We start from the raw sequence: 1,141,653 nt of genomic DNA, 5'->3' as shown, positions 1-1,141,653 counted from the left end.
TGTTGGAACTCCTAGAAAACGACACATCCTTCACTAAAAAATATTTGAATGTTGTTAGAAAACCTACACAAAAATTAAAATTAGGAAAGAACAATATAATGAAACAATTACATATTTTATACGTTAAAAAAATTAGGCTTCTTCCTTGAAAATTATGGGCTCGATTCCCTTTGGTGGATACAGCAGATAGCCCGATAAGGTTTTGCTATATAAAAAAAAAATACACACATACATGTAAATAAATTAAAATAATTTGACATTTTCTGTCAAACACAAATCAAATAATGCTATTGGTTCATTTCTAGTTCAATTATCATTTTAATGAATGAATTAGTGCATATAGACTTTTACAATAAGTAAGTGCATTAAATGTTGTGTTAACATGGCTAAGCCGTTAGATCTAGTATAGTTTCAGTGAGTAAACCAAAAGCAACGTTAAACATTCAGTGAAATATTTGACTGGCGGCAACAGCGCTTAAAAACGTCAAATTTATTTACCACAGTTCCAAAAATACGTCTTCGGGTGTAAATAATCATAGAAAGACATAAAAAATGTAGATCAGGCAATTCTCGAAACTTATGATTAGATGAGATTCTTTATCTGTCCTTATATCTGAAGGATAGTGGTTATCGTAATATCATTACAGACAAACATGTAACTGTTTTGCCTTTATAACCGTCATAAATGTAATTAAGCAATAAATACATAAGGCCCAAAGTGAAGTTGGTAGACAGATCTATCAATTCGAACTGTGTTATCAGCAGGTGAAATGGCTTGTTCTTGATGACACTTTATACAAAGACATTCATAAATGTTGCCCAACATAAAATAAATCAATATTTTAGAACATTTAACTTTTTAACAAAAATACAACTTACTAAGAAGCAGATACTTATTTAATGGTTCTGACAGGGCGAACTTGCGGGGAAGACCTGGCTGTGTTGTTGGGCTGTCTAATTTCAAAGATATTCTAGGTTCTTCTTGATGTATGACTTAACTGGTTGTATTTTTATACATAACTTACTTCTTAATTCTTAGTTCTAAATCAGTCTATAAATATGAACTGAATAAAATTAGTTAGCTAATCACGAGTTTTACAATGATGGCTGAAATAATTTCATAGAAATTCTAGGAATCTTCTTCACAATACTTGCATCACTTGTAGACCATTTCTGTTTATTGCCATTAAAAATAACTTACTTGAATGATACGTGTCAGTAACATCACCTATTCATGAGAATAATCAAATACATAACGAAAGGACTGAAATGAAAATACAACAATAATTAATGTCTTGTTATTTACAAAGGTTTTTATGAAAAACTTCATAATGCTGTAATGTGTTCTATCATTGGTCAGGCTCTTTCGAATTATTTAGTAAAAGTGATGTAAAGTCTAGTGCCCATAATAATAATGACTTTATTTATTTATTCATTAGCATTTGCTCCACTGCATACTTCGTTCACTTGTAGGTTTATCTTACAACATTTCAGTAGAAAGTTAAGTAACAGTACGTATGCCTAACTTACGTGCAGAATTTTTCTGCTAACTGATCAATAATAGGCACGTTTACTAGTTAGCTTACTAATAACCAGATGCACTCACTATTACCGTCTAACTTAGTTCTAACAAAATTAAATGTTGTATTCCTTCACTAATTGACACACTAAACAAACACTAATTCATTCAGTCCTTTTTATATCTTTACTTGTTTTTCTGTTTACTAAATTTCTGGCTTATAACATTGTCTTTATCATTATTGGCTCCGCTAATAAACAAATATCTGAATCAACATCTTAAATATCCTTATATATATATATATACCTTACAATACTGCCCCTTTCTTTAATTATCAAGTTCCTTGACCAATTCTTGCACAAAAGTAAAACAATACACTAAACTTTCATTCATCAAACCTTATTTTATTTATTTCTTTTCTAGAGGCTACAATATGCAGTTTGGATGATATCCTGCCTTTAACACTCACTTTCTCTCCTGTCCCTATTAGTTCTCCCTACGTTGGTAATCGAACAATTCCAGTGATTGCTCTAATCTTGGGGATCCTCTGGAAACGTTCTGGACAGAAAACCTGAGCTCTTCAACAAGTTAACTTTCCGCTGTAAGAACACTGTCTGCTAAAGTGACAAGAGACGTCAACGCAGTTAGAAGAAAAAGTGTGTTAAGATCCCAAAGATCGGGCTCTTCAAACAGCTGGAGTGATTATTTGCAAAACAACACAGCACAACACAAACCAGTAAATTATTGAAGGGCTTGCTACCTAGAATATTTTCAGTAATTAGCTATATCTTTGCATCTAAACCGTACATTATTAGTAAGTTTTTGCAAAATGCGTTTTATATAATAAATTTCTGTTTTGTTTTGTTTTTGTATAGTGTATGTATAAGTTTAGGTTAATTCTTATGTATAAGGAGTTTTCTGAGGAAGTATGCATATGTGTATAATGTTAGTTATATTAGATGAAATTTTGGTATTAACGTACAATTTTTCTTTTTATTGGAGAGTATTTTTACAAAAATATTTTCTTTAATAGTTGAACATTTATTTTACTCGATTCAAGGGATATTTACTAAAGCGTCAATTTAATGTACGTTTTGTAAATTCTTTTTTTTTAAGATATTGCTTCAATGTGTTTTTTAATAAAAAAAATTTTGTTTTAAATATTTTCGTTATTAGAGTCTTTGTAAGTGAAATGCGGATCTTAAAAAGTATGTTTCTTATTATCCACAATTAATGGCCTGTGTAATGATGTATTTGCTCATGTTAAAGTTGTTTTATTGTATTTTTATATATAAGAAATGCTTCTTTTTATTAAATCGTATTCTTGTGTACTTCAGTTGTTAAAAGGTTTTTATTTGGATTTTATTTTGTACAGAGTTTATTTACTACATTCTCTTAATAGGAGTTAGGTTTTTGTAAAAATGTTTCTTTATATTTTTTGTTGTTAAACGATATTTTGATTATAGTTTCTTTGTTCTTTGGTATTTTAATGTATTTATGTCTATTTTGCAAACCACCTTTCTAAAGCGGAATTATTTATGTGCAGTATTGTTTTTGTCTGTATGGTGTTAAATGTTACAAAGCAAGTGGTTTTACTAGGGTAAGAGTAAAATATTTTGATTTTTTAGCACCACTAGACTAAAGCTTAATCTACTTTTCGTTGTTTTTTTTTTTAGGTATGGAGTTAGGGACTGCTGGGACGAGCTAGAAAGAAAGGTCAGAGAAGACATATAGTACTAGACAGAACTATGTGCCCCTCTTTTATTAAAATGTTTTTGTCAGAATTAAAGTGTATTAACACTTTTCCGTTTTGGAAATAGTGAAGCGCTCAGGTAAGTTACTCAACTTTCATTTTCTCTCGGAGCCAGCTTTGAATGCATAAACAATTAGACAGCTATTTGGTTTTTCTCACAGAAAGAAAAAGGTCTATAGCAAGGATAATAAAACTGCTGTTGTTTCCGTTGACGAACCAGATAAATGATTGCAGATAGTCACGCCTTTTGTGAGCAGATGCAGATCCTTGCTTTTTGACTACTAATGTACCAAAAATTATGTTTATACTTATGACCATGTTTGTAGGATTATGTGTGTGTGTTTTTTCAGACCTTCTTAATTTATTTGGGAGAAGTTAGTAAATTTCAGCTGAAATTGCATATAATTTAACTTTAGTTTTGCGCGAGAAAGTTACAGCTCACAAGAGATAGCTTGTTTGTTTGTTTTAGTAAAGTATTCGTGACTCTTCTCAGTTCCACACACATTTCATTGGATCACTTACCTTTATTTGTATTAGTGTATTGAATTTTTATAGAGCGTTGTTTGTTTCTCAATAACAAGCTCTGTTGTGGATATTTTGCATCTTTTCTTTCCTTTATTTTACCATATCTGTTGCAACTTCAAGGTAACTAAATTGTAAAATCTGATAACTTGAAATTTCCTGCTTGATGGCAAAGCCAATTTCCAAAACAAATAGTTATGAAACTAAAATAACAGAAACTGTTCTGGAAATATAGTTATACAGAGACGTACAAGTTGTGTTAATGGAATTTATAGTGATAAAGCCCTACACCCTACGTTATTTTAGCGTTAAGTATGATGGCTTTCAACCCTAAAAACTGGGTTTCGATACTTGTGATGGAAAAGTTAACCTATTTACATGTCTTTGCGTTTCACAAAAAACGAACGAAATATATTGATATTCAATCTATGGTGCCATCTGGTGCTTAAAGTAACCTGTAATAGCTTGTTTTTTAACAAAAGATGAATTAATTGCTACAACATTAGCCTCTCCTAAGTAATAGTTTTAAAAACAAGAAGTATTTTTAACGTTTTTCAACCTAAGGAATTTCACCGTTGTCTAATTCATGTTTTGGCAGTAGTTTTCCCTTATTTCTTAAAAACACGTGATCCAAACTTACTCTATCTCTGTTTAGTTAACCGTTAACAAGTTTTATAGTTAAAATTTAAGTAAAGACATAGTATACTTGACGTTTTCGTGACCAAAGCTATGATAATGTTTTATTTTTATTTTTAATGCATACAAATTGTTTGTTTTGTTTGTTTTCGAATTTCGCACAAAAATACTCGAGGGCTATCTGTGCTAGCTGTCCCTAATTTAGCAGTGTAAGACAAGAGAGAAGGCAGCTAGTCATCACCACCCACCGCAAACTCTTGGGCTACTCTTTTACCAACGAATAGTGGGATTGACTGTAACATTATAACGCCCCCACGGCTGAAAGGGCGAGCACGTTTGATGCAACCGTAATTCGAACCCGCGACCCTCAGATTACGAGTCGAACGCCTTAACCCACCTGGCCATGCCGGGCCCACATATAAATAGATTTAATTTCTTATTCGTTATTTAGGCCTTATCAATTTTACATTATATTATATAGGATTTTTATCTAATTTGAAAAATGGTGATTAAAATGAATTTTAAATTCATATGGATGCAGGCTCAATAGTTGAAGTAAAAAAAAAATATCTTTATTTTTATTTTAAACACTAGGCACCAGTGGCTCAGCGCTATGTCTGCGGACTTGCAATGTTAAAATCCGGGTTTCGATACCCTTGGTAGGCAGAGTACAGATAGCCTCTTGCATAGCTTTGTGCTTAACTCAAACAACAAACACAATTTTTTAACACTATACCAATTCACTTGTCTTTTCTTCTTCGATCCATTGCAAACCTGATATTACATCCTCATATAAATCAAATTGATAGTTACTGGAGTTTTCGAGCGAACTATACAGAACAAACTGATTAAACAGCTTTTGACTAGCACGTAAAATAAGAGCCACCAAATGCAGTAAATTCAAAATCTTATCATAAGCACTAATACGTTTCAGTGCCAGAAAAAAAAATATTTTGAGTCTCCCTGAGATTTTTAAACAAACTGTTAAAATTGCATATTCTTGCGAAAGTTTCTGATAAAGTTGAATAAGTTACTAATACCTATGGTGTGGTTATCGATTGAATGTCAATCATTACCTTGGTTAATAATCTATAAGTATCTCCTAGGTCTAATTAGTAATTAATTAAGTAAAATAGTTACTAATTAATAATTATTCTCAGGTGATCGTTTAAACTGTTAAGCATAACCACAATAAAACTGACAGGCTAGCATTTTTAAGTTATGTTTAGGAGTGTCTTTTGTGAAAATAAAAGTTAATAAGTTAAGTAAAAACGACCCTTTCATTTTTCAAAATATTTTTTTCTAACTGACAACTATTCTTGCTCTCAAGTTCTTCAGAAAGTTATACGTTAGTGGTAATGGAGTCGTGACCCAACGTAAAATTCTTCCACATTTTGACGACAAAGTGAGCGAAATATCAAAAGCAGATTTCTATATCAAAATGTTTTCACAGTTTAGTATATAAACTCTATCAGTCGGGAATGTATTTGTTGAAAGTTAAACAAAATCTTTTCTTTATAATTTATCGTCCTAATGTTTAAAAACCATTTCCTAGCTCTCTTTAATTTTTGTTTATTTTATCTAAACTATCTTGAGTACGGTAAATGAGTTCTGTGACTTGATACTGTTGGAGTTTTCCAAACCATGTCTCCCTTTATGCTCCTTCCCACAATTAAACAAACCGAGCTGTTAAGAATGTAATGTTCAAGCATAAAAGCTGAAAAAGTTTGAAAATATCAATCTCTTTCATTTGATGCGCATTTAATTTTAATAATAAAATGTATTTCTTTTAGTTTATTTTTTGCATTTCACCTAAAAACCTTGATCTTTTGTTTAATAACTATTTTCTAATGGAGAAAAATTCTGGTACTTCTTAAAAGCATGAAGTTCAATAAAGTGTGTCAAAAATCGAATTTTTTTTTATTTGCAAAAGAAGTAATAGAGCTGAAACCTAAAGAGTGAATACGTGATTTGCATGCTTAAACAGGTAATCTTGATAAAATGGGCTAACTAAGAAGAACTTGTACAGGTGTTGAGTATATTATATTAAAATGATTATGGAACTTCACCACATTGTTACTGTAACATAATTTACATTAAATAAGTTTCCTGTCACAAGCTGTCATATCAAAAACGAAACTCTTCCTTCCTGTACTTTTCACAATATATATATATATTATTCCTAAATAACGGTTACCCAACATTTGTTTTAAGAGTCATATCGTGTTGAAATCCATAGACGCTGCGTTCGGCAATTTTTCCGATATGTCATCGTATGAAATAACAAAAATACCTGTTTTACTCTCCAATTCTTTAAGATATGTCAAAGCTGAACAGATATATTCTAAAATATAATTGTTTCATTTCTCCAGAGAAATATCTTCCTTGATTATTTTGTGTGTTGTTGCTTACCGTTGCTTTTGCCATTAACCTTTTTTGTTAGCGGATTCTCATCTGTCACAATATTTCAGACTTTACTTACCACTGCTAAAGTACGAATTGTTGCAATTCTATTTCAGCGTTAAATTTACAGAGTCAAAGTGTTAAAATCCTGGGTTCGATATTTAGAGGCGAATAGAGTGCAGATAAAAAGGTCTATAGCTTTGCATTAAAATTACACAATCACCTTTCCTGATGGTCCAAGTGCCTCGAGTTGATCCATATTCCTTTGCCATTACGTACAAGAGATGTTTTCGTCTTGAAAGTTATAAGCCTCCGATCAGAATATTTTTACAAAGAGCTGATGTATTAGAAAGAATTGTTTCGTACGCATCCAAAAGCAGTCAACTTTTATTAGAATCCACTACCGACAGAGCAAACAATGTCAAAATGTAGTTGTAACGCATTCCATTCTACCGTAACGTTATATCACCTGTATGTGTCACATGACTTGTTGGTTTGCATATTCAAAATTGATTTTATGCCTCTTACTCAATTCCCTGTATAATGAAATAATGCTAATATATTTTTGACATTAGAATTAATGCTTAATGTAGTTTTAGCTTGGTATAACCAGTTATGGCTTTTTTTTTAAATTGTGTTAAAGTGATCAAACGATTTTACTTATCTAATTCGGTTGAATTCTCAAAGATAAAAGTTATAGTTTAAAGTTGTAATTGTGTTTTTGTACAAACCTGAAAAAACTTTTATTTACCCCCAACAACCAATACAACCTCAAATTCTAAAACAGCATAAATCAATATTTTTAAAATCAGAATTTGTTTTCATCCAAACAAGTCGAATTCATATCCTGACAAGTAACTTGCATTTATAAAACACTTATCCTACATAGTAACGTATTTTAATATTCTCCATTAAAACATCTGGCCCATTGTTGAAAGGCAGATCAATCGAAATTCCTTTATTTTATTTTCTATTCACACATTTTCAATACATTTAATGTTATTTTTACTGGTGTTTTGTTGTATATGAAAGGAACACCAAGATTTTAAACCAAACGTTAAAGGAATTAGATAATAATTAACTCTTGTGTGCAGGGCAGTTGACGTAAACTGGAGATACTGATCAAATATGGTAAATGATTAGACTTTTTAAAAAATTCAAGATAGGCATGTTCCTTAAAGAATTTTAAAGGAGGTCAAGAACTAGATAAGTAAATCACTTCCTACTATTTTCTGTATGTCCTCGAACAGTGGGCAAGTACCAAAAGATTGGAAGCAGGCTAATCTTGACCTCGTTTCAAGTGAAGTGATAAAATTTGCCCCACTAATTATAAGTCTCTTAATCTTAAACCAATTGCTAAAAAAAAATTGTGAAAGTCTGATAAAAGATGTTTTGTGTGGTTTCACTGGAGGAACATCCTGGTTTACTAATCTTTTGTCATTTATGAAAAAGCTACTGCTTATATAAATAAGGGTACATGCGAAGATTTGATAAATCTGAATTTTCAGAAAATATTAAACAAGGTTCAGCATAAAAGACTTGTTTTAAAATTTCTCCCTCTGGCTGAGGAAAATTGGTTGACTCATAGGATAATAAAACTGCCTGGATGGAAGAAAATAGTTGATTATTATGAATGGAGCTCAAACTAGATTAATTTCTCACGTAATGCACACCATGCTCAGTATTGGGACCTTTTTCTTCCTTCCTTGATTTACACAAATGACACAGATGAAAGAATAATCATTACATAAATTATATTTTCTAGTGATAGTAAAAATTTGAGTGTTTCTGGCTGTGATAAAGCTATTACTGCAAAAGGATTTAGATTATTCAATGAGGTTAGCGTATAAATTGTAAGTGGCACTTAAGTATAATAAATGCAATGTAAGGGATATGGGATATCTATCTTGATTATAGTTTTGACGGAAATAATCTTAAATGATCATGGAAGAAAACAAACTGAGTGTTCTAGTTAATCAGTCTTTTCAGCCATCCACACTATGTATTATTGCTAATGGCAAGGCATATAGGATTTAAGGTTGAACCTGCGGAAACAATAAATACAAGGCAAAATATTTTGTAATTTCCTTGTGTATATCATTAGTTTGACCACTTTTGGGGTATTGTTTTCAGTTTATGGTGCCTTACCTTAGGAACCACATTGAATTGTTAGGTGGTTACAAGAATGAAATTGGGATGGCAACATCATTATATAAGAACATGTTAGAAGCTCTGAAATTGTTTTCTTTTATTCAAAAAGAATAGCTTAAGAGAATGTCACTGAGGTGTGTAAAATTCTTAAGGGGATTGGTAATATTTAAGCATAATCGTTTTTCGTAATTAGTAGTGAGAATTATAAAACTAGAGAATACAAATATACATTTTGGCTGAATGGGAGTTATCTTCAGCCAAGATTGCTTTGTTTTTCTCAGAAAGTGATTGACTTTTGAAATGGGTTACCTTCACATATGGTGTATTTTTTAACTAAGGGAATTTAAAGAAAGACTTGATAAGTATTTAAAATGACAAGAGCTGCTCTTGATTTTTTATTTAAAATTTAGGTTAGTGGATGAGATAACTTGGGTGAATAAACATGTTCTTTTTTGTCCTTAAATTACAGGTATATGAACAAAAAAGAGCCACATATATTTTATAACAGACCAAATTTGTTTGAGACGTCGAGAGATTTATTTCTTTAATTGTACTAATTTATAAAAGGAAGAAAAAGTATTCTCATCGTCATTAACGTTGTTCACAATATATATACAAATACTCTTCAATGTTGTAATTCTTTCACGCTAAAAATAATAATTAGAAAAACAGTTTTCATTAAATTTATGTTAATAAGTTTCATTAAGTTACATTAAAGTTATGTTTTTGTTCGATCATTGCCTTTTATGTAATTCTACAAAAATCCGTTAAGGGTATTTCCGGGTGTGTGAATGACAAAATGGCGTCTTCAGGTACAGTATAGTCGTTCTGAAGTGTTAACAAATTTTACCCCATATTTTCTTTATTTCAACAAGAAATATAAGTTTAATCAACTTTCAAGTCCTATTATGAAAAATTAGTAACGGATTTATTGGTTTTAATAGGAAATTCTTATTGTTTATTTGTAGTATTGAATTAGTAAAGCGTGATAGTTTCGTTCAGTTAGGCCTAATTTAAGAATTAAACGTGCCACAACTTCAATGCGACAGCGCCATGCATACGTAACATTAAGAATAGGCCTAAAAGGTTAAAGTTAGGTTAAGCAATGTAATTAACTTATAAATTCTGAAAACAATATCCTGAATCTCAGTATTAGTAGGGCTATTAATTCAGAGTTCAAGTTAAGTTATATGTATGGCTGTGTAGTTATTTACTTGATGTGATCATGAATTAAGGGATTGTGATAATTGTATATTACTATGACACTGACCCAAATCAAATGGTGTATTTTTTGGGGCAGCGTAGCAAAATTCTTGTTTCATAAACATTTAATTATCCTCGAATCTCGGCAGAATCGTTTTAATCAACAGGTATTCACTTTAAACTACAAGTTCTAAATGTTAAAAAAATGCATTTTGTTCTCTAATACATAGATGCACATTTGTGTTTAAGAGGATATTGGATTTTGTAGTGTCAGTGCATCATTTCAGTTGTTTTCGTCACATTTACTAATATTTCGATTTGTGATTTATCATGATATTTTTATTTACAACTTTTAAAGTTTCACTAAGCGGTATTAAAGTTTGTTTTGTTTTTTTGTTTGATCATTGCCTTTTATGTAATTTTACAAAAATCCATTAAGATAAGGTCTGAGAAGATTTAATAAAGCAAATTATTATTACTTATATATATACACACATTTAACCCTTGTAAACTATGAACTTGCTGCTAGATTTGGTGAAGTATTTTCAAGAGTTTCAGAACTTTCATTGTGCATGAATATTTTGTACGAGCTGTTAATTTTCAAATTGAAAAAAGCAACACAAAGTGCACACTTATGATACAAACAAGATGATTTCCCAAGTAGTAACATTAAAAAGAAAAGTGTTGGTAAGGTAAGGTCTGATAATTACTGTTAAGGCTATTTAGAATAATTGTTGTTTTTGGGATATATCAAGAATACAAGGTGGGATAGACCTACATCCATGATTGTGTTATTGTATTTTCTTAAAGCATTATTTGAGTTTTTTTTTAATTTACTAGGGAAAAAAAACACTTGTTTTACTGAGCTGTGATTGGCATGATTAATATTTAATCTACTTAGGAACAATTTGTGGCCAAGAAAGCAAATCTCTAAAATTTAAGCATAATGAAATATATTTTCTTTTTTTCTTGATCACTTGACTTAAAATTCTAAATTTAGTTTTATTAAAGATTCTCATAATTCTTGGAACACTTGCTTTGCATTTTAGGCTATGACTGGGAATTTCTTTTCATAACAGCTTTTGAGAATAAATAAATCTTGAAGTTTATTCTTAAGAAATTAACATAACTAGGTGACCTTTTTCACTGGACACAATTGAAACTTGTTACAGTAAACTTGAAATGCATGTGAATAGTTTTATTAGTTATATGTACAAAGAATACTTCATAAAAACAGTCATGGCACCAAATATTCAAAGGAGAACTTTGTGTAAATTCATAAAAAATACACCAGCATAATAATGCACAAATGATTAAATAATTAAATTATAAAAACCCATCTAATTTCAACTTAATTTGCTTATCATTTTTAATGGATATAATAAAGTTGTTTGCAGCATCTTTTATTTCAGACTGAAAATGATCTTGGAAGGACCAAGACTCACAACTGGCAGTGGAGTTTAAATTCTTCTATATTTAAGTACTTTTATTGATTCTATTGTGTTATTAAAACATTAATCCAAGCTATTCAGAACAAAAATAAATCTAAACATGCTACAAAATTAGAACTTAAAATGTTACCATGATCAATAAACTACAGATTCAATAACTTTGCAAAATATGCAAACTGAAAAGGAAAAAAAAAAACATGAATACAAACTTAACTAGATAATCAAGGAAAGTACCCTGCTATGTAATACTTAAACATTTATTTTTGGTGAAACCAGGTAAAATGTTGTAACCATAAATATTATACTCTATACAGCTAAAAATAAACATTTATAAAATAAACTAAACTTGCTTGTACAAAGTTGTATAAATGCTAGTATTTATTACTGTAGTCTTATCTGATCCTGTTTGTTTATCTGACCACTAATCAGATGATTAATTTGATGTTCTATACTTCAAATTAAATGTCCACCTAAGGAAGCAAAGTTGACAAAAATGAAGTTATTTTGGTAATTTAAGCAGTGATGTATGAATTAAATGCCAATTTGATTCTAGGTTCCCAACCATAATCAAATCATAAAACAATGCTCTAACAAATTTGTTACCAGGTTAAAAAGGATGTGTTTGTAGACAGTAAAAGCTTAATTCATCAATGGCCCAACAGATGAAGCTATAACTGCACTATCTAAAGTAATAGTTTTCTACCCACCTATTACCATAGGTGAACTTAGACTATTTAGGGTATTTGTCAGCAACTCATATTTGCTGTATATACAGATGTTTTTTTTTTCAGCAAAATGTTGACCTTAGTTTGATACTAAATTTGAGATAAATTCGTAAAACAGTAAATATTTAAATTTTGAATTCGAGCCAACAAACACAGTGACAGGACCTTTGACCCCTGATACATTGAGATATGGTTAATAGAAATCAAAAGAGCAAAGGCTGTAACACAGCACTGAATTATACCATGAGATATTAATCCAGTGTGATGAACTTCATTTATAACAACCTTCTGCCTTTTTTCATCCAGTCATTTATTTATACACTGAGTCAACCTTGCCTTTACACGTAGAGAGAGAATTTTTATAACAAGCCTTTTATGTGACACCTTGTCAAAGGCACTAAGAAAATCCAGGTAAACCAAATCCTCACCCATATCCTCAATTACATAAGCTGTAACATGTTCAAATAATTTCAAAAGATTAGTGAGACTAAATTATCCCTACTAAAATTATTCTAACCATCCAACAAAATTTTAAACTTTAACCCCTTAGCTGCAGAGTTTTTTTCCTTGAAAATTATAATGCAGTATGGAATTTTTTCCAGAATTTTATAATTTTTTTTTTGTATATTTCATTTGTATTATGTAACATTTCAGTGTGTGTGTATATTTATATATATATATATATATATATATATAAAAGGAAATTGCATGTAATTTTTTAAAGTAGAACAGCATGCTTTGAGCCAGTCATATCAGTGGAAATAAATTATCAACCAATCAAAATGTAGTAATCAGTTGGGTGCATTCCACAGGCTGTTGCTCAAAGGAAATTAAAGTTCACCATATGGTGTGTTTTGCAATGGGAAGCTTGTAACTAGCACGTTTCCACAATCGCATGGTGGCAGCACAATCGTCAGGGTCCTTCATCTTGTTTGTTGTTGCTTTCTCTGGACACGGGCTATTACTGGGTAAATACACATTTGGTCCTTATATGTCATATGTAACTTATTTAGGAACATAAAGTAACTAACATATAAATACCTTGTGTATATTGTATTTGCATATCATGACAAATTTTCTTTTTCTTAAGTGAATCATGAACTTTTAAATGGGTGATATTATAGGCCTTGTTATTCATTTCAATGTCATCTGGGCTTAAAAAACAAGTGTAGAATAGGTGCATGATGAAACAAAACAATGTCAGTTTTATGGTGATAGTGAACTTGTGACATTCCTTGATTTTTATGCTTACTAAGGCTAGGGTTTTGTCATAGGGTGAAAATGATTAATTCAGTGTAGCATGCTGGGGACAGGTTATGCTTACTTAGTTATAAGTTACAAAGATATATCATATTGAGCAGAAATTGTATGTCATGAGAAAGATATAACGTGCACAGCTTTGGAGTTATTATACTTCACACTCCAAGCATTCCTGGATTGAATGTGAACATCCTGGTGAACTCTGGCTTGACATCATTCTTGCAGTCTGATTCAGGTGTTTTGTTTGGCAAGCTGTCCTCTCCTTTGCTTCTGATGGCTGTGAAGCTGTCCATGAAAACACTTGGAACTGCATTTGGTCACAAACATTTTGCTTAAGATTCATAACCTGAAAGAGAATTATTTATAAAAAATATGTATCACTAAAATCCACTTGTACATGTTATGATGTACAACTTGTCATACTTTTAAATATTGACAGCATTGGCTTCATATGAAATCATAAAGGCTCTAGAAGCAAAAAAAAAATTGATTAGTGATGGTAGTAGATGATGTGTGTGAGTGTGTGGATATATGTATGTGTGTGTTCTTTGGCCCCTGTGATGGTGGTAGTTGAGGTAGTAAGGGGAAGTAGTGGGTTTTTTTTTTTTTAAATACTGAAATGATAATTACCAAAAGATGTTTCACTGTAGTTATCTGTTGGTACAAAGTAATCATGGCACACAACACAGCTTGGTCCAGGCTCCCACACATGAAACTTGGCCTTTTGATTAGCTCTTCTGATGGCCAGGATCCAGGATTTTCTAACACTCTCCTTACTCGTATTAGACGGAAATCTGTGCCCACCACAATTTTTGCACTAAGGAACACAACATGCTGCTGTTTTCTGTTAAACTGACACTGCCAAATACCAAAAGCAACCAGACAAATATAGCACTTGGACCCTGTTGACTGTGCTGCCACATGAAACTACGTCAGAACTACGATATTACAAGTCGACCATTGCTTGACAGTTCACAGTTGCACCATATGGTGTAGTTCACAGCTAAGGGTTCAAGTGGCTTTGGTTATTGTTTTTTTTCTTACTTCCAGATATTTTCTACAAACATTTTCTTTTCCCTGGATTTCTTGATTTATGAAATTTATACTGTGAAAAACTGTGTGTATGTGTAACTAACCTTTAATGTTATGTATGCTTCCTAACAATGTGTTTGTGTTGCTTCCAACTTGTTTTCTTATTATGTTTATTTAATGTTTTCAAATTTTTTATTTTTTTTCCTTCTGTTAGAAAAATCTTTCATGTCTAAGTTTCTTTGACTGTTCTTTCTCTGTTATATTTTTTCCCAAGTCTATTAATTTTAGCTGTGTAATATTTGGTTGGTTTCTGTTTGTATAATGTCTTAACTTATTACTTCACTTTTGTAATTTTAGTAGCCTGATAGTTTCTTATGATTTGTATATGTCTTTATCATAATTTCTAGTTTTGAAGCTTTTGAGTTTTTAAACTACTATATTTTTCAGTGTACAAGGTGCACTTTTTTCCAAAAAAAGGGGATATAAATGGAAACTAACATGATAAACCTTTATACTTCCCTGGACTTATTTTCTTTCTCTTATAGGCTACAGAAAATAGGTTATTATGGGAAATGACTGAAGAATAGTGTTCTGTGGGGGACAATTTTTTAACTTAAATTAGACATTGTACTAACAGTATAAGAGTTATATCCATAAAGAACACAATAAAGCATATAAGTTTAGAAACTGATAATAATTGTGAGAACAAAACTCTATACAAGCAGCTAATACGAGATTGTACATACCAAGATGGCTGCCGGTCGAAGCTCACTGGCATCACCAGTCAACGCAGAGCACTCTAGGGTGTGCACTTTAGTATATATCTGTGGCTTCAGGTCAGAGCAAAAATAAACAAGCTTATGCTACCTCTTATACATCCTCTTTGGGTGATGCCATCTGTTGGTTAATGGTGAAGTATGAGACATTTAGAATACAAAGGGCAGATCATAATAACCAGAAGGTGTGCTGGTTGGCAGAAATTAGTGTGAGGTACATCATAGTTGCTCATTAGCCTGGCAAGTTCATTCTTGGTATTGTGAAAAGGCTGGGGACACACTGAGCCTTATGTGACAAAAAAAAAAAAGTCATTGTTTTAGGGAATATAAAAAAATATAAAGTGAAACACCATGTCAAAGCAAAAAATACATTGCTATAATTTAAAATTTAAGCTAAATGTCATAAAGTATGCATAGGAACATGGTAATAGGGCAGCTGAAAGAGTTTTAGGGTTGCCACTAACTGAAAAAAATGATTCATACTTGGCATAAGCAAGAAGATCAATTACAATCACCTAGGAGCAGTAAATGCAACTTCAGAGGTAAGAAAGCCAAATGGCCAGAAGTTGAAGAAGAATTGTACTTGTGGGTAACAGAACAGAGAAGTCAAGGCATTGTACTTTCAACAAAAGTGATAATTTTCAAAGAAAAACAGATAGCTCAGGGAAAAAAATTATGATTTTCAAGTCACATATTGGTGTTAGATTCATGAAACAAAAAAACCCCACAGCAATGCGAACAAGAACCAAAATAGCAAAGAAGATGCCAGAAGAGTTTGAGAATAAAATTTTAGAATTCCTTACATATATAATAAACACAAGAAAATAAACAAATTTTGAGCTGTCTCAAATTGCTAATATGGATGATGTGCCACTGACATTTGATGTCCCATGTCATAAAACTGCTGACAAGAAAGGCACTAAGAGAATAACTATAGAAACAAGTGGGCATGAGAAAACCCATTATACTGTAGTATTATTATGCTGTGTCAATGACTCAAAACTTCCACCAGTGCTGATATTTAGAAGAAAAATCTTGCCAAAAGAAAAGTTGCCAAGTGATATTTTTGTTCATGTCCATCCCAGGAAATGGATGGCTGAAGATGGGATGATGATGTGGGCTAAACTTCCAGGTGGATTACTGAAAGCCCCAGCCTCTCTTGTATGGGATTCTTTTAGAACACATAGGACTGATGCAGCTTAGGAAAAAAATTGCCAAAATGAAGACCTAACTGGCTGTTATACCTGGTAGGCAAACAAGCCAATTACCACCACTGGATGTATCTATGAGTGAGTCCTTCATGCGTAAGGAGTGGAACAAATAGATCCAGATTGTTGACTACGAAGTGACTCCTACCAGAAGAAGGAAGAAACCAAGCATTCCATTTGTGCCTGAGTGGGTGAAAAGCTCATGAGACAGAGTTAAGACTAAAATTGTAATAAAGGCATTTAAAAAATGTGGCACAAGCAAGTCCCTTGATGGTAATAAAGATGATATCCTGTTTGAGGAAAGTGATGGCTCGGGTGAGAATGAACCTTCAGAACTTTATTTCAGTGATAGTGAATGCAACAGTACACAAGATTTTGAAGGTTTTTATAATGAATGAATGTTTTTGAAAGATTTTGGAGAGATTTATTATAAGTAAGCAGTATATTTGTTTTGCTAATGTTTAAACCAAACCTTTTTTTCTTCTCCAAAGTGGGGAAACTGTAATAAAAGTATTTAAAAAATGTGATGTGAACAATTGCCTTAATGGCACCAAAGATGATATTGTTTGAGGACAAGTGAGAGTGAACTTTTAGTACTTATTTTCAGTGATGCAAAAGAAGATTTTTAAAGTTTTCATAATAAATGAACAATGTTTTGATGTAAATGTATGAAACAATCATATTTTATTATTAAGATAGCTTTTGAAGTATTCTGAAGAGTAATAAAAGATTATGCTGATGTTGAACAAATAAATAAATGATAACTGTGAAGAATATTTTTTTCTTTTAAGATAGCTTTGAAAATAGGGTGTGTCTTATACACTGAAAAATTGAGTATATATTTTTACTTAACGCAGCATTTTAAGCTAGCATTCGCTTTTGCACAAAATCCAAAAGAATATATAAAATACATAATATCTAAAATATGTTATAGTTTTGCTACAAAGGATTCAATTTTAGAAGACAAGTTTATTAACTATCAAGATAATGAAATGTGTTGATCGATTTAATACATTGTCATTTGTGGTTTTGCATTTATTAACATAGGGTAAACCAATTTTCCAAGTTTTCTTAAGTATTCATAAGTTTAGGATGATGATCCTACTTGAAATATTACATTCCTGGAGAATTTAACTTTGCGTGAGGAATTTCATCTGTTTATTTGGCTGTATTCTTTGGGAAATGCATAACCTCTCTACAGAGATGCCAACCATTATGATTTGAGCGTAATTATTACAATTTTGGTGTATACATTACGACTTTACGCTCGTACAAACAAATATTACGACTTGTTGCAACTCCCAAATTATTATATATTATATAGGCGTGTACAATAAAGTGATAAATTGTTCCCCCAGAGCTTGAAAGGGGTGAAAAGAAAATTTCTAGTGAGATACAAATAAATTTTTATAATAAATAAAAGACAGTCCAAGTTACTACTTGCGATAATCATGTTTGTGCTTGAAATAATAAAAAAATATTTGTATCTCTGACATCTACCAATAGTTTGAGTGCGGTGCTTCTCCATACTGGGTACGTGGGGGAATCCATAGTTACGTCATCAGTGCTTGTCAGCCAATCAGTGCTCACGTAGATGGGTATTTCTCGTTTTCTAAGCGGCATAGAAACACCAATGCGATCATTTACAAAATGGAAAAAAGAGGCCTCGTTCACCAGATTGTCTTGTTTCTGGCAAATCTAAAAGGACTAAAACTGTAAATCCAAAATTAAGGAAAGAGTACAGTGCAAAATATCCAGTCATTGCATCAAAAGTTCGTGATAGTCATGCGTTTTGTACAGTTTGTCACATTGATTTTTCTGTGGCGCATGGTAGGATAAACAATTGTTCCAGACATACAAAATCGGCATCTCACCCAGACCCCCATAGTCAGGCGCGGCTGCGCCTCACTGTGGCGCCAGGCTATATACCTTTTCTTCTTTTTTTCATAAATGTCATTGGCATGTCTGAAAAACTGATAAATTGTCTTAATTATAGAATTTTTTTTTTTCAGATAACCACATTACTTATCCATCTACCAGTAATATTAGTACCCTTACCTTAGAATGCAGTAATTTCTTTAAAATAACAATGTTTTGATTTTATGATTGCAATTAAGATATAACAACAAAAGGTGATGTTATCTTTGACTAGACTCATAAAGTTATTGATTGTACAAACTGATATTTAGCAAATATGGTAAGTTAGGTAAAAATCACCTACCTACAACATTGAAAAGTGAAGCAATATAAACTTTGTAGGCCTTAAATCCTGTAAATTCACTGTAGTCATCATCTGCATCATTGAATAAGGCTTTCCGATCAAGTATAAATGTGTATTGTTACAAGTTTAAAGCTATTTCATGTTATAATTTAATCATTCTAGTTATAGTATTAAAACTGTATATAAGCAAAAATAGCCATATGGTAAGTCCCTAGGACTGAGTTCATGTTAGTAAAGTTAAGTGTTTTTGTTTGTTTTCACAAGTTTTCATTATAGAGTGTGACCTGGCCACCCTTAGCTTTATTTCAGTGAACTATCACATAACTACTGGTCCATACCAATGTGTTCAAAAACAAATTTGATGAAGTAAGCTTGTAATTATAAATTTTCTTTGAGAAGCTAAATCCTGAATATTCAAGTTGCACAGAGCACCAAGCTAACTTAGGCTGTTACTGATTAAGATAATTAAATACATTGTTGGTTAGTACATCTCTACAGTAAACTATGGACTTAAGTGCTATATGAAAAGAAAAACTTATTTTAAGTTGGATGTATGAATTGAGAGTATGCAATCTAAACATTTAATTCATTTCAAAATTAGCAAAGTGAAGAAATGTTATAGGTCATGTACAAATAAATTAACATAAAACAAAAAATACCATTTCGAGGCTCAATAATGCATTGCACATCTGGATATGGGGCATTTAAGCTGCCATCTGAATGAGCATGAGTTGAACCCCCCCCCCCCTCTGTTTTGTTATCTTCTCAAGTACAAACTTTAAGCTCATAGCTCTATCACCCCTTGACTGATTTGAGATCTAACTACAGTTTTGGACTCTGAGGGTCAAATCCTTTGATATATTTGACCACAACTGAGGTCTTATAAATTAAGTGTGAAGTATCTTTATTTTATTAATACCAAAAATTTGTTACAAATAGCTGCTTTGATATTCTTTAATTATGGTATATTAAAATTTTGGAATTAGATTAAGTTATATAATATTTATAGTTTTCATCAATTTTTTTATTTTACTTTTTTAAATTTTTAACTTCCTTTTCTGTAAATAGGGAAAAGCAAACGTATGAAGGGGAAAACCCTAGCTCTGAATTCTTTTCTTGGTGATGAGAATACACCTTTAGGATTTGCTGTAGTTAATGCTAAGAAGTTAGACTGGGCTGAAGCAGTAGAAGGTGACAGTGGAGATGGTGAGTTTAAGTGTTTTTGTGATAATAAATTCATATTTTTTTATTACATAAAGGTGAAAACAGGTGCCAAGTACCTTATACAGTTGGCAGAACTTTATTGAAAAAAGCTCAATATAGAAGGCTAAGGTAAAAACCTCTCAGAGGTATTCTGTCTTCAGATGAAATTAAGAACTTCTTATTCTTCATATATATAACAGCAAGTCAGTTATATAGACCAGTTTTAAAAAGTGAAACAAAAAATAGCAAATTAAATATGTTGTGAGATTTTTACTTAAAATGATTAGAATGCAATGTTTTCTTAATTGGGTACCTTCCCTTTTTTTTTTTTTTTTATCTTAATTCCATTAGTATGTTATGAGTGTTGAAGCTATCATGGAACTAACTACAGTGAGCTTACAGTCCATCTACTTCCCACACAACAACGTAGTTTGTGAAACAAGTGTACTTGCTATTTGCTTTCATGTTTCTCCAGTCCTAGCAAATATTTAGTTAAAAAACATTACTCAACTGTACCAAAAAACAGCTCAATTTTTACAGTTGAACCATTTCACCTGGCTGCACAAGCAGAAACACCTGTGTATATAGACAACAAACTTCAAATCATCATAGAAGTAGAAAATATCAAATCACTACAATTCGTGGGCATTCTGATAATCAAAAATAACAATAACTATATAATTATGGTATGCAAAAAACTCTTGTGTAGACTGATGCCAGCACTTGAGAAATACTTACTGTTTCCTAACAACAGACTGCCTATGCATACCACAATAGTTTTTCTGAATTAGAGTAAGTAAACTGCTTTTTTGCTTTTTTTCACATGCAGAAATAGACTGTTTACAAAATGAAGCAATTTTTGTGAAATTATGAAACTCACTTGCTGTTGATCTGAATTAGACTATGTATTTGAGAAAGATGTCTCATTTACAAAAGTAAGAGAAAAATTAACAGTTTTCAAAGACATTTTTATTTTTGGGCCTAATATTTTGCCATGACAATTTCATGCATTCTAAATTATGATAGACAAACCTGTTAAGCATTAGTCATTTATACAGCAGCCATTAGTTAGCATATCTGAAGTCTGTAATACTGATAGGTATTACATAAAATGGTCACATTGAGCTAGCTTGTTAATGCTGATTAGGAGGCTAAACCTCTTATGAAAGTGCTACCAGAAGTGGAAGTTACTGCATTTTCCTGACCTTGATTAAGATTCAGAAAATACTACAATAAAAGGTGATTGCTTAGAAGTGGATCTGACACAATTTTGTAAAAGGAAATTCACCAGAATCCAGTGCCTGCAAAAGTTTGCAATGATAGATGTCTCAGATGTGTTTAATGCAGTTTCTTCTATTTCCAAAATGGGCCAATCTACATCTGTGAACATTGGATTATCTCTAACTCTAAAATCATGTTTATTCAAAATTTTTATATCCAAAACAGAATAATTCTAAATCCTGCTGTTTCACAGTTGAGTTGATTATAGCATATCCTAGATGGATTATCAAAGTTTCATAACCAAATATTATTCATTAAATGACATCACAGTTGCTTTAATTTGAGTATGTTTCATCAGATGAGAGAAGCTAAATATATTCTTTATGCTCTGTTAATGGTTAAAAGAAATGTTAAAAGATGATTTACTAAAGACATATATCTTGTAAATCTGCCCTTACCTAAGTAGCTGAGCATTTGTGAGCAATAAACAAGCTGGAGTATAGTGTTTGTATTTCTTAACAGTTACTTGAATCAAAATCTAATATATTTCAGTGTGAGCCATCCTTGCTTTAAATTACATTCTCAAAAAAGTTCAAAAATGAAAAATGTAAATTTGCCTTTTATTACATAAAACTGTCTGCCATTTTCAAAATCTGTATCATTTCAAACAGCAAATATAATTGAAAGGAACAGATCTTGTGGGAATTTCAGAGAAACCATGGCAACTGGATAAGAAACAATGTGGTCTTAGTAGAGGGTTAGTTTGAATTATAACTCATTAATTATCTGTTATCACTGTATGAAGCCTGAAATATACCTGTTTGAAATGAAAAACTAACTCACTGATGTGTATTTTTGTGGCAAGGAATCAACTAAAATTAAAGTGGACTCTTGGAATCCAACAACAGAATGGATATGTAGTATATTGATAAGAGACAGAGCAACATGGCAGGTTAGATTGAACTTCAAATATACATTGAGGAAATTTATGGTACATATGGTGAGGTTGTGGAATTGGTTATTAGTTGTCTTCATGAATAAAGATCTGTGTAATTATGCAAGCATGATTTTAATTTTTTGCCTTTTTTTCGTAATTATATACTAATTAACTTGTATCCTATACTCATTCTGCTTAGCATAGAAATCAGCAAAATTGAATCCACCTTGAGATTCAAGTTCTAATGGAAAATACCTCTGGATGAATGTGTATAGTACACCAATCTGTGATAAAAACTTGTCCTCAGGATATTCCTGAAGATAGCAACAGATGAGCTGTTGAAGTGAAGAATATAAACTAAGTGATGATTAAACTTTGATGCTCAAGTACATTAATAATTATGTCAATGTATGGAAGAATGTGAAAACAAATCATTTGGAGTATAATCTAGAAACTTCTATAAACTCATCAAGTAATTGCAAACTTGGATTTAATTCTGAGAAAAGGAAAAAAACATTTTTCCTTGCGTATGATACACAAAATTATAATTTTATAGACATGCTGGAATAGTTTCAGTATTTGTTAGCAAATGTTGAACAAGATAATATAAAATGGTCTTCGTACACATATCACATTTATTGGTAAACAGTCAAGATCAGTGATGAAAGGTAATTTAGTTTTATCTCTTTTTATTTTCTTCTAATGCATTAGAGAGATATCCATTAAATTACAAGAGAGATGAGAAAATTGTCCTTCCAACTGCACCCAAAGCTGCTCGGGGACCTGACATTGATCCTTCTCAACTCCCTACCCAGCCTCCTTATACTGTATACTTGGGAAATCTCCCATATGATATAAATGAAGATGACATCATGCATTTTTTTAGAAATCTTAAGGTAGGAATATGAAGTCACTGTCTACATAAACCTCAAATTTGAAAAAAATAAAGACATGCCATAATAATAAAAAAATTATTGAAACTTTTATTAATTTTTAATATAAGTAACCTTTGTGACTGTCAAAAAAATAATTATAATAAAATTATCATATAAAGTTAAATAGTGAATTATCCAAAACTAAATTAATTGGAGATACTTGAGTGATGTTTGAGATAAGTAATCACTTATTAAAGAAATTGCTGGTACAAGGTTTATTAATTACATTGATTTTTATTTATCACATAATATAATCTTAATTTTTTTATCTTATTTCATAAGCACTCATTGGTATTAGTTAATAAACCACCTTTTAAAAATAGTAAATGTAACCATTCTGTAACTCCTGTTAGATATTTTGCCAAAATCTGTTTTATTTTGTAAAATAAGTTGTATCATCAGAATATATTGTGAAAATTTTATTATAAAAGCTGCTGAAATATCATGAAGTCTATATTATGCTTTAAAGGCCTTGGACTTCAGCATTTCAGGGGCAAGACAAAATTGCTTTAGAATTTTTGGTTATAGAGGGAGCATCACACTATTGACTGTTTTGTGGGAATACTAATATTAACACATTAAGTCTGGTTAGGAGACTGAAAAGTATTTTGAATTTTGATGGTTGAACTTTCCACAGAACTTTGTATATCACAAAGCATCTGTATGGTGCTCTGTTCACATTTTTAGTTTTTCACTTTTAAGAATACACTAACCAACAGTTAGCAGCTATTTGGAAAATCAGTGACATGTCATACTATCAACAGCATATACTTCCTAGAGAAAAAATACATTGTTCTTGTTTTATTTTCCATACTAGAAACTTCATATTTTTACATCTCATCTAACATAATTTGTGTATAAGTAACATGATATGAAAGTTTAAGCTGTCAATCACCTGAACTTTATAATTTGTAAAGTGTAATTATTCCCATAACACAACTGTACTTCAAACGAAAACAGCCCCTGCCCAATCACACAGTGTTAATTAGTTATACATATAGTTTTGCCCACATCTGAAAATTTATCATGGGTCACTATTTTAGTTGGTGTAAGTTTTTGCGAGTAAGAGTAGTTGTTGCTGTATCACAAGACATTGTCTGTAGGAGCTTAGTGTCTGGTTGCTTGAACACAAGCAGTTAATACTCCATGTTACCACTACAGTTCTGTAGTCAAACTTACCAGGCTCTGGATCTTTAGAGCAAATGCATCACTGCTGTAAACTCCAAGGATTTGTTTGATGACCAAAAGTACTTCTCATATGTGCTGTTGTAACAAGGCAAACTAACTCGAGTCTCACTAGGAAAGAGCATTTCGACATCAATAAGTTAATTTTGTCCATCAAGATCATCTTTCAGAGAGACTAGAAAAGGACTCATCTATGATTTCAGAATAGAAAAAGCTTCAACCTAGTTCATTTCAATTCTATGGCTTCTAGGTTGCACACTTTGTCTGAGTGTCATTGTACTAATTTCTTTATTGCCATAATTGGAAAAATTGTCTGGGTCAGAAGATTTTCTGGTTCAAAAACATTTACAACCAAAGGGGCCTTGTGTATGAGGGAATTGAACCATTTTTTGATGCAGTCCAGAATACTGTGAATGATGACCTTGTTTACCTGTCAAGACACCTTCTGATTTAACTAACTCCTAGTTGCATTCCTTAGAATTCAGTCCCATTGTTATTGGAATCAAGTCTTTTCACCTCCCTTATTCATATTCCTGGATTTTCAATCTTAGCCCAGAGAAACAACTTCAGTATTGTATCTCATTGCAGACATAAGTACATTCTGTACTTTAGTGAAATGGACAACCCAGCAAGGTTGTCTGTAAGGTCCGAGTACAATGCTATGTACAGTACAACTTTATTATTAGGGTCTATTATTATACCTTCATCTTGGTCAGATAGGGTGACATCTCACTACTAACATCTGGTTCTCAAAGTGGATGAAAAGGTACCTGCATTTATGTTCTAGAGTTGCTCTTCTTCTTCTTCTTTTCTTTTTCCTTTTTAAATGATGTATTTAAGTGTAACCCAGTGATGTTGGCAGACGTGTATTAGGAAATGTCACATCTTATCATTCTGAAGCCATCTGCTTTCTCATGTTGATAATTTTAGATCACTAAACTTAACTTATTTACAGGGGGACTAGTTTTCGATACACTTGATGCAGAATTTACTGGTTATGCTAAGCCAAGGATGCATACTTGGAAAATACATAGCTATATATCTCATGAGTTATTAAACTGAATGTTGTTTACCCATGTTCTTTTGAACTTTCCTTAATGATAAAGCAAACAAATCTGAGGTAGCAAAATAAACATGTATTATATTTATTTCACCATTAAACATTGATTGTTTAAAGTCTATTTGAAATTGTGTATGTAAGTAATTAAAAAAACAGTGAAATAAAATGTTTTTACAGTTGACTTAGTAAAAAATGTTTTTATGGAAAAGCACATTTCTGCAATTATTAAATAAGCATTTCCATTTGTGTATACATTTTTGTGTTTGTGTGAGAGAAGTTTTTAAAGTTTGGGTACTTTACTATAAAATTTTTTGTAAACTTAAATAAAGTATTCATTAAAAATATAGCTACCACTGAACTACACATAACTTTTGTCTGTTTAATGATTGTTTAGTATATTTATTGTGACTTGTATATGAGACATGCAATTTTCATATATTTAAAACTACAAAAAATGTCCCATTTACTTTGGAATTGTTTTAAATGTTGAGCTTCATAGCTATGTTTTGCTATTCATAATTGAAGGTTAGAGTATTTTTAAAAATGTGGTAACAAAAAATTATCTTTAGTGACTAAGAAAAGTATTTTGAATTTGTTTGGTTTTTTTAATACCAGTAGTGTGTTGCTTGTTGTAAGCAGTTCTTAATATCTGTGCATCAGCATATAGTACAGTTCAATTGTTTTGTTTTTTGCATTGTATGTGTAACTAATTTTCCAGTAGCATATAACATGGTGATAAAACATTTAAATTGTTTTGACCTTAGAGTAAAAATACATAGTGAGTTGATTTTTCTAAGTACAGAATACTTTCTCTTTTTGAAGCCCTGAACTCTTATTTAATATCAAGCAAATAATATTGCTTCCAGGAAAACTTTGCTGGATAAATGAAGTTTAATTTTATTCTTCTCAAGTAATAAAAAAATATTGTATTAGTATAATAACAACGTCTTATTTTGTTAATTTTGTAGTACTTCAGTAAGGAAGCAGTATTAAAGAGTTTTTCTTCCTATTCAACATACATGTACAATGCATTTTAATCTGCTGTACAAATTATGTATTTTCACATGAAAAAGAATAAGATATTGAAACTTTTTCTGTGTACATGCCTTATAATTATTTTTCTAATTGATATTTGATATATTTTTGGAACTAAACTACTAGATTTTATATTCTGGATATAGGTAACTTCGGTACGTCTTCCTCGTGAAGGTGGTGATCGAGGCAGAATACGAGGGTTTGGCTATGCAGAGTTTTCTAACAGAGAAGCTCTAATAGAAGCGTTGGCACTAAATAATGAGGTATTACTTAGTTTAGTACCAGAGAAGAGTAGATTTTCAATGGAACGTTTTACTTTGATATGTGTGTAAGATTTCAAATGCGTAAAGTTACAGAATAAATACAAATACCAAACAAATTATGAGAGAATTGAAAATATATACATAATAAAGTTAATGTAATGGAATATGACTAGCACTTGGCAGAGTACACTTTAATGTTTAGAATATCATAAATTGTTAGCCAAAATTAAAATTACTTTCGTATAATGTAAATATTCTAGCTTCTAAAACAATTTTATATATGTGAAGATAGCCTGCTTCAAATTAACCCTGCATGCTGGGTGGGGATCAAAGTGCATATTCCATGACTTTTTACATTGTGTCATTTTACTTAGTATTATGTATTTAATGTCAACTATTCATTTTATCCTACTTTGCTGATTTAGTGACAGTTGGTTGTAGAGACAGTAAATGCTAAATACATTATATGGAGATAATTTGTTTTGTCAGTGATGACGAGAAACCCACTTGTTGAGAAATTTATATGCAAAAACGGCTCGTTTGGGCTGAGAAAACACTTTACATAGAAGAGCGAACAACGTTTCGACCTTCTTCGGTCATCGTCAGGTTCACAAAGAAAGAGGTAACTGACCGGAAGCTGACCACATGTTTGAAAGGGGTTGTGTAACTGTGTGTCGAAATGTAGAGGGCGGTATTAGATGTTTGAATATATAATTTTATTTATTATATTAATATAGGTATAAAGGCGTTCCTTTATATTGGTTTATTTTGGGTTTAAGTTGTTGTATAAGTAAGGCTTCTTTAATTTTACGTTTGTTTATGTTTGTTTCTTTATTTAGTATTTGAGTGTTTTCTATGGTTATGTTGTGTTTATTTGACTTGCAGTGTTCAGCGTGTGAAGGTGACTTTTATGTTCTTTGAATCTGGTTTCCATTTTCTACTTGTTTCTCAATATAGAAGTCGTTGGCAGTTATCACATTGTATTTTATAAATAATGTTGGTGTGGTGTTTGTCAGTGTAGTTTTACATAGTATAGACCTCAGTTTTGTGCGGGTTTTGAATAAATTTGGTATTAATTGGAATGTCATATTTTGTGACTAATTTTTGCCAAATGTTGTTTATTTGTTTGCTGATGTTTGATTGTTTGCTGAAACATCAATAAGTTTCCTCCACAAACCGTAGAAAACATTATACGCACACACCTAGACAGAAAGCAAAATCAACCAACTAAAGTAAATACAGCTCACGAATCAAAACCACGAAACCATATACTGCTGTATACCATATATTCCGACATCAGCAAACAAATAACCAACATTTGGCAAAATTAGTCACAAAATATGACATTCCAATTAATACCAAATTTATTCAAAACCGGCACAAAACTGAGGTCTATACTATGTAAAACTACACTGACAAACACCACACCAACATTATTTATAAAATACAATGTGATAACTGCCACGACTTCTATATTGAGAAACAAGTAGAAAAATGGAAACCAGATTCAAAGAACATAAAAGTCACCTTCACACGCTTTGAACACTGCAAGTCAAATAAACACAACATAACCATAGAAAACACTCAAATACTAAATAAAGAAACAAACATAAACAAACGTAAAATTAAAGAAGCCTTACTTATACAACAACTTAAACCCAAAATAAACCAATATAAAGGAACGCCTTTATACCTATATTAATATAATAAATAAAATTATATATTCAAACATCTAATACCGCCTCTACATTTCGACACACAGTTACACAACCCCTTTCAAACATGTGGTCAGCTTCCGGTCAGTTACCTCTTTCTTTGTGAACCTGACGATGACCGAAGAAGGTCGAAACGTTGTTCGCTCTTCTATGTAAAGTGTTTTCTCAGCCCAAACGAGCCGTTTTTGCATATAAATAATTTGTTTTGGTTTTTATTATTGTTAAGCACAGAGCTACAAAATGGACTATCTTTTCTGTATCCACTACAAGTATTAAAGCTGTTTTAGTATTATAGACCATCAGACTTGCTGCTGTGTCACTGAGGGCTAAAGGATGCTGGAAAAAAGCATAAACTGTAGATATGCATTTTGGAGATCATAGAGATTATGCAAACTGTATAGTGGGCAAAAGTATTTTTATTCTTCACATGAACATCACCTTACACTCCAGTTTGTCAGATTGATGTTATCAATTTCAAGTCATGTCTTCATTACAGATATTTCTCGGGGCACATCTAATTTTTTGTGCACAACAGTCTTGTGCATCTTACTAACAGCTTGCTGCATTTTGTGTAAATACATTAAGTAAATTTGGAATTATATAATCAGTATTCATTCTCTAATACATAGTGGACAGACCCTTTAAACATTTCATTAATGGAATTATGTACCATTCAAGTTGCATCTGCATTACCTTATGCCTGTAAAGAAAAACATTCACAGTAGTCAGCTCTATCTCTAATTATGTAATACAAATAGTGAAATAAATTATTCTGGCAGACTGAAAAGCAGTTCACCATTCTTGATGATGAGAAACCCACTTGAAATAAAAATGTATTTCAGAACAGCTTGTATGGGTATTAACAATTATTGATAAGGAGAGAATGACGTTTGGACCTTCCTAGGTAATCTTCAGGTTAAGAAAGAGAGAGTTTGCAAGGCCAGCAATGGTTTGAACAACTAATTATGAACCTAAATTAACCAAACCTTCTAAGCTACATGTAAAGCTACCAGGAAGTATAATATCTCATGATTAACTGAGTCTAGTGTTGCCAAATACCACATTAATACAGAGCTATGCAGTGTATGTTAACCTAAACTAAGTGGACCTGGTATAAGTTTTGAAAAATAAACAAAAAACTTGGAAAGTTTATGATTGTTTTTGTTTTCCAGAACTTGAAAAATAGGTCTATACGAGTGAGTTTAGCAGCTGAACATGGTAAGTTCAAGAGCAGTAGTTAGTTTTATTAATTAGTTTTGAATTAACTCTATTGTCGCAGGCCAAAGGCCACACATTTGTTGACTTGAATTTAAATTGTTATTGAACTACTATTTTATGAATTTATGTCAGTAAGTTTAGTATCAAACTGTAGATATAATTCAACTATTTGTATTATACATCAGTTAATTTCTTAATTTAAAAAGTAAATATTAAAAGAACACATAGATGTTGATTTCTGTATGTCACATGGTATGATGAATGCAGCATTGGATCAGATATGTTTGTGATGTCCAAAAACAATGTGTAGTTTAGTATAAATTAAGAACTCAAATTACCTATATTAACAAACTAGAATATCAAATGAGAATCTCCTGTCTTTTCTACTTGCTGAAATATTGCTTTATGTACTGAATCAAACACTATGGCCCCACCCATCCTTTTTTATTTTTTTGAGACACTTGGTTACATAAACTTCCTGTATATGACGTGTGAATAACCAGTCTAAAGCTCACGATGTCCCTCGTGATTCACTGAGTCTTTGCAACCTGTTTGCATGGGAAATCCTTTTTTTTCACTCTGGATTTGAAGAAGGTAAGTTGATACTTTAGTGAGCTCAAGATGCTTACAAGGTCTGTCAAATTGACAGACCCCATGTAGTTATGGCAGAGATAATAACAAACAAAGTTTAAAGTTTTACAGAAAATGTGTGTGAAATGTATTTAGGAGACTTTAAAGAATACGTAAATAAAATTTGAGATATTTTTGGATGAACAATAATTTTTTAAGCATAACTCAGACTAGTAACGAAATAAACCCAATATTTTCACAAACAAATCTTTTGTAAAAAAATACTTTATTAAACTATTTGTTTGTTGTTGTTTTTTTGTTCAGTATAATGTTCAGTATACTATTAGTTGTACTTAGTGTCCTTTTTTAAGTTTTATATGGAGTAGAAATGTTTTAGATTTATTCTTATAGTATTGGTTTTTACTTTTGACTTGCTGTAATATTTTAAGTATGAGATTGACCCATTGCACCAATGCTTGTATTTTTGAAGCTATATATAATGTTTACTATAATTTTTAATTTATTACCTGTGTATTCATGATATTTGGCAAAATTTTAAAAAACATTACAAGGCTGTTAAAAGTATTTCTACTAAATAATCGGCTGTGAATTTTTTAAGCATTTACTGAATCAGTGAATCTGAGTAAAAGGCGATTTTCATGTCAAATGAACATTACAGTCACGTGTGTGTGTGTGTGTGTGTATAAATATATATATATATGTATATAGTTACTATGTCCTCATAGATGCTTAAATTTTAGTTGTTTTTTGTTAAAACATAAGACTAAATAAAAATACCCATAATATGCAATCATTTCTTTGACTTACCATGTTCATGTAGTCAGAATCTAAGAATTGTGCAGTGGTTAGCCTTGTTAAACTACAAGTGTAGATGTTAGTTATGCATTTTAGTACAAGATACATCAGTAGCTAGAATATAATATACCAGAATTACTAATATTTATCCAGCTTTCAAAGAAAGTAAGAAGCTGTTTTCCTCTTAAAAGCAATAAATCACAGTGAAAGCTTACAAGAAGAATTGACTGTGTTCCATATACCTTAATTCGAATAATGTACAAAGTGCATAATATTGTAGTTACCTAAGCCTACTTTCTTTACAAATTTGATTTGTTCAAAAACTAATGCATGTTGCTTTCAAATATGCATTTTAGGGCATAAAAATTATACCATAGAGTAGAATAGAATGTCTCAAAACTATTATAATTTACCTAGCTTTCCGAGTAAGCTTTAAATATGTTTAAAATATTCAATTAATGTTCAAATGAACAACTTTGTTCAATACAAATCAGGCACTGTCTCAACTACTAATTAAAACAGTTGTAACTTTGATCTAGGGAAGACTGCCCTTTCTAGTAGTTGTAAATATGTCCATCAATCATTTACATGAAATTGATATAAACCTTGAAATGTAGAGAGAGACAGGTGTGTCTTCTCTGTTAGGTTTTGGTGAATTTATTGATACTTCAGCAAGTCAAGAAAATTGGAGATTCAAATTTTAAATTTTTTTTGTACTTGGGTATAGTTTGTCCTGACTGATTGAAATTGTATAAAAGTAATATTATTGTTTTAAATGTTTCAAATGGAGATTTCATTGTACAGATGTATCATGTGATAGAATAATGAAGGTTGACAATTTTATTTCTTTTGGAAATTAAAAGTGAAGTAAGGTAGAAATTTATTATACAGTGTTTTGATTCCAATTTAGTTGACATTAATAAAGTTATTAAAATATCACTGTTTCAAAATGTTGGCCCAGCATGGCCAGGTAGTTAGGGCACTCGACTCACTTTTCAGCCATGAGGATGTCATAATGTGACAGTTAGTTCCACTACCCATTGGTTAAAGTGTAGCCCAAAAGTTAGCAGTGGGTGGTGATGACTAGCTGCCTTTCCTCTCGGGACGGCTAGCGCAGATAACTCTTGTGTAACTTTGTGTGAAATTCAAGCCAAACCATTTGTAATGTTGGTTACTAGAATTGATGGTTTAGTGATCTAAACACATAACAATGGGTTTTTCTTTTTTATTTTACTGTATAAGCCATCATGGCTTTCATTTCAGTGAAAGTGTGCATGAAGATTAGCTTGTAATATATATATATGTGTTGAATGAAGATTTCAGAAGTTGGCTTGTTTATAAATTTAATGTGATAAAGAAATAACTTTTATTGTATGTGCACGTGAATAATTTTTAATGAAAATAAAGATAAAATTGAAAGTTTTAATGAAATACAATTTTTATTATAATATGTACAATAATGTAAAAGGACAATCAGTAAATAAAAATTACAACAAAAATTAACATTTATAGCTCTTTCTTAAAAAAGAAGAGCATATTACAATCTAATTTATTTTTTAATTTTTAAAATAAATTAATATAAATATCTCATATAAAAATATTTTCTAGAAGCTGCATAATATTCAGAAAGTTAGTCTCAAGATTTGAAATTTCATCCATCAGTTTTGTTTTGCTTATCTAAGCATAATAGAGCAAACCATAGAATAATTTTGACACTTTTTGGCACTTAAAGAGTTAAAGCAAGTTTAAAGTTGCACTGAAAAAGAACCTGTTTGAGATATCGTTGAAAATTACCTACACGTTAATAAATTAACTACTTCCTTTTATGCATGAAAGTATACATTTGTAACATCTCATTCTAAGCAAGTTTTGTTGAATTTGTGTAACTTAAAAACCATTGGTGATATTCAGTTTTATGTCAGAATATAAGTGTGTACTTTTTGTTCTTGAAAAAAAACTAAAAATGTCATTCATGATTAATGATCATTTTCAGCTAAAGTGAATGTGAATTTATAAAACTTCCTTTTTTCATTGATATTTTGCTACAGTTAAGATGGACTAGAGAAAAAATATATAAAGTTTACAAAAAAATATATTTTAATATTCACACAGATAGTTCTACAGGTTATACAAATGAAATAAAAGAGACCTGTAAGATGAGAAAAAATATATTCATATCATCCATCACCTTTCTCTCAGACTGTCTTAGAAAAGGCTTTGTAAATTCACTGGCATGTTTTCAGTAGCAATACTCTTATTTAGTCTATTAAATAAAATTAAAGGATTTACTAAAATATTGTCAAATTTTATAGGGATACATTTCATAAATTTGAAATTATATTAAACCTTACTTTGTATAAATTCACAGAAATGGTATTGGTCAAATGGACCAAAGATACTGACTCTTTTAAAAGTTGAAACATGATTCAGTTACATTAAATTGAGAGCATATTTTGCGAGTTCCAAACTGAAAATAAATTTTCTATATTAAGCTAAAAACATAATCACATTTCATATATTTAAATGAATGAAACCACATTTTGATATTGCAAACTTTACAATAATGTTAAAATAATTTATTTATTTTTTCTTTTTTTTTACACTTTGTATATGTATAATGCATCTGTATATTCATAAATAGTCAGTCAATTGTTTATATGTGCATTTACATCAAATAATAACTTTAAGGTGGAGACAATGATCGAGAAAGGCGTGATGACAGAGTTGACAGAACAGCGGGTGATTGGAGAGCAGCTCCTCGTAATGACCCATCTGGAGATGATCGCTACAGAAATAGCTCATGTAAGTTTTATCTTGCTTTCAAGTTGAAGACAGGCTAATCAAACAACGATGCATAAAAATATATATGTAAAAACAGCTGGTATGGGTAGAGAAAGCTCTGTGTAGAAGAGCGAACAACGTTTCGACCATCTTCGGTCCTCGTCAAGTTCACAAAGAAAGGAAGAGGTGACTGACTGATAGCTGACCACATGTTTGAAGGGGGTTGTGTAATTGAGTGTAGGAATGTAGAAAGTGTGCTTAGATGTTGGATTATATTTATTAATATAGGTATAAAGGTGTTCCTTTGTATTGGTAATTTTAGGTTTGAGTTGTATGAGTGAGGCTTCTTTAATTTTGCATTTGTTTATTTAATATTTGGGTGTTTTCTATGGTTATGTTGTGTTTATTTGACTTGCAGTGTTCAAAAACATGTGAAAGTGACTTTTTTTTTGTTCTTTGAATTTGGTTTCCATTTTTCTACTTGTTTCTTCAATATAGAAGTTGTGGTAGTTATCACATTGTATTTTATAAATAATATTGGTGTAGTGTTTGTCAGTGTAGTTTTTATATAGTATAGACCTTAATTTTGTACCTTGTTTTTGAATAAATTTGATATTAACTGGTATGTCATATTTTGTTACTGGTTTTTGCCATATGTTGGTTATTCTTCTTCTGATGTCGAGAATATATGGTATGCAGCTGTATATGGTTTCGTGATTTTATAAATCGTGGGGTATATTTACTTTTGTTAGTTAATTTTGTTTTTTGTCTGGGTGTGCATATAATGTTTTCTACAGGTTGTGGAGGAAACTTGTTGATGTTGATGAAGTATTGTTTTATTTTGTCTAATTCGTGGTTAATTTTATCTGATGAGCATAGTTTTATGGCTGTGTTTATTTGGTTTTTTAGTATGTTAAGTTTTTGTTTTGTTTCATGTGCTGAGTCCCAAAGATGAGTATGGGTGATTTTTTGGTGGATTCCTGTTTTAAATTGTGTATCGTTTCTTTTAATTTTGAGGTTAAGAAATGATATTTAATTGCTTTTCTGCCTGTTCATATGTGAAGTTAATGTTGGGATATATAGAGTTAATGTGATTGAAAAAAAATAAGTGTGTGTTCTGTAGATGTGAATTCTGCAACCTTGTCATCTACATATCTGTACCAGTATAGTGGTGGATGTAATGCTGTGTTAATTTCTTGTGTTTCAACTTGTGTCATAAAAATGTTGGCTAGAACTGGTGATACTGGATTCCCCATGCTTAGGCCATTTGTTTGTATATAGTTGTGGTTGTTGAACATGAAGTTTGTCTTCATCGTGGTTAATTCTACAAGGGTTGCTAATTGGTTGCTGGGAATGTCTGTTGATGGGTTAGAATCTTGGATATAGAGTTCTAAGACTGTCTTGCAGGCTTCAGTGGTTGGGACTTCTGTAAAGAGGGATATGACATTGAAACTGGCCATTAAGGCTTTATGATTAAGTTGATTAAGGTTAGATTTGAAGTTAAAAGAGTCTTTGATGAATAAGCTGGTTGATGTTACATATTTGGAGAGTGCCCATGCTATGTATTTACCAAGATTGTAATTAAACGGTTCATATGTGGACATTATTGGTCGTAGTGGACAATCTGGTTTATGAGGTTTGGGGATGCCGTATATTTGTGGTGTGTGCGAGCCAGTTTTGCGTAGGTAGGAATAAAGTGTTTGTGAAATTGTGTTGGCTTTTTTCATTTTTAGTAGTATTTTGTTTAGTTGCGATTCCTGTGTCTTTGTTGGATTTGTGTGTATTGGTTTAAATTTGTTTGTATCTGATAGGATGTTCTTCATTTTTTGGATGTATTCATTCATGTTTATTATAACTATGGTGTTTCCTTTATCTGCTTTTAGAATTTTAATGTTTGTGTCTTGTTTTAGGTTTTTTAATGGAATTAATGTCAAATGCACACACATACACATTATGGTTAAATATAAGAGAATAATATTGGCAAATATGCTCATTAATTATAGTTTATAAAGTGTGTGTAACTTTGTTAATGTTCCTTTCAGTGACATAACAATGAAAGGTATGTTTCCTATCACAAAATTATTATTGATATTGTATTAGAGTTAAGTCTGTAATCAATACAATTCAGGTAATGTTACTTAAAAAGTGTCTTTAATATAGATTCCAAGGATTATGAAAGAGGAGATTATGGCTTTGATAACAGAGAACTTTATCGTGGAAGAGGGAGTTATGATAGAGACAGAGATGGTGGTCCTCGGAAGGATCAGTATAGCAGTGATAGAGATTATGATAAAGACAGACGGTATGATCGATCATCCAGAGATAAGCCTAGTGACAGATGGGATTCATATGACAGAGGTAAATAGGTTGAGAATTGTCAACCTCAGAAGGTTAAAACTAGTTTGAATCTTACAATTTTATGAATATATTCATATTTTATCTATAAAACTTGACAGTAATAGAGTACTCTAAGAAACATAGATCCACTAAGTCGTGTTTTATTACCTTCATTAACAGATAAATATTTTTTGTAGTAATTTTTAGAATATGTGCTTAGCTTCCCTTCTGTATGTTATTGTTCTCATATTCCACATGACTATCTTTCTTTAACTCTCTTGACATGAGTTTGGTTGAATTGACCAGTGATATGACAACTTTGTATTTGTTTAAAGCTGTTCTATTTTTGATCCCACTAGTTTTTTAATATAGCATGTATATCTTCACAATACTTGACAGACTTTCAGTAAACATTACAAGTCTTTCATATACAAAAAATCAGATATTTTAGCAAAGCATTTTTAATAAGCTAAAAAAAGATTTGTATGTGGTACGTTGAATCATCGTGCAACGTGTTTTTCATGTTAGGATTAAAAGTACTTTTCTTCATCTCAAAAAATCTCAAGTTTTATTTGCATAATCTCTAAAATACATTTCAGATGTTTATTTTCAGTAAAACTATATTTTATCTGTTACTTTCTTCACCATAATCACAAACAAAATCAAAATAATTCTGAATTGTCCTTGATTGCTTCCTAGAATGATTTCAGATTGTAACGTGAAACTATATTCATTTATCCAATGTTGATTTAAACTCATAACAGTATACATGTAATTATCCTTGCATTGTATTGTTTGATTGCCATTTATGTCCAGCTGTTATTTGTGCCATAAGTTATGAATCATTTGTGGAATGTGGAGCTCAGGTTACTCTGTCAAATTACATTACCCAGAAGCTACTCTAAGCTGCTCATGCCTGCCTTATGACAATTTTTTTAATATTATTTTTATTTATTTTACTTAATCCAACTTTTTAACTAACCTAAGAAGATTCCTACTGTGTTTATTACATTAAATACATTAAAAACAAGACATAATGTACTTACTACAGTCTCCTTTTCTTTGTGTGTTGTGTGTCAGCTGTTGATGACACTTCACCCTACTTTTTTTTTTTTTTATATACTAATGGTAGTAATGCACTAAATTTTTATTTACTTCAGTAATGCATCAAAGAACATGGAATAATAATATACGAAAAGTATGCAACAGTAATTGCCTACCAGAATTTAGGATCATCACAGAGGAAGAGAGTTATAGAAATGTCATGACCCAAACTCCATCAGAAATGTAATTGGTATATATATTAATATAATCAACTCATAATTGTTAATTAACACATTTTTGACTTTGTAAGAGGTTGCAGAATCTCATTAAAAATATATCTGGTTAGGTGCACCAAAATTTTGTCTGGGCTTGCTATGACCAGCAGAACAGAGGAAATGGGAAATATAACAACTGTAAGAACTATTAAAAATACTTATTTGCTAGTATATTATAACACATTTTCTTATACGTGCATCTATACAACTTGAGAAATTAATGTGGCTCTCTTTATATACAGTTTCAGAACTTAAAAAATAAAGGTTGTGTGTGCATATATAATATAGATATAGGTATAAATACTAGCCAACATGCATCTATCAAACATATGCAGCTACAAACACCAGTCTCTGTGCCATTCTAATATAGTTAATTAGTCCTTTCAGTACAGAGTTTACAGACTCCTCATATAAATATAGTAGTTATATATATATATATATAAAACATAGTGTGTTCATCACCATGCATCACATAGTTCATAAATATAGTAACACTATCAAAGATAATACTGTGGTAGTGATACCAGGAACAATGGCCATGCAGTCTTTACAAAACTAATCCAGAGCTTGTCATTGTTTCTTCACAAAGCATCATACACCAAACACTACCTACAATTACTTGTGGTGAAATCAAAATAGGCTATTTATAGCTTGAGTAAATTATGTCTACAGTATCTCCCAACCTTGTATGCTTACCTTTTTTACTATCCCTTTTTGCTGGTTTTTAAATTCACAGTTTTCTGTTTGTCTTGTGTGTTAATCCATAAGTCTCTTTTATTACTTTTTGTGACTCTATTTTCACTTTAGGCAAGCTGTTTTGTTTGTTTTTTGTGGTCTCTATTCTGGTTTATAAATTAACAGCTTTTAATAATACTTGTGTATATTAGGAGAAAGGTGGACTGAATAATAACTACTTTTTTCAGCTTCAGTTAAATGTATTGTAAATGCAAGTGCAAAATCTATCAAGTAAAGATAATGAGAAATAAAGCTGTTTATACCGTGTTGAGTATAATGTCTAGTTAAGGGTTTTGATAAAGTATTCTTTACAAATAATAAATAAGAGCAAAACAGACTATTACAAAATTATTAATGCATTATAACCATAAATAACTGTTTAGTAGAGACGACTAAATATAGGAATTAAAAACTTATTTAAAACATAAAAACCAGTAACAACATTTCAACCTCCACACCTTGCCCTAGATCACATAGAAGGTAAGCAGTACTCAAATTGCACTATTTACACTGACTCACTTATTTCTCTACTGGCCCTGGAATTGCTTCACATTAGTTTTCACTGATATTCAAAACTGACTTGCTCATTTCTCTTTAACATCTATTTCTGTCCAGTTTTTCTGGATACCAAACTGTAAAAGGTGCTACAGTGAGGAGTGTGTTGGTAGACAGATAAGTTATAATAACACTGATTTTGCTTATTACAAACTTATCTTGCTTCTTATGCAGCTTTATCTGATTTTTCAATTAATCTACAGTACCATGAATTGATAAAAGGTAACTTTCATTAGATATTGAATTATTAAAGAACTGTATTGCAAGTACAATTCTAAAAATAAGACATCTGATTCCTGTTAGTATATTACCTTAGGTGATGAGTTATGTATGTTAAAATAACTGAAAACAAATACCATGTTATAGTAGATGATAATATTTTTCAACACAGTTCATGCAGAATACAGTGATATATAGGAATGTTTATGAATAGTACATTTCTATTTCTCAAACAAATTCAGTAAGGTAAGAAAATGTTTAGTTAATCATTATCTGTGAAACATTTATTAAATGCCTTTCAAGGTTTTTATGGATTATTTTCAAACAACTATGCCAAGAAGTTTTCTTAGTAACATATACGGGTTTGTGTGTGTGTGTGTGTATACAAGGGTCATAGAGAAACAAACATGTTTATTGTTGTGATTATTATGTGTATGATTATATTGATAGCTTTTAGGATTTCAGTGAGATGTTCTGCTCTGAATAGCAATAAAATTCTATGGCACATTAGAAGTATTTAATTCTTATTCTCACCAATGTAAAACATATGTTATAACTCTTTATCAGGATATGATCGAGGTGGTCGTGGAGGTCGAAGAGATTTTGGCAGTGGTTTTCGAGATAGCTATGATAAGCGGCGTGATGATTATGGATCTAGAGATGGCTTTGAGAAACGTAGAGATGATTATGGCTCAAGAGATGGATATGATAGGCGGCGAGAAGAATATGGTTCAAGGGATAGTTATAACAGACAGCGAGATGATTATGGTCCCAGAGATGGTTATGACAGGCACAGAGATGACTTGGATAGAAAAGATGACAGAGATGAAAGAGGTAAATAATTTTTATCCATTTGTTGCATAATTGACTAATTTTGTAAGATTGTGATATTTTAGAGATATTTAATACTTTTTTTCTTTTGCCTTTTTTTTTAATTGTTAAATATTAAAACAAATATTTTGTTAAATGGTTGTTCTGGCATGTTACCACCTCCCTGATATTATAGTTTTCAGAATCTCGGGAAGTGGTGGATCTTGTATGTTTTTAGACCTTGAAACATCAAGGATTTTATAAAAATAACAAAAAGAACTAGAAAATTAAGTTAAAATTATTTAACATGTCCTTGTTCTATACTGAATAGTAGTGTTTTGAAATATGCAGATAGGCTATGTATATGAAGTACACGCTATTACACTGATGCTCTTAGTGATGATTAGTCAGAATTATTAAGAAACGTACATGATATGTAGTGTAAGCCAATCTGAGATGAATGTCTTTTAACTCTTGCAGCAGTCCAAATTAGCTTAACTCTAAAGTCATGTTACGGCTTTAAGGAGTTAGTTTTTAGGACAAAGTTAATGTAAACTGTTATTGTTTCTGATTGAAAACAAATTTATTAGTGTGATACTACTATTATTATTTTATTTTCAAAAAATAATGAAAATGTTGCACAAAACTGACTAATTAACTGACTGTAATTTGTATGGTAATGTTTTTGTATTTATATCTGTAAAATGTCTTCCTAACCAAACTATTTTGTGGAAAATATTAAATGGTGTTTACCAGTATCTGAAAAATAAGTTATTTGAAGTGTGGGCCATTCACAGATATATATACTCTGTTCCTTTATATCTTCCATTTGCACATTTTTTGATGTATTCATCATATATTTACATTATGTACATTAAAAAATTCTTGTAACATTATGACTGACATCAGCTTAAACTTACATTCATTTGTAAAGTTTTACATATGTGTTTATCTGATTATTTTATTTTTTGTAGTGTTTGTATTTTCTTTAAGTTATCTGTTATAACTGTTTTCATCTCGTTTGTCTCATAAAATCGGAAAGGATAAGTTTTTCTCATAGCAATATGAGCATTATTTAGCATTTAGTGTTAATGTTTTGAACATATAACTTTCAAAGTGCAATAAGTAAATTTTACTAAATATTATCCACACAAATTGTGTCTAACTTCATAAAAGAACTAGAATATCTACTTTTGGTAAGTTTAGCATGTATACATACATCTAGTATTTGAGAGACTTTCATACTGATATGCATAAACATGTAAAACGTGCATAATTGTTAACCTGTGGTGCTTACAGTGGCAGTTTTTTAAACTTAAAAAATTCAAGAATTTGTGACGAATGAACAGATGTGATATACAGGTTTGAATAAATGCTTAAATGGTTTTTTGGGGAAGGGGGTATTTTTTTGTGTGCTCTTTGTACTTGGGCCCCATTTACTGACTTCTGCCCAAGGCTCCAGAATGATGAGAAAGCTCAGAAGGTGAATTAAAAGGCATAACATTGGGGGTGTTTTTGTGTGTGGGACCCTATGCAGTTGCTAAGTTTGCCCAGTAGTTAAGACTGTCTGTGGTCCCATTGCTGATCTAAAATGTGTCAGGACAGCTGGAAAGCTATATTTTAAATTAGAAACTAACTATTTTGTGGCAACTTGGAAGATTTTGTAGCAGCAATGAAAGGAAATATTAGTTGATACTGGTAACACTGTACTATTTTATAATCAGGCACTTACATTGTGGTATGCCTAACAATTCTGTAGACCAGGCTTTCACACTCAAAGAAACATTTTCAAAGATGATGGAAATACAAGTTGTCAATAATTTTGCAGTCTTATTCATCACAGTTATCAAATTCTGATGTAAATGAATGGTATTTTGTTCTTATTAAAATAGCTGCATTTAGCATTTTTTTCAGTAACTGTAAAACATTGCTAGTGGCCAGAAAAGCTACTGTTAAGCTTTTCAACATTTGTTCAGTTAACACATTCCACACATATAGCTTTGGGTACATTATAAAATTGACAGTAAGTCCCATAATTTAATCAGAAAGCCAAATAGCTCTCAGGGTGATATGTCCTACTGGTTGATTGTCCTCCCCTTGTTAGTAATTCACAATTACAGAAGGACATTCCTAAATCTAAGAGTCTTTGACATGGTCATGTAGCTCACTTTTGCATAAAATACCATTCTGGTTAAAAATTTCTATTTCATTTTATTTTCTAACATTGTAATAACCATTTTATTTATGAAAACTTTGTCTTTTCTGAAGATTTTGGGGTTAAAGCATTGTTCTTGTACTGTTTGAGAAGTGCATTTTTAGTTTTCTTCTTAAATGTATTAAATTTTTGTTACAGAAGTTCCCAGAGAACGGCCTAAATTAAACTTGAAACCCAGAACTAAACCTTTAGAAAACGTGGATTCAAAAGTCTCTGGTACTTCAGCTAGTATTTTTGGAGGTGCTAAACCTGTAGACACTGCTACAAAAGAGAGAGAAATTGAAGAACGTTTAGCTAGGGAGAAGGAAATTCAAGAAAATCAACGGTATAATTTTGGCTCTTTTTCAAATTTAATGAAAAATAAAGATAAAAGATTTTTGATAATAGCATTTAAGACTTTTTTATCTAATATGTTTTAACTTCATTTTCATTGGACATTTTCAACAGGACCTGTTGTTGTAGACTTTGTGTCTGAAGTTGGTATTTAGGTAGTGTCCACAAAACTCTGGCATTGCTGCTGATCCTTTTGCTTTCATCTCTGTAGTGCATCCCTTCATTTGAGTCCAGTTAGGGTGGGGTCAGTTCCTCTTTCTAATATCTTCTCACACCTTTCACCTACTCACTGCTAAGGTTGACCTCCCTTGGTTGGTAACCAACCATGCTTGGAGAGCTTCACTACTCAGTCCCAAGCTACAGTTGATACTATACCCCAGTTCCTCATTTTACACTCCTTATCTGAAAAGTCCCTTTTGCAAATGTTGTTGTTTTTATTAAGAAGGGATTGGTAAGGCTCACTGTCTCTCCCAAATCTTTCTAAAAATTAAGATCTGGAGACATTCTGGTTGAAACATCAAAACCAGAACTCACTGAACTCTTGAAGTACTGAAATTTTGGGGGATTTGTCTATTCAGATTACTCCCCATGCTACCCTGGATACATCTGAAGGAGGTATTACTGAAAGAGATCTTCTTAACATCCTCAAGACAGAGTTTCTCACCTGTCTCTCTAGTCAAGAAGTTTCAGTCCTATGACATATTTCCATTCTTATCTTCAGAATTTGTTGATCTCTATGAAAGAGGGAGTTGACAGGTTCACATCATCTCCTGCCTCTGTTTCTGTTATGTTCATATCCACGGTCACTAGACTCACCATCTTTTGACAGTTCTCTGTCTCATGAAGAGAAACAATGTGGGTGAAAACCAAAGGGCTCTCTGCCATAATTCTATACTAAATAACATTGGACAAATTGATATGTGGAACTGTCGAGGCTTATGGTCGAATTTGAATGATATTAAGGCCCTTATTGCCACATACCATCCAGTCTGTCTCTCCTTACAGAAAAATTTCCTCAACTTGCTAATGCCATTACCCTTTTGCAGTTTTCCCTTAATAGGAAAGACAGGTTTTGTGATGGTTGAACCCATGGTATTATGGCTTTACTGGTTCTGTAGCACATGCTCTCCACATCTGTACTGCTAACCACTTCACTTGGGACTGTGGCAGTTTGTCTCTCTTTGGATTATACCATCATTGTGTTTCATCTTCCTGTCTCTAGGAAAGGCAATCAGTCAGACCTTGATGTCTCTGTAGATCAGTAGCCATCTGCCATTCTCCTCTTGGGTGATTTTATTGGGCTTAACCTCTGCTAATGAGGTTCTAATATTCATGGAAGGTGTCATTCTGTAGAGCATGTACTCTCAGATCATAACCTCTTTCTATTCAATGGTGGTTCTTTTACTTACTTTCATGCACCCAGTGAGTCTTTTACTGCTATAGATATTATCTGTCTGCTCATCCTCACTCCATTCTCATTTTTCTTTGAGTGTGGAGAATGACCTACATGACAGTAATCATTTTCCTATCATCTTGCATGGTTGATGCCACCTGGCCTGTTTGCCATCTGTTGAAAACTGCGTGGGAGCAGTAACTGACTATGTAGTCTAGGCAGCTGCTCTTTCTTTTTTCTGTGACCTTGACATATTTTCCACTATATCTTTATCCACAGTGGAGTCCTGACTGCCAGAAGGCACAGAAGGCCCAAAAATGAGCCTGGGAGATCTTCCAGTGGTATCCCTCTCTTTCTTACCACATTATTTATCAGAGGAACCATGCTCAGAATGTCAGGTGTCAAAGCCAGAGGGAATCTTGGATTAAGTACAACTCCAGCATCTCTAGTTCCATCCCCAGCTCCAAAGTTGTGTTGGACAAGATTTGGAAGGTCGGCATGTTGTACATCTCCCAGCCCCTGTTAATCTTGCTCTCCAATAGCCAGGAAGTTTACAATGTTCTCAGCATTGCTAACTTCCCTTGTGGAGAGTTTTGGTTTTTTAACTTTCCATCTCGTCTACCTTCTCACTAGCTTTCTTAGCCATCAAAACTCAGCCAAGAGAGATCTACTTTCCTTCAGGAGGTAGGTCTCTCAAACTAGAATTGCCTGCTTACCATGGTGAAACTGAAGATTGCTCTTCATTGGTTTGGCAGTACGTCAATCGGGCCCAACAGTATTCATTATGAGGTACTGCACCATTTACCTCCTGCTTTTCTTTCTGTCCATCTCGTTTTCAACCAGATTTGGCAGGAGGACATCTTTCCTGGTGCGTGGCACCAGGCTATTATACTACCCTTTTTTTAGCCTGGGAAAGATCCCAAGGTTCAAAATTATTGAACTATTGCTTTGATGAGATGTCTGTGTAAGGTCTTGGAGAGGATGGTCAATGCTCCTCTCATTTGGTTTGTAGAGTCAAACGACCTACATTCACCTAACCAGTGTGGGTTACAATGGCAGTGTTCTACCATGGACCACTTGATTTAATTTGAAATATCCATGAGGGAAACCTTTCTCAAGAGAGAATATTTTGTTTCTGTTGTCTTCGATCCTGAGAAGGTTTGTGACACAATGTGAAAGTGTGGAATTTTATGTAACCTCTGCTGCTACAGGTTATATGGCCATTTGCTCGTTTTTATCCAAAATTTTTTATTCAGCAGATGATTCCACTTCTGTGTTGTTTCTATGTTTTCTTGTTCTTTCCCACAGGAACTCAAAGTCTCTCATTGAGCTCTGCTGTAGTTTATTTTATGGCTCAGTGGTTGCCCACAGATTTTCCTTTATAGTTTCTTTGTTCACCACCAAGTTGTATGCCATCTCTCATACCCTGGATCATGGAGTAGCTAACCAGTACTTTGATTGTACTATTTATATAAACTTTCTTAGCTGCATACAGACCTTGGAATCACTTCATGTGACTTCCCACCCTCTTTTGCTTGATATTTTAAACTGCCTGGCCCAGGTTTCTGTATCTGTTTGTAACCAAAAGTTTTCTGGATATCAATTTCTGCTGAAGAACAAGCTTGCCGATATCACAGCTAAATCTGTCTGTCCTGGTGCCATTGTGGTCAGGTCTGTTTTGTATATTGATTAAAGTCCTATGACCAAGGTTTGGCTTTGGACCAGTTGGTAGTCTGCTTGGGGTGAAGGAAATTCCAAGAAACTTTTCCAGATCAAACCTACTATTGCTCTTTGGCCATCTAGTTTCAACAAGAAGCATAAGGAGGAAGTTGTTTTGACAAGGCTCTGCACTGGGCATAGATTTTTAATCCGTTTTCTTTTATCCAGGGCCGATGTACCATTATGTGACTTTTGTTACACACATCAAAATTACCCACATCTTAGTGTTGTGCTGTCATTACAACAGGAGCAACGACACCATTTTAGAGATGTTTATACTCAGAATTTACAGTTGACTTTGGACAGTATCTGTTTAGTTTTTTACAGGTCATTGCTTTTTTAAATCCTATTTAAGATGTTCAACAGTAAACTTCATCTTTAAGATAATTTTTTTCTCTCTCTTTTTACAAAAATCTATACTTGATTAAAACTGCTACATTATGTCGTACCTTTCTCCTTCGGCTTAACTTAAAGATTGTAAAATTTGAATGTTGTGGGTCAGATGTAATATTTTGTGTTAGATGACAATGAAGATCCTATTTATTCTTATGAGAGATTAAGAAATCTAAATAGAAAATTTAATAAGTCTAGTTTATTGAAGTTGGAGCTCTTCCCTGCTTGATCAGTAGTTGTATCTTATTTGTTCTAATAGCTGTTTCCTGCAGTTTTAAATAAAAGTATTCTTATCTTGCATTAATGGATAAAAATATATTCAATTCATTGTGTGTTAGCCTGCTAAATCTGATTTTCAGTACACATTTTGTTTATTTCTCCCACCAAATTCTTTCTGCTATACTAGAAATTTGGTTATGGTTATGAAAAGACCTATACACAAATTTGTCTTTCCTTAACTTGAGATTGGTCTCGTGGCATGGTAGGATTAATTTAAGTGGATACATTATGTTTCATCTCCCATGCAGCATTTTATGCAAACTTCCACATTCTTTTACATGAGTTCTGATGAAAACTTTACTATTTTATAACTGTGTTACCATTAACTTGTAACAACAAACAAAATAGGTGCAAATTTATTTACATGAAAAATAATTGACTAATCATGGAATATTAAATATCATTGTAAAAATCAAGTTGGCTGCAGATAATTTTTCATCAATTGTCTCTTGCAGCTTCAAAATCTGAAGTGTGGAAGAATAGTACTTGAGTTGTATCTTTTGTCTCCTGCACAAGTTATTACCAAAGTTGCTTTGCATTCAACAGCAGTACTCACCAGTTTCTCATACTGCAACCCAGGTGATGAATTCTTATAATGAAGGAAAAGCCTCTCATGTAGTGACTTGTGATAGACAAAATATAGATATTAAATGCTGTTTTTCCACAGGAAATTTCAATGTTGCTTTATACCAAAGCATTGAACTTGACCAACCTAAAGGCTTCTAGGCAGAATAAAGCTGGGTGGTATATCTTATATGAGAATTAGATGAACATAAGGTATTAAGCTTGTAATTTTAAACTGTAAGTTTCAATTTCACTTTGAAATTTAACTGCTATATACATTTGTAATTTTTGTTTATGATATTAAAAGAGTCTGTCTTTACTACAACTTGCAGTTCATATTTTAAAAAAATGACTTAGTTTTATTAGAATAAATGAAAAGAAAGATCTAAGCTACATTTTTCCCTTGTATTTAATTTTTCTAGTGGAAGATTAAGAAAAGATGAACCACGTATATCAAGATCTTCGAGGTCTTCCTCTAGACAGGTAATAATATTGTATTTAAAATCAAAAAATATTTTAACTTCTGATAATTCATTTTAGAAGCTAAGTTCAGTAAATATATTCATGCTAAAGTAATTATTTATTCAGTCTCATTTAGGAAACTTTGAGGTACATTGAAATTAGTTGTCACCCTATTGTCCATAGTTAGTACTTGCATGAGATATATTATCAGATTTTTTTTTTTTTAGGAAAAATGGGAGTTGATATTTAGCTGTAATATGTTTAGGACTAAGTTGGGCAAAAATTTAATCCTTGGTGATTAAATTATATATGTTATGACCCTTTTAGAGAGTTTCATTCAAAATTTAATTAAACAACATTAGTGTTAATCTATGTAAATAACCTTATCGTAAAAACTTAGCATGTAATTCAAATTTGTATTGTGCCTTAAATTCAAGAGAAAATATCGTGCTGTATTTCATGATCCATTATGTGTGTTTGTTAGCCTGGAGTTAGCTGGCTCAGTTACCCTAATTTTTATTACTGGAACTAAACAACAACACAAATAGATGAAAATTCTTTCTACGACCTTACTATATGAATTTACTATGCAACGTTTTGGCTTTTGCTTTCTTTAGGTAAATAAAATATAACAGACTGAGGAAGAGAATCAGTTTGAATTAAAGCATGACACAACACACACAATTATGAAGCAAGACAAATTTATATTGCATAACCAAATATAAATCAAACATTATTAGTGAAATATTAAAAAAGGATAATAGATACATATTTATACACACAAAATACAAATATTTCTTTGTGTGTGTGTTTACCTCCATTTCCATACATTACATACACTTATGTAATATATTATTCATATTAAAGCATCATGGTTCTCTTTTTAGGCTTTGTGTAATTGTGTTGATTATTGGCTGCAGTTTCTTTTGTACATTTAGTCTTGGTTTTTGTATGCCAATAAAAATGCTCTCAGCTATTGCTCAATCAGTTGCATTATTCTCTTTGCAGAAGGTCTCTGCCATTTGTTAAACTTTGTGAACTATGTAACATGTGAGCTGAGAGGTGTATAACAGTCCCTGTGTGAGCAATTTCTTTCACAAACAGGGTGGTAAAGTTTTTCCAATGTACGAAACTTCACAGATGTTGCACTAGAGCTTGTATGCAACATTTTTAGTAGTATGTGAGTTGTTTTTTTCTTCAACCTTAATTACATTCTTTGTAGTTTTTAATATGTCCAGGACATTGTAGAGGCTACAGTGATGGTTTTATTAATAATTATTTTAACTTCTTCCAATGTTTCTCATTTATATGTACATCAATGTTATTTTTTCATATTGTTTTACAAACTTCATGACTGACAACTTCAAAAACAAATACAACTACTAGCACAGGTTATTCTTTTGAACGTTTAGGTTAGATAATGCTTAATTTGGTCTTTGTATTTCGTTTTAGCATGTTATTGTTAATAATTATTAATGTGAAGCAAAGTTTTAACTTGTGTGCTACTTCAGTGACTTTTGAGTGGTCTGAGCAGAGATGTTGGGCACATAAATTGAGAATGAGCCACTGATTCCTTTAACTCTTTCACTATGGACACAGTCCCACAGACTGACCTTGCAACTGTTTTGTACTTGTTATAGTTTTAATACTTTAAGTTTTAATACAGTATACATATCTTCATGAAATTTTGCAGTTTCCCATAGCTACACCTTTGATTTGGCTATAGAATTATTTGTTAACATTAAAGTAGCTGTTGTTCAAAATAAACTATAAGAGACAAATAATGTTATCTACAGTAAGTCAAAAGGTGCAAACTTCATGTTCAGTAAGAACATTAAACACAGTTTTAACATCAAGACTAATAAGTAAGGTATTGGCTTGAAATCCATTAGTAAAAGAAATTGTTTATACTTTGTTACGTATTATCAGCTTGTCTCATACATATGTTCTTTTTCTAATTTTTCACCTTAGTCATTTGTATTTTGTCCTTTGTCTGAAGTGAAGCCTAAAGCCAAAGCATTTTAAAATAAATTAACTTAATATTTTTAACCTCTTTCCTTTCATACTTTAATTTCATTAATGAATTTTACTTCTGAAAGAGCACTGTCTTTGATGGATAAAAAAAATACTGTAGGATTGTTTATATGATAACTGGAAACTAATGAACAATATAGATGTTGCAGCAGATTAAGAAACCTTGCAATCCCCTTATTCGTGTTTCTTTTATTTTTTCATTGTACAAGACAATTGTATCAAGGTTAGCATACATTTTTGTCCTGTGAAATGTATATATAGTTATAATTAAATTCCTCTATGGCTTTTATTGATAATCCTAATTTAACAACATACAGTTACGACAGAAAGTGTTTGTACCCCAGAGCCCTGAGTGGGTTTTTGCTCATAACTTAAAAAGTTTCATGATTAGGCTAATAGAAATATGGTGTATTATAAATATTATACTAACACACATCTACATAAAATAAATTTTTATGTAAATTAAACAACAAATAAACTGTTTATAACAAATAACCAAAAAAAAGGAAGAGCAGAAAGTGTTCATACAGTTCAGAATGTGTGAAAAACTGATATTCCCATAAAATTTTGTTTAGTTTGGCAAATAAACTACACTATACCATTCCAGAACTAGACACTGGGTTCATAATTATTGGAATTTAACCAGCAAAAAATGTACTTCCGGCAGTTTAGCGCCATCTTCGTCATTATCTGCTTGGTCATCATGGTGAACAGGAAACAACTGTCCAGTGATTTAAAAAAACCGAATTACTGTAAAATACAAATCTCATGTGTCTCTTTCCGGTATTGCTACACAACTTAATGTTCCAAAATCTACTGTTCAAAGCATAATTGCCAAGTGTAAGCTTACAGGATCAACTGCTAACCTACCTCATTCCGGACACCCCACCAAAATTCCAGAGAACCAAGAGGAAGGTTCTCAGAGAAGTTAGTAGGAACCTTCGTTTCACACGTAATGACATACAGAAACTGGGGTGAAGTAAGCACCTTTACAGTTACAAACATGTTATGCTCTTCTGCGTTCAAAGCATGACGTCCTCATAGAACTCCACATTTAAAGTCTGTTCATTTAGAAGCATGATTGAGGTATTCAAGAAAGCATGTAGATAAACCCTTTACCAATTGGAAGAGTATTTTTTGGTCAGACGAGACTAAAATCAAGCTTTATCGCCACAATGATGTTCACAATATTTTTCATAAGAAGGGGAAACGAAATCTTCCACAGAACATCATCCCTACAGTTAAATACGGTGGTGGCTCAATTATGCTGTGGGGTTCCTTCAGCTCTTCTGGTGTAGGCAGCCTTCACCGCACCAACAGAATCATGAAAAAAGAAGAAGAGTACGTTGATGTATTAGGCATTTATATCAAGAATGATGCTTAGAACTTGCAGCTTGGGTGTTGTTGGATCTTCTAGCAGGACAATGATCCTAAGTACACACCAAAATATGTGCAATCCTGGTTGCAGAGGAACCATATAAGTGTTCTGGAGTGGCCTTCGCAGTCACCCAATTGAAAACATTTGGCATAAGTTGAAGACCAGGGTTCATCAGTGTCATTTGAAAAACTTATAAGAGTTGGAGGCCTTCTGTAAAGAAGAAGGGAAGAAAATACCAGTTGAGTACTGTCAAACGATCATGGAGGGCTATGAGGAGAGATGGTGTCAAGTAATTCACCTGAAAGGCTACATAACTGACCATTAAAGTAGACTCACGAACACTTTCTGCCCTTCCAATTTTTGGTTATTTGTTTATAAACAGTTTATTTGTTGTTCAATTTACATAAAAATTTATGTAGATGTGTGTTAGTATGATATGTATAATATACTATACTTTCATTATCCTAATCTTGATACTTTTTAAGTTATGAGGAAAAACTACTCACGACACAGGGGTACAAACACTTTCTGTCGTAACTGTAAATCTTGTTCAAAAATTTATTTATTTGTAACTGTAATAATAATTCAAATAACAATCCCAATGTAAAAGAACAATTTTGTTTTTTAATTCACTTCTAATTCCTTTTTCAAATCCCCTGGTGGGTCAGCAGTGGGTTTACAATGTAAAATTCAGAATTCAATTCCCCATGGTGGACACAGAGGACAAAAAGAGTGTGGTTTTGCTCTAAATTAAAAGAAACAAGCAAACAATACTTTTTTTACATACAATACTAACCTCAACCTTTTGGAGCCCCATCTGCCCTCCATTTAACTTACCACTGTATCCATAGGCTATTGTATTTTAGGAGTTTTGCTTGAGAAAGAGAACAAAAAAGACCCTGTTGTAAGGTTAATTTCCACATTTAGGATTTTGGTTTTGAATTTAAAAGACCAAACACTTAATCAGTTAAATGAGTAAGTTATTACTTTCCTTGAAGTAGGATATCTTATGAAGTCATTGAAGTTTAAACAACAAAGGAGTACATTATCTAACATTGTTCTTTTCACAGTTTTGCTTATTAACCCTACTACCCCAGTTATGTTCTCAGAGAGAAGGTAATGTAACTCTTGTCGTATTTAATTAGAAAAATAAAAGTAGTAGATAAAATTATTTGAAATTTGACAAGAATGTTCCTAAAAGTATGTAGTTTCAGAAAAATAAAATATTTAATATAGTTATTTTCACTTAGACTGTGAATAGTTCACCTGCAAGGTAATTTTCATTTTGGAATATAAAATATTTTTGTTACAGTTTTCACACTTGCACAAAAATCTCTAGAACTTCTTAAATATCAAAACTGTTTAAGGTAAATGTTTATATTTTCCTTTTTCTCTGCCTTATCACTTACTCTGTTATTGTCAACATAAAATGCAATAAAATGTTTAATATTAACAAATGGAAATATGTACATACCTTTCAACTTTTCATTAGAATAGTCGTCTTTGTTTCATATGCATAATTTCATGTCTTTACCTTTAGACATGTAGGTTATTTTTAATTTTTCTTTCAAATGGATAATAAAGTTCAATTAAATTTTGAATGTAACTCAGTTCCATACACAGAAAGAAATTTAAAAATGGTGCTGGGGGTCCATAGGGTTAATGAATACCCTCAGCAAGATGAAACAAATTTTTAAATTTTTGTATGATTTTCTCCATTCCTTTCGTAAGCTTTCAGAGTCCAACCAGACAGAAATTTAAGCTACAGGTATCTACAGTCCAGAATATAGGTTTTAATTCTCTCACCTTCTTAAATTACTGAGACAAATAAGTTTGTAATATCCATGGTTTAGGTTCCTCCCATGTTATCATAACATTGAATGAGCTTATCACATGTCCTTCTTTTATAGACATGGTTACAATCAATAGAAAGATAATTTTGCCTCCTGCAAGAAACTGCTAAAAGTTATTTATTTTTAGCATTAATTTATCAACAGATCACCTCAGATTGTTTATCTCCGAGTTACTGATAGAATTTTGTTTGTGTATTTGTTGCTTAGTTAGAAAGCTAGTTATAGTTTTAGTAGTTTTAGAACATTTTGTATTTTGTGCTGATAATGTTTTGCATTAAAATATTTTGGATCACAGACAGTTTTGAAGATGGAAAAAAAAATTTAAATAGTCCAGAAACCTGGAATCAGTTGTAAAAGTACAAAAGTTATTGTTTTTTATATATATTTTTATTTATTGTATAAAGATAATTAAAATGTAAAAAGTATAAATTTATTATGGTTGACAGGAGAACTTAAATAATAAATTATTTGTGATTCTCTACCATAGGTCATGCCATTTATGAAGTGTGATTGTATAATTAACCTTAGAACTCTTGCAATTGACCAGCTGTTTACACACAGATGTCCCTCTGTGATAAATGGCTTTTGGCATGCTCTTAGAGGATCTGAGTGCAGGTGTAAAGCAATGAAACTAAATTAATCCAGATTTGAATAGTGTTATTTTTGGCTGTAAAAATAAATATGTAGTTGTTACAATAAACATACATTCTAGGGGGAAAAAAAAGTTAATTTAGGTTTATTTGGTATCTTTTAACATTTAATTTTACCCTGTATTGCTGATTTCACTACAGTTAATGTTAGGATAGAAGAATGTAGCAGATAAAATGTTTTAAAGATTGTATAAATTATGTATGAAAAGCCGTAAAAGACATTTTTATTATTTACACTAAAATCACTTTGCACTGAGACTAGTCTAAGCATGATTCAAATTCACATAGAAATCTTTATTAAAAATTGTTTTTTGTTACTGTGTACTAAAAGCCTACAAATGTTGTGAAAGTACATCATATAAATTCAAAAGTATAATAAACATCACAATTTATAGTTTCATAGAAATTGGGTTGGTACAAAATAACAGTCCCTTTCTGCACATATCACAAAATATTATCGAGTTATACTCAAAATTTAATTAAACCACATTAGCATCAGTGTATTAAAATTAATATTATCAGGTACATTATGATTCAAAGTCTTCTGTTTAAGTTTTTCCCTTTATTTCAAAAGATACTGGTAAAACAATTAAAACCTTTGCATTTGTTCTTGATCAAAGTTGAAGTGGTTAAATCAATTGATCTTTAGACTTTGCTATACAAGAAACAATAACAATTAAAAACTTTTATTGTTGGCAATGAACTACATGTACATACAGTTCATTTATCAGTAATTTGATACAAATTGCTAGAACTGCCTCTAATAGAAATCAGTATAGACATTCCTGAGTTCAAGTTGTGCCACACCCACTTCAGTGTAAAAACTAGTTTGCTTAGTAATTGTTTTTAATTTAAATGGCATACTTATTAGAGATAGAAAGAGCAAATTTCACCTCTGACTTTGTTTATCTTAATAGAAAATACATGCTATGCATCTGGTTTGCACAGCATTGAAATGAAGCTAAGTTCATTGTTCAGAGCAGTGTCCAGAATGCTTGTAGTTTTCTATTGCTTTATATATTAATTTGAAAGACAGATTGCATTTATGTTTGTTTTATACTTTAGTTAGTTATGTAGTATTTGTATTTGAAGATTAATCTTTAAATTTTGAGAAATGTATGAATGCATGAAATAATTGTACCAGAATGACTAAACCAAACAACCAAAATTAACTTACTGTTGTTAACAAGCAGTTATCGATGTGTCAACATGAATAATCAAAGAAAAAGAATAGAAGAGGAAAATAGAAGACTAAATATAAACTATAAATGAAAAGATAGACTTATAAGAATAATCAAGATGGTTGAAAAGTATGTACATATTTCTGTTTCTTAATTTCAAACATTTCATTGTACTGTATGCTGATGATGATAGCTAAAGTGAGTGGTGTTGTAGAGAAAATGGCAAAACATGAATATTTATCATTAAAAAAATTTATTTTCATTTAGAGGATTTTAAAGATTATGCAAACATAATATGAAAATTGTAGGGTAAGATTAGTATTTTTATACAAAACATGAAAATCAATTTGCAGGTGAATTACTAAGAGTCCAAATGCATATAATTACATTAAATAATGATTTTTTTAAGTAGAAGGAAATCAAAATTAAATGTTATATACTCTTCAAAAAAAGAAACGCAAAAGGGATATTTTTGTTATTTTAAAGAGAAATATATGTAATAACGTTACAAGCTCAAAGTATGTGATGTTACACATGTTAAGACACTGATTGTCAGACCAAAATGACAATAAAAGTTGTGCACTTTGAAAATCGGAGGAAAACATCAGATTTTTTGCCAAAACGCATTCGTGTCCAATAAATTTGTTTGAGAGATCTGCATGTTCTGCAAGTGCAACACGTGCAAAGTCCCTATAAAAGTGACAGGTTCTCGGTTTCCATAGCTCAGTGTTAAGCCACCGATACGCAATACAGTTACGCCAAGACTGACTGAAACACAGCGCAACAAAGCCATTGGTCGCTTGGAAGCAGGCGAATCTCGATCAGATGTTGCCAGAGCTGTGAATGTCCACCCAAGCACCATCACAAGGCTATGGAATCATCACCAACATGGATCAACTTGTCACCGTCCACGATCTGGCAGACCTCGTGTGACCACGCCCGCACAAGATCGCTACATCCGGTTATGTCACCTTCGGGATAGGACCACCACTGCGACTTGTACTGCCTCAACCATACCAGGGCTGCGTAGGATTTTCGATCAGACCGTACGCAACCGTCGACGAGATTCTTAGGCCCCATGTGCAACCCATCATGGTGAACGTCAACGACATTTTTCAACATGACAACGCCCGTCCTCACACAGCCCAACTCACCACTGTCTTCTTAAGACACCACAACATCAACATTCTTCCCTGGCCTTCCAGATCACCAGATTTAAACCCCATCGAACATCTTTGGGATGAGTTGGATCGACGTCTGTGACGGCGACAACCTCAACCGCAGACTCTACCTCAGCTTGCAGCAGCTTTGCGGGCTGAGTGGACAGCCATTCCACAAGATGTGATTCGTCATCTCATCGCTTCCATGGGCAGGAGATGCCAAGCAGTTATTGATGCTCACGGGGGGCATACTCGTTATTGACGTTGAGTGGCGTTAAACTTCAACTAGTGAGCATGGACTTTGCCTTTGCAGACTTTGGATGTTTAGCAGTGAATGTACAAAGTTTCACACATGTCATACAGAACTACCCGGAATAAACTTGTTAACAATATGTCTCAAATTTTGCTTTTTGCATTTCTTTTTCTGAAGAGTATATTTTTCTGAAACTATATACTTTTAAGAACTTTCTTGCCAAATTTTAACTTTTAGTTTTATTTTTCTAATTAAGTATGACTGGAATGTCATTACCTACTCTAAAAGAGTATTTAGGAGCCATAGGGTGAAAAGACTTGCTTGTCTAATATCATAGATATTCTGACATTTTTTTGGGTTTCCTAATATCCCAGTAAGATAATTAATTCAGTGAGTAATGTTGAATAATTTTGGTTAGTGTAAGATAAGGAAATACAATGAATATATGTATGTGTGAATGTGTCCATGATTTGAAATAATCAGATAGATATTACCTAAAATGCTTGTAGGAGCCTATTGATTGTTCTGCAGGATTCTTCGGTGACAATTTAAAACATTTCATGAAATATGAAAATACAAATTTTAAATACATATCAAGCACACTTACAGAGTTGACAAAATAAACCTGTAACTAAATCCTTTATCTTGAAACAACTGGTACACATTTATCTACTTTTAAACAAATATGCCTTTATTTTTAAAATGTGACTATGACTCTACAATCACAGTACTATAGTGAAAGTCTCAATCAAATACATTTTACTGAGATCAGAAATGTAACCAATTACACAAATGGAATAAGATTCAGAAACGACACCAAAGATTATCATTTCAAAATAGTAATCTCTCTTTAAATTAACTTTTAATTTGCTGGAAGCAGAAATGTGTAACTTTTCATTAAACAATCTTGTGCATTATAATTAAGAGATTAAAAAGTTGTTAAAAACAGCAGTGGTACAGTGACGATAAATAATTTTGGATGTGACCTGCATCAAACAACATTCCTTCATATGAGCTTATTGTTAACCTATGTTAAAAACTGTCATTAAAGAAATAATCATGCTTACAAGTTATTTGTCAGAAGAGACAAGTGTTGCATGATGGGGGGTATACTTTTAATTCTGATATCAGAGTTTTAAGTTAATGAATTATATTAAAAGATATTTTACAACTTACTATTTTCAGACAGAACTGTTACATGCAGCCTGCTCACCTGTAGGAAGATTTTACTTATCAGTACTGTTTTCCCATGTATTGAAAAAAATCAACATTTTTAAGAATAGTGATAATTGCTCAGACATAATACTTAGCAGAAATAAATTTGCATGTAAATTCTTTTAGAACATAAGATTGCAGAAGGTAATACTTTTTCAAAATGTGAATGTCTCCTTTGGAAAAGAAAAACTTCAAAATAAGTATATGTACATTTTAACAACAATGTAGAAAATGATTTATGAGCAAAAAAAAGTATAAGTACATCACAACATTAAGATATGTTTGTTTATGCTGTAGTTAATAATACCTGGTCATTGCTTCTGACAGTATCATATAATGAGAAATATAAGATTTGTAGATGCAGTTTTAAATTTCGTGTCGGAGAATTTTTTATACAAATGTTATTTTCTATTTAAATATTCATATGAAATTTCAGTTCTATATGGTTGTGTTAATAGTTTCAGTGTTGTTATGATGGAAAAATGATTTGCTAGTTGTACTTCAATTTGAATCAAACCCAGAAAAGTTTCATGTGTAGCCTTTTGTAAATAATATGTTTTAACTTAATATGTGAAAGTGTATATAAAGACGAACATAATATTAGAAAAACATCAGTTGTAACCCCTATAGTTTTTCTACTATGTCAACAGTATGGAAACGACAACACACTAATGCAAAGTACAAACAGTAGTGTTGTTCTTGAGTTAATAAAAACAGAGAAGAAGAAATTAGAATTGGAGATGAATGTAAACTTGAAATAGTAAACATAAAGAGAAGACACAGGAAATTCCAGCTGGAGACTTAATTCTTAAAAATGAGACTGTAAAGGGAGAGAGAAAAGTTGGTCATAATTTTTAAAGTTGTTTTACACTAGAAACTGTCCAAGGAATGCAAATATATGAACTTCTGTGAAAAACCAAAATTACAGTGTGATATTTGATGCAGTCAGTATCATTTTGGGGACCTGAACTTCTTGAAGGTAATTCATACTATTACATTATCACAAGTTCAAAAATATTTGATGAAATTTCTATATTGTCCACTTCAAATACAGAGGCAACTTTTAACAGGAGGGAATTTTCAAGGGTCACAGAACTTGAAATTCTTTTAGGTGGAATTAAAGTAAATAAACATACAAGATCTTTTTAATCCCCTTAGTCCAAAACTCTAATTAGATCTCAAATCAGTGAAGGAATGATGGAGCTAAAAACTAAAAGTTTGTATATGAAAAACTCAGAGGTATGCTATGAGCCACTGTTTCATGGCAAAAAAAAACAAGTAACAGAAGATATGCATGCTTATTCTTTTTTCTGATGTATAAAATTAATTTCAGCCAGGTTTTTTTCTTCTCATGTAATAATGTTGAATGAATAAAAAAAATATGATCATATAAATTACTCATATAAAAGTTTCATGAAAGGAGTTTCATTGTTTCAGCAATGGTTCAAGTGAACTTGTATGTAAAATATCTCAGTTTACAGATTTTGTTAAACTAAGTTTTTGAAATGAAATTCTGATTTTTATCATTTTTAATATAGACTTTTTCTTTGTGATAATTTATCCTATCTATGTAGCTTAACTGCACATTTTATTTTTTGGTTATGAGTTACAGGAGAAACTTGCATTGGATGAAATAATTTAAGAAAATTTCCCTTGAATTACCAAGAAGTACAAGGGGCTCTCAAAAATTTATGGTGCTCAAGGAAATAATTCTTCCCATGTCACAGAACATATCATATGGAATTAAAATATTTTAATGAAACACATAATTTATATGCAAAACTTTTTATAATCACATGATAAATAAAAAAATCAGAAGATATTCTGCACATAGTGTAGTTACCACTTTTAGAGGTAAGTTTATCCTGAAAATCCAAATATTCTGCAATGTACAGTGTTAGTTATGGCAGCAGTAGTAATGGATTTTTTCACCCTGTAATAATAACAAAAATATGTATGTAGGTAGAAAGAGTATTTACAAATTTTGTCATGGGAAATTTATCTACGATCTCAAATACAAATTCTGAATTTACTCATTTCGTATTATTTTGTACTACAATACAAATTTAAGTCTTTGCATCACAATTCTAGTTCCACACACGCACAAAATAAAATGATGGAAGCTATAGTGGCATTTTATATACTGTATGTATATTTCTTTACTGTTTCTTATGAAATGTTGCTTTGTAGTCAACAATAGTACATTATCCTGAAATGCAGATTCAACAAAAAAGAAGAAAAATTATATAAACTTAAAAACTGAATTTTATCAACTAAGTTTAGAAACCTCTGAATTCTATAAGTAAAAGATCAATCTTTTTCACAATTTGGCAGATTTATACAATTTGTTTTCAAATTTTCTACTGATTTGGTAATTTCTGATGAGAAAAATATTGGAGAGTACCTCATGCTTGAGACAAAATACTAATACAAGTATGCTTAATCTGAGATTTGGTATGCTTTTATGTTTACAATAAACTAAAATCAATGTGTAAAGCTCCTTTCAGTTGGCTGTCAATCAGCCAACTGACCAGTTGTAAAACATTTTGAAGCTAAAAGCTTCCAAACCCCTTGGAAATGCCCAAACTCTTGAAAGTAAATGGCAAACAATTGAAAAAGCTCATTGTAGAAGTAGGCTTTAACTCTTTTGCCACCTGATGATCACATAAAGTAGGTGTACAACAAATTTATTGAACTTTTTTCCATTGGTTAGTAATGTTTTGTGGGCAGTGAGTATATATCACAGATGTATTAAATGTCGCAAATTCAGAAATTATTTTCAGCCACATAAGTTATCATTTTGCATTGATCCAAAGAATGATCATCTATTACAATACAAAATTTATAAATCTCGTGAAGTATTACAATCATTTTGATACTTACATTTAGCTTGCCTCTGCACCTTGCATGTCTTGTTGAATTATCCAGGCTTTTGCATGGCATATCCATTCTTGAGGGACTGAGATTTCATTATTACTTGGACAGTTGACTCGTTCTGGACAAAGATCAGCCAATCCTACTGAACATTATTTTCTGTGGTACATCTAGTGGGCTGGTTGTTAAAAATTGGAGAATTCCTTCCTCTGACCTACTTGTTCATTTTCATGGTCTTTTATGACACAAATGTCAGGCAAGCACTGCCTTTCCCTTTACAACATAAATCAATGGATCTTTTGGTTTATCATGCTCTCTTAGCTGTTGCTTACTGCTCACAAGGTTTTACCACTTTTGGGGATGTAATAATATTGCTTGTCCCTCTTGATGATGCTCATTTGAGATCACTTCAGTGGGCACCTCACAAATAGTCAAATTTTGATAGAATCCTCTTTACACCCTTTATTTTCTCCCTCCTTTCATGCAAGACAACCTGCATTTGATGGCTGGACTTTGCCAATGTGTCAGCTGGTCTGTCACTTCCTTCCCCACATCTAGATCTACATCTTTTCATGGAAGCATTCCTTTGGGGATGGAAAGTATGTGTGAATCACCAGGAAGTATTGTATTTATCTGCAGATGAAGCTGTTTGTGTATTGCTATTCTCAGTCTTCTCTCTGTACATCAGACCATACATCAATTCCATCCTCTTGCCTGACATTGTCTGGGGATAATTCCTTTCAATATTGTTGTGGTGGTGACACATTTTGTTCACCAAATTTCCCCTGTTTTGGTTGCCTGTGCCTCATTCAGTGACTCTTGCACTCCATGCCTGCAGCCTAGAACTGTCACACAAATATCTTTATATGTACCAATCCATCTGATTACTTTATCGAGTAATCCACTTCTTGTCTAGGCTGCCTGATCTCTCCTTCTTGGCCAACTCAACCTTTGTTTTCAAGGCTACAGTAACTCCACCCTTTCCTTAATCCATTTCTTCCTCCTTTCTTTATCAACCTCAATCACATATCCAACATCCTTACCTTCAAGTTATGCTTCTTCACACTTGATATTTGGCAAAACGATTCAGTTTCACAAATCAAGTCCCTTTCTCTACTTTTTGTCACATGGATCTCACTCTGTGTTGAGAGGTGCTTAACCAGCTATTCTTTTAACTCTAAATCCACGCTGCACAACCATGTTGGCTCATGTTATCTTGCGTGGCATTTCATTGCTCACCTTTGAAATGGGGTGTTTCACAAGATTCCTTGCAATGTTTGCTTCATAAATTTGCTTGGACCAAACTACCAGTAGATTTCTTGATGATAGCTACCTATCTCTGCCACACTTTGATTGAATAAATTGGTATGGTCTGCTTTTCAAAATTGTTTCATGATTACCCATTGCACTATCTCAGATGATGATGTTTATTTGGACATTCTGATACATTCTTATCTCCTTTCTCCTAGTGGAGTGTGGAAGTCCTTGCCACTAGGATGGTCAACTGTGGCAGCATCCTCCTGAATAGGTTTCATACAAAGATGGTGATAACCATTCACTGCAGAGTAGGGTAGTGCTGTAATATGGCTGTAAAGGACATAATATCCTTCAATTTGTGACAAAACATCAAATTGAGATGTCAGTATGCAATTCAGTTAGGAGCCCTAATCCTACCCATGCATGAATGTTGGTTCCTCACAAGCAGGTTTTGGATTTATAGTGAATCAATTAATATAAGTTCTCATGCAGGTCTTTGTTGTTTACCTTCTTCTCTCAATTTCCTTTGTCTGTAGTTTTGATCACAAAGGTGGTGTATGAGGTTGTCTTAGTTCTGTCATTGGCCATCCCTTGTTCTCTATTCTTATGGGGATATTATTGTCATTTGAATGGTCCTGGCCTGTTTTACATTTGGGGGAGTTGATTGTATGCAATAGACATACTTTCAGTACCAAGTATCAAATTCCCAGATTGACAGCTCAGAGTTAATTCTTGCATCACACCCAGGAATGGAAGTAATTCTTAATTCTCCATTTCTTGGGTTTGAGGTAAAGAAAGTGTGGTTTTCATCCTACCCTCGTGCAGATGTCAGTAATCCATGAAGAGGTTTTAGATTTAACTTACCAAGTATAGTCCATTGCACCTTAACTGCTTTTACACCCAGGGACATATCTTTGTCTACCTACTTTTCTTTTTGTGGGATTGAGTTACAATATCTTTCTCTGGTTAAGATCACTTTCCTACCACAGTCTCTCCCACTAAGATGTGCTCCTTTTGTATTCCACCTTGATATCTTATACTTTCAAGTGGGTGAAGCATATGCTATGTTCTCAACTTCCAATCTGACTCTCATCTACAGAAGTATTCTTCAAATGCTTTCAGGTGGTACATCTATTCTTCTCTCACACAAGTTTCTCCTTATGAATGTGTAATTTTTAACTAATCTTGTGAGAGGAAGGAAATAAAAGTATTAGAAGTTATTTATCTACACTGAAAATTTCTTTCTAATAGGTACTTCTTTCCATTCACACTTCTGGTGCTTCTGTATTCTGCCAAACATCAAAATGATAGTTCAAAAGAGGTTCATAGGAAATAGATGTATGATAACTTACATGAAAGACTTGTAGAATCGGTTGATTCCAAAAGAGGGGAGCAGCAAGCTCTTGTGGCATGTGTGTAGGAAAAGTTCACATACAGGAGGTAGCAATGAACAAGAATCATGTGAGTGAAGGGAACTACCTATCAGAAATATATTATTCAGTATTGAAAAATTATAACCTGTGATCATTAAAACGTGAATTAAAATGTCAAAACTGTTGTTTACTGATAACTTTATCAGTAAATAAAGTGAATATTTAGTGTCCCAGAATGTTTTGGAACGCACCAGAGAGCACATACAACTCTATAAAGATCCATGTGCTGTTTTCATCTCTGATAATTATCTACCTGAAAACCAAAAAACTGTAGTGTCACATGTTGTTGAATTCGCTAGTTTCATGTATTTATTAAACCTAAAAAGTCATCAGTATTTTCTTTTCTTTAAGTATCATTCTCCTTCCTTCTATATTACAAGCTATTATTAGAAAATTTTATTTTTTCTCATGCAGGAAGATGAAAGAGAAAGTTATCAGAGTAGAGAGTCACAAGAGGTTAGAAGAGGTAAAAAAAAGCATATCTTAATTTTTTGTAAATAAGTTGAGTTTATGTGGTTAATTCAAAGAGCATGTTGTCTTCAAGTAAAGCCTGAGTTATAAAGTTTTGTTGAACTTCTTATAATATTGCAAAGTATTTTCAGTTTGACTTATTTCTTCAAAAATTGATATGTAATTACAAGTAATAGTATAATCACAAATTGTATACTTTATGTATATTATCAGTTTTTAAGTTATGAAATTCATTGCTTTTTTAAAAAAAAAAGAACAAAGGGTCATTGTTGAGTGGAATGTTTTATTGTGATGACATTTAATCCATATGAGTACTTTTGCATAATTATTTACAGTTTTGAATAATAAGTCCAATTCTCAAATTAAAAGTTAACTTCTAATATGCTTTAATAAACTTTGATTAACGTTTTGACTTAGGTGAGCATCAGAAACACACTGAAGCCCACCATAGTGACACTGATTCAAAAACTTATAGAGATAGACGGCAGCCTAAAGATGATAATATAGGAAGACCTCCTCGTCCTTCTGTGAAATATGAAGCGTCAAGTCCAGTATGTGTTTATAATTTTTAGATTACAAACTAATAAACATGCATAATATTTTTTATGTTTTTAGTAAATCTCAAAAGAAAAAAAATTTGGTTTTATCATAAAGCAATAAAAAAAAAAGTTTATTTTGGAAAAGTAGGAATATTGTACCTTAACCAGTTCATTTCTACACTGTTAATTGACTTTTTATTTAACTCAGACTGAGAGAGTCACAAGTTTGGAACTTGCCACCAAACACGCTCATCCTTTCAGGTGTGGGGGCAACATGATATGATGCCAATACAACTATTTTCATACACTAGTTCTTTTCCCTCCTGTCTATTGCATCAAAATTCAGGATGTCTAATGCAGATATCCTTTGAGTAACTTTTCACAAAGTTCACCTAACCAACCAAGGTGTATATCTTATCCTTAAAGACTTACTAATTTTCTTACAGTAAGAAATAATATTCAAGTAGCCTTTGAAACAGGAACGTATTTTCAGTGAGTTTGAAAGAAATCATTGCACTTAGATTCTTTTTTCTTCTTCAGTAGTGACAATTCCAACACATCTGAAGAGCTAATACATATTTCTGGTAGTGGTGTTTTTTTCTTAGTTGGTTCTATTTTTATTTTTTAATTTAAAAATTATTACTGGCATTACCTCAGGAAATAAGATGTTAATTAGACACTAAACATAATTGGTTTTAGGCAAGTGAACTCCTTTTGGGGGGTTAAGTGTGTGCCTGCATAATCAGGTTTCAAAAATGACATAAAACTAAAAAATATTTTATAATTGATATTTTGGTATTTTATAACACTTTAATTAGTGTAATTCACAAAGAGTAAAATAAAAAAGTATTCCAGTTTTCATTCCTGCGCAGCTTTGAGGAGTTTCATCTGTAAACCGTAATTGTAAAAGTTTTCAGAAATTTTCTACTCAGCATAAAGCTTAGGTTTATATTTGGTAAGAAACTATCACTTATTGAGAATATGATTATCCATGTCTTGTTTCTTTCATGATTTTCATTCTCTGTTAATGGCTTTCTTTTTTTCACTATAGCTGTTCATTCATTTTATGATGTCACAGAATGTTTGAATATTTACTAATGAAGCACAACTTTGAAAACAGTTTCAGATAATAGTTAAATATGATTGAATTAAGCATATTATGACCTGTTTACATCAAGGTATGCAAAATAAAATTGTGTGAAGTTAACAAAGGAATTTGTGTACTTTGTTTTTCTTTACATTCTTTTCCTGAAATAATTTTTTTCATATTCAAGCAACATACAAATTAACAAACGTGTTTACCTGTCAAAGGTAAGTGACACTACTTTGAAATTCAAGTCCTAGTTTTTTCTTTTACTTTTGTTACTTAAAAACAGTGTATACCAAAATGTTTCTTGACTAATCTTAATTAATGAGGAATAATTTCCATTTAAAATTTGCAAAGAACTAACTGCTGCCAAAAAATGTTTGACTTTATAAAATTCCAGTTAAGAGTTACATGTTTTATTCATTAGACTAACATATGTACATTATTTTATCAAATTTATTGTGGCCCCCTAGAGGCACTGCAGTAACTCTGTGGACTTCGACACTAAAAACCTGGTTTCAGTACATGTGGTGGGCAGAGCACAAATAGCCCACTGTATAGCTTTGTGCTTAATTTCAAAGTAAACAAATTTTGTGATAGTTCACCAGAAGGACTGTGTTACGTTTCATCCCTGATGTCAAATTTTTATATGGCTTGGACCTATTTTTAACATTAATTATAGCCTGTATTTAGTTATGGTATTAACAGCTGATGGAATAAGTTGGCTTTCATTTTGTGAAGCACTTCAAGCAGAGCAGTTTAAGTGAATTTGTGTTAAGGGTGTGGGTTGAGGGAATAAAGTATTGATTTTAATTTGTCTTGCCCACACAGAATTTGGCTTTTCATAGTTTTTTGGGTTTTTTTGTTCCACCAGTCTTCATGTCTGAAATGATGGTCATACTCAAAGCATAATATGAGTTGCCATCAAATCTGGATATGTCCTCCTGAAACAATCATTTGCAAATTTCATTGTACTTTATAATAGTGTTTGTCAACCCAATTTAAATGCTGAAGTTATCATAATAGTTGATTTCATGTCTTCACATCTGTGGAATTAAAAAAGATTGGGAATTGGGAATTTCCATTGTACAAAATTCATAATATTGGTTTTTGTGATCACTAGACTTAGCCTAAAAATTCATTAAAGCCCTGTATGGCTTGACAAAAATATGTGCATTAAAAGCTTTTATTGAAAATCTTTTTATAGGTTTTTGACAAGGTCTAATGTTAATATTGAAACCTATCAAAAATGATCTTAAATGTTGTGTTTACCAAAATTTCAATTTTTGTAACTTACCCAATCTTCAGTGGCTGAAATACTAAAGTTACCTTCAACAAAAAGTTTACCAAGAAGGTTATTAATGTATCATTTTCTTACTGAAAAAAAAACTAAAAAACTTAATATTTTTTGCAGTAGCTTTCCTTTTAACTGTATTTATCTTTCTTTATATTCTATACAGATTTATCCTATTACAAACAAGTTTTCTCAACTAATGAATGAAGAAGATGTTGATGATCAAGGAAGTGCATCAGATTAAGGAATTTTATGAGATTGAAAGAAGCTGAACTGATGTGTTTAGAAAATTAAAATAAAGGATGCTGGTTTCCATAACCTGAGTTTATAGATCTAAAGATATTATTTTTGAAAACATGAAAAGACCTGGATGTCTTTGACTTTCATATTTCTCCTCTTACCTAACCAGTGTATAAATTTCTCACAACTTGTGTAGTTTCTTGATAATGCAGCAGTTGCCTTCATTTTGACATTTGTGAAGTATGTTTTTCTGCAACCTCAGTAAATGATTTTTTTTTTATTTAATATGGTTGATAAATTGCAAGTATTGGGTGGTTTTACACTTTCAATTTTTTTTTTTTTTAATGTGAAATTGTCATATTAGAAGGAATTGTTATTTAGTTAAATTTGTAATCATATATATATGGGGAAATCTATACCCAAATAAAGTTGTAAAGAATGTAAATGATTGAATTACAATTGCACTGTGTAAAAATTAAGCCTTTAATCACAGGTAATTGCTACTGAAATTATATTTTGTTATATCTGATATTCAAAATATTTCAGTAATGTAATGGAGCATGTACTGGTTTTCTTTCTTTGGTGCAAGTAGTGTTTTCAGTAAAATACTTTAATAATCAACTTTGACTGAATTTGAATTGGTGATTCATAATTGACAAAAGGTTATTTCTTCTGTTGATGTATTTACCTCTCAGTCTTACAATGTTTATAAAGAAGTAACTCTAATGCATGTTGTGAGCATGCTCATGGACATGAAGTAAAATAATTCTAAAGATCTATGGACACATGCAAGTTTTTATATCCTAGTTTTATTACATTTCCACACAATAACCAAACAGTTTGTGTCCCTTATGAACTATATTAAAAAAATAAATGTCAATAGTGCTTCTCAATAAAACTTTCAGATAAGAAAGACTTAAGATTTAATAAATATTTTAGAGAAGTGATATAATTACACCAAGGACCTTGAAATTTAGAAAACTTTGATATAATTTTTCAACTATTATCTACACATATTTGTAGCAGATACTAAATATGAAATTCATCCAGTTTTGTTAGAAATGTCTGCACTATTATGTTCTCAAAGAGCATGTTTTATGCTTGTAAGAATATAACCTCCTTTCCCTTCATATAAAAGTATTTAACAGGAGTGAAAAACAATGCACACCTTGTTCAGAAAAGAAAATTTTTTAGCATCATATTAAAAAACAGTGATATATATCCAGTTTGATAATATAAGGTATATGTTTAAACATAAGACATATGCAGGTTATTAATTTGTACCAGAATGTTAAAATCAAACATTCGGTCACCTGGGCATTCGTAGAACATTTGTTTAATATTTATCCTCAGGCTTCCTTTTACGTTTTGTTTTCTTAAGCAGATTCATTTATTTGTATCTATTGGGAAATACTAAACACAGCTAAACATTATGTACAAACTTTTTTTTTGTATCTGGACTTGGGTTCCTTGTAGAGAACATATTTTGTCTAACATAGTGTCTTTGAACCAAATCATCAAAAGTAAAATTTTGAATCCAAAAAATAGCATCAAACTTGGAAATTATTTATATAAAAGATGCACCTACAGTATTATACTGAAGTGTAATACTACCACCAGTATAAAGAGTGCAAAATATATTATCCCTACAATATTTCTTATAGTTAATACAGAGTATTAGTAACATAACAAAAGGAATGTTTGATTGTTGCTCACAAATTATGAATTAAGAATAACAAGAATCAAAAGAACTAACTCGTAAGGCAGACCTTATGAATATTGTGTAGTGCTTCAGGGAAGATCTTTAAACTGCAGAAGAAATAAAATGACTGTGCCAAACTTACAGGGAATTTCAGATGTAATTTAAAAGTTGTGTAATTTGCATTGTACAGGTTATTAATGAAGAACCTCAAACAATCAGAAGCACCTACAGCAAACAAACACTAGCACCATATATCTATTTGAAAGATTGTACATTCAGAATTGCAGACTCAAAAAAATGCTTTACCAATCTTAAAAGTATAATATGGGGATGTAATCTTGTAACAATAGTTTAGAAACTGGTGGTTTTATACACAAACAGAATTTTAGAGATTGCAAGATTCTCATCGTAAAAGTAATAGGGAAATATTTAAATTCACGATAGACATGGGCATATGTGAATAGTGGTAACTGTCAGTCAAAACATTCCCATCTATACATACTCTTGTATTTGAGTGTTAAATTTTATTCTACAAGTTTACAAAAGCCTTGATATAAACTTCATTCTCTAGAAATAAAACTCGAAATCGCCAGTATTTCGTGTATTGTAGAAACTTCACTTGCGAGATTAAGTTTGCACACTGATGTATTAGGTTGAGGAATAATTCGTGAGCGTTTTTAAATAATTTCATTCAAGCATTACATGCAAGACTATACAATACTTCAATGCATGAACACATTACACCCAAAACATTTATTATGATACTTTATTTCATGTAATACCTAGGTATATAGTATGCATTATTGTAAACAAAATTGCAAGAAATTAAATGCGAAAAGCAGATGGTGTCGAAAACGCTCGATTTTGTCCACTTGACATTCCATTTAATGAGCTGAAAATGAAAGCAAAAATTAAAGACATGAAAATCAAACACACCATCTATTAGAGCAAAAAATTATCTACCAAATGACATGAAATATTTTGCGAAAGCGTTTCATTTATGAATATATTTTTTTAACTTGAAAAAACGCTCACGAATTATTTCTCAACCCAATATAAAATAACAATCGCATATTATGTCAGAGAAAATATTTTGTACAGAGAATGTCGAAAATTATCACACCAATTTAAAAAACTGATGTAGCAAAATAATCTGATATAAAATTTAATAGATTGAAAGCATTCCCTAAAAAATAAAGGTCGCAGAAGTACTGATATAGATTACAGAATGATAACAAAAAGAGAGCACGGGTTTTATTTTTTTCATTTATGCAAACAATATCACTAAAAACTAAAGCCAGGTGCTTCCAGATTTAAGATTGCATAATGATGAAAAAAAAACACAGACCTGTTCTTTGTAGGAGTTCTCTGAAACAGTTCAGCTGAATTAAATTTTTTAACACAGCCCACATCATGGCTTCTATAAAAAGAAAAGGGGGAGGGGAGGGCCCTCCTAGAATAGGATTAGAATAAACGAGAAGTGGTCGAGAGGATTCATGTACCGTAAGTCACTAAACATCTTAGTAAGATTGGTGGAAGTGCTGCGACCTTATTTTTATGTTTATCTCTTCTTTTGTTTCGATATTTAGCTAATCAAAATATGGATGCGTCCTCGGCGGCGGGAAATACGGTAGTTGTTTTTTTTTCTTGAACTTGAATAAACTGACATATTTTTGACGATATCTAGTCTTACACTGCTAAATAGGGACGGCTAGCACAGATAGCCCTCGAGTAGCTTTGTGCGAATTGCAAAAACAAACAAATATGACCAATATCCGTTCCAATGGGATTAATATGTACGACTACAAACCCAAGTAACTTTTGAACATTTATTAAAGCTACACATATGCTATTTCAAGTTGTAATATTATTTAAGTGTCACAAAATATGGTGCTAACTCAAAATATGCAAGATTAAATAACATCAGTACTTCTTGTTTTTTGTAAAACTAGATAATATTGTGTAAATAAATTCAGGGTCGTTGTAGCTGTCATCGCTTTTTTCTTCTTGAGAACCAATTTCTTCAAAGTTGTAAGCAGACAAAGGTGGTTCGTACCTGATTGGAAACTTTTGGTGTTCCTTAAAAAAATGTTCAAAAAATTCACGCAGTTTGAGGTGAGATTTAATGGCTTCATATCTTCTTTTACCGTGGCCTAAGAAATAAAAGTTTTCAAATTGGTAAGCAAAAATCGAAATAAATGACATAAATTAATTCAACCTATTTATTTTGTCAATTAACCTTTTAAGGGAAAAAAAATTGTATTAGATTTTTGTATTTTTAAACAGGTACATTCTAGCTTTACATTGAAGTGTAAAATGTGTTTGTTTTAAACCTTAAATAAGAAGGGGTCCTTCCATTCGAAATGGCCCTTCTGTTCATAATTTAACGTGCTGTTTCAGTTTAATTCCACGGTGAATAAGCTGTAACTTACGAAATTACAACGCTAAAATTGAGTTTGATATGGTTGATAGAACACTACCTATTACTCAGCTTTGCGTTAAACCAAACAAATGTTTCAGTTTTACTATTTTATTTTCATTATAGTTTTTACAAAGTGTTGAAATTTTTGTCAAGTTAGGCCTATCAATGAAGGTAGCCTGAAGTGAAAGTTATTGGCTCATTATTATTGCATAGGCAGGACTTTGCCTTACTTTTACCTGGCCCGGCATGGCCAGATGGATAAAGCACTCGGCTAGTACTCCGAGCGTCGCGGGTTTGAATCCCCGTCACACCAAACATGCTCGCCTTTTCAGTCGTGGGGGAGTTATAATATGATGTTCAATCCCACTATTCGTTGGTAAATGAGTAGCCCAAGAATTGGCAGTGGGTGGTGATGACTATCTGTCTTCCCTCTAGTCTTATGCTGCTAAATTAGGGACGGCTAGCTCAGATAGCCCTCGTGTAGCTTTATGCAAAATTCAAAACAAACCAATAATTTTACCAAATAATCCAAAACTGCTCAACAATAGAATTTTGACAAAACTTCAATGTGACGAAAGCATGTTTTAAGTTTTAAAAAACCTGCATAAAGAGTTTGTTGTCGTATTTCTTTAACACGCCTGGTATCCATGTGTAAAATAAATTTGCCTAACTGTCCAAAATTTAGCTTTATAGTGTTTGTGCAAAACATAGTTACACAAATCTTAATTCTGTTAGAAACACCTCGAATTCCTGAACCTCTTTGCATTGTATATGCAGCAACATCATAGTAATGATATGATTTTGCTATTTCTCACATCACAGTTGACAGCTACTTTTAATTTAACCGCAGTTATATTTCCAAGAAAATATATATTAATTAGGAAAATGTTTTACTTATGAATAATGTTCTACCCCAAATCATTGTCTACTAAGCAATAACATGTATCTTACAGGTTTGTGCGTTTCTAATACTAGAGCGTTACCTTCTAATCAACAGAATGCAAAAACTGATTCTTACGAGAACTTTCTAATCCACGCACGTACACAAAGAGGGATCGGCCCAACTCCTATTTTTATGATGAAAGAAATTATGCTTATATAGTTACAGTGCAGCTGCTTGTGGTATTTAATTTGTCTACATTCTTCTTATGAAGCATTAGCATTTCTTGGCTAGAAATAGTAGCATTCCACTAGAACCCCATAGCATTGGCGCACTTTGCATACTGATTGTGCTTTGCACAATATGTGTTGGCTTTTGATCTCACAAATTAGACCCCGCGCCATTTCAAACATTTTCCGTTCTAACCTGTTAGTAACACCTGTTTTTGTTGATAACAAATTTGGTTGTTTAAGACTACAGGGTACTTCCGAAAATGAAACAGTGTTCTACTCACAAATGAGTATTTTAGTTATGTCACATTATCTGCCCGATTATTATTATGAAACTCTCTCCCATCGTTAAACAATCAATGCAGCTAATTTAAAATAAAAGTATAAATAAATACTTAATCTGGCACTGGTTGTTATGTCTACAAGTATTATTGTATTTGCGATTCAACGTATTTCTTATTGATTAATTGAAGAAGAAATTTTACAAGTACGTTGTAGAGAAGTTACTCTTCATTAAGAGTGGTTTTTGTTGAAATTTTTGTAAAGTTAGGCCTATAAGTGAAGGTAGCTAGAAGTAAACGTTATTGAATTCATTATCACTACATAGACAGGACTTTGCTTTAGTTTTACCAAATAATCCAAAAACTGCCCAACGATAGAACATTGATTAAACTTCTATATGACAATAGCAGGGGCATGAAGTAAAGTTAGAAATTTGCTGGAGATGATGAAATTGTAGAAAGAAAACATGTAGAAAGAGATAGAAAATTAAAAGAACAAGAAGACAAAAACAGGTATTTTAGAGAAGAAGTAAAAGAAAGATGCGTAATGTTCAAAGAAGTATTAATAACAAAACTATATAGAATTAAAGAGAACAGTGATTAAGCTCCTGTACATATACAGAGGATTGCAAGAAGAACTAAGGTGTACAGGAATGTAAGGATTATTGGTTGGGAGAATTTTCGAGGATCTGAAGAATAAACGTGTCGTAATTAGGGCCATGAACACTGCAAAACGTAAAGTTCGAGTGAAGTCTGAAATGGACATTGCAAAATACGAAGCTGTACAAATAATACTCCCAGATCAAATAAGGCCAAAAGCAGGAAATCTTATGTCAAATCCCTGCATGACAACAAGAGCTGTTTTATCTTGCAGTTAATTATTGCCACAGATTACACAACTTGCATAAAACAAAGATATCTTCTCTAGTTGATTTCATGACTAAGACCAAACAAATAAAATATCTAATAACACTGGCACTATAAATGCAGCCCAATACGTTAGTTAACCAGACGACTCCCACTTTGAAAACAACCTGAAGCTTTGAAAGAGATAGGAGGTATAAATGAATAAGAATGAGAAACGAATTCGTAAGCATAATCTATTCTACTTATCAAAAAGAAGAACGAATTCACAAAGCTCTGTGTAGACTACTGGAAGGCAAATGTAGCCACTCTGAGGGATGTCTACTCACTGCCGAGGTTTTACTCTACATTGGATGATTTATCTGGATCAAATGACCTTCTGTTGATATCAATTTCCAAGGCCAGTGCAGTGGGAGAAGTGATGATACATTGTTGAATTGGATATTGTGATACTAATGCCATCGGATATCTTTCTTATCAAAACATGCATTGATTTCAAGAAGTTTCTCTAGGTTTCTGAGCCTTTATCAACTTTAAGTTATTGTTCCTTGTCTTGTAAACGGTATCAGACGATATGTGAATCTTCATGTCATGGGTTTGAGTGGGAGGAGCATAAAATTATATTTCATAACCATAGTCTTCAATTTGCAGAATGAAATTATTTCTTTGGTTGGTTTAAACTTTATAGTATGTTTCGGAGCCTGTTTCTGTCCAAGTCATTTGTCTGTATGTGATTTTCCTGTTCTATAAAGAACACCGAAGGCTGTTTTCTGTGAAATATCTTACTTTTCACTCTAATCGTTTAGTAATCTCACAATACGCTATACGGATGATATTTCATTTCCGAATAGGTAGAATTCGCCGTGAGCTAAATATAAATATGCTAAGCATGTCACTTGCATCCCCACAACTCAAGACGCGTTACTACATTAATATCTGCAAGTTGTTTTTATGAAGTACTATGAACATTCTATTTATATAGTTAATAACGTTACTTTTAAGCATATTAACTAGGCTAGATATGACAATATTGTTAGGACGTTTGACTAACACCTGGGTCGCGGGTCCGAATTCCCGTCCCACCAAACTTGCTCGCCCTTCCAGCTGTGGGGGCGTTATAATGTGCGAAACATCAAGCTATTGGTTGCTAAAAAAATAGCCCAAGACTTGGCGGAGTGGTAATGATTAGCTGCTTTTCTTCTAGTCTGTTGCTACTAAATTAGGGACGGATAGCGCTGATAGCCCTCGTGTAGCTTTACGCGAAATTCAAACCAGACTATCTTTAACGCATGCATTCTCAAATCGTGATGAGTAAGAAGATAAATGTGGACGCACAAACAAGAAACACTGACATGAATGTATTTTTGTTAGTAATAAGAGGCGACTTCACAGATCATGGAATAGCTTTACTTCATAATCTTTATGTAAATGTGATTCTTATTCATCATTCCGCCGAATTCCAGTAAAGGCTATTCACTTTTCTCGAGACTTATCAACCTTTTCCAATATCATTCAACCCTATAAGTGTTTTTCTACATCTCACTTTCACCATTTCAAAATTCTTTATTGTGACTTAAATATACACCAAACTTCAACTTGAATAAATACAAAATAATAAATATATTCGTGAAACTACAACTAAATTAAATATTGATAACTAATAACTTTTTGTTCTTGAATTTGTTTTATAATTACTAATACTCATTCACTCTGCCATTCACACCATCATTCTCATTCACACTGATTCTGATCTCATTTATCCCTGGATGAACCACTCATTCAGTTGAGAAGCATTGACTTACGATACAGAATCTATAGATAGTAGTGCTTATTGTTTAAATTCTCGGTAACTAAAGAATGAAATTTTGTCATAGTTACCGAGAATGTAAACAATGAACATTCTTAGACTTAAAAAAAAGTTTAATAAACTTGACATTTTATAACAAAATATAAAACTGCTGAACATTTATGGTTATTATTATTTTATTGTGTGTTTGATTAATAATTTTTATGAAGAAATTATTTTTAGCCAAAGAACTATTTATTGTTTTGCATCATCGAAAGATAATACTTACCTCCGAGACAAGAATGACCATAGCTGGTACATCCACCTGAGATCAAAATAAAAAAAGGTACACGTAAAATCAAATTTGTACACGCTTCACATTGTCTTAAAACATAACATCAGTAATTTAAATATATAATTAGGATGTTTTAATCTGAGCTTTTCTTATCTCTATGTATTAAATATGTTCCCGACATATTCAATAGACTTTTTATTAACTAAATTTCCCTGTTGTTGTTCTATTTAGAGCAAAACCATAGTGTCCACCGTGAGGAATCTAACCTCAGCTGTTAGCGTTCTAAATCCTTAGACTTACCGCTGCCTTGTCAAGGACTATTACGTAGAAAGTAGTAGCAAATTTGTTTTAAATCTAAATGAAACTTGAAGAATATTAGCTGCCGCATTTTATCATGAAAAATGTGAATATGGTAACAAAAAGTTAAGGTATGATTAAATGTTTTCATTTTTGAAATTTTGATAAGAAATTGTGTATAAGATTTTGTGTAAAATATTGCAGAAAATACCATTAGTAAAGTCTCAAGGATATTTGTAAAACCATTCTGACATAAATATATTTTATAACCTTTTTTTGTTACTAAGTGAAGGCTACATAATGGGTTACGTGTGCTATTCCCACAGCAAGTATCGTAACTCAACTTTTAGTCTTATGAGCCCTATATCTTATAAGAATAATCTATATTATAATCTTGGTTTTGATAAATTAACGAAACTATTCACTAACACATTTTATCGTATACAGAAACATACCCCTTAGTTGTATATCTGAGGGTTTTTAACCGTAAAATTGAGTTTCGTAATTCTTTGGCACAGCGTATATAAATTATTGCTTAACTTTGTTCTTAACAGTAAACAATATGCATTAAATAGTTATCATTTTACAGCACTGAAGAGATTATATTTAACATTATTTTGTATTCCTGTTAGGGCCCGGCATGGCCAAGCGTGTTACGGTATACGACTTGTAATCTGAGGGTCGCGGGTTCGCATCCCCTTCGCGCCAAACATGCTCACCCTTTCAGCCGTGGGGGCGTTATAATGTGACGGTGAATCCAACTATTCGTTGGTAAAAGAGTAGCCCAAGAGTTGGCGGTGGGTGGTGATGACTAGCTGCCTTCCCTCTAGTCTTACACTGCTAAATTAGGGACGGCTAGCAGAGATAGCCCTCAAGTAGCTTTGTGCGAAATTCAAAAAAACAAAACAAAAGTATTCCTGTTATTAATTGCATAATGATATTAAAACAGAATAAGGCATGATGTATCTTAACATAAATTTTATATTAAATGGTAAATAGCAAACTTACTAGTTTTTCAATTTCCAGTGAGAAATATCCGAATTGTTAAGTGAATAAAAAATAAATAGTATTAGTTCGGCAGCTTTCTTCCCTCGAGTATTTGTTTGTAGTTAAGCACAAAGCTTTGCAATGGAAGATCTGTGTTCTGCCCACTATCGGTGTTTAGCATTGTAAGACTACAGACATATTGCTGTTCCACAAGAGTAGAGAATTCTACTATGGTAATCGTTTACCATTAGAGAATAATCGCAGAAAACGATATAAAAGCAAAGTAAAACAGCAAACTCGAAAAATGATGAATCCTCAACATGTCAGTTTCAAATTAATGCGCTATAAGTTGCACAAATTATTTTCCATTTAATGCGCGTTAATAAAGCCCTGAATTTTTTCCACTGCAGAAAGTGAAGCACTTAGGTAAATATTCCAGGCCGAAGAAATGAAGGTGATTGAATTAATTTTAAAATTACTCCTATGCTCAATACTCATTCATTACCATTTTCCAGGTTTCAGTAAAATATTCGTAACCGTTTTGACCGTATCAGCTTTGGCTGTACAAGCAAAAAGGCTGGAGACAAAGTTATAAATATAAACATGGTTTATTCTAATAAAACGAAGCATTTTCGACTTTCATATAAAACGGAACATTTCCGACTAGTATGAGGGTGCTTAACTGGCTTCTACAATTCTACAATACTTGAATGGTTTCGAAAAGTTTATGATGATAGCAAATAAGAGCATCCAAGAATATACATAAAAATAACCCTATAACCTTCTCAGGAGTTTTAGGTTCAGTAGCTGCGCATAGATTTTGGCGCAGTATACATAACCGTTTTTGTTGTAGGCTTCGATGAGACACTTGATCACTAGCGATGAAAAATCTGATAAATTGTATATCATTCTCTTTCAACAATCAACATAATTATAGTCCTGTGATCTGTGCAGGTGCTGTTTTAATAGGACTGCTCATGTTTGAATAAAATATTCATAGCCATTTTTCCTGTAGGCTTGTGAAATAAGAATAATATGAAGAACAAATGAATGAATTTTAATTTTGTTTAACAATCAGAACATCTTTTTCTCTTGCTGTTATCAATATTTTAGCAGCATTAGCCATTAAGATAGAAGGTCTTGGGTGTTGTGTTCAAGAACAAGTTTCCTTTTATGATGATTTTTTGCCCTGTGATCTATTAGATATTTCATAAAATTAATGAGCGATCTCTATTATGAACCACTTTCGTGCTTCATGATTAACATTGTTGTATCTATTCAATAACTATAAACTAAAGAATAATCTCGATACTATCTATGATAAAAATATATCCACAAAAATTCTCCTACGGAGCTCATAAGTAACGTTTTAAAATACATACTTCCAACATAAAATATACAGTAATATAATAATAATTGCTACAGAATAGGGCATGTTAGGATGATGATTAAGATAATGAGATATTTTGACTCAAATGCTTGCAACTGTTTGGTAAGTTAATTCATAAGCTTCAGTTTGTAATTATGGCAAAGCTTAAGGCTATTTGCTCCGTTTTAAATTTTTAACTACCAATCAAAGGGAAGACAACCATTCACTAGCAGCCACCCATCATATAAACCTACAGCTGAAAGTGCGGGGAATTTTTTTCATATCGCAGGGATTCGAACCAAGCTTACTAGCTCCAAAACCTATAAATCTATGACAAAACAATAAGCTTCGAAAATATTAAAATATATAAACTACTAGTTATAAATATAATTCAATTTTAAATCAAAAATTATAGTTGTTATTTTTTGAGAGCAAAACTAAACAATTGGCTATTCTCTTCACTGCGGGAATCAAGCCTGGGATGTTAACGTCCTAAGCTCATTAACTTACTGCTGATCCACTGATGTACAAAGGACAAACTGTTTCTACAGATGGTCATCTAGTCAAAGGCAAGAAAATATCTCCAATTCCAAAAACTTTGGTAAAGAGTGAACAATTTGTTTTTGATAAGTTTATATTGTTCAAAACAATACAGTGCATACATGAATTAGTAGTTAACCTGTTAGAACTGTAAATTTTAAAATCTATGGTTTGCATCTTGTTGTTGCAAAACCAAGTTCTGCACTTTAAGACATTGGATTTGCGAAGAGTTGGCAGCTGATGGCGCAGATTAGCTGTCTTTCCTATGGCAAGTTAATTCCAAATTAAGTACAGCTATGTGCAGAGAACTGTTATCTAGCTTGCATGAAAATTCTAAGAAAACCGGAATGTTTTTTAGTGGACACCTGTTCAAGTTCGTTCTCATAGCCGTATTTATTTTTTTTAAAGAAAGGGAGTTTGAAATTTATAAGTAATCTGTCTCTGGTGGTATCTCAGCGAGTCACAATTGAAGCTGACAGTGAATAATACTTTTCATTCATGGCATCTCTACACTGACCAGTTAGATATTTTGTGAATTTTCCGAGCGATTCCTATTATGAATCACTATAATGTTTTAAGATTATCTAGCATAATAATTATTTCCTTATTTATTTTAGAACATTATGACATACTTGTTGTTGGTGTGTGTTTTGTTTTTATACTTATACACTATAAATCTCCATACCCTACGTGCAGAAGTGGACAGACCACAGAAGTCACTGGAAAATTTTTAGATAATCTGGTGCGAAATGTCAAACAATGAGTCCATTCATGCAACTTTGTAGATTAAGTTCATAAAATTATAAACAGGTAATTATTAATACACCCTCACCCTCTTCACCCGACTGTGACCTGGGTCAATCTCAATGAGTTGTGGACCAATAATGGCGTACTATAATGTTTTAAGTAAGACGTGTAAAACCTTTCAGCTAATTTAACCCTGCTGTTGGGTGAACGGCCTATTCAGCACTGAATTTGAAGGACGTAACGCGTTTGATATGTTATATTACACTTTGTTTTCAATTACAAATTCTTAGAATTGTAAAAAAATATTCCTGCAGATCTTGTGTTCCCTGATGATACAATGGTAAATCTACAGACTCACAACGCTAAGATCTGTGGTTCGGTCCCCACGGTGGGTAAAATAGATTGCTCAATGTGACTTTGTTCTAAAACAAACCTGTAGACGTTGTGATTGCTCGACTCGCTTCAAAAGCAAGGAGACTGGTTCCTGATTTATCAGTTCTTCTAAATTATAGTAAATCAATTATAATATTATTAATATTTACCATAAAAATGTGATTGGAAATGTCTTAAATAAAATTTACAGTGATTACAATTTCCATATTTGACCTAGTTCACATAATGACATTTGTTGTTTATGGAAACTGATTAAATAAATAGCACCTACTCCAATGAAGAGTAATTTAGCTAATGAAGAGATGATAATAAAAGTAATTGCACACTTATCTTTTTATGCCGGATATCGGACTCTGAACTTTCTTTGGATATACAGCACTGTGTAAATGTGTCAGGACAATAGAGTGTTTTGTTATTCTTTCCATTTTAGGGAGCTAATTTTTCCGTGTCATTACATAATGTAAATTTCAGCACTATGAAAATGTTTCACTGATCCCTGTTGACAACTGAATGAGTCAGGTTGAGAATACGTATTCTTTAGGATTCCCATATTCTTGTACCTAGAGCATGTCATAAGGGTTCTGCTTGAATGAACATACTGATCAAATGTAGGGTCTGAAATAACAGTTGTTGTACCCCATGCAGTGTCTTAACTATATAGAAAGATGCTGTTAAGGTGCTAGCATATAGTCTTAGTATATGCTAGAATAAATCAATTTAATAGCACTCCACAAATAAGCATTAATAAAAATATTATTTTACATTATATATTAAGCTTTGTTGTCATGTCATGGCCCCAAAAGTGTAGAGAAGAAAGTTTGCACAACAGCTTTAATGTTGGTTGTGCTCTAAGTTTGATTTGATTTTGAATTTCGAACAAAGCTACTTGAGGGCTATCTGCGCTAGCCGTCCCTAATTGAGCAGTATAAAACAAGAGGGAAGGCAGCTAGTCATCACCACCCACCGCCAACTCTTGGGCCACTCTTTTAACAACAAATAGTGGAATTGACCGTAACATTATAACGCGATCCTAAGTCGAGTGCCTTAACCACTTGGGCATGCCGGGCCCTGTTGGACTCTCCAACAAATTGCTGCAGACTTAAAATGCTCCCTAAACATTGCCAGGTACAACCTAGATTGTGAGACTGAGACAGATAAATTTGAAAATAAGAAAGAAAGAGACAGAACAGCTAAACTCAATGTTATTGATGTTAAGTATCTTCGTTTATACAGCCTTCAGAAAAGAAGAAAGATTGACACTGATCTAAAGCATGAGATAAACAACCAGGTAACAAATGAGAGAAAAGTGTAAAGATCTACAGTATCAAGAAGACACAACGAGAATGGAATATTTGGTCATGTAACAGTTTATGAAAATTGATTTCGATCTCCAAGTTTTGTCAAGAGACCTAGATTTGCTATAAAGTACAAAATCTGGACTGTTAATACTTGGAAAAGAATGTTATGGACGGATGAGACCAAATTTAAAATATTTAGTTCAAAGCGTAAGTTGTATGTCCAGCGGAAGAAAGGTGAAAGATACTTAACTCAATGTACAGCATCTAACAAGAAGCAGGGAAGAAGCAGTATGATGGTTTGGGGATGTATTCCTGCTGAGATGACAGGAGATATTTACAAAATAGATTAAATAATGGACCAGCGCAAGTATCAAGAGAAACTTATCCATCCTAATGGTTTGCGTATTGTTGGTAAAGAATTCTATTACCAAGAAAATAATGACCCCAAACACTCATAAAACCTATGCAGAAGAATAGTATCGTCTTTACTATATAGATAAATAGATATATATATATTTATTATCTTATTTTTAGCCACTATTGAGCGGATCATAGAACAACTTTAAGTTTTTTGTTGGTTGTTTGTTTTCTTAGTTAAGAAAGAAGCTGATAGAGTGATTCAAATAATGCAATGACCCCCACAGAGCCCAAACCTCAACCTAATACAGCATATTTGGATTTTGAAAGAGTAAAAACTTTACAAATCAAAACTTAATTCCAAATAAACTTTATAACAATGTATTAGATGCCTTTAGAGTAGTCCCCCAGTGGCACAGTTGTATGTCTGCGGACTTACCACTAAAAACTGCGTTTCGATACCCGTGGTGGGCAGAGCACAGATAGCCCATTGTGTAGCTTTGTGCTTAATTCTAAACAAATAGACACACAAACAAGCTTTTGGAGTAAAATACCAAAGGACAATTTAATTAAGTATATTGCGACAATGCCGTATAGATTGTTTGCAGTTATTAAAGCCAAAAGTGGGGCATACAAAATATTAAGTGTTTGCTGAACTCAAGCAAGTTTTTGTTGTACTAAATATGAAGATTAATAAAATTTTGATATTTAATTAGTGATTTACCTTCTATTGTTCTTTGAAAGTAGTCTGAAATCTGATTTTTGACTTTGTCCTAACACTTTTGCACAGTACTGCATATTAGATAAATAGATATATATTTATTTGTTATCTTATTTTTAGCCACTATTGAGCGGATCATAGAACAACTTTAAGTTTTTTGTTGGTTGTTTGTTTTCAAAAACAAACCTGTATCTCATAGTTCCATCATCTCTTGACCAATTTGTGATCTATTTACAGCTATGGAATGAGGAGGTCAAACTCTTTCGATTGATATATTTTACTTCGACCAAGATCTCATACATTAAGTTATTCTAATCCTTTATAAACTAATTTCAATTTGATGATAGGTTGGTGGAGATCCTGAAAACTAATAAAATCTAAGTGGTGTCAACTTGTATTGCTGGTGCGAAGAAATATAGGGAAACAAATATCTCATAGATGAATTTACTCTAATCCTGCCTAACATAATTCCAATTGCTGCGCCTGTTGAGGATTCCTTCTTGTTACATAAAGCCAAGGACACTACAACTACTCAATACAACTGTAATTACAGTTGTCTTGGTTGCATTTCAAATTGATAATGACTGACATAATTCACTACATTACTTCACTCCAGCCTCATCCTGAGGAATAGACTTATTAACGTTTTAATTATGTTCCGAAACTGAAAGTTTCCCCCATACACACACACACACATACAACGTAAACAAGGACACGGTACTTTTTCTTTAGAAATATACACTGCTAATTTGTCATAAACAATAATTTTACCAGTTTCAGAAAATAATTTGGTCAAAGCCAAAAACATCGGCTTTATATATATATTCCGAACAAGTAGAAAAATGGAAACAAGATTCAAAGAACACACGTTTTCGAACACTGGAAATCAAATAAACACAACATAACCATAGAAAACACCCAAATACTAAATAAAGAAACAAACATAAACAAACGCAAAATTAAAGAAGCCTTACTTGTACAACAACTCAAGCCCACAATGAACTAATACAAAGGAACACCTTTATACTCATATTAATAAATATAATAAAACATCTAAGCACACTCTCTACATTCCTACACTACGTTACATAACACCCTTCAAACATGAGGTCACTATCGGTCAGTTACCTCTTTCTTTTTTTGTGATCCTGACGATGACCGAAGAAGGTCGAAACGTTGTTCGCTCCTCTACATAAAAATTTTCTCAACCAAAACCAGCCGTTTTTACATATATATTTTTCTCTACAAGTGGGTTTTCTCGTCATCACTGATTATTATTTCGTCAATCTTAAATTTCTATACGTTGTGACTAGCTTGTATATTTCTGTTTATCTCTTTTAATAATTTTTTTTACTTACCATTTGTAAAGTTAACAGATCCCAGTAGAAGAACAGTACAGATGAAACTTAGTTTTGTGAGCAGAAAATTTTGGTAAGACATGTTGTTTAACAACTGACTAGCGACAATCAACTTCTGATGATCGATGAGAAGCGAACGTTTTAATCAGTTTGATTACGTAGGTGAAAGGTTCTAAATACTTTACACGGAACTTCTTGACGCACTACTTTCTGGTGTGCATTTATTGTATTAATTCTCCACCTACACTATTTTATATTATTGTCCTTTTTGTATCAGTATAATATGTATACTAACGTGATCGTCTTTTTTCTTTTAATAACTAACAGTAAGTCACCTTTTGAAATTTAACGCATGCGTTACCGTTTTTCTGTGGTCACGTACTAAATTAGGAATTACACAAACCAATCTACTTAAAGTAATAACAATACAAAATCCATGGTCAACAATCAGATACAGGTAATTAACACTTAGTAGCACTGCAGTATGTCTGCGAACTCTTATCGCTAGACCAGGGTTCGATACCCGTCATGAGCATAGCAATAATAGCCCGCTGTGTAATTTTGTGCTTCATTTCAAACTAACAAACAATACAGGTGATAAAGCATCGATCATTATAATAGTTAGACAATTATGTTGATGAGAAAGTATACAAGCACACACAAAATTATATCTTCGATTTTGAAATAAGAATTCGATGAATCTCTTTACTGACCAGAGATAATATTCTGTACAGAACAAGAATGAACCTTCTTAAGAAACAGAACTAATATTCCGTACGGAACAACGATGAAAGCCTTTAAGGATCAGAGCTAATATTCTGTACGGCACACTGATGAACCTCTACGAAACAAAATTTGTCCTCTGAATATAAGTCGTTAGTTTTCCTTATTTCTATCAAATTCTACGATTTTTGACATCTATTGATAAACATAAATCTCTTAAAGGGAAGATATTAAAAAATAAAATAGAAATATTTTTCCACAATTTATTTATTTTTTCCTTTATATTCTGTTCGTGTTTAAGCTGAAATATATAGCCAGATCTGTAAGAATCATATAAAGTTTGACTTAACCGGTTTCAGTCTTTCAAAGATTTTGCAAACATGAATAAAAAAGTAACCTTAGCTCGATGAAATATATAGAGATGTTTTGAGCATCAAAAGTCGTATGGTATGATGTATTGAATCTTATTTTGTATGCATCGTGAATAAGAAATATAAAAATAATAATTAAATAGAAACCGTGGCAAACTTTGACACAGAGAAAATGCGTGGGTACTTTTAACAAGGTGAATGAAAGTAATATTCAGAAATACAGGAGGTTACAATCAACGATGCAGAACTAATTAGGAGTTCGTATTCTCTACTTCGATATTAGTTTGTTTATTTCAGTCATGTGCTCTTGTTTGCTGATTGATCTTGCATAAAAAGTGATTTGTGGTTGAAAGTGTATTGCTCATGCCATTACGTTAATTGAATCAAAGGTTTCCTCTTGTTTGCTGTTGCATTTCCTTAATATAATTATAAACACAAAATTATCTTATTTCTTGTTAAGTTCTGTCATTCCATCTAAATTATATTAAGTGCAAGGATGTCAAACACGTTGTGTTCTTGAAAAAAATATAGGGGGCGTTTTCGTTATAGTACCAGGCATTATAAATTAATCTATAAATGTGAAATGTTCAAATATATATGTTTGTTTTGAAGAATTTCGTGGAAAGCTACTCGAGGGCAATCTGCTGTAGCTGTCACTAATTTAGAAGTGTTAGACTTTCAATGAAAACGGGATTGATTGATATTAAAACGCCCCCACGGTTGAAAGTGAGAACATGCTTCGTGAAGGGATTCGAACGACCCACAGTTTGTACGTTGTGCGTCCTAATCAGGTCATATAGGTGTGTGTAGAAAACGTTCTTCAAAACAAACGATAAAAAGGATAAAAATATATCTAATACTGTTAAAGTATAAGGCTTTTCAGAAAATGAAACGATTATCAATAATCTGTTCATTTAAAGCGAAGTAAACTTTTTCATAAAAACTGACCTACAAGTTTTTATTTTAGAGTTATTTTTCCTCACGTTAAAAATATTGTGAAGTAAGTATTTAATTAAAACAGCCAAGGTAACATTTTTAAAACTAGTTTTGTTTTGCTCGAAGAATATGCTATACCATAAGTTTATTAAATTAGTTAACATAGTATCTTGTTTAAAAACTAAAGAAGTACTATGACACATGTTATTTCAAAGCACAGTAAATTTTACATAGATGCTTTCATTGCTAGTTCGTTTCTTTATTGAAGTTCACTCAAAACTGTACGAAAGCTGTCAGAGCTAGCTGTTCTTATTTTTAAGTGACAGACTAAAGTAAAGACAGTTATTTAACTCCATTAACCGCTAACTCTTGAACTATTTTTGGTAAGCCAGCTTGATAGATTTGACCGTTTCCTTTGTGAAAGTTTCGAAAGTGCAGAGTCCAATTTTCTTTTCTTTTGATAATAATGGGTCGCTAACTATAGAACCTTAGCTTTATAGTCCAGCGCACTGATGACTAGACCGCGCTGTGTCCTTGATTTCTTTATATTCTTAGCATTATTTGAAGATTATTGTGCAAGACTGCAACCAACCCCAAAACTCATAATGGAACATTCTTGATAGCGAATATCGTTGAAATAAATTGCGATTTATACAATATCACTATGATAAAACAGTGTTGGAAAAATTTATTGCATCAATCAATTTTCACGTTTTTCTTCAGAATCATTGTCTTTTTATACACCAATGTATGTAAATTAGAATATGTTTCATAAACAAGACAATACTGACTAATTATTACATCAGCAAATTTATAAACTGTTTAGTTACAGGATTAACCCATCTTTAGGTATACTTAGAGGTTCTTACATGGAGTCAGTTTAGAACCTTATTTGCTACAACGTGCGTGTGATGCTGCCATGACCAAGGGTTATGAATTAATTTATTGGGGAAAAAAAGCAGTCATTGTTTCTTTGAGCAAAGACAGACTTTCGACAAAACAAGCACATCGCTATAAGAGTTAAATCTCCTGGGAGTTGCTGGGCGCAAAAATATAGAAAGCTAGCTGTGTTGAGCGCCATTAGGAAATGGATAAGAAGAGAGCTCCCTCGACAACTGGCGATAGTGTTCTGAAATCTATGAACCTACAGAATTGTTAACTGCCGTCCATAGATCTCAAAAAAGCATGGTAGAAAACTTCAAGAGCCATTGCTACCACACACACCATCTAATCTCGCCTGTGGTCAGCCAGTTCCAGTGAGATACCTAAGAAAGAAACCCCTTTTCACCAACAAGCTGAGGAAGATAAATCAAAGTTAAAGCAACAAGGGCCCAATGAGAAGTACTTTGTATGATGTTGATGTAGTGAAGAGTTCTTCTAGCCTTTTTCAATGACACTTTGAGGCGTCTATGGGATTAAGTAATATGGGGATGCATCTCTGACCAAAATAAGGGATACCTATATTTTGTGAAAGACACTGCCAATTCTAAAAAAGTACATCGAGGTCCTTGAGTCCCAATTAAAGCCACCAGTTTGGATCATTTCAACGGACCTGACCACTGCACTTTCCAGGATGGCTTTGCTTCTTGCAGCAGAGCTGAAAATGTTGGTAATATTCATGCACTCTATGCAGTAGGCATGAAATACTTTATATGTATGGAAAAGACATATTATGTTTTATTTCACTGATTCAAGTGAAATACTGTCTTCAAAAGTAGAAAATCAAGACACTACACTAGCCGGGTAACAGTCAAGATCTGAAACCTATCGAAAACTGATGGAAGATAATGGGTAACGAAGTGCAAAAAAAAAGAAAAAGAAAAGAAATCAGGAAGATCTTGGAACTGCAAGAAGCCATAGTCCGTATGTGGCATCATGAACTCACCTACGTTAAGTTCCTCGTGCATTCAATGCTGCAATGTTGTTATGCAATCAACAAGACAAGAAGAGGTACAACCAAATATTGAAACAAGAAACAAACTAATTTTGTGACCACATTTTATCAAGTAAATTACAACTATGTTTTCTTATTCAGAAAATATTTTGTATTTTCCAAGTATTTGTTGATCATCTGCTGTAATCCGTTCGTCGTGATTAGTTTGTCAATAAAGATGCTTGTGTTGTTTGTTTTGAGAATAATTGATTTGAAATAAATCAGTTTACACCGTATAACCGTCTTACACTAATTCTGACACTTTCAGGGTGAATATCCTCGCAAAATATCACAGGAACAAATAAAAGTCTGAAAAGATTGAATGATGCAAAAAAATTTTCCACCACTGCGTTTGAATATCAGAATAATCTTTGTTGTTTCAAAGTTATCTTTTCAAACGTTAGAATTTTCGTCTTTAGTAATTAAACACTTTTATAATTCTCTAGGTGGCAGACTTTTTGGCGGAGTGTTACAGTAAAGTAATATACCAAAATAAATATATACAGCATAATTATTTAATTACATTATAAAACCAGGGTAAATAAGTTATCAATTAACACTGTTAGTATTTTTTAGAAATAAGTATTATATTTCTAAAGGCCTGTTAATTTTTGAGGGATTAGTTTATTTGTCGTAAACACACATACCCGACTATTTAACTTCAACAGCATTAGTTCTTTCTTTAACCGTATGTATATGGTTTGGTGAGTTGAGGGTGAAAATGGTAGGTGAAAAAAATGCATCAGAATAAATTATCTTAAGTTTATTTTATTTTGAATTTATTATAAATAGCTGCATTTTTAAAAATTCAGATGATATTAATTTTGAAATGAAAGGCTATTGATTGGTATTGTTACTGTTTTAGTTATTGCATGCAGTATTATTACGGCTAGCTAATTATGGTAACAAAATATGCTTATGATAATCATTTAAGGATACTCAGAAAAATAAAAATAAATTAATTATTAAATCAAAGAATCTATATATATTGTGCATGTGTTCTTTTTTTAAGGTTTAGTTGAACAGTATGTAAGGATTGCTAGTGATTTTCTTTAGGGTGTGGGAATTCATGAACCGTACGATTTTAAGGAATGCGTGGCAGAAAGATAAGCCTAAATTTTTTCAATGTATTGCTTAGGCCTGTATGAGCTTTTGCGAATGTAAGTTAGATGTACTAAGATTTTTATGTTTATAGAACGAATTTATGATATTGTAAATGGAGAGAAAGTTCAGTAGCTTATTTGTGCTGTTAAGGATGGAAAAATACTATAAAGAAATTAAATCTTGTTGTTAAACTTGTATTTAACAATGTTTCGCCTCCTTAAAGTGTATGCTAAAGTGTTTGACGTCTGATGCTAGTATTATGGAATATTTAAATTGCTTCAAATACAAATTTTATGAACTCGCTTTATTTTCCGAAATGCTTTTTAACTCGTCAGAAATTAATTTTTTTACGAAAAAGCATCTTAATTGTTCAAATCTATTTTTTTCTTGCATAAATTGTGAATTATGGATTTTCTTAACTTTTTTATTAGGATTATTTCATGTAGTGTTTTTGAATATTCACTTATGGTCAGAGCAAGCTACCTACTTATGAGCAAAACAAATCAGTATAGGTGTGTATGACTTTCCAAAATTTCCCTGAAAACAACTTGTGACAACCCATTAAACAACTCTAAAAAGTAGACTCAAATCTGAATTCAACTGCTACGAATACTGAATGCATCATGTGTGGTATAAAGTCATGCAGCTGGGCATTAATAGTCAACTAAAAGTACAGCAAAAACTAATATTTATTAAGATACAAAATAATAAATGAATGTCTGAGTTGTACAATAAGTCACTAGCTTGTAGATACTAATTAAAAGAAACTTCTTTAAATCCAGGTTGAGATGTGTAACAAAAATGACTGTCACTTTTCAAAACACACAAATTGGCAAGTAAGGTTAAATTTTTAAAAGCTGTGAAGTAAATGTGAGATAGTTCAAGGAACTCTATAATAAATTAAAAAGGGAATTTATAACTTGTTTAATTTTTATATAATACAAACATAATCTGAGTGTAGGTGTACTAGCAAAAATACCTGGCTTAACTAGGTTTATGAATCTGATATATTCTATATGACTGTATCCTTGTGTGTATTCTAAATATATTTTAGTATAGAACAGTAAAATATTTAAAACATTATTTCACAGAAACATAATGTCATACAGAAAAGTACAATAAATTATTTGTTATCAACAAACTGTACCATTGCATTAAATACTTCACATTTGTATTTGATTGTGCAAATTCCTATTTATTTTATCAGAATCTGTTACATTGTTTTGACTGTTCAATACAGTTTTATTGCAAGGGGGCCTTTAAGGAGATTGCTGTGAAACTTTGAAATCTTGGTATGAACTAAGAAATTATTTAAAAAAAAAAATATAAACTGAAGATATAGTGTGACATAACCTAACTTAGAGCCAAGTGTATAAAATTCACCCTGAAAGTAAAGATATTGATCGAATTTTAAACTTAAAAACAAACCTCTTTTTTAACACACAAAATAAAAAATTAATTTTTCTCAATATTGTATTTTATACATTTTATATTTTTAGTACATAGACTAACAACAATATTTTACTTTGGTGCTAAGCAACATAAATTTCTTGGAATGCATTGTGTTTTCCATAAGACTATTTTTCTGTACCCTATGTGAGATCTGTCAGTTTGAATAATCTCATAACCATCATAAAAGTTGCATATAAATTGTGCTATTTTTCATGCTTATGACAAAATTACAACACATACAAATGTAAGTAGTTTAAGTCTTGCAGCTTTATATTTATTGACCTCCTGGTCATGCCTGGCAAACATTACATATATTGACACTGTGCACATGCACTGATACTATATTTAATAACATAAAATTGGCCTTTTAAGTCTTTACAAACCATCTGTTTTCGTGGACTGGTATTTTGTAACCTATAGTTGCATTTTCAATCATTATACATATGATGTATTTTTCTCAAAATATAGAACAGAAAGTAAACCAAACAATTATATTCTAGTTGACTTCTGAACTTGGTTGCTAAGACTTTTAAAGTTTCACATGCAGGATATGAAAAAAAATTAAATTTTATGTATACAGTTTAACCAAAGAATCATAATTTTCTATTTCAATACTGTAGAAGTCCATTGTAATCTATTAAACTAAGTTGTATTTGAATCTAAAAAATGTAAAATTTGGAGTAGATGAAAGACAAAATCTACCTTTTTGAAGTCTTGGTTCAGAAGAATGTAATAGCCTTTTAACAGATTAAAAGTGGATGAGAAAACCGCAAGGGTTAATGATTGGTTATTCACAGTTATATAGTTAGGTAAGTGTATATAAGGGACCATGTCCAAAAGTGGAAAGAGGTTAACAGGGTCACTGTTTAAGTATGTAAGCCGTATTTCTGCAAAGTAAAAAGATATGAAGTTTTTACTTCATATTTTGTCTTGTTAATATTGCTAATTTGAGTTCCTGATTTGAATGGAACTGTAGACTTAGTATTTTGATATCATAAACATATCTCTGCTGCATTCAACATGACTCAAAAGTTGATGTATAGGTATTTTCTTTTAATATCTACTTTTAAATTAAGAACTTTGGTATTAAAGTTTGAATTATTTACAATTAATACCATGTTTTGACATAAATTCATTAAAGAACTTCATATTAGATATTGCAGAGATGTGATGATTATTGCCATTGGTCCGTGTCTCTGAAGTTCTTGATGATTTAATGGCACTGATCTCTGTTACGAATGACTTAAATTTTGTTCACGTGAATGTTTCTTAATAGGAATAATTTTATTACTTATTTTCACTAGTCTGTCTCAGTTTTCTTTTAATGGCAAGAATTTGAACCACTCTGCAACAGGTACATTTATTGATATGCTTTCACAAGATTGAAACATTTATTAAAAATGTTTGACAGTTTTCTGTGGAATTTCAGAACTGAGGTTAAAATACACGTGTCTATTAGATTCTGAAGGTGATTACTTAAATTATCAGTGATGAAATTAGCAATAAAAAAAAAACTATCTCCTGGAAACAATTATAGTGCCCTCATATTGAAATACCTTTACTGGTTTTACATTACATTCGTTTTAATTGTATATAGTTAAAGTTAGCTAAATGCTAGTTTTGTATATTGTATGACATTACATCAATTTAGTTTTTGATAATTATTCTGGAAGCTGTGAAATTGTAGGGTTAAGATGAGTTAGAACAACTTTGTAGTAAGTTTTCTTTGTATTACATTTATATGTTTATAAATGGATCAGATATTCTTTTCCTTTGTGTCGTCATGATCATAAATTTTTGGTGGTTAACCACTACTGGTTAAAGACAGTTTAAATTAATGTGTTGTCATAGACTTGTTTATTTCACAGATACCTGTTTTCTAAAGTTGTGTGCTGTAGAGCAACTTGTTTTTAATGGACAGAAGAAGTGTTAGGGAGAACTGGAGAAAAATAAGCATGTTATACTGATGTTTTTCAAAGCAACCTTTTTGTAACAGTAGTTCAAGCTGAAAGCTTGTGTTTGTATTCTTTAATTAAGGTGTAATAGTTTTCTTTTATTGTCATTATTTATTTCATATGCTATTGCTTTTTTAGCTTTTATTCTTATTATTATAGTTTATTATAGAGATAGTTTAGCATTGTTGCCTAAGTTTATATATTAAGAACTAACCTTAATCTAAGCTGGCTGGTCATTGTAAAATGTTATTGGGTTGCTGGCAGAAAATATTGCTAACAGTAAAAGATACCCAGATTAGGAGACTACATTCTAACTTATAAGAGAATATTTATCTATAAAGATTTCCAGGTTTGTTTTGCTCCTAAGTATACAGTTTATTTTGTTCAAAAATTAATGTTTAGTTTGTTTTGGTGTTTGTGGTAGGTAAGAAAAATGGAATTATTGTCTGTGACAAGCAATGATTTTGACAAGTACTAACTTCGAAGTTGATAAAAGTAGTAGCAAGTTTTAACCCCTTTAACCCTTAAACAACAGCCATCATCAGTAGATGCTGTTATGTATAATATTCCTGCTTTTTAAGGATTAAACAAAGTGTACATGCAATTATTTCTTAATTATAATTCCAGTTAGGTGTCCTTTAGTTTAACTATTAAGCTGTTTGTCAATTTAAATGAAACTACTTTACAGACGAGTTACTTGATCGTCTAATTAGTTATGTATTTTTATTGCAAACTGGAATATATGTGATATTGTTAGTAACTGTTGGTTAGTATAAAATATTCATGTGAAAAATAAATCTATACCTGGTGTATCTAAAATAGATTCCAAAGTTGGATTTACACCAGAAAAACTGAAAAATTACACTGATATAAGTCATCAGGTATTTTTTGGGCAACGATTTTGGCATTTATTTTGCACTAGTCAGTTTCACAAATTTATCAAGAATAAAGTGATTGTATCCATTGGTAATCCCTACAAAAACTGTTTTTCTCCATAGGACAGTAGCTGACAATAGTGTTCATTTACAAGTTAGTAATTAAAATGGACAATAACAGGTGATTGATGTATCTGTGTATTGACATTTATAGTGACTTCTGAAATTAGATTGAGTTGCTGGATAGGTTTAAACATTTTAGACTACAGAATTGTGTTCTATTATTACTTACATATTAACTTCAAGTTTATCAAGACATGTTCATTCTTGTGTCTAACCTATAATGTTTATTTCAAAGAAACAGCTAATTAAACTGCATGTTTTATTTGAGGTGTTACTATGCTCTAACTTTTTACTAATTCCAATTGTGTGTTTAAATCGGTTATGGGAAGTTACACCAATTTTTGAATTAGAAATGATTCATATCACTTATACTGATTTACAGATTTTGTTTTTTAGACACTTGCACTTGCAAGACCACTTGTCACTGTTTATACTGATAAAAATGAGTCTTCAGGAGCTTCTGTGGCCCTTCCTGCTGTTTTCAAAGCTCCTATACGTCCAGATATAGTGAACTTTGTCCACATGAATATGGCCAAAAATAGACGCCATCCATATGCTGTGTCTGAGCAGGCAGGTAATGATTTTTTATGGTAATTTTATCTTCCAAACAGTATTCATTGTTAATGATAAATGACTAATATGGGGTATTATTTAAAATTTTCTCAGAAGATAACATAAGGGAAAAAAATGAACTAGAGTATAAGTAAATGTCCTTCACATTTGAAAAACCCACAGAGTCGATCAAACTGTTAACAAGCTACTCCATCTCAATTCTTTTTTTTACAGAATTGGACAATAAAAGATAATTTGTATTGACTGAATGGTACTATTTTTCTTTCAGCAAAACAATTTCACTGACTAAACTAATACATTTAGTGATGATCTCTGATCAATATGGCAACAACAAAATAGTTTTCACTGCAAAAACCAAAATGTTTAAAGTGTGCTATTGAATGGAGGTGACCAACAGTGAATGAGGCAGCTGTTTGATCTTGTTTCTTTCAAAGCAGTTCGTGTACATTTTAAGTCAACCAAATTTGGTAAAATTTTTTCTTGCTAGTCTTAATTAGTTAATATCCAGTTTTGTAATTTAAGCTTAAACATATTGACTTGGTTTCTCAGTTGATATTTAGTATTTTTATACATCTGTTGCTCAAAAATATAATGTAATGTCACTGGTCTAGGTAAATTTCTAGTGAGCACAAAAACAGCAGGTGTTATGACAAAAGAGATATGTTTTCCAGGATCGATATGGTGGGACCCATCAAATGTGGACAGTGAACATGGGTTACTTTCAAACAGTTTTTCTTTTGTTTTTAAAACTTTATAATTTCAATAATAAAACCTATTGACATCAAAATTATGAACCTCTTTATTAAAAGAAAGATTGTTCTATGTGAAAATATTAAATCTTTCATTGAAAGTAAACTGTATATTACTTGCAAAGAGTTATAAAACTTATTTTGCCAGATCTTTTGAGGAAATATCTAATGGAAAACTGATTTTGTCAAGAGTATTATGATGATAAAATTAAATTTTCAGAGATATGATGATTTATGCCATTGGTCCGTGTTTCTGATCATGATGATTAAATGGCACTGATCTGTTGATGCATTTAGCTTATAGAAGATTTGATTTTCTATGAATATGAAATTGAGCAATTAACAGGCAATGCCTGTATGTTTTAGATTTTTAAGTCTGATACATTGATACCATACTGCCTAATACATTTAGGCACTTCTTATTAATATGCTTTTTCTTAATTTTGAATAACACTACATTGATATAATTTGAAATGTTGAAATTTCTATTTTTTAGGTCACCAAACATCTGCTGAGTCATGGGGTACTGGTCGAGCTGTAGCTCGTATTCCTCGGGTTCGTGGTGGAGGCACACACAGATCTGGTCAAGGTGCTTTTGGCAACATGTGTCGTGGTGGGAGAATGTTTGCTCCGACAAAGACTTGGCGGAGATGGCATCGTAAGATCAATATCAATCAGCGACGTTACGCAATCTGTTCTGCTATTGCTGCAACTGGGATCCCTGCTTTAGTAATGTCTAAGGGTATTTATTTTACATTTTATAGTTTATTCTTTTTATTCATAATAACAGAAAAGAACAGTTTTTATTTTAAAAGCAATTTATAATTTTCATCTTGGATTTATGTTAATTTCATTATTATTACTTCCTTTATCATAACGTGGTTATGAAAGGGCTATATCAAAATGTCTTAACTTTCAACTAAGGCCATGGTTTTCAGATCAGCAACATTCAGTTATTCTTCTCAGATACTGCATGGAAAACAACATAATAAAAAAAACTCAGTTAAGAACTTTGCAAAAGATATGTATTTTTAGTACTAATTTCTATGATAAAGCCTATGTAGAGAAATCTAAATGTGCAGTTTTTTGTATAACACAAGATGTTTTAAAAAAGAAAAGCCTGTTTCAGAATTTTTATTGTTGATATTAAATGCTTCTATAATTAGCATTTCTTCTCTTTGTGAAGTAATAAGCATTTTAACATGTCTTAAATAATTTGTATGTACAAATATAAAAAAGAAATTATTCTGAAGGTTCCATTAAAATTTCCTGCTAAATTATAAGAAAACAACTGTATAAAGTGAATTTTTTTACTCTGATAGTTAAACCTTAGCAACAATTGGGAGTGTAATCACAATTGTTATTTTAAACTATAATGTACTGATTGCTTCATAATATTTTATACAAAATTGTTTGCAGTAAATTGACAGTATTCATGTGTAATGTATACATTAGTAATACTATAATTGTGCAGCGTAATGGTTACACAAGTCGTGTACTTAATATTTTTATTTCATGTACAAAAAAGGATGCTTTGTTTACTGCAAGTAAAAAACTAGAAAGACTGACATGTTCACACTCATTTTCAACAGACATGATCTCTAATTGTACACAGTATGTTGTGCAGTGCTGAATGCTTGTTCTGATGGAACAGAGTTTGTAGGAACAAGGTTATTTATTGGTCAGCTGTGCCAGATGAGGATATTTATTGTTGAATTTTGTCATCATTTTCAAGAACCACACTTGCTCTATGAATAGTCACATCTTCATCACCAGGATACCATGCTATTTCTCACTTTGTTATTTCCTGCATATGGTTGAACAGTGTTCCCTAGATCATGAAATAGTTTCCTTTTTCAATGAAATGTGCTTTTAGATATCGCTTTGTAAAATTGTATACAGTTACAGCTTCTTCTAAAAGTTGGTCTAAAACTTGCTTCTGTGAATTGGTAAGAAAGGTAAGGGACTTGAAATGCAAATCAAGAAAAGCAGCATTGTTTTGTAAATCAGTAATAGGTCCAGTGTAACATTCATAAATACTATTTCATCTGTAGTTTCATCATTTTAACAATCCCACAGCAGTTTTTCAGATGATGATTAAATAGCTTGTGTAATAATGCTTATATCATAGATGTGTTTTTGAGTCTTTAAAGTATCAGTGACTTCAACAGTTGGTTTCATTACTTGTGCAAACAGTTTCATATTGAAGAATTTGATATCAGTGGGCATCAGATCACTTTTCTTGTGTTCCATACAGTGTAGTACACAATGATTGTTGCTACTGGATTATTCTTTCAACTGTAAAGTGCTATTCTACCATTGAAACATCTTTAACAAGTAAACTGTTTGTGGAAGAGATCAGTTTGCATTTGGTGCAACAGGTTATGTGACTGGAGAACAATAAATGAGGTACAGGGTTTTTGTACTTGCTGATCATCTTTGATATGTTTGGAACTTTTAAAAAACTTGCCAACTGTAAACTACAGTGTTTGGCTAAATAAGGTAAATGAGGAATTTCAAGCATCCCAATTGCAGCAGTGATGTTTATCCCATTTTCTTTAATAATAGTAGTCTTCATATAAAATGGTAGCTCCCACTCAGCTAGCATATCATTTAGCTCATGATATTCATACCAGTGTGACTTCATGAGTCTCGTAGGGTGTGATACGATAACTTCGTATCTTGAACTGTTGTGTAATGAAATGAACTGCAATAGCCCAATATAATAGTTTTGCTTGTGGCAACTGTGTCTGTGGTAATAGCATAACATTCAACTTTACTCCATTTAGTTGCTGTTGGTCCAATTCCTGTGTATAATAAAAAGTTATGGTCTTGCAATCTAAAGGTGGGTACCGTGGGTCAAATATCAACTGTATAAGGGAAGCAAAGAACTCTGCAATTTGCAAATACGAAAAGTAGTGGAAGTATTTACAGCTTTTATTTTGTTTCCATCAGTAGAAAAATCACTTAAAATTTAACTGAAATTTAAATACGTTAAAAGTATTTCCACAACATTTGAATCACTCACTAGATACTTTACAAGTTATTTCAGTTTCTTTTTTCTAAAATTTGCATATAGTCTTCTAATGGAATCAGTTCTGTTTACTTGTAATTGGGCCACAGTTAGTTGGACTAATGCTAGAATGAAGCAACACATCATCTTGTATATCCAATCTTTTTTTTCTTTTGTTTTTAAAATCATGACAAAACATTATAAATTTACAGTAAAGATTTATTCATTACTTAGTCGAGGAGTCTCCAGGCTTATTAGTAATGTAAGAATTGTCTTCAGACTACCAAACTGTGCTTTTCACACATGGTAATTACTCTTTTGTGTATGAAGAGGTAACTTAAAAGAATACATTGTTATTGATTTTTTTAAGTTTCTGAAAAATGTTTATTTGGATCAGGCCATAAAATTGAGGAAACTCCAGAAGTTCCCCTGGTGGTGAGTGACAAAGTTCAGGAATATAATAAAACTAAACAGGCAGTTCAGTTTTTGAGGAAAATGAAGGTGTGGAATGATATACAAAAGGTAAGCAATGTAGAAAAAATTTCTGTATGTTGTCAAAGATATAAAAATAGAATATTTTAGTTTTCAAAAGTAAAGCATATTTGTATTAATTTCAAAAGTATTTAAATAAAATGCCTGTCAAACTTACAATTGAAGACAACTTTAACTCCAATGTACCATTGCCACTAGGCATTGTACTCTTAACCACTGAACATGATTTTATTTCAAAGAATGATTTATTACATTATCTAATAATATGATGTGCTTTTTGTATTATTTTGCTTCTCATTCTACCATTTTTAATAGAAATATGATGATGCATGCCATTTGGTCCGTGTTTCTGATTAAAATATGATTACAATTTTGGCTCTGATTTCTGTTATAACGTTGTAGATTTATGAGTCATTTGTAACAAAAGTTGATTACTGTGCATTTTTTGTTATTTTAGGTTTATAAATCAAAAAGATTCCGTGCAGGAAAAGGAAAGATGAGGAACCGGCGTCGTATCCAACGCCTTGGTCCAGTAATTGTTTATTGCTCAGATAATGGACTGACTCGAGCCTTTAGAAATATTCCAGGTTTGTATGCTGTATTAACTCTGAAGTTTAGCCAAGTCATTTTGACTGACCTGACATAAACTTATAGCCTTCAACATATTTTTGTAATAATTACCTTTATTACAGATTTCCTGTGAAGCCTTTACTGGGTAAGTGAAAGGTGATCTTGTAGTGAGATTTCAAAAATTTTCTTTTGTTTTTCCTCCCATGACACTTGTTGAATCAGCATTATCCTTTCTTTTTGATTCCTAGAATGACTGTCTAATGTAACAGATATTGCACATTATTTTTACAGTCAGGAATAATTTTCAAATTTGGATTTGTTTAGCTTTGTTTTGCAGCTGCAGTTGGTGGACCCCCTGAATATGGCAAAAGCTGCTTATCATTTCCAGATAGCCTTATGTAAACAATGGAGTTGCAAGCATGCCACGATTTGCATGTACTAGGATGTTGAGTATAGGCACTTTTTTAGTAGATACGTAATTTATTTAAAAAACTAAAAAAAAACTTTTTTCTGGCTGGAAGCATTTTGCCATAAACTAAGTATTCTAGCTACACACATGCACATATTTTTGTAATGATGTTGGTGGTCAAAACCTTTACAAAGTAAAATTAGAAATATCCCAAAACTAATATTATATAGCTTGCTTTCTAACTAACTTGAAGTTTTATTAGCTGTTCAAGCTGAACAGCAGAGGTAAATAAGTGTAAATAAGATAAAATATTTCCTAACACTTAAACTAGCCTCTTGATGCATTGTGTGAATCAGAATCTGTACTTACACCCAGTTGTAAGTAATCCAGTAGCAAATGTGAGAAATAATTATTGATACTTGTTTATATCTCAGTAAAACAAGAAGTGATTGTTATTTACTTACATTATATCAGATCTGTAACTGATGGCAAATTAGGAAGATCATATAGCAATTATGAATGAAGAAATATCACTAAATTCATCATTTTAATACAGGTAATTAAAAATTCAAGGTGTGCTATTTGACTTGTCCAGTTGCATGTGGTTAACAATCTTTCTAGAATTCCTTTAAAAGTAACTTGTGTATTGGATATTCATATCTATTTACAACTTTTCATCTTTAGGTATTGAAACTTTAAATGTGGAAAAATTAAATTTGCTGAGGCTTGCACCTGGTGGGCATGTGGGACGTTTTGTGATCTGGACTGAAAGTGCTTTCCGGAAACTTGATTCCTTGTATGGAACCTGGCGTAAACCATCAGAAAAGAAAAAGAATTTCAAGTTAGTGTATCCAAATAATCTATTTCTTATTAAATTTTAGTACATTTTGTGATGAAAATTTTATTTTTGGGTGTGATGAAACCAGTTTGAGCATTGGGCTATGAAAGACATGATTACAATTTCAACTCTGATCCTTTTATATTGTGAAATTAAATACATTTTTAAAGACTGACTATTTATTCTGTATTTGACTTATTCTTCTAAATGAGTTAAAAATTACTTATTTCCAGCTTACCAATGCCCAAAATGTCAAATACTGATCTGTCTCGACTGTTAAAGAGTGAAGAAATTCGGCATGCCATACGACCAACCAAGCAAGTTTTTTGTTTGTTTTTTTCTTGTATATCAGTTGTTGATTTTGAGATGGGTAGTAATTATTACTGAATTTATTCTATTAAATCTTATAATTAGAAAAAGTAACTTTTGTTTGTGAAATAATTTATTTTGTTTAACTTCATTTGCTGATTGTTGAACTATTAAGATTATAAATTTCTGTTGTATACCAAAAATAACACTTCCTTTCATTTCAGATTACTGTTCATGAAAGTTCCAGTTTATGTAATTGATGGATTTTAGTAATGGTGTTGATGACATAAAATAATTAGAATGAAAAAAACAACTATTTAGAATTAGTTCTAGCTTTATTATAATTTGGTATATCAAAAGTATTTCTTTTTGTATGCATGATACATGGGAAAGACAGGATTTAAAAAAATAGTTAAATCAATACAAAAACCTGCAAATAGGTAAGCTGAAAAGTAGACATTAAGGTATGATTGAGGAAAAAAAGGAAGGAATATCTTTTATAAAAGATTAGTAACAGTTTGGGTATGATGAAATTGTTGAGCATTGGGCTATGAAAATGTCATGATTCTCTTAGCTGCTTCTGACCCTTACATGAAATTGTTTTGTGTTCTTTTTAAAAATTGATATCGCTTATTGACGTAACTTTTTCTTCTATAGACGTGTTATTGAACGCCGTAAGTTGAAGAAGAACCCACTCAAGAATATTAGAGTGATGTTGAGACTCAACCCATATGCTGCTGTTACGAGAAGAAATACTATTCTGAATGCAGAGAGAAGAAAGAAGATGAAAGCTGCTATACTTGCAAAGAAAAGAGGGGTTTGTGTGAATATACATTTTGAGGTGGGGGGGGGGACTTAAAGCATCACAGGAAACCTATACAGCATGAAAAACAAAATTAACAAGTAACTGTGACATGATAATTACAGTGATTTATTGTTAACCTGTTGACTGCCAAGTATGTCAGCTGCTACAATACAACTCTAATGCTTCTTCATTTTGTAACTTTTTTTCATGGTGCCATTTTGGATCAAAAGTGAAACATTTTGTAAGTAGGTCAAATGCATGTATGGTGCTGACATCTAGCGTTGAAAATTAAGTGTTATATGGAACGAATTAACTCGTCCATGGCACTGTTACCGATTGGATTGGACGATTTATCTTGTCATCGGCACTGAACAGGTTAATAACCATTCACAGTTCTTAGTTCAGTATTCTCTTACCACTGTAACTGATGCATGTAACAGTTGTTTAATTTTAAATTTTCCAAAAGAGCTTTTCCCAATAACGATGTTTATTCTATTAATTAGCTGTATATAAGACAAGCCAAATCAAAATGGTTTTGTTGACTAATTAGATGATTTTTAAGTAAACATAAGGAAGACTAATGTTTCAAATACTATATGCTATATCCAGTAAAAATTAGGTCTTTTTAAGTCCATGTAAAACAGTGGGATGTGCATAATGTTTTTAATTGACTGGAAATATAAAGATTGTTTTTAATTTTCAGCTGGAGATTCCAGAAAAACCCTCCAGACATCAACAAGCCAAGAAACCCAAGGTTAAGAAAGTTAAAGCCAAGAAATCTGAAAAGACCAAGAAATAAAAAATATCTTGCTTTGTAATGGCAGTAAGCCATGACAGCACAGAGAAATAAATTGATTAATGGCAAATTTGTATGCATATTGTTTCATGATATGTGCAAATGACATACACCCATATTGTCAAAATAATAATAATATGGCATGTATTCATAAACAAAATCAAGGCTTTAGTCAGTTTTTTTAGTTTAATTGATGCCTTAGTCACTGTTAGCTTGAGTCATTTGGATGATTTGCATTCTATAAAGTAGTAGCGTGTTACTTGCATTATTTAAACATCGAATGTATTAATAGCTATGTACAACAAGTGAAATTGTATGAACTTTGATAGGTTAGGTTCAACTACATTATAGTAGTTGAATATATTAGTATGAAGTAATATTTCTACAACTAGTTATTGTAAAGTAATATACAACTTAGTATTCAAAACATTATTTAATCTTTGTCTAATTTCAAGGAATATCCAATCCAATCTGCACTTTGATCAATGTGTTTTATTAGGTTATACTAGCTTTGAAAAATTCCACTCATTAGTAACCTTGAACATAAGTTAACCAAAGAAAGATAAGTTGGTATTTTCTCATTAGTGAAAAGTATCTAAAAAAATTGTCTTACTAAGTTTGAAAAAGCAAAGTACAGTTAATCTGTGATAAGCAATTGTAGTTTGGTGTGCTCTAAGATTTTCTGCCATTGTCACTTTGCTTATTCAATAATAAAAAGTAAATGCATATTAACAGGTCACTTCACTCAAATATAATGGCAAGCCACATCTCAGTGGTTAACATAACTGTAGTTAATATTACGTTACCACCAAAAAAACGTTCAGTGCTTTGGTAAGAGTGATGGTCAAATATTGCTTTTAAACCGAACAAGAGGTACTAGTAGATTATATTGATCAGCTACCTTTCTTTTAGTTTATTTCAAATGTATGAATGGCTTGAAGTAGATGGCCCTTGCATAACTTTGAGCATTTGATAAACTGCTACTGCTAAAGGCTCATTCAAGTGAATGACCCAGAAAAATAGATGAGCAATAGCAACTTAGCAATTTTATTATGAATATTTGAAACTCTTAAATTTACATTTGTGTTGAAATTAGAAGGTTCAACTTTGTAATATTTTTATGGCATTTTGTATGTTGATGTTTTGTAGTTGAGAAATTTATAAACTTTTTCCTAAATATCATACTGAACTTAACCCAAAACCAAAATTATAATATGTAATTACTTTTTAAACTAAGTTTTTTGTATCTGTGGAGGAGAAATTACAATTTAATTTTTAAATTTCAATTTTGCACTTTGAAAATAATGTATTAATGAATACCCTTTTTTTCTTTTAATTTGGTAAAATATTAATGGTATTTTCTATTAGCTTTAATTTTTAAGGTGATTGAGAAGAATTAATATTTAGAATTAGTGAGGAACAGCTCAAAATTTGAAATGGATCTCATAATTCTTGTAGTGATTAGTGTGAAATACAGAGGTGCCAACTATTATGAGTGTGGTGTATACATCACAACTGTACGCTCATACAGACAAATATTACTTGTTGCATTTCCAAATTATTATATAGGCCAATACAACAAAGTGATAAATTGTTCCTCCAGGGCTTGAAAGGGGTGAAAAGAAAATTTCTAGTGAGATACAAATTTTGATGATAAAAAAAGACAGTCCGAATGACTACATGCAATAATCATGTTTGTGCTTGAAATAATAAAAAAATATTTGTATCTCCGACGCCAACCAATAGTTTTAGTGTGGTGCTTCTCCATACTGGGTACATGGGGGAATCCATAGCTACGACATCAGTGCTTGTCAGCCAATCAGCGCTCGCGAAGATGGATATTTCTCGTTTTCTAAGTGGTATAGAAACACCAATGCGATCGTTCACAAGATGGAAAAAAAAAGCATCATTTACAAGATTGTCTTGTTTCAGGCAAATCTAAACACTAAAACTGTGAAAGGGCTCTGTCTACAATTATTATGCTCAGTCATTTGAAATAGTTGGCATCTGGAAATACAGTAATGTAATGAATGTCAATGTGTACTCTATGCATCTGTAACTTTGATTTTTGTTTGTGCGCTTTCAAATTCATTACAGAGTAATTTTAGAAAACCTTGTTTCAATTCATTTTTTGTCTTTGAAGTTTTGGATTTAAAACGGGTAATAAAATTGAGGATACTCCAGAAGTTCCCTTTGTGTTGAGTTACATCTGTGATCACGATAAAACTTGACAGGAAATTTACTGTTGGATAAAGGTGTAAAAATTAGTATGTTTGTATTTCAAAGGCATAAAATTAGAATATTTTTTAGTTTTAATATTTTTCTGTATGACGTATATATACTCTTCAAAAAAGAAACGCTAAAGGCAAAATATGAGACAAATTGTTCAGTTTATTCCGGGTAGTTCTGTATGACGTGTGAAACTTTGCACATTCAATGCTGAACATCCAAAGTCTGCAAAGGCGAAGTCCACGCTCACTAGGTGAAATGTAACGTCACTCAACGTCAATAACGAGTATGCCCCCCCGTGAGCATCAATAACTGCTTGGCATCTCCTGCCCGTGGAAGCGATGATATGACGAATGACATCCTGTAAAATGGCTGTCCAATGCAAGCTGAGGTAGAGTTTGCGGTTGAGGTTGTCGCCGTCGCAGACGTCGGTCCAACTCGTCCCAAAGATGTTCGATGGGGTTTAAATCTGGTGATCTGGAGGGCCAGGGAAGAACGTTGATGTTGTGGTGCCTCAAGAAGACAGTGGTGAGTCGGGCTGTGCGAGGACGGGCGTTTTCATGTTGAAAAACGTTGACGTTCACCATGATTGGTTGCACATAGGGCCTAAGAATCTCGTCGACGTATCGTTGAGCGGTAAGATTCCCTCGAATGTGCAAAAGGTCTGTTCTGGCATTTTAGGCGATGGCAGCCCACATCATGAAGCTGCCACCATTATATCTGTCAACATCCTGCACACAGTTTGCTGCAAAACGTTCACCTCGACGAGTAAACACGGGTCCTTCCATCCTGCCTTCGAAGCATAAAACGTGATTCATCGCTGAACCAAACATGCCTCCATCGTCGATGAGGCCATACCCGATGTTCCCGAGACCACTGCAGCCGTGCTTGACGATGTTACTGGGTGAGGATTACGCCTCTGACTCGAGGTCGGATTCCTACATCTCGTAGATGGTTGCGTATGGTCTGATCAGAAATCCTACACAGCCCTGGTATGGTTGAGGCAGTACACGTCGCAGTGGTGGTCCTATCCCGAAGGTGACGTAACCGGATGTAGCGATCTTGTGCGGGCGTGGTCACACGAGGTCTGCCAGATCGTGGACGGTCACGAGTTGATCCATGTTGTTGGTGGCGATTCCATAGCCTTGTGATGGTGCTTGGGTGGACATTCACAGCTCTGGCAACATCTGATCGAGATTCGCCTGCTTCCAAGCGACCAATGGTGTTGTTGCGTTGTGCTTCAGTCAGTCTTGGCGTAACTTTATTGCGTGTCGGTGGCTTATCACTGAGCTATGGAAACCGAGAACCCGTCACTTTTATAGGGATTTTGCACATGTTGCACTTGCAGAACATGCAGATCTCTCAAACAAATTTAATGGACACGCATGCGTTTTGGCGAAAAAATCTGATGTTTTTGTCATTTTGGTCTGCCAATCAGTGCCTTAACATGTGTAACATCACATACTCTGAGCTTGTAACGTTATTACATATATTTCTCTTTAAAATAAAAAAAAATATCCCTTTTGCGTTTCTTGTTTTGAAGAGTATATTTTACAGCTCGTACAAGTACTTAATATTTGGATGAGAAATGTTGCTGATATCCTATGATATTTTATAAGAGGGAATACCTAAATTGTGCCCGTGTGTGGATTCCAGTACATGGTGAAGGGACCTATCAAGGAAGGTTCTGTTCTTTCAGTCTACCTCTGGGACCTAAACATCCACCCATTTGTTTGCCATGCATGGTGACCTGTGAAGGGGAGGAGAGGATCCTGTTGGTTGAGGGGTCCAACCCTATCAAATCACTTTGGCCTTGAATTTCTGTGGACAGGTGGCCCCTCCAGGGTCTGTCAGCTGGTCCACTTGGGCTAGGGTCAACCAACTACAAGTGTTGGATGTTCTCAACAGATGTTGTGGACAATTGTATCTGATGCTGTTTGGGTATAGTGCTCATGAAACCCTGGCATTGCCGCAGTGTTCTTGTTTGGCATTAAAGTGCATCCCTTCATAGAGCTCCATGGTGGGTGGGTCAGTGGGCACCAAAATATTATATTATGGATCCTCCAAATATTGGGTTGAGGAATAATTCGTGAGCGTTTTTTCAAGTTAAAAAATATTCATAAATGAAACGCTTTCGCAAAATATTTCATGTCATATGGTAGATAAATTTTTGCTCTAATAGATGGTGTGTTTGATTTTCACATGTCTTTAATTTTTGCTTTCATTTTCAGCTCATTAAATGGAATGTCAAGTGGACAAAATCGAGCATTTTCGACACCATCTGCTTTTCGCATTTAAGTTCTTGCAATTTCGTTTAAAACAATGCATACTATATACCTAGGTATTACATGAAATAAAGTATCATAATAAATGTTTTGGGTGTAAAGTGTTCATGCATTGAAGTATTGTATAGTCTTGCATGTAATGCTTGAATGAAATTATTTAAAAACGCTCACGAATTATTCCTCAACCTAATAAAACTGAAAAAACAGCCCATAGGTAAACAACCACGCTTTGATGATTCTGAGCAGCAATCTTCAACATCTGTAACACCTGTTGTACCTCATTTTCATATACTACATTCTCTTTCCGACAAACCTTTAGGGCAGATGTCTCCTTTTTTTCATTTAGAAGGGATTTGCTGGCTCTACAATGTCTGTAAAGAAGCTCTGCTCTGGTGACATCAGTGAAAACATTCACATCTCAACACAGTGAACTCCTTGCATTCAAAGGTGATTGGAGATATATACCTATTGAAATTACACCCCATGTTACTTTGAGTTCCTCATGAGGAGTTATTGTTGAGAGGGATTTGAAGAACATCCCTGACACACAGATTCTTGCTGATTTCTGCAGTGAGACATATCTCCACTAGTAAAGATGAAATTATGATGTTAACCAATGTCCTCATTCTGACATTTACATCATCACATCCACCTGCTACCATCAAGGAAGCTTATCTTAATTGCAGGGTATGACCATACATTCCAAACCCTTTCATATGTTTGCAGTGTCAGCGGTTCAGTCACTCGAAGATATTATGTCAGTTCCTTGCTATGTGCTTGTTGTGGTGTCAAGGACCACAATACCTCTGAGTATGAAACGGAGCCTCATTGCGTCAATTGCAATGGCTCTCACCTGTCCTTTCATGCTTGCCCTAAATGGCTGGAAGAAGAAGAGATGCAGCATTTGAAAATGATTCAAAACATTACTTACCCTGAGGCTCAAAAGTTGCTGTTCACTAGTTCATCTCAGATGGATGCTGCTGCACTTCATTCCATTACTACAGTGGGAGTGCAAATGGATCTCCCTTTGCCTCAAAGAATTGTTCTCAAACCAAATGAAAAGTCTTTTGACCTCCATGGTTAAAAAAGTTGAATAAACTTCAACACCCATCTCTGTCCCTAACGTACATTCCAGCAAATCCCAAGATTCACTTCTTTTGGTTTTGGGTACAGGCATTTCCTCGAGTACATCTTCTTCTCCCACGTCAAGATGCAAAATGATCATTCGTTCATGTCCTCAGTCGCTGGAATCCTCTTCCAACAGTAAAGACCTGCCCAGTCAACCCAGCACAGGATCCATGGAGGTCGATAATCTTCCTTGAATAAAGAGAGTAAAGAAAAAAAGACATCATAAACAGACTGGTACTCCACCCAGTTTGCTTACACATAAATAAAAATGGCCACCTTCATACAATGGAACTGTTAAGGTTTACATTCTAATCTGGATGACATCAAAACACTAATTGCTTCCTACCATTCCGTATGTCTTACCTTACAGGAAACATTTCTGAAACCTGCCAATACAGTCACCTTTCGGTAGTTTTTGTACAGAAATAATGGGCTTTGGTGATGGAGGAGTGGCACTGTTAATTGTTCAGCATGTCCCCACCCTGTCTTTGCAACTCGACACACTTTTGGAGGCCGTGCCCATCTGTGTTTCCTTGTGTCGTACCATCACTGTTTGTTCTCTTTAACTGTTGCCTGGAGAGACTTTCATGCTCTTATTGAACAGTTGCCATCTCCCTTTTTATTCCTGGGGGACTTTAATCTTGGTAGGTGCTGATATTGATGGGAGGGGTTACTTCTCTCTTCAATACTGGTATTTATACCTATTTTCATGCACCTAATCAGCCTTTTACTGCTATTGATCTCTCAGTCTGCTCCCCTTCACTTTCCTCCCACTTTGCATAGAGGGTTTGACAGTACTCTACAGGGCAGTGATAATTTTCCTATCATTTTGAGAGATACTGGCAGTTGTCGATGCCACCTGACCCCATGCCCAGGTGGAAGCTGGAGCAGGCCAACTGGTCCTCTATTGCTGTTTTCGTAAAACTTGATCTTGCTAGTATCTGTAAGCTATCAATAGATGACAGCAGTAACTGACTGTATTATTCAGACAGCTGCTCGATTGGTTCCTAAAATGTCGACATCTTTTCCACGATATCTTCATCCATGGTGGAATCTTTCCTGCTACATGGCATGGAAGGCTAAAAACATTTTGTATATTCATTGTTTTATCATGGTTTATATTTAACAGATTTATTTTGATACCTTATTTTGCTAGTTTCGCTCACTTAGTATTTGCAGATTCTTGTAAACTATACCAGGACTATTTATAGCGAAAATATAGTTCTCCGAAGATAAGTTTCTTAGCAAATATAAAACTTGGATGTGTAAAATCTTGTCTGTACTGTTGTAAGGGTACTGTCTATGTTTATAATGAAATCATTTGCTTCTCATTATGGAATATATTATGAATTACTTAAAGCACACAACATCAGATTGCTCTGCAAGACTGACAATATTGAGAATTGGTACTTTAGTTGTTTTTCAGAGATTTGTAACAAAGGAGTTTAATAATGAATAGTTTTTGAAGTTTTCTATAAATTTGTTGAAGGTCTATTGATTACCGTCTTTGCTTTCTGTGATGTAGTAATGTACTTTTTTTTTACATTTTTGCTTCAGCAAATTTTTGAATTTCTTAATGTCAGTCTACCATTACTATACAAATTAAAGCTTAATAGAAATATGATGATCTATGCCATTTGGCTCATGTTTCTGGCTAGTGTGTGACTTTGTATTTGGCTCTGATGTCTGTTATAAAATTGTAAGTTTATGAGGGATTTGCAACAGAAACTTGTTACACTGTTTTTGTTCTTGTAGGTATATAAATATAAAGGATAAAGAACCGTTGTCATGTCCTGTATCTTAGTCCAAAATTGTTTATAGCTGAAATAATTGACTGGCTTGAGCTTTTTGAAATGCTCTAGATTTGTATGCTGTATTAACTGATGCTTTAGAATGGTTTTAAAAGTAACCTGTACTTAAAGCATTCATAATCATTTGCAACTTTTCTTTATACAAATTGTATGAAGTAAAGATTTCTGTTCCAGGAATTGGTGCTTTATATGTAGAAAAATTAAAAGTAATGAAACTTGATCCTTGAGATCGTGCTTAATATCCTATGATTTGAACTCAAAAGGCCTTCCACAAAATTTGAAATGTAGAAATATGTATATGATCCAATTTTCTAAATCATTTTTGATGAAAAGTTTTGGGTGTAATGAAACTAGTTGAGCATTGGGCTATGAAAAACATGATTACAGTTTCAATTCTGATCGTTTTAAACTGTTAAATATTTTGAGATTAACTTTAGATTTTTGTTGTTGTTGTTTTTTTTAATAAAAAGGGACAGTTCTACTTATTTTCAGTTTACTTGTGCCCATGCTGTCCGATACTGCCACTATTGTTGGAGTGAGGAAATTCAATAAGCCTGGTGATCCACTAAGCACTTTTTTCTTGCTGCTTCTGTTGCATATCAAATGTGTGAAAGACGGTAACCAGTAATAACTTTATTCCATGAAATCTTGTCTAAGTGCAAAAACTAACTGTTTGAAATACTTTAATATTTTTGATCTGCTGATGGCTTAGTGTATCACATTTGACCAAACACCTATGAGATAATTTTTAATTACTATAATTTTTTATACTTCAAAAACAATTCAAAACCTGTTGTAAGTCGTTTAATCAAATTTTTAATTTAACACTGAAATGGTGCGACATGCCTCATTTTATTCTCATCCACATATACATAAGTGAAGTAGTTCACTAATTTTCCAAAATTTTGACATTATTAGAAAATGCAACAAAATATATTTTTATTGAATTAGAATGTATTACTATAAGTGTTTAATTAGTTAATATGTTACAATTGAATTTACAGTTCAACAAAATAAGTTCATTTTATATAATATTTTAGATTAAAATGTTGAAATAATTAAACTGCTATTAAATTAAGTATCACAGAAGTTGCCAATGACATGGCATAGATGCACTTATGTTACCATATCCAAGAATATAAAACTGACCTGTACAGAGTGACTTGTCTTGGCTGTGTTTTAGTTCAGTATTTTGTAAAAGACGGTCGCATTTCAATTATAAAACCTCGTGTGTATATTGAAACAGGAAATAAAGAAGGTTTGTTTGTTTGTTTTGGAATTTCGCACAAAGCTACTCGAGGGCTATCTGCGCTAGCCGTCCCTAATTTAGCAGTGTAAGACTAGAGGGAAGGCAACTAGTCATCACCACCCACCGCCAACTCTTGGGCTACTCTTTTACCAACGAATAGTGGGATTGACCGCCACATTATAATGCCCCCACGGCTGAAAGGGCGAGCATGTTTGGCGCGACCGGGGTGCGAACCAGCGACCCTCAGACTACGAGTTGCACGCCTTAACATGCTTGGCCATACCAATAAAGAAGGAAAGCAGGCAATTACCTCCTTCAGTTATGACCTTAATACACGCTTGCTGCTCGTATTAGATTGGTAACCGAGAATTTTTGCACATGGAAGATGTGAAATAAAATAATTTTAGGTTCTCTACATTTTATGTGTATGTGTGTATATATATATAGTATACACACACACTTGAATAACCAGAAAATTAGAAATTACTGTCTGAGAGCATAGAATTCCTTTACAAATTATCAAGTTTAATAACGAAGCTGTATTTGGGTTACAATTTTTTTTTGAACAGGCTAAAGACTCAGCAAGAAGATTTGTCTGAAAAGAAGAAGACTGCTATTATATTTGAAAATGGCTGTGAAAAGCACTTGAGTCATTCTAAGTTTTTGATTGGTTATTCACATTACATATATATATTTTATATATAAAGTAAATGTGTATAAGGGTCTGTGGCCATAAACAGAAATGAGTAAGTGGGGCCAACGTGTTTGCTTCAGTACAAGTTGATGTCCTAGTAAACAGAAAAGATAGGCTCTTATTTTATATTGTAGTTTTTCAATGTCAGAATGAATTCCTAACTTGTACAAAAATATTATATATTGAAGTCAGTCATCTAATTTGAATCGTCACTGGACTCATCATATCATACAACACATGGAAATCGATATTTAGGTGTGTTCTTTTAATATTTACTTTTTAAATTAATGTATAATAAGACATGAATTTATAAAATACCAGTTTAATAAAATTTTGAATATGGCTAAACAAAGGCAGTAACAGGGCCTTTAACCCATAAAACATATGAAAAGGGTTAACTAAAGTAATAAGATGTAACAGATGTTCTAGATTGTTTTTAAAAGTCACTTATACATTACATACTTGAAAGTATTCGCAAGTTTTCTTTTAAAAATTGCATAAAGAAAACATTTGTTTTCCAGAAATTGAAGCTTTAAATATAGAAAAATTATGTATAATGAAACTTGATCCTGATGTACATAATAGATACAAATCAGACTGAAAATGGTTTTCTCAGACTGTGTATGGAACGTGGCTCGTATGAGAAAAATAAATTCAAAGTTAGCTTTTGTATAAGACCTGTAATATATCAAATGTGTGTTTGAGAGTTATTTTCTTGTTAATACTGACTTTATTCCATTACATTTTATTTAATTACAAAAAAAGGGATCACCAGATAAAATGTTTAGACTTTTGGCCTTCTGATGGCTGGTGTATTATTACATTTAATCAAATAGCTTGATGTATAATAAGAACATCTTAAATATTAGAATTTCTGGATGAAAAATCATTTGTTCAGCATTTGTATAATTTATTGTGTTAAGTTTTCACATTTCTATTTTTTAACATTTACAACGTTTTTGTTCTGGGACAGTTCCGTCAAATGGCCCGCTACGGCCAAGTGGGTTAAAGCGTGTGATTCGTAATCTGAGGGTCGCGGGTTCGAATCCCCGTCGCATCAAACATGCTCGACATTTCATCTGTGGGGGCGTTATTTGTGACGGTCAATCCCACTATTCTTTGGTAAAAGAGTTGGCGGTGGATGATGATGACTTGCACTGTTAAATCTTTTTTGCAAAATTCCCTCTGTTCACTAAAATTGTAGAGTATCGTGTGTAAGAATCAACAATACGTGTGTGTGTGTGTATATAAACCCAGGTTGGCAACTTATTTTTCGTAGTGGCAGCAACTGTGGCTAATGAAAACAATTTTTTCATTTTGGCCACAAATTTAAAAAAATGAAAAATATTAGTTTAATCAAATTAATTGCATTTCAACTAACCTTCAATGTGAAAATCGACAGAAGTTTTCATCAACTTTTGTGAAATTTGATTTAATAATTATACTCGATGAGCATCTCAGCTTTTCTTTAAATTTATGTAAGTAAGCCGAGACCTGTATCTAGATTTGAGAAAATCTATCTTAGAAAATATTGACTCACCCACCCATGTGGATCAAAACATGGAAAATAATTTTGAAATTGCTATCTTTAAATTGGAAGACTATCAGAATAGTGAGCCACATCTCTCTAATAGAACATTTTTGTTTACTTTTTATGTGTTCTACACTTTGCAGGGTAAGCAAAGACAAAACAAAAGGATGTAATTTCCTTACTGAAATTTTCTAAGTCAACCTCAAATGGGTCATACAAATTTTTTTTTTTAATTCGGAGAAACGTGATTCAAATTTTTGAGATAGATTTTTGATATAGTTTACATATAGATCATTTTTAGCATAAAGTAAATTACAGTCCTTGTTATTTTCTAGAAAACTCTTCAATTTTGCCAAATGTGCAAGTCATCATTTTGTAAGTGTTCCGCAAAGAGGTTTAACTTTAATTAAAATTCATGAATAGACTGTGATTGGTTGCTTATTCTTTTACTTCTTACATGAAGCTTCGTATTCAAATTATGCATGTAAGCCATCATGTTGCACAGAAAGTACAAATCACACTGCTACGACAACGTTTCAATTTCAGGGAAATTTTCAATCTTACCTTTCTCAACAAGATACTCTTTTTATTTGAGGAAATAAGGAAGTAAATCGTTCCAAGACTTTTCTTCCACTTAACCATCTTACATTTGTAAAATCTGTAAGATCATCAAAAGTACAGTCACTGCTTTTCTTCAAGGACTGAACAAACTGTTGATGGATGAGAGAGCTTTCACTTCTAATACAATTCATAATTTTTACAACAATGACCATCAAATTTTTCAATTCAATACTTTTAGACGTCTGAGCACATAAATTTTCCTGTTGCAAAATGCAATTGAAAGATGGCAGCATGGATTTCACGTTACTTTCAATTAAATGCTGCTTCAAAATAGAAACAAATCCTAATTTCTCCCCAGTAATGGCGGGAGCACCGTCTGTTGAGACAGAAATCAATTTTTAAAATCCAATTTATATTTTTTTGATATTTCAAGAAATGATGCTCAAAATTTACATCTTTTTTAAATTAAACAAGACATTTTTAATTGATTCATGTAATTTAGTTATGAGACTAAGGCCGTTGTAACCAAATGCATAGTTTTATTTCTTATAATTATCTCATTCAATAATTTATGCCAGATTAACAATAAAAGAACAAATTTCAACGCAGTTATTTTTACCGAAATAGATTTTACTTTCAATGTGATTACATACGAAGCATCGCCTGCTTTTGTTATATATTCATAAATTTCAGAAATTCAAAACGGAAGAGTTTTGATTTTATTAAGTCGTCCCTTAAATAATGTCCGGTTTTAGGTTCAAAAAAGAGAAAGGATTTCAAATCCTTTTAAAATTATTTAATCAATAATGTATGTTCCATTATTATTAATTACTTTCTGCAAACGATTCACAATTTTCTGAATGCCACTTCTATAAAATTCTTGGGGTTTGGAAGAAAAGAATGTAGAGAGGGTAGTTTCGAGATCTTCATGTTTTCCAAGTTCTTTTCCACCAAGATAGTTCTGAAAATTTCAGAATAGATGATAATCAGATGGAGCAAGGTTTGGAGAATAAGGAGGGTGTGGAAGTTTTTACAGTCTAGCTCTTCAATCTTTGCAGATGTGATCCTTGCTGTATAGGGCCGTGCATTATCCTGGTGTAACACAACACCTTTACGATTGATCAAAGCAGGCCTCTTTTCTTTTACTGCAACATTCAAGAGCTCTAACTTGTGACAACAGAAGTCTGATATAATCGTTACATTGAGTGGCAGTAACTCAAAGTGTATTACACCAACAATATCCCATCAAATGCTTAACGAGACTTTCCTAGGGGGGAGATCCATTTGGGGCTGTGCTTTAGTCATTTTTCTTGTACTGAACCATTGTCTGCAGTGCTTAACATTTTTATAAATTATCCATTTTTAATCTCCAGTCACTAACCTGTCCAAAATAGGTGAGCTACGTTCACGAGAGTGCAGAGAAGTGCAAATGTCCACTCTTGCTATAAAGTTGGCTTCTGTGAAATTTTCCAAGTTTTGACACTTTTTCAAGCTGTTGCAGATGACGGTGAACTGCTGAATGGGTTAAATTAAGCTTCCGTGCTCGTTCTTCAAATGTTACACACAATCTTCTTCAAGTGCAGCCAGCAGCAAATCATGATTAAACCCAATAGGATGACCTGAATGTGGCGCATTACTTAAGCTGTAGTCACCTGATCTGAACTTCTGAAACTACCTTCGATATTTTCTTTCATTGAGAGACTCCACATTATAAACACCTCGAATGTTTCGTTTTTTTTTCTGGTGCACTATTGCCTTTTTTTAATTGTTTGTTTGTTTGGAATTTCGCACAAAGCTACTCGAGGGCTATCTGTGCTAGCCGTGCCTAATTTAGCAGTGTAAGACTAGAGGGAAGGCAGCTAGTCATCACCACTCACCGCCAACTCTTGGGCTACTCTTTTACCAACGAATAGTGGGATTGACCGCCACATTATAACGCCCCCACGGCCGGGCCCTTTTTTCTTTTTTTTTTTAAACTCATAAAGCATTATATGCCTAATGTGCTCCTCAGACACACCCATCTTCATGAGGGTTTATTTGATTAGTGATCTGAAAAAGTGGAGTTGAGTTAGTTTCTTTTATTTGTCTGAACATGTTTGTACATATCCTACTGCATAGTTCAGTTATTAAAACCTTCTACAAAAACAAAAATGATGATGAACTTTCTGTGTTAAATTTTCGGGCATTCCTTGTTAGTTTTAGGCACTTTCTATGTGCGAGTTGAACCTCAGAATACTTTTTTCCGATTATATTAAAACCCTGACCATTTTAAGGGAAGATTTTTGTCACATCTAAAACAACTAAATTCAAAGTGTAATTATTCTGTAGTATATACGAGGTTCTAGGATTTGGTTATAAAATATTATTGTGGACTCCTTTGTTTTTCTCGTATATTCGCTCCATTACGTAGCATTGTCCTCTTTAAATTTTATACATTTCAACCACATCCCTCTAGTTTTTTCTAAATAATTTCTCCGCTCACTTCAAATCCAGTAACGTCGTTTACATGAGTGAGTTCGATAAATGTTTCTTCAGTTTTAACGAATGTTGACTCATCTAACCAATGGTATTTGGAAAGCGATCTATGAAAATGGAAAATTACATATTATTTTTTTGTATTTTATATTATATGCTCTTTCACCTTATTTCTAATAAAATTTGTAATTTCATTTTGAATATTTTCCAAGAAAATAATTTGTATTGAATCCATTTCAAGTTTTCTTTTATTACATCTTATTCAGCTATCAATTGAAAAATGTTTTATAAATATGTGTTGTTTCTCAAATAAAGTAAACTGATTAATTTATGTCAATATCTTAACCGATTTCCAATTTTATTTCATAATAATTGTTATAAAATTCTCTATTTCCAGGGTATTTTTTGTTTATTTTAATAATCATTCATTGTATGTGCATTTGCTCCTCTCAAAACAATGATATCAATAAATGTTGCACTAAGCACAGGAGACCACTTTGATGGATCGTCATAATTAATATCGTTATCTTAATCACTTTCGTCAGTGATATTCTCATTTTCATAATTTTTATATGGAGGGAGTATCCAATATTTGCTGTTGAGCAACATTTTCACTGTTGGAGTTTCACAAACAATATCTGTGTTTACTTCTTTTGAACAATCGTTAACATTTTATTGAATAAACGGCCCGGCATGGCCAAGCGTGTTAAGGTGTGCGACTCGTAATTCGAGGGTCGCGGGTTCGCATCTCCGTTGCGCCAAACATGCTCAGCCGTGGGGGCGTTATAACGTTACGGTCAATCCCACTATTCGTTGGTAAAAGAGTAGCCCAAGAGTTGGCGGTGGGTGGTGATGACTAGCTGCCTTCCCTCTAGTCTTACACTACTAAATTAGGGACGGCTAGCACAGATAGCCCTCGAGTAGCTTTGTACGACATTCAAAAAACAAACAAAAACAAATTTATTGAATAAACAATTAATGTTTTATTTAACGTTGTTTTTTAGAAGAGTGGTTTTCTGAGTTCGTTCTTTTCTGGTTCAAATGATTTTGTTTGACGTAGAAATACATTTAAGAATTATATATACATTTTCTTCTTTTTATTTCATTCAAAATCAATGTTGATAAAACTTACATCAAAGGAAGATTTAACATGTCAACATTTTCATTTCAGTTTTGGAAGACACTTATTAGAAAAGTAACAAAAGTATTCAAATATTGATGTCAAACAATATACCTTTCGGGTTATACCTTATATGGGCGGTGTTAAATTTTTGTGCCCTTCCCCCATGAAATTAAAAATAGAGTAAAATTGCGACGTGATCTTTGAGTCTGCCCCCCTCCCTCCTCAGTGGCCGAATGATATATATGCGGACTTACAGCGCTAGAGAGAGGGTTTTGATACCCATGGTGAGGAGAGCACAGATAGTCATCCCATTGTGTAGCTTTGTGCTTAATTACAAAGGTATATTTGAGCCTATTGAATCTGCCTTTTGGGACTGGTTTCATTTTGCAGTCAATCATTAACACACACCACTAACTATTTTACTAACAAGACCTGTTTTCAGAACTATTGAGCAAACAAATATCGAATGTGTGTGTGTACATAATTATATATTTTTCTTTATATATAATGAAATAAGAAATAAATAATTTGTTTATATCACCCCAAATTCATGGTATATTTTAGGAAAAAGATGCAGCGGTTTGTGATTGGTTGAACTATGTGTTATGTGTGCTGAGTGTAGGTTTCTCTAATACAAGCATGAAAGATAAGAGTATGATAGAGGGGAATAACGAGTAGGAAGTACGACGCCATTTGTCTTTTTAGAATTGGATGCTGATTCGTAAACATTGAGCATCTCGATAATGGCTGCGAATGATGAAAGTTCTGTAGTGCTTGAGAAAAAACTTTCCGATTTACGTGTAGTTGATCTTCGCGCTGAATTAGAGAAAAGAGGTCTCGATAAATCAGGTGTGAAAGCAGCACTAGTTGAAAGAATATCAAAGGTAAGTTAGAAACAGTCCATAACGTCAGACTACTCACTAGGCCTAGCTCTAAGTTTATCCGTATCCTGTAGGTTATTATGGGAAATTTTGGACCGCTGGAAGTGTGCAGATATTGTCCGTAATTTCTAAAAAAGTTCTCTGTTAATACACGCTTTATGATGTAAGTGTGGGCACACATTTTTTGCTTTTTTATCATGCTTCTTGATCTTCAGACCTCATGATAGATTAAAATTTCTTCAGATGATCAAATTAAACCGTTGTGTTATCCGACTGATGCCTTGGAATAGATCCTCACTCAAAACATCATTGATATTTACTGTACAGTTATCCATGCCCACACTACACATCTAATGTTAAATTTAATCCTTGCTCAGAATTGTTGGTAAATTCCCTAAATGCAAACGTGAAAATTTGAACCCCCAGAAAATTATGTTCTCACCCATTGTTTACAAAAATATTGTATGTTGTACAAGAGAAATGTTCATGCAATACAGCAAAAAAGTTAAAACTTTTGGAAAAGTTTCTTTTTATGATTAGCTAATGTTGTTTTAGTCATTAAATGTCTTATTGTGGACAAGCTGCACATAAAGTTTGTGTGGAATACAATTGATCATGAATGATTGTGTGCGGTAACAGTATAGTGTCTACACGTTTTATTTTTTAATTTTTTTACAAGTTACATTTTTTATAGTAAGTAAGATTTATTTTTAAGACAGGATGATATTTTGATCACTGGTACAAGTATTCTCAAGTACAGGAGTTTTAATGGTAAAATGTTTACTAGTTAAATAGACGTTTAGCCAGTTTTTTTTAAAAAAAATAGTAATATATACTTGATCAGTAAGTCAATATAAACTCTTTCCACCTGATAATATTTAAACTATATAAAACATATTTGGCACAATAAAACTTACAAAAATTCTTCTCTTTTAAATCAGCTATTTTGTACTTTTTATATTATCAGAAAATTGTTTATTTTTTACTAAGTTATTGGCACAATGGACTGCAAATATATCTATTAGAGTACCAAAGGAGTACAAGTTTTTATATTATAACTACAAAGGTTTCTCTTCAGTTGTATTGCAAGCTTTATATGATCACAAATTAGCATTTACAGATTATTTAGTTGACTTTCAAGGGTTTGGTACACAGTGCATTGTTGTGAAATTTCTATTTATTTTGGAAGGCTGTAACCTCGCAATATTTTCTCTTTCCTGTAACTTCAGATATTCTGGAGGATTCAGCATATCCTTTTTAAACATGGTTAATGACTGTATATAAAGACAATGCTATAAAGTATTGAATTAAATATACTTTTGCAGGCAGGTTCTTTGTTTGGACCAGTGTGGTGTTTTCAGTTAGTAATGTAGCTGAAACATTTTGTTGTTAATTATGAAGTGTGAACTTCTAGCTAGAGGAGTTCTCTTCACTTTCATTATGGGTTGGGTGAAATTCAACCATCTCTAACCATGAGAGTAATTATACTATGATTTTTAATAATGTATGCCTGTTTACAAAATTTTACAGGTTATTGGTAAACATTACAATCTTTCATATACAAAAATTAGATTTTTTTAATGGGGTATTTTTACTAAAGATTTCTTTTTGAAAATTTGAATCTGTTTCATTACTAGTCAAAGTGTGAAGTGATTTTTTGTGATTTAAAACTATTCTTTGTTCCAAAAATCTCAAATATTATTTGTGTAATTTAAAACATGCTAACTACATTTCAAAATTTTATTTTCAGTAAGACACTATATTTTCTGTTATTTTATCTACTCTGTGTGAGATCTGTTAATTTGACTGACCTTGTAATCATCGTAAAATAAATGAATTATGCTATTTTTCATTTTAGAATGACTACAAATTATAACACAAATATTTAAATATTTAGTTTAAGTAGCTTAAGTATTATAATGTTATATGTTATATTTTATGGTACTGACCCTCCAGTCATGCCTGGATATTGTTACATAACTTACATTAACAAGGTGCATGTGCACTTGTGTTACCGTATCCAGTAATATGAAACTGACCTTTAGTGTTTACGAAATGATTCTTGACTGTGTTTAAGTGGACTAGTATTTTGTCATATAGTCACATTTCAGTTATTAAATATTTATGTATATTATTACCATTTAGAAATAAGTTAAACTTACTTTTTTTAAATATATAACAATAAATGAAAAAGTAAAGCAAACAAGTATCTCTTATAGCTACAACCTTTGGAGTTGGTTGCTGCTGGAAGTAGGTTACTAACCCTTTTTAAATTTCACATGTGGAGGATAGGAACTGAAATGTTTTTTTAGGTTTTATATATACATTTGAATAACTAAAAAAAATATTAATTGCTATGCTGTAGATTTTCATTATAGTTTGTCAAACTTGATAACTAAACTGTATTTAGGTTTAAAAAAAACATGAAACTTCTAGCAGACTACAGACACAACCTATTATCTTCTTCATATCTTTGTTCAAAAGAATATGATAGCCTTTTAACAGATTAAAATGGCAAAAAACAAACAAACAAAACACTAGGAGGATATTCTAAGCTGTCAGTTGGTTATATACATGTCATATATTGAAGTAAGTGTATGTAAGGGATCATTTCCAAAAATGTAAGGAGGAGATGAATGGGGGCTCTATGTTTGATTCAGTACATAAGCCATACCTCAGTAAAATAAAATGATATAAAGTTCTAGTTATAGTGAAAATGCTTAACTTGTACAAATATGTAGAAAAACATGTATGTTATACCAAGCCTGTCACAAGAGTTAAGCTTTAACTACATTCAGTAAAGATATAAGATAAAAAATAGATTTAGTGATTTTTCATTTTATTATTGTTTGTACAGGTGATGTTAATTGTGTGATATCTTGGCAGTTGCACAACTGTTTTACCTGAAGGCAGCGTACATTAAATATTATGTAATTATTGGTTGGGAGAAAACATAAAATGTACAACTAATCATAGTGAATACAAAATAACTATTGTTAAGGACTTTTCAATTGTTGAGGAGAAAGAAAAAGACATTTTATACTTTTTAATATATTAGGCATTGCAAGAGGAAGGACATGATCCAGAAACTTACCTTTTTGAAGTGACCTCAGAAGGAATTGCAGCTAAGAAAGTTACTCCTGCCAAACGGTCAGCAAGTAAGTAAACTGCTTCATTTTTCTTAGCCTTGCCCAGTTGCTTTGGCGACTAGAGTTTTACAAGTAATTTAAACCACTATATTCATCTGGTATCATTTTAAGTTGTAAATTATGAAGCTTTTTTTTTATTTAACAGTTGCTAAATGAATATTTATTTGAGACTGAATAGTTGTTGTACTGCTGCAGAACACAAACATTATGCTAGAAAAGGAAAAAGCAAAGAGTTCTTTCTCTACAAAGTTTAATTTTGCATAGTATTAGAATCATTTTATTTGATCTTTGTAATCTGTTTATATATTTTTTCTCTTAATGATGTATTGGACACCAAATGAATATTCTTAACTAAAGAGATAATTATTTTTTAATCACCACAAGCTACTTTTATAGATCATGCTGACCAGTTTTTTAGTTACAAAATATTAAGATTTATTTCTGTGGAATAGGCACAGAACTAAGCAAAAAAGATTTAACTTTGAACTATGTATATGATAGTAAATGGTATTTAAATTAGTGCTATTTTTGTTACAGATGTTGCATTATACCAATGCAAAAAAAGTTATTTATTTATTAATAGTTATATTCATTTTTATGAAACTATTTTAGAGGAAAATCATTTTTATACATAATGTACATGGTGGCTCGTAAGTCCCTACCCATCTATATATCTTATGTATCTAGTGTATCTGTGTGCTCTCCCTTATTCTCGCTGCATAATATTATGCGACGCCATGTTCTGTGAGACATTTTCCTCAACATAGCAGGAGTTATTGTTCCAAGTGCCGCAGTAACAGCTGCCTTCAACTCATCATTAGTATTAAAACGTTGTTTAGACACAATATATGGATGGGTAGGGACTTACAGGCCACCCTGTATAAGGTTGAAGCCAGGATTTTTCTTTTAATTAAGACAACTGTTTATATTGCCGTATGATCTTTCCTGTAATGTACCCTTTGGTAAGTGCAGTAGTAAACAAATCTTTTAAAAGTTGCTCTAGTTTTATAATAACATTATGTATATTAATATTCCCAAATTTTATAAAATTTTTAATACAATGGGCATCAATGTCTGTCAAGAGTTAACTATTTAATTTTTTTTAGTTAGGTAGCATTTAAAGTTGGTGTAAATTAAATTCTGAATGACTGTGGCTGTTAAAAATGATGCAGTTAGGCATCCTAATTTCATTATGTTTGGGTACATCAAACAAATTATTTCTCCTCAACATGAACAAACATTATAAAAGAAGTTTTTTGGTGTTGTTTTGACTTTGCTTTCACTGTTCCTCTCCTTAAATACTTTGTTTTGTTTTTTTTAACTTGTGTACTTTGAGTCAGTTTAACTGAATGTGTTTTTGTTGAAATATTTGTTCCCTCTATACAGGCTTTGTGAAGTTTTTATTTCCACAAAACCTAAATAAATGGGGAAAAAAATGGTTTCCTTTTTTTTTTTTTTTCATCCTTAAAGATAATTTCTAATTTAAACTTGCTGAATTTCCTGGTGATGTGCATTGTTTGTATAAGTGTAAGCCTACTTCGATTTCATTTATGTATCACTGATAAATTATTGCATTTTCCAAACAGAAATATGACATTGATAACTGTTCTAGCTGGTAACTATAGATAAAAAAAACAAAAAACTTATGCTTTAAGTCAAAGATTGTCAGATGCTATACAAAAAAAAATTGTTTTTCACAAATTAGTTAAGTGAAATAATAGTAGCTTGTGTTCTCTGTAGTACATTTTCAATAAAGTGAATGATTTTAAACTTTTAAATTGACCTGTTTAAATTTATGATAAGTTTTGATGTAAAGGAGTGAATATTCATCCTAGTAATTTTTCTGAAAACTTGCTACTTGTGAAATTGCTATGATATCTTCAAAGGTTAAAAATGTAAAATTTAATAAGCATTTTGAAAACTGGATGGGCTAACAATTATATATTTTCTACTTTTAAAGCCAGAAAATTGATTATTTGGATCATTGTTTAAACATTAACATTTTTTTTGGTAAGAACACAGCGTTTTGGTATGTTGAAAGGGTATTTTTGCAGACTGGAATAGTTTAACATATAATTGGTAGGCACAAAGAAACATGCAAGTTCAACTAAAGGATGTGTACTTTTCGAATAAGAAAAAAAATGCTTCTATGGAATACAACCTTTGTCAAAGAAAATGTTTTTTTTGACTCTTAACTTTTTTTTTAAAGGAAAACCAAATGAAACAGAGGTTGACATTAATCCTGAAGAACAAGAAGATAATGTTGATGATGATGATAAACAAGCTTCTGAAAATGAAAATGTAAGCTTCTTAAAGTCCATAGTTGCTGCTGTTTTTATATATTTATTTTGCTTTATTATTATTATACATTATATTATATTTTTACTTTATACAAAGTTTGTGATGACGAGAAAACCCACTTGTAGAGAAAATTGTATATTTAAAAATGGCTGGTATGGGTAGAAAAGCACTAATAGAGGAGCAAACAGTGTTTGACCTTCTTCTTCTTCTGACGATGACCGAAAAAGGTCGAAACATTGTTTGCTCCTCTATTAGAGCTTTCTCTACCCATACCAGCCTTTTTTAAATATAGAATTTATACAGAGTTATTATTAGGGCTATGTTTGAAGTTTAATTTGATAGCCAGGAGCTTGGAAGTATTTATGAAATTTAAGGATTCATTGGATATTCATGCAATATTCTATTTTTCTTATTTTAACAGGAACTATATGGTAATGTTTGAATAGTAATCACATATTAAATTTTACTTGCATGGAAAGTTTAGTCTATTGTTTTGTAAAATGCTCACTATTTAAACAGAAGTTGATTTGTTAACAAAAATGCACACCAACAAAGCACTTTACATAGCAGATATTTCAGTGTATTGCAGTGAACTGTTATGATGCACAGAATTATTTAGTGGCTGCATTGCTTAAATATATGTTTAATGCCTAGTGTACAAGACATTTGAGAAGTATTATGGTAGAATGAATATGAATCATTTATACTGAAACTGATAATTAATGTTTAATTTTAATTAATCAACAATTTTATATTATAGGTTCACTGACTTTCTTGTAATAATGACTAAATATTTATTTTGCATTAGACAACTGCAGTCTTCAGTTGGTTACAAAGGTGCTCTTTCAATGCAAGCTTACAGTACATAACTATATGAGTATCACATGTATAATCAGATATGTATATGTAAATAGTATGCATTTCTATTTGTATTTAAAATATAAAAGCATGGTTATTGTTCTTTGACACATTTAGAAGTACACGTGAATGTTTTATCTCCTTTATATTCATTACCTCTTAAAATAGAAGGGTTTTTTATTCAAACTGGTAGCATTATTAGTATTCAAATTAGTACTGCCAAATATAATGCGTTTCAAATTTTTGAAGTTCAAGGTCTACCCGAACTTCCATAACTAAAACTAATGGTTAATTGAGAGGTGGGAATATGAGTGGATTCTGTCTCATTCATAGCCAGTACTTCATATGTGAGTAAAAACTTCATGAAACCTCACACTGCATAAATATATTTCCAGGTGTGTGATTGTACCCTCTTTAAAACCCTTCATTTACTAGGTCTCTACATTGTAAGAAGGCAACATAATGTTCATCATAGTTTGTTCCAAAAATAAAACAAGTGAATGAAATTGTTTGGAAAATGACCAGGTCGTTTCTAAATGCATGCAGTTTAAGAAAATATTTAATTTTTTTTTTACTGTTTCAACTAAAAACTTATTATTTATTGTAGTTATTTGAGCTTAAGTTGAAAAATATTTTCTTATAATTTTCATATTTCACTTGCTTAACATCTAGAAATTCTTAAATATCAAAAGTTTCTTTAAGTTCATGTTTTTATTTTCTTATTTTCTGTACCATATCACTAACTGTAGCTGTTATCATGAAGGTACAGTGCAATAAAACGTTTAAAATTTGAAATATAAATATATGCATGCCTTTTAACTTTTCATCAAATAATCTTAAAATTTCATTGGGTTATATGCATACTTTCGCATCTTTACTTTCCAACTTACAGTTTATTTGTAATGTTGTTTTATTTCAATTTCATGTCCTTTACTGTTTGTTATTAATCTTGACACATGCTGGTGGGTGTCTCTGGGTGGATATAATGGTATCAGGAGAGATACTTAGGTTTCAGCAAAATATTTTTGCACTCAATAACTTAAGCCTTGGGTAAAAAAAAAAAACAAACACCTTTCAAATATGAATTTTAAAACAAAACAAATAAATTATTAGCTAAAATATAAAAGGAAAAACCTAATTACAATGTAACTGTATCAAGGTAAGAGTCAATGCTGAGTGCTAGTGAGGACTAAACTGTCACAATGCTGAGAGCTGTTTGATGCACTTCTTAATTCTGTTGCTCCCAGTGCCATTTTGAAATTCTTTAATATTAATATATGTCAATGAAAAGTATGTTATAATTTGTATTTTTATGTTAACTAAATTTTTAATTATTTTGTTTCAAAAAGAACCTTTCAAAAATATTTGAACTGCAGTTATTGTGTCATGAGAGCCATGTGTATTAAAAAGGCTCGATTTTAGGCACAGTTCAGTATTAACCATATGAGCTGGCAATGTACAGGAGTATCTTCATACTAACTATGGGTGTTTGATCTAATTGGTGTGTGAGATTTAATGTCCTACAACTGTATTCACTAGAAAAGTAAATAAATTTTCCAACCCTTCTGTACTTTGTCTCGAGATCTACGTGATACATATAGTTAGTTGACACAAGTGTATATAGTTGTAAAAAAAGATCTCAGTTTACACTACAGTCTACCAGTGGTTAATTTGAAATTGGCACAATGTGTTCCTTACAGTGTAGCAGTAACTCCTGTTTATACTGTTGTATGCTTGATCAATTGTGGTGTGTATGGTAGTTTCTTCCCTAAATATGCTATTGTTAGGGACAGTTTTAAAACTTTATATTTGAACAGTGTAATGATTTTTATAAGATTAACTTGCCTTCTGGATTTTGAAAAGTTATATGCAACATGGCATGTATAAAAGCCATCTCATTTTGACAAAACATCTCTGTGGGGAGTCTACTAAAATACTTTTGTTAAACCCCACAGGCATCAGTTAAATTGAGTAAAATAATAGTTTATGAAGAATTTGAAAGTAAAATTCAAAATAAGCTATAAATTAAATCATACATACAAGAAAAATGCAACTATTGTAGTATATTTCTCTGAGGGCTTGAGAGGCATGTACATACTTCTGTTTAATTTTTAATTGTTTCATTGTACTGTGTGATGATGATAAGAGTTAGCGATATAGTAGAAAAAAATAAATATTTACTCTAAAATCTTCTAATATTCATTTATGAGATTATAGAAATGAAATCTCAAATCTGAGGGATAAAAATAGTATTTTTATTCTTCATATAAAAATCTTGAAGTTCAAATGTTCAAAGTGTAATAACAAAAACTACATTAAATAATGAATTTTGTATTAGGATTAGCAGGAGAAATCAAACTTGCATGCTTTATATTTCTGAAATTGTGTACTTTTAGGAATGTTTTTGTCAAATTGTAAACATTATTTTTGGAATGAAGTATGATTAGAGAAATATTACTAGTTTACCACTAGTCATATGGGTAAGGAATAGTGCATGTCAGTTTTTACATAATAATTAAGAAACTATAGATTAAAATTAGTTCTTGCTATTGGTTACAAACACATAATCAATTATGTACACATAGCCTGTAAATTGCAAGTCTTAAGTGCAGCAGGTTGGCATGGTTACTATCAGGGGAATATGTATTTCTTGTGTTCTTCTAAATTGACCCATATGAACTTGAATTTTGGATGGGCAGACAGCACTGTAGATATGGAATTTAGTATAGATATATTTGTGTTGTAATTCAAGCAATAGAGACACAAATCTAAGGTTTGTGAATGCTTGTATGTCATATGATAAAACTGAAAGGTTTCTTTTGAAATAAAGGAATTAAAGCTTATAAAACTTTATAATGTATATGATAACAGTAAGTTCATTGAAATACATTGATCGTAAAATGGTTTAATTAAATTTTGAATGTAAATATAAAATTTTGCAATATGCACAGAAAGGAGTTTAAATAAAGAGTGCTTGTAATTCTAAGGGTTAAAACATGACTCCTCATGAACAATTAATAAATGATGAATTTTATTTTGTTTATGAAATTTTATGAACAAACTTATGTGACTTTTAACATAGAAATATATGAGAAATCTGTTCAAGGAAAGCCAAGTTTCTGATACTTCATGGTACATAAACAAAACATGTTTATGGTAGTCTAGATTATATTCAAAGTGACTGGAGAAAGGGGAATTTTTAAATGTTTTTTCTGTATTTCCTGAACTGAGGTTTTATTAATTGGACAGCATCAAAGTGTAAAAGGTCAAACATATCTTTTTTGTTTGGTTTAGAAAATTGAATGTGAATGCAATTTCAAAAACTTGTCTGTTAAGTGTGCATTTCTTATCCATGAGTTCATGGTTCTTTCTACATTCTGTGGCAGTTGACCATGTAACCCCTTTAGACAAAATGCCACTAGACTTCATTGGTCTTGACTCAAAGAGTTCATGTTCTTACGAATGATTTATAAATTGTGCTTGAAGAGCTCGAGAGGGTTTACGTGTTTAGTACAGTTTTGTATTGTTCCTTGTAAATATGCATACTTTGTGTTTTTAATTAGTAAAGCACCATAGAAGATTTATTGTTAAAGCTATAAAACCTAAATGGGAGAGATAAGAGGGTAGGCACATGATAAAAGAGTAAATATTTGAAATCTTTCAATGTTTTAGTTTGAAATTAAGAAATTAATACTTACATAATATTAAAATTTGGCTCAAACTACATTTTGAAGCCAAGTGCATTGATATATTAATAATTAAGTTTGAATGCAATACTAATAAAATTTGATGTGCATTACAAGGTCTATCATATTGTCAGAACCTATATGCATGATGTTAAGTCTGAACCTCTGAGAAAGAATGTTTCACATGAGTATGTTTTACTTATGTATGACATGTTTCATGCACATTAGTTGTAAAAAAAAACTTAAGTCTTTATATGTGGAAACTACTCCATGAATTTCATTCTGCTGAGCTGTACAACTTTGCAACTTTAATTTACTTATTTTTGTAGGAGAATGCAGATGCTGGGGAGGAAGCACTAGAGTTATCTGTTGAAGATGAAGATAAGTTTGAGGTTAGTGATGCACTGTGTGTTATGATTTTATTAAGTGTATTCACTTTAAAAGCTTTTCCCAACTATTATGCAATGAAATAGTTTATTCAAAGAAGGCTATCAGAAAAGTAGTTTGAGGAGTGTTTTATTTCATAGTTAGTTTCATCATTTTTTCAGTGGACATTAGTCATTACTTTCCTATTATTTTATTATTGCTTCTTTATTAGCTGAAGCTTATTTGGTGCATAGTGAAAAAAAAGCTTTTCAGCATATCTGATTATTAATTATATATTTTCTTGTCTTTCCAAATTTCCACATAAGTATTAGGTTGTCCAGAAATAAATGTCATTTTTCAACTGTAAAGTTTATAAAAGTATAAACCAGTGTTGTAAAACATGCTTTAATTAAAGTAAGCATCATTTGCTTCAACACACTTTTGCCAATGTGTAACTATGCTGTTTATGCTTTTGCTGTAGAAACCAGATTTGAAAGGTCAATGGGCAATATAATTCTATCTTGCTCTCTGATGGCCAGGAAGTAGCTGATACCCAAAGCATTGCCGATACTCTCGGTTAAAGCTTTTGCCAGGTATCTAGCACTTCTTCTTCATCCTTCACTTTCTTAGCCATCAAGACTCAGGCAGAGCAAACACCTCCTATCTTTTCAAGCTGATTGTCTCTATGATTATAATGCTGGTGGAGCTTAAACTGGCCCTTCATTAGTCTGGCAGTACATCAGTTGGACCTGGTGATGTAAACTGTGAAATGTTGTACCATCTATCTCTTACTTCTTTTACTATTCTTCTGCTTATTTTTAACTGAATCTAGCAGGAAAATGTTTTTCTTGATGCCTGGCACCAGGCCATTGCCCAACTTTTCTCTAAGCCTGGGAAGGATCCCAAGATTCCTTCAAACTACCATCCAATTTCTTTGGCAAGCTGTCTTTGTAAGACCTTAAAGAGGATGGTTAATGCTCGTCTTGTTTGATTTGAGGCATCAAACAACCTCCTCTCGCCCACCCAGTGTGGGTTCTAACGAAAGCACTCCACCATGGACCACCTGATTCGACTTGAAACATCAATTAAAGAAGCCTTTCTCAAATGACAACATCTTGTATCATTATTTTTTAACATTGAGAAGGCTTATGATACAACATGGAGATATGGCATTTTGCGAGACCTCCATTTATATGGATTATTTAACCATTTGCCCATTTTTATTTAAAAATTTTTAATAAACAGGCAATTCAAAGTTTGTTTGGGTTTGACACTTTCTCATTCTTTTCTACAGGAACTTGGAGTCCCTCAAGTTATGTTTTGAGTATCACATTTTTCAGTATAAAGATTAATGCCATCACTGAACAACTCCCTCCTACTGTTACAAACAACTTTCATATCTCATGTCAGTCATCGAACATGAGCTATATTAAGCAACAGCTACACTGTCCTCAATGGCTTATTGAAGTGGACCACAGCAAACAGTTTTAATTTCTCTCTCTCTAAAGCCACTTGCATGCACTTTTGCCATTGGGTATTCACCCTGATCCTGAACTCTGTATTGGTGAAACAGAGTGCTTGTCGTACCTGAGACAATGTTCTTGGGGCTTATCAAGCAGCTATGAGTCAAATGTAAAAGAGCACTGAACATCCTCCATGTTCTCTCTTCCACCACTTGGGGAGCAGATTGATGTTCTGTGCTAAAGATATATCGTGCTCTTATTCAATAGAAACTAGACTATGGATCACTGGTCTATGGCTTTGGCAGGACCTTAGCCTTAAAGATGCTGGACCCCATTCATCATCAGGGACTTCAGCTCTGCACCAAGGCTTTCTGCACTTCCCCAGTTCAGAGCTTATACACAGTCTCATGAACCTCCTTTGCACCTCTGCCATTTGGAACTGTCCTTACTGTATGCTTCGAAATTTTATTCCTTACCAAAGCATGCCACGTGGGGTTGTGTTTTCCTTTCTCAGTGGGCTGTGCTTCTTCAGAACAGATGATCTGCCATTGCTTCTTTGGGTCTTTGTATTCAGGCACAGTTGGATGAATTGGATATGTCCTTAGATAACATTGCTGTATCCACTGGTCAGCCCATCCCACCATGACTTCTTATAGTCCCCAAATGTAACCTGTCTTTAATCATCTGAGAAAAGCAGACACTTCTGATAGGAAATACTGTCTATTATTTGCTGAATATCTATTGAACCATCCTTCCATTCCTATTTATACAGATGCATCGAAATCAGGTGACTGTGTGGGCTTTGCTATGGTTTGTTATGGTTCAGTGGTTGCACGGAGAATCCTCGTTATAGCTTCTGTGCTCACTGCTGAACTGTATGCCATTTCTCTTGCCCTGGATCACATAGAAGCTAAGCAGTACTCAAATTGCACTATTTATACTGACTCGCTTAGTTCTCTGCTGGCCCTGGAATTGCTTCATGTTCTCACTCTGTTCTTGCTGATATTCAAAACTGACTGGTCCATTTCTCTTTCACATCTACTTCCATCCAGTTTTTCTGGATACTGGGCCCTGGGCTTCCACTAGAAAAATAACTATCTTAGCCACAATTTTAGGTCACCAAAAATTGTTGTGGTGGGTGACTTTTAATATGCATCAATTCCATCCAATAAAAAATAGTTGTAATTATGTGAAAATCTACAATACATTAAGTTTTGTACTATTTTTTTTATTCCCCAGCAATCTTCCCCACCAAAAAAAACCAAAATAAACATGATAAAGAGGAAAATAAAGAGGAGATACATTTCTTAAAATAACACAAACAAAAAAAATGACTTAAAACTAGAATATGGTAGCATGACTAGTAAGTAGATAAATCCAATGGCAGCTCTCTCTTCAGCCAAATCATTCTCAACAGAAGATCAGTAGAAGTTGACACCTGAGGTTCTGAAGCACATTTCTTCAACAGGGATTGGTGCCCACGTCTGTCTTTGTGAGTGACCCAGTATCTGAATGCAGAGTCAAAGTTAAAATGATCTAAAGGTTTGAACTTCATGGATAAGTTCAGTAACATTTCTGTCTTGGCCACAGACAAGACTGCTCTTGGCATCTGTTTTGATGCTGTTGTACCTGCTAATTTCCTGCTTACAGTCAACAGATGTAACTGGAATTATTAATCCACTTGCTGCAAGCTGAGACAGATTTGGAAAAGTTTGACAGGTCTGGTGGATGTATTCCTTGTAGAAGCTCTTCATGTTTCTGTTTTTGTGAGCATCCTGTTCCATTATTAGCAGACATTCAGTCAGTGCCTCATCCTTATTGACGAAAGAAGAGAAGTGCTGGATGAATTTCTTTAGATCATCCTCATCAGATACTGCTCTGCTGTGACATGGGCTAAATATTGAAAAAAATGACAATGTTAGTGTCTGGGAATGCTACTTGTAGTCTTGTGACCACCTCTTCAACAAATGACTCAGCAGCTGATCTGTACTTTTCATGTTGTTTATCAATATCTTTGATGTCATGGCGTCTGTAAGAAGTGTAACCACTGGTATCAGGAGCTTGTGGGAGTTACTTCAGTGCAGTCTGTGTGTAAGGACCAGGGATGTGTACCAGCGACTGAATTGACAGAATTGACCCATTATTAATTGCTTTAGCTTGATTTATAAGATAAATCAGCTCTCTGTAGAGATCTTGACAAAAGTCCAAGAATGCTAACAGCGTCAACCGAAAAATGTCAACCAAATCATGACAAAGCTGTAACAAGGCTTGGCCCAGAGTACCATGTTCCATTGGTATGACCTGCAGGCAGCTTATCACAGATGCAATACAGTTGACTAGTGCTTTGACGGAATCACTAAAAGAGAGCCATCATGTGAAGAACACTTGCTTGATTTTGTTGCTTTTCTCTCCATGCAATGCTTTGCTCTCTTCCAGAACCCAACACAACGTGGGAGAATATTTCAGGCTTTTTGCAAACTGATTTAAAATTGAAATGTACTTTACAAGGTATGGCACCTGGTTTGCTGCCTTTTCAGCTGCCAACTGTAATCTGTGTGCCAAACAATGACTTGTTATTATCCAGGGGCATTCCTCCTTAAAGTTTGTAGCAACACCTGTTTTTATTCCCACCATGACATATGCACCATCAGTTGCAAGTCCAACCAAGTCAACATCAAACAATCCTCGATCTGCCATGACTGAGCACATTGTGTTGTAGATAGAATCAGCCCAGTGTTGGTCAGCTCATGCACAGCAAGGAATCATTTTGTAACCTCACATAATGATGAAAGATATCTGATATAAATTATCAGTATAGAGGTGTTTCCTGCATCAGTTTCTTCAAGAGCAAAAAATGGGAAAGGTGATGCTTAAAAGTCTGCCTGCATTTCATCCTGAACTACATCATTTAGGGCACTGTACATATCATCCAGAGACTGGCTGTGGGTGTATATGAAGCTCTCTGTTCCACTTTGTGACTGTGTCTGTAGTTTCTTTAGAGAGGTCACTCCCAGTTAAAAAATATATAAGAACTTGTGTTTTGAAATAAGACCACCAATTAAAGTAATAAACAAAGATATTTGGAAGAGTTGGCTAGCTACATAATTTTTGATAGATATTTTCAAAATGTTTCACTTTTATTAAATTGTCAAATTGCCTTTTGTTTTAAGAAAATACTGTAGAAAACAAAGTATCTTATTAATACTAGAATGAAGAATATTCTTACATTGAATACTTGCAGTGAAAGGAGGGAATGAAACTTCACAGTTAGGATGGCTTCCTTTGCTTGTACAAGTAATGTGGCCATCTGTGCCTGAATGCCATCTTTACACCCCACATACACATTCACAGCAGCAGTTGACATGTCCTTCTTCAAAACTTGTGATGCAACTGCACTGTGATGATCTTTTGATTCTGCATGCTTCATGAAGTTGTCTTTTTTAGGCTTAGTCACAGTTTTCCCAGTGGTAGCTTAAATATTTGTCTTTTTGTTGTCCCTGCATAATTTGCAATGAAATGTATTTTGTTGGGAAACATATTCCAGCCAAGGAAACTGTGAAAACCAAGTTTCTTTAACAACTCTGTGAAAATTACAGGTATATTTTTTTTTCACACTGACAGTCTGATCACTGCTGCAAGCTTCAGTTTCTTCAGAGCTGTCTTTTCTTTTGGAAGTGGATTTCCCACCATCAGTTGATGTTATTGCTTCGACCTTCTTTTGAAAAAAACTTTATATATCTTACTGTTTTTACATCTTTTTATCTGGTCTAGGAGTTGTCAGGATCTCAATTCAAACACATGTCAAATGAAACTTGGGATTTCCACTTTGATACAGACCATATGTTGGTTTGACAAAAGTCAGGTTTTCACTGATTACTGTTTGTGAACCACGGGCAGAATCAAACCTGTTGCATAAGAAATGAAAATAAAAGAAATCATTAGCACAGCTGAGTAATAATTTTTCAGTTGTCATTTGCCTGAAATCATAAAAATACATATATAAAGAAAACATAGATTACAACCAGTGGTAGTTTTTTAAAGACGTTTCTTGTTTCTTTAACTCGCTGGGGGTCTGGTCATTTGTCATCATTAATGGCATGGATGGTGATAAAACCCATGAAAGTTGTTAAGACTGAAACTTGAGCAGAATAAATAAAGGAAAACCATCCATGACCAAAAAATTATTTTTTGCTACTGTGGCGAAACCAGCACTAGATTGTTTAGCCACAGGCTGTTTCTTTTCACCAATGGCGATGTGGCTTATGGCTAATGGGAATGGGTTTGCCGACACTGTAACTAAATCTGTCTGCTTTGGCACTGTCACTGCTGTGCCTGTTCCATACGTGGATTATGGTCCTGTATTCAAGGCTCGGCTCCATGCTAGTTGGCAGTCGACTTGGAGAGAGCAACGTGAAAACAAGCTTTTGCAAATAAAACCCTCTATTGGACTCTGGCCGTCTTGCTTCCATAAGTATCAGGAAGAGGAAGTTGATGTAACTAGAATATGCATTAGTCACAGTTTTTTTAACTCATTGTTTTCTTTTATCTGGCATTGATGCACCAGTGTGTTGTCTGTGTAACACTCAGGTCACAGTAAGGGACGTTGTACTGTGTTGCTGTCATTATGACTCTCAACAATGGCACCATTTTAAACATGTTTTGTCCCAAGGTTTATCCGTAACATTAGACAGTGTTATTGGCGATGGTGACCTTAGAAATGTTTTTAGTTTTTTTTTTAAGGACATTAATGTTTTTATTGCTATACAAGTTTTTTTTAATTTATACATTAGACCTTTTTTACTGTAATTCCCTTTTAAGAATCAAAGTATGTTTAGTTTGGTTTGACATTAGAAAATGGCTGTAATGTCAAATAACTAGAAACCAAGCCTGGAAAGGCCAACTTCAGGTGATAGATGCTGCTGTTTGAACTACCTGTTAGTCATCCTGGAGAGTTATAATACTTAAAATTTTACTACAAGTCTTTTAAAACTTGTATTACTTTACTTTCTGAAAATGGCCATAATGTCAAATAACTTGAAACCAGGATTGGAAAGGCCAACTTCAGGTGACTAATGCTGTTTTTTTAACTTACTTGTTAATAATCCTGGCGAGTTGTGATAATTACAATTATGCTACAGAAAGTTCTTTATAACTTGTACGACTGTAGTTTTTCTCTTAACGTTGTAAACTAGATGTAAACATTTGATTTAATGCTATTTGTTTTTAATTAAAAAAAATATACTTTGCCTTGCTTTACCTTAATTTCCTTTCATGAATTTTAATAATTTTATTTTAATTTTAATTTTTTACAGGATGTTTGGTGCAGATAGCCTGGTTGCTTTGTGCCATAAAACTTCAAACTGACCATCTGTCTTTCCAGTTGGACTCAGGTGGTTGGCGATGTTTGATTTCTTTGTGTCTAGCTTTTCTGCAAACTCAAGTACTGTCATGCAAATGTCTTTTTGATCTGCTTCTCTTAATGTGTTTTCATTTAAGGATGGCTTCCTTTCATCTCAGTGTCGAAACCTTTGGAACCAACTCTGAACTGTACGTTCAGTAACAGATCCATGGCTGAATGTCTGGTTGATGTTCCATGTAGTTTTGGTAGCTTTTTGTCCAAATTGGAAGTCATAGAAGAAAATCGTTGGAAAGATCATACTGAGTAGAGTTGAAACAGCAGACAATTAAGAATCCTCAATCAGTGATGTCGAGAAAACCCACTTGTAGAAAAATATATTTGTAAAAACGGGACGTTTGGGTTGAGAAAATATTTTACGTAGAGGAGTGAACAACGTTTTGACCTTTTCCGGTCATCATCAGGTTCACAAAGAAAAGAGAGGTAACTGACCGGAAGCTGACCACATGTTTGAAAGGGGTTGTGTAATGAGTGTCGAAATGTAGAGGGCGGGCTTAGATGTTGAATATACAATTTTATATTATTTATTTTATTATTATTATTTATTATATTATTTTCTAATATAGATATATAAAAGTGTTCCTTTGTATTGGTTTTATAATATTGGTTTAATTGTATTAATAATACAAAGGAACACCTTTATATTTATATTAAAATATAATATGATAAATAATAATAATAAAAAATAAAATAAATAATATAAAATTGTATATTCAATATCTAAGCCCGCCCTCTACATTCCGACACTCATTACACAACCCCTTTCAAACATGTGGTCAGCTTCCAGTCTGTCACCTCTCTTTCTTTGTAAACCTGATGATGACCGAAGAAGGTTGAAACGTTGTTCACTCCTCTATGTAAAATATTTTCTCAACCCAAACGAGCCGTTTTTACAAATATAATTAAAAATCCTTGTAAATGACGAATATTGGATTAAACCAACCAACCAATGATGAGTTACTTAATATTCAGCTTCTAAGTGTCATCATAAGAATTCTGACATTTATTTCTGATCAACCTATTAGTAATTTTGTTGGGTAATCTTTTCTTTTGGAAGAATTGCCTTGTGATGTTTTTTCTTCATTTGCTTATAGAGAAATGTTTAGAAAGAAAAAAAATGTTATAAGATAAATTTATCATGCATATCTTCCATTTCATGTTTAAAATGTTTTTACAGTAAATTGTAGTTTTTATTTCCCTGAAACCCCTCACACCATTACAGTAATGTTGTCTGCCAGTCAGTAGACACTAAAATGAAATCAACATGAGGAACACTTATTTTTGCAGTCTTTATTATTATGACATTAGTAAAATGTGGGCATACCATGAATCACAAGAATTATGCAATCTATATACTAGAACACTGTGACATGAGAAGTTCAAAACAAGAAATATAAATATTTGTTACACTTTATTTTGGTCTTTATTCTTTAAACAGAATAATATTGGGAATCCTCTAACAGTACATCTAACACAATTAAATATTTGACATATTTATTTATGCTGATCCCAAAGAATGTCTGTATGTCTGTTCATGAGTTTTCATTTAGTGTAGAATTTAACCTTTTTGCTGAGGCAGAGCTTGATTTTATTGCCATATGAGATGACTAAAAATTATTTGGAGGACCATTTTAACCTGTGTTACCAAAGGATGACTAGCACCTTGGAACAGACCTTTACTCAAATGCTTAAAACACCACTGTAGTCTACTGTACAGTGCCTACACTGCACATGTAATGTTTACGCTGATCCTTGATCAAAATCATTGGTAAATTCCCTAATTATGAACTCAAATTTGAACTCCCACAAAAATATATTGCATTTAATTTTTTTATTGATAAATGATAGTTCTTTGTACACTTTGATTTTATGATTGGCTAATAATGTTGTTTTAGTCATTAAACCAACATTATATAAATATTGTCATAATTGGATCTGTTTTGAAGGTTTATTAATCTTTTACAACCTTTACAAACTCTTGAACAATCTCAGATACAGGTCAGGTTGTGCAAAGTGACCACCTGGGATTTTGCTTGAAATCAAACCTTGTTGAAACTTGATATTTTTTACTAAAGGAGTTTGGAAGAATTTAGTGTTTTAAAATATTGACTGGATAATGTATATTTTATAAGCTTGTTATGTTATAAACTCAGTAGAAAAATGTAAGGCTTTTTTATATTGGCTAAGGTTTACTCATTCAAATATGAACACGATCAAGCAATTTTACCTTAAGCCTTTCTTATGTTATTCTCTTGTTTTTTTATTCCTTGTCCAGGATGAAAACAGTATGGATATAAAATCCAGAGGTGAGATGTCTCATTTATTGATATTTTTTATGTGTACTTTTTCATCATGTAAAAACACTTACAGGGAATCTATGTTGCATTAGGTATAAAAGCAAAAATAAAGAACTTTAAATCTTAGGTGCTATTGAACTTTTTTTTTTTGTCATTATAAAACATGCTTTTCTGTGTGTCTATAAGATTAAGCAAAGTTTTTCATTCATATTCCTTGTGGTGATGTTATTTTTATAAACCAGAGGTAATGCAAGATAGTTATTGTGTGAAGTTTCTTGCATATGTGGTTTATTTTACATCATCCTGAATACACATGAGGACTAACTGAAAGATCCTGTTTTGCTCTGAATAACCTTGACTGATGAAAACTGCAGACCTTTTCTTTATCCTAAAAGAATTTCACCAAGAAGTTCAGTTCTTTCATATGAGTAAAAAAAATGAGCAAGACATCCTTGAGTTTTGAGATACAAATGTTCTTTCAGGCAAAGGAAGTAGAAGTTTGACCATCTACAAACAAAAGTTGTGCTTGGATTTCTGAAATTTATAAAATTAAATCTGGAGATGTGTTTCTAGCTGCTTTATAGTTGCCTCTTTCAGTTTTTCCATCTTCTTTTATAATGGTAGCCAAATTATTATATCTTATTGTCAGTCCTCCCACCAGTCCTATATTTTGGCCTGAAATTGTTAATTTTTCTTATAAATTTCTGCAATTGGTATTTCCTTCCTTATGTTATTGCCCCACATTTTTTTTATGGTAAAAGGTACACTGGACTTTATGTGGCAGTGCTTCTTAGGACACTGAATTTCAGTTTCACACTTATTATTTTTTTACCTTAAGCACAAAATGTAATTTTTCTTTCCAAAACTTATCATTGTTAAAATATTAAGTGGTTTTAAGCTTACATTCCAGATCTACAGGCATGAAGTCAGAAGGTGCTGGCAGAACATGAAGAAAGTATATGTTGGCTTATCATTGGATAACAGATCACTTCGGGGGCCCAAATGAAGGATAAATGCAGTTACTTGAAACTAATGTATATTCCTAACGAAAGGGTAAACTCATGTTCTTTCAAAAAAGGAAAGATTAGCAGGGGTGTGCAAAATAGATTCTTTAAGTTCAATTTTACTTTGATTATGAAACTGCTTAACTAACTTCACAGTTATAATTTTAAATGACTTTAGATCTGAGCCATTTTCCATTTTCGATTTGAAACTATACATACTTGACCCTTAGCCAGAAAGTTGATTAAACCAAGAAAACTTAAAATTACATCTGCACAAAGTTATAAAATAAGTCTTGAATATAATGATGAAGAATGTTTTGAATGGTCTTTTATATATTTTAGCTGTTTCTTACACTAAACCTAAAATGAACAGTTTTGTGTGCTTTTTTAGCTCATCAACAAATGATGACTCATGAGAGTTTACACAGAACTACATGACATAATGAGGACTTGTAATAGAATCTTCCTGGAGAAAATTCCCGGGAATTCTTTTGTCACCTACTAAGAATTTAAAGTTGGAAGGCATTCATGTATTGATCACTTAGAAACAGCTGGCCCTTAAAATATATGAGAGTATTTAAAAATGTAGCACATAATGTTTGGATGTCTTTAACTTGTGTCCTTAAATGATACATTAAAAACTTTCTGCTATTTGTTATGAAAAATAGTTGGTTATGTCTAATGAAATTGACTAGGATACCTGACATTAAACTGGTTAGTGTTTCAGTTGGGATTGGTTTGGTAGAGTTGCAAATGTAAGTTGGTCCATAGGCATATTTTAGGTTATCCAAATTTATGCTTATATCATTGTCCTGCCAGCATTCTTCTACTGTGCCCATGAGAATAGAAATCTGTTGCAATGTGAAAACATGACTGAGTAAGGTGTCCAGACATTATTAGTTACAAGAACTTCTCTATACTACAGGTAAGTTTCTCATTTTGTTGTTTTTCTTTCTAAATAACATGCACTTTATTTGACTTTTTTTTTTTACTGTATTCCCCCTGTATTTAACCCTTGTTTTGTGTAGAATCTGGTGGGAGGCCTGTATTATGCTAGCTTTTTGATTCCTTGTAACTGATAAATGTCGTGAAGGACTAACTTTTTATTTTACACCAAACTTTTAGTATATAATTGAAAAGCACTTTAAACTGTAAATAAACATTTTGAATTTAATTTTTATTGTAGTTTACATTATTATAGTCTGATATTTGCTTATTAAAATTTTTACAGGTCAGGGGTGGACAATTTTACTATAAACAATTAATACATTTTTTGTCCTAAACTACACATCAGTATGCTTAACCTTTTCTAGTATTGTAGGATCATTGCTATTTTCCAAACTACTACTCATTATAGAATTTTTCTAATCTCAAATTTTTTTTTTCTACAATGAATGTAGTATTTAAGAGTTAATTATAGTTGTTTTTGTTGACAGCTTTAGGCCTTTTAAATTTGAGCCGTGTGTAACTACTACTACAAGTAATAAATCTGTAGCTTAAATACAGAAAGTTTAGGGTAAACAAAATTTCAGTCTCCATTGTGAATGCCTAACTTCTGTTTCTCATTTGTTCCATTAGTATAGTATTGTTGGCTGCTTGATTGACTGTTGCACTTACTGTTGTTTCTTATCCAAATATGTGATTCTAGAAAGAGTTTAAATTGTATTTAGGTTTTACTTTATATTTTAGTTAATTGTGTATTAATTATGATTTGAAATAATGCAGAGTTAAAAGGTTTAAATATATTTTTAAAGGTACATCATACTTTGCTTCTGTTCTCAAGGCTTATAATATTATGTGCTTAATGAACATTTTGCTGAAGGGTTGCATGTCTCTGAAAGAAACTGTAATATGTCTCAAGGGTACCATTGCTATGTGTTGATATGAATAATAAGTGGTAAGGGAAAGGAAAGGAAAGTAAAGCATTAAAAATTAACTATATGTCAAAGGAGAAGACTTGAAATTATGAACTTAGGAAAAGAAAAAAATCTTTGAAGATATTCTACAAAAAATTGAAAGTAAGAGTTTTTGTTGTTTCTTTCCCTAATTTTAATTATTTCATTGCATAGTGCAGTGATGGATATAGGCATAGTTGGTGATATGGTGAAAAAATGAGAAATAAAACATCAACATTTTCCTTAACTTTTGACACCCTTTTAGGAGGTTCTAGACATTAGGCAAATAAAAACTGTAAGATGAAGGAAAGTATTTTTCTACTTAAAATGAAAATAACCTTGCACTCAATTTGTTAATAGCTTGAATACAAGTAACAACAATGGAAAAAGTAACATTTTTAATAAAAGCACTTAATTCTAGCAAGCGTGCCATTTTTCCGCTGAAACGCAGATTTCCGCAGTTTTCAAACGGCCAACGATCACCCACAAGATTCGTGTAAATTCGAGGAGAAAATATGAGCGATTTGGGGGCCGGGTAGGTGGTTTTTGAGGAGAAATCGAATTTTTTCAATGTTTATTGCAGAAAAAAAATAAATCTGATCACCATCTTGGAGGCAGTCTCGTTTCGTCTTGTTGCAGGTCTCGTGGTCTGGTATCGTGTGCATACAAGACGATAAAATATTCTCTATGCTCCAAAGAAACAACAGCGATTGAAATGTTTAAAAGGAAAGATGTTCGTTTTGATCCTGTAGACAAGAGAATGTGTAAGGACATTAGATCAGCAGCTTCAAAGTATACCTCAAAGCTGAGGGAGAATCAGAAGAAAAGGGCAGAAAAGCTTGAAGCCTATGGTTCTGTGAAATCTGGCCCAGCCACCTTGGCTAAAGAAAAAGTCCAGAAAGCTGCAGAGGCACAGAGAGCTGCCCATTCAGAGAAGGAAAGAAAAAAAGCTCGGAAGAGAGCACTGGAAACCCTTGTCTCGAAAAAGAGGAAAGTAGCCAAGATTGATTAAAGGAAATTAAGTGATTTGAAATTTGACTGTAATTTATGCAGCAGAGCAGAAGTTGATATCAGTGACTGAAAAACATTTTATTATTATCTGCAGCATACAGTGCCAGTGGTTTATTTTGAAGCAATGTCAAAGCTTTCATTGATTTGCTGTTTCAGTTTGTATTGTGAAAGAATGAAAAATATACTGATATTGAGGTACCAGTAATTTACTGACAAGATTGTATAGATGAACAAGTTTTACTGTAGGTAGTCATGTAGAGTAATTTTAAGTAATTTGAAATTTTAATGGAATACATGCAGCAGAGCAGTAGTTGTTGATATCAGTGACTGTACAAAATTTAATTTCTGAGGCATATCACTGATATTGGTAGTTTAATATTGAACCATATCAGTAGTTGAATTTTTAAGCAATGTCATAGCTTTCCTTCATATGCTGTTTTAGTTTGTATTGTCAATTTGTGAAAGAATGGAAAATTCACTGACATTAAGGTACCAGTAGTATAATGACAAGATTGCATAGATGAACAATTTGAACTGTAGGTAGTCATGATTAGTCAAAAGAGTAATTTTATGTGATTTGAAAATTGTATGGAATATATGCAGCAGAGAAGTAGTTATTGGCAATGGCTGTAAAACATTTAATTGGCAGCATACCAGTAGTTGATGATGATGATGTTATTGATGACAAAAAGGATAATAATGAAATGATTTGTATTTGAAATATTTACTGAGTTATTTTGGCTTTATTAACTCATATTACTAATATATTTTGATTTAGAAAAACATTAAACTGAATAAATAGCAAATAAACAATCTTAAATTTCATTTATTTACTTTTTATTTTATTTGTTAATTTTAGATATTTTGATATATCTTCTAAAAAATGAATGCAAATTAAAAGAATAAATCAATCTGCTAAAAACTGTAAATGAAAGTTATAGTTAGTCTGCCCCCACACCCCCCTAGTCAGGTGCGGCTGTGCCGTGCTGTGGCGCTAGGCTATATACCTTTTCCTCTTTTTTTCATAAATGTCATTGGCATGCCTGTTCTAGAGCCATCATTATTTGTAAACAAAATACTTTTGATTGTTAATAAAATCTTGTCATCCCTTTATAGAAATCTCTAAGCTAGTTACTGCATGTATTGTTGTACAAGTGGAATTTGCTAAGTGATTTCTGCAAATTGCCTGAGTGTAATGCAAAAGGAATAAATATGCACAGAATTTTTGTGAGCTGGACAGCACACCTACATTCAATTACTGGAGTCAGACCATACCTTATACAATGAATCAGCATTCAATTGGTTAAAACTTAAGTGCCAAGCTTTGAATTTATAATCCAGGGTTTGAGGCATGGTTTAATGAGTTTATTCAATTCAATTTTGAATATGATACTGTAAAAGATCTTACATTTGCACTTTGACTCCTATGTGTGTATTCAGAAGATTAAGCAAAAATCAGTTTGTTCCTACAGTACACATTAAATGTCCAAATGAAAGAATGTGAAATACAAAATGAAAGATCAGTATGTGCTAATTAGACACACACACACACACACACACACACACACACACACACACACAAAGGTGTACAGGCATAAGTCTTCAAGCTTCTAAAATATCTTTTGTTTAAGAATAATAGTAAAATGTATAGTAAGTGTTGGATGAATTTATAAAGAAAATATTACCCCAGTCTTTGATGGCCAACAAACTGGTAAGGTTGGTATACTAGTCATTCACATTAAATGTGGACACAAAATGCGATAACCTGATATTTAGTTTAATGTTTGTTTATTTAAATGTAATATTTTAAACAAACATGTGTTTTTTTAAATTAAATATAAAATTATAATATAGCTAATAGTTTGTAATTTAATCTGTCCGCACTATTGCTTTTAATTTTTCTCACATTTGGGATTAAATAAGACTGACAGAATAAAATATGACATTAATAAAAAATAGAGTACAAAGTGGTCTTATCAAAACTGCTTAGTTTTTTGTAACAGGTTAGTTCACTTCAGCTTCAATTAGTTGTAGCATTATTTAATCTTTTTTTTTTATTGCTACTAGAATATTTTTGTCACAGTAAATCAAAACTGAAATAAAAAAGGATTCTTTAGGCAACATTTATTATATCTGAAACTTCATGACCTAGGAATGTCTGAATTTGCAGTTGTCCACCTCTGAGGGTATGTAAAACATAAATGTATAAATTTGTTTCATTATTCTGTTGGGTATTACATGGTTCCCACGGGTCAGGGAGACTGGGAAAAATATATGAATTTTGTTTCTGGCCCAAAAAATCAGGGAATTCAGTTGACAGATAAAAACCAGGAAAAGTTGGTGAATTTCATTTGATTAACCCATCCACTGCTGCTAGGATGTATATTTCCCAGAGCAATGGGAAATATACATCCCAGCGACAGTGAAAGGGTTAAGTGATATTTCTAGGACACGGGTGGGAAAAAAAAGTGAATTAACATCAGTGCGAGAAAAAACATATGTAAAGGTTAATTCTACTTGTTTAGTATTCAATATAAATTTTTTTATATATATAAACATTGTTTTGTTTAATCAGCTTTTTTGTTTAATATCATCTGTCATGAAGTATGAAAACTGCCATAGTAGATTATGTAAACAGTAGCCAGGTACCCACTTAAGTGGAGTGTAAGAGTCCCAGAGAAGCTTCATATTATTTTCTCAAATATCATGGAGGATCATTTTACTACAGCCTAAAACCTTTAAAAAATTGCTATTTAAAGTTATATTGTTTCCATTAAATACTTTGATCTTGCAAATTTTACTGCATAAATGAAACAATGACACTAGTCATAGAAGGAACATGTAATATCCTGGTTATACTGTGCCATTGACCTATTTGTGTAAGATAGGTTTGAAATATACCAAAATGAAAATTAACAGTTTGTTTCAGTAAAACTTCAAATTTGGAGATAGAATAAATTACAGAAGTACAAGTTTTTGTTTCGTATGTATAGTTATATCTATTCAACTAATTACCAAAAATAACTATAATAATTATACAAAATTATCAGTAATTTTGCTTAAATTTGTTATGAAACAAAACATGTTACTAAGCATTGTCTATAGCACATTATATCCATGGGCAGGAGTTACTGACATGCAATATGTCCAAGAGACAAGTAGAATATCATCAGAAATAGTTTAACAAAATATAGATGGCACCATGTAGTATATAATAAATTTTGAAAAAAATATAATAAAAAAATTAAAAGAATATTTAACTGTTGAGTTGTTTTGTTAATAATAACTAATATGACTCGTATAAGGTTGTGGGAGCATAGCACTATTCATTACCCATGAATCTTTGTAGAAACAATTGAACTTCTGATGGCAAATAAGACAATACATTGTTTATCTAATAAGCTATAATGTGTTGAATATTTGAGAAATATATTAGGAAAATGAACTTTTCATCTAGCTACAAACAAGTTTCTAAGAGCAAGAAAGAATAAGAACTGAAGGTAATGATGAGTATGCACAGCTAGATAAAATCTAATTAAAGTTTTTGTATGGTTTTTAGACTGTGGTAGGCTCTTAATATAGAGATATTAATTAATATGGCAATTATATAGTGCTAGTGTGGTCAGGTATGGGTGATGTGTTTTGTTTTTGCCACTGCACCTAATCTAAGGACCATCCCAGAATAAAAATCCAAGTACATTCAGCAAAAAAATGTTACTTGGTAGCAAGTTTTATTTGATGTAATAAGCAACATTATGTAAAAATAAAATTAAAAACTTTGTATTTGACTGATGCAGTACTGGAATGGCATATCACTGTTAATGATGAACATTCTTGCATACAGTAACTTTTGTGTCTGTGCCAGTTATCGTAGTTTCCACGAGTATGATTATACATCATGACTGTGTATAACGCAACTGTGTTTGTCATGGATGTTTCCTCAACAGATCTGTTTCTGAATGTAAAGCATCTTGTGTTTTATAAGAAGTTATGACTAGTTATTTTTAACTATAATCTGGTGATCTCATCTGAAGGAACAAAACTTGCATACACTTCTAAATATTTTAAGTAATGTGATCAATTAAATGAGATATATACAGTTATGATAATTCAATACTTTTGATACAGGTGAATTTTGGGAAAATACTTTCAAAGTATGTGCAGAAATAAGTGTGTGTGTGTGTGCTTTCAATCAGAGTGATTTTTTATTTAATATGTAATTGTTTTGTAGGTATTGGATATTGAGTTTGCTTCTGTATACAGGTAACACCTCAAAGTTTTGCAAGTTTTTATGCATATCAGAAAATATTACTTTAATAGAAATTTGAAATATGGAAAACATACTTGTCAAAGAATATTTTATTTTACAGTAGTAGACATGTTCCTTCCATGTACTAAAAGTCAAGATGTTATAATCATAGATGTTAAAATCTGTGACAATATTTATGCTGTAATAACAGGTTTGTGACTTAAATTAAGATTATAAAGTGATCTGTCTGTAAGACAGTTATCCCTTGCCATTCACAGAGATAGGTTCTAGAAATTGCTGCAAATGTTTAAATCACAAATGTAATTAGTAAAGGAAAATACATACAGACTTTCAACAGACAAAAATATAGTATGACAGTAACCCATGTTTTATAATAAAACTCTAGTGGGTCATTGAGAGAGCTTGCAGATGAGGAGGCAGTGCCAGCAGGTGAGGAAGCAGGTGGAGGACTTGGAGAGATTGTGCAAGAGGATCTGCACAGAAGCACTGTAGTTGAGCAAAGACTGGGAAGATGTTGCATGCTTTGGTGCATGGCACAAGAGCGTGGGATGCGCTGTGCACAATGTAAGCCTTGCACTAATTTTTGGGGTGGACTGCAACTGTATCACAAATTCTCAATTCAGTGTATGACAAGGGATAACTGTATCATTAATATACTGCTGATATGTATATTTGTATTGAAATTTTACAAGATAAAATTTAAGAAAACTGTGAATGTTAACATACAGCTTGTCTTGTGTTTATCAGACAAAAATTAACAATGTTTTGCAATTTAACATTATAATTCAGTTATGCATTAGTAGCATAGATCAAATGGTTGTGGGATAACATATTTTAGTCAGGAAAAAATTAGGGGAATGCCATTCTGCCCAAGGCGTGGGAACCATGGTATTATCTCAACTGTTATATTAATCCTCGATGTCGAAGCATCAGGCAGTGCTTTGGTTCTGCCTGTTTTCTGGCTTCTCTTATATCCTTAGTTTTTTAAACATAAGGCCTGTGCCGTGGGAGATTTTCGTGATGTTTAACACTTGGAAATTTGTGATCTTCTGATCCATTTTGAATTTTATTAACAACAGAATTGACCACAGAAGTAGTTCAGGAGGAAGAAAGCATATCTAAAACAGGTGAGGAAGAAATTCAAGCTCGGGACAATCAGAAAAGTACCAGTGAATCAAGCTCCAAAGAGGATGCTTCTTCAGAAACAGCTGGAAGCAATCACAATCTGCAGCTTTCTAATCTAGAGCCAGAGACCACACCAGAAGTAAAACCTCTGACTGTTGATATAATTATGCTTAACAACACTGACCTTAAGTTTTCTGATAATGTAGCTTTGGCTGTTAGTGTAGACAACACAGAAAGCAACATGGATGACAAAGAAGAGTGCACAGTGGACAAATCGGGTAGCATTCAGTTGCAAAACAGTAACCAAAATCTTTCAGGTGATGAGACCAGAGTTGATAAAACAAAGGTGGAAGAAGAAAGAGAAGAGCCAGCAGCATCTGAAGTAGTTTCTGTGGTTACAGCTGAAAAGGAAAAAGGAAGTAAGCAAGAAGAAACATCTGGTGATGTTGAATCCAAGAAGAATATCTGTGAAGAGAGCAAGCCAGAAGATGTTGGTAGGAAGGAGAAGCATGAGAAGGAGATGATGGAAAAGGAGACTACTGAAGAAGCAAAAGGGAAGATTAAAGCAAAGACAACCAAAGAAGGAAGTTCTACAGGAAAAAGCACTACCACCTCTGCTGCTGCCAAGAGGTTTGTTTGTTCTTCGGTAAACAAACTTGAAGGTTGAGAATGAATTTCATGCTGCATTTTGTTGTGTCTGTAGGTTGTCTTCCAAAAACTGAAATATTAGTGGAAGGAAAAGCTGTCATACAAATTCTGGATCTTATATGTGGGTGGTATTCGAGTCCAAATTTGTTTTAGAAAATTAACAATCATACTTTTGCAGTATTTTACAATATTAGCTTTTAAATATATCAGTAGGGGAATTTAAATTTATTCTGAAAGTTAGTGATTTATAAACATTACCTACAAAAATGAATAGGTTCTTACCTTTATTTTATATTCAGTATAATTTTCAGAGATATTGTATTCAAACTTTTATTAAATATTTTCCTTAGAGTTTAAGAGAGAATGAGGTTGGTGTAGTCACTTTGTATTTTGAAAGCTGTATTTTTCTAAATATATGATTTTTATTTTTTTTTAGTGTTCCAGATAAACATGGAAAAACTACATCAACAGATGACAAAGGTATGAAGCAGTGTATGAATTTTTTTGTATTTATTGCTTGTTGTAGTGCAAGAATGAAGTATTTTGAAAATGTTTGTTTGAATGTTCCTGAATGAGTATCTTTACTAATTCAATAACAGCATGACTGAAACTTAAAGTTATGAATGTTATAAATAGTGTATAATGACTACTAATGTAGTTACATTTCTTTGGTGTCTTTCCTAATTGTCTTATTTTAAGATTGCCAGTCTTTATCTCCCTTCTGGAGTAACATGGTTGTTAAAATAGTTCTAGCAATTATAAATGTGTGTGTGTGTGTGTGTGTGTGTGTGTGTGTGTGTGTGTGAACTTTTACAAAGGATCAAGATTTCCAACAAGAAGATGTTTCATGCATTATGAATGAAGAACAGTTTAATCTATTGGAAATGAAAACCAAATATATATATAAAGTCATTAATGAGACTGATAACAATAGAAAGTGCTCTTGTGTCTAGAATAAGTTTTGTAAGGATTCAAAGTCTGTAACAAATTGTTAAGCATTCACTTTCTGGGTGTTTATATATGATTAGTATTGTGCATGTTTGCTTTTAGACACAGTGAAATAATGATAATAGCTGTATAATCCACTGATGTGATGCTGCACACATTGTTGTAGAAGCTGAAGTAATTCTTGGAGAATTAGCTGCTGAATGGATCTGGACAGTTATATCACCTTTTGTAACATGTCCCAAGCATGCTCAGTCAGGTTGAGTGCAAGAGATTTTCTTTGTAATTATTCTCTTCCAACTTCTTTCACTTCAGGATTAGAGTGGTGATCCTTGCCCGATGTATGCAAGCATTGTCATCAAAGTGAGGTTTGGCCCTATTGCACTATTGTTCTTAATGATATAGAAATTTGTTTTTCCAGGCATGTTGATTCTAAGTAACACCATGACATATCTTTCACATTCATACTGTTCTTTAACAAGTGGCAAGAAATGTTCACTGCACTTTTGCCAGATTCTGACACACTTGTTAGTATACTCAGGAATTGAAATATTGCATTCTACCATTCCCAAGGAATTTACTTTTGTTTCAGGAGTTTTGTCTTTTTAGTTGCATTTTCTGATTGTGAATGCATGGTCCATCTTTATTCCTTTATTCATGACCATTGAAGGTGAACATATTGTGTAGATTAAATAAATAATAGTAATGAAACAGTTCATAAAGAAATTTAGTTTCATATGATGAAACGTTATTTTCTGATGTCTTTCTCTTGAGTAAAGTTTATTTCAATATTCACATCTCTGATACCAGGTACAGAATTTTCATTTTTCAGTGAACAGAAATGATACTTGGATGTATTAGAATAAATGGGCTAAGGTGCTTTTGGATCTCAGAACAACCTCAAGAAACTATTTGCAAAGTAAATGTGTAGAAATTCTCATCTGTATTGTATTTGAAAAGTCCTATCTTAATTGCATATTGTTTGTGGCAGGTCACAGATGGAACGTGTTTGAATATGGCAATGCTCCTGTAATGGAATTTCTTCATATGTTAGTTTTTAATACATGTATAACAATCCTGTACAAGTTTGTTTATTTTATAATACATAGAATGTTCTGTATGTGTGTCATATTAACCCTGAAAAAGTCTCAAAGGGACAATTTTGGTTTAAATATAAATATATTATTTTATATTTATCTGAAAGGTAAAGATAATTTTTTCCTCACTTTTATCAAAATGTGATGTCAACACTTTGTCTAAGCTGGTGAAAGATGTTTATGGTTAATTATATTTGTCTTGGGGCATTAGTATTAGTTTTTTTGCTTTCAACATTATGCACTTTATTTGGCCCTTTAGGATTTTTCAAGAAGAGCATATAGTCTTTCAACTACACTGCAGTGTTGCAGGTATGGCAAACACAGTGTTTTTGAAATGCTGTTATACTATGTTGTTCAAAAAACTCTTAAGGGTCTGAGTAAAAATACAATAAATCTAATAGCAATGTCTTGTTATAAATATAATTGCTATGCATAATTCATTCACCATTTTTTAAATTAAATTTTGTGTATGGACATACAAATGGAAAAATCATTTACAATGGTATAAAGTTTGACTTCTAATTAGTCTAGATGATATTTTTGTCAAAATAATCCTGTTTCTAGCACCAGTATTGCAGCAGTTATATCTTTTCTTTTACTGTTTGTTTGGTAGAGATAAAGAACACAGTCTAGTCCACAATAAAATAAAAATATTTTATTTTTTATACCATAACTTTTACAAATTAATTTTATCTAATGTCTGAGTTCAAACATACCTAAATTGTTACTTACTCTGCTGTGAAATTACTGTGAAAGAAAATTTTATAGCATATTTAATATTGCTGAAGTGTTGTTTTTTTTTATCAAATTTATGTACAACTACATGGCTATCTGTGCTTGGTATCCCTAATTTAACAGTGAAAGACTATTGCTGAAAATATTATAACTGTTTGGTACTATGCTGGTGTGACTCTGCTTAATGGGTTGAATAATAGTCATTCACAGTGTAAACTATAACCCTTTCTTTTACTCTGTTGCAGTTCATTTTCATTCAGTAGAGGGGGAGCAGTTTATAAACATGATATATAAGTTTTATTCATTTAGGTATCATGGCTATAGATTGCTCCTCCTCTAATATATAAAAAATGAACTGCAAGCTTACTCTTGGGCTACTGTTTTACCAATGAATAGTGAAATTCAACATCACATTATAACATTCCCATGGCTGAAAGGGCAAGCATGTTTGGTTTGATGGGAATTCAAACCCACGATCCACAGATTGCAAGTTGAGTGCCCTAACCACTTGCCATGCCTAAGCCCTTTCAAAATGAATAAGTTTTCAGTAGGGGAATGTAAATGCCTTTTGGTGCATGATAATTTTAATTTTTGTTTACTCTGTATTGAAAATATGTTGTAGTTAGTACGATTAATGGTAATCATCTTAATATACGCTTTTTTTTCACTTCTTTCTTTCCTTGAAAGCTTTATTTTTCATTTTTTACTTTTTCACTATTTGTTCATGCAGTTGTGTATCACCCTGTTCATTTGTTTTGTATAATTGTATTTGCATGCTTTGTTATATAACATCTTCAGTTATGTTGAGCAACTTTTTATTTATAGAGAAAGGTAAATACACTGAGTGGCTTGACCAACATACAGGTATTACTGTACCACTAAGGGTTGATCATTTTTTATTATTGTTTGATCTGAATGCCCATCATGTAACAAGGAATAGACTAATTTTCTATCTTAAAATTTATATCTAAATATGTTTTATGAACATGTTTTCTAAAATTTAATTATAATGTAGTAACAATATGTATATATGCAGAGATGCCAACCATTACAATTTGAGTCTAATCATTACGATTTTGGTGTATACATTACGACTATACACTCATACAGACAGATATTACGACTTGTTGCAACTCCCAAATTAATATTATATAGGCCTATAAAATAAAGTGATAAATTGTTCCCCAAGGGCTTGAAAGGGGTGAAATGAAAATTTCCAGTGAGATACAAATAAATTTTGATAATAAATAAAAGACATAGTCCAAATGGCTACTTGGTAATCATGTTTGTGCTTGAAATAATAAAAAAAATATTTGTATCTCCGACGTCTACCAATAGTTTGAGTGCAGTGCTTCTCCATACTGGGTACTAGCAGAAACCATAGTTACGTCATCAGTGCTTGTCAGCCAATCAGTGCTCGCATAGATGGGTATTTCTCATTTTCTAAGCAACAGAGAAATGCCAATGCGATCATTCACAAGATGGAAAAAAGAAGCCTCGTTCACCAGATTGTCTTGTTTCTGGCAAATCTAAAAGGACTGAAACTGTGAATCAAAAATTTAAGAAAGAGTACAGTGGAAAATATCTGGTCATTGCATCAACAGTCTGTGACAGTCATGCGTTTTGTACAGTTTGTCACATTGATTTTTCTGTGGTGCATGGTGGGATAAACGATTGTTCCAGACATACAAAATCGGCATCTCACCAACAAAAGGCTGAGGCGAAGACAAAAACGATTCAGATAACGACATTTATGAGTAAGAATTCAGAATATGAAACCATAAATGCAGAAGTTATGTTCATGCAATTCATCATTGCTCATAATTTACCCCTAGCTGTAGCTGATCATGCAGGACATCTATTCAGAAAAATGTTTCCAGACTCTGAAATAGCAAAAAAATATGGCTGTGCTAGAACCAAAACTACAGCCATTGTACAAATGTTGGTTTGTGAAGATGACAAAATAATTTCAAGCTTACTTACTAACAGTGTTTACAGTTTAGCCACAGATGGATCCACAGACATGGAAGACTCAAAACTGTATCCAATGGTTGTACAATATCTTGCCCCTTTGCTTGGAAATTTGTTTGTTCTCTTTCGACGATGGTGGAATGGAAAGAAGCTTCAATGGGAGAGAATATTTTCAAGCTTTTGGACCACGAACTAACAAAGAGGAAAATTTCATGGAAAAACTGTCTTAATTTTTCTTCAGACAGTGCTTCAGTTATGTCTGGTATAGGTAAAGGTGTGATGGGACACATCTCAAGACAACAGCCTAGCATTTACTTCGTGGGCTGTGCCTGTCACCTCATGAATATTGCTGCCCAGAAAGCTTCCAGGAGAACTGCCCTGCCCAGTTTCTGATATATTGATAGATATCTACTATTTTCTGGACAAAAGTGCTAGCAGAAAACAACATTTCAAAGAGTTTCAAGGATTGTATGACAAAGAAACAAGAAAAATTCTACAACTTGTTAACACAAGATGACTATCACTTGGGGTGTGCCTCAACAGAATATTGGACATGTGGGTGCCATTGAAGAAGTATTTTCACTGTGAAAAAGAAAAACTAGATTCAAAAGGATCTAAACGTGCAGCTCGGACAGGCAGCAAGACTAACAGTCAAGATGTCCTCCCAGCAACACAGGGACACAAGACAGATGTCTCCAAATGCAGACAAAGAAACATTTGATATAACTCAATATATGTTTAGGCAGTCTGACCTTGAACTACAGAAGAGACAGTCAATAAAAAAAAAAAGAAAATGAAAGCTAGCAAGGAAGTAACCAAGAAAAGTTATGCACAGAGCAAGTTACATAAGTTAACAGTTTTCTTGGACAACAAAATGAACCTGTTATTTTGTCTTTTTCTTCAGTCTGCAATTCCTCTATTTGAGCAAGCCAATTTGATATTTCAAAGAAAAGAACCTTACATACACATTATGCATAGAACTCTGATTACACAAGTTAAAAATATACTTGTCAGATACATCAAGCCAGAATATCTTGAAGGTAACATCACTGAACTTGACTACAACAAATCTGATGAGGCAGTTTCTATTGGAAATGCTGCCAAGGAATACATTGTTAAATATGAAAAGGACCTGGAACTGATCAGCTTCTACACCAGTATCAAGAAATACTATATTGCAGCTAAAAATTACATAATGAAACATTTCCCTCTAAATGATGAACTTCTGATTCATGCAGAGGTTGCTGATCCAAAACTGAAAGTCAGCAAAGATTTCTCTTCTTCACACTTTTTCACAGACAGGTATCCTGTCCTTGTCAATACACATGAGCACGACACTATTGACAAGTTGGAAGGACAATATATGAACTATCAAATTGATATTTCTCAGAAACTGTACTTCAGTTGAATGTTGACAAGTTTTGGGTTCAGCTATTTACAGTTAAGGATGGAAATGGAAACCAGAAGCTTGACATTCTGTGAAGGGTTATGCTTAGAATTCTTACAATCTTCCATTCTAATGCTGACAGTGAAAGGATATTTAGTTTAATGACTAAAAACAAAAGCAAGTTCAGACCAAACTTGAGCACCTCAGTTTTGAGCAATATTATAACACATGATGTGTATGCAATCAAATGGACAATGTTGTTATGATTCCCAACCATCCAGAGACATTCTCATGAAAGCAAAGGCTGCAACAGCTGCAAAACTATTACAATAAGTGTCATAAACATGATATAAACTAGTCCTTGCACAAAGGCTTTTTCTGCTTACTGTTTGTGCATGTTCAATGTTGTTTTACCAGTATGTTTGTTACTCTGAACTAAATAAAAGACATAATTTCAAAATAATTTTTTAAAATTTATTTATTAAATACACAAAACACAGTCATAAATGAGCAATCTATAGCAGTAATAAATAATAATAGTTATAATAATAAACAGCTTAGAAACATTGGTCAGGCCTAGTAGCTGCAAATGATAAAGGGCTCTGTCTACAATCATTACGCTCAGTCATTTGAAATAGTTGGCATCTCTGTATATGGATAGCAGCTATCCTGTTTCTAGTGTTTCAAAAAAAAAACATTTAAGTTTATTTGGCTATTTTTAAGTATTGCTTGGTTATCTTTCTAACCTCTATATATTTTTAAAGTTATGTTCAAATTTTCTTCTTGATAAATCCTTATAGGTTAAAAACTTAAGTGATTCTCAGAAATGTTTGTACTGTATGACCCTGCAAATTATTAATTGTGATAGGCCAATTTTATTATGAATTTTGAGGTCTTCTCAGTGGACTGTCTTCCTGGCTTTGGTTTTGTTAGACTACTGAGCTGAAGCAATACACTTTAATTTAGGCATTTTCAATTTAAATTGTGCTATTGGTAAAGCATGCCTTTTATTATAGAGTTGTTGTAGAGGATTCCAATTAAACAGAAGTTTATGTTGCACTAGTGTGTCTCCTTTATAATCAAACAGGTCTGAAGGGAACTTTCATACATTGTTTATGGTTTTTGTGCACCATCAGTACCAGTAGTAGTGTGTGTATATATCTGATTTTATTTTATTACACATGCAAACATACATGCATATATGGATCGAAGAATTTTGAAGAGTCGGACTTGATTTCCATGACAGAATGTGTCATTTTGTGCAAGTTGAGATTTGATTAGCACAGGAAAGGCCGAGATATTGATGTGACAGATGGACGGATTTTTGTGTTTATTATATAATAGATTGTGGCTTGTCTTTTATAGTGTCTTGTATCATTTATTTCAGATGTTTTATTGTGTCAAGTCCCACTTGTTTATTTAAACACTGTTGACCATTATGTTTATTTTATCAACACTTTGTAAAAGTATGAAATTGTCTAAATTACATAACATTTGCATTGCATTGTAACTGCAAGATTTCAATAGTACATCTGCAGTAGTTGATAAACATTGTTACTCTGTTGTCACACCTCTATATTGAAGAAATGCAAACTATGATACCTCCTAACAAAAGTTTCATTTATATAAATGAATTCATATAAATTTATGGTTAATATACAACATATATCTAGTGTAACTGGTCAGTCATATTACAGGAAGTTTGTAACAATTAACCTTAAGAAAATTAGTCATGCCATAAATGCATAAATGAACACTTTCTTATTCAGTGTTATTCTGAATCACTTTGGGTTAATAACACCCAAGGTTTCTAAAGTGCTGAAAGTCGAAGTACAAGAGTTCATGATTAGGTATGAAATACTTTTGAATTTAGATATTTCAGCAATTGAGATCACAAGGTGAATTTGTATTGAGCTGTAAAATTGAGTTTAATTTTATGCGTTTATTTTCTTTAGAACGAGTAAAACGTGTTCCAGTTAGCAGCAGGAACCTCTGGGTTAGTGGTTTGTCTGCAAGTACCAAAGCAACTGACCTTAAAGCTCTCTTCAGCAAATATGGGAAGGTAAGTTGTTTTGTTCATGGAATTTATTTTGCATAAACCTTAATCAACTAAATTTTCCTTTATGTAGATAATAACTTAGTCAGATAATCACCAATTTAAAATTATACATTTGGTTTTATCCATTAATAATTTAAAGTATGTTTTGTTTCAAACACTTTTTGGACCTTTACTAATAAGATGTGTTTTAATACTTGTAAATACAATTCTGAAGCATTGATAGATAATTTTAAAAGATGTAATTTTTTTTTAGGTTAAGATGGCAGAATAGAATTTGTATTAATTTATTAAGAACTTCTGCTGTTAGGCAAGTTTTTGTACTAGATCTTTTGAAGAAATATTTGTAGTATCATTAAATATAACTATGTATGGTATTTTGAGAAGAAAAGACAGAATGCAGAAACTTAGACATCTTACTCAGTGATGTCGAGAAAACCCACTTGTAGAGAAATATATAGGTAAAAACGGCTTGTTTGGGTTGAGAAAATATTTTACATAGAGGAGCGAACAATGTTTCGACCTTCTTTGGTCATCGTCAGGTTCACAAAGAAAGAAAGAGGTAACTGACTGGAAGCTGACCACATTTTTGAAAGGGGTTGTGTAACTGAGTGTCGAAATGTAGAGTGCGGTGTTAACAATCGTATGAGCGTGTACTGTTAATAGTGGTGTAAGGTATGCTAGTTCAGACATAATGGGGGGAGTGAACCTTTGAGCAAACAACGTTTCGACCTTCTTCAGTCATCATCTGGTTCACAAAGGTTCACACACCCCTCTACATTTCGACACTCAGTTACAAAACCCCTTTCAAACATGTGATCAGCTTCCGGTCAGTTACCTCTTTCTTTCTTTGTGAACCTGATGATGACCGAAAAAGGTCAAAATGTTGTTCGCTCCTCTATGTAAAATATTTTCTCAACCCAAACAAGCAGTTTTTACATGTATATTAGACATCTTAAACTTTAATAGAAATTATGATAACTAATTTTTTTTTTATCTTGATGATGTAATTCTAAAACCAAATTCTTATGTCTCACATATTGTTTTATTTGCATTTGGTGGAATGGCAATATTTGTGTGTATATTTAATAAGTTCTTTCCCACAGTGCATAAAAAGTATGTTTTTGACTTCGTATTGTACAACTAACATATCAGTTATAGCTATTAAACTAGTTAAGAAGAAAGATTGTTTATTATTTTGCAGAATAAAACATTTTGTTTTTACAGGTTGTAGGAACAAAAATTGTAACTAATGCCAAATCTCCAGGATCACGATGTTATGGATTTGTTACTATGGAAACAAGTGAAGTAGCATTAAAATGCATACAGAAATTGCATCAGACAGAATTAAATGGAAAAATTATATCAGTTGAAAGGGTAATCTTTTTTGGTCAATCTAAATTGTGTAAAGTTGATTTCACTAAAGTTTATTGCAGTAATATTTGAATCTGAAATAAGCGTTACCATTAGAATAACATAGAAAACAAAACACATTTATCTAAAGTATTATTATTATTATTATTACCAGAGGGTTAAAAAAGTAAATGCATTAATCTTGTTGCTGGAGTTCATGGGTCAAATGTCATGTCACATTGCATTTGTTGATTTGTATTCATAATTTTATTGAACTAATGTTTTATGAATATATGTCAATAAGTTTGGTACCAAATTGTAGATTATCATTCAGCTTTTAGTATTATACATTAGTTAATTTTCAAATTTAAAACTAAGTACTAAAAAAGAAATCCTAAATACAAATTTTTGTGTCACATGATATGTTGAATTGATTCAGATTAGATGTTTATGATGTCAAAATGCAAAGTCTGTAATTTCTTATGAATTAAGAACTCAAATTACTGATATTTACAGGCTATAATATTAAATAAGAACCTTGTCTTTTCTGTTTGCTGAGAAGTTTTTCATGTACTGAGCCAAACACAGCTGCCCTGCTCACATCTTTTTAGCTTTGGAAATGTTTTCCTATGTACACATACTTTTTTTCTATGATTTGAATAACAGCTTGAAAGCTTAGATTGTCCTCATAGTGGCTTTCTCAGCTATTTTTAAGTAGTACAATGTAATATTTTTCTTTCAATACAACTCTTTAAGCTGGTAAGTTTAGTCTTTAGTTTTCTCCAAATTTCATATTTTGTAGACACAAATACAGCTTAGTTACTGAAGTTAAATTATAATGGAATTTTGTGGTATTGATATAGTAATTTATGATTTTTTTTGGTTATTTGAAATGTATGTATAAAATCTAAAAAAAAGTTCTGTAAAATTATTTTGTTTCAAATCCTCCATGTGTGAAATTTTTTAAGGTGCAGCAACCTTGTACAAAAGTCTTAACTAGAAGATATAATAGGTATTTTAAAATGATTTTTCTTTAAATTCAGACAGTTTTCTAAAATCATTACAAAACTTTTGATTTTGAAACTTATCATAGCCACGTAATGAACATGGAGCTGCTTTGAGATGGACTGAAAACAGAACCAGCACTGGATCAGTAAAGAAGAATGCACAGAAAGTTAAGCCTTTAAGTCAGTCATCAGCTGGTGCAGATAGCAAGAGTGAGAAAGATAAAGGCAAGTGTGTGTTTAATATTTTGATACTCAGTTTCAATAGATTACTGAGAAGAATGTTTAATACATGTATTGTGCTTGACTTCAACACTCATTCAACAGTTTTTCGAAGTTTAATTCAATTGCAGTAACTACCATTAATAATAACCTTTTTGATGTTAATAAAAATCATAAGCCCACTTCTTATTTGTGATGGTTTGAACAGAATTGAGAGAAACATAATTCATTAACTTTAAGTATTTCATGTTACAACAGTTGCTCAAGTAATTGATATAAGTAGCACCTTGGTCATTATTGTGTCTGTCATATTCCTTTGTGAACCTGAAGATGACCTAAGAAAGTTAAAATGTTGTTCTGTACTTTATTTCAAAGTCTTAATATCTATATCAGCCATCTTGAGAATACATTTTTACTTCAAGTGGGTTTCTCATCATCATGAATCATTTCTTCACTGTCATATAAAAGACATTAATTTTATATTTAATGCCAATTTCAAAGTGCATATACATTTCCTAATAAATTATCATCCCTAGAGAACATTATTATCCATATTCTATTTCTAAGATGATTCCCTCCACACACACACACACACTTTCTCTGGTTTCATTTAATACAGACTTGTGCCCCTCCCTTTATGTTACAGTACTGATCTGACTACTTATAAGTTCAGCTTTGAGAATAGCTACAGACACAGCTTAAGTACTGTTGAACAGAGTAAGTTATAGAGTATTTACATCAAGGTAGAGTTAATAAAATGATGTTGGAAATAATTTGTGGTTTTGTTAAGAAATGACAAGATGTAGATTCTGGAGAAAAGAATAATGGAATAAAAAGTGAAATTTAGAGTACTTAGAACAAAAACACAGATCTGAAAATCTTGATGTAGTTCTCTTAAACATTCCTTCACTCCTAACAATATTTTCATGTTAAGTTATAATTGTAAGAGATATGAAAATTTTATCTATGGTAGAATATGTGGTAAGCTTAGATAGGTTAATCATGCACAGTGTGCAACAACATATTTCTTGGATAGAAACCTTTATTTTTTGACCATTATTGTTTATCATTCACACAATGCACATCAGTGAAAGAAATCATAATTAATGGAAATGAAACTATATTTATTATATGTAAATTGATCTGGGCCAAGATTATAGTTAAAACAATATTGTTGCATTGTCTGACCTGATTCCATTTGAAAGGATGGTAAGTAATTCTCATTTGTGCAGTGTTTTCTATGATTCATAGCCAGGTGTGTTGAACACTGTAATCAACAAAGTAAAACCAATGAGTATTAAACAAGTAGAAGATGATAGGATATATAAAATGGAACTTTCTTATCAATATAAAAAAAAAATTATTTTTTTTCTTCAAAACTGTGTCTTGCAATTAAATGTTTGAAGTTTCACAACATAAAATATGTTGTAAAAATTAAATCAGACTGCATGATTTTTCTCTTATTGTCTTTGTTATACTAAACTTGATGCTGTTTAATCCCTTTTGCAATGGGTTTGTGTAAAATTTATGAACCCATTTGAGGACGAATGTGTTTACAATATTACTTATGGTAACTCCTTACTTTATAAGGTGTACAACTAAGATAATGTAAGTAATTTTTTCGAAGTGTATTATTAAGTACAGATAGACTTATTTGCTTAGGTAAGTCTTAAATTTCTTGTTTTTATGTATATTTATATATTGTTATCTATTTTGTAACAAAGGTTTTTAATATGTTAAGATGAGAAACTTGTTTGGTTGGATAAGAAAATGTAAATGGAAGAAAAATGCACAAGATCAGTGAGCTAACTATGTTAAATAAGTGTAATATGCTCAGTTGTTTACATTGAGTTCTTCTATTTGGTCAGTTAATTTTCATATCATTAGATGGAGTCTAAGGGGCATTGTAAAGTAATAAGATTAAAAGCAAGCAAATGTGCAATATTTAGAAAAAATTGTAGCTGTGTTAGAATAAGTAATTTGTTACAATCTGCAGTCAATCCAGAAATTAAAAAAAATATTTTTTCTTTTTTTTTCAATATTTTTTCATCTTTGCTATGGTGTTAGGGTAGAAAAATAAATAAAATAATTTTGCCAAAAAAAAGCTTGCAGTTTTTATTTAGCAGGTTTCATAAATTATACAGTTGATCTATGAAAACTGTAAAATTAAAAAAAAAGCATTTTTATCGCAACTTTACCCTTCACTCAGACTGACTTAGTAAATGGTTTGTAAATTTTTAGTGTGGTGCACAACACTTTTTTTGTGTCTACTGCAACTTTACTAAGTTTATGAAGGTGCACTTAATACATTCTGAGTTATGTGTTTAGTCTTGTTTTTACAAGGTAATTCACAATTACCAAGCCGTTATACTAAGAGTTAAATGCATAGATTCAGTAAAATATCTCCCTCAAGTGACTTTTGTGTTGTCTGTATTTGCAAAATTTCAATACCTTGCAACATATGTAGACTTAATTTTTTATATATATATTTTTTGTGATACTTATCCATATAGATATTGTCATTTTTGGTTGATTTACCTCTGTATGCTTAATAAGATTGACCAATGCTGTAACAATCAAAGTGTCAGTAATTGGAAACCCTCATTTTACTCACTTTGTTATATTTGTAACATTCTATTTAATTGTAATTTTGATTAATTGATTGTTCTAGTAATTTAAAGCAGTGATAATTGGAACAACTACTCTCAAGTAGTTGATTATATTTTGTGAGTAGGAGTAAAGTCTTAATTTCTGCTCAGGTTGCTGGCCAAACTGTCATCATTTGTATTGATGTAGTAACTAAGATATGAAATAGAACATATGACTTTGTTATTGATGTGATAAAGAGAAAGGGGTTGGATTAAAATGGATATATTTAACTTCATATGTAGAAAATAAAAACAAAAGTAATGATGCTGAAGGAAAGAGGAAAAGAGAAGAAGAACGTAAAAAAGGGGAAAAAAAAGGTAAATATTGGGTAGTACAGTTCTGTCTGATTACGTGTTGCTGCAATATTTGGTGTAATAGATTTGAATCTGTTTTGTATTAATTTGTGAGTTATCTCTCTTTTACTTGTATAGAAATTTTAAAATATAACATGAGGAATCGAGTTAGTTTTTGAATTTCACATGAGGCTACACAAGGGCTATCTGCGTTAGCCACATCTAGTTTAGCAGTGTAAGACTAGAGGGAAGGCAGTTAGTTATCACCATCCACTGTGAACTCTTAGACTACTGTTGTACAAATGAATAGTGGGATTGACCATTGAAAGGGCAGCATGTTTGGTGTGATTGGGGATTTGAATCTTTCACCCTCAGATTACGAGTGAGTGCATTAAACACCTAACCATAAGAGGAGTCAAGAATACAAAGAAAAGAAATTTAAGTTAGCATATATTTTTGTAAGGAAAGTATGCACTAACATAGAATTGCAAGCAAGAGAAATTTTTTTTTTCTTTAGAAGTGGTATGTTATGACAACTTGCAACTTATTAAAATAATCTAAGGACTTCTTATAATTGTGTAAACTGTTGAGATCACCAGCAGTCTGTAAGTTATGTACCAGACCATGTAGTTTTGCAAAGTTGTATGAAGGATGCAATTTGTATATAATATACTGTAACTAAACACATTTCATATTATTAAGAAATTCTCAGTTTTGTCATAAATTGTTTTTAAGCATCTGTTAAGGAAGAATTTGCATTCTTTTGAAATTTTATATACTAATACTCTAAAAACTTCTTTGAACATTCTTTATATCTCTGGAAGTAAAGGATTTTTTGAATATCATGGATTTCAGGAGAAAGTAGCACTAATGCCTCTGAAAATAAAGAAAAAAAAGATGATAATAAAGAGAAAGAAAATTCAAAGGAAAAAAGATCTAAGAGTCGAGGCTCTGAGCATTCAAAGGCTGCTGCTGGCACTCATCCTGGTGGATCAAGGGATGTTAGAAACAGGAGAGGTCAAAGACCCAGAAGGACAAGGCTCCAAAGTGGACAAAATCTGTTAACATTCCAGAAAATTAAGGTAAGCTCCTAAATGCTGCTTTGAAAAGATGATATTTAATCACATAGTGATCCATCTTTAGATAAACTTATAATTTTTTAATTTTGCATTAATTAAAAGAAATTCAATCTTATCAAGACATTATTTCAAAATATATATAAAAAAAAGTTGTAAATCAAATATTACTTAAAGGCTAGTGCAATAACATTTTACTATCATATTTTTGTCTAGTTAAATTTGTTGACTTTAAGGTGATGCTACTGTTGTGTTGTAGGAGGAAAGATATCGACAACGACAGATACAGAAAGGAAGACAAATGCGTATTGCAGAGCGTAGAGCAGAACGAAGGCGTAACCAAGAATACTTGAGACTAAGAGAGAGTGAAAGAAGGCAGCGAGAAGAAGTTTTGAAACTCAAAAGAGAAAGAGAACGCTTAAGGTTTGGTGGAACAGGCTTTGAATGAACCATTTTACTCTGTTTTTATCTTAAACAAATTAACCTACAATTTACTTGTTTAAAAAGAAGGGGTACATATACACCTTAGTAGTTTGGTGATAGTTAAACATATATTTATGACGTACTTTTGATCTGGAACTGTTCTCAACCTAGAAGCTGTAAGTTTGAAGAAAATAGGATAGCAGGTTTCCTATGCTTGTAGTTTTTGTCACCATTATAGTGTTGTCATCATTTGAAGTATGTTAAGCCTGTTGCATAAGATAAGGAGTTATTGAATTGTATTTGAATTGACTTTCAAATCAGGTAATGAAACTCCTGTAAGTTCTATATTTTGTGGAAACAGTATCATAACTGTTAATAGAATATTATTAATATTATAGAATATTAATAGAATATTATAGCTAAATTGATAAATACCTAAAATCTTGTAAGTGTTTATTTCATGATAAACTATTCTTCAGTTATTCTATGTATTTCTCCCATTGGTGTTGTTGTTGTTTTTTGTTTTTTTTTGTTGTTGTTTAGTACTGTTGCTTGCCTGTTTTGGCAACCAGTAATGGAATAGTATTATGGGAATTCTAAATTTCTAACAAGAATGTTTCAAAAAGACAGTTTTAAAACTGAAGCTTTAGATTGTTCATATAACATAAATTTGTATGTGTATATATATTATTTACTAACTTATTTTCATATACTTATATATACATACAACTTTGTAAAAAAAAAATATCCTACAGATTGTTTAAACTGTTCATATAAAAATGTGTGTGTTTGTTATTCACTAATATGTTTTCATGCACTTGTATATGACTTTGTAAGACATCTGCTGCTTTTCACTAAAGTTTAAGTGTTTTTAGTACTTAAAAGCAAATATTTGCTGTGTAACTAGGATGAAAAAAGCAATTATATTTATCATGTGATTACAAATGAAAATGTTTAACTGTAGATGACGCAAAAATCACTATTGTTTTTGTGTTTGATATTAAAAACTTATCTAAAGCTTGACATGCTAGTACATTCCCACCATACTTTGGTAATTATGTATGACTTTTACACTGTTTATAATGTATAACTGTTTTTATGGGATTTCTTTTCTTTTCATATAGATTTGAGAATCAGTAATGGAACAAACTGTAACTGAATTTTATATTGTACATCCACATTGGTGAATACTATATTTGCATATATGAACTGTAGCCATCAGGCAGTAACTGTTGTACAGGTTTTAATATTTATTTTGGGCAGTAGTGCTGTGTTTGAACACAATTTTTAATTATGAAAAATATGAATAAAATTAGGTATTTTTGATTATACCTAATTTGTATTTGCAGTATGTTGAAAATAATTTTCTGCTTTTGTAACAACATTAAAGAAGAGTTCTTATTAAGGTACACAACTGTAATTTGAGTAACCTTTTTGTAGAGTTAGCATTTAGAAACTTAAATTTTGAAATTACAACATTAATTTTAGTTTGATAAATTTATCAAAGAAATATTCTTCTAGACATGAACGTGAAAGATTAGAAAGAGAGAGAGCTGCTGTTTTAAAACTTGAAAGGGAAAAACACAAGCTAGAAAGGGAACGGTTAGAGATTGAGAAGGAAGAACTGAGAAGACGAAGACAACTGAAGTGAGCTTTTACACTTTACTCCTGTAATTGCTATTTAAGTACTGACTAGTGTTTCTATGTAGCTTTTAAGGGGCTGCAATTTCAATAATAATAAATGACTGAACTGGGTCATAATGGGTAGCTGAAAATGTGCTTGTCCAAAGTTACAAGATATATAAGCGTAATTGCTTTCAAAGCTGTTTTTGTCTCAGAATAATTTTTAAGTAATGAATTATGAATATATATTTGAACACCTTAGAATATTATCATATTTAATAAAGGCAGTGGAAGGGAGACTATGCTTTTATGGTAAGTATTGTAACTCAAAACATTTGGTATAAAAATAGTCTTTTGATAAAAAACAGAATTTAATGAAATGAATATTTTAACTGGAACTAATTTCTAAGTTTTAACTAAGACAAATGTAAAAGGTTGAGAAAGGGTTTGATGAAGAATTTTCTAAGAAATGTTAAATTTTTCTATGCTCTAGATAGTGCCACCCTATACAACAATTATAATTTCATCAGATTATCTTGTTTTCTACAGTACTGTAGACATAGAAAGACGTGGATCGAAGCGATCATATGAAAGCCGAGATTCAGATTCTTTTTGGGAAAGCCGAAAACGACCATCTTTTTCTTCTGCATATGAAAGCATTTCATATCATGATGGTGGAAGCAGGTAGGTTTTGTAGTTGTTTTTTATATTAGAGTAACTTTACTAATACAATACTAATTTTGCTAACATTTTTTTCTTTGTGACCACCTTGTTTATTCTTGTGTAATATGGAAGTAATTAAACTACTACAGTAATATATTAAAATGAAAATCTTCAATCATAGTTACTGTAAGACATTAGTATTAGGCTATTATATTTTTAAACATTACATTCTTTAACTAGTCCTTTATGGGTTTTCAGGAATTATAATAATTATAATAATAATAGTATTCTAACCACACTGTATTTGTCATCTCCATTGCCAATTATGTGTTTTGCTTATTCCAGAAATCTTCAGGATGGCTAGGATACAACAAACACAGCAGTGGTTAAAACACGATTTATATAAACCATTTACTTCAACAATAGTTGTTATGGTGCAACTACCTTTTACAAGCAAGCGAAGAATGATTATAATTACTTGTTGTGAAACATTGCATTAGGCCTGTTTGATTTTTTTTTTTTATTATTAACACAGCATGTAAATTTAGTTCTTTAGGTATTTTTAAGAATTATAAATGTATAATAATACTCCAACCACACTATATTTATCATATTCATTACTGACCATACAGGCTATGTAGGAAGCAATACAAATGTGGTCAGAACACTTTATATATACTATTGTCTTACGACAAATATTGTTAATTATAATTATGCTTTGTCAGCTCATAAAAGATATTTGCACTAATAATTGTTGTCCAGGTGAATACAGGTTTTGTAAATTTGTAGCAGGGTTTATCTGTGTGCATTGGATGTCTTTGCAGGTAATGCAGTAATGTTAGTAAAAGTGAAACATCAAAATGGTCATTACCAGTATCATTTCATGATGAATATGAATTTAATAAATTAGCAGATACAAATTTTCTCTAAATCTTTTATGAAAGACATGCAGTAATTGAATTTATATTGCTGTTTGTGTGAATTGTTTGTTTTAGTTTCTTACTAAAATTTGCAGTATGACATACTTGTTTTATAGATCGTATTTCTGACTTGTTCAAGTAAAAATTTTGTGTTACAGTTTACTACATATTGTAGGAAGAGGGTAATAAATAATTAGTTGAAAGTACTTGATAAGTCCAGATATTTAGAAATATTGTGTTACTCATTTTATTTATATATAAGAAGCACATTTTTGACTATTATTTTTCTGTTTGTTAAAATTCATAGTTAGTTAGTTTGTTCTTAGAGTTTCTGTTGACTTCTTTTTGTAACTCACTGGAGTGTCAGTTATCAGGGATCTTATTTGTCGTAATTCTAGACTATATGACAGTCCAACTAAAGGATCATTAGAACGTGAAACATACAGTCGTGGAGGAGATCGGTTTAGTAAGAGCAGGCATGATACCACAACTTCCAAATCAGAATTTGGAAGTCTGCATAGGGATACCAGGAGGGATGAACTGCCACTTATGCGGGAGGAACGTAGGAGCATTGACAGAACAGTTCGCTATATCCATGGTGGATCTCGAGACAAAGAGTTAAGGGGAAAAGACCAGCGAGATACGCAGTCGAGGAGCCGTTCAGATAGGTTCGTGGATTCTGTAAAAAGTGGCTCCTCAGGTGGGTTTGATAGAAGTAGATATGGAGACAAACAAGGAGGAAGAGATTCCTGGAGTGCTGGTAGAATACATACACATACATCTGATCAGTGGAGCAGGATAGGAGTAGAACAGAATCGTTGGGTTGGAAGTATGATCAGTGCTACTGGGCAACAAATTTTATCTCAACCACCTCTCATTCATCCACAGTCAATTTCCAACATGTTTGGGAATAATCCAGATATGGGAGGTGGGGGGTCATTTGGTGGCAATCGTTACATCAGCTCTATGAGGAGATTCTGATTCCTGAAATTCAAAGATTTAATTTGTTTCATGTTATTCACAGAGAGCCATAACGTTTTTTTTTTTTTTGTTGTTTGTTTTTTTTTTTATATGTAGCAAACCTTTGTTTTGACTGCATGGATAACAGAACACAAGTTACGTTTTAACTGTTATTCAACTGTATTAACAATTTTACATTATACTTTTAAAGTTTCCTTATTGGATGTGTAAAGATTAGTGTAATGTTAATTATATGTGATAAATATCCATGTATGTAATATGACAACATTTTGTATCTTAAACAATGTTTTGTATGAATAATAAATAAACTTTATGTAGAACATGTATGACAACAACAATAGCATTGATTAAACTTTAACATATTAATGGTTCTGACTTTGTTATGCTATTATATATAGGAACAATAGTATGTGTGCGCGCTGCTTGGGAACACACACACACACACACACACACACACACACACACACACTGTTGCTTCTAGCGTTTTGGATACTGGAAAGGAATCCAGAAATAAAAACTTAAGACCGATTTTTTGTTTCTTCTTTTATTCCTTTATCTACCAGAACCTAAAGATTTAACATAATCAGCTGTTAGATGTCATCAATGAACATAAACTGGATATTTCATCTTGTTAATGTTTGGGGGAAAAAAAATATTTTAGTATATGGCTTTATAGTGTGTTAAATAAATTTCTAACAATGTACACAAATACATTATTTGATAGCTTCATAATCATTCCTGACTGTTAAAACTTGTAGATTGTTATAATACTTTTATTTCTTTAAGAGCTATGCAAGACTGAAATGTTTGATTTATCATAATAAATTGTTTCTACAAATCACTGTTTAGAAGTGAATGTGTTTTGTTTTTTAATACTAGATAAAACACTAGGGCTATGCATATATTGATCTGCTTAGAGTAAATGTAAACTGTGTGTTATCTGAATCTTCCTTCAAATGTAAACTGCATTTGTACTGATAACTCAATGATAATGTTCAGAGTATTTGTTAAGGCTTATTTTAATCATTTAAAGTACATCTGTGCCTTGTTACTGTTTAAACGTATACACGTTTGCGTGTGTCTTCTAAGTATTTGTTAGAAATATCTGTTTACTCATGTAGGACTTTGAGTATTCAACCTTAACCTCTTCATTATTGGAGGTTTCACATTTGTTGCAATTATGCATTCAGAAACTTCTAGTTCAGTTTAATACACACAAAAGTTATGTTCAGAGTGAAACGCAATTTAAAAAAACAAACAAGCCATGATCACACATCCCTAAAAATTAAGTCTTACCAAGAGTAAATTGTGTGGATCACTCAAGACAACATTTCACCGATACACACCTATAAAGAAAAACGTTACTTGGTGAAATCAGAAGATAAACATATAACTATGAAAAGATAGGAAAAGACATTGTAACTGAATACTTAATGGTTAATATTATACATAATTTTTCATTTTAAGTTTAATGCTAGCCTTATGATTGAGAACATTTATAGAGCTCGAGTTTTAAAACCACTAGGCCATGCTTAACTGCTCATTAAGAAAGGCTCTTTAACATGATATCAATAAGTACTACCTCTATAATGGAAGCTGTTGTGAATAAACACACAACAAAACAATAAATGGACTTTGATATGTGTAAATCGCACACAACCATAGAAAATAGTCATTGTAACAACAAATTGTAGAAATTGGAGACAACCACGAATATAGTGCATCTTAGCCAAATATGTTTCTTTACTGAATGTTCTAAAGGCGCTTCTGAAGTTTTGGTAACGTCTGATTTGGTTGTTTAGGTTGCTGATCGGCACGGCATGGCCAAGCGTGTTAAGGCGTGCGACTCGTAATCTGAGGGTCGCGTGTTCGCATCCCCATTGCGCCAAACATGCTCGCCCTTTCAGCCGTGGGGGCGTTATAATGTTCAATCAATTCCACTATTCGTTGGTAAAAGAGTAGACCAAGAGTTGGCGGTGGGTAGTGATGACTAGCTGCCTTCCCTCTAGTCTTACACTGCTAAATTAGGGAAGACTAGCACAGATAGCTCTTGAGTAGCTTTGTGCGAAATTAAAAAACAAACAGGTTGCTGATCATGCGCGACTTTTATTTTAAAGTTTTCATGTTGTTTGAAATATTTTTATCTTTATTATAAGTGCATCTTACCTTATTCGTTTTTTTAATGTAATACAATTTCTCATTTTATATTTTTCTCTCACTTTAATTCAACTACGTATTAGCTCATTCTGCTTGAACAACCAGTTTCTGTTCATGCGCTGCTTTTCATATGGTAAATAAAATGTTTTTTGTCCACCTTCACTCCGATTTTTATTCCACCTGCGACAAGTCATGCACTAACGTATACTTTTAAAATTCCACACCGTCAAGTTGTATTAAATCTGTACTTCTAAAATTATACATGCGCAATTCTTTTTGTGGCGCGCAAGTACTGTTTGTTTGATTCTTGAAGTAATACATTTAATGAAGAAATAAATGTCTGTCAATAGCTTTCATTTACTTTTAAATACGAAGTGGGCTAAACTTGTACCAACGGTAAATATATAAATACACGTGTATTTGTTATATGTTACAAATTTTAAAAAAAAAGGTCGTTTACCAGCAATAAGTTTTTTTTCAGTTCAAAATTTTCAAATCTTGTGTGTTGATTTCACTTGATACACATAGTGAATAAAGATGCTCACTTCATTAGCTAAGCTTGACATTATATCAGAATAAAATGTGGAAATTATTTTATCATACAAGAACACAATTTTAACTAGGATATGGGAATCTTGCAAAATATGGTGGCAGAAACGTTATTTCTGGGCACATCTGCAGGACCCTCCCCATCCTTGTGGTGGGCGAAAAACAAATGGCCAATTTTATATATTTGCATAAGAAATTTCGTGCTATAGGCCTAAAATACTTTCGTATTAAGATACCCGATAGAACTGCACAGTTGTTGTAAGATGGTTGAAAACTATTATCTCGTTTCGAATGTTGTACAAAATAGAGCTAATGATACTTTATTCCAGTTTGGAAGAACATAAGCTGACATTGTTTTTGTAACATGATGGGAAAATAATCAAAATTGGAGAAAAACTTTAAATGTTATTTACTAACTTGCTTCATTTTCCTTGTTAGAAGTGTGATAACGTTTCGATCTTTACGCTAATATTTTGACTAACATTATTCATTATGTAAATTTTGACTGGTCACTGGGGAGTGAACAATATATATCACAGTATATGAACTGTTAATCATGATACAGTTCTTCGCCCCCCGCTAGTACAGCGGTATGTCTTTGGATTTACAACGCTAAAATCAGGGGTTCAATTCCCCTCGGTGGGTTCAGCAGATAGCCCGATGTGGCTTTGCTATAAAACATAAACAAACAAATGCAGTTCTTCCCACCTTCATGAAGTAACCACGTTGACCACTATATTAACTTAAATATATTAACAGTCACAGCTAACTGGGAAAGAGTGATATATGTTTCTGTCATCTTCCTAATTCTTCTGTAATTTGGTATAACTTGTAAATGTCTAGACTTCTCAACTCTTAAAGATATTCGCTGTGCCTGTGTTTAACAAAAATGAAACAACTGTTCATTTCTCTATCATTTTGGTATAAAGTTCGCCATACTTCCATGGTCGTATCTTAATTCTAACTGTTTTATCAGTTTCCTATGATTCAAATTAATGCACTAATAATACTGTTTGCATGAACACAAAGGAATACAGCTTTTCTCATTTCACTCTTTTTATTTTAGTCTACAAACCGGCACATATTTTGGTAAATAGTGTAAAAGGGGCTTAAGGAATGTATTAGAAAATACGAGCAATACTAGAGTTCCATGCAAATACATTAACTTGCAAACGCATGCTATTAACTCTCTAAGTATCACATCAAGTAGGAACGTGATTTGGTTGACGTAATTAACATTTGGAGACAGAGGAAAGTTTTCATTTGGATGGGCGTCCAAAATCTCGTGAGCGAAATGATGTAAAAGGTATTCCCTATAAAAAGAATATCAACGTGTGCTATGACGATAGTGTGGCATATATTTACCTCAAATATTCAGTTGAGAAGATGTTCACGCAATTAGAAGCAGACCTCCCACCTGAATATAAACTTGCAGTTTCTGAAGTAAAGAACCAAGAAATTCAATTGTTTGCTCAGCAGTGACAATCTTTCTCCAAAGTACCGGTACAGTGCTTTAGATTGAAGTAAAAATGTCAGGAATAGTGCAGAATGGAATTGAAAAGTTTTCCAGTGATACAATACATAAAGACAAGTAATAAACTTGAAGTTTGCACCAATAAAACCGTACTGTCAAACGAATCTTGTGCTAATAATAACGTCGCTAATTTATCAGCACTAACTGTCAGATGTTGAAGTGTGGCGAGGTATTCAAGGCTACTCGTCTTGAATATTTCATAGAGCTGTTGGAAAACTTAAGGATTTCAGAAGTTGTCATTTGGTTGAAAGTGTGCCTACCAGTTTCGTTGCTTATATAAGACAACTAGTAATTTTCTGTTGCGAAGGTCTTAACATAAATGATAGTCATTTATTTTAGCAGTGTAATTTCTTTGTAATAGGACTCCAGTAAGTAATAAATTTCCTTTCCCCATACATTTAAGTACTAAATATAATTACAAATGTATAACATAAAATGTCTTATTACATTCATGCAAACATATCTAAATTCACTTCTCTACTATTTAGTGTCTTCTGGTTATAGATAATGCTCTAAAAAAATGATAATCATCCTGGTAGGACCTCATGTTTGGAGGACAGTATCTTCATGACTAAAATGCACGTCAGACATTTTGTCAATATTTAACTTATCTTTTACCAATCTACAACAAAATAGATACCATATATTTAAATAAAATAACACAACAAATAAATATTTCAAAACTTACTCAACATATGTAAAAATAGAGAAACCTTTTTTATGTATCTATTATAAAACAAAGAACGTTATTTTGTCTGTACCTTTTTCTACCTGTTTTATGTCCTCGCTTGCTTTGGAACAATTTAAAAATAATCTAAGATTATCCTTGTAATTCCTCGGAGCATTTGAGAATTGACTGGGTTAAAGATCTAACCAGTCTTCCCGGTATAAAGTCAATGACAAAGATGTGGATGTTTGTCTAATTAGGTTATTGTTAGAGACATCAAGTATTGAGATGTTGGGGAACCAAGTAGCTGTTAGTGAATTAAAAGAATGTCTAGAAATTAAGTCTTCGTCAAATAAAGTTACTCTGGAGGAAGTAAATGTTAAGATTTTGAGTGTGTCAAGTATCTGTTATTAGAAAAAAATAATGTTTAGAAAGTAAGTATTAAGGTGTTGGGTGTGCTTTGTTACTAGAGGAAAATAATGTTTAGAAAATTAATGTTCAAATAAAATTATCCTGGGGGATATTGTTAAATGTTTGGCGTGTCATGCAGCTATTACTTGAATAAAAAAACGTTTAGAAAGTTAGTCAAATCAAAGTATTATGGGGGTAGTACGTGTTAAGATCTTGGATGTGTCAAATAACTTATTAGTGAAAGATAATGCTTATAAAGTATGTGCTGGTCAAATAAAATTCTTCTAGAGAAGTTAAATGTTAAGATGTTGGGTGTGTCATGCAGCTGTTAGAGGAAAACAACGTTTAGAAAGTAAGCGATAAAATGTTGGATTTATCAAATACTGATACTGGAAAAAAAAAAAGAATATTTAGAAAGTTACTGTTGGTCAAATCATGTTATTTTGGTAATATAACGTGTTAAGATATTAGGTGTGTCAAATAGCTGTTGCTAGAAAAAAATTTAGAAAGTTAGTGTCGGTCAAATCATGTTATTCTGAAAGAAGTAAGTATTAAGATGTTGGATGTGTCAAGCAGCTGTTACTATAAAGATAACGTTTATAAAGGTAGCGCTGGTCAAATAAAATTATTCTGGATTTTGAATGGCTTCATTATTTGATAGCAGATTTGAAGAAGACTCTGCCAAAACTATTTTCTTGTCGGAACAGTCTTGTCATTTTTCTCTGTTCAAATAATTTAAATTATCTTTTTCTTTAGCTTTACAGACTGGTAAGTGCTAGGCCTTACATGGCCAGATGGTCAGAGCGCTTCACTCGCATTCTGTGGGCCGTATGTTCGAATCACCGTCCCATCAAATATGCTCACCCTTTCAGCCATTGAGGCGTTATAATATTACAGTCAATCTTCCTTTTCCTTAGTAAAAGAGTAGCCGAAGAGTTTGCAGTGGGTGGTAATGACCAGCTGCTTTCCCTATAATCTTTCATTGCGAAATTAGGGGCGACTAGTGCAGATAACTCTCGTGTAGCTTTGAGAGAAATTTCAAACAAACAAATAGTAAAGTGCTTGAATCACAATGTCCCACATACACATATTATATGACAATTGATAACAGCTTTCACTTACGAAATATAAAGCATAAGCTCACTGATTTCAGCTTAGCACTTGTTTATATTTTTATATATGTATTATAATAACGCCTTTATGTCTAGCAAGCTTAACACACAGCGTGGTTATTTACGACCATTGATTACAATTTGTTGCTCTAAGTTAACCTAAACTGTATTAAAATTCATGAGGCAGCACTAAAAAGCAGCCTTTATAGCAACCAAAAATACCCATATTCCATCATAGACACAAAATATTTGTACTGAACATACCTTACAAGCAAGATTGGTAAACAAATTTACAGCGTTTATGGTATATTAAGATAACGTGCATCTGTAATTTCTTGTAGTATTACAGTATTTATTTTGAATTCGTAATTTTTTTGATTTATAAATATATAAACTAGTTTCACAATAACACGTGGTCTAGAACACTCCTAAGTTGATTTAATTCTATCTGCCTTTGTTCTTTTGTTGTTCTCGAGTAGATAATGCCTGTTGGATGTATGCCATAATACTGCACACAGTACAAGGAGGCCGATAACAGTGTCATTCAACAGTATTTCTTGTAATATCCTGAGAGTATTATGTTATGATTATTTGGTATATAATATTAGAGCCCCCTCTCTCTCAAGGTCAGGCTCTCATTATGTTAACTGAAGTAATTTCTTTGTAACTTGCAGTATTATTATAAAGTTTAAAATCTAACATCAACAAATTGTATTAAATATCCTTACAATATTTTAGGATAGTCTAAAGACTTGCCCTTCTTCCTGTAATAGTTCTTGAATATTAATGAAGACTGTTTCCATTATGTTTTACATTGTGTCTAATCTCTTTTTTCAAAATTTAAGTCAAATTTCAAAAAATCTAGAATTACTTCCTAATAGATATTTTGTTTAACCTCCCGTTATTAGCGGACCCATATAATTACTCTTATGGTTAACTGAATTTAACCTGAATGTACCACACTTCCAACAATCAGACATACATTTTCCTCATGTCTTTCATAGAATATCTATCAAAACATAAATAAAATAATGATCTAAATCATATTAAGGTAAACTAAGTTTCCTGCTGTTGCCCTTTTTCTTCAAATCTGTAAAATTTTAAACAGTTAATATTAAAATATAAAGTATCTAAATTATTTTAAAAAATCAACTTTGTTTTTAATTGACGTCATGGAAAGTAAAACGAATTAATTTAGAAGAAAAGTAATTAAATTTTATAAATGTCTACCACACGTGTTTATACATAAACTAATTTTATTATATTAAAATCAGTAATTTTTATCCTTTGCCTCAGTGACACAGCGGTTTATTTGCGGATTCACACCAATAGAATCCGTGGTGGGCAAAGCACAGACAGCCCATTGTATAGCTTTGTGCTTAATTCAAAACAATTAATCAATCAACCTGAATCTTAAACGAAGCTTAAAATAATTGTTTCCCGTGATTCAACGTTAAATTTATATGATTTTACAACACTAAAATTCAGCGCTTGATTCCCCGTGGCGAACCAAGCGCAACTAGCCTATTGTGTAGCTTTGCACTAAAAGAAACAAACGAAGCTAACTGAACATCTAAAAGTTAAACTTATAATAATGTTAGTTTTCTAAACCTATATCATTAGAATACGTGGGACATTCACTGGTAAATCATTTAGTTGAAAGAACTACCCATAGTGGTGGATCCATATAAGACCAGACTTTTAGTAATCCAAATTCCTGTGACAGATTATTCAGTGGATTTGTGCAGGGAAAAATACATACTTGATATGCAACAGTTAAGCTGTACTTACGAAGTTATTCTGACTTGCTTGCAACCTACTGTTGTAGTTGTTGGTTTACTAGGCTAAAGTCCTGGTCTACAGAAAACCAACTCACAGTAAAAATGATGAATATTTTATTAAAAAGAATTAAATTGTATCAGTGATTTAATGTCTACAAAAAAATTGTAATATCTTCATCTTATATAAAAATTATGTAAACATCTTAAGATTATTACTAACTAATATTCTCAAGTCTAATTTCTACATTATTAACATTTGATAACTGTTTACTTATTGTTAACATAGTTATCTATTTGACGTTTTACCGGACCTTTTAAGCAGTTTTCTAGGCTTCAGTTTCCACGTTTTATTTTGTCAAATTATAATTGTATGGGGTTAGTGAACTCTACGTGTGTTGCATGACCGATGGGGGACTTACATGTTCTATTGGTTATCCTTGTGATTTGCAGCTTTTCCATTACTAAACAAAAATAATACTAGTTTCTCTGTGTAGAAGGTTTATCACGTATTTACGATTTTGAGACAATCATTCAATAAAAATATCAGAGCTGCATGCAAAAATTGCATGGATGTTTAGAAACGATAACGTGAATATGCCTGAATAAAGGTAGTTTAAAAACTAGCTCTTCCATCATTGCTACCAGCACTGAGACTTTACTAATTCTAATATATCAGAATATTCGTCAAAGTTTTGTATATACTGTGTGTTGGATGAGTTATCGACAATGAGCCAGTCATATTAGAAATGTCTGTGGTTTATGACTGGCTGACTTTTCACTGCATGAATAGAAACTTTATTTCATGAATATTGTAATTATTTGAGGCTAGTTTTGTAAAGATGCGATATTTTCATCAAAATGGCTACACGTGAATTAGCAGTGGTTAATGCATTTTACATTTGCACGCTATTTTTCATGCCCATTTCGGTTCATTTGTTTCATATGTTCTTGGACTGATATTTTGATATTTACCAAGTAAGGTGATAAAATATATCGAATACTGGGCTGCTGAGGCTTAAAAGCATACATTAAGTGGCTTAAGTTTGTTCAACCTGTTTTACATTTAGACCTAATTGAATTTAGTTAGGAACTTCTTATCAAATGTAATGAACATAGAATATATATATATATATATTTAGATAACAGTTCGTCCCGTATATTAGTAATCTGCTTAATTAAGATAGCATCACAGCTTGTTGCCATATCATATCAAAGTAATATGCAGTATATGGAGATCTTTTGGAAATTCGTAATTTGCTTTCATTAGACTTTAATGGCGACTACTTACAAGTTCCTATAAGACTCCATGGATGGTCATATTTGGTGGGCGAACTGTCTCCCTCATTTCAACGTTAAGATACATGATGATATTGCCACTTGGCATCAGAGTGCTATTAAAAACAAGATTCATACTCCTGATAAATGTATAACAAAATATTGCTGGAGATATTTGCCATAAACCATGATTTAAAGTAGCCCACTTAAGATGAACCATTTTTCTTATGGTATCACCAAAGTAGATTGGTTGATCCCTTTAACTGTTATTGACTTTCTAAGAAATTAATTACATTGTGGCAACATACTCAGAGATACAACAGAGTTTAGCGTTGGAAGCTCTTTATGAGCTTTGACAGTTGACTGGTCCCCAATGTTTCTAGTCAGGTATCTACACAATTTTCATCCACGATTTTGCATCAAGTTCCAAATCGAGAGTTTTTAGTCTGGATTCATAGCCACCTCCATTATCTGTCGTGAGATTTTTTTACTGTCCACAAGGTTTTTCCAACTCACTGATAGGTTCTGCACTGAGAAACTGATATTAAATTGTTAATCTATAAGATGTTATAATGCACAGGTAAGATGCAATAATATATAGAGGAAGTACATCTGAGGTGGTATGTTTAGTGCAAAGAAATTTTATTATTTACCAAGGGATTCGTACTACTTCAGCTGTCACCTTGCTCACCCTTTTTTTCTAATTGACAGCTACTAAAACTTTTTAATGTTTCACGAAAATTGACCAGGATCTAGTAATACTTGTGAAAATTCTATGGTAATTTTCCTTATCTAAGAAATATTACTTACCAAGCAAACCAAGAACAAAAGATACAGTAATATGAAAGCAAAAATTAAGGTTAAAATAAAACTTTAAATCAAGTAGCAGTGCAAAACAAAACCAGAATTTGTTAGAGTGTGAGTTAGGTAAAATGTTGTAACGCCTGATAACTCCAGTGGATTACTTTACTGAGCTTGAAGATTGCAAACACTGAACAGTGTTTGTAAGTACTGAAAACATACATAAGTATTCATCGACAAGTGCTACCCGTATTCATTGAGACAAACAAACACTACCCGTATTTATTAACAGAGGCAAAAAATACCCGTATTTATTAATAAAGACACAACACCGATACCATATATTACTTATGGCTTGATTTGAAATGCCTAACAGTGAATAAATAATTTGAAGGACTGTTCGCTATGTAGTTAATGTAAAAGTTAGGTTTAAAATAAAAAATGAAGTTGAAGTTCAATACAGGTTTCCAATCACACCAACGAAACTAAAGTTTATTAAATATCTTAAATATCGAACCATGAAGGAAGAACAAAAGAGTGCTCTATATTTGATTACGGCTTGTAGATTACTAACTTCTACTTTGGGAAATTTAACTCTTTAATTAAAGAAATCTTTCAACTTCAAAAACTAAGTTCGTACTACGAACAATCTACCAAACATTTTTATTGCAGAACTGAAGTTTTATCCATACTTTCCATCAAGTTTCGTCGCCACTTAATCAGACATCAATAGAGCAATGCAGGAAACCTTCGTGATTACTTCTCATACATTACGTACAGAAGAGTAGCTGTACACATCCAACATCACATGATTAATATCGACCATCACAACTAAATTACAAACAGGCACATAGCATTTTAAATTACAAACTCTTTTCTGAAAACTTTTTATGTAACAAAAGCCTAACATTCTGTTCAATTTTGACATCACAGGTATTAACCAAACTTTTATACAACAGTACTAGTGTTATGGTTTATTATCAGTGTATAAGCGCATGTTTAATAATAACTTACTGTCAAACTAACATAGTTTATTGAGGTAAACAAAATAATTCAGAATAAAAGAAACACCATTAATTACGACATTTAAATGAGAAAATGTTTAATACACAATACAGAAGTTCCAAACAATTAAACATTTAATTTTCCTTCTAATCATTTAAGAGAGAAGGCTTGATGAGCTAACGTAACATTCAGTCCTCAAGCTCCAAAAATGCAAAGGCTTTTAATACATAAAAAGCTCTATAGTTGAAGTTAATTATAAGTTTGATCGGTTAAAGTTTTTAAAACTTACTGACCACATACTTATAGAGAAACACAATAACTGTTTCAATGAAAAAATACATAATCAATTGTTTTTCTAATCAGTAATAACTGATAATAACCTCATCAGGTGGAAACACTTTTACAGACATAATTTACTCTTTTCAACCATGATATTACTGTAAAAGATGTGCTTCACAAAATACCTAATAAGTAACACGTATCAGTTTTTGAAGGGCAATATATCACAACTCTTGATGACGAGAAACCTACTTGAAATAAAAACGTATCTCAGAACTGTGTTGTTAACTAGAAGATGATCTAGGAAGGTCGAAACGTTGTTCTCTGCTTATTAATAAAAGTGTTAATACTCATACCAGCCGTTCTGAGATACACAGTATATCATAACGTTCACCACAAGAAGACAGTGCAATTTAGCACCTGCTAGAAGAAGACATTTATTGTTTCGGTTCGTAATAAGAGTGGATGGCATATAACATAATTAGATCTAGAAGACAGTATATTATAAGGTATGTCGTGTGACAGTGTATAGAAAGAACCAGTATTATGTGGTAAAAGAAAATCGAAACCAGATGCAGAAGACAGTGTACACAAAGATTTGTTTTTGTCTTTTTTTTTAATTTCGCGCAAAGCTACTCCAGGGCTATTTGCGCTAGCCGTCCCTAATTTAGTAGTGTAAGACTAGAGGGAAGGCAGCTAGTTATCACCACCCACCGCCAACTCTTGGGCTACTCTTTTACCAACGAATAGTGGGATTGACCGTTACATTATAACGCCCCCACGGCTGAAAGGGCGAGCATGTTTGGTTCGACGGGGATGCGAACCCGCGACCCTCAGATTAGGAGTCGCACGCCTTAAAACGCTTTATCATGCCGGGCCAGATTTGTTATTATATGACAGGATAATTTCTTAACCAGACCTATAAGACAGTATTTCATAACGTACGCCATACGACAATGTGTGGGAAAAGGCAGTATTAAGTAACAACATAATTTCACAGCCAGATTCAAAACACAGTATCTTGTATAACGTAAGTCATGAAAAAATTGCATCAGAAGTAAAAATTCGTAAGGAACAGTTGTGTACTTTTCGTATTTGAAAGAACATATTTCATTACCAGTTTGTGAGGTAATTCTGATACACATGTGAAGTAATGATTTATTATTAAAACAATGACATAATTAGAATATTCATATAAACAAAATAAAACCTATACACATATAAGAAAAGAATACAAATACGAGAAGAGAGGTATATTGGTTTTCCGTGATGACGCTTTGTTAAACTGAAGACGATCTAAGAAGGTGGAAACGTTTTAAAAGTTTTAATTACCTATATCAACCATCTTTCGAATACAAAAACGTGTAGGAGTTGTGGTCGGTAAATAGCTGATTCATGATAATTCTGAATAAAACACAACTTCTCCTTTAGGTAAGTTCCTTCCTGTATCAGGCAATTAATGAGAACTTGTGATTAACATTGTATGTTCCCGTCTTTACCCATGAGTTATTGGTACTGTGGTCAAAAGGTATCTGATCAGAAACGTTGCGTACTTTGGTTATGTGAGCACTTTAGAAAATAAGATGTTAAAAGCCTTTTGTTAATTGTTGTTTCTTCTTTTGTTACAGTAAATAAATTATATGTACATTTCTAAAAAAAAATAAATAAAAATAGCTTTATAGTTAGGGACAACTAGATTGAAAAGGTATTATTGATATGTGGACGTACATAAGGGCAAGGTTATGAAAACATGGGCTCTGAAGTGTTATATTTGTGCGACATTTCATAACAATCTATTTCCAAAATATCATGAAATCATAGAATTTTGTTTATAGGCGAGAAGTCTTAGCCTACAATACGTACGGTTAATTTTTTTAATCATATCTGTCATACGATATAATTTCATTGCCAAGTTCTACAATTAGGATCATGATAATGTTATAATGTATTATTACACTGTACTTAAACTACATTAATCAAATATCACTACTAGATTTAATACACCTTCTCCAAAATCTGAGTCATCATCATATCATGACTTTCATTGACCAATCCTCTTAGTATCTCTGGCACCTCTACCAGGTAATAACGAGGCTCAAATTACCTAAACTTCATTAGACTTCTCAGATTTTGGGTTATGACACCTTTGCATCGGAAGTCCTCAGATGGATCGCAAAAATATAAAATATTAATAATTTTTACGATAATCAGAATCCTATCTAAATCCTATTTACACTTAAGTTATTGACTGTTTAATTTTTTGGTTTAATATTTTAATGTCTGATATGATACAGGAATATGAAGCCTGATAACAGGAGAACCATGTTAAATAAAGGTTAAACTCCAGAGTAAAAAAGTAATTTAAATGTATTACGTAAAGGAAATGCCATCATATAGAAATTGATACAAAAGAGATGGGAATCGATGGATAAACCTCAACATAAGAACTGTCATTGCTGGTAATGTAAGTAATTAGGGCCTTTGTTATCATTATTGTTTTTGTTCTTCTTGATATATATATCAAAAGAAGAATGAAAATGAAACTCATAGACCGTCGAGTATACTATATAATATTGTAGTAACACTAACACTCCTACAAAATATTTCAACGGCCAGTATATTATACAACATTGTAGTAACACTGTTACAAAATATTTCAACGGCCAGTATATTATACAACATTGTAGTAACACTGTTACAAAATATTTCAATGGTCAGTATACTACACAACATTTTAATAACACTTCAAATTATATTTCAGTGGCCAGTATATTATACAATATTGTAGTAACACTTCTACAAGGTATTTCAATGGCCAGTGTATTATAGAACACTGTAGTGACACTCCCACAAAATATTTCAACCGCAGCAACGGTTTATTGATCTAGGCTGAGATAACCAGACAAGCACAAAGACAAAGAAGAGGCATGGCTCGTGTCTTGTTGTTTAAAATAAGATCTTATTTACTCTTTTCTGTTGATCTTTCGCGTTCGTTTAATTTCGATTGGTTTGAAAAGTAAATTCAACTACACTGGTATGGTTACTTTGACAGAATAGTTACGGTTCTCGTTGAACTTTTCGTCTAGAAATTTCTCCCAGAGGAAGAAAAAGTATGTATTATATAAATGTACATAAACCAAACCAGAAGTTCGCTTATAACAAAAATACGTAGTACACATATGTTTTTTGACTAGGTTTAATGACACTAGTACCTGCGGCTTTAATAAGATTACATCTAGATTACAACAGAACAAAGTGTTTAAAATTTCTTCAGAGATAGTATATGAGCACAAATTAGCTGTAAAAAAGAAAATCAGTTTAAGATATATTACTAAGAGAGCTATATACTATATTCACAAAAGTTAAAAATAACGGAGAACGACTGGATATTTATACAGCATCTGTACGTATGGCAATAAGATTAAAGAATTCTACGTATTATCTAGACGATACCAGGATGCATTTTGTTCTTTTATAAATGAAACCAAATTACGAAAAAAATATTTAAAAATAAAACAGAAATATGTGGAGTACAAGAATGCTAAAATAACTGTATGTATTGAACAACAAGCAATTAGAAATAAGAAAAACACACACACATATAGATTAATTTTTGTTGTGGTATAAATGCAATTATAATAATGTCACTTTAAGTAAGAATGACAAAATAATAAATATGCACAGTTTATTTACAAAGAGAACTTTTACGTTTTTAGTATTGTATAGACACAGAGTGTGAAATTAAAATGGAAAGAAATGTATTCTGTGTCTTTTACCGTTGGTCCCCCGCTAGGGCAACGGTAAATTTAAGCACTTGCAATGCTATAACTGGAGGCTCGATTCCCTATGTGGGCACAGCAGATAGCCCAATATGGCTTTACCACGCATACACACTCATTTTTGCAATTGAACTCAGGTAAATAAACTATTGTGACACGTGTGTATAAGTGTTGCATAAAGTGCAATTAAATAGTTTTTTTTTCCTACGAAAAAACATGTTCATCGGCGAATACTTGTTTTGTTCCTTTATATGAAACAAACTTACACAAAGGTATGATTAATCTAAAGCATAATACATTGATGAAAAAATGTATATCCAAGTTTCATTATTTAAATCAGCTGCTTAGAAGGAAACTGTGATTATTTGAAGCTTATCCGCTTTGCTGGATTATTTAAAAACATAGAAACAGGTTTCGCTTTTTTATCAGACAAAAGAAAAAGGAAGAGGGATATGATTGTGCTTAAATTTTTATGTGTCGTTAACACATACTGACTGCTGAATTATTTCTCACTAGCGCAGTAAGTTAAAATAATGATAAGCACATATTTATGAAATCTCCATAACTTGATTCTGTCTCAGCGTTCCTTCTTAGTAGGAGCTACACAGAACTGTGTTTCGTGTCAGTTTCAACCGATCGTTAAAGGGTTTGTGAATAAGTCAGCTGCATTTCTTGATCACGTGAATTCACAAGCGACCATCTAAGGGTGTTTTTATAAATGTTAAACAAAAAAAAAAACAAAGCCATTACAGTAACATTAGTTGAAGTGGATGAGTACCATTGATTTTATTACAATTTATCATATCCATACATACCACTGCTGTATTTATTATATTTTGTTTCATGACACGTTTACGTTCCAGGTGAAAGTATCAAAACAATAAATTACGTATCATTAATACAACATGAGAACGATATGCTTCAAATAAGCACGAAATTTTTGTTGTTATACTTACTGATAAATATTTTAATAAGCTTCACAGTTGTTATAGATATGTTACACGAGAGTAATAAGATGATGCCCCCCAGTGGCACAATGGTATGTCTGCGGACGTACACACTAAAAACCGGGTTTCGATACCCGTGGTGGGCAGAGCACAGATAGCCCATTGTGTAGCTTTGTGCTTAATTCAAAACAAACAAACAAAACAATAAGATGACACAAACGTTTTACTTCGCTTATCCAGGGTCCGGCATGGCCAAGTGTGTTAAAGCGTACGACTCCTAATCTGAGGGTCGCTGGTTCGCATCCCCGTCGCGCCAAACATGTTCGCCCTTTCAGCCGTGGAGGCGTTATAATGTGGCGGTCAATCCCACTATTCGTTGGTAAAAGAGTAGCCCAAGAAGAGTTGGCGGTTGGTGGTGATGACTAGCTGCCTTCCCTCTAGTCTTATACTGCTAAATTAGGGACGGCTAGCACAGATAGCCCTCGAGTATCTTTGTGCGAAATTCAAAAAAACAAAACAATCGCTTATCCAGTGCATGAATGATCACACATTTCAATTTTCTCCAATCAAAATGTAGAGTTGCAAGCCTAAATAATCCCTCATTATTTGACATCTGTTTGTGTGAGTGAAAATACAGATTTATTATAATAAGTATTAAATATTTTCCGGGATTCATTAGCTCTCAGAAACTTTAGAGTAAAATTTGGATATCCTAATATATTAATGAAGATAAAGTTCAGACTTTTTACTTGTTCGCGTTTTTGTTATCAATGGCTACGTAACCATGATTTAATCAATTTGATCACATCTTTTATACAGCAACTTTGTTTTTGTTTCAAACAACTCCACATTATTTGTATATGAGGCATTGCTATTGCGACACTATATTGTAATGTCTAATATTGTCTTGGCTAAAAAAAAAGCATGCATATTTTGTAACAAATAAGATGGAAAACAAATACATTTAACGCTGCCAAACTGAGAAATGCATGTTATATTAAACACCTACATATGTAATTTTTATAATGAGACAGGTTCTATGGACATAATGAACTATTTATTAAAATAGCAAACAATTTTAACAGCTACATGTATTTCATCTATCACAACAAAACCTTACCATAACATATACAGTACTGTGCAAAAGTGTTATTACAAGAGAATATTTTGTCATTCTTTTTATTTTATTGGACTAATTCTTCCATGCCATTAGAGAGTGTAAATTTCAACACTATGGTAACACTTCACTGATCTCTGTTGACAAATGAATGAGTCAGGTTGAAAATACTCACCATTCTTTAGAATTCCCGTATACTTGTAGCAAGGGCATGTCATAAGGATTCTGCTTGAACGAACAATCGTGGGGTCTGAAATAATTGTCATGATATCCCATGCAGTGTCTTTACTATATAGAAAGAAACTAGTAAGGAGCTCGCATTTAATAGCATTCCACAAATAAACCTTACTCAAAACAATGTTTAACATTATATATTAAGTTTTGTTGTTATTCCACGGCCTAAACAACGTAGATATTTGTGAGTAGAGCAGGAAGCTTGCATAAAAGCTTTACATGATGCTGGATAGACTCTCCGACAAATTGTTGCAGACTTGAAATGCTCCAAACGTGTCAAGTACACTCTAGATTGTGAGATCGAGACAGGTAAATTTTGAAATAGGTTTAGTTTGCTTGAAATTAAACACAAAGCAACACAATAGGCTATCTATGCTCTGCTAACTACGGGTATTGAAACTCGGTTTCTAGCGGTGTGAATTTGTAGACATACTGCTGCGCCACTAGGATACTTTGAAATAGGAAAGAAAGAGGCAGAACAGCTAAACTCATTGTTACTGATGTTAAATATGTTGGTTTATAGAGCCTTCAGAAAAGAAGAAAGATCGACACTGATCTAAAGCATGAGATAAACAACCAGGTAACAAATGACAGAAAAGTGTAAAGATCTACGGTATCAAGAAGACACAACGAGAATGGAATATTTGGTGGGGTAGTAGTTAAAAAAAAAAACTTTACTTCAATCTCCAAACTTTGTCAACAGACTGAAATGTGCTAAAAAGTAATAAAAACTGGAGGTTGATGATTGGAAAAGGATATGGTGGACAGATGTGTCCAAGTTTAAAATATCTGGTTCAAAACGTAGGTTGTATGTCCGGCAAAAGAAAGGTGAAAGACACTTAACTCAATATACAGCACCTACCATGAAGCGGGGGAAGAAGTTTGATGGTTTGAGGGTGTTTTTCTTCTGAAATGACAAAAAGTACTTGCAAAATAGATGAAATAACGGACTTGCGCAAGTACCATCAGATACTGATCCTTCATGGTATACCTAATGGTTTGCGTATTATTGGTGAAGGATTCTACTAATAAAAAGATAGTGACCCCAAACACTAATACAACCTATACAGAAATTACTTAGCTAAAAAAGAAGTTGCTGTAGCCATTCAAATGATGCAATGGCCTATCACAGACCCCCGATCTCAACCAAACTGAGCAGATCTGGTATTTGATAGATCAGAAACATCCAAAGAAACTTTATAGAAGTGTGTTAGAGATATTTGGAGTAAAATTCCAAATAAAATTTTAATTAAATATGTTGTAATAATGCCTGAGAAAATGTCTGTCATTATTAAAGTAGAAGGAGAACACAAAATATTAACTGGTTGCTGAACTCAAGTACTTCCACTGAGTTTCTATTGCACTGAATATGAAGTGTTTAAAAAAACTTTGATGTTTCACGTGTGATTTATCTTCTATTTGGAAGTAGCTTGAAATGTAATTTTTTACTTTGTTCTAACACTTTTGCATAGTACTTAAAAATGACAAAATATAAAATCAAATTATTTTATTTGTAACTGCGATTGTAACTTTTAGATCAGTTCATATTAAACATTTAGTGTGTGGTTGTATCCTTTTTAGACTCTAATAACCTCTGCACGATGATGTTTCATTCAAATTTGGACTCATCTGTCCAAAGAACATTATTCCAAAAGTACTGGTTTTTGTCTACATTCTCTCTGGCAAACTTCAGTCTGGCCTTGATGTTTCTCTTAAAGAGCAAAGATTTCCTCCTTGCACACCTCCCATGCAAGTTTCACTTGTGCAGTCTCTTTCTGATTGTAGAAGCATGCACTTTCACATCAATAGTAACCAGAGCCTGCTGTAGGTCTCGTGATGACATGTTAGGGTGTTTGGAGACCTCTTTTAGCATCTTGCGGTCTGTTCTCGGGGTGAATTTGCTTGGACGACCAGATCTGAGCATGTTGGCAGTTGTTTTGAAAGCCCTCCACTTGTTGATTATTTTCCGGACAGTGGAATGGCTGATTTCAAATTCTTTCATTCTGCTACAATTTTCTTTCTGAAGACCTCAGACAGCTCTTTTGCTCTCACTATGGTGCTCACTCTCACTTCAACAGTCAGGAGCACACCAAACTAAATGTCTGAGATTTAAATAGGGCTAGCCTCATTCACAATGCTGAGTAACGTTCTTTTAAACATGTGCACCTGGTGTGATACACCTGTGTGTGAGTTGAGCCATTTTAAGTGGGAATAAATGTGGGGTATCCAAACTTTTCCTCAGTTAGAATATGCATTTTTGTAGAATTACATTTTACAGAAGATCTTGAAAAGTCTTTTCTTCAGTTTTAATTGTTTAATTATATTACTTTAATCTCTCGGTATTGTTACAATTGAGATTAAATATCCATTTATCCAAAATTGTTACAAAAATACACAGGCTTTTATAGGGTGTCCTAACTTTTTCACATGACTCTAGATGACATGATTGTGAGCCCAAGTAGTCGAGATCAGAGTATAATGTGATAAAAAGTTTTCCATTTTCTCTCCTAGTTCCTAGTGGCTACTTTCTAATGTGTGTGAAATATCATTCACACTTTTCTCATGGAGGAGTAATGTTCAGGATAAACAGTTACATGAAATGGTGTGGCATATCTTATCGTTTACCAACATCCGCTATGCTGTAGAGTTGTAGTTTTATTCACCTGTACTTTTCAGTGAACTGAAGAAACTTTGATTGTAGTTTACATTACAGACCTTTTTTTGTATGCTTTATTGAAAATCAAAACTCGATGAAGCTGCATCCTTCCTTCTTCAGTGAACAAGTTTTTCTTTTTCTCTCTGTGTGTCAAAATATTTGGAAACGACTTTATTGTGATTCTTAGCAATAAAGTTAGCCCTTTTCACAGTCAGAATCAATCTACATCGGTTTCTTCAGTTCATCTTTAGGAAAAGTATTAGAAAAGAAATTAACACATGCTTTACATAAAAATAATTTATAAGCCATTATTGGGTTATATGATTCATCTAGATGGTGAAAAGTATATATTCTACGACATTATAACCAAACTTACAAACCAATCTGTTACGTTATGTTTTAAAGTGATAAACAGATAAAGCGTTTATTTATTTTTTCTAGTTGGAATCAGCAAGAATAATGCACTAGCATGAATTTTACTTAATATTTGGTCAATTGATCTATTATTTGAACAATTGTGCCATTTTTGTGTGTGTAATATTATTTATCTACAACATTTTACTATTTCAGATACTGTAGAATTAAAAGGCATTTTGAGTAAGATAGATTGAATATTTATACTTAAGGCTTTAAGTTTCAAATAATTTAGTACTGCAATTCAATACCTATTAATGACATTGTAAAATGATAACTCTGGTAGCGAGCATACGTTTTTAAAAATAAGTCGTATTACATTTAATGCATCATACACATGTTTTTGAAACGTATATGAAACAAATTAGTAATAGTGAAATTACTTACGAAATGCTCGTTTGTTTGAGGTTAAGTACAAAACTACACAATGAGCTATCTGTGCTCTTCCCACTACGGGTATCGAAATCCGGTTTCTAGTGTTTCAAGTTGGAGGGCTTATGAAATGCAACATCGTTTTTTTCCGTGAATTTTTTCATACAGTTACACCCACAACATCTTTCTTTTTGTCAACACCCAGCTCTTTTCCCGCGAAGAATATGTTAGCTTCAACTACGATGTAAAATGCAGTCATTGTGCGTTCATAGTCAAAAGTAACCGCTCATAAGTTCTAAACTATCGTTTGTTTCTTTCAGAACTTTTGCGCAAAGTAATGAAAAGGCTATTTGTGAAAAACCGTTCCTAATCTTAATTGATAAACTAGAGGGAAGGCAGTTAGTCAATATTGCTTGCCCACCAGTTTTTGAGCTAAACTTATCTTATTGAATTGTGAAATATGACCGCCACTCTTACAGCACACCCAATCCTCCAAAGCATTTTTTTTTTTTTTGCAATAATAGATAGCAAGCCTTTAAAGCTCTGAATACGCTAACCACTAATTCACTCTCTACTCGAGCTTATAAACATCACTTCTTTGCTCTTAGTACGTATACAGGTAAATTGAGCATTTTATAAGCGAAGAATATTGTACCAATGTAACAAATTTCACCTCATTAAGCATGTTTGGTACGACGGGGACGCGAACCCGCGACCCTCAAATTACGAGTCGCATGCCTTAACCCACCTGGCCGTGCCGGGCCAAATTGGTGAAAATACACTTGTACTTTATATTATGTTCTTACATATATATATATATACATTGTTTTAAAGTAGTTGAAATAGTACGCACTACCTCCTTTTATCATATGACTCATCTATTATACTTTTTGGGCTGGTCATGTCTTAGAAAGCTAGCGTACCGGACTAAGAAATCAATGGTTCGTGGCTCACTTATTGCTATCGAAAAAAAAAATCCTCACATTGAGGTAGTGTGTGTGTGCTATTAAGGTAACAGTCAAATCCCAGGATTTGTAGAGACAAGAATATCACAAGAACTGGTGTTAAGCACTATTAACTAGCTCCCCACTTCTAGTCTAACAGTTCAAAATTAGTAACAGCTAGCGCAGATAATGCGTGTGCAGCTTTACCTGAAAGTCCTAAACAAACGAAACAAATATATATTCTGTTGAAGTGATATTAAGAATTTATTGTTTTGAAAGTACACCAGGCAACATGACGTTGTGCTTCAATTTCCATTTTGAAGGTAGGCTTAGCCACAGCGAAATCAGACAAATTTAGTAAAAATATTTTGTTAACCCACTACTAGAGAAACAAATTTAACAAAGCATCACAATTCATTTAAAGCAGAATAACATTATAACTGTTTTTAAAAGCATTCTTAAGCTTTAGAAATACGACTAAACTTTAAGGTCAATAGTGTTAAATAATGTTAGATTTCAGCAAATATCCTTTATGAAAATGAAATAAAATAAGAATGTGAAAAGAGTTAGTTTATTTTTGAAGAACAGCTCAATTACTTCGATGAACTTTATTCCACCTAATGCTGAGTAGAGTGCTGTGAAAAAAATCAACTTTTGTTTAGATATGTATGATATACAAAATGAAGCTGAGAGTTTTGGAATCTAGACTTATACCTATTAAGACTAGATAATTTGAATCTTAAGAAATGTTAAAGCAACAGCCAACAAGCTATGAATTTTTTGATAATAAACGTTAAATTCATGAGAAAATCTTATCACTCGTTATAAAAGCATTATTATAAGATTTTGCTAGAGTAAATAACATTTATTATTACACTGAAGTTCTTTTTTAACTTGTACCTATTCAAATTGTAAATATTTTAGTGTATACTTGGAAATGCACATTCTAAATGCAACTTTACCATAAGGCACATTTTTTTCTGGATTAAATGACCTGAATAAAAAGCCCAAAATAATCCCACTCTCACATAAGCCACTTGTGAGTTCTTCAACGTTGTATATCCTTTTTGGCTTTCTTTTTTAGCTACAAACCTAAGACTTAGTTTCAGATCTATAAAAACATTTCATTAAAGACTTTTATTTCGCGTAAAGCTACACAAGGACTATCTACGCTAGCCGTTCTTAATTTAGCAGTGTAGGACTAGAGAGAAGGCGGCTAGCCACTACTACCCAACGACAATTTTTGGGCTACTATTTTACCAACGAATAGTAGGATTGACTGTATCATAATAACACCCCCACGGCTGAAAGAGCGATCATGTTTGGTGCGACGGGGATTCGAACCTGCGACCCTCAGATTATAAGTCGAGTACATTAACTACCTGGCCATGGTGGGCCGATAGCTTTAACCTATCGACTAATTGACATTTATAATGTTAATCCAGCCTAGCTAGAAATGTATTATATAAAACTAGCATACCCATTGGACACTCACCCATCCCCTGAGCTTTAGGTGCGACTGCCACTGTTGGCTCCTCTATTTCAGAAATTGTTATTTAGTGATGCATTACAGTATAAAGTACATGTTATAGAAAATGCCTTAGTATATGTGTGTGATAAAATTGTTTAAATAATCACTTCCATTCCAAATCTAAAAACAAACAAACAATTCACCAATTTTGTTGTTTGAAGAATTTTTCATTCCAATGGAATGTTTGTTTGTTTGCTTGTTTTGTTTTGAATTTCGCGCAAAGCTACTCGAGGGTTATCTGCGTTAGCCGTCCCTAATTTAGCAGTGTAAGACAAGAGAGAAGGCAGCTAGTCATCACCATCCACCGCCAACTCTCCGCAGGGACAGTGGAAAGTTTATTTGTTTGTTTGTTTTTAAATTTTGCCTAAAGCTACACGAAGGCTATCTGCGCTAGCCGTCCCTAATTTAGCAGTGTAAGGATAGAGGGAAAGCAGCTAGTCATCACCATCCACCGCCAACTCTTGGGCTACTCTTTTACCAATGAATTGTGAGATTGACCGTCACATTATAACGCCCCCACGGCTGAAAGGGCGAGCATCCGTGACCCTCGGATTACGAGTCGAACGCCTTAACACACTTGGCAATGCCGGGCCCCAATAGAATGAGTTTTTAAGATAGAAAATGTGATTGTAATATCATATAATAACAAAAATATGGATAAACATGTGCATGGTTTGTGAAAATTAATAGTTCATAATTTGACACCTTTTTAAGAACGGAAAACTAGATTAGTGCGCTTGTATTGTTTGTTTATTTTGAATTTCGAGCAAAGCGTCTTAAAGGCCATCTGCGCTAGCCGTCCATAATTTAGCAGTGTAAGGCTAAAAGGAAGGCAGCTAGTTATCACTACCCACCGCCAAGTTTTGAGTTACTCTTTTGTTAACGAATAGTAGGATTGAACGATACGTTATAACGCCCTCACGTCTGAAAGGGCGGACATGTTTGATGGGACGAGGATTCGAACCCACTAGTATGCTTGTAATTTGTTTTATTAAAAGCATACGCAATTAATGTTTATAAGATTGTTAAGTCCAGTTCCGCTAACATTTACTGGTGAAAAAGCGAAATGGATGAGTGTGTATCGAATTAAATTTGATAAACATGTTCTTCAAAAAGTATTTTGTTTTTGTCAGTGTGAAAATGCGAAATATAAACATTCCACCTCTAAGAAAACACACACACATTGTACAAAATAAAAGTTAACGGAAAGGTTTCATGCCAGTTATGGATGAATTAATGAGAGTTTGGCTAAGGTCAAGTAAAATTCTCGCGGTAAAATGGAAGACTTGAATTTGAAGGATTTATAACGAAGCCACGTTGGGCTATCTACAGTGTTCACCACAAGGAATTGCTCCCTGGATATTTTGTATTGTAAGTCTGTAAGCCTACTATTGTCCCACCGGAGGGATGTTTTTGATGGGAGTATATACACGGAAAGAAATGAGTACACAAGACGTGTTGATTTCCAGAGAGGAAAGTGGTGCAGAAATAAAACCATACATGATTGCAGTTTAAGTATTCGGGATTAGCAGGTTCATTCAAGACTGTTAATATTTTTAAAAGTGTTAACTACCAGTATTTATATTTGGCTATAAGTGTTAATTATTGGTATTTATTTTTGGCTAAAAGGGTTAACTATCGGTATTTATTTTTGGCTAAAAGGGTTAACTATCGGTATTTATTTTTGGCTAAAAGGGTTAATTACCCTTTTTATTTTTTTATTATAATTTTATTCCGTTGTGATTGTATTCAGATCTAATGCTTCCCAAAATATTAGTAATAATGACTTATCAGCTGTACCTCGATGTTGCTAAATAGTTTCTGTGCCTAGGTGGTGAATCAGAAGGTTAAAGGCTCACTACCCGTTGCTCCATGAAAAGAACTCCGCAATTTGGGGCTGTGGATGTGTTATAAAAGTAACCTTCAAATCTCATTATTCGATCAGGCAAAAGTAGCTTGAGTGTAAGTAGTTAATGATGTTAAGTTCTTTCTAATCTATCAGTTCAAAATTAGGAACAGCAATGCAGATGTTTCTTGTGTTGCTTTGCATGGAATTATAAACTAACTAAAATATAGTTTGTTAGTACTCTGAACTACTACTTCACCACAGAATTAGTCATGCTGTCTAATACCTCTGAATTTGTTTTTTTCGTGCCATGAGACGGTATATAAGATTACGCAAACAAATGCATAGTAAATTCCAATAACATTTTGTACAAAACAGTGAATCATTATTGTCAACGTTTTATTAAAAAACCCTGTAATTTTGAACTTTTTTTGTTTTAAAATCACCGTGTATGTAAATAGTCCCAGCCCTAATATTTAAATGTGAACCAATTGGTCTAACTTTTTGCAAAAGTTTTCGATAATGACGGAAAAAGAGAACATAACTATACAATTCTATCGTTAAGGAAACAAATAACGAATCTAATCATGCCGGTTCCTTAGTTATGGAGGGAGTAAAACACCAAAGAGTTAATTTAAAGTTACGTTATTAGTTGCTATAGAGTGAAGACATAAACTACAGTTAATGAGAACATTCGACTCAGCGAAGATTGTTTCTCTCACTATGTTAAAACTAATGAATAATTTAACTACCTCTATTAGGTGGTACAATGATGTAACTCAGCTTTAGACTTATTGCAAACATTTTCTGCATTCATTAGAATACGAAAGTGTGTTATCAACATATACAATTACAAACAAAAACGTATACTTTTTAATTTCGAAATGTGAAAAAACAAAAATGCTTTAGGTAAAACTTTGTCTTAACAATTTAGTACATATATAATGGCATATGTTTCACGACAAATGCTTTAAATAAATGCATTATGTTTATATTCATTCATATATTTGTCTAACTGAAACTATACACCTATCTAGTTTGTTTTTTTATTTTTGTATTGCTATTAAAGCGAGAGGCAAGGACTATAACATGGCGGTTTGTAGCTGATCCAGACGTTTATAAAGTTTGATGACAAAATATAAGAACATGAAAATTATCTTTATTTTATTCACGTGATTTCCCACCAGAATAAGAATTTTCTGCTTCAGGTACTATCTGAACCTAAAAAAAACTGTGTTTGATGTTTTAACCTATCTGAACACGAACTGTGTTTGACGTGAACAAACATGAACAAAAGGTGTGTGCATACCCTAACATATAACCAACAAATAACGCTATTTATTTCGATAATATAATTTTCATCTTATTCCAAAAGAAGTTCATGAAAGTTTATCATAGAAAACTATATTTTCTTGTTCTGAAAATGGTATATTAAAAATGAGAGAAATGGCTGCAACGCAAAAGTGTGGCTAATATAGCCTGCTTTGTAGGTGAAATTGTATTTACTCAGGCTTTTCATGAAAACAATAGTTGAGTAAAAAACAGTAAAAATAGTTTTTTACTTTGATTCAAATTTCCAAGTGAGATGTTGAAACATGTAGAAAAAAGTCAAAAAAGGATTTAATATCGACAGTCGTTGTGAAATGTCTTATGGGCTTTTATTAAAACATATTTTAGAATAATTCAAACTAGATACGTGAAAAAAGTAAATTTTTTTCTAAATTATTCCTGACTTGGATCGACAAATATTGTCCCCCATTGGTACAGCGGTATTTCTGCGGATTTACGCCGCTATAAAGCGTATTTCGATACCTATAGTGGGCAGAGCACACATAGCACATTGAGTAACTTTGCGCTGAATTAAAAAAAAACCTTAACAAATATCTCGGAAATACTATGAAAAGAAACGTTATTCATTGAGAAAAAAAGGATTTTTCTTTTATTCAACTGGTGTTGAAACGCTAAGATGGTGAAATAACGAGTTTTTTCAGGCCTCATAGTTAGTCTATTACAGATTTCGAACTAGAAAGTATGAAAATAACGTTTTATATATATTTTGTTTGACTACCACAAGTATGTAACGTAATAGACTGGAGACTCGTTCGACGTAAATTATAATGCTTGTCTAAAAACCAGTGCCAATAGAAAGCGACAACAAAATCATTATTTGGTCTGCGGACTTATACTACTAGAAATCGTATTTCGATACTCGTGATAGATAGAGCACAGATAGCCTTTTGTGTAGCTTTGTAATTAAAAACAAACAATAACATTATTTGGTGCCACTTAAACCTTATTGTAGGTTAAAATATGTATTACTATTGTATGAAATACTGAAATTTTAGCAGTGAAATATCACTATCTGATTCAATTATAAATTCATCAAATTTTCAAAATATGCAAACTACTATCTATTTTTAAGTACAATTTTGACTTTGCAAGTGGTCTTTATATTTTAATTTATGTTTCATTTGCTACATTATTTAAATTAGCATAATATACCTGAACTTTAAAGAGTCTTTCATAAATTACAATTCAAGCGCCTCCATTTTTATCAGTTTGCTCCAAGCTAGCATGTTAGAGGTGTGAACACAGTTTTTGATATGGTATTTCAGGATTACTATGGAACCAAAGAACACAAAGTCTAGTACCAGATTCACGTCCAGCGACTTTGAAGCCTACTCGTAGATTCTCATGGGTGATCTTTCAGGCGCGTTTGAGCTCCCTCCCCCCAAACCATGTATATAAGGAAACCCCAGGTCACTACATGTCTGTCTATTAGATTTGGTCCTTTAGCTTCGAAACTATGGGAATAGTTCGCAGACAAACAAATTCACAAATACACACATCGTTAATAAACATAGGCTTATTGCCTTTTTATAATTATATTTTTAAAGATGATTTTTTTTGTGCTCTGTGCTAAATTGTTTTTATCTTGTTCCTTCTGATTTTCTAAATACTTATAAAATGACCTTATTATGACGCTCATAATCTCCGAGATATTATTTATTGAGTTTGATTAAGAGAAAAATTTCTTCTTTTGAGAGAGAGAGAGAGATGCTTATACTTTCGTATTACGTGAATGCATACAAAAAAAACCAAAAAAACTTATCTTATGCATGCAGTGCGAAGCTTTCCAAAAACTCATCTAAGTACTCTTTAGGTTTACAACTGTAACTTAATGAAATATTCAGTTGCATACGTTATTGATATGTATATAGAGTCTAGAATTAATTTCACTCCAAAGGTTCCTTTTAGATTAGCGTGTAAGTTTATAAAGCCCACAGAGGTTTTAAGTTTTATGGTCTGATCTACTGGAAGCAGTAAACAAGAAAGATAAAATTTCAATTTTCATATTCTCTATCTTCCTTAGTTTAGCAACGAGCCTTTGTATCTGGGAAAGATTTACGTTGCTAGTCAAGACGAGTTCCTTTTGGTGACTTTGAATTTAATTATAACTATGATGGTAGTATGTATGATTTATATATTAATCTCAAAACAAGTTAATTGCAAAATGCTTACAACAAGATAGCCAGACGAATGAATGATTGGTAAATAGGTTAACAACAATAAAAGTATATCTCTAGAAAGAAACATCGGATATTGCTTATTTATTTCATGTCAACCATGTTTGTAAGAAGATAACCTGCATACTTGTTAATAAAAAACACCATTTTGAAGTTACGTGTGCGTTTTGTTATTAAGCACAAAGCTACATAATGTCGGTGTTTTGCTCACTGCAGGTATCAAAGTCAGATCTTAATTTTATTAATTCTCAAACATCCTATTGATCTACCAAGAGCAGGCCTGGAGTTATGCAAGAAATAAGACATTTAAATGTTCATAATAAGAGCACAGTTTGCTAGATAATACCTGCGTCTGGTGTCTTAAGGAAAAGATGTTTTGATAGAATAGGTGTTATTCAACGTGACTTACATGTATTTAACGTGTCGAGAACGTTTTTATGTGCATTTGTTTCTTTGAATTAGATGCCATTGTTATAAAATACATTATATAAGTTCTATTAACCTGTTGTTGTTATTTTCAATAATAGCTCATGTTAGAAAAAAACGACTTTCCCAAATTATTATACATCCAATTTCTGAGGCATTTAATGAAGTCTAAACGTTCAATACTAAAGTTATATACACAAGGTGCAACTTTATATAGTTGATGATTTCAAAGAGAGGTAATCACAAATCCTTTTGAAGCAACATCGTTTCTGTTCGGTTCTTGAAACGTTTAAGTAAACTCTCAGTTCTAGAATAATGATAATTATTAAAAGAAGAAGTTGTTAAAGTTTTAAGAAGAAATTTTCAAGACACAGCATAACTCATAAATATGCAAGTTGTTGAATTTGCATCAACTGAAAATGTTTGTATTGTGTCTGTATTTACAACCTTTTTCACACATTATGCGACACATTCATTCGGGTATAGCCGTACTTAATTGCAATTATTGGCAAATGACTAGGCAGCTAGTCACCAGTACCTGCCACCATGGGGTTTTGTCTGAGACGGGATGATTATTGCTCTTATAACGCACCCATATTTGTGTTCAGTGGCATTGGGACACGAATTCCCGCCTGCTTATTCGCGGCCCGACACACTAAAACTGGGCCACATTTGTGTAGATTTGCACTCAGGAACAAACAATAATTTTTATTGAAGATTGTGTTTGTGAGTTATAAAACACAAAACTAAAAAAAATGTGTTATATTTGTTTTGCCTACCACGGGTATCAAAACCTGAATTTTAGGATTTATTAAACGAGATTTGTTTTTTGTTAACTAAGCGTGCTGTGCCATTCTTTTGTTATTGTATGTTTAGTATATATTGAAATAATAGATTAAAATGTTTTATTATAATAAAAATTGCTACCTATAACATTCTTGAAAATTTCCCATCGTAATAACAGCGTGTTTAAAATGATGTGACCTAACCTTGCAATATTACTTATTTAAAATTTCACATTTTCTCTCCTCTTACGTAGTTTAACATGGCTTTTAAAATTATAAATTCTCATGTTGCGCATACTCATGAACTTACATGTTCGGATTATTATTCAAAGTTTATTTTTCATTCTAATGTTGGCTATGTTATTCAATTACCAAGAAGAAGCATATGTGTGGTGATAAAATAGAATGTAGATTGTGGTGCCGAGGCATACTTATCTATCTTGTATGCTATTCTTTAAAAAAAGTCCTGGCATGGCCTAGCGCGTTAAGGCGTGCGCTTCGTAATCTGAGGGTCGCGGTTTCGCGCCCGAGTCGTGCCAAACATGCTCGCCCTCCCAGCCGTGGGAGCGTTATAATGTGACGGTCAATCCCACTATTCGTTGGTAAAAGAGTAGCCTAAGAGTTGGCGGTGGGTGGTGATGACTAGCCGCCTTCCCTCTAGTCTTACACTGCTAAATTAAGGACGGCTAGCACAGATAGCCCTCGAGTAGCTTTGTGCGAAATTCCAAAACAAACAAAACACTTTAAAAAAAAATTAGTAATATAACATAATAAAAACTTGAAATTAACAAATATTTTTCTTTTGTTACTTGGTGCTATTAAAAAAGTGTAATGATATAGAGGCTTGAAAATTCTGAGTATAAATTTATTTATTTTTATCAATTTTGAAAATATTTTTATACTAAGAGTTTCTCTTTGTTTAAAGCGAGTACAGTGGTTCTTAGATGAGAGCGAAAACATCCCTTTTTCATTAGAAGTTCCTCATGTTAGTACCCCCCCTGGTACAGTATAAGCCTACGGATTTACAACACCAAAACCAGGGGCTCGATTCCCCTCGGTGGACTCAGCAGGTAGCTTGATGTGGCTTTGCTATAATAAAACACACAACTCTTCGTGTTAATAAGAGAAAAAAAAAAGACAAAAATATCTCAAATTGTTTTTTTCACAGTAAACTTTGGAAAATATTGAATTCTAATTTTGATGTATTTACTATTAGGAAACAATTATTTCACATTTGTGCAACAACCTTAACAATATTAGAAAATACTAATATATATACATATAGTTTTGTATTTATATGTTCAGGATTTGTTTTTTTTAAAGAAAAACATGACAACAAATGCATTTATATCAAAGCTTTTTCTGTCCGTCTCGCTACACAAACACAGAAACAATATACACGTACAGAACTTTATTGCCATTTTAAAGGTTATTGTTAACATTTTTAAGATTTAGTTCGATCATCTCAAAAGTATGATTCGTCTAACGCAGAAACAATGACTTGAAGATGCCATGTTGGAATCTCATGTATTTCTTTCTAGTTTGCTAGTAGCTAGAACAGTGTTCCAACCTAAATAATAACTGCGTAAAATAAATTTCAATCAAGCAGTTGTTTGTTTCCATTTTCAACATCAATTTATGGGTGTTAAAAATTAAGTATCACACCAACAGGTTTTAAATCATCAGGTTTGCAGGAACCATCTCACTGATCATTGAAACTGGTTCAGGCTCTCTTTCTCTATAAGACTGAAGATGATTCGCTGTTATCTGATTCTAGAGAATAAAACTTGACCAGCTCTTCTATTAGAATACTTAACTATTATGCCCTGTCACCCTCTAGCGCATTAGCCTCACGTAAGTTTGGTAAAGTTTGTTTGTTTTTTAATTTCGCGCAAAGCTACAGAGGGGCTATCCGTACTAGCCATCCCTAATTTAGAAGTCTAAGACTAGAAGAAAAGCTGCTAGTCATCACCATCCACCCCCCACCTCTTGGGCTACTCTTTTACCAACGAATAGTGAGATTGATCGTAACATTATAACGCCTCCACGGCTGAAAGGGCGAGCGTGTTTGGTGCGATGGGGATTCGAACCCGTGGTTTTCGGATTGTGAATCGAGTGCACTAACCACCTGGTCAATGCAGGCCAGCAAGTTCAGGAAAGCATTTTATTGGAAAGACTTTCAAGTATACTAGTGATGTCCAAAGGATATGTCATTCAGTCCGTACTTAGCTAAATTTGATTCAAAACCGTGTGTTGAATTACACAGTGTAAGGTAAAGTCTTGGTTTAGGTGTAGAAAGTATTCATATTCATGTGTATATGCTCCTCATTGGCACAACGGTAAGTATCTAGAATTAGAACATTACAAACAGGATTTTCAGCACCTCTGTTGGGCAAAGATAACCCACTGTGTAGCTTTTCTGCTTAAAAAAAGCAAACAAGAGAAACAAACACACAGATATATATATATGGCTGGACTGTAATTTTACATTTATATTCACAGTATCAGTTATTAAACATACAAATACAGCCTCAATTGTTTTAAGCCACCAATGTTTTCATTACACTCTGAAGAGTTTCCTACTTTTTTCTTAAACTGCATTAATTTCGATTAACTGAAACAAAGACCACGTGTAACACATGCACTCCCTATAAATAAATTTTAAGCAGTTTCTTTGTTTGTAGTTAAGCACAAAACTACAAAACGAGCTCTTTGTGCTTTGCTCACCACAGGCATCGAAATAAAGTTTTTAGAGTTTGTTTAGAGCTTTCATATTTACCGTTCTGCAAATGGAGGTCGATTTTAACCAGACCAAGAACTAATTAAGGTGAGTTTCTATGGCCTGTTTTTTGTTTTTAATATTTCTGTAGTTTTAATTTTCAATGGAACTGTGTGTGCTTGATTTTCTTATAGCAAAGCCATATCACGCTATCTGCTGACTCCACGGAGGGATTCGAACACCGAATTTAGCAGTGTAAATCCAAAGATTTACTGCTGTTCCGGCTGGGAACGATTGTGTAAAATTAATGAGTAGCTTTAAGTTCTATTTGCTCTAAAGGAGGAAACAATTAAAGCCCCAAACCCGTCTTGTGAAATGAGAAAACTCAAACCCTGACGTGAAGCTATAGAGGACCTGGGTAGAAAAAGGCTCAAACTGGGATTGCTACGCTGATTACGTTCTTATTTCATCGTGTGTGTATGTGTGTTGCGTACAATCATAAAGTTACCTCACGACTTTTCATGAGATTAATCACATTAATTTCTTGAAAGAAGCTCCTAGTAAAGCAGTATCAGTCAATTATTCTTAGACTTCTAATACAGTTGAACTGCAAATGTCACCATTTCTATCCGTTAAAGAAGAGCTCGAACTCTTTGAAATATTACAAGATCTGCTGATCTTGACTGTTGAAGTAGGACCCCTTAAGTAAAACTGATGAAAGGAAACATAAACTGTTAAAAGTCTCCAGATAAATTGAATGAGCGAAAGCAGAAAGTGCCAAAAGTATATAAAAGTCCTTTCCTAGATGTATTTCAATCTGAGATTTATAACTTCTTGTACAGAGATATCTTACACTAAATATTCATACATTCAGACCATAAAGATGTATTCTGATTTAACATTTTTAGAAAGGGGTTATTCTGCACAGAATAATCATAAATTCAGATCATAAAGATGTTTTCCGATCTAGGCGTTATATTTTCTTTTATTTAATGGCATTAAAAAAAATGAATATGGATCAATTTGGGTACGGGAGCATTCAGAAAGAGACCTGCAAAAAGTCGTATTCCAGCTGTTGGCATAAAAATGTAGCATATAGTACAAGGTGAGAATTCAAAAACATAAAGATCAGTGCGAAGAGAATTTTACATATCTTAGGCAACAGTACACAGTATTATCAAAAATATATTCGTCTGAAAATGAGTACAATAGAGCATTGGCTCCCCAGGATATCTTTTTTCGTATCTTTCATTCAACTGTAGCGTACATCTGGCAGTTGGGGAAAGAAACGGGTATTTACAGTATTCAGTATTGGTAAGACATGCAGTCAAATTTTCAGATGCAGCATCTGTGGATTTTGTTGCGAATGAAGTGTTGAAACTGGTGCTGAGAAACTGTCGTCCTCGTACGCAAGCTGGATTGAGCAGGGAGGAGAGGTGTGCTTTGAACATGACAGAGTTACTATCAAGATGCACGGCCACCAAATATACATAGAGGACTGTAACAACGCAATGAGAAGTAAATTTGTTTTAATATAACATGCTCAACCTTTGTGTTTGACTAACCATAACAAAGCTGCTAGAAATATCGTTCATCCTGTGAACCCTGGGAATATTAAGGGAAACTGATAAGCAACGATTGGGTTAGTCATCTCACACAGATATTTATAGGTGTTTTTAATGTTATTTTTATGGATTCTCTAAAATTTACTTTATCAAAACTCGTCATTATTAGAAGAAAATTCCTATTAACTAGACCACTAACTCAGCTTTTTTTTGAATTTCAAATTTATTGACATACTGTATGTTAAGCCATACTTAGATTTTACAGAGGTTGTATCTTTATTTTAAATGTAATACTTTAACACAGAATGATTATATTTAATAAATCAGTATTTTATTGAGTGGCTTTGATCATTATATGAACGTATCTCAACAAAAATACAACATTTTAATCTTCATTTTTATCATTTTATTGCTTCAAATACCACATCTCTATAAACATGTGCAAACAAGAACGTGGTATGGCGATCTTTTCCTTATAACATTGCATCACTTTTCCATGGCTTGTAATGTCAAACGACGTCATTATAAGGCTCTGTTCCAATCATCAGCGAGCTGTTCTCTGCACTATATTACATAGAAAAACCTGATTTGTTCGAGCACAGGTATCGAACTTTTGAATTGTTAACGAAAAGCGCAAGCGCCAGAAACCTTGCTTTATATATAACTTGTACCTTTCTATAAAACTTAGCGTTAGACACGTACAGAATACAATCGATACTTGAAGAGAGCATTTCAGATTTCGTACAAAACGAAACAGCAACGTTTACAAAATGCACGCCTTGACGCTATCCCTTCTTGGAACGACGCTGATCATTGCTTCTTCGGCCGTTGTTGAGGCTTGGGGAGCCGGTGGAGGTTGGCCTTCGTTGTCTTTCCCTTCTCAATGGAGCTCTTCCGAAGTTACGAAGGTTAGTATAATGTTTCAAGAACATTTCCAAACTCAGTGAGTTGATGTAGTGAACTTTTAAGCGCTAGTGATAATGTATCTTATGAGGGAATTCAAGTAAAGTTATCTAAGTTAGCGGGAGTAGATTATTCAGGCTTGGAATAAAGGGTGAGACGATTTGTAACAGCTTATTTTGAGTACTTTTCTAAGACATTTAACACTTGAATGGAAACTTTATTTTACATCTCTTCAGAAGTTTCGACGATTGTCAACAGATAATTTTATAAAAAAATCTCAAATTATTTGAAAACACCCAATTTCATTTAACTTAAAGTTTGTTTACATCTCTACAGAAATTGTGAAAGTCAACAAAAGTAAATTTTATGACCGTTTTTCAGTAATCACGAAGATCAGTAAAAGTAAATTTAGAAAAAACGTTTTACTTAGATTATAACAGAAATATTCTGAAACTAGTATGGTTGGTGCCAGTTTTGTCGTTAGAGTTTTTTTCTGAAATAAAATTTACGGTGTACTTTCCAGAAGGGCTCTTCTGATAATTTGGAAAACTGTACTCTATGCCAGGGTTATTTTCATTTTTATGAATCTTATAACAGTACATTTTAAAACAGACCTCTAGAATTAGGAATGTATAGAACAGTATTCTTAATGGATCTTATTAGAAAAAGTGATTATTAGTGTGTGTAAAACGTTTTTATAGCAAAGCCACAAAAGGCTATTTACTGAATCCACCGAGGGGAATCGAACTCACTGATTTTAACGTTGTAAATCCGTAGACTTACCGCTGTATCGGGGGGACGTAATTATTAGTAAGTAAAATAGAAACTTTGTGAACTTGTATGTTTAAAACTGCGCTATCGCAGTTTATAAAAATGGAAATAGTTGTATTTAGAGGCTTCTTTCCTTAGCTACTACGATAAGAAATAGTATTTTTAAAGACAGATTTCTTTCGATTTAAAGAGTAAAAATAATCTATTGAGAAACAGCTCTTCCGTAATTAGGAAAATTAGAAATACTGTGTTTTGAGATAGATTTTCTTAGTTGTACATATTAGAAATAGTATGTTTACTAGGATATTATCTTGGTTGTGAACATCAGAAACAGTACGTCTAACGAGAGATTTCCTTGTTTATGAAGATTAAAACGAGAATGTTTGGAGAGAGATTTTCCGTCTTAGAAACACCTTCCTCGTAGTACTAAGTTTTCATATAGTATACATGGAGAAAGCTTTTCTTAGACATCGAGGTTACATATGTTTTGGGAGAGCTTCCCTTTGTCATAAATAATATTTATAGGAACCTTTCCTAGGCCATAAAGATTATAAATAGTATATGCTTACGGAGTCCTTTCATACAGTTCGTAGGACTGAATATAACTGTTAGAGATATACCTCCCGTCATTATCAGGATTTCGTATCTAGAAACAGCTTTCCTACAGTTATTAAGATTAAAGATAGTGATACGTTCATAGAGGTCTTTCCTCGGGTTTTAAGATTAGAAGTACGTTTGGTATGAGAGTGACATATTTGGAGAAAGCTTCGTTATTTATAAAGATTAAAGTCAGTATATTTAGAGAGTTCTAAGTTAGGAGTACTCTGTTTTCTTAATATTATAAATAGTGTGTTTATAGAGTGTTTTTCGTAGTTATGAACATTAGAAATTATATGTTCTAGGAGATATTTCCTTAGTTAGGAAGTCTAGAAATTATTTGTTTAGAGATAACTTTCGCTGGTTGTGAAATTCTTACGTAGCTTTAGTTAAGACTCCGCGAATCTTATCAATGTAGAGCATGAAAAGTCTAACAGATTTTGAAATTTGGTAAGAACGTTCTTTCTGAGAGATTTTTCAAATTAAGGTTATGAGTACAGGTGTCAGCTTAGTTTTTTAAAGCCATCCCAAAATAATAACAGTTAATTATATATTATATCAGAAAGAAAGAGGCTTAACCACTATAAATAGGTAACAGTGTGGTAGTTCCTATATTATAAAGCCTATCTGTTTTATAGGAGATGAATAAAAGTAACTTTCTGAGATTTCTTTTTAGACTTGAAAAACTGTAACATATTTTTTCTGACAAAAATATATATAAACAATATTAAAATTTTCGACATAAACAGTACAAGAGCAAAACTACGCTGTCCCTAATTTAATAGCGATAAACTGGATGGAAGGCAGTTAGTCAATACCACCCGTCACCAATTATTTACCGAAGATCGTTACATTATAACGCTCCCACGAATGAATAGGTCGGTATGTATGATTATGAGGATTCGAACCTGTGAACCACGTATTGTGAGTCGAGCACCCTAACCATATAGCCATGCCATGGGTCCACGAACATACTCATTCTTAATTTAGGACTGATGGCTAGGGGGATGGCAACTAGTCAGCATGAACTATGGTCTATTACATACGGCTATTTTTAATTGAATAGTAGAAATTACTGTCATAAATAACGTTACACAGTTGAAAGCGCAGACTTTTCAGGGGCACATTGCGGATCAAACGTAAATCTTATGATCTCAAACCTTGAATGATAACCAGCAGGCCATTCCAGCCTATAACTATAATTTTATTGTGTTCTGTTGAATTTACTTTTAAAAATAAACTTTAAACCAAAATGATAATGTAAACCAATTATTAATTGTTGTCATAGTATTAACCAAAATATATAGATTTATACTTTCAAATCTACTACTTTCATAAGGTGGTTCCAAAGACAACGAAGAAATATACTTTTTTGTGTTTGATTTTAAACATTAGTCGTGATTAATAGCTTATACGATCACCAAAATCTAATTATTGATTGATTGAAGAAATTTTTAACATTACATATTTACTTTTAACAAGTTTATTTCTTGTTGTGGCTGCTAACCTGCTGGCGTCTTCAGGGGAGTTCTTGGAAGCACTGGATTTCGTAATGATAAAGATCGCGATTTGATCACTGATATTCTTGAAGTGCTGGTGGACCGTTTAGTTAGCTAGGGACTCCTCTGTTTAGATCTGAATCAACAAAGTATTTGAATACTTTCAAGACTAGTAGCCAAGTTTTCCTTACTTCTATACTAAGGGTATTATCAGTTCCATGGATGTGGAAGGCTTCTTTTATCGTCTTTTTCTCGTGTAAAATTCATATCTTTTGTTTTATTTTTGTTTCCCTTAGTGTGGTAGGCTATATTTTATGTGATGTATGCTTCTGAATTTTAGCTTTTTTTTATACTTCTCCCGTTGATTTCAGTTCATAAACACAATGGAATACATAAATGTATTTTGTTTTTGTTTGTTCGTTTTTGCCTACCATCGGGATTTTTAGGTGATGTATACTAATAACAACCTTACTGATTTTTTGTTTTCTGAGTACATGTTTACTTTACAGTGTTCACTTATTTTTTATATTCGCATGTAGACTTTGGACAAGGAATAATATGGCTGTGTTTTTGTAATTTTCTTCCGATTTATTCTTATAGTTCATCTTTGTCTTATTTTTATCACATATTTAGAATATCCACTGTCAAGGAGGTTTGTAGTGATGTGTTATTCTAATTCCTTTTTTGCATATTCTATGATACAAATTTTGTTAATTCTAGAGACTAGATAACCTGTTTTTACATTGTTGGTGTGTTTTGATTTGTAGCTGAAATATTTACCCAAATATGTTACATATGTCTTGGTAACTATTTCGTCTAGGAATGGTTGCTGTCTTTTTCTATTTCCTTGGTGAGTTTTATCATTGATAGTTTTCTGCTCATATGGTTTATGAAATATTGAAATTTTTTCTGTAATGTGTATTTTGCCATATTACGAATGTATCGTCAATATTTCAGCCAAATTGTAGAACTTAGAGCGAATATTCTGAAGAAGTTAATTTCGACATGTTACTTCTGGAGATTACTGCGTGTTGGTGACAGGGATAAGGCCATGGTTAGGCCTTTATCGTACTTGGTGGCATTTATCTTCATTATTGAAGAATGTTTTGATGTAGATAAATTCTTTCTTGCAGTCATTATCATTTAGGTGCATTCTTTGAGGGTTGTTTCATTTTAAGAAAATAGTGGATTATACTATCATGAAGACTTATAGGGGAACGTTCCTTGAATTTTTTACTATTTTCAATATTTTCGTGGAGTATTTGTAGTGTTTCAAGGGTTGATACATTTGAAGTGAAACATGTTGAGATACCGATACAAATCAAAACTGCATTTCAGCTAGTGCTATTAAAAATCTATGCAAAATTGGTAGCATTCTGACGGTAGACAGTCACAGGTATATTCTTATCCATCGTGTCATTTCCTCAGGCACAAAATATGCTAGGCAAGAATTAATCTAACAGTTATATAGTGATTTCAAGCATGAATTATGCTGGAAGTGTGGTAAAACGATATCTTGAGTCCGATGGAACACTTGCTGACATGGCTTGACATGTATAAAATTCTGTACAATGCAATTCAGAATGGACAGCTATCTATCTTTATTATACATGGTTCGGGATAAGACATCAGGCCCGGATTTTGTGTGTTTTATGAGTTTCATTTGTAAGCTGATTGACGTTTTAACAGATACAATGAAAAAGTAGCATCGGTAGCAACAATACTTTTCTGAGGTTTGTGGTTAAATACGATTGGCTTCAGGCATATTTATTGAATATGTACTGACTGTGTATTAAAACTATTAAAAATATTACTAATTAAAAAATCGTATCTAGTAATGATCAAAAGAAAACCTAATAAGCTTAAATCAGCAAAACGGCTGTTACAAGTATAAGAACTATTATAATGACGAACAGTTAAGCTATTTTGATTGTGTCTTAAATGTTTTAATAATTAAATTCAATACGAATGAATTATGCTTCATATAGGTATAATAAAACCATGGGATTTAAGAGTGAAAGAACAGAAAACATTATGTAGCATTCTTACTTTTTTTGCGTTAATATGTTAAAGTTTAAGCAATTATGATTATTCTTATTACTAGCATTAAATACCCGCTTTATCTTCGTGATTCTTGTTGGCTGAAGTAAAAACAACAGATTGCTTATTATTAAATCTCTAAGGATATAACATTCCTTTCGTTGCATAGTTTTAATATTAAACAGAGATTCGATGTGTATGATTGTGCTTTGAATTTTTTTCACTTAAACCTTTTATATCAAAAGGTATGTTGTAAAATTACTAACTGGCATAGTTAGGGCAAACGTTATCTGAAGAACCTTGGTGTTGATGAAAGGTTTTGTTGTCACTTGTTATTGTATATATATTATTGATTCTTACACTCTTTTACAACTCTAATAAATAGGCGAGTATTTCGCAATAGCGATTTTACCATATAGTTGCGTACATATTTAAATATAAATTCAATTCAACTTAAACAAATATCGATATTAAAATACACTACATGGCCAAAAGTATGTGGACACCTGACCATCACACCCATATGTGCTTGTTGAGCATCTAATTCCAAAATCATGGATATTGATATAGAGTTGGTCTCCCACTTGCTGCCATAACAGTCTCTACTCTTGTGGAAAGGTTTTTCACTAGATTTTGAAACATGACTCCGGAGATTCGCTTCTACTTAGCCACACGAGCATTAGTGAGGTTGGGCACTGATGTCGGGCGAAAAGGCCTGGCTCGCAATCGGCATTCCAATTCATCCTAAAGGTGCTCGATATGGGGTTGAGGTCAGGGTTCTGTGCAGGCCAGACAAATTCTTCCACATCAACCTCGGGGCAAACCATGTCTTTATGGGCCTCGCTTTGTGCACGGGGGCATTGTCATGCTAAAAAAAAACACCTTCTCCAAGCTGTTGCCACAAAGTTGGAAGCACACAATTCTCTAGAATGTCATTGTATGTTGTAGCATTAAAATTTCTTTTCACTGGAACTAAAGAGCCTAGCCCAAACCATGAAAAACAGACCAAAACCATTATTCCTCCTCCACAAAACTCTACAGTTGGCATTCAGGAAGGTAGTGTTCTCTTGGTATTCGCCAAACCCAGATTCATCTGTCAGGCTGCCAGATAGTGAAGTGTGATTTATCACTCCAGAGAACGTGTTTCCACTGCTCCAGAGTCCAATTGAGGTGTGCTTTACATCACTTCAGCCAACGCTTGGCATTGCGTATGGTGATCTTAGGCTTGTGTGTAGCTGCCCGGCCGTGGAAACCCATTCCATAAAGCTCACGACAAACAGTTCTTGTGCTTACATTGCTACCAGAGTCACTTTAGAACTCAGTAGTGAGTGTTACAACTGTGGACAGACGATTTTTACGCGTTACGCGCTTCAGCATTCAACGGTTCCGTTCTGTGAGCTTGTGTGGTCTACCGCTTCGTGTTTGAGCTATTGTTGCTCTTAAACGTTTTCACTTTACAATACCAGCATTTACAGTTGACCGGGGCAGCTCTAGCGGGGCTAAAATTTGACTAACTGACTTGTTGGAAAGGTGACAGCCTATGACAGTATCCTGTTGAAAGTCACTGAGCTCTTCAGTACGACACATTCTACTTCCAATATTTGGCTATGGAGAATTCATGGCTGTATGTTTGATTTTATGCAACTGTTAGCAATGGGTGTGAGTGAAATAGTCGAACCCACTAATTAGAAGGGGTGTCTACATACTCTTGGCCATGTAGTGTAGATATATAATAGTTAATTCGTCACAAAGTTACAACCAACTAGTTTTCGCAAACATATTACCATCACCAGTGCAAAGTTTTACAGTTTACGTTAACATACCGGCATAATATGCCTTAAAAATATTCAGTCATAATGTCAGAATGACAAGGATAACATAATTGTATTTATTCGATGCGTCTGAATAAAAGGGTAATATAAATATGTTTACTTGTAGTGTCTGGACAACAAGGATGATATACATCTTCAAAATCGTGGTCTCTAAACAACAAATATAAATATACTTGAACTGCAGTGTCTGGACGTAAAAAATGACAATGCAGTGATTTCATAAATGACCTGATGTTTAGAAACATACACTGTACATACTTTCAAGTTTAGTGAATTGTCGAAAGAACAAAGAACATTAGATATTTCAATATTTGAGTGTAAAACGGCCTTTGATTAACGACACTAAGAGCAACGTAAATGGTAATTTTTAGTCTTTGCAAAATGAAACTCACTCTAATTTCTTCACGTTATTGCAGTAATTTTAATTTTATTTCATGCCAACATCATTACATCATTAAACTAATTTTCCAATTCTTATTATTCGAGTCTCTTCCTAAAAAGCAATGTTTCTTTTTATTTCTAGTAGTTTGACAAAATTTTACCAAACTCTTTAAAAAACGGATTTGTGACGTTTGAAACTTTTCTTCAAAAATGGTATTGTTCTGTGTTAAATATAGGAAATTATTAACATACTGATGGCTAAGAGCACGTTTCATGTTCTCATTTTCTGCCTTATCTGGTTTCCATATCCTATCTTTAAAGTTGTTCAACAACGCACAGTTGAAAGATATATCAAATTAGTGCAAGAACTGAAAGATTTTTCTTTTGTGCTTCAGTACTCCTCGAATCTCTCTCCACTGTGTTGTAGTTTTCAGTTTTTATTGATTTGTCTATTTCAGTCCGATGTGCAGGTGACGTTAATGATTGATCAGAAAGAACCCTTCACGAATATCTAGGTTTGTAGAAGCGGACATCTGCTCTCTCGTTTTTGGTTCTCCAAAATATACGTTTAGTATTGTTATTCCATTCATATAAATTATTTTACGTTGACAAAAAAGAACTTGATTCATAGTGTTTTCACAAGAAATAAGAAGAACTATGAACCTGTCTTTCCTCACTCAGTAAAATTACGTTCGCTTAGTTGTGATATCGTGTTTATAAAGTTTTGTCGTTGATTCTCAAAGTTTGTTCACTTTGTAGGATTTTATAAATAAAATATGGTTTATTTATATTTTAAGTAATGCAGGCGTATTTGTTTAAAATTTTTGATGTTTCTATCAACAAAATCATAGTTACATTTCAATTTTTAATTAACATAAAACCAGTTAATAAGTTCGACTTCAAACCTTACTAACATGTTGAACGTAGTGTTTCAATTGGTTGAAAACAGAAAGGAAATTGATTAACCAAAAATCCTAATGAACAGTTACAGGAGAGAATTTAAGAAAATATAAACTATTCGTAGTATTCCAAATTTTTAGTTGATAAAAATAATAGTCTATAAAGATACTTATTCAGATTTAAATTGTTTTACGAAACCTGTTAAATGCGACAACTTTTAAAACATCTTAAAATAAAACCGACAATGGTTTTTACTGGAAAACACTGTGAAATATTAAATAAAATCAATGAATATATACTATTAAACACAAAGTATACAATGGCCTATCTGTACTCCGCTCACCTGTGGGTATCGAAACTTGGTTTGTAGCGGTGGGAGTCCGGAAACATACCGCTGTACTAGTAAATGACACGTACGAACCTAGAGAGAATCAATGTGTTAGTATTTATAAGATAAACTTTAAGCAGAACTTATTTTAAAATCTGCATATCAATATTGTTTTGAGAATGAACAAACATAAATTGAAAAACATACAATATTAAATCAAAAATATGTGTCTTGGCTACGTCAGTAAAGATAATGCACAAAATAATACACAACTATATTGTCTCCATCAGTCGAGGTAATTCACCATTATATTATCTCCATCAATCAAGAAGATATACCACAATATTCTGATGATGATTAGTTGGTACCAATCGAAACTTGTAAAGTTGCAAGTTTTTATTTGTATTTATTAATGCTTATTATAGTGTGTAGGAATTTCAAGTTAATATCAACATGTTTTTTTAGTCTGGGCTAATTAAGCGAAAGGAAAAGAATGCATAGATTATAAGATTAACTCATTAAAGTATCTTAAGAACTAAATACATTTCTTTTTACCTATGTCGCAAATTTCAGACATCTTAGATTAAATATAAATGAAGAAAATGTCTGAAAGAGATTAGATAATTCTAGATTTGAAAGATATTTAAGTTTCAATTTCAAGTATTTATTAAATTAATCACACCAATGTCACTTATGACACTTAAATGATAACATTTTCAACTTAAGTTCCTTACTTAAGAAATCGTAAATATCATACAGCTATGTAAGACCTTACAAACAAATACTGCTTTTACTATTATTAGATATATTAATTTCATTCGTATTTGAGTCATGTATTTAATATGTTTTTAATATTAAATTAAAACAAAATATCTTACTAATGTTCTATTTTGAGAGAAGTATATTCATATGTATATAAAACGTTTCTGGGTTAATATTCAAAATTGTATACTAGATATTCAGTGGATTCTTATACAGACAAAACTTTTTCTATGAGGCTTTTTCATGATTTTTCCTTGGAAGCTTCACCATTTAAAATATTAGTATGACTAAAGAAAGAAACACCCAAGAGTAATACTGATCAAACTGTATAAACTAACTATAGCCCTTTATACCAAAACTACTTTTTTTAGTTTGTAGCGATTAATCATACTTATGTGTATTCGTTGTTTACTTTTCGTAAACTCAGAATAAAACTAGAAATAAACAAAGAAATGGTAAATTGAACAGCTTCAAGCAATCGCTTACAAGAATATAAATGTTGATGTGTGATGAGAACAAGAAAACGAGCTGGTTTACAACATAATAAGTGATTACTGAAGAATGTTGGTCATTATTTACAAAGTCACGAATTTTAAAGCTATAACAAAGTAAAATTTACTGCTAAAGTTTCAGCTTTTCGAACAATTTTTCCAAGTTCTGATTTTTTAACTTTTTATAATTCGATGTTCTTTATTTTTAATAATCACCACAATGCTTGTCAATTACAAAAAATAACTATGCTGTGTAAGTGACGACTTTTTTTCACCTCCCAACACTATTAACATTTCTTTTTAGTAAGTTTATAACCAAAATGTTATATATTTGTATTCAGAGTTTTAGAAACGTTCTCAGTTAAGTGGAGAAAGTTATATTCTCGGTGATCACTCAGTGTAAATCTGCTTCTAATGGTAAAAAATAAATGTTCGTCAAACTAATGTTTATCGTTCTCATATTTTATTTTTTCTCGATGCATCTTAATTTTCAAGCAAATTTTAATTTCCGGACTTTTTATAACAGAAAATCCAGACATGTAATGACTGTTTATCCAGTGCACCACTACCGCGCCAGTAGAAATCCATTCCACAAGGTTTCCGTTGGTCTGCTTCTCTATAATTATGCGTAGGTCGTCGATATCTATAAAGTTTTCTTCAGTAGCGTTGTAGAAATAACAGCTTCATGTTGTTTCAGAAGGAACTATAACATGTGCAAACAGAACGTATTTTCTCAAGGACCGGAAATTGATTACCATATCTGGAACGATTAACGCGACTATAACAAGAATTTATTTAACTAGAAATCTACGAAAAATTTCCGATTGCGAGTAATTACTGTCGCAACACTTACAAACAAATTAATATTGATAAAGGAATAGTGCAAACACCGCCACCTTTCTCTTGAAATAACCTCAAAATACGTTTTTGCCGTCGTCTTACTACTGTTATGATTGTAAATTTTATTTATCGTTTTTGTTTTGATCTTTAGTCATAATATAATTTCTATTATTGTAACATTTAAAAAAAATCCTTAACTTGTATGTTAACTGTTAGCTGTAATAATATATTAAATACAATACAAAATGAATGAGTACACTAATAAGGCTTTACAAATGCAGTATATGTGTGATGTATTGTAAAATGTACTTCAAATGAAGCGTGGTAGTTATCATGTTAATAATATCACTTCCATTGTAACACAGAAAGTGGAGTATCAATAATGATAATTCGACTGAAGAGTAGAAGTTGATATATTAATGATAAAGTCTGAAAGTTATATATTAATAATTAGTAAAGGTACCCCACAATTCTGAACTTATATAGTTATCTAAATAAAGACATGGTCTATCCCCTTCCACTATTTTGAGACATAGCATACGTAACATTAAAGCGTTAAAGGTTAAATTGCTGTCATACCTGAATTGTTCGTCCAATTGCTAATCAACTTAAACAAGGATTTTTAAGCAGACCCAGTTTCATTGAAATTGGTTCAGCCAGTTATTGATAACAACATGTGACACCAATTGTAAAATGTAAAAGAGGAAATATTGATATTACCACTTTAAAAAGTTATGATTTAAATGCTGAAAACCAGAAAAATGTTAGAAATTCAACAGGTCTAAAACTATTATAAACAACTTGTCTACAGGTGTTTTTCCCTATGCTCCTCTTAATTGGTTCAATGCGACAAATATAAATAGGAATTCACGTAATTTCTTACCAATCATCGTCCCGTCAGACTGTTGAATTCTGCTATCACACAAAAGATGTGGAAAACAAAAGATGGATCTGAAATGATATTTTTACACACCTCTAATATCGAACCGTAAAGGAGAAATTAAAGGAATGTGAATAAAAGAAACTGCAGTTAATTTTGTTTCTATAATAAACACTTTGCTTACATCTGGAATTTCAACGTTCACACAATATTGCGTTAAGGGATCATATAATATTGTGGTTAATAACCTTCTCTCAACAAACTACCTAATTCTCAGTATAATACTGATAAACTGGTTTTGATGTGATGCAGAGTATTGTGGTCTATTTTTTATCATTTCGTTTTGTATAAAATAAATATCTATAGATTTAAGAGTAGCACTAATAAACTGCTTGTCTATATGCTAAACGTTTCCCTTTTATTCTTGTCAAGCAGATTACATTAAATTATGAAAGTCTAGCTGAACAGAAAATTCCTTTATATTTCGTAGAACCAGTTAAAAGTAATCTATTTGTTCATCATTTTAGGATGAAAAAAAGAAAAGTGGAGAACAAATTCTGGAGACGTTGCTTTCTAATGATCAAGCCGAAGCAGCCGTGAAAGAACAAGAACAATGTTTTGGTAAGAGATGTCTACATAGTGAGCAGTGCTGTCCAGGATCCGTGTGTGTAGATGTAGATGGTGGTAAGTGTGCACATATTTAGTCTGTTTGTAACCTTTTTTGTTTCTTTGTTGTTGTTTCTTAATTTCTAGCAAAGCTGCACCAAGTCTATCTGTGATAGCCGTCCCTAATTTAGCAGTGTGAGACTAGAGGGAAGGCAGCTAGTCATCACCACCCACCGCCAACTCTTAAGCTACTCTTTAACCAAGGAATAGTTGAATTGACTGTCACATTATAACGTTCCTACGGCTGAAAGGGCGAACATGTTTGGTGTGATAGGGATTCAAACCTGCGACTCTCAGACTGGGAGTCGAATACCTTAACCACCTGGCCGTGCTGGGCCGAAACTTTCTTTTCACTCCTTTGCATCCCTGTCTATCAGTTGACATTTTTAATTTTCTGTCTACCTGTGTTTATCTTCCGATTGATTCGTCTGTCTGCCTTGTCATGATACCATGAATGGTAAAGGCTGAATATTTATTTTGTTTTTAGTTGGGAAGGAGATAACGAAATGTGACAATCAGTCCCACTATTCGTTTGTAAAAGAGTAACCCAAGAGTTGAAGATGAGTAGTGATGACTAGCTGCCTTCCGTCGAGTCTTACACTGCTAAATTAGGGACAGCTATAGAGATAGCCCTCGTGCAGCTTTGTGCGAAATTCCAAACAAACCGATTGTAAAGCTTTCCAGTGATTAATCCAGTATATGCCTGGTTGCAGCTCGGCAAGTGAGTTCACACACCATTAATAAGGTATTCAATAAATATTGTTTCTCTTGAAAGTTGAAGGTCATTTTTTAAACTAGAGTCTATTTTAAGGACATGGCTTAACCTAACTTGTGGATTTTGTAGTTTGGTAATTTTCTTCTTAATCATAAATTAAATAGTGACTAAGAAGCGCGTGACTAAAGTAACGATTTTATTCCTAACATTCGGAAGAAATGAAATATTCAGTTCTTCAGTTGACGAGATTTTGATTGTACGTTTGACCATACACAGGTCCTACACGATATATGCCTCTCATTTTAAGAAGTTAACTAATATCTCAGTACATCTTATATTCAACGATCAAAGTTTTTGTAAAAAAAGAACAGAATATGAAGTGGATCTCGATAAATGAAATGCTAATATTTAGTCACTTGGTGCAAGGTAATTATCATTTCTTATCTGCCATTTTAACTGTAAAATAGATGCGAATATATAGTTATTTATTACATAACGTAGGAGTAACGGATAAAAAGAACAGTTGTATGTAATTTAGTTACTCTACAATTATAAAGCAATGCGTGCAACAAAGATATAACTCGTGATATACTCGAGTAATTTAATTTACATTTTTTTCTTGCAAAAGCACGTGATTTAACGAGAAAGCCTTAGTATAGATAAGTAGATATACGATCTCAGCTCTTATACAACTAGTTTTTAATAAGCAGTTTTGTACCTTTCAATTACAAAGAAAATACAATTGAAATGAACATAACATGGAAACATGTGTCTTCTCTTCAGTTATGTTCCGTTCAAAACTTTATTTATACAAATTGGTGGCCTCTACATGTCACAGTTTTTAAGCTCCTAAGAACCTGTCTGTTTCTCTGAAATACTGAGTAAAGCTGATAAACCGACTTTCGATATGTTGCTTTCCGAGAGAATAACCTGCTTAAGACGTGGCAAAGCCATAACGAAGCACCAATAAGAAAAAATGTGGACAATCTCCTTTGAGAAAACTCAGTTAGAAACTGTAAGCATTAAAGACTAGAACTTAATCTAAAGACGTTAACAAGGGATAAAAGCTCACTAACCTTGTCATTTATCGAAGTTCTGTAACTCCTAATTAGATTCGAGTTGGGGTCTGACAAGACGTGCCACTTACCAAAAAGTATTTTATAATTACATTGGTTTCCTGTTGCTTCATTTTACCTCAGAAGATCCATGTGCGTATAGAGATAAAATAAAAACCGAATAAAATGTAGTCAGCTACAAAAGTACGAAGTACTATTAGAGTGATACACATTATGCTTGGAAATCATCCATCTGCTTTTCACTTCACTCTTCAATTCAATTAAACTTTCAACTACGTAATGCTCCGCTAAAGATACAAAGCAATTCCATGTATGAGTGGAATCACACGTGAAACATCAAAATTTTATTAATTTTCATATTTAGTACAACAGAAACTCAGTGGAAGTTCTTGTTATCAGGCATTGTTTCAACATATTCAATCAAAATGTTCTTCAGGAATTTACTCCAGATGTCTTAATTACACTCTCATAAAGTTTCTTTGGAAGTAAGTTTTGATTTTTTCAAGTTTTTGATCCATCAGATCCCAGATCTGCTTAATTCTGCTGATATCGGGGCTCTGTTGGGGCCATTGCATTATTTGAATCACACTATCAGCTTCTTTCTTGGTTAAGTAATTTCTGTATAGATTAAATTAGTGTTTGGGGTCATAATTTTTTTAGTATTAAGATCCTTTACAAACAATACGCAAACCATTAGATATACCACGATGGATAAGTATCTGGTGGTACTTGCGCTTGTTCACTCTTTCATCTATTTTCCAAATATCTTTTGTCGCGTAAACAGGAAAATACCTTCAAACAATTACATTGTCTCCCCCATGCATCATAGTAGATCCTATGCACTGAGGTAAATATCTTTGACCTTTCTTCCTCCTACGCTTTAAACCAAATATGTAAAACTGGACTCATCCGTCCATAACACCCTCTTCTAATCATCATCAGTCCAGTTTTTGTACTGTTTGGCAAATGTTAGTCTCTTGACAATATTTGGAGATCAAGGTAAATGCTTTTCAAACGCTGCCCGACTAAATATCCCATTCTCATCGAGTCTTCTTGATACTATAGATTATGACAGTTTTCTGTCATTTATTACATGGTTGTTTACCTCATGCTTCAGATCAGTGGCAGTCTTCCTTTTGTACCGAGAGTTGCATAAACGAAGATACGTAACGTCAGTATCATTGAGTTTAGGTGTCCTGCCTCTTCTTTCATATGTTCAAATTTACCTGTCTCTGTCTCATGATCTTGACAGTGTTTGGGGAAAATTTCAAGTTTGCAGCAATTTGTTGAAAAGTCCAATCACGATCATGTAAAGCTTTTAGTAAACTCTTTGCTCAACTGACAAATTCTATACGCTGACATGTTTAAAAAAACTTAACATATTCATTATTTTAATTAAGGTTTATATTTTTTGTGGAATGCTATTAAATCGATTTCTTCTAGCATATACCAGTACCATAGAATAGCTTCTTTCTATATAGTTAAGACATTGCATGGGTATAGTGAGAGTTATTTCAGACCCTATATTTGATTAGTATATTCATTCAAGCAGAACTCTTTTGACCTTGGCAGAAGTACATGAGAATTCTAAAGAATGATAAGTATTCTCGTACTGGTTCATTTAGTTGTCAACAGGGATCAGTGAAGCACTACCATAATGTTAACATTTACATTCTCTAATAGCACGGGCCTGGCATGGCCAAGCGCGTAAGGCGTGCGACTCGTAATCCGAGGGTCGCGGGTTCGCGCCCGCGTCGCGCCAAACATGCTCGCCCTTTCAGCCGTGGAGGCGTTATAATGTGACAATCAATCCCGCTATTCGTTGGTAAAAGAGTAGCCCAAGAGTTGGCAGTGGGTGATGATGACTAGCTGCCTTCCCTCTAGTCTTACACTACTAAATTAGGGACGGCTAGCACAGATAGCCCTCGAGTAGCTTTGTGCGAAATTCCGAAAACAAACAAAAAAACTCTAATGACATAGAAGAATTAGCCCCCTAAAATTGGAAAAAAAGGTAAAATATCCTATTATGCTAACACTTTTGAACTGTGCTACACCTTCATGCATTTGTCCTTCTCCATCAAATTATTTGCCTTTGCTATGCCCAATAATAAATTGCAATGTCAGCATTTAACTGTGTAGAAATATTTATTGAAAACCTAACTTTTGGGACGGCTCAATTTATAACGCTTCACTAAGAAGCGAATTTAAACATAACATAATTAAGAACCATAACATAAAGAACCAATTGCAAGAGATGATCAAATATAATGTTGTTTTCGTGAAATACTAGAAAAGGATAAAGATTCGTTATATATATATTGTTACTAAACTATAATTAACTTTTATAAAACATATTCATATCATAAAACACTTTTTTGATTTATTTTTCAGTAGAAAACTAATCGGCATTTGCCGCATGACCGACAATCATTCAGTTATAACTAATATTCTGTGTATTTTATACTAGTAGTTATAGCAAGCAGTTGCTTGCTGTTTCGTTTCTAGCCCTACAGTTGATTAGATAGATTGCTAAGAGGACAGGTTAATAGGTCAATTTTTTTACTCTTAAACCTCCATTTTCTAAAATTAAATACTTTATGTTATTGTGACAAATTGCTTGAAGGTAATTTGTCTTTTTGTTTGATAGATTTATTACCATTTTAGACAGAGAATCGTTATTACACCTAGCGCGAAACACTGATGATTAATAGATCTCGGATGAGTACAGCATTCGAATAATGGTCTGGCAAAGAAAGCGTTACTCTCTGACCATGGTCTCTCAATGATTATAAGGATTAATCTAACTTCAAGCAGTATAGTTAATCAAAGAAAGAAAAAACACAGTCGTGATAAATTCGATGATTCTAGATCAATACTGGGTGAAATGCGAACGTGGGTGACATTTAACCTGTGTTTAGAGAACAAATAGAGAAGTCTCACTCGCTGTTTAAAAAAAAAAAAAAGAGAATTTTAACGATTACAGAAATGTCAGGTTCATGTCAGAGACACGTGGAGAAGGTCAATGACAATAATTTTATCACTTGAACCCTCAACTAGATTATACAGAATTGCACGATTTATGAACAGTGAAAGTTTTCTTTATTTTTTGATAATTATTAAAACTTTAGGAATAAGGCTCTAATTTATAAATGCTTTTGGTGTTTATCTTAAGGATAAGAGTTCTTTTCACTTGTATTTAGTTATACTATTAAACCCATTTCCTTTGAAGGAATAAATGGGTCTTTCTTCCCAAGTTATCAAATTTTCTTATTCATACTTTCTATAAAACTAAACAAAAAACTTTTTGGTGTAATGTACGAAAGATTGACAAACAAACGAGAGTGAAAAGAAATATTTTAGCTCTATAATTAAAAGAAGATGTAATTAGATATAATCTATAGCTTTAAGAACATTTAAACATAAATACTTGTTATTAGCACACTATACAAAGTATGATCACCATTAAATACATTGTACAAATAACGTCTGCTAATTCTGCATCTCATTTTTGAAAATTGCACACATAAGAGAATCTATACGATAAACTCCCAAGTCAATATAGATGTATAGATCTCTTAGACACACATATAACGTTTTAATTACTAACTATGGTAGCGGGAAGAACGGAAGGAAACAGAAACATCTTGTGGATTTAAAATTGAATTTCTGGCTCAAAGGAAAATAGACTGATTACAAAACCGAACAAAACTGTAATAATTATTTGTTTATTCACATAAATATAAACTAAAATACAATGACTTCAATTCTGTATAAAACACTAGAGGTTTATAGTGTTTATAAACACTATAATGTTTACAGTCTTTACTTTAGACACAGTAAAGGAAGATCTGATTTTAAACTAAGAGAAAACTAACCACTATATACTTGAACGAATTAGGATCAACAAGAATAAACTAGTGGACGATTAATCCTCTCAGAGACATATGTTACAGGTAATAAATGACTCTCTGGTAAGACACTAATTATTACATTCAGAAATAAAGTGTATAACTAGTAAACAATTATAAGGGCGCTACACTGATCTGTCTATAATCGTATATCTGTACAAGCGTCCAAACGTTGTGAACTGTATGCTTGGAAAAAAATTAAATTTAACTGAACTAAATTATTCACTTTCCTAAACTAAAAGAGAAACAAAACATGGTGTTTTCTCACATATTACAGCCTTGTGATCATAGTATAATAAATCTGCTTCGTATCTTCTAAAATATATTTAAACATAACGAAATCCAGGCGCTGCTGCAGACCACATTTGATGTCAATATGGGTTTCGAAAGACTTACTACAAAACAGAAAAAAACCCTAACAAAACAACAGTTCGTTGTATAACCAGTGCACGAAAATATGAGTATATAAAGAAAGTTTTTTTTTTGTTAAAATGAAATGAAGGTTGAATTATCTATAAGCTGTTGAAAGAATATGGAGAAAAATTAGCTTATATTAGTCAGGTGAAATATATTTTCTTTTGTAACACTTAGTATAACTTCGTAATAACGATTGGGCAAAAAATATATATTCTTGTACATGTCACCTTTTCTGACCTTTTCAATCTCCTTCATCAAAACCAAAAAATAAATTTGCTTATATTTAGAGTGTTTATGGTTACATCCTAGAATAAAGTGTTTCTTGTATATGTTTTAATATCTTTTTAGCCGTGCATTGCGGCTCATAGAATAGCTCTGAGTTTTTTTCAGGTACACATTTTTAGCTAATAGCTCCGTCATCTCTTGACCGACTTGAGATCTAATTACATGACTCAGGAGGTCTAACACTTTCAATTACTGTATTTCGGCATAGCCAATATCTTCTAAGTTAATTTATTCAGACGTTGTTTAAAAGAATTTCAGTTTGAGGGTAAGCTGATGAGATCTTGACGAGCAATAAAATTGCTTGTTTGTTTTGTTTATGGTTTGTTTTGAATTTCGCGCAAGCCGTCCCTAATTTAGCAGTGTAAGGGCGAGCATGTTTGGTATGACAGAGATTCGAACTCACGACCCTCAGATTAGAAGTCGAGTGCCTTATCTACCTGGTCATGGCGGACCTTGTTTGTTTGTTTTGAGCCAGTGTAAGACTAGAGAGAAAGCAGCTAGTTATCATCACCCACCACCGACTCTTGGTCTACTCTTTTACCAACAAATAGTGGGATTGCTCACACATTATAACGCTACCACGGCTGAAAGGACGAGCATGTTTGGTGTGACGGGGATTCGAACTCACGACCCTCATATTACGAGTCGAGGTAGACACTTAGTATTTCTGGCGCACAAATCATAGTTAATATAAAGGAAGAAGTATCATAGATTAATTTACTCTAATCCCATCTAAAATAATTTAAATGCCATGGTTATTTAGGATTTTTTCTTGTTTTAATTATAAACAGGATGGGGCAAAAATAACATTTGTTTTACTGAGAATATAACTGGCACCAGCTTATGTTTCTCAGTACAACATTAGAAAGTAAATTATCTTCGTAATACTTTCTTAATGCCAACTGTACTAACCAAACAGTATTAACTTTACAGTAACTAATTGGTATATGGTGTTTACTGCTGATATTTCAATGTAACATGCTATTTTGTTTGCTAAAGTTAAGTAAGCACCAGTGACAAAATTAAAGCGTTTTCGTAGAGTTGTATCTATGTAACAGAGTTTTCTTTTTTATCTTAATTGTTCCTATTTTAACGAAATAAAGCATCTTATATATTAATTTTTTTCTATAATACAATGCACATGTGATTATATTTGAAGTTTTTATAATCACTTATATTGTTCTAGCAGTTGGTAATTGCCTACCAGTTTATGGACAAACTGAAGGAAAACCTTGTACTCAGGACGCAGACTGTGGGGAAGGGTTTCGTTGTGAAGAAAATGTTAACGCCCTCGTGCGTCATTCTTGCCAGATAGACGCCCGTGATGTCAGGAAGAAACAATACAGTGAGTGTGTCAGTTAGTATTTAGTTTATTGTTATGACAGAATCTCTCAATATTATGGTATCTGAAGAGCAAACTTTCTGCCTACTTACATTTTTTCTTTTGACATTGGATTAAAAAGATGTAATTTTCCTGGTTAGGATTAGTTTAGGTACGAAGTTTCAAAACTCTCACCACACTTTAATCTGCTTTCCTATCCCGTTGATAATAAACGCATATATGACTAGTCTTTCAAAACTTTGTTCCTTATGTTAACCCTCTTAAACAGTTCCGGGTGTGGCTTATGTTATTGTACCGGCCTGTGAATAGAAGGCCTACAATTCGTACGACGATGGGTTTTTTGTTGTTGTTGTTGTTTTCGTTCATTTAGTTTGAAAGAAATAGTTAGATGGGTGCAAACTCTTCCCAGTTGGAGGTGCTCTGGAATATTTGTATTCCCCTTCGTCTCTGAATACATTCCACGTTTTCAGCTGTGTATGACAGAAAACTCATATTGCGGCGAATCATTTTGACTATCTATTTTTTCTAATTAGTAGGGTTCAAAACTAGAGATTTACACCAGAACCTAAGAGGCCATTTAGTCTATCTACACTTAAAGCGTTGTTGATTTTTATAAATAAAAATACCTACCACACATATTATTAAAATGAAACAATTAGGTATCTGTCAAACTTCATGAGAGATTGATCGTGTTCCGCTTTTTTGTATTATGTATTCGGAAAGACTAGTAGTCTTAAAACAAAATAAAATATTTCGTTTTACGATGACCACAGGTTTGTTCTAATCACCTCCAAGCATCCAATGATTACATTAGTTTTGATTTTTTAAAACCAGGATAGATTTTTTAAAATTATGTTCCATATTAGATGTTTGATTGAAGTACAATATGGATGTTTGTTTTTGAATTTCGCAGAAAGCTACTTGAGGGCTATCTGTGCTAGCCGTCCCTAATTTAGTAGTGTAAGACTAGTGGGAAGGCAGCTAGTCATCACCATCCACCGTCAACTCCTGGGCTACTCTTTTACCAAAGAATAGTGGGATTGATTGTAACATTGTAACGCCCCCAAGGCTGAAAGGACGAGCATGTTTAGTGCGACCGGGATTAGAACCCGCGACCTTCGGATTACGAGTCGAACGCCTTAACACACTTGGCCATGCCGGGCCCGACATAAAATCTAATCACCAAACTTCAATTCCAAACTTGCAATGAGCTGTATGTGGTATTTTGAAATTATAAAGTTAATAAGAGTAATCAGAAAAAGTAGATTAGTTTATGTAAGAAAAGAAGGAAAATGATCCCTACATAGATATAATAACAGAAAATAGTTATGATTATATATATACACACACACACACAGTTATGATTATATATATACAGTTATGATTTTATATATATATATATTATAATAATAATTAATTTATCTTTTTAGCCAAATGTTTGGCTAAAATATGTAATATGTTTACAAACATATTAGAAACACTAGAAGTGAGGTTAAAGTTCGGGAGGCAAAAACACAGTTCTGGGTGTACTGCTCACATCTGTATATACATACGTATATAATTTTGAATTTCGAAATTTAACTCTTGTAAACAACTGTTTGAAAATATCGTTTACAACAATTTATACTGATCTAATTTTCAAGTTTACATAAAATTATATTAATACAGTACTCTGGTAATTCAGAGATAAGCTGAGAGCTTATAACACTAAAACTTGTGGTTTGAGCCCTGCGTTAGGCACACAGCTGAAGTTCCCCTGTGCAGCTTTACGCCTAAAAGCAATAAAATAAAATAAAAGATTAATACCAGTTCTCAATATTATAAAGAGACTGAGGGTTTATCCTCCAAGAGTAGAACACGGATCTAAATGACCGAGTGTTGTGGTGTCAGATGAGAATCAGAGTTTGATAGTTAAAAAAAAACAAAAAAAAACAGAAAAAGTTATTTATGTATTTATTTATCTTTCCCAACAGATGGCGATAGCTGAGTACTTTCAATATTTTCATCTATTTGTTTCAACGATAAACTACACAAGAGGTTATTAGTGATCTGTTCATTTTGGAGAATCGAATTTTGCATTTTAACATTATAAGTCAGTAAACCTATCCCTGCCTCATTGAGGGACTATTCTTCAGTACTAAGAAAATTACAATGTAAAACTTGCTTGAATTTAAATAATATGTTTTTTTTAATAATTCGAAATGCCATTCCTGAAAATAAATTAAAAGCAGGTGAGGTAATGTTTGAAAATAAACACATTCAAAACTGTTTCTACTCGTAATTGGATCTTGCCTTAATCAAATAATATCCTAACACAATTTTCTTAAGACAATGATTTTTTATTTTACGTTTAGATATTTCAAAAACAGAGACATTTTTGCTGTGTTATGTGATTTATCTTGGGTAACTGTTAATTGTTTTGTTTTGAAGACTAGTCACATTAGTCCCAAAAATACTGATATCTTAATAAATCAATAAAACAAAGTAGTCTCCTAGATCACCAGGAGACAAATCAACCTATTTTATTTATTTCACAGAAAGAAAAGACCAAAATATAAAAAATGTTATTGAAAGACCCAGTAATCAAATTTGTGTTTTTTTCTTATAGCAAAGCCACAGGGGGCTATTTGCTGTGTCCATTGAAAGAAATGGAACCTCTGATTTGAGCGTTATAAATCTGAAGAAATAACCAAAGTTTAGAGTATCAGATCGCATAATATTAATTATTAACTGTAACGACTCCTGTACTTATAGTGTCACATGGCAAAATAATAATTAATGGGGAATAAGCTTTTTTTAAGATAATGTAACCTATATTTGTTGTTCTTTAGATGATGAGTGTTTGGCCAGTAGCGAGTGTGACGTATCAAGAGGACTTTGCTGTCAACTTCAACGACGCCACAGAATGGCACCTCGCAAAGTCTGTTTTTATTTCAACGACCCAAAGAACTGCATTGGTGATGTTGACACTGCACATGCTCCAGAACCTGTCATTAACTACATACCTAATATGCCCAGCCCTTTCTTCAAGGCACGTTTAGGTTAAATCTCTATCTCACAGTCATTTTACTGATTATTTGATCTATTTATTACCATCTTTAATAGCTTAGAACATGTTTATACAAAATGTTATTCTCTTTTTTAAACCTAAAAGATTTTGTTTTTAAAAATGCTTTAAATTATTAAACATTTTTTCCATTCTATCGCTTTAATGATATTGCTAAATTGTCTTTCAAATATTTTGAACTTCCTGACATATATATATTTATTACGAAGCAAGAGTTAAGTGGTACTCATGTCCTAGATATACCAAATACAGTTAGTTGAAACTAATCTGAGAATTATTGTATTTACTGTACGAGCAAGACAACCGTGAATAAAACATTCATTAAAAAAGAAGGAGTGAATATCATTTTGTGCTCTTTATTTGTATCACATTGTAGACTTTCTTTGGAACAGCAGTGGTTTTGTAAAATATCACGATTATTAACGAAACACTTCAATCATACCAAATAATTGTCATACATGTAAAAGAGAATTTATTGAACTTTTGTTAACACAAACAGAATTTGTTATTAACCATCGACGTTTGGTGCAAAAAAAATCCACTTGTTGTTACATACTGTATTTATAGTAATTCTTTTAAAACAAACAATGTAAACAAGAGGTCATCTACAAACACTTGCTTTTCGTGACGATTTTAGAATTAAGTATTTCATTCTGATTTGAGTTGGAGAATTTCCAACCTCCATCTTGTTGACCTTGCAATAAAATTAGCATAAGTTTCATCAAAAGACATTGTGTAATAGCAACATTTTTAATCTCGAATAGACACTGAAGTTTGTCATATAAATTTAATGACCAAGCAGTGTAAGAAAGAAGTAGATCTCAGGTATAAAGCCACATTAAAAATGATACTCAAGAAAGTATCCAAGAATATTCCGTAAAAGATGCCGACTTTCTTTGTTTTGATTGACCGTTGTAAGCTCTTAGGATACTGAATGGCATAATATAAATCAGGATGTGACATATTCAAAACATCATTTGGTGTTTTTCTCAAAGTAGAATATAACCTCATACATTAGAAGTGCCACATAAATGTACATTCAAAAAGGAATTAAGAAATTTGGATAAAGACACTCCTTAATACATTTTGTGTTTAATATTTCCGCCTTATTATATTATATACTTTTAGTTTGCCTTCAAGATTTTAGAAAAATCACAAAACTCAAATTAAAGTATCGAGATATAAAGGTACTAATGTCCACCCAAATAACTTCATTTTTTTATCAACAAAAAGAGCCTATTTTTGTAAAGTAATTTAGATTACATCCTTTATAAGTTCATAATAGCGTAAAAGAGCCTGTGTATAGTACTCCTATCTGTGTAACTTTTTTGTTTTGCAATTATATTATCCAGTTGTAGAGAATATACAAAATTAAGCCAACTGAAATCAAATATAAGGTCTAATCTCAAAGTAGTCCACTTTGGTATTTTGGAGATTTATAGATGCGATTTAATCATTTATAAGTCTTATTTAATTCATCGTGTTTCCTTTATTTCTAATATGCAAGAGATGAGCCAAGAAGCTAGTCTTTTGATGTGGTGAGAATGTAGGTAAGTTAGAGAAATAATAATCTAAGAACTTTTTTCTTTGGTATTTCCAGTTGCTTAAGTTCCAACATTATATCCTTTTCTGCATTAAATATTATTTTCAAGCATATTAAAAAGGAAAAATAACAGAGAAATAATATTGCTTCACGACTATTAATCTCTATGGAGCAGTGTAAAGGATGAAATATTTAACTGATAACTCCGTGATGACGAAAAAACTCACTTGTAGAAAAAACTATATGTTTAAAAACGGCTGGTATGAGTAGAGAAAGCACTAGTAGATGAGCGAACAACATTTCGACCTTCTTCGGTCATCGTCAGGTTCACAAAGAAAGAAAGAGTTACAGACCGGTAGCTGACCACATGTTTGAAGACGGTTGTGTAACTGAGTATAGGAATGTAGAGGTCGTGCTTACATGTTGGATATATTTATTAATATAGGTATAAAGGTGTTCCTTTGTATTGGTTTATTTTAGGCTTGAGCTGTTGCAATTTTTTAAATCACATTAACTCTATACATCCCAACATTAACTTCATCATTTCTTAACATCAAAATTACAAGTACCGATACACAATTTAAAACAGGAATCCACCGAAAAATCACACATACTGAACTATACATTCCTTGGGACTCAGCACATGAAACAAAACAAAAACTCAACATACTAAGAAACTAAATAAACACAACCATGAAACTATGCTCACCAGATAAAATTAATGACAAATTAGAAAAATAAAACAATACTTCAGCAACATCAATAAGTTCTTTCCACAAACCGTAGAAAACATTATACGCACACACCTAGAGAAAAAGCAAAATCAACTAACAAAAGTAAATATATCCCACAATTTAAAAAATCACGAAACCATATACTGCTGCATACCATATATTCCAGATATAAGAAGAAAAATAATCCACATTTGGTAAAAAATAGCAGCAAAATATGACATTCCAGTTAATACCAAATGCATTCAAAAACCAGGCACAAAACAAAGGTCTATACTATGTAAAAACTACACTGACAAGCACAACACCGACATTATTTATAAAATACAATGTGATAACTGTCACGAATTTTACAGGGTGTTCGGAAAGTCACTGTGCAGTTTTGTAATAATATTTTATTATATTTCAGATTTTGATCCCAATATGCTATAAACAATTGAAGAACGTGTATGGCTCGTCGAACACGTATTCCGGGAAGGTGGTAGATACACAGATGTGGTGTGACAGCAATTTGCTGAAAGATTCCCAGATAACCTGTTCCACATCACAATGCAGTTCGTAACCTTGTTGATAAGTTTCGGGAAACAAGATCAGTAGATGATGCCAAACGCTGTGGAAGGCCAAGAAAGCTATCGGAGGAGAAAATGTTGGATATTTCTGACAGTGTGATGCAAAGCCCATCAAAATCATTACGAAAGTTAGCTCAGCAGCATTATTTTGGTCTTGGAACTGCTCATAAGGCTGTCAAAAACAAATTAAAGCTCTACCCATACAAAATAATGACGGCACAAGCACTGGAAACAACTGGTAATGAAAAACGAATACGCTATTGAAGATGGTTTAACAGATTTATCAAAAAGAATACAGCTAATGTGTTGGATGTGACCTTTTTCACCGACGAAGCATGGTTCCATTTCTCAGGTTACGTTAATTCACAAAATTCAAAATTGTGGTCATCCGATAATCCTCACAGTTTACACGAAACACCCCTACATGATTTCAAGATTGGTGTGTGGGTTGCGATTTCCAGACGTCAAATTGTTGGCCCTATTTTCTTTATGAACACAATAAAGAGCGAGCACTATTGTTCGGAGAGTCTTCACACCTTCATCGGTCAGATGCCAAGTGATGAAATCAATTACTCATGGTTTTAACAGGATGGTGCTACTACCCACACATCTCACAGATCTATGCTGTTATTTAAAAAAATGTTTTGGAGACCGCATTATTTCCAAAGACGTGTGGCCCCCACGCTCACCAGATCTTAATTTAACAGACTTTTATCTATGAAGAGCAGCAAAATCTGCAGTGTATCGAGATCGTCCGCGCACGCTGGATGACTTGAAAGCAGCGATAACAGCATTCATTCAGTCTATTTCAAGCCAGCAACTGATAGCGGTGTTTTTGGAAACAAAATAAGAAGAATCCAAGTCTGTATTGATGCCAACGGGGGTCACTTTCAACATTGTTTATAATTGTCATTCATATTTATCTCCTGTATTCTATATTGAAACATGTCTGTTAATAAATATATAAGTGCACAGTGACTTTACAAACACTCTGTATATTGGAGAAACAAGTAGTAAAATGGAAACCAGATTCAAAGAACACAAAAAGTCATCTTCACACGTTTTCGAACATCACAAATTAAATAAACGCAACATAACCATAGAAAACACCTTAATAGTAAATAAGGAAACAAACATAAACAAACGCAAAATTAAAGAAGCCTTACTTATGCAACAACTCAAGCCCAAAATAAACCAATTCAAAGGAACATCTTGATACCTATATTAATAAATATATCCAACATCTAAGCACGCCCTCTACATTCCTACACTCAATTACACAGCCGCCCTCAAACATGTGGTCAGCTACCGGTCAGTAACCCTTTCTTTCTTTGTGAACCTGACGATGACCGAAGAAGGTCGAAACGTTGTTCGCTTCTCTACTAGTGCTTTCTCTATCCATACCAGCATTTTTTTAAATATGTAATAACTAAGAACTATTTAGTTTAACAGTTCAATCTAAGCACAAAAAAACTGACGAAGTATTACAAAGCAAGAGGCCTAAAATACATGATAAAGATAACATAACTTGGAGATGTTTTTCACACTCTTCTAAGTGTGTTCCTTTTGTATTCGAAATTAAAGGAGTGTAAAAACAGAATTTCAGATATACCTTTTATCTTCTTCAAGTCACTATCTAAGAGGCCTTTCATTTAACATCAGAACTCGTTACCTGGACTGGACGATCAGAGACGAAATATTTTGTTCCATTCTTCTTAAGAGACGTGGCGAGCTAGCAGAGGATTACACACAAGACATTGTTTTCCCTTTTCTGTGGTTCCATTCCAGCAGACGATTGCGCTGTTCCTTCAGCTGTGAGATAAAACCTCAGAATATAGAAATTATGAATAGCTATAGACAATCTATGACCAGGTATATATCTTACTTTACTGAAAAATATTTGATGTTAACTGTGAAGGTGTGAAATGATGCTCTTCAAGTATTTAAAAGTTTATTTTATCAGTGACAGAAGTGAGATATGAGAAAAGAAGACGGTCTTCAGGTAGAATAAGTATACATAGGAAAGTTTTTCAATGCAAAATTATCATAGATAATTAGTATCACACTCCAGGAAAGACATGTTGAAAAGATGATAAGTTGTAGGAAGCAGTTTTCGCGTAGGATAAAATTTAGAGGGTATCAAGTTGGTAATGACGATATTATTAGAATGGAGGCAGTACGTAATACATCTGATACGAAGAATTTGAGGAGGATGATAGTGAGAGTTGGGAAATGTGATATATCATACATAATTTGAGTTTGTACTGAGTTGGTTTTGTTAAACGAAGAAGAAGAGCCAGATAGCCATGAAGTAGACATGATCACAGATAAAATGGATTGAAGCCTTATAAAAACAGAGAAGAAGAGTTGGATTTCAAATCAAAAGTGATTCCAGCAGAGACCAGAGAAGATCGTGTCATACGTGACCTTGAAGTTAATTGTTGTGAAATGAAGTTTCAAGGTAAAATACTTATCGAAGGATATTACAACCAAATATTTAACTTTGTTAGATAGTTGAACACGAACATCGTATATTTGAACATTACAGAGATAAGAATTTTGACAAAATAAGTACTTCCTTTGTCTTGAACCAAACAGAATAACTTTGGTTTTTGTCTGCATATGGTGTAAGTCACCAGTATCTGCACCATACAAGGAAGTTGTTGACTGCTGTTTATAGGATATTGTTTAAAGTGACCGTGGTCCAGCAGGTAGCCACCATGACAGTATTATCAGCGTAGCGAAAAATCTGAACAGGATACGGAGGATGTAGCGTATCTGAAATATGCAGTTTATAGAATAAAGATCAAAGAAATGAGTCTTGTAAAACACATGTATGAGTAAAGTGCCTTTTATAGAGATGACTGCCTCACATTTCATAAAGAATGAATGAATTACTTATGCAGTATAAACACACAAAAAACCTTGAAGACCAATTCTTGATGTCATACCAAATCAAAAGTTCTTTAAAATTCCAAAAGTATTATGCTTAACTGGTTTAATTAAAATAATTATTGAAAGTATCTGAGATGTAGAGAGGTTGGCAATACGGAAATAAGGAACGAAATTTAGCCAGCAAATTTGGTAATAGGTCCTATACATAACAAGTTTACCTTTAAAGAATTTACTAAATACATTTGTGAGACTGGCTAGACAGTAGGAGTTTGTTGCATTTCAAAAGAAGCTGAATTGTTGAAAATTCTAAGGTTGTGGGTGAAATCCAGTGTGAAAAAGACTTGTAAAGATTATTGCTGTTGCCAGAAGTAGATATATATAAATGATTTCCTCTGTGCTTGATGCACTTTTTCGTTTATTACAAAGAGCTATAATTATATCTCCCATGATTGTTGAAGCACCCATTTAACTGTTTTTCAGGCAGAGAGATATATCAGAAAATATGGAAGTTTTGTTTGAACTATCGAAATCCAGAGAGTGTGTGTTATTGTGGAGCTTGAAAGTTAATCACGTTAAAAAAAATTGTTTTATCAAAGAAAGTTGTTGCATTAGTGTCACCATCTATGAATGGGTAGAAAAGGAGAGTCTAACTGGCCAACAAGTTATTTAAATTGATCCCAGTTGTGTGAGGACCTGTAGAAATACCCAAACTGTTTACAGACCTTTTGTCACTTGAGTCTCTTAACGCTGAGAATATAAGTACGGGCTGCTCATTGAATATTTAAGTGATTTTAAGGCATGTCAAGTCCCTAGTATGGGAATATTCACGAAACATAGAAGTGGAAAAGTGAAGTAATGAAATTGCTCTAAGGCCTCTTTGACGATGTTTTGTCGAGGACACAAAGCAGACCTGAAATGATACATTTACACGTCTCTGATTTTGAATCCGAAATGGTAAAATTAAGAGGATTGTGGGAAAATAGAATCCACATATTGCGTGATTTTATCACATATTTTAGGCTCACTTGTTGCTAGTGCTTCCGTGAGAGATGGAGAAGATGATCCTACGAAAGTAGGAGAAGAAATTCAGCATGTGTATTTCGCAAAAGCTATATCTGAAACGCTACCATTATACGCCACTGATTTTCAAAAAGAAATGTACAGTGTGATTGACTTCCAGAAAAAATATTGTGGATGAGAAATATGACTAGGTCGTCACTGTAGCAGAACCAGAATGGTGTTTTATCATACATTGTAGTAGGTAATACTTATCTTATCCTTTCATTTACACACAAGGAAAGAGTCAACTTTATTGGAGGTGCTTGTTCATTGCAAGTGTACCAGAGTACTAGTACAATCACAGCAAGGAAATTTTAAGGATTTTATATACATAAATACCATTTCAAAATAATGCAAACAATTTCAGTAAGCAGAAATTAAAAGAGAAACACGATCTAAGCCTGTATTTAAATCATCAAAATCAATGGAGCTCAATAGATTTCGAGGAAGAAAATCATCGTTGTTTCTCTCAGTAAAACAGCAGTGAAATATTAAACACCAGACCTTAGTAGAAACACTCACCGAGTAGAGCAGTTTTGATAACGCCCACCATCAACAATAGTTTATACAATGACAAAGAGAAGGTATCGTAGTCAACTTAGAAATCTACAGTAAAAAGTGATGGACAAATACCAATGATGCTGTAAAATCAGAAAATTTAAACAGCACTCTGACTGCAGATAGTTAAAGTCAGATTCTTATCTAACTTGCCATTCCCTTAGGAACAAGACCTATTGACAGGAATTCATCTTCTAACAAGACAATGATGCCAAACAGACAGCAGATGTAATTAACTGACACCTGAAGTAAAAAGAGGCTGAAGGAACGCCTTCACTATATAGTCTATCCTATACAAAGTTCCAATATGAATACACGAAAACTAAGAGTCAAACGGCGACCAAACAATTTATGTGAACTGTATGGAATAACACGCCACATTTGGAACAATATTTTACAGTAAGACATTGACAAATACTTGACTGCAAAAAAAAAAGTATAAAGTAAATACAAAATACTGGTGTATTATTCAATTTGTTTGGTCTTCTTTTATATTTTATATAATTATATATATATTTAAATAACGCTAAACTAACAATTTAATTGCAATTACTCATTGTTTGTGACTCATGTATTTTCGATGTGTATAAGCTACGTACGTTTCAATAATTTTATCCAGTACAATATGTATATACGATTTTGTTATTTTCATAACTGTATAACTATTCTTAAAAATTTAATCTCCTCGTGGCTCAGGGATATATTTCAGGTTCATAGTGTTAAAAATGAGGTTTCAATACTCACTGTGGGAAAAGTATAGATAGACTACTATGTATTTTTATGCTTAACACCAACAAAACATGTATATCTTATGAGCTATGTATACTTTATTTATCTTATAACTTGCTTGTGGTTCCACTGTAATAAATTGTTATGGTTAAATTACTTTATTTGATTTTAATTCAAAAGTTATGTATATACAACGAAACGCAACATTAATTATCTGGTAACGTGAGAGTAACACTAATATCGAAAAACTAAAATGTTTAACTATCTTCTGAGATTAGGTTTGAAGAGAGAAAAATTTAAAATATCTGCCAAAATCAGGTCTTTCTAAATTAATGGATCAAATGTTCACCAAATAAAGTTTTCAAGCCTTCAAGTATTATATCAAAAATCAAAGAAATAAGGCATGAATATCGAGTTATTTGTTTTTTTTTACCATACTCAATAACAATTGAATATATCCTAGTATTACAAATCAATTAAACTTCAAACTTCGGGGAGTTTACAAACTATCTGATCCTAACAACTCGTTTAATGATACCTTACTCAAACACAACACACACACATGATAGTACAAAATAACTTTTTTTTGTGGGTAACGAAAATTTTACGTAATTTTTTATTATTGTGTCAGCAAACAACTGTACAGATGCAAGAGGAAATAAGCTGCATTTGGTTTCTGTTCTTGTTCACAAGTAGTACAAGCTCCTGAAAGTTATTTGAGAAAACAGGAGAAAAGTCACGTTCAGCACATGGTAATGAACATCTTTTACCAAAGAAACATCATTAGAGCGGTGTTTTTAAGTAGAAACTTTTCTTGTTAAATTTAATGTTTTGTTTTATGTGATTTTTATTACAATAACAACTTGTTGTTGTTTTTTCTATGGCCCACTTCTGGTCACTTAGAGATAAGTTTGAAGGCTTCTTGATGACGAGAAACCCACTTGAAATAAAAATGTATCTCAGAACGGCTAGTATGGGTATTAACACTTTAGTTGGTAAGCAGAGAACAACATTTCGACTTTCCTAGGTCATCTTCAGGTTAGCAAAAAAAAAAGGTCGAAACGTTGTTCTCTGCTTATCAATAAAAGTGTTAATACCCATACAAGCTGTGCTGAGATACAGTTTGAAGGCTTATAAGGGTGAAATTCTAGATTCAATTCTTCCGATGAATACATCAAAGTTAGCCCGTTTTAAACCTTTGTACTTAAACACACACGTTTTCTGTTGGATTAGTGTTAAGTTTGCGGACTTTTAACGCTAAGATCCAAGGCTCGATTCCGTGAGATGGACATAGTGCGAATAACGCTTTCCACTAAGAAAAACAACAATAGACATTTTTATTTTAGTGACTTTAATATACATTTGTTTGTTATAAACATTATTTTCGATTAGAATTATTACTAGATAAAAATATGTACCTACAATCCTATGTTGCCACAATAAAGATAGCCACTATGACAAGCTTACAGTAATAATGGATTGTGTTATTCAAAAACATAAAATGATCTCACTGGAATACCTTGGTTTCATAAGGCTTGCCTTTTAAAAACAAACAAACCTTGTCTTGCTACGAAACTGTTTTACTTAAAAAAAACTACTTTCAATGAGGCTACTTTATTTTTTGTTCCTTTGTAGTTAAACACAAAGCTACACAATGAGCTATATATGTGCTGCCAACCAAGAGTATAGAAACCCGGTTTCTAGCGATGTGAGTCTGCAAACATATTTCAACATTAGTTACAGCTTATAAACAATAGCTTTTTAAACAGGAAACAGACAAATCATTTATTTAACTGTAGAGTTACCGACACGGACTTCCATCACTTTATTAACTTTAGAACTGCTGTTGAAGCCCATAAATACGTGTTAAAATAACCTATTCACAAAATTATTTAGGCTTCCTTTAAGTTGTTTTGTTGTTACAAGTTCCAAAATAATATACGAGCCCTTTTTTATTTTTTTCTCATTTTTACGTAAATCTACACAATAGGTTACGTACGCATACCCGTCACTGATATGGAACTGATCGCTAGAGAATAGATAGCTAGTCAGCCATGCCAACCATCAATTCCTGGGCTACTCTCATGAAATAGTGAAATTTTAACAGTCACTTTTATCGGCCTAACGCACTCACACATTGAAAGTGTGGAGAACGTTTTTACAGTAACGTTGCTTGAGCCCTAACTTCTAGGGACTCGCTAGCTTCTAAGTCCGACATAAGCAAAAATTAAATAACGAATACTACCAATCTTGATGACTAATCCCACGAATCACTGTTGGAGTTTATATGGATTACCAAATCAGTAATTTGAAAAATAAATAATTACTTAACATAACTTTTCATTTATTATATTTGCTGTTCATTTTCATTATTCACAGAAATCTATATAGTTTTATTGTTTGTTTGAGTGCTCTGCTGAATTTCGCGCAAAACTATTTGATGGCTCGCTATCTGCATTAGGCGTCGTAATTTTTTTCGTTACATGTACCTTACTAAAATATGGGTCTCACAGAATAACATGATTTTAATAATGTAAATTTTTTTTTAAAAATACGTTTTGAAAGGGGTTATTAGCATGATGAAACTTTGTGGAATGGACAGCAGCTGCCTGTTGTGGACACACAAGTGTAGAGGACGACGTTTTGAAAGTCTTCCGCCTTTCGTCTTGTTGTTGTTGTTGTTTGGAATTTCGCACAAAGCTACTCGAGGGCTATCTGTGCTAGCCGTCCCTAATTTAGCAGTGTAAGACTAGAGGGAAGGCAACTAGTCATCACCACCCACCGCCAACTCTTGGGCTACTCTTTTACCAACGAATAGTGGGATTGACCGTCACATTATAACGCCCCCACGGCTGAGAGGGCGAGCATGTTTGACGCGACTCGGCCGCAAACTCGCGACCCTCGGATTACGAAGCGCACGCCTTAACGCGTTAGGCCATGCCAGGCCCCCTTTCGTCTTCATGTCAATGCGTGTGTGAACGAATGAACGAAAACTTGGCAGGGGTTTAGTTTAGAGAGAGAGAAGTCTGATGAATTCTCTCTCCAACAGGGGGTGTTCAAGAACGTTGTAGTTCCTCTTCGTCCTCACTCATGGAAGAATATGTACCTTTACGTGGGAGTTTTCCTGTATTTTGATTTGACTTGTTTAAGGTGATGAAGTGAGGTGGGGTAGTATGAAAATGACAGGTGAGAAAGGAGACACGCCACGTCAACTGGACACAAAATAAACTACGAGAAAACTAGAATCATCGACACAGATAAATTCTGGAAGATAAGAAAAATCAAAGAATCATTTTATATTAACACTATTGAACCTTCACTAAACAGAGATTACGGATTAGAGGTGAGTAACCTGTGGCTGTCATTGGTTGAATCTACAGGAAACCTCTCCTCCAATCAGAAACAGTAATAATCCAACCAATCATAACACTCTCTTCACCAGGACACTATAAAGGACCGACAACACCTACACACACACTGCCATAGAACATTGAATTTAAAATAAGTTGTTCCACTACCAAAAGTCCTGTCAGTCTTTACTCAGGGGCGTATCAATACAACCGGAAGAAATCAAACTAGCAATAGAATCTCAAATTCAGGCCAAGATATATGCTGTACATCGAATTTTCTCCAGAAACACCAATCTACCTACGTACTTCATGAAGATAGTGACAACGTCATAGTACAGTGCTGACTGTATTTTACGTGACGGATGTTACTGCCATATATTTCACTTTAGAGCCGAACGCCCGCATCGTCAACTCTTCAACTTGTGGTCAAACAAAGTTCCCGGACAATATAGACAACCAACGGACAACTTTCAACGGGAAACTACGGAAATACTGCCGAGTCCAGAACCAACTAGAAAGAACACGAATGCAGAAACAGGTAACTCGACCCCGAAGACGACAACTCCTACTGGCAACAACACGCCAAGATTTAACAATCCAATGAAGAAAAGTAATAGATCATGCCAGACCTCAGTTCCAGTTTCACGGATATCAACTACCAGCCAGACTCAGACCATTCACAAGATAACTATCGACGCGTCAGCTCAAACAGAAAAACAGACTACCATCACTCAGAAAACGCAAACCAAAATTACAAGAAAAAACAAAGCATCCAAGACCAGTGAAGAACAATTAACTGAAGAAGAACAGTCAGTTGATTCACCACTAAGACCACGTTCTTCTCTATCACCAATGGGCTTCAGATGTGAACGCAAATTCAACCTGTATTTCCTACCCGATCTACAAGACCGCAGCTAGCAGTTTTCCTAGCCACCAGACAACCAGCCATATGTATACCACTGCCATAATCCGTCAGTTTTCCTTTTATTTCTGCATTTCTTCCCAGCTACTTCCGGGCATGGTCTGGGTAGATTTTTCGGCGCCCAGGCCGTAAAAGTGGGTTTTCTTGGGGTACTCCCGTTTTCTCCCATAGCTAAAACTCTGGCATTGGATCTGTAGATCCCAGCCAAGGCAACATTCTTGTCTAGTCCTGAAAAGAGCCGTTTTAATCAGTTACAGTGAATTCTAAATCAACTCGCCAATTGTCATGTTATTTTGACTATGGGCCAAGGTTTGGCTCACTTCCCTTATGCCGCCCTCGTCCAGTTCTCCCTTCTTTCGTGTCACTCTCACATACCCCACCTCACTTTTTTCACCTTAAAAAAGTCAAAACAAAATAAAGGCAAAAGCCTCATGTAAATTTCAATAATTTTTCACGTGAGGAGACAAAGAGGAACCACAACGTTCCTGACCACCCCAGTTGGAGAGAGAATTCTTCAGACTTCTCTCTCTAAACTAAACCCCTGCCACGTTCGTTTGCGTTTGCACACACACTGCACCTAACTCTCAGGCATTGGATCTTTAGATCCCAGCCAAGGCAACAGAGATATATTTTTTGATGTTAAAAAGCATTTGACAGTGTTTGGCATAACGCCATTAGGTATAAATTAACTCATCTGAAAATAAAGTTTCAGATTATTAAATGAATATTAAACTTCGTAACTGATAGAACAGCCCAAGTAAAAGTCAATAAAACCTTATAAAGATCTTTCAACATAACTTCAGGAATGCCCCAAGGATCCGTCCTCTCCACGATAAAGACAAACTTCATGTTCAACAACCACAATATATACAAACAAATGACCTAAGCATGGGCAACCCAGTATCACCAGTTCTAGCCAATATTTTTATGACACAAGTTGAAACACAAGCAATTAACACAGCATTACATCCACCACTATACTGGTACAGATATGTAGATGACACGGTTGCGGGATTCAGATCTACAGAACACATACTTAATTTTTTTCAATCACATTAAATCTATACATCCCAACATTAACTTCACATGTGAACAGGAAGAAAGCAATCAAATATCATTTCTTAACCTCGAAAGTACAAGAACCGACACACAATTCAAAACAGAATTCCACCGAAAAATCATCCATACTGGACTATACATTCCTTGGGACTCAGTGCATGAAACAAACCAAAACTCAACATACTAAGAAACCAAATAAACACAGCCATAAAACTATGCTCACCAAATAAAATTAACGATGAATTAGACAAAATAAAACAATATTTCATCAACATCAGTAAGTTTCCTCCACAAACCGTAGAAAACATTATACGCACACACCTAGACAGAAAGCAAAATCAACCAACAAAAGTAAATATATCTCACGAATCAAAAAATCACGAAACCATATACTGCTGCATACCATATATTCCCGACATCAGCAGACAAATAACCAACATTTGGCAAAAACTAGTAACAAAATATGACATTCCAGTTAATACCAAATTTATTCAAAAACCAGGCACAAAACTGAGGTCTATACTATGTAAGAACTACACTGACAAACACCACACCAACATTATTTATAAAATACTATGTGATAACTGCCACGACTTCTATATTGGAGAAACAAGTAGAAAAATGGAAACCAGATTCAAAGAACATAAAAAGTCACCTTCACACGTTTTCGAACACTGCAAGTCAAATAAACACAGCATAACCATAGAAAACACTCAAATACTAAATAAAGAAACAAACATAAACAAACGTAAAATTAAAGAAGCCTTACTCATACAACAACTCAGGCCCAAAATAAACTAATACAAAGGAACGCCTTTATACCTATATTAATATAATAAAATAAAATTATATATTCAAACATCTAACACCGCCCTCTACATTCCGACTCTCAGTTACACAACCCCTTCCAAACATGTGGTCAGCTTCCGGTCAGTTACCTCTTTATTTCTTTGTGAACCTGACGATGACCGAAGAAGGTCGAAACGTTCTTCGCTCTTCTATGTAAAGTATTGTCTCAACCCAAACGAGCCGTTTTTGCATATATATTTCTCTACAAGTGGATTTCTCGACATCACTGATTATAATTCACATAGAAATTACCTTGAAATTATCATTTAAAGGTTAAAGAGATCGTTTTCAAGACTTGTATATCTTCTCGAGAAAACTTAGTCACAAGTAAATTAACGCTGACATCTTGGTCGTCTTTTTGTAATGGACGTAACAATGTCTACAATACTAATTTGTTGAGAGTGTAACTGTAGGCCAAATAAACGATACATGTAGATTCCTCCCCACAGTGAGACAGCGGTAAGTACAGGGATTTATAACGTAACAATCAAAAGTTCGATCACCCTCGGTAAACACATTAGATAGGTAGCCAGATGTGGCTTTGTTATAACAAACAAATACGCACACACAGACATCCTCAGGTCTGTGACTGAGCCATTTGCAAGGTAGAGTATGATAGAGAATTGTTTATAAATACCCCTATCAGTGGCACGGCAGTTTTTCTGGGGACTCACATCGCTAAAATCCGGGTTTTGATACCCGTTGTGGCAGAGCACAGATGTCTCATTATGTAGCTTTGTGTTTAATTCCAAATAAAAAGTAGACACTTTTTGAAAGAAGTAAGAAAAACTATATCAAGTTCAATTCTTGTTTAAATATATATATTAAAGGTAATGAAAACATATTGTTTTTAATTTACTTAATTTTTAGTTGTTACTTTAAAATTCCTCTTTCTCTCTTAAAGGGGAAACAATTAGTAAACCATGTTCTCTCAATGTAACTACTGGTCCGGCATAGCCAGAAGGTTAGAGCATTTAAGTGACCATTTAAGGGTCACGAGTTTGAATCTCTTTCACACCAATTATGCTTGCTGTGGTGGTGTTATAATGTGACGGTCAATCTCATTATTCGGTGTTGAAAGAGTAGCCCAAGAATTGGCGGTAGGTGGTGATGACTAGCTCTCTTCTCTTTAGTCTTTTTCTGCTAAATTAGGGACGGCTGGTGCAAATAGAGCTCATGTACCTTTGTGCGAAACTCGAAACAATCAAACTATCTCAACTTTCTTTAGGAATACCAATTCCACAATGTTATTTTCCTTTGATAGTTTAATTATGTATTTTCATTTTAATGTGTTTAGTAACCTGTATCAAGATTCACAATACTTTTTCAGTTTACCTTCTTTTCCATTTAGAAATTTAGCAGAAATATTCAAGGTATCGATTGTTTATTTGTCGTTAAACACAAAGCTACACAATGGACTATCTGTCTTGTGTCTAGCAAAGGCATCAAAACCAGGTTTGTGGCGTTATAAGCCTTCAGTCTTACTGCTAAACTACTAGGGGACTAAATATTCAACAATATTTGCGTAAATTAAAGAAATTTTGATAAATACAGAAATTTCTATAAAATATTTATATTAATATTTTTATATCCTGTTTTGATTTTCACGCCAACTTTATATATGCACAAATAACAGTTAAGATAGTTGTTGTCAGTGTAGATTAGTGTTATATAAACAATTAAGATACTTTATACCCCTGTACATTCACAACAGTTACTTAACAACACATTTTCAAAAATGTGACATAAGTTTTAAAAAATATAAAAAGGAGAATCGTAAGCCACCCCACCCTCCAAATTTGTCACTGTAACTATGTGAAACAGATAAATCGTTCATACTTCAAAGGTTTCTGTTGGGACGTTATGCGACTAGATTTGAATGGTAAGATTTTGTTAGTGAAGCCTTAAACTTTTACTGTCTAGTGTTGTTTATTCCTACAACATCACCAATATACTGATACGCATATTGAACCTGTGTGTTAGGTTCATATTCTGAGCCATTGCACCATCCGTATTGATTTTTTAAAAGTGTACTTGAAAACGGATTTTATTTTCTCATTGTGTGCTTATGATGAACGTGGATGTAAAGATCGCTGGAAGGACAGGGTTTTCTCTCTTTCTCTTTTTTTTCTTTCTTTTTACAAAACACCAACCGGTAATTTGTTAACGAGTCAGCCTAAACCAGTATACATAACATAGAGCAATCTATCGTTATGCAATGCTATATCTGTATAATAAAGAACTCCAAATTACAACCATGGCAAATATCTTAAGTTGTGTTCAGGTGGAACAAATAGATACTCCAACACACAGTACCACTAATTAATGTTGGAACTATGATTCGGTAGCATCACAAACCCTTCGGTAACAAACTACACGAGTATATAGAAAGTGAATGTAGTAAATATTTAATTTTTGGTAGACACTGGAGCTCCCAGAATAATTCATTTCTAAATATTGTCTATCCTTTGGCTAATGAAGATAATACAATATGTAAAACATTTAGTAAGGGTTTTGTACTTATTTATAAGTTCTCAGAAATCATTATTGCCCGACTCGTCATTTGTACTCTTAGCTACTGATTCTTATGCTCGTAAGTAGTTCGCATTGCATGTATCGTGTATCCGCCCCATTCCTACTATACATACTACTGTACTTATGATATCAGTATTTTGCTATCAGTGTTACTTTTCATAAGATGAAAGTCTTTGTCTCTAATTCTTTTGAAGACCTTCAGCAGAAGGTATCAGTTTAACACTATTTGTAGTGTATTTGGTGTACTGCAACTTTGTGGTAAAACCATTTAACACTGAGCTGTTGGTTGTTTCTTGCTGCTGACCCAGTTGGTGTTGTTCGATAAGTTTTGTTGTTGTTGTTGTTTTGAATTAAGCACAAAGCTACACAATGGTCCATCTGTGCTCTGCACACCACGGGTATAGAAACCCGGGTTTTTGCGTTGTATGTCCGCAAACATACCGCTGAGCAACTGGGGGACCAACCCCAACGTAAATTGGGTCTTACTTCCACCGGCTCGGTAAGTTTTAGCATTATTATTTAATCACAGTCAAGCCAATATTATTTAATGCGTCGTTATACCTATAAGGTTCATTAATCGTTTTACATGGCCGATTTGTATAGTAAACTTCCTATCATAATGGAAGTAATATTTGACAAGCAATACAACTACAAGTAGTGTTTTCAGTGTTATGCACCCCCCAAAGGCACAGTGGTATATTTGCGGACTCACACTGCTAGAATTCGAGCTTCGATACCCGTGGTGGAAAGAGCACAGATAATCCATTATGTAGCTTTGTGCTTAATTACAAACAAACAAATCAGAGTAGTAAGCATTCAACAGAGAATGGCTCTTATATGAAGTTGCACATTCCATACCATCCTGTACGATGATCGAGAAACAGGGAATTACTGAAGCACACGTAGCGAGAAAGTCACATTGTCTCCAAATCTGCGAGTGTTATTTTTCATGGTGTATTTTAATCTCAATTTAGTGAAATGACAGAGCAAATCTGTAAGACATATCTGAAAGATAAAATAATGAAAAATGATTTTGACTCTGGGCCACTGTATCTGCTATAGAGATTAAGTGAGAGATAGAGAACTTGTGAATTGTTGAGTCTCCCAGGTCTAAGTGTGGTAGTACTAGTTTTGCAGGGAAGCTGCTCTTTTCGAAGGTATATCTAAGAGGTCACAGTGAATTATTGCTTGGTAACTTTGGCTGATACTGATGTAGGGAGTACACTCATTTTACTCTCTTAGAATGTTAGCTTGTGTCACTTACAGGTAAGAATACTGCTGAACTATATATATATAAGAAAGCTAAAAAAGTTTTTAAAAAAGATTAAATCAAAGAAAAAGATAGCGTGAATTTTACACAAACCTTAGATTAAATATAACTAAACGTAATTTTTCGAGGCAGAGAAAAAAAGCGCAGCCACAAAACAAACATCCAATACTGGAGCATGAATCATAAAGTGGGTCGTTATGTAATGTGTCCTGATTTTTTGAGTTACCGGAGGACGTGTCACCCAATTTGCTTTGGGGTTAAACTACTTATTCGGTTTAACCTGGGCTTCGTTGGTTTCACATGTTTAAAACAGAGAAGTTAAAATGGAAGAAGATATGAATGTACTATCTTCCAACGTCTCACATCTTTACCACCTTTCGCTGCCTGCAACCAAAATAAATAATTAGAAAGAATGATACTAAGACATAATTAGAATAAAAGACATCAAGTTACTTTTCCAGCCTCAATTATGATGTTCAGACATAAATACCAAGATATTAATATATTACTTCCTTGTTTCTAAGATTATAATATTTAGGATTAAGGTAACTAACTTAAAAAATATAATTAAGGAATTATCAATAAGAAAATCATCATATATACTAATTAATTTTACATTGTTAATGATTTACAAATTTCTAAAATTTTCCATGCTTCTGTAATACAAAATATTCTTCCTTTAAAATATTGAAAATCTATTTTTATTTGTAAGTATGAAATTTCAATAGAACCTTTTATACTTAATTATAAAGACTTTTAAAATAATTTAGATATAAATAATGTGCAGAATTTACCTTGTAATTGCTACTTAGATTATTTGGAAGATTTTTCATAAACATATTATTACTGGAAATTTGGATATAATAAGAGATAATCCGTTATGGAAAATCATGGGAAAAGATGCTAAATCCAGAATGGCTACAAAATGTGAAAATGTAGATATTTTAAATTCTATAAAAAACACATAGATGATTGTTTTCTGAAATTTAATTAGACTACATATCATCCTGCAAATTGATTTTTGGAATGGAGATATTATATCATTAATAAAACTACAGATAAGTTAGCTTTTACTTTGGTTTGTAATTAACTACAAAGCTGCACAATGAGCTATCTATGCCCTGCCCACCACAAGTGTCTAAACGCGGTTTTTAGCAATGTGAGTCCTGAGACATGCTGCTGGGCCACTGAGGGAAAGCTTTTACTTATCTAAATAAATATATAATAGATTTAACATATTTTCAAGTTAAAACTATAAAACTGTAAAATACAGGAAAAATGTATTATTTTGCTTATCAGTAAAGACAACTGTAATTTTGGTTTTATCTGTAATTGTTTTTTATACACAAATTATAATTACTGATAAGGATACTACACAAACTTGTAAATTAAAAAGTAAGTATAAAATTAGTATTATTAACAACTTCTTAAAAGCTATAAAAATTTGATGTTAATACAAATTAATATTCAAAATAGCGATATCTATATGCAATACATAAATCTCTCATTAAATTTCGTTTTATTTCTAGTTCAGTAAATACTAGACTGAACTAACCTGTAGTTTTATTAAACAAATTACTAAATTACAAGAAAAAAATGCAAATAGTAAACACGATTTCTAGAGAAATCAAAATAATGAACCTGTCTTAAAAACTGTGAAAATTTTAAACAAGACATAATTAGGAGATACAATCCAAACATATGATTTAATTTCGTTATTTGCAACTATACCACTTCATCTTACATATATATGTATATCTTAATTCATCTTTTGACATTTTTTAAAAACGTGTCTGCTTATGTAGATGAGTGTAAGGATGTAAGTATGGTGTATCTGGATGTTCAGAAAGTATTTGATAAGGTGCCACATAAAAGGGCTGTAGAAACAGTTATCTTTACTAGCAGAAACACCACTCTTACTTTTGTTTACCACAAAGCTACACAATGGGCTATCTGTGCTCTGCCTACCACGAATATTTAAACGCGGTTTCTAACAGTGATAAGGTGACACCTAAAAGGGCTGTAGAAACAGTTATCTCTACTAGCAGAAACACCACACTGCGGGCAGCTGTTTGTACCAGTGATTACTTATCGTGTATTGATACTTCGTTGGGAAGAAATTAGAAAAAGTGAACATTTTCTTTAAAAAAAAAAAAAGAGATTTTTTGTGAGAAATAATGCACCGGAAAAATATTCGAATTGTGCTGATATAAACAGTGTTCTTTTTATACAATAAAAGTGGTACATTTTATTGTAAAAATAATAGCTTTGTAAAGAACTACATTTTATTAGTACTATATTTACAAATTAAATCAATAAAGACATAATCAAACCCTAAAGTAAGTCCTAGAGCAAAAAATCGTGTTCATTTTGTGAAAAAAAGAGTACTCTTATTTAAAATTGTGTTTTGTCATAAAGAAATGGTTATTAATTTTCTAACTGTCTGAATCTTAAATACCCAACGTGTGAAATATTTTATTATTCACTTACACGAATGTCATAGGTGAAAAAATGGTAAATAAATTATTGAAATTTGCAGATGATATTAAGGTCTTGAGTGGTGCTGTCTGTGAAGAAAATGCTGCTGATTTACAAAAGTATCTAAACCATTCAGTGAGTTGGACAAATAAATGGCAGATGGATTTTGATTACAATTAATGCAAATTAATGTATAATTTGACTTAAAAGTACAATTTGGATGGTTCATTTTTTTGTTTTTGAATTTTGCGCAATGCTACACGAGGGCTATATGCGCTAGCCATCTTTAATTTAGCAGTGTAAGACTACTTGGGCTACTCTTTTACCAGCGAATAGTGGAACTGACTGTATCGTTATAACACCTCCACGACTGAAAGGGCGAGCATGTTTACTTTGATGGGGATTCGAACCTGCAAACTTCGGATTACAAATCGAGCACCCTAACCACCTGGCCATGCCGAGCATCGTCTATTTTGAAAATTGTGATGTACATTAATTCTGTTTGATGGAAGAAAACCTTAACAAATAGCGTGCTGTTACTATTGATTGGGCAAATAAGAGTTTAGGCTGTACTCTCGGGAATATTGAATACAAGAGTAAATACTTTATAATTTCATTGTTTTATATGTCACTGGTCTGACCAAATTTGAAATATAACATTCAATCTTGTGCTCCTTACCTTAGAAAGGATATTGAACTATTGAAAGATATGGCAGAGTTGTCATATGAGGAGAGGTTGAAATCTCTCAAATTGTTTTCTTTAAAAAAAGGAAGAATTATGAGAATCTGATTCAGGTGTTTAAGATTGTAAAATGAGTTGATACCCGATGCATCATCGTTTTTCTTATTTAACAGTGAGAAGAGTAGGACTAGGAAATAATAATATAAATTTTGGCAGGGTAGGTGTCATCTTCAGCTAAGACAAGTTTAATTTTCTAACAGGCGGTCGGTCTATGGAATGAATTGTATTTTGGACGTAGTGAAGGCAATAAATTTTAGTGAGTTTAAGAGAAAGATTGATAATTATATAAATGGTAAAGGACGGCTTTAATATGTTTTTTTTAAATTTATTTATTAATAGTTTTGGTTTGGTTTGAAGGATGAGACAGCTGTGATAGACCAATAGCTTTTATGTTGTCCCAAAATATTATGTTATATGCTATGTTATATTATATTACAAACCGCGGTGTCTGTCTCCCGTTTGACAACTTCGCTTTTGAAATGCTGAAAGAACAGACATGAATAATGTTGATGTCAAATTTGATTTCGCCATCAGGATATTCTATACTAAACTATTAGGAATTAATCACACTATTCTTCACATTTCAAAATATGTAGAGTTACCATATATTACTGTTGAGGGCTCTTAGGATGACCGATGCTGGTATGAGTAGCTAAAGGCTGTGGCTTTGGGTCAAACCAAAAGTGTAGCATAATTAATATCTTTTAAAGTCAATGAAGTAGTTTATATTTATTAACATTAACTTTTCTTGCCATTAGGGACGGGCACTATGCTTGATATTTGATAATGGTGATAAGTTATTTCATAGAGTAATTTATAGATCTTTCCATAAAAATAGGTTTGGTTTGAATTTCGCGCAAGGCTACTAGAGGGCTATCTAAGCTAGCAAACCGTTCCTAATTTAACAGTGTATGAGTAGAGTGAAGGCAGCTAGTCATCGCCAACTCTTGGGCTACTCTTTTACCAGCACATAGTGCGGTTGACCATCACATTATAACGCTTTCACGGCTGAGATAACGAGCATGTTTGGCGCGGTGGGGATTCAAACCCGCGACTCCCAGATTACAAGTCGAATACCTTAACCACTTGACCGTGCTGGGCATAAAAATAGAAAAACAAACTTTAACTCCTAATAACGTAAAAAAAACATATTCAAGTTTTGCGAATATAATGATTATATTCATTTTAATAGGCACATTTATAAACAAACAGTAAGTATACCGATGGGTTCTTAGGTAGTTAATAATTATAATAATATTAATATTACTGATAAAATAAATGATTTCACATTTCAAATTTTTGAAATTCCCTCTCCAAACAGTAATGCACCAACAAATGCCACACAGAGTATTAGTAGATGTAATGAGAAAACTTTAATTAAATGTCATAAATTTCTATCTAATACATATAAACATTATTTATAGGAATTTAAAATTGTGATTTAAACAGAATTATAATATACACAATAAACATAATTTCTAAAATTTATTGTAGGAGAAATAATTGGAATTACTTGTGTAGACATTTCATGCCTTATATAGATGGATTAATGTAATTATATAAGACCCTATATACGACAGGCTACTACTATCTGAGATCTCTTTAGAACCACCGAAAATCCAGATACTAGTATATAAAAGGGAGTGGAAGTTATCTATACTAATAACTTAAATTAGGCTTTGTATAATAGTGCCTTTATATAGTGGTGTTTATGTCCAAACATTGTAATAGGGGCTGGAAAGGCACCTTCAAAGTAAGTTTACTGTCTTCCCCATTGATTTCTTTTATTCTAGCCCTTCAGTAACACAGCAATATGGTTGTGAACTTCAATTACGAGAAATCGTGTTTCGATACCTATAGTAAACAAAGCACAGATAGCCCATTGTGTAGTTGTGCTTCATAACAACTTTTATTTTAATTGTTCCTTTCTTAGTACTTGCATTGTTTTCACCCTCCCGATAGTACAGCGGTAAGTCTTTGAATTTACAACGCTAAAATCAGGGGGGTTCGATTCCCCTCGGTGGGCTTAGCAGATAGTCCGATGTGGCTTTGCTATAAGAAAACACACACGCATTGTTCTCATTTTTTATTTGATTCACATTTGGCTGCAGACAGTGAAGAATGACAAAGATGTGAGATATTGTAAACACGTCTGCTCCTGTTTTTTTTTTATTTCTAAGCATTTGAGGACAAAACTCAGGTGGAACCGGATAAATGGTGTAACCCCCATTGTTGTTGTTTTGAATTAAGCACAGAGCTACACAATGGGCTATCTGTGCTCTGCCCACCACGGGTATCGAAACCCGGGTTTTAGCGTTGTAAGTCCGCAGACATACCGCTGAGCCGCTGGGGGGCCAACCCCCAACGTTTGTTTTGTTTTTTGTTTGTTTTTTTTGAATTTCGCACAAAGCTACTCGAGGGCTATCTGTGCTAGCCGTCCCTAATTTAGTAGTGTAAGACTAGAGGGAAGGCAGCTAGTCATCACCACCCACCGCCAACACTTGAGCTACTCTTGTACCAACAAATAGTGGGATTGACCGTCACATTATAACACCCCTACGGCTGAAAGGGCGAGCATGTTTGGCGCGACGGGGATGCGAACCCGCGACCCTCGGATTACGAATCGCACGCCTTAACACGCTTGGCCATGCCGGGCCACCCCCAAAGTAAATCGGGTCTTACTTCCACCAGTATCTCAAAAAATCAAGATACATTACAAAATGACTACAACATATGGACATTTGTTTTATGGCGGCAATTTTTTTTCGCGCACGAGCACGCAAAATTTACATTTAAATTCATACATAGGTATACCTGAAGCATGAGCTAAGTACAATGAAGTAGTGCAATGCCTGGATGAACTGGATCAGTTCACAGATGGGATGTTTTCTGAGGCTGTGTTGAAGTTACGTCTTTGAAACACTCGTGTATGAAACTACGGAAAATTGTAAGTGAAAACAAATAGTTAAAAATATTCAAGAGGAACATATACTTTATAATCAGCGTTATACCGAATTGCAATTTTATTTGATAAGTTTATAGGATTTATTTTTATTGATTCAAATTGCAAAAGAGTGTCACGAGGATAATGTCGTGTCATAATCATCAGGGCAATACATGTTCATGGTGACAAAAGTAACATGAATATCTGGTGAGTATGGGTCCATAGAATGAATAAAGATTTTTAACAGCTCTGTTGCTCGAATAAAGTTAAAATAGTTATAGCAAAGTTGTTATATAAGATATTAAAATAAGGTTTATTTGTTAATTAAACATAGAATACGAACAATTTAAATAATTAAAGCTTAACAAAATTAATCACGAATATTCAATAGTGAGTTTACCGACTTACATTGGGTAACTTTTCGTTGTGAAAATAACAACAAAAATAATATTTAAACTCGTGATAGAGCTAATACTGATGAACTAAATATATCTGCACTTTTTGTTTTCCTATGGGTGACAAACAATCTATTATTAACATTTTATCATCAAAATAATTTCAGATTGCCCATACTGAATGGAAATTGTGAGTTTATTGTATTCGTTTAAAAATGTATTTCAATTCTATTAGTAACTTATGTACTCTTAGCTTATGTATTCTGTTATGAGTTCACGTCGATCGTGTGCAGCAGGTATTTATATTCATCTCATGAAGTTGTGCAGATATTAAATTGGTGTTTCCTCTCTCCCTTTCTGTTGGAAGAACATTTCAATAAAGACAACAGGTACGCCATCTATATATTTCGTTGAAATTTGATTTTAAAATTAAATTGGCTACAGGAGAAACTGGAAATATTACTAAGCAACAGATCTTGGGTTTGAAAAATTTTTCATGCTGCTAAGTATTCAGTCGCTAAATTTGAAAGGGGGAACATTTTTTTAAAGGGTAATATTTCTACCACTTGATTCTTATGGATGGGGTGGGGTTCTTTTGTGGGTACAGGATCTCTACAATTTTTCGTGGTGTAGAGGAGATATCAAAATATTGTTATTGAATTTCTAAAAGACATTCAATGAGGCAAATTTAAGTTATATACTAAGCTGAACATTAAATTTGGAAAAATTCTTGAGAAAACCATTTTGTTTTTACCATTTCTATATAACAGAGACAGGTCTTCTGTTAGAGTTCTTTGCTTCCTCTCGGGATACGGAATCACTTCAGTTACTAAGATGGTGTAAAAGAAGCACCAAAGTATGTTTAAAATATTAAGAAACTGAATTAAAGCGTAATTAAGTTACTGACCCACTCGTACATTCAACTTAAAGACTCGTTTAAAATTTTTTTTTCTCCTCCTCTATATAATTTAAGAGGAAAGTATAAAAGACCTAGTTGCACATTCGATTTTGCCTAGTAACTTACACCATGTAACCAATTATATTTTTCTATAATATTTTAACCTCGCCCATTTCTTATCTCAGAACGGTAGGAAATATAAAAGTAAAATATATATTTAACGCTCCTGAAACTTTACTGTGACAGAACTACTTTTCGAGACGGTAACTTTATGAGGTTAGCTACTTTTCCTTCTGGCAAATTCAACAAATAATACTCATCGTGTCCTAGTTGAGCTTCTTCTGAAAAACGAAAATTCCAATGACTCTCTAATATCACTGCATTTACTCTATTGTTTTTAATGATTAAGTATGTCTCCTTTTCTATGTGTTGTTCACTTTACTGTGGCCCAGCATGGCCAGGTGGCTAAGGCACTCGACTCGTAATCCGAGGGTCGCGGGTTCGAATCCCCGTTACACCAAACAGCCGTGGAAGTGCTATAATGTCACGGTTAATCACACTATTCGTTGGTAAAAGAGTAGCCGAAGTGTTGGCGGTGGATGGTAATGACTAGCTGCCTTCCCTCTAGTCTCACACTGCTGAATTAGGGACGGCTACTGCAGATAGCCTTTAAGACGCTTTACGCGAAATCTAAAACAAAACAAACCCTAGAAGAAATGCAGCTAGTCATTACCGCCAACTCTTGGACTACTCTTTTACCAACGAACAGTGGAATTAACCGTCACATTATAACTCTCCCACGGCTGAAAGGGCGAGCATGTTTGGTGTGATGCGGATTCGAACTCGCGACCCTTAGATTACGAGTCTTAACCACCTGGCCATGCCGAGCCGCTAAATTAGGAACGGTTAGCACAGATAGTCTTCGTATAGCTTTGCGCTAAATTCAAAAACAAACAAACACTTTACTGTGATGTGTGAAATAGACGTACAATAGCTTCGGAGATCCTGTTGAAAAGTTTGTGAAGTTAGGCCTAAAATTAACGTCACCTAAGTAAAGGTTATCGAAGAAATAAATTAATTTGTTATCGTTACGTAAACTGGACTTTATATTCTTCAACGATGTATGTTACAACAATATGAATACATCTCCATTCATACAATTTTTGAAAATTGTGGTACATGTTTCTGTAATTAATTTCAAATCTTAAACGAACAAGATGTCAAAGAATTATACGTTTTTCATCAGGATTGCTTGCTGAGTAATTTGTTCAATAATATTTAACAGGTTTATTGTTATGTTGGTTATTTATGTATGTTACAACGATATGAATATATCTCCATTCATACAATTTTTGAAAATTGTGGTACATGTTTCTCTAATTAATTTCAAATCTTAAGGGCCTAGCATGGCCAAACGCGTAAGGCGTGCGACTCGTAATCCGAGGGTCGCGGGTTCGGGCCCGCGTCGCGCTAAACATGCTCGCCCTCCCATCTGTGGGGGCGTATAATGTGACAGTCAATCCCACTATTCGTTGGTAAAAGAGTAGCCCAAGAGTTGGCAGTGGGTGGTGATGACTAGCTGCCTTCCCTCTAGTCTTACACTGCTAAATTAGGGACGGCTAGCACAGATAGCCCTCGAGTAACTTTGTGCGAAATTCTAAAACAAACAATCAAATCTTAAACGAACAAGATGTCAAAGAATTATACGTTTTTCATCTGAATTGCTTGCTGAATAATTTGTTCAATAATATTCAACAGCTTTATTGTTATGTTGGTTATTTTTGAGGTTAGGGAAATCTGAAGCTCTGGTTTCCCTTTTCCGCTATTGTGCTTGCTTAGTTACATAGTATTCTCGAAAGTGTCAATAATTCATTAAGATTTTATTTCAAATATTTTATATCTCTTTTAAATTACATAAAACTTGTATTTTTTGTTTACAGAAGTTAATCAATTAGATTGAAAAATATGTTGCCTTATTTCAATTTTTTTGTGATTTTAATATTCCATTCTTGGGTGCGCAAGTTAAACATTATTGTCAAAATCACTCACATTTTTAACTGAGTTAAATATTTCAAAAACTATTACAAAAAGCAAGATGACTTAGATTCAGTGACAAATTTTTGGTTTAAGTAATGCGTATATTAATAACAGTTCTAAAAACAAAACAAATTCAAAATAAAGAGTCATATAAAAGGTTTGAGAAAATGGGAAAGATTAAGGATCTTCAATGGATATTGTTTATGTTTCAAGACATTTATGGTTCTTTGTAAGCTCCAAAAATAAGCAGTTTTTGATTGCTTTTCAGGCAAATTTATTAAAAAAACCTTCTTAAATTATAATGATATACTTTTAAGATCAAAGGTTCAAAATATGTGTTTTGAAATAAATTTGGCACCGACTTTGATATTATTTAAATGCAATTTATTTTATAACTGGCATAAAATGACAAAACAATTAATTAATTCATCAGCAGAAAACAGCTATATACATCAAAATATAAAATACTTGGACACTAAATCAGTCGTTATGCAAACATTACTTATTCAGATCATACATTAGATAGTCACTTGCGGCAAGATTTGAAGGTTACTTTTAAAACTTTCAACATTTTGTCAAGAAAGTTTCGTTAATATTACTACAATAGAAATTGAGAAATATATATTTAATTTTTTTTACAAAATAGAACATTTAAGGAAGTAATTCTTAGCAGCTTTTAAGAATCTGCTAAATACTTTTTTGTAATACGAGTTTGATTTTGCAAACAAGTGAAAGGAATGTATAATATAATAATTACTCACTAGATGGCACAATATGATTATGGCTTGAGTTTGAGATATATGTGATGGCTTTCAAACTTCGAACTAAGGCAAAAAGCATAAAGTAAAAATAATCGAAACTAAACAATACCTACAAAAGGACCACATCTATCCTTTTCTATAACTTCAGAGAGTTCCTCATAACAATAAAATTATACTATTTTTAAAATTTATCTTGCTATAAAACTTAGAGTTAAATCTATATAAAGGGACAAAGGCTTGAACAAATCAGTATTATAAACAGTCTTTTTTATTTATTTTCTTCATTTTGTTTATGTATTAACGAAATTATAATATGCATAGTTCTCGGATAAGGTTTCCGTAAATGTTGTTGCCAGAAAGAATATTTACCATAATACTATATCAGGTTTCACATGCGAAAACTCCTTTGTTGTTACACAAACACTAACAGCATTAAAACTTAGAAAATATGTGCATCGTGCACGCAAATACATTAAGCGTCAATCACAACATTAGCTCAAATTTGAAATGGTCAGTGCTGAAGTGGAGAGTGTTACCCACTTTACATTCATGCCTAGTTTTAGATTAGATTTGAAACAAATAATGTTGAAAACTTTAGATTCATACAAATCATTAGTTCAGTTTAAGGTGGAAAACGTTAACCTCTTTGAAATGAAATTGTCATAAGAGCAAAACGTTGACTTCCCTGAATTTTCCAAAAAGAAACAGCCCGCAGACATATAGAGTCAAACGAACCACTTTCTCTGTGAGAACTGTGCAAGTTGTCATGATTTACAAGTACAGTTTCATATTGTCTTTACTTGCCAAGAAAGGACTCCCTTATAAATCCAGTTCCTACTATTCATGAATCCAATATGCTATTAAAACAATGTGAGAAAATGTTGTAACTTTTTTTTAATTGACACTAAAAGCCTGGTATTACATTTTTTTTAAATACATTTCTCAATAAAACGAATAGATTTTATCCATATAGGGAAGGTCTACAAAGTTTTGCCTATACATATAAGATCATACAGCTTTGCCTGTAATATACGATATTGTCCTCAGGTTTTGGTAATACGAATACGGTCCCATATTAACTAATCTCGCCACCAAAAGAAAACAAAACTTTTTGCAGTAAATTTCTAACAAGTGTATATTTTTAAATTTTTAGCACTGACATGACTTCTGTCGTTTAATCTTTCAATAATATCAACCATCAAAATTCGCTTGTGTTTAATCCGTTATCTACACCTATACATATATACATATACACAGTTTTCTCACTAATTTATTTGAATAATACTCACAAAAAATAATATGGACGATTTTGCAGAAACATTTTAAAATATAAGCAGTTCTGAAAAGTCTAATGAAAATAGTTATTTAATAATATTCTACAAACAAAAAGCGTGTGTTTCTACAAACATAAAATAATGTTATATTCAAGCTGATACGAGAACTTCTAAACAACCAGACTAGACATACGTATCCAAGTACATAGATTGTTTACTGATACATCATAGTTTAGGTTTTTATGTCCAAGTTAAATACTTGGCACAAACGAAATAAACAATTCTACAAGTTCAGTGTATAATCATACATATATGAAATTGCAGTAAAGAAAAAAAACTATGCCAGGATAAGTACGAAATATAAACGTATGTATGCTTAATACATTGTTATTTCAATAAATAATACGGAGTTGCTGATTGCATTAATCTCAAAAAAACATTCATTACCTAATGATGAATATCATGAAACATGATACAACAGAGATACTAGTTGTTTTATTATGTCAATCATTAGACGTGATTTGAAAGATACATCTATTGCTTAATGATGACAATCATTAGACATGATCTAAAATAAACGCCTATTACTTAATAATGATCGTCATTAGACACGATCTGAAAGTGGCACCTATTACTTAATTATGATCGTCATTAGACACGATCTAAAAGGGAATCCTAATACTTAATAATGGTAGACATTATACATGATCTAAAAGAAACATTGTATAATGATAACCGTCATTAAACGTGATATGAAAGAGACATGTATCACCTAATGTGACCATGATTAATCACGGTCATAAAGATAAATAAAGGTCCACGTAAGTCGTGATATTAAGAAGAGACTCATTCTGTCAATCAAACATTGCTCTATATACTTGCAAATCATATGAGTCTTTTGAAAACTTGATGGTTGAATTCATTGCCTTAGTTGAAACAGGTGGAAAGGCTACTAAATTATTCATCACAAAATATCGTTTACCATGATCTTTTATAATTTTAGTCTATACATTTTAAGAAACCTTAGCGTTTATACGAAAAATATTACCTTTTCTTTTCAACTTGATCTTCGAATCGTTTAAAATATACAGATGAGTCAATTCGTGAATTTTATTTTCTATTACAATGAACGAAGTATTTCACGTGACAAGTTTGTGAGTTTCATTCACAACCAAATGAATGATTATGTTAGAAAGAGCAATGCTGGAGTTTGTATATTTATGTGTGTGTGTATGTGCAATTTCGTAAAACCTCGGTCTGTGGGCAGAAAATAGCCAGTGTGTGAAAGTTAGTGGTTCAAACTTTAAAGTCACTATGTACTCTGTGAACCCTAACTCCTTTCTTACAGGATAGATTTTAAAAAATGTACAATGAACTGTAAACTTAAGGATTTCAGTTAAACAAGAAACATAAGGGGAGAAGGATCGTACAAATAAGCTAACATCAGTGAAAAAATGTCATAAAAATAAGTTAACATCAGGGGAAAAGAGTTATACAAATAAGCTAACATCAGGGGGAAAGAAAGGAGCCATACAAAAGATTCTACGGTATTCTCTGTTGATAGTCACAAAAGAGGTCCAATAGATATAGCTGGATACCTATTTTATCAGCATTAATTATTCGTTAACATTACATTAGAACGAGCTTATGTTAAATGCTTTAACTCTTTTATCGAATAAAAACATTTCTTAATTTATAACAAATATAAAAAAATCTTCATGGTATTTGCGATAAGTTTAGATATAAAAATTAACAAAAGTTTAGCCACATTCATCCATATATAGTAGGAACACTAATTAAGCACCACCGTTTAACCTTGCTGGGTGACTCTATAGTTAAAAAAATTGTTGTCGTTTTTGAAAAACAATGTGAATTTTTTAAGTACAAGATTACCTGAAGATGGTTTAATAATTTAAAGCTCTTGCGGATATAACTGTTAGCTCTTCATTTTTTGACGTTTAGCTATATAAATTTACTTTAGGAAGCACATAAGGAGCAACACTATATAACAATTCTGCATACCAGTGAATCCCTTTCTGATGGCTTTTGTCTCTTTTCTTCAAAACAGTTCTCTCTGAAAGAATGTAAAGCCGTTGCAAAATATGGAAAATTGAGTCTTTCAGATTTTTTATTAATCTCACTGGTCCAAAAGACCAGTGTGCTAAAGACTGATTGTCAATAATTGCATAACAGGATGCCAATACGTTATCCACAATCAAGTTACCCTCTCTAGTAAGAGGTGCCACAAAACCAACATCAATCTCAATGCTCACATGTTTTACTCGTTGCAGCTGTAACTGATGTTGTGCAGTTCGCGTGTGTACATAAAGGAAGTCTCCAGGTTCTACGTTCCTGGCATAAGTAACAGAACTGTTTGAAATATTTTCTACACTAGAGCTCGCTGTCACTAAATATATAAGATGATTGGGTGTAAGAGTTATTTTATTTCCTTCTTCCGTCACAATGACATAAAACTGGCGTTTTGATTCTGTGTCACGGTCTAAGAAGAGAAGAACCTCGCTAAAAACAGGATGCCCGAAGTGGTCGACAGCTAGGATTTCATCACCAACGCGAACCTCAGAAAGCTGCAGAAGTCCCTTTCTGGTCGTCACCATGCCGTTTACATGGAAACATCCTCCAGATCTTGCTTCATCGGTGGATTCTGTGGAAAAGAATGAAAGAGATTAATGGTTACTTGTGTCAAGTGTGTTTATTATCACTATCGATAATTTCTACGTGATAATTACCATTCATTGTAGTAACGCACTGACAAATTTAGATCTTAAAATATGTGATTGTAGTCACCCTGAGGAGAGTTTGATGATTTGATAACGATACGCTATCTGAGACTTCCCAGTTTCTCCTCACCTCAAGCGGTTTCCCACGAAATGAAATTACATGGTCTACCCAAGTTCTACTTTATGTAAACTCAGACCTCACACTTGGAACTTTGCAATCCAAAAAGTTACTCTAAAGTTACTCACGATATTGTAAAAAATAATAATAATTAAAAAATAAAACTAGTAACACTAACTTATCTGTTTTGGGTTTATAAGAAACTATGCAATGCATAAAAAAGCTAAAATTTACAAAAGTTGACTGCAAGAAGTATAGGTTTCGTAAAAATAAACAAACGAAATCCTCCAACTTACTCTGATTAATAACTATAGCCAACTTTAGCAACGTTGAATACGTCTGGAGTTGTATAAATCAGTCCTCAACTTATTAGGAAATTTGTTTCTTAGGTACAAAAAAAATTCACGCCAAATTTCAATCAAACTACGACTAAATAAAAAAATTGTGTAAAATTTAAATATTTAGTAACTCTGTTATTCATTCTTTAGTAAATTTAGGTAAATGCTTGAACCTAAAACATCAGGAAATATCCATTTCCATATATAGTTACATATATGTAGCTACTGTTTGCCTTAACTATTTAGTATTTGTTTGTTTTAAGCTTCGTTGCTTTATGATATAAGAGAAGTTACATGTTTTAAAACGGTAATAAAAGCTTGATTCAGTTAGTTTTCAACAGTTTTAAAGGTTTAGTACTTGTGAGAAAATGTGAATCGTTACTTTTTAATTTAAATAAACAGAGACGTTTTGAGCCAGAACCATAAAATGTGCAAACAAGAAAGTTTGGGGATATTTAATTTTCATATCTCAGCAAATCACTGTCTATAAGGTAACGCTAAGCAACCACTTTCCATCAAAAGTGCTAGGTAAACACCTGTCATGAGATGGTGCTAAATAAACTATTCCCATAAGATGACAAGTAAACTTTACCTGAACAGCATTGCTAAGTACTTTTAGACAGGACAGTCTCGCAAACTTAGTGATTTCTTTTTTGGATTTTACTTGTATGTGAAATCTATCAGTTAAGGTTTAAAGAGAAATCACTATGATTTAAATTTTTAGCATGATTTTAGGTGCACGTACGTAACCACTTCTTGCAAAATGGCAAAAAATATGTGTAAGGAAAAGTCAACGGTACTTTAACATTGTTTGCTTGTTTTGACCCAAAACTATAGAATGGGCTATTAGTGCTACTTCCGCCGAGGGATCAAACCCCAAATTCCAGTAAAAGACATCCTAAATCTTACCGCTAAACCATCAGAAACGTTATTGTTTTAATAAAGCCACACTGGGTTATCTGCTGTGCCCACCGTGAGAAAACAAACCCTGAATTTTAGCGTTGTATGTGCATAGTTTTACCAGCAGGCACCCAGAGGACAAATACGTTAGCATTAAAATTCTAACTAAAGCGTTTACCGAAAAGGGTAGTAAGAACAAATAATTTTATTTAATAATAAGAAAGTCCATAGCTTTCTAGCCGACAAAGGCTTACTGACTTGCATGTAAACAAACACATCCAGAGTTTTAATTTTTGTGATCTTAGCCATAATCAGAACTTATCATGAAAACCGTGCATACAAATAAACGCTAGATAAATTTGCACGACAAATTTGTAAATAGAAGAACCGTGTGCCTCATCCAAAGATTTTTTGTACAAAGTTACTTGGAAACCGAGCCCTAATACTACTCCACCTCCACCCCAACTACGTTTAAGGGTGTTAGTGTTAGCCTGCACTTGAGCCCTGTAATTGCTGAGGTAAAGCTAAACATGAGGTACTGTTGGATTTTTGTACCTTGATAGTGTTCTCAGTGGTTAAAAGATACTATCTTACAATGGAACAGTCATGCAAGAAGACCTGAATGTCACCAGGGGTCGCAAGGCGGTTTGAAGCTCAAGAAATTATACACATATGAAAATAACGTATGCATTTGGTTGTTGAAGGGTTGTGTTTCACAACTGATAGATGACCGAGAAAATTATTTGTTGAAAAAAAAAAAGGAGGAACAAGAAAATCAATTTCGTAGCTATTCAGTGTAGCGTAGACATTTTCGGATGAAAAATTACTCTACCTCACCCAACTAAAACAAGGCTGCCCCGGCTAGCTCGCGGCGGCAGAGGGCGTAAGGAGCCTAGTACGGTAACGTGGAACCCGTTTATAGACCCCCCGTGAGCATACCACGATCTACTCGGTCCATCATGTTAATATGAGTAGTAGGGAGGAAACCAACTGTTATAGTCGCGCGTTAACCGATCGTTAGCACAACCTCACACGATGGTTATTTAATGCGGCTACTTTCCGCAAGAGGGCGTAGTAAATCTGAGCCAAGTGTAAAAATGCCTTAAAGGATAGTTAGTAAATAGCCATCTCATAAAATCTGTTTTTGATGGATCTCATGAATCAACATTTTATTTATGTGTTTAATTCTTTATGACAATAGGTGACATCAGTTAGTAGGTATATATGTTTCTAATGTACCTGGAGGTGCACTATCCTAAGAAATAGGTCAATTGAAGGAATACGAAATCACCTAGTACTTCAGCCTACTTGTCGTACGTAAACATTCTGACAAATAGGCCACACTAATTAAGAAAAATCAAAAATATATCACTATTTTAACATTTTACTGCCAGAAGGCACTGTTATTTAAAGTTTACAGGTAATTATGTGCTTACTTAATGTTAGAAAATTCAAGGAAAACAGAGAAAGAGAGTTTGTTTAATTATAGCTAATCTTAAAGATAAAGATTGGTGTGCCAATAACGGGTGACAAAACCATGTTTTTAGTCCCAATACTTAATATTGAGCCACTGGGAAGCAAAAGACAGGGACGCAGTTACAGTCTAAACGGTTAACCTTAAGTGAGGTTCTTATAATAATGATGGTTTTTGTCCTTTAATCATTAATTTAAAAAAAAAAAACAGCTCATATGTATGTATAAATAAGGTTTACATTTCTTAACTTTATAGAAAATGTGCCTTACAAGTCGTAATAGTATTTATACATTAATGGTAACAAAATTGTTTTCACGAAATCCTTTTAGCTTACTAGATTATTAGTATGTTCATTTGTATAGATGTCATAGACCTTATGTAAAATGTCGTAACCACATAAAATGAGAACACATTTTTCTACTTAGTTTATAAAACAAAGTTTTCAAGTTTATGCCTCTTATTTGACTCAAGAAAACTAAACAACGCAGAATATTTTTTGTCAGCTAATCCTTAAAATGTTTCTACATAATGTGCTCTTTTACTTATACACACAAATATACACAGGCAAATTCATAGAGCTGTAAAGGATTGCTAAAGCACAAAAATTAGGTTCAATTATTTTGATATATCTGAAGCAATAAATGTTATAGGGCATTTCTAATGTTATTTAGTTCACGAGAAATTTCTAATAAGTTCAAAGTGAGAGATATTCGTTAATTTTAGCATGACTTTCTATTCCGTACAAGGTTTTCTAAAGATTCTAATAAAAAAAAAGACACAACCAGTCATAAGCGATTATTATGCATAAAATGTCTAAATATTTTATCACTGAAAACAAAACAAATTAGCCAAGACTAGTTATTATACAAAACAAATTTTGTACACTGAAACATTGAAAAAACAAATCTTCCCATGGTTAGTTATTACGTGTGTATTTTTTTCTGAAAATAAGAACCAGCTGGAAGTAACATAAAAGTTTTAAATTAAAATCGCTTAAAATTGTGTGCTGGTTATTACTAAATAATTGGAATATCAAAAACGAAAACATAAATTATACTAATATGTTAAACAAATAGAATAGTGTTAAATATTTCTTAGTTTTCATTTAGGCCTACAAGTGTTGATATATGATTTGTGCAGTAACGTAAATCATGAACATTCAGATGTATGTATTATTATTCACAAACTTTAACAGTGGAAGCTTAATAAAATGACACATGGCATTTCCAAAATGTATTTGTTATAGTGTTAAGGTAACGCTTACGACATAAGCCCATTTTAGAACATGCAGCAATAAAGTCTGAAGTTTCTATACCTTCACATGTACACTGAAGAGACAAACTCGTTCCAAGGTGCGCAGTTCCAATTTTTACTAGTGTACACGATCATTTAAACTTTTTCGTGCCAAACTATACTGTAATTTCTTTGCATGTATACATCTCACACACTTGTATCACTGAGTCTTTTGTATTTTGCTGTTTTTTGCTCGCGCAACACGTGCATATTTAACCCCACTCTTTGGGTAGTCACGATATGACCTTACAAAGAACAAAATTTACGACTAATCTTCGTCGACCAGTAGGTTCTAACACAAAGTATAGATACTAATCCCATTTCTTCGCTTTCTGTTGCGAAATAAAAGTACTTGCCGCCGCTGTCAACATGCTGTTTGTTTGGCAACATTCCCAAAATCTCCAGTAGAGGGCCTTTTTACTCCACTTATAATTTGTTTCGCTTGGGGACTCGAATGTATGGCACCTTACCTTTTAAAAAAATTAATTGTTTTTCTTTATTAATGTAAGCGAGGTTAATAAGATTTATTTGATTATTTCTAATATAATCTGATTGCGTGAAATTATAGTCACGACGAATATTTTGTCAAAATAAACAACATCTGTAGCTACGAATATGATCTTATATTTTCTCAAACATTTTGTCAAAGCTACTTTTGTCCTTGTAAGTTTCTGAACTTTACATCAACACGTATATTGGGGTAAAAACAGTTCAAAATTGTTTCCAAATTTATGACCTAACACCATATAAAATGGCTGTAATTGTAAAGTTATTTGCCTTATGTTAGGATATATTCTATAATGTTGATCATCATGCTTTCATAAGGACTTTTGACACTGCTGCTATGAATTAAGATGCTAAATCACGTAATGCGCAGAAATTGATCCAAAAATCCATAAAATAATTTAACTACAAACATTAAAAAATATCGTATTCTTTACGAAATTAAGAGAAACAAAAATAAATAATGTAACTCTGTTTCAAAGAAAATCCAGAATTCCTAGTTTTTGCCTCGAGAAAATGTTCTCATCAAATCTAGTGAATTTGATGTTGTATAGCAAATGTTCATGCCGTTTCCTCAAACTCTTCAATTGCCCCTTTTCTAAAACGATTCGTTTGTTTTTGAATTTCGCGCAAAGATACTCGAGGGCTATCTGCGCTAGCCGTCCCTAGTTTAGCAGTGTAAGACTAGAGGGAAGGCAGCTAGTCATCACCACCCGCCGTCAACTCTTGGGCTACTCTTTTACCAACGAATAGTGGGATTGACCGTAACATTATAACGCCCCCACGGCTGGGAGGGCGAGCATGTTTGGCGCGACGGGGATGCGAACCCACGACCCTCGGTATTACGAGTCGAACGCCTTAACACGCTTGGCCATGCCGGGCCTTCTGAAACGAACGATAAAGTATAAGTACTGATAGGTCTTTTCAATCCAAGAAACATTATTATGTTTCACAGATTGCATTGAAGAGAATCTGTTGTGATGTTCATAAAGAGTCATTATTTTATACTCATCTTTTATTTTGATCAAAGTTTCAGGTCTCTTGAATAATGATCCTTATGATAGCAATTGCAACATATTATTCATAAACATTACAGTTTTTCATTGTAACAAGTTTTTACGAATGGTGAAGTCAAATCTAAGACCGCACATCTGACAGATCCTCTACTGCACGTGGATGCCAGCTTTCAGGAATTAGAGTATATCAAATATCGAATGTACCAAAGTATTTCATTGCGAATTAAATTATTTTCACAAAGGTTTTAGATAAAAGGATAATACTAAGACTGCTTTCGTTCGTAGAAACGTTTTGTGGACTTCAACATGGAACTTGATACTGTATCCTGTAACTAAACTTTTTGGCGTTCTGGCTATGCAACTTAAAAATTTCATCTTGCATGAATGAATTAATTACGTTTTCACGAGTTCATCTTTACTCTACGTTCCCCGCTGCTACAGGGGCAAGTCTACGGATTTACAGCGCTAAAATCAGGGGTTTGATTCCACTCGGTGGGCTCAGTTTGATAGCTTGATAGAAAAACACACACACACATACGCCATAAAGCCCAACAGAAAAGTTTCTTTACATTTTCTGTATCATATTTGAAAGTCGTTGTCACCCGGTGTTTTGACACAATTGTTCAATGATACCTAGGCCTCACCTATTTCTGTAAACAAACACTCGCGTACAAAATACGTTCCGTAAATTTTTCTACAGTACCTCTTCCGTCATCATTTGCTCACGGTCTATGATTTTTTTATTACAAGGGCATGATCTATATTAACTATCTTGTGCACAATTCAGACTTGCTAGAATTCATTTTATGGATTGAAAAGTGATGGACACCCACATGGACTATCAAACTGTGACCTTTTGTACTAGTAGATGGACACCTACATGGACTATCAAACTGTGACCTTTTGTACTAGTAGCGACAGTCCTGGTTGCCGCAGAATATTATTTAAATGGTCTTTCCATCTTTACACAGATTAATTAATATCCCACGCTGACATTTATACACTATGTTATTAACTTCTACTTTAAAAGTGGTGTGCCTTAGGTTCTACATGTTTACTTCTATTTCTTAATAAGAAAATATTTCGATAGAAAGTGATAACCCTTTATTCTTCAGTTTTTTTTTGGCTTTTTTTCTTTTTGTAGTTAAGTACAAAGCTTCCGATGGCATTGCAATCCGGTTTTTAGCGTTATAAGTCTGCGGACTTACACCTGTGTCAGTGGGAAGCAAACTTACGTCATAAGCCTCTCGGTGGTAGTATTGCACTGTCGAATGTTAAAGAATTTGAAGTCAACGATATAAAGGTACTAAACGTGTCACTTATGGTGCCATAGTTCAAATCTGCAGAAAAACGCACTACTTTAGCATATGTAAATTGTTCCTATAAAGCAGGATCAATCCTTCACTATTATGTCATTGAGAAAAGGATATATTATTCAAAATCAACTTGATTTAATAATCGCAAAAGCTTTTATGACATTAGCTCAAGCTAAAATTATCCATATATCTTTCGGCACCACTAAATGTGTCTCCACTTCAAAATCATGTTGTAATGGTAATCCAACTGTTTGTTGCGATGGTAGTCAAAGCATGTGACATCAGACTAAGTTAAAAGTTACAATATATGTTTCAATTAACTGTGATCAATCTTCTGCGACATTAAAAATAATGACTAGTAACTGCAACATATACATCTTCAGTTTCAGCTAGATGTATCCGTACCTTTAGGACACAAATTAAGAAAATAATAGTTTAATTTTATAGACCAAGAACTGTAGCAGAAGTTAACCAAACCTCATAAGAAACAGCTTTCTCTAACAGTAACCAGTCTTCTACAATTAACTTCAGTTACCAATAATAGTTAAACTTATATGGCATCAATTAACTACACCTCATACAAAATCAATTTCAGCTACCAGTAAAACATTTTTATAAAAATATTTTTCATATAACACAACATACTCCGTTTAAAGCAATTAAAAAACAATAATTTTCTGTATTCTATCTACTGTTAATTAATGTTATTGGCAGTCCTAACTTCATCATTTTATGCAAAATAAAAATTAGATGATCCTTCATGTCATATGATGTAGGGCCTGGCATGGCCAAGCGTGTTAAGGCGTGCGACTCGTAATCTGACGGTCACAAGTTTGCATCCCCATCGCGCCAAACATGCTCGCCCTTTCAGCCGTGGAGGCGTTATAATGTTACGATCAATCCCACTATTCGTTGGTAAAAGAGTAGCCCAAGAGTTGACGGCGGGTGGTGATGACTAGCTGCCTTCCCTCTAGTCTTACACTGCTAAATTAGGGATGGCTAGCCCAGGTAGCCCTCGAGTAGCTTTGTGCGAAATTAAAAAAACAACAAAAACAAACAAACATGTCATATGATGTTCTCAAACATTCATGTGATAATACAAATCTGAACGACCGGAAACGTTTGTTAATAAGGAATTGTATCACTAAGAAGAGGAGTTATGCAAGTTTTATATCGAAGTGGTATGCTTAAAATGAGTAATTCAATAAACTTTTGAGGTAATATGGTTAACTCCCCTGTCGCAGTTTGTTCCATTTCTTCATCATTACTTGGAAGTCAATCACGTGCTTCCAGAACTTTTCTTATATGTGTTCAAATTGATTCGTATTTATTGAACATGCTGTCAAGCCTACTTGGTCAATGCTCTCTTCTTCTTGACATTTGTTAGTCCCCCGCTGGAAATTCACAATGCTAAAATTAGGGATTCGATTTCCCTCCGTGAACACAGCAGATAGCCCAATGTGGCTTTGCAATAATAAAACAAGACATTTGTTAATGACTTAAGCATAGTAAGAGTGTCCATTATCATCCATTACTGACTAGCTGCTCCTGCATATATGGTAACATCAGTGATTGTAAGGATACGTCCCTATATCATGTGGCATTCGTAGTGTTATGTCGTCAGGAAGGCCGTAAACACTGATCTCTGTCCAGCCCAGTATGCCACCATCATCATGTGCATCTTTTTCCTCTATGAAATGGGGTTGGGGTGGATACGGCTCTGATCACTCTATGAATACATCATATTCATCCACATATTGTTAAACCAATTCACGTGTTCTTAACACCAGTAAAGACGAAATATTTTGTGATGATGTATAAAAGGAATATCCACATTTGGTTATCTGGGATAAAACAACATCCTTGTGAAACCTGTTTCTAACAGTTTTCAAACTGGCTTGTTTTCGACTTTTGGCTCTAAATTGCGATTTAGTTGGCAAACTGAAGTCTACTTGTTGCATAAGCCTATATTCTCAAATAGCAGTTGTCTTGTGGGGAAGCTTACAATGGTTTACCGTGCAGGTCTCTGACTAACTGTACTGAAGATTTAAAGGCATGTCCAAGTTTTGCCAACCACAAGCTACAATGACTTGCTGCGTTTTATCAGCTTGTAGCTGACCAACTGCTTTTCACTTCCATACTTCAAATATTTTCAACAGTGTACAAATAGTCAAGCATATTTTAATATAACAAACAAATACAGCTTAGAAAAACTATTCTTCGAAATACATTTTGAAAAAAAAAAAAAAAAGATTCATCTTCACTTTATCCAGTTTTCTTTTTCTTTCTGGCAAAATAATTTGCGAAGAATAGAAGAAAGAAAAAACAGAGAACACAGTATTTATAGCATAACAAGTATGTTAAAACATTTCCAAAGAACGTTAAGTAAAACAAAGTTTTTTCTTGGAAAGAAATGAAGTGTATAAATCAATTTATCTCAGGATTTATCAATACAATACCACAGATTTTTTCGATAGTTGCTATTGTATCGTATTGAATACAATAAATTCAAATTAGTTTTTAAATGGTCTAGTTAATTATACGTAGCTCTATGATCAATAAATCAAATAAAGACGTACATATATTAGATAGACGGGAAAAAAAAAGCTCTTTAATTGTTTTCCCTTCGAAAAACTCGTAGACAAACAGCCTGTGGTTCTACGCAAGTATGAACACTAAAGGACACTAGCAGCTTAAAATTTGTTTTTGTTTTTTTTAAATTAAGCACAAAGCTACACAAGTGGTATCTGTGCTCTGCCCACCACGGGTATCGAAACCCAGTTTTTAGCGTTGTAAGTTCGCAGACATACCGCTGAGCCACTGGGAGGCAGGAGCTTAAAGTAAAATAACTTGACGATTTAAGTGAATAAATGTGGTAGTGGAAATTAGTTAGAGTCGATAACAAAATAAATTTACTGGTTAATATTAAATTAAGTGAAAACCAAAAAAAAAGGTATAACAGCAAATAACAAAAAATCGTTGGAAATAACTGTACAAGTTAAAGTATTTTTCCATGTTGAAAAAAGTAGTAACTTTTTGTATATCAAAAAACAAAATACAATTATATTGTTACCAGCAGCAAAGATATTATCAGGACTGCTTCGCATAACTAGAATTTTGTGAGTGGAAAGTTCTCTTCGACTTCTATTCCAGTTCGGGCAATTAATGTTCGTGTCACTCACGATTAAACCGCCTATAAGTGAAAACTGGTTTTGTCATAGAATAATGGCGATCGCTAATGGTTTGGTTGTTTTGAGTGCTTACATATATTTGTACTTACTATGGTGGCAGAGATAACAACCCAATTACTTTCTCTTTGATGCGAAGTAAATGTGTCTGGTTTAATATATTGAGAAAACTAAAGGTGTAAATTGAACACAAGTGGATGAATGGTGAGGAATGATTATCTTCAGTTGCAAAATAGATACATGAATAAATGCATATATAGAGAGTAGGATAGATAGTGGATAGAAAGATAAATAGTTAAACAGACTGATACCAAGAGAGGGAAATAGAAATAAACGAGGAAAGTTGCATAGTCAGAGAGACATTGCAACATTAGAGATACAAATAAGGAGAGAGGTAGACAGGACAACAAGAAATAATAATAGATATATATTTAAAAAGATGGAAAGGTAGAAGAATCAAATGAATAAGAAAGACACTGGTATTTAGATAGAGCGGAAACAGAAACAGATATATAGTAGGAAAGTTGCAGGTTAGGTCATTACGAAGCAGAAATAATATAAATACAGATAAGTTATATTTGTATATTTCTTGTCTAGATAGAGAAATAAACAGGTTTCAACTTGCACATAGGTTCCTACTTGTACAGACATCGTCTACTTAGAGAGCGAGATAGGTTCCACTCACACATACCTTATCTATATGGAGAGATAGACAGGTTTCAGATTGTACATATCTTGTCTCATTATTCTATCTGTTCGCTATAGATAGAGACAAAGGTAGGTTTACACTTGTTCATACCTTGTTTCATTATTTTCTTTGTTCACTGTAGATAAAGACATAGATAGGTTTACACTTGTACATATCTTATCTCACTATCCTTTCTGTTCTTTACATAACTTGTCTTAATGTTCTTTCTGTTCCTTATGGATAAAGACAAAGATAGGTTTACACTTGCATTATTCTCTCTCTTCTCTATAGATAAAGATATAGACAGGTTTACACTTATACATACCTTGTCCTATTATTCTCTATAAATAAAAACAAAGATAGATTTGCACTTATACATATACGGCCATCGAGGTATATGATGATATGTAACACCGTTAGTTCACATTTTCATGTTTCCATATTTTCCATTCCAAGCTTTGGAGACCCCCACATTGTCTTTGTTATACTTTAAATTACTCGTGATAAAAGATCATCAGCATATCATGATAGGCTGTAACAGCATCAGTGTATGATTGCTTAAAACATATGATTATCGATGCTGTGCACTGTGTCGAGATGTCTTCATAACAATAAACAATAGACACTTGATACATTATAGCTAAAACGTTTAAAGAAAGTGACAGATGACCTTGGTATAACTCTGTATTTCAAAACTGGCGAATCCATGTGATACCACAAAATATTCCGGTACTTTAATCTCTTGGTGCATTATAAGAATGGCAGTCAATTCCTTAACGTGGATGTTCTAACATGTTGCTGACTGGTTGTCTTACGTCTGATCAATAGTTCAAAATTATGGACTGTGGTAGATTATTATTGGATTATTATTTTTGTTATAAACACGACATACAAATATAAGTAATATCAACAATTTAGAAACGATTTAAGTTTAAAACTAAATAGACATTTTTCCTTTCGTGATAAATTTTATGCATTTGGCTCCAAGCTAGGTGATCTCACAGTATGTCTTTATTTTCGGCTTATTATATTAACACTCATTACGCTTATAAGGTTTCATTTCAAACACAAACCCTTGCACTCCCGTCATTAATATCGTAAAAGGTAGACACTAATCGAACTATTCTATTTTGATAAATGAATGCATTTTGGCTTTCATGACTCACCTACTCCGTTAAATAAATCAAAGGGGGAAAAAAATCAAGCGTGACGTGACACACAATAAATTATTATAATTATATAGGTTAGATAACTTTACAAAATTCATAAAAATATGTTTTAAATCAAAACATTATTCTAAGACCAGCAATTTCTTCGTTGATAATGCTTGGAATGTCGAGACGATAGTTGGTAAACTTCAGTAAAAATGTGTTTTACGTAATTCAAGAACAAGTTCTATAGTTACACAATTACTAGTATTATCTATTTTAATATATTTTACCTTTAATAATACAGTTCAGGTAAATACCTTAAGATGTATCATGTGTCATGGTTAGTGCAGTTTTTTCTTAAAATCAAACTATGGTTTAATCGAACCTTTGCTGGGTTTTGTCTTATATAACTATGACTTCAATTCTGTTCGCAAGCAGAACATTTAGAATAAAAAAGTGTTAATTTGAAATAATTAGAACAGGAATATTAATAATAGTTTTTTTTAACGAGGATAAAAATATCCAATAGCAGAAAGTTAACATTGTAACTGTTTTATTCTTTAGCTTTTACTTTAATGGAATTATATAGAGCATAAATAACAGAAATCGAGGACAAATATAGCTTATGAAGCTCAGACCGCCCATAAAGCTCACATAATTGAATACGTTTTCTTGACAGGTTTAGTGAGATGACGTCAGCAAGATTCAACTTATTATCTGTGACATAATTATATAATAATTTATTACATGAAGATTTGCATCAGATAATTAAAGAACAACAATTAATTTCTACGTTTAATTAGCTTTTTGTTGTCAAAGCAAACTTAGAATTAGAAAATCCAACTACTCTCTGCCTTACTTCAAATATCATACTGTTAAGATTGTATATTATACATTCAAAAATGTTAGGGGGTAAGCACTTAGGCCGTAATTTCCACTGAGATACTAAACAGGCGGCAAAAACGCACTGACAGTAATATTATATTGGAAGGTTTATAGCACTCTTGCAATGTGAAAAGGTTTTTATGTTTAGTCTGCAATCTTTTGTCGCTTTCCATATATTCATCTTAGTTCCTGAAAAATGCGAAAGAGAACAGATGGAATGTTACAGGAGGGAGTTACCATAGCTACAGAAAAAAAAAAAAAGTTTGAATCATAGAAGTGCTAAACAATTACTTTTAGTTACAGAGTTTTCCTTTAGAAACTCACATAAACAGTCCATGGTCATATGCAATGCAAATTTCACACAAACTGAAAAAAAGAGATTATATCACAATCAATTTCAAAGTTTGAAAACAAAACTTATTACTGGCTTACCTTTCAAACGCTCGTCCTGTACAATAGACTATCTTAATAATTTCAAACGTTTCAGTTTACCCACTAGTACAGCTGGTATTTCAACATTCTGTAACATTGTTATCTAGTATGCTTTGACAAGATGAAACATTAGGTAAATTTAGTAAGTAATGTAATTAAAAGCGCAGAAATAATGTCTGTCTCGAGTGACATAAATACATAGATTTAAAAACAAAATTAGTTTTCTTACAAATACTTTAGGAAATACAAAGAAAGAGTTTTTACTTTATGAGAAGGTGCCCAAAGTTATAATCAAACTTTAATTAGCTGTACTTATTATCAGGTGCATTTATAGTTTTGCTTTAAGTATTCACCTTGCTTTAGTCGAAAGTCAATATCAATCAACGTGTATGAAGTCATTTCAATTTATAAAAGTAAACATAACTTGTAATCGATTGAAAAAGTTCTTATGCAACTATGATGCAATAGTTTATCAACTAGAAATAAGTGCGTGTGTTTTCTTATAGCAAAGCTACGTCAGGCTATATGCTATGTCCACCAAAGGAAATCGAACCCCTGATTTTAATGTTATAAATCCGTCGACTAACTGCTGTACCAGCGGGTGACGCTAGAAATAAGACTTGACATGATAAACGTTCGCATGAATGTGTCCAAACAAATATAACTAAAGTTATAAGTTATTTTTGCATGCAAAGTTTAACATTTAAATAGGTTCAGAATTAATATAATATATATGCAGTTAACCACCAAACACAAACCATCTCTAAGAAAGATATTAAAAGTAAATTCTAAAACAGACTTAAAAGTCATCCGAATATTTTCATGGTTGTGAATAAGTTATGGCTAAAATTGAAAATAATTAATTACTGAACTAAAATACACACTTCTTAATTGAAAAATGGAAGCCTAAATATCCACAATATAGCGAAAAGAAAGTAAAACAATTTCAGTAACATAGAAAAACAAGAAACGATATTAAAAAATAGTCTTCCACATCTTTATGTCTATATAGATATGGAATGATCTTGCAATAAAATGACGAACTTTCTTTCTTATTGTTATATTTTTAAGCGCAAGGTAAGTTCGTCTCGAGTATCTAACCCCAGTTGTTAATCTTATAACCTAACAAACGTACAGCTGAGCCACGGTAAGACTAATGACGTAATAAGCTGCACGTTCGTTTTCACTGAATTTATTGAAATTTAAATTGCTGTACAACGGCAAAAAAAATAATTAGATTTAATGAAATCTTTCGGAATAACACTGCCATTTACTGTGTATTACAAACATGCTACATATTCCCATATCACTCCAAACCTAGGAAAATCTCTAAGGGAAAATTTTAACATTTTATCATATAGAAATTACAGAACCTGCCATCTATTGTTCATATTTTATAAAAATAATGACGATACTAACAACACCTGTCAAAAATATTTGTTTTAGTGGAAATAGGTTATCTGTTCTCTCTCTAGAATGTGAAACCAAACCCCGTATTTAGTTTTGTAAATCTGTAAACTAACCACTTACTCACGAGGAGACCTGTGAAGAAGATAGCAACTAAACATACTGGACTACCGTGAATTACCAGTTTTTATTGTTTTGCTTACATGATTTACTTTCTTTATATATATCTGTGCAAATATTTCAGGTATAAGTTTTTTTATAAATAAAATTTCAATAATAGTAACATTTTCATCGAAAGTTAAGAAAAAAAATGACTTTTACTCTCCAGATAAATACAAACGAATATAAGGCCCGGCATGGCCAGTTGATTAAGAGCGTTTGACTCCCAATGTAAGGGGCACAGGTTCGAATTCTAATTCCTATAAACATGCTCGCTCCTTTCAGCCGTGGGGGCATTAAAATGTGATGGTTATTCCCACTATTCGCTGATAAAAAAAGTAGTCAAGATTTGGTGGTAATGACTAGCTGCCTTCCCTCTAGCCTTACACTGCTAAATTAGGGATAGCTAGGGCAGATGGCTCTCGAATAGCTTTGCGTAAAATTCAAAGTAAACAAAAGAATATATTTTTATTCAAACCAATGTTTCGCCTTTGCTGCTTCTTCACGGTTTATATACATAACTGTTATGTAAACACAATCTTGAAGGAGCCACAAAGGCTTAAATAGAAATATATTATTTTATATTTATATGAAACGTAAAGGTCGTTTTTTTTCTTAACTTTTATCAAAAGGTGTAAACCCCTCCCGTATGCGCTACAAATTTTAAAAAACAACAAATAATTGTAACAGTTTTGGTGTTCACTAATAATCTGAATGTCCAGTCGCTTGAATGAAAGCATGGACTTTGTATTATTTACTTCGATCTCAATTCAGTCAAAAGGTATTGTTTTTGCTCATTTGATATAACACTCAATTCATAAATTAATAATAACCACCAAAATGATTTATTCAGGATACCCATTGGTTTGTACTGAGGTAAAAAAAAAATTGAAGGTACATATTTAACTAAAGAGATAAATAAATAAATTCATGATGACAAGAAACACACTTGAAGCCAATAATGTGTTCTAAAGACGGCTAGTATGAATATCAAAATAAAATACAGAACAACGATTTGACATCTTAGATGACCTAAGAAGATCGAAACGTTGTTCTCTATTCTGTACTTTATCTTAATTAAAGTTTTAATATCCACACCAGCCATGTTCAGAATACAGATGAATAGATTATGAAAAAATACTCTACACTAATACAAACAATATTTCACTTAATCAGCAAATAAAATTAGGTCCGTGCAAACATTGTTTTATATTTTAAGATATACTGACATACAATTAATGTTTCTTAATGTCAACTATATTTAAGAAAATCGTGGTAATAAAGAAAACTATTGCAATTTAACTATTTGTTTACGTTGAAGAAGATAATAACCTCTCAAGAAATTTTTGTTTTGTCGCGTGTCAAAATTCCGATAGGCTTAATTAACTGCTAAAAGTGATTGGTATTTAGTTAAATTTGGCTTTAGAAAGAAATATACGCATAAAGTAATGCTGGCCTAGTGGAATGGCACTTACAAGGCAGTTCCATGATGACATATTTTAAAATAGGAAAGCGTATAAAGTAAACTTTATAAAATCCTTCTTTCTAAGCCTGACGCAAAGTTACTGACATATCATGTTCAATTGCTGTTGCTAATTATCTCATACCTTTGCTTATACTTTTCGTGAAAAGGTTTTCCATTTTTGCGATATGACTTACAGGGAGTAAGTTACTGATATTCTTAAAGAGAAGAATGTTTAAAGTCCAAGCTCCAGATACACAGAGACACTTTGTGGTACCAAATATTAAAATATTTTTTCTTAATTTTTAAGTTATGTCTTGGCTTACCTGATTTTACAGAGCAATGAATATGAGAACGAGATTCGTAATAAACCCAATCAAAACCTGCCTCCACCGCTAATCTAGCCAGGGTTCCGTATTTGGTTCTGTCTCTGTCATTGGTTGTGATGTCCACTGCTCGACCTTCGTAGTGAAGCGATTCAGAGGCGTGAAACCCTTCTTCGTCCCAAGCTTCAGTAACTCGAACCTTGACTCCTGGCCACTCGTTCATTACTGAAATGGCTAGTGTGTCCAGCTTCTCCTTGCATCTCTGAAACCAAATAATTGCATGTTGTGAAATACTTTTAAAAATTTATTATACCCTATTGATTTTTTAATTTAACTTGTAGAAGTCAAAATTATGCACATATTGAAATAGTGTTGATAAATAGTGAAGAGATACAAATGTATTCAACAATATAGAACAAGTGTTATTGTATGGCAAGAAAAATCATTTCTTTCCTTACTCATTCCAAAGACATTTATTTACTTATGTTCAATTGACTTCTTCACCCGGTTCTTCCCGTAGTAGCTAAGACTAGGTTCCTGGAACTTATCTTTGACCGTAAGCTTACGTTTATTCCTCACATTAATCATTAAGTATTTTCGTGTAATGTAATCATCTTTCCCATTCTGTCTTTCACCTCTTGAGGAGCTGATCGATGTTCGATGATGAAGGTCTGTTGTGCCCTCTTACGATGAAAGTTGGGCTACGAATCTATCGTCTACGGTTCTGTTAGGGCCTCTGCTTTGAAAATGTTGGACCCTGTGCACCATAGGGGACTTCGGATTTACAAGGAGGCTTTCTCCCCATCACCAGTTCAAAGTCTGGACACCGAGTCCTCTTCACCTCAGACGTTTGTAAGTTTCTTTGCTATATGCTATGTTTCGATCCTTATCACGGCATCCCAACGAGGATTGTGTCTTCCTTCCTCTGTTAGAATGTGCTCTTTCAAAGCAGATGGTCTGCCACTCCTACAGTTGGTCTTTCATCCAAACACATCTGACTAAATTGAGTCTGTCATTGTGTGATATTACTGAGTCCGATGATTACTTCGTTTTTCCATCTCCCATCCACAAAAACTGAAACAGGAGAATGGTGTGAAGGTTATTCTGCAAAGATGACTCAACAAAAGATCGCAGAGATATTAAAAAATATTGGACCACTGTTCACTGTCATCCATTTCTATTCGTTTTCTTCTGGATAGCGAGACATACAGGTATTCGTGGGAACGAGCTTGCTGATACCGCAGCTAAGTTCGTATGGCGTTGTCACAGTTGTGTCTATTCTAGTTGCGGACTACAGTCCTGTGATCAAAGCAGTCGATTTGGGGTAAAAAAAATTTCGTAACAAGCTTTTCCAAATCACACCTTCTTTTGTTTGATCTAGTTTCTGCAAAGGTTAGATAGAGACACCTGTCTTGTCTTGGTTATGCATTGGTCACAGTTTTTAACTCATCGTTTCTTTTACCTGAGACTGATCCACCAGTGTGTGGTCATTGAGACACTCAGGTCTCAGTTATCCATGTTCTACTTTCGTGTCGTCATTACGACTGTGATCGTCGACACAATTTTAGAGATGTATTCTCTAAATAATTACGTTCATACTTTCTAAAGACTTCGATAGTTTCATTGTCGATGGTATACCGTCCAGCTTGATTGTGTTTTTAGTTTTTTGGTTTTTTTGCATTTGGTCTTTTCCATTCTATGTGATTTTTATCTGTTTTGGGGGATTTTTAGCTTTTCTTCTTTTTACTTTTATACATTTTTATTTATCTTTGCATTTGTAACAGTTGTTTACAACATATAGCCTGGCTGCTTTACTCCATAAACCAAAAACTCACTTATTCTCTCTAAATAGTGTTTGTTTCTACCTTACGCAGAGACAAATTTGAGAAATTTCTTTCTTCACTTTTTTATTTCGAGCGACGCTCTGACATAAAATAAAACATTGTCAGACTGTTCTTCAACTGGACACGAATAGCTTCAAATATTTATATATATTACAATCAGATTGCGAGCCAAGAATTATTTAATGTTTAAAGACTTTAGAAGTTACCATACGATTCCATTAAAATATTTTAGGTTAATTGTAGAAAACACTTAACAAAAAAACACAACAATAATATGTGAAATTACAGTTTCGAAAATCATCTGGACGCAAAGAGACGAAGAGGATAGAATTGTTAATCTTAAAATTCCTCACAAAAGTTAAGTTTTAAGTTCCCTGAGCAGCAGTGGCATGATGCTTAAAAACCGTCAAACTATTTTAATTCCTTCTTACACACACAACAACGTAATTCTTGAAGGTCAGTGTACATGCTTCACAAACATAAGGAAGTCATTAAAGCATTTGAAAGAATTGAGAAAGACAACGAAACTGGTGGATATAATTTGAATACTTTAAATCCTTCAGACATAAAACGTAATAGCTAAAATAATTGAGGGAATTAAAATGTGCTGTGAAAGTGAAGCATTTCTAACGAGTTTAATAAGGTTACAATCTTAAACTTCAAATATTATTTCACAGTAAATTATATTTTCCTTTCGTGGTATAAACTTTCAGTTTAATGTATTATTTGTTTGTTTCTCTCACGCAGTTTAATGTTTTCCCCGTAGGTGATGGCCCGGCACGACCAGTTGGTTAGGGAGCTCAACTCGTAATCTGATTGTCGCGAATTTGAATCTTTGTCACACCAAATATGCTCGTCCTTTCAACCGGGAACGTTATAATGTTTCGATCAATCCCACTATTCATTGGTAAATGAGTAGCCCAAGAGTTAGCGGTGGGTAGTGATGACTAGCTGCCTCTAGTCTTACACTGCTATATAAGGAGCAGCTAGTGCAGATAGCCCTCGTGTAGCTTTGCGCGAAATTCAAAACAAACCAAGCCAAACCTTCTAGTCTTACACTGCTAAATTAGGGACGGCGAGCACAGACAGCCCTCGCGTTGCTTTGTGCGAAATTCAAACCAAACCAAACCAAACCAAACACATGCATGTTAACACTTTAAACTGAAATGCATTCTAAACATAAATAGAAATATATATTTTATTTTAACTGAAAACCATAAAGAGGGATCTTAAAATAATTTAAGATGACGAAAAACGATTGAATTTCCGACTGTTTCCAAATGATACTAACGTTCTTTCATTATGATATGTTTAGTGCAATCAACAACATGTGTACTTAAACACTGTTCTTGGTATTCAGAACAAGTTTTATGAAACTCCTACATAGACAGTAATAATATTCTACTTATCATACCCTCGTTATCATTCTACTCCAGACAATCATAATTTTTTTCGATTGTTTGTTTGTTTTGAATTTCGCGAAGAGCTATACAAAGGCTATCTGCATTAGTCGTCCCTAATTTAGTAGTGTAAGACTATAAGGAAGGTAGATAGTTGTCATTACCCACCGCCAACTCTTTAGCTACCATTTTATCAACAAATAGTGGGATTGATCGCTGAAAGAGCGTTCATGTTTGGCGTGACGGGGATTTAAACCTGTGACCTTGGATTACAAGTTTGTTTTTTGAATTTCGCACAAAGCTACTCGAGAGCTGTCTGTGCTAGCCGTCCCTAATTTAGTAGTGTAAGACTAGAGGGAAGGCAGCTAGTCATTACCACCCACCGCCAACTCTTGGGCTACTCTTTTACCAACGAATAGTGGGATTGACCGTCACATTATAACGCCCCCACGGCTGAAAGGGCGAGCATGTTTGGCGCTACGGGAAGGCGAACTCGCGACTGTCAGATTACGAGTCGCACGCCTTAACACGCTTGGCCATGCCAGGCCATTGGATTACAAGTAGAGTGCCTTAACCACCAGGCCATGCCAGGCCTATTTTCTCGAGGTGTAGTTTGTTGGGGTTATTGAAGAACTTCATACATGCTGTTAAGTATGCTACCATTCTAAGACACATCATAAAGTAACTTCGCCAGACCAGCTGTCGGTAGCCAGATCTTAAACTTTCCTAATCTAAAGCCAACGAAACTTCCAGAACATCACGACGCCGAGTTCCCTCACATGAGGGCGTTACCAAACGAAATGTCACGGAGCTAACTTTTTAAGTTGTGTAATCTTATGATAAGATAACTTTATATATAAGAAAGTGAAGTAAATTAAACCTGTAAACCGTAGATCTTCTATATCTCTTCACTTCTACACATAGTCAGTGACATACTTTTAGTGTCGAATATTTCACCAGGATTTTATCATCAGCACTGTCTTTATCCTGACTGAAAGTAAAATCAGTTAAACAAAGAATGAAGGATTCTTCAGAATTAATAAACTTATGTTACTCATTTATCTTATAACTCGATCAGTTATCGTAGAATGTATAGTGTGTGATTATTATTGTTATCTATAGTGGCTAAAACATATTCTCACGAAACTGAATACATTATTCTACATATTATTGTACCACATACATATTTCGTGTTTTGTTTTGTTTTTATATAAAGAATTATCTATTTACAGCTTAATTTAGTCATCAATTAGATTTGTTGTTTGGTAGAAAAGGGCATCATTTGACTGTGTTGTACAAACTAGGATTTCAAAGCTGTAGAAAAGAGCTTGAATTCGTGCAGTACCACAAAACAGTCTTTAAGTCGTCGTAAGTTAAAAGACCGTGTTCAGTTTCTTATTGTGGTTGGTGGGTGGTAAGATTATTAGGGATAGCGGTAGATAGTCTTAGTATCTTTGCCATAAAGTAAACATGTCATTAAAATTCCACGAATTGAAGGATACTAGACGGTTAAGACTAATCTACCAAATGTTTTTCTTTCTGAATAATGTTTGTACAGTTGAGCTTCAATTCCGTTATCACTTTATCCCAGTAACACCTTCTGTTTTAAGTGCGCAATTATTAGGAAAGTTTTCCGTCTTTGCAGTGCAGGCAATGAACCACAGTAAATGTTAATTTAGATATTTCTGTTACTCAGAAATTTAGATATTGTCATGACGTGGAAGGAATTGTTATCTTGTGTAAAAGTTCAACATGTCGAAATATAATAATAAACTGTTAAAATAATTAAATTGATATAGGATATGGTAAATCAAATATCAATGTGATAGCGGTTAATAATATTTTTGTGTTGTTTTTTCTTCAGGGACAAAAAGAAAGAAGAAATTGGTCTAAATTTGACACACAAAATTTTTGCGTAAGGATTATGAAGATAGTATTATGTTTAGATTCGAAACAGTTTTAGTGACTATTATTATAATACATTTCTCATAATCATGCAACTAAGACACGAATAATAACAAACTCTTTCTTCGTTGTATTTTATGAAGTTCATTGTCATTATCATTGTAGAATTCCCTTGCGTTGCTTTATGAATCCTAATAATTCATGATCATTTAATGCTAATTCTTTAACGTCTTTAACACGCACGTTTGTAAGAACCCTCGCAGTTAAAACGCCCTTACCACTAAGCTTTGTGTTTGGTGTGGTTTAATTTTGGATAAAAGGATTGTAAATAAAAAAGGTGGTTTAAGATATTGGTAAAAAAAGAAAAGGTATTTTTAACCAAGTAGATATTTGGGTTTTTGAACATCCTACTGGTTATTTATGATGAATGATAAAGATGCGCTGTTATATTCTCTCGGTGGGTGACTACTTCCCTGCTCGTCATTCCCATGGCTTCAGTGACTGAGCAGAAAGATCCAAGAAGATAAGAACCTAGAAAGACCGTTATTACTATGGTATCACCTTATGAGTACTGGACATTCAAATCAGAGTACCCTAGAAGTCGTGCGCTCACCAGGATTCAAGGGGGATCACGTAGACAAATGAGCCAAGAATAATGAGTGATCAATGGGGGGTCAAACCTTCAATAAGCCAACATACATCAGTTACACCGAATATACATCCGTTATCTTTGTTTTGGTCTTTCACTTGGTGTTTCAAGTTCGTTATTCTGTGTATTGGAAACCGTGAGGAACTGTCGAGGTCCAAATTGTCAATGTTTGGGGTGCTATAGAGAAATACCAATACACAAGTTAAAGCGCCATCACGTCGATGTCTTTGCTTTTCCCAGCTTATTAGTTACCGCTCTAAGTAAATACAATAGTACTAACATTCTAGTATGCGAAGTACGCTCCAAATATTTAAAGTTATAAAATGACACAACACCCAAATTCTTTGTTAAACTAATTAATACTCCAAGTATATATTGATGACATAGGTCTCTTGGCTATTTTAATGCCATATATTGATGTCATAGGGTACTTGGTTATTTTGACATTGAATCTTAAAATGCTCTAAGAAAAATATCTGTGAAAGTAATGTTTGACAACGGATGCCAATGACAGCTACTGGACTTTGTATAGCGTTGTCAGTGGTATTACTACGGGTTTTATATCGTCAAATCATACATAAGTGCTCTTTTCCGTTTACTCGTATTAAAGTAAATAATAACACTTGACAATAAAGGAAAATTAACCAAACCTTATACCAATTCAATGACATAACAGAAACGTCGATTCTAATTACCTCATGCTTTGGCAAACACATCGAGTCTAATTAGTGTTCAGTTTGCAGTCAAGTTTGATAGTATAAAGCTAAAATACTAAACACATACACGAGATGTTCAGATTAAACAAAAATGATTATATATATAAATTTCAAGTTTTAATTTGGTTGAAAAACTTTCATCACATGTCGATACAGGATTGAACGAACTAGCGTCCCAGTGTTAATACTTTAAATAGATTGATTTATTAAATACATTTTAAAATATTATTATAACAATAATGGCTATATTACGTTTCCGAGATCAATATGGCGTTTTTTATGGTGATATTATTGCATTCAAATAAATTTTAGGCTTAAACTATAGATGGTTTGTCTGACACACCACACGTTGAAACTTGTAATCATGTCGAAATTCAACTTTTATATGTTGTAAGAGTTTTAGCAGTTATTGTCAATCCAACATTACTGCTGAAAGTTAACCTATATACAAAAAATCTTAAATTTATTTACCACTGTGCTTTATACACTTCACGTCTCCCGCTGGTACAGCGGTAAGTCTACGGATTTACAACTCTAAAATCAGGCGTTCGATTCCCCTTGGTAGACTCAGCAGACAGCCCGATGTGGCTTTTCTATAAGAAAACACATGCTTACTTCACATAAGACTCACCAGCCGCCCTGTTATGTCGAAACATTATGACTCTGTTCTGGGAAAATTTTCTTTGTGTTTAAATATACGAGTAGTCTTCATAAAAACCATACATTACATAATACACTCCAGTGAATAGATGACATCGGAAGTATTGAAGAACAATTCATACTGTAAAAAAAAACTAAAGTAAATTCTAGAAGAAGGCTGCATTCCACATGGTCATGTGAAAGAGATTGTACTTTTATCGCTTTAAGCGTTAGTTGAAGAACAGAATTAAGGTGCGAGACATTTACAAATAAATATATTTCCTATTAGGCTAATAACAATGTTTCTATCTGAGGTACGAGACAAACTGTACTCCTTCTTTGAGTTTGCATAGCAAATGGTTACGTGGAGCAACATATTTTAGAAATCTAATAGGCACACTACTTTAATAATCTATAATTCTAAACTTAAACATAAAGTTGCTACCGTGCCGGTAATTTTTAATGAAGTTTTGGCGCCGTTAGTTAACAAGTGCCACCTTGGGTTAGATAAACATCAAAGGATCTGTAAACACTTCACATATACATAGTGAAAATAAAGATTCTAAGATAAACACAATACTGTTTGAAGAGTAATTTTTGCCAGCCTAGGTGGAGTTTTTAAGTGTCATCTTTCAACTTCTGATGTTTTCAAGTGGTTCTGTAGATAAAAAAAAAATATTGCCTATCGGATTTTACTAAACAAACATATGGTTGTCTTACTAAGTTTTTTAAATACCCATCCTTCAATCAGCCGGTTTTACAAACATCTAGGAACTGACAAATCATCTATACCTCTAACGGCAAAAACGTGAATTAAAAGCAAATAAGATTAAGTAGCATACAATTTGGAACCACTTATTCAAAGACCAATAAGCACTTTGGGGTGGATACAACCGTGTTTACCAAGATCTTTGAGAATGTCAAGCACAGAAGACAGAGTTTCAAAAGATACAGCTGAGTAACATCCGCCACACATCCTATCTCTTGTCGTTAACCTCTATTAGAATATAGTCTAGCTGTCAGTAATACTTCATAACTTGTGCAACAGTTACAACGATACATACTATTCATTCCTCACTATAGTAATTCCCATTAAAATGTCTAAGCTAGTTCTCCACAACTTTGTGATTAATTTAACGGATAACCAGTCAAAATATTTTTATATATGTTTAATACAGTGAGCTTTTCACTATAGTTTGTTTTGCTTTTCATAAACTCCTTCAGATAACCCAATATTAAGTTACAGATAATCGAGAGAGAAAAAAAAAAGAGAGCTCATACTTAACTATATTTTAATATCTACCTTCAGTTTTAATATATTATGATTCTCTGCAGCTCAACGGTAAAGTGAGGGATTATAACTCTAAAAGTGGGTTTCGTACCCGCGATAAGCAGACCGCAAATATCCCATTGTGTAACATTGCACTTAACAACAAGCAAAACAAAAAAAATTAATATACTGTTTCTTAATGAAAAACATTTATTTATATTTGATTAATTAAGACAATTTTAATGTTCAAAAAGTAGTTTCAGATTTTACAGTATAACACAGCGTTTATTCACAACTGTTGTAACTTATGAGTTTTTTGTATAAAATAATTCTATACCCGCCTACTGTGACTTGCCAGTATTCCTTGTATTAAATTGTGATGATTATTGTGACTGGCTATTATTCCTTGTGTCATAGTGTTTGATATATAAAACAATCTTTACTTCCGATTACTATGACTGACTACTGTTTATTTTACTATAGTAGAGGTGACGTTAAGGGTATACGAAGGCTAGCAGGCGCCACTCATGAAATTTGCTTTCCTTCCTCTTTCGCATTCTTTAAGTTTTCCATTAAAAGTTTTGAAAAATACAATGTATTCGGTTACTAGAAAATTCTGCATCTAATAAAATATTATTTAATCTCTGTAGCCTTTGCATCCAATTAAAGTAAGAATTACGACATTTTCCAAGCTGTCCAATCAGAGTGGAACATAAGCATCCGAATCCAGTGAGAAAATTAAATTAAACAGCAACAACCCTAAATAAAGCAATTATAATACTAAATGAAACTGTTTTATAACTTATTAATGTATTTCCTTAGCTTATATTTATATCATTATGATGAGTTTGTGCAAGAATTCCCGTATTGCTATGTTTAAATTTTAACATGTTCACTGAGTTTAAGAATTTCATCTTAAAATATAATCCCGAGTACGTTTGTTTGTTTTAGTTAAGCGCAAAGCTACACAATGGGCTATCTGTGCTGTGCCAACCACGGGTATCAAAACTCGATTTTTTTAAAACAGACTTGCTGCTGAGCAACCTGCAGATGTTATGAGTACGTAATTAACTTGAAACATTAGTTCTGTACCTTTTAAAAAGTGCGCTTAACTGATAGAAACCTTATATAACAGACAGGTGTGGTCGTAAGAAAAACCCCTGCTGTGTGCAGTATTTGTATTAATATTTATGAATTAATTCACTAGAAGTGTGCTGACAAAATGCTGACGACATTAAAACGGGACACGAGCTCCCGAGTTCCTTTCTCGGAAATCAAAAATATTTGCATAATTCTAAAATTGAGATTACTTGTGATTACCGTAATATAAATTTCTCTTAGTTTTTTATTAATATTGTCTTGTAACATACATTTTACTTGTCAATACTTGCAATTCTGCAACATACAGGACAGTGTGTCCGTATAGTAATTTATGTTGTTAGAAAAGATCGCAGTATAACGAAGTTTGAGAACCACTGGCATACATTATTCATATTGAATTTTGTCGTAAAACCAAATACTAATTAATATATTCAGCAGCAAAAATGATCATATTTCTTTAGAGTTTTTAAATTTATCTTCCACAGGTTTTCTTTCACTTATACTTGAAAGAAAGCCTCCCTCCCCTCCCAAGCCCATCTGTCTGCCACCACTTCTTCTTCTTACTTTTAGGGTCCTGAAATCCTCGTTGTCATGGTGTTTGTTAGTTTAAGAGGAAAACCATAACGGGCTATCTGCGGTGATCGTTAATGGGATTCGAACTTTGGATTTTATCGTTATAAATTTGTAAACTTTTCGTAGATCTGCCATAATGTATAATATGACACAGTGTTTACTTCCCCTTATTACTATTAACCAGTATTCCTTATATAACAGTGTATAAAAATATTGTTTTGATTAATTATTGTGATTAAACAGTGTTACTTCTATCATAGCGTACAATATAGTGTTTATAATTGTGATTATCCAGCATTCCTCTTGTCCTAGCATATAAATACAGTGTTTATTAGTGTGGTTATCCAGTGTTCTTCCTATCCTAATGTATAATACAGTGTTCACTCCAGGTCTTTGTGATTGCCCGCGGTTCCCTGAATTAGGAGTTATATTACGTGACAGTATCTGCTCTCGATTCTCGTGTTTTAGCTGTATTCCTTGCTTTATAATGTGCAAGATATAATACTTACACACAAATGTTATAATTGACCATTGTTCTTTGTTATGGCATAGTATTCCTTGTTTGCTATTACACGCAGCTACTTTTTTGTCTGCTGTGAAATTGCAGAAATATCCATAACTTTGACTACATAACTATACGAAATTTTAAATTTATTAAGCATGACGTTTATATAGGGCTTCCTTTATAATGTTCTGTTGTCCACATTTTTTTATTATATTTTTCGATATCTATTGTCAAAAACTTCGAAATGAGACAAAACGTAGATAATTACAACAAATACAAAAAATGTGTCAAATTAAGAGACTAACTTCCAGAGTCAAAGTTTTCCAAAACTGATAAAGTGCATTTTTGGTAGGGTCTGACTATCGTTTATCTCTTTCTTAAATAGACACGACCCAATGGTTAGTGTGCCAGAGAATGGAGCTTAGGTTCTTTGGTTCGCGTCCCGCTACTGCTATAAAAACAAACAATTGTGCTCCACACTTTGGGGTCATGGGTATGTCATAACACTTACGACTATATCTAGACAAGAATAGCCTAAGAAAAGGCGGCTAATACAGATAACCCTCGTGTAGATTTGCTACAAATCCAACAAACAACCTGTAAAATGTCAGAGCATACAAACACTTAAGTTTATTATACTCAGATCAATGAGAACCTTTGTAGAAAAGGCAATACGACGTTGCATTCCTACAGCAAAAAAGTGTAAATAAATTTCAGATAAACACGATATAAAAGTTTTAAACCGGAGCACATTTACTTTATAGTTTATACCTGAGTTTGTGTTGCTCTTCGTATTTATCGTTATTTGTAGTGAGACACAAACAGACAAATAACTACATAAACAAAGTCAAGCAAATAAACCTTATCAGTATCATTTTAACCAAATGGCAAAAATAAATTACATCTTTGCACAACAAAACAGCATAACTAGCTATTACAAGCCCTTGGAATGCATGGCATCATGAAATTTGATAACACAGCAGACTGTGGTAAATATTGACAAGAATTCCAATGATAGAAAGAAAAACGAAAAATAAGTAATAATTACTGATATAATCAACAAGTATAGAAAATAAAATAGCATAATTAAATACAACTGTTGAGCTATTAACTAACCTGACGTTTTTAAGGTTCTAATCATTAATGGGATAATTTGTATTTTCTCACGTGTAGGGTAATCTCTCAATGCCTTTACAGAGAAAACCCTAAAGCAATTTTTATCCGTTGTAAAACATGTATGATTGTGTATTTAAAAGAAAAAAAAACCTAGAAAAGTTCAGAGCACAGAAGTTCAAACCTCTGGAAGGCAGATGTAGCCTAGAGTGATAATTAGAAAATATAAAGGTTAACTAACCTCCAAAATATCTGGGAAACAGGCAGCAGAATAATTGTAGATAAGAAACATAAAGGATAACTAAACAACAAAAGATCTGCAGAAAAGATAGTAGAATTATTGAACATAGGTAATATAAATGGTAACTAATCTACAAAACATCTGGAGAAAAGGCAGTAGAATGATTGGAGTTAGGAAATAGCCATAATCACACATACACACATATACATATTTTGTTCATATTTTATATTATTTCACTCTGGCTGTGTCTTTATTAATTTGCTTGTCTGTAAAGGAGTTTAGAACTAGCAGAACAAAATTTAGCAAGTGGACTCCGTAGTGGTCCTGGTGGTGTCCTTTTCCATGTGGCGTAGCACCCATACTTTTATTAACTTTGAGTACCACGAGGATCTAAAAATACCCGACAGGCCATCCAGACACGATGGGGACTATGTGTAGGGGTAGAGACGCTGAACTCGAATCTGTGACATAGGTTTTTATGTTTCTCTCTCTCCCCCTCCCCTTAGAGATACTTGGTGCACCATTTTGGAAACAGTGTTCATAACCCCATTCACAAGCTAACGGGACCAAACTAGACACACATACTCAGGTACCACAGGCAGGTATCTTAAAGTTGTTTTTTTATGTGAATCCCCTTAGGGTAGTTATGGAAGTAACTGGGATAATGAAGAAACTTGATAGATACACTGGTGCCTCTGTGAATCAAGAGGGGCCTTTTAAACCCTGAAGATACTATATGCTAGTCTTTACCTACAAAACCACAGATGCAACAAAATCTTTATTTAAAAGTGTACAAAAAACAAGTTTTTATTTACCAACTTAAAGAAGTTCTTTCACCTGTCTTCAATAATTTTAAGATTGTGAAGACGGGTAAAGTGAAGATAAAAAACGTTTTCAAACTACTAATATTAAACTTAAACTCGTTGAACTTGCTTTTTTTCTAGAAGTCTGTACACAGTACATTATAAATCACAACCTTTGACGACACGAAAAAGCGTATTAAAAGCGACATCTTGCCAATCTTTTTCTTAAAAGATATTAGTTCCTTGGGTGAGTTAATTCGTAGGAATACTAACAAGTAAAAGCATTTTTATTGTCTTCCCTATTGTGGGCTCATGTGTAAACTACATGAAATTTACAAGAAGATTTTTTTTTAATATTATTTATGGACTCGGTATATACAATAGTTTGACCTGGTTTTTATTTTTACTTTTTTTTCTCTCTTGACCTCATTGGCAAAATATATTCATACAGGATTTTGATGATCTAAATAAAAGTGGCACAGCGGTATGTCTGTTGTCTTACAACAATAGAAAGCAGGCTTCGATAGTCATGGTGGGCAGAACACAGATTGTGTAGTTTCATATTTAATTGCAAACAAAACAGATTTTGGGCAGAAAAACTGCCAAATAAAACAGAGTATTGTATGCTTGGGAAGGCTTAGTGTAACTACGTAGCAAAGTCGGTGCTATAACAGCTTTTCTCAGCTTTTATTTAGAGGTTTTATACCAGCGATCATAATCTTTTAACGATAATACAGTAAAATAGTGTTTTACTTAGGCACCAGAGCAGTCTTAACTTTTAGGGTTAACCATACTAATTGCATCATTTTTCAGTTTCGTCATTTTGCTGGTTAATTTCTTTTTTTAATATTTAAAAACAAAATGTGTAAACCAAATTGACAATAACATCACGTTAATTAAAATAAATACATTATTTGGCTTTAGTCTTCCATGTATACCATAGATGTATTGCGATTTGAAAATTGAGTCACGATATTCCAAACTAGATAAATCATAGGTTTTATACTTTAAGCATCAAAGCAATGGCCCCGCGTGGCCAAGTGGTTAGGGGCGCTCGACTCGTAATTTCAGGATCGCGTGTTCGAATTCTCGAACACATCAAACATGCTCGACCTTTCAATTGTAAGGGCGTTATAATGTTCGATCAATTCCACTATTCGTTGATAAAATAATAACTCAAGAGTTGGCGATGGATGGTGATGTCTTACATTGTTAAATTAGGGATGGTTAGCACAGGTATCCCTCGTGTAGCTTTGCGGACAATTCAAAACAAACCAATTAAAACAAAATTCATTTAATAGAATTCAAAGTATCTTACACGTGGATTAAGGACTGACCTAAAGTCTAACGTGTAGGCTGAACCAACCTCATGAATATACCGCAGAGAGCTATGTCTGATGATCTAATGTATAAGTTTCAGTTTTGTCTTGCATTGATTCATAATACTAAATACTTCCATATCCCGTGAGTTAGTGGTATAGGAAGCTTGTTCAATTTGTTTGTTTGTTTGTTTTTTTGGAATTTCGCACAAAGCTACTCGAGGGCTATCTGTGCTAGCCGTCCCTAATTTAGCAGTGTAAGACTAGAGGGAAGGCAGCTAGTCATCACCACCCACCGCCAACTCTTGGGCTACTCTTTTACCAACGAAAAGTGAAATTGACCGTCACATTATACGCCCCCACGAACCCGCGACCCTCGGATTACGAGTCGCACGCCTTACGCGCTTGACCATGCCGGGCCTGTTCAATTTGTAAGACGAATAGTCACAAAGACCGCTGTAGTACAATTAAATCTAGATCGAAAAAAAAAAGGGAAGGCTATTGTAACAAAACTTGCTGATAATAATTAGATAGTTTTAATGTTCATAATATTTCTAATCAGAACACCCTTCTTTTGGTATTTTAAACTTTGAGGTAATAAAAGATTTGATAACATCATACGTTCCATTAGTTTAAAATCATTATCAATCTGAAAAGCTGTGAAAATAAAATACACTTGTATATCATTTATATTTGTTTGTAGTATAAGTTTTTCTCTAATTTTAAAGTTACTCTTTAGTTCTGATCTATATATTTAATTTGCTTTCGATAACAGGTAAAAACTAACAAAAACATGAAATTTTACAATTCGAAGTATTTTGGTAAAGAGTAAGTCGGCCAAAATCTTGTGAATTAGAGATGCTTTTACTGAACCAAGTTTAATATAAATCTTACAAAAATTATTTGAACATTTTACAAGCAAACACACATAAAACAAATTATATGTGTAAGTTTTTAAACCAAAGTTATGTAGACACTTGAAATTAAAAAAATGCAGTTAGAGTAAATATAAATGAAAAAATCACACAAAACAACAGCACTCTTCTGAAATTCTGCTAAAATATAGAAGAAAAACACATGAGCATTTTCTATAGACATAGCACTGAACACGTTGGTAGAAAAAGCTTTCAGTTATATTATCAGAGTAGGGTTCACTCTACTTGGTCAGAATATCTGTAGCTTTTGTCATTTAGTCAGATATAATGCATTATTACAGCTCAACCACGTTCAATAAAAATAATAATAAAAAAAAGTTAAAAGAAATATACATTTAACGGTGAAATCAGATTCAAATGATAGTTTTCTTTATATTTGACCTTATTTCGAATCGGTAAAGCATAACGACTAAACCCTGTTATGATTCATAGGTTTTTCATTTAGCTTACCGCAGTTGGTAACGCTGCCCTGAAGGAAAGCTTTTAGTAGTTCCGTTTCTACAATTATCGTGAGTTATTCTATATCAGCGTGCACGTCAGCTTTTATTAAGCAAAGAATTGTATCTCTGAAAATTACGTTCAATATGATTTCAAAGGGAAAAAAGTAATAAGAAACGAAATCACTGTTGTTGTTTTTTAATTGTCTGCAATTGATGACTTCAATGTCATCTTCAGTTTCATTTTCTTTTCTTTTTCTCTTTTTTTTCAAAATAAAACACTTTGTAATGTTTGTTTCTTGTTTGTGAAAAATAAATTCAGGCTCTTTCAAGATTTAAATTATTTGACCAAAAAAGTGTTCCAAATGTTTGAAGTATTTTGGAAAATTAAAATATTGAAATTTGTCATAACTATTTAGTTCAGCATATTTAAAACTTAAAAATATTTGAAAGAAATAAATGGATACTAATTACTTATTATTTTTGATAATTAATGTTCCCAGTAGTTTCAGCGGCATACTTGGGAGTTTATAATGCTAAAATTCAGGGTTGATCAGGCCCGGCATGGCCAGGTGGGTTAAGGCGTGCGACTCGTAATCTGAAGGTCGCGGGTTCGCATCCCCGTCGTACCAAACATGCTTGCCCTTTCAGCCTTAGGGGCGTTATAATGTGACGGTCAATCCCATTATTCGTTGGTAAAAAAGTAGCCCAAGAGTTGACGGTGGGTGGTGATGACTAGCTGCCTTCCCTCTAGTCTTACACTGCTAAATTGGGGACGGCTAGCGCAGATAGCTCTCGAGTAGCTTTGCGCGAAATTGAAAAACAAAAAACAAACAAACAATTAGGGTTGATCTTCAACTGCAGACGTTGTATACATAAACTATTGTGCAATTCTTCGCTAAAACAAAATCAAAATGATAATTAAGTTCAATGCTTTAAGAAGTTTAAAAAGCTATTTATAGAGGAAAGGTTAGGGTAACTTTATCCAGACCTTTAACTTTTGGTATCATTTCTTAGCTATTTTTATCATAATGAAAATTAAAGAATATATCTCAACAGTTAAAGTTTTATTTTGATTAGTTTAATTGAGAATAACTTTGTCTGATAAATAACAATATTGACTATGTGACTTAATCATGGTAGTTCATTTGTGCTTTAAAAATGGTGTTTAACATGCGCTTTAAACATGATATTCAATATATGCTTAAAACATGGTATTTGATATGCGATTTTTAGCATAAACACCCAGAGAAAAAAGCGAAAAGAAACTATGTTCACACGACACCATGTAAGTCATGTTTGATGTCTTTGAAAGAAATTATAATGATTTTTTTATATTAAACAAAAACATTACATTATCATATAATTTTAGAAGAACTTTATATATCGTTTAATGCCACGCGCACTATTTGGTTATTCATTTAGTTTGCAACATATGCATCTAAAACTAACCTATTTGCATTTTTTACTAAAAGAAGAAAAATTAAATGAAGGTGAGAATTTTTATAATTTGTGTTTATAATGAAACTTACAAAGGGATTAATGAGGATCATGTACCATCAATGTAAACTAGAGGGCGTTTTCTAAGAATTCACATATTAGCTAAAACATTATTCTTGAACCCTTATTTGTTTCCTCAAATTTTCTTTTAAAGAATCATTTGTGCTTCTAGAAAACTAGAAACATGCTGTCACATTGGACAACGTTTCAAACTTAGATGTAAATGCAAGTGTTAATACCTAACAAAATAAAAAAAGAACTTTTTTTGCGATGTAAATGTCAGGTGTTAACTGTGGTGTATTATTTATAATATATTACATTATATACGTTATAAACCAAAAAAAAAGGTTAAATGTTTATACGAACGAATACCTTTACAATTTTAAAATTTTATTCGAACAGTTTTCTAAGCAAACTAAATTTAATTAATTGTGTTTAACAATAAAATAACTTACGGTATTAAATTTAAGTTTGTATTACGAATTAAATCTGAAACTTTTCCAGCCTTATTTGGTTATAATGTTAGAAACAAATACATAACATCACATTTGTCGATGATTTCTGATTATTTGTCTTTTAAGTGATCAGTATTTTCGAATACTACTATTATCTACCAAGTAATAGTTCTAGATAATATGCAAACTGGTTGTTCCCCACTGGAGCTCTGTCCATAGACTCCTGCTGGGAGCTTTGCACCAGAATCCTATGCCCCTGTATTTATTTCACAGGCTATAGTTTTGGAGAGCAAAAATTTACCTGTTATTGTACCATGTGCCTACTTGCAAGTCTTGTTTTTTTTTTGTTGTTTTTTTTAGAATTAAGCACAAAGCTACACAATGGGCTATCTGTGCTCTGCCCACCATGGGTATCGAAATCCGATTTTTAGAGGTGTGAGTCCGCATACGTACTGCTGTGCCACTAGGGGGCTGCAAGTCTTGAACGATGTACAACATTTTTTTTTCACATGTGTTGACCAATGTTTATTGATACATGAGTTCAAAACTCCTTCATGTAGTAGAATGCAGAAGAAATGAAAGAAACAGTGAAACATGATAGTAGTTACAGCTTTGTGAAAGAAGGTATGGATAAAGTAACATAGCTCCTACTTCGACCATAAAGAGGCAGAGGTTGAAAGGAATATTATAAGAGTTAGTTGGTTTGAAACATCTCAGATATTTTATCTTTCCTGTCTGACTTTTTCTTCTACGTTTACGTTTATTCTCACCTTTCTTCCATAACCTGAATATCTTCTATGTGGTAGTTATTAATTCTCTGCACAACGGTATCAAACTGAAAACATGGTGCATGTTGATGAGTAAGTAAACATGATGAGGATAACGGGCATTCACACCAGCAAACGGTTAAATCTCTTAACGTATGAAGCACAAAGTAAATATTAACTTACAGCAGAAACCGTTCGTGTAACAAATATCTTTGTACTTATATCTGTACATCAGTTGCAAGTTAGTGAGTAGTTTCTGAAATATATCTACAAAATAAAAAAGTGAATTTATAGTTGGGTATCATTAGCATATTTATCCTTATTTTCAGCCGACTCTAAAGCCAACAGCGTTTGCAACAAAACTGGCTTAGAAATAAATAATAATTGTTTGTGAGAAGAAAAACAACAACAAAAAAATGTTTTATTTAAAACAGTAATAGGTTACTATTTTCTGAAAGCTGAAATTTACTGTACTGTGGTACGGTGAAATATGGAACAAAATATAAAGTCAACTTGCAGCTATATGCGCTTACGATTCAAGGCAAAACATACATTTTAGAATATGCTTCGACGGTAAAAGACAATAATAATTTTAAAAACTTGTAGAACATACACAATGGTCTATAAGGCTGAATGCACATTTCTGAAGTGTAAGCTATCAGAATATTTCTAATGAAAGTTTATGTGTGTATTCAGAAAAACAGAGGTCTGTATTTCTCACATGTTTCAAAATATCTCTCTGTGGAACGTTTTCTACAAGTAATTTTCTAAACACAACACACAAACATATATATATATATTTGTAGTTACAAGAAGGTATAAATAGACTGTATATTATAAACTATTAATGACTGAAGATTGAATCCCAAAAATGTGACGAAAAGCTGAAATTAAAAAGTTGAAGGCCATAGATCTCATATTGTTATCTGGCTGGAATTTAACACCTTAAAGGATATTTAAAATTATAGTGATAAATATCAAGTTGCCCTGGTTTAAGCAATAAGTATATCTTGTGTAATGAAAACAATAAGGTTTCTCACGACGTCTAACCACTTTATTTTTTACCCAGGTGTTCCTTGAAAAGCTGTGACGAGGTAAATTAAAATGATGGCATAACTCCTTAAGCATACCAGCCATACCACTTAAACACCACGTAGGCTTGTCTATCACTCCTTCTGCACCGTCTGTGCCAAGCTGGACTGGTTGTTCGTGCATGTGTAGAAAGCCAGAGGCAACCACTAGCTTTGTAATTTACACCTGTCTCGAAGGGCGATGGGCTGGCCTAGGCGAAGGGCGCCGCAATCCACGATGGCATTCCTGCAACATAGTGCTAGCTGCGCTACGTCGAGGTGAAAGCAGTCTATGTAAATGGGAGTAAATTATATAGTTTTCCTCCTAAATAACTAAAGCTATATCTTGTTAAAAGTGTAAAGAAGTACAAACAAGTACTTCATAACCAATTGAATACAGGAGACAACCATTTCAATTCTTCTTGGTGACCTGCTAGTTTCAACACTAGCTTTCTAACCCATTTCTGTATTATGAGTAATATTTTATTTATCAATTAATGAACTTATGAACAAATTAAAGGATAATTTTTGGTACGATAGATCATTTTTGAGTATGTAAAGTTGTGTGATTAAACAATAAATATTAACCAAACATCTAATAAGTTATTTGTTATTTTGAATTCAGCACAAAGCTACACAATGGGCTATGTGTGCTCTGCCCACCACGGGTGTCGAAACCCGGTTTTTAGCGTTGTAAGTCCGCAGACATACCGCTGAGACACTGGGGGAGCTTGTAATAAGTACAAACATTTTAGTGTAAAACAATTAAAGATAATCAGATAATGGCGTCATAATTTACACTGAAAACATTTTATTTTTTTATTTTAGTTTACTAAATGGCCCCCCCTTTCTTTAGTGGCAAAGTACTAAGTATGCAGGCATACGACGCCAAAAATCGGGATTCTATACCCTACATAACACAAATAGCTTAATAACCAAATGAAATTAATTTATTGGATAGCTGTGTTTCTCATTATTATGAAAAAACAGAAAGATATAAAAACAAACCTTATAGCAAACTACATTTCGGTCTTTTTATCTTGATTTTTTTAAGTCTTTAAACTAAAACTTCAAATGTTCTGCAAATTATTGGTATAAAGTAATACTCATTTACACTTGAAACCAACTGCGAAGACTTTTAGCGTTGTTTGAAGACACTTTTTTATAAAAACGTATTTTACTTTTTCCAGAAATGAGAAATTAAACGTAATTTCCACTTGTAGATATTTTTGTGAGCCTTGTCACGAGAACACACGTATATCCGCTACTTTAACACTACAGTTGATATATAATCATCAGAAATGTGCAGTTTCAAAAAGAAATTGAGCAAACCATCCTAAAGTAAGGGTCTGTTAACCTTGGGACTAACATTCGCTTTAAAGTATCGGTGTAAAAGTATCACTATTCTCACCAATGTCTGCATTGCAGCTACAACATCTTGCTATGATAGTAAAGCCCCTACGGCTGAGGGCTGGACTTTAACCTCCGCCAGCCATTCAGGAACGAGAATCTACCAGGTAGTCTCACGTGGCTGCCCTCCACTGCATCAAGTATTATTTTAGTGAGCATTTGACCCTTGCCCCATGCGTTCGTAGTTAAATATTTAAAGTGATAAACGAGATCGTCAACGGTTTGCTGGTCAGCTTTATTATTATTTGGAGGTAAATTGGGTAACTCATCTAAAGAAAAACTCTCAGCCAAGATTTTGTGTCTTTAACAAGTGAATGTCGAAATAAGCTTTTAGTTTAAACCGTACTTGAAAAAGACGTTATTTTTGTTTGTAAAAAATAGTACTTAATGTTTGATAAGCAGCCACAATGTAAAAAACAAAAAAGGGCAGTAAATAATACTGGCTACTTTCAAGATACCAGTCATAAGTTAGACAAATTATGTCAGGAAACATAATTAAACGCTGAATCCGTATCAAAACTGGAAATTGTCGACTGATCTTATAATTAAATGATATATCGCATTTTACTTAGTTATCTCAGTTGTTTTCTAAAATGCTTAAAACAATAGTGTATATTCATTCTAGTGAGGTACATAGTGATTTGGCCCGGCATGGCCAGGTGGGTTAAGGTGTTCGGCTCGTAATCCGAGGGTCACGGGTTCGAATCCCCGTCGCACCAAACATGCATCGCTCTTTCAGCCTTGGGGGCGTTATAATGTTACTGTTAATCCCACTATTCGTTAAGAATAGCCCAAGAGTTGGCGATGGGCGGTGATAACTAGCTGCCTCCCCTCTAGTCTTACACTGCTAAATTAGGGACGGCTAGCGCAGATAGCCCTTGTGTAGCTTTGTTCGAAATTCAAAAACAAAAACATATTGATTTACTGAAAAACATTCAGTTTAAGGGGCCTTTTATTTATTTCCGATTTTTTTGCGCAAAACCATCCCTAATGTTGAACTGAGAGACTAAAAGGAAAGCGGCTAGACAAAAGCACCCACTGCCAACTCTTGCAAACTATTCAGGTTAGACTCAATATTTAAGTTTCTCCGTCACACTGATATCGCGTCCACGTCTGTTAGGTCACATTAGGCCTAGTTTTATGGAAAGTGCAAAAGAATGTTTATTTAAACGTTTATTTAAACGTTTTTAAAATATTAAAATGTTTCGAGCACATTTAGTTCCACAAAATATTTATAAACTATTTTTGTGAGTTTCTTGATTATCAAATACGAAACATCCCAAGGATACTTCTTTATTTCGTATATATTTGACATTTCTAATAAAAACTATTATTCTAATCACAAGTGACGAACAACTGGAGATAGCCACTCGAATGATGCATAAATGATTATTGTATTATGTATGAAACTAAGATGATAATTATTCTGTCTGTAATCAATGTATTTAACACTTTTTAAGCATTTTACTTTGATCATAACTGATTAAGACTAAATACTGAAAGAAGCCTGGCGAGTCTATTCTAAATGATGCAACTGTTCTTTTTACGACATTCTATTAAGTATTTCAGACTAAGAATATTTATACTTATCACAGGATGATCATAATATACTTAATCAACCTTGCATGTAACTTACACTGTGATTGGAATAATTACAGTACACCATGATCAAATTATTGATGCAACTTTGTACTAGTTTATAATTCACCGTTTATCATTTGAATGTTTGTTTGTTCGTCGATAGGTGTTCATCTGCAGAAGGGATTACCTGTGTTACACATACCACAGAAATAGATCACCGAACTTAATTTTAACATTTTAATTCTTGAAGCTCACTGATAAGCCACTGGTACCTTCTTGAACGGATAGAATGGAAGTAGTATTGCTATATCAGGGTTTAATATTAACACGCTAATGTGAGCTTACAAGTAAACACATTCTGTTAACTAACATAAATCGTGGCAGTGAAGTAAATAAAAAACCCTTACCTTAAGTTGGATGGGTTTAAGTTAAAATTGATGACAAATTACTCAACTTGAAAAACCAGTTCACATAGTAACAGTTGTTGTCAAATGATTTGTTAATATAAATCACACTTATTGTATCCCAGTCAGCCTACAAACTCTTGGTATTTACGAGAAGCCTCGTCGGCACTGTATACAGGCAAATATACTGTGATTGACATATTATTATTATTATACACCTGCCTCTATTAATAGAAGCTTTTATTGATAGTACATGGGAACTTAGTAAACTTATTGATGTTTAAACTTCAACAAAGAATGTACGTTCTTTTAGGAAATTGTGATTTTTATTTATCATAAGCACTAAACAAAAAATAATAATCGCATAAGAAAACTTTTTGTTTAAACTAAAATTATTCCCTACAGCGATAACAAAGAACTATACATGTGATTGTGTTTTATGGTACTCCTTTGTAGTAAATAGATACATAAGCGGGTTGAGAAAAATATGGGAGCACTGTATCCCACTACTTGTTTGTTTGTAGTAGGATATTTGTGTTGTGCCCACCATGGGTATCAGAACCCGGTTTTTAACTTACAGTCCTTTACACTTACCGTTGAGTCACTGGAGGTCATCATACTACGATTATTTGTTTGTTTTTAATTTCACACAAAGCTACAGGAGAGCTGTCTGCGCTAGTCATCCCTAATTTAGCTAGAAAGAAACCTAGTCATTACTCCCCACCGCCAACTCTTGGGCTACTCTTTTACCAACGAATAGTGAGATTGACCGTGCCAGTATAACATCCCCACGGCTGAAAGAACGAGCATATTTGGTGTGACGGGGATTCGAACTCGTGATCCTCATATTACGAGTCGAGTGCCCTAACCACCTGGTCATGCCTGACCTATTGTATTATACTTACAAAAGATGGAATAAACTAAAATTTAAGAATAGGACACATTTGAAAACAAAGTAAAAACACACATACATTCTGTAAAATTAAAATTAAAAGTCAAATACTTCAATTTTGAAACTTGCATTAATAATTTAACCATGATATGCATATCTTCATGGTGTACTGTAATTATTCCAGTCACAGTGTAAGTTACATACAAGGTTGATTACATATATAATAATCCTGTGGTAAGGATACTAATAAATAGAGAAAAATAAAATCGCCCTAAGCTGTCATGACTTTCTCATACAGAAGTGTGAGCTACATATTTATATCACCTGCTTTCTATTATATTATACAATTTACTGCCCAAAGAAAAATCAGTTTTGAAACAAATTTTATTTTATTTTGTTTTCTTTTTTCAAATCATAATTATCTTCATACTCTGTACTAATAATAATACAGTTTCATTTTTTTCTTCACTTTTAGACATTCGTAATATCAGTCCAGGTGATCTTATTAGAGAATGTTCAATTCTATGGATAGTTCGGTCTCGAAGTTTCGTAACCAAGGATTCAGCAACGCGTACGGGCTACTAATACTTACTATGGTCAGTTTAACTAAACAAAACGCCTATAAATCCTTGCATAGTCTCTGTGTATTAACATGCAAGCAGAATAGATGGAATAAGTTACTCAGATGAAGATATGTTTCTTACTGGACAATAAAAAAAAATATATTCATCACATTATATTTGAAATATTTAGTTTGTTATGGATTTCGCCCAAAGATACACGAAGGATATCTGCGCTAGCCATCCTTTATTTAGCAGTGAAAGACCAACTCTTGGACTACTCTTTCACCAGAAAATAGTGGGATTGACCGTCACATTATAATACCTCCACGGTTGAAAGGATGAGCATGTTTGATGGGACGAGTATTCGAACCCGCGACCCGCAGATTACCAAGCAAGCGCACCAACCACTTGGTCATGCTCAGCCCTTAGAACATATAATACATATATCTTTATAAAATATCGTCATAATCAATGGAACGTCAAACGTGTATTGTATATATAAGTGTATCGATCTATGACTAATTACATTGTCACTGAAGACGAGAAAATTATAAGTAGGTGAAAACATGTACCTTAGAGTAATTTCTATTATTTCATATGCTGACTTACAACGCTATAAACCGGGTTTCGATACCCATGGTGGTCAGAGCAAAGGTAGCCATTTGTATAGCTTTGTGCTTAATTACAAACAAAAGCATTATTTTATAAAAACACATTTTCAATACACAAATTTTGGACTGTTTTGCTTAATATAAGTTAATGCGAAAATATTACAAAGTACGTAGTATGATAAGCTCGTCATGGCCAGGTGGTTAAGGCAATCGACTCGTAATCTGAGGGTCGCGAGTTCAAATCCCCGTTACATCAAATATGCTCGTCCTTTCAGCCGTGGAGGTATTATAATGTGACGGTTAACCCTACTACTCGTTGGTAAAAGAGTAGCCCATTACGTAATTACACTTATACCTGTCAATACATACTGTTTTGTTCTCGGTATGTGAACTTTATTAATTCGATGCATTTTCTTACAGCCCATTCTAAGCATAATAAACTTTAAAATAAATACTATATAGTTTCGTAGAATTATTATTTTGTTTGCAGTGATTGTTCTAACCTATTTTATAGATAAAAATGCACGAGTCATTGTATCTAATGAATAAAAAATAGTATGGGTTATTGAAAGCTTTTATGTCATTCTAAATGTAGACAGAAAGAAAGAAAACGTCTTATTTTATATCAAAGTACCACGTAATATTTTACTTTATGAACAATAAAGATGGCGCCTGTGGTCCAACAACCCTTGCACTTTACGGTGTCACTCATTCAACTTTACCAAACTAGGTGATATTCAGATAGAAGTCGCTGTACCATTTTACAAAACCAAGTACTGACGCAGTCGGAGAGCCAAGAGTGGAACATTCATTTAATGAATTCTTGAATTTCAAATAGATGCATGACTCTCGGATGCCATATAGTCTACATGGCTGACCCTAACAGAATTTTTTGGAGTAAACTATCTTCTGAAGGTCGTACGATAAATGGCATTTGTTGGTGATAATCCTGATTCGTTATGATATCACACATATCAAACAGGATAGCATAAAACTACTATTTTTACGTACTACATACACCTCGAGTTTCATAAAATAATGAACGTTTTCCAACAGCTTCAAGAACCTTAGAAGATCAATGTCTCTTGAGTACATGCAAAGGTCTACCTTAAATTGCATAGATCACTGTATAATGCAGAATTAGCAGTAGAAATATACAATTAAACAACAGTAACTTATTAGAAGAAGGCTTAGAGTTGTTCTTATGCTTTAAATGTTGACTTCGAATAGCGCCGTATTTCAGAAAGGCACAGTGCATATTTAAAAGAATTTATGTACATGATATTCTGAAGCTTATATCATACGTCAACAGGCTACTGAGTTTCATTGGATTAACTCCTGGCCTAAAAATTGGTTTAAAATTTACTTCGTCAAAAAAAATCACTGTTTTTCCTTTTTAATTATTATTATTCGAACAGGAAATGTAAAAACGAACTAGTCATTTTGCTTAAACCCTCAAAAATTTGTTCAAAGCTACCTTTAACGACGTTTAGAACTAGAAAAAAAATTTGTTTGCACATTTGAAAGCGTTGACTTTAAAACCCAATCTTTTAAAATTCGAAATAAAGATACGTTTCACAATTAGTTTTATACGGGTAAAATAAGATCTCGTATTTAAACAAGAGGAAAGCCTTAATAAACATAGTACTTGAAATTCTTTTAGAGTAAGTTAATCTATGAAACCTTTATTTTCTTTCTGTTCCCCTTTCGGGAAAGAGTTAAGTCTTCGGACTTACAACTCTAAAATCAGAGGTTTGAGTACTCTCGGTGGATGCAACAGATAATCTGATGTGGCTTTACTATAAGAAAACACATACGTATTTATTTCCTTTTTATTAGCTCTACTTTTGCGCACTAGTAATATCAAGCGTATGACGTACGTATACCCAGTTTGATTTTACTACTTATCACGATCCCCACCAGCCTACCTTCAAATATAAGTAAATTAATCTACGAGGTCTTGGGCGCGGTAAAACAAATCAATCGAAAATACTTTATTTTCAAAGTCCAAAAGTGTAATTAGATTTCAAATCGGTCAAAATATGAAGAAGCTATGAGCTAAAAGTTTGAACTTATAAAAAAGCAAAACAATTATTAGCCGTTGTGGCGCGACTTGTGTAATGTTTAAAATAAAACATGTTTTACTTATTTTTAATGATAAAATATACATTTTTTTCTTTTAAGTGATAACACATTTGAAAACAATTTTAAAGTTATCTTTGTTGCTTCAGTTTCATAATATGCTATCTAAGCTCGTATGTTACAACTTTATTTTTTTTAAGTTTATCAGTTTTGTTAATTTCGAGAATCGTCTAAGTGCGCAAATTGAACTAAGACTATATCATTGTTACTGAAGCACGGACAGTGTTAAATTGAATAAAATATCATAAACGGTGAGAATAACACGTTTAAGTAAAAACTTCATTCAGTTTCGTTTCGTGTAATGTTTTAGGTAGGCGCTTTCTGTCAGCAGTAATTATCACGTTACACAGAAACTTGGTTAAGAGAGACGGCAGAGTTTCCAAATACAAAAACATAACTACTCAAGCAACTAATAAAACACCTAGATTTTTCCTAAATTCAAAAGTTAAAAAATATTCTTCTCAGTTGGATAATGAAGCGAATAATGAAAAATGGCAGAGTTTGTAAAGCGAATAATAAATAAATAAATATATATATTTCCTAATCAAGGTATGATTTAACATGTGTTTGTGTTTTCTTATAGCAAAGCCACATTGGGCTATCTGCTGTGCCCACCGAGGGTGATCGAACCCCTGATTTTAGCGTTGTAAATCCGTAGACATACCGCTGTACTAGCGGGGGGCATGATTTAACAGATCCCGTCTTGTGTTTTGCAATTTTGTTTTTGTTTGAGACGATAAGTATGGGCAATTACGTTAAAAAAGACAGCTTTGAGCAACATCATATTATGTTACGTATTTTCTATTGACGTTTCATTCAAACAAAACATGAAACTTGTTATTTAGACCAAGATAAATATTGCTGTTTTTCAAGACATTAATTATCGCAAGCATTAATAATGCAACTATATAATTTGAGAACAAGACGCTTATTAATATTTGTTTTTTCTTAGCATAGTTTCTTTGTAACACCGTAATTACTGCTGATAAAGAGCGCCTAACTAAAGCGTTGCACAAAATAAAATTAAATGAATTTTTTAGTGTTAATTTAACCTACATCATCTATTACTCGAATACTACTAAAAATAAAAAAACAACACAATTTCACAAACAATTTATTTACATGTACGCAAAACCGACTCACGCACACCACAAATACACCGCATCACCAAACCTCATAAACCAGTTTGTCCGTTACGACCAATAATGTACACATATGAATCGTTTACTTACAATCTTGGTAAATACATAGCATGAGCATTCTCCAAATATGTAACATCAGCCAGCTCATTCATCAAAGACTCTTTTAATTTCAAGTCTAACCTTAATCAACTTAATTATAAAACCTTAATGACCAGTTTCAATGTCATATCCCTCTTTACAGAAGTCCCAACCGCTGAAGCCAGCAAGATAGCCTTAAAACTCTATATCCGAGACCCTAACCCAACTATAGACATTCCCAGCAACCAATTAGCAACCCTCATAAAATTAACCACGTTGAAGACAAACTTCATGTTCAACAACCACAACTATATATAAAGAAATGGCCTAAGCATGGGCAACCCAGTATCACCAGTTCTAGTCAACATTTTTATGACACAAGTTGAAACACAAGCAATTGACACAGCATTACATCCACCACTATACTGATACAGATATGTAGTTGACACGGTTGCGGGATTCAGATCTACAAAACACATACTTAATTTCTTAAATCACATTAACTCTAAATATCCCAACATTAATTTCACATGTGAACAAGAAGAAAACAATCAAATATCATTTCTTAACCTCAAAATTACAAGAACCGACACACAATTCAAAACAGAAATCCACCGAAAAATCACCCATACTGGACTATACATTCCCTGGGACTTAGCACATGAAACAAAACAAAAACGTAACATATTAAGAAACCAAATAAACACAGCTATAAAACTATGCTCACCAGATAAAATTAACGATGAATTAGACAAAATAAAACAATACTTCATCAACATCAATAAGTTTCCTCCACAAACCGTAGAAAACATTATACGCACACACCTAGAGAGAAAGCAAAATCAACCAACAAAAGTAAATATATCTCACGAATCAAAAATCACGAAACCATATACTGCTGCATACCATAAATTCCCGACAACAGCAGACAAATAACCAACATTTGGCAAAAACTAGTAACAAAATATGACATTCCAGTTAATACCAAATTTATTCAAAAACCAGGCACAAAACTGAGGTATATACTATGTAAAAACTACACTGACAAACACCACACCAACATTATTTATAAAATACTATGTGATAACTGCCACGACTTCCATGTTGGAGAAACAAGTAGAAAAATGGAAACCAGATTCAAAGAACATAAAAAGTCACCTTCACACGTTTTTGAACACTGCAAGTCAAATAAACACAACATAACCATAGAAAACACTCAAATACTAAATAAGGAAACAAACATAAACAAACGCAAAATTAAAGAAGCCTTACTTATACAACAACTTAAACCCAAAATAAACCAATATAAAGGAACGCCTTTATATCTATATTAGAAAATAATATAATGAATAATAATAATAAAACAAATTATATAAAATTTTATATTCAAACATCTAAGCACTCCCTCTACATTCCGACACTCAGTTACACAACCCCTTTCAAACATGTGATCAGCTTCCGGTCACTTATCTCTTTCTTTCTTTGTGAACCTGACGATGACCGAGGACTGTCGAAACGTTGTTCGCTCCTCTACGTAAAAATTTTCTCAATCCAAACGAGCCGTTTTTACATATATATTTTTCTCTACAAGTGGGTTTTCTCGATATCACTAAATATAAATATTATATTTAAACAGATAGTAGCTATAAGGAAGACTAAAATGATCAAAATTACGCTAATTACCTTTCGTAATACAAACAATGTACAAGTAACCTCAACCAGAACTAAACGGATAAAAATACGCTAGTTATTTTTGTACTAATAAGTAAGAACAAATAAGAGTAAAGCGATCAATAATACACAAGTTATTCTTATTGTACATGTAACTACAATAAAAACCAACTGATAACAAATATACTCGTTACTCTTCTTACATGCTGAAGTAACCGCAGCTAAGCCTAAACTGATCAACAATACACCAGTTATTCGACACAGGTGAATGCAACCAAAAGGCCGTGGCCCCAATATAAGGATACACGACTTTCTGTCAACCTAGGAAACAGGCTTATAGCTTATAGCACACCAGGGACCATAGAGATAAAGGGATGAGATACCTAGCGTAGCCCTGAGGGAGGTGGGTGTAGAATGAGCATGCTGAGCCACAGTAATATCCATTACATTCAAATCAGACTATGTCGTAAACCCATTACGACGGGACTGAAACAGAATGAAACAGAGAGTTCACCATAGTAATGGAATGCGGAGCTTTTCACCATAGAAGCCACGAAGGATTCAGTTGGTCCCAGTTCTCACGGTTCGTCCTGTGCATGTACCGCCTTTTACCAAGACAAGTTACAACCTAGCTCCACACCTTAATGGAACAATAGGAATCCATTTATTGCTTTTTATGACTAGAAGCTGTCTATAATCTTAGCCGATTTCACACTCGCCCACAATACCAGGTAATGACAGTCTTTTTTTTCTGCTAGCTTCTCATAATAATAACCAAAAGACAAAATGTTGACATTTTTCACGAGTATCAAGTACTGTTTGTCGAGCACAAAATGGTAGCGTGATAAATAAAAATACATATTTTGTTTTTCAATCATACAACTTATAAACATTAAAACAAAACAACGTTATATTTATTAGTAATGTAATAACACACACAATAAGAGTGATAATAAATTAGCTCACGTCAGTATTTAATGAGCCAGTACAGGTTTCCAATATGAAACTTTTACGCCATACTCTTAATTATTTGAGAACGTTGGGCAGACTACGTTTGTCTGAAAGCTCACATGGAACAACGACGACACAGGCTTCAGATAATAATAATAATTATTATTCATGCGCTTCAAAATACTTATATTTGTATTCATTTAATACTTGAAAAATAATTTAACAAGATAATAATGTGGATAGCAATAAATAGCAGAGCTTGTAAAGCACGCCAAACCTTTTCTTGATAAGTGAAACATATCTTTATTTCCTAATCTTATTTGATACCGCCTTGTGTTTTTTCTTTGTGACGATAAAGGGAAATATCTTAAGAGCGACGTCTTTGAATACCACATTATGTTTTATTGACGTTTCGTGAAAACTAAACATGAAACTCATTATTTACTTCGATAAATATTGCTGTTGTTCACAACGTTACTAATTTCAAGAACCCTTATGCTGCCAGCTATATAATTTGAAAAAAATGGTGTTCATTGTCATTTGTAAAGAATAAAAAACATTCAAGTTGACAAGCAACTCTTATTATCAGTATATACAAAAACAAACATACGATATAAAAGTTTTCAATAACATTTAATGATTAAAAATAAAAATAAAAATAATCTATAACCTAGAAATTGACATATATGTTATATGCACGTGACTGTTATCAAAAGTGCGAATACTAATGCAGATAAATAATTCGTATCCAATAAATTTGTTAAATGTTTCTTACCTTTATTTGGGAAAGTTATATTTAAGGTTACAACATGATGGGATCTTTAAAGGGCATGATATAACATTTAAGATATTTCATTCTTTCTGTACTTTTATTCTAGTTGTCAGTGGATATGTTTATTTATTATCAGCCTCCCAATGGTTCAGGTCATAGCGCTAAAAATCGGATTTCGATAACTCCTTTGGGTCGAACATAGTGTAACTTTGAAATTTACAAGAAACAAAGTTTTATATCGCATAGTATTTTTACATGAATTATCAACCATCTACTGAGAATAATGGCACATTTTCAATTGCTTATTAAACCCTCCTATATTTTCTTTATATCTTTACTGCGGTTTAAAATGACCATATTAATAACAGTAAAATGTCACTTAAGTCTTTATTCCAATGACAATATTATCCCAAATTAAAGACATTACATATTATAACACTTCATTATTAATTCATTATGTTTCAACTTACATAGGATGTATAAAAGTAATTGCTCCCCTGTGATACTGCAGCAAGTTTCAGGTCTTATGGCTTTAAATATCTAGTTTCGATGCTTGCTGTGGACATAACACATATAATCCATTGCATATCTTTATGTTTAGCTACAAGAAAATAAACGAAAACATTTTGTGAAAACCATTTCAACGTTGAGTTTCCAAAAATATTGCTGTTCTTTCTAGTTCCACGCTGTCTAACGAATCTTAAAGATGTAAGTCTGTAAAGTTACCGCTAACTCACCGGGGGCTTTTAAAAATAATACAAAAGTCATTAACCCCAGATTTCTCCCTTGAAATGTACGGCCTTGATTCTCGGGTCTCTGCAGGTAATATGTCTTATTATCTTAGAATAGATATATTAATACATACTAGATAAAACGTACAGCTATATCTAATTCTGATTACAGTTTAGACGTTATCATACAATATATAAAACTGTGACGAACGTTATGCCAGTCACAAATCAAAAGTAAAAAATTATTTCTCTTTTATAGGACAATCTATGCGTATTGTACAATTATGTCTAGCATAAAGTAGAACGAAATGAAAACCTTTAAATCACACTTCAGCAAAAAAAAAGGGATTTGATATTTAAAATTTAATTTCTTAAAATACAAGTATTTTGGCTGAAGAATTTTACGCTTTTATATTTAAAATTTAGTTTGTTAAAATACAAGTATTTTGACTGCGTTATTAAACTTTTTATAACATTGTTTGTTGTTGTTTTTCAGGAGGCCAGGTACACAAAAAAAGAACATAACACCTTGTCTTACTGGGCTAGAAAAAAGTGTAATCTTTCTTTAGACATTCACTTTTAACTAATTCACCAAAGTACAACGACAACCTTTCACTGATGTTGAAATCAAATTTTTAATATTTCATACTTTATCCAAATAGAACCTTTCACATTATTGTTGTGACTTTATAACGTAGTTTATGCTAAAGGTAATCTAGTTTAATGATAAACGTGCATAACTTTATCTCGCAGAACAAATGCTGAAACTTCCACGCAGTAAATGCTTAACAAATGCTAAATAAGACTATATTATTAGATAAAGTTACAAATATAAATGAAGAATTTGATTATTAATTTGAAATAGAATAAAATTTTGTGACACTTATTTTCCCATCACTGTTAACAAGAAGTTTAATTCATGTAGAACTACATCAGAAAGGGTACTGCGAACTGTAAAGATTTCTGGATTATCTAATTATGGATCCGATTATATATAGTAGCTTGTAAGTTTGGTAGATGGGTAATGAGACAGGACAGGTGTCATTACTGTACATGATTGATTGGTACGTATCACATGTGTATTTTGGGTCGAGAGAGAAATATGACGTTCTTCATGTCTAGTTACGAATGAATAATTCTGATAGACAGGACTGACAAATATTTTTCAGATGAACAGGAGAGATAGCATAGAACAACGTGATTGGTTTTGTGACAAGTTTCAGGAGACTGATTACGTTTTCTTGCGAAACAAACATTTGTTCCTACTTCAGTTTGTGCTTTCAGTTGAAAATAAGTATTTGTTTGTTTTTCTTATAGCAAAGCCACATTGGACTATCTGCTGTGCATACCAAACCTTTGATTTTAGCGTTATAAATCCTTAGACTTACCACTGTAAATATTTACAGTTCATAAAATACAAACAAGTAAAGACTGTAGTTTATTTATTAATTTGATTATTGTCGAATGCAACTACATGTACATAGTCCTCTGTCTCACATCGATAGTTCGTCTGTTTAATACACTACATTCCTGCTTTTATGTAATATTCAGTTTGTTAAACACAGTCGCCCTCCCTACTTAATACTTAATGTTTCTCTTCTGTTTATTAAACATGATCGTCCTCCTTACTTAATACTCAATGTTTCTTTTCAGTTTATTAAACACGGTTGTACTCCCTACTTAAAACTTCATGTTTCTTTTCAGTTTATTAAGCATGGTTATCCTCCTTACTTAAAACTTAATGTGTTTTTTTTTCAGTTTGTTAAACACGGTTGTCCTTTCTACTTAAAACTTAATGTTTCTTTGCAGTTTGTTAAACACAGTCGTTTTCCCAACGTAATACTTAATGTTTCTTTTCAGTTTATTAAGCACGGTTGTCCTCCCTACTCACAACTTTATGTACCCTTTCAGTTGGATATGCACAGTTGTTCTACACCTACTTCAAACTAAATGTACTTTATTATTTTGCATGATTGCCTCTTAGCTTAAAAGTAAATGTTTGTTGCCACTAACGTAAACATTTTTTTATTTTATAAATGAAGTTGAAACTATATGTTTCTTCCTAATTGGCTATAAGCGGCTTGTCTGAGTGTGTCGCTTTATTAACTATAAATCTGCGGACTTAGATCATCTTTCTTCTCTTAAAATTACAAATTCCACTTATTCACAATGACGTTTCGCTAAATTATTGTACAATATAACGTGTTTGAAACATCCAGTTGACTGTTGTTTTTACAACATACCTCTGCCACTGTATCATACATACATCACACATTTGTCACATTATTCTACAACATACCTTTGGCATTCAATTTTATAATATACTTCTATCAACCTATTCTAAAACATACCTCTACCAACCTATTATAACAACATACCTCTAACAACTTATTATATAACGAACCTCTGTCAATCTATTATACAACACACTTCTGCCAACCTATTCTAAAACATAACTCTACCAACCTATTCTACAACATACCTCTACCAACCTATTATAACAACATACCTCTAACAACCTATTATACAACATACCTCTGCCAACCTATTCTACAATATACCGCTGACAACCGACCAAAGTACTATCTGCGTGGCCGCTGTCTACAATAATAACTACAACATATCTCCATCAGCTGGTTTGGACGTCTGTTTCTCTAAATTATTATATCATTTGGATGTTTTTACAATTTATATGTGGCGCTATAAGTTATCTGGTTGGTCTGTGTAGTTTATATCTATCTTGCTGGCTAGCTGAATAAATAGCATGTTCTGTATCATTTAGCAGGGATGCCTGGCTACTTTCTAAACTTGACTTGTCAAACTGGCTGTTTTCTACAGCATATCTCTGTCATTTGGCTTTTACTAGCTGATCACAATATCATGCTCTGTATCAATCAGCTGGAATGTCTGGCTCTTTCTTTTTTACAAAATATTTCGAAAGTGTTCCTGATCTGCCGGTTGGCAATTTATTTCACACAAGTGTCACGTTTGTGTTGTGAAGTTTTTATGGTCATTAACATAAAATGGGTGTGAAATGGTCACATGTCAGTTTACAGAGTACGAATAGAACGGCGTCGCCACAACGTAGTGAAAATTACCCTATAACCAAACCAAACTAAATGTTTCTCAATAATGTAATTTTAAAACATGCGATTTATTCCTTAAGCGCAGTAAAAAGTTTAGAAGGAGAAAAAATTCGACTTTTACTTCTTCAAACTAACGAATAATAAATATTCTAACATCAACACCTGTTTAAATACTTATACAGCTTACACTTTTCTATATCTTTCGAATAATAAACTTATTACGGTGACACTTAATGCAATTAACATTAACCATTTGTACAGTAAAAACTAACATAAAACTCATTAAAGGATTATTCCTAGATTTCTTTATGCTCTCTTCCATAACGTATATACGAGTATATGTTGATGTGTATGTTATATATATATATATATATTATGCTACTGTACTTTTTCTGCCCAGAGATAATAAACACTAAACACATAAGTCTGGCAGACATAAAACCCAACATTCTAGTTTTAACGAGATTACAGAAACGTTCCATCTTTTAGTTTCAGTTATTTAGTAGCATAGCATGTACATTTTTCATTTCACATAAAAGGCATCAAATCTGTCCAGCAATGTTTTAATGATATAGTTTTATTTGTAAAAATAATTTTAAGGAAATTTCAAACTTAAAATAAATGAGAAAGTACACATATTTTATGGATTATACATAGTTTTACGTCTTGCAAGTAGAAGAGGTGTTTGTAATAACATTTTACGTATTTATAAAGAGCCTAATCTAAAATTTTGTATAACACACAAGCATTTTCTTTACAAACCCTTTGAAAAATTATTCATTGCGTTTCACAACTAACGTTGCATATTGTTTCTAAAAATCTTCAATTTCAGTGTTTCAAATCATAGTCAAATATATTTTCTTCATGTTTTTAAGCCAATTCACAAAGTTTATATGTCAAATTGTAAGATAAAAATTCTATCTTAAACTTTAGTTTCAAATAAACATCAAACAGTAACTAATTTGAAGGATCATTTCCATTTTTTCTGTATAATATCCCTAACATTACCAATTAAAATAGTATTCCAAAATTTTTCAAACATTTAACTCTTTGCCACTAGAGGTTAAAATATTTAGTGTTTCAGAATGCAGCTTTTACTTTCGCTCAAGTAATTATTTCATCTTTATCCGAGTTTCTTAGAAAACACATCATCTGATTATGAAATTGTTCATTCTTTTATCATAACAGTGGGTTTGGTTTCGTTCTGAATATTCACTCATTTAAAAAAGAAATCCCTGTTATTAATTAGATAGCCGCAATCAATTGCTAATACAATTCTTTATCGTGAACGAGATGAAAATCAGTTTCTCCATTACTGACCGCAACGGTTTAGAATTAGTATAAAAGTATTTCTGGAAACGTTGTATTTGAAAAGTACCGTCAAAATGATCTAATGCAGCCATTATATAACATCGACAGATATAAAATTCAACTGATAAGTTGAATTGCTTGCTAATGAGTTTCTACAGTGTATTAATATCATACTGTTCATAATCTCGAAATTTAGGTTACTTTCCAAAAAAATCTGTACATATTATACTCTCCACAATTATGTATATTCGCAACAGGTTATGTATTTTACCCTTGAAGAAGCCGCAAAGGCATATCGTTGTTTCAAATAAAAATATACTATTTTATACTTACTTGTATTGTAAAGGTTGTTTTCTCTTAACTTTCATTAAGAACTGTAACCTTCCCAAAGGGATCTTGAGTCATGATAAATATGTGTGAACAAATAGGATAGAATGTTCAGCTGAAGGGCAGGTCTATGACTGTTCTTTTCATTTGATCAAACTCATCGCATGTACAGAAACATGAACACGAGCAAGTTAGACTATTCCACATTGTTTGGCAGCAATTTGGTGAAATGCAGTTTCAACTTATAAATTACTTTCCATCCAAGTGTCTGTACGTTGAATAGAAAACCAATCCAAGCTCAATTTCAAACGGAAATAGGTGTATAAGTGTTAGAGGTATTTACAATTTTAATATTTCCACCTTATACCAGAGTTAAGGGAATAAAGTTTCAATCTTATTTGCTATAGATTGTTTGTTTCAGGAACACAAAACGTTCCTAATTTTCATATGATAAACCACATAGCAAACTCTTCAGTTACTTTCATTTCAATAAACTATTCAGTATGACTGTCATTCTTGTAGCATACCCCAAAGCGATGATGTGAGTGTTTCTTATAGCAAAGCTACATAGAGCTATCTGCTTTGTTCTCCAAATGTAATAGAACTTCTGATTTTAGCATTGTAAATCCGAAGACTTACAGCATGGACCCTAAAGTGAGAGTACAAATTTTGGAGCAAGAGACTACAAACCATAAATAAACCTTTTGATTCACTCTATGAATGCAGCAATTAAAATGCTACGTCCGGAACAGTTTATCAATGAAGAAGTAATTTAAAATTGTTTATTTTTTTAGAAAAAGGAGAGTGTCTTTATGTCTTCATCTTTTCCAAAATTTAAGGATTTCATCGTTATTGTTTTTATGTTGTCACGAGTGATGGGTAAAGAGTATGAAGATTTTCAGATATGTTTTGTCTGACTAAGTTTTTTGTAGAATATTTCGCTGCTTTTGCTTTTTATATACATCGGTAATGCTGAAAACAGGTTGTACAGTAATTTCTGAATTATAATAAAAGTAACAATATTTGATATTTCTTCGTTAGGAGTTTCAATTCTTTGGTCCAATCACGAATTGTTCGATAACATACGCTTTTATCGTTGAAAGTAGAGAATTTTGTTTCTTTGTTTGAAGTTAAGCACAAAGCTACACAATCGGCTATCCGTGCTCTGCCCACTTCGGGTATCGAACCCCGGAGTCTACCGATGTTAGTCTGCCGATATACCAATGTGCCACTGAGGGTGCTGGACAAATGTAAAAGAAGTGACCTGTTTGTGTTAATATACGTCTGCCTTTCATGACCATATCTCTTACTGGACAGAGAGGTTAATTTTAAGGTATTTCTTAGAGATGTAAGCATTAAAGATCCAAAGTGCTTGAACAACAAACAATTTCTAGATGTTGGGTATACTTATGTTAACTTGATATTTATCGATTCCGTTATTGTTATTATGTTTTGTGATAAGGCACTTACTTAGCTTATAAACATAAAGGATACAGGTTAATAAAATTATTTATGGTATTTCAAATGCACTGTGAACATCGAGTATACTGAGTTAACTGGAAAAGGACAGGGGGTTATATCATACTCATAAGAAAACGGCCTCTTTCTTTCCTTTTTAAATGTCATTTTATGTAAACTGGTACAACTGTAGTTTTACTTGTTGACACTGAGCTTTAGTCAAATGCATAGCATGGGCCAGTCACTTTCTATACTCTGCTCATCAAACACAGGACACCCTGGATGAGTTCCCTTCAAAACGTACCTCTGTCATCAAACTAGCTGATTATTATCAGTTCTATATCACAACACTACATATTTTGTTAGATTTTCTCTCCATCAGTATACTGGCTGCTTATTCTCCAAAACATGTCTCTTTTGGCCAATTGCAAGAATATTTGTTGCATGCTGTTCTTTACAACATGATTCTTATTAATTGGATATAATACATGTGCACTAGAAACTACACGACTCTGTAAATGAATGTAATATATTTCTACTGAAGAGTGCACAACGTTGTCAGTTGATTGTAATGCCTCTCTTGTGAAAACTACTGAGTTCTGTGTGTTACAGTAATATTTGTCTACTGACACCACTTGACTCAGTCTCTGAAAAGTTATATAGCTTTGTCAGTTAGTAGTAATATCTTTCCACTGAAGAACCCAAGGTACTCTCATTTGGTTGTAATACCTGTCTACTGAAAACTGCGAGGCTCTGTACGTTCGTTGCAATATCTGTTCACCAAAAACAACGTCATTTTCAGCTACTGCCTGCCACTAAAAACAAAGTGACTATTAGCTGTTTAACACTGAAAACAACGTAATTGTTAGTTGGTTGAATATCTGTTTGCTACCAGAAACTACATGACTTCAATTGGTTGTAATATATATTTACTGAAATTATGTGACTGATAGCTGACTATAATATTTGTATGCTAAAAACTGCATAATTATCAATTTCTATTAATAAACACGTCTTGCGCGAATGACAGTTCATCTCACTTTCTGCATTAGTCAATAAATATGAACACAACAATTATCCAACGGTCTAAGAATCGATTTGTGAGTTAATTCTAACATGAAAATAAAAACAAAATGCCTTAAAGTAATTAGATGATAATGTATACACGTAGCTCGTTATTATTTTCATAAACAAAAGCAAGTATCAGATATGCTTTGTGGACTACTGCGACAAAAAAAAACAACAGACAAAATTTTTGAGGACAAAAATATAAGACAGTTGTTTCCATTTCTATCAATATTATTTGTGGTAAATCTCAATGTCTCTGTTCAAACGAAACAAAAATCTCGACTGGATTGAACTTATATCTTACTTGATATAATAATTTCACATAAACTAAATATTTTATATTTGACATATAATGAATTACTTTTTTACTACCTCAACAAATCCTGTATCAGTGATTTTCAGTTTTTTCATAGGTTTTATACGTACAAAATACCATATTCACAATTAATTTGAAGTGGTTTCATTCAATGATTAGATAATACATGAGTAAATACTTATGGATACGTATTGTTTTGATAAGGAAAGAATAGAAAATTAAACATGAACAACATTTTGGTTCTTTATGATCATTCTGTGTATAAACACCTTCACAAACATGATAAGTAGAGGTCTTTCATTAATTTTATATAGAAAACGTGGTTATATATGGTGTCTGTATTTAGCGTAGTATGACAGTAACACATTATGTCCTGTTGCTGATAACATATCAGCTAAGTATTATATCTCCGATAATGTGTTCAGGCTTGGTACTTATTTATGTATTTTTTTACTTGTTTGCTCGTTAGTTTAAGTTTATGCCTATTGAGAAATGTAAAATATGTATAGTTTGATAAGAATATCGGTCCTTAATACCATGAGATATTGTTTGTATAAAGTCTTATTAGAATAACGTTCCACGTTCCTTTACGTGTTGTCTCAAGTAATTCGCTTTATTTGCTGTAACATTTTATATTGCATTACACAACATAATATGTTAAATCATACAGGTAATATTTTGTCAATATGTATTACTTTGGTGATCAGTATTAAGCCTATTGTGTTTTCTTTAGTATCTACATAACAATAGAAATAGCTCTGGGTAAATATCTTTTTGAAATGTATTTGTTGAATGAATGAAGAGCAAATGAGGATTCATAAGTGTCTAAAAACTACGAAATAAACTGACACTAATTCAGTAGAATTCAGCAATACCACTTCTCTAGTTGTAAGATATTTTCAATTGTATGATAAAAATCACTTTTTGTCACTCACGTTTGTAACGCAACAAAAAACAGTTAAACGTTCAATACGAATACTATCATCAAGTAATTTTTGCGGATCTTTTTTTCATCCTTATTTCTTAATAGTTCATTTTCAGAGCATTTTGAATAAATAAATTTCTTTAAAAAGGGTGTTTACAGGGTTAGAAAGTGTTGTGTTCTATTCTGATTGAAAGTCTACACATTTAACAATGAATGGAAGTCAAAACACACAACTTGAAAGATTAATCCAGAAAAAAAGAACAAAAATAGGCATAATAAATTTATAAAATTCTTATCAATAATGAACGACATATTCTTGACTTGGCCTATTTGTCAAAAACAGTTTGAAGTGTTACCTTAAACTATTAATATTCTATAGACAAATTTCACTGGATTACCTCGAGAAATAACTATGTATGGCGTAGACGTTACCGCAATATCACGAACTGAATTCCACATAGCTCTATATTCAATGCTTAATTTGTAGAGGAAAACAAATTACCAAAATGCCCAATTGTTGTTGGTTGGAGGGAGCTGATTTTAAGTTTTATAAGACAACAGTTTCAATGTTATTGAAGTTTTTACTTGAGATAGGCTTGGAAAAAAGTGATGTAGTTGTATAAACAAGTCAACCAAGTATCATTTCGCAGTGTAACCCAACAAATCTTCACATCAACTACTTTAAATTTAAAAAAGAAAAAAAAGAAAACAGTTTCTGGATCTAAGAACCGGATAACTCCGGCGTAAATTAAGCGTTGTTTATATTGCTATCAGAACATTATGAGTAAAGCTTATCAGAAAGCACAAACACTAATGGGCATAGTTTTACCAGTTTAAACTAACATAACTGTTAGCTTGAAAAATGACTCACTTGAGCACAGAGAATTTAGACAGCGCAGAGGACAAATTTCTTCTGTCAATAAAATATCCATTTAAAGAATCGTATGCTGCGGTATAATAGAGTACATATTAACGTAAACGTATATATAACAGAGTGTATATTAAGACACGCACACACACACAAACACACACACACACATATATATATATATATATATATATATATATATATAACAGAGTGCACATTAACGTATACATATACGTATAATAAGGTGTTTATTAATGTACACATATGTACACAAAGTGTATATTAAAACACACACACACACATATAAAATAGAGTGCATATTAACGTACACATATATAATAAGGTCCATACTGTATCTCGAGACGGCTGGTATGGGTATTAAAACTTTTATTAACATAAATTACAGAACAACGCCTCGACCTTCTTAGTTCACCTTCAGGTTAACAAAGACAGGAGTTTCTTGTCATCACGAAAGTGCATATTAACGTACACATATACATATAATAGGTTGTATATTAACGTACACATATATATGATAAAGTGCATATACATATATATATATAATAGGGTGCATATTAACATACATATATATGTAATAAGGTACATATTAACGTGCACATATACATATAACAAGGTGCATACTAAAATACATATATATGTATATCTTATAGGGTACATATTAACCTACACATATACATATAAAAAAGGTGTATGCTAACGTACATATATATATATATATATATATAAGGTGCACATATACAACAATCTCTAATCTTTTTTTACTTCTAAGAGATCATACCCTGGTCATTAAACGGTCTGCTCCTGTACCCTCTTCATCTTTGAACACAATATCTTGATTATAATTTGGCACCAAGTCTTTAAAACGGGGATCATCGCGACTGATACTCTTTTCAGGGAGTCCACTGGCAGTGAGGGTTTTTTCAGAGACATTAGGGATGTGTTGCTTGAAGACAAGCGGCGTCAGCCTATGATGTACGCGGCGCCTGTAGCCACTCCGTCCTGGTCCGCAACCACTTGCTGTTTCTGTTAACAAGAGGACAGTCAAAAGAAGAAAGGAGGTCCGCTTCCATCGTGTTCGATAACAGCCACCAGACCACGAAGTTTTTCTATTCAATAATGGTATCAGCATATTCATCAGATAGACAGGTAATCCACCTTAACACTTCACCTACACACATGGAATTTTATATCGTGTCTGTTGTGACGAAAGCATGGTAACTCGGCATCACATGCTTTCTATTAAGCTTATAGCTAGAAAGCGCGCACAAGCAAGACACACATATCTATCGCCTTGTATGATTAGACTGAGGGGCCATCGTTTTATCATTAAATTTATTTCTATTCTGAAAACCGTTTATACGATATTCGATATTGTGTATGTGTAGTCAAGTTGTTAGAGCTTTGCGCAGTCGCGAATAGCATATCTTCACAACCCGGGTCACACCGTAGTGGACAGCAAATACCATCATCCTACTCTAGACCAAGTAGGCAACCTTTGCTCCCGCTTGTGATTGGTACATCTCTGTGTACTTCCGTGACTCACAAACGTTCCCTCGCGGTAACACCTGAATAGTGTTTACCTTAGGTTGAGCGAGTAGACACATAAGCACCCTGACCTGATGTCAACAAGCACCCACATATTTTAGTTTTCTAAATGGCCGTAATAGCACCCACATTTTAGAGAATGTCATAACAACACCCAAGCATGTAGCAGGGTACTAAAAATTCTTAAAAACGTATCAGTTTTAATACAATAACACGAAGGTTTAAAAGAAGGCACTTTTACCCCCTTTAATGTTACAGGTAGCGTTAAAAGCACTGGTGTATTCTGTATTGTAGTTTGGAAAAATAAAAGCATCCAAACTTTCCAAATTAACAGGAAACTTTAGAAGCGCTGATACCTTTTGTATTACGGAGACTTAGAAAAATCCCATCTTTCTTGTCTTGTAACCTTTTCAAGAAATCACGTGTTTTTGAACTGTAGTGAGCGACATCAGAAGCACCCATGTCTCTCATAACCTAATAATAAAGTTTTAGAAGTAGCAACACATTTCGTAAAATTTATGTTGGTCTTATAAGCATTATTTCGTGTGGTATAGCATTGTGTTTCGAAGATTATACACGTTTCCCCAAACACTACATAAATTTACAAGCACCCACACTTGCTAAGGTGCATTAACTGTAGAGCTACATTTATGCATTTAGATTAATCAATCAATTACTCACACACTTTACCATTAAAGTATGTATCTACACAAACGATTCAGTGTATGGTAGAACCGCTAGGCTAAATAGTAAACCTTTATTAGTAAAGCACTACTGTAATATGGTAAGTAGACTCATCAATATCTACACTCCTGTAATGAGGCAAATAGAGACATTAACATCTATATTCCTGTAATGGAAAAAAACAACAAGTAGAGTCATTAACATCTACACTCCTGTAGTGAGATTCACTAATATCTACGTTTCTTCTAATATCGCTTACAAATTCACTAATATCTACACTTCCTAAAGTGTAGGGGTGAACTCACTGACGGTTACAATTTTTGTGGTGTATCAGGTAGGCGCTGTACAAGCCACTCTCCTTGTACGTCAGGAGATTAATTTAACACTTCCTGCAATGTCACGAAGGGGGATCAAATGCAATCGAAACATTACTTTTACACTTTTTGTAGAGTAGCAGATAAACGTACGAGTACTTTAAATTCCTTTTGGGTTTGGTTGGTTCACAATCCCATACTTCATCTGAGTGTTAGGTAGATTCTCTAGTACTCCCAGTTCTTGAGGTGTATGAATCAGGTAGACTCACCAGAATTCCCAGTTCTGCAAAGTATATCTCCATAACTCCCACTCCTTATGTTTGTGTAAACTGGGGTAGGTATAAGTTGAAGTAGCCACACAGCAGCATACCCAAATTTCTTGGTGCATTGAATAATCTTGTAAAAACTAATATTAATTGCGATCCAGCGTGTAGAGATCAAATCATTTTCTGTTGTAAAGGAGAGTTGGTAAATGAACTTGAATTATTTCACACATAAAAAAGTTTTCAAATTTAACTGAAGTTATAACCTGTAATTTTTTATTGTTTAGTATTAATCCAAACTAAAACATGATGTATTTTAACAGTATCTGCTCATTGTATTCAGCATAAACTTACAGGTTGTTACATTCTTAAACATCCATAGAATGATGGTTACTTAAAATATTCCCTACTTGCGCAGGTCTTTAGCCAATGAAAGCATCTGAGCCAATTGACCCTGCTGTGAAAATTCTAAGCCCTCTCCTGCACCTAGGGTAGGCTACGGTGAGGGAGAGGCTAACTGGATTGTAGTAATGGCAAAATCAGGGCCATAACAGCAGATAATTAGGCAAGGAACTAAACTCATCATTAAAGGTTGTATACAGGTCAAAACTTTGTTGTACGAAACCAACGGGAGAAGGTTTGAAGTTAACAGTCCCGAAACGTTCCCATTGGTTAATGGTCTGTAGTACCAACAATAAACAGCAAGATTTGAAGATCTAGAGTGTTTAATTTGCTTATAGACAACAATTACTATATATTTTATTGCCTTTCAAATGGCGTTGGTTATCTCGTCAAAACCAAGGGGACAGTTAATTGGTCGTCGACAGCACCTGAAAGTAAAGTAATGATATATTATGTAGATCTGGTCTAGGTAATTATCGTTTTCGTTGTTCCTTTTTTTTTTTTTTTTTTTATCTAAACTTGAGGTTGACAGTACTTCAACTCACTTGTCGGTAACTTGACAAAGCTGAACACACTTCATTCCAAAAATATTTACAGCAAAAAAATACAGACTTTGAACATTTTAGCCTGACGAACATCCGCATAACACGATCAAAGCTTTATAAGTGTTTGATACAAAGAACTGATATCAGCTGGGGGGAAATATTTGTGCACTGTGTGATATCTAGGTTAGATGATGTCAGATAGTTGCTCATTCCAATAATACCAAACTATATATATAAGTAGATATAATAGTTGCGAGCAATGTAGTTGTTGCTATGACAGCCACTACTTTATGTCAAAATGAAAAATGTAAATCATCATAGGAAAATCATAATCTGAGTAAGTTCCAAACTATGTCGATAGTCCAGCTTTGAACTTCATATTGTAATATGAAGTGTAAAGTATTAAGCCTGCAATAGTCCAAATGATAATAATACAAAAGAGGCGCATGCTACCTGAAAGTGTAATATAATAAATAAAATGTATTCGCTGGTACGAAACAAACCATGGTGGCTTAATGAAGCACATATGAATAATGCAATAATAATAATAAACACACATACACACAACATTCACCGCTATTCGTGTCAGGACACTATTGTATGACGTTACATCTATACAACATAAACACATGAATAACGATAGTGTTGTAATGCGTACTTCTCAAACTTATCTTCCAACAAATTATGGCATCAATAAATTCCAAATGTCGAAAACAACAATGTTCATATCAGTTGTTAGGCATCATGGAATTTGATGATAATTTTTTACGTTAATGATGATAGTGAACAGACTGGGTTCTGTAAAATTATTATTAAAATCAAAACAGAGATGAAGGACAACAAACACATTCTTCCCTTCTTTCACGCGGGGCCCGGCATGGCAAAGTGTGTGAAGGCGTGCGACTCTTAATCTGAGGGTCGCGGGTTCGCATCCCCGTCGCGCCAAGCATGCTCGCCATTTCAGCCGTGGGGGCGTCATTATGTGACGGTCAATCCCACTATTCGTTGGTAAAAGAGTAACCTAAGAATTGGCGATGGGTGGTGATGACTAGCTGCCTTCCCTCCAGTCTTACACTGCTAAATTAGGGACGGCTAGCGCAGATAGCCCTGGAGTAGCTTTGCGCGAATATCAAAACAAACAAACGAAGAAAATCTTTCACGTGTTAAAAAAGAAATAAAACAAAAGATATTAACAACACCGATATTAACACCAGAAACAGTTACTTTTTTTTTATACTACATACTGATAACTACGTCACAAGAAAACACAAGTAAAAAATACAAACATTAACATGGAATCATTTTTCTGAAAAATTCTAAATAGAACAAAATTAGGACCAAAGACACCTTAAACTTGAAGATCGCTAATGTTTAATTAAGAAAGTGCGAAAATACTGACCAACTATTTAGTTCAACACCAACTATTCTGTTTGATGTAATTTCCGATCAGCTTTCCGAACACTGTAGTTATCAACGTTTTATGAGATTTTTTTTCACATTTTTAAAGTAGCGTACATTAAAACTTATGTCGACGAAACACAGGTAAAATTTTAAGAGAAAATATTAGTGAAAAATTAAAAGTAATGAGAAACAGTTTAAAAAATGGTCATTGTAAAAACTTAAAAATCAGATCGGAAATCACATCAGACCTAAATAGTTGGTGGTGGAGTTCTTCAGAAAATCAACGTAACGATACAAGCAGTAACTGATAGCTAATAAAGAATTCACTGTATTTTTACCTTTGTTGTGGCATTTCTATGCCTCTCCTATCGTTTTATACTAAACTTTATAATAAATGTGAAACTTTTTTGGTATGAGTTGCAATACGTCATAAAAATGAAACCTCAATAACACCTCTGATATCATACTCCCAAACAATGTCTCTGAAACTATAATTTCCAGTACTTTTCCCTTAAAAGCTATTTGTTTGAAGTAATAATAATTAAACTATCAGACGCTCCAATAAAATATGAAGTTCACAATCTTATAAAACTTTGATTTCGCAAACCAGTTGTTCGATGAGCAATAATCCTATTAGTTCGATAAACTTTTATAATGGGGTCAATCATTTCTTTCAGGTTATGAGCGTCACATTTGGTAATTAGATCGCCAGTGTTTATTTTTTTAAAATTTCTAATCAAGACCATCATACCCTCCCTACCCCTGTGGCTTAGCAGTATGCTTGAGGACTTGTACGCGGAAAACCAGGTTTGGATACCCGTGAAAAGCACAGATAGCTCACTGTGGTGCAGCTTTGCGCTCAAAAACACGAAGTAAGGCCACCAAAAACAAAAGTATCAACGTATCTAATTTAATCAACTTTATATGTTTAACAGAAAAACATAAAGAGAAATATTGGAAAATGGGAAAAAAAATTGTATATAAAAGTACTGAGATGGCGACGAAATTATTTCAGAGAGCAAAAAGTTTTATGAGGCCTAACTTCAACTGTCTCTATTTAAAATTATCCTAACCACTGTATACATTACTGTGAAACCTATTCGACTTTAGAGAACAATTTGATCAGCCTGGACGTCATAGGCAGCTAGAAGCTCAAGCAACCCACATTTTGTATCTAGAAATTGGTTGAGCTTGCATATACAGAGTTTATGAATCCCTAAATTTGTTAAATATTCAGGAAAAAAGATGAATAACAAAAAGTCTAGATACTTAAATTAAGTCACTTTTATAACTGAAGATCGTTCTGACATTCAAATGCATTTTTTAATGTACTAAATCAGCTGAGAAAACTTAAGACTGTTGTTCACATATGTAATTTTAATGCACAAAGTTGCACAGGCTATTTTTGTCTGTTGTACGACACAAAACCTGAAACACTTTATCGGTTATAAAAATGAGAAAGTACTTTGAATTAACAAGGCCCTTAAAGTAAATACTTTAAATTAACATGCCCATTAAAGACATGAGGCACTAAGTGATCTTAGTTATATTAAGAGACATGTCAGACCAAGATCGTTTAAAGAGTCTAAGCATTTTAATTTGTAACTGGATAAATGTATTGATTTTTTTAATGTTACTCGTATGTCTTGACGACATTCTATAAAGGTTTTAAGCTTGGCCATCAAGTCATGGCATAAAGCAGTATGACAGGTTTGTTTATTTGTTTGTTTGTACGTTTTAGCACAAAGCTACACAACGGCTCATCAGCTCTCTGTCTACCTTGAGAAATCGAACACTGGATGTAAGGTAAAAATGGATGTGTTTTAGTAGCCAAATTACAATATACTGAGATATATTGGCCCTATTAATATGTAAAATTTCATTAACTGGACGTTAATCAGGCTTAGTTTAATAATAATAATAGTAAATTCAACTTATCCATAAATGCAAATATTGAAAAGTATGGTTTAATGTGGTTACTAAATGGTTTTACATGCCAAGAATTAATATAATGTTTGTTAAATAGGCCTGTAAGAACGAATATTATGATAATATATTCTTGTAGCTCTATTTTATAAAAGAAAGATTTCTATGCTCATAACCTATACTTTTCATTTCATAATTCGCTCTGTAAAGCTCGTTATAATAATACAAAGAGTGGTTTAAATTACTTTCTGTAATTAGTTTAATTTTATTTTGGTTTGGTTTGATACAGAGGTTGATTACGTCATATTAAAAGTTTCTGCAGCCTCGTCACGCCGTTATTGTCCATATCGCTATATCTGGTCATGCTCTATCTGATGATCACATATTTGCACAGTAAACTTGCAGTGTATTTTACATTGCAAAATACATCATTAAGCTGTCATGTCTAAAGCATGCCACTTCTACATGCATACTTTCCTTCATATGGATTAGTAATGAAAACCCGCTTCATTTTCCAGTTATATTCAGATATTAAATGATTGAACAGGTATTTTTGAAAAGCAGATTGTATACATATGACTTGTATAATATTTCCAATTATAAATATTTCTTGATTATGCTGTATATTGTTGCCTAAGGCATATGGACTGCTTTTGGCATTGATCTTTCTGTTAATGGCTTTTTATCTCTTATAAGACTTTCCATTACCACAGCTAGGGTAAGACGTTTTTGCGTGTCTTTCTATGAATTACCCTGGTACTCCAAGTTAATTCAAATTCCTTTGTTTTCGAATGTCATTAAGTACAAGGAATATCCCCATCGTAGAAATTCTAAATCTCCCATCGAGACACGTTTATTATTTGAGTGTACAAATATTTTGTGTACGAAGAGCCGTTACATACCGTTTCCAAAAGGTATATACTTTCGGTTGCGTTATACTACCTACAATATGCCGAGAAATATCACAATATAATTATCATATATGTCGTTCTACAGCGACTTTATATCGACTGTGGTCACGTAACTTGCATATCTGAAATCGTTCTAATATGAGATATTCAATCTTCTGTACTATTTGATGTATAAAAGGATAAAACTGTAATTGTTAATACATTGTGGTTTATAAAGCGTGCTGTAAAATGCACATGTTAATATAGAATTTGATATATTAAAAGATATAAGGCATGCGTTTGTGCACTGTATAAAGGATAATAAGTAATACGACATTTAATAGTAGATAACACAATAAGATTTATTAAGGATGATAGCAAAATATAATTCATTAAGGTAGGTAAGTTCATGACGGGTTTATTAGCCACGTGGTGTTTAAAGGTAGATGTGTGTGCGTGTGTTTTCTTTTAGCAAAGCCACATCGGGCTATCTGCTGAGCTCAGCAAAGGGAATCGAACCCCTGATTTTAGCGTTGTAAATTTGTAGACTTACCGCTGTACTAGCGGGGAACTTTAAAGGTAGATAGTTAAATGTATTTTTTTAGCAACTTGGTTTTCATAAGTGGCTGAGTATATGTATTTATTTGCCAGTTATTTTTAACAAATACAAAATCAGTTATATAACGTATAAGAATATATTCGTACCCTACGGATACATTAGTTTATTTTTGTTTCCGAAATTCTCGCAAAGCTTCACAAGGGCTATCTGCACTAGCCGTCCCTAATTTAGCAGTATAAGACTAGAGGGAAGGCAACTAGTTATCACCACCCACGGCCACACTCTTGGGCTACTCTTTTATCAGCAAGTGAAATTAACCGTAACATTATAACGTCCTCACGGCTGAAAGTGCGAGATGGTTTGTATGACGGGGATTCGATCTCGCGACCTTCAGATTAGGAGTCGATCGCGCTTAACCACAAGACAATGCCGGGCCGTATTGATATTAATATTCTATGTAATATAAACAATAACTTAAACGTTATCATACATTGTGTGATTTAAAAGTATTTATATGTTTATAGAATATGTGATTTACAAAAGTACAGTTTCGTCCACAGCATGAGGTTTGTAGAAATAGATGAGTACTTACATTTGTTGTACCATGTGGTCTACAAAGATATATATTAGAGCGTAGTTTTATGTACGTGCAAGTTACAAAGGCCAAAATATTTTATTTTGACACTGCCCAGTTTTTGAAGTGAGCACATTTTCGTACAGTTTGATTGAATACTGCAGTTAAACCCCGTGTTTCTAACCCCGTGTTTAAAAAAAGAAAGAAAAGGAAAACGACTGAGTCTGAGAACACATTCATTTTTCTTTTTTTTTTATTCTATTCATGAGTGGAGTTTTATTAAGCCAAATAAGTTTTTGTATATAAGAATTGTGCAATTTGTAGACAATCATAACTTCGTGCGTTTGTACACCTCATGAATTATCAAAAATGGCACGAAAACTGTTTTTATCTGTGCATCGTGTCATTTGTAAAAGTCGATCAAGACTTATCTGTCAACAGCGTACTTACATATTCACTATATCTTTTATTAAGAGAGATGAAACGTGTCTTTTTGCACCCTTAAGTTTGTGTAAATACAGATAAATCCTTAAATTTGTGCACAGTTGATTTATGAAGTCGGATAAGCGAAATAATAATAAGTGTGATTTATAAAAGTAGACATGTGTTAAATGTACTTTTGCTGAGGAATATTTGTCATTTTAATACTGAAAACTTGAATATCATTTCTTAACATTACTTGCCGCTTTAGGGACTTGACATTCTAGCTTAGATATGTACAGGTTCTTTTATATGTCAGTACTTAATAAGTGGTATACTGAATTGTTTTAGATCTTAACAAACATGGTACAGTTGGAAGTCATTAAGATAGTCAATGATGGAAGCTCAGAATATTAAAACTCATATTTTACGTTTATTAATAGTTTGACGGAAAAAATTAACAATGATTCTTGACTTTTGACAAAATATATTTCAAAAATTATAAGCTGTTAATCAAATAGCATTATTATAAGAACTTGAAAATTTAGCATATTACATTTTGACATTCGCTGAGAACTGCATAAATATTAACGATACATTGGAAGATACGTTAATGGCAAATAGTTCTTGTCGATATATTATAATATTTTTACTTCAAAGTAATGAGATAAATATGAAATAAAGACAAACACCATGTTGAAGTTAGCATGTTCGTAAAATTAAGAGTCGGTAAAGGACTTACCGCTACATCACTCAGAATTAAAAATAATTATAAATACTGATGTTTCAATATTTTGTTTGAATAATATATTATTAACAAGCTAATGCCGCTCAAAAGTAAAGTTCTCACATGATTATGGTATGAACTATTGTATCTAACGCTTTTGTTTCTTTGTTTTTGAGCTTTGAATTTCGCGCAAAGTTAGACTAGGGCTATCTTCTCTAGCCATTCCTAATTAAGTAGTGTAAGACTAGAGAGAAGGCAGAAAGTCATCACCACTCGCCGCCAACTCTTGAGCTACTCTTCCACCAACGAATAGTGAGATTAATCATCACATTATAACACCCTCTCGGCTGAAAGGGAATAAGCAAATTTAATGTGACGGGGATTTGACCTCGCAACCCTCAAATTGCGAGTCTAGCGCCCTAATCACCTGGTCACTATCTAACGTGAAGTAATATATTTCAAATTCAGCAAAATAATGATGAAACCATTGTAAAATTTGTAGGTGTTAATTCTAAGCAAATGTTATTTTCTAAAGAAACTGCGTTGAGTGAAAATAATAATTTAATCATACTTCATTTTTCTAGAGTAAATGAAAGTGAAAAAGACAATGATGTGTAAATGGCCATTTTATTCTCGTTATTTTTAGGAAAATGAAATAAATGAAAATAACTTGTTCAACAAAGTAATTATCGCTTACATGAAATGTAAGATCATGTATAATGTTTCTAAAAGAACGTTTTCTGGATTATCATGATGGACTGAGCCGAATTCCAAACAAATGTGTAGTTAAGATATCATAAGTGGAAACTACTTGTAAAAAAAACAACAACTGAAAATTACGAAAGGGTTTTTACTCGAAAGAAAATCGAATGAATCTAACGAAAATAAATAGTTCATCAAAACCTTGCTGTGTAGTGGTTCTGATAACAGAGAAACAATCATTGCAATTAGGATTTGAAGGCTAGAAGAAAATTACCAAAGAAGTTCAGAGCGTAAGCTCAGTTTATTATTAGGCAAATATGATGAAAAATATGTCTTTTTATTAATATTTTCTTGCATTGAAGTTTTTATACAGAGTAACCAAATCATGTAATAGCAAATAGAATTAATTTTATTTGATGTACAGATTTGAAAAAAATAAACAACAATTCCTAAAACACAAAATATTTATATCTTATGAATACGCCATCAAATCTTTTTGAGACCTTCAGGATGGCCACATTGGCTCTAATATTATTCCCTCACCTTCCAGGTAATGTTCTAAGCTTTCCGGACCGACACACGCCTGCGTACTGCAGACTTACTTTTAACATTTCCTCATAATTGTACCTAATAAACACTACTTGGGTTTGTGTTGTGGTTATAAAGTGTGATAAGATATTCAGGTAATACTACGTACTACGATACTACAAAAAATATCTTCAAAGAAAAGTACTGCAATGTATTAGTAAAAAATAAAATGTTGCAAGTAGAAAAGAATATTTGATCTACCAAATGAGCAAACGTTATGAATTAAGTAATTATAAATAAATAAAATTATTTAATGTGACTAAACAAGATAGTATAAGATATACGAACAAGTGTTATAGCTGTAAGCAGTATTGTGTGAGATTGCGTCAAGTTCTAACGTAAAACGAAAAGGTTTGGTTTGTTTTGAATTTCGCGCGAAGTTACTCAAGGGCTATCTGTGCTAGCCGTCCCTAATTTAGCAGTGTAAGACTAGAGGGAAAGCAGCTAGTCATCACCACCCACCGCCAATTCTTGGGCTACTCTTTTACCAACGAATAGTGGGATTGACCGTCACATTATATCGCCCCCACGACTGAAAAGACGAGCACGTTTGATGTGACGGCGATTCGAACCCGCGACCATTGGATTACGAGTCGAGTACCTTAACCACCTGGCCATGCCGAGCTAAAACAAATGTAAGGAGGTAAAATATTTTACTGTTTTTTTTACTCTAACTTTTTTGGTTTTGTTACCCAATCTTGAACTCACATATAACTTATAAAGGTAATATATTTCGTCCTTTCCAACCAGCTACCAATAGACAAAAATATGTAATTTTTCAACTAATTTTTGAAGCTTCGTATATACATTTACAGTAAATATTATATAGTTACTTATCAATAAGCTGCTATGATTCCACACTTTTATATTGGTTCATGAAGTTTCCTTGATACACCATATCAATTGTACATACATAGTTGTCACCAAAGGTGAGTAACGTCCTACCATCTCAAGACTCATTTATTGGGCCAGGTGGTTAGGACGCTTGTCTGGCAATCTGAGGATCGTTAATTCGAATTCTCTACCACCAAACTTGCTCGCCCTTTCAGCCGTGGGGATGTTATAACGTTACGATCAAACCCACTATTAGTTGGTAAAAGAGTAGCCCAAGAATTGGCGGTAGGTGGTGATGACTAGCTGCCTTACTTCTTGTGTTGCATTGCTAAATTAGAGACGGGTAGAGCAGATAGCTCTTGCGTAGCTTCACGCGAAATTAAAGAAAAAAGACAACAAAACTAATTTATTGGATTTCTAGGAAGTTCTACACGTGCCTCGTGATAAAGTGTTTGATACGGAAAATTGCGAATTCTCAAAGAGTCGGTCTACTCCGAAAGCGTCTACAATTTAATAATAGAATAATCACCAAACAAGCTAAAGATAAGAACTTTATTGCCTTTATGGTTACTTGATATCTTATAATTTTATTACTTTATGCAAGTTTCTGACAGATAATAACTAAGAAAAAACTTAAGAACTAAAGCTAAATACGTGGTCACTAACGACTCACAACATGAAATAAAACTTAAAATGTACGTACTTTTTAGACTAGTCTAATGTAAAGTAAAACGCTTAAGAGAAACATGATGACATAAGGAGTGAAAGGCAGTTTTAACCATAAACACTTTTCCAAAATCAGTCTCTTATTGCAAAGTTATACAACGAGATGTATGTACTATGTCCATCGTGGGGATTTGTTTGTTTAATAATTTCGCACAAAGATACTCGAGGGCTATCTGTGCTAGCCGTCCCTAATTTAGCAGTGTAAGACTAGAGGGAAGGCAGCTAGTCATCACCGCCAACTCTTGGGCTACTCTTTTACCAACGAATAGTGGGATTGACCGTCACATTATAACGCTCCCACGGCTGAAAGGGATGCGAACCCGCGACCCTCAGATTACGAGTCGCATGCCTTAACACGCTTGGCTATGCCGGGCCACCATCGTGGGGAACATAACCCTAGATTTTAGCGTTATATGTTGTGAACTATGGGAATTCCAAGGAAATTCTCTGCCAACCGTTCTTAACTTGGAACCGATAGACTAGAGAGAATCAACAGCTAGTCAATCGCCCCATATAACTGCAATCTTATGAGATGCACTTGTCTAACTGTCACTTTACGTTAAGGCTCATCTATGGTCTGAAGGTTTAGAATCGTTTGTTTTTTTTTCATCATAGGTTGGAACCACGAATTTCCAGGTTCACAGTCCGAGTACTCTAAACACTAGGCCATGACCAGTTCTATAAATTATGGAAAAAGTAATGAACTAGCTTCTTAGAAACTCTAACTTCGTTGTGTCAGTATCTATTTAACATTTTGCGCGCGCACACTTAGACATACATGATTCAATTTCTTACAATTGTGTGTGTCTATATAGAGATGATTCTAGAACTGGAGACAATATTTTGAAGGAGTTCCAGCCCTCGTAAGTATATGAGGTTATAAAAAATAAAATAGAAAGTGGAAACCTGAATAGCACAGGATCCCCCTCCCAGTGGCACAGCGACATGTTTGCAGACTTACTCCGCTAGAGACCGGGTTTCGATACCCATGGTGAGTAGAGCGCAGATAGTCCATTGTGTAGTATTGGCCTTAATTCCAAACAAACAAACAATAGCACACAATAATAAGATTGATTTGGCTAATACGTATTAAATCAAAAAGTTTATTGCCATTATGGCCAAGATAATTTATCTGCGAAACTAAGGAAATTGACACATTCAGTATAAGAGCTTCATTATTTTGTATAAACTTTCAACAAGTTGTGAGCCTTGTAAACGCTAACAATATTCATTTCCTAAAGAAACTGACATCAGTAAAATTTCTGAGCACAAAGTTATTGCTGTCATTATTATTGCTCAGTTGTTTCTGATTTCAGCGTCTTAGATTACCTGATTTCTAAACGTTATGGACAATAGTGTTATTAACTGGTTTATTGAATTATGCTAAACTTCAATATCAATTATAACAATACCCATGTAAAATAAGTGATGTCTTGATTTTGTGTTTGTGTTGCACTCTTGACAGGTATGATCAATTAATTCTTATTATCACTGTTGTCATTAATATTATCAAAATTAATGAGGCAATCTGTAAAAGTTCATTCTTTAACTTAAGGGGTTTCCCAACAGAACGAGTATTAATTATGACAGGGTTCATACGGAAGCAAAATAAAATATAGAATGTATACACGTTAAAACTTATCGAATCACAAACTTTAAATTCCAAAAATAAAACAAAACATATTTGAATAGACTTAGTCGCTCTTGTATCCTGACTGAAACTGTAAAGTGTAATTTGGTATGAATAACACCATGAAAGTAATAAAATACGACCTATACTATCAGTTGTAGTATATCACTGCGTGAATAATCTAAATCAGCTCATATCAATACAATGTAAAATTCTGGATTTCAGACTGCTACTAAATATCTTACGGAATAATACTTCAAGTACATTACGTGCTTGACTTTTGTTAACAATAATTTTTTTTTCTAAACCGGAAAATAAAACATAAAACAAGTGAGCTGTAGAAAATCTTGTCAGTAATATATTTAATGTTAATTGCAACCAAACTGTGTGGTTGTTTTCAATCTAAATAGCTTTTAAATTTGAAATATTTGTTGTTATTGTTTTTCCCTTACGGCACACAGCAAGCTAGTGAAGACCCGCTGTCACTCTTATAACTCATCCATAGTTTGAACGCACGATTTGTTTTTGGTAACATTTCCTTTTGAAATTCCTCTTAATTACGCTCGATAACTTAAAACTCATATATTAGCACATGTACTTTAAAGTGTATTTTTTAACATATATTTCATGCAAAGCTAAACAAACGTTATACCTACTCAGCCGTCCTTAATTTAGAGCCGATAGACTGGGTGGGAAGCAGCTGGTTCATTCAACGTTAACTTTTATCTGGTCGAAGAGTGGAATTTGACCTTTACTCAAATAACGCATCCATAGTTCCAAAATTGGAAGCGCAGTTTATGTAGCAACGGGAGATGAAACAACAATCTTAGGATTCACAGTCCGGCACGTTAACTACATAACCTTTACTTTACATAACAATGCCTATTTTTGTGACTCAGATATCGCTGCATCATGAGTGCCCATTTCAGTATATAAAGATATGAAGAAAATTGGTTCTTAACAAACAAAACCAGGCGTAACTTAGTGCCTATTGTAATGAACTGTAGATCAGAAAGTTCACGGTTCACGACCCGTTGCTGTTAAAATGCTGGAACTGCGCTTATAAAAGTGGTGGTCAAATCCCACAATTCAATTAGAGCAACCAAAAAGTCTCTAATAATTAACCATATTTATTTTCAATTACAGTTTTAGAATTTTATATAAATTTTGGAAAGTATTTAATACTAATTTTGTGCTATTTTAAGTCACACATTTTAGAGTTTACTCTGCATTACAATCAGACTTATAATGCAATCTTTCTGTCGAGTAATTTCAAGCTTCATGCAAGTCTCCCTCTGACTCTGATTACTACGAAGTTCAGCTTGCTTTCGTTATTTAGTATTTCTTATCACGATCTAATAAACAACATCAAATTGAAAAGCTTCTTGTTTTTAAACTTATTTTGCTTCAGTATCTGCCAGACCCGGCATCTTGAAGTGGTTACAGTAAAACGTGTGTAGTCTATAACAAACCCACATTGATCTATCTGTTTTTGCATTGTGAGAAACTGATCCTGGATTTTAGAGTTACAGACTTACTGCTGGCTCACTGGGTAACTCAGAACAATGAGTAATCCGACAAGGTTTGGATTGTTTTTATTAAACAAAAAGGAAACATTTGGCACTGTTTTCGAGAGCTAAGTCTCTGGATCAGACCCATGACTAGACCCGAAACCATGATAGCCAACATGGAGAAGTTAACTTGAAATTGTCAAGTAAAAAGAATGTAGCAATGAAACATGCTTGACATGTTATAGATGTGGTTGTGTATGTGAAGGTTTAAATGTGACGATCAAGCTAAACCGTAGGTACAGGTTGGACGAGGGAAGAACTTATTCGAAGATATTCTAATCGATTTTACATACCAGCTGAATCTGAAATTCGTCAATTGATTACTGGATTGACAGCGAAACATAAAATAAAATGGGCTCAGTAGTATCATCTTCAAAAAGAGTATTGGAATCATATAATACAGTAAAGCCCAAAGACGCAGGATTAAAGTTGAAGAATATTCATGATGCATCACAAGATGATTTTTCTAGCAATTCTCATGTGAAAAATGTCATTTCTATCATGAAAAGTCAATGTAAAACAAGTTGATATAATACCCTGTACGGTAGCATCACAGTATAATCCACAAAGACTTCATGATGTCATATTTTTATTAATTTTCAGATGTCGTTTTTCGTTTTAGAAGTTGTGCTGAGCTTCATACATTAGGATCTATCGATTTCTAGAATAACCTCCTGCTGACCAACATAGGCTCAGTACTAAAAGATGCTGGACTGGCTCTTGTGGCAAGTGTTAAATGTTTTCAATGTTTACCTAACAACAAATAAAGCTCAGTAAGCTGTTATATAGTCAAAGCTTAGATGGAAATCTCCTGTGAACTAAATATATTTACTGAAATTATCTCAACGTAAGTTCCTTAATTTTGGATTTTACAAAATCTATATGTGAATAAGCGAACTTAAGATGCTCACACATTGTAATATTATTACAATTATTACATTATTATTATTATTTGCAAGATTTTATAAAATATTTCTTTTTCTATAGCGACGTGGCATGGCAAAGTGGGTGGGGTGCTTGACTCGCAATCTGAGAGTCGTTGGTTCGAATCCCCCTCCTACCAAACATTTTCACCCTTTCAACCGTGTGGAAGTTATAATGTTACGGCCAATCACACCCCTAGAGTCATTGATGGGTGGTAATGACTAGCTGCCTTCTCTCTAGTCTTTCACTGCTAAATTAGAAAATGATAGCGGAGATTGCCCTGGTATAGGTTTGCGTGAAATTCAAACCAAAACTTTTTCTACATATTGAGGTAAAAATTTTATTCCTTGCTTTGAATTTAGTTGGATTAGTCAAAGTTGAGCACGGATAGAATTAAAGCTACATACATCACATAACTATATTGTTATCTGTTTATCACAGATGTTTTAGATCTAAAAAACCACGCACGATATGAATATAGGGTGATGCTACACTATCTAACGAACTTATACTAATTTAAACAATTAAATGAACACAAAAGGCAATATTTTGTCACAGAGAAGTAACCTATAAGTAGTGACGAACGCTTAAATGGCAGAGAATTACTTTTAGTAGTAGCAGTATTACTAAACTCACCACAATAAGACCAATTCCGACGACAAGTGCAGGAAATTTTACAGATACATGAAATTCTCTAGTAAAAAAAAAAAGGAATACCACAGGCGGTATGTTACATCTAGAAACAAATAACAACTCAAACAGTACCCAAGATATTGCAACTGATTAACAATATACAGAAAGTACGATGTACTTTACAGCTAGTAACTTCATCACAGACAATTAGGTGGAGTGGGGTATGTTAAATCATACAGAAAAGCAATGTTTGCCGAAGGAAACAAATAGCAACAAAAATATTGCTTCTATTATAAACGTCTAGAAATCCGGCAAGAGTTCTACAAAGAAAACTATTATTTACTTTGTCATGAAGATAAAATCAGTCGCAGCTGACTCTCAGTTGACTTTTATGACCGTCCGGATTCCACAATTTGTGGCATGTTTGGGTTGACGTGTGTGGTCCGAACCTATGAGTTGAAAAAATTTAATAGGCATTGAGTCTAATTGGGTTTGTTTTCTTTGTCTTTCATTAAAATGTTTTGAAACAAAAAAGGGTAGAGCGTGAATGAATATTAAATCAATATTTGTAACCAATATAAGTGTTTTCTATTGTCTACCTTTTCTTATTATCAAGCATTTTTGGTGGAAATAAAATTATTATTATTATTATTAAACCTCTTTCACATCGTTAAGAAGTTTATCTTCAGCTACTTCTTTAAGTCATCAGGTCTCTGTTAAATCATCTCTATTTATCTCTACTGCGACTTCTCTCGCTAATTTGAACGTTGAATGTGTTATATTTTATTATTAATACAGGTGTTTAGGATATAAAAGAGAAACTTATTATTTTTATTATTTCTCCTTTCTATACCGCAAGGACTCTTTTAACTTTACTGTAACACTGATGATTTTATTTTAGAAGATCTTTACAAAGTAGTGGAGAAAAGTGTTTTTCTTCTAATTCTTCTTTCTTTTACGAAACTCTCAATATTCAGATAAAATTCTATGTATGACTAGATCTTCGTCCAACTGGTAGCTTCCATGAAATTAACTTTTAAGTAGTTGTGTAGCTAAGAGGTTGCTGTGATTTCTTTATTCTTTATATATGTAAAAACGGCTAGTATGAGTAAAGAATGCTCTATGTAGAGGAGCGAAAAACGTTTCGACCTTCTTCGGTCATCGTCAGGTTCACAAAGAAAGAGGTAACTGATAGATAGTTGACCACATGTTTAAAGGCGGTTGTGAAATTGAGTGCAAGAATGTAGAGGGCGTGCTTAGATGTTGGATATATTTATTAATATAGGTATAAAGGTATTTCTTTGTATTGGTTTATATTGGGCTTGAGTTGTTGTATAAGTGGAGTTTCTTTATTTTGCGTTTTTTATGTTTGTTTCTTTATTCAGTATTTGGGTGTTTTCTATGGTTATGTTGTGTTTATTTCATTTACAGTGTTCGAAAACGTGTGAAGGTGACTTTTTGTGTTCTTTGAATCTAGTTTCCATTTTTCTACTTGTTTCTCCAATATAGAAGTCGTAGCGGTTATCACATTGTATTTTATAAATGATGTTGGTGTGGTGTTTGTCAGTGTAGTTTTTACGTAGTATTCACCTAAGTTTTGTGCCTGGTTTATGAATAAATTTGGTAATAACTGGAATGTCATATTTTGTTGCTACTTTTTGCCAGATGTTGGTTATTTTTACATCGAGAATATATGGTATGCACCCGTATATGGTTTCGTGATTTTTTAATTCGTGGGATATATTTATTTTTGTTAGTTGATTTTTCTTTTTGTCTAGGGGTGTGCGTATAATGTTTTCTACGGTTTGTGGAAAAAACGTGTTGATGTTGATGAAGTATTGTTTTATTTTGTCTAATTCATCGTTAATTTTATCTGAAAGATCCAGTCATTTCCACACAAGCGAGGGCCTTCAGTCAGTAAGGATGCTCTCTCCAACATGCCAATGTAGCCAGCTGCTGTTTGACGCCCTTGTATAACCTGAAGCTCCATTGTTCCATGGAAGGAGAAAGCGCCCCAGATCATGATGGAACCTCCTCCACTGTGTCGTGTGGAAAATGACTTCGGTGGGATATCCTTATCGTGCCAGTATTGTTGAAAGCCATCTGGACCATCCAGATTAAATTTTTCTTATCAGAAAACAAAACCTTCGTCCGCTTTTCCCTGTTCCATGTTTGGTGCTTCTCAGCAAAGTTTAACCGAGCTGTTTCGTGGTGTGGAAAGAGGCTAGCCTTTAAAGACGTTTACGGTTTTTAAAGCCTTTCTCTCTTAGATGCCGTCTTATTGTTCTTGAGCTGCATTCTGCGTCCGTAAGAGCCTTAATCTGGTTCGACGATCGGCTGGTGTCTTGACGGACAACCCGTCGAATCCTCCTGCTCAACGCCAGCAAAATTTTCTTGGGCTGACCACTTAAAATTCTCGTTTCGTATCTCTCAGGGTCTTTTAAGAAATTTGCAACAGCAGTTTTACTACGCCCAATCTCACCAGCGATGGCACGTTGAGAGAGACTTTGCTTTTGCAGCTCGACAATTCTTCCACGTTGAAACTCTGTCAACTTTTTAGCCTTTGCCATGTGTTTACCCAATGTAACACAGAAGATGTCAGTGGAAGATGTTAACAACGCTAATGCTTGAACACGAATGACTAAATTTCGTTACATGTTTACCGATTAACGCTTCGTTTCAGTATGGTCTTAAACTTTTGAGCAGCTAGTATTTAGGCTAATTTCATAGTGTTCATATTTTCCATATTAAATGCTAAGAAAGTTTTTTATTTTATTTTCCCTTTTGTTATTTTTATCTTTCGAAGCTTTACTCAAATAAGTGTTTGAGTCTAACAACGCAAAATGCATATTTTTTCTTTATGTTCGTTGGCCTTAAGATTTTAGCCAGCAGTGTATCTGTACCAATATAGTGATGGATGTAATGCTGTGTTAATTGTTTGTGTTTCAACTTGTGTCATAAAATTATTGGTTAGAACTGGTGATACTAGATTGCCCATGCTGAGGCCATTTGTTTGTGGTTGTTGAACATGAAGTTTGTCTTCATCGTTGCGAATTCTATAAGGGTTTTTAATAGGTTGCTGGGAATGTCTGTTGATGGGTTAGGGTCTCAGATATAGAGTTCTAAGGCTATTTTGCAGGCTTCAATGGTTGGGACTTCTGTAAAGAGGAGTATGACATCGAAGCTGGCCATTAACGCTTTATGATTAAGTTGATTAAAGTTAGGTTTGATAAGCACTCACCCGAGATTTTCTTCGCCACCATGGCTTCAAACTCTACACTCTCGAGGGTATGTATATCTAGTGTGTTTATTTTTTTTTTAATTTTGTGCAAAGCTACACAAGGGCTATTTAGGTTAGGCTTCTATAAATTAGCAGTTTAAGGCTGGCTAGTCATCATCACTTACCGCCAACTCTTGGGCCACTCGTCTATAAGGTTTGATTTGTTTTGAATTTCGTGAAAAGCTACACGAGGGTTATCTGCACTAGCCATCCCTAAGTTAGCATTATAAGACTAGAAGGAAGGCACCTAGTCATCACCATCCACCGCCAACCTTTGGACCACTCTTTTACCAACGAATAGTGGGGTTGACTGTCACATTACGACGCCCCCACAGCTGAAAGGGCGAGCATGTTTAGTGTGACAAAGATTCGTACCTGCGATTACAAGTCGCGTGCTTTAACCACCTGGCTATGCCGGGCCCGGCTATAATGGCAAACACATCTGTTGAGACGGGGATTCGAACCCGCGACCCTCAGATTGCGAGTCGAGTGCCCTAACCATCAGAATTTTTATTTTATTTTAAGCCTTGTTAATATAAAAAACTACTGCGTTTTAATTTATTTTATTAGAAACCTCTTACGTTCTGGTTTAGTAAAATTACTCCATGAGGGTACACAAACCTCCAAAAAATATTTTAATAGTCCTTTAATATTTTTATTCCCTTTACCGCTAGTTGAATACCATCGAGTGTCAGGCGATGAACGTCTCGATTCATGTGCTAATCTTAATTTCTTGACTTTTTCTACCTCATCATAGTAATGCGCAGCATTAAATATAAAAATACACCAGAGCAAAGTAGGCCCAGTCGTAAGAGAACGTGATATGTTGATATAATATACGAGGGCAAATTACCTTCGGCTGTAACGTGGAGTAGTATAAAAAAGTGATAGGGAAGGGCAGACAAACTACATAAGGAAACAAAGATCAGTAGTCACGTTTGAATAGTAACTCGTCTATTCCTGCAGATCACTTGAAAGAACAGACGAAAATGCGAATTTGGTAAGTAAAGAGTTTTTTTGTTTTGTTTTTCTTAATGCTAATGAAAGCTCCAGTTCATACAAAAGGTTCACGTTTTCAAAACTAAATAAACAAAGAAATCTTTAGGAGCATTCTCCAAATATCTCTTCTTCTTGAAAACACTTTATATCCAATTCATTGTTATATTTATAAGAGTCTTTTAACCAAATTCGTGTAAAAATATAAAAAATTAACAACAAACGCTACTTAGTGAAGTTGACTACCAGTAAGTCGTATTAATGTGTATTTTAGATTGTGTAGTTGCTAGGAGTATGAATAATGTGCATTCCACAGTATGGAATTGCCGGAAAATGTGAATAATGTATTGGGTTGAGGAATAATTCGTGAGCATTTTTTCAAGTTAAAAAAATGTATTCATAAATGAAACGCTTTCGCAAAATATTTCATGTCATTTGGTAGATAATTTTTTGCTCTAATAGATGGTGTGTTTGATTTTCATGTCTTTAATTTTTGCTTTCATTTTCAGCTCATTAAATGGAATGCCAAGTGAACAAAATCGAGCATTTTCGACACCATCTGCTTTTTGCATTTAATTTCTTGCAATTTCGTTTAAAACAATGCATACTATATACCTAGGTATTACATTAAATAAAGTATCATAATAAATGTTTTGGGTGTAATGTGTTCATGCATTGAAGTATTGTATAGTCTTGCATGTAATGCTTGAATGAAATTATTTAAAAACGCTCACGAATTATTCCTCAACCTAATATATTCCACAGTGTGATTTGTCAAGAAATGCGAATAATGTGTATTCTTCAATCTGGAGTTCTCATGACATTGAGTAATGCATTTCATATTGTACATTCATTGAGCCTTTAAAATATATTTTTCGGCCCCATTTTTGTACTTAATCCATTTTATTAGCTTTGTTATCACAACTATATAAAATTTAACATGTCAAAACTGATAAAATGTAGCTTCCGGCCTCTTTCTTCTGCATTTTTGAAATTCTACATCTATATCTATATATATATATATATAGGCCATAATGTATTAAGTCAACACGTTACCAAACACTCAACTACGCTTTAGATCAACGCGTTATGGACCAAAAGATTGCAGCCAGTAAGTCCGTGACGTGTTAACTCAACGCACTATCAATGTTTGGATACATGCTGAACGAACGCATAATCATCACTCCTTTGGCTACCACCTACAGAGTGATAACTTGGTGACTCAACGCTTTGGATCAATATATTATCACCTCGTTAGAGACTGACTTACAGGGCCATAACGCATTCATGCGATGTGTTGAACAGGCATCTTGTGATTGAAAACCATATTACCATTGGCTTGTTTGACAACGCGTTGAATCAATACGTTATGACTCCAATGGATTGCCATGGATGAGACTTTAATGGTATGATAAAGCTTAAAGAAAAAGATAAAAGAAACCGGTTAATTTCAGGTAACAAATATATTATTGATAATTTATTAAGTCATTAATCCTACCATATTTGAAAAATATTTCTCTAAATTTTAGTATTACTCATAAATAAAAACGTATTTATTCTCGGATGTGCACATCTTATTGCATCTGTCTGTGTATATTAATAAGTGTGATCCACGTACTATAAAGTATTATGTAAGACTGATTGTTCATTAATGCAATATGGTAAAGTCACAGAAAATGTGAATTGCATCGACGCCTGAATAGTATGAAGACCAAAATTAGTTATTCTAACAACAAAGGAATTTATATGAAGATTACTTTAACACTAAAACATCGCTCGAAACATATACGGAATTCAATAATGCATGACATTAGCTATGAGTCAAGGCCAAAAGCAACGCACCTGTCGTATCATTGTGACGTCAGTATTCCAAAGTGGAGTATCGCACACTGATTGTATCATTTTAATATTTGAATCAACAGTTGAATGGAGTCTTATTGGCCCCGCGTTACTTCAGAAAAACATTTCACGCATATAGTTATAAAATTTGTTAGCCAGGCCCTTGTTTGATTCACTGAGCTTAATATTCTGTATATGGTTTACCTCATTTCTGATTAGGCTGTACATAACTAATACGATCATACGATCTTAACTTGATGATTTTGAGCTTTTCATCGTCTGTGCTTGTAGCTATCCCAAAAATAAGTTTTAATTGTTTTATCTCTCTGTATACATACATGTGCACTACATTGTCAAAGACATTTTATAATTGATGCTAAAAAAATGTCTTTGACAATGTAGTGCACATGTATGTATACAGAGAGATAAAACAACTAAAACTTATTTTTGGGATAGCTACAAGCACAGACGATGAAAAGCTCAAAATCATCAAGTTAAGTTTTGTTTATATGATATTAAACACAAAGTTACATAATGGGCTATCTGTGCTGTATCTATCACATGTATAGTAAACCAGTTTCTAGCGCTATAAGCTTCCAGACATACCCTTAAGACGCTGGGGAGCACACTTGGCTAAGAGTTACATTTTAAACACCGGCAAACATTCTTCTTTACTCAAGCGTTTCGGCTTCACCACAGAAAAATATTTCAGACAACATTTGCTGTATTAAGAAGAAAAAGACCACAATAATCGAAGTTTTTGTCGCAGTAATATGTAAGATGTTTATTATTAGTTACAGCTAGCTAGTTTCGGTAACACACTTCGTTGGTAAAAGAGTAGCCCAAGAGTTGGCGGTGGGTGGTGATGACTAACTGCCATCCCTCTTGTCTTACACTGCTAAATTAGAGATGGCTAGCGCATATAGCTCTCGAGTAGCTATGCGTGAAATTAAAAAAAAAGCAATAGTTCTATTTTAGTCAGATGACTAAGTCTCTTTCATCAAAAATCAGGCAACACCACATTGTATAAAACAAAGTATTCACAGTTACTGACGGCTGAGAAATTTGCTTGATAAAACTAAATGAAATGCTGCTTATAACTTCATAAAATGGCTCGTTTAATACAATTGGTCTTAGAGATGTAGATGTTGTAATTAGCTTTACATTGTTTATACACTAATTATTCGTTACAAATAATTAACAAAAATCTTATGAAGAAAACAAATTTTATTGAACACACATCAAAAACTGAACAAAATATTTCACTGTTTAAATTTCCAGATCAGACTGATACTGAGTATTATCGATTATATTCAAATTACACTCCATTCAGTTCTTTTTCAACAATTCCATTACAAAAAGTGTTAAAACGGCAGTGCCATCTATTATGTAAACAATAAGCATTGTTGATAAAGAGACTTCGTTAATAAGAAATTCTCCCAAATCTAACTACTACAAAATAACTTCCTATCTGTTATGATATATACATAATATTGCATACACTAAGTTTCGGGGTTCTGAAATACTTGACGGTAAAATACGTTTTTGTTATAATGGCAAAAAAGTCTCACTACTTTTTTATTTAACTGGCACTTGTTTCATAAAACAGAAAAGTATATATTTGTACTTTATTTGTTATTTTCTTGATAAAGATTGTAAACTTGGTTAATTTATTAAATTTTCATAAATTTATTGAATTATAAATAAGCTAATACACAACTTAAAATGATGTTACTAATAGACCCTACTGGTTCAGTGGCGTATCTGAGGACTCATAATGTTAAACATTGACTTTCTTTAATCACGATGGGCACATTACAGAAAGATCATTGTGTAGTTTTGCGCTTAACGACAACTTCAGTTTTCAATCTTTATTAGGCCCGGCATGGCTAGGTGGTTAAGGCACTCAACTCGTAACCCGAGGGTCGCGGGTTTGCATCCCCGTAGCACTAAACATGCTCGCCCTTTCAGCCGTGGGGGTGTTATAATGTAACGGTCAATCCTACTATTCGTTGGTAAAAGAGTAGCCCAAGAGTTGGCGGTGGGTGCTGATGACTAGCTGCTTTTCCTCTAGTCTTACACTGCTAAATTAGAGACGGCTAGCGCAGATAGCCGTAGAGTAGCTTAGGGAAGGCAGTTAGTCATCACCACCCCCCGCTAACTCTTGGGCTACTCTTTTACCAACGAATAGTGGGAGTGATCGTTACATTATAACGCCCCCACAGCTGAAAGGGCGAGCATGTTTGGTGCGACCGGGATTCGAACCCGCGAGCCTCGGATTAAGAGTCGAACGCCTTACCATTCATAAGTATATTACTAGCATGGTAACACTTAAGTATTTAGATGAAATAAATAAAAAACTAAACCTTTTATCTCAATTCTTTGGTGTAAATGTTTTTGTATTACTTTTGTAGGCTACCTCGCGAAATGAGATTAGTTAAAACAATAGTTTAATTATACGGTTTTGTCAAAATATTCAGACAGCTCAACCTTATTCCGGAATACTTTCGGGCAGTTAAGGAAATGAAATTTGTTTTGTAACGTGATTTTATCTGATTTTTTTTAGGTTTATTTGTTATTTCGTAATAGATGATTGAAAAATGCTTTAATTTATTATCATCTCGCAAATAAATTGCAACTGACAGGTGTCTGATTCGTAACGCACTTTTCTGATAACATCTGTTACTACTGAAACTTGTTATTTCGTCATTGACAAATGAAGTATTGGAAAACGTTAATCACGTCTTCTGATATATATATATACATTCAACCAAACAAACTGAATGTCATATTTAAAATGTTTCTAAATGGACCTCAAGCATAGGTGATGATAGGACTCTCAAATGTGTTAGATAAACTTGTATTTACAGTTTTAACTGGCCTATCTGTTACTATATTATCCTTTGCATTGACTTTAATAAACTATCATTATAACAGTCCATTGATTTTTGTCAATCAAAACAGACTTTACTATATCAATCAGTAACAATCCATTAGCTTGCTATCAACCGAACAGACCAGATCACATTAACCAGTAACAATTCACTAACTTTCTATAAGCCAAAGTGTGCCAGACTATATTATAACTTTCAGTCAATCTGAAAGGGCCAAACCACATTAACCAGTAACAATTTCATTACTTTGTATGAACAGAAACTAGAATCGTATACATATATATATACAACTTGAAAAAATGTTTTTATTCGCGCGAATTTTATCCTTTTATATCAGCGGTCACGAATATCTTGAGTACAAGCTTTTCGTTATATAAATACACGTTACGTTCAAGATCCTTATAAACTTTGTAAGGAAAAATAAAATTCAATATTCCCCCCCCCCTAAAAAAGAAACAACAAAGTACTAATAAGACCTATTAACTTTAAATGATGAAAACAGCACAAGGCAGTTCGAAACTCACCACATCTATACCTTTAATCCCACATGAGTTATCTTTAAACTAAAAATTCTGTAAAATTTATGATGATATAAAAACTCATAAACTTTAACACAGTTATGGCTTTGTAAAGTGCTATAATTCGGCTATTTAAATATACCTAAAATATATTTTAATTTATTAAAAAACCCTTAAACATTGATTCTGAGAATACACTTGTCGGAGAGAAACCCTTTAATTCCTAATTCATGTAAATATCATTATTCTCACCTTTTATACACAGCTCAGTCATAACGTTATATTCCTCTGATGCCGTTTCGTAGTACGTCTACAACTCATGTTACCCACGAGCGGTAACCCTAGCTTTCGTTCCTCGTACGGCGAGTTCGTAGCCACGACTGCAGCAACGACCGGTAGGCCTAGCTCGTAATCCGTCTTGTTATTCATTAAATGGGACATATTACAGCCAGCCTTCATCTTGTGCGGTCTTCTTGGGAGGTAATGCCACCCACATCGATGCTCGCGCCGGAACCTCGTGCCGTTCGTGTGTCGCAATATTAATAATACAAGAACCTTTTATTAAGAACTAATAATTCAAAGTTTTTATAAACTTATTCACCGAGTTTGTTTGTCGGCATGTATGTAGTTTGAAAATCTCACACTCTTAGCCTGCTACTTAAAAAATAAAAAGAAAAGAAAAACCAGAAGAAATTATAAGGTAAGTCTATCTTTGGTTACTTCTTTATAACTATGTCAGTAAATATTTTTACTTGCATATCAAGTATGTTCACCAGCAGGTCATTCATATACCAATTACGTTAGTGTGACCCTGACCGTGAATAATGGATTAACACGTAATGGTTTCTTGGAGTAAGTAGTGCGAAACCTTAGCTATCTCTTTCGTGACAAATTTCCTGAACTTCCTAAAACATACATAAACAGAGTCATACAGATGCTCATCAGTTAAAAACCAACAATGTCAGAGTGCTATTATCCATGTTATAAATATGTAACAAAGTTGGCAATTTACTTGTGATATGCAAATCTAAATCTGCGCGGACACGAAATGTGAACAAAACATTAAGAACCCTATCCATTTTTAAGATCTCACAAGAGCAGAAACGAATGTGTGATAATGCATATCCAGGAGTGTTTAGTATGCAAGAATATAAACGAATCATTACCATTTACAGTTTAAATGTCACTCATGATCAGTGAAACATAAACAAAAGTATAAAAAAAAACTATCTTATTCGACAGTGTTAAAAGTGCACAGAATATGAACAAAGTAATGCCACACACAATCAAATTTTACTCATGATTATTTACGTAAGTGTGCATTAAATATAAACAAAGCATTATCACAAACAATAAAAATATCCCTCTTGTATTCAACACTGTTAAGCATGAGCAAAATATGAACAAAGCTCTACCTTAAAACTGTTATCCGCTCATGATCATGTTAAGTGATCGTCTAATTACTAGCGTTTCAACCTGAATGGCACTTTGCGCGACACGGGATCGAAAAGTTTGGGTCACAGACACCCAATACAAAGGGATAGGTATCTTTAAATAGAAAAGGTTGACCAGAAGGAAAACAAATGGTCAACACCATTCGCCGCCTAAACGGCTACTTTAAGCAAATATAAGTCGGACTGTCCCAGTTACAATGCTTCCGCAACTGAAAATTTGGTGTGTGTTCAGTAGCATATCGTGACTCAAATCTTGGACTTTTCTCTTAGCAGCCCGGCTTGTTGCGGTTAAGCCTGGTTTAAGCGTAGAAATATAAACAAAGTTTTATTACATTCATGATCGGTAATGTAGTGTATCAGTACGTGGTAGTGGGTGGGTGAATTAAGTCCCTACTATGCGAACTGTAGAGAGAACTTCTGATTTATGGTTCGCATTTAAACCGTCTAAATGATGCTGTACTTGATACGTGGGAACATTTTTCTATAAATTAACAACAACGTTCAAGAATTGACATTTTTCAGTACCAACCGAGGATAGAGGGTTTTGTTTGTTTTTGAATTTCGCGCAAATCTACATGAAGGCTATCTGCGCTAGTCGTCCATAACTTAGCAGTGTAAGATTAGAGGGAAGGCAGCTAGTCATCACCACCTACTGCCAACTCTTGGGCTACTCTTTTACCAACGAATAGTGAGAGTGACCAGAACATTATAACGCCCTCACGGCTGAAAGGGCAAGGGTGTTTGGTGCGACGGCAATTCGAACCCGCGACCCTCGGATTACGAGTCGAGCGCCTTAACCACTTGGCCATGCCGGGCTGAATAGAGGGTAAGCTAAGAAATGCCCCCGGTAGCACTGCGCTATATCTGCAGAATCACACCGGTAAAAACCGGATTTCGATACGCGTGGTAAGCTGAGCACAGTGAGCCCGTTGTGTAGCTTTGTGCTTAATTCTAAGACAAACAATAGCTAAGAAACACCATCTTTTAAAAAGCTATCAAAAATAAATTTAAATTAAATGTGCATGGTTATTATTCCTGGAATTTAAAGTCGTAAGAAAATACAATATCAATGGTAATAGTAAACATAACATTGAAGGACAACAAGAGACCTATTGGTCCATCTAGGCTGTCGCTTCTACTAAATTAAACTATATATATATGTATAAACTCAAAATTAACACTTGTCATTCATATATTTATTAAGCTTTCCCTTAAAACCTCTTGAATTCAGTGTTTCCATCCCACCTATCCCAAAGGTCAACCCCCCCAGTTAGAAAAATAATCGTCTTAGCTAATAATGACTCCTACACTACGAAAATGTATATTTGTGTGCCATACTTCTACCAAGTACAAAAACGGACGATACATTAAACTGTCAGTTCCCTTAAGAATCGTATGCACCTTAATGACATTCTCTCGAACTTTTCTTTCCTCAAGAGAAAACAATTTCAGAGATTTCAACATATCCTTGTATGACAACATTTCCATCCCAAATATCATCCTAGTAAAGATCTTCAGAATTTTTTTAAACAGTTCAATATCCTTCCTGAGGTAATGCGTCCGAAATTGGAGCAGTGATATACACAATGAAATTATAAAGTATTGAAACTTGCACGCAATATATCTGTACATACAACCTGAATGTGCACTACTACTGGCAACAACACACTTCTCAGATGGCTTATGACATTGATCAACCAGAACACCAAGATATTTTAATTCCATAACGATTTAATGTTTTTCACATAAAATTTATCGTATACGTATAAATCGAATTATGATAACACACATGAGAGCGATGTTATCCTTTTATATTTGTTTTCAAATACAGTTAAACAGTAATGTATATACAATGTTGATTTATCCAGAGGACGAAAGGAAATTATTGTTTCTAAGCCTACCTTGTCATTCAGGTTTCGTTTCATTCTCTCTTCTTCCTTAAATTAATATAATTGAACTTAACAATATTACAATCATACTGATGACTGTACTTTTATAAGAGTGGTTCTCTAGTCAGTGTCACGTGCAAAATTAGGATCTAATAGATGCTCATTGTACTCTTCCGAAAGATTGTCTATTGATTAAGTACCTCTACTTTATTTTTGCCGAATTTAAACTTAGAGGGAAAAACTTTGTTAGATTGGTTATAATTTATAATTTTCTGTAACCAATTTATATTGAATAGACATTACTTCCAATAACGTCAACTTTGTACTTTCATATTCAATAATACTCAATGCCTTGCTTCGTCTCACAACCATCCTATGTACAAAATACGTGCCTATAATATTTTTCTTTTAATATATGTGTGACTCCATTTAGCATCCTTCCTTCCCAAGCTATATTCCCAAACTTTTTAAGTTAACGGAGATCTATGAATAGTTTGTTCTTATTAAGATCTTAAATTCTATACGTATGATCAATAAAACCAAATCTATTTATCCTTCTGATATTATCAACCTGAGTATCAACATTGGCCCAAATTAACTAAATAATAACATCAGTAAAGAAATCATAATATTGTGCAGTAGCAGGAAAATACAACCATACGTTTTGTCTTATACTTTCGAAAGAAAAAACTTCTTTAAATACACAAGACAATGTTCACAAATACAGAGCATTTAAATTTTTTCCAGTCATTCTTCAAACTGTTCTCAGGTGGCTATTTTGGGCGAATATTTGAAATCACGTGAAACTTTAAACGTTTGTTAGTAACTCAGCATATGTCTCAATTGGCTACAAAAAAGTCTTTTTGTGACAACTTTAGATACTGTTACTTTTAGATTTAGCCAATTTTTTTATTTATTTCAAGAGTACCTCGAAAATATTTGCCTTGTGTGCTCTAATAATTACCTAGGAAAAAATTATGTTGCTCCAAGCTTCTTTTTTTTTTGACGAACTTATTTCTTTCGGCTTGAGTGAGATTTTACTTCACATGATAAACACATAGCTGAAGATCAAGAAGGCAGCGGTTTAAACGTAACAAAATGCAAGCTATGTGAAACTAGAATATAATATTGAGTCTGGTACAGTGGACTATTGATTACTGACTTAGCAAGCTTGTTGTGCGTTTTGGTTTTCACTTCAATTTCACGAATATAAAGACTGGGTTTTAGCGAGGAACTAGATGTACGAGAATATTTATAGCAAGTGTCTAGCCTTATTTGTAAAGTTAAATGGTCTGGACTTTATTTTTGCTAAAAATTTAGTTTCGATACCCGTGATTGGCACAGTGCAGATAATCTGTTATATAGCTTTTTGATGTATAGCAAACAAACATTATTTTTATATATTTATTTTGCTGAAGCGCAGATAGCCCTCGAGTATCTTTGCGCGAAATTCAAAAACAAACAAACAATTTTACTGAATAATCCAAAAGAACAAAATCAACAATAGAAACCGTTACAACAGTATTGTAATACCTTAAGCCTTTACTATTAATTTCTGATCAAAGCAAGTTACGTATATAAATCAGAACTAGGACCCAATTTAGTAATTAATATTCCTAATTTAATATAGAGGTCTATCAATGAAATTTTACTGTCATAACAAAAATTCATAACGAATAGAGTGAATTGATTCATGAGTTAGGTGCGATCGCTGTTGGCAATATCTTCAACTCAGTTAATTCTAGCTGTATACATAGTATCAGCAAATGTTTTGTGAATTCGTGTAAACATGTGTATTTTATACCAATACAAACATCGCTTAATTTACTCTGTGTACTTAACCAGTGGACAAATATCTTGATTATAATCGAAGACATCAAACTCGAAAATAAAATGAAACATCATTGGAAAATGTACTAAATAAAATGCTAAATATAACTTTACTTCAAAAGTACTCCCGAACAGCTTGATAAAAAATTCCGTAAAAATGTCTAGTGTAGTGCGATTGTTGGTTTAATCATGTTAAATGTTCTATATATTGACTAATGTGTGTTTAACTTCTGTACATGCTCATCACACAGCAACAGTAAAAATAATTTATCATCATACTATTAAGTATAAATAGTTAATATAGAGTTATACATTGTTATATTGCACTGCTACATTGTTGAGCAAAAAATCATATTGCACTCCATACGATTTCGGTCCAAATTAAATTTTGTTTCTAAAGGTGTAGGTAATTTACTTTAATTGTTTCATACATATTAAATTTCGTGTTGCTATATTTTACACGTGAAGAAATTCAATGTTTCTACAAACACTCAGTTTGTAATAAATGGAGTTCATCTGTTGCATATTTCTCAAGATTTTTGTTTGTTTCGGTTAAGATCAAAGCTACATAGTAAGCTATCTGTGTTATGTCCACCACGGGGAACAGAACCCCTGATTACTGGGGAACCGACCGCACATTTCTCTGTACATTATAAAAATAACGAATTTGAGAGTGGCACTAAAAAAAATCTATCTAAAAACTAATTATTAGAAACACCAGTTTTACTGTAACAAAGATTTCTAAATGTCTATTTATTTTGTACTTAATTAATCAATCAGTAAGTACTGCTTAAACTAACATGTAAAGGTTCTTTTTTAAACCATTATAAGAACTGATGCCTAGATGTTCCCACAAGACTAGAAATACCAAGTAATGTTTCAGTAGGAAATCTAGTCTTTATTTACGAGCTTCAAAAGTGATAATACCAAGCCCGCTTTCAGGAACTGGCTAGGTTACAAGTATGAGCCTCGAGGGGGTGCAAGTTGCTAGATGGAAAATTGCTATTTAATGAAAGAGTTATTTTGAAGAATATTATAGGTTCGTCTGGCAATAAATCAAGATGACGACAGGAGTTAGAAATATCCTTGGATAATCAATCAGATCGTTGTCAAACTGGTTTTGTTCATCAGATATGCTAGGAAAACGTCTTTTGTTTCTTATTACGCTTTGTACAACCATGGTTTTATAGTGCCGGAACTGGTTTTATACTCCACAACTTACCAAGACACCGTGAACAGGCTATCGCTTGAAGTAATTACGACATACTTTAATAAGGCTAAGATGAATGAGAAGGGTGACTACAGCTCCGCCTACTCCTTTTTACTTATGCATGCTAATTATGAAAAGTAAAGAGAAAAATATGTGAGCCTATGTGGTTCTTGAATGACATTAGCTGGCTAGCCACAAGAACTAGCATCCGCCTTGAAAATGTTACGCCTGTTATCCGTGGTGCGATGGTTAACATTTTCTAACTTATTTCATAAATTATCAATATTAGCATCAGATTAACGGCTTGCTCTAAAAAAAGGAATTATAGCCTTTTCGTCTTTCACTTAAAAAAGGCTTAATACGTTAAATCTCGCAACTGTGTACACTTTTGAACACAGCCCGCCCGATTATTAAGTGTTAGTTTGTTTTTGAAAGAATTATAAATAATGCAGGATGGAAAACCCTTAAGTAAGTTTTAAAATTATTTCCCCATCTGATTATTAAAACAAAATAAAGCAACTCGGATTCAAGTACACGTGCATTGTGTGTGTGTCTGTGTGTGTGTGTCTGTGTGTTTTGTAAGGTAATTTATAAACAAAGCAGTTATGTATGAAATATTTCAATCAAAGTAACTGCCCAGACGGTGCAGCAGTTAGCTCAAGGGCTTATAACGCTAAAGATCAGGGATTCAATCGGCACAACACAGATAGCCCATTGTGCAGCTTTGCACTTAACAACAAATAAACAAATTTTGGCTATTCCCGAGACAAGTCTATAGGTAACAATATCATATGACTTAGAGAAAGTTCTATGATATTCGTCGAAGTTTTAAACTATTTTCCTAGTCCTTGTGAAATGGTGTTAAGGCCAGTCATAAAATCACTTTGATGTCTGTTTGTAAACTACATTAACATCGAATTTTATTGAATAAAGACATCATATTGGCGAAAACTCCGATCATTTATTGAGATCGACAACACTTTCCAAATACTGAATAAATAATAAAATATGGAAATATTCAACTGTGTACTCACTAACATTTTACTTTTTTTTTATTTCGCGCAAAACTACACGAGGGTATACGCACACACCCTGACAAAGAGCAAAATCAACTAACAAAAGTAAATATACCCCATGATTTAAAAAATCACGAAACCATATACTGCTGCATAACGTATATTCTCGACATCAGCAGAAAAATAACCAACATTTGGCAGAAACTAGTAACAAAATATGACATTCCAGTTAATACCAAATGCATTAGAAATCCAAGCACAAAACTGAGGTCTATACTATGTAAAAACTACACTGACAAACACAACACCAACATTATTTATAAAATACAATGTGATAACTGCCACGACTTCTTTATTGGAGAAACAAGTAGAAAAATGAAAACAAGATTCAAAGAAAATAAACATAAATAGTCATCCCACCGCCAATTCTTGGGCTACTCTTTTACCAACAAATAGTGGGATTGACCGTCACATTATAACGTCTCCACGGCTGAAAGAGCCAGCATGTTTGGTGCGACGGAAATTCGAACCCGCGACTCTCGGATTACGAGTCGAGCACCTTAATCCACCTGGCCATCCCGGTCCAACGTGTTACAACAACGTAATATAGAAAATAAGCATTACTTTCTTCATTCTCTCACCTTCATTTAAAAAGTAATGTATATCCATAAGTACCTCGTCTACGATCCATATGTAACAAAATTATTTCTACTTTAATATCAAATCTTGTTCACTGTCATTGAATGGAATAAAGTTTCAAAATGATCATGATGTCTTCGATTTTTCCAGTAGCGCCGATGTTTCTGACTGTAAAGTTCTTGAATTTTATCCTCATCGTAATGTGTATTTTCTTATAGCAAAGCCACATCGAGTTATTTGCTGAGTCCACCGATCAAACCCCTAATTTTAGCGTTGTAAATTCTTAGACTTACCGCTGTACCAGCTGGGGATCTCTCTATAATACTTTCCGTGTTTGTGTAGACGACGTTTTTTGTCAATTCGCCAACAAACACTTTTTATTGAAAAGATTCGGATAAGTTATTATTTCCTGATGTGCAGTCGTATCCTGACAGTAATCGGAATAAGTTTTTCAGTATCTTTTAGTTGATGTTATTTGGTAATAGGGTGCATAATTCTACTAAACGCTATTTAGTTGGTAAATAACCATTAGTGATAACATGAAGAATGAAACATAAAGAAAGATTTTCGATTTGTTGCCCCCACAGCGTTTTTGAAACTTATCAGTATTTCGTGGTCTTTTCTAAGATTTGTTTGATTTGTTTTGAATTTCACACAAAGCTACATGAGGGCTATTTGCGCTAGCTGCCCCTAATTTATCAGTGTAAGACTGAAGGGAAGGCAGCTAGTCATTACCACCCACCGCCAATTCTTAGGCTACTCTTCCACCAACGAATAGTAGGATTGATGGTCACATTATAACGCCCCCACGGCTGGGAGGGCGAGCATGTTTGGTGCGACGGTGATTCGAACCCGCGACTTTCAGATTACGAGTCGAGTACCTTAACCACATGGCTATGTTGGGCCAAGTTTTCTAAGAATCCTCAGCGGTATGTCTGAGAAATTATAACACTAAATCTTGAGTTTAAATACTCACGGTGGGCAGAGCACATATAGCCCATTGTGTAGCTTTGCGCTTGACAACAGGCAAACAGTTGTCTTCTAAAGTTTTTATTAGGTTTTCTGCTGCACTTGAACAGTATCAAGAATTTTTCAGTGATTGAATCGTAGCAAATTAACAGATTATTTGAGCTCTTGATCATTCTGTGATGTTGAGTTAATTATTATTTTTTAATTTCCTTTGGTGGTGATGACTAGCTGCTTTCCCTTTAGTTTTACATTGCAAAATTAGGGACGGCTGGCGCAAATAGCTCTCGTGTAACTTAGCGCGAAATTGAAAAACAAACAAATAAACTAATAGCTGCCCTCCATCAATGGTTCAGCAATAAGTTTGAAGATATATAATGTTGTAAAGCAGATTTCGATACCCGTATTGGTCGCAGTAAAGATAGCCATGGGTAGTTAGAAAGATACAATCAAACAACAAAGTTACTAATAGCATCAAATACTCATTTTCATTCTTATAAACTTTACCATATCATGTCAAATTTTGCATTAATTTGCTAAAATAATGGATTAAGTGTTAATTAAGATGCTCTTAGCGAAAACATTAAGAGTTCAATTTACTGCAGAGATCAACCTTTGGGTTGAACACAGCACAAGTAGATTACTATATAGTTTTGAAGTTAAAAACAAACATTAACCGAAATGTTCTTTTATATGTTACTATTACTAACTTCTCAATATTATTTCATTATTGTACATATTTTTTGTTAATTTTTAAATTTTATATTTTCTCTTATAAAATACCCTTCATGGTTTCGGACGTGCCTTACTGATTAACTCATTAAGCTATGGATCAGTCCGGGTTTAGGCACTCGACTCGTAATCCGAGGGTCACGGGTTCAAACCTTCATCGGTGGGTGGTGATGACTAGCTGTTTTCCCTCTAGTCTTACACTGCTAAATTACGGACGGCTAGCGCAGATAGCCTCGGAGTAGCTTTGCACGAAATTCAAAACAAACAAACAAACGAACAGTCCTGGTTTCGCGTCTTTTGCGGTAAAAGAAAAACAAAAGTTGCACTCAAAATCCACTATAATTGCTAGTTGATGTTGTTGAATAGCTCTTTTCCCTCAGTTCAAAATTTGAGTTAGCCATGCGCGAATAGTTTTTGTGTAGCACTGCGCGAAAATCTGTAACAAACAAAACTTGTTTAAAGAGTTTGAATCAAATTATATATATATATACGTGTATGTGTCATAGCGAAAACAATAACAAATTGGTTATTTCTTCTGTTTCAAACAAGTTACTTTTTGTATATTATACATTTTTCAGAACAAATCCTTTCGAATCAATGATATTGACATTCAAATCATTCATAAATTTATAATAACAGATATGATTTTTGACATGCACCGTTTCTAATGCTATCATTCGATTTCAAGCTCTTGTTTTAATTTTTCTAATTACATTTTAATTAATGACAATACTCTTTTTACGTATTAACCCATATTAATTTGTGAAATATTTTTGTGATGTTTTTAAACACTATATTTATGCTACAATCTAACAGGTCCTTTTTGCTTTTTTTCAGTGTTTTTCAAAATTATGCGTTTATCATAACAAAACTTTTTTATTATTTTAAAATATTTTTTGTGTTTTCTTATAGCAAAACTACATTCGGATATCTGCTGTGTCCACCCACCAGACTCGAACCCGTGATTTTAGCATTGTAAATCTAAAGACCGGGGATTAAATATTTTTGCATTTGGTTTTTGTCTCCAAATGAGATAGCGATAAGTTTACAGAAGACTTATATGGCTCAAATCCGGAGTTTGATTTACCGCGGTGGAGAGAACAGATAGCTCAATGAAGCTTTTTTCTAAAACGAACGATAATTTTTTATTTTGACTAGATTTAATAACCTTTAATTATAAAATCTAATTTTAAAATGTTTACTCCTTTAAGTATCTTCTACCACTTTGAATCATTATATTTTCATTTCTGACATGTTGAACAAAAAAAAAAGAATCTAAGATATTTGTGAACATGAAAATAACGAACATTTATTTGAACTGAATAGTAGTTTTCTGACATGTTGTTGTGGTTAGTTGTGGATGCGTTTCACGTGTCTCTTAGTGTTATCAGGTTTAAATTATTGGTTGAATTTCACATTGGCAGAAGTCAGAGAGCTTTCAGAATTATGTTATAACTGGGCGTTTCATTCACAGTTTCATTCGTGAATTCTTTATGCGTTGAAAAATGGCTCATCGACATCACTTCAGACAAAACAAGGCTAACAGAGCCGTCGGCATGTTGGAACTAATGATATTTATAAGTACATCGCTATTGGCTTTACAGTGTTTCAAAACGGAGTCCAACATAAACAATCAACACCGCCAAAAAGCATATGAAGTAAAAGGCTGTTATTTATAAAATAACCTCAGGACATTTTTGTTGGTAACCTGACTTTGCAATGCAATGCTATGAGTTTGAACAAGTTACGTCTAGCCAAGTTGTGATGTTGTGAGTCTGCACAAGTTACGTCTAACAAAGATGAGAACTTATTACTGCGTTATCCTATCTCATTAACAAGTTTAACAACCCCGAGTACGTTGAAGTCAGAACCATCTCAGACGAAATTTTTTAGATTGAGTTTTAGTTCTCTTTGCTAATTAATCTACAATTTGTTTAGGACTTCGTGATGGTTTTCGTCGTCATTCCGTGTGGAGACAGCACTGAGCTGATATACCAGGATGGTTCTCTAATAATCTGGGATCTGATGTGATAAATATATTGATCTCTAGTTGTATCTTATTAAGAAATGTGTTCTAACTGATCTGCAACACAGAAACGAGATCCTAAAAACGAATGTTTGTTGGTCATTCAAGTGGTACTGTTGTACCTCTGTAGTCTTTTAAAAGACGACAACGACCGTCCTCGCTTTGTATTCATCAATCTAACACATATAAAATCCTTATCACAGACAAACTACTACACTGAATAAGCTTGGAGACCCTTTTATAAGTATGGGGAACTTTCAAAACTCCACTCAGAAACTTTTTAGGGCAATAATGTTATGTTGACCACTCAGAGGACATACCTACTATCAATGTGAAGTTGTTTTTTTAGAGTTGTATATATTTTGGGCTATGGCATTTGTTGTTGGTACACTAAAACTAGGAACTTTTGGAGATGGGAGAGTTTGGGAAGAAGTTTTCTTCCTGGAATTTTCTGATATGCCATTAACTTCTACCTCGCTTAATAAATCTGTTTCATTGTACTTCATGATAACATACTATCAATGTTTAGGTTCATTTTCTGCCTTATTTTTAAAATGTTTTACCTCTAAGTTGTCATATGAAGATCCAGATTACTATGCCATACATCAACCTGAACCAAATTAAATAATATACTCTTCAAAAAAAGAAACGCAAAAGGGATATATTTTTATTTTAAAGAGAAATATATGTAAGAACGTTACAAGCTCAGAGTATGTGATGTTACACGTGTTAAGGCACTGATTGTCAGACCAAAATGACAATAAAAGTTGTGCACTTTGAAAACGGAGGAAAACATCGGATTTTTCGCCAAAACGCATTCGTGTCCAATAAATTTGTTTGAGAGATCTGCATGTTCTGCAAGTGCAACATGTGCAAAATCCCTATAAAAGTGACGGATTCTCGGTTTCCATAGCTCAGTGTTAAGCCACCGACACGCAATACAGTTACGCCAAGACTGACTGAAGCACAACGCAACAACGCCATTGGTCGCTTGGAAGCAGGCGAATCTTGATCAGATGTTGCCAGAGCTGTGAATGTCCACCCAAGCACCATCACAAGGCTATGGAATCGTCACCAACAACAAGGATCAACTCGTGACCGTCCACGATCTGGCAGACCTCGTGTGACCAAGCCCACACAAGATCGCTACATCCGGTTACGTCACCTTCAGGATAGGACCACCACTGCGACATCTACTGCCTCAACCATACCAGGGCTGCGTAGGATTTCCGATCAGACCGTACGCAACCGTCTACGAGATTCTTAGGCCCCCATGAGCAACCCATCATGGTGAACGTTAACGACGTTTTTCAACATGACAACGCCCATCCTCACACAGCCCGACTCACCACTGTCTTCTTGAGACACCACAACATCAACGTTCTTCCCTGGCCCTCCAGATCACCAGATTTAAACCCCATCGAACATCTTTGGGACGAGTTAAACCGACGTCTGCGACGGCGACAATCTCAACCGCAGACTCTACCTCAGCTTGCAGCAGCTTTGCAGGCTGAGTGGACAGCCATTCCACAAGATGTGATTCGTCATCTCATCGCTTCCATGGGCAGAAGATGCCAAGCAGTTATTGATGCTCACGGGGGACATACTCGTTATTGACGTTGAGTGACGTTACACTTCAACTAGTGAGCGTTGTCTTCGCCTTTGCAGACTTTGGATGTTTAGCAGTGAATGTGCAAAGTTTCACACATGTCACACAGAACTACCCGGAATAAACTTGTTAACAATTTGTCTCAAATTTTGCCTTTTGCGTTTGTTTTTTTTAAGAGTATATATACTTGATAATAATAACAACATGTATATATATATATTTGTATATTATACTTATAACATAGTCAACGTAATATTTTCTTATTTTCTCTGAAGAATCGATTGAGATCTAATTACAGTTTTGGACAAAGGAGATCACACCCTTTCGAGTGATGTATTTGACCATTCCTGAGGTCCATAGATTAATTTACTCCCGCATAAAAGAATTTCAGTATGAAGGTAACGTAGTAAAGATCCTAATGAGAAATAAAATCGAATCGGGTATACGCTTTGTTTCTTTGTTTTTAAATTTCGCGTAAAGCTAGCGGTCCCTAATTTAACAGTGTAAAACTAGAGAGAAGGTAGCTAGTCATCACCACTCACCGCCAACTCTTGGACTACTCTTTTACCAACGAACAGTGAGATTGACCGTCTAATAATAATAACCCCACAGCTCAACGGGCGAGCATGTTTTGGGTGACGGGGCCTCAAACATGCGACCCTCAGATTACCAGTCGAGCGCCCTAACCACCTGACCATGCCGGGCCAAGTTTTCTACGTGCACCCCAGGCGTGATTCTGCTAATATAAAAGTGAAAAAAAGGTCTCATACATAACTTTAATCATAATTAAAAGAGTTTCAAGTTCCGTGGCTGTTGAGGATTTTCTCTTATTTACGTTTTAATTTAATGTTTCAGTATTAGGTATTTTTATACCTTTTTTTTTACATTTCTATGGCACTCATAGTTCTATTTTGTCTACAGATTTTTTTACCTAGATATTGTAATATTCTATTTTAACTTTTAATATGTGAATAGGATATTATATAAATAACATAATACGCTTACTCAGAAAAACAAACACAGTTTCTCTGTGCAAAGTCAAAATTCTCACCTTCAGTCATCATCAACTTGGTTTTGTTTGTCAAATTTCAGGAACCGCTCCTAAGTAACACTAAGTAATAAAAAAGGAAGAAAAGATGTAGTTTCTTAATATGGAGAATCCGTTTTGAAGAGTCAATATAGATAAGAAAAGCTCATCGATTATGGGTAAGTAACAACTAACGCTAGGTTCTTGCGATTCCTAGGCTCGAGCCGGCCTTAACGTATATCAGACCCTGTCCAAAGAAATGATATTGAAGTGTGTATGGAACAGATAACATCTTACAACCTAAGTAGTTAACCTAAATATATATATAATATGTTATGAACTGTCAATGGATTAGATAATTCTCCTACCCTTAGATAAATCGCTATGATATTGGTTGCACTTATTGTATCAATGAATAAAATAAACCATACATACAACTTTACATCATACTAATTTTATATTTGTACCGCGATGGTTCTTGATGTGGAGGATTCTTTCTGAAATATAAAATTATAGGCTAATTGTTAAATAGTATACTTTCTAGTGGACCTAAGTGTAGTGACATGGTACGAACATGAATGCCCCAGGCTGTGTTAACATATTAAATTCGCACACTGAATCAATTTTTAACCTCATAAATAACACTGTGATACCATAGGGGTACATAATGTTAGTTTTAATTTATGATATATTAAGGGTTAAGATAAAATAAAGCTAGGAAATGTTCACTCTTTTTTTTGTTGTTGTTGATTATGAAATAATGGCTTAGTATAAAATATAATACTGGTCTCGTGGTTATATCTGCTGGAAGGCAGCTAGTGATCACCACTCACCGTCAACTCTTGGGCTACTCTTTTACCAGCGAATAGTGAAATTGGCCGTACCATTATAACACCCCCACGGCTGAAAGAGTCAGCATGTTTGGTGTAAAGGGGATTCAAATCCGCGACCCTCAGATAACGAGTCGAGCGCACTAACCTCCTGGCCACCTTGGAACGTGAATTTGTGAGAAACATTAGAACGAGCGCTCGGAGATAACACCAAAAACTATATCGGTTAATTCCCCATATGTGAGGGAAACATGAATTTATGATAAAACTAAGGATTATAGTAAGTAAGCAAGTCTATTACTGATCATAGGCTGGAGTTTTTCTCAAAGTGTATGTTCCGATTTTATATGCACACTATCGTCACATTTACAGCTTATTGTTGACTGCATTAAAGACCTTGTCCATTTGTATTCTTACCTGGTTCATATCCACAATTTTTAATTCAACTTCCAGTAGGCCTTCTTTTATTTTGATTTGGCTTTCTAGACATGTCCGTTTTGCTAACGTTGGCGCCCTCTCTGAAACACGCTATGTACCGCTTTATAAAAATATATAATATTGCAACATATAACTCCAGCGATATAATATTAAACTATTTTGCAGCTGTTTGTTGTTAGCTATATTATTAACAGAATAACTAAATTTCCCTATATATATAAGCTACTTTGATAAAATTAAACACATTCGGCATTTCTTTACTTATGCAATACATATAAGATGAAAACATCTTTAAACAACAAAACAATAACATTTCATAATATTTTTTTGACGTTCAGTTAAGACGTGTCTGGAAATAAAGCGTTATATTGTTTCTGTTAATGAGTACAAAGTCATAGAATTTTGAATGCCATAGGTATTTTGGCATTATTCGTGAATGAACAAAAAATCACCTTGGTTATAACAGCATTAATGTTTATTTATATTTATACTGAATTCAAGAAAAATTTAAAGGATCTTTGAGTTATGGAAGGTTGGTTCTTAATTCGAAACCCGGATTAAAGTGTTGTAAATCCTTAAACTTACCTTTCACTCACTGGGGAACAATATTGTGTTCATACTATTCTTAACTATTTATTTACGGTACACTCTGTGGTTTCTTCTGATAGCAAACTGCAGTATATTACACTACTTGGCGAAATTATGACATTAGGGCTATTGAATTAAAATATCTGGCTAGCTTACGACTTTGAGATCGTTACCTTTAAAATTTGTTATACATATATAAACGGAACTGTTTTGCACACTTATGTTTGAATTAAAATGGTTAATCATGACGTATGTAACTAAAATTTCGGTGTAATACGATTTTTCTTCATCCCAGATAAATATATTACGTTTTAATATCTTAATATGATGTGGAAGATGTAACCTTAAGATGAGAGTAAACTCATGTATATGAGACATCCTCACCTCATCTCAGTACCCACATTGTGATCGCTGCAACTTTAACTCTGTTAATGATAATTTATTTGAATGATTTGTACATGTTAATGCAGTGATATGCCACCTCATGTACAAACCATAGTGTCACGAGTGACACATTTGCACAATGTATTTGGTTTTTACTCATCCATTGAAGAGCATAATGCTACTATGGGTAGACTCACAACTGTAGATACACAAAATGTTTTTATTGAAGAGAAATATACTATAACACACACAAAATTCCTTTACAAAATAATATGGTAAGGCTTTTAGAAGTTGTAGTTCCTAAGAATACGTTTTTTGGTTTCTTTTTCTTTCAGAAAATGCCTTTAGAAGCAGAAAACTCACATAGCAGTGTTTAGAACAAGACTGGGCTCTGAAACCACACCCGAATTAAATCTGGAGCAACAACCTAATCTGCAAAGTAAAAGCTGTAGTTATAAAGAAGGACCTTCCAACAAAAAAATTTATTACTGGATTGACATTAAGCAAATCCACTGGAATAATAAACAATTATTTGAAGTTGATGAAGGCTCTCAGACTAAAATTTCATGAGTTCCCAGGCCACATGATAAAATCATGTCTGTTTTCACAAGAAAGATGATTAAAGAAACTGATATCACAACAGCTGCATTTAACTACTAGGAGCAGTGTGGCCATTATTTAGCTTATTTGGTGTCTAACACAAGCTACACAATGAGCTATTTGTGTTCGACCACCTTGGTATCAGAATCCAAGTTTTAGCATTATAAACAACTCAGACATACTGTTTAGCCACCAGTGGTTAACCATAATACAGCATGCACATTTGTTTATAGTTCAATGCTGCAAAAAAATTTAAATAAACTGATGATAATTAAACTTTCTTTTAATAAAATAAAAGATCAAAGCACAAAACCCAAGAGTTTCCAGGGAGTTTAGCCTTTATTTAATCCACTCCTTGCATACATTTTAAAAATTCTAGTGGCAATTTCAACCATGAACCTCTCAAGTCACCTGATGCAGCTCCTGTGGACATTTTACCTTTTGTTAATCAAAAAAAGTTTGTGGAGCTTACATCCACGTACAATGGAAGATCTGTAAAAAATTCATAATTTTTGATAAAACAAAGTATATCATGGTGGAAACTGTTACAATCACACAAACTGTTTTACCATCATTACTAACTGGAGTATAACTAAGTAGTAGTTATAAAGGCAGCACAGGACATGGAACATGACTTTTATAAAGTGATTAACATATGTTTATTGTGGTTAACCACATGAGGCTTCAGAGACAGCCCAGTCATGAAGCTTACGCCTTTCAGTGTAAAAACACATCAAATAATGCAGTGAAACCAAAGACATAGATCAGTCATGAAGCTTAAGACTTTCAGTATACAAACCCATCAAATAATTAAAGCAGAGAGATAGGCCAGTCACAAAGCTTAACATTTTCAGTGTAAAAAAAAAACATCAAATAATGCACTAACACAAACATTCTGTTAAGCTGAACAATGCTCCTTAATTAATCAAAAACTCCAGACAAACCTACAGGCATTTTAAAAGAAAGAATTATGACAATAGTGAAAAATTCAGTAACATGTATAATTCAAGAAAGCAAGGGAATAACTGTCACAAATGGGCTTCATGCTGGAATGTTTTCATTTTCCTTAATGAAACTATTATGATACAATTAAAAATGTTTTACTTTTATCCAATGATGGAGTAAAGCCAAACCAAAGTAGCACAGTGGACTCAATCCAGTGTTGAAAGTTTCTTTAAAATGTATACATTTCTCTTAAAAATTTACTTAGAACTAACACAATTCACAAATGATTATTCTTTCAAGATATTTTGAAAACAAATAAGCAGATCTGACCACTACTGTGAAAATTAACAACTGTTTATTTTTAGTTTTGTTTGTTTTATTAAAAGATATCTGTACTACACACAGCTTCATTTTCATCCTGAGACAATTCAAAACCACCAAATTTCAAAACAGGCAGAATTGTGTATTTCAATAATAATTATCTAAGTTTAAGTTATAACTTGATTTTCCGCTTTTTATTTTTATTCTTCTCATGGTCTAGCTCCAGTTTCCTTTGTAGTTCTTTTCTTCTCTGTAATTCAACATCCTAAATACAAAGAAAATAATAAAATAAATGTAAAATATCACCTAAATACATACATAAGAATAAAGTATAATTAATTTAAAGGTTGTGAATACACAATAAAGAGAATGATCAACTGCAAGAGTATATCATTACAGATATATAACAGAATTGCTGTTGTTTTCTTGGTACAACTCTACAAATTGGACTATATGCACTTTGTCCACAATGGGGAATTGAACCTTGGATTTTAGTGTTGTAAGTCTGTAAATTGAACCACCAAAGAAGTATGTACAAAATATATTTTAAAAAGTAGGAGAATATTCTACACAGGTAGAAAATTACATGAAAAAAGTATAAGAATATTTTGACGTCAAACAAAACACAATACATGGAAAATGATGAAACAAGTTGCATACAAATATTTTGACATCATAAATAATATGATAAACTATGAAACAGTATTGTGAGATCAAATTAAATGCTGTTCATTTATTGGATTTCATATAAAGCTATGCAAGTACTATTTGTGCTTGGCATTCTTGATTCTGAGGAAAAACAACTAGTCAAAACCATCTATTGTCAACTCTGACTTAATAGTCGGAATTGACCTTCACTCTCACATTGCACCTGCAGTCCTATATTATGGTGGAGTTAGTTTTAAGGGGAGGGTGTCCATCTAGTAGTAAGTTATGTTTGAAAAGTATCAAGTACCTTGCATTAAGTGAAAAAAACCTATAAAAGTAAGCTAGAGGTATTACAGTGCATATTGAAATACTTAGGGCATATAAATAAAAACATTATAAAACACTAACAAGTATTTTAAAATTAAACAAACATAAGAAAGGGGTTTTATGAAAATAGTTGGTTATCATCCATTCTATCATTATTATTCATACTGATACTATACTGGGTTTTATACCATTTGTTTCATTAACAAGATTATACATATAACACCTTTATACTAACTAATAAAATAAGCCATTCATAGTTGTATATATAATAATTAACCAAGTTAAATTCCACCTTACTAAATGTTGACTCTTAGTACACTGTACACACATACAGGACGAAAGTGTTCAGAATAAATACATGAAAACATTTAGAAATATCTTTAACATTTACAGAAAAACATGAAACATTTATGTTACATTAAAGTAATTTTAGAGCCTCACCACATTGTTACAGTTTAAATTGCCACATCTAGTCATGCTCTATCTGATAACTGTGCACTTTCACAATAGCCCTGTATCATTCTTCATATTGCAAAAAGCTCTGTTGTAAGGCTGTCTGAAGTAGTGCTCATCATTTAACTCATTTAATCAACATAACAGTTTATCTTTGGGCATATATTACATATATTAGTGTTACACAAAATAAATGATTAATTAAAATGAAGATCAAATTAATTAATTTAACAAAAATAAACAATGAATTGAAATTAGTATTTCCAAATACCATTGTTTTAGATTATTCTAACCATCCAATAACTGATATTGTGCCATCATGATATTTTAATTCTTTTTAACCATTTGAAGTTTATTCAGGTTAATCAATTAGTGTCACAAATCATGAAAATAATTGATTAAATGAAATCAGAGTTTCTAATAACTACTCTTTTCAGTTACTCTAACTGTTTAAGTAATTAAGATATTGCCATTGTAAGCTACCTACACTCTGCCCACCATGAATATTGATGCATGACTTTTGTAGTTTTGTTGTTGTTTTTCATCTTTCTAGTATGTGAATAATTGATTAGTCAAATATAATCAACTAATAAAGCAAATGGTTAATTGATTAGAAAATTCTATTAATCACTCAACCCTAGTCCAAACTACACTGGTGCTCCTTACAACCTTTCCATAATCCATCTAGTGTCTGAGAAAGATGGTTTCCCAGCACCTGCTTAACCTTACTATTAAGGGTAGTGGGTCAAGGGCCATGTCATTGTGTTCATTGACTTGTGTTCAAAATTTTATTGAACTGTTATTTTATGAATTTATGTCATTATGTTTGGTATCAAACTGTATACCATAATTCAAATTATACATTACTTGATATCTTAATTCAAAAGTAAATATTTAAAAAACACACCTAAACATCAATTTTTGTGTGTCACATACCATCTTGAATGCAGCACTCGCTCAAACCAGATGTTTGTGATGCCAAAATATAAAGTCTATTGTTCTTTATGGAATAGGAACTAAAATTACTGATATTTAAAGCTAGAATATAAAATAAGAACCTCCTAACTTTTTCTATATGATGAGACATCACTAACTTGTTAAACGAAACACACTGCCCCCTTTCCACTCACTTCCTTTGAGGTTTGTAAATAGTCCCTTACATGCACTTAATTATATATATGACATGTGAACAACCAATCGAAAGCTCAGAGTGTCCCACAAGTGGTTTTCACAACCACTTGCAAATATAACAGTAATGTTTCTTTCTTTTGAGACAAGCCTTTGTGCTGATAAGTTGAATCATTTAGCCTGTTTGATTTTTTTTTCCTGAAACCAGCAGAAATTGGAATTTTTTATCCATACTGTGGCAGGAAAAGGATTCATACTATCTACACTAAAACACCACTGCCATACTGCATACTCAGTGGAACTGGTAATGCTCAGGAGGAAGCCTCATTTGTTCACCACCCCAGTAGCAAGGAACTGGTAAGTGGCAAAAGCTCTGCTAGAAGAAGAGAGGAGAGTAAAAGTACAATGGGGAATTTGGAGGAATGTAACACCTTAAGATTATGCACTGGGTGACCACAAGACCCTATTTTAAAAGCAGAGCCATCCAGGACTGGAAGAATTGGCAGTAATCGAGACATTGTTTTACTCGTGCTATTACATGAGTTGGTATATGGTCTGGATTAGGCTTTATTCACTGAAGAAGAAACCTTTAGCATCCTTGTGGAACATTCCCTCTTATCAGTGTGTGTTTCATGTCTGAATGGCTGCATTGCAGATTTAACCAAAGTATATCCTGACAGGCACTGCATGACACACAGCAAGATCCTGAGAGGTAGAATAGACCCTCTGTAAAAGAAAGATAGACACAAAAAGAGCCAGTAAAGGGTATGAAGAATGGCAACAGGAGACAGTCAATAAATAATTCAAAGAAGACAAGACAACCAGATGGTAAAAAGAATGTGTAACAAAAGTAAACTGGGTATTATATATGCCAGTCTACACAACAATAGAAGTAAACAGCCATAGAGAGAGACAGGTGTCATATTTGGCCAGAAGAGATCTGAAAAAGATGACAAGAATCCCTGTCCAAAGAAGTACATGCTAGATGTATGAGCTGTCCCAACTTTTGTGCGAGTGTAATAGGAAAAATATCTTGTGAAGAAGAGGAGTTGCAAGTGATTATCATGAATGCATCTGTAAACAATTGAAGGTTTGGAAAAAAAGAAGAAAGAGGAACACCTGCTAGGGTGTTGGTTTTGTTGAGCCATCAGGTAGAGTGAATCTGCAGGGAAGGAAGAATGTGATGATAATGTATAAGAGATCCCAAGTAAGGTTCCACTATTCATACAGAGTCAACTGAAGATGACACTTATGAGGCCACCCTAAAGGGACATGGGATTCCATGGAAGCCTTAATCCCCAAAAGTGAGAAAAGAACCTCCAATACAGTGAGAGAAGGAGAGGATATGGCACTGGAAACCAATCACTCTATGTCCCTCACATGCTGAGACTGGAATTGAAAAACAATCATATGATTAAAATGCTGAGTGAATGTGAAATGAGACTTCTCCAATTTGACCAACCAATCGACATGTGATGACTCCTGAAAGAAGAAAAGGATATGATTTTAGAAGCTTTGTTTGGATGGAGCCAAAAGAATCAAGTCATCCATGTAATGGCTAAACCTCAGTTCCAGGCTGTGAATGTGGTAAGTAAAAGCTCAGACCACCCAACAGAAAATTATAAAGTCGACAATGAAGTGCATAAAGAGTGCAAAATTGAAACACACTACCTCAATCAACAAACTAAAAGTAAAGCTTACACCAACATTTCCCTAAGTGTGGTCTGTGACCCTGTACTGATCCATGAAAAAAATGCCAGTCTGCAGAAAATTAAAAATTTTTAACCCTTTCACTACCAACCTTCATTTTTAAACTTTCTCCAAGCCCTTGTTGTATATTAAAGAAAAATCTAATTCAACCAATTAATATAAATATATTCTAATAAAATTATCATTTTCAAATACATTAAAATTTTCATTTTATCTAGCTTGGATTTCTCAGTATTTCAACTAAGCAAATATAACAGGAAGGAAAAGTGAAAGATTGTACCTAAGGCTATGAAACTATAAAATTCAAAAGTTGACAGTTATCTTTATGCCTTCAGTCCCTCAGGAATTAAAGTGTTCTCACTTAGTGCAATTTAGAGAACCTAAAACTAGGTTTTATGGTGTTGATAACCTTGAGATTCTTGTGAAATGCCTTAAATTTAAACCACATGTTAGCTAGACATGTCTCCTGCTGAGTCCAAGTTAATCTTCCACTGTGTACAGGTATGATCAAAGAAGGTATTTTGTCTCACATAAGAGGACCATTTGTTCATTCAAGTTAACTGGTTCTTCTACACCAAAGTTTTAGGAATTTTATTCCAAATATGTTAAATTTGCTTACTCAGTTAATAGAAATTGACAGGCATGCATGATCCGAGACTTATGTAGTGCCAGGTGGCAGCAGACAAGTTGCTGGTGGCCAGTGCAAGAAGCATCAGTTTGTTCCGAGAAGAGAGAGAATTGTTTGCAACCTAGTTTGTACTAATTAAAAATTTTTAAGTTGTTCATTTTTAAGAAAACCCCTCTCCAGTAAGGATAGATAACTGAAGAATCATGCATCACACAAAAAACCTCAAGTGATGCACAAATGCAGCCTAGTTACCACTACGTGTTCTTTGTTGTTGAACATTATGAAATGAGAGCCTCAAACCACTGAAACTGAAATACCACGTGGACATCAGACATCCAGAATATTCAAGTAAGACAATAGATTTTTTCACAAATAAGAAAAATGGAAGTTTTTTTTTTCCTAACGAATATGTTCACACACTTTTTTTTCCACAAGATCTCCCATTGAAGATTTCGTTATGGCTTCATATGAAATTTCAAAATTAATAGCCAAGACAGGTTATCCACATACTATTGGTGAAATGTTAATACTTCCTACAGTAAAAATAATTACATCTTGTGTTCATAAAAAACAAGAACTTTAGTTGAATTTACTATCCCTATCTAGTAATATAGTAAAGTGAAGAATTGTAGATATGGCAAAAAATATTGAAGAAACTCTTTCTTATATGTCTTATACATAAACTATATAAAATCTAGTTCACTGAATTCCAGAATCCTTACTGTTTTGTGTAAATAATTAGGAAGTGAACATGAGCATCTCCTATTACACTGTAAAGTTTAGTGGTTATCAGAAGGAAATGTCTCAAAAAAACTCATCAAAATGAAGACTGAAATTAACTTGTTTTTGGAGCAACATCCCCTATCAACAAATGATGCAATATTTAAACTTAAAAGTCAGGTTTCATAATTTGCATTGATTAATTACACTGGCCTATTTATGTGACATTTTTGGCTTCTTAAATGTGCAAAATCTAAACATACAAGGTGCTGACATAAATATTTTTTAAGTCCAGGAAAAGAGAAAAGCATCTATAAAAAAAAATTACCTTTTGTGTACATTAAGTTAAGAAGAGAAATTATAAGTCTTTCTCTACTTTAATAGAATTATAAAACCAAGAGGAAGGTAATATTCTAGTCGAGATTTCCTCATGAATCAAAGAGCATCTTTTGGGGCTAAAATCATGCTTGAAGAAATATTTTCCTTCAAACTGACAATTGTAAAATGTGGATCAGGAACCCTTTTACTGTTGACATGGAAAGTAAGGAAGGATTACAACTCAATGAATCAGAAATTGATTTTGCTACTGAAATTTCCTGTGATACTGCCTGAAACACCATTTTAGTCAAACCTCATTAATTAATTTTTGGCTGAGCTGTTGTGCTGAGTATCCAAATTTTTCAGAAAAAGCAGGGAGATTTCTTATGCCCTTTGTCATGATTTATAAATGCGAATCAGGCTTCTCAATGTTTATTTTCTTAAAAAACAAGTACAGGAACAGATTAGATGTCAAGCCAGATTTCAGGATCAAACTGACTTCTTTTCCTCCTGATTTAAAATTGCTGTGTGATGAAAAACAGTATCATCGTTCTCATTAAGTTATTTCTTAAAAGAGCATTAATAAATATACTGTTAATGTAAAAATTAAAAAACAATGAAATATAATTTCCTTTAGTTCTTTTTACACAGCAGTACCACAAAACGCCTGTATATTTTATAATTGATAATGTATTGATAGAACTATTGCTTCCAGCTTGATGTTAAGATTTAGCCATGTCTTAGCAAGTTATCTGATTATGTATTTGAAAAGGCCAGACCTCATGAAAAATTACAAACATAAGCTGGTCCCTAGTTAGAAAAGTTTGGGAAACACTGGCTTAGACGTATGAGAAATAGGAATGTGAAGCTAAACATCTGAGACATCAACCTTGTTCACCCATAGACTGGGAGTAAAAGACTCCATGATAAAATGTGTGAAGTCAATGACACAACTGAGACTAAAACATCAATAACCAGACACCAATCTCCCATTTTCTTGGGGATGACAAACAGACTGGAATACAAAATTATGGAAGGAAAAAAAATTTGTTCAATAGTATCTTCTACCAGGTATCCAAAACCTCTTTTGACAGATGCTGGTAACAAACCAGATCCTGAGGAGAAAGGTAAAAATGAAAACAAGAGACAGGGGAAAAGAAAAAGAGGAAAAGTAAGATCTTGTCCTTTCAACAACATCTAAAAGACCCAAACATCTGATGTGGACAAATACCAAAGGTAAGCAAATCAAGTCAACCATGTCCCTACAGTATCTAAACCTAAGGTAGAGTTACCATCAAATTTAAAACAGATAGTGACAGTGTATGAATGTAGTGGAGGGCATGAAAAAGTAACAGCAGCAGGAAAGGATTGTAAAATGCTGAAAATCAGAGAAGAAACACTGAAGTACTTGTGAATGGCCTCCACTAGAGACTTCAACAAATTGGGATCATCCCAAAAAACAGACTGGCAAAGGAGAGAAGCTAGCCTAAGGTCATGGAAGTGGAAAGAAGACAAATGTATATGAAAAGCAGGGCATCCCCACCTAATATGTATCAACAAGAAATCAACCACATATGGAGAGACAGTGCTGAAGAAGATAAACACACCAACATATAAAAGACAACAGAATAAGTATTCACTTGAAATCCCTCAGAGAAGTAAGGGATAGCTTTCATTGGTTAGTTGATTGGGGTTTTATAGCAAAAAACAACTAAGCTATCAGCACCAAACAACCTGTAAAAAATTAAAAATAAAGTATAATTACTAAAATTTGTAAAAAGGAATCATGTTAAAACAAAAAGTCCAATTTTTGAATTAAAAGCTTAAATACCATTAAAAAGGCACATGGCCCTTCAAAAACTAAAAACATCTGTAAAATGGACATGTCACTATTGCCAATGACACTGTCCAGCTTCAGGGGTAAATCTTGGGACACATTATCTAAAATGGTGCCATCGTTGAGAGTAGTAATGACAGCACAACAGTAAAATGTAGGCAACTGTGACTTGAGTGTCACACATATCACACAATGGTGCGTTAGTCCAAGATAAAAGAAAATGATGAACTAAAAAGCTGTGACCAATGCACAGTCTCATCAGGGCAACTTCCTTCTTCTGATCCTTACAGTAACAAGATGGCCAAAGTCCTATAGAGGGTTTTATCTGGAAAAGCTTGTTATCTCATTGCTCACTCCAAGTCGACTGCTAAATGATGCAGAGATGACCATAGTTCATGTATGAAACAGGCACAGCAGTGATAGCACCAGAGCAAACAGACTTAGCCGTGACGTCAGCGAGCTCATTGCTGCAAATATCAACATAGCCTGTTATCCAGAAGAACCGGACAAAAGTAGATGTTACAGAGAAATAGACCAGCTGATTTTGAATATTGGTGAGGACTAATATAAAACAGGGTCAGTAGAAAACTAAGAGAGTCAGTATAAATAGCACAATGAGTACTGCTTAGCTTCTATGTGATCCAAGGCAAGAGAAATGGCGTACAATTCAGCAGTGAACACAGAAATTGTAGAGGGGATTCTGTGCACAACCATTGAACCACAACAAACCATGGCAGAGCCCACAGAGTCACTTAATTTTGAACCATCTGTATAAATGGGAATGGAAGGATCGTTTGATTCTGCAAATAGAAGACAGTACTTCCAATTGGGAATTCCACCTTTCTTAGATGACAAAAAGAAAGGTTGCACTTGGGGATGGTAATAAGCCATAGTGTAATGGGCTGACCAGCGGATATAGCAGTGTCATCCTAGCACAGGTTCAATTCATCCAACTGCACCTGGATGCAAAGGCCAAAAGGAACAATGGCAGGTCATCAGTTCTGAAAAAGCATGGCCTACTGAGGAAGGAAAACACAACCCCAGGTGGGATGCTGTGATAAGGATTACAAATCTGAAACATACAATGAAAACAGTTGCAAATGGCAGAGGTGTAGAGGAGGTTCATGAGGCTCTGGTTACAAATTCTGGACTGGGGAAGTGCAGATAGCTCTTGTGCAGAGTTGAAGACCCTCCTGATGATGAACAAAGTTCAGCATCTTCGCCTTGGTACACTTGACTTATAGCTGCTTGATGTGTGGTATAAAGGTCAGTTTACAGTCAAAGATAAACATGAATAACTTTGCCTCAGGGACACCATGAGAAGCACAGCTTTACTGACACAGAGTTCAGGATCTGTATGAATACCGTGTTGGCAGCAAAAGTGCATGCAAACGGTTTTAAAGAGAGAAAAATTAAAACCATTTGCTGTGGTCCACTTCAGTAAATGATTGAGGGCAGTTTGTAGTTGCCACTCAATAAGCTTCATGTTTCACAACTGACACAAGATGTGGAAGTCATCGACACACAGCCAGTTTGCAACAATAAAAATGCGTAGTGCAGTGATGGTATTAACTTTTATACTGAAAAGTGTGACATTCAAGACTGCCCTGAGGAACTCCAAGTACCTGTAAAAGAAGAAGAAAGTGTCAAACCCACAGGAACTTTGAATCACCTGCCTGTTAAAAAATTTTTAATAAAAATGGGCAAATGGCCACACAATCCATACAAGTGGATGCCTCGCAAAATACCACATCTCCACGTACTAACGTTAGCCTTCTCAAGATCAAAGAATGTTGACATAAGATGTTGTCACATGAGAAAGGCTTCTTTGATCAACATTTCAAGTCAAATCTGGTGGTCCATGGTGGAATGCTCTTGTTGGAACACACACTGGGTGGGAAAGAGGAGATGGTTTGATTCACGAAACCAGACAAGATGAGCATTAACCATCCCCTCTACAGTCTTACATAGACAAATCAAAGTAACTGGACAGTAGTTTAAAAGGAATCTTGGGATCCTTCCCAGGTTTAGAGAAAGGTAGGACAATAGACTGGTGCCAAGCATCAGGAAAACATTCTCCTGCCAGATCTAGTTAAAAAACAACCAGAAGAATAGCAACAGAAGCAGGGGAAAGATGGCACAGCATCTTGAAGTGTATATGATCAGGTCCAACCAACATACTGCCAGACTGATAAAGAGCAAGCTTGAGTTCCACCAGTGTAAAGGAGCAATTACAGTCAAAGACACAATCAACCCAAAAGGAAAGAAGTGATCTCTATGCCCAAGTCTTGAAGGTTGAAAATGTGGAGGATGAAGCAAAAGTACTAAATACTTGGCTAAAGCTTTTGCCAAGAGTATTGGCAATGCTCTGGGCATAAATAACTTCCTAGCCATCAGAGAGCAAGATCAAAAGAGGAACAGAATTATACTGCCCACCGACCTTCCTAGTCTTGTCCCATATGACTTTGCAACTGGTGGCGAATTTAATTCAAGATTCCTTCTGGCTTTACCTGCTGAGCATGTGCATAGGCCCGTTGAAAAGTGATACAGGTTTGAAAGTGAGGGACACCTATGAAAGATATTCCAGGCCCATTTGTGCCATGTGGCAGGCAGGATTACACCATGAATGAGGATACTGTGGAAAATGTATCAACATTTTAGAAATAAATTGAACACCTGCATGGAGAGTACAGTCAGTTACTGTTGTCACCAACTGATGGCTTACAAAGGGTGACAAGATGAAAGAAAACTATGAGTTAAAAAACTGTGACCAATGCGTAGTCTAGTTAGAACAACTTCCTCTTTCCAAACCTTACAGAAGCAAGATGGCCAAAGTCCAATATAGGGTTTCAGTTAGTAAAGCTTGTTTTCATGTCACTCACTCCAAGTCGACAGCCAGCTGGCACGAATCTAAGCATTGAATACAGGACCATAGTCCATGCATTGGACAGGCACAGCAGTGAGAGTGCCACAGCAGATAGACTTAGCTGCAGTGTCAGCGAGCTCATTCCCGTGAATACCAAAGTGGACTGGAATCCAGAAAACCTGGATAGAAGTACATGTTAAAGAGAAATGGGTCAGTCGGTTTTGAATATCTACAAAAACAGAGTGTGAACCAACATGAAGTGATTCCAGGCCAGTAAAAAACTAAGCAAATTGGTATAAATAGTGCAGTTTGAGTACTGCTTAGCTTCTATGTGATCCAGGGCAAGAGAAATGGTGTACAGTTTAGCAGTGAACACAGAAGCTGTAGAGGGGATTCTGCACACAACCACCAAACCATAACAAACCATGGCAGAGCCCACACAGTCACCTGATTTCAAACCACCTGTATAAACAGGAATGGAAGGATGGTTTGAAAGATGTTCAGCAATTAGCAGACAGTATTTCCAATCAGGAGTGTCTACTTTTCTCAGATGACCCAAAGATAGGTCACATTTGGGAACTGTAAGAAGCCATGGTGGGATGGGCTAACCAGTGGATATAGCAATGTTATCCAAGGACAGGCCCAATTAATCCAGCTGCACCTGGATATGAATGCTAAAAGGAGCAATAGCAGACCATCTGTTCTGAAAAAGCAAGGCCCACTAAGGAAGGAAAACACAACCCCATGTGGGATGCTTTGATAAAAAATGAAGTTTCAAAGGATATATTAAACACAGCTGCAAATGGCAGAGGTGCAAATAAGGTTGATGAGACTCTATGAATAAGCTCTAAAGTGAGGAAGTGTGGAAAGCCCCAGTGCAGAGCCGAAGTCCTTGATGATGAATAGGGTCTAGCATCTTTAAAGCCGATGGTCTGGCAGAGCCATAGACCAGTGATCCATAGTTGAGTTTCGATCAAATAAGAGCATGATATATCTTTGGCATAGAACGTCGATCTGCTCCCCAAGTGGTGTAAGAGAGGACATGGAGAATGTTCAGTGCTCTTGTACATTTGACCCATAGCTGCTTGATGTGTGGTATAAAGGTCAGCTTATGGTCAAATATATGCCCCAAGAACTTAATCTCAGGAACCACAAACAGCACAATTTCACTGATACAAAGTTCAGGATCAGAATGAATACTCCATTGGCAGCAAAAGTGCATGCAACCAGTTTTAGAGAAAGAGAAGTTAAAGCCATTTGCTGTGGCCCACTTCAGTAAACAATTGAGGGCAGTCTGTAGTTGCCGTTCAATATACCTCATGTTCGACGACTAACATGAGATGTGAAAGTTGCCGACATAAAGTCTGTTTTCAACAGTGAGGAGTTGTTTAGTGATGGCATTAATTTTTATACTGAAAAGTGTGACACTCAAAACACAACCCTGAGGGACTCCAAGTTCCTGCAGAAAAAAATGGTAAAGTGTCGAACCCACACAAAATTGGAATCTTCTGCCCATTAAAAATTTTTTAATAAAAATAGGCAAATGGCCATGTAACCCATACATATGGAGGTCTCACAAAATGCCATACTTCCATGTTGCATCATAAGCCTTCTCAATGTCAAAATATATTGATACAAGATGTCATTTGAGAACGGCTTTTCTGATTGACATTTCAAGTCGAATCAGGTGGTCCATGGTAGAGTGCTGTCGTCAGAATCCACACTGGGTGGGCAAGAGGAGGTTGTTTGATTCGAGGAAACAAACAAGACAAGCATTAACCATCCTCTCTAAAGTCTTACAGAGGCAGCTCGTCAAAGCAATTGGATGGTAGTTTCAAGGAATCTTGGAATCCTTCCCAGGCTTGGAGAAAAGTAGGACAATAGCCTGGCACCAGGCATCAGGAAAAACATTATCCTGTGAGATCTGGTTAAAAACAATCAGAAGAATAGAAAGAGAAACAGGAGATAGATGGCACAACACGTCATAGTGTATGTCATTAGGTCCAACCAATGTACTGCCAGACAGATGAAGGGCCAGTTCAACTTCCATCAGTGAAAAGGAACGATTACAGTCATAGAAACAATCAGCTCGAAAGGAAAGAGATGATTGCTCTGCTCAAGTCTTAATGGCTAAGAAGGTGGAAGAAGAAGCAGAAGTGTTAGATACCTGGCAAAAGCTTTCACCTAGAGTATCGGAGATGCACCAGGTATCAGCTACTTCCTGGCCTTTAGAGAGCAAGATTAAGAGGGGGACAGAGTTATATTGCCCACTGACCTTTCAATTCTTGTCCCATATGACCTTGGAACCAGTGATAAAAGATATACTGGTTGTGAACTTAATCCAAGATTCCTTCTGGCTATGATGTCTTACCAATCAAGTACGTGCACAGGCTTGCTGGAAAATGATGTGGTTCAAGAGTGTGAGATACCTATGAAAAGTATCCCAGGCTGGTTTTTGAGCCTACTGTGCCATGTGGCAGGCAGAATTCCACCACGAACGAGGATATGGTGAAAAACGTGTTGAGGTTTTACGAATACATTGAGCAGCTGCTTGTATAATACAGTCAGTTACTGCTGCTACACAGTCATCTATTGATGGCTTACAGACAATGGCTGGATCAAGTTCTGCGAGAGCAGTGGAAGAGGGCCAGTTTGCCTGATCCAGCTTCCACCGAAGCATGCAAGTCTGGTGGCATTGACCACAGCCAGTCTCTCTCAAGTTTTAGGAAAATGATCACCGCCTCATGGATTATTGTCAACCCTCCATGAAAAATGGGAGAACAGTGAAGGGGAGTAAATTCAAAGATCAATAGCAGTAGAGGACTGCATGGAAATAAGTAAAGAACCAGTATTGAAAAGAGAAAGGTTGTGATCAGAGAGCATACACTCTACAGAGAAACCCCTCCTATCGATATCAACACTTCTCAGACAGGATGATGTCCATTAAAGTATTCCATGATTAAAAAGGGAGACAGCAACTGTTTAATGAGAGCATCAATGTTTGATTGATCATGTCTCTCCAGGTGACAGACAGAGAGAACAAAGAGTGATGTTATGACCAAAGGAAACACGGATGGCTACGGCCTCCAAGGGTTTGTCGAGTAGCAAAAATAGGGTGGGCACATGCTGATCAACCAACAGTGCCACCCCTCCATGCACTCATCCATCACATAGCCTGTCATTTCTGTATAAAGAAAACTGCCGAAAGGTGACTACATCACAGGTTTCAGAAATGTTTCCTGTAAGTAAAGACATACAGGATGGTAAGAATCAATTAGTGCTTTGATGTCATTCAGATTAGAATGTAAACTTTGACAGTTCCACTGTATCAACCAGACCACTTTAACTCATGTATAGGAGAACAGAGTGAAGAGCCCTTCTGTTTACGACCTCATCTTTTTTCCCTTACTGTCCTTATTTGATGAAGGTCTATCGACCTCCATGTATCTTGCCCTGGGTTTATTGGGCAGGTCTTTGCTGTTGGAAGGGGATTCCAGTGACTGAGAATGTGAACAAATGATTGTTTTGCACCTTGGGATGGGAGAAGAAGATGTATCTGAGACAATGCCTGTACCTGCAACCAAAGGATGTGGATCTTGGGGTTTGTTGGAATGAATTATAAGGACAGAGATAGGTGTTGAAGTTGATTCATCAACTTTTTTAACCATGGAGGTCAAAAGAGTTTTCATTTGGTTTCAGAATGATTCTTTTGGAGGCACAGAGAGATCTGTCTGCCCTCCCACTGTCATAGTGGAATGAAGTGCAGCGGCATACGTCCGAAATGAGGTGGTGGACAGCAATTTTCGAGCCTAAGGATAAGTAATGTTATGAATCATTTTTAAACACTGCACCTCTTTTTATTCCAACCATTTAGGGCAAGAACAAAAGTAGGATGGGTGAGAGCCATTGCAACTGATGCAATGAGGGTCTGATTCCCACTCATAGGCATCACAGTACTTGCCGCTGCAACGAGTACACATAAAGGAACCACGACAAGGCATCTTCGAGTTAACGAACCGTTGACATTGAAAACATCAGAGAGGGTTTGGAATGTATGGTCATACCCTACAATTACAATAACCTGCCTTGATGGTGGCAGGCAGATGTGGTGACGTAAATGTGAGAATGAGGATATTGGTCGGCACCATAATTCCATCTTTGCGAGTGGGTATATGCCTCGTTGCAGAAACTCCTTGGGTGGAGAAACCAGCAAGAATCTCTGACTGTGGGATGTTCTTCAAAGCCCTCTCAGCAATAACTCCTCATAATGAATTCAAAGTAGCATGAGGTGTAACCTCAATAGGTATATCCCCAATGGCCTTTAAATGCAAGAGGAGTTCATTGTTTGAGATGTGGATGTTTTCACCAATATGTCAACAGATCAAAGCTTCTTTACTGACTTTGAGAGCTAGCAAGTTCCTCTAGTCCCTTCTGAATGAAAAAGGGAGACATTTAACCTAAAGGTTTGTCTGAAAGTGAATGCAATATAAGAAAATAAGGTACAACAGGTGGTACAGATGGTGAGGATTGCTGCTCAGAATCTTCAAGACGTGGTCATTTACCTATAGACTGTTTTTTTCACTATTTTATTACGATTTTTAATTGGAGTATCCATAATAATGAGGGAAATTTCGGTGCCCACTGACCCCACCCACCATGGAGCCCTACAAGGGGATTCAGTACAGTGTCAAACAAGAACACTGCAGCAACGCCAGGGTTTCGTGAGCAAGAAACAACAGCATCAGATATAATGTCCACAACACCTGATGAGAACATCCAACACTGGTTCTTGGTTGACCCTAACCCAAGTGAACAAGCCAAAGTGGTGTGTTCGGGTTGGATCCCTCAACCACCAGGTTCCTCTTCTCCCTTCACAGGTTGCCACGCACTACAAATACGTGGATAGATGTTTAGATCATAGAGGAGGTAAACTGAAAGAACAGAACCTTCCCTGGGAGGTCCCCTCACCACGTACAGGAATCCACACCGAGGGGCTGTAGCAGTGGAATGGAGTACAGCAGCATATGACCAAGATTGAGTGGGGGACAATAATTTCCAAGCCTCTGAATAAGAGATATTATTTACAATCTTCAAACATTGTACCTCTTTCTCTTCCACCTACTTTGGGTAAAAATGAAAATACAATGGGTGTGAGCCGCTACATTCATAAGTGTCATGTTCTTTGCCACCTCAACAAGCACATGTTAAATATCCATGACAAGAGGTCTTTTAATATCCAAATATCTTGTACTGAAAACATTGGAGAGGGTTTGGAACATATGGCCTAACCTTACAATTTAAGTATCCTGCTTTTATAGTGGTGATGTGAATGTCAAAATAATTACCTTTGTAGGTAGCATTATTACATCTTTATGAATGGATATTTGGTGCACCACAAAAACGCCTTGGCTGGAGAAACCACCAAGTATCTCCAACATGGAAATGTTCTTTAGATCCCTCCCAACCATAATTCCTTTGCAAGAATTCAATGTTTCATAAGAAGTAACCTCGACAGGTATATCCCCAATACTCTTTGAATTCAGGAGGAATTTCATATATTGTCAAATTGTTTTCACCAAAATGTCTTCAGATTGTAACTTCCTTTCTGACTTAGGGGAGTCAGCAAGCCCCTCTAATCCATTTGAAATAAGAAATGGAGACATTTGCCCTAAGGATTATTTGGATAAGGAAATCATGATTAGAAATCAAGGTACAGAATCTGACTGTAAAGGTCACTGTACAACAGGGTCGTTCATGCATGGTCGTTTTCTGATAATCTGCTTTTCCTCAATTTTTTCATTTTATTTTTTTTCATGGATGGGGATATCCATAATAAAGGGAATACATTTCAATGCCCACTGTCCCCACCCACCAAGGAGCCCTATGAGCAGATAAGATAAAGTAAGATTGACATGAACTTGTGAGTTCCAAATGTGGAAAGGAAGAAGAAAGAAAACCTTCCACAAACTAAGTATAGATTACAAACAAACAGTTGTCAAAAACTGAAATACTGATCATTGACACGACCTACAAAATTACACACGTGCACATGCCAGTGCGAAATGAAGAAATAACGAGTAAACAATGAGTACAAAAGTAAGCAAGCTGTGCTAGAAGGGTGTCACACCATTATTAGTGGAGGGTCATCACCTGCTCATTTCCATATCAAAGCATAGCTATATCACATTAAAACACAAGTTTATATATAGGGTATCACAAAATAGAGGAAAGCTAATATCCAAGTGTATTGAAATCTAACTTATTTTTATCAGCTGTGTAGTAATGTGTTACCTGTGCTAAGCCAACCAGGTGTTTTTTTAGGAACTAAATATGTAATGATAACAATTTATAATAATAAAAAGTAAGATAATTTAACAGAAAGACTACCCACAATAAAATGATATTTCATTTGTATCAAAAAGCCAAGAAAAAAAACTTTCCAAACTATTTGAACATACTTTAAAAGATACAAGTTTTAATTTCAAACACCTTCTAAATGTTTTAAATTACAAGGTAACTTTACTTAATATTATTTTTTCATAAAACTAATTGCAACAGATAAAATAATATACCTTTTGACAGCACGATGAAAGATTATGAAGAATTGCAATTTCCTCAAGAGTTTTAGTCTTGGTTATCTTGTCATTACATTGTTCAGTCTGTTCAGTATCTGCTGTACAGTTAATATGTAGAGATTATCTTGAAATCAAAGTGGTAAGATCATTTATATCAATTTAGAAATTTTATAGTTAATTGTTTTAATAAAAGAATTACTTCATCCAAAACTTTTGCACCATTCCTAAACAAAGAATACTCTATTCTCATCATTCAAACTTAGTAAACTGCAGCTAGTATTATATACAATATGTTTAATTACACTCAGAAAACAATACACGCTCTTACTGACCACAAAAAATCTGAAGAACCTACAACTGATGCAAATTGCCACAATACCATTATAATAATATATGGTTTTAATCATGTTGAGACCATTATAAATCCAAAGTAAATAATTAGTACTAACTTTAAATCATCTGATGCTACAAACCACACTCTCATTAAAAATTTAAGAAATTATTGCAGCTTATGTTGTCATCTCCATTGCTTTTCAAAAATCATTGTACAGAGTTTCATAAGTATGAATCTCAAATGTTTTAGTAATTATATAAATTGTAACTTTTTTTTGTCAGTTACAAAATTTACTGGGATTAAACATTTTGCATTGTTACATTTTCCAAATGGCCTCTCTTAAGCTCCCAATCAGTCAGAACATCAGAGAGATTGTGTGAACCATTGTTCTCAGATTCAATAATTTGGAATTGGGTACCAACCAATAGTGCAATGGTTTACTATGACTAAAGATAGAAAGCATAAGCCAATTGTAAGGACAGAACTACAAGTATAGGTGTGCATTTTAATTTTTATCTTACTGTGGTTGTTCTGCAGAAATGGATGGGTCAGTTATATAGATACACCTCTGAAACAGTCTGACAGAAAATCTCATCTCAAAGAGAGGCATTAAGCAAAGGAGGGTTTCACAATTTTTGCACTCCTCTCACGTAAAGTGGTTTCTAGTAAGTATTCATAAAGAGTCAATGACAGCCATTTGAAAGAATCCAATGACACCACACATAATTAATGTAGTATTTTGTTCCACTTGTTGTATGGGAATTTGGAGGTTTTATTTGTTTGTTTTGATGTGACCTGCCCCCTTGTTTTTTCTCTTTTTTTCTTTTTTAACAGTATATATAAAATGAACCATGCACACCTGATAGTGTCACAAAGAAAATGTGGTAGATCAGTAATGCAGGTATAAATGAAAAATCTATGGGTTAAAGAACTGAAGAAAGACCATTCATGAGCAGCCCCACATCAGGATGCCAATGAATCAAGAACATCCCCACATACTGGTGCAGTGAGAAGAGAGGCAAGACTTAGGTCAAGAAGAGAATAAGAAGGGAGATGGACACTAAAAAGGAAAGCATCCAAAGTGAGGAAATTTCACAGAGAAACCACATCAAAACAGAGCAAAGGAATAAATAGAAGACACTCAGAAAAACAAATTAAATAGAGGTACATGTAGACAGATGTAGGGGAGTCTGACACTTATGGCATGCACAAAAAATTCCATGACAGTTACATGTGAGGTAATAGCTATTAGTGGTGCAGACACAAGTAACATTTCTGAAACGTCTTTTTTTAATGCAAATAATTAACTTTGTCACTGTTACTAAATAAACAAGCACTCTGCACAGCAAACAACAAAAACAATTTGTTTTGTATTATCAAGTTTTTTTCAAATTCAGCCTAAATGGCAGTTACTAGTAACAAAAACTGATAGCAGAAAATTATGAGATTAAAGTAACCATAAAAAAAACATACAAATCACTCACCAAATCCATTAAAATCCAACAAAGCACTGTAAAAACATTTTCTCAAGACCTCTATAGAGCATATTAAAAGTGTAAGTAAACCAAACATGACTAAAAATATTGTATATTTAGGCATTAAAAAAAACAACTAAAAATTCAAATTGCCCATTGAAACATAGTAATATGAAAGTCTTATTATTCAACCATTTAATAAGTATTATCCTTTCTATTTGTTATAACTAGCTATATTGGGAACCAAGAATCCTCAATAAAACTTCTGAAACAAGAAAAGCATAAAGGTATTAAAAAAATATTAAGTCAAGTATTGTGATGTACAACATTTTACTGGTTTAATTTTTATTTGTTTATGTACAAGAGAAACATTTAGTCTCTGAGAATTCCAAGACACAGTGACTTTTCTTCCCATTAGATTTCCAAACTAAAATAAGGTTGAATATTATGCAGATATGGTATTTAAGCATATTACATATTTTCCTCTCTTATGTTAATATAATACTGTTTTAAATTTATCAGTTGTTTTGATACGTGCAGTTTACACAACATATGTTAAGTTAAATATACATGTAAAAACAGCTAGTTTGGGTTGAGAAAATTTTTATGTGGAGGAGCGAACAACGTTTCGACCTTCTTTGGTCATCGTTAGGTTTACAAAGAAAGAAAGAGGTAACAGACCAATAGCTGACCACATGTTTAAAGGGGGTTGTGTAGGAATGTAGAGGGCGTGCTTAGATGTTTGATTATATTTATTAATATAGGTATAAAGGTGTTCCTTTGTATAGGTTTATTTTGGGCCTGAGTTGTTGTATAAGTAAGGCTTCTTTAATTTTGCATTTATTTATGTCTGTTTCCATAGAAAACACCCAAATACTAAATAAAGAAACAACAAACATAAACAAATGCAAAACCTTAACCAGCAATGTTTGAAACCTTGTTCTCCAGTACCTTTACAAAATAGAACAGGTTTCACTATATACAGACAAACGTGTCATCCAACCAGCAATATCTAAAAGATTTGTTGTTTAGTATCTTTGAAAACTGAAAGAAGGTCACATTTTATGCAGATAAGTGGTTTACTCAAACAGCAAATGCAGTAAGGTTATATAAACAAGTGGATTAGACACATTTAAAGAAACCTTCATACGTCTGTGTCAAGAAATTACAATAGATAATGAACAGAAAATAAAGTGAAGCACAGTTTGATGAATCAAGCAGTGAGAAAACAAGTTATCATATTATCTTAATTTTAAATAAAAATGGAAAATTCAAACCTGTTAAACTTTTTAATGTTTTTGCCTCATCGGATGCTAAAACAACATATTTGTACAACTTCTGGGCATCTTTACTAAAAACATTAGAAACAGCCATCTTAAGGTTTTCAGCAACATCCTGAAATCATAAAAAACAACTATTAAAAATATTTGTATTATTCTTCAAAAAAATATGAGAACCATGCCAAACAATTACAAATACTCAAGTTATCTACAGTCAATATTTTACAGTTTACAGTAGTTATTATAGTAATAGCTTTCACTCTGTTATATACAGACAGCATTTCACACCCCACAGCAACCACTGTAGTGATAGCTTTTCCTCATATTATATTCAATCAATAATTTACACCCTACAATAGTAATTACAATGATAGCCTTCATATCACCTGTGGTTAGTATTTTATACTGTACAGTAGTCATTACAATGATAGTTGTTACCTGTTGTCAATATTCTACAACTGACAATAGAGTTTAAAATAATATCTTTTCCTATGTTACCTACAACTTAATACTTCAATATCAACTGTTTAAAAACTGTTTGCAACCTTTAATCAGAATGCAGTTAGAAATACCTTTAAATATTTTACAATAGATCTTTACCTTTAGCTTTATTATTACTTACTGGTGAAATTTAATTGAATTGATGGCAAGTGCCTGCTGTAGAAACACAAACATAGAGGACAATATTTCAAAAGTCTTCCACCTTTCCCATTCAGCTCAGTGTGTATGGTGTTGTCAATCTTTATAGAATTCTGGTAGACTGTGAAGTGTATGTTATAACTGACACTATGGTTATGAAAACTTGCCAGCCTTTCTAGGACATCTTAATACACTTCACCAGGAAAACAGTGTTATAAAACAGCCTACTATTTCATTACATACTCATCAACAGACAAGACAGAAAAGTCACCACAGCTGTATATAGAAAAGCAACACACATAAACATACCTACACTTCCAACCTTGATAAAGCACAGTATAATCCAATGCCTAATAAAGAGAGCAGAAACAAACTGCAATAAGACATCATTTAAACATAAAACCAAAAGACAATAGAGTGCTTTAAATAAAATGAGCACACCTCCTCCTTCTTCAAAACTCCCTGAAAATGACCACAACTGAAAAAAAACATGAGGAAGAAAACTACCACTACTACTACTTACCTGCAAAAGTTCAGTAAAAAATTCAAATACATTGCTAAGAAATTCAACATATACATCTGTTGGAAATCTTACAGGACATTAATATCCATTCTTGTGAAAAACAAGGAGAAACCTACCAATGAGATACACAAAAAACATCATTTATGAAATTCCAAGTTCTTACAACAAAACATACATTGAAGTAATGGGAAAAAACTTACAACAAGAATAAACAAACATAAAGATAGTACAACACTCACAAAAATACATAATTCACCAATTGCAGAGCACACCATGTGAACTGGGCACAAAATAAACTTGGAAAAAATAGACCTGAAGATAAAAAAAACATTCAACATGTTGTCCTCTATGCTTGTGTTTCTACAAACAGATAGTTACCATCCATTCAACTAAATTTCGTCATCAATACTCAGACTAAACAATCTATTAAAGAAAGACAACTTACTGCAAAACAAATTATTAGAGTTAACTGTCTCTCAAATCACTAAAGCATTTATAATATTTCAAAGGTATTCTTCACAACAAACATTTTACTAATAACAACTGTAATTCTCTGTAAAACTATAGATTCTCTACAACCAACTACTATGATGACTGAAAGGTAAGTACATTATCCATGACATGTGTTGTTCTATGCTTTCCTTAGACTGTATAAAACATAATTTACTATAAAAATAAGTATATCTACTTTTTCCACAACACAATATACTGTGGTGGTAATTGCTTCCAGATTCTCCATAACAAAACTTATTCAAGGGATAAATGTCTAAAGTTGTGCAAGTAATTTCAGATAGACTGAATTAAAATGCTTATGAGTAGGTTAAGTTATCAGTAGTAAATGAAAGTTACAAACTTAGCTGACAAATAAAAACATAGCATATCCATTGTTTTATTTGGGTATGATGGAATATTGTACAAATTAAAATATTTAGTGAAGAACACAGAATCCTAAATATTTTCTTAACACTGTCTTAATGCAAAGTACTTTATAAGATACATGGAAATGCAGACTATAAACGTACTAATAGGAGACATAAAATAACATCCATGTGGTGAAGCTTTATAAACCCACTGCATTAAGGTTAATTCAGTTTTACCTGAATATATCACAATATAACAGCTGCATTTCCTATATATTAAAATTGTATTTTTACTCATATAAACTAAAACATCATAATATTGACAGCTTTCTTTAACTCTAATTACAATAATTATATGTACTGCCCAACATTATCTTAAATCCTATGATCAAAACAGCCTTACAGATGAATTCTTCTCTTTGATGTTTGTCTTCACAAATAGTTTTGACATACTAACATCTTTAAAACAGTTCCTACCACATGAAGGAATGGACTTCAAACAGTCAGTAAGCAAAAAGTACTACACTGAGCTGTAGAATTACAATTTTCTTCAACATCACAGTTGGTATGTCATTACTTTTCCTTGTTCAAAACATGTGCATACATAGTAATCAAACTTTTGCTTCTTCATGACAAGAATTTAATCCAGAATCTATTACACACCAGACTATATTGCCTGAACTAAAGAATTAACCTGATATTTACTGTTATTATGGCACTTTTTAACAACTCAAACTACTACATTCTTGCTCTCTCATAGGATGAGAACTAGCAAAGTATTAATTTGTTTTAGGTAATCCTCTTGGTGCATCTTCTTCAAACAGGATCAAACCCAGAGTCTCAAGAGTAAAGAAAGTGCTATAAAATTCAGCTAAATGGTTAGGTAGCTAGCTATCACTTATAAAGAACTTTTAATATCTCAAGTACCACATGTAATTCTGCATATAATTCAGATAACCTCAGGAAGTAATCACTCTGAGCAGATCCGTGGAGTGGTTTCCCAATAACCCAAGTATAAATTTGAAAATTAAAATGTAATAATGTAGAAATATTACAAGACTTACTTTCATGTTATTCATGTCATTTCTAAAGGTTTCTTCATTAAAAGGTAATGTTTCCATCTGCCCTAAAGAGAAAAAATTAAAGTGAAAGTTATTTCAAATACTGGCTCTGAATTGTTTAACTAATAACTCATGAAAATGTTTCACTCCCAAAGGCTCAATATTCTTGTAATTGTGTGAACAAAAAGGAACACAATGAGGATTCAATAACATCAGAAAAATATATGACGTTTGCATTACAAATTACTCTCATAACAAATACAGATTATCCATAAGAAATATTGGTAAGCTTACTTATTTCAAACACTTATGAATACTTATACATTTTGTATGTTTTTGTAATATTAGTATATTGTTCTTCTGTACATGAGCACAAAATGCATATGACTTCAAATTTTCAAACACTACTTGATTTTAACCATCAGAAAATAAAAGTATATTAAGTTCAAATTTCTGATATTAACTCCACTAATTAGAGTATCAAATACTTTGATCTTCCCTGATTTATCCATCATTGTAACAGATGGACTTTGTACATGCAAACATCCAAGATATACAGACATGAGGTTGCATTTTTTTACACCAAAAATGTGCTTTCAACAGATACTTACCTCCCCTCACAAAATACCTTTCTTTGCCTATTGCTACCCTCTATCAATGTATATTTTTAATGCCACTAACATTTTAACTCCTGCTTCTGCAAATTTACATGTAAATTATCATGCAGTTACTCTCCACCAAAGAGACACCACCACCCGTATTGTAAACAGTGCCCTCTTCACATCTGCACTCATTAATCACTTTATAAATGGTCAGATGACCTACATCACATATTATCACAAGTGGGGAACTGAGTGGGAAATGTAAGTCATAAGAAAGGTAAGTATCTATTAAAATACATTTTCAGTGTAGGAAAATGCTAACTTTTAATATATGTTACCTACCAAGAATAGCAAGAATCTCACACCAAACTGGTAGAGAGCCAATAAAAAAAAAGATCCTCCCTTTAAGAAGTGCTCAAACTGAAATTGGAAGGTGTGGAACCAAAAGAAAAAACATCACATTTCAGCAGATGAACTCACCACATCTGATCCAGGTATGCTCTTCACTCTTTCTTGACAATAGCATGAAAATAAAAGGTGGAAAAACATGAAGGAATCCCACAATAGAATGATCAGGGTGTTGTGTGGTTGGGGCACAACAGACAGTAATAGCAGTTCAACCTCATCCAAAACCAAGGGCTATCTGGAATTGTACATCAGAATCAAGGTAGGTAGAAGATTACCTACCTCTTTGCCTCAAAACACAAACTGATAGGAAAATCAATTTTCCATTCCAAAGTTTTTCACCATTTGTAAACACAATGCTGGAAACTGACATCCAGCAGTCAACAGGAAAAGAGATTGCAAACTTGAAGTGATTCTCCAGTCAAAGCAACAGGTATTCGTCATCCAGTCCACAGTAGGACAAAAACTGTTCTTGTTTTGAATTAAGCACAAAACTACACAATGAGCTATCTGTGCTCTGTCCACCACGGGTATCGAAACCCGGTTTTTAGCGTTGTAAATCCGCAGATATACCATTGTGCCACCAGGGGGTAAAACAATACTGGCCAGCGCACATGTAAGAACTTATTTAGCTGACCAGCCAGAAATGCACAATCCAAAGGATGTTTGGGTAAAGGATCATCTCAGCCTTATGACTTAACAGAGTGCTTCAACCAGAACCCAGAATCATCTGGAATTGTACATCAAGTCTGCAGTAAGGAAGACATTATGCCATCTAAAACATAATACTAATCATGGCCAGACCATTTCCAACTAAAACCAGAAACTGGTTGAAAGGTAGAATGCCATGGTTGGAAGAAACAATAGTTAAGATATATAAACAGTAACACAGTATATTTCTACAACCAAAACCCAACAGCATCTGAAACTGTATCAGGTCTGCTGAAAAAAGTGTCATACATTAGTGAAACATGCAAAATGCTACCACCATATTCTCAACTGAGTGATATGATTCATCACATAGAAGGACAGGTCTCCATGGTGCACTACCCCAGTGGCGGGGAACTGGTAAGTGATAACGACTCCCATACTCCACTAGATGAAAATGCTTTGGTTGGTTGGTTAGTTTGGTGTTTTATAGAGCAAAGCAACTAGCCTATCTGCACTAAGCATCCGGTAAAAAGTTAAAATTAAAGTAAAATTGCTAAAATTCATAAAAAGAAAAAGGTTAAACAAAATAAGGTTTAATTATTGAAATAAAAACATAAATAGCATTAAATTCAATTTTTACATCTAGTCTACAGCTGTAAGAAAAACTACAGTAATACAAATTGTAAAGGATTTTCAGTAACATAACTGTAATTATCATAACTCACCAGCATGACTAACAGGTAAGTTCAAAATTCAGCATCAGTCACCTGAAGTTGGCCTTTCCGGTCCTGGTTGAGTTATATGACATTATGGCCATTTTCAGAAAGTAAAGTAATACAAGTTTTAAAATACTTGTAGCAAAAGTTTACTTATTATAACTCCCCAGGATGACTAACAGGTAGTTCAGACATTAGCATTAGTGACCTGAAGATGGCCTTTCCAGTCCTGGTTTGAAGGTATTTGATGTAACGGCCATTTTCTAATGTCAAATTGAACTAAATGTACTTTGATTCTTAAAACGGAATCACATTAGAAAAAGGTCTGATGTATAAATTAAAAAAAATTTAAATAGCATTAAAAAGATTAATGGTCTTTAAAAAACTAAAAATATTTCTAAGGTGGACAGTGTCACCATTACCAATAACACTGTCTAATGTTACAGATAAACTGTGGGACAAAACATTTAAAATGGTGCTATCATTGAGTCATAATGACAGCAAGACATTGTTTTCTTTTATCTGAGACTGATGCACCAATGTGTTAAAAAACTGTGACCAATGCATAGTCTAGTTAGGACAACTTCCTCTTTCCTGTCCTTACGGAATCAAGACGGCCAAAGTCCAAAAGGGTTTTTGTTGGAAAAGCTTGTTTTCACATTTCTCATTCCATGGATGTTAAACAGAAGTGGGCCAGTCGGTTTTCAATATCGGCGACAAGAAGGGGAAAACTAACAAGAAGCGATTCCGAGGCCGGTAGAGAACTAAGCGAGTCAGTATAAAAGTGAAATTTGAGTACTGCTCAGCTTCTATGTGATACAGAGCAAGACAAATGGCGTACAGTTCAGCAGTGAACACAGAAACTGTAGAGTGGATCTGGTGCACAACCACCGAACCACGATAAACCATGGTAAACCCCATGGCAGTCACCTAATTTTGAATCATCTGTATAAATAGGAATGAAAGGATGGTTTCATTTGGTAAATAGAAGATGGTACTTCCAATCGGGAGTATCTGCTTTTCTCAGATGACTTAAAGAAAGGCCGCATGGGGACTGTAATAAGCCATGGTGGTATGGGCTGACCAGTGGACACAGCAATGTTATCCAAGGACAGACCCAATTCATCCAACTGCACCTGGATACAAAGACCAAAAGGAGCAATGGTAGATCGTCTGTTCTAAAAAGCACGGGCCCACCAAGAAAGGAAAACACAACCCCATGTGGGGATGCTGTGGTAAGGAATGAAGTTTCAAAGCATACAGTAAAGACAGTTGCAAACAACAGAGGTGTAGAGCAGGTTCAAGAGACTGTGTATAAGCTCTGAACTAAGAAAGTACAGAAAGACCCCATGCAGAGTCAAAATCCCTGATGATCAACGGGGTCCAGCATCTTCAAGACCAAGGTCCTGGCAGAGCCACAGACCAGTGATCCATAGTCTAGTTTCAATTGAATAAGAGCATGATATATCTTTAGCAAAGAACATCGATCCACTCCCCAAGTGCTGGTAGAGAGGACACAGAGGATGTTCAGTGCTCTTGTATATTTGACTGGTAGCTGATTAATGTGCGGTATTAAAGTAAGTGTACGGTCAAAGATAAGCCCCAAGAAGTTTGTCTCAGGGACCACAGGTAGCACAAATTCACCAAGTGAGAGAAGTGAAAACCATTTGCTGTGGGTCCACTTCAGTAAACAATTGAGAGCAGTCTGTACCTGCTGCTCAATACACCACATCTTTGACGACTGACATGACATATGAAAGTCGTCGACATAGAGCCCGTTTTGCAACAGTAAGAGGAAGTTCAGTGATGGCATTCATCTTTTTAGTATAAAGTGTAACACTCAAAACACAGCCCTGAGGGACTCTGAGATCCTGTAGAAAAGAATAGAAAAGTGTTGAACCCACAAGAACTTGAAATCACCTGTTCATTAAAAAAATTTTAATAAACATGGGCAAGTGGCCACATAACTCATATAAGTAGAGGTCTCGCAAAATGCCATACCTCTATGTTGTATCACAAGCCTTCTGAATGTCAAGGAATATTGATACAAAATGTTGTCGACAGTCCAAGACAAATCAGGAGGTCCATGGTGAAATGCTGTCATCAGAACCCACAGTGAGTGGGCGAGAGGAGGTTGTTTGATTCAAGAAACCAAACAAGATGAGCATTAAGCATCCTCTCTAAGTTCTTAGAGAGGCAGCTTGTCAAAGCAACTGGACAGTAATTTGAAGGAATCTTGGGATCCTTCCCAGGCTTAGAGAAAGGTAGGACAACAGCCCAGCACCAGGTATCAGGAAAAATCCAGTTAAAAATATTCAGAAGAATAGCAAGAGAAGCAGGAGATAGATGGCACAGAATTGTGCAGTGTATATTATCAGGTCTGACCGATGTACTGCTAAATCAATGAAGCAACCAGTCTGAGTTCCAACATTGTAAAGGGATGATTATAGTCAGAGACAATCAGCTTAAAAGGAAAAAGGTGATAAATCTGCCTGAGTCTTGATTGCTAAGAAGGTGGAGGATGAAGCAGAAGTGCTAGATACCTGGCAAAATCTTTCACCTAGAGTATTGGCAATGCTCTGGGTATCAGCTACTTCATGGCCATCAGAGAGCACAAGATTGAGAGGGGGACAGAATTATACTGCCAACTGACTTTTTGAATCTTGTCCCACATGACTTTGAAATTAGTGATAGAAGATATGCTGGTTGTGAACTTAATCCAAGAGTCCTTCTGGCTTTGACGTCTTATCCACAGAGCATGTGCACAGGCTTGCTGGAAAATGATGTGGTTCAAGAGTGTGGGAAACCTATGAAATGTATCCCAAGCCAGTTTTTGAGCCTTCCATGCCATGTGGCAGGCAGGATTTCACCATGGACAAGGTTATCATGGAAAGCATGTCAAAGTTTTAGGAATACATTGAACACCTGCCTGTATATTATAGCAAGTTACTGCTGCCACACAGTCGTCTATTGATGGCTTACAGAGAGACAATGGCAAGAGCAGTGGAAGAGGGCCAATTTGCTTCATCCAGCTTCCATCTGGGCACATGGGTTGGGTGGCATTAACCACTGCCAGTCTTTCTCAAAATTATCAGAAAAATTATCACTGCCTCATGGGTTACTGTCAACCCACCATGAAAAGTGGGAGAACAGTGAAGGGGAGCAAATTCAGAGATCAATAGCAGTAGAGGACTGACTAGGTGCTTCAAAATAAGTAAAAGAACCAGTAATGAAATGAAAAAGGTTGTAATCAGAGGGCATATGCTCTATGGATCAATAAGGTCTTATTGATCATATGACTCTCCAGGTGACAGGTAGAGAGAACAAACAGTGATGGTGAGACCCAAGGAAACATGGATGGCTATGGCCTCCAAGGGTGTATCAGTGGCAAAAACAGGGTGGGCACAAGCTGATCAACCAACAGTGTCACCCCTTTATGCACTCGTCCATCACACAGCTTGTCATTTCTGTACAATGAAAACTGCCGAAAGGTGTCTGTATTGGCAGGTTTCAGAAATCTTTTCTGTAAGGAAAGGCATACTGGAAGGTAGGAAGCAATCAGTGTTTTGATGTCATCCAGATTAAAACGTAAACCTCGACAGTTCCATTGTATCAAGTTAGCCATTTTTATTTACGTGTACGTGAATTGGGTGGAGAACACTTCTGTTTATGATCACATCTTTTGTCCTTACTGTCCTTAATCGAGGGAGATCTATCGACCTCCATGGATCCTGGTCTGGGTCGACTGAGCAGGTCTTTGGAATTAGAAGGGGATTCCAGTGACTGAGAAGGTGAACAAATTATCATTTTGCATCTTGGGATGGGAGAAGAAGATGTACCTGAGGAAATGCCTCCACCTAGAAGCAAAGGAAGCGGACCTTAGGTTTTGCTGGAATGAATGTTAGGGACAGAGATGGGTGTTGAAGCTCATTTATAAACTTTTTTAACCATGGAGGTCAAAAGGCTTTTCATTTGGTTTGAGAATAATTCTTTTGGAGGCAAAGAGAGATCTGACTGCACTCCCACTGTAGTAGTGGAACAAAGTGCAACAGCATACATCTTTCGAGCCTCAGGGTTAGTAATGTTTTGAATTGTCTTCAAATGCTGCATCTCTTTTTTTTCCAACCATTTAGGGCAAGAACAAAAGTAGAATGGGTGGGAGCCATTGCAGTTCATACAATGAGGGTCCGTTTCATGCCCATAAGCATCATGGTCCTTGCCACCACAACAACTATACTTCAAGGAACCACGACATAAGGTCTTTGAGTGACTAAACCACTGATACTGGAAACATCTGAGAGGGTTTGGAATGTACGGCCATACCTTACAATTAAGATAACCTACCTTGACTGTGGCAAGTGGATGTGGTGATGGAAATGTTAAAATGAGGACAATGTTCATCATCATAATTCTATCTTTGCAAGTGGAGATACACTGCAGAAATTCCTTGGGTGGAGAAACCAGCGAGAATCTCCGACGTTCTGATGTTCTTCAAATCCTTCTCAACAATAACTCCTTGTCACAAATTCAAAGTAGCATGAGGCATAACTTTAATACCCCCAACTGCCTTTGAATATAAAAGAAGTTCACTGTGTTGAGATGTGGATGTTTCCACCAACATGTCACCAGAACAAAGATTTTTGACTGACTTTGGAGAGTCAGCAAGTTCCTTCTGAATGAAAAATGGAGATATTCGTCCTGAAGGTTTGTCTGAAAGAAAACGTAGTATAAGAAAATGATGTATAGGTGTTACAAATGTTAAAGATTGCTGCTCAGAATCTTCAAGACGTGGTCATTTACCTATGGACTGTTTTTTGAACATTTTAATTAATGTTTTATTTGGAGGATTCATAATAAAAAAGAATTTTTCAGTGCCCACTAATTTCATCCACCATGGAGCCCTAAGAGGGGATGCACTACAATACCAAACAAGGACACTGCAGCAATGCAAGGGTTTCATGAGCACTATACCCAAACACCAGCATCAGATACAATGTCCACAACACCTGTTGAGAACATTCAATGCTGGTACTTGGTTGACCCTAGCCCAAGTGACCCACCCGACTGACCGAAGGGGGCCACCCCAAGGCCTGTTTAGATCCCAGAAGCGGTAAACTGAAAGAACAGAACCTTCCCTGGGAGGTACCCTCACCACATACAGGAATCCAAACCGAGGGGAAAAATTCTCTGGAAAGTCTGAAGGACAGTATCACCAGAGATAGTACAATGGGTGACCATGATATCTTATTTTGAAAAGCAGGACTACCATATTGACAGAATCAAACACCAAATCCAGAAAGCATCTGGAATTGGACATCAGGTCTGTAGTAGGAAGTGGGCTATACATCAAACAGCAGAAGAACTGGGAAACAACCTCTGTCAGGTTTATTCACATTAGTCCATGATTGTAAAGTCTGGGACGAACATATTCATGAAGCAAAATACCAATAAAAACAACTACTAGAAATCTTATGAAACACCCCATCTCTACATGTACATAACCCAAGCCTGAAATGTAATTGTTCAGTCATAAATAATATTAAAAGAAAACATACAACCAACACCTTGTAGCATCTAGAACTGTAAATCAGGTATGCAGTATAGAGGATTGGTTGGTTGGTTAGCATTTTATGGCACAAAGCAACTATGCTATCTGCACCAAATAACTGATAAAAAAATTAAAAGTAAAATTATTAAAATTCTTAAAAAGAAATCATGTTAAAACAAAACAAAGTATAATTTTTGAATTAAAAACTTACATAGCATTAAAAAGGCCAATGGCTCATAAAGACTAACAACATTTGTAAGTTGGACAGTGTCACCATTGACAGTGACACTGTCAAACATCAGAGATAAACCTTGATACAAAACTTTTGAAATGGCATGACAGTAGAATGTGGATTATTGTGACTTGAGTATTATACAAACCACACATTGATGCATCAGTCTCAGATAAAAGAAAACAAGTTATAAAAACTGACCAATGTCTAGTTAAGAGAACTTTTTTCTGATCCTTACAGAAATAAGACAGCCAAAGTCCAATAGAGGGTTTTATCTGAAAAAGCTTATCTTCATGTAGCTCACTCCAAGTCAATTGCCAACTGGCACAAAGCCTAGCCTTGAACACAGGACCACAGTCCATGTATGAAACAAGCACAGCAATGATAGTTCCCGGGGAAGAAAGATTTAGCTGCAGTGTTAGCAAGCTCATTCCAGCAAATACCAACATGGCTTGGTATCCAGAAGAACTAAACAGAAGTAGATGCTAAAGAAAAATAGGCCAGCTGGTTTTGAATATCAGCAAGATCTAACATGAAGCAATTTCAGGGCCAGTAGAGAACTGAGTTGGTATAAATAGTGCAAATCGAGTACTGCTTAGCTTCTATGTGATCCAGGGCAAGACAAATGGTGTACAGTTCAACAGTGAACACAGAAACTGTAGAGGAGATTCTGTGCACAATTACTGAACCACAACAAACCAAGACAGAGCCCACAGTCACCTGTTTTCAAATCATCCATATAAATGGAAATGGTACAATGGTTTGAATGATGTTCAGCAAATAAAAGAGAGTACCTCCAATCAGAGTATCCACTTTTCTCAAATGACTCAAATAAAGGTCACATCTGGGGATGGTAATAAGCCATGGTAGGATGGGCTGACCAGTGAATATAACAATATCATCCAAGATCAGACCCAATTCATCCAACTGTGCCTAAACATGAAAGCCAAAAAGAACAATGGCAGATTGGCTGTTCTGAAAAAGCATAACCTACCATGGAAGGAAAACACAACCCCAGGTGGAATGCTGTGGTAAGGATCAAAGTTTTAAAACATACAGTAAAGACAGTTGCAAATGGCAGAGGTGTAGAGGAGGTTCATGAAGCTTTGTGTATAAACTTTAAACTGAGAAAGTGTGGAAAGCCCCCATGCAGAGCCAAAGCCCCTGATGATGAATGGAGTACAGCATCTTCAAGACCAAGGTCCTAGCAGAGCCATAGACCAGAAACCCACAGTCCAGTTTCAATCAAATGAGAGCACGACATATCTTTAGCATAAAACATTGATCTGCTCCCAAAGTGGTGAAAGAGTAGATACAGAGAATGTTCAGTGCTCTTGAACATTTGGCTCGTAGCTGCCTTATATGTGGTATAAAGGTCAGCTTAAGGTCAAAGATAAGTTCTAAGAACTTTGTCTCAGAGACCACGAGAAGCACAACTTCACTGACATAGAGTTCAGGATTGGAGTGAATACCTCATTGGCAGCAAAAGTGCATGCAAGTGGTTTTGGAGAGAGAAACATTAAAATCATTTGCTGTGATCCACTTCAGTAAACGATTGAGAACAGCCTGTAGCTGCTGCTCAATAAATCTCAAGTTCAACAACTGACATGAGATGTGAAAGTCGTTGACATACAACCAATTTATAACAGTAGTTGTCCAGTGATGTCATTAATCTTTATACTGAAAAGTGTCACACTCAAGACACACCCTGAGGGACTCCAAGTTCCTGTAGGAAAGAACGAGAAAGTGTTGAACTTTCACAAACTTGGAATCACCTGCCCATTAACATTTTTTAAATAAAAATGAGCAAATGGCCACTCTACCCATGCAGGTGAATGTCTTGTAAAATGCCCTATCTCCACAGTACTATAAGCCTTCTCAAGATCAAAGATCATTGACACAAGATGTTGTCACTTGAGAAAGACTTTTCTGATCGATGTTTCAAGTCAAATCAGGTGGTCCACAGAGAAGCGCTGTTGTCGAAATCCAAACTGGGTGGGCATTAACCATCCTCTCTATGGTCTTACAGAGACAGCTTGTCAAAGCAGCTGGACAGTAGTTTGCAGGAATCTTGGAATCCTTCTCAGACTTAGAGAAAGCTAGGACAATAGCCTAGCGCTAGGTATCAGGAAAAACATTGCCCTGCTAGATCCAATTAAAAACAACCAGAAGAAGTGGTAGTTTATATCATTAGGTCCAACCAGTGTAAATGGGCAGTTACAGTCATTTAAATGATCAGCTCAAGAAGAAAGAGCCGATCACTCTGCCTGAGTCTTGATGGCTAAGAAGGTGGAATATGACACAGAAGTGCTAGATACCTGGCTAAAGCTTTTGCCAAAAGTATTGACAATGCTCTGAGCATAAATAACTTCCTGGCCAAAGAGAAAGATCAAAAGGGGGGACAGAATTACACTGCCCACTGGCATTCCTAATCTTGTCCCATATGAGTTTGCAACTAGTAGTAGAAGAGATGCTGATTGTGAACTTAATCCAAGATTCCTTCTGGATATGATGTATTACCTGCATGGGCTTGCTGTAAAGCAATGCAGTTCGAAAGTGTGGGAACCATGAAAGGCATTCCAGACCAGTTTTGAGCCTTCCATGCCATGTGGTAGGCAAGATTCCATCACAGATGAGGATATCAGGAAAACCTTGTTGAGGTTTTAGAAATACAATTAGCTGCTGCTAGGATAATACAGTCAATCACTGCTGTTGTCTATCGATGGCTTACAGATGATGGCAGGATCAAGTTCCACAAGAGTAGTGATAGAGAGTCAATTGCCTTAAGCCAGCTTTCACCACAGCATGCAGGGCAGATGGCATCGACCATAGCCAGTCTTTCTCAACATAATAGGAAAATTATCACTGCTCTGTGGGCTACTATCATCCCTCTATGAAAGGTAGGAGAAAAGTGAAGGGGAGTAGACTGAGAGATCAATAGCAGTAAAAGACTGATTAGGTGCATGAAAATATGTATAAACACCAGTATTGAAGAGAAACAAGGTTGTGAACTGAGAGTACGCTCTCAGGAGTGATGCCTCAGCACCTCCCCAGAAGGGATTATGTCCATTAAAGTCCCTCAGGATTAAAAATGGAGATAGCAACAGTTCAACAAGAGCATCAAGGTCTGATTGATCATAGATCTCTCCAGGAAACAGGAAGAGAAAACAAACAGTGATGGTATGACCCAAGGAAACATGTATGATTACGGCCACCAAGGGCGTGTCAAGTGGCAAAGCCAGGGTAGGCACATGCTGATTGACCAGCAGTACCACACCTCCATGCACTTGTCAATCACACAATTTGTCATTTCTGTACAAAGAAAACTGCCGAAAGGTGACTGTATCAGCAGATTTCAGAAATGTTTCCTGTAAGGAAAGACATACAGGATGGTAAGAATCAATCAGTGCTTTGATGTAATTCAGATTAGAATATAAACTTTGACAGTTTCACTGTATCAACAAGGCCATTTTAACTTATGTATAGGAGAACTGGGTGGAGAGCCTATCTTTTTTTGACCACATATTTTTTCTTGATTTTCTTCATTTGAGGGAGGTCTATCATCCTCCACGGATCCTGCCCTGGATTGATTGAGTACGTCTATGTTGTTGAAAGAAGATTCCAGTGACTGAGGGCATGAACGAAAGATCATTCTGCATCTTGGGGCTGGAGAAGAAGATGGACCAGAGGAAACACCAGAACACAGAACCAAAAGAAGTGAATCCAGGGATCTGCTGGAAGGAATGGTAGGGACAGAGTTGGGTGTTGACACTGATTCTTCAACTTTCTTAACCATGGAGGCCAAAGGACTTTCCACATGGTTTGAGAACAATTCTTTTGGATTCATGGAAAGATCAGTCTACACTCCCACTGTAGCAGTGGAAAAAAGTGCAGCAGCATATGTCTGAGATGGAGTGGTGGACTGTAACATTCAAGCCTCTGGGTAAGAAACATTGTGAATCATTTTCAAATGCTGTACCTCTTTTTCTTCCACCCACCCAGAGCATGAACAAAAGAAAGATCAGTGAGAACCACTAAAATTAATGCAATGAGGGTCTATTTCACACTCATAAACATCATTGGTCCTTGCCACTGCAATGAGCACATTTCAAGGAACCACAACATGATGTCTTTGAGTGACTGAGCTGTTGACATTGGAAACATCCGAGAGGCTTCCAAATAAATGGATGTACCTTGCAATTAAGATAACCTGCCTTGATGGTGGCATGTGGACATGGTGATGTAAATGTCAAAATTAGGAAATTGGTCAGCATCATAATTCCATCATTGTGAGTGGAGATACGCCTCACTGTAGAACTCCTTGGGTGGTGAAACCAACGAGGATATCTGACTCAGGGATGTTCTTCAAATTCCTCTCAGCAACAACTCCTCATGATGAATTCAAAGTAGCATTAGGAGTAACCTCAATGGGTATATCTCCAGTGGCCTTTCTATGCAAAATGAGTTCATGTGTTTAGAAGTGAATGTTTCCACCAATGTCACCAGAACAAAGCTTTTTGACTAACTTAGGAGAGCCAGCAAGTCTCTCTAGTCCCCTCTGAATAAAAACGGAAAACATTTGCCCTAAATATTTGTCTGAAAGAGAATGTAGTATAAAAAAAAATGAGGTACAGGCATTGAAGAAGTTGAAAATTGCTGTTCAGAATCTTCAAGACATCGTCATTTACCAATGGTCTGTTTTTTTTGCTATTATTTTTTTAAATTTGATTAGATGGATCCATAATAAAGAGAGAATGTTTCAGTGCTCACTGACCCCACCCACCAGTGGATGCACAACAGTGCCAAATAAGGACACTGCAGCAATGCCAGAGTTTCGTGAGCACTATACTTACATACCAGCATCAGATAAATTGTCCACAATATCCATTGTGAACATCCAACAGTGGTACTTAGTTGACCCTAGCCCAATTGGACAAGCCACCTGACCCTGGGAGGAACACCCCAAGACCACCTGTCAATAGGAATTCAAGGCCAAAGGGGTGTGTTAGGGTTGGACCCCTCAACCACCAGGATCCTCTCCTCCCCTTCATAGGTCGCCATGCACGGCAAACACATAGGTGGATGTTTAGATCCAAAAGGAGGTAAAATGAAAGAACAGAAACTTCTTTGGGAGGTCCCCTCACAAAATACAGGAAAATCCACATTGAGGGGGAGCAGAAAGGGTTAAAACATAATTGATATTAAACATGGTTATAGGACAAACAGTGCAATTTTTTTTTTAAGTGTACCTAATCAGCCACACTTGTAACAGAATGGGATCCACAATACAACAGCAAAAAATATCCTGAAAAAGTTAGAGAATAAAAAGCAACATTTCACAATACCTAAATGTCAAATTTTAAATAAGAAATCAAGAAAAATTAAGTTGGTAGTATAACAAAAAATGTCAACAAATCCACAAGCAAAAACTAGCATGTCTGTATAGTATTATTGGCAATCAAGAACTGATTAATGAGTGTACATGTAAAGAAGTCACTGATTATGATAAGAGTGGTGTTGCACTCCTTTTGGTGAAGAGCTGTTGTAGTTATTTGTATGTAGATATGCAGAAGTGGGTAAAAGAAGACGATTGGCATACATTGAAAATTTGCACTGACATAGGGCAGTGCTAGTGAAGAAAAGCTATTTTGTGAGTGGAGATGTATTGGAATATAGCTTTAGATATTTCAAAAACAACATTATCTTAATATAAGAGCAGTTACATCCACTAATATACAGTGATTATACAGTTTTTAGAGCCACTCAAAGAATATTTCTTTCCTGCAAAACCACAATACATTTTAGCTAAGCCATGGGAAATGGTTGATTAGAACTGATTTTTTTTTCCTGATAAATCTATGCAAGCAGGCAAATAAAACAGAGATGCAAAAATAGCGAACATAACAGAATATGAATATAAAAAAAACAATCTTATATAGTTATTTCTTTAACGAAAAAACATGTACATTTAACTGTTAGTGTTTTTCAACTGCTCAAAGCATCATAATTCACACACTGAAAAGAAATTATAATGATAATTCTTTTTCCTTGAAAGTTTCAGGCAAAACCACATAAGGGTTATAAGGGTATAGCTTGCCCTAATTTTCTAATGACAAACTAGAGAGAAGACAGCTAGTCAATAGCACCAGAGCCTAGAGCTGAATGATAAAAGATATTTACTAAATCTGTTGATAGTCTCAGTAAATTTGACAGTAGAGTTCCCAGCCAATTGCCTTTCCTTTAATTAGCAGTTAACAAAATAAAAATAAAGTAACAATAAAAAAAATGGTGAAGAGTGCTGCCAGCCAGTTGCTTTTTCTGTAGTCAGCAGTCCTAAATTAGTGACAGGTAGCTATAATAAAGATAAGGTGAGAAGGTTCAATACCAATGTACATCAAACCAAAGACACTCAAATTAAATCACCAATGCTGAATAAATTTCATATTAAAAATAAAATTTAAGGCTAAAATTGGACAGCATAAATAGCCCATTGCGTAACTTTGTGTTTTAAACAAACGTAATAGCACTATTTCAATTACTTGGACAACTGATTTAATTGTAATTTCAATTAATCAACTGTTGGAATAATCAAAAACAGTAATAACTGGAAATACTAATTTTGATTAATCAATTAATCACAGCTTTGATTAATCAAGTACCTTATGTGACACTAATCAGTATAATAGCTGTTCACAGATATCAGTTAAATCACCTAGCTCTGTCAATGCTACTTCCTCAACTACTTTAATTGAATAGTAGGATTTGATCATCATTCTTATAAGCAAATCATGAATCCTTTAATTCACACACTAACCACTAGACCATATGTGGCTCCATAAAAATATTAAAAAAAAACAGGTATTCATAAAGAATAGAATGCTATAAAAGAAGTTAGTTTGAAATGTGTGTGTAATATATTTGATGAAATTTAAAAAATTTGTTCTCAGTTCATAAAAAAGAAAATTAGTGAGCAAAATCTGACATTACAAAATTTATTCCAATAGGTAATACTGAAACACATGGTGAAAATGCCATCTATAAATTCTTATGCTCCATAAAGTCAACATCTTGTAAATAAAGCTTCTACAGTTAACTTTTTCATAGCTACATCCAAGGCTTGTTTCTCAGCTTTTATACAAATTGTGCATCTTAGACACTTTCCAAGATTTAACATCATTTGTACATCTTTCTATAAATATCAATACTTACTTTAAGCTTTTTGTAATCACAAAATATTAAATATAATTCTAAATGATTTAATTTCACAACATTTTACATAACTAAATTATATCAAAAACTTTTATTTGAGAAAATCCATCTTTATTTTTTAATTTAATATATAATTATGTAGCCCTGAGGGAAAGCATATAAAATTGTTTTGTTTATTAATAAACACAAAGCTACATAATGGGCCATCTGTACACTGCCAATCATTGGTAGAGAGAAAGAGAAGAAACCATGGCAATTGTGATATAATCCTCCACATCAGATTCCCAACAGATAAAATTAGCCCCTCTGATAACTAGATTCCAACAGAAAGATGATTACAATGCTAGGCTCACAACCTGAGGGTCAAAGGATTGAAACATGTCACTAATTATGTTTGCCATTTCAGCTGTAGAAATGTTCTAATGTGATGATCAATTCCATTATTTGATGATAAAAAGTAACCCAACAGTTGGCAGTAAGTAGTGTTAACCTACTGCCTTCCATTTAGTTTATCTCTTTAAAATCAGTGATAAATAATCCAAACAGCCCTTGAGTACACTTGCAGCAAATTAGAAAAAAAAAAGATACAACATCAAAACATTATGGAATTTAAAACATAAGATCTGTTTCAACCAAGTTATAGAGAAAAGATGGAGGAAGTCAATTTATCCTCACAAAACAAAAATATTGCACTAGACATGGAATACACCTTCTCTGAAGAAGTTTTAGAAAAAAATTCTGTAGAAATTACCTGAGAAAAAACACTTTAGATATTCTGTTCCAGACTGAGAAGGTATAACATAATTTATACAGCATCAATAATCTCTCTCTTAAAGTGCATATGCTATCACATCACTGAGTGTCCCAATTGAAAATAGAGTTTAATCTGTGGGCATTGCAATATTATTGGAGAAAAAAAAATCACCACCACCATTATCAATGAGAAATGTCTAAAAATATCTAAGTGCAGTATTAACCATGTTTATCAATCACACAAAATAAGGTCAGTACTGCACAAAGTGAGTTTTCTATACATGAAAAGTGTACAAGGTCTCTCAAAACATGTACATTTGCAAAATGTCAGTAAACATACAGTTTATCTTCGAGTTAAACAAAGAATGAAGATAAAGCACTTCCAGATAAATAGAAATAACAGACATATGAGTTAGGTGGTGAAGTAGACAAATGTTTAAATTACACAGATGTTTAGATTTTGATGGGAAAAGGTAGTAGAAAAATATATTTATCTCAGTATAAAACTACAATACCATATTTAATGGTAAAATCCAAATTTAGATACCTTTTTGCTATAAAATCTATATACTCATAACAAAAATTTTATAAGTCTGAAAAAATTTAGGGAAACACTCCAGAAAGCTTATTACCAAATTTACATTACTGCTCACTTCGTGAAACTGTTGCTCCACTGGCTTTATAATTATCTATTTCAGCATCTTTGCTCTTCAATCTTGCAATAAGTTCTCTTTGTTGTCTTTGTAGTTCAGCAATCATATACATTAGGGGAAACACAACATGTTTGTTGAACTGTTGTAAAAAACAAAAAGAAATTGAAATTATTGAAGTTCAAAATAAACTGTTTCTACACACAACATCAGTAATTCATTAGACATAAATAAAAATGTTGTACTACATTTCTTGTTTATAAACTTTCACCCATAAAACTAAATGAATGGCTTACAGAACAAAATGTAGCCTATAATGTCATTATAAGTGGGAATGCTTCCAACATTGAATGTTATTTTTCAAAGATGTCAGGATATATTGAGTGAGGGAGGATCTTTCCTCCATTAATTTGTACATCTGTCCAATAATTTGCAGCATCATCCCAAATATACTATTGCATATTTCATTTACCACTATGCCCTCAAGTTGCACTTCTTAATGACTACAAAGATTCCTCTGTAAACATGTACCACAAGAGTTTTGTATTTAGACAGATATGGACAAAGAACTAAGTTGAAGTTACTGTATATTTATACTGAACATAAACATGTGGCATTAAAAAGCTAAATGGTATACAAAAAAAAGTAAGCATGTTTGCTCATATTTTTCCACTTTTATTGGTTTATTTTTTTATTTTTATTTTCATAGTATAGAGTCCCATAGTACCAAAGTAATCTAAATACATTAAAGCCAAATGATTAGTTCAGTCAGGTAAGAATTCAGTAACTTCAAGGTTTATATCTTTATTTCTAGTCATGTGGTTAGAATGAAAACAATAAGAAGATATAACATGATATGAGATTAAACCCATTTTTAAACTTTATTACAAGTTTAACACAGTAACAAATGTACAATATGAGAAGGTTTAGTCATAATCTGATACATGTAGTTACACAGACGTGTGTGTGTGTGTAGTTTATTTGAATCATCTAACCTACAGAGTTAGTGCATATATGAAAATTACATCTCCAGTTACAACACGAACAAGTTCTTGCTGCTCTTATTCTAAGAAGCTGAAAACCTAAATGAGACTTGATTCTTGTGTTTACAGTTTTTGGCACAGGCTTCTACTAAAAAAACTTTTTTTAGTTTTTTTTCCCTTTATAGATGTTAATGTTAATAACGATAAAGGTAATAAGTACAACCTTTATAAACTTAAACAGAGATCCAGACAGTTTCTTTACAAGTTAGGTCAACTTTCCCTAAGTTATGCATATACTAATGAAGGAGCTATTGTATAAAATATATAAAAAACTTCTACAGAATAAAGATCCTGTTCCTAAATAAATTTAACTCAAGCCCTTGAAATTCTTACTAAATTGAAGTTCTTAAAAAAAAAACAAGGGTCTAAAGAGGATATGCAAAGCTATAAATCTTGTAGTTTGATTTTCATTGTTTAGTTTCCTAATCCTTTATCTGAAGATTGCTGTAAAAGTGCTTGGAAAGTTAATATTCAATTAACAATTTCCAGCACTACTTCAGAAACTTATTTCTTGCCTTACAAATATGTTGAAATTTTTGTATACATCTTCTGTGTTTTTGGACATGGGTACTCTGGTATAAGTTAAGTATAATGACTTTCAAAAATTCTTTGAAAAGGTGCCTCACAGCATATTGAACAATAAGTTTGATGCTTACGTGACTAAAGAAAAAACAAAAAACAAATTGAATAAAAACTGACTTAGAAAAAAAATAGATGGCAATAAATGACATTATTTGGAATTTAGAAATTAGATTAATAGGGTCTCCTTACTGTTCATTATCTATATAAATGAACTGGAAAAATGTTTCAAATAGTGCATTTCTAAATTGGATGGTGGTATTAACTTTTTGAAAGGAGCCAATTCTAAGTTTAATCACACATATCAGTTTATCTACAGATACATTCTTCAAATGACATGTGTTAATTCATTTATAAATTAAACAATGATTATTCATATTTGGTAAACTGAAAGCGACTGGACATTTAGATACATAACATGTCTCTGATTTAGAAACTCTTTGCTTCTTTAAATAATTATGAAATGTTCTATCTATGTATGAATAGAAAAATTATTTTCATGTAAAGAATTTGATAACATTAAACAATTCTTGTCCTATTTATGTCATAGATAGAATACTTCATAATTACTTAAACATGTTAGTAAATTATGTATATCTGAAGTCTGAAAATATCCTGTTGTCATCAGTTTACCATTCACAGTTAAACAGTCTTTAATTATTAAAAATTAGTTTAAAATGTTATTCAAAGATACAGCAGCGATATGTGTTTAAATCTAATTGCCATTTTTAATTTTATTTAAGGATCATATTCCTGTGTAATCAATGACTGTAATCTTGCTATGTTGAATTCACTAGAACATTAATGCAAATGAAAGAAAATTCTATCTTAAGGATCCCTTATTAAGTGAAGTGTACTTGAGCATACCCTAAGAGAATGTGACACTGTTATCCATTCTAACTGGTTTAAGATATTAGTAATGCCCAATGATGAACAAAGTCTCTGCATGAAAGAGAATTTGTTCATTCACAAGCTGAGACCTGAGATTAAACATACTAAATTGACAAACAAATTACTTTCAGTGTTATAAATGTAGTTTGATTATAACTATCTGAACAAAGTGAAGAGATGGACTACTAGAAATATGCTATGAGCAGAAGCTTGTTTTCCTATGGAGTACAGTAAAGTTAGAAACTTATTTCAATTATTCAACGACATTCTCAGATGTTTGAGGAATTTTCTTATAGGTAGCTTCTTTAAGTATTGGAATGCTTTTTTTATGTTCCTCATATTTTCTGGATTACTGGGTATTTAGTATTTGAAAGATTTTCCTCGTTGCATTTAACTGCTTAATATCTTCTTGCATTGCAGTCATGAAAAACTAACCAGGATTACTGTGCAAAAAATTAATACAGTTGACTTTTCTGTCATGTTGCCTAAATGTTAAATTCATGTATGTTAATATGCTACTTTCAATACTTCAAACTGCTGATGAGAAAAGTGTAGAGAGTAGGAAGTTTTCACCCAACTTGGATAATTAACAACTACTTTTCTACCTTTAACTTACTTTGTGTAGATTGAGGATGTAAATGAAATCTCCAAAAAAGAGAAATAAATATCATGAAGATATGAATTTTAATTTCAAATACATTATAATATTTGAGCTTAAATTTTTAACATGCATAAGTTAATTTGCTCATTAATTAATATTTAATTTTGAAATGTATTGTCTATACTTTACATACAAAATATGGTGCAACACAGTTGGCTTACTTGTTCTGCATGTTCAGGCTGTAGATAAAATTCCCATAAAAATGGTACCCCAGCAAAGTGTGACTCTACTTTTAAAACAGGTGCTTCAACAGCTTCTCTAACTTCAACCAAATAATGCATCTTGCCTGCATTCCACGATGAGGCTTCTGACAAAATACTTTCAATCTCTTGCAGTAAACGACTGGTCGGAACCTCAATTTTTGGGTTTAACTTCTATGTTAAAGATAAAATATCAAAACAAAAAGATTTAGTTTTTATAGAAAGTTATAAAACAAAAAATACACTTCACATTTATATGCAATTTACTCAAAATCATCTTATAGAAAATTTATTATTAAAATTGTACTTGTCAAATATTTTCTCTCCTTTTATAATTACAATAAATAAGAGTTTTAAATTTATATATCTAAAAACCTGTAATCAAGTAATATTTATTTACACATTACTTAGTTTATTTAGTAGTACTTCATTTAATAAGTGTGCATGGTCAAAAAATGTATGTCAAAAGTTAATTTGATAGCCGTTTTCCCATGATGTTCAGAAACTAGTATTTGTTTGGTAAGAAAAAAGTATGAATACATTAGATATGTATTATACAAAAATAAGTACTTCTACACAACACATAGTCATAACATATGACACACCTCAATACAATGTAGCTTTACAAAGACCTGCTGTTCTTGTATGTAATTCATTCACACGTTTTAATAAATTACCTGGGTTCTAGAAAGCAAGTCTGTTTTCAAAAGTTGTTCTGAATAAATATGAACCAAATCCGTAACCAAAAGTTTGTAAGATGTTTCAAAAATTTCAAACTTCACCAGAAGATTTCTGTTTTTATATGACACTGAGCAATACTTCCATGGAACAGAGTTGAGCTTGGACTGCTTTCCAAATGCACTGTCAGCCATTTTCAGTCCTAAAATATTAACAAACAATTATACAAACCATAATTGATACAAATACATACAGACTACAGTACCTTACATAATAGTAAAGAAATGAAATTATTTAAATACAATCTAAATAATATTTCAAAATTATCCAAGAGAGCTTGTCTGAGAAGTTATCATGCATATTACATACACATTAACCAACTAATTATATACTTCAAGAGCACTTTAATCACAAATCAATTAAAAAGTGAAAATCTTTATATGTAGGTGTGAAAATCCAGACTCTTTTTATTTTATGAATATTTTATACGAGTGCAAAACTGAACTAAAGATCTTTTACTTCATGTGAAAATGCCAAGGATCTTCTTTAAAGATTTATAAAATAAATTACTCTATATTTCCTTACTTTATTTCACACAAGACCACTGGGGTTTGTATATATCATCCATAAATGAAAAAAAAACTGTAACCATAATTGTATGTAAACTACAAGTAGTATTTATAGAACTAGTACTTATAACTTACAAACAACAATCATTACAATTTTTTACTTGTGGTTGAGCTTACAAACAACAGCAGTTTTATGTTTATTTTGAATTTTGCACAAAGCTACATGAGGGCTATCTGCACTAGCCATCCCTAATTTAGCAGTGTAAGATTAGAGGAAAGACAGTCATTGCCATCCACTTTCATCTCTTGGACTACTCTTACCAATGAATAGTGGGATTCACCATTACTTTATAATGCCTCCACAGCTGAAAGGACAAGTATGTTTGATGTGATGGGGATTCAAACCCACAACCCTCAGATTACAAGTCAACTGCCCTAACCAGGCCCATGGTTTAATGTGAAATAAAATAAGATATACAGTAAAAAATTTTATTAATCTTTAAGCTAAAAATAAATCTTTAGCATTTTCACTTGAAACAAAACTGTCAAGAGGATCCCTAATTAAATTTTCCTCTAATATTAAATATTCATCAATTGATCAAATTCTTAAAAAGCCTGAACTTCCACATCTAAAGTACCTACTAGCATTAATAAGAGGTACAGTGCTAAAATTTTCTTCTAATCTTCGTGGTCGTGTTCTTTATAATCGTTTCTAACATCCAAAGTGCATTAACATAACCTTTAATAAGTTTCGTTTGTTAACATTTCCCAACACTACCATACACCTTTCCATATAACTAGTACTGCAACTAGTTAAAATATTATGCTAGAACACATATATTCTTGACCATATCCCAAACATAACAGCAAAGTTGATTTTATAATTAATCTAAAAAAATAACAAAAACCATGAAAGAGATTTTATTTTTAACAGAGAGAAACTTTCCTACACTAGGGTATTAAAGGATATTAATATCCTGCTTCAGACAACTAATCTAACCCTATACCGCTATAATATACCATACAGACCAGTTGCGAGATATATCAAGTAGCTTTAGCGACATCTCTCGATTAATTAAAAACGAATTTCGGTCTGTAGTATAGAAAATAAAAATATATATACATGAGAGTACCTATTTGATATTTCGGATAGCCCCAAACATTATCTAACAGTCAATAAAACTATCTAGCTTTTTGTTAGACATTTAGATATTTATCCTGTAGTTCGAAAGTTAGACTATTTTTTACTCCATTTATATGTAAGTTTTTTATTGTTTGTTTTTAAATTTCGCACATAGCTACATGAGAGCTATCTGCGCTAGCCGTCCCTAATTTAGCAGTGTAAGACAAGAGGGAAGGCAGCTAGACATCACCACCCACTACCTCCTCTTTGGCTACTCTTCTATCAATATTATAACGCTACCACAACTGAAAGGGCGATCATGTTTGGTACGACGAGGAATCGAACCCGTGACCCTTAGATTACGAGTCAAGTGCCTTAACCACCTGGCCATGTCGAGCCAAATTATTATTAACTTTATTTTAAAAAATATTATGGATCTATGGTGTCCAACACGGTCGCCACATGTGGCAAAATGGCTATTGACCCCCCCCCCCCGCTAGTACAGCGGTATATCTTTGGATTTACAATACTAAAATCAGGGATTCGATTTCCCTCGGTGGGCTCAACAGATAGTCTGATGTGGCTTTGCTAGAAAAAACACACATACACACACACACCTGTGGCGAATTGGTGCTTTACTTCTACCACCTATTTGTTTTAAATATAATTAATTCTATAAATAAATAATCAAAAACATTATTGTGAATTTTACTACCCCTTTATATCTATTGGGTTGAGGAATAATTCGTAAGCGTTTTTTCAAGTTAAAAATATATTCATAAATGAAACGCTTTCGCAAAATATTTCATGTCATTTGGTAGATAATTTTTTGCTCTAATAGATGGTGTGTTTGATTTTCATATGTCTTTAATTTTTGCTTTCATTTTCAGCTCATTAAATGGAATGTCAAGTGGACAAAATCGAGCATTTTCGACACCATCTGCTTTTCGCATTTAATTTCTTGCAATTTCGTTTAAAACAATGCATACTATATACCAAGGTATTACATGAAATAGAGTATCATAATAAATGTTTTGGGTGTAATGTGTTCATGCATTGAAGTATTGTATAGTCTTGCATGTAATGCTTGAATGAAATTATTTAAAAACGCTCACGAATTATTCCTCAACCTAATATAAAAACACACTTAATATTTTTGTCATGTGCTGAAAATGTCAACACGTTCTCCACAATGTTGGCTATTATAAAAGAACTGTTGAACCCCGCTGTTATACATCTTAAATATAAAACACCTGATATGCGATTAGCTGTCAATTGAGATAACATTATTCTTAAGACCTCTGTCGACGAAATCTGTGTACGTCTGAGGAGACAGGGGGTTACTGACAAACATGGCTTACAGAGTTAATTAGACAGCAAGTATTAGGTATTCAATCAGTATGCTACAATAACTTGTATTCCATTTTTTTAAAATAAAGCACTTAATGTTCTCATTTAATTTATTTTCAGCTCTATTAATCTGGTTTTTAAATATATTTTTATGTATTATTTATTATCGAAATTGTAGCTTGGTTCATTAATTTGTCGGTCACACAATCACTAATAACATAAAAATCACACATAAATATGAAAAAAATACTGCCGAGGAAACGAAATAGGAATGGGCATCTGGTAATAAAACTCTGTACAACCTTACATTCCGTCCAGGTCTACTTAGTTTTTTTTGTGCTTATGGTATTATACAACTCATGCACTTTATAATCATTCATTAAAGCACATCTGTGGTTATTCTACTTTTGTGTAGACAGCAATGAATCCGTTGAATCCGTGACGTTGATACAGAGAAACTTTTTAAGATTTTTTTTAATATTTCTATTTTAATTCACCTGTACACCTGATGTACGAAATCTTGTTGCTCTCTCATGCAATTTCAAAAGAAGGGACAAGTTGTAAAGAAAAGAACATACAAGTTATGGGTCCACGCGAATATCTTATTTTTTCTGGTGTCGTATAAACAGGCTTTATGGTACGTGTATCGTTTCCAGTAATTCAATTCACAGAAATTTCTATTCATTCTATAAAAAGCATAACTAAATTGGATATGTTTAATTCATTTGACTTATTGTATATATGATAGAAAGAATTAGCGAGCGCAGATAGCCCTCGAGTAGCTTTGGGCAAAATTAAAAAACAATAAGAATTAGTGACGTAAGCATGGACACGTTCTCTTGTGAGAATGTAAAGAAGTTTTATTAAGCCATATCTATTCCTCCATTGTTTCCTCACTTGCTGGTGCACTCATTCTTACAGATCCATTTTTTTTTAAATATTTCTTCCACTTCTAATAATCTTTGTGCTTGCTTGTCTTCCTCTAATGCCCATGTTCAATATAGTCATCAGTTACAAGTCCAAAAATCTTATAACAAATTGGTAAAAGTGATTTATAATGATAACGAAGTAGTTTTATTTGGTGTAACATACTATATATTTTGACAGAACATTGGTGTGTCTTTTAAGGTCAAAGTTGTTTTTCTCTGTCTAAGCCAGACAAAAAACCCACACCTGTTGGAGTTACGTGTGTACGTGTTAATTGGTTATTAATTTATTTTATTCTATTTAATTACTTAATAATTTACTAACTGAGCTAATATTATTAGTATAATTAATATAATTTGTTTTTTAATTATTTATTTATTTTCAATCAATTGACCATCCTCAGTGCAGGTCAAGCACTAAACACGACCATATTAAGTAAGTGGTCATTTATAGCCATTAAATTTAGCCATAATGATTAAGTGGTCATTGTCAGTGTCTTCTCTAAAGGGTTTCTGGTTTTGTAGAGTTTAATCTAGTAAATGTGTTTGATGCATGTCATGCAATAACCAAAAATTCATAATCTATTTCATTGAGCTGTCAACAAATAAGATATGGGCCGGTCGATTCAGAATCTCATTGCTTATTTATTTAAAGTGAATGCCATAATCAAAGACAATTGATCAATTTTAATTTTGTTTCATTGATGTTTAGGCATAACATTTCCTTTGTGTCAGAGCTACTCTACCCATTTGCTGATACATTAGTACATGCACATCAAATGTTGCAAAATGTTTCTATTATACGTATTCTGTGGGCAAATTATAGCACATTTGCAGTGGGTAAAACATCAAGTCCACTGTACATCACGTCTAAACATTAGAAGATCTAGATAGCAGTCAGTTGTGTGTCGCTCAGATGCCTGGTATGCTGTAATGAAATACAATCAGTGTTTATCCCAATCATTTTGGTCAGGATTCACAAAGTCAGTAAATAAAACAATTATACTGAAAACCATATGGAAAATTTTGTTTTCATCATACCTAATGCTCGGCACAATCAGGCAGATAACTAACTATTGGAATTAACTACTTGATTTGTGTGATATCTGTAGGTATTTCAAAACATGATATCAGTTGTTCGTCCAACACACCTGTAGAGGACTTGTTAACCGATGGTGAATTGACTGATAACAACTAGCACATGCCAATCATCCTTACCAGTTTTGGATAGATGAATATCTACATCCAGGACAATTTTCTTTAGAAGAAAACCAAAATATTTCAGCTTGCAATCTGGCAGATTCCCTTACGTGATTCTTTTTGTTTTCTTCCGTGAAGTGTCTACACCACTGTTTAAAGTTTTTAAGAAATTATTGCAAAAATACTTTTACAGATATACGCACTATACAAAATGTGAAGTATTTCCTGTCTTAGAGCCCCGAGGACAATTAGCTACATCATATGCTGGCTACCACCTCTCAGTGATTTTTGATTATGACAAAGTACACCCTCCACATTCGCAGCCGACTATAAAAGCGTCACTATGGGTCGATAAAAACGAAAAAAATCCCAACATGATATTACATTCTTAGAACTTATGGGTGAAAGAATAGAGGAATGAATATATTATAACACGTCAACGACATTATATCCGCCATATCCAGTTCCGACGAGGCCTTTTGTCAGCTAATAAAAGAAAAGACCATATAATTGCTTCAAATAAAGATGTAATATTCTGTTCTCTTATATTTGTTTCTACTTCCCCAGTTTGGAAGTATTTTTGCTTTACTTTTATAGAAATTACTATGTCGTGGATTTTATATGTATCTGACAGCTATTTGTGTCGTAATAAATACGTCTTTATCTAATTTTTCGTTTTACGTTTTTTCCCCTTTTCTCATTTGACAATTTTTTAACTTTTAAAGGGTCATTTGTTTGAAAAATTATTCCTTAGAGTACGTGCGTTTGGCTTTTTTTTTTTTTTGCAAAATGTTGGATTGGTGTTTTTCTCGATTTGATTAAAATATTGTGCGTTTTATTTCATGTTCAATTTTACAAATTTTCTTATCACGTGTGTATAACAGTTTCCTTGTTTATAAACTTTAGGAAAGAACTTCGTGTTATCTAATCCTTTTTCCTTTATAAGACATTATTCCAACAGGGTGGTTCGAAACATGCTCGCCCTTTCAGCCGTCGGAGCATTATAATGTGACGGTCAATTCCACTATTCGTTGGTAAAAGTAGCCCAAGAGTTGGCGGTGGGTGGTGATGATTAGCTACCTTCCCTTTAGTCTTACACTGCTAAATTAGGGACGGCTAGCGCAGATAGCCCTCGTGTAGTTCTGCGGAAAAGTAAAAAAAAAACCAACATGATGACTATCACGTTTTATGTCAGATGAGATCTGTTTTTGGCATGATGGAATCCGTGTAATATAATGAACTTACAAAGAGTATAATGCGAACGAATAATTAACATTTTTGTTGTAATAAAAAATAAATTTTCCATAATTTTTCAAAATATTTTTTTCTCTCAACTGTGCGATTAATGAAACAGAAAATATTGTAAGTAGTATAATCTGAGGACGTGGTCAGTTTTGTCTTGCGTTCCTAACTTCTTGATGGAAATAAGGCCAAGTGACGCTACATTTGTGTATCGCACGGCATCACAGAGGCTACACAATACCATTTCAGCTTAACTAAGACAGTATAGTGATTATACCAACTTCGGTTATCTTCTCTGGACATGATAATCTTGAAGCTATTCGACCCAAAAGCTTAAGCCTTCTTGTATGAACTCCTAGTAATGATACAGCCAGCTTTGAATGAGATCACGCCTTCCTATAGGTGTCGCCATACTGGACATGATGTAAAAAGATTGTTCACAGAAGTCCTTATTTGAACATTTATGAGTCAAATATAATCTATCCCAGCTTTACCTCTATAAATTTCCATCTTCTAGCGTCATAATCTATTTTTAATCAATAAACCAACATACCTTATTATCGACAACTGATTAGCAATTTGAACTAATGCCAGATCTTTATAAATCAGTTGTAGTTCAATTGTGAGACAATATGTACAAAGGTCACGTCCTTAACACATCATTTGTTGATTAATACACAAATTTTTCACCAATTACTCATTGAAATCAGATCTATAAATAGCGTTGCTTTTTCAGTCGAAATTTAATTTTTTTTTTTTTATTAATGATTGTTGTGTATCTAGAGTCTATCTCTCTGGACAAGGGTTGTAAGTTTAAAATTACTGATCAAGGGGAAGGGTGATCAGAAGACGTTAACTCTGTTTTTAAGACAAATAATCATAACTCTCGGTATCGTCCTGCAGATTAACAGCAAAATCAATCTCCTCAAAATGGCTATAACGTATTCCAATGTACTGACCACAAAAGCGTTATCCTGTAAAATCGCATTCTGCTGAGGATACGTTTAACACAATTACATTTACTCTGAGGAGACAATACGTACTTCCGAATGTTATGGATGTTGATTTGCCTCCACATACTCCTATCTAGTTCCTTACGGTACTGAGTTGAGATGTCAGTATGTCTGCCTTATTTTATACAAGATGCAATATAAGATACAATAGTTATTATAAAGGTATTGATATACGTATAATTGCGATACATACAAAAGTTCCATTAAATAACGAGTAGATAGTGTCCAGTTTAAATTTAGAACTTGCATGAATTTTAACATTTAGTACTTGTATGCTAAATGGATTTGTATGTGTGTGTGCATTTTTGTTTTATCTTAACCTTTTGTAAAAGATGTTTTGATACATCTTAGGTCATTTCTGCCGAAAAACATATATAGCATGCGTATTTTCTCTAGCTAAGCCATATCGGGCTCTTTGCTGTGTCCACCGAGAAAAATCGAATCTCTGATTTTAGCGTTGTAAATCTTAGACTTACTGCTATACATACAGCTTCAAGAAACTACCCTACGAAATCCTCTTGCTGTTCTGTTTCGTTCAAGATTATAAACAAAATTTGTACATTAGTGAAACGAATCATTTTTGTTAAAGAAGTTTAAAACTTTCACGGTCAAGCCCCTATCCAAAACTACATCTCATTCTAGATAGCCATACTCACAGGAGGGCGCCATATTGTCTAAGGTAGCGTCTACTGATTAGTCGACATCACTGATGTGAATTTAAAATGACCGAAGATTGCGCTGTCTATGGATGTGACTTCGCCCGTAGGGAAACAATCTTTGCGATCAATCGGAAATTACGTCAACTTTGGTTATACTAACGGTAGAACATCCTTTGGTGAACCAAAAATAACTAAGCAACCTACATCACTTCACAGGTTAAGATGCATCATTTATAAGCCAAGGACAAACATATTCTCTAAAATATACTATTATCGTAACAAGTCAGATAATTTCTCTGTTAGTGTTGATGGCGTTTCTCCATCTTACAAGCACTTCATTTTGTGTTAATGTGTCTCTATTTGAAGTTTAAGTAATCTCAAACATTCAAAGTAAGTTATGGTTGCTTTAAAATATTACCTTTAAAGTATCCAATAAATATGACACGCACTTTTATTTTAAAAAAAATCAAGTTATTGTACAATTAATAATCTTTATTTGTATATCTCTCATGTACATATAAATATACACAAAGTATCACAGCTTACACAACACAGTTTAGACAAAGGTAACTGCTCAGTCTTAGGTGTACATACAGTAAACTGCCAGAAGCCAATTAAGGCTAAATTATGCTGCAAAAACAATGTGAAATTATTTACTGGTAATGCATGAGAGAAAAGTGAAATTGACTGCTTCCGAAATTTTAAGCCAAAATAATTTGGTGCAATACTACCGAACACTTTGCTAGTTTTGTGTAGAGGAACATGTTATAAAGAAACAAACATCAGTTGGTAACTTTAAAATAACTGAACTAGAAAATCAAGAAGTGCAGAAAAATATTCAATGTTACTGAATCTAAACTTTAATAAAAAAAGGCTACAAGTAAGACAAGAACAGATTTTAGTTCAATGCCAGCTTATAGTTTTAAATGTCGAGGAATGTAACTTTAGCTATCTATAGATAGAATTACAAAGCTGCCAGTATCTTTTATTACTAAAGATACTCTTTAAGAGTTAATCAATTAGTGTCTAATGAAGTGATTGAGAATGACACACCAGTTTTCTCCCTGTATCATAAAGTATATTTTTGATAAAAATGCCTAAAGAAGGCTTCTTAAGAAAACTATCTTTTGCAACTTCTATAGAATTTGCAATTCTAAACCACAAAAGAACAATAAATTCAATTAAAAATATTGTAACCAAACAAATATAAATAGCCAAATGTTCCGATTATAAAACTTACTGAAATGATGTAATAAGTACATAATATTAAGGAATAATACATAAACGTTTTAACATCTATTATCTTCTAAAATCAAATTTAAGAAAAAAATGCAAAAATAAAAACCCTTCAAAGTCTACAAAATGAAGTTTTGCATTCAAAACTCTTGAGACAGTTTGTTATAAGTATTTATATTATTTTCTTAGTTTAGGTTTTTTTTGTTTCGTTAATCTCACTACATTATTTTCACACTGATCATCCAGAAACTAGAACTTTAAAGATCAAGGTCATATGCTAGAAGATGAAGAAACTCTTATCTTTAATAAAAACTGTATGAAACTATTTTACATAACTGAAATAAAATCAGTTTAAAAAACGATTTGTTCTTATACAGAAGGAACATGTTAATTCATACTATTTTGATTTTCTCTCTTTCTACTATAAAATCAAAATATGATTAGATTACTCTATTAACAAAATCAATTACTAATACAAAAAGAAGAAAAGAGAACATACAATAGATGCATACTTGAAACAAAAATGTAGCTACTCTATCTTCTAAATATATGAAATAAAATCAGTTCATGAAATGCTATAAACAGATTATTCTGTCATTACAGAATACACTCATAACCTATCTACAAAAAAAGGATGCAGTTGGAACATTTTCAAAAAACTACAAACATCAATTTTCCAATTATTGTAGCTTTTAAATATTTTATAGTTATACTTCTGTCTCAATTTGATAGTGAAAAAACACATTCATGAACATTTGAATAAGTGCTTTACACATTTCCTTTTGAAAATAAACCTTAACATAATGAATCACAGTCACCACATTAACACTAAACCTTACACTACAAGAACAATGTTACCCCCATACAACTACATTAGAAAAACACAAGTGGTAATTCTAATATTTATTGTTCATTAAAGACAGGAACAAAGAAAGACAACATATGCTGTTAATTACAGTATTATTATCTGTATCATGATAAATACTGAAATTATAATTATTATTATTAAAATGTGCTTTAATAGTTTTAAAACACATGCAGTATCTTACCTTTACCATCTGATCATTGCTTTTCATCCTAATACTAATGGACTTTTCTCTGTACAAAATATTGAAATATTCATAAACATTTTATTTTTAAACCTGAAATATTACATTTTGATTCCCAAACATATGTTTGGATGTGCTACATATAATCAAACTTCAACCTCATCAAATTTATACATTGCAAACATCTCTAAAAAACTTAAGTGATTATGCAACATAATATCCAAGGTTTATGTATTATATACACATCTTTTGTCATGTTGGTTTTCTATCAACAGAAACAAATTTAACTTTGGAGCCTTAAGTCTTTAAGGTTTAACTAAATGTAACTTAAAGAGCTAAATTACAGTAAAAAAAACAAACAAACAAACAAAAAACCAACAGTGCAGCACATTTCCAAAGTTAAGTAGATGTGATGTTAATACAATAGTGCTTAATACTATTTTAAAATATGCATGTACATTACAAATACTGACATAATGATACAGTATATATAATATTTGTAAAAACTGAGAAAATTTTTAAAAATAAAAAATATCTTTCATTTTATGAACTTTTTTCAGCATACAAGAAGAATAAAATCTACATAAACTGTACAAAACTTCTTGCTGCTGTGGTATTCTTTATAAGTAGGTTGAAAAAACTTTATTATTATAATTCTAACTTAAATAATAAAATTTTGTTTTTCCTTATCTTTTCATTACCATAAGTCTACTGGATGTTAATTACCAAAATATACAAAAATTACTAATTTTAAGAGAGACTGACCATATGAAATTATTTACTACATTTTGAATGGCTCTGTCAATTATTATTTTTTTTGTTTATATTGTTGCTATTGTCACATTGTCAGAAAAAGAAACTTTTTTCTTAGATAAACTACGGCTTAACGAATGAGAACTTAAACAGCTTGCAGCAGGAAATTTAATGGCTGTATTAGATAGGCATGGTTCACTCATGTTTGAGTGTAACAGTCTTATCATTCCAGGAGGTGAAAATTTATTAGTAGAAATATCAGGAACACTACAAGCTTGTGATGGAAAGAAATCATAGTCTAAGTCTGAAGAATCTGGAACAACAAGAGTAGGAGTACAGATGGTTATACGTGATCCAAGTGTTACGTGGCTGTGTGTAACTGATGTCTGATTACATTCCTCTCGAATACAAAGTGGAGACCCTAATGGAGATGAGAAGTCCACTACATCATACTCTGAATAGTCAGGTTCTGTGCATTCTGATGAGTAATCAGATAAGCTAAGAAAGAAAAATAAAAATAGAATTAGTGCAACTAACTCAAAAATAACACATTCTGAAATGTTGAGAAAATCAAATGATACAATAACAAAACTAAGTAATTTTCAATAAAGAATTAACTAAGATGAACTACACTTTACTATGATGCTAAGAGTAATTAAATATAAAGTTAGACTAAGTGATACAAGATGTAGCTAGTGGGTGGGTTGTGTGAGAAATAGCCTGACAGATGCACAAAAAAGTACAATACATGCAGTAAGTTGCTGCATGACAGATTATCATAGAATATAAAAGATTCCAAGTATTAAAATTGTGTATGAAATGATTCTCAGTTTAAAAAACAAAACTAAAAAAATTGCAAGAAACTTAATCAATAGTAAATCACAAGCTCCTTAGTGTTATTGTAAGTTTTAGATTTCTTAGGTTGCTTCAATGCAAGTTTGGAAGTTAATATTTTCCTTACTTAAAAATATATTTCCACTGGATACACAGCCCCACCCATAGAAGAGCTATCTACCTCATGGTTATGCATAAAAGATTTTCATGCCACTAGTCTTGAAGCAAAGTAATTTAATTTCATACACTTTAAACTGCACTGATACATGATGACATCAAGTCCTCTACCAATAAAAAAAAATGATACAATCTTTATATGCAGTAACTTTTATGCACATACATTCATGATAACTTCATTCTTTGGTGAAGCAAGAAAAAAAAAGGAGCACAGGAAGTGGGAAAGATAGCTGCAAATATGTGAAGAGAAGTTTCCAACAGAAAACATTTTCAGGAAGGAAACTATTAACTTCTGGGGCATTAACTCACTTCTACACACTGTATTGATACAATCCCACATTGATATGGTGGAATGCCAATATTAAATTTTACTTAGATAAGCTCCTGTTAGAAAGTGTCTAAAGAGAAATCCATAGAGTGCAACACCCAATGGCAAGGGTACATTTATCGAAGACCTCATTATATGTTTACTAAAGCATACTCTTTGCATGGAATGTAAAGGGGAGAGCCAAATAAGTTCCAAGTATTGGTTTATACAGATTTTGGGTGAGCATACTCTGAGAGGCACCACCAGCCACCTGGGTAAGGTTCTGATCAATGAAAAGGAAAGGAAAAACCACATTTATCTCTCTAAGGTGGGTAAATTAAATAATGGACAGTTGATGTAGATGAGTAATGAAAATGTGGGGCATAGACCACATTCTTGTCTGGAAAATTTCATCCAATGGACAGCTGAAGAATGAGAATGTGATGAATTTGATGTGAACAAATGTGAAATAGTCTGCAAGCATCAACATTTAAAAAAAAAAGTGTATACCAACTAGAGAAGTTGATAGCCCCCTGAAGGGAAGAAGAAGTCCCTGGAAGAAAAGGGTTTCCAGAGTACAGGTAAATGTGAGAAAGGAGAGAAAGTGCAGTCACCTCTTCAAGCAGTAGAAACATTAGGAAGGAATCAGTGTGACAGAAGTATGTAATTATGGTGGAGAAGACTACAAAAAGAATAACCTGTATAAATATACGAATGATAACCACAGGCAAAAAGGAAGATAAAATAATTCTTAAGAGAAAGGTGAAAATCAGATATGCAAAGAGGGTGACGTGCAAAGTTCCGGGAAAGAAGTTCCAAAAAGGACTCAGTGGGAATGTGAATGTCAAGTGAGAAAGAAAAACCAAATTATACCAAGGATTAAGGCCATGGAGCAAAGATTAAGAAGTGTCATAAGAAATTACAGGTGAAAGAATTCAACCTGCAAGATAAGTCTTAAAATAAGGTGAAAGGTTGAGGGTTTTCCCTCGACCAGTATGGAGGTTCCTAAACCAAAAAGAGGGAACAGGCCACCAAATTAACTTTCTGCCCAACTAATTTCAAACTGTAAAGAAACAATATTGAAGAATGTACAGGAAGAGAAAGTCCAATATTCACAATGGAACTCACAACCCACTTTACAGTAGTTTTAACATCAGAAGTCATTCAACAATTTTTCTAAAGCTGTAGTTGAAATTGGTCCTGTAGGTGAAATTTCTTCACCCATACAGGAGTAAACAAAAAAGTCACATTAACTTGTAAACTTGTGCTAAGAAAGTGAAGCAGTAATACCAAAGCTTAAAGTTTCACAAAAACAAATGCCATTATTTAGTGCAAACCTCAGCGAACTGAAAATTAACATATTAAACAAATAATATCCATGTCATTCAGTGTTGCAAAGAATAACAAAGTTATTATAAATGCAAGTGCATAAGAAAAGTTAGTGTAGATGAGGTAGTATTACCCTCTTATTGATGGAGGACTTTTGTCACAAGATTAAATTCAAAGCATAAGTGCAAGGTATAATAATGTTAAACATGGTAGAAGTGCAGCATATGTGGATGCTATAAGACAGGATATTTGTTACATGAAGCAAGCCTTTTAAGAGGACAGAAAAGAATTTCCATTAGGGATAATAAAAATGCCAACTGGCCAAAGAGAAGCATGTCTCTCTACAAACCAAGCATGCTAATATAATCATCTGAAGACAAATAGCCATGTCCAAAGTTTTGAGAGTGGTTAACACTTGAGACAAACAAACATTTTCATGACCACTACATATTCATCAAAAAAATCATCAACAATACTCAGATTACACCTTAAAGTCCTTTAAATTTCATTCCAACTTTTTTAAATCTCATGAGAACCCAACAGATTCCCTACAAAACAAATATTCTTATTTGCACTTTTATTTTACTAAAATCTGGATTACTGTGGAAAAATAAACAAGTTCTTACCATGCATCATCAGGATTTTTAACAGAAGCATTTACTGAGTCTGTGCCAGATAAGTTTTCTTTAGACAACTTTACAGCTTTGTCACTGACTAAGATTTCAATATCCTTCATGGTGAGTGTACTTTGCAAGAACAAGTGTACACACTTATTAGACAAGTAAATCGGAATCATGAAGACCCTTTAATAAATATAAAATCACATTAACATCCTGTAAATTTTAAGGCATGAAAAGAAAATTAAAAATAATCATAATTCAAAAAATCGTTTTCCAAACGAATTATTTTTAGGATGTTTGTCAAATTCTACAGCACTTTGTTTAACAGACAATGTAGGTGAATTTTGCATTTCAACAGTTAAGGTTACAATGATTTATAATGATGTAGAAAATAATGGTTAGCCTATACTGCAAATCTGCATCAATGATTTGATGTTAGTGAAAATTAAACATTTAAACCCAAAATAAAAAGAACATTACACTTAGAACATAAAATTGACATATCTTTCTTACTAAACTAATCTAAAAACATGTGATGCACAGGATTAAAAAATTGAACTGTTGAAAAAAACTGGCTTGAGTATAGAAGTACTTAAAAGCAGTGATAAGGAGAAAGTCATGCTTACAAATCCAAATGTAAAAAATACCAAGAAAAGTATATATATAAACATTTATAAAAGGTTCATACTTCTCTAAAAACTCTTCTAGACCTCTTCGTCTTTCTTCTATGAATGAAGGACAAAATCGGTTAACAAATAAAGTTTTGGGTGGTAATGATGGTGGATCACTAGAAGAATATATAAAATAAGAACTAATTCAGCCAGAACATAAAAAGATCCAATAATTTTCATTATACATGCTGCTACCTTACGATATGGAAATACAAATGACTGTCATAACTATTGCATTTTCTGCACATGCTCCATACCCTATGCTTATGCCACTTTCTTCTATGAGCATTCATGTTCATTTCTGATGCCTAGAAGTCACTGACTCCCTATAAATAGGCTCAGTCATTTTGAACAACTTTGTAACAATGAAATTAAGAAACACTGAACTAACACTATGCAGGATGGCATATATTCTTATATTAATGCAATACAAAAACATCTGTATTTTCTTCTCTACATATCAAAGCCAGACAGTAACTATCACTGATGTAAATGTCACTTATCAGCTATCCAGTGCATACCAAAGTTGAGATACCGGCAAACAGCCAAAAACCAAGATTTCATATTTTTGTCCATCATAATATTTTTAAAAGACTGCCTAGATTTAACAGAAACTATAATTTTACCACCAATTTCACAGAGCAATGATTTCTGACTACCTATTTATTATTATTCTATGCAAAGTTTATAACCATTTAAAATACACTATAATCTAATAACCCATGCACACTGTAGCTATTGAGGTTTCCTTCTCATTTCCCACATTGGCAGGATTACAGTAAATTAATCTACAAGACCTTAGGCATAGTTGAAATATTCAATTGAAAGGATTTCAATTACTAAATCCAAAACTAAATACATCTCAAACCATTCAATAGACAACAGAGCTACAAGCTAAAAATTGAAAACTTGAAAAAACAAAACAAACACAATTCAGTCAGTCTATGAACCACAAGGTTAAAAATATATCACTAAGTAAAGGTGGAGACTGAAGTTCAAGCAAAAGGAACCAAACAAAACAAGGAAGAAATTGGCATATCACTTGATCAGCTTATGATCACCAAGCTGTCTTGGCCTTGCAAAGAGAATAAAATTCCTACGTTACTTGCTTCCTCATTGGCAAGACAAACAGAACCAGAATTTAAAATCAGAAAATATCACTACTGTAAAATTCATAAAAGTAGTATGCTAAAGTTAATTACAAAAAGTAAATTATGAAAAGACTCTATTCATTATTAAAACACCAAGAAAGACAAAGTGGAGAAGCCAGTAATGTAAAGTCAGGGCTTTTGGTTTACTATGTGATCATTAGCAAGTCAAGATATGTACATTTTCATCCCTATCTTGTTTGGTTCCTTTTTTAAGTTCAATAGTAGCTTGTTTATTGAGCAATAAATGTCTTCCTTATACTTCTAAATCACTAAGATGCTGAAAGTATTAGATATATTTTTCACAAAAGTTGTTACCCTTTAGGTAAACATAAGTATGGTGTACACAGAAAATCATATTTTACAATGCAATAAATTTACTAAAGATTTTCCTGAGAATTTATGAAACCTTTACACAGTCAATCTGAGCAAAAAGTAATTTTCATGCTATGAATAAAACGCTCGTTTTCAACTTAGTTTTCATATTTCACTTCAATAACTTCTAAACCACACAAATGAATATTGAAATCTTTTCAGGTAAAAGTTATTTTTCATCTCAGTTTCCCTACCCAAATTATAATACCCTCTAATCAGAGTAAACTATACACTTAGAGCAAAACATTAACTGTAGTAAAAAGTGAAATAAAATATTCAAGAATACAATATAAAATAAATACCCTTTATTTTTCTAGCATGATTGCAGAGTGTAAAAGGCAGTTACTATTATGTATTATTACACAGCCTCAGTTTTCTAAACATTTCACATCTACTTGCTTTTAACTTCATTACTTTACAAATGTCATTTAGACTAACACAGTTGTTTAATAACATTTTCAATTTGGTTTTATGAATTTCCATTCATTTATTTTTTTTTGTTATTAAGCTATTAAGTTCATAACTTTTACATTATACTAACTTTAGTTAAAAAATATATACACAAAAACCAAGAAATCTGAAACTTATCTAAGCAAACAGGACTATCTGTATTCAAGAATGTATTTTGATTACTTTCTCTCACTCTACACTGGTTGTCCACAAAATAATTCATGTTGCTTTCAAATAGACATTTTATAAACACACATACACCAAACCTAAAATAAGATGTCTTAAAACCTATTAACTGACTTTCTAGTTGAGCTATAAATTGATTTAAAAAATTCCACTAGCACTTGTAAATAGTAATTTTAGCTTAGCTAACACAATTCAATATTGCTTTGCAAGTTACTAGCAGATTAAATCTTGTCCAAAACCAAGCTATCTGTTATGAACATGTTTTATAAAAAGATTAACAAGAATTACATATTCATCTTGAAATCAAGTATTTAGTTTCTCAGTAAAGATGACCAAATGTTAAAAAAAATTGTATTCTGGCTCATCATAAGAGCTTGTAGTTAGCTGAATGTTTTGAATTCCACACAAGGGCAGAAAGAAAAACAAAAGTGGAGAATTTAAAAGCACATCATGGGACAGAGGAAAGAAAAGGTTGATAATTTATATAAATATTTAATTTTGAAATTATGAAATGGAAACTTAAGCAATAAAAATATTTAAATTATAAACTACATTTAGATATTAATGTTACTGACATGTTGATAAAGTAGTTTAATTCAATTTTGAGAATTCAATTATAAAAAGGTCATGATGTGCATTTTGATACACATATCTAGATAAATTATACCTTAGAAAAGTTTCTCTATCTTGCAGGGATTTTAAATGTTAAAATATAATAAGTTATTATATTTATGGAAAAATGTACTCTATTCCATCTTCTAATTAAAAACCATTCACAATACACAAAATATATATACGATATTAAACTTTCTTATAGAAAGTTCATTTTTTAGTTATGAAGGTTACTCTATGATCAGTAATCAAAAATACTGATTATTAGTACTCATGAACTGACAGAACTATGCCATTTCAATGCTCAAAATGTACAGCATGATATGAATGACATGAAAGTCAGGTTACTGTTATATGTGATAGTGTGTTAAACTACAAGGCTAAATAGTGAATGGAGACCAAGGTTACAAACTGATAAATCTTCCAACAATTACCATTTATTGATATATAAACATGTGATTCAGGCTTCTTTGTTCAAAAATACTCAATCAAAATAATGATGGTTTAACTTCTACAGTGAAAAGTTCCAAGAACTACTTTTGAAAATCAAATCTATACTAAGACTCTAATTTAGCCCAGAACACAATACACAGTAAAGCATGCATTATGAAAATGCTTACAGACTGTGCACATCCTTTCACTTATGTATAGATGGTTGATTTCTCCCATCAACATTGATAAAGGAAATTTCTAGTTTTGAATGGGAAAAAGTAAAATGACTTAAAACAATCACACCATTCTTTATTGTCCCATAGGTACAAGTTATTTTTTTTAGTAAAGATAACTTTTACTTAAATCCAAGATTCCTTCTAACTTTCTGAAAAACAAACAAAAGATTACATGTTAGCAGTCTTTAAAATATTGTAAACACAATGAGAATAATTTGTATTGAATAATTTGTAGCTAGCTGTTCTCTCTACCTTAATTTAACCTACTGACTGAATGCTCCAAATAAGCATGAAAGTATATGGCACACTCGCATTAAATTGCTGAGGCATACTGTACTACATATGGTAAATCAGCAATCAGTATGTAAATGAAGTTTATCAAAACATTATTGTGCTCTGTAAAAGTAAACAATGAAACTCTTACAAAACTACAGATGATTTTTTCCCTAAACTTAGTTAGTAGTTGCATTTACAGTACTTAAAACTTGCAATTTAAAAGACTGGTGAATATTACTTGAATATAGTTTCAAGTAACAGTTAATTTCTGAACTAAGTAAACCTATTAATAATGTTTCTTGTGTACCATATTGATTTTGTAGCTTAATTCATGACTGCAAAATGTTCCTTAAATGCTACAAATGAAATACATTTACCTAATTTACAAGTTTAGATTTTGTTACTTACATACTTGGATGGTGAATTTTCAACATTTTTCTTAACCAGACAAATTCAGAATAGCGACGACGTACAGATGACACAGGAGAAGAAAATATAACATTATTTGTCTACAGAAAAAGGATGAAAAAAAGAAAAAAGACTGAAGTTTTAAACATTTACTTATTTTAGACATACTATTAATTCCTACTACAACACAAGCTGTTTAAGTAATATGATCCTTTTCATTAATCACAAATGCAGGCAAACTTTTCTTTACACAAATCTATCCTTAACATCAAAAGATTTAATGATGTAGTGGATCATTCTTTTGAGATGCTTGCTTAATGATAGATTATACATCCTGCTTATCACATGTCAGATTTCACTGAATTTAAAAAGGTCATTAGTTGTCTAAGATCAAAAGGTTATAAATGTCATAAGTAAAGGTGATACATATTTATTATTTTTTCAGATACAAGGAACGTGAAATAAACAGTTGATATAATAGTGATAGCTATAATACTGTCTAATTTAAGGCTTTTTAAAGCAACTTTGTTACCACTACAACTGATAGGGTGAATGAGAGGTGCAGAACACCATTCACTAGAGATACAATCTTTCAAAGATTTTAGTTCTAAAACATGTCTTGAGGTCACTTTAAGAGAAAGAAATTGAATAACTTAAACCAAACTATCACCTGAAAACATTTGCTGACTTACAATCATTATTTCCAAAACAACTTTAATATTAGTGCTGTGTCATAATTTCCTAACAATTTATGTTAATATTAATAACCTTTATGCCATGTTCTTAATCTCAATATTAACTTTTTAAAAACACAAGAAAAAAAACACCCAAAATTACTTGCACTTAAACTCAGCAAAATCCTATTAAAAACACAGCATGATACTCATTAATTACTGAAATAAACCATATATAAAAGGATTACTACTTAAGTTGAAAAACATTCACTGCTTCCCCCCCCCATACACAAATAACACACTAACAAGGCAAAAAATATATTGAAAAATGATTTTAAGCACGATAAGTGCTGTATATACACAGTAAATAAACCTGCAGATACTATGTCACATGTTTACGATACATTCTTAACTTTCCCTCTCTGATTCAACAGGACTTTGTCCTGTATCATGCCATGACCTTCAGATATAGATTTCATATATCACAACTTTCACAGAAAAACAGTTCAGTGCTAACATGAAAGTACAGTCCATTTGTTTTTGAGTACAAGCATTTTACTAGAAGTTACATATCAAATTATATAATAAACAAGTAACTGATACTACAGTAATCATTACATCATCCAAGTAATACTGAAGTTCTTAACCTGAACACATACACATGAGTGTATAATGTAGCATCTTGTTTCCTCCCACGAGATATTTTCACAAACAAATCAAATGTATGTTCATTAACAAAAATAATTACAAAATTTTAAAGTGAAACTGAAAATTTAACTAATTTGCCTCTTTAACGCATACAATGAAGTTTTAATCTTAACATTTTTACCTTACTATATATAACCATAAATTTTTAAGCCATAAACAAATAATTAAAAATTAAAATACGCTGCATATTTTTTTTACAAAAGGATCCTAGGGTACAAGCTACAGCATGGGATTATAAGATGTATCTTAGGTTTTGGAGGTGACTGAAGTAGGACCTACATCATGGTGGGGATACACTGTCTATCAGTCTTAACCTCCAATTTGCCAGTTTCACCAAAAGAAGATTAGAAATTTAGAAATTACGAGAGCAAGATGTGAGTGTTCAAGCCCACAATATCCCACATCTATATCACCCTTCATTGCCTGCAGACAGTTGTGGGAAGGTGACTGCTCTCCCCAGTTAAAATAAGATAAACATAAAAAGATGAAAAAATAACTAAATAAAATTAAAAATAAGGAAAATAAGGCACTACCATTTGGCAATAAGAAAGATAAAACTTACTTGAAGTTAGCATTTGTGCCCCTAATATAGTTGGCACCAATTAACAAGACATCAGTAAAGTGATAGTTTACTGTGACTGTCGTACTTTTATATGCAGCTCAAGGTGTACATCTTTTTAACTAAGGCCCAGTGGTTAAGACACTCAACTCGTAACCTGAATCCTAGTTGCACCAAACATGCTCACCTTTTCAGCTATGGGGGTGTTATAATGTGAGGTTAATCCCACTATTTGTTGGTAAAAGAGTAGCCCAAGAGTTGGCAGTGGGTGGTGATGACAAGCTGCCTTCCCTTTAGTCTCACACTGTTAAATTAGGGATGGCTAATGCAGATTGCCTTCATGCAGCTTCGCACAAAATTCAAAAACAAATTTTTAACGAAAAGTAATTTAGTAGAATTTCTCCAATTTTACTTTTTGTATTTATTACAGAATAATTTAATCTCAATTTTTATATTAAATCCATTAACAATTAAATTTTATATCAGTATATGAACATTAATAAAATATCATAATCTATTACACATTTCACAATATCTGAATAACTGCAAAGTTATAAATATTTGCAATAGATGAGTATGGCCCATTACTATGTAAGGAGAGTAAACCATAAATTGGCATACACACACACACACACACTCAAGTTAAATTTAAAATGTACTGCTCTGTTTTTACATTGGTTAAAAGTCAATTTTTCCTTAAAAATACATACATTAAAATTACATGCTGAACACTTTTTTCATAGCAATAATTACACAATTTATTAAACCTCACCTGAATATTTACAGCATAAGTTGTGTACTGCCCATCCTCCCATGTCTGGTGGGTTATTGGAGACTTCACACTTACACAAAGAAATATCTGAGGCAAAATAAAAATATGGTTAGAAACCAAGACAGAACTAAATATACAGTTATACTGACTGTAACATATTCTGCAAGTACAAATAAAACAATAACAACAAAGGAACAAATTCAAATGTTAGCAAGCTGTAACATTTCTTAGGTATATTTCATAATATATTCTTAAAATTATATTTTGCTTATAAAAACAAAAACGTATTTGGTAGTTTTAGTCTCACTGAAACAAAACTTATAAAAAAAACAATTACGCACCAGTAAATTACTTGTGATGCTATTATTAATAACTTCAGAAGTATTAAAGTTTAAAGAAGTGATAGTCAAGTAACAAACACTGCTCAGTAACATTAACTCCATCAATACTAAAACTCCAATACAGAAATTCTAATAAATCATCAATAATGAATATATACATTCAAAATTAATTTGAGATAACATACGAACAGCACGAGGTTACTTGCAGTTAGTTATGTAACCCGGTTTTCTACTCTGGGAGAAGTTCAAGTTTATAGGAGTTTGAATTTGAACGTTTTCAATATATATAATTTTTAATCAAATCTCAATAAATATCAATCGTTACTTACATAATTAAAGGTTTCGCAAAATACATTTTGCTTTGTTAAATGAGCCTCATTACTTATTATCAAATAAAAACGTACCTGTGAATCATCATCGTTTTCCGAATTGGAGCTAACGGAATTTACACTTAATACCATTTTGTTTAAAAGCAGAATTTTCACGTTATAACTAGACTAACTTTAACTTGTTCAAGATTCTCTTCACTGAAACCTTACCCAACGCTATTAAAAGTATTACTAACACCAATACTAGTTCAACAGTACCAATACACAAATCATCAGATTATAACATAGTGCTATAGAATATCAGAATAAATACACCAAACACACGATACGGTTGCATCATTTTCACTTCCGCTTCCCTCTTTGTAGATAAGCTAAAATCATAGCGGGAAAGATCACGAGACTGACTATAAAGCGCCATCTGTGCAATAGTGAAAGTGTTAGTTGATATCATCTGAGCAATGTAAATAAATGTTACTTTTCCACTTGTTACTTTAATAATCATAAGCTTACATTAATTGAGCAGACAGTAACCACGAAAAGAATTTCGACTAAAATCGTTTGACAAAGAAGAGCATTATAGTGTTTAGCTCTTTTAAACTTTCCACAATGTTCATGATATTCTACTTCCAAGAAGATATTTTAATTTGAAAATAATAGTATTTAAACTTATTTGTAACACTAGAATTCAGCAGAAGTGAATATTTTACAACGCTCATTTCATTATTTATAAATAAAGAGAAGACGTTTACATAACTTGAGTTCTAGTCTATTTATATGTTTTCCTATACATCTGTTAAATGTTTTTTTACGCTTTAGAAAACTGTCTTAATGACCATAAGATTAAGCCAAATAATCTTGTATATACGAGTTTATTAGGCACTCGACTCGTCATCTGAGAGTTGCGAATTTCAATCCCCGTCACACCAAGTATGCTTGCCCTTTCAGCTGCGAGAGCGTTATAATATACAGTAAATCCCATTATTCGTTGATAAAAGAGTAGGCCAAGAGTTGGCGGTGGGTGGTGATGACTAGATGCCTTCTCTCTAGTCTTACACTGCTAAGTTAGGGACGGCTAATACAGATAGTTCTCGTGTAGCTTTGCGCGAATTTCAAAAACAAGCAAACAATTCCTCTAGTCTTTAACTCTAAATTAAGAATGGCTAACATAGATAGCTCTGTACGAAAGTAAACAAAAATCAAATCTAACACCTTTTGTCTACAGTATCGCTCATTAACTTGACCACGCTCTTAAGCCATAGTTTCTGCAGCCCATTAAAGGTGAGGCTAAATATATCAAAATGTTTTAAGTACTTGATGTTGTCTTTTGTTTAATTTTAAATATATTGTAAAGTCAACGATCATGGCATTGCTTGGACTTAGAAGTCGACATAGAACCCATTATGAAAATAAAATGGAGAGCAACCGTTGCATGTTCTCAAGTTTCCTCTTCCTATGCAATGAGAAGAAACAGTCTCTGGTTATACGTCAGCCTAAAGAGCACATATTTCATTAGTCCAGGAAAGAAATCTAAACTCATGCACCTATAGTTATGAAGCAGAGAAATATTTTGACAAAGAAAACACCGAAGCAAAACTCATATTCTCATGGCTTTCAAGTCAAACTGTGACGGTCAATCCCACTATTTATGGATTGCGATGACTAGTTGACTTCCCTCTAATTTTATACTGGTAAATTAGGGACGGTTAGTGCAGATAGCCCTCTTGTAGCTTTACGCGTAATTCAAACCAAACAATTAAAAACAAATTTCTGACCCACTGCAACCACTGACAATACTTGAATACTGCACAAATAAACATTCTTTTAATACTCAGTATTCACTGACATAACTTGTATTCTTTTGCAGTTTCATTGAATTTTACTGCCAGCTTAATAAATGTATATTCAAAGACTTGCATAAATGACCTTTTTTTAAAAAAAGTTTCCAATACACTTCTTAACCTTCTTGGCAATATTCGTTGGGACGAAGAGAAAAAATAGTAATGTTAGGAAGTACACTTTGATATGCACTATTCTGAAGCAATTGAAATTGATATCCTTGACCCACTTTAAGAGAAGCAGCTCACGTCCGGATTCTTGTGTATCAAAGAAAACAGCCTTTTTCAAGTCACGTGACAGTACGACCTTATACAGGGATACGGGTTAGATAGTAAGGCCAAAGTCATGAGCAATTCATACGTTTTTATACAGTAAATTTCATTATTTATTCATCATAAACACCTGGAAAAGTTTGTTGGTTTGGTCTGAATTGCGCACAAAGCCACACGAGGAATATCTGTGCCAGCCGTCTCTAATGTATCAATGAAAGACTAGAGGAAAAATAGCTAGTTGTCATCACCTACCGCTAACTCTTGGGCTGCTTTTTTACCAACAAAAAGTGGGATTGACCGTAACATCATAACATCCCACGGCTGAAAGGGCGAATATGTTTCGTGGGACGAGAATTCAAACTCGTGACCCTCAGATAGCGAATCAAGCGCCCTAACCACCTAGCCACAATCTGAATATGTTAATACAATGGTCCCCCGCTGGTACAGAGATAAGTCTGCGCATGTATAATTCTAAAATCAGGAGTTCGATTCCCCTCGGTGGACTCAGCAAATAGCTTGATGTGGCTTTGCTATAAGAAAAACACACACATGCTAATACAGTGCAGGCACGGCACGACGAGCAAATATTTATCACTTCTATATTTGGTTCACAACAAATTTCTGACCATGCAATCCCAACAGGAAGAGGCTGATGGGCACGTCACAAATATTTTCAGGGAAATAATATGTATAGCTAAAAAGCGTAGAGATGCAAGCTATAATAGATGATTGTATATAAACATATATTAAACAAAATCGGCACATACCAGGATGTAAGAACTTACCTAAACAGCAACTCTTCAGTACACACCCAAAGAGAAAGTGACTGATAACAAGTTGCATAAATCCCAGAATTTATGACTGAGAATACAATTCTCCTTGAAAAGAAATTTATAAAAAAGATTGTTAGAGTATACCCAGACACGTTTACGAGAAGAAAGACAGATAAGCTTCAGATAATTATAAAAATATCTTGCGTTTGAAAAATGGAAGTTTGCTGGATTAGAGCTTTATGTTGTTGAATAGCTATGACAGGATTGCGAGTTGAGTATCCTAACCACCTAGCCTGCTTTAATTAAGAGAAATTGGCTTAAAACTGGTTGCAGCTCTTTCTGTATAAAAACGCCTCACACCATTTGTGAATATTGAATTATTCGAGGATGCTTTACACTTCAAACCTTGTTTTCTCTTCATTTGATCTGTCTCCAGTGGTTAACTCCCGAGTATCTCACCATGCAGGTATAGCAGGGAGTCTTTTTACCCACACTGTTATTTTACTTCACTTTTAATGTGATGTTAACATACTTAAAAATCTATTTAAGAATACCATGTATGACTTGAAAGCCATGAGAATATGAGTTCCGTTTCGGTGTTTATATTTGTCAAAATGTTTCTCTGCTTCAAAATTGTGGGCGCACGAGTTTAAACTTTTTTCCTAGACTGATTAAATATGTGCTCCGTAGGCTGACGTATAACCAGAGACTGATTTTCTTATTGCATTGGAACAGGAAATTTGATGACATGCAAGTGATTGCTCTGCATTTTGTTTTCATAATGGTTTCTATGTCGACTTCTAAGTTCAAGCAATGCCACGATCATTGACTTTACAGTTTATTCAAAATTAAACAAGACAACATTAAGCACTTGTTTGTTTTTTGAATTTTGCGCAAAGCTACTAGAGGGCTATCTGCGCTAGCCGTCCCTAATTTAGCCCTGTAAGACTAGAGGAATGGCAGCTAGTCAACACCACCCGTCGCTAACTCTTGGGCTACTCTTTTACTAACGAATAGTGGGATTGACCGTAACATTATAACGCTCCCACGACTGAAAGGGCAAGAATGTTTGGTTCGATGGGGATATCAGGCACTTAAAACATTTTGGTATCTTTAGCCTCACTTTTAGTGGGCTGTAGAAAGTGGTTTGAGAGCGTGGTCAAGTTAATGAGCGATACTTTAGATAAAAGGTGTTAGATTTGTTTCTTTATTTAATTTCGTCCAGAGTTACTAGAGGGCTATCTGTGTTAGCTATTCTTAATTTAAAGAGTAGAGGAATTGTTTGTTTTTTAATTTAGCCCAACGCTACACAAGGGCTATCTGTATTAGCTAATTTAGCAGTGTAAGACTAGAGGAAAGGCAGCTAGTCATCACAACTCACCGCCAATTCTTGAGCTGCTCTTTTACCAACGAATTGCGGGATTCATCGTTACATTATAACGCTTCCACGGCTGGGAGGGCGAGCATGTTTGGCGCGACGGGGATGCGAACCCGCGACCCTCAGATTACGAGTCGCACGCCTTAACACGCTTGACCATGCCAGGCCTTGCAACCTTCAGATTACGAATCGAGGGCCTTAACCACCTGGCCATGCCAGGCCAACACCATTCAGCGGCAACTTATCAACGAAAAGTAAGATTTGTGTTGGTGTAACATGCGTCGTCGATTATCGCTGGTTAGACCATGGTGATCGAGAGCTTTACATGCTTACGATTCTTCATTTTGATTTAACAGAAGGAAGAAAACTAGTACTCAACACCAATTTTAGAACTACAATTGTCTGATCAAGTAATGAGATTTACCTGCCACCTTTATAATGTTCCGACGGTCTCATAGTACGGAACAATTTTTCTTCATTGTTTCTATTTTCCAGAAAAGAGACGTGCACCAATAAACAGTTGGTTCACAGGCCAAAGTGTTAAGAACTGGACTACACTTAGCTTGTTATGCACCCCAGTGTCACATCGATATATTTCGTACCATTATAAACTGGGCCTTGGATATCAGTGGTGGACAGAGTACAGATAACTCTTTATGTAGCAACAAAAACAACAATCAGCCTGTTACAGGAGTAAAATTGAGTTGTTGTTTTTTTTTGTAGTTGTCGAGAAGTTCTAATTTACTATTAAAATTAAACGAATTCTAATGTTTTAAAATATTTAATTGCTAAATTTGCGAAGAAGAATAAACCTAAAAATGGCAAAGTGCGCTTCATTTCTTTGTTTTTTTTTTATATTTGGAAAAAATATTCAGAAAATTTCGAAATGAGAAATGCTTATGTTATTAACAAAAAACAATGAAGTTAAAGAGATATATATCCGTGATTTAAGTTGTTTTATTTTAGAGTGCAGTCTATTATCTGGTATTTTCAACCGGAATTGCACCTCATGAGACATAGGAGATGAAGGATCAACTCAGAGACCCCATCACTAATTTAGATCTGACCCAATGAGAAAGAAAAATCAGTCTACACGGCTACTCTGAACCGAAGAACAGAGTTAACTGACACTGTTATAACGCTCCAAAAACAAAAGTGCGTAACGTGTTCAGCGCTATATTGATACTTGAACTTTGGACCTGCGGGTCATAGCCCGACACGTTAATCATTAAGCAATTCAGCTTGGATTAAATATGACTCACAGCTGAAGTACTCAAACAAAATTATATGTGAAAGTTTTAACTAAAACGTTTTAGAGCGATTAGAGAATAAGTTTTATTGATACTCAATGTTACAAGGTTAAAAGAAACATAATAACATTTGTTAATTATTTTCTTTGTGTCAAAATTGTGCAAATATTCTAATCAGTTTACTTGTATATGTAAAAACTTTACTTTGTTAGATGTTCGTTTTCAAGTGACAACTATGTTTAATAGTTGTTGTAATACGATTTAGTCAACTCATTTGTTCGTAGCAAAGCTACGTTGGGCTACATGCTTTGTCCACCGCGGGGAATCGCATACCGTATCGTACCGTTGTAAGTCTGCAGTCTCTCACCGCTGTCCGATGAGGGCATTAATCAACTCAAATTTATTCATATTTAGTGCTGATTTATTATATTTTCTAATTTATCTGTTTGTTTGTTGTTGAATGTATAGATAAACGATGAACTATCTATTCTATTCTCACAGCGGGAACTATAAACCCAATTTTTATCGTCGTAATTCCTCATCTGTGGAAGCAATTTATTTATAACGATTTCACAAAATTAAGTGATATTGCTTTAAAAGCTAATACGTTTCCATAGTATTTTGATGCTGATAAAAAAAAAAAAACTCATTTGAAACCACTGGACAATTTGTGTTGGATTAATTTAAAACGGAAAAATAACAAGATATCTGTTCCAACGCAAACAAGAAACGTTAGATTAAAGTCACTAATATATGAAAAATACATTTCTGAAAGTACTTTTGTATCTTAAGGTACGAGCTTGAATATACTGCAATCCTGTTATTATCATGACTGAAATAAATGATACAAAATAAGTCTTTTACTGAGATAAATCCATAAAATATTTTTCAAAGTTCATTTCGGTTTCTACATGTATTTATGACTTACTCACTGGTCGAATGTCTCAAGGTCGTAAGCATGTGCCAATCCTTTAACACAGATAAAGGCTACATACTCCAACTGACTGATGTGTATGTGTTTCTCCACGGGCTTTTTAGAAACTAGTGTATTCAAATAGTCAGACATAAATAGGTGCACCTGGACTTGTTTAAAACTGTTTATTTGTTTGTTGAATTTCGCGCAAAGCTACACGGGGGATATCCGCCCTAGCCGTTCCTAATTTAGCAGCGCAAGACCAGAGGAAAGGCAACTAATCGTCACCACCCACCGCCAACTCTCGGGCTACTCTTTTATCAACGAATAGTGAGACTTACCGTCACATATCAGCCCACGGCTGAAAGAGTGAATATATTTGGCGCAACGGGGATTCGAACCGGCAACACTCAGAGTACGTGTCGAGAGTCTTAACCACCTTAGCCATGCTTGGCGTTTAAAACTGTGCATAAACTGCTGGTTAAAGTATATAATCTGTGGACTTGTGGGATATCTGTCTTTGTTTCACTAGAGTGACTCAATAGCTTAAACAAAATATTTTCCATAGTTATGAAGTATGTAATCTGTAGAACTGTGGGATATCTAAGTTTCTTCGTTTTGCTAGAGTGTTTAAGCAAGATAGTCAAATATTCCAGTCTCCAAAATATCCCAGATACCTTGAAAATGATTCCTGCCATGAGACTGAAATCGATCTTAAAGGTTGCTAATTATCATTGCCCTCCTCTCATCTTTCTTCTCTCCCCTCATCCCTGATCTACTACCCGTATTTCTCTTTTCTCATGTATTTTAAACTCCAACATTCGAACTATATCTTTGTTTATTTACTTAGTGAATGATGATAAACCCCTTCTACAACCTTGGGTGGATCTTTTACTTTAGAGTTCCTGCTTTCATTTCTTTCTTAATATTTCTGCCTGTTGCTCCCCTCAGTCTGCTGGAAACCGGTTTTCGATGCCTGTGGTGGGCAGAGCACAGATAGCCCTTTGTGTAGCGTTGTACGTAATAATGAACAGCAACTGTCTATTGTTCTTGTTGATTCCAGTAGCTGGACAATACAGAATTGTGGAGATAAGTGATCAGAAATATGTTAATGAGGACAAACCTGGCCAGTTTTTGTAACAAAACAGTGTTTGGTAAATAAATACATTTTGTTTTTCAAACTACACTTGTGTTACTTGTTTTATTTTATTGTTAATTTATTCTTCGCTTAACATTCCCGAACCTGAGATTTACTGGATCTTTAGATTTTTCTGGGGAATCTATATCTAATACCACATGATTTAATTTATCTTTGTAGACTTTGGTTCTGCTTCTGAACAGTTTAGCATTATTTTACTGAGCTAGTAGCATTTAAAAAGTAATAGGATACTATGTATTTAATATATTCTGAAAACAAGTATGAATAGCTAAAGCTAATTGTGTATGAAACAATCTTAATTAAAACGTTTTATTGTACCTTTAATGTATAAAAAAACATACAACTTTTCAACTTCGAAGCTGTTTCTATTCTATTTAGTTGTTTTATGTTAACTATAGATAAATATTAAATTACTTTCGGGGAATTGTTAGCCTTTTCAATACTGTATGTTTTGTTCTATTTATTGAATTAGTTGTATGTACGTATATATTCTTACCACAGATTAAATATTTTTCAAGTGGTTTTATTCCATCGTAGTGCTCACTTTGAAATATTTAAGTGTATATTCTGGAATTTTTCCAAATGGTCACGGGTGCAGCCTTTAGTAAATAGAATGTACCTAGTTGTAGATTTGCACAATTCATTGCCTCAGGTCAAGGTCACACACCAAAAAGGGCATTTCAAAGATATTATACTTGTCTGTTTTTGCTTATGTCGCTTCTCTTCCTTGGTATACGGTTAATCCCGAGAGAACGGGCGATGCAGAGATTTACATTGGTTAACATAAGCAAGAAATTTATTTCCATAAACATGACTTATGAGGTTGACTTCTGGTTGAGGTAATCTACAACTGAGAGATAACGTACTAGGACACTATTCTAATCAACACCGCGAAGTTGACACTACCACAACAAACTTTGTATCAGTCAAAAATTTTCTGTGTGAACTTCGATGTAGCTAGGCCATTTTTATTTTGACTACAACGCGCACAAAACACTAGACATTTTGTTAATTTTAGTAAGTATTTAAACATCTCTTTCGGTTTCTCTGTACTTGCTGTCAGTATTCATACTAATCCGCTTTCAGCTTTCTTTTTAACTTTCTTTAAGACTACTTAAGGGCTGAGACAGCTGTCCCTAATATAGAAGTGATGGACTATAGGGAAGGGAAGCTAATCAACAACACCCATCGCCAACTCTGGCGATATATTTTATTAACAAATAGTGGGATCGAATAGAAGAAACTGATTTCGATCCCGTGGCGGTGAGTCAAGCGCCATAACCACCAGACCATTCTAGGAATCTTCTGCAAAAATAAACAAAAACACGAAAATTCATTGGCAGCAGTTTAGTTTTGAAGGAAAGTAAACTTTCCCAACTGGGGTGTTCAGGGATATTAAGGTCTCTATTTGTCCCGCTAGCGGTAGAAATTTTGTTGTTATTTTTGTGAAGTTGGATTTCATTTTAGGTCGTGATTGTTTATGTTTTGCTCAGTTGATATTTGAGGTTGTAGTTGTTTCAGAGAAGTGCGGATCAAGGTAGCCGAGAGAAGACAATCAGTGGCATGACGATGTCCGCGTACGGTCAATGAAATGACTTGACGAAAGAACGAAAAGAAGCAAGACGACAAACATCCATCAAATGTCCCGTGATCAGGGTCACGGAGTGGCTGGGATCAGTAAATCCAAGTGCCTCAGAACTTGCTGTGACTTTAACAAGACAGGCTCTGAATGTTCTACCTGTTCTGTGCACAAAACTGAAATGAAGAAAGACATAAATAAATATTAGTACCTGAAATGGTGTGTTTGTGAAATGTGGTTTGTTGTTGTTTTATGATGTTTTGGGAGCCATGTATGTGTTGTATGAGGATATTGTTTTATGTGGGGCGCTTGTCATGGTGTGTAACTTGGCAGTTAAGGAGTTTCTTTTTTCTCTTTCATAATAGTTGTAAGCTAATGTTCTAAATCGTTCCTTGAATAGTGGTATGTTGCAAGCTTCATGCGTGTAATTGATTGGACTTAATTTGAGTAGTTTAAGAGCCAGGATTAGGATTCTGTTTTGTTGAAGTTGTGTTCTGGCGATGTTTTTTTGCATGTTGTACGTAATCTGAGCGCCGCATTCGATTAAGTACGAATGAGTTCTTTATAGATTTTAATGACGGTATTAGGTGTGCATCCTTTATTATTTCCTGTAATAAGTTTTAAGTGATAGATTCTCTTGCTTACTGATTTGTTTATGATTTTAAAGTGTTGTGTCCAGGAGAATCGTGTGTCAAACGTTGTTATTCCAAGAAATTTTGCATAGGAACTTAGCTTTATTCTTCAAGCAAATGCGTTCAAACCTCTTTCATGATGACGAGAAGCTCACTTGAAGTAAAAATATATTCTAAAGACGGTTGGTACGGGTAATAAAACTTTAATCAAAATAAAGTACAGAACAACGTTTCGACCTTCTAGGTCATTTACAATGAGTTAACAATGAGAGTTTGCAATTGACTGTTGCTGGGCGTGTCTTAGGGTCAGTTGCAAACTCTCTTTGTTAACCTGAATATGACCTAAAAAGGTAGAAACGATGTTCTGTAGTTTATTTTAATTAAAGTTTTATTGCCCATACCAACCGTCTTTGGAATATATTTTTACTTCAAGTGGGTTTCTCGTCATCATGAAACTAGTTACAAGTATACAAAAACACTGGTCGTTAAAACTACACGTTTTAACTGACGTAAGTAAGAGTGAATAAGAGACTGACGATTCAGTCTATGAGCCAAAGTATGGAAACTGTTGACTTAACGAAGACACATCGTCTTACTTAACCCATTAACTTGTTTTGAGCATCGTGTTGAAAGATTATGTTTTTTAAACCTTGGCTACTACATCGTTATAAGTGACACGCAGTCCTTCGTTGGAAAGAACACTGTTAAAATTGTATAGATAATTATAAAGTAAATTGAACTTTATAACTTATTATAGATCGATTTATATTATTATTTTCTGAGAATTTTACAACTACTTTGACATATTTATTTTTTCTATCACATCGCATTACTGCAGTTTATATAATATCAAAACGTCAAATAAACCTACACACGATGAAAAGTTAAACGGTTGGAAACAAACAAGATGATGAAAGTCGTACATTCGGAGCAAACATGACGTCAGAAAATGACTCTGAAGCATGTAAACATATAAAGAGGTTTTTCAAGGACTTTTTGAAGCAAGTTATTCAGAGATTGTTGTTCATTTTTGCCCCTTCCCTCGCCGTTATATCGCTTGTTAATAAACAAGTAACTCGTTCTTTAAGAGAGTAAGCACATCCAGGTTTCTCTAACCTTTACATAACAATTTCCCTGTAAAACACATGATCACCCACGGTTGTTAACGGTTCATTATGGAACAAATTACTTACAATTTACACAAACGCTGGAGTTAATTGTATCAACCTTTGTATCCATTTAGGCAATGTATAAGCTATAGATATTGTTAAAATTATCAGTGTCTATGTAAATGGCTTAGGTAATACTCAGTATGTATAGCTTTTGACCTTATAAATACAACTAATATTTGCATCGTAATTGAAATATTTATGTAGTCAAATCAGAAAACTGATAACTGCTGTATGCCATATTAATTAAAAGTTATATAAAGTTAGTCGTTCTTCTTCTTAAATACCTCAGTAATTTCAGCTTAAGTCCTTTTTTACACAAATTTTATTTTATAAAGACATTAAAAGTAGTGTGTGTGTGTGTGTGTTCATCTTATAGCAAAGTCACATCAATCAGGTAATAGATCCCCTGATTTTAGCATTACAAATCCATAGACTTACCACTGGGCGTGGCATGGCTAGGTGGTTAAAGCGCTCGACTCGTAATCTTCGGGTCAAGGATTCGAATCCCCGCTGCATCAAACATGCTCGCCCTTTCAGCCGTGGGGGCGTTATAATGTTACGATCAATTCCACTATTAGTTGGTAAAAGAGTAGCCCAAGAGTTGGCGGTGGATGGTGATGACTAGCTGCTTTCCCTCTATCCTTACACTGGTAAATTAGGGACGGCTAGCGCAGATAGCCCTCGTGTAGCTTTAGGCAAAATTTAAAAACAAACAAACAAATAAACTTTCCACTGTCCCTGCGGAGAGCAGATGAAAAAGTAAAAGCATAATCACATGCAAAATTTCGATCATCTTCGAGACAGCACTTATTTATTTCAGAGATACAGGATTTATTTTGTTTGTTTAGAATTAAGTACAAAGTTACACAATGGGCTATCTGTGCTTTGCCCACCACGGGTATTGAAACTCGGTTGCTAGCGCTGTGAGTCTACAGTGTGCCACTGGGAGGCTACAAGATTTCTAAGATTTCTTGACATTTTGTTACAAGTTGTCATAACTTACGAGCCTAGTGCGCCTGATGGTAAACGTGTGCGGATATTGAATTCGAGGATTCAAGGTTTGCGAACTGCTGTCATAAAAACGTGTTCTACACTTTGGGACCGTGGGTGTTCCATAAGATCAACGGTAGAACCTATCAAACAATTGTAGTCAAAGAGTTATTGATGGATGTTTTTCACTAGTTTTCTTTCCTCCAGTCAATCAGTTCCAAATTAGTGGTGATTTTGCGCGATTCTCCCGAAATAATTTAAAAGAAAAACAGCGGAAGTTTTAAAAGCACTGTTAATATACATCATACATTTTATCCAGATTCCTTCTCTAAGTTTATCGCAAAAAACAAAAAAATGATTCATCAGTTCTATTTGGTTATTGGTTTCGATGGAGTTATACAACTTTAACATCCAAACTGTTCGTAGTGTAAGCGCTTAAATTAGTTATAATGTGTAAATTTAAATGTTTTCTTGAATTAATAATTGATAATGATCCTTGTTCATTAATAAAATTTGGTGTATACACCAAGTCAGTGTAATGTGCATTTTATTTCCGTTCATCCTTTTATTGCTGTTGTTGGTCTTCTGCTGTTTGGTGTATACACTAAGTCAGTGTAATGTGCATTATTTCCGTTCATCCTTTTATTGTTGTTGTTGTTGCTGGTCTACTGCTGTTTGATGTATACACCAAGTCAGCGTAATGTGCATTTTATTTCCGTTCATCCTTTTATTGTTGTTGTTGTTGCTTGCTCTTCTGCTGATTAAATATTAAAAATGGGACATATTATTTCTATTATTTAATCTCTATTAAACACCCTTGGTTGTTAATTGTTCATTATGGAAGAGCTTAAATGTTTAAAAATTTCTACTAGAATACTTGAACATATATTACCAATATTCAAGCTAATTCAGTCAACTTTTATATCCATGTATCTATTTTATGAACTACAGATGCTGCCAAGACGATCACAATCCGTTGCTTTGGATGTCGTAACAAATTTACGTTGTTGTTATGCCAGTTCATGAATCCAATACCATCAGCAAGGCCTGGCATGGCCAAGCGTGTTAAGGCGTGCGACTCGTAATCTGAGGGTCGCGGGTTCGCATCCCCGTGGCGCCAAACATGCTCGCCCTCCCAGCCGTGAAAGCGTTATAATGTGACGGTCAATCCCACTATTCGTTGGTAAAAGAGTAGCCCAAGAGTTGGCGGTGGGTGGTAATGACTAGCTGCCTTCCCTCTAGTCTTACATTGCTAAATTAGGGACGGCTAGCACAGATAGCCCTCGAGTAGCTTTGTGCGAAATTCAAAACAAACAAACAAACAAACAAAATCATCAGCAAAATTTTAGGTTTTGTGCAAATGAATTCTTCAAACGACTGGAAAGAACAAACAAGCGCGTGGTAAGATTTAATCGGAGAAAGGAATACAAAGATTACAAACAAGATAATACAGAATAGGTCAAATAGTTTTATCAACGGAATGAAAGCAGTTATGCTAGTGACTCAAGTTGGGGTTATCAGTTTGTAGGTATCTCATGCAATATTTACATTTCTCCAATACTTAATGAAACAACGGAAACAAGGACAAATATAACTGTTTCTAGGCTTAACTGTCTTAACAAACTGCTATAGAATTAACAGTGATTTGTTATTAAAATTTTAATTCTCTTATATGCCTGAAGATTTGCACTTTTATAAATATTGTGACGTCAAGACTGGTTTGATTGCACCTTGTTTTTCAAATAACTTCTTGAATTTATTTGTTGTTCATTTATAGGGGAATATTTATTAGAAGATGACAAATCTTTTCAACACCCCATTTCCCTTCCTCAAGGGCCAGTTCCTCAGCGGAAAGTTTCGATACCTGTGGAAAGCAAAACACAGATAACCCGTTGTGAAGCTTTATGCTTAACAAAACCCAAACCAAACCAAGTCTGTTCAATATGGGGAAATGTTACACTTGCTCACATTTCTCTATATTTTTATGGTTTATTCTCTATATATTTATGGTTCTTCTTTTAATATAACAATTTAAGGTCCGCATACTTGATCAGAAACCAGATTTCAGGATTTTCCAAGGAATGTCCAGAATATAATATCTGGACCAATAAATAATAATTACCTAAGAGCTCACACCCCCAATGGCACAGCGGTATGTCTGTGGACTTACAACGCTATAATACGGATTTCGATACCGTGGTGGGTAGAACACAGATAGCCCATTATGTAGCTTTATGGTTAATTACAAACAAACAATACTTCAGGGCTAAGTCTTACTCAGATTTGGCAGAAGTATAATATTATTTAAGCCTTAATACATTTGCTAACTAAGCAACTATTAAATGGAAATATAAATAATATGCTAGAGTTATATTAAAATACGTTTAAAAATATTAAAATTCCTGAGAATACAAAGCTTTCTCTGATAAACAATGAGCAATTAAACTCAAAAATACACACAGTGTAAAAATCACTGGGTAAAATAACATGGTAACAATCATGCAATTAGAACAATTGTACAAGTTCACAACCTTATATATTAAAGCAGGTGAAATTAATTTGCTTAGTTTACTATAATCTGAAAATGACGAAATATTATTCCACTTCTTACACCCTGAGATCTGTCTTACATAAATATTAAGGATCGTCTCATTTGCTTATATATAGTTGTACTGGAAACAATATTTTGTACAACTAGTTAATATATGCGGGTTATATATAACATATTCATATAGTGTGACATTTTATGCTTTTAAAGAAAACTCGAAATAGTGAAAGCCATGAACAATAAAAGGCCATAATTATTGTATACATTAATTTCGCAGCCAACTGTTTTCCAAAAGTTAAAATAATGGACGTTCGTTGTTTCAGTTCGGTTAATTTATTTATTTTCTTTGACCTGAGGACCAATTTGGACTAATTTTGGAAATTAGTGTTAGTTTGTTTTTATAAGCTTCCACATGGTTAAAAATTACTTATATCACTGCCTGTCAAGAATAGTTCGAAATATTGTTAATGAGACATAGTGATGACGACTTAGCCACAATGAAATTACGGGAACAGACATCTTGCCTTTTCCTTCATAGATTTAGTGACTTATCTCGTTGATAGCGACTACGATTTTGAATGGCTCTAGTCACGCAGTGCACAGTGGGCTGTCTCTTATTCCGTATGTCCTGAGGCAATGCTTATGATTGAGTTAGAAACAAGAGAAAAATCCAGATAAATACTATTATTTGTGGTTGAGTACTGGTAAATAAGGAGAAACATGAAAAATTAGTACTAATTTAATGGCTTCACGATATGGAGCCAATTCATAGTTTTACACCTTCAAATTTGACAGAAATGGTGTTATCTGTGTAGATCACTTTGAGCTACCAAATGTCAAAAAATACCTTCAGGCATGCATGCTACTCTATAAGAGCTCCCCCAGTGGCTAAGCGGTATGTCTGCAGACTTACACCGCTAAAAACTGGGTTTCGATAGCTGTGGTGGGCAGAGCACAGATAGTCCATTGAGTAGCTTTGTGCTTAATTCAAAACAACAACAGCTCTATAAGAAAAGGTAAAAGAAGTAAACCAAATACACTTTTCCAACAGAAAATAAAAACGTATGTTTATTTATCTGGCTTGTTCTTCAGCTGCGGATTCATTTGCGGTGTGGTTGGGTAAAACTGGTTTCTCTACAGTTTACAAGTATCGGGTTAATGTGTTAACCTAAAGATGATCGAGGAAGTTTGAAACGTTGTTCTCTCCTTATCAATAAAAATGTTAATACCCATACCAGCCGTTCTGAGATACATTTTTATTTCAAGTGGGTTTCTCATCATCAAGAAGTATGAGGTAGCTTTGCTAACAACTGGAAGGTAGACAAGGAAATTTGTGGAGTAGCCTATGTTTGTAAACGTGACTGAATTTTCTAGTGTGTAAAGTAATGACACTCAATTAGTTAAAAAAATACATGAGTACAAACAAACTTTATTACATCTATATAAAGAGAAAACAAAGCACGATTTCTTGAGTAGACAATAAAATTGTCACTTCTACTGAATCACGATTAGGTCCATAGTTCTCTCTCTTTCAAGAACTATTTGTAGAACTAAACATGTTGAACTTCAAAAAGAACTGAACTTGTAGGTTTATAGGTAGAAGAGACCAAAGAAACGAAGTTTCAACTTAATAAGTTACCTTGGTTTCTTTGTTCAGTTAAACGGCATCATCTCGTGATCCTTGCTATCGCACAGTATTCACTGGTTGCAGCGTAGAGACATTATCTATTTGAGCAGCAAAGGATATTACAGACAGTGACTCTTTCAACATGTATGTATATATGATTATTTACTGGAATATACTCTGGAGCAGAATAGATGTTACCTACTATAGAGAACAAAGAAACAAAGCAACTAGAACAAGGCAACTTTCTGAACCACATTTATATTCCAAAACTGCATAGAAATTAGCCAAATGAAAAAAACTTTTAAAATTTCTATATTATTTAAAGCAGGTATAAAGTATATGATATGCTTGAGCATCACAATTTTTTTCCATTCACCGTTTCAGCCTTGTAATTAACTCAACAATGAAAATTAAATATTAAATCCAATATCTTCTAGGCCTATGCCATAGCTAAAGAGTGCATAAATACCACATTGATAACAAAATGAAGTACGTTTGAGATGTGAAAAATAATATGCTAAAGTAACCCTTTAACAAATATTTAAATAAAAAATACAAAATATATATATGGACACAAAAACATTTCACGTATATTTTAATTGTTCCTGATGTTTATAGTACATAATGGTCTATTGTATTTAAATTTCGAAATTAAACTTCTGTACACGATAAAACAGAAATAACTCGAAATATCGTTAAAAGAAGGAACAAATTACAAGGTGACTTGTAATAAGGGTTTAATTATTTGGTTTATTTTCAGTTTCGTGCAAAACTACACGAGGGCCATCTGCGCTAGTTGTTCCTAATTTAAAAATGTAAGACTAGAGGGAACGCAGCTAGTCATCATCATCACCACCCTCAGCCAACTCTTGGACTACTCGTTTACCAACAAACAGTGGGATCGAATGTCACATAATAAAGCCCCCACGGCTTAAAGGGCGAGCTTGTTTGGTGTGACGGAGATTCGAGTCCGCGACCCTTAGTTTACGAGTCAAGTGCCCTAACCACCTGGCCATACCGCACATATTTTTGGTATTATAAAAATTACAAAAGCTTATATATATATATATAAACAGAAAACCCTGACTATAATTTGTTATCGAAGTACACTAGAAAATGCAACACCAAAAGAAAGCTTTTTAGTAATGAATACATCGCAAAAACATCCCTTAACACAGCACATGCAACATGTAAGTGCACCCTTACATTTAGACAAACTAATATTAGCACTCCTACGAAAAGACGTTTCTAGTCCTGATTTCTCCAAGCCCGTTCTCCTGGCTGTGGTTTCGCTAGATAGTAGATAGGGACAGTGGGAATCTCGTTAATCCATTCATTAATGGATTTAAATGGCAATTTCATTTAAATACAAAATTATTAGCCTAATATTAATAACCTTTCAAGTTGCTCTGGGGCCTATTAGGCCCCACTTTTCGTAGGAGTGTTAGAAAACAAACGAACAAAATGCAGAAATACATTACCCACTTTAAGAGAGGACAGTCTAAGAATTAAAAACATAACAGTAAACTAGAAAATAAAAAGGAAGAAAAATAGAATTAAAACAATTTTACAATGAACATTTACATGTTCTATAAGTCTAACATGATATGTCTAATATTTGAAATACAAGCTCATCATAAGTCAAAAATTAAAAATAATATTTTCTGGTGAAATAATCAAAGAAAAAATGGATCATGCAAAATAAACTTTAAAATCTTACTCCACTGCATTTTTTTAAAACACCAACAGAGAGAGAGCATTATCGTTACAGAAATAAAATGCAGGAAAAAATTATATCCATGTGCAAAAGATACGATATAGCATTTTAGGTCCCGTTTTCTCTCATATATTATTGCCTGCAGAAAACAGAGAGCACTTTAATATAAACACAAAATATACATTTTACGTTACAATAAATTAATTGTTTACAAAATGTACACTTACTCCAGGATTAGTTTGAGGCTTGAGTCATATTCATGTCAACCATACATGTAGATACTTCATAGTTACTATCATGTACACCTTCAGCTCATCGTGTATTTTACTAAGAGCTCTTTCAGTGTTAGCAAGCATGAATTGCAAGTCACATCTCCTTCTCATATCCTGTTGCATAGGGGCTACATCTGTTTGCAGTTGGTGGCCATTTCATGACTGTGGAATATGATCAGGTGTTAAGCAGTGCATCATTAAATTAAATTACTGCAATTTTCTGGTATGGTCGCAGAATTATCTTTGTCAATGGTGCATCACTCGTGATGAGTATGTTGGTGCCTCGTTGATGGCTGGTTCTAGTCAATATGCTAGCTTGTTTGGATGACACAGGTTAGGGTTATCCTGAAGCCTGAGATTCCTTTATTTTCTTGAAATTTGAAAGTCTCTCGAATCACACTTAATGCCAGAAAGCTTTTTCTTAGCATTTAGATGTAGTGGTTCTTTAAGGGGTGTGAAGACACCTGACATTGTCTCCTAATGTAAACGGCATTTCCAATAAGACAGGTCACTGGACCCCATATTTCCCAGGCTTTAAGCAATTACAGGAGCGGTAGTAATGAAGGCTGCTGGTTAGTGTAAAGACTAGGCTTTTCCAGATTTGTGGCTGGCGTTGCTATCATGGAGTACTTATATGTAGGTATTTACTTCATTATGTGTCAGTAGGATGCTCTATCATTAACGTTACCTGTACGGCTTCTGAAGACTACAGGTCTAACCCATCCACAAATGAATTGAACTCTCTGACAGCAGAAATATTGATAAGTGATGAATTTTCATTCATGATCTCAGGAATCATTTAATTCAAAACAGGATCGGGTATTCCAGCTCGTCACAACATCGTAGATTCCCTTGATAAAGAAGAAGTCCTGTAGGAATTCCGTAGCTTTAAATGGAAGAACATGAACAGTCCATAATTTAACTACGAAAAAAAGTGCTTCAGAAACACTGAAAAGTTAGGAAAATAACCACTAGTTAATCAGAGGTTAAAGTGATTGAGTGTGTGTAAAATTTAGCTTTAAATACTAAAATTGTGGATTCAATTGTAAATTTGATTAAATCCTACATGGTTAAAGACTCATCTGAATGCATTGGTTAAATGCAGTTTTTATTTTAATTATGATATTAGACACTGCTCAAGAGACGTGCTTACAGGCTTCACGTGCACTCATCCCCATCTTACCCCATAAAACTTCACGTTTAGAAAACCTGAAGACTTCCTAGCCTTCGACTTTCCTGGCTTTCCACTCAATCAGCAATATCATGACAATTTTCCTCTGTTTTCTCTGCTAGACAACGAGAACACACACTCCACACTCTCCAACCTGCACTCATTACAAGCCTGCCATCTGATTAGCACGAAGAAAGACAACATCTAGTTCCAGTAGGAAGGAAATGATTTAAGTGTAAAATATGTTCCAACACAGTTGAGCTGCCTTGGAATAGGTGGTGCTATCCTCACCTTTGACTATTTGCTTTTGCCAGTGCTTTCATTGTATTGCCTTAGGAGTTTTCTTCTGTTTACAAAATTAGTAATAATTATGGCATAAATTACAAGGTTTCACATTATAAGTGGCACCTTCTACTTCTCCCTGTTATACTATTTCATGCTTCAAAACTGTATTCTGTAAGAAAATAACATTAATAAAATACTCAGTAATCATATTTGCTTATTAAAGATATATTTTAGTTTGCATGACTCCAAATATTCTTACCATAACCAAATAGCCACAGCTATATATTTATGATATCGAATCCATTATCTGTGAAGTTAATTTACTATTGATAATTTCACTAACTTCAATCTTTTTAATCATTGGTTGCTTAAATTAATGACCATCTTAGCTGGTACATTAGTGGCTACTGCACAGTGCAATATACATTTGAAGACTCAGAAGGCAAAGGCCACAATATAATTTCAGTCAGTAGTCTCCTGAATACCAGGCTGTTATAGCTGGTAATGATCGACAAATCACACCCGTATCAATTACGATGCTAATTGTGGCCTCTTAACTGCAGAATTATGTTTGTAATCATAGCCATCTCCAGCAACTTCTCATACGGTTCTTTAAAGATTGCTAGTTTGATCCACCTCATCAGGTAGGTGGGTCTGAGAAAATGTCCTTTCTCTCCTCTAACTCGTCAATCTTTTCATGCTTGCATACATCTTGTGTCTGCTCTAACTCATAAATTAAAGGACCAACTTACTAGAATATCATTATGTAACAGTCCAACTGGATCCAACTAATTTTCATGTCATCAGCACATACCACATTCATATTGTTGCCATATTGGAATGTCTATTCTTACACTTTCAGATACTAGCATTTCTTATGTCTTCTTGCTGCGTTCGTAGTTGTTGTCATAAAATTCGTGCACATTGCCTATCATTAATCTCACTCATTCCAAATAAGTTTAAGGACGTTGAAAGGCTTATTCATGTAGAGAAGAACCAAACATTAACTTTAGAGGGAGTAGCACTTGTCTCCAAACACGAACAGATTTTACATAAAGGCTGTAGATCTTTGTTTAATTGTTCTATAAATGTTTTTATCTTATTCATTTCTGTTGGAATTAATAAGCTTTACAAGCATCTACTTGATAATCTGTATTTCCCATTCTGTCAAGGCATTAGACTAAAGATGATAAGATGAAGTGTGAGTCTTCACTACATCTAACATTTTACACAACTCAATAAACAGTTGGCTGTCAAAGTTAGTTTCCTGATCCATGTTCATTTCTTTTATAAATAAACAGCTCAACTTTCCAGTATATAGAAACTAGATCCAGAATGTTGAACAAATGGAAAACTTTAACGCATCTGGATATTTATTGGTTTACAGAACAAAAATACATCAATGTATGATGTTGTATTCTTCATTTAGAATCAGAAAGAAAACTTGGCATGCTTTCCTTCTTCTGGACAAACACCATTGGAAATTACTAAGGACTTTCTGAATGTTCTATGAACGTCTTGCAGCACCTGCTGTGTTTCACCGTTTGCTGCTAGGAAGCTATTACAGCAGTTGATTTATTGTATGTGTGTCCCTGTGTTAATTTTATGCTGAGTCACTGTTGTTTGTACATACATCAAAGTATTCACGCAACAAGTCATTAAATTTTTTATTGCTGCACTGGGTCTATGTTGTCAGCACAAACCTTAACCAACAACCTCAAGTGTTTTGACAGCTACATATTTGATTTCAACCGCAATGCAATAAATGCAGTATTAATATTAACATTAATGTCAAATTTCTTCTACTTTATAATCACGCCTAAACCATATCCGTATGTTGGATAATTATCTAACAAGTCAATGCTGCCTGCTTACATTTCGTGTGTGGCTTTTATAACAATATTACATGTGCTGACACATTATTCTGATAATTTCAAAATAAGAAACATTCATATTAATTATATGGGCAGTATCTCATAGAATAAGTTAGAAATTCATTGCTTATTTGTTTGCAATTAAGCACAAAGCTACACAACGGGCTATCTGTTTTATACTCTTCACGGGTATCGAAACCCGGATTTTAGCGTTGTAAGTCGGCAAACATACCTATTTGCCATTGGGGTGTCAGAAATTTATATATAATCTATTATCATTTTCAAGAACAAAGCCATTACCCACTCACTGGTCATCGTGGTAGTCTTACTCAGAAATCTTGAAATATTTTGATGTCCAATAGGTTTCCACCACTCCTGTGTCTACTAATAACCCTACATCTCATCCATGTATTATCGTAAGCATACACCAATTTCCACCCAACAGTGAATAATTAACCTCTTTGGTGCAAGCAAATCACTGTGCTCCAACATGGGATCAATGAGTTCTCCTGAGCATTTAATGCTTGTTGCTGGACATCCTGGATCTGCTGATATGATGGCTAGTACATATAAACTTACCTCACTGGTTTAACAGCAAAGTGTTTGAATTGTGTATTGGCTAGCATCTTCTGAACTACTGACCTCAATTGATGGCAGTTTTTTCGTCAGTGCCCAACTGGTCTACAGGAAATACAAGCTCTTTTTGACGATGTCCAGGTGGAGATATTGGCATTTGTTTTGGAATGTATCCCATAGGTAGATTTTCCACCTAAGTATACCTTCTGGGAAGAGCTACATCGTTCTGTCCACTTATTGAAGTGAGGCTGCATTTAGTTGCCATGATTAGTGGGTTAAGGGTTGTAAGCTTTTTGCTTGGGTCTAGGCTGATGTGATAGAGGTACCTGAGAAGCACTATTCACCAGTAATGTATCGATACAATTGATGCTGTAGGCTTCTCCTTTGCTGATGACCATTTTTATTTTCCTTGCTCCCAAGTGCTATTGCTTGAGCTCAGTGGGGAGCTGGGAAGTTTCTCAATAAAATTAAAAAAGAGTATTCTCTTAATTTGCAGATATGTATTTTCATGTAATTAGCACAGAGAGTTCACATAGGCTTCCAGTTTTTCAGTGCAGATTCTTTTCTGAGCCTTGACATTTGGCTAATAGATTGTTAAATCCTCTACTTGGTTGATTTGGAAATGCAGCTTATACCCACGTGTAACCAACTCCTTCTGTTGGTCCTCATACAGGTGTTGAGTAGCATTGACAGCAGGATCAGACATTAAACATACTGCTAATAAATTCATCCATTCCAGAAAAATTACATGCCCAAAATCCTTTAAGAATTGGTGTAAGTCCTCTTTCGCCATACTATTCAAGATCGAGGATAATTTGTTTGGTTACACTCACAGTGACTGACCTATGTATTTGGTCAAAGCATTTCTCTTATGGGATGTTAATCAATGCTGGTTAAGAAGACACTGATTTCATAAGTGATAGATGAAAGCTATTAAGAGTAATCCTAATGCACAGATGGGATTTTGATCTGTTGTATAGTTACATAATTACAACCTATCTGGTGTGTATTGTCACACAGCTATGCACAATTCTATGTATCACAAAGAATTTTTCAATAGTGAAAGATACATTCTCGATGTTTACGGTTTTCAACTACGGGTTCTTGTTGTTTCACCTACCAGGGAACAACTCTGAGTTGCAGAGATTATTCACCAGTGGTCTGGACCAGAGTTGAGGCTATGGTTCTTCGAATAACAGCAGACTAGAAAATCTGTAGAGATCTCCCATACAGTTATGGTCTTTCCAGACGACATTTTACATGCATAAACTTCAATCATCTATGCTTCCTTTCTGTCAAGATCAAAATTCAGGTTACAGTTTCATCCACTGGTCTCAGTGCTCCAGACATTAGCAAATTCTTCTAAGACTGCAGGGTTATCAATTTCATGGCCCTTTGCAACACTGGTAAAAGTTTTATGTCCAGGAGAGAACTTCTCCTAGACTCGACCATCTCTTCCATATGGCAGTCTCTTTCTTCAAAACTCTTTTTTTTTTTAAATCACGAGTAGTTCCACACCCAAAATAAGAAACTGTATTCTCAAAAAACATTTCTATAAACTTATTTAAACTTAAAATGTTAAAAAGACTAGTATGCACATTATAAAAATAGAAACTATGCAATAAACATTGTTGTTACAGAACCAAACTTTATCTTTCCAAGTACTAGATGGATTCACTGATAACAGTATGATCAACTTGGAAATTTATGGGCTAGTTTGTATTTGAAAACTTGGATGGGTATATTAGAGTGTGAAAAATGAGACTAAACAAGTTCTAAAGCACAATCTTTATTACAACCAGAGAAAAAATGAAATTGTTGTTTCTACTAAATCGTGACTAGGCCTGCAGCTTTTTTTCTGTAGAACTAAACATAGTGATTTGAAAAGGGAAATGAATTTGCTGATTTGCAAGTAGAATTAAACTAAGAAATGTAGCTTTAATCTAACAGGCATCATCAGATTCTTTATTCAGTCAATCTCGTCACCTCGTGAATCTTGTTCTCTAACAGTATTCACATGCTATAACATACAAATATCATCAACTTACCATACAACGGATATTACAGTTGCTGATCCTTTCAACAATGATAAATGATGTTACTGCAATATCCCCTCAGGTTATCTGATACTGAAAACAACAAAAAACAAAGCAACAAGAACGAGGCAGCTTTGACAGGTTTTTGAACGGCATATTTATGCCAAAACTGTGTAAAAACTAAATAAATGAACAATAAAAAATATCCTATACTAATAAAACCAGATATAAACCATATGTTCTGCCTACATATCACATCTTTATACATTATTTTGTCATAGACCTATGAAAGCCATTTCCGAGGCTAGTGTATATATCACATGATTCACCAAAGTATCTAACTTTGTTGCACATTTTAAATGAACAACGGATGTTATTTGCATCAAAAATATTTGTCTTTTGTACCATGCAATTTCCACAATGATAACACCAAGATGTATCTTTTTCTCTTAACCCAACTGTGGCAACCACTTATAATCATACTCTCACTTTCGTAAAGTGATGAGGACTTGCGAAACTTGTTTAGTTTTTGTGAATCCTGTTACTTACATGTGAATGCTCAAAATAATTTCGTCTATTTCTTCCACAGATTTATACACCATGTTACCTAAAAGCGCAAGCAATCTCACTGATATTGTGACTGCTGCTATTTAGTACTGCTAGCTTAAAAACTTAGAACTCATGCCCCGTAGCAATTATGCTTCAAAATTTGTATACATATATATATGTGTGTGTGTGTGTTTTCCGTCTCAAAAAGTACCCTTTAAGAGTCAGTCTCAGCTTTGATATTTTATGTAAATAAATACTACTTAATTATTTATTTATTGACAGGTGCATCCCCAGTGACACAGAATTATGTTTGTGGACTCACTATACTAAAAACAGGGTGTCGATACCCGTAATGGGTAGAGCACAGATAGCCCATTGTGTAGCTTTGTGCTTCCTTCAACCAAACAATTTACTGACATATCTATTTACTCTACTCATAAATAAGTATTTATTTTCAATGGTCTTTAAACAATTGAAATAGCTAAAAATAAATAACCAAACTGCAAGTTGGTAGAGAAACAGTCAGTTTACCGTTGATCTAGCTACCTATCGTTCTATGTCAGTCCTCTGGAGTAACACCATTTGTCTTTTCATTTCAAAAATACATGCAAAGCCGCTTGTAATACGTAAAGTTAGATAATTATTTTTCTCTACTGGCAGTCAAGTGATCTCTTGAAAAATGACGTCTCTAATGTTTCAATGAGAACGACTGACTAGTCATGTGGGCAACATTAGTCTCTCTGAGAAAGTGCGACATTAACGAGTTTACAAAGTAATGTGAGATTTATTTAGACTGAACATGATTTTAAAAGATATAGTCCAAAAGATATTCTTAATAGATTTAGTGTTACTTGCAATCTCTACTAAATGTGTTTGAACAACTTCAAGCCTAGTCCTCCAGTAAAGATTACCGTAAATTATGGCAAATTATGCTACTTTTTCGCTGTGTGAGCTTAAATGAATATCGTTTATGGTGATTGTAAATTTGTGTTTAGTTTCTACTTGTCATAAGCTCAGTTATCAAGCATTATAGAATCTTTTTGCAGTAGATATCTTGACAAATCTCCTGTTATTCAGCGGATCTCCCTTTTCACTCTTTTGGAAAATCAGTGATGTCTAAAAATATCACAGAATACATAGCAAGGAGAAACATTGGTGCTGTGATTAGAGGATATATTGTTGCAGAGTTTTCTGTGTGTCATCAGACTTGTACATTGTCATTTGCTTAAAGTGTTCTGTTAAGATTTAAAAAGTCCACTTTAAGAAAAATTAATCTTCTAGAGCTTGTACTTACGAACAAGAACGGAGAGTTGGTCACTGAAGGGAAGCAGTTGTCCAGTATAGTTGTTTGGTTTAGAAGTGGTTTTTATGGATGTAGAGCATTTGCCAACACTGTGAAGGTCCATTGTGGCCAATGACTTAGGAAGGACAGTTGCCAATGTCAATCAAGTTTATTGTAGTGGTATGACACATAGCGAGTCTGAGATTTAAAAAAAGACGTCTGTACAGGCTACCAGGTTTCCATCAATCAGAGTTATCTACTCTAACTCTTTTTAAAGCTAAGAGAGAATGATTGAGAAAGACTGTAGGTGCAGTTGGTAGATAGTAGCTATCTAACTTGTAGGTAAGATGTTGAGCACATAATGATAAACATGGAAACCCAAGGACAGTGTGGAGCCTCTCCAAATAGGGTGGTCATGGACCACTAAAAATCTAGGATCAAGCAGAAATGATGGAAGAAGTATTCATATCAACTCGTTATTTAGCCACCCTGAAGTGAGGTCCGACCATTCATCCAAGGATTAGATTCCCTGAGGATCTCTGTGACTCTGTATCCACGATGCCAGTTGTTAGCTGAGATTTCTTCGAAAGAAGCTTTGGCCACAACTATGGACCTAAATGAATGAAGCAAAGCAAATGATGCCTCCAACTTTCAAGAATACAGCTACTTGAACTGATGATCCGCAATGTATGAAGGAAAGGTATACCTGAAAGCAGTTTCTGCAGATCAAAAAGATATCTTGGTATTTAACCAAGAAATAAAAACGTCCAGGAGAAGTGACGTGACATAATGTGGGTTAAAAAGAGATTTCTCATCTTAACCGCGGCATTTCTGCTATAACAAAGTACAAAGTAAAAGCTTCAACGTGGCCCTAAAAGAGGAAGAAGTCTGTAGAAGTAGTACCAGCTGTATCTCACACAGTCTTTACTACCCATGCAACTTCATTGTATGAGTAAAAACAAGCTAAACCAAGGGTTAACCAACCACCCACACACCCTGACTTTGCAGCTTAATCAGAATGTTATTCGGTGAATAAGCAGGGTTATTTCTGTCCTACTATGGTTTATGTGCATCATCCAATGCTAATGATATATTTACCCAGAAGTAACTCTAGAGAGAGGAGAATAGTTTGTTTGTTTTTGAAATTTGCGACACGAGGGCTATCTGCGCTAGCTGTTCTAGTTTAATAGCATAAGTCTAGAGGAAAGGCAGCTAGTCATCACCACCCACTGCCAACTCTTGGCCTACTCGTTTACCAACGAATAATGGGATTGACCGTCACATTATAACGCTCCCACGGCTAAAATGGCAAACATGTTTGGCGCGACGGGGACACAAACCCGCGATCCTAAGTTAACGAGTGGAGCATCCTAACCACTTGGCCATGCCGGGCGGTTAGGATAAAACTACCTGCTTTACATGTGGAGTGTTGGTCCACTATAACCTTATTGGTCAGTAACTGTTACACATATCATAACACTTTACAGGGTTACCTTCTAAATTTATTGAAACTATTTTATTATCAATTGATTTCATTAAAATACATATCAGAACGTAGCTGACATTTAACTTTTTATAGTATTTAAATTTTAATTTCAAAAGGGTTTGTTTTTAAGAATTTCAATTAACTTCAATTTACTTAATTGATTTATTATTAATATTATTAATAAATTTAATTAATTAACCTCAATACTATCAAAAAAAGGTACTACAAACAACTGTAAGGTCAAATATAAACTTTAGCATCCTAGTTTCTACATTTGCAGAGATATTAGTACATATTTCTAATCCTTTATAGAATTCCCACTTATCTATGCTTAATATTTAAAAATGTTTTCCAATGCAGGTGGCAGAGGTGCTTCAAAGATTTGAGGCTGTGGAACTTTAGGCGTTTCAATATATTATTAATCATGGTTTTGCTATTCTGATTTTTAAGACACCAACTAGGAATTTGGAGCAATATCAAATAGAACTGGTGCACAAGACTCACAATCCGTGGGTTCGAATCCCCATTCTACCAAACATGCTCGCCTTTTCAGCTTTGGGGATGCTTCGTTGAGAAACGGGAAGCCCAAGAGTTAGCTGCCTTCCCTCTAAGCAAAGCTGGAGAAGCAAGAGTCTCTACTGCTTGTGAATCAATAGACGTTGGAAATTTTACTGACAGCAATTATCAATATGCAAATGATTAAGCACGATACAACTTCGTTAAATCAAACTCCAATAATTCCTGTTAAAATGAAGATTTAGGAAATTTTCAATTTAAGTAATGTTGCAGCGAAATAAATCTTCCTGGTAAAATTTGCCAAAAAACACATTTTCCAAACGCATAATAAGATGAATAATCAGGCTCTAAACACAGACCAAATCAGTATAAAAAGAAAACTGTATCAAGAAATGCAATTTCTTAAAAAATTTTACTGACCCATCCTCTAGGACTGATGTGGCTATTAATTCAGTGGTTCAGTAGGAACTGTGTAAGAACAGACAAACTCTTGCACCCATAGACGACGGTGTCCTCCTCTTCTGTAAAGCAATGCCTTTCACTTGAAGGATGTAGATTGAACAAAATCAAAATCTGATGAAGAACCAAAGTAAAGCTAGAAAAATCTTAATGCTATCGAACAACTTCTTGCAGGACACAATGCATCATCAATTGAACATTTAAAGCATGGGAAGAAGGATGTATAAAATACAAGCAAACAATACAAAATGAAGGTATTTGAATTGTGGCGGACATGGTAAAGAGCGATACAATGAAATTAGCTAAAATGGCAGAACATTTTTGTACTTTGAGAGATGAAGTGCCATTATATGATACAGAAACATGGGCAGTGTATCTGAACGTTGTTGATCTTAATGGTCCAAAATTAACAAAGTATAGCATCCCTTCAAGAACAAAAATAACCATTAGAAACAATATACTTTAAACTCTGAAGTAGTACAATGTGACAGTAGATAACTGTCGTATTTAGCCATAAGACATAACAATGAATATGCCATGGATTAGTTGAGGACCACTTCTGACTTAGTATACTAAGTCTTCATTCTCTTAACCTTTCGGTTTGTAAATAATGTAAAACCACTGAGATGCACCTTGTCTTTGTTCTCAGGATGCTTTTGTTGAAATATATACAACCTCCAGTTTCAAAGTTTGGAGGTCATACACTTATTTATTACAGATGGAAAAGTACTGATGAAATTCACATGTTGGAGAAATTACATATAGATAACTGATATCTGAAACATGTATTCAACTGCAGATTAACTGGCAAAGACAATATATGTGCTTCCACCTATGCTACAGTGACGTGGAAAGCAAATCCTAAAGAACAGAAATACGGCAGTATAACTACTACAGCACAACTGAATAATAATTTTAGGATATTCTTAATGTGGAGCTGAAAGAAAAAATATTGACTGAAAAATGAGCTTACGTTGATTTTACGGACAAAAACAAGTAAACAGGAACACTAACAAGCCATATCAAGAACAAGTGGAATTACTGTTTGTCATTTCTTTTCATATTTTCATCAGAATTCCATCGCTGGGAAAATTTTGGCAAAGAAAAACAACAACAAAAACTTAGATCAAACATCTAAGAACTGCTAACAAGACTTGCTATCAATGTACGAAACTTCTGAAACAGAATATACATTTAATATTGTCCGTAGATCCCACGCATACTTAAACTTCCAAACTTGACAGATACGGGTGAACCCCAGACTAATTTTGTATTGAAAAAGTGCGCGAAAATTTGTACAGCTTCGTTCAAAGTAGTTTCACGTGTGACCTCTGTTTAACCTTTAGCTAATACATCTTATAATTAATATATAATTAATTTATAATTCATATATTGAATTATTCGTTTATTAAGTCCGTTTTTACCATTTTAGTTAGAAATCGGACTTTCGGGAAGCCATGCTGTCAGACACATGACATTGGTTACGTTATCTGCGAAAATCCTAGGTCGATCCCTATGGAGAGCATAATGATACAGTAGAGAAATTGTTTAACTCTTGAAATCAAACAAAACGTTCTAGAACATTTTAAAAGCAAGTATATTAATATTATTCATCTAAATCTGCTCCAAGTACTTGAACTACAGCGGACACTGACACGTCAGTTGAAGACAGCTTTTACAGATAGAAAGGTTTCCTGTCTTCAAAACGACTGTTGATTTTATACCAATATTTTACTTACACAACATATTATACAGAGTCTTCTTCCTTTACAGCAAAAAAATTAAAATGCACTTAGAATATTGCTTCTAGTTCATGCTAAAATTTTAGAACCAAGTGATGTTTATAGTGCATATTGGTCCATTGTATTTCAATTTCAAAATTAAACTTCTGTACACGATAGGACAAGAAATAACTCGAACTATATATCGTAAAGACAAGGAACAAATTACTAGACAATTTAGTAAGGGTTTAACTGTTTGGTTTGTTTTCAGTTTCGTGCAAAGCTATACGAAGGCTATCTGCGCTAGCCGTTTCAGAGGATAGACAGCTAGTCATCACCACCCACAGTTAACTCTCGTGCTGCTCTGTAACCAATGAAAATCTGGATTGCTTAACACATTATAAAGCCTCCGCAGCTGAAAGGGTGAGTTACGTACGATGTTATGGAGATTCGAATCTGCGATTCAAATATTGTGAGTCGAGCGCCTTAACCACCAGGTCATGCTAGACCCTGTTTTGAAGGAGTCACTAACGTAGAATTTAATAAATGTTAAGCCAAAACACTTACCGACTGGAAACCTCAACCTGTCATGACCAGTACGTTAAATATATATTTCATAGTATTGTGGGGATTAAAACAAACCATTTATTGTTAGTATGTAAAATACTAATGTGAAACATATTACGTAAAGAAACACGCCAAACCCATTTTTATTAAGTCATGTTTTTATTTCTGAAGGATAAACATTAGCATACAAGCTCAATATAATTATCATGATCATCTGGAGACGATATTACACTTTTGTCACTTGGTGAATACATATCAAAGTCTGGTAGCACAAGGCTGCTCCCGACTGGACCATTCCAATAAAGAAATCTCAGGAGAGATGAACAATGTTTCGGATCAAGCTCGACTGATAAGATAAAAAACTGGGTATATAATTCCTTTATTATCCTGTTCAAATTAAGCTCCAGTGTTTGAATTCTTAAGGGTCTATAAAGAAAGCACTTCATGAAAGGCATCTTGGAATGGCCCGATGAGTAGCAAGACTGATAGACTGAAGGAATGAGAGAGAAAGATAGCGAGAGCATGATGGAAGTGTGATTGAACGATAGTGGGTCATATGAGGGCTGTGAGCTCGGAAGCACGCCTTCCTTCATCCTCTCTAATAAATGATATGCTATGTACACTTTGCTTTCGTCACTATTCAGTTCATTAGATTAACTCTTGTAGTAAAGTCATCAAACTTCATCCCTTTATCAAAAATAATAAAAGAAAAATATTGTCTACGATACGAAAATGCAATGAATACCTAAATGTTCGGGGCTGGAAGTGAGCTAAAAAAGCAAAATCCTCTCAAATCAAAACTATTTTAAAAAGTGTTTTAAGGTTTTTTTTATTGTTTCCAACTACTGACTATCGTTGTGTTTAATAAAGACAGACTGAAACATTTGCTAACTGAAAAATCACAATATTTTAAATTATTTGAAAAATAATGATTATAGTACAATTATATTAAATAATCTAGAGGATAATGCTCTAAACATCCCAATCAGCCACTGTGCTATTTTAAGATCTTTAAATTTCAGACCTAAAGTCCACATGAATTTTCCAGAAAGACATAAAATACCACCTATTTAAGTAATCAAATATACTTAGTGTTCTTAAAAATATCTCAACATAGCCTTAACCAATCTTAACACAAAGAAAAAATTAGGTCGAGTATCGATCCAGTTAATATCACTTTTGAAAGACTCAACTTTACAAAAACAGAAAAAGCAAAACCTAGTCATCATTTTTTTTAAATAAGTACATTTTAATTTAGTTTGATTGTAAAAACATTTTAAATTTGGTAACTTAAAACTATTCAAATTACAATACCAATAACACTTTTTAAGTTTCAAATCGATCATGATTTTATTTTCTGGAGTTTTGATGTAAAAAGCTTCTACAGTGGTTTTATGCCTTTCTTTGTGGACTTGAATGTTTTTCATAATAATAACAATTAAAACACCTACAAAATAGTTAATCATGTGAAACATTTTATAATTAATATAACTGTTTCGAATAAAATTTAAGAATTAAAGAATGATTAAACAAATATACTAAAAATAATAAATAAAAATTGTTATTATAAATAAGCTGGTTACTAAAAAAGTATATAAATAACAACATGCCTTTGTTACAGAGCATCATTAAGAATACCTATCCATTTAAGTTCATCAAATCTTATCAATTAAACATCAAACGTGCTTATACAATTACATATACACTTTAAACTAAACCTACTGCAAAGCTTTGTCCGAAGTACCCGTACGCAAGTATTCTGAAACGTCATCGGGATAGTTATTTTTGATGAGAATCGATTTGAAAACAAGTCAAAATTTAACAATATCCAGTTAATTTGTATACATAAACATATTCAACCAATAGAGTTAAAAAGATCGATATTTGGTATTAAAAACTTTAAGTTGTATTTTCATATTTGAAATCTCGTGAAAGTTAATGTTCTTAATATTTTATTTTAGTTTTGTCTAATTTGTTTTTTGCCAATTCATTTTTCGACGCCACCCTGCGTTAGAAACAAAGCACACAACTTTGCAGTACACGTGATCTACTTCCTAAACGTTTTCGTGGTCTACCAAATAATTTAGGTGGAAGAGATATCTACAACCACTAGTGTATACTTCAAAATCTCCTCTCTTAAATACAATGTTATCGTTAACTATCTAAAATGTATGGTAGCTATTAAACTACTACAGCTACGGAGACTATTAAATGGTATAACAGTGCACATATCGTGCTCTGTTTGACTTGAAGGCAATGTATAATTTATTTTGAATGAGATATAATAATATTGTGCTTTCTCAATTCTTACTATTTCTTGGGTACCTTTTGCAAAAAGCTTCATATATATTATAAAAAACACTTTGGCAACCTCCACAGTTGGTTAATTTCACTGCCTACTACAACTAGATCTAGAAATGTTGGAACAATTATCATAGGAAATGGGGGGGAAAACAAATCAAGAAGCTATCCAGAACCATATTATTATATCAACTGAGCCTTCTGGGGTCTTAAAGGCACATTATTGTATGGAAAATGATGATACCGATAAAATTCAGTAATGCATTTTTGTCATCAAATTTATTTTGCTTTCATACAAGACTTTAGAAAGTTATCCACGTCTAATAATACGTTATTTAAAAATTGGGAGACTACATGTTTTCTTGTTTAATCTGAAGAATAAGTCGTGCTTGTTTGTCATTAAATTATATCGCAATTAGTTACTTTTCTTTTCATGGAATGAAATGCATCCCCATTGATCAGTTAAGCTACTCTACATGCTTATTTAACAAAAAGAAAAAACTTAAACTACTTTAGATAACGTTTCATTATTCAATAATTCACTGTTAAATGAATATGTAAGATAAGTTATCAAAATGCCTATTGAAATCAAGTTCATTTACTGAAAGATGTTTTCGATTATTACAAACAACAAAATCAACATATCAAAACATTGGACCAGCATCTTCTCCAGAAACGAAAATTGTTCCTGTTTCAATTTAAGAATAGTGCCATAGTGTCAAGAGAATATTGCTTTTCACATTCGGTGATCCAATAAATAACAGACAGTATTCCAAACTTAACTTCACCCGCTTGGGCTCAGTATTATCTATTTATAGGCCTCTTGCATCTTCAAATATATATATATATATATTTATTGTTTCCACAGAACAATCCTATTTTCTTTGGTTGCATTGTTACTGTATAAATACTTCGAAACTGCAAGAGTAAATTTAGGTAAGATATTTTTGGGAAACAGCGCATGCGTACAAACCAATCTAATGCGACAGTTAAGCGTCCTCCCTGTTTTTATTTTTTAATCCTTTTTCGTTTTTGTTATATATCGAGACTGCCGGAAGGGGCATTTGGCTCACCAATAATTTTGCTTGTATATAGTTATGAATATTTTCATTTATGAGTAATGTTATTTCCCATCAATAATACCTGCTGGTCAACTTTGCTAGTCTTATAATAGTTTTAAGAGAAGCGATGACGCTGCAGCTAGTCCTAGCTAATTCATGTGCTGTGTTTGTTTACTACGTCAAATATTATATATATTACTAAGTACTTAATAGTCCCACAAACTGTATACACTGAAATACACATAACGCTTAAAGGCAACTACATAACGAAAATCGTCTTCTTACCTTAATGTATCTGCCAGTGGACTTTTGTGAGTTTCGTAATGAGGAGAAACCACTTGAAATAAAAATGTATCTCGAAAAGGCTGGTATGGGTATTAAAACTTTTACTAAAATAAAGTACAGAACAAAGAGTTAAGCTGAAGATGATCTATGAAGGTCGAAATGTTTTTCTGTACTTTAGTTTTAATACCCATACCAGCTGTCCTGAGATACACTTTTGTAAGTTTGTATTCTGCCGTAATTTATTTTCTCGTCGCGTCTACTGTCACTTGGATCACAAGTTTTAATAGGCAGCAAGCATACACAGTCGCACATTTTACTTAGAAACGAAATATTTGTGTACAATAATTATCAATTTCTATTAATAATAATAAACTTGTCGCATTCGATAAAATACAAAATACATTTTTCTGATTACTTTGCGTTAAAAATGAGCACAGTTAACCTGTTATAAAAACCTCTCGTGATATTTACATTCCAATGCAGAAGGTTTTTAAACTTAGGCAACATTTTATTATGGTACTCTACCTCACCTATCTAAATTTGCTCCGGTGCCTCTGTTATCTACTAAAGAAATAATTACTACCTTAACACTTTTATGCAAGCATAAAAGTTTATATCATCAATTCTCCTAGTACTCTCGCTGTATAATCTAAGTTAAGTAATCTTGGGTATTTTTAAATACAATTAAATTTGTTGTTCCAATACTAGAGTAAATCCACAACACAAACTAATAAAAAAAGCAAATATTAACAATTAAATTGTGTTAACGTTTTTTAAAATAAACAATTCTCCATCACATATACACACTAATGAATGGAATCTCGATTCATGCAAGAAGTGATATTTTCTAATAAACGAAACTGGTTGAGCAACAAAACTTAGCAAAATCCATAAATCGCGTGTTCTGAAAAACAACGTAAAAGGTTATCAAAAAAAGTGGTTATAAAGGTTCCCGGAAGAAGCCACTACATAAAAAACAAATAAACAAAAAACTTAAACTGAAAAATCTACGCCTTTATCATAGAGAACAGAAATTAGCAAACAAAAAAAAAGAGAAAAAAGCACACCAATAAAATTAAATTTGAATATACATACTTGTAACTTTTTTCGAAATTTATTATATTTCGCTACCTAGTCCTTGAAACGTTTTTAAAAAAAGTTCATTGAGGAGTATTTTAAACCGTTACAAAACAGTTTCCAAATAGACTGTCTTGATCCGTTTGTTTTTAATGCAGTAGAAATAAATGGAATCAGTGTTAAGTTGGAAGTGAAAGAGTTTGTTTTATATATATGAGAAATGAAAACTTGTAAACAAGCAGCGTATGGAAAGACTTCTACTTAAAATGATAAAATACTACCATAACAAAAGTTGGAAAACAGTGAAACGAAAAAAAAAGATTGATAGGATAAAACGCCAAGTAAAGATCTGAATACAATGTCTGTGGTATTAACAATTATTATAATCCTGATTTAATTTAGGTACAACCTCATATACGCAGCGTTTGTAATAAGAAAAAATAATTTGAACTGAAAAATATCTCTAATTCTATTAATGACATTTTTTAAGGAACTAAATCACCTAATTAAACTGTCACAGCAAAATGATGTGTCACATACACTTGCCACATTTGTTTGGCTGATAAAGTAATACTAGTGGAGTTTCTATTAATTGTGTACAGTGGGAAAATATAGCCTTCTGTTATATCAGATGAATTATTACAACAAATTCTTAAATATAACATTCTTTAGGCAATAAGTTTTTTTAACAAGATCAGCTGTCACTAAAGAAACAATAAAGACCATTATAATCAGTGCCATTAACAGTTCACTTCAAGAGGTGTTTTATAGTTTAGATTAACAATGTTCTGTATAAAATTATTTAAAACAACCGTGGATATACAATTTTCTCACCTACAAAAGGACAGTTGTGAACACCTTAACATTTTCATTTCAAAAAATAAAACCTCCTGTGTCAACTATACTGCTATGGTGATTTTTCACTGAATACACAGCTGATTAATGAAAAAAAGTTATATATATATAAACTATATTGCAATTATCAACTCTGAGCAGGAATTTCTACTAATCCTTAAAAAAACTCAGATTTTCAGGTATCACTGAAATCTTTCTTTTTTCATATTATTATTAGAAGCTTTATTTATTTCAAATATCACAATAAGTTTAAAATACTGATTACTAAATGGTCTTTATATTCACCTGGCCATTAAATATATTCTACTTTCTATTTACTAGCTTCCTGCAATTGTTTTTTAGTTTTGCAGTCACATAAAGATACACATGACAGACTACCTTTCATAATAATTTTAGCATCCATTAGATACAACACAGATAATCCTGAAAAGATTCACTAGGTTTGATAGCAGTTTTTAAATTCATTACAGATATACCAAAAATTCTCCTTGACAAGGTACTATATTTAATAACTTTACAGAAGTTCTGAATAGCTACAGCAAAGATTCCCATAACAGATTCACTAGGATCAAAAACCATTCTTATGTTCCTAACAACTACAGCAAGGAGACTTAATGACAGAATTATACTTTTAAAATTGTATTTAAGTTTCTCATAACTATGGTAAGATTACACATAGCTTTCCTACTGTTTTTACAATTCTTATTATACATTTAGAGATTTTGATATTGTATAGTTTTAAATATGTCTCTGATTTCCCTGGATAGCACACCACTTTCTCTAACTACTGACGTTTCATTAGCTACCATAAAGATACTTTAAAATAAAATTAACTTACAACCATATTTTAAGTTTTATTATCTTTATATATATATATATAACCTGTTTTGAATGAACAGTTGTGGCACATTATGATGCCACTTAATAGCTTCTTATCAGACTTAGCAGTATAGATACATAAGCTAATTTAGACCTTCAGTGTTATATTACAACTTAAACAAAAGCATAATGCTTAATAACTATCTAAAGCTTTACTTTTATAACTAATTTGTGAATAAAAATAGCCTACTCTATCAAGCATTTCAAAAGACCTGGAATGAAGTAATCAACACTGGAATGTAAAGAGACAGCACAAGTTATCCAAAGAATAAGTTTAAGCACTGCTAAAGTCTCCCAAGGTGCCAATAAAAATAAAAAGTATTTCTTATTAAAAAATGAGTTAATCAAACAGTTACTTTTCATCTTCCTTTACTTGAATCTATTTACTATGATTAAGAGGTAAAAGATAAGTCAGTATGATTGTGACACTGATATCATAATAAAAAACCAGCTTGATTTTGTAGCAGTCTGTATGAAAGATCAAACTTCTCTCAGCTGAAACCTTCTTTTACAATAATCATTTTTGTTTCATGTTCTCTGTAAAGACAATTGTGCACTTATAACTAACAATCTGCTGTGGATAACTCTCAAACAATATTTATACATGTTCTTATATTAATAACAACTAATTACCTGAGCCTACTGACATTGTGAATTATAAAATAATTTGGAACAAGTCCAACATGTCATCCATTACAAGACTGTACATACACTTGCCTTTTGTAACATTCATGAAGAACTTAAAAGAAAAATGGTGATTTGGCAAGAGAATATAAAAAAAACAACAACAAAAAACAACAACCTTCTAACAGAAGCTTTTTCTTTTTTAAATAAAAGAGTTAGGTAAGAAATAATGAACAAAATTAAATAACTGTCCAACTAAATTACTTACCTGACTAGCATTGCTCAAGTTTGACTAGCCACAAAAACAAAAACTCTTTAAATAAATAAAGCTATTAATACAAGCAATCATTTGCTCACTCTTCTAGTCAGGATGCACCGTATCTCCATAACGTATGTAAAAACACTCAGTAAGGTGAACTACTGTTTGCTATGTTATTATATTTCTCCTAGTTTATAAAACTCTGTTGATTATATGGAAAACTTAATATATATATATATATATATTCTAATATTCTTTGGAAAAAGAAGAGCATGAATTCAGGTTATCATTACTGTTCTATAATATCTAGTTGATAAGCATTTGATCAAGAAAAATATAATTCTTCAGTACACAGTGTCAATTTTTAAGTAGACTTCAAAAGTGAATTTCCTAATACTACGACTGAATAATAATTCTAAGAGTAACTTGACATTTTAAAAAATCACGACAATTGTTTGTAGTCAGTAAGTAATACAGTCACTGACCTCTTTTATCTTGAAAGCAGTGGCTATTAAAGTAACCTTGGTTGTTCAAATTTGTGGTTACAGAACAGCAGAAATAAATAACCTGGTGAGTTCCAGGTGACAGTATATTCATATTAGTTAAACAGTAACTATCCACTTCATTGATAGCTCCTACTGATGTGAACACTAGCTCTTCATTGTATTGATGCAAGTCAGGAAGGTCTTCACCATCCTAGCATCTACACATTGTGGAGTGACACTCTATGATGTTCTGGGCAGATTTTACCTGCCACTTTGATATGAAGTAAAACCAGTCAACTTGCAAGATTAATTTTTTTTTCTTCTAGCACATAATTTTGTCTGAAACTCATGAACATTACTAACCTTTCTGAATAAGTAATAAATAACTTTAAAACTGTAAAAGTACAGAATATTATTTAAAAATGACGAAGATAAATAAAAGGTGAGGGAGAGTGCAGCTAGTTCTCTATCCTGACAGTTGGATATTTGCTTGCTACATAAAACACTGGGGAAAATATGAATAAATAGGACCACCTGCACTGTGGCCTAAGACTTGGAAGGTTTTTTTGTCTATGCTTCTGATTCTGAAGATGGGGTTTGTCCATTTACCAGCAATGTGAAGGAAAAATATATGAAGATCACTTAAACTTCAGTCACCATAAAAACTGCCTCTTCTCCAAAATCTTGGCATCTGTAATAATGATAATAATAAAGGACTTCTGATAAAAAACTAACTATATAGATCATAATGAATATAACTTAAAAGTAACATACACATCTAAAGATGCCAATCGTGTATAAAAAGTGATCACAGACACCTAATGCTAAAAATCAGTACATCAGAAGACTTAGGCATGTCTTTAGTGTTAACACTATTTTTAGTTTAAGATACCAAAATATCTAAAAAGTTTGGGCCAGCTTAGGAACTTAGTCTTAAATAAAACACTAAAAGTACAAAATAATAATGACACAAAAAATTATAAAAATTATAACCTATAAAAATGAATGAAACTGCCCTAAAGAACATAAAATTGGTTGTAACTTATAAAACATCAGTTCATTTGTTATTTAGTGAGTAAGATAAAAAAAATTCATAAACTAAAATTCTAGACTAATTATTTATCTGTATCTTTAACAGCTTTAAACAGCATGATTTACCAAAACAATAGAAATACTTGTACACCTTTCCTTTTTAGTACATTTACTTAAAGAAATACTATATAAATATTTCTTAAAAGATAGAGATACATTCTTTTTCTTACTTAACACAAAATTCACACATTTTATCTAATTACTCCCTTGCTAATCAAAACAACAATAGGTACTTGTTATTACTAAAATTGATCAATATAGAAATAATATCTTACATAACTTTCATTTAAAAATGTTTCATAAGAAGTAAGATTCTCAGAACTGGCTAAAATATTGGGGGATTTTGCTTATTTAAGATGGAAAGGATTAAACTAAGTGTAATTTTTACTTGCCCAAAGATGAAATATTCAATACGGCAAAGATGAATGAAGTACAGGTTTATAAAGTTTTCAAAACTATTACCAGAGTAACATGTTCTTAGTTCTATGACTTACAAATTTAGAATTTCAATAAACAGCATATATATATTTGAAGTCTGTTTTAAAGACTATAATGTATCTCATACAGCATTGTGTTGTACAAATATTTGAGGTACTAATGAATATTTCACTTATTCAGTTAGGACTAACATAAAAACATGTTTAAAAGGTAAGGCATTTTTAAAATATCTAACAAGATTTAATGCAACAACATACTTTGATAGTGATAGTATGCCTGTGTATATTTCTGTTAAGTTATAGATACATACACTTCTTCACCTTTCAATGGTTCTTCAGTAGCATACTTTTGTTTAAGTTATTTTTAGCCAATATAATTTATAATACTGTGACTAAAATACATAAAAATAATGTTTTGTTTTCTCAAGTATATAATTTCCTGAAAACAGCAATCATATTTATTTGTATTATTAGCACACTATTCCATAAATCCTTGTGCATGATTTGATATCACTAACAACTTGTAACAAAGCAATATTTTGTGGCTAGAGCTTGTTTGTTTCAAATATTCAAGCAAAATGTTCCCCAAATGCTACCCATGTTAGCTCTTTCTAATTTGAACTAACAATCTAGAAGTAAAACAGCTAGTTAAGGGTACTGAATGTTCATTCCTTGCATTATTCTAATCAAATAGGAGGATTTGAGTTCAGTTGATTGAATATGGGTTTCATATTAGTTATTATAATACTTTCATATACCTCAACATTTGCTTTACCTGAAATTGTATTTCTGGTAGATACCTCTTCACATAATTTAGCTATCTTCCTCAGCACTTCTGCCAAAAAGATTTGCATGTCACTAGCCTTCAGGTAATTCTCACCTAATCTCACTATTTTATGTTGTACCTTGTATGATGATTTCAAAATATGACAAAAATCCTCCACCATACACACTAACACTTCTTAGGCATCTGTACTCATGAATCTTCATTCTTTTCAAATTGCTCAGGATTGGTAAGAATGTGTAAGAAGTAAGTACCTACTGAAAATAAGTTTCAGGTAAAACAAGTGTTAATTTCTGAGGCAATAACTAAACTCCACACATGGAGTAGTTAGAGTCCCACACTGATATAGCAGATGAATTGGTGCAAAATTTACCTAGATGATCATCCTTCAGTAAGCATTCAAAGGATGCCCATGGGATGTAACAGCTGCTGGCTGATAGTCATAGGACACACTTTTGGGAGACTGCATCTTATCTCCTCCAGAGTACACTCTTTGCCCCGTATAGGAATGATGAAGAAGCAAAAAAATTAAAATTTGTATCACAGAGATGGATAGAATTGGAACATGATCATCCAAGTATTTTCACACAAGTTGTCTCATGACCAATAAGTGTGGTGTGGTTGGGGCACATTCAAATCAAACCTTGTGTGCTTGCCTTAAATCTCCCAGCAGATGCCATGGAACTTATACCAGCTGTGGGAGAAGGGCTTGCTAGTTAAGTAGTAAGGACCAGTATAGAGTATGGTCACCATGACCCCATCAAATAGACATAGTCTGCAGGAGGAGGGCACTGTATTATGTAATAATAGTCTATATTTATTGCATGGTCGCTTAAAATCTACTGAACAGACTGGTTGTAAGAGAATAGTACAGTCATTTGGTGTGTTATCACCCCAACTCTACTGAATAGACTCCGTCTGCAGGAGGAGGGTATTGATGGCATGAGTGATGTATCTGATTTATGTAAGAGGTGACCTACACTACACTAATAATTAATGGTGTTCCCATCTGTGAGGGTTTTCCATGATCTATTACCCCAACAGCTAGGAGCAGGAAGTGGCAAAGGTCTCCCATATTCCACTAAACAAAGTGGAAGGGGGTTGCATAGGGGAGACCCAGAGAAGATGTTACAATTTCCAACAATCCCTCAGTCTAGAAAAGTCTTTTACTGGAGACAGTACAATAGACAACTGCAAAGCCCTATTTTAAAAAGACAGCAAGTGCAAGCCAGAGAAGTAGGCAGAACACCTTCTTGATGCTGGCTTTTTCCATGATAGTCAATGGAATAGGTAAGGTCTGGATTTGATAAAAGAGTAAATACAGATATATATATATATACACACACACCACAAGACACCTTATGTGATTTTATGTAATGAAAGAGGGGCTCTAAAAGAGAAATAATATGTATTCTTCTCAAATACAATGGACTGAATGAAGAATGGTAACCCATTGAATCTGAAGACCATCTGGAAATAAAACAGCCAAGTTAGAGAAGGATGATGAATCAAATGCAAAGAAAAAGTGCCAACAACAGGATTCAAGAAAGAGAGTAGTGTGTAAATCTGAGGCCCAGAAGGATGAGGTGAATAGGGAAGAGATATGGAGAAAGAGGGCTGGCTGAGAAATCAATAGTCAAAGCCTAAGGATGAAGAATAGAGGACCATAGCATAGAAAGCCTGGAGTTAAGAATAGTCAAAAAACCATTCAAGATGGATGTGTCTAAGGGTAAACTTCATGGAAGGTCTGGGCGTGTAGAAACTATTCCACTGATAGAATACAAGCAGGTTGAGAGAGATGGGCCATAGCCAAGATTGAAGCTCCCACCAAAGGATGTGAATGTGCTCAGAAATTTAAGGTGAAAAATGGCTACAATGACCCTGACAGTTAACTAGCCTCTAAACACTACAGCTAAAATAAGGCCTAAGTGTGAACATTGTTTCACACTCAGAACTAAGTATAAATTACTGTCATTTAAACTTCATGATAAAAAATTGAAGCATTTGAAACAAAAGCTGAAGAAAAATGAAAACCAAAGTCCTGTTAATGAAGCAAATCTCAGTAACTTGAACAAAGATGAGAAATTTAAACCTGTATGTACAATGAAATACCAAGGAGAAGATTGTAGATTTATAAGCATAAATGTATTAAGGGAGTTTGTGTGCCTCACCCTCTTATTTGTGAAGGGCTTTTGTCACACAACAATGTCATAATAGATTGGCACAATTCATGTGAAATAGTCACTTGAAATTGCAATTCAGGTGAAACAATCACTTGTAATTAGGTGAGAACTGTCTTAAGGATAGTGGTATGCAAATACCTTTGACAGATGTGCAGAGAAATATAGCTAAAATGTGCAAGAAGTGGAGTTGTTGTTTCAGAATTTACATCATTCTCAGCCCGACTTACAAAGCTGTCTACCAAAATCTGCTAGAACATATTTCAGAGACACACTGTCATGTGCAATATTTTATAATAGTGGTATGTAAAATGATAAGAAATGAATTTTAAATTGCATATGCATACCTCCCCCCCCCATCATGAAAACTGAAATTTTAAAACACGCTCAAGTAGTGGTAAAATTTCTGTGTCATTTTATTCATTATTCAAGTGTGGTTTCTTAAGAAGACTCCTTTATTTTTAGAAATGCTTCATTTACTACACTTACTATGTTCTAGAACTGCATTTCTTAATTATTTTGATAAAAGGATCAACTCAAGTCAGACAAGTAAATACAATGAAAATAAATTATGATTTTAATTTGAATATATTGTCACTCTTGTTTGCTTGCTTGTTTTCTGTGGTTGAGAAACACTGATCTAGAACATGCATAGGGAAACCATAATATCACAATCAGCTGGCAAATGTTGAATGGTATACTTTAATTGTCTTCAGGCCTTGAATTACCATGTTAGTAATTTTACTAATTTGAAAACTAAGTTAATGTAATTTGAAAATATTCTTTATTCAAAAGATAAGTTTCAAATGTTGTCTTAGCTACATTTGTGAATACATACTAAGAATGCTTTAAAGTAACAGATCATCATTAAACATTTTTTTAACTGTGTGGCCATTTTCAGTTTTGTGCTTGTTATTTGGAAAATGTAATTGAATTTGAGTCTTCATTAACAAGGCTTACAGAAATTTTAGCAGTTACGTTTCATACTGTGAAGAAATAACCAAGATTTCAGTGTTTTAGAACTGAATAAATTTTCTGTTCGTTTATTAATAACATAATTTGTCAATGTTTAAATAAGGTTATTGCCTATCATCTCTTTCAGTTCATATTTAGGTTTACCAAATATGGAATAGCAGTTTTTCCATGTAAAGATTTACAATTTTCTTGAGTGTATTTTCCAAAAATAAGCTTTAACCTTTTGACATTTGTTATTAAACACATTTTTGAAAAGTAATAAAATGTTCTGCAAGTGTAGAGCTCAAAATAAGTTCATTTAGGATGCATTACAGATTTTAATTGTTAATCTGAAACTGATCTTAAATCCATCAGTAAGTTTCAATAAGTTAACTATGAGAAACATAACATAATTTCTATTTCAACACTTATTCTAGTTCAACTAAACTTAATGTATAAAGACAATTTCTTTTTTTGTAGTTTGTCATAAAAATAAAATCTTATTATACAAATGAAAGGAAGAATATAAGTTATTCCCATTGAAAATGTTAGCACTGCTTGGTATTAAACTTTCTTTTAGTTAACAATTTTATATCATTTCAGAAATGCTTTTCATAACACTAAAACTACTAATATTCTAAAAAAAAAATTAACTAAAAAATATGTCATGCTGAAAATCCAGATATTTGATAGCTTAATGCTTAACAGAAAACTCACAATGAATATTTCAAAATATAAAAGTATCTAAATAACCTTTGTTGCAATTGATAAAAACAATAAAAGTATTCTTTATAACTTCAAACATGCTATCATCACAATAATAATGTACCATAATTCCTATGATAGTATTGGACAAGAAAGTATAAGATATATCTAAATTTAATATATACCAAAACTCACGGTTAAGTTTAAATACACAAATCAAGGTATAGGATTGTATGTTATTCGCAAACTAGAATGCATAAAAATTACCTATACATTTCAAACATGAAACACAAGAAGATTTACAGACAAGCTAATCACAGACATTATTAGGCAACCAATAATGTAATTATTACCTTAGTAATTATACCAATAATAAAATTATCTTTTCTTTGCCATCAGTTTCTTCAAAAATTTTCCTGACGTAAAAATGTAATATTACGACAGCACCACGTCAAAGAAAGGGCTCCGATGTTTGTATGAAATTTAAGAACACAATAAAGCTTAAGAAAGATAAGACCAAAACTTTTCTAACAACCTACAATAATATATTTTTACAAGTTGAAAACATCGATTCTATATACAAATGAGATAAAATTCAGATAATTAAGTGGAAATTTATAAGTTAGATGGAGTTGAAATATTTTCAAGAGTATATGTAAATAAAATGACACCTCCATAATTTACTTGTTATTTTAAAAATGTTAAGATCTTTATAGCTTGCCTCACACAGACGTTTTGTAGGCATCTTAAAGAAGAAAAAATGAAATTACAACAGTTCAATGTTTTTTGTTTGCCATGTGGTATGTTATCTCTATAAGTGAGGTATAATCTAAACTGAATAGTACAAGTTTTTTTAACTTTTTTTTTTGACAAATTAGTATGTTTATAATGTTACACATACCAACCAACTGGTGCATATTTATTCATAAATTGAGAATATAAAACTTAATTAACTATTTTGGAATCAACAACCACTTTACAAGAACACTATTTGAGGAATCAAATTCACAATTTTCATAGGTAAAATTACAGGAAGGTTCAAGGTACAGGCATAAAACTTATTTTATCAAACTCAGTATTTAACTATGTTCATGACTGTTCATCTAGATTGTAGTTTTAGGAGTTCACACACAAAAACCAACAACATGACATTACCACACCACACTAACACAAGATAACCACCATCATTATAGAAACTACTCAATACTTCACAAAAAAAAACAAGTTAGATTTGGAAAATGATTAGTTTGAGTATCCAGAAATAAAAAAGAAACAGCATGACAACCACCAAGAACCCACACACCATGCTAGCCAGTCAATCACTTACTCAAGGTATCTGGCCTACACCAATCGCTAGCTGGAGATAGCTTTTGCAGCTTGTTGGTACCCATGGCAACTGGGGGCCAAAGAAACCAAGAGAAAATATGGGTGAAGATAATGATATTTTTGCCGTGACCTATAGCATCTTCATGAGTTAAACTACTACATAAATAACATTTTGTATGAATAAATGCAATGTTCTGTTAAAGAATAAAAACAGTAAGTTTTGATTTTTGAGTGTAATACTATCTAAAAATACATGGTAAACAACAATCACAAGAAAATTGAACTATTTTACCTCTAAAACGAATTTTTTTGTTATCTGTTAGCTAAACATATCAATACAAATACAAGTAAACTACTGTTATAAAGACTATGCTGCTGACAGTTGTGAGACAAAATAGGTAAGAAACGGGTACAAATGAATGATATACATTATCATGTGATAACTTATAATTTTTGAAAAAAATTATGTAAGTTGCTAAAATTTTAATTGTATTAACATTTAGTGTATTATGACTGCATTGTGTCAAATTTACACAATAGAATTACAACACACTCAAAAATTTTTCAGTCATTCATCAGTGTACTGTAAAAATATGCAGGGGATTACTAACTCTACTACTAATAATATTCTAACACAACTTAAGAAAACCAAAGCTAAATGGCATATAATAAAACCCTCAACTTATTTTTACACTAAAATAAAATTTTAATTTACAAATTATTAATCTATTTACATACATACTTTTCTATAAAAACAAGCACCCAACTATTAATTAAGTGTTTTAATTAGTTAAAAGAACTAGATATTAAGATTTTATGAATTGATTGATTTGAATACAAAGTATTATGAGTTTATTTCTGATAGGTAATCATTTTTCTTTACAACATACAAAGTTTTATATTCTGACAACATTGCAAAACGTGTCATGAAAAACATTTCCAAATTTTCCATTATATTATGGTGAAATGTTTTATTTTAACAAGATAACATGTACTGCATGATTCAGTATGGAAAGTTACCAGTTTGAATTTTCAAGTGGCAAATACACAAATGGAAAATATCTTCTGATGTTTTTGTTTTCACATGATTGTTGTTCTTGTTCTAGATATCAGTATTTAGGTCTTGTAGACCTGGGAGGGTCAGGTTCAAAATACCTCTTCCTCTCTCCAGTATATTTCAGCATTGATTTATTACTAGAAGAAGGCCAGGGTTTAGCTAGTCCATGCTTTTGCCCTGATCCCTTTCAGGGCCATGTTCGCACATGTAATTATCTTAATATTACTGTGTTAAATAACCTATCACTTTCTCCAACTGTGTTAAATTCCACACTACATAAACAGTTTCCTGTTTTATTTTTTTGCATTTTTCAATAATTTTAAATTTTGGCTAGAGCATTCACACGTAAAACCCCCTTTTAATACAAATATAGAAAAGTAAAATTATTGATTTCTAGTATTTTTTACATGTTTACAAAATACTTTACTTCAAATTTTAAATTTCGTATTTCATTTCTAGATTGTTATTTTTTATATGCATTTTCTGTAGAAAAAAAATTTATATCTCTGGCCAATAGTTCAGTTTCTTTCATTTTTCTGGCAATTCCAATCTACTGAATTCACCTAATTTCATTTGCTTGTGAGAACCATGCATATCAAGTTTTTCATAATCCAACCATTGTCACTGAGATAACATAAGGAATAAATTTTAATAGAACTAGTTGTTCTTGATGATGAGAAACTCACTTGAAATAAAAATGTGTCTCAGAATGGCTGGTATTAGTATTAACACTTTTATTGATAAGAAGAGAACAACGTTTTGACCTTTCTAGGTTATCTTCAGGTTAAGAAAGAGAGAGTCTGAATGTGACCATTGATGGACACATGTCTTAGGGATGAGAGTATAAATGGGTATGGGGTTGTAGGGGGTGTGCAGGTGAAAGTTAGGTTTTAATTAGTATAGGTATAGAGGTGTTCCTTTATATTGGTTTAATTTTGGTTTTTGTTGCTGTATAAGTAAGGCTTCTTTGATTTTGTGTTTGTTTATATTTGTTTTTCTACTTAATATCTGGGTGTTTTCTATGATTATATTGTGTTTATTTGATTTGAACACATTCAAACTCTCTCCTCCTTAACCTAAAGATGACCTAGGAAGGTCAAAACGTTGTTTTCTTCTTATCAATAAAAGTGTTAATATCCATACCAACCATTCTGAGATACAGAATTAGTTGTTCTTCATGTTTGTGTTAACAATATGTTTGTTCAGTACTTTTTACTTTACTATCACTGGATGTAACTTTGGTAATTGCTAAAGAATGTGGTTCTTATTTATTTACACTAAATCAGCCCTCAGAAATTATACAAGACAGCTTTTATTTTATGATATTAATACCTTGGTAACATGGCATGTATAATGTTACAATTCTGAAAATATAAATATTTAAAGATAGGTATTTCCTAATAAGCATGACTGCTATGAAGTGGCCAAATGATTAACTAACCATATAAATTATTTTTCTAGTGAAACTGGTTGTCTGGTTAGGGAAATTAATAATTGCTTGAAACAAAGTTAAATTGTGTCCAAATGTTTGTAACATTTATTTTCATTACCTTGAATTTAAAAAGTTGGCCTTTGGTTTAATATGGCCTGTTGGCATCCTTGGGTCGCTTCAACTGGACCTTAAGACGTTTCATTCCAATCTGAAAGCCATTCATGGCTTGGATGGCCGCCTGGGCACTGGTGGGGTTGTCAAAGCTCACAAATCCTGTAACACATAATTTTAACTAATACTTAAATATGTTTTATGTTTTTTTAAATGTCCAAATAGACAGTGACCATCCTGGATACAGAAGGTTTTTCTACATGTTTAGTTAATTTTAGGAAATAAAAACCACAACAATAAAATTGAAAATATTATTTTGATTGTGCTGGGTTGAGCATTTTTGTTCAAAAACAGATTGTGAAAAACATATGTAATAAGGATGTAATAAACTGAAAATTTCGAATTTTTTATTATTTCGAATCAAGCCAATAGCAAGTTCATCTATTAATACTATTAAACCATATTAAATTATAACACAACCAAATTACATTTCATTTGTCAAATTTATTGCAACCTACAGATTGTTTTTTAACACCGCAACTCAACTGGAAGATTCACATAAAATATTACATTTGTTTGTTCTCCACATTTATGCTGAGTTTCAAATCATTTTCTTGGAACATTATAACATCAATCAGATAGTTCTGGCTTATTCATTAGACTACATTTCTTCCTCTTGATAAAGAGAAAAATATATGTCATAAACATGTGTCTACTATACCCCAACAGTTTTAACAAGAACCTTCCAAATGAGTATACTATACTAAATATTAATGTTGAAGACTTAAGAGAACTAAATATAAGGGTATTAAGTGAGCATAAAAAGCATGTGACTGAAAGTGTAATATGAAGGTACACTATACATTTTCCATCTTCCCTTGTCATTATAGAAATTTTCAAAAATTTTCATTTAGTCTGATTCTATGCATGTTTTGCATGAATGATGGCCCACTAAAAACTACTGAGTTTTTTTTTGTCTATTTATCTTTGTTCCTTTGTTGTTCTGTGGCAAATATTCTACTTTCTCCATGGGAATATTGCTGTAACTTTTGTTCAAACCAATAAACAGAAGCAACTGTTTTCAATGGCTCAGTAGATAGTATTTGAAGATTGCAATCTTAACTATGTTGTAAGAAAATGAAAAGTTACATGATAATGTGCATCATTATGGGTAAATCCAACATTTCCTCTTAGTAGGAACTGCTGACAAAACTTAACCCTATGTTTTTTATATCAATGGTACAACAACACCAACAATTTTTTTTATTTGATTAAATAATGCATCTAAGAACTCAGAATAATAACCCTCAAAAATCAGTCCTACAATTATCATAATTTTTCTGATTATGCAACAAGAGCTGTTACAAATTCAGTTAAGCCTATTGCTGTGTTTCTTGTGAGAATAGAATCTGAATTAGAAACAAAATAGATAACTGAAAAACAATGTAATATGATACATCATTTGACAGCTTAAAATGTTGGTTTTTAATGGTAATAAGTAATATAGTATCATCTGTCAGAAAGAAATATTAGCAATTTGAAAAAAGAGGATGTGACAGATGGGTCTGATTTTGTAGCTTATGGCTCTGTAACCAAACTGAAGGCTATAATAAATATGCTTTTGGTAAATGCCAAAACTGTTCAGTACCAGTACTAGCCTTTGTAACATCATAAAGTGATTATACAAATGTATGTTACACAGAAATGATTCAACAACAAAGATATAAAACAGTATGTATTCCACATGCATATTTTCCAGGAAATGGCTAGTGTTTAATTGGATTTGTTTTTTATTTACAAGCAATAGATGAACATATTGTTACAGAGGTTTTGGAGACTTACTCCAAAAAAATGTGTAAGTTATAATTTATTGTTACATGTTTCACATTCACAAGTCTAACTTAAGATAACTCTAATGTTTCTAACATTTTATTTATTATATAAGTTTACTTAATAAACAAGAAGCATATTATTTACTTTTATTCTTTAAGATTTTGTTTTTCTGATACTTTTCCCTTTTATCTATTTAAAACAAAATGAATAAAGGAAGTTATGAATAGATTTTAGATTTTTATGTGTGTAATTTTTCTTCATATTTACTGTTATTTTAAAATAAATTAATATTAAAGATAAATGTTATTACTTTAGTTCTTTATACTCAATTTCTGCCCAATGGTAAAATAGTTAAGTGTATTTATAGTTTACTGATAACCTGTGATATTTTTAATGATGTATTTGGTTATATTTTACATTAACTATTTTTACTAAGGCAAAATTAGGCCACTTCAAATGCAGGGAGGTCTTAAAATTCATTAAATAACCACAAAGATGATGCAATAATAAAACTTCATTAACTCATATCTCTAGATCAATAATTTTGTACAAAAACATAAGTTGAATTTCAAAATAGTCATCTAAACATAGGAACTACTGTTTTGCTCCATTTTGCTAAATGAATGTATTTTAATGAACCAGGTTTTAGCAATTGAAACTTGACAGAATTGACATCATACAAGCAACTAAAGATACACTAAAACTTTCATAAAATATGAATGTGTTTTGATTGTTACTTATTTCTTTCACCAAAATTCAAGCCAGCATTTTGTTTTTTTTATATAGAAAAAATACAAAGCTTTTAAATAATTATGCAATCTGAACAATATGTATATTACAATCAATTATGAACTCACAGCTTGTGCAGTTTTAATGAAGAAAAGTGAATTGCTCTTCCTTCTCCTTTGAAAAAAGGGTGTTGCTTTACATTTCAACAATAACAAAATTTCTGGAAAGTCCTGTGAAATACACTTACCAAAACATTTACTCTGATTAGTGGCACGGTCAATGAACACCTTGGCACTGATCACATTACCAAATGGCAAGAACATCTGGATAAGCTCAGCATCACCAAATTCTTGTGGTAAGTGGTAAATAAACAGATTACAGCCTTCTGGTCCTATAAAAAATTAAACAAATCATTGGTGTTTGTAATTACTGGAAGTAACTACAAAGATTAGTTTTCATTAAAGTGATAAAAGAAACTTTAAGGTTGAAAAACACATTAATGTATGGCTACACAAAAATTATTTTCCATGAAATCAGAATACATATCTCATGGAATTTTGTAAATGAAAATATTTCTGACATAAAACTGTGAACAAAGTGAATCCTTATATTTACTTACATGCCATATTTACAGTACTGGTTTCTTGATATAATGTTTACAGCTAATATTAATGTCAGGAAGTTATCTTAGATATTGGAACTATATTCTGAACAAAGAAGAAAAAAAGGTTCAATTTCTTTGATATATATAAGATAAGTGAATCAACTAAAATCATAGTGCCACAAGACTGCTACTTTTAAAAATAAATATATAAATTGTACTGTCAACTAGGATCAAAGATAAATTCTCATTCTGCTCAGCTCTGGAGTACATGGAAAAGTTACAAATTTTTTTCAGTATAAATACAAGTTTAAATTAAGAACAAGGTGCACATTTCAAAAACAAATGGAACTCTTAAACAAGGTGACATTCTTCTCTTCTGAGAGACTATATAAAAAACATAAACATGCAACATTGTAATAAAACTGATCTAATAAAAAGAGAAATATAAACATCTGTGCTTCATGCAGTTGTTATACATAGAATATTCAGAAGAGCAGAATATAATTTGCTTAAATTCCTTCTTAAATATCAAAGGAAAAATATAACACTATCATTTCATTGCAAGTTCTATTGACAACTGAGAGCCTAGCCCTGTCATGAGACCGAGGTTTGTGTCGAATAAGTCATACAATGACACTAGAATTTCTGTGACCTTGTAGTACTTCCAACATATAAACAATTCTATGATTCAAAATGTGTTATTTTATCAAGTTTTTCAACAAAGAAGTAAAATAATAATAATCTTTTTGTGATCAAGTAGAAATCTCAACCGACATTCACAACTTGGGATCAACAATTATGACTTTATGAAGTTCTGCAACAAAAGAGGAAAACAAAGATAATTCTTCTTTCATTTATCTAGTACTAACTTGGACAGATGTTCACTTGAAGCACTATAGTGGCTTTAACCTCAACATTATCTTGATCATTTAAAAAGAAATAAAAGTCTCAATCTATACCTTGATCATGCTTTATTTTGTTTTAAGACTATTTTTTGCAAACCTTTACAATTTTAGATTGACAAACTAGAGATAAAGTAGTTGGTCAACAGTACCTAAAACCATCAGTCCTCAGATTCACAGTCTGATCACACTAACCACATAGTCATTCTTGGCTCTGATTATGCTTCGCAACAAATAAGAGAGTTATTTACCTGAATTTGATACTTAAAATATTTGTAAACTATAAAAAACAATTGGGACTAAAGGATTGCTTGTAATTTTACTTTGTTTGTTTGATACTCAACAGTAGAAGTACAAATGCATAGTTGAACTGCATAAATTTTTACACACTGTTGATATATATTTATATCTTGACAATTTTATTTACCAGTCTTAAGACCATAAATTTTGTCAAACTACAGTGAGTGTAATTCAACTTTACAGGCCAAAATAAGTACACAATTGTGTTACATACCATTTTAAGAATTTAAAAAAAAAGGGGCATAATTTCATTTTATCTAAATTGCTCCTTCCACTTTTTTGAAATTCTTAAAAAGGTATGTAGCACAATTGTGTACTTATTTTGATAAAATACAATTTAGATGAAATGAAAAGGGCCGTAATTTGTATCATGTTCTGTGAACATGTTTTGAAAAGTGATTGAAATTCATTGCACAAGGTATTCATACACTTATGCAAGACATATAATTTCAAATTGGGATCTTCTCCACCATTGAAATATGTTCATAGCCTAGGAATCATTTTAAAATGTTGGGTGAAATTCTATTAGAAAATACAAGTACATTTGGTTGTGGAAAATGCCTGATTGAATATATTCTAGTTCAAAATAATCTAAAACAGCCCAGTTAAAAAAAAAAGGAATATAGTCTCTTCAGATGGGGATGTGTTGAGATCATAGGTAACTTTCCAATAACATTAAGTCAGATTAGTTGTTAGAAACACAGCATGATATTTTAATATATATATTTTTTTCTATTACATTTAACATGGTTATATTTCATTACAGTACCAATATTGTAATTATTTATTATACAATTCAGGTATTCATTTAATTTCCTGTTATTTTGTATCTTCATAAACAATAATTTCTCATTGTATTATTTACTTAATTCTACACCAATATGTGTCATAATAATTTATCTCATCTGCCAGACTCCTCTAAAGTTACAGTCTAAAAGTCATTTACTGGTCATGACATGTTTTAAGGGAGGATTGTGGGATATTTTGCTGACATACAATCATACTGATGTTATTAATGGGATTTTAAAGTCTTTTTCAATCACCAATAAAGTAACCTAAAATAATTTGGGTATTATGTTAGAGCTTGTGCCTAAATTATCATTTCACATTAGATATTAGATCAAGTATTTAATTATTACATATAAATATATATATATGTTTACATTATATTTCTTTTCAATTTCAACAAAGGTAAAACTAAAAAGACATCTGTAAAATACATATGTAATAATGATGGTATGTCATTTAGCAGATGTTAAATCTATGACAATAGTTGAAGCTAATAACTAGTTTGTTTGTTCTGTAAGTAAGGTATCCTATATTTTTCCTTTCATGTTATCTTCATATTAACAGTGTTTAATATATCTAGTTTTATTATACTTTTATTATATTGTTTTGCATTGTTAGCTTAGCACATATGTTTAGAACTAACACAAATCTCCTTGGACAGTCAAAAGCTTGCAGGATATTTTTGGGTTTACAATAAAAAAAAATATTGTTAATAGCAAAACTGTCAAATTATTGAAAAAATCATTCTAATATTTATAAGTAACAATATAAAAAAAATATATACATATAATAAGCTATACACATTACCATTACCAGGTTGACTTTTAGTTTTGATTAAAATAGGAAGTTTGGTTTAACTGGAAACCTAGTTAATTAAAATAGCTTGAAAACTATAGAGGGTGATGTTTAGAATGTTTGTAGCTACTATCTTCAATATCAGAAAGGGAAGTGGGTAAAAGAAGAAAAGCAACAAAAGACATCATAAGTATAAATCTATGGAATTATAACTTAAATCAAAATAAATATGGTGTAAGTGGCTAAAAACAATCATAATATACATGTTATTTCACCTTCTCTTTGTGTTTGCTGAACAATAGTCGGTTGTTGTGTCAGAGCCTGTGCAAACTGGCCATATCCTGCTGGGTAAGTCGCTGGTGATAAAATAGTTATACTATTATTACCAAAAATTATGATGTTACATTTATTTTGTGCATTATTTAACTTGCATAAAAAGTAACTGAAAAGTAACATATATGTACAACTAAATCCAGACAGGTTGACTTGAAACTAATACATTAGTATTTAATGGGATAATTTAAAAAAACTTGTGAGAGTTATCAAACAAACCTGCAATAAACACTTTTAGGAAATTCATTTTATTGATTCAAAGATGTTTAAGAGAATTAAGCTGTTGCTATTAATACCAATGATGGTCAGGTGCAAGTTGTACTGTATAAACTCCAATACATACAAATTCTAACTAATAACTTCTCACAAAATTATTTATTGATGTACTAACTTATCTATAGAAAAACATGACATACAAATTAAACCAGTATCACAATCTCCTTGACACATGATTGAAAACAAACAAAAAATGGACACATAAGAGAGCCACAAGCCAATCTCAAGAAATGGGCCTGGAGTTTACTGTTAAAAGCTGCTAAGGTATCCAACTGATAAAACAAGGCATTATAGTCACTGTAAGTTTTGATACATGTAGGTAGTTTACTTTGATCAGAAGTTAATGACAAAACTCTACACATCATAAGATTCTCTTGTTGTATCTGAATTTATATGATCCCTGAAACTGAAATCATCAACCACAACCACAAAAATAATAATAATAATAAATGCACAAAACTGTTTTCTTTTAATCTATTACTTTTGTCATGTGAATATCCAAATGTTTTGATATTATACAAAATTAAAAACTGCTAGTAGATAATTACAATATTTAACGATACAACACCATACCTTGACTAATTTGAGACATCAGTTATGACTGAATACAATGGATTGATATAGCTAACAAAGGTTAATGCAAAGTTTGTTTAAATACATTACAGCTGTCTTATCTGTGGAATCTGTCAGTTGAGAGTTCTAGTTCACACCAGAAACAGTGTTAAATGAGACAATTCTTAGGCTAGTTGTTGCATGTTATTAAATGAAATTAATTAAACCAGGCAGTTTTCTGTGTAGTTAGCCAGTTCAGTGTTTCACTACATGGTAGCAGTAAATTCTAAATAACTGTTACAAAAAGCATAGTTTTAAAACATAATTATACCAGAGTTTAAATTAAGAAGATTAATTTGAAACTAATTATCCATCTAATGTTTGTTTTTATACTTCTTGACAGTTGCTTGTTTGGGTTCACTTAAATAAATAAATAAGTATGTATTATTGGTTTACTACAATGATTTTATTTTTAATGGAAGATATTTCAAAGTAACCCAATAACAAGATTTGTCTTTGTACTAAGGTAATTTTATGTGAAAAACAAGAAGAAATATTGGTTCAAGAAAGAATAAGGTACATATATTCTAATCTTTAATGTTAGCTTCAGTCACTAGTTGTCATCATAGTATTTTCCCGTAATTATAATGTTAATTATTTGCTACATGTACAATGCTACAATTCTTGATGTTACAGTACAGACTTTCAAATACAGCTCATATTCTGAATGTGTGTGAAGAAGTAAGTCTACTTGCTAATTTAGAGAGGTTAAGAGACATAGGAAGTAATTCCAACAACACTACTATCTATAACTAACAAATAATTACCTCTGGTCCATAAACAGACAACATAAATCAAGATAGTGAGCCCTATTATGTTAAATCTACTTACGGATGCCTGGATAGGGCTGCAGACTTGGATATGCAGCAGGTTGGAGAGCATCCCCATTGGGTATTGCTTGGGCTGTAAAAACAAAAAAAAATTAAGAACTTACCACCTGCTACAAATTTCTACTTTGAAATGTATAAACATTCCCTGTAAAAGGTTTTAGCTATGTTTCATGCACTTAAAACAAAACAGCATTTTAAATTTCACTAACATTTCACTAATATAAATAATAAACTGTTTTATTTTTCACAAGCTGAAATACTTATCATCTGACGAGGAATGTTTGAACTAAATTAAAACAATGTACATTTAATAGCAATGATATATTTCAAAGTAATAACTTAAACATAAACTTTATCTCAAAATTTTAAAATTATAACAAAGCTTCTCCATAAACAATATTTGCAGTTTGCCTTCCATCAACCAACAAGTAAAGATGATTCCACCCTTCAACACCTTACATCTCATTAACCATGAGAAAAGCATGGTTGTTTGAAAAAACAATTCATCTCATTGACCATAAGGAGAACATGATTATTTTAGAAACAAATCAGCAACTACCATACTTTGACCTTGAATCCCTTTATAATATTCAACACTATTTAAAGTGTCAACCTGCTAAGATCGAGATTCACTCAATAAGCTGTGAGTATTTAACAAACAGACTTTAAAGAATAAAAACAGGATTAAGTTCAGTTTTGACTACCTTAAAACATTTTCCATAATTCATAGTGTTTACATAAAAATTTTGGTTAAGACTGACCCAATAGGCTTGGAGAAGTTAGGGTGCAAATAAACACACACTTTGCCATCATATATATGTAGATTTTGAAAAACATGAATGTATTTCATACTATATTAAGAAAATGATTTTTATACCTGGTATTATAATAGGTACATTTGGTCTTTGGATGGTGTTAATGTATCAAAAAATAATGATAATTATTGTAAACACTTTGAAATATCACTTTGTAGAGCATAACATTCTTTAGCATGTGCGACCTTCTAAAGATGTTAACACTTTCTATGCTTTGAATTTTTACTTTGGGATCTATTATTATTTTTTAAAGTACAAATCTACAGTACACAGAAGTACTTTTTTTCATAACCATATGTATACTCTTCTTCTCACACTCTGATGTGCAAACACATAATATTATAAGAAGACATTTCAAATTTCCTTAATAAAAAAACAAAATTATTTAGTCTTTCTTCTCAACTTTAATATTAACCAGAGTAACTTTATCTGGTATTTTATTTTATTTTTCTTCTGTAGATTTATCATAGTATACTAATTGATAGTTGTATAGTATATAATTGTGGCTAAATGGCTGTCCATAAACTAATATGACTCTAGAGATGCAAGAAAGGAAAAAAAAGCTTCTAAAGGAAGTCACATTTGCAGTAGCTAAATTCAGAATTACAATCAGTTTACTGTATCCAGAAACACTGAATTCAATGGATTTTATTTCATCAACTGCATGAACTTTTTAGTAATATCAATCTGTACTACTTTGTTTTAAAAACTTATATTAGTGAAATTTAATCTGGGTTCTTAATATATGTACATCTGGAGCATTTAATCACTCAGAATGTATATAAGACATTTGTTTCTTAAACAACATGTTTAAAAAAGGTATTAAACCATTTTCTAATTCTGCTTTACAAGAATAAATTTCAACAAGATAGTTTCAAATCTAAACAATTAAATGTTTAAAGCAACAGCAACAAAATCCAGAGTTGAAGTTATAAGTACAATAAATTTTATTTTAGCATATGTTTAATGCAAGGAAAAAAAGAATGGTGTAATTCTCATACTATTTATTGTAAAGGTAAACACAGTTCGTACTTATTACTTGGTTAAAATAAGTTATGATCTATGTTGATAGTTTGATTTGATCAGAAGTTAAAATGATCTCTTGATGCTTTGGTTGCATAGTTCCCTTTGAGACAAAAAAAGAGACTATTTTGTTATTTATGCTGCTTGTTTGTTTTATTACTGTATAAAAACAAGGCCTTTTCAGCTTATACTTATTATCAAGTTGATTTTTAGTGTACATATCTTGCTTTGCTTGAAAGTTAATATTAATTTTTTTTCATTTTTAAAATATCTTTTAGTATACTCCATTATTATTACACAAAAAATTTGCAAATAAAAATAAACAAGTATCTTATGCCAACATTTCTGACAAGAGCTAGAAAATATATAAAGTTCTTATATGGAATAGGCACAAAAATATTTAACAAAAGTAACTTTCATATAAAGATTAATCATGTACATGAATCATTAGTCAGTTTTAGTTAAAATTAACAAAATTACAAGTTTTAGATTCACTTCACATACTAGATGAAGACAAAGTGCAAAAACAATATTTGAGTATGCATTTATGGCAAAACTACTAAAGCAATTTTCTGTCAAACTTATTAACCATGCTAAAGGATGAGCTGTTACTCTTATTTTATTTATTTTAAACTGGGTAGGCATTTAGGTTTTAAAGACTTTTGGGGAGACCCCAAAGGCAAACCTGGGGTGCTCAGAAACTCCTGTTTCTCTTCAGCCCTGCACATGAAAGAAGGTTAAAGTCATCAGGAAGAGTAAGATAAACACTTGGTAGCTTAACAACTTGGTAGATTTCTGATGATAGACTTGGGGCAATTGGGATGTAGCTGCAATGCTGGCCAGAAGAGCCAGAGGAGAAAAGGAGGAATGAGCAATAATGTGAAAGGGGATAGTGGCTTCATGAGCTGGAGAGTAGGGATACAGATTAATCTGGGTGTTACATGAATTACAGAGATGATACAGGATAATGGACCTCTTTTCAGGGCCTGGGTGTTGAAATACCCAAAATTTTTCTGTGAGGGGAAACGGGAGCACCCCAAGAAAAACCCACTTTCATGTTCAGGGTGCCAAATAACCTACCTTCAACGTGTCCTGGATAGCCAGGGAAGTTTGAGTTAGAATATCGTATAATGCTGAGGTCGAGGCTCTGTAATAGCTGAGATGTACATATAAACAGAGCTGGAAGAAATGAAGGGAGTAAACAGTGGATCAGTAATCAAGGGGGTAATGGTCCTTTTTTAATATTGCCCTGGCGTGAGGTGAAAATTCCACATCCATGGGCCACTATGGTGGAGGGGGGAACAGAGGTGGAGAATGTTCAGAAGGCTGACACTGTGGGTTATCGAAGGTAGTTAATCGCAGCAGAGGTGATACAGGGTTCAGTTGTGGAGGAGGGGGAGAGAGTGGGAGCTGATCTTGTACAGGTAAGTTATCCAGGTGTTCCTCAGTTGTCTGGTAAAATTTATGTCATCTGGGTATACTGGTTTGAGTGGCTTGGGAAATGATGGGATGCTTGTCTGTTATAGTTGACTTATCTGAACAGGTAGCTTGTGATGTTAGCAATTCCAGGGAGTCAATCCATTACAAAGAAAAGACAACTCTTCCTGGGACTCCCGTTGAAAAGTATTTATGCAATTTCTTTCGGCCATTTTCATACACTTTTGGCAGTCGTTTTCGCTAGTACTCACCACCTGAGTGAAAACAGACTGTAAGCAGCCCACAGGTGCGCCAGGTAAATAGGTGAGAGGAGGCTGAACACCCAGTGTCCATCAAGTCTCAGACAGACTATGCTCCCTCGAGCGCATGTGCGGTTCCAGACATCTAAGGGCATCACAGACCTGTTATTGCTCTGTTTCATGCAGCTAAACACCACTTGTGGCTTAAAGGGTGAGCATGTTTGGTGGAATGGAATCCAATATTGAGTCTCTCAGATTTCAAGTCAAGCACCCTAGCCACCTGGCCACTCAGGGCCAAAACAGAAGAGTGTGGTAAAATAATTACTCTTGTAACACACATAAATTTTAAAGTGAGGAATATTTTTCTACTGCACAAAACAAACCCAGCCAGCTAGCTCTAAAATCCAGAGCTCTACCACCTTAATAGAAACATCAGTATTTGTTCCACAAAACGTTTAGAAGAAATTCCTCCAAATATGTATTTTTTTTATTAAAATAAATTATCAAAAGTCTGAATTCTAGAAGAATCTTAAACATGCTAATGAATCTTGATTCATAGTTTTAATTCACTGTCTGCATTAATTTATTTACTATGTAGAAATATTCCTTACTGATAAATATAAACAATTCGCAAAACTTATGAATGTTCTTAAAACACTAAAGCTAAAGTGCAAGTCAAGGTATACCTAGCAGCCATTAACCTCTAACTTACAAACTTGTGTATATACTCTTCACTTCCAGATTGGTTCACATATTCCATCATAGTAAATAAATTTGTTTTGAGCCTATTACAATATTAAGTATAAAGAAATTATTAAGCAAATTGAGTGAAATTTCTAACTTTCAATGTAAAATACATAATTCATCAGTAAAATTGAGATTAATTTACACACTTGAGTATTTTTATTTATATTTCTCATGTCATTCATATGTTTACTAAAACCATTTAACCAACAAAAGTTAACTTTTTTTACCTGAAAATTTATTTCTGATAAACATTTATCTGTTCACACAGAACAATTTGGTTCCTTCATGCATTTTCATATGAGAGTGCAAGCCACTAGCATTAAGCTACCTCATATCTAAAAAACACGTGTTTAACATGAACTGTGGTAGTGCATGATGTCATCATAATTCAGCGATAGACCTCCATTAATAGGAGGAAGACATAAACTTCTTGTGCAGTATCTCCCCCTAAACACTTGCATTTGGACCAGAATTAGGAAAGATAGGTGGGAACGTATATATCAGAAATACATTTTCAGATAAGGAGAGTATTAACTGGCCAGATGACACCTCATAGAACAGTTAGAATCTCACATTAAAATGGCAGAATGACTGGTGCAAACGTTAAACCTAGGTCAGCTACCTGCATAATGTGCCCAAAGGAAAAACTCATAAAGTATGATACTCAATGCCAAGAACTTCAAAGAGGCAAACCCCTGGGAGACTGCATTTCATCTCAACAAATATATTATCTTTGCCCAGAAGGAAATACAAAAGAACCCCGAGCAGTAGCACATAAGCAGTTGGCAAACCAAAAATCTGTGGTATGGTCAGGACTTGATCAGACCATACTGTGTGTGACTGACCTTGGACTCATCTGGACAGAGTAGAATGGGGGTGGTGAACTCATCCTGCTGCAGGAAGAGAGCTGTTTGAGGAATGACCAACACTACACATACAGTGCCACCAATACCACACTTCATACAATACAATATTGTGCTGTACATAATTAGTGAGGAACACTCCAATGACCAACACCCCCTGGTAAGTGGCAAGTATTTCCCATGCTCCACTTGGAGAAGAGAGAGGAAGACCTGGGACCTGGAGAATTCCCAAGATTGCCAATGGATGTCTGCCAGAAAGGTCCTTTACTGGAGATAGTGCAATGGTTGAATGTGAAACCCTAGTTTTAAAAGCTGGCAAGTGTGAACTAAAGAAGTAGGCATTAACTTTTCTGGTGCTGGCTTTTCTCATGATATTCCAGGAAAGGTATGTTCTGTGTCAGACAACTGAGTAACTTCATACCACAAGGATACCTCTAAAGGTCTTGTGGAACACTGCACCTCGACACTGGGAACTAATAGCCAGGGTGATGAGTTAAGCACTTTCCATTACCTCTGGACTGAAAGTGATGCAGATTTTGGGAAATAAACATATCTTGTTGGGCAACACAATCCACCTGACAGTATTCTATAAAACAAAAGAAAAAATGTACTTACCTTTCTCAAGGACAGTGTGTAGAACACTGATTGGAGGGAATCAAATTCACACAACAGATAAAACAGCAAGATGATGAAAATAATGGAAGATCATCTACATGCCAGTTTGAGGGATCTTGTCTAAGGGTTGGCAAAAATGAGATGTAAGAGAGTAACACAGGTGATGAATCTGATGTGATGAAATATAAAATAGAGAGAAAGGGAAGCACTATGGCATAAACATCTGAATGATGATGACCACAGGTGAGAAGGAGAAGGGAATTTGTCTTCAGAGAAAAACATGAGGCCAACTACTCAAATGGAGCACATGTAAGAGCATGCAAAACCATGTGAAAACAGACAAAAATGGGACCACAGTAGGACGATAAAGAGGAAGGAAGTGGCAAATGGACCACTGTTGAAAAAAAAAACACACCACTTTCACTGATAGATAACAGAAATGAAGGGTAGGAAAAGATTTACATGGTTGGAGAGGTCAACTATGCAGGCAATGAATGAGAGATATCTCACATGTGAAGATGAAGAGACAACAGTCCTCGGGTGAGAGACAAGTGATTTGAGGAAAAATAAAAGAGCAGGAACAGGGGAAAGAATCAGAGTCCTGGACAACAATTGACAAAGTAGAAAAAAACAGAGCTGTGCAGGCCAAAGAGGTGTAATCAACAGGTCCAAACAAGGAGTGTTATGTATCAAAGCAAAGACATGATGGATAAGATGAATAGAAAGATAAGACCAGCTTTGGTTGAGAACATTGACTACCAGGGATGAAGGATGAAGTAATGAAGATCAGAAGAGGGGAAGTTTGTTGTTAAGAAGAATGGAGAAGGCATTGATGAGAAAGTGTGCAAATCAAGAGCAAAAACAATTAGAAACCAAGGTTAGAGAGACAACTCTGTAGATAAAATCTTGTCCAGTGGAGAAAGGCTATTCACTTCCAAATTCAGAGTCCTTAGCAAAGGATGAGCCATAGCCAGGACATCCAGTACATGAGCCCAAAACAGCAGGTCCAATGAAAAGAGGGATAAAATAGTAACATGCCTGACAGATAGTGAGAAGTTTGGGTTCAATGAATGCTATTTTTGAGTCCACATGCTCATAATCATGTTTATTCAAAGATGCTCCCCAGCCCAACAGAAAATCATCTGTGAAGAGATGTAGATCCAGTAAAAAGGGTGGGGAGACAAAGGCATGCAAACCATGATTTTAGCATGGTTAAGCCATTAAAACAAGTCCTCAAGAAGAGGAGAGATGCACAGTCAAGAACAATGGATCTCAAGAAAGGTTCTACTAGTCTTACAATACCCACTTGAAGAGGCACATGTATGAAAAGCTTAAAGAAATTATTTGTTCTGGGAAGCCAGAATCCCCATAAGTGAAAGAACCTTGCACACAAGGATGAAAAGGATAAGCATGGAATCTTGGTGACAAGACTTTTCACTGCTTGTAGGTGAAGTAGTGAAGGCTAAGACCAACTAAGATGGGGGTTGAAGAATACAGCTAGAAGTACCAAATACTGGGTAGGCATGACAAAAGATTTGGAAGGCTTAACAAGCTAGTTCAGTCAAACAATTTCCCAATGAAATATGCCAGTGTGTAAGAAAAATATTCCTAAAAAGGCCCAAGGAGAAGCCAAAAGTCCAGGAAAAATAAAAAAGAGCATGAAACTGTAAGATGTGATTCTGATGGAAGAAATGAAGAAAACATGTGGAGGACTGGGTGAAAAAAAACACTGTATAAAAAAAGAAATTCTTCATTTAAAACTGAGAGACGAAAAGAAACTAGTTGAGAGACAATAGGTTGATTTTTTACCACCAGTCCCTGGTTTTCTTTGTGACGACAAAAAGGTGAGAATAATAATGCAGAATAAGGTTACATATTATTTCAATGGCATTCTTGGCCTACAGATTTGAAACTACATCTTGAAATGCTTAAGATAAATGGGATCAGAGGGAGCAGGAAAGAAAACCAGAAAAGGCAAAAGGGAAAGGAGGAGAAAAGATGTGAAGGGGAATCCCATGGGTGAGAAAACAAGGAACCTATTGGTCAGTCAAAAATGGAGACCAAAGGCTGAAGAAAGATAGATGGGCTCCCACAGGGCAGTTACAGCTGAGATAAATGATAACCATAGCATTGGGAAGAAGGAGGCTAGGAAGCTGGAATGGGAAAGGGAGATGTGGATACAGCCTATCTAGAAGCAGGAACAAAAAGACAATTTTGAGAAAAATAAGAAACCAACACAGACAATGGGGTGCCTCAACTTAGGTCTCCAGTAAGTTAAAATCACTGCCAAAGACTTTCAAGCAATAAAATAGAGCCCTACAATGATTATGGAGATAAGTATAAGGGAGACAAGCATGCATTAGCTAGGAGAGCATTCCATCCTAATAAGTACTGACAACAAAGAAACCAAGTAAAAAGGGATAGAGTAGAAGATGAAATGTAGGCCAGTGTGGTAAAAAGAAGAGAAATAAACCTTTCCAGAAGACCTCTGAAACCAAATGAAGTGCTTCTGAAATAAGATGAAGTAGTGAGAAGTAATGCGGAAGAGTGGTAAGAAAGAGAAAAAAAAATGTGTGAACATTTGGCATTAAACAGAGGAGTAGAAGTTAAGAGATTCATCATAGACCCATTGTGGGTAAAAGAGATTCTAAAGACTGGGAACCAAGGAATGGAAATGAAAATTGGCTGTAAGCCAGGATAAAAGAATAGAGTTATGCAGAAGACAAGGCATGTTAGTACTGGTGTGCAACTGTTTGAGAAATAAGTGCACATGGATCCTAATGTCAAGTGAAGCAGGGAAGATAAAGTAATCTTGAGGATGAGTTTCATGTAGTAAAATATGGGAGGGATTGAAATACACAGGGAAAAGAGAAAGAACATACTTGTGAAATTATTTCAAGGAAGAATTAGAATGGTGAGGATTTTATTTCCACAAATATAGCTGTGCTTATAGGAAATCCTGGTGGTGGAATAGCCAGTCAAAATCATCATAATCCTAATCACGTTCAAAATATGGAGAAGGTCCATGATGCATGAAGAAACTCACAACCCATTGAATAATGGTTGTTATTTCCTCCACAGAAATGAGCCATCAGTAGCCACAGGTCCCACATTAATAACATTGTCACTATCATGGGACAACGTGGAAATTACAATCACTTGAGAATTCATTACAGTGGGAGATCACCAAATATGTTTTGTTTTCCAAGTTAATTAAAGAAACCAGAAACACTAAACGATGCATATCTGCTGAAAGGTTAACTCATTTGTAAGCTATTGCAAGTTTCAAATAATTGACTTATAATTTTGGGACATGTTGATTCTAGAAAATGCCGAGGGAAAAGAACAAAGTTAAATAGAGCAAAGGTGCATTAGGGAGTTACTGTAAAGCAAGTTATCTCACCCTCCTACTGGTGGAAAGCTATTGTTACATAGTGATGACATCATACACTTGCACAGTTCATATTAAACAAGTTTTTAAGTGGGAGGTAGCTGAAGGCTAGTGGCATGCAAATTTTGCAGACAAATGCACAAAGAAATAAAGCTATTCTGCATGGAAGGTGAGGGTGAGGGTGAGGATCTTCTTAAAATCAAAGATCCACAAGCAATTTGGTGAATAAATAGGATTTTACAATACATTAAGCAATACATTTTAAAATAACAAGCTACTTTAACATGCAACCATTTGTAAAGGTGGACAGAGTAGAATTTTCCTGCTCATTTAATATAGTTTTCTAAGAGGCACTTAAATATTCAATAAAATAAAAAACAAACAAACTGAAAGTTAAAATCCAGACTACAGTCTTCTTATTGTTTTGAAGCATTTTATAGTTCTTAAAACTTATGTGTTGGCACATGGTTATAAATTTCATTACAAAGTAATATTATCAAAAAGCAAATTATCAGTAGCAAATTTTTAAACTCTGTGCCATGTTAATCAATAATGTACAAACATGTTTTTAATTATTTTCAAAAATCAAATAAACTATTCTCATAACTTTCATCTCATGATAAAAATTTCTAAAAAGGAAAGTAAGTTTTGTACTTTTTTCCTGAGGTAACTAGTTTGAAATTTTAGTATTAAGCAAAGCCATGAGTGTTTCAAAAGATAGTCACAGAAAGAAAACTTGGAAGCATAGTTATTTATTTATTTTTCTGAATTTTCATATCAAACATCTAATGACATATTTGCTTAAAAGTTTAAAATAATTTATACTTTAGAAAAAGATGAAAATACTGACAGTTGTCTAAGTAATGTATATTGAAATTACAAAATGAAAAAAACTAGCTCAAAACTTTTCAATAACAACATTTTAGCATATCAAACATAAAGTTATAATTATCTTAGATGAACATGAAACCATAATCTCAAATTACAAAATCTTACATTTAGATAACTGCTTTTTTCTTTCCTTTTAGAATTTAACAAATATTTCAGAACAAAACAAAAGAAATACCCACGTGGACAATGAGGTATGCCATTAGCATATACTTCTCCTGGTTGGCTGTTTTGATGTATGGTGAAATTCGGCATGGTAGGGGAAGGCATGTTAGGGATAGCACCATTTATTGGTTGAGTCCCATTACCTGAAGAAAGCAGAGTTCATAGATTTAATATTTTCTTATAATTACATGTTCAATGTTCAGGATTTCTGCCCTTTAAACAAATAGCATCTAATATATTAAAAATAAAGGTGTCCAGTTAAACTGTAATATGAAATAGAATATATAAATGCTGAGAAGCTTACTTTCTTAAATTATACATACAGTACTTGCTTTATCAATGATAATTACTTACTGAAAAAGTTTCAAAACTATTAAATTTATATAATGGCAAGAATTAATTAGCTTTTTGGAGGAAAGCCAGATCCAATGAAAATAAAATCTCAAAGGCAGATTTAGCAAGAAGATGTTATAACCAAGTTCTTTAATGTTAAATTTTAGCATAATCACAATATTTGTCCATTAGTTCTGTCCAAGATAATTATAGCAAAAGTGATCTATATCAATTGGTCTTAACAGCTCAGATTCTACTTATATTTTCTGCTAAGGTTAAACATTTATTTAATTTGTTTAAGGCTAGCAGATCAATAAGGAAAAATAATATAACATTGTAAATTTCTTAGAGGCACCACATTTATAATAAAGTATAATTTCATATCATGATTTACACACATCCAAAAACTTCCTAAGAAATCCAATAATAATATTTTTGCTATAAATAAAAACCAAATACAGATTAACACAACACATTTTATTTTTAAATGTAGTTGATGAACAAAAGCTCATTTTCGCACATCAGCAGTTTTAGAAGTTCTCTCAAGAAGTTTGTCTAGCAACCACTTTTTTCCCACTGGAAACAACTTTGTGATAAACAAACTGTGTATTTTATAACCATACTTGGTCTGAATTGTTTAGTTTTTGTTACTACACTGAAGAAATACCAACAATCAGAAACTGAAAAAAGGAAATCAAACATTTCTTCTATTCCTGTAATCAAAACTTCATACTCTCCAGTTACTGGAGTCTTAACTTTTCCAAGTAAATGCCATGCTACATCAGCTCTGTCTACAGAAACCACCTTACTAAGCAGTATATATATCCTGTTACATGATTTGCATTTCTCCATAATGTATAGTAATGAGCAGAAATTTCATCTCATCCTTAATCAAGTTGATTACTGTTGCATTTAGTATTTATGTACAAATTTGACAGAAAGTATAACTGTCATTGGATTTTCATGATGTAAAGTACAGAAATGTGAGTGCACATTCAACAATATCTTCTGACAATGGGCAACAAACTTTTGGATTTATCACTGATGCAATATGTGAACAACATGATAAAATTTGAGAAAATGTAATTGTACTGGATTGTCAAGAAAGCTTTTAATTTTCAAAAATACGAAAATATATATGAAATACACTTAAACAAAATGAACATGAAAGTAATATCCTCAGACTCTCTCTAGAAATACTGTAATCCTGGACATGAAATCTTGAATATAAAGCACCATATATTTTCTTTCAACTTAAAGTTGTACTAATAAAAACACTGTATGCTCCTTTACATTTACTAAGCATGTTTTGGCATAATCCATATACATGTAAAAAGCCACGGATTCTTGTACCACATCTCCCTTTTTACACAGATGCCTCTCCCTATGCATATGATGTAATCACTTACCCCTACCCCAACAAAAAGGTCAATTAATTTTGAAATCCAAAACAGTTCAAAAGGTCATTTTTATTTTGCTTTTACAATTTTCACCTTACTCTCTTCATTATATAATTTTAAAATGTATGACTTAAATTTTTTTGTCTAAAGAGGGATCATTTCTTTTTTTGCAGGATAAGTATTCAACTACAAATACAATTATGTAAAATAATTTTTCAGCAAAACTAAAACATACAAAAATTCACAAAAAAGTTGATATTTTGTACCCTTGTCCATAGGTTTCATTTTATATTTAAAAAGCATTGTGTTTTTCTCAAAAGTGTTTTATCTATATATAACATATTGAAAAAACCAGAAAGGTTAAAGTGCATACTTATATTAAATGGCTTATTTCCTCTTCCTTTAATATGCACATATGTAACATATACTACACGGCCAAAGGTATGTAAACACCCGACCATCAAACCCATATGTACTTGTTGAACTCCTCATTCTGAAACTACGGACATTAATATGGACTTGATCCACCCTTTGCTGCTAAAACAGCCTCTACTCTTCTGGGAAGACTTTTCACTAGATTTTGGAACATTGCTGTGGGGATTCAGCCACAAGAGCATTAGTGAGGTTGGGCGAGAAGGCCTGGCTCAAAGTCAACGAGCCAATTCATGCCAAAGGCATTCAATGGGGTTTGAGGTCAGGGTTCTGTGCAGGCCAATCAAGTTCTTCCACACCAACCTTGGCAAACCATGTCTTTATGGACCTCATTTTGTGTACGGGGGCATTGACATGCTGAAACAAAAAATGGCCTTCCCCAAACTGTTACCACAAAATTGAAGCACACAATTCTCTAGAATGTCATTGTATGCTGTAGCATTAAGAGTTCCCTTCACTGGAACTAAAGAGCCTAGCTCAAACAATGAAAAAGAGCCCCAGACCATTATTCCTCCTCCACAAAACTTTACAGTTGGCACTATGCATTCAGGCAGGTAACATTCTCTTGGCATCCACCAAACCCAAATTCATCCATCAGACTTCCAGATAGTAAAGTGTGATTCATCACTCCAGAGAATGCGTTTCCACTGCTCTAGTTTCCAATCGTAGTGTGCTTTACACCACTCTATCCAACACTTGGTATTGTGCATGGTGATCTTAGGCTATGGAAAGTCATTTCACGAAGCTCCAGATGAACAGTTCTTGTGCTGAAATTGCTTCCAGAGGCAATTTAGAACTCAGTAGTGAGCGTTGCAACTGTAGACAGAAGATTTTTACACGCTACGAACTTCAGCACTAGGCAGTCCTGTTCTGTGAGCTTGTGTGGCCTACTGCTTCGTGGCTGAGCTATTATTGCTCCTAGACATTTTCACTTCACAATAACAGCACATACAGCTGACCAGGGCAGCTTTAACAGGGCAAATATTTGACGAACTGACTCGTTGGAAAGGTGGCATCTTATGACAGTGCCATGTTGAAAGTCCCTGAGCCCTTTAGTATGATCCATTCTACTGCCAATGTTTGTCTATGAAGATTGCATGGCTGTATACTTGATTTTATGCACCTGTTAGCAATGGGTGTAGCTGAAATAGTCAAATCCACTTATTAGAAGGGGTGTCCACATAGTTTTGGCTATGTAGTGTGTGTGTGTATATATATATATATATATATATACATACAAATAAATTTTTAGATCCCGCCTAGAACTTTATACAGGAATTTTCAAATATAAAGTTTTTTCTTTTATTTTTGTGGGGAGTATCAATTTACATTCTTTACAGAAAGATTTTAAGATCATACTTTACTAATTTTAGGTATATCTTTGACATTTTAATTCATAATTTGTTTATATACCTGTAGCTATACTTTATTTGTAGTCAACATAAAATGCATATTATGTTCTGTAATGAGATATGGTTTATGGGTTGGTAAAATTTTTTTATATTATTTCATTTTTATAAATAACTTCATTGCCAACTGTAAATTCATACAAATAAACATATTTTACTAAAAGATATAAAGAAGAGAAATGAACGTACTTGTCATGCAGGTAATGCTGATCTCACCTGACGTGGGTGTGATAGCGGGACTGGCAAGGCCATTATGGACAGTACCGACCTGTGGAAGCTGTGTGGCTGCCATTGTCACCATGGGATTCAGGTACCCACCCTGAGCTGCAGCAGCCATCAATGCTGCTTGCTGTTGCATGAACTGGAATTCATTAGAACATTGTAATAATCAAAGACAAACAAAAGAAAAACATATAAAGATGGTAGTCTTCTATGGTAAGGCTCAACTTCAGTTCTTACAAAGTAATAACAGTTTATTCTATAAGACAGAAAGTATGAATAGTAATCAGATAAAAGTAAAAATTAACTGCACCTTGAACAAGCAGATTTGTATACTTATGAAATTGTTAAACTAATTTGGAACATTTTCCTTAATTCTGTTAACAATAATTTGAATAAAGAAACATGCAATTTTTTTTATAATAAGCTCTCTAAGTATGATCATATTTATCACAACGTATTTTTGATACTGTGCAAAAGAAGTAATTACTATTGATTAAAAATAACAAAAAGATTGTCAAGAAAAATATTAGGATGAAAATGTAGGAAAAATGTAATGTTATATTTTTTCTAATGTGCATGTGCACTGTTTCTGGCAGTCTATACCAGTAAAAGTTGTAAGCCATTCGTATGATGCTTTAAATATTTGAAAGCTAAACCCACTTGCCTGTTAAAACTTTCAGACTTCATCTCTAAACAGTCAATTTTAATGAATGTTTTGTAGTTTCTTCCAAGCCTATCTGTTTGTTGTTGTTGTTGTTTTTTTTACAAATTAAAGAAGCACAGCTTCATTTTTACATAGGAAAAAAATTAATAAATACCAGTGATGGTCAAAACTACATTATTAACAACTATAAAGTTAGAATGGATTTGACCAATCAAACACACATTAACAAAATCAAAAAATATGAAATGCAATGTTTAATATAAGGATACAGGTAGAATTATGTGACAGTACAGGTATGATGTACATGCAGGAAAGAAAGAAGAGTAAATGCACATAATAATGTGTCACAGAAGAGTTTAAACAGCAAGAGATCTAGTAGACTAAACACAGTTATGTATCTCAAGCTTATTAAATCCTCCATTTGTTTTTGTAATATCAGATAATACTAACATTTAATAAATAAGATAATTAATAGTAAAAGAAAAACTACATGAAAAAAAACAAGGAAAACAAGGTACTAGTACGACTTCACTCAAGTGCCCTAAGAAAGTATATACTAAAATAAATAAAAATGTATATGGCACTTACCTGGGCATAAGCACCATAAGCACCAAAGTGGTTGAATACGAAAGGATTAAGCAAGCCCATATTTCCAGCCATTTGCTGCATTCTTCTTAACTGTCTTTCTTTTTCTGTATCTGCAAACTTTACAACCAAACTGGATGATGCGCCCTAGGAAAGGACAGATTAAATAAAACATTTTAAATATCTATGCAACATTTGATATTGCAAAATCAACATGAGAAAGCACTGTAGTATAAGATCAAAAATGTAATTATTGTCACACAATATAAAAACACTATTCACTGATACTACATTTTACACAACCCACGATGTTATACCACAATGTCAGATCTATGTATATCTAGCATCCTTAAATCGGTTCAGGAAAATTAGTGAAATAATAATTTTTTTTATATAAAATAATGTAAATGACAACATTAATTACTAAGCAAGATCACATAAACTGAAGTAGACACTACTGCATATGAGGAGATGCAGTCATATCTCCAATAATTTTTGTACACCATAAATGTTTTGGATTTTGCTTTAAAAAATAGAAATCACAAGGCTAGTGGAATACAGAAAAACTTCTACTAAAACCAGTGAGTCCACAAAATATATTTTTAAGAATTTAAGAGCAAATGCTTAAAATAATCTATTACAATAAAATTAAGTTTCTGCCTGTCCACAAAAAGCACACACAGATGCACATGCTTTGGCACTTCATTTCAATGGATTTAACTAAAAGGCAGATGTAAATATACTTTTATAGACATTTTGTGAAACAGCATGTTAAAAGCTTATCAAAGTTTTTGCATTAGGTTATAAATGGTAACATTTTCTTACACTGAAAATGTATTTCGGATAAGTACTCACCTCACTGCACCAGTCTTTATACCCAACCCATTTTGTGCCACTATTGAACATGTACATAGCATGTGAATACCCTCCAACATTTGTACAGCACTACTTACAGTCATGTGAAAAAGTTAGGATACCCTATGAAAGCCTGTGTATTTTTGTAACATTTTTGGATATATGGATATTTAATCTCAATTGTAACAATACTGAGAGATTAAAGTAATATAACTAAACAATTAAAACTGAAGAAAAGACTTTTCAAGATCTTCTGTAAATGTAATTCTACAAACATGCATATTCTAACTGAGGAAAAAGTTAGGACACCCCCACATTTATTCCCACTTAAAATGGCTCAACTCACACACAGGTGTATCACACAAGGTGCACATGATTAGAAGATCGTTACTCAGCATTCTGAATGAGGCTTGCCATATTTAAACCTCAGACATTTAGTTTGGTGCGCTCCTGACTGTTGAAGTGAGAGTGAGCACCATGGTGAGAGCAAAAGAGCTGTCTGAGGCCTTCAGAAAGAAGATTGTAGCAGAACAAAATAATTTGAAATCAGCCATTCCACTGTCTGGAAAATAATCAACAAGTGGAGGGCTTTCAAAACAACTGCCAACATGCCCAGGTCTGGTCGTCCAAGCAAGTGCACCCCGAGAGCAGACAGCAAGATGCTAAAAGAGGTCTCCAAACATCCTAACATGTCATCACAGGATCTACAGCAAGCTCTGGCTACTGTTGATATGAAAGTGCATGCCTCTCCAATCAGAAAGAGACTGCACAAGTTTAACTTGCATGGGAGGTGTGCAAGGAGGAAACCTTTGCTCTCTAAAAGAAACATCAAGGCCAGACTGAAGTTTGCCAGAGAGAATGTAGACAAAGACCAGGACTTCTGGAATGATGTCAAAATTTGAATTATTTGGACACCAGAATAGAGGACATGTTTGGCATAAACCAAATATAGCATTCCAGGAAAAGAACCTCATACTAACTGTGAAGCATGGAGGTGGAAGTGTCATGGTTTGGGGCTGCTTTGCTGCAGCAGAACCAGGACAGCTTACAATCATAGAATCCACCATGAATTCTAGTGTGTATCAGAAGGTGCTTGAGGAACATGTGAGTCCATCTGTAAGAAAATTAAAGCTGAAGCAGAACTGGACCCTGCAACACGACAATGACCCAAAACATACCAGTACATCTGCCAAGGAGTGGCTGAAAACTAAGAAATGGAGAGTCCTGGTATGGCTGAGTCAAAGCCCAGATTTTAATCCCATTGAGATGCTGTGAGGTGACTTGAAACGGGCTGTACATGCAAGAAACCCCTCAAACATCTCACAGCTGACAGAATTCTGCATTGAGGAGCGGGCCAACTTTCTTCAGACAGATGTCAGAGACTGGTAGATGGCTACAAGAAGTGCCTCACTGCAGTTATTTCAGCCAAAGGGGGTAACACTAGCTATTAGGGGGTAAGGGTGTCATAACTTTTTCCTCAGTTAGAATATGCATTTTTGTAAAATTACATTTACAGAAGATCTTGAAAAGTCTTTTCTTTAGTTTTAATTGTTTAGTTATATTCCTATAATCTCTCAGTATTGTTAAAATTGAGAATAAATATCTATATATCCAAAAATGTTACAAAAATACACAGGCTTTCATAGGGTATCCTAACTTTTTCACATGACTGTATATTCCTTTGCTATTGCTGGTCAAACCTAACTTTCAAGAATAAGCAGGCTCTAAAAGAAAAACACCAGCAGTGTGGAGGAAGGATGGAAAGTATGTGTGAGGAGGTAAGTACCTACCAGAAACACATTTTCAGTGTAAGAAAATGTTAACTTCTGATACAGTCTTATGCCAATTCACACAAAACTAGAATCCTACATTGCAAAGCTGATGTATGTACTCAATATTGAAATCAAGTACCAAGAATGAATGAGTGTCCTCTGAGATGAAATTTTACCAAGCTTGGAGTACCACATCACATCTAAAGCAAGTACGTCTCTTTACCCTTAAAGCAGGAAATGAATCTGATATGGACAGAAATAAAAAAAAAGGATGTGTATAAGTGCAATTCGTTCAGAGAGGTGCAATCCACAGTAAAACATAAACTGAACAATCTAGGTAGATGCCCAACCTCAACTAGGCAGACAACATTCCGTAACTTATCCTTGACATTAGTTGGCTGACAATCAAAACACATAAAACATATTTTAGTGGCTAGGGCATGTGGACCATGTTACATATACTCGTCAACCCAAATTATAAATAAGTAGAATTATGAAGAGGAAATTAGCAGTTGAGTAAAACCAGACAAACTTATAAAACCACTGTAGGAACAAGAAGTACTATAAACCAAACCTGACATTATGGGGTAATGATGTTGCCTCAACTCAACAGTAAGAACAGAATAATATCTGCAGCATGTATTACAAGCAAAAAACATAGCCCATCTAACCATAATTGCAGAGAAGAGAACATGAAACATTCACTCAACTGTAGGAACAGTGTATGTATGTCCTGCTGCCAGTATTATGAGGCAGACAAACTCCCTCAAATTCAATTGGAGGAGTAGGGAATGAACCTCCTGCAACTAGAATTAACAAGAAGAAGGGCATTTGCTGCACATGATTGGAGGAACAAAGCAATGTCATTCTGAACCTGCTATGATATGAGGATCCAGTATAGGCTGGTATTTCTCCAACTGACAGTTGTCTACATTGGAAAAAGCATCCAAGGGAAATTAAAGGAGAAATACCAGCTTTGCTTTCTTCTCACTGAGTGGAAAATAATGAGTGTACGGTAAATTAAAATTCTATAATACATTCATGAGAAAGTCTCCAAATTATATCACTAAATCAACTTGGAACTGGGAAGAACTCCCTTGCTCCAGTGAAATAAAAAAAAAAAAGGGAGTGGGGGAGTAGTAAATGTTGTGGGGTGTCTGAGAAAAGTGCAGTTGGTGTTCCCTAGTCCCTATTTTGAAAAATAGACTGGCCTCAGCAAGGATTAACAGAAATACCCTTCTGCTTTACTCATTAAAACCATGAGTGATGATCCATCATCAAGTAAAATGTACTTACATCTAGAAACATATGTATTTCCACTGGGTATACCATAAGTGGTCTTATGGAACATCCCATCTCTACAGTGAGCATCATATTGAAATTAGTAAATAGTGCAGGTTTCAGACAAAGTACCCCTAAGCAGGCAATAGCAGCCACAGACTGGGATCACATTATTGCAGTAAAAAAAAAAAAAATTCTGAAAACATAAATGAAAGGAAGTGATAAAACGTATTTCAGTCAAAAGCAAATGGATGAAGATACAGCCAGATCATGCAGATAATGAGAGATGAAGGTATTTGGAGAAGTCCACATTCCAACCTGAACAATCTTCTCCAATGGATGAGGAATGTGAGTAACCAAAGTCAAGGTGAAATGACAAATTTAATGAGAAGAAACACTGTAGAGATGGTGACCTTCCATGAATATCAAAAATATAGCAGCTTGAAGAGTTGACAAACCCAGCCAGTGAGTGTGACAGGGCATAGAGCATGGGAAATCAAAGGGTTCCAGGGAATAAAAAAGTTGGGATCATGAACTCCAAAATGAGGCAGTATGTGACACATAATGCTGTAAGGAGCAAACTGGTCCAAGAAGTTGATCAGGATGAGAATGGGAGTACAGGTGGAAGATGGAAGGTAAGGAAACATGTTTAAAGTCAAATCTACTTCACAGACTGCATATATCATAGGAAGGAATAACTGGTTGGGATGTGGGTAACATTAAAGGCATAAATATCTGATTAACAACATCCACAAAGAGAAAGAAATAGGTCATGAAGGTGAGATGATACATGAAACATTTATGAAAAGGTTCAAAAGGAGAACAACAAAGGGCATATAGGACCACAATGAGATCCAAACAGGTAGAACAAAGGAATGTGGGGGAAGTATGACTCAAAAGAAATGAAAATGGTGAAAAATGACATCAAAAGACAAAATCTTACAAAAGTAGGAGAAATAGGAGGTGTTTGATAAGGCAACGCAATAGTTAGACATGGTTGAAGTTTACAAGCCTTTATCAAACAACGAGGTGAAGAATTAAAAAAAAGATGAGTAACAGAAGGGTGGAAAGGACAGAAACCACACTGATGAAACCAAAGATGGTAGGTAGACTATTGCCTTTGGTAAATGGACATGGATGAAGGTCGAGTAGAATGGAAAGGATGCAATACATGTGTGGAGACAGTCCCTGAGCTAAAGCAATTGACCTGACAAAAGCTATGCATGAAGACAGAATGTGATGATGCCTGGATGAACAATGTCTGATCAAGACTAACAGAGAAAAAATTGAGAAAGAAGTGAGAGAAAACAAGGTTGTACAAGTAATGATCTGTGTGTTTTGAGTGTGTTTTCTTATAGTAAAGCCACATCAGGCTATCTGCTGAGCCCACCAAGAGGAATTGAACCCCTGATTTTAGTATTGTAAGTCCATAGATTTACTGCTGTACCAGCGGGAGCATAATGATCTGAGTAGTGGTAATCATGATTGTGGTGGCCAATACAAAGGACTAAACATGGAATAGTTTAGAACAGGAATAAAACTGTGGAGAGGAGTCAAATAGGAAGGTAAGTATAGATGTGAAGACCTCTCCAATCTTGACTGAACATATCCATCCCCAGAGTTAGTGGGAAAGAAGGGAAATTGTGAGGGGCCCTCAGCTAGAAATACACTCATCAAAATACCTACATATTGAGGTACCACTCCATGGAGAGAATCTTGTTGGGATAAGATAATTGATCTGCAACCACATTCAGGATGTCAAGAATATGGCAAGCTAAGACCACAATGTGGTTACTAATGGCCAAGAAAAGGAGATCCAGGATCTGAAAGCAGAGAGACCTGAAACTGTACACTATTGCTTGATAGTATAAGTCTTCACTGTGGAGTTGTTATGAGTGTACCATAACCACCGTTTCTTGCAAGAGAGGAAGGAAATGGGGCAAAGCTCAATGAATTACCATAAGCTCAAGAATGGTGACTTGGAGGAAAAACTAGAAATTTCCAGGGAGTCAAGGTAAGCATTCCAACCACCAAAAGATAAGTCTGTGAACAGATGTAAATCCAGATAAGGTAGAAGATTAAAACAAAATATCTATTTTCATGTGTAGAACTGGTTACATTTGTTGTATAATCTTTTTCCTTTTTAATGACTCTACCAGTTAAAAAATATATTAAGTAAAGATTGATAGAAATATGTTATGCCATACTGTCAAAGTTATTGAAAAAAATGTAAACAGTTGACAAATATCAATGCTATTGAAATCTACATCAGTATCCATATATCTTACAATATTTAAATTGTGTAGCCTAAAACATAGGTGTTTCCAATGTATTTTGTACCATGCAACAAGGCTATATTAGAATTATTCTTTATAATAGGGTTAAAAATGCATTAAATATACAATCAACATCCACATGTGCTAGTTATACAATAAAGTTGCTAATTTATACATGTAAATCAAAAAAGTCTCTTCCATATCATTTTCCTATTTTCTCAATCTTTGTTCCTTATCACACGTTTGTACTACCTATAATTCAGTGGCTACTGCTTTTAAGTGTTTATTTTATTTTGGCATGTTAAAAAATATATATATAAGTACGATTTAAATAACTTTAATGCTATTGTTCTTTTTCTTAACATTAAATATAAGTTTAGAATTTTTACAGCAGAAATGCTCAATACAGTAATATACTTAAATACATAGACATTTAGCATGCTGTTTAGCATTTGTATCTTGTTTTATAAAATGTATCTTAATTTACATAATTTTTTTATTCTCACATTATACTTTATCCCCAATGTTCACACTTAGTCCGGCAAAAAAGTTTGCATCGTGGCATCAAAAATAAATCCTTAACATCATACATAGTAAATAATTGGTTTAGAAAAACAAAATGATCTACATATTTTAAGCATTAGGAAACTAGAATCTAGTCCTAGAATTTTGTACAAGAAATCCACTACTGCTAAAACATTACAGCTTATATCACATTCTCGGCAAAAGTCATGAATACACATGAATAGTGAATTTTGAGTTCTTAATTCCAAATATCAGTGTTAATATCTTTATAAAAATGTATACTTTCAATATATGCTTCATTTCAGAAAATTAAAATAAATTTATCTACCAAAAAGAAATATGGAAAATAGTTAAAAAAACATGTATGATTTTATTTGTACTGTTTTGTATTTAAACAAAAGGTTAAACTATTTCATAACAATACTTAAACCTAGATGGCAGCACTATAATTAAATATCCTTTACTATTGTTAATCAATTATGTTTTGACTGAATTATTTATCATCATATAATGGATTACAAAATTTTATATTAAATATAAATGTTTTCATTATACTTAACTTGCCTAAATGTAACAAATCAGAAGTAACATCAACGTGCATTTAATTTATACTTTATAAATATATATAGCCTTTACAAAAACTATACAATGCTAATTGTGACATAACAGCTAGTTTTTCTTGAAAGGTACAACAAATAAAAAGAAAAGATAATGCAGCTATCAAAAATGAGTTGTTTGTTAACAACTTTTAATAAAAAAATAATATATATATCTTCAAAACTTCATCAGTTTGTTAAGTGGCATAAAACTGGGATTTGTTATATACTCTTCAAAACAAGAAACGCAAAAGGGATATTTTTGTTATTTTAAAGAGAAATATATGTAATAACGTTACAAGCTCAGAGTATGTGATGTTACACGTGTTAAGGCACTGATTGTCAAACCAAAATGACAATAAAAGTTGTGCACTTTGAAAACGGAGGAAAACATCGGATTTTTCCCCAAAACGCATGCGTGTCCAATAAATTTGTTTGAGAGATCTGCATGTGCAAAATCCCTATGAAAGTGACGGGTTCTCGGTTTCCATAGCTCAGTGTTAAGCCACCGACACGCAATACAGTTACGCCAAGACTGACTGAAGCACAACGCAACAACGCCATTGGTCGTAACCGTCCACGATCTGGCAGACCTCGTGTGACCACGCCCGCACAAAATCGCAACATCCGGTTACGTCATCTTCGGGATAGGACTACCACTACGACGTCTACTGCCTCAACCATACCAGGGCTGCGTAGGATTTCCGATCAGACCGTACGCAACCGTCTACGAGATGCAGGAATCCGACCTCGATGTCCAGTCAGAGGCATCATCCTCACCCAGCAACATCGTCATGCACGGCTGCAGTGGACTCGGGCACATCGGGTATGGCCTCATCGACGATGGAGGCATGTTTGGTTCAGCGATGAATCACGTTTTATGCTTCGTAGGCAGGATGGAAGGACCCGTGTTTACCGTCGCCGAGGTGAACGTTTGCTGCAAACTGTGTATAGGATGTTGACAGATTTGGTGGTGGCAGCGTCATGATGTGGGCTGCCATCGCCTACAATGCCAGAACAGACCTTTTGCACATTCGAGGGAATCTTACGGCTCAACGATACGTCGACGAGATTCTTAGGCCCCATGTGCAACCCATCATGGTGAACGTCAACGACGTTTTTCAACATGACAACGCCCGTCCTCACACAGACCGACTCACCACTGTCTTCTTGAGACACCACAACATCAACGTTCTTTCATGGCCCTCCAGATCACCAGATTTAAACCACATTGAACATCTTTGGGACGAGTTGGACCGACGTCTGCGACGGCGACAACCTCAACCACAGACTCTACCTGAGCTTGCAGCAGCTTTGCAGGCTGAGTGGACAGCCATTCCACAGGATGTGATTCGTCATCTCATCGCTTCCATGGGCAGGAGATGCCAAGCAGTTATTGATGCTCACGGGGCACATACTCGTTATTGACGTTAAGTGACGTTAAACTTCACCTAGTGAGCGTGAACTTCGCCTTTGCAGACTTTGGATGTTCAGCAGTAAATGTGCAAAGTTTCACACATGTCATACAGAACTACCCGGAATAAACTTGTTAACAATTTGTCTCATATTTTGCCTTTTGCGTTTCTTTTTTGAAGAGTATATTAGGTTATTAGATCCATGTGTTGAGTAAGCAGACTGACTAAAACATTAAAGATATTTACTAGTAGAAAGACACAATCCACAATAATAACAAGTGTCATATATAGATCCGTATATTTTTATATTCATACATTTGTACGAGGGCTGTTCAAAAAATACGGGACTGTTTGAATTGCGCGGTTCCAGTTTGTTCCAGGGGAATCCGCTTGGTGTCGCTAGGTTGGCACAGATCAGCTGATTACGACGCTATTTCCCGATTGCAGATATCTTGATTTGTGTATTAGCTACGCGGTTTTAAGTGAAGTGCGATTTTTTCGTTTGGCGGATTTCAGAATGAATGACCTGAAGGAGCAACGATTTGCTGTAAAATTTTGTGTTAAACTTGGAAAATCTGCGACTGAAACTTTTGCTATGCTTAACACGGCTTACGGTGATGTTGCTATGAAGCGTACGGCATGTTTCAAGTGGCATGAATGTTTTAAGGATGGTCGACAGTCCATTGAAGATGATGAGCGTCCTGGACGTCCTTCCACGTCAACTGACGACCCACACGTTGACAAAATCAACACCCTGGTGCGGGCAAATCGACGTCTGACTGTCAGGGAGCTTGCTGAAGAGTGTGGGATATCAGTTGGATCTTGTTACGAGATTTTGACCGAAAAATTGAAGATGCACCGCGTTGCTGCGAAATTTGTGCCACGCAGAACTCGTGAGTTTTTTGGCCAAACACTCGATCACTGTTCTTCTCCACCCCCCCTCCTCACCTGACCTTGCTCCTTGCGATTTTTTCTTGTTCCCCAAACTCAAAAGACCCTTGAAAGAAAGAAGATTTGAGACGATTCCCGAGATTAAGGCAAATGCGACGAAGGAGCTGGAGGACATTACAAAAGCAGCGTACCAGGACTGTTTCAACAAGTGGAAACACCGTTTGGATAAGTGTATGCGTTGGGGAGGAGAGTATTTTGAAGGGGTCCTAGACCTGTAACTTCTAAATAAAGTACATTTTGTTTTATGACGTCAGTCCGCGTATTTTTTGAACAGACCTCGTATGTGTATTAAGAATTTCTGGTGGAATTTAAGCATCAAATCTGTCAAAACATTTGGAAAATTATAAAATAAAATGAAATAAAAAAAACTAGTGAACATAATTTTTCACTAGTTTCTGTTTTATTCCATTTTCCAATTTTGCTTTTTTAAGTGAGGCTTTATTATGATTATCCATTATCTTACTGGTTATACAAATTCCTTCCTAATACACAGCATATTGTTTTATTCTGTTTGATCACGTGGTTATATGTGCATTAAAGAAAATTAGTAACACGTTCATCATACACTAAACATATCTTTGTATTTGATTATCATTTTTTACCATGTTTCATTTATTTGTGCTTGAAAAGTCTTCAGACTATTTCATAAGAATATTTAGTGCCAACCTTATTATCCTAAGACAGCAACCTGTAGGAGAAAACTGTCAGCCTATTATCTAAGAAAGTCAAAACAAATTTTTATTTCAAACACCAAATTACAGGGTTTGCTTCTTTAGGAGTGAAGAAATGTATATAATACTTATACTTCATAAATTTGTAAGCTTTTTATCTATAAGAATACTTTCAACTTTAAAATAACCCTGCATAAAACTATATTTAAACTACATCAAAATTTATAGTTTTAGTACTTTATCTATTCTTAATTTTAATATTGAGTATGATGATGCTACTAGAGAAGAATACAACAACATACTTACTGGCATAGTTTGGCTTCCGTGAAGAGCATTGATGGCAGTTTGTGCTTCTACATGAGAGCCAAATTTAACAAATGCACATCCTGATAGGGCAAAAAACACACTAACTTAAAAAATGTTTTTGTAGTTAGACAGTAGTTAAGGTATAACATACACTATAACATTATACATACTCTTCTAATGTTACATAAGTAAATGATGAAACTAAAACCATGTTGAAATTTTTGGCAAAGCTGGTGAACTATCTAGGAATTTAATAACTTTAATAAACAAAATTTAGGATAGGATGAAAATTGTTCAAATTTCAGGCATTTCTAAATTCAAAGACCTAGTGGTAAAAATTTGGTGACCTTAGTTGAATGTCTGCCAGTAACTTTTCTGAAAAGAAATAATTCTTTCTTGTGTACCTTAATAACTGATTGCCCCCGATGTTAATAACATATATTATTAAAAGCTAACATTAAAATAACAAAATTATTATAAAGTTAAATATTTTTACATATTGATAATAATCTAAGTACTAGAAAAGAACTGGAACTTGTGTGTATGTTTTTTAATGAATATAAAAGTTAAGAATCTTAAACTATAAACAATATCAACATTGAATATTCTAAGACTATGTACTCATTTGCAGTATATTCAGTAGGATTTTCTGCATTATAAATTATCCTTTCTTTAAATAAATGGAGCTACTAAAAATATACATTAGAAACATGTATGTTTACAAATTTAAAAGCTGTATCAACCATTCTGGGTCAGATATGAGATGTGTAACAGACTTAATAATGAGAATAGTCTACTGCAGTTGCTGTGTCATGAAGAGAGGAAAAACAATAAAAAATTAATTACTTTAAAATAACTCTTCCTGACTTCTAATTTCTAACACAATAGTTTTATAGAAACTATAAAATAGCATTAACAACCTGTCAATACATAGGTTTAATAAAAATTTAAGAATTATGGGATATTTTAAATATGAAAAAAACCAACAAAACTGGTATCTTTCTTGAGAAAGATATATTTCTTATTTTCCCTATCTACATTATCAATCATACACTGCATTTAATTAAGATTCTTTCTGTCAGAAATCAATGGAGCATGAAAATTCAAAAATGCAGTCTATTATTAGTCAAAATGAATGAATAGAAATTTCATTTAAAAAAAAAAAAAAAGCCAACAAGGAAAAACAAGTTATGATCTATAATGAAGCATTTGTCAATAACACATTTAGTAATTTGTACTTGAATTCATTTAAATTTTTTTTTCTTATTTCTAGCTAAATGATTCATTACAAACATTAATCAATGTTATATCTAAGCACAGAAAAAGTACAGTGTAATTCTTTTGTTTGTTTTTAAGAGAGCAAATTCTTTATTGAATTGGATGCCCAAAATAGTTCTGAACTTAGGTTTGATCAAACTCGGCATTTACTATCAATGACAACAAATCTTAAAAGTGAGGAAAAAGCAAAAACACAGAATATTAGAAATAAAACAAATGGTTATAATTACAATGAAAGATGCAAACAATGTTGGTAGTACTACTAGAATATACTTGTAATAACACATGAGTCTAATAAATCAATACACATAAAATCTTCAAAAAGAAATAAATCTTTTAAGGTGAGTCAAAGAATACATACAGTGTAAAAATACCATAAGCATCAATAATTAATCAATTAAACAAGTTACTGATGCCTGAGAGTAAATCAAAATATTTGCATTTTCATGTATTCATATCATTTAAGAAAAATTTATTACATTGTTAGAGAATGGTTGCTCAATTCTCAAGTGAATTCACTCAAAATCTTTACATAAGTTCTGTACACTTGTATATCTCAATAATAGTGCATTTCATACTATACCTATCTTTTAGATGTATTTAGTAAAACTTTTTTCAAGTAGAGTTTTACAACTGACAATATGACAAATAAGCAAAAATTTAAAGAAAATAATTTATTCATTTTAGTAATAACTTTACAAATAAAAACTGAATTGTTTTCTTGGCATTACTGATGTTTCAAAAGACACCACAATTTGAGATATTCTAAAAGCAACTTTATACTTAGCATTATCTATCACTTATCGTAATTTCATAATGTTCTAAAACAGTGGTTCCTAACCAAAGGTGCTCGCCTCCCTTGGGGATGCAAGATAGCATTCTAGGGGGTGTGAGATAATATTTGTTTTGGCCACCTTCACCTTTATTCTTAGATAAATAATTACTGTGAGGGGTGAAAAAACATATTAAAATTTTTTAGGGGTGTGGGGCATAAGAAAGGTTGGAAACCACTGTTCTAAAAACACGTAGGTCCAAGAAGTCTTGATAAAAATGAAATAGAAACCCTATAACCCAAGCACTTTTAAAAGATTGACCTTTCTCTTTCAGAGGCAAACTTGTCTTAATTTAAACTTGAAGTGATATGAAACAAGAAATAGTCATATAAAAACATTTGCAAAATATATATAGTTGCTCACCTTTACTCTGCCCATCAGGTCCACGTAAGATTGTGCATTCTTCTATCGTTCCATAAGGCTGAAATAACTGACGAACATCTTCTTCTGTTTGTTGTTTACTAAGCATACCCACAAACAGCTTACGGTCCTCTAAAATAATTATATTCTTTTGTATTTTATTTATAGTTTTTAAAAATTATATATTCTTTATTAAATTATGTACAACAATAACAAATATTTATTCTGTTTACTAAATTTTAAAAGGATGTGTAAACAAACTTTACCTATATATTTATCTTCATACCATACTGCTCCAAATAATCTAACACTTGTAAAAATTAACACTAAAAAAAAACAGATGTAAAACTGTTCTCTGTAATCAAGAATTTAAACATAAGGTACAGAAATATAATAAGTATTTTTCTAAATCTTAAACTTAATCTTCAACAAGATTATATTAACTGATGCAATGTTAAAAGGTTAGAAAAAGTAAAATTATACAACAATCAAGACACTTATCTTCCTGTGACTAAATTACAGTCACTGATTTTTACTGGAAGAACAGCTTACTTTCCAGCATTCTTCTACAATATACAAGCTCTACCCACATTCTATTTTATTCTAACCTTCTCTTATTGCATTCATTTTTACAAGCTTTATTTTCATTTACCATAAAGGATACTCTGGTCAGAAAATAACTGATAAATTAATTTCAAGGATATTGCATGAGTAAAGCATAATGATTACATGGTCAAAGGACCTTTGCAAAATATTACTACACTGTTGTCATATAACATAGCAAAACTAAGATTTTCCTTCTCTACAATCAATGACATGTTTATGCCTGACACTCCATATATAACTGGGAATAACTTATGACTCAAATACTACATATAGTTTTTCTTTTGAACTGACATATTTTATTAACCACAAATCACCATTTAGTTTTTATTTACTTCATTATCTGTAAGGTTTACATATTGCACTATATTGAATAATTTTTCATTTTTACCAAAATTTTGCAAAATGTAAGAAACTGACCAATAAAAACTGCATGAAATTATTCACTTCCAATGAAAAATATGCAAAAATCCCCAACAGCAATTATTAGAATTTAGTTTCATTTTTTTTATGGTTTTTATTTTAATAGGGATCCTGAACCGACAATGCAGAAAGTCATGCATTCATAAACAATTTTACAAAAAGTTTAGAAAAACTCATTTAAAAATTCATGACTGGGAGTGATTATATGTGGATCACACTTTATGCCTAACAGGTTCAAAAGAAATATATACTAATTAACATATGAATTATAAAGTTTACAACATTTTAATGACTACTTATTCCTCCTTGTTGTAATGCCTTTTAATTATTGATACCAATGTATTTTTATTAATTAATCCCCGCTAGTACAGCGGTTTGTCTCCGGATTTACAACGCTAAAATCAGGGGTTCGATTCCCCTCGGTGGGCTGAGCAGATAGCCTTTGTGGCTTTGCTAAAAGAAAAACACACACAAACACACACTTTATTAATTAAAATGTTTTTACAGCTCTAATAGTACAGTGTAATTAAATTATCATAAAATATTCACTTTTGTGGCCCGGCATGGCCAAGCTTGTATGGCGTGAGACTCGTAATCCGAGGGTCGCGGGTTCGTGCCCACATCGCGCCAGACATGCTCGCCCTCCCAGCCATGGGGGCGTTATAATGTGACGGTCAATCCCACTATTCGTTGGTAAAAGAGTAGCCCAAGAGTTGGCGGTGGGTGGTGATGACTAGCTGCCTTCCCTCTAGTCTTACACTACTAAATTAGGGACGGCTCGGTGCAGCGGGCTAACAACCTACTCACTTAAATACCTGTTGAAGAATCTGCAAGCGATTGCGGCCCTATGTTCCTTGATGGAATCTAATGGTGAATGATTGATGATTCACTTTTGTATTAATATTCTGTTAACAAGTGACTAAGAATGGGAGTTTACCTTCCTATTCCTAGTTCTCTTAATTCAAATATTTGTTTTCACACAATATTTTAATAATGATAAAAATTCAGTAAGACAAAGCTAAGACTTATTTGAATTTTAAATGAGTTGTTAATGTTGAATAAGTTTATTTTGAAATATGCATTGATAATTCTATAATATATTTAGGAAAATGTAAAAGGTATTGAAATATCTTGTGTGCAGTCTACTTTTAAAAGATGTTTTTTCAAAATAGGTTTGATGTTCTTACACTCACAATGCATATTTAACATATAAAACTTTGAATCATAAAAACTAAATCTCTTTTTATATAGTATCTGAGGTTCACTCAGAGTTAGATTAACTTTTAATTCAGACTGATGCTTGTAAAAACTTCAGCAACACCTGAAAGATTTATCTTTTCTATTTATTCAAATATCTAGACATTCTACAGTTTATATTCTTAAAGTTTTAGAAACTTGTCTAAAAAATACAATCCAATTGATAAAACGAATATTTAGAAAATTTACTACTTATGTTAAAAACTGATGTATTAGCATTTCATTCGCCTTTACTAAAAAAGAAAAAAAACCCTAAATCAGTTACTTATCTTACAGTATAAAATATATATACATCTATCCAGTACAGTAAGACATTATTGAAGGAAAAACAAAAAAGTTCAAATTCAAGACTTGTATACTTTGTGGTGAAGTTGATTTCAAATGAAAATATTACACTTTTATTGTACTTTTGATTAAAACATTAATTATTTATAAAGAGTTTCATTGTTTTGTAGTAATTGCTAAAAATTAATACATTTGGGAGAACGCAAGTACTAATAAAAATCAAATTTCTGTTTGAAGCATTTAATTTTTCAGGAGACAATGACTTCTGTTATCAAATTTTAAAACTTGAGCTAAAAAAAATTATGCTGTTCAGTTTTCCAGGTCTGGGACTGAAAAAAAGCACAGTCATGATCGAATTAAGACATGGTGCAAGCTTTCACCCACATTGTGAATTTCAGAGTGTGTATATGAAGGAGGCAAAATATAGAAACAAAACACATCACAGGTGCTAACATGTTTTGATTTTGGAAATAAAATTTCTTGAGAAGGCTGCGTAGCTGTAGTCTTATACAGCAGTAATATCCTACTATTTGTTTTATACTGTGTAAATAAATTGTGTGACATTATGTTGTTTTATTTTTCTGTCTACAAACACTAAAAGCAACAACAGCGATACAGCATGATTACTTACACTTTTTATTCTTTTTTGTTTTGAATTTCGCGCAAAGCTACTTGAGGGCTATCTGTGCTAGCCTTCCCTAATTTAACAGTGTTAGACTAAAGGGAAGGCAGCTAGTCATCACCACCCACCACCAACTCTTGGGCTACTCTTTTACCAACGAATAGTAGGATTGACCGTTACATTATAATGCCCCCACGGCTGAAAGGGCAAGCACGTTTGGTGCGACCGGGATTTGAACCCGCGACCCTCGGATTACGAATCGAATGCCTTAACACGCTTGGCCATGCCGGGCCAATTACTGAACCCTATAGATTTCTTTTTCTTTCTTTTTTTTTACAAATTAAACTAAGTTACAAATATATATATGTAAACACACAAAATATCTATATTTGCAAAAGTTCTAACCAGAACACAGATTTTTCCAAAATATTGCCAATTAAAAAATAAGAACAGACGTATATATTTACTAGCATAATTTCCCATTCCTAAATTTTAACTTTCCCTCGTTTCAGAATTCGCCACATGGTGTTTAATAAATAAATACAGCACCTCCCATCCCCACCCGAGGATGAAAGAGTGAGCATGTTTAGTGTGACAGAAATTCGAACCTATGACCCTCAGTTTACGAGTCGAGCATCCTAGCTGCTTGGCCATGCAAGGCCCACCTAAAATCAGTTCATATTATTTTGACTTAACAGTTATACATAAAACGCGAACAATCATGGTTGTACTTTCAGAAGTTTATTATTTCTTTCTAATCGAGAATATGTATTTAAACAAAATATCTCTGGCGTCTACAAGAAAAAAACTAGTAAAAAAATAAAAGTGAGATCATAGAATTGTAATTCGGTCAGATAGTTTGCCTAGTTATTAGTAATTCTTGCGGCCCGGCATGGTTAGGTGGTTAAAGCACTCGACTCGTAATCTTCGGGTCAAGGATTCGAATCCCCGCTGCATCAAACATGCTCGCCCTTTCAGCCGTGGGGGCGTTATAATGTGACGGTCAATCCCACTATTCGTTGGTAAAAGAGTAGCCCAAGAGTTGGCGGTGGGTGGTGATTACTAGCTGCCTTCCCTCTAGTCTTACACTGCTAAATTATGGACGGCTAGCACAGATAGCCCTCGAGTAGCTTTGTGCGAAATTAAAAAACAAACAAACAGTAATTAATGAAGACAGGAACTTTTTATGCTGAGATAAAGCAATGAAACTCTGTGCAGTAAAGATTTGTTTTACCTGTACTATAAAGAAGAGCCACGACTAATAATTTGGATTAAACTTTTTTTATTTAACTAGAATAATTACTAGATCAATCGCATTCTATCCAGTAAGTGTAGCATATGAGTATACATATATATACACTATTAGTTAATAAAAAACTAAAACCGTAGCCTGTACCAGGCATTTTGTTATTATGATATCTTTCACTTTTAGAACCCACATCGTTACAAGCACCTCTACATTTTTTTTTTTTTTTTAGCATTGTAAGTCCGTAAACTTACTGCTGACGTCTGAAATGTATAAAGAGCTGAGATAGTATATATAATTCATTATGTAATTGCGTTTTCCGAAAACTAAAATTAGCAACTGCCTTCTAAACATTTTCATGGGAAAAACTCAGGATCTAAACATATGCTAGTAATTAAAAGTTACATTATTTAAACGAATTCGGTTGATAATATGCTTATTTCTTAACTTAGATACAATCAACAAATATAATTAGCAATTTACCTTATAGTTAATGTTACAGTGACAGTGGGATAAAGTATAGGTAGTGATGGGCCTTACAATTTAATTTCTAGTGATACAGCAAGAAAATATAATTATTAATGGACTTTTTTATAACACAGTCACATCGGACTATCTGCTGAGTCTAGGAGAATCGAACCCCTGATTTTAGGGCTGTAAATGCGTAGATATACCACTGTACCAGCCTGGAACAGAAGTAAACTTTACAACTCTAACTTTAACGAAGCGGTGAGAAAACAGTGATGGATCTGATTTTTCACATGCCAGCGAGAAGGTGTCAACACATGCAGTCCGTGACTTTACAGTTCCAGTTTCAAAGACATGGTGAGAAGACAAGTAGTTAGTGATGGATCTTACAGTTCAAATTCAACAACTGCACCATTGCGAAAATATTTATATATTATTTTTTACTTTCTATATACTACTAATTCGTAAATGAACACTAATATAAAATAATATATCCAAACAAAGGAATTGCATAAAATTTAAAGCGTCTATTGCCCTATATTACATATGGAAAAATATGAAATAATATTATCATAACATAAATCAAAATGATCCAAAGTAATAGTAAAAAAAACAACCTTACAACATCAATAAAAAATTCAGAACATATCATACATGTATATTTCATACTGACAGTTACGCATACTGTTGGAAAATTAAGATGCCGGCTTGCATACTTTAGTGTGCATAAACGATAAAACTTTAACTTGAAATATTTCAGTACATTCCTCTTAGATTATAAACGCTGGATTTTTTTCTTAATTCAAACACACCAGCCTGGTTTATATCTTCAATGTATTTCATGTTTGTATAAAATCGAGAAAAGAATAGTAAAAACAACCGAAGAAAACTTTCAACGAGTAAAACTATTTCTACACTTCAAACACGTCTTGAAAATGACGATTTTGTTCAGGCTTAAGTTCATGTTTAGCTACTTTTGTTTTGTTTCAAAGCGTTTGAGTAAATCTACAACGGCAATCTGCTCACAGCCGCCTCTAGTCTTTCTTTCTCTCTCTCCGGATCGGGGTTTAAGTTAGTGGTGACCGGAAAGGGTTAGTTGCTATTTAGACTAGTTTTCAACTGTTATTTTGTTTGTTTAATTTTGTGCAAAGTGATATAAGGGCGGTACTAGCTATCCTGAATTTAGAAATGAGATGACTAGGTCACCAGAGGGACATCTTTTGAGCTTCTCTTGTCTGATCGACTGGAAATTTACTGTTACTCTTACAAAACAGAGTAAGTTTTTGTAATAACGAGCTGCTAATCATGAAACCTTAGATTTCCAGTTAGAGCACGCTCACTACCAGGCAACTTCTAGCCTATATAACATATAACCATTTTAAACGGTTCATACGTCAGATACACGATTTTATATAATTTGTGATTTATTTTATATCATTTTTTATGTTTACAACCTAGACCTTTCTTAATGTACATCTTTGATTTAAGAGTAAAATGTTTAGGCAGACACAAGTGAATAGATGCCAGTACTAGTGAGTGTAATTACTCTCAAACAAAATTCGACAGTCAAGGCGATGCTGTAAATTAAAAAAAAAACAAAAAACAAGTTGCAGCAGAATACATAGTAGGTTCCAATAGTAGCTGAACTGCTATAAATACAAGTAAGTTCCAGTAGAGGCAGCATAGTAAATACACAATAGGCTCCATAGAGTTAGGATTGTGAATGCACAGTAGTCTTCAGCACAGACAGTACTGAAAATACACAGTGCACTCCAGTAGAGGAAGTACTGAAAATACGTACGTAGTGAATTTCAGTACATGCAGTACTGAAAATGCATAGTAGGCTCCAGTGGAGGAAGTACTGTGAAGAGACAATAGGCTTCAGCTGAGGCAGAACTGTAAGTACATCATAAGCTCCACTAGGGCAGTAGTATAAATACTATATAAACCAAATTAGAGGCAGTACTATAAATATATTACAACAATACTCAGTTTTATCTGTTTTTAATTACTTACTTTCTAAATGAGTATGCGTGCACACACTTCATTTCAGCGGATATGATCAAATAGCAAATGTAAATATATCTTAGTAGGTAGTTTGTATAACAACGTATTAAAAGTTTATAAAAATGTCTAATGTTAGGTCGTAGAATGACATTATCCCTTTATTTATTTTTAGCATAAACTACGGTATAGTTTGGTCCTAACTAAGCTAAGGCAAAGAACGTCCACAAGTTACAATGTTATCTCTTTATTGAATATAGGCCGTATTTTAAAAAGGCTTAACTAATATTACGCTTTAGATAACTGGATTTATAGATTTCAGTGCCTACAATTAGAATTCGTTTTATTCTAGAAATCCTGTATTTAATTAAATGCTGTTGCAATAAAGATATTAATTTGACACAAAATGTTTTGCTGGTCTCTGCTAGTACTATATAATTCGAACTAGAATTAATACTTTAAAAGTATAAGCTGTATTAGGGCTAGCACTGTAAACGCTGAGTGAAGTAGAGGTAGCACTGTAAGTACAGAGTAAGACGCGCAGTGAAAATTGCATTAATCTAAGTATGTAAGATATATCGTAAACAATACTTACTGCAAGCATTTGTACAACCTACTTTTGAAACAGCACTGTAATAACATTGTAAACTACAATACAAATATCATCGTAACCATAGTGTCAGATATAATGGTCAGCAGTGTAATTTCAGTGTAAACTGTATTTTGAGATAGCTATAATATAATGCATAATTTGTTTTTGAAACAGCGCTGATAATCCATTAAAAGGTCAACCAGACGAAATACCGTATAAATTTTACTTACTAATTACAAGTTAACGAATTTACAATATTCAACGAAAAAACTGGACGGTAATTTGTAGCAGATTAAAGGTACATCGAAATATAACTGATTTACAGAAACACCGTACAGTATACAATTTTCGGAAAAACGCAAATTTACTAATCACTTTCGAGCTACACCGTGAATATCATGTAGTTGCATTTGATACAATTTTTTTAACAGCAATTAAAATTATATAAAAGAACATTTTAAATGCTGAGGAAGCTGAATTAAGGAAATAAAAATGGGGAGCGTCATAACAGAAACATATAATAGGAAAAAAATTTAAAAATTGTAGCTGCGTTTGTAATGACACTAATATTTTTATTTCTCTCTAGCCTTAAACTCATTCAGAGCTACATTTCAGTCAACACTGTATACGACGAATATTTGAGACAACGGTTTGCGTATGGTATATTTAAAAATACCGCAGATAATATCAAACTTATAATAAAATAACATTGTGCACCCTAAGGAACTTCCATTTGAAAACACTTCTGGGAAAAGCGGAGCTGGAACCGATCTAGGTGTGTTGTTGGAAATGGTGCAACTTCAACCCTACTACTAGCCAATAACCCAACCCACCCCGAATTCCTACGTATTTTTCTCGATTTTCGAACTTTTAGTGTAATTTTCGCTCGTTTCGTTTCACTGTATATCAAAATTATCAATATCTATGGTGCTACTTTAGACTGAGCGTGTCTTGTCGGTTAAAGTGCCGGACACTCTGCACCTGTGAATCCAATATATCTATCCTGTTACTAGACACACCAAAAAAAAAAAAAAAAGAGAGAAAGAGAGAGGGGGGGAATAATCGCATCTCACACTTTGAGGCTGTGAGCGCATTATAAGGGTAAAGTCAAATCTCATTATTATTATAGTAAGCACGATTAGTTTACACATTACTGATGATAAGGAATAGATTGAACATCACTAGATGAAAATAAAAATAAGTAGCCAGAATACACCTGGAACTATGTTTTTACATATCGCTATTGATTTTCTAGTGTTGTTGGTGCACACTATCAGCAGGCGTTTTTGTAATTTAAATATCTCAATAGGTCACCACAACCTTACAATACTACACAGTGTTTTCTTATATTACAACGTCTATATAATGGCTGAGTCATAAGTTATGGGAATATCTAGCTCTTCTTTCTTCTACTTCTTTTTTATTACATTATAACCTAAAAGCCAAAATAATGGTGTCGACTAATTTCACTGAGGTGACGTAGTTTCAAACGGAGTATCCGTTTTTATAAGTATTCTTAATAACTAGTAGTAATTTTTAAAAATCATAATTCTAGCGTAAATGACGTTATAATTGTCCATTGAAGTTATCTTTCTTACAGAAAGTATAAGTACAGGGTGAAACAAGAATTACCAGCCAATAAAATAGATAAATAATAAATATTACAGCTGGAACATTTTTGTAGTTAGAACTTGGTTATAAATACAACTTTCCTATGTATAGACATTAAAAACATACCAACACGTAAAGAAACATTTTTTTTTCAAAAGAGGCGAGAATTACTATATAACATCATATATAACAATCACAATTGAGTTTAATTTATCCTATCGTTATATATTAACATTCTACCGGAATATGTGCCTGTGCTATTAGGTAAGGATGATGCAAATATCATCTCTAATGTATTGTTTTTATTGTTTTTGAAGGCTTGATATTAGCCATCCATACCTTTACCTCATTTTATGAAAGTTTTTTCTTTACTTGTATTTTCTGTGTTTTTCGATATCCTAAAAATGGTATATTCTCCCCAAAAAGCACAAACAAAACATATGTTTCAAACGTGCAATAAAATTTAATAATCATGATTTTTTTGCTAAAGTTGTGGCCATTTAATAAGAGTACATGTCTACTTGTGGTCCTGTGTATTCCACTTTTATTCAGCATTTTTCGAGCTTCATTTGCATTTCAACGAGTACGCAGTTTTGTGCAAGGAGAGTTAAATTTTCACCTGCCAAACTATTATAAACTCTTAACTTTTTCTACTGGACTTTTCAGAGGGCGTTAGAGTCCTTGCTTAAAATAAGGAATCCCCTCACTCACCAGCTAAAATCTCTTGATCTGCCTGTGTAGAGTGTTTATACAGCTTTTAAAGATTAGTGTTAAGGAACGTAGGCGTTAACGAAACACTGACTACAAATATAAAACCTGTGATTCACTTCAAAAATAAAATATAAAAGAATAACATTTATGAATCGTTCTACATGCGTTACAGTTAGTCATAAATTCAGAAATCCGAGACTGGTATGTCATGCCAAAACATATTCCAAGTCGATTGTAGTTCGAACTAAAACGAGCATTATTGAGACAGTACAGTATTATTATAACTACTAGATAATTTAAGTTTTTAAATAAGCAAATAATAACTTAAGGTTATAGATCCCGTTTGAGACATAAAAACCATATTTTTTTTCAAGTTGAATGAAAATGTATATTAGACATGTCAAAGATAAGAATTTAGAATACCTTTTTCATAAAATTTAATCAATAATCTCTAGACAAATATTATTGCACCATTAAATAAAGTGTAAATATTTTACTCTTTTACCTTTGATATTAAATGTTTTCAAGATTTTTTTTCCTTTTAAATTTAGTATTAATCCATGTACATAAAAGCAAATATAATTTAGACTTTACCAAAAACTTCCTAAAAGATTTTGCAAGGAAACTTTATACCAATTACGTTTTTCGCTAAATATTGTGTATGTGATAGTTGTTGTTTTACGCAACACAAAACAGATACATCACATAACGTGTGAAAAGTGTGCTTTCAGTCTGATAACAAAAATACAAATATGAGAAACCACGTAAGCAACCAGTTAAGGACATGACGAAAATACCAGAATTAGACTCTGTATCAAGTGCTTTTAGGTTTAAAGCAAAATATATTCATATTACGTATCTAAGACATTTGGAAAGAAAAACTCAACAGCATTGACAGTGTTTTGCCTGATTCAATCCATCAAACCTTCTTTGGCGAAACTCCCTCGGGAGATTGTACCATCTGCAAGAATTAAGGAAGAAAGTCTTAAAGAGAGGCTCCGGATAGACGGGCTGGAATTTCGATGCATTTATCGAGGATTAATGAAGCGGCCTCTGTAGGCGCTATGACATATGAAACGACGATGAAGACAAATAGAAAAGACATTTCTTGATTAATGGATTCACTCGATAACACTAAGAAGGTTTGGGCTAGTCTCTAGGGGCGTCAGCTGGCATCTGTCTTTATGGATCTTGACTGCTTTAGACTTTGATAATATTTTCTGTTGACTATCTTACATTATTCAAAGTCGATGATTTATCAAAATTCAATTTAGGCTAAGAAAATTTGCCACGAAATAATAAATATCATATGCATAAATAATTAACAAAAATCTGAGAAGATTTCACGAGTTTTACGAATATTCTTCTAAAACACAAGATGTATTTACGTGACGAGAAATATAATTGGTGAGATCTTTCTCTTCGTTTCTCCAAAACATTAAGCTTCTTAGGGTAAACACACCAAATCCATGAGCGCAAAGCTGAGAAAGGTGTTGTTCATTTGCGCCATGTGTTTTGAAATGATCCTCTGTAGTGTTGGTTTCAAAGAAAAGTTTCAAATACTGAAAAGTATGGGTCTTTGAATAACTTTAATTACTTCAGTAAGCTTGTGTTCGAAGCTTTAAAATACATTATAAAACAGAAACATATTGCTCATTTTGAAGCGCCGTCTGGATCTGACTTTCATCGAGACGATTATTCTGGCTCACTAGTATATAGTATACTTAGTAAGTTAAAAGCGTAACACGAGTTTAAATATTCATGACGTCACTAAAAAAAGCATCTAATTTAAAGCCACAACGTATTTATATATATATTAAAATTGACAAATATGAACATGCACTTGCACACTTTTGCCTAAAGCATTCACGCCATAGTATGCAATAGCTTGAATAAAATCAAGATGGAGATAGCAGAAAACAATGCTTTCGAGAACTGTTAAGCAGTTTTTTTAATACATAGTGCGTGATTTAAACAAATATTGAGTCATTAAAATATGTTTTTAATGTTATGAAACTTATATTAAATTAAAGCTACATTATTCCACTAAATTCATTATGTTCCTCAATATCGCTATACTTTTAATAATAAAAAAAGCGTAATCTCTATGATAAATGCTCTTATTAACTCAATATTTGTGAAGAAATATACAACTAAAATAATAAGTAAATAACACACAACGTTAAAATCGTTAGATAATTAAATACATTTCTAAACTGTTTACTACATGTTTCAACGCTTACCTCATGATGACGCGGTAAGCGCCGAAATACGTACAGTCCATATTTTAGAAGTGTTTTTAATTGTGTACCGATTTTAACGTTGTATGCTGTTTATTATTTTGACAATATACACAAGTGTCGAAAAAATAATATGGATATATATAGTTGCCAATCATGTTTCTAGAAGCTTTCCCGATCTCTAGATAATTTTAAAGAGCATTCTGAACTTCGCAAATCAATATATTGGTGACACAAAATGTAAGGCTTGTAACCCTTGCTTCTTCATTTGTATTTATGGTCCTCGAAGATTATTTTATATTCACTATTCATTAATTTTAACGGGACAAAGCTACACGATTGCTATGTGCGCTAGCCGTCCCTAATTTAGCAGTGGAATAGTATAGGGAAGGCAGCTAGTCATCACCACCCACCGCCAACTCTTGGACTACTCTTTTACCAACGAATAGTGGGATTGACCGTCACATTATAACGCCCCCACGGCTGAAAAGGCGATCATGTTTGGTGCGACGGGAATTCGAACCCGCGACGTTCAGATTACGGGTCGAAAGCCTCAACCCACCTGGCCATGCCGAGCCATGTTAAACAGTAGTAAATTTCACCGTTACGTTAAAGTGTTTGTGTTTATGTGAATTCGATTGCCAGACATAGAAACACTTAATATTTTTTCGAAGTATATACACAGAACCAGCGGAACAAATGTACCAGAAAGAAAATGATAAAGCAGAAAAATTTACTTTTTATCGTTTTAAGTAAACTTCATGTTAAAACCAACGGAATTAACGTGTGTTTGGTTACAGTATTTCCAATCTGAATCACAGTTTCGCATGCTTTAAACACAAGCAACTTGTTTTTCAGTTATAAAAAAAAATCAAGAATTGATTGGTAGTTACAATGGTTTGCTAAAATACTAATTTCAGTATCTGCCCAATTCTTTTTATGAATGGTTACACAGTTTAACATAGGCTACTTTTAATAATAGCTTTTTGTTTGTTTGTTTTGAATTTTCGCGCAAAGCTACACGAGGGCAGATAGCCCTCTAATTTGGCAGTACAAGACAAGAGGGAACGTAGTTAGTCATCACCACCTACCGCCAATTTTTGGCCTACTCCTTTACCAAGAAATAGTGGGACTGACAGTCACATTATAACGCTTTCACGGCTGAAAGGGTGAGCAAGTTTAGTGTGACGTAGATTCGAACCTGCGACCCTCGGATTACGAGGTGAGTGCCTTAACCACCTGGCCATGCCAGACATAAAAGCTTTTAGTAAAGTTTCATTATTGACGAGGCATATTAATAGGATACAGTGGTAGTTTAAAATACTGATATATTTGAGTGCAGAATATCAACGATGTGGTTTGTTTGGGAATTTCGCACAAAGCTACTCGAGGGCTATCTGTGCTAGCCGTTCCTAATTTAGGAGTGTAAGACTAGAGGGAAGGCAGCTAGTCATCACCACCCACCGCCAACTCTTGGGCTATCTTTAACCAACGAATAGTGGGATTGACCGTCACGTTATAACGCCCCCACGGCTGGGAGGGCGAGCATGTTTGGCGCGACTCGGGCGCGAACCCGCGACCCTCAGATTACGAAGCGCACGCCTTAACGCGCTAGGTCATGCCAGGCCTCAACGAGGTGGAAACTCGCGAATTCAAATTTTACTTAAATTTTGTTGTTGACAATTTACTTAATCCATTGAGTAAAAGAATTTAAAGTTAATGCAGGCTTCTCTACTGTATATGTGCTTAAAACAAATCAGGACAGATATAGCCTGTTTTTGTATTTTTCTGAGTGAGTAGTTATTGCGAATTTAGATAATAATTTTTAAAGTGTATTTTAAAACAATTTTCGTAAATGACATCAAAATATTGAAGTAATAAAGCAAAATCTGGTAAACTATAATTGAGATATCACAAAAATAAAAAAAAAGTAATTACCAAAGACAGACGGATATTCAGTGATAATTTATTACTAACTCCTGTTTTTAATCATAACATAAAAAGGAGTCAGGAAAAAAGTACCGTATCCGAAAACTTAGAACTAACTTTAATTTTGTGAAACTGTAGTACTCATTAACACATTACATCTTGCACATAAGTTATTCTGTGTGTTTTTTTTAAATGATTCTTTATGAGGTAATAGTAACGTATCTATTAGTGGTTCTTGGTCCTGGACCCTTCCAATCCTTTTTTTTTTTCTGTAGTATATTCTCAAATACTGGTCTGAATTGTTAACATTTCATTATCAAATATCCATTAATATCTAGTTTAAAGTTAATCTTTCTTTATACAAATGGAGTTGATTTTTTTAAAAAAATTATTGAAATATTTTTAGTATATCTGAAATTCTGCTTCATCATGCATCATTATCTCTTAAATGCCCCGAAACGAGGAAGATGTGACCATCTGATTTGGACCCATCCCCCACCTCCTAATGTAAATTTTAGGATACGTCCGTGAAATAATTGGTCTGTTTGCTCACACTGAACGACGCAAGGGATACGTTTAATAAAAAGTCATTGTTTACAAAAACACGATAGCAGGTGGATTATTATTAAAACTGAAATATTTCAAAAAGATAACCTTACCGATGTAATGGTGGAAGATGACGTTTTGAAGAAACAGTTACAGCTCCGATGAAAATTGTTTACTAAGAAATGCTACGTAACGAAATATTAAGAAGAGTTTAGAAAAAAACGCTTTTTGTAATCGTATGTAACAGTAGTTCTTTTGTAACCATTTACAGAATAAATAACTATACTAATAAAATTCAGGTACAGATGACTTATGGCTAGCTTAAACATAGTATTTTTAGTTGAAATTATAATAAAGGTACACGAATTCCTTCTGTCTGCGTGACACAAAGAAATCGGTTTTTATTGTTTAATACGTAGGAAGGTAATCATCGATGCGTCAGGGCGTGGCATAGCCTTTATTTGTAGAATGCTTCGCACACAATAACTGCATTCTAACCACAGAAAATGTGTTTTATATACAGTTCAGTAAAGACACTTAAAACACCTTTCGTGCACGCGATCACAGATACAAGCAACAATGTTTTAGCAACCGTGGAAGGATATAGCTTAAAGCTTTGACCTATACATACCTCCATTGTAACGTTAAAAGTTCGCGATAAGAAAGGTAATATATTTATTATAATGTCAACCATTAGATTCTATAATTTTTGTTAATATATTACATAAGGTTTGAGAAGAAAAACAGTCATGTGTACTTTGACATTCAAAACTAAGACTCCTGTCACGAGCACTTGTAAACCTTCACAGCGCTTTTATAAAATAACAACAAAAAACGAAGCACGGACACTTTATGGACATCCGCGATGAGCACTTATAGATCTTCATAGCATCTGAAACAACAAATGAAAAAGAGAATTACCAACATTTTTGTACGAAATTTGGAAGGTGAATAAATGACAGGGCGGAACGTGTGCAGGGAGAAAAAAAAAGAATAAATCTTTAAATACAAAGAACGCACTTTTACCTCCTCGTAATACTATTACGAAATTTTGGACTTATTAGACTTCTAAGTCCTTTGGATAATTTTTGTCATCAGAGATCACAAAAAGTTGACGAGTTTAATTTTAAGCACTTGAATATTTCATTTTCTAGTGTGCCAGTTACAAGTTCAGATTCTACATAATTATTTTGTATCATCCATCACATCAGTGATGAAAGCTTTTAATTCATTAAGTTGAACTACTCTAGAAAGCAAGTCACTATATACAGTCTTACTACCCAATCGTTTCAATAATATAGCTGAAAAACGACAACAAACAAACAAAAAAGTTGAGACTTGTAAGCAGTAAATTTCCTATCTGTACTAATAATTTCATTTTAGTAAGAGTTATCATGAATTTCATGAATAATTGCTTTATAATCGATACGTGTGACTCTAGAGCTGTGAATAAATGCTCACGTAAATAGATTTAGGCGTTTATGAAAGTTTGGTTTGGTTGGTTTTGAATTTCGCGCACAGCTACACAAGGGCTATCTGCGCTAGCCGTCCCTAATTTAGCAGTGTAAGACTAGAGGGAAGGCAGCTAGTCATCACCATCCACTGCTACCTGTTGGGCTACTCTTTTACCAATGAATAGTGGGACTGACCGTCACATTATAACGCCCCCACAGTTGAAAGAGCAAGCATGTTTGGTGTGACAGGGATTCGAAACCGTGACCCTCGGATTACGAGTCGAGTGCCTTAACCACCTGGCCATGCCGGGCCCACTGGTTTGGTAAAGAGTTGGATATTGGAGAATACAAAACAGCGTATTTAATCTTCCCCGCTTTTGTTATAATCAATTTGAAATAAAACTAAAATTGTATTCAATCTTTATAACAAATTAAGAGAAAAAAACAAACAAACAAAAATGAAAGAAGCTAAGACACGGTATTGGAACTAGTTTGATACATGTCTTAACTAAGGAATTGAGGTAGAAAATATTAAATGTTAACAGAATCTTTCAACATAAGTAACGTACTTCGTATTTCTATACTGAAAGTATTTCACTAAGTTTCAGTTCTTAGTGTAAATAGCAAGCAGTGTACTTTTGCCGAAGATTTACACCGGTAGAGGACTGAGTACCTATCACATGATCCACAAGCACCTACAAAGACAGATTTACAAACGTTTTACATAATACATCGGCGTGAGTCATTTGTAATTTTGTTTCATTTTATTTTTGCTCAATCCATTAAAATTCGATTACGGTAGGTTTATCGTTGGATGGCCAGTAAGTCTGACGTCTTGATTCTAAACTTAGAATATTTGGCAAATAACCAAATAACTTGACGAATGATTACTCAAAACAACTATTGAAACAGAAGCAGCCGATGTGGCGGTCTGACGAGGGCTACCAAACACGAGGAAGGACAGAAGATGGCACGGAAAGAAAGTACGATGGTATTTTAAGAGGGGGTATGAGGGAAATTCTATAAATAATCTTCAGTATTTCTGAGGAAAAGAGCTTCACATGTCTAACAAGAGATGGGGGTGGAATCACAAGCTGTGTAACGCAGTGTGAAAAGATAAGATGCTTTAGTTGGCATGCCTCCATCAGAACCAGTCTAAATACTCTGCAATGTTTGTATTTATATAAATAGTTTCAAATTTAAAAAAATGTATTGATTATGAAATTAAAATTCTAATTGTTATATTCAGTTAGAATTACAAAATATATAATTTTCTTTCAGGACGATTGTTTTGTTTGTTTGTTTTGTATTTTGGAATTTCGCACAAAGCTACTCGAGGGTTATCTGTGCTAGCCGTCCCTAATTTAGCAGTGTAAGACTAGAGGGAAAGCAGCTAGTCATCACCACTCACCGCCAACTCTTGGGCTACTCTTTTATCAACGAATAGTGGGATTGACCGTCACTTTATACGCCCCCACGGCTGGGAGGGCGAGCATGTTTAGCGCGACGCGGGCGCGAACCCGCGACCCTCGGATTACGAGTCGCACGTCTTACGCGCTTGGCCAAATCATACTTGCACGAACGTGCAAATGGGATCTAATGAACATTATAATACCAAATGTAACATATCATGTCAAATATTAACTGTTACAAGCTAATTTAAAGGTTTTGTTTGTTATTAAGAATTTTTTATGTAATTAATTTTAATGTATATATATATCTATAAAGTTTTGATTAGTGGAATAAAAAAAAATCAAGAACTGACAGGTTGCTTTTAATTTAACAGAAATTTCAAAAACATATCTCACGTTTGGAGTTCGTGTGATACCCGAAATCACTCTCATTTTGTGCAATAAATTTGAGGGGTAGGTTTTGATGGTGTAACATATATAATTTATTTATGTTCATATTTTACAATTTCGTACGATACATTAACATTTAATGCGCACTACAGATTTATTAGATCCAAACTTGTATAATATCTTTCGGTAAACAACTGTCATGGCTTTTCTTTATTTTGTTTTCTAGTGTTGATATAAAAAAAGTATCAATTGCATTTCGTAGGTAATGAAATATTGTATTGATCGTAAACGTTCCTGTTTTTTGATACACAGAATATGTTACACTGTATACTTTCTTCTTTTCTTTATGAGCACCATATAATTTTTTTTCTCAAAGCACAACAACGAGATTCAATCTTTCTGCCAACTTTACCAAATAGCGAGAGTTTTTAACTCCGGAGTTGCTAAAATGCACTTCAAAAGTCATAATATTTAGATAATAAGTTAGATAGCTCTAACAGTTTTTATACAGTAATCAAGTCTTATCTCTGAGTGAACTTTACCAAGAATGAACGATTTATGAATCAAAAATTTCTCATATCCAGAGTACACTTTAATAGTCAGAGTTATGTCATTTTGGTAGCCATAATAACTTTTTTCCGGTTTTTAATTTTATGGTATTTCTTTTTTGGCACAAATTTAGAGACGAAGGAATAACAGTACAGAAGTTATAGAACATTTGTATCATAATGTTAACTGTCACAAAAGAAAGCCTGGCAGTAGTTAACTTGCAGATCATTTGTATCATAATGTTATAAGACTAAAAGCAGAAAATTTACAGAATGTGTTATAACTGTAGGGTGTAGGGCCGTAGAAAAGGTCCAACGGCCAACAGTTTGCAATGAACACACACACTATGAAGTGTATAATGTTATATACAGAATTAATCAAACTTTATAAAGTCGATTTGCATATGCTGACACAGTGGCGTACACATTACCTCAGGTACAGCTATGGTGCTACAAGCAAAGTTTTTAGTATCCGTACATTTGGTTCCTGGTGAGTTGTCGACCACTCGACAATGTGACGTTACTATGTATAGTTTCAGCTGGTTAAAAATAACACGACCACTTTAGAGGAAGGGTACTTCTACGGGGAAATTGGTAAAACGGTGTATTGATACAGCACTGTTAAAAAGCTATTTTTTAGTATTCTTTATGTATGTGAAAAAACTCGTACGGTAGAGCGTTTGTAACAGCAACGGAATGCTAAGCCACATCTAAAGTCAATCCGAACAATGCTTCTCATCTGGAAAGTGAAAGTTATAGCTGGCAAAGAGACTTCAGTTAACAAGATTATAAACCAGGATTTAAAGCTGAAGATGACTCACTAGCTAAGCTGACAAACTTTCAGACATACTTCTAATTAGAGTCTGTTTTCACAAGAAAGGTAACCGACTAAACTGAAATCAAGCATTCCCATTTAACCACATACTTACCTAGTCACTTTATATATCTTCATTGGACTACTGTTCTTTTGGTGTGGGTAAAGGTGGTCTTAAAAGCCAGCGTGCAGGGTATGTGGGGAGTTTGATTTGCTTAGCAGCCTTTTGCAGAAATGTATTTTAAAGTCGACGTCAGGCAATAGTAATTCATTATAGTGATGAAAATGAGCACAGCTGGTGATGGAAGGCTTGTTTTGTACTTAAACACAAAGTTACACAAAGGGCTGTCTATGCTCTGCCCACCACAGTTATCGAAACCCGGGTTCTAGCGGTACAAGACCGCAGACATGACGCTGTGCTACAGGGGGCAATGAAGGAGGAAATAGTTCCAAAAGTAGCGCGGAAACCTGAATTGTCATTCTTATGAATCGGAAATAATTCCCAGTAAGTACGCAAAAGAATGGATGGCAGCAAAAACAACAACAACAACAACAACAACAAAACTGCAGAATTAGGTTATAATTACAAAACCACAGGTGGAAGTCCGCGGAGGACATACCATTTACAGAACACGAATTTCATATTGTTATTAAATCGCAGAATTCCTGTTCAGCGACATATTGTAAACAACACTTGCATGATGAAGTTGTGAAGCCATCGAAGATGGTTTGGCAGCAGACATCCTGCAAAATATTTGCATTGAAAACACGTAAAGTCGAAAAAAACTGTGTAACATTTGTATTATAAACTCATAAAGGAAAGTCTAGTAACCAGTATCCGGTCCAACTGCGTCGTAATATCTTCTTAATCACTGTTTGTTTTACATCTATAAACATGCAACCGTAAATGTTTGCGATGTTTGTGTTGCATATAAATTACGATGGTTTTAACATAATAAGGCCATCGTAAGAAAGTTGGATGAACTACGAATATCCTCCTCCCCAGAGGCACAACGGTATGTCTGCGGACTTACAACATTAGAAACTGAGTTTCGATACCCATGGTGGTCAGAGCACAGATAGTCCTTTGTGTAGCTTTCTGCTTAACAACAAACAAACAAAGAAACGATCTATAAAATCGTATTTTAGTGAGTGATATTAAGAAGATAACCGTTTTGATCACTGAATTATCGCTAAGCTCTGATTAATGTGATTGATAATGTTTACATAAAGGTCAGGCTGTTCGTTATTTACAATGAAGAGTTACTGTTAAGTGCATAATGGTATATGGCTTTAAATTTTATCAACCAATCAGATGCTATACAGCACTTCTATGTATTTAATAGTGTTACAGTAACACTTGTCTGTTAGTTATGAGGATAGGTAAAATGGCCTAACAGCGTAACCATTTTGCCCAATATTGATGATTATTGTCATAAGCATATAAATAAATGCCTTTCGATTTTTAAATTGTTACCTTCATAGCCATCTCTGTTTGATTTATATTAAGAAGAAAGGTCCAACAAAAAAGTTTGAATTATGAGAAATCTTCGTCCTAAAGCCACAGGAAACAGTGCTTCTCAGCAGACTCATCTCAATTTATATTTTTTTAATTTTATGCAAATATTTTCATGCAGATGGCGTAGTTTCTTTTTGTAATTTATGGATCTATAAGAGAACTTCCCATATGCATTATCTATTATGTATGTGGAAAACACCGAAATTAAAGTAAACATTATGAACTATTGGAATTAATTTCTGATCGAGTTTTTACCCATTTGGAAATTTGAGTTCATTAAATAATCTCACATTCTAACTCTGGATAACTGACTATATTTAAAATTTACTTTCTGTAAATATGTAAAATAATGTCTATTTACGCAGATAGCAATGTTCTTAGTATCTATCTTACGATCTGTTGATTTTCATTTATGAAGCTTTATAGATTTTTCCCCGAATCAAAAATAAACACACATAAACAGTTGAACTGTCTCCTGCCCTCCAGTAGGACAGTGGTAAGTCTGTGAACTTATAACTCTAAAACCCGAGGTTCGTTCATCACAGATGGGCACAGCAGATAGCCCAATGTGGCTTTGCTCTCAAAACAAAACAACAAACATATGAATCAAACAGAAAATTGAAATTTCATAAGTGAGATAACTTTTGATTCTATAATGTCAGGGTTAGAATCCACATCGCACCAAACGTGCTCGCCCTTTCAGCCGTAGGGGCGTTATAATGTGACGGTCAATCCAATTACTCGTTGGTAAAAGAGTAGCCCATGAATTGGCGGTGGGTGGTGGCGACAAGCATCATTCCCTCTAGTCTTAAACTACTAAATTAGGGTCGTGTAGCTTTGTGCAAAATTCAAAAAACAAACATTATATAATATCAGAGGGCCCGGCATGGCCTAGCGCGTAAGGCGTGCGACTCGTAATCCGAGGGTCGCGGGTTCGCGCCCGCGTCGCGCTAAACATGCTCGCCCTCCCAGCCGTGGGGGTGTATAATGTGACGGTCAATCCCACTTTTCGTTGGTAAAAGAGTAGCCCAAGAGTTGGCGGTGGGTGGTGATGACTAGCTGCCTTCCCTCTAGTCTTACACTGCTAAATTAGGGACGGCTAGCACAGATAGCCCTCGAGTAGCTTTGTGCGAAATTCCCAAAAAAAACCAAAAAAACAAAAACAAAATATAATATCAGGGATTTTACCCTTAAAAATTTGCATTCAATACACAAAAACAAAAGGGAAACCTCATTATTTGTCCCTCGTTGGTACAGCGGTAAGTCTACGGATTTATAGCGTTACAATCAGGGGTTCGTATCGCTTCGGTGGAGACTCAGCAGGAAGCCCGGTGTGTGTTGGTGTGTTTTCTTATAGCACTATCACTCTCTTTTCAGCGCAATTAATATGCTCACAAACACTCCAAAAGGACCTAACAGTAAATTACTACAATAATGAAGCGTATTAGACTTTGAATATCAAAGTTCTCTACTTACCTCCATTTGGCAGTGGATAATAATAATAAGGATCGAACAGAATAGGATCTGCAAACATCATTGAAGATTAAATGCCAATCAAAAACACACGTTTCTGAAACCACTTTTGAACACCTATAACCTAATTATTTATATGGATTATTCCAAGATAGTGGTGAACAGTAAGTATTTTTAACTGTGTATACTGTGTATTTTGGTAATATTTATAACGCTGGGTTTTTGGCCGATTGTTCGAAACTAGAATCTTATAATTAACTGTGCAACACTAGAAACATCATAATCATCTAGTTGACTGTAAAAGAGTTGTATCCCTTTGTTGAGTAAGCAACACTGGAATTGTCTAGTTGACTGTGTAAGAGTAGGATCCCTTTGTTAAGCAAGCAACACTGGAATCGTCTAGTTGACTGTATAAGAGTAGGATCCCTTTGTTAAGTAAGCAACACTGGAATCGTCTAGTTGACTGTATAAGAGTAGGATCCCTTTGTTAAGTAAGCAACACTGGAATCGTCTAGTTGACTGTATAAGAGTAGTATCCTTTTGTTGAGAAAGCAACACTAAAATCGTCTAGTCGACTGCACAACACTACAGCCCACTTGCAAATTCTTAAAACTGGAATGTCTTAGCTGACTCTTCAATATTAGAATATTTCAAGTGACTGTTTACTACGGGGATGAATCTAGAATCTCTTAGCTGACTCTTCAATACTAGAATTTCTTATGTGACTGTTTACTACAGGGGTGAGCCTACAATCTCTTAGCTGACTCTTCAGTACTAGAATTTGACTGTTTACTACCGAGGTGAGTCTAGAATATCGTAGCTGACTCCCATTGAGATTTTAGTCTTCTGCACAAAAGCAGAAATCCTCAGTTGAATGTAAATCGAAATACTTTAGATGTTTACAAAGTGCTGGAAACCTTTGTTAGAGCCTAGAACACTGACAGTACAGTAAAGGGATATTTTTACTTGCAATTAAAACACCGGTGTCTTTGAAATATTAATTTAAAATGAAGAACAATTGATGTAAAACGATTGCGAAAGAAACGGTCACGGTAACTCTTTGAAGATAAAATCACTCACATTTTTCCTTGGAAAAAAAATACGAAAAGGGTTTTACGACTAAAGTCTAAAACTTGGTTATTATAATATGTGTTTAGCAACATGAACTCTCAGCCGGAACTGACTGTCGATAACTACCGTAGGGGAGTTTGCGTCTCATTGCTTGATGTTTATTGACACGGCTGTAAAGCTTTTCGCTGCACCACGTCCTCTCGTCTAAACACCTCGCTACAGGCCAATCGTAGCAGATTTTCTCTCAGCTGGTCCTGCTGTCTTCACTTCACCCCCGTTTTGTGGGCGAATCCTTCTTCCTTGACTGCTCAAATGACAGGAAGAGCACTCACCCAAAATAGCTCGTCTAAACATGCGAAGAATTTTACCGGCTGGAGAATTTTTTGACATACGAAGTGTACGTGCAAGATGATAGCGACACATAAAATCAACAACAAATATATATATATAAATTTTGTACGTATTTAGAAATTCCGCGCTCTCGTTTCTGATATAACTTTACATTTCTATATTTCTCTCTGAATAGGATAAAAACCTTTTCAGTTAAACCCAAAATAAAAAGATCATGTAAAAATTTAGAAATTAAAAAAACGAAAAAAACGTCATAATATTTATATAAATATATTTATAGGTATCGGATATTTAAAACTAGGACAAATTTGCTAAATGAAAAGGTTTCTTCACAAAGATGAAAAATGGTTCATGATAAAGAAAATGTTGCTTAAAAAACAAGTCAGAGATATGACGTAAAAAAAAAAGAAAGAAAAGAAAAATGCTTTATAAGAAGGAATCTATGAGATTTGAGACAACAAAGACAAATGGGTTTTATAAAAGAAGCTATATAGCAATGATTAGGGATCAAGAAAAAACGTGGTTTCTCGTGTTTTATTTCGGTAAGTCTTTGCTTCACAAGAAATATATTTCTTTTTACTGGGGAGTCAAGCACTCACGAGGGGCGATTTTAATGCAGCATGCTTTGTATTTTCAAAATTTTAAAACTAATATTCGTGCGTACACTTATTGCAAAATAATTAAAATGAAATTATCAACAAGTAGCTTGAGTGAAGTGGGTAATATTCTTTTATGAATGTTTACAAAGTGTGTAAGGAGTTTCGTTCCTCCTGAACAATTGTTAATTTTCTCTGTTGTAAAGTGGTAATAAAAAAGGGTTTTTATGAGATGTAAAGTCATTCGAAATTATAAGTTAAATACCTAAAGCATATTTTACACAACGTAAGATCTAACTGCAACACAAGTTATTTTTAATTCCATCATCGTAAACATGATGGAGATGGTTTAAATTCTGCGAGTCGAGATTTCTTTCTGAAATTACAGTGAGCGATAATTATAAAACGTACAAATGTGTTTAACATCATCTATAGTGTAAAATGAATTTATTTACCAATCATCTTTTGGTTTTACTCGCAGAAGGTAAAATGTTAGTAGAAAAAAGGGCTAAAACGATGTACGTCTGAAGTGTAATATGGTTAAAAATTAGAATGTTTCTAGTAGAATATGACAGTTCGTAATTATCATTATTATACACTGGTTTGATGTTGAACTTGTCTCTATAAAATATAAACACTTTGCATCTGCAATGGTCAGTTTCCTGAGGATATTTAAATATCTTAAACAATTCCTGGTCAAATGTCAATTTTGAATAGTTGGAAGCACTAGTGACTGGTATGATGATCAAGGTTGATTTTTACAGCTGTATTTTGCTGAACATCTTTTCTAATGTTACAGTTATTTACGATCATATAACCGATAATGCCTAGTATACAGAGTCATTTTGGTGTTTGGGTTCTATATTTTACTAAATATTGTACATTAAATAGGCTAATGAAGCAATAAAATATTACTAGAGCTACAATCACAAGTATATGTGTGTGTGATGGAGCGCAGGTTTATTCGGAGATGATACCGAATATTGTTTGGAAAATGTGCTTATAAGTTAAATAAAATCGCACATTTAGTCACGTTGGTTTGTACTTTATTTTATATTAAATCACTGTAAGTTAAATTAAGATATTTTGCTAAGTATTATAATTAACTTATCCTTACATAGTTCACATTTTAGTAAGGCTATAACCCGGTTACGCCAATACATTCTTACGTATATATTATGTTTTATTATGATTGTTATTTTCTATCCTGTATACAGACCACTACTGCTTACAGTAGAATATTATATGTTATATTTTCATTGTTACTTTCGATTCTATTGTTGTACCAGTTTCTATCGTGAGGCACATTCTTTTTATTTATTCAGTAAAAACAGAGAAAAGTCTAGTACGCTTAATGATAACGAATTATTTTTTGGACTGTAAAGTATAAATTATTCAACGTATGTTCGTTGTCAGGTCTAACTGAAAAGTCACGCTTAACATCACTTGTTAAACCACCTCTCGTATCAATAGCTCAACCTCAAAACTGGGCGACTCAGTAATTTATTGACAACTCAAAATTGTAACAGATTCACTAACTAACCAATCAATTTATTGCTTAATTAATAGTTCAGCGGACAGACTTAAAAGTGTTCAAATTCTAAAGAAAGTATTAAAATTGGCATACAAAAGATATTCACATGAAGCTTAATAAAAAGTAAAAACCATTACCCAAAACACCAATCACTTATCCCACATTGACAGTCATATGAAGATAGAATTATTCAACTATATGTTACAAATTCATACAGAAATGCTGTCTAAATATCTAACCATTAGCAAATATATAAATTTTCATATAAGTAGTTCTGTAAAAACCAAGACTTATTGCGATTTTTTTTTTTTTCCAAATAGCTGCCACATTGACTCCATCGAAAATCAGTTTTTTTGCAATTAGCGCTTTTAATCTACATAAACATGTCATTTTAAAACTAAAACCATACTTTCCGGACCAGAGAGTTTAATTATACGATTTAATTTCATGCATGAACCTCGCTAGATTCAATATAGCGTTTAGTTAATGTATAAAAATACTTTGTAGTAGAAATAGTATTGTAAGTCCAGTTGATAAATTTCATATGGCAATGAAATTTTAGGAGACGTCCTGTATTTAAAAAAAACCGCAAAGAAAATCCAATAAACTATTGAAGTATGTTTAAGCGGCCACATATAAAAGTATTGAAACAAAAACTCATATCAGTTATATAGCGTATCCATAAGATGCGCTCTGGTCAAATGTATATCAAAATGTGAGACATCATCCATCATCACTGTAAAGTTTACTCGAACGCAAAGAGAAAACAATAGCAGCAGCAGCAACAACAACAAAACTTAAGGCACTAAAAAGTCTCCAGACATTATTGTAACTTATGCTATAGGAACCACGTGATTTATCTGAACGCATGTACAGTTTGCACCAATGTAGAAAAAGACGATGTAAGAGTTATCACAGTATCAATCTCGGTGTACTTTCCAGTACTTAAATGAATTACAGGCTAAGTTAACCATGCAGAATCTCTCGAAACTTCTGCATGCTTTCTTTCGTAAGCACGAATAATTTCATTACAAGAAGTAACAGCAACTTATAGAGCTGTCCAGAAAGGTGTCTAACCTTGGCCTGCTAGCTTTGAACCACATTAGTTTGCAATAACTAAATTTTGTTCAAACATTGGTGAGTGTTTCCATATATGACCTTCCTGGTAAGCAAATTGTTAAAATGCTTCTCAAGAACAGCCTTCATTAGAGAGGTTTTCTCTTTCTCCAGTTCTTTGGGCAAAGAATACTTTGTGGGCCTGTTTCATATTACTAACTGGGCAAGTGCTATGGTATATGAGCACAATAAACCGTTATGTAAGTGAAAGGTCCTCCTTCATGATTTCTTATGATGTTTGTGAAAGGTTTGTAAGTGTTGTGGTCACATCAGGGAATACCTTCCATGTCTAAAATATACTTTTCTTTCCTCATCCAGAGAAGGCTGACATAGCATTACAGCTTATGGATGCGTGAACGATAATTGGTAATGCTGTGCAGGGATGTACATGATATCCAAAGGCAATCCATAACTTCTGGATGTGTAACATGTGGGCATGGGCAATGTAAAAAACTAAAGTATCAGTGCTCACCATAAGTAACACACGAGGAGGAAAATATATTAAAACCATTTGCTGGTGTATTGGTGTCACTTAGCATCCTTCCAAATGTTTTCAAGATTTCATGCAAAGTATTCAAAGTAGTTTTATTTTTTAAATGCTGAAGTAATCACAAACTTATAAATATAAGAATAAATAATAATAGTTTTACTTTCTGTTTACAGTAATCCTTTTGATTTTCAAAGGCAGTAGCAAAACAGTAATGGTTGGCAGCGTGTTTGAAATTTAGAATGACTTATATATCTATTTAAATGTTGAAAACAAACTCACTGGCTAAGACAACATGCGATGCGTTTGAACGTTCAGATTACACTTTTGTGAAGATTAAAAGCATATAGTTATGATAGTATTCAATAGTGGGCATGATGAAATTCAATTTGGTGTCCGTTAGGGATAAAATTTACGATAGTTCTTGGTTTTACATTAATTTACATGTGAAAATATATATATACATGTATATCTCAAAATTTAAACATTTAGGTGGCATTTATATATTTATTTCAATCATGTAATTTGAGTAATGCTGGTTTGCGATGATGGCCATGTTGAAATTTAAGACGATGACTGGTTGTGAGGAATTCTGATACAAAAATCTTTTTGAATTTCCATACAATTTGGAGAATTTGAGTTCTTTGTTTGCTGGACTACAACTCGCTAATAAAATAATTACAGCAGTACTTGGTTTTCTTGTAAGCATCAAGAGAGCCTGGCATGGCCAGCTGGTTAAGACACTCAACTCATAATCCGAGGGTCGCGGGTTCGAATTTTCGTCACACCAAACATGCTCGCCCTTTCAGCCGTGGTGGCGTTATAATGTGACAGTCAATCTCACTATTCGTTGGTAAAAGAGTAGACCAAGAGTTGGCAGTGGGTGGTGATGACTAGCTGCCTTCCCTTTATTTTTACACTGCTACATTAGGGACAGCTAGCTCAGATAGCCCTCGTTTAGCCATGCGCGAAATTCAATAACCAACAAGTATTTAGAAAATTCAAGTCTTTTATACAAATTGACTTATGTTTACGAATTGCAACTTATTTTCCATATGAATTTTCGAACGGATATGCTACGAGAAATTTAGTTTATTTGAGTATGCTTTCCTCAATAATTTCACACGTGTAGTAGAACATGTAGTTTACGATATGTTTCCCCATTTGAATACTGGCTATCGTTTGTTTTAAACGATTATAAACGACCCATCTCGTTCAAACACTGGTTTTCTTTAAGAGATGAGTGTAAAGGAAACCGTGTTTTAAGATACAGATGAAATCAAATCGACCCGGCATGGCCAAGTGTGTTAAGGCGTTCGACTCGTAATCCGAGCGTCGCGGGTTCGAATTCCCGTCACACCAAACATGCTCGCCCTTTCAGCCGTGGGGGCGTTATAATGTGACGGTCAATCCCATTATTCCTTGATAAAAGTGTAGCCCAAGAGTTGGCGGTGGGTGGTGATGACTAGCTGCCTTCCCTCTAGTCTTACACTGCTAAATTAGGGACGGTTAGCACAGATAGCCCTCGAGTAGCTTTTCGCGAAATTCAAAACAAACACACAAGCAATAAAATCCCTTTATGAGATGGAATAAATTATATTTATGACGAGTGCTGGTTGTTGTTTTATCGTACAATAATTATAAACTCAAAAAATATTTTATGCTACAATAATTTCACTTTAAACTTTTATCAAGGCGTGTAAGTATCTGAGTGTTTGTATAACTGTACTAGTTACTACCTTCGTGAATCATAAATAAACTGTTTCCAGCGGGTACAACATTTACCTGCCGTATATTTCTTCATCTTTCTCTATCTGAGTAATTTAACATAACAAAAATACAAAGTATTGAATCAGAAATGAATACAGCAATACATTGTAGACAACAACAATAATTCATGTAAATATAACATTAAGGTTCACACGGTCTCGTGCATAGGGTATGCATTTATTCACCTCTACCTCCTAAACACCAACACTTGTAAACAGACACCTTTCTCCAACACAGCTTCAGTAATATTAGATGGTTACTGCAATCAATGGTCACTTAGTTGCACATTCATAGATATTAAACACGCCTTCCAAGCACAATAATTTTACAATATACACAAACGCATACTAGTTTATCTAAAATGCATATATATAAATGACAAAGTTCCTTTTAAAGGTATATAATATTTATATATTTAAACATACGTATCACTATAGTTATGATTATTGAAGCAGCTTGTTTTGACTACTTGACTGCTTAAATGTCAGAAATGTACTATCTTCCACGTTCGTAATGCTGTGGCCAGATATTCTAAAGTCGTAAGTAATTAATGCAGGGAACACGTTATCTCTCCAAGCTGTGTCATACTTGGATGGCAAAACATGCGAGCAAGAGACACTCAACGACAGGGGTCGCCTGAGCACATAACAACAACGTTTAACACGACCGACAAAAGGAGGATTTGATGAAGAAAAATTAGAATGTCATGTTTTACCAAATTCTTTACATACGTTTGAACGCAAATCATAGGACCTCTGGCGAAATGGCTTTCTGTGGCAATATGATAATTTTAGAAAGGTAAACAACTAGAAATTTCTAGACTATTAGTATATAAATAAACATATATATTTATTTAAAGCTGTGACTTAACGAAACAACCTTTTTTTTATGATAATATATTGTTGTCTTAGAACAATTTGCTCCGTATTGGATATCTAGTTTTCACTGCTTTATTCATTAGCATCCAGAGAATGTTTTAAATCATTTCTGTAAATGTACGTATTTCGTGATTTGTACTACTTAGAATAAACTTAAATGTATATTTTAAAGTTTTTAATCAGTTAAATTAGACATTTTATGCTTGATTATAATTTTCATATACGTGTATGATCATTATGAGTACTAGAATGTCAACATCCGCAGATGCATTTCACTTTTCATCCCAGTGTTCCAGTGTGTGTTTTTTATCTTTACAAGTCTGTTCCCTCAGACGTAATCACTATCCTATAATTTGCTGCATGTAGTGTATGGTAGTTCTAGATCTGGGACATTGTGTGCTTTGTTTAACGATCTCTGTTATTTTTGCTCCACACATGAACAGCGATTAAATACGATAGACTGGATGTCCTTATCACTGTCTAGGTCCCATTTCTTTAGAATACTATATCACTAAGAACGTTATAATGTAGTCTGCACCTTTAAGTTTATTTGTTTGTTTTTAAGGTGAGTCTAGAACTCTGGGGCTAGCACATTTCTGAGCATATTTGACCTGTCGCTCAATATTCTCTAGTCGGCGATATAGGACATTGTGCACTTATGTTTTATGAGATGAGCCATTGAGTAAATGTACAACTTAAGTTGTCTATAAAATATTTATTAGTGCTCCACTTCTTGGCACTAGTACTTCTGACGTACTAATAAATATTTTTTAGATACTTTTAGTTGCATATTTACTCACTGGCTCGTATAAAAAAACATAATTTACATAATATTTAATAAAATATATGATATTCATGGTAGGAGATCAAGGCCACAGGTCATAAGTACAACATATTATAAGTTAAGCATTTATTTATATCAATCCACTCACTATTCTGTAATCAACTATCATTGTTGATATTTTTCACCAACTGTGTTAGCTTTGCCACCGCACTCAATGAACTGTAAATTTCTATGACATTTCTAAAAATAATTACTACGTAAGGTCCATGGTTTGAGATGTTTTCTGTTTTCAGTCATTTAAAACAAAGCGAATCAAATTTCATTTAGTAAAATGTGTGTTGTGCCACTTTGTTTTATATTTCATTTTTGGCATTTATCTGTATAAAAACATCACTGGGTTGGGCTAACACTTAGAGAAGTCTCTAACAAAAAGACAATACACGGTAACCAACGATGAACTTGCGATATACATTTACCCTTCATATAGATCTTAAGCATGGAGAAAAATCAGTCTCGCAATTCCACATCCCAGAGACATTTTAACAGAAATGTAATTTAAATGAAAGTGACAAAGTGAAAAGGGCCTCTTTTATAAAAACCTCTGGAGACATATTATTTCGTGAGATATCAAAATGTTGTGTGTAGTGTTTGTTCGTCCTGTTAAACAAATTTTGTAAGGGAAAGCTCATTAATTTCCATTAAGTTTTGCGTTGTGTGTAACGTCCTTTATTATCAAGGATACAAGTCAAAATAACGTTTATAACATCAAAACTCGAAATATTTTCAGTTTTTTTTTGTCGAGGTTGTATCGTAACTTTGTTATCAACTCCTGATTTTAAATTATTATTTATTTGTTGACTTTCTACTTAAGCGTTATCTTTGCTAGCCGTCCATAATTTTGCAGTGATAGATCAAAGGAGGGTGGCTAGTTAATATCACCGACTGTCGACTCTAAGGATACTCTTTACCTACGAACAGGACCCGGCACGGCCAGGTGGTTAAGGCACTGGACTCGTAAGCCGTGGGGGCTGAATATTGTGACGGTCAATCCCACTATTCGTTGGTAAAAGAGTAAGCCCAAGAGTTGGCGTTGGGTGGCGATTACTAACTGCTTTCCATCTAGTCTTACACTGCTAAATTAGGGACGGCTAGCGCAGATAGCCCTCGTGAAGCTTTGTGCGAAATTGAAAAACAAAGAAAACAAACCAACCTACTGTTGAAAGGAGAGCATATTCAGTAACGAGATTCGATCCCGCGATTCGCAGGTTGTGAGTCGAGTACCTTAACTGTGCCAATTCTAAATAATTATTGTAATTAGTACATGGAGTTTTGGTAAATTAGGTGACATGGGCGGCACCATTATGTAACATATTAACTCCCCTTTATGTAAATAAGCTGATCTAGAAATATCTTGAGGAATAATGTAATATAAAACATGTTTACACTGTGAAAAACTTTAAATTAACACAAGTATAAATTCTCCTAAGGCCTACTTCTAGTGGAATATCGTGGAATTATTTGTTAACTTTATGTGTTACAGCAATGTAATAAACACAATGTTCGAGTGTGGCCTTAAGGTTAACATACATGACTGTGAACCTACAGCGTGCGCCTCGTTGTCACAATTTGTAGCTATGAATACGTTATAAGAGTAACGGTAAAATTCCACTATTCGATTAGAATAGCCCAACAGTTGGCAATGGGTGTATTTCCCCTAGTTTAACAATTTAAAATAATGGATGGCTAGCGCAAGTAGTCCCAGTGAACTTTCTAAACAAACAAACAATAAACATCACTTAAGCTATAAAAGGACAGATACCAAATTGATAAATCTCTTATGTAATGACGTAGCACCCTGTTGAGTAAAGACAATATTTAAATATCAAGTAAATAAGTGTAACAAACAACTCAAGAAAACTGAGTTAAACTTTTAATACTTCAGAAAATGCTATAGTTTGAAGGCGGAAATAATTATAAATTAGCATTATAAAGAATGATTAAAGTGTACAAAATTCTCAAACTTATAGCATTGTAATTCAGAGAACAAATATTAAAAATATGTACTACTAAAAATAGATGTATTAAATATTCATCATTCAGTAAAGAAAGAAATGCCAAGAACTGACGCAAACTGTAATGAAATCGACATTGAAAAAACAACTTGAAAACACTGATCAATCGGAAAAACAGAGAAAACGAACAAGAACAATCGACGGAAAATAAAAAGAAACAAAAACAAACTGTGATTAATATAGACTACATTAGAACTAAATTTGAAAACTCAAAACATATAAAAGGTGTGAACAATATAAATATTAACTACAAATGTAAATAGTGTGAATAGCAAACAGTATGAATCTCAATAGATTGTTTGTTTGTTTGTTTTAAATTTTAGCGCAGAGCTACGCAAAGGCTATCTGCGTTAGCCATCCATAATTTAGCAGTGTAAGACGAGAGCGAAGGCAGCTAGTCATCACCACCACCGCCAACTCTTGGACTACTCTTTTACCAATGACTAGTGGGATTGACTGTCACATTATGACGCCCCCACGGTTGAGAGGGTGGTCATGTTTGATGTAACGGGGGTTTCAATAGAATGTTGAAATTTGTGAAAAATTAACAATATATTATTGAAATGATGTGTAAATGCAGCCCAATATAACAATGGATAAAACATTGCGAATGTCTTCTCAAAAGAACGAATTAGCATAGAAACTATTGGAATATTATATTCAAAACATAAAGCTTATTTTTTATTTTCTCCACATAAGAGAATTATAATAACGAATGGCGTGCAAGGTGCTTGAAGTCCTGTGTTGTTTTTTGTTCAAATTATTTTCCATGCTGAGACACTTTTGGATGATCGTAGAAGATAAATTTTATACTTATATGACGTATGGTATTATTTTCGAAAAGGACAGGAAAATCAATAGCTTAAATTTCATGTTCCTACTTAGCAAGAAACGTTTTTCACACCCAATAGTAAAAGAAAGCGAGTAAAGCAATAAAATAAAACATGAACAAATAAATAGGAAAAGGTGAAAGTTTGAATGATTTTAGTACCGATTAATGTGAGCTGTGGTATTATTGAGATACGAAAAGAAAGGTAAAAAGCCATTAATACAAAGTATAATTTGGATAAAATAGTATTGTGCCAAATAAGACTGGAAACTTGAGTTGCACAAAACGAAGATAAAATTGTGAGAAAGTTTGTTTCGAATTTCGCGCTATCTGTGCTAGCCGTCCCTAATTTGGCAGTGTAAGATTAGAGGGAAGGCAGCTAGTCGCTGTCACCCACCGCCAACTTCTGGACTACTCTTTTACCAACGAATACTGGGATTGACCGTCATATTATAACGCTCCCACGGCTGAAAAGGCGAGCATGTTCGGTGGAACGGGATTCGAACCCGCGACCCACAGTCAATTAAGTTGAGTGCCTTAACCGCCTGGCTATGCCGTGCCTTGTGAGAAAAAAAAATTCGAAGAGGTAAAAATAAGATAAATATAAAAAAACAAAAGGAAGAACTTATTGAACGAGAAAAACAAGGGCGAATTAACATTAGTTAATAAACAAAAATGAAAGAAAAATTACGCGCTCGATATCACAAACATAGTTGCAATTATTTTGTGAACAAGAATGATTCTATTCTTGTTTTGGAGAAGTGTTTTAGTTATTCTAGAAACACAGTGCTGTATGGTTTCGACAATTGCATATATAATTAGATAAATATGTGCAGCTGGCCAACTTATACAGGCTCTGAATCATCGGTTAGAGGTTTCAGGCGTTTTCTATTTACATAAACTCTTCACGCTTCGACTTGTGATTCTCGTGTGGCTCGTAACGATGGAGACGAAAGCCTGCATAGTTACAAGATCCTACCTACGCGTTTAGTCGGAGCTACTTCCCCCCTTTACTGGTCCATTAGGCTGCGACATCCAAATGTCATCGGCGTGCACAAACTTGGATTAACATGCATTTAGACCACAAGAATGTAGTAATATCGTTGACGGTAATAATGATTCATACCAAGAACACTCACCATGAAATATTTAACCCATACGCTTGAAAAATGAAATTTTAAGGATTCAATTTGAATTACCGGCACTTTAGGAGTGATTCTTGGGATTTAAGAGAGTTAAATCATTAGGTAAATAAAGGGGTAATAATTTCACAAGTAATTGCATCGCTACTGAGTGGCTACAATCTTCTTTGAAATGCTAAAAGCGAAGAACTATTTCGCTCATGCGAGCTCCCCGCTTGTACAGCGGTATGTCTCCGGCTTTACAACGCTAAAATCAGGGGTTCGATTCCCCTCGGTGGGCTGAGCAGATAGCCCTTTGATAGCCAAAAACAAACACACGCTCATGTGAAGTCCAGTAGACATGCGGAAATACACTGTTTTGAGCTTGCAATCATTACATAAAATACGAAAAATTGTTCGCTTTCTATCAAATGTAGCTATTAGCGATTTATCTTCTGAACTGTTGCTACCTCTGTAGAATATGCTGCATATTACGAAGCCCTATCAATTGTTTGATATGTTAGAATACGAATTCTTCCTTCACATGCGAACTGCTCCTTCTAGTCAGTGGAGCAGTGTTGACATTTATTAAGTATAAGTATTCGTTATTCATATATTTCGAAATACTGGTAAACTCGACTTATTTAGTCCTATTTTGTGCTTAAATCAATATTATTTTACTAAAAATGTTCTTTTGAGATGATAGGATCGAGCGTGGTGCAGCAGTTAGTGTTGGCTGCGTTTCAGAAGGTCCAAGGTTTTATTAAGATCGTAATGTTCTACTTAATACGTTCCGTACTTTCAGCTGCAGGCGCGTTATGGAAGTAATAGTCAGTCTCACTGTTCGATTAAAAGTTATCATGTAGGCAGCGGGTACTGCTAGTTGGTTACTAACCACTGACCAACATCTCTAAATTGGAGCCTTGGGGTTTCTAATGTGCTCATTCTGCGCATGCTTTACAGGTTGAAAATATTAGTGGTTAGTTATGTGGTAATCCGTAATGAGTAACCGCACTAGCTAAACCCTTTATATAAAGTACTGGAAGTAATTTTGGAAACGGTGAATAAAACTGACATAAATTACAAATATTATAGGCTTGCTTACCTTTTATTATATGTAAATGAACTGCACCAAGGTAGCTTGCATTGTGATTAGCTGTTATGCAACCAATCAATCACACTAAAAGAATGTTTATTAAAATAGGGCAATCATATAATTCTAAACAGTAGTATATTACAGGTACAATGACAGAAGTGACACATGACAAATGTGCAGAAATCAAAGTTTTGACTGGTTAAGCCTATTCCATGTTTTAATAGGAAATGTAAAGAAACATAAAACTAGTTCTGTTGGTAATAGAAATGGTAATGATGTTAAGTAAATCATTATTACGTAAAACACGACAGTTTAGTTGAGATCTTACCAATAATACAGATTTAAATTCTCCAGAATAATAAGACACATATGATCACGAAACAGCCTCATGGATGTTTTGCTGTTCAAAACCATTGATTAGAAGAGATAACCAAACCTGAAGGCAAAACAGGCATCAGAGTTAAAACATTGGATTTAGTTTATTTGGAATTTCGCGAAAAGCTACACTAGGGCTATCTGCACTAGCCGCTCCTAATTTAGCATTGTAAGACTATAGGGAAGGTAGCTAGTCATCATCACACATTGATTGATCGTCACATTATAACGCTCCCACGACTGAAAGAGCGAGCATGTTTGGTGTGACGGTGATTCGAACCCACGACCCTCAGATTACGAGTCAAGTGCCTTAACCACCTGGCCAGGCCGGGTCTGAAATATTGGGATGGTCAGAGATACATAAGAAGTATTTATTATAGAGTAATACAAAACGCATTTTTGGTGACAATTTGCGTTAGTTTGTTCGATACCAGAGAGGAGAACGGTATCACAGTCAACGCACAACATCTACAGAATCACAGTGAGAGGTAATACAGTAGTAGAGTTCATCTCAGCCAATAGTGTTGCAGTTTTACACGAATTTAATATTACACTGATTGTTGACAGGTACAGAACAGAGATTAGTATTCATCATGCCATTTCTTTAAGAACAAGATCTGTTGGGCAGGGGGCAGCAAACGTAGTGAACCGAGACCTGGAAAGAAGAGACGAATCTAAAACTCTAACATAAAGATTCAATATAAGTGATTAAAGCTGTATGGGTTTAGATGGTAAAATGGCAATCAGTTAACTTTGTTGAATTATGGGTCATTGGGAACAAGATGTATACTGGTCTGCTTGAAGTAAAAACAGAATATTACTTGTACACCTTATTGGGTTTTCTTTTCTACTTGTCCTCCTTCCTCCTTCAGTGGCCCAGCGGTAAATATGAAAACTTATAATACTAAAATTCAAATCTGAAGATTCGTGGTGAGCTCAGCACTAATAGCCCATATCATAGCTTTGCACTTACCAATGAACAAACAAGATCAACGATAAATTGATAATGTAGTTGCAATTACTCATTGTTTCTGATTATTGTGGGTTTATCACCAGTGCGTTTCCATAATTATTTCCAATGCTACATATGGAACAAATAGTAGATATCTGAAGTGAAATGAAAACTATTCTTTATGGTGATTTCAAAAATACATAGCGCAAGTATCATCAAAATACTAATTTTGTAACAAAAATACATAAGCAAAAGTATCATCAAAATACTAATTTTGTAACAAAAATACATAAATATGAATTTTTGTGTTAAACTTAAAAAAAAGATAACATATGTTCACTAAATGAAAGTTTTTTCTTCCTGTGTAGTAAATAAAAATCGAGTACTTATTTCAATTTAATAAAATCTTTTAAATTTTCAAGTTTCCTAAAACTGTCAAAAAATTGGGAGATATACTATTTGTACATGTAGGTAAAAGACATTAGGACGGCTAAATATTTCTAATAAAAAACGTCAACCAGCAGCAGGCGAAGAAAGACATATAGTAGTGTGCTAAGTGAACTCAGAATAAGTGATGGACTTGAATAAGTAGAAAATTACCTGCACGAAACATGAATCACGGTTAAAATCTGAACATGTGTATAAACACACTAAATAACAAATACACGAGCATTTGTGTTCAAATTTATGCAGTTATTCTCATACACTTCGAGCACGTTTCATAAAATCTGTTTTAATTAAAAGTCATTACAAAGAAGAATATATGCTCACGCACGTATAAATGTATTTGATAAAATTACGTTCGAACTGAGTTGCCCCCAAAAAAGGCCGGGAACAAACGAAATCAGCTAAGAAGAGGCAAAGCTGTCATTCTGTAAACTTATCTATATGCTAATTTAATTCGAAATTACTTTCCCTCAGTATTTTGAAGTTTTTCGTTGCTAACGTTATTTTGTTCTATTATTGTTCTAAAATGTTTTCTTGGTAACCTTCATTTATGAGTTTTAATTAGTCGTTATGAAATATTTCAGACGAGAAGTTTCGATTAATGCAATTAAATATTCTAACACAGGACAAACAGTTTAGTCCTACTTAAAGCTTCTGTTGAATATTTAATTGATATGGATACTATAAGCTAAGAAATATTGTTTAAAGTCATGTAATAATTCAGTAGTTCAAAATAAACACGCGCATTGGAACTGTCATTGTAGATCAAACAACAATGCAGATTTTTTAAACGTCAGTCTTTAAATAAGACATATTTTATCTTAGCTTTTGACGAAGAACTTTAGTAATCCTAAAATGATCATGAAGGTCAATAGATTTGTTTATTATTACTCACAACATTAGTTTCTTTCTTATGTGCAGTCTAAAAAAAAGCCATTTCGTATTGTATACACTTGCTATGCTACAAAACTGAAGGAACATGGCGTTGCTTAGTGGCTAAGTCACCAGTGTTGTAAATCAGAAGTTGCATGATTAGCAGCGCCTATTGCCGCAAACACACGATCATCATTTTGTAGCCATAGTTGCGCTGTGAGAATGACGGTCAAGCCCCACTTTTCGGTCAGAGAAGGGTAGTGCAAGAGTTCTGGAACCTTCTTTAATGTTGCGATATGTTTACATAATTCTAATAAAGTTTCCTGTGGTCAACTGAAGAACAACCAGTATCCGTTTATCAAGTTCACAACTGACTTGATAAGTGGTAACCAATTTCCCTTTCTCGATGCTCGCCAAATAAAAGGTTGGCTGAAAACTAGTTGAGAAAAAAAAAAGAGTGGATGTTTTTCTTATAGCAAAGCCACACTGGGCTATCTATTCTGCCTACTGAGGGGAATCGAACATCTTCTTTTAGCATTGTAAACTCAAAGACTTACCTTTGTTCCACCGGGAGACAGTGAAAGAGAAACGAGCCCATAAAGATCAGTATTTAAAGTTCGATTCAACAGCTCTCTCTGAGGCCCGGGCATAGCTAGGTGATTAGGGCTCTTGCCTCCTAATCTGTAGGTCGCGAGTTCGAATCTCCTTTACACCAAACATTCTCGCCCTTTCAGCCACTATAATCTGAAGTTCAGTTCCACTATCCGTTGGTAACGAATAATCTAAGAGTTAGCTGCGGGTGTTGATGGCTATCTCCTAAATTAGGGACGACTAGCGCATATAGCCCTCGTGTAGCTTTGCCGTCTTTGTAATCTCAAACACTTTAAAACAAACAAACAAATTATGTTATATATCGCACTGTTTTCTTCAAAGCGTTTACCACATTTTTATTGTGAGCCAACAGTTAATGCCCTCTACTGGCACAGCGGTATGTCTATGGACTCACACTGCTAAAAACCGGGTTTCGATACCCGTAATGGGCAGAGCCCAGATAGCCAACTGTACGGCTTTGTGCTTAATTCCAGCAATAAATCAATTAATCAACAGTTAATAACATCTAAAAAGCCTTAACAAAAAACACTATGTAAAACAAAATCGAGAGGAGCATGCATTTTGATCATATTAGGCTCTGAAAAATATAAAAATATTTGTCCGTGTGTTCGCAGTTATCAACGTACACGGACCATCAAATTTCATCAAAATTCGGCCCATGTTAACAGATAGGTATCGTTTGAATTATCTATTAAATTAGATCATAGTCTAAATGTATGATAAGTTTCGTCCAAATCCATTCATCCGTTTTCAAGAAATCTTCCTAACAAACACACACACACAAAAGAGTGAAAATATAACCTCCGTTAACTTTTGTTGCGCAGAGGTAATAAAACGCATCACTAACTGTCGTATTGCTTATCCTTCCGGATTTTGGATGTGAACTTCAAATGTGTTTTGCTTAGTTGGTCCATGATGAAAAAAAGAGCTTATTTTTTCAATGTGCTCAAGTTACACGATTTCTTACTTTTGTCTTTAACTGGTTTTTTTTAATCTAAGTGTTTTTTAACATCATGTAGAAAATCCGGCATACATGCCATCTTTCAAGAAAAGAGAATTTTAAAAGGCATTTTAACTACATGACTCAATTTCCGATATCAAACCTTAAATTACCAAATGTTATTTATGCTATGAAATTTAGTTATGGGTAACCAGAAGACCTCTTCAAGTACGCATTAATTGTTTTTTTTCCTTTTTCTAATGAAGCAAATACAGTTTTTGCTGAACACCTGTTTAGCTGCAATGAAACAATATAATGAGATAAAACTCAGGTTATTGTAGATGAACCAGATAGCTGATAGCTGTTGCACATTAGAACAAAACGTTCTACAACAAATGACATTTTCAACCGTGGCTACGGTGAAAAAAACATAAATGAATTGTGGTGTAAAATTATGTCTTAGTTACTAATGCATATTGTGTTATAAATTAATTATATTTACTCATAATAATTAGTTTACTTTACTTGGTTGAATTGTTTAACATTCAGTAAGTAATGTATGATTTTATATTTAGTTTTTGTTATAATTAACCATGCAATCGGTATAATAATGTATTTAACATGAAATGTCATTAATGTTTTTCTACTTATGATATAGCTGAGTGTTCCACGTTATGTAGTTTTCTATATTTTTGTTAACGTTCATACTTACATTATCGGCGCAGATAGCCTAGGTGTTTTGCGCTATAAAACCCCAACTAACCTAAATAGGTTAACCTAATGTAAATACATTATCTCTCGTTTGAAGAAAGGTAATAAATGAGCTGAGTTAAGTCAAATCCCCCTCGTGCAGAGATGACACACAGGATCTGATGCTATATTCTGGCTTAATTGGCACAAGCGGATGATATCGGTGACACATTTTTCCAGTTGCGGATTAATAATGCAGTACAGTCACTGTAGTAAACAGGCATGTATCATGTTGGCTTTGTAACAGCAGTCTGCAACGATGTCATAGACTGAAAACGTGTCGTTGTAACATATTCACAGAACAAAGTGTGTAATATTGTAATAAAATCACAAGCATGTCAGAGTGTAGCATTATACTATACTGCTTACATATTTTCATTCATCCTTGTACTATAGTCACAAAAACTACAATAGTGTAGCAATGTTGTAAAATCACTAGCACTGCTCCGTACTTACCACATTTATGTTGCAATGCATCATTGTCACAGTGGAATGTGGTAAAGACACTAACACTGCGCTATAATGATCAAATCTGGCAACAGTGCATTATTTTACTAATCAAAACAGCTTATAGTAGCTCAGCATTATAATAGAGTCACTAAGATATATAACAATAACTGTGTTATGTCACTAAGATATATAACAATAACTGTGTTATGTAATGATAACATGTTTCATTGTACTGTATGGCAACTATAACTTTTATGGGACTAAAATTATCATAATTCGCAAGAGCACAACACGGTTACGTCGGAATACAGTCACGACTACAAAAATTTATGTATCATTACATTATAGTTACTAAGTCTTAGTAGACTGTGTTATTAAAAAATGGCATTATTATTATTCTAGTACTATAATCACTACTAAATACTATAAGAATGTAGCATTGTAACATATAAGTACCATATATATCAAAAACATAGTATCAAAGTTTTACCATCACGTCCAGTAAGAACGTAGCATCATACTAAATTCCGCACATCTAAATCTGATGCATTACCGCAGCGGAGTGACCACAAACATCATATCACATCACTAGATTGATTACAGCCTCCACCGAGCTAACATGTTTTAGCAATGTTTGCACTACAATGTACCATTGTAATTTTTTCGTTCACTACATTTTCAACATTAACCATGGACAAAGATAAATAAAGACAAGCAAGACTAGTTTGTTTTGTTTTGAATTTCGCGCAAGGCTAAACGAGGGCTATCTGAGCTAGCTGTCCCTAATTTAGCAGTGTAAGACCAGAGGGAAGGCAGCTAGTCATGACCACTCATCGTCAACTCTTGGGCTACTCCTTTTACCAACGAATAGTGGGATTGAAGGTCGATTTATAACGCCCCCACAGCTGAAAGGGCGAGCAGGTTTGGTGTGACGGGGATTCGAACCCGCGACCCTCGGATTATGAATCGAGTGCCTTATCCACCTGGCCATGCCGGGCCCAAGCAAGACTAAGCCTCTTGTGTTGGAGGTCTGTAACTATATTCTAAAATATAGGTTCCAAGTGGGCTTCTGGTGGCAACGATAATGGAACTTAACAACACTAAATTCTGGGGTTTGATTCCCGTGATAGTCAAAGTTTTTTGCTCAAAAACAAACAAACAAGGTTCCTTGTAGGGAGTAAAAGATAACTTAAACATTATACACAGACATGTTGCATGGTACTCTGGTGAATGCAACCTAGGTGATTGATATATAATATAATAGAGTGACGTTTACCTTTAAAAATGTAATATTTTACCAGAATGACTAAGTTTTAGAAAAATTAGCATGATAATAAAGTGCCTATAGTTTCAAAAATGTACTATCCTGCTAACGAAAGTAATTAAACGTTGTAATGTAGTATTACATTAGTGGTTACAGCTTATAAAGCTGTGCCTACTTATATAAACACATCCCGTAAAATTGTAACGTGTAAACAGTGTTATTATAAAAACCAAGAACATATTTTTTTTCAACATCTATGTTCTTTGTAGGGATGTGGCATGGTTATGCGTTTACCACATCATTCACAAACATAGATTAAAAATCGCAATATACACTCCCTATTGGAAGGGATGGGGCATCGCTATATGATCCATCTTGTAATACACCATCAAAAGTTAACATCGTACAAGTGATATACCACTACGTAGTGAGTAACAACAATTGTTAAACTCTGCATTAATGTAAATAATTACAGTCATCAAGATTTACACCTATAAAATCCAAACAAATAAGTTCTCGAACAAGCACGTATATATATATATATATATATATACATGTTCATAGACACAATAACGGGAGTAAATGCTCTACCATAAAATAATGTCATCGTTGACTGAAGAACTCATTTATCTATCCACATTTGGGAAGAGGGCGAGGAACAGGGGCTCATGTGTAGCTTATTACACGCATTCATTATTCATTATTACATTCGACTACTGCTTTTGCATGTCATAAATGCTGAATGCTTGTAACGAAATGAAACGTAGCACACCTCAATCTTGCCCATGGATTATTTATGTTAGTAGAAAAAAGATATTGGTGTTTAGAGGGTGGGGCTGCATCGGCGAAGGAGGATGTTTAACATATATATCTGGTGAGAGTAGACTCTGATCTAATGTTGGAGTGAGAGTAGTGGTGGAGACATGTAGAAGGAGGGAATGCATTGAATGCAAGTTTCAAAGGAAGAGGCCGCCCAGTTGTGATTCAGTGAATACATGTTCAGTGGGGAATTTCATAGACCACAAGGAGCCAAAAAACAAGTATAGCGTTTACAAAAGGTAGTTTATTGAAATATATAAAACCAAATTTAAAGAAATCGCATCTTACTTTGTAGTTAAGGTCAATGAATAGCAAATAGTAGCATAGCTTGTATTCAGCATACATTCAAAAAAGAAAAAAATCAAGTTAAAACTGTACCTAGAACTTCTCTATTTAAAACTAAATGTCAATTCTATAGACTAGGAGCTTTTTAGAAAAGATAACGTTATTCAGCTCTAAAATTATCCAAGATTCAAATTATAAATCACTTATACAATATTTAATCCTAATAATAATATTATTATTACTTGCTTTTACTTATATCAAAAACTTTCTACAATATTTTAAAACATTTTTTGTCATTGACTATAACATACTCTCAACATTTCTTTCCATATCGAAAGACCAACACACCGGTAGTAAAACCAAAAATTATATGGAACTACAAAATGTCCTAAGTCTTACTTATATTACTGACCTGAGCACAGAGACGTGGAACTGTTGGGTTGAGGTGCCCTCTAGAGAGTTCTGTAGTTGTCATAACTTTAGAAGATTGGTCGTATGGGAAACGAAAACTAGATAACACGTAAGTGCAGTACCAGTGGCTAAATCTATAGTCTTTTATATTTAGAAAACTTCTACGTGACAACAGCAAAATACAAAGGAAGAAAGGTGGCCAAAAGACATTGAAACAGCTTTTTATTTCACAACTTATAGTCCGTCTTTTTTTGGATTTATTTTTCAAAGATGTATTTCAACCATGGTTTAGAAAACTTTTCAACAGAATACTGCACAGTGTTTACAATCTATATAACACTAAGTGTTATATTGTACACAACTGTGCATAATTTACTTTTCTATGTGGAGCATTATAAAATTCAACACTGATATATACCCAACATGGAATCATCAGTAACAGCCAATATACGTTTAATCTAGCCATTAGTACAATTGAAACAATTGCTGTAACTTTTAAACATGGTATTTGCAATTTATTAAAAGCTATCGTCTTCAACAGGTATTTATGTGACTTACAAATGTAACAAATAATAAGTTTTTGGTTGGTGTCAATGATTATTTACATGTTTTTGATTGATTCGTTTAATAGAAGCGACTCCCTCAAGAAGAAATTTCAATTGGAAATTGTTTTTGGCACGTCTTCTCAACATATTTATTTTATTTTCTTTACGTTGTTAAAGTTCATCCAAGCTTATTTAAAGTTTGTAAACGTATGGTCTTGGTTAAATATAATTGTGTAAGCTTTTTCTCCAGCCGCCATGTAGTGCCTGATTTATATTTTTCATCTGTCATCTTGGTGTTTTACTTGGGGAAACCTATTTAAAAGGATTTCAAAACGTAGTAAATCCCCTATAAATCTGTTTATGTGTATGACTCGGCTGTATGGCTGAAATGAGGACTTTATTTCGATATAAAAATTTCATGCAAACACGTTTTTTGGGAGACTGTCTTACGAAATTTCTGTATTACGTTAATGAACAGTTTTGCCTGTTATATTTCATGATAAGAAAAAGACGTCCTTGTAACTTTTGAAAAATTTCTCACTACAATAAGGAATATGTAATATTTTATGCTTTGGTTTAATGATATAAAACTATATTTATTTAAATGCTGAAAACTGAAGCAGTTATTAACAAATAGACATGTTTTTACATTTATTTATCCCCCCTTACCCTAGTGGCACAGCTTGCGGAGTTACAACGCTAGAAACTGGGTTTTGATATCCGTGGTAGGAAGAACATAGATAGCCCCTTGTGTAGCTTTGTGCTTAATTACAAACAGACAAACATTTATTTTCGTGCACACTACCTTGATATCATGGTGCATACACATAACACTTGAACAGCCAATAATATTATGATTGTAGGGGTGTATATGACATTATATTGAGAAAATACACTAAGACAAAGTGCACTAAATAGTGCTCTGTTTTCCAACAAACATCAAAACTCCGAATCTTACACAGTAAGATTAAATATAAGTTACTGTGACTGCATGTGTTTCAGTAAGGAACTAGTCATTTCTTGTTACTTTTTTATTTGAAAAACTTTATACTAGGATATATTAAACTGTAAGATGACATATTTATATATAAAACACATTTATATGTTTTTAAGTCTTCATGTTTATATTTCCATTTGTTTTTATACAATGTACTTCTTGTTTTCTCATGGCTGTTGATAAATTGGTTTCGAGGTCATTTTAAAGAACAGTGTGATATACCTATACATATATGTCTGAATCAAGCTACTATTTCCATTTGCTTGTTATAGAGCCTTATTTTTATTGTTGTCAAATATTTATTCTGTTAAATGAAATATTCTCGTTATTTTCACAATATAGTCAAATTATTTCATGTTTTACCAGTAAAACCTTTCTTTCTATTTCAATTTTTTCTATTAACTTTATCTATCACAAAAGATAGCCGTTAGGTTTCAGTAGACATCAGACGGTGAAAAGTCCTTTATCGCGGGCGTTGCTGGAATTGTAGTTTTTACGTTTAAAAGAGAAGGAAGGATTTTATCAAGTGTACTAGGCGATAGGGGCAGCCTATAGTTCTTTGTGTAATGCCCAGATAGATAATCTGTAACTGACTTGGTCTCAAGAGAGAAGAACTGCTTGACACTGGGATGGCAAGTTGGCTATAAGTTTCTTTCATGGCACTATGCCATCGTTAGTGTACACGACAAAGGCTTTCCGGACAAGGACAGAGGGAGGTTAAGCAGTACCGTCCATTTCTCAACAACAGAATTTATTTCTCTCAAAACTTTAAAGCTGGACTTGATAAAAAAAGAGAATTATTAGAAAAGGTACAAAAGGTTCGAGAAAATACGTTTCAGTAAAGGTTGATTACGCACAATTTACACATAGTTTACCACAATGTTAATTAAGGACGAAAATATCTGTTTAAGGTGCAGTTGGCAGTGACACAGGAAATTTATACTGACTGTACAAGTGAAATCCAGTTTTCAGATATCTAAATATTTCTATAAAACAATAAAGAAAGGAACAACATTATACCGAGTTATTTAAAAAACATTCAAACCGACCTGGCATGTTTTAACAGTTCTTTTCTCTTTGTTTTATATCGATTTTAGACAGAAGTATTTGTGTAAATACCTAAAAATGCGCCATTTTGATTCTTTGTTGACCAACAGTGTCAAAACACGCACCGGAGGGAAAAAATAGAAATACAAGGAAAAGGAAGACACAGAATGGAAATTCCGAAACGTTTATAGTTCTTAACTTGATGATGACCATTTGAACTTACCCTACATTCTATTGATCGAATTGAACTAATTTTACTCTGTTCTCATTACATTCGAATATACTCGGAATATTTTGTTTGTGTATCTTCGGTAATTTGAAATATATTGTTTGATTAGTTTAATTAAAACCAATAACAATTAAAAAAAGTATGGATTATTCTCAGTTTTATTTGTTTCACAATTCCCGCGCAAGACTACACAAAGAGCTACCTGGCATAGCTGTCCCTAATTTTAGAGGGAAAACAGCTAGCTAGTCAACAGCATTCATCGCCAACCCTGGAGCTTTTTTTTTTTTTTTCTGACAGAATAGCGAGGTTTGACCGTCAATGCTTTACTTTTACATACAGGACGTCAACGATGAACCCGCAGAATATTACGCTAAATTGAATTGTACGTATCTAATAGCCATAAAAAAGTATTTCCTTAACTAAAAACTGTGTACTAAAGATGTGGCCACTGCCGCATAAGGGACAACATGTATTTGTCTATAAGAATGTTTGAGTTATTGACGAATATTAAGAAGGAATTGTTAATGTAACACAAGTAATGATCTAATAATCTGCTTTACAAACAGTATTCATGAGGTTACTTCATTGTGTTAGGAGAACACGTAGGTTCAAGAAGTCTTGATAAAAATGAGATTGATTATTAGACAATAGCACGCAACTTGTCTTTTTTTTTAGCTTTAGCACGAAACTACTCTTATTTAGAGTGTGAAATATTTTATGAAATTGAAGAATCATTTAGTAGAACGTATTTAAACCTTCATTTTTTGGTAAAATGAATTACTTTAAATAAAGAAGATTTTTTAAAATAATTTATTACAGTACATCTTGAAAACATAAAGGGAGCTTTCAGGGATTAAATAACAATTTGCATTTTTACTTCGCTGTTCTACCTATCACTCTTTTAATTTTGTTTTTACTTTAAATATGCTATGTTAAAACGATTTTCTAAAGCCAAAAGTAAAATGATACAGAACTGTGTTTGATATAGACCCACGAATGACTCCAATTCTTTTTCTTTTGTCAGTAATATTGATTTCTCTGCTCTTTTTTGTCTAATACTTTCAATCACGTACGTAGCTTAAAGTTTCGAGAACCTTATTTAATAGTTTTTAACAAATGTATTTTTTCCGCAGCTTTTGATCACATAGAAGTATACTTTATTTCTTCCAGGTTTTGCCGAGATGATAAAAATGCAATAAACCAGTCAACATCTGCCATAAATATCACTAGATGTCGCTTTCATTACTTTAAGCGAAGGCAAGTATTTCTCTTTGAGATCGCGGGCTTTTCTATAAAATGAAATTAAGAAAGTAAATGGCAAAGACTGGATTTATTTGCAATTATTTCCATATCATAGCAGAAAAAAAAAACTTACAAGAAAAAACAAGCATAGTGAAATTAATTTCAAAAAACAAACACAGTAAAATTATTTTCGAGATTGCTGGTGAGTTCCAAAGAAAAATATTCGCGATTGGAGAAAGATTTCAAAATTATAAACATTTATTATATATAATTAAAACAAATAATATATAAGGAAGTTCATATTAAACTCAAGGATAATAAAGGAGACGTTTGGTATACATAAATATATATAGCACAGAGTAACTACATATCACTTAGTTTAACACGAACTGGTACAGCAATGCATATATCCTGACATTTTACTGTTATCTCATACAGAATCAACTATATATCTTTAATACGAAGCAATTCAGTAAATGTTTGACTAGAAACGTTTATATGACCAAGTACACAATCGACTGAAGCTCAGAAACTTTACTTTGAATCACGAAAGAAGCGACTATAGCTCATTACAGTGAACTTGTACAAAGCAATTATACTTCAGCAATTTTATTATGAACTAGACAAAAGCAAGTATAACTAGAAAGTAATGATGTAAAAGCAGCATAGCTTACAACCTTATAATGAACCCATACACATTAACAAAATACTAGAAACTTTACTATAAACTAGCAAGTACGCAACAACACTTAAGAAACATTTTACTATTAACCAACGAATAAATAACTATAGCACAGAAAGTTTATTATGAACTAATAAAGAAATAATTATACCATAGACATTTTACAGTGAACCAATAAAGAAGTAACTTTATCCAAATATTTTACAGTGAACCAATAAATAAGTAACTTTATCCAGATATTTTACAGTGAACCAATAAAGAAGTAATTTTATTAAGACATTTTATGGTGAACCAATAAATAAGTAACTACCTAGACATTGAACAAGTACAGAAAAACTGCTTAATGAAACATTATCATAAATCAACACAGAACGAACTACACAGTTCAGGAAATGTACTATGAACCAGTAAAGAGCAATTATGGCTCCGAAACTATAGAAATTGAGTAAGCAAATGAAGAAGCCATGTGACAATCACGGCGGATATAATGTTGCGGTAAAACAGAATGTATCAAAACTACATTTTGACATCATTTCAGATTTTGTAGGTACTCTGATGCTCAGAAAATTTATCGTTTATGGAAAAGGTCTGAAATAGTCGTTTCCGATGTAAAATGTCCATATATTGAAACCCTAAAGATGTGTTCAGGTAGAGGATTTAGAATTTTAAAAATAAAGATATCGCGTTTACTTAATGGCATCGGAAAGTAAAGGAATATGGGTAAATTTGATGAAACAGGACCATCCAGAAAAAGACCTGTGGCAAGTTGTACTCCACTTGTGGTAATGGAAATGCGGACTCTTGTAACAGGTGTGAATATTTACGAACACAAAAGTCAGTGACAGAAGCTATATACGTACCTTAGACAACAGTAAGCAACATAATCCAAAAGTTTCCCCATTTGGAAAGAAAACAAAAGGTTATGGGTTCTCTAAGATATGGCTTCTAGTAACAATTGTCATTCAACTGTTCCATACCTTAAACTTCCATACCGATAAAGTTGTCGAATGCATTGCCCATGTATCTGTATGTGATCAGACTGTTGATTCGGGCATTAGAAAACTATTGTTCTCATACACTATATGGTACTTTAGTTATTAAAATACAACAATAATTTTGCTTCATGTGACATTAGCCCATTAAATGTGTTTTTTGCATAGCACAACTAAGCCATTTCTGCCACGCTGTGAGCAGAATGCACTTCATTTGGGTCTGGCAAACAGGTTGGACTTGGGAAGTCGTTTTAACCACCTATATATACAACGATACGGATAGCACATACGTTTGTTACTGAAAGCATTATATTCTGGCTCGAACCAGTAATGAGAGATAGAACTTACCTGCCTGCTTGATGGTCTAGGTTGTTTACGTGTCCTACAAGAATACAGCACTTTTACTGTAGCCAATGAGCAACAGCCTGCTGTGATTGGATGACTTCCGTTCGTCTGGTGGCTTTGTGCATCAGTAAAATACTCCAATGTCTTTTTTGAGGTTAAGCCTTAGGTTCACAAACAATTTGGAACACTATAAACTCTCAGATTCACTTGAAAGTGACAACTGAGACAAGATTATTTCTGACTTATTGATGTAGTATATATTGAGTGGTGACATTATTGTTATTTCAAATCATGTAATGACCGGTCGTCATATGACGGATTTTGTACAACAGTCAGCCGAGTGATTTTTAACATTATTTTATGACAGTGGCTTTGCCTCGTCATGATTATAATTCCGTTTTTCGTTTAATTATTTAGTGCTGTATAAGAAAAAACAACAAACAAACTCGATCTCGTGTTGAAAATGTTATTTACAAATTTTGTTATAAGTTGACAAATAGTTAAGAACAGTAACGTAAGAGTGGAGTATTTAATTTATCAGTTGTCACTTTTGGTAGAGTTTTAGTAGTTAATATATTTAGTTTTCAGGACATAATATTGAATTCCTTCCTTACGATATTCACTATCGCGTTACTTGAATGTTATTATAGATTAAGCTCATTTTCTTGTTTTTGAATGACAAAGACAAACCCGTGGTTTTAGCTGTTTTTTCCTTATTATATAAAATTACATGCGTAATATATGTTCATGAATGTGTTGATATAAGGCTGATGCATCACCTTATAGTGAAAAGCTGTTATTGTGCAAGTCCCAAGGTACCCTAGATAAAGTCACCAACATCAACTAGTTCCGGCTAAATCACGGTACGTACCTAACACAAATATAATATACCTAGGCTTTCTAAAGAAAGTACACGCAACTCAATCCCTAATGGAAAAACCTGCGGCGATGTATATACATACATATATATATGCACACACACACACACAGAAACGTGTATGTGATAACATGTTCTCGTCCTCTCTTTCAAGATTACTCTCTCTTGGGAAATGTCTTACATTAGAGGGCATTTTGAAAATTAATGCAAGATTAGCTGCCATATTCATAAGTTCAGCTTGTAAGTTATTTACTACGAATGAAAAAAGCACTAGGTTGCTTTTTTATAAAGGAACACAACGACAGCCTTATAAAATATCTTTGCATTACAAAGTTTTTGAGAGTTTGTAGTTCTAGCTCTGTTGTAAACTTGATGTGGCGCTGCTATATTTGATAGCTAAGTACAAGTTGAATTTGTTTTAGACAGAATAATAACAATTATTAACTGACAAACTGACAGTCGTTATCCCTCAAACTGTGAAAGACAGATCGAGCATATTAAAGCGAGAGAAGATTAACATGAATGAAGGTTAACTTCATATAGAAAAGGCAAAAGAGAAGGGAAAATGCTGACAAAAATTTGAAGAATATTTTCCATGTAACGTAAAGGTGAAATTTATACATGGCAAAGAGGGAAAGGTATGAAATTAATAAAATGGGAGAATATTTATCTCAATTAATATACAAAAGAGTTAAAGATTAAGGAAATAAAGAACATGTTAAGCCACAACTACTGTGAATAAAATATTAAGTTTAAATTGATAAAGAGATAACATACATAACTTGAAAATTATAGATAAAAATGTAGTTCGATGAAAACAGACCATGCAGAAAACTAACAAGATCTGAAACACATTTTGACAAAAACGAAGAAAGTACAGAACTTTCTAAACCAGACTAGGCACGTAACAGTGCATAAACAAGCCAGAATTGTATCTTGACGTTGGACCAAATATATATAACTGGATGAAAACAGACCAAGTAATTGGATAAAGAACATACCAGAAATGTGAGTGAACAAAAACACACGAGAAATATGATTGGACAAAAACAGACCAAAATTTCAACTTGATAGAAGTATAACAAAATATATTTTGACAAAAACAGATCAGAAATGCGATTGATGAAAACATACAAGAAATGAAAATTGGTAAAAACAAACTAGAAATGGAAATTAATGAAACCTGATAAAAAGGCACTAGAAATGAAAGTTAAAGAAAACAGAGCAGAAAGGTAACCTGAGTGATTGAAGGAGATCACGAATGCAAATAAGGCAGAAAAACAATTTAATTTAAAGAGATCAAAAATATACAATCAGATGAAAATTTAATAAGAAAGGAAAATTTATTAAAACACACAAGAACTGCATCAACATGAAAGAAACCACAAATTTAATTCGATGAAAACAGACCAGTAATTAAAGTTTATTTAAATAGACAAAGCATTTAATTTGATGATAACAGACAAGAAATTCAGTATGATGCAAACCGACCAGAAAATTAATATCGTTAAAGTTGGGCAGAATCCCAAATATATGGGAAATTATCAAAAAGAATAAAGTCGAATTTAATTTAATGGAAACAGAGATGTATAACCTGATAAAACATATTACAATTTGAATGTGGCAAAATAAAAATGGAAATCTGATTGGATGAGAAAAGATACAAGGAGAGAGCCAAATTCATGGATATATAATGTATAATATATATATATGTATTAAATTAATAGTTCTAATTGAAAAACTCGCGCTGAAAGAACATTCTGATAAAATAATTACAAAATAGAAAAAGGTATTTATGCCTTATAAAATAATATGGCACAATACTCATAACCATAATTGAGCTACACGTTTTAATATCTGTAATAATTATTTTAACAGAAACAAATTAGATACGATATAACACGTCTAACAATTAATACAGATGAACTTTCGTGACATCGAGGGACTCACTTGAGGTAAGTATTTAATAAAGACGGCTGATATTTTTATTTAAAATACAAAAGAAGTAACAACTAAGCAGCTAGAAACGCCGTTATCTGTTTTGTGTTTACTACCCATATTAGCCGTCTCTGCTATACAAATATACCTTTAGAAAGAAATTGTAGGCTACCTGAGACTGTTCTTTAAATGCTTTCACTTTGTTTGATACCGAACATAACCTGAGAATGATCAATTTTTAACATACGTAGAATAAAAATAATTTTAAGTAAAACTATATATTTAAAATCATTATATCTTAAAAGCCGCTTAACATGGGAAAACCAAATTTTGTCGAAGGAACATTGAGGATTATAATTTGTATCCAGGAAAGTTTAGACATGATACAAGGTGTTTCAGAAACTGTCACATAAGTTGCTAGATGTACTTTTCCTCATTTTCAATTAGCACATAAAGACTATTCCTAAATGAGACTACTGCACACCATTTGTTCTAGATAGTGTTAATATGATTTCGCAGTATTCTGAACATAGGAACTCGTTTTATTTAAACCAACATCTCCACATTTTTGAAAGAGACAGAAATAAAAACTATGATCGTTTGAGAGAAAAGCAATGTAATATAATATGGTTTAGAAATTACTGTTCGTCTTAAAACTCTATTATTTGGTTGTTTGAACTAGTTGTATTTATTATAAGCGTGTCTACTTCATAAAGTGCATACCTCTTTAGCAAGAAAAGAAAACAGTAAACAGTGTGTACACGTAATAATAACCACAAAGTTTAATTAGTTTTAGAAGGCTAAAACTTGAATAAATAACAAAAACAAACGCAATACACAACGGTTGGACAGGATAACATTTGTCAAACGTCATTATGTGTTTTGATTATTCATACAATTTTTTAGTAATTTTAGTTAATTTTATCTTACTTGACCTGATTCTTCAAGTATCAAGTTACTTCTAAGTTTTATACACATCTAGTAAGGCATAGTACTTAACACTAGAAGTTAATATACATGTAAAAATGTAAGTATAAACAGCAAACACACGTAAAACTGTAAATATAAACTATTAAACATTTTTATTAATGTGTATAACAAGGAGCGGTAAAAAAATGCTGAAATTAAGGAAAATCTCAAATAATAAATTTACTTAAATTCTGAAAATGACATAGAGTTGGATGAACATACTACAAAGACTGGGATGAATTTTGAAATGTAAGGATATAGCGCTAATATTTATATTGAATATCAAATTTATAAGAATGGTGCTTCGGCCTTCCATAGCTGATTTTGCTCATTCTAATACCCACAATTATGCAATACTACTCACTACCGCATTTTCCATTTCAACAAGTTACTGCGAAATATGAATAGGTCAGTCTTAAACCACACATCACAGTATACTTTCCACAGACCCACTACTGATCTTGTACATCAGTTTCCAGGTCTATATTTATACCAGAAACATAAAAGCTCGTTGGAGCAGAATTACTATGACTTCTTTTTCTTCAACTATGTTTCTCACTACACCAGTCATTGATTAGGATATATGTATGAAAGCTTGTGAACTTTATACTATAAGCCTTAGTCAACTCCTAATCCTTGTTTATTATATATATTTTTTAATGGCACAACCCTTATTTTACATCCTGTTATGGTTGGATAATTCTCTGTCGTAACCATAATCTTCATTTTACGGATGAGAGTCTTGCTCCAGATGGAATGGTTTCGGACCTCACTGCTATCATAAATATTTTGCTGTACGAATTTATTTTATTTCCACGGAGAACGTTATAAGTTCCCTCTTCACAATGTCGTGTACTTTGGCTTTACTTCCATTAACAATTGTGCTATACAGCTATCCTTCCTGAAATGGGTTATAACATATCAATTTGATACTGACTACAGGTCGAAAATTAGCCACGAACTATATATTGGTGTTATTCTTGTTGGGCCAATAAAAGAAAGTTATTTTGATGTAAAAACTGTCAGTGTATACTCCGACATGACTGTGCCCTATGATCTCCAAATATGCTGATTTATACAGAATGATTTATCAGAACGAATCTAGTAAGATAACTTGTAATTAGGGCGACTACAATAAGACGAATTACTAAGATAAAATACTCAGAAAACTCCTAACTTGAGTGACTACCATAGGATAGTTTACTGAAACGAATTTAGCCAAAAATTTCTTTCATATTACTTTAGTATAATTTATCAGAAATATTGTACCTAGAAAAATTCTGAGTTGTGTGACTAAATTTGGTTAATTATCCTAAGAAAACCTCTACCTTAACTTACTTATTATAGAAAACCTTATTTTATTGAATGAAAGAAGCAAAAACCATCTGCAGAAAATCCCTAAATTCTTTACTTATCATAGAATGATATAGCAGGAAGGGGTATATCCTGAAATTGGGTTTCTTAATAACCTGTAAAAAAATAGTTCCAAACTTCCTAACTGAACTAATAATAAATTTATATCACAATATGCTACAGCAACAGAAAGATGTATGTTACGTACCTCCTCTGTTTTCACTGTCGGCAGGCTTTACTTGGATTGGACGGTTCATCTATAAATGCAAAAAACACATGTAAGATAATAATAAAAAGGTGAGCGGAACTGTTCTACTTCACGTATTAAACGTTAAAACACAAATTTGGTTCGTAAAACGGTTCTTCATCAAATTTATTGAATGTTTATGTGTGTGTTAGAGTTAAAATGATTTTTTATTGATAGCTCTTCTTATCAGTATCGCTTTTCTTATATTATGAGAATTACAAAATACTTTAAAAGAGCTTAGCTTAAAAACTAAATGGCATAACAAAAAAGTCATATGTAAAGGTTTTGGACAGAAATATCTATAGTGTAGACTTGTGGAAAATAATAAAAGAAAAATCAGTTTTAAGACAGTTATCAAAGACGTGGTATTACATTCAGAATCTGATATGATTAATAAACAGGTTCAAATATAACATTGCTATAACCGTTTATAAAGAATAATTTAATATTATTATTCAAAACAAAACTTGTGGGAACAGACTAACGAAATTATTTGTGAATTGTTGAATCAAGGACAAAGAGTCATATTAACTAAAAGACCCTATTAACAAATTTCGATGAATGGCTTTTTTAGGTTTAGCCTTTGCATTTGTAAACTTAAAAATATACTTACGTTATGTGATTCTGAAACACCTAAAAGCTATTTCTGTCTAGCATGTTAAGATGTCTCCTACAACTGAAAACGTAATACTGACATGAAAAAAGTTTATAGAACATCACAGCACGAACCTGAAACTATTTTTTCTTCAAAATAATCTTTATTGAATAATTATATAAACGGTGAAAATCAAACACACAATGAAATTCTTCAAATTGTTACCATTTCGAAAGAAAAATACCATCAATTCACATCATTCTGTCCTTCGTGGAAAAGTAAACAAAGACTGGGCAGTTTAAAACAGAATAAATTTGATTTAGAACTGAATTCTAGAGATGTTAAACATAGATCTTTCGCGATTCATTGTCTCTGGATGTAGTTTGCCTTTCCTCAAATAATGTGGTTGGTGTTGGCTAGAGGTGGCCAAACAGCGGTTCGCGAGCCACATGCGGCTCTTTGACATATAATGAGCGGCTCGTAGAAATATGTTGGCTGGGCTCCTTTTTGTATCATAATTAGATATAAAAGGTAAATAAAAAATTTTCAAGCTTTATAATTATTTACCGGTTATAAATTGAGAGTCCACGGACTAAAATTAAGTTTAATGTTCATGGTGAGTAAATATATTTAATAATTTAAATCCTAATTTTAATGCTAGATTTAAGTCAGGGATTAACGAAATTTCGGATCAAGAAGGATTACAGAGAAATTATGCTGGAGAATCAGTAATCGCACAAGCTGGTGGTGACAATGTCAGTTTTAGTGGGTGTGGCTTGCTATCGCGTGGTTGTGACGTGTGTGGCTGTGTTGCGGGCAGTGAAATTAACAGTTTACAAACTACATACATGAATAAATATTATTACGTACATGTATTTCTTAATATTTATATACAATTTATGTAATAATAAACACGTGCGTGTAATAGTTGTTCATGTCTTGCGGCTCTCAAACATCTAAAGTCTATCGTATGTGGCTCTTACGTTAAGCAAGTTTGGCCACCTCTGGCACAGGCATATGTGATCAAGGTGAACTTTTACGTTACAAGCAAAACAAAAATCATGATGAACCTAACACAGAACTGAAAACTCTAAACCAATGATGAGAAATTTGCGTTTTCCTCTACACCCTATAAATAATTTATCACAACAACAACACATATTTGTTGTTAATCACAAAGCTACATAAGTGACTATCTATGCTGTGTCCAAAAAGAGTATCGAAACCTGGTTTTAGTGGTGTGAGCCAGGTAGTTTGCAAGAGTTAATGGTGTCTGTAAGTGATGGCCGTAGGCTAGGTATGGAAACTTGATTATTAATTTTTTTTTTGTGTACAGTGTCAGTAAGGAGACGGTAGGAGTCTGTTATGGCCGTATAATTTTTGGTTTATGACCAATGAACGAGATCTTGTAATCCTTGATAGTATTTGATGGCGGTGGGTGAATTTGCGGATTAATTTAAGTTGGTAACCTCTGCTCTAAGCATTGTACAAAATATGTTTTTATTGGACTAACGCTTGAAACAAGTGCTATACGTTTCGAACAACATATATGTATAAAACAATTAAATTTAGTTAATTTTCATTAAGAGTATCATATCTTTAGCTGGATTAGGAACGAAAATATCAGAAAAAGCGCGAGTATTCTAATAATGATTCTATGCATTTTCATAAATAGAAATTAAATTTCTCGTGTGTTGATTCACGAACTTACTGACTTCTAGAGATCTTGTGAGATAGAATTAGTTTTCTCAGCTTATAAGTTACACTTTAGTTGTGATTAGGATTAATTTACTTTTGATTATTAGTTTCATTAATTGCAGATTTAAGGTGGTTAACAAATTGTTTAATTGATTTTACTTGGTTCATGTGTTAAATTACGGGTTATGCATGGTTCTTTTGTTTTAAAGATTAAAGTTATTTCAGTTTTTCTTATGAATGTAACTGGGTTCACATGTTTTTAATGGAGTTACTTTGTATCGCATATTACTTTGAGAGTGCTTGACGTGTCGTACTGAAAGGTTTTTACTGGGTGAATGTGTTTGTTAGAGTTTTTGTTGGTTCTCGTGTTCTTCTAAAGGTTTTTACCAGGTATAAATGTTTTGCTTGACTCGTATATTGTTTAAACAGTTTAATTGGTTATTGTCGTTTTAAGAATTATAAATAAAGTATACACTGATTCGAGGGTTTTAGTTCATTTACATACTGTTTTAAGTGTTTTTGACTGTTTACTTTTTCACATGTTCATTTTTAATGTTTATTCATACAATGTTTCAAAGGTTTTAATTGGGGGATTGTTTTTTTTATAGCAAAGCCACATGAGGCCGTCTGCTGAGCCCACTGAAGGGAATCGAACCCCTGATTTTAGCGTTGTAAATCCGTATACTTACCCCTGTACTAGCGGGGGGCAGGATTTAATTGGTCCATATATTTGTTGCAATCGTTTCACTGGTTTACATATTGCTTTTAAGGATTTTACTCAGATCATGTACTGTTTTAAGAATTTTTACTCTTTCTCATATATTGTTTTAATGGTTGTAATAGATACATATATTGCTTTAAGGGCTTTACCTTGTCTCATTTTTTGTTTTCAGGTTTTTTAAACTTGATACATATATAGTTTTTTTACTTAATGATATTTATTGTTATCAAAACGCCGAGTTCCCCCTTGTAAGAACATCAAAGTTGTTTCATCTTCTGACTCAACTGCCCTACTTGTTAATGATAGAAACGTTTTTACTTTAAAGTAAAATTACTTTTAAAAAAAGTAAAATATCTCTAATATACAAGTATAACGGTTCATTTGAATAAACGGTAAAATTAGTTGTTCCAGCGAGATGATCCAGGCAGGGACTGTATAACAACTAAAACAAAATAAAACGTTTCCTAAGTTAAAAAGGGGAAGATCGTAAACAAGTTTACAGAGTAACCTTCTATTATAATACTCAAGTTTACAGATTAACCTTCTATTATAGTACTCCAGTTTACAGATTAACCTTCTGTTATAATACTCAATGATTTCTTTTCAGATATACTAAAATTTTAATTTTAAAATGTTTTAGTTTAAGAATTTTTTATTTTTTAGTTTTACATCCTTAATCTTTTGAATGATAACTAATTTTGGAATGAACTACAAATTAAAGCTTGATTTGTTAAAAGAAAACACTCTCAGTTGAATTTTGACTAGCTATTACTGGTAGCTGTGTTTTATTAACGTTGTTTACTTCTCCATAGTTCAGGTCACGTAGATCTTATATCATTTCATATGTATCTATGTTTGAAAAATAATATAAAATGTTATTTTTATTACATGTAATGCGCATCATATATAACACTATATATTACAGTAATTAGTTTGTGCTCTATAGAGGACGCTGATAATCATCAACAATAAATGGACAACAACTTATAAAAATTTACTGAGTTTGAATGGCAGCATAAAACTCAACGATATCACAGTAAACATAAACATGAAAATATATTAATTAAGCAAAACTTTGCGATTTTGTTTACTCATTTGATATACTTAAAAGACCATAATACTATTCACGTATTTTCTATTTGCTTGCAGAAAAGATGATAGACTGGTTGATAATAGGTTTTACGAGGTATAACATAACATGCATTATATACATATACGGTTCAATTCCTCTAGTAAGGACTACTTAAAAACAGCTTGAATTTCCATAACATTCTGCTAAAAAATTGCAACTGTTAAGAAATAATTAGAATCATGAAACACATTCAACTTACGTATCAAAGTTTTTATTAAAAAATTCTTATGCAAATTTCTTAGCCACTTTCAAAGTTCCATTAAACAGTTTTGTTTCTGAAGTTTTTATAAACATCCCACTCTATGATATACTTCCCCCTATCCCTTTTTAACCAGATCTGCCATATGAACATAGCAGCAAATTTACTCTGCACGTCACGTTAGCCTACAGTGTAATTACATCTGGTATTTTTGGACGGTAAAAACGTAGGGCATAACAAAGTACAGCCTTCTTAATCTTCACCCATAAAAAATAAAATATACAAACAAACAACAACAAGAAATGTAACAGGAAAAATGATGAAACATATCTCTTTCTAAATATAAAATTCCGCTTCTAACACCAACGATTTTATACTCCAGACCACAGGTGTCGTTCTAATCATTTAATGTCTTCCTGAGCTGAAAATACAAACGCGCTTTGATGCCTTTACTCTTGGTATGCAAGTGGGCGTTTGTTTTTACTGCAGTAATTTATTTTCATTTTCCAAACTTTTAACTTTCTTTCCTAAACAATCGTTTTATGTTAAAGCAACCAGAAAATGAAACTTTTTTTTTTCAGTCAAGATATAAACGTTTGTTACTAAAAATTTTAAAACTTTAAAACTAAAAGCACCCATTATTTAAGTTTAAACTTCAGTGAATTGATAAAAATTCCAATCGGAGCTAGACTTGGCTATGAAAAATATTTTAATTATCCTATACAGCATAAATTTCTGAAACTTCTTTAAGTTTTTCTTTTTTTCGATTAGCTGGTTCAATTTAAATGCAAATCATTCGGCCAAACTAACTTGTTAAATTTAATTGCATAATATGAAAACAGTCATATACATGTTCGAAAAATTCAGTTTTTGGAGGTATAAGTTAAAGTTTCTGATTGGACCATCATATTACGTAATAAGTAAGGGGGGGAATAGTGTCTTTTTGTGCTGTTTTTTTTTTTTAGAAATTAGGCTGTATGTTTCTAAAAATAGCTGACAAGATGTGGTAAAGATTGTGGAATATAATAAAAAAAGGGAGATATAAAGCATAGTTTGCTAAATACACATGACATAACTCATACATGCCCTAGCGTTTTAGGTAGAAACGTACTGAGCTCTCCCCTAAATAATTTAATAGCAGAAATTTTAACTAAAGGATACTCTTACTTCATTTTCATTGAAGTTTAGCTAAAGGATACTCTTACTTCATTTTCATTAAAGTTCAACTAAAGGATACTCTTACTTCATTTTCATTAAAGTTCAACTAAAGGATACTCTTACTTCATTTTCATTAAAGTTTATTATTTGCAAAAAAAAAAAAATCTCAAGCATAAAGAACATTGTGTAGTCATGTTTATTACAATAAAAATGTTCACTTGAAATATAATGCTTTATCTGGAAGCCTTAAATAGAATACTTCTACATGTGCTGAGGTCCACTTGAGGACCGTAATTATAGACCCACTGATAAGTTAGACGTGTTGTGTAAACTGTAAAGGTGTGGAGTGCGTATGATATGTTACGGTACACTTTGTGGAGGTGTGTGTTATACCAAATATATTGTGCAAGCTTTGGAGTGTACACTATAATCGGCACGTTAGAGCGCAGTTTTTGTTTGTTAGTGTATATTTAATAAGCCAATGAGTAAGATTTAAAGTTATGTTAAGGTACAAACTGGAGAGGTGTGCAATACATACAATATTTCAGGATGTACTTTGTGCAGAGGGGGTGGAAAGTATGCGATTATTAGGGTACATGCATCTGATACATTTGGGTGCAAGTTATGGAAGTGTAAATTATATCTCAAATGATAGGATTTTGCCTATGAAGGTATAAAGTATAGCTGACTTATTAGGGTGTAATTTGTTGAAATATGTTGGATGCTTAATATGTAAGAATGCAAGTTGTGTAGAAAACACACATTGCTAAGGTGTCAGGGGATATTTAATATGAAAAGTTGCAACTTTTAAAGGTGTAGAATATAACTGATATTTTAGAGTGCAAGCTACGAAGGGGTGGGGTACACCTAATATATTAAGGAGCAATTTATAGAGATGTAGTGATATACCTGATTCGTTAAGTTTTAAGAGGTGTAATGAAGACAAAATGAGGGAATAAACTTTGGCATATAACTGAAAACATAAAGTGAAAGAAGTAGAATACATACGTTAAAGGAAAATAGTGTGATTCACTACATTTTGGCCCGGCATGGACAGTTGGTTAAGACACTCGACTCGTAATCCGAGGGTCGCGGGATCGAATCCCCGTCGCACCAAACATGCTCGCCCTTTCAGCCGTGGAGGCGTCATAATGTGATGGTCAATTCTATTATTCATTGGTAAAAGAGTAGCCCAAGAATTGGCGTTGAGTGGTGATGACTAGCTGCCCTCCCTCTTGTCTTACATTGCAAAAGTAGGGACGGTTAGCGCAGATAGCTCTCGTGTAGCTTTGCGCGAAATTCAAACCAAATCACTACTTTTAGTGATAACGTAATACAAGAAATGATAAATCAGCCAGCAATCGCAATCGACCGTTGAATATTACTATAATCCGAGACGAATGATGTCCTGAAAGAGATCCATCATAAAGTAAAAATTACACCAGAGTGAGAAAGATACTCGATTTCACTGCTGACAAAAATTTGAGTGAGTTTACAAAACTGTATAATCTTCTCTTTCTATTAAGTCGAAAACCAAGAAATCAATAAACCCGACGAAACGCTATAGTTTTCATCGATCACATGAAAATGTACCAAAAGACTGAAATAAGATGAAATGTATTTGACAAACGAATAACGTTTTTATTTAATCCCTAAACCAATAATCATATTCAACAGATACAGACTATATCTCAGTGAACTATTGTAGTTTTTCTAAATTAACATTGAAAAAATGTTTCTTGACTCCAACCATCGCTTTGTATATGTATGGTTGTTTCGTAAACTGTTGCGTTTCTGTTGTTATGTGTTTAAGAGCTATAGATGTGCCACATTGTTTAGTATAGATTGGTACATAATTATGGGGGTTGCTGGCAGCATACACTAAGGTTCTCATACAACTGAGAAGGGACTAAAGTTCTAATGTACATTTGTGTAACACGAGTTACGTTTAGTTATTCAAAAATTTGACTTAAATGTTTTGAAATATAAGTGGTCAAGGGTTAACTTTTTAGAGCTAATTGTCATAAGTTCCACATCTCATAGAGGTTGATAAAAAGTAAGGATCAAATATTTTGGCCGTTTTATTAAAAATGATATATATATATATATATATATATATAACAATGACTAAAATAATAAGACAGATGTTTTACAGTATATTCTATATAAAGTTACATCATGGTAAGAATACAAAATAAAGTAAGTAAAAGAAAATCTGAAAGCGTTCACTGAGTAGCACAACAGATTTACTGATATTAATTTTCTTTACACGAAAAGTCTTTTGAAAGACATTAGGATAACAAGACTCTCCCTAGCGGGCGGAATTGAGAAATACTAAAAAGTAAAGAAAGGAGAAGTAAAGGTGATTGAATTAATGGGCGTGCAAATATACCACTGTCCAGCGCTAGGATAGTTATCTGATTGCCACTTTGGAGGCCTCATTAGTATCCCCGAGACACGAACGTACGTGTATGGCGTGATAACGAGGGATTCTTAGAGAATGAGTAGAACGTTACTATAGAAACCAAGACCCATGAAGCCATTGGTACTGTAAAACTTTGCAGTTTGTCTTTAAAGAAGACAACTGACACGAAGAAATAATTTGTTTCTCTAATTATCGTTTCTAAAGTAATTTGCACTTTAATACTTGCTTTCTCCAAAGAATTGGTATTAACCGAAGGAACCTATAAATTCCGCTGTTGGGTCCTAGAAAAGTCAACTTTTTCAAGATTACACGATACAGAATTACAATTGTGATTCTATAGGGCAAGAAAAATATTTAGCAGATAATAGTTCTAGCCACGTAAAATACTGTGCTACTTTTAGGAGTATAGAAGAAAGTGAACTATCTTTAACATAATATATTTAATAACCAAGTTTGTTATATCTGAATGTTTGTTTCTTTTGAATTTCGCGCAAAGCTACTCGAGGGCTATCTGCACTAACCGTCCCTAATTTAGTAGTGTATGACTAAAGGGAAAGCAGCTAGTCATCACCACCCACCGCTAACTCTTGGACTACTCTTTTACCAACGAATAATGGGATTGACCGACACACATTATAACGCCCCCACGGCTGAAAGGGCGAGCATGTTTGGTGCGACCGGGAGTATCTGAATGTACGCATCGAATAGCAGTTTACAAACTAACTAAGCTTTGGTTTTAATTTTGCTGCCATCTGTTGTCTGGTTATATTTAAAAAAAAGAAAAGAATGAAACTAAATGTTAATCAACATACGCCTACCTTCAGTATTAAATAATTAACACTAAGCTCCAAGTACATGCAGCTCTTTGTCTTTTTTACTAAATTATCAGGTCATCCCTTAATGTCCGATTTTAGGTTCAGAAAAAGAGAAAGGATTTCAAATCCTTTTAATGTTAGTTAATCAATAATGTATGTTCCATTATTATTAATTACTTCCTGCCAACGATTCACAAACTTCTGAATGTCACTTCTATAAACTTCTTGAGGTTTGAAGGAAAAGAATAGAGGAGTAGTTTTGACATTTTCATGTGTTCCAAGCTCTTTTCCATCAAGATAGTTTTGCAACCTTCGGAATAGATGATAATCAGATGGAACAAGGTCTGGAGAATAAGGAGGATGTGGAAGTTTTTCCCAGTCTAGCTATTCAATCTCTGGAGATGTGATCCTTGCTGTATGGGGCCGTGCATTATCCTTTACAATTGATCGAAGCAGGCCTCTTTTCTTTCAGTGCAACATTCAAGCGCTCTAACTGTTGACAATAGAAGTCTGATGTAATCGTTACATTGAGTGGCAGCAACTCAAAGTGGATCACACCAGCAATATCCCACCAAACGCTTAACAATAATTTCCTAGGGTGGAGGCCCATTTTGGGCTGTGCTTTAGCCAGTTTACCTGCACTGAGCCATTGTCTGCGGCGCTTACTCTTTGTATAATATATCCATTTTTCATCTCAAGTCACTAACCTGTCCAAAAAGGTGAATTACGTTTCATGTTCCAAGTTTTCACACCTTTCCAAGCTGTTGCAGATGACGGTAAACTGTTGAATGGGTTGAATTAAGCGTCGGTTCTTGTTCTTCAACTGTTACAGCACAATCTTCATCACGTGCAGCCAGCAGCAAATCATCATTAAGCTCAACAGGACAACCTGAACGTGGTTTATCAAGTAAGCTGTAGTCACATGATCTGAGCTTCTGAAACCATCTTCAACATTTTCTTTCATTGAGAGACTCCGCACCATAAACACCTTGAATATTTCATGTAGTTTCTGCTGCACTATTGCCTTTTTTAAACTCATAAAGCATTATATGCCTAATGTGCTTCTCAGACACATCCATCTTCATAAGGGTTTATTTGATTAATTATCTGAGAAAGTGGAGTTGGGTTAAATTCTTTTATTTGTCTGAACATTTTTATACTCGTCCTACTACATATTTTAGTCATTAAAGCGTTCTACAAAGACTTTCTGTATTAAATTTTTGGACATTACTTAAGGGATGAACTGATACTAGCCATCCCAGACACCCCCTTGTATCACAGCGGTATGTTTGTAGACTTACAACGCTAGAAACCGGGTTATGATACTCGTGATGGTCAGAAAACAACCAGCTCATTGTGTAGCTTGGTAATTAACTTTAAGCAAACCATTCCAGATAATTTATTTTTCACTCTCTAATTGAAGAATATCATCAAAAGGAAAATTATGTTCTAATCTGGTATATATCAATCATAAAAGAATGTTACTGTGCAATGTGGCTACCAGTTAATGGTTGATAATATTTAAGTTAAATATTTGTACATAACAAGTTAATTTAGTCCATTTGTTCTTAAGAACAAATATACACAACAGACTCTCTGTGATATACGCAATACATGTGTCGAAACCAGATTTTGAGCATTATAAGCCACCAGACCAAACGCTGAGACATTGGAGGACAATTTAGTGTGTATTCATGTAATGTCTTTAATTAGCAATTTACGCACTTCCAGAAAACCAAGGGATACTCAAAAAATAATGTTAATTATTCATAAAAAATATACAAATGCCTTCGAAATCGCCGAAGTGTAAAATTATTCGACGCCAGCAAAAAAAAAACAACCAAACAAACAAACTTTAAAAACATTAATGAATGATTGTTTACAAGCCAATTTAATGTTATTGTTTACTACAAAACAAAATGTTCATTGTCAGTTCCAAACAATTCCACACAAATTAGATATCTCCGACGGTTCAACGTTTCAAAATGTTGGAGAGCGTTGTTTAATCACGTATTAAACAAACCCACATAACAGAGGGAAGATCAGGAAACTAGCATACATATACAAATAATTACATGTTGTGAACAGTTCCGTGACCACAAATGATCTCAGAAATAAATTTAAAAATTGTTATGCAGGGAAAAACAATTTTCTAAGATTGTTGAAAACAATACTATAAATTTAGTCGTTTTAGTACAATTACAAAAAAATAGGAATGGAGAAGGCAACACAATATTTTCTTGTGTAGTAAGACAAAAGGGAATCCTCAATAGCTACGGCACTTGAAATTTCTTTTTGTAGGATTAAATTATAAGATCCTTTCTTTCTCACCTTTTATTAGGTATATTTTTGTGCGCCTACTTTAAAATTGAAGTTCTTTTAGGCAGGGTTAGAGTAAATTAATCTATGAGACTTTGACATAGTCATATACATCAATTGAAAAAGGTTTGACCTCTCGAGTTCAAACCTGTAATTATATCTAAAACTGGTCAAAAGATGACGGAGCTGTGAGATAAAAGTTTGTACTTGAAAAACTCGAAGCCATTCTATGAGCCGCTATGCCGCGGCAAAAAATGCATGATATGTAAAAATTCAGCTTTTAAAACGTTATTTGAGATTCGTATATTATACGGCTGACTAGGATTTCTGAAAACTGATAAAAGATAAATTAATAAAAGTTTTAAATCCATTATGCGAAAACTGTTGTTATGTTCACAGAACGTGTACACTGTACAAAACACTTAATACTGGTAATATATATTATTTCTCACAGAACGTGTACGCTGTACAAAATACCTAATACTGGTGATATATATTAATTCTCACAGAACGCGTACACAGTACAAAATACCTAATACTGGTAATATATATCATTTGTATTTCTTTTGTAAAATCCACGGATAAGCCAAAACCATACTGAAATAACCAAGTTGCATTCAAGAATTCCAAAACAATACACAAAGCAATAGCAGTTAAAAAAAAAAGAGTGCAATAAGATTATATACTAAAAATACGCTTCGGCTGTTCAAAAGTTTCATCATTGTATTAATTTCTATTTATTGTTACAAAATACCTGCTTGACTTTTTGTGTCTTTTATGTTTGTTCTCAGTTTCACGCTGTAAGGACCAACGGTAATCCTCCATCATCGTAGGATTCTATCGTCTTTGATATATCTGTTTCATTTTGTAAATATCTGAATCATTTGGAAGAAGTCTAAGTGAGTGTGTAAGAATTGCATCTTTAGTGAAACCCTACACTCTATTTTCCTGTAGTTCTAGAGCATATCACCAATCATCACAGCACACTTTCATCTCTGTGATTTCCTAAGGAATTTTTGACAACCTTTTTGAAGTATTTCCAGGCAGCAACTTCTTTATGATCGAGTACTGTTCCAAAATAATTATAATCAGAGCTTCCTGAATCTGTTGCTCAACAAATGTACTATCATTTTTCAATTTTGCTTTACTGATTTTTGGAAACTAGTCAGACAGATATCTGAAACCATTACCATCTTTGTTCATTTCTTTTATAAAATTATTCATATTTCCCAGTTTGATATGAAGTAGGCAGAAACACATTTCGACAATTCACTAAAAGGTGATACTTAATATACTATTTTCCTGATGTGAAATTACCTCCTACTGGCTATTCCTTCTTTTTGAAATGCTTTTTACAATCTCATTTGTCCTAGAGAAAAAGAAAGCACAATTTTTGGTATACCCATTCAATAGGCCTAGCAAAAATGCAGTGACTTTAAGATCACCACATATGTTCCATTTGTATAATCTACATGTTTGATAACTTTCTTTCATGTTCACAGATTAAGCGAAAGGAATCAACAGCTTTGTGTTTCTATTGTGCATGAGTACAGCTTTCAGATTAACTTTAAATGAGTCGATACTTTTTTTCTATTCTTGAGGATGATGTTCAACGCCTAATTCTTCCATTATTACATCATCATTTGTACATAAGCACAAACTATCTAGCATGTTGAAGTGAGGAACAAGATTCTGATGACGACTTGGGTAAATTGAAACACTTGTTCCTGGAGCTAATAAATTCCATTGGTGAAAATGAGAACCAAGAAGTTTCCCAGGCTGTTTTGATAAAGACAAGTCACGAATCAGATCCTTTTATCATCAAGTGAGGCTGATTTGTTGAGGTGCTATAGGAATAGAATTACCAGATAAAGAGGATGAAAATGATTCATTGTCTTCTTTGCATGATAACTCTTTTGTTTTCTAATTTGCTGGTGGATGTGGCACTGGAAGACCAGTCCCATGAGGAACTAGTTTTACAGAAGATGTAATATATGGATACTCAATAAATTATTTAGTTTTGCTTGAATATCCAGAAACATTAGTTATTAAAATACAGCAGTGAATTAGATGATCTTTGTGTCCACACCATATCATGGAAGATGCAAGTGGCATACTAGTTCTCTTGTTATTAAGCCACTATATCAAGTTAGATGTGCAAATTGTAAAATACATATATGGAGCTCAATATTTTTCTTCATCTACAAGTTTACACCCATAGAAGTAGCAAGCTGCCTTTACCTTCCATGTAATGTTTTTCTTTGGTGAAACTGCAATATCTTTTTCACAAATGTAGCAGAAACTATTTTGATGATTGTTGCAGTTTCAGACTTTACTTGAACTGCATGCCGCTAGCATTTCAAACGATTTTCTAAAAAGTATATATATGTTTACAGAGCCAGAGTTTAAAAGATTAAAAACAATTTTGCAGAATTTGATTATATTGCTAGTATGATGCGTGGAAGAAGACCAGACTTTGTTTTGACTATGGATGAAATGTTTGTTTGTTTTGGAATTTCACGCAAATATACATGAGGGCTATCTGTGCTAGCCGTCCTTAATTTATCAGTGTAAGATTAGAGGGAAGGCAGCTAGTCATCATCAAACATCGTCAATATTTGGGCTACTCTTTTACCAAAGAATAGTGGGATTGATCGCCATTATAGCGCTCTCACAGCTGAAAGAGCGAGTATATTTGGTGTAACGGAGATTTGAACCCGCGATCCTCGGATTACGAGTCGAGCGCCCTCAGCCATGCCAAGCCAGAGCGAAGTAACCAACTGAGTAAGTAAGTGAGACGCAAATGAAACGAAAGAATTTTCAAATGTTGCAGCAACTTGTGCATTTTGCTACAAATCGAGAACAAGTAGTATATATCAACAATTTATTCATAACTTTAGTCCAATAAAATATAGTTAATGTTTCAAGTTATCAAAAAACTTTTTACCCAATTAAACTATTGAAGTAAACTTTACTTCAGAGCATAAATCTATTGTATTGAATTGATTGCACAGCATTGCACACAGTGCTGATAAAATATTGAGATATAACAATAACTCAAAATTTAGAGGTGATGTACAAATTATGACAAACTTTTTGAAATCGGTAACTTTGGAATTAGCCAGAATGACTTGAGTTTTCTCTAGTAGCAAATGTTTGTCGTTCAAAACATAGAAATATTATTTCAAGTTTTAATAAGGAGATTTTAAATTACAAAATAAGTACACACTCACCTTTACGTCACACAGAACTGTAAAGTGAAATGTTTTTGTAAAATACTAAATCATTTAAGAATCAGATAAGAAATTTAGCTAACCAGTGAGTAAGGTTTATTTAAAGGTAATAGTTCTCTGTTTACATGTAAACTACTGGGGATGTAGCATTTATTCGAAACGTAATTATTTCATGCATCTAACTAATGAGAACAATTGCCATAATGAAATTATTTTTTATGTAGGCTGTACAAAAGTCACCAATACGACTTGTCCAGCTGCTAACTTTTTAAATATAATTCAATTTTTTAACTTTTTGATAAAAAGTCATGCGTTTTTACAAGTAAGGCTGGTAACCAGTGAAGATTTTGGTTTGTTTTGAATTTCGCGCAAAGCTACACGAGAGCTATCTGCTCTCCAGTGAAGCTAATAGAAAAAACAGTACTTTTAACTGCTAGTAGAACTGTGTGTCTTTGTCTGCTTCAGCTATTTATCTAGCTATAGAAAGTTACCTATAAACATATATATCACTGTTCGATGAAAGAGGTTATACGTGAGCGTAGCGAGGAATTTTTTGTAGGGTAGCTCCCTCTTTTTGTGGTATTTTTCTTAGATGTATGTTCGTGTGCATATGTATACACACGTAAACTGCACATGCTGTATGATGTAAGTTGAAATAACTATTGATACAGGTTTTAAAATTAAACTGGATACCATGTACTCATTACTTAATTAAAGTTTACGTGAATGCTACAAGCATACTTATGTAAATGTCTTTTTACTTACTCATATGAGTTCAGTTTCAGTATCATATTACAGATAGCCTAGTTGCTTTGCGCCATAAAACACCAAACCAAACCAAACGTAGTGTATCACACTAGCTAAGAGAATGTAGATGTTAACCAACAGCCGCAGCGCTCTGAACAATATTTTAGTGGCCTCAGCGTAAACGAGAATACGATAGAAAATGTGGTTTTACAGTATGGCTTTTCTGTAATCAGTGCTTTATAGAACAGTATGGTACTTGCCAATATACAATGCACTGAGAAACGAGACCATTGAATGTTCCGTACGTATGAATACGCTATGGTTGTTCCGAGGATGTTGGTTTTGCTGTTAAACTGCATGTAGATATGGCTTCTCGTGGAACCAATGTTTATTTATGGACCACAAGGGGTTTTATTCATTTCCTCCCCCCTACGGAAATACCCTTGTTATATCTTTTACATTGATTTACCCCAAATAAACAGCAATATCCTCTATGATACTAACGTAAGCAGTATCTCATACACAGTGTACACATTCAGTATCTAGAAAAGAAAGCAGCCCACTTACTTCCCAAACGCCAGACAACATTACAAGTAATGGATAATGACATTCCCGATGTGCAATGCTTTATTGTCTGCAAGTATCGATCAGTGGGGTTTCCTGATGGAGACTATCAAAAACATAGAACAATAAGCCATACCATGAAAAAGGGAAACTAGAACGACCTCTTCAATGCGATGGAAAGCCACGCCTTTAATACAAAGTCCAGCAAGACGGAAAAATGTCGTGCATTATTAATCAAGTGATTAGTTAAGGCCGGAGAATCTTGTTCAGGAAGTGTGGACTAATTACAGGTAATTATACGTTCAGACTTTCTACTTCAGTCTTTCTTTCACGTACGATTTTTTTATGTCTCAGACATTTCAGAGTCTAATGAAATTGATTCTCAAGTACGTGTTCTGATTTTGAACATTACGAGATTACAAACAATAAATCATTTAAAAAACTTAAAACACTTCCATTAAAGTTACACTAAAATCAATGACTGGAAGAGGAAAAAAATACCATATATATCCCAATGATATTTTACCTTTTTTAACTGGGGCAAGCTGCAAATGATTATTACTTATGCTTTTCTTAAGTGAAGATAAATAGAAAAATTAAGAATAACAATAACTTGGGCAGATAGATCGATTTCTTACAGCTTTATAAACATATATACGATTAGAGAAAACGACGCCAAGTAAAGAACCGAGTGCTGACCAGTATCGGATTGTGGATCCGAGGTTTCCGAGGTTCGCGAATTGTTACATTCTCTAACCTCAAATCGCTCTGTATTTGGGGTCACGGGTAAGTTAAAAGAGTGGTGGTCAAATCTTCAAATCTGTGTAATCAATCTGACAATAGTTCAGGAGAATGCGGCTAGTTCTGTTAGGTAGCTGCCTTCCCTCTAATCTGCCACTTACAAAATTAGGGGTTGATAGTACAAATATCCCATGAATAGCTTTACGCGAAATTCAATGAATGCAAAAAAGAAACCAAAAATCAAGCTTGCAGTAAAATTACAAGAACGAACTTTCAAGAAGAATGTTGTCTTGATTTTAATTTACAACATCCTATTTAAATAGGTTATTTTAAAGGGTGGTCCCCATTAAGGGCTATTCTTGGTCCTTAGATCCGGTAAACAATAAACTACTGGGAAAGGAAACAGTATGTTTTAATAGTCCAGGTATCGTCGTACCTTTAAGCAAGTCCATATGAAGATTTGTACAATGTGTTTGTCTATATGGTGTACATATTGTGAGAATTGTATCGTATCGATTTCCACCAAAAATAAATCATTAACACACAAACAGATTCGACATTATAGTGACAGGATAAAATGGACATTGTAGATTAGAGCACTTCATATCTCTGTATACTCTTTTTACATCACATTCGCGCTTTATGCTCGCCATAGTTGTGCTTTCTGCGGGTGACAGGAAGAAAACAACATAATTTAATTGTGAGTTTATTTTTTAGCTTATGCTTTTGTAGTTGGTACATGTTAGGCTCTCATGTGTGCTCTAGTGGTTGGATTTCATAGTAGAGCCATACATAGCCCTTATCAGGACTCATTCTTTCGAATGTGACCTATTGGTCAGCAAGGGTTCATGATACGAATTGCGATGTCGGTACAACAGGCTTAGCCACTCTCTTAACCTGAGTATGTCGAACAATAAACTGTATGTTGTGGAATTTAACAGAAAACCGTGTGAGCTATTACCTCTCTTGACAATACAATTGCTCCATGAGTCATTGTGTTTACCTGTGTACGATTTTCAGGGCGATTAAAAAGAAATCAAATGCTAAAAATAATAGTGAAACACATATAAAAATTGTACAATATCCGATTTTGTTTCCTTCAACTCTTGCGAAAAGTTTTTTTTTTCTTTGAAAACTAAATGTAAATATAAATCATCTCAAAAACTAATAAAAGTCAGTAAAAACAGCAAGACGTGAACCAAACTTATAAAATGTCGTATAACTCGATATAACAATATATGAAAAACCTGTAATGTAGAGAAAATACAGCATCGGTAGCCGGTTTTCGTGTCAGGGTGTTAAAACGCGGTAAAAGTAATCACTTCCGTAATAAGCAAATATTGCATGTTTGAATAATAAATAATTGAAGAAATAACTACCGGGAAAGTAAAACATTTATGAATGGAAGTAATCCTAGCTCATATTTAAAGACAAACTTTATTTGAGAATCTTTTCATATAAATTTGTTTCTTACATTAAATAGTTATTAAGGAAGTAACACGAGCGCTTCTGCTGAACATACAAACGCAATATATGCATATATATATATATACACGGAAGATGAACTTTAAGTAGTCAAGCAAACCTGTACAAACATCTCGGAAATTTATCAAATTTTGTGAAGGAAGTAAGATAATTCACAATTTTGTTATTAATGTTGGCTTTGCAATATAACTCTTGGGTGCTTAACGCCTTGCAATTAAGGGGTCATTAGCGCCACCTTCAACTCTACAATTAAGTTTGGTTAGTTTTGAACTCCGTGAAAAGCTACACGAGGGCTATTTGCGCAAGCCGTTCCAACTTTAGCATTAAAAGACTACCCTTGGGCTACTCTTTTGCCAATAAATAATGCTATTGATCACACGTTATAACACCCCCAAAGAAGGACGCGCATTCGAACTCGCGATCCTTAGTTTGTAAGTAAAGTGCGCTAAACTACCTGGTCACGCCGAGCCCTACAACTAAGACTGATAATGATATATTTCTAATACCTATTTGTACTTGGACATAAAAATCATGCGAGAAAGATACAAGATTTTAGGCATAATCGATATTATCTTTGTATATTTATTATTTCAGTATTTTGTCTGGACCTAAAAATACTAGATTTTGTGATTTAAATATGCTGGAATGAAACCCTTTTATTCTATCGTTGTAGCTATATTGAATCAAACGCCTAACTTTCTGTGAACATTTTTTTTAAAATAAAAATTAATACCAGAGTGATAAAAAAGTTAATTGCTGTTTTATGGTTATACATTTTATTTTTAAATTATTTATCATTACCGCTTACAGAAATATATTTATAAAATAATTATAAATGTTCCTCAGTTACAGTAATATAGAATTACATAAATATTACATATAAACTGTTAAACAAATTATTTTTTTCATTTTTTTTAAACATTAGGTTTTGGAATGTGTTTACCTCACTAAGTCTGTGTAACTGGTTACGGCCCTATACGTATGATACAATAAATTCCCCGGCATAACCAGGTGGTTAGGGTGTTTGACTCGCAATCTCAGGGTTGCAGGTTCGAATCTCCGTCATATTAACCATGCTCACTCTTTCATCCATGGGGGCGTCATTATGTTACGGGCAATCCCATTATTCGTTGGTAAAGGAGTAGCCCAAGAGTTAGCGTTGGGTAGTGATGACTAGCTGCTAAATTAGGGACAGATAGCGCAGACAATCCTCGTGTACCACAACGTGAAATTCAACAAACAATACGTGTAATCGTGTATTTCTAACTTTATATGCTGATTGTTTTAAGAAAAAATGTAGTTTTTAAAATGTAACAGAGGCATAATTTGCGACAATGTGTTTCAAATACGTTTCAAATGGCTCTTGAAGCGTCAAAAGCTGGTTCCATTACAACGTGAACTAGTCTTCTATAGCCCCAGATGAAAACAGTATAGTAAACTGCATACACAATTACAGTTTTCTAATCGTAGTTCTCTAGCAAAGAAAAAAGTAGTTTGTAATTTTATTCAACTATACTCTACCTGTATATATCACTTTTATATGATTGCATAATATTTAATTATATTTTCATTTAATTAAAATATTATTAATAAGATAAATTACACTGCTGTGTAACACTGATTATATTATTACAGTTAACTAATAACAACGAAAACGCTCTACTACAGAGTATAGCGTACAATAAAAAAAAACACACCATTTCTCCCCCTTTACGTCATCTGTCTTTCAATCCACTCATCTATTCATCGTCAAACTTTGTGACTGCTTCAACGTTTAATTCGTTAAAAGACTCCATCTCGAGTTCCCATATTAACATATGAAAAAAATTGGCATTTCACTTAAAACTTATGCAAGTAAACTTATTCAAAAGTTTAGTATCGTAGAGGTACTTTTCGATGCTGCTACCAACTACGTTTGGACTTTATGTATTGTTTGTCTCCTCCAAGAAAGACTAAGGGCGAGAAAAGTGTGATCCAGTAAGCAACTTGGAAAATGATGAAACCCACTCATTACATACGGTATTTAGTTGAAAAATGTGACCCGCTTCTCAGCAAGAGCCACGAGGTTTAGTTTTCATGAAGACATTGATGAATGAGGTTTACCGGCTACCAACAATGAACGAGTCTTAACCACCGGGAGCGGTTCGATCTCACAAGACGTGTTCTCGCCTTGCGAGGATAAAAAGGATTGTAATCGATCCGGCTAGCGTTTTAACATGAACAAAACAGTTGAGGGCGGAGAGGAAACTTTCACACAGGAATGACCGTCAATTCTAATAATTACCTATTTGAAGTAAACGATGAAACATTTTCAGAGATGAACATTTGCTCTAACAAAGCTTCAAACTGTTAACGTTAACTTTTCTTTGTCTTAAAAATATCTGGTTGTTTAAAAAAATACTTTTATAAAGTATGTTTGCTTGTTTTTGGAATTTCGCGCAAAGCTACACGAGGGTTATCTGCACTAGCCGTCCCTAATTTAGCAGTTTAAGACTAGAGAGAAGGCAGCTAATCATCACCACCCACTACCAACTCTTGGGCTACTCTTTTACCAACGAATAGTGGGATTGACAGTCACATTATAACGCACCCACGGCTGAAAGTATGAGCATGGATGATGCGACGGGGATTCGAACCCGCGACCTTCAGAGTCGAACGCCTTAACCCACTTGGCTATGCCGGGCCTGACTTATAAAGTATATCCACATGTTAAGTCGAAAGCAATATTGACTGAATTTGTACTCGAATATTGTATTAACTAGAGGTTTTCTTGGAAAATTTTTCCAGTTTGATACAGCACTTAAGTCTAAATTTCTTAAACTCTTAATGGAAATGACTGTGAAGTAGTTATTGAATTTGATTAAACAATGATATACTGAAAAATCACAACATGATCAACATGAATAGCCAAGAAAAGGAAAAATAGCGTGAAAATGGTACAAAATCAGTACTTGAGCAACATAAAGACTGCGAGAAAAACTGTTTACTGGATCAGCAAAAAAGACGCAAATGTAGTGAAAAATTAGAACTCCATCAACATTAATAGTTTGTTGAAAAATTGTTTGTAGAATGAAAAAGAAATGGTGTAAAAATTGGTATAAATCAGAAGATGACTAATACTAATAGCGTGACGAAATAGATTTTAGGATCAGACAGAAACTTAAAAATACTGACAAATCAGAACCTGAAAAACAAAAGTAGTGAAATTGCTAAATGTTATTAATATATTCGTTCTTGAATAAGTGAAAATGGCGTTAAAATACTAAAATATAACATTTTGATAAACCTAAACAGCGTCGGAAATGATAGCTTCATGGTTAAAAATATATATATTTTTTCGACATAAATAGTATGTCAAAGAGTTATTTGTTTAATTAGCAAAACAGTTTTAAGCGTAGTGAAAAATCTAAATTTATTGATAAAAACTAGCATGGCGAAATTAGGACGTGAAAGCACCGAAACTTGATCGTCATAATCAGTTAGTGATAAATGTGTTTTTGGTCAGGAAAAGTGTGTAAAAATAATGATAGTAAATACTTGCTCAATATAATTAGTTTGATGAAATATTTGCCTAAAGATTGTTATATGATCAAAGTAAAGGCATAAAATTGTAAGAAGATCTAAACATCGCCATCATAAATAGTGTAATAGAAAGTTGTTTCTAGAAATAATGATATAATTAGTGTGTCTAAATAAAGGTGTAAAACTAGTCAACATTAAAAAACTTTGATGAACATAAATTTGTAGTGAAAGATATTTCTTCAATCAGCAATAAGGGCGTAAACGTAGTCTAAAACTCAGAAATTTAATAAGAATAAATTATTTAGTAATTGATGAAAGAATTTCTTGAGCCATAAAATGGAGTGAGCGTAATGACAGTCAGGATTTCTTCAACATAAGTAACATAGTAAATGTTCATTTATTGATCTGCAAAAAAAACACCAAAAAAACATAACATCGCAAATAATCAGAAATGAATCAACATAAACTGGAGTTCCTTGGATCGCAGAACAAGTGAAAACATCAGAGAATTTGTTTGTTTTTTGAATTTCGCGCAAAGCTACACGAGGACTATTTGCGCTAGCCGTTCCTAATTTAGCACTGTAAGACTAGAAAGAAGGCAGCTAGTCATCACCACCCACCGCCAACTCTTGGGCTACTCTTTTTACCAACGAATAGTGGGATTGACCGTTACATTATAACGCCCCCACGGCTGAAAAGGCGAGCATGTTTAGTGTGCCGAACATTAGAGAGAAACAAAACTTCATAAAAATGTATCGAAAGATAGGGTTCTCCTTCAGAATAAAAAAGTGCAAAAGTAGTGAGGAAATGGAAAGTTATTCACAATAAGCAGAGTGTTAGAAGATAATTTATTTGATCAGCAAGAATGGTATACAAAATGAACGACTTGGGATTGATGAAAGAAATTAATTTGGTGAAAGACTGTTATTTTTCCGATGAATAACACATTGTACATGTAACAAAAATTCGGAACTGAATCACCATAAGTAGTATGAGAAAGACAATTTTTTATTAGCCTCCACCCTCCTAAAAAAACACCTAAAAGTAGTGCTTGTTTTTGGTGTAAACATACAGTTTCTTGGATCAATATAAAAGCGTAGAATTAATGACACAGGTTTATCAGAGACGAAAATTTGTTTTTCAGGTTACCTCCGCACCCCACCCCCGAAAAAAAAGAAAACGTAAGAGTGTGGTGTAAGGGTAAAGACATAAAAGTGGAGAAAAATACGAAATGCGTTATATAGTTTTTGTAAAAACATATAAGTAGTGACAAACCGGAAGTTGTTCAACAGAATATTTAACTTTTTAAGAAAGAAGTGCATAACAATAGTTAAAAACCATAACATGATAATGTTACATACTTTGGGAAAAGGTTGTTTCTTGGATACGAAAAATGGTTTAAGTTGTAGAAAAATCAAAATTTACGAATATAAATGGTGTGGGATAAAACTGTTTGAATTTGGAAAAAAATGTCAAAAAGTAGTGACAAATCAAGAGCTAATGAACCTATATAAAATGGCAAAATATACTTTCTTAGACCGGAAAAACTCGTAAAATAGTGAAAAAAGAACCTGATGAAAATTAATAAGGTGAGTAGTGAAAGATAGCTTCTTGAATTAGTGAAAAAGGCCTAAAAGTAGTAAAAACTAACTTTATTAATATACGTGTACGTATTATAGAATGATGTAGGTTGTAGGTTCTCTATATAAGGTGTAAAATAATAGAGAAATCAGAAGATAAATAACGTGGCAAAAGATGGTTTCTTAAATAAGTAAAACAGGAGTAAACCTTGTGATAAATTAGAACATGATAAACATAAATACTGTGAGAAAAAGAGATTTTTGGACCTGACAAATGACATATAATTAGGACGTCAATATAACTAGTGTGAGAGAAAAATAGTTTCTTGATTTCGCAAAAAAAAAAGAAGACAAACAATTTGATCAACATAAGTGTAGCGAAAGGCTTTCATAAAAGTACAAATAAATCAAAACTTGATCAACAAAACTTCGTGCTTAAGGTATTTTTGTAGTTATGAAAAAAAGTTCGTAAAAATATAAAATAAAATATCAAAATCAATAGCGTGACAAATTGTCAAAGGGAGTTTCTTCAGTCAATGAAAAAAACACGTAAAAGTAGAAGTCTAAACTTGATTTCCCCCCCAAAATGTTACGAGATATACTTATTGTATTACAAAAAGTCTTAAAAGTAGCGACAAATTAAGACTTGTTCAACATAAAATGTTTGGCAAATGGTAATACACAGTTTCAGGGCATAACATTGTAAAAAAACAGAAGTTGATCAATATATCTTCTGTGGCAAAAGAAAGACCTAAAGTTTGTAAAAAAAAATTATAACTTGATTAAAAGTTACTACTGAAAGAGATATAGTTTCTTGGATAAGGAATATAGGTAGACAAGTAGTAAAATCTCAGAACTTTATCAGTATGAATAGTGTGAGAAAATGATGTTCTTGGATTAATTTAAAAAAAAAAGAAAAGAGAAAAGCCATAAAACTGGAGCAAAATTAGAAAATGAATAACCATAAGTGATATAAGAAATATAATTCTTTTATTAGCAAAAAGCGTAAGCGTTGATAGAAAGAAACCTTAGTGAAAATATAATTAACAAATTGTTTGTTTTTGAATTTCGCCGCAAACCTACACGAGGGCTAATTGTGCTGACCGTCCATAATTTAGCAGTGTAAAACTATAGGGTAGTTAGCTATTCATCACCACCCACCGCCAACTCTTGGGCTATTCTTTTACCAACGAATAGTGGGATTGATCGAAACATTATAACGCCCCCACGGTTGCAAAGGCGAGCATGTTTGGTGTGACGAGGATGTAATTAAAAATTATTAATTAATTAATATAATAAATATTATTGTGGCGAAAAATATTTGTTGCATCAGAGGAAAGGTATAATGTTGGAGAAAAATCAGAAACATAAGTGGTGTAGAAAAACATTATTATTTGGATTAACAAAATGTTATAGAGACAAATCAGATCATAATCAATATAAATAACATGGCAAAGTATAGTTTCTTAGAGCATAACAAAGTAAAGCAAAAAAAGTGTAATAAAATGTGAAAGACTGTTTTGAAATTAAGCACAAAGCTACATAATGGTCGACTGTGCTCTGCCCACCACTGGTATCGAATCCCAGTTTCTCCCAGTGTGAGATAGCAGACATACCACTGTGCATCAGTGAAAATGGTACCAATGCAATAGGAAACTAGCATATGAAAAGCATACATACCGAGAAATGGCGCAAAATTAGATAAAAAAATCAAAACTTCCTCATAATAAATAGTATAAGGAAAGATACTTTCTTGAACGAGGAAAACAGTGGTGAAAAATCATAAACTGATCGTCATAAAAATATAACGAATGACTAATTTAAACATATTACAATAATAATACAGAAGTTGATTAAAAATATCTGGCATATGCTATTTTCGTAGTTCTGAAAAAAAATCGCAAAAAGAATGAAAAAAGAGATAAAAATAAAATTCCATATATTTTGAGGAATAGTCAAATATAGTTTTTTTCAATAAACCGTGGGGGCGTCATTATATGACGGTCAATCCCACTATTCGTTGGTAAAAGAGTAGCCCAAGAGCTGGTGGTGGGTGGTGATGAATAGCTACCTTTCCTCTTATCTTACACCGCTAAATTAGGGATGGCTTGTAGCTTTGCGCGAAATTCAAAAACAAACAAATACTCATAAAAATTACTGAAAAAATCACACTTGTGTGATATGTTAAGTGATGAAAGAAAGGTGTAAAAGTATGAAAAATCAGCAAAATACTATAGCAGAACATATAGTTTCTTGGATCACGCAAAAACGGCGTAAAACTACAGAAACATCATGAAATGATTAACTTAAATAATGCGAAGAAAGGCAGTTTCTTGAACGAAAAAGAAGGATGGAAAATTAGTTACAATGAGATCTTGAACTTAATAAATACCATGACGAAAGCTAGTTAGTTGGATCAGAAAAATAAAGATACAAAAGTAGTGAAAATTAGGATTTGATAAATATAAGTAAGGTGACTAAAGATAACTTACTGAATCAGGAAAAAAGGTATAGATGTAAAAGAGTACACATAGAGAAACAATACGATAAAGTAAACATAAGTTGTTTTTTTTTATAAAACGTGAAACATGCAATGGTCCAACACTGTGAATAAAGCTAGTTTCTTGGATAAAAAAACTATAATAAAAATACCTGATCAACATAAATAGTTTGTCAAAAGATAGTCTTCGATCAGGGAAGAGATGATAAATTTAGTGAAGAATAAGAATTTCATCTTATGCTAGGGTAAAACATTAGTTTACTGGATAAACGAGAAAGGTATAAAGACAGTGAAAAGTCATAACTTAATTAATACAACTAATGTGGTGTACAATAATTTCTCAGGTTAGCAAAGTAAATGGTAAAACAGTACAACATCGAAACTTAAGAAAGATAAATAGAACGGCGAAATAAACCAAAAAGGTATCAAATTAGATAAAATAAGAAACTTGATCAACAAAAATAGTAAGGAAATAGGCGGAGCTTTGGATATGAAAGAAAAGCAGCTAGAGTAGTTAGAATCCTAAAGCTGATAAACATAAATCTGGGGCAAAAGATAATTTACGAGATTAGTAAAAAGGTACAAGAGTAGCAAACTATCGCAGTGTCATCAGCATTTGTTTATTGAGTCAGCAAGAAAAAACATAAAAGTAGTGAAAAGCCTTAATATGATGAACAAAATCCATATAATTGTTGTGTAAAAAGAACAAGACAAAAGTAACAAAACAAAGAATAGGCTTAAAATTAGTGAATAATCAAAATCTGATTCCAAGAAATTGTGAGGCAAAAGATAATTTCTTGGGTAAGAAAATATTATGCAGATATGTGAAAAATAAAAACTTCACGATATAAATGAAATATTAAAAGACAGAGTGTACAGTATGGAAAAAAATTGCAGTTGAACAGCAAAAATAGTGTAGCAAAATAAAGCTTTTAAGGTAGCAAAAAGTAAAAAAGTAAAAGCGCTGAAATATCACAGCTAAATCAACATAACATTGTAGCGAAAGATAGTTTTTTGGATCAACCAAACACATGTATTAACAAAAAAATCTGAACTTCATCAGTAGAAATAATGTGACGAAAAATTAAAGTCCTGGATGGACAAATAAATACAAGTAAGAGTGGCGTACAACTAGAACTCATTCAAGCTCAATATAGTGTAGTGTAGTGAAAGGGTTAAAGAAAGGCATAACGCAGTAAAAACAAGAACATGATCGACATCAATTGTAAGGCAAATGCAGTTACTTTGATCAGCAAAGAAGCGTTAAAACGTTGAATAAATTATGTTCATTACATAAAAAGTGTTATGAAAGAATGTTTCTTAGACCAACAAGAAAGATGAGAGAGGTAGAGAAATTAAAAACTATTTGTAGAGTAATAGTTTATGTGATCAAAAATACCATAACTATTACAAAAATATCAAAACTTGATCAAAATAGTTAGTGTGGTGAAGATTTGTTTGTTTTTCAATTTCTCGAAAAGATACATACACGAGGGTTATCTGCGCTAGCAGATATCATGATATTAATATTAAGGTAGATCCATAGATAAAAAAGCGGAATGGGTAGTAGAAAATTCATAATTAAACAGCATTAGATGTAAAGAAAAGATAGCTTTTGGATCAACTAAAAAGACTTTAACTGATTTACCGTTACACGTTTATTTTAATACCTACGTGTGTTTCTGTTTGATGGATGTGACGTATATTGTTGGATGTGTATTGCGTAAGTCCCGTCTGTTCTGTAAATTTATTGAAGCTTCTTGAGAGTAAGAATTAACAATATTTGTTTTACAAAAAAAGTTAGCGTGTTCGAACTTTGTTGAACATTTTAGAAACTCGTGTGATTCGTATAAATGCAGCTAGCCAAGAGACAGTAATAGAGTATTATTAGTTAAATACAGTCAGTGTGCTATAAGCCTCGGAAGCAATAATTGTGATTTATACCTATTGATCGGAAAATTTCGAACATTACGAAGCGTTTAATTTCACTGAATTAACTTCGACTTTACCAACGAATAGTGAGACTGACCGTAACATTATAACGTCCCACGGCTGAAAGGACGAGCATGTTTGGTGCGACGGGGATTCGAACCCGCGACGCTAAGATTACGAGTCGAACGCCTTAACCCACCTGGTCACGCCGGGCCTCGTTGATAAAAGAGTAGCTCAAGAGATGGAGGTGGGTGGTGATGACTAGCTTCCTTCCCTCTGGTCTTACACTGCAAAATTAGGGACGGCTAGCCCAGATAGCCCTCGCGTAGCTTTTCGCGAAATTAAAAAACAAACAAACAAGATCAGCAAAAAAAAGAAAGAAAGAAAATTAGTGAAAAATCAGAATCTGATCAACATAAATGACGTTCGAAAAGATAAAGTTTTTTCGATCAGTGCAAAAAGATGGAAATGTAATTACAATAAGATCCCTGGATTCGCAAAAACCAAAAAGCATAAGTATGGTGGAAAACCTAAAATGAATCAGTACAGTGTATGAGAGATAGTTGCTTAGATCAATATAAAAAAGGCTAAAAGTAGTGAAAGATTAGAGCGATAAACATAAGTACTATGGGAAAAGATAGTTTACTGTATCATTAAAAAAAGACGTAATATTGTTGATTAACTTATATAGTGTGGGAGAAGATCAAAAATAAATGGAATAAAAGTGATGAAAAATTCTATATGAATTAACATTACTTTTTGTTAAAATGTGAAATTTAAGCTGGATCAATGTAGTGTGGGATAAGATAAGATAAGTTTCGAGGATGAAGACAAACTTCATAAAATTTAAAGAAAAATCAGAACTTGATCAATATATAATTATAGTGTCGACGACAGAAGGGAATAAAAGTACGGAATATTTAGAAATTGATTAATATAAAGACTACTGTAAAACAAAGAAGGGAACAAAATTATGGGCACGTGTGTTTTGTTATTGCAAAGCTACATCGGGCTATCTACTGTGTCCACCCAGGGAAATCCAACTTCTCATTTTAGCATTGTAAATCCGTAGACTTACTGCAGTCCCAGTGGGTGATTAAAACTATGAAAAATTCAGAAGTTGATCAACATAAAGACTGTGACAAAAGATAGTTTCTTGGATTCGCAAAAATTAACATAAGATCAGGAAAATTTTCGTAAAATAATGGCAATTAAGTAATTAAGTAAAATGATCAGCTTGATCATTATAATCTTGATCCTTATAATGATTATGGATAAATAATGACTTAAAGTTAGTGAAAATCAATACTTCAATGATACACATAAAATGACGAAAGGCAGTTTCCTGGGGCAGAAAAAAAAGACAAATGTGGAAAAAAGAAAAAAATAGTGTGGCAAAAATATCTTATTAGATCAACTAAGAATAAAAAAGTGAGACAGGTTCGGAAAAATCAGAACTTGATAAACATAAATATTTCGTCTGAAGATTTGCTCTTGAATTAGAAGGAGAAAAGTGCACAAAAGCAGCTATAGTAAAAACTTAAACAGAAAATGTATAAAAATAGTGAAATATCAGAATTTTGTGAACATAAATATTGTGGCAAGGGATAGTTTGTTGTAAGAAAATGAAAAAAACAACATAAATATGGAGAAATAAGGGCGTAAATGTATTAAAACTCAGAAACTTATCAATATAAGCAGTGTGGCCAAAGAGGAATGGCAGCTTCTTTGATGGGCAAAGATGGCGTAAGTGAAAATTAAAAATTCGTCAACATATACAATGTGGCGAGTGATAGTTGTTTGGAACAGCAAAGAAGGCGTAAAAATAGCGAACAATCAATATGTGATCAACGCAAATCGTGTGTGAAAAGATATATTGCTAAATCAAGGAGAAAACGGAGTGAAAGCAATTTTCGCCGTTAACATTAACCACAGAAAGATATTTCGTAAGAGTTTATCTCCTAAATCAATTATACCAGCAGGAATATTGTTTTAGTATCAACATTAACAAGGCACGGCATGGCCAGGTGGGTTAAGGCGTGCGACTCGTAATCCGAGGGTAGCGGGTTCGCATCCCTTTCGCGCCAAACATTATCACTTTTTCAGCCGTGGGGGCGTTATAATGTGACGGTTAATCCCACTATTCGTTGGTAAAAGAGTAGCCCAAGAGTTGGCGGTGGGTGGTGATGACTAGCTGCTTTCCTTCTAGTCTTATACTGCTAAATTAGGGACGGCTAGCGGAGATAGCCCTCAAGTAGCTTGGCGCGAAATTCAAAACTAACAAACAACATTAACAAAAAGATGATTTACGGATACAAGTAACTAAAGTGATATTATGCTTTATGGTAAAATGTTTCTTTAGCTAATACCTTAGAAAATGAGGGTCCTGAGTCATATTACTAGGGTTTTATCTCTTTTAAACATCCCAAGTTATGCAAAATTAAGAACTTTATACCAAGAGACAAAGTAAAGTAACAATAGATGTAGTGAGTCCCACCTGAATGGCACCTTATTCAGATATAGTGCCAAAATGGTCACATGGATTGATGTTAATTTATCAGGGGTAGATGTTAATCGGTTAGATGCCTTATTTTGAATTGTGGAACAGAGACGAGACAGCCAAACGGAAGAACTCGCAGTCTAAATCAACTATTTTATACAAGTTGTGGGAACATTCGTTACGAAAAAAATAGTCATTACTTTACTCATGATAAGTTTTGCTCATTGGCCATACACCACTCAGGGGTCCCTTTCCATCGGTTTATTTCTAAACACATATAATTTGTTAAATGAAATCATCCGCATATAAGCATCATATAACTTAATACGTTGACTCCCAAGCCTATTTTGCCGATACTTTCAGGGTTGCACTAGTCATTTTACAATTACTTTTCAGGAAGAGTGTTATTTTTTATATCATTGGTAGGTGTGAGTCAAAGACGTTGTAAAGATCATTTTTGACCCACAAACTATAGGTGGGTCGCTTGGGGCTTAAGAACGCATTTAGTCTTACTGTTCCACATGACCAACCTGTGGGTAGTGCTAGAATTTCAGAATCATAATTTTTTTTTATATATGAATCATTGCATAATAATTATTTTTATCTTTTTCATATATTTTCAGAAGCATAAAATTTTTTATATATGAATCATTGTATAATAATTATTTTTCTCTTTTTCATATATTTTTAATATTTTTTCTATAAGATATGTTAAAATGAGAGTTCTAACCAATCTGATGTGACATTAAATATTTTTTATGCTTTTTAAAAAAAGAAAGTCAAGATCAGATTATTCGGAAATTGAGGAAAATTCAGATACTGATAATAAAGATTACGGAGATTTAGATTATGAACCTCCTAGTAACGAAACTTGCGACTCAGAAGATAAGAAAGCTCCCTCATCTGAAGATTTTGAAAATACACAGTTTAAAGCCGAAGTTGAAACTAATGATAATGCCCAGCAGCACACTCCATCTTATTGATGGCGCCCAGTGAACAGTTACAGCAAAAAAAAACTTTATCACTTATTGCACCATGTTCCGGATCATCTACAAATGTTATATTAATATCTTTCGAGTCGTTTGAGCTTGTGGTTAATGATAAAATTTATGATCTTACAGTTCAATAAAAAAATCTCAATTATCACTAAACCAAAACAGTTGACAACACAAAGGTAAGCATGTGGAAAGACACTAACTGTGAAGAAATAAAAAGTTTATTGGAATTATTATATACATGGGACTTGTGAGATACTCAAAGATCGCCTACCACTGGCAGAAAGATCTCTTCTACAGGAATTCCTACATTCCACAAATAATGTCAAGAAATAGGTTTTAAACACTCCTACATTTCGTTAACTTTGCAGATAATCAAACAACTGAGAGAGATCACTTAGGAAAATTAGAAGGTTATTTGAGATTCTTAAAAATATTTTACAAGGGCTAATATTCCAGGTAAATGCAGTGCAGTAGATGAAACAATGGTGCCATGACGAAGTCGCCTAGTGTTTCGTCAATATAATCCTGAAAAGGCACATAAATGTGGTTTGAAACGGTATAAACTATGTGATCCCCAAGATTACACCTATACCAACACTTTTCTTTCTGGAACAGATGACACACAGCAATAGTGAAAGTGTCCCTTAGATAGATTCACCCATGCAACTCAAAGTGTCCTCGATCTTGCTAAAGACTATTTAGATCCAGGGAGAACAATCCTTAGAGATAATATATATATGCATCATTCGATTTATTAAAGGAGCTGCTAAAGCATCGAACCCACCTTGTGGGAAAATTACAGGCAAACAGAAAGGGTAACCCAAAGGAAATTGTAAGTGCAAAACTAAAGAATGGAGAAATTGTAGGTCGCCAACAAGATGATGCAATTGTGATACTAAAATGGAAGGACAGACGTAATGTTCTTATGTTGTTCACGAAGCATGATCTTAATTTCAGGGAAACTGCACGGAGAATCAATGATGTGGATGTAAAAAAAAAACAGAAATGGTTCTCAATCACAACATCATAGAAACAGGAAAAGTATTAGATGATATCATAAGATTGCCTTTGTGTTTTGTTAAACACAGCAGTTGTATGCTTTAGTATTATTCAGTATAGCACACACACACACACACACAAAACTATAAAAGCATGAGTTTCAAAAATCAATCATTCAATCACTGTATCAAGTAAATGTTCAAGTAGCAGTAACACCAAGGACAACAGCAGAAAGAGCCGACGCATGGTATATCATGACGACTTCCACTGGAAGAGACAAGTCTAACAGAATAATTCGTAAAAGATGCATTGGCTGCTACAGTGAAATAAGAAAGACAATGACTGCAAAAGAAGCGGACAGTTAGACCAAAGAAGTTCGCACATATTGTAATGAATCTGAAGGTAGCCTCGGTTTCTGCATTACTTGTTTCAATAAAAGACATTAGGTCATATAACTTCAAATTATACCTATAGTAATGACTGCCACTTTGTACTGCTTTCTTGCTATTCATTATTTTTATACGATATTTGTTTTCTAATTTCTTTTGAAAACAGCATGTTGGTAAATTTACATAACACTTCGTTTAAAAAATCTTTTTATGCTTTTTATCTATTTACGATGCCAAAATAACAATTTTGTTGAAAAATTTATTTTTTGTTTTTGTATCCATTTATGTCTAAATAAAGTTATTTGCTTAACCTATTTCTATATACTATATACAACTATCAGATCCATAAAACGTAAAAAAAATTAAGAAAACATAGGTGGACTTGTAAAATAAATGTTGTCCTGATGACCCACTCTCATTTGTATATGTAACCATTGTGTCCCAGCCAATACGTACCCCTTTAAAAAGAGAACAGAGCACGACTCATCCACCGGTGATTGGTGTGGGTCTTAGTGGAAGACTATCACGACCCACCGGTGAATTACATAAAAGCCAACGTGTTAAGCTCATTAAAAAAAATATTCGCATTCTTTATAATTGTTGAAATATAGTTTGAAAAGTATTATATGCATACGTATAATCAAGGTTAGATATAGAGTTTTTATGGCTTTTGAAATATATATATTTTTAATCTATCAGTCTTTTTCTAATTATTAATTAAGTTCATGAACATAGCATGAAATAACCGCCTATGTGTTGCTTAATTTACTCTCTTAAGAAACGTCGCGGGTTTGCATCCCCGTCGCGCCAAACATGCTCATACTTTCAGCCGTGGGGGCGTTATAATGTGACGGTCAATCCCACTATTCGTTGGTAAAAGAGTAGTCCAAGAGTTGGTGGTGGGTGGTGATGACTAGCTGCCTTCCCTCTAGTCTTACACTGCTAAATTAGTGACGGCTAGCACAGATAACCCTCGAGTAGCTTTGTGCGAAATTCAAAAAAACAAACAAACAAACTCTTAAGAAACATTCAAGTGAAAATGTATGAGGCTCCATACTTTTATAATAAAATTAAACTTTATTTATTACAAGCAAACAACGTGGTTTCATAATTATACAACATGGAGCATGATTTAAGAGAAAAACATTAAGTTTCACTTAATTATTTTATGGACTGTTATCATCCATTTTTCGGAAAATACAACGATACCAATTTTTAACATTCATCATGAGAAATTTCTGTTTGTTAGAGTCATCAACATCTTCAGTCAACTCCACTTTTCTACTATATCTTTTTCATTGGTGAAAAAAGAAAAACTTTGTAAGATTGAAAAGTCACCGAAACTAATCATACTTAGCTAATCAAATGATGTATGAAACTAAGTTTCAGACTATCATTTATGTCAGTCAGTGACTATCGCTGGACGTACGAGCAATTTTTCGCTGATTCAAGTGTATTTCTATTTTTCTTCAGATTTATCGTCGTGCGTTTTCTGTATTTATTACTATTATTGCTGGTGATCGTTAAAAATAAAAATTATTCTTTCTCCCCTAAGATATGTCGACGAGAATCCAGTTTTTTATTTAAGTTACTTTAAGATATAAAGCATACAGACTGTAAACAAACAATATAAATTATCATTATTCATCAACGTATGCTCATTGGAGATCGACATCATAAATAAATGGTAGCATATGTAAACGTTTCAAATAAATTCCTGCTCTTTTGCAAAGCTGATGTAAATTTGTTGCGTAAATCCATCAACACACATTCATGTTTTTACGTTCAAATAAAGTAGGTTTAAGTTTGATACCAACCCTACTTTTCATTTTAATAAACTTAGAATTTAAAGTAAACCTATGTTCATTTCTAGTTTTCACTCTTTTTCCAATATTTCATCCCTATGTATGAAACTGCTTACCAAACATAGCTTAGATCGTTAAGTAACTTTATTATTTTTTTTACACATTCGCAATTTTCTAGTTTTTGAAATGATTTAAAGATTATATTAGAAATTAAAAATAAATTTGAGGTTAAATCCCGAAACGAAAAGTGAACGTGAAAACTTTTTGAAACGTCTGAATTGGTTGAGTCTTCCTTTAATACAAACGGTTTTACAAAACCACAAACGTATTTAGGGCAAAAACAGAATACTGCTCCTAATTCAAGTCGCATGAAGTAAAGTGTTCTGAAGAGGTTAAATAACTTCAAACTATAATGTTAAGCTGCAATACTACACACATTATGTAGAGATTAAGTAGTAGTTTTCTCAACCACTTATGCCTCCATAAAAAGCCATTCCAATCATTATCCGTGTGCAGTTGAAGAGAAGTCATAAAATAAATACAACACGTTTAAATCTCTCTTTTTTTTCCACTCAAGAAAAACGTTATAGAGCCCAGCAATGGGAGGTCAAAATGGAAGTCAAACAAAAGAATGTAGTTAAGTATGTTGAATTGAATATCACGATCATTTATGGAATATTAGACAAACAATTAAAATATTGTCTTTTGAAATTTGTAATGTCGCTGAAATATATAAAGAAACTGTAATAGAATTCACAAGATCCTGTTTAAAACATGAAAAGCAACCATATAGTGCTATATTGGATTAGTAACCAAATGGAGAAGAATAATACAAGCAGAACTCTGTTAGTTCATGGTCGGCTTCTGTGAAGCTTAGAATTTGAGATTAAAAGGATAGGAAGAATTTCGCTAACTTAAGATTGGCTTCAGATTAGTTATTATAACTATACCACTGAATGTTCTTCGTCTTCTGCTTTACTTATGGTAGCAAAGTTTAGAGAGCTAAGCGTGTTAAGGCGTTCGACTCGTAATCCGAGGGTGGCGGGTTCGAATCCCGCTCGCACCAAACATGCGCGCCCTTTCAGCCGTGGGGGCGTTATAACGTGATGATCAATCCCATTATTCATTGGTAAAAGAGTAGCCCAAGAGTTGGCAGTGGGTGGTGATGACTAGCTGTCTTCCCTCTAATCTTACATTGCTAAATTAGGGACGTCTAGCGCAGATAGCCCTCAAGTAGCTTTGCGCGAAATTCAAAACAAACAATAATGTGACAGTCAATCCCCCTACTCGTTGCTAAAGAAGTAGCCCAAGAGTTTGCGGTGGGTGGCGATGACTAGTTGTCTTCCTTTTAGTCTTACATTGCTAAATTAGGGGCAGCTAGCGCAAATAACTCTGGTTCAGCTTTGCGTAAAATTAAATAACATACGAGGAAGGGCTTCAATATATTTCAATGTCTAAAACAACAAAATTCAAGCTACTGGTACGGTCTAGTGGTTAGGGCGATGGACTCAGAATTTGCAAGCCGCGAGATCAAATCTCATTAACGAACATACACACTTATTCAGCCATAGTAACGTTATAATGTGACGGTTAATCTTACTAGTCGTTGGTACAGAGTAACATCTAAGAATTGGCGGTGGGTGATGTTGACTAACTGCCTTCTCTATTGTCTCTTATTTCGGAATGAGGGTGTGTGTGTGTGTGTGTGTATGTTTATAGCAAAGCCAAATCGGGATATCTGCTAAGTCCACAGAGGGGAATCGAACCCTTGATTTTAGCGTTGTAAATCCGTAGACTTACCGCTGTACCAACGGGGGACCGGAATGAGTGGCGGCCAGAGAATAAGCTCGTGCGGAATTGAATAAAATAAACAGAAACAAAATTCTAGGTATCCAACAGAAATGTAAAACTCTTGACCATTTTTTGAACTGCTTCTTGGCGCTGTCCAATGTTATTAATTATTTATTTTTTAGTTTTTAGAACTGCTTGAACTTCAGAATGAATATTCTATAGGGCTGGTTTTATGGATACGTTAATCCGGAAGATATATGACCTGTTAGAGGAACAGCAGTAATTGATTGGGGAAAATGTGTATTTAGCGAGAAAGCAGCTCAGGAGGCGTAGAAATGTTCGGCAGAGACAAAGCGAACAGATGTAAAGTTGGGATTAGCATTAAAATATTCCAGGAACACGACTATTTACGAGAACGTATCAGTATATCTTAAGCTTAGAAGAATCTCGGAACTTATATGAATCATTGAAACTGAGAAATACTGTATAACACATATATTATAATAAATAGTTTAGCGAAATTAAAGTCCAACATATAGAAAGACGAAAAATATCGATACCACAAAGACACATGATGAGCCACCAGAAAACACAAACCGTATGACTGTGAACATTTACAGCATCTACATCGCAGGATAGACTTTTTTGTTTTTTCTGTGATGATACGTTTGGTAACTACTTTTGGTTAGAGTGAACAAGTGTGCAAATTTCCATTTCTATTACAAGACACAAAGTTGCTGACAAAACAGATTATCTTATTCCTCGAGATGTTGTACATCATTTAAACTGTCCCAATCACATACAGAAAAGATATAATCAAAATTTAATGAATGATATTTGAAAAAAGATCCATGGAAAAGCAATGACTAAACTCGTAACATATATTGAAAAATTTAAACTGGAGGATGCATGATCAGTGATGTCGAGAAACCCACTTGTTGAGAAATTTATATGCAAAAAGGGCTCGTTTGGGTTGAGAAAATATTTTACATAGAAGGTCGAAACGTTGTTCGCTCTTCTATGTAAAATATTTTCTCAACCCAAACGAGCCGTTTTTGCATATAAATGGAGGATGCATGATTCAGCGTCTGTTTTCGAACTTTTTGAACTTGCAATGCTGTACTAATACCGACTTGAGTAACTAACAAGATATAACGAAGACCAGATATACAGTATACAACCGAAAAATAGAAGTTATTGTTTTGAAGTTGAGCACAAAGCTGTACAATAGCTATTTGTACTATGCACCCCACGGGTATCAAAACACAGATTCTAGCGTTGTAAGTCCGCAGACTTACCGCTGTGCTACTTGGGGGAAGGGGATAGAATGTTGACAAACATTTGTAACCCGGATACTTAAGAACATGCCCGAGATGCGTTTAGGGTATTTGATAATGATGTAGGAATGACGACGTTGAAGACAGCATGCGACAAAGTATATGACAAAAAGGCAGTCATTCTGGCAAAATTTAAAAAAAGTATTATTCAAGTGGATATAACCTGTGTTCCCAGAGCTAATTTAATTGTACCTTTTACAAAGAATGTTAAAAAATATTTTGTATGATGATTTTTTATTCTGTTACTAGGATGCTCAAAGACTGTGATCTAGTCAAGCAGTTGTGACATCTTTGCTTTATTTAAGTATAGTGTTTTGTATAAAGGTAAAGTATTTTGAAAATTTCAAACATAGAAAATGAATTTTAAAGAAAAGTAGTTGATGATCACCTTGATAATTTATAAACTAGTGCCTCAAAATACAATAACTTCATGTTAACATTTTACAGCTTTAAACATTTATTATTTGTGTTTTAATAGCAAAACCTTAGTTCATTCATAACTTAGCAGCCATTTTTTAATTTTTTCATGTAGTTTGATAGCAGAGCTGTTTCTTTTGGTTTCATTATCTATACATGTGCTAATCTTGGTGTTTTTAATACAAAAAATTATACACCAAAGTGCGCTGCTGTGTTCAGAACAAAATCTGATTCTTTAAAAATATTTAGTCAAAAGACGTTTCTTAGATTTGTCCTTTAAATTGTAACGTCATAAGAAGAAATAACTGGAATTGAGGAAGACGATCAACCGTTTTATAGCAGTGATTAGTGAATAGTTATAATAAGACCTTGAAGTTGTTTTACTTATAAAACTGTCAAACTTCAGTTATAAATTCCTGTATGAAGTGCAACTAGTGAGATTTTCTTGTAAATAATTTCTAATACGATTTTATCTCTCTTTAATAGAAAGAAGTACCATGTCACTTATTGTGTAGTTGTTGAATTATTGGTTAAAGTAATACAGTTCTGTATTATGTTATTCATGTTTTCAGTATAATTAATCTTGTTCGCAGTGGCTGTTCTATTATTTTTATCCCATTTTTCCAACTAATATTTTTATTAACTAATAATCTAAGTGACCTACTGTGTACGTAAAAAATGATAAGGTTAATCTTTAATATGAATTATCTTCACTTCGTCAAACAAATCGGCTGTATAGACTACAATACAATACTTCAGCTGTTTCAATACAGAGAGAAACAGTCAAAAGATAACCGTGATGTAGCCTTCACATAGTAGCCCAATGTTAAACTATGAGCTTCAGCTCTCTTTGAAATAACTCCAAGTTGATAAATGAACAGATTTTTTTCATCTTTTAGTAAATTCTGAAAGCGTTTGGACGATGTTAAAGAAAAAAGGAGTCGATTCATTTTATATAGATTTTTCTTCCACGCTGTGATAAACCACAATCACTCAGTATGTTGAGACCATTCACAGAGTTATTCAGTTGTGTAAAGTTTTAGAAAATGTGTATTTTCACTTTATTCTTAAGAGAAGCTATTTATACTGATATATTCTATCAAATGAAATATTACCAATTGAAAAGAAAACACTGAACGACTTGTGTAATCTTATTTTTTGGAGTTACCAAATTAAGAAAATCACGTGTAACCCAGAGGAGCCTTTTTATTTCTCTAAAACAAGAAACTACGAGACCCACGTGTTTTGAAAGTTTCTGATATATTTTTCTTATACAGTTTTTAATATCGTTAATTTCAATTTCATTTAATATTATGAAAATTTATTTTTTGTTTTTATTAATTTAAAAATATCGTGTAAAAGATTTAGGAAATCCAAGGCCGAAATTAAAGAAAAACAAAATTACTTTTAACTTAAAATAACTATAGATATTTAAGCCATCAAAAATAAAACTTCAAATCTCCCAACACCACTTTCCCAAGTTGGTCAGTGGTAAGTCTAATGACATACAAAGCCATAGTGAACAGAACAAAGATCGTCAGCCAAATGTGTTGCTTTGCACACAAAAAAACAAACAAACAAAACGAACAGTGCGATAACACGTTTCACATTCTAACAATCACGAGTTGGCGACTCTACCATGGTATATATCAAATATATCAGTGCGACGAAAATGTAAAATAATTCGTTCCGCTTTTGGACAAAAAAAACGATATAATTACCATAGTTTAGATTAAAAAACAAAGAAACAAACAATACTAGCATATTTTATACACAGATTAGTTTTAAATTAATTACAGTTTTTTTTAAATTAAGCTCAAAGCTACACAATGGGCTATCTATGCTCTTCCCACCACTGGGGGGCTTACATATTTTATTGATTGGAGCGTTGTTCCTTACCTTAATGACTATATTATAAATAGTATATGGCGCATGAGTTCTTATTTCTCTCAATGTTTACTTTTTAAAAAATCGAATGTTCATAGCTAGAACAAAAGGATGGTTTCTTTCGTTTGGTTTAGTCTACGACAATGAAACAAGCGAGTCACGTTCGTGTTTTCGAGAATTCCATTATCTAAAATGGGGGAAGATTTGGGAAAAAAACATTTTGTGTTCGTACTTGCGATAGTTTTTTAGAGATGGACTAGTCTAATAGTTTGATTTGCTTTGAATTTCGAGTAAAGCAATACAAATGCTATCTACGCCATCCGTCCCTAACTTAGGAGTGTAAGACTAGAGGGCTACTCTTTTACCAACGAATAGTGGGACTGACCGTCACATTATAATACCCATATGGCTGAAACGACAAGCATGTTTGGTGTGACGGGGATTCGAACACAAGACCCTCAGATAACGAGTCGAGTGATTTAACCATCTGGCCATGCCGGGCCATTAGTCTAATAGAATCCTAGCGGTTCGACATTTAGTTTGTACGAAAATTCCACATTTAACAAAAAGCAATATGGTTTTAAAAATGGGTTAACAACTTCGTTTCATTTTCTCCCATGAGACAGGTGAAGGAAATTTGTCCAACGTCCCTCCTCCATGTTCAGAGTCGAACCTACGATTTTAAATTTGACAGTTAAAGTGAAGCGTCACACAAAATAACCTGACGATTTATGATTCGTTGTTGTTTCATTATTACTAACCAATCTTAAGCTAGCTTTATATTAACAGAGTCATTAACTTCTTAAACTGTAAACTTATTTCGATTGTATTCATATGGGTTGGTTTACTTTTAATCAAATTCGTCAACTCCAAATTAAATTGTAGCTATAAAATACTACAAATAATAATTTTATAAGGTTGATGCTGTTAAAATTTATAACTAGCATACTGCAGTATTGCAATTAATTAGCAAATTTCCAAGTCTCAAAGGCCTTGGATAACTTGACCCTAATGATAGTAACGTTTTAACTGCCAAGTTCTGTTAAACTATCAAAATAAATTTAGTTACCTTTTGATTTCTATTATATTCTATTCCTATCAAATAAAAAAAACAGCTAAATGCGTGTCAAGTTATGAGTGTAAATGGGATTTTCCGACTGAACAGTGCCTTATGCGCACACAGGCTAATCGGTCAAGCCAGTGATTCTCAAGAATCAGATGCAGTTGTCACTAATTTCAAACTACTCACCAAAAGAAGGCATCCGGTTAACAGCACTCGCTGACATAACTGCCGATTTTGTCAATAAACCGAATAACGTGGCTGCTTGTTGACTGTCGCTTTTATAACGCATCAAAGCTGAAAATGCGAAGTTTTTCAGTTCTCTTTATTCTTATAAAGAAACTAGGAAGAAAGAAGAGGGCGTTCAGTACTTAGTACATGTAGTAGAAATCAACTGTATGGTTAAATCTAGTTTGATTTTAGAAACTTACCCGAATTTTACGTCACTACCTTTCCGTATGTAAAATTTCTTTTGTAAATACGATGATTTTAACTGCAGTATATTCACACATTTATTGGATACAAATGTTACATACCTACAGAAGAGTCCTAGCATTTCCAACGTACCATTATTAAATGCGTTCTCATGATCAATAATTACTGGTTCCAACTTAAACATCATAGAATAGTCTAGTCTAATAACGTCAGAATAAGAAAACTAAACATGTAGATATTTTGTTGTTCTTTCCTTATAACACCTAAGTTCGTTACTTTGTATCAGTCCAAAAAGTAAAATAGTTGAAGTAAAATACAAAACAAGTAAGCTTTCAAGAATTTTCCAACCACATAAAATTTTAGCGAAATCAAAGCCAAGCCATCGGCGTTTAAAAAAACAACAACAGACATACTGAAGAAGTGATCATTATATTTACTACTGTCTAAAGAAGGCAGATGGTTTTCAATTCCTTTGTAGCAAGTGTAGAAATTGTATATGATGTTTGATTTAAAATCACAACAACCAAAATAATCAATTTACAAATACTTTAGAAGAGTTTTTCTGCTTGTATTCTGTGACAGAGTTAAATGTTGTTGACTGTAATAGCCCATAAGTCATTTAGTTCGACACAGTAATAGAAGATCTATACCAATAAACACACGTATTTATGTTTAATTATTGCTACATATCACAACGATTTGCGCTAACAAAAATACAAAATCCGAATAAAAATATTAGTCAACTACAGAAAAAGGAGATTAAAACTATTAAGTTTTGATAAACATTTACGATACATTCATGACACACATTCTGGTGCTTTAATTCTTAGTTTCTACACTGATTTTACTGAGAAACGAGCAAGAATAAAACATTTTAAAGGCAACAGAGAAACTAAAACGTCTCTGCATCACAGAAGCATATCCAGTTTTGCCTATCGCTTCTGATGTAGTTCAGATTCATTCCTTTCAGTGTATCAACACGACATCACTGCCATGTTAAACGTCACCGTTACTACTGCTCTGAAGCCTACAGGAGACGCCGAGGTCCTGCAACAGCCGAAGGAGACGAGGACAGGAAATAAGAGAGTAACAAAATGCATGAATTCTCTGCGGATAGTCTTCCGTTTTATGAAAAATTTAGCAATCGCTCAGTTTTCCCATTTGAACGCGATAAGAGATAGTTTTTTTTAAACCCGTAAATTAGACGTGGAAAACAAGAATTCGTGGACTACGGCTACTGTACGGTTAATACCGTCTGCCTACCGTTCGTTTTAATGTGACTGATGGAGATCAGAGACAGCAGCAACACGAGGCTGTACGTTAAAACTTCTAGCCTTCTGTCGTTTGTGAGCTTAGCATTAATTTTAGTCTTTTGTAGAACTAATATTGGTATCAGAAACAAAAAAAAACAAAACAGACTTGAAACGGCAACTGAGCATTTCTCAGTGTTTTCAGAAAAGATTAAACAAATACGTTTTTATTTAAAATACATGAAATATATATGTATTATATTCACTTTGAAACTAATATTTCAATGTAAACTAAAAGTAATTAACAAGAGCAGCTGAAAAAACTTTACATTTTTTAAACACCAGTTTCAGAATCTGAAATGTGGCTGTAGGGTTTTTATGAACAACAAATCAATCCATTCATAGAAAAATATGGTAATATTACGAAATTACAAAATCAATAAAGTACATCTGTATAAAGTAAAACGTTTGGTGTAGATTTATCCTAGAGAAAATTTCAACGACTGAAAATAAACAATTCGAAGTAAAGAATAACAATTCCACATCAATTATTTCCATACCAAACCAAATTACAGTGAGACAATTTTTAGTAACCTATTGAATTTTTTACGAATGATCAACTTTTATATTTTAATTCTTTAGATCTTTAGATTATTTTACTTGTAAATTGCTCCTTCAAAGGAATTTCTTGTACGAAGTAAAGACCGTATTTAAAACAAAATTAGGATGTAATTGGAAGAACGCATAAATAATGGGAAACAATGAGTAAAGGACTTTGATAAATAATTTGTTCATGTAGTCGTTTAGTGTCCTAGCTGGCACAACAAAGGGGGCACAGAAGAAAAAATGAGCTACTCTGTTTTATGATGGGTATATAGAAACTCTTCCAAAATGAACAACTTGGTCATCATATTTTACCTACAAATAATTCAGTTTTATTCATTTGCTGGGTTTTATTATAAAAAGTTATCTTCGGCATTATAATAAGGAGTAGCGGGCAAACTGCGTAGGGTTTCGCATACTACCTATAGATAATCAATATTCTGAACTTTAACAAGTTAACCTAACCACCACGTACAGCCAACAAGCAACGTGAGAAAGGAAATCATAAGATCGCATACTTCTTGTATACTTTACACACAAAAAAACTATGCTAAACATTTACAGATAGATGTAACATCAAAAGGATATAGCAAATACTAATAATCGCATAAATATCCTTCTACAAATTCCCAGAAATAGAAATGACACGACCAAGAAAATAATAGCCTCTCTACCTGTAGGTTCATAGACACTAAAAATAGATCACTGTTATTCGATCAGCAGAATGAAGTTGAAGTCATTATAAGGGCATCCATAGATAACGGTTATCCTGTGCCTTATACAGTTTTTCTAAATGGTTTCTAATTTAATACACACGGATATAATATGTCATTAATTTCCTACCTATTCTACTATTAACACCAGAAGAAATAAAACTTCTAACTAACTGAACTACTGATTTTAATTAATCATTAATGTAACTCCGCGAAATTTCTAAATTAATATGCCGTATCTCGGTTGAGATATACTCAACTTCATTACTTCATATATAAACTTCATTACTTTGTTGTACACAGACACTACATGAAAATTTAATCTTTATATTTATTTAGCACACAACTCACTAGTACTGGAAAAACATTTTAAAAATGTCTTAACATCTCAAAAATACATTATTCAAATTAAAAAAGTGAGTACTATGACTACAGTGCAATTAAAATCGTGTTAAAACGTTATTATTAGTTTATAAAATATCCAAATCATATTCTTAACAGCAGGAGACTAGTTTTAAAGAGCTTCCTATGTCATGTTTTTATCATTACGTTTTCAATATTCTATTGAAATAAGGAAAAGAATAACAACGAAGTGTACACATATATAATATTTAAACGTTTTTGTCTGGCTTCATTATGAGCACCTGATCCAATCCCAATGTGCGAGTAATTATACAGTACAATAATAAACAATAGCTTTTATTGTCGAATTTATCAGTTTAATCCCCACATTTTAAGACACACTTTAAACAATAGGTATAAGAAACAAACAGTTAGGGAAAGATGAATTTACTAGCTTAAATTGTTTGATAGTGTGTGATTTTCTTTTAGCAAAGACACATCGTGCTATCTGTTGCGTCCATCGAGGGGAATAAAACCCTTGGTTTCAGCGTTGTAAATCCGTAGCCTTACGGCTGTACCAGCGAGGGACGCGCTTTATAACACAATAGTGGATGTGTAGTATGTGTTTTAATCTATTTTCAAAAGAAATAATTAGAAAAGTTCGAGTCTCATATTTATTAATTTGATATTCCATTAAACACACGCTTTTTCCGTATTTAGTCTTAGAGGTAAATTTTAAAGGTTAAAGTTTCGTATGATATGTGTGGCAAAGGTACATTATTAATAACTTATGTGTAACAACAATTTTATTCTAGAAAACACACTGTCTGCTATAATTCAGTATAAATTCTTAGACTATGACAGTACCAATGGAATTAAAATGTGACTACAGCTACCCAGTTTACCTACTTTTATTAACTTTCAAAAGGATACTTAGTTCTTCGTGATGCCGATAAATTCACTTGAAATAAAAATGTATTCTCAAGACGGCTCGTACGGGTATTAAAACATTCATTTATTTTAATTATATTATATAATTTAATTATATTTAATTTATTTTAATTAAAGTTTTAAAACACATACCAGCCATTTTGAGAATACATTCATACTTAGTTTTGTTATCTCCTCTGTATAAACAATCCATGTTGGTATGTTATCTTTCATATTTAACCAATATCTATTAAACTATAAGGAAATTCAGTAATGTATAAAATGGTAATTTTTAGTGTATTTCAGTTAGAAAACAATAATATCGATGAACATGGAAAGGAAGAAGAATTAACTACAATGTTTCTATACCAGTTAACTTCATAAAAGTGACGTAATTATACATGTTATACCTTTGGAATACTTTGAAAGTTTCTAACCCTTGTGGGTTGTTTGTTTGTTTATTTGAATTTCGTGCAAATACACGAGGACTATCTGTGCTATTCGTACCTAAGTTAGCAGTGTAAGACTAGAGGGAAGGCAGATAGTCGTCACCACCCACCGCCAACTCTTAGACTACTCTTTTACCAACGAATAGTGGGATCAACCGTGACATTACAACACTCCCACGGCTGAAAGGGCGAACATGTTTGGTACGATGGGGATTCGAACTCACGACCCTCAGATTATGAGTCGAACGCCTTAAACACCTGGCCATGCCGGGCCCTGTTCGTATTTTAATGTATCAAACACATATTTTACGTAATTTTCAAAATAAAATTCAGTTTCATATTTATATATTCTTCTTGTCTAAAAATAAGTGTTTTCAACCTGTTTCAGGTTGGTCATGCTAACAGCAGATAGACGGATGAAAAGTATTGATTTCTTAAAACAAAAAAATGTGAATACTGTATAATTTTGATATTCACGTTTGTAAGGTATATATAAATATAACCTTGAAGATTTCTTTATTGAAGATTAAGCACGTTTGAAATAGCTCAACCTTGCGATCTAAGCGTTTTTTACGACAGAATAACTACGTAAGAAACTACTTGGCAAGAGAGGACTAGCAACATGGAAGATGTACTTGGTTAAGTTTACAGAACCACGTGAACTACATCTTAAGTTTTTCTACACATCTGATCTATGATGTAGTTGAATGAAAATTCAAAATGCTGTTCTTTGTATTCCTTTCTTCAAGTCACTGAACAAAGAAACATTTTACACTGAATACTCTTCAGGTTTATAGACTGACGAGTATCTTTACACTATCCACGAAAGACTACGTCTGTTTCATGGTAGACTAGGCAGCAGATATTGGAGTAACACAGTTTATTTTTATGCTGGACTAGGCTACACAAAAACCTGTTACAGGAGAAATACGAATCCTGTTTAGCGTTAAATTGAGCTTCGAATCAAATGATAGTAAACTAACAACATAAAAAAGAAACTCTTTTGTAATATGAACGATAATTTCTGCAAAAAAACATGTTCACGATTCTAAGAAAAACAAAGTTGAAAAGACGTGCACACATAACACGTTTTGGACTTTAGTACCAAACGCAGGTTGTAATTTTCTCATATTACTGAAGTGGTGGATTTTGATCCTTGATTTCAGACTTTTACAGGTATTACATATAGATATCATACGTACATACTTTATTTTATGTTGTGTTATTTTTACCTCTGGTTTACACTTTTCTTCAAGAAAGAGGTTGTTCCTTTCCATCTAGATATAATATTTAGTTTTCTTTATGTCTGTATATATAATATCTTTCCATACTGATATAGCATTTAGTTTTCTTTATATCTATATATATATAATGTATCTTTCCATTTATATATAATATTGAGTTTTCTTCACGTTTGTCTATATAATAGATCTTCCCATCAATATATAATATTTAGTTTTCCTCATGTTTCTCTGTATAATAGATCTATCCATTCAGATATAATATTTAGTTTTCTTCATGTTTGTCTGTATAATAGATCTATCCATTCAGATATAATATTTAGTTTTCTTTATGTCTAGTCTATATAATATATCTTTCCATCTGGATATACTATGTAGTTTTCTTCATGTCTCTCTATATAATGAATCTTCCCATCTAGATATAATATTTTTATGTATGTCTGTATATATAATGTGTCTTTCCATCTAGATATATTTAGTTTTCTTCATGTATGTCTTTATAATGGATCTTTCTTTGCACCTATATATAATATTTAGTTTTCTTCATGTCTCTCTATATAATGCATCTTCCCATCTAGATATAATATTTTTATGTATGTCTGTTTATATAATGTATCTTTCCATCTAGATAAAATATTTAGTTTTCTTCATGTATGTCTTTATAATGGATCTTTCTTTGCATCTAGATGTAATATTTAGTTTTCTTCATGTTTCTCTATATAATGGATCTTTCCATCTAGATATACTACGCAGTTTCCTTCACGTTTCTCTACATAAAAGACATTTCCATCTATTATGTAGAAAAACACGAAGTTGTTCTTAATTATAAACATATGCCGTATATTTTTACTTCAAAGTAAAGTTTGAAACTGTACGTCTTTTCCATATAGTTTTATCGCACACATGTAAACTGCAAAATTACCACATATTGGTTGAAATTAGGTTTCAACATGTTCAATAATCAGCATAGAAATACATTTGCGAAGAATATGAGCTCTTTCACTGCTACTTGTTTTAGAAATTGCAAGACAGCATAGAAACTACGGTGATGTGCAGCACAGCGCAACTGTCCCTATTAAACAGGTTTAACTGTAGAAATGAAGATAATGTAACAAACGTTAATTTACACAAACTGACATTCCAACAACGATTTTCTAATATCATTATTTACCGTTATTGAGATAATTGTTGGGCTTTCATGAGCAACAAATTACAGATTTGTTACTGGCCGTAACTCAAAGAGTGCACCAAATATAGCTCACTTTCATCAATTAGCTTGTCAGAAAAGTGCATTCGCAAACAAAACACATGAATTTTTCAATCTTACTAATCAAAAATATAACTACGCATATATTATACAGTATTGTAAAGAATATGGAAACGCTCAGGTATGCACACAGGAGAGTATATTTATGGTGTAAATCAGTTTAAGTAAGTGTATTGTAATTATTATACGTGTTTATTGAAGATATATATATATCAAACATCAAGTAAGAAATAATAACATAACATTATTTCATTTCTTTATTTGTTAGTTTAACACTGTTAATATATTTTTTACTATTTATCATCATTTATTTAAATTAACTTTACAAGAACTGGCGAACTAGTAGGTTAGTTTGTTTTGTCGCCGTTTAACCTTCTAGGTTTATATTGAAGTCCATATAACCTTAATAATTTTCATATCGAGACGAGGCACATATGCTATGGCTGCTAGTGAGTCATCGGCCTCTTTTTTTTTTTTTTTACCTCAATGTATTATTTCACCACACATGCTATATGCTTAGGGTAACTGTCTTACCTAAGAGATATTGTTCTGGAAGGAACGAATAATTGATAAGAATATATATGTGAACAGTCACGATCCCGTCACTTTTTTGTGTAGGTTTCCAGTACTATTGGCTGATACGCAGTCTACGTAGAACATATCTGTAGAACATTTACACAGTGCAGTTTGGTTTGCCAGAAATATACCTTGATTGAGCAGACAATAAGAAAAGCAAAGTTAGCAAAGTCTTATCCTATATAGAATAAAAGAATATTTCACGATAGGCCTCTTTCTTAAATGCCAACGTATATTTTCTGTTCAAAGGGTTAGGCAGAACACTGAAGATATAGAGTATATATATATATATATGTATATGTATAACGTATGTAATGATAATTATCCCTAAAGTATCACGATGGCGTACACTGCATAAATATATATTGTGCACGTCTTATAAATTTCACATAACAACGGTATGACTTTAAATGGTATAGACCATTTCAGTTCTCTATGATTGCCATTCAGGAATTAGCTCAGTATGTTATAAATTATAATCTGACGATTTGAACAAGAAGTGCAATTTTTGTTGTGAGACGTAAGGTGTGAGTTGATAATGATATTCAGTTGACAAATATTTAAAATCAAATAAATGTTTAATTATCAAAATTACAATTTTCGAATTACTTATATAAGTAGCCCTATCTATGATTTGGGGTAAAAGTTATAAAATTGCACAAGAACAATGAAGTTACGTTATTTTAGAATGCATTAGGGGTGTAATGTATATAAATATTTATTACAATAAAGAAAGTAGTTTCTGTGAATGAACGGAAAAACTGTTTAGCTCAGCTAAAATTTAAGGATAAGAACTCCATAAAGACTATATCTGGTGCAAATTAATTTAACATCAAGAGATAAAAAGCGAGACTACAATATTGTAGTCAAAATCTTTAATTTATAAAACTAACATTTTTTTGGTATGTATAATCTGTATGAATTATTAAATAATGATTCAAAAATTACCATGTTAAAATATTTGATAGTAATCACAGCTAGAATTTTTTTAATATCTTATTAAACCCCCATACATTAAGTTGCATGCTTATTAAATTTGGGAAAATAAACTGATACAAAGTGTAGCGTCCTTAGATGATAATACCACGAACGAAACACCGAAAAAGCAAAATTTATTTCATCGGAGCGGTTAGCCACCTGATGGGCGTCCACTCTGGATTATTTGATCCCGTTCGTTCTTTTCATTATTATGTATCACGTACCAACTTGTTGCCTAGCTACAAGTTCATGCAATGACGTAATTACTTATACGCCGGCGGCACTAAGTAGGGCGGGTTATTTTCTGTGTTCGGTACAAAGTAAAGCAAATGAAAGGAGTGTGACTGCTAAAAACTGTTTAAGGAACAACGAATAGATCCTTTATAATGCATTCTTGACCAGCAGGCGTGCAATTAAGGCTGACTATATCCAGAATAGCTTTCGTAATTTAATATGGTTATATAATTTACTGCCTGTTGTTTCCACTTTGAAAAGTACAATGGCAGAGGAGGAGATTTTGTGGAAATCAATACGTAAGGAGCTAAACAGTCTGCACTAATGTTTCACGCTCCTGAAACACGACATAGCAAAAAAAAAAAAAACACACACACACAAAAAACAATGAAATTGTTCTAGCAAGTAACAGAGAAAACAACCTTGCAAACGATAAATGATGAATTTGCATTTCAAATTAACACAAATTCCTAAATAATTGTTTAATGACTTAGATATGTACGCATGAAATGAACACGTTTATAGTTTATGTGAAAGATTCATTAAAAAACAAAAAGACTGAGTTTAATTTGAGCTGGTACTCTTATCAAGTTCAGTGAAAGGAATTTTCATTTAAGAATCGGAAAAACAAGTTTCTAAAACCATTATTATTTTCCATTGTTTCAAAGAACAGCAGTAGCTTAAAAAAGTTATTTACGTTTGTTGGAGTTTCATTTATTCTACTGCACTGTTATTCAACTTTTTCCCTCATTATTTTGGCTCAACTGTGAATTACATTCACAACAATCAATATGGACTACAGTAAACTTCTTCAATGAAAATAGGAACACAGTTCTTTGTTTTGCTGCGTTTACGATCATATAAAACTCGTAATGCATGGAAACTGAACAGAATAAGCTAGCCATAGACTTTTCTGGGCTTGTTACAGAGAATTTCAGAAACCTTGAATTTACTAATACGATGTATCACGAGTATCAACTTCAAATACTGATTTACAAGTTGAATATTTTTTGTGATTTGTCCGACAGCTTCAATATTGATTCTTAAGTATTAAACTCAGGTGTTACTCTGCAGTGACAAATGTATAAAATATTGTGACATCTAATAACGGAATACAAGCTGTAAAAAAGGATAGACTAACCTATCTAGTACACAAAGTAACAAAATTGAAGTGTATTTCTTGGTACAGTGACAAGGATAATCACATTTGTCATAGTTGTTAGACAAATAATTTTTCTTTCGTTTGCTTTCTGAATTTGGTGCAAAGCTACACAAGGGCTATCTGCGTTAGCCGCTCCTAATTTAGCAGTGTACGATCAGAGGGAAGGCAGCTAGTCATCACCACCCACCGCCAACTCTTGGGCTACTCTTTCACCATGAGTAATGAGATTGACCGTAACTTATAACGCTCCCTCGGCTGAAAGGGTGAGCATGTTTGGTATAAACAAAGATGGAAGTATGGTTTTCTTTGAAACAAACAGAGTTAGCTTTTAATCATCATTAGGTCAGGAATAATATAAATTTTGAGAAAGATATGAGAAGGTTTGGCAAGTAATAACTGAATCCAGAAGCAAGTATACGTCTGAGTAAGACAGAGTTATCAGGCAATTGTTAGGGCAGAAAATGTATTTATAAGTAAAACAGAAAGAGTTAACAAGTAATCATGTAGTCAATTAGGTTTTGTAGTTCTGAGTAAACAAGAAAGAGTTAGCTATTATTTATTGTAGCAGGAAGAAAAATGTAGATGTAACTGAGACAGAAATGACTAGTTAGTAATTAACGAGTCAGTGTATCTATATGCAAGACGAAAAGCGTTAGACAATAATTACACGATTACGTAAGAAGTAAGTATAGTTGCGATTAGCCAGTAATCATAGTGTCATGAAAGTGGTATAGTTCTGTATAACAGAGAAATAGTAAACAAACGCTACAAAATATAATTCTGAACAAAAATGAAATATTTATTAAGTACACCCTTGTGCAAATTAATTGAAACAAGACGGAAAATTACGATTTTTTAAAATTTTTTTGCGTTTTATTTCTGAGAATCCAAAAATTACTCACAAATTAATACATGATATGACCGTCTTTATTTTTCAGAAGATCATTAATCCTCTTTGGTATTGAGTCCACGAGTTGACTGCAATCTTTACTAATTTTTGGATCGCGGTACCACACCTCAATTATGGCCTCAATTAGCTTATCTTTCGTAGTACAGTCTTTTCCCCGAAGTCTTTCTTTACAAATCGCCCAAATATTTTCAATAGGATTTAAGTCCAGAGAGTTTCCAGGCCAGTCCAGCACCTTTATTCGCGTTGTAGTCATAAAATTCTTCACAAGTTTCGATGTGTGGCACAGAGCCAGATCTTGCTGAAAAATGCCAGATCCATCCGGAAATCTCTTTTTCAATTCTGGAACGACTCTTCTCTGCACAACTTCGATATACTGTGGTCCTCGCATCATACCTTCTACGATATGTAAGCCTCCGACGCCATAGTAGCTGAAAAAGCTCCAAAACATCTTCAAGGGATGTTTTACAAACTGACTGATGTGAGATTCTCAAAGTTTCTCACCTGGAGATCTGTAAACATGCGTCCAGTTCTTGTATTTCAGACCCCATTGATACCGTTTTTTCTTCATTAAGTTGGTAAGAAGTTGTTTTTTGACTGGTCTCCTTGCCCTTCTAACGCAATTTCGAATGACGTAATATTCCTCAAATGTTTCGTCATATACCCCAAAAATAGTACGACCGTACTGCAAAACACAGTTAATGACGCCGTCTGTTGAAAAAATTACTATTAAAGGAAATCAGCGGGTCCAGCGAGCCTACACCGGCCGCCATGCTGAAAATATTGTAAAATGACCATTTGTATCAATTAATTTGCACAAGGGTGTAATTGATTTGTCGCGAAAACTGTAGTCCTTAGCAGTAAAACAAAGTTTACCAACAGCAAAGTTACCAGTAGGAAAGCACAGTGCAAGGGACATTACAAGAGTGGTGGGTTTATCAGCGATATTGGTTCGAGTAAACCTAATTCTAATGATGTATGTGTGGAAACAAAGAAGAATGTGTCAACTACACACATCTGACGTATCATTGTTGATTGTGGTAATTGTTAAGAAGTGACCTAACTTGACCTTGTAGAAAATATGAGATTGAGGAGTAAGATTTTAAGCAAAGCAAGTACTTATACGCGTCACCTTTGGATAACTTTGATTTAAACTGGCATTTGTAGCATTTAAACCCCAATTTTTTGTGACTCCTGGAATCTACGGTTTGCATCCCCCTTGTCACAAATTTGCGTTCGGTAATCTGGGTCGTGGGCGTATAATAAAAGTGACAGTCAATTCCAATTATTCACTAAGACTAGCCTAAGAGTTGACGATAGTTAACTGTTGACTAGTTTGCCTTCCCTTCAGCAGTTGACCTCAAAATTAGAAGCATTCCTTGTGCAACTTTGTGCAAGTATACGAATAAAGCCAAAAATATATTAAAGTGTCTAAATCTATTAGTTTACAACATTAAAACACATGAGTTTTTATCATATTATTTTCCCGAAGTTCTGTTTTGTTTTAATTTGTGTTGTTGTACTTTGCTGCAGCTTTCAGCCATAACAAAAATAGAAGAACAATAAAAATCGACATATAAAGCACGAATTTCATGTTATTAACCATCGCGAAATTATCAACTTCAGCACTGCTTATCCATACTATGATAATAAAGATGTTCAAAAGCACTAAAATATATACAACAGTACTTCTTACGTATGTTATTTTAAAAGATGCAGCAGCACACGCTACGGTACGTATAGTTGTCTTCATATGCAAAAAAGGGTCTTCTATAATACTCAGCACATCCCATTGGAAGATAAGAAGTAATCTCGTCAAATGGTATCGATAAATATCTTAGGAGTTTTAAGAGCGTACAGCAATGACAATGTAAGTCCTTTAATAGCCATACTATGGTGCTAATCAATACAAAAGGTAGTGCGATGCTTATTGAAGGAATAATGTTATGGTAAATTATTATAGAAAGTCATTCATAGATTTAAGAAACTTAATAAGTCTAAAGATTTCCTCAGATTGTCCCATGTATAAAATCAAACTGAACCAGCCTTGTTTGTAAAATGTTTTCGGAACTTTGTCAAATCGACGTGGCTGCTTTTTCGGTCAGGAAATATCCATTCAGTAAGACTGGTAAAGAATGTAAAACTAAATATCATTCATACTTTCAACAGAAACAGAAAACAATTCGCATGTCACAAAGCCTGTGACAGCAATGGTTTCTGACATCTCACCCCACAGTAATAAGGAATAATGTATTTTACCGCAAAGTGAAATGTACTAATTGATGAAGCTAGACATAACCCCTGGAATTATTAAATATCCAATAAACAAGAAGTTGAACTCCTTTGAGACACATTAGCCAAACATTCGCAACCTTCCAACCATATCTCGAAACCAACAGATGTTTAAATGGGAAAAACGGCTGGAGAAATTAGAATAAAAAGAGTGACGTTGAGTCATATATTTGTTAACCCAGTCGATATAACTCCAATGAACTTCAGTGCCTTTGGTATGCTTAAGATATAATGTGGTGTATGAAAAGCTGCACAGAAAGTGGAGGATTTAGACATGGTAGGAAGTCTGATCTCATGTAAATATCGCTTCTGATAGATCACTGAAGAAAATGTGATATGCCGAACGTCGTAACCATTTCCCAAAAAAAAGCGTAAATAATTCTTCCATGTAACAGTCCGAATATTCGCAATAATGAAAATGGACAGTACACTTCAGCACTATCCAGTAATTCGAGTATATGTAGGTATTACCAATTACTGTGATTTTAACTGGATTACCTATGGGATGATAGATGACGGACAAACGTTCTGATGAATAAAAACGTGATGATTTCCCGAAAATAATTCACGCGATTAATTTTTTCAGCTGGCTTGTAATGAATTTGAAATCCAATCAAGTTGTAGAGATTTCATAGAGCTCCTTGCATGTTGTCAAGATAAGTAATTTAGTGTATAAATGGAAATAAATAAACTACTCTTTAGAGTTGCACCAGTTGAACTTACCTTGAACACTGAGCCTACACGTTACGCGAACGCTAAAGCCAAACTAACTTGTCAGATTCTCTCTGTGATCTAAGTCTCATAAAATCTGATGTATGTTACCCTTACATAATATAAGCGACCTCTTTCTCTAGGTTCTTTATGACAAACTTCATTAAGATAGCATTATCAATGTTCTAAAAATCATCTTCCTGTAATCAGTGTTTATATAATCAAATCGATAGATCAATAATGAATACATATCGGTCAAAATTACAATAGCCGTATTAGATAATTATAAATAAGTATGGGCCCACCCAGTGGCTCAGCGGCATGTCTGCGGACTAACAACGCTAAAAACGGGGTTTCGATACCCGTGGCGGGCAGAGCACAGATAGCCCATTGTGTAGCTTTGTGCTTAATTCAAAACAACAACAACAATAAATAAATATGATATAGAACAAACAAGAAAGGATATTTTAAAAATTGTAAGAATATGTTTAGTGTGTACAATATTTTAATAACAACAACAATACAGTATATTATTTCATTAATTAAATCCTATAGTTTTAACGAACACAATAAGTTTGAGATAAAAAATATTATTTACTTTTATATCGGTAAGTAAGTAGGGCGTATGAAAGACATAGTATCCCATCGATAGAACTTTACTACACAAAAATATATATTATTTAGTGAGTATCAGTTGTATAATATTTATATACTTTACTGCACCGCAACAGGAGTTTGACATTTTTTTGTTTAGTATATGGTTCAGGTAAATATATCATAGCACTAAACTATGTTTTATGGTGTCCTCTTGTAGCTTAAGGATAAACGTGGAGTGTTATAACGTTAAAAATCGAGTTTCGAATACTCACAATGGGAAGAAAGCAGATACCTTAACCACAAACAAACAGAGTAACGTTTGATATTTGCCAGTTATTTCACTTTACTAAATATATTATCTAAATGTAACCAAAATACATATGATTATTGGAAACGGCCTTTCGAATGACATATGACTTTAAAAAAATTAAAGTTGATATAAATTTAGCTAGGTATAATATATTTAATACAAGTATGACATTTGTAAGGTATACTACTGTATTTATACCACTTCAATACGTAGGATATTTATTAGATGTATGTTGTACTACGTATCTATCGTATAAGTAAAGTAAATATGACATTTTAAACATACTATTGTACTGAATACTTCATAATACTGCAACAAGTATGACATTTGTTAGGTGTGTTCTATAGAAGTAAAAAAATAAAGAGTCAGGGGAAGAAAACAAAACACCTAGTTAAAGATGTGGCTAAAAGTTGAATTAACTAGGTTCTCAATTGATTGATACATTTGTTATTTTAATGACGTTTCACACAGGTGATCTGTAATATTTAAACATACCTAAACTATAATTTAAGCAACACGAAACGAAGTGCGATTTAACTGGCTTTCACAAAGGACAGACTGTAAGATTAGTGACCGAAATTGCAGAACTTCTGAGTTTGCAAGAGGAGCATTATTAAAGTTATAACAACACAAGTATTGCCCTATATGTCTTTTCAGGTAAATGAGAAATGATTGGAAGATCATTACGAGTGGATAAGACTGCAGAGCTTATGTGCAGTTGTGTCTTCAAGGAACGAAACCTCAGCATACTTTTCGAGAACTGTCCGTTATAAGAACATAAACTTCACAGTATTGGACAGAATGCCATGCACCTTTCAAAGTATTAACGTGTATATGGTTCAAACAAGAGTACTGTTGTGTTAAACATTTCTTCCATGCCACCAATGTATGTATGGTGTGTTGCTGCTAACTTGTTTTAGGAAATATCTTTTATACCACGAAAGCAGGTACGACGTTTTAACATTGCGTAGTTAGTAGTTAATATAACGCTGCAATAAATAAATCTTTATAGCAATAAGGAGCATGTGATTAGTTGTAAGTATACATTTGTACCAAAATACTTTGATACAGCATTAAAGTACGTATTGTCTGTTATAAGTACACTACTATACTAAGCATTTCCTTATAGCACTAAAGTATGATGGTCAATGGAAAATATAATACTGTTCTAAATGCTTCTTTATAGTACTAAAGTGCTTGTGATCAACTGTAAGTACTAAACACTTTCCTATAGCACTGAAGTATGTATTCTCTACTGTGTGTATGCAATTTACAGATACTTTTACTTGGTACAAAATTGCGTACAATTATTGATAATATGATAATATACTATATAATTATATCTCAAAGGCATCCAGTTATTTAATAAAGGTAATTACGGGTACTTCAAGTATGAAGTCGTATAATAAACCTAATACGTAGATTCAACTCCCAACAGTTGTAACAATGTTATTAGCGATAGTGTGAAGGCATATGCATTACACTATGCTATTTTAATGTTCTATTAAATTGTAGCAGTGTGTGTATTGAGTAGCTAATGTATATAGTCCAACTCATTCGTCAACTGAGTTACCTTTTGTTTTGAGAAATTTTGATGACGTTTTACCTTAATAATTATTTTCATTATGTTGTAAATTTGCCTTATGTGTACCTTTTTCTTTCAGATAAAGTAGACTGAAAGCTTAAAGAAAACAAATATGTGACAAAAGTAACTTACGCAAGGCTTCGCAGGCAGAATAAGAGCCATGTCACGTAAAGAAGGCTGATGCTGTTATTTTCCACAGTAGCAAAATCAGAATGAGCTACAACCACAAACAGCCACGTACCTTACCTCCGAGGTATTCGAAATCAAACTACCCACAATCACATTCTATAGCTTGTCATCTAGATTCTCCGCCCTCATACCCACGTGACTATAGTTGCCATGGTAGCGGAATTTTAGAGCCAGTAGCTAGCCACGTTGTTTTATACACGCTGATGATGAATGACAGGTTTTAAAGCGCCATGATGTGTGACTTTTTGGAGTTAAGAGATTCAAGAATCATGTGATATTCCCATTAACAGTAAATAGTTTAAACATTTTTAACCTTCTAGGTTTTAACTTAATCAAATCTCATCTACAAACAAGGTTTGAATAATACTTCAAAATGAAATTCGGATCAAACAGATCATCTCGTAAAGCAGTTGAAGAAGTTTGGTGAGAAAACCGCCATCTACTGATGATATTTAAAACATTGTTTAAAAGTTAATTATTGGACTAGAATCACTATGTACACAAATGAAGAAGTGTTTCATTAGAGAAACACGTTAATAAATGGAATAGCCAACATTTCAGAAAATTATATAAAAATAAATAGTGCCACTGAAACTCATCCAGTACCTTCAGTACAGTGTATGAAACAGTGTGACACAGTGACATATTCTGGTGTACATTTTCTAGGTTTATGCATTTCAATCAAATTAGTCAGTTTTTCATTTAATGAAGAAGGAAAAACATTATTTGTGCATATTTATTAATATATAATAAACGGTGAAAAAAAAACAAGATAAGAAATGAAAATCTTTTTGAGTTTATTGAACTTTTATTCTAATAGTTCAAAACTTTGTTCTTTTGATGATGTCGTCCTCAAAAGTGTCCAATCAAGTTTTATTTTTTGTTTTAAGCGCAAAGCGACACAATGATCTATCTCTGCTCTGGTTACTGGTATCTAGCGTCATAACCCTCAAATTTATTGCTGAACCTTCGGGGGATCTCCAATAAAATACAGCCTATACTGACTAAACTCTCTAATGAACAAATAAATCTAATGCATTTGACTTCAAATCATAAATTATTTCCCAAGCTATCATTAGAATAAAAATATATAATTATTTAGCAAATGAGCATAAAGTAGTTTTATTTAAAAGAGAAAGTAAGAGCTATATTTGAGATACTCTTAAATAATTCGACTTTAATCCCGCCTGGTTTTTGTGGATAATCACTCAGGTATTTTGTAGTAAATCAGTATTTTTATACGCAAGTGGCTGGTCTTGAAATGACCTCTAAAGGGCAAACGTGTTCAGTAACGGGGTTTCGAGATTACGAGTCGAATGTTCTTCCTATCAAAACATGACAGGCACAAACAGATTACGCCTCTAATAAAACTCTCAATACAAGCACTCACCCCTGTAGAAGTGCTTCCTTTGCTCAACGTATAATTAAATCAGGAAAACATTCAGAATAACGTCATGGACATGAGAAAAATACAAACTCACAGCAACTTTGAAACAATGTCAAAAATTGCATTAAACAAACGTCGTTAATATAGTTTATTTTCAACATTTTGGTTTATTCAATAGCGTCAGGCTCGCTGTTAGATTATATCATTATAAGAACTTTACACATAAAACTTTGATTTAATTGAATTAAAATTATGCAAAGCACTATTAACCTCATGCAATAGCTAAACTAATACTTTTTTCTAATACTTATTGTGAACTCGGCAAAATACCAGAAGGCGTTGTTGATTTAATAGAAAATATCACTGATTAACTGAACTGAAAAATGAGGATGATCGCTCAACTTAAAAGAAATCTTGATGTGCGAACAACTTCTTATAGATGTCATAACATTCTGACTGATAATATCCCAGTGGTAATTCAATAAAAGAAATCAAATCTAGTGTTAAGCAGTTACAGTCTAGTTTCTACCAAATTTTGTAATTACAGTTGTTAAAGAGTGGCGCTAAGGCTACAAAAATATGACGCTGGAGAGTAATAATGGTGGCAGCTAGTGATAAATAAATTTTAATGTACTTCCCTCTTTAGGTTTCTGTAGGAAGCAGAAATATATTAAATCATAAGGTTCACAAGAAACAGAAAAAGCTTAAAATGAAGAAAATATGAGCGAACAGAATATGCAAGTTAGAATGTTGTTCAGTTAAATCTACAAAAAACTTGGAGATAATGAAGAACAAAGTCACAGATTAGTATATGGTTTGAAAACTCGACAACAACAAGTACTTCAATGTGAGATTGTAGTTTGCATATATATATCAAAGTCTCTTGGAAATGCTATATCTAAGTAGTAACGGAATAAACGAATGCAAAACAAAGCAAGAACATGTAACTTGTATATTACTTACTCTCCATACTTCAACAGCTGAAGTCCATGAACAATTAATATTTATATAGGTATTTATATAGGCTTTAGGTTTTATTCTAAATAACATCATCAGGGTTATTCTTATTGTTGAAATAACTAGGTATATTTTTGAAACATTTTTTAAAGGTAAATAACACCAACATTGGAAGTAACTAATTACTCTGTGTTGTGAAAGGTAAATGAATAAAATACCTAGAAGTGGATTAGAGATTTTCCCAGTATTTTGATAGTTAAACACGAAAAGGACCAGTTATTTACTGTGTATCACACTAACTAACCAGTAAATATCAACAGCGGACTAGTTAACCTATGGATATTAAAAGCGGACTAGTTATTTACACAGTATCGTCATTGTTCAACCAGCGAACACCATAGGATTTTGACGTTTCCTCATCATCGGCAGTTTTTAAAGTATCATCTACAAGTCAGTACCATTAAGAAGGTAAGGTATGATATAAATAATAGTATCATTATCCTCCACTAAAAACGCTTAAAATATTATATATATATTTGTTTGTTTGTTATAACTTAAAAAACAAGCCGAAAAAAATAAATTAAACAAAAAAACGCTGCACTAATTGAAAATATCCCCAGGTACAAGCTATGATGTAATGTACCATACCCTTCTTTTATAAACATTATAACTTCGCATTTTGTGAGATATTGTAAAATTTGTAATAAATTTCAATATTTAATCAGTGGTACAAAAATTAATAGTTAACATATTTAATAAAGAAACTTTAAATAAAATTATTAAACTATTATGTAACAAATATAAGAATGTATTAAATAAATATAAAAAGATAAAAATTAGATAAATTTTACTTAAAATTTCTAATAACTATTTTTAGTTGTGAATAAGGTCATTTAACAACATGGCACTACTTCATGGGGATGTACACCATGCTGCATATAAAGGCTTGTTTAGAGTATGCTTTTCACAGTAGACTTAATAAATGGATGTTGGTTTGGAGCTATACTAGTTTTTTAGATAACTGGATGGAACGCTCCGTACTAGTATAATTCGTCTTCTGCGCCTTTCTACCATACTGGGGCTGGAATGCTAACTTCAAGAAATAAGTAGTACCTTATTTTCTTATTCGTATTTTTCTTTTTCAATTATTTTTTCTTCTTTACTTTGGAGAGTAGTCACCTTCCCACAACTGTCTGGCTTGAGCGCCCACATCTCGCTCTCCTAATTTCTATTTCTATATCTGTTGCTACTCTATCATTTCTTATGTGAGACTGGCGAATGGAGGTTAAGGCTTATAGATGGTGTATCCCCACCGTAATGTGGATCCTACTTGCACAGTAATCTCCAAAACCAAGAGTACATTTTATAATCCAATATTATAGTTTGTATTCTGGGATCTTTTCAATTAGTGCAGCGTTTTTTGTTTAATTTTTTTAAAGTTGTAACAAACTAATATAATTAGTCAGAGGTTTGAATTTGCCGTTTTTAATGCAGTCCTTCCTTGTGATTTTGTTTACTTAACTATATCAAACGATCAAAAGAAATACTAGCTTATGATTCTTAAAAAGTTCACATATATTGTCAAGAACTTAGTCAACTACACACCAAGTGAACAACTAATTGAATTTAAAAATAATTTGCTGAATCGCATGTGAATTTTTTACTGAATTCAATAGATAACTTTATAATAAAATTAAAAGTTAGACGTAGTCTTGTGGTTAACGTGCAGAAGTGCGGATTAAAAGATCCAAGGTTCGAGTCATAACATTATTTAACATAATATACTTAAGGGATTCATTATATCGCATCTAGATTATATTTATTTTACATTAAACAGTGGCTCAAAGATATAAGTATAATTAACATATCTCGATAATGACTTAAACTAGAACCCTTGTTAACAACGCACACACTCGAAATACGCTGCACTAAACAGTTAATTGGTATTGGAAATATTTCAAATAAGACAAGAAAAAAATTACTGTTATAAACTATATGTAATTTCGTAGAGTCCCCGAAGGTATTATGTTTCAAGAATAATTAAAACCAAAATTAAGATTAACAAAAAATTTTATTTCTTGCTTTTGAAGTTCATATGTTATGCTGTGTTGTAGTCTACAGAGTAAATAATTCTTCTCGTGATTCCTGACATGCGCATGTGTTACTGACGTCATGACAGTGCAGATTACAACGTTAAGCGTCCCTTACGTGACTTAATTTTAGTGTACGAGGTCTGTTCAAAAAATACGGGGACTGTTTGAATTGCGCGGCTCCAGTTGGTTCCAGGGGAATCCACTTGGCGTCGCTAAGTTCGCACAGATCAGCTGATTACGACGCCATTTCCTGATTGCAGATATCTTCATTTGTGTATTAGCTACGCGGTTTTAAGTGAAGTGCGAATTTTTCGTTTGGCGGATTTCAGAATGAATGACCTGAAGGAGCAACGACTGCTGTGAAATTTTGTGTTAAACTTGGAAAATCTGCGACTGAAACTTTTGCTATGCTTAACACGGCTTACGGTGATGTTGCTATGAAGCGTACGGCATGTTTCAAGTGACATGAACGTTTTAAGGATGGTCGACAGTCCATTGAAGATGATGAGCGTCCTGGACGTCCTTCCACGTCAACTGACGACCCACACGTTGACAAAATCAACACCCTGGTGCGGGCAAATCGACGTCTGACTGTCAGGGAGCTTGCTGAAGAGTGTGGGATATCAGTTGGATCTTGTTACGAGATTTTGACCGAAAAATTGAAGATGCACCGCGTTGCTGCGAAATTTGTGCCACGCAGAACTCGTGAGTTTTTGGCCGAACATTCGATCACTGTTCTTCTCCACCCCCCTACTCACCTGACCTTGCTCCTTGCGATTTTTTCTTGTTCCCCAAACTCAAAAGACCCTTGAAAGGAAGAAGATTTGAGACGATTCCCGAGATTAAGGCAAATGCGACGAAGGAGCTGGAGGACATTACAAAAGAAGCGTACCAGGACTGTTTCAACAAGTGGAAACACCGTTGGGATAAGTGTGTGCGTTGGGGAGGAGAGTACTTTGAAGGGGTCCCAGACCTGTAACTTCTAAATAAAAAACACATTTTTTTTCATTACGTCAGTCTGCGTATTTTTTTAACAGCCCTCGTATACTGACTGACTGACAGATAACACAGTACTGTGTAGTGGTGCGAGTGGTTAAAACAGGTTATGATCCATTTAGGTGGTCTTCGGCCACCTTTTGGTAAAATTAATATGTCTGGTACTTCTTCAGTACATTATAATCTAAATTATAAATAATTGCCAATTATATTTATAATATGTACGGTTGTCAGGTAAAAGGTTGTTTAATTTAACAATAAATGCATTTTTTTTCTTAGTAAGATAAAATAATGGCTCGTCTTGAATGATTCCAAGGACACTTCTGCACCCTGCAGAATGGTACCAAATGTGAGGTTATTTACATCATTAACGATCCTTTGTGCTGCTATATGTAAGCGCAATTGGCTCTGATTTAGCCTAATATATTAACAAGCCAAGTTAATCCGCTCATTACGTTTTTGCTTTAGAAAAGGAATGACTTTAAGAATAAAACTTAAAATGGAAATTTACACATATACAAAATGCAGGATTAATTTCCATATATTTCTAAAATCACTCTTTCACAGAAATGGCTAAATCGACAAGTAAGCACTAAAATTTCTACCAGTTCAGCTGAACACGTATGAGGACATGCAGCTAAAACTACAATTGGTTTAAACTGTTATTAACAGTTATATCAGCAAGTTCCAGTTGTAGATCTAGCATTTAAAGTAAATGTTTTGGAGAACATGTTTAAGCTCTTCAGCTGACTTACACTGGCTCTAGCGGATGGAGAAACGAATTCCAGTTGTAGTCCAAAATATTAGGCAAATGTTAAACCTCTACAACTGACTTAGACTGTTCTTAAAAAGCCGATCAACATGTTCAAGTTATCGTTGGCTTCATTTTAATTAACTTACCGAGATGTAATTATTAGAAGCTACTCTGTAACATTTGGTTGTGATTTAGAAGCTTCAACCACAACTTTCTTTTAGAGATTTTTCGTTCCTTACTTGCATTCGCTATGTATCACTATACTAAATGCATGGAAGACAAATTAGAATTGTTCGTCGTTTTACTTTGGAACGACTTGTAGCAAGACATTCTTAACGGAATTCAACTGTATCATAGCAGCATAAAATCACTAAATAATATGTGAAATTTATTGAAAAAACTTTACAAATGACAAGAGGTATTCTAAAACAAAAGTTAACAGTACTAAAGTATGTTTATGTAATGTATTTACATGCATGTGTGTGTGTGTTGTGTATGTGTAGTAACATCTTAGCTATGGCGTAAACGCCAGTCAGTTTCTTAATAATGCATTTGTCGAGATCCGTTGTTCTCGCCACATGTGCTTAATAACCTGCAGTTAGGCGTGTTTAATAATGTCATGTCCATCATCGTCAATGGCAAAAGCTGTCTAGCATGGCTAGCTGCCTACACAAATTAAACCAGGAATGATTAGCCACCTGACGTTCAATACTTTCCATACATCCTAGAGCAAGCTCTATCGAGATCTGGCAAAATTTAGGAAGGCGAAGTGGTAAACATAGAAAAAAAATAACGTTGTCATTGGAATGATTCGAGGCAAGCGTCCACTTATAAATACTTTCAAAGTTATTGAATTTTTTAAAAATCATAATATAAAAAATAGATATACAAAAACATTTTATAAATAGCAAATTAACTGAAGAGTATACTAGAATAAAAGTATTTAAACAAAATAAACCGATGTTTCAGAAATTCTCAGGTAGGAAAAGAAATAACAGGAAAAAAACAAGATTAGGAAATAGGAAAAGTAAGAAAAAGTGAAGCAAAATGACCGAGGTGTAAAAAACAGGACAAATACGTTGGACAACAGAACAGCAATAGAAAGATGACCATATTATGCAACAATTAATCGAAAAATAAGAGAACCAAATAATATAAGAAACAACCAACAACAGCAAGATTACTAAAATCTTTCAGGAAAACAGGAGAAACAAAGAGTAAAAGAGAGAATTTGCAAAACAATACGGCCAAGCTAGAAGTGAGCTAAACAGCCAGGGAAACTAAAGAAGTAGACAAACCAAACAATGAAGCAAGATAACTACGTCATATAGAACCGACCATAAAAACGGGACAACCAAATAATAACATAACAAAAACAGAGAAAAGAGAACTAGCTGATAGTTAAGCAAGTGTTAAAAACTAAAAGGAAACAAGTAAGTAGTACAATAATTAACAAGGATAATTAGAAAGTTAGACAAGAAGTAATTCACAAAAAAACTAAAATCATTTTATACAGGAAATATAATATTGGAAAACTTAAATTATATACACTGTAGTGTCTAGTATTGTAAAATAATGGAGTTTAAACAGCGCAATTCACCGTTTTAGGCATACAGTTATGTTATCCACATTGATAACCGAAAACAGTTACTAGTCCATGTTTTTGTATTCTTGCAAAGCAAAATCTTATAAAAAAAGACAGTGTCTATCTATAAGAACAAGGCAATTTTGAAATTTCTAACAATACGTTAAATATGAGTTTGATTCAAGATGACTCTAACATTTTATTTATAATTTTGTAATAAAAATGAATTAACATTATCAGTGTATGGTTTTGATAGTAGCAGAGAAGCTTAAAAATTTTGGTTTATTAATACAAACAATTGTAGTATGATGGTAGTATGTAGTATGCCACTCAGCGTGGCACGTAACACTTGTGTTGTTAACAGAACATAGAGCATAACGTTGACGAAGACACATGTTCGTTTAGAAGAATAGACGCGTTGCTTTCTATCCTGAAGACGTTAACCACCACACAACAGATGGCAGTCATCGATTAGACTGTGTTCTAGATCTACTTTCAGTAGGTTTAAGTCGATGTTACTACTACAGGAGGTCTAATGTTTTACGTTTCTTTTATATTTGCCGAAAAAAATCATTAAAAGCAATTTTTAAATCATTATCAACTTTGATCAGCAACTGTCGAAACAGTCTCTACCTTCGATTTTATTATAAATGTCTGAATGAAGATGTGTTAAAAAATCTGTAGTCGCTGATTTGTTGCTTTCAAATTCACACACTGGAATATTCTATTCACCATTGACTTTTAATTACAATAGTAAAAAGAAAAAGAAAATACATTTTCTTAATGCAAATTTTACGGACATAAAATATTATTTGTGATACTAATGACTGACTTATTTTCAATGTTTCCGAAATACACATGCAGGAAGGCTTTTTGTAGCATAATGTTCTATGTTACGTGCCATTAGTAGAAGACAAGAGCATTTGTATAACATGAAGCTAGAAATATGCGACTCGTTTCAGCAACGTGTCAGTACTATAGCGTATCTGTTGCCCTTTTTTACCACCAACATTGAATACACGAGCGTTTATGTGAACTTATCGGCGTTATATCTAACTCACAGCTACAAAAACATCTCCAGAATGCTGATGTTTCTTTCGTTGGGTTTCATATCCGCTTTCTCCAAATAAATTATTTCATAACTTTTCAGCACACAAGTAGATAATGTTACACTGACGATAAACTAGTCTATATTAAACTTTTTTTTGGAAAGTCTTACAAGTGAAATTATTTTAATATTTATCTAGCTGTCTTAATCATCGTGCTTGTCACTTACAAGAGCAACTTATTTAATTCTAGGCCTCTTGCTTTCTTTGTACTCTGTCAGATAAAATACTCCAGTTGCTAAGCCCTGAATTTAAATATTTCATGCTACATTCATGATCTCAAAAGAAAATCATTGCAATGTTGGATATCAAGCTTTTTTTTTTCAGTCTTTCATGTGAAGTCTATACAAAGTTACCTTTCATGTTTCGATAATGTTCCTCAGGTGAAATCTAAGTACAGCACCGCCTTGAGCCTTGATATGGTGCATCCTGTTCAGTCTCTCAGGTGAAATCTACGAAAGCACCGCCTTGAGCCTCGATATGGTGTTTCCTGTTCAGTCTCTCAGGTGAAATCTACGAAAGCACCGCCTTGAGCCTCGATATGGTGTATCCTGTTCAGTCTCTCGGGTGAAATCTACGTAAGAACCGTCTTGAGCCTCGATATGGTGCATCCTGTTCAGTCTCTCAGGTGAAATTTACGAAAGCACCGCCTTGAGCCTCGATATGGTGTATCCTATTCAGTCTCTCGGGTGAAACCTACGTAAGCACCGTCTTGAGCCTCGATATAGTGCATCCTGTTCAGTCTCTCGGGTGAAATCTACGTAAGCACCGCCTTAAGCCTCGATATGGTGCATCCTGTTCAGTCTCTCAGGTGAAATTTACGAAAGCACCGCCTTGAGCCTCGATATGGTGCATCCTGTTCAGTCTCTCAGGTGAAATCTACGAAAACACCGCCTTGAGCCTCGATATGGTGTATCCTGTTCAGTCTCTCAGGTGAAATCTACGTAAGCACCGTCTTGAGCCTCGATGTGGTGCATCCTGTTCAGTCTCTCGGGTGAAATCTACGTAAGCATCGCCTTAAGCCTCGATATGGTGCAACCTGTTCAGTCTCTCAGGTGCACGTCTACGTGCTATGCTTTATGTTTAACACCGAGCTTTCCTTTCAGCTTCTCTGGTGATAGGTAAGTCTCGTGTTTTGATTTGAATATTTTTTCATAATGTTTTGGAGCGAAATTTATGTACTTCTTTATGAATCACATTGGTATAGTGCGGAACTGTCTTTCTCTAAAGTGTTTGGAACCAGAAATTAGCATTGTTCAAGTCTCTTAGAACATTCTGTTCATTCTTTTATCTTTCTGACATAATTAGTAAACAGAGCAGAAAGGAATCGAACGCGTCATCTATAAGCAGGTCTTGTCAAAAGAGCAATTTTAAAGTCAGTACCAAGTCTGTTGAAACTATAATTTTTAACAAAACTAATTCATTGAAATTAATTTTCGGGCATTTCAGAAAATCACAATAAATATTTTCAGCTCTGAATATAGTATGTCAGTATTTATTTCTTATTGCGGTTATAGGACTGTCGTAAACCTATGAATACATATCATATACTTGTTCGTTTATAGGTATATCTGCCTAGTGGTTAGCGTGCACAGACTGCGAATTCGAAAAGTTATGGTTTCTGATCCGTTACCGTAAAATTGTGAACGCACTTTGAGGCCATGCGTGCGTTATAAGAGTGACTATTCTATTAGAGTAATCCAAGAGCTTGTGGTGGGGTTCTGTTGACTAGCTGCTTTCTTTCTAGTTTATAAGTATATAGGCACTGTGTAGCCTGCACGAAATTTTAAAATAAATATTGAAATGCAATAATAATGAGGCAAACAAAATAGTATGATGTATTTTAAATATTTTTATTAACCTAAAGTAGGTATAGTACTTCCACCGATAAATCTGTTATGGAAATAGTTATTCTACTTTCCTTGTTTCTGTTCTTTACTATTTTATCCTGTTTGATTTGTTTACTAAGAAAATCATGTTTTTATATTTCCGGGGATTAGTTGGAATGTTTAATAAAGGCACGCAGTTTTCTTCAATGTACATCTACCAGGTTTTCTTGTGCTTTCTATCTCTGCGATTATTAATATATAAATACAAGGTGTTCTTTTTTCAAGACTTGTATTGGATTTTGACTTCTTAATAAGACAGTTTAGTTCACCAAGATAGTTGAGCATGCACAAACTACGAATCTGATTTACATTTTAACTCGTAGCCAACATGATACCAGCAGTGTGCACTCATAGATGTCAATAAAAAGTAAACTTCATGTATTAGAAAATTCATTTGTAATCTTTTAGTGTGGTGATCAAGGTCAAAATCCATTTGCATTTTAGATATTCAAAATTCTTTCCGAACAAATGTGTTTTTAAAATATATTCTAAGATTTACGTCAGACAATTAGACGTATAAAAAAATTGGTAGCAGCGTTTTCAGCAAATTTATTGAGCAGCAGTATGACGTCCTCTGTTCAACTCCCCATTTGTCTACATCACAAAATAAAAACAAAAAAAGAAGATAAATTCAAAAAATGTAACATGAGATTTTAAAAATTGAATTCTACTTGGATTCGTTTTCTTCTGATGAAGCTTTTACAAACATTCGTGGTAAGATGAATGTATTATTCAACACTGTAAGTTACGTTTTTCATTAACTCTCTCCTTTAATAATGAAAAACACCTTGTTTAATGTTTCTTATAATATTGTTACATCCCAAGTGTAATCCAAGACAATTAATTTAATAAATATCGACTGACTCCAGGTGTAATCTACATCAGCTCAACAATTGAAAATTGTCACATTATTGGTGTAATCCAAATCAACTGATCAAGTGAAGATTGTCAAATAAAGATTGCCTCACTTGTTACATCTAGATGTAATCTACATTAGCTCATCAATTATATTGATTAATACATATAAGTTTCAATTAACAGTACCCCGTCTTAAGTTGTTGTTTTTTTACAAAAATATATCGTATATAATGCTTCTTTCTCATAAGGACCATCCATTAGTTCTCTGGCAATGAGCTCACTGTATAACAGGCAATTCAGTATAACTTTAACATGTAAAGTTTTTGTACATAAGTAACTCATGTGTAAGGCATGTTTGATGTGAGCTTGTAATATCATGTTCTTCTGCTGTGGGTTTGGTGAATTTGCTAAGAATTTGTGTGCTTTTCAATGATTTCTTTATAATTGAAATAACGCAAGTTGTTTGTATTTGTTTTTACGTTTCGCAAAATTAACAAAGAATTCGAAAACTAATTATGCATATTTTCAAAGGTCATACATGGACTGTTTTGTTTTTTAAATATTTCACACACATATACGTATATATCAATTTCCAATTAATTGGAGTAAAGACAATAATATAAAACTGGGAGTTCGACGTGTGTTAAATGAATGAAAGTTTCAATGCTTCACGTGCCTGAATAAGGCATAAAACTGATCTAATTCTCATTGAGTGAGAGCGTAAATTTTATTAATCAATTTGTTAATTTAAAAGGGCTTAAACATCACCACACTCAAACTTAACATTAAGATTATCGACTTGTTTACATACTCCTCCCTACTGTTTGTTTTACAAATTTCGCGCAAAGCTACGTGAGGGCTATCTGTTCTAGCCATCCCTAATTCAGTAATGTAATACTGAAAGGAAGACAGCTAGTCATCATCATCCATCACCACCTCTTGAGTTGTTTTTTATCAACGAATAGTGGAATTTACTAACATTATAATGCTCTCACGGCTGAAAGGGCGGGCATGTTTGGTGTGACGATGATTCGAACTTGCTACCCTTAGATTACGAGTCAAGCGCCCTAACCACCTGGCCATGACGGGACCATCCCAGTTGATAGGTATCCACTTATAGTATCATAATGAATATATTTTCGTTTTATCTCTTTCCACTTTCTGTGTAGAATAACTGTATAAAAAATTCTAATCAGAATTACTCAGAAGTAAACAGTGAAATTAATTGCTATATGTGATCAGAGACCTTGCAACTAACTATTTAAGAAAATTGTTTTAAAAAAACAATGATTGATCCCGAAAGTAATTATAGAATTAAAGATTTCAAGTGAAGATGTCACAGAATGACCTAACATCTCAAATTGCCAGTGAGCTGTGTAAAAATGAAGTTTGAGCTTAGCTCAAACAAGCAAAATGTTTAATTTTATTGAATTACGAAATTTTTGTGTTAACTGGCACGACTGCTCTGCAAAGACCACAAGATATCCAATGACAATGATATCTCCAGATAGAGTTTCGGTAAAAACAAGGAATACTACTACATAATAAAAGCGAAATATCTTAAATAAATTTATATATAATTGTAAAACGTTTAACACCTTAGTGCATACCTATTTACCCTTAGAGTAAAAGCCCTCATATTCTAAAGAGAGTTATAAAGGTAATATTTTGTAACAATGCGAATAAAACTTTGTAAAATTTCCACTAAATGATGCTGTATCAAACTAAATAAATTTATTAATCTAGTCATTGTCACAGTAATCGTCGTTCGACGTTAAAGACTTCCAGAAACTACTGGAAAACAAAATGCCAAATTATTTTACAATTTCATACTTAAACTGATCTTTAAGTTAGCAACACACTTCTGGCTATGGCATGTAATTACTAACATTAGAGGGCGCTACAATGAAAAGAATGACTGATTTGGAAATACTTTAGCCTTGAGAAGGAGTTTATTGGCATGTTTCTGAAAATGTCAAATTACAACATTCCTGGTTCCTTTCATACCAGAAAAACCTTTAAGATGGTTACAAAGTAGTGGTTATTTCCAAAAACGTGGAAACTTATGATAACAGTAATAATGGAACATTATGTAACGAAACTTATGCCAAATTAGAACATTCTTAGATGTAATCCACATTAGATCATCATTTATATTGATTAATACAGATAAGTTTCGAATAACAGTATCCCATCTTAAGTTTTTTACAAAAAAAATATCGTATATAATGGTTCTTTCTCATAAGCACGACCTTGCAAAATATGCATTTTGAGTTGCTAGACTCAACCACTTATTTGAATAGAGCTTTAAAAGATGAAAATAAAAAAGGGAAAATAAAAACCTTTTTTTAGCATTTAATAGGGAAAATGTGAACACAATGAAATTAGCCTAAATACTAGTTGGTTAAAAGTTTAAGACGATACTGCAACGAAGCGTTAATCGGTAAACACGTAACTAATTTTAGTCATTTGTGTTCAAGAATTAGCGTTGTCAACATCTCCCACTGACATATCCTGTGTTACATTGGGTAAAAACATGGCAAAAGCTAAAAAGTTGACAGAGTTTGAACGTGGCAGAATTGTCAAACTGCAAAAGCAAGCTCTCTCTCAACGTGCCATCGCTGGTGAGATTGGGCATAGTAAAACTGCTGTTGTAAATGTCTTAAAAGACCAGGCTGAGGGATACGGAACGAGAATTTCAAGTGGTCGGCCCAAGAAAATTTCGCCGGTGTTCAGCAGGAGGATTCGACGGGTTGTCCGGCAAGACACCAGCCGATCGTCGATTCAGATGAAGGCCCTTACGGACGCAGAATGCAGCTCAAGAACAATAAGAAGGCATCTACGAGAGAAAGGCTTTAAAAATCGTAAATTTCTTCAAAAGCCACGCCTCCTTCCACACCACGAAACAGCTCGGTTAAAATTTGCTGAGAAGCACCAAACATAGGATGTAGGAAAATGGACGAAGGTTTTGTTCTCTGATGAGAAAAAATTTAACCTGGATGGTCTAGATGACTTCCAACGTTACTGGCACGATAAAAAATCCCACCCGAGACATTTTCTACACCATACAGTGGAGGAGGTTCCATCATAATCTGGGGTGCTTTCTCCTTCCATGTTTGGGAGTGGATGGCAAGGGAAGTCTATATAAATGGCCGTCAATTCCAAACAGAGCATGATCTTCGTGAAGCCATCTTCACCACTTAGAATAACATTACAATCAGCCTTCTGCAAACACTTATATCGATCGTCCCAAAGCGAATGTTTAAAGTTTGTTTTTTATTTTCCCTTTTCTTATTTTCATCTTTCGAAGCTCTACTCAAATAAGTGGTTGAGTCTAGCAACGCAAAATGCATATTTTTTCTTTATCTTCATTCGCCTTAAGATTTTGGCCAGCAGTGTATTAAGATTTAGAAAAAAATGGAATCGTCTGTATTGGCCTGCTCAACTAAGTTCTTACAAACACTTAAAATTAAGAACCGCTCTGATTGGGTCCAACTATTTTAACTTATTACTAAGGTTAATTAATTAGCAACCATTATAACGTGGATTTGAATAAAAACACTGTATTAGAAAATTAGAGTTCTAATGTAATATGTTACAATAATGCTTAAGTAAGTTGTAAAGATGCCACCGGAGGATTCTAGAGATCATATTAATGTAACAGATTTCATATGCTGATTTATCCAAGACACAATGAACTGAAATTGCAAAATATGGCATCTATGTATAAATATATAAATCATTTAAGGGCTATAAAGGTATGGAAACAGCCACTAGGTGAACAATAAGTAAAAAAAAAAAAGAGTCTAGCTGTGACTAAATATACTCTTCAAAAAAAGAAACGCAAAAGGCAAAATTTGAGACATATTGTTAAAAAGTTTATTCCGGGTAGTTCTGTATGACATTTGTGAAACTTTGCACATTCACTGCTAAACATCCAAAGTCTGCAAAGGCGAAGTCCACGCTCACTAGTTGAAGTTTAACGTCACTCAACGTCAATAACGAGTATGCCCCCCGTGAGCATCAATAACTGCTTGGCATCTCCTGCCCATGGAAGCGATGAGATGACGAATCACATCCTGTGGAATAGCTGTCCACTCAGCCTGCAAAGCTGCTGCAAGCTGAGGTAAAGTCTGCGGTTGAGGTTGTCCCCATTGCAGACGTCAGTCCAACTCGTCCCAAAGATGTTCGATGGGGTTTAAATCTAGTGATCTGGAGGGCCAGAAAAGAACGTTGATGTTGTGGTGTCTCAAGAAGACAGTGGTGAGTCGGGCTGTGTGAAAACGGGCGTTGGCATGTTGAAAAACGTCGTTGACGTTCACCATGATGGTTGCACATGGGGCCTAAGAATCTCGTCGACGGTTGCGTACGGTCTGATCGGAAATCCTACGCAGCCCTGGTATGGTTGAGGCAGTAGATGTCGTAGTGGTGGTCCTATCCCGAAGGTGACGTAACCGGATGTTGTGATCTTGTGCGGGCGTGGTCACACGAGGTCTGCCAGATCGTGGACGGTCACGAGTTGATCCATGTTATTGGTGACGATTCCATAGCCTTGTGATGGTGCTTGAGTGGACATTCACAGCTCTGGCAACATCAGATCGAGATTCGCCTGCTTCCAAGCGACCAATGGCGTTGTTGCGTTGTGCTTCAGTCAGTCTTGGCGTAACTGTATTGCGTGTCGGTGGCTTAACACTGAGCTATGGAAACCGAGAACCCGTCACTTTTATAGGGATTTTGCACATGTTGCACTTGCAAAACATGTAGATCTCTCAAACAAATTTATTGGACACGAATGCGTTTTGTCGAAAAATCCGATGTTTTCCTCCGTTTTCAAAGTGCACAACTTTTATTGTCATTTTGGTTTGACAGTCAGTGCCTTAACATGTGTAACATCACATACTCTGAGCTTGTAACGTTATTACATATATTTCTCTTTAAAATAACAAAAATATCCCTTTTGCGTTTCTTATTTTGAAGAGTATATTTATGAATTGTGATTAATTAAGCCTCTGCTTGAAAGCTGTGTAATAGACTTTTTTTTTTTCATTTGATGGTTATACTAAACTCTCACAATACTGTGTGTTACTTGTACGGAAATGGCTTTAATTATCGTGAATTGTTTGATTAAATCAACTATATAAATCGCGATTTTGTAAAATAAAAACGAATAACAATGTGTATAAAATATAAAAATTGATAAAGTCATTTTAACCAAAACAAAACCGTTGTTTACGTTGCTCCTGTTTCTTGCAGCTGATTCTTGCGAGAACACGCAAGCAAAACAAGACACAGGACTGAAACAAGCTTATTTAGTTGAGGGAGTGTGTGCATGTATGCTCGAGAGAACGTGTCAGCCTTTTTCAGTTAAGAAGAATTAGAAAGTAGGCATATGTGTGTAGAAGAAAGAGAGGGAAAGAGTACAGATCAGTGAAGTGTCCTGCGATGGCTCAGTGGTGAAATCTTTTGACTTATAATCCTAAAAGTCGAGTTTCAAACCCCGCGGACTGAACAGAGTACAGATAGCCCATTGTGTAGTTTTGTACATAAGAACAAACAAACCCAACCTTCAATGAAGTATAAGAATTTGTGAAAACGGCATAGTGAGAGAACGACTGACACTGATGTTTTTATTTTACCTTGAAGTCTTGTATAATATCACCATAGGCATCAATATAAAAATTCCCAAGTATTTCTTTGACTAATAATTTTGCATGTAGCCTTTGAATCTCTACAGAACATAACAAAGAAAACCTTCTCTAAGACAAGTTGTGATAGAGTTACAAAACTGAAGAGCAGGGATGTTTTAAGGTTCTCAAATTTGACCAAATCAATTTACTTAAAAACTGATATTAATATCTAAGAAAGCATTCCGTAACATAGAGTCAGTTTTTATAAATTCAAATTTGACCTTCCATTGTAGGTAGAAGGGTTTGGGGGCTCTCAGAACTAAATCCACAGGTTTTCATAAAAACTGGTTTGGATATGAAAGGAATCGTTCAAATTTAGTAGATATGTTTTAATTTTTCTATATTTTCGTACTGAAGTCTCCAAATTGAAAATCAAGGCATTTTGGGTATGTCTCCGACTTAGCTATAGTGATTAAGGTGCAAACTGATACGGACGTGTAAGATTTCTAGGTTTTATTTTTAAGGCTTTTGGGGATTCACAAGATTAGCTTCAGGAATCAGGAATATGCGTGAAAACATATAACATATCTAAACAAGACGTGAGGTTTCTAGGTTTGATTTTTAAGGCTTTTGGGGATTCATAAAATTGGCTACAAGAATATGTATGAAAGCATATAACATATCTAAACAAGACGTATTATTGCTAATTAGCATAGCCTTTGTTTCTTGTCATTTTATTGCGGATAGTGTAATAGTTATATCTATTTCTAACTCGTCGTGAATAGCAGATGAAATCGAGAAAACAAACAATTTATGTATAACATTGACTCAACTTATGCTTTGCATTGACTCAAACAATTTGTCTGTTACATTGACTTGTATGTCTTCTAATACTGAAAGGTTACGAGAGAAGTAAATAATATTTTATTTTAACAAATCAGTTAATTCAATAATAACAGCTAATTCTTTTCTTTTCTAACTCAGACAAACCATCCTGATGAAATGAATAAAACTTTGTTCAAGTAAACAACGTTTAGTCATAAATCAGACAACTTATTTTCCGCAATATTTTTTATACTACTACATTATAAAAAAACATTAGTCACTAAAATAATAAAACATTATAAACGACTCAATGTTATTCTGGTCTGTTGAAGGCAGTTTTTCTGTATAGACTGAATTACGCTAGTCTAATATAAAGCACAGTGAAGTTGCATGGCTTGCACGTAAAATCACAGAAATATTTCCCCACTGATCTTAAATGTTGTTGTTGTTAGTGATCGATGATCTTCAGTAACTAAAATGACACAAACATCTGTTTAGTGGTAATTTTTTCTCAGTCTTGCGTCTCTTGAAAATGAAATATATTTCAAATTATACTTTATATAACTAAGTTTCATTCCAATACAAATTGTTTACTTTATTGCCTTTTGTCCAATATAGAGCTTTTAGAAAAAAAAAAAGACCAATGAGTACTATCGAGTATTACTAAAGTTTATGAAATGATGTGAAAATCTACCATAATATTATCATCGGAAGTTTCTAAGACTGAATAAATGTTTGTTTACAGAAAATCTGACTAATAATGACTGACTCTTTCTAATCGCCACACGACGGGGTGAGCCAGTAGTAGATATATATAGTAGATGAAGTTATTTTTCCAACATTGTGTGACACTTACCATGTACAAGAAACAGAATTATTACGTAATTGTGGAGTAAGAGCATCGAAATATGTAGGGTCCCTGATTTTATTAAATTATTTATTGTGTAATTGTTTTGGCGTCGTACTCCTTTTAAATGGAAATAACTATTCGAATATTTTCAAACACGATAACTACATTTACCTTATACTTATATTAGGTTGACCATGGATGTTTATTTTCGAAACTAGGTAGTTCGTGGAGTCTAAAGACATACCTCATAGACTGTATAGTATATAAAATAAAAACAAATATTTGAAATATCAAAAAACAAAGAACAAGAAAGAAAAACAAATCACTATAAAATCCCTTAACAACGGATATCCGGAAAATTTTATAAAGAAGATAAACATCAAGCATAAACAGAAAGTAAATTACAGACATACAGCTATGTTCACCTATGTCAGAAGTCTCTCTGAAAACATACAGATGACATGTAAGAAATGCAGAGTTAAAAACAGAATTGAAAAATCAAAACACAAAAGGATCACAATTAATATATACAGCATCAAATAAAGACCCAATATAGAGGAGAAACCTCATTTGCATATAACATCCTACGACAAAATTGATAACGCATCAGACCTTCTATTAAAAACACCCATTATCGAATCCACTATCACAAAAATACAGAGCGACCTTTCTAAGGACCTCCATGAAGATGACAGAATACATTCAGCTGAAACTTAGGATGAGAGTAATTACTAATTACCTATAAAAATAAATGAAAAATATTTATTTATTAATAACTATATCTGGCACTTGGTTGAAGATAAAGGCATAACAAAGATTAAGACCGTATCGTTATTTCCTTACCAAAGTACGTAGTTCTATATTTAGTTTAAGACTATAGGACAACTTAAAAATTCAAGTAAGTAAACAGAATATTAAGCAAAACAGCTGTAAAATATTTGAACAAAAAGTAAAAATGATATAATTATCGATGGAAGGATTTTTTTATCTCCTTGCTAGCATACGTATATTGTATGGCCAAGATCTGTCTTTTTCTTATGTTCTAGTTGTTTTAGTCATTATCGTTTACATCATCCATCAGGTCTCCAATTTCCGCATCCACTATCTGGAAAGTTGCCACATTTCTTGTCACCTGGGCATGCATCCGGATTAAAATCAAGACGAAAGCTTAAGTGGATATATATTACAGTTGAGAAGGACCTTTCAAAACTGTCAGGTCTGCCGGGGGGTCGTCACTTATTGTGGATAGGCATCACCAGACAAAGAATAAAACTTATTTTCCGGTATCAACTGCTGTGAACACGTCAGCTTCTGAAGGGAAGGTAGCTTGGGGTATTCCATGATGTGATTTCCACAAGTTGAAACGTGGATATAATCGACCGTTGGGAAGTAACTCTTTCGAGTAATCTAGCGACTTTTATAAAATTTTATCTACTTAAAAGCTCAGTGCTAATCCTCGTCTTAAGGAAAGATTTAGTCTTTATCTTTTTAGAAGTATTCTCTGTGTTTGAAAAATGATTGCAGCTACTCTAAGTGAAATTATGTTATAAAACAAAAATATAACTTTTTTACTCATCAAATATCTGTATATATATCGTTTTCAAATAAAGCTTAGTTTTAGGAGTCCTATAACTTCAGATATATTAGTTTTTTAACAAATCACCAAAAAGATCACGACATTAATCTTTCAATTTCCTGATGTTAAATCCAAGTAAACTTTTCTATATCTTTGAAAAAGGTTTAAACCTTACAAATATCAATGTTCTAAGCAGAATCAATTAAAAATTAAACTGTGTACCCATAAGTATCATCTATAGCTAAACAAATTATTTTGGTTTATCAAAATATATATACATTGTTAAAAATAAAACTTTACAGATATTAAAAACTACTACACAGCCAGCACCTTTCAATACCAGAAGAAATGAAGTTAGGAAGGACAAGTAAAAAAAATGAAAAAAGACGTGAATTTCCAGGTATAGAACTTTAACAAGAGTTATAAAGTTCGCTAAATTTTGTTTGTTTTAGAATTTTCTGCAAAGCTACACGAGGGCTACCTGCACTAGCCGTCCTTCATTTAGCAGTGTAAGACTAGAGGAAAGGCAGCTAGTCATCATGACCCACTGTCAACTCTTGGGTTACTCTTTTACCAACGAATTGACCGTAACATTATAATGCCTTCCCGGTTGAATGGGCGAGCATATTTGGGGTGATTTGAACCTTGGACCACCTGGACATAATGGGTCAGGTTCGCTAGGAAGTGCTGTTCCAGACACTTGCAAGTGTAGTTCTATAAAAGGAAATGTTCTTTTGAAAATGAACTTAACTTAACTCAGTATCAGTAATTTAAGTTTATTAATCTTGTTAACTTAATTCAATATGATAACATTTAACGTACTGCACCAAAGATGCAGAATACGCGTTTGCTTATGTGATGTTTCAGAATTACGTTCTTCACGAGCAGGTTTTTTTTTTGAAATAATAATATACAAAATCTGTTTTAAATAATTCGTAACACGCAGAAAAGTTTGAAATCTCAAATAAATTCATGGACAACCTATCGAATGCCCATATTTTGCGAAAATTGAATGATATTCTTCTTGGCGTTTGATTTTTTCACCCATTTAATTACACCTTCACTGAACATTGTGTATAAATGTTACAAGTGTTGTCGTCGTCGGCAGGGTTAATCTCTCAAAATATCACAATTACAGAACAGCATGAAAACAACAATTTCAGTTGAAGTCAGAATATAAACAACAATTATTCCTATTAAACAGTAAAGGGCAGTCAGACAGTATGAGTTTCACCGGAAAGCAAAATCATAATTACAGTTTGAACAATAGCGGAAAGTAGGGAAAAAATATGGTTTAAAATCATGTACAATGAACGATTATTTGATAAACAGAGTTATTTGTTGCTGTCATTATTTAAAATCACGACAAATTTACTGCAACTGTTTGTAACCTTTCTTGATCTAAATATCATGAAGTTAGAGAAATCTTCACCTGCATATTGTTATCAAAAGTCTTTTTTTTGTTATATTTCACTTCTGATAAATCCGTTCTATTAATTTATAAAATAACTTGTAATAATATTTTAGTTCATTAAGCTTTCAAAATCTCCAAGACTTTTCAAACTTTCCAGTTGAAAACTGGACATATCAAGCTCTTGTTACAGTAAAATTACTTTCAAATTTCTTTAGAAAACAGAATAGTGTTTTATGAAAGTTTATACCCCTATTGTCAATATCTTTCTGTGTATCTAAACCATCAATAGATATGTTTCATAGCTGAGAGATAAAGGAAGATAACACGTACACCTACTACTATATAACGGTTGTGAGGGGTAACTCGTAAAAAGTAGTCTTTCACCACATTTTGGCACCTTGCATCTAATTCAAAATAACTTATCTATTAATTTGTATTTATACTTTTGAAGTCTTGCTGTAAAGCATGATGAACCGGTTTAAAATAGATATTAAAAAGTGCAAGAATTTTGTAGTATGGTTGTGAATTTACGAACATTTAAGAAAATACGGCAATTACATCTTGGGATAATAACTTCAGACACAACGTACGATACATTTAATACAAACACTGTACCTCATGGTACAACAGTAAAGCGCCCGACATGGCCAGGTGGTTAAGGCATTCGACTCATAATCTGAGGGTCGCAGATTCGAATTCCCGTCACACCAAACACGCTCGCCCTTTCAGCCGTGGGGCTGTTATAATGTAACGGTTAATCTCACTATGAGTTTGTAAAAGAGTAGCCCAAGAGTTCGCGGTGGGTGGTGATGACTAGCTGCAAAATTAGAGATGGCTAGAGCAGATAGTCCTCACGTAGTCTTGCACGAAAGTCAAAACAAAAAATACAACCACAAATTTAAGGAATTAGAACGCTAAAAATAAGGAGTTCGATTCCCTGCGTTAGACACAGCAGATAGCTCAATGTGGCTTTGTTGTAAAACAAACAATTATATGATGCGCGTACGTATTCCAAAGAAAGTCTTAACCATTACTCTATTTTCAAAGTTCGACGAAGGTGCATAAAATGTTTGTCATGAGTTTCCATTATGCAGTTATTTTTATTTCTTTCATATGCATATCACGTTTTGAACGAATAGCAACAAAACTTCTTGCTGAGTCACTTTAAACTTGAAAGAAAACCTACATTTCCATTATAAAGAACGTACAAATTCACCCCCCAAAAATAAGAAGGTGGTTCATCATGAATATTCGATCACAAATGCTTTTAAACATCTTTAATACAGAGAAAATTCAATTTTATTGTTTAGATCCAGACCAAGTCTCTTGTTGCCACTGGAGACGGGACGTTATCTTCTTAGTTCCTATCTTTTGATAAATGCCGTGTTTCATCATTTTAAAAGTAATCGTACAGTAATCAATCACGTTGACCTATCAAATAAATGGATTATTCCTCGTTTCAGCAGGATCAAAATCTCTTACAGCAAATTTTTAAAGCTAAAAAGATTTCCTGTTCCCAGCAAAAGAAATGAGAAGGAAAAAATCAAACTGTAGACAAGACATAAGTAACAAAAACAGGCAGAGGTTAGAAAATTTCAGGAGAGATAGGGCCATCAACACTGGTAACTAACTGATACGTATGAAGGAAAATAAATAATATAAAAACTAACTTAAGCAATTAAGAGCGCTATAACGAAATGGAAAATTAAAAGTTGTGAGAAAATGATTTTACTATTACACAACTTACATAAGAGACGTGGTTTTGATTGATAAGAATAATTATGAAATAATTAAACTTAAGCATCTAAAGCTTTTTCCGTGAAAATCACGTTACATTTACGTAATAATATACTGATGTTTTGAAAATTAAAACACAAATCGTTCTCAGGAGTTCGTTAATTCAAATGATAAATTGTTAATTGTTACTAGGCTGTTTTTTTTTTTGTGGACTCAGTCGCAAGAGAAAAAAATCCATTGCTATGGTTTGTCCATCAGCATTTGAACATAGCGAAAGGTAACAACAGACAGTTTTAACTAAAATGCTTTGATATTGTGAGATAAAAAAATATTCAGTGTTTAATCTATAACACCAGATTAAATTATTCGGCCTAAACACATCTTTTGTGAAAGTGGGCAAAACAGCTAGGTTAAAGGCTATAGTCATCAGGTATAAGAAACAGTAATTTTGAACTATTGGTTGAAAAAAATACAGTCAGCTTCCAGCACGCACCGCCACCTGCGCATTCTTTATCTTTTTAAATAGAATAATGAAACTACTTGTCACTTTTATACTAGACAAGAAAACTTACAGTGTAGCCTCTACTGCGGCATAACTTCTCGAACCCTGGGCTTTTTGATCAACCAACAAACTAGTATACCACACTCGAGCCCGAAAATATTAATTCAGTATATATACATATTCCAACGAACTGTATCATCTAGTTAAAGTAATTTCAGCTATCATATTAACACACCTTATGGATAAAATTCGTTGGTTTTTCTAGATATTTACATTTTTTTTGTAAGAAATATTAAAACCAACGTTTTCTGGTGAAATTTCAGATACAATATTCACTGCATGTGAAGCGAATCTAAAATACAAATCAATTTTACGTACGTGAAGACAAGAAAAGTAAACCTAAAACACTGGAGTGTCAAACAGTTTCTGGAAAGTAAATTTAGATAGACACAATTAAGCTACTCACTCTTATTACAAACTAAAACGTCTATTCAACGTTTGGAGAACTCTATAACCGATGTAGAAGAGCTCACCAATCCAATGACTGCCTGACGATGACAGCAGCTCGAACGATGTGACAACACTAATTTGTTCTGGTAGAAATAGAAACTTGGTATAGAAGGGGCAACGCAAGCCGCTCCGCTCACAAGCCTAAACACTCGGGACTTCAAAATGTCAAAGACACAACAGACATGAGGATTCTGATCGACAAACAGTACAGTTCGGAGGACTTAGTTTACAGAAAAACCTACCTCTCTGTTGTAGATGATTTCAATTCAGGTTTGAACAAATACGGTTCGTTTGAAAGTTACTGGAAGAACACTCTATTTTGTGTATTTACATTCTCCTTTCGGGAGAAATTGCATACATATTTGGACCCAGTAACTTAATGAAATCAAACAAATGTTGCTTGTATACACATATATATGAAACAAGCCCCAAAACAAGAAAGGATATACGGATACTCTATCTATCAGATCTAATATTTGTTCGCAAGCCTTACATATAGAATTATAAAATAAGAACAATAACAACAAGGGTGTTCAAACTTATAAAGTATCATATATAAAACTACCATCCACTGTCAACACTCACTTGTGAGAAGGTAGAATAAAACAATAAAACATTTTATTACAACCGGCCATTAAGGGTGAATAAAGCTTATCTCCTAACTTTCACATTCCAACCTCCATAATAGTCATGTAATCTATAGAATAAAGCCTAAGATATCTAAGTTAAAATTGCTAAAATCATACAGAAAAAAATGAGATTTCCCCTTTATTTTCTAAGGTATAAAAAAAAACTCAGCTTTGTGGTTTCAGAAAATATTTCAACAATATCACCAAAGATAAGATGCTGTTTTTAAGTATTCTTTCCTTTAGGTGTTAACAATAACATAACTGTTGTCTAACCTTTATATGCATATATAGCTAACACAAACCCATAGAACCCAGAAGTCTACTAGCTCTTCATGTGCATTTAGTATAGACATTGATAAGACATGACATTTTCTATGTCTTTTTTTTTTATAGGTACTATTAAAACAGTACCTACGTTTGGGGATCACATTTTAAATAGTTTTCCAAAAGGGATATAACACTCGTTTCTGCGCAATGTTGAGAATTTGAGCATTTATATATTCATCACTGTTCTATAGTGCTAGTTTGATCACCATTTTATAATTATTGCTGTTTCGTTCTTTTCTACTGCTTGATACATACATATATATATATCCTTTTTAGGAAATATAAGTTCTACATCTGTGAGTTGACAGCTGAAATGGACACAGAAGGAAATTACTTATGCTAAACAGAAATACAAGAAAAAATCCCTTTATTTGGAGGTCACGAACTTATTAAGACTAGAAGTTAGTTTTTACCAAGCAGCTGCTTCCAACAGATCAATACAAGATTTCACGTCCTTTCTTCCATAACCAACATCTTTAGAACGTGACAGGCAGGTTACGTACATTCAATATGTTCAAAGGTTGTTTTGGTTTAGTTTAGAGCTGATAACTGAGTAGAGAAAAGGAGAAGAGAGAGAGAGAAGTGAATTAAATGAAAAAGGCGACAAAAGTTGAAATTGAATGAAGCCCAAGTTGAAAAAGGAATAGAGTAAAGCTAGAAATAGATGAGAGAGAGAAAGAGAGAGAAAAATCGTGGTGTAGACAAAGAAAAGAAAAGGAGAAAAATCTACAAGAAAATTACCAAAATAGAAATTTTAAGCTAACACAATCGTTGGTTGAAGATTGGAAGATAGAAAAATAAGTGAAGAAGTTAAAACATCAAAGCTAGTTAGTTGTAAGAATGCAGGGAAGTGAAATAAAGGAAAATATTAAGTTTGAAATAAAAACTCGAAAGTTTTTGGAGAATATGAGAGAATCGTGAAATGTCATGAGATAAAAAAAATAATAGAGTAAGGCAGTATAAGAATATTATAATAAATACAAATCAAGAAAAATAGAAAATAAAATAGCCTGGATAAATCAATAATAAACTGTAGAACTTACAAATGAATAAAATGTTAATCGCGGGTGAACTTTGAAAAAAATACCATTATTGAAAATCCTAGAACTAAATAAAAAGTAGCCAAAGATAAATCATGGACATTTTCATTTTTCATTACAAAATAACAATTTTTATTTTTTTCTTTTAAAATCTTTGAGGTCACGCAGCAAACACAGCCTCACGTGAATGTACCACTGTACCTGATAACAGTGGTTTCATTAAGGAAATGTGATCACAATATGGCTTTTCTATTTAAATAAAATCAGAACATTAGGTTAGCTTTGTCTGTAAGTTATTACTAGGTGCCTTACTGTAATGGCAGACAGCACACAGAAAAGCAGACTTGTACGGTTGCTTGGATACATTAATGCAACTGCAGACAGATAAAAGACAGCGACAGGGGAGGAGGGGAGGAAGAATTGCTTTGTGAATACTGAGAGGTAAATCTAGGGTTTTCGTTTCAAGCTTTCAAACAAGCAAACCAGAAGACTGGACCGAAACAGGGTTTCTCATTACGAAATTATCAAACCTAATTACAAACCAGTGAAATGTTAGCTAAAATGCAAAATTTATTTTGTTCTGTAAAACAACATAGAACAGAGCAAACACCATAGCTAGAGATAGAGTTACAGTTTGAAACTTAATGTCTGAAACACAAACAAATGTCGTGTCATCTCCCTTTAAGACGAAAGTTTTAATTTAATCTTTTCTATTTAAAATGGTTTAAAACTTATACTGAACACCAAACAGTGTTATAATATTTGTTGTTTTTCGAGACGTTTGGCTTAACTATATATTGTAAAACTGGAAAAACACAAACACGAGTATTTTCAGGAAAATAATGAAAACATAAAAAGACAAATGTATGAAAATTAAAGGCTCAGGACGGTAGTTTTTAAAAACTGTTTTACTACTCTGTATAACTGTAATAATAACACGTAACTCTTCAAACCCATCTTTACACCGCATTTAAACAAAGCTACACAAGGAGTATCTACGTAACGATTCATGATAACGAGAAGCCCACTTGAAGTAAAAATGTATTCTCAAGATGGCTGATATAGCTGATATAGATATTAAGACTTTAAAATAAAGTATAGAACAACATTTCAACCTTCTTAGGTCATTTTTATGTTAACAAAAAGATGACCTGAAGAAGACCTAAGAAGGTCGAAACGTTATTCTGTATTTTACTTCAATTAAAGTTTTAATACCCATAGCAGCTGTCTTGAGAATACACTTTTTATAAAGATTGTTTGTTTTTTTGTTCTGTTGAGCTTCGCGTAAAGTTACTCAAGCTGTCCCGAAATCATAATTGCTAGACTACAGGGAAGACGGCTAATCAACAACACCTCCTGTCAACTCTTGGACTACTCTTCACTAATCAGTTAGTAAGATTTGACAGTTAATTTAACGGCGTATCCAAGATCCAAAGAGAGAAACTGGTTTTTGTGGCGACGAGTCGCAAACCACAAATTCTAGGATTCATAGACTGGGTGGTACTAATAATTATTAATATATATATCAGTTTGATGACACTGTCATATAAACATTTTAATTTTAGATTTCGCAAATTGTGTTGAATATTTTTGGTTGTTCTTTCGTTAGTGGAAAACTACATAACTGGCTACCCGCACTCTGTGCACCGCAAGAAAGCGAACCAAGGGTTTTGGCTTTGTAAGTACCTAGAAATATTTTAGGTGTTATAGCTTTGTTGCTTTAACTGAATATCTTGTACAAGATAATTCAAATAAATAAACTTGTTCGACTCTAATCGCTGTTATATTTCGTATAGATATTTCTGTTAAATAAATGTTTTCCTTAATGATGTTGATAAATACACATGAGTGTTATTAAGTACAAAGTCACACAATTGACTATCTACATTGTGCCCATAGTTAGTATCATAACCTGATTTTTAGCGTTGTAAGTCTTAGATCTTATCCCTGAGTCACTGAAAAGCGATTCATTTCTTGAAATTGTGATAACAGATAACAAGGATTTCTGTTGAGATTATGCATACGTTAATGCACTTAGAAAAAGTAGGGCAGTTGGCGTTCGATAAGCGAGTAACAATAACAACCATCATACATCAATCACGAGATTTTACAGCTTTGTTGTGAATGGTATTACAATTAATTTTGTTGTTGTTTTTATACTGATTTTCAACTGAATTTTCTTTTGGTACCTTAACACTTTAAAAATGCAGAGTTCTGGTTGTAATATATATATATATATAAAGAGAGATATTGTAGTTACGTCCTCCATTGTCATGTTTATCTCTTTCTGTCTTTTTTCTTTTACGTTTTGAAAAACAACAAAAACATCTTGAGTATGAAAGTAAGAATAACTTTAACATATCTGTTTTGGTCATCTACATAGCATGCGTGATTTTTCAAATTTTACGACATAAATTGTACGAACTAAATTGTCTGAATAATTACTCACACTTTGAAAGTTTCGAGTTATTCTTAATAACGTTTATGAAAATGACTATTCTGAGATGTAGCCGTATACATTTAACTGCAAGCTAAGTTATACAACAAAAATAAAAGCCCAACCTCATCCTCTAACGTTTTGACAGTGTTCTGTTCATTAGATATTTCTAGATGTATCTTTATACTTTGTCATAAACTTATTCTGAAAATACTCCATCTTCCCCTCTACGTTTATTCTTACATATCTGTTTGTCTACCTCGCTATATATACTCTCTTATTCAGAATCTATTGACAGCAAATTATTCAGAAGTTAGTTTAGTTTGATTTTCGTACAAAGCTACAGGAGGGTTATGTGTGCTAGCCCTCCATAAGTTATCATTGAAAGGCTAGGGGGAATACAGCCAGTCATCTTCCTTCACCCACTGCCAACTCTTGCGATACTCTTTTACCAACGAATTCTGGGATTTTCCATATAGAAGAACAATGTTAAACTGTTAAATTATTTAGATGGTTTGGGAATAGTTAAAGCAGATAAGACATTGTGATGAAATTCTCCATTTAAAAGCATCATGTTAAACTGTGCCACTATTTAGATAACTTGAGAGCAGTTGCAGTGCAGTGTATTGGGCTTTATTTTAATAATCTTAACCTCTCGGACTCGTCAATGACCTGGTTATGCAAACTTTTGACCTTGTACCTCAAGCTTAGCTTTATGTACTAACCTTTGCTATGGTCGGATTTCGATCTTCTGTGGCACAACTCAATATGCATGGGAAAGGTAAAGTTATGCCTATAACGATTTTCTTGACAAGCGATGTTGGTAATTATTGGTTTAAAATGTTTTATTTGTTATTGTATACACATCTGAAACTGATATTTTGAGTATATGATGTATACTAATAACAATTTCGAATAATAACCATGAATGACTTCAAGGATACTTTTGCAACGTACGTTCACAACACTTAATTCCATACCACTAACAACTATTTTCGTATACCTCTCCTTTTATTCAGTTATTTCTCTGTCATTGGACCTCCAAATCATTATACACACACACATATGTCATTGTTTTCTCTAAATTTTTATCTACCTGTTCATTAGTTTCTTTTTATCTGTAATATTGTCTCTCAGTGCTGTTCTATGTGCTGAACAATGGATGTTAGGTTCTGTAGTTCATATCTCCCCACCTCGATAGAAACAACAAACGATAAATAAAAATAACCCTTTTAACCGTGGATGCGTTGTAGGAGTGACAGTCAAACCTCACTACTTGGTCCGGCAATAGTAGCTGAAAAGAGTTATCAGTATGCAGTGTTGACTAGTTGTGTGAAATCAAGTCTATCCCTTCAAAATCAGGGATGGTTAGCACAGATAACCCTAGTTTAGCATTGCACGAAATTCAAAAAATAAACTGTTCTACACATAATAATGTGCAGTGAGCTAACAACCTGCTCACTTAAATACTTGGTGAAGAATCCGCAAGCGATTGCGGCCCTATGTTCCCAGATGGAATCTAATGGTGATAACACATAATAATAATAATAGTAATAACCTCTGTGAGGAAAGGATAAAAGAATTGAAACTCGTTCAATGATCAGACAAGCGTGAGTTTTACAATGCTGAAATTTCCCATTAGTATCTTTCCTAATTGTCAAATTCCCAAGGTTTTATTTGGTGTGTGTTGTGACGCAATTTGAAGCACAATAACCATCTTTAGCCACAGAAATTGAGAAAGGCAGAAATTTGCTGATGACCCAGGCTTTTTTCATCGAAATTAATTACTATTTCAAGTTAGGAAAGAAGATCTTTCTTGCTATGAAACATATATCATAAACCAATTCATAGACACTATTCATCTTCGCTGAATACTCATTAGCAATAGTGCCTTAAGCCTTGTTAGAAATAATTAATACGCACCATTTTTCTTAGCAGGTTAATTTATTGATCTTCAATGTTTTATATAAAATCCACTATTTCAACGCACACTATCCGAATTATTTTTTCAATGAGCGCTAAGATAGATTGGAACATTAGCGAGACAAAAGGTACAATGAGATCTTTCTGAAAGCCGAAGATTATGCTAAGGACCAGCTGTGGGAGTATCGTTTGTCTGAAAACGCTCTGAAGTAAAGAAGTTTTAAAAGTTTATTATATGTTTCTATTTTTTATTCAGAATACTTAGAGCAAAATCCAAAACTATTATAATTGAGTCACATAATATATATTTTAATTAAATCCACTCGTTGAATATTACTTGCGTAGAAATATATCCGTAGTTGAAAACTTTGTTAAAATTATAGTGCCATCTACAGATTAGAAGAGTATTTCGTTATAACATACTGAACTAATATAAGGTCCGAATGGCCAGTTAGTACTTTTGGACGCTCAACTCGTAATCTGAAGGTCGTGGGTTTCAATCCTGTCATACTAAACATACTCACCTTTCAGCCGTGGAGGCATTATACTGTAACGATCAAAAACGATGGTAAAAGAGTAGCTCAAGATAGTCCTCGTGTAGCTTTGCGCGAAATTCAAAACAAACGAACTGATATAAAATAGGCCTCTGACTATTTAAAGCATTTTCAAACGACAATCTTAATACGTTTCAAATATTCTTTTCGAATATAATCTGAAAATAAATCTTTTCCACATTTTCAGGATGGAAATGCTCTGATAAAATGTGATAATTTTGAATTTATTGCACATTTGATGAGAAAATATTTTTTCCATATCGTTGCATCAACTTATATTTTTATTCTGGTCACTGTGTATAAAAATATCGATCCATGCAATGGTATGAAATAGATATTTTCTCATCAAATGTTTAAAAAATCCTAAACCATCATGTCCATATCAGTTATCAATATGGCGATAATCGAAGTAAAAAAATGCTGAACTTAATATTTCATACACTAAAACTACAATAACAGAAGCCTCCTGCTAGTACAGCGATAAGTCTACGCATTTACAACGCTACAATCAAGGGTTCGATTCCCCTCGTGGGGGCTCAGCAGATAGCCCAATGTACCTTTGCTATAAGAGAAACACACAAAATAACAAATGTTAATACGTTAATACTCCCACTCATGATGTAGGAACCAATGTTTTCAAAGACAGTTTTAATTGATGCAAAGTGCTTTTTACATTTTTAGATACCGCCACATCAATCGATGATACGATTTTGAGTATTATTGAACATAATGGAGACAGAGTGAAATGAGAATGTGCGATAAGTGCCTATGAAAATTATCACACATTAATCACATTTTGGAATTTTCAGTTTCTACTTTCATAGATTTTGTAGCGCCAAATATGTTGTTGTCCCTGTGATTTATATTATCAGTGATTTAAAAAATAAAATGACATACTTTCATGTATTTGCACAACAGTTGGAACTCATATTACCGCTTATTATGTATAGATAGACAAATAAATTAAATTATGTTTATTGTTTGTAATGATTTGCAGTTTCACACATCTTCGTAGATAATACAATTTGGACAAAATACTATGACATCAAAACTATGAGGAGCAAAAATTAAAACAGTTTTGTATGATGAGGTTGTATTATGTCCTGTAATGTCTATATCCTGTTTTGCTATTAAAAACTGTCAAAGTTCTTATTTAACTTGTTATTTACAAATAACTGTCATTAATTTATGACTTAAATTACAGAAGGCTCATTCCAATATTAATTCACTAAATGAAACAAAACGTATATAAAAATAAACAGATAAATTACTTTTATAGCATCACAAGTTAGATCCTCGAAAATTTGTTTCCACTAATGGAAGTGCTAAAAGAAACATTTAACTTGAAAAGATGGTGCTAAAGATATGAATTATTTTTGACAGGAACATTCTTTCAGTAGTAGTTCATCTTATAAGTTCAATAACGTTTTACCCGAGAGCAGTTTTTCAACTGCCGCCAGTTATTATTTATATGTACGAAAGAAAATGTATTTCAGTTCATAGTATTAAAACTTATATATGAAATTAAGAGCGACATCTGTCAGCAAGTCATGGGAATTTTAATGCACCCTAATATATCGTTTGGCCTATTATTCACACTGTATAAACAAAATATTCAATTGTTAAATTGACCAAGCGTTGTCCAGTGGTTAACAAGCCGGATCTGAGGTTCCTACAAATGTCGCGTTTTGCACTTTGTGAACGTGGGTGCGTCAAAATAACAACGGTCAAATCTCAATTTCTGGTCTGTCAAGAATTGGTGGTGGGTGATGTTGACTAGCCAGCGTCCCTGTAATACATTGCCTCAAAAGTAGGGACTGCTAGCGAAGATGGTCCTACCGCAGCTTTCAGCAAAATTAAACAAAATAAACAGATAAATTGACTGTTAAACAGAAATTAAAGTTTACTCAAGTACTATGGAAATTATTTACATAACATATTCGATTTTTTTAGGAAATAAAAAAGGAATAAATGGAATTAAAACATTGGGATTTCGTTACATATCACAAATTAAACAGTTAATGTAATAGTAAGTTTTATACGGCAACCTTTACCTAGTTTTCAGTAATCTTTTCTGAATGAAATAAAGTACCATTCAACGTCTCTATACCACTGAATATGATGTTAGCTGTTCAAAGTTCAACAGTTCTTCCATCGTAACGCTACATTTCCTGCTAATGTACTGAAATGAACGTAAACAGCAAACTGTCATTTAAAGTTGAGGCATGTGGGACACCAAAACAATGAGTACATCCTATTAAAACTTACATTCCAGCTTAAGTCTTAGACTTCCCGAGTTGACACGAAGTAGATGTCTTGATGGGAGATAAAAGCATTGTCGTGCCAGAAGTAATTGTTGCGTAATCAACCCATTAAGTCACGCTTCTCTAATAGCTTTGTGGAAAAGTGCAAAAACGTTGTGTTATTAACACAGATAAACCAAAGAGGCCATGCTGACACAGGCAGAGAGCAATCTCTACACGCTACCATCCACCAGTTCTGAAGGGAATACTAATAAGACTAGAGAGTTCCGATATCCGTTAACAGTTAACGTCCAGTGTGTCCTGTGTTACTTGTAAAGATTCTCCTTATGAGTTACATTTTTTAAAATATACTGAATTCCTAATACTGATATGATGACAGAAAATGAAATATTATATTGATTTTATGTTTATGTATTGTGACGTAAAAAAAAGGAAGTTCGGCTATAAAAACATTTACTTTCGGCAGCTGGTGAAGAACAAAAGAAATATAGAATCGTCTTTATTCTTTTCAAATCTACACTACAAGATCAACTTAAAAACAAGTTTTCATCCCTTGTATAAATAGATTGTAAAAAAGTTAAAAATATATCTACACACTACAAGGTTGACTTATAAACACATTCTAATCTTCAATAAAGATAGATTGTAAAGAAGTTAACACTAGATTTAATATTTTCATCACTAAGGAAAATTTCGTGAGATATTAAAAAAATCAACAAAGTACTTAGTTCTTTGATAAGAAAACTTCAGTTATGCATTTCTGTCATAAATACGTTGGATTAATCAGCTAGATCCATGTAATTTATAGATAATACAGCCTCACTCAAATATATATAGATCTTACTGTCATGTACCCAGTTAACGGCACTTATGCGTTAACGACTTTAATTCCCTATCTTAAAGCAAATTTTGCAAGCGTAAATGTGCTGGTGATGTGAAAGCTATTAGCATTACATCGACACATTGTCCCGCCCTTTTATGCTTGTTTCACATTACACTCAAGTGGCATTTTGACACTAAGAATAGGAGCTACTGCTAACAGCTCTACCACTGCCCTGTCAAATAGTAAGATAAATAAATTGCTAATACGAGTAAGCTAGTTTCACATTAAGTTTTAGTGTTATTTTTGACTTGAGATTACACACAGCAGATGCTGTTCTACTAGCTTTACTCTTGCTTTGTCAAACAGTAAGATAAAGAAAAAAATTATTAATGTAACAAGATTCATAAAACACTGTTGAACTTAGTTTGTTTTCCGTCACAAGTAAGCTTTAGGTTGAATGATGTGTCTGAAACATTTATACATTTCAGTATACACGATGATATCAAACTATGTAACTATACCTACAAAAAGGGATAATAATTTTAAATGAATTCTTGTCAAAATACTGCACATTAACAAAGTAAAATAACTCTTTTGTAAAATGATCTAATATCATTTGAAGTAACATCTAACAGTACTTTAAAAGTAAAGCTGCACATTCCAATACACGCCTTGCAGGCATAGTTTCACTAAGTCTACATAACTCTTACTAATGAGCTAAACTTCACAACCTGGTAACAGAAAAGTTTCCCATGCCACGTCTGCCATGTTTCTAGATTGGAATTAAATGAGCCTGAAGAGACCTCGAGGCAAGTTGCGGACTCATCAAGAAAGAAGCCTGTGGTTTACTAGAGGTTTTAGGTTGCCATGACAACAGCAGCCTTCATGATCACCTTGTTACTTGTGTTTAAACTAGCGGAAGAATAGAGGGATGCTGTCTCCACCAAGAGGTCCACATCCGATACTTGTTGACCATATAAGGCCGAATTCCATGAAAACCGATCCGAACAAGGTTAGATTGAAAAGATAGCGTGATTTTTTGTTTTTTTATATTTCTTTAGTATTAGTATATATGCGCCTCTTCGTGCGATCTCGCAGTGTTTACAGCAAAATTAACGATAATTTTCTATTTTGTGAAAAATCCCATTCATTTCTGACTTCGAAATAATCCGGTAACGTCAATTTTAAGTTCTTAGACATTTGTATTCTCATATTTCATGTTTTATTAATTCAATAACTATAGCAAAGAAATGTCCAGTTAGGATTTGTGTTCCATTAACATGGATACGTGAAAGAAATAAACAAGAAGCATGGAAAATATTACAAGGATTTCAGTCCGAAAATAGATATTCAAAGAGAAAAGAATTATCGCGTCTGGAAGCAAGCTTCTGTGTTGAAGTAAAAATGACATCACGTGAAACCCATACTGCGAATAGCTGAAAGATTGTCTTGATCAGCTTGGTGGAGACATTTAGAAATATATCGAATAACAGTTCATCATTTTGAATAATGAAGAAAGCCATTTTGTGTCTACTACTCAAACTGCTCTTTCTGGTATTTAAACTTGTTATTTCTGTCATGGTGAAATAAGCGTGATTTAGAATGAGTTTTTCTTGTCATTCTTTCGAAGACTTAGCTGCACACACATATCGACATATTTCCATCATATATATCTTGTCATAAATCGCGGAGAAGGATATTAAACTAATCTTTTTCTTCTTCTCTTGAGTGACATTCCGCATGATAGGAAGCGAATGGTTCAATAGTTCGGAAATAGTTAGAGAGCTTATACCATCTATGGAATGGGAATAAATCTGGTTGAAACATAAGTGTTTTTAAACAAAAGAAGTGATAACGTTATAACTATCCACACGTAAATGCTTTTATTTGTATGAATTTTAAATTTTCCTTGTGTAATTTTTCCTTTTAATTCTTTTAACGCCACATTTATAGATATATAATTCAACCAGTACCAGATTGATTTTTTAGACACACAATAAAAGCAAAATGATTTATGTTTCAGAATGTCATTACTTAACAGAAACTGGAATCTGGTAAGCTTTGGAAAGTTGGAAGAGGGATACCCTTTTCTGATAGTGGCATAATATAAATCAGTAACTTACTTGGCAGTTTTCAGGGAGGGCATATATACTGCTGGCCAAAGTCTTAAGGCCAATGAACATGAAGAAAAAATGTGCATTTTGCGTTATTAGACTCAACTACTTATCTGAATAGAGCTTCAGATAGGGTGATAAATGTATATTTCACTCTTGGGTTAATTCTCAGACTATTAGTTTGAATTAATTCTGAGTAGCTGTAACGAGCATAATTTGAGCTAGCGTTTCAATATTGTCAAATAATTATTTTTAAATATAACCCACAATGCATATTTATGAATCTACTGTGTTTAGTGATAGTGTATTATAATTATAAAGTACTCGAAATTATGCAGAATAATCTTGGTGAAATATTAACATACCTTTCATGACAACATTATCATATGACACTTTTGTCTAAGCACTAAAGTTAATGTTTAAATTTATTCCAAAGTATATTAAAATTGTTTTGTAAGCTTTAACAAATGATAATATTGTCGGTAGGAATATATTTATTCTGAGGATATATCAACAACTTAGATGGTTTCGTTAATCAGAGCAAAATATCAAATCTACGCGTCAGATGAGCTTGCTAAAATAACAGACATATTTATCATATGTAGAAAATATTTCTTGTTAGAACGTACTTGCTATAATCCTGTAATATATCAACAACTGAAATAGTTTCATTAATTGTAATAAAATATCAAACTCATGTGTATTCTGAGCTTGTTAAGACTCTAGCACTGTTTTTCACAACTACAATTTCTACTTGTTAAAAACAGTCTTCTAATTTAAAAATTAAATAAAATTAAAAGTTCAGTTAACATATTTTTTGTTAATCATTTGCTATAAGGGTACATAATAAAATGGAAATTTATACTATATTCTACGCAAAAAGTTGAGTATGTTATATTAAATAAAATTTGAATTTTCAAAGCAGCAAGTCATGCGCTAACCACAATCGATATAAAATCGTGGTGGAACAGAAAGTACCAGAACTACGTATAAACACTGTTTGAAGTTTGAGGGTTAATGTGATGCTACCATAGTCTGATCACGTATGGGAAGAGTATGTAGGGTAGTAACAGTTATACTGGCGTGAAAACTTCATACTCTGACATCGGGGATTTGCAAGAAGGGAATATCTTTTATATTTAATGACAAAGAAATTCAAAAGAATATGGACCAGCTTCGAACACCAAGATTCTCCAAAAAGAGACCGGCAACAAATCGCACCCCAGCTTTGTTAAAGAAATTACAGTGTTTGGTAACAGGTGGGAATTTATGAACAAAAAAGTAATGGCAAAGGCCTTCCATGTGTATAAATAATGATTCTACGACGTTTCCGTTCAACCGTTGCATACTTTTATGGATTATCACCTGTTACCAAACACCGTAATTTGTCTAACACAACTGGGGTACGATCTGTTGAATGTCTCTTTTATGAAGAGTCCTAATGACCCAAGTTTTTTTTTAATGTCATTAAGTATAAGAGATGTCCCCATCTTGGAAATTCTAACCAACCAATCTCATAGTATGAAGTTTTTTCGTCGATATAATTGTTACTGTCCTACATATATCTTATAGTTAATGAAAATGAAAAACGAAGAAATATGGATCAACCCGGGACACCAGGACTCTTCAAAAAGAGACCTGCAACAAGTCACACCTCAGTGTTAGCAAACAAATTACGGTTTCTGGTAACAAGAGTTAAACCGTCGTTCGTGTACACTAGATAATGAAACAATTATATTGAGGAATTGTGTGCTTTGAACATAACAAACATGCAATGATATCTTCTGTAAGATGCCTGACCAGACGTGGGAATAACACGATGAGGGTCTGTTTTCTCAGTAAAAAATAGTTATCGTGGATATTTGTATTCCGAGAGTATATGATGCGGCATGTGTCACTTGTATACTGTTGGAAACAGTTGTAAATAGCCTTTTTCACACGTGTGATTAAATGTTATGGTCGTTTTGATATGCATGTGGTGTAAACAGTCATTATGGTTACGTGTGTTTTAGGTAAAAAACGGGTGCAGTTTGGTGCATATGAGTGTGATGGAAACAGAATTCATGGCATGTATTGTGTGCGTGTGCATGATGAAAACAAATGGTTAGTTTTGTTTCATATGAACGAAGCGAAAAACGAATCTCACGGTTATTTTCATAAATGTAAGGCAGAAACAAAAAGTATGTCTGATAACTGTGTCGTAGAAAAAATGTCTCCATTGGCGTTACGTATGTTTGTTATCGAAACACTCAGGTATCATATTCGATCCTATAGATGTCATGAAAACAGATGTTCTGCACGTGTTCTCAAACGAGTGTGTTGGGTGTAAACATGCTTTAGTTTCTTGCCCATATATGTGGTGTAGAATATGGCAGTTAGATTTGTATGGTTGAAACAGACGTCAAGGTTAACCATCTCATACGTGTTGTGAAAATGGAAATCTTTCATCCGAGTCAAGCAATTTTGTGTAAGTGTTAGGTCACTGTAGATGTGTAGGAAAGATATGTCGGTATCATTATATGGTAAGGTAGAAGAAACTCACTGTTAGACCCATAGAGAAATACGAGTAACAAGAGTCTGATAAAAACACGTTACCCTCAGTGTCACGTGAGTAGCGGGAAGAGCTGAACATGACTCCTGTTTGTGAAATCTCCATACACAACATTTTACATTGACAGTAAACACAACAGGGGGATCTTCAATCGAGCTACTATTTAGTACACTAAATAAGAGAAGACGTTAGCTTCCATAAGTCATGGAGTTAGCTAGCTTGTATTTAGACTGAAAATAAATGGAATTTAAAAAAAACCTTCACCCAACAGCCTTTAACGTTTTAATTCCGAATGAAAAATAGAGCTATATGTGAGTATTTATAAAATAGTATATATACTTTTAAATCGAAATGTTGCATACGTAATCCTTTCTTCATAACCAAGGTATCCCGAGTTTTCTTCCGGAACATTTATATCACGTTTTCAGGGTTTACCGCCTCCTTTGTTTATATAATATTGATTGCTGTTATGTTTCAAAGTTCTGAAATTGCTTTGTAAAAAAAAAAAGTTTAGAAATAATTCCCTGCACGTTATCTGTAAGCTAACCTTGTGTCCAGAAGCGCGGCTTCAAAGTTCAGAGAGCGAACAATTACAACAAGATGTACACCCAGGTAATGGAACGAACGTCTCCTGAAAATAAATGTACAGAGACAATAAGATCCGTCTCGCCATTAAAATAAGACGTGATCCTCTTACTACATTCTTTTAAAAAGTGAGAGCGTAATCGGCCGGTTGGAACACTCACTCGTGCCTGAAGATAACTGCCGTTCATAGCTCTGTGCAAAATAGATAGGGGTCCACAATCTTCCGTCTTTAGTTTTTCAGGAGAATAGAAAGGTAGCTTAGCGATCTTTTGTAGAGAAATAAAACTTGTAATAAGGAAAGATGAACATAAATGTGGGGAATAATGTGTTACAGTGTCAAAAATATGATAGATTTTTTTTATCGGTTTATTGATAGTTACCAAATCAGATATCATGTGTTTCCCATGAAAACGTATTTAAAATAACGTACACAATATTCTTTAAGACACCACACTACAAAATGAGGTTATTCTTTAAGTTTATACTTATACCCGAAATAAATATATTTATATTATGTAAAAAGAGGTATCTCTTTTTTTCCCCTAATAATCACACTTGATTATTTGGCTGAATATTTTTTCTTAAATATTAGAACTTATTTCTAATATACATTATCTAACTTCTTTGTTTCACTGTCAATGTTTTCCTTGAAACGAACAATATTGTTTCAAATAAACTTGATACCGTTATTAAAGTTTATACTTGATTCCTAAATAATTTTAGTTCAACTTATAAGAATTACATTTGCTCATCGCTGAATTAACTAAACCTCAGTTAACATTTAAATCTACAAATTATGCAAAAGTATTTTTATTTGTGAAAAAACAAATTGATGCTTAAATCAATTATTTTTACTCAAAAATCACAAATCGCTTATAATGCTTTAGATCTATAGAACAAATCAATGCAGTTTTATTTATTCTACTTGCATTTTAAGGTGTCAAATCTGATTTCATAGAAACCTGCAATTGATGTTTTGTATTTAGTTTCAATGAATCTATTTCTATGAACAGTTAAATTAATTCCAAACAAACTTTGATCTGCGCCGAAGTAGCTTCATATTGATTTATACATTTCTTAAATGATTGACCTGTTGAAACAAGAACTAATACTGATATATTTCGTAAAACATAACAGGACATCTTAAAAAAATGTCAGTGTGTGCGGGACTTCACAGCCTGATATTTTACTGTTGCTAAAAGTACGGTTTAATAGGGGGACAGTATCTGCGTATACCACTGTTTCGCACGCAACAAACATTAGCTGTGTTGAACTTGATTTTTTGTCCCACTTAAACCAAGTTTTAAAAAGGGACTTATGTTACCAAAACAGAATGGAAATAAGTCATGCGAAGAAGATAATGGATAAAAGCATTTTGCTGTTATCTTAATTTATCAAATAGCTCTTACTCGATATTACCATATTAACATCACTGTTCTCGTTACACTTAGAAGACTTGTACGTTGATTCAGTATTGTTTAATCTTTAATCGGGCTTTGGTAGATCAGCGGGAAGTCTGCAGAGAAGCTTATGGCGTTTAAAATAGGGTTTCAACACTTGAGTTGGGCAAAACACAAATAGCCTATCTTGCAGCTTTGCATTTAAAATAACAAAACAAAAAGAAAATAAAGCTTTTACAGGAAAATGCTGACTGTAATAATAGAATACGTACATGGAAAAAAGTGTTATACCGTTATGTATATTATTTGCTCTTTGTCGATTAAAATTAATCATAAAGCAACAGTTTTACTTCAAAATATAACAAGCAGATTCTGAATCTGACATTGTCATATAAAATGAATGTTAAATATTTTTCTAGGAAATTTATTTAAGATTTTATATCTATCTATCACATTTATGGATAAGTAAAATTATATCCCAATGAGCTCGATGCCTTAAACATTGTATAAATTTTTCATGGCTTATCACTTACTGAGAAAAATTCTGAATGGAACATTTGTTCACAGATAGTCGTCCAGGGGAAACTGGTCGCTCTCGATTGAATACAGAATGCTGCCATTCAGTTAATGTATTAGTCTCAAAAGTAAGACTAGTGCATGAAAAGGTGAAACGCTGTCATCTTTTACACTTTCCTCAAAGGAGGTTTTCAGTTTTCATTCTTGCCACTGAGAGCACCTTTTCATTACTAAGTCTTACGTTTTCAATTTGTCTGTTGGTCTCCGTTTATGATATTGTTAATAAAAAAAACGAAAAGTAATTGCAATAGGATCAAATTGTATTAAAATATTTTACAACGTCTAACATAAACTAGAAAGACGTTTTCTTTATCTAATATTCTTGGGAGAAGCGGTAACACATAAATGATTTAATATGTGTTGTATATGGAGAATGTGATTACCGTGGAGAAGGTACACATGGAAAGTTTTATACCGTATCTCTAAATAAAAATAATTTTATAGCTTATCGCAGTCAACGTGATAACAAGTTTTTCCTGCTTGGGCTATGGACACTGACTGTAGACTATATCCCGTGCCTTGTGGCGCAAGTAAAGGTAGAGCTTCAATTGTATATATTATATGTGATTCAGTGACCAATCACAGCGGATTTATATAACAGATGGGAAATTAACAGTTTTAAAGACAAGGAGAAATGTCTCATTTAAGATTTGTTTCTTTGCTCTTTTGTTTGTAAGGCAACGTCACTTTGTATGCTGGGTTCGAAACAATTTCTTTTTGTCATATGATCAGTTTCTGTAGTCATAATCATAAAAAAAAACGCAACTTGTCTCTGGAACCTTTTATGTTCTACATTTTATATAGTTGTACTATGACCAGTCACTGGATGACACATAACATATAAACATCTAGCTGAGATTATACACGTATTATATGACGGACTATAAAGAACATTCCAAAATTTTCTATGAAAACGATAAATCTTGTATATATAAACCTTGCCATGTAGCAATAAATCTCGTAAAACGCTGTATATGTGTAAGCCATGCTCATGTGACAATAAACTTGCAAAAACCTGTGTATATGTGTATTTAAGCCAAGCTTATGTTAAGATCGTATTGTGACCTGTTGATGATTACAGTTGCAATCAGTCCAGCTAGAGTGACCATCAAATCCACTAAACGTACGTGAAAGCATTTAAGCAGTTTATTCTCAAATTCCAAGTTAAATCTGATGTTGCTAAATTTACTCCACTACAGATTGTTTACTATTGTCACATACACAGAAGTATAATACTGAAGTAAGAGATATTTCAATCAGACAAGGGCAAAGTAGAGATATGATTTTTTGTACTACTTCAATAAGTATCAAAATAAGACCATCTTCTTTGAGTTACAGTAAACGTTATAAGAACATAAGATATGGATTACTTTGTATCAGACCCCCCACCGTGTCACAAAAGTGATGCTGAAGACCTGTACCTCTGAAAGCCAGGTTTTTATACCTAGTGCGTAACTTCGTGCTTAACTACAAACAATCAACTAAACTTTGTATGATATTATTTCAAATGAATGCTACACATTAAATTGTATCACGGTTAATTTTTCAAAATCTAAGAAGGATCTTATACCACTACTTTGTTTTGTATGTTGATTTTAAACATTTCAGCAACCAGTTAAAATTGCTACTTAGTGTTATGAATTTCTCAGAAACTAAGATTTTCGTTGCAATTGGTATTTCATTGACGAATTCTCCATAAACATAGCATTATATTACAGTTAGTACTTTATCGTTGAATTTTTCAGAACCTAAGTTTTATATTACAGTTGGTACTTGATTGTTGATATTTTGTTGACGAATTCTTCCGCAACTAAGCTTTTCATTACATTTTTTTCTTTATGTAATTATTGTTCAAAAGTTATATGTTAATGTTGGGTCATGAAATTAATACTTAGAAGCTAAGTTATACAAGTCATTACTGTATGTATTAAATTAATTTTCTAAATGAACGAAATACATAGCAACGAATTAGAATCTTAAATATACATGATGAATGACTGTTGCATTTTCAACAAGTCTCTTAAATTCAGTTGTTTTTCGGATCCAAAACATTTTAAAACAATATCTTAAACAAACATTAAGCTTATTTGAAGCATAAATTTTCAAGCCGTTTTGCTAAAATAAGATCATTACAGTAATAGTTGCCTTATGCACATTATCTAAATACGAAATATTATGATATTGCTACTAAAACCTAATGCATACTTTACTTGAAATGAGCTTTCATTGACTCTTTTATACTTATATTTTATTTTCAAACACAGCTTTGTTTCATACAGAGTCACTGCAAAAGTGAAGGGTGATATAGATGCGGGACATTATAGGCTTGAGCACACACATCTCGCTTTCTAATTTCTATTTGTATATCTATTGTCACTCCTTTATTTTATTTCTTCATGTGGACTGGTGAATGAAGGTTAAGACTGATAGACGGTGTATCCCCACCGCAATGTGGGTCCTACTTACGCAGTCACCTCCAAAACCTAAGGTACATTTTATAACCCCACATTATAGTTTGTACCCTGGAATATTTTTAATTAGTGTAGCGTTTTTGTATAATTTATTTTTGTTTTGGCTTGCTTTTAAGTTATAACAAACTAATACAATTAGTCAGAAGTTTGGATTTGCTGTTTATACAGTTACGACAGAAAGTCTTCGTACCCCTGCGTCGTGAGTAGTTTTCCTCATAACTTAAAAATTATCAGGATTAGTATAATGAAAGTAGAGTATATTATAAATATTATACTAACACATATCTATATACATTTTTATGTAAATTGAACGACAAATGAACTGTTTATAAACAAATAACCAAACATAGGAGAAGCAGAAAATGTTCGTGCGTCAGAACGCTTATATGGTTCTTCTGCAACCAGGATTGCACATATTTGGATGTGTGCTTAGGGTCATTGTCGTGCTGGAAGATCCAACGACGCCAAAGCCGCAAGTTCCGAGCATCATTCTTGATATAAGTGCCTAATATATCAACGTACTCTTCTTTTTTCATGATTCCGTTGACACGGTGAAGGCTGCTTACACCAGAAGAGCTGAAGGAACCCTATAGCATGATCGAGCCACCTCCGTATTTAACTGTAGGGACGGTGTTCTTTGGAAGATTTCGTTCCCCCTTCTTACGGAAAATATTGCGAATATCATTGTGGCCGAAAAGCTCGATTTTAATCTCGTCTGACCAAAGAATACTCTTCCAGTAGGTAGAGGGTTTATCTACATGCTTTCTTGCATACCTCAATCGTCCTTCTAAATGAACAGGCTTTAAATATGGAGTTCTACGAGGACGGCATGCTTTGAACCCAGAAGAGCGTAACATGTTCGTAACTGTAGAGGTGCTTACTTCAACCCCAGTTTCCCTTACCAGTTTCTGTATGTCATTTCGTGTTAAACGAGGGTTCCTACTAACTTCTCTGAGAACCTTTCTCTTGGTTCTCTCTAGAATTTTCGTGGGGCGTCCAGAACGAGAGAGGTTAGCAGTTGATCCTGTAAGCTTAAACTTGGCAATTATGCTTTGAACAGTAGATTTCGGCGCATTAAGATGTATAGCAATACCGGAAAGAGACACACGAGACTTGTATTTTACAATTATTCGGTTTTTTAAATCACTGTTGTTTCCTGTTCGCCATGATGACCAAGCAGATAATGACGGAGACGGCGCTAAATTGCCGGAAGTACATTTTTTTGCTGGCTAAATTCCAATAATTATGAACCCAGTGTCTAGTTCTGGAATGGTATAAAGTAGTTTATTCGCCAAACTAAACAAATTTTTTACGGGAATATCAGTTTTTTCACACGTTCTGAACTGTCCAAACACTTTCTGCCCCTCCTATTTTTGGTTATTTGTTCATACACACTTTATTTGTCTTTTAATTTGCATATAAATTTGTGTAGATGTGTGTTAGTATAAGATTTATAATATACCGTAATTCTATTAGCCTACTCTTGATACTTTTCATGTTATGAGAAAAAATCACTCAGGACGCAGGGGTACGAACACTTTCTGTCGTAACTGTAACTCAGTCCTTCCTTTTGTACGTGCTTACTTAACTTTATCAGTATTATTTTTCTCTCTCTCTCTTTCTATATATATATATATATATACATTTTAAATTTTACGGTACAAATCTTTATCATGGTGTCGCGTATTAAATTAGGTATGAAAATACCACAATGGTCAGAAATGGAATATTTGATAGGTATTTCAGTCCTTGTATTTCAGCTGATTATCTGAGAGCTAAATGTCTAAGCTTTAAACCTCATTCACGTAGGTTTATTAGAATCCTGATTTGTTTTAATATGTATGCTGCTAAAGAATATTGCTGTTCTTAGTGCAAAGCTGCGAGGATTCTAATCTCCGATTTAAGAGTTGCAAATCTGTAAACTTACCATTAACCGACAGGGAAACTGCTAAAAAGTAAAGCTATTTTAACAAATATCAAATTAACCTTTGTTTTTATTTATAATATACAAATTTCATTTGTTTTGCGTCCTGAATATTTATCGCCACGTTCAAACAACTAGTTCACTTTATTTTTATGGAATCATAATTCTCGTCTTCAGACTAATCTACAAATGAAAACTGAAATTGCAGTGCTAATTCATGCAATACCTATGAAAACGTGTTTGAGTAATCTTAGATTCCAGGTAAATAAGTTTCAGATATATTTTCTATTTTCAAATAAGATAAACTTATATGAGATGCCTATACAAGAAGATGAGCTAGTGTTAAAAATGATCTTATGATACGCATTATATCTTTAAGTTGACGTAAGTTATAAGATAATATTACTAATTTAAAAATAAGTGCACATTAGAGTTTTTACTTCATATCATGAATTGTTCTACAGAAGTTAAGCTGTTGTTTATAGCTATTGTCACCATTATTGATCTAAAAGTTGTAAAAGCTGACCATTGTTATTTGTCGAATGTGTTCTGACATTAGGTACGTGTTAGACACGTATATTAAACCTAATTTTGTCTAACTCACGTTCTACACGTGTGTGTCTCGTAGACAACATCTTGCTTTTATATAATTCAGGAAGTTTCTGGAACGTTGTTAAAATTGCTATTTAATACTCGTGAAAAGTTCGAAATGTTATTTCTTACGGATGATGGGTTTTACTAGGATGTACGAGATGAAAACTTACGTGTCTCAAAACTACTGGATTTATCATTAATCAATAACTGCTTAAGCTTTGACGTACATCCATTCCTGCGTTTTTATATTATTATGATCTTTAGATAGACTTCAGCGCTACCAGAGGTAATTTGCATAAGCTGTTGTTATTGTTTGGTGTTTTGAATTAAGCACAAAGCTACACAAGGGCCTATCTGTGCTCTGCCCACCACGGGTGTCTAAACCCGGTTTTTAGCGTTGTAAGTCCATAGACATACCGCTGAGCCACTGGGGGACTTTGCGTAAGTTTATTTTGATAATAAAGTAAAAAAAACAACAACCTTTACACTCCAAATAATTAATTGTAATAGAACGTTTATTTTAACTGAACATTCGCCTTTGCAACTGTATCAGGGCTAGTACATAGGCTTAAGGCTATTTTATATTGTATTATTTGTATATTATTACGACCTTAAAGTAGAATTCAGCCTTGTGAGAGTCTAAGCCTATTTTAAGAGGTGCATTTATTTTTGAAATTTCAAACAATTCTGATAATACTTTAAAAAGAATTCAACCTCATTAGATAAGAACTCGAGTGACGAATTTTAAGGCAAAGCATTTGGGCATGTTGAAACTTTTCTAAGAACTGCATCTGTGTTTCAGATAAATTTTATCAGTTTCTTTAATGAAGTTTCACATTAGTCACTACGATTTCGTATACACAGATACAAACTGAACAAACTGTTTTAATCTATTTATAATAGATCCATGGTGATAACTTCTACCTATATCATCCAATATCGTTACGTAAATTTCGTAGAAACATTCATGTTAGAAACTAACCATGGATGAATATAATGATTCTACATTAGGCTAAGTTCAAAGCATTCCACAGCACTCATGCAGTATGGCATTTTTTTAGATAACAGTTACATACTAAAAACACATTACTCTTTTACTTTTCATTAGGGTAGTTTCCCTTGAAAAAGAATGGCTGACAATAAGTAGGCAGTTTAGTTTCTGACAAAATAAATATATTTTAATTCGTAATAGTAACTGGTCCTGCAAATAAACATGATGAATAATTGGTACCTTTTGAGTCCTTGAAGACGAAACAAGGACAGGAAAACTGTTCAGAATTTTGAGTATCCACATTATATTTCTTAATAATAAACTACTAATGTCATATTTCAAAGCATATAATCTGCAATTTTATTGTTTTTCAACGTTTTAAGCAATAACGTAAACTTTTAAAACGTTATTGCCAGTTATACGATAACTGGCAACGGGCTGTTATCGCTATCTTTATTTTAATATATTCGTATAGTTGAGGAGGCAAACACACTGGTTCAGCTATTCAAATAAGAACATAACGTACATTTCTTTTTTAAAGTAAATGCAATTCAAGCAAATTAAAAACCGATCCTATTAATTTTAAAAATATTTTCAACCACATTATTTTTATAGCGTCTCATTTAGGCTTTACTTGACTCTTTCTCTTTTTTTTTATTTTTCTTAAATGTTAATTAATTGAAGGCCGACTATAATTAATTAACCTTATTATGAAATTGAAATACAAAATAGCGATTTCTAGAGTTTGCATTCTTTTTTCATTATATCAAGTAGAAGATGAAATAAATAATTATGTAAATCCCCAGAACATTTGTATATAGCTTTTAGTGCCTAAGAAATACCATTATTCTTCCTTTATTACCCATCACCAGCTGTAGTTTCATCAATACCTCTGAGACATGTATTGTGTAGAAGTTCTTTTTTATTACAAAAGAAAATTAATATAATTAAGACATAAAAGGCATTGAAAGGGGCGTTGAAATTTAGGAGGCTTTCTGATATCACTAGGGAAAGAAAGGGAAAGGTAGCTGACAGAACGTGTTCTCCTGTTTCTCTATGTTACAAAAGAACATTGGCTAAATGTGCTGAGCGAAAACTGAAGCATTTGTTAATCAGTAGCGTCATCATCTTGTGCGTATTAGATTACCTAAGATCTGATATAATCAGTGAAATAAAAGACACAAGCATATGATGCTTGGTTAGACAAGCATTAATGAAACCAGAACCAAACCCTTTATTTTGGTGTTCTCTTGTGATAGGCGCATGTATCTAAGTATCGAATGATGACACAAGAGGCAAGCAGGCACTGAGGGAAGGTTTGAAATATTAGAACACTACAGTGCTACGCATGCCGTACTTTTTTGTTCTAGAAATAACTGTAACTAAACACCACAAGGCTTTTAGAGTAATGATAGTTTTTCTTTTATTATAAGTAATTGGTCTATACAAAATAAAAATTATGGTAGTCCCCATTGATACGTACAACTTCAGGCTAAAAATTATAAATCCTAATTTTATTCAAATGTACAAAAGACAGTAGAGTCTAACTTCATCCATTTTGAACCATATATTTAGAAGTCGCTCAATGAGGTTGAAGTCCTAGATTGCAGTGGCCTGTTACTGTGTGTATTATGTGATAGAAAAACATATTTGTTATGTATTGTAAGTTATTTATTTAAGGTATAGTATTATTTAATTGCATATGTAATAGTATAATTACTTGATTATATGATTTTGGTGTGGTTAGTCCCTTCTGCATTGTTATTGTTTCATTCTTTTGCTGTTAAGGAAGTATCTTCTATGATCTTGTACAACTAGAAGGAGAAATTGTTACTGTCTTATTTGTTTTTTATGATGGCACTCTACTCCTCAATTTGGGCCACACCCTTCTTAGTAATGACATTTAACACATTCAAGTATTGAACTGTCTATACTGCTTTTCTGTAGTCCTCTTTGCGCTCGTATGAATCAGAGTCATAATCCAGAAATCTGGATGAAACTTCGTTGCACCTCAAGAAATATGTTTTGTTCTCTGTAACGAAACCTTCAGTTGACATATCCTCAGACTTCCTGATGTTCAGCTGGATGCACTTTGGAGGTTTGTCCATGATTTCGTTCTCATTTTGTGCCTTTATATTTGTTTGTTTTGTTTATGTGGACACAACTGAACTATAGAATGCCAAATTAATTCAATCAGATCATCATTGAGAAACCACTGTTGTCCGGCACATTTTTGTTAGGCAGATTTTAAAAAGAGCGAAATTCGTAGAATCATTTTCCCTCATACAGTGAGATTAAATACTTCCTCATAAAGAATTCACATCTTTAAACCATATAACGCCTTGTCCATCCATCGTGCGTGATGCAGCAGTCCAGATGTTATATATCGTATTCCACGAAGTGGAACTTCACAAAAAAGTTATTGCTAATTTAAAAAGCTCTCGATAATCTTATGTAGGTTGGCTGACTTGAACTTGTCTTGTAGTAATTTCAGTGACACTGTTCTCCATGTATTCTGCTAATTAATCATGATCAGTTTCATAAACGGACTGGTAAATGTTGTCCCAAGATTGCTGGAATCGATTGCAAATTGCAATATCTGAATAAGAGGAAAGCCTCATATAGTCTTTGAAAACACATTCCAGTAAAAATGTTAATACATGATGCCGGTATGCCAAATACAAAAGATTCTTGTTTAATCTTTGTTCTAATAGTCCATACCAATGTTTTGCTGTCGTGTAAAAGGAAGCTGACTTGACACGATTAGTGACTCTCCACTTTTCCAGTAAATTGCCGCAGCTGAAACTTAAGCTTCTCCAGTCCTAAAAATCAATTATAAAACACCTTAAAGGTGATTTACTCCTGCTCCAGGTAGGATCACTGGCAGATGATCCACTTGTTCTAGAAACTACGGTTATATCGTGTAGAATATTACTGAAGTAAAATGAGTGCTTGGATTATTTTATTACGGAATGTTCTTGAAAACATTCTGAGTAACGAGTGATACTCTGTAGTATTTCAGAATATGTTACAATATTCCCGAGCGTGCTAGAATATTTCATGATAATTTGTTAGAACATTCCAGAATTAGTTAGAATATTCTAGAATATGTTGATATAAAGTGAACTACAAGTTAAAATTTGAACTACCTGGAGCAACCTAAATATTATTAAAAATAGATAAAATTTGGCATGAATTACTTATTTATGTAATATATATTGGAACAAAATGAAGGAAGCGTACAGTGTTGTGAACACAAATTTCAAAAATAAAAATAATGGAATAGCTGGGGAAGTATCAACGCAGAAAGTACCATTCATGCGATAGCAACAAACAACGTCATCAACCATTCACTTTCTCTTCACGGGGCCCAGCATGGCCAAGTGTGTTAAAGCGTGCGACTCGTAATCTGAGGGTCGGGGGTTCGCAACCCCGTCGCGCCAAACATGCTCGCCCCTTTTAGCCATGGGGGCGTTATAATGTTACAGTCAATCCCACTATTCGTTGGTAAAAAAATAGCCCAAGAGTTGGCGGTGGGTGGTGATGACTAGCTGTCTTCCCTCTAGTCTTACACTACTAAATTAGGGAAGGCTAGCGCACGTACCTCAATAATCACAACTCATATCGATATGTATATATTATCATATGCACGTCTATAAAACACAATATTGTCTCTAGAATATTAATATTGATTCATCTATTTCAAATATGAAGAGAGTTTGTTTGTTTGTCTGTGCTCGCCGTCCCTAATTTAGTAGTGTAAAATTAGAGGGAAGGCAGCTATTCATCACCACCCACCGCCAACTGTTGGGATACTCTTTTACCAAGGAATAGTGGGATTTACTGTAACATTATAACGCTTCCACGGTTGAAATGGCGAGCATGTTTGATGTTACAGGTGTTCGATCCCGCGACCTTCAAATTACGAGTCGAGCACCCTAACCACCTAGACATGCCGGGCCAATTGAGATGCGTGCCAATATATAAAATGTGCGTATTAGTGTACATATATCTCACATAACTCGTGTATATTGATCTTGATGTAAATGTCTCTTTATACAGCGTATATGTTAAGGTAACGTACCTGTAGAACTTGTGTATTTTAATTGAGTAATTTGTCCTTATGTACATGTATGTGCGTGTTACTTTGCATTTATCTATTTAATTTGTATCTACTGAGATACATGTTTCTATATAGAGTCTATATGCTAATACACACGTATACATATAGCTTGTGTACTTTGAGGTATGTTTTCTGTACACGTATGCCTACCAGTAACCTCCACTCTGTAGATATACGCATCCATGTGCATATTACTGCATGATGTACGTATCTACATAATGCATATGTATGTTAATATGCTTTTTCTGTAACAACATTTCATTCTTTAAGTATATGTTTATGTGCGATTATGAAATCAGTATAAGATTTATTTATATAGATTTGGTGTAATAATGTGCTTGTCATTTACTGCACACATGGTTTTTCCAAATCTTCAATTTTATTTATACATATTCATGTTTTGCTATATCTTGTGAGGACTGGCGTGGCCAAGGGATAAAGGAACTCGACTAACAATTTAGGGGAAGCGAATTCGAGCCCAGCTCGCTTCCAACCCATGCTCCGGTATGTATCGACTTCACAGGTATTATAGGTCCTGAAGAAGCTTGTTGGACGACCAGATATGCTCAAAAACTTCCGTTTCTCTTCACCCCACTGGTGGAATTACGAGTTATTTTAAGGTGAAAAATTAGTTAAAGTAAATAAAACTTTATGTGAACAATTTGAGTTTAAACGGTGAATGTTGATCACGTTTCTCCTTTTTAGTAGTAATGGGGTTGTTATAACGTAACGGCTAATTTCGCTATTCTTTGGCAAAGAGTAGCCCAAGCGTTGGCAGTAGGTGATGTTGAGTAGCTCTTCCTCTAATCTGTCATTTCAAAATAGGGACGGTTAGCGCAAATAACTTGACACGAATTTGAGAAAAGAATTAACAAACAAACAAACATGTAACTCGTGTACGTTTAAACGTTCCCTACCATTTTACAAACGCATTAAATGATCATCTTTACATATACATACGTGTTTAAACGAGCGTCTCTACATAAATATACATGTTGAGCTGAGCATCCTTATACACAATTGCGTGTGAAAGAGCGATAACCAGAGACGCCCTAAGGCAAAGTTGTTGAGTGTGCGACGTTTGTATTCAGCGCTTCTGAACCTGTAAAATTTGCAAGAAGAACGGCTAACTGCAATGGCGATTTCGACGCTACTTGGGATGGGTGCCTTTGCGGGGACACATGTCGCGTGTCCCAAGTGCCAGTTTTGGCTTCAGTACAAATACATCCGTGTTGAAGCGAGCATATCTTACACATACCTAAGTATTTTGCGAACGTCCCTAAATATACAGCCGTGTTGAAGTGAGCGTCTCTACACATACATGTTGAATTAAGTGTTCCTTTATATAAATACGGGTTGAAATGTGTATCTATATATACAGTACTGGTCAAAATATTTGCATATTTTATAACAAATAAGATCAGCATTATTAAGGTGAAATACAGATAAACTCAGCACTGTCAGACTGAGAAATGCATACTGTATTAAACATTTAATTTCTATAATGAGACAGGTTCTACGTACATCATGAACGATTTCTCAGAATAGCAAATAATTTTATCAGACACCCGTAGGAAGATGTGTAATTCAGCATTTCAGCTATCACAAACAAAAATATATAACAAAATATAACATAAAATTATTACAAATAGCGTATGTTACTTTATATTAGTTCATATTAAACATTCAGTATTTGACTAGATTTCTTCGAACTCTAATAACCTCTGCAAGGCGACCTTATATAATAAAATTATTGCTTTAATCCATCGTGATATTTTCTCCCAACTTGTCACTAGGAGGCGCTTAGAATCGTGGTTGGAAAATTTTCGGTTTACTTCTTTCTGCCCAACAGTTCTCAATGGGATTTAAATCTCGAGAATCTAATAGTCATGACAATCTTGTAGCGTCCTCCTCGTCGAGATAATTTTGTACAAAACGCTCACTGTAGGTAGCGGCATTGTCATCCGGGAACATAAAGTTTACTGTTAAGCCTTGTCCTAATGAACGGCCGTCTCTTTGTGAATCGTCTCTTTGTGACACTTGTAGTATGCGTCATTGACGTTTGTCTGGAGAATATAAAGAGTAATTTTTTACCATGATGAACAGTTGTCCAAAAATGTAATGCACCACCTCCTTTGGTAAAGACAGTCTTTTCTCACCTGCTCTCCAGGCAAATGATGAACACGAATTCTATCAATAGCTTTAACAAGCTGAAAACAGAATTAACCTAAAAAGATGACACGTCGCCAGTATACTGTGTACTCTGGAATTAATGTGTTCATGCCACTCTTGTCATGAGGTGTTGCAAGATTTATTTCGACCTTGATGTGTTAGCCTAATCAAAATATGGTCATTTCGAGCAGTAGTATTTCGGTGTCTACCAACAGGCTTTTCTGGAACAACGTTTCTTTAGTCCGATAACGTTTCAGAATTCTGGTTCACTACTATTCTGTCCGTTTACTTCACACCATTTTTGACGCCCTATAACTTAGGGCACGTGACGAGGCACTAAGTACACTAAGTACAGAGAAACTGTGTAAAAAATGCGTTGATCTATTTTGAAAAAGATTATACTGAAAGCACATCATTTTATACAAAACAGACGGATATGTGCGTTCTAACGAACAAATGCTCAGAACAACTTACACAACCCACAATACTAACAAGTACATGTTTGTCCGATCATACGCCATCTACTATGTTACTACTCTAGGATTGTTTCCACAATAACTACTCAATGCATGTAGACAATAACATTAATGTAGAAAAGTATGTAAACGTGTATTCTAAAGACAGTTAGTTTGAGTATTAAAAAATCTAATTAAAATAAAGTACAGAACAACGTTTCGGTCTTCTTAGGTCATCTTCAGGTTATCAAAGATAATTTGCAACTGACCGTTGCTAAGCATATGTCTTTGACTCTTGTCCCTAATTTTTACCACAAGTAAAAAAAGATATGTAATTATTATATTTTATAGAATTTGTAGCACATGAAACTCATGTAAAAACTTATTGTGAGTGAAACCAACCTCAATGCGTATAACTGCATATATTGTTTTGTGCACTTCAAAGGATTCTCCCACAAATTTCTACAGTAAATATTTAATTCACAGAGATAATAATTTATTTGTGATTGCGTTGAAAGCTTCAAAAATTAATTTTAGCAAAAAAATATTGAAGTAACTTGTTACTTTTGTTGAGAAGAATATAAGACGTTGATATTACATTGGAACGAAATACGTTCTAACACCAAAGCAAACTCTCTCTTACTTTTTAACTGAATTTAAAATTCTGTAATAAAACTCTTTTGTTTCTAAATAAAATATATTTAGTGCCTTTATCATTATGTAGCAATTACAGTTTGTTGTTGGTGGGAATACGTAATTTCGCAAGATGCAAACCGTTATTATCAAACCATTTGTTTTAATATTTCGTTGTTTATCTCAAACTTGAAACAAGGAGAAGGGGAAAGGTAACTCATTTTATCTGCTTCCAGCGTATAAACAACACCAGTATACCTTAACTTCATGAATTCTAATTTATTCATCATTAATCAAATTAAACTTAAGATGAAAATAGTGGTTTTTTTTTCCTGCTCTTAGTGACACAATTGTATATCTGTAGACTCACACCGCTAGACACCGGGTTTCGATATCCGTGGTAGGCAGAACACAGATAGCCCTTGGTGTAGCTTCGTGCTTAATTCCAAACAATTAATCAACTTTTTGCTCCTAAATATGAAAAATTAATTAACTATTATTGGATACGTGTTTCCTAAGAATAACTAATATATATAGTTGAAATCCTGCAAGTGCTGTATAAAGGGACATTCATTGGTATCAATTAAAATAAAAAAGGCATGAAATTATTTCAATGTAATTTATTTTTACATTAAAACTGTTATATCACATTGTGAAGTTTCGAACTAAAATGCAAGATCCTACATATTCAATTAAATTAGTAGTTTTAGGCATTAGTCCTGTTATTATATTTCATGTTAAATATTTTAACACAGAGAATGAAATTTCCAGTTGTACGTAACGATGCAGTTATTGTGTCCGAAGACAGTCATGTAAAGAATAGCAACAGTATTTCAATATAAAACAACGAAGTAGGATACTCACGGTAGTAGAACAGATATGTATTACAGTATCTTGATTTAAAAGTTATTTATGTGGATAAATTTACTGATATTATTTGCTAGTCCAAGCACAGATTTACTAGGCTTTAATTATAATAGTGATATTCGTTTCATGTTTAAAAGGAAGTTTGATAGTATTCGGTTCATCGTGTTCATAACACTTCTAAAGGGTTTAAAACTTTTCATAATAATAAGGAAAACATTAAAATATGCTTAGGGAAGGCTGAGGTTTTTAACTATCTTTGTTTAAAACACATTAAACACGCTTACAGAATTAATTCGAATTTTTACAGCATGACTAAATCAACAATGATTCTTATCTCTCGTTCATTGGATATCATGTTTTTAGACCGATGAAAAAGATATAAAATATTACCTGACTTTTTATCCCCAAATGTATTTTAAATTGGTGTTCACATTTATTGCTTAACGTGACGGGCAAAGGTTCTATAATGCCTTGAGTCTTGTTTGGATATTTGCTTCTGTATAGATTTACTTACTCTCGCTGGTGATTAATTTCCTTAAGGCATAGATTCTTTAGAATTAAAGAATGAATAGAATCGATTACAGAGAATCAGTGTTGTATTTACCATCATTACAGACAAGACGTGGTTTTGTTTTTGTGCTCGAAATGCTAAAATTACCATTTCCAATTTTTTTTCTTTTTTAATTAGGAAAAACATGAATTAAAGCACACAATCTTACATATATATATACACGTTCTCCATATCTTAAATGTTGCACCTTTTGTGTTTGAATTGACTGTACGTTTGTGAAGCAAGTATTTACATAACGACAGAGAGATAGAGAATATAAAAATAGTACGGCCTAATTCAAGTATTACATACTACACAGTGTTTAATCCCAGGACAGAAAATTAAGTTGTTATTAACAAAGTAACTTTCGTTACCCAATTATGTTATCTCATTTTGTCATAAAAGTGGCTTAAGTTTATCAAAGTTTAGTTGTGAGATTAAGCTAGACATCAAATCTTCTTTGTTGGGTGTGTGTATATATATGATAGAAAAGTATACATTGTCTCCCGAACTTCATTTAAAAATCGAAGAAGAGAGAGTAATTAACTGAAAGAGAATTATCACACATTCAATATATTGACTTTCATTGGTTTTAATACTAGTAACGTCACAAAATATTATTAACGTTAATAAATTTTACTTATTCAAAACATAGAATAGGAAAAAATTAAATTAAACATCATTTTGACGTAACATCAAATGTAGATGTTCTATAATTTCATAATGCGATTATTCATTTCAATGCAACAAAACACGTGAAGCATAATCACAATTGCTAAACAATAAATAGTTTATCAAACTATCCAAAACTTTCCAAGATGCATTTGATTTGAAGGAGTTGTTGATGGTGTTTCAAAGATATAACAAGAAGCATCGGGATTCGTTTCTAGAATGAATAAGAAACGTTTCTTGTTTCACAGACAACTTCTCATATCATGACAGAGTAGACAAAAAACATGTTGAAAATATTTTGAAGACGAAGTACGTGTGATGAAAAAAATCATTTATAATACTTATTAAGAACCACCATTTCATAAGTTTCTATAAAAACACGATTTAAGTGTAAGAAAAAAAGGATTTCCGTGTTCCAAAAACTACCGAGTTCAACAGAGCTTTTAATTTTCGACTATGAAAATGCTAAATAGCAAGAAAATTTGGTCGTTAATCTTCATAAAGTGAGTTACAAATAAACTGCGTTTACCAAGTATGCTTCTGTTACCAAGTGTGTTTGTTAGATATAAATATATTACAAAACTATTTTCATAATGAAAGAATAAAATGTTTTTGCATTTGAGTTGAAAATATATTAGAAACACTTATAACTTATCCTTAAAATTAACCTTGCTGAACAGTAAAAAAACAAATACAAGTAAACGGTTTCATTTTCATCATCATTTCATGAAACCAGCCGATACAAAGTCACAGTGAAATGTCATATATCAGAAGCAGATTTTGATTTTATTTGACATTTAGGAGGTAGTGTAATAACACTACAGATTGATGTAACAATCCTTAGAGATGCAAAATATGCATATACGTACATCATACGTAGGTGTTCAGATTGAGGATTTATAATTTCTAAGATGGGGATATTCGTTGCACTTAATGCCACTGCAAAACAAATAAATTACGGATTAACTTGGGGTAACAGGACCATCCAAAAATATGCTTGCAAAAATTCATGTCCCAGCTGTGATAAGCAAAGTGTAGCAGCATCTTGTAAAAGATTCATGAACATAAAGTTTAATGGCAAAAGCCGTTCATGTAGCCCCCCCCCCATGTATTAGTATGCAACATAATAAAGAAGGACCACGTTTCGAAAAACAACACCAGTCACATGTACACAAGATGATTCTAATCATAACCGTCGCATACCCCAAGAAGTTGGAGAATAAAAGGAGTATTCATGCTATTCCATAGTAAGAAATACCAGTCAAGTAATCTGTGGATTTCTGTACGATCGAAAAGTATAAAATATTGCAGGGTAATTGTCCTCCTCGTTCATAGTTGGGTTACACAACTCGCTTATAGAGCCTCTTGCAGTGGAAACTACGCAGGAGGGTTGACGTCAAGATCTAGTTCATAATAAGGAGAAAAATAATGTTTTTACCACAAAATTATCATCATGAAACCAAGCAGTTTCTCCAATTTCACCCATTTGTTTTTCTTGTAATATAAAATGACAAGGAAGCAACAACAAAAGTAAAACAGCACTGCTCTCTGATAAACAAATGATGTATTCAATGAAGAAAATGTTTTTTTCTCAAGGTACGAAAATGGCATTGAAAATAAGCAGGTGTTAAACACTGTGAAGACAAATATATGACTGGAATATTCTATATCAAATCTGCCCTCAAGGGGTAAAATGTGATGTTGAAATGTTTCTGGGGAAAATGAAAGATAATCCAACGTGTTTATTAGCATTCAAGCAAAAAGTCACTTTTGATCTGACGTATAAAGAAAAGATAATATTATTAGAATAAGAAAATTTTATTTTAATAACTACACGGTGTTTCATAATTTGATTATAAACATTCTGGAAAAAAACGCGTTTTTATATTTATTTATCTGTTGAGTCGGGAGTACCCTTGTAGCTAGCGAGTCCAGATATGAATTCGAGGTCTCATAGTTCTCATCCAGACTTTGGGGTTTTGAATGCGCTATAAGAGGTATAATTAAATCCATCTATTGGGTCATAAAAAGAGTAGAGAGTAGTCCAACATATCGCTGGTGCTGTCAACTACCTATCTTCTCTCTAGCCGTCGCCTTTGAAAGGCTTTCGTAGCCTGGTAGTTAGGGCACTAGACTATCGCTGTGATGGTCGCGGGTTCTAATCCATGTGACACTGAACGTGCTCTCCGTTTAGCTGTAGGATCGCTATACTCTGTTCGTCAATCGCACTATTCGTGTAAAAACGCCCAAAGGTTGACGGTGAATGGTGTCGACTATCTGCCTTCCCTTTAATCTATCGCTGTTAAATTAGGAACGTCTAACGCAGATAGCCCTCGAGTAGTTTTGCTTGAAATACAAATCAAAGCCATCTAATCTGTTTCTTGAAAACAGGGAACGGTTATGCGCAGATAGTCCTAGCGCAAAAGTCTTAAAAAACAAACAAAAATATTCTATGCCGTAGAATAACTTATCGATGCATATGTCTGTCTCGTTTTGAATTTTAAAAAAAATCAATTAACTAGGTAACGGTTTGACAAGATTTAAGGTAAGGAAATATCAAGGATACCCCTCAGTGCATGGTATTACTTCCTGAGGAAATAACTCACTGAAAACGAACTGCTGGCAAAAAAACAAAACAATAAACTTATAACGGAAATGTAAGCACATCGAATGACTTCTTAGGAACAAAAAATGTTAAGCTGTATAACCTCCATAAATAGAAGTCTGGTAAATTCAAGTCTGATAGTTTTGTAACAAGAAGAAATTTTTGTTTGGTTTAATTACTGCTTTTTATATCAAAAGAAAGGCAATATGATGATTCAAATCACAGAGAGCCATTCTTTAATACTCATTACGAATAAAAAATTGAAAAAAGTTTATAGTTTTATATAACTGACTTAGAAAATACGTTAATAAGCTCAAATCATTTAGAAATGGAAGAAACAAATAGACAGATAAAAATACACACAGAGAGACAAGGAAAATAATATGTTAACATTATTCTACACGAATTACAAATCATTGCATGTATCTCTCTACCTGGTTAGGTAAATTTGTAAATTCATCACGCAAAGTATAGTTTAATAATGTCTTTACGTTATTTTAGGTTTTGCCTTTAATCTTCAATATAATCATATAAATAGGTTTTGGGAAAGTGTACAAGTAGCTAAGTCACTGTAAAATTAGGAGAACGTAAATTACAACTGCAACAGTCTAGAAGTCATTTTGAACTTCTTAACAACAAATCGTGAGCCAGCTTTAGTTGAAAGCAGGGTTACGTGACAAATCTCGCTCGCTACACCCAGAAAACCCTTTGAACCAGCGCACTTGTAAGATGATTGCATGATACTTGAATAATTTGTTTCTTTTTCTTTTTAAGACCACTAAGGCTATTTGCCGTCGAATCCAATTTTGAGCTGTTGATTACAGCGAAAGCAACTGGCCTGTAGCAGCTGTCGCCAAATCTTGGACAACTCTCTTACCAGCGAATAGGATTGACCATCATATTATATCACTTCAACAGCTGAAAGTCCGAGAAAATTTGGTAGTGAGTTTCGAATATGAGGACCAGAGAAAGAGAGTCGAACGCCTTAATTAACAAGACATTTCAGGCCTCTTTAAAAAATATAGTGAGGTGGTTATTGTATCGTAACAAAAAAGTTGATGCCCCAAAATAATCTTTGTAAAATCTAAAGCCATTTCTTTCTTTTTTTTTTAGAATCCTTTAAAACCGTGGTACAATTCTCGCGGCATATGCACGGCCCAACGTGCAGCTTTGCATTACAACAAGAGGAAAAGTTATAAAGTACATCTCAAATCTTCAAAATGTTTAAGAATCAATAATAAGATATGTCACAAACTGAATATTTCATTAACATCCTAACAACAACTGAAAGTTATCATTAATATAATAAGATGTTAAAGTTTCCTTAGCATTCTATCAACAGTAGAAAGTTATCCTTAACATTTTAGGAATAACTGAAAGTTTCCTTAACATCCTAAAAACAACTGAAAGTTATATATGACGTCCTAACTATCACATTAAATTAAAAACTTTACTCACTTTCAAGTTGGTTCCTAAGCATATTTTGCCAATACTTTCCAGGGTCTGACTAATTATTTTACAATTACTTCTTTAGGAAGTGTACAATTTTTATACTATGTTAGGTGTGAGCCAAAGACGTTACAAAGGTCATTTTTGACCCACAAACTATAGGTGGGTCGCTTGGGGCCTAAGAACGCATTTAGTCTTACTGTCCTACATGATCAACCTGTGGGTAGTGCTAGAATTTCAGAATCATAAATTTTTGACATATGAATCATTGTATAATAATTATTTTTTTTAATTTTTTCATATATTTTTAATATTTTTTCTATAAGATATGTTAAAATGAGAGTTCTAACCAATCTGATGTGACATTAAATATTTTTTATGCTTTTTAAAAAAAGAAAGTCAAGATCAGATTCTTCGGAAATTGAGGAAAATTGACATACTGATAATAAAGATTACGGAGATTCAAATTACGAATATCCTAGTAACGAAACTTTCGACTCAGAAGATGAAAAAAACCCTCAAAGCTGAAGATTTTGAAAATACAGAGTTTGAAACTGAAACTCAAACTAATGATAATACCCAGAAGCGCACTCCATCTTATGGATGTCGCCCAGTGAACAGTTCCATCCACAGTTCCATCATCTACAAATGCAATAATTTGAGCTTATTGTCAATGACGAAATTTATTATCTTATAGTTTAGCAAACAACTCTCAGTTATCACCAAGTTAAGACTGCTGATAACACAAAGGTAAGCATGTGGAAAGACACTAACTGTGATGAAATAAAGAAGTTTCTTGTGAGATTCTCAAAGATCGCTTACTACTGGTAGAAAGATCTCTTCTACAGGAATTCCTACATTCCACAAATAATGTCCAGAAATAGGTTTTAAACACTCCTACGTTTCGTTAACTTTGCAGATAATCAAACAACTGAGAGAGATCACTTAGGAAAATTAGAAGGTTATTTGAGATTCTTAAAAATATTTTACAAGGGCTAATATTCCAGGTAAATGCAGTGCAGTAGATGAAACAATGGTGCCATGACGAAGTCGCCTAGTGTTTCGTCAATATAATCCTGAAAAGGCACATAAATGTGGTTTGAAACGGTATAAACTACGTGATCCCCAAGATTACACCTATACCAACACTTTTCTTTCTGGAACAGATGACACACAGCAATAGTGAAAGTGTCCCTTAGATAGATTCACCCATGCAACTCAAAGAGTCCTCGATCTTTAACAATCCTTAGAGATAATTTATATACATCATTCGATTTGATAAAGCATCGAATCCACCTTGTGGGAAACTTACAGGCAAACAGAAAGGGTAACCCAAAGGAGATTGCAAGTGCAAAACTAAAGAATGGAGAAATTGTAGGTCGTCAACAAGATGATGCAATTGTGATACCAAAATGGAAGGACAGACGTGATGTTCTTATGCTGTTCACGAAGCATGATCTTAATTTCAGGGAAACTGCACGGAGAATCAATGATGTGGATGTAAAAAAAAACAGAAATGGTTCTCAATCACAACATCATAGAAACAGGAAAAGTATTAGATGATATCATAAGATTGTCTTTGTGTTTTGTTAAACACAGCAGTTGTATGCTTTACTATTATTCAATAAAACCCACCAAAAAAAACAAAAAACAACTACAAACGCATAAGTTTCAAAAATCAATCACTGAATCACTGTATCAAGTAAATGTCCAAGCCGCAGTAACGGTGAAATGAGAATAACTCAGACAATAACTGCAAAAGAAGTGAACAAAAAGACCAAAAGCGTTAGCGTATAGTGTGATGAATGTGAAGGTAGCCCTGCTCTCTGCATTACTTGTTTCAATAAAGACATTATATCATATAACTTAAAATTATACCTGTAATAATGACCGTCACTTTGTTTTGCTTTCTTATAAATCTTTATTTTTATTTTCATGGTGAACTGATTTGTTTGTTTTCTAATATAATTTGGAAACACTATGTTGGAAAATTTACATAATGTTTGGTTTAAAAATCCTTTTTTTTTACATTTACTATGTCAAAATTATAATTTTGTTGCAAAATTCATTTTTTGTATGCATGTATATCCAAATAACGTTATTTGCTTAGTCTGTTTTATATACTATACACAACTATCAGGTTAATAAAACATGAAAAAACTAAAAAAAGAGAGATGGACTTAAAAAACAAATGCTGTTCTGATGTTCCACTCTCATCTGTATAGGCCCGAAATGCCCAGGTGATTAAGGCATTCAATTCGTAATCCGAGAGTAGCGGGTTCGAATTCCCGTCACACCAAATATTTTCACCCTTTCAGTCGTGGGGGCGTTATAATGTGACGGTCAATCCCACTATTCGTTGATAAAAGAGTAGCCCAAGAGTTGGCGGTGGGTAGTGATGATTAGTTACCTTCCCTCTAGTCTTACATTGCTAAATTAAGGACGGCTAGCGCAGATAACCCTTGTGTAGCTTTGCGCGAAATTAAAAAAACAACAACAAAAAACAAACTTTTAAAAGAAAATAGAGCATGACTCACCGGTGGGTCGTTTGTGAACCAACATGTTAAACATAAATTTTAAAATAAAGTGTTTTCGTATGTATTAATTACCATACTGTCAAAAAATAATAATTTTTCAAAAAAAATTCTGTGAGTATATGTTGCCTGATCTTCAAGCAAGCAAGCAACTGCTTTAAAACTAGAAAAAAATGTCAGTTATTGATTTTTCACAACTATCACGTATTGGCCCGGCATGGCCTAGCGCGCAAGGCGTGCGACTCGTAATCCGAGGGTCGCGGGTTCGCGCCCGCGTCGCGCTAAACATGCTCGCCCTCCCAGCCGTGGGGGTGTATAATGTGACGGTCAATCCCACTATTCGTTGGTAAAAGAGTAGCCCAAGAGTTGGCGGTAGGTGGTGATGACTAGCTGCCTTCCCTCTAGTCTTACACTGCTAAATTAGGGACGGCTAGCAGAGATAGCCCTCGAGTAGCTTTGTGCGAAATTCCCAAACAAACAAACTATCACGTACGTATTAATTACGTCTTTTTTAAACAAACGACCGTGGAAAAGACGTACGTATTTATGTGTACGAGTCACTCTTACGAGAAGCAATTAAACGTTTCAGCAAAAACAATAAAAACGTATATGTTCAAGTTTATAAATTTACTAAAAACTACTGTGTGATTATTTAAGTTTCTATTTCTTTAACTTCAAATGTTTTGAGATTTTATTTTGTGTTTTACCGACTTTACGGTAAATTTACTAACCTCCTCCATAGGATCAGTAATAACTGTTTAGTTATTACAAACATCTCATATACTAAACAACAAACTAAGTACTGTGTCTTACAGATTCATATCTTTTCGCACTTAATATTATATATATATATGATTTATATAGTTCGTTATTTACAACAACTGATATAGGCTTAAGACCGAAACTTAGAGCAGCTATCCAATTTATTTCTAATTTTAAAAATTTAAATCACTATGATTTACTAAAATGTTATTTTAAGCTAATAGTTGATTATTTCTAATTAATGGTTTTCTTGTTTATCCGTTTAAGTGTTTTTAAAACAGTAGCTCTCAACCCTGAATATCTTCACAAACCAAAGACAATCAATCTGTGGAAGCTGATTCTACAGGGTGTACAAGCTGTACTAATGTAAAACATTAATTTAAGCGGAAGTAGCAATGATTCTTTATTTTTAACCTACAGTACGGAAACTCGATCCCTAGTCACGAACTACATTTAAAATTCTCACAGACCCAAAGAGGTTCCACAAATCACGTGTGAGTATCACGGCTTTAAACAACGATAATTTTCCAGAAATACAGAGAAGATTAAAAAAAAACATAAGTTTGCAAACTTGTCCAATCAAAAATAACATAACCGAGAAGTCGTGTACATATGCGCGCGTGTTTATTTGTTTATTGGTTTGATAACGTTTAGTTTTTGCCATTTGTAAGGAATAGATACATCGCGATACTTCGACACATGCTGCGTATTCTAATAAAGTTAAATTAATTTGTTTAGGCGTGGCCCGAGTTTTCCGTTTTATTTATTTTTTTCTGGCTCAAAATTAGGTTTATTTATGTAAGGGATACAAACGGTGAACGAATGGACTTAAGACCCTAACAGGTTCTATACGGTTTTTTTGTAATTAATTACACGAAGAAATATATTTTTAAATCCAAGCTACTTTCCCCTTGTTCCATATTGCTAAGAAAACAAGCAAATGGGAGTGTGAGTGATCATGCACGTGCTGTCAGATGTGAATCTTCGATCATTAATCAACATTTTGCTATAAAAGAATAAGTATGTTAATTCCCGCGGTGATCTTAGACAAGGAACTAAAGACGTGACTGACAAAACTGAATACAGGCGAAAAGTAATTAGAACAAAACCTGCGACCTAAATGTTAGCAAATCTATTATATATCGGAGAGATGTGAACTTTTTTTTTCGCATTGTCTGTTATTGTTATTCTTATAACTTAAGAATTTTAACATAATCACAGCAACAATATAATTTCACCCAATGTTTACTATGAAATTTGAAAATCATCGTTTGGATGTAATTATGTATAAGAAGGAATTTTAATGCGATCCAAATGGATTTAAAACCAATCAGAACAACAAGCGTTTCAAAAATCAGACGAAAAAATAAAAATGATATTAGTTTATTTTGGGGCAAATTAAGAGGAATAATGGCAAATCTATTTATGTTAAGGTAAAAAAGCAAATCATACGATAATTTTATTACATTTAATTATTTAGTCCATGGTTAAATTATACTTTCAAAGCATATGCACGCAAAAGAAACAAAAGGGAACAATACTAAATGGTAAACCAACATCTGTTTGGATGACCGTTATATATTTCTGAAAGTCCAACTCTGACACCTCTCCCCACACTAGAGCGTCGAAGGGTAGTATCGATTAGTGCTGCTAATATCAACGTCACAGTATCTTTGAAGAATTATAGCAAGTTCTGTCTGGCATAATATCATATTTCCCTTAGAAATTGGATGTTTGGATAATATATACACTGTTATGACAATGTCTGGGCGGTGCAAGTTAATCTTATTTACATTTTACGAGTAAATAATTTCTTAACGTTTCAGCACTGTTATCACAACACCGCAGTATCAAACTATTCATAGAGAGTCACGAAGCATAATGATATGCAGTGAATAACTAATACTGATTGCCCTGAGAAGTAGGAACCTGCGACTGTTGGACGAAGCTATAAACACCAGTTTTGTTTTCTTGTGTAATTCTATAAATAAATTCAACGTTTCGCTTTACAGTTCTTCAAGAGTGTTCAATAAAACAAACTGATACTGACAGTACAAAACTTCAAATGGTTTAAACAAGTAAACATTGTATGTTTACTAAAATAAAAACACTTTTGGTGTTATAAGGTCGTTTATTTCTAGATGAATATGTCTTGTATACACAAATATGCACTACAAAAATTAAATCACTGTAAACTTATTTTTTTTTACTTTGAAAAACAACAACATTTTTTAAAATAAAAGTTAAGTTGTTACTAATATGGTCTACAACATAATTAATAATAATCATAGAATAGATGAGTTGTAAATCAACCGCTAATTCTTCATCATTCAGATATTATAAACATTTAGCAATACACAGAAAGTGAGAAGAATACGTAAAGAGCAGCAAAAAAATGCAGCTGTAGAATATGAATGAAGAAATACAAATAAAATGAATGCGAAAATAATTAAATGAAAGCTTTTAATAAATATGGCGAAAAATACGTACAAGGAATCAATAGCAAAATAATCCATAAAATTTAAATTCATTAAGTATCTTCACTAGTTCTTTAGACCTTTGTTACTGAGAAAAAAAATTCGGAAAGCGAGAGTACAGTTAGTTCAAAAGAGGAGGTGGCTCTCCAATGGGTTCTCTAATTGGAAATGCACACCACGACTTTCATCAGCCGTCTCGTTAAACTCCGCTATTTCTTGCTTACTTCAACATTCTCAAGAGTCCTCGGAACGCTTTCAGGAAATGTACATTGAAGCTCAGCACATTAGTACGTACCACTGAAACTACAAACTAGAGTTTCGTTTCGGCCCAATTGTTCCTCGTGGAATACATTAAAAGTTTTAGTTTTGATGGGAAATGCATGACAATTCGCCATTTTTAAAGTTTTCTTTGCTTCGTATCTTGAATAGGATACGGTTAATATTTAATTTAGCTTCATCCTTAGCTTATGTTTATGGTGCAGTATGCACGGGAAAAGAGCTCACTACCACAGTAGATTGCTCAGAGAGGCGAGAATGTTTCACAGAGGTTCATGAGCAAAAGAAGTATCACAAGTAAACTCATGTATATGTGTATACGCTGTATTAAGAAAGAAGGAAAATTAACAAGTAAAGACAATAGTAAGCTAGTAAACTACCACGACAACTCAAACGAGAAGATTGGTCAAGGGTGTTTGTCACCCTAATACGTTCTGTTTATGTTTAGCGCGTCTACTCACTTATGCACACACATGCTAGGGAAGAAACTGCCCTATGAAAACCAATATGCGATACACACATACATTTGTTGTCAATAAAATCTGATAAAGTAGACATATATTATACATTCACGTATTGCGAGATTGTGCTGTCAGCTTCCAGCGCAACTTTCGTAATGTACGTATTCTGAAATTGATCTAAACTGTAACTTTCACACTTGTCCTAGAACAAACTACTCATCGAAAAGCAAAATGGCTTCAACATATAAAGTCCACTAATTCAATGTTCGAATTGTTGGTTACAATGGAGAAATTGCTATAACCATAATATCAATAAAACCTAAGCTTTATAATACTAAGATGAATCAAGCTTAATGCTCACACACATTAACTCACTACAAAAGCCCAGACCATACAGCACATGATCACACTAACACTATTGACTAAAGAAGCTTTTATGCCCATTAGGTGGTGCCACCTAGAGGTAGCAAAACTTTATTGATAATTTGAACACTCAGCGAACATTTGAGAAGCATCCTCAACAAATGCAGTGTCAATTCTTAGGATGTGTTGAGGTAAAATGATGTGATGTCACCTTTTATTGTAACGCTTTTAGTGATATTTAAATAACGTTAAAAAGCTTTGATAAGACGCTCGTTTATATGATGTAAAAAGTGAAACTTTCGTTGTCTCAAACTGTCTTAAAAATTAAGTAAATTTAAAGGATTAGCAATATTTTAATTATATAATTCATAATTTCTAATATAGGTTATTTGTTTCTGGTTTCATCATTTTAACTATTAAAGCCTGAATGAATAGCAATGGAATCTTCAGGAAGACTTACCTATACAAATATAAGAACGATTTTACATACTACTTAGTGCTGAAAATTTTCCGAAACGTTACTACTAATTAAGCAGGTGTTTTCAAATCGATATATCGTAGTTTGAAGGTTCTATCGGCTACCTTTGTCAAAGTAAAACTATATGAATTAGTTTCATCTTGAAACTTATTTCGATACTTATCTCTTTTTCAGAAAACTCGTCGTTGTTATTGATAATTAAGTAAATTTGTTGAAAAAAAAGGGCATTTTGGTGAATTAGCGGCTTAGCTTTCATTAGGAAACGAATAGCAAAATGATGGTAAAAAGTAACCTAACTGCAATTGAAGATTCAACAGGATTTAGATGAAATATACGATGTTTCGCCTTTATAGAAAAATATATTTATTTCATGGTCAACAATTTCCAATTTTCCTATTTCTTATATGCTACTGTATTACATAATGTTGAATGGAAATAAAGTAATAAGGGCAGTTTTAAGTGTTGTTCTGGTATTGGTTTCTGTCTTAACATTTCCGAATGAATCACGCAAAAGTAAAGCAAGATATCATTGAAACACACACGTTGAGAAATTCTTAGAATGAGTACAATGTTAGTGTGGACTTTCAAGATAAAATTTTGTAGATTATAAATTATAATATTTAACATAAAACCATTAAAAAGTTGTAGTCTAGGAGGTTGAAAGGTTTCAAGTCTTAAGTAGTAAATAAATAAAAATACTGGGTCAAATTGTTTTAAATAATGTAAATGTATCAACATTTATCAATTGAATATTACCCATTATATGAGATAAAAACAAGGCATACCTAAGTTAGCTTAAAAAAATTAAGACTGTATAACAAAACAGTGTTATTTACTCAGAAAAATGTATTCATAACTGATTTTAAAACCTGTATTAGGGAGAGATAAAATACTAGTTCAACAACCTAGATCTCAACCCGAGAACCGTAGCGGCAAATAAACATTCTCATGTGGATGCGAAACTGTAGAGAAAAAGTTTTTACATACCATAGTAAGAAAAGAAACGATAGTTCATGCGTTTAAATTAGAATGCTTTATTTAAAAATAACGGTTCGGCATGGCCAAGGTGGGTTAAGGCGTTCGACTCGTAATCTGAGGGTCAAGGATTCGAACCCCCGTCGCACAAAACATGCTCGCCATTTCAGCCGTGGGGTGTTATAATGTGACGGTAAATCCAACTATTCGTTGATAAAAGAGCAGCCCAAGAGTTGGCGGTGGGTGGTGATGACTAGCTGCTTTCCCTCTAGTCTTACACTGTTTAATTAGGTACGGCTAGCGCAGATAGCCCTCGTGTAGCTTTGCACGAAATTAAAAAAACAAACAATTATTTGAAAACTTTGTAGCTTATACTTGTTTATGTCAGTTTTGCTAAAATACATTATGGTGTTAGTTTCTGTGATATATCTACATGCGTAAAGAGTTCATGAAGAAATCATGGCTGAAAATTTCTGAAATATTAACATTTCGGCCAAATAAAACTCGTCTGAAATGAGAAGATGCGCTCGTCTAAAACTTTACTAAATATAACATACTTACACATTTTTATATTACATGTGTATTGCATTACATATATTTAATATTACATATATTTTATATTACGTGTATATTACATTACGTATATTTTATGTTCCATATATATTACATTACATATATTTTATATTGAAGTTGTATCGGCTGTTAAAGTTGAGCAGCTAACAATCGTCTGTTTACAGTGATTCTGATATTCGTATTTTATGGTACAACTGTTTTTAATTACATTACCATAACACTCATGAATGTGCTACAATTAGAGGGAAGAGAGCATGTGCTTCGATTGGTGCTTAACTCCTCATATGTGTTAAGTATTCGCAGTTTCCCTTATATCCACTACTTTCATGAACTTTCGTTATATCATATAATGAATTTTAATTGCATGTGAAACAGTATTGTTGTCACTTGTACTTTACTCTCAAACTTCACTCTGAATGTTTATTGCCATTCGACGAATGCATTAAAATGTCAATCAATCTTAACGTATAATAGCATAAAGCAACTAAAAAAGAGCGAACACTGAATTCACACTAAAAAATTCATAATTAATTCCCCCACACACAAGTTCACATTTAACTAAAACACTTTTCTCGTAAAAATACGTTTATGGCATCAAGAGATCAGAGTAACGATTATTCTACAGAATCAGAGATTTAATTCATAAATACAGACGATGAGTATGTTATATTAAAATAATTTTGGAACCTCTACACATCATTATAGACTGCGCTACCAGGTCCATTCGTACTTTATCTGACGACCGTGCTTTCTGAAAATAGCTCTATATTGTATTTTCTACTGTCAAAGTCTAGGTCTTAAGGTTGTCACGTCTAAAGCAAACCCCTTCTCCCTGGTCTTCCTATAAGACATATAATATATAAGGATGACGGTCTCCAAAAAGGAATACACATGTAATTGTCTAACTGATTTAGGTACACGCACTTTATGTCGCTAATCCCGAAGGAGTTCCATTCTTGGTTATGTTGCTTTCAATACCTACTTTTCTATTCATCTGCTACAAGATGCCGCACTTACCATGGCTAGGATACGACTTGTTGCAGATCGCTTTCTTGATAATACTAGTTTTCCAAGTTGACCCACGTTATTTTGTTTTCAACGTCATTAAGTATAAATGATATCTCTATCTTGCAATTTCTAAATACCTGATCTGATGTTATTTTTATTTCATCTATCAAAGTGATTAATTTTCAGTGGCATTACACTATATACTTATGCCAAACAATGTTAAATTTGCCATGACATTATGATAACAGTTCATCATATTAGCTGGAACAAAAAGTACCAACCACTGTTAATTACAAATCAGGAGATTACCTATTAGGGATGTGATACGTTTCACCATAATACAGCATTTAAACTAAGTTTTAATATGTATATATATTTAGCATTATTCTTCTAATTGTGTGTCATGTTTAGCGTATTTACGTAAAAACCAAACGTTTACGTTGTTCATAATGTTTTTTACATATAAAGTTTCAGAGCTTGGGTAGAAGCTAGTAATGCATCTGTACAGTGAGTATTTAAATCATCAAAAGCTAAAAACATAAATTGCTAACATGCTGAAATACGTGATAAACGTAAAGGAATAACCTTTTTATCAGGAGACACAATTCAAAATGGAGGGAAGAAAAATATATATTGACCGTCCAGCTATATAATGTATTAATTTAATAAAGGAAATATTGTAATAGGAATTAAGATGCGCACATCAAAGGCCACTTTCATATGTTCATTTAAAGACTGAATCTATCACTACCACGAGGTGCTTGCTGTAAAAACCTGTCACGGTCTCTTGCCACTAATGATATGGCGCGTGCGGTAACGATCTTACCATAGATTGACCCGACCAATAGCTTCTTCATGGATCGAATGCACGAGGATTCGACAGCACGTGCGTTGGCATATTGCCAAATGGCAGCTAGCCAGCAGCAATTTTTCAGACACCTGCTGCGGAATTCTTGGAGATGACAATACTTCTTTCTTTACGCATCAAACGGCGTGATTTAGGAGAGATCCACCTTCATTCGAACTTAAAAGACGTCAAATGACTTGGTAAATAAAAGAAAAAGAATATACATAACTGTAATTATTAATCCATAAACCGGTATGGCGCGACTTTGTCAATAGCTCAGTAGGACTAAATAATATCAGAATTATAATTATGATAGGTTAAAATGGGTTAACACCTAGAAACACTTTTATGCTTATTATAGAATAAACAGAAATCACAGCGACGATAAACTTTTAGTTTATATTTGTAGTTATATTTGAACGAATGCTTAAATATATATATTTTTTTAATTTCGCACAAAGCTACTCGAGGGCTATCTGTGCTACCAGTCCCTAATTTAGCAGTGTAAGACTAGAGGGAAGGCAGCTAGTCATCACCACCCACCGCCAACTCTTGGGCTATTCTTTTACCAACGAATAGTGGGATTGACCATCACATTATAACGCCCTTACGGCTGAAAGGGGCGAGCACGTTTGGCGCGATGGGGATGCGAACCCGCGACCCTCAGATTACGAGTCGCACGCCTTAACACGCTGGGCCATGCCGGGCCTGTCAATAAATTTAAACATCGAGTGTGAAACAATTTATTTCAAACAATGAGCTGAAGTCTATCAATTACAATGGTTTAATTTATCACCAGAATGACAAAATCAGCCATCACTTCGATTCATGTAATGTTAAAAATGTTATAGAAGCACAGTTTCATTGACAATCTAGAAATCCTTTATCTAACATTAATGCCACCCCATTTGATGTTGAAGAAAAAAATTCCACTGCAAATTATAATTGAGATCTTTACTTTTTAAAACCATACACGACAAATATTATCAATCGAGCTTCGATTAGGTGCCGCTTTGATCACATGTCAGAAATGCACTGTACATTTAGTAATACACAATTGTTGATACATACTTCCTTCCTAACGAATATAGTCTATTTTCTAACTATTACTTTGAAACAAACAATAATAATATTGGCTTCTATTGTCTTAGTATTATTTTAATTAGTACAATCGTATGACGGCAACTACACCAGCTGTACGTACCACATACTACAAACTGTATATCAGGTCATCCCTTAAGTAATGCCCAATTTTAGGTTCGGGAGAAAAAAAGAAATGATTTCAAACGCTTTTAATGTTATTTAATCGATAATGTATGTTCCATTATTATTAATTACTTCCTGCCAATGATTCACAAACTTATGGATGCCATTTCTTTAAAATTCTTGAGGTTTGGAGGAAAAGAATGTAGAAAGAGTAGTTTTGACATCTTCATGTGCTCCAGGCTCTTTTCCATCAAGATAGTTCTACAAACTTTGGAATAGATGATAATCAGATGGAACAATGTCTGAAGAATAAGGAGGATGTTGAAGAGTTTCCCAGTCTAGCTATTCAATCTTTGCAGATGTGATCCTTGCTTTATGGGGCCGTGCATTGATCAAAGCGGGCCTCTTTTCTTTCTCTCGACACCAAAAATCTGATGTAATCGTTACACTGAGTGGCAGCAACTCAAAGTGGATCACACCAACAATATACCACCAAACGCTTAACAAGACTTTCCTCGAGTGGAGATCCATTTTGTGTTGTGCTTTAGCCAGTGTACTCGCACTGAGCCATTGTCTGCGGCACTTAACACTTTTATAAAATATCCGTTTTTCTCCTCCAGTCAATAAATTGTCCAAAAAAGGTGAGTTACGTTCACGAGAGTGCAGAAAATTACAAATGTCCACTCTTGCTCTAAGGTTGGCTTCTCTCAAATCATGGGGGACCCATTTTTTAACTTTTGACACCTTTCCAAGTTGTTGCATATGACGGTGAACTGTTGAATGGTTTGAATTAAAATTCTGTTCTAGTTCTTCAACTGCTAGAGGACAATCTTCATCAAGGGCATCCAGCAACACGTCATCATTAAACTCAACAGGACGACCTGAGCGTGGCGCATCACTTAAGTTGTATTCACCTGATCTGAACTTCTGAAATTAACTTTGACATTTTTTTTCATTGAGAGTCTCCACACCATAAACACCTTGAATGTTTCGTGTAGTTTCTGCTGCACTATTGTCTTTATTAAACTCATAAAGCATTATATGCCTAACGTACGACTCAGACACATCCATCTTCATAAGGGTTTATTTGATTAACGATCTGATAATGTGGAGATGGGTTAGTTTCTTTTATTTGTTTGAACATTTTTTACACGTCCTATATATTTTAGTCATTAAAGCTTTCTACAAAGACAGATAATATTGCACTTTCTGTATTAAATTTTCGGACATTACTTATGGGATGACATGATATAAACTTTTGCCTCCTCTGTAGAACATTTTTACTGTAAAAATATGTTGTTTTTTAATAAACACACACAATGAATACAGCAGAAACAAACTATTTTAATGTTGTTGCAAACAAGAATACTTTTGCTATAACTGATACAGTAAGTACAGGTAACTGATTACTGAAAACATTTCAGAAACAGAAAATCAAATGTTGATCATGAAAATAACTATATAAGACTCGTTGACTCTTTTCATACCTTTTAATACAGAAACAGCAGTGAAAAGCTGTATACATCAGATAAAAAAGGCGTACAATTTGTTCTGGTCTTGTCGTTATATACTGTACAAAAAAGAGACCACGTGTTTGGGTCCTGCCGTTATGATAACCATACAAAAAGGAGAACTACGTGTTCTGGTCCTGCCGTTATGATAACCATACAAAAAGGAGAACTACGTGTTCTGGTCCTGCCGTTATGATAACCATACAAAAAGGAGAACTACGTGTTCTTGTTCTGCCGTTGGGATAACCATACAAAAAGGAGTACTACGTGTTCTTGTTCTGCTGTTGTGATAACCATACAAAAAGGAGCACTACGTGTTCTGGTCCTGCCATAATAATAGCCATAGAAAAAAAGGGAACTACGTGTTCTGGTCCTGCCGTTATATGATACCCACACAAAAAGGGGCAAGTAATTATTGCAGTTCTGCCTTTTCATTACCTACACAAGAAAGGAATAACCCCTTTTCTCCCTTCAGTTTCTAATTCGGAATTCTTTATACCCTAATTTTATACCATAAACAAATTCTTAATAACTGGTATAAATTATGCATCAGTGGAAAACAAACAACAGTTAAATGTTTTTTTTTCGTGTTTATAATGTTTATTTATACGAGGATATCAGTAAAAAACAAAACAAATGCATTGTATTTTAAAATTTTATTTCTGGGTATAGAATGTATTGGTAAGCTCTTAACAGTGTATTGATTTAAACCTCCAGTAACGGATAACAGAGTTTATCTAAATTTGGAACGTCACACGAAAAGCAACTAAATGCAATTTTATTTGGGAATTCGATCACATATTTTTATCTATTATGTTTTTATACGTTTTCGAAACACAGCACTTTTATTGAGAAGCTTAAACAAGACAAAATTAAACCTTCGCATTTTCAAAGTTCGTTTTGATGTAGTACATCTTACTTTCACAACGCTATATTAATGTAGCGTGTACTTCATTGTCAATAAGTTATAGCACTAATAAGTTTCAAAGTTGGTGTATATTTTTACCGAACATCTCACAGATTTTTCTTGTAAACAACGTATAGCTTTAGATGTTGCAGGATAAATCAAGAAGTTGTACGACTATCGTGACACTTAAGTATAAACGTTTGACCTGTTGTTACGCTGCTTAACTGAAGCATCAAAAGGTTTTGAAGTATGACAAGAAATCTGCCGTTCTCAAATCGTCTACTGCATATTGCAACATAAGCAAAAACCTCATTAAAAGAATTTTTCGTTTGATGAATACTGGAAAATAAATACTAAACAACAGCTTCAATGTTAGCAACATTGAGTCAAAGATATTTATATATATAAACACTATTGGATTTACTGTGTACAGTAATACTTTATTGCGATTGTGGTGAACCAACATACGTATTAATACGTTATTTAAAGGTTTCGAAAATATTCGCCATGTTTGTTAAATCGCTGATAAATTATTTTTCATGTACAATAACCGACCCAGATTGTTATCGCTGGTTCGACCAACATGATTATATTAAGAACGTCAGCGCTAATTACGCTTGAAAGCCATGACTAAGTAAGAAAGACAAATGGCATATAATATTGTGTTGGCATCGATTTTAAAACACACTATGTATGTGAAGTTGGAGTTCTCTTGCAGCTTAGAAGAGATTAAATTGTTAATGTCCTAAACTTCTGGTTCGCCACTGATCTCAACTGATAAGTGAACATCACAAAACAGAATGTTTCTCCATTAGTACAACACACTCGATTACTTATGTTTTACGGAATTATGCGCAATGGTTTAGACTTGCTCACTTCATTGTAGTTAATAAGGAAGATGTCAAACTTCAAAATATGTGATCCAGAAATCACATGAATGTAAATGATTAAGCGGTTACAATAGTAGTACTTTAATATAACTCCTAAAATAGTGAAATAATGAATGAACAGAAAAATTAATATTCAAATGCACAATGAAACTTTTAACTTAATATTAAATATCTAAGTTTAAGGACTAAAATCCTAATTGTAATTAATAAAAATCAAACTTTAATTCTAATCTACATAAAACCAGTAACAAAATAATTCTCATAATATACACTGCGAGTGTTACGTGCAATAACTTTATAACAAAATCCAGTTCAGTCACAGTATATCAACAGTGTATGCTCTTGTGTATATTCAAATGCGTCTCAGGTCGGCTGGTATGGGTATTGAGGTTTTTACTAATAAACAGGGAACGGCGTTTCGACCTTCTTAGGTCATCTTCAGGTTAACCTAAAGAGATCGAAACGTTGTTCTCTGCTTTATTAGTAAAAGTGTTAATACCCATACCAGCTGTCCCCAGATACATTTTTACTTGAAGTGGGTTTCTAGTCATCACGAATTGTGTGTTCAATTGTGAAGACCGTATATTAGACCCGTATTCAAGCTACCATATTTTCTTCACGTAATACATACCAGTAGTGTGTTACTAATAATCCGATGGCTAGTTCATATGTGTATAAAAGCAGCAGAACACAAAGGCCAAAGATCTAATGTTTAATTAAGACCATTCATATCAGCCTTTCTGTTCTATCAAATTAAAATTTCCACAAAGAGAATAGTTGATCTAGAAAACAAGAAGATAGTAGCAGTATGCTTTTGAAATAATGCAAAATTATACAGTAGAGTACCTATGCGCTCTTTCTACCGTATGAAGTTGAGCCTCGTACTTTTGCAGTTACAAAATATGCTGCATACTTGTAGGACACAAGATGATGTCCTAAAACGCCATTAGGGAAAGCTAAGTTTCTTGCGAACATTTCTGCTTATCTGGCACTGAATTGTGTGTGTTTTCTTATAGCAAAGTCACATCAGGCTATCTGCTGAGTCCAACGAGGGAAATCGAACCCCTGATTTCAGGATACTGAATTGCTAGATGAAAGAAGAATAAGAAATTCAAGATTTTTATTATAATATTTACAGACATTCCCAGAACTTGGGACTCAGGCATTACATAGATACTGTTATAAAAGAAAACACTGTATAGTATTATAAAGTTCTGAAGACCCATTAAAGAGATGTTTACAACACCATTTTGACGAATAATACGAGCAATCCCTACACAGGCAGTGCTACTGCCTAACTGATATCTAAGACAATACTATTTGACGGCCCGGCATGGCCAGGTTGGTTAAGGCGTTCATCTCGTAATCTGAGGGTCGCGGGCTCGAATCCCGGTCTCGCCAAACGTGCTCACCCTTTCAGCCTTAGGAGTGTTATAATGTGACGGTCAATCCCACTATTCGTTGGTAAAAGATTAGCCCAAGAATTGGCGGTGGTGGTGATGACTAGTTGCTTTCCCTCTAGTCTTACACTGCTAAATTATGGACGGCTGGAGCAGATAGTTCTTGAGTAGCTTCGCGCGAAATTAAAAAACAACACACAATACTATCCCATCTTAAGGCGGGTTCCTTTCAATACTATTATAATTTTTATGCGAAATATTTTGATATATTTTCTAACTTGAATACATTTATTCATCCTTAAAGCGTTCAAACATCTAGAAATAAAGCTACATGAACGCTGAAATGACTCACTCACTGATAGTTTATAACACTTTCGTGATAAACAGCACACGGTGTATTATAATAATCGTGACAATGAAACAAACATATAAGCACAGTATACACTTAATAATATGTAAACCATGATCAATGAATAGTTGTTTTTAACGTATTAAAATAATTCAGAGAAAACGATAATAATGAAGTTAATTTTCTGAAAAAAAAAAAAGATGAGTATATGTCAAGCAATGTGAAATTCAGAAAATACCCATTTTGAACTTAATTGAGCCTCGAGCTTTGATTATAACCTTCGAGGTCAAAATCGACATTCACTTACCTCATTTTCTCCCCCTCATTTGATGTGCGATTAGTTTAATATGACTGCATGTTTTTAACAAACAATACCGTCAAAATGTTATTACTAGACTTTTTCGTAAATGGCTAGATAATTTTTATTATGGATTATATACAATGATCCTCTCTCTCTACCTCCCAGATGGCGTGTTATAATCGTATCTCTCATTATTGATTAATAACTTGTCTGTAACAAAATGTAAATGATTTACCGTTATATGTTTATTTTAACACCTACGTGTATTTCAGTTTAATGCATGTGAGTTTGGATGTGTATTGCGCAAGTCCTGCCTGCTCTCTTAATTTGTAGAAGATTCTCGAGAGCAATAATCAACAATATATGGTTTACTATCGTGTTTTCGAGTATTGCTGAAGGTTCGGAAATCTCACGTGATTCGTATAAATGTTAACTAACAGAGACACAATTACAGCTACGACAGAAAGTGTTCGTACCCTTGCGTCATGAGTAGTTTTTTCCTCATAACGTAAAAAGTATCACGATTACGATAATAAAGGTGTGGTATATTATAAATATTATACTAACACATATCTATATACATGTTTATGTAAATTGAACAACAAATAAACTGTTTATAAACAAACAACCAAACATAGGAGGGGCAGAAAGTGTTTGTGCGTCTACTTTAATGGTCAGTTGTGTAGCCTCTCAGGTGAATTACTTGGCGCAATCTCTCCTCATAGCCCTTCACAATCATTTGACTGTACTCAACTGGTATTTTCTTCCATTCTTCTTTACAGAAGGCCTCCAACGCTTGCAAGTTTTTCGGATGACGCTGATGAACCCTGGTCTTCAACTCATGCCATACGTTTACAATTGGGTTGACATCGGATGACTGCGATGGACACTCCAAAACCCTTATATGGTTCTTCTGCAACCAGGATTGCACATATTTGGATGTGTGCTTAGGGTCATTGTCGTGCTGGAAGATCCAACGACACCCAAGCCGCAAGTTCCGAGCATCATTCTTGATATAAGTGCCTAATATGTCAACGTACTCTTCTTTTTTCATGATTCCGTTGACGAGGTGAAGGCTGCCTACATTAGAAGAGCTGAAGAAACCCCATAGCATGATCGAGCCACCTCCGTGTTTAACTGTAGGGACGGTGTTCTGTGGAAGATTTCGTTCCTTCTTCTTACGAAAAATATAGCGAACATCATTGTGGTCGAAAAGCTCGACTTTAGTCTCGTCTGACCAAAGAATGTTCTTCCAGTAGGTAAAGGGTTTATCTACATGCTTTCTTTCATACCTTAATCGTGCTTCTAAATGAACAGGCTTTAAATATGGAGTTCTACGAGGACGGCGTGCTTTGAACACAGAAGAGCGTAACATGTTCGTAACTGTAGAGGTGCTTACTTCAACCCAGTTTCCCTTACTAGTTTCTGTATGTCATTGCGTTTTAAACGAGGGTTCCTACTAACTTCTCTGAGAATCTTTCTTTTGGTTCTCTCTAGAATTTTGGTGGGGCGTCCGGAACGAAGGAGGTCAGCAGTTGATCCTGTAAACTTAAACTTGGCAATTATACTTTGAACAGTAGATTTTGGCACATTAAGTTGTGTAGCAATGCCGGAAAGAGACACACGAGACTTGTATTTTACAATAATTCGGTTTTTTAAATCACTGGACTGTTGTTTCCTGTTAGCCATTATGACCAAGCAGATAATGACGGAGACGGCACTAAATTGCTGGAAGAACATTTTTTGCTGGCATAATTCCAATAATTAAGAACCCAGTGTCTAGTTCTGGAATGGTATAATGTAGTTTATTCGCCAAACTAAACAAACAATTTTTACAGGAATATCCGTTTTTTCTCACGTTCTGAACTGTACGAACACTTTCTGCTTCTCCTATTTTTGGTTATTTGTCTATAAACAATTTATTTGTCGTTTAATTTGCATAAAAATTTATGTAGATGTGTGTTAGTATAATATTTATAATATATTATACTTCTATTAGCTTACTCCTAATACTTTTTAAGTTATGAGCAAAAAACCACTCGGGACGCAAGGGTACGAACACTTTCTGTCGTAACTGTATCTATTATTGGTAAGCTACAGTCAGTATACTACAGTATGAACCTCGGAAGCTATAATTGTGATTAATGCTTATTAATCGGCAAACTACATAATTTAACCACGAACGTTATAGATTTCGAACATTATAAACCGTTGAGCTTCAGTGAATTAATTTCGGACGTTTGCATTTGTACAAGGACATTAAATATCTTCGTCGGTAAAAAGTAAGTTTATAAGTGGCGTGAGCACAATCAAGCTAGCTAGCTTAAGCGAGCTGTAACAATATCAACTCACGATTAATTTGCTTGTCGTGGACCTGGATCGTCGATAAAATATTAATTTCTAGACCAGATATAAAACTCAGTATTGTCTGTAAGTTTGTAAAACTGTTGTATATAAATCATTATTTGTGATAAATATTTGTAATAACTGTTATTATAAATTGCATTGTTGTTTGTACTTTAAAATATATTTGTATTAAGAAAGAAAATAGTGCGTATCAATCTTGTTTACAAATATCATTAATTTAATACATATCGAAATTTAACTAACTAATAAATTCAAATTAAGATTTCCAGCTATTCGAAATCGTAATAGTAGAGTATGTAACATAATGAATCGGAGACTTTCGAGATAAATTATAATATGTAATATAATATCAAGTAAAATAGTTCTGATTTATTTGTTTGTTTGTTTTTTAATTTTCCGCAGAGCTACACGAGGGCTATCTGTGCTAGCCGTCCCTAATTTAGCAGTGTAAGACTAGAGGGAGGGCAGCTAGTCATCACCACTCATCTTCAACCCTTGAGCTACTCTTTTACCAACGAATAGTGGGATTGACTGTCACATTACAATGTCCCCACGGCTGAAAGGGAAAGCATGTTTTGGGTAACAGGAAATCGAACCCGCCACCCGAAGATTACGAGTCGAGTTCCTTGACCACTTGGCCAAGCTGGGCCGAAATAGTTCTGAATACTGGACAAAATCATTTTTAACAAAATGAAATCAAATATCCAAAGTTTTACAAATACGATTTTAAAATTCAGAAAATAAATTTGCCTTTTCTTCTTTTAAGTTGGGATTACTGATAACAAATAGCTACCAATAGTAGACTGACTTTTAAACACAGAATTAAAAAAAAATCAAATCAACGAATAGAACGCTACTACCTGTAAATTTTGCTAAAAGCAATAACTTAAGTATAATATCGATAGATATATGTGACTATTTATATATATATATATTTGTTTAAACATTTCAGTTTTGTTTCTTAAAAGTTCATCTTTTCATATTTAGAATCTTATAGAAAAAATAAATAGGCTTTCTTTTTCCATCTATCATAGCGCGCGAGTACAGCCTCTTTGCAATGACGGAAACTACTGAAGCTCCCTCTGTCTTTAATATATGAGCTTAAATAAAAAAGAGCAATTTTAAAGGTGGAATGATAAAACGAAAGCTTGTTTTCCAAAGGTTAAAAACCGTGATATTATCTGTCTATTACTCTTTATATATATACAAATTGAGACTGTGACATAACAGAAGCTTTCATTTTTTTGAAAAATTGTTATAAACTTATGTTATGCTATAGGTATGATATGTGCCCTGACACTGAACGAAAGTTAAGAAATTACCAAAAATGTTTAGTTTATTTCATTGTTTATAATGTCTTTATTTTTTTACAAAGATACAGTTGTATTTATAAACGTTTCAATAAAAAACTGAGACAAACAATGGTATTTCTAAATCCAGCATATGAATCTCACGTTAGAAAAGCCAAGAGAAGAAAAATTTACCGCCTACATCTTTCGAGTTCAAGAAATGATGGTGCAATTTAAGCGCGATCAGTCTGTGCAACTGAATTGGTAGAGGTATGCAAAAATACACAGTAGGTAGATAATTACAAAAACAAAATGATTTTATATCAAAGCTACCATAAAAAATTTTACTTTTGCCACCCACGGACCATAGATTATTTTTCAAAGACATGATTTAACACTGTAAAAAAAACTTTTAAAAAAGATTTGTGTTATCTCACCTAGCAGTCTGTTTACTCACGTGTTATGTCAGCTCTCCGTTAGTCACATCACACCAGTGTTCGATTACATGAACACGCTTTACCGGTTCAAAGCAAACGCATGCGTACGCTCGTGTGGTATCTACAGTAAAAAGTAAACATTCTACTTGTGTTCTCAGCTCGACTGAAATGGAAAAAAAAAATCTTTATCCAAATAACTAAGTTCAAATCAGGAAATCGACTAAACTTGAAATGGACTAACACAGTTTCCCGTAACCTTAAATAAAAATGTAGCTGTATTTGATGTTAACAGGGAAGTGCATGAAAATGCTTGAAAGCTCTACGCCTGAAAAATGCTAAACAACTGTTACCAAAAGCATAAAGAAATGGCGTTTAAAAACTTCCATGATAAGCTCATATATACTGAACTACATTCGCATTGATACTTATTTTTCACTAAAACATTATATGAGCACATTTTGTAGTTTATGTCAGTAGTTACAGTTGATATTTATATACTGACAGAAAAACAATTGAAATTAATTGATCTCTGATCTTTTCTGCAAGCCCTGTCCGTGGCTGTCAAGTAAAGGTAATCCAGTACATTCCTCTTAATACCCAACGGTTCCCCAAGAAAGAATGTAAAAAATACAAACTAAAAAGGAAATCAAACTCTAGGCTACCTGTGACGATCTTTATTCTCAAATACTTTAGCAGTTAGAAACAGTTACTGAATAATATTTAGATTTTACAGAAAATTATAACACATAGTACAGGGCAAAATTATATATTGTGAGAATACGTCTTAGTTTGTAATTACCTAAGTTATATGACTATATTGTATATAAGATATAAACTATATTGTATTTTTTATATTGGTATTGTCGTTTATAAGTATACCATTTGTTTCCTAAGTGTTTGTATCAGTATAGGAATTTTTCACAATTTCTTACTTGTGTATGAATGTGCAACTTCCATATTTTATGTTGATCAAGAATGTCGATATGTTAATTTTGCTCAAGTTAACTATTGTTCTGTGTCACTCATCATAAGAGAAGCCCCTCTTGTCTCTCCGAGTTATAGATGGCAGTAAGAACATCTGTAGAATGTGAAATTAGACAGTTATCTATTTTACTGACAGTCAGGTGTTCTCTTGAAGTAACAACCTTCCCTAGATTTCATTGGGAATGACCAGCAACGTGGATCGCGCTAGTCGTTCTGAGCAAGTCTGATATTAACGAGTAAGTAACGTGATACTTATTCAGTCTCGAACAGAATCGTCACAGTTATACGACCTTATCTGAGTAAGCTAGCGACGACTCCAAAGCTAATTCTCCAGTAAAGGTGACACCTTTCAAGTAAGTAACGTACATTATCATTATGCTTCTTTGAAGAGAGAACATTTAAGATCGGATATTTGTGTTCAGTTTCTCTCCTTATTCACTGTCCCATCAGTTAGAATTATTTCGTAGTAAACATTTTGAGGAAACTTCCGTTGTTTAGAGAGCTTATCTTCTTACTCTTAAGACAAAAACCAGTGCTAATAGAAAATATTATATCATTACGATATTACAAAGCTCGTGACCACAGAATACAAAATATGAAAGTAATGTATGATTTAATGTGTAAACAATGTTACGTATAGAACGTCTGACGTATTAAAGTAATCTATATGTTTAAGCCTGAAATTTTAGAAAACCATAAACCAATTTATTAACGTCTAGTAAAATAAAAGAATGTTGAATTTCGCTATAAAAGTCACACATTAAAATTTTAAGATCTGCTAGAATTTTCGACGTGGAAAATTATGAAAATGAAACAAGTGTAACGAGTTAGTCACAAGACTTCAAACTTAAATCACGAAAACAGGCAGAACAATCTTTGGTATCGTACTGAAAATCCTAATACTATGCGAGCAATGAATGATTTGCGTGTTATTGCTCCTAATGCCATGCAGAACAGTGGTCTGAGTCGTACTGACATTATTTTATATCATACAGAATAGCTGCTCGCGTGACATTGACACCATTAATACCATACAAAACAGAGGTATGAGTGGTATTGGCAATCTCTAACAATGGCAGAATAGTGCTTTGTGTTGTAATGATAGAGTTTCCTATATGTCTTATAGGATACGGGCACTTCCAAATGCCATTCAGTGATATGTTTTGTGCTGTAATAGCTCTGTTCCATATGTCGTGCTAAGCATTGGTTTACTTTACTTTATCCATTCACTGATTTTGTAATAATCAACTCTCAACCACTTAGACTACATAAAATAAAGGAAATTAATTTTAAATTAATTTAAGCTTATCAGAATTCCATCAATAACAATTAATGAAAAGCTTTCTTGGTGATTTTTAACGTCATGGCGTTTAAGTGCAGTTCTAATAAACCTACTTCTTATGTTAAACAAACACCATTTTATTTACACAGAATAAGAGACGACTAAACAAAACACGAACTTTCATTGATTGACTGTCTAGTTCTAACAGTGAAAGAAAATTTGATGATGATGTCTGGAGAACAGAGCAGAAGTTTCTTAATGAGTTATAAAAGTATTCAGTTTATAAACGTCGAAATAAATTTACCTGTACATCTTAACAAAAGTATCATTGTTAAAATTTATTTTTATGCAAAAGTATTAAAAGGTTTACCACGTTAAGTTTTGTATGCATGACGTGTAACTTTTCTGTCAAAAATGTGCATTTCATTTGAGTAAGTAAAAAACTGATACCTATCTCTGGCTTGTATTTTAATGTATATAATCCAAGGATATTTATTTTGAAGGATAATGATTTTTGACAATACAGTTACAAGTTACGATGTTGCTTTTTTATTTAAAGATAACACGAATGTAACCTATACATAATACAATCGATTTATCTCGAAGAACAAAATATTATGCTTTCGAAATGAAAGATAAAACGTAAAAAAAATAAAAAATATCAAACACTGTATGAGTCTGAAAATCTATTAAATGCACATTCTAAACCTTAACATTTATTTGATGAGTTTATTGTTTACACAGAAAAAATACAGTCGAAAAACATGAGTAAACAAAAAATCACACATTATAAACAATATTATCTACGTTAAGTGTGCACGTTTTCACACATACACATTAATCGATAACATGTGCACCTTCATAAAGACAAACAAACGTTCATGCAAATAGGATACGGCAGATTTCGTAGTAGTTTGCTATTCGTCAGCATTTAATTGTCTTAATACACAGCTAACTGATTTTTAGTAGTTTGAAATAGAAGAGGTTAATAGCAATATAGGAATACCAACGCACACCTACAATTTTAGGTTACAAGAAGAAAACATCAATACATTTCTAACACATGATCATTCAGAGTACATAACGTAATGAGATATTTTGTGCGAGCTTAAGCTCATGAACAGAACAGAAGCCACACCATGCTAGCTAACAATAATCTACTGGTATTGTGTCAGTTATTTCGTACTCGCAAAGAACTTAAAAATTCTATACAAACAAACTTACATCAGTAATCTTCTATAGATATTTTCACTAAAATTTATGCACGTACAATGCATTCCATGCTACTATTCAAACTGTGAAGTTCTGATGTTTTTGTTTGTAAAGATGCAATTGTAGAATTTATTTATTTTTTTCCCCGTTTAATATCAACAAGTAAAACATCGTCTCAACTTTACTACGTGTACTTGTAGTAATCTTGGATGATATATATATATATATATATGTGTGTGTGTGTGTGTGAAGCATAATTTTTGTTACATGTAAAATTAAATTATATCGAGCATTATATCAACATGGAAAACGGTTATAGACCTAACCGACAATGATACTACTACATGCATATTCCAGTGGAAAGTGGAATAGAATATTACTTATTTTACATCTCAAGTACGTGAGGTGTACGCCATCACAAAGAAATGTTATTCGAGCCTACATACCTTTAGGTTTATACAGTCATATAGTTGGCAGTTTATCGAAATAAAATGCTCTTACCTACATGAGTATGAAATATTAATGATGTAGATTTTTTGTAAAACCAATGAAAATAGCTTATACGAAGTCACAGAGATGTTACTTGCTCAATATGCTATGGAATATATGAAGGCAAAATCATCAGTTATACGAAATTACAATGGCTTTAAACAGTCACACAAAAATTAATTTTATATGAGACATTAATTATGAGAAGTGATAAGAACACTATTCATACGAAAAAACAAAAACAAAAAGGAAACAAGGGCATGATGTGGCAGTATTCGATGTCACAAAAACGTTTTTTTTTTGTTTTTTTTTCATATGAATGTGAAAATTCACAATATCACCAGTAACGGTAAATAAATAACAGGTAAACAAACCGACAAAGGAACAAAATATTTGAGCTCGCATAATCATTAGTTATACGAAGTTACAAGAACAGAAGCTGTTTAAAGTGATAAGAATACAATTTATACCAACTAATTCAATTCAATTATGGGATGCCATTAGAATATAATTTCAAAGAAAAGATGGACACAGTGCTCATAGACCTACAAAGGTCATATAAACATTAATTATACGAAGTCTAAGGAGATTGGCTACTCTGTAAAAAAATAAGCCTTTTCTAATCCAAGCTAAGCATTTTTCCTTCAACTTACTTTTAATTGTTGAAATTTATTTCTCGTACCAATATCTTTGAAAAACAATTTAACAGCTAAACCTAAGACTTTAACACATCTAGTGATGTGATGCATCAGATTTACGTTAGCCTGCAAACATTTAACTTTAATTATATTTTCAACTTTCCTGAGAAGAACCATGAGCACTTTTTATACGACCATTTTTGCTGCGAGTGAGTTTAATTAAATTTGGGATGAACGTCGAGCTCTTCTTAACTGTATGACTCAGTCTTTCCTTGTATGTATATTACCCTTAATATCGGCCAGCGGGTCCTCCTTGCTATATTATTTCAACACTTTGAGCAGAAGAATAAAATATAGAATGATATTAAGTTTAGCGCAAGTTTTAACTTATTTTTCATACAATTAATGTTCATTTGAAGGGTTCACTTAAGATTTTCTAATAATTAAGAAGATTTTATTTATTTCTCACCCCGTAGTATGGTAATATGGTACGTTATAAGGTCTGCTTTTCTTTTTTCAGTTCTTGAGGAAATTTATAAATTAACGTTTCGTTTTGCTTTTTTGTTAAGTTCAACGAGACAGAACCTTGAAGTTTAATATATCACAAAAGGAACCTCTGTTTACGATTAGCGTAATTAAAGATGAAACTGTATATTCCTCGCAGACAAAGGAGAGCGTAGTCATATCTCGAAAAAATCAAAGAAATATTTTTGTAGCCAATATAAGTTTGATTAAAATTGTAATAATAATGGTGCAGATAAACGGGTATGCTATGCATTTTGCAAGAAAATATACCGAAGGTATTATGTTTTCTATACCTCCATACAGTATTTATACTAATTGTAACAAATTTAAAACTATTATTACACAAGTTAGTTTCTGTGTATGTACACGCGCGCGCACACACACGTGTGTATAATTTGTTAAATTTTATATCGAAAATAATCTGTATTATATAATTGGTTCCATATAAATATATATATATTAAAAACAAATAAACTGATTAAAGTATACATCATTCTCACATATCCTGTTTTTACAGGGAAATTCACAGTATTTCATTCGAGTATTCCATCAGAAAAAGAAAAAGGTGAAACAGAGAAATAAGAGTGAATATTGTACCGTTCACGAATAAACGTCAAACATTATTAACAGTTCTGCAAGGGACACAAACATTTCAAAATTAAACTCTTTACCAATCCTCGACACCCAAAGTAATATCCAAATATAAACGCAAGACGCGTCTCGGATAGTACGTGAACGCATCCAGCTACGTAGTATCTGGTCTCTGGCCTCGAATTCCATATGATTGCTTATGGAAACTACAAAACACCGTGTTGTATTTCATGAATGGTTGAGCAGTAAAGCACGAGATAAACTCAGTATGGCGTGAGCAGTTCCTTCATATCTTTCTAAGCCAAATGATAATCGCAAGTTATATTTGTCTCTTCATTTTTATTCTGTCGTTCAAGTTACAATATCTGCATCATCAGCAAAAATATATAAAAAGAAGATTGAAGAAATTCTAAAAGACATAAGCTTGAGACTCATGATGAAGCAGATAAATAAATAATTTTGATGAAAAATGTTTATTTTACAATATAGATTTGCGGTAATTAAATGTGTGAAACTCGTTTTTTTTTTAAGTTAAACACATTACTTTGAAAATTCTGTTCTTACTCTAACAACACTCACTGCTTCAGCATCCTTTCCTTTACTTTTAGTTTCATTTGAAAACAAATTAAATACCAATTTTTAATTAATACGAAGTATTTTATCTAATGTTAAAGTAATCAAAATGTATTTCTGAAATATATGAGTACATAGAAGGAAATATAAACATGTGTGTAGATATATATGTGTGTGCGCGCAAAATTACAGAATTAGACTAATCTGGTTAGAATTCATAAATTGATGTCACTGTTACTTTTATAATACATCAATGACCCAAAGTACCGATTTTTGTTCGGCAGATGCAGGACGCGAGTCATGTAACCTCAAATCGACATTATAGCTTCTTGGCTGCGATGGGCCCGCACGAAGTAATACCATTCTTACATCAGATGACATGAGCAGATATTGTCATTTTTAGTAACAGTTTTACAAGATTACATGGGTTAACAAGACATTACGATTTGTAATAATACCGCTCCTACATCAGATGAGTTACTTAAACAGACATAACGACTAGTAATAAAATGTATCCTTGATGCCGTGGGTTAACGCGACTTCTAATAATACTACTTCTAGACCAGAATTATTCAACAAACGTTATGGCTTGTAATACTCCTAACTTAAAAGTTATGCATTAGTAACGACTTGTAGCAATTCTATTCTTAGATTAAATGAGTTAAAGAAAAATTATGACTTATAATAATAATACTCCTACATTAAATAATTAAGCAAACATAGTGACTTGTATTAATACTCCAGCTAGTTTAAAATAATTAAGTTGATATTACGTATGTAATAATACTTGTTCTAGATTACATGAGCTAAGTAGCTGTCACGATTTGTTATAATACTACTCCCAGATTTCATAAGATACACAGACATCATTACTTGTAATAATGATGCTACTAGATTTAATGAATTGAATAGATATAAAGACTTGTAATATTTCTTATCCTAGATGAAATACACAAACATCGTGACTTGTAATAATACTGCAGCTAGATTAGATGAGTATAGAAAACATAATGCTTTATTATAATACTTATTTTAGGTTAAATGGTATAAACAAACGACATGACTTAATACTTGATTATATAGGTTAAGCAGATTCAAAGGCATTTAATACTACTACTAGATTATATTAGTTTAGAAACTCCTAAGTTAGTTAAGTATCCATCACAACTTGTAATAACATTTATCATAGATTACGTACAATAATAAGAAATTAAGATTTGTATAAACGTATCCTATATTTCACAGGTTTAGCGAACAACACGACTCGATATAATACTGCTGCAGGATTACACGAATTAAGAAGATGTCATGACTTGTAATAATATTATACCTAGTTTATATAAATTAAACAGGCATAAAGACTAAATACAAAATTTCCCCTAGATTAAATGAATCAAGTATACATCGCAACTTGTAAGAATACTTATCCTGGATCACGAGTTTGGCATACATTACAGCTTGTTATAATACAGGAGTTAGAAAGCATAGTTTAAGTTGATATTACAACTTGTAATGCTACTTATTCTAGATTAGATAAGTTAAGCAGGCATCACGACTTGTAATAATACTTATCCTAGATTAGATAACTTAAGAAGACCTAATAACCTGCAATAATATATATCCTAGAATACACGAGATAAGTAGAAAAACAAATACTAATAAAACTACACCTAGATTACATGTTTTAACCAAATATTACAACTTTTAGTAATAACATTTAATGGTTACAATACGATTTGTAAAAACTAGATTTTATATAATAAGCACACATCACGACCAGTAATAATACTATTCATGGATTACGTGAAGTAAGAAGACATCACAACTTGTAATAATACTATTCCTAAACCAGATGTATTAAGCAGACATAATAATCCATAAAGATTGTATTCAAGGATTTGATTAATTCAAGCGTATCATAGCTCAATATTAAACTAATCCTAAGCAATTACAACAAGTTCTAATAACACTGCTCCCAGACTATGCGAGTTAAGCAGATATAAAGAATTATGGTAATAATTATCGTAAATCAGAAGAGTTGAGTAGACGCGATATCACGACTTGTAATAATATTTCAGCTGAATTACATGACTTACACAGATATCATGACTGGTAAAAATATTTATCCTAGATGATAAAAGCAAAGTACTGTAATGACACTACTTCTGGATTAGAAAACTTAAGCACACATAACGAATTGTAGCAATATTACTCCCAGATTATACTGTTTAATGAAACCTCACGACTTGTAAAAATACTATTTTAGAAAGACTAGGTGAGTTAAACATAAATTATACTTACAGTAATAACATTTCAAATTATTTTAAAAATAATTATTAGTTGCATTATTTAATAGCGTTTTATTAAGCGTTTTTTACGCCAGTGACCTTGACATCGTATTATTGGAAAACTTTTGAAAAGCTTGTCACAACTTCACTAAGCATTTGGGAAGTAAAAGTAAAACTAGGGAAACTTAAGGTGAGATTACTTCGTTGAAGTGCAACACTTTGGATTATTTCCCTTACATGCTACGAAGTGATACATAATTTTAGGTTAGAATTCAATACAGGCTGCGCAGTAAAAGTATTACAACGTACTGATTATAATGAGGTATCAACAACTATATGTCGGAAGCAATAGGTGTCGTTAGAGTGCCATGAAATAGATGTAACGAGTTACTAGCTACGAAAGAATTACTAACAGACTGGTTAAGATTATCATTTACTGTCTTACAAATACATATATTGTGTGCCGTGCACGAGTCATATCACCCAGTTTTCATACTCTGTATGACTATACAAATATATTCTTATGTGAACATACCTTGTATCCCATGAAAAAAACAAAGTGCACAATGACGCGAATTCTGTGCACTTCGTAAACTACTAACTGTTTTTGGAAGTATATTTTGTACTTGTTTAGCAACAGATACTCTTTAACTATAAATCTCATAAAAACGGCGACAATTGGAGTAGTATACACTATACATTGTATAATAACATTTACTATTGGATCAAAGAACTCCACACATCATGTAGCAGGAGATATTCTTATATTAATGTACACTGCACATTCTATAGTAGCAATTACTTTCGGATTAGTAAAGATTATATCGTATAGTAAGAGATACTCTTATGTTGATACACATTAAACATACTCTTCAAGTCGTACAGTAATATTTACTCTTGGATAAAGTTACTTTTTACGTCGTATAGTAATACTAACACTTGTTTTTATGTATCCTTGTACATCGTATAGGAACATTAACCCAAGAGTTCTTGGATATCCTTGTAAGTTGTATAATAACATGTTTATTATACACATCTTGTTTATTGGTACCGTTGTACGTCGTCATATAGGAACATTTACTCTTGATCTTAAGTAACCTTGAACGTCGTATAAGAACATTTACTTTCGCACGTGGTATAGTAACATTAACATTTGTTTTCAGGTACCTTTCACTTCGTATACGTTCTTACTTTAAGTTCTCTTTATGAGAGATACTATCTACATTGAATAACCAAACGATTTATCCACGAGATGACTAAAAAATATGGCAAGTATATGGTTTATACCTTTTCCGTAGTGAAAAGTGGTTAACTGATAAAAACTACATTTTACTAAAGTCAAATAATGTTCCACTGTGAAGATAGTTTTGTTATCAGCCTAGTTGGTATAGTATATTGTATATTTATCTGATGTGAAGTAGTACATTTAATAATACAACCTATAGTAACGAAAGACTAACAATGCTTGATCGTTAGAAAGCTAAACTACCATACTTATTCATTAGCAATGAAAGAGTCCAAAGGAAGGCGTGTAAGTAAAAACTATACCCTACAAATTATTTCACATCTATTAGGTAGCGTTCGTTATAACCGACCTACTTAAGTTGATGATAGGTAATAAATTTCGGGACTGAAGTTTTCGGTTGAATTTTGTAGATTTGTATAAACCAGTATGTTTGAATGTTCCTGAATTGAAAGCAGATAGCACGTACTGATTGGAGATCATTAGAAGTTTCAAAACTAATTTGTAGTAGAGGCAGAAGATATCTCATTAAGCATAAGCGAAAGTTCATTGTAGAGAAAGAGTAAGAACATTTGCTCTTCGTTTTCAACATGTGCGTGATTCGGCGGAAATCCATTATAAAAATGCATAAGAACGTTTGTTCAGGGTTACTACGTGATCATAAGTTATTCACCCTGTGCCTTTTTTAGTTTAACATCATAAACTTCTAACATCAATTAGCAGAAATAGACTAGCATTTTCTTATAAGATTTATTATGACTACTTCAATCACACGTTCTTTGATTTTCTTAATGGGTTTTTTCTTTCATTATCCTAACTTTAACCGTTCGTATCTACAAAAAAAAAAAAGATTCATATTAGCACACAAACACAAAAATTCCATTGCTGCAAAAATAACTCTTCTAATTTTAGTGTTTAAGTAAATCATATCGTGAATTTTATAAGGTTTATTTTTACTTCTTATGAATTTTAAACAAATAACATATTTCATGTTCCTCTCATCTATTTTACTTTTCACATTTTTGATGTTATGAATTTCTGTAAGATTAAGTAGTCGATTTCGCTAAAAGAGAAACGTTGTTTATCGAAAGGAAATGTTGGTAACTATACAGGTAATTGTTCTACTTTTAATTCTATTGAAACGAGTTTGAGTGATGTTAAATAACGACCTGAACACATTAGCAATGTAAATTCAAACATCAACAGAAATGGATTTCACTGCTCTTTATATTTTTACATCCGTACTTCCACCACCCCCTTCTCCTGAAATTCAAATACTACAATTTAAGCTACACATTTAATCAGCCTGTCATTGAATTAATCAAACTTGTTATATGCGTGAGTTTTGTAATCAGCTTACGTTCGTGTTCATTATTGGAGAATTGTCATTTATTAGAGCCGCACAGCTTGGTAAAAGACATTTGTTCGTTTATTACTTTCCCATTTCCAGCCTAATGACAACCTAAAATGGGCTGATAAACCGTCGGCTCTCTGGGGAGGAGATTTAATTACATCCTTTCTCATTGGATAATTTTTATTTCGACGTCCTTTCATTATTAGAAGAGATAACATTTGCAAACCCAATTATTTTGATTTCTAACCGACTCAGCACCATTGTACGTTAATGATAAAAATTGATTTGCACCATGCGCAACGTAAGCGCATATTGAACACCGAATGTTTGCGTTATACAAATATTTCGTTTGTTGCAATAGGAAACCTATCCGTGGTGTAGTTTTCTTCGCCTGTTTCGATGATTTGATCACACAGTGTTTGAGAGAGCCACAAAACAAAGCACGAAAACTCTGAGGCCTAGCTGGCATCATAAAAAGCACATTATTGTTCAACATGTTTCTCTTACGGTCATTTACTTCAAGGTTTAACACTTTATTTAGACTAATAAACTTCATACTGTTATTCTTAACTATTCCAATACGCTTAAGTATATATGCAAAAAATCCTTTCTACAAATAGTTTAATAATCCGCTTACAAAACTATAATTAGCACGGCAAGTTCTTAAGAAGATTCTCTTTACAACCACTAATGAGTTAAAGTGTTAGGAACATTATGTGTAATGTTTGTTTGTGGTTAATCGCAAAGCTACAAAATGGTCTATCGGTGCCCACAACGGGTGTTGAAACCCGATTTTTAGGGTTACAAGTCAGCAGATTTACCATTGAGTCACTGGAGAGTGACTCATATTGATTGAATTCTTTGATCGATAGTCTCTTTGTTTGTTTTTAATTTCACGCAAAGCTACACGAGGGCTATCTGCGCTAGCCGTTCCTAATTTAGTAGTGTAAGACTAGAGGAAAGGCAGCTAGTCATCACCACCCACCGCCAACTCTAGGTTTTTTTTACACGAATAGTGCGATTGATCGTTACATTATAACGCCCCCACGGCTGAAAGGGCGAACATGTTTTGTGCGACAGGTATTCGAAACCGCGACCTTCGGATTACGAGCCGAGTGACTAAACTACCTGGATCGAGAGTCAGTGAAGTCTTTAAATAGTCTCACTTGGATTCAGCTTGTTATTTTATTTGACAATAGAAGAACAAAGGTAGAAAATATTTCGTTGACTCACAATATAAAGAATCGAAAACAATATTCAAAATTGTTACTTTCAAATCAAATCAGAGTTCAGAGAAAAGCATTTTCTGATTTTCTCATGACTTAACCTACCTCATCTTACGAACTAAAGATGGAAAATATTATTCCATTTTGAGTGATAAATAATATCTTGGCAAAACGAGAAAGGGCATTTATAAAACGATGAAACGCGACAAGTTCGCGTTATTTAATACTCGATAATACAATAATTCCGTGAGCATGTTGTGGAAATTTTGAGTTAAATTACTCACTAAAAGATGTTAATATACAAACCAATGAATGTTTCTAGTTTTTCACAGTATGCAATTGTAGGCTTTCAGAAATGGTTTGTAATTTAAGTTTTAATAAATTTTCAAAGTTCATTGACAGTTACAACAACATTAAATTGTCCGTAACTAATTTTTACATAACTTAATGCCGTTAGTCGGAGAAGATATTCATAATTTGGACTAACAAGTGGCTATTTACATATTTAGTTATAGCGATCATAAAAGTGTGTCTTAGTTATATCAAGTGCTAATGTTCTGAAGAACAAAGCAAAACAAAGAATAATAAAAACACATGTGCTCAATGAATATCACAATTGTTGTTTAATGAGCACCAAGACAAGGGATTGTTTTTATGGTTCCTCTTTAATCCTGTGATCAACATGCATATGCAACACCAATTGAAAACACAAGTTCCAGTTGGTATGTACGTATTAGAGGTTCTCTCAAGAATTTGTCCCAGTAATAAACAAAATATTTATTTGTTTTTAATATAAAAAATAGTAAAGAATATTATTATGTTTTTAATTTTCGTAAGACAGACGATTTATATTAGCTTGTAGCACATTTTTATCGAATTCTTGTTTCAAAAATGAATGGATCCGAACAGCACCTTCAGAAACGTGAAACGACACATTGGCAGAAACATTTGTGTTGCCCAAGAGAACTCCTGTATGCAAGTTAATGAAGGTAAAAACATTGAGATGGAATAGATATATTAAATATTTTAAGGTATTTCTTGTTTTTTGGATTACAATGACTAAAAGCTAAGCAACGTTGATGCGGTGATTTGAGAAAACTGCAGAAAATATATTATTTAATGAACTTGAACATCTTACAATTGAAGTTTTAATCTGAATATTACTTGTTAACCCTCATTTTACTGGCTTTTTGTACGTTCACTAACGTGTGGAGTCTACATATATTTCAACATATTTAATAAGTGGTAATTAGTGGTAATTTTCGCTCTTATAAGAATAGGTTTAAATAAAAACGTACGATTATGCGACATTGCGCATTAAAGTGGATCTCTGAGAGTTTGCAGGCCCGGCATGGTCAGGTAGGTTAAGGCGTTCGATTCGTAATCTGAGGGTCGCGGGTTTGAATCCCCATCGCACCAAACATGCTCGCCCTTTCAGCAATGGAGACGTTATAATGTACGGTCAATCCCACTAATCGTTGGTAAAAAAGTAACTCAAGAGTTGGCGGTAGGTGGTGATGACTAGCTGCCTTCATTCTAGTCTCACAGTATTAAATTAGGGACGGCTAACGCAGACAGCCCTCGTGTAGCTTTGCGCGAAATTCAAAAAACAAAAAACAAACTGAAAGTTTGCGCTACACACAACGTTGTTCGACTTGGAAGCTTGCACTACATGTAACATTCGTTCGCAAATAGAGAGCTCTATCTGAAAACTTGAACTGTATACACCTCTATTCGTATACGTCTATTTTAAAAATTAAAAAAACAGTCATGGTCAAGATACAAGAGTTAATGCTGAATTACACATGCAACTTTTGTTTTACAAAAATAAGTTTGCCAATGTTAGAGGGGAGACAATTCTTATAAGCATTCTCTCTCTTTTTGCTTTTATTTCTTCTATCATATTCTAGATTGACTGTAGTAAAATGTTTTGACTTACTTAGGTCATAATATATTATCTAGTATGAGAATAAAATTAAATTAAAAGCTGATATATTAAACAGAAAAACAGATGAATACACAGAGAAAAAATTGGAAGCAAAGAAGGAAAAATGTTAATATACACAAAAGATAGAAATGCACACAAAATCATAGATTTTTACACTGCAAATAGAAAAGCAGTTAAATAAGTATGTAGACAAACAAAAAACGCAGAGAGAATGATAGACAGGTAGTTAAACAGAGATCTACACAAATATATACAGGGATACGGAGGTAAAGAGAGACAAACAGAAACCTCCAAAAATACACAAACATATTTTAAACAAACAGACAAAGTGCACATGCAGAGGGTTATAAATATAAGCAAACAGATAGAGAAGTCATGATAGCATCAACATACGTTAAAACAAACACAAAAACAACACGTGTAAGGATAAACACATTGAAAGCGAAGCAGCCAGAATGAACTGATTACGAAGTTAAATACACAAACAAAACGAAACACACACTGTGCGTGAAAATGGATAAACAACAAAAGCTTAGAATTTTTCTGGATGCTTAATATTAACCTCTCACTGTGTTCCTGAGGTTATATATTTGCAAATTATCTTAATCTTGTCAATCTTTGTTGTAAGCCTTTTGTCACAGAATGCAAAATGGTTGAAGCAGCTGCCATGGTTTATGTAAACTTTCCAAGAATAACAATCCTTTAATCTCCTGAAAACGATTCTAGTAAGCCAGTAACAGTTCAGTTATTTGGGAGTGAAAGAGCGTCAGAGTGGGCGCATATAAAGTAATCGTTGGAAACCTCTTAAGCCTAAAGAGCTATTCAAAGCTGAGATACTGGTAATGAATTAGTGTAGCATGTACTAGTACAGCACTTTATTCTTTTCAAACTATAAAGGAACGGTTCACTTGTCTTAAAACTAAAGAAAGCCTTGGACGAATAGCGGAACAATTTGCAATTAAACTAAAGAAAAACAATAGGAGTTTCAGCATACTTGAATGAATAGAGCTGAAAGTAAATATACTTGTGACTACTTTTGCGTTACAAATTAAGTCGTCTCAAAGCCAAGTCTTATATGATAAAAGTAGTATTATTATTCCAATCTATGAAAACTCACTGTCATTATAACGCTGTAACTTACAGCTAAATCAGCCAGATTAACCTTATTGTTTTACGTAGGATATGAAAAAATGAGGCAAAATTTTCGTTTAATTGGTTAAAAGTTGCATTTGCAGTTAGGAACTATTTTAAGTTGCTGTATAAACAAGAAGACGCAATAAACTTTTAAAACTAAATTGTATTATAGACATAGAAATAGTAACACTTACAGAGTTATAACCGAAGTTGAATTTGATAAAAGATTTTGTTCATGAGGTAACATTTTGAACACTAGTATGCAAAAATCAAAAACAAGAAACTGAGTTTGTGAAAAAAAAAACCATCACAATAGAGGTAATACTATTGGGCAGGTCTCCTGAACCGATCGAGGAATCAGCTTGTATATCTTTATACTCTTCTATGGAAAAACAGAAAGATTGAATTCGATAAAAGTTTCTTAATTCTAGCAATTCTGACTAGCAATTTCTAATGACCCGAAACTAGAATGTGTCAAAACGCAAAGTTTCTTACCAAAGTACGAAATGTCTAAAAACCCTAAACTATGATTAAATTTCTGTAATTTCGAATTATGCCAAGGTATACCCGAATTGCGATACCGTAGACAACACGTATTTCTTACTAATTTTAACCAATCTGTTTTGAGTTTAGAAAAACACTAGAAGCTGCTTACAATAGATTATCATAGAGAACATGACCCTCGTGTGGAGATAAAGTTACAAAAACTAAGATGTTTGACTGGACAGAAAAACCTTGGAGAAATGTTAACAGAAAGTACTCCCAGATTTCTGGTTATGTTCTCAGAATGACAAAAAAAAAAAAGTGTTAGATGATTGGATGCCGTATTTACAGAATAGAGAATCGCAGAAGAGCGAACTAAGCAGTTGAAATAGTTCCAGAAGGAAATAAATAGAAAATAAACTGCCAAGGTAAAATAGAATATGGGTATTTCTAAGAACCCAAAATGCTTCAGTATAATTTATGAGAAGCCAAAAATCAGCGGAGGCACTGGTCTGGTTAATCGCAAGGCTCTGGATGAACTAAAGTGTAAATTAAGGTACAGAAATCGTATATATAATTTTCTCCACAAACAGACTTTTACGAAAGGGGGACAAAAAATCCATTTTCAGATTCTTTTTCTCATTTGATTTTCTCACATTGAAAATGGTCCATAATGAGCATTAAGATTGATATGCACGTCCACCACGAGTTAGGTTTTCAGATTATTCATACTATTTTACGAAATTAAAGGTTGGTTTGGCATAGTCTGAAGTTCGGATTTCCCAGTAAAACGCTCTCCAGCTAGACACTGAGCTTTTTAATGGCCATTTTTTCTTTAAATACACTTTGTTCTTATGTTATAACGTATTTATTAAAACTCTGGGATTTCAAGAGTGTAACCACAATCAGTAACTTAACCGGTTATGCTTCTTTGCGAAACAAAATTAAGAATCAATATAAAAGAATAACAAACATACTTTAGCTAGATAAAGATAAGTTGCCACGTTTACTTTTGTATAGCAAGTAGTTCGGACTGGAAGGCAATAATGGTGTAATTCGACTTGCTACCCCTGGGACACCAGTAACGTAATTATTCAAGTGAAATGTTATTAGACCTAAACATTCTTAATGAAATTTTACTCTCTCTTAGTTGGCCTTTGGGGAAGATTTCTACCATGTTATAACGTTTACACCTCTAGAGATTTACCTTTCCTTTATTGCTTTCTCTCTTTGTACCCAAAAAGTCTAGTTTGTATCTAGGATAACATCTATTTATATCGTTGAGGTACAGAAACACACAGAACCAGTTCACTGGAAGTTTAATAACGATAAATTATTTGACATATACTTAAGCAGTATGGTAATCAGAAGGTAATGAGCTTGAGAGTTTGAAAAAATAATTCTACAAAGTCGTAAAACAGTTACAATGTATTTGAACTAAAACTGAAAAACACGTTTTTTTTTTACCATTTCATTCATGATAAACCAGCGTGTGTGATTTCTGACTGTGGTAGCGCTGAATGTAAAACCTGTAACTTGTAAAACTCTTTATTGACAAAGAATGATGCTCGTGTCAAATATACAAATAATTGTAACTCATTTTGTGTTATTAATAAAGTAAAAATTTACTATTGCATCTTAATGTAGACAGTAAGATAAACCTGTTAATACATCATCAAATCCAATGCATTAACAGTATGTTTCCATTAAATTCAATACGTTAACAGTTTGTTTTGTAATTCTGATGTCATTTGCACTCGATATGTAGGATTCTTCACTTGAAGTCCTACACTAAAAGAACTGTTCCAAAGTTACGCTGAATACAGTAAAATTCGTGTGTTTTTTAACTGCTCATCTTTCAGTTATAACTTGAAGCTCATTTAAGTATAGAAGGGTGAAGATCTTTATTACTGTGATAAGTCTACGGACTTATAATACTAAAATCTGGTGTTTTATACCCCGCAGTAGACACAGGAGATAGTCTAATGTGGGTTCACTCTAAATAAACAAATAATTTTTCGGTCTTGTACAGCCAGGTGAAGGCACTCGACTCGCAATCTGCGGTTCGTGGGTTCGACTACGTGTCGCATCAAGCATGCTTACCATATTTCATCCATGCGGATGTTATTATATAACGTACAATTCAGTGGTAAAAGAGTAGTCCAAAAGTAGGCGGCCAAAATGACGAGCTGCATTTCGTCTAATTTTTTACTACTAAATTATAGGCGTCTAGAACAGATCACTTTCATGTGGCTTTTCGTAAAATTCAAATTAAATAACTTTTTATTACCGTTATGGATGAATTTTAAGAAAATATGCAGAATCTGAGACGGGATCCCCCTTACTAAATTTTTCTGGTTATAATTTTTATAACTAATAAAATACTGTAACAAAGTAACCAAATTTGTAGAATTTGATATGAATTTGTTTAATACTAATTTTGTGCTATTTTAAGTCACACATTTTAGAGTTTACGCTGCATTACAATCAGACTTATAATGCAATCTTTCTGTCGAGTAATTTCAAGTTTCATGCAAGTCTCCCTCTGACTCTGATTAATACGAAGTTCAGCTTGCTTTCGTTATTTAGTATTTCTTATCACGATCTAATAAACAACACCAAATTGGCAAAGCTTCTCGTTTTAAACTTAATCTGCTTTAGTACTTGCCACATGAGCCAGCCCGGGAGCTTGATGTGGTTACAAAAGTTTGTGTGTGGTCTATAGCAAAACTACATTGATCTATCTGCTTTTGCATTGCGAGGAACTAAAACCTGGATTTTAGCTTTACAGACTTATAGCTGTCTCACCGGGGCACCCAGAATAATGAGTCATTCCGGAGAGGTTTGGGTTGTTTTATTAGACAAAAAGGAAACACTTGGCACTATTTTCGAGGCGTAGTTTTTTGGATAAGACTCGTGACTGAACTCGAGACCATTACAGTCAACATGGAGACGTTAACTTGTAAATGTAAAATTAAACAATATACCAATGAAACATGCTTCAAACATTCTAGATGTGGTTGTAAATGTTACGGTTTAAGTGGAGTGATCAAGCTAAACCATGGGTCTTGGTTGGATGATTGAAGAACTTGTTCGAAGATATCCCAATCGATCTGATATAGCAGCTAAAATCGGAGATTCGTCAATTGATTGCTGAACTGACAGCGAAATATATATATATATATAAATGGTTTAATAGTACGGTAGTCTTAAAAACAGAGGTTGGAGTTCCTATTGAACTTTGAAACCACCATGTTACTGGCCTAGCCTTTTCATATAAAGTTATAGTATCTAAACATCACTAGCAACAGTTATGACAACATTTAATGCAGTAGGCAGAGCTGATTAGACAAACTTAAAGTGATTTCCTACGTCTAGTCCAAATGTTCTGTTGCATAAATCCATCGATGTAAGTTACAATGTGCAATATTTGTGTTAATAAAGAAACTGATTTTCAACAACGCCAACACAAGCCGAGATTACAGAAAGACAACTGTAGGATACTCAAGTTTGTGTAATGACAGTGGGGTGTTTTAGTCGTAATGTAATAGATATACACCGATTTTGTTTGCCAATTAAAGCTTATTATAAACCACAATTTTCCGTGAAAACACAACCCTGTTACTGGAAAGTTTAACTTGCTCACTGGCTGAATAAGCCTACATAAATTAATTTAAATTCACCTATACAAATAAATGTACATGGGACATAAGGGAATCACCTAATAGTGCTTCCCAGTTTTAATTTTTTCTTACTCTTTTCGAATGTAACCCTCTTCCTTGTACGCTGTAGGTTGAAAAGTATTTTGTCTGTTTGTTTTCTTTTTCTTTAAATTCTTAAAACATTATTTTATAAGAGTATTTTAGTATGTATTATTACAGAATATGAAATAGTGTTATAATGTATATAGCCCTTATGTGTCCAAATAACATTTTGGTCCGGCATGGCCAGGTGGGTTAAGGCGTTCGACTCCTAATCTGAGGGTCGCGGGTTCAAATCTCCATCGCACCAAACATGCTCGCCCTTTCAGCCGTGGGGGCGTTATAATGTAACGGTCAATCCAACTATTCGTTGGTAAAAGAGTAGCCCAAGAGGTGACGGTGGATGGTGAAGACTAGCTGCTTTCACTCTAGTCTTACACTGCTAAATTAGGAACGACTAACGCAGATAGTCCTTGTGTAGCTTTTAGCAAACATTCAAAACAAACAAACATTCTATTTTGGTTTCATTTACGCAAGCATATTCATTGCATATATTCACAAACTACATTTTTTCCATGCATCTAAGTAGCCTAAATGTTATTGACTACCTTAACAGTTTCTTTGCAAAGTTTAGTCACATTTAATGCAATCCTAAAAAGCTTTATACTTATACTTGTAGCAGTGCCTATATGGAAAATTACTTGTAGAAAAGTATGTATCAGTACTATATTTGGCAATGTTTAGTGTTTAGTTTGTAGCACAATGGCACCGAAACAGTTTAAAACGTAATAAAAAACGGATATATGCTTGAAAACCATGTTAACAGGGTATAGATTCACGAAGATAAACTGCCAGTCAAACATATCTTTCAACCGTCGCGTATCAGTTTGTATCACACTAATACTTGTTGAATTTTATATATCATGAGCTTGTAACGCAACTTTTGTAGTCATGGTCACACAATACTTTTAATTATCATTTTGAGCTTTTAGCAAAGATGTTTTGAGAGAATGCATATTTAATGGATGTTTTGAGCAAGCAGATGTTTGATTGATTTTCTGTACTATTGAAACAGGCGCTCTGAGAGCATTGTCTTCTTACACTAGACGAATAATGAAAGTATGTAAGGTAATGTAATGTGCTTTGAATATCGAAGCCTTATGATAGAATCTTTTACAATGCAAAAATGATTACCACTGCTGACGTACTAGTTTGTTACTCAAAGTTGTTTTAAGCTCTTCTGCTCTTTGATGTTTAGTATGAATACGATGAAAATCAAAGGTAATTAATGTTGTTGTCTCCTGATAGGACAGTGGTAAGTTTATGAATTCACAATGCCAAATTCTAAGGTAAAACTGAATGCAATAAATAGTCCAAAGTGGCTTTGTTTTAAAACAAGCAAAATAGAACAAAAATAGTGATGCTTCTTCTGTTGTACATTAAATACGATATAGATTATTTGAAAGGTCAGTCAGTTAGTAATCTCACGGAGTGAAAAAAATTACGTCTCCAATACAGTACTACATCTAAAATTCGGAATATCAAAGTTTGTCCCTGACTATCTATCTATATATATAAAGCATACAAAATATGTGTCTGTCTGTTTATTCGTTATATAACTACTCCTAGGTTGCTTGGCCACTCTCAACCAACCTTTGTGGGTCGACAGTCTGGAGTAAGGGTAATATTATTGTTGGATTCCCAACTCTGTCCACCACCATTTATTGCTGTTGTTCGGCATTTATTATCTTTGATAGAAGTTAAATTTAAATACATGGCGCTACGATTTTATACAAGAAAAGTTAGTACATTTTGTATAATGTGGCCAGTGTCCATCAGTTAATCAATCATATGAAGACAAAGTGAACACACTTACCCTTAGTTCTACAGTATTTTATCATTACTTCCAAAATGTCGAACGTTGCTTTCTGCCTGACATTAATTGTAAATAAATGGTATCATATATCTGTGTATATATAAATAGTGTTATTTTGTAGCCTTCAAAACAGTCAGCTTTGTGAAGTGTACACACAAACAACATTTCTACTTAAGTGTGTAAAGACGCCCAAACAAGTTTTTAAGTCAATGTATTCTCGGAAATTAAAAACAGTCAAGAGGATGGAAGAAATAAAATTGAAAAATGTGGCAAAATAAACTGCTTCATGAAAAAAACACTCTTGATAGGGAAAGAATAGTCAGAAGAAGAGCACCAGAGACAGCTGATGAAAATGCTGCCACATAAGAAGAGAATCTTGGCAGAAGGACAAGAAGAGCGAAAGAATCAATTGCAGAAATTAATATTAGAGAAGAACAAGATAGTGAATATCAAACTCAAAGAAGAGTTGCTGTTGCTGAATGGAATTTTTAGAGTGCATTTCAAAACAGCTTATGATTATGACTCAAATCATGATAATGAATCAGTGTCTGCATATGACTTTGGAAGAAGAGATATAGAATGTGAGTTTTGCAGAGCAAAAATTTTTGTATCACAATGAAAAGCCAAGATTGTATTGTGATAATGATAAAGTTTAATTGAAATTTTGTGAGAACCACCACCATCTCATAATGTACTTTTTCAGAAAAATACTTAAGAATCTTAAAACATCCTAACCAATATCTAAATATACAAGTCACAAAAATCTGTGTGTCTGTCTGTTTGTTTGTACATTTTCTAACTACTTCTAGGTCGCCGGGCCAACCTCAAACAAACTTTGTGGGATGACAGTTTGGATATAAGAGCATGCTAATGGGAAATTCACAACTCCCTCCAACCATATTACTACTGTCATTGAGCATTTTGTTAACGTTCGCTGTATTCATAAAAGGTGCCACATTTTAAACAAGAAGAACGTTAATAAATATTCTATAAACATAACATACACATATTGTCTTATGTATCTCAGAGAGATCCACTTTCTATGGAGGAATGCAATGAAAACAATGGCCACCACTACTGCAATACAACATAGAATCAATTGAAGTTTATACTTCAACAGCCACAATAAACTGATATGAAGAGCTGTTTTCAAGTTATGACCACTTCTTACTTTGACCAGCGATCTTTCAATTTCGCCCCGTAAGACACTTCTGTGGCCAATGGCCATGAATTAATTAATCACGTGAAAGACTGTGGAAGAACATTAAGAGCTGTGTGTCAAAAGCTGGTAACAGAAGGCAACCATACCGCCACAACTGTATCTGCTACCTCTTCCTACTAAGTCATCCTGACCATCTCACAGTGTATACCATGATATAAGTATATAAATATATAGTGAGTTCTTGAAACTTATACAAAACTTTTGGTGAATTAATAATGAATATTATAATAATGTGTTAAGTTGTAAACACTATAATGATGTGTTATGTTATAAATAAATTGCGTGAAAGTTAGGACTTTTTATTTATTTATCATAGCATCCACTCCCACATTTTTTTTTTTTTCAGTTCAAAACCCGGACAAAAGACGGGTACCTCAGTTTGTAATTAAGTAGTTTTCAGTAACTGAGCAAACATTGCCTACGAATGCTGACAGATATAGTTTAAATTTCCCAATTAAGTAGGCAAAATATTAACTTTGTTAATGTTCGTGATTATTTTGAAGTATAAAAATACGGAATGTTTCAAAGTTAACCGTATTTTCAAAATTATGAATAAAGCTTTCAAAAAGGATATTTCGTTTTCGTGAACCTTAAGGTATTCAAATACATAGTAAAAAAGTGCACACTTTTGACATGAAGTTTTAAAACTAGTTTTGAGTAAAACTAACAAAAATGGTCTTAATTTGGAAGGTTTCCAGACAAAAGGAAATGAAAGAGTTTTTCTCTGCAGTTCCTGAAATGTATTTTATCATAAGTTTATATGTAATTGAATAGTTGGAACATTAACTGAAAAAAAAATACAACTAATTTTTTTTATTGTGATTGTATGTGACATATATGCGTTAGTTATAAGGTTCAAAGCTCTCGTTATGCTAAGTTTTTAATAGAAAAAATATTTGGTTCATAAAGTCCTTCAGTACTTCAGAATAAAAAAGATAAAGCAAGACAATCTTATCATTTTGTTGCATAGAAGTTCTATGTTATATGATATTTCTGAGATAATGGGTTTTATATTTCAAGCAAAGAAAATGGTATACCTTCGCTTTTATACATAAAACATTATTCATATTACACTGTGCCTATCTAACGCCAGGTATGCATCATGGCCAGATTAAAACAAATTAAAATGAATTTAATATTTAATAACGTGAGACAATTACGAATTATATCTTACGTTCGCCACATGTTTGTACTTTTGTATTTTCATGCTGATGTGTTATAATTGTATGTCTTTATTTTCAGTTTAGTTCCTTGTATGCATCCTGCGCCACATATAAAAGAGTTAGGAAGCGCTCAACTCCAGAATTTAATCATCTCAGTTATTTTAGATTTATCAGTAAATAAGTGTTAATCGGAAGGGACAACGTATTTAAAATCGCTGTACTTATTACAAAAATGTATACCAGTTACCACACCACATTTTCACTTAAAAATATGTTTATTATATTTCTGGCGTCATTTCCCGTAATGTCCTGACAGTTTGACGTGTGTTTACTAGCGACAAAAATGATGCGAAACTAATTAGTTATCGATTTCCGCATGATTCAAGTTCCATGAAGAAAAAAAATCAATTATTTTTCTCCCTCTCAGAAAACATTGATAATTACTTTAGAAGACGTGCTGGATGGGGAGTGGTTAGTTTGCTCGTCCCGTGAATCTAGTTTTACGGTTCGCGTCCCGTTGCAGAAAAAAAATACGATCCATATGACGTGTATGGGCTTAAATACCACTATTCAGTCACATAAATATAGTCCCTAATTAATGGGCAGCTCTTTTTCTCAACTTTTAAAGCTACTTTTACACTTTTTATTAATCAAAAGTTATACCCGTGGTTTTGTTAATAATTTGACAGTAAGTTAAAAGTGTGGAGAACGAATAATCTGACGTTTCAAATTACTAGCTAAAGAATATTGTAATTTCTTATAACAAAGTCACATCAGGCTCTCTACCGAGTCCACCGCAGAGGAATCGAACCCCTAATTTTAGTGTTATAAATCCGTAGATGTACCGCTGTACTAGTGGCGGATGCTATCTACAGAAGCGTCTTCTGTAGTTAAGCTGAGGTAGAAGCATTTACGAAGCAGCCGTTGTTGAATATCCAAACAACAATGTTCCTCGCGGGATGAACACTTTGTTTCTGTTCACATTGTAATAACCAATCATTTTATATTTACTAAAGCACAGAGCACGGTCCAAGAAAGATCTAAATTCTTGTTCCTAGGCTATATAAATATATTAATGCCACTCAACTGACACGCATTTAGTTATTTATCGGTTTCTTCCACGTAAAGAAATAAAACGACTGCATCATAACTATTTATTTCCTGTTGGTATAATACTGATTCAGTTGAATATATTTTTCTAGGGGGATAGGCGTAAAGCGTATTTGGAGGAGATTTAGTACTGCATGACAAAATAATATTTTTGAGTTATCATTTACATTGTATTTTGGTGAACATTGTCGCAGTAGCATGCATCACATAACTAGTCAGCAATTCACTTGAAGTGTATTAATTTTTGTAAAACTTTTTCATAAAAATGAAAGGATTAGAAGATAAACTATTGTGTGTTAAAGTGTTGTGTGAAGATCTAAATGGGTATTTGTGACCAATGTTAACAACTTTATTCGCTAAATTTAAAATAATTGATTTTATATTGTTATAAAAGTAGCAAAGGAGATGCAGAGAGAGAGAGATGGAGAAAAAACTGCTTTTTAAGCACTTGCAAATTTAGCTGGATAGATAGATAGAAGAGTTTCGAACGAGACAGGCAAGATAGTGTTTCAGAAGATTACGTAGTTTTGTCTTTTCTAAGGTTGAAGAAGACGCGCAGGTAATTCAACCTTCAGTTTTCAAGCGTGCTATTTCTGAAGTATCAGCTTTCGTGTGGTATTCAATGTGGCTCGGAAGGAAAAAAGCAAAACAGACTGTCGTGTACACAGACTTATCTCCTGCCCAAGTACATTTCCATGATAAAAATAAAACTAAGGGATTATAGAGAAAGAATATGAATCTCGTCACTATAGCAACCCCTTATGAGTCTTTTTCTCTGTGACAAAACGACCCACTGTTCATAAGGGAAAGGTAAAAAAGTATACTTTGGTATATATAATTTAGAAACATATATTCTTTTGCGGTAGAGAAGTCACTAAATGTAACAAATATTTTGATCATAAAGGCTTGAAGAGTTACCAACGAAATAAAAAATATTTGAATTTAATGTAAAGTCCCCTATTGGAAAACATGTCAAATAAACTTTATGGCTCTCAGTTAATCTGTTGCAATAGTTTTGCAATGGATGTGATGTCCAGTTTTTTCGAACGTGGCCGAAATATTAACCTTGTATAAATATAATTATGCATACACATCCCATTTAATAATGAGTTATTCGTCGACAAATTCAATCAGAACTGAGTGAGAAGATATCTCACTAAACATTTATCAATCGTTCTGTCTAAAACACCCCAATTTATTTCTTTGAAATACGTTTATACTTCACTCTTTCATGTCATTTTTTCCCATTTTAATTTTAAGGCCCTATTCATTGTAAAACACAAATATGAATGCTAAAGAGCGAACTGTGGACTTCAAAATGTGAATTTTGTGTCTTTGAATGAAGAATTTTTATTCGAAAATGTGATATCCTAATGTTTTTGTGATTTTGATAATTATTTTGAAAATCTGTCTGTACGTTTCTTGAGACTTAATAACTTGAATAAATCTAACTTGTTATGATATGTGGATTGTGAAACTGAAACAAAAATGTAATCTAAACTTTTTGGAATAAAATGGGTCAAAAACCTTGTTGTCCAAAAGTAGTATTAATTAAAAAAAGATTGCATTTTGTTTTGGTTTATACACAATTATATACAAACTAGCTAAAGACCAACTATCTTCATTTTGCCAATTAAATGTTATACAAAAAGGAAAGGGGTTACTAATATTTCGATTGTTATATTTTTTAGATTATTTTATATCAGTCTGTAACGTGTGTTGTTTGATATAATTCATTAACAGTTAGTGTATTTTTATCTATCTATCTGACATGTATCTATCTATCTTATGTACAATATTTATCTTCTTTATTAACGTAAATTGAACAAAACCTTATCGCATAAAACACCACTTCCCAATTCAAACGTTCACTTATTCAACAAGCTTCCTACAGACATTAATTCTATACTTACATGGACTAATTGATTCATAAATGAAAGAAATGGTCTTCTCTAACAGATGAAACAAGTCTCCTAATACAAACAGACAGACTTCTTCACTGACACTTAAAACTCTTCATAATATAAAAAAACGTCACTCACAAACATACTGAAAAATTCTTACACATTAAAAAAAAATATCTACACAGATACACTGAGGGACAGACATTCTCCTTTGTTACAAGCATACACGTAAAGTAAATGACCTCTTTATACGCTCTGCCAAAAACATCCATGCACATTTCGCAACACTTCTCTACAGGTATGTACCAGAACAATCCCACACACTTTGAAAATATCCTTCTCCATAAAGTACAGCGTAGAAAAATTCCCCAATCACACCACAGAATAACAGTAAGTAGCTGTCCACATTAATACAACATAAGCTTTTAACTGTTCTTGATATATCAAGTGTCGGGTCAAGTGCTTCCCAGAGGTTTGCGTGCTGGACTGTGAGCTAAGGTTCCGTAGCCCATGTTCCTCTTTCCCAGAAAACAAAGAAGAAAAGATGAATGGTTGGTGTTGACTATCTGCCTTCCCTTTAGCCTCTTACTTCAAAATTAAAGACGGCTAATGCACATAACTCTTATGTAGCTTTGGGCGAAATCCAACAAAACAAATAATAGTGTGACATTCCACGATCCTCTCAAAACGGATATATACTTTACTGATATTTTGATAGAGAGTCAATGGATACGACAATTAGAAACATGTTTATCTGGCGTTCTATGCTTGTACAAAGAGGTGGAGCACATACTAATTAGAAAGCTGTTTTTTGTTGTTGTTTTTGAATTTCGCGCAAAGCTACTAGAGGGCTTCTTTTACCAACGAATAGTGGGATTGACCGTCACATTATAACGCCCCTACAGCTAAAAGGGGCGAGCATGTTTGTTGCGAGCGGCATTCGAACCCGCGACCCTCGGATTACGAGTCGAACATCTTAACACGCTTGGCCATACCAGGTCCAATTTGAAAGATATTTGAAGGAAAATTTCAGTGAACAGTTAAATCACATTATCTTGAAACGTTACTTAAGCGAAAAACATCAGAGCACTACGGAATTATTGAATGTTGTGTATAAACACTTTACTCTTATTACACGAATAAAAGAAAATGATTGTTTCACCTGTTGGCATGTATGACGCGCGGCGTTTGATGAACACACTGATTAAATAAAAAAATGACAGAATAATTATATCGTTGCTCTTGTATGAAGTTTAATGATAATTAAAACTTAATCTGAACATTTAGGTGCGGATATTATAAGTGACGTACTTCATATTTCATGAAAGTTCTGAATGGAAAAATATTTGATTGACAAATTCTAAATAGATATATATTTAATGTACGAAGTTAAACGGACAGACATTTCATAAATGTTGAAAATATACAAACAGTTGATAAGCATTCTGAACGGACGATGCATGATAGTGAGCATATATTTAATGGACATATGAAATATATAGACATACATATAAATGTTCTGGATAAACAATACTTAGCAGATGTTCTGAGTGAGAATATATTTAATGGATATCATAAATATATAGATACTTAGCTGATGTTCTGGTTTGATAAAAAAAAAACATCAGACTAGACACGTGCTTGACGGATATTCTAAGATAAACATATTTAAAGATGTTTTATCGACTGGATAAGTAAGAAGCTAAACTCCATTCTCACCAGACTACTATTTGACAGACAGATATTTAAAGTACACTTATTATAATCCACTGGTTTCATAAGGGGTATTTCGTGAGCATGTTAAAACCTACACTGTATATTTTACTATATGTTTGTATAGGCGCTTTTTTATATAAATACTCTAAAAGACAAAATTAATGTTAACAATAAAGCTTTTTTACCAGGTGCTGTCATTGTAATCAACTCTAATACTGAACTAAGCACACATTGTAGACGAGAACATAGTTTACGGTAATTTGTCAAGTTGCACCATTAATCTTGATTAATCTCGTGCCATCCCTTACAATTTAAAGTAAGAAAAACAGTCACGTAGTCAGCAGCTTTCAATAAACTAACATGACTGTAATGTATGGAAAGCTTTGCAATCTGTTCTCACCATCATTTTCTTTTTAAACAGATTAAAGCAATATTTTAACAAAAAAAAAGATCTTTACAGGTTTGGATGAAGCAAAATCAATTGAAAGAGATTAGCTTCTATTTATGCTAAATCTCGTAATTTCCCTCGTATACGAAATGTAGATATAAGGATTGGAGACGGCTTGAACACAGTAACAAATATAAAACGTTTCGACAACGCTTTGTCATCGTCAGGTACAAAACCTTGTCGAAACGTTGTACGTTTGCTACCGTGCAGCTTACAATGTTTTCTTCATTACACGTTAAAGCCGTCCTCAAACAGGGTTCCTTCTCATCAAACGACGATACGATTTTAAATCGTTTTGTCTTCAAATGCAATTTCACATAATTACAGTCTTTCCAGCATCTAATTATGATGAAAATTGTCATGTTAATAATATGAAAATATGAATTTTAATACGTGTATCAACTTCTACAATACAAAAAAATAGAAAGATAAACAGTTGAATCTATGCTTACTAAATGTTACCTACTCGGTTCTCAGTGTAAAATGAAATCATAATCCCAATGTCTATCTGAATACGTCATGATTAAGGAAACGTATATATAATAATCAGAATATTAAATATAAGCATTAAAAATAATATATACATATATCGAAAATTAACCTCTACGCCTGACTGCTATATGAAGCTTATATTGAGTTTATCTGTTACGCTAAAACGAATTTTTGTTTTGAAATTAGGATTAGAAACAATGTTAGATTTATATTTTAGAATATTTTCTTTTTATTCTCGGCTGCTTTTTATGTTTGGTGCTGACATCTATTTAGTACAAATAACAAGTTCATTCAACATTTTCTTCACGTATTATTGTATAGGGCAAGGCTTACTTGTCGTGCTGTAGGTCCCACGGCCCAAATTTCAATCCGTGATGTCGTTGAATATATTCCGCACTGAAGTGGGTCCGTTGAAAATGACTTTTAATCCCGTTATTCGCTTCAAAGAGCAAGACAAAGTTCTTAGAGCGGCGGTTGCTACTAGCTGGCTATTCACCTTCCGATGATTAGTCAAAAATTATGGACGGCTTACATGAATCCTAGGAGTGTCTGACATGGCTGTCTAAACCATTTGTTACGCGAGGACGAAAATATCACATTATGCTTATTTCACCTTAACACTTGTTTAACGCTAGTGTATCAGGAACTTTTAACGGAAAATATGCTTTTATGACTAAATAATATTTATCCATTCATTTGTTTTTAACTTCTGGTGAATAAAGAATATACGTATATCCAAAGAACACTTATTCAACTACTTATTTTCATCTTGCAGCGAAGATTGGATATCTATTTCTAAACAGCATTTATATTTTCTATAATTTATCAGTTAGTTATTTTGAAGGAGAGCGAAAATGTATTACTTAACTTCAAATGATTAATTATACAATTGCTTAATTGTACTTGTAGAAAAGATTTAGTATTTATATCCAACCAACGCTTATTAACTACGTATTTTGAAATTGTAAAGCTAATTTATTCCATTGTTTATCTGAAATGAACCAGGTATTATGTAGTTATGTGTCTGAATTAGTGGTTAGCGTGTTTTTATGCGTTATGGAAGACCCAAGGTACGAATCGAGATATAACGTTGAATATCTTTCGTACTTTCAACTGTAGGGGAATTGTAGTTATAACAATCAATCATGTTATTCGATAACAGTATCCGTACAGGCGGCGAGTGTTGCTGACTGAGTGTTTCCCTTTTTATCAGAGGTTCTAAGTTTTACATGGATATACCTAAAACGTATCGTGTATGACGTCAATAAGAAAGAAAAACCAAATAGCCACATTGGAGTTGTTAAAGCCCTTACCTTGAACTTCATTAGTATTTAGCCCTTCTTATGGACTTTCTTCATATTGTCATTGTCATTCTATTGAACTTGAAACTGATTCTGACGTAACTATGACGTAATTGTGCTTGTTCAAGAGAAATGAAGTTATTTGTAATAAGCCTTTTTATCGTCATGGAAATATTAAAATATACTTATCAGAATCTGCATGATACTGTGTTTTAAGCCTAAGGTTAAATAAACATGGCGTAGGTTTTAGAGATTTATAATAATGCACTGCTTGCAACATAATACTATATATTTTTATACCTTAATTCAGAGTATTAATATATGCATGAAACATAGTATAAATATAGTAGCGTGAAAAAATCCTGTCACTAATTATGTGATATAAACTTTACACCTACAAGAGCTATGGTAATTTGTACGGTTTCTGATTTCATACATGTATATGTATACTTGTACTCATCAATACACGTCAATATATATGTTATTAAATCTGACATACGTAAGAAGATTTTATTATTATTGATTGGGAGAGTTTTGTACTAAGGGAGCGTAAACAGAAAAGTCACGTACGTCGGACTATTTCTGGTCTTCAGTCAATACTAATTACCTTACCAGAAACTTTCACTGGGATAGAGTTTACCTGCTATGCAAAAAAAAAAAAAAGTATTTTTGTTTGGTAATTAGGGTTAGAAAAATTGGTACATTTAGACAGTATTTATTTTTTTCTTATAAACCACCTTCTACTTCTGGTACTGAAATCTGCTTGATGCTGATAACGTTGATTATTAGTATCGTTCAATGCTGTTTTTCTTACGAATATGTTGGAATCTTTTCTCTTGCAAATGAACTATTTCTTTAAAATCCCTTTTTTTCCATTAAGGTATAATTAGTTCTCTAAAAGAGTCTTGCAGAAAACGGCGCATTTTGAAAAATATTTGGAGAAAAATTAAATTTTCCATCCTACTCTTACTGTCTTTGTTTCGTTGTCGCTTTTTCTTTCTTCATATGAAAACATATACTCTATCTGGTGTCACAGCATTGTTTGGACTATCTCTTACTATCTTTGTTTCGTTGTTGCTTTTTCTTTCTTGATATGAAAACACATTCCCTATCTGGTGTCACAGCATTGTTTGAAGGCCATGAAGCCACTTCATATGAGAGCTTATAGAAATATTTATTTATGTAATTACTTTGTTTTTCATTCTTAACAAAAGCATGACAAACTAGCATTACGCCATACCAGAATTATTTGCAATGATTATATGTCATCTTCCTTAAATAGGCTGATGGTATTGAACACGAAGAAAAACAAACTAGGTAATACCACTGAATATATAAACACGTACAACTGATATCAAACGGCGAGCAAAGAAATTTCTTATGAATAAGATAATTAAGAAACATGGAATAAAAGTTGTATTTACAGTTTGAATTACAGAATAAATTAAAGGATTGATTTTCTTCTTTGTTGGGGATTTTGTTCATGTGCTAATTTAATAACAAGTATATGTAATGTTGTGTTGCATACATTTTATCTGAGTTCAATACCATAAGTATTAGGCCCAGCATGGCCAACTGGTTAAGGCGCTCAACTCGTACTACGAGGGTTGCGGGTTCGAATTCCCGTCACACCAAACATGCTCGCCCTTTCAGTCGTGGGGGCCTTATAATATTACGTTAAATTCCACTATTCGTTGGTAAAAGAGCAACCCAAGAGTTGGCGGTGGATGGTGATGACTAGCTGCCTTCCCTCTTGTCTGCTAAATTAGGGACGTTTAGCGCAGATAGCTTTCGTGTAATTTTGCGAGAAATTCAAACGAAACCATAAGTATTAATTAAAGACTGGTAGATAATCATACGGAAAATGATAAAAATATTCGAAAAATCAGGCTCACAAACAGAAAGGCACATAATCTTTTTACTGGCCCAAAATAATCAAAAATAAAACGAACTAATTGATCACTTCACGAATTGCAAATGTGCTACTAAAATGTAATCTTTTGTGAGACACAATGTTTATAATTTTGTTATTATGTTTACGTGAAAAATTTTAGTAAAAAATAATCGGTGCGAATAATTTACACAACTGTAAATTATAAAATATGGATCAACAAAATAAACGGAATTTAGTAGAAATACATGAGACGTTAAGTGACACACGAATAAGAAAACACGCGAAGAACTAAAGAAAAGTAAAATCTTGAGATGGTGTTCAATTGGACTAAAATGTTTCTTCAGCAAATAGGATTGTAAGTGTTCATATAACGAAATGTCTTATCCGTTAAACTTTCCATAAACCAGTATATAGCAAACTAGGTCAAACGGGCAATTTTAGCAATAACTTTGCTAAGCCCATAAACTATGCTTGGAATCTTTTCCACACGACTGATCATACGGAGTTTGGGTATAAGTTACAATATCGAGTACAGGAAATGTCTGTACGTCTTCATGCTATCTATCCAAACCCAATATTTCTTTCAAATAAGGATGAGATAAGCCCTCCGGCACAAAAACAACAATATAGACCTGATATATGAGAAAGATCCAGGTTTTCTCATTTCTTCTGATATAGCTTCATAACAGATGGAGGTTATTAAAGTCGTTCTACTACGGCTGCTATATTATATCATAAATAATACTTTAATATCAGTTCTCTGATTACTTTTGGCTACAAGAAGAATGATGTTTCTTAAAATAACTTACAAAGTTACTTACGACGTATCCCTAACGTACGTTACACAAATTTGAAAGTACTGTTAAATCTCTTATGCGAATTTAACCAGCTATACTGATTAGCTTTGTTACAGCATTATCCTTTGCTATATATATGTTATTGGGCTGACATAGACAGAAAGAACGAAACATTACAAACTACTTTCCTTTGACAGTGTGGACTTTTTACTTAGAAAGAAATGACAAGAAGAGCTCGTTTTCGTTTTATTAACACAAACGAAACACAAAGCATAATTACATGTCAAAAGAGTGTAAAATTCAGTGTTACTGATAATAGATGTAGATTTATTCTGTAGTATGTGTCGCTACTGTAAGGACAAAGAAACAAAACCTAACTTACAAAGAAAGTTAACAATACATCTTTCAAAACACTCCTATTATTATTAATTAGAATAAATATAATGCAAGACTGCAATTGTGAAAGTAGTCTCTTTACAGATTTTGTCATCTGGAATAACGACAACAACAGAGCAACATTCTAAGGATATGCGAAAGTATACCTTCTGTGTACCATATTCAGTTGCTTCAACGAGTGTTATGATGGAAACAAAAGAATGACCCATCTACCCGAGTATACTTGAAAGTACCCATTGCATGTGTACAATGTTCAACTGCCTTAACCGGTGTGCAGAAGAAAATGTAAAAGAAGGTACCTTCTCAAGGATATTTGAAAAACCCCTATGGGTGCAATGCTCACCTTTTCAACGGTTACAGCGATGAAGAAGTGCGATGGATCGTACATGAACTTCTATAAGTCCTCTTTCTCTGAAGGGCAAATATCTTTGTCAACGGATGTAAACAAAGATAAAGTCTTCTCTAATTAGAATATCCTTAGTCTTCCCTCTTTCTGAAATACAGACCTTAAAATGGAATTTAACTAAATCCTCTCTCTTTTTCTTTTGAAAATTTCCATTTTTATCAACGATCTTAAAGAAAGAGTAAAGTCTTATTCACCTGTAATATCACTAATCAGCTGTCTTTCTGAAACCTACCCATTTGTGTTAATGGTCCTAAAAAGAAAATTTGTCTTACATAACATATTTCAATGAAGACCTGAAATCTTCTTGTATTTGTAGTAACAATGTTGATTCGCTAAGCCAATCGAGCTCTAATTTCGCACATACTGCATTATCAAAGTCTTTAGTCCCTTGGAAACAAATCCATCAGCTCTATCTACCCACGTGAATCCTTTAGCTCCTATACACAGCAACCTATTTCGCAGTAGACACAGCAGATGGTTCATTGTGGCTATGCTCTTAAACAAATAACTATTTATCCTAATTATATGAATAAATATCCTAATTTTTTGTGTTCACTAACACGATTTTTATTGCAATAATTTTGCCAAAGCTGATATAGTCTCTAAAGGTTTGAATAATGTTTTGTTTAGCAAATTTCTAGATGTGTCTTTTAATCTATTTTGTACCAATCACTTACGTATGTAAAGATGGAGCATTTCCGCTAAACTTATTACCTTTTGAACCTACATATCACACAAAACCACGTTACCATATTTTATGCTAGATAGCATCGTGCGATAACACTAAAAAGTGTATTATTCTTTACGACCTTCCAAGCAGCCAAGCACGTGTTTTTACGACACAATCAATCCACCTATCTTTAAGGGCCTACAATGGTTGGCTATGGGAGAGATGAGACTATAAAAGAAAATATCTTACTTAACGAGTTCATTCAAAAGATGGAGACATAATTTCTTTCATAAAACCTTAGAGTGTTTTTGCCTTCAAATTCTTTATTTCTTTAGAGTAATTTCTGGTTACAGGATGAGTGATAACCTGTAGTCAAGAGTGACATAAGTCAAGCTTGCATTGTAGATACACTGCAGTATAGTAATTAGGTACAAAACTCTTTACAGATCAGCTTCGTCCGATATTATCTTGTTTTATGTAATAGTCATGTCGTCTTGTATGAAAGTTAGAGCTTACTCTAAAATATTACTTTTTCTTGGTATGACTTCAACACTGGACTTGCTCTTATAAAGTGCACCAAGGTAATTTTGTAAAAAGTTGTCGAAACTTAGATATCAAGTAAGGCAGAAACGTAGTTTAATCAACTAATAGTCCTATTTAAAGAGCTATGCATGTCCCATACACATACACAGATAACATTTCTGATGAGTTTTTCCAGCATATCTCCTTACAAAAAAATAGCTTGGTAAATATTCTCATACCTTATTCTTACTTTACTCTAATTATTAATCAGTTAAATTGTACTTATAACACGAAATACAACTTCAATATTACACTAAACAATGTAGCTGAAAACTCATACAAATAGCTTGACCTTTAAAAAACACACCATCCTCTGATGACTCACGTGACGCCTCAAGATTTGTTATGTTAAACTCCGTGGTTCGATACACGTGGCGGACGCAGCTCAGTGCCCAGCTTTGTGCTCAAGCACGTAAAACGACATTTTTAGTGTGTAAAATATCTAAAAAATGTTAAAATTTAAGTGTCAAAGTTTGCAAATTGTATATGTTAGTGTAATATAATCTCAGTAATCAGCCAACAAAGGTTTCGCTTAGTGGCCTTGTTGGTTGTTTAAGCCATGTGTGTATCTCTGATGCAGTGACGTAAACCTAGTTACGGAACTTCCGGTTTGCTTTTGGTTTTGTTCTGAATTTTACGCAAAACTACACAAAGGCTACCTGCATTTCCTAATTTAGTAGTGTAAGACTAGAGGGAAGACAGCTAGTCATCACCACCTACCGCAAATTTTTGGGTTACTATTTTACAAACGAAAAGTGATTGACTGTCACATTATAAAGCCCTCACGGCTGAAATGGCGTACATGTTTGGCGTGACGGGAATTCGACACCGCTACTCTCAGATTATCAGTCGAGTGCCTTAACCACCTGGCGAGGCCGAGCCCTGGATTTACAGAACATTAAGTTATGAAATCACATAATATCATTAATTATAACAGATAAAGCATTTTGAGTTAACAATATTTTTAAACATCTTGTTCGTTGTTGTTATATAACAAGGCTATGTTTTTTCTACTAGTGGCCCGTAAATTATGTATATTAGTGTTTGAGGTTTCTTTTTACCTATGTATACAGGTATTTGAATACGAAGTATTAATAATACCAACTGATTCTTCTGATATTTTTCTGTAATTGTCGGTGAAAAAGAAACATGATTCATATATTTCAATTCACCACAGCTAGTTATAAAATGTCACTTTTTAGTTCAATTTTGATGAAACAAAAATATATCCAAATACGACAAAAACATACTTGTATCATCAGGTGGAACACAGTATTTTACACATTAAACATGTTCTAGAAACATAAACGGAGCTCACAAACCAATATGGTTTGATTTTAAGCTGTGCTAGTGCGGATCCCTTTTATAAAGCTATAAAGGCGACTTTCTTGTTTTTTTCATTTATATTACACAATATATGATTCGTTTAATATTATTCAGGGGCTATCCGCCACTAATTGTGATCTCCTGCTTGACCATATATTGGGATTTGACCGTTACCCTTATCACACATGGGCCCGGCATGGCCAAGCGTGTTAGGGCGTGCGACTCGTAATCTGAGGGTGGCGGGTTCGCATCCCCGTCGCACCAAACATGCTCGCCCTTTCAGCCGTGGGGGCGTCATTATGTGACGGTCAATCCCACTATTCGTTGGTAAAAGAGTAGCCCAAGAGTTGGCGGTGGGTGGTGATGACTAGCTGCCTTCCCTCTAGTCTTACACTGCTAAATTAGGGACGGCTAGCACAAATAGCCCTCGAGTAACTTTGTGCGAAATTCAAAAACAAACAAACAAAAAACAAACCCTTATCACATACACATGGCTCCAATGCGAAAGGACGCAATTTATTTACTTTTTTGTCGAAAAACAACTGGAACGATATACTCACAGATTTATTAAACAACTGTTTTGTTACGTGAGTCCCGAAAATATACGTAGGATGGACAATCATGTTTCACTAAACAGTTTTGCAGGTTTCTACTTATATGAAAGTTTTTGACAATCTTTATTTTCATTTAGTCTTGTAAATACCATTACAAATATGATTTATTCGATAAAAACATACACTGCTGGCCAAAATCTTAAGGCCAATGAACATAAAGGAAAAAATATGCATTTTGCGTTGTTAGATTCAACCACTTATTTGAATAGAGCTTCGAAAGATGAAAATAAGAAAATGGAAAATAAAAAAAATTTTTAGCATTTAATAGGGCAAATATGAAGACTATAAAATTAGCCTAAATACTAGCTGGTCAAAAGTTTAAGACCATATTGAAACGAAGCGTTAATCGGTAAACACGTAACGAAATTTAGTCATTTGTGTTCAAGCATTAGCGTTGTCAACATCTCCCACTGGCATCTCCTGTGTTACATTGGGTGAAAACATGGCAAAGGCTAAAACGTTGACAGAGTTTGAATGTGGCAGAATTGTCAAACTGCAAAAGCAAGCTCTCTCTCAACGTGCCATCGCTGGTGAGATTGGGCATAGTAAAACTGCTGTTACAAATTTTTTAAGAGACCCTGAGGGATACTGAACGAGAATTTCAAGTGATCGGCTCAATAAAATTTCGCCGGCGTTGAGCAGATTCGACGGGTTGTCCAGCAAGACACCAGCCGATCGTCAAACCAGATAAAGGCCCTTACGGACGCAGAATGCATCTCAAGAACAATAAGACGGCATCTACGAGAGAAAGGCTTTAAAAACCGTAAACGTCTTCAAAGGCCACGCCTCCTTACACACCGCGAAATAGCTCGGTTAAACTTTGTTGAGAAGCACCAAACATGAGATGTAGGAAAATGAACAAAGGTTTTGTTCTCTGATGAGAAAAAAAATTAACCTGGATGGTCCAGATGGTTTCCAACGTTACTGGCAAGATAAAAATATCCCACCGGAGACATTTTCTACACGACACAGTAGAGAAGATTCCATCATGATCTGGGATGCTTTCTCCTTCCATGGAACAATGGAGCTTCAGGTTATACAGGGGCATCAAACAGCAGCTGGCATATTGGAGAGAGCATCCTTATTGACTGAAGGCCCTCGCTTGTGTGAAAATGACTGAATCTTTCAGCAGGACAACGCTGCAATACACAATGCCCGCAAGACAAAGGAATTTTTCATGGCAAATAACGTGATTCTTTTGGACCATCCAGCGTGTCCGCTCGAACTGAACTCCAGTGAAAATGTTTGGGGTGGATGGCAATGGAAGTCTATAGAAATAGAAGTCAATTCCAAACAGTGCATGATCTTCGTGAAGCCATCTTCACTACTTGGAATAACATTCCAACAAGCCTTCTGCAAACACTTATATCGACCATGCCAAAGCCAATGTTTGAAGTTATTCGCAATGGCGGCCGTGCAACTCACTACTGAGACCTCTTGTTGGGCATTTCCTACCCAATTTAGGACTTCTTTTTTGGTATGGTCTTAAACTTTTGACCAGCGAGTATTTAGGCTAAATTTATAGTGTTCACATTTTCCCTACTAAATGCTAAAAAAGTTTTTATTTTCCCTTCTCTTATTTTCATCTTTCAAAGCTCTATTCAAATAAGTGGTCGAGTCTAACAACGCAAAATTCATATTTTGTCTTTATGTTCATTAGCCTTAAGATTTTGGCCAGCAGTGTATAATTTTGTGTTAGTTTTATAGACCTTACCGAAAATGTTCCAAATTATTTTTATACTATCAGATAATCTGGGTACGTTACAAAATATTGTGTATTTAATTCGGAAGCTTTTATATAAAACAATCCATTAACGTATATTCAAATTGTGGGAAATGATTAGTCTCAATTAGAGATTTGTCAATACACAGCAGCCTCAGTTACAGATTTGCCAATACGACCTAGTACCTTACCTAAATGAAAAGTAGAACTACATTTAAATTTAGCGTTAATAATGAAGGCGTGTGGAAGAGAGGTCATAATTGTTTGTTTGTCATTAAGCGCATTGCTACACAATTGGCTATTTATGCTCTATCCACCGCGAGTATCAAAACTTGATTTTGGCGTTATAAACCACATATTTACTGCAAAACAAAGGTAAACAAAAATAACCTGTATTTACATATCAAATCCACAGTTAAGCCTTTCCACCAAACCATTAATAAATACCACTGAGCGCATGCTCTAATGTACACTGAATAGAAAACTGGTGAGTATTTATGAAATGAGAAAATCTTGAATTACACAAGTGTTTCGAAAATCAGCAAATGTATCGTCTACGTAAATGTAACTTGTAAGTTGGAAGACATTATGCAAAAGGTAAAGCCTTTTTTTACAGTACAAACCATGAACAGATAGGCTAAACCAGCAACAGTAGGACTATTCATGCTAATCCATTAAGTTTATGGTATTTAAAGCTTTTGAAGTTTAAATTCGTTTTATAGTAATAAAACGTAATAAGACATTTAAGGTTTGTCAAGAAAAGAAGGTTTTTATCAAAAATTTATACACTTAACAAATCTAAGTTCATTTTTTTAACTACGACCAGTGTGGAAAGCTATCAAAACTAACTGCAAGTGAGCATGGCCAGGTGGTTAAGGCACTCGATTCGTAGTCGAGAGTCGTGAGTTCAAATCCACGTCATACCAAAAATGCTCGACCTTTCACTGGTAGGTGCGTTATAATGCAACGGTCAATTCCGCTATTCGTTGGTAAAAGAGTAGCCCAAGACTTTGCGGTGGGTGGTGGTAACTAGCTGCCTTTCCTCTAGCCTTACACTGGTAAATTAGGACGGCTAGCGCAGATAGTCTTCGTGTAGCTTTGTGAGAAATTAAAAAAAAACCAAACTACAAATGGAGTGGACTGAAAATGTTAAAGGTTTTGAATAAAGGTGAGTGTTTCTACACTGTAATTGAAGACTCTAGAGGCATATAACAATGAACGTAAAGGGCTTTTTCTTTATTTGTTTTAGGTAATCTGAAAACCTGATAGCTTTAAGTTTTTATAAATCCTGAAATATAAAGATTAACATGTTTATACGTTTACAAGAAAATTATTATTTTTCCGTTGCCTGAGTAGGAGAGATAGACAGGAAAATAAATTAGATTTTAGTACTTCATTTTTTGATACTGTTTTAAATTTTTGAGATTATTTTGTATTCATATTTAAAACGAATTGTTTAAATCTGAAGTAAACATTTTGGATTTTGATAGTACAATAAATTAGCCCCCAGTGGATCAGTAGTACGTCTGCAGACTCACAACGCTAAAAACTGGGTTTCGATACCCGTGGTGGGCAGAGCACAGATAGCCCATTGAGTAGCTTTGTGCTTAATTGAAAACAACAACAAATAAATTAGTGTTCAAACATCAGGATGAACGTAAAGACAGTAACTTCAGTTTTGAAACTGAATATTTGAAGTTTTTAAGACTTAAAGTCGTACTCAATAGTCACTTTTCGAAAACGGTCTTCGAATTGAATTTTCAAAAGAAAGCATTATCGCAGAAAAACAGAGAAGTTACGTAAGAATCAATGAAGATAGATTACGTATAGTAGTTTTTGTATAAGCCTTTTGTGATTTTATTTCATTGCTAAATTTACTCATGAAAGCAAGTTTGTTGATTTTTACTTTTATTCTTGAGGATAAATCAGTAATATCAGCGACACCGAACAATTTGTTGGAAACGTTTGTAAGTATTTAAAACTAAGGAAACACATTAAAATGATAGAATTATTTCAAAACGTGGAAAATAGCTAAACGTATTTCAATAATTTAACTCATTATCATCAGGTTAAAGACGAATAACGCATTTTGTCTTTACTCTGCCCTACAAATACAATGACATAAAATCATTTGAAATGATTCCATAAACTTGTAATATTTTTATTAGTTGTTTTGTTTGTTGTTTTGTATTAAGCACAAAGCTACACAATGGGCTATATGTGCTCTGCTCACCACGGATATTGAATATTAAAACCCGGTTCTCAACATACCGCTGAGCCACTGGGGAGCATTTTTATTAGTGTCAAGGTTATCTTCACCACTGGGATAATATTAAATTCATACAACTCCAATAAGTGTGATAATAATCAAATTAAAAACTGAATCCAACTCCATCTGTAAATAAATATATTTGTGTTTTGTTTTGTTTCACTTGATTATGAGAAGTATTGAGTTTGTCGAAAGGTTGTATGACATCATGCTTTCAGAAAATATCCACTTTTTAACATTACTTGTTGAAGTTTGAAAAGTAACGGTAGTGTCAGTTTATGGTAATATACGTTTATGCATGATTTATTACACAAAGACAAGCGGACTATCTAAAAAGTAAATAAATAAAAAAAGCAACTGTCTACACCAATAAATTGGAACGGCAGAAATAAAATTGAAATTTAGTCTGGAATTATGTGAGTAAAACATCCATCTCTAATGCCAAATGTTTTTCTCTGAAATTCGAATTTGCGTTTTGTTTTATAAAAAATTAAATCCAAACGAAAATCATAATTAATAGGGGGTAGGAAAGTTTTTACTAGTATTTTATATAAAATATCATAAACATATCTGTGAGTAGCTATATATTGTAAACCCATGCATTACACGTATAAAACTCGGTCTTGGCAACTTGGCATGCTTCGCAAAGTTACAGAAGGACTACCTGCACTAGAAGCTACTAAGTCGAAATCAAAAATAAAAGGGAAGGCTATTAAGCAACAACACTCATCTTCAACTCTGTAAACTACTGTCATCATGTAGTGGTATGTGACCGTTACTTTATCCACAGTCTAAAAGTGTGAAGCCTATTTCTGCGATAAAGATACGTCAAATATGTAACGATTGGATTCACATGCTAGCACGCTAATGATTAAGCCGCGCACAAACTGAGCAAAAAATTAGAATGAAATATTGTGTGAAAATAACTTAATTTTTCTTCAAAGAATAATCAGCACATAAGGATACAAAATGTACAAAAGAAAACAGAGTTGCAAATAAAGGCACATGACATATATTAGTGCAAAATTATTTTAAATAGTAAAACAGAAAAACAGCCTTACACAAAAACAGAACTAGATATGAAAGTTTGATAAAGTAAATGTAACATTAAGTGAAACAGTTTAGTCTTGTATTAACAAATGACAAAGAAGATTAGAAACAGATCTCAGCCATAACGTTGCACTAATTTTGAATTTCTTCTTTAGAGATATCAATTTTAACTTTAGGTAAACTGGAAAACTAATTCGATGGTCATTTTAAATACTTTAGGGACTGTGTTTTAAAACGTTTTCTGATTATACACAAAAATTTACACAAGAATCCAAGCAAAAAGTTAAATATATATATTATAGAGTCGGTAGGCTCTTTATGTCGGGATGGTCAAGGTGCACAAATTAGAATTATAGAAGAAGATTATATCTTTTGGTTTCCAATGAAGAAACAAGAGTTAACACATTATTAAAACTAAAACAATTTTTATACTAAGATACTTTGAAATAGCTGAGAACAACATTTTAAGTAACAAACATTTAAATAAAGAAATTAGTAAACCTAACGTTAAATGCATCTATTTAATTTAGATTGTTTAAATTTTGATGAATGTTCATGTAATCTCTAAGTAATTTCTATCCCAAAGCGTGAATATACGAGTCACGAAACTGATTAAAGAGACGAATAAAAAAAGAGGAGCGATAGAATTGGCTAATATTCAAGTGTTTTATTATATATATATGGCTATACAACCTGGAAAACAAATTGTGTTGGAACGGCAAAAATGAATAAGTATGTTTTGAAATAATGTTTTTATAGTGTGGTTACTGTTTGAATACGGTATTCCTGGCAGGATGTCATCTATATCTTAACAACAAGTAATACGATAAGCTTAAATAAAATTGACTAAACAATACATTTGTATGCTGGCTACATTTCTTTTAAACTGGTTAACTAAAAGGTTGTCCATGTGGCGCCATCTGTTCACAACTGTATAGATGCTCTACTACTTGTAATTCTAGCGAATTAACTAACAAGACACTTTCAAACAATAACTTAATATTTATAGTAAGAACAAATGTATTGATAGTGAGTCTAATTTCTATAAACCAAATTGAAAATTCAATATTCTGTAGGGTATGTTCTGAACTTTATTCTAAAGTCAGGTTCATGAATCAATCCAGAAGAAATAGAAAAATAAATACATAAATACGGAAAAGCCTTACTAAAGTGTTTTGATTTTAAAGCGAATTGTGATGGATGTGAAATAAGCAACGAACTCATATGAACCGTTTATTAGAGGGATTATAATTACAACTCAAATATGAAGAATTACAGGTGACTGATCCCTTTTTTTACATAAATATCTTAAAATCTGGTTTTCATTTCCTGTGCCTACAGAAAGTAACATGTATAATATATGTTTCTTCTAGCATTGAGAAGAGATCTATTAATATTATAATGAATATATCCATACTCAAGTTGATTTCCGTGATCCATGTTGGCCAAAATGTGGCGTACGTTGTCATAAATAATGTGAATTAAAATACGTCAGAATATTGTGAGCTTGGGAATACAACTAGAAACCTAAATGTATTTGAAGCTATGAGTAGCTTAACGAGAGTAACACTTTTCCAGATGAAGAGCACAACTGCATGGAACTTTTATTAAAATGTGTTCAGTCATACCGAACATCTTTGTGTTCTACCACTTAATTTGTAATGTTTTAAGTTTCATAAAAACCATACATATATGTTTGTGTGTGTGTGTAATATATGGATTCATAAACACACCTAATTATTCAGCTAATACCTCGTGATATAATAAGCGTAGGAGCTACAATTGTCTGGGTGCCAAAACGATTCCTATATTATCTGTGGATACGTAAGACGTTTCATGAAACATTTCAAAAATATATATACACATACGTACACGTATTAAGTTTCAATGCAGTCTTTTGTGGATTTATTCTCATTGTATTATCTTTGTTATCCTGGTACAAAATGAAAGGGATCTACAAAAACAAATGGCATTGAATATGAAAGAGAGGAGGGTTCACTTTGATATCATTTAAACACTAAGAAGTGATCATTTTCAATACGTAAAGCACTTTAAGGAGAGTCAGATTTCATTATGTAAAGCGCTTTAAGAACAATAGCATTAGTACAATTTAACATTATTTTACAGAAGTAATGATTCAATTTATATTTTATTTTTCACAAACAGATTGATATATTACTGCAGGTAAATTAAGCAACCCTATAATAGTGGTTAAGACGCACGTGCTGTTAAGCTCAGTTTTTGACGAAAAAGAGAGAAAACAACACAGAAACAACATACATCATTCTTTCACAAAAACTTTCCTTTAATGGATTAAAGTCTTCCGGCCGAAGTTAAATACCTGATGACGAATGATTTTGCAGAGATAGATAAGCTGATTTCAGCTAGACCAGGGAAAAAACGAACTCTTTTATTACTGGGGCTAAAACAAAAGATTCGATGAATTTTTGTTTGATCTAAAAAAATTCGAAAAATGTATTGCAACTAATAACGGATATGTATTACTATAATGATGTAAGATTCGTTATTTCACTTCGAAATAGGTTTTGTGTTTTCAAAACAACTTAAACAATATTCTGAACAAATAAAAAATATTATGTTTGCTTTTGTCGGTGTTTATTACTAGTAAAAAGATTTATAAGTTTAAAAATATATTTGTACAACTACTGTTTAAGCTACAATAGGAACGTGAAATAATGTAGAATATAATTTTTAGAGTAAAAGAAATAAGTTTTTTTCCCCAGATGGATAATTGTTAGGTAGCAATACCAAAACAATTATCGAAATCTAAAATACTTTTGGTCACAATCGTTTAAAACTAGCATGTTTAAATTATTACATTCAAACTAGAGAAAAATGTGATGAGATTCCTAAGTTTTTATCTCTTGAATTTTATGATGTCGCACATGAAATAGCATCATTATCTCAGCACAGAGTTAGTCACTCTCGTCTAGGATTCAAGAGAAAAAACAAAACTAAAAAAATAACAATAATGGAAAGAGACGTAATGAATTAGAAGAAGAATGAACATAACCTTTTCTATCGTTTAATATACAAGGCGTGTAAAAAAAGGAAATACCTGGTTAAAGATGTGGTCTGATGTTAAATTAACTATATTCTCAGTTGACTGATTCATTAGTTATTCTAATGACCTATGAGACAGGTGATTTGTAATATTTAAGTATACGTAAGCTTATAAGTTCCATCCTAGCAGACCAGGCAACATGAGAAGATACGTGATCTAACTGCCTTTCACAGAGGACAGATTGCAGGAATCAGATTGGTAATATGCACTTTAGTGAATCAAATTGCATAACTGCTTGTAAAAAGAGGGACAGTATTAAAGGATATAACAACACGAGTATTATCCCATAAGTCCCTTTGGATAAATGAAGAGTGATTGGAAGATCATCACAGGTGAATAAGACCGCAGTGCTTATGAACAGTTGTGTCCTCGAGTAACGGAACCTAATTTCTTATCACATCTCTCAGGATTTTGAAGATGTCCTGCTATAAAGTATTGAAGTAACTCTAACAACCAAATATAGAAAGTTGTATTCTCTTACCTAAATCAAGTGGTTTTTTTACCTGTTCGCTGCTCGGCCTGTGTTTTTTATAAGATTACTTAAAGTTTGGAATTAATAAATACCATTGACTGAGTAATATAAATCTATAAAAAACAGTAGACTGTGCGCACCGTTTTTGAAATACAAGTAATGTTCATTACATTCATGAAAAGGTTGATTAACAAAAATAAACAAATTTATAATAGGTTTACTTATATATGAAAAAAATATTTATGAGCTTTAAATCAAAGAAGGAAAATGAACAATAAAAACAATGCCTTTACTTATAATAATCGGACAAGAAATTTCCAAAACATTTGCTTTGAAATAATAAGACTAAGTGTTAAAATTAATAATTAACCATTTAATTATGTGTTAATTAAATTAATTAGGATATTTTCTTTAACCCATATAAGAGTACAACACGATGACTAATTCGAAACCTGTAAAGTATGTTCACAATATATCACCTGTGAAACCTAAATCATCATCATGACACATATAATAAACAGGCCTAATGGGATTTTGGTCTACTTTCTATTTAGGCTTACTTAGAACTTGCCAAAATAAGAAAACTTTTTAAAGATTCGTTCTTTTTACCCCAGAAAACACATATTAAATTCACATTTAGTGAAATATTAGCTTAAAAACATATATCACCAAATTTTAAGTAACTGTTGGAACATTCAAATAATAAAAAAACTTCGACGGACCAAATAAGGATACTTTCTGGTATAAGATGAAACTGCTCCTTCAGAAGAGAAAACTGGAAGTATAATATTTTTTTCCTAGTTTTAGGGTGAAAAAATACATTAAGTCGCGTCCACGGATTCCCCATGCTGGACACAGCAGATAACCCCACGTGGCTTTGATATAAGAAAAACACGCAAACACACCTTCTCCAAGGAATTATCATATTGTACCATTATAAGAATATGAAATAAATGACCAAAAAAAAAGCTTAAAGAGGTTTGATAAAGAAGAAAATTATATGTGGATGTACTAGTAAATAATACTGACTACAGATGGGTCTCGTCAATAATAAATAATACTGACTACAGAGGAGTCTCGTCAATAATAAATAATACTGACTATAGAGGGGTCTTGTCAATAATAAATAATACTGACTACAGAGGGGTCTCGTCAATAGAATTCTGCAACTTTTTCTAAACAGTTTTTTAAAATATATTGGAATATCTACTAGCAATAACTTAAAGCACAAGTGAAAATAACCTTAGCCCACGTTAGATGTCTCAAAGGTCTTGAAGGATATGTGATTAACACCTAATGTAAAATGTGTACGTTGGTTCACACATGTTTACCTAATACAAACTTTGTTCCATTCTGAATGAACAACATATATGTTACTGTGACCAGTCTATTTCGCGAAAGGTAGAAATAAAGAGTATAATCAACTCAGACTTCTGCCTTCTTGCTGTATTCTTGTATAAAGGAGGTGAACAGACATACGTACCCCTTAAACATCAATGCTACCTTAGTGTATTTCTGTGGTCTATTACTAAAGAAAAGAGACTTGGTAAGCGATAACAACGAATTAGTTTGGAATATTTAAAACGAGGCGTAAAAGAGGGATGATCGAACAGTTCTTCTTCTTTTTTTTTTTTTTTTTGAGGAACGTCATTACCACTGAAAGCTTTTGGACTTTATGCGGGCCAGGGAAAGGAACATACAACCATATAATTTATTACGAGGAAAAGAGCGTATGGAAAGATATATTTCATATTATTTATACAATCATGAATAATGCCATTTTAATATCAGTTTCTTTTACTTCAAGTGGATTTTAGTCCTCCATATAGCTTTGATTTAATTATTCTGAAATATCGCAGGTGTGCTAATATAGTTTGCTGTGAAGCACAAAGCTACACAATGGGCTACCTGCGCTTTAACCCTCGCAGGTATCGAAACCGATTTTAAGCGTATAAGTCCTCAGAATTTTCCCTTGGTCACTAGGTGGCAACTGATATGGTTTATAATTATATAAATAAATACCATTTTATAATTGAATAAAGTTAAAATATTTGAGGTATTTTTAAATCGATGTATTTTTGAATAAACTTGTAAACAATTTTAGACAAAGTGAAGAAACATATCACCTTTAATGTGAATGCCATTCAGCGACATAAAAGGATATAGAAGCAAAGCAGTGCTCGAGATTTCAGGGAGTATGCACTAACAGTCTTCATATATACTCGATGTTCGAAGTTGGAAGCAGTGTAAAAATAACACCTATGATATTATGTTTGTATGACCTATATATATACACATACAATTTAGTGTATTGAGTTGAAAATTAAAATATTTGGTGTAATAGCTGAAATATATAGAAAGTTGTTTGTTTTAAAACAAGGGAAAAATATACTTGTGTGAATCAAAAATGTTTAAGACATACACATTGTGTCATTCATAATAATAACCTGGTTACGAAGTGTTAGTGAATGTAATTATGATAACATGCCATGAGATCAAAATGATATATATATACAAGCTCCTTGATAAAGAGGTATGTAAAAATACACGGTATAGGAAAATACTTGGTTTGAGCTTATAATATGAAAGGACATACATATTACATTTGTGATATTAAAGAGGGTAGCAGTTTTCTTTTGAAATGGCTTACAATGTGATATGTAGAAAAATTATATTTTTAACAACCTTGTTTGTTTTGTTTTTTTTGCTTCTAGCTCCGGAAAGAAAACACAGTAAAATTCATGATGTATGAAGGGTAGCAAAACCTAGTCATAAAATTATATATAAAATATTTTTGTGATGTATAGGATATTCTAATTGTATTTTGCAGGAAGTAATCTACAAGAAAGTCATGTGATATATACAATGAACTAAAACCCTGATGGATGAGAGAAAACACGAGAAGATTCTAGAATATATGATGTACGCCTCACATACTGTCCTAAACATCATGCAAAATGTCTTGAATACATATAACCACAAGCGGTTGAAATCTGGGATGTGAAACAATATGGTAGAAACTGAAATTATATTAAGTTTAGCAGAACTACATCTAAGGGTTAACTATCCTGCACAGTTTCTGAAAGATAACAAAATCTAAGAGTCAATTATTCTACAGATATTTTGAAAGATAACCAAATATAAGGACTAACTATCATTCAAAATTTCAGGAAAATAGCAAAATCTAAGAATCAGTTATTCTGCAGAAATTTTGAAAAATAATCATATGGAGGTTTGAAGCTACCGAGATAAATACATACAAATAGACTTCAATAAAATACTAACCTTGTATGTATGCAAGCATTTACAAACGTAAGCTTCACACTATTTACCTTACAAACACAGAAATAAAAATCATTTAGGGAAGAATTATTGCTTTTGTGAAAAAAGAAAAATAGAAATTATTTAATATAGCTATCTTTACGTCACTTAAATTTAATAAATATATGTTATATTCTTATGCTTGACCTTATGTTGAAGATGTAGCTAATTATAGGAAAGGGAATATAGTTACTTGCGAGTAACGTATGTATATACATATATTTGTCTCGAAACTTAACCATCTATTACCATATCTACATAATTTATATTGAATTATTCGCAAGTGAATGACTGGGATACTATTGCACATTTGATTAACACGCGTAGACGCTTTAACGCCAATTTTAGAACATAAAACAAAACCTAAAATCACCACGTACTGTTTACGAGCGAATAAATATATTTACATATATGCACTTTACGAAAGCGTGCGTCATAATGTTAACGACTAAATTTAGAAAGCACAGAGGCCTAACACGTAGGCACACATGTGGAATATAAGGAATTTCAGCAAAGCGCAATCCGTTCAACCCAACTCACGCTGATTTGTACATTAATAAACACAATCTAAGTCCACCAGTTTAGAACAATAAAGCAATCGTTTATATCTTTTCGTAACTACAATATGAATTTCTGTGTGTTTAATTCAAAAGGGGGCTTGCCGATTCGTGATTCGTCAATCCTCCATCTCATTTCTCTGATTGCTAACTTTCTGGACATAGTTAATCAAATGGAAACCCCAAGTACATATCACACCCAATTTCCCAAGTCGTTATGCAGTTCCGACTAAAAATGAAAGTATCAAAAACTTAGTCACGGAACAAATTTACATGAAGGCTTCACAATGTAGACCCCTTTCTTCCCCTCCCATCGACTATAACTCTTGATAAAAACACAACGCCTAGGAATATATGATTAAGGTGTAGGTTGCGCCGTTTATTGCAATCAGGCTTCCGTTAATTGGTTGTTCGCGTGTGGAAGGTTAGTTTCCAAGATAAGGCAGAGAGTAACCAACAGTTCCAGAACCGCAGCTGGAAAATAACATGTTCAAATGTTAACCTTAATAGGCACACAATATGAATATCGTTTTGTGATATACAATTTCACATATATATAACTGTATGGTACCTTGGCTTTACAATCTGTAACTACATATACAGTCGAATTACCCAAATCCAGCTAGATTTCTATTTCAGTACACTGATGTTGAATACCTAAGCAGCAAATGACATTCGTAGTTCAAGTCTCAAGCTAGGAATTATTAATAAGAGTAAATGCACATGGTATGGATATAAGTCTGTAAGCTTATTAACTTCATTCTCAGTTTCAGCGGCGAAAATTATAAAATTTTCACTAAAAAGGTGATAAATATTTAACAAGTGAAAAAATAACGTGAAGGAAAACAGTATCTTCAAAGTGTCATGTTTTAGTGAAGAAAACGGAAATATTAAAGCCTAAGATTTTGGTGATTACAATAACCAACAAGTCAAATAAATAAACTGTTTATGAAAAGGTGAAATAGAATGAGATCAAACTTTATATAAAAATATTTCAGTGCTCTGATTTCAACAAGAGTAAATTGAATTACAAGAACCTTTAACAATTAACCAAAACGAACCAACAGCGTGAAGTATAATATTATATTACAGATGTGAATTTATAAATGATAAAAATTGAAAATACTTTTCCTTTCATTTCTTTTTTCTTTGAAGATATTTGTTAATTTAAAATTTTGCAATGCACTTAGTAGGTTTAACCATGGAGTCATTCTGAGTCCACGCTTTTGTCGGTCATAGTGACGGTAAGTATGATCGCTTTGTTTGTTTGTTATTAAACACGAAGCTATAAAACGAGCTATGTGTGCTCTGCAAATCACAGGGAACGATACCCGGTTTCTAGCAGTATAAGTCTACAAACATAACATTGTACCACTAGGATACAAGTATAATAGCAAAATCACTTTTAACATATTGTACTGAACAGTCAGTCACACGCCATAAAATGATGCGTATTGTGTTAATAACATTTTTTTACCTTTAAATGCAACTGTTTCAATGTTTATCGAAATTGGCTCTCTCTCTCTCTCTCTATATATATATATATATATATACGAAGCACCGTATTTAAGCCACTGTGGATAAAAGTGTAATAATGAAAAAGAACGTCATCAGCTTTATATGTGTGAATATTAGTACCATCTCTTGGTTAGTCTTGCAAATACCAATTGATTTTATTTAGAAATTAAAAAAATAAACACATACAAGACAAGTTTTTGTTGATTATAAGCCACAGTATCAGAATATACAATATCAAAACATAAGAATATGTGTCACACAAAAATAAAGTTAAAATGACACGGAATAAAAAATAAAAAGTTATCGTAAGGTAGCAAGCGAATGAAATAACGATGAAAATAGGGAGTTACAATACGAAAATAAAAATAATGAAAAACAATGCAAACATAAAGTAGAGAGAGACTACAGAAGTTGGAATGGTTCAGTAAAATACAAAAAAATAAAACCACGTGAGAGACAGAAAAATATAAGAACAATATAAATTAAGAATAGCGAAATATAATAAAAAAGTAAATTGAGATGGACACTGGGAAATCAAAATGTACAAGGAAACAGAAATACAATAAAACCAAAACTTGGAAAAATTACATAAAAACAAAGTAGTTAAAGGCAATACAAAAATTTACTATCGAAAATGAACAGAATGACAGAACAGTTAGTAAAAAGTGGTAAAAAATAAATACAAATGTTTGCCAAAGACAGGGAAAATAGATGTGCGATAGTCGATGTGTTAGCAACAACGAACTAAAGTAGTAAAGTAGAAATAGTGTAAGAAACTGAAAACCCAAACAAAAGACAAAATCTTCGACAGAGATAATGGAAAAGTCAGCGAAGCAAGCAAATTCTAGAGAATTATTTTATTTTAAATTTGCTCAAGATTATAGTCTTTTTATCCTGTAGAAAATCGGACATGCGCGTAATTCTTGTCTTTCTTGTTCGAAACAGGCCATTTCATGGTTCGTTAAGATCACTAACAGATACCATGATGGCGAATTCCCAGGACAAAAACTCTACATAGACTGAAGGCACCAGTAAACAGTGGATACTCTAGTAAATACCACCACTGCTAGAGAGCCGCTACGCTAGTACTAACTTTAACTTATTGGGTTGTTAAGGCTTTTGGAAATTCTCGATAAGGTTGCCAAGAGAAAGTTACTAGAATTCAAAGTTTTGGCATTGTCTCGACGTGTCACAAAAGAAGTATCTCATATATAAATGACAGCGAAGTGTAGCTATGCACTGCAAAACGATATATTACTATACAGAAATGAAAATAGACAACACATACTTCTACAATGACGATGTTCCAGTTTGGTAACCTGTATTTCTCTACCAGGAGCATGTGGACACAGCTAAGTTATGTTATCCAATTTTCCAAATTACATTATTTAATCGTTAGTAATAATTTTTATCTTCTCTAATGTTTACTAGTTCTTCAAACTGCCCCAAGTGGTCATGTTTAAACAGCCCACAACTTGTTTTTCAGGCTTACCAGCTTACTATAGTAATGCATTATCTCCGTTTACATTTTATCTTTCAAACTTAAATATCGTGTGAGACATAAAATATTCGAAAAGCAGAAGGCGAAAACTCTGTGGTTTGAATCCCGTCCCCTAACGTGTTCTTTCTTTCAACCGTTAGAGTGTTACTATGAGAAATAATTAGTCCCACTTTTCTTCAATAAAACGTATCTCAAGAGTTGGCGGTGAGTGGTATTGAGTAGCTGCCTTTCTCTCTTTAAGTAAAGAAGGGCTGGCACAGATAGTCTTCGAACAGCTTTGCGTGTAATTAAACATAAACAAAACATATTCGACTTGAGGCACTTTAAAGAGTTGACTAATTTTATTTCAACTAAATTAGTAGGTTCATCACCAGCGAGTTATCATTGGTATATTAAATCAAGTTGAACCTAGACGAATGAGATAATTATTTTATTTAATTGTTTAAGGTAAGTTTTTATACACTCCTTTAATGTTTTTTTCGTCTCCAGGGTTGATTGGACAGGAGGTCCAAGAGCTATAATGTGAAAAAAAATTGAGTTTCGGCACTCACTGTGGGCAAAATTCAAACGATCCATTGAGCACTATTGTACTTAAAAACAAGCAACCAAATCTCATTTAAAAACTTTCAACAAAACCAAATATTATGATTTTCTACAAACCACTTTCACCACTAGTTATTGACATCGGATTAAAATGTTCAGCGCTTCCTTACTACGATTAGTGTAAGGCACACTTGATCCAATTAATACTTTGTTACTCGTCGATAATCTGGATTTATTTTCGTTTACTTTAATTAACAAAGCTTATGAACAAACCTTGAAAAAATATTGTTCGTATGAAGAAGCTTTGTCGGAAATGTTATGATAATCCCCCATACAGTTTCACGCATTCTTCTAGGATTAAGGGTCATTACAAACCTTTACGCCAGTGACTTCAAGCTTCATGATTTGAACTCGTGTTTAAAACACAAACGCATCATACTTAATTTTATACGAATGTGTTGTTAGCGTATTTAGATTTAACAACGTCTTTTTTTTCCTTTTTTACAAAGTTATGCAACGAAATAAAAATACTGTCCGTTTTCCGTAAAGTGATTTAACAAATTAACTTTTACAAAGAGCACAAGTTAGATAGTTTACTTTATAATATAGCTGCTAGTGATTCAAGTTTTTGTATTCCACTAAGCTGATATTCAATGGAGTGAAATGCAAACGATAACGAAATTATTAACATTGTGAGAACACGAAGCACAACAATCAACAACACATGCTAGTACTATTAGGCTTATGAAAACTTGAATGTCGAGAAAAAGGTATTTTGTAAATGTGTTTTTAAAACATGAAGAACGAAAATATAACATAGTACATAAAACGTCTAGTTCCTCCCTTTCTCGCACCATAAAATATTTTGCTAAAATCGTAAACCTGTATGCAATTTCTGTGTCACTATTGTATATGAAACTGCTACAAATATATCTCTAGGTACCTTACAAGTTGAGATTATAAGATGTTAGTAACAAACGCACTTAAACTTGCAAGTTTTCATTGATTGTATGTCGATGTATCACAGTATTATAAAAACAGGTGTGCTTTGAACATAAGGTAACAGAACAACATCTAACAATAAATTGTATCAATGTTGTTTTTTTAATGTTGATTATTTGAACATAAGGTAACAGAACAACATCTAACAATAAATTGTATCAATGTTGTTTTTTTAATGTTGATATTTCAAAGTATTGAGTACTATAGTACGTTATTCTTAGTAGTAGTTTACATAGCTACGGTCCAGGTAATATTCCGTAATATTATCCGTAGTACATTGTATAACTTTACAGTCTAAGTACTATACTGTGTTGTTATCAGTAGCAGATTACATAACTACAAGGTCTAGATAATATACTGTAATATTATTAGAGGTAATTTATATAAATACGTTGTCTAGGTCTTATACTATAATAGTATCAGTAGCAGTTTACACAATTACAAGACCTACATACTATACTGTAACAATATCAGGGGTAATTTAGATATCTACAAAATCTAGATATTGTACTCTAATATAGTTTGCGTAACTATAAGATACAGATATTATATTGTTGTGTTATCAATGGCAGTTTACACAAATACAGATTCAATGTATCACAGTTCAATTTTGTTAGTACACTTAACATGATTACAAAACTATATGTCGATATATTATCCTCACACGTTATGTATGTAATAATGAAGTTTAGAAGATGCGTGGCGTTATTTTATGTTAGTTCACATAAAAGTTCAAAACCAGTTTGATATTTACTATTCATATTTCACGAATATACCAGAGTCAATGAAAAGAGTTAATAATCAGTGTATCCAAACATATGCGATATACAGGTGGAGTGAAAGCGTGATTTACAAGTTTGTATTCGATACGCAAGATATATTAATATGTATCGTTATGACTTGTTTTGTTATTTTTAATTTCGCACAAAGCTACACGAGCGCTATCTGCGACAGCCGTCCCTAAGTTACAAGAACAGTCACTAATCATTACCATCAACCGCCAACTCTTGAGCTACTCTTTTACCAACGAATAGTAGGATTGACAGTAACAATATAACGCCCCCACAGATGACAGAACAAGCATGTTTCGTATGACAGGGATTCGATCCCGCGACCCTCAAATTACGAGACGAGCGTCCTACCCAAGTGGCCACGCCGTGCCATATCGTTAAGATAGTGGTTATCAATGTTTTCTTTCAAACAAGTGAATATCTACTAGTAGTTCGTGTATTGCATTAAAATAATGTACAAATACTGGCATCGTGGTTTGTAATCATCTTTTGTATCAACAAAATGTCTTAATTCTAATTTTAAATATAAGTACCATAACTACAATGTTCCTACACTGAAATTGGTATTGACGCCATCTATTGAGCACTTCATAACAATGTTTATTTTGCGCTGGTAAATGTTGCAAAGCGTGAACAAAAGCAGGTAGAGAAGAATCTAAATAGATAGTTTGATAAATCTAACTGTCTATTAATGATAGCTTTAAGGTTATATAGTATGTAAAGCAGATATATTTAATTAATTAATTAGCCAACTGGGTATTACAAGTGTGAAAAACAACTCATAACATTTATTATTTTCAATTGGAACAGAGTTTCAGGCGACACAACATCTAAACAGCCTGACCAGAGACCCCAAATTTAGAACTGCTGACCAGAGAAAGGGAAACTAGTCAGTTACATCCACTATTTAGATGGCTACTATTCATCAAGTAGTTAAATTGACTGTCATGGTTATAATGTCCCCAGGACGTGTTTACAGAGGAATATTGCAGATCAAACTTTAGACTCCTCGATATGCATTATGGGATATTAACTACTAAGCCACACCCAACCCAACTTAAAACACATATAAAAAGTATAATAAGTTCTATCTAATGGTTAACAATAATAGGTGGTGTATAAAACATTATTGATCAAACCAAACCTATAAATTATTCATCAATGTTTGATTAAACTGTTCTTTTATAATTGTCTAGTGTAACAAATGTTTAAGAAAACTCAATTTCTAAGCTATTTTAACTTGTAAATGATTCCTACACTTATAACACGTACTAAGTTCACAAAAACATTACACTGTAATATTGAACTATAGTATTTATTACAATAGTTGTCAATTTTTGTTGTCCATAATTGCACATTGGTATGTCTGTAGACATACAAAGCTATCAATCTGGTTTCGATACCTGTGGTGGGTACAATACAGATAGTCCCTTGTGAAGTTTTGTGTTTAGCTACAAACATGTTTTTAAGGTATATCAGTTTTCTTTTCACAGTAATAGTAAGCAGGTCTGAATATTTCACTACAGGAAGTTGCATAAAGATCACCTTAAGATTTGAACACATTAATCGATAACTTAACATTCATTTGAAACAGAATGATGAACTAAACTTAACGCATATATAGTGCTGATTATTTTTATCACTAACGTATTACAATAGTCATCTAGTAAATCAATAATAATTTTACGGACTCATAATGCTAAAATCGAGAGTTCGATTCCCCGTTGTGAATAAAAGACAGTTAGACGATTGTATAGTTTTGCACTAAAATTCCAAAAAAAAGTATTACAATACATGCAATAACTTTAGAAGCAATTTTGTCTTAGCCTGTAGTTTTGCTTCCCTGAAACATCAGTGCAGTTCAATTTTTACACACTCTAAAGCTTGTGAAAATAGAATGGTATTTAACACTTATTCGTTCCTTAACTTATGATAAGGAGTATTTTCAATTCTTTATATACAAACAGGTGGAAAAGAAGCCAGTACCTACCGCTTACAGTGGTAAATGAAAACAGCAACATTTACTTACCTGTAAACAAAAAATATAGTTTAATTAAATTCATCAATATTTCCAAAAGTTCGACAATAGAACAATATAAAAGAACATAATAAATATTAATAAAATTAAAAACTTTATACATCATATGTATATTTAAACAGCTGAAATACCTTGAAGAATTACATTTAATTATTCATTATGTAATCAACGTTTATAAATTAATATAAAAATTTTTAACAATAAGGGTAATGTTTATAATTAAAGGTCAATGTGTGTGTTTGTGTGTATCTGTTTCTTACAAGTTTCCACATTTCTTGGTCAATCAACGCCAGCGTTGACACAGGATGATATGAAGAAAGTCATGAGGGGTTTGGGTTAGATTCCCCATCTGAATTGTTATATAACTTCGGGAAAAACTGCTTATTCAGTACAACGTGAAGTGATAAAGGATGACACGAGGAAGGTCGTTAAGGTGGTTGGACATTCATCTAATTTTATACTTGAAAATAATATGTATGTTATTTTATGTATTTTATTCCCCTTTAAGCTTACTAAGTTAAAAAAGAAAATAGAACATTACTTCCTGTCCTTTGTTACAAACGAGTGTTTATTTCTTCAGTTCAACGAACGGATACTCAGGTAGTGCAAAATAAGTACGAGTCATTATGACAAAAATTGCTTGCTTGTACCATAAAGACTGCGTACTACACCAGTAATGTGACAAAATCTGAGTTGTTTCTGTTTATATAATTTCATGAACACTTACTGAAGTATTGATATTGTTGTAAAATATATAGTTGTTTTAACTTATTTAAGCCAAACATACTACAAACTATTTGTAGTATGAACGTAGAAAAGCTTAATTATTTGCTGGTTTGGAATATCATACTTGTAAGCCACTAAATTGTTATCGATACCAAATAAGTACAGAAGACGCTGAGAAGTACGAACAGCACCAAGTTTGTTGTTTTCGTTTAATTTATGTTATGTTGTCTTTGGGTTCGTATTATAGAGATGTAATAGCACTGGAATGTATGCCCAAAACACTATGCCACATTAATGTGAGTAAAGTTAAACCTACATCCGCTCTTCTAATGTTGCGGATTTACAAGCTTTATAACACATTCATCAAATAGTTCTGAAAATTATGAATAGAAATGTCAAAATATGTGACGGGGCGGAAAAGTGAAATTTAAAATAAAGGTGTTAAAGAAAGCGTTAAATGTAGAGAAAAATGTCCTTTGCAAATATCAATTCCTTTTAGAAAGTGGATCTAAAATAATGACCTGACAACCAGCTTTTATTTTTCTAAAAGACGAATAAAATCAAACCGTAATACTGAAGAACAACTTTGGAATAAAAAGGAATATCTAAATCCAATATCTGGTTGAAATTTGTACTAGCTATTGACGTACGTCTTTTATTTTACGTGAAAAGACCAAATGTAATTACCAATTACTATGTGTTTAGTATTTTAATGATTCAAAAAGGGGGTGATTTGGAAGTAGAAATACCAAAATTACATAAATGAAACCGTTAATTTAACAGCAAAGGAATTGATGCTATAGGAAAAATTAGGCAATTTTCTGTTGTCTCACTCAAAGTAGGACGAAACATTAAAGGAGTTAAAAATTAGGCGTTCTAAAGTATTATAATACGTTATTGCTTATATTCTTTATCGCATCTGGATGTAAAAGGTGAGCGCTAAGGTATTAATGACATCATCTGATGTTTCGTTTCATCCAGTTTTTGACAGACGACTATTCAAAGGCGAGATGGACGCGAGTATTGTTGCTTCATATCAGAGAAGAATCGTTAACTTAGTCTTTAATAGAGTTATCCACTAGTTGACAGTCTTATTCAAACATATAAAGCTTTGTGATTAGAAGAAAGAACATTAGAATCCTTATTCTTCTAGTACGTATCCATTTGTATAGAAGGAGGCTAGAAAGATGTGGAATCTTTCTCACACGAATGATCGTGTTAACAGGTCAATATCCGTTTGCTGGTGATGTTCTCCTACAAACGATAATGCCACTCCTCTTATTGCTTGTCGTGTATTGTCTCTAACGGACACTCTTCCTCCATCGTCTTGACCTGGCACTATGTGAGAACTCTCAAGGCAATGTGTGTTAAAAACACTCCCAGACAACAAGTCTTGTACAACTGATTGTTGTACAATTGATTATCTTATACTAGATAATCAATAATAATTTCAGCCCCGTATCTCGGGTAATATGCAGACTGTGAAAATGTTATTTCCCCGAGTATTCCTGTTTTTCCCTCATCAGAAATGAAGGGGTTTTGGATCTACAGATCCTCACCCAATGGATTTGCCTATATATCGATCAATAGCAAACAATTCTAACTTAGAGGAGAAACTCATTACTAAGCCGTTCGTGGTTTTATTATTTCTACTTTCTTGAATTTCCACTCAGACTTTTAATTTTTTATATATTTTTTTCTCTAGCCTTCCTACTATAACTCATTACACAAAAGTGGGTGGAAGAGAAACCACTTTGTGAACACACCCACATACACACACCAATGTTCTTTTTACACTGAACTGTTCTTGGTTTGAGAATAAGAGAAAATTAAACAAACTCAAGATTATACCAGCTGAACTAAAGTGATTAAAACCATAGAGGGAAAAACTGAGAATATGTTGAGAAATGATATCGTTGCATTCTTAACACTATCGGTGTACATTTGTTGTTAATGTCCCACACAGTTAGCCTACAGAAAATAAAACTGATTATTTTTTGACAACTACTGAGATTGCAGCCATGTAAGTATGGATATATATTAATACATTTTTTATCCACCATTTCTTTAAGATCATTAACAATTAAAACAAAATGCGAAAAGTACAAATGTAGTCTTGTTGAACGTATGATTCTAGCACGCTTTATTTCAAAGATATCATTAAAAACATTCGAAAATCATTAAAACACTACAGAAAACGGAGGCTGTCGAATTTCTAATATTATAGTTATAATGTATGCTCACTTAGAGAAAATATGCAACTGTACCGCGAAGTATAATAACATCCATCTCTAACACAAATTATTCATACACATAATACAGAAAATATCCAAACTAGGTTTCTTAACAAACACGTGAAACTGTTATATACTTCATAAAACTAGGGAAAAAATGAGTTTTGGAGTGACATAAAATATATATTGCAAAATATTCAAACATTATCACAGTCTACCTCAAAGAAAATTCCTCCTTTAAATAATTTTAGATCATTCTTAAATAATACCGTGTTTTATTAGTCAGTTAAGAATCACAGTAAATGGAACAAACTGTCAGAAGTCACAAGAGAGAAAAGAAACTAGTTTCGACGTGTTCCTGCGCCCGCTTCAGTCTCATATTGTCTTAAGTAAGCTTTCCATAAGACATTTCGCATTTGTTTGTCGATTGACTATTAAATTCTGAATTCTTTAAAAATAATTTAACTGAGTTTGAAGCTATTATAAAAACAAGTTAATTTTACAAAAAAATACTATAACTTCAAATAACTATCCACTAAAACCACCGAAACAATGGAGACTGGTTAATGAGAGTTGAAAACATTAGGAAAAATTTTGTCGAGGTTTACCCACGGATGTGATGGAACGAATATAACATATAGAAACAGCTATATAGATAGAAAGGAAATTTATCAACACTAACTGATAAAGAACATTTTGTAACAATAATGTGCCTGATTTTGCCAAATAGCCTGAGAGGATAGAAATATTCATTAAATTCATCCAATAGCGTAAGAGAATGAGACACAAAAGTCTGCTTGGAATTAGGGGAACACTTTGCAAATTATTTGATGTATCTAAAATGTTCGAAGTCGACGAGAAACGAGTTCAAGGTTTCGTTGACATAACATGTGTTTGTTTGAACCTACTGTAATAGAAAAAGGCCACAGGATCTAATGGTGGTGTTAGAAAATGTGTTTGTTTGTACTTTTTTTAATAGCAAAGCCACATCGGGCTATCTGTTGTGTCCACCGAGGTAAATTGAACCTTTGACTTTAGCATTGTAAGTCCATAGACTTATTGCTGTCTCAGCGGGGTACAGGTGGTGTTAGAAAGTGTTACTTTCAATCGTTTATGTTTTACATTGGATGTTTGTAAATATTTGACGTAAAACTGTATGAGTGCAAATTGGTTTTATTTAAGTATATAAATATTTTACTTTTCGCTAGCCTTTTTAGTGCTGATCCGTGATATTTACTTGCAGTTTACTGTGAATAGATATAACATCAGCTATTTTAAGGAATAGGACGTTTCCTGGTATAATAAATGTATGAAAAAACTTTTAATGTCATTTTGTTATTGGACTTAATCAAGCCAAAATGCGTTTATTTTTTCTCGGGTTCGAAATCCTGTCATTGAACATGTTTGCTTCTTTCATCGTGGGGAAATTATTATGTTTTGGTTAATCGCAGTGTTTGTTGGCACAATACTAGCCCAAGAGTTGACAGTGGGTGATGTTTACTAGCTGCCTTCTCTTTAATCTACCACTAATTAATTTGAAGTGGTCAGCCCATATAGCCATCGAGTAGCTCTGGGTGAAGTTCAAAAAGCGTCAAACCAAAAATTTCCTTGGAGCTCGATCGAGCCGCACCCTGAAAACGAATAGCTCAGACAGACTCGTGCATGAAAGTTCAAATCAGAACTCAATATTTTCTTACCGAAACCATTTCTATCACAAATTTGAAATTGTTTAATGCATAAGCTTGAATAATTTAATTCAGTTTTTAAATAATATTGTCTTTCTCCGAAAAGAGGACTCGAGCAGCTAAGCTCTTCAAAGTGCTAGGGTTTGATTCTTTTGTTTTGATTATGTATTATCAAACGCTTTTGATTCAACGTGTTTTTACTGCTTTAAACAAAAAATTATTGGTACATATTCCACGACTTATTTTGCTTATTAGATATCAGCATGTGATTTTCTACTGTTCCATTTTATCTTTTAAATGAAGATGTATGTATGTATTGCATAAGCAAAATAATTAAAGTTAAACCAAAGTTAAAAATTAATCTATCAGCAAGCGGCATACATTTTACCATTGAGCAAGCGCAACCAGATATCTCTCGCGAACTGCTGTAATAAAAAAAAATCATTATTACGATGCCACCTTAATATCAATAGTGCCATGGTAACCATTTTTGATAGGAAAGTAAAATTTACGTCATGTGTGTGATATTTAAGGGATTTAAGGAACATAAGACGTTGATATAGATCAAATCCAGTTACATTCAATAAGGAGCGTCAATATTGTTTGTCTGACACATCTTACCAAGCTGATTAATAAAAATAAATAATATATAGAATTTTTGCGTTAATTTCTCTTAATTTAATAAAATATCTATATCTGTATAAATTCTTATTAATTTTCTAAAATCATTCTATAAAATATTTTTGTCTTGTTTAGTAAAGATTTTATCAGTATGAAATTCAAGTACTTTAAAGCAAATTATTAACATTTATTGCGTTAGGTGACGTGGGTTTGTGTCGCACCTACCTAAAAATTATCCTCTTTCCAAAAATCTAAACTTTAGTTGTTGTTTTTTTGTAATACGAAATATTTTACATCAAGTGCGCTTGAAGGTCTGTGAATATTATATTTGTACGCACACCGTGTGCCAATGAACGTTTTATTCAGAAACGTAAGCCTGAAGAGCCCAATGTGGAGGACGGTAGACACAAGGTGTATTACCAGGTTTTCAAACTTATATATATACAAAATAGAGAGAGACAGGAGGTTCTCCACTGTATAATAATAATTTGAATAAAAAATCGGATATCGATGGTGAGAAAACTACAATGTCACCTTCAAACCCTAAAATATTTTTACTGGCTATCAAATGATGCTCCGTTACAGAGTAGCATTTTGAAAGCAAGGACAAAACCTATATACACCTTACAATAGACCGCTGTTTATCAGTTTTAAGTTCGACAAACATTATGTTGTTTCACCTCACAAATGTCAATAGAGGACGCCAGTATTTATTAATGATTTCATTATGAGTACAGAAGTCTCTTTAACAAGAAAATATGTAAGTTGGTTTGGTTTTGGGAATTTCGCACAAAGCTACTCGAGGGCTATCTGTGCTAGCTGTCCCTAATTTAGCAGTGTAAGACTAGAGGGAAGGCAGCTAGTCATCACCACCCACCGCCAACTCTTGGACTACTCTTTTACCAACGAATAGTGGGATTGACCGTAACATTATAACGCCCCCTGGGCTGGGAGGGCGAGCATGTTTTGCGCGACTCGGACGCGAACCCGCGACCCTCAGATTACGAAGCGCACGCCTTAACGCGCTAGACCATGCCAGGCCCAAATATGTAAGTACTAACACGTTTCACGATCAGAGCGTTTGGTTTAGTAAGCGCGATCACAAAACGATAAGTTACTTCACAGTAGCAGTGATTCGTAACTTGGACAATTATCTAATTTCTTTATACATATTTGTGGCAAACGGTTAAAGAGAAAATTTCAAAATATGTAAACCTCAGAGTGTCAGTAATATTCAATTTGTATTGCGTTTTCTTATTAACACAACTGCATAAAAGGCCCGACACGACTAGGTGGTTAACGCACTCGACTCGTAATCCGAGGGCTGCGGATCCAAATCCCCGTCACACTAAACATGCTCGCCCTTTCAGCCGTGGGGGCGTTATAAAGTAGGTCAATCCCACTATTTGTTGGTAAAAGAGTAGTTCAAGAATTGGCGGTGGGTGGTGATGACTAGCTGCCTTCCCTCTAGTCTTACACTGCTAAATTAGGGACGGCTAGCACAGATTGCTCTCGAGTAGCTTTGCGCGAAATTAAACAAACAAACTTTATACAAAATACATTGGAACAGTTTTCTGTTGAATCGCATTAAGCTATCTGCGCAGTAGTATTACAGAACTGAACCTAGAATATCGGCGTTATAAGCCTTACAGCTTAACGTCGAGACGTTAGAAGGGAGAACTGAAGTAACTGGATTCAGAAGATTTCTCCATCAAGGAATTTGCAACGGTTTCAAAATTGTTATGCATCCAGTAAAGAAAATAATAAAATACATTTCTCCGTGAACACTAAAAGTAAGTTTAAAGTAATGTAATTTCGTTTTACTTTTATGGCTATGCGACATTAAAAATGCGAATAAATACAGATTTGGGACTAAATAGGTACATCTTAAATATTATAAATTGCTCTTAGGATTGAATGACTATGAAAAGCGGCTAGTACATTTAAAATGTAATGTTTCGAAGAAATAGTACAAAAATTCATAAAAATGTAGGTAATAAGCTGGTAGTAATATATATAAGATACAATAACGAGTTATTGTATATCATATATTTTCCTAGAAGCAGAAACAACTTCTATTAATACTAACTGTCTGCATCTTCTGCGGTATAGCTAATTATGCAAAATTCTGAAAGCTTATTCACATTTTTATATTGGTATCTGGTATCTTTTTAATCAGTAATCTACTTATAGTAGTTGATTTATCATAATTTTCAAATTTCGTTTCATACAAATTATGAGATGGAAGTCATCTCCATTTTCCAATTGATCTCGGCACTTCCCAACTGAATAATTCTTACTTTATTTCCATACCATTTGCTTTGTAATTAGAATGAAGACTGCATAAACAAGCACAAGATTGTTACAAATCTTAATTTCAGGATTTCCTTTCTAATTCATGCAGCAAAAACTTGCTCCGAAAAAAATCAATAAACATTTCAGTTTCTGGATTTTTTTTAGAAAATTGACACCAGAGGTTGATCGCATGCGTTTATATGCACATAAGTATAAATCAAGATATTAAATTGAAAGTGAAATGGTTATGACAAAAAAGATTGTTTTGTTTTCTTTCGCAGGTTTCTAAGTAGTCTTAACAACACTTACGCCTGTTCTGTTGTGTCGCTGTTGTTAAGCACAAAACTACACAATGAGGTATCTGTCGTGTGGGTCTACCAACGGGACTTAGTCCCGAATTATAAACCTGTAAACCCTCACTTATATCCTTGAGCTTTCGGAAACATTTTGATTTTCAGAATTGGTCCTTAAGAATAAAAGCAAATGCTTTGTCTTTCACGTTTACACACGAACATCTCCATTATCTCATTTATTCTGTTTCTTCCTTATTCACATTTTTATTTATGCATCGTGTTATTTGTTGTATTATTTCTTTCCTGTGCGGTGTGAAGTCTCCATTTAGAACTAATGGTCGTTCCATTTACCTTAATGCATCTAAGCAGCTAGCGAAGAAAAAGACCAGTTGCTCTGTGTCTACAGATTTTTTTTAATCAAAAATATTCATTGATGGTTATCAGGTTTTACTCTCTTCCAATAAATGTCATTTGGTTCTTTAAAATGCAATAGGAGAAAAAAATGCATTTGTATTTTTTATACACAGAATCTATCTCTTCTGTATGTACACGTGTGACTATTTTTAAGTGAAAAGGAGCAGTCCATAATAGTAATCGTTTTGAAAATACTTTTTATTCTTTTCTATACGTGAAAATTCATTAATTCTGCCAATAGTTTGCAGAAGAGTCAGTGACACCTAAATGGTGACTGTAATAGTAGATAATTCTCATCAACTTCAGACATCCTTACTGCTTGTGTATTTATGGATTTTATTTTTAACTGTTCTTAAATAAAGTTTATCGTCGTACGTATTAATGACGTGTAACAAGTATGATCTGAAATTGGCAAAATCCAAAACTTAAAGCTTATTTTTGAGACTTTATATGGTACAAGAAATTAATTTTCATAACCCAGTGTTTAACTAGCAGACATACTGACATGGTGACCTTACGTGATACGAAAGTTTATCTTTGCCATAAGGACAGACAAAAACACATATAAAACTTGTAGTACGTTCTATATATCGCAATCATTTGTAAACATGATAATTCATAAGTATTTTAACCTGTTAAAGAAGCGTGCACAAACCACTCGCCATCCGTATCGAATGTTATAAAGTCAAACTATAGAATGAAAAAATTCTTGCATATATGAGAGATGGGTGTTAGTTGAAGCAATGGATGAAGAGAGCAAGAAACGAATGATTTATAGCAACCATGAGGTTATATACTTTCAATCATGTTACAGAAAGTAACGTAAGAAAGGTTTAATTCGAGTTTTATGATTTCTCTTTCAATGGGAATTGTAAACGTTACAAAGTGTGCAGTAAAGGAAAGATGAATCCTAGTTACTATAAAGACAACGTATGGACATCAATAACGTAAAGTAAAATACTCAGTTGTGTGGCTGCAGGCTGTAAAAGAGGCATGACTAAATTAAGAAAACAAAGTAACAAATTTACGTCCGTAGCAACACTTTTACGAACCTTGGAAAATGAAGCTGACACTGATGACATCCACGTTTCGATCCGACATAGTTTAGTTTAAAACGTTTCCCGAGATACATGTCTTAGATCTCCCCAAGTAGCCACTTCCTTAAATAAAATCGTAAACTAGCCCCTGAGTTGATTAATTAAAGTTTATCTTGGAAGCTGACGCCAGTGTACAGTAACCTTGCTAATGATTGTTACAAGAAATGTATCAAGATGCATGTTCGCTAAAGTTTACGACGAAACGTTGATCAAGATATATGATCTCAGGTTACCCTTGCTAAAGTTTGCTACAAAAAGTTGACCAAGATGTATGGTCTCAGATTAACCTTGCTAAAGTTTGTTACACGCAGTTAATCAAGATGTCTTATCTCAGGATAACCTTGCCAAAGTTTGCTACAAAAAAGTTCATATGTCTGATTTCAGGTTTAACTTTACTAAAGTTTGCTAAAAAAAATAAAGAAGATGTACGATATTAGATTAACTCCGCTACAAAAAGTTGATCAAGATATGTGATATTTTGTTACAGGAATTGATAAAGATATCTGAACTCAGGTTGAGTTTGCTACAAAAAGTTTATCGAAATGTATGATCTAAGGTTAACTTTGCTAAATTTTGCTACAAGTATTTGTTCAAGATGTGTGATCTCAGCTTAACTTTGCTGAAGGTTGCTACAACAACTTGATCAAGATGAGTGATCCAAAAGAGAAATCCGCTAAAGTTTGTTACAATGGAAAGTGCAGCACCAGATAACAGACGAAAAAGGAAGAGTAACAAGGAACACATGGTTCTTAAAATGTGTGATTAATCTTTCATATAACACTGTAAAGTCTGCTTGGTCAATGAAATATGCATGTCGCCCTAAGAAATGTTGTGCCTATTTAGTGTTTAGATATACGTGTGTATACGAACTTAGGCCTAATGTGTTTTTTGTTGTTGTTTTCTAGTTCTGAAACCAAACTATATTCTATATCGTATTATAATTTTTAGTTTTGCTAACAAATGCTACTTACGAACAGAACTATGATTTTATTCAAAATAAATGCATTATATTTCAAAGTATTTTATTAATACAAAATATATATGCAACAAATAATTATAAGCATGAGAAAAACTTAACACGTTCAGTTTGCACTCTTTATTAGAATCTGACAAATAAGGAAGCTTTTGACATCTCGTATTACTCCTCATTAACGTGTAGCGTACAACAGGATCTAAATACCTATATATATTCTTTGATCTGGAAGAAAAAATAATAAATCGATACAGTGTGAATGAATAAAGAGCAGTTATTATGTTGTGAGAGATCTTGTGACCTTTCAGAATATGGTATGAGGAACTAAAGGACAATTTGTCAATTATTACTCTAAATGATGAACGAAGGCAGATTGAAGGTCATACATATAAAGGGGTAAGCATGTAAAATTAATAAACGGATAAGTATATAAAAGTCATTTGGATCTTATCAAATGTGTGAAATTATCATTCACGATAAACAAATGACCAAAGTTAGCTGCATCATCAGTGCTCATCTTGAATTTTGATCATTCTATCTATTTTGATCTTTTCAATATACATGCAATCTAATGCTGTTACTTACTGATTCTATATACAATTTTTCAGCAAAATGTATCGAAATTATTTTTACACTTTTCATATTCACCTGCAAATTCTAAAATGAACAACAAATTGTATTCAAAAGTGGCATTTTCCTAAACAATCTTTTTTTATTTTATGTGAAGCTCGTGTTTAAAATTTTGTGTCAATCTGATTGATAAGGTAAAAAAAAAGCAGAGCAAATATATATAGCATTTTAGAATGGCATATAAATCTTAAGAGAAATACAGGGTGTTCGGAAATCACTGTGCACTTATATATTTATTAACAGACATGTTTCAATATAGAATACAGGAGGTAAATATGAATGACAATTATAAACAATGTTGAAAGTGACCCCCGTTGGCATCAATACAGGCTTGGATCCTTCTTATTTTGTTTCTAAACACCACTATCAGTTGCTGGCTTGAAATAGACTGAATGAATGCTGTTACCGCTGCTTTCAAAACTGCATAGTGACCTTACGAACACCCTGTATGTTAAGGGTTTACTTAAGCTATTTACTTTTAATAATTATTTCACGCACAATATATTTCGAGGTTGAAATTACTACTTATCGAGAATGTTTTTCTTTCCGAATATTATCTTTCATTTTGTTCTAATTCGACGTGTGTTTGAAAATTTTAAAGATGAGCACTTCACGTTTCGTATTCGTAACTCGAACAAGATACAACTGCACATCACACACACATCACCTACTTTTCAAGATATTTATGCAAATATGTTTTCTACAGCTTTAATTTTAGTTTCTGATGGATACGTCTTGAATAGAAAGAGTTTGAAGTGAAAACACAAAGTGCTTACACGTGAAAAGATCTCTTTAATCGCTTGGCTTATTCAGTTATGCAAGCAATTTGGACTAGTTTAATTCCACAAGTCATTAAAAAATCATCACTCAAGTTTCTACCATGAACATCAAATCAATCAATACTGGTAAGTCTGACGTCATTCCACAAGGGCGAAGTAAAACAAAGTTACTCCAATGTGGGCTTTAACCTCAATATACAGCAAATAAAATTTGATTCAATGAGCAAAATATTTAAACTTTTAACCAACTTTCAACGTTGACAATTTTTCCTTGTTCTGGGTTTAGGTAAAGTAAGTAAAAAGAGATTATTTTTCGTTCATACCACACAACTAGAAAATACCCATCTACATGAAAACAAGCCAATCTTGGTCCGACATAATACAAATATATTAACATTGATCATAGAAATACAATGTGGCACAATGTTTCAAACATTTTCTAAAGTATAAACCAACATGTATCATCAACTTATATAATGCACTCAGAACGTGTGCTACAAAGTGTGTAACCGTGGGAAAATTTGTTTGAGGTTAACGTAGTAAGCCACTGGATGCATTGTTGCAAATATTAATATCGTACATGTAACTGATACAAACGCACCACAAAATGAGTATTACTATATTATAAACAACATCCGAAGAAATGTCTAATGTTTAGAAAATCTGGAATGTTATATAATATTTGGAAAGTTTGGTACAATGTAATATTTGAACAATCTAGAGTATTACACAGTATTTGAAGGGTCTAGAGTATTATAAGATGTATGAAGGATCAACGAATTATATGTGGTTACGACACTGTTTCCGACGGATTGTACAACAAAATGAATTTGCGTGACGGAATAGCATCATATCAAATAGGATTTCTTCAGCTAAATTATTCCCCTTAATGTAATATGTGTAGAACTATTCATACAAAGATTAGAATTGACGTTATGTGTAAATATATTTCAAGTGTTTAGACTCTGGTATTAAGTATAGCTGATGATTAAACATAAAACCGTCTGGGGTTTGAAAGATTTTTCTCTTATAAAAGTTATGATGTAGAGCAACAGGAGGTGAACCTTTGGGCTAGACCACTATACGAACAATCGTTAGAACTATCACGGTGTTTATAGATTCATTGTTAGAGAAATATGGATTAAGATATTAAGCAAGTAGAGATAATTTATCTCACACAGTTCCTCATTATTCTAATGCAAAAATGTTTTTCTCTTATACACTTCGTCGTTAATGTAATACAACCACGTATAATAATCACTGGCTCTAAGGCTCATACAACAGTTTATTTGTAAGATGTTTAAGTTGTACATCAGAATCAAAATAACACAGCTAACTCGTATATATCTCAGGCATTCAAAGGATGCTATATGTTTAGACTTTTTTATTCTCTATTATTACTTTAATTTTCATATCAGAAGCATTCTTGTTCTTTATTAGAAGAGAATCTGCTGAGATACAAAGCTGGGCGTTTCACCAATTTTCTTTCTTTATTTGCTTGAAAAATACTACTAGTACAAACCCTATTATTTAGCGTAACACAGATTTTAATGAATAAGTAAGATTAAATATACGCTCGAAGAATGCATAAGTCAGCAAAAGAAAAAATCTATCGACACTATGTTCACGTTTTAATGGCCACGTGAGAGTTAACAGTGTGAAAGTGAATGCTTTCAAAATTTACACTTAGAGGTTTTTTTATAATGACCTTCATCTCCAAGCGACTATTCTTAAAGTTACTGGATACTGACGGCAATTTAGTAAGAAGTATTCTTGTCATACAAAATGTCACTTTAACATTTCATTCATTACATTTTGCAGTTCAAAGTCTGTCGCACTTCTTAAAAAAGATATATTCAATTATTTCCTTCGTTAGAAAAAAAAAACGAATAATAGTGGAGATTCAGTGTTTTTATTCTTCGTTTTTTATTTTTTTTACACGATCAATCATTGAAATATTATTTATTTAGTGCACGTTTCTATGCGTCACCAGGCAAACTCGTTACTGCCATCATAAGTCATGTCTTGCACGTGGGAACGTGACAACGTGCTAAACACTCTCTCCACCTAGCCGCAATCTGTAGAAAACAAAGGACTGTGATTAATTAAGTCCCTGAACCGACGATGAAACAGGGTGGCTGTCAAAAAAGAAACGGCGAAGACTCCCTTGTGTAATAGAGATAGCCATTAATGGAATTACCTTGACTGGAAGCTATGGAACATGCGCATTCCATTATATTATTATGGCCACTTTCCAAGTGGAGGAAAAATGGTTGCTCTTTACAAGAAAATAAAACATTATTCCGTAGGAAGCTCTTTCGCAAATTATTATTTTTCTTTAAGCTTTAACAGAATTTGTCAAAAATAATCATACTTTTGATACACAAGAACAAAGTTAAAACATGCTTCCACAAATATTAATAAAAGTTTTCAAATCTGATATTCTATATAAATTCAACTCTTTTTCTTGACAAACGAAAGTTGTGTTTAAAAATACAATAATCACAGTATATATCTTATCAGAGTTGGCCCTAAGCAGTGCACGGGCTTTGGATACAATGCCCCTTTATCTGTCAAATTGACAAGAACTTCTAATTGCAATGTCGATTTTGGCGCCCCTTGGGGTTGGTGCTCTGTGTAATGGCACATGCTGCCCACCAGAAGGGTCGACATTGTACCTTACATAACTGTTTATAATATTTCTTCACTTTGTTATCCTTATTTTAAATTTAGATTCAGACTTTACATACCACCCCACAAACTAAAACCAGTACCTAAGATTGGTTGCTGACATATTGTCTCAGTTTGAATGAAGATAACGACTGATCGACTGGAATAATGAATGTGTTAAAAGCGAAAGTTAACAAATCTAGAAATAACCAATTTTTACTAGGTCGTGTATGGAAAAGATTCCTGCTCCAGTTATCCAGTCGTGAGAAAAACAGAGATCTCAAAACAACTGGTAAAATAATCTCAAAATGGCACCAATGTCTTTCTGCCAGGTACTAGATTCAGGTCGTTAATATTTATCCCCCGTTGGTACAGTGGTAAGTCTACGGATTTACAACGCTAAAATCAGGAGTTCGATTTTTCTTGGTGGACTTAGCAAGTAACCCAATGTGGCTTTGCTATAAGAAAACACACACTCGTTAATATTTTTTTTCGTTTAAGGTTACAAACAGGGCATAACAGTAAGTGAAAAACAAACAACAAGGCACTAAGGGTAAAAAAGTAAGAAAACTGGAGCACCGAGGACAAAGTAGTGAGTAAGAATTTCAGAACACTAAGGATATAACAGTAATTACGAAGATCAGAGCACTAAGTACAGAATAGTAGACATAAGGACAAAACAGTTAGTATTATGCCCAGACAATGAAATAACGTAACTATAAGGACCATACCACTGAGAACGGAACAATGCATGTAATATCCAAACTGCTAAGAAACTATATGGACCATAGTACTGGGGACAGAATGATAGGCATAAGAAGAAGGATAAAATAGTTAGTGCCCAAACAAAATGATATAACGGTAACTACTACGACCGCAGCACTGACAACAGAGCAATAAGAGTAATATCCAAAGTGTTAAGGACAGGATAGTGAGTATAAAGCCTAGAATACTAAGAACAGAACAATTAATATAACGTCAAGCATACTAAGGGAAGAATTGTGAGTATAAGTCCTACAGCAGTAGGGATAAAAGAAAGAAGTAGGGGAAAGAGTATAAAGTTCACAACTTTATGGGCAGAAATGAGAAGTTTAAAAACCTGAACATAGAACAGGGTGTGATGACTACAGTACTAAGAAGAAAATGATTATATAAAAACCAAAGCACTAAACATAGAACAAAAATCTGCAATCTTACTATAATGGATGTAGCATGTATGTCAGTATTTATGTATGTAACAAAAACTCTTTCGCCATCTTTGAATGTCACCACAAACAAAAAGCCATAAAAATTTCATACTTTAAGTGTTCAAAATTCAGATAATTAGAAAAATAACTGTTATATGCAACAACCATTTCTTTATAATAGAACATAATTTTAAATAAAATAACTCTCCTTACAAGAAAAACATAACTTTCATCAGGACTGTACATGAGTATATATTTATTTATGTGAGTTTTAAACGTAGTATTTAGAAACTATTATTTTTAAGTCATCCAGGTCGCGCCAAACATGCTCGCTCTTTCAGCCGTGGGGGGCGTTATAATGTTACGATCAATCCCACTAAATATCCCACAAATAAATCCCACGTTGGTAAAAGAGTAGCCCAAGAGTTGGCGGTGGGTGGTGATGACTAGCTGCCTTCCCTCTGGTCTTACACTGCTAAATTAGGGACGGCTAGCACAGATATCCCTCGAGTAGCTTTGTGCGAAATTCAAAAACAAACAAACAATTTCTAAGTAAACGGTATCACTTTTAACTTACAAAAACGTTGCATTTAATGTCAGTAAACTTTATGAAAATCTTGAATTCTGTATATTGAATCATTCTGATGCATTGAGTTGCGTATGATTAAAGAGGACGATCCGGATACTTTACCCGTGCAATACTCCCCTCCTCCAAAAAAAAATATTTTTACAGAATGTTCACTTTCTTCTAAATGTTTACAATAAGATATGAATACTACGATTAGTATTTAGTATTACAAATAGCCGCCCCTATCCAAAAGAAATGTTTGTCCAACAAACTCTATTCGTTGAATGGTCATAAAATGAACTAAAACATTTAGTTGGAAGAAATGTAAGTGACAGTCAATACACTTTCCCGAATGTGTTATTTTACAAAAGGAAACAAAAGAAAACAAGACCGCTGATTTAATGTCAGGTTTATTACGAATCTTGTTCCTCATCTTTGATGCCTGTTTATCTACACTCTACGAACCAAACTCAACGGTATTACCGTAGCTCTTTACATTATCTACTTTTATAAACAGGGGAACTATGGAAACATCTTCTTCTTATCATAGCTTTTCAGAATTTGTTTCTGCAGACAAAACGACCGCGTCTACAACCGAGTTTTCTGAAGCTCGGGAGTTCTTTTGGGATTCCTATTGAGATATATCTTCCTGAATACCATCGGAAGAGCTGAGTCTTTGAACGTACAAATATTTTACAGAGTTAAGCCTTAAACATGCATGCAAAGTATGTGCCAATATCAATTATATATATATAACTTAAGATTTACAAGAAAGAAAACTTTCAAATATCAGCTGTCTTTCAAAAGTTGGAATAAGTTTCATATAGATGGCAAATTGTAAGAAACATCTAAAATTTGAAAAGTAAAATAAAACTTCAAAGGAAAAAGATAAGTGATTAATAACTTTGAAACAGTTTTTCATATTCAAAGTTTGACAACGGAGACATTACATAAGAAAGATTAAATTAGTGTCACTGTTGTTTTTAAATTAGATAATCAGACAAGCAAACATCTGCATGTAAACAAAGACTACTGCAAAGAGAGAGGTAAATAGCCAACTAGGCAGAGTCAGATAAAAGAAAGACACATGAATATGTGATAGATAAATGCCAACAAGAGAAAGTAATACATATAAGCAATAAGGCAAACATACAGTCAGATTAGAAAGTCAGAGAAACATATAAATCGATCGATACAGAAATATATACAATAAACATAATACGATAGAATGAATCCATACCAGAATTAGAAAAGTGTGTATAATATATATGAATAGGGATATGAAATTTAAAGTTTTGCATAAAGGTAAAATTTTTATTATCCCTATCTGAATTTTTCTTTTTACAAGCGATAGGTACAAGACAGATAAAGACAAGGCAATTAAACTTGGCATTACGAGTACCAAATAGAATCTCTTGGAAATAAAATACTTGGAAGTAAAAGGCTCAGTATCAAAGGAAAAAAAACCGTAAAATAATGCAATGATTGTGGCTATAAAATCATTATTCACAGAAATTGAAAAAAAAATCAAGGAAATTCAATGTGTTGGTTGTTTTGAGCGCTAGGTAAAATAAGCATTTACGCAGCATATTAAACTTTTGTTGACTATTTAATGAGATTTTCCAAAGTACGACTGTGACTAATAAAGTTAATCTTTTCATGGAAGACTACTGCATTATTCATGACTATAAATCGGGATTGTTGCTTGATGATTCAATTTTTTTAAAGAAATTAACTAACCTTGGCAGTGTATTTCTATTCGGAAATAAAAGTACATTTTAATCTTCTTTTATCCTCTTAAAAATACGAAACGAGCAATAAAGGTATCAAATAAGGTATTATATGTACAGAAACTGGATACAATAAACGTTTAATAGACGTGCTGTTTAATTCGATAGTAAATAGTAAAAAAAATGCAGAGATGCAAATAGTAACTGATATACATAAACAGACTAATAAATCTTTTGCTAAGCCTAAGAAGAAAACCCAAGTAATTTAAAATACTAAACAGTGCTCTGATTTAGCATTGTTTAGTTTCAAATTTATATTCGGCCCGGCATATCCAGGTGGATTAAAGCGTTGGACTCCTACTCCGAGTGGTCGGGGTTTGAATCCCAGTCACATTAAACATGTTCACCTTTTCATCCTTGTGCGGCGTTATAAAGTGAGGGTCCACATTCTCCAGACCTTGCTCCATCTAATTGTCATCTATTGCATGAGGTTGCAGAACTATCTTGATGGAAAAGAGCTTGGAATACATGAATATAGCAAAACTACATTCTTTTCCTTCAGACCTCAAAGATTTTATAAAAGTGGCATTCAGAAATTTGTGAATCGTTGGTAGGATGTAATTAATAATAATGGAACATATACTATTGATTAAAACCGTTTGAAATCCTTTTTCTGAACCTAAAATCGAACATTACTCAAGGGATGACCTGATATATGTCGAAATTGCATTTAATTTCCTTAACTGATATACTTAATATGAGAAGATAAAGGCATATATTTCATTTTGAATAAATCCACACCTAGCTTCGCTTTCAAAGAGAAACATGACTCACATAACGCATGTTTCTCAAACCTTTGTAAGCTAGCTGACAGCCATGTTATTAAATTCACCATAAGGAGAAAGAAAAATACGTTTATCTCGCATGTAAACAATTACAGCAGATTTTAAAAAACATGACACTAGAATATTCAGATTTAAGACATGTTTACAGAATGATTAAAATGATTTATCCCAAAGTATTTACAAGAGGAATTTCGGTACAACGCCCCCTCCAGTGAATTAATTACAATTTAGAGAAAAAAAATAAAAAATTACATAATCAAAACAACTCAGTTATAATAAAAACAACTCAGTTATAATAAAAACAACTCAGTTATAATAAAACAACTCAGTTATAATAAAAACAACTCAGTTGTCTTATTGTTAATGATTACATCATATTAAAAACTATTTTCCCCACCAAGTTCACATATGTATATCTAGTTTTCCAATAAGTGTCTTCACATTCCCGTTATTAAGCAGACCATGGATAACACAATAAAAGTGAATATTGTTTCATTACACGAATTTTCTTTATCTTACCACACGAGCTTGTTAATTTATTAAACAAGTTGTTCTGAAAAAATTCAATCGTTTAACAAAAACGGAGGCCCGGCATGGCCAGGTAGTTAAGGCATCTGAGGGTCGTGGGTTCGAATCCCCGTCTCACCAAACATGCTCGCCTTTTCATCCTTGGCGGCGTTATACAGTGAGGGTCAATCCCACTATTCGTTGGTAAAAGAGTAGCCCAAGAGTTGGTGGTGGGTGGTGATGACTAGCTAGCTGCCTTCCCTCTAGTCTTACACTGCTAAATTAGAGACGGCTAGCGCAGATAGCCCCCGTGTAGTGTTCCGCGAAACTCAAAAACACCAACCAACAAACACAGAAAGAGTACCAGAACTTTGATACACGATACAAATAACGTTATGCATTTTGATTATCTCTTAAATTTCCAAACAAACATATCGAATATTATCATTACATTTGGAAGCTTCACTTCATCCAGAATACGTCCTCTAACTGCCATTTTAAATAGTCAAATATAAAAATATTCTTGACAGACAAGTGCCGAGGGTGATAAAAACTGTTACATATAACGTCAAACAATAGTTACAAATAAGGAAACATTAGAGCTACGAGCGTTCTAAGTGGTCTTAAAAGAATCTATAATTTGCAATCTCTCCGTTTGCGTGGTCTGTTTAGTGATTTAATTTAATATAAACTTATATCTTCCTCTCTGTTTACTCATTTTTACACATATCTATCGATGTTTCTATGAATTTTACAATAGTCTTTCTCTCTTTTTGTCACTCAATTATTTTTCAGATATTGTTAAAATTGTACCCTGTTTTTATAATACTGCCCACTGACAAGGAACGATGAGATATGATGATAGAATATCTTACATGAAATGTCAGCTTTAGGCTATGCGTGAAGAACAATGAGAGGTCATTACTGCCTAAAATTAGGAAGGCGTGAATTCTAAACACATTGTACTACGATCATCGCAGTGTTACTTAAGTAAAGCGTAAGTATAAGCCTATTAACACAGTGAATTACGATGTAAGTGCAATAAAATGTAAGTCAATTATGAGTATTAACTTGAAATACAGCGAGGTAATTCGTTATTATGCAACGTTTGCTTTCATGAAAAACGTAAATTCCAGTTTATTGTATAGCAAGATATTAAATTTTATTTCATAATACAGTTTGGCTGCAGTCAAGCGTGACTTCTAGCCTGTAAAACGCGTCGATATACGACGTCAATAATACAGCATGACCTAATTGGAGCGTGACTTCTAATTTGTAAACACTTTGGATTACTATGCCATAATAATCTAAGACCCAACTAGAACATAAATTTTGGTCTCTATAATATTGTGCCATAATACCATAAGATTTAATTGAAGCGTGAATTCTAATTTGTAAACACACTGAAATATTATGTTAAAATACAGTAAGCTCAAAGTAAAACGTGAATTCTATTTTTTAACATCTATATTCTATAATATAGTAAGTCTTTAAGTGAAGCAAGGTTCTAATTTCTAAACATGGCCAAGTACGATGTCTTAACACAATAAAATCTGAGTGAAACGTGAATCCTGGTCAGTTAAAACACTGCGATTCGGTACTATGCTACAATAGAGTAAGGCCTAAGTGAAACGTAAATCTTACTGGGTACATACGGCGAAGAATGACGTCAGTTTTTCTTGTATTTTTTTCTTTTCTTTCTAAGTATTAGTTTGTTTGTTTGTTTTTTTTGGAATTTCGCACAAAGCTACTCGAGGGCTATCTGTGCTAGCCGTCCCTAATTTAGCAGTGTAAGACTAGAGGGAAGGCAGCTAGTCATCACCACCCACCGCCAACTCTTGGGCTACTTTTTTACCAACGAATAGTGGGATTGACCGTCACATTATACACCACCACGGCTGGGAGGGCGAGCATGTTTAGCGCGACCCTCGGATTACGAGTCGCACGCCTTACGCGCTTGGCCGTGCCAGGCCCTCTAAGTATTAGCTACATAGCTTGACCTTTCTTTTGAACTGTCGAACGTTTTGTAAGCAAGATAATACTGTTATCTTATTATGCTCGTTTTTGAAAGTTTTAGACCAATATTATCACAATCAACGGAGTAATAAATAACACAAAAAATAAAATTCATATCAACCTGTATAGAATTATTTAAACTGCAAATACACAAATCTCAATTTTGTTCTGTAAGACTCCACCTATCTATTCTCGTACCCAAAAAACAACTAATGACGAACCAAGATTTCTGGTTAATGTTTTAACAAAACTAATTTCACCCATCACATCATTATAACTTCAATCTTCTTTCATGATTTTAATTTTGATGAGAATTTTAAGAAATAATAAAGTTCAATATTTCATTTTACTCACTTTACATTTTCAACGTTCAAATATGCCCGCCTGTTTCCATAACATGTTAAAACGTGATTCTTAACAAGACGCCCATAGAATTCAACGGTATGCAGTGTGTTTCTCTACGAAAATAACTTAAAAACGTTCATTCGTCAAGAGTTCCATGAATCAGTTCCATACTCGCCATAAAACCTGATCAGAATTCTACTAATTACCTCACAGTAAAATTTAAAATATCTCTAGTGTGCTGTGTAGGAATTATCATATTCTCAATCACGACAGGGAGGGATTGTGAAATAAAAACAAAACAAAAATATTTCACGACCATAACTAAAATCCACTCTAGCATTCTGAAGCACGTATATGAAAATTGTGACCAGTCCCAGAATTTTAACTACTTATGAAAGGGGACTCTAGAAATATAATGAAAAAGTGTATATTGTACTAGTACTCTTAAATATATATATATACACACACACACACTAAGAATTTAATTACATCATTGATAAGTTAGTTAGATGGTTGATGGAGATATCTGGCATAGAAGCAATCAGTAAGATTGTAGTTTTAACGCACGTTAAAAGCGTACCATCTTTTGCATGATTTTGCCAAAAAGAATGACGAAGATAATATTAGTTTTAACGTTAGGGACATCGCATCCTTCTTTTCCCCCACAATTCGAGAACTGACCAGGACAATCTTTTTAAATTCTCAAATCGTGGAGTCCTTTATAGTCATTTATTTCAGAAGTGCATGTTTATCTAATATATTCAGTCATTTTCACTACAACGAAGACACTTTGCTAATTGACAAACATATTTCAACGTATCAAATATCTCCGCTTTCTTAACTTTTGCGAAGTTTTGCAATATTAAACTATATTATATGACTCTCTCTTAGAAATACGTAATAGTTAAAAACATGAGTGAAAAAATGGAAGGTCGAAAATCCTATTATAAGTTTAATGACATTATGTACGTGAAACACTTTCAAACTGTTGTAAAGTTAATAATAGAAAAAATAACACCTGATATCGTTTCCATTTTGTGCGGAAAATAAATTGACCGGATTATACAAATCACCTGCCTGACAGAAAATAATGGTTATGGTATATTGCATTCTCAAAGAGTGGAAGCTACTAATTAACTAAAAATGTTACAATGCTTAAAAGATAAGCGTATCAAGCTCTTCATTTGCCCGTGATATATTCCCCTTTTTTAATTCAGGATTTCTCTAAACATTCATTATCCTTATCTTGAAACACAGTCGTGATGAAATCATCGGTGAAAAAACATCGTGTCTATTTTAATAGTTTTATCCGATTTTTATTTCTAGCCTCCCCCTTCAGATTATAGAAAGCCGGTGCTATCCTTAGAGTTAGATAAGGAACCACTGTAGTTGAGAATTGTGACGAGCTGGAAAATAAACCTGAAGAAAAAAAAAAAGCGATGCGACTGTTTTTTTCTTCATTACTTTATCATAATGGAAGAGAAATGTCATTAACGAAATTTTTCCTTCATCTGTTAGAGTTTAGTTTCGATTAGCTCATAATAACGTGCAACTGTGTGAATACAATTTATCTAAAAGAAATGAAGAAAACAAGGAAAGCCAGGGCGTGCCTAAACTGATTATATGTTTAAGAAGGTATATGCAGCAATACTTTAGTGGTTCTTTTTCTAAAGAGAGATATTAAACATACAGTGTCCAACGTCGTATTTAATCTGTAATTATTATTGCTCAAATAAACTGAAAGTCGCATAGATCATTAGTGAGAACAAACAATACACAAGCTGAAAAATTCAGAAAAAGTATTATTGAGTGAAAAAATGGTGAAAGGCTGTGAAAAGTGTTTCATGAAGAGAACAGACTGTATGCTTTCTTACTTCAAAGGAATCCTACAGACGTATGGCATACAGTCGGGACTATGTTAGACGTCGTATTAAAATCGTTTTTGATCTTAAGGCGTTGCTTTAATGAGTACACGCTACATTGAGTCATCTAAAAAGTTATTCATGGAACTACTTTACTGCACTATTTAAGTAGTAATGATACGTCGGCACATTGACAGTGGCTCAAAAATTACAAGCCTTATTTTAAGTCTTGAGCAATGAATCTAATAATGCTATATACTCTAAGGTTTTGAACAAATAAAAACAAAAAGTTGTTCAATTTGATAAAAATATGTACCAAAATATTGTGTAAATACCAGTAATAATTAATAGTTGTTTATAATGGTTGCATTTTTACACTGGAATGTCGGTGTACATAAAAGTAAAATGTTATATCTTGTTAATTAGTACTCAGATTAAAGTAAAGCTAGAAACTGCTGTGTTCAGTCAGTAGTGTTAATGCTAAGTTGAATAATTCACTACAAGGTATGCTTATTTCGCAAATCTAAAGAAAAACCTACCTGCGAGAGTCAAAAGCAATCAGCTCTTAGACTACTCTAGTAAAATAGTGGAAACTAACCTTCAATTCTGTAATATACATACTGTCCCAAATTGCGGAGCGCGTTTTTGAGACAACGGTGTATAAGCTACGGACATCAAATTGATAATATAGAATTTTAACCATTAGGCCAAGCGTGACACCTACCTCAAAAGACATAAATACATTATTATTTGAATACTCTATTTGAAATGATTGATATCCGATATTTCAATGATCTAACTGAAGTGACATGCATATCTAACTATTTGACTACTTGTTACTTTGAAATGGCGCAAATGTGCTCCATTTTAAAATCTCAGATTATTATATAATATGGATTATTGGAACTACTGATGCTTTACTAGTATCACAACTTAAAATCATGATGTGCATACTTAAACGTGATCTGAATTTCTGTAGAGCAGCAATCATATAAAATAACAGTAACTTATTTCAGGTAACTATGGCAAAAGTACACAATGAGGGGATAAATGTAATATAATTTCCGAACTTATGATGACTAATTAATTAATTAATTACCGAGTTAGGTCTGGCGTGGCCTGTAGGTTAGAGCATTAAACACACAATCTGCTAGTTGCTGATTCGAATTCTGTCACTAAACACTGACATCCTTTCAGCTGTTGGAGTTAATCCTATTATAAGCCGGTAAAGACTAGCTTAACAGTTGGCGGTGTGTAGTATTGACTAGTTATCTTCCTTCTAGTTTATTACTTCTAAATTATGGACAGCTCGCCACGTGAAATTCAACAAACCAGCAATCACAGTTACAATGTTTAAATTATATAAAAAAATATGTTTTAGTACACAGTTGAATTCGTTCAAATTTATCTTTTTTTTCGTATTATTTTTTCTAAAAGTTGTAATTTAGGTACCTAGAGTTCAAGTGTTAAAGCTTTGAAAACGCGTTCACAAGATGTATAAAATGGCTGATCCCAGCATCGCCACTGTAATTTGACATATGCGCTAACATAAAAGGTCAAGCAAAAGCTATGTTAATTTTGCCATCTAAAAGAAATAAAGTGTAACACAACATTTCTTCTCCTTGATAATCTTAAATATTTCTTTTTCATACAGCACACAACTAGGCCAAAAATTAAATCATTACACATAAAGAGCAGAAAAATAAAACTAGAATGTATATTAAAATGACAGAAAGAGAAACGTTACTGGAGTATTTGTAGAAGTAAGAACAACACAGCAATAGGAGATACATCTTCTTCAAGGGTTAGGCATGACTTCTAAGACTTACAAGTGAAATGAAACGAAATTTATAAAGTTCTTGAAGCAGATATGGGCACTTAAGCTCACAACGCTCGTTATATGAAACTGCCATCTGCTTCCTGAAATATCTTGTTATAAAGAAGCTTTCCTAATAAAATACACATACGATGTGTATTGTATGTGTACCAATACGAAATTGTAATCAGGAATTTAGGGTGATAGGTAAACCATGTCTTCTTGAGTTGGAATTCCAACCCCTCACAATATTCATACACCTGTTTGTAGGTTGAAATTATTTCAATTAGATAATTTAAAACAATATGGAACTTACTTCCGAATTAAAAAGAAACGGACAATAAATTCAACTTAGCTTCTCCCAAAACAACAATCTTTAGAGTGAGCGTTTATTTACACGAATATGAATCTGAAAGGATCCTTATGCGAATATGAGCTAAGCACAACCCAGAACGCTAACCACTAAACCGCGCTCGGCCCTACAGGAACGAACTTAATATATTAATATTTACTCATGATATTAAACCATGTGCTATCACTTGATAATAGAAACACTTCATATTAAAAATAATGATGCTTAATTATTATAATTAATAACTATTACAACTTATTATAACTTATAACTATTACAGAAATTTTATTAACTCTAAATACTTGAGAAAGTAATACATTTTGTATAAAAAGAAAGAATTTTGTTATTCGTTGGAACAACCCTTAAAGTTAAGTAATGATGACATCAGATGGAACAAATCTTAAAGTGAAGTAATGATGACATCAGATGGAACAAATCTTAAAGTGAAGTAATGATGACATCAGATGAAACAAGTCTCAAAGTAAATGAATGTTGCTATTAGATGGAACAAGTCTCAAAGTGAAGAATGTTGCTATTAGATGAAATATGTCTCAAAGTGATTGAATGTTTCTATTAGATGGAACAAGTCTCAAAGTGATTGAATGTTTCTATTAGATGGAACAAGTCTTAAAGTGAAGAATGTTGCTATTAGATGAAATAAGTCTTAAAGTGAATGAATGTTGCTATTAGATGGAACAAGACTTAAAGTGAATGAATGTTGCTATTAGATGGAACAAGTCTCAAAGTGAAGGAATGTTGCTATTAGATGGAACAAGTCTCAAAGTGATTGAATGTTTCCATTAGATGGAACAAGTCTTAAAGTGAAGGAATGTTGATATTAGATGAAACATGTCTTAAAGTGAAGGAATGTTGCGATAAGATGGAACAAGTCTTAAAGTGAAGGAATGTTGCTATTAGATAGAACAAGTCTTAAAGTGAAGAAATGTTGCTGTTAGAAGGAACAAGTCTTAAAGTGAAAGAATGTTGCTATTAGATGGAACAAGTCTTAAAGTGAGGAATGTTGCTACTAGAAGGAACAAATCTTAAAGTGGAAAATGTTGTTATTAGAAGGAACAAGACTTAAAGTGAAGAATATTGCTGTTAGATACAACAAATCCCATAGATCTGGAAAGAGCATTTCCTATGTCCATCAGAAGCGTTAAATTTAACAAAATCATTTTCATGACTAAATCTAATTATCATGTTTAGTATCTGATATTGTAGTATTTTGCTCCTTCTAGCTGAGTTAGATACATTTTATTAATGTAGTTATTAGTACTCTAATTATTCCAACTAATTAAACCACAAACATACCTTTAAGTTAAAATAAATAAATATAAATTTAGAGCATCTTACATAAATCAGCTGTCATAAAAATAACGAAAGAAATTTTAAAGAAATTAGAAAAACAGAATACCTAAAGCATCAAACTATCTATTTTTAAGCCTTGTGTTTAAGACCTATAAAGTTATTATGAAAACATAAGCTAATAAGATGTTTCATACTGTTATATAAAATTAACAGACTAATAAATTTAAAAGACTAACCAGATCATTCTAAGGAATTTTCGTTCGTCGTAAAATCGTGAATGCAGTCAACCAGTGTTCATTGCTTTAAGAGTTATATATAATGTAAAACTATTTTAATATTCTTTAATATTCACAAGTTGTGAATGTTACAATCAGCATATCTTAACCTTATTTATTAATTAATGGCATGTTTTGTTTAACTTGGCAGTTGCCTGTTTTATGGAGGTTTCTACTTAATTACTAAAAAATCTGAAGTTCATTTGATTCTCGTGTTGTTTTTGAATTGCACATAAGTGCAATTATTTTGAAAATGTGACAGGTCTAAAATTACTTTTTATAAAGTATTTTTATATCCGGTTTTAAAATGAGTGTGTTAAAAATATTACTAAATACATTAAAGAAAGACAGCATTCAAGTTTTTCCATCTTTTTTTTTAACTTTTCAAGAGTTCAGTACACGGTGATACAAATACTGTGTAACACCATGGTATCCCTAGAACAACCATATTTGTGAATTTTATGAGTCATGTTTATGTTGCGCTGACCATTTTTTTTATTATTTATTTCGTTGTGATTCCATTAGTCATGTAAGAATGTGTGGGTGTGATTTTGCAGTGACATCGTGTTGTGATACTAAGCGGTGCACAGTTCGAGCAGCGTTTGTGTATTTTTCTTATAACAAAGCCAAATCAGGCTATCTGTTGTGTTCAGCAGGGGGACTTAAAAATAAATTTGTTTGTAAGTTAACACAAAACTACACAATGAACTATTTGTGCTCTGCCCACTACGGGTATGAAAACCCAGATTCTAACGTATGTACACAGTCATACGGCTGTGCTACTAGAGGGGGTTGAACAGCTGTAAGAATTGGGGAAATATCACAGCGGTATGCAACCTTTGCACCTCCCTCTATCGTGTAGGAAAAACGATTCGAGTACATAGAAAATTTAACAGTGTATATTTGATTATTTTAATGTATGATAATTTCAATATATTAATCGAAAAATTTTCACTGTTTCTCACTATTTATGTCATTTTCGAATTTATATTAGTCTTAAGTGTGCAGTTATTCGCGAAACTGATGCTTTTGTTTTTAATTCGGAGAGAGATTTAACAGTTTATGAGTAAAATCCTCGCTTTAATCTCTGGTATATCTTTCTAGCTTGAGGTTAACAATGTTGTTTCGTATTTTACAAAAAAGAAAAGTAATTAGTTTTGTGAAAACTTCTAAACTGTGACATTCCTCAAGTATGTACAATAATACTGAATCTTTTAAGTGTATGTGTATAATCCCTCATGAAGAAAGCAAAAAACTTCAAACGTATTGCTTTCGTGATATTTATATATCAGAAGTAACCAAGGTTACAGAAAAGCGACAACAGTTCCTTCCTCCAGAAGTTTAGAGAAACAGGTTTAGAAAAACACATACATATACACACACTAGTGCAGGGAAAAAAGAGAACAAAGGCCCAGGGAATGTTAGACACAAGCTCACGCCTATAATGAAGAGAGTTCAGAGAATCCATCAAGAGTACAATTTGTAAAGCTAAGAGCAGATCTGTGTTGAAGTCCTGGTGGGACCGTCAAGCGTAGTGAAGCTTTAGTTGTAGACCTAACAGTGGAAAGCTTTTAGGTAAGACTTTGACTTGGTTCCTTTTCCTTATCCCATAACTCGCCCGCTGCTAGTTGGTGTAACGATGGACGTGTGTCCATTATGATTTCGCATACAATACAAGTTGTTGTGACCATTAATTTGACACGCTCGCGTAGTGTACGTTTGTTTTAACATACTTTCTCTTTCATCACAACACGTGGCGTTAGGAACATTTTAAAACCCTGTCTGAAGAACACTAATGAACAGTCTTCACTTAAAAAACAGGGGTTTATAAAAACACAAAACAAAATGCTAACATAAAAAAAGACAACTGCTCTAAATCAGCATTTACTTGTCAATAATACCCAAATAAGCACACATTGATTACATTAGTAGTAATGAATTTGTCGCTTTGCTTTTAAATAAAATCAGTTTCTCTTCTTATTTATGTATAAATATGTATATATTTATGTACATGAACTTGTTAAATCTTAAATTGAACAGAGCGAACTTTAAAAGAGCTGGTTGCGAAATTTACATTTAAATTATATTTTTGGATTCGCTGTAATCTTACCGTTATTCATCTAAGTTTTAAACCTGAACATGTTACTAAAACAGTGCTAAATTATAACAGTTGCCAGTATTTGTTTTTTACTATGTGTATTAATAAATGAAAGAAATAGAATGCAAATTTTTTCATGTTATAGATAACATACTTAGAACATAAAAAATGTATGTAAAAAAACTGAATGTTTTAATCTGTATCAGCTGCGTGGTTTCCCAACAATCATCTAATTGTTGAGCGAATTTTTAACAGTCAAAGTTACATCAGCTGTGCGAAATTTACGACACTACTAATGTCTGATGGTACAACAGGATTCTATGTTCTATGTTTCGAACATCAGAGTAATGAATCCCTCAATTACAATGTGAAGGTTGGTAACGTGTTTATGATCTGACATGGGTAACGTGTTTATTCTTTCCTCACACTACTGTTTGTGGTAAGTCCAAACGTTGTTGAAGTTGTTTCTATTGTTAGACAGAACTATTTTTTATAATATTCAGTACAAAGAAGGATGAAAAGCCCAGCTTACTTAAGGATATTCATAACAATGGCTTTTTACTTCCCAACATACACGTTCAATACAACTAACGTAAGGCTTAACTTAATTGATATTATGCTTGCATGTACAATATTCTCGTATCCAGTGGACCTGACATAACCTATTGGTTAGAGCACTCGACTCGTAACACATGGGCCGTGGGTTCGAATCCTTTTCATCGTACATGAAGATTATAACGTGACGATCAGTTCCACTTTTCGGTGGTATAAGAATAGCCCAAGAGCTGGCAGTGGGCGCTGTTAGCTACCTGCTTTCTCTCACTGCTAAATTTGGGAAGGCTAACGCAAAGATAGCCCTCATGTATTTTTTCACAAACATCAAAACAAACAAGCTCATGTGTAGTACTCCGTTTAAGAGGTGAAAGCATCAAACCTGAGCCTCCCAGATCCAGATAAAGAGAGAATACTAAGTTCAAAACATAGATTCGAAACTTGCAGTGCTAACGCTTAACTAACTGGTTGACACAGTAATAATGAACTTCTGTTACCAGTCAACAGTTTCTTTAGTCTCACCAACTCGTATTTTATGTTGTTCCTTAAACGTTTTGGCCTGGCATGACCAGGTGGTTAGGACGTTTGGCTCACAATTTGTGGGTTCGAATCCCCGTTCCAACAAACAAGCTCGCCCTTTCAACCTTGGGGCATTCAAATGTGACAGTCAATCCAACTATTCATTGGTAAAAGTGTAACTCAAGAGTAGGTTGTGGGGGTGATGACAGCTGCCTTCCCCCAGTTTTTCACTACTAAATTAGAGACGGCTTGCGCTGATAGCCCCAGTGTATCTTTGTGAGAAATTCGTAATAAACCAAACAAATCCTTAAACTTTTAAGAAATGTGTAGTCAGTTATGAACTCATCACGACTTGAAAAAATATAAATGTTTAGTTTTTTAGATATTAAATACTAAAATAATATAATTAGATTAATATGCACTAGTTGTCATATTCCAGAAGGTATATCATACATGGCAGGTTAGGCTTGACTTGAGTACATTAAGTAATAATAGGTCAAACTGAGAAAACTGCGTCAGTACAGCCGCATGATCTTTGACACTAAGCTCGAATGTTATAATCCTTGTCAAATCAGTTGCACGTTTTCCTTCTTACACTGCGTGATGGTACATCAAAAATAAGTAGTTGAAATGAAATCAACTGTGTAGCTACCTCTATACAACGTGATTGTATGCTAAAATTAAGAATCAAACCTCAAATAACTGCATAGTCTTCCTTATGCTTTGCGAAGGTAGGGTTAAAATATAACCAATCTTAAACCAACTATGTGTTATCTTCCCTTATAGTACCTGATGATAAGTCAATATTTAATAATCGAAGTTGAATCGACTGTGTTAACGTCCCGCTACACTATTTGATAATAAGCTAAAAAAGGTATGCTCGAAATGAAATCATTTGGATAACGTTATATTAAAACTACGTGATTATAAGTAAGAAGACATTAATAATTGAAATTAAACCGCATATTCTATGTTTTCTTCGTCAGTTATGTTATAACAAGTCAAAAATTGCTAAAGTAAGTAAGTGACAATTGTCTTATGAAGTATGAAATTGTTTTATATAGAAATTTGGGGCTGATAAGAAATATAAACATCTAATATTTAAGTTTTCCCTCTATCAGTTTTCATCTAATTCTATAATCAATTTCTAAGATATGCTTGTTTGTTTGTTTAGAATTTCGCGCAAAGCTACTTTAGCAGTGTAAGACAAGAATGAAGGCAGCTAGTCATCACCACCCACCGCCAACTCTTGACTTACTCTTTTACCAAGGAATAGTTGGATTGACTGTTACATTTTAATGCCCCATGGTTGAAAGGGCGAGCATGTTTCGTGGGACGGGGATTCGAACCCACAGATTGTAAGCCGAACGCCCTAACCACCTGGTCATGCCAGGTCAAACAAGTTTAAGGAACAACATAAAATACGAGTTGGCGAGACTAAAGAAACTGTTGACTGATAACAGAAGTTCATTATTACGGTGTCAACAGTGGGAATTGCAGAAAACATTACAACACCCCTACAACTAAAAGTGCGCGCATGTTTGGTGTGAAGGGGATTTGAGCCCGCAACCCTCAGATTACGAGTTGAGCGCCTTAACCCCCTGGCCAGACCGGGTCACTAAAGTATGCAGAGAAGTTAATAACACAACTTACACTTTTCAGATAGTTACGTTACTCTACTTAGATATCTGTTGTACCATCTGCAAAATTGGTAACAAGCCACGATTGTCTACTGTTTATGTTGATTCTTTGTATTCAAAAACGACATAGAAATAAAAACAAATAATTAAAACCATGAAAAATTTCCGTAAAATGTGCTATCGGTACCATAAGTTCACGCTTTTTCTTCTTCTTTTTTTTATCATTCATTCTGTGGGTCTCCACACTAGTTTACGAATTGTATTAACAATTTAATCTATATATTCGTATCAAGATATTACAAATATGAACTTTGAATCATATTTTGGACAAATCCAAGTTATTTTATTAATTTTTAAGATAAACCTACTCGCTAATCACATACAAATAAAACTGCTATATAACAGAGGAAATTAATAAGTTAAACAGCAAGGTGACTGATAAAAATGTGGTTATTTCTTAGCTACATGATCATTATGTATTCGACTGATATGTTGTTCACAGTTCTTGCTTTACTCTCAATTCTCATACATATACAAAGTTCGTACTATAATTATCTCAATTTTTTCTCACTTTCAAATTAGGAATTTAACACAATTATCGTCAATGAGCTTGTTGGTTTCCATGCTACCTGAGCTTTAAAGGAAATTCTAAACCCACTTTAAAAGTACTTAGATTTATGCCATCACCAAAAATTGTTACTGCTAAATAAGTTGTACTCGACTATGGTAGTTATATCTATACACTATCAGCAGGAACAATTGCAAGACACTTAGCCGAGGCCCAGCTTTAAGATTTAAATAATCTCTTTGGCATCGCATTTCAACAACCAATTAGACTAAGGAAAAATATTCGAAATACGGTTACACGTACTAAAATCACCATGGTATAGCGTGTCATTATAATTATTTTTAGCAATTACATGAGAGTTGATAAAGTATTCAAACTTCAAATATTAACGGATAAACCTACCCTGGAAATAAAATCTTCATAGAGTAATGAAACTTAACATCAATTAAATAGCATTATTTTGTTAGTTTGAAAATCATTAAAGATTGTAATGGGTCGTATATGCTCGTGTTTCTGTTTGTTTGTTTTTAACCACAAATTGCTCAATTGGCTACCTAGGCTATGCTCATTCAGGGATCAATCCCCGAATTTTACTGTTATACGCCTTTAAGATTACTACTGATCGACTAGAAGAGGAGACAAATACATATATAAACATACTGCATTTCACAGAAAAGGTGACATTAATAAGATATTATTTTGAGGGAGGTGGAAATTCGTTAATCAGTTAATAAAATTTAAGAAAAGCAACAATGATATATTGCAATATTAATCAAAAATCTGTGTTCTCTAACAATTGATATAATTTTAATGTTAACTTTTAATGATATCACATGGAAGAAAAAAAGAGTAAATAACGAAATGAACAATGATATGTTTCACAAGTTCTAAAAATCGATCCTTATGTGTAATTTGTATGATCAGACGTTATATGTATCTGTAGAGTAATGAAGAAATACGAATCTCAGTCTGAGGCTAATTTTGTTTATTTGCTGTATCATATAAGAACTGGTGGGATAGAACATACACTGAATATCAAGAACAGCATAATAATATCAAGGTCACCTCTCCAACTTCTCGTCCAATAAAAGTTAGACAAACGTGACAGGGCGAAACGTTTCTAATTTAGCCGTGCACAAGGACTGCTCTAGTAACCCTGTACGTGCTCTGACGTGCCGCAGTTGCCAGAAACTGAGATTAAATTATCCGTCGCTATGGCAACTAGGAATCCTTGTTAAGTGTTGCCGTCTACTGTTAATGAAGCAGTTAGATAGAATAAAATTCTGACTAGAGGCTACAGTTAGTTAGAACAGACGGATATGTTCAAATATTAATGAACGGCCATGTCCTGGATGGACGCACCACATATGCGGTAGTGATATTGCACACTTGGTCATCCAAGTGATATAATAAGCGATAGTAACCTTTATATATATTAGTACTTGCTGGCAGTATCTTTTTTTCAGTAGAAGTTTGATGTTACGAATTTATCTTAAGGTAAAATTTATCAACCAGATCGTCGTAAAGTACAGTAAACCTGTCGATTAGTAGGAATCAAATCGGGTGTTATAATATTGAAACAAAATGTCAATTATAGATCTTCTTAGCTATTGAAAAGTTTAACATGAAATGAAATCAAAACATTGTGAAAAGTGATGAAAGTTAGCATTGATCAACCAGAATGTTGCAAGGTACAAAAGCTAACGTCAATCAGCGTTTCTTAGCAATTGAAAAACATCACAAAATAACCAAAACGCTGTCAATTAGCGCTTCTCTGCATTTGGAAAATGTAGTGCTCATCAAGCGCTAAGTCGTTACCTTTATGAAAGGTAACATTTGGTAACAATGAGAGGGTTAAGATTTCATTAAATTAAAGGCCTAGTGCTTTCGATAGTAGAAAGCGTGTCTTCTTCAAAGATGAAATAGTTCATTAGAATGCAAATTGTGGATATAAATTGAAAATGTATGTCTGGATGGTTAGGTTTAGGCCAGTACTTTTTTTTAGACTGATCCTGAAACAAAACAGACCATTGGTATCATGAGATATCGTGTTATCAAAGTCAAAATATAATTTTATTGCATTAGTATTTATTCAATGGAGTTTATCTTACAAAACACTAATATCTCATGTAATTCAGAAAAGACTGTATCACAAACTACAAATCTGATTGTAAATCAGAAAGTTTCTATCTATTAATCACTTTAAAACTTATGACTTAAATAACTATAGATATGGTAACCTGTTCTTAGCTAACAAAATGAACGAATATGGATAAAAGATAGATAATAATAATCAGAAAAAGGAAGAACTAGAAGTAAAAGAAATCTCATTTAAATTTGTATAGTAGAAATAATACACCTGTATATATACTAAAATACGTAATTTATAAATAGAATAACAAGTCCGAAAACCTTTCCGAAATAATTGTATTCTGTGAAAAGAAAGAAATAGAACTGGTAAGTAGCCATATAAGAGACATTTATTGACGTAACTATTCCAGGCTCAAGACACAACCTTGACTGGTAAGTAGTCATATAAGCAACATCTATTGGTGTAACTGTTCGAGGCTCAAGACACAACCTTAATGTGTAATTAACTAAACTCCCAGACGTGGCATTTATCTTCAGTTCAAGTAAAGATAAGTCGCTGGACGGTGGTCATTTTCAATCAATTACTGCACGACAGTCTTGTCAATTCCTTTCTTACTGTGATTTATGTCTCTAGAATATGAATTTTATGTTTATTGTGTAATCGCTTTAGCTTAAAGTTTGATATTATATATCACCTTCATAACAATAATAACTTTCTCAGTGACACTGATAGATGAGAATTTTTTTTAATAATGACAACTTAATCTTGTTTTTAAATAAAAAATATTACGCCATTATTTCGTTGATATTACAGAATGGCCATAAGATGGATAAAACCAGAATTATTCAAGTTACAGTAAACCTCAAGATATTTTCAAATATTATGTAATTCTTTCCTCACTATTCGTACCTAAATCCCTCATGAAGAGAAATTCAATTTTTACGTCTACATACTTCTGTCTTATAAGTCAAAGATATTTAATAATGATATTCCGATTTTGTTTAGGGGAAAAAAACAACTAAAAATAGCAATCATTAATGCCAATAAAATTGGTCGTCTGATGAGAATAATGTTAAATTCATTATTGACTCTTATGATAAAATTATACACTCTCATTCGGACGTTATGGAGTTTAGTCGAATCATAACGTCTTTTATCCCCAAAAGTAAAATTACACGCTTTGAGCAAAACATTCCTTTCTGAAATTTAAACAGTAATCAGTTGCTAAAATTCATTGATTATCGTGTTAAAAAACTATGTATTCATTTTCAGATGAACTAGTTAAGGAAATCATTAAAGATGTCAACCGTGAAGATGGAAGTTTAAGAGAATAGGCAGTTTTAACGTGAACTCGACATAAGAGATGTTCAAAAAAGCAACGGTTTATTATTTAAACATTTTTTTTAAAACAGGACGAAGATACTTTTATTTTATCAGTAGTTTAACATGAAAATCAAGAAGCATTGTTGTGCAAAACTAATTCCTCATAAAAATCATATTAAAGGTTTAAACTACCATAGAACTTGTGATCGAATTAAACAATACTCTGAACAGGTATTTACACAAGCTTATTTTCTATTCTAGCTCAACGAACCAAAGTTTTGTTGATTTCCTCTCATTATTGCCACCCTAGTGGCACAACAGCGCTATGTTTGTGGACACACAACACAAGAAACTGGATTTCAATAACTGTGATGGGCGGAGCAGAGCTAGCCCATTGTGTAGCTGTGTATTTAAAATATAAAACAAGCAAACCTCTCATTTTTAAAACTATATATATATAGTGAAAATTATCACAAACAAAAACGGATTCAATAATGTTTTTAAACATTCCTTATTTCTTCAAAACTAAATAGATGTCTATTCCGAAAAAACAAACAAACACAAAAACCAATTGCACTACAATGGCCTGTTAATTTAGTTAAAATGGTGGATATAACTTAAACATGACGTTTCACTTTTACACCAAAACAATAAGATATTTGGTTTTTTTAATAAAAAGTTCCACTATATTAGGAACTTAAAATAAAAAAAGGATACTAAATTTAACACTAATCATCTGGGAAAATCACACGCGAGATTTAATCTCTGCTTCTGAAATCATATATCAGTGGATAACTTAAGATATTACGCTGTAGATTATCGTTGGTAACTATTTATCTTTTATTTGAGTATTACACGTGGAAAACTTCTCTTCTGACTACTCTGCCACTCATCTAAACTCTATTGTTTCTTGTTGATATACCACATCATCAAACGTCATTGGATCTTACCAGATCCTCTTATATTTTATGTAATACAACTGCAAACCATTTTAACACAAAAGAAAATCTAATTCCTAAAGCCAATTAATCACACCTGCATGCGTTCTCTCTTGTTTACAGTAAAGTATATTGAAGAAAAATCAGAAAAAGAACTTCATATGTCTCGCTTAAATCTTTAAATCTAAGTCTTCACGCACGTAGTCGTAAGAATTTCAAAATCTACTCACTTAATGGAACTTCAGTTATATATATATATATATATAAGACTCGCTCTTAACAGCTCGAAACTATTACAAGTTCACAACACTAAAACTAACAAATATGCGTTCTGTTTCCATTAATCTCCTATTCTCAGTAGCAGTCATGTTAAAATGAACATCGCTGCAAGATATTAAGCATCTGCACGCAGATCTTATTCTATAATATGATCCTATACTTACGTTTACTCTAACACGTATTTCATAAACGGAGTGATACCTTCCAAAGTTTCAGTATCTTATTTAATAAGTATTTCACCTTTAAAACTGTTGCTTTCTCTAAATCAAACTATTTTTTAAACGAAAACACAAAACATGCTATTGCCAATGGGTTGAATGTTTGTTGGATTTTAAGATAGAAAAAAAAACTCTAGAATTTGAACAAAAAATCAAATTTTAAAACAAGTGTAACATTGCAAAAGTAAGACTAGGAATTCTTTCTCTGGTGAGATAGCGGGCAAGTTTACGGAGTTACAACACTTAAATGAAGCGTTAGGTTCCTGTGGACACAGGTGTGATAGCCCGAAGTGTTTTTTTTTAAATCAAAACAAGCAAAGCGTACATGTTATGTTTTCGTTAGAACTGCCTGTAAAAATTCTCAAGAAATTGCAAATACAGGAAAATTTGTTATTAATCTAAAGTAGGTTTTTATACTTTTTACATTTATAATTGTTACTTTATACTTAGCCTATATATATATATGGAAACTTATATTGCGTTTCTTTAAGCTTTACTATTCGCGACGAGTCGAGGCAACACTCATAATAATCTCACCTGTTCGTTTGCTAATGTTTATAGTGTTGCATTTTAGATCACTTATTTCTTAGAAAACATTATAATGTGTTGCATTTTAGATCACTTATTTCTTAGAAAACATTATAATGTGTTTCATTTTGATCATTTCTCCTAATCTATACAATTAATTATTTAGAAACTTTAAATGGTGTGTAAAATTGACTATAATAACATTATTTTATCCACGCTTCTGATCTTGTACGTATTATATGATTCCTACAAATCACTTGTATGATATAGCCAAGAAGAGAATGAATAATTATTTACTAATTTTTCATATCATGTAGTAATCATATCAGCTGTGATGCAAATTAGTAGTAATGCGCATGGTAAGTGGAAAAAAGCGATAAAATTCTACGTCATCCTGATGTGCAACTGACTATCGAATTTTATTGGTTGATTTAGATTTTTTGTCCGCTTTTATATTCCAAAGTTACTGATAGTGACTTATTAGTACTCTGGATATTTAAGGGTAGAAACTGACAGTGATTACGCGCTCTTATCCATAAAACTCGCTAGTCTACGAAACCCGATAAAGTTTCAGAACATAAATATCCACAAATCATTAATCACCACATTACTTTAGCTTAGCCTCATGTCATAAACATTCATAAAGGAAAACAGTCGATATAACTTTAGACGGTGAGTATCCACAAAGCGTAAATCTCAACTTATACTTATGTCGTAAACATTCATCCACAGGAGAAAACAGTCCACATAATCTTATGATGATGAGTATCCACAAAGTATAAACCTTAACTTAGTCTCAATTCATAAGCAAAACAGAAAACAAGGCACAGTCTTATAAATATCTACTGATTACAACATTTTGCACAACCATTGTTGATAAATATACATAAAAGCTTAAAAAACTAAACTGAACAAAAACATAAACTCAAGTAAGCGTAAAATAATAAATATGGACAAAACTCAATAAATTTTTGTCAAAATCATGTTATACCATACAATTTTAAAACCGCCGATTTATTAAAAAATACGAACAGGATAGTTTCCTTAAAAGCAGCAATAACTCAAGACATTATTTTATTAGTGAGACGGTTCTAATTTTTGAATTAAAATATCGAGCTAAATTCTTTAAAAATTTTCTGTGCACAAAGTACATTAAGCGAATGAATGTCAGATTCTGTAGTAAATGCTTGAAAACTTTATAAAAGATAGCCCTGTAGCTGTTTTCTCCAATAAGGTAACACTTTTTTACTAGAAATTATAAACTGACCTTTATAGGGAAGAGACTAACGTCAGTAAACTCTGAAGGGTATTAAGAATCAGCTTAAAGACTCTTAGGAGAAACAGTTATTCGACAAACCTGTGTTTCTATGGCAACGTAAATTGAGGTTTATTGAGTAGTAGACCGTTCGTCTGGTACAAAACACAATCAATGTTTTATTTAAAACTATGCTTGAAACACGAATTTGGAATGTCTTTGAAATCCCGATAAATTGATGTAGCGAGGATAACGAGAACTTCCTCAAAAAATTAAAGATAAAATCATTATCAACGAGGAAATTAAACTTGAATGATTTTCACGTTTTTTTAACTGGTTATAAATTTAATTAAGTAATTAATTCATGGTTTTCATAAAACTGACATCTATTTAATTATTCCTATACGCACATAAATTGCGCAAGACGAAACTATGTAATCAGTGATTTCTCTAATTTCAACCGACCTTTGTACTTTCATGACAATATGATGTCAAAATGGGATTCCTGAAAACCTGTATGTATTATAAATTAGCATTATTTGGATTTATTTAAAATTTTAAAAAAAATGTGCACAAATTAAATTGATGACATAATCAGAACTGGGCCTGGCATGGCCTAGCGCGTAAGGCGTGCGACTCGTCATCCGAGGGTCGCGGGTTCGTGCCCGCGTCGCGCCAAACATGCTCGCCCTCCCAGCCGTGGAGGCGTTATAATGTGACGGTCAATCCCACTATTCGTTGGTAAAAGAGTAGCCCAAGAGCTGGCGGTGGGTGGTGATGACTAGCTGCCTTCCCTCTAGTCTTACACTGCTAAATTAGGGACGGCTCGGTGCAGTGGGCTAACAACCTACTCACTTAAATACGTGTTGAAGAATCCGCAAGCAATTGCGGCCCTATGTTCCTAGATGGAATCTAATGGTGATAACTAACTAACTAATCAGAACTAAACACACTACTTTAATTAAGAATGTCTCTAAATTTTAAACAGAATTGTTGTTGTGTATACATTTCATTAAACAATTTAAAAAACACTACTTTGTATCTTTTTTCCTTTTATTTATGAAATGCAATATTTCTCCTTTAATTAATGCTTTCTTCTTACACCTTCTTTAACATCCTCAAAAGTTAACTTTCACATTTTCTCTCAAGAAACATGCAAATTGTATTCAAAACTAACTTACAGTTTTCTTTTTTAAAGTACGCTCTAAGTATAACTTACAGACACACTCTTTCTTCGAATCGAATTTCATGAGGAACCCATTAAGAAGATACTTAATCGCATTCGTCTCGAGGCGGATGCGTTTGAAATACAGGATTTAATTACATATTATTCGGCTTGACCTCGAATATTAAAATCGAGCAACCACAACTTGCACGAAAATGTTAAAAACAATTGTCCATAAAACTCTCTCTCCACCTATTAATTTGTGTGTGAAAATTATTCCAAACTAAGTAATTTAAAATATTATGAAATTTGGTATCGTTTTCCTACATTCCAATCAAACAACAATATCGAACATGTCATTTCTGTTTTATTTAAGTGATTAATGGTTGCAGCCCGTTCAGTTAGAAGTTCATGAATGATTTTTCGATATAAACCTATTTCTACTAAACATGTTTACAGTAGTTGTAAGCAAAGTATAAAAAAGTAACATTCAAACTTCATTAATTTTTGCTTTAGTCTAATCAAAAGTGTTCGACTTTTGTTTCAAGGGCGCGGCACCAGGTTAAAAATTGTATGATGAGCGTATTCGAGTTCAACACTAATAATGATTTTTAAGTTGGATCAGATGTTCGATAAATCATTATCTTATGAGCTCATCTCTGAAGATCATATCTCAGAAATAAAACTATGTATATTTATAAAAATAAGACACTTTTGAAATTTTCATTATATATTTTGAGATGTCATTTTGTAAGCTCGGAATATTGCTTAATATTCCATAGTTACCTTGAAGACCGGCCCAGCAGGGCGAAGCGTGTTAAGGCGTTAGACTCGTAATCCGAGGGTCGCGGGTTCGAATCTGGGTCGCATCAAATATGATCGTCTTGTCAGCTGTGGCGGCGTTATAATGTGACGGTCAATCCCACTATTCGTTGATAAAATAGTAGCCCAAGAGTTGGCGGTGGGTGGTGATGACGAGCTGCCTTTCCTCTAGTCTTACACTGCTAAATTAGGGACGGCTAACGCAGATAGCCCTCGAATAGTTTTGTGCGAAATTCAAAAAAACAAACAAACTGAAACCTTGAAGAACATAAGAGAAATAACTTAATGATATATATAAAATAAGTTATTATTATCCTCCTAAACATTAAAACTACAACTTCATTTATTAGCAGTCGTATGGTCAGGGAAAACGTGATCGTTTAGAAAAGAAACCGCGATCTCTAACAATAACTCTGAAAACAATATATATAATTTTAAAAATGACGTATACAAAATCACAAAAAATATATTTACAAAGAAGCATCTTCATCATTGTGACGATCACGCACAAAAGTATTCATACCTTTTTTTATAAATAATATTAACGTCAATCACGTAAATGAGTATTTTTGGCGATTGCCTAATGTTTTTTATTAAGTCTAGCCAGAAAATGAAGTATTCATGGGCAAAAGTAACAAACAATGCATACTGTATAATAGAAAGAGAAGAATAAAGATGAGTCTACAGGAAGGTTGAAAAAGAACAAGAGATAGAACAGTATTCTTATAAGTTGAAGATAACAAAAATAAATAAAATACTTTTCTATAGAACAGAAAAATAAACCAAATGATTGAAATGTGTAAAGAATGTTGTAATAATAATGAGAGAAAATAAAAGTAACAAAAAATGATGCTATTTTCTATATTTAAGGTAAGCAGACAACATGAAAGGACGTTGATATAAACTTATGTGAAAGAAACAGAACCACCACACTTTAGAGAGAAATGGACGTCTACATTCCAACTGACATGGGTAAGAATATTTTGTTAATTGATACTAGATGTAACCAGGACTGTCAAGATAAATCAAAATGTAATACACGTAGGAAGTAGAATAGCTTAGATATATCAATTAGAATCTTAATGTTGTCCCTTACCCGGAAGATGAGCAGTAAACTTGTTGGCATATGACGCTAAAAACTACTTTGATAAACGCCGTGAACACAACTTAGATTAATAACTGTAGTTTCGCGTTTAAAAACAAGCAAACAATGAAAAATACTTCTGATATCGAAATGGTAAAAGAATTAGGAGAAAGGCGTCAAACGTATGACAAATGACTCTTTAAGCTGTTATTATATTGTTTAATTAATATTACGTACTATTTTACTTCATTTTATTCACAATATGCCTTGAGTTTTATCGTTAAGAACAACAATCTATATTGCGCTTTCTTCAATGTTTACGAGTAATTTCTATTAAAAGAAAATCAAGTACAATGCATAGTTTATCAAATAATCTAAAACAACCCTGAGAAAATGATTGTTTCACTTTCATCATCAATGTTTACGTATCGAAGAAAGAACGTGATTTCGTTGATCATTGACAAACAATACTATTTTTGTAAATGAATACTTGAAACGGTAGTATTAGTATCCTTCAAAAAAAAAACCTAAAAAATATTCATTTTTATCAATTCAAAATTCACATCTCGAAAAATTTAATCAAAAATCTTAGTTATTAATTTTCAGCAAGTGAACCAACCGTATCTTAATTAATAAAGTATAAGTTATCAAGCAGCTGACGTTAGTTTTATAGTATATAAATATAAGTAACATTCAAAACCTATACCACTATGAAGTTATTGAGATCATTTCAAGAAAATAAGAAAAATAACAAACCAGTCTTTAAAATATATTTAAAAAGATATATAAAATTGGTAATGTATGTTTTGAGGTGTGGAAACAACCTTTAAGAACAAATACTTACTGACATTTCATTTTCATGCTATTTATTGATGACCTAAGTTTTCTAAAATTATGCAGTGAAAAAGTTATCTCAACACGTTCTACAAATTTACACATTTACTAACATTCAGTGATGATTTTAATGCAGATTCCAATGCAATAAGAACTTGAAGCACATTTCTCTTCATTGCTTATGAAAGACAAAGCCTATTTCGTAGATACTTTAACATAACATTTGAGAAAGAGGAGATAAAAAGAAAGAACGTTTACAGACACTTACGGGACCAATTTCGAATACCATAAGGCAAGGAAATCTCATTGATAGTAATCACTTCAAACCAAACAAACGTTAGTACGATCGTAAAAAAAGTCATTCTAGAAACAAACATGTATATAAATTGTCTTAAGTTTGTAAGCGCCAAAGCAACAAAATTTTCTAAATGTATAAATAGCCCAATATAATACTTTTATATAATATAATACAATATAATATAATATAATATAATATAATATAATATAATATAATATAATATAATATAATATAATATAATATAATATAATATAATATAATATTTTTAAGAATAATATTTCTAAAATGTATTTGCCAAAAAACAAGAACAACACATCTTAAGTGTTGTCGCTGTGGTAATTTTATTCTACTACATCTCGAAAAAAATCTAATGTCAAATGTTATGATTTCACTAAAAGTAACTAACTATATTTCATATTTGTAGTATTTTTTAATGAAACCTATAACGAAAAACATGGTTATGACAACGTTCAATAAAATCTACCAATGAGCGAACAGTAGAAACATTTGAAGGAAAAGAATAAAACGTATGCTTGAAAATTTTTGTTGTGTCAAGGTAAAATTCAGATAAGTGAAACTGTGAAAAATAAGAAGATAAATTTACGATCTACGCAGAGTAAACGTACACGAATCACCAGTTGTTGTTTTTTTAAAGTTAAATTGCTTTTATTTGTTTCCTTAAGTTAGGACAGAACACGGCCCGTTACGATTACCGCCACGTATCTTGAATGCTCAGAAAAAGATATCAACGTGAAACTAAATAACAGAAAATGTAAGAACATTTGAGAAGCAAATCTAGAATAGAGATGATAAAAAATTACAGTAATACATAAGGTGCTGTGTACACAAGTTTATGTTAACTGTATAATCTTCTACTGCGTATTTCACTCAAATATTTGTTTTAATGGTAAGGAGTGTGTTTTCTTATAGCAAAGCCACATCGGACTATCTGCTAAGCCCAGTGATGGGGAAGCGAACCCCTGATTTTAGCGTAGACTCACCGCTGTACCAACGGTGGGCGCCTTAATGATAAGGAAAATGTTAGAGACACAATAACCTCCTGAAACGTGCCTGATACATATTGAGTATGAAAGCTCATACGTTTTTCACTTAAACCTCAAAACTTTTACATTGTGATATCTTAGACTTTTATAACAACTTTTTCTTTCTTGTAGCTTCGCCCAATTCATCAGTCTGTTTGAATAACAAAATTTTAACACACATATTGTGTCTGTCATTCAGTAATAAATACCACAGACAGGTAGTACACTAATTTTAATGAATGCAGATATATTATATTCTAATACGTAATCAAATCCATTTGTGTATTATTACGTTCAATATTTGTTCCTTAAATTGAAAGAGTGATGATCCCATGGTCACATACTGCTATCTAAAACAGCATGCTGCTCAAGTAATAATTTCGTTCTAAAGCTGGGTGCAGCCTACTTATTAACATGTCGAGACGTGATGCGGGTGAATACGTTTCACAATTTTAATTCTGAAAGTGTATTAAAAGTGATACTCAATCCCACAATCAGACATCATGCGTATAAAGTAGTGTTTCTTTTTTAATTTAATATTTTCCAAAATCCTTGTATCTCCATTTACAAAAGAATAGATATGTCTTTAGATGAAAGTAAATGCCTTTGTTAACGGAACAATAGTATTTTCAAGTGTTAAAGTATATTATCCCAAAATTGTTTACTCAAGGTAATAACATGTTTAAAATATAAGTTAAAACACCACGAATCACGAACGGATGCTATAGAATCTATTTCACACAATCTACGGATGGTAAAAAGGTACTTAGTCACAAAATAAGTCGTTAAAGTTACGCAGGTAACTAAAAGATGAATTACTAGGTTATACATTTACACAAACCTTTCCCTGAGTGTTATTATTTTGACTTTAAGTCATTTAAAATAGTCTTGTCATGTAAAAATTTGCGTGTAGTACGACTGTTAAGAGGCGTACAGCCTAAAGTACAACATTTCGAAAAATGGAGCCGTAATTGTTTTCTATTGCAATAGAAAGACTCACATGGCAAAGCGTTTATGACACCAAAGGGCTACGAAACCACATCCTAAATCATCCGGAGCAACGTCCTCATCGGTAGTATAAAGGCTATGATTACGCATGAAAATCTCTGAGATCAAAAGAGCCATTGCAAGGAAGCTGTGTATGTCTCTTCGAAACTATCCCAAAACTTCAAAAGCTTTCAGACAAACCTCGAAATCAATGAAGATAAACTATACTAGAATCACATCAATCTTCTTCGTTCACATACATTTCGATTCCCTTGATGTATTTCCAATGTATTTTTGTGGCTTTATCAAAAAAGTTGAAACTTACAATGGAGGAGGATTTGTGGAAAAAAGTAGGAAGATATGTGGTATAAGATTGATTCAGCCGTTTTTCAATGAATATTTTAACAATAGAATTTGGAATTTTAAATGACAGTGTGTAATTGTGACCAAAAATGACCGTAATTGAGAATGGATGAAGTGTGATGAACAACGGAAGAAATGGATCGAAAAGAATCGTACGACCTACAACATAATTCTACTAAAATGAGATTGATTTCAGTACTTAATACTGTGAGTCAGAGAGTCTGTACGTCGGTATTCTTATAGGTAGGCAATAACATATTAAAATAGCCAGAAATGGTTAAAAATTGTCAAAAACTAAAAAAGCAAGACACGGGAATGAAAATGCTCCATTCGAATAGAGCATTTATGAATTAACTGAAGTAAAATAACAGTGTCTGAACAAATAATTTTATAAAAAATCTTAGTTCTATTTAATTACTATGACCAAGAAGATAAAGTGAAACTTAATAGTATCAGAAATCCAAACTATAACACATTTTTATTATCAAGAATTATTACCAATTTATCATAGGGTTCTGTCTACTAATCAAATGTTTACATTTAACATTATTTTCTTTGCCAGGTATTTTTTTACTATTTCAAGCCATTAAATCCATTAGTTGGTTGGTTGATTTAGTGCTTTATGGCACAAAGCAGCTAGGCTATCTGCACCAAACATCTGGTAAAAAGTTAAAAGTAAATTTAGTAAAATTCATAAAAGGAAATTAAGGTAAAACAAAACAAAGTTTAAAAAACACAAATAGCATAAAACCAATGTTTACATCTAGTCTAGAACGTTAAGAGAAAAACTACAGTAATACAAGTTGTAAAGGACTTTCTGTTGCATAATTGTAATTATCATAACTCGCCAGGAAGACTAACAGGTAAGTTCAAAAACAACTGTTAGTCACCCGAATTTAGCCTTTCCAGTCCAGGTTCCGAGTTATTTGACGTTATGGCCATTTTCAAAAAGGTAAAATAACACAAGTTTAAAAGACTGTAGCAAAATTTTAATAATAAATCGCCAGGATGACTAGCGTGTACTTCAAACAGCAGCGTTAGTCACCTGGAGTTGGCCTTTCCAGTACTGGTGGTGAGTTATTTAACGTTACGGCCATTTTCTAATTTTAAATCGAACTAGATGGACTGCGATACTTAAAAGGGAATCACATTAAAAAGGTCTAAGGTATGAATTAAAAAACTTAAATGACATTAAAAAGATTAATGGCCTTAAAAAAAAACTAAAAACATTTCCAAGGTGGGCAGTCACCATAACCAATAACACAGTCTAACATTATGGACAAACCTTAGGTCAGAACATGTTTAAAATGGTGCCGTTGTTGAGAGTCGTAACGACGGCAAGAAAGTGAAACGTGGCTTATTGTGATCTGAGTGTTACACAGACTACATAATGGTGCATCAGTTCCAGATAAAAGAAAACGATGAGTTAAAAACTGTGACCAATGCGTAGTCTAGTTAGAACAATTTCCTCTTTCCGAAACCCTACACTATGCAATTAGCTTAAATATTAGCTGGTCAAAAGTTTAAGACCATACCAAAAAGACGTCCTAAACAGGGTAGGAAATTCCCAACAAGAGGACTCAGTAGTGAGTTGCACGGCCGTCATTGCGAATAACTGCAAACATTCGCTTTGGCATGGTCGATAAAAGCGTTTGCAGAAGGCTAGTTGGAATGTCTTTTCAAGTGGTGAAGAAGGCTTAACGAAGATCATGCACTGTTTGGATTTGACGTCCATTTCCATAGACGTCCCTTGCCATCCACCCCCAAACATTTTCAATGGGGTTCAGTTCGGGCGAACACGCTGGATGGTCCAAAAGAATCACGTTATTCACCATGAAGAAGTTTTTTGTCCTGCGGGCATTTGGAATTCCAGCGTTGTCCTGCTGAAAGATCCAATCGTTTCCACACAAGCGAGGGCCTTCAGTCAATAAGGATGCTCTTTCCAACATGCCAATCTGGCCAGCTGCTGTTTGACGACCCTGTATAACTTGAAGCTTCATTGTTCCATGGAAGGAGAAAGCACCCCAGACCATGATGGAGCCTCCTCCACTGTGTCGTGTAGAAAATGTCTCCGATAGAATATCCTTATCGTTCCAGTAACGTTGGAAGCCATCTGGACCATCCAGGTTAATTTTTTCTCATCAGAGAACAAAACCTTTGTTCACTTTCCTACATCTCATGTTTGGTGCTTCTCAACAAAGTTTAACCGCGCTATTTCGTGGTGTGTAAGGAGGCGTGGCCTTTGAAGACGTTTACGGTTTTTAAAGCCTTTCATTCGTAGATGCCGTCTTATTGTTCTTGAGCTGCATTCTGCGTCGGTAAGGGCCTTTATCTGGTTCGACGATCGGCTGGTGTCTTGCCGGATAATCCGTCGAATCCTCCTGCTCAACGCCAGCAAAATTTTCTTGAGCCGACCACTTGAAATTCTCGTTCAGTATCCCTCAGGGTCTCTTAAGAAATTCGTAACAGCAGTTTTACTTCGCCCAATCTCACCAGCGATGGCACTTTGAGAAAAATCTTGCTTTTGTAGCTCGACATTTCTGCCACGTTCATATTCTGTCAACTTTTTATCCTTTGCCATGTTTTTATCCAATGTAACACAGGATATGTCAGTGGGAGATGTTGGCAACGCTCATGCTTGAACACAAATGACTAAATTTCGATACGTATTTACCGATTAACGCTTCGTTTCAGTGTGGTCTTAAACTTTTGAGCAGCTAGTATTTAGGCTAATTTCATAGTGTTTACATTTTCCCTATTAAATGATAAAACCTTTTTTCTATTTTCCCTTTTTTAATTTCGTCTTTCGAAGCTCTACTCAAATAAGTGGTTGAGTCTAACAACGCAAAATGCATATTTTTTCTTTATGTTCATTGGCGTTAAGACTTTGACCAGCAGTGTATGTAAAAAAGTGTTAACTTTCTAACAATTAAGGAGTGTAAATGCTTATCTGATTTTTTTATTTTTGCAGAACCTTCAAAAAAGACTTTTTTGTTTGGAATCCGGTACATAGCTAAGTAACGGGCTAGCTGTGCTGTTCCCATCATGGTTATCGAAAGCTTCAGGCTTACAATGTGTCATTGGGAAGTAAATATTTTGATATTAACAAAAGAAAACATTTACTTCTAAGACAAATAAAAGAACTCTGAAAACCAAAGTTTTGTCTCAGATGTTATCACGTCGGCTAAGCCGTTGTTTGGATTACTGCTGACAATATAATTAACAGCAAGGGTACCCAAATGATGAATCAATACATTCCAGTCATTACAAGTATGTTGTTCTAAAGTTTGCTCACTCCTAGTTAGATTGGCTTATTAAAGCTACGTTATATACTACGCTGTTGCTTTTGATCTTATTAACATTTGATATTATGAACGAGTTAATGAGGCTGAATTCTGATTTAAAACCTATCAGGTTAGTTTGTTTCAGTAATATTACATAATTTAGATCGATGTATATGACTTAGTAGGTTTTATTTAATGTAAGCAATGTAAATGTGATGCAAGCAATTTAATGGTTATTTATATTGAAAACATTTTTCACTTCATAAGCGTATTTACTATTATATTCTCAACAAGAATTTTGCCAACTAATACACGAATTCCACCAATGCAGTGCTATTTGCGACTTTACGCTACTGTGAGTATATTTTAAGATGACTCTTTTTGTGGTATCTATCCACAGTTTCCGATAGCAGGATCTCTCTCTAGACCGACTCGTTCGTGTTTTGTCTCGTTTATGGAAGCATATTTTTGATGATAAACGAGAATATCTTGAGAAGGTCATAAAACCCTCGTACTCGCTAGTTCAAAAATCGAATTTTCAAGATAGTTTTACCGATGTGTTTTCAAGCTTGTTTCGTATCGGCTTCACTTATACAATACTCTTATTCGTTATTTCTAATCATTAATATCTACTACGTGTGTGCTCATACACTTGGTGAATCAAGTCAATACGGTCCCAGTTAGCAGGCCTGTAGAGAGACCTGAAGTTGTTTTTAAATTGGTTATACTTGAAAATAAATATGAAAGTATGTTTAAGAAACTGGTTCTTCAAATAAAATCAAACAAGAAAACAATGCAGACAGTAAAATACTTTCAACCAAGAATGTGTGTAAATACACACTTTCAGTGAACATTTCCCGTATATTCACCGACTGGTTGGCCAAGATCCAAAGTAGAGAAATGTGTGCATAACACACAGTACTTGGCTACATTACTGACAGAAGATACAGCTGATAGATATATTTTACTGCTTCATATACAACGCATACTCACATTTCTCTACTACATTAAAGATGCGACTCATTTCCCAGGTACTTAAAATGTGGTTCATTTTCAAATTTATCGACAGATAATGCAACTCATAGTCACCCTTCCCGGCTGTGCTATCGACAGAAAATATGACTCATAGCTATATTTCTCGGCTACGTTACAGACAGAAAGTGCGACTAAAAGTCACATTTCTAGGCTGCGTTGAAGATGCAAATTCTAGTTACATTACCTATGAAATAGTTTCTGATATGTTACGGAAGTAGAGGTTTTGAAGTACAAGAAGTGGTTCTATTCTGATATTCTGAAAGACTAGAATTTACTTCAAAATTCGTTTATTAGTTTGTAAGTAAACGCAAAGCTATATAATAAGCTATTTGTGCTCTACTCACCACGAGTATCGAAACCCAGTTTCTAGTGTTGTAAGTCCGCAGAGATGCTGCTGTGCCACTGGGGGCCTTACTTCAAAGAGAGATGCAGTCTTATCGGATTACGATAGAATATTATCAAAAGAAACAGGTTATTTCTTTTATTTCCAACACAACTACGAAATTTTTATTCGTTCAAATATTTATTTGTTTGTTTGTTGTTGCTTTGCACAAAACTACGCAATGGTTTATCTGTGCTCTTTTCGTCGCGGGTATCGAAATCGAAAATTTAGTATTATAAACTCTCAGACTTAGAGTTCAGCTATTGGGTGTGGGGGTCTTTCAGTTAAATAAATGTGAGAAGAAAAAATAAAACAGTCTGAAATTGTATTGGAAATTAAATTACTGGACTTTCTGAGCCAGACACACATAAAATAAGATGGCGCTCTGAATTTAAAAGCAGTAAATTACTAACGATCATTAAATGCCATCTCCGAATCAACACCGTAGTTAATTTAATCCACGAAATAAAACCTCTGTCCTTACTTAAAGAAACATAAAAAATAACTATGATAATTTCAGTTTTGCCCGCAGTTGCCAGTTAAGAACATTTTTCTTACTATCATCATTTCCTTTACGCATTATCAAAGATTATTAGAAGGTAGTAATCAATCAAGGTAATAAGAACAAAAAAGCTTACGTATCTAAACTGCATTATCACTTAAGTCTAAGCAAGATCATCAATCTTACGTCAGATAACTTACGTTGTATGATCCCTTTTATAATATTGGTCTTTTCAAATCTTGTTTTAAAAAACGAGAAGTTAAAAGTTTTTATTAACCAGAAGATCCTTAAATACATGTACTTTTCAATTTGTAATAATTGTGGAACTTGTTTATTTGTTAATAACTGCAAAATTACACAAAGAAATATTTGTGCTCTGCCCACAATAGGTATCGCAACCTGGTATAAATCCGCAGACATACCGTTGTGCCATTGAATAATATGAAATTTAAAAAAATGCTTAAAATGCTCTTTACCTTTTATTTGGAGTTGGAATCACCGTTTTATGTTTCATTCTATTAACATAAATTGCCCCAAGAGAAACAAACGATTTACGAATCACGTCAGTTTGATATATTATACCCTTTAAAACATTTGTTTTGTTACTGAATTTCGCACAAAACTACACCACGGTTATCTTGGTTAGCCGACCCTAATTTAGCAGTGTAAGATTAGAGGAAAAGCAGCTACTCATCTGCCCCCACCGCCAACTCTTGTGCTACTCTTTAACCAACGCTACTCATCTGCCCCCACCGCCAACTCTTGTGCTACTCTTTAACCAACGAATAATGAGATTCACCGTCACACTATAACGTCCCCACAGCTTAAAGAGCGAGCATGTTTGGTGTGATGAGGATTCGAACCCGCGACCCACAGTGTGTGAGTTGAGCACCCTAACCACCTAGCCATGCTGGACCCTGTTTCAAACAACAACAGAATGAAACTATATATATTATTTTACAAAATTGCATATTAACGAGTACCCTGTTCATCTTAATATCACACTGAAAGTGATCGTTCATCAAATTCACAATTTATTTTCCAAAATACTTCACATTACCATAGAATAAGTTACAATGAATTACTGAGACTTTGCATATAAGGAAAAGAAATATTGTATACGCTATACCATATTAAATTCTTAAGATAGTTTAAATGTGTGCCTTTATTTCGGTAAGTTTACGGACTTACGATGCTAAAATCTGGGGTTCGATTCCCCACAGTGAACACAGCAAATAATTGAGTGTGGCTTTCCCTAAAACAAACAAATAAAGTTTGTATTCAAAGTTAAATGAATGAATCAAGTTTACATTCTATGTTATTAAGGAGAGCTCTAAGTAGAGTAGCTTCACTAAAGTTCTTTATTTATAAAACCTTAAAATTATTTTTGATTTGATAGTTATAAATATGACTAATTTACCATATACATTACAAATAATGGCATCAGAAACGAATGACAAAAACATATATACAACGCAAGGTTTTATGGATATTGTAAGTGAGAATCATCACTAACTATATTGCAAGTACCGAAACATTTAACATTAAATTTCGAGTAAGACTGCCTAACAAGCAACAAAACAATAATAAATTGTGTTTTATTTTATTTATGTTAGAGGAAGTAAACGTTAACTGAGTCTAAAACTGAACACAACTAAGCATTTTATCGTTTACCTTCTATTGTGGTATCTTGCATATTTGTTCACAATATGTCGTGTACATTTTACATCATATAAAGTATGCAAAATTAAACGTTTATAGACAATGACTCACGCATAAATTTTATCTTTCACATCATCTTAAAGTATATAACATATTTCAATCTTAATCCGTAATGACGAGAAAACCCACTTGTAGAGAAAAATATATATGTAAAAACAGCTGGTATGGATAGAGAAAACTATGTAGAGGAGCGAACAACGTTTCGACCTTCTTGGGTCATCGTCTAGTTCACAAAGAAAGAAATAGTTACTGACCGGCAGCTGACCACATGTTTAAAGGCGATTGTGTAATTGAGTGTAGGAATGTAGAGGGCGTGCTTAGATGTCGGATATATTTATTTTTATAGATATAAAGTTGTTCCTTTGTATTGGTTTATTTTGGGACTTGAGTTGTTGTATAAGTAAAGCTTCTTTAATTCTGCGTTTATTTATGTTTATTTTTTTATTTAGGATTTGGGTGTTTTCTATGGTTATGTTGTGTTTATTTGATTTGCAGTGTTCGAAAACGTGTGAAGGTGAATTTTTGTGCTCTTTGAATCTGGTTTCCATTTTTCTACTTATTTCTGGAATATAGAAGTCGTGGCAGTTGTCACATTGTATTTTATAAATAACGTTGGTGTGGTGTTTGTCAGTAACCCTTTATTTCTTTGTGAACCTGACGATGACCGAGAAGGTCGAAACGTTTTTCGCTCCTCTACATAGAGTTTTCTCTACTCATACGTTTTTACATATATACAGGTTTCGGAAAGTCACTATTTATATCCTAAAATTCCCATGCAACTGAACTCCTCTTCTTCCCTCCAAGCTGTATGACCAAATACAAAATTACGTGCACGTTGTGTCACTAGAACTGTATCAGCAAACAAAACATAATAACTACCAACTGCCTTTAAATTGCATAAATAAAACACAAACATAACCACTATTTGTGCCAGTTAAACAACATAGTCAAACACAAACCCAATGAGTAGATGTTTCGTTCAAATTGTGTTGCCAAACAAAAACCCAATCACAAATGTTTAGTTCAAATAGCACAGCCAAGCGTAAACACGACCACTATACATACACTTTGTTTAAGCAGCATAACCAAATACAAACCCAACCACAAAATGTTTCGTTCAAGCTGTGTAGCCAAACACAAGCTTTATTCACTAGACGTGTTTAAAAAAACACAAGTTATACTACTAGATTTTTCTTTCATACTATATAACTAACAACAATACACACCATTAATGTTATTAAAATTGGATAACTAAACATAAGTGAAACTACTGGTTTAATTCATTCAACTGTGTAACTACATAAAAGACAAATTAATAGCAAAATTCAGAGTGGGTTACCAAGTATTGGCCAAACCAATAATGTCATTCATTAAAATGTGCAACAAAACAAAAGCGAAACCACTAGATATGTCACTCAAACTCCGTATCGAAAAACAAGCCAAACCAACAGTATCATTTAAATTGTGTAACTAAACACAAGCCAAACCACTAGTGTCATTCATTCAAATTTTATATCGAAACGCAAGACAAACCACTAGAAATGATCGTTCACATTAAGTAGACAAACACATAACCACTAGTTATGTCATTCAATAAATGTATCATTCAAATTGTATATTACAGCACAAACCACTAAATGTCGATAAAACTGTGTAGCTAATCACATGTCCAACCAGTAAATGCATTCATTGAGTAATGAAACAAGCTATACAATTGGGTGTGTCGCTCAACCTGTATAGTAAAATGGAAGCCCAAACAATAGGTGGGACATTCAAACTGTGCATCCCAATGCAAACCACACTGTTAGATGTGTCATTCAAGCTTTATGACGAAACACTTCACAATGCCTTCATAACATTCAACTGTATAAAAATTTAAATCACACCACTAGAATGCCACTCAAACTGTGTAGATAAACACAAGTCTAACCGTTCAAACTTTAGATTCATTCAAATTACTTATCCAAACACACCATATAACTTGGTGTATCGTTCAGATAGCGTAACCAATAAGAAGTCACAAAACTAGTGTCATTCAAACTGTGGGACCAAACACACGTGAAATAGATAGATGTGTAGTTTAACGAGCTTAGTGAATCATAAGCCTAACTAGCTATTCTGTCAATCAAGACGTGTCACCAAACACAAGACAGCCACAACTTCTGTCATTTAAACTGTACAACCACGAACAATCTAGTTCACTAGATGTTGCTGAAAACGTGCAGTCAAACACAACACCAACTATTAGTAATGTTACTTTAACATTTTGTTCCAACACAAGAAATACAATTGGATGTGTCATTTTCAATTAGCGAAGACAAACACAAGCCCAACTACTAAATGCATCGTTCAAACAATGTATCTCACATGACCTGGTGGTAGGGCAAACGACCAGTAGTCTGAGAGTCACAGATTCGAAACACTTTATTCATTGGTAGCCCAACAGGTGACATTAGATGGTGTTGGCTGACTACTTTCCCAGTAGCTTTGCATGAAATTAAAAAACAAACACATCAAACAATGTAGCCAAACATAAACCCACTACTTAATGCGTTATTCAAACTGTATAAACAAACAGAAGCCAAACAACTAGCGCCATTGAAACTATGTAACTAAACACAAGTCATGTCAGGAGATTTTTCGTTCAAACTGTGAAAGCAATTACAATCTCAATGCATTAGTTATGTCAATTACACAGAGTAGCAAAACAAATATACTCAGCCAGTCTTTGTGCTTTTGATAAAGTTCTACGTTCGTTGTGAACTCAATTACCGTATATCTTTCCAAAATGTTTGTTATAACTTTTTGTTTTTCAGTTAAACTACGTAGCCAAACACAGGCCCGTCTCCTAGATGTTTCGTTCAAACTGTATTCTCAAACCAATAACATAAATCAAATCACTCACTAGTGTCATTCACTCAAACTTCGTGATAAAACGCCAGCCTAAGCATTAGAAACTATCGTTCACTCTATACATCCACATACAAGCCCAACTACTAGTTGTTTTATACAAATTCAACCTACAGTGGACACAGCAAATAGCTCGATGTGGATTTGCTATAAGAAAACACACAAACAAAACCAAATATATGTGATCTCACTAGTGAAACATTACTCATATAGTTTCCCACAGTGTTACAGCTTTACTATAATAATACTTTTCTACCTTTACCATTAATCTCAACATGGCGAAGAGAGTGCGCTAATGTATCTTCTATAGACAGTTACCGCCAGTTAGAAAAAAAAATGTACTAAGGGAGAAATGTGTGAATTTCTTTTACTTGTTTGATTAGTTTTATTTTAGTATAAAGAAGTGTAATTTTAGAAATTACCATAATTTATAATTAGGCATCTAGTCTTTACCACAGAGTCTGAGATAATGTTTTAGTATACTGTATAGAGTAAGAATATGTATAGATATAACAAAAGCAGAGTGTGTGTGTGTTTTCACAAAGCCACATTGGATTATCTGTTGAGTCTAGCGAGGGGAATTGAATCCCTGATTTTAGCGTTGTAAATCCGTAGACTTACCGCCGTACCAGCGGGTTACAAAAGCAAAGAAATCCACATTTTGTAAGTAAGACTTTATTAACATCAATGGAACCACCCTGCTGATGCACAACGCCATACTGTGCATGATGGCAAAGGAAGCAAAACATCATTATATATTACTAAATGTTTGATTAAGGGATGGTGGGTGATTGTGATTGTTTAGAAGTAAGCACAAAGCCACACAATGGGCTATCTATGCTCTGCCCACCACGGGTATTGAAACTCGGTTTTTAGCAGTGTGAGTCGTCAGACATACCGCTGTGGCACTGGGGGGGGGGGCTAGAGATGATAGTAAAACGATACGTTTCGCTAGTAACACCAGGTTGTTGTAAAATTAGTAACCGAACATAAGCTTTACGACCAGTATTGTGAATAGTCATTAAAATCTAAAACTAAATTGTTTCTTTTCTTATAGCGAAGCCATATCGGGCTATCTGCTGAGTCCACGGAGGAGAATCGAACCCCTGATTCAAGCATTGCAACTCCATAGACTTGCCGCTGTACCAGCGTGGGACTGCAACTAGCTGTACGATCAATTTCATACTGTATAACCAAATACGAATACAATCGACAATCTTGCGTTTTAAACTTTTTGGCTCACTTGAATTTCGTTCTACATTTTACACTGTACCTCAAAATAAATTAACCAGTTTTTGTACTTTTTAGAAATTTCTTCAACCATTTTGAACTCAAATACCATATGTTTTAAACGACTGTTTTTTAGAGGTTGAACAAAGAATTCCCTGTATATTGAAATTGAACGGTTAAAAGTGACTAAACAGTTACTGAAACGTGTATCCGCAAGATGTTAATAAATCGCTTCCATCAAAACTGACCAAACATGTTCGCCCTTTCAGCCGTGGGTGCGTTATAATGTGACGATCAATACCACTATTCGTTGGTAAAAGAATAGCCCAACAGTTGGCGGTGGGTGGTAATGACTAACTGCTAAATTAGGGACGGCTAGCGCAGATAGCTCTCGAGTAGCTTTGCGCGAAATTCAAAACAAACAAACCATCGAAACTGAAATATGTTCATTCATCTGTCTATAAAACGATCACTCGAAGAAAATAAATAATCAAGCGTGTCAACTAGTAAACTTCTGTCTTTTTTTCGTATCTGTAAAATAATAAAATTAAGTTGTAAAACGTTTTAGAGTGGTAAGTTTCAGAAGCAATATATTTCGTATTTTCACTCCGTAGTTTCAGTAAAAGCTTTCCCAATTGGCGTTATGGCTTGTTCCTATGTAACATACAGCTCAACAGAATAATTCATAGTAATGCTTCAAAGCACCTACAACCAGTTTTATTTGCCCTAACTACACTTCAGGTTAAGTTTGGAAAAAAATATTAAGTTTTACCTTTCTGATTGTTAGTGTCAAACAAAGCCTATAGATTCCGAAGAAAACAATGACGACTTCTCCACAGCTTCTACTGTTCTGCCTAGTGTAAGCTGCGGTGTTCTGAGCTCCAGCAAACTCTGTTATTCGAACACCAAAGAGAAACCTTTCAACAGAAGAGTGATTGCTTACTGATCACGCGAGTAGTCTTTGTAGAGACACAGGACAGAGAGCGAGCCAGCGTCTCACCGCCTATTGCTTCACGAGTTACAACCCTCTAGACTACCGGCAGAAATAGTAGAAGAAGTCAAAAATACATCTTGTTGGCTGCAATGGCTAAATTTTCAGAGTTGTTGTATGTGAAAACTAAAATTTATTTTATAATATTGTTCTAAGTGAGAAATTTGACTTTTTCTCTATCACTTTGTAAAATTATTAACATCACTTAACTGTAGCATTATTTCCAAACACATTTATAAATTAATACTTATTTATTAGAATCGAACAGATCTTTTTCAAAATCAAACTATTAGCTTCCAGGAATAAAGAAAAAAAACTCTTACTTCGGTGAGTGGTATCGAAATTATTAACAGATCATTTCTTTTTCTAACCTTTCACTCACAAAAACATACAAACTTGGCAATAAAGACTTGGTAAGAGCCACAAATATTTATCTTTGGCTAGAATATTCAGCTGAAAATGATGCAAATTCATTAAAATCAGGATTTCGTCTATTATATGCGCCAGTAGTCACAAGCGCAATACTCATTACATCTGAAGTATGTGTTAATCTCTTTAGAGTAAGAGGAAATTATTTCTGAAATAACGAAATTACCGATTATCTACTTACACCATTCTTCAAACCAATTACGTTCTACCATGGTTACTGAAACGGAGAGAATAGCTCAGATTTAAAATAATGTGCTTGAACGATTTAAATCTAGAATTATAAAGTAATAAGCTTCGACAACAAGAGCTTGGATAAACACTGATTGAAAAGAGTGCTTTTAGCGATACCTAGTTTACTTTTAATGAATCGAATATATTGGAATTTAAGCTCAAACTTACATCTTCTTTGAAGAGATTAACAAAATAGAAAATAATATTATTACACAGAATAAAAGTAAAAATTATCAGATAAACTTAAGCACAACATTTCCATTGTAGCATTTTGTATCTAGCTGCTTATAATTGCTTAGAGTCCAGTAAAACACAGTATGCGGAAAAAGCAATTCAAGTAATATTTTATTGTTACCAGAATGATAGATTCCACCTCGCTACACTTTCCACTTATTTAGAAGCTCTGAATGTTAAACAGATATTACTATCTTTAGTTTAAGTGGCTTTGTTTTCTTCAGTCATCTCAGCTAGAACAGTTTTACACAAGAGAGGCAGAGAAATTAGTGGAGAAAGTATAGAAATCAGAAGCACCATCTTATTTTTCTTTTACTCAAAAAATTATCCATAAAAATATAGTTCACCAATAATCTAAAGATTTGGTGGTTTGTTTTCGAATTCACGCAAAGCTAAACGAGGACTACCTGTGCTAGCTATCCCTAATATAGCAGTGTAATCATCACCACCCACCGCCAACTCTTGGGCTACTCTTTTACCAACGAATAGTGGGATTGACCGTAATATTATAATGTCACCATGGCTGAAAGGGCGAGCATGTTTGATGTAACAGGGATGCGAACCCACGACCCTCGGATTACAAGTCGAACTCTTTAACTACCTGGCCATGCAAGGCCATAATTTAAAGAATTCAAGGGAAATATTTATCACTTGTATAACTGGTTAAAAAAAATTAACCTTTGTTTTAATATAATGTAACAGCATTAAATTTTAATGAACATTTCACCTCCGTACAAAAAAGAACTTAGGAGGAAATACATTCCATTCGATCAGAAGAATTTCACTGAAACACAAAATAAATCAACATCAATATAACCTCGTCTTTTCCTCTCCTATATGTTTTAAAATGTAACAAAATTTATTGTAACTAAATTTAAGCCTGTTTGCGTTTTCTCTAGGAGTGATTAGGTGTAATTCTAATGAATCTGATATCTTAATAACTAGCTCGGCATAGCCCAGCGATTAGGGCGCTGGACTCCTAATTTGAAGGTCGTGGGTTCGAATCCCCGTCACACCAAACATGCTCGTGGGGGCGTTATAATGTGACGGTCTATCGACTATTCGGAGTAGCCCAAGAGTTGGCAGTGGATGGTGATAACTAGCTGCCTTCCCTTCAGCCTTACATTGTGAAATTAAAGACGACTAACGCAGATAGCCCTCGACTAGCTGTGCGTAAAAAACTTAAAACAAACAAAATCTTAACAACTAACATTATGTGTATATATATAAAATCATTATATTTTTAACTGATATCTTGGTAATAATTCTCATGCATTTTATATAGTTAAAATTATAGAAATTGATCTTTTGATTTTAACAGAAGCTTAACCCATGAAAAGAAAGAAAGTAAAACCGTTGTGCTCAAGTTTTTGAATAATAATATAAAATTTTTGAATTATGTCACACGTATATGTTGCGGATGATGGGTTAACAAATCAAGCCCTCATGATATATCTCTTTTTTGTTGTAAAAATCTTAGATCTAAGATATAGATATAAAATCTACACTGAAATAGTTTCGTTTCGTTATTAACTAGAAAAAATATACTTTCTGAAATTTTCCACAATTTCGAGATTTCCCTGATTCAGATATCATGATACGAGAGGCAAAACAATTACTAAAGCAATAGAAAAGCTGGCAACAATCACAAAATAGAAACTAAAGGAAGTAGATTATTTTAACAATAAAAAACTATAGTAGATGTAACACGATTGGGATTAGTTTGTATTTCCTAGATGTCAGTTCAAGTTTAGCAAAACAGATTTATCATGCTATACTGACGAGAGAAGACTGGAACAGGGACAAATAAGATCCACACAGTTGAACTGGTTGCACCTAAGAAAGAGACTTATCTATAGATAAAAACTGCCCAGCCCCATTTCTACAGCAAAAGTGTAAAATGAACGGGAAGATTTAATCTACTTAGACATTTGTCACCGTAATTTGGAAAATTAAGTAGGTAGATAGAATGAGAATCATCCATGAAAATAAGACATGATGCAGTGAGAAAAGATTTTTTCCAAATTTCATTCTAAACAGTTAAACATTAAGCCTAGTATTAGACATAAATATTGAAGTTAACTTCATTGTATGAGGTATGCATCACATAACTGACACATTATTTCATAACAAGTATCTACAGATAAACTACGTGGTAAAAAAAGTATATTCCATTTTGCTTGCAAATGTATTACATAAAAGTGAAAGAAATTGAATTTACTATGTCACTATATGAATTAAGCAGTGATGTTTGGCTATTTTTACAAAAAATCGATTTTTCTCTTGAGTATTATTTATTGGAATAACCCTGAAATAGGTTTCACTATTGCTTTTGTTGCATCAATGCTTCTTACTGTGTTTACTATGGACTTCCTAACTTTTCAGATAATCTTTACGAATTAAAAATCGTATGTTCATTAAACTCTTTTCCGCCAATACTTTCATATGCATAGCAGTCTTTTTAACAAACTATTTAACCTGTCAGCTACAAACGTGCTGTTCGCTAGCTACAGAATCTTGTGATTTCTTTAAGTTGAAGGGTAGAGAACTGTCTATTCTCTGCTTCATAAACCTAAGATCTAATGAGATCCAAGTGACTTTATTCTTTAGATTTTTCCAACTGAACGGCAAATAAGTCTATTCAAAAGACTTAAACGTTTTAGAAAAAAACTCCGGAGGAAAATCTATAATTATATATTATGTATAAATATGATTTCAGTTATTACTTGTTGACCTTTTGTGGTCCCTAGTAATGTTTTTATTTAAAATAATCATACTGAAAGTTTGATTCTAAGCTTTAAACTTCATTTAACACTAGTTCTTTAGAAATTCAACTAAAACTGTTATATATTCTAATTTCTACTGGTTTGTTTTGTATAAAAGAGTATGGACTGATGTTTTATTATTTACAATCTAATATTTTCATGAGATTTGTTAATGAAAAAAATTATAAAAAGGTTATATTGCATTAAAATTTCTTTAAATTATAACACACATAGTTAATACAGAGGTTCTTATGGACTGATGTCTGTTGTCTTTAAAATTGCTGCTATTCTGAGAGTTCCGCTTTCTTTTGACTCCTAATAGCTCTATAATAAAAGTTATTTCCACTAACATTTCTGAGATTATCTCATTTAACAAAAAATGAAAAACTGTAGTTTAACATTTCAAATGTACTCTGGGCTCTGGACAATTCATACTGGGATTTTGATATCATTGCTCAAACAATACATTTGTCTCTGAGTAACAGATCCTCATCTCAAGCAAGTATATTTTCATTCAAGCAACGTTTATATCCATAGACTTAAACAAACGTCATGGAAACGTCCCATAAATAGCCAACACAGTAGCGCAACTAACACTGCATTTAATATTTGGCACAAACAGTTATAGTAATGTTGTTGACAAGTCATTTCTCTCAAATTAGTTAAGATAACTCTTGTTACCTCATAAAATTGTAAATAAATCCTTAAATATCTAGTGCTTAAAGATTTTAAACTAACGAAAACGTCACAGAGCGTTAATTTGACTAATGTGTGATTTGCATATCTAACCCTTTCGAAAAGTATTACATTTATGGATAGCAGGATGTACAAACCTCAAGGTTCATGGAATTGGATGGAATAATTTTGCTGTAAGTTAGCTGCAACGATAGCATCGATTTTTATTTTTAATAATTCTAACAATTGGACGATTGTTAAGACCCGACATCGCTTTCATCATTACTACACGTTTTATAGATGTAATACTTCACTTCTAGCTCTCTACACAAATTCTCTACCTTTTCAATAAGTCGAAGTAATCTGAGCCATTATGGCATATTGCGTGCACCTCATACGAGTACTTTAGCTGTATGGTGTCCTTTCGTTTTATACTTACTACTGGGTCAGCATGTCGGATGTTACATGAACATCCGAATATTTTTGGTAGGTGAATAACAATGTAGCAATTACATTGTTTTTATTATTACAAAAAAGCAAGTATTATCTTCACAAAGTACCAAGGCTCAAAATTTGTGGATCCACACAACAATTAAAGTCAAGCTTTACTGTTGTTGGTTTATTTTATTTATCCGTATGCTTCACATTTTCACATAGTTAGACTTATTATCTCCAAGAGAATTGAGGTAGTAATACTTCTATCCGATGTGAAAAACATGTATATGTACAAGTGCGATTGACTGATGCTACGCTAACTGGCGAGATATGCGACTGATATAGCAACGTTAAACTATGAGAGTAACATGATAAAAAATATATATATATATATAGCTTCCGTTATTCGTAGTATATATACCTTAGTTAATATACCCAACTCGGGTCAAAATATATAATTATCTTCAATTTCGAGTTGTCGACTGTGTGCTACATGGTCGTCATTTTGCAGAAAAAAACGTGTGCCTGATGAATATACATAATATTATAAATATCACAAGAGCTATGCCTTACGTAAACGCTGAACTGTCAAGAATGTGTTTTGACAAATCAAACTGAGCCAAGATTAACAGACTATTAAATAATAAAATAAAATAACATTCAGTTTAACATGTCTTGAAAGTTCCCATAATTTTCTTAACGATGTCATTTTAATGGTTTATTTGTACATATTGGGAAGATTTGAAAAAACTTAATCGTGTTCCATATTTTTATTATTTCGTGAGATGTTAATAATCACTGATTAAAGAGAAAAAGCCATCCTTTCGAACAAGAAGCTTGGATGCCAAAAGATATGTTCTGGAATCCTGTGGTACATTTGTTTTAATCCCAACATTCTGAATGCACTTCTAGATGTGTATTTTAAACACATGATAATGTAGTGTATATATATCTTGTTTAAAGACAATCTTCCTATAAATAAAACCCTGTAGATGTCAAATAGATGGGAAATTATTGCCCTGCCTAAACATTCTCAAGTTATATAAATCAAAATATAGTTTCAATAACATACACATGGTTACAGATATTCTGTTAAATTTATGTTGAAGCTGTCCAATTGTTTAGTAGTTTTATCTCTAGGACAGGAGGACATCATTAAGCCTGCATGTTATCCAGTTTAATATAAAATTATATCAACTAAGTTTACTGATAATTCTGTTTCGTGAGCTTAGGCGCACGAAATGGTATTAGCATACTACAGAGTGTTCGGAAAGTCACTGTGCAGTTTTGTATGTTAATACATCTATAAGTGCACAGTGACTTTCCGAACACCCTGTAATTGCCAAATTTTATACTTCCAACAGAAAACAAAATCACCAAAAACACTGTTTTTAACAAACTTCTCCAACCTTTTCTTTATCAATACAACGATTAAAACAACTAGTGGAATATTAGTAAAAACTTGGTACACCTTTAAAATTACAGTTGTGAACAATGTAAGCATACAACTTAGTTTTAAGATTGATTATATTAAGTGATAGGTACTTATTTGTTATTGCTGTTACTGTTTTTAGTTTGGTTGGATTTTGTAACATGGTACACCCAACGAAACGTCAGTACGACTGGTCTCCGAGTGTTTCAAAGACAGGTCCTTGTCCGAAAATGATTAGGTAGTCCATGTTTCATTCGTAACTTACTATTGCGAAATGGACATAAAAATATATTCGTTTTAGGAATTAAGAATGAATTAGTTATCTCTTCCATTAAAAGTGCTGAGTTTTCTGGTTTAACACTATCTAAAGTTTCTTGATGATATCAGTTTATTTTTCACCAATCCTTTGATAAGAACATACGTTACCAAAACCTATCTCGATATTAGTACTTCAGTATACCAGTGATAATTAGAAATAACAGAAGAACTAAAAATAAGGTGCCTAATAAACATATTTTAGCCACTATGAATGTATATTGCATGTCTTTGTAACATAATTCCTGGCTGCTGTTCACATTCCATCGAAATATAATGGATATTTTCCTTGTTGAACTTTAAATTATCATAACCTGTACAACCATTTATAAAATAACGAAAACACTTTACTCTAAACGTTTTATCGTTAAGATCTGAACTGACGTCACTCAATCTTATAGCTGTACCTTACTTGGCATTATCAATGGGAAAAACGAAATGACAACCTATACTGTTTTGGTCCATTTCGTCATGATATAAGAGAAGCCTTGATGTGTTTTATTTCAAAATAAATATTAATTAATGCTACAATGAAAAGAAATTATTAGTAAAATAGCTGACTTGTGTATACTATAATTCAAAACAAATAATTATAGTTCAATTTTATTTGTAGTTACACATTTCAGGTGGGACTTTACATGCGATTTTATTTGTTTGTTTTAAAGCACAAATCTACACAGTCTGCTTGCCAAATGCAGGTATTGAAACTCGATTTTTAATGTCTTAACCTCTCGCATACTAGTATAATTCTTCTGTGCTACCAGTTAGTGCCTTTTTAACATATTGGGGGCTGGAATGCTAACTTCAAGAGGTAAGTTTCAACTTACTTACCCCTAAATGGTAGTAATTTATTTTCTTCTTATTATTATTTTTATTTCAATTACTGCTTTTTTTCTTTACTTTGGAGAGCAGTCACCTTCCCACAACTGTCTGCAGGCAGTGAAAAGTGATATAGATGTGGGACGTTGTGGACTTAAGCACCCACATCTCGCTCTCCTAATTTCTATTTCTTTATCTATTGCTACTCTTTTATTTCTTATATGAGACTGGCGAATGGAGGATAAGGCTGACAGACGATGAATTCCCACTGCAATGTGGGTCACACTTCAACAATCACCTCCGAAACCTGGGGTACATTTTATAACCCCACATCATAGCTTGCACCCTGAGATCTTTTCAATTATTGCAGCGTTTTCTGTTTGTTTGTTTTTGTTTCGACTTGTTTTTTAAAATTATAACAAATTAATATATATATTAATACACATGCATCTATTTTCATATAAATTAAGAATGAGATGGAAGAAACATATTAGTTTTATTTCTGATCGTGTGACGCGGATTGCATAACAATATTCTTCAAGTTTTTGCGTCTTTGTGTGCTCTATCTCGTTTTACAGATTACAGAAAAGACAAGCCACAGAAAGAGAGTGCTAAAATGAATCAAACTCCCTAATTTGTGTTTTTAACTTGAAAATTCTTACATCTAACTACAAAGTACCGAAGCTTACAGTGTCGCAAGTATCTGAAAATGACATCAAAGCTTGATTAACCGCTATAAAAAGCAGTGAAAGTAATGAGAAAATGCTCAGTGATACAACTAACGATTTCTCTCCTACCATTATTTTTCTTCCACGAATATATCAGTTATCTCTATACCTTCTCTTTCTCACTGACTCATTCGTTTTTCTTCCCTTGCTCAATCATTTCTTTCTCATTGTATTATTTGGTTCCAATTTCGAATACTTTGAATATATTTATTATTAAGATTTTATGACCAATATTTCCAAATATATTTCTTTAAATATTTGTTTCATAATTCTCTTTTTATGTGGTTATTTTTTGTTATATATTAATCTCCTCCAGTTCTCTTTTCCAATCTCCTTAACGGTTAACCGTAAATCTTTTAAGCCATTTATTAATGTGACTATAATATTTGTAACTTTTGTCTTTCATAATTTCAAAATTAATATATTCACTCTTTATCAATCTACCACTTCTTCTATTCATATTTCTCGAGCAAATTTGTTTTACTTCTCACTGTACTTCTGTCTTAATCATTCTCTATTTCCGTAATACTTCATGTGTTCTAGTTTTCCCAAGTGATATATTTTCTTGAATTTCTTTTTGTCGTTTCTTTTTTAGATTCCTTTAAAGTTTATATCTACCTTTAAAACATGACGCGTATATAAGAAAGACATTACTTAGACGTGTCCCGCGGATTATCATTACAGGTTCTCCTAGTGATCTTACTGAGAGAAAAATCTTCGAATCTGAGCTGTGCTTTGGTTAACGATCTAGACTTGGCCCATTTGGCAGAAGACTCCTTCTAGGCAAGAAAACTCGTCTAAAAAGTAAAATTGACAACCGTTTTTATTACTTTTACCGTAATGGATTGACAATCGTGGTTCAATTCCCTTCCCCCTTTTCCATTAGTTTACGAAGAAATTTTCACAAACGTCGTTTTCTTTCTTACTCTGCATAATTTCAATTTTCAAACGCCATATTCCTGTTTTATAAAAAATAAAATCAATTTTACATTTTCTGACACTCAAGATTTTTATTGTTTCTTTTTTGTATTAAATATGTGATTCACACCAATAGGATCAAAATAACAGGCAATATAAAAGATCGTGGAACTATTTCAAGACAAAAGTACTTGTTGAAAACAAATCAAAATATACAACATGAGTGCGACTATTATTTAAAGTAATTATTTATTAATATATACTTACATCTCGTTTAACTAAACATTAATATTTTGTCAATTACAGCACTGTTTTGTATATTGTGTCGGTTACATATATAATAAACGCAACAACTAAAAAGCGTTAAGTATTTTATAAGGTAGTCTTAAAAACAAAATTAAAGCATTCGTGTTTTTGTTTGACACTAGGTGGCAGCACTAAAATATGCATTCATCAAACTTGCTTTTGACGTCAAAATACACTGAAAGGACATGTCTTTCTCTTCCAAAACAAATCACCTCACCTACGATTTTTTTTTTTTGCAATATTAGCCAAACTTTATTATATAGCAAACCTAATAAGTGTTATAGTCCTTTGTATTCTATTAGAAAATTTTCGGATTGTTAAAAAAATATTTTCTGTACGAAGTGACAAAAGTTTGAATCATCCATCTTTAACTTGTGTTATAATTTAACCAAAGCAATTCTTACAAAGAGACTAAAGATGTTAATCGCGCCTTATTAAAAACTTAAAGCCATGAACCACTGACTTCTAAATACTAAAAAAATCCAACACAAAAAGTACCGTAATCACATTTCAACGAAAGTCTAAAAACTGTAACCAAACAAGTTGCCAGTTCTTAACAACTAACCAACATAAAATTTCGTATTGTGACATTTTATCAACAATCCTAAAAAAGGTATCTAGCGATGTTGTAACTCCCATCAACAGAAAAGACGAAAGAATAAACCACCGATGTTGCAACTCCCAATAATAAATTCGAAACAAGTTTAATGTTATTACATCGCAAAAACAACAAAAAAGTAATTACCTAGCATTATAGCAAATTCTAACAACAGCTCGAAAACAAAAAGTGTTTTCCATATCAGATACACCCTAAAATTAAAATCAATGATAGATTACAGCTATAAACCAATTTTATTGCTAAAACGACACAAGTACAATTATGTGCCTTCAAAACTGTAAACTGTATGGGATTTGATTAGTTCAAATACGATCCAAGAAAATTGTTGATTCGCTGAAAAGCAAGGTATCTTGAGCTGCCTCATATATCAACAAATGTCTTCTCATCACTGAACGTTTATATTACCTCAAACTACGAACCACCTTTTATGAGAAAATAAAAAATTGTAGTATTTTTAAGTATAAAACATAGAACAAAAAATATATACATATAATATTTTTCAGTAAAAAAAAATTTTAGTACCTGATAGCCTAGTACAGTAAGGTTGTAGTCTGTAAAATTAATTTACATTTTCAATGAGATGTATATAAATTAAGAACAATGATCTAAACCTATCATTCATGCCTAATTTGTTTACTATTCAAAATGCTGTAGCTAAAATTCAGGGTTTATTCCCTTTAGTGAGCACAGTGCAGATAGTCCTTTATGCAACTTTGAATTTAAAGAAACAAAGGTTGACAGTCAACATCGTTTACCGACGACTCCAATGCCACTCTTCTGCCCTAATACGCCCATGGGTCAACGTACAAAACGTGATCTAGGAGAAACGGGTTGCGAACCATGATTGAAAGTGCTTAAAGGCAGGAACACAATTACATTTTGAACTTTCTATCGTGTCTCTCTGTTAGTGTAATGTTTAAGAGAACTTCATTCCAAAATTTGTTAGAAAAATGTCAGCTTAGCAAACAAAGGTTGCATTTGAATGTAATAATTTGGTGTTAACATTACTTTTATTTCTTTAACATAAAACACACTTGACATAAGTGTTTAATTTTGATAACAGATTATGTCAATGAAAAAGTGAAAAATTAAGATAAATTATTATATTCATACTGGCATTACGTGAAATCTATTTCCTGATTCGTGTAAAACACAGTGAGGTATTTGCTGCAAAAAATACCCTTCCTTAATGAAAGTGTACCTGTACGAGAAAGAAAAAGTAGAACAATAATTTACGTGATATTTAAAATGTGCTTATTACAATCAACTCAGTTCAATACGGTTAACATTGAAACTGAATTCATAGAAAACGTGTGTTTGTAGTTAAGCACAAAGCTGGTGTCGAGAAGCAGCTTATAACTTTGTAAGTCCGGGAGAAAAATGTAGCTACTGAGTAAAACTTAAAAGAAAGACTCGTTTATTTCCCCATTTCATACATGGGTTCAGTTTCAAATCATTGTTATTTAAATACGAATGTCACGTTAATATTAGAAAATAAAATCGATGTTAAGAGTAACAATAGATGAGTACATTGTACATTGTTGCAAGACAGAAATGCCACGTTCCTACAGTTCGAGAGATAACTCTCGTATCTAAAAATAACATAGGATAAAAATAATGGTGAAAAATAAAACGCATTCATCAGTGGTAATAAAAACAGATAGTGGTAAAACAGTATAAGGTATGTGCTTGTACACAGCGTATGCATCTGTGCGTGTTAACAAGTAAACATGTACACACTTGTTGAATTGGGTCCACACACATCCAAATGATTAATTTATTGCATTACAATTTTATACTGTAGACGACAACGCATAAGAGTGTTTGTGTTTTTTTTTTCTAGTAAAGCCGCTTTGGGCTATCTGCTGTGTCCACCGAAAGGAATCAAACCCCTGAATTTAGCGTTGTAAATCCGAAGACCAGGATATTTATACACAAGAAAAACAGATCAAATGCTGTGAAAAAAGCACGTGAACATGTCCAGAATTATCATATAATCAAACATTTTAACCATCATGATAACAACATCAAGTACATGAAAATACAAGCCATTGATCTATCTTGAATAGTCAATAGAAAGAGACCACAAGACAAAAAAGGAACTCGTTTATCAGCTTGGCACCATTCATCCGAAAGAGAAAATAACTTTTATATGTGTATATATACATGTGTGTAAGTACACTCATCCACATGCACATGTATTTTACCCTATGTGTAGATGAACACGTTTTACTGTTTTATCACTCTCTATTTTTATCACCAGTACTGATTTTTTTTCTTATTTATCACCATGGATTTTTGTATTCTGTTTTATTTTTGGACGCTAGAGTATCAGCTTTCTGTTGAACTTTAGGAACGTGGGATATTTGCCTCACAACAACACATATATAGTATCCTACTCTTACTATTATTGACATATTTTTTATTTTCTAATTGTAATATAATAGACAACCTTAAATAATAATATCTCGAAAGCTGATTCACGCTAATGTTTATTCAGATGAAACATTCACGTTTATACTTCGTTAGATGTGTCATATGTTGATTACTTCGAATTTTTTTACGTTTAAGACCCGGCATGGCCAGGTGTATTAGGGCGTTCGACTCGTAATCTGAGGGTCGTGGGTTCGAATCCCCGTCGCACCAAACATGCTCGCCTTCTCAGCCGTGGGGGAGTTATAATGTCACGATCAATCTCACTATTCGTTAGTAAAAGAGTAGCCCCAGAGTTGGCGGTGGGTGGTGATGACTAGCTGCCTTCCCTCTAGTTTTACACTGCTAAATTAGGGACGGCTAGCGCAGATAGCCCTCGAGTAGCTTTGCGCTACAATGAGAATGTTTTACAGTAAGCAACCGTACCTTACGTCATACTCGTAACGTTAGACCATGATTTATTATCTCCTATTTTGGGAAAATTTAAATGTTTTCAGCTCTGCAATATGTATGTTTAATGTTTAAACGTCTCCGTTGCATTGTTTATTAGGAATTTGTTTTAGTTTTAGAGAAAAATATTAAATAATAAGAACGGAAGTTTTAACTGAAATATATGATGAAAAATATTAAGCGTACAGCAACAGTGAAGAACTGAAAACAAGATGAGACATTTGACACCCATTCAGTTCCTCCCCATTGTGTTGAGTGACGTCAGAGTCCCAGGTTGGAGAATACAAGTGAATAAGCCTTGCAGACGAAATCGAATTTCCAGGGTTAAAAAACAAACAGATCACATTAATGTTTGTTCTAGGTTTAATTAAAAATCATTAATGAACACGTGCTAGTACCAGAATGACTACGGCTCAACATCCACCTGTGCTATCATTGCTGTATATCGTATTCTTCTTTCCAAGTATGTTGTCACGGTGGATATCTTCATCGATTTGCAGCCGAGAAATGCCAAAGCATCACATCAGCCACTGATGACTAGTCATGGAAAGAAGCTCTCTCTTTAACAGTAGTAATCATAGAGCTGCCTCGACATAAACTTCACTTTTCAATCAACGAAACCGTTGTTGAATAAGTTCATCGAGGAAGGTTAAGGATTAAAAGTCAAGTTCCAGAAATTCTAAATGTATCGACACGAAATGACGTTTTTCTTACTCTTACGTCATTGAGTGACTATTGTTTTTAAGTAAATAACCATTTTTTCAAATAAGTGTTAGCAAAGAAATTGGCGAAAACGTGGGCATTTATCCGAAGCTATATATAATCACGATAATCTTTTGTTTCGTACCCAAGCGAATTTATAAAGGTTTGAAAAACAAAACTGAATTTAATCATCAATGCGGATTTTGCTTAGTTAGAGTTACTGATTCCTAAAATAAGTAACGTGTGTATAATTATTTTAGTAAAAGGCAATCATTTCAACTGATTATTAGATAAAAATGTTCATTTGCTTTGAATTGCAATGTATTAGTTTTTGTTCATCACAAAATTGTTACAATTAATAGATAACTTTTCTTGAACTATTATCACTACGATTTCCTAACTTCCATCAGTCAGTAAGATGTAACTGATAGAAATGAGAAAGATGTTCTAAGTGAAATAAATCAGTAAGATGTAACTGATAGAAATGAGTAAGATGTTATAACTGAAATAAATCAGTAAGATGTTGTAAGTGATATGAACCGGCAAGAAGTTCTAGCTGATACAAGCTAATACGATGTTCTAACTGATATGTATGAGTGCGATGTTCCGACTGATATGAGATAGTAAGATGTTCTACATGATGAGTAGTAAGATGTTCCAACTATACGTTGGTAAAATTCTTTAGCTGATATGAGTCACCAAGATGTTCAACCCGGTAAAAGTAATTTCGAAATAAAATTCTTAAAACGAATTCAAAAATCCAATAACAGCAACTTTTTACAAAAGGCAAGTTAAAATTGAAAGTATTACAACGTATTCATACATACTCTCAGATCATCACATTATATACTGCAACTGTGATCACTTAACAAATTCGTATATTCTTGTAGATGTATTTTTATTAATTTGGCAATATACCCATCTAAAATATTAAAATTCATAAACAACATTTAATGCTATTAAATAATTATCGTTGTAAATCAGAACGTGCCTATTGTATTTTTGAATTAATTATTCAGTTCAGGTATTTTCTCACTCTACATGAAAACTGTTAAATTTAAACATTCATCACATTTTGCTTGAACTATTTCACAGATGTCGCTATATAATGGCCATTTTGAACACGTACCAGAACACTTTCACGTGGCGGATGCAGTTTAGTAAGTCTAATATTTCATCCAATAACTACGATTCTGGTTATGACTTTAAGACAACTGGGAATTGAATGATTCCTTCGGAGGTCTTCTGTGAAATTTAGATATTTTTCATTAGTTCTTTGTTCTTCAGACAATTTTTCTTCTATTCCTGCTAACTCGTGACTGAAATGTTGATAATTTAAAATATACCCAAACTCAGTTTAAATACAGGCTAGAATTAAGAACCAATCATCAAAGTAAGGTCATAAACAAGGGAAAGCGCTTTATGAGGGCCCAACCAATCATAAAAATAAGGTTATAAACAAGGGAAAACACTTTATTAGGGTCCACCATATATGTACCAACATATCTTAACAAGTTTTGACATGCATGGCTCCTGAAAGATTTCAGTCAGTCGTTAAGTAGTAATATGTTTTTTTTTTCAGGTCATACTTTAATAAAATTATATTTACAACTATTCAGACATCCATGGCAAAGGAATAGTGTAAATATGTTATTAAGTAATAATGATTTTATGGACAAAGGTTTATTTTCAAACAAAGTACCTTTAATCAGAATACCGTTCTTTCTTTTTTTTTAGATAGTTGAATTTCCTTGTATGTTTTCTTACTTAAGGTTTTAGTCCAAATCTTTTAACAGATATAATGTCTAAAGACAAACTGTAAAAAATACTTGAATTATTAATAGTGCAACAGCTCAGAGAGCTTAATAAGTTACAAAAACTGTTGGTTCTTTGTCTCACGAAGTAACCGGTCATTAGCATTAATACTCAGAGAAAAAAAAAAAAAAAAAGATTTAAAATGGAGAAAAATCATCATTACAAGCAAAAAGTACAAAAACATATCCATGAAACCGACAGACTAATAACAGTATATTCATTATATATTTTGTTTAGACGCTCCATATATCTATAGTTAGACTGCGTAATGTCCACATAATAAACTTGCTTTTATTGGTAGTTATTCTTAATAAAATAGATGGAGACTAAAACATAATTGGTTAATGTACGTACAACGGATATTAACCATGTATGCCTAATCCTTTGGTGGATAAAATTATTACCAAATATACATTCAGGTTAATTTTCCGGTTAGGACTGGTCGAAAAGTCAGTTTATATAGAAACATTTAGAAACTGATGAGAACTCGTTTAAAATGTTTCTATTTGTTATTTGTCACTTAGAACAAATGCTTCAGGTAACATTAACGGTTTTAAAATCTGAGTCACTAATAACATTATTCGTACACACAGCATGCATCGTGACTTAAGTTCATCATCATTTGTGGCATAAAAAATTGTAAGTTCAATTCTAAGCAACGTCACTTTCTACGTTTGATCAAGTCGTACAAAAGCCACGACTTCGAAAGAAAGCAGGATCCCCAAAATTGACGCCTAAAGATCCCTATGTATACTTATTAAATTATAAAATAAATTCACAACATGAAAATGGTAAATTATTCTTTACTCTCTGTCTTTTACATTGACACAATAAATTGCTGTCCCGCGTTTCTGAAAGCCCATGTAGAGTGGTTCAGAGTATTAAGAATTTATAACAGTCAGCTAGGACTTCGTCATTTTCAATGATATACAATACACGTTTTCTCTTTGAACCGATTCTGTTTTTTTTGTTCATCACTTCTATGTTGTGTTATAGTTTTGAGTATCGAAACAGAAATTCTTATGCACCGACCTTTTTACATCACGAATTCTGGTTTTATACATTATAAAATATTCTTAGCTTGACTAAAGAGATTTTAGCATTATATATTCAATAGATGACGTAATTTGTCTATCAATATTTCATACTGTTGCATAGAAGTCACTGATTTCAGTTATATGAGTATAAGAAGTAAAACAACATGTTTCGTCTATTCAAGACTTCTAAATCACAATAACTTCTCTTTTTTCTTATTTTAATGTTTGCGTTTCTTCTTTTTTTTACTTGTTCATGTTCATGTTATGTGAGATAAAATTTATACTTCAGACAAATAAAGATAATTTTATTTCTTAACACAATAGTTAAATGTATAGATCGAAATACGATATGTCACTTTATTCAATAAAAAATCGTCCCTCTGTGGGACGCTGGCAAGTTTACCGAGTCGCAACGACAAAATCCGGGGTTCTATTCCACGCCTGTGTGGCTTTGATCTAAAACAAGCAAACAATCAATAAAATCTCCATCTTCGTACTTCAAGTTTATATGCATATTAACATAGAAGTTAACGTGCACTTTATTAATTTGCTATGTAAGGTGACAATCGCAGACACATGAAAATATTTGCACTTACGATAAGAGAGGCACACCAATGAACTTATAAGTTTGAGTCATTTGTAAATGACAGCGTTGGTAAGCGAACAATTCAATTTTTTTAATAGAATAAAGTCTTTGACTGAAGCTTCCAGTCAATGAAACCAGTTTAGTTGTTATTTTAATATTATAATTGTAGTCTCTTCAGTCCTTTTAATTCAGGTTGATTACTACCAGAAACACAAAGTTTTTTGAAATTTTAAACTGTTTCAAAACACTTTTGGATCCCATTCTGCTGGCCCAGACGTGTTTAAAAATATGTTTAAGTAGTTTGGTGAATTACTGAAATGTTTCAGTTCGTATAACTGTTATAAATATTTTTGATTAAATAAAAATAGATCTTTTCCTGACAAATATTTCATCAACCCGACCTGAGAAATATCTCGTAGCTACACGTGACTTGTACAGTTTTACTTATTCAGCCCAGGTTACTAGAAAAAAGTCTAACAGTTTTATCAAAGCATCGCTCAGTTCGTATACTGAGATATTGGCACTGCCATTATCAGATGGCAATTCAATTTCGGTTGCCTATAGCAACCGTTTCTTCCACTCTCTTGTCTGTTCACTAATAATGTTGGGAGAAAACTGATATTCAGTTTCCCTTTTCAGTAGCTAATAAATGAGACGAATCTGTTTCACGCTAACCTTTTTATGTCTCAAGCTACGTTTTTAAAGATAATGTGCAGTAGCGAGAAAAGACAATGTCGCAATGTCTTTCTTGTGTAGTAAAGCACGCTTCTAATGTATCGATCTGTATACGACTGACAGTTTCAACACTTGAGTGAGTTCATTTGGAAAATTGGAAATTCAATTTGGTCATTGTTAGGTGTTTCGTAAAAAGAATTGAATCGAATTGTTTGGCAATGAGCTAAATCAGTGTATTCATTCTATTTTTTAGACATTTCATTACAGATTATTTATTTCATAGACACACATATCTTATCAATATTCTAACTTTGCTATTCATACAGCTAAATAGAACTGCATTATTATCTACGATAAGCATTAATACAGCTACTTTACCGTCTGTAATGAGCAACGATTGAGATTTATCATGACAGTTATTCAGAGTAAAGAATGAAAGAAATCTAACGGAATAATCAAAAAATGGAAATATAAGTTTCAACAAGCGTAGTAATGTCGATATAATAAATGGTTTTAGCAGTAATCTTAATATTGATATATTACCCTGAACGTTTTACAACACATGTCAGTCTAATGTTTAACACTTTGTATTCATCTAATTACTGAAAGCAGTTCGTAAAATTTTTGGCAGTGCCATAAATATCCATGATTCCTCATTGTTACATCTTTTATATGTTGAACATACAATACAGAGTCTTGTAACATAAGGATTATTCAATGAAATTGTCACCCAGTCTTTGAGAAATATGAACCACATACATACTTTTGCATACAATGGCAAGTAAGCCTACTGCACAAGCTCCAAATATAAATCAATAAGATGTTTGGTTTATTGCTATGTTAACCTCTAGTTTCTCCTCATCCTCAAGACAACAACTTTAGCCTCACGGATCACGTCTAATGACATTGTTCAACATCAAGTAACACTTATTATTATTTACAGAAAAATAATAAGCACTTTTTTTTTCAATTCCTTTATAAGCAAGTCAATGGCACAGAGGTATGTCTGCGGACTCACGCCGTTAGAAACCGTGGCGGGCAGAGCACAGATAGCCCAATGTGTAGCTCTCTGCTTAATTCCAAACGCTTCAAACCCTCAAAAATTCCTTTATTCACATTAATGTCTTACTAGATAAGTAAAACGATAATTTCTAACATAATTGTGACTTATGAAATAATATTAAAGGTAACTTATATGTTAAACTTATTTGATTCTTCTCAGGCCTCAATTCACGTATGAGCAAGCCCTCTCTTTTGTATAAAGTTTCTGTTCTTGATAAGATCTTAAAATAATTTGAGTGGATCAGTACATCACATTCATGTAGGGCACGTTCAAATACCCTCTATCTGGTTCTGGGACTCATACTCGCATAGTATTTCACACGAGTTAAAAATTTCCTTTGAGTGGATCCGATATAGACTTGCTGACAGCAGGAAAAAGTAAATTTATAAACCACATTTGATGCCCGTAATGCTGTAATACTATCTTTAAATCTAAAAACGATAAATAAATTGGAGACGATTAGGTTTAAAAACATACCTCTATCGTACTTAAGGATATATCCTGCGTAGTAAATTTCATACATTATTTTTAATAAAGTAATGTAATTTATAGGACAAGTTTTTTAACAGGCTTTGCTTAGTTAACATGTGTAAGATGAAGGGAAAATAAAAATAAATAATTGTTTATTACATTTTTATAGAGTTTCTTCTCGAGCTAAGATTTCGTACCTAGGTTATTAACACTTACATTTATATAGAACTTGTTCTCTAGCCATAATTTAATGCTATCAGCTTATGAGCATTTTCATTTTTACAGGACTGTTCTTTGATATAAGTTTAATGTTATCAGTTTATGAACACTTACATATTCATAGGGCTTTCGTAAAGCCTTAATATCATACTATCAGTTTATTGGCACTTTGTAGGGCTTGTTTTTGAACCATAAATTAACACTGTCAATTTATCAACGTTTTCGAGTCATAAAATTATTCTCCCAAACGTTTCAGATACGCAAGAATGCTTGAAGTTAACTAGGTAACTGTACTGAAAGATTTGTGGTTAGTGGACTTGTTTGTACTCTAAAAGCAAAACCATGTCACACATACTATATGGATATGAATGAATAGCTCTCCAGTGTAACCCCAAGTAACTATATAATTTTATAAATACACGACTCTTAATAAGAATAATATCTTATAATTGTTTACAGAAATAAATCAGGTTCTAAATGCTAGTATTTATTATTTTTGCATTTTTATGTTTTCACAATAATTTTCGACCAAATATTATTTTCAGTAATGTTATTATTTCTATAATAGTTAACAACATGGTTAAATTTAGTTTAAAGTGAGAAGGATCATATATGTACGTATAACCCTGTATTTAAAACAGTTATTTCTTAAAATCTACATGCTGAGGGAAATTAGATTTCACCACACATTTGTTTTTTTATTTTTAAATTTCGTGCATAGCCACACGAGAGGCTATCTGCGCTAAAAGGGTGAGGATGCTTGATGTGACGGGAATTCGAACTAGCGACCCTCAGCTTAGGAGTCGAATGCCCCTAACCACCTGGCCATGCCAGGCTGTTTATCACACACCACGTATCTTAAGTTTTATTTGAAGTTGGTACAGACTGTTTCACAAACTGTCACAGTAGGTATTCAATATGCTTCCTGCCAATCTCAATCAACATATCACCCAACCCTACAGTAAATGGCTGAAAACATTATCTGTTCCACAATGTCCATTAATCTTCTCATTGTCGTTTACAATATCACGCATCTTACTGAAATCATCAATCTCAAATTGTTGATGGAGAGAGAGAAATAAAATCAATGTTGTTTTCCACAAAAGCAATTTAATAATATAGTATTATGTGGTTTATAAGCATGCTATATCATGTCCAAACTTTCCTGAATAAAACTTATAATCCTTATTGAGTCTAATGGTGAAACTGTTTTCCATGAGAACAAGTGGTTCTTAAGATATAATCATTCTAAATATATGTATAAATTTTATGACAAAACTACTATCACACCGTTTCTTTACAAGCAATTTTTATAACAAACACGGTAATCAATCTGAGGTTAATAAAAAACGAGCACTTTGAAAAATTATTTTATGTTAACCTACTTCCTAACTTAAACAACAGTTGAAAATAGTCAGTAAAATGTTAAAGTAGGAAATAGGACAGACAAAGTTATTGGAAACTAAACTTCTTTATTTTGGGTTTCCCAATCGCTACGCTGTATGTCTAAAGGCTCACACCCCTAAAAATTGAGCTTAAAAACTGGTGTTACGCACTGCACAGATAGACCTGACACTTACCAACCAACAACAACAAAAAAAAACTTCTCTTAATTGGAATAGTTTAAAAGATCTCGTGAATAACCATGATTTCAGTAAGAGAATTATTTAAATGCAAGAAAAACCTCTCATTCTTTCCTTGTTGGCCCGGTATGGCCAGGTGGGTTAAGGTGTTCGACTCATAATCCGAGAGTCACAGGTTCGAATCCCTGTCGCACCATACATGCTCGTACTTTCAGCCGTAGGGGCGTTATAATGTGTGGTCAATCCCACTATTCGTCGGTAAAAGAGTAGCCCAAGAGTTGGCGGTGAGTGGTGATGACTAGTTGCCTTCCCTCTAGTCTTACACTGCTAAATTAGGGATGGCAAGCGCAGATGGTCCTCGTGTAGCTTTGCGCGAAATACAAAAACAAACGAACGAACTGTCCTTATTCACAAATGTGAAAATTATTTTCTTACACTTCCATATATTTATATTTAACGAAAACAGGTCTAATGGTTTGAACTATCTGTATCTTTAAGATACACGTTATTCGTTAACAAAGCAAGAAGTCTCCAGAAACATAACAAGAAGTAATCTCTGACATTGTGAATCAAGAAGCATTTACTTCATTTAATGCTATTCAGTACAAACACTGTTTTATGAGAGAGCCGAAGATGAAGTTGCGCTTCTTTTGAAAACCAAAAATATCCATTTTTCTTATTGATCAATAAAAGTAGTGAGCTGAAAATGTATCTAAGATTTTTTTACGATTTAAGCACACTAACCCGCAGTGTTAATTTCACTGATGGACGTAGATTAGGCTTAGACTAAAACTATTACTCCAGTTTAACTTCTTCAACATGGGTAGATTTTAGGTTAAATTTGAATAACAACCTACTGAGGAACAAAACATGACATCTTATTCGCGATATAGTAATCCTCTAGATTAAAAAAAAAATGCAATAAATTCCTCCAGAAACAGAGAACTGTATTCCAGCACTGATCGTTAAATGTTCTAATTGAACTGGGAATAGTATAGGACGCCAGAGGGAGGGAGGGGGGCATTAAATTGAACTTTAGTCTGTCAGTTTATCTAAAAAATAAATAAAACAATATTGTTATGAAAATATTATACAGACAGTGACATGAAAATGGAAAATAAACTGTTAAAAGAGCTGAAGGAAAAATAAATTAATCTGAGATATTGCGTAATATAGAACAACTAAAGAAAGAAATATATCAATGAGACGGACCAAAAGAAACATAAGATGATTACACATTTGCAACGTTATCTCATAGTTCGTTTGAGAATTTTGTTTTTCTTCGTGGCTTACGATTACAAATAAGTTCATCTAGATAAGTAAACTGAGCTTGATGCGTGGTTTACGTGCAATGAATGCACGCAAAATTATGAATATATCGATGTACATGCATTTATTACTATACAAATCATGTCTACAGACTGTGACACATTCTCATCTGGAAAATTACTTTTATTTAAAAAATGGTTTCTTTTAAAGTTACCTGTCTAAGGATAATTTTTTTGTCAGTTCAATGAAATTTGTCTACTTATTTGTATCAAAGTCCTTGTGTTAAAAATGTGAAAAACTCAAAATAGACTAGATAACTGTTGATATTTATCTCTGAAACTTTTCTTGGATCCTTATCAAGTTCAATGCGTATTTACATTAAGTATTGTCCCAGTTATGTATGTTCTAGTTTTACCAATGATATTTCTAATTTTAGATCTAAATGTTTTCGTAATTTATTTCTTTTTATTATAGCTTACCTGAAAACACGTTTATTACTGTAAGAAGAAAACTTACTTCAGAACTCTCAGTGAAACTTTAATTTTATAGTTTTCAGTCGACAGGTTCACTTCACAGTGCTTTTCCCTCATTGAATTCGAAATGAAATTTACAGATGAGGGCGTGTTAAACTAATAGATGACGCCACGTGCCAAATTGATCACGAACAGCCACTGTCTGCCTGTATGCAATATCTACCTGCCTGATTCAAAACGCTACAGTTACTTCCAATGTTCTAATCATTGATTCCACCAAATAAATTTGCGGCTTCTTACATTTTTAGATACGCATGTATGTTTTTCTTCACTGATTGTGTATTTCATTCTTGACGCCAAATAAATGAAGATACTGTCAAAATCAGCCGCTTTCTTTCCTTGTGGTCTACCCGTACTGTTGTATTGAATTTCAGAATGTCAATGAAACACTCGTCTGAACAAAATGTGATAATACGTAACTTGGACTATCTTTTCACGCTAAAAGACGTTGTTACTATAATGTTACTGCATTGCTAGACCTCTCCTGAACTGATGTTAGGTGTTATGTACGCCTTGGGTATTAATGTATTTTCGCGAGAGATATGTCGACATAAAGCCGTAACCAATAAAATTTATCTATGTAAGGATTAGACATGAATAAATATAACTTGTTTATTGTTAACTGTTTCATTTGAGTACGTTTCTGCGCATTCTCCTGAAATATCTTAAAACCATGAATTCATAATAATATCTATTATGTGGTATGATACTGTAGAAATAAGAGTTTATTATGTCTCATAAGGTACAATTCATTGTAAAATCTAAAGGCAGAATTAAATATCCAGTGTTTTGAAGGAAGTTAGAGGAAGATGAGATTTTGAGTGTTTGTGTGTGTTTTTCTTATAACAAACCCACGTCGGGCTATCTGCTGTGACCAAGAGGGGAATCAATCCTCGATTTTAGCGTTGTAAATCCGTAAAATTACCGCTGTCTCATAGTATTAAGGCCTGGCATGGCCGAGCGCGTAAGGCGTGCGACTCGTAATCCGAAGGTCGCGGGTTCGCGCCCGCGTCGCGCTAAACATGCTCGCACTCCCAGCCGTGGGGGTGTATAATGTGACGGTCAATCCCACTATTCGTTGGTAAAAGAGTAGCCCAAGAGTTGGCGGTGGGTGGTGATGACTAGCTGCCTTCCCTCTAGTCTTACACTGCTAAATTAGGGACGGCTAGCACAGATAGCCCTCGAGTAGCTTTGTGCGAAATTCCAAAACAAACAAACAAACAAACTCATAGTATTTTCAAAGTAAGTAGAAGTGATGTTTCGAATGTGACCATAGTAGATAGAGGTAAGGTTTTGAATTTTTTAAACGTCTTATATTGGCCTCATTCAAAGGTCTCGGAAAAAAATAACATGTAAAACTGCAAAATAATAAATCCAGGAAGATATTGTCGGATAGCTCGCACGATTTCAATATCCGAATATGACGTCACCATAACGACTTCATCGTTACTATTTTGGTAATTATACCTGCTTAGATCTAACGGTTCTGAAAAATAGCTCTCAGTGAAAGTTTTTGCATTTTTATAACATTAAATAGCAAAAAGAACCATCAAGTACGATGCACAACTGAATTAGAATAAGTTCCACCCCCATATTTCAGTTGTCATATGAGAGTAGGCAATTTTGGCACGTCGTTATTGCTTGAGGCAATAGATAAACGCTTTATAACAGCTAGCTGTTACTCATAAAAACACTGATGTGATATTTCTAAACTAAACAGCCTTTTTCTCAAGGTGTTAGTTCTGCTAGTATTTTTTATACTGTACAAATACTTATTAACAGCTTAATAACTAACATTACACCTGCTGTAGACATGCTGTGTAATTAACTCTACCTATTTAACATAAATGTTAACAGCCAGTACTAATTTAACATTATTTTCACTCTCTTCTCTAAATCGCATTGATCTTCCAAATTCAAATGGATCCTGAAGTAAACTGATATCTTAATCAAGTTCTTAAACAAGTTTATATCATGTATTAACAGCATCAAAATTATTCTAATTCACTGCGTTAAGCAGAATGTTGCATTACAATTTCAGGATTAATTGGCTAGATTGGAGAGAAGAGAGTTTACTCACTTGATTATTAGTTTCAGACTTGACAAAAGCAACATTCAAGGGTTTATTAATAATTAAAAACATGGATAACCACAAAGGTTAGCTTTACCAGAAATATGATTAACATAATTCTCATAAAGACTACATAAATCATACGTCGAGTCTTCGAAGATGACATTAGATTAGTGATTTGCTTGTCGTATTACGTTCATAAATATGTGTTTGAAATACCCTAGTCAGTAATGGACAGCACTGTAACTGTAGGTATAATGGAAGCAGCACTTATTCTCCTATTAATTAAGTGACGACACAGTAGATGTTGCTAGACTGTCTCATAGTGAAAATCTTGTTAACCAAACGATGAACTAACTTAATTTTAGAATGGTCGAAAAGCTAATCATGCCTCTCAGGTTTACACCCTTTTTAGAATGATAATTTAACTGCTTACACTTTATAAAGATCAAACGTGGTTTGAAAACATAATGATTGGAACACTTCCGAGTAAAATTTCATTTGCTCCTTAACTCTATATTTTACTAAAAAAAAATGCATTTATATCGCTAACATGAACTAACACCTTATTGGTAGACATCTTATCGATGTACCTTCTCATCGAAATATGATTAAACGTCACCAAATGCGACATCTTACCACCTAACTATTTTGTTGCAAAAGCGCATATTTAATAAGAATTATTATATACATGAATGTTTTATGTACTTACACTAATATTTAATTAATCGATCGTTTTGTGTTTTTTAGTGGCTTAGGCTTTAATTTTCATCGAACGGTATAAAATTATAACGAAAAAAATATGTGCCAATTTTTTATTGAAAAATATTTCTTAACATTTTCTGTAGTGTAAGTGTTTTCGTGTCTTTTCGATAAGGTAGCACTTTGAAGAAATAATGTCGATAACATGATCCATCGATGATATGTCTTGTGACAAGTTGCAGCTCGATGGCTTATCTGGCTATAACATGTAAGCCAACTTCTCTGTCCCTAGGTGGAGTTACTAATCTCCGCATGTTGAAGTCTATTTTATAGTGTTTTTTTAAAACAAAGTTATTACTATACTTCACAAGTATTTAAAGATGATATATATGACCAAAATGTTTACACAAAGAATATCCATTCACTTGTTTCTCAGGCAAAAATATAATATAACAAAAACATAAAGGCAGTACAAAACAAATTATCAAAATCACTGCTGTTAGTCGCTATCGTCCTGCTTACAAAATACTCCTCTTTTTATCTGCGCGTGATGTAAAACTAAAGCCCAGTGTGTTTAACAGAAAACTACGATCGTTTTTACTACAACAATTTCTTCACAAATTAATACAAGTCACAGCTAAATGTGAAATTATTATTTTGTGATTAATTTAAAATAATGTACGAATTATTTTCCGGATTAAAGTTTTTATCTTCTCCATTGCCCTTCAGTAGCACAGCGGTATCTCTGCAGACTCACCGCTAAATACTGGGTTTCGATACCCGTAATGGGCAGAGCACAGATAGCCCATTGTGTAGCTTTGTGCTTAATTCTAAACAAAGAAACAAACCTTGCCCATCGTGAGATATTTTCTTATGAATGCTGATGGGCATGTTTTTCTACTTAATCAGGTCATAATTTCTGTATTTTTCATCCACCTATGCCTGTATATTAAAATGAGATAGATCCTTACTGATAATCTTTACTATTTCCTCTTATGCTTGACAAGGTTTTCTTTTTTTTGATAGACAGTTGTTTACAAACAACTAGAGAGCATACAATGAACCACGTGCCAAGCTGCATTACTTTTGAAATAGATTACGAATTATTTCCCTTAGAAATTATAGATTATTTTACACGGTGTTTGAAGCTGCTTCACGGATGAGATGAAAATGACTATTTATTTATTCCATTTGCTAAATACATCTCAAAGGATTTAGTCCTTTTAATGTTCAAAGGAGCTTTAAATGATTGAAATTATTATTAAAACAGGTATTTTGTGCTAATTCAATATTTAGCTTAAGGCCATTCCTTTATCTGGATATTTCTATAACCGAAGACACAAGATATTCTTAGAAATCTTGCCTCCTGTTGCCTAGCGAAGAGTCTGGAGACTTATAACACATAGGTAGCCATTTAGAATCTATGTGCGAGAATCCAAGCAAATAAATCAAATAAACATTAAAAGCTTTTATTAATATTAATTGTTCACTATTCGAGTATTCTCATCACGACCTAACCAATGTAATCGAAAATCATGTTTTTAAATTCCGATTCTTCCACGTAACACCAAATCTAGAGAAAACGTGTGTACTAAGTTGTTCTTTTATCATAATAAATACTTTCATGCACAAGTATGTTATCTTTACTTACCTTGTACGGTTTCAGTAATTCATAGACAGATAGCGAAACTGTCAGACTTATACATTTCAATAGTAACTTTTTACCGCCTTTGCTTATAATTCAAATGTAAAACATTTAAAAGGCTGCTAGCTGTCAGGCTATATTTATTCTTGCTTGTTCAATAATTTACTTTGCACCAGCACAATTCGCAAAAACCGTATACGTACAGCTTAGATACAGATGTGGAACTCATGATATCTAAACCTCTATTATGTAAACGGGTGACACAGTTAAATATGAAATAAAAGGATCAATAAATAAGTCCAATAAAAGTTGTTGAAAGAAATGCAGAAGCTACCTTTCACAAAATAAATAAAAAATTGGGAAATTAAAATCCTGGAAATAGGGGTCGTAAAAGCGTCGAAACAATGCCGGAGATTCTCAAACTTCAAACCTTTATTTTGACTCCATGCTGTTATCTAGAATTACATTTGGTGAAGCCAAAATAGGGGTTTGTAGTTGGAGTAAATAATATCCACAGTATCTTCAGCCTTTATTATTATTTTTACAATCCTATTTGGAGGCTTATCAGCTCCCAAATATTTATTTATCTTGCTTGTTGGCTTTTTTTAATGCTCATCTATTGGTAAAGAATTATTTCATATGACAGCTGCCTTGATAATTATAATGATAATAAACACAGTTAGCTAGTAACTAGTTGATACGGTTCATGATGATTTACTGTAGCTGTTGACTATTTAATCGCGTTAGTTCGAGATGTAAAATGTTAAGCTGTAGCTGGAGATTGTCATGGAAATGTATTTGAGACTATAATGAGCATTTGTAGTCTCTGTGTAACTAAATTCTCGATGTGTAATGTATAGCAAAAGGGAAATATATGCCAAGACTAAGACACAACTCCATTAAACACGTATAAAATATTGAAAGTAAAAAAGAAGCTTTTCAGATATAACACATCTGTCTAAAACATCACTTTCAATAAACCTCCTTGTCTGTTAATTATTCTATGAATGTGTACGATAAAATTTAGTATTATATGCACTGATTTTTTTCTCCTACAATTCATCCATAATATAGGGGTTAGCTCTCTAAAAGTATCGATTGTATAGTGCATAAAGCGTTCAGAAAATATTAGTCATCTAATGTTCACCTACTATTGAATGGTAATTCCTGTTTCACCCTGTTCTTGAGGCCCGGTACCGCCAGGTGGTTAAGGGACTCAACTTGCAATCCGAGGGTCGCGAGTTCGAATCCCCGTCACACCAAACATGCTCGTCCTTTCAACCGTGGGGGTTTTATAACGTGACGGTCAATCCTACTATTCGTTGGTAAAAGAATATCCCAAGAGTTGGCGGTGGGTGGTGATGACTAGGTGCCTTCCCTCTAGTCTACACTGGTAAATTAGGGGCGGCTAGCACAGATAGCCCTCGTGTAGCTTTGCGCGAAATTGCAGACAAACCAAACCAAAACCTGCTCTTGAGCTTCAAGAGCGAACAAAAGATTTCTGTAACAATGCTAACTTCAAGGGGTAATGACAACATCGTTTACACTAAATAGAATCGTGATGTTTTTTTAGCTTATGGGAAATACAGAACAAGCAAATTGATTTTTCAATGCCCCTACAACCTTCGCCGTACCTTATTTGGTATTCTACAGAAGGTTTGGGTGCAATATACCAAGCAGTTTTTGTCGTAGGCTGGCAACGAAATTATAATAGTAAGGCTTTCAAACGAGCCTTTTTGAGTGGATTTTCTTGTCCATGTAAGTCTAATAAGCGTACTTCCTTGTGCATTTTTATATATATACAGCTTTAGCGGTCAACAGTAAAGGTTTTAAAGTGCTGTCTGAACTAAATTTTTATTTATTTTTTTTCCCGGACATTCTATTAGGTTTTTGTGCAATCCCTTGCGATTCCCATTATAATCCACTATCAAGATTCATGATATGGAACAAATATCTTGTACTAGCTTATTTTACCATGAAACGAATTATGTATAGACTTAAGCTGTGCTAAGTATCAACTTATTACAGTGCTACTAAAAACGAATTGTGTAGGGACTTAAGCTGTGTGAAGTACAAGTTTATTTTGGAACTACTATGAAACGAATTATGTACAGATTTAACATGTGTCAAGTATGTCGGCGTTACTATAAAACACAAATAGAAAGAACTTTAAAAAATGGAATTTCGTGAAAACTTCCGTCGAAAACTTCAGTCATTAGTAAAAATGCTGGTTGTGATATACAGAACATCCCTTTCCACGCACTTCGCCAACTGATTTAATTTGCAACTAACTGAAATAAATATTCGCGTCTCAAGGAATTAAGGTTGCTTATTGAAAACCATGTCGTTTAACATTAGGTGTTATTATTTTTTTTGTAAAATGTAAACAAAAGTTCACACTTTCATTAATGCCTTGTTGTTTTGAGCACACTAATGGCGTTGGTTTTGCTCAGAAGTGAGCAACAAGTTTTATAAAGTTCGTATATTTTAAAACCGCTCGTTTTATTAGTTTCAAAGAATAAGTAGCTTTCATACTAAACATGACACAAACAGGTCACCTTCTTCAATCTGACCAATAAAACAAAGATATCAAACAACTTTTGCTTCTTGAGAGTGAAGCGAGTGCTTAAAATATAGAACAAGACATTATAGCACAAATTTAACGTTTCTTGGCAAAATAATTACTAAATTTAATTTTCAGCAAATGTATCACACTAACTTTACTACTAATATACCTTCAATGAATCTCTAACAATAAAACAAAAAACTAATAGATTAGTATACATAAGAAAAACGCTTATGTCTTTCTACTTTTGTCCTCTAGTGGCTTAAAGGAAAGATTTAGTGTTTGTAAGGTTAGAATGCGGAGTTTGATCTCTGTGGTACACACAGCGCAGATTGTGTGACTTTACAGAAAAATAAATTTTCGACTTTAAATACTTTAAAATACAGTCCTCTGAAGATACCACGTAAGCTAGATGTAATGTATCAAAATATCTCTTTTGCTAGTCATGATGTAAATTTACTGCACGTGGTTTGAATTCTTTTCTTCCAGCATACTTATGAGTCTTAAAACAGTCGTTAATATGTATGCAATCCTTAATTTTTTTTAAAAAATCTTAAGCCCTTTCAGAGAAGAAAATTTCCCTTCAGAAGCCAAACTATATCACAATCTTGGCTTTTTAAAAATATCTTTAAACTCTTAACATAAGCTTTAAGGGGGATAAAAGAAAGGCACTAGTTTATTAATAACCACACTTGTTAATTAGTAAATTCTCGAAGGGATATAGAAACCAGGAGAAGCTGTGTATAAGTCTTATCTCACTCTCAACAGCTGTCTTTATGGTACACGAAACAATTCGCTAACGCCACAGGCAACAACCATGTGACCGGCGCCAGTTATCTATGCTACTACCTTGACCACACGATCAAAGTATGTTTCGTAATGTATTTGTATAACATTTGTTGTAAACCTTGTGACTCATAAAAGAAATTAAAGTATTTCATTAAAGTAAATGTTGCCTGTGAACTTACAGAACAAGTAGTTTTCACCAGCGAATACGGTAGAGGAAAGGAAACTGTCTGGTACTTAATGTCGGAAGCACGTATATTAGAAATTTATTAACCAATGGAAATGGATCTAAGCGGCGTAAACGTGTTGAATGTAGTTCACATTGTATGTTAATAAAAAATCGCCTCTCATATGCAAAGCTTTCTGTTTACTGTACTTTATCACGAATATAACTTCTCATCGAAATAAAAATAAATGAACGAAAATATAAGATGTCTAATTAAAGAACAATTTTCACTAGTAATATCAATAATCCAACATTAAAATCACACTCTGTTTCGATTTCATTATAGTTTGCCATTTATATTTCGACAGACATAAGATTATTTTTGGATAAATATCATACAATTCTTTTCTCGCACATCGATCTGTTTTCCGCCCTTGCCAAGCCTTCCACCATATCTACCATTCAGCTTTCATCACATCTAATTGTCCATCAAATTAATTTTTCTTTCTTTAACTAATATTACGCTTTTCTTACTCGACTACATTTATTAAATTATCCATCACATCTAACCTTTCATCATAGTTAACCTCCCACCATACTCGCTTTTCAATTTTCAACGTACATCTAAATCGAAACTCCCAACACACTTACCTCTCCATCGTTATACAACATTTAATCATAACCACCCTTCCATCTTTATATAACATTCCACTTTAGTTATCCTTTAATCTTTATACAATATTTCATTAAGTTACCCTTCCATTTGTAACTCACTTTCAAATACCTCCAACCTACCCTATTATTCAGCCTGTTCTACAATCCCGTCCAATTTCACAACGTTTTCCATTCCTTCTTGTTTTGTGCCCTTATATATTTATTTCAGACACTTACGTATTCGTCAAGTTCGTTTGTTCTTTCTGCCCTCCCCCAAGCCAGTTAATTACCAAATTCGCTATTTCTACGAGTCTGCTCCTAATCTAACCTATTAATCTAAACAGATTCTATCCATATCTGTTTTGTTCTGTTTTTTTTTTTTTTTTTTTACTTTACACAGAGAAGCCCGCTTAGAAAACTGTTGCATATTAAACGTTTATTTCAAGACTTGAATCCAATTCTAAAAGCAAATATAGTTGGTATCTCGAAAAAAAAACATTTGTGAAGATCAATAACACCTCCTCTCCATTGTAAGTGAAGATATACAGCGTAAAAAATAACAAAAAGTAAGCCCATAAAGAGTATCTGGAAATGAAAACATCGAATCTTTTGGGGATTGAAAGTACAAATAACGTAAGAGAAACACAACTGAAAGAAAGTAATCATAAGAAGTGCTGCGGTAATCTTGATAGTGGTGAATATCATCTATATCATAGTTCCAAGTAAAAACATTAGAAGAAGACCGATAACCTGGAGATGATTATGTTACGTAAAACGATATTTCAGTGTAGTTTTTGCAAAAGTACGCACTTATCATTCAACAACTAACAGTGCCAAATATCTAGCTTTCTACTTTGAAAAATAAGTTCAAACAATTGATTTATTAACAAGAATAACATTCAGTATTTTTTGTAATATGGTTATGCTATCAGATATAATCATTGGGCGTTTTATGTCTAGTGTAAGAAACATTGATAATATCTGAGAACAAGCCTTAATCCCCTATCAAATTCTCAACCTTCAAAAATTTAAGTAAGTGGAAATAGGCCACTTTGGGCCTTCAACATGTTGAAATTCAGCGATATTGCTACAGAAAATAAACTAGGATGAAACAGAAAGCTTAGTTTAGAAACTAATGTAACTTCAATACTACCATCATTATCACATGACATTGCGATTATATAAGTTTGTAAGCTTAAACTTCATAAAAGTTGTTTTGATTTTAATAATATATTTTTAATAATTGAGCTACGTGGATTTTAAAAATAATATTCTTTTTCTTTTTTTCATCAGGTAAAGAGTTTATATAAAAATCTCTCTTACTTAGATCAAATTTACCATAAATATAACAAAATATGTTTGGATCGTTTGCAGAACCCCATTTTTTCCATAACGACGAATAAATAATATTGAAAAAAAATCAAAGTGTACGAACAAACAAATATTATCCAGAAATAACACATCATGAGGCTTGTTAACCGTTTATATGCAAGCGGTGTGCTTCTCGTGTGGTTTAGAATGGTCAATAAGACTCTCACGCCAAAATAGAGAAATCTATAGCTAGTGGTTGTGAACATTTTAACATAAAAAATGTGACGCGATTTCAATGATAATTATTCACTTATGTAAAAAATGTTTGTAAAAAATATGCACGTAATGGAGAAAACGGATATCAACTTCGAATTCAGCCAACAGGAATTACTGTAGGACATTTAAAAATTTCAAGACGATTCTTATTCGTCTTTAAGCTAAATCAGTGTAAAATATAATATGTATCGTACGTAGACTCTTTATCTAGACAAGATGTGTCAGTGGTGTACTATGAAAACATTCCATGTCGGAAGTAAGAACCAAAACAGAAATCTGACTGTTGCGGCGTTGTTCTATAATATATGCTGGTCAGTCATACGGTTTCAGTTTCTTTATATGTTGTTAAGCATTCTATGAGTTTGCAAGTAATTTTCAAACAGATGATCTATAACTTCTGATACACTTACATGTTCAAAAACGAATTAAACCGAATGAAGCCTTAAAATATTCACTAAATGTTGCTAAAGACATCAAAGAATAATTGAATTATTTCAGGCATTCATATCTCTTGTTCCGGATTAAGCCAGTAAGGAATTCATGTTTTTGTTAAAAACAAGATACAGAGAGTAAAGAGAGAGTCCACAAACAGTAAACCGCTGGCGAATAGAGTTAGATATTGATATTAGACTAGTACTAGATTCAACAATTAGCACTTAACGATCCAAATTAAACTGATACTAAATTCAAAAGATTAGCACTTAACAATCCACGTTACAAGGGTTACAAGTAAATCCGAATATAACCCCCCCCCCATAAAAGAACATAATCAAATAATTAATCAAAGGGTTAAAAGAAATAGGAGACCTCAATACACTAGAAGAGGTAGATGGACCCTCACTTAAATCACCTATGTGTGTTAGAAGAAATAAATGACTCCTTTCTTAAGACATAGATCTCCTCATTCGAGTCAACTATGTGTTTCAGAAAAGACAGATGATTCCTCATTTATGGCACCCATGTGTTTAAGGGAAGGTGGAGAATTTCTCACTCACTTCATCTGTGTGTTTTATAAGAGATGGATAACTCCACACTGAAGTAATTTATGTGATACAGAAGAGATAGATGACTTCTCACTCCAGCGCTTGTGTGTTCTGGAGAGGTAGAATAGTTCTCACTCAAATCACCTCTGTATTTTATAAGAGATGGACGGCTCCTCACTGAAGTCATCTGTGTATTTTAGGAGTGATAGAAAACCACGTTACTTATTTGTTATATCAAGGGCTTTTAATTCAAGTCACCAAATGTTTTAGCATGCTTGTTTTTTTGTTTCTTTGAATTTCGCTCAAAGCGTCACGAGAGCCATGTGCCTTAGTCGTCTTTAATTTAGAAATGACATACTAGAAGGAAGGCAGCTAGACAGCACTAGCCACCGGCCAACTTTTGGACTACTCTTTACCAACGGAGCAGTGGTGTTGTCTGTTATCTTATAATTATCTCAAGCTAAAAGGGCATATTTGGTGACGGAATTCGAACCTGCAACACGCATTTGTGCCAAACCTTGTTTGTTAGGAAAGATAAAAGGCTTCTCTTTCCAGTCACCAAAATATATTAGGAGAGATTAATGGTTCCACTGTACATTTTATCATACTTCTGTCAGTGATGGGCAAATATAATTTAATGAATTAGTCATCAGAGAATGTGAGAGGTCTTCAGAAGCTTTTATATTTCTAAAAAAAAAAGTATTCCTCATCTGGGATTTAAGTTTAGAATATTTTTTATTTATTGTTGTTAACCAAACACATTCCTCTCTTTCTATTATTGTTTTCAAATGACCACCTAAATAAATTACCAGATTCCTGGAAGCTTTATTTTGTTTTAATGTGTTTTGTCTCATGCATTTATCATACGATGGTGTTCAGTCTGTATGCTGTTCGTTTTGTAAATAAATTATATAAAGCGGAAAAATAATACGTTTGTCAGTTGGACTTGATTTGTTTAGTTAACATGTGTAGGTGACAGTACATGCTTGTATTTCTAATTGTATGTATAATTCAGGCATTACCAGGGAAAGTTTAATGAAGAAACACAAGTGTCATTATACTATAACTAAATACCAAAGCCGGGGAGGGGGAAGCATTAATATATTAGGCTACACTGTCGTGCTATAAACATGATGAATAATTAGATTATTTTTCTCCCCTTCCTCTGACTTTCCTGGTAGAATTTTTTTACTGTCGTTCATTGAGTGACATTTCACATTTTTACATTTTGCCATCAGCTGTAATTAGAGGAAGTTTTTATTAAATCAGCAACCACGCCACGCAGCATATATTAGTGAGACACCACAAAATTGTTCAACGTCTAGTACAGACATTTATTTATATTTAACAAATGTTAAATTCAGGTCCTTTCGTAGGTTTCTTTGTAAATGATAAATATTTGAGTTAAATATATATGTGTGTAGTGGGTTTCGTACATTTTATTCTTATCTTATTGGGCGCACCGATACAATAACAACAATTTATATTGAAGAATATTCATAAGTACACATGCTAAGAGTGCAAAAAAAAAAAAAGTCGTTTTTACGCACACTCATCAGTTGCGACATTCTGTTAACATGATGTATTAATAACAAATTTTTAGTCTTAGCTTCTGTATCGCCACCTACTGAGAACCAAGTTTAATGGTTACGTTTTGCATTATATCTAATTATGCGAAGGGCTTACTAGCTCCGTAATCCCAAAGTATAAGTTTAAACCTAATTAAACACTTCATATTAAATTTTCCAAACAATAATAATCAGAAGTAGCACCATCTATTAGCGGATACTGCAAACATTGAAGTAAGTGTAACCTCTTCGTATGATATTTTTGAGGATATTTGACCAGAATTCGAAAACAGTAGAATAATGTAAAAAAACAGCTCGCATTAATACTGTTATTATTTTGTCTTCCTGCAGTAATGAATTAACGAGCGGAACAAATTAAAACTTACCAGAGTCTAGATTACTTAGGTGTTTTATGAAGACTCATGTTAAAGAAACGTAAATACTCTTTAGTTTCTTTTTCGAATTTTATATTTCAGCCTACAATATTAATGGCGTTTTATCAATAAGAGCTTTAAAACAGATCCTTGAATTGCAATGTTATGTTTTATAATGGTTAGTGTTGGAACCTCTTAGAATAAGAGTAGTTGGTTTTGTTAAGACTATTGTCCTTCCATATGATTTCACTAATATCTAAGACTAAAACTTTTATTATGTATTCTCACTCGCTTTTATTATACAATCCAACATATAACGGAGTTCTTCAATTTTCTATAAGTACAATTAAGGAAAACAACAAGACTGAGAACACTGGCTGATCAAGTCCTTGCCTTTGTCTCTTCCTTCTTGCTACTGTTTTAGAGATAACTACTCAGTACTAACCTGTCTGTTGTTGCTCTTCTAGTCAGAATTATGTAATATTAATGTTGTACTCTATATACCCGCGATTATTCACGCGAGGGTTATGTAATACTGATCTAGTCTTTTTTACTCCCACAGCTGTTCCAGCGAGATTCGTGTAGTAGTAATTTCACATGTCTAGTACAACAATTAGTCTAGAAAGGGTTATACATTACTATTCTAAAGTGTCTACTCCCTCACTATTCTAGAGAGCGTTATACATTACTAATCTAATGATTCCACTCCCTCACTATTCTAGAGAGGGTTGTACATTACTAATCTAATGTGTCTACTCCCTCACAATTCTAGAGTTGTACATTACTAATCTAATGATTCCACTCCCTCACTATTCTAGAGAGGGTTGTACATTACTAATCTAATGTGTCTACTCCCTCACAATTCTAGAGTTGTACATTACTAATCTAATGATTCCACTCCCTCACTATTCTAGAGAGGGTTGTACATTACTAATCTAATGTGTCTACTCCCTCACAATTCTAGAGTTGTACGTTACTAATCTAATGATTCCACTCCCTCACAATTCTAGAGTTGTACGTTACTAATCTAATGATTCCACTCCCTCACTATTTTAGAGAGAGTTGTATATTGCTAATCTGATGTGTCTGTTTCTTCATTATTCTAGAGAGGGTTGTATAGTATTAACATTGTGTCTGTTTAGTTTTGCATTGTTCTAATGAAGGTTGTCTACTGCCAGTATAGCTTGATTACTTGTGCACTCCTTTATTGAAGGTTGGTTAACAGTTTAACGTTTGTCTGTTTGGCGTAGCACTTTGCTAGTGAAGGATTTTTAATACTATACTAGCCGCGACCTGTAAAACATTTACAGTAGTTTTCATGCCCTTTGCTTGAATGTTCCTCATTCTGTCACTTTCACACATGGCGTTGACGTTACGCTTTATTGCAGGCATTATATGTTAGCTCAATAAATCCTGGTCTATTTGAAAAGCACTTTGCGCAGTTAGACAAACAATCTCATATAGACGTAACTTTATTCAATAAAGTTGCACTTAAAATAAAGAATAAAGCAAAATTCTGTATTTATGATTCTGTACAATATATGGAACAGCTATAAGCATTCAGTGTTTGACATTATTTTACAAGGTGAATTAAAAACTCAGAAAAATGAAAACTAAACACATTAGCAAAGAAAAAGTAGATAAAAGTTCTTTATATTATTCTATAAAACGAACTGAAGTTATCACAAAGTAAAGAAAATTTAAAGTGGTAACGAACGCAAACTTAACTAAATATGCAAAAACGTCGGTATGTGTTTTGAATTAACTTTACATGCGTAGTTTAGACTTAAGTAAGTCGAGAAAGTCCTCGGAAACTGTATTTAGCAAAAAGTTAATTATTTAAGAAATTACACACGAGTGTGTTTGCGTGAAATGCTTTGCATATTAAAATAACTAAAGTTGAAATCGAAACCAAGTAGTAACGACATTGTGCCATCGTGTGTCAAATTGTTGCATTAGAAAGTTTGACTGAGCAAAAAACAGGTAAGATGATTCTGAATTGGTATTACTTTGCCTCGTCCATCACGAGACTGTCTAGAGAGAATTTTCTAATTTGTTATACTGGTACTATTCTAGGTTAGTTGTCTTGTATTAATCTAAAATGCCTATTGCTTACGATTGGAAGATTTTTAGTATTAATTTAAAGTGTAAATTCCGCACTATTCTAAGACGTTTGTATAATTCTGATCAAAAGTACATATCCTGTACAAGGATTGTATAATATCAATCTAGTCTGTCTATTACGCAATGTTTTCGGAATGTTACCAATTACTAACAAAATTGCGTTCTGTTATAGTTTTGGTCTTAGAGAAACTCCAGTCCATGTGCGGATCGGTCGATATTAAAATATCTTTTTATATTATCGACAGTATTTCAGAAATATCTCCAAGTGTATGGCTAAATTACCATACACATTTTGTTTTTACTATATTACAATAATAAAAAGACAACCTAATCGAGGTGGATAAAGCAAGAAAATTCTTTCATCTGGGTTGCTCATCATATACCATCTAACACGTTTGCGAAAGAGTATACTAAAGAAATTACAGTTTAACCGAATTATTCAACGTTGAATCTATTGGTGATTGGTGTACGAAATAAATTACTTTAACTGGCTTGCTCTTCATGCATGATTGAATAGAATTGTGATTAACATATCAAATCAGTTACTCTTTGTTCGGACAATTCAATGTGATTAAGCCTATCGGTGATGGGCGTGAAAAATAAATTATGTTTTGACTGAGCTATTAATCAAATGCCTGTGAATTCATTGATTATTGGTACAAAAATATTAACTCTTATTGAGAATTCTTCATTTTCGATAACCTGAATCCAATGTAATAATTAAAAGATACCCAGTGGTTCAGCAGTAAGTCGGTGGACTTAAAACGCTCAAAATTTAGTTTCGATACCTGCGGTGGGGAGCACAAATAGCCCATTGTGCAGCATTGTGATTTACAACAATCAAGCGGTGATCAACTATGGTTAGACTCTGTTGTTATTTGAAATTTATAAGAAAAAAGGATGAATTTAATTATGGTTAAATAATCATCCAAACAAAACTCATGTAAAATGTCATTGTACAAGTTAGAAATTACAGCAGGTGTCCGCCGTTTAGGAAATGTTGAATACGAATTTAAAATCTAAATAAATTATCGACGTTTCGCAAATGTGATATTTGAAAAATGTAGAACACCTAATTTAATCTAAAAAGTTCATGTAAGATAAATATACGTTTTTCTTATACGAACGTTTCAGTTTCTTGAAATATTTCCATTTTATCTATCTTCCAAATGAATTTAATTAAATGTTCGTGAGCAAAAATAAATATAGTTCGACAATTAAAACTACGTAACGCAAGCAGTAACCGTTCTAAGCGGCACACAGACACGAATCGTGAACACACAACTTCCCTTTATTATTAAAAATGAGCTGAAATTGAAACGAACTTTTACATATTAATAACAATTTCTTGTTTTTGGTTCATTTCTAAATAAACATGTTGACTTTTCAGAGGTTAGTTTATTTTACTATAATCCATCTTTATTCGTTTTTATTATATAGTCTTTTATACAGACTTAGCAGAAAATATTCATTTAATAAATAGAAAGATCTGATGCAGATAGTACTTTGATGAATTATCCCCCAAAATGTATAAAAAAGATTAAACTGAGAAAGAAAAATACATGAAAAAGTATGAAAATGAAGAGATAACATGTAAGTAAAACAGGTTTTAAAAATAATATGAAAGGAGAAATAAAAAAAAACATATTATTACTTCAGAACTGCAGCAGAAAAAAATTCAGGATATCAACTATTTTATTTTCAAGTGTGCATTCAAGACCTGTGCAAATAATAAATATAAAGACGATGTAGTTTTATTTGAATTCGCACTCGGAATTTTTATCTCTTTCTGTCCTTCGTTTCGTAATGCACATTCAGGTAGCCTGTTAAACACACTTTGTACTTGAATTCATTTGCAATATAATTTTTCTGTTCATAGTTCATTGAAATAATTGCGTTCATTCATCAGAAAACACACAATAGTAAATAATAAAATCGGTGCAATTTTAGAAAAACGATTAATTGAAACAGGATCATTTGTCCTCCTCGTTCTTTAAACGACAAGTTTGCTAGGAACAGATAACAATTGGAACTTGTATTTCCGATATTCATGAAAACTATATAGTACGAAATCATCAATACAAAATGAAAAACATTGTACAACCTTATTTGAAATTTTAAATAACGGGAAACATAATCAAATCGCATTGAACTAGTTTAAGGTAACCTGAAAACTGAGCTAAACGTTTTTATTCCAGGTGGTGTCATAATCTTCATCAACAGCTGCTTACGAATGCTCCATGTACACAAGAATAAAATTTTACCCCTAGCTGTGTATACTTGATAGATAAATTTTAATTACTGTTTATTAGAAAAACAGTGAATAGAAAACATTAATTAAAATGTATTGAATATAACTGGTGTGGTATTAGATAGTAGGATAAGCTATAATATGACATACGTTTTCAGTGAATGTTATGATTAATTTTGTTAGGCCTAACTGAGAATCGCAAATTCAGGATGAATTTGACAATGTTGTAAAACAAATATAGTTTTTATCTAATCCCTCATAAGGCAACTTATCTATATAACCACTTTCCCACAAAATAACCTCATAAAACTTTGAAAAAACCGGCTGTAGTTCTGTAAGTAGATAGCCCATAGTCACAACATAGTTAAGATCACCATAAATATTTTATACAAGAATAATCTAAAAGTATGATTTGCGTGTCCGCGTGTCTCGCCTATACCTTTAGATGGATGATTTATTAATATTAATATCGAGTAAAAAGCCATTAAACCGGGATCAAAACCAACAAATGAAAAAACAACTCATAATTTCACGAATCACGTGTCTTTCTAGTGCTTAATCAATAATGTGCGATTACAATGTTAACCCATTGTACATTGTTAATTTAACCCATTGTACAAGAAAAAATACCACTAAACTCAGGTTTAAATTAAGTCTATAAATCCACGTGGCTTGCTGGGCCCGGCATGACCAGGTGGTTAAGTTAATTGATTCGTAATCCGAGGGCTGCGGGTTCGAATCCCCGTCACGTCAAACATGCTCGCCCATTCATTCGTGGGGGCGCTATAACATGACGGTTAATCCCACTAATCGCTGATAAAAGGGTAGCCCAAGAGTTAACGGTGGGTGGTGATGACCACCTGCCTTCCCTCTTGTCTTTCACTTCTAAAGTAGGGACGGCTAGCGCACAGATCCCTCGTGTAGCGTTACGCGAAATTCAAAGCAAACCAAACCTGATTCGCTAACAATTTTATAATTTTTCCACTTCAGGCTTTTATGTTCAAGTCCATAAAAACAGCTACACAATAATAGAGTTTTACTTTAGTTCACTTTAATTTACGACAGTTGTAGGCTTTTAATTTGATATATTTGCAATAAGATATTCTATCGAATGCTTTTGTTATCTTTGTAAGAATTTATGCTGCTATGTAGATGTCCAACATCAAATCACATAGCGTTATTTCTCAAATAAACGTTTGTATAAGTAAGAGTTTTGACGTCATTGTTGAGCATGATGAACACTAGCATAGCTTGCACATTTTATACACACGTATCTTGTAAGCTAACTGTAATTATGTTAAGCAGGTATACTTGATGTCCTTTGTCTCGAAAAATTATTTGGACACGCTTAACCTGGTTTGTCTTATAGAACAGTAAAGTTAACGCTTAATAATTATCTTAACACGGTCAACATAACTTAACTGAAAATTAGCTAAGTCTTTTTTATTCTTAAACAATCAATAGAATTTAATCATCAAACTATACTTGATATAATTTTCATTGCATAAAGAGAAAAGCACATACAGAAAAAAATAAATGAAACTAAACAGTTGTTTTGCATAAATACTGTCGGTCACTAAAGGCATGTCCGGCATGGTCAGGTGGCTAGGGTGCTCGATTCGTAATGTGAGGGTTGCGGGATCGAATCCCCATCGCACCAAACATGTTTGCCCTTTCAGCCATTAGGGCGTTATAATGTGTCTATTCTACTATTCGTTGGTAAAAGAGTAGCCCAAGAGTTGACGGTGGGTGGTGACGACAAGCTGCCTTTCCTCTAGTGAAACACTGCTAAATTAGGGATGACTAGCGCAGATTGCCTTCGTGTAGATCTTCTCGAAATTCAAAACATGCAAACTAACTGAAGGCATATTAGTTCGAACACCACAAGAAATCAAATTAGTCAATATTTCCTGATAGCAGTTCGGTTGTTCTTGGTGGGTTTACCAATCTTATGACACATCCTGGTACTCAAAATCAAATAATGGTAATACAAACAAGAATTTTCTATTTAAAATATGTATACTACACACACACAGACATACATATATATAACAGAGATACGAGGGCTGTTCAAAAAATACGCGGACTGTTTGAATTGCGCGGCTCCAGTTGGTTCCAGGGGAATCCGCTTGGTGTCGCTACCTTCGCACAGATCAGCTGATTACGACGCCATTTCCCGATTGCAGTTATCTTCATTTGTGTATTAGCTACGCGGTTTTAAGTGAAGTGCGATTTTTTCGTTTGGCGGATTTCAGAATGAATGACCTGAAGGAGCAACGACTTGCTGTTAAATTTTGTGTTAAACTTGGAAAATCTGCGACTGAAACTTTTGCTATGCTTAACACGGTTTACGGTGATGTTGCTGTGAAGCGTACGGCATGTTTCAAGTGGCATGAACGTTTTAAGGATGGTCGACAGTCCATTGAAGATGATGAGCGTCCTGGACGTCCTTCCACGTCAACTGACGACCCACACGTCGACAAAATCAACACCCTGGTGCGGGCAAATCGACGTCTGACTGTTAGGGAGCTTGCTGAAGAGTGTGGGATATCAGTTGGATCTTGTTACGAGATTTTTTGACCGAAAAATTGAAAATGTACCGCGTTGCCGCGAAATTTTGCCTCAGAACTCGTGAGTTTTTGGCCAAACACTCGATCACTGTTCTTCCCCAACCCCCCTACTCACCTGACCTTGCTCCTTGCAATTTTTTCTTGTTCCCCAAACTCAAAAGAAAGAGATTAAGGCAAATGCGACGAAGGAGCTGGAGGACATTACAAAAGAAGCGTACCAGGACTGTTTCAACAAGTGGAAACACCGTTGGGATAAGTGTGTGCGTTGTGGAGGAGAGTACTTTGAAGGGGTCCTAGACCTGTAACTTCTAAATAAAGTACATTTTGTTTTATGACGTCAGTCCGCGTATTTTTTGAACAGACCTCGTATGTGCTGAATAGTATTTTTGTATTGGAGAGTTCTGATGCGTGTGTGTGTTTTCTTCTAACAAAGCCACATCAGGCTATCTGCTAAACCCACCGAGGGGAATCGAACCCCTGATTTTAGCGTTATAAATCCATAGACATACCATTGTACTAGCGGGGGGCGAGTTCTGATGCTCACTGTCATACGTGGATCGTTATATGTTGATGAAACACTTAAAATATGTATCGTTTTGACAGTCTGAAAAATATATAAGGTGTTATAACTTTGTTACATTTTAAATTAATAAATATTTTACAACTCGGCGCGACAATACTGTCAGTAGTTTGGACACACATTATAGCGTGTAACTTTAAATAACCGTTTTATGTGTGTGTGTGTGGATAATGTTCTAAGTATGATAACCTTGTATGAAGGTTACTGCGTTACTTGAGAATTAATGAATAGATGTATATGTTTACGGAAAACATATTTTTTATTCGTTCGCATTTAGGCATATTTCCTTGTAATCTCGCTTAAAACAAATATTTTCTTTCTAACTTGAGACGTTTGTAAAGTAATTTTTTCTTGAAAATACTTATCGAATTTCAAGTATTTTTGCCTAACGTCTCACTGGGATACTTTATATCCACTCATTAAAGAGCTAATAAGCTATTACTTTAGGTGTATTCAAAAGATGGACACACATCTCTGTAAGAACGTCACACAAACTCACATCGCCTTTGTTTTGTAAAAGAGGATTTATTACACATAATGTAATGCGTCTATGCTTAAAAAAAGCATAGTTTAAAAACAAAATGCTGGAGTATTATTAAAATAAGAAGGAATAATTTGCTCTTCATTAAGTTTTGTTCTTATAGTTTAATAAAAACCTTAATAAATGAGGCTATGGAATTAAACATTTAAGAAAATAATTTCGCCTGTATTTTCAAAATAACTGTTTCATACAATCTCGATTTAAGTTCGAGCTTTTTAAAATACTTAGCAGAAATTAAACTTAAATGAGTGAATTTTTAAGCGATACAAAGAATAGTAGACAATTTTAAATATGTGTGAACACCACATAATTCCAAACTGGAAACCCCTTAATAACCCTTAATGACGAGAAAACCCACTTGGAGAGTAAAATATATATGTAAAAACGGCTGGTAAGAATTTTCTCAACCCATACCAGCCGTTTTTACATATATATTGGAAACCCCTTAGCCAACACGTTGACATGGAAATAGACGAATGTTATATGATTACATGTGCCATGAAAAAGCATTGCTACAACCTTTACAAATAACAACAATTACAAAATAGGAATACTGTTTATGCAAAATCGTTAGGTGTATTGTTTTTATAATTACACTAATTCCGTAAGGCAGTAGTTTCCGCTGCAAATGAAAGAAAACATCCGTTTTACTCAGATCGAAGTTACCATAGTTTTTAGACGAAGCACAAATCGGCACACCGTTAGTTAGCCATGAGAACACAGCCAGGTTACAGTTGAACAAACGTTATATATGAGACAAAATATGAATGGGAACCGTGAGCAGTCAGAACAGGAAAGAAATGAATAGTGTAAGGATGCGTGACAAGAGACGACATAGGCTTGAATAGTAATTGTTGGGTTTGGTCGTGTTCTACGTAGAAACAGACTTGAATAACAAACTAGCTGTAGTAACAAAACAATAAATCTTGATAATGTGGGAGTTACTAGAAAGGTATGCCAAGGCATAAGACTAACTGGCACGGCTACCTAGGCAATCTTTAGACGACACATACAAAAGAAACCTAGTCAAACATGAGATCATCAGTTACAAAAATTGCCTGTGTAAACATCAGGCAGAGAAACTTAAAAACCTACCTTGGTAAACACTAAGTAGGAAAACATAGAAACTACCTTGATAAAAATCAAAGAGAGACACATAAAGAGCTAAGTTAGTAAACATTCGACTTATTATGAACTTAGATTTAAGAAACATCGGTTGGAGTTGAAAGAAATGAGAAAGCTGTCAGCCTCTATGGGATTAGGGAATTAGAGCACTTTAAATTATTATACTGAGCAGCTGCCTTTGTTTTTCAGCCCAGTAGAAATTACGAGACCCCTTACTATTATGAGAGTTGTAATCTAATACAAAAAGTAGGTGTGTGTTTAATGTAGAATTAAGAAAGAAATACAAAAACATAAAACGAGAGAAAACGAACAAAGTAAATCAGAAGCGAAAATAGAAAATAATATGTTACCAGTTAAAAACAAAACATGGTTCTAAATCCTCGTGTTATTCATTATATTAATAAACAGTAGTTTGTTATGTTTTCAATAGTATGAGTCAATTCCTAATAGAAGTAAGTACAGGCAGTCTACAACAAAGTGCCATCAGAAGTGAGGTACAACAGGTTAGCAAACACAAAGAATTACCTAGATAAATACCAATCAGAGAAATATGAAGAAATTGACCTAAATAAACAGAAGAGTTATTTGGGTATCATACAGAAACACAATGATACAGAGCTACTTAGGTAAACATTAGACAGAATAACATGAAGAATTTATGACTCAGAAAGACTGGTACAGAGAGAGAAGTGGCTACTTAGAGATAAGCATAAAACAAAGCTGATCATCGATTAAAAAAGAGCTAAACACATATTAAACACATATTAAATGTGCTGACACAGAAATAAAAAGAGCAACTAGATAATGAGACTAAAATACCGAACTTTTTTTTGTAATGTAATTACTTATAGTTAGCTAAATTGCGCAGACATTGTATCCTCATATAGACAAAATATATATATAAATAAGGCCAATCACTCATTTTTAATATTTAGGTATATCTGACTCTGACATTTTAATTAAATCTTACTTTATATTTCATACATTACATTCTGCCATTCAAGAGCTGTGAATTAAGTCACCTTCCATTAACCCTCACATTTTCTTATGTAGTCACGTCACAAGTATATATATATATATAATTATGTACAACAGTTCTGCTAACGAGAAAAAAAAACACAACCAAGTATTTAGCCAAATAGGCACAGTAATAGGTAAATAGCTAAAGAAATACGCGTAGATAGGCAGGTTTAGTGAGATAAATATAACTGGGATAACAATCTGAAGCATACAACCCAAGATATTTCTAGATAATATTATTTTTCGCATAAGATCTTTCTGGTATTAACTTTCATCAAAGAATGGCTTCTTGTAAAATTATGAATAATATAGTTTTCTATTACAGAAATAAAGGCAACCATTTCGAAGATTTTGATTATCTAAGAACTTATCTGCCATTAGAGCAAACAAACCACACAACACTCAACTTTTCATTCTCTCTTGTCTACAAAATGTTCCTTTGATGCTTGAGAGAAGCCAGAACTTTAACATTAGGATCTTGTAATTCGGTTTTGTTTGTCTGGTAATAAGAGTATACACGTGACAGCTGCATTACAAACCTTATCAAATCACGTGCTAAAGACAGACCAATTGCTGGTAAATAAATTCATTGTGCCACATAAAATGCTCTTATAGTGGTAGATGATTGTTATATATAAATCATATGGTACAAAGAAAAGCATGTTTACGACTTAAATATGGAGTTTTATTTGTTTTATAGAACTGTGCACTTTATTATGACTTAACCAAAATGCATTCTAACAGTCTAGCCCATTATATGTATCGTCTTAGTTTCCGAGATATTGAAAGCTACCATGTAGTCTAATTTACTGTAGAAACGGTTAATACAGTTGACAGAATATAGAAACTATGATCAGGAGAATTCCCAGATAAAGACAAGGTAAGGGTTTCTGTTTTCTCCAGAATGAATCACATTTACTTTTAAACTTTATTAAATTATATGTCTTGTTGCTTCACATAAGTAACATATATTGAGCGATCAATTATATTATCTCATTATGTTCTCGCCCCCCGCTAGTACAGCGGTAAGTCTAAGGATTTACAACGCTAAAATCAGGGTTTTGATTCCCCTCGGTGGGCTCAGTAGATAACCCGATGTGGCTTTGCTATAAGATAAACAAACAAATAAACGTTAAGTTTTATAAACATTATAAATCAATATTTGAACTGGGTAAGTGAAAACGGTCACAATATTTTAGTATTGTAGTACGCACTTGAAAATCCTTCCAGTTTGAACTTCCTATTGGAGATCCAGCAGTCAAAATACTCGGTATCATATGTACAACTGTGTGTAACAAGTTTCTGAGCACACACCATCTGAGCTCGCATATCGTATGTACGTACATATTTACATAAGGACAAAAGATAAACTTGAAAAATCTCTACTCTGTGGTGTACATATGTATAATACTTTTATATTTTGAGCAAAATGCAAATTTCATAATTTAAAAAAAAATTAAACTTTAATTATATTACTCATATGTATAGGTTATTGCTACCAACATTGCTCTAAAATGGGCTTTACATTTTCCTCGGATGAAAACTATTCCTCGTTGTACAATGTACAAGATAAAATTACCGAAAGCTATACTTTACTAAATAGGGTTACTGTACATATTGCCGTCTTGAAAGAATGCGTTAGATCTGTTGTGGAAGTTCAGGCATCTGGTTGAAAATATTTACCCAAACAACCACACTAATAAACACTTAAAATATTACTGTGTGTTTATGTTTTTTTCGTATAGCAAAGCCACGAAGGGCTACCTGCTCAGCCCACCGAGGGGAATCGAACCCCTGATTTGAGCGTTGTAAATCCGGAGACATACCGCTGTACTAGCGGAGGACTGAAATATTACTCATTACCAGTTTCCAACACGTGTAATGTGATAAATGAGTCACAAATTTTCACGATAATTTGCCATCCTTTTCTCTATGTGTGCAGTACACAAGGGTTCAACAAATGGCCTCTTAAATCCAGTAGCGTCGTGTATATGTTGAATTGAAATAATCCATAAACAAAATGATTATTCTTTGCGCTTCCACTAACCAGGTGTCACTCTATTTTTAGAGACACATTTATTGATTTGAGCATCCTTTCAGGCGACCAAGAATGTGTGATTCATAGAAAAAGGGGAGTGGGATTCGTGCGTCATTTCTCCCTTCAGGAACGCCATTCATGTTAACTGGGATACTCGAATTTCGTAGTCACTTTTTAAAAAATGAATAATTTAACATGGTAAATTATTAAGATTAACGTTTTAACTGCTTGATAAAGCTTTATTGTTTTTGTTCTTTACTTTCTTGTCATTCAATAAATAAAAAGTATGATAAATTATTAAGTATACAGTTTTAGCTACTTGATAAAGGCACTATAGGACCGTTTTCCTCGCACCTATTGTCCACCTTCTTATCATACAATAGAAAACAAACTCTTAATTTTATTACTAACCGTAAGTTTGTAGATCGTTGTCATAACATGAAAGTATAACAGTTGCAAGTATGTAGCTTAAGGTAAACAATATCCTATCCAAACCCAGAGAAAGTAAAGGGGGTCATTACACCATCTTCAGAAGTTTCACTTTTCTGTTTTATTTTTACTAATCATCATCAATGAAAAAATTAAACCGAAATAATTGATAGTGTGAAAAGGTAAATTAAAAAAACAACTTATTTTTCAATCATATCATTAAACGGGTAAACTACAGTTCTGTGTGTGTGTAAATGATTGTTTGTTTTGAATTTCGCACAAAGCTACTCAAGGGCTATCTGTGCTAGCCGTCCCTAATTTAGCAGTGTAAGCCTAAAGGAAAGGCAGCTAGTCATCACCACCCACCGCCAACTCTTGGGCTACCCTTTTACCAACGAATAGTGGGATTGACCGTCACATTATAACGCCCCCACGGCTGAAAGGGCAAGCATGTTTGGCGTGTGTAAATGAACTTGTACAAGTACAAATTGAAGTATAAAGCAACAAATATATGTCATAAAGGAAACACGTAGTTTATCAAATAAACTCAACATATTTACTGACGTTAAAGCAATTATCAGTAGGTCCTTGCGCCTGAGATCACTTCATAAATAACTTGTGTAACAAGTAAATGTAGTAACAACGTGATAAAATATGAAAATACAAAAAAAAAAAAATAGGAAAGCAGTGTGGAAAGAACATCCGGGAACTTGGTTTGTTTTGAATTTCGCGCAAAGCTACACGAGGGCTATCTGCGCTAGCCGTTCTTAATTTTGCAGTGTATAACTAGAGAGAAAGCAGCTAGTCATCATCACCCACCGCCAACTCTTGGGCTATTCTTTTACCAATGAGTAGTGGGGTTGACCATCACATTATAACGCTTCCACGGCTGAAAAGGCGAGCATGTCTGGTGTGAGGGGGATTCGAACCCACGGCCCTGAAATTATGAGTCAAGTGCCTTAACTACCTGGCCATGCCAGGCAGAAATAAGGCATGAAGCCACATGAAATATAAAATATATTAATTTTATATCACATTTAGAATAACATAAAGATTATGAAATGGTTCATTATTGATACTACAGTGAATACAACATTGGTAACTTAAACAACAAACTCAATGTTTCTCTACGCTTTTTAACTTTCTTAAATTAGTTAAAATTTAAAACACAACAAGCTGTATGTGCCTTACCAGACATAATCTGGTACCAATAGGTGCATATGTTACGGCTTAACTACTTTCTTTTGTAAGGCGTGTTGAAACATATGATATTTACTAAAATATTTCATTGATTTATTTTATATGGAAACCCACATTATACTACATTCATTTCGATCATTCAGTAAATTAAAAACAGCAAAACAATGTAATTAAACTCCTATGTAATAACTGGGAGCATATTGAAATAGCTCCAATTCTGCTCTTTAGCAAAGCTATAATTAATTATTCTACACCAGAGGTCACACCTCATGTTTCACACGTCTTTGTAGACTCGTAAGAATATACTTCATGTAAAAAGAGAATAAAATGTTAATTATAATAATCAGCGTAAAGGAAAAATAAACAATATAATCAAGATTATAATGTACTGATCATGTTGTAAGTGTATATATTAACTAAAATATCATGTTAAAATTGGTTACTTATATTAATTTGTAACTTGACTGTTACGTATCGCCCCCATTTGCACAGCGATATGTCGTCAGACTCACAGTGCTAAAAATCGGGTTTTGATACCCCGGGTAGGCAGATTACAGATAATCCATTGTGTGGCTTTGTGCTTAATTCAAAAACAACAACTGTTACGTGTTCTAAGTTATCCCGAACGAGTCTCTGATTTATTATGTAACTATTACGAGTTCAAACAGCCGAACATTTAAATTTAAAAGTTAATTTAATGTCAATTTGTATCACATTTATTAAACTTGCCAATGAAATCGATACATACAATTTTCTTTCTTAACACAATTATAATTTAATATACAAACAATACAATTTATAATGACGGTAACTACACATAATGATTTACATTCAACAATTTTACAAATTACAAATAATACTGAGCCTTTATCCGGTCAGGAACTGAATATTTTATTCACGATCTAAGTCCACGACAAGCAAATTAATTCTGAGTTGATATTGTGACACCTCGCTTAAGCTAGCTAGCTTCGTTGGCCTCACACTACTTCGAAGTTTGCTTTTTACCGCCGAAGATATTTCATATCCTCGTAGAAATACTAACGTTTGAAGTTAATTTACTGAAGTTGAACTGTTTGTGATGTTCGAAATATTTAAATGTTCCTGGTCATATTCTTTTGTTTTCCGATTAATAAGCGTTGATGACAATTAGAGAATCCGAGGCTTATAGCGTACTGACTGTAACTGACCAATAATATTCTATTACTGCCTCTCGGATAGCTAGCTGTTTTTAAACAAATCACGCAAGAGTCTAGAACGTTCAACAAATATTGTTAATTCTTATTCTAAAAATTTAGAGAACAGGCGGGACTTGCGCAAAACGCATCCAACAATATACGTCACACGCATAAATAAAACTATGCTGAAACAAACGAACGCAGTAAAATAACTGTACAACAGTAAATCTGTTACATCACAAATTATTCATTTAGGATATCATAAATCGTGTGAGTTAATTAGATTTTGTCGAGGCAATGTATAAACGTGTTGTTGGCGTTGGTATCGAATAGCAATGTTTAGAGTTAAATCACATACACTTATCGCTGAGCCAGGGTAGAAAATTTTTATGAGTACATTAACTGTTTTTTCATAAAGTATTCAAATCAATTAACAAAGCCTACAAGAGAAGTGTAAATATATTTTTTTTAATTTTAGATTCGTACATTAGTACAAATGAAATAATAATTTGGTGCATTTTATTTGTCTTAACAATAATATTTCTGAGAACCAACATTTCAAATTTTACTCTGCTACACTTTAACAGTGTCAAGTTTTTCTCTTATAAGTCCTAAATTATTACAGAAATATTGATAGGTTTTTTTAAGTCGTTCATTCCTGATTCTATCATTATTTTCTGTCCTTTTTAAAAACCATCATATTAAACAAATGTAACACAGAGAGAAAGACTCACCCAGAAAGCTTCTGAAAATATTAAAAGCAAACACGCACGCCAAACTAATTTTTGAGAGCAAACGATAATAGCCACGCTATAGAATTGTAATGGCAATGTTACTGTAAAGATAACTACAACTTATGGGAAGATTACTTGTTCTTAATGGGTACATTCCCACCCACCTTAAATCATTCAAACTTTCTATTCTCTGTCGCACATCATGATACACTTTCTGGGTACTATCTTTCATCCTATCAGTTATAGCACTGTCACGATTTGATGCTGTGCTTAGGATCTTAGGAGAGTACAATGTGTCGTTTCGTGTATGTGGGAAATAAATACAAGTTAAGGAGCATAAAAATTCTTCAAGTAGTTAAATGGCAATGCGTTCAAAATACTTAATTTTCCAGCAACTATTTATACGATATCGGTTGCGATCTTTTCCACTATTTGTTACAGTCTTGTGAAGTAGTTGTGTTTTCGAATACGTTGTCTTGAGTCTTCTCGTTGTAGAACAATAAAACTGAGAATTTATTATTGTTCCACACTCCACTATATTATATATACTCATTTTTCACCAGTAAAAATTATAATTTATCTAACAAAAAAAAGTTGACGTACTTGTAAAAGTTTTCTACCCTGGCTCAGCGATAAGTGTATGTGATTTAACTCTAAACATTGCTGTTCGATACCCGCCAACAACGCATATTTATACATTGCCTTGACAAAATCTAATTAACTCACACGACTTTATGATATCTTAAAATGGACTTAAATGAATAATTTGTGATGTAACATATTTACTGTTGTACAGTTATTTTACTGCGTACGTTTGTTTCAGCATAGTTTTATTTATGCGTGTGACGTATATTGTTGGATGGGTATTTAGCAAGTCCCGCCTGTTCTTTAAATTTTTAGAATAAGAATCAACAATATTTGTTGAACGTTCTAGAATCTTGCGTGATTTGTTTAAAAGCAGCTCTCCAAGAGGCAGTAGTAGAACATTATTGGTCAGTTACAGTCAGTACGCTATAAGCCTCGGATGCAATCACTGTCGTCAACGCTTATTAATCGGAAAACAATAGAATTTGACCAGGAACATTTATAGATTTCTAACATTACAAACAGTTCAACTTTAGCAAATTAACCCACTGTCAAGGGGCAGAGATAGTACACTTACCTTTCACAAAGACAACAGTTACGTTCACCTCCACCAGCACACAACCTAATTTTTCCTTCCTCTTTCCCTCTCGCGCTCACAAAGAAAAAATGAAAATGTTGAGAAATAACAAGATCTTTAACAACTTCATTATATGTGATATAAGTAGTACTCGAATTAATTAAATTAATTAACGTGAAAATGTTAGTTAGCCTACATAAACCAAAGCTCTGAATTATCACGCAATACAACCATCATCTGTGTTATTTACATAGCACGCTTGGTAGCTTAGAATAAAATGACAGCTACTATTAATACTTTTTTTGCTTATACACTGTAATGTTGCTAAAACCACGTGCACCTGCAAGGGTGTCTGTCCAAGGCACACCGAAACGAAGAAAATGCATCAATGAATACCCAACTATTTAGTCAGAAAAACAGGCAGCTCACATGAACAAAGTATCCCACTGAGTTATTACTTACATTTAGCATTCAAAGTAACCTACTGGGTTATTGCTTACATTTAGTAGTCAAAGTAATATACTGGGTTATTGCTTACATTTAGTAGTTAAAGTAACCTACGGGGTTATTGTTCTCATTCATGAATATATCAAAATAAACTAATTGTTTTCCAAGTTTATAAGACTAGTGTACTGTTTGTCTTGACTTTTTTCTATCTTTTTTATTCCGTTATTTTTAAATAGTTTTAAATCTCCTCTCGTTTATGAACTACGAATTCTTAGTCTTAAATTTTACCTTCGCCGTAAATTTTATCCACGTGTTGTGTCTTCTTCGCTAATTAATCCCTTGACATCAGTGTGACATTTTCTATTTTCTACTTTTAAAACATAACTACTGCTAAACCACAGTAAATCATTACATTCCCTTAGTCTCAGCCTTGAAAAATACCAGATTCTTTGTTTATAAAATTTAAAAGTGAAATTAGCTTAAGGGAAGTTCACTTTTAAAATACTATACTTATGAATACCGTATTCTTTACCTAAGTGTACGGCCGGTATTATTCCCGTACATATAATATATTTAACCTAAAATACGACAAACAAATAGATAGGTAGATGTGAAACACAGATAAAATTTGTCATGAGATATAAAAACTTGTAAAATCCAAGAAAAAATGTATAACTCTTTTATTTTAGCCTCCAATAAAAAAAAAAGCAATCAAACTAAGGGCCTTGTTTGGAACAATTTGTTCGTTGTATGTTTCCATACTTTGGGAGATAAATAAATGTACAAATAATTATAAGACAATTATTTAAAAATCGACCAGAGAGAAACTAAAGTAGTTAAATAAATACAGGGACAAACATGATAAAAATAATTTTTATACATCTCACTGAAACATTGAATTTAATATTATGTAATGTAACTAAAACAGAATAAAGTATTACTGGGACAGAATTCAAATATAATGTATGGCAATTACAATATTGGAACGGAATTAATTGTTTAATAGAAAAGGAATAACCACTTATGTAATAATAAATTAACAATAAGCATTTTAGTTTAGAAGTTGACATGCGTGTTTAAAATGCACATTATAGTAACATACGTAACAATGTATTAACAACGAAGCATTCTATTAAAGCAGTCGAATTATGTATTAACAGCGAGCATTCTAATATATTATTTCATATATATAATGTTAATTAAATGCTGGAACCAGTCTGTAGCGACGCGACACAACTGTATTGATAGTTACATATATACATACATACATATATATATATATACACGTATATCACAATGCTAACAATCGCTTACTTTGCTAAAACTTGTCGTGAGAGATATTGGTTTGTCCATCCAAGGTGAGTTGATCTAAATGAGCATTGAGCTATACCTTTAAAACCACGTGAGCAGGTTTCTGTATATAATATTCGGGGTTTGCGCTTACATCACTTTCCGCCTGAATGCTACGTTGACCGCTTCACTAACTACTTTGGACAGAAAAGTCTACAATTTCATTTTCAAAGTAAGCACATCAGCGTACAGGGCACGCAACCGTAAATAGCCTATTGTGAGCCTACTGTCAACCCTGAATTACTTCAAAGCTTATTCCATTATACTAGTCATCGTACAAGACGAAATACTATCAAAATAATCTCTTTTCCTCGCTATCCCGTTATCCTAAATTTCAAGCAAGCCCTAGCTGGTATAATGCATTTATTTTCCTATCTTTTAAATTTCATTAGAATGCTTTGAACCTTGTTCAGGGAAGTTTCGGAAGTAATGGTGTTCGCTCACTAACAAGACAAAAATAAAGGCATTTTAATATAACTTTGTTCATATAACAGAAATGTTATTGGAACTTCCTAGCCACTCAGGTATAATTTAGTTTCATTTAAAACTTATAAACTCTTCACTTTTGATAACGAATATATAAGTAGTTCAACTGCATGTGGGGAAATTAGTAAATAACAGAATCGTAGAAGACATTTTATTTCTGCTTTCCAAACATGCATATCAATTAACTCATGAACTTCGAATCTTGGAAAAGATTTAGCATTATGCTTTTTATGAACACTTCAAGTATACCTTCTTTTCGTGAATACATATGTAAATAACTATTAACGCAAGGACTTGATTCCACTCGGTAAGTTACGTAAACGAAATAAATATCTGGAATGTCGATCTACATGTTTGGTTGATCTTCTTAAGTTCTAGTACGCATACTCATTACACAGAAATAACAAACGTTCAACTGATGTCAGAGTTGTTATTGCTATGTAATGTATAAAACTAGATTTCACATAAGGAAAAATGCCATATATTTTGACTGACGATACCTTATGATGATATGATGATCAATTGCCCAGTCGTGAGAGGTATATGTATACAGAACGATATCGGAAGTATTTTTAAAACATTATATGCATAAGCTAAAGAAGAAAGAGTTAACAAGAAGAAGAGGGGGGATAAAGTGCATATGAGATCTGAATACATTTCTATAATATTCAGCAGGTATGGCTTCCAGAAAACGTGGCAATAATAGGCATTAAATGGTGCAATTCCTGAAATATACACAATAAGACGGGGTGTTTAGTATATATCAACTTTAAAATTATTAACCAGGCTGTTAACCAGCCCATTATTGTTGTTTGAAAGTGGAAAAAGGTAAAAAAAAAGCTAAATTACTTTGACATAGTTATTAATAAAAGTGTATGTACATTTACTTTAAAAATAGTGGTGGGCACGTGCCCCTTTTTCGCTATGTGTTAGGCGCCCGTAAACCAGTTCCCAACAGGTGGATGTTTTGAGACTTTTGTCTACGATGCATAATTACCAGTAGAAATAGTTTCCTTTGCAATACTTCTGTAATGTTGAAAGATTAGATAGTCAGTTATAGGGTCAATTCCTTTAAGCACGAGAATGCACATTTAATGGCAAACAGAATATTACCTACCTGTAATTCAGTGTAAACCTTTCGTGTTAAAAGGATTGCCATTTGTTCCACCTTCATTGGATTAAGAACGAAATACAATAAAATACAATACAAAACATCGAACGCTTCTAATTTTACTTCGTGATGATGAGAAACTCACTTGAAGTAAAAATGTATTCTTAAGACGTCTGTTGCGGGTATTGAAACTTTAATTAAAATAAAGCACAGAACAACGTTTCAACCTTCTTAGGTCATCTTCAGATTAACAAAGAGAATTTGCAACTGGCCGTTGGCGGGCACATGTTCTGTACTTTACGTTAATTAAAATTTTAATATCCATACCAGCCGTCTTGAAAATACGTTTCTAATTTTAGTTAAAGCTTATATTATGTAATTCAAAATTAAATCCCAAAGTGTAAATCATAATAAAAATGAACGGCTAAATATAGGTACCAAGTGTTATTTGTGACAAATTTGAAATGCCTTGCTTTTCAGTTTGTAAGGCAGAAATTCGAAAGAGGTAACAGGTGAGCATTCGGAAACAGTTGTATAAAAACTAATTAAACATAATTCTGGGTACTCGCTTTCAGAACATGTCTCAGAAAGATCGAGAATATTACGTTGTTAAAATCAAATGTTAAGAATTAAAAGCTGTAAACGAGGTTTCTGTTGTTTTGTACATACAACTCTTTACGTACTTAAATATTAAGTTATTTAACGAAGCTCAATCCTTAGCGCTTCAGTACGTATTACATGTCAGCATAATCACTTTGCATAGAGATTCGTACATACCAAACGTGTGGCGATTACAACTTTACCATGGCCTTAATGTTTTTGTTTTTCTTGTATAAACGAAGCATATACGAGAAGATAAACTGAGCATTCTATTAAGTGAAAATAAAAGTCAAGGAACAGTATCACTGCTAGGTGCAAATATTTATCACTTCGACTGCAAAACAAAACAAAACAACAAAAACATCAAGTATAATAAATTGGTATGTGTGTTAAATATCACACGTTTATTGCAGGATGTTTGTTAGAGACTATGGCAGAGAACATTATGGCTGATTTTAATCTATTTTTACATTTATTGAATGTAATGTTATACAAAAAACAGCAAAACACCTTTTTTTTTACGTTTCGACACTTCCTTCTTTGCTGGATCCCAGCATGGCCAGGTGGTTAGGGTGCTTCACTCGCAATCTGAGGTTCATTAGTTCGAGCCCCCGTCACACCAAACATGCTCGCCCTTTCAGCCGTGAGGGCGTCATAATATGACGGTCAATCCCACTATTCGTTCGCAAAAGAGAAGCCCAAGAATTGGTGGTGAGTGGTGATGACTAGCTGCCTAGTCTTACACTGCAAAATTAGGAATGATTAGCGCAGATAGCCCTCGTGTAGCTCTGCGCGAAATTCAAAAAACAAAACAAACAAACGTTTTCTGCCTTCTTGTAAAGAAATAACTTTAAACGGCTTGATTTATCTGCTATTTACTTCGACTTTGCTCTGTGGATTATATCAATTTCGATTAAACTATCGATGGACTTGAGCAAAGCAAACACAAAAAGCAAAACTATCCTTGTTTGAAATACCTGTAGTATGGTTATAAATACACCTAAATCTATACATTCATATATGTAACTCTTCAGCATTAACATACTCCAGTACAGAACACTTAATTTTTTTTTAACTTATTCGTCAGCCTTATCCTGGTTGGCAAAGCCCTTCTGAAGAAAATGAAACGATGATAAGTAATTGGCATCAGGAAGGCAATACTGAAGGGGACAGGAGGAGTAACTGACAATAACGAACAAGTTTTACTGTGTGTTACGTGAAGTGACAGTATGCTGTCAGTATTGTCATGCTGCATATTTCACTTCCGAATCACAAGACTATCGGTTTCAGGACTCGTACAAAATTATACCAAATGGTGTTGCTGACTGCAACGTTTGTCTGTCTCAGAAGAAACGCTTGTGTTGCTAGGAAAACTAATATAGATTTCTTAACTAAATTTCGTGGAAATCAAACGTCGTTATATTCAACTTTTTTTTTCATTCGAAAGCAACGTAGAAAAAGCCGTTGGGATTTTTATGTTTATAAAGTCACGAAATGTGTCACAGCCAGTATTATTTCGGTGAATGACTACCGTGAATTTTAATAAAACTTACAATGGATGATTAATGCTCCCTTTCTCGAGCACGCGAGGCGTGGGTTGCTAAAACAGCCAGATAATAACTTTGTAATTTTCAACCTACATCATATACAGTTTAGGCTTTTCCACAAATAAAAGTGAAACAACAGGTTAAATAGCACTTTCAAGCTCGTTCGTAAATCACATGCAGTTTAAATTACATATTATACCAATTTCACTAAAAATCTACATTATGAACACTTGCATACGCTTTACGAAAACAAAAGTCTAGCCTGCTACATAATAATTTACAGCTGACAAAGAAGTAGAGTGTTTAATGTTTTAACCGTTAATCTCACAAACCATCATATTTCTTTATAACTGTACCTATTACTCTATCATAGGCGAAAAAGCAATGTGAATTACAGGGGTAGAGGGTGAGTGGATCCCCCGGTTCGCAGCTGAGAGAGATTTCAGTATCTTCATCTTTTGAAACTACTGGCTAGGCTTTATTTGTTTATGTTAATAAACTCGCTTAATTTTTAAGTTATGATTCCCAACAGAATTAAGCTAGCGAACTGTACACTAATGTAATATATTCTAATGTGCAAGTCAGAGTAAGTGTACAGTGGCATTAAGCACCAGAGATCCTTCGTTTTCACAGAAATATATTTTGCCTGAAATACAGAAATATTCCAAGTTGAAAAATTTAAAATTGACGCCGTAATCTGAATGTTTCTCAGTGAAACATTATAGTACTATCGTTGCATGCATACTGTGTTTATCTTATAAACAATATCAGTAGTTAGCTCGTCTAATTTTCAATATAAATGTAGATAATAATTGAAATTAAATTTCATTTAGTGGAAAAGTAAAGAGAAATTTCTTTATTCAGTACATACAAAAAATGACTTCTCTCACAGTCTGACGCATTCCTATATAATTGTATATAAAGTTAGAGAGTGTTGTAGTGAAAATAACAATAAATGAGTTTATAATAGCTAAGACAGAGATATGCAAGAAAGAAAAATATTTTAACTATCTTAGTTTCAAAACTTTTTGTTAGAGAGTTACATAAATATACTTTCAGATCATATAAGATGGAATACCGAATGTTAATAAACAAATGAAATTAACACTGCATCTCTTTCATTTTTTCACAATATTGAATTTAATTGTTATTATCCGTATACGTATATGTGTGTTTGTGTATTTATAACAAATACATATCAACACCTACACCATCCATAACTCCACTAAATGTGGCTCAACAGTAAATTTGCAGACTAACGATACTTAAATATTTAGTTTCAGCACCTAGGGTAGAAAGAACACAGATAGTCCATTGTGTAGCTTTACGTTAAACCACAACCAACCAACCAACCACTGCACTAATAAAGTATACAGTGCCTAAATAAGGTATAGGCCACCCTAGGTCAGAATCTAGGGCCCCACTAAACCTTAATCCTACCTTGATATTATATATAAACAGATATAGTTGCTAATTTAATATGGCTTTTCTCTCTTCAGTCAGTATATTTGCAACTATCATGAACGGAGTCAAAATAATTTATTTCTAGGGCGCATTCAGTTTCCATTCACGCGCAGGCGTCGATTTTCTGCTTTGGCAAGTAAATCACACCCGCAAAACGACAAAACGAAATATGCTCCTTTGTAATATATCATTTGTGGTATCACTTTCCATTAAAGTAAGGCACACCCTTCCGAGCTATACGTGTGCTTTTATCTACATGTAACAAGTGAATTCAATCACTTACAACACGAGGAATAGAAACGTGAAATCCCTTAACAGATGTATTTCGTGCAGAATTTGGTTAGGGTTTCTCCTCGGGTTAGATTGTGTTTTTCAATGCTTAGATTACATGAACTAACTTAACCGCTTTAGAACTTCTACGTCACAGACGTATTTAAAAAATAATCACATTTCAACATTTGCTACTTCTAGTGGCATTGATCGATAGCGAATGGAAACGGATAAAAACGTTTTGTAAACAGTAATTTGTAATATATAATTTCTTCCAAGAAAACTGAAACGCATTTTATACAAAAACACGTTTAAATCAATAACTTATGCAGACATATATACACAGATAGATGGCTAATTTAATGAAACTACAATTTATTAATAAGTTGCGTGAAAGTTTCATCAATTCGTCTATATTGTTTCTTAAATCTTCAGTAACTTATACTGCCTCAATTTAAAGTCCTAAAAGCCTTATCAGATGAAACCAGACACCGGTTTAGTAATTTTTTCAATGTACTTAAATAATAAAAAATAAAACGGATTTATTCTTTTCTATCTGTTGATTATATTCTTTCCAAATACTGTATTATACATTCTGAAGAAAACTCCACCACTGTTGCAAACTTATGGATTCCAAATGGGTATTTGCCTCATTTTCTGTTCCTAAGTAATATTCCCTTTAACAGTTGTTGTTTGTCCGAGAGCAAGACCAGAATTGGGCGATGTGCTGTGTTCACCACATGGAATCAAACCCGGGGACATGAACACTGAAAGTCCGGAAAGTTACCGCTATTACCGTTATTATATATTAGTTTTATCTGAAATTGACTAATCACTGATTCCAATTTTATGTAACTGGATTAAAAAATCTCACATAGTAACCATAAAATACCGATTAGACACTACAAGTAATTCTAATAATAAATGTAGGCCTGGCATGGCCAAGCGCGTAAGGCGTGCGACTCGTAATCCGAGGGTCGCGGGTTCGCGCCCGCGTCGCGCTAAACATGCTCGCCCTCCCAGCCGTGGGGGCGTTATAATGTTACGGTCAATCCCACTATTCGTTGGTACAAGAGTAGCCCAAGAGTTGGCGGTGGGTGGTGATGACTAGCTGCCTTCACTCTAGTCTTACACTGCTAAATTAGGGACGGCTAGCACAGATAGCCCTCGAGTAGCTTTGTGCGAAATTCCAAAAACAACAACAACAACTAATAATAAATGACACAAAATTGTTAGTTTCAGCGCAAAAATCTTTGAAACTTCACTTTAAAAGCGATTGATTTTGATCACAAAAAAGTTACACTGCACGTGTGTGTCGAGAGTAAACTGTTAAAAACTAAATATTTCAATAAAATTTACTCTTTGCAAGTGGAGCCCAAAAGAAGATAGATAGCAAGTGAACTGTTATCGAGGGTTCTTCACAAAAGTGCTTAAGGGCTAAACACCGCGGAACCTCAGACGTTCGTGCTCACGAGACTTGATGGTTCTGTCACACTATGGAGAATACAACGTGTTTCCTCTCAGAAGTACAACAACAATAACTATTTACAGCGTGTAAATGTTATAATGAATAATTTAGTCTACAATAATACAAATGAAAACATTCTCTAATAATACCATTATTCATACAAGTAATGGGTTTGTCCAGTTTGTTTGTTTTTTTATTTCAGCGCAAGGTTAAATTATTTCTTTAAATAGAAGAGACTGACGTAAAAACTGCATTGAGTGGGACATTAAAAATACCACGGAATCAGTGTTACAATGAACAGATAGATAAGAACAGCCATATTATGTTTTCCACATTTTTTATATTATCACAGCATAAAAGTTATTTACTTCAACCAAAGAATCGTGTGTTAAATAAATACACATCTGCTAAACTGGGAGTGTCACGGGAAAATATCAATTAATATGCAGTAAATATCAATGTGTATACTAGATGGTGAAACACATAAAACATGAACTAATGCCCGACAAATATCGTGATAACAAAACTAGAAAACACAATGCAGTAAACATAAACTAATATCCGATAAATATTAAGTTACTGTAAATAGAAAAATACAATGTAATAATTGCGAATAAATATCCAGTAAACAGTAAGGCACGATGTAAATGCAGCCATAATTTCATCTATTTCATGTTAAGAAAATTAAGAAATCCAAACATGCAATTATAAATACAATGTAAACTTGTGAACTTCTTTAATCATGTGTTTCAACTTCAAATATTTTACGTCACGATTATCTCAGTTATAATATGGACAAGCCATGATCATTGCAATTTCCCTTACTGAAGTTCACGAAGTAATAATAATTCGTATAAAATAACATTGATATTAAGCTGTAAGTTAAATCTTAATAAAAAGTTCTCAAATTATGTCTTAACTTCGGCACTACTTCTCACACATATACAAAAAATATCAATCTCCATCTGTTAGATTCAATACTTCACAAATATATTTTCCTCAGAATACTGTACCAGCCAAGGTGACGTAATAAGGAAGAATGAATCAGCCGGTATCAGCACGTGCAATGGCTCCACCCCTGGACCAACTTTCCGACATTCGTTAATCAATACGCCCCTTTTATTCTGCGTTTGGCATTCAAAGTTGAGCGTTTGGCTGTAAGGTTGATCGAGTAGTCGTGACAGGTCGATTTCATTGTTTGTTTTCCCGCCATTTAGGGTAAGAAAATCGCCATGATTATGTTTTCTTTCAATACCGTTATTTCTCGTGTGAAAGTTGTTTATGGTCAAGCATTCATATAACAGTAGACCCAATGGATAACTAAATCGCTTTTAAGTCTATCTTTGGTATATACTAACCAGATATTAGCAGCATCTGAATGACACAGATGTAGGTACCCGCTGTATTGCAAAAAGTATACAAATAATAAAATTTTGGGGCCTATTTTTCATCTTCACCCGTATATAGAGGTAAAGCTATAACATCAAAAAATGTGACGTCAAGCAACCTGAATTTGTATGTTTATTTCGGATAACTCGTACATTTCTTCAACTGATACATTTCTATCGAGTTACAAATGAAAAGGGTATACCGTATAGCCAACTTCTCCAAGTATATTATGATTAAAGTACAGAAAAAACACAAAATAATTCGTCTATCATAATATAGAAAGACAGGAGTCTAAAAAGTATTCTAAAAATGTAAGACGCACACAAAAAATTATCAGAAAATTAAAACTGGTAGCGATGAGACGTTTTAATTTAATTACTTAATGTGATGTATAAAGGTTGCTTTACTAATTATCTTTGGGACTTTGAACCTATATGAGTCCCTAGATTACTTGTAAAAAAAAAACACCTTGTTCTCTATATTAAGAGAAGTTGAACATTTATTCAAACTTATTATATTATTGCCAGTAAAAATTTGATAGTTTGTTTTAAAAATATCATATACTTGTTCAAATAACTTTAATCAATGCTCATGTAAAGTTGGTATTCTGTAGATTACTGAATGTTATATTTTCATTTCAAAACAATATATTGCTCTCTAGTGGCTAGAAACCGGGTTTTAATATCGGTGGTTGGAAGAGCACAGATAGCCCATTGTGTAGCTTTGTGCTTAACTTTAAACAAATACAAATACTAAATTATCAACCAAATACACAGAAGTATTTTATTTACATTTACATGATTTTCTCCAAGTTATCAATTAAACCAGATTTATTAAAATAATAATAATCACATGTTACGAAAATCAAAATAACTATTTTTATGAAACCTTTACAATGTCTTTAAGTTATTACAATACATATTATGAAACGTAATGACCAGGAAGCTGGTTTTTTTTGTTCATTGAGGAATTCCTTTGCCTGAGAGTAATGGAGCACTTCACTTAAGTTATTTTAAGCTTAGCTATAGAGACTGTGTAGTTTGAAGAAAAGTCTAGCTGAGAGAGAAAAATACAAATTTATCACTTGGTAGTTTCGAACTTTCAAAATACAGAGATGTCGTTTGCTACAATTTTATCAATATGTTAAATTATCTTCTTGTAATTTCATTAATAATCTGTAGTAGAGATAAACTGCATTAATAATCTGAAATACAAATAACACGCATTAATAACTTTACAATATAAATCCTAATGGGGAATCACTACCAAAGGCCCGAAAGAAAACTAAGTTGTCGTAGTACATTTAAGTATGGCAATATTTGCATAAGATTTCAGTAGAAATGCTAATAGAGAATCACAACCGGGATAGTTTTTGCCAGGTTTATTTTTTCCCCCCCCCAAAGTAAACTAAGTTGTTGTAGTACATATACGTACGGCAACATTTACGGACAATTTCAGTAGAAATGCTAATGGAGAATTACTACCAAGATAGTTTTTATCAGTTTAAAAAAAACAACAACTATCTTGTGGTTGTACAGCAACATTTTCATAAGATTTATTTGTTTGTTGTTAAGGCACAGATATTCACATTGTCGTATCCGATTTTTAGCGTTATAAGCCTTCAAACCGAACGTAGTAACCTGTAATTCTCAGCTAACAGATTATAAAAGACGAGTTCTGTATGAACAGTTTTTATTGTAAGTATAAACACGTTCTCTAACCGTTCACTGGATGTTTCCTAATTCACTGGATTTATTTGTTAGCCCAAAGCTGTACAATTGGTGTACTGTGCCTTCCATGGGTATAAAACTCGGTTTCAGCATTACAAGTCAGCAAACATACCACTGAGAGTGTAATTCATTAGAATTCAAAATAATAATATTAACTGTAATATTACGTAATTAAGTAAACACGTAAATACTACGATGTTTTCTAAGCTGATATCTTCGGAAAAGTTAATGGATGTCAGAAATATTTCTTAAATGTATTTCATGTATAAAATGTTAGCGAGACCAATTCATTTTCGTGGCACAGTACAAATGCATGTTAAAGTTTTAGCCATGAATATTTCAATATTTCATAAACGACTAGGTACGAAGAACGAATACGCCACACAAGTGTTTTGATACAACACCCAGGAGCCCTTATTTTCGATCACTACAATTACAGATAACAATAGTTTAAACTTACTGATTCAATAGCAAATCAATGATCAAAATTACACGAAACTCTTAAAAATACCTTTCGTAAATATGAGGTAGAAAAAAGTGCTCAATCTAGTGTAAAAACACAGATGGTAAATATACAAAACAAGGGTAGTCATTCATAATTATACATTGTTTTAAGTCCGTAACGTTTCGATACTTAATTATAACACATAATTACTGTCGCTATTATATTAATAAAGACATTTCATAAATGAGTTAAGAAAAGAAGATTTTTTTTATTACTCACTTTTTCACAATAAATAGCCGAAAGAAATTGAACAACGTAGACGGTTGAGCCACAGGATCGACAATCATCATTAACCCACGATTCAATAAAGTGTGAATAAGTAATATTTTCATTAAAATACAGCAGAAGTCAATACATCGACGTTACATACTACACCCATTCTCTATTATACAACGATCGTTCCAAAAATCGTAAGTTAGTAGTTTATAATACACTAAAATAAATTTTTCTGGGGAAACGGCTTTCTTATTACGAATTTTACAGTTCAGGTCTTTACTGAGATGTAAACCATATAAGGTATGTCGGTTGCAAAGCCTAATTACCCCAACACAACTTCTTTATCAGTAGATACTAGTGAAACGATCATGTAAGGATCATTCACAGAAAGTGAAGTGTGCCTTTGTTGATAAAGTACAGAGTTACTAGAGATCTATAGTAATCTTTGTAACTATAGTTACAAAGTTATATTATTTAGTTACTAATGATTTGCTTAATTACCTGTTCTTTAAATGAGTTGTATTATTACAGGTTATTCTAGTGACTTAAACATTACATAATTTTTTAAGTATATATATTTACAACTGCTTAAATGGCTCACATAGTTACGTTATTTGTTAAGATGTTCTGTAGACGTACTTATTGTTATTTTACTGGTATTTGGCATGATTTCGTATTGTTATTCCTCAGCTCGCTTGCAAAGATAACAAAAAAATAAGGTCGTGATGTGTCGACGTGACATATCTACACTTTCAGTACACAAACATTCCTAGTTCTTAACTGGATGTTTATATTATGTAACACTAAATCACACAACTACATATTGTTTACGTGATTAAAAAAAAAATTATTGTTCAAGTGATCCAATGATTTCACATTGTGAAAGTTATTTATTGCCTATGTGTTGTTCACGTACCCTAAGTAATGTTCAAGTTTTCGATGTTTTTGTATTGTTCAAGGGGCCTTTGTGATTCCATATTATTCAAATCTCCTGTAAATATTACATTAAGTAAGTTAACTGTATGGTTACATATTGTGTTTGATCATGTGGACTGTTTCCCTATTATGGTTAAAATGGTAAGGTGTTGTTGTTGTTTTTTCAAATTATGTGCATCATTTTATATTGTATTTGTTCACATGAGTTGTGTGTTTACGTGCAGCTTAAATGGTTGAGTGATTATATATTATTAATGAAGACTTATTCATGCAGTATGTATGATTACATGTAGTTCAAATAGATGGGTGATTTTATATATATACATACATATATATACACACACATAGTTCATGCGAACTGTATGATTACGTATTATATATGTCCCTGTGGGTTGTGTCACAAGGTATATTACATCCATGGCTCGAAATCCGAAAATTAAGATAGAAAAAAACAAAACAAAAAACATTTTGTATAGATGTACAAATGTGTGTGTGTTACTAGTCACAATTCACCTCTTTAAATACATGTATTCATGGTAAAAAAAAAGGTCCTTAACATTTTTCTTTCAAGAAATAAACCTATTTCCATACAATGAATTATTCATGTACATCAATGTTTCATAGATAAATATAAAATCTTTTTTTTAAATATATTTGATAAATAATTATAATTTAAATACTCTACATTTTTCACCCAAAGAAATACCCCCTACTTTTGCAATTGTAATATAAATTACGCCATCACTCCAGGTCCCTTGATAATTCGTCTCTTTCGCATTTATTTAACATTGACTATGTTTCAAAGTTTTATATATATTCAACTATAGATTCTGGAGAAAATAAAAATAATAAGTGTGTTCTTGTTCGAAAAGTATTAGTATCATTCTTGTTAGAAATCATAAACGTACAGAATATTCATACAATCTCGCAATTATCAGCCACTTCCTCTGAAATACAATGCCTTTGCAAAAGTATTCATCTCTCATGCAAATGTTTTACATTTTGTTGCATTCTTATCTTACAATCATGAAACTTTCAAATATGACTTTATGTTTATAAACTGCACAATATACTCCAAACTAGGAAAGCTAAAAAACAAGTATAACTAAGTTGTACTTTTAAAGAAAATTAAAATAATCTCAGTTGCATACGTTTTGACCCCTTTGCTACGGCAACTTTAAATCAATTCATGTGCAAAATTACTTTGAAAAGGTCACAAAATTTGTATAATGGTCTCTATGTGTGATTAAAGGATCTTTCCAAAAAAGTCATTGATAAAATTATATAGAAGTACAGACTAGGAGAAAGTTACAAGAAAATTTTAAAATCGCTGAGTATCCCTTTGAGTACAGTGAAGTTCATCATAAAAAAGTGGAATGTGCTTCATACCACCCAATCATTATCCAAATCAAGCCACCCTTCCAAACTAAGTAAACGGGCAAGCAGGAAAATGGTTATGGATGCCACTGTGAAGCCAACAGTGATTTTGAAAGATTTATAAAGTTCCATGCATGATATAAGATTCACTGTTCGTATACCGACAATATTCCGGTTCCTAAGCAAAGCTAGCCTGTATGGACAAATAGCAAGAAAAAAGCCATTACTGAAAAATAATCTTTTAAATTTGGTATGAAATTTTGTAATAAAGAACATAAATGATACTGTAAACATGTTTCAAAGGTTTTGTGATCGGACGAAACAGGAATTTAGCTTTTTATTCTAAATTTAAAGCGTTATGAGTGGGACAAGCCAAACACAAAACATGATCCACTTAACACCATTACAACTGTCAAGCATGTTGGTGGCAACTTCATGTTATGGGGATGCTTCTCATCAGCAGGGACTTGGAATCTTGTCAGGATTGAAGGGGAAATGGGTGGTACAAATTACAGGTAAACCCTAGAGGAAAATCTAGTTAAGTCAGTAAGAATCTAAAACTGGGTTAAGCAGGAGAAATGACCCAAGGCACAAGGTTAAAGCCAAACTGGAGTGAATTTAAAAGAAAAAAATGAATACCCTGAAGTGGTCCAGTCACAGTTCGACTTGAATCCAGTAAAATATTTATGGCGAGATTTGAAGATACAGTCCATCAACGAATTTGTTAGAATTGGAGTAATTTTGTCAGGAAGAATTGGCAAAATTACACCATCCCATTGTGCAAAGTTGGTAGACACCTGTGCAAAAAGACTCATAGCAATAACTGATGCTAAAGGTGCTTCCACATTATTTGTATTTCATCAAAATCTGACATTATTGGTAGGGATGAATACATTTGCATGGCATTGTAAATATGAGACCTGAAATGCTAGTTTTTATATATACTGTTTGAAAAATATGTAGATTAAAACGATATATTTATTATTCTCTTGTTCATAGATTTGTTTTTTTCCTTCTGCAAGGTAATATCGATTTTCTTCTAACCTATGCTAATACAAACTTTTGTTAACCAATACCTTTACAGAGCAACACTATTTCCCAAGAGGAGCTTCTCTCCAGCGATACAAAAGACTTTATCTCTCATAGTTATCAGGAAAGTGGCCTAAACCTCTAAAAAAAATCTATGCAAAAACATTGTATGTTTTGGAATTCAATTTTTTTTTTAATACAGGTAAGAAGGGGGAGAGCGATACGCCATTATATAAAATGCCAAACGGTGTTATTAAATAATTACAGATGGAAGTAACATTTCTAAGTATTTCATCCGTGCTATAGCAAAGCCACATCGGGCTATCTGCTGAGCCCGCCGAGGGTAACCGAACCCCTGATTTTAGCGTTGTAAATCCGTAGACTTACCGCTGTACTAGCGGGTGACTCAATCCGTGTACTACAAATCAATTGAATAACATCAGAAAACAGCGATGATACCCTTGTACTTTCGACATGTGGACCTGTCTTCCTTACCCCTGAAGAAACAGGTCATCTGTCGAAAGCGCTTTGTTTTCTTCGACTCTTGCAAACCTGGACAGATAGATAAATAAAACGACTGCCATCATTTTATTAAAACAAACCAACTGACAGTACTAAGAATATGATACTATTCCGTGCATTTCGGTTTGTGTTTTCGTAAAAACATTCTGTTGTTTTTGAAATTTTGAAATGTATTTAACAATTTAAAGAACATATAATATACAGTGACACTGTTTTTCTTACTGAAATTTTTGTTCAAGCTCGGTTGAGTAAATCCCAAAGGCATCTCACCAACTAAAATACTTAGGCTATTTCACTTTAAATATATTAACAATTTAAAATTATAATCTCAATTCCTAAACCAACGGCATATATTTAAATAGATAAGCACACACACACACACATATCTGAGTACATTTAAGTATATATACATATTCATACAGGTATACGTTCAAAGACGAAAAGATACACAAATAGATAAATTGATGCATACATGTTTTCTGAAGAAAGTTCGTTATATTCTAAAGGTTGCTATAGCAACCTGTTACTAAGCAACGGATCGTCTGTCATTTTGTTATTCAAAGAAATAGTCGTCAAATCCCACCTTTCTAAAACTCTTAACTGCAAATCCTGGTATCTTCTATTACTTAATCTCTAGTCGTGCTTTTGTGCTTTTACTGTTTTTTCTTTCCTGAAAAATCCGAAATTTTATGGGCGAGTGCTTTCTTTATCGACTTACGTGAGAATGCTTTTTAAAGGATTACCAAATTTACACACCTTGTGAAATCAGCACCATGGAAACTTGTTACTCAGTTATAGGCTGAGGAGGCGTGCTCGTGCAGCAAGTAACCTGAGCGCGTGTCATCACATGAATATTTCAAAATCAGCCTCGAAAAGAGAACCAGCAATAATGAAAGATTTTATTTTATCTATATATCAGCTAGTCGCGCAAGAATTCCGCATTAGCGTAGACAAACCCTGCTTCTGGTGCGTTTAATAATTCAGTTGATGTTCACGACTAGCTTAAGACGAACATATAACACTGTACCAATTTCGTAACACCGGAAGGATGGGCACGTTTCTTAGTGCCTATGCAGTTAACCAATGATTCGTCGATATAAATATTTTATAAAGTCGATCACTACTACTAAGATTCATAGGAAGAACAATGGCTGGAATGCCTAACTTTTTGCAGTTTTCCATAAACTATTTTTCTGCCAAAACATCAAATAGCTGAGAAATAAACCAAAATTAAAAAAGCTAAAATAAATTACTAAAATGCAATGGCACATTTCTACTTTTAACCAGCATCTACTCTTATCTAAATGTCTTCATTTGTGAGTAGTTATTACGACGTAATACTTGCCAACGTAGTTATACGAAGATGTTGGATATTCACAGTCAACACTCATATGCATAGGTACTCCGAATGTATTTTAGAAAGTTTTCATAGTAATGTTAGAAAATGATTGTTTAAATAAAAAAAATGAAACGCATATGCTTAAACTGATAATCAAAAAGTTCATTTTTTACTAGGTAGATAGATTTATTCTGCCTAAAAATTTATTAATGGATATTTCCAATCGTCCTCTAAAAATACATTCCAAATCCATGAAAACGCTCAATAAAAAATATATTACTAAATTAGGGTAACTTTCTTCTATTAAATTCAATTTGACATTTAAAGTTGGGTTATAAAATAATAATCTATTAACAATATTTCTTTTATCTACTTGAAGAATGAATGTAATAATACACATTGCATAATATATGAGTTAGTTTTCGAAGCTATCTCTTGATTTAGCTTTGAAAACGGAAAGGTTTGTAAATTTTTCAAGCTTCTCAAAAACAACATTGAAGAACAATATTCCTACATCATTATACGTTACTAAAAAGCATTAAAGCATGTAACGAGTGATTACAAAATGTAAAATCACTAGCGTTAAGCTACGAGTTCTACAAAATCCTATAATATTCCAAAACTGGAAAGTTAAAGATTACTACCAATACACTCAAGCTGTAAGAGACAGGATGGTCTGCAAAACTATAAAACTACAAGGTGAACAATGCACTGAAGTGTCTACAAGTCCTTTATACCTAGTTACAAGTAGAACAAGGTATTTAAATGTCTACAAGACCTTTACCCCTAGATGCAAGTTGAACAAAATACAAGACCCTTAACTCTAGTTACATGTTGAATGCGATACCTATGGAACCTATAAGATCCTTATCTCTACATACAAATTGATAAACATATCTGTAAAGTCTTAAAGATCCTTACTCTAGATACATGTTTAATAAGTTACCTATACATTCTCCAAGACCGTTATTCCTTGATACAGGCTAAACGAGATACTTACAAAATCTACAAGACTCTTACCCCTATATACATATTCAACAAGATGACTGTATAGTTTACAAGAAACTTATCTCTAACTACAATTTGAAGATGCCCATAGAATGTACAAGACACTTACCTCCAGTTTCAAATTGAACAAGATACCTGTATAGTCTTCAAGCCCCTTATCCCTACTTACAATTTGAACACAATGCCTATAGAATCTACAAGACCCTCATTCTAGGTACAAGTTAACTAAGGCGCCTATAGACTCTGTAAAACCACTACTTCCAGTTACAAGTTGAACAAAATATCTATAGAATCTACAAGATTCTTACCCCTATATATATAAGTTGAATAATACGCCTGTAGAGCCTACAAGATCATTACTCGTAGATACAATTTGAATAAGATGCCTATGGTATCTACAAGACCATACTCCTAGTTACAAGTTGAATATACTTATAGAGTCTTTAACTCTACTGTAGTCACATGCTGAATAAGACATCTGTAGACTCTATAACACCACTACCTAGTTACAAGTTGAACAAATTACCTGTAGAGTCTACAAGACCTTTTCTCCCAGGTTACAACTTGTAATAGATATCTAGCAAAAGCTTAGAAGATTGAAAAATATGTTTCACGTTTATAGAAGGTCATTGTCATTGGTTGTGAGCTGTAAAATGATGGTTACCAAGGGCATGCAGTAACTTTGTCACTAAATTTAAGCCTTACAAAACATCTAGCAATATAAAAATTAGATAACTACCTCCTCAATAAGCCGAACAAGAATACTCTTATCACCGGCTTATAAGGTGGACTAGAAACATATAAAAAATTACCATTCCTTTATGACTCGTACAAGACGCTTAGTAAAAGATACAGTACCCTAACCATTAGGTTACAAGGTTTAAAAGACTACTTTAGATGCTAAAAGGTCCTAAGCTCTATGTGATAAGATATATATGCAGGACACATAACAAGTAAATCCCTACAACTAACTTTATGACAAGAAAAGGTAAATATAATTACGACAAAACAAGGTTTTATTTTGTACACAATCACAGGTCAGCTTAGTCCTGGATCCCCACGAATTTTGTGATTTTCTTTTTTCTTCTTATAAAAGACTATTACACTATAAAATATACGAACAACTGTTACTTATCCACGACACAGGCGTCATCGCAAACCTACTCTCCAACTCATGTTTCAACCACCTATTGTCAAACGAGTTGAGTAAGCAAATTTAATTATAGAACACAAACTTTCAATACACTGCTATGAAGTAGATTAACTTCAGAAAACACATCACATATACATAAGTTTGCTGTGGAGACGAATATATTTAGATAAAGAATAAGTTATTTTCAGTGATGCATAAAATAAAAAAAAATTATGATAAAGATAAAACAAGCTCTAGGTACATCATTACTCCAAATCTTGCTATAAGAAAAACATAATCGCGTATAGCATCTAAGATTCTTTATTGAGAACAACCTACGTTGAGAGACTCCTAGCAATAAATAATCATAAAGTTCTTAAAAAAGAATACACTAGTGTGTGTACAATACTGTTCTTTTATTACTAACCTTGTCGGAGTCTTTACTCTTGTGTCAAGTAATTCAAAAGTTGAGAAGATAAAGCATTAGCTTGACTGATCTCATCTCATAGTCTCGAATCCTTGTTAGCAATTTTTTAAAATATTGTTTTATTGCATTGTTAACAAGATGAGAGAGAAAGGCATCCCATGTACCCGCCCCTTCTTCCAATACTGTCCATACTAGTGAGTAATAAATGAACTACTTTACTTTCACAGTCCACTGATACACAACATTCTCTGGCTTTTATAACCGTATCTTTCGTGAAAAATAAATTCTTCGTGCTTGAAAACTGGGCCCATAAAACTTGCTGGAACTTGGCGGGTTTCTATCGTAAACACGATCTGTAGTTAAATTTCTACACTAGCAACAGCGATCCATTCGAATTTATTTATTTTCATAAATGTAATAATGATGTAAACAAAATCCGCAGAATTTTCTCTTGGTATTGTTAATAACATTGTAAAAACAGTACAGTCAATAACATTGTAAAAATATTACAGACACGTGTTATACAAACATCTCATTTCATTCTTACAACAATTTCAAATGAAAATAGACGTTATTCTTTTAAGATAGTCCTCCGGTGAGCTAAAAGTTAGGTTATGGACTTAAAATACTAACGTACGGAATTCAATTCCTCGTGGTGGACACAGTAGATAGTGGCTTTGCTTTAAAACAAACAAGTAAGCTTACAAAATAAGCAAAGACTGTTTCTTGTGTGCCTACGCCTCTCGGTATTAGTAATATGACGACACTGTTGTACTAATGGCAATCTTATATTTTGTCTTATCTTCATATATTTTTACAAACTAATTGTTTTAAAAAGTATGTACGTTTATTCGTTGTGTGTCTCCCTCTATCGATGAAAGATCTGAATATTGTTTTTACAGATTCATTATAGGTTTTGTCCTCTTATCGCGAGAATGAATTATATCATATACGTTTTACCAATTAAGTGCAAAGTGTTTCGCATAACTCTGCTTTCTCCATGACATGTTTGTTACATAGTGCTCACTACCGAACTTTTCACGGATGCTAACAACAAAGTTTTATCTTCGTTTAACTCCACATTATGTTTGAAAAGAAAGTTCGGTATTAAAAATGTTAAATTTGTTTTAGTAACGCCATATATGTTGCACGACATGATATATCTTACGTTTCTCACACACATCATCATGTTTATCACCACATACATTTTATTAAACAATCTTATTTATTTCTTTTCTGAAGAAATATCTTGTTTTCACAACTTATTTTCTATAACCCTTTGGGTTTCTTAGATAATTGTCTGTTTATTAAAAGCCTTTGTACTTTTTTCACATGTATTATTTCTTTTCTGAATAAATATCTTGTTTTCACAACTTATTTTCTATAACCCTTTGGGTTTCTTAGATAATTGTCTGTTTATTAAAAGCCTTTGTACTTTTTTCACATGTATTCACATACCTTGCGATAGTCTGGTTTTATATTATTATTGTACAACATATGACTTATTACACATATACAGGTTGTTGTAGTTTTTACAACATATCATTCATTAACCAGTTTTCGTGTTGTTTTATTTTATAATATAGATTTTTTTAGTTTACTATCTTAATCTTAACATTTACTAAAAGTCTTTTATTACATTCTACTTAAAGTCCTTGTCTACTGTATACCTTAAAGTCATAGTCTACTGTATACCCACAAGAAGATTAGAAGATTATTTTTATGTCCACGTGTTTGTAATTTTCTTTTTTAAAATATCGTTAAACATGCGCAGTTTCTTATAGCAATAATAAAAAAGAAAGCTAGTTTATATTAGATTTAATCATGGTGACTATGAAGATTACTGTATCACCATTACTAATTTATAGATCCCCCCCCTAAAAAATAATATAAATAGTGGTGTGGCGCTCGGTTCCGAAAGGCTTAATTCAGTGCTGTTCCAGACGCTTTCTCGTGATGCTCGCTTATCGTAACCAACGTAAAGTAGTCCACCAGTTTCTATTGGAATAAATTCATTTAAATGATTCATAACTACTTCCAAAGGTTCCCGTTAAGTATGTGGGTATGTAATTAGCGTCTCTTTTGTAATGGCCTTACAGCTCGGGTAGCAACACTCCACCCAAGAGATGCACGTGCTAGTTGATGGCCCTTTTGCTCACTTCAAAGTTGTAAAACCTTTTCGTTCTCGAAAAATGTGAGTAAACTGTAGCAAACTCTTTAAAAATAATCAACGTCAGTTTATTTCGTGTAAATATTAATGATACTTAATTTCAGTTTCATTCAAATCTAAATATATCTATCGGTATCGAAAGTTTAGACAAGACCAAAAAAAAGTTGGATATTAATAAATAAAATTAGGGAACATGCGATTTCATACAAATTGCTACTTCTCAAACAGACCAACACAGCAACACGGATACAACATCTTACAGTTTTTCGAATGAAATTAAAACTTAACAATTACAGGCAAACCTGAGCTCTCAGACCAATAACATCCAACACCTAAGACTACTATTTCCCGTCTGCAGTCGATATATCCAAACAATTGAATGGATTCAACTTTCACAGATACCCTTCTTACAAGGATACATTTTTCACTATTTCCACTTTATAGTTTGAACCCTTGATTTAATTGTATGTCCATCATATGTAACTCGTTTGTACTTTTCTTGTTGTTTTTATCGCCTATTCATCTGAAATTTTATTGAATAATCCAAGGTAGGAAGATGTTGTTTATTTATGTTCTCTTTCTGTTAGATACTAAACTTAACACAACAGTTGTGTTATTATCATATTATAATGAAACTCTTTCTTATATACAGTCATGTGAAAAAGTTAGGACACTCTATGAAAGCCTGTGTATTTTTGTAACATTTTTGGACATATAGATATTTAATTTCAAGTTTAACAACACTGAGAGATTATAGGAATATTATTAAAACTGAGGAAAAAACTTTTCAAGATCTTCTGTAAATGTAATTCTACAAAAATGCATATTCTAACTGAGGAAAATGTTAGGACACTCCTACATTTATTACCACTTAAAATGGCTCAACTGACACACAGGTGTATCACACCACGTGCACATGATTAGAAGACCGTTACTCAGCATTTTGAATGAGGCTTGCCATATTTAAACCTCAGACATTTAGTTTGATGTGCTCCTGACTGTTGAAGTGAGTGTGAGCACCATGGTGAGAGCAAAAGAGCTGTCTGAGGCCTTCAGAAAGAAAATTGTAGAAGCTTATGAGTCTGGTGAGGGATTTTAAAAATCCCAAAATATTTCGAAATCAGCCATTCCACTGTCCGGAAAATAGTCAACAAGTGGAGGGCTTTCAAAACAACTGCCAACATGCCCAGGTCTGGTCGTCCAAGCAAGTTCACCCCGAGAGCAGACCGCAAGATGCTAAAAGAGGTCTCCAAACACCCTAACATGTCATCACGAGACCTACAGCAGACTCTGGCTATTGTTGATGTGAAAGTGCATGCTTCTACAATCAGAAAGAGACTGCACAAGTTTAACTTACATGGGAGGTGTGCAAGGAGGAAACCTTTGCTCTCTAAGAGAAACATCAAGGCCAGACTGAAGTTTGCCAGAGAGGATGTAGACAAAGACCAGGACTTCTGGAATAATGTTCTTTGGACAGATGAGTCCAAAATTGAATTATTTGGACATCAGAACAAAGGACATGCTTGGCGTAAACCAAATACAGCATTCCAGGAAAAGAACCTCATGCTAACTGTGAAGCATGGAGATGGAAGTGTCATGGTTTGGGGCTGCTTTGCTGCAGCAGGACCTGGACAGCTCACAATTATAGAATCCACCATGAATTCTACTGTGTATCAGAGGGTGCTTGAGGAGCATGTGAGACCATCTGTATTAAAATTAAAGTTGAAGCGGAACTGGACCCTGCAACACGACAATGACCCAAAACATACCAGTAAATCCACCAAAGACTGGCTGAAAACTAAGAAATAGAGAGCCCTGGAATGGCCGAGTCAAAGCCCAGATCTTAATCCCATTGAAATGCTGTGGGGTGACTTGAAACGGGCTGTACATGCAAAAAAAACAACCCTCAAACATCTCACAACTGAAAGAATTCTGCATTGAGGAGTGGGGCAAACTTTCTTTAGACCGACTGGTAGATGGTTACAAGAAGCGTCTCACTACAGTTATTTCAGCCATAGGGGGTGACACTAGCTATTAGGGGGTAGGGTGTTCTAACTTTTTCCTCAGTTAGAATATGCATTTTTGTAGAATTACATTTACAGAAGATCTTGAAAAGTCTTTTCTTCAGTTTTAATTGTTTAGTTATATTCCTATAATCTCCCAGTATTGTTGAAATTGAGATTAAATATCTATATATCCAAAGATGTTACAAAAATACACAGACTTTCACATGGTGTCCTGACTTCTTCACATGACTGTATATGATACTGGAAAAACTTCGCGAAATTTGTATCCTGTGTGCATATAAATTTACAATAGGGGTAACGATTTTCCTGTTTCGCCTCCGTTTCCCGTCACGGATATTTTTATTTTTCTCCATACTCAGGGTGCAGATATGGGATCATGAATACGTCAAACGTGGATCTAATGGACTGGCGCCACAGGTAGTCGGCTAGTGTTTATAATTTGGTTTGGCTAGTAATTTAAAATTTTAGTGTTGTTTACTTTAGAAAGTGAAACAGTAATACATTTATACTGTAATAATTATTGTTATATATTTTATGTAAAAAAACAATAAGCGAAAAGTAGCTTTGATATCGAGACTTAATCCGGGAATCTCTGTTCAACAAAACCAGTGATTTTACAATCTTGGGTAGCACAGTGATAAAGCTTTGGCTTTGTTTTGTAGGGGGTCCCAAGTCGAGGTCCCGATCCCGGAGCCTCTGTTAGTTTATCAGTTAATTTTATGTCAACAATCCAATATAGAGAAGAAGTATTTTTAGTTTTCTTATTTTTATTTCTCATGCAGGTCCAAGCGCGTCTTGGATTTTAAGTCTCAGGTTTCCTGGTTCGCATCTCGCTACCCACAAATAAAAGAAATCATGCTGTGCACTTTAGGCCTGTGAGCGCATTATGAGAGTGACGGCCGAATCCCACTATTCTGTCTGTCTAAAACAACCAAACATCTAACGATTAATGGTTCGAGGAAAGATAACTTTGTGTGAAATTCAACAAACAAACGTCTCAGGTTCACGCGGAATAGATACTGAATTTAAATGTTCGTTATTTGCTTTACAGCTCAACATTTGGATGAATCCATAAATTTAACTTATGTAAAACAATAATTATTTTAATCACAATTTATTGTTACATACTAAGATTTATTCTATGAAACTCAACATACGATAGTTTATATAAAAAAACAGACCTTAGCTATCTTATTTGTCTGTTCCTGTGTTGTTAGCTCACGACTTATTCGATGTAGGAGTGATGAAACTAATATTCTCCTCTGTTGATTCAAACGGTAAATTTCTAACAAGCAAAATTCCTGCTCAAAAACTTTAAATACATATAGATATTATTCACATGAATGAGAAGACTATTTAAGGATATTAAGAATCAAAAACATAAAATCCGACGCAATGAAAAGTTACAGCTGAGGAGTTTGTTTGGAATTCAGCTCAAAACTATAAAATGGACTATCTATAGTCTGGCCACCACGGGTATCGTAACCCCTTTTTAGCAGTGAGAGTCTGCAAACACACCGCTGCGCCATTCGGGGGTAGCTAATTATTTTTGGTTTATAGTACTATAATCACGGCTAGTGCTTACTGTGTTAGCTTAATTTGCATCCAGCTATAACCGTTAATGGGTAAATTCATTTTTTTAAAAAAAACAAGTTCAGGAAACAAGGGGAGGTAAGTGAATCATCAATGAAGTGTTATTTATAGTAAACTCAACATTTAATGACAGACTGAATATTATATGACTTTTACAAGTCGCCCGTTCGAATTCTCATTATAACGAGACTGTCAATTTTTATTCTTCCTTACTTAAAGAACAGACCAAGAGTTGGCGGTGGGTGGTATTGACAATCTGCAATCAATCTAGTTTATCACTGCTAAATTCGATACGGCCTTGCGCGAAATTCAAAACCAAATATTTTTGCCGTACTTATTTAATGTTTGTCAACGAAGTCGCACTACCAGAATGTTTGGTATGCAGTTTAAGTAAGAATTCTGAAAACAACCTCTTATAAGGAAAGCTGTAAAGCTTGATTAACGTTTTTATATTACTAAAGTTCTAAACAAATGAATTTTACAAAAATTTATTGCATTTTGATAACGTAATAAATGAAACGAAGTATTTACAGAAGTAATATTAATACACTACATGTTTTACAGCAAATCTCAACTCAACTTCATAAATCCCACATAAGTTTGAGGGCTTGTAACGCTAAAAATCACGCACAACTGTTTTAACATTGTTTATGATTTATTATGTACGACTAGAAAGATTAAACGAGGAGAACAAATCAGTCAGATATGATGAAACTACATAATTTCTGTTTATGTTTGTTACTAAACAAGATACAACAAAAAGTTCCATAATGTAGAAACAATAAAATATTATTTACACACACTTTTGATCTGTTCCGGTAATAGAAAAAATGTATTACTATGGCAACTAAAATAATTCTTCCCTCTCTCTAAAACAGTAAGATATTTTCATGCTTAACTGGACATTTTACCAGCTTCTACTGCCTTCTTCTATCTCATTCTTTTTATATTACTTCTTATTAGTTGTTTTGACATTTCGTACGTTATAACCAAAAGGCATTCGTTACCATTTGCTAAACCAATATGTGCTGTTAATTCGCATTTATTCCCCCCCCAGAAAAAAACCGCAGATTATAACATGTTATGCCACAAAATAATCAAAGCAAATCTATTTGACTAATGAGATCTCGTTTCGATTCCAATAATGATGCGCCAGAGAGAAACGGTAAAGGAAAAATACTGAATGTGCGATAACTTTTCAGGATGGAAAAGTTAGCAACTCGAATCTCTCTAGTTGACTCAGTACAAGCTCAAGTAGTTGACTCAGTACAAACTCAAGTAGGTTTCTGCTCACGTTCACAATTTGTTAGTGAATCAGAGCCACGGTCATTCGACGAAAGCTAATAACGACGTACATCTTTAACGCTTGCCTGCTTGCTGGTGGTCAGACAAGGCCCAGATATACTTAAGTCTGTGTCTAATACAATAATAAAATCCTGTCTTTTTTCAACCCAGCAGACTTGATCGGCTTCAGAAAGGTTGTCCGAAGAACGCAATAAGAGGCCTAAGAGTTTTCGTTAGGGATTGTTTCGTATGTATAAGTTAGTTGTTGATTGTCTATTAGGTAAGGCAATCTAAACTGAAGTCCAACATAAAAAGTTACCTCTGTAAAACGTCTTTTTTATACAAGCTTTCAAGTATGTTACAAACACCAACTTATGTTTTGGACTTTACGCCCAAAGTATTAAGACCATCTGCGCCAAACCAACTTATAATAATTTATATAGCTACGTAAGACAATTTTATTATTCGGACCAGAAAAGGGACTTGGTTTTATTTTTTCCCACCATATTATCAGTTAGGCATACCCTTGGTTCCTATCATTTTCGTTTCAAACGGAATAAAATTTTAGTGTTATCAAAGACAACAATACACATGTATTTATTTCAATTCTGAATAACATAAAAGCAAACATTTTCCATAAGTATTTCTGATTTCCTTATTACTTTGCATACACAAGCAATTTCTTTGTCCTTCTTAGAAAATAATGACGGCTTAAATGTTACCATCATCAGTATACACTGAACTAAAATGCAATTTAACATCATGCCTTATAAGTTATTCAAGACACTTAATAAAATATTCTCATTTCGATTCATCTTTCGAATGAAAACTTTGTTCAAATAAAGCTGTGTTTCTAATAACATTTTATGAAGGATATTTTATTTCTTTTGCAGACTAAATTGCACAGAAACTATGTTATAAAGATTGGTTTTCAGAGGAAACGTTCCATTGTCGGAGACTCCTCTTATGATAATGAATTGTGAAAGTTTCTTGATAAAAAAGGATGACAGCTTGTTTATTACCCTAAACTTTGAAATATAAAAAAATCGCTTTCTTATTATACTAAAGAACTTAGTGTTGCCGAGAAAGTTTATCATTACTCTCTTTTAAATTTTATTGTAGAAAAAGAGTTTATCACTGTTTTAAGGAAACTGAATGTTCTTTGTATATTTTCAATATTTCCTTCAAAAATACAAATCAAAGTCTAAGTATGTCTTTTGCCGGAAGAAATCTACTAAATCTAATGGCACAGCAGCATGTCTACGGACTTACACCACTAGAAACCGGGTTTTAATAACTGCGGTGGGTAGAGAACAAATATTCCATTGTGTAACTTTCTGCTTAATTGAACTTCATACATAATTTTATCATTCAAATATATTATGAGGCAATCATTTTTGTTTGTTTGTTTGATTCGGATTGGGATTTACTCAGAGGTTGCATTTCTTATATGAATAGTATCAAACATACCAACGTTAATTGGCATTTATTTCGTACACTTTGAAAGCTGTGCAAAAATTTCTTCCACTTTGGAATAAATGGAATATCCCCAAAAGTATATCATACGTTTTAACATATTTCTCTATTTTCTTTTATTCTGAAATGCTTTCAGTTTCTCGAAAAAATGAATAACGATTAAAAACAATAGCCACTAAACAAAGGAGAAATTAAAACGACTAAAAATAAGATAACGATTAGGGAGAGTAAAGTGTTTTCCGACACTTGGACCCAAACATTAAACCCTTGAACTTACAGACTAGCGCGATAACCACTAGACTAAGAGCAGTTTTTATGATACTCAAAGTCCGGGAAGTAGGCATTAAAACAGAAACAAGAAAGGAAATTGAAATTACTCTATAACTCGTAAAACTAAGAAAATAATGAAGTGAGGGGTTTTAAAATCCCTCTGGAGCATATCTAGAAATCCCTGAAAGTCTCTCGGTGATCAGAAAGCGATAAGTTTGGAGGTTTTTTAATATGACACAAACAAATACACATACCGACAAAAATGCTTAATATTGTAGATTTGGGAAATAAAAAAAATTACTTAAAAAATTACAGGTTCAAAGAAAGTTTTAAAGAAACGTACTATATAGATAAAACCTGTTCACTAAAATAAACAAGGGGTTAATTTGTTTGCTTGTTGTTAAGCACAAAGTTCACAATGACTTATGTGCGTTCTACTCAACACGATATGGAAACCCGGTTTTTAAGAGTGCATATTTGTCGATGTATGACATGTGGTCCCATGTTAGGAAAACAAATATTCATTTTTTTGACCGCCATTTTAATTATTTATTTAGATGCTTCAAATTACGCAGTTTATTATAGCAATGTCGATAGTTCCTTCACATTCTACAATATAAGTCAGAGTCAACACGATGTTAATCAAATAACTCGTTAGCTTCAATAACGACAGCATTTTCATTTGTGTCAATAGAACACACGATATTGTGTACCTCTATAGCATGACCCTAGTAACAAAGAGTATTAACAAAGACTTTATGTCACTTCACTTTAATAATGTCTAAAATGGCATTTTAAATGAGGCTTCACAAAATAAAAATTTTCATTGTAGTACCAACTGTAATTTAGTTCAACATTTTGAGGTCCTAATATACAATAACTGGCATTGTGACAATTTTCCTAAGTTACTGAGATTCAAATAAAGCAAGGCACAGTAATTTATCCTGTATTTAATAAGATCTGAATAACAAAAAGCAAAATGATATCCCATAAACATTTTCAAACACTAATGATATCATGACAATACAATGTTAGACGATCTAGATAACTCACTTTTGTCAGCCACTGACAACGCAAGGTAGCAATATCACACACTTCATTACACATTTAATGAGTTGGTTTTCTGGTTGGTTGATTTTAAACAAAGCCACAATGTGTTATCTCTTTTCTCTACCGCGAGGAATCGAACGCCACATTTTAGCGTTGCAAGTCTACAATGTTACTGTTGTCTCACTGGTGAAACACTTAGTGAGACTTTAATAAGCTAAAGCAATGAAATTTAGCCTATGTCATATTTTACTCAAATTTTAATAATACAAAACACTTTATTCTGCATCCTTTATCACCTTACAGTTGGACCCAAAGAATGAAAAGTAGTTTCAGCAATCTCATTTTTTACTTTAGTTAGATATGTAACACAGCATACGATATATAACTTTAAGAAAATCTGAATAACACAAGCAGTATATTCTATATGATTTTTTGTTTGTTTATTGCTAAGCATAAAGCTACACAATAGGCTATCGGTGTTGTGCCCATCATGTGTATCGGAACTCGGTTTCTAGCATTATACGTTCGCAGAATTATCGTTGTGACACAAGAGGGCGCACTTAGTAAGACCTAAATAATACAAAATATTAGAAGCTAAAGCATTTCTATGCTTTGTGATATTAAAACAAAATCACACAATCTACGAGACCCCAATAATAAAACTACCATAATATGTCAGTTTTATCACTTTAATGAGTAATTTAGCGGATTTCTAATGTTAGTAAGATATGGATCTTTAAACGTAAATTACAACTTACTCCAGTTCAGTGATGCATAAACAAAAACAAAAAACATGACACTCTATCCAGTTTCAATTATGCCTAAAAAAAGCACTAATCCTTTTGTGGTGTCTAAAAATATAAAGGACAGTGTATCCTCTTTGATACCCTAAAAACAAAGACCACGCCATTCTATACCATTTCTCTGATTTCCTGAAAGAAAAAAGTGACAAATTATCCTTTTTCTTCTTTCTTTTTTAAATGAGACTTCAATAACAAGTCAGTGCAAACAAAAAATCCTTGTACAAAAACATAACACACTCAGATTCATCTTTTTTTTTTCATCGTAACACATTTATGACAGAAAATTCCGAAGTACGAGTCACTTGAATAATATACTATAAAATATTAATAATGTCAAAGTAAGAGAAAAACTAAGCATGGCAATATTTATACATCAATAATTCAGTTTGTAACTCAAGAGACATCTTGATTCAAACCATGTCCCTAAAGTAGGACCTTTAAAGAAAGTTACTGAACTTTAAATGTAGTAACTTGTACTTAGTACTTACAACGACAAATATCAGTACCAAACGAGCACAATGACTCAAATAATAGTTGTTTCTGAAAATGCGCATATATATATATCGATTATCAATAGATAGAGAAACAAACGCGTGCACGGTTTAATTCAGAACAACTTATCTTAGCCCATACAGAGAGAGATAAAGACAATATTGGATGCCTTACCCAACGTTACAGAGCTATATATTAATCAGTGATGCCGAAGAAGGTCGAAACGTTTTCGCTCTTCTATGTAAAATATTTTCTCAACCCAAACGAGCCGTTTTTGCATATATAGAGCTATATATTTAATTACTATTAATTAGTAACAGTTTCCTGTCCCTACACTCTGTGAAGTTCATGTCGCTATCTTTAAGCTATGGGGACGTACAGCACATCAAAAGTCGTTAACTGAACATTTGATTTTCTCATCACGAACCGGGCAAATATTGTTGTAACCAGGAAACATAACGGAACTCAGCAGAAAGACAGACGCTTACCCGGGTTGCCAAAGGAAATTAAACTTTTGCATCGCACCTACCTTAACATCAAGCAAACCTCCATTTAGAAAAATCTCGCCTCAGGATAAAGGAACGTCCTCGTGAACATGGTCGGGTCTAACGCGAAAAGTGAAGGGGAGAAACTGATTTTACACGTAAATAATTTCATTAATTTTTGCTTGTTAGATTTTAATTCCCAGCAAATATGAAAAATACGGGCATGTAAGAAGTTTTTTAGCCAACGCGGTGCAGCTAGTGATGAGAAGTGGAAGCAATTGGATAATCAAAAACGACTAGCTTTCAGCTTCGTCTAGCAACTTGGTTTGAAGTGCGTTTGTGGAGAAAGTTAACATGAATTGTTAGGAAAAGTGATTCATCACGTAATAATAGACGTCGTGGCTGCTTTGTTGGACAAATGTCCATACGCAGATTGATAAACAGTCTTTATATGGATACGCAATCACGAAATAGCAGACAAGCGAAAACTACGCAATATCAAACACCTGATTGTGACATGTCACTCGAAACAGACAATAAGTTTTCGAATATTAATTAATTAATACGTGCAATTAATAAATGAAAACAAATACTATTCTAATTTTTTGCTTTGGAGGGCAGCACTTACACAAAGGAAATGGGCAAAAAAAGACGCGGGGTACTGGTACTGAAAGGAAAGAAAGACTCCTGGGGTGACTTTTTTCGCTATTTCTTACTAGAAGGTGTAAGCAGGCATGTGTAAATTACACTACTTATTACAATTAATTACATTTAATTCTTTCACTAAACAAACGTGTTCATTGTTTAAAAAACAGTTATACAAAGCGTACAGAGAAGCAAATACTAAAACTTAGACTATTACGTGTGTGGAACTTCATAAATGTTTTAAGAATGTAAGGATTTAGTTATATCAGAATAGAAACTGGTAAGTTTCCTGGAGCGTATATTTATATGTGTAAGCATATAGATAGTTAGAGCTGTAGTAATCTAACACAACTTACTAAACAAACTATATTCCGTAGTTTCTAAGCTATGGAGAAACTTCTATTATAACTATCAAAAACTGTCCATCCTCTAATACAGAAATCTGTATTACTAACACACTTGACGGTCTATGATCTATTACGGAAATAAAAATGAACGTTAATCTACATAAATGTGTTAATTATTACATTGAAAAAAGGATATGTATACTCGTATATATGGATTTAGTTACGTGTGCTAAAAGCAAAAACAAACAAACATGCAGATGAATTAGATTGAAATAAAATAGATATATATTCAAGTATAGACAGTGTTCTGGTATATTCAAGTATAGACAGTGTTCTGGTATATTCAAGTATAGACAGTGTTCTGGTATATTTTTAAGTTCACAAGTAAAAACACACTACTTCTGGAACACTTAACAATAGAACAATAAATAAATCTAAGTTCACAAGTAAAAAACATTTGATGAAGCCCTTTATTTCTTTAAATAAATGCTATTTAAAAAATTACTCTTTAAAAGTCTTAAGTAAGTTTTTAGTTTACGTTACAAATGTGAAACTAAAACTTTCTTATTTAAAAAATGACAGAATTTTGAAAACGTTGAACTCAGATATTTCCCTCTGGTTCTAAACATATATCTTGCTAAATCCAACTTTCCGTGACCCAGGCTATTCCCAGCAAACATCACCAAAAATGTCAGTTTCATTTAAGTTGTACAAACGACGTAATTTAGAATGGCGCACAGTAACAAACCTAGACATGCAACCGACCTTTTCCTCCAAAGTATGGTTCACATGTTTTGCTTTTATTTCGTCAAGCTATAATTATCATGACGATATATTAAGATCAAGTTTTTCCAGACAAGTAGCTTTAGGGAAAGAGATAAAATAAACACGAATAGAAAGACAGATAATTAGGTGAAAACAAACAGCTCACTAAATAAGTGAGTGGTCAAATATAATTCTTCACATACAGAGTTTCCAGGAAGGGAGTAATGGCGTATATAGTGAATTTAAATCCTTTCCACCAATTTTCCTTAAAATTGCCTGCTGGTGCGTGCCTCCGATGAGTCATGCCTATTTTTCTTTATTCAATGAGCTTGGTTAATATAATTTGCACATTGTAACGGATCCATAACCGTTAAAACAATTCTACGTATTTTAGAGATCTATCCAAATAAATGAAAACTATAGTAAATCTTAAACCAACTTCGAAATAGTTACTTCACTTAAAATAAATGTTTTTTACCCTTGCATGATATTGATCACTAATGCCTAAGATTGTTTGTTGTGTGAGCTATACCAACACCATCTGGTGCATATGGTTTCGAAATTGATCAAATATACGTTATAAGGGGGTCTTGAAAGTCTCAACCTATATCTAATCTGAAATAATCTCATGTGCACAAGTTTACCTGCATCATCAAGATGGAAATGTTGGATACCTTTTCCATCCATCAAGAAAATGAAAAATAAATATAATAATCGACTAAGAAGATGCATTGAAACCAAACTATCACTCACCCCTGGTAAGGTTCTCTGTTCGTGGAGGGCGTTCTGAGCCTTGACAGCACTTTCACGAGAACAGTAAGTCAGAAAGGCGCACCCTACAAAAATAAAGAGCAAATCAACGTGCTGAGATTTAGATGGAACAATTGAAAACTTTGTGGGGTTTCGAGACCAACATACTTCGTCATATATATTATATACACTTCACCATACAAGAAGCCTGATGGTATTTCTTTGGTTTACTGACACAAAAGGTGATGATAAGCCTCGATAAGCGAAACTACAGCCCACAACAACAGGTACGGGCAATCAAAGAATGCATTAGGCCTCTACGTGACAGAATTTCTTTTCAATTTTGCCTCTTTGGAAAAAGAAAAGAAATATTTAACACACACACATATATAAATAATTAGAAACTTTGCTTTAAAATTATCTGTCAACAATTCTTAAGAAATAGATCAGTTACCATACCCTGTCAAACTTATTGCACACTATGTCCATTGTTATCTCACTGTTAAAAAGTTAATATATATATTAGTTTGTCCGTATGAAAACACAAATAAAAAATATCAAATGCATATTTTACTGAAATTTCTTCCGCGTCCATACAAAAAAATGATTTTTTCATATAAGCTTACCACACGAGATTATACTTATTAAGTTTGCTGTACTGCTCGAACTACATGGTTACAACTTCTGTTATATCTTAAACGAAATTTAAATTACATATGGAGTGTTTAATGAACATCAGTATTTCAAATTCATTCTCTCTTCAATATGCAGAAAATGTTTTGAGTAACTTACACGATAGTCTGTATTCAGTGCTTTAATCTCAAGCTTTCAGTGTGTTGTTTTTTAGCATCTGTCCCAGTACAACTCAGTGGACTTGTATAGAAACATCATTTTGTTACTGTTTAAATAAATAGAGATCATTCTGTTCTTTTTATACATGCTTTTATATCTAGAACAATGCACGTACATTCAACACTGTTATACTTCAAACTCAATTAACAGTGTTACACTAGAGACAATCAACAATGTTATATTACAGACACAATCAACAGTGTTAAACTACGGACACAATCAACAGTGTTATATTACAGACACAATCAATTGTGCTACACAACAGATACAATCAACAGTGTTATACAGGGTGTTCGGAAAGTCAATGTGCAGTTTTGTAATCATATGTCTATTCAGTCTATTTCAAGCCAGCAACTGATAGCGGTGTTTAGAAACAAAATAAGAAGGATCCAGGCCTGTATTGATGCCAACGGGGGTTACTTTCAACATTTTTTCTAATTGTCATTCATATTTACCTCCTGTATTCTATATTGAAACATGTCTGTTAATAAATATATAAGTGCACAGTGATTTCCGAACACCCTGTATTACAGACACAATCAACAGTGTTACACTACAGATACAATCAACAGTGTTACAGTACGGACACAATCAACAGCGTTACTCTTCAAACATAACCAACAGCTTTTTTTACCTTGCACAGCCATCCAAGAGTTATATGAAGCTAATATGATAAACAGTTAATTTATTATCCTGTTGACACAACACAACCAACAGTGTTACTTTGCTGACACAATAAATACTGTCACCCTGAAAGCACAACCAAAAGTGTTACCATACTGACACAGCCAAAACATTGCTGTGCACACATAATCACAATTACCTTGCTGGCACGTACAAAAATGGTATTCTTTGACATAACCGACAGTGTTACTTTGAAAATATAAGCAACATTGTCACACTATCGTCATAACTAACAGTGTTACTTTGAAAATATAAGCAACATTGTCACACTATCGTCATAACTAACAGTGTTACTTTGCAGACAAAACTAAAAATGTTAGTTGTTAATGCAACCAACAGTGTTGCCCTGCTGGTACAACCAATAACATAAATTTTCAGACAAAGTCAACAATGTTAGTAGTACCCTGCTGACACGTAATGCTTACAATGTTTAGTGAAACCATTGTACAGGGTGTTCGGAAAGTCACTGTGCATTTATATATTTATTAACAGACAAAACTGCACAGTGACTTTACGAACACCCTGTAGTTTATTCTAGTGATTATCTCGCTACTCGCTATGTCTGCAACAACTATGGTGCGAAAGAGTAAATGTTCTTCAAACTCATCTATAACTCACACACGCTTTGTCCTTTTCAAAGCTAAAATATGATAAACTGTAAAATGTGTATTATACAGCACAAGCACTTCGCATGTGGAAAAATATTTCGATTAAGTAAAGTTATTAAGAATTTAGTTGAACATATGTAAACACCCCATTGACAACACAAAGAAACAGCAACTTTTAAAAACAATTAAACAAGAAACTAGTTTATAAAACCTTTTGAGATCATGTTTTGGTGTGGCAGACTGGTTTCTGTAGAACTTGGAGATATGAATGTAAAAGCTAGTGAGTAATTTGTTAAGCTTAGATATATTGTACAAACTTTGTGAAATTATGTATAACTATGGCGTTACTGTTCGTTTTAATAAAAGAACTATAAATTTAAGTTGTAAACGCTTACAACTGTAATGAAATATTTGTTTTCGTGAATAAATATCTGGAACAATTGTAATATTACCTAGCAATTTGTTTATAAAATTATGATAACAATAAGTATATTTTCTATTTTATATAGATTCTATATACATCCACTATGTGGTTAAAAGCCACTAGGACTAGTGATGTGGTCTGAAGACTTGTAATCAATACTCTAATAAAGCACTCACTATATGGTTAAAAACGCATGTAAAGGATATAGAAGAAGAGTTCATTAAAAGTATGAGAGAAAAACACTCGGGACACGAAGAAAAGTTTGACAGCACTAACATAAAATTCCTAATTACGTGTATACGACTGGCCTAACTATAATTTTACATTCTAGACTGAAATTACCGATACCACGTCCTAAAGACATTACACACAATCGATTCAAAAATACATAGCATATTGGAACTTTCGTGCGAGTTATTTCTACTTTTAACAGACATGTTTTGATTTTATTTAAATGTTTCTTTCGCAGCCAAGCATTTTAACACTTTTGGCCTAAGCCACATAGATAGATCAACCTTTTTATTACTCATTTCTTCCCCCATAAATATTCAAGAAAATAACATTGTAGCAGCAAATACAACATTCTCTAAACAATACTGAGAAAACAGGTTGCATTAATGAATTTACGACATATTAGATTTTATATGCTGTAGACTAAGGCAACGGTTAATGTTTCTTCTAAGTTAATTAGATATATCACGAAAACTTTCATAATACATTCATACAGAGTTCATAAAAACTCCTAAGTAATGAACACCCTAATGGGAGACTGCCGTTTCATATTGAATGCAAGCAATATAGATAGTTTACCTGGTTACTCCTCATAAAGATTGTGTGCTGTCTATCACTAACAAGTCATACACATCAGCTGTAAAGAATCCTTCCTTATAATATCTGACATTTGGTGAACCAGCCAGGATTTTACGGTGGTAAAATTAAGACATGAACAACAGCAGAAGAAGGCTTACATATGCACAGCTGAAATGGTGGTATAAATGTTATACAGATTACAATCACGATATATAACCATGTCGATTGATTTTAATAAACGGATAGAGAGTTGAGAGACTTGAACTAAAAATACCATTGTTAAACAACAACGAATACAAGAATTAGAGAGAAGAGATTATACGAAGAGAAGAGAGGAACAAAGACTAAAATAAAAAAGGAAAGAGAAAGATTGAAAAAGAAATAGAGGAAAAGAAAAAAATGGAAATAAGAGCATTCATCGAGATCGCCAAGCTCACCCAATAGAAAAAAAGAAAGACCAAAGAATGACAATGGGGTCAGGGCCAACCAATCCAAGCTTCCATAATTTGACAAGCAGAGATGACATATTAGATATATGTCTAAAGTTGAACTGGGACAAAAACAACTAGACAGTCTGTCTCAGCCCACTTCTCACAGGAAAAGTTCTGCAAGTATATGTAGGCATGATGTCAGAAGATACTTTAGATTGTGACAAGTTAAGAGTGGTCTTGTTGAAACGTTATGAACTTACCGAAGAAGGTATATGATTGGAAGTTTAAAAAAGTCAAACTTAACACTGGAGAAACTGCATTTCAGTTTGTGGCACATCCATATCAATGCTTCACAAATTGGATTGGCATGGTTAAATGTGAAAATCGTTTTGAAGAATTGATAGATTTACTATTACTTGAACAGTTCATGATCACATGCTCATTTGTTCATGAAGGACATAGCACCAAAAGAGATGAACAAAATAATCAAATTGGCAGAACAATATATGGAAGCTTATGGAGAAAGTAAAATTGGTAAGTGTGTGTTTTTCTTATAGCAAAGCCACATGAGGCTATCTGCTGAGCCCACCGAGGGAAATCGAACCCCTGATTTTAGCGTTGTAAATCCGTAGGTTTACCGCTGTACTAGCGGGGGGGGCAACTGGTAAGTACAAAAATAACCACTTATGTTTGAAACTAAGGGCGGCTGACCAGAAACAGGATGTCACTAAATGTAACAAAAACACAAAAGGGAGAAGTGATTCTATATATTTTATAAAATTGGACATATTGTGAATTATTACAAATCTGTTTTCAACACACAATAGCAGAAATTTCAATATGTAGCAGCTGAAGCTACCTACAAAGATAGTATTGGTAAGAAATAAAAAAAGAATGATTACCATCATGGATGCTGCTGCCAGGAAAAAAAAAAAAGGTAACCTGTCAGGTTCGCACGAGAAGGAATTGCTATTTCCATGATTAAGTAATGCACAACTGATAGCCAGCTCAAGTTAGCAAATGGATCAACAGTGCCAGTAGTGATTAGAGCATGTGACAAACATTGAGAGGTGCCAACAAACCACAACATGTTAGTAGGTGGAGGCTATTTCAGGGACAAGAAAGTAAAAGTCCTAGAAAAAGTTGGTGCAGCAGTGAAGCAGTAAAAACTAGCCTAGTATCTGCTGGTCAGATGGCGTGCAGTGTATGTCTGTGTGTGCCGATTTATGAGACATTGGGAACGCTTTCTATAGCACAAATAAAGATGAATACTCCATATTACATGGGAGAACTTAAAGTCATGTGTACGAAAACTTGATGATAGAAAATATACCAGGCAGTAGACGTTTAGAAGAACGAAATAAAACGGAAATTGATGAGACATTTGCAGCCACCATAAGAGCTCTTGAGAAGAAAAGAAATCAAACCACCAAGCCTCTTCAAAACTCAAAAAGTGACATTCCGAATACTGGAACTCAAGAAAGCACAGAAGAAAAATCCTACAATGAAAAACTTTGACAAAATGCATGAGAGAAAGTCGAGCACAATACACATGAAAAGAGACTTACAAAATAAGCAGAATTGTACCAGATCTGTCAAACCAGTTCTACTGGAGAAGATAACTTCATTACAGACAGTCAAAAGCGCTTCGATAACAAGAAGGCCAAGGATCGAAGGTCGAACAGGAGGTCTTTGTTCTGCTACCTACAGACAACAACAAACTCACCCTACAGTGGAAAGAACCTTTGAAGTGCAAGAAGTTGTTGACAAAATATACTACGAAATGAAAGTAAACTTAAAGATTAAAATCTAATACACCAATCTTTTGAAGAGATACTACGAGAGGGAAGAAGACCAAACAGTTGCAGTTACTGAAGCATAGGTGGACATGGTAGGATTGACTGTCACAGAAGCAGAACTTAAAAATGGTGACAAAGCCCTACAAGGTATAAGACCATTGCGTAGATATCAAACACATAAAGACGTCAACATCAGTGAAGAACTGACTGGCAAGCGGAAGAAAAGATTACAAGATCTATTGTGCTAGTATGCAGATGTCTTCACAGATAGATTAGGCAAGACAGACAGTGTGCAACATAAAATAAAAACAACGATCAGTGATCCAGTTAAGGTAAAGCCCTGCCAGATAACCTACGTGAGGAGAAACCTGAACAATCAGGAAGTTAAGACAAGGTTAGAAGCTGGAATCACCACTGATAATCATAAAGAAAAGGAATTGCTCAAATAGCTTCTGCACAGACTTCCAGAGGCTGAACCTATAAACAATCCAGAGGCTATCATGGCGAAACTAGATGGGATCGAGTTTTTTTGAAAAATCGATCTAAGTAAAAGTTATTGACAGATCCTGATGGAGATAGGATCTAAATACAAGACAACCTTTGTGACATCAGACAAATGTTACTACTTTAATACAATGTCATTTGGAATAATCAACTCAACAGCAAAGTTCAACTGCATGATGATGGAGATGGTTTACAAAACCACCACTATTAAGCATTATGTAGATGACATTTTGAACCACACAGATAGATAGGAATACAACCTGAAGAAACTTATGGAGCTGTTTAGGCGAGTGAAGACAGCAGGTCTTGACCGTCAGACCATTTAAGTTCTACATATGCTATTTCGTGCTATACAGTGATGGACAAAAGGTGGGCGACTGATAGTTTGCTATGAAAAAAGAGAAGGTACCCCACATACAAGATGCAACAGCTCCAATGACCAATCATCAGATCAGACTCTTTCTGGGGTTTGTAATATACTACAGGAAGTCCATCCCAAACTGTGCTCACTAATCTTATCAAGAAAGATATATTCAACAAGATAAAGTGGGAACGACCACAGCAGATGGCATTCGAGAAGAACATGTTGAAAAGTTCGTCAGTTTTTAGAACGCTAGACTTCAATAAATCCTTTATTGTTCAGGCTGATGCCCCAGACATTAGAATCAGAGTGCCATTTCCACAAGAACATGAAGATAGACTGTATCCAGTAAGGTGCATAAGTAAAATGTTGTTGAGTAATGAAAAGAACTCTTTCGTAATCTCAAGAGCATGTCTGGATATAATATTTGCCCTCAGATGTTCCAGAACTATTTATAAACTATATATAAACTATTTATATTTATAAAGAGTTCATCATCCAGATGGACAATCAGCCCCTTTCATACATCCAGAAGTGCGAAATAGACAGTGCGAAGATCATGAGGTGAGCATTCCATCTTTAGTACCATCAGTTCCACATTAAATCCATCATGGAGACTGCAAATGTTGGTGCAAATTATATGAGTATACTTTGTGCGCAAACTTGGAATAGTATTGGTATAAAGTGTGAAAATATTGTATACATCATCTTGAAGAGGGGGCTTATTGTTAAACATACAAGACTGTTTAACTTTAGAAATTATTTAGTTTGTTTAGTGACTTGATATTCAATGATTATTTAGTTTTCATAACAAGTGTTAAAAGTTAATTATTTTATAAGTTATAGTTATGACACTTTTCATTACGTAGCTCTGTTCGAGTTGTACGTTGTGAATGTACTTTAATTGTTGTATCTGCATGTGATATTGTTGGCTTCGTCTTATTTTCTCGTTATGATTAATATTATTCTTACTAGAGCAGGGGTTCTTAACCAGGGGTGCCCGCACCCCTAGGGGGTGCGAAGATGATTCCCAAGGGGTGCGAGGATGCCCATGAATAATTAAAGCAAATCTATATTTTTACATAAGAGTATGCTTTATATTTTTAGCTTTTTTTATATTTAAGTTTCCAGGGGGTGCGAGAAATGATTACTGATTTGAAAGGGGTGCAAACACTGAAAAAGGTTAAGAACCACTGTACTAGAGGAATAGATATTTCTATATTTTTTTCTGTCGGTTATTTTAAATACGTGCAAATACAAATTGAACGTAAGTTAAGTTATGAAAGTACAGTTAAATGTATGTAAGTTTAGCTGTAAGCAGTTTTTAAAGTGAGCTTTATTTCTTATATTGTAATAACAGAGGTATAGAAGAATAATGTCTTGTAAGAGTGTGTTCTAAAGTAATCGAACTTTTATGTGGACTTTTTACGAAAAAGAGACAAATATTTAAAGCTCTGGATACAACTGTAATTACAAATAGTGTGACGAATTTTTGAGTACACGTTTGACTTGTTTTGAATACATATTATTGTAAAACAAGCTGATTATATGCCGACCGTTTATAATTGAAATTTATCGCCAGCCAGTCACAGACACCTATTGTAAATAATCCGGTTATTAAAACTTGAAAACTTCATTTGTTCGTAAGTCAGCTTGTTAAATACTCTAGGCAATATGGCCTTTTCAATCCACTTCCAAATTTCAGCAGTTGTCAATTTTTACAGCAATCTATTAATACATTCAAAGCTAAAGAAATATTTATTCAAAAATTAAATGTTAAACACAGTTGTTTAGACCTAAACTTTTTATTAACACAGGGTAATTTGAATGTCTAATCTTTTACCATATAAGTTGAAGTTCAACTTTTTATACGTAACTAGTAACGTATTTAGTGTTGAAGTGGCTAAAGGAGTATTTATCCCTAGGTGAAAAGATTGTTTGTTTGTGTGTTCGTTTTTGAATTTAGCACAAAGCTACTTGAGGGCTATCTGTGCTAGCCGTCCCAAATTTAGCAGTGTACGACTAGAATGAAGGCAGCTAGCCATCACCACCCACCGCCAACTCTTGAGTTACTCTTTTACCAACGAATTGGGGATTGACCGCCACATTATAACGCCCCCACGGCTGATAGGGCGAGCACGTTTGACGCAATGGGGATGCGAACCCGCGACCCTCACATTACGAGTCGAACGCCTTAACACGCTTGGCCATGCCGGGCCAGGTGAAAAGAAAGTTCCGTCTATTCAAACTCAATTTTTGTTAACAGCTTGTATAATTTAACCCCTAATATTCCATCATCCTCCCAAATATCACAAAAATATTCAAAACAAAATAAAATGAAAATACTGATTGTTCAAAATTCAACTTCATATTAACTCACGGTAACGAGAGCCCCTAATCCCCATTCAATTATATTTAATGGTTTAATAACAATTGATAAAATACCTTTTCATAAAGAAATATTTTGTTTAGTCAATTTTAAGTTAGAGCAAAAAATATTTTTCGTCATTTATAAAAATGTGTATTAATTTTTAAATGAAATATGTTTTAAAATTAAATTATTGCATTAATAAAACTTCAGAAGTCAATTCTTAAAAACATAAGCCCATATTAACGCCATTTTTATTGGTATTTTCATTGTGAACAACACGAGCTAAACAGCTAAGTCATAGGTTCAGGTAAAGCCGACTCTAATTTATAACTACTGATCAGATAGTTGGTAACCATCAGCAGCACATTCCACCTATGCGGCTATTGTCTTTATTATTTTTGGTGTTATTTTCTAGTTTTATTACAGTGGTAAATTAGTGTTCATTTTTTTGGAAATGAGAAGAAAAGTTTGAATTATATTTATGTTGTTTTTGCAAAAAACATGTACACATGAAAGAAGCAAATATGTTTGAAGTATAAAGAGCTTTAATTATTTTGTATTTATTGTTTGATTATATAAATAAACAATGAACTTGGTCCTAAGAGTGACGCTACACGTGACTATGAATATTCTAGACCATTAATTTTACGAATTTCAATTTACATTTGAATAGTCCAGTGTAACATCATTTAGAAGTCACCACAAAATAAAAACTTAAGAATTAATTGTTAATTAGGATAGCTTTGTAAACAGAATAATCCATGTCACCAGTTTTGTTCGTTTTGTCACTTCCAATATACGGATGGGTATTAACACTGTTTGAAGTCTGATGTAAAACGTTTGTGCTTCCTGAATTTGAAATCATTTGAATGAGGATTAAGTGCTGAAGTTACCCCGTGTTAATAGAAAATTGTGTTCTGAAAAAGTGAACATTGATCCCTAACATATCTATAACATCGGTAGGTTGACACATGCTGAGTTTCGACTCAGTTGTGTAAAAAGTTAGAATTTTTAATTAATTCAAGTTATGAACAGCTACAGATTTTAAATGTGAATTCAGTTTGTCACTTATGTATCTCAGCCGTTAATAGTCTGATATGGGAAGGTAACATTATGAATGCAAGTTTATTTGAATGGTCTTAGGAGTTGAAATTAGAATAACAACAAACCGATTTCTGAATAGCCGAAATTAGCAGTAAACTTCGAGTGGATAAATCTTGTACCATTTAAGTATTACGTACATTGATGGAATATAATAAATCCATGACCAGTTGTAATTCTTTTTGTAGACCATTAGACCTTAGGTTTAGTCTCTTAACTGAAATTGACATTCGAATTTTGAACGTTAAAAATAATTATTCATTTGCACTTTATTAAGATCTTGTATTGCTATTATTTTGTTCCAGTAATTTTTTTCGAACAATGAAATAAAAGTAGAACAATTTTTAACAATAATTTACTATATTGGAAAGGAAATGATTTAAATAATATTTGAGAGATAAACTAAGTGTTCAATATGTTAGAAAGAACAGACGTAATTAAGTGACATGGGATTTGCATACAATTTCTTATATATATATATAAATATATTTGCGTAAGGTCCACGTTCTATATATAATAAAACTCAAGGAAAAGATAGATATATGACATTCAAAACTTTTCCATTGCATCAGCATTATTTAATGTTACTTTTCAGCCAGAACATACTTTACATGTCCTTTAGGTGAAGGTCATTACAGTGAGAAGAATATTGAAATATTATGTTGTGAAATGTAATAAAATGTTTATTTATAACTATTAGTATAGTTCTAGCAATTCCACTAGACAGTTTGGAGGGGTTTTTGGTGTGTTTTTTCAGTAAACAGACTGTTACCCTGTATCTCATTCTTTAAGGGGGCACATAACACAATACAGAAAAAAAACAGTTTAAATATTAACATTTAATTTGCATAAGTTATTAATTTTTTACATTTTTTTTCACTAACGTTTCAGAAATGCCTCTCATGCGTTGTTTGTTAAAAACCATGTAAATATTTTTCGTCCCTCAAACCTCTGGTTAAAACCATATGGAACATATTTATTTGTCACTATAATCGCCAAGATTTTTATCTTATGAGGCCTTCGAGAACAATATCAGGCTTTTCAGAAATTAAACTTTGCCGAAACACTGTCAGCTGTAATACAAAAATCAATCAACTGAAGAGTAGAATTGAATGATTACATTTATGAAAATGTTTATTTATTTGTTCATATCTTAACATTGAACTACAAAAATGGGAATATAAAATAAAATGTTTTCCTTGCAAAAACCTGTCAGCCTCTTGGAGGTTCAGTGGTAAGTTTTGTGGCTTATAATGCTATATTCGAGGCTCTATACCTGCGATGGAGATCGAACAAACTGTTCCTCGTGTGCCTTTGTGCTTAACGTCAAACAAACAAACAGAAATATCAGATGTCAAGTGTCTGATGTTAACTGGTGAAAAGAACCAAAATATATATATATTTCACCAATATCCCACCATGTGGAATCTGAAATAGAATTGAAAGTTACTTTACTTCGAAACCACGGAAGCAGAAACAAGAATGGATATATATATATATATATGTTATATATCATGATGTCTGTTGTTGACTTTTACTAGTCAATAAGTGGTACTTCTTTTTCTCATAATATAATTCATGTTATTTGCCAGTAGTGTGCAAATTAAATTGACATTCAAAAATGATGCAATATAAAGATATTTAAATCTTACACAATATAAGATATGACATACTATAAAGAAAACCTCATGTTGGGATTACTTTGAGATCCGAAATCCGTTGGCTAGCATCATTTCTCACCTTTGTATTTCACATTAATCGTGTAAGTATTTGAAGCTAGTACCCAATTTAAGCTCTTTTGTCATAACCTAGTGGTACTTACATACAGACTGGTAGAGAAAGTATTTCAGAATTTGTGACAATGATAGAGAATTTCGTGTTTCTTTCTTTCTTAAAGTTTGGACTTAATTCGTAACAACAGAGTGAATAGTTTCAAAGTTTTACCTATTCTGGTGCTCAGCGTTAAGCATGCGTTTTAAAATGCTAGTATATGAATTTGGGTATTTTTTTAACCGATATTTACCATACACTATACACTGAATTTCTTTATTTATCTTTATCCCAGAAACGAATTAATTGCAGGGAAACTAATAGTGACAGACAGAAAGATTAACATAAATTTCCTGCTACTTCTCAAAACTCATAAAACAAACTATGTCATGTGTTATAAAAGTAATTCTACGAAGATGCCTTTTTTAAACTCTTTAACTGTTTTAATGCAACAAAATAATCAAAAATGTTCGATGACAGATGTTAAAAACGGTGATACCCAATAGCTGAACTTTCAAATGTCACAACAATTCATTAACGTCAAAATTCTGTCATACAGAAAACTGTATTAAATTAATAGATTACTGTTATCGAAACTAAGTCTAAGTCTGATTATGAAGATCTGTAAGATAATTTAGTACCAAAACTCTCGTTACAATTAGTTTTTCTTAAACACGGTGCATTCGCTCTTTGACAATTCCAATTTGTAGTAAAATTTTCAATTTTATATATACATATGGTTTGTTTAAAAACAAATCTACATTACTAAGCCTCCAAATTTTTTCAATATAATTATTATTAGTCGAATAACGCAGTGCGTTTAAAAGAGAGAGTACGTTTGAACATTTTCTAAAAATATGTTTTATAGAGAGAACTCTGTATAGATAATCACAGCTATGAGGCCATATGGAGCAAATTCTCTAAGCAGGAAGTCCTAGCCAGCCGCCATGTTTTCTAGAGAGCATAAACTATACAATGATGAAGAGTGAGGTAACGTCAGGTTTACACGCTAGGTTATACATATAGCGTTTGTATAAATATAAACGCGTTTATATGCAAAAAAGGAACACTTCAACAGTTAATGTCTAACAATATTCCTTTTTCATCTAATCTGAGCTAATACGTGTCTCTGTGTGTTCAATGTAACAGTTTTAAAAATCTGAGTCCAATATTTTCTCTCTCTCTCTCTCCCAAGCAAGTTTAGAATTACACGAATTAGAGGAATGAGACAAACATTTAACTTTAAATATTAAAGTTACACTATTCGACGAACTAGTCTGAAAATGTTAGTTTTTCGATAGGTTAAGCCGGAAGTAATACAACGAATTCTTCTCAAAAACTCGTTTGGAATTCAGTTATTCAATTCATGCAGAGTTTTCTGTTTAAATGTACATTAATTCACTGATTAAATATTTAATTAAGTCATCGAATTCTGTCCTTAAATAACTTCTTCTAAGCTTTATTAACTATATTTTAAAATCAACTCTAATAGATGAACTATTATCCACTGTTATCTATTATCACGTTTAGAAAAGTGAATACTTGAACGCATTAACAAGTACCACAGAACAGTAAAGTTTCAAAAACATAAATGAAATGTATGTGTATGTGGAAGATATCACTTTGATTTTAAAATTCTATTTATGATTTTAATGTCACATTTTGTTTCTGTAATAAAACAAGTGTATCTTAAAAGCTTTAGTCAAGAAGCCCGTACATGTTTATTTACAAGTGTATCTTAAAATTATACATCAAGACCAGTACATGTATAAAGACAAGTTTATCTTCAAAAAGAGTAAAAAAAAGACATATTGTATACATACAAGTGTATCTTAACAACATGCTTCAAAAATAATCTTCATGTATACTGACAAGTGTATCTTAAAATTATACATCAAGACCAGTACATGTATAAAGACAAGTTTATCTTCAAAAAGAGTAAAAAAAAGACATATTGTATACATACAAGTGTATCTTAACAACATGCTTCAAAAATAATCTTCATGTATACTGACAAGTGTATCTCAAAAGCATGCGTAAGAAAACCCGGCATGCATAGAGACAAGTATATCCTAAAAGCATGCGTCAAAAAATCAGTATATATATATAAACGTGGGGTAAAAGATATGTGTTTGCCAGCTAGAAGTAAAAAACTGGTTAATACTACAAATGATCATAAATTATAGTAAGGCACAAACGACAAACTAATATTTTCTCAACCTTTGTCTTTCCCTCTTTACTACCAAATCTAACGTTGTAATATTAGATAACTCTTTTCTAAACTATTTGCAAGTGAATATTTACGCATGGTAAAGTAAACTTTGCTTTTGTCTATCTCTAGCTGTGGATTAGCATATTTATATATTTTACTGATGTCCAATCTTGAAGTGATCAGATTTTCAGTGATTGTCTTATTATTCAGTATATTTCATTTTCAGTCAAAACTGAAACAGCTAAGATGGTAATACCAACAAATTACCAATTCAAGAATTATGAAAAATCAACTATAGTAATCTGGTATTATGTTCTTATACCAGTAACGTAAACTTCGAAGTCTATTGAAACAGACGTAAATGCAGAACCAAGCGTCTAGCTTCCCTTTTATCAACAAAGAACACGTCAGGTGACGTGTACCCGCGTGCTCTGAATCTCGTGCACTGCGCGCGGCTCTTGTCAATCGCCCACAGCTGTCAACAGCGCGTCCACCGTCACAAATCAGACCATATGGTTCAGGAAATTTATGATAAGCTTTCAAATTAAATGTTGCCTTTGATTACTGGCATGAACTTGCACAGCGTCTAGTCACAACACCGTCCCTCTGTATTTAAATAAATTACAGAATTTAAAACACAAATTATAACTTTAACAAAGGAACGGATAGCTTTTGTAACTGGTATCTTTTGGAAAGAAGGTGAAAGTGTGGCTTACCTTTGTGCATGCCTGTATATTTGTCTTTTAACACAGTCAGCTCATAGATCTTTCCAAACTGCTCGAACAATGGTCTAAGATCTTTCTCGTCAAGATTTCTAGGAATCTGTCCAATGAATAACTTAATGGCATCATGATCTTTAGTAATCATTGATGATTCGTTATAAATTTGAGGGCCTTTATGATGAGCGCCCGTGTCCAATACTCCGTTTGGTAGCGTAGCCATGTTCAACACCACGCACACTGCCTTCAGAGGTGAGGCGCGCGCCCTATCCGCGCTCCGCTGCGCATGCTCAGTTCCACAAGATTGTTCATACTACCAGCTGCTCTTTCGCTCTGATTGGGATGATTGGCTTTGCACGAACGGCGGGGTCGCGTGTTTAACTTCTTTGTTGACCAGGTCAGGCTTAGAAAACAGCGCGTCTGTCTAACTAATTACGGAAGATAAGGGCTTCATCAAACATTTCGATCACTAATAAAAAACACTCAAATACTAAATGAAGAAACAAACATAAACAAACGCAAAATTAAAGAAGCCTTACTTATACAACAACTTAAGCCCAAAATAAACCAATACAAAGGAACACCTTTATATCTATATTAAAAATAATATAATAAATAATAATAATAAAATAAATAATATAAAATTATATATTCAATGGGCCCGGCATGGCCTTCCCTCTAGTCTTACATTGCAAAATTAGGGACGGCTAGCACAGATAGCCCTCGAGTAGCTTTGTGCGACATTAAAAAAACAAACAATTATATATTCAAACATCTAAGCCCGCCCTCTACATTCCGACACTCAGTTACACAACCCCTTTCAAAGATGTGGTCAGCTTCCGGTCAGTTACCTTCGGTCATCATCATTTGTGAACCTGACGATGACCGAAGAAGGTTGAAACGTTGTTCACTCCTTTACGCAAAAAAATTTTCTCAACCCAAATGAGCCGTTTTTACATATATATTTCTCTACAAGTAGGTTTCCTCGACATCACTGATTTCGATCACTTGTACAAGTTTGGATATTATTACCTTGTGTTCTGATCGAGTTGCAAGTTAACAATTTCTTAAATTTTTTCCTTTTTTAACGTTAAAATTGTCCAGATATAGACTGTATGCACAAAGCATTCCAGCGTCATTAAACACTAAACTGAGTTCTTATTTTGCCTTTCATCATACTATAAATACAAACTAAACTGATTATTTACAAGATATTTTAGTGTTTAGAAAGAATTCGAGTCAAAGCTGTTGTATGAAACAGAATTAGACCCAATGTTATGACAGTAAATCATATAAACATTAATAAAAAAACTTCAAAGAAATTAATCTTTATACAGACGGTTTTTTTTACTTTTCTTAATCTTATATATTTTCTTCACTCTTTTGTTTCATCAATTCTTCTGTGAAAATATTTTTGACACACAAGTTATTTTTACAGAAACGTTATTTCAAAGTATTATCAAAAGAATAAGAAATACGAGACTCGTAACGATATTTATTATGTGTATTAACGTGTTCTATTTTTTAAGTTTTTGCAAAAATCCGTGTTCAATAAATATTATTATTAATTCAGTGAAAGAAAAAATGTAGAAAAAAAAGACAGATTTTTTAACAATTCTCGTGGTACTATGTGTACAATTCAAGGAAATCCTATACTTTCGGTACGAAGTAGGTCAGTCTGGCCCACCTTGGAACTGTGAAACTACACATACCTAACTATAAATTTACCTAAATATATCTTCGGAAAGTTGTCAAGATTTTAGTGAATATCATAAGACTGTTGTACATAAAACGTTAGGTTTTGATAAAATATTTCTTCTAAAGATTTGTATACAAATTTCTCAATCATTTAATGAGCCGATCCTAGTGAAAAATTATTTTCTTGTTGACGATAAAATAATTATTTTCGTCTGATACTTCATATATTTCATTTGCATAACCTCTAGAACTACCTAACTGAGTATCACCATATTAAATACTTCGCCCATCTCTAACACCTTTGTACCACACATTGTTTCCATCCACGTGTTTAAGAACAACATGAAGTACGACATTTTCACAATTTGACTGTTCAAGAATAATGTTTCCGACATTTGTTTTGTTTTAGAGAAATCCTTTTGAAAATGATGTGCACTGAATATTTTTATATCAACTGAGGATGAGTACATATTAACAAACAACCATGAGTAGTATTCATAAAACATCATAAAAATCATGAATATACATCTTTTTTAAAATATAATGAACAATTAGGAATTATACATTTAAAATGTCGCGAATAAATATGTGCCATACTCTAAAATATCTTAAACAATCATAAGTGATACATGAAGAACCATCAGACATTCTTCTAAAATTTTATAAGCAAGTATAAATAAAGACTTTTAAAATACCATAAAAAGGGACGATTCATGCTCTTTATAACATTGTAAGATAAAAACAAGCATGAATACATACACTTAGAGCACCGTGAAAAACAATAGCTCACACTCGTTAGAAAATTATGAAAAACTATTAGTATACTCATGCACTCAGAGCACTATAAAAATATGACTCAACTTAACTTTTCTCTGTCCTAAAATTCGTAAAATGATAGTTATTTTCTAAACGACCTGAAATTGTTTCAATGATAATTAAAGTTGCTTTAAATTTAATGATTAGATATATGCGAAGAATATCATACTTACTACTGTGTGTTCTTGTTAAATATACAGACTTGTAACTACAAGTGAATTTCAGAAGCCCTAAGGTATCTACAAATCTAATTTCAAAACAGCTGAAGTAAGTTTTGCATTAGACACTTGTTCCCTCTTACTGTGGTGACCAACTCCACACACATGCAACAGTGAGAGACGTACCAAGCGGTAGCGTTTGGCATAGAGATATGATCTCATAGGAACTGTTATTGGGGATTTGCCCAGCATCGGAATATCAATATTTGCTGTTTTCCCAGTTGTTTATATGATACTTTCAGATTACATAATCAGTACAAAATGTTACTGATGGATTGCATACGAAGTAAATCAAGCCACATCTTTCATTTGAAAGATAAATAATGTTACCTTTTGTAGTAATGAGTATGTCAAACACACACATTTATATAATTATTGTTTTTACGCACAATCAGTTATTTAACGTTATATACACATGTATTTCTAGAAGTCGCTAATTACACACTATTCTATACTCTACAAAATCAACCCAGAATAACACAATTGAACTGAAATCCACTTTTTGAACGAACCAAATTACACCTCTTATTTGAATCTGATATTCAGACCCACGAACTTCTCCCCTCTGGACGTGATGGATAATGTATAAATTCAAAATAAAGTCAAACACGTAATAAAACCAAACAAGTACACAACAAAAAAATTACAACTTTAAATTAAAGAAGTTAAAGCATAGAAGTCATTAACCGCACACATACTAGTATAGCTAAACCCACAAATTTCACCACACTGCCACTTGCAGTAAAACTCTAGTAAAAGAGATTACAACTATCACAAAGAATGTTTCTTAAAAACGAAAATAAAAGTAATCGCAAATAGCAGTCGCAGTACTCTAATAATGTATTTAGTATGTGAGTAAAATCTGAAAATTCTGATTACGAATGGAAAGTGTGTGAAACGTAAGAGTCTTGTATCAGTTAAGAAAAAAATATTAAAATAACATATTAGAATAATAAATAAGCATAGATATTATTTTCTTGCTCTTGTGTGTAATATTAAAATAATAAATAAACATATATGTTATTTTCTTACCCTTGTGTTTAGCATTAAAATAATAAACATCATACAACGTTATGATCAATACACAATTGAAAACATTTCTAAAATATTTTGACGTTTACCACGTCATTATCATTAGTAAATTTCTAAGGCAGAAACATCACATTTATTTCTTCTTAGTTAGATCATGTTACCTGCGTGTAAGTTTACATTTTTGCATAAATTTCAGAGGAGCTCCTGCCATATTCTTACACGGATGTTCGCCAGAACCTTCGTCTGTATTTAATATATCATGATCTCTCTTCAAAATTCATTATTTCTAAACTTTCGCGAATATTATCGGCTCTAGTGCCTTTTTGTTGGCCAAAATCACTGGATAACAATATGTAAAACAGCTGTACAGACATGACATCACAGTTTTTCATGCGTGTATATTTACATATGCACTTTACTAGATTTTCTTCATAATTTGCAGAAACTGACTGAATTGTATCATAATCTAAAATATGGTTGCATAACGAAAAAGATACTACATTTCACAACGTGTTTCTCTCTTATGAATCACATTCCACCTCCACCGACGACTTATGGAACCGAAACACATCGTACAAAGTAAAACAATATAACAAAAAAAAAAAAAATTATTGCTTCTAAACGTGTCCCAGGCTGTGTATTGGAATACACTTCCAGCTTTATTGTTATTTTAAAACAAAGAGAATGAACTATAATGGAATCACCTGTTTAATAAGTCAGAAAGTTGTATAGACAATGTTTTGATCAAGACAACTAATTCCCTAAGTACCAATCTACACTAAAAAGAATAACTCAGAACTCAGACACGTAAATGCAGCACAATTCGCTTTAAAAATTTATTTTACAACGGAAGGAAATAAGACTTTACTTCTGTAATGGAATGGTAATAAAATAACTTGCAGTTATCTACACTGTTCATCACATCATGCTAACTATTTAACAAACAATGACACAGACTCTTAGTTTACGAAATGAATAAAGTACGAACATAAAAGGATCCATTAAATAAGAAAGATGTTACGTACCTTCAGAAGACAGAGTTAAAACAGAAAAACGCTTATTCTTTCTGGGTGAAATCCAAAAATATAGTTCAACACCCTAAGCTCTTAACTAGCTGATGCATAAAACTCTCTTAAGACGCCTATGAATGAATAAATGTAACTTATTTCATCCAGTTTTGGTGCATCAAAGATGGCGTAGAGTGATCAGTTAGTTAAAATACACACCTAGAAACATGAATACTATATAATATTGGAATGCCAATAACCCAAACACTGATTATTTTTTGGTAAGAAAAAGTAGTAAATACAGTGGAGAAGGAAGACCTAAAGGTCAAGAGCCAAAAGTAAAGAAATAAATTAATGACGCTTTTAATACCTTTCGTAATCAAAGGTAGCAGTCATTTATCACTAGTGTTTTGTAGAACTGGAACTTCAGAAATCACAAGAAACAACGTGTGCGCATAAACAATACTTCTGCATTTTAAGATCACGGAATAATAATAAAAAGGAAAGAGGATCAAAATTTGCCATTTTCAGGGCTACACCTGTAGCAGGCAACACATTCAGCAATTTTAATTTTTGAATTTCGCGCAAAGCTACTCGAGGGCTATATCTGCTAGCCATTCCTAATTTAGCAGTGTAAGGCTAGAGAGAAGGCAGCTAGTCATCACCGCTCACCGCCAACTTTTGGACTACGCTTTTACCAACGAATAGCGGTATTGACCATCACATTATAACGTCTTCATGGCTGAAAGGACAAGCATGTTTGGTGCGACGGGTATTTGAGCCCGCGACCCTAAGATTACGAGTTGAGTGCCTTAACCACCTAGCCATGGCGGGCCATATTCACCAGTTAAAACTACCCTTAAAGTAAGTAGAAGGTTCAATATTCAAAGTACACCTGAACGAGCCACAAATGATTTATTAACCAAAACTATACTTCATCATACGAGCAGGCTGTAACCGATTCAGAAGTCTAAACTACACTGAAGATGGCAGCAGAATCAACAGTGAAAACTACAGTTGAATACGTTAATAGATTCAGAACTCATGCTACGTAGCCGAAAACTGAGGTAGGTTTGAAATTAAAAACTATATCAAAAGAAGACAGCAGATTCAGCAATCAAAACTACACCTGAATTTCAGAAGGCATTCAAACCTATGCAGTACAATATACATCTGGACATGACTGATGATTTATCATTCAAAACTCACTTAAAGATACGACAGACTCAGCAATAAAAACTACACGTACAGACGGGCGGAATGAAAATCAAAACTACAACTACTTAAAACTACTTTTAAAGGTCATGGAATATTCTGAAGTTAAAGCTGTGCCACAAGAAGGTAAAAGTATATTTGGGAATTCAAACAACGCTTGAAGATAGTAGAATATTTAAAAAATCAAAATTTACTCGAATATCACAGTAAATTCGATAACCAGAGAAGAATTACTTGAAAACAGAAGAAGATTCAGTAAAATATGCTACAAGAGAGATCACAGTTTTTTCTGTCAAATTTAGCAGGTTATTCAACATTTATACTACATAGCTGAAAACTGAGGAGGATATGAAATTATAAAACTACATCTGAAAAATACTGTAGATTTAGCTCCAAGCCCAAATATAACAGAAGGTTCAACACTTAGACTACACTTGAAGACATAGTGATTTCAGTAATCAATATGCACCTAAAGACAGCAAACAATTGACAGAATGGCGATTAAACTACACCTGAAGGTGGCAGCAAATTCAATAGTCAAAACGTTTGAACTCAGAAGAAAATTTAACTGTTAAACTACCCTTGAAAATGATCGAAATCTTTTGTTGTTAAATATAGGATAGGATAAAGTGAGTTGTGCACTTAAAGTCTTTCTGTTACAAAAACAATCCTAATACGTGTTTTTCAAAATTATTATAAACTCATATAACTGTATTCGAATACGTTAACTTACATAAACAGATAGTGGGTTTATGTTACACGTAACCGAATATCTATTTTTTTAAAGTGAAATCAACCGAATCATTTCATTTTCCTGCTGTTTTTTTCTGTAAAATGTCTTCTTCAATTTGCTTACTCTAAATAAATGAGTAAACCCTCTTGAGATTTGTCTCGGGGTTATGCTTCAATTCGTAGATAATATCAATATTTACTTCATTTAAAAAAGAACTAAATCCTGTTCAATATCACAGTATATAAACACAACTCGTATATGACGAGTTGATTTCCTGATAAGCAAGGGATAACCTTTCAATTCTTTGAGAAAAAGAGAAAGAAAAAATAAATGTGGCATCCTATAATTTTAAACAAATCAAAACAATTATAAGTTTGTCCATTTTAAACCCATTAAAACAGCTATTCCATTTCACACATATTGAATGTGTAGTTCCAGAGTCAAAAGTCAAAATTTAAGTTGAGTGCGACTAAAAAGTGTTTTTATTTATTACACTTCTCAGAGAAAGAGTAAAAAAGACGACATTTTTGTCTCATGCTCAAACGGACTGACGTTCTTTTGTTTAACCTTTGTGGTTCATTCTGCAAACATAGAATTTTAGTAAAGAATGAATATAACAATAAATTTCACAGATAGTGAATGCTGAGTGCTTCATTTAGATAAAAATCGAAGATAAAACTTAGATTATATTCTAGAAACTTTACTTACTCTTCGCTGACCAATTTTACTTGCTGCAGTAGAATACAAAAAAAATAAGTTTAAATTAAAAAAACATTAATATGTTTAATATAATAGCCTCTAATTAGCTTTTCAAAACTGTGTAGTTTCTCTCTGTATGTAAAAACCATAAAGCCGACTTCTAAACTTAATAAGTTACCTTTTTTTTTTTACTGGTAGCACTATGACAATCAGAACGTAAAAGATGTACCTCTGCATTCTTTAGCTAGTTGGAAGAAACTTTGTAAGGTTTTCATACAGCAAAACTTTTATATTCCTTTTAAAATAAAGTTTATTTTCATAAGAATATTAATTTTCTAATTAAAATGCAACCCTGAAAATAAATACATGCCCCTCAGTGGCTCAGCGGTATGTCTGCGGACTTACAACGCCAAAAATCGGGTTTCGATACTCGTGGTGGGCAGAGCACAGATAGCCCATTGAGTAGCTTTGTGCTTAATTCAAAACAACAACAATAAATACAATAAATTAAAATAGATGACTTTCAGCTTGGCCTTGAATTTGACCAGTAAAATTTAACCAGTCTTTGTTCCATCCAAATATGTCCAGCGTTATAAAGATATTTTGTTGGAGATAAACACACCACAACAGGAAAGCAGGTAGCAGCCCCAAGGTCCTATGAATAAGGAATAATAACAGAGGGAGAGAACGAATGCATAAATTGTCTGTGTTAGACATGCATCAAAGATCACTTACAATTCTTACCAGAAACTGATGATGTAGAACATTTATATATACAAGTGGGGATTTCCGGCTATTGTGTAGTTTTCCCCTAACACTTCACTGCTTACAGTGGGTAATGTGCAAAAACTTGTGTAAAATAATAGTGAAAAATAAACATTGTTTTTTTGGACATTACGTAAAGTACTTGCTTTATGAACAATTTCACTGCAGAGACAGCCTCAGAAAACTTTACTACTTTGTATGGCTCCAAAAGACTTTATCTCTTCCAAGACAAGAAAGAAATATAAGTAAGAAATAGTAATATAACAATTCCTTGAAATAAATAAAAGAAAACAAAAGAAGTCTAACAAGTGACTCTCTCTGTATGAGTAAACGTTTTCTCGAACGGTTGATAAGGCTTGCTGTTCTAAAGTAAGTAGCCAGTTCAGTACTCTATAGATCTGAACGTCGAAAAGATAACACAAAAAGAAAGCTTTAGTTTATATATATACATATATATAAACTAAATAACATATATATATAAAGGAAGAGACATTTGTAAGAAGCAATTTCCAATTCTACAAACAAAAATGTAAAAGGTATAGATAGAGACCAATAATAAACGACTTACAGTCCTGAAGAAAAAATAAAACAACTATATAAACGTAGAGGGTTTGAAAAAATATCTTTACTAAAAGGAAAACCTTTTGTTTTTTTCAAAAAATGTTGTTTGAACCTATATATAAAACCTAACATAATCATGATGTAGACTTCTACTTTATTGAAAGCAAACAATCTGGTGCAGGTATACGAAGTTTGATATCTCTTTCTGTCTGTCTAAGTACGTAGAAACACTGTAAAAACACCAACATGAAGTTTCTCGTGGTATAACATTGTTAATCAAAAACTCATCACGACATTACACAGAAACCTACACTATTAATTACATAAAAAATACTGGACAAACTTGAAACTGCCTTCTACCTTACTGAATGTACAAAACTAAGCACAATATGCTATAGATCAAAATAAATCAGCATGTGTGTTGGTTCAAAGCCTCTTCTAAACATTGTGCTGAATAACAGTTTCTTTTTTTTTTCGGATAACATAAAAAACTCTTTAATTTTAATTACTGTATTATTTATCTTTACCTCTACTTAACTCAACCATCTCGCTATACAAATATCGTTTCTCGAAAATGGCCGTGACATAATCCTCCAACCATAGGGTCACTTGTGGCGGCTTTGAACTGCCGGATTGGCAGAAATGTATTATAAATAAGTTACATAGATGTTAAGTATTTTAGGCATAGCACAGCGGCTTGCTTACCTTTTCGACGACATATTACTACACTAGCATATGAAAATTGTTCTTGTAAAATAAGATTAACTCTTTGTATAAAGTACACATTGATATATATTATAATAAAAATAACTAGTTAGTTGAAAAAACAGCTAACAATTGTACCAGAAATACAATGTTAGAAAGGCCAATCTCTATATCTTTAATGGCAGACTTTAATTCTAAGATGTAAGGGTTTCTTTATATGAAAAAACCAATAATGTTTTTTTTCTGTATTCTAATGGCAAAGAGATGGTAAAAGTTAAGTAAACTACATTTTGTAATTAATTGTGTATTTCATTGTTTTAAATGTTCTCACGTTCTTTTCCAAAGCAATTTTCAACATTTTTGTTACACATGATACTGTAAATCACACCTTTGCTTTAAGATGAAATATACTCTGTAATCTGTCAAATGCAGTAATTTTTTTTATAATATATCTTCTTACTTTTTTTTTCTATATGTGTAAAGATTTGGTTTGTTTTGAATTTCGCGCAAAGCTACACGAGAACTATCTGCGCTAGCCGTCCCTAATTCAGCAGCTAGAGGAAGGCAACTAGTCATCATCACCCACCGCCAATTTTTGGGCTACTCTTTTACAAACGAATAGTGGGATTCACAGTTACATAATAACGCCCCGACGGCTGAATGGGTGAGCATATCTGGTGTGACGGGGATTCGAGTGCCACAACCACCTAGCCATGTCGGGGTACGTGTAAGGAAACTTGCTTTTATAACTTTTTTCTTAAAGATGCTAGAAATGTAAGACAAATGTAACATATTTAAAAGTATCTTTCAGTTGTTTCAGAAATTTTTCTTCTCGAGAATTATTCCAATTATATGACTGAGAATCATGAAAGTTATTGACTGACGAAGGCCATAAATACATTTTGTGACCCACGAGGCCCGGCATGGCCAGATGGTTAGGGAATTCAATTCGTAATTTGAGAATCGCGGGTTCAAATCCCCTTTATACCAAACATGCTCGCACTTATAGCCATGGGAGCGTTATAATGTGACGGTCAACTCCACTATTCGTTGATAAAAGAGTAGTCCAACAGTTGGCGGTGGGTGGTGATACTAATTGCCTCTCCTCTTGTCTTACACTGCTAAAATAGAGACGGCTAGCGTAGGTAGACCTCGTGTAGCTTTGCACGAAATTCAAGAAACAAACAAACAATCAACTGACCCACAAATGAAAGGAAGGATAACGAAGTCAAAGTTTTAGACGTTTTTTGTTATTAAGACCGGTTTATAAAATATTCATTGCCTCTAATAATGGAATAACCTAAAAACATCTAGGCAATTAGATGGTTTTAATTCAAACCTGTTTAATTTGTCTTTTCAATATTCATAGATATATATCATCGATACAATGAATAATAGAGTTGATTTCTTCTCATCATGTATATATATTCGACATATTTGAATCATTTTTATTTCTAGTGAATGCGTCAAAATTATTACGAAGACTACAACTACTCTGTTTTCCATCTCTACTTACCTTATTATATGAATATCTCATTCCCAGCTATGAACAGATAAATTATTGCATAGTTCTTAAATCTTATTCATTATTTGGGGAAATGTTATTATCTTCATGCATATAAATTAAAGTTAAGTAAGGTTATGATAGAAGAAATTTGGAAGGATGCAGTGTTGCTTCTGTTAAGAAAACTATAAGTCTGAAGTGGATACGAAGCAGGAAAACATAAGAAACGACGGCGTTTTAATATAAGTCATCCAGAATAAAACTGTTTTCAATTAACTTTCCTAACGTAGTAATTATATACTGAATTTCAGTTACACTGAGTTACAGTACAAATATATTAGAACATTTATATAACTATTTATCTTGGTAATGTACATTGTTAAATGATGTATTAGAAGTCACAGTTTCAATTTATGAAGCTGGATACTGTAATAAACAGTTAAAAACACATATGTTCCTTAACTTGTCGTTTTTATGTGTTTGTTCTATCTTCGTAAGACATAAGTCATTTTTAAGGGTATTTTCAGCTTTTGCGATAGGTTGACAGGATTAAACCATCTAATTTGTCTTTGTGAAAACTTAGCGGTCTTTATTGTTAACATGGTCTTGAATTAAATATGTTATTAAGTGGTTTACAGTTGATTGTCTTAGCCTAAGTATTATTTTAGGGTTACTTAGTGAGTGTTTCGTGTTGCTACATTGTAATATACTTCAGATTTGTAAACATAAGCTACATTATCTTAACCTTTGAAAAGATTCCAAGTTTATAATACTCTTATTATTTTTATAATTTCTATACAATTCGTCTTGTTAATGCAAAGTATCATAATAAATCATGCTTTTGTAGGTACTCCTAAGTGGAACAGCTATATTAATAACCTGCAAATGCAGTTACAAACTATATTAATCTATGATAATTTGCCCTTTCATCGATACCGTTCTGGACACGTTTTAAAGAATGATGCTCATGAAAAAACATTCTTCATAAATGAGAACACGAATACGCTCTCTAGTATTACAGTAATATATTAACAGACTTACAATGGTACAAACAAGGTTTCGATACCCGTAGCGAGTGAGTACAGATAGTCCATTGTGTAGCTTTATGCTCTATTATAAATAAACAAAAACTAATAAAAAGCATAATTATAAATAATATAACCAATAATATTAAATAAACTGATTTTAAAGAAGTATGGCTATATTATTATTTGTATCAAAAAGTTTACAACAGTTTCTCTTTATTTTAATGATGAAAGGGGTGACCACAATTTACATGTAAGCAGTATCGTGATGTACGGCTAATCTGCAGGTTAAATATCAGGTGCGATCAGGAAATAAGTTAATCAATACGTAAAGGAATGGCTAATATGGCATAGGACTAATATAAACAATTCAAAAATATTATCAGCGCTTTTGTTTTGTTTACTTTTCTCTTTTCTTCTTTTTATTACTTCTCAGTTGTTAAATTACGACTTCTGTATGTATGATTTTTCACAAATACATTAAAATACATATATAAGTATAATGAAGTTAAATAGAAAAGAGCATTAAGGTAGAACTCTTTTGTAAAGAAGTTGATATTTTAAAGTAAAAGATTACAACCAACAGAAAAGACGGTCCGGCATGGCCAGGTGGGTTAAGGCGTGCGACTCGTAATCTGAGGGTCGCGGATTCAACTCGCACCAAATGTGCTCGCCCTTTCAGCCGTGGAGGTGTTATAATGTAACGGTCAATCCAACTATTCGTTGGTAAAAGAGTAGCCCAAGAGTTGGCGGTGGATGGTGATGATTAGCTGCCTTTCCTCTAGTCTTACACTGCTAAATTAGGGACGGCTAGCGCAAATAGCCCTCGAGTAGCTTTGCGCGAAATTCAAAACCAAACCAACAGAAAAGAACTGGGTAGTAAGAGAACTGGGTTAACTGAGCTTTCAAAGCAGTTTCTATTAACGGAGAGATGAAAATTATTCTGTAAAAAATGGAGCACATAGGACACCTGAAAATACAAGACTGTGAGACTGGTAAAATGAAAATGTCAATCATATAAAATGTAAGGCAATAAAGAAATTAAAGAAACCTTATAACATAAGGCAGTACTACTAATAGTATCTGTTTCACGCATTGATCGAATACTGCTTGTGACTTTCGAGGAGAGTGGTGAGAGTCTAATAGTTTTATAAACGTCCACCAGAAAAAAGTTGTAATGGTTACATCATTACTCTTTGTATGTTATTCAAGAGTACTTGATTTGACTGCATAATAGTCCTGATTATATATACTGAGAGAGGCAACTTGAGTATGGCTATAAATATATTCAATGAAACTTCCTCAATATGATTGTTGTTATAAGCTTCACTTTCTTGGTAACTACACTAATACATATTGTGTAGTTAGTACTATTTTAACTCATTATAGATATTATAACTTGGTTATAGAGTTTCGGAATTAAAGAAGGTCGTGTCTTTCAGAAAGTTTCTTTTGTTTATTACATATTGTAGTTCCAAATTATACACAAAACTGTATTATAACTCCAAAGTTAGTGTACTATATTAAAATTATTATCAAACTTTATTTTATTAAACGAAATATGAGAAGGTAAGCTCAACAAAAGTCTAATACTTCTTTACAATCAGCATATATTTAATTTTACAATAATGAAAATCTACTATAATTTATTACTACATAAAGTTTCATGGCATGTACAAAAGCTGTGTTGACACAAATATATATACGGGACTTTTGCGTCTGTAATGTTAAAATTGTTTGCGTACATTTCAGTTTCTTAGCTCTTGTGTCATATTTTACATTTACTGTATATTGTCGAACAAATACTGTGCGTACATGGTGGCAAAAAGTAGGCATACAGTTGCTTTATTCCGAAGTTACAGCAGTGCCCGGATTTCCCTCAACTCTGCTTCCAACAATCGGGGGCACCACCTCATTTCGCTTATGCGATCCGTGATTGTCTTTATGGAAATTTCCCTCAATCATAGATAGGCCCCAGAGACACAATCCAGATGCATCCAAAGTCACCGATTTTTATCCCAACGGACTTTTTTTTTTTATTCAGGAAAGTACTCAGGGATAACGTGTACAGTTTAAACTGCGGAATGTTGACGGAATGAACGGGTACATCAGAGACGAATTTACTGAACTTGATGGACAGACAGATTCTTGTCAGAACGTTTGCAGAAATGTGGCAGCAGACAGATTTCAGGATTGTGTGAACAGTGACGGGTTTCAATTTGAACACTTGCAGATTAACTTTCCCACAATTCCACGTCATGTGTAAAATGCCGTTAAAGAAATTATCAGTTATCAACCACATACTTCAATTTTAATTTAAATGCTTTAAATACATTATAAATTAACAACTGTATACTTACTTTTGGGCTACTCTGTATTTTAATAGAATATTACTCTGTTTATTTATTTCGCTATATTCGTGTCAGGCTATCTGTGCTAGTCGTTCTTAATCTTAATAAAATTGACTAAAAGAAAGGCAGCTTGTTAACAGAATTTATCACGAATCCTTCAAATGGTTAAATCAATTAGTGGGATTTAAAATGCACCCATGATCCCAGGACACAAAACGAAAATACTCAAATCTACTATCCGACACTTTAGCTTACGCCCGGCCCTTATAACTGGTTACAGGTTACGTAACGTATCTCTTTATTTGATATTTGCTATTTAGTTTGAGCTATTCTACTAACTTAGTGACACCATACGATAGAACATTAGTACTTGTAATTGGTAGAAAATATATACAAAACTCATATTAGCGTAGTATACTGATTATATTAAGATTACTAGAAATAAATCAAGACAATATTACATAGTAACATTTGCATATTAAGAAGGATAGATGTGTAATTTAAATATCTTCAAGTCTGATGAGAGATACAAGACGTTGATGTATGTGACATATAATTTTAATCTAGAAAATAAAACAGTGGAAAACAGCTTCTATACGTTTCTTTATATGGTATTGCTTCTTCATGTTCATAAGCCAATACGTCTAACTATTGTATACAAGATAAACATACTGATCCACGGTACCTGCTCTTCCACTTAGACATTTTGAACATGTATACAAGTTACAACACATTTGATGGAACCAATTGTTCTTTCTTTGAAGTATGTTATTTTAGAAATCCCAATCACATAAGCATCATATATATATGTGAAGAAAAATTTGTTTTTTGTTTATCATTAATTGGATTGAATTTACATTTCAAGGCAACAGCATACCTTGTATATGTACTAATAAAATACGATTCAATTTTGCGAAGAGAAGGAAGCACTTGATACTGTGATGATTAGCATTTGTAAGGATGATGGGGTACTTCTAGTACTGTGATGATTAACATATTTAAGAATGATACTGTTTATATCAGCGAGCATCATGATAGTCAAACGAGACTTATGACTTTATGATCCGATTTCTTCTCTAGTCTTCAGATATTTTCGTGACATAATATTGAGACGCACAGATTAAAATAATCTAAGGAATAGTAAAGTGAACCCTGTCATTATTTACCAATAAACATATTTTGTTCCATTCTTTAATTTTCAGTTAGTTTTGAACATAATTTTAATATACAAAGAAATATTAAAGTGAGCCACGTTGTTATCAAATAAGAAATATATCTGGTGTAATATGCATCAACCAATCAATCGTGTGGGAAAATTATCATAAAAATAGCTTGGTGCAAGTACGTCAATCAAATGTAACGTTAGAATACAATAACAGTGTTATCACGTTGTTTGAAACCAGATTGTGCTCTTCACACAGAACTGCTAAGTTCTTGCTACTTTCAGAAAGATAAATTTGAATAAAGTAATTAATGCATAAATAGATGATTTTTGTTTGTTTTTCAGGAATTGTTAGCACTTCCTTTAACTTTGAAAACATTTAAACCTTTATGTAAGGTGTGACATTATTCGGTATATAATCAATTGAAGAATACGTATGATTCTACATTTGCATATAATTGGTTTGAAAGTACATTTTTATCATGTGTTCGTTTTTATCATGTCATCACTATTGTTCGTGACCATAATTGAAATGAAGCAACATGATGTGTTTCTGAAACATACGTAAAAATATCGATAAATAGATAATATGTCAAAAAAGTATTGAAAACCATTTTATCACAGTATCAGAAATCGGCCTTCACATACACAGTAGACAGCATATTTCATATGTCAGTAAGAAGAGTATTTGTTGGTATTTATTTTCATAATTACAACTAAGTCACATAAGCTTGAATTTACTTTGAAATTATAAATAACTGGTTGTTTATTAACCAAATCGAAATGTATTTCTCCTAGTGTTGATTATCTGAACCTACATTTATAACTTTCCCACAAGAGAAACCTCAAGACATGGTGTTCAAATTGGATATGATATGTTTATGTTTCCTGAAAAGGATTATTTTATTTATGTAAAATACAATAGTAACACATTCATATATGTAATGTAATATGTGTTGATTTTGATTTCACGAGAATACCAACTCTTATTCGAATATTTTTTTTTTTGTAATTAAACAACTGGATAAGAAGAATTTGTATTTATGAATCACTAACGTTAATCTTATTTGTGCACATCGTTTCTAACGAAACATGCAACATGTTGCTTCGTCAGGATTATGTTTATACAATAAGTAATATCAACATAGTTAAGAACAGTCTAATAAAATTAGTGTTAGTCTAATCATTATTTTGGCTTGGTTTGAATTTGGCGCAAAGCTACTCCAGAGTTATCTGCGCTAGCCGTCCCTAATTTAGCAGTGTAAGACTAGAGGGAAAGCAGCTAGTCATCATCACCCACCGTCAGCTCTTGGGCTACTCTTTTGTCAACGAATAGCGGGATTGAACGCAATATTATAACGACCCCACGGGTGAAAGGGCGAGCATGTTTGGTGTAACGAAGAGTCTAATCAATAAATGAAATATAAACAAAACGTTTTACTGCATAATATAAGTTATTCAGCTCAAAACAAAGTATGAACAAAAATTTAGAAAAAGCATGTTTGTTCAATATAAATAAACTACTTCCCTGAAGTCTCAGACATGACATTTTTTTCTAAAGTATCGAACAGATGAGTTGACGACTTTCATGTTTTGTGTTCAGCTGTTTTAAAGGTTCGACATGTGACTTTTGTTTTGTCTTTAATACTTGGTATTAATTATGTTAGGAAGAAATATGCAAATAATATGGTGTCAAAATAAGCTTTACTAATGTCAAGATACAGCTAATGCTCAAACAGAACTTTTTCAATCAATTAAGTGGACAATGGAAAATAGCCAATAATTTTAGGCAAGATGTCTCACTCTATTGACAAAAAAAAAAAAGTTGAACATGGGTGCTAATAAAAAAATAGATAAGATAAACAATACGATCCCCTCCAAGCTATTCGCTGGTTCTTCATACTTGTAAATCACAATATCACTGTTGCTATTGTTCTTTTCAACGTGAACCATTTTGTAAATCAGCGTTAAATTGAGAACTCATCACTACTTGTTTCACGAACGTTTACAGTTTTATCAAAAACACAAAGGCAGAATATAACTATACTTATTCACACCAACTTTGATGTTGAAAAAAACTATGCAAGCAGTAAAACCATTCCTTTTCTTTTCTAAATTCTGACCAATATCATCTTCAGTACATTTGCTGATAACATAACGAGCAGCCTCTTACCGTATTAATCTGTATTTGTTGTTGTTTTTTATATGACGGTTGTCTTCGTACTGGGAAAATTTGACATATCCCGGCCAAAAGATATACTATTAGCCACAGCTGTTATAAGTGGTGTAAGAACAAAATGATGAGATGAGATGTGTTGTTTTTTGTTGTTTTTTTTCGTTTTAACAGCTATATTTATCCGACAAGACAAAGCACTCTTTCTCGGATGCTCATGTTATGCTTAAAATTTCTTGATAAATTGTTGAAAGAACTAATTATCGTATTGAATTATTCCAGTAACTCAGTTAGTTTACAGGTTTCACATATTTATATTATATTGAACAGGAATCTTTTTCCCATGAGCATTTCACTGATATGTCTTGTTGTATTGGCTTTAAATAAAGCTATGTTTACATTTCACGAAAACTTGCCGAAAAATTAAAACTGTTTTCCAATTTCTAGTAAAATATCTGTAATATTAGTGAAGAAGGGCAAGAAATGTTTTTAAACACCAGAAAATACAGTTTTGTGAAGTTTCGAAGAGAAGTTTACAAAGTTATTTGTAGCTTTAAATGAAATATATTAATCAAAAAGATAGATAAACGACATGAGAATCATGTGTACCTACAACATGTTCTAAAAATAAGAAAATATTTGCCCTGCAAAACTGAAGAGGCGAGCAACTTATATGAAGTTTCAAGACGAAACTCTTCCACTGTTAACAAATAAAGCCGAGATGAAAAAACTCTCGCAGAACTGAAGCTTTCCAACTGAGGGCAAATGAAATCGAAAATGCTCCATGTTTGTTTCATGCTAACAGATTCTTTTCTACGATATTATATCGACCAAGAAGACTTAACCAGATCTTCAGAAATAAATTGTAAGTCAATGCCAGACTTACAGAAACGAGAACTTCTCCTGTTCTCGTGCATGATATAAATGATTTATAGCAAGAGATAATATGTAATGCATGGGCCACCTGTATTATTTCCACGCACATAAAAACTATCTCAGCTCAAAATCTACCATTTCTCTAGGAACTGAAAATAGCAGAATTTATAACTTAATGTATTGATGAAGAAAAAACAGTTTATGGCTTTATAAAATTCTTCTTACAAAACATGAAAATATTTGTATAGTACAAATGTAAGTAATGTGCTATACCTGTCTTTATAATTGAAGCCAAGTATACAGCACTAAACACGACATTAATCGCTATTTAGCTAACTCGTTTTCAATAAATAATAGGAAATTATTCGATCAGATTGTTTGTTTGTTTCTTTCTTTCTTTCTTGGTTTTGTAGTCTATTTGTATCAAATGTTCAAATTGGATTCTATTCAATCCTATTAGCATGAAAGCGATGAAATGGAAACTGATATCGATTTTTGTTTTTGTTTTTGCTGTCAACTAATATTTATGAAGGTTCGAAAACAATTATATACAAAAATCTGGTTGTTTTTTTTAACCAAATCCAAATGTATTTCTCCTAGTGTTGATTATCTGAACCTACGTTTATAACCTTCCCACGAGAGAAACCTCGAGACATGATGTTCAAATTGGATATGATATATTTATATTTCCTGAAAAGAATTATTTTATTTCTGTAAAATACAAAAATAACACATTCATATATGTAATGTAATATGTGTTGATTTTGATTTTACGAGAATACCAACTTTTATTCGAATATTTTTTTTGTAATTAAACAACTGGATAAAAATTCCCTTTTCCTTACTTTTATCATATATGTTAAAGTATATCGTAAAAAATGAGTAGAATTATTCTCGAAATTACTGAGTGTCTAAGATAATATTTTAAAATATTGATTTTGAATAACAAAAGACACATATTAAAAACATAAAAAATCTTACAGATATCTAAACATCATAAGAAACGTATTTTATTTTACATGCGGACCAGAGTTTGTAGAGCTTCTTATTTTGTTCACTAACCTGATGATGGCAGAACCTTATCGAAACGTGTACATTTGTTACTGTTTCAAAATTCTAATAAAGGTTTCTTTGCTACTCATTTAAAGCCGTATCTAAACTTTATTTATAACCTATTTATTTTAAATACTGAATTACAGTAAAATGTCAACTTTATTTTTCTATATATTAGAATTTGATGGGTTTGTTTTAGTTTAAAGCCACGCTGGGCTATCTGTTATGCTCTCCGTGGAAAACCGAACTTTATATTATTGCTTTGTAAGCCTGATCTGTGAACTAATCGCTGATTAATCGTGGGGCATGTCTTATAATTAAATACTTGTATGTTATAGCTTTGAGTAAAACAACTTTTAGAGTGATTTTAAAACAAATATCTTTAGTGCAAAAACTTTCAGTAAAGCACTTTGAGTTTCTTGCTGTTAAAATGAAATAGTTTATTCTCAATGCGTTGAGTAAAACAAAACACACGAGATATTCAATATAATTAACCTAAAACTTCATAAATTTCACACCTAAATTTTATTCTCCACGGTAATTGCGAACTTCTTATACTTTACTGTTGTCACCTTATGAATTACTTGGCCTATGGCAGGTATTTCTATTTTTGATTCTCCAATATTCTTGTACATATAGTAAAGTTATCTAAAATATATTTTTGGCCTGTCATCTACACTTATCCTTTCTCATGTTGTACATCGCTCAGAATACAGCCCGCTAGTGTTAATGACGCTTTAACTAGATTGTCTGTTAAAGGATTTAATGGATCGGAGTTAAACAATACAGTTGTGGGTTGCATTCGGATCAAGCTGCGGACGAAATCCAGCTTTATTGTTGCTGAAGCTGACATTAAATGACTTGTGCTTTCGTTATTCTCAAGATTTCTGGATGGTTTGCCATGTTTCATTCTTTTAGATGTTACTTTTGTTTTGCAGTGATTTTATAGTCCCACTAAAATATGGTAAGTATGTGTAATTTCTATAATTTCTGGGCTCAGAGCGTCCTTTGACATAACAATTTAAGTATGTCGTAACATTTTTGCTACTTTAACCTACGTTTATAGGTTGGTGGAGTGTGTGCCCAGGTTGAGTAAGTTACAAGTGTGGCTTTGGGATGGTTATTGGAACTACATACAACAACTTTCATAGAGATGATATAAATGGTTTTGCCATGGTTGCTGATGATTTGGTGGCTAGAAACTGTTTATTGGTTGTCTCTGTCACATGGCGGTTCTTCTCCATGCTATGAAAACGCAGTTAAATTTCACTGATTTTCTTTTAATATGTGATTATGCCTTTGTCTTAGATAGCATACAACTTGCACATAGTGCACTAGTTTCTATATGCTTATCGGGATAATTTGAATGACGATCTAAGTAATTTAATGCTGTTACTAACTGCAGCATTTACTTTAAATGCGATTGTTGTAAATTGGTAAAAGCCATTTTATCCTGTTTGAGAGATCCTTTTTATCCAACCTCACAGGCAAAACAGCTTACAACTATATCATCTGTAATGTCATCCTCACAGTACGTAAGTTCTGGACAATGCCTACCCATGCTAAGCGAATATCATCACTACTTTTCTTTAAAAAGAAAAAACATGAGATGATGAATTTGCTGACGAGATTAGTTGTGTTGAACTATATTTATTATGCTTAAGATATGCTTCAGAGAGGGATAGCAGACTACACATTTAAATCCAGGATTATTTAGAAATTCCATGAGTATACAATCCACGAAAGGGTAACACTGTGACAACTGATTAGTGTGATGTACAAGATCTGTCAATGTATCTCATGAAAGACGTACCTGGTACCAAACATGTACAAACGCATAAAAATGATTTTTAATAGTTATTAGTATACCACACGTTAATGAATCGCTCAATTAATACATGACACGATATAAAACCTCCATTTTTGATAGTTTAATTTCTTAGGAAACACAAAGTAGTGCATATCGATATAATAATACATATATTACAGCATACACTAGTACACACTCAGACTGAAGTCTACTAAGTAAAACATTTGGTAGAAAAAATAGAATTACTGTCATAGACAACTATATATTTTTAAACACTGCATGATCATTGTAGCTAATAAACTTTTACATTTTATTAATTGACCTATCTTAGAACAAGTGAAGGACCAGTCTAACCATCATTAAACTGTTCCCATGTTACACCTACATACTAAGGCTACGCTCAATCTCTAAACTCAAATTTTCCTTCCTTCTCGGCCTCATAGTAGTAACACCTTCTTTATCATACAGTTATTTTACCAATCTGTTGATATGGAGCTTCATGTATTCAAACTAAGACATTTCACATATACTTGTATATATTATAGCATTTTGCACCAACTAGCTAATAGGTTATACGTCACTAATATTTGACAAAATTTGGCAAACAGCTACTCAACCATGACTGTGTATACCGTAATAATTCATGGCAAATTATCGTCTCAATCAGTTCATTTCCAAGCACAGACCCGATAGTCTCAGTAACCCATTAATTAGTTGTATTGGCAGTGAGTGACACAGTGAAGTATACATCTTCACCAAAGTAATCTACACCCAACCATTTAAAATATTGGCTCTTGAATTTGCCTTCTTGGTCTATGTGAATTTTTCCAGTTCTTGCTAATCATACTACCTATTCTCAAGTCAATATATTAATAATGGACTTGCTGGAATATTACATAATATGTAAGTTATGACCCACTTGATGAGGTAATTGATAATGACTAGTATCTACTTTTCAAGAATTATCGAATATATTCTATACGAATCACAGCATGTTATTGTAAAGTCAAACCATTCGCTGGTTAACTATTATTTATTGTATGGTTTGTTGTCACTACAAATGCAATTGTTCTGGACCTGGAGATTCATAAAATAAACACACCTGACAAGGTGACCACTCGGCAATAACAAGCTACTGCCCTAGCTAATGATGTATATTAAAGTTGCGCTCTTGTGATCCAGTGTTCGATTATCCATTTTGGGTTCTTGAAGTTAATAATTTATTTCAGTAATTGATGTCACATGTGAACAATAAATTTTCTACCACAAAGTTAGTGGTGTTATTCTTTGACCAATTCCATAAGAATAATCAATTCTTTCTTTGTTGTAGAATTTCTGTCTTCAAGAATTATTAGTGTATGACTAGTACGCATATCTTGATCTTCTACTCTACAATGCACCTGTAAAAAGATCTCTGCATTTCCACTTTTATTAGCACCAATATCCAGTAGGCGACAGCGCATATAACTTGGATAAGATGGCCTCCAAATGTCAATAGTGCATTATAAAAACCTATAAGGCTGCAGATTTCCTCTTATTTTATGAGGTGGGTCCAGGATTGACAATAATACCTTTACTGGATATGTATATGCTTTGTTTGTACTCGTAATGCCATTGAAAAGTTTTCGCTATGTTTGTATGATAATAAATTTTCCTACATTCCCTTTCAAGCTTGCTATTGCTATCCAATATGAATCCTTTCTAAAATTCTCAGCATTAGACTGAAACATGTGGACAAACAACAAAATTTCATCTCTATAAATGAAGTAACACTCCTATTACATTTTTTATAGTATAAACGTAATAGTCTCTTGAATGTGGCAAAGCTTTGCAATTGGCATGAAATAAGATATATACACACACCATCCCAAATGTTAAGAACAATGTTAAGTCCGTTTTCTTTGTCCAGATTGTTTTGCCAATATCTAAGTCAAAAGTGCACACTCTCAGCGATATAATCCCTACAATGTACTAACAACCTGGGTTGCTTTTCTTTCATTGAGAGTTATTTACTACTTTTAAGACTTATCTTTCGCGTTTTTGCAATTGTAGAGAAAAAAATACAAATTAGTTCAGTGTAAATGAACTAATTCAGCATAACATTATTATTTCTATGTCAGAAATTTATATGGCATTGAAAAGGAACAGTTAACAACCACAAGGGAAAACAATTATCTATAAATTGCAAATAGCACACATGAATGTATCTTGCAACAAACTTCTTAGCTAAAGGGAAAGCAATACTAGGTATTTTAGTCGCAGCGTAGCGGCCCATAGTTTTTATTTAAATACAAACATTTAGCTCATAGCTCCATCTCTTGACCTATTTAAGATCTAATTACAGCCACGGCTATTGAGGGTCTCCCCTTTTTTAAATTACCATAGTTTCCAGGGCATTAAAAATAACTAATGTTTGGTACAAAATATCTAACCTCATCCTATATATATCGTTCGGTAAATTTAACTCTTAGAGTAATCCGCAAACAAAAATCTGAAATACTAAATTTGCTCATTCCGTCTGAAAAACAAAAACAAAAAAAACAACTACGAACAACACTGTTTCTCTTTTCTCTCTCTATTTTAAGAAATATTAAATGACTGCGTTTTTAGTTTATTATTGGTCCAGCTATGAACCTGAAAGTACACAGTTTGCTTCCTATTGTCGCAAAAACGACCTCTGCACTTTTGGGCCATGTGTGAATTATAAGAATAACGGTAAAGTTATTATCGACTATGCGCATACCACCCTTATGTGGCACTGCGCAAATATCGAAAATAGACAACATTTCCCAGCAATATTAGGTTAGAAAAATCGTCTAGAATATATTTTGTTTGCTTTAAAATGATAGTGTGTTCAAACTGTAATTATAAGAACAATACAAGAAAAACGTTAGCATGAGTAACGTAAAAATCAACCTACTGTCGTAAAGAAATAGTTTACTCGTTTATTACCTAATATATTTAGTAAAAACACCATCTTTTAAACAGCTGTCGTAGTTTAAACTTTCTTTGATTTTTTTGTCCATAAACCAAGTTTATCACAGGTTTATTTTGTCTCTGGTGGCTGATCACGTTTTGGAGGACTTCTTTTGTTTTAATAATATGAATCACATCTACTACAGTCAACTTACTTTCATTTGTATAATGTGACGGCAAATTCCACTATTCGTTGATAAAAAGAGTAGCCCAAGAGTTGGCGGTGGGTAGTGATGACTAGCTGCTTTCCCTCTAGTCTTACACTGTTAAAGTAGAGACGGCGAGCACAGAAAACCCTCGTGTAGCTTTGCCCAAAATTCAAAAAGCAAAAAACATTCTTATATAGTCATACTTCCTGAAAAATAGTAGACTACTACTAGTAGAATAGTAGATGATAATATTAACAATAAATAAATCTATAAAATGCCTTTTTTACCATTCAGTTTCATTAAATATATTTCCTAAACAAGACATATTTTTTTCCTGTTAATAAAAGCAGTTGATAAAATGTGAGCTAATGATATGGATTAATATTAGAAAGTTTTCTTTGTTTGTTTGAAATTAAACACAAAGCTACAGAATGCGCTACCTGTACTCTACCCAACACGGGTATTGAAATATGGATTCTTGCAATGTAAGTCTGCAGAAATACGCCTGCGCTACTGGGAGAGACCTTACTTTCAACTTATAAATTGATGAATGGAATTATATGAAAAACTCGTTAAACATACTTGATGCCATAAATCAATACAACAAATCGAAAATATAAAATTATTTAATTTTGTTCTAGAATTCAGTAAAAAATTCAAATCAAGGCAGAATTACTCCTGCCTTCTTCTGATATACGCTTTTCAGGCCTGCGGTTATTTCTTTGTTACATTTACAGATAACAGATATAATGCCTTTGTTGATGGCAACCACATCAAAATAAGTTTGCCATATTTTAACTGTGTGATATCTCTGACCGGAATGATTACTTTACGATCTTGGAAAGCAGGTTTAACATTTCTTTAGACTCTTGCACACTTGGGATTTTTCTCAGACTGTTAACAAAATTATAATGATGTAAACATTATATCGGTGGCTTCAAAAACACTTGGAAATTTGTTTTACCCTGTATCAATGTATTCTAATTCATCCTGTATCGTATTTTCAGCAGAATTTTCCGGAGTGTTCTGGATAATTACAAGCTATGATTAAATAAATCATTCTACGACCATTGCACACATGTATTAAATATTTTTAAAGCTTGGTAAGTTTCCTTACATATTTTTTCTTACAATCTTCTGATGATTCTATAAAGTTTAAACGTTACATTCTTCCATTTTGTAGCCCTTTCTCACATCATTTCTCTCTCATAGATTTTGAAGTTGCTTTTGAAAGGTATCCAAATAATCTTAAGTTTTGTTATGATTTCTAAAAACTCTAACAACTTTACGCTTTCCGTCTCTCTTTTAAACCGGTTTTCATTAACCATCCTAAAACATATAGCCAGTTTACTCTTTTTTTCATGTAGTCTGTTATGACCTGTTTCACGTTTACGCTGTCCATCTCTCTTTTAAATGGGTTTTAACATTGCATGCTAAAATATGTAACCATTTTACATTGTCCATGTAAATCTTATAAGCATGTCCATGTCACTCTTAAGCCTGTTTTAATGTGGCGTGCTTTCACTTAACTCTTTTTATTAAAATAGCTAGACGAGTTGCAAACTTTTCTGAACAAATTAAAGTTTATCAGTTATTATATAATTTTCGTGTAATATGTGAACTAAGCTCAGCAAGTAACATTTTATGAATCAAGGAAATTCAAGTTTCATATGGTAGGGTATTGGAAAATAAACAGAACCCTCATCTCGAACGAAAATAGATACATGTATATATAAACATACTCACAACGGGACTATTCGTACTTTATAATGCAATTCAATGATAATTTCTACAACACCAAACTAACTACCTAAGTCTGCAAGACGTTGAACAAATACAATTATAAACTCTGACAGTAACACTAAAATAAGTGTGAACAAAATGTATAGGCTTGTTGCTTTTGTCTTACGATAACCAAAAAAATTCTACTAGATAAAAAAATTAGTAGTTCAGAAATCTCTGGCAGGCCATTTGTTAAAAGAAAGCTATCCAGAAAGCCTTCTACCATGGAAATACAATTATGTGTAAAGATTATCCACATCGTAAAACAAATATATTACGAACAATAAAAACAAACAACTTACGTAACCGTCAGTTCATATGCAAGTAACATATTACAAAACTCTAGTCAATGCCAATTATATTACATTATTAAGACAATTTACAAACAGAGGTATTAGTATTGTTTCCCTCTCTAGGGTATCGGTACGTTTACGGACTTACAACGCTAAAATCTTAAGTTCAATTCCTCTCGTTGTACAGATAGCTGAATATGGCTTTCAATTAAAATAATCAAAGTTGATATCGTGATAGAAAAACTTGGGACAAATGTTAAGAAGCATATACTACTGAAATATAACATTTTGACAATAAAACAAATGTTAAATCTAAAGTGTGATGAACAAGTTAAAACCTCTTGATTCTATTTTCTTGCGATTTTATTTCGTGATCCAACGAATTATTTAGTTCTAGCGTGACAAAAAGCATGCTGCGTCTGGCTGATTCCAATGTAAATGTTAAATCCAATGTTTTTGTGGCGTGACAGGCATTTTTACTTAAAAGGCTTATTTCTTAAATAATAGGCCTTGGTCAACAGGTTACAAATGTTTTGAAATACCTCCCTGAGTGTGATTCTTATATTAAAAAGGCAGAAATTAAGAAATTAATCTTAAGTATAATTTATAATTAATGGTAGATTAACAATTTACAATTTGATTCAACACATATTACTGAAAACAAAAGTGTAAATCCGCGATTTTATTTTCCTAATATTTCCTATTAACATCATTAACATAAATTATAACGTAAATATCTAAAACCAGAATGTGCAGAATAGGAAATGTATATAAGTACAATAAAGCCATTATTGAAAATATTGTAGGTATGTATACATAAAATAAGCAACATGTCTTGTTAACTTCTAAAACAATAAATTACTGACAACTTAGAAAACAATCAATTTTTGCAAAGAAGCTTACATTGTCTATATTTTCTGCATTAATTATATATATATATATAACTAGGAAAACAGTATATATGAAGTATATGAAGTGAATTTTAAACATTGTACAGAGTCCTATACACGGCGGAAGATCTATAAAAACATAAAATAAGATGACGCATTATTATAGAAAAGATTATTATAGAAAAATGCATTTTTATTAATAACTCAAAAATACGGCTTCCATTATTACGATACTAAGTTGACTTTTATTGTCGGCAGAGGTGAGAACAAACAAGTGCATAAGGTTACGTTAGTAGTGCTTTGTACAGAGACACTTGATTCAGTTTACTATGAAAATGTACCCTAGGGGGGGGGAGAAGTGGTAGTTTTCGGACTTATAAGGCTAAAATTTACTTTAATGTGATTTTGCTCTGAAAAACGAACAGTAAATATTATTTTTATCTTGATTGTTGTTTGCACAAAGCTAAACAAAATATCCACCGGAGGAATCGAATTATAAACTCTAACGTTATAATTCCTCAAGCTTGATTTTTATTCTACTTTTCCTCGTTTCCAATATTATCTAAGTTTTCGTATTAGTGAAACGTTGAAACTTTGTTGACGCAAATGCAGTACCGCTTGACATCTTGGAAAGAAATTATTGGCAACACTTCATATAGAAAGATATAAACTCAATCTGTAATTCACACTAATCTAATCTTCTCCAATTAAAACTTAATTAAATTTCTAAATTCTGACTTTTATTAGCTGATTTTGGGAACTATGAAAAATGGGCTTACAGAAAAATTCACAGATGTATAGTTTTATTCAATACTATAGGTCTACTGGCTAATTCATTGCATTTGTAGAATTATACACAAATGGCTGTTGTTTGAGATTAATATTACGTTTCTTCCGTCTCGCTTTGTCAGTAGGAAGAATACTTTGTCAGTAGGAAGGATACTTTATCAGTAGGAAGGATACTTTGTCAATAGGAAGGATACTTTGTCAAAATTTGTAATGATGCTTATAAGATCTAATGACGACCATAAATAATATATTTTAAGGCTTTAAAGCAATACTCTAGAATATTCTAAAACAAGCACAACTAGCGTACAAACAAATATAGTTTACTTAGTTTATGCTCTTAATGAATATCTTACCCTTCATTTGTGTTTTCGTCAAATAGTATTTTCATGCCAGAAAAAGTTATACAAAACTTGAAAACTGCTAAAAAGTAATTTAATACTTGCGTTTTGGAAATAAAGTTTAAAACCAAGACTTACTTATAGCTTGAGCAAACAGAAATAATTCTGCACTATTATAAGTACTCTGAAAATTCCATGAACTAATGTCCTAATCTCCCTATGCACTGTTGTCTGTACCAACTGCATATTATCATGTGGCATAACTTTACACGATTGCCTGATGAACTAGTATCACTTCACACAGTTGTCCGCTTTTTTCGCGGATTAATGTTATTTTACACGGTTTTCTGTGCTCTCTGCGTTTAATGACCTAGTTTTCTGTATTCAAGAGTCGTTTCACATGGTTATCTGTTTATTTGATGTGCATGTATAGTGTCATTTCAGACGGTTATCCTTATTCTACAAACATTTCATAGGCCAGTATAACTAAGTGGCTCACAAAATACTACGAGTAAGTTTCTTTTAATACACTAAAGTAATCAATGTTCTATGAGTGTTAAATTAAAGCTCAGCTCTTATCAGTTGTAAAAATTGGTGTTCGATTAAAAATTTGTTAGAAGCAATTACTCATTAGTTTGGAACACTGTTCCAGTAGAATGAAAGTTTCTTTCTCTTTTATTTTGTAAAACTACACCACATAACTTAATTAGCACTGTAAGCCATGAGTGAAAGGAATTTTGACAGTGTAGACAAGTTTAATGAGCTTTGTTAAATAAACATGCTTATAAAGACAGTTGTAGCTGAAGTAAACTTTGTTATGTATTAATACCATAATAAAGTAAACGTATTTCACAATTCAAAAAGGTGTAACAGTTTATAAAAACTTACAATGGAATCACTAAAAGTGATTGAATAAACTAAAGCTAAAACCTCCTTTTTAATGTATATAAGATTACTTTATCGTCAGATAGTACGAAAAACTCGCTATCAGTTAACTAGTGTATATATTCGCGGCAAAAAACGGAGAGCTGATTTCTGATAAATCCTGAAAAGATATGAAAAACATTATTTTCACTTATTCACACACAAAAATACTTATTAAACAGAAGTTTAGAGCTATAGTTATCATATTATTCATGGAAAACTATATACTGCTCTAGCGGGCACAGTAAAACATAACTTGTTAGAGGTAGATAACAAATAGACACAAGCGCCACCTTATGACAAAGATATTCTAAGAACTGAGTTATACGATAAAATTCAGTTTAGCTGGAGTGCTAAAAAATGATGGTGAAGATAATAAAATGCCTCAAACGGGAAATTGATTAAGGACATTTTTGATACTTTGAAAATCCTAGTCCTTTTCTTCCACCAGTGAAACACTGATGTATATCTCATGTTTGACGCTAGAGGTTAGCTCTGTAAAAGTGTGTATGAAAAACAGCAACATTAACTTATTTGAAAAATTCTGTAAAAATATATAACTTACAGTGTCAACATATCACAAAACTATCAACTTTAATCAGCCAAAAATAACATTAAATCTTGCAATGAAAAGAGGAATATATGTATAGCTAAATTACGCGGTATTAAAAATACAAGTGTATTTCCGAATAACTTAAAAATGTTTTAAACAGTTAAACCTATTGAAATGCGTACAATTCAGCTTGTGTTTGTTCTTTCCTAAAACCAGTTATTGTGTTCAACTTCTAATTACTCCATTACTTTAAGATAAAATATTATAGCAATACAGTTAAACAAACAACGTTCTTTAATAGAAAAATAGCAGATTCAGAAGGTTGATGTTGTATTAGGTTTGGCGTACATTGCAGATACAGCTAAACATATCACAAACGTTAGACTTGTCATATCGATTGATTCAGACTTTGCATAAGATTTTTATTTTATGCTCTGTTCTCTATATTAAAGTATTTCATATGCAATCTACTTGCTATCGCTAGACTTGATCGTGTTTGTATTTTTTTTGTAATATTTTTTTCTCTAGAGATTAGTTTTCGTACAAGGTTTGGCTGGTTTTCTTCATCCACAAATCGATTTTGACGTCATCGATAGGAGCTCCCTTAGTAAAATAGACAATGGCTGTTTATTTGTCAGAGGACAGGTAATCGTTGTATGGTAAATATAGTAGTCCGGTAGCAGCGCGTGCTGTTCCAAGACTCGAACGCCATATCGAGCACGTGCTCTCGTAGAAGGAATCTCATTAGCTCTAATAACTGCAACCGAACGAGCTGTCAATCTTTGTTGCTTGTTCGTGCATCACCAGGCCCAAATGCACTAAAACAGTTGGAAAGCCAAATTAGGAGCAAAATATCTGAACCATTTACCTGCTGCAGGTTTTTTGTTTTGTGTGTGTGTTTTTTTCTCTCTATTTCCCTTCTTTTAAAACATGTTCGCCCAACGCCTCTCCTGCCTTCATACGAACAGCTAGTAGTATAGTGACCCACAGGGCCAATATCGATCAATGTCTAATTCGAGATAGAGGAAAAACCGGTCTAATACACAGACAGACGGACTATTCTATACTCTCAATCGATTTTTTCTTAACACTAGAAGTTGTTTCGATTGAGAAGTATTGTAGTTGTGTCATATCTAACAAAGAAAGACGTCAAGTAGAGGTTTACGTTATTCGTTTCTTCAAATAAGCTAAAATCAGCCTGATTTCTCTAAACAATAATAAATAAAAAATAATAACACACAGTTTCAATATTATTAAACAACTGCTTGATTCCTACAAAACTAAAACATACAACTTTATTTTAAACTAATATTAAATTACATACTGCCTAAAACACTAAAACCAAACTATTGGATTGTTGCAATAATAAAATTCAATTAATTTATTCATACAGACTAAGTTGAAATTGCATAGCTCCAAAAACCAAACTACATTTCTTCCTAAGAAACTATATTCACATTACTGGAGTTATATAAAACTACAATCTAAATATACCTTGATACGAATCTAAGGCCAAACTACTTATTCACTCTAAAACTACAAATCATTAAATTTAAACTATAATCTTAGAGCTCATTAAAACATTTTGTTGTGTCAATATAATCTGAAATTACATCTTAATGGTTCTTTTTTCTATGAGAGATAAGAAAAAGAGCTGTAGTGCAATCAGTATTTCGGCCAAATAAAATTCAACAGGACCGAATATCTAACTATATAATATTCTTTCATTTGCAAATATTGTATAATCTCTTATTTGTATATTCCAATCTTATCATACGCTATAACTGCACTTTTTGTTACTTGAATTTCAATATTATTGCAAAGTCAGGATCATAACTTCCAGGAAAAAAACAAAAAAAACAGCAACCGTACTTCCCTTACAAGCACATTCATATCCTTCAAAACAGAATAATAAAACTGCGATCGCTTCGGATGTCTGCAAAAATTTGACAAAAATTAAATATTGCACACTATAAAATTATAACTATCAAATTAAATTATAGTTATAGCATTCGCTTTCTAATTAATGACAATTTTAAACTTCCTTTTTAACAATTCTATAACCCTGATTTGTATAAACCCTCAACTATAATACTTATTTTCTACACGGCTAAATCTTCGTGCTTACATTCGTAAGTGTACCAAACACTTGCACAATAAAAACATTATTATGTTTCTGATCTTTGGCATTACACTCACATCACAAAATCACACTCTTACATTGTTAACTTTCAAATAAAATGCAATCGTAAACGTACTCAGTACAAAACTTTAATTTGTTATATTTGCAAAACTACAACCACAACATTTTATTGTTTGAGAACTACATGCGAAATCTAAATGTACAAAATCCAATTTCATTTGTAATTTCTTACAAAACCACAGTTTGACTACTCGTTTCTACAAAATTAAGATATTTTTGTCTTCTTCTTCTCTTGTAAACCTGTGATCAACCTTATTATCCTTTGTATAATACTTAGTTTATTCGTAAACAGGAATCTTAAAGAACTGGATATAAAAAGAGCTTGAATTCCACATGGAAGCACAAATATTTGTAAAATATCAGGTTTCTTTTTATTTCACATTAAAAAGGGGAATACACGTCTAGTTTTAAAAATTAAAATCTTTGGCACTTAAACACTATACATGCTTATGTATACAATGTAGATAAGATAACGAGCTTTAAATAACTGATCTTGTTTTAGTTCTGAGCATATATTGTTTAGGGTCATTATCACAGTATTTCTAAAATACAGGTTCTCAAATATTGCTAAAGAATTCATTCAGGCTTGAACTAATGGACCTTTTAGTTCCGTAAGTTGTGTAAAGATTTAGAAATATTAAAGAATAGTTTTCCCTCTCTTAAAGAAAGTGACCGAAGGGCATCGCATTCTGGGATATCTAGCTTTTTCTGTATTTAAATATCATTCTCGAAATGGTTGAATGTCATCAAAGTAGTAACTATTCTTCGTTCAGAAAGCGTCTGCTAATGCTATCTCCTGTAAATATTAGTATAATATTTCTCTGTTCAAAAACATGGTGTTTTATTTCTTTGTGAGACCTTGAATCATTCTGTTTAAATTTAGATGCAAGCTGTGTAAAACATATCCTGACGAACCTGTCCTCAGACCTTCTTATTCACCTTACCCTTTGTATTGCAGTGTACCTCAATATAAAACAAAGAGCAAATGTTATTATTGTAGTATTTTCAGGTAGTTGACAATTAGTAAAGCCGAGTAAACATTTTGAACTAGCAGGTAAGTGAATCATCTAATGAGTTGGGTTCAAAGGTAGAAAGCTAGAGCCCCAGGAGAACTTGGTTGTTTTTGCAAAGTCTCTTCAAATTTAAAATATTAATGTATATTTTCTCACTGTAGTGACAGATAACAATGTTATCTCCATGACAAGCTCAAAGAGCAAGACCATGCAGTACCATCTACGTTTCAGAGCTATTTAAACTAACAGAAGTTGTTTCTCTGGTAATCGCATTTGAAGTATTCACATCAAACCTGATTGCAAAAAAAAAAGTTTAAAAATCTGCAGTTGTATTTTCACTTGCATCATCTCAACTAGAACAATCTTTGGGGCTACAATAGTTTTGAAACCAGTCAAGCGTTCATTTGCTTCAAGTATCACATGGTGTCTTTTCTCAGCCACACTCGATATCTCTCATTATGCATGGCTAGCTAGGACAATATTATTTGGAGCACTTGGAAAATTCATGAGAATAAATGAACTAGCTAGTCAACAACCACTTGTGCACAAAGTTCTAAAGAATATTGCATTTAGTAATGATAAAACTTCATTATATTTTCTACAGTCAAATGGCTTGACCATGGTAATCATGTGCTGTATTTTACAATAGTATATAAAGCGGTAATTAAATGGTTTTCTTCATATCGTATCAATATTTGTATGTACAATAACGCTTTTATTGTACACAGAATAGCTTGTACCTAGAATATCTGAAGTTTGCAACAACTGATTCACATTAAATATAACATTAGCAGTTAGGTTAATCTACCGGCTGGCAAGAGAGATGTTATGACAAAATAATAAAGGACTGAAAGTTTGAGCGTAAAAATAGGGAATGGCGTATTTATGTTAGCTACACAGAAATAATACAGTCATGAAACTGTGCTAGCTTGTACTCCTCATGTTCTAAAATAACTTAATACACCTACTTGCAGGCTACAACTATCAGGTAGCAAGGAACAGCATGTTCAATATGTAGATAAGCTGAAGACCTTTGTCACTAATAAACATGTTGTGCAGTGTACTTATCGGACCAAAATTTAGAATTTGAAAATTACGACGATTTTGGTAATGAAGGTGCTGTGTAATATGATCGTGATTTTGGATGGTGACAAGGTAGCTACTGCAAATACGTATGTCTGTTTATGTTGAATCAGATGAAAATATTTTTGATAATAGACATTACAGTTCTTTGCAAAACTGGTCACAGTGTTTACATCAAACTCTGAGTGATTATGACTGGAATTACCTACTTGACTAATTGTTAGAATGGTCAGTTGATTATGAAGTTATCAAAAAATGGATTACAGTAGAGTGTCTATAAGAAAATAACTGTGTTATGGCCACTTTGTTGTAATTCAGTTATGACATTTAGTTCATTAATAAATCAACATGTGAAATAAAGTTGTGGCACTTGTTTTCCATGTTATTGACAATACGTAGCGGTATGACATCAATTTTATGTATTTGTAATTATTGCTCAATTTTTTAGTGAGTTGAAGATTGTTTCTTTTATGCAGACAATGTGATATCCATTCGGTAAGCAGAGCTATGACAGCTGGTGTTATTAAGCATGATACTTAGAACATTAAAGTTTAAAATGATTGTAAAGAATCTCTATAACTTCTAATATATATGTAAGCTGAAAGGATTTTGCAATATTTGTTTTCCAAGCACTGTGTTGGATGTTTAAGGTACGCAAAATAAACTACATGTCACATTCCTCTGTATACAGTTTTCAAATTGCATGTTACGTTTATTTGCGATGATAAACTTGAAAGACTAAAACATCTGACACTGATTTCAGACATTAATGAAGACATGGTGCTCTTAAACATTCCAAGAAACTGTTTAGAATGTGATAAATTATAGAAATTACCTTAATTTATTGAATTTCTCCTATGTTTATTTTCTACGTGACTCACACACACACAAGTACTAGTACAGTAGGAATAGCTCAGTGTAAGTGTTAGGAACCATCTAGGATAACTTATATATTTTACTTCAGGATCTCACACATTTCCTTCATAGGTCTGTGTGCACATTAATACATGCTACTGTAAAGTAGCATAGACATTGTCCGGAATTGTGTGAATTTTGGTTAAAAGATTTGCCTGCAACGAAATATCTCTTGGTGCTGAGAGTGTTGAGTCTATAGACCTACAAATGGTAGAATAATAATGGATAATATATAAACTATCATTATTTTCATTGGTGTTGGTGAAAATATTATATTTTGGTCTTAGTATTAAAACATTTATAGACTGGGAGATATTTTTTGCTGGTAAGATGAAAATGTCTAATTGGCTTATGTAACATTAAGAGAAACATTGTCGCAAGTGTGTAAAATTTTGATATTTATAAACGCGTGAATTCGTTTGGAAATAGTGAATCTGATAAATTAAGGTTATGATTTAGTACATCTTTTCAACTCCTTCCTACAATCACCCCTTCTTCATGACATCACAAGTTACACACAATAAGGTGTATAAGTAATATATAAGTGACACCGCTGTTAGTTCATTAAAGCCATAATAAATTTTCATTGCATGCTAATTTCACTTGAACACAAAATGTCCATGAATGAACCCTAATAGTCAGTTGTTAAAGAACTCTTATATGTATTAGCAGTAAGCACATTAGATTGTAGGAGGTATTGTTCCTAAGCAAAGGCTCAGCAGAGGAAAAAAAAAGGATAAAAATTGTGTACGGGTCCTGTTTGGCAGTTTTTTTTTTCACAGATTCTTGGTACACATTTTCTTTAATTATATTAAGTGCTTTTATATTTCTACGCAAAAAAAATAACTCATCTCTTTTATTTCATTCTTATCCATATCTAAGATATTTTTCTAGAGAAGATTTAGTTACAACTGTTCATATTACAGCTTTCAGCTCTACATTACTGCCTTGGCATATGTTTCCCTTCACTGTGAGTTGGCATAATTTTCTGATGGACAAATATTGTCATTTCTTAATAATCCTAAAGCCCTAGAGGTACCTTAAATCTAATTGTTGCTAAACAAAGAGCCAAAGGAAAAACATATTCTTTTAAATGAAACTGTCACCACATAGCTCCCAGCCTCTAAAGCATCAACCTCTTTCTCAAAAAATGTCGATAGACTGTAATTATGACTTCACTTGAACTTTTTCTCTAGGCTCTATAGCCAACACAGTTACCCTGTCAGTCACAAATCCCATCGGGAAAGGAATGAAAAAAATCCATAACATACGTTGAAGACTCCAATCAACGGTGCACCAAGGTGCATAAACACAAATATTGAATACAAAATTGCAAATCTAAGACTAAATTCATGCAAATGTAACAGTTTGGAATGTACTTTTTTTACAGTGTGAAATTGGATACAGAGATAAAACTGCAAGCTTATACATTTAGGAGACTTGCCATGAAAAAAATTTACTAACATGGAATGTATTAAAAACTGCAAATATCAAATTTAAAAGACTTAACAGGAAAAATATGAAATATAACTAATATAATTAAAAATATCAAAATGAAAAAAACATACAACTAGAACTTTGAATGATAATAAAAAACTACTGTGTAAAACATAAAGCTATATATAACCAAAAAAATGTACTTTTCGTATGGAAGAATGTTTATAGCTTGAGCATACTATTCTCAGTTTTATAATTATTATGTCAGAGTGTACTTCATAGTGTAAGCAGTATAATTTTCTGAAGGTTTTCTTTTCTAATTTCTTTCTCTTTGAGCCTTAAAAATATGAATATTCATATTCTCAAAGCTATTAATTTAAGCGTGTTAGTACACTTGATAACTCATACAGAGATTGAGTCCATTGTGTTGAAACAGTCCTGGGGCCTCTGAATGTCATTAGTCTATATCAGAGAAGGCCAAACCGCGGCTCGCGAACCACACGCGGCTCTTTGACAAAAATATGCGGTTTGCGGAAATGCGTTGACTAAGCTCCTTTTTTGCATCACAATTAATATAAAAGGTAAATAAAAAATTTCAAGCTTATAATTATTTACCAGGTATAAATTGAGAGTCCACTGAATTAAAACGTAAGTTTAATGTTCATGGTGAGTAAATATCTTTAAAGAATTTAAATCCTAATTTTAATGCCAGATTTGAATCAGGGATTAAAAAAATTTCGGATCAGCAAGGATTACAGAGGAGCTGTGCTGGAGAATCAGTAATCGTACAAACTGGTGATGACAATGTTAATTTTAGTGGGCGTGGCTTGCGATCTCGTTACTGTGGCGTGTGTGGCTGTGTTGCGAGCAGTGAAATTAGCGCAGTATTAGTGTGATATTGAGAGGTGTACAGTTTTGTTGCGTTGCGCGTGTTGGAGCTTATTGTTTCTTTTCATTTTAATTTTTAAAAGTGTCTGTGAAAATTTTGTGAAGGAAGATGGTGTCTTGAAATTGTAAGAAGCGAAAGTATGAAGATGAAAAGAGAAATTTTAAGCCAAAGTGGGAGGAAGATTTTGGATTCACCGTTAAAGGAAGTACAACTTTGTGTCTTATCTGCTATGACTTACTCAGTCATTACAAAGCCAGTAACTTGAAACGCCACTATGAAACAAATCACAAAAACTTTTCGCCTGATTATACCATCTAAGTCAGAATTACGGAAAAACAAGTTAACTGTGTTAAAAATCATCACTAACTTGCCAGCAGACACTATTGACAACGTTTGATAAGGAAGTTGGTACAACGACTGAAGCTAGTTTTGTTAGATCATGGAATATTGCTCGTGCTAAACGCCCATATTCTGATGGTGAATTTGTTTAGAAGAATATAGCTGAAGTTGTTGCAGTGTTAGATTCAAATAACACAAAACTTCAGCAACTATAGTGCAAACCCCAGCTTCACGCAACACTACAGAGAGATGTATCTCCCAGATCAGTGTTGATGTTGCAGGCGAAATGCAAAATGATTTAAAGAATTTCCTTGCATTCAGCTTAGTCTTTGACAAATTTACAGACATACAAGACAACCTCAACTGGCGGTATTTGTTTCTTATGTTTCCTCTGATGTAACTGTGTTGGAAGAGGTGTTGGACTTAGTAGCACTAAAAGAAACAACTCGTGGTGTTGACATTAAAAATGCGCTAGACAGAGCCTTAACAAGTGCTGATATTCCACTGGATAAACTCGTCAGTGTTGCAACAGATGGAGCACCTGCAATGGTGGGGAAATATACAGGATTAATTGCACTTATGAAAAGTGATCCCATCTTTCATGAGTTTCTCCCGGTTCATTGCATTATTCATCGTAAACACCTGAAAGTCAGATGCTTCAAATATGAAGATGTTAAGAAATTGGTTCTTGAAATTGTTTATTTTATACGCTTAAATAGTAAGAGCCACCGACAGTTCAAAACCTTTATTGAAGAACTGCAGCTTGAAGATAAATCCAGTGATGTCTCTTTCTACTGTATTGTGAGGTGGGTGTCAACCAACAATGTCTTAGATAGGTTGTGGATCTGTTGGAGCCTATTATTGCTTTTCTTGAAGAAAAGAAAAAAAATTCTATCCTTAACTTGGAAATGATAAATGGATTCAAGATCTGATGTTTCTTACTGATATAATGAATCATGTACAAATTTTCAACTTGGCACTCCAGGGGAAGAATAAGATTGTTTCTAATCTTACTCAGACAATTTTCAACTTTCGGAATAAAATAAGACTCTTTCAAAGAAACTTCAGTTACTTTCCCAGTCTCAAAAGGAGAGTAAATACATTCCCTGATATTGAAATAAAGGACCACAGTCTGGAAGAATACAGAGATAACTTACAAGGACTGCTTGATAATTTCCTAGATAGGTTTCAGGAACTGCAGAAGCTGAATCCCTGCTTCGCATTTCTTGTAAATCCATTCATGGTTGATGTGCTCAATGATGGTTGCTCAATTCTCGAACCTCTGGTTACAGAATCATCTGTTGTGGAAATGGAACTAATAGAGCTACAGGAGAACCTGGGTCTAAAGATGATCCATAAATCCTATTCTACAATTGAGTTCTGGAAGTAAGTTCCAGAAATAAAGTATCCTGAACTGAAGAAAACCAGTGTGTGACTCATCTCAATTTTCAGCACAACATACTGCTGTGAATCACTCTACTCTCTAATGATGTTTGTGAAGTCGAAGCTTCATGCAATCCTTACAAACTAACAACTGACGGAGCTAATTCGTACATCTTTGAAAACATACCAGCCGAAATTTCAATGATTCGCAACCAAGATGGAAACTCACAAGACCTCTACTAGCAGTAAATAACCTGATACTTGTATCAATGCCTGTTTGTGTCAAAAAATATTACGATAAGACTAAAATTTTGTAAGGTGGCATTTGATTCAAATATCTCTAATTTTATTGTTTTACATATTTTTCTCCATGTTTTGACCAGATATTTACTAAGATAAATAAATATCATTAAAAATATTTGTTTTTACCCCTATTTATTTTTGGCAATTTCATTTAATCTTAATGAAATGCAAATTTGTATATTTTTCTTAAATGTTTCCGTAGTTCATTACCGTATTAAATACGCTCAATATAGTTAAAACAATAATCAGCTAGGATTTTGAAAACATTTGGTATATATATATATATGTGTATTTTGTGATTATTGAAACTAATACAAAATAACAGTTTAAAAACTACATACATGAATAAATATTATTACGTACATGTATTTATTAATATTTATATAAAACTTATGTAACAAAATGTGCATGTAACAAAAAAACGTGTATAATATTTGTTCATGTCTTGTGGCTCTCAAGTTGATGTTTTTTCTTATAGCAAAGCCACAAAGGGCTATCTGCTCAGCCTACCGAGGGGAATCGAACCCCTGATTTTAGCGTTGTAAATCCGGAGACATACCGCTGTGGCTCTCAAACATCTGAATTTTATCGTATGCGGCTCTTACGTTAAGCAGGTTTGGCCACTCCTGGTCTATATCATCACGTCTGACATACTCTACCTGACAAGCATGCATCATGCCAATAGCCCTGCAGAATAATTTCCATTGCAAACGTTTCCATTTTAAGGCTGTAATGTTCAAAATACATCACTGTTCTTTGCCTGCTTTTCATAATCGTTGTTTCACAATCCAGTCATAGTTGCTGTATCTAGTGGTTCACTAAATAAAATAAATAAATTATTTTATTACAAGTTACGGCTTTTACAGTAAGGAGCATTTATTTTCAGAAGAGGTACGACACTTAAATCACAGGTGCGATCATTCTCAAGTAGGCAAGTTTTAATCGTAAAGAACGTTTAACTACTGGTTAAAAAGTTAACACACAAGACCACCTACAAAAGGTAAAATGTTTTCAAGCGAAATTCAAAACTTTAGTGCATTCGAACAGTCGATTAATCATCTTTATTATCCTGAAAAAGAAATGTCAACTACTGTAAAGCGTTCAAATTTTGGGTCTCGTTTGAATATATAGATCGACACTCAACAATCTAACAATATATCTAAATTATAGAATTGATAAAGTTATTACTTATGTATTAACAAATAGGAATTGATAGATTATTTGTAGCTTCAGTTCCATATAAATCATGGTTATTTATGAAATATCTAATGTGTATTTTAGTTAACTTAGAAAGGTGAATGAATACCTACTTACATTTTTTAAAAACTGTTTTGCACTTAATCGTACATGCTATACATATGATATAGATAACCAGGTTTAAATGAGCCGATCTTGTTCTCATACCAAACATAAACACTGGTCAGGAAAACTTCTTTAGTATTATTAGGTCCTCATATGTCTGGTGTTTCCTTGGTTTCATCCTAGTGTGTTTTTTACCTTCACCAGTCATATAAAACTGTAAAAATGTTGAAAAGATGACAGGTACTCTTCGTACAATAGACCTGTGTTCGCTATTTCCACGAAAACATTAATTTATGTAACACAGTTAGTTTTATAAACCCTGGTATTGAATCAAAGACCTTTCCTTAACGACCAAAATACAAAAAAGGGTAGTTAAATTGCTTTAATAGACTCGTTTTTTATTCTATAATCATGTAAGTTAAGTGTGAACTGGTTAAAATCACCACCAATGTTACTGTATTATTCCATCATCTTATTTATCCAAAGATGGATTATGCATTACTAGTTTCTACGTTTTTTTTACTACTCCAACACTGTAAGTATTACTTATAAAAATGATTGATGCAATTTCAAAGTCTTGTCTCTGGCTATGAAATGGATGAAGGATTCTTAACAATTCTTGGAAACAGCATCGACTTAGAAAACGCAATAAATATTAAGTAATATTAACTGTACCTCCAGCACATGCTCTATAATAAAATATTCATTCTTTAGTATAATATTTATTACTACGTTCCATTATAGGTTTTACAGAGATTATTAATATTTGTTTACTTATAGATAAATACGTCTGATGATTTTGAAAACGCTTCTGTAGAGGTGTGACGTTTTACGGTACATTAGAGTCCAACAAGTAGCGAGAGTAACCTACTCTAACGAGAGGTGTGTCTGGGTGTATTTTACCGAATGTGTATATAAATTTCATCTAACAGAATCAAAGGAAAAACTTGTTAGTAATGTTTCGTCAAAAAATAAAACTTCTACCATGAATTACCCTGGCTGACTGTACGTCATGACTTTTTTCTACTTAAGAATGTCTAAAATACGTGTGGATACAGGCATATGTGATTTCATTACGCTGCTAAATTAATGAATAAAACGTTAAGATTTAAAATTTGATTTCAGAAAACATGTTTCAGCATTTTATGATCATTTCTTTAAAGAAGCACTTTGTTCATACGTATAATAAATAATAATAATAAATAAAAATCCTTTATTCAATTACGAGTCAACAACAAACTTGCATTGATTACACAACTTAGCTTTCAAGTTAGTCAGTTAGCATCCATATGTACCAGTACCGGTAAAAAAGTGTCTTTAAGTGTTATCATATAGTTTTCTTTTCAAAAACGTGTATTGATCTACTTAAAAAATGAAGTGTTTGAAGCCGCTGTCAATGTCTTATATTTACAGTATTATATTTACAGTTAAAAAATGAAATGTAAGCTGACGTCCATAAACAACTTACTAAACAGAATTTTAACAAAAATATTTGATGCTATAACTCATTGGGCCTTACTATTCAGCTAATCTATGAGACACCTCGTTAGCAGTTGTGTACACTAAATGTTAACAGTGAAATACTATTGTTTACTTTTCTTACAAGAGACCTGTATTTTATACTTAAGAAAAGTGATGAAATGGCACATTAGACTGCATATGTTTTCTTTTTAACTTCAACTTGACAATTCATTAAGGATTTCAGACTACATATATGATAAAATAACATTTCTGACATATCTATCTATCACAGGCCACTCACTATCAGGAGACATTTTGTTCAATACCTCAAACACGACAGCCAAAATTAACGTAAGCTAGTAAGTGTTGAACGTTTTTTTAGCCTTAATAAACTTGTTGAAACCTCATGTTAGACAGTAGAATTTGTTTTTATTCACACAGTCCTTCTACTTACACGACTACAAATGTTAAGTCAAATGCATATAAAACAAAATCAGATTGAGCTCGAGTCTTTTACATCTCTGCCCAAAATGCCTTCCATTTATCGCCATGCCTCGTCAGTTATTCTAGATTCGCAGCGGTTAAAGAATACTCAATGTTGTTATTATTATTTTTAATCAAGATTAAAAGATAAATGGTTAAACACTTAAACATGGGAATCATAGAAATATTACTAAATAAAACAAAGTATTACTACTTACTGTAGATATTTGATCACATTTTACCTTTATCTAGTCAATTATGAATTCTAAATCATGGATATAAGTAAATAAGTATTAATGAACTCTTTTTCTTTTTAAACATGTCATTGACCATGATATATTTCGTTCAATACAATAACATCAGCGAAAAATCCGGAATGTTATTTTTTTTACAAGCATATAATTAAATATCCATGATAGAAACACTTTGAGCATAATAATAAAAAATACCAGTGATACAAAAGAATGTTTTTGTTATAAACAATCGTAATACCCAGAAAGAAAGAATACATATTTCTTTCATATCAATTTCAGAAAATGATACATTCTTTTCGTGGGTGTTCACATCAACAGTCACCTAAATACCTACCTTAGCTAATAGGAGACCCACTGACAGAAACTCATATCTACGTCTCAACCATAGGGGAACTCTCAAGCAAGAATAATACAATGTATGGAGGCAACAGAAGAAATACATTGCTAATGACAACTCTACTGAAGCAAGAAATAGAAAACATACCACAAACATACACGTTAATGAAAAATATTCTCGAGAATCTTCTATCTACTAATCTAGCTTTAAGACGATAGAAAACAGATAAGAATAAAAGACCAAGTACAATTTATTATTTTCCAAAAGCTACAAATATATAACAATATCAAACGGATTGGATGAACAATGAGACATGCTGAGTTTGAGTGAATAATAGCCTCAGAACGAAGAAAAATAAACGGTCTTATCCATACAACTAAGTCTTGAAAAAAGAATAAATGTAAGACTACTGTAATACGAGAACAAACTTTACCCATCGAAGACACAGATTTCTTTAATTTATGAGCATTCAGTACCCAGGGGACTGAGACGCTACCAGAAGCATCAACAGTGAATAAAAAACGAAACCTCCGAGAAACCTTCAACGTCTGCGTTGGATAACGATAACTGTACTGTGACAAGGGTTTGGAAGTCTGTATCTTATAAACTTTACTACTAAACTCCAGAGTTTACATAACAGCTTTAGATTACAGAACCTGTTGAACGAAATTTCCTCCAAGGATCACGCCAAGAAACAGTACTTAAACTCTTCACCATTTCTTCTTTAGTTGAATTTCATACATAGGTTTGTTTGTTTTTTTACCTTTCTTTATGGTCTCTTCTTTTTATATTTTTCTTGTTTGTTTCAGCTTTGGAGATTTCTCAACACCAAAGAGTATGAATTGCATTTACTAACTGCAAATATTTTATATTAAACATATATAAACTGTAACTGTTCTTCATCCCAAAGAAAATGGAGAGCGCCAAAACCTGGGAAATTAACGGACTTTTTTTTTTTTTACTTTGTTTAAATTTAAAATTCGGTAGTGTTTTTTAACCTTATACATCATCAGTCTGTTGCAACCTTAGCACACACATTGTTTTAAAAATGCAGACGAAATATAATACGTGTAACTTGTCTTTAGCTACCAGTCCTTCCGTTTCGCTTCTTATCTCTAAGTCTGAATAACTTTATTCTCCATGTCCACCTCATCTACATGTTACCTCTTGCATTACTCACCACTAAACGTCAATTATTTTTTGGTCTCCGTTTAGGACGAGTCTTCTTCGTTCTACACCATTCCCAACCACAAATTATGTAAAACACACGACACTACTTTAGTGAATAAAAGCTCAAACAAGTCAACAGCGTTGTAGTGCAGTATCTAGGCGGTCCAAATCCGTATAGGTCTCTTCTGAACTAATACAAAATTTAGATATTCAAAAGCTAATCGTGATACGTGTTTTAACCAAACTACAAACATGAGTATCATCGTTCTATGGGACTACAATTTCAGTGTGTTCATGAGGTTAAAGAATAATAATAATAATTATTATTTGTTATGAAACTGCTATCATTATAATAGCTTTTACGAAATTTTCCTGTCATGAAACTTGTTAACCAAAGGATAAACAGTAAGAGGTTTCTTCCTAAGAAAAACGTCTTAATTAATCGTTTCTTCTCACGCTGATATCACAGCATTAGTTTCGTTTGAAGTTTAGATAATAGTTAGTTTTCGATAAGCTCATACAATGCTGCAGATAGTCTTTAGTACAACTTAACTGGTTTTGTTATTCATTGCCAATAAAACCTCATCCTGATTTACTAAAAATAAAAAAGAAACAACAACCGTAAAAACTACACTCACATAGTAATGCTTCAAACTACAGAATTTAATCTACAATTAACACTAAGCACTTGTTCTCCAATCAGCTAACGCGCTCACCTTTCATAGTGCAGCACAAATTACCTCCAGAAACAACAACAATAAAACTCGCTTAAACACAAGTTAGTATTTATGTTTGTAAACTATTTTCCTGTTAAACTTCAGTTAAAATTTATGAGTCGCTCCCTTTGATGAACACAATACAAATAGCTCATAGTATAACTTTGAAATGAAACAAAACTAAATACGACGCTACGTCCACCGGCCGTACTTTCTCTGCTTTATTTTAGATCTGAAGTTATCTTATTTCTCTAACAACCTAACAATTGTTTTTCATTGAGAAAAGGTCTTACTCAACATTTAAGCAAAATTTCATGTGTTTTATTCCAACAAACATACACATTTTTGACTAGCAATAAACACTCAACAAAAGCGAGCCTATCCTATTAAAATAAACTGGCATAAAAACGTTTAGCGCTAAAAATAATATCAATAGATAGTGGTGGATTTACGATAAATTATTTATAAATTTTACCATTTTAGACATTATGTACAAAAAAGAGCTCTGCTAATCTTCAAGCCTGAGCGATGTTTACCATAAGACTCCATTAGCTTAAAATTACCAATAGGAGTCTAAAGCAGCTATTAATAAAAAATATTAATTTTCAATGAAACAAAGAATAGTTATGAAAATAGAAATGATAAATTATTTTTTTTATTTAAAATAGAAAACACACAAAAACTATGATGTGGTTGAATTATTTAAACAAATATGTCCTTATTGCTAATTCACTGCCTTCTATCCATAGGACTTAATAATATGACAGTCATTGCCACAATTGAATTAGAGTAGCTCAAAAGTTGGCGTTGTTGGTGTTGACCAGCTGTCTTCCTTTTGTCAATTCTAAGTAAGAAAAACCTAACACTTGGGTAACTTTGTGCGAAATTCAACAGATATATGACCAAAGAAATTTGTAATAATTTAGACATTTACAATTCATATAAAGAGATAAATAAGCTTTACGAGAAGTAGACTGCAAAAAGTAAACAATTCCAACTTTTTCCTAATTTTTCCTAACAATTCCTAATTTAAAATTTAAATTAGGCTTAGTAGAATGGATTGCTATTGTTACTTTATTCAAAACAGATGTTAATAAATTTTGCGTAAAATAAAACTTTCTAACTCTTATTGTTGCCAAGTGCCCTCGTACAAACAACGAAGTACTGAACTGGATATGGTAAAAATTGTTACTGTAATATTTCTCTAGTTCATGAAATCGCCTTCTTAGAGTTTGTTTTCCAAAATAATATAACGTTCTCATTTGCCACAGTAGTCGATTAATACAGAAGTCTATGCATGCTATATTTATATTGAAGTAAATATCATATCAATAATAACTGTTTAAAACTAAAACTGAAAATTTTCTTTGAAAGAATATATTATCCGTAGAATTTATTTTATAAAAGAACTTTGTGGTTTAAGTAGTACGCACTTCCAACAGCAATGAAGTGGTAGGAAAACGAATTGTTGTTTCTATTAAACTTACTTCATACAGCATTCAAGTGGCAGCAGAACAGATTGCTGGTTTTAGTATACCTCACTCTCCACAGTAATAAAATAGCAGCAGAATACATTGTTCGTTCTAGTATAATTGACATTCTACGTTAATGAAGTAATAATGGAACAGTCTGTTGATTCTAGTAGAAATCACTTTATACAGTAATGAAGTAATAATGGAACAGACTGTTGATTCTAGTATACCTCACTTTATACAGTAATGAAGTAATAATGGAACAGACTGTTGATTCTAGTAGAAATCACTTTATACAGTAATGAAGTAATAATGGAACAGACTGTTGATTCTAGTATACCTCACTTTATACAGTAATGAAGTAACAGCGGAACAAAATGTTGGTTCTAGTAGAAATCTCTTCTTATAGTATTGAAATAGCAGTGAAACAACGCAATAACTGATTTGTTTGTTTATAAATAAAGCATGTATCAGTACTAGTTTTCCACGGACTTGCTATTTTAAACATTTAATCACACTGCTCGACTTCTGAGACACAGAAGTTTGTATTTGGAGCTCAAAATACATACATATATATCTATATATATACAGCCTATATTATTTAAAGCTTTATTATGTTTATTTTTTATTATTATTTAGTATGTTAACGATTATTGGCAGTTCGGTGAAATTACTCTAGACCCGGATACGAACTGATATTCAAATCCTTCATATTTCATTTAAAGATTAATTTGACCTACTTTAGAATAATTGAAAGTAGACAATAATATGTAAGGGTGTGTCCCATACATTAAAGGTTTGCTTGAATGATAAATTCGGCTCAGCTTCAACCCTTCGTTTGCCAACTTTAAGATGAGACAAGAAACCTTAAAATGTTTCGCTCACTGAGAACTCTGACTAGCTCCAGTTTTATTGCCGTACCACCCATGCGTAGCGTTCACGTTTCACGATTTCCAGTGAAGACAAGACACATTTCGAATATGTGTTTAATATCTTAGTTTAAAATATCTAGACAACAAGAAATGACAGCATGTCGAAATACATTCCCACTAATTTCTTTTCGGGCACACTGTGCTGCTATATTACTATTACGATCTAAATACCTGATATATGTTGTTTTTTTAAGCAATTTGCAAAACCATGAAGAATTTTAAATGACAAAGCATGCCAGCTAGAAATATGAGGTTCGTCTATATAATTGTGTTTCTATTTTGGACTAACATTAATATATTTTCCTAGAGTTTTATTATCTGTACTTGACGAAGATATTAACAGTTTCATTTCAACTGATTTATGTAATAACTGAAAACGACAGTTATGATTGTAATGAATTTCACATAAATAACGAATAAAACCTCAAACTAATCACTACTTCTAGTCTTAAAGTAAACAAAAAGACAGAGTTTTTTATGCGACAACAAGAAGAAACAAAACATTAATTGAATTATTTATTAGACGGAATTTTTTTAATAATAAATTTGGTATGCTACTCGCGTACTTTCTGAATGTAAATATGAACTAGAAAATGTATTAAATGTATGTATGTAATAAATTCGGTACACTATTTTCATACCTTCTACTATGTAAATATGAACTATTTTCATACCTTCTACTATGTAAATATGAACTATTTTCATACCTTCTACTATGTAAATATGAACTACAGAAATTGGCATTAACATAGTTTTTCACCTTTTGATATATGTTTTTCTGAAATACAACTTGATTACACAAAGTTATGAAATATGTTCAAACAGAAATGGTTCATTGAACAAAACTTTATCGAAACGTTAATATATTGTATTACTGACAGGCAGCTAATTTTCTCTCGTTTTCAGGTTAAAAACCTTCTATTCAGTTTAGTATCTCCGTGAAAATTCGTTGCTTTAAGAAATATCCACTAAATTAGCAAAAAAATATGATATTTTGAAACAGTTATTTGTTGGAATAGCTCTATTTTGTATATATCATTTCGTCTATAACAGTTTGTCATGATTGTGTAGAGCATATGAAATAAAAATGTACTTAGAAGTGATAAATTATGTTTTGTTTCAAAACGTTCGAAATACAACACAACACGGAGTTAGTGTTGAGACTTGGAAATTTCGAAAACCCGTTTTACCCTGATGGAGAAATATCATAAAAAAAATAAAAGCTTTAAACAACTTGATTATTCCTTTACAACATCAGTCAAACAAAATATTATTTAGTTAGAGGAATGTTACTTGTTTTCCAAATTTCTAAGTGCATTAAGACATCTAGGATAAAATAGATATCAAAAACTATACTTAGTTGATAAAAAAATTAATGGAAAAAAAGAACAAAAACAATAATGGTTAAGAGAAAGGTACCAAGATATGCAATTTTCAAACTTTTTAATATACTTACTACGCAAAACGATACTCTAATATTTGAAATAAATTTTTGTATCCTTAGTATCTTACTGCTTTGTATAATTATTATAATTTTTTCATTTAACATTGCTTTGAATCTTGCAAGATTAAAATTATCGTAAGCACCTTTTGATATCTACGTTCTCTCACAAACAGAAATATACACGATCGCGCCTAAGTTGCTACAATGTATACTTATTAACGTGTGCTCTAACACAGCCTGGCATGGCCAAGCGCGTAAGGCGTGCGACTCGTAATCCGAGGGTCGCGGGTTCGCGCCCGCGTCGCGCTAAACATACTCGCCCTCCCAGCCATGGGGGGTGTATAATGTGACGGTCAATCTCACTATTCGTTGATAAAAAAAAAAGTAGCCCAAGAGGTGGCGGTGGGTGGTGATGACTAGCTGCCTTACACTGCTAAATTAGGGACGGCCAGCACAGATAGCCCTCGAGTAGCTTGGTGCGAAATTCCAAAACAAACAAATAAACTGCTCTGACACGGAATACGTTTTTGTTTGTTTTGTTTTTCATTCATCATCTGTGGCCTTTGTAATTCCATGTAAATCATCTAAAAAAAATAAATTATTGATACGAGCTATACAAATCAGTTTATGAATATAAAATATACCAACACTCTGGGGAAACTAAACGAGCACATCATGTTTTTAAAGTAGAATAAAAAGGGACGTAAACATCTGGGTGCGAAAACCTTTACCGTTACATTTTGTGTAAAAAACAAAAATAGCTCAAACTAATGCTTAAAATAAATTTACTTTCTACATCAATCTCAATTCTAGCGAAACAAAGATAGGTATACCTAATAACATAGAAACTCTTTGAAGTGAAATGCTATCAAAAATATAAATACCTATTATTATAAAAGCTCTTGACAGTGACACACCACAGTTTCAAGTATATATTTGAAACAAGAAATTGGTTGTGTTTACAAAGTAATAATTACTAAAGAATTTATTTTGTTTAAACTTTCGTTGCTTGACTAGTATTTGAAACTGTAAAATATTTATTTAAGCGATTTTCAGCATCATTTCTATAATCATATTTAAACTTTGTCACGATTTTATGTACATCATAGTCAGATTTACTATTTTCTTGAAATGTAGTTTTTGTTTAACGTAATTTTAGTTACTTGTCTCGTTATTTTCATACAAGGATATATATAGACTTTGTGTAAAGAACAAGAGGGAAACCTCAGTAGCCGCTGTTATAATTAGATCTCAAACTGGTCAAAAGATGGATCTATGAGCTAAACATTTGTACCTGTAAAATCTCAGAACCATTATACGAGCTGCTATACCTTGGCTAAAGACAAACAAAAAATTATCTCCTTAGACCAAACAGGTTTCAACAAATCACGAGCAACAGATCGTCATTCATGACGACAAAAAATGTCGTAATGGTGCCTAGTTCTTTCTTCAATTTTATTCGTGCACAGAGCTGCGCTAAATATAACTCGAATATGGAACAATTTTGGAATCTTGGAAGTTCGGAACTATATTATATTCGAGTTAATTGAATCCCAAATCAAACTTAGTTTTTAGGATTTTAATGGCGGATTCAGCACTTTATGTTTTTTTCAGGAACGGAACGCTACGATCGCACAAAAGTTACTAACTTTTTTATTTTATTCTCTCTCCTCCAATCCAATCAATTAATGCGCGTGTATTGACTCAGATAGGACCAAAGGCAGTTAGTTGAGGCAATTATATCAAGTTGTTGTTGATATCATGTGATCCTTAAGAAGCACTGTGATAATAAATGAGTATACATTGGTGCCTTGTTTTTCCGCACTGATCTGGGGAGAGCAAAAAATTGCGTTTAACAGAAGCACCGAACCAGTTAGCCCATTGTTTAACCAAATAAAAACTTTTAATATATTTAAATTCATTGTTTTAAGTTATAATTTTTTTATTGTCATTTAACCACATTATCAGAAAAAATTATAAAAGTTGTCACCATCATAACAAATAAAAGCTATGTGTCGATCGGTCGCGCTACATTTTTTCCGAAGTTCGTATTACAAGAGTCCAATTCCACTTTCTTTTTCCTATAATATTTCCTCTTTTGATTGCCCGTTCTTATTTTAGTTGGATACAATCGCTAATATCGGCGTAAATAGCTCTTAATTTTCTGTATTTTATTTTTGCTGTGGACACAAAAGTGTATTCCCACCTTATCAATGCCAGTGAAAAATAAAAGTAAACTATAGCGCAAATTTCTTTTTAGAAATCTATGCTTGGAAATCCTTACAGAAAAGTCTTTTTTAAAACAAACAGATGATCCAACCATCTGAAGGTAAAAAAATAATACCTAACTAGACAATATTTCAACACAACCTAAATATGCATCTGTGGTTAGAGGACTCACTTGTCAGCAAACAGCGAACAACTGATGTTGAGTGAAATCTTTAAAAAACTTTAATGTGTATTTATGCGTTTTTATATACTCTGTTTTAATCATTAACTAAATAAAGCTAATTAACCTACAAACACTTTGTATTCCTGTATTAACAGCTATAACTAAAAGAAGCAAGGCTAAGCTCGAACTGGACAACTTACGATTTGAACGCACACCAGATCCTGCACGCGAAAACTCTGAATATCATGCAACACTTGAACTTTTGCAAATCAAAATTAATATCTGAGTGAAGACTTCTCCAAAATATGTAACTTATTATCTAGAATTGTAATGGCACAATTATTTAGAGAAATCTATCAAAAAGAAAAATCAACGTATAATCGAAGATCGTGGATAAAAGAGGTACAGATAACTGAGTAGTTCTCATTAACAGTACAAGCAGTAGTGAAGTTAGGCTAGGGACAAATGGCTAATAAATCTGAAAAGATTTGTTGAGGCCTGTCTTCGAAATATGTTCACCTCAAAGCAATACTTTATTGCTAAATGAGCTGTATTTGTCACTCATTGATAAATCTAAATTATCAATGTTACCTCTTGTTAAGTCGTTAAAGATCGTTGAAGTCTGTGTAACCAAAAGTAAACATGCTTTACATTTTGGGGTCGTGGATATGCTATAAAACTAAAGATCGAACACCACTACACAGTCAAATAGGAGTTTACGGCTAGTACTGTTGATCAGACGCTTTCTTCAATAATCAGAGATAGCTATGCACAAATAGTCTTGTAAAGCTTTAGACAAAACTACTAAAGTATAAGAACAAAGGTACAAAACTGCAAAACGTTTATAAGTTACATAACTGACTTGAAATAATGTTAGACTGTTTATTTGTTTCTGAATTTCGTGCAAAGCTACACAAAGGCTATCTGCGCTAGCCGTTCCTAATTTAGCAGTATAAGACTAGAGGGAAGACAGCTACTCATCACCATCCACCGCCAATACCTAGGCTACTCTTTTACCAACAAATAGTGGGATTGACCGATAATATTAAAAAGTATCAGATAAGTAATTAAACGTTAATTAGATTCAAGGATGAAATTTGTCAGAAGAGTATAAAGAAGGAGCAGATGCATGGATACCCAAACATGGACACATACTACGTCTAAAAACTTATCAAAACAACAAAAACAGTTCTAGTGTTGAAACAAAAATGTATCGAATGGAAAATATATGTATAGCTTTTCCTTATAAAAAAAAGCATGTATCCCTTAAATAAAATTACAACAAATTATTCAACCAAATTCTCAAAGTGTTTAGTTTAATGCCTTTTAATTACTAATAAAAGAATTCAGCCAAAAACCTTTTATATTCTCCAGTTAATGTTTTATTTTTCGATCCTAGGTGACTTCAGGAACGACGTACAGTTTAGATATTAAAGGACATTACTGGTTGATGATTCAGTCACTGCTACATGTATATATTAGGTGCATATATACATAACTTTACCCTGAACGAATCACCTGATATTATTCTTAACTGAGATTTAGTTCTGATGTTTCATCGCTGGAGGACTCTTTAAAATTATATGATGCAATAGTTTTTCAGATTTCTACAAGTACTAATTATGTGAACAGGAAATCATTGATTTTTAAAGCTAGTGAGACCAGTTTGTGTTGCAAGAATTAAAAACAGACTTTATAAATTGTTTGATATAAAGCGACAGTATCAATTACGTCAAATCATTGGTAAATTATTCTTCTATATGACCCGCAAAGTGTCTCGTCCGTAATGGAAACTTGAAACAGACAATGTTGGTAGGATATTTTTTGCTCCTATAAGACTTATACATAATCTAACGAATGGTAATACTATAAGTTAGATAAGACTATTTTGTGTTGTAATGTGTGTTGCACTTCCTCATGCAAAACCTAAAACCGACAGAACCTAAATATAAAGTGATTCAAACCAAGTTGATTTTATATTCTCAATGAAAGTTGTTCTACAGTATCCATAAGTTGTCCATTATACATTATCACAATATAATGGTTAATTAATATTAATGATTTTATGTCATTAGTAGCCTTGAAAACGTATTTAAACAAAGACATCTAACGATCAATGATTTGAAACAGAAGTTAAGGACAACAACACAAGTGACTTATACTTCATAAACTTAAAATAATATCGAAGAGTCTGATCAAATGTATTTAGAAGGTGTTTTATAGGTTATAATGCAGGGCTCATTTATAGATAGCTCTTTGTTCTCAATAACAAATATCGAATCGAAAGATGTATAAAGAAATATTTAGGGAGCAACTGAAGCTTCTTCAAAGTTGATAGTTATAGTTTGAATGACACGTACACCAAAAACAGACATGTTTGTAAATTGTAAACATTCAGAATTGTTTTGGTTTCACAGAAGAAGTAAAAAATTATGAAAGACTTAATATTAATGTATACCCAGTGATAATTTTTCTTGGAACGTAATTATCCGTTGTGAAATGTTGGCAGAATCAAACTAATTCCTTTCTCTAGTTTTACTTTATACATTTGCAAAGCACGAGCAAGAAAATACTATAAATCTAAGTTGGCCTCTGTATTCCCTTTGGCCTTTCTTCGAGGCTTCCTTCCTTTTCTAAAGAGAAGCAAGGACGATAATGAATTGTTACCGTTTTCTGTTCAGTTCTTCATAAGCAGATGGCTGTACTTCAGTCACGGAAACATATCCTAACTTTGTTAAGAAACAAATCAACCTTGTTTTCCCAAAAGATACCCTTGCTGAAACTGGTAATCATGTGATTATATATCAATACTTTGAACATTTACCTTCTTCCGTTTTCTTCTTTCTCATTTTAACTGTCTCATGACATTTGTTCATATACCGTGACTTCACGGAAACTTGGCTGAACAAGGATCGTTTCTTTTCTCTTTTTTTTTCGTCTTTCAACAGTTGGCTAAATCGTTGTTAGTACTTACAGAGTTTAAGCTCAATTTCCTAGAATAAAAACCAAACTTATTCGATTTAGACTGATTTTATGTCATGCCATTTTATTGTAGTTTTCGTTTAGAAATGCTATTAAATTAACAACCATATTGATGCACACTATTAACAATGAAATATGGCTGAATAGTGACTACGTGCCCCCTTTTATTTTAAATTGTATAAAACGCTAATTTTCCTACATGTAGATTTCAAAAACTCTCCCAGAAACTCCGTCGTAATCTTTATCCCCCCAGCGGACTAGGGGTAGGTTTACGAGTTTACAAAGCTAAAATCCGGAAATGAGTTCTAAATCAAACAAACCTCTGTAATCTCAAATAACATTTCAGTAAGGTTTCTCTTAGTTATTATTCTATAAAAGCAAGGTATTGAACAAAAAATTAGTAATGCCTGAAAATATGTTGTAAAATATCGTTGATAAAAAAAATCATTACAAACCAGTGCCTTAAAGTTATTCGAATAAGTAGCAAAACCACATGTTTTTGCATTGTAATGTAACTCAAAGAATTAAACTGTCTGGTTCTTGACTAAAATTATAAACTTCTACCAAGCGTTCGGGAATTAATTTGTTTGTTTCTGAAATTCGCGCAAAGCTGCAAGAGGGATATCTGCACTAGCTGTTCATAATTTAGCAGTGTAAGGCTAGAGGAGAGGCAGCTAGTCATCATCACCCACCGCCAACTCTTGAGCTACTCTTTTACCAACGAATATAACACCCCACGGCTAAAAGGGCGAGTATGTTTGGTGTCACGAGGATTCGAACCCGCGACCGTCAGATTACAAGTCGACTGCCTTAACCAACTGGCCATGCCGGGTCAATTAATTAGTAATCACTCACTTAAAATAGTAGTATTTGATTTAATTTATATTCGTCAAATAATTCAACTTTTTAAACAATAACATTGTGACTGTGTTATACATTTGCTCACTACAATGGCTTATGACAACAGAAAATGAGTCTCCATAAGGGTTGTTTTTAACCCTATTTTAATTTTCAATTTCTGGCGCACACACATGACAGTCTGACATGTACCAACTATCAAAACACTTTTGTTTACCTTATCAGAGTGTTATTAAGGGAGAATTGGGTAAGAAACACAAACTCGAAATCACGATGTTATTTTGGTAACTCATATAAACCACAGCTATAGTGAGCATAAAGCACCAATGTGGTGTGAAACAATAGAAATGTAAAATATCAAAATCCACAATTCTGTCGTTAAAACATTAGTTGCCATTGTCATCAGAACCACTACTCCACCACGCCGTGTCAATGATGTGAACTTGAGAGTCCAGAAACTACATGAGTGCCGGTGTGGCATTTCCAATATTTAGGCATGTCTGCTGGTCAGTCTCGTAAGATGAAGAATGGGAATATAAGAGTCGCAGTGTTAGTAATGTCAGAATATATATATATGTATACGATGTCACAGAAAATCCCTTTGTATGTGAACATCTGGTTTCACAGTCGCTGTCGTATTTATTCCTCCCACACTGTGAGAGCGGGTATTCGCCTTCATATATATTATATACCGTGCAAATACTATGGAGGTAAGTGCGTGTGGTGCGTGTTAAAGTCAAATGCGGTTGTATGTAAAAGGACTGTAGGTACCAGCACTACTGAAACGGCCACTTACTGTTTCATTTCTCCGTTCTTATTGTTCACTGGACCTTAGGGCGACAAATTTCCACTTGAGAAACTATCGCTTAGACGTTTACCAAGAAGATGTTCTAGCTTTTAGTTGGCTAAATTTATGAGTCCAACTTGATTTTATTAATAGTAATATATCTTATCAGTGAGTAATGTTGAAAACGTCTAGATATTTAACATTAAAATAATTTCTGTTTATAATTTAGCACAAACCTACACAGTGCTATATTTTCTGTGCTCTGCTCACCACTGGTATCAGAGACTGGTTTCTAGAGTTGTAACAATCCGCTGTGCCACTGAGTGGGGGCGCATTGAGATAAGAGCAAAACTTATGACATTTCATCAAACAGATCTACTTTTTAGATATACTCTAGCATATTGCGACTGACTATAAATAAGTTATTTTAATTTTGTAAAAATAAAAATGTCACTAACAAAAAATTTTTCTTACAAGCAAAATGTAAATCATATTCTAAAATGAAAAGAGTTATTTATTAACAATTACTAAATATTGGAGTTGTTTCCGTCATTTAGTGTGTTTGTGTTTTTTTTATAGCAAAGCAACATCGGGCTATCTGCTCAGCTCACCGAGGGGAATCGAACCGCTGATTTTAGCGTTGTAAATCAGGAGACATACCGCTGCACTAGCGGGGTGCCCGTCATTTAGACAATGAATACATCAAAAACTTACTGAATGAGTTAATGCTTAATTAAATAAATGTGTATGTGTGTGTATGTTTTATTATAGCAAAACCACATTGGACTATCTGCTGTGTCTACCCAAGGGAATCGAGCCCCTGATTTTAGCATTGTAAATCCAAAGTCTTATCACTGTTCCAACGGGGAACAATTAAGTATATAATCTATCTAGATAAGTGTACAAATAACCGAATGAAGAAATGGATTATGAATTTATATGTGTTTGTTTTGTCAATTATTTTAAAGTAATTTTTGCTAATATTGTGTACTTTAAGACGAGCGGGCTCTACCAATTACAAAAACCATCATCATCATTTACCAGCAAAACTAAATGTTAAATAAACTTCGGAAATTACTTTGATTTTGAAACAATAAGTGTTAATAAAACACCTTTTTGTATGCTTTTGTGTAGAAAGCTGGCACAAAATGTTTATTTGTTGTGAAGCATAAAGTTGCATAATGGGCTATCAAAATCCGATGTTAGGTGTTTTAAGCTCTCATACTTACCACTAAGCCATCCAGAGAAGGTAGCCTGATCCAAGTAAGTTTGTAGATAGACATATAGATAGTGGAAGAACCATGTAACCCACAGTTTTGCTAACCGTTGCAAATGTATAATTAATAAGAATATTTTGTAAATATAAAGTGGTATATATAGATATGATATTGCCAAGAAAGAATATAAACAGTAGTATAAGAGTGATACAGCTATACGTAGATCGTCCGTACATGACTTTCAAGATTATAATTTAACGTTAAATTATAAAATGTACCAGTACAAAATGGCTACGAGATCGTTCAATTCAACCGGCCTCGTAGAGAGAGTTTGTAATAATCAAGACATGTTTAAGCTCAACTTTCGTTCCCTTGTACTTACGTTCTAGGCTCTTATTTACACTACATTGATGCCTACTCTGACATGGCCATCATATTATGATAAACAAACTGACTACAATAATATTAAAGACAACAAGGTGTTTAACAGTGTAACATTAAATGTTAATATTGAAAGTCACGTAGAGGTGATTTATGTATAACTGTATCATCCCTATATTCTTGCTTGCAATATGTATAATAATGTATAATACATTATACATTATTATACATATACAAAATGTTTTTATTATTTGTTTTGTGACGTTTTTTTTTCCAATGACTAAGGGTTAGTATATTCAATAAACCCGTGTAATAAGATTTAATATTATGTGTATTGATGTTTTTACTCCTTCACTTGATACATAATATAGGGGCTGAATCCCTAAGGACATTGACTGTATAGTATACAAAGCATTGATTATTATATATGTTACAGTTATCTAATGTTTAACTGTTATTGGTTGGTATTTCTTGTTTCACCCTGTACTTATGCTTTTTCAAGAAATACCAGAATTTGTAAAAACGCGAACTATAAGGGGTAATATGATATAGTTTATACAAGAATTATATATATATTTCTAATATATATCAATTAGTTATTATAACTAAGTGATAATATCATGCACTGCCCAGAAACACGTAGTGGATTTAAGTTTAAAATGACGTTGGTAGTTGTCGAGTTACGTCGACTGAAACAAGAAGAAAAAAAAAAAAAGGTGAACAATTTTGATTACTTTCGGAATTGGTATCTGAGCGATAATTTCCTGCCTTATGTTTGCGCGTGTTAGTGAAAGTGAGTGACAGTTACTTTTTAAACTAAAACTCTCTATCATTGTTGATTTTTTGTATGTATATTTGTTTGTTTTGAATTTCTTACAAAAGATGCATGACATGGGAAGAGATGGTTTTAAATACAAAAATAAACAAACGAATTATAACAAAAATGCCAGGTTATACATGCCCTTCTGTCCACTTCGATTCCTGAGCCATTATCCGATTCGCCAAGAGAAAAAAAAAAGTCTTATTTTCTGGGATATCGTGAACTTTCTTTTTCCATTGAAAACGCGGTTAGTGGACAGTTAGTGACCTGAGTCACAAAACAGTTACAATGAAGAAAAATTTGTTACGTGAGCAATTCTCTGTATCCAAACTGAACTAAAAGAGAAACAGAAAATTTGAAACATTTACATATTGAAGAAAGGGTAATAAATATGTACCACCATCTTGCACTGCAAGATGATTAACTTGTCCAGGTAATTATAGACCTATTAGTTCATGGTAGGAAAAACGTTTTGAGAGTATAAGAAAAAAAGATGTTGTAAATTCATTTAAGAAATTTTTTTAAAAGATTACTCTTCATATATGTGATAATAAGGGTGTAAACATGGCATATCTTCATTTTCAGAAAGCATTTGATACGGTGACACATAAAGGCTTGTTAAAACAAATTATCTCTATAGGTGTGCGCAATAATTTGCCTCGTTAGATCTTGAAACGGCTGAGTGGAAAAAGTAAAAAGTGTTCAATCAAACTGGATTAATGCCACAAGTGTTCTCCTATTTGGTGTACATTAAAGATATATGTGATGTAATCGTAAACGCATTTCTTAAATTTGCTTATGATATTCAAATAGTTGGTACTGCTAGCTAAAATAAAGGTGCTTTGTTAAAGAATCTAGATTATTTGACGAGTTGGTTAAATAGATGATAAATGACCTTTAATTATAATAAAAGGAAGATACTGTGCGCAAGTTACCAAAATTTAAATTATGGGTATAATTTTGATTGGAATAACGCCAGCAGTGTTATGGAAAAAATGGATTTTGGTTTTCTGGATGATCGGTCACTTAAGCCATCTTAACAATGTGCTGTTGCTAACAACAAGTCAGGTAGGATTTTTAGTTGTATAAAGAGATGATGATTTCAACGTATATGTAATTGGTTAGAACTTATCGATAGTTTTGTGGTCCGTCTTAGGCTCCTTATCTTGAGAAAGATATTGAATTATTGTAAAGTTAACAAGAGATGGCTTCTAGGATGATATCTGGGTTGAAAAGGTTGTCGTACGAGGATAGGTTGTGATATCTGAAATAGTTTTTTTTTTTTTAAACAGGAGATCTTACTAACCGCTCTAATTTAGCAGTGTAAGACTACAGGGAAGACAGCTAGTCATCATCACTCGCCGCCAACTCTTAGGCTACTCTTTTATGAATGAATAGTAGGATTGACCATCACAATATGGCGCCTCCACGACTGAAAGGGCGAGCATATTTGTGTGTGATGGGAAAAAAGAGCCCGCGACCCTCAGATTACTTTTTACCTTATTTCTGGTTTCCAACAGATTAAAATACTGGTAGCTAACCACTTGTGTCCTTCTATTGTTTCTAGAGCTAATCCTCCATTTCCCAAGTATATTTATGATTCTGGACTTATTTTGCTGTGATGCTGTACCAAATCTTTGGCATATTTGTGATGAGTTAAGGTATGCATTCTTCTCATTAATAAGAGATTAATATTCTTATTTTACAGGAAATTTTCTTTTCCAGATTTTATACACACATTACTAAAGCTTAGGTAACACCTTAAATAGTATAAAGATTTACACATATGACTTTCTTTTTCTTCATTCTCTGCTATCAGCTGTATGTGCTCTAAGGATTTTCTATATGTGGCCTAATACAACACTATAATTTATACAATGAACTATCTTCTTAAGTTTTCCCTGTGATTTCTATATAACAAAGGTAAAGAGTGCAAAGTTTAGTTTAATAGTTGGCCCTAGCAGTTCAAACTTAAGCTCAAGCCTACATGTTAACAGGTTTATTAAATTTAATGAAGCATGATGTAAGTTCTAGTTTAGGTTTAAATGGAAGAGAATTCTAAAGGTAATCATTATCTTCTAGTTGAACTGAATACTAACAAACTATTGATTGATGACTAGAACTGACTTGGGATTTGTGATATTAATTTGAATTATATACCACAGTGCTATTTAAATCATTATGTGAAGTCTATATTCAATATCTAGAGATAAAGAGTGAGAAAATAAAAGTATTTGTTTAATACAGGTATCTGTCAGTTGAAATTGTAAGTTAAAACATTTATCTTTTATAACTATAGGTATTTGTAACTATTTAATCATTCTTGTTAACATTAATAAATGTAATAGGATACATTATTGAACTATTCTGTAAGTGTCATGTTTTAGTTGGGGTACCAAAACTGAAATTATAATTTAATTTTATGAGAAACTATCATTGTGATGTATTAAATAAAAATAGGAACTACAGCAAAAAATGTTACAACAAATAGAGACTCCTATAAAGCCTTTTAAACTCCTACATTTAGCTACAGATAAATAAATACAATTAATTGATAAAACTTCTGTCAGAAATGAATATTTAGGGTTATTCTATGTATAAACATTAAAATATGAAAATAAAAACATTTAAATCAAACCAATGCTTGTCAGTTAGCTTATGATAACATAGGTACATAAACATTTCAAGCTGTGATATAATTGTAAATAGGAAAGTATCAGTAATAAGAAAGAAAGCTCAGTCAAAGCAATGTATTTAACTGAATAGATGAATTGTTATCATTAGCTTTAGTCAAAGTGTGGAAAACATATTCAATACACATTAGAATCCTAAACGTAAATTTAACATGACTGAAATATTATTTGTAAATAATGCTAAATTTGTAATAATGCTTTATTTGTAAATATAAAATAAAAATGATTTAAGTGAAAATAAAATTGACGTAAACAATACATTAAATATTTCTGATGTAATACTATTGTAAACTAGTGAGAATATAAAAATATTTTGTAAAGAAAAAGTAAGTGTTGACAATTAAGTGAATCCAACAATGAAGTTAATAATAAAGAAATTAAATAATAGCATTCCTGTCATGAAAGAGTAACTGAGATTCACAAAAACAGGATACATGTACTTTGAAATAGGGAGTGATAAAAGAAATTATGAGTTTAGATCACTTTCCAATAGAAGTAGCATCCAAAAAAATTGCAATGTAAGATTCTGTGCAGACTGTCAGAAAGTAAATAAGGTAAAACAGCACAGGAAACACTGAATATATTATGTCATTGACATAGTTCTGTCAATGCTAGATAAAAATAGATAATTGTAATTGTATGATCTATCATCAACTAAAATATTTAGGACAACTGCACATGAAATAAAACTTTTGGGTGTGATCTGTATAGTGAAAAAATAAACATTTTGCTGGAATGCAATACTAAAATGAACTTGTGTAACTTAAGGAATTTTAATGAAGAAACAGCTGAACATTGTTCCAGAATTATAATTTTACAATAATAAAGTTGTAACAAAGGCCAAGAGCATTTTCAAATTTAATTTGTATCTTACAGCTATTAAATGGTAAATAATGGATAAAATTACAATTGTAAATTATTAGCGTATTTTATGAATAATGCAACTTAAAAGTACAAATTAGCTTATATTTTAAAATTTTCCAAAGACAGTTGATGCAAATGGGTAGATCGGGCCATACTGGATGGTCAAGTATGCCTTAAAGTTTTCAGATTGTGGGAAACAACCTGTTAAATATAAATCAAAATGAAGAAACCTCCTGAAATAGTTTAGTCTTTCAGTGGGCATGGGTAAAGATATGAACTTGTAAGACAAAGAGCCATGGTTTGATTCCCTATGGAGGAAAGAATGCAGATAGTCTGTTGTGTATCTTTGTATAAAAACACAAACAATTTTATGATTACTCAGCTATATGTTTAATACTGGGACTGGAACTGAGAATTTAGTTTGGTTTGATTTGTTTTTAATTTTGGGCAAAACTACATGAGTGCTATCTGTGCTATCCACCCATAATTTAGCAGAAATAAATTAGAGGGAAGGCAGCTAGTCAATAACATTCCATGCTAAATCTTTGGCTACTCTTTTATCAATAAACAGTGGGATTGACAATCACTTTATAATAATACACACTCAGTGATCAGAATTTGACCCCATAACCCACAGAGATAGAGTTGAGTGCCCTAATCACCAGCCTATGCCAGAAACTGAAACTTACAATGATAATAAAACAACAGTAAAATACTTGTGTGCTTGTATTTTAATTGAAAAAGATAGTTGAACACATTTAGAAATGATAAGTAAATTGTTAATTCATTAAAAATAAAAACTCTAATATCATGAGCTTATAAAATTATGCCCTCCAACAGCACAGCAGAATGTCTGTGGGCTGGCACTACTAGAAACTGGGTTTTAATACCTGTAAAAAATTATAGCTATTAAATTCACTCAAGTCAAGCAGAAGTAAGGAAAAAAAAAGAACAATATACAATGCATACTTACATATTTTTTTAATTGAGAGAGGGTATAAAAATTATTCAAATTAGAATGAACTATACATATTTGCAAAGGAGACAAATATGGAATATTTTATAAAACTAACAACTATGAAGTAGACAAATCCAATTAATACCTTCACAACCTAAGAAATACTATGAAGCAATAAATTATTGACAAATACTTTATTTGTCTATAATCTATAATTAACAAAAGTTATAGATTCCTAGATGAAGATTTTCTCATAGGTAAAACTCTTGCATGTGAATCTGAGACAGTCTGACGTCTGTTCCTCAAATCATAAGTAATGAGAAATACATGAATATTGAAGATAACTATTAAAAAAGACCCAAGTTCAATAGTTTGCAAGTCATTTACTGATAACATCTCAAATTTATCCTTGTTCTATAGATTGTGATAGCATAATGAGGCCTCCTAGTGGCACAGCAGCATGTCTGTGGATTTACACTGCTAAAATCTGGATCTTGATACCCATGGTGGGCAGAGCACAGATAGCCCATTGTGTAGCTTTGTGCTTAATTCTACAGAAACAAACAAGCAAGCATAATAAGACAATTACAATTGTTATAAAGTAAAAGGAATTATGTGGATAATATTTTGGCCAGCCAATTTTCATACGTCTAAACAAATGTTGTTCAGCGTAAATTTTACCAATGTCACTCTTACTTTCTCTAAAACAATGGTAAGCATTTATTTTAAGAATTTGGCATGTTTTTGCAATATTTGTTTTTTATTCTGTTACTTTAATGATTATGATAATTCAATACAAAATGCATGTATTTTCAAATTCTGTTGTACTGTTACTGTATTTTTATGTATTTGTATTAATTTAAAAATTATGACAGATTCATTATAAAGTGCACATAACTTACATTTACAATTCTGGTAGCTTTGTGCTGTTCTTATTCTTTATATATGGTTTTGGCAGATATTTACATAATCATTTTTATTTTCAGAATTATGACAACTATTTACAGAACTGTTTATAAATTTGCAATGTTTCAGTTATTCATAGGAAAAAGTAGAACTCAATGGTTTGGAGGAAAAATAATGGATGAATTCAACTACAGCAAAAATATTTAAAATTACAGAATTCTTAACACATCTTTAATAGATAAATAACCTAGTCAGTGTTTTGGTCATATAGTATTTATCACAGGTTCTTTTTTTGTAATTTGAGGTCAAGGGAAGGGACGATAAAAGTCTTTGGCCAAATGAGTGATTTATGCTCCATAATTTTAACAACTATTATATGGAAAGAAATCATGTCTAACATTCTCACAGAAAATTATAAAAACACAATTTTGGCAGTTAGGTAGAGATCATAATAAATTGATGTGGAAATCATATAGAAATATAGTTCCAGGTGACAACATTCCACCGTTATATTGATTGATTGATTGATTTAGTGTTTCATGGCACAAAGCAGCGAGGCTATCTGCGCCTCCACCGTTATAGAATTATGGCTACAGCAGCTGAGTTCAGTAGGCGTTCCAAGCATGTAATTCTGACTTGTATTTATAGAAACGTTATTCAATCTGTTAATTTAAACTGTTAAAATTAATCCGGAGAAACTACAGTATTTTATTAGGTATTTAAATATAATACTCTCAGTAATTCTGTACGTGAGGCAGTCTTGAGTCTTTGATTTTGAAATTACTTACACATCTATTCACAAGTTTGTGCACCAGAATTTTTATTAACATTTTATTATTAACATCCATTCGAATCTCATAGCCAGATATAAAATTTAAAACTATGACATTAAGAAGCAATTCCAAATCTATGACTTTTAACAGCTAATTACAAAAAATAATCTTAAACCTATAATTCTGTCAGACAGTTAAAGAAACAATAATTTAGATAATAATATCGTTAGTTTTATTAAAGCTTTAATATTGCATATATTTTATTTATTACTAAATTTTACGCTTACCCACCAAAGGCGTTTTATGCTCCATTGCCGACCATACCTTCAAGTAATAAACTATTTGTACCAACCATCAACTTATTAACTTGTTAATATTAGATATTTATTTTCTTTCCGTTAAAGGTGAAATTGAAAATATATTCTATGACGTATACACCCGATATATTCTTTGAGGTGCGTTACTCTCTACCGTAGACTGTAATTTCGTCTATTCAACATTCATCACGTCAGCTTAGATCAGCAAACCAAAAACAGGTTTTTTTGTATTAGTCGTACGTGTGTATAAACTCCGTAAATTTTGTTTATATGCCGTTTACTCCAGGATGGGGTCCACATATTGCATTTGAATTAGTAGTTTTGGTTTGTTTATTATAATATTCAATGCAAGAAACCAACAAAAAAAGGGGATAAAATCACAAAAAGTTAAGGATTTTCAAACAACGTGGTGCAAAAATAACTTAGAAACATGCTTAGAAAGCCGTTAAGGTCTACTTGTTAATCGCAGGCTTAATACTTTATTCTGTTAACCACGGTGGGTAATACTTTTGTTTCTGTTTTCATTTACTGTTTTTAAGTTGTCGTTTTCTGATTTTAAACTACACAGAAACGTATAATGAATTATTAAAGGGAAAAATTACCACTGTGCATTAATATAAGACGTTTGAGTTGGTGTGACTGATCAACATGTCCATTTCTCGATCTTTTCATATATTCAGCCATATTTATCGTTTTCTTTTATCGGAAATAGCATATTTCATGTAAATACAACACAACTAGCCTTGTGAACATTCATAATTATTATTTCAGCGTCTTCATATGTACATGCCATTTTCTTGTGAACATGTCCGATTCTTTTAAGTCGTGTGCTTTGAAAAAAAAAATTCTAATAAATCATCTGATTTATTGTACGGACTATGGGTATATACATATTGTTGTTTATTATTATTATACAGAAACCTACAAAATAGACTATCTGTAGTATGCCAATCCATAGTGTCTAAACTTTATATTTGACGTTATAAAACATCAAACTCGCAATTAAACTACTGGGAGGTGTTTTAATTTAATAGACTTTATTAATCTTGAAACCTTACTGCCATCTAGTGAGCAAAAGTGCTATAAATAAAATTATATTGAAATGGAACACTTAAAACGATTGTGTTTCATACTGCTGTTTTTCCACATCAAAAGTAGCCTCGCACGTTTATTCAAAAATAGAAATTAAGAAGTAGCAAATAAGAGTCCATTCTGGATAGTTTTTTACGTATACGTTATATCACACGCTAGCTATTTTTTCAGCGGAAATAATTTCAATAAACAAACGCTTTTTCATTCTAGTACAAATAAAAACCCTTCAATGATACGAGTAAAACTATTGTTGACGTATCAATGACGTTATTTCTCAGCGCATTTCGAACTAATTGCTTATTATCAAACGAACTAATCATAAATTTATAATATAAGGTAATAAATCATCGTGTAAAGTTAATTCTAGTTAAATGCAAACAAGAGTAAATATATTCACGAAATAAGTAGACTAATTTATTCATCAATTAAAGGTTTTATCTCCATGCGATATGCAACAAAAAATAAGCTTTATTAGATTACCAGACAGCAGTTTCTAGTAGGCTATTCTGATAGATTATAAAACAATTCACGTAAAAAATAATAATTCGGTGTTATGGCTGGTTGAGAGTGTGCTGGTTGATAGAGAAACATATTTCACTAGCATAGTTAAGCACACTTGACAGCATAAAAAATAAGAAAATGGGATTAAATAATGCCTATATAAAATCAGTCATATCTTCATAAGGTTTATCTACATTTAAACATATTATTCATGATATAATATTATATATTTCCCGTTTCCACTGAATGATATACTTTTTGCAATAAATAATTAAATGCAAGGATATTATGATATCAATCCAAATATTAGTACAAAAATAGTTGATATTTTACTAACAGTAGTGCTACTACAAGAATTGTATTATATTGTTCGAACAAATACCATACTGTCAAAATGGCATTATACTGTACTGAAAAAGTATACGCCAATTCCTTAAGAAACAATACATTGCAAGAATAGTGCGGTATAATGCTAACATACAGTAAACTACAACAGCGCTATGAAACTGTGCTAATAATAACAAGAGTAAACTACCTACTTAGAGTGAAACTAAAAAATCAACCTAGTAACGAGTATAGTGAATAAAATATAATGCTCTTACTGATAAAGATTAGAATACATTGTTTTGTCAATTGTATACCTTGTTGTTAACGATATTTTCAGCTGTAAATCAGATAATGTAAGATCCTGGTGGTGGTGTAATGGTAGGGGATACGTTTTCGTAGTAAACCTTAGCTCCTTTTATTTTGTTTTATCTATTTTCACAACAGAAACCAAATAGCCACTATATTAAATATTACTTAAACTTAATGTAATGTATATGGTAGAACGAAAGACCCTGTAGTAACAATCGCAACGTTTCATGTTTACAGATTGACTAAACACTTTGCATCACCCTATAATTATTTAATTTTGCTTCTTAAAGTCCAAAGAAACCGGTTTAATAATGTTATGTTTAAAGGTTGCATTAAAGAATCTATGGGATAACTTAACACCTCATTTAAGACATGTATTAGAAGATTAGGGAAATTTCTAAAACTCATGAAAAGCACTCAAGTATTAAGTACTAGTAGCGTAGCTCCTATTAGACGGTTTTTGTGATTTTGCAGCTTTTGTAATTAAATAGTGCCAAATACACGATATAAATTATGCTCATATATGTTGTTGTGATGTCTCACTCGTAAAATTATATGGCGATTGAAAACCTTTGGCCATAGATGTATATAAGATGAAAAATGTATATTTCATAGTTATACAAAACATGGGAAAATGTTCTATATATATGTAAGTTGAAAAAAAAGAAAACATATGGAAATATTCGTCCAAGAAAAACTGAAAACCTGCATGAATTTTACAGGAATAACATCAATATTGAGAATAGAAATAACAAGTAAAACACATTAGATACGTGCTTCTCTTGATGGAAGATATTCTTATACATTCCTAGAGATGGGTACATTTTAAATAATTTACCTTTTTCTTGAATAACGTGAATTCTCTTGGATTTATAAAATAATTATGCACTATGGATTACAAATAATCTTCAAGTAGATTAAACATTTCAAGTATACAGTGCATGTAGAAATACAGTGCGAATCATAAGTCCTAAACGTTGATAGGAAAAGTATCTTTAAATTTAATTGAACGCTGAAGATTATATACTACTGTGTTGTGTTGAACAGAACAAATCAGTTATTAGGATGGAGTGGTGGGATTGTCCAGCAATACAGTAAGACTGGAACATGCCCAACATTACAAGACTGGAATTGTCCAGCAATTACAGAAGGACTGATACTACACAACATCACAGAAAGACTGGAAATACCTAGCTTTAAAGAGAGATTCGAACTGCCCAGTATCACAAAAAGACTGGAATTACCTAGCGCTACAGCAATAATGGAATCGCCTAGCATCGCAGAGAGGCAGGAAATGATTAGCCTTAAAGAAAGACTTCAACGTTTTTTTACTAATAACTCGGAATGATTCACAGAGCTGTTATGTTCTATCAATGTAATTCGCTAACTACGTACTTGTGGAAATCATTTTTAACTGTCGTTATTTTCGATTATCTTATTTTTCACGGTTATTCGTCAAAGTTGTCAAACTTGGATAGACATCTATCTTATGCAATGTGTTTACAAACATTGGATAACAATGAGTGACCTCTTGCGCTTAAAGACTTTTTTGTTTTTTTACTGGGGGCCTCGTTAAACTTGAATAAAAATAAAATAAAGCGAATTATTATACAAATAAAAAGGTATTTAATTTTCCATTAGTAAAAATACTTGGCTTAACGAGGGTTATTAGGTTGATTTATTCCAGGCGATTACGCCAGTATGTATATTCTAAACCCATTTTTACATAAAAGTTTTACCTACATACTTTTGTCGCTCCTTAGCGGGATGTGACCTGCTTATGAAGGTAACCTTCCCTCTGACTTGGCCTCTGATTTTAAACGTAAATAACACTATGTAACAAAAATTTTGTTGTTGGATAATGTGTGTTATTTCTTAATTGCTTATGTTGTAAAAGTGCAGAAAATGGACATTATTCCCCTCAAACTTTGGTTTTGTGACCTGGACAATGAAATTTAGAAATTAACCTATTTTCTATGTAAAAAAAACGGGCAAATTTGCACATTTTCATTTACATAAGGTCTGAATAAAACAACATATGGATCAAGATTTACATGTATTTATACTAAAGTTATACAAAAATGTTTAGAAATTAGTAGTTTTTCGAGATTTGCGACTGTAATGTAAATCACTTTCACGTATCAGACCTCAAATATAGTCTCTCGTCATATTTTCGTTAAACGGTCTTTGGAAGCGGCGTTCAAAGTCCAGTATATCTTGGTGGAAGCGCTCGTCTTGCTTCTCTGAGTATGTTCCCATGTTCTCCTTGAATTTATCAAGACGAACGTTAAAGATATGGACTTTCAGGGACATCCTGCAGCTCATTTTGCCGTAGTTCTTCACTAAAGTCTCAACCAGTTCCACATAATTTTCGGCCTTGTGATTGGCCAAGAAGCCCCGAACCACTGCGACAAAGCTGCCCCAAGCTTTTCTTTCCTTCCTACTGAGCTTCTTGGAGAATTCTCTGCACTCCAGGATTTTCTTTATTTGTGGTCCAACGAAGACACAAGCTTTGACCTTTGCCCAAGACAGCTTAGGAAAGAAGTCTCGAAGGTACTTGAAGGCAGCAGACTCCTTATCAAAAGCTGTGACAAATTGTTACATGAGACCCAATTTCATGTGCAATGGTGGGAACAACACCTTCAGGAGGTCCACTCTTGGCTCACACTTCTCACACTTAACATTGTGCCTCCTCATAAAGAACTCGGACCGTTGTGGCCAGTGCTTCCTGTTATAGTGCGCTGCGGTGTCGTTGCTGTCCCAAAGGCAAAGATAACAGGGAAACTTGGTAAAGCCTCTATAACATTCTAGAAAGTTCTTGAAAGTTCAAGAAAATTCTCTGTCAGCTACTCAACACTACATCTACCTGGAATGTTCTGGAAAGTGGGTAAATTTGAAATTTTCATTATCCGGGTCACAAAAGCAAAGTTTGAAGAGAAAAATAGGTCTTTTCCATTTACTTTAGGCATAAGCAATTGGGAAATTACACTTTCTGCCCAGGAACAAGAAAAAGTAAAAATTTTGTTACATGGTGTAATAGAAACACACCTCTAAATTAACGGAGCCTATAAATTAGGAACTAACAGATATATATATTTTTTGTAATTTATATATTTCATTCACATTTTCAATATACAGCCTCTTAACGATATTATTAAGTTATACTCTTACTGCTAAGCAACATAATATAAAAAAACCACTGGAACACATTGTTACCAAAACGCACTGGCTTTTCTATATATTAGAAGTTGTTATATAAGAAATAATTCCTTTTCTATGTTGTTTTACTTTAGATTGCCTCATTAAAAAGATGCGCTCACAAATGTGTGTCTGATATTTACAGCTGTAATTTGTAATATAAGTGATTAATTCTTTTCTATATTTCTTTTTCTAACTTACTTCATTAAAAATATGTGTGCGCGCATGTGCCCACGTACGTGGATGAGATAAATAATAATGTTCAGGTGTAGGTTCTCAGGATCCACTTAGTATGGGTTCACAATTTCAGATTTCTAGGTTCTTTCCTCTTGAAGCTATGGCGGTTACAGACAGACAGATATGCACGTGTGCGTGTATTTGGTATTAATTACTTATCTTATCCACGTGCACATCCTCAGGATTTACGTGGTATGGTGCAAAACTTCGGGTTTCCATGTTCTTTCCTCTTGACGATAAGATGATCAGATATTCTTTTCTATCTGGATTTTCACTTGTTTACCTCAGGAAGAGATGCGCAAGCGCACACACAAGTGGATAAGTTATAATACTCAGGCCCACACCATCAGGATCCACTAAGTATGTGTGCAAAATTTCAGATTTATAAGTTCTTCCTCCAGGAGTTATGACAGTCACACACAGACACACAGTTGAAACACTTTGTGTTTTTTTGCATAATAACATTACAAAGTATTTGAAATTCAAATATAAAATTACGATTTCACAGTGATTTGAAAACCGTCTACACCACTGAAAAACGTATAACAGATCAAACCTAATTACCGTATTATCTGCTGTATCTACTGTGAGAATCAAATCTCTGATTTTAGCATTGTAAGTCTGTAAACTTAACGCTGTCCAGTCGCGAGTGGGGACTTGCTCTATCATAAAACTAAAATACAATTAAAAATAATAATATTTTTTATGTTAACTTTTACATTTTATTCAACATTTTCACTAATCACTAAGCCCATTCACATATGATTCTCGTGGTTAATTAAAAACGAAGCAGTCTCAAATCTATGATTCTGATATCAATTTAAAAATGCAATCCCAAGGTGGGTTTCATCTGTTAAGACCCAGCATGGCCAAATGGTTAAGGCGTTCGACTCGTAATTTGAGGGTCGCGGGTTCGAGTCCCTCTGTCACGCCAAACATGCTCGCCCTTTCAGCCGTTGGAGCGTTATAATCTTACAGTCAATCCCACTATTCGTTGGTAAAAGAGCAGCCCAAGAGTTGGCGGTGGGTGGTGATGATTAGCTGTCTTCCTTCTAGTCTTACACTCCTAAATTAGCTTTGCGCGAAATTATAAGAACAAAAAAAAAAACAATCCTCTATTAAGTAGCTAAAACGTATCAGTGGTGGGTTGAGAAAAAATAGTTGAGAACAAAGATAAGGTTGCTAATTTAAATGCAAATTAACATATTTTCTCAGAAAATAAATGTTTGATAGCATAAACAGCCGAGTTAATAACATTTTGAAATTGGAGCAAAAGGTTAAATAAAAAACGTCTAATGGAAAAGAAACGGCAGTTGACACTTAGAACAGCGAACAGCATAAACATGTTGCACAATGGGCTTTCTGTGCTGTGTCCATAGTTTGAAATTCAACCATGGATTTTAGCGTTGCAAATCCGTACACTTACCACTGATCCATTGGGAATTATAGAAGTACTAAACGAATGCCATGATATGTATATGTATGTTTGTATCTTGATTATCTTAAGTATTACAACTGCGATTTGTGGGGAAAACGTTACTGATTAGTATTCATATAATTATTATAAGACGCTAAACAACAGCATACCATAATGTAAAAAGTGGGTAATAATTTTGGTAATTGAAAGGTTAATAATAAGAAGTTAGATGTTTTTATTGTTAAAATAATTTCGAAATATGCGAATCATTTGATCGTGGATATCCTTAAATACTGAAACATTAGAATTCGGGAAAAACTTACATAAACACTTTATGTATACTTATATCATTTATTCACTGTACTAATATAATAAACAGCATTAAATCAATTATTTGGTAGCCCGACCGGTGGCACAGTGGCATGTCTGTGGATTTATAACCCTAGATTCCGGGTATAGATACCCATGGTGAGCAGAGGACAAATAGCCCATGTTGCTTTGTGCTTAACTTTAAAGAAAAATTAGTTGGTCAATTTTGTTAAAATGTCTAGTTGAGCCACTACACAACTTATAACTACAATAAGTTTCTGCTCAAGTAAATACATAAATACAGACCAAGAAAACATATTTTGTTATTTATTATAAAATAAAAATAAATGTAAAATGCTTGCCAAACAAGTGCATAGAAACTGAATACGTTATATTAAAATAATTTTGAAGACTTGCTACATCCATTCTGACGACGTTGTTTGGCCCCACAACTGTTACGTAACGTTACCACGCCCAAACCACACCACTACTCTCTCCTTGCTTTCCATAAAACACATAGTGTTAGAGGACAACTGTTACACATCACCCATTTCAAACGTCTAATAACAGAAATCGTTAGGCATTTTTAGAGATATGTCTTTGTATCAAATATCATAAATACTCATTTTATTCTGCAATTACTTGAGGTATGTGATGTTTGAATAAATATGTCGTGAAAGCAGCTTGTGCACATGTGACTTGTGTCGTTTTTGTTTTTTTTCAGCCGGGCATTCTTGATTATGTTATGTACCGTTACCTGGAAATGTATTTTGTATTCTTGGATTTTCACCTGTCACGAGATGGAGATGTCACTCTTTGCTTACCAAGGCTTGAGTACCACTTGTGACAATTTTTTTTCTGGATGTTCTGGTACCACAACTTGAACCATGCTTCTTTGCTTTTAAATGTCATCAGGGAAAATATAAATCGCTGATCTAAGCACATCTTGATGATCTGAGAATCTTTCAGGAAAGTGATACATTTTTGGTAGCATCACAATACCTTCAAAAACTAAAGCAATGTGAAAATGAATTCATGTACAATTCATTCCACCACTACTTTATATGAATTGCGTTTATCACGTGAGTTTATAATTTTCATATTCAAAATAATTTTAATATAATGTACTCTTTGTCGACATGTGTTCCAAGAACATTTCGTCATGTGCACTTACAGATAGTTCACAGACATATACGAATTCCAATGCACAGAATCCAGTCCAACCATAATACTTCCACCATAATCCTTTACAAATGGCAAAACATAGTCAGAAACAAAGTGTTTATTTGCATCTCTCTTTACACCATTGTAACTGTGTGAAAAATTTACCATAAAATTCATCGAATTTTCAATACTGAAAAGTTCTACATTAATATTGATGAGCAATCTTAATAATATAAAGTTGCGTATTTCAGTTCTTCGAAAGTACACAAATGTATAGGTAAAATAACTGTACAAACTTCTCGAATGACATCCATTCTCATTTGATACAGCATTTAGGATAAATTAGTCATAAAGATATATTCTACTATCCCCTTAATCCTAACAATACATTGTTTGTCCCACTCCAACTGTATTTGTGGATGAACTGTTTATAGATGTGGTGTTGTACTGATATCTCAAAGGGTCTCGTACTCTGTGAATCTCTTGTGACCAGATATTTGGAGTATTTCTTGTATCGATTTTTCATACTTCTGGAATCCTTTCTCCTTTACTTCAGGACAGTTTAGTACCATGTACTCTCTTTGACATAAATAATCTATCCATTTAGCTTGCTAAATTTCCGTGAACTGCTGAGTTAACCATATCACGAGATAGTTTCAGATTATATGGGTGTTTAGGTACTTGTATGCTTTGTTTGTATAAAATTTGTTGGTCAAACTTCACAATATTTTATTCTCTATTCCATGCCATTTAAACATTTTTTTCCTATCCACTGAAATAGAGTCAACTCATCAAACAAATTACAAATACAACCTTATGAATAATATTTAAAATATAGAAAGATTAAATACAACTGACTTGCTAACAATCTCTTCAAGTTCTCAGTTCAAGAAATAATCTTTTTGTAGTCTTTCTTCCTTCCCATCACGACTCGTATTAGAAAACTTTAATAGATGAGAAATATGCATTAATCTGGCTATTTAATTGCAAATTGTCAAAGTTAATGTTTTCAGTTCTACAAGACATTTTTTTTCCATCTGGTTCACTAATGTCATAGTAGTTAATATAGTTATTAAACATTCTCGGGATGTAGAAGCAATAAGTGACAAGTGTTCTTAGTTCAAGACAGAAACTAATAGTCTGGCATTAGTTCTTGCGACATGAAAACAGCTTGGATCACGAAAGACAAAATTACACTAGCTGTTACTAACATGAAGGTTACTGATTACTCGCGCATTTACATTACGGTCATTTTTCCTTCCTAATAAAGTCTTCATTCTGAAACATTGGCACTGTTTAAATTAAAATTTTGTAATTATTTCCACTATGTGTTATTTCCCTGCCAACGTAAAATTGAAATTATACTTTCCATCTGCTAGACCTTTAAAGTTTTCTAACTTGAAAATGGGGTTTGATCTTTTCTTTTCTTTCTGAGTAATCTGTAATTACACATCAACCCACAAATTTCACAATTATTTTAAAATCGCCCACCCCTAAAAAAAGAACAATTTTAAAAGTTAGAAACAGCTCTTACTCACTCAAATCATCTTAAGGTCAATATACGGAAGTATTATGTGAAATGAGTGTATGCAACCTTGAACTTTAAGGATTCATTTATCTGTGCAAAGCATATACAGCAGTAAAGTAAATAACTACAAAGTACACTTCCAGATTCATATGTAGATATGAATGTATCTATTAAACGTTTAAGCTCTCGGTTAAACTACTCTGGTTCGTTTATTTCTTATTTTAAACAGATGTACTGAAGTAATTGAGTTAGTAATATAGCTCTATTGACGTCGTTCATTTTTAATCATTTCAGTTCCTTCTATTTTTCTATTTGTTAGATAAGTTCAGAATTATCCAACATTTCAGTCGAAGCGAGGAGAGTCATTTAAAGACGAGCTTAGGTAATGTGAAATCGTTAAAACGTACTTTTCGGTAAAATCTCGTTTCTTGCTAACGAGCTGAACAGCGGGTTCGTCATTGTATTTAATGACATGATTATAGGACCAAGACAATCAAAACGGAGTTCGATTATTTGTATAATAATTAATTTGGCACGCAGATCTCTTTTCAAGTCACTTGGATATAATTTTTGTTGTTGTCGTTCGATCGTAAAGTTCAGTTTTTCAAAAAAAACAATAGAAACTGAGAGACAACAGTTTGTTTTTTCGAAAGTCAAAAGCGCTTTCATCAAACATTTTCAAGTTTGTTTTTCGATTTAGGATTTGCTTCTATTGTTTTAATAATATACTATATTTTAGAAACGTTTCTGGTCTAAAGTGTAGTTTGAAAACCATTATGACTACTTCCTATGTTATATTGTCGGTAATCACTTTTTTACAACTAGACTCATTTGTAAGCTTTCTGCTTAATACACACTCAAAATGCCAGGCCTCAATTGTTAGTCTATATTTTATCAAAAATAATTACGCTACATTTTGTGATCAACCATCATCTCCCTGAAATTTAGTTTTTTTGTGTTTTTTTTACATTATGAGTTTGATTCAGATATGATGCAAGAGATTTCACAACCGTTGTTTTTTTTCTATTTAAGTTGATGACGTTGAAATCTCGCCCATTTACGCACATATATTGAATATTTTTAAAGAAAGCCTTTGAAATCAAAGATAATGTGTAATGTAACTTATTGCTTTGTGTGATGAATAATGTTCTTCATCCAAATTCCATCGTTCAATGAACTACATATACATGTGGACGATTCTTAGACATTAGCTCCATATCTGATGTGCATAACAGGCATTATCACCATGAAATTTAGCCCTTTAAGACAGTATCACTGTACCTAAGGTATACCTTTTATATGAAAATATTACCATGCATATTAGCACTGTAGGACAATATTTTCATGCCTAAAGTATATAATAGAATATTATCTTTATAGGACATTGTCCCCATGTACATTAGCCATAAGACAAGGACCCCTTGCCAAAAGTGAATAGTAGCTCAAACGTTCTCGAAATTGAGCCGAACACTTAATACATAACAAGCATATTTGACTGTATAATAGCATTAGTTATATATTTACCCGGAAGAAATCAAGATTTTTCTGAAAGTACTGCTAAGTTAAATTACCCTAAAGCAGAAATATTTTAACTCAAATGGAATTAAAAACAATCTTTAATCCTTTAATAAATCAACGTACTCGTAAGTCTATAAATAACAACGCAAGTCCTTATTTTTTGAGCCGTGAAGTTCAGAATGAACTAGTACAGATGTCTTCACACGAAGCTGTAAATGCACTTGTAAGTACTATACAAGAATGATAAACTGTACCTTGTGATACAAATCATCTTAAGTATCTGTCCATAGTTTTAGGAAACTTGAATTCGAGGAACAGACATAAATGTTTATAAAAATAACAAGTTCCTTCATTAATGTCTTGAAGACCACAACCTCTGTCCTATCTTGGGGTCATTCTTAAAAAAAAGAAGACAAAATATGACAACTATGACTTCGCACCCTAACGTTGACCTCTTGTACTTGTGTTGTTACATATCAACAAAGCTGACTTTGAACTACTTTTTTTGTTGTTTTTCCTCAAATACTGTATTGTAGTGTTCCAAATTCTTGTAACTAGTAAAAAACGTTTGTTTTTAGTTTTTTTCCAAACAGTGTTCTCGGAACACGCGCCTTATTTACAAATATTATTTATTTATGGTATATCCCAATGTATATATTGAACTACCACTAGTATATCCATTTGAATGCATATACTGAATTAGCAGCAGTGTATTTCAATGTATGTATTGAATTAGTAGCAGTCCGTCCCAATATATGTATTAAATTAATAGTAGTATACCTCAACGTATACATAGAATTAGCAATAGTATATTCATTCCAATGTATGTATTGAATTAGCAGCAGTATCTCTCAATGTGTGCAATGAATTAGTAGTAGTGTATTCCATTGTATGCATTGAATTAGCAGTAGTATATTCATTTAAATGTATATACTGAATTAGCAGCAGTATTTTCCAATGTATGTATTGAATTACCAGCCGTATAATGAACTGGTTGTGACCAACAAAGAGCAACATATTGCTGTCACAGTAAATGAATGTTTATTGTTGTGGTTTGTATTTATTCAATTGAATGCAAACTTAGAGATATATGAAATAATCACGTGAAATATTCATAGAATTATGTGATCCTAAAACTGGATATATATTTGTGTAATGGCAATAAAAGATTTTTGTTTTTTCTAGAATCTCAAGTTAAAACTTATCAGAAATCAATGTATATATTCATACCATTCTGTGTATAACTATCAAGTTGCAATTTAAAGCTCCAGTGACTGTTGCATCTGCTAAAATATTTTTTTTAAGTTGAAATTAATTAAAATCTGTCTGAGATCGTTCATGTCTCAGGAGCGTCTCGTAGGGTTATCCAGGTTCTTCTTCGGAACGGAAGCTGCAAGAAGGTTAAATTTGTATAACGTTGTAGAAGAACTAGTAAAAGAGCAATTAAAAAGGAATTATTACACTGACTACACGAAGAGAACGCGAAAATTTATAATTCAATTAACTAAGACAAATTTGCCACCTTTTACATCAAACTTATAAATTGAAAGGGCTTGAAATTATGAACCTAATTACGTCCAAAAATCTCAAATCTCATGTAATAAATGGTGATTAAACAATTATTTATCTTTAAGTTTTAGTGAGTTTCAATATTCATTGCAACGTGATTTCAACTGGTTGTCTCTGGAAGCTCCTAATTTTTTTTTATATATCCTGTGTAGCAGCGTGCCATGACAGTCCATTCAAATGTAGACTATACTAGTCCCTTTCCGCTGGGAGTTATCTACTTCAAATGTTTTTGTTTTCGGAACATCTCAGTTGACCAATAATTTAGTACAGGCAGTTATATAAATATAAATCATATAAACACACACACATTTAACACATACATAAAAATAAATGTCATTACACCAATTGAGATGACCCACTCTGTATACGTACAGTAATTAGAAAGAGACCTGCTTGCCCATCTTTCGTGTACGCTTCTGAATACAGATAGGGTGGTTGAATATTTTTAACTATGGCTAGCCGCATTATGAAAGATGGGAATATTGAAGTGTAATAGTTCCTTACTTGTGTGACTTGCTGCTAACACTTTAATACATAAACATGTGCTTGTGTGCATGCAATAAAACATATTTGTTTTTAATCGAATCTCAAATTAAAACTAATTGGATATCAAATAGCTTTATAGAAAATAAAATAATATTTTAAGTAACTACTTAATTGTGAGTTTGTCTTAAGGAGAATGTTCAAAACTAAAAGTATGTATTTTGAGCTTTGTGTACCCAAATATAATTTATTAGCAACTTGTATATAAATCCCAGTCTTTAAGAGTTTATAGTGAAAACGCTGCCTGCTTTTCAAAATTATAATTTTGCCATCATAGCTTAATGTTTATAAGTAAATAATCTGTACTTATCTTTGTAGTGGCAATAATCTGTGGTACCACAGACAAATGAATTCAGGTGCCTCCATAATAATACGTGTCTATTTCATATGTCTGGCAGGAATAATAAATTTATTGTATAAAGAAAACATGTAACACAACTAGTCTCAACTTGTGAGATATGTTTCTGTCATTTGAGTATAGTGAATGACAAAAATCAGATTTCTGATTACAATTAACTGTGCTTTGTCTTTTTAAGTACGAATATATTCAAGATTTTGTAATGAAAACTTAGTCAGTTTGAAGTTTAAGTTGAATAAATATAAACCAAACCAACAAGAATACATTTACTGTGAGAGCAATATGTTGTTCTCTGTTGGTCAAAACCAATTCACTACACAACAGTTTGTTTGTTTCTTTAAATTTGTCTATTTATTTTGTTATTATGCAAAAAGCTACGTTTCTTTGGGAGGAGGGGTGTATGTGAAGCATTGGTGTTAAAAAACTTTGCTTATTAATATTGGACCAATAAACAGTTACAAAATACTTAAATTTTGGCATCAATAAATGAAAACATATCTTTGCTCACTGTCTTTTCTTCAGTTTTTTATAGGATAGAGTTATCGTTTTATTTAAAAAAATCCTTATATCTCGAAAGAGAATGAAAGGAAACTGAAACCATAACTTTTTTATATGTAAAATAAATAAAACAACAAAATTGTTCTTGTTGTGTAAATCACAACAAATTAGTAAAAATTAATAAAACTATAGTATGTATATACTAGAACCTCAAAAAGTCAAATTACGTTATGAAATTTGATTTCATTTTTTAAATTTTAATTTAAAACTTAAACTTATCGTTGTGGCTTGAATTGTTTTTTATTGCTGCTTTCAATTCAACTAGTCTATAAAATCTTAAAGTAAATCATCAGTTTTTACTTCTTTTATTTGGATTGATCTTTGAAAAAACATCGAGTTAATTTTTTATTTATTTATTAAAGCTTTATTAATAATCACTGGAAACACTAAAATGAATACATTACAAAAAGCTACACTTAGCATGTAATACATTTGAGTTAACTCGTTTCAAGTCAATAGGTGGCAGCACTACAAAGATTTTCATAATATGTATGAACTTTATAATCAATTAGATGAGGATATTCCTTAAGGAAGTGGAAATTGTATAAAGAACAATGATAGATAATGTTCCGCTTCCTTCTTTCTTTTCATTTAAATTCCTAATGGTTTCACGAGATGCTACTTGCATACGCTGTCTTGAATAAAATAACAATTGACCCATTTAACTAACTACTTGTGTCTTTAAATTCAAAGTCAAAAGTCTATTTAAAATGTGGAAATTTGCTCTACTTTAGTGTTTATTCAACTTCACGGATAAAAATCCTAAAACAAAACTACGCTATACACTGTCGGACAGTATCCAATTATCATACAAAATGTTATTTTAATCGAACCAGGCAATTCTGGGTGAGGTATGCTAACTCATGCATAATGGATCACCATAATAGTAATATTGATAAACATTTTGATACTTTTATTTATAAATATCATATTTAGACTTATATAACTGCAGCAAAGGTATGAACTCTAAAAGAATACATGAATTTCCAGGAAGACTAATAGTTAATCACAAGCAGTTTTTAACAATTACATCATTCTGAATAATAAAAGAGACCATAAAATTGGATTAGAGTTTCTATTAAGTTTATTAAAATGTAATTTCTGATCAAATAATTGAATTTCCAAAACTTTGTGCAAAAGAAGAGTCAGTATCTTTCATAGATAAATTCTGATTCAAGAAATAAATGTTATTGATTATATACACTGAGAAAATTTTAAACCAAGGAAAGTGTTTGTTTAAAGTTAAGCATAAGACTACACAATGGGCTACCTATGTTCTTCCCACAACGGGTATCGAAACCCGGTTTCTAGCTTTGTAAGTCCACAGACATGCCGCTATGTCACTTAGAGACAAACCAAATATACTAAGAACATAATTTCAATAAAAATTGCTTTAAAATTAATCATGAATACTACTGCATTAAAGCTAGAAATAACAGGGTGCCACATAACAAAGTAACTGTTTCAGTATTGTGAAACATTTAATATTACTCGTTATTATAGATATTTCAAATTCATTTAGCACGTCTCGCATGGTTTGCAAGAATTTACTTCTCCCACTTATCAACTTATCTAACAAAAAATAAAAGTATTTAACAGTCAGTTATTTAAATACTTGTTTAGCACTCAAACGTGATAAAACGTAAATAACAAAATTAGTATTTTTTTAATTTTCATAAAACTTTTTCAGGAATAAATTAATTAATTTTAGCCATTACACAGTCATAATTCAATGGTAAACATATAGTAATGGGAATAACGATGAAACTATGGGTACACAAACAAGTGACGATAATGAGTTGTTGATAAAATTCTTCTCAGACATTTGTGTAACATCATGCATGAATAAATAGAAATCACGCCCTCTTTCGGAAGATGACACGCTAAAAAGTAAATCTAAAGAGTGAAAAAAAGATGCGAAAACAACATAATCTTTATTCATATGAATCTGTTATGTACAAATGTTTATTTACTTGTCTCTCGAGTCGGCGATAAATATATAAATTGACTTATTATAATTTGATAGCGAGTCTTCGCAAACACGAGTTGAAGAAATGTATAATACATGTTTATCATCTATATATTTAGTTCACAGAATATTCCGCACTATTCGACAGTGCAGTACTGCCAGAGGAAAAAAAATAGTATAGCTTATAGCTCGTGGAATAAGTTTCAGTCCTTTCCAAGCATATTTATTAATTAAGTCATTTAATGATATAGTTCAAAGGACTCGATATTTTTGAGACACGAGCCTTCAGTGTACTTCATGGAAGCAGAAAAAAAACTTCCTAGGTCAAGTGAAGGCACTGATTACAAAACAAAACCCTTCTTCCCATGAAGCTATGATGAAAAGGCTGGACATATCTACTAGTACCTATAACAAGATAATAAGCAAGAACTTACAGCTACGAAGGCTGATAAACCAAAAATTCACCATCTTCAAGGTGTGTCTCAAATTCAACGACTGTTGTCATGAGAAAGAAAGTCCAATAAGCTGGAACCAAATTCAAACCCTGTATCTGTCAAATCCTTAGAAGCAGCACCAATAGACGAGAATCACAGCAATCATATCCAACCACATATCTGTTAAGTCCCTAGATGCAGTACCAATAAACTAGAATCACAGCAATCTTATTCAAACATGTGCCAGTCAAGTCTCTAGAAGGAGCACCAGTAGACTAGTTAGTAATCACAGCACTCTCATTCAACCACGTACCTGTCAAGTCTCTAGAAGAAGCACCAATAGACTTGAACCATAATAATCCCATTCAACCACATACCTGTAGCATCAACTGACTTTTTGCTTTTGTTCTTCTTAAAAATGGTTTTGTAAATCGAAGTCTAAATAAATGGAAAAATGATGCCAAAGATTGATTTTGCCGTCTTTCACAAAAGATTGTCACAATGTAGTGCGTATTTATGTCATCGGACTGAGAACGATCGTTAACAGAGGAAGTAATTCTAAAAGCACTATGGACCTGTAACATCGATCATATAATGTGCGATCAACTTCTGTATTCCTCAATGTAACGGAAAAATAGAGAACAATTGGATACGCCTTGGAAATACACATTCAAAAAGTTAATAATGAAAGTCAATCTCGTTACTTTATTAAACGACAGTTTTCCTTCATTTTAAATCATCGTAGCTGAAGTATTTATAAGGCATTGGATAATTTTGTCATTCAATAGACTGAACTGCAGGAAATTACGAGGGCCAAAATTCAGTCATATTTTTTAAAGTTCTAAACCTAATAATGCCAGTACCTGTAAAGTTGTGAAGTTATATGATTTTAAAATAAAATTATCATCGAATATAAATTTATCTGATTTAATATTAAACGTTCCTATCTTCTGATAAGTATCCATTATCTAATGTATTGGAGATGCATGATTCTGTGCTGTAGTTGATGTTGAATCTATTCCAGTTAAAGAGTTATGAGTGTTGAAACTTCCAAAATAATAATAGTAGAACAAGTGTGCAAACAATATCTTGGTATATCATCAATTGAAATTAATTTCAATATACAAATGATCTATAGTGTGCTTGTTTTAATATTCACCACCAGTGTCCCCTCTTAACTACGTGTTTGCACAACAACCATCCAAATACCGCGCACATCATCAGTAATGGCGAAAAGTCTTAACACGTTGACATCATTAATAACCACAGTTATCGATAGGCCTAAAACCCAAAGAACTAAATTGTAACATTGAAAATGGGCCTAATGATCCAACAGAGTCGATAGTATGAAAATACACCTCAACCCCTCTAAAAACTGTAGCGCACATCCGCACATTTCCCTGATACTGATGTACACGAAAAAATTAATTCTTCATATAGACTGAAAAAAATTAGAGGGAACATTGTCCATCACCCGGAGTTGGCTGTCTGGATTAGTGTAAATTTTGTATGACAACTAGAAGTTATCCGGCAGTGTATAAGTGCCAACTTGTTTGAGGATTAATATCAGATGAAGTAAAAAGAAAAAGAAGCACATTAACACTGTTTTATAGACTTTGAATCTGAAGAAGTGGTTTTACACTAACTACGTTATGTGAAATGAATGATTTACAAAAACGGAAAAAAACTTAAAAAATATGGAAGAATAAATAATTTTACTTTGTTAAATAAAAGTCTGATAGAGGTGACTGAAGCATATACTTTTATTTGTATGTTGTATTATTCACTTACACTCCACTGTTTTAACGGATATCACCTAACTATTTCAATATAACAAAAACACATAGATTCTTTGAAACTTTTTACTAATTTACCGAGAATTATTGTCTGTAAAAATACCGGAAAACAAAAGATGAAATTCATGCAACTTTATTTCACAAGAACAAGGAAGTAATCGCCATTTTATTGGCTCTAACCAATAAACGTTTACTTTTGTATTCAGCGCGTTACGTTCGTATGCGTCACTGAACCATGTTCTCGTAATGCTCGTTGGTTTCCCAACAGAAAAAGAGCATTTGTAACCTAGCGACAGTATCAGTAGATAGCGGTGTTCGAATCAAAGTTCTCGATTTTTATATTTCCTTGATTTAAAACAACCGTGAGAACAGAGTGTGCCACTGTATTCTTCTTTCTCAGTTCTAGTTAAGAGGTAAGTTTTATTTTTCATAAATTTTGAATTATTTGTTAACATATATTTATATATGTATATGAATATGTGAAAAACCCAAAAAAGACATATTAAAAGTATTATATGTTGCTCACTAATTTCTAATACTTTTTGCTTTTCATTGTAACACGATTTAAAGATTAATTGACAGGAAACATTACGATAGGAACTTGAATTTTATTCGGTAAGCTGGGCACTAAAATTTGTTTTTATGTGGCCTAAGAATTTTTGGTTGTGAATTTCAGAAAGTGAGTTCTGTTAATAGATATATACAGTTCATCGTTTTAAGTTTGCTTCGTTTGTTGACCTCATGACACATTATATGCGTAATGGACTGAACGTATAGGTTTGAGACCCTGTGGTTCAAGCATATCCATCTCTTATATTGAGCTCTTGATCAAAAATAACGCAACCAATTCGCAGCATCTGCCTTTTTAGGTGGCTACTCATAACTGGGTGGTGGAATTGAATGCCATTTTAATAACACAACCACTATTAGGTGTGGACTATTTAAGGTTGTTTCAAGCAAAACTACATTGATACACTACGTGTGTATGGTGTGTAGGGGTGATTCATTTCACTATTAACTAAACCCAATTTTTTGAGACAAGCACAGAAAAATTAAACAATAAGACAAAAAACCTTGTATTCGCTACTAGTTTTTTTCCTGGATTTATAAAAAATCATAATCATATTTTGTCTGCATATATCGTCTTTGTTTTCATTCTAATTTAGTATAGATATTGTCTTATCTTTCAAATATATATATATATATATACATATACATACGTTTTTCTAAATAACTTGAAATTAGAACAAACATGTAATGAATGCTCGATATAGAATCACTCAAAGATCGGGTACTAAGCGTGTCAAACAGTGGATACGGCAGGTAATGATCGGTTACTAAACGTGTCAGACCATGAATAAGGCAGGTAAAGATCGGTTACTAAGTATGTTACACGATGGCTAGGGCAATGAAGATTATGTACTAACACGTCAGAGAGTGAATGAGGCAGGTAAAGATCGGGTACTAACACGTCAGAGAGTGAATGAGGTAGGTAAAGATCGGGTACTAACACGTCAGAGAGTGGATGAGGCAGATAAAGATCGGTTAACACGTCAGAGAGTGGATGAGGCAGGTAAAGATCGGGTACTAACACATCAGAGAGTGAATAAAACAGTAAAATATTGGACAATAAGCTTGTCAGGCAATGGACGAGACAAGTGAAATATGTTATAAATTGCGCTTAAAGTTGTCTCTGACACACCTTTCTATAACTACAAAGTTACAAATTTGTTCATTTTAAGCTTTAATATTATTCAGAAATAACTTAAAAAATGAGATTTGCATTACTAAAAAGAAATTATTTCTTTGCTTCAGATATTTGCGTAAAGCGAAACAACAGTTACGAGGGCTGCGCTAGCAACTTCTAATTCATTTGAATTGATAGCCTAAGACTAAGACACTTACTCAACAGTACGCGCCTCTAACGTTTGCCTGATTAAATAATGGAATTTGACTGCAACACTTATAATGCATTGATGGTCTGCAGGTGCGGAGAAGGATTTTACGAAACTGTCATCAGGACTGGAAAGATAGACTCTTGGGTTCACAGTCTAGCATATAAGCCACTGGGCCACGCTGTGGCTTATTACACAATTATATCTATGCATATACAAATGTATTATGTTTTACTATACTAAGTAACTGATATGGCGGAGGTTTTCTTTGAAGGAGCTCTGGATTTCGGAGCTAATGACCCGAGTTTGAACCACGAATCATTGCACTTTATACTATGGATGCTTTAAAAGAGTGGGTACACCGATAGTGGACAATAGGATGCTGCTGACTAGCTGCTTTCCCTCTAGTCAGTAGTTCAATAGTGAAGACGGTGGCAGATATACTAAACAGTGTTACCACAAATACGAATGACAGGTTGTTTTTTTTTACACATTTTACTCACAAGGATACACTTATTTTGCTTGGTATTCTCTGTCATAACTTGCAAACGTTCTATTTAATTTTTGTTTTTAATTTTAGTATAATTTGTTTGTATTTTAAATTATAAAAGCAATTATTATTAGTAGTATTTTAATCGATGTAAAATTCGCCCAAAGAAAGCAACTGCGTCACTGTTATTTTCGTTCAAAGCGTATTTTTTTTTCTCACAATTAAGCATATGCCAATTTTACGTTTCATTACATTGCAATGTCAAACGTCAAGGTAAGTGTATAAAGAGAACGTCAAAACAAGCTGGTCACAGAATTTCATATTATCCCACTTTAACTACGCCCATTTTGTCAACATTGCTAAACACTGTGAGGCAAGAGGAAGTTTAGAAACGGACCAAAATGGCGTCATGATATTATTTCCGTTAGTTAAAAGATTCAACATTAAAAAAATGCATACATTTTATTATAAACGAAATTTGACGAACACCTTAACAAAATTCTTTGTACAAGTACAATATTTAAATAAGTTGTTTTTAAGCACTATAGAGGATGCTGTCTACCATATATTCTGTGTTTGTATACCTTTGTATTTCTTTAAAATACTTGATGGAGTGAAACTAAAGTTTCTCATAAATAGAGTGTGTGTTTTTTTCTCCTTATAGCAAAGTAGCATGGGGTCATCTGCTGAGTCCACCGAGGGAATCGAACCGCTGATTTTAACGTTGTAAATCCGTGGACTTACCGCTGTAACAGTGGGGACTTCTGAAAAAGAAATTTAAAAAAATAATAATATTAGAATATTTTTAAGATTAATACGTCTGAATTTAAAGTACTTGTACAGACAGATGTACACAAATATAAAATATGTACCAGAACAATGATATTTAGAGTACCGGTTGCCCAGTAATAAAATTGCAAAACCAAACGATAGTTACAACATAAAAATCTACTCAAATCTAGTCCAGACCCTTGCATAACATTACGATACTCAAGCTAATAGGATATAAAGATTAGAAGACTAGTGTTCATTGCTTTTAAACCCAACTTACGTTTTGTTTTCACGTTGTGTCTAAGCCTTGCAAACTGAGTTAAATACAGCACTGTGCAAAAGTGTTAGGGCAAGAGAATATTTTGTTATTCTTTCCATTTTATGGAACTAATTCTTCCATGCCATTACAGAATGTAAATTTCAACATTATGGTAATGCTTCACTGATCCATGTTGACAAATGAATGAGCCAGGGTGAGAATACTTATCATTGTTTAGAATTCTTATATACTTATACCAAGGGCATTTCATAAGGGTTCTGCTTGAATTAACACACCAATCAAATCTAGGGTCTCAAATAACTCTCATGGTATCCCATGCAATTTCTTAACTATATAGAAAGAAGCTAGAGGGGGCTAGTATATGGCACCCGTATATGCTTGGAGAAATCAGTTTAATTGCACTCCACAAATAAACTTTGATAACAACAGTGTCTAACACCATATATTAAGTTTTGTTGTCATGCCATGGCCTAAAAAATGGTAGTGAATTCTCACTATAGCAGAAAGTTCGCATAAAAGCTTCACGTGATGTTGATTGGACTCTACAACAAATTGCTGCAGACTTGAAATGCTCCCCAAACATCGTCAAGTATACACTTGATCATGAAATCGAGACAGGTAAATTTGAAAATATGAAAGAAAGAAGCAGAACACCTAAACTCAGTTACAATGGTGTTAAGTATCTTCGTTTATACAGCCTTCGGGACAGAAGGAAGACTGCCATTGATCTCAAGCATGAGATAAACAACCATGTATCACGTGACAGAAAGTGTCTAGATCTACAATACCAACAATACTCAATGAGAATGGAATATTTGGTCATGTATCAGTTTAAAAAACCTTTACTCTAATCTCCAAATATTGTCAAGAGACCGAAATGTGCTAAAAGTATAAAAACTGGACTATTGGTGATTGGATATATGAGTCCGAGTTTGAAATATTTCGTTCAAAGCATCGGTTGTAGTCCAGCAGAAGAAAAGTAAAAGATACCTATCTCATTGCATAGCACCTATCATGAAGTATGGAGGAAGCAGTGTGATTGAACTTTTGGACGACAGGAGATATTTGCAAATTAGATGGAATAATAGACCAGTGCAAGTACCATCAGACACTGATCCCTCATGGTATACCCAGAGGTTTGCGTATTATTCGTAAAGGGTTCTACTACCAAGAAGATAATGACCCCAAACACTCATCCAAGCTTTGCTGAAATTACTGACCTAAGAACGAAGGTACTGGATTCACTTAAGTAATGCAATATCCCCTACACAGCCTCGATCTCAACCTAATTGAGCAGATCTGGGATTTGATAGATCAAAACTTCACAAATCAAAAATTACTTCCAAATAAAATTTATGGGAGTTTATTAGAAACACCTGAAGTAATATTCCAAAGGACACTTTGATTAAATATGTTGCAACAATGTTCGAAAGACTATCTGCAGTTATTAAATTAAAAGTGAGAAACGCAAAATATTAACTGTTTGCTGAACTCAACCACTTACACTGAGTTTCTGTTGTGTTAAATATGAAGATTAATAAAATGTTGATGTTTCAACTAACTGTGATTTACATTCTATTGTTCTTTAAAAGTAGTCTGAAATCTAATTTTTGATTTTCTCCTAAAACTTTTAAGTAGTACTGTACATTCAGAGAATGGTTATTAGAAAGGTGCCCAGGATGGAAGGGTTGTCACATGAAATAAGGTTGAAATCTCTCAAACCGCTTACTATTGAAACAAATAGAGTTAGGGGGATCTGGCTGAGGTGTTTAAAATCGTAAAAGGAATCGATAGTGTTGATGCATCATCGTTTTTCATATCTAACAGTGAGAATAGTAGGACTAGGAGACACAAATATAAATTTTGGCAAGGTAGGGGGCATCTTCAGCTAAGACAGTTTCAATATTTCTAACAGGGTGGTTGACGTTTAAAATGAGTTGCTTTTGAATGTTGTAAATGCAGTAAATTTAAGTGAGTTTAGGAAAAGGCTTGATAAGTATAAGAACGAAAAGTTATGGATTTAATATTTGCTTTTAATTATTTCAATTTAATTTATAGAATGGAACAGCCGAGATGGACCAATAGGCCCCATGTTTTCCCAGAACAATATGTTATCTTACGATCTACATACTCTACAAATGACTAATGATTGATATTTCATTTTAAGTTATTAATACTATGATTCAAAACAAAACGTCGTCCTATAAGATGGTTTGCAAACAGCAGCCGAGGGAAATGTATATTTGGAATTTTTATCAGGAATCGGATTTACTGAATGTAATAAAATACCCTTAGAAATTCGATATGGAACGAACAGTTATAAATAACAGTTGTTGTAAACCCTATATGTTATAAACAGTAGTTGCTATGAATCTTAGTTGTGATAAGCCATAATTATTGTAAAAGTGGTTGTTACAGATAATACATTTTATATAAAAAAAAATCCTGTAAACCGTAGTTATTATAAATAGTATTTGCTATACATCTTATTTGTTATTATAAATCTTAGTTGTTCTAAACCTTAGTTGGTATAAATAGCACTTATAAATATTCGTTGCTGTAAACCGTAGTGCATATAAATAGTAGTTATTATAAGCATTAATTGTAGCAAGATTAGCTGGTATAAACCATAATTGTTATATACAGCTGAAGCTATAAATATTAATTATTTTTAAATGTAATCGTTGTAAATCGTATTATGTATATATATATATATATACTAGAAGTTAGTAAAATTAATTTTGTAAACCGTAGTTCTTTTTCACATGAAGATAGTCTACATTATCTTTTAGAAAATTAAGTTTGGATTTTTTACAACTGAAATTCAAGTTTATACGCAAGTTATTTTAAATAGTTGATACTTATTTTATATGTGTAAGTACTAAGTTTAGGTGCATATGTAGTTTTAAAATAATCACCTTGAATTTCTTCAGTATAAAGTTTGTGTACAAAGTTATTTTTAGAAACTTAAATTGATATTATTTTTGTACATCTAAATACTGAATTTATGTAAATACTTATTTTTAGGAAGCTAAGTTTCATTATTTTCTTTTTCTGAGAACTGAGCTTTTGTACATAATTATATATAGAACCTTAAATTGTATTACTTTATGTCTTAAAATTGAAGATGTCAACTTTGTTATTTAGTGACATTTAGGTTTGCATCACTTTTATATTCGGGTCTGTCGTATCTGGCAGGGTTCATGGTTCGTATTCTACATTATAGAGCAGTGGCGTCACCCGCTAGTACAGCGGTAAGTCTACGGATTTACAACGCTAAAATCAGGGATTCGATTCCCCTCGGTGGACTCAGCAGATAGCCCGATGTGGCTTTGCTATAAACAAACACACAAAGAGCAGTGAATATGTCGCAGTATTTGATTAGAATAGACCGAAGAGTTGGTGGTAGGCACTCTTGACTAGCTGCCCTTCATCAAGTTTATTAGTTCAACACTAAAGATGACTAGTACGTATAGTCGTTGTGTAGCTTTGAGCGAATATATGGAACAAGCAAAGTTTTAAGTTTTAGTATTGAATTTAATTACTTTGCTATTTCCCGAAACTTAAGTGTGGATTATCTCTTTTGATTTAGTATCGTTTTTCTTACTTATTTAGTAAAACTATTTATATTTTCTATGTTTAAGTATTAAGTTTACTACATTGGTATTCTATGAAACTTGTTTATCTTGACATTGGGTTACGTAAATACTTTTTAAATTTCTTTAAATTAAAAGCTTGACAGTTTTCAGCCTATTCTTTATGAAGTCGGCAGACTGTAAGTTTGAATTTATTCTACGCTATGAAAGCAGCTGAATAAATACCTTGTTAGTAATTTAAAGTAACAAATTTCCATTTAGTATGTTGCTTCCACTAGAATAACCTAGTGATAAGATAGCTTTAGATCTTTTAATTTTATAATATAATGAAAAGTGTATCATGAGAGTTGAGCTAAAAATAAAAATCAAAGGATTGTTTTTGAATTTCGCACAAAGCTACTCGAGGGCTATCTGTGCTAGCCGTCCCTAATTTAGCAGTGTAAGACTAGAGGGAAGGCAGCTAGTCATCACCACCCACCGCCACCTCTTGGGCTAATTTTTTTATCAACGAATAGTGAGATTGACCGTCACATTATACACCCCCACGGCTGGGAGGGCGAACATGTTTAGCGCGACGCGGGCGCGAACCCGCGACCCTCGGATTACGAGTCGCACGCCTTACGCGCTCGGCCATGCCAGGCCCAAAATCAAAGCAGTAAGTCACTACAAAGCCATGTAGGTTAAAGCACTAAGTCATGAAGATACTGACTGATACGGTGATAGTTTTATGTTCAATCCTGTGAGAATTACTATAGCTAAAAACACGCATATTATAAAATGTTAAGGAAATCGAATGATTTGTTTTTAATAATCCACTTTTTCGTGTATCATAATTTTTCAATATGTAGCGCAATAAATATTCGTCAAAATTATCCTAAAAATCATTGTTAAGCCTTACACATCATTGCCGAGCTCGTCTTACAAATTTACATAGTTAAGCCTCACGTATCATTGCGAAGTTCATCCTAAAAAATATACATCGTTAAGCCTCACAAAAATGCTTGCGAGATCGCTCTACAAACCTGCATCTTTAAGCCTGGTGTATCATTACAAAGATCGTCGTATAACTCTACATCGTTAAACCTTACATATCAAGAAAAACTTGTATCGTTAACCCTATCCATCTGTAACTCTGCGGTAATTTCAGGGTAAATAACTGACATTCAGGGTTACATACGTAACGGCGAATAAAGCACAAAACTAATCGTGTAGCTTTCTACTTAAACCAAAACAAAAAGCATAAATGGTCAAATCCAACATGTCATTAGTGATTTCACAGTCACTGATTACACTGTTTCAGAACATGTGAGTCTGACAAAAATATATTCAAACTAATGATAAACCAAACGATTTTAAAACCATGTATTAATTTGTTGTATTTGTAAATTAAATGTGTTCGAACTCATTTCGTTAACGGACGAAACTGAAGTCAATATGTACACTTTTTTAATTACCAAAAACAAACTTCATATGTTTTGTGACCAAATTATAAGCAAAACTTATAAAATATCCTTTACTATAATTTATAAATTTCATAACTATTGTTTCCTTGTTTTATTTTTGCAGAAAAGGAAAAAAATGTCTTCATCTGTCAACAAGCCACAAGGTATTCGCCACCATGAGATGAAGTCGTTTGGGTTCGGGTTAAGAGCTTTCAAAAAATTTCCTGAGGTAATAAATCAATCCAGAATTTTTAAATGAACACGATTTTATAATATCAAACCATTTTAACTCAACATGCCCTACCACATTTACCTGTGTTGCTGGCTTTGTTTTTGTCTACTTTGAAGTGAAGTTGAAAAAATTAGTAATTATGTTGTTTACATTTCGCACATACTTTATGAAAGTGAGAAAATTTCCGAATATATTTCAAACGTAGTTTCGGTTTTTAGGGTTATAATCCAAAGAATCGACAGTCTACTTCTCACAACATTTTGTCCCAACAGTTAAGTAACAAGTGAAACATTCTTAGAATTCTTTGTTTGTTGAACTGCGTGCAAAACTACTTGAGGATTATCTAAGCAAGTTAACTCTGATTTAGGGGCCTGGCATGGCCAGGTAGTTTGGATACTTGACTCACAATCTAAACGTCGCTGGTTCGAATCCAAGTCACACCAAACATGCTCAACCTTTCAGCTATGGGGAGTTATTATGTCCCAGTTAATTCCACTATTAGTTGGTAGAAGAGTAACCCAAAAGTTGGTGGTGAGTGGTGATGACTAGCTGTCTTCCATCTAGTCTTATACTGCTAAATTATGGACAGTTAGCATATATATCCCTCATCTAGATTTGCACGAAATTCAAAACAAACCAAAACAATTCTCTGTTAAGTAATCCTGCACAAATGTGATATTTTCGAAAATGTCGTTCAATAAAATCTTAAGATTCCCAACACTTCCTTAAAAACTGATTGCTAGAAAATATAATTTAATCCTCCCACCCTGAGTTAAAGTTTCAACAATTTGCTAAAACGTATCAGTAGCTGGCTGAGAAAAAATATTTGCAACAAAGATGAGGCTGCTAATTTGAATGTAGGTTAACATATTTTCTCAGAAAAGAAATTTTCGATAGCATAAACAACCGAGTTAATAACATTTTTGAAATGTTAAAAATAACATTTTTAACCGTTTGGAGCAAACGGTTAAATAAAACATATCTGATGGAAAGGAAACGCCAGTTGACACTTAGAATAGCAAACAGCTAGTTCCATCCACTGCCAACTCTTAAAATACACTAGTCGAATAATGAGATTGGCTATCACGTTATACCACCACAACGGCTGAGATGTCGAGCATATTCTGTGGTAGGGTACGAGCCCTTGGCTACAGACTGCAAATCGAGTGCCCTAACCACCATAACATGTCAGACACTTTTAAGATTCTAATTATTTGCTGACTATTGAGCAAAGCTTTGTCAAGAGGATTTTACCTTATTTTGACAATGATTAAAAATATAAAGTTAATTTCACTACTTTGTGATTAATAAGTGTAAAAACAGGCATTGAAATATTTGTTATTATTTTACCTTCTTCTTCAAGTTATTTTATTTTTTACTGTGAGTTTCAGTGCAAACTGTTAAATGCAAACCTAAGTCACTGTTTATCAGAGAAATGTAAAAAACACAATTTTCACCTAGCTGGAAAGAAGGTTTACATATAAAACTTCCAAGAAGCTGAGGATGATTGTTTATGTAAATAGCTTTTGTGTATCTGAATTTGAGGGTTTATCTAAACAACATTTGTATATGTGGATATGAGGATTTATGCAAACATTTTTCGCGTAAATTTTAGGGTTTATATAGACAGTTTTGCATAGCTGGATATGAGGGCTTATGAAACGACTTTTGTGAATTTTGATATGAGGGCTTATGAATCAACTTCTGTGTATCTGGACAGGATAATTTTTTTCGTATAACGTGATCGAATCTCTCACTTCTGAATTCCACTCATAAATTGAAAGAGTTAGAGTTTTTATGTAATTACATTATAGTCTGTTCTCGATTTCGCAGTTATTCTTTAAGTTCGGGTATTTAAGTTTTCATCTTTACTGTACAGCGACTTATTTTGTGAACAAAAGTGGAATGTTGTAATTCCCCACGCGCAAGATTAGTAGCTAGGTTATCAGCGACTAGCTCGTATTAATTATTGACTAAGATGAGGCATGGAGAACTGGATGAAGGAAGGACAGAGACTGAGCATTGATTAGCATGATTCATCGCTGTGGCTCAGTTTTTGGCGAAGAACATCTAATTTGAAATCACATCCAATATCAGATGCTGAATTAACAAACGACAGAAGAACGGTTGTTCATCACTTCTGCTTGTATGACTTGAAAAAATTTAGAATAATGTCTTCCCTAGTGACCAGTAAGACGTAAGATTTAATGTATATTTAATACAGCGTAAGAAAATTTCATTGCTATTCCAAGAAGACTGATTCCACTAATAGCTATGTAACTTACAACCAAAAGTATTACTTAGAGCGAAGGATACTTAACTGATGAATCAGTCTGTTATAATCCATTATTCTGGTCGGAAATTAGCTACCTTACTGGGTTAATTTTTAGTTCGGTATTACGTGGGTAGCTTGTTTGATCAGAAGTAAATGATAATTACTAAAACCACTAGTTTTAATTTATATTAGGTTTTAGAACAACAACAAATCATAAATATATGAAAATAATTATTGGTATTTAAAATTAAAGAAGCTGGCTTTAACGGCTATTAAAAATGAAATACGTTTTATTTCTTAATGATTAACGCTTCTGTATTTAACAAAACATATGCCATCCTGTGTATACCAGCAAATCTTTCTAAAGCGTATTCAGTCTTTATTGAAGATTTATCGATTTACTGAGTAAATATATGTTCAAAAGTAACAAAAGTAGTGGTGATATCAAAGTTGCCAATTATCACGTTACGACATCTGTTTAGTTAACTCTACATTGTTAGTACTGTAAGTTTGTTTGTTTTTTGAATTTCGCGCAAAGCTACACGAGGGCTATCTGTGCTAGCCGTCCCTAATTTAGCAGTGTAAGACTAGAGGGAAAGCAGCTTGTCATCACCACCCACCACTAACTCTTGAGATACTCTTTTACCAACGAATAGTGGGACTGACCGTCATATTATAACGCCCCCACGACTGAAAGGGCGAGCATTTTTGGTGTGACGGGGTTTCGAACCTGCGACCCTCAGATTTCAAGTTGAGTGCCTTAACCACCTGGCCATGCCAGGCCGATACTGTAAAATATGTGAGCGAAGGAGTAGATGTTTTATCTAATACTCATTGCCCAGCTGATAGCACGTGACTACAGAGTTTTAGAATCCTAGACAGTATTGCTGGTTTCTTACTAAAATGTCTCTTGTGTACCAACAGAATAACCATAGTGTTTTAAAGGCCTTTATTGAATTAATCTTAGTTAATTTTATATCAGAAGATTATTGATTGATATTCATTACAAAACTATAGCAATAATAACGAAACAAATTATTTATATCTGAAATGAAAGATCGTTGTTGTTTTTGTTAATTTCTGAATTAAGCACAAAACTACACACCACGAGTATGGAAACCCGGTTTTTAGAGTTGTAAGTCCGCAGACATACCGCTGAGCCACTGGGAGGCGTTTAGAAGTCAATTAAATGTTAATATGTATTAAATTTACGATAGTTGCCAACAAGATTGATACACACAATTTTCTTTTATAACTCAAATATATTTTAATAAAAAATACAATTTATAATGACGGTTATTACAAATAGTTGTCACAAATAATGATTTATACACAGCAGTTTTGCAAACTTATAGACAATTCTGAATCTTATATCTGGTACAGAACCATCTATTTTTATCCAGGTCCACGATGATCAAATTAATTCTTTATTGATACACCTGTACACCTCTTTTGAGGGCTAGCTAGCTTGAAGCACCCGTAAATTTTCATTGGCGACAGTATCTAATGCCCTCGAAGTTAAGTCACTGAAGTTGAACGGTTTGTAATGTTTGACATCTACAAACGCTTCTGGTGCAGTTCTGTTATTTTCCGATTAATAAACGTTAATCACAATTATAGCTTCCGAGGCCTATAGCGCATTGATTGTGGATGTCCAGTAATAATTTTCTTCTCTGTCTCTTGACTAGTCGCATTTATACTACTCACGCGAGGTTCTAGAAGTTTCAACAGTATTCTCGCCATGCACTAGCGTTTTCGTAAAACAAATATTGTTGATTCTTACTCTCAAGAATCTTCAACAAATTTCGAGAACAGGCGGGACTTACACAATGCACAGTCAAGAGTATACTTCACATGCAAAACAAGAAAGCTTAGCGTAGGCACTAAAATAAATGTACAACAGTAAATCCGTTCCGTTACAATGCAAATCAGTCGGTCTTTATCTAAACTAAAATTTTATGGAGAGTCAAAGTGATAAAACCCTTCAGAATGGAAAGGTCAATGACAAGAACCTTAAAACGATAGACGCTAGCTCATTCTTAAGAATTATTTTTTGCTTAATTTCCGTAAAATGTGATTAAACATTGACTAGAATATTCAAGGTTCTTAACAGAGACACAAAATCAATCATGATAACAAACGTATTGCAGTGTCAGTGATGATAATCGAAGGCGGCCAGCTCTTTAATTGAAGTGACTTTTAGAACAAAAAAAAAAGCATTTCCAAACAAGACGAAAAGAGCCAGGTAGAAAGGTCCTCGTATCTAATTGTAAACTTGGATGATAGGTTAATAGTTATTTGTTCTGGTCATAAGAATGTTCGAGCAATAATTTCACATCAATTGTGACTCATTTAGTTCATACTATTTGACAATTTCTGCGTATGCATAATTGTTTTGTACACCTATTGCTACTGGACTTAAACTAATCAGAGCTAATATTTCTACGTTTTCTAAACATGATATATATATTTCTATCTAATAAATGTTACCTATGAATATTGAGCAAGGAAGCAAAAACTATACAAACAACATCTTAAACGATGTTCCCCTTGCTTCGTCTTTCTTATTATTAAATTCCTAATTACCACATTAGATCCTAATTGCATACCCTATTTTTATGAGGTAGTAATTGATTCGTTTAACTAAGTAAGTAATTCTAGCTTTAAATTCAAAGCCAAAAGTTCATTAAAAATGGAAAATGTGTTCTATTTCTAGGTGTTTTTTACCCTCTCGAGCAAATTCCTAAAACTAAGTAGCCCAAGTGCGTCGTCAGACATTTTCCAGCTACCATACGAAACATTGGGATAATCGAGCCAGTCAGTTTTTATTGTAAAATATCAGATAATTCCAAACATTCACTATGCTTCATCTGATTTCAAAAATAATTTCATGATTCAAAAATCGCTCGTTTTGATTGTAGTCAACTAGCTTTTTTCATGACGTCATTGCCTGAGATTATTGTTTCCGGTAGTACTAAATCTAAAGTAAAAATTGCTAATGGCGGTACTTATGCCAAACAGTACGTATAGAATATGTAGCTACTATACAAACATATGAACCTCGAGCGAAAGTCTTGATTGACATATCCAATATCCATGCTCTACAAATAGAAACAACCACAGTTCACTGAGGGACATGAAGCCATGTCAGCTCAGCATCAGCTCTTGTGCTTACATATTTCTTGTTACTATAATTGTATACGTTAGTGGCTGCCAGTCTAAACTGTGTTTTTAAATCATATACAAACTTCGGAAACTCATAAATAAACAAAATGGTATTGTAAGCATCTCATTTATGCAATGTACAAAAAATACTGGTTGCACCTTTCCAAACACTTTTTATAAAGTTCCGTATGTTATCGAAAACAAGTTAAGGAACCTTATTAAAATACGGATTATTCCAATACATTTCTATAAAATTATGGAAAACATTCTTATTTCTTGATCACGTTCCTTAAAATATTTTTTTTAATGAAACATTCTTCTAAGTTCATGAAAATTTACCGTTGTAGTTTCCCGTTGTTTTATTCTCTTTTACTTTTTTCTTTCTCCAGAGCAGTAAAAGTTAACTAGTGTATTTAAATTCTGTAGATGATGTATTTATTATTGGCCATATTAATTTTAGAAAACATGTGCCTTAACAAGTTCAGTTGAAAACAGAAATACGAGCGCTTTCGAAAGGTAAATCATTCTTTATCTGGAACAAACTCTTTACCTTTGTTATTCAGCGTAAACATTCTTTCTGTCGCACTTAAGGTTTCTTAGGTATAGTGCTGGATTTTTCTTTGCGTCTGTACGTCAGTATGTAGTTGAAAATATGTAAAAATATATGTTACGTCAACGTTCTCAAACAGCTCAGTGTTAAACTGATAAATATGGTATGGAGAAACATTAACTCTAGTGTTATAAATTCTATTTTATCACAGTTTTAGGTGGTGCCATATATATTGATAATTGCATTTTCTGTCATCTTTTAGAAGTGGAACAATCAAATGCTTACAACAGAAATACAATTAAAATATACTACTGACTGAAAATTACGCCAATTTTGTTATTGCATATATACTTCATCACATTATATTTCACAAAATATTTAATGTAGAATAATGCAAATTGGCAGCGAATACATAATACCGCGAAACTTCCATGGCTTAGTTAAACTTAGATGTGGCATTATGTTTACCAGATACGATATAGCAGTTTTATTTCTCACATTTCAGCGGTCTTATTTTTGTTAACGCCCCAAACAATGAAATATAATACCTTTTATGATATACTGATATAAATCGCCGATTTTACACGTCACTAAACAGAATTAAAGAATAATTTATGGTAAAAATACTACATTTTGTACCTTAATACTCCAGTTGGTTCTCAGTGATGCGGGAAGTAAACATCTTACATATTCTCTCTGTTTACAGAAGAGCGTGTTTTATTTATACCTTATCAAAAAATATATCAATTTCTTGTAAAAATGTTTTATTGTAACGAGATCTCAATACTGTATACAGATATATGTATGCTAAAAGCGGGGTTTCGATACCCATGGTGGACAGAGCACAGATAGCCCATCGTATAGCTTTGTTTTTAACTCCAAACAAAAACACACGAACATATAGCAGCAACGAAAATTAAATGTGTAATCATTTCTTCTTGTATAAAAGGAAATATTACAAACAAATTAATGTTTAACTTTTAAGCTTAAAATTTTAACGAAGTTGAAGAAAAACAAAAAACAATTATTGCGTTGCTTTAGCTGAAAAATTGCTCTTGTCTCAGACAGTACATGTACCTTCTTTATCTAATGTACACGTTCATGGAGGAATTTATAAAATGTAACCATGGAAATGAGATAACAGCTAATATATGTTACTGTACATGATAAGAACATATTGTTTTCAATATAATGAAACAAACCTTTTAAAACTAGCTTGTCACATTAGAAGAGTATGGGAACTGCATACAGTGTAGACTCAGTATTTTCACATTGCTAAAGTACGATTTTTTGTTCTACTGGTAGCAAATACAAGAGAGTTTCAAAACATATCACAACTATTTTCCAAATAACATATGAAAATTAACTGATAAATAAAAATCTTTAATCTCGCCAAATTTTATTTACTAATCAGTAAGATTTATTCGTTCAACAAAGAATCATTTAACAAAATTGAAGGTTTCTCCGCTATGTAATTATGAACTCAACTTTGGAAGGAACTTTTAACAATGGGAATTGTTCCTGACGAGTTCATAGTTTACGTATCTGTATGAAGCTTTCCAAGTATCTTTATTTTTGTTATCAAAATTTGTTCGACAATACCTGACATTTGCATATTGAAACTAACGTTACGTGACAGTAGATTATTGTTATCCAAGAAGTTTTACTATTTGGTTAAAAAGTTTTCATTAGTTTTTCTAGAGTTTACTGACATTTGTTTCTCACATATGAAGCACAGGTAAGACCTTTCCACAATAATAGAAGACCCCTGTAGCTCATCGGCAAGTCTAAGGTCTTATAGCTCTAAAAATTCAGGTTCGACACTGATCACAGATAGCCTATTGTATAGCCTTTTAGTTAACATCAACCAAATAAGAAGCATAATTGATAATTAATTTCCTGGCAGTGTTACTGTGTAACACAAGGACCAACATACGACGTTTGTATTTGCGTTGCATACTTCAAACAATCTTAATCATATTGCCCCCTACATTATATTTTGGCATGCATAATGATAAACTAAGCAATTTCTCACAAATTAATGTATCCGTATGCTAAAATTTTACAAGCAATAATCAAGAATTAAGCTATTACATGATTCTCTTAAAAAGTTTTTTTTGTTTATTGGCATTAGGCACAAAGCTACACAATGGGCTATCTGTGCTCATCAAGAGTATCGAAGCTAGATTTTAGAGTAATAAGCCTTTATACTAACCGTGCGTCAGTGGAGGATAAATTCTAAGATATTTCTAGTTTGTTTTTTTTCTCAACAGAATTCCGTTTTTAAAGCTCCCCCCTGCCTCAATAACACATACAAACTCTAAAAGCTTATTACTCTGAAACCGAGTTTTGATACCGTAGTTTTTAAAAACATGGTTTAATAATGTAATTTTTATATAGTTTACTAGTTTTACGCCATTGGAAAATTTCTAATAATTAAAAATCAAAATTTAATCCTATGAAGCTAAAATGAATATGTTTTTATTTCTTATAACAGATTCTTCCTCTGGTGACCATTCTTGGGACTGCATGTCTTGGAACAGTAGCCTTTGCCTTTTATTCATTGTATCAAAAATCAGACGTTATGTATGTAGTAAGGTGTTTTAAAAATGTATAGTCTTAAGTCATTATAGATTATTCTAATAAACAGAGGTTGAGTATACAGTTAGGACAGAAAGTGTTCGTACCCCTGCGTCGTGAGTAGTTTTTTCCTCATAACTTAACAAAATATCAGGATTAGGATAATGAAAGTATAGTATATTATAAATATTATACTAACACACATCTACATAATTTTTTATATAAATTGAACGACAAGTAAACTGTTTATAAACAAATAACCAAACATAGGAGGGGCAGAAAGTGTTCGTGCGTTTACTTTAATGGTCAGTTGTGTAGCCTTTCAGGTGAATTAATTGACGCAGTCTCTCCTCATAGCCCTCCATTATCGTTTGACAGTACTTGATTGGTATTTTCTTCCATTCTTCTTTACACATGCGTGCCATTTTTCCGCGGTTTTCAAACGGCCAACGATCACCCACGAGATTCGTGTAAATTCGAAGAGAAAATATGAGCGATTTGGGGGCCGGGTAGGTGGTTTTTGAGAAGAAATCGTATTTTTTCAATGTTTATTGCAGAAAAAAAAATCTGACCACCATCTTGGAGGCAGTCTCGTTTCGTCTCGTTGCAGGTCTCGTGGTCTGGTATCGTGTGCATACCAGACGATAAAATATTATCTACGCTCCAAAGAAACAACAGCGATTGAAATGTTTAAAAGGAAAGATGCTCATTTTGATCCTGTAGACAAGAGAATGTATAAGGACATTAGATCAGCAGCTTCAAAGTATACCTCAAAGCTGAGGGAGAATCAGAAGAAAAGGGCAGAAAGGCTTGAGGCCTATGGTTCTGTGAAATCTGGCCCAGCCACCTTGGCTAAAGAAAAAGTCCAGAAAGCCGCAGAGGCACAGAGAGCTGCCCATTCAGAGAAGGAGAGAAAAAAAGCTCGGAAGAGAGCACTGGAAACCCTTGTCTCGAAAAAGAGGAAATTAGCCAAGATTGATTAAAGGAAATTAAGTGATTTGAAATTTGACTGTAATTTATGCAGCAGAGCAGAAGTTGATATCAGTGACTGAAAAACATTTTATTATTATCTGCAGCATACAGTGCCAGTGGTTTATTTTAAAGCATATCATTAATTTTATTTTGAAGCAATGTCAAAGCTTTCCTTGATTTGCTGTTTCAGTTTGTATTGTGAAAGAATGAAAAATGTACTGATATTGAGGTACGAGTAATTTACTGACAAGATTGTATAGATGAACAAGTTTTACTGTAGGTAGTCATGTAGAGTAATTTTAAGTAATTTGAAATTTTAATGGAATACATGCAGCAGAGCAGTAGTTGTTGATGTCAGTGACTGTACAAAATTTAATTTCTGAGGCATGTCACTGATATCAGTAGTTTAATATTGAACCATATCAGTAGTTGAATTTTTAAGCAATGTCATAGCTTTCCTTCATATGCTGTTTTAGTTTGTATTGTCAATTTGTGAAAGAATGGAAAATTCACTGATATTAAGGTACCAGTAGTATAATAACAAGATTGCATAGATGAACAATTTGAACTGTAGGTAGTCATCATTAGTCAAAAGAGTAATTTTATGTGATTTGAAAATTGTATGGAATATATGCAGCAGAGAAGTAGTTATTGGCAATGACTGTAAAACATTTAATTGGCAGCATACCAGTAGTTGATGATGATGATGTTATTGATGACAAAAAAGGATAATAATGAAATGATTTGTATTTGAAATATTTACTGAGTTATTTTGGCTTTATTAACTCATATTACTAATATATTTTGATTTAGAAAAACATTAAACTGAATAAATAGCAAATAAACAATCTTAAATTTCATTTATTTACTTTTTATTTTATTTGTTAATTTTAGATATTTTGATATATCTTCTAAAAAATGAATGCAAATTAAAAGAATAAATCAATCTGCTAAAAACTGTAAATGAAAGTTATAGTTTTTATTAGTTTGATTTAGTCTTTTAATTTCCTTTTGTTATTTTATATGATATATATTGTGTACTTTTCCAACATTGCAATGTCAAAAAACATAAAGAAATTATGTCCAAGATTGCACCAAATCACACCAAATAGCATCCATTTTTTTAAAATTTCCCGGGGGGGGTATACCCCCGGACCCCCTAGTCAGGCGCGGTTGCGCCGCGCTGTGGCGCCTCTGGCGCCAGGCTATATACCTATTCCTCTTTTTTTCATAAATGTCATTGGCATGCCTGTTTACAGAAAGCCTCCAAGTCTTGCAAGTTTTTCGGATGACACTGATGAACCCTGGTTTTCAACTCTTGCCAAACGTTTTCAATTGGGTTGAAATCGGGTGACTGCGATGGCCACTCCAGAACGCTTATATGGTTCCTCTGCAACCAGGATTGCACATATTTCGATGTGTGTTTAGGGTCGTTGTCCTGCTGGAAGATCCAACGACGCCCAAGCCGAGCATCATTCTTGATATAAGTACCTAATATATCAACGTACTCTTCTTTTTTTCATGATTCCGTTGACGCGGTGAAGGCTGCTTACACCAGAAGAGCTGAAGGAACCCCATAGCATGATCGAGCCATCACCGTGTTTAACTGTAGGGACGGTGTTCGTTGGAAGATTTCGTTCCCCCCTTCTTACGGAAAATACAGTGAACATCATTGTGGTCGAAAAGCTGGATCTTAGTCTCGTCTGACCAAATAATACTCTTCCATGCTTTCTTGCAAACCTCAATCGTGCTTTTAAATGAACAGGCTTTACAAATACGGAGTTCTTCGAGGACGTCATGCTTTGAACCCAGAAGAGCGTAACATGTTCGTAACTGTAGAGGTGCTTACTTCAACTCCAGTTTCCCTTACCAGTTTCTGTATGTTATTACTGTTAAACGAGGGTTCCTACTAACTTCTCTGAGAACCTTCCTCTTGGTTCTCTCTGGAATTTTGGTGGGGCGTCCGGAACGAGGGAGATTAGCAGTTGATCCTGTAAGCTTAAACTTGGCAATTATGCTTTGAACAGTAGATTTCGGCACATTGCGTTGTGTATCAATACCGGAAAGAGACACACGAGAATTGTATTTTACAATAATTCAGTTTTTTAAATCACTGGACTGTTGTTTCCTGTTCGCCATAATGACCAAGCAGATTATGACGGAGACGGCGCTAAATTACCGGAAGTACATTTTTTGCTGGCTAAATTTCAATAATTATGAACCAAGTGTCTAGTTCTGGAATGGTATAATGTAGTTTATTCGCCAAACTAAACAAATTTTTTACGGGAATATCAGTTTTTTTCACACGTTCTGAAATGTACGAACACTTTCTGCTCCTCCTATTTTTAGTTATTTGTTTATAAACAGTTTATTTGTCGTTTAATTTACATAAAATTTATCTAGATGTGTGTTAGTATAATATTTATAATGTAATATATGTCTATTAGCCTAATCGTGATACGTTTTAAGATATACGTTTTTTAAGAGTAAAAAACTACGGGACGCAGGGGTACGAACACTTTCTGTCGTAACTGTATCATATTAAAACAATTTTGAAGCCACATCCATGTTGAAGCGTTCGGTAGAGCTCTATCTGATGATTGTGCAGTGTTGTTTCCATTGTAAAACGCTCTGCCTGTCTCTTCATGTTTTTCACAGATAATACGAAGACTATGGTTTCCCAGCGCCCATTCCAACAGTCAAATCCCACAAAATTCCATAGACCCTGCACTTAATGACTTCAAATATATGTCTTTGTTTGAAATAACTTGAATACTCATTTTATTCTCCAGTTACCAGGTGTATGACAATTGAATAGATATGTCATGGAATCAGCTTGGGCACTCGTGAATTGTTTCATGTTTCCAAACAAAGATTTCTCTTGATTGTATTGGGTGTTGTTGGTTTGAGCATGTTAACAGTTTTTGTTAGTGGTCTTTGTGTCCGTGGATTCATAGTCGTTACAACGCTCCACACTTTGCTTTTCACGACTGAGATATAACCTGTTTTGAGTATCTTTCTGGATGGTCTTGGTGAACCAAGCTGATTTAAATTCCTTTGTTTTCTAATGGCATTTGATACAAAGGATATTACCGCTTTCTAATTTCTAAATCCCCCGATTTACATGTGTCGAAAATGACTGTTGCATGTCCATTCGAAGAGAGCTGAATGTCTTGATTTTCATTAGCATTAAACTACCTATACGACGCCAAATGATTTCAAAATGTAGTTCTGATACATTCCGTTCAATCGTGACTTTATAATAGTTGTGTTTGTCATGTAACTTGCTGATTTGCAAATTCAAAATTGTTATAACATACTCAACCTTTGTAGAAGTATTGCTTTAATCATTTATCATAATAATGAAATTTCTTTGTGACTGAAATGTTTCTTTTAACTTCATACAAAGTATCGTTTATTACTTTATGACATGGTGAGGTATTTGCACTTCTACAATAAAATTTATGGCTCATGTGCCAAGTGCTTTTCGGCACGCTAACTACTCGATATAAGTACACATGTTGTATATAGTGAATTATTTTGATACCTAGCAGGGTCTTCTCTACACGTTTTACGTTCATACATAGAACATTGCTTACTGTTTCATGTTACAAACACACAATGATATAAGTAGAGCTTTGACTGGTAAATGGTGGCTTCATAATCTACCTGTTTCATTACCTCATCAACAAATAGAACTCATTCTCGTAAAGTTTAAAGTTTTTAACATTATAATGAGAAAACTAACTTGCTTCCTAAATAGTACGTATAATAAAGGATTTTCTAATCTTCTAATTTTCTCTAACGATAGCTAAATGGCATGTATGCCATGTTTATTTTTGGACCACATATTTCTAATTTGTATGTATAATCCTAAGTTACCCAAGTATAGAGTTATACTGTGACTGAGAAAATAAGTAAGTTATAGGGAATAGTTTTGTTTCTTAACTGTGAAATTAAGGGAGTAAGTGTTATCGTGTGACTAAAACAATAGGTAGGAAGTAACAGTTACTATAATGTGACCGATAACATAAGAATATCGTAGATAACTATTGTGTGACTGAGAAAGTAAATAAGTAGCAGGCAGTGGATGTTACTATGTGACAGAGAAAGTGAGAAGGGAGTACACGTATTTGGCTTCACTGGATTACCTTGTGCTTCTAGAAAGTAAACAACAAATAAAAATCAGGATCACATTGTTTCGCATAGTTTATAATTTAATAATATATCATAACATGAACATCAACTGAGAAGCCTGGTATGTGGTATTGAAGGAAGTATTGTTTCTCCTACAGTTGTATCTGCAAAAGTACCCAAATTACCCCTACAAATTTGTCAGAATAACATGTTTATAGCCAAGGAATCGCTGAAGTAACTAATTAGGCTTACAACGTTATTTCACTTTGCTAGACTTGTAAGTTTAGAATTAGGTTATTACAGGTTAATGACGAAACATAATATTATTATAAGCTATCCATGGATGTGGTGTAACCCACTTAACCTGATGAGCTCTGGTGTTGACCGAAAGACCTCATCGGCAGAAACATACAGCAAATCGAGTGTATTGAAATACTGTTATACGTTCTTCCTACTGGAAAAACGTAATGCGTCAATAAAGAAAGATGTGATTACAATTATCAACATTTCGTGATTTGACGTCACACCCATAAAAATAAGCATTAGAATAATTTAAGAATATACATTTTCGCACTCTTCATTGACAAAACGTTTCTTTTTAAACTCCAAGTAACTAAATTCTCTCACCACAGAAACACTTAATCTTTAGTTTTTAGATTCAAACTATCCAAACGGAAGTAGGTTAATTAATTAAGTATAAAACTAGTAATGATTGTACATGGTGGCCCATAAGTCCCTACTCATCCATATATATTATGTATCCAGTGTATCTGTGTACTGTCTTTCATTCTCGCTCCATAATATTATGCGACGCCATGTTCTGTGAGACATTTTCCTCAACATAACAAGGGGTGTTGTTCCAAATGCCGCTGTAACAGCTGCCTTCAACTCATCATTAGTATTATAACGTTGTTTAGACACAACATATGGATGGGTACACCCTGTAGGTAACCTTTGAGGCATACCTGAGTAATCCTGAAATCACATTGTATTTCATACTATAAAACTAAATATTAGTTTTATCCCCAATAATTCACTGAATAAAAGTTTTAAAAATTTTAGAAGTAAAACAGAAAAAGTAAATTTACTGAAACAATAATAATCTAAAGATTTTCTTCCTCTCTGGAATTTCTTTTTTAACTAACCAAAACAATCGAAAATATTGTTCGATATAGTTTTGAGTTTAAAATGCAACAAAACTTTTATATATTTAGAGTTAACAAGAGAAAAGAATTTCCACCATGGGAAAGAGTGAACCCAGAGACACCTCAGAAGGTAGGCACTGTTTTCTATTTTTTATTATGCATTTTTATGATTTTAGTTGAAACAAGTTTTTATTTTGTTTACTATTATGTTAACACCGTCAGCTTTTCTTTAGGTTTCTCACTACGTAAACTAGTCCGTGAAACATACTCGTTAATTATACGCTTAACTCGTGACTCTTATTATGAATACCCTGCATCAGAAAGGCAGATTTATATGAGATCTAAAAACTACAGGGACACTAAATCCTCATATGATTAAAAAAAAAGATCCAAATTTTTCAAAATAATGTTTGAAATAGTACAGAAGATGATGTTTAAATTAATAATACCACACGTAACCTTTTCTAGTAACAGTATCGTGCATCACCTACGCACGATGACGAATTGCAACTACACACTCAGCTACGTTAAATAAGAGTATCTATCATTGCCGTTTCGATTTTCAGTTCTAACATATTAAATATTACGATGATAATCGAAGAAGAAATCAATAGAAATTTTAAGAAATATTAATGCTGCAGAAAAATCAGTTTTATCTTTGTCATTCTGGAGTGCTTTCGGATGATTATTACCCAGTTCTTGTACTGGATATTGAATGGTAAATACACTGCAAGATATTACCTACAAGGAGAATCATGGATCCCCGAACGCGTCATAGAAATCTACACGATATGTTTTCTTAGAAAATCTTACAGACATTAAAATACTTTTAACGTTACTGAAGAATGAGTTAAGTTTGCTCAGTGCATCATATCTGGTTTTATTTTTTCTAAGTACGATATATTCTCACTTAGGTCGTCAGGATTCACGTTATTAGTATCTCAAAGTATTTTAAACTTGTGTTGTCAAAGCTATATTTTGTTTTCTTTAGGTATAATTAATATATATATATGTATTACAGTTTTAGCAACAAAATTTCTCGTCTGTAGTTTCACACTGTTATTTATGTCAGTATTATCAAATATTTCGTGATACTCTTGACGTTTCTCCCGCTCTCTAAGTCTGCAGCTACATTATAATACAATGACTTTGGCTTGAAGTAAAACGATTACATGTAACTTAAAAGCCAAACTTGAATATCGAGAACATTTTCGTAAGGAACTTACGACTAACTGCAGTATTACTACTGATATTAATGAAAGAAGAAAAGGCGCTTCCTAATGAGCAAAACCGGTTTTGAATGGCTTTCTACTTGCTGTTTGTAATTATTGTCACAAAAACTGTATGGCCAGCTTATAAAATAAACGTCATTTTCTTCCCGTGATTGCGCCCTCCTATGCTCGTAGACGTATAATATTATTCTGCCTGAACGTCAATATAAATAGAGTACTTTCATAATGTTGAAGCAACAAATCACCTGAGCCATGTACGCGAGTTGTGAAACGTCCACGTGCAGACCGTCACGTAGCCTACGTGTTTGTTACGTGTTCTCTTGCACCGTGAAACATCTTGTGCATCTGTATCTATTTTCGTAGTTAATATTTTCGCTTTCTACATGTGCTTTATATATAGATAGATAGATATATGTGGCATACAATATCCTGAAATAATAATAATAATACAAGAATATTACTGAAATTTAACAATGATTCCCTCCAGTCCATACAAATTAAATAAAGCCTTGTTAATACTTACGTGTCTCAAATTGAACAATGAATCCTAATAATGTATAGATGTATCTCATATTCAATGTTGAATTCCTACCGATGCATGCAAGTTTCTCCAATTGAACAATGAATCTCATATAATAAATAAGCTTTCTCTAATTTAGCATTAAAATGTTTCATGATGTATACATCCTTTGGTGTATAGTAATAAGTTCATAAATTACAACATACAACATTTTATCGCATACATTTTATAACTGTAAATAATCAGTGACATAGTACATGTATTTTCTTGGAGCATCTTAGCGATGTATTGAAAGGACACTCATTATGATTAAATGGCATAATGGAGAAAACTCGGTATCACAGAATTGCGTGTTAAAGAGAATGTCAATATGATGAAATGGTGTAAAGAAGGCATATTAATTTTGATTAAAGGTTATATTGACGAAGTGCTCACTATTGAGCAGTGTCATGGAAAACTTCTTTGTTAAATAGAAAACGTGCCAAATACCATGGGATAATATACCTAAAAAATACGCAACATGCTGGAATACTGAAAAAGTTTTTAATTGGAAAGGTGCACTCAAGAACTTAATATAATGGGATTTTTTTATCGGAAAATCGTCCCAGCCACACAGAATGTTACTTCCTATTTTCTTGTTTACAAAATTGGTTGTTGCAGTAACGTTAGCTTTCCACTTTCGTTAACATTGCTAAAGTTTTATTCTCTTTTTGTCCTTGGAAATTCACGTAATATAAACTTCAATTAAAATTGTGATGATACAATATATAATCAATTAGACAAAAGGTATGGTGAGTTCATATTTAAGTTAAAATGGCTTAGTTGCAACAGTTGATAAAGTTAATACAAAATATGAATAAAATTTCTTTGTTTGGAATTAAGCACAAAGCTACACGATGGGCTATCTGTACTCTGCCCACCATGGGTATCGAAACTCGGTTTCTAGCGGTTGGAGTCCGCAGACATAACGCTGTGCTACTGGGGACGCATATGAATGAATAAAACTCAACGATAATCGATTTCAAAACTAATAAAGTAATACTGTTCCATCTTAAACACAGACAAATATCTAGACGTTTGCATACTTAATCTTTTACGTTAACGTGTATATCTAAACACACAATTAAATTGCCAAAATAAGAGACAAGCTGGGTTTATAGACCTACGTAAGAAGTAAAAAGTATTGTTTGGCCAGTTACAATCGATTACTCACCGATACAGTATTTTGTGAAATCGATAAGTTCTTTTACAGTTCCTCATTCATGGACTCGTCAATACGTAGACAACGATTAACCACACATGGCAACTCCAACGCTTGGCTCGACTCTGAGAAATCTTCAAATCCCGTTGCTACAGAAATGCGACTCCCATAATGGCGGTCGGATGTGCGTTATAAGAGTAATAATGAAATATTATACTTCGATTACAGAAGTCTAAAAGTTGGCAATGGTTGTTGCTGTTGTCTAGTCCTTGTACCTTTATTTTCACAAAATTAAAAATTAGTGTTTCGTTTCGACGCTGTCCAACACTCCTTGTACCTTTGCACGAATGTTTGAAGCAAACAAAGGAACAGTTTATATCCACATGAATGAAAATGGCTTACTTTAGATTAGTTTTCAAAGTTTTTATGTCAACTACATACTGCCACGTGAAATTATTTTAACTTCAAACTGAAATGATTTTCATGTAAGAATACATTCTTAAAACAATTTGATTAATTTCACTGTTATTTTTATAACCGACCAACTGTCGTAAGTCGAATAAGTTTAGTTGTTTGTTCTTTGTGTATTATGCCAACAGAACGTGGTACCGTTTGGCCTTTTATGTTTTACAAAGAGATAGGATATAATGTATGAAATGTTGGTGTATTTGTTTTAAAGTAATGATACAAATAAAATAATAAGATTTTAACCTAAAATCTAGAGTCGATTTTACATAAATTAGTAGATGTTTTGGTCGTAATAGGTAGTATTTGACAAAACGTAAAAAAGCGCTAAAATTGCCATTGAACGATGATTGATTATTTCGTATTCGATCTTTCAAATTATACAACTTTTGTTTCACCTTTCGTTCTGCTCACAAAACTGGTTAGCGTTTAATATTTTGCGAAGCCAAGACTTTTGTGAAAGATCACTAGTAATTTACATATAGAGAATATGTTTTCAAGGGGACGTCTGAAAGACAAGTTTACCATATTCTCATTTGTAAATACAAAGATGATGTGTTTGATTTTGTGTATGAAATATAGACATTGGGAATGAAGACATGATGGATTTTTTGTTGAATTAAAAGCAGGCAAAAAGAGAGGTCGTGGAAAAAACACGCTATAATTAAATCAAAAGAGGACACGAAAAGTTCGAAGTAGTAAGAAAAATATACTTTATTATTCTCATTTCTAATCTCTTTCATTGTCCTAGATCGTTATTGATTGATCAAACCCCAACCAAGAAAAATCAGAAGAAATAGTTAAATATACATCGTTGTTTTATTAAGTGTTGAAAGTGTTGAACACAAACCGTTCTTATATTATAAAGCAAGTTAAAGAAATGAATGGTCTTGAACAAGTATCAACAATAAAACAATGTTTTGAAAGTTTCACTGCGTTTTTCGAAGAAGGGATCACACTGTAGCTTTGTTTTTATATGAGAAACTGCTGTAGAGAGTATATCCTTGTTCAAAGTTGCCACTAAAACGTGGAATGTCTTTATGATACACTGTTGATTTTAGGGTTAAAACAATAGATAAATCACAGTTCGAGCGTTTTCCAAGTTTGGTTTACAGTATCCCTTTGGCTTCTGGGTCTCTTAAAAATTGCTTTATAATTGCGTGTTACCTTGGTATGAGATAAATTTAGTTTCAATAGTCTTTGAAAAACATGGAATAATTCCGGGAAGGAGCAATTGAATTCTCACATTTAGCTGCTATTTATAAATTAACACATCATACCAATCAGTTTTAATCTTGTGAAATGGCTTCCAAGTTTCTTGTATTGTTTCTCTTACCCAATACTTCCCTTGTGTGTCAACGTAAGCTTACGGACTTAAAACACTAAAATCTTGGGCTACATTTCGTGTGGTAGACAACGTACGTCGCCCAGTGTGTACGGCCCGGCATGGCCAGGTGGTTAAGGAACTCGACTCGTAATCCGAAGGTCGCGGGTTCGAATTCCCGTCACACCAAACATGCTCGCCCTTTCAGCAGTGGGGGCGTTACAATATGACGGTCAATCCCATTATTCATTGGTAAAAAAGTAACCCAAGAGTTGGTGGTGGGTGGTGATGACTAGCTGCTTTCCCTCTAGTCTTACACTGCTAAATTAGGGACGGCTAGCGCAGATAGCTCTCGTGTAGCTTTGCGCGAAATTCAAAACAAACCAAACCCATTGTGTACCTTTTTTAAAAAAAAAGACACCAACTTAATCAATAAATTAGTCTAAGAATCTAGCGGGGTTAATCGATTAGATATCCTCGATTTCCTAAGTCACTTGTCGTTTTCATTAATCAGTCTAAATAGTTATTCTGTTAGAATTACGAATCAAATCAGTATTGTGTACGATGTATTTTATACTGTTTGTATCCTACCTGAAATATACTTTAAATTTGATAAATTGTAAGAAAGTCTTTACAGGCTAATTGTTTCGGGTTTAGGCACAAAACTAACACAGAGGCTGTCTTTTAAACTGGTTACTAACAGAATGACAACCAGTCACCAGAGCCCACAGCTATCTCTTGTGCTACTCTAACTGAATTGTTGTACTCTTATAACGTATCCACGGCCCTAAATGGAAAGGAGACCAAGGAGACAGTGAATTCACAGCCCGGTATGCTAGTCACTAGGCCACTCATAGCCAGGTTTAATAAGCCTCTACGTTGTTGACTCTTCCGCTATAACTCTTCCAAACGGTATAGAGTCCAAACAATTGGTCGTTTCTACTGATACTTGAGGCTACAAAAGCTGTATTCATCAGATTATAAGTGGTTTGTGGATTGTTTTTCCTTTTAATTCAGAAGTGTAACAAGTTTCAATGTAACTATAACACCAAAAGAATAGGTGTGAACAAAGCTTATAATCGGAGACATATGGTTAAAAGCTTTTAAGACTTCGCCCATTCAGCTGTAAATAGTAATATTCATTCGTGTTAGCATCTATTGGAATATGAAAAAAATTTCCAAGGAAAGAATGTCTTTGGCTCCCGAGCACGGCGGTTTCATACTGGTACCTGATACAGAAACTTAATCGAGAAAATATTCCGAAGTTTGACTTTTGATGTTAAACGTAGAAAAATGTACCTTTATATCAAAACCGCATTCATTTATATGGATATACGTCATGTACTATTATATTGGAGTGGTAATTGGAATCAGTTCTGTTAGAATACATATTAATTTCAGTTTAGCGTATTTTTAATGTATTTGTCCTGTATATTAACATAGAGATTCATCTGAGTTCATTCCAAGAACTTTAAAACTGAATTTAATATTCCAAGCATACGATTTCAAAATCGCTATTAATAGGCATGAACACGACATCAAAGTGAACTAAAAAAAATCCCTGTGAATAGACTTGAACGCATCATCAAAGTAAATTAAAAGACTAGTATAATCCAGTGTGAACCTAATGTTTAGACGGATACAAATTTATAGTGAACGCGTAAAAACTCTAAAATCTCAGTAAGGTTGAAAATCTACTGAGTAACATGGAACATTAAAAAAAACAAAAAAGTTTTGAATGAAAGCGAACACAGCGCCAAATAAAGTTGAAAATTACTACGAACACCAGTTTTATCTCAATCATCACTGTTCAAGTGTAACTATTTTCTAAGTGCTCTTAAGAAAATAATATACATACAATTTACAAAATCAAAAATGGTTTCGCCTCGTTTAGTTGATCAGGTTTTCGTTTACGTTTACGTGAATCACGAAAATTTCGTAACATTATAACTTTGGTGTTAGTCGCAATACAATTTAACTATGAAAATAATAAGTTTGTTTGTTTGTTTTGGAATTTCGCACAAAGCTACTCCAGAGCTATCTGTGCTAGCCGTCCCTAATTTAGCAGTGTAAAACTAGAGGGAAAGCAGCTAGTCATCACCACCCACCGCCAACTCTTGAGCTACTCTTTTACCAAAGAATAGTGGGATTGGCCGTTACATATTAACGCCCCCACGGCTGAAAGGGCGAGTATGTTTGATGGGACAGGGATTCGAATCCGCGACCCTCGGATTACGAGTCGAACGCCTTAACTCACTTGGCCATGCTGGGCCCACTTCACGAGGGCTATATACGCTACCCGTTCCTAATTTAGCAGTGTAAGAGTAGAGGGAAGGCAACTAGTCATCACAACCCACCGCCAACACTGGGGCTACTGTTTTACCAGTGAATAGTGAGATTGATCGTCACATTATAACGCCCCACGGCTGAAAGGACGAGCATGTTTGGTGTGACGGGGATTCGAACCTGCGACCCTCGGATTGCGAGTTGAATGCTTTATCCACCTGGCCATGCCGGGCCGGTTGAATTATTACATATATGTCTTAACCAACCATTTTTTATATCTGTTCTAATTAATAGCACTGGCCTTGAAGAGCGCGGATTATTATATGTATGACGTGACGGAAAGTACATAGACCCACAAGCACACGTTATATTTGTTTGAAGTGAATGAAACATATCATATCTTCAGTTTATATACTACAGATCTCATAGTGACAAGTATATACCTCAGGGATCTCGTAGTGACAAGTTATATACGTTATGGATATCATAGTGACAAGCTATATACGTTATGGATCTCATAGTGACAAGTTATATACCTTAGGGATCTCGTAGTGACAAGTTATATACGTTATGGTATCATAGTGACAAGCTATATACGTTATGGATCTCATAGTGACAAGTTATATACCTTAGGGATCTCACAGTGATAAGCTATATACGTTATGGATCTCATGGCTAATCAACTTTCTAGGCATCTGTGCCCTAATGATAATACGAAGTTCTGAGTCATGTCGAAGTTGTTGACCAGTTTTCCTGCCACAAAACGTGAGTTTGAAGAGAACACACAAGTGTGTCGAAACTCATCTCTAATTGCAAGTCTTCAGATACTTTGTTCCATTTAACTTGGATTTTCACCATCATTACTCTAAGTCATAAAATTCATAGTGGGGAGTTATTCACCCCATAGTGATAAATAATAGAGCTACAAGTTATTGACTTCATAGTTATAAATTATAAGCTACAGGCATCATGATAATAAGTTAGGGCCTCAGAGTGATAATAACAGTTTCTGTTATTAGTATACGTTTCATTTCGAATCAATAAGTGAAACGTTTGATTTGATTTGAATTTCGCGCGCAAAGCTATACGAGAGCTATCTGGCTAGTCGTCCATAATTTAGCAGTGAAAAATTAGAAGGAAAGCAGATAATTATCACCACTCACTGTCCACTCTTGAACTACTCTTTTACCAACAAGTTGTTAGAGTGACCGTAATATTATAATATTATCCTCACGGCTAAAAGGGCGGGCATGTTTGGTGAGATGGAGACCCTGAGATTGCGAGTTGATCTCCCTAACCACCTTGCAGACACAGAGGGCTATGCTTGTTGTTTCGTTTATTTGTTTTCGAAGCTCTTAACAGGTTTTCTTACTTTACAAATGTGTAATGAGCATACCACATCCAAGATACAGGTTCGTAAAAGTGAAAAGACATTATTTCCTGGAGGCATACTTTCAGTCTAGTTATTTGTTACATTTGAACTATTTTAACTTTTAAATCAGCCCATAAGCTTTTCCAATGATTCAGCTTGTAATTCTAAAATTCATGGTTTCATCCCTGTGGTGAACACAGCACGGATAGTTACTGTAACGTTTGTCAAATACCTTTTAACAAAGAAACAGAAACTCGTTCATAAAGTTGTACATTTCTGCTAATAAAATACTTTGCATGTTAGATATTTTGCATAAGTTCGAATGTCTTCCACTTCATTTTGAATATATGGTAGAATATGGTATTTCTTTGAAAATGAAGACGGCTATACTGTTTGAGGTAAACAACTTAATGCTCTTAAGCTTAATTACTATCTTATCGAGGGTCGTATTTTAAAATTACCCCTAATGAGTTTACCGCATTTTAAATCAAGGATAATGCATACGAAGATGTTTGTAAGATATTTGTTTTTAAAGAGATGACATAGCAGATTCCGAAACTTGACTTGCGGGAATCTTGAAACGGGGACAAGGCAAACCACTTCCTTCATAATTCTAGCATGTGAATGGTTGTAGAGAAGAACATTATTTCTGACCTTATGACTTAGGCGACAGGAAGTAAAATGACTTCAGTATTTCATAGTTAGATTGAAATAAATATATAATTTATCAAAATATAAACAAAATCGTGATCAAAGTCTCGCAAATAAACCAAATTTTGTCAGATATTATCTTCTTCGATTAATACTTTGTATGCATTACCAGCATATATTCAGTTACAGCAAGCTCTATTTCAGGCCCGGCATGGCCAAGCGTGTTAAGGCGTGGGACTCGTAATCTGAGGGTCGTGGGTTCGCAACCCGGTTGCGCCAAACATGCTCGCCCTCCCAACCGTGGGGGCGTTATAATGTGACGGTCAACCCCATTATTCGTTGGTAAAAGAGTAGCCCAAGAGTTGGCGGTGAGTGGTGATGACTAGCTGCCTTCCCTCTAGTCTTACACTGCTAAATTAGGAACGGCTAGCACAGATAGACCTCGGGTAGCTTTGGGCGAAATTCAAAAACAAAAGCTCTATTTTAAGAAGAATATATGTTTTTCTGGGAAATTTTCAACCTGTTTTGGGCAATTGACAAGAAATACGATATCAAGACACTTATTTAACGAAGATTTGTCAACTACTAAACAAGTTTATAGTAATATTCGGGTCTACCCGTTAGAATTATGTGTATGCTATTTTTAACTTAGATATTCAGTCTATAAATGCATTTTCTAGTCTCTTCGACTGAATGTACAAAGTTAGTAACTTTGTTAAAATAACTATCGAGCTCTTTTGATTACACGTTCATTCCAATTTTGTTTAATTTGTATACTGTTTTAACCTGTTGCATTCATAGCAAATTAGTGTATTATTTGCAATAATGTACGTTGCTAGACGTTCAAAACAATTACTAGTGGTGCGTTGGTTCTCATTAAAAAGTTCTAGAAAATCAATGTATTGTGACATGAAATGTGACAAACACTTTTACACATTCATAAACGTGCAAAATTCTGTTCGTTTTTTTTTTTTAATTTCGCTCAACGCTAAACGAGAGCTATCCACGCAAGCCGTCCCTAATTTAGCAGTGTAAGACTAGAGGGAAAACAGCTAGTCATCACCACCCACCGCCAACTCTTGGGCTACTCTTTTACCAACGAATAATAGAATTGATTGAAACATTATAACATCCCCACGGCTGAAAGGGCGAGCACTTTTGATGTGACGGAGTTTTGAACCCGTGACCCTCAGATTGCGAGTCGAGTGCCCTAACCATCTGGCTATGCCGAGTCCATAAAGTTCTGATAAGACGGGACAAATAATTTTGAACTTTATCATTGAGTTAAATGTTCTTTTTTGTTTGTTTTTTCTTTGGCACTATATTTTAATCGATTAAACTTCCAAAAATATATTCTAGTTATAGGTTAACGAATAAGTATGTTTAAAAACTGTTTTGTTAGGCGTACCTAGAATTAGCAGATAGCATATTTACTTGTTTATTCTTACATACAAATATTTTTAGACTGACAAGTTCATCCTATAGTTTTGATTTAGCATTGACCCTTAAAAAGTACAGAAGATACTATTGCGGTGACAGCAGCCTCCCTATTTGCATTTAAATATAAACTTTGTAGATTTTTGTGGTGTTACTACATTTGAGTTAACGATCACCCGATTTTACACAACAAAGAATGAATGAAATAAAAACAAATGAGATTTTTAATATAACAATATTCAGACAATCTGCTACATGTGGCACAATAATATAATTCTATACATGGTGTTTGGAAAAATAAAAATAAAAACATTTTAAGAGATAGGAAGGTTTGAGTGAACATGAATTTTGGATTATTCCTTAAATTTTTAGCCTGTACGAAACAGCATTCGTTAGAACAAAGGTCTCAAGCGTCAGAGTATTGAAAATTTTCAATCTTGTTTATTACGAATCGAGGTAACTTCAGAGCGTTTGTCTGTCTCCCGTAGGCAAAGTGTTTCATTCACTTTTGAAATGGCAGAAGAACAGTCATGAATAGTGAGTGTTGATACCAACAGGATATTGTACACTAAATTGCTAGAAATTAATTTCACTATATTCACGTTTCAAAATGTGGCGTAACTTACAGAATACAAATGTAGATTTACCGATATAATATTGTTGAGCGCCTCTTAGCGTGACTGAAATAATCAACAATTATTTTTCGCAGTGAAAAGTATAAGTAGTTCAGAGTTTTAGCTCTGGATGAAACCACAAATTCAACACAGTTAAGTTCTTTAAAGTCCATGAAATGGTTCAAATCGATAGATTAACTTAAACTTTCCTTTCACTGGGGACAGGTACTTTTGCATGTGCTCCATATATATGCATTTATATGTGTGTGTTGACTAGTTTTAAAATACCTTATCTTTTAAATGTTTGGTGTACCTTTGATAATCTTTCTAACAATAAGGTACAAGAGATAAAACCTAAGTCTCTAAAAACACACATTTTATGTATCACAATATGATGGGGGCTGTTTACCGAAACCAGAAATTATATTTTTATCCTGAGACATTAGATTTTTTTTTAATATATAAAAATAATTAGCTGGATTAATCATAAGAAGTCAATATTTATATAAACGTTGTACGTTGTTTAAGAAATTGAATTTTAATTATAAATTAGGGGAAGGGTGGAAATCTGAACTGTTTACTAGAAATACTTAATATTTCACATGTAATATATTTACAAGCAATAAAACATTCCACTTGTGATCAAAACTGACACGGTGGCAGTTCATTATATCCACCCCGCTGTGCCACTAGGAACCGGGTTTCGATACCTGTGGTGGATAGAGCACAGATTACCCATTGTGTAGTTTTATGCTTAACTACAAACAAATAAAACAAATATTATATCTGTTATTACATGTTTGTCCTTGTATAGAGCTGTCATACCATTGTTGTTTCAACTGATTGTGGGCCTGGCATGGCCAAGCGTATTAAGGCGTGCGAATCGTAATCTGAGGGTCGCGGGTTCGCATCCCCGTCGCGCCAAACATGCTCGCCCTTTCATCCGTGGGGGCGTTATAATGTGACGGTCAATCCCACTATTCGTTGGTAAAAGAGTAGCTCCAGAGTTGGCGGTGGGTGGTGTTGACTGGCTGCTTTCCCTCTAGTCTTACACTGCTAAATTAGGGACGGCTAGCACAGATAGCCCTCGAGTAGCTTTGTGCGAAATTCAAAAACAAACAAAAGAAACAATCAACTGATTGCAAATTTTTAAACATTAGCCCCTTTATAAACAAAAACAATTTCATATTTATAAAGTACATGTTTTGACACGTTGTAACGACTTTTAAACTTAAGTCGATATGAACACACGCCGATGATCTTTAGAAACATAAATTAAAAAGCGATAAAGGAACTAAACGTTTCTCTTAACGTTTTATTTGTTCCGCAAAATCTCTTAGCCAATTAGTGTGAACTCGTTTCACATTTCAAAATCTGTATTGCACTTATAATTAGAACAAATCGTAATTAATACGTTTTCATTGTAAAAAGTACAGTTTCTCTGCTTGCATATTCGTACCATAATGTTATTATATTTTCCAGCAACTCACGTAACAAGAGGTATCCAATCCTTTTATGACAAATTGGAATATAAATATATGATATGTAATGAAAGAGCCATTAATATTTAGTGTCTTATTCTACAAACTGACGTAATTTAATCATGGGAAATGGTATATCGTCACACATTTTTATATCACGCCATAAAATCATAAAATTAATATTTTATTCAATTAGATGAAAATTATTAACTGGTACATAATTCTAACCGTTTGAGTGTCTTCTGAGTGAGCTTCCTTTCCATGTTGTATTAGAATGTCTCTGTTCTAGCTAATGTCGTTGTTGTTTTTCCAGCTACTCACGTTGAATCAACAATATAAAAGAATACCGGAACTGGACACACTGAAACAAGACATGAACAGTGTCAAGTAAACAACAGAGTTTTATTCACAGCAATAAACTAGGTTTTCTTGTCCGTGCTTTGCTTGTATTTTAGTCACTACTGCATTGTGATATTAAAGATGTCTAACCCACAAAAGATTAATGTATAAAGGAATATTCACAAAATTCTTGTTCTGTCTTCAAATACAATATCTAAAGAAGCTTAAATTATAAAAGATAAAAAGTTGAAACTTCATTTTTTCGACATCTGGTAAATCTTAATGTCAAAACTAAGAGTGAGTGTGCCCAAAAATTAAATGTATGTTTTTAGAAATTGTTACATACTTTCATTTTAAATCTAATGCATTTTTTAATATCTAGAAATACTTATAAAAAAGATTGTTATGGTTTGTCATTTCTTTCATCGATTATTGAAAAATATTAATTTTAAACGCTCTATGATGATACGTTTCTGTGTTTTAATGACATAATATAAACCTTTTAATATTCAAGAAAAATTATAAAAGTTATATGTTACAGCTAACAGAAAAATAATTTTACAGTTTTATATTTCTAATTTAAGAAATTGTATGTTTTAATTTTGTAGAGTAGGTTACACTTGAAAGGGTAAATATAGATGGAAATATGTGTACTAATGTATTATAAGTAAAAGAAATAAAATAATCCGCGTGGATGTGCAAAAATAATTGTGTTTTTTGTCGCAATTTCATTTTTTAAATTACATAACTGTTAGATCATAGTATTATAACCATATAATTATTTGGTTATTCAATATGAGAAAATTTTATTGCTAATTTTTGTCTCACACTAGTTGCCATGGAGGAAAAAACAAACATTTTAAAAAAGTAAACAAATGACACTGGTAAGCTTTTGCATATCAAATAAGCTTAATTTTAAATGCAAAAATGAAATACCAATTGCTTAAAAATTTCAATTTTGAAAAGTAAATTAGAATTTTGCTCACCAATATCCTATTTGGTGTATCCATATGCAAAGTAAAATAAACAATATTCAGTATAACTTCTTTAAACCCAACTAAAACTCGAGAAGCTATCAATCGGCAAATGAAATAATTCTCATCAAATATGTTAATTAAGGCAACAGCAGCACCATTTAAGGATCTGTAAAAAATGTTATTGAAATGTTTAACGCGGTTGCAAGGAGATATGAAGTTGAATTTCAAATGTAATTTTGAAACGGTTGACTTCTAATCGTAGTTTTAAGTTCCCCAATCGAAAGTTGGCTACAGATAACACAAGATGTGAAAAAAAAATGTGAAAAGAAAGTCATACCAACTGTGAAGCATGGAGGTGAAAGTGTCATAGTTTGGGGCTGCTTTGCTGCAGCAGGACCTGGACAGCTTACAATCATAGAATCCACCATGAATTCTACTGTGCATCAGAGGGTGCTTGAGGATCATGTGAGACCATCTGTATTAAAATTAAAGTTGAAGCGGAACTGGACCTCACAACACGACAATGACCCAAAACATACCAGTAAATCCACCAAAGACTGGCTGAAAACTAAGAAATGGAGAGTCCTGGAATGGCCGAGTCAAAGCCCAGATCTTAATCCCATTGAGATGCTGTGAGGTGACTTGAAACGGGCTGTACATGCAAAAAACCCCTCAAACATCTCACAACTGAAAGAATTCTGCATTGATGAGTGGGGCACACTTTCTTCAGACCTATGTCAAAAACTGGTAAATGGCTACAAGAAGCGTCTCACTGCAGTTATTTCAGCCAAAGGGGGTAACACCAGCTATTAGGGGGTAGGGTGTTCTAACTTTTTCCTCAGTTAGAATATGCATTTTTGTAGAATTACATTTACGAAAGATATTGAAAGGGCCTGGCATGGCCAAGCGCGTAAGGCGTGCGACTCGTAATCTGAGGGTCGCGGATTCGCGCCCGCGTCGCGCTAAACATGCTCGCTTCCCCCAGCCGTGGGGGCGTATAATGTGACGGTCAATCCCACTATTCGTTGGTAAAAGAGTAGCCCAAGAGTTGGCGGTGGGTGGTGATGACTAGTTGCCTTCCCTCTAGTCTTACACTGCTAAATTAGGGACGGCTAGCACAGATAGCCCTCGAGTAGCTTTGTGCGAAATTCCAAAACAAACAAAAAAAAAACAAAGATATTGAAAAGTCTTTTATTCAGTTTGAATTGTTTAGTTATATTCCTATAATCTCTCAGTATTGTTAAAATTGAGACTAAATATCTATATATCCAAAAACGTTACAAAATACACAAGTTTTCATAGGGTGTCCTAACTTTTTCACATGACTGTACACTACATGGCCAAAAATATGTGGACAACCCTTCTAATTAGTGGGTTCGGTTATTTCAACCACATCCATTGCTAACTGGTGCATAAAATCAAGCATACAGCCACGCTATCTTCATAGACAAACATTGGCAACCCAATGGGTCGTACTGAAGAACTCAGTGATTTTAACGTGGCACTGTGATGGGATGCCACCTTTCCAAGAAGTCAGTTCGTCAAATTTCTACCCTGCTAGAGCTGCCTCGGTCAACTGTAAGTACTGTTATTGTGAAGTGGAAACGTCTAGGCGCAACAACATTTCAGCCACGAAGCGGTAGGCCATATAAGCATACAAAACGAAACCCCTGAGTACTAAAGCGTGCAGCGCGTAAAATTCGTCTGTTCACAGTTGCAACACTTACTACTGAGTTCCAAACTGCCTCTGGAAGCAACATCAACACAAGAACTGTTCGTTTGCAACTTCATGAAAATGGTTCCCATGGCCGAGCAGCAGCGCACAAGCCTAAGATTACCATGCACAATACCAAGTGTTGGATAGAGGGGTGTAAAGCACACTGCAATTGGAAACTAGAGCAGTGGAAACGCGTTCCCTGGAGTGATGAATCACGCTTCACTATCTGGCAGTGTGATGGAAAATCTGAGTTTGACGGATGCCAGGAGAACGTTACCTGCCTGAATGCATAGTGCCAACTGTAAAGTTTAGTCGAGAAGGAATAATGGTCTGGGGCTGTTTTTCATGGTTTGGGCTAGCTCCTTAGCTCCAGTGAAGGGAAATCTTAATGCTACAGTATACAATAACATTCTAGAGAATTGTGTGCTCCAACTTTGTGACAACAGTTTGGGAAAGGCCCTTTTCTTTTTCAGCATTACAATGCCTCCGTGCAAAAAGAGAGGCCCATTAAAGACATGGTTTGTCGAGGTTGGTGTGGAAGAACTTGAGTGGCCTGCACAGATTCCTGACTTCAACCCCAATGAACACCTTTGAGATGAATTGGAACGCCGACTGCGAGCCAGGCATTCTGGCCTAACATCCGTGCTCGACCTCACTATTGCTCTTGTAGCGTAATAGGAGCGAATTCCTTCAGCCATGTTCCAAAATCTAGTGAAAAGCCTTACCAGAAGAGTGAATGCTGTAAAAGCAGCAAAGGGGGGACTAACTCCATATTAATGCCCATGGTTTTGGAATGAGATGTTCAACAAGCATATACGGGTGCGATGGTCAAGTGTCCACATACGTTTGGTCATGCAGTATATTTCCAAATGTTAAAAAAAATAACATTAAACGTATTAAGGGTCTCAAATTTTTAATATGGCTATGACCTGCCATCTAGTGTTCAGTAAATTAATTAGAATATTTTTAAAAAGTTGAAATATATTCTCGAAGAGTTAGAAAAATAAAAAGGGAGCTTAATGGAATGAGTTATTTGCGATACATACGTTAGAGATGAGTTGTTATAATATGGGAAAAATAAATTTGGTTAGGGGTATGAAAGTGTGTGGGTAGGAGAAGAAAGTATTGGTCTAGTAGGTATAATACATATTTATACTTTGAGAAAAAAAATTCATTCACTATCTTCTCAAAAATATTGTTGTTAATTTTGACATATGAAAAAATTTCAAGCATAACATTGTGAATGATTGCTGCCTGAAACTGCTAAGCATTTTTTAACATGTCACACGGAGAAAATTTGTGTAAAATTGCATTATGATTAATAAACTATTATACAAGCAAATCGAATCATTTCCCAAGACTAAGTGTACAATTAAACTGTGCATGAAAAACGAAGCTGACCTACTGACCATTGGAGTGTTCTTAAAAATGTTCGTGCTAGTTGTATATAATTTTCAAATGGGCCCGCCATAGCTAAGTTGTTAAGGCACTCGACTGTTCATGTGAGGGTTGCGGGTTCGAATCCCCGTCACACTAAACATGCTCGTCCTTTCAGCTGTGGGAGTATTATAATGTGGGTCAATCCAACTATTCGTTGGTAAAAGAGTAGTCCGAGAGTTGACAATGGGTGGTGATGACTAGTTGTACTTTCTCTAGTCTTAGACTGCTAAATGAAGGACGGCTTCCACAAATAGCCCTTGTGTAGCTTTGCGCGAAATTCAAACTATCAAATTCATCTTTACGCTCTGGAAAACAAGAAATATTAAACAAAAACACTTTCGCGTCTTCAGTTTATCGCTTTTGTTAAATACACATGAATAAACATTTTATTTCGCAATCATCTCATTTTGACATTAAAGTATTATTCTAATTTCAAATTCTTACCGAAAAGTTGCATAAAACTGTTGAAATGTTTTATGAAAGCCATTCAAACAAAGTTATTGAAGTTAAGCTTTAATCAAATTCTCAAAACATGTATAACGTAGATAAAAAACTATTTAAATGCTTTACAGATATTCTGAATACCCATTGCTTCGTTAGTTTCCTTAAAATGTTCTAATAACTAACGAAAGATTTCAACCTGTCGTCTGATGTAAGATTCGATGTGTAATCGTTCTTTCCTTAAAAATCGCAAAACAGTTTTAGCTATTCAGAGTTTGACTCTTCGACTAGAAATGATGACTTTAACTTCAAATTATCGTTTAACATGTATAAATTAAAATGATTTTTTCTACCTTTAGTAAAAACTAATTTTCGGGTATTTCTAGTCAGTATCAACACTGAAAAATATATTTTAATATGAACACGTCTACTTGATAAATATGAGAGTATGTTCGGGAAAAGTAATAAATATTAAATGTAAATTATGTGGAAGTTTTAAAAGTGTAGATAGAAAAATGTCAAAAGCAGTGATGAAACTTTGTAGAATGGACAGCAACTGCCTGTTATGGAGACACAAGTGTAGAGGACGACGTTTCGAAACTCTGCCGCCTTTCGTTTACAAAGTTTCATCATGAAGATTCTGCCTAAACAACCTATTAAAGAATAACAAAAGCAGTATTATACTATCGTGCTATTTTATCCGGGTTTTGATATCGTTTTTAGAGTAGAAAGGTCCGAAAACAAAAATCGGATTTGATATTAAAAAACAAATATTTAATGCTACTTCCAAGCATTGAGAGGTGAGAAAATCTGTTGTAAAAAAATAAAACTTATAATAGTATTTATTGACGTTTTATAACACTTTCTGTAATGTTCGACACACATGATAAGATGGGCAATACAAATTTGGGACGTTAAGACGTGAAGACACGTATGGTTTGGCTTGTTTTGAATTTCGAGCGAAGCTACACGGGAGTTATCTATGCTAACCGTCCCTAATTTAGCAGTGTAAGACTAGAGGGAAAGCAGCCAGTCATCACCACCCACCGCCAGCTTTTGGGCTACTCTTTTACCAACGTATAGTGGGATTGACTGGAACATTATAACGCCCTCACGGCTGAAAAGGCGAGCATGTTTGGTGTGACGGGAGGGATGACACGTATGGACAATTTCATAACAAAGTTTACAAACTCATTGACAACACTTTGAAACACGTGTAGTAACACAAAATATCTTACGTTAAAATAGTAAGGTACGTGTTTAGGAGTCATCATGTTAGGTTAGTCGTTAGAGAGGCAGCTACTTTAACCATAACCTGTTTTTCTAGCATGTATGGATAAACCCGGAAAACATTCTTGTTATTAAGCACATTTGTACTGTGTCTACCAACGCGTAGTTTTTTATCTTTATTGACGAACTAACATTACGTCTTACATTAAATACGAATCTATTTCTCTATCTTCTTTCAAACAATATTAGATCAGAAAAGAAAAATGCTGGTGTCTTCACCAAACTTAGAATATGTTATCTTGGTTTCTGTACATTATGCAGGATTATGGTCAGGGACAAGCGGAGAACTAACCCGTCACATACACATAGCTAAAAACCTTTTTATTTGGCTAGTGAGAAATAAAACATTCTTGTAATCGTAAATTGTAAGTAACATATCCAGAAAAACTAGTCTAATATTTTCTGTACATTTAAATATAACATGTGCAACATTCAAGACTGTGATTTTTTTACGTTATTTGCTAAAATGCATTTCTATTTTGCACACACACATAACGTACTTCTAAGTTACTTCAGTGCATAATATTTAAATTTTCTTTGTACTAAATATTCAGTTTAATATTACTCTTCCTTCTGTTCTTTGAACATATTTAAAGTCACTCACTACCTGGCAAAAGCTTATTTTTTCAGAGTCCGACAATTTAACACTTTCGTTAATGTAGAAATTGCTCTAACAATAATGAATACTCGTTCATGCTCTTTTGTCGAAAACAACTTTCACTTTTTAACACTTTAAAACAACATGAATTTTATCAAAAAATGATTTATAAATTATTTGCTTTTGCTGACATGGGCCTCAAAGTTGACTACTTTCATGTTTGCTTCTTCATGTTATGAAGTACTGCAGAGCTACACCTTCTGTTGAATATGAGATCGTTCATTTCAAGCGAAAAAAACATTCGATTGAAAGTCAGTTATTGTTTTTTTCTTTTCTTTTTTACAATCTTCTAGAGTGCATCACGAGAATGAGTTTTGCTTTTTAAAGTTACCAGTCATTGTGATATCATTACGTTAAGATAAAACAATATTGTATGGATCCAAATAAAACAAACTCCATTAACTTTATAAAAGTTTATAAAACATTTTAAAGGCAAGATTATAAGATAAAAGCGTCAGGTTCATTAGTTTTTGTTGTTGTTGTTTTTTTGTAAATCACTGTCTTTAATACCTATACTTTCCACTATCATCTTCCCAAGTCATGGGTTCAAAACTACACGAATGTTTATATTCTTATATCCCATAAGCAGGTCATTGATGGTGTGATACTAGTTCTTATGCAAACCTTAATACTCTTGACTAGGGGGCTTTAAATAATCTCTGTTAGCGATTTTATGCTTTCATCTCTTCATACGGTAACTTTCTCTGATAACAAAAACTCTCCTAGATTTTGCAGGTTTTTATCCATTATAAGTTCCTCTGTATCAACATCTTTGATTTTTTCGTGTTTGCAAAGTCTTTTCCAGTTATCAATCGTTTCAAACTAATTATGATAAGTGTAAGCAACAATGACTCCTATTGTACGCTCATTGTATTATGTTAAAGCCAGTTTCTCGCGACAAGACTGCCTTTTAGCTATCGTTTAATAATAACATAAACGCATTATCAATTCGCATTAGATAACTTCTTAAATGTCTATCTTTTGGAAATTATCTCTGTTGGATGAGGGTTACTGTATATATTTGGCTTCATTTAACGTCTGACAAATATATTCCTTTTTATATTTTCCTTAAACTGATTGTCTTGCTGATGATGTTCGACGGAAAATTTATTACTCTTCGATTTATTATTTAGGTAGAGTATTCAAGATGAGTACATTAAGTGGACGGTAACCGCCTGTTGTAAAAAGAACAGAAGACTAAAGAATGACGTTTCAAAAGTCTTCCATCTTCAGGTTGACCTGAACACGAAAGTCTTTCAAACCACCGTGTTCTACACATGCATTTTGTGTTGTTTTTTTTTATATAACAGGCAGTTGCTGCCCATTTCAGTATACTCATTAGAGTTGCTATTTAAATACCCCATAAACTAAAAACATAAATGATTTCTTGAAAATATCAAAATTGTGATTTACATATCTGTGATAATACAATGGTTTGAAAGACAATGGACAATCTTCCAACCATTGCTTTTCTTAAAAACAGAGAAATCGTAACTAGACAAGTAACTAATCTTGAGCCCATAACTACATCATTAAAGTGACAATTAAATAACAGAATGGATTCCTTAGTTGCAAAATTGATTTCCTTTACAACATAATATTATAATACATAACTCTTTTGAACTGTCATTCAAAACTTAATTTCCATAGAGTTGTGTTACTACTTTCAAAAAGACATTAATACATAATGTTTGCGTCTCTGACATGCACTATTTGCATTCACATTTCTGAATTTACTCAATATAGAAAAATAGATGTTTCTGACTTTACAACGTGTCATAAAGACAGTCATGAACTCTAGTTATTCCAAACAATTATCTTATATAATATAGTAAACATTACACAATAACGTTTGTCGTTTTTCTTTGTGGTTATTTATTCTTGTTGCGTAGCAATGGTCTTCACGTTGATTTTTTTTTTTTTCAGAAATGAAGATCAGCAATATATGGATTAAAATTCTAAAAAAATAAACCAATCATAAAGATTATCCACACAACCAATTAACCATTCAGGAACTATCTCATTCAGGCGATCAAAAGCTCTCACCCTAAATCTACAAAATTATATACCTGTTAACATAATCTAGCTTAAGTTGGTACTGAATTGTGATATCACATAATGAATGCCTCAAAACAAAATATAAAACCTTTGTCATTAAAGATACAATCTGAGAGTCAACATACTGCTAAAGATCTCGTATTTTGTTTCGAGGCATTCATTATATGATATCACAATTCAGTATCAACTAAAGCTAGATTATGTTAACATTCCAAAACGATTTATTTTGCTCCCAGTATGATCTGTGTCATGTGTTGTGATTGGTTCCAAAAATTCTACAGAGCATTAGACAATCGCGAGTTTTCATTTAACGTCGAGACGATACACAATAGAAGGTCTATGAACATTTTCTGTTCCTCCTAGCCAATTAGAATTGTAATAATAATATCAGCCTTGTCAACTTCCATAACGCTTGTTTTAAATGATAATTTAAAATTGTATATTGATACCTAAAAGGAATGGTAAATATATTTGTATTTAACAAAGTTTTTCTGTCACGGTAACTGAAAAATGGAAATACAGTTTCAATTTTGAATTCGAATAATTTTGATTCATCGCATTCAGCACGTTAAAACATACATTACTCCCTCTTTATTGCTAAATAAATAAATAGGTTTTAAAACGTATAAAATTCTTATTCTAACCCTATAATTTATAAACATATAACAACACAATTAAAAGGATTGAGTAAACACATAAATAAATTATTTCATCTTTTATTCATCTTGTAGCTCGTTAATAAGACAGAGGATTATAATGCAAAAATCAAGGCCTAAGTTCTATAAAAAAGTGGAAATGTTCCCTATCTGGCGATGTTTCTTTCCTCTTTCTTAGGTAAATATCTACAACAAAACAGTTTGCGTACGCTGTTGGACAGTTTCTATTTACCTTATCAAAAGTCACTGTAATAAAATCGGACAATTTTGAAGGCTGAATGCTAGCACACACACACATAGATAAACACATCTTTTTAGTAAGAAGCTATTGACCTAACCATCTCATGTGAAACAAGAGCCAAAAATCAGCACTACTGTAATTACCCTAACAATATTTTTTGCGAAACATCAATACTCCATATTACATTGCGATTTATTAAATAACTAATCAAATTAAACAAAGTAACAGGTTTAAATTATATTTCAAACAAGAAAACTAATATACATTACTTTCACTGCAGTAATGTCTTATAGCTTAAATAGATGCCGCCAGTTTAACAGTCGCTGTTTAAGTAAATGTCAAAACATGTAATGTTAAAAACTACCTTAGATGTTGAACAACATAACATATAAATATGAAAATAGTGAGTAAAAAGGCAAGTAAAGCTATGTTAGTAGCACAGAGCAGAATGACCGTAATGAGTGTGGTAAATCGAGCATCCAAGGATGAAATGTCTAACGTAGTCTTATTTGCATCCGAGTTAGCCCTCTTATGTAATATGGATTTCTTTTTAGACTAACGTTCACTCTTTTTTACAAGCTATAATAAGTTGAAATCAATATGTAAACATTACTACAATGTTTTATTACCAACACTTTAGACACATGCGTGTGTGTTACTCATCTTACCTTATATGTGTTAGATATGTAGACCACAAAAAGGATGCCAAATTTCGGAAATGATAGCTCATTATTTATGGGAGGTATGACAAATTATCGTGCGCGTATTATGAAAAAATGCCACAACATTAACTAAACATTTTATATTTCTTCGCTCACTTCTAATACCCTCGTTACTCTTGCCTTGCAGATAATCGTGAAGCCTTGAAAAACAGCAAGATACGCTGCCTTGTTCTAACTTGCTTAAGAGTATGAGAATGTCTAATCATATTTTTACTTCTCTTCCCTCTTCACTTTATACGGTTCACTCAGTGATTTATTTCTACTGTCGCAGCTGTAGCATCAGAATACCAATTTTAAATTAATTTGTATGTTTTAATTAGTAAAGATTAAGTGCTGCTTTATTTCACAGACTGGGACGTTTTTCGCTTTTAAATGTTCTATTGCTTTCATTGATTATTTTATAACTGTCATTGTGAATTTCAGTCTTACCTGTCACACACAAATTTTTATGTTTTTGTTGCATCTAAATATTATATAAATGTTTCTGGAGATGACTAGTTTGCTACATTTTACGACTACACCTCTTTCTGTTTTTTTTTATATGTAACATTACAGTAATTCGACAGCTCTTTTCGGAACAAATAAAATATTTCATATTTTTGGATAATTATATTATTATTATCTTTTTTATACTACTAATAAAAATATTACTTTATTTTGTTTTTGTGTTCTCATAATACCTAGAGCTGACTTACAACAGATTTTGTGAAAGTGTGTAAATAACACTCTACTAGCAAGCAAACGAATTTCTCAGTTTAACCACATGTAAGAATAGACGTTATAGTAGTATTGGTAGATGAAATGGTGAGTTTGTATATTGAATTAGTGATTATAAAATGAGGAAACCATCAAAGATATTCGTAAATAGATTAAATGTAACAATTTTTAAGATTCTAAGAAGTGATGCTGACGTTGAAATGTGAAATATAATTTTAACACTCTTGGTTAGTAATAGTAATAATTATAATTAGGCTTACATGAATTTAGATTTACATTTATGTATTAATGTGTAGAACTGGACTTTTTAAGTTTCAAGCGTGATGTTTTGAGCGACGTTTTTTAAGTTATGCTTATCCTTAACCTAGAATATTCGATGCTTATATCCCAAGGCTCAGGACTTAAAAGTATATTAGTAACTATATCAGTAAAATACAGTTCTCAATTTTTAATGTTTCGTTTCCCAGGCGTTTGTCAGAAACTTATTAAATTTGACCAAATTCTTTTATTTTATATATGGGCCGCAAAATGCCTCTATTTTGTATTTCGTAAGATGTTAACAACATTTGCACCCTAAAAGTACTTTCACTTCCAGATTTTAAAAAAGTTTAACAGATTTCAGTTTAAAGTTTTTGGACTGTTTTTTCATGAGAAAAGTCTGATAAAAGTAATCATATTAAATGTTTTACAAATTCCAATATTATCAGATGAGGATTGATATGATTAAAATGTAATTTATTAGAGGTAGAGGGAAAGTGAAGACTTACCAAAAATTAGATGATTTATTCACATTTTTACTTTTTTCAAGAGTGGATTTTCTAGTACTACAACATAATTAAGATGAAAATCTAATTAGTAATTTTCGTTGTAGTTCTTATCACTGACTTTTAAAAGTAGTACAACTTGTAGTAAAGTAAGCTGTTAAGTACTTATCTAATATATATATGCACTTAAGTTTTGTGTGAGTATCCTTTTGAAATTCAAATAGCCATTAAATTAATTAAAAGACGTATAATATTCAATTTTGTTTATTTGCAATATAGATCAACTCAAACATAGATTTCCTCAAACATTTGTTTTGTAAGTATGCAATTATTTACACATAATAACAAAAGCTATAATTTATCCTTTCACTTCTTACAAAGGATCTTGGAACATATATAATTGAAGTTGTTGTTTGTTTGTTTTTTAAGATTCTTTGTTAGGTCTGTATTTGAACAAGATTATATAAAATTCATCAAAGTTTACTTTCTAGAACTGCACTATACCAACTGAAGTGTGAAATTTCCTATGATGATTTTCTGTGAAATGTTCACTTAAATTTATTTGTTTTTTAAAAGCAATGTTAAGTTGGGCCTTGTATTTTTTAAAAATTACTTTATCTTGGCAATTGTGATTGTTACACATGCACATGTATATCTTTATTAAAGGGTTAACATCCAAAGAACTTGTGTATATATTTAAAATATTCAGTTTACAAATGAATAGTGTTTTATAATGCTCAAGTAAAATTTTTATTTCAACCAAGAACTCCACATGCTTCAACATGATTTTGCATCATCTTCAGAAATGTGGAAAACTGTTAGTGTGCTATACAAGTACAACAGCTATAAGATTTCTTGTACTTGAAAATTCTGAACTGTGAAAAACTAGTGACACAATAGCATTCAAATATACAAACCTCAGACCAAAAACTATTTATATAAATATACATATATTCATTTGCAAATCTTCAATCACACACATACATGGTAATAAATGTAATTAAATTAATGCCACAATATTATTACATTGTTTTTGTCTACAGCAGGAGTCTAGTAAACTTTGATTGCTATCTCAAAGGAAAATATATAATAGAAATTACAAAAAAATTTAAAATGTAATAAATCCAGTTTTCTTATGAGGGAGTAATTTTAAAGTAAATTACTCATCATAAACATAATCTTATCTCAAAAGTCTTTTTTAAAAAAAAATCCTTCAATTTGCAAGTTTGTTTTTATATTACGTATGTTATTCATCATCAGTTATAGGGAATACACTGATTTACACAAGATGGGAACATAAGTAGGGCAAACCCTCTGTTTTGCCCCTGATATATTTTTATATATAATGATATGTTAAACACTGTTTCAGTTTCTAGCAGCTAAAACTTGACAATTAACTGGTTACAACAAGTAGTGTCGTAAAATAATCATCTAATCAAAGTTATGATTAAATTGACTGTCATTAAAAAATAAACAGCTAATGTTTCTAATTATTACTATTTTTGGTTGTTACAACTATTATATATCCAAATTATGATTACGTTGATTAATTGAACAAAAATTATCAAAATTGTTTCTAATTATTGTATATTTAGTTATATCAATCATCCAGTAATTATGTGGACATTGTTATTTTTTTTTATTAATGTCAGTTTATTAAACTCAACTTGATCAATTCACAAAGATAATCAAATAATTGAAATTAAGGTTTCTGATTATTGCCATTTTAAGCTGTCCCCTGTTATCCCATGTAACAGAATATTGTCATAATGTTTGCTCTTTATTAAACACAAAGTTATACAATTGGTTATCTCTGCTTTACGTACCAAAAGTGTCAAAACATAAGTTATAAGTTATTTTTCTTTTTTTAACCATATCATGAGAATAATTGATTATTTGAATGGATTGATCAGCCTGATTAAGAAACTGAATTTGAAAAATCATCAAATACAACAATAAATGTTTGAGTAGCTTATATTCAAAGCACAGTATATACCATTCCCAATAAAATTGCAATGCCAATAGCATTGTATTGAAGAATATATAAATCAATTAATATGAAGTTTCATCAAAAGAAGAGGTTTTCAAAACTTGAAATACATAATTGTGTGTGTTTTATAGGAGTTCATATAATAATTTGCAAAGAAGAGGTTTTCAAAACTTGAAATACATAATTGTGTGTGTTTTATAGGAGTTCATATAATAATTTGTAATGCTTTATTTAATAACCATCCACCTTTGATTTCACAGAACTTTTTGTGAAAGCTGCAGAGAAAAGGTAGTTGTCTCAATGGCAAAATTGTATGTGCAGAATTTTGTATTTTAGCCCTTCATATATGCATATATCATATCCAAATTTGATTATTAGTACTCATATGCATCTCTCTGTTTTTCATTTCACATTTAACTCTTTGAGTGAGTATTTAAGTTTTGGGTAGGTTTCCAAAGTGTGAATTGTCCACTAACAATTGTAATTTAGAATTTATCTTTTTTGGTACTTTTTTAATATCAAAATCCACTTGTTGCACTTTTATTATGAATGCATGCAAGGTACTAAGGTTGGAAGTTTGTGTGAATATTCTGATTATTACAATATGAGGAAAAGTCTTTGTAACACTGTGTGATAAGTCTGCTTTTGTTATCATACAGCTACAATTCTTGAGTCAGATAAATCCAATTATAGCATCTAAAGTTTAATTTCCAGCTCAAGAAAAAATATATAAATTATAAAAAAACGGTTTAAATTAATTAATTACACAAAATAAAAATGTTATCCTTTCACTTGCTACAAAGAATCTTGGAACATGTGTGATTGAAGGTTTTTTTTTCTTTTAAGATTCTCTTTCAGTATTTGGACAAAATTGTACAACACAAAATATATCAAAAAAGAACCCATGTTTGATGTCAGACATTTTTTTAAAATAACATTTACATATTGTCATTTTACTAATCTTTGACAAACAGTGTGAAATACCTTTATAATGTGTTTGCAAGATAATATATGGCAAATGTTATGGATTTAAATTCATAGAAAGCATGAAAATGGTGAAGTTTTCTGCATTTTTGGCCTAGTGTGGCTTGGTGGTTAAGGCACTTGACTCGCAATTCAAAGGTTGCAGATTTAAATCCCTGTTTCAGCAAACATGTTTGCTCTCTCAGCCATGGGGGCATCATGATGATGGTCAATCCCACTATTTGTTGGTAAAAGAGTAGCCCAAAAGTTGGTGGTGAGTGGTGATGACTGGCTGCCTTCCCTCTAGTCCTACACTGCAAAATTAGGGATGGCTGATGTAGATAGCCCTCGAGTAGCTTTGTGTAAAATTCAAAACAAATCAAACCAAACCCAGTGCATTGTATCTCACTTTCTTGATGTGTGAAACCCAGAAGTTTACTTTTCATTAAATAAAAGTGAAATCCTAAAGAAATTGTATTCAACTTTATTATGTTTGTTCTTTTGAATTAAGGACAAGGTAAGTATAATTCTAAAAAGGACAAGGTCATCTTTATCACATTTTTTGTCTTTGGACAATTTTTTTTTTTCAGTTCCATAGTCTTAATTAAGATGAATTTAAGTTCTCAAAGATTATAAATTCATGTATCTCAATTTTTTTTTATTTCTATGCAAAATACATTTATAATAAGATTGACAGTAGATCAACATCTACACTTGTTAGATGAGATAAGGCTGTTGTAGACTATACGACAGAAAAAGATGAAAATAAGTGGAGTATAGGAACACATACGAGTCTTAACATGTCTTCTGTAACACTGAATGAAACACAGAACAGAACAACGCATACTTTCATGTTTAATTTAGTGAAAATATATGAATGTGAGAGGTCCCCACTAGTATACACCACTTCAAATTGGGAACAAAAATATATATGAAAAACATTTTCAAAGAAACTTTTGATTCTTCATTCCTTTTCAAGCAAAATTATCAGAGGAAGAAATTCTAGACTGTTGATAGAGAGCTGTTAATATTTGGCTGGGATTTGCATGGACTCGTACAAGTGCATAGGGTTGCCAGACTCCTAAAGTGAAACAGTGAGGGCTTTCACTTTTGATATGGGGTGACACTTAAAAACTTGGAAGCAGTTTAAATGACAATAAAAGCTGTGCTACAAGGAGAGGTGGAAATTATATATACTGTTTCTTTCTATCTGAAGTATAAAAAAGCTAGAAGTGATAATCTTATGCAGCTTTTCAAAATTATAAACCACTTAGCTACATGTACAGTTTTGATTTATGGAGTAATAATAATGTTGACTTAAACATCAAAAGGAATTGATATAGGCACTGGTATCTAGAACCAGCTTTTTCTTATCCAAAATTATGCATTACAATAGTTTTTATTGTGGAATGGTTTATGGGATAATGTATATCCTTTCACTCTTTTGTTTAATGTGTGGTATATATGCATAATCTAAAAGGTCATATTTTAGCATCTATACTGCAATGTGTGCTGTAGCAGTAAGCTACATATTGAATCTGTAGTCAGATTATGTTTCATATATAATTGTAAATTGTCTGTAAACCTGTGGTTTGTGATGTCACTAATTAACACCCTGGAAGGCATATGTTTGAACTCATCTGTTCTACTTTGTATGTTAAATAATGTTTTATAACTGGGCATCACAAAAATATGACATTGATGCTGTTGACCTAGTATATGGTATTTGTTTGTTGTATGGTTCTTGAACTTTGAAAATTTGATAATTGTAAGTATAGTTTTGATTTGTTAACATCACATTAAAACTTTGACAAGTTTATAACATTCCAGAAAGAAACAAACACTGATAATTTATATAAAGCTACATCTGTATTATGAGAACTAAAATGCTAATAAAATAAAGGCACTTTCTCAAGCAAAAAAAAAAAAAAAAGATTGAATGAATGATGGACATTTACAAACAAAATGATTAAGTAATAACTTGTACCAGTACGTTTTAATTTAAAATGTATTTCCTGGAATATGAAAATACCTTTTGATATAATAAAACAAGCTCAAAATTACCTATAAAAATACAAATCAAAATTATTTACTGTTTCTAATTAACTGATTATTTACTTGCAGGCTCTTTTGTTTTACATCTGTAAATAGTCCTAACAAAAAGTGTTGTCCTAAAAAGGGAAAAGTCTGGAAAATACACTTTAAGATACAATCTTCTGACCAAAAGAATATTTGATCATAAATATTCACATCTATATCTGTTTTTTTGTTTTCATGTTATTGACTACAAGTAGTATGTCCATGTGTTTATAGGAAAGTTTTCAAAAAAATAAACTTCTAAATACTATCACATGTTTGTACATAAAATGTTGTGGGTTTGAACTTTTGAATTAGTATGAATTTAAGCTAGGCATAAATGTTTTTTGTTTCTACACATACAACTATTGATGCTTTAGTTAATTGAATGACAAATTTTTATGCTTACAAAAATTATTTTAAATGATTTGTGTATGATTTTAGAAACTTTTTTTTTTTTTTTGATAAAGAACTCCTTGGTGTGCATTCCTGTACATGGTGAGGGGACCTCCCAGGGAAGATTGTTCTTTCAGTTTTCTTCCTCTGGATCTAAACATCCACCTGTGTATTTTCTGTGCATGGTGACCCGTGAAGGGGAGGAGAGGATCCTAGTGGTTGAAGGGTCTAACCCTAACACACCACTTTGGCCTTGAATTCCTGTAGATGGGTGGCCTTAATTGACCTTAGGTCAGTTGGTTGGTCCACTTGGGCTAGGGTTAACCAAGTACCTGTGTTGGATGGTCTCAACAGGTGTTGTGGACATTGTATTTGATGCTGGTGTTTGAGTATAGTGCTCACAAAACCCTGGTGTTGCTGTAGTGCCCTTGTTTGACATTGTAGTGCATCCCTTCAAGAGGCTCCATGGTGGGTGGGGTCAGTGGGCACTGAAATTTCCCTTTTTTTATTATGGATCTTCCAAATAAAAACATAAATAAAATAGTGAAAAATAGTCCATAGGTAAAGGACCACGTCTTGAAGATACTGAGCAGCAATCTTCAACATCTGTAACACCTGTTATACCTCATTTTCTTATACTACATTCTCTTTCAGACAAACCTTTAGGGCAAATGTCTCCCTTTTTCATTCAGAAGGGACTAGAGGAACTTGCTTGCTCTCAAAGTCAGTAAAGAAGCTTTGATCTGATGACATATTGGTGGAAACATCCACATCTCACCACAGTGAACTCCTCTTAAATTCAGAGACAATTGGGGATATACCTATTGAAGTTATACCTCATGCTACTTTGAATTCATCATGAGGACTTATTGTTGAGAGGGATTTGAAGAACATCCCAGAGTCAGAGATTTTCACTGGTTTCTCCACCCAAGGAGTCTCTGCAGTGAGGCGTATCTCTACTCGCAAAGATGGAATTACAATACCTAACAGTGTCCTCATTCTGACATTTACATCACCATGCCCATCTGGATCGGCAGGAGAATGTTTTTCCTGATGCCTGGCACCAGGCTATTGTCCTATCTTTCTCTAAACCTGGGAAAGATCCCAAGATTCCTTCAAACTACCGTCCAATTGCTTTGGCAAGCTGTCTCTGTAAGACATTAGAGAGGATGGTTAATGCTTGCTATGTTCGGTTTCTCGAATCAGACTACCTCCTCTCCCCATCCAGTGTGGGTTCTGATGAAAGTGCTCCACCATGGACCACTTGATTTGACTTGAAAGTCAGAGAAGTCTTTCTCAAAAGGCAACATCTTGTATCAATATTCCTTGACATTGAGATGGCTTATGGTACGACATGGAGGTATCGCATTTTGCGAGACCTCCATATAAATGTGGGTTACATGGTCATTTGCCCATTTTTATTTAAAATTTTTCAATGGACAGGCAATTCCAAGTTTGTGTGGGTTTGACATTTTCCCGTTCTTTTCTACAGGAACTTGGAGTTCCTCAGGGCTGTGTTTTGAGTGTCACACTTTCCAGTATAAAGATTAATGCCATCACTGAACAACTCCCTTTTACTGTTGCAAATGGGCTCTATGTCAATGACTTTCACATCTCATATCAGTTGTCGAACATGTGGTATATTGAGCAGCAACTACAGGCTGCCCTCAATTGTTTACTGAAGTAGACCACAGCAAACGGCTTTAACTTCTCTCTCTCTATAACCATTTGCATGCACTTTTGTTGCCAATGGGTATTCACCTTGATCCTGAACTCCATATTGTTGAAGTTGTGCTACCTGTGATCCCTGAGACAAAGTTCTTGGGGCTTATCTTTGACTGTAAGCTGACCTTTATATACCACATATCAAGCAGCTACTAATCAAATGTACAACACTGAACATCCTCTGTGTCCTCTCTCCCACCACTTGGGGAGCAGATCGATGTTCTGTGCTAAAGGTATATTGTGCTCTTATTTGATTGAAACTTGAATATGGATCACTGGTCTATCGCTCTGCCAGGGCTGCGGCCTTAAAGACGCTGGACCCCATTCATTATCAAGGACTTCGGCTCTGCACTGGGGCTTTCCGTACTTCTCCAGTTCAGAGCTTATACAGAGTCTCATGAAACTTCTTTGCACCTGTGCTGTTTGTAACTGTCTATTATATACTTCAAAACTTTGTCCTTACCAAAGCATCTCACCTGGGGTTGTGTTTTTCTTCCTCGGTGGTCCATACTTTTTCAGAACAGATGATCTGCCATTGTTCCTTTTGGCCTTCATATCCAGGTATAGTTGGATGAATTAGGTATGTTCTTGGATAACATTGCTGTATCCACTGGTCAGCTCATCCCACCATGACTTCTTACAGTTCCCAAATGTAACCTGTCTTTATTCATCTGAGAAAAGCAGATACTCCTGATTGGAAATACTGTCTGTTATTTGCTGAACATCTTTTGAACCATCCTTCCATTCCTATTTATACAGATGGTTTGAAATCAGGTGACTGTGTGGGCTTTGCCATGATTTGTTGTGGTTTGGTGGTTGTGTGCAGAATCCCCTCCACAGCTTCTGTGTTCATTGCTAAACTGTATGCCATTTCTCTTGCCCTGGATCACAAAGAAGCTAAGCAGTACTCGAACTGCACTATTTATATCGACTCACTTAGTTCTCTATTGGCCCTGGAATCACTTCACGTTAGTTCACACCATGTTCTCGCTGATATTCAAAACTGACTGGTCCGTTTCTCTTTAACATCTACTTCTATCCAGTTTCTCTGGATACTGGACCAATCTGGTATTTGCAGGAATGAGCTCACTGACACTACAGCTAAGTCTATCTGCTCTGGGACTATCACTGCTGTGCCTGTTCTATACATGGACTATGGTTTTGTATTCAAGGCTCAGCTCCATGCCAGTTGGCAGTCAATTTGGAGTGAGCAACGTGAAAACAAGCTTTTCTAAATAAAACCCTATTTTGGACTTTGTCCATCTTGTTTCCATAAGGATCAGAAAGAGAATGTTTTAACTAGACTGTGGATTGGTCAGTTTTTTAACTCATCATTTTCTTTTATCTGGGACTGATGCACCAATGTATTGTATGTGTAACACTCAGGTCACAATAAGCCATATTTCACTGTCTTGCCATCATTGACTGTTAATGACGACACCATTTTAAATATGATCTGTCCCAAGGTTTATGCATGATGTTAGACAGTGTTATTAGTGATGGTGACTGCCCACCTTGGAAATGTTTAGTTTTTTAAAGGCCATTAATCTTTTTAATGCTATTTAAGTTTTTTTAATTTGTACATTAGACCTTTTTTAATTCGATTCCCTTTTAAGAATCAAAGTCTATCTAATTCGATTTGAAATTAGAAAATGGCTGTTATGTCAACTTGAAACCAGGATCGAAAAAGCCAAGTTCAGGTAACTAACACTGCTGTTTGAGCTACCCCTTAGTCCTCCTGGCTAGTTGTAATAATTAAAATTTTGTTACAAGTTTTTTAAAATTTGTATTACTTTATTTTCTGAAAATGGTCGTAATGTCAAATAACTCGAAACAAGGACTGGAAAGGCCAACTTCAGGTGATTAATGGTGGTTTCTGAACTTAAGTGTTAGTCTTCCTGTAGAGGTATGGTAATTGCAATTATGCTACAGAATGTCCTTTACAACTTGTATTACTGTAGTTTTTCTCTTGCTGTAGACTAGATAAACATAGGTTTTAATGCTATTTATATATTTTTTTTCACTTTGTTTTACCTTAATTTCCTTTTATGAATTTTACTAAATTTACTTTAATTTTAACTTTTAACCGGATGTTTGGCGCAGATAGCCTAGGTGCTTTGTACCATAAAACACCAAACCAAACCAACCTGATGAAGTTTTTTATGGCCATGTAAATTATATTGTTATATTAAAAACACTTATGGTGTGTTTTATTTATTAGGCTGTATTTGGTGTGCAGTTGGTGATTACCATGGTGATGGCCAGCTTTCTGCAGAAGCTGTCCTCTAATTTTTCATTTGCTCGGTGGTTTTTGTCATATAGGTAAGTTATTGCTTGTATATGTATTATGTGAAATACTGTAGGTTATCAGAATACCATTTACAGAAGTATATATTCAAACATTATTTCATAAAATAAATTATAATTTAAGTAGGTTGACTTTTAATGTGAAATAGTACTAACCTTGTTCTCTTGATGTAAACTTAAAAATTAAAGTACATTTGAAAGTCATATGAGCCCTTGTTCTAATTTAAAGTAAAAGTGAAAGAAACAGAAGACTTTAGCCAAATATTGAGAGAATAAAATGGAATCATTCAAAAAAGAACTTTATTTCTACACATGACCAAAACTGCTCCAAATCTATCAAGTTCTAAAATTCTGTTAAGCAGAAACAATACTTTAAATATGTGAATAAACCATCAGATTTCTGGTATATGAAAAAAATTAACTGTTTTAACTAAAGGTGTGAAAAAATGTAATGTGTATCTGTGTACTATCTACTTACCCCAAGTTCTCAAACTGTACAGTTAATAATTCTTTTTTATTCTGATCTATATAATGCCCAAAAATTGTCTTTAAAACAGCTGAATTCAAATAAATAGATCTAATGTTCAACAGTTGATGTAAAGCATTCTCTGGCTAGTACTTGTATTTAGTATCTATGACACACAAACTAGTACTCTATCCACCTTAACAGTCAGGTCTTCAAACCTCTATCTGATAACCATCAGTACCTGAATCTTTACAATATACAATTCATTTAAGCAGTTTGTAGAATGTAATATTTATCATCATAATATAAAAATAACATAAACCAGAAAAATAGAAAAGAACTGAAATATCATACCTAAATTTCAATACATATTGCTTACATGTATAAATTAATGAAAAGAATAAAACAGCAAAGTTTTTTTTTTGCTTTGGTAATTTGGAGCCATAAATTACCAAATAAGAATTATAACTTTGATACTTGATATCTGATAACTGTTTATGAAATATGTTTGATAGCTGAGTGTGATTTATTTACTTTATAATGAACCCAATTAAGTGTTTTTAAAATTCAGTTATTGTTCTGAGAGAATCTTGATGTGGTTAAGTTAGAGAATATATGAAAGTTTTACAATATAACATCACACAAAAACTTTTTTATAATAAATTTCTACCCTTTATACAATAGCCTTTCGCATATAACAGTTAAATGATCTTGTAGAGATTTTGACTGAATTATATTAAAATGGTTTGGAGCCTCACTATCTTAGAGTTGTATGCCTCATGTACAGGCCCATAAAGAACATTGATTTGGTTCTGTTTGAGTGCAGAGTAGTTACCCAATCAGCCATCTGCACTGTCCACCACAAGGATGGAAACTTCAAATTCAAGTGTTATAAGCTCTCAAGCTAGCCCCTGCATCACAAAGACACATAACATATAAGTATAAAAGGTTGAGCTGTGGTGATTCTATTGTTAACTCCTAATATTTTATCTTGTGATTTTTTTTAAACTGTTGCCAATGTTATTCTGTCTACAGTTTTAATGCTAAATAATTTTAATGTTGAAACACTTGTCAGAAACACTCAATTTAGAATTTTTGCAATAGGATAAATTATTTTCAGGTAAGTTTTCTATGATAAAAACACTACAATATATTCTTTATTATCTAACTCTGCTGAATCTGGGCAGTGTCAGATAGGTGAAAAACTCTAGCTATGAAAGCATTTCCTGTACAGTATTTTACAGGAAACATTTTAAGACTTTGTTAATATTCTAAATAACTATTTCTACAACAACAACAATTTTAAAAAAATCTTCATCTGAGTATAAAAGTACGTTGTTGTAACTGTGAATCAAAATACAGGTGATTAACAACTGAAGCTTGTTAGCAAGAAAGAACATAAAGCCACAACAGGATCACTAAGCTAAAATAAATATTTTTGTTTGGAGATATTGAAATTTCTCGTTACAAGAGTTTTCCAAATAAGAAGTGTTACATATTGTAACTTATCTTGGATGAGTGTATGATTTATTATGTTAGGTATTCCTATTTTAAATAGCTGGAAATTTTAATTTAGAAATTAAATGTTTATGTATTAGATTTATTATATTTGCTAACAAGATTGATGCAAACAATTTTCTTAAATATATTTTAATATACAAACAATATCATTTATAATAATAGTTAATACAAATACTGATTTATATACAAAAATTTTACAGACCTATCTTCTGTCTGGTCTGGAACCTAATATTTTAATGGCAGTTCAAAATGAGTGAATTAATTCTAAGTTGATGCTGTAACACTTTGCTTAATGGCTATCTAACTAGTTCTATTATTTGATGACTTCACACTGCTTTTCTACCAACTGACTTTTTGTTGACAAAGATATATAATGTCTTTATAGTAATGCATTCGGATTTAATTCTCTGAAATTAAACAGTTTACAATGTTCAAAATCTATAAGCATCCTGGTGAAGAATCTGTTGGCTTCTGATTAATAAGTGTTAATCACAGTTATAGCTTCCAAAGTTTATAGTGCACCAACTGTAGCAAACCAACAATATACATTGTCTCTTGGCACATTGATTAATAAACATTTAGGGTGAGGTTCTTGAATGTTCAGTTGGCAACAGTATTCAAAGATAGGCTTTCATAAAACACATATTGTTGGTTCTTGCACTCAAGAATCTTTTACAAATTTAGAGAATAGACAGGACTTTCACAATATGCTAACAATGAAAGCTTCATGCATTTCTAAATATATATTAAACTTAAACGATCATAAATATTAAAATAAATATGTAATTGTAAATCCATTACAAAAAGTAGTGGATAACAAAGCTTTTACTGTATAATGAGTACTAAGTTAAAATGTGGCTCTGTATTTTTACTCTCATGAAACACTTGTGGAAAACTAGTGATAACTGGTATGATTGACTAAATGGATGCTGCATATATGTATTAGTTTTTCATTTTATTATAATCTGGTTAAATACTTCTGAAATGTTAATAAAACTGCAAATAGTTTTACACAAGGATTTGTATGGGCAATATTTTGAATCAATAGTTTTGTATTTACTGTCTTTTCTGGTCATACTACTTATTCCAATATATATTTTAGAGCTTATGACAAATGTTATGATTTTGAATTCTTGTGAATGAAACTGAAATCATTTGGGATGCTTGTGGTGCAGGCAACTTTTATTACACGTGTAAGATAAAGTTTCCAGACCCTGAAATTCTATTTGAATGTATTTTCTTGCTAGTAAAGATGTAGGTATTTAGCCTTGAAGAGTCATTGATAATGAATTATAAATTTATTTCTATATATTAAGAAGCTTTGTTTGTAGACCATATCTCGTAATTTTAAAATTTAAATAATTTTCTATTATCAACTTTCACTTGTTTGGTTGACAGTTATAGCCTTTCAAATGCTGATAAACAAAGATGTTGTAGCAATCTAATAGAGAAATACAAGAAAATGGAATTCAGTTACTATTTTGTAATGTACAACAGTATTGCATTTATATTCAGTTGGGTTTAACATGGCCCGTAAGTACTGGAAGGACTGCAAAAGTGAGTCGACCATATGGAGGCAGCATTTGAAAAAAGGGTGGAATTTCTGGTTGCCAAGTGGGAAATCTACATAGGTTTTTAACTTTTAGTTTATTTACATTTAATTAAATGGTTTTTTCAGGTAAGATTGAAATCTAATAGTTTATGCAATGGTTGATGGCATTTGTTGTTGCTATAAACCTCCAAGTACAAAAACATTACAAAACAGGAGCTAAAACTGCAGTCATGAAAAACCTTTAGGCACTGTCATTAGGACCAGGTTTTAACACTGGGTACATTTGGCAGTTTACTTTATGGAGATTAAATTGTCATATTGATTCAACCTGATTGTGTCCTATTCTGTTCGTAACAGTTCTTTAAAAAATGATCAAGTCTATTGGTTTTGTCATCAGGGTCACCAGTTATAACTGTACCAACAGGAGTGTCATTTGCATTTGACCTTGAGACTCTGCTTCCTCTCCTGCTGCACAAGCCTGAAATAGGGAAGAGTGGAAAGTGTGGTATATGAAAATATCACCCTTTTCAATCTTCATGCAGTATTAGTACTTATTTGTTACTTATTATTTATTCATGTTTGTGCAGATTACACATAGTATATGGTTCAGAAAACCATTAGCACATTTGGTGCCACCTCAGGGATTGATACTCATGCTGGGTGCCATTGGTTTTCAGTTTTGCTTAGGAGCATTTTAATAATGCAAAATAATAGCACATATGTTTATTCAACTAACATTTACACCATGAGGTACACATGCATTATCTATTTGTTTTATATCTTGTCATGATTTTTTAATATGTTTTGATGTTATAACAGAAATATCATATCATTGTTTCTGTGGGGCTTTGAATTATTTTTATTGTGAGCTTTGAAGGAGCACTATTTTAATCCATCTCAGAAAAGCCAGTCAAATATATATGGAAAATTTACAACTAATTAAAATTTCTATTAGAGTAGACTCTCACATGAATGCCATGCAGCATAACTAACTTCTAACACATGGTAACTAATAAAATGCATTTGCCTGTCTGAGTTGACATACAAATACATGGATGGCACTAACAAACAAACCTATAAATGAATGTATTAAATTGATTTCATTTTAGTAACCTTTATTGCTTTGTTATTCTTGAGTAGATAAAACATGTTCTGCCTCTAGGTGATATTGCTTTAGCACTGCATTTTGTGTAAGGATGTCAAAAGCAGTGTCTTTCAGTGGTACTTAATATCTCAAGATTCAAGTTTATCTTGGTTTGAATGAAAATGACCAGTCATTGGATATAACTAATTATTATGAGTAAATACAATGTTTCTTGCAAAGTAAGGAATGCTGAATTTAGTCAAGCTGGTCTATGATTTAAGCTTGAGCACTTGAAGGTAGAAGATCCAATAAAAGTGAGTGCCATATATCAATAAAGCAAATATACACACTGTGTTTGTAGCTCATGTGTGACAATAAAGATTGTTCAATTCATGTTTTTACTTTGTGTTCAGTATCACTATTTAGTCCATTCTCATAACTGTTCATTCAGAGAAATAGCATTACTTCATAATTAGTACCTTAACCAAATTCCTGTTATAAAGCATTGGCTTATTTTATTGTTCTATACTTAATTCAGTTCTATCTTGATTTACAATAATAAGATATGAAACCATTTTTTTAAAAGCCCATTTTTTATGCATTGTTTCTTTATGAAAATAATTGTAGTTTCTGGCAAAATAATTTCTCAAAAACATTCAATTTTTAATAAGTATTATTTTCAAAAAGAAAGTGTAAAAAATTATTAAATTTTTCAAAAATGGATTTCAATTATCATTTTCTGATAATGTTTAAAACTTTTTTAAATAGTGTATGAATTGAGTTATGATATTATTATACTGTCCTTCATGGGTCCTAATTGTGGGAAAAGACAGTTATGTATTGTGAAATAAAAAAATACCTTAAAACAAACTATACACAAATTCCAGTATGTACAGCTTTGAAATCAAAATTAAAACATTTAGAAATTCTGTCTCATATCTTGAAAAAAATTTAATGTACCAATGTTCTTTATTGATATGTTTGTTCTCAGTGTGGATGATATTATTTAAGATTAACCATATGTCATTTACCCTGCATATAGAATAGAAGCCGAGGACAAGTTCATCTGGCATCTACTTTAGAAATATTGCAGAACTACTAATGAAAATAATTTTATAATATTAAGTTCCATCAATGAGCAAAATGTAAGAAGCAAAGAGACTAGAAATCAAGAAACTAAAACCTGTGTTTTTCACCAGTATGGAAATTATTCACGTTTGAAAAAGAAATATACGATATATATACACACACACACACAAACAGGCTATGTCACTAATGTTCCGTAAGGTAGTTTTGACATAAACATCAGGATTGTACATTGTATAGTAATTTTGTACTTATCTGAGATAGCAAATTTAATTTTAATAATGCAGTATCTCTTTTCACTTGGTGTGCGATTTGTGCTTTGTTAAAGGTCTTGAATAAATTAACTTGGGCTTTTAATACTGTAAAGCAGATTACATTAACATACTGCATGCCTGTTTCATAATTACAGTATTTATTTTTTAACATCCTCCATGAATATTGTTTGAAATAAAATATTTTACAAATAATTGAGAATTATCCTTTAACCCTTCTCCTCCCTCAGAAGCATAGTCCCCACTTTGGGGGCCACACATGACCAGACGGTTAGGGCACTCAACTTGCAATTTGAGGTTGCATGTTTGAATCTCTGTTACACTAAATGTTCTTGCTTTGTCAGCTGTGGGTGTGTTTTTATGTGACAGTTAATCCCACTATTCATTGGTAAAAAAACTAGCTCAGTAGTTGGCAGTGGGTAGTGAGGACTAGTTGCCTTCCTTCTGGTTTTTCAATGCTAAATTAGGGATGGCTAGTGCAGATTGTCCTCATATAGCTTTGCATGAAATTCAAAGCAAAAAAATAATCCCTGCTTTGGAGCTATAGATATGCCATAAGACTGATAATGAAATCTCACTGTTTGAACAAACAAGATGTATTGGGAGCTGCTAACGTTGTTCTAACTTTAGTTTACCAGTTCAGAATTTGGGATGGTTATTGCACAAAATCTTTGCATAACTGTGAAATTCTGTAACAAACAAATGATGTTGAGTTTCAAGTGCAACTTGAAAAGTGTATATTATGCAAAACTTACTGTAATCTTTATTTATTTAGGCTCAGCATGGTCAGGTAGCTAAGGCACTTGTAATCTGAAGGTCACAGGTTTGGATCCCTGCCACACCAAACATGCTCACCCTTTTAGCCATAGGAGCATTATAATGTAATGGTCAATCTCACTATTCTTTGGTAAAAGAGTTTGCAGTGGATGGTGATGACTATCTACCTTCCCTCTAGTCTTACACTGCTAAATTAGGGATGGCTAGCACAGATAGCCCTTGAGTAGCTTTGTGCGAAATTCAAAACAAACAAAGAATCTTTATTCATTAAATCTGGATTACACCTTTTGATTAAACAAGTTCCAAGGTTTGGAGATGAGCACTTTTGACTAGTTGTATTCTGTCTAATCTAACATTTCAAAATTAACGACTGCTCGTGCAGATAAATCTCGTCTGGCTTTGCACAACTGTATGAAGTGAACATCTTGGCTTTAAATGCACTGTGGTGGTGGTATAGCAATTTATATTTGCTATTGGGACTAAAAGAACAGTGGTTAACTGTAGTTCTTCATCATGAGTATTTTGTATATTTGTCGTAGGATACTCAACTCAATAAGAACTAGTGACTTTTGTCAGGACAGTTATTATTAGTGAGTCACATTTCTGTTTTGTTTATTTGTAGTAATCACGTGTTTATATTTTTTTAGGCTTGTTCGTTATTTACATCCAACAAATGAAGAACTGAAAACAGTTGCTGGCGTAAAAGATTCTTCTAGAGGTAAAGGAAAGAAAGGAAGAGACAGGTACATGTTATATTTTGTTTAAGCTACCACTGTATGTAAAGAGAGAACTGGGTGAGTAGTAGAATGAGCTTATCAGCTATTTATCAAGCTTTTAACTGATTGCATTCAATTAAAAGAATACTCTCACTAGGTGGATAGAAAAATTAATATGAAAACATGTTCTCACTTGAATTTACTAAAAAAAAAAGATAACACTATACAGTTCATGTTTTCACATGAAGAGCACATAGCTGTTCTTTATAGCTTTGTGCTTAACAGCAAACAAAAAGTATTTCAGTCACTTGGGCAGTTGGAATAATCAAAAACAGTAATAAAAAGAAACCTTAATTTTAATTATATGATCACTTTCATAACTCGTGATACAAATCAGACTGAAGAACTTGAATTGATTAAAAATAATGATAACAAACCATAATGATAAAATTTCCTTTACTGGACAGTTGGTATAAATTATTTTTGTGACATTAATTGATTTAGTATTTTGGCTACTAGATAGTTGGAGTGATAAAAAGAGTAATATTTTATTTTTGATTTTCAATTTTTATAAAAAAAATACATAGTTATAAATGCTATCCTGAGATAACTGTCTATATGTATAAAATAATTTTTTTTTTCTTTTAATACAAAGAAAATTATTTTAAAGGTTTTAATGTGTTTAAAATGTTTCTAAATTTTTCGGTAAATAAAATGCCAGTACAGATAGGTTGGAAATTATTAGTTAATTCATATGTACAGTTCACTGTTTTTTAGTTGTATTTAATATTAATAACATTTTACATGTAATAAACTTTAAACACAATTCAAGCACTGTCATAGTTACTGTTATGTGACATATAACCACCACTTGTCATTTATTGATTCTTAGGTTTTAAAAACATTTCATAAAGTTGGGATTAATTTTAAATGTGATTTATTCTTCAAAAAATATATTGTACAAACTTGTATGAGGTTTCTAAAGTTTTCAATACAAACACTACTACCTTATTAGACATGGCTAGTCTGATCAAAGTAGCTGTTAATCTAAACTACATGAATTTACAGTCAGTCGTGACAAGCAAGGGAACTTTGAATTCACTAAATGCCATAGATATCATCTTCAGCAGAAATCATATGGTATTAGTATTAGTTATTCATTGCAAAGTGGGGAATGGTTTATTTATTATAAGCTTATACATGTACATAATGCGTATATTCTTGTTAATATTAATTGATTTGGGGCATAGTTATTTGTTTGTTGGATGAGATTTTGAGGTATTTTTTATATCTGTCTTGAATATTCACAAATGTGAAAGCTATAATTAGCTACTAAAAAGTTGTACCAACAATATAATGATTTACAGTTATCAGGTTGCAATATACATTGACAAAGTAAACAATCCCTTAGATTTCTTTATACCTTCTTAATTTTTATCTTTCAGTTGTGTGACTTTCAGTTGCCTTTCTAAAATCAGATACTGATATTTTTAAGTGTATTTATTTAAGTGGTGAGACTCTCTTGTGAAGTTTCAGGCTTTTATCTGTGTTAATGTAACAAGTTTTTTTACACTGATATATTATTCATAAACTGCATAGTTTTGTTATACTATCATTTTCCAAGATTTCATTGAGGGGTAATTTTATCACAGTTCTATGATTTTCAGCACTTTGTGTAGTTGTTTTTTCTACTACCATCTTAAAATTTCAGTTTCAGTTTTGTATAGAAGTCAAGCTGAGACAGCTCATTGAGCAGTTTTGTATAGTAGTCAAGCTGAGACAGCTCATTGAGCAGTTTTGTATAGTAGTCAAGCTGAGACAGCTCATTGAGCAGTTTTGTATAGAAGTCAAGCTGAGACAGCTCATTGAGCAGTTTTGTATAGAAGTCAAGCTGAGACAGCTCATTGAGCAGTTTTGTATAGAAGTCAAGCTGAGACAGCTCATTGAGCAGTTTTGTATAGTAGTCAAGCTGAGACAGCTCATTGAGCAGTTTTGTATAGAAGTCAAGCTGAGACAGCTCATTGAGCAGTTTTGTATAGTAGTCAAGCTGAGACAGCTCATTGAGCAGTTTTGTATAGTAGTCAAGCTGAGACAGCTCATTGAGCAGTTTTGTATAGAAGTCAAGCTGAGACAGCTCATTGAGCAGTTTTGTATAGAAGTCAAGCTGAGACAGCTCATTGAGCAGTTTTGTATAGTAGTCAAGCTGAGACAGCTCATTGAGCAGTTTTGTATAGTAGTCAAGCTGAGACAGCTCATTGAGCAGTTTTGTATAGTAGTCAAGCTGAGACAGCTCATTGAGCAGTTTTGTATAGAAGTCAAGCTGAGACAGCTCATTGAGCAGTTTTGTATAGTAGTCAAGCTGAGACAGCTCATTGAGCAGTTTTGTATAGTAGTCAAGCTGAGACAGCTCATTGAGCAGTTTTGTATAGTAGTCAAGCTGAGACAGCTCATTGAGCAGTTTTGTATAGTAGTCAAGCTGAGACAGCTCATTGAGCAGTTTTGTATAGAAGTCAAGCTGAGACAGCTCATTGAGCAGTTTTGTATAGAAGTCAAGCTGAGACAGCTCATTGAGCAGTTTTGTATAGTAGTCAAGCTGAGACAGCTCATTGAGCAGTTTTGTATAGAAGTCAAGCTGAGACAGCTCATTGAGCAGTTTTGTATAGTAGTCAAGCTGAGACAGCTCATTGAGCAGTTTTGTATAGTAGTCAAGCTGAGACAGCTCATTGAGCAGTTTTGTATAGTAGTCAAGCTGAGACAGCTCATTGAGCAGTTTTGTATAGTAGTCAAGCTGAGACAGCTCATTGAGCAGTTTTGTATAGAAGTCAAGCTGAGACAGCTCATTGAGCAGTTTTGTATAGTAGTCAAGCTGAGACAGCTCATTGAGCAGTTTTGTATAGTAGTCAAGCTGAGACAGCTCATTGAGCAGTTTTGTATAGAAGTCAAGCTGAGACAGCTCATTGAGCAGTTTTGTATAGAAGTCAAGCTGAGACAGCTCATTGAGCAGTTTTGTATAGTAGTCAAGCTGAGACAGCTCATTGAGCAGTTTTGTATAGTAGTCAAGCTGAGACAGCTCATTGAGCAGTTTTGTATAGTAGTCAAGCTGAGACAGCTCATTGAGCAGTTTTGTATAGAAGTCAAGCTGAGACAGCTCATTGAGCAGTTTTGTATAGTAGTCAAGCTGAGACAGCTCATTGAGCAGTTTTGTATAGTAGTCAAGCTGAGACAGCTCATTGAGCAGTTTTGTATAGAAGTCAAGCTGAGACAGCTCATTGAGCAGTTTTGTGCTTATCATTAAACAAATCTTCTCACCATCAGTCTTTCACAGTTAAGTTCATTTTATAATATTATTACATAGAAAATTGTTACAATTGTGTTATGATTGCTGAAAAAATGTTAGCAACTGAGCAAATATTGAGATAGTGTTAACATAGTCCTCTGATTACAAATGTAAAAGTACAGTAAATTTACAGATTACACATTCAGCTATGAAAGTTGAATTTCAGCAGCAGAAAACAGAACTAGGTTGGCTGATTTTAACATTATTTCTGTAAATAACAGTAACATAAATTTGCCTAAAATTTGTTTTACAGAAATTTATAAATGATTTTAAAATTTATTTTTAAAATTGTAACTTATAATTAAAGTGGTTTAGTTATTACCAAATGCAACAGTTCAACATAATTTATTGTCACTTTCAAATGTAATTAATGAGCCAAAATTAAGGCTCTTTGACATAGGTCAGTTAATATTTTTCACTAACTTTTCTAGTTATGCTTTCTAGTAACTGTTACTACTCAAACATAATTTGTTACTATTGTATGGAAGTTAATTTGGTGGCTGGTAATCATGAGGTATTTAGTCGAGTATACAAGTTAATTGGGTTTAATGAACTACTATAAGAATAAATTGTGGGTGGGATAATTATATTTATGAAATATGGTTCAAGAGATATAATAATTCCTTAAATGGAATACTTTCAATGCACATTACATCAACCTGAAAGGTATACTCTTAACAAATTTTGTAATGCTAACAGCTACTAATCACTAGGGTAGAACATTAAAAATCTGTTATTTCTATTTTTTTTTGAATTTCACAAATTTTATGTATCACTCAGTATAACAAGCAAGGAATAATAACACATTGGGATTCAAGAAACAAACAAGAAATTTAATTACAAGTTCAAATTAATATGACAACTGCAGCAATTATTAGTTAATAGAATATATTTATATCATTCATTAGTTTACTTTTGTCTATTATCCAACTGTGTTAAATGCAACTGTAGATTAACATGAGTTATATCATGAGGACATAGTGATAACTTTAACCAATATGACCTTAAGGAAATTATATAACTGTGATCCACTTCCTTCTGTTGTTGATCCACTCAGGTAAAAACTAGGATAACATTTTCTTTCATCATTAAAAAATTGGCTTAGAAAAGCCAGAAATAAAACTTGTAATATTATTTGTGTAACTGAGTGTCAGAATTTTTTTTTTCTCTACAAGTGGATTTTCTCGACATCACTGACTGTAATATTATTGTATATCATATATTACACAGTATTGCATATACTTGTATCACAGCCATCTTAGTGATATATAAAATCTTGTAGTTACACATTTTCTCTCAAAATTGTCTATGTTATTTTGTTTTTGCTTGTGTAAAACAATGTAAATAATGATAGTTGAAACAAAGGAGCATAAAGAATATGATGAAATCCAAAGAACAAGTGTTTTTGATCATTAGTTAATTTCCAAATACTCAACATCTGTTGTAAAACAATTTTATAGTAAAGTCTTACCTATTTGTGAATAGTAGTTATCTCTGAAAGCTATTTATTGCCAACCAAGCTTATCTAATAAAATTAGTGGGCAAAACCATTTCACATATAGCCCTTCTGTTCTGGTTTCATTAGGACTCTTTTTTTTTTTTTTTTTTTCATGTATTGTAATTCTCTCCAATTGGGTATTTTTATAGGGACACAAGTATAACAACTAGATGTATTTAGGTTTTTTTTGTGTACTTGCAGGTTTAGTGACCAAAACAAAGATCCAGAGTTTCTTGTGCCTAAAAACCTACAGATGGTGCTGGATTCAGCAGTAGTGCAACCAGTAGAGCTTTTTCAGCTTCATTTCTACACAGAATACCAATGGCTGCTGGATTTTTCTGTCTGTGCAATTTTTGTTTACTTTGTAACAGAACTTTATTACTTTCTTCTAGCCCCAAGTGATGAGATTAATCTCAGTATGTTATGGTGTATGCTTGTTATAGGCTTTTCTTTGTATCCTTTTCTGTAAGTTTATTCATGCAGTTGGTTATACTAAACATCTGTCAAGTTATTTATAATACATTAGTGAGTTTGTTACCTTTTTTTTATTTGCTGTTAAGTGTTTCTAAAATTTTTTTTTAGATGTAAAAGATTCATGATGTGGATAAATTAGAGATTGTAGGAAAATTATATAATCTAACAGCCCACAAAAATGCTATCATAAACTTCTGCTTTTTATGCTACAGTTGTATAAGTAACACTTAAATGATCTTGTGTGGACATTGATGGTGGGCAGAGCACAGATAGCCCTTTGTGTAGCTTTGTGCTTAACAACAAGAACTTTAATGAACCACCAATAGTTTATTTTTGCAGTAGAAGTTAGTCATACCTTGAATGTAATTTTAATGATTTATATTACTGGCCAGATGTACTTTTAAATATAATTTGATAATAAGCCATCTGATTTTTTGCAATCTTTAATAAAATCTTGTTTGAGTCATTGTACATGGTCTTATTTAAAATTATAAAGGTTCATAGAAGCAGGCAATGTTATGAAATCAAGTCTTTGCTTTTGTTTTAGTGGCATGTAATTTTTTGAAGAAAATGTATATTTTAAATTGATCAACACAGAGTAATTATCACATGAACCATATTGACCCTTCAGGTTGTTTTATATTTTTTCCAAACTTTATTCATCAAATTACTTATGGCTCCAGGACATTTTTGGTTGCAGTGTATCTAATAACATGTGAATCACAAAAAGAAATAAAAGTATCAATAATTACAAACACAATAAAATAGTATTATTGATATTGCTGTCAATTCCATTAGTTACTGTTGAGGTTTAAGTGTGTTTTACATTTTAAAAAAATTAACATTTTACCAATTTCACTTGTTTAGTTCTTTACATTGAGTGTTTTAAACAGTATGCTTTACCATTTTGATCTCCCAACTAATGATTAGTATAAAAACAAATTGGTCATTTGAATGTTGAAAAGAAAACAAGTGGCATCTAGTTTTCCAGTTTCCTTGTATATACATAGAAGATGACGACAAACCATTTAAGCCATTCTCTTGTCTTTTTTTTTCATTTATTAGGTATATTTTATGGAAGTGAAAATTATATATTTAAAAACAACTGGTATGGGTCAAGAAAGCACCAGTATATTCGCTCCTCTTCAAATGCTTTCCGTACCCAGACCAGCCGGTTTTAAATATATAATTTCCTCTACAAGTGGGCTTTATCATCATGGATTTTTATGCAAGTGAATCACAATTGTGTAAATATTTTCATTAATAGATAAATTTTAAACTATTGAAATAAGAGCTGTTTATGGTACATTTTTTGGGTTTTTCTTTCAAAATTTTATATATTTTTGTATGCTGTTAACTTATATTAACAAATGTGGTTTCTAATACATTTTTTTTACCATTATCTTTTGTAGAGTCTCAAACTATTTTCACTACATATGCATGAAGATGTGTTTTTTTGTTATTTTGTATAATCACAAATTAAAATAGTTGTTACAATTACATATTCCATTATTGCTCATTTTACCAACTTTTACTGAGTAGATTTTACTGTAAGTAAACCTGTTGTGGAGCTTTATAAAGACCAATACTTTTCTGTTATGTTGTAATTAACTTGGACCAGAAAAGTTCTCTTCTCTGTGACAGCATTATATTTTAGTGGTGAAGAAGCACTTGGTGAAAGATCTCTTTGTCTAATGGCTGGACTGTTTTTCTTTGTTGTTGCTATGGCTGTTCTTATAACTGATGAAAATATTTTGGAGTTTGGACTTGATGCAGGTAAGTTTATAGTCCAATTAACTTGCTTTTGAAGAAACATATATTAGAGGTGTAATTGTATGTTACCCTTTGTTACATATTATAATCTTTTTTGGATGAGCCTTTGATTTATTATGCTATGTATGTTAATGTTTTATGATTTCAAATAGCCTGAAATTTTAAATTGAATTTAGATGGTAATTAAATGTAGAGATGTATCAAATTTATATTTGCCAACAAGATTGATACACACAGTTTTATTTTTAACACATATATATTTTAATATACAAACAAAAGTACAGTTTATAAAAATGATTATTGCAAATAGTTATTATAAATAATGATTTATATACAAAAGTTTTACAAACAACGAGTCTTCTGTCTGGTCTGAAACTGCATATGTTATCAACAGTTCATGATGATCATATTAATACTGTGTGTTGATACACAGGTACACTTCATTTAATAGAAATCTAGCTGGCTTCTTCATACATACGTTTTTTACATGTAAGTTGTATGATGTCTTCCTAGAAATTCTAACATCGAAAGACAGTTCACTGAAGTTAAACTCTTTGTAATGTTCAAAATCTATAAACTTTCCTGGTCAAATATCTTTATTTTCCCAATTGATAATTGTTAATCACCATTATAGCTTCTGAAGTTTGTAGAATACTAACTGTAGCAAGTCAACAATATAAAACTGTCTCTTGGTGTGTTGATTTATAAACTTTTAGGGTGAGGTTCATGTAAGTTTATTTGGCAGTAATGTTTGAAGATACACTAGTGCTTTCACAAAACGTATATTGTTGATTCTTACACTCGAGAATTTTCAACAAATTTAGAGAATAGATGGAACTTTCTCAATATACATTTAACAATATGTTTCATGCTTTTTAAATATATACTTAACTAAAACATCAATATTAAAATAAATATGTAAAAGAAAATACATTACACCTTATCAATTTTCATAGTGCTTCTTCAATTTTGCAAAAATTGGGTACTAGTTTTTACATGATATTCACTGACAGACATTCATATTTAAGCAAAGAAATTATTTTAATGCTAGCAAGAAAACCTGAAAACTATGGAATACTATTTATTTTCTTGCAGGAAACATCTACTAAAAAGCCATAATCTTGATCTGAAAAAATCAAGTAAACAACACTTTATACCACTATTAATTTAGACAAACAATAAAATAAAATGTGATTTAAAGCAAATATGATAAAAGACAAAACTGTTTTAACTCTGTGTTTTCTGCCCAGTAGATCTTTTCCAAAGCTACAGTATTTATAACTGATATTTTACTGTAGTGTTTTCTCTAATTTGTTTTCTTTTAAAATTTCAAGTCTTTACTTCACTCCATTTTTGAGACTTTGAAATTTCATTATCCATAAGACTGGCCAATTTGTTTTATTGTTTCTACTTTATGTAATATATTTTGGATGCATATAGTCCTGTATACCCTTGTGCAAATTAATTGAAACGAGATGGAAAATTACGATTATTTTCAGCTTTTTGCATTTTATTTTTGAGAATCCAAAAATTACTCACAAATTAATGCATGATATGACTGCCTTTATTTTTCAGAAGATAATTAATCTGCTTTGGTATCAAGTCCACGAGTTGACTGCAATCTTTACTCATTTTTGGATCACGGTACCACACCTCAATTATAGCCTCAATTAGCTTATCTTTCGTAGTACAGTCTTTTCCCTGAAGTCTTTCTTTACAAATTGCCTAAAGATTTTCAATAGGATTTAAGTCCAGAGAGTTTCCAGGCCAGACCAGCACCTTTATTTGCATTGTAGTCATAAAATTCTTCACAAGTTTCGATGTGTGGCACAGAGCCAGATCTTGCTGAAAAATGCCAGATCCATCTGGAAATCTTTTTCAATTCTGGAACAACTCTTCTCTGCAAAACTTTGATGTACTGTGGTCATCGCATCATACCTTCTACGATATGTAAGCCTCCGACACTATAGTAGCTGAAAAAGCCCCAAAACATATTCTTCAAGGGATGTTTTACGAACTGATTGATGTGAGATTCTCGAAGTTTCTCACCTTGAGATCTGCAAACATGCAGACTTCTTTGACCCTGTACGAAGAAATAAGTCTCGTCACTGAATAACACCTTCCTCCATTGTTCTTGCGTCCAGTTCTTGTATTTCAGACCCCATTGATACCGTTTTTTCTTCATTGAGTTGGTAAGATGTTGTTTTTTGACTGGTCTCCTTGCCCTTCTAATGCAATTTTGAATGACGTAATATTCCTCAAAATTTCATCATATATCCCAAAAATAGATCGACCATACTGCAAAACACAGTTAATGACACCGTCTTTGTGAAAAAATGACTATTAAAGGAAATCAACGAGTTCAGCGAGTCTACACAGGCTGCCATGCTGAAGATATTGTAAAATGACCATTTGTTTCAATTAATCTGCACAAGGGTGTATGTGGAATTTACTTGTAGATGAACTATTTCTCCAAGTGTTTTACTTACAATGTGATTCTTATTACTAAGATATCAAACATACCACTATGGCCATCATGATTATGTACACCTCTCATAACTGTTTTAAATAATTCATTTATGTTTATGAAAAAAAAATACCTAAATTAACTTTTAAGTAATTATTATAAGGTGCTGAATCAAAATATACCCATGGTAGATAGAAAATGAAACTTAAACTTTGTGTTTGTATTGGCAATCAAAGGATTAAGAAAATTGCTAATGACTTTGATGTTATTTTGAATATTAGATTTCTATAAAGTCTGGTACAATGATTAATTTTACCTTGATAATAGGGCCAGGTGGTTAAGGCACTTGACTCGCAATCCGAGAGTCTTGGGTTGGAATCCCCATTACACCAAACATGTTTGCCCTTTCAGCTGTAGGGTCATTTATATTGTGATAGTCAATCCCACTATTCATTGGTAAAAGAGTTAGCAGTGGGTGGTGATGACTAGGTGCCTTCCATCTAGTCTTACACTGCAAAATTAGGGGTGGCTTGTGCAGATAGTCCTCAAGTAGCTTTACGGGAAATTAAAAAAAAAAAAAAAAAATTCTTTATAGTCAATTTGTACTATCTAGCACATATTACCTTTTAGTGTAACTGGTATTTTAAACTTGTTAAAATTTCAATAATCTCTCTGTTTTCAAATGTTCTTTTATTCTCATCCTTCAGAAATAACAATTTGATGAAATACTTGTAAAAGATTCAACTGAAAGAGTTTTTGTTGGTTTTCTGTGATCATTAATTATGACTGCTAAAAGCCTAATATCATTTACCATGTCAATAGAAAGAAATGGAGATTTGTACATGACTTTGAGATATTGGTAATTTCTACATAAGATGAAAAATCCAAGATAAAAATTAAGAAATTCTTTAAACACAATTCTATAAATTACTTTGCAAAACAATTTATACATGTAAAGTAACTTTCTGAGGCTGTAATTCACCTTCACAAACAGAATAATTCAATACCTTTGTGCATCTGCCTATGGAATTTGCATACACTATCCTTGAATTATATCCACCATAAAAAAAACATTGTTAAATGTGAACTGTCCTAATTCATGATGTGATGATAGCCCTCTACCAATAAGATAGGGACAAAACCTCCTTTTGCAATAGCACTTGAATTAACTTCATTAATTTTCTTGATATTATCTACAATAGGTGCATTTTAAAATTGTTAATCAGTCATGTGAGATTTGTGATAGTGTACAACTGGATTTATTTTTTGAAGTTTAACTGGTTCGATGGTCCTGTTTCACATAGTGATAATGGCTTATTTAATTTCACTTAGTATAAAAGTACATTTGGTGCTGACCCATCATTATGAATTCTCAAGTAACAGCAACTTCCATTTTGTCCTGTGATGGTGACAGTGTTATTAACAAAGGACATGTGGCCATTGGCAGCTTATTATCTGTTGAGAATATTACAGCCATTGTTCAACATGTTGCGAGTTCCTTCATGTACACTAGGCCTCCTTCTATCTGTTTGGTCATCACTCCTCTCCAGCTTAAACATGGCCAAAAATGATTTTGACTGATTGTGTCCACCACCAGGGTTTGCTTTAGGCACAGCTTTATCCGTAGAGGAAAATCCTCACCCATCTAAGCTTTCTTGGCATGAGTTTGTGGGTATAGTATTTCTTTCTTTTTCCCCGTGTCTTTTTGTTCCTTTAAGTTGGTATTAGATCTCCTCTTCCTCATACTTCTTTAGCTCTTTTTTTTATTTATTTATTTTACCCAAGGATGCCATTCTCATGTATGGGATCTGTCCAGTACATTTCCATAGAGTTGGACTCTCTGGTCATTTAGTCTTTCTTATTCCATTCGTGTCATCCTTTAACTCTATCCATCTATTGGCATGTGGCTGGTGTTTTGACATTGATTCATCCACCACTTCCTTCCTCTAGATTGTCCTACTATGTCAACTTTTTTGGCCTTTTTCACATAGTTGTCACCATTGCTAGTTATTGGACTGTTTTATGAAATACGTTTCACTTTTCTCTTTATTGATATGTTTTTCTTCCTCTGTCTTTTTCGCTTTGTTCAGATCCTTCCTTCTTCATCCTCCAGTGTCTTAGCAAGTATGTCTGTGGACTTACAATGCTAAAAACCAGGTTTTGATACTCGTGGTGGGGAGAGCACAGATAGTCCATTGAGTAGCTTTGTACTTAATTCAAAACAACATTCCCTCCTTCCTTTTTCATCTTTTTTTTTTCCAATTGTGGCTGGGGTCTTAATTTAGTTTTATATGCTTCTTTTGAATCTCTGGCTTCATGTTTCTTATGCCATCTTCTCTGGAGACATATTTCTTTCTTCTTGCCTGTGGTCACCATGGTTCATATGTATATACCATCGATGCTTTCAACACTTTCTGCTAATTTGCTTGCTTCACTACCCAGACTGAGTCTTCCTTCCCAAGATATCTACTATTAGAGAAGGTGATCTCTTGTATCTCCTTCCTTTCGATTTGTCACCTCTATGGTCCTTCAGTCCTAGATCATTTTCTGTGTCCAGTTGGTGTTGTATCTCAATTTTGGGGTCCCTGATATCATTTTTACCTTGAGCGCTTTTCGTCAGAGACCATTGCTTACTCTCCATTACAGATAAGTCTGCTAACTCTTTCAGTTATATTCTTCCTTAGATAGTAATGCTTGCAGACTCGCATTTTATCAAATTGGATTTGTTACATATCTCACTGTCTTGCATCTCAACTTTGCTGACCCTTGAGTAAGTTCCTTCTGGCAGCATGTGAATAGATCTACATATGTTTGTCTCATTCTTTTGCTTTCTTTTCCTATTCTTTAAACTGATAAAATTTTAATTTAAGTGAATAATCAAAGTAATATTTTTGGTTATAAAAGTAATGTTTAAAAGGCTAATATTTCTGTGTAGTTCTTTAATTTTAATTTAGACATATATAATATTAATCTTTTTTTTTTTTTATATATGTAGCATATACCAGTTTTAATGAAAGTGCTTATACATTTCTTGAAAACCAGGGCCTGAACTCAAGGTATGTTGTACTTTCCTATCTAAGTATGTAAACTGGCTTCCAAAAATGCCTCATGTTTTTTTGGATGTTTATAGTAAGTTTCTTAGGTTTATAAGTTAATTTTTTAACATTTTCATTTTTCTAAATAGGAAATTTGTTTTGCTTGGTAAGTGTATCTTATTGAAGAGGACTTCAAATTTATAGTTGTTTATATATAGAAAAAATATTTTAACATCAAAATATGTCACTATATAGGATGTTTTTATTATTATTATTCTCAAACCCATGCCCAAATAGAGTCTGGTTTGGAAATTGTCTTAACAGTATGAATATTAAGTTAAGAAGTTTCACAAATAAAATTATGATATGCAAGGTATTTTTATTCAATTTTAATGTTTTTTTTTACTTTCATAAATTAAACAAAACTGTATATATTCAAATGGTAATACAATTAAAATGATTAAGATAATTTGTGTCTAAGAACTATACTGTAATAATGTTGTAAAGTGATTGGAGCACCTACTAATAAAGTCATTGAAGGTGTTTGAATGAGTAATTTAGAGAACTATAAACATTTACACAAATTTATATGACCCAGTTGTGATAAACATGAAAAAAAGAAAATTTGGATTTGGTCCTTGAAGTATAACTGTAATAAAACAAGAGGTTGTGGTAATACCCCACCTTATTTTGCCAGCAAATCCAAACAGTTGGATAGGGACCCTACCACAGTAATAGAATGAGATTATGAACACCCTTAAAATTTAATCTGTAATGACAACTCATTTTTAAAATAAAATCTTTTTTCTCTTGGATGGAATATTATTGAAGGCCAAGAATGAGTACACTGTTGTAGAACTGTCAGACAATTCCAGAAAAGGCCACAAGCCCAATAGCCTTTCACAGGAACTAGCAGTTATATCTGCCCAGAGGATGGGTATTTCTGCTTGTCTAGAAATATGAAAATGTCTTGCTTTTCTGTTGCAACATGTATGAGAACTACTAAAGAAAAACAAAATTTTAAAGTTTTTATTTTTTGATTGTTTTTATATTTGGTACTTCATCCTTTTTTACTTTTTATTTGTTAAATCTGAAATATATATTTTTTGGAAATTTCAATTGTTTTATTTATTGCTCAGCTTTAAAAATACTGTCTTATAAAAATATTAACCAGTTATGATTGGTGATGATCTGTGCTGTAGTTTCAGAGATTTGAGTTTTGTTCGCATACATTGCAATCTACATTGTAATAGAATAAACTACTTAGAGTATTTTTATTGTTTGTAACATAATTTTGACAGGAAAATAAACTAACATTTATTAAAAATGAACTAATGTAATGAAGGCTTCTCAGTTTCGGGCTAGAATATAAAGCTAGTCTTTGAGAAAACATTTTGAAAGTGTAACTGTCAAATTAGTAACATAATCAGTTAAGAATTCACAATTCCTTTATAGCTTAGGCTCAGATATTTAAATAAAAATTTTATATGCCTACTATTGTATAATATATTGGTAATGCACTATGTGATAAATAATATGCTTTGCTTAAAATTAACAGCTTTATTAAAAAGTGATTATTTTAGATATTAAAATATTGTTTCATATCCTGTAGAAAACATCACTGGAAAATATGTTTCTCTTGTTATAATGCTGGTAAGAAATGTAATGTTGAATAAAAATTGATGCAAACATTATACAGAAGTAATAAGATTAAGTAAGTTTAGTAATAAAAAATGCAGCTTATCTTTCACTGATCATACTCTAAGGAAACTGCTTGTTTTTATTATAACCAAGTGCCTTTACATCTTAAACATTTGATCTATGATAAAAGCAGTGACTTTTACTTTAGAAACTGTATATAACTCTTCATACAATTGTTGATTTATTTAATCATTTGTATCTGTAAGTATCTATATTTTGATCTATTTTCACCATATTTCAGTGGGCCTACTTCTCAGCTGATGTTTAAACTTATGTTAGCAGTTTGGTGTGGATTTATAGGTGCCTTCTTCACGTTTCCTGGGTTTCGCTTTGCAAGAATGCATCAGGATTCTTTAACCTACTGTGATGGGAGTCCAGTACAAAAGTAAGCACTTTACTAATTTATGGATGAAACTTTGCAAGTATTAAAGAGAATATTTTAGAATTGTTTACAATACAACAACAGAGCACATGTATATCATTAGATTGAAAATTTCCTTCAAACATAGGTAAAAAAGTAAACTTGAACAGAAATAATTAAAATTATATTTATTTTGAAAACTTTATTCAAATATGATATTAGGCTGTACTCTTACAGAAATTTGCTGAATTATTATTTAGTTGTAGTGACCAAATATATATTTGTAAGCAGTTTATCAGACAGCTCTACAACACAGAAGTAAGGATTTTTGTTATTTGGTTCATTAGAAAAAATAACATTCTTTCAAACTTTTACTGGTCTATTTTGCCCACAATGACAATTTAAAGTAACAGCACTGAAAGTTAATATTGAATAGAACTAACTAATTATGTTTGTATTGTAGTTTTATTCTATAGTCTGATGAAACCAGTATTAAAGGTTATTTGAAGAATATCCCTTAAGCAGTAACAAGTGGCATTTAGAAACATGTAAAACAATAATGAATGTTTTTAAAAAATCTTAATCTATTAACAAGTGGTATTTACAAAAGCTTAAACCAAACCTTGCATATACACAGAATTCTACATTTCCAAAATATACCCCACTTTTATATCACCACTTAAATGTTGAGACAATTACCACAAAAGGAGGTAAAGTGAGTCACATAACATTTCCAGGCAAAAACTACAATTAGCATTACATCTGATGTTGCTTTCAATAATTCAGTGTATCTTGCAGATATCAGTGCATGGTGATCATGCATGAAAATGGATGCGAGCTGTGTCACATATAAAAACATAGATTTTAACAGTTCTGACTATTCAAAAACTGCAATGAACAGTGCTTTCAATAGTGCTTGTGATCATTCAAAGTGTGTTGTAAAGAGTGATGCACAATAGTCTTTCATACCATTAGATGCAAGTGATAACACACACAAGGCACAGTGAACAAAATTAACCAACTATCATCATGAACATAATTATTTATGATCTACAGCTGAGTACAACTGCATGGTTGACACTATACCACATGCATTGTTTTAGAATTCTCCAGTGTTGGTTTTGAGTGCAATTATTCATTTCATATTTGTTCAATGTGAATATGTGTGTATATGATGTAAAATGAAAGTTAGTACTTTGGCTGCATTATGGGAAATACAGGTTAAAAACTTGTGTTAAACTAATAATTGTGTTTTGAAAAGCATCCCTTTAAGTCAATAACAAATAGTGTTTAAAAACACTTATGCTAATATTAAATAATATTTGAAAAATAACCTTTTATTTTAAATAAGTTACTGGGAAGATAATGAGATGGTACTTGATACTTTGTCATTTTAACCTGTTATCCTGCTTCTTTCTATGTCTATGTAATTTCTGATTTTCAAGCTTTGATGAGGTCTACAATAAATCTTTCATCAGTAAAAAATATTCACATTATTATAGTGCTCAGGACATCTAACCAACTTACATGTTTGTTTGTTTTTTATCTTGCCAATTTTTCTGATTTGTTTCATGTTTCAATTTTATTCGTATGCTCACTTTTCATTATCACATTCTTTGTCACTTACATGTATCACTTAGTATCTGTTTATGAAAGTCTCTGTTGAGCTAACTTTGATATCATTTAAAACCTTACTGATCCAATTACTACAGCCTCTCCTTTTGGGTTTACCTTTGGTCTGTGAGCAACAGTGCTATTGTTCATCAGCAATATATGCACTTCTGTGTGTCTTTTCTGTTATGAGCTGTACATTTTGTACATGATGCAATATTTTCATGGTGTATGTCAGAAGTTATTCATGCCTTCTGATGCTGATAGAACAAATAATTTGTTACATGATATCCTTACAAGTTGACTGAGGAACATCAGAAAGGTTTATGTAAGTCTTGGTAGTAAACTCTAAAATGAGTTCTTGATCAAATTTTTCTTATTTACTAACACTATATGTAGGTAGATATAGAAACACTATCAATGCAAGTATAGCAATATGTGGTCTTTCTACTTCCATCATGTTTCAACTCCCTTATGTCATTGTTTCAGTCTGTTTTAAAAATGTTGAGTTAATGCTATTTTTGTTAATTGGATTTGATATTATTTCTACCAATACTTTCTACACACACACAGTTCTGTGGTAGAATTTGTTCTGCCCAAATGGTCCATATCCTTGGAACCATTCATTGCCCTTGCAGGATATATAACATACAAAACAACTTTGTACACAGAAATAGTCTATGTTAAACCTGCCTGAAATGGATAGAGGAGAAGGAAGTAAAATAACTGGTGCATACAAATCATTTATCCAAAGTTATGTTCTGTGGATGGAATAAAACGTTTTTTTTGTCAATTTCAGGTACTTAAGTTGATACTATTTTGAACCATTAATCTGTGTTACATGTCTAACTTAAATTCAATCATTGAAAGTTCACCTGAGTTGCTTTTTCAAGTTTCATTGAAATTAGTTCAGCCAGTTCCATACAACAGCTTGTGACACCAAACATATGGACAATCCCTGTTTTATATATAATATCAAAGAGTTAGTTGTACTGTTTGAAGCTAAATTTCTTGTTTTACTGTACTTTTTAAAGAGCTAGTGTAATTTTACCCTACCATTGATTTACAGATTGATTCTTCACCTAAGTTTTCTTTCACCTATGTTAGTCACTTTGTTGTGGGTGAAACCCATAAGTCGGGACTATCTCACACAGAAGACATGGCCAGGAATGAAAGAAACAATGTATGTTTTTGAATTTACAACATTTTTTCAATTTTAATTTATATTTCTTTAAAAGCTGAGAAGAAATGTTTTTATTAAGTTGTTTAATTAGGTTACACGAAGTTTTATGGTGTAGGGTATGAAACTCTAAAACACAGAATAACTATGTAATATTTTTCAGTGAGAAATACCCATAAATATTATTTTCATAATTTTCTGTTTAATCCTTAAATGGCAGCTATAATAAATTGATGTTGTTACCTACAAAATTCCTGCTGTTTAAGGGTTAAATATGGGTGAATTCTGTAATAATTTCTCCACTACTTAAAAATCATATGTACAGAAGACTTTATGTGAATTTGTTAAATATCTCCTGTATTGAACCTAGATTAATTACCATAAAAAAAAAAGGTGAAAAAGGCTAAAATTCTGTCTGTCCAGCATGTATGTTAGGGATAAAAATGTCCTAAGGAGTGCACGTAGAATAAAATTTCGAAAAATCAATCTTGCATGTTTTTCATTTCAGTAACTCTAAAAACAATGTTAATTTTATTTTTAAGGTTTACAAAAAAAGTGCAATAACTTGTGCCAAGTGTAACTAAGCATTTTGTGTGCATAAAATATTAGAAAATATTTTAGGATAACTTTTTGACTAGAATATATGAAATAATAAGTGTTGCCTAAGTATATTTTTGCAGGTTGTTAAATATCCAACTTTATTTTAGTTTGTATAACGGTGAAGATTATGACTGTTCAAACTTAGTTTTTGAGCTTATGGAATGAAATCCTTTTGGATTGTTATTTAAAGTTAATAACTTACAATAACAAAACCAAAGTCTTTAGTTAATAATATTCATTAGAAGTAACCCATGCTATACTAAAATGGAAATTAAAAGTAACTGTTATTACTTAAACATTGGAAACCAAATTAAACTTTGAATTTTAGAGTAATGTTTGTTGCATGAATAACAGTTTAACCTTTCAGGTCATACTTTATTATATTTCAAAATTTAAGTAAAAATAATTGCTCTAATTCTACTTTAACAGCTTCTGACTAACTACTAATATCATATTGTAATATTTGGTGTGATTCACAAAGAAAAATAAAAAGAACATTCATTTTTCTGCAACTGAGTTATGCTGTAACAATGCAATATTTTAGACCTTTTCTACACATTTCAAAGTATAAATTTATATTTACTAAAAAAACTGTCATCCCTTGAAAATATAGTTATCTATGTTGTATTTATTACATGAATATTTTTTCTCTGTTCGAAGTTTTATTATTACAAACTTTTTTGCTTATCATAGTTTTTAACATAGCTAAAGCTAGAGTTTAAATACTTAGCCTGAAGCTTAACTTTAGTATAATTATAAACTTTATAGTGGATATTATCTAATATTATTGGGATACAGAAACTTGTTCTAAGAATTGTATTAAATATTTTATAAAGAATCTTTCAAAAGGATTTTTATGCAGTATTTAGATTTGATATTTTCTTAATTTACAGAATGACTCCATCAATGTTTGAAACAACTCGTATTGTTGTTATTGTGGTGGTGGTAATCTTTCGATTTATTCTCATGCCTCGTTATCTCCAGTCTTACCTAAACCTAGCTCCACAGAAACTGGAAAAGTTGCGAAAGGAGGCTGGGCGTATCAGCAATATTGATTTACAAAGAATGGTTTGTTTTCTGCTTTGCGTTTTTTTTGTGTAACTGGGTTTATAAAATCTATAATAGATTAAAGTTTTTAAGATTCTTTATTTTATTGTAAGCATTTTGTATTTTTTATTTAGACATTACATTAAAAATAAACTGACAGCTTTGATTTAGTTATAAAGGAATCAAATTCAAAATAATTTAATAGCCTAAAATTGTTTTTCAGAGATGCAGACTTAAATTATGTTATAAACATCTTAACCATGATTGTAAAACCTCAAATAATTCTGAAAACTGTTGTAAGTGATCATGAAATATTAGCTTAGAGTCCTTATGGCCAAAATATGTTTCATAAAACATTTCTCCTGTTACTCAGTATTTGAGATATCACTCAAATATATATATGTGATATCTGTGATATGAGATATATGTGATATCAGTAATCACATATATCAATGTGATTATATGGGTAGAAATATTTACAAACTAGTTAAGTAATAATTATGAATATTAGTTGTTAATACAAACTATCTGAAAGCATGCAAAATGCACTAATGTTATATTAACTGACAATCATTTTTCATGTGTTGAGTGCATACCAGCATATCAAAAATTTCGTAATTTAATGAAAAAGAATAATTCTAATTATATATCAAGTTTGGCTGAAAAATATGAAAGGATATATATATTGTTATTTAACATTTATTTGATGTAGTTTACAAAGAACAAATGAAAACAATGTTCAAGCTTAGGTTTTTGCACAGCTCGAAGAGTCTTGCTATAAACAACACCCTTTTTTTTACATTTATTTTAAAATTTGATACCCATCCCAAACCACAAGTTTATCTTTCCTAAAGAACTATCATCCCAGGATAAAATGATCATCAATGTTTCATTTCTCACATAATTTTCCTTCTCTATTCTTGACTTTATTAGCACAGTGTCTTTTTATAGTTTCTTTAAATATTCTCTTTGTTTCTTACTGCACATATTCTGTATTAAATTTTGTTTGAAAAGCTATAGAAATATTCTTGTATGGCAACATATCAGTAAGTTCATTCTCAGTTTCACATAATTTGGTTAAGTATTTCTAGTGTAAAAAAGAACACATTGAGTAATCACCTCCTGTCAAAATAGGGTTGAAATACTCAGATTAAAAGAGGGGGGAATATTACAGATACTATGAATAATCAAACTTTTTTATGTAAACTCGGGTTCATATAAGATTATAATGCTACATTCATTATGCAAACATTTCCATTAATATATTCAAGTCAGTTTCCTGCTTCATCAATGACATTTATAAAATTGTACAGAATTATGTAATTGCCTACATAAAATTTTAACTGAATAATTAGATACCATTGTTTTATAACTATTCAGTGGAAAAATGCAGATACATTTGCAGAATACGTAAACCTTGTATTAGTAGGACTAGAGCAGGAACTTGTGAGTAAATCTTAACACATCTGGATTTGTCTATTCTCTCAAACTTGCAAAAACAGATGGTTTAAAGTAATTAATTTTGTGTATTAATAAACCTAAGTAATGCAATAAAAAACACTGAAATTTTATGTTAGAAAGTGTAAGTAGTCACTTTTAAATAACTTCATTTTCATGTAGGTGGCAAGGATATTCTACTACCTGTGTGTTGTGACACTGCAGTATCTAGCACCACTGTTGCTGTGTCTTTTTACCACCTTTCTTCTTAAAACATTAGGTAAGTAGATGTTAATAGAACAATGTCTTGTAAATAAGTGGTAAAGAATTACAGTTCTTATTAAAGTCACCAATTTCTTATTTGGTATATTACTATAAGCAATGGAAGAAAGAGGAGTTTGATGAGCCAAAAATTCTGTAAAAATTATTTGCTTCAGGCTATAATTGAATATTTAATCTAGCTGATAATTTTTTATTAACAAATTTGATTCATCTATTTATTAATACATAAGATGCAATAGGTTACGTTGTAAAACAATCTTTTAAAATTTGTAGTGCATACTTGAGGGATTTACACATTTTAATAAAAGGTAAGAAAAAAACGACCTTTACACTCCAGATAAATGTAAAATAATATATTTTTATATAAACCAATGTTTATATGTCTATTAACCCTGAAGAAACTGCAAAGGTTGAAACATTGATTTAAATAAAACCTTTCTTTTATATTTGTCTGTGGAGTGGCGATTGTTTTTTCTTAACTGCTATCAAAATGGGAAAAACAATCTATTCAGAATTTTAGTTCACATAGCACATTAATGTTACTCAACAATTTTATAAACACAGTTAAATAAGCCACAACTGGTGAATTGTATCACAAAAACTGTTGGTAACTCTACTTTCAGTTTCCTCACACAAGTTTAAGAATTAGTAAAACCACACAATCCCAATGGAAACAACATATGGTTAAGTGCTACTGAAGTCATGCAGAATAGGAACACCTATGAGTAAATTTATGTGCTTGCAGCGGTAAAACATTGTATTTGTGTTTGTGAAATGTATGGTGAGAGAAGAGCTTAAAAGATAGCATTTGATATGATTAAATGTTGAAAAATGTGGTAGGTAACCATCATAGTAGCACTAAAAGCAGTTATATATATTATACAAAATTATTTGAAACAATAAGTGAATGGGAAACGTTAAGAGTAAACTATAAATTATAAGAATTTACACCTCTGTAGAGGTGTTATCTGAATGGTATACCTGACAGTGATGGAAACATGAAGATATACCATGGTTAAGAACAAGATAAATTAATTTAGTAAAAATAAATAAATTTATCCAAATAAGTCATTATAGATTAGCTGTACAGTATTGATTTGTCTTTACATGTAGTTCTATCTATAAGAAAACACTAAAGTTAGAGTTACGTAGTGTACAAAGTACTATTCAGTTTCATATTTTGGAATATAAAAATTGAAAGCAGACACTGTAAATGATTATAGACAGTATATGTCCCATTGATAGCAGTGCTCAAGAAAGTTTTGAATTCAAGAGAAAATTTAAAGCAGATGTGTGGAAATAAACAATAAAGAGCCTTTTTATTTCTTATCAAATAATAAAATAACAGTTTAGTTTGTTTGGGACATTTGTTGATATTAACAATAAACCTTGGTACCACATATTGTCACTTAGTTTTCTCACTATGCAAATGATGTTGCAATCACATTAAACATGTGAACAGGATATGAGTTTGCATCATGTATTAAGAAAATGAGAGAATCAAGATTATACATAAAACAGACACATTTCACTAAAGTAATAAAAACTGTATGTTGATGCATTTAATTTAAAGTAGTTATTACCATAATAATTACAAGACATTTTGTGATCAAAACATTTAATATACAGGGTATCTGCATTGAATTCAAACAACTTTAAAGGCTTGTAACTGTTTATTGAATAAATTTGAGAATGGTAACTTGTACAATTACCACACCATATATCTAAGTTTCTGTACGTAAAGTTCATTTTGTGTTTTGGATTAAATTATGAAGACCCCACAAGAAAAGGCAATGTGGGGTTATGTGAAGTTCAAAATGCACTCCACAAAGGTGCAGGACATTGTTTAGCTGCAAGAGCATGTCAGTGGCAGTGGCGTCTGTAATCCCAGAGATATAAGAAAACATGTGAAGGGAAATCGAGTACTGTTGCAACTTACTCTGCTGTGAATGATGCACATGTTGAATGTCTACTCTAACGTATCTAAATGATATGTACCCGTGTACCAAATGAAACTCGGGCATAATGACTGTGACCTTTGTGAATATTTCTCTGTGTGCATTATTCAATAAATATATACAAGGCTTCAAAGTTGTTTCATTTCAGTATGGACACCCTGTATTGCTGAAAATGTTTTATTTCTTTTTCGTGAGAAATGACAATGTTCAAACCTCATATTACCCACTTTCTCATACCATTCAGTCCAGTGGGATCCACATGTTAGATTATATCATACAAGTTTGTGTTTTTAACAATAACAATTGTTTTAAAGAACTGACCTAAACATGAGGTGAAATTACTTCCACATAAATTATGTTGGAAACCACATTAATAAATAAAAATGTTAATTATATTATTGATGCTAAATTTTTTTCATATGACACATTATTATGAGCCCTGTAACAAACAAAGTCAAAGACTATGAACAGTTTGGTACTTAAATAGGTTAGAAAAAGGCATTTAATAAGTTTATGGGGTCCATGTGATGATAATAGGTTTAACAGCATTATTAAAGCTCTTGTTTATAATAAGCATGTTATACTCTGAACTAGATTCAACTTGTATGATGCACAAATGAACAGATACTGTATTTTATCTTAATAACATATTAGTATGGTTTTTTACCCAACATCAGTTTGAAGTAACATCATGCCAGTGTATTTTCTGTTAAGATATATTTCATAACACAAACTGTCTTCATATTTATGTTGGTATTATTTATTAGCTTCCTTTGTATATTTCAATTTTATCATTGTTTGTGTATTTTCATCTAAGAAAAAGTAAAAAGTACCATTTCGATTGGTTTTCCTTACTTTGTTATTGTACTGTGTATTTTACTCAATTCTTATTAATCCAGATTTGTTTTTAACTTGTAATATTTTTCTCAATAGATATCTGAAATCTTGTATGAGTTGGCACATCTACCTATATGATACATGTAGTGCAATAAAGAGTATGCCTAAAACTATTCTTGAGTATACATGTGTATTAGTAGTATGTGTGATGTTGTGTGCTTGTGTTTTCAGTCCTATTTTTAAACACTTTATTGATTATATGGCTGATAGCCAGTGTTTTTAGAATATAATCAGAGTGAACTCTAATAAACGTTTTAGTTATTAATCTTCAGATAAAATATTGTTTATTGATCATGAAGGATTGAAAAGTTATGTTAAAATAATTTTGAGATATGTTAAAAATTAACATATAAATAAGCAAGGTAGATAATATTGCTTAATACTCAAAGTTATCAACATTAGCAATGTACAAGTTCAAATCCATACAGTAAATAACAATAATGATTTCCCGTTGTATCAGTAAATAATAAATAAACTGAAGAAAACATAAGAAAATGTATTAGTCAAGGTTTGCACAGGTTCTAGAAAGTACTTGAATTTCAAAATTAAAATATCTAGGCCTTTTCTGCTTGCTCAATTTATTAAAGTGTCATTTATTCAAATAAAAGTAAGAACATTTTGAAGCAATAAAATATTTGCTGTTTATTTTCTAGCTATAGTATAAAAACTAACTGAAAACCAAATGTTTATACATGCTGTCTATCTTTATGTAACTGACATATAACTGTGTAAAAAGTTTTGTAAACGTTGTATACCAGTACTAGCTATGCCAACCATGTGCTTTATTCAAAATAGCTGAAACCTCAGGTTTGGGCTCAAATTATTTTATTTCTTCCTTCACATTTCTAAAGGCCACCTTGATTTGTATACAGTTGTACTTGTAGGCCAGAGTTCACAAATAACTTTTTAGTTTTCAGTAGAAGTTTACTCACTAATGTAACTAAAAATAAACACTTTCATTACTAATTGTTCAAATAGTTGAATATCTAACACTGATCCAAATACTTCACTAAAAGAATGGAACTTTACTAAATGATAAATTGACTGTTTACCCAGAGTTATACTGATTTACCCATCTAAGATCATAATGTGTCATACACCCTTAGTTAACATCTAAATTAAATTGTTAAAAATATAGTTGACAGTAGTATGACAAACTAAAATTATACTTCTGTACTAATTACAAACAAAATTAGTTATGTATAGAAAGAACACTACTTTGCTTGAAACTTAACAAAATTGTAAATGTTCAGAGAAAAACTTTTTTTTTACAGATGTCTTCCAGTTTGTAATTAAAATGAAATAGTCATAGTTTTGCTTAATATTGTCAATATTAATTTTTTGCAGTTGAGCTTAGTTCTATTACCTCTAAATCTTACAGAAATAGTCTTATCCTAATATTCCCTCATTTGTCAAATTGGTTGCAGGTTGTCCCACTTCTCTGCTGTCATTTTAGTGTATATCACATTGATGATTACCATAAAAAAGTTTTTTTAATGAATTAAGTTATTAGCACGAGCTTGCAACTAAAAATATGTACAGAATGCAGTTTTAAGATTTTCTCTATGATGTACTTGTGTGTTAGCATGTAAACTTTTTAGACACATGCATATTTTATCTGTTGGAAAAACACAATTTAAATCCACATTCACAAGAAAATTCCTTCTGAAACACAATGACTTTTTTTACACATGCATAATTCATCTTTTGGAAAAATACTTCACAATTTAAATCCTCATTCAAAGAATATAGAAGTGATTTTAAGTGATCATGAAAAATGCTAAGATAATGATTATTTGTGTGCATGTTTGTCCTATGCTTTGTAAATCCTAGGTGTATGGTCATGGAAAGTTTTGAAACAATCATGAAATTTCAAGTAATAGAATGTGTAGGGACTTTTCTTCATAAATGATAGGCTATATTTGGATTTTTTTTTCTTAATTTGAATAAATCCTATATAAATAATGCATCATTAAAAATGCTTGAGCATACACATTATTGCACATGCTATAGTGTATTATCACATTCATGCTGAAATGTTCAAGTAGCTGTTCTTGTGTATATCTAGTTAAAATATGATGGTCATGTTTGACATCCAGTCCATCTAATGTGTATACACTTCAAGCATTAAACCCAGTTATTGTCACACTTAATATTCAGCTGCTCTGTACTGGTTCACAAATTGGCTACTGGGTGCATATTAGAAATTAAACTCTAGATGTTTCTATACCCAGCTATTTTGTGCATATTAGAAACTTAATTGTACACTTTTAAAATTAGTTATTATGCATACATTTAAATCTAACCCTGTGTAACATTTAAAATTGTGATGTTGTGCACACACTTTATATTCTGGCAGAATCTACCTATTTGAAGCCTCTTTAATGTATTTGTTCAAGGACTATAATGTACTTAATTATGCAGGAGAATACCAGTGGAGCAGTTACTTCTCCCTAGTTCTTGAAGGAGAAGGCCGTTCTTCCAAACCATCAGTCAAACAAGCCACTGAAAGACTGTCACATACAGATAATGATTCAATATTAGGAACTAGTCAGCAGATCTCATTGGCAATGACGAGTCTCAAACAAATATTTACACCTGTGTTGTACAGAGGAGTGTTTGGATTCATGACATGGTGGTTATGCACTGTTTGGTTCACTACAAGTGTTATAGGTTTAATATATCATTCATATTTTTTGAACTAAGTAGACATTGTTTTAATGTTACATCACAACAGTGCATGACCTCTCACATGTGTTGCTCAGTTTAAATATCAGTATTTTTTCAGGTTTATTCATTCTGATCTACTTTTTTTTTTAACTCTATTTGTCAAGAGGGAGAGAAAACGTTTTCAGGTATACTGTTTTTATTCCTTTGTGGTTAGTGATCCTCAATATAATATATTTGTAAAATAGTAAATAGATTTTGTAATAGAAAAGTACATGACTTGTTACATAGAGAATAAAATTCATGCATAATATAACATTTCCACATGGCATTGTGATTAGAGTATTTTTCATAATGCAATATTTATATTCATAGATGAAGCAGTTTAATTTCTGGTTGATAAACTGTTGTAGATTAAATAAAAAATCATTATAGTTTAATATTTGTAGTTTATGCTGTTTCGTTGCTACTGTGTTTCAGGTCAGAAAGAATTAATGTAAATATTTCTTCCAGTTATAATAATTGTGAACATAAAGATACAAATTGTACACATTCACAAATATTAAAACAAATATGTTGAAGATTATTTTTGTAGATAGTTTTCAGTTTGAGTGAATAAGAAAAAGTTGAAGTGTTGTAGAACCCTATTTCCTTTAATTCTGTCCATTACTAAATTTATGATATAAGCATGTATTATTTTAAGGACTAAAGGATAATGTTTTGAAGCCTAGATATTGCCCACCAAGCTTTGTTAATCTTATTAGATAAAGAATTTCACTGTTGTGTGCCAAATACTCTATTACATATTTAAATTATTTGGTCTCATGTGACTTCAGAGCTTCTATCTACTTAATTGCATTAGCAATTACATGTGCGACAAGAAAATCATGGTAGTTTCGTTGTACTGGCCATAAAGGTTGTTTTTTTTAAGTCCGGCCCCTGAAAGCCGTTATATCTGAGAATTGATTATTGTTGTATTTCGAAGTTGAAACTACGTCACACTTCTCACTAACATAAGTAAAATAGAATTTACTGCATTAGGTAGGGTGGGTTTACGAAAACAATAGAAAAGCTTCATTAAATAATTTATAAACTTTTCCAAGCGGAACAGAAAAGAGTACCTTCGAGTAAACTTGATGAACCAGTTTCTAATAAGAACTGTGTGACTTTATATATATAATACAGGATATTTATTTTATTTAAAATGAATACATTTTAAAACGGGATTGTTTGAATGTGCTTGTTTGCTTGCTTCAATTAGTTTTAGTATTTGACAAAAGATTTATTTAGGAGTGTTGGTGTTAAAGTTATTCAAGTAACAGTATAGCGACATGTTAATGTGAAAATATTGTTCCATATGCATATTGAATTAATCACGAAGAAATAAAGTTATGAACCAGTCATTTTGTTATTTATTTGAGTTTTTATAAAGTTCGAGATTACGTAAAATTAATAAGAGACGGAGGAAGATTAGTATGAGACAAGAAAGTTTACTTGTTTGTGTTTCCGGTTGCACAATGAAAATGCACAAGGAAGAGTTTCAATAAATATGGTACATATATTACCAGATGTAGGTCCCCGAAAATATTTCAAGAGAAAACAAAATTAAGAGTAACAAGTTTTTTGCTTTTGAAATGTTTATGCTATTGCCTACGAAGTACATAATTCTCGTGATTTATGGTTTGCGCACGTTTTACTAACATCACGACAGAACAAATTGCAACATTACGCGTCTGTTATTTGACATTATTTTAGTATCTACTGGCTGACTGACAAACAACACTCTACTGAACAGTGGTGTGAGTGGTTAAAACATGGCCCTTTTAGGCAGCGTTCAAGCCTTCCCGGCCCTAGTGGCACAATGGCATGTCTGCGGACTTAAAATGCTGTGGTGAGAAGATCGCAGATAGCCTATTGTATAGCTTTGTGTTTAATAAAAAAGTCATCGTTATGTTACAAACAATTAGGCCTCCTTACGGGGAAATAACGTTAATAGTTGTGAATGAATGATAGTTGGCATACAGTAAAAACCCTCTAAAAGTTAAATATTATTGAACAAATTCACGCTATGGCAGGTACTGTACTGTACATACAAAATATAAAAGAAATTGTTTGCTGTGTGCTACAAAATCTCAAGTCATACAAATAATAAAAATGTTCCAGGTAGTAACTAGTAAACGTATGGGATTGACAGAAAGCTATTAAAAGTGTACTGTGTGAAGTTTTCCAAGTAGTCTCATTTCGGCTGGCAAATTTAGTCGATTGCATAGAAAATTGTCATAAAAAGTTCTGCTCAATTTTTATAAGGCGCTTTTTTCGTATATTCTTGGAATGTGGAAACACATAACTAACCCAAACCCCGTGATGAGTACGTCATTATGTACTAAGTATTTATTTATTACCATTCACATGAATATCCTTTCACACTGTGCCCAATGTATCCTTAAAATTTGCCCTAGATTTTTTTTTTAACTTGCCCATCTAATTTAATTAGCACTGCGTTTCTTTGATATATCACTGGAAGGCCTGTTGTGTGTTTTCAGTCTATTATCTAGCAGCTTTAAACTAACAAGATGGACTGTGGAACTGAAAATCAAAATATTTTGTGATTACTCGTGAGAAGTCAAGGTTTAAGTAGTTTCATCGTTGTTAGAGAAATCATAATTTTTTGTGAAAATTAGCAGCAGCTTTTAATAAAATCGTTTTTAATATAAATATGCATGTTTGCAAAAAGAAATTGACGATGGTTACATTGTTTTATGAAATTATAGGTCAGATAATAAGCACTAACTTTCATGATACAAATTTCAATTTGACTGAAACTGTATCAAGAGTTAAACAGAGAAACTATTAATTGTGATAAATAATGTGATATGTCGCGGATGATAAGTAATACAGAAAAGATATACTCACTGATAGCTGGAGATTCTCGGACTTTGGTATATTTCCAAAATCGTTCGACTCGTAATCCGAGGGCCGCAGGTTCGAATCTCCGTCGCACCAAACATGCTCGTCCTTTCAGCCGTTGGGACGTTACAATGTGATAGTCAATCCCACTATTCGTTGTTAAAGAGTAGCCCAAGAGTTGGCGGTGGGTGGTGATGACTAGCTGCCATCCCTTTAGTCTTACACTGCTAACTTAGGGACGGCTAGCACAGATAGCCCTCCAGTAGCTTTGCACGAAATTAATAAACAAACATTTCCAAAATAGTTGAGGCACTGAGAAAGAAACAAGACATTTGTCTATTTAAAAAAAAAAAAAAAAAATCAGTGACACTTAATAGTACTTCACTTAGCCGATACAAGTGACTAAGGATGCTTTGGAGCTTCACATAAAAAGTATTAGATCAACAAGTTCTATAAAGATATGAAAACACTTGTAGGTCCGTGCGCTCTCCTTATAAGTTAACCTGGGTGAAATGAAACAACTAAATAAAAATACTCTCTCTTTGTACTCGGTACTCTCACTTTGTGTGAATACACTAGAACTGTTAAATTCAGGATTTCACCAATAAAACAACACAGGTGGAGTTAACCGCTTTACCAGGATTTGCTTTACCCTTATTATGAAGCTAACTAAAGCTCGTTCGCGTACTGTGAATACAAGCAATTTTGAACCAATAACAACAGTTCTGTGGTGCTCGTCCTAGACAGTGAAAATATACAATAAAGCTAACTTTCCGGAAGGTGAAAACCTAACAGCACAGTCACTTAATTAGCTCTCCAGAAATAAAGTAATATATACGAACTCGCAGAAACACAATTCTAATACGAGAACTTTAAATGTTAAACGAAAGGAATTGTCTTCTGCTCAACAAGTTAAAAGAATCAAACTACACATGGAAATCTAGATCAAAAAATTCTTTTATAAAACGTGTAATTCGATACAACTCTGTGTTCTCAGGCTCCAACACTATAAATACGTCAATAAACTCTCACGTTCTCGGCAGAAAAAACATTTATTGGTACCTGTTAGATTAGTTGGCCAATGGGCAGTGAAGACCAAGGACAAGTCCTTGTTATCTGATTCGCTGAAAATTCGGTCATTAATTAAAAAACGCGTTGTTATTCGTGTAAGACTTCTTAATTGTCACACCTCGTGTGCACCTTAAGGAAAGTTTAAAATTGACTTGAATATCACTGTGTTCATCTAAGGAACTATGAAAAACAATACAATTTTAAATTCTTTACTTTATATATAAAAAGAGTGGAAAATATATAGAACGTCTCCAGACTACAATAACAAAAATACATAAAATCAATGACGGATAGTCATTAATGGCATGTGCCCGTTCTTGTGTGGTACGTGTTTAATTATGCACAATGTGATATTTGTGCTTTATCCATTGCAGATATTGAATTCTTAGTTTTAACCTTATAAAGCCTTCATGCTTCTGCTGAACTACCTGGCTGCACCAAGCTTTTGAATTGCTGAAATATTAAATTAACTAACATTATTCTCTCAAAACTAAGCAGCATGTCTCATGCTTGATAGTAATAAATAATAAAGTTAGAAAGCTCGCCAATTAGCCATGCTTGTTTATGAAAAGGGAAGAAAAACTCACAAAAATTATAACATTTATGGAGAAAATAAGCAAATAACTCAAATGTTCACGGTCGGCTCGATCACCCAAATGACTGCTTAGGATGTTAAAATTTTAAAGGCGCCATGTTTCAGTTTCAAAAGCATAAACTACCAAAAGTTTAGCGATACAGCAATTCAGCTGAAGAACTGCCTGAATTCCCACACACAACAGATGCTGACGTAATTTATTTTTACTTACATAATACACCTAAAAATACAGTATAATAACGCGCAGCAAGTAACTCGTGTCGTATAACTATCATGATTTATTTGTTTGTTTGTTTTGAATTTTCGCTCAAGGATACACGAGAGCTATCTGCGCTAGCCGTCCCTAATATAGCAGTGTAGTCATCACCACTCACCGCCAATTTTTGGGCTAGCTGCTCTTTTACTAACGAATAGTGGGATCGACCGTCACATTATAGCGTCATCATGGCTGAAAGGCAAGCATGTTTGGTATGATGGGGACTCGAACCCACGACCTGCAGGTTACGAGTCGAGTTCCCTAACCACCTGGCCATGCCGAGCATGTTATGATTTAATAGGCCTTCTAATTGCTGTGAAATAGCTTTTAAAACTTTTAGCCAAACGTGTGGCTCTAACCACCACGAGATCAACGTTCTCACAGAAGACAAAATATTGGGTCTAACACTACGTCCGAAAATTCTAAAGACAAATATATTTATATTTTTAATAGTATAATAAACTTAGCTAAACAAACGGTATATTTGCTTTTAAATTTGATTTTGGAATATAATTATTTCAGTTTAAATCTATGATAGATGTTTGTTTGTTTTTCGATTAAAATACTTTAACGTACAGAACGTATTATTTTACAGATAAGAAAATAGGAAGTATTAAGGGAAAAATATCGCATATTTAAAAACTAAAAATGAAAAACCAAGTTTCAACTAGAGCTAAAGTGAGAAATTAGGTTATTTAAATCAGTATCTTAAAAAAAATGATGAATTTGGTGATTCTAGTATAAGAAAAACCGCGGTCTTTGACTTTAAGGATGAGGGAAAAATGTACCTTCACTACCCAAAATAGCTGTATCTGATAGTGAGTGTTGTGTGTGTTTTCTCATAGCAAAGCCACATTGGGCTATCTGCTGAGTGAACCGAGTCTGATAGAAAAATCGAAGATATCGTCTTCACGGAAACTGATTATAAATCTGACAATATTCAAAATATTTCTGATCCTGTTACTAAGCCAAGAATTCTTAAATATTACTTATAAATTTTAGTAGTTGAAAAGGGACCAGTTAAACAACATTTTATTATCAAAGAGGTGCTTCTAACGGACGATTCACCATGGGAAACAAAAAAAAAAGTCTCAAAATGGAGAAGAGGTTAAGCCGTACATGTCTAGTTTATTCAACTACAAAAACATGCGGAATTCTGTTTTGTTTTTCTTTCTAACTGTTTAATAATACTTAAATTACCATTGGTGATTATAACGACAAGAAAAAAATTTACATGAAACCTTAAAGGATCATGGAACTTAAAAAAATACTCCTCCAGAAATAAAATAAATATGGACAATATATAATAGCGATAATACAATTAATGCAACAACAGAATATATTGAATCCTGCAGCTCGCCATTGATTGAACGAATATTTACCATAATTTACTTCCTTGATAAGCAGTGCCTCGTGTTTAGAAGTTCTAGTAAAATATATGATTCTTTGTATGAAATAAGTCAATTTTTTGAAATCAAGAAAAATCAATGGTCCAACAAATTAATAATTTTTCGTTTTTATGCTACGTCACTGTTTGGCACAATATTTAAATCAAGTTAATACAGCCAGCAAATTTTTATAGCAATCGACGTTTAATATTTCACAAACAACAGGTATTTTGAGATAAACGTTGGAATATCTAAAGGCATTATATTCTGACAATGGAGTTAGTAAAGCTTGGGAATATGCTGAATGAATTGCTATTGAATTATATGTTGAGTCAATATTTCCATAACAAAATTTGCTTCGTTTACGGCGGGAAAAACAATTATATATGAGTGTACATATCAACCTATTTTTGGTCCAGAAACCTCAATTAAAATGGAGATTTTTATTGCGTACTTAATGCAGCAGTTACTTCTGTAGAAAGAAGGTTCATGCAATTATATCACCACATCACTTATTTCAATTTTTTATGTAATACAAGTAATATACAGAATTCGTCTGAAAAAAATATTATAAAGCATTACAAGGATTTGGAACTATTACTTGCAAAGGATAACAACGAATCCGATCTGGAAGTCCTTGACGAACAGATTGCATTGCGTGTGTTAATAAAACAGTGGAAGTTGTGCAATTCATTTTACAAAATGATTTTACACCAAATGTTACAGTTAACTCTGACTATATCAGTAGCTTCAGGTGAGTGGAGTTTCTCTGAATTAAAATTAATTTAACGCTATTTGAGATTATTGATATCGCTTCCCAGTGGTATAGCTGTATATTTTCTGACTTATAACGCTAGAAACCGGGCTTCGATACCCGTGATGGGCAGAGCACAAATATTCCATTGTGTAGCTTTGTGCTTAATAACAGACCAAACAAACAATTATCGATGTTGAACCTTTTGATCAGTTTTGCTCATTGAAAAGCAAGGAAACATTTTGTTTATTCCTTTTAAAAACTGTTTGCACAATTCTGTAAGTTTAATTTAGAGTGTTAATATATATCGTACTTCTACTGTTATTGTTTAATTCATTTACAATACGAGTAAAAGTACGATATTTATTAACACATTAAAATAGTTTTAAAAAAGGAAAAATTTTGGAGCATCAAAATGTCTTGAGCCGGGATCGCGAATGTCAAAGATATTTCGGTATGTCAGTGATAAGTATGCGAATAAGAGCAAGAGCCAGTAAATAACGCAGATATATCAGCTGGAAGTACACGGACTTACAACTTTAACATCTGTTATTGGATTCTTCACCGGAGCTCAGCACAGGTAGCCATCCTGTAGCTTTACTTTAAAACATAATGTGTTTTTTACATAAATTATATTGCGCCTGTACTAAGACACATATTGTGGTTTTAGAGGCAAACGTATATTACAGAATTAGTGCTGATCCTATTATTTGCCTTCATTTCCGTATCAGTACAGACACAGTATCACTTCATTTCAGTATGTAATTTCTTACTTGAGGTAGCAGTAAGAGCTCACTGCAAGATTAAATAATACTCTGAAAGCGGAATCTGGCCAGACTTTTCTTTTTAACTTCGTGATCAAACAGTAGGCCTTCTTTATCATTACTTTGTCATTAATTAAATAGCTTTATTAATAATAACTGTCATTCATGGCAACGGTTTAAAACATTTTTAACGAAATTTCAACCACATTCACTGAAGCGAATAAAAAACTAAGTTCAAGGTTTTTAAACTTCTCTCCAGTCAATCGGAAGAACACATTGCATGCTTTAATAGCTTGAATCAGCCTCTTCATAAGTTTTATCGAAGCATAAAAAGCTCCAATTGTAGTTGCTAAAGTATGTATTGAAAAAAAATCGCATTGTTTGTTTCCGTAAAATGTTCCTTTGTGAACGATAGGTTAAGGCATTTATTCATCATTAATATTTCACTAGCTCATATGCCAATATTCCTGAAGACATTCACAAAACTTCGGGAGTGTTTCTAGCTTTAAATAAAAAAAAACATTCATAAGAAAAATTTTTATGAACGAGTAATTTCGCGACTTTTTAGCATTGAAGATTAAGTAGTTTTGATAACCTCTTATAGTTTCATACAATGACCAGGTGGATTAAGGTACTCGACTCGTAATCTGAGGGTCGCAAGTTCGAATCCCCGTCACACCAAACATGCTCGCCCCTTCAGCCGTGGCAGCGTTATAATGTGACGGTTAATCTCACTATTCGTTGGTAAAAGAGTAGCCCAAGAATTGGCGGTGGGTGGTGATGACTAGCTGCCTTCCCTCTAGTCTTACACTGCTAAAGTAGGGACGGCTAACGGAGATAGGCCTTGTGTAGTACTGCGCGAAATTCAAAAAAGTTTCATATATTTATGTGAAATTTCATTTTATGTTTGAAGTATTTGTAAACATTGAAATAACATTTTACTAAACTGAGTATTTCGCCGGTTTCATTACCTATATGATAGATGAATATGTCTATTTTAGGGAAAAAATGATTCAAAGCAACAATATATTAATCTAAAAAATCTAGCTTTGTGTTTGGAATTACATACGATGTTCGAGACATACTTATTTAAATTTATTATAAACACATTTTCACTTGTTCATATACACAAGTGTATCGATTCAAAGTTCATTACAACAATTATTTTTTTCACGGGTAGCGATACCATAAACCTGTGGTATGCAGGGACACGTTGCGTTTCGTACCTTATTGTTTGTTGTTACGCACAAAGCTATACAATCGGTTATATGTGCTGCGCACACCATACATATCGAAACTAGCTTCTTTTACGTTATAAGCCTTCAGACTTTCTGCTGATCCACTAGGAAGGACATTGCGATTAATCTCTGGCAGCATCACAGTCACGCTTATTTAATGTGAACAATAACTATTGGTCACTCACGCGTTACTATAAAATCTCAGTCGATGTTAACCTTGTTTAGGTAACATTACAAGCATAGGTATTGGAAATTCACAGTAATAATTATTTATTCACTGGTTACGTTACAAAAAAAAAACCTTTTTACTGTCGTCATAAAAACATTCATATTAAGTTTATTAACATATTGACGTATTACTGTAAGTTAAGAAAGTACTCTTACTTTCTGAATTATCACCTAGAATTGTATCTAGACAAATTTTACTGTATTACACACCCTCATTTGAAGTTTACTGTGTAAATGTACTCTTTTAAAAATTCACCCCCAGATCGGTGAACTTGAAGGCTTACAACTCTAAAAATCGAGTTTCGATAACTATGGTTACCGCAACACAGAAAGTCTATTTTGTAGCATTGCCCTTAACGACAAACAAACATTCAAAATTTGTCATAAAAATTGCACATTGAGATATTTCCATGGAAATAGTACAAACTTCCATAAAAGTTTGTCATTAATTTCTAGTTTCTAAGCCAGGAGTCAGTCGAATAAGAAGGCTCTATTTTCAACTATCTCCCAGTGGTTTAATGGTAAGTCTAGAGACTTATAACGCCACAAAACCAAGTTTTTGTATTTGTGACGTGCCCAAATAACCTATTTTGTAGATTTTAACAACAAACGATTTTGAACTAAGTTTGAAGCAAGTTAAATAAGTTCAAGTTTGAACTATGTTGAATAGAAGAGTTCTTATTTTGGATTAAATTGAATAGGAAAGCTATACACAAAACTACGTGCAATATGAAGCATCACAACATTATTTTCAAATACTATAAATCACAAAACATGTATTAACTACGTGAAGCGAATTAAGGAATATATTGTAGACCCTTATCTCATCCTTTGTTACTGAAATCCCTTGTTTGGTCAAAAATCATAACTACAAAATAAGTTACTTATTTCGCTGAATAATATTAGATTATTCATTTTGACAGTATGCCGCATGTTATACAAACACCTGAGGTATTTTAGGTTATTTGTAATGAATATAGAGTTATAATCTAAATTAAACATATCCAAATGGCATAATTAGTATGTTTAATTAAACTGTACTGTTATAATTAATCAATAATGTTCATTGCCTAGTGATAACTAGAAAACTTCAATTACAGATTAGTTTTTTTTACATCATGCATAGAGTAAATTTTTATTTTATTACGTCATCTATAAATATTCCTGTTACTTGTGTTTTAACTTTTATCCTAAGTTTCTCCTATACAGTCACAAAATATCTGGTTAAAAATAATCAATTAATATTAAACTTATACTTCTACCTGTAGAAAACTAGGCCGACTTCTATCACAAAATTACACAGACGATACTTGAACACATTACAACAACTGTTGTATTGGACGGAGAAGTGTACAAATTTCTACTTGTCCGTTGGAACATTTAAAATCTTCTTATGTTTTTAACACATGCCTAAGAACAACTATTAAATTGATTATTCTAAGATAAAATTCCTGAACTAAGAAAATAACGTTATGTGACAGAAACTAAAAGAAAAATGTTAATATAAAATAGAACCCCGTGCTTAAAAAGATACAAACGTGTTACATTATATCTATTTCCACAAGTCTCTCTTGTATATAAAACAAATTACTGTTCTTAGGCTCATACACTAGAACTGCATTGTTTTTTATATTTTTGCCAGTTCATTGATAAATACTTCATTAATAAAAAAGTTGCTGAATCGATTATTATTGTTATGGAAAAACACGTGATTTTCGTATTTTAAATTAATTTCTCTTAGTCTCAGTTGTTGAATCTCATTAAATAATGCGAGTTAAACCTAGTGAAATGTTCTGAATAAAAAGAATAGAAGTTTTACACTGTACATCCAATAAAAATAGAGTTCATTTTTATATTTAAAGTTTCAACTGGTTTATATAAGAAATTCTAATCGATTCTATAGTGCGTCTTTCTACAGCGCATGTTTTACATATTATGCAGTAAAACTTATTGTTGACAATTTATATCGATGAAACTATCTCAGAGGATTTCTTTGTTTTCAAGTTCGCGCATAGCTACACGAGAACTATCTATTCAAATTGTCAGGTACATAGAGCATGATTAGCAGATATTTCAACAGAAAATAAACCCAGGAACATCATAAATCGATAATGTATTTTAGAAAAAATGTATGTTGGTAGTTTTTGACATTAAACAAGAGATACAGATCTTGTTTTTCTTTTAATGACAATTATTAATAAAAATTACTACAACTTTAGCATTAAATATATTAGAAACCATTACATAACAAACATTAAAGATAGCTTAATACACCATACATTACAGATAGAAAAACAAAGTATAGCATAAACACCAACAGTTTTTTATTATATACGTTTAATATTATGAATGTATCTATTTGGTATTGTAAAAAATGATGAAACTTAAAAACAACATTTAAAGATTGTAAAGTTCCTTCACTTTAGAATACAGCGTTTACTATCATAGTTATTCTCACACATAGTTTCACGTCTTAAAGTGAGGTACATGTAGATATGTAACTAGACAAGAATAACCAAAGAGATAATCACGTAATTAAGAATATAAGAAGATTAGAAAATGCGTGTGTTTCTGTGTTTTTTTTTTATTTTGTGCAAAGCTACAAGAGAGCTATCTGCACTAGCTGTCCCTAATTTAGCAGTTAAAGACTAGAGAGAAGCCTGAAATTTATCACCAATTATCGCCAACTCTTTTACCAACTACTAGTGGGATTGACAGTCACATTATAACGTACCTGCAGCTAAAAGGGCGAGCATATTTGGTGTGAGGGGGTTTTGAACCTGCGACTTTCATATTGGAAGTCGAGCGCCCTAACCATTTGGTCATGCCGGATTCATCTCATAGGAAAAATAACGTAATAAAATGTTTGAACTGTTTATTAAAATTACGGAAAAGTCAATTTTCAAAATATCATTCCACTAGACCTGAATTTAACAAAACCAACTGTCTAACAAAAAATATGCTTATAATGAGCTATTTACCAACTTACGTGTCACATCTGCCATCATACATACATTGGTGTAACAGAACTGACTCTCTTTCCAAATTACAACATGAGATAAGCGCAACTGCAGATCACTTTATAATTACCCGTGGCCAAGTGACTACAAGTGAGTCCATCTTCCACTGTACAAATCTTACCGAAACCACCAAATACATAAATAAGAAAACTTAAAGCTCTTATCGTCCAACAATTGAGACTTAAAATGAACTGCCACTGATAATTTTTGTCATCTTAGCATTTAGTATTTCTGTCTATTTTTAATAGAATTTTCGATTACAATATATAACAAGTTAAATTTCCAACAACAAACTTTACTAACTGTAATGTCAAACGCATGCTGTAGAATCGAATATATTATTCGTATTTGAACCAATTAAAGTTTTTTGTTTTGTTTTCACTTTCGGTTGAGGCTTATGCTTTCGTGGTACTCTCCCTAAGATTAGTTTGGTTTTAATTTATAATAATAAAGATCGTTCATTTTTAAAATTAGTATGTCTTCTATTTAACCATACCATTAAATAATGAGCTTTGTTCATTACACAGTAAGATGTTCTTGTGGAATGAAAGATTGTTTTTGTTGTTGGTAAGCACAAAGTTATACAAAGAGCTTTCTATGTTCTGCCTACCACGGGTAGTACTGCTGGGCCATTTGGGAGCAGGAATGAAATAATAACAGTAAAAACTACGTTAGGCGCAACAAAAAATAAAAATAAATAAGTTATTTCACGAGTATGCAACTGTTATTATGTAACTCGTCTTTCTGTTTGCAATACCAATATTCTTCCAGTTGTTCCTTTTGTAGAATATATTGATGTTATTGGTCGACAGCGAAGTGCTAATACTTGAGGCTAAGAGCAATGCCAGAAAATTTCACATAAAAAAAAAGAGTTTCTAGTTGTTCTCCACTTTTACATGCACCTCACACGTTAAGTGATAAATGCAAACATTAGTCCTGTATTACAGGTAGAAATAACACTCAAGGGCCTGATGAACAAAAACTAAAGTCTATACAGGAGGTTTTGTCAACTTGGCTTTCACCAAGGATCTAGACCTTTGTCGTTAGTGTTTTCACCTGCATCCTATTTGGGTGTCTAGCATTAAAGTCTCTTACCATTAGATAAATTTAAACGTTCACAGAATAACCAGGTAAGAACCATAAACTTCAGCATGATGTGCTACGTACATGTTAACTTTCGTGCATATACACTGATAATTTAAATTTGTACATATAACTTCAGGGGAGTTATGTGTATGGTTTGTAGCTAGTAATTCTGATTGTTTAAGAGTTGCCATAGTTTTTTTTTAGGATGCTGCTGTTGGGTTGAAATGCAGTGTTTATCCCAACCACAGGATCAGCATTAAGTTAAAGTTAGTTTCTAAGAATTTAATCTTCTGAAAGAGTAAGATGCCATAAAATCTAGGTAACTTTTAAAGACAGTATTTGCTTACTCTAATCTCCCTTGCACTGCAGTACTTTAACATGAGACTAGCAGTGACTGGTTCACGTTTTATGCATGCATTATTTGCGAACCTGTTGATGGTTATGCCTCAACAAGGCGAGACACAAAGGAGACAAAGACTGCACAGAATAAAATATGTGATCTCTGTAGTTGATCAGCTTCAAAGGCACGTGACATGAAATAGAATAAACTATACAATAAGACCAATTTGATTCATTTCAGCCCTAATTTTATAGAAAAACCACAATGAAATGCTATCTGAGCTATAAATACATACAGATATGGAGGAAAGTTTTAGCTTAGACGAGATACACAAAGTAATACCTATCTTAAAATTATTTCCACCTCCAGGGAGCTTATATAAGACAACTTGTTTAAGTTAGTATTGGAGTATTAACATATAGCTGTGCAAAAAATAGCACACTTTATGTACCGATGCTCTTATTTAATCCATATCCAAGCACACAAAATACCATTCTCATTTTAATGGTCAACGAATAAAACATTAATGGCAAGATCCCAGAGAAGGCTTTAACTAGAAGGCTGGCCTATCAAATTGAGCCACTGTCACCATCATTATCAGGTGGTTATTACAATGGAAGAGAAATATGAATCAACACTGCTAAACTTGCAGCTGATACATGGGATGGTTTTGAAGCTTGACAGATTTGGGTGAAGAAAATTCATACAATAGTGTCTATCTGCTAATTCTTGATCAGAAAATGTTCTGAATAATAAACGTAAGATAGATCGCAGGAGCATTAAATACCAGGAGATGCATCATGATACATGAAAACTAGCAATCAAACTGGATTACCATCAACACTGGTTTGCACAATGATCATCATTCTCGCCAGATTTCTTAGAATTATTGTGTATATATTGAGAAACTAAACCCCGAAATCAGGATGAAATAATTCCTTAACAGAACGAGTAAATGGTATAACGACACAAGAATGGTCATTAACTCTGACCTGACATAGCCGTGTTCTGTGCACTCAACAGAAAGACGTGTTGATGAGGATAAATCAACATCTCCTTTTGTGGGCACTGCTATTTCTTTTTAAGAAACACTAATGTAACTGGAGAATGACCAATAACAGATAAATAAATTTTACCAGCTATATTAGCACCAAGATAACCAGTGCAAGCAAAGGCATCAACCTATTAAAAGTTGCAGTGTGAAACAGAGCTGAAGGATATCTTTTTTCTTATTCTCTACCATAAGTCTTGCCTGTTTCATTCTATATTACACATCACTGCTACATAGCTGGATAGAAATGAAAATATATAAAACACTTTTTAAAACTGATCATGTAATATGCTTCAGCCATGTCCATAAAACCTATATTATAACTCACAAATTTTAAGAACATTGCCGAACTTAAGCAGCGCTTACAAACATAACTCTTCATTTGAGCTTTACAGTGTAAATACCAAAGCATTTCATCACAGAGCCCTTTTCATTTCAGAATTGTCACTCCACAATGGCCCTGTGGACACGAACCATATAAATGTTTATCTAAGAGGCGCCTTAGGAGACAGTCAAAGGTGGTGATTAATAAGACATTAATACATTAATGAGAAGAGCATGTGCCCAACAAACACAATAAAATAGCGCAAACATGTGAGGTGTTAGACGACGAAAAAGGTTATTCAAACCCATAAATATGCAAATTTTAAACATTCCTTTTCATTCTCAGGATTACAGTTCATTGTGAAAAGTAAAAATACTGATTATGTCAAAAGCCTATCTGGAGTTATTTATGTAAGTTGGACATTCTCAGTCTTTGGCGATTTTTAAACTATTTAGTTTTCACTGGTTTTGTTTCACCTATATGGTTATGTTACATTATTTAAAGATTTTGAACCTGCACAACGTTTGAAGACAAATCCAAAATATTAATAATAAAACACTGTAAAAACTTACCATTGATCTATTAGGGGATTCAAGTTTTATCAGTATCTTTAAATTTTAGCGAATCTATCGAATTCTAAATCACTTTTAATTCATGCTTTATTATCCATTTTTTTTACAGTTTAGTATTTTATTTCTTTTTAAATCTTCTTCGTGGCTCAGCAGTGAATGTGAGGTCGCACAAGCAGTTGCTCGAAGCGTTGTTAGAATAAATAAATTTGTTTCTGTTTCAAAGCTGCGTTTTAACAGTGATTTCATTGTATAATACTTGCAAACTACTGAGTCATACCATAACTTCAAAAACGCTAACCAAAATTCAATAAACCATTTACAAAATCTTTTATTTTCTTCTTTCCGATTGAATACGCCGTTAGCAACGTCACACGCCGACGATAAATGACGAGAGACAGAGAATCAGCAAAATTTCAAAATCACTAATTTATATTTTCCTGAAGAACTTATACAGTTAAAGAGGTTAATACGTAAGCCAATGTTTATGGATTCTAATTAAGTGAATAAATAAGCAACCGTAAATATTGCTGCCCACGCATATAATTGTGAACTCTCTTGACTTCTCTGAGTTATATTGACTTTTTAAGTAATTATTTTCAACATAATAATATTTAATGTGTTTTTAGCTAAGATGACTTCTGATTCTTAAACATTATTACTGGCAATAATTCACTACTAAGAAGTTGTGGCTTCACAGAAATCTAAAGAGGGTTCCTGAGCCATATGTAAATTCTTAAAAATCTAATATCTGTTGTTCATACTATAACGTATATGCAAGATCAAATATGCAAATAATTGTATGAAAAACAATAACAAATAAAGTACCAACTCATTCATGAATTCCAAAAGAAATACATACTTTTCTAAAATTTGGTATAATTAGAAATGACAATATATTGAAAAAAAATAAAGGCATTCGCACGTCCCATTTTGTTTTCTGTATGGTAAATAATATTTATGAAATGTTTCAACTCAAATGTTCCAAACTGTGTAGATGCTCGCCCTCCCAGCCGTGGGGGTGTATAATGTGACGGTCAATCCCACTATTCGTTGGTAAAAGAGTAGCCCAAGAGTTGGCGGTGGGTGGTGATGACTAGCTGCCTTCCCTCTAGTCTTACACTGCTAAATTAGGGACGGCTAGCACAGATAGCCCTCGAGTAGCTTTGTGCGAAATTCCAAACAAACAAACAAACAAACAAACAAACCAAACTGTGTATTTATCGGAAAAAGTCTTTTAGGAAACATTAGGAGACTTTACAAAATTTTGTTTTTCACAAAAAATTTTCTGGTAGTTAATTCTGAGATACAGTTTTGTAGACTATTTTTTTTATCAATAGAGCCAGTTTTCACAAATAGTTTATAAATGCAATGAGATAATGTTTTTAAAACGTGGCGTTTCTTTTAATACACAACAAATCCACGTTTTAAACATAAGATAAAATATTTAACTTCTAGTTTCACATTAAAGGCCTAAGTTAAGAATATAAATTATAGTTTTTAATGAAATAATGCAAATATCGTTTGCTCCTCCTAGCATGGTCCCTCGCTGAGACAGCGTTAAATGTTCGGATTTAAAACGCTAAAGTCAGGGGTTCGATTCACCTCGATAGACTCAGCAGAAAGCCCGATGTGGCTTTGCTATAAGAAAACACACACACGCCCAGTGGCATAATAACAAAACAAACAAACAATCCTACTAGTGAGTTATCAGCAAAATAAACACTACCAAGTGAACAAATTGTAGATGGAAAGAATATTCAACAATCTCATTCAAATGATATACTAAAGTGTTATCACTTTCTCACCGTGATATACTAAAGTGTTATCACTTTCTCACCGTGATATACTAAAGTGTTATCACTTTCTCACCGTGATATACTAAAGTGTTATCACTTTCTCACCGTGATATACTAAAGTGTTATCACTTTCTCACCGTGATATACTAAAGTGTTATCACTTTCTCACCGTGATATACTAAAGTGTTATCACTTTCTCACCGTGATATACTAAAGTGTTATCACTTTCTCACCGTGATATACTAAAGTGTTATCACTTTCTCACCGTGATATACTAAAGTGTTATCACTTTCTCACCGTGATATACTAAAGTGTTATCACTTTCTCACCGTGATATACTAAAGCTCTCCTCACATAACAGTTTACAATTTTCAACCAATAATGTTGGCTAATTTATCTGACCGAATAGTGAGATCTAGTCGTCACTTTTATAGTGTATTCACGACCAAAAAGAGAAAAGTGTTGTTTTATTTTTAATTGTTATTTTGCAGCAACGAGACACAAACCATGGGTCCTGGCGCGGTAACCACTAGATGTAGTCTGGTCAATCCACTAAAGTACTTCGGTGTGGTGTTTGATTTACGTTTAAAAATAACTAAAATACACTTTTTTGCCTACAGTATCTGAGATTATAATTAATGTTTTAGTGCCATTGAAAATAATAGTTGGAGTAGTAAATGTAAATATTCTCATTGAAAAAATTCCACAAATCAAGACAACGAGACGAAAGGATGGAAAAAAGACGAAACAATCTGGTAAAGGACATAACGAAGAAAAATATACTAGTTGGCCCACAGACAAATTAGCCGTATTGAGGACGATCAACAACGCCAAACCATGAATTTTTGAAAAAAATAAATCATTTCATATTTAGAATTTGGCATTTTCAATCTGAACACCATTTGTGACACATGTGCTAAACGATCAAGTAAAATTTCTGCTTAATATATTTTTTTACAAGAGGTCTCAAGGTTAGCCAGTTAGTAGAATCCTTTTGCCACCTAAATGGCGCATGACTGGCTGCTACTCACAAATCTAACAACGTGTTCAGTGGCATATTGCTAGGTTGACCGTCGGAAAAAAATAACTTTACGGTTACATACAAGTAGTATACTCCTGTTATCTTTACCAAAGAATATCAGCACCTGATGTCATGAAAGATAATTTGAGACTGTCAGGTCACGCAGTCTGTGATGTAATATAGCTCTCGTGTACCTTTAATAATAAGCAGATTGTTTAATATATAAAACTAATATTTTATATTTTAGAATTTGATTATTTGTATAGCGTAATTCCTGGTTTACACATGTAATTATCCATATACTAGTTTAACTTATAATCTACGTAATTCTGAAAAGGATTGTTTATCATATTAACACAAAACATCCAAATTCTAGATATATATATACGGCACGTATCACACAAAAGATAATGCAATACAGTTTGACTTCCCTATTTATATTTTCACTTCATTATCCAGTTATATTACCTTGATGGATCAGCAGTAAATTCACGCACTTGCAACGCTAAATATTAAACAATGATATTCTTAGTGTACGACTTTCCATAAATTTATTCCTTTCATGAAAGCTTATTTTATTTACAATATGTATAAAATTGCGAATCTTTAGACCAGAGTTTTGTATAATCGAAACGACATCCTGTATATTGTATCGGACTAAATCAAACTTGTTTTTTCATTATCTCACAAATATAGCAGTGTAAGTCTTCAAACCCATAATATAACAGTTACTGCTCAAACACATAGTTTATAAAATATTGGATTATTTAGTAAATCAATTACTGTCTTGCTTAAATTGAATTTCATACAACTTTTGTATGCGACAACGACATATGATTTGTTGTTTAGAATGTGTATACAAATGTACGTGACACAACTCAATTTAAAACCAACGTTTAGGTGTTTTATACTTTCAGCGTATGTATTATAGTAACATTATTGACATAGTTGTTTTTGAGTAAACATTAATAGTTTACGCTAAACACTAGTTCGTATCGTACATTAAACATGGAATTTACATACAACGTGTGTATTTTGTGATTGACACGCACGATGCCTGTTTTTTTCATATTTTCATTCTCATCCTAGTAAAAAAAGTATTAACATATTTTGATAAAGAAGACAAATACCTAGTGACCAGTTTGGAACGTTGCGTGTTGTCAGAGGAGGGTGTAGTATAAGGTTCGTCTTGTTTATATATTTATTTTTTCTAAGTTTTATTTTAAAATACTCAACCCGAAATTCATGTTTCTGGTAGCTTTATTATATTCCGAAAGGAGGAATCATATAAAAGTTCTTTAAGTTGATATACGTACGTAATTAACGTATGGTAAAATAACATATAAATCGTGATTCAAGTTGAAAAAATACTGTGAAAATTCAATATTTGAATAAAAGAAAGCCCGTGTCACTAAAGAGCTAAGATTAACGTATTTGTGGTAAATTACTTTTAGTTAATTACAAACTTCGGCCGTTTTTACTCTAACAGTATTAAAGCTATATTTTTATGCGCCTCGTGTCTAATCATAGGTGTACAGAACTTTTAAAAAATTCTGAAATTCCTGAAAATCGCTAAATTCACAATAGAATGAAATCAATATCTAATGCCCAACTCACACAAAATTAAGTTCTCTAACTGTTATGAATTTTTTTCAATTCATTACGTTGCTCTGCCCAACACGGGTATCGAGGGCCAGTTTTTAGCGTTATAAATCACTTTGGAGAGAGTCTTTTCTAACCAATATTACATTTAGTATCGGAGTTCGTACTTTGAAAAGAACTTGCAAATTATTTACTAGGTGTTTTATTTTCGTACTAGTAACTCATCATTATGTTTTCTGTTACTTTAATAACACTACTTCACGTATGGAATAGCACCAACTACTACGAAAACATGACGGTTCCAAACATTAAAGAGAAGTTACATACAGACACAGTATTGTTGTTTATTGTGTTGTTTTTGTACTTTTATCTGGTAAAGGAACCGAAATGAGGAAGATTTAAAAATATGTTTTTGTATGTGTGTGTTTTTGTATAGTAAAGCCACACAGGCCATCTGCTGTGTCTACCGAGGGAAATTGAACCCCTAATTTTAGCGTTGTAAATCTGTAGACTTACCGCTGTACCAGTGGAGAACTAGGGTTTGTCATTGTTCTTTCCTCATTCACTCACTTAAACTCGTCAATAGTTAGAATACAAGATAAATATGTATATTTTTCAGAATTTTGCGCGAAACTATACGAAGGTCTATCTGCGCATAGCTATCTCTAGTTTTCAAATGATAGAGTAGAGGGAAGGCATCTAGTGAACAACATCTACCACCAACTTTTAATCTATTCATGTCTTGTTGAATAGAGGAACTGAAGCTTATCTTCAGCTGTATAAAGGTGAGGAGCAAACTTTTGAAATAACGGGTCACGAACCATGAATCTTTGAACTCACAGCTCTGGAATGCTCAAAATAATGTAATTTTTTTTACAGTCTCATAGTTTGACTATTTTATCATATCTGTTCTCTGTTTACATTTTCGTGTTACCAGCTAAGGAACTTCGGCTTATCTTTCTAGTTAAACTGTTAAACTAAGTATTAAAATAGAACACTCTACTGGTTATATATATTTTTTTATTTTCAGATGGAAGAAGTTTATTAAATACTACAGTTTACGAACATCTATAAAAAAATTTATTTGTTAGGGAAATCAAGTGAACCATTTCTGTGTAATGGATTCACAGGCAGTACCAGAAGAAAAATGTCAGACATTTTTTTTTCTTAAACAAAACACTTTAACCTAACTTTGTCTTCAAAAATTGGTTAAAATGATATGTTTCTTATCTTATATTAGAGAATTAACGTGTCTGGTGTATCTCATGGTATCTTAAAGTTCAAACTATTATAATTTGCTAGTAAAATGTAAAATGTGAAAAACTGTTGTACTATACGTTATTAAACCTATTTAAATAAAAAGCCAGTGTGTGTTACGCTTCATTTCCCGAAATGGGAAATGTCATAAGAGTTAATACGTATTTTTATCCAAATATTGAATACAGTCTGCCCATTACGGTTTCAGTAACAGAGAGCCCCCTGCTAGTACAGTGGTAAGTCTACGGATCTACAACGCTAAAATCAGGGGTTCGATTCCCCTCGGTGGGTTCAGCAGATAGCCTCATGCGGCTTTGCTATAAGAAAACACACACACACACAGTAACAAAATTCAAGGTAACTTTGAGGAGGTGCGTAGTGAGTATTGATGTAATAAGCCTAAGGTAAACATGTAGTGTGGGATCACCTAGTCTAGAACCAAGTAGATACCATTTATCATGAAAGTAGAAAAATTGAGTCACTTTTAATTTAAATTGTTTCTGAATTAAAGTATTATCTATTATATCGCCAACGTTTTTAATAAAAAAAACTCTAAATTAAAAAATCAACAAATATTTTTCCATGTTTGTCGTTTATACATTTCATTTTATACTTTCAGTACTCCCAGTCACACCAGACATGCTCGCCCTTTCAGCCTTGGGGGCGTTATAATATTACAATCAATCCCACTATTCGTTGGTAAAAGATAGCTCAAGAGAGTTGGCGGTGAGTGGTGATGACTAGCTGCCTTCCCTCTAGTCTTACACTGCTAAATTAGGGACGGCTAGCGCAGATAGCCCTCGTGTTGGTTTGCGCGAAATTAACAAAAAACAAACAAAACAAACGTTATATAGACTATCAACAATGGGTTTTATGTTATTTTGTTAGGAACAAGCGTATGACCTAATATTATGACTTCTAATATATAGAAAAAAAAAGAAGTTGTTAATATAACTGGTTTTTACCATTAATTATTATATGAATACGCCACGAATTCATATCATGTACGAACTTAATTTTTATAGGCTTAGAAAGGAATTTATCGACGTTTGACTGCCTCAACTGTGCTCATCTGCCTTTTTTTGGTCATTTTTGTTTTCGCAAAATATATTTATTTCGGTTAGCTATGAAGTGTGACGTTAGGGTATACTATGAGATAGGGCTGGAATTGCTAATACTAGTCCTGTCACTTTCCAAGGGCTAAACTCTAGTTGATTGTAAACAAGAGTTCAACATTCTAATTTAATTCTTTATGTATTGTCGTCCTCTAGTTTAATCTATTATTGATGATCGTTCCCTATATGTATGTACCCTCTAATTTAATTATCTACATACGAGTGTTCTCTAGTTTATTCTTTTATCTATGAGTATTCCACTCTAGTTCTCTATGTATGAGTATACTATAACTTAATCATCTGTATACGATTGTCCTCTAGTTTAATTGTCTATCTATGAGTGTTCTCTAGTTTAGTCATCTATATACGAGTGTCCTCTAGTTTAATTGTCTATCTATGAGTGTTCTCTAGTTTAGTCATCTATATACGAGTGTCCTCTAGTTTAATTGTCTATCTATGAGTGTCCTCTAGTTGTCTCTACATGATTTTCCTCTAGTTTAGTTACATATGTATGAGTTGTTCTTTAGTTCATCACCTACATATGGGTGTTCTATGAACTTTACTGAATAACATATTGTTCTGTTACTGGAACATCTCTTCATTGTTAGTATGTGTCACATGTTGTACTAGTTGTTGTGTGATATCATAAAGATTGTATAACTCACAATAGATCGTTAAATACGATACAATCGTGTAAAGTTTATTGTACAAAGCAGAATAAGAATTAGGTCAATTTTACTTGTTTTAGAGGGAAAAGCGCGAATAACTGGTGTATTACACGTGTTGAGTTTTATAAAATATTTCAAAACTTTGTTAGAGGCTTAGTATGGTTAAGCGCAACATGACATTACTGTTATAAAATTTGTTTTAATGGTTAAATATAGCCTACTCCAATATAACAATACCATTTTAAAACTTGTGTTGTTGGCTTAAATACTGTTTATGTTATGTTACTTCACCTCTGTAAAACTGATGTTAATAGTTTTAATGTGGCTTAGTGTTATATAACATTACAGTCCTAAAACTTTAAGGTTTAGTGTCAAATAAGGTATTGGAGATAGTTGTAGTTACAGTTTTCTGTAAGCTATAGCATTATCTCATGCATTCTTAATTGTTATGGTGTGTACGATATAAATGTAGTAGGCCTAATACTAATGTGTTATGACGAATATATCTGTAATCATTCTTTGTTGATTTGTAAAAATATTTTTATAGTACCAAATAGCTTATATAAATAATGTTCCGAACACTACTGTTTTTGTTGTATTCAAGCCGGTCTAAAGAGCTCTGGATGGAACGAAAAGCGTCCTCGCCAATGGATATGACAATTATAATGTAGTTGGAATGCTATTATAACTAAGTGCTCTTCTGATTCTTAAAAAATTCTAAGGAATAGAATAAAAATGCAGTGTTTAAAAATGTAAAAAAATGAAACTGTATAGTTAGTACATAGCGAACCCCTTTCCAAACAATTCATAACTCACTGCAGTGATGTTTTGGAAGGGTAACAGACCCAGTTCTGTTTGTAACAGCATCAGTTCTATTCTGCATTCCGGATGGTAATGCAGCAATACATTCTTTGTTCAGTATATTGCGCTACATTCAAAGACTAAACCGCAGTAAAATGTCCAAAAATGCAATTAATTAAATAACAAATGATATGTGTTATATGACATCTGTATCCAAATTAATGCAGTTAATTTGCTTTTTTATACTTGTTTTCTCACCAACAAACAGATAGGCAATACAAACGAATGGCAAAACCAGATTTATTTTCTCCTGTAGGCTTTTATTTAATTGTACTTATTTTTTCAATATTCAAAAATATAACCATCTGAAATACTTCATTGATGCTTAAGAATGAAAATGTTTTTATTTTTAAAGACAATGCTAGCTGGTGGCAAAAAAACCACACGACAAAACTATATTCTTATGTAACCTGCTTGAATTTTGTTTTATAAAAATGATAAAGTAGCCATTTGAAATACTTGGTCGATATTTAAGAATGAGAATGTTTTTACTTTTAAAGACAATGCAACCTGGTGGCAAAAAACAACAACAAATTATACTCTCATGTAACCTGCTTTGATTTTTTTTCAGACTGAAAAAGTAGCTTTCTCAAATACATCATTGAATGTCTTTAAAAAACAAAGTAAAAAATTGCAAATTATGGGCAACACCAAACAAGTAGACATTTATGTACCTAAGTTGTAACTTCTTTCACACTGACAAAGTAGTCAAATATACTTAATTTTTGTTTAAACATTTTTGATTCTTTTATTGAAAAAAACTATTTCGACCTGATTATTTATGCTTTCTTAATGAGAAATTTCACCCAATTTTGCATCTTATTTCAATATTAAAATTCTACTTGGTTTTTAAAAATTATTGACCCGAGCTTAGAAACAAATTTACCCGAAAATCAAAACCTCTAAAACTAATTAACAAATTAACCCAAAAGCTTTGAAATTTCACTATCTCTCTAACGCTAATTAAAGCAGACAAAGTTTTAGTTAATGAACTCTTAAATCCATAAAAGCTTGTCTATTCTTCTAATGTGTGCTAATTTTATTCCATTTCTAAAACAGGGCATAGTTAATTACGTACTCTCAATAATCCACTTATGGTGAAAAAACAACAACAATTGTCTAAGAGTGCGGAATGACACTAACGCCCGTAATAAAGCAATACAAAAGTCATCTGTATTTTCTTCTCTACATCTTATTAGAAGCTAGATATGAAGAACTAATTGGTATATTCTGTCTATCTCCTGTGTATATGCACTTTTCAGGTATCTAGAGCGTCACAAAGTCGAAAACCGGCGAATAGCCAAAACTGAGATTACTTATTTTCGTTTATCATCATGTTTCTTCAACAAGGCTAGCGCCTACCTAGCTCTCATGGTAACTATAATTTTATCATCAATTCATACAGCAAAACAGATTTCACGATCTTTCACTACTTATTTTATGATTATCCCATGCAAAATTACAAAAGAAACAAATCATAATTCCAGTGTAAACTATGTTATTACTCCTTGAAATTAGCTTTCTTACGAACATTTGGTGTTCCTTTAAAGAAACTTAAGTATATGATGAAACAAGAATTGCCAGCCAATAGTAAATGTACATTAGTTAACTTTAACATGCAGAATACTCAATGTTTTGTACATTTTTCAATTGGTGTGGTGCTTTAGGGAGCCAGCCTCTTTTTATTATATATGAAGTGAAGATGTAAAAAAGTAAATAAATATATGTGCACATGTGGTCATCAGAAGTTAGATACGAAAATCTGTCTGGCATAGTTGCTCTGTCTACGGTGTATATAACGCTTACTGGCAAACAAATAAAACCAGAATTTCCAATTGTAAAATGTTGCTCTATTGTAAAATAGCCATAAAAGTAGTATTCTAAAGTTAACTAAATGAAAATTATAATGATGAAAAGATTCTATTCAAACATCAATATTTCAATAGAGAAAGTGCGGAAGAAAGTAGTGTAAGGATTTTATTCTCCACGTAAAGTCGAAACGGATAAGTGTACCATGTGATCATTAGCCGGATCAAGTGATATGTCCACTTCCATACCTATCTTGTTTAGTTTCTTTTTTCCAAGTTCAGTAACGGGTCCTACATAGATTTGTTACTCAGCGATTCTTTTTTCTTATACTTTTAGAAATTTATACCAACCCCGTTAATGTTTTTTTTAAATGCTGCGTGAGCACATTCACGTTTATTGTTTTGTAGTAGAAAACCAAACACTTTAAAGTTTAAAATACATTTTATTTGGATTAACAACAGTCGCTTATTATTGAGAGTATTTTGTTATTTTCAGTAATTTGACGGTTATCATAATTTTGTAGCAGACAAAAGTTTATAGATTTTTTATGCAATAAAGTATACATTTGACATTATGTAATACTCGTACACAGTAAGTAGGTTATTGCTTCAAAATTATAATGTTAATCACTAATCAGTTGTAATAGTGGGTTTGTGCGTTAGCTTTTTGCCTGGACAAACAGTAGTATATTTGTGGTTTTATACCACTAGAAAACGGTTTTCGATACACTTTGTGAGATAGCTCTTTGTGTAACTTTGTGCTTAATACAAAGAGCAACAAACTGAAAAATAATTTATACTTTTAAAAAAATGATAGATTTAGAATTATATTGTAAGTTGAAAAATTAGCTTGGGCCATAACTAAATTTGTCAACAACTTGTTTGTTTCTTTTTCATTTTTTTTTGCGCAAAGCTATTTGAAGGCTATCTGCGCTAGCCGTCCATAATTTATAAGTAATAAACTAGAAAAAAGACAGCTAGCCAACACCACCCTCAACTAATTCTTGGGTTACTCTTTTACCAGCGAAAAATTAGAGTGATCGTAACATCATTACCCCCCCCCACACACACACACACACAGGTGAAAGGGCGAGCATATTCTGTGATGGAATTCGAACTCGTGACCCACATATTGCATGTCGAATGCCCTAATTATCAAGCCTTGAATACAAACAAACACAAACACTCTCATAGCACAGATCAAATTTTTCATTGAAAATCAAATACAATATTCAACAGATTTTAATTTTTAATATTCTTTCACTTATATTGCCCCCCAGTGGCTCAGCGGTATGTCTGCGGACTATCAACGCTTAAAACCGGGTTTCGATACTCGTGGTGGACAGAGCACATATAGCCCATTGTGCAGCTTTGTGCGTAATTCAAAACAACAAACAACTTCACTTATATCATTGCCTCTGGTGGCTCAGTGCTATCTCTGGTGACTTATAACGCTAACAATTGGGTTTCAATACCCATGGATAACGAAGCACATTGTGTAGCTTGTGCTTTCTACAAAGCATTCAATCCAAATCTTATAATATGAAATATTAATGGCATGCATTTAGTGAATTATGGTGTAAAATAGTTTTCTTCACCAGTAAGTGAGTGCAACGTAGTTTACCCCACAACTTGGATTACATTCTCTTGAAACCCATCTTATTCAACGAAAACCGAGCAAAAATTACAAATGTCTAAAAATACTTTTTAGGACACATAGCAACAAACGCTTCCTTAAGCCTACTAAACTTTCTTAAAAAAATAATCTTCTTAGAGGTTTCGAATTTTCTTACAACTACTTCGAGATTGAGCTGTAAGGAAGCGTCTTAGTGTAATCTTTTCCAATTACGTAGACTAATAACTTTGGCTAACTTAAGCTTCCTTTGGGTTATTAACTCGGTTGAAAAAAGAAAGGGTCTACTGATAATCAGAACCAAAACAACAACTGTTGTATTGCACCATAGTAAAACTTGCTTTTAAGTTATGATCTTGAGCGCAGATCATACACAATACTTCAGCATCTGTTTTTATTATCACACTGAACATTATGTCTTCTTCTCAACTCTTCTCTGCTCTAGTTGTGTTTTGAATACAAAATAATTAAAGATCTTAGTCAAAGTTTTGCTGCTTTGCGTAAAATCTAAGCAGTACTTTAAATTTAAAGGAAGCAAAAATTTTATAAACAACAAGGTTAAATAGTTTCTTTTGAGTTTACTTACTGATAAAGTACATTTTATTACAATTTACAGCTTTTACAGTAAGTAAGTTTTGTTTTTGCAACAGGTACGACGTTTCGATCACTAGTGCGATCATTATTAAGCAGATATGTTTATACTGTAAAGAAACGTCTTACCTGTTCAGAAACTAATCTTGCTTACTGTGAAAGCTGTAAATTCTATAAAATGTTAAATAATGTTCCCCTTCTTTTTTCTTTCGTTTTAACTCCCCAATCACCTCATTAGAAACTAACTGCATACCCCGTTTTGTGGAAGGTAGTAACTTATTAAGTACTTGTATCTATAAATTCAAAATCTAAATTATATAAAAAGTAGACATTCCTTTTGGTTCAGAATGTTTCTTATCCCATTACTCGGCCACAATTCATGAAACAGAAAAATCCTTATACATTGCTTGGCAGTTTACATTTACCATACAAAATATTATGGTAATCACACCAGCAAAGTCTGGGTGATGGAAGTTAAATGTGTACAAAAAAAACAAAACACGTGAAAATGTACATGGAATCATCTTTATCCAATTTATCCAATAAACTTACCTCTTAAAATATCTTCACACTAGTTTAACTTTCTTCTTCCTCTTCTCCTTCAAAACTTATAGATAAAGCTGTGTTTTGTTACGGTACAAATAGCTGATTATATAGGAAAAAAATGGCCTTCGCAACCTTAATAATTAACTCGCAAAAAACAAATAGTATAAAGACAGATAACTTCAACAGCATAAGAGTTAGACTGGTGCAAATGATTTCGACGCCCATCACACAGTGTGTATGAAGAAGCCACGAGAACTTTCTTGCCATTAAGTATACTTTAAAGCTAAATAGTTTCTCTTCAGCTCTCAAAACAAACTAAGCTGTATGAACCAAAAACAAAACTCTACTAAATTACTACCAAATCAGAAGATCTTTACAACATCAGCTTAACGTGTTAATCTAATGGCGACTACTTAGTAATTGGTTCGGAAAAATATCAAAACATCTACAAAGAAATGCAAAAAAGAAATTGATAAAAATATTCATTGGTTTGAGTAGGCTTCAATTCTTCGATTTAAACAATTAAAAGTTAGAAACCGCTTTTCTTAAAGTCAAATATACTAATGTACACAAAAATGATGTATTTTCATGTGTGCGTGATATTTCTTGTTTTCTTTGTTTAATTCTGCATTAAATATATCGTAAGATAAAATATAAGAAATGTCATGTGTACAGTCTTAAAATTGGACGGAATCTTTAAATAAGTATTTCTGCTTAGATTCTACCTCTATCATATTTTACTATTTTTGAGCTTTTTAAGAAGATAGACTTATCTTGATTTCAAAGGTAAGAACATATTTCTATTGTGGGTTTGGATGGAGCTCATTTGTATGTTCTTTATAAGCTTTGAAAAGAAAAGAGCTCCGTATGGATCGAAGAAAAAATTGTATTGAAGATTTATGGTTTGTCTTACAGATTAGTCAAAATTATTGCAAATATGGAAGAGGATACATAAAAGAAGAATTAAAATATAATAATTACATACGTATCGTGGTACGTATGTAATAAAAACTTCTTCAAACATCCAATTTTCTTGCAGTAATTATTAAAAATACTACCACAAAAATTGGAATTTCAAGACTTTATAAAAGATTTATTGTTCTTTACGTTTAGCAATCACTTATTTACTGGCAATCTATATTTCGTTGCAATGTTGAAACTCGGTATTCTCATCTGAAAGAGCTACGTCTGGTAGAAAGAAAACAACAAGAAAACCTCAGTGGTAAGTGTGTGTGTGTTTTTCTTATAGCAAAGCCACATCGGGCTATCTGCTCAGCCCGCCGAGGGGAATCGAACCCCTGATTTTAGCGTTGTAAATCCAAAGACATACCGCTGTACTAGCGGGGGGCCAGTGGTAAGTATGTAACTCACTGCCTGCCGTCGATAGAGTCTTTGCATTCGAAGCCACAGTTCTAAACATTCAGCGGAAAACGTTACGAATATCATTTTCCCAGTCAGTGCAACATTTAGCTTTTCAAAGAAGCATTGACGTATACACCCACCCAAAGAAAGTTCAGTACTGTCGCACTTTGTTTAAATAAAGTCGTCCCATTAACCAGCCCATGACCTCTATTGCTTCTTATTCAGTTCAGTGCATCACAATTCTTGCAACATAAAACTGGGAAGTTATCTTGCATCATAACTAGATCTATAGTATCAGGTGTAAAATCAATCCTCAAAAGGAAAATGAGATCACTCACCATGATGTCCCTCTGCACAACAGTTGAAACTCCGTTAAAACGACTCTATGGTTGGGAGCCCGTCGGTCACTGGTAAAAATATGCAACCGTACATGAATAGGTCTGGTCCTCCAGTAACGTTGTTTTAACTGTGCCGATCTCGCTAAATCCAAACGACTTATGTGATGAATTGCAAGGTCAAAGCAAGTCTTCTCAACTTTATTCAGGACTCATGAAGTTTGTTCTTTGCTGTTTGATTACCAATAATTGTTATAATTATTGTCAAAAAGTAATCTAGTTGTTTCTAACGGCATTGTTGTGTAGAAAGAAGAATTGCATAGCACAGTTAACCTTTTATGTCTTTGAGGATCGTGCATAACAGCTGTTTGGCAGCTTTACACTAAAGAACAGGTTGTTCGATATACAATTTTTTTAGAATATTCTATTTATTTCGAAAACTTTTTCCACTATCAACAAGAAATATAATCTAAAAACTAAACATCCACTTCTCTGGTATCAGTAACATATGATAAATGCATCGAAACAATAGAATATTATCATAGTCGGACAAGTGAAACATACCCGCGATCAGTGACCTCTCGAATTTCGCAAAATTTCAGTCGTTCTTAAATATTTGTTAATTAATTTAGTTCTTGTTTAGTGTACAAGAGTATCGTTTCAGAAGTTAAATGATATGCAAATGTGTAGCAATATGGTTTTCTATAAATAGTCAATCTTATATGTTAAACAATCTGTGTAAGTTGATGATCAGCGTCGCTAGGATTTTCTTTATTTAGAACCTTATCTTTTGTTGCAGAGTATTACACTATTGTGATTTATATAAATTTATTTTTTTTTGTAAAAGTCACACGGTGGATAAGAAACAAGTTTATGGAGTACAAACCTAAAATCTAAAGTTCGATACTTACAAAGTGCAGGTGGCTCGTTGTGTAACTTTGACCCAAGAAATCAACAAGTTTTGGAAAAACTAAATAATTAATCGTTTTTTCTTCTTATGAATATTTATTTATTTTTGCTGTAATTATATGTTGAAACCGTGTTGGATACCCATTATTATAGTTGTATCTGTTCGTTTGATATAAATGTTGACCATCAAATAATATCTGTAACATTAAATAATTGAACTTTTGGGAAAGTCAGAGCTCTTCCGAATTTAAAGTAATCAATGAGTAAACAAGAGACACTTTAATAATATATAAAAAGCTTTAGAGCTATTATACTATTTTACCTATGATTCAGACTCACCTTCACTTAAGTGTAATTCCTCGTAAAAAACTTGATTAACTTATGCATGTGGTGATATATTAATATAAGAAATGAAAATATATGACGCACGTATTTTACTGATTTATAATTCTGAATTATTTAGCAGACAATCTTTAAGTTACAAAATTAAACAAGAAGCCTATTCTATTATTTGATGCACTAACTGTCACCAGTTGTATATATTACTCAAATCTTATATACAAATAGATTCTTTGTGACGAGTGAAAGACAACACAAAACAACATACCTATCATATCCACTCCACGCAATACGAAGTTTATTTTTGAAATTATTATCTGCCCTTGTCCAAGGTTGCTGATAAATGGAGAGATTCCTCAAAACCAGTATAACTGAGAGATAAGTGGTAAATCAGATGTTAGGTTGGGCCTTATGCTTATTCGTCGTAACTAGGCTTAGCAGGAACTGTGATTATTTTGAGAAAAACTGTCAAATTTACCGTTCAACAAGCTAGTTGTGTAATATATAATTATTTGCATTTATTAAATAAATATGAATAGTTTATTGTTTATTAGTTCTATGAAACCACACCCAAAGCCGAATCTGGAACAATGTCCTTATGTACAAAGTAAATGTTATGGTTACAAAAAGAAAACTCTTCAACCCAAAAGGTTATGGTTTTAATACCGGTACCATACGTTATGGTATCTTTAGTAATATATAAAGAACATTTTGAACTTGAGGAAGTTCACAAGCTTCCAGTCACTCCTCGTAGTCATCTACTGTTTTTATGAGAAGGATGACTGAATAAACTGAAATCCCAGTTATCCTGTACAATCACATACCTTCAAAATCCTCCGATATTAGTAGCTTCGTGGACTTTTATTTGTCTATACATAGTATTTGGACCTAAACTTACGTACAATGAAGAATTTGTGGAAACTTCGTCAAAACATATGGTATAAAATTGACTTTGTTACTTTACTTAGGAAATCTTGTCACTATAGATATTGTAGTGTCGAACCCTCAGATCAATGATGAAAAAAGTAATACGAAAAGCAGCATGTGACACGGAATATCATTCATATAAAGTGTGAATAAGCAAAACTATAATTAAACAGTTTTATACCGATTTAACTCTTTCGACAATTATTACTCCGGACATAACTTTGTTGCGAACACAAAGTTAAGTTACATAGTAGTTTGACTACTAGCCCGGCATGGCCAGGCGACTAGGGCGCTCGACTCCTAATCCAAGGGTTGTATGTTTGAATCCCTGTTACACCAAGCATGCTTGCCCTTTTAGCTGTGGGAGAGGGGTTACAAATTTTCGGTCAATCTCACTTTTCGTTGGTAAAAGAGTAGCCCAAGAGTTGACGGTGGGTGATGATGACTAGCTGCCTTCCCTCTAGTCTTACATGTTAAATTAGGGACGGCTAACGCAGATAGCCCTTGTGTAGCTTTACGCGAAATTAAAAAACAAACATACTTTGACTACTAAGCACGATTACCGTGATAGACCTAACGTTTTCTTTTAAATCTGAATATATTTTTAAAATGGAGGATTTACGTCACTTTCTTGATCATGAACAGTTATTGACGCTAAAAAGAAATGTATTTATCTTATTATTGGAGTTGTATAAACCTTCTTTCAATATAAAAGTGTTTGGAAATAATAATATTATTACACAAATGTTATTGCACTTTTCAAGTCAAAAACGGTACGCCAAAGCTGTTATATATGAGGAGCTTAAAAACAATTAAATTTGATCCAATTGCAGATTGAAAGTTAGAAAATTGACGTATTTGTGATATTTCACCAATTTTTTAACTGAAATAAGAACTGAATACTGGCTTAATTAATTATGATGTTGTTACTTACTAAACCATTTATCAAAACAATAAAATTCTTAATGGCTGTTTCTATGTATTATTAAACGTAATTGGCATATGCACAAATTACTATTCTAGTCTGGGTTTACTTAAATATTTGTCACATTAAGTGCTTGTTTCTTGTTTTCAAAGATAAACTTAAGGATAAAAATCAGTTTTATCTCACTTTGGTAGCTCAAATACGAAAAAATATGTTACAGTTTATGATGCACATTGCAACAAATGGGTGCATAATTATATTTTCACTTCAGAAACAACCACGCCAAACACTGTACACAAACTACTCTTCTAAGCATTGTAATTTTATACCAAAAGAAATTAAAATATCTCTATTTTTTGGGATTACAAGTATGACTACTTTCTCGTTAATTAATTAAACCTATAATAATAACCATGTAAATAATGTTTGAGCTATTACCATTCGAAGTAGAAAATGCTCACTTGTTTATAAGCATAAAACTGAATAATTAGTTCTTTGGGGTATGCCTACAGCGGGAATTGAGCCTCAAAGTTTGGTGTAAAACTTTCAAATTAAGCTAACAAAAGTATACATGATAAAAATGATGTGAGAAATTTTATCATTAACATGAGTCTAAAATGTATTCCTGAGAAAAGCTTCGAAATAGAATAACTTTACTTTCACAATAAAATCAGCTGAATATGATATATAAATAAATCAGAGATCAAATTGAAATTTCACTGATGTCCCACGGTACTGGGAGGAAAGTAAATATTCGCATCCCATCTTCTAGGAAATTGTTTTATTCTCAACACAGATACGTCCTACTGTAGTTAATATTAGAATGCCAGAGACAGTGCGACAATATTGTTTCAAGTGTCTTTGGTTTGCTGATTCTTATCCCTGAAGATTCTACACTTATCAGCGCATAAAATTAATACAGATATTTGTAAAACAAAGACAGTCTTTTCGATAGAAAATAAGTGTTTCAGTTCTTTGAATTATGCTGTAAAATACTGATACGATCACTCTTAACATTCTGGAATGTTGAGTCGTTGACGTAATCCCCATTTTCTATGTTATATACGTAGTAGTGGCGTCTAATAATTATGATTGTATACTTAAAATAAAATCAAAATACCATTCAAAAATATCAGTTCAATCATATGAAGTCTTCCATATTTGCAAGTAGGAATAGGGTATTATGTGAAAAAGAAGTGGTGCTCCGTTTACATTTAGAGGACTTTTGAAACATATTTTGCAAATTATTACATTTTCTTAAAGAAACGTTTAACATTTTATACGTAACACACTAATTTTATAGCACTTATTTAAGTGTTTGTGTGTTTTGTTTTGCTCTAAAAGCTCAACATTGAATCAAATAAGTATTTCCATGTTAGTTTGTGAAACATGATACTAGATTCATGCAGTATCTTGAAAAACAATTCTAACATAACTCTATAAAGGTAAATGGACTCATGCTGGGATATTTGTTTAAAATAACGTTATATTCTTATATATTTTGGCTAATAAATCAGATTATCACATGTGGTTATGTGGTGTTTTAAAACTGAAAATGTAACATTTAAATATTATTTAAATAGTCTTTGACACATATGATTCCTTATTCAGCTAATTTCTCGGTAGTCTCGTTAAAACACTATACATAAAGTTGTCGCTATGCCAATAACATAAATATATTTCACTGCTTCGAACAAAATGAGTAAGACCATTTGAGAGATGAGTTTGAATAGTTTGATTGTAATTTTGCATGCCGATGTTTGTTTGTTTTTTAAATAACCGAAAGTGTTTGCTAATCAAATTCAAATATTTTGCGATGTATACTCTTTAACTTCTCATGAGATATGTACGTTAAACGATGAGTCACAAGAAGAATGAAAGTTTAAAAAACATCCTCAAATCTGCAATCGACGTAAGTAGGTTTGATTTGTATTATTTCATTTTTAAATACGTTAGTTATTAAGGAAGTAAAAAAAACAAAAGAGCATATTTAATATATTTTGTTATATACCTAAAAAGGCAAAAGACTAAAAAATAATCCTTTTAAACAATTAACAAATAAGTTTCTGATTATACATCGCTTGCATTATGGAGCACATTTAGAAAAAATATGTATATTTAAAATGTAAACTAAAAGGATAAACGAAAATGATAAAAATAATTCAATACTAACTTTATAATTATATTGTGAAACATAAATTTATGCAAAGCTTAATACTGAAAGTTCTTTATAGTGTTTTATTCTATGCAACTCAAAACAGTCGAAAATTTTGAATAGTTTAAATATAATTGAGAATGGTGTAACATAAATCCGACTATAATTTGCTAGTTTCTTATTTTCAAAACTCTTCGTGGACTAGAAAGCCGAAGTGCAATAAAACATTTAGAAGATCTCGACTAAAGAAATATAAAATATATGCATATTGGACTCATGCGTCTTCCCATTCTTATGATTTCAAATCGCTCTCTGACATTTGTCTTTCTGGTTTGTTATTCTACATACATTTATGTACAGCGTGGTTTAACAAAATGAATTTCAAATATATATATATTCATTCTATTCTTTGTTTTCCTGTTCCATAAAACAATGAGTTGCTTTTCTCATTTTTATTCAAAAGTAATTTTGTTCCACTCATGGTGCACGCAACGTGAGCGCGAGCGATACCACTGCGTGTTGTAAAAAAATTAACGACATAGTACGTACATTAAGCATACATTTATAGGATGTAAACGTATAAGACGTTATGGTTAACTAAATGTATAACACATACTGAATAATCGGAACTATGGTAGTCATTATGAAGTTTAAATGATGTTTTAAAGTCTTACCTTATCGTTTTCATTCTCTTCTTTCCACATATCTTGAAACTCATTAATAACCGTGCGAAGCGTTGGCAATGTTAAATCTTTGCTATTAAGACTTTCTTTATAATTACTAAATATTTTCTAGTGTTGTGAGAGGAAGCAACTTGAAGGTCCAGCAGTTATTTGTATTCTTTCAACTGTTTTCGTTTAGGACCGTACGAGGCTTAAGGGTTATCATTGTTACTATGGTACCGTGACGATTAAATATCACTATTCAGTCAGACACGAGTAAACCCAGCATTTGGTGGCAAGTGATAAAGACTAACTTGTTTCGTTCATATCTATCAACTCAAAATTAGGGGCGAATATTCGCAGATATTCTTTGTGTAGTGTCGTGTGCAATTTGTTTATAAACAATAAACAGACAAGCTTTTCTTTAACACCTCCTTATTATGCTATACAGAAGTGCTTATTTGCTGGTTATCTGCTGTTGTTATTCCTCGGTTATAAAGTAACCATTATTACCTAGCGACGTTTCAGAAATGTTTGTAATGCGACGCTACTTGCTTTGACCTAAAAGTGTGATCAACATTTTTCGGATATTGCTCTAGAAAGTACGGTGAATCATGTATTGAATTTTGCTCTAATTGTGACCCTCAAGTGCCACACTGTTTCGAGTTGTAATTGAGATATTATTCTGTTTTCGACTCAACCTATGTATATCAATATTTAACTTCCATCGCGAAATTGAATGTGATTTATGTTTTTAAAATGAACAACACAATAAAACTATGAAATGGTCGAAGAAAGGCAGATGTTATTCTTGAAAAATAATTGTTCTAAATTTTACCATGGTAACTTGACACAGGTTACAATTGGTAATTAGTCAGTTTGTTTGTTTGTTTTTTGAATTTCGCGCAAAGCTACTTGAGAACTATCTGCGCTAGCCATCCCTAATTTAGCAGTGTAAGAATTGAGGAAAGGCAGCTAGTCATCACCACCCACCGCCAACTCTTGGGCTACTCTTTTACCAACGAATAGTTGGATTGACCGTCACATTATAACGCCTCCACGGCTGAAAAGGCGAGCATGTTTGGTGCGACGGGGATGCGAACCCGCGACCCTCAATTACAAGTCGCACGCCTTAACCCACCTGACCATGCTGGGCCAATTTATTTGTACGTTTGTTATTAAGTACAACACTATATAATGGGCTATCTGTGCCGTACCAACTGCGGACAGTGGATCCTAAATTTTAGCGTTGTAAGCTCTCACATTTACTGGTGAGTCACCGGGGAACTAGTAAATCAGATCTTAATGTCAAAATGTAGTTATTTATAGTTCATTATTTGTTTAATTTCCTTTGGTGAATCAGATTATTTGTTTTTCTTTAACTTCTATTCTGCCGTAATACATTTCCAAAAAAACAACAACAAACAACTAAGACATTATTTTACTTATGCGGTGGTAAAATACGTTAAAAAAAACAAAGCAAAATATGTTTTGAATAGGAAATTTTTGGTATTACACAGTCTGTTTTGACTCAAATCACTTTCGTTCAGACGTAGAGTTACTTACGTTGTTCTGTGAAACACAGATTAGTTTTCATAGGTTATAGACATGGCAAAATGTGACCGTGCTATCAAAATTATTTCTATTATTTTAGGGGTTAATGTATATTTTGTGATACTATTTTTATTCTAATTTTTAATTACTTCAAATATTATGGAAATATTGTTGAATTACGGTAATTTTGTCGCCCAAAGTAATCTGAAACTTCAAAATGTTCAAAGGGGAGCCATAATTTTTTTTCTGGAGCTTTGTCCGTGATTCCTTCCATCATGTACTCCATCCTGACCTATTTCCCTGAAATGCTAGTTTCAAATTTTTCTCCAATTTATTATCAAGCGATAATGTGATGGTGTAGTTTTCAAACGCATATAGTCCAGATCAATTTGTCAGTGTCACAATTAAAATCTCAACAGATAATTATTGAAGACCACCAATCGATCATAAATGAACTTTAATTTATTATTATATATTTATTTTAATATCGACATTTAAGTTTATATTTAAAAATGTGAATAACTTATACTGTTAAACCTGTATTGCGAAATTACCGCCTATTGACTAACATTATACAAGATTCTCGAGTTTATATAAATGCTAGTATATCGTCAGTATTGTTGTGCAAGCTGAAATGTCTAGAAATTCGCCTGCCTCATGCTTATAAAATTAAACAATGCGACGAGCCAAGAGACAATAAATAATATTGGTTGGTATACTATAAACCTCAAAAGCTATAACTGTTATTAACGCCTATTAATCGGGAACTTCAGGTATTTGATCAGTAACTTTTATATCTTTCAAACATTACAAACAGTTTAATTTCAGTGGCTTAACACCAGACTTTAATATTTTTACAAGACATTATATAACTTCAGCGATGAATAATTCACGTATGATCAGCGAAGAGCTAGCTAACTCCCTGTTAAGTGACTTGTATCTATATCAACTCGAAATTAATTCGCTCATCGTGAACCCTCGATAGGATATCAAGGAAGTTTTGTATAAGATAGAATCTTCAAGATCGTCAGTGGCACAGCGGTATGTCTGTGGACTCAGATCACTAAGAACCGGGGTTTGATACCAGTAGTGTGCAGAGGACAGATAGCTCTTTGTGTAGCTTTGTGCTTATATCTAAACAAACAAACAAAAAGAATAATCAATACTGTTTATAAGTTTGTAACACATTTGTATCCCCGTCACACCAAACATGCTTGCCCTTTCAGCCGTGGGGACATTTTTGTGTGACAATTAATCCCATTATTTGTTGGTAAAAGAGTAGCCCAAGAGTTGGCGGTGGGTGGTGATGTCTAGCTGCTTTTCCTCTATTCTTATACTGATAAATTAGGGAAGGCTAGCGTAGATAGCCCTCGTGTAGCTTTGGCAGAAATTTAAAACTAAACCAAAACATTTGTATATAAACCAATATTTATAATAACTGTTATTATAAATTGTATTATTGTTTGTATATAAAGATATATATGTATTAAGAAAGAAAACTGTTTTATCAATCTTGTTGGCAAATACCATAAATTGGATACATATCGATATTTATCCAACTTTAAATCTAAATTACAATTTAACTCCTTTACAGGCTATTTGAAATCGTAATACATAATAACAGTATTATTAAATCTGCTGGGAAGAAAGAAAGTGATCGAAAATTGAGAACGTTTATAAGATAAAAAGCCAGCTCAAGTATATTTGCTTTGACACTCGTCACATATTGTTTAGTTTTAGCTGTTGTATCAATATAGATACAAAATCTCACGAAAATACATAAGATCTAAAATTTAAAAAGACCATCTATATATCACAGTTTAGATAATAAATTAACTTATAATTAGTTTTTACACTCATTATACATGTGGCTACATTTAGAATTTCCACTCAGTTATTTTTGTTTAATATGTGTTTACGCGGTCTTAAACTATTTCAAGTTTTCTGGCGAACACAAACATATTCATAATACTCTCATATTTACATTGAATCCAATGTCAGATTTTTCTCTGAAGTAACTCAGTTCAACAATATATGAAGTAGAAACTTATTTTAGGTATTATTATTGTATATAACAGCGTGGTGAGTTCTGCAAAGAAAAGAAGCGAATGCTTTACTTTTGAACTCAATGTGGAAAAAATTCATCTTTACCAACAATAAAAAAGAGGTGACCCTTTAACAAGGACAAAAAGTTAATTTTATATATTAGAAAGTCGAGAGCATGTCTTTGGCTGTGATAGTATCATTTGAAAAATACAAGCAACACGTCTTTTACGCGTTTAGTGACAGATGTATTTGTACTTAACAATCGTAATAAGAAGAGAATTTCTACTCACTGCACATATCTAAACCTAATTTTTTGCATCGTAAATGGGGTTCCCCATTTGGTAAATATTCTCATAGCTATATATAACAGATATTTGTGATGGTGGTGTACATGTATTTGAAGGAAAATTGTTTACGTTATAGTAGAATAAGTGCCTTCATTGCAGAAAGTGAAAAACATCCCATCGTCTGTAATAATATAAAATAACAAATACAACTTACATTTACAAGAATACACATTTTCAACTGCAATTAGACACACAAAAAATACTTTCTCCAACAGCAAACGTATTTATCTACAAGTTTGGTTTGGTTATGTTCAAAACAAAGTTACAGTATAGTCTATCTGTACACAGACCGCCACGAGTATCAGAACCCAATTTTTAGCACCACAAACCTGTAGACTTACCAGACTTACTAGAGAAATTCGTCTATAAAAGAGAAAGATATATATTTACCTCAAGCACTGCGAAGCATTCTCTGTCTGCGAATTGCGTCATACTGTATTACAATAGCTTTGAATTTTATTATGTATTACAATTTATCACGCTTCCCCAGTGGGACAGAGGTACGTCTATGAATTTACAATGCTAAAATCATGGTTTCAATTCTCCTTGATGAACACAGCAGACAGCCCAATGTGGCTTTATTATAAGAAAACACATACACACATACATAAACTATCTTTGACAACAGCCATATTATTATTGTTACGTATTATAATTTATCTCGGATGAGCTTCCGATTTATCATGTTACGAGTTACGATTTCAAGTAGCCATAAATTTGAATTTGAATTTCGTAATACACATTTAACAATATAAGTTACATACATTTCTAAATATATATTTAATTAAAACAAACATCGATATGAAAATGAATACATACAAGTATATCTGTTACAATTTTTAAATCAACAAGTCGTGTCATAACCACAATCGATGGTCGTAATGGAACGGCGTGTATTAGAACTACTTTAAGACATTGCTTGACGTTTCGTAAGTAGTGTAATGCCACCGAATACCGATCTTGTTTGGGAAGGTTATGTAACTGCCTTTTCCAACACAAAATATTCACACACTCAGATCATAAAGGTGTATTCAGATCTTAAATTTAAAATTTCCAACGGTGATAACTTTATACTTCATCATAATTAACGACATTGAGAATCAAAGGAAAACCTATCGAATAGAAACACCAAAAACAACTAGAAAAAGACTTACAACAAAAGCTCTCAGTTTGGAAATGCACCACAAGTCATGTGTGCGCAAACTGCTTCCATATCATATCAGTTCAACTATTTCCTACATCGAGTACATAAAGAATGAAACGAATATCAATGCAGAAGACATTGATCAAGTTACCGAACGCAGCACCTATGGACTGTTGCGCGATCAGATTGTTGAAATGGGCACTGAAAAACAGTTGTTCTTGTACACTAAATGAAGTATGTAAAGGCTGCAGGGAGGGGTGGTGTGCTTTGAACATGATGGCCATACGATATCGTCTATTGCAAGAAAAAAACGTTACATAGTTATTAGGATGATTCACAATCGTTAAATGAATCGTGACTGAACGTGGTAATACGGACTGTAATAGCGTGGAAGCCTTCAATATTATTATGTGTGACGTCTAAACCGTTTGTGTATTT

The 1,141,653-nt window shown here is 32.9% G+C and overlaps 11 protein-coding genes, 3 long non-coding RNA genes and 1 other non-coding gene across 44 annotated transcripts; 9 read left to right on the top strand and 6 right to left on the bottom strand.

The window, feature by feature from the left end:
- Positions 1 to 9,712: 9,712 nt before the first annotated feature.
- eIF4B (eukaryotic translation initiation factor 4B) lies at positions 9,713 to 66,672 on the top strand. 6 transcript variants are annotated; one of them, XM_076498630.1, is made up of 14 exons: positions 9,779 to 9,796; positions 13,176 to 13,331; positions 19,929 to 20,066; positions 22,933 to 23,117; positions 26,583 to 26,699; positions 29,587 to 29,632; positions 33,707 to 33,820; positions 35,960 to 36,157; positions 39,532 to 39,798; positions 42,128 to 42,314; positions 47,093 to 47,153; positions 62,835 to 62,886; positions 63,309 to 63,442; positions 65,978 to 66,672. In XM_076498630.1, exons 2-14 carry the CDS (start codon positions 13,259 to 13,261, stop codon positions 66,053 to 66,055), a joined length of 1,650 nt encoding a protein of 549 aa, XP_076354745.1. In that variant the 5' UTR covers positions 9,779 to 9,796; positions 13,176 to 13,258; the 3' UTR covers positions 66,056 to 66,672. The 6 variants fall into 6 exon arrangements, with proteins under 6 accessions (XP_076354746.1, XP_076354745.1, XP_076354750.1 ...); XM_076498635.1 differs by lacking the exon at positions 65,978 to 66,672 and adding an exon at positions 51,615 to 51,660 and having other exon boundaries at positions 63,309 to 63,406; XM_076498631.1 differs by lacking the exon at positions 13,176 to 13,331 and having other exon boundaries at positions 9,713 to 9,796.
- LOC143249177 (uncharacterized) lies at positions 51,283 to 52,242 on the bottom strand. The gene is made up of 2 exons (XR_013027618.1): positions 52,019 to 52,242; positions 51,283 to 51,418 (listed from the first exon to the last, which is right to left on the bottom strand). It is a non-coding gene; the product is annotated as an uncharacterized LOC143249177 (long non-coding RNA).
- Positions 66,673 to 67,885: 1,213 nt separating the features above from the next.
- CCHa2 (neuropeptide CCHamide-2) lies at positions 67,886 to 82,723 on the bottom strand. The gene is made up of 3 exons (XM_076498636.1): positions 82,579 to 82,723; positions 74,506 to 74,541; positions 67,886 to 69,906 (listed from the first exon to the last, which is right to left on the bottom strand). The coding sequence occupies exons 1-3, from the start codon at positions 82,658 to 82,660 to the stop codon at positions 69,677 to 69,679; spliced, it is 348 nt and encodes a 115-aa protein (XP_076354751.1). The 5' UTR covers positions 82,661 to 82,723; the 3' UTR covers positions 67,886 to 69,676.
- A 4,270-nt stretch (positions 82,724 to 86,993) lies between these two features.
- On the top strand, positions 86,994 to 100,674 carry RpL4 (ribosomal protein L4). The gene is made up of 9 exons (XM_076498629.1): positions 86,994 to 87,265; positions 92,447 to 92,624; positions 93,869 to 94,114; positions 96,783 to 96,907; positions 97,335 to 97,464; positions 98,541 to 98,697; positions 98,928 to 99,011; positions 99,661 to 99,820; positions 100,512 to 100,674. Exons 1-9 carry the CDS (start codon positions 87,263 to 87,265, stop codon positions 100,605 to 100,607), a joined length of 1,179 nt encoding a protein of 392 aa, XP_076354744.1. The 5' UTR covers positions 86,994 to 87,262; the 3' UTR covers positions 100,608 to 100,674.
- Positions 97,192 to 97,263, top strand: LOC143250036 (small nucleolar RNA SNORD18). Its single transcript, XR_013028076.1, has one exon. It is a non-coding gene; the product is annotated as a small nucleolar RNA SNORD18 (small nucleolar RNA).
- A 15,651-nt stretch (positions 100,675 to 116,325) lies between the features above and the next one.
- LOC143249172 (uncharacterized) lies at positions 116,326 to 166,296 on the top strand. Of its 3 annotated transcripts, XR_013027616.1 has the most exons (17): positions 116,326 to 116,574; positions 119,630 to 119,729; positions 121,930 to 122,021; positions 126,895 to 126,957; positions 136,086 to 136,116; positions 145,367 to 146,042; positions 146,497 to 146,540; positions 154,151 to 154,257; positions 155,479 to 155,628; positions 156,698 to 156,836; positions 159,722 to 159,796; positions 160,628 to 160,854; positions 161,108 to 161,271; positions 162,793 to 162,918; positions 163,444 to 163,578; positions 163,903 to 164,381; positions 164,876 to 165,012. XR_013027616.1 is itself a non-coding variant. In XM_076498627.1 (16 exons), the coding sequence occupies exons 1-16, from the start codon at positions 116,434 to 116,436 to the stop codon at positions 165,456 to 165,458; spliced, it is 2,853 nt and encodes a 950-aa protein (XP_076354742.1). In that variant the 5' UTR covers positions 116,326 to 116,433; the 3' UTR covers positions 165,459 to 166,296. The 3 variants fall into 3 exon arrangements, 2 of the variants coding, with proteins under 2 accessions (XP_076354742.1, XP_076354743.1); XM_076498627.1 differs by lacking the exon at positions 163,903 to 164,381 and having other exon boundaries at positions 164,876 to 166,296; XM_076498628.1 differs by lacking the exons at positions 159,722 to 159,796; positions 163,903 to 164,381 and having other exon boundaries at positions 164,876 to 166,296.
- Positions 166,297 to 200,516: 34,220 nt separating this feature from the next.
- On the top strand, positions 200,517 to 223,916 carry LOC143249171 (ITG-like peptide). Of its 2 annotated transcripts, none has more exons than XM_076498625.1 (4): positions 200,517 to 200,799; positions 212,643 to 212,799; positions 220,369 to 220,527; positions 223,356 to 223,916. In XM_076498625.1, exons 1-4 carry the CDS (start codon positions 200,662 to 200,664, stop codon positions 223,568 to 223,570), a joined length of 669 nt encoding a protein of 222 aa, XP_076354740.1. In that variant the 5' UTR covers positions 200,517 to 200,661; the 3' UTR covers positions 223,571 to 223,916. The 2 variants fall into 2 exon arrangements, with proteins under 2 accessions (XP_076354740.1, XP_076354741.1); XM_076498626.1 differs by having other exon boundaries at positions 200,521 to 200,799; positions 220,372 to 220,527; positions 223,356 to 223,915.
- Positions 223,917 to 251,526: 27,610 nt separating this feature from the next.
- On the bottom strand, positions 251,527 to 315,289 carry LOC143249168 (sonic hedgehog protein-like). The gene is made up of 3 exons (XM_076498617.1): positions 314,933 to 315,289; positions 272,585 to 272,846; positions 251,527 to 255,851 (listed from the first exon to the last, which is right to left on the bottom strand). Exons 1-3 carry the CDS (start codon positions 315,287 to 315,289, stop codon positions 255,148 to 255,150), a joined length of 1,323 nt encoding a protein of 440 aa, XP_076354732.1. The 3' UTR covers positions 251,527 to 255,147.
- LOC143249170 (uncharacterized) lies at positions 315,167 to 358,719 on the top strand. Of its 3 annotated transcripts, XR_013027614.1 has the most exons (4): positions 315,167 to 315,300; positions 321,050 to 321,114; positions 356,003 to 356,116; positions 358,513 to 358,719. It is a non-coding gene; the product is annotated as an uncharacterized LOC143249170 (long non-coding RNA). The 3 variants fall into 3 exon arrangements; XR_013027615.1 differs by lacking the exons at positions 315,167 to 315,300; positions 321,050 to 321,114 and adding an exon at positions 336,129 to 336,292; XR_013027613.1 differs by lacking the exons at positions 315,167 to 315,300; positions 321,050 to 321,114 and adding an exon at positions 341,794 to 342,239.
- Positions 358,720 to 360,058: 1,339 nt separating this feature from the next.
- On the bottom strand, positions 360,059 to 405,893 carry LOC143249169 (non-homologous end-joining factor 1-like). 7 transcript variants are annotated; one of them, XR_013027612.1, is made up of 8 exons: positions 405,762 to 405,851; positions 404,243 to 404,448; positions 403,527 to 403,739; positions 400,195 to 400,333; positions 383,429 to 383,490; positions 380,340 to 380,457; positions 377,251 to 377,377; positions 360,059 to 360,308 (listed from the first exon to the last, which is right to left on the bottom strand). XR_013027612.1 is itself a non-coding variant. In XM_076498621.1 (8 exons), exons 2-8 carry the CDS (start codon positions 404,435 to 404,437, stop codon positions 360,216 to 360,218), a joined length of 921 nt encoding a protein of 306 aa, XP_076354736.1. In that variant the 5' UTR covers positions 404,438 to 404,445; positions 405,842 to 405,893; the 3' UTR covers positions 360,059 to 360,215. The 7 variants fall into 7 exon arrangements, 6 of the variants coding, with proteins under 6 accessions (XP_076354736.1, XP_076354733.1, XP_076354737.1 ...); XM_076498621.1 differs by having other exon boundaries at positions 377,251 to 377,351; positions 404,243 to 404,445; positions 405,842 to 405,893; XM_076498618.1 differs by having other exon boundaries at positions 377,251 to 377,351.
- Positions 405,894 to 412,802: 6,909 nt separating this feature from the next.
- LOC143249166 (uncharacterized) lies at positions 412,803 to 427,204 on the bottom strand. Its single transcript, XM_076498615.1, has 6 exons — positions 426,883 to 427,204; positions 426,138 to 426,224; positions 423,425 to 423,525; positions 419,319 to 419,417; positions 418,637 to 418,813; positions 412,803 to 415,861 (listed from the first exon to the last, which is right to left on the bottom strand). The coding sequence occupies exons 1-6, from the start codon at positions 426,937 to 426,939 to the stop codon at positions 415,432 to 415,434; spliced, it is 951 nt and encodes a 316-aa protein (XP_076354730.1). The 5' UTR covers positions 426,940 to 427,204; the 3' UTR covers positions 412,803 to 415,431.
- Positions 427,205 to 434,897: 7,693 nt separating this feature from the next.
- Positions 434,898 to 924,859, bottom strand: LOC143249165 (CUGBP Elav-like family member 4). Of its 8 annotated transcripts, none has more exons than XM_076498610.1 (15): positions 924,618 to 924,859; positions 909,978 to 910,060; positions 567,156 to 567,204; positions 511,705 to 511,833; positions 509,231 to 509,310; positions 498,586 to 498,729; positions 497,301 to 497,472; positions 493,555 to 493,680; positions 483,356 to 483,427; positions 481,579 to 481,659; positions 478,161 to 478,304; positions 475,359 to 475,513; positions 461,095 to 465,964; positions 450,880 to 450,960; positions 434,898 to 436,143 (listed from the first exon to the last, which is right to left on the bottom strand). In XM_076498610.1, exons 1-12 carry the CDS (start codon positions 924,841 to 924,843, stop codon positions 475,386 to 475,388), a joined length of 1,434 nt encoding a protein of 477 aa, XP_076354725.1. In that variant the 5' UTR covers positions 924,844 to 924,859; the 3' UTR covers positions 434,898 to 436,143; positions 450,880 to 450,960; positions 461,095 to 465,964; positions 475,359 to 475,385. The 8 variants fall into 8 exon arrangements, with proteins under 8 accessions (XP_076354725.1, XP_076354724.1, XP_076354723.1 ...); XM_076498608.1 differs by lacking the exons at positions 434,898 to 436,143; positions 450,880 to 450,960 and adding exons at positions 457,588 to 458,134; positions 472,753 to 472,821; XM_076498609.1 differs by lacking the exon at positions 450,880 to 450,960.
- Positions 793,416 to 831,682, top strand: LOC143249167 (uncharacterized). Of its 3 annotated transcripts, none has more exons than XR_013027611.1 (3): positions 793,416 to 793,584; positions 806,877 to 806,978; positions 831,419 to 831,682. It is a non-coding gene; the product is annotated as an uncharacterized LOC143249167 (long non-coding RNA). The 3 variants fall into 3 exon arrangements; XR_013027609.1 differs by lacking the exon at positions 831,419 to 831,682 and adding an exon at positions 821,508 to 821,750; XR_013027610.1 differs by lacking the exon at positions 831,419 to 831,682 and adding an exon at positions 813,587 to 813,772.
- Positions 924,860 to 1,008,846: 83,987 nt separating the features above from the next.
- LOC143249164 (normal mucosa of esophagus-specific gene 1 protein-like) lies at positions 1,008,847 to 1,045,788 on the top strand. Of its 2 annotated transcripts, none has more exons than XM_076498604.1 (5): positions 1,008,847 to 1,009,041; positions 1,017,227 to 1,017,331; positions 1,025,822 to 1,025,910; positions 1,032,228 to 1,032,288; positions 1,045,055 to 1,045,788. In XM_076498604.1, exons 2-5 carry the CDS (start codon positions 1,017,239 to 1,017,241, stop codon positions 1,045,130 to 1,045,132), a joined length of 321 nt encoding a protein of 106 aa, XP_076354719.1. In that variant the 5' UTR covers positions 1,008,847 to 1,009,041; positions 1,017,227 to 1,017,238; the 3' UTR covers positions 1,045,133 to 1,045,788. The 2 variants fall into 2 exon arrangements, with proteins under 2 accessions (XP_076354719.1, XP_076354720.1); XM_076498605.1 differs by lacking the exon at positions 1,045,055 to 1,045,788 and adding an exon at positions 1,035,163 to 1,035,424.
- A 10,167-nt stretch (positions 1,045,789 to 1,055,955) lies between these two features.
- Positions 1,055,956 to 1,101,420, top strand: emei (transmembrane protein 161-like emei). 4 transcript variants are annotated; one of them, XM_076498601.1, is made up of 12 exons: positions 1,055,994 to 1,056,084; positions 1,057,041 to 1,057,077; positions 1,066,133 to 1,066,233; positions 1,073,624 to 1,073,719; positions 1,078,729 to 1,078,980; positions 1,080,623 to 1,080,777; positions 1,086,237 to 1,086,297; positions 1,088,219 to 1,088,362; positions 1,091,019 to 1,091,132; positions 1,092,623 to 1,092,797; positions 1,094,397 to 1,094,493; positions 1,099,775 to 1,101,420. In XM_076498601.1, the coding sequence occupies exons 3-12, from the start codon at positions 1,066,163 to 1,066,165 to the stop codon at positions 1,100,053 to 1,100,055; spliced, it is 1,446 nt and encodes a 481-aa protein (XP_076354716.1). In that variant the 5' UTR covers positions 1,055,994 to 1,056,084; positions 1,057,041 to 1,057,077; positions 1,066,133 to 1,066,162; the 3' UTR covers positions 1,100,056 to 1,101,420. The 4 variants fall into 4 exon arrangements, with proteins under 4 accessions (XP_076354715.1, XP_076354718.1, XP_076354717.1 ...); XM_076498600.1 differs by lacking the exon at positions 1,057,041 to 1,057,077 and having other exon boundaries at positions 1,055,956 to 1,056,084; XM_076498603.1 differs by lacking the exons at positions 1,057,041 to 1,057,077; positions 1,099,775 to 1,101,420 and adding an exon at positions 1,097,387 to 1,097,491 and having other exon boundaries at positions 1,055,956 to 1,056,084.
- Positions 1,101,421 to 1,141,653: the final 40,233 nt, after the last annotated feature.

Source organism: Tachypleus tridentatus, chromosome 4, assembly GCF_004210375.1.
Source record: "Tachypleus tridentatus isolate NWPU-2018 chromosome 4, ASM421037v1, whole genome shotgun sequence".
NCBI lineage: Eukaryota > Metazoa > Arthropoda > Merostomata > Xiphosura > Limulidae > Tachypleus > Tachypleus tridentatus.
This window is presented reverse-complemented; position numbering and strand designations above follow the sequence as displayed.

Excerpts from the sequence above, each read along its gene's own strand:
- eIF4B (XM_076498630.1), top strand. The coding sequence starts at position 13,259 with ATGGTGGCAGCACAATCGTCAGGGTCCTTCATCTTGTTTGTTGTTGCT. Across the intron at positions 29,633-33,706 it reads GAGTTTAGCAGCTGAACATG|GTGGAGACAATGATCGAGAA; the intron begins GTAAGTTCAAGA and ends AATAACTTTAAG. Across the intron at positions 63,443-65,977 it reads AATATGAAGCGTCAAGTCCA|ATTTATCCTATTACAAACAA; the intron begins GTATGTGTTTAT and ends TATTCTATACAG.
- CCHa2 (XM_076498636.1), bottom strand. The coding sequence starts at position 82,660 with ATGTCTTACCAAAATTTTCTGCTCACAAAACTAAGTTTCATCTGTACT. Across the intron at positions 74,542-82,578 it reads ATCTGTTAACTTTACAAATG|GTGGATGTACCAGCTATGGT; the intron begins GTAAGTAAAAAA and ends TTTTGATCTCAG. Across the intron at positions 69,907-74,505 it reads TGGTCATTCTTGTCTCGGAG|GCCACGGTAAAAGAAGATAT; the intron begins GTAAGTATTATC and ends TTTATTTCTTAG.
- RpL4 (XM_076498629.1), top strand. Across the intron at positions 92,625-93,868 it reads TGCTGTGTCTGAGCAGGCAG|GTCACCAAACATCTGCTGAG; the intron begins GTAATGATTTTT and ends TCTATTTTTTAG. Across the intron at positions 98,698-98,927 it reads GAAAAGAAAAAGAATTTCAA|CTTACCAATGCCCAAAATGT; the intron begins GTTAGTGTATCC and ends ACTTATTTCCAG.
- LOC143249172 (XM_076498627.1), top strand. The coding sequence starts at position 116,434 with ATGGCTGCGAATGATGAAAGTTCTGTAGTGCTTGAGAAAAAACTTTCC. Across the intron at positions 159,797-160,627 it reads TAAAAAAGGGGAAAAAAAAG|GAGAAAGTAGCACTAATGCC; the intron begins GTAAATATTGGG and ends CATGGATTTCAG. Across the intron at positions 160,855-161,107 it reads TAACATTCCAGAAAATTAAG|GAGGAAAGATATCGACAACG; the intron begins GTAAGCTCCTAA and ends GTTGTGTTGTAG.
- LOC143249171 (XM_076498625.1), top strand. The coding sequence starts at position 200,662 with ATGCACGCCTTGACGCTATCCCTTCTTGGAACGACGCTGATCATTGCT. Across the intron at positions 200,800-212,642 it reads GCTCTTCCGAAGTTACGAAG|GATGAAAAAAAGAAAAGTGG; the intron begins GTTAGTATAATG and ends TCATCATTTTAG. Across the intron at positions 220,528-223,355 it reads TGTCAGGAAGAAACAATACA|ATGATGAGTGTTTGGCCAGT; the intron begins GTGAGTGTGTCA and ends GTTGTTCTTTAG.
- LOC143249168 (XM_076498617.1), bottom strand. The coding sequence starts at position 315,289 with ATGAATATGCTGATACCATTATTGAATAGAAAAACTTCGTGGTCTGGT. Across the intron at positions 272,847-314,932 it reads CAGACCGTTTAATGACCAGG|AGATGCAAGGAGAAGCTGGA; the intron begins GTATGATCTCTT and ends ATTTGGTTTCAG. Across the intron at positions 255,852-272,584 it reads TCATTGCTCTGTAAAATCAG|AATCCACCGATGAAGCAAGA; the intron begins GTAAGCCAAGAC and ends TCTTTTCCACAG.
- LOC143249169 (XM_076498621.1), bottom strand. The coding sequence starts at position 404,437 with ATGGCTGACAGTGCATTTGGAAAGCAGTCCAAGCTCAACTCTGTTCCA. Across the intron at positions 383,491-400,194 it reads TGGAGCAACAGTTTCACGAA|GGCAGATGGAAACATTACCT; the intron begins GTGAGCAGTAAT and ends TTTTCTCTTTAG. Across the intron at positions 380,458-383,428 it reads ATGACATGAATAACATGAAA|GATGTTGCTGAAAACCTTAA; the intron begins GTAAGTCTTGTA and ends TTATGATTTCAG.
- LOC143249166 (XM_076498615.1), bottom strand. The coding sequence starts at position 426,939 with ATGGTATTAAGTGTAAATTCCGTTAGCTCCAATTCGGAAAACGATGAT. Across the intron at positions 423,526-426,137 it reads CTTATGCTGTAAATATTCAG|ACAAATAATGTTATATTTTC; the intron begins GTGAGGTTTAAT and ends CTTTTTCTGTAG. Across the intron at positions 418,814-419,318 it reads CTAGAAGAGTTTTTAGAGAA|GGTCTTCATGATTCCGATTT; the intron begins GTATGAACCTTT and ends TATTTATTAAAG.
- LOC143249165 (XM_076498610.1), bottom strand. The coding sequence starts at position 924,843 with ATGGCTACGCTACCAAACGGAGTATTGGACACGGGCGCTCATCATAAA. Across the intron at positions 511,834-567,155 it reads CGACAGTGAAAACAGAGGAG|AGGACCGTAAGCTGTTTGTG; the intron begins GTACGTAACATA and ends TAATTATTTTAG. Across the intron at positions 481,660-483,355 it reads GCAGCCCTATCCAGGCATCC|CGACTTACCCAGCAGGATAT; the intron begins GTAAGTAGATTT and ends TTTTATCACCAG.
- LOC143249164 (XM_076498604.1), top strand. The coding sequence starts at position 1,017,239 with ATGTCTTCATCTGTCAACAAGCCACAAGGTATTCGCCACCATGAGATG. Across the intron at positions 1,025,911-1,032,227 it reads TATCAAAAATCAGACGTTAT|AGTTAACAAGAGAAAAGAAT; the intron begins GTATGTAGTAAG and ends TTATATATTTAG. Across the intron at positions 1,032,289-1,045,054 it reads ACCCAGAGACACCTCAGAAG|CTACTCACGTTGAATCAACA; the intron begins GTAGGCACTGTT and ends TTGTTTTTCCAG.
- emei (XM_076498600.1), top strand. Across the intron at positions 1,078,981-1,080,622 it reads CTTGTTATAGGCTTTTCTTT|AAAAGTTCTCTTCTCTGTGA; the intron begins GTATCCTTTTCT and ends AACTTGGACCAG. Across the intron at positions 1,086,298-1,088,218 it reads AACCAGGGCCTGAACTCAAG|TGGGCCTACTTCTCAGCTGA; the intron begins GTATGTTGTACT and ends ACCATATTTCAG.